The sequence below is a fragment of the Arctopsyche grandis genome, chromosome 12 (assembly GCF_051622035.1).
Source record: "Arctopsyche grandis isolate Sample6627 chromosome 12, ASM5162203v2, whole genome shotgun sequence".
NCBI lineage: Eukaryota > Metazoa > Arthropoda > Insecta > Trichoptera > Hydropsychidae > Arctopsyche > Arctopsyche grandis.
Window position 1 is genome coordinate 27,072,976 of NC_135366.1, and position 964,887 is coordinate 28,037,862.

The following is a 964,887-nucleotide window of genomic DNA, read 5'->3' on the forward strand; positions in this document are numbered from 1 at the left end:
ATGAGATTACTGCAAGAAAACGACAGGGAGGAAAGTGAAGAATGGGGATGGAACTCCCGGAGAACTCATCAAGCTAAAAGCATCCATTTAAGTGACGCTGCATGGTGGCTTCTTATCAACTATGGATGAGAGGCCGACTTTTCCTAACGTAGAGCAAACGGAAGCCAATTAAATATTTATATTAGATTTCAATACTGGGCTTTGTTCGGGTGAATTTAGATTTATATCTTATGGCATATCTATTTGATTTATATTATTTGATAGGGTTTTTCTGTAAATCTAATTACATACATACATACAATAATAAAGAAAAGCAACCTTTAAAACCAGGGCTGAAAACTTTATTTTATGATTCGACTTCGACTCCGACACCGACTCCAACTTAACCATTTTAGTGAGATCGACTTTTCTTGCCAACGTATAAAAATAATAGCGGTTTTCAAAATATAAAAAATTAAATGAATCAAAAATTGACATGTCACCCAATTTATTGAATTATTGGTAATGAAATAGGTATAAATAAAAAATTAAGTGCATTCATAATGTGTGTATATGAATTTCATATACAAATAAATCAATGTGAAAAATGAGAATAAAAAAGTAACTACCTTATAAGTGGGAAGAAACAATCGGTTTTGGCCACAAAACATTTAAATACCTGCAATTCAATGATTTTATGTATAATGTAATTTAAAATCATGATTTTTATAATGATAGTATTAAATTTAAATTAGTTAGTGAATTTACTTCAGTAAAATTGGAGACACATACCGTAATATGTACTATAATTAAAGAAAATAAAAAAGGAGTCGGAGTCGGTTGATTTTTACGACTAAAATATCCTCATTTTTCAACAATAAACATACATTTAATAGTAATATTATTTATTAAATTAATCAAAATTTAGGATTTTTCATTAATTACCAACCGGGAAATTTCCCCTTTACTCAATTCATAGGTTTTCTGTAAAGAAAGTTAGTGATTCACTGTCTAATATTTTAAATAAATAAAGATTTTCTTCAATACAGTTAGATGTAGTTCAACCAAAAAAAAAAATACAATCTACTTTTTGTAAGTAGAAAACAGTATGTTGTTGTAAGCTACTATTACAACATCTTATAATCATTTTTTTTACTAATTTTAAAACTACATTAAATTGGGTTAATTTATTTCTACTTGTAGCTCAATGCTTAAAAATTTTATCTCTAGTTTATCTCAATGCTCATAATTTACATATATCCAAATAATAACAACTGAAATAAATCTGTAAAAATAATTATTATATAATATTTAGACGAAAATGTATATACATATGTAGCATTCGTTTGAACCTACTGTACGCTTGAATTTTGCAATATTCCGAGATTAGTTTCTGTCGGTTTGGTAAGCAGTTTGTTATAGTTGTTGTCGCAGCTTAGCTGTTGGACCACTAATGATATCTAACTGCGTCACTCTTCAACTCTGATATTTTCAGTTTTATTATTTTTCTCGCATAATGAAAATCGTTCTCAATTCACAAAATATATGACCGTAAAAGAATTCTGTTAAAAACGAATACTACATTTGCTTTACATATGTATGAATATTAACGAAAATGTTTGCAATTACGATATGGAGATATAACATACTTCCATTTAGCTGCCTATATAACATAGTCCACTTTTCTTCACTTCGAGAAATATCTCGTAACACATTAGATATAAGATTTTGCGTTTTACAATATTGAAAAATACTGCATCAAAAGAATTGATTACTTTTTTTGAATTAGGTCAAACAGGAATAGTATTTTTGGAATTGAAAATTGGACTTCCGCCACTTTCAAATATAACTTCTTCCGGTAGAGATAACAATATAAAAATAGTATGTATAATTGTAAATATGTAAATTGTTATACATACATAGGTATGTACATATATGAAACTGAAACTGAAACTGATTTTGAACACGTTATTGAAATCAAAGTCAAGGTTCAAACCATTAAAGTGAAGTTTAGTGGTTTAATTACCTTAAACCTTGCAAGATGTCTCGATTTGTTTTGTCATGAAATCTGTTTTCTCAGTTTATAAAAAATCATTTCAAGAATTTTCACGTTGCATTTTACACGTGTTAAATAAACAAAAATAAAATTAATGAACATTGAATTTAGTATAATATTATACATAGGTACTTGAATTGAAATCAGTACCAACAATTGTCGGTTGTTTTTCAATGTCATTGAAATTGTCTTGAAGAAAACACATTTTTGCGAAAACACATTATGCAAAAGATGCTTGGCGGATTTGAGTAGTTTGTCGAATTTCATTATCGATGATCTTATTGTTAATTCCGAAATGTCTGTAATCTGTGAAAAGACGATGGTTTTAATATTAGATGAGTGTTTATTTTCATGCGGTTTTTCATTAGTATTGTAAACAAAATATTGTAAAAACATGTTTTTCTGTGGTATAATATCACATCCGTGTAAATAATATAGCGATAGTCCTTAATCAATTTAAGTTTCAAAGCAACAGCAGGTTTGAGATATCCTTATCTATCGTGATAAAATCTGAGAATGAGAGTGCTTCAAATCATTCGCAGTTGTTCCGTCTAATTGGCCAGTCTAACTTTATTATGCTTGTACTTCTACCGTATTTATAATACCTAATTTTCAATTTATTTTTCAGGAGAAATCTAAGAGAAAATCAGAAACAAGATGTTCCTAGTGAAGGCGAAGTCCGATTTTGCTGCAAAACTGGTGGCATATTTGTATGATGGCATGAAACAAGATAAGAAATGCGACACCGGTTTTATTGTTCGAGGCCGAATGTATCGTAATTCGAATCCAAAAATGTTTAAAATCCAAATTGTTCTGTCAGCTTAATTATCCTTTTACATAATTGCAGCTTCCACGCGCACTTGATCGTTCTAATGGCGTGTGGCGAATTCTTTGGGACAAACGAAGGTCTAGTGGAGGGGATTATGTCACAATTTGACTTTGAAGTTATCGAAGCAATCCTGAAGTATTGTTAAACTGGAGAAATAAGTACGAGTTCATGAATATCTAAAATGATCAATTTAAGATACGAGATTTCGTCATTAAATGCAATCATTTCAATATAATTTTAGACATAGGAGAAAAACACCGCAAGAAATTACTGGAGCTAGCCAATCTACTCGAAGTGAAAATTCCACCACAATTTAAAACAGTCAATAATTCTAATTGTCTGAAAGTTTTGAAACATGCGGTTGATTCCGAATTGAAGACGAGGGCAATGGATTTGATTCTGAAAAATTTCAAGACGGTGAGTGATATATGGACATATGAAAAAGCATAGTCACTTTGTTATTTTCAATTTCAATTATGTTTTAGTTGCACAAAACTCAAGATTTTCTCAAACTGACAGCCTCCAACGTGATCGAAATCTTGAAATCGGACGATTTAAACGTGCCTTCCGAAGAAGACGTATTCAATTCTGTGAAATTATGGGTAAATCATGAGTTGAAAAACCGTAAAAATGAATTGTCACAGCTGATGAGTTCCGTGAGGTTATCCTTGCTTTCGACGGAGGTATATATTTGAGATTGGTTGTGAATGGGATAGTTTATTCAAAAAATGCATTCGAATAGTGTGTTGTATTTTCAGTTTCTCGTCAACGAAGTAATGAAGTTCTGTGTTTCGTGTGAAGAGTGTATGATCCCTGTTAGACAAGTAATCATTGACAACAATAATAAATCTTCCGTCCAAAGAGACACCCCTCGTAGAAAGATAGAAAAAAAAATAGCACCGGTTGAGAAGATTGATTTCGATGTGAGTTTTATATCACAAGTAGAATATTTTGATTGGATTTTAAATCAATTACTTTATTGCATTACATGTTTTCAGCCTTACATCAAATGGAGCCCTTGGGCAATTTATTCTAAACGCCCTTAGGGCCGGGCCGCAAGATGGGCCCATGGCAATGGATTAATAATAAACCAGAGAAAGACCAAATGTGTACATATATATTCTGCATATAACAAAATAGCTAGAAACATTGATAAATCTGATATAAACATAATAGGTCACACTTATGAATGCTTACATAGCGGTAAATTCACGTGTAAATGCAATAAAATTGATTTTGTAGACAAGTATAAGTACTTAGGTGTTTATATCGATAGCAACATGAACGGGAAATCGCAGGTTAACTATGTTTGTAACAGGCTCCGAACAATATTAGGTAAATTTTATCATTTAAGTAAAATACTAAATAAAAGCACCTTATATAGTGTGTATTACGCTCTTGCTGACTCGTTGATGAATTATGGCTTAAGTACTTACGGCCGAACGTTTAAAACTTATCTCGATCAAATTAAGGAACTACAAATTAGACTGCTGAAATATTTAGTAGACAAAAAATCTAAAAATAATTGTAAGAAGGAATATGAAAAACTCTTTCTTCTTTGTAAAATATTACCGGTACATAGCAAAGTAAATTACTCTATAGCTATTGAACAATATTATGGTAATGACTAGTCACCGGAGCCTGAGGGGGCCGTGTATTGTTCAAAGGTTGTAAATGCATTGTTAAAGGTTTGCCGAACAATGGATAGCACTGTGACTATCCTACCTCTAGTAATGACCACAAAACACTGGTTGTGCAAAATTATTTTACTCGACAGGAAGGTAAACTTTATCAGCCAAAACATAATAATTATTATGGACAAAGAATACGAAAATATGTAGTGCCTAAAATATTTAACAGGATACCATTGTTAAAAGAAATCAAAAAATTAAGTAAATTAGCCATTAAACAAAAATGAAAAAATATTATGTTAGATTTATATAAGAAGGAGCTGAATTGTTTAGGTTTATTGTAAATACATTAATGTGTTGCAAAGTTTAAATAAATTATACAATTATTATAATAATAATAACATATATGTATGTATGTGTGTATGTATGTATGTATGTGTGTGTATGTATGTATGTATGTATGTGTGTGTATTTATATGTATTTATAGGTGTATTTGTATATGTATATAAGAAAGCAAACTGTTTGTGGTGTCGCGGATTTGTCACCACAATGGTGGGGATAAAGCCGAATCACTAATTTAGGTAGACATAGCAGGTATGTACCAGTGGCGGGCGGTGACTTTTCAAACAAGGGATGCTGTCCCTTGTTTGAAAAAAAAAACCGACCAATTTATTTTTTAAAATTTAATTTTATTCTTCGTTCCTTTTTACAAAATTCATCGATAACCGCATCATAGAATTTTTTATTGTTTTTTAAATTTGACATTATTTTCTTTTCGATTGCAATTAAAGCAAGACCAGAGAGTCTTTCTTCACTTTGACTACTTCTGGTGAACGTTTTAATTCTTTTCATAGTCGAAAATGATCGTTCAGCCGATGCGCTCGTGGAAGGTATCGTACAAATTAATTGTATTAAACTAAATACTTGTTCCAAAACGTCTATTAGATCATCTTTCACAATTAATTCCTTTACGTCATTTATAGATTTCAAATGAAAATCTTGCGTTGAGTACATGTAAATTAATTCGCTTTTTAATTTCATAAAATCAAAGTATTTTCCATAAGTTAGGTGGAGTGATTTAAATAGGAAATCTGGAAAATTATTTTCATATTCTTTAAATTTTTTGACGTTAAAAAATTCGAGAAATTTTAAATTTTCGATATCTCGAAATCGATTGGTTGTATTTACTGAAAGAGTTTCTAAAATTTCAGAATAGTGAAGTTTATACGTTGTTTTCACATCTTCTTCACATTCAGCATATTTTCTTTTTCTATTAAAATTTTTAGTTATTACTTTGTTCCACAATGAATCAAAATCGTCTTTTTTGTTATCTAAATATTTTACAAATTTTTTAATTTCACTTACGCAATACGATATGTCAAAGGTTTTTTTTTGTAAAATTTCAAATAAAAAATCTGCCGAAATAAATATTGCAGAAAATAAATGCAAATTGAAATTGAATTCAAACTCTTTTAAATAACGATGAAGGACTTCAGCATTTATGACAGCATCAGTATCCCATTCGTCTTCATCATTAATTATTTGATTAAATATTTCCATTAATTCTGTTTGATATTCTAATACCATATTTAAAATTTTGCTATTGTAGTTCCATCGTGTAGGGGCAGCAGTGGGAAATCGTTTTTTTATTTGACAATCGAGAAGGGAAATTCTTCTTGAAGACTTACAAAAAAAAGTTGAAAATGACAACATACGGCTGAAAAAACGTTTGCATCCGGATATATGTTTAACAGATTGCGACAAAACTAAATTCAATCTGTGAGCGTAACAATGGACAAATAAAGAATTAGGACAAATATCTCGAATTTTTCGTTGCACTCCATTATGCTCCCCGGACATTACAGCCGCTCCATCGTACGTTTGTGCAATTAATTTGTCCAAACAACCAAATTCTTCCAAGGTCTCACGTATGTGCTGAAAAAGAGCATTAGCTGTTCTATTGGGACTAACATCGACAAATCCAACAAATCTCTCCTGAATTTCATTGTTTTCATCTACATATCTAAAAATAGTAGATAGCTGAGCTTTGCGACTGATATCTGTAGATTCGTCCACAATTATGGAAACAAATTTTGATGCACGTATTTCAGTTTTAATCTCATCTAGCAAGACTTTTGATATTGCGGATACCAAGTCATTTTGTATATGGTTCGATAGTCCAGTAAACACCGTAGAGTTATCTAAATGAGTTTTCAATTTTATGTCTGATTCACTCAACAGATACAGCAATTCAATATAATTCCCTCTATTTTCCGATTCCTGGTGTTCAAAATGTCCTCGTAAAGGTTGTTCTTGTTTTGCTAAAAAACAGATCGCGCTTATTAATTTCGACAAAATGTATCTATTTGCAGTAACTTCTTTGTTGTGCATTACAATATTTGCTTTAAATTGAGCACTTAAAAAATTTTCTATACGAGGTCCCTTTCCAAATTTTTTAAATTGAGCAGCAGAACATATGTGAGCTTGAGAACATTCATGTCTCTTGCGCGATTTACTTAAATTGTTTAGGTCAGAAAATCCAGATTTACTCCAGACATTCACTTCTTGAGAAAATAAAATACATGGCCAACAGAATAATTTCGTTAAGTGAGCACATCCACAAATCCATGAAATTTTTTCGTATGTTTCTGTGTTAAAATACCTTTTAAATGTTTTTGTTTTAGACTGAATATTTAATATTGGTGTGGGTTTGGGGCTCTTAACAATAATCTCCTTTTCATTAAATGGGAGAGAAGCAAATCTTCTTTTCAGCACATTTTCAATTAAACAATTGCAATTATTATTGATCTCGACGACAAGTCCACTCTCATTGTTATTTTCGATATCCATATTAAAGGCAATAATGAAAACTCGTAAGTAGTGGAACAGTAAACTAAAAATAAAGTTAGACGAAACTAATTTAAATGAAAACTTAATTCAAAAGTAAAAAATAACCAACTTACAGTATAAATGATTAACTTCGTCTAAAGAAATGAATCGGCTAGCTTTTTGATAAATAACTTGGGGCGTAGCGTGCGGAAATATCGATCAACAGCGGCTTCCAAGTGAAACTCAATAGATAAGCAAACAGAGAAACCGAATCCACCGTAGAGGTTAAACAAGTGTCAACGCGTCCGCGCGAATAAGACAGCCTCATAGTGCGCATGCGCAAATGGGATCGGACTCGACTCCGAATCCATGACGCGCGCGCACTTCAGTCAGCGTCTACACCCGTCACTCGCCTGTGGCCGGCCGGCCGGCCGCCTATGCGAATCCTTAATAAAAATTATCAAAAGATCCTATATAATGCATCATGTAACAAAAAACACGTGATATGTGAAATATATATATATATATATATATATATATATACTCATATACTACATCATAATCACGTACATCACTAAGAATACATCGAAGCGAAATTCAAATATTTATTAAAAATACTCTTGGCTTTTTAAAGTTATAGGGGATGCGCCGCATCCACCGCATCCATGGACCGCACGCCACTGGTATGTACATAGATATAATACTTATATTTAAGAGAGCTCTCTCCGCCAACAAACTATTTGTTATAGTTTGGCGGATTTATTTATATATTTGTAATAGTGTGTTTAAAATGAATAAATTTCCTTTAAAAAAAAAACCGTGAAATTTTTTCGGCTGACTAGTTGCGCGACACGAAAAAATGTATGGAAATGTGTGCAACAAACAAGTTGACGGGTGTAGCATATCTCATCTACCTGCATGCATTGGTCTGGTCGCCCTCAACCAAGTCACTCGCAAGTCGCACGGTGCGGCCCGGCCCTTAGAAAAAAAATTCGGGTGTGACCAACCCATGACTTTATCTATGTATTTGAGGAATATAAGAAGGTTACAAAACAAAATTCGATATTGAACTAATAACTATGATAGCGATACAAATTGAGCGCAAATATATGCAAATACTTGCACAAGACAAAATTTCTACTTCCGGTTGGCGGATTTTGTTCAAATTTTTTTAATTATTTAAAATCAGTATAATTATTATACACATTTAATATCAAGAGGATAAAAATAATTTAAAAGGTCAAAATAAAATAATGAAATATTGTTTAAAAAAAAAATACTACTTCCGGTTTACGAATTCTGACCAAAACGCTACCAAATCTAAGTTAGTACATAAACAACACAAATATGAATTTTCAGCTTAATAAGTTTAGGGGTGTGGACAGGATCCAGGCGACAACATTTTTGACCTTTCTAAGAGGAGAAAATCCCACTTCCGGTTCATTAAATTTGGTGATTTTATTTTTTATTTTTATTTAAAATCACTATCTTTATTATACACAATATATATCAAGACGCTTAAAATAATTTAAAAGGTCAAAATAAAATAATGAAAAAATAATGAAATATTGTTTTAAAAAAAAATACTACTTCCGGTTTACGAATTCTGACCAAAACGTTACCAAATCTAAGTTAGTACATAAACAACACAAATATAAATTTTCAGCTTAATACGTTTAGGGGTGTGGACAGGATCCAGGCGACAACATTTTTGACTTTTCTAATAGGAGAAAATCCCACTTCCGGTTCATTAAATTTGCTGATTTTATTTTTTATTTTTACTTAAAATCACTATCTCTATTGTACACAATAAATATCAAGACGCTTAAAATAATTTAAAAGGTCAAAATAAAATAATGAAAAAATAATGAAATATTGTTTTTAAAAAAAAAACTACTTCCGGTTTACGAATTCTGACCAAAACGTTACCAAATCTAAGTTAGTACATAAACAACACAAATATAAATTTTCAGCTTAATACGTTCAGGGGCGTGGACAGGATCCAGGCGACAACATTTTTGACCTTTCTAATAGGAGAAAATCCCACTTCCGGTTCATTAAATTTGATGGTTTTATTTTTTATTTTTACTTAAAATCACTATCTCTATTATACACAATAAATATCAAGAAGCTTAAAATAATTTAAAAGGTCAAAATAAAGTAATGAAAAAATAATGAAATATTGTTTTTAAAAAAAATACTACTTCCGGTTTACGAATTCTGACCAAAACGTTACCAAATCTAAGTTAATACATAAAGAATATAATTATAAATTTTCAGCTTAATACGTTCAGGGGTGTGGTCAGGATCCAGGCGACAAAATTTTTGACCTTCCTTCCGGATGCTTCCGGAAGGGAAAAAATCCCACTTCCGGTTTATTAAATTTAGTGATTTTTTTTTATTTTAATCACATTGATACAAGAGTTATACTTAAATTTTTTCCACACATGTTTAAGAGGTCGAAAAAAATAGTGGAAGACAAATCGAACAAGAGTAAACTGCCACTTCCGGTCGACGGACGCTTACCAAATTTTATAAATAACTTGGTATTGAGCTTAAACTGATCGATATGAAATTTCAGTTCGATAAATCAAAAGGCTTTTGAGAAAAACATAAAAAACCTCGATTCTCTAGAGTAAAAGTACTACTTCCGGTTCAGATAAAAATATTTAAAAAATATAAAATTATAAAAATTATTATTTCTAGTACATGTAAAAAAAAATCAGTCCGATTCAGTTAGTAGTTTGGGAGAAAATCGAATTCAAAAACTTAAAAAAAAGAGGACACCTATAAGGGGAGGTACCATTTCCGGTCAACTTAAAAATTTGAAAAAAATTTACGTAGTGTCTATAAAAATATCATTAACCGATACTAAGTTTCGGTTCGATAGGACTAACGGTGTTGAAAAAATCCCCAAAGTACACAGACACACACACAGACACACACACACACACATTTTTTCTAGATCATTAAAACGTGATCAGTAATCGATTCTGAGTTCGAATCAGTCAAAATCTCGAGTTCGAATTTTCGCATGATCACAAAACTTCATCTATTGTTACTACGTACATAGATAAAGTAAAAATATAAAAAATGGATTACCATCCTCCTTTTTCTGAACTTGGGACCGACAGCAAAGTGGTTAAAAAGTTTTTTCAACAGCAAGTGGAGTTAAAAATAAATAAATAAAATGATATTTCAGCAAAATCCTTAATTAAAGCTGAAAAATCAAGATTTTCATCGATATAACTTTACAACAGATAAAGTTCCAAAACTTGAAAGTCTATTTTGCGACATTGTAGACAGGAGGTAATTTTTAATTATTTAAGTTTAAAAAAAATTACATCCTATTTAATTGGCTTTTAAATTGATACTTTCATTGCTAAAAAAATACAAGATTTTGAATTCACGGTGAGTTTCATTCCAGTATATTGTTTACAAAATACAAAATACCCCACGTCTTTGAATATCCGTTTAACTGTTGGATTATTAAATCATTTCTTTAGGAATATAATTGCACGTAATCAGTTAAAATCTTCCAACAATATATTGAAGCTGAAAATAGTGTAAACAATCCTTAGAGAATATTGAAAAAAGTTTGCGAAGTAGAAGAATTAGCGGCGTCGTATGGCACAATATTTAAATGGTGGCTGCCACAGGGAAACGTTAATTATAATACAAAAGGAAATGCACCTTCACCCAATGAATAAAATTTGCTGAGTACAAATGTTTGAGCTAAGAAAGTAGAGGCGCCTTTGGCAATCTAATCATAAATTTTGTAGGTCGTTTAGCGCTCTATTTTTAGATTTTAAAGCGCCTTTGGCGCATCGATTGGCGCCCTAACTTATTCGGCACCCTTGGGTGCCACCTCATTGGTCGATAAATGGATCAAAGAAAAGGTGGACTCTATCCGGAGACATAGGTTTTAATACATATTATTTTGCGTCTGCCCTCGTGGGAGATTGGATCGTTATCATCGGCGGGTATCAAGTTTTTTTTTGTATTATTTGAAAATAAATGTAGTATAAAATAATCAATAAATGTATTTAAAGTATACTTTTTGTAATATTTGAATTTTTAATGTATCTAAATGTTTGAATAAATACATAATATGCAACAACTTCTCCAAATATATTTTATTTTTCTGTGATTATTTAATGTTTATTTTTCAATTAATTGGCTATTAAGCTATTTCTTACATAAATAAATAATATTATCCACATGATTTAATATCTTTAAATTTTAATTATAATTATACAAAAATGTATTCAATTCGGGAATTTTTATATTTCATTTCTTATAATTTTTTCTTGTTAAATAATACGATTTTAAATTCCTAAAATTAATTCAAAATTGACCGTTTCAATATTTTTCAATAACTTAAAATAAAGAAAAACACAAACTCATCTGTAAGTTAACAAATATTGTGCAATTTTTAAAATTTAAGCACATTAAAATTGCACATAAAAATCAAACCAGTGGCTCCTAAATATTTTTCACACGTTTCGTCGATTAAATAATACTTTTCATCGAATTCTCAATTTTTCCGTTATTTTCCATTATTCACTAACTGATAGTTACTGAATTATTTTAACCAATGGCTCTCAAACTTTTCATGGTTATAATTTTTATTTAATGATGAAATTTTATTTCAAAGAAATAGCGTAAATTTAGATATTAAATAATCTATAGATTTTTATTGTTATATGGATTTTAAAGGTTTTTTATTGGATCATTAAATTTTCTAGTATTGTTTTCTGAGTGGCTCTGAAATTTTTATTTTATTAATATGATTCTTTTACTCTAAAATTCGTTTCCAAATAATTTAACTTCGTAAATACAAATGATTTTATTGATTTCTGTCCGCTTATTAAATTCAAGCTATTCTCAAACCTTTTTGTAGAATTATTTTTCACGCTCTTTTCAGCGAATTATAAGTTTATATTTCTCGTAAATAAACAATTTTCAAATCCTTCATGACACCAGTAAATGCATTTTTTGAGTTTTTCAATGATTTTCAACAGATTTTAAGTTTGTATTTAAATATTATATAAAAATAAATAAAGCATTAAATTAAATTGCCCAGCAATATAAAACAAGTTTAATACTCATCAGCTGGATGTACATAGTCTCCATAGCAATAGCTTAAGAGCCTTTGCCGATCATCTTCACATTTCACATTCACTTCACTTTGCACATAATAAACAAACACTGTAAATTATTTACATAAATAAATATATATATGTAAATTATTTTCAAAATTCAAATTCACTAACAATAACAAATGAATTTGTTTTTCACGCGCGAAATGAAATTTCAACTAAATAATTAAAATTTTTATAAAGAAAAACACGCACAAATATCAATTTATATCACAGTTTAATTAGTTTAATGAAATTTCCGCGTTATTCGTAAACGACACATTTTGCTGATCGATTTTACTTTATAATAAATCGAATGTTAAATATTCGCGATCAAATTTTGCCTGAACTGAAAACGAATGAAAATAAACAAGTGAATTAAATTCTTAAATTCAATTTCAAATATTTTTGCTATTTATTTTAACTCTAGTGGCTCATAAAATGAAAATTCTTCCAGCATTCAACTTCTTTTTCCTCCATGTATTGCACAAATACCAACACCTAACTGCAATAATCAACATCATCAGTTGACTCGTCAAGTTGAATACTCCCTTTTAGAGGACTGGCTTAGATTCTTCTACCACTTAATTAACGAGACATCTATGGATTTAAACTTATATTACAAAATTGGTAAGCTCTGATAGGAAACGATCAACTTAAATTATTAAAGCATTAAAGATTATACTCAAAATAAAATTCTTTTCGCGTGACCTCCGAGCAGTGCTGGTTTTAGGGGGGGCTGGGTCGGGTGGTGCCCGAGGGTGCCAAATAAGTTAGTTTGCCGCTCGATGCACCAAAAGCGCTTTAAAATTAAAATTAGATCGCCAAAGGCCCTACATTTGTAATCGGGAAATTATATTCAAACAATCTACTGGAAACAGCCAATCTTCAAATTAAGCTCACCGCGAATTCAAAATATGATATTATAAGCAATGAATTTATCAATTTAAAAGCCTTTCACTCATTGTATTAAATTTTATAAAACAGCACAATTTACAAGCATTATATCCAGACATTTGGGTTTCTATGCTTTTTCTGACACTGCCTGAAACTGTTACAAGGTCCCAAGGCCGGGAAAAAGGAGGATGGTAATCCAGTTTTTTATAATTTTTTTCAAAGAGTGTTTAGAAAAAATTGCCCGAAGGCGACATTGGGTGTAAGGGTGGCACTGCCTCCGAGCCATTCTGCTGGCTTGCCGAGGATTTGCCGACATATAATTACATTAAATTTCTAAGCTCATCTACCTATGTATGTAGAAGGGTCGTAATAAAAACAATCTTGTAACTATGTAAAATTAAAATGAAGGAATTAAAATTTACTTACACCAAAATATCTACATCTACATATATGAATAATATATTTAAATCACCATCCACTGCTGGATGAAGGCCTCTTTAGCACGCTTCCATTCGTCTCTGATTTGGGCAAATCTCATCCATATCACCCAATACATTTTTCTGATTTCATCCACCCATCTCCCCTGTAGCCTTCCACATTATGAAATTAAATTCGTCCAATGATCCTCCTTTGATTTCTTTGTTCCGTTATAAATTGTAAATTCTTTTTAACTAAAATCGATACAGTGACGCTGATAATGCACATCATCTTTAAAATATATATATACATATTAACATTTGAGAATCTTTCTACGGTCAACCTTTTATTTTGCTCTCTAGCTTTGTAGTTTGTCCTCTTTCATGGAAAATAGCACGGTCGCGCCTATCCTTAGCAATAACATTTCAATCCGATCTGTTGAGTAGTTTAGTAGATAATTTAATCCAAAAGCTTAAAAAAAAGAGGACACCTATGAGCTTATCCTTAATTAATATAAAATAACGATAATTCGTTAAATATAGTACTAATCAAAATGTATAAAATACTGATCGTTTAAATACAAGCCTTTATATATTTTAATGATTTTAATTTTTCGGTAATCGGATTATTAGTCACATTACGATCGCCCAGAAGACAATTTTTGCCATGAAAATCGCAACTACGGAATATTTGGCACTCGAGTTCTCATGAGTATGATAGTTATCGTTAGTATGGTGGACTTTTCGGCTGCCGGATGTTCCGTTATAGAGATTTTAGTGACTTTTGGGCGAACAATAATCACCAAACCAATTTTTCATACTGGCCCAAAAGTATTTTTTCGTGTGGCAACACTTTTATTATTAAAAGTGACAATAGACCTGGTACGCCTCATTCAAAAGTACGCTATCAGTTCGCACGTCGCCCCATACAATAAGGTCGACAATCGCTTGCACAATTGTCAATCGCTTCGATGTGTTCCCCCTCGCTTCGCATTTGACGTTTGATAGGACTAACGCCCACTGGTTGTTGGTTGTTTTTATGGTGGTCATATTTATTTTTCCTGTTGCAAATAAACCGTTTGATGCGACATCGTGACAAAAATGAAAATCTTGCAAGGCAAAGTCGTCGTTTTGGGCTCCCAAGGTAATTGTTTATGATTTGTCTCCTCATGATGTAATTTAAGCCGTCCTTGGTATTATGTTAATCACGTTACATAGTGGACTTTTACTGTGATTTTATAATTAGATTTGTACGTGTATTGTATCGCGTTATCGTACGACACTCTTAGCCAAAACTTTATCAATTGATTAAAATTTGTAGATTTTTTTCAATATAAGATAATTCAATAATTTCATTGTTGAGATTATATTTAATTTGAATTGACTGAAATATTTTATGATTTTATTTTTGTATAATATATTTGCTCGATGTATCTGAAATAAAAACCATTATATTACAGGTGTTGGTAAAACGAGCATGGTAGTAAGATACGTCGGTAAAATGTTCTCTACACACATTTCACCAACAATAGGTGCTTCATTTTTTACTTGCAAAATCAACATAGGTGATTCTAGAGTTACGTTACAGGTATATATAATTTTTATTAATATCACAAATTCATACAATCAAATAAAATGTGCAATTGAAGTTATCATCATTGATTATTACATTTTTGATTTTAGGTTTGGGATACTGCAGGACAGGAAAGATTCCGTTCGATGGCTCCCATGTATTATAGAAATGCTAGTGCCGCTCTTCTTGTCTTCGATATTACCAACATTGAAAGCTTTCAGGCTATAAAAAATTGGGTCAAAGAACTGCGAAGGTAATTACAAATTTCATAATCAACATTACAACTCCAACTGCTTTGAATCTGATTAATTTTCTTTATACAGCAACGTGAGCGAACCGATGGTTTTATACCTAGTAGGAAATAAAATAGACCTAGTTGAAGAACGGAAAGTGTCTTACGACGATGCGATACAATATTCGAGATCAATAAACGCAAAATATTACGAATCTTCCGCTCTTCAAGATCAGGTAACAATCTTATTATAATTAAACAAATATAATATCCCGATATGTTACCGATTGGAAATTTTAGGGCATCGAGCAATTGTTTATCAACGTGGCTTCGGATTTACTGAAGACGTCTGGCGAATCTATAAATGCTTCTATGCAAAGTAACGATTTAGATTTCCCATTCGAAGATGTCTTAACTCCATCGGGTAATATATATACATAGCATTAGTAACGGTGTATATGACATCATTCTCTGATAAGCTCATGCATATGTAGTAAGAGCGGACGGTTGATTAATTGTTTTTGTATTTTCCAGCTGATTGTTCAACTCTTCAAGCGACCCATATAGGAAAAACTGAGACTGCACCTTGGAGTATAGATAGTATAGCACATGCTGATTCAGAAAAGCCTTACATGTGCTGTTGACGAATGTTGGACAAATATGAACTTATAAATTTGTGAAAGATTAGTGTTCGCTTTGACATTAGTAAGAGGGGGACCAAAATTAGTTGTGTATTAACAATAACGGCCTAGTAATCCATTTTCGCGCTGTGCCATATGAAATTATGTACATATTCTGATATATTTTTATAAATGTTAATTAAATTAAGCAAGGAAAACAAGACGTTAATCAGTATTCCTTATATTTGATGGCATTTTGTTGTGAATTGGTTTTTTTTTTTATTAATATTATTTTTATACGAACAGGGTGATTTGACTGATTACTATTATTATGTGATGTATATTTATTATAGTTTGTCATTATTACTTGCCAGGAAAACTTTCTCATTTACATTACAATGTGATATAATTATACATATGTTGTATGATCAATTTTCTTTTTTTAAGTATAAAATGATATTTATTTACCAGTGCTGGCCAAAGATGCAATTTGTTACAGTCAAAGATGAGCCCTGAAGTTTTTGATAGGAAATATGTCTACGCTGAGCGTATATACATATTTTTCTTTTATAAAATATTTGTAGGGGATGCCTTTTTTATTATTCGTATTCAATGTAAAACTTTTATGTATACAAAAAATTATATGTTCAATTTCTCTTTGTTCGTGAACTGGTTTATGTGTGATAAGATATATGTAGTTTAATACATTTCAGTTATCAACTAATTGTATGTATACTTGTATTGTAAAGTGCACTGTAATTTTTTTTATCAAATTTATTGTATTGTTTGTATTATTCAAATTATGCAAAGTATTTAGAAATAATTAGATCATGAATTTTAATTTTATTTCTTATTTTTTGTTTTGTTGGAGGGAAAGGTCTATTTCTTATATTATTTTACTTTAACAGTTTTATTGTACTCATAATTTTTTAATACATAATTAATTTGTAATCAATTATTAAATATAAATATTTTTTTACAAAAAATATTGTCTTATTTTTTTGTACAACTTATAATTAACTAACACTTCGTATGTAATTATGTAATGTCTCATGAATTCGACTTTGTGTATAGTTAAGTTTTGGACATAAAATACAAATAAGTAAGGTTGATGAAAATATGTATATATATTAATATATCAGGATTGTTTATAGTGGTCTTTTTATATAGAGTTATTTACGTTTGCAAATTAATGGCAAAATAAAATCCCTCTTAAAATTAAATTGAGAAAATATGTATAAAACAGGATGTGAAGGTGCGTTTGACCAATGTCCCTTTCTAAAGAAATTTGGTTGGTGTTTTGAAGAGGATCTTTTATTTTAGTTCAGTATACATTATTTAATGTATGTACGGCGAAATAGTTAATTGATTTTGTTCGGAGGAGTAGCTGGCTGAAATCCAGGGGTGTCCTAGGCTGCTTTTCTGGCTTATGATCCCTGGTTCGATATGCAGCTGTGTGCAGTGGCGGACTGGGACTGGAATCAGTGCATGCCAGGAGTCAAAGGGGGCCCCACCCAGGGTTAAAAAAATTTGTCCCCCCCCCCCCCCCCATATAACAAAATTTTCTTCTTTCCATCACGCTAAAAATCAAGGGCAAAAAATAAATAAAATTTTCAAAAATGGGAATAAACAAATTTAGGTACAAGAAAAATGGCAAAAGCAAAATAGATCCATAAATTACATTGTATATTTCGTTTTAATCCTTGTCCTAGGTAAATAGAATGCATCATAAAAGAATGCGGCATAAAAGCGGCTTTTACTTTCGGTAGAAAACAATCAGGGACGTCATTTCAGCTTTTTCTTGGGGGGGGGGGGGGGGGCAGGCAAAGTTTGGTCAAATTGATTTTTTTTTCAAAAAATCTTTTTTATATCGGAATAAAAATGGAAAATATACAATATGAAAAAGATAAACTTATTTTTGAAAAAATATATATAAAAATATCTTATGTAAATAGCCAAAAAAGCGCAAAAATTTTTTTTCCAAAAATCTTCACATGGTCGCAAAATGGTTAACAAAAGTCGACCATCAAAATGTATCACTATATCAAAAAATATACAAACTTTCGGAAAAATAAACGATACACATCTGTTTTTGAGACAAAATAAAGTAAAGGCGACCTTTCTAACGATTCGCTCAATGGGACGAACAATTTCTAAGAATGTTACCCAAGGCATACCACTTAAAAACCAAAATATATTTGCTTCAAAATAATAAAATCTTTTTTTTTCAAAGCACATTGCAGCGATTATTTTATTAGTTACACAAAAGTAACATAATAAAAGAAATAAACGTAGCATTCATAGATCCATAGTATCTCATTAATCATTAAATTCATAATATTTTCTAAATTCGCCTATTCCTTAATTTAGGGGGGCGAGTGCCCCCCCCAAATTACGTCCCTGAAAACAAAAAATGCATAATATTTTCAATTAATGTTAATCGAAAATCGAGATTTTGGGGAGGGGCCCCTATCCTATGTTTCTATATACATGGATGTGTCTAGATTAGGAATAGATTTTATATTCGGAAACTGTTTAAAATTGTGTATTTAAATCTTACTATATCGTCGAAGTATAATCAAATATTATTTTGAAAGTATGTATGAAGTCAATTTAAATCGCTGGTTGATGATGAATCGTCCTATCAAAATTGTATTAAGCAATTCAGTTTATATTATTCACGGAAATTTGTTTATTCCCATTTTTATTTCATTAGGTAGTTGTTACATAGGTTGGAAATATTACATAACCTTGAGGTTGGAAATGGGCCCGGTAAAAGGGCCCACGCAAATTTTGAAACTTACATTTCGAGCCTAATAAAAAAAGTTAACCGATCCTTGGGCTGTTAAAGCAGGTATTAGTTGTTTGTGTATATCGTAAGAAATTTGTTTTGTTGAAATACCCAAACTCTAGGTCCCAAAGTGCAATATCCTATAAATTTTTACACACGTGAAATAGTTAAAAAGTTATTTAATTTTACTGAGGGCCCATATTTTCTAACGGATAGTGGGGCCCACATGCCATCGGGCATGTACGCTTGTATGGCCAGTCCGCCACTGGCTGTGTGGTGAATTCATCATAGTTGACATCAGGGCTGTGCCTACAATATGCACAAATGTGTGCAAAGCATGCAGGCAGCCAAAAGAAAAGAGAGTCGAACAAATTATATTCCTTATAAAATACGAAACAAGACATCGTACTTTTTATTTACATACCTCTTCTTATTTAAAATGCATTTAGGTTGTCTTGTATACTTGTGGATTGCTGTTACAAATTACAACTTGTAACACAACCGAACTACATATAATTCGGGGAAATAACGGGATAGTAGGTATAGCTTCAGTCCGCATAGGTTAGGTCTTTTATATTCTTCAAAGATGTTGATTATTGGTTGGTCATCGAAAGAACAATTCCCTTAGATACGAAATTGGGGGTAAAAACGTTATATTTTCATGAATGAATTTGAAAACGTTCAGTCTCTCTTTTCATCTGGTCCTGTTCAGAACTGAACGTTTTGGTTTTCTGTCTGTTTTTTTGGTTAATTTTTAAGCTACAACGCACGGAATATAATCAGGGTCATCACATATTCACTACAGAAATTATAGTTTTATTTTGATATAGATTTATTTAAAATTTGAGTATATGGTAGTGTTGGGCGCTATTGGCCAATCCGTTTCTTTTCTCAGTTGGCAGATTTTTTTTTATCCACTTTTTTGTATTTGTCTGTCGTTGGGAACTCTTAAATTAACGTGTATGTATAGTTTCAACAAAAATATGTATAATATAAAATGAACGATGTTTATATTAATTAAACTTAAATAATTGGTTATTAATATAATTGAATATTCGGCGTCACCAAAAGAAATGTTTTTACATTTATTTAAAAATAATTTTTACATTTCTCTGGTGCCACCCCTGAAATTTTATGTAGAATGCGGGCGATCGCCATGATATTTTTAAAAACTGTCAAACTAAGATGTTAATCGAATCATATGTTACTTAAATGATTAATTTACCTATAAAAATTTAACCCATGTTGTTTATTGCGTGTTTTTGAATGCACCGTGCAATTTTTAACGATGCACTTGACCATCTTGTTAGTAATATAAACAAACAGAAATTTTTTTATCGGACATACGTCGAGCACCAAGCATTAAATACAACTGACGCCAAAATTATTTGAAAAGGTTTGTGGAAATTCCTCACTTGACAACAATATGACGCCTAAAGCCACTTCTATTATTATAACATTTCACTGTATAGCGTTGCCTATTTGAGTTTGCACATAGGCGGCCGAGCTCCTAGGTGCGGCCTATCAAGTTGCTGCTGTCTTGGATGATATATTGTACAATTTTGCTAGTTCGGTTCAAAGCTGCGTGAGAATTTTTGATACACATTGAGAATCATTAACGTTGCACTAGATCCAATCGAGAGATTCTAATGGGTATAAGCTCGTTAGGGGTGACCGTAAAAAGTCGAAAATGTTCGTTTACCATGCATACATATGAAAAACTTAGTATATATATCAGTGGCGTGCGGTAAAATTCTCTCTCCCCCCGTCGTACATCCTTACTTAATTTGCGCGAGAAGGATACAACAGAAACAGGAGGAACAGGCTTTTCCTCCCGTATCCTGCGCGCGCACATTAAACAAGACTGTATGACAAAAAGAGAGATAATTTCACCGCATGCCACTGCTATATATACATAGTACCGTTTACCGTGCATCCTTTTTTTTCTCTTTCGACTTAAGAGGGCTGGACAGCAGCGTCTTGTCCATACAAACGTACTATACTTCTCCCTTCCTCAATTATGGCACTAGAGAAAGTATTTTTTTAATATGCTATGGATATCCACCATTGGGGTGCATCTATCGTTTTATTTTTTTGATTAATTATTTTTTATAGGAGCTAGGAGCCGTCAAACATCTATAAAATCGCCTCTTTTTTACACCCACGAAACGAGTCCAGCGTGCTTATTTAACGGTCGATTTAAAAATAAATACGCCGATAGATGCACAGAAAGTATCTTTCTCATACCGATGATGAAATTTTTTTCAAAATTGGTCCAGTTTTGGAGGAGAAAATAGTTGAATACGAAACCTCGATTTTGTCAATTTAAAATACGTTTTATCTGGTCGAAGCGCAACTGTCGCATTCACTCAATATATATATTGATATATATTGCCGCATTCACTCAATATATACATACACTCAATATATATATCGAAGAAAGGAACGGTAACAAAATTAAGGTTTCGGGTGTACAGCTACCTCTAAGATCATTGGCTACGTCCATACTACCGATATCTACACCCGATATTTTTAAATTTTCCATATCCAGTTCCCATATTGCAACCTGTGGTTGCTATTTAGAGCTGGTTATGGAAAAATTCGCAAATATCGAGTGTAGATATCGGTAGTGTGGGCGTAGCCATTCGATTTTCGATCTTTGCCTTCCGATATTTGCTTTTTCGACCTTTTCATTTTCGGTGTCGTGAGGTAGATCCGCTCGTTAGGTGTACAATGTGAATGCGTGTGATTATTTCGGTTAATTTTTTTTTAAATTGAAAATTTTAAAAACCATAAATTTGAATGTAAAGTAAATTGCAGTGGGTGTAAAAATTATATTCAACGTCTGTTCGAAGAGTGTAAGAGCAAAAATAATGAAAAGAGGATCGGCTAAAGACATGCGTAGTAGAGCGAGGCGAGGTGGGAAGGTTGGCAGCGGTGAGCGAGTAAGCTGTCAATAGCCTTCGCTGGGGTGCCAACACTACGCCACCGGCATTCGAGTATTCGAGCTGCAGAGCTTCGACGCACGGCCGCACCCTAAGCTACTATTCCGTTCTACTACGCGACTCACATGGCCGACAAGAAAGGTAGACGCGGCGGCGCCCCACCGCCTGCGCCCCGCAACCTCCCCCGCCCCGCCCGCCCGCACGCTCCCGCAGACACCCGCCCCGTCCCTCCCCCACCCCCGCGTCGTTCTAGAAAGAAGCTCGCTGGTCGCGCCCCGCCCCGCCACCGCCCCCGCCCGCGCCCCCCGCCGTTCGAGAGCGAAGCCCCTGGGGCGAAGCTCTACGCGGGGGCGCAGGCGCAGGCGCCGGGGGCGACGAGGCCGACGAGGCCGACGAGGCCGGTGAGCGCAGACGCATTTCCTCGACGCATTTTCGGCGTACGTGAATGTGTGTGTGTGTGCGGCACAAGATGTCCGCCGCCGACACGGATCGATGACGGCGTATTGCACACCCTCCCTCACCCCACCCACCCACCCACCCACCCACTCCTCACCCCTCGCTCTATACGCCTTCTGACGTCATCTACATAAATTTCACCCATAATTGCTCCTAATTAACCATATCCGAAACTTCTCATATTGACTTTTTTCAATAAAAAAAATGCATAACATAAATTTTCTTGTACTTTATTTTAATTTGAATACTTTTTATACTACGTCTATTATTTTAATCGATATTTTAATTATTTTCTTTTGTTTTATTGTTATATATATTATATGATAAAAAAAATGAATACTGTGTGATTTAATAAAATATTCAAAAACAAAAGATAAATTTATTTCATATATGAAAATTTCAAATGAAAAAATAAAACAGAGTCGCCATTTTGAAAAATTTTCTTCTCTTGAATAAAATGTCCGATAACTTCAAACGTAGAATATAAGATGATTTCGACATTTCCGTGTCAAAAAATAAATAAATATATATATATATATTACTTAAATGTATCGATCTTGTGAGCGCTTGTCGAATTGTACGTTGTCGAAAAGCGCTCACCGTCGATACAAACTGATGAAAAAAAAAAACAATAAAATTTTGGCACCATTTTGGGACACATCATGTCATTTACATATCCCGACGAGACGATTATATATTATTATTATATGTTAACGACGATTACACTGCGCCGTCGTGTGGTGTGTGTGTGAAAGACTTGACGTGTCCCACCGATGATTGTATGCTGTCTTTTTGTTGTGTTCCTTACAGCAACAGCAGGTGTGTGTTGGTTGAACGTGGCCCCGACTGCGGACGTCACGCGACGAGGATATACCGACGTAATTAGTCTCAATAAAAACATGAAAGTGTGAGATGCTATAATATATATACATATATCTGATACATACATATATATAATAACTATATATATATATATATATATTAATGTCATATATTAATGTACTTGAATGATATATACACATCAATATATCGATATTGAACGTCGCTCCTGTCTCAAATGAACCAGTCTGGATTTATAACAAAGGATTGTAAAACTTGCGACAAATCAATACTGAAATTCGTTGCACAATCTCGCTCTACTCTGCTTAGTACGCCTCAAATACTCAATTTAATGATTACTTCGGTATTGATTTTTATTCTCTGTCATACTTTCGCAACATAATATGATAAAAAAATAAAAGAATTTTTTTAAATTTTTTAAAAAATTTTCATTTAAACATTTAAATAAAACAAAAATTATATTGTACTTCATTTTATATAAAAGTACTAACATATATATGAAACTCCTTTGTTATAAAATCGTAAAATTTTCATTGCTTTTTTTTATGATGTATGATAATAGTCGAGGTCAAATAGTTCGTTTCACACAAAAGCGTCGTTCAGTATTAAAAACTAATTATTTGGATTATCTAAGTGTGTCTTGGTGGTTATATTTTTATTTTATTTTTTAATTGAAAAATAAATTCGTTTTTATTTTTGAGTATGGCTAATTTTGCTTGTTGTTTTTTGTTTCGTTTTTTAATTAAATATATACATACGTGTAAACGCATCCGTGTGTCTGCGAGCGAGCTCACCCGTGCGTACGTCTTCGTCACGTCTCCGTCGGTTTAGCGGAAAATTCCGAGGAAGGTCCGTACGACGTGCACTCGCTGGCGGTGTTTGAGCGGCAAGATTTGAAGAAGGTTCTTTCCATGATTATTAGCCTCGTTTATCAGGTTTTTTTTAAACATTGCACTTATTATACAGTAGAAGTTTGTATGCTAGACAAAAAGTATAATAATAATATTTATAATGACCTTCTTAAATCGTCGAAGATTGGAAATGTAAATTAAATAAAAAAATATACGCAACGTATCTTTAATAAAAAAACAATCATTTTTGTAAATAAATATTTTTTTATTATTATTAACACGTTGTATATATTATACATATGTACAAAAAGCTTTATATATGCATATATATAGTGAAATTATTACTTCAGAATAAGACAGTCGTAATAATACACAATTTTAATTAACTAGCACTCGATTAAAATATTAATTTTCGCATTTTATAGGCGTATCATCAGTTTTGTTAATTGTACAATCCAATCTTTGAAAACCGCTCGTTATCTTTTTGGTTTTTGGGCTATTTCTTTTTATTTTTTTCGCGTTTGTGCGTCGAAACTTTTTCAATATTACGCATTAATTAACTTGATTGATTATTAAATTGGCTTCTATTGATGAATTTTAATATGAAAACAGTTTCGATAGCAAGTGCTTTTGACTCGAAATGGACGACGGTAATGTTGCACGCAAAATATTTAGATCATTGTGTTATTTGCAATTTAAAAAAAAAAAAAAACAATTGTCATCGTCCGTTTTGTGTCATCTACTTTGATTCTTATTAACGTTTTTCCCACTGCTAAATTAGAACAATTCATTGATTTTTATAAACATTTTTATTCAAATTTGAGGCTTTTTATTTTATAGAAATGGTGGATTGTTCTAAGTTTTACACGATCTAATGAATCTAAAGATAAATTAATACGACTAAAACTATATTACTATCTTGCTGAAAATCGTAATAACTGAATGTTTCAACTGTAATTTTTTTAAATTTCAACTTACGATTATTTTTTTTTGTATTTAACGATTTATATATTGATTTGATTCAGTTGTTACGATGTTTTATGTTGATATGTTTTATTACAAAAAAAAAGCTATGATATTTTCTATAGGAAGCATCATGGCTAATGTTACGTTTGAATGGGTGATTGCAGTTACGATGTACCAGATATTAACTCTAATATAAGCTTCGAATGCTATCTTTGTTTTCGTCGTATATATGGAATTGAAATTTAATGTGTTTTATTAATAAAAAAATTCGAAAATGAATGTAGCATTCGTGTTATTGCATGTGAAAAGTATGTGCTTGTATTCGGTAGCGCTGAGATGAAATCAAACTGTGTGTACTACATGTTTCCTTAACGATCCAAACAATAAGTGTATATTTCAAATATTTTCGATTATATAGTTTATGATGATTGTTTCCGTTGGATTGATTAGTAAATGTGTCGTTTATGTTAATTTTATTATTTTCACTGTGGTGTTCCCATGTTTATATTATTATATATTATATATATTATCATAAATTTATTATAAGATGTTGCTCGTCGACTATGCTTGCCCTTTTTATATACCGCTTAAGATCTTTCCTCATACATATTTGGATTCGAAATTCCTCTCGAACACATTACAAAAAATGATCTACATAGTAAGTATTTTGTTATACGTATATGTGTGCAAAAGATTTCAGTTTAATGTGCTTTTTTTTTTTTTGATTTGGGCTACGCCATGGTGTTATTAATCAAAAATAATACAATATTATTACTCAGCGCTGCTTAGTACTAGTACACGAATATTTAAGTTAACGTTAATGTGAGATATTTTTATTTGAGATTTGATCACAATATATTATTAATACTAAATAATAATCGAAACTAAAAAAGAAAAAATTTATAAATGTTTTTACAAAAAAAAACAATCCGGCGTATATATATATATATACAAATATATATTTTTGGACATATATAATATATTTTCTTTTTGACAGTGTCTTTTTGACTTGTAGATTTATACTTTTTTAGCCTACTTATATATAATATATATATTAAAAAATTTTCACAAAGTTCGTTACAGTATACAAGTGCGATGGTTGCTGGGATTTTGCTGTTTTCGAATTGAAACACATATAAAAACATTATATATTACTTGCGGAGGCGCGTGTCGCTTTGTTTTCGATGTTTTTCTCTTAAATTAAAACTATTTTAAACATAAATTTGATGAAATGTGAACGTATAAACATTTAACACGGGAAATAACGTGACGCCAGCCTCCGAAAAATGTATCTTTCTGTGTGTGTATGCAATCAATATTTGTCCGTTATGACATGTGTTGTATCGCTCTCTCTCCATAAAAGTCAAATAAATCATAGTATATTTGTTTTAATTAAATTTTTGCACACTTTTTTTATGAAACGACTTGTATTTTTACGGAGACTGTGGCTTGAGGTTTATATTTAGTTTTTATTATTTTTTCAATCTACAAATCTAGAATCTGTATATTTATATATGGAAGATACATTTACAATTACAGATATTTTGGAAAGATCTATAATTGTGTGTTTTATTCATATGTATAATATGTATGTACGTTTAAAATAAATAAATCTTCAATAATGCAATATATCAATATGATAAACAAAATATATACGTAATTAATAATACAATAATTTTAACGTACATACATTTCTGTTGAGTGTATACACAAATTTACATATAAATATATATATAAACTGAATGCGTGTATGTGTATTTGTGTATGTGCACTTTTTTTATTTTATTTTTTTATATTCACCATCACATAATGTATATTCAATGATATTATATTATATTATGGTGACAATGTCATGATAATCAGTATAAGGTGTCACTTTATTGTCACTGGCACTTCATACCCCCCCGCTAATGTGTTGGTTTGTTATTATCTAATATATTTATACGATGAGAGAATATATATTTATACGTGTATATTTTACTCTGAATGATTCGTCATTCGATCGGCTGGAAGTATCAGTACTTAAAAATAGATGTGTAATTTTGATATATTATTTTAACGATTTTTAAAAGTTCGAGCGGTTCAAGAAGTCCATTTTTATTTTTTGTGGAATTGATGTGTTTTAAATATTTAATTTGATGGGTTTTTTTTTTTAATTCAAATTTTTCGGTCGATTGGATGGTTTATTATTCGTATATATAGAAGTGAAAATAATTTGTTCTACATATTTTCATAACTGTTGAATCATATTTGCATAAACGTTAGAAATTCTCTTTATATATATTATTAATTGATTTGGAATTTGCATGTACAGTTATTTATTCCTGATTGTCTGTTTGAGCCGTTCTTAAATGTTGTTGTTATTATTATTATGTGCAAATATGATGAAAGTTATGTTTTTAAATATGCATTTATTAAACGACAAAAAAACATGGAGCTTTTTCTTTTTAATTAATATTATAAATTGAAGAAATTCGTATTTTGGGAAGGTTTTTTTTTTTTGTTTTTTTTTATTATTATTTAATTTATTTTTATGATCTAAAAATATATATATTTAATTAAATATGAATAAATCATTGCCGAAAAAAAAATTTGCATGCATGCACAAATAGTAATTACGTCAAATTGTTCACGAGATTCTGATTTAACTTTTTTTTTTTAAATTAAACATAAATATTTTCAATCGGTCAATTGTAAATTTCAGGTTTTTAATTTATCCCAACACAATAGTTCCTTGAAACTTTTTCCTTGGTTTATTTTAGATATTTTTTTATATATAATAAATATTTTATCATTATTATTTCATTCTAACAACGATTTGTAAGAAATATTGCATTTTTTTTTTTTAATAATAAAAGTATTTGCATATTTAATTGAATTAAAATATATTTGACTTGTTGCAATATTTCTAATACTGATCGTTGTTGATTTTAGAATCGCATGAGCTTTTTTTAAGGCTTGATCACGAAAAATTTTGGTTTTTGCTAATTGTGCATATATGTATGTATGATAAATTATTTTATTCCAAAATCATTCTCATGACGATTTTTTTACTAAAGCAAATTTATAAAATTATATTTTTCGTCTACAATAGAACTTTTTTTTTTTTCTTTTTTAGAAAGTTGAATTGATTAAGATTTTGGAATAAATATATATTAGCTTTATATAAATGCCTGCATGCCTAAGTTTACAATACAATCTCATTTTTATTATCGTTACACATAGTAGTCATGTTTTGAAAATTATTTTTACAAAAAAACTTTTTTGATATATTGAATTTTTTTAAAAATGAGATTGAAATTTTTCAGATTAAATTTTCTATTTCATTTTACTTTTTTTATTCATGTGTTTTTATTACTTATATATTCACATAATTAGAAGTAAATACGCTTGCACTAGTAAAATCCTTGTGTAGTTTTGCAAATTTATTTTTTTTATTATTTTTTCAAAAAAAAAAAGTATGCCGAAACATATTTGTTTGGCAATGTTTTACTTTTTTGTCTAAAAATAATCAATATATTTACTAAAAACAATACTCGCTTATTGGGAGAAATTTACGCATTCGGAAAATTCACACTTTTCTAATGCATACTTTTATTCCATTTTTGCATACTAGAGCTATGCCGACTAATGAAAAATACTGTTATATACAAACCATAACGATCTATAAAAAAAATTGTATTGAACAATTAATTAATTTAAAAATATATTGCTATATAGGGTTATGGTTTATACATTCAGTATAAAAATGATCACATTTTTTTTAATTCAATCATAATTTTAAAATAATTTGTTTGTTCTTCAACAATATCGAAAGAAATTTAATATGAAAAATTTGATCATTGAAAACACTGCCATTTGAATTCATAAGTTTGTGTTTTAATATTAAAGATATATTTATCCATAATCCAGTAGGTTTGCTTGCATATATACACATGTATATATTTTTAATGGAATTCCAGAGTCACTATGTACATTTCAAAAGAATACCTATTGATTATTTCCGTGCGTCGTTTTTAATTTGTTTGAACGGTTCGGAAACATAGTCAACTCTGAATTAATTATACGTTTGTATGTATGCCGAATTAGTAAAATATTCAATTATGCATATATAACCTAATTACTAAATACACTGTGTAATAAATATAATACATATATATATATAAACACTTTATTCTCTTTCGTTTTCATTCATTACTATTATTGCTACGCGTGCACGTACGTGCACAAACACACTTTATATTTAGTCAGTGTTTGTGCGTGTACGAGCACGTTTGTATTGCGTGTATATGTGTACGGGCAGAGTTGATGATAATGATGATGATGAGCAGGATATGTCGAATTGACTCTCCTGGTGCCACTTATTTTATTAGTGAAATCTGCTAATCTTCCAATTAAATCAATTTATTATTGATCTTGAATTTTCTCTGCTCGTGTGCGTATGTTCGCCTCCGAGTAAAACGATGATCGGTTCATTTTTAAATTGTTACAAAGTCTGTTCCTTGTTTTTGTTTTTTTATTTTTTTGGTTTTCTTTTAATGAATGTTTGGTATCAACGTAGAAACGAAGACGGTCGTCGTTTTAATCGAGTGTATTTTGGAAGTAATGTAAATTGAATTAATGTATGTGTGTGCATTATTATATATAAATATTGGAACTATTTATTATATATATACTGATACTGTTTGCTTTTTTTATTTTACTATTTTATTTTGAAAATTTTTGGTTTGCACCACATTATTGAAACTGTAGGAATATTATGTTTTTTGGGATTGTTGGAACCTTGTTATCGAATACCTCTATTTATTTGTTTTTTTATTACCTTCTTGATGATTAAAAATCAATTTTTTTCAATATACCAAAAACTCATTGTTGTTGTTGGCCATAGATTTATTTAAAAAAAAAAAGATTTAAAATTGTAAAACAGTTCTTTAATATTACGCTCAAAAATATATTCTTGCTTTTCATAATAACAAATTGTAAAAAGTTGCTTTTAAACAGAAATTTAAATTAAGAATAACTGTAATTTTAATTGTTTTCCTGTACAAAGTATCGAATTAACTTCTGAACGAATAATAACAACATCCGATTCGGTTCGAGGACTCGTCGTTAATGTTCATCATCGTTGTTTCAGTATCTCCGCCTCTAGGAGCATTTCCTGGCGCTCCGCCACAACCTCAAGGGCCGTTTTTGCCGGCACCTCCTCACCAAGCCGCTCCTCAATATGGAGGTACACAATAAATTAACGTCGACGTACGACAAATCGGACTCAAACTCACAGCCGGCTTGACAATCGTACGAGTATGTGTCGTCCAAAGGTTTCTGAAAACTCTCGTTGAATGTTTTCAACGAAAGCAATTGTTTTCGAGAAAAATTAAAATTAATCACTTCATCGCCATAAGATCACCGGTGCGCGCTCCTTCGTTTTTAAGGCTATGACTCGAAATTAATTTTGGTTTCTTCACAGTCACATCTTAAAATATCCTGTGATACTAATGAAATTGAAAAAAAAAGTCAATATTTTTCGCTATTTTGTGATATATTCAAGGGTTGGCACTAAACACACATAATAAAATAATCTAGTCGATAGTCTTCATGAAAGGTTTGGATCTTGAACGCTGCCTCTTCATCTTTTAAGCTTGAAGCAACTCATGGTGTAATTACACCGTTCGACACGAAAATGATTCAGAGACGAGATATGACTTTTCTTATAGATAAAATGTTGATTGGCTCGAGATTCGGAGATATGTTTTTTAAATCGCGCTATTTTTCTATATCTTGGTGTTCGGTCGATGTCTCAAAATTTGTCAATTTTCTGTTCAAAATGAATATTGAAATCTATAGTTGGGTATTTTATCTTTCATTTGTAGTACTTTTCAGCTCTCAAATCTCTAAGTAGTCGTCCAGTTCAAATAAAAAGTCAAAAGTACGTATTTTCACTTGGTATTTTTTCCCACTGTTATTACTATTTTATATTGAGTTTTTTCTATTGAAACATGTTTATTAGGATAGTGTTCTGGCCACACTATTTTTTTATTTCGTTTAAAAGGGTTAATTGGAAGTGTGCTGAATTTTAAATCGGTAAAATTGCGATCTAAAAACTCATACTAGTGGAGCACGGTTTTATTGAGCATCGTGTGTAAAAGTTGTGATGAAAAAAGTAACTTATTAATCCTTGAGTTGCGTCGGGGTGGCAGACAGGCCAGCTGTCATCATGTCGATATGACAGATGTAATTTTTATGATTAAATTCCTCTAGCGTCATGTAAAATATGCTTGTGCAATATTACTAGACAACCGCCTCGAAAGTGTCTCTCAAACTGTATTCGTTAGGGGGGTGGTGGTCTCATTTTGGGCTTTAAAATGTGAGACGTTTTATTGAAATCTGAATCCTGTATGTTGGTAGAGTATCAAAGCTATCGGGTTGCCAAGGATATTTACATATTATTACACTATTGCACTATTGTTATGGAAATTTTCTGACACCGTTGAGTATACATGTCATGCATCAGCTACAGATTTGAGTCCAATTTACTTTCAAATTGAATATGAATTTTTCAAAATGTTACGATGTATTGTTCAGTACCTGGAGGCGCTCCTTACGGAGTATTCCCGGCATCGGCTGCAGGTCAATTATACGCGCCACCGCCGTCTTATGACCAGGCGTTGGCGGCACACCATCCACCAATCAATATAGGACAACAAGTAATGCAACAAGTATTATACGCATACATATTTACAATAATGATATTATTCGAATTGTGTGATCTTATTATTCATTTGTTTGTTTGTTTTTTTTTTTAGATGTATAGTCCAGCTGCTATGTACGCGGCGGCAGGTTATCCCGGTTACATAGGCTATCCAGTTCAGTATTATCCATATTATCCAGCGTCGGCTGCGGCAGCGGCAATGCAGCCTTCGATACAACCTCTTCGTCCGACAATCATGATACCAGTAAATATTCGATTGAAAATTTGATGCTAGGAGTGTGTGGGGCGTTTTGATTTTGGTCGGAAGTTTGCATTTTATGTATATATATACTGTAGATCGGTGAGTCCCGTTTTACCAACTCGCAATATCTCGAGACTCATTCGTCTGCTGAAACAGGAATTTGTATACATGTCTACAAAAATATATTTTTTTTGTATACATGTATGTAATATTTTTAATATAAGAGACAAATTGTGATTATTCATAGGTTTTTAAGCTATTAACACGATGGCGGCCGCTGACTCATATTTGTATCATGTTGGGTGCACAACGCTTAGTGGTATATGATTTACGACTGCGCGAATTGTATCAGTCTGCTGATATATTTTTGTATCACGTTTGCGTCAATCGTTTGTGGTCGATGATACAATTTTATGACGAAAACGTGATACAAATATATATCAGCGGACTGAAAAATATATTCACGCAGTCGTGCATCATATATATATCAGCGGCCAGTAAGCGTTGTGCACCCAACATGATGCAAATATGAGTCAGCGGCCACCATAGTGTTATTAACACACCTTAAATATTTTAAAAACGTTTAAAAATCAATTTTTACATTGATGTGTTTTGTATATATACAAACTCGACGACGAAATACATAGAAATAGTTGGGAAAACGAGTCTTGAGATATTGCAAGTTGCTGGAACGAGGTAGACCCACCACAGATTAGGTTTTTGAGAAATCAGATGTTTAAATTGAGTCATTTTAGTCAACTTGGCATTGGGAAACTTTTATATCTCGGATCAGAACATCTTTTTTATATGTATATATACCAGGAAGCCTAACAGATAAACCTCATAGCGCATTCCTGGTCAATTTTAAACATCGATAAATAATTTATATTATTTTTATTAAGTATCATAGAGACATATATGGATAAATTTACATTTTTACAAATCAGCGAATTCGAAATGATGAAAAAACTCGACATTTTTGAGAAATAGGTCAAGGTTGCCAATTTTTTGGAACCGTTTCAATGATAATCAGATAAATTGTGGCAATCTCTGATAGGAAACGATCTACCTGAAGTCAAATATCCAAGGTCTGGCCAGCAACACCGGGCAGGGATTGAACCCGTGGCCACTTAGTTTTAAAGCATTACATGCTAAACACTAATCTTCTGCCTTGTGCCTGAGGATCGTGACTATAGAGACGCTTTCTGCCTGATGAGCTGTTTCCATTTGTTCCTGGATTCGGTCAGACGGAAAGATACCCCTATAGAAGAGCCAGTCGCTTTTCAGGGATTTGCCTCTTCCTCTTCTCCCTTCAACACCAGCTTTTCCAGACTCTCTTAGACAGGCTTAAGTCCGTTACGCAAAATTACATGCGCATATTATATATGATAACAGAAGACACTTTAAATTCAGTGTATTCAATTGAAGACACTTGGATGCCTTCAATCACTAAATGATAGTCTTATTGCTACTTATGTTACTTCTGGTTGTCAATGCAACTACCTTAGTTCAATTGTTATCTGTGTCATTTCATTTAGTAGAAAACTATGCAATTCTTATTGGTTAGTTGATCTGACCAACTACTGACAATAGGTTAGAGTTCGGTTACGTGTTTGCAGCTTTCTTAACCCTTTGGGTGCTAACGTCTTTTCTGTTGCAAATTTCGCCAACGTTTCCAACTAGAATTATTTAGAAATCCAATAGAAAGAGCAGGTATAAAAATTGTACCTAATCCAAACAAACCCTGGATAAGTACCGCCGAGGATATCGAGTTTTGTAAAGGTGTGTTTAGACTCTTTAATACATCTCTGCAACATTTTAAAATAAACAAAAGTCTATTAATGAATGATTTTTTTCAAAACTAGTTCCATCTTCTTCATTGTTGTTGAAATATAATGCTCACATTTTAAGTGCAAGCTACAATTTAAAATACTCAGCAGTTAGGGGATTTCCAACGGGAAATTCTGCTATGCTTATAAATTCAGAAAATCCAGTGTAAACCAGTCTTTATAAACATTGAGACGGATTACATGACCCGTGCTACCTGGAAAGGCTTAGCGGGCAGTATTCTTGTTTATTTTTTACATACTCAAAAAACAACGCCCATCGGCGTGTTTCAAGCACATGGACTTGTTGACAAAACGCCAATCGGCGTTGGTCAGCATTTAAAGGGTTAATTAATGTATTTTTCCAAAACTATTCTTCATTGTTGTTAAAATGTAATGCTCACAATCTACATAAATGCAAAGTTACAATCTAAAATACTCCATCAGTATATTCTGCTATGGTTTTAAATTCAGAAATTCCAGTGTAAACCAGTCTTTATAAACATTGAAAAATGAACGGATTACACGACCCATGTTCCATGCATTTTTTTTTTTTTCAATGCTACCTGGAAAGGCTTAGCTTACTTTGTACATGCCCAAAATACAATGCCTATCGGCGTTTTTCAGCCCCATGGACTTGTTGGCAAAACGCTAATCAGCGTTGGTCGGCATTCAAAGGGTTAATTCTGCTATGGTTATAAACATAGACAAAGCTTACACGGATTACATGTTCAATGCTACCTGGAAAGGCTTAGCAGGTAGTAAAATGTATGACGCACATCGGCGTTGTTTAGCATTTAAAGGGTTTAATAAGTAACCAACCTAAAATTGTGGTTAATGTTTTATATTATATATATAAGAAATGCAACTTTCACGAGTCATCATTTACGCCTCTGTCTCTTATACAAATTGTTTGTGAATATTTTTTTTTATATACAAGTATAGTTGTTTTAATGTGTTGTGTTCTTGTCGTAGAATGGGTTCGAAGCGGGAGCCAGGTTTGACGGTGTAGGGCAGCCGCTATTGCCCCCGGCACCACCTGGGGTACCCCCGTCACCGGCACAGTTAGCCGCCATGGCCGGACACCAGGTAATGTTCCGCCAACGTTCAATGTAATTGTTAAAAAAAAAAAAACTAAAATTAACACATATATATTATACATATGTATATGCAAAATAAAAACTTTCTCTCAGTAGTCTCTCAACATTCTGTACGTACACGTATCATTTCAACGTCATCAATTCTTGATTATTTTTTTAGGTCGCTCTTTCACAAAAGAAAGGTTCATTTTTGACCGGCAGTGCTGAAGGTGGATACACCTTTTGGTAGTGGTGATAAAGAGAGCTTTTAAGGATGATGGCTGCACGTTGCAGCAGCTGGCCCCCCCCCCCAATAACTAATTAATTGTTGTGTGAATGATTGTGGTTGGCAATATGACGAAAAAAAATAATTAAAGAGCGTGGTTAACAAAAAAAAAAAAAAAAAAAGAATACAAACAAAATACGAAGGAAAGCAGCAGCAACAAACAAAAGCACATTTTGAACTTTTTATTATATATATATATATATATATATATAAATACGAGGTTATGTTGACCAATGAGGTGATTTCACACGTCTCGCACTTCCTTCGGTCACTTTGCGACCAATCACTCTATGGAATTGTTATATTTATACCAATTTAACTCAATATTTGTAATATTGTTATATTTTTATTGTATTGTTTTTCTTTTCATTTTTATGACTTGATAAATTTTTTTTTGTTTCTTAACGGGTCGAATGTTTTTATAAATGCGATGATTATTATTATTAGAAAAAAATTAAAATCTTTAATATGTATGGAAATAGATTTGATCTGATGACTGCTCTCTTTCTCACTCATTCGGAAAGTTTAAATTTTAAATATATTTATATATTATTCTATATATATATATATAGAATACGAGTCATGCAGGTAAACTTTGTTGGGGTTTACGATGATCGGAGCGGGTCACTCGCTTCTCAAAATGTGATGTATTTAGCCGAGATTTTTTAATTTGTTTGTAGTCTGTAAGTGATATTTTTCTCATAGGTTATATTATTATATATATATATATATATATACATATGCATGAGGAAAGACTTGTGAAATAACCCCACTGTGTCTCTCGGAAGCTCGCCATCATCGTCGTCGTCGTCGTTGATTAAATTGAGTAAAACAAAAAAAAATAATGAAAAATGAAGCGTGCATGCGTGATGAGCGTGTGCGTATGCGATGAATCTTCGGATTGTACGAATCTGTATTATTTAATTTAATACAAATTTAGCTGATAAGTAATGTTGTAATTGAAATGAAAAAAAAATGAAATAAAATCAAAACATACATCACTAATTTGAAAGTGTTGATTAATTGATGATTTGCTTTTATCTCCCTTATACAAATACCTTGCCCCCCCCCCCCTTTCTCACTGATTCTCTCCGACATTGTGGTTCTGCAAATATATACGTGTTGTTGTTTCTTCTGTATGGTGTGTAGCCCAGACCTGTACATCACGGTGCTACTGAGCTCTGCTACGTTTGCATCCTGAAGGATATACAAAACCCGACGATGGGTTATAACAATTACGAATATCATTAAATAAGATTAATTAACAAAAAAAAAAAAACAATTGTAAAATGTTTAATATTTTTTATTTTCTGGTATAAATCTGTACATTAAATAAGTCACTGGTATTTTGATTTCTTATTTTTTTTTCTTTACATTTTCACACAGCATATTTGTATATATACAAAAGAAAAGATTGAAAACAAACAAAACAAAACACATAATATGTACATTTAATAGTGTCTACATATCAAATTAGAGTTAAAAAGACTGCCTCGCGGTCGATCAGCGTAAAACATTTATATACGTAAAGTTTACTTTTTAAATGCTTATATTTTAGCTTTTACGTTACTAAAATTATCAGTCAGGAAGGCATATTACGTAAGCTGCATATTTAATTAGTCATTTTCGAATTGACCTTTCACAAACCAAAAAACTAATCAGATCTACGGATACGTTTTCGTATATTATTTCGGTGTGAAAAATTCAAAGTCAAACTGTTAAATATTATTATATATATATATATATATGTACTTCCTTCGAATGTTCGTCTTGGACGTCAATTAATATTGGTAATTGTGATTGTTTTTTGTACTAATTGAGAACAGATTCATTCCCGCTTCGATGTGTGCATTTTTCAAATGAATATACGTCGCGTTGCTACGTTGGACGAGAGCTAGTTTGTGCAAGTTTTGTATGAACTGAGATGCTGCATGTTACGTACAAATACGTACGGCATGCGATTCTCAAAGTTGGGAACTGCAGTGTTTGAGAAATGATAACAGAAAATAAAATCGAAAAGAACAAAATACAACAGGCAATAAATCACTGATGGCTTGAAAGTGTGCCGAGGAAATCTTCGCACCCCTCAAATCTCGGTTCGATGACTATATAAAATTAATTAACCGCACTTAATGCATACTATATTTAAAACGAGTATCACATTTGCTTATCGGGAAAAAATAACGATTCATATATAAAAGAAAAACAGAAAAAAAAAACAAATGAAATTTTCCAATAAAAAAAAAATTCAAACGTCAAAAAAATAAATAAACTTTTTGTACATTTAATGTGAAGTTTAATTAGAAAAACAAATCATACGATTACAGATACGTTTTGTTTCAAAAAAGACAAAACAACTAAGTGAGAATTATACAAACAAATAATGGAACAGGCTTATTAAAAATTCTTCTTTTTTTCACTTCGCAAATTTTAACTCTACATGTACTTGCGTGCGCATGCGCCGATTGTACACCGACATATATAATAATAAGAGTTTATATATTAAAAATAACACTGCTTCTCACGTCTACAACTTATATACTTAAATAATAGAGATAATAAACAAAATACTTTCTTGTCAAATGATTCATCATCGAAAGCCGAGCAATCAACACCGGGCGAAAAATATATATATATATATAACAAGTCGAGAAAAAAATAAAAATTAATATATTATTAACCATCAGAGTATGCATAAAACGCATCTCCGACGTATGGCCACTCCATCCCGCACATTACACACAAATACAAACGTTCCCATCGATACAAAAGATCAACAACCATTAAAAAAAACATTTGATTGGAAATATATATATAAATATATTATATATATATATATATATATATATATATATATATATATATATATATATATATATATAAATATATTATATATATATATATATATATAAATATATTATATATATATATATATATATATATATATATATATATATATTATATATATATATATATTATATATATATATATATATATATATATATATATATATATATATATAATACATTAAGAATATTCAACAAATTGTACAAGAGAACCAACCAGCAGTACGTTGTATCTTTTTTTTTAAGTAGTACAAATTCGAAATCGAGTATGTACGATCAATTCGTACATAGGAATGAAATAGTCGATCGACGATTCAATTAAAATATAATAATAAATTGACTTTTAAAACTTACATACGACTAAAAATGCATTATTGAAAGGGCATGAAAAGTATAACAATTGTTACAATCGCACTCTTAATAACGAAAAAAAAAAACACGTACGTACGTATAAAAGAACACGTTCAATAGGACGCGACACATACATTATTTTTACACTGGGCGGGGAAAATCATCGTAATCGTAATATAATGTACACGAGATACGTAAAAGCATTTCTGTGGCGAATGTGTGTTCTGTTGTAATAATACGAAAGATGGAATGTTAAGTGTGTGTAAATTCCTCAAATATATTGACTATAAATTACGTACAAGTTTTTCTTTTCAATTATATTATATTATATATGTATATACACAATATGTACACGTAATCTCTCGCTCGCTTTCTCACTTAAAAGTTACAAATATATAAATATAAAATATATTCTTCGATTTCGCACGAAGTTGATTGCTAGAATTTCACTCTGGTGAGATTGATTAAAAAAAAAAAATAATAAATAAAATGAAAAATACACCAACTCGAAGGGCAGTAACGATATGTGTGACACGTTTTGTGCGCGCGCGAGCAATTCAAAATTTATATATCTTTATAAGACGTGTGTTTACATATTATAAAAGTAAAATATTAAAAAAATATATTTAAAAAGTTTTCATACACCTAGCCATAGTCAGTTGCATGCGAGTCGAATATATACTATACATACATACATTTCCCATATACGATACAGTCGAATTGGTGTACTTTTCTCATATAACTATTTTTTTTCATTTTTCACTTTATTTTATATATTACATTTATACAATTATAAACAAGTATTATTTTTGCGCAACTAATATTTATATTTATATATACATATGTATATATATACATATATATACATATATATACATATATACATATATACATATATACATATATACATACATATATATATATATATATATATATATATATATATATATATATATATATATATATATATATATATATATATATATATATATATATATATATATATATATATATATATATATATATATATATATATATATATATATATATATATATATATATATATATATATATATATATATATATATATATATATATATATATATATATATATATATATATATATATATATATATATATATATATATATATATATATATATATATATATATATATATATATATATATATATATATATATATATATATATATATATATATATATATATATATATATATATATATATATATATATATATATATATATATATATATATATATATATATATATATATATATATATATATATATATATATATATATATATATTATAGATTTATATTTAAGAGATTATACATTCTTAAGAGGCCTACTCGCGTATCGCCTTTTCCTTCATCGTACCATTACATTCTATATTTACACTGATTTCACCTGAAGAAATATTGCTCTTAGATACATTTCAACTAGCTCTTTCATTTTATTTTTACATTAATAATATTATTTACATATAAGTCTCTATATACAAAATTGTCACCATTTTTTTTTTAAACGGCAAGCTATTGCATATCCTCAAAATCACATTTAATCAATTGCATGTATTTTCAAAAAATATTTTTAAGTAGACATTCAAATGAAACGCAAGATGAAGGAAAGAGGCTTGAAATTTCGGATATCGACACCAGACCGTTCACGATTGTGAGTTTCGTTAGTGTGTAGTAAAACAACGTATAAACTAATTTAAGAGATCCGCGTTATCCTGTTATACATACATCATCGTTATCGTTACATTGAAAACACATTAATCCCGTTCCCGCTTCATCTTCGGCTATCTTCGGTCCTCATTACCGATCTGGAGCGTGCGGCGGCGTGTTGGCTAGTCTATATCTGGTGTAGGAGGTGTACGGGGGCGCATCGGGGCCACCGATGGAGAGAGTGCGAGCGCCGCGCCGCAGCCAGTCTGAAGCGGCACGCGCTTGAGAAGTCGACACGTGTCGACTGCACCAGCCGCCTAGCCAGGATCGCCAGCGACATTCTTGAGATCTACTCACAGACTTATGGCACTGCAATGCGAGAAAAAAATCAACGTTAGTTTCAAATAATACCGAGGATAAATACTGAGAATGAATAAATATCGAGGATCATCACCTTCCAAGCTCTTTTTAGTGCGTCCTTTTTGTACATAAACTGTTCTTTGTTGAGTATGTAAACAAACTTGCAATTGGCCTTCTTGTCGAACAAGCCTTCAGTTTTATCTTCGTTAATAAACTGGGGTAAGTTCGAATTGGTTCCACTCCAATCTTTTACATTCGCCGGATCTTTGCTGGACGAAACACCCGCGTGAATGTACTCCTTGTTGTGTGTGATCTTCTTGCGTTTATTCGGTATTATACTATTGTCGTCGTCCTCTTCCGACGACGGCGATGGCGCAGCCCTCCTCGTTATTTGAGACGGCGGTGGTGAGAATGAATTGATGCTGGAGTCGAAGCTCGAAAGAACTACCGGTTCTCTTGACATGGACAGTCTGCCGTTGTTTGGATGCAGCTTGTTGAAACGTCTAATGTTTCGCGGTAAAAAAATCGCCTTCCTACCGAACCACTGCCCATCCTAAAACACACCAGGTATATAGATCAGTATATAGATCGACATACGTGTACAAACACTACTACGATTGAATTATTATAAATAGGAAAATATCGTACTAAACAAGACACATATGAACAGAAAATTTTGAAAGTGATGAGATATAGAGGGAATCCATACATATTTATTTATTTATGTATATATATATATATATATATTCTAATAAAACTAAATTGGTTATAGCCGTGCGTACGTACTTAAGTTTTTCTGTTGTACTGAAACATTAAATAGTCAAAGAAAGCAAAGATTAATAAAGTTGAAAGAGTGGACTAGCAAAATGTTAATTCAAAATAAGCGGCTCATATACACCTAGCTTACGCCCTTAAATATAAATACCTTAAACACACCATCGGGTAGTTCAGTATCCATTATGGCCGGATTTGTGTATCTCTCTCGATAACGAGCCCACTCTGCCAGTCGAGCCGGGGGAGCTGGAGGGGCGGGAGAATCGTTTCCGACGTTCTGGCTTATTGCAGATTCCGAACCAGCGTTGCTCATGCAACCAACGGTGCTGCCACCACCGCTCTCCAACAATTCAAATGTAACTTTGCAGTCGTCTCCTCCAAACTGTGTCAAATAAAAATACGTAATCTATAATAATCTTCTATTCGAACTTTGAACAAAAATTGGAGTGTGATATCATCCAACTTATACTCACAATGCAAATCTTAAAAGTGGGATCATCTCGTAAAAGTTTTTGAGCGCGACGTTGATATGAAGCGATAGATGATGGACTACCAGAATTTGCTCGTGCTCGTTCTTGAATGTGCAACTCGACGCACTTGGTAGCTGTTCGCTCTTGAACACATTGCTGTAGCTGTAATAGAAATTTATATTTAAGCAAAATACTTGAAAGCAAAAATTAATAAGATTGATGAAAAGAAAAATACCTGTCTTACAGCGTACGATACTACTTTATCTAAAGTAAATGCAATGTAAGCATTCACACCAAACATTTCTCTAAGATTATCCTCATAGACTGAAGCTTCTGTATTTCCATCTAAAACTGATCTTATCATGTCTAGAAGATTGGAATAGTATTGCGAAACTGGTATAGCATCTAGAAAAAATAAATAAAAAGGTTGTGTTAAAGAAAGCCCACAAAATATCAATCATACACTCCTTGAAAAAAATTAATACATACTGTCCGGTTTTAATTTTAAGGCGACTGCGGTTGCCGGCCGTCGTAACCGAACGTCTGTAGTTTCTTCCTCTGCTAACTTTTCGGCCAAATTTTTCATTGCTGCTAGCCTTTGACATAAGATTGAATGTAATCTTAGAAATACATACCATTGGAGATTACCAAAGAATATGACGGGATGTTGATTCTGCAAAATTAATTATGAAAAAAATTGTTATCTTGATTAATTTTGTTATTGATTGGAAATTGAAAAAAAAAATAATCTCACCTTATCTTTGAGATCTTTCATATCTTTATTAATGTCTTTCATCTGCAGATGAGAACTTAAATTATTTGTATTTTCCGAAGTAGATTTTAATTCCATGGGTTCCGATTTAACTTTAGCATTACTATCAGTGGATCCTTCACGTCTCCGACTGGAAGCTTTCGTTGATGAATTGGTATCTCCTTTTGGCATATCTGAAAATTTCACAACAATGGTTAGTTTACACGTCTCTTGTAAAAGTTGCAAACAACAATTTCCAACAATGAACAAATCAAATTACCTTTATCGACAGAATCGGCACTGTTATTTCTTGAGGTGAGTGAACATTTCAAGTTTTCTTTATTTTCTCTACTAGCTGCTTTCTCTTCCTTGGATTGCCTATTCACTATTCTTCCAGAGGGTTTTTCAGTTACATTTGAATCAGACTCTGAGGATACCTAATATAAAAAATAATAAAAAAATTAGAACTTTTGAAATTATCATACATTAAAACACAGCCAATATAAATTATAATGGAACTTACTTCTTTTTCTTGTTTAACTGTTCGATTTCCACTTAATCGTGCATCACCGTCCTCATTATCAGCAGATCCCATCTTTCCATCTTCATTTCCAGACCCGGCACTATCCATTGCTACATCCAAGTCTTTATCGTCTAAAAGAAAAATACAAACGATTAGCATCAAAACTAGATGCAAGGTTTAAAACACGAATTTTGCTACAAACAACTGACCATCATCCCTTTCATCATCGCTGAGTGGATATCGAGGATGTGAGAAGAGGTCTGGCAAAAAGTGGCGAAGCAATTGCTTCACCCTCTGCTTCTCTTGCTTTTGTATGGCAGTCTGTCGTCGCACATGATGAATGAGCAGATCGGCGGCATCCGCGAGTAAAGGCGCTCCACCAGGTCCACACTGGGCTAGTAAATGGGGTCCACTCGCACTCGTTATATTCGTCGAACGGCCACAAGCTGAACCAACATTTGATTGAATTTGTTCTCTCCGCTTTTTAAAATAATTAAAAATGTAAATAAAAATTTTCCCTTAAAAAATTTTTTTAAATGCACAAAACAAAACTCACCTCATCGTAAATAGTTTCTATTTCGTTGAATAAACTCTTAGAGCGTAGAGCTTTCAGATCATTTTGTTTAAAATTAACGCCTTGATAATCTAATGACTTGAGATAATATTTCTCGTTGACTTCTCGCCACTGCTTGTTGAAGCCCTATAAAAAATTAAAATAAAAATTTATTACATTTTCTAAATAAAAAAATGTATTCGATATAATTTCAAAGTAAACAAAATAAAAATAACCTTTTGTGCTTCCCGCCACTCTTCTTCTTTAGCTTTTAAACGTCTTAAAACTATTGGCACAGCAACTAAGGGATTCTTCTTCAAACCAGATATAATATCATTAGCCTGAAACAAAAAATGTATCATAAAAAGCTGGACAAAATATGGACACCTAAATATTAATTGATATATATTAAAAAATTATACTTTTTCTCCATAAATTCTTCTCAGAGCTCGTTGGTGTATTGTAGGACTTGTACCACCGAGACAATCATCAAGTCTAAAGCGTGTGGCTTCTTCAGGGCACAATCTGCACAATTTCTTATGCACCCCTTCCAAAGCCAGTATCGTCGAAGCGTTTGTTTCAATAACTACATCCAACTGAAATAAAAAAATAAAACACCAACATAAAAATAATGAACACCAAAAGAAATTCAATTGAACGTATCACAAAAAAATCAAAACAGACCTCAAATCGTTCATCTTCACATCGATAAATATACTCCTCAAATTGGGTTTTTCGACTTGTGACGAACGTGGAATCTTCCGACCATGTGGGGAAACTAACCCATGTTTCGTTCAATACGTCCCTACACAGAGGTGTTCTGCCAGAGCAACGGCGCGAGGGTGAATCGGCAGACGCTCTAGGTAACGCACAATAAGACGTACCTAATCGCCGACAGGTGGTCAAATCTGAAATTAAATATTAGTAATTAATTTCGAGCAGACAACGCACGATATTAAAGTAGAACAATTTCTTAGTAAAAAAAACCAACCTATTTCCATGGCTGCGTCCCCTTGAGGTCTATCCTGTCTCAACTGAGCCCCCAACGGTCCTAGTGTATTATTTTCTCCGGTATATCGTTCACCACCTGAAGAATAAAAACCAGAACTGTAACCTAAAAATCATAAAAGAATATAAAAAAATTAATTATATTCTGAATTTTTGGATTAAGCAGTGTGGACAAGTTCAAGTCACCATTTCTTTCTAAAACAAACGTCCGGATTCGATTACTTGAACTTAATATGCGCCTTGTACAATATTTTATTCAATAAACAAAATATTTTACCAACACGAATCACCAAACATCTTAACACATAATGAACTCACCCGAAGACGAGAGCGAATATTGATTTGAAGGATGAGAGAGAATTTGATCTCGCAGAAATGATCCATTTCCAAGAAACGTGTGCACTGGGGCAGCGACAGGTGGTGGAGATGAGGCATTATTAGCCGTAGGTGGAGATCCTCCTGCCGCTCCAGCCGTCAATCCCAAAAATTCTTGTAACCACCGTTGCAGTTCAGGATTTCGAGAAAAAAATGGCGCAGTCACAGCCAAAAGTTCCGATTTGGAAACAATTTCATTTGTAAACAGTAGCAAACATCTAAAAAAATAAATGGAAACATGAATAATAAATAAAAAATAAAATAAGAAAGAAAATAAAAGTTAGACTAACCTTAGGAAATTATCGTAAACTTCTTGACTCTTCAAAGCTTTTCGTACCCGATCGAAGAAGCTGAAATCTCCTAGCGAGCCGTACTTAGCAGCCTCGGCGAAAGACACGTCTTTAGCAGCCAAAAGTTTGTGTTTCTTGGGCGGCGGTGGACCAACGGAGCCCCCGATTTGATTCGACGATGAAAAACTAGGCGATCTTTTCAAATGATGTGTCGAGGAACTAATACTTGTGCTGACATGAGTACTGCCAAGAAGATGTTTCGGGTGATGGGACGACACTTGGCTGGAAGAGTGTTGGTTGGCAGATTGCGACGACTGAATGTGATGTGACGATGAAACGTCCCGTTCCGCACGGATAACGGGCGCCGGTTGCGGAATGGTCGGTTGTGTCGACGGCGTTGAGACATTGTATCCTGGAGAGGGAGCTCGGCCCACGGCTACCGTATGATAAGTAGGCAAATCAGTTTCTATCATCATTGTTTCTATATTGCGCTGCAAATGAAAAAACATCAATGAAAATTTTTCTCAGGTATGTTAGGCATATTATGTGCGAATTAAATTGTGTATGACATACCTGTGACGGGGGATGAGTAGTGGGTCTAGGTCGCGCTTGGTCAGGTGCACGTGCTGCATCCAGAGCGGCAGTGGCTTTGATGGCAGCACCACCTATGCCTCCGCCGCCTGTAGCGTCCGGTAAAAATTGTCCAAATTCTACTAGAAGATCCTCTTGATTTTCAAACAGCTTAGCGACCTATAAATGACAATTCAATTTTATAAAAAAAACTCCTTTCTTAAGAGATTATAAAAATGAGTGGAACAGTAAAGGTCAATGTACAATAGTAAATACAATTTTTCCATATAAAAATAATCGAGATTATATTACACCAAATAATATACATAAGGAGTATATGTTTGCATCAAGTCAGATGTTTAAACAGGTTTTGCACAAGCATTATCGTTGGCATCACTTTTAAGTGAATATTATTCAATTATTTTTGAGATTAAAAACTTAGAAGCACTATTTCTTGAAAATTTTAAATGAAAGTTTATTTGGTACTTTGCTCTCCGGAACATTTTTGACTAGTTGCCAATCAAACATCAGTGTAAACATCCACTCGCTTCTATTCTCTTATGACACATACATATATATGCATATGAAAAAATATTGCTTAGTCTGTCAATATTTGGTTGATGATAAGAGTGAATAAAAATAAAGACGAAAAAAGAAACCAATTATTACCTGAGCATATACTTCTTGTTCAGACTGTTGTTTGACTTGTTGCGGTTCTTTATTGAGCTCTTTCTGACCCCTCTGGTAAGCATGCAATATTTCTAAAAACCGCTTATACTTTTCAGGCTGACGATTAAATCGATTCTAAAAAAAAAAGGGAGAAAATCGACAATGAGCAACAGTTTACTAATAATTACAAGATCAAGCCGAAACAATTGAAATACATACCTTAATTTTATTGACATATTCAATAGCATGATTGAACTCGACGGGTTGACTGGAAGAGTTGGGAGGTGGAGGCGCCGGCGCTTCCAACTGTTGATGTGCCTGTGAAATATGATGGAGAGTATTCGTCGAGACTACAGGAGGTACCACGGACGCTCCAATACCACCACTCGTGCCGACACTCGTCGTCGTAGTCCCCGTCGACAGATTGTGCACAATGGCACCTGCACCCGATCTAAAATTGCAACATTTCATTAATAAAAAAAACAAATAATCGTCAGTTTCAAAGCGATGAGTCAATGCAAAACACATACCCGGGAAGTATTTGGACTAGATGGTGATGCTGTTGGTGAGTTTGTGAAGGTTGAACAGATTGCGATGTGCCTATTACTAAATTTCCAGCACTGGTCAACACAGAACCTGTCGAGATAAAATAATAAAACATTAGCAAACGTGAAATCGAATTATTATTAGACAAACGTTGAAACGAAATTGAAACAGCACTGACTTGGATGGGTTAAATGACTGTGTCCTTGTGGGTGTTGAAGAGTGCACGAATTTGGAGACGGCATTGACACTGAGACTTGATATGCAAAACCCTGTTATCGGTGAAAAGAAATCGGTGAAATTCGTGTCATAAATAATAAATCTTTATTAACGTTCCGAATAAAAGTGAAATATTACCTGATTGTTTGCCTGTACTTCTATTTTATATCCAGGAGGAAGGAAAGTATTAAACCCAACTATTAATTCGGGATGACCTTTAAAAAGGTTCGATACTCTGGCGATAACACCAGGTGTATCAATACTGAAATTTTACAGAAACATCGCATTATGAAATAAAATATTTCGCTTATATATGTACCATACTCGATTATATCATTTCAAACAAAAAGAAAAATACGCGATGAAATCTCATTTCAATCTTTTCAGTAGTATTCTATTATTATGAATGTAAATGGTTATTTGCCATGAATAGAGACGTCGGATATCCGTCTTCATTCCGAATTTGGTTTTGGTTTCGATTGGTCACCGGTCCATCGGATTTATTTGCTTGATTTGCACCAAAGATGCGAGCGAAGTGAAAATTTTTCGCAGACCGAAAGGGGTATTAGGTGGCTGAAATTGAAAAATTCAAAACAACGCTAAACAAATGTTAAACACAAATCAAACATTCGAAAATATTCGAAATATGACAAATGCAACGAACGCTCCACCATTGAAAGAACAGACCTCGAAAGGCTTCAAAGGTAATAATAATATTATAAATCCATTCATCTGTCCAAAATGTTTTGATATTCATACAAACAAATAAAATATCGAAAATTCACTCATATTCACAATATCATACGACGACATGTACATAAGAATATAAAACATTTCAAGAATGCAAACGCATGACAAATAAAAACTTACATTCAACGCGATTAGTGAAATACAAAAATCGCCACGTAAAGTAGTTGAAAGTGTTAATAAGACAAAAACCGTTGAATTGAGATTTCACCGCTAGAAATAACGGATACGCATAACTAACTTCACACACCTTTGACTTTTAAATTCTTTCATGATATCTAGGAAATCGTTGTAGACTTGAGGTTGGTTATTGAATTTGAATTTAACTTTGTCCAAATAAGATAATGCATCTTCGACTTTTAGCCTCTGAAATTGTGTGCCGACACTGCCGGGAACGACAGAGCCCGGCGGGCCGACGGCATTACTGTTATTAGTTAAAACAGTGCCGACGGTAACTTGAACGGGCGCACCAGGCGACTGATTACCAACCACCCCCTAAAAAAAGAAGAGAATTGCCATGTTAAAAACAACACTCGCCAACGACTCCATATAAAAATTTTAACACTCAGGGTGGGGATTAATTAATACCTTATGGCGGGAGTGTTGGGATTGATGATGAGGAGGCGCCGGCGGAGGCGGCTTAGTAGGCGGTCCAGGATATTGTGCTCCGGCATATTGGAGAGTGCCTCCTCCACTGGAACCCTCTTTTGAATAATTTATAACTTGCTGTGTACTCACTAAAAAAATAAACACATAACGTTAGAATTTGAGTCAGACAACTGCTACACTATAATTATAATTTAATTTGAATTAAATTGAAAAGTTTCTGTATATGTCTTTAATTTTTTTCCCGGATCACTATGAACTCATCGATATACTCAAACAAATCTTTCAACGTGCAGTTTATTAGCACAACTTTTAAACTAACTGTAATAAATCGAAAACTATATATGAGCCATCATATTTGAAAGTGACGGAAGCTCAATTTAAAAAAAAACTAAAAACACAAGTTCTGTTTGACTTAATTCACAAATTGTTATCACTTCCTTTAATTCGATATGTTCAGAAATACTTGGAAAAGCAGAATAAACGTATTACACATGAATATGTTTTGAAAAAGGTTTCTTCGATATGAAGAAAAGTGAACTGATGCCACTTTCAAATATAATGGGGCTCATAATCTATATAATCTCACCGATAATAGTAGTCTGATGAGGTGTAGGGTTTTCATGTAATCCTCCTACGGAGCTTTGTTGCGTGTGAACGTTCACACCCGAAACAGTTTGCTGCTGTTGAATCTAAAAATAACAATAAAAAAATTACAATCATTGAATGCATTTTTCAATTTAAATTCAAAGCCAAAAGCGTTACACACTTGTGGTCCAGTTGTGATGATGAGTGGAGGTTGATCATCGGGACCGGCAGTAGTTAGCCGAGCCACACCCACTCTTTTCATCATATTGGCGGCGAAAATTTTCACATTCGCTATTATTTAATCTGAAACAAATAAAAAAAAAATATATTAATTAAAAATTAATTACTCAAAAACTCCATACAATCGGAAAAACAACGTTTCCGGGTTATCAGTCACGATCAAAACAAACATACACATGTACGCAAATATTCGAAGAGGTGCGGAAAATTATCAGAGTGTATGGATACGCGTTCGGTTATTTTTATTATTTACTTTCGGATCGATGTAAATAATATTAGCCTTGGACGTTTATTGTAATCAAATTGGAAGTGATGACCGTGAACTAAATGCTTGAACTTCGCTATTTTTTTTTATTTTGATAGACAAGTAATCGGCAAATGTATTTATTTATTTAATGGAAAACGTTGGACATTGGTCTGCAGATTCTAACGGAGATGCACCTCGAGTCTCGTCGAGATTATCCAAAGCGAGCAATAAATAATATTTGATGAAAAACAAGAGATAAGTTTCATGGTGTTACACAATATTGTGCTGTGAAAATATTTGTATCGCAGAAATACTGTCTAGCATAACATGGCAAAAGCACTATTCGACTCGACCTCAAACTTCCCATAACAGTAAAATGAAAAACCTCAGCATTACAAGTGAAAATTTAATAATATTATTTCTGGGATCGGCAATTTCGCTGACTCGGGTTTAACATTCAAACCGACCCATTTGCAAACTAAATTGACCTGATTCTCCGTTATAATATTTGTATTTCAATTCATTCCATTCATTCATTCTGCCACTGCAATTTTGGGGCTTTGACATACTAACACACCGAGCGTCAAATAAAAAGTAAATTCTTATAATACAAAAAAATTTAATTAAATTGAAACGATTTATTTTTTTTTGTCACATGTAAGGTCGTGGAGTCATGAGCATTTCAAATGAAGACGAAATCGTAAAATATCAACCGACTTATTTTTATTATTTAATAGTACTAAGCTGTGTCAATTCTAGTTTTCAATTTTATTCAAGTAAATCTACTAATACACTGATTGAATAATTTATAAAAAAAACTTTAATTACATAAAAAATTATAGAATTGTACGTATTTTTGTGTTGCGGCCAAAACCGATCGTTTCCTCTGTCTCATACCATTATTTTTCAATTCTTTTTGTTTATTAAATTGATTTATTTGTGTATAAAGAAATTCATACAAATACACTATGAATGAACTTACTTCTAATTTATACCTGTCATACCATTAGGTTGCATGCCAATTATTAGTGATTTTTATCAATTCATTTATAATTTTAATATTTTCAAAATCACTATTATATTTATTATTACTAAAAAAAAATTTATACGTTGGTAAGAAAAGTCGATCTTACTATAAAATCACACAAGCCGGAGTCGGAAAATGGGGGGGGGGGGAAGCGACTTCGACAACCCCTGTTATAAATCCACATATGTTGCTCGTATTATATCGTGAATCGAATAGAAATAGACAACACTAAAAATGTAAGATTAGTTCGTAATAGGTGTCATTATATAAAATGTCGACACATTTAAAGCAACATAAACAAAACCATCGTCTCAAATGACAAATATACTAGCATAAAAATTGCACTGAAGCCATACCTTTTTCCAGGCTGGGAAAGCAAAGATAAAATTTTCCTTCATAAATTAGCGCGACCATCAAATACGATACGATAAATTATACACACCTCTATAATTTTTCGAAACAATGATCCGTTAAAAGTTTCACATTTTCACATCACAAATTAAAATAAGAGTAAAAAGAAAAAGAATAAGAGTAAAATGAATAGAACCAGTCGTCTAGATACGGCAGGCAGGCAGGCAACGTACCTCCAACAATGAACGAGCACTCGCTGACCACTCACGCACTTCCGAATCGGCCATCTTTCACAAGAACATGCTCCCCCCCGATGAAAATAAAAGAACGGGAACGGGAACGGGAACAACACCCACCTCGACCACGACAGCCGCTCTCGCAGACCGCGCTCTGTTAGCGCGGTTTTGTTCAAACTGAGTCGGGTCGAGAGCGGTTCGTGCGCGCGCAAACACGTCCCTGTGTTCGGTACGTGTGTACGTGTGTTCGTGTTCGTGTGTGCGTGCGTGTTGCAGTGCGCCGCCGCCAACCGTCCAATCAGATCGATAGCGGGTCGGCTGCGCGCGCACCTTCCCCCCACCCCACCCCACCCCACCCCACCCACCCACCCACACTCGCTCGCCCGCTCGCCCGCTCGCTCTCACACACACCGTTGACATCGGACGGAGCGAGGCCCTCTCTCTTTCCCTCTCTCGCTCCGAGTATCTGTCCGTATGTCGTGCGCTGACGTCCTCTTTTATTGCGCACACAAACGCACGCACACACACACACCACACCACACCACACCACACAATCCTTTTCTATGCTATGTTATGTTATATATTATTATGACACACCCCGTCCTCCCTATATACCGTGTGCGCACACTTACTTCTCACTTGCATACTCTCCTACATTCGCAGTTTAACCTTAAAATCCGACCACATAAGAGATTCCGTCATTGTTTACACTATTCGGTTATTCGGTATGTGCGTCGTCGTAGTCGTCGTCGTGTGTGTGTGTGTGTGTGTGTGTGTGTGTGTGTGTGTGTGATTTCTTATCGCCGTCTCTCGGTTTTTTATTACTAGTTCGTTTTGTTGTTTTTGCTCTGCCTAATCTCTCAAGTGTAACAGGATTCACACACATTGTGTTGTGCAAGATGCGATGAAAATGTCGCGTTCGGCTTCCGCTTCTGACAAAGGAGTGTGGCAGCGAGCGGGTGCGCTGCGCTGCGATAAACCGAAGCCAATGTCGAATCGATCATATGATTGCAGCAGTACAATTTTTGACATTAAATTTACATTAGCGGCTTCGGTTTGCTATTGTTAAATCAGCTGTTACTACACAAAAACCGTATACCATTATCATCACCGTACACGTGTATATGTGTTTGTGTGTGTGCGTGCGTGTTAAACCTACGGACGGCATTTCCCAAACTTTTTCTGCGGTCGCGGAACAAATGTATGAATTTCAGGATGGACGTTCGTGAATCACTCAAACTGACTATGTGTGGTGAAATCTACATATACACACTAGTGAATCATACGGTTCTTTGAAAATACGTAGTAATTCGATTACTTTTCAACTCGAAAGGGCATGCGGCGCACTTCTTGCGATGCGGAAACGATGACGTCGACCGTTTTACGAAAATGAAATAAAAAATATATATCACGTCGTATCATCTATCTATATAGAAAAAAAGCATGAAAAGAATTTTTGGAAAATTTACTTTCCGCAACGCTGAAAACATGCATCAGAATTTTCGCAACGTGACGCCACCTATGCGGAAATTTTAAACTCGCTCCGACAACACACCCCTTTCGAACGATCATTCACGCGAATTCTATTTTTATATTAAAACAAATATATATACAAAGAATTATACGTATTCTTTCGAGGAAAAAGCAAACGACGGTAATAAGCAAACCTCACTCAATACTATACAGCTGTGTGTATTTTTCACACCACTAAAGTATTCCCAATTTATCGCCATTATACTCTCTCGACGAGAAGAAAATAAACGAAAACTAGCTTGAAAAGAAATAGTACACTACAGATAAAATTAACTGGTCGACTTTCACATTCAACCTTTTCATGATTTAGTCATATTCCATAATAATAGTTGGCGTTACATCAACATAATTTCAATTTGTGGTGAAATATTATAAATTGGAATATCAAAAATAAAAGTTATTTTAGCCTTTTTATAGATCGACAAGGAATCGTCACACTCACCAGATTTACTAATATCAAACACACACACCACATAAATACAAACATGCTTTTCGCATTTTGAGGTAGGATCAAAATCGAACAGAAGTTACACAACTTTACATAAAGTGTAATATATCATACTTGGAGTAGGCGGACAGAACGGAAACTGGAGGAAATAAATTCAAAAGAATAAAAATAATACATTTTTAAAAAATTGCCGAGTTTACTACTTCCAAATATTGTAATCATTATAGTGTGCTCATTAGATTGGCTTTATAGGGTTAGCCTGTTAGGTCGTCCACAATTTTAACTAACTTCAATACATAACTCCAAAATTATATATTTAGACTATATATACATTGTCCTTTACAGGGGTGTCTCTTCGCACCTCGCAAGAATGCATCCAGTCTTAGATGACACATTCAGGGAGGGCATTGTAAATGAGCACACCTCTGTGAGAGACAGCATCAGCAGTTTTCTTTTTTTTTTAATAAAAAAAAATAATTCTAAAAGAAAAAACATTTCTGATTTTTTTTGTAATATCAGCGAAGAATTTTTCCGTGTCAAATTTTTTAGCAATTCTATTCATTGTATCATAAGCGCACATTGGAATAGGATCGAAATAGATACGAGACAATGCGCAGGGTGTATATTTTATAAATAAATAAATAATCCGATTCGTTTCTTTTATTTGATAGGAAAACAAAAACAATTAAAATGTTTTCATATATATCGGAATTTAAATTTTTAAAACAAAATCATCATATCTATTTATATAACACTAAAAGGCGAAAAACAATCGAACAAATTTATTATTTTTCAACGACAATTATTTTGCGTGTATCTTTTGTTTTTCGATCAAACAAAGCAACAAAGTCACAACATTATTATTTCTCGACTACAAAGGCGGCTATCTAATGCGAAAAAAAATTCCTGAAAAACACCTGACATAAAGAAAATTTTGCACAAAATCAACGTAGTATTTATTCTTGGAACGCGTCACACACACACGCAGATAGAATCGCTCATACAAACACACACAACACACACACTCACGTACAATTTCAAATCGATCCAAACAAAGGTGACGTCGCATCGCGCGCGCACCACACTTGGAAAACCATAGACGACACGACGCCATCAACGACACTCACAATTGCGCTCATGTGTTCTCTCGACAACACACATACACACACGCGCGCATATGTTGCGTTACAAAACGTTCGAAATTTGAAAATAAAACATATGAAAGTCGGGCGGGCGGCGGGCGACGGGAGAGTTGCGTGGAAAAAGCGATAGAGGGCAGGGCGGCGGCACAACAAAGGGCGACGGCGGGGGTTCCTCTGGCGGAGGGGGGAGCGGGAGGGGGAGGGACGCCACCGCCATTATTGCAGTGACAGCGGCGGCCGCCCCGCTTATGCAATATGCTCGATGCTCGGCGCTGCCGGGGCGCCGCGCGGCGGGGGGCGAAGCTCGACGAGGACCGGGGAAGGGGAGGGGGGCGAGGGGGAAACCTGCGAGGAGACCACACTGTGAGAGGAGTGGTGGAGTGGAGTGGAGTGGAGTGGCGGGGAGGGGAGGGGCGTCCGTCTGAGCGCGCCACAGGTCGGCTTTCACCGCGCGGCAACGTCGCACAAACGAAGCGGCAACATGGCGGCAAAGCAAACCGCACCGCGCACCGCACGCCTCGCCCCTGCCCCTGCCCCTCCCCCACACATCAACACACGTACAATACGATGCGTACGAACTACGCGATTGCGATTGCACACACACACACACACACACACACGGGGGGGAGGCGAATCTCCCCACATTATCAACCAACTACTATATCACCGTTCCAATAAAAATACAACGAAAATTTAAATTCAATAGAAAACAAAAAAAAAAAACACTCACCTTGAAAGTCAGCCGTCCGAGCGCGGGTTGGCGTTTGAGCAGAGGCGCTGCGCCCTCCTTTGACGCGCAGAAGTGTGAAGTGAGGAGCGCGCCCGCCAAAACGAGCGCGCGCGGCCGGTCGCCGATAATACGCACAAATACGTCGCCAAATATGCCGCTAAACGCTAAGCGCAAACGCTATACGTTATACGCTAACGTTATGCACCGCGTGTGTATATTTATAGGCGACTATTTTCGACCGAACCGAAGACGAAGAAGTGCACGAAGACGACGACGGCTGGTGGTGTGGAGGTGACGATGCGGTGTCGGTGTTGACGTTGACGTTGACGTTGACGACGAGGCGAAGCCCCGGGCGGGGGGCGCGCGGCGAGGGGCGGCCGCTCCGAGGGGCGAAACTCGCTCAGTCGCGAGGATCACGTGCCGGGCTTCTGGTTCCGGTCGAGGAGACGCGACGAGCGAAACGATGACGTTGACGTTGACGATGACGATGACGACGACGACGACGCTGATAGCAGGGCAGACGAGGACGAGGAGACGCGTCGGTCGATGCGGGGGAGAAGCGGTAAAGCGGAGCGTCGCATCTCTACGCGTGTGTCGCCGAAGCCGGCCGCGCCAGGACTGACGAGCGTTGCCCGAGATATTGCGGACGAGTCTATTTTTAATAACATTTGTTGGCAGCTCCCGCGCGAGCCCTCCCGCCTGCACTCTGACCCCGTCCTGTCCCTTCGGATCGAACCCTCCGTCTTCCCTGAAGACGATGGTGTGAAAAAATCGAGGTGGCTAGAGGGAAATTGGCGATTTGGAGAGGCGAACAGCCCGGCCCCGGATTCAAATAGTGGACTCGTCCGAGGCCGCCGTGCGACGGGGCGCATGCGCACACCTCTCGCTCGGCCCCTCCCCCTTCTTCCGCCCCGCATGTGTCAAACGCGCCGTCGCTTTTTCGACCGTTCCCGCTTCGCTTCGGACCGCTCGCACCTTTCCGTTTCCCGCTTCCCGTTTCCCGTTTCCCGTTTAGTTCGGGACTCTCGTTCTCGCTCTCATTCTCGAAACGACGATACAGGTGCAGATAGAGATGAAGATGGCGACGACGACGACGACGACGACGACGAGGACCGAGGCGAAGGTGTGTCGAGTCTCGCCGCGTCGCGCACATATGGACGCGTCGAGTTCGCGCCTATAAATACAATCAATTATTCTATCGACGATTTGCTCAATCTTCGGCGCGAGACGCGCTCTTCTTTTGTTTTAATATATATTTTTTCATTTTAATAATATTTTTTCATTTGTTTTTTCGGACACGTCGTAAGTTCGGAATTATCGATCAGGTGACCGTAACCTTTTTACGGTTGCAGAAATAATTCATTCAAAATGTCACTGTATTTACAGAAAGTATTAGCACTCGATGCTGCGTGTCTAAATTTTATACTGTTTTTTTTATGTACTCTCGATCTGTCAAAAAATAAAAATGAATACAAAAAAAATCGTCGGTCGCGTAAAGCTTTCAAAATGTTCTTTGATGTTTCAGTCTCGACGTCAGAATGCAATGTGAAAATGGACGGTGCGATTTAATTTCAGGTGATTCATATATTACGTATATGTGACTCATGTTCTTCGACTCGATCTCGCCTAGACGTTTATTTTGATGAAAGTGTCACAGCCTATTTCGACACTATTTAAATTATATCCGAAAATTGAATTATTTTCGGTCATGTGATCCTTCAATTTACTTACTTTCGATTCGAAACAGGAAAACTTTATTGTATTTGAGTCACCGGATTTTTCAACATACTAAATGATGACAATTGTGTCATTAAAATTAGAACTAATTTGTGTGCTACATTTGATTTTCCTCCCAAATTTAACGATTCTTAATTTTATCACCTAAAATTGATTTAAATTTTAACGAAAACAAACAATATCTTATTATTACTATTGCTTATTATTTTTTTACTTTAAACTATAAATTACGAAAAAAAATTTAATAAAATAAACAATTTATTACTTTAGACCTACTTCAAATTTTTTAACTATTCCATATATGTATATTTTATTCGTCTTTTGACATAACAATATAGTCGTTAATCAACGTAAAATTACTGACCACTCGAAGTTCAACAACGTACTAAAATCAATAGACGACAAAACGGTATATGTATGTACATATATTACGTACGTGTACATACACGTGTATCAATTAGAAGTAAACCATGTACATACATATGTATGTATGTACTATTCGAATTATGTACGAATTCTGAAGAATTCGTATTTATTAATATTAAATTTCAATCAGCCGACAATTGCATACCAGCCCACAACTACATCACCTGTCCTCTTCCGAAATCAATATGAATAAGTTACAGTGACGTATCGTCAATAGCCCCTTTTATTTATTTATTTTTACAGAATAAATTTAATATACATGAAATCTTATTCATAAATGTACGTAACGTTATTCAAATATGTTTAATAATAGTTAGCGACTCGTGAATTATGTCGTGTGCTGCAACTTTCGAAACATACAAATTAGTGTAACATAAACACTCGTAAATTATGTAAAAGTAATCAATAAAATGAAATGTCGTTTAGATCAGATTCAACATTTTCTTGATTTTATTTCATATAATATTCTTAATATTTAGATTATATGCTCTCGTTGATTTTTAACAAGCCTAGAATTGCATAATTCGAAAACTCTAAATTAACCGCTACGTTCGAACTATGAAATTATGCAAATTAATAAAACAATTTGAATTTATAATTACGTTGATTAAAAACTAAAGAAAATATCTCTTTAGCTTCGCTTTGGGCCCTGGTGCGGTCATATTATCTTAAATCAACAAAATACACCACTAATTAATGGATAGGTATATTGTCATTTAAAGAGCACCAATCCAACGCCGAAATTTACATAATAAGTCATATTTTTCATTGCAAGCTAAATTTGCACCTCTTAATTAAATAAATCAATACCTACTCGTCATTTCAATTTCTAGCAGACGTAAACACAATCAACATGTTTCAAGAAAATCTTCAATTAAGTCATAATATCAAGGATACTGAGTTTATCTTAATTAATTTCGAAGAATAATTTCTGATCTTACACAGTTGTACAGAATTTTGAACTGCTATATTGACACATCTGTGTAAGCAGTGCCGGCCTTACACCCAATAGCGCCCTCGGGCAATTTTTTCTAAACATCTATAGAAAAAAATTATAAAAAATGCGTTACCATCCTCCTTTTTTCGGACTTGCTACAGTTTCTGTCAGTGTAAGCAAAAGCATAGCAACCCAAATGTTTGAGTCATAAAACAGATGTGTCAATATAAGAGTAAGAGAAAATAAATTTCAACATTAAGATCGGGAATACTCGACCCAAAGATTTTTTTTTCATTCTCTAACAACAATGTATCATATAACAATACAATTGCCTAAATATCCGACCTACACGATAGTACAGAAGCCCTGATCCTTTTTTTAATAGTATGTTTACTTTCAGGGCTCAATCTAAGAGACAAATCTGTGATTATACTTGGTCTAGGAAGAGACTTAGAAAAAACGTACATGCTATCTCCGTCACTGCCTCTCAACCAATAGCATTTCGTGCAGACAGAAAATTATACGCGAAATGCCATTGGTCGAAACGCGGTGAAAAGGACACAATATGCGTTTTCTCTAATTGTCATCCTACACAACTTTAACAGTTTTGTCATTTTTTTCTGTTTTTATATATTTTTTTAATACTGTTTTTTTTTTTTTAACACCATATGTAGAAGTATTAAAAATGTAATACATACTATTTTGGGATGCAAACAAGAATGCTTTTTATTTTTTTGTATCTTTGTTTATTTTGTTCATATGTCTTAATAAAATAAATAATAAAAAAATACGACAGCGAGATATAATGCTATAAACCAGACTGAATGTAAAAATAATGATTTTTAATCATTCAATTGACTACATATCTTTCAAGGTTCGGTAACCAGGTCACTAAAATCTCGATCACGGAACATCTGGCACCCAAAAACTCCATCAATCGAAAGCTAACCACGCGAAATATTGTACTAACGAGAACTCGAGTGCCAGATGTTCCGCGATTGTGATTTTACTGACGTGTGCGAGATGGCTTCTTGCGGAATAATCCGTTTACCATCTTTCAATTGTAGATTCTCAATCAGCGTTTTGCCAGTTGAAATTTTAACGCGTGCTTTGAATTGAAATTAAAGTTAAAACTTATATAACTTGGGTAAAATTGCTTATTTACTGTGATGGATATGAAAATATCAATAACCAAACACGGTCCAAGGATGCGATGTGGCTGGATTGATTTTGCCGAGAAAAACACGAACGCAAAAACAAGAGTCCATCGCACAGAGCCGAACATATCGATTGGCCGAATATGTATGTCAGTCGAGTATAGGTTATATCGTGTGTTATAAGAAGAGTGGTCCGCTTCGGCGCTCGCCGGCCACCGGTTGCAGCGAAAAGTATGAACGAATGGCGTGAAGGAGCGTGGCCATTGCCATTAGCATCGTAGTGGGCAATCAGCGATCGGTGGCCATACACATACGCATACGCAGCACTTTGCAGTTCGACATGGAGTCGTCGGCGTGCGGTCGTCTGGGTGTGGGAGCGCTCTCGTGGCTGCCATGGCTGTGTTTGTGTGCACTTTTGGTGGAGCCGGCTCGGGCTGCCATCGACCCCAAAACACTCAGGTGCTTAGGTGCGACGTACGATTCATTTCAATCTAATTATTGCGTTTGTGTCGTTTTGTAAATTGCGCAAAGTTCGCATTATCAGCTGTTGATAATGGATAATGGAAGGCATACGTGGCCCGAGGTCGACACGAGTGCCAACCGTTTCGCCGGCTAGCACACGTCACGCGTTTGTGCGCCACTTTTAATTTTGTTTCAAACTTTTATTCTTTTGTTTTTTTTTTCAACTACGGAAGGGATGGTTTTATGGCCAATTTTATAATATCAATGTATTTTTTCGATGGGATTGTTTTTAACTGACCGATCCAATTTTATGCGAATCATTTCTAAATTAGGTTTACCCATTTTTTTTCCGTTTAGAGAGTACCTTGAAAAATCTAGTACAGAGTACCTTTTGATCGGGGCTACGGTTGCCTAGTGGTGTCATGAACCAAAAAAGAGAACATTTAACAAAAAAATTTTAATTTTTACAAACCTCTTATGCATTTCACATGGCTTTTTACATTTTTTCTTTATAATTGTGCCGGTTATTATTAAAGTGAAATAAGTCATTTTTTTCCGTTTAGAGAGTACCTTGAAAAATCTACTTTTGATCGGGGCTAGGGTTGCCTAGTGGTGTCATGAACAAAAAAAAAAAGAGAGCATTTACCAAAAAAATGTTAATTTTACAATTTTCTTTTTAATTGTGCTGGTTATTATTAAAGTGAAATATGTAAATCATTTAACGCTTTCACATACACTTCAACCAAATATAATATTCGATTAATATATTAATCGAATAAAATACACTAGTGTTGTGCCTGATGAAATATCATCGCATATTAAGTTATAAAATAAAAAAAATTTAAATAAATGTGTCGGTCCTGTGTTCGATGCGTACTCGATTTTTTTTTTTTAATACCTTTTAAATATATTTAATTTAATATTTATATTCAATTGTTGAATTTGAAAAAAAAAATTGTAAAAACTACCCACCTATTTACATATATAACACCAATAGAAAAATTAATTAATTAAATAAATTTTCAATAGAGACTATTGCCCTAGAGGAGTAATTGGTAGCTAACAGTATATATAGAAGTTTTTTCTTGATCTATTATTATGGTCGTATTATATACATATTAGAGCCGGGATTAGAATTTTTGTCACCTGAGTCAAACAGAAAAATTTGCGCCCCTTTCCAATTTTATTTTTCATTTTTAATAAGCAATTCGTAAGCAAAAATAAGATATTACACATATAATACTTAAGGGAAGGATTAATATTAATTTATTTGGGGGATGATAGAAGGCTTGTACTTTAAAAACATGATATAATATGTAAAATATGAACATTTTTTTTTTTTTAAGATTAAAATATCAGAAATAAAATATCCTTATTCAATATGTTCAATTAAAAAAAAAAATCGGATGTTTGAGAAAGCTTGGTGTAGAATATAAGCTCAATGGGCCACTGTTCGAAGAAGAGTATCTTTAAAAGTCTTCATTTGTACATATATGTAATATGTATTCATAATAGATTTACATTTTTGCTTGTGATGAGTTGGGATTTTTCAAATTAATCATTACTGATTTTCTCATCAGAGGGACTTGCAAGGCTGAACAATTTTAAAATTTTGGATCTTTAGTAATATAGTTCGAATAAGAAATCCGACAATTTAATAGAAAATAATCGAATTCTGTGACAGGCTTGTTGCAAGTTCATATAAATGCTGATTGCCGGCCTCAACATTTAACATTAGTGCATCCAGCTTGTTAAAAACACAATAATATTTTAAATGGTTCTCGGCTAAAGATAAATAAATGCCTTTGGCGGAATTGAAATGTAAAGCATTTTACTTGCAGTCAAAAATTGTGTTTCAATAATGCATTATTGGCATATTATTTAATTAATGTTTTTTTCCAAACTTACGAAAAGTCACGGAAATGAAAATTCGACCTCGATTTCGTGTTTAATACGCATAAATTTTTTTAGTTGATAATGTATGTAAATATTGAACTATCAACAAAGATTGGCTCAACAATACCTCATGTTTGTAGATCTGAGACTCAATGTTTCTATCATGTTTAGGCCGAATTGAGGAAAGACTGCAATCCACATAAGTAATTTTTTTACTATCTACAACTTAATCAATCTTTTTAGTATAATATCAAATTTAGTAATAACATACAACAACAACAATAACACCGTTTTATTTATTATTATTGAATTGTATTGGTGCAAAAAATATTAACGAAATTGCATATTATGGGTTTGTTCCATTAGGTAAAGCTACATACATACATATGTACATATATTTACATAAATTTTATTTATTTATTTTTTAGTATGCCGTAATATAGTTGATGAGTTTGAATCTGCCATCTCTAAATTAAATCCCAAAAAGATGGTAGAGGTGAGTAAAATTTAAAAAATCATACAAACACTATTCAATTTATTATAACAATGATAAAAATTATGCATTGTTTCGCTTCAGATTGGAAATTATCGGCTAGATGAAACTGGTAACATACACCAAAATAAAGTGCCTTTGTCTAGATCTCAAGTTCACCTGTCTGACATGGTCGATGACGTGTGTAAGTTTGGCCGCCCGATTAAACACTCAATTTTAAGTATTCATGCGAATTTTATTTCTCAATGATTCAAAACTTTTCAGGTAGTAAAATGACGGATTACGTCCGTGTCAGATATAAGGCCACCCAAAAACTGGCCGTCATGAAGATGATGTCGGACACTGGCGGCATGAATCCAGATTTCAGTTATACTGATTTCGTGACTGATGACGATCTCAATAAAAGCTTGGAGTTTTATGTAAGTGCATACATAATGATCGATTTGTTTTAGTCGTCGTTGTTACTTAGTGGTTGTTACTTATTTGTTTTATAGTGTGAAGAAATTGTCGGAGAAAATGAAGACCAATTGGTTGAAATTTATGCTAAAAGACCAACCGATGAGCTACCAGATGGAAAAATCAAAGTATATATAATATAAATATGTTTTTATTGATTGTTTATGAGTTGATTATAGTATATATATGTTTTGTATATTTTAGTTCTGTGATGAATATTTGAATCTTTGTGAAGATTGGATGTTGCCGTCGGAAGAAGATCGCAATTGGAGTCCTGATGATGAAAAGAGTAGGGGAGCCAATCCTTACGGCTTCGGTGGAATGAATATGCCTCCTAATAATGACTACGAAGATGACGAAGAGTTGGAAGAAGACGTGGGCGAATTAGAATTGAAGGCGAACGATAAGGAAGAGCTTTAGTTCCGATTCATTTTGATGGATAAATATTGCATTTTCAAATTGTAGACTGAGAATTATACCAATTATTAAGGTTGTTCTTGCCATTTTTTGGTTTGAATGTGTGCTAAAAAATATATACTTGGCTTTGTGTTGCACCAGTTTTAACTACTTATCATAGTTTTAGGTATTGCGTATTTTGCAATTGTTTTAAATTTGAGTTTGGTTAGGTCGATGTGGCTGAGATTTTTTTACGATATTAAACAAATAGTTTTTATACTCAAGAATTCATATACAATATATTTTATTCGAAAGTTGATACGGTTTCACAATTTAAAATGTAATGTTTGATACGGTTGTGTCACAAAATAAATTTTATTTGTTGTTTTAATCGTAATGAAGATTTATTTAAAATAAAAAATATATATATTTAAGCCGTCTGCGTAGACGGATTGTGATAGTAAAATTTAAAAAGAAAAATTGTACTTTTGATTAAATATAAGGGCCAGTAGTGCTATAATTGTGCATTCCATATTATCAGATTTAATTTTTTCTTCCATTATTTATTATAAATCTGAACAAACATGCCTTTATTTAAATATATAATGATAATTAAAATGTTATATACCTACATATATATATAAATGTGAACAAAAATATATTTTTCAATATTGCATTTTGCCTGTAATTTTATTAAATGTTGATATAATACATATAAAGGATGCTAAATAAATTCTACATTTACATTCTGAAATTCAAAACCTTTTATTTTTGCTTCATATAATATAATATGATATAAACGACAAATACTATCCAATACACAGTACGCTAATTGTGTGTTAATATTTAACAATACACATAATTTTTGCTTTGGATTACAATATGACAAAATAAACCATTTTCAGCTATGTATACACATAAAATAAGCTATTTTCTCATCTAAAGTACATATATGTATGTATGTATACGAGTATAATTGGAATGAATGTATGTGTGTGTGTATAATATTTTAATGTTTACCGACGACGTGGAATTGTTTCATAATACGAGGTCGAATAAACAAACTCTACGTACATACATAAGTTTACTAGCAAGAATATACATATATAAAAAATAATAATCATAATCTACATTGCAGTCTTTGTTCGAAAAACGCAAATTTTCTCACGAAAATCAATTATATTATACAATAGTTAAGCTAGTTGAAATTTATTTTGCATTTTTGAGATCACATACATAATAAATTCACAGATAAAAGAATAAATTTAGCAAAACTAGTATTTGAATTGTTTAACTGCAAAAATAAAATACACTTTAATTGAAATGTTTAGTTAATTCTACAATACAAAAATATATACCTAATAAAAATGCTATTAAAAAAATATCATATTAATATTTCAGGTGGAACTCGTAAAATGTTATTACCGTCAGTTTTAACCTCAAAATTATTCATATTTTTTTTCAGGTTATGTTTGAATATATGCTGTATATTATGGAAGGTCTTATAAGCTCAAATTAAGCTGATAGATAAAATCACCAGTGGTCCTATAATGGATCACTAACTCTGTAAGATAATAAGCTTCACTGGTATTTTAAAATATCAATTCTTCAATCATACAAACTTAATTCTCCACACTAAATATACTAGTCTATATCAGCGGGCTGTATCTAAAAAATAGCATTAGTATGAACGTATGTATGTCTGCAATAATATAATAGCTTACTAGTAATCAATAGAATATAACTTGATTTTTAACTTAACAACTAAGCCAACTACTATTACAGACTGGTTAATTACTGTGTTTTCTATGAAGAAAAAGGGTATTCAGAACAATCATGCCCAGACGAGTTCCACCAAAATGATGCATTGAAACATACATAGTTAATACAATCACTTTTCCAAATCTTTATTCTCAGGCTTTGAATGGTCATCGTCAGCTTTGGCACTTCTGTATCGCTTCTTGCAATTTTGTACATGACAACTTCCAAGATCGGCAGCCTGCGGCAAATCACTCATTCCATAATGACCATAAAAATCTTTATCTACGCCTAAACTGTCCTTACGCTCCAATTGTGATTCCATGATACATTTTTGACAGTTTTCAGACGGGTGCTCGTTGTCTTCGGACGACTTGACGTGCTTACAATTTGTTCTTTTGATCTCGTCGCATTGAAAATCATCCATTTTTAATTTACTGATATGGTTAATGTCGTTTGAATTGCTTTTAGAAAATACGCTTAAATTCTCCTTTTTGAGATCCACTTGTTGAATTTGGAACGGCAGGCGGCTGTATGCAAATTTTGCATCGTTGCCTTCTTTTATACCTTTATTGTTGAATCCGATGATTTTTTTATATAGAGAACCACTCTTTGAACTCACACTACTATCAGTCATATTACTATCGCACCGATTACTCTCCTTTGTAAGGATACAGTCATCAAAGGAGCCACTATCGCTCCTTGTGGCCGAACACTAGCTTCCCACCGAAACCTCGCTCGGTGATGCTGTGGATTGTCGATTCGCTTTCACCTTGGATATGTATGTGGCGACTCGTCCGGACCAGTCGCCCATTTGAATCGAAGATCGGTAGAATTTGGTCGATGTTTTGTTGAACACGGGCAACAGTTCGTTGGCTTCGTCGGAGAGAGCCTTTAAAAAATGAGGTCAAATAATTTTAATATGCTTTTATGAGTGCCGTTCATATCTTTGCTGAAATGTTGCAATAATGCTTACCTTCATGTATACTATGGCGTCTGTTCCGTGGCCATCGCAAGACATCAGCATCAGATCTCCGTGGAAATAGCGGGCGTATAATCGCGAGATTGGAAGTCCATAACCGTAACCTATAAATAAATTTGAAAAAAAAAAGCTATTATAAGTTAAGTGATTTATATTGATTCTAAATTTTGAATTTGTATCATACATACATACATATGTATGTAATAACATCTAAAATATTTTTATAGTGAATTTTATATGAAATTTTGGGAAGAAATACAGTAATTGGCCGGTCTGTAATAGTAATCGGCCAGTTCACTTTTTAATCTAGTAATAAAAAGAGGACCATTACAGGCACGTGACGTTTTTACGTAACTCATCACCCAACGCAGAACCACCCTCATCAACCATCAATCCATGTCTTCGCCTGTGCCCACAAGCCTTGTCTCACCACATACGTCCACGACATCATTGTTTTAAAATCTGTTGTCCACCTAGATTCCACCACGGTACCAGATTCGGGGCAACACCACACACACCAGAGCGGATGGTCCACGACCACAAACAAGTCATATTTTGTATATATGTATATATTTTTTTGCAACATTGTAATTTTTATTTGTATCGTTATCACTAGGGGGGGAGTACTGTAGGGGGCCTACGACATGGTCGATTTTCTTTCGCCATCTTGTGAGTTCGGACCGATCCGATCATGTTGCTAGCTACTACTTTACTTTCTTCCCATCTGTCATATAAGCAGCGTGTTTACAACACTACCGTCATTTCATTAATTTCGTCATCATATGATAAACTACTACGAAGCGACCAATTATTGTATATTTCAACTAGTATACACATATGTAAAGTTGTAATTAACAAACACGAAGAAGAACATTCACAGGAAGTGTTTATTTAATTTGGCATATGTGTAATCGATATCTGGAAGTATTTATATCAGTTTAAAAATAAAAGTGTCACCGGCAAATACTAGTACATATTTGAAATGCCAATGTTCTTGACAATGTTTGCCAATTTTGTACATACATACATATATACGCATGTCTATAAACCAATTGTACTATAAATATATTGATAAAATGAAAAAGGTCGTTTAATTTATGAAGGTTCACCCCCCCCCCCCTGCAAGGAATAGATGCGGGGTGGGCTTTCATAAATGTAACGACCTTTATGTATTTATTTAGGGATGATGATAATTTATAATTAAAAATACAATCAACACATGCTGTTACATTACAATTGGTTTTAATGCCAAATAATACTAGCAAAAGATAGTGTGTACATACATATACATATGTGGGATTATATCGTGCGTCAATTGGGATATTATTAACTTATATCATCTGTATCACTAGATGTTAAAACATAAACATTGAGACATGGAAAGCGATTCACGTGCACGTTTATCCCTCAACCGATAAACACGTTTTCTGTGTGCACAATATTGCATGTGCCTTATATGTATATGAGCTCAACGACAAGTGGCAAAAACCCAAGCGTTTGCATTTATCGAACACGCAAATCTTACCCGCTATAGTGGTCTCGTGTTGGACGTTACCGTTGACGGAGTTAGTCATTTTAAAATTGCCTAAAGAGAAGAAAACCAAAGGAACAACATACAAATTAATATAAATAATCATTAGATTGTTCTTAAACAGACCTCAATATGGTTATCCAATATAGTTAAATGCCTGAATTCATTTCAGATATAAGGGAAACGGTACAGTTGTTGGCCGTGTGGAATTTGACGTTAAAATACAAGTGGTATTCATGTCCTCGATAGTGCTCCTGTTTTCCATTAACTGATAGCATTATATTATTTTGCAATCAATTAGCGCCAGTGCTAGTGTTTTAGTTCAAGTGGCCAATAAATGTAGCATTTCCCCTACTTTTCTTCACTCAAATCAAAATTCCTTCAGGAATATCATGTGTATGTATCTGCTAGTTGTTAATACCCAGTAATAAACAACACCTATAGCCAATTATCAAATACATATCTAATGAAATTATCTTAATTACTATTAAATATGTATGTTAAATAAATTTCTAAGGTTATAATTTTTTTATCATATACATACGTACATACGTCATAAGTGCCCTGACAGGAATTACCCCAAGGCGATACATGTTTAGATTATATTTGTACATAAGTACTAACAATTTTTCAAACATAATAGTACATAGAATAAAATAGAGACATCTATGGACAGTCAACAAAATTTTTGATACACAGCAAATTTGCGAGAAATATACTATGTAGGTAGCATTTATAAGATTCAACAAATTCGAAATGCTAATAACTCGAATTTGCGAGAAACTGAGGGGCAGGATACTGATTTATTGGTTCCGTCACAATAATAATCAAACTAGAAAAAAATTGGAAAATTCTAACAGGAGACAGCCGATCTGTGTTTTTAATAACCACAAGATCTGGCATTCCATATTACTTAAAATATATTATATTACTAAAAAATTCGGGAACTCTGGTGTACATAAAATATATTACCGGCAAGAGGAACTGTATGAGCGTCAGATTTAGACGGCTGTGGAGCTGTACTGTACATGTATTTGAAAAGCTGATCGACCACGCTTCGAGGAATACCACCACCGCGATCCGACATCTAAAAAGTAATCAAAAACGTATATTAAAAAGGTCTTAAGCAGAATAAGAAGAAGAAGAACAAATCAATACGAACCTTGACGCACACGTCTTCTTTACCCTTGACGATAGTCACTTCAATTGGGGGCAAAGCATCTTGATTACTGCCGTGGTGTTCTACGACAGCTCTCATAGCGTTTTTGAACAGCTCGAAGAGCATGTGATAAAGATGCGAAGGTACGTACACTATTCTTATTTCACTTGCAACACCCAATTCTGAAAAATAAGCAAAGTTTAAAACATTGAAACAAAGAGAAGTATAATTGACAGCTTCATACACAGTAGTTGGCCACAGATTTTGAGGTAAAAAGTGAAGCATTATTACAATTAGTTTTTTTTTTATATGATATAATATACACATCGTAGCTTTCAAGCCACCAAAATGATATTGAGTATAATCATCGGCGATTCGTGGCTTTAAAATCCGGTGGGGCACTAGCATGATAAAGCCCCCCTTACATATTTTTTTCCCCAAAAAAATGAACTTAATATAGTTTTAGTAACATTGTCATATTATGTTTGACAATTTAAGCATACTGTAGCGCAGGAACGAGGAGCCGCCGGTTAAGCGCATCAGGGATTATCCACCGACTAAAGTGCAGTCATGAGTGGACAATGGAAACCCCCAAATTAGCTTAACGGGACGCACTAAGTGGCGGGTAGAATTCTCAGAACTGAGAGCGCGAAAGTGTGAGACTGTGCGTGCCTGAGACCGTACGTGCCTAAACAATAGATAAACAAACGAATCGAGGAAGCTGTAATGAGGAACCTGTCCCTTAAAAGGAGGTACTTAGGCCCTATCAGATTATTCTGGAACGAGCGCTGGCTGCGCGTGGGCCTCCTTAATCACCCAATAAATGCTGTGAAGCGACTTTGGCCTTTCATTTGGATCCTCCACCCCACCCCTACAAAACAATAAAATATAGTTGAAATGTCGAAAAACGTTGACGGTGTCATGTTTTTTTCCGAATCGTATAGAGAATATAGATGACCGGAGCTGGCTAATTCTGCCCCAAAGAGACCTTTACGCAGCCAACTAAAAGCGACCTTCTATATACGGTAATACAGATCTTTTTTTCTCTGCTTCGAATGACTCTACACTCTACACACAGTACCACTCGCAAGTGCCAGAGTAGCAGGTAAACTGAAGCTGGCGACCACGGGACCAAGGCAGATAAGCGACAGCCCCGAACTGAATTACGAACCGGTTTTGCTCAACGCGTGGTGAGCGGGATATAGAAACACTTGTTGACTATTGACGAATGATGAGTCACCAAATACACAAAATTTATTTTCTTTTTTTGGTAGTTTAAACCAGCAAATTACTGCAGTTTCTCAAATAATATTCTTACCGTTTTGTTCTTTCAAGACTAATTCTGGAGAGTTGAGATAATACTGATCACAGAGGAACCTGGCATTTTCATAAGCGTCTTTCACCACCGAGCCCAAGTCACACACTGGGTCGATGCAACCGACTTGACGGCTTGTCAACAACGACGGTGGTTGTTGGCCGAAGAGTAGCGCTGAAATATTAATTATGAAGATTGCATACTTCAAAAATAAACTGCATATAATATATGGAGTGAGCACATGTTAAAAGCAACTCACTGTGTTGATTTATAAGCATTCTAATGGAGATGCGACTCATGTAGAAGCGATCTAGGAAATATTGCACCGAATTTTCAGTCTGATTGTCCACTTCGTGACTCTCTTTCAGTTCTAAAACACCCTGTGCCATTGTTTGGACTACGTCCGCATGCCGGTTGCGAATCTTCACCAGCGATGAGCAAAAACTAAAAAGAAAATAATATACAAATCAACAGAGTTCATATAAATTGCATGTAAGAGAAACGCTACAATTGTTGTTCGGTGTACAGTTATTGGCCACATAGATTTAAAATTTACAAAATAGCAACCCTGTGATATTAATGAGTCTTTTATTTTTTAGATAAGTATATACCAGGAGAAGTAGACCCCAATGTGCCTTCCTAGACAATTAATTATAAACATTGCAGCATTTTTATTACATAAATTACTGGATTCCGAGAGGCTGAAGAACACGAAATTAACAATTAATTAATGAATTAATCCATTGAGACATCTATGGATTTAGACTTGTGCATACATTTTTACATTTGTACATAAATCAAATTCAGATATGTATGATAGTGGGTAGGATGATTTTTGACAATTTGAGGAACCGTTTCAACAATGAAAATCAGATAAATTGGCAAACTCTAATAAGAAACGATGGACTTGGAGTCACACATATCCAAGTCTAACCAGCAGTATTAAAGAATAGCACGGAATCGAACCCAGTAATCTCTCGGTTCTAAATATAAACGCAACAACAGAGCCATACGGATGGCTCTACTGCTAGTTGGGTTTACTGCTAGCTGTAATATTTTGTATTGTCGTATCACATTCAAGTGGCCAATAACTATAGCTTATATTGAATGTAACTTACTCATGTAAAGTGGAATTGCTCGGGTCGTTCTTTTCAAACTGTATAATTTCATCGAACGACGTGGCATACCACTGGTTCACCATTCCTACCGATGGCATCCTCAGGAGATTTTCAGGCAGTAAGGCAATTTCCTTCATGATGTTTGCTAACCTGACTGGTAATTCTTTCCTGAGGAATACAAACGATTTTCTTTCACAAGCGTTCAGACCTAAAACAAATTAAAATCAAATTTATTATTGTGACTTAAAAATATAAAAGTATAAAGAGATGAATTAAAACGAGGCCCATGGCTACTACGGTGACACGGCGAAAATACACTGAGTAGTACATGGTATTTGTTTTTGTTTTAGATAAACATGAAAAAAACGCAGCACTTCTAGCCCATATATGTAAATGGTACACAGTCATAAAAATCATCCCCTGGAGTGTTTTCGGTGATACTTTATCCGGTTCGGTGATTACATCCCAAATTTGAATTGCTACCAGGATAATCACCGCTACGAAAATCGCTCGCGCGGTTCTGTCGCAAAGGAAAATAGCCGTACAGAAAACTACCCAAATATTGTACAGAAAACTGCCACACTTAAGTGTGTTTTCACCCTTAATTTCCAATAACAAACCCAATCTTCGGCGAAAATATATGTTGTCAGTACTGACAACAGATTTGTTTTAGCAATCAGCCAAACTTTGACGACTTCAGCTGGAGGTTTGAGTTTAATTTACCATACTTTTTCTAAGCTGTTACTTCTAAAATAAAACCTGTCGCAATTATAAATGGCGGCGACCTCGATTAGAACTTTTACGACTTGAAATTTATTACTGAAAATAAAGATAACAAACTTGGTGTTGTCAAATAACAAAATTTCCAATTTAAATGTGCCCATGTGATGGAACAACGAGTCATATGGTCATATCGAGGTCGTTGTCTTTAACGGCTCGGTCATCAGCGGGATTGATTACAATATTACCATTGTTCATTTTGACAACAATGGAATATTTGACATCGATCGACATAATGCGTGTGAATCGAACTAAATAATTCATACGTATAATTTATTGACGTTTAGACATCAGATGTTAAGGTCAGTAAACGGATTATTGCGCAAAAAGCGATCTCGCGCAAGTCACTAAAATCTCGATCACGGAACATCTGGTACTCGAGTTTTCATTAGTACAATATTTCGCGTGTGTTGGATCATAGTGACAATGACAACGAAGCAATGATGATGTTTTGAAGTACATACATACATACATACATAATATTGCCGGTGATGATTTCATGGTGTTGTTCGTGTGCGGAAACCACTATAAATGTTGTATGAATTCTTAATTAATCAACGTACAAACGTAAACAACACCATTCCGGTCATGTGGTCGGCGAGTGTTTACTTACATACATATATGATGGTAAAATTTGCATGCTGAATCTGTCGTAGAGCAAAATATGTTTATAAAGCTTGGTATAATATAATTTTTATGTAAAAATAAGAATAATACTTTTCATTAGATTGCGAGAGACGTGGGTGGTTCATAACTGGCTTATTATTCTTCTATCTACTATAAAAAGATGAATTTTTATATCTAAATCTACAGTTTTCAAAATTGAACTGCTGTTTTGGTTCGTCACATACAAATTACGGAACTTATGAATGTGTCCATATAGAATGTAGGTACTTAAGAATATTTTTCAAAGTGCTTTTAACGCGCAGTTTCCGGCTTAAGCTGTACTGGTATAAACGAACCGTAAGGGCGAAAACACACCGAGTGGTGTGGGACGTCACGTGTCCTTGGCTTCCCGCTGTGACCGTAAACAGTGGGTGTTCCCCAAACCGAATTTGGGTGAAGTTGCACGTGCAGAATGCATATGTTGGGGAAGTCACACATGAATGCATATCCATATGCAACCGACAAGTTTCTCCCACATTTCTTCAAATATGGGATTCACCATTATCGATCATTGTCAAGCAAGGATAAAATATCACCGAAAACACTCCAGGGGATGATTTTTGGGACTGTGTACCATGTATATGGGCTAGGGTTGCTGCGTTTAATTAGCTTGTTTAAAAGTATCTAAAAAAAAAAACACGTACCACGTACTGCTAAATGTGTTTTTGCCTTAAGTCGTAATTTGATATTTTAAATATTTCACTATTTACTTTACTATTTATGCATTGTTGTTTGATATAATTGTGGGATTTAGAATGATTAGGTTGGCACGCATGAGTAGAATGAATGATGAGGTTGGTAACATGTAACGCGTCGAATGAGCTAGTACGTTGTGGCGCTCCGTCAAATAAACAATGATTTAAATCGCCCAACGACTCGCATTTTACTCTACAGCCTATGTCTCCTAACAATCAGATTATTGAATATTTGAATACTTACAAATTGAGTATTGTATTGATGATGATATGTTGCCACTTTTAAAGCAATTAATGAAAGTCTACGTGGTGATGCGACATGTCTACACTACGACCACGTAGATAGGTAAAGGGAAAGGGGCAAGGCAATCAAGCAATGACCAAACATCATACATTGACAAGTAAAGTTTTATATATACCATTGTTTATTTCTAAAGCAGTTGCGCAAGTTTGCAAAACACCACATATAAATAGAAATGTTGTGTTTTCAAAATACATATTGTATAACGTTGATAAGAGCGACGCGTTTTATTGTCAGATGGCATTTGGCAATATGACAGATAAACTTATTTACAGACGCCGATAAAACAAATCGTGCTAATAAAGCTCAAAATTACCAATCAAACCGATAAATAAATCATAAAAGAGACACTCAATAAGAAATGATGTATGTATTGTGCTAACAAATAACACAAAATGGCGGCCATTAAAATTAACGCAAAGGTGCAAACATAGACTTTGGCCTAAAGTGCAGGTATGATTTACAAGTTAGTAGAGCAGTGTGAACAAAAAAATTAAGATCTGAGCACTCAGATGAATCACTGTCAGGTGCACAGGTTTTTGTTTACAGGTAGATAGGTGCTTGTACTTATGTACCGTTATGCAGGTATCTGTTCGAGTTTTTGTGAGACTTTTATTTAATGTGTGGGTTTTGAACTTATATATATATAATATTTATATTGTGAATACAAGACATGCAAAAGTTGCACAGGACCAGTTGCCCACTAGAAATGCATTAGCATCACTGCAGTTCATCGTCAAGGACATGACCGAGCCAGATACTTGACAAACGGGTAAATATTGGTCGTCAGTGGAAAATTGGCGACGATTATTGGAATCGTTAAAAACAACTTACCAACTTGAGTTATTGAAAATCGATAATTATTAGATTGTCAAGACCGTACCTCCTCTTTGGGGGCATGTCGTTTGGATAGAAGATAATGGTTCTAGAATTCAAATGATTAAATGCACATTACGATACTTGGAGTAGTCAATTGAAGTATAAAGGTTGAAGAATGCTTATCAAAAAGTAATTAGCATATCAATGTGACAGTGTTGACATAACATGTCAATGTGGCACTTTTGACGTTAACGTTTGATGATGAAAACGAGAAGTATTAGACCATTTCTATCTACAAACACTGCTACCAATGCATTTGGATATACATATGTTGGATGAGCTCCAGAAATTATGTATTCAAAAGTTCTAGAATATTTCTTTGAAATCATATTCAAATTGCATTGCATTTACAACCGTAGTTGCATTATACTGCCATGAATTATTCCTTCCCTAGTTTCCCATCTTTTTCTTTAGTACTCTTATCTAATTTTCTGTTACTACTAGAACCTGTTCCTGCTGTATTGCGCAGATTGAGCCTCATCTTATTTTCTGGATCGTGTTATCGATCTTTTACTTCCCTATACTTTTATGCAAGCCTCCTTTGTTGCAGACTTTCTTTAGACATCCTGAAGACGTGCCCTACCCATCTTTTAATATAAATATATACAGGGTTAGGGAATCAATTCAGTGTTCAGTAATTACTCAAATTTAGTAAATTTCATGAGTTCTCTGAGAAGTCTCACTTCCGCTTCTTAGACCTCGGATCTAATACTCCGTTAGAAGTACATACTTCGGTTTGAATGATTTTGCAAGTAGATACAGAAAACTATGATAATATCTGATCATATCATTAGTTAAGTATACATATATGTACTTCATTTCAAAATGGTTAAACCAATTCGAAAAATGATATCTAGAAACAAGTGGAAGCATCCCAAAAACAAAAGGTTATCTTTCCAATTGTAGGCGTATTTATAAATACTAAAGAAGTATACGAAAACAAACGTCATAAAAAGCGTAATTTCGATTACACTAGTCGTTAAATTGTTTTGACGCAATTGATTACTAATGTATCTTTAGATACATGTTTTAAAATAAAATGCACATCCAATTTCTGCGAAAATCATTGGGTCAAGCTGATTAGACTGCAGTACCACCAAAACATTCCGCTTATTTGTCTGTAGTTTTGCATGCAAATACAGAAAATGTGGTACTTGATGAGTATTGTATTTGCCCAGTTTTGCGTTCGCCACGTGCCGATTTATTTGCATTTGAACAAAACCAGCTGCTGAAGTTTGCACAAAGGAGATGATGGCATAATGAGAAATAGCAGATGCGTCGAGCCAAATCATCAATAATACATACATCACTACTAAAGGTAAAATTTAACAAAGAAATGTACAACCAGAGATCAAGTGGACAAAGGTTTTGTGTACAAAGACTAAATCTACTTGATAAAATAGTGAATGCTCCAAATTTCTAAACTCATGTCTTATTTTTGTATGTAAACAACATACACACATGATCCAAAGGTCAGGACAAATTTGAATTCTGCTCGCGCAAATCGTATCAATTTTTATCGTACAGCTCGAATACCATTAAATCATCCTATGTGCGAAAGGAAATAGAGGAAATTTTCCAACAGTATTCGTGGCAAAATTCCAGAAGCACACGAGTAAATGTACACACCCACCAGCCGGCTGGTGGGTTAGTTCACTTCAAATACCACTGCAAGCACAGCACGTGCGAGTAAAAATATATAAACCGGTGTGACCTACTTTTACTATCGCAAAATCGAGATAGCGACATATTATCAATGAAGTAAACAATTATTCTGATTTTGGAAGCAGACGTTTTAAGACAGATCGTACCTGCGTAGATTCTCTGTAACCTTGGGTACGAAATATGACACATATGTATTTAAGACTATCAAGATAAGTCGAGTAGTTTTTGACTGTTTTCTTGGGTGTATGGGTTTTTTTTTATAAACTTAATAATTACACAAGTTGCCTTTGTTCAATATTTATACAATTATTTCCTATTTTCGAGCAAGTACTTCGATTTGACAAACTTAATGATACCATTTATGCACGCTAATCGATTCCATGCATGGTATACATACATATGTATATGTGCAATTCAGTTTTGTGCAGTGCGCAAACGTGTAGGAAGGGGGAGACTATTCTAGAACGGTCTCTCATCTAGTCATTGTTCCCAAGAGATAATTGCCACAACCCAGAATATGTACAATTGTATGTATGTATCTAGCAAGAAACAAATATGAAGCTTTAGGTAGTAGCCTGTTTTGGTTTTAGTATAGCAAGTTCATAGATACATACTTACAGTTGGCAATCTACATACATAAGTGGCCATTGTCACTCACAAAAATGTTACATTTAGATCTTGGAAATGCTGAGAAGTATCTTTTCTCGGTGTGTAAACACTCTGTTGAATTCAACCCGTGCTTATTGTCGTCATATGTTGTAGAAACCATAAGGGTTCATCAATCTCAGCAAAAGTAATTCATCTGAGATGATTCTCGCCCTCGTATTTTTATTTCAATTGCTTCTCGTTTTATCCTTTTCATATTCGAATTTTCTTCTATTCCTCTCCTTGTTATGCAGCATGGACTAGTGGTTAATATATAGATATAATACTTTCAAACATAGTGGTCACAGGTTCTAGTCCCACTGGATGCTGTTGGCCAGACCTTGGTTTGCGACTCCAGGTCGATCGCTTCCTATCAGAGTTTGCTAATTTATCTGATTTTCATTGAAACGGTTCCAACGAATCGCCAGCTTCTACCCATTTCTTGCAATTTTCGATTTTCACTTATTCGTATAAAATGCTGCAAATTTCTCCATAAATGTCTGTATGATGGTTTGTTAAAATTAATCTAAAATAGTATAACTACGTTTGTAGTTGGCCAGGAAGACACATTGAGCCTTCCTGGTATATATAATATATGTATGTAACAACTCCATCCAACATTCAATTATTCTCCAACTTGAATCTGTCCATTGTTTAATTCGCTTTGAATATTTGCATACATTCTATCGGGTACCACTCGAGCATTTCCTTTGACCATTATTCTACTACTTACATACATACATATATAACTTCCGTTTCATTCAATCGATTTACATTATTAAATCTTGGATTAAAATGCAACTGACGCATATTTAACAGTTATATAAAAATAGAAATGCATTTTATCGCATAATACTGCTAACGTGTGCAGTTAACGTATTCTTACTGTCCGTAAACGACCTCGACCTAGATAGTATATGTATTTACATACATCAAACACTTTTAGAGACCCATATATATACACAAATATATATGTAAGATATAATAACAATCTAAAAAATAAACAAGCTGTCCGGTTAAGAATAGAAAAATAATCAAGAGTTCTCTTCATATACGTATTATATAAAAGTAATTGCACAACTTTGGAAAGAACGAAGCAGTATAAGGCCATTTATGTAATTGATTACTTTGCTGGAAATAAACAAGTTCGAAAAACAAATGCTATCGCAAATGTTGACAAATAGATATATGTATGCATACGTAAACAAATGCTAACGCAAGTCTTGTTTTCAATTTTTATCAGTCACATCGCAATATCGAAGATTTGCTCGTTTACAATCTCAAATAATCGCTCGTTTATCATACAACTTGTCTGACACTCATTTCCCATTGATATACAGTGAGCGACAAAAATAGGTACGCACATAGATTTCGGACAAACAGCGCGAAACAAACCTCTCTACCTGCCGTAAACAATGAGACCCCAACCTTTTTTTTTTTTTTACACAACTCCATGTACCGTTGGTTCAAAGATTTACAAAGCTGATGGTCAATTCCCTATTTAGTTTCGCGTTAACTTTGGTTGCAATAGCATCGCATCGGAAAAATGTCGTCCGCACGCCAAATGTCGACCGATGAAAAAGCGGTAATTTTGGCTCTTACGAAAGAGCGAATCGCGTATCGAGAGATTGCTCGTCGGGTGGGGTTCAGTGAAGGTTCTGTGAGAAAATTCATCAAAAAATACAGTGATACAGGATTATTAACAAGGGCTCCAGGATCTGGAAGGAAGTCAAAATTGATGGAACGTGAAAATCGTGTCATAAAACGTGCTGCTCTTCAAGATCAATTTATTACTGCTTCTAAAATCAGGGATGAGGTTTACACTTCAACATCCACAGCAGAACATACCCGTTTGATCCAAAGGAAGCTGAATAAATTAGGGTTTAGAGCGATCAAATTCGCGAAAAAGCCACTTCTGGCGGTTTCAATGAAGAAAAAGCAGTTGAAATGGGCCAAGGACAAGAAGAATTGGATATCAGAGGACTGGTACAGGGTGGTTTTCTCAGATGAATCTAATTGGAATCTTATTGGATCAGATGGGAAGACCACAGTTCGCCGTAGAAGTGGAGTATGTTTTCACGCAAGTTGTGTTTCGCGACCGCGAAGCATTCCCCGTATGTCATGATATGGGGGTGCATTACAGGATATGGAATGGGGGCGCTAGAGTTCGTCCGAAGGTCCATGAATGCCATCCAATACGAAAACACGATACGGGAACGTGTTTTACCCACCATCGAAGCACTCACAGAATTCGTCGCTGAACCAATATTTCAGGACGAATCTGCACCTTGATATCGAGCTCGTTCTGTAAGTTATCAAACCGTTTTTCTATCTTTAATTTGTTTTTTTATGTGGTAAATATTATCGACTTGTTTTAGATAACCAATTATAAAGAAAGTTTGGGAATTAAATCCCTTACCTGGCCCGGGAACAGTCCAGACCTGAACATTGTCGAAAATTTATGGGCGATTTTGAAGAGGAAAGTAAAAGCCTGCAATCCAAAAACGCTTCAAGAGCTGGAAAACATAATAACGGAGGCATGGGAAAAGGATATTTCCCCAGATGTTATAAAAAAATTGTTTTATTCTATACCCAGAAGAATTGAGGCAGTAATCAAAAACAAAGGGGGAATTACTAAATATTAAGCTTTATTTTATTTATATATTATTGTTTTATGTATATATTATTAATAGGAAACATTTAAAAAATGTATACCGTGAAAACCGCTTTAAATTAAATTAAAAACTCCCGAAGAACTGCCAATGCTTTTTTCCCAACTTTGTCGATTTCGTAAATAATTCCAATATCTCAATAAATACATCAATATAATTAATAATTTGTCTTGTTTTATTATCTTAATGATCCTAGTCATGATTTCAGAAACTTTTAAATGAAAAATATTGCGATATATACGAATAAAATGAAATTTTGCTACTGCGTACCTATTTTTGTCGCTCACTGTATTTATTAGATATATTCAAAAAACACTTCAGAATAAAGCCACAGTTGTAAATATTTTCACTTTCGTTCTGGATACTTCTAATCAGTTTGAGTGTTGATAAGGATACAATCTGCAAATTTGTTTACTCCAAATTTTACTTGAAAACACACAGACACACACCTCCAAATTCTCACAACAAATCGTTTTGTATTGAAATTTTATAATCAAAATTGAAATCACAAAATTCCTGGGAGACGCCGGGCATCTTTAAATTGGCTCATATTGTAGTTCAAAGTCAAACGAAACTACAGAGACAAGATTTATGTCGTTTACTTAAAATTTAAAGACTGTTAAGGATGATGTTTATGATCATTGCGCACGAGCATCATACCTCGGTTACTATTTTAGCGAACGAACTTTATTCGCAATTCATAAATACGCACGCGTTAAATATAGTCTTGGCCAATATATTACGGTAGTTTGAAAATGTAATATACATACTTATGTACAACATATTAAGAATTGTGTTAACGGTCGGACTTAGGACTTTGGAACTCGCTGAAAAGTTTGGAAGTGGGAGTCAAAACAAAACACGACATTGATGTATTCGTCTCTTTTTAGCTCGGAATGATCAAGGAAGACGACGAAAGATCAACATCAACTGGGGGGGAGGTGTCAGTAAATTGGCGCAGTAGCAATTGCACCAATTTGCAGAATTAGTGGATCATACATATGACAGCGTGGCAACTAATAATACGATGTTTTGAAGTGACATTGACACTATTGGGTCGCGCTGTTTGCAATTTATCAGAATTGAACTGGATCGAAATGTGTGTGGAACTCATTAAGGGCACAAGTCAATGTTCTCGAAACCACTTGACCATTGGTTTCCATTCTCGCGAACCGGAATTCAATACCAAGCTAGTCCCAATTAAGCGTTGAGCAGGAGGAACCAATCCGAAGCAGACAGTATGACACAGTTCATAAGAGTTATCTCGTTAAATATCTAGTGTAAATATGAGATAAATTTCGAACGCGATTTCAATGTTTGAAAAGTGTGCACTTGGATAACTTCAAGAAGCATTTATGGTAATATGCAATTTAATAAAATAATAATGTATGTAGATATGTTAATTAAATGGGAATTGAGATTTAAGAGCATCTCTTAAAAGCTTTCAAGAGAAATCGGGTGACGTAAGTAAGGACAACGCGTACCAAGCACTGCCTGGTAGTACATACTTACATGTACAATAATTCAATTTGGTAAATCTTCACATTCAACAAAAACGCTTCTTTTACATTTTACAAGTTTTGGAGTCGAGACATGGACCCTGAAAAAGAGAGAAAGGGACATTCTATGTAGATTCATTAGAAATGTGACGGATACTGCTCATGCCATGGACCCCATAACGCACGAATATCTCCATCATCAAAGAGCTGGCAGTCTCAGAGAGACTCCACAATATTTAGGAAAATAATTCTTTCAAACTTTGGCCTTATCGCCAGGGAGAATATGGAGAGTCTGGTAGTCACTGTAGGGAAGGCAAGTGAGAGGATAGTCTCCCAAGAGATGGTCTAACCAAATCAAGGAACTGGCGGGATCGGCCTTTAACTTGGTATAGAACCGAGAGAAGTGGAGGCGGATCGTCAATCGTATCAAAAATGACACCAATGATCACGACGCTCAACATTAAGCAAGCGAGAGAAAAGAAGATAAGTTTGGAGTTTCAAATAGTTTCAGAATACATCAAAATTTTTGATTTTGAAGTTCAATGTTTACATACAGACACACCCACCCACCCACATACATACAAACGCAGTATCTTTGCTACCGATCATTTTTTTTTATTGGGTCGTCCCAAAACTATTTTAGTTTAAAATGTAGGGGGGACAACGTTAGGAACAAAAATAGACCCACGTGAAGACACCACCCTCTTTTCGCCAAACATCTAGGAAAACTACTTTGAAAAGTAGTGGGGACGCTTACAATTATATTCAAAATCGTTGATTGTTAATACGAGCTCGTAGTAAACAACCAAGATTATTGAATTAAAATGAGCCACTCAAGGTTGCCTCGATAACCAAAAACAACTTTCTTTTGCGTCAGAGACCAACGCACTATTTATGCGTAGAATACGTCAAAATTTAGCTGAATGTTGATGTCAAACATGTGGTCTGATTGTTCAAAGGTCGCCACATCCTCCGCATGGCCCAAATCTGGTTGATTGTCAGTGCATTGGGTATGACTGTGTTGCACAATCGGACAATTTAAAACCAAGGGAAAGGAAGTCGACTGCACCGCAATGAATGGAAGCATAATCACACATAACATTTAAAAGTAGAAAGCAGTGAAAAGTTTTGGCAAGCAGTTCGTTATGTGTTGTAGCTCAGACGAGAGCGACGATTTAAAAATATTCAGCATGGATATTCAAGGCGTGATAAAAGTCTAGGGTCTCCTCAGGAGTGATGTTTTTTCAAGATAAATGCCAAAGTAGTAGGTATTAATGAGTGTTTTGAGTAGTTGAACAGCTTATCGAGACAAACAAATAACTAAGTAGCAAGTTTTTCGAGGACAAGGACAATATACTTCTAAATAATGGACCAAACGTTTTAGTTTCATTATCTAATATTTTAATCGGCACTTTTTATCAACGAATCTTTGATCGATTTGCTTGTAATAGTTATTGTACTTACTCATACTGTAGCAACGTCTAAATTTTTGAAATTACTATAGAGAAGAAAAGAGACAAGAAAAGTAAATATCTAAATTCTGTCAACTACATACACATCTGTTTCGTCTAATCTGAATCTTACATGGGCTTATGTAGCACGGAATATTAGCCAACATATGTTCTATAATCTGAATCTTACATAGGCTTATGTATCACGAAATAATAGACAAAATCTGTTCTAAACGAGAAGAAGACTTTTATTGATGTCATTTTTAAATAACAACAATAAGTAATACCGGTTAAGCAACCCAGAAATATTTTTCAATACAAGGACTTTGATTAGAATTCTCCACGATGAAGGCTTCTTAGACAAGATTAAATGCTAACCTTTGCTCACTCTAGCCAGTTTTGCGAATAAAATAAAAATCGAAGTTATCAATCTCTCTGATTGACAGCAATCAAAGATTATTACAAATTCTACATTGACAAAGATTTAATCAATCGATATGACATTCGACAAACATTGACGACACTTGATTAAAACTTTGCAATGTTTAAAAAACCGCAATCTCTCGTCACCAACCATAAATAAACATAATCAAAGAAATCACGACCAACGACCTCTGGCAAGAACGAAGCAAATCGATAAAGCCATATTCACGTTTACACTTGTTTTACTGACAACAGATCAAACAGACTGTAATTTGAGCAGTAAAGGGATCTACATATATATTAATTTTACCCCGACATAATCTCCAACACTTGAAAGGTGCAATATAGTTAACCAAATTGAACAGATAACGGGCATAATCCATCGAAATAGGGGTGGGTATCTAGTTTGGAGTACGCGTGCTCAAAGTACACTCTAACAACCATACAGTTTCTGTCTGGTATATTATACGAACATATGTACATACATATACCGAAAGCTTATTGATTTTAAACTTCATGTAGATTTAGTTATCTATTATATGAATGTCTATAACGTTAAAATTTTAAAGGCGAAAATTTAGTGTAAAGAATTCAAAAAAAAGTCAAAATGGTAGTTATTAATACATATGTATTATATATAGGTATAATAATATTAATGGGAACATTTTGACTCATAATGGTTATTTTTCACTACCGATCGATTGCAGTACATATACGACTATGTACGCTGATTTCTGTAATATTTTTCCTATAGTAAAATATGTGAAAAGTGCGATAAACCCCCCAATCAAAATTAACAAATTTATATCAATATACTAGCAGTAAAATAAACGGAAATAAAAAATAAATTTATTCTACACTGATGAAACATATGGTAGAACAATAGTACATACGATTGTTCGCGCCGAGCCTGATGCGTCAACGATCTATTTCGCTGGTGCGTTTTTCTCCATACAAAATGTCATACAAAAACCAATGAACAAGTGCTCTCGAGACGTGAAACAGATATATTTCCATACAAAAAAGGCCAATATGTGCATTGTCTTTTAGGTAGTAATCTATCGCTTTTGTTTAAGGTAAGGTAGTTTTTGGAACTTGAAAACTCCCAATGTATTTGTTCACCAGCCGGCACTCTACGACCTATGTGACCTAAAATCTAAATCTGGTAAGTAATTTTGCCTAAATTTGGTCCTGATTACACTGAGCAACAAAAAATCACGTTTTTGAGTTACCAGAGCGGAGACTAACCAATCTTTACTAAGTTTGACCCACTGAATTCGAATATGATATTAATTTTTGTTGGTGGGTGATCGTTTACGAGATATGAGCGTTAAAAAAAATGCACGATTTTTACAGTTTCTTGGCTTTTGCGGTCTTTAACTCAAAATTTAGAATTGGTACGCTCAAAGTGAGTATTGAAATCAATAGTCAGATATTTTTCCTATTAATTGTTGTATTTCATTGCTTTAAAATACTTCTAATTAATTTTCTAGCGAATTTTTAAAGTCAAAAATATATTTTTTTTACGGATTTGTTTCCCGTGCTATTTTTCATTTATTTGGCAATTTTTTTATTTCACCACGTTTATAAGGATTGGTTTTCTATCTCAATATTTTTTATTTTTATCTAAACGTACTAAAGTTTGCCGTCTCGCTTGCACAAACGCTTCTGTTATATGCATACGGGAACTAAACGAAAATCTTTCTTACGCAAAAACCGGTCGAGTTAGTACGTTTAGATAAAAATAAAAAATATTGAGATAGAAAACCAATCCTTATAAACGTGGTGAAATAAAAAAATTGCCAAATAAATGAAAAATAGCACGGGAAACAAATCCATAAAAAAAATATATTGTTGACTTTTAAAATTCGCTCGACAATTGATTAGAAGTATTTTAAAGCAATGAAATATAACAATTAATAGGAAAAATATCTGACTATTGATTTCAATACTCACTTTGAGCGTACCAATCCTAAATTTTGAGTTAAAGACCGCAAAAGCCAAAAAACTGTAAAAATCGCGCATTTTTTTAAACGCTCATATCTCGTAAACGATCACCCACCAACAAAAATCAATATCATATTCGAATTCAGTGGGTCAAACTTAGTAAAGATTGGCTAGTCTCCGCTCTGGTATTTTATTTTTGTTGCTCAGTGTTATTACTGCAGCATCCAGACTATTATATAATTGTCAAATTGAATTCGATTTTGAGTGTTTGCATCATCATATTCAAAATGATGATCTTCCATAAAAAGACGTCAAGCTTATTGAAAGTTTTCCAACCACGAGGTTTTTCTTCTATGAAATTCCTCTATCTGAATTTAATAAATAGCTGAAGTATTTCAATACGTTGCAAGATAAGTTTTTTACTTTCCCCATCCACGAATTAGCGAATTGTGTATGTGGCAGTGCCAATTTTATAAACATACATACATACTTACATAGAACTGTTTCGACGGTAAAATAAGCTCAGATCTTGCCAGAAGGAATAATCGAAGCAACCCGGAAGACTATATGATAAAATCAACCTAAGACATTTCACAGAATCATGCTCAATATGATATTCAAGATCCGAGCAAGGAGAATAAGCAACTACGGTTACAAAACCACTTCTATAAACCCCACAAGTGCAAAAACGATTCACGGTTAGCGAATTAACCTTCGCACTCCGCAACGTATCTCACGTTAAGTAAGGCCATGGCCAAACAGTACGTCCATAGTGTAATTGGACCACTCCTAGGTCTCGTGTTTCTGAATTGCACACTTTATCACATGGTTTGGACTCAAGTATATATCCAGATTTATATTTTGATAACATCAACAAGTTTCGATTACACTGCGGTGCATATTTTTTGTAGTGGCGTGACGTAATTTCGTCATTTTACCTTTTTGACTTTGTGCAAAGTCGTTCCACATATGGCTCGGCCATATTTGACCCAGAATTATTGTAATTTACAATCTGCCCAAAAAACGTATACAGTAGATATATTCAAGCTGTTTTTTTTTTTGGTACAATGTCATTGGAAGTAAGTTACATATGTACTTTGCGAGGACAGATACTTACATACACACATACCTGTTATGACACGTGAAATGTTTCCATTAGTTTAATAATTTTTAACAAATTGAAATGTGTGTTGTATTTGCAATGCTCTGATGTTTCTACAATCTAAGACATGACTAAGACTGCATACATGGTGACACAACGCGATGCGACACAATATTGTTCTAACAATCCAAATTATAAATCGTCATTAATTATCATTAATAAACGATAAAAGTTTTTCACTCCCAATCATGTGGCTTCCGTAGTATCACTTTGGATATTTTTTCTGTATTTGTCATATCATCATGATCATAACCAGTAGCATCGACTAGTGGTTAGTATATTATGCTTTCGAGCAGAGTGGTCACGGGTTCGAGACCCACTGTTGGCCATACCTTGGTTTGGGACTCCAGGTCGATCGTTTCCTATCAGAGCTATCCAATTTTTCTGATTTTAATTGAAACGGTTCCTGTAAAATTGGCATCCCCTTTCCTATCTCTCTTGCAAATCTCAAATTATTCAGGGTCTTGAGATTCACCTATTTTTATAATAAAAATGCTGCAAAAAATTCTCCACAGATATCTCTGTGGATGATGTTTATATTGATCGTATTTTATATATGTTTGCAATGTTTGACCATAGGTGTTGTATATAATGTAAAAAATATATAAAAATAATTATGTATTTGTATATAATTTTGTGTGTTTCTTGATCTGTATAAGTACACTCGTCGCTTTGGAGCGACCTGTAAGACAAGTGTATGTATATGATCGACTGAATAAATAAATTGACACATGCTTAGATACTTGTGGGACACCACACTCGCACAAGACATCACTTCGCTGGTGAGGTTTGCAGACATGATTAAGTTAAATCAAATCAGGACAGGTAAATATGAACATTTTGATGCAATTTTGTGAGTAATTTTACAAAATCCCCTTTCACTTTCATCTAGATACATCTATGCATAATAATTGCATAGAAGAGAATTTTATACAATTGCATACCAAAGTTACCAAATGCATTCGCTTCACGAACAGTTTGGTATTTTAACGGCGTACTATAAAACTATCCAATCACGATGATGTCTGATCATTTGATGATGATGATGATAGTAATGACTTACCGAGAATGTTATTAGCGAAAATTGTTTATACAAATGTAAACATTTGAATCGAGAGCGTTGCGTTCCATTGCTAGCTCCAAAGTCCACACTTGGCATACAAGTAGATGTCACACATACGTATGACTAGGTGGTAAATTAGAGGAAATTATCACACGTACGCCACTGCATTCGGCCACGTGTCGGGAATGTTCCAGAGCAATGTGAAAATCTATCGGGATAATCGTGACAGTTATGTACATATGTACCATGCACCCTTTCTCCGAGCACTTAAGCAACGTAGCGATTCCCAAAATGGGGGAGGGGAGATTTAATTTGCACCGTCCAAAGTCCGAGATGTTGAAGCCGGTTTTGTCCGGTTTGATATTTTTTTTACGCAGTCTAATTTGATTGTTTATTCAGAGGTCACAAATCAACGGTGCGTGATTGGCGCATTTGTTTTACTTTCGGTGCAAATTTACATATGGATGTAGTCGGAATATTTACCCAGAAGGTTTTGAGAACAACAGGTCGTGTTTGTTATTGATACTGTGTAAGAAATGTGGTTTCGTACATAAGTACATACATGTTGCATATTTGTGTATTATGTATGAATAGGTATGATGTCAATGTCATTATTATTAATACAAAATTTTAATATATTTTTTTTTTTTGTGAAATTAGCAATGTGTTAAGTCGGGATCAGTTTAATGCACAATTGTTGTATTTAACGATGAAAATAATAATATATAAATACGAATGCTTTTTTTTATAGTATGTCGTTTGGGGCGGTGTCTAGTTCTGTTGAAGTTGCAAAAAAGTGTTGATATACGTACACGTAGCCTATAATCCATGTAAAAAATTAATCCATATGTAACTAAATAAAAAGCTCAAGTTTCCGAGAGGTAAGTTTTGCTCTATTTTGAATGTTTTTGCTTTACCATGACGAGCGTTTTCAGTTCAGCGTGAAAATAGTGAATTTTCGTTACCTATTGTAGGTGCTAGAAATGAATCAGAAAAACTGTTACGTAAAATAATAAGTAAAGAAAGGCGGTCAGGTTGATTTTTCCCAAAAAAAAGTCTGCACTATTGTCAACCCTTTTTTTGCTTCCTAACTTTGTAGGACAATAGTAATTGACAATAGCTAATCATTTTTCTTGGGAAATGGGAACTCCACCGCCGAAGACTACTATGTAATAAGATGAAAATCGACAAGCCTTGATAATATATGATTACATTTAATAATAATAAAAAAAAATGATCGAGAACACGAATACGATTATTTAAAATCTAGGTTTTCCGTTTAAGAGCAAGTGCTCTATCGATTTTCTATTTAGATTTTTCTATTTTCAGTTCAATTCAATATGTATTACTATCTTTTCAAATTGACTTTCTATGAAATAGGAAAGTATTGATCGATTCAATGTTGACAGTATTTCTTTGTGTGTTCTTTTTTCGTAGAATTTCTACTTACGTATATTTAAAAATGTTTGACCTTAACATTTCGGCATAATTAAAAATCAAATTGTGTTGCTTGATTTAAGAAAACATTCGGAATGTTATACAAATTTTCGTGCAAATAAATATTCCGATATTGTCAAATACACCTTGCGACGAACAGATATTCAATTCAATGTTGACCGTATCCCTTTTTACCTGATAGTCCTCGAGTACATACATAACTTGTCCCATTAAACAAGTTTCAGGTATGAGAAAAATGTCGAGATTCTCAATAAACAGCAACTTTAAAGATTCATCACTAAGAAAGGCGGTCAGGATGCTTTTGCCCAAAAAAATGGGTCCACCATTGTCAACCCTTTTTTTGCCCCCTAGATTTGTAGGACAATAGTAATAGTTAACCCTTTCTCTTGGCAAATGAAAACTCCACCGCCGAAGATTATTCATCACCTGAAGATTATTAAAGGAAAATCGAAATTTTCTTTGTTGAACAGTTTTAAGAAAATTTGCCTATTCAGCGGTATGAATAATACACATAGAAACGACGGAAATTTAGAGAAACAAGCCAAAAGTGGATAGTTGAACCTTGGAACGTGGAAATCTGTGGACTTTAATTACGGCCAATCCGACGCTGGCAATTTTCCCAAATTATAATGAATTATTCAGTAATACAAAATAAAGAAAAGAGGCTTCCCACAGTTTGAGAAACGTCGAACTTCAATAAAACACGAACGATTAAAGGAATTGAGGTTGAATCGTTACGAAATGCATTTATAATAAAAATAATGACAGATGAATAAAATGATAATAAAAGTCGGAAAATGTGGCGTGGTGAATGAGGATATTGTGCAGACCGGAAAATGAATATGATAAATAGTAAGACTGACCAAAATCGATGAACTGCTTGATGGAGAGCGGCGAAGGGTTGAACTGGGAGTAGAAGTCCAGCATCTTGGCCAGATGGCTCCAGAGGGGTGCCACGACACGCATTTTGAGGATCGCCGGCCGGCGCGAGACACCTTTTCAGTTAATTGATATCGACGACAGAGCGCACTCCCAGCGTCCGAATGCCACGGCGTCCCACGGCCAACTGACAGTCTGACACTACTGACAGAACAGGCTATCAACTGTACCATTTATTTTTATTCACACTACGCTCTCTCTCTCTCTCACACACACACACACGCACTATTTTGAACTGTAATTCAAAATAGACTACAGGAAGACTTGATAAGGTCGTTCGTAAATGACGTCAAATGTTTTGGATTTTTTTTATCCTCCCCCCCCCCCTCCCTCTTCGTTACGAAATCTTTTACTCCATGTCAAAATACGTCACATTTTTGACACCCCCTCCGTTTGTTAGTGGGAGGTCGGGTCATTACAGGTGCGACTGTTTACAATTATCGTTATCATGGTTTTGTTCTCATAAAAGTTGGTATTGTGACGTCACATTTTCAATAACCTGCCTTATCCCTAATCGTAAGAAATCAGACCCCATTTCACTCACTAGGTGTGATGCTATTTATGGACGATCTCTAAGAGAAAACGATAATTTTAAATCGGTATTCGTCGTACTATGTAGTAACGCTTTTCTTCGCTAATTGGTCACAGGCCAGTCGGTAAAAATGAATTAGAATCGAATCAAAATCATTATGAAATTTCAAGCGATTCTCGCTCTAAGGGAAATACTACAGTTAACTTATTAAATATCAAATCGTTGTGGCACTGGTCATAATATAACCTTTTGTACTTTCGGTGTTTCTTCTGTTCACTATTTATTAAAAGAATGATAGCGATATATTATTTTGCCAACTTGGCGATTGGCGTTAGTGTATTTTAGTTTATATGGTCAGTAAATATATATTAACTACTCTTGTGAGGGGGAGGGGGGGCAGATAATATTATCAGCTGATGATTTGAATTCAATTATTGTTCTTGATAAGATCAATTTTATGAGCAGATTTGTATAATTTATTGAGTTCATCGCAATTGCTTCAAACCGTGTCTCAAATCGTTGAATCACATACAAATATCTAAATCAGTAAATCTGTTCGATATATGTAACAACTACTGTAACTACTGTAAATGTACTTTTTTTTTAAATTTAGTTGAACCTTTATTTGTAATTACGTGTAATATTGAAAAAAAAATCACGTATAGTTTTGCCAAAATTCTTAGCATTGTTTAAAAATATACATATTTTACTCATTACGTAGTATTATGTAATAGGAATGAGTAAAATATTATGTAATTTGAAATATCTGTGTATGCATGTACATTATTTTATTTCTAAGATAAAATTGAAATTTTCTGAAGTTTTTTGCTATTTTTATATAAAATATATATAAATGCTGATTAATATGAATACAAAAATATTAAATTAGGATTTTAAATGTTCGTTTCAAACTAATATTTTGATTTTGATTAATTTTTGGAATGGTCGTAATAAAATGTTTTTAGTATTAAATTTTTTATAGTAGCAACATTACTAAGCTGTCAAACGTTAGGCCATCTTGTTTTTTAGTTCGGAACGTTTTCAATTTGTTTATTTATATAAAGCGTTGGTAATTATTTTTATAGTAAAAATTTAAATTATTTATTTATTTGGTATTTATCTACCATCCATATTCTTTTAAAATCAACATTAACCATGCTTTAGGCGAGTATTCAATTTAATTTATTTATTATCATTCTGTGGTTTCTAGATGTTGTTTTGTAAACGGATGGTGAGAATTACAATTTGAACATAACGACGAGGCATCTCGTAGAAGGGCCGATTGAAGATGATTGTATTCACTCATAGATAATTTAATTTTCTTCGGAATATTTGAGAATGGAAGAGGGAACGTTTACGCTCGTCGACGAAGGTATATTTTGTCCCATCGTCAATCTAAAGCAGGACAGAAACAATGCAAATCAAACAGCCATGAGTGATAGCGACAGCGAAGACGATTCGGACGATGATAGTGATGAACAAGTCAACGAAGAGTCAGAAAAAAACTGCCATAGGAAGGTAGTAAGGAGAAAATCAACGGAAGAAAATGAAATCTCTACAATAAAGGATAGCTTGAGTACTTCTAATCATAAGAGTAAAAATAAATCTAAGAAATCTTTAGAAAATGAATGCAACAATACAGATGAAGACGAAGAAGTCGAGCCCAGATTGCACAATGCTTTTGAATTTTGTACAATGATTGAAGACAATGTGGAAATTAAGAAAGAAATTTCTAGTGATATTGAAAAAGAGGTTTGTAAATCATTGCCGAGTATAATATAATGCAAATTAAAATTTATAATGTGTTAATTTTTCAATTTTTTTTTCAGAGTGATGATTCCGATGATGACATTCCTTTAGCATCTCTTGATAAGCAGAAAAACACTAAACAAGAAAAGCGCCCCTGTGAAGACTTTGGATCGGATTCCGAATTGTATTTCCTCAATCAATTAATTTCATACAAACGCTTATTCGTATATATTTCATTATTCCTTTTTTATATTTAGGGCTAAATTGAAGATTAAAATAAATAAAATCGATAAGGAGGAAGAATCACAGAAAGAATTCTGTTCCAAATGCAACAAGTTTTATAAAAGCAAAAAGAAATATCGCTCACACATAAGGTACAATTATATTATAAACAGAAAATATATTTTATGTATTATAATAATATTTATAATACATACAGTAATTGAAATTGTAGAAAAGTCCATGGAAAATTGTACAAATGTAAAATATGCATAAAATCATACGATAAAAAGGCTGATCTTGAAGACCATTACAATTACCACACCGGAAATAGACCATACTGGTATATATCACGTCCTTATATACTATAAAGAAAAATCTACTCTGGAGAAAATATAATAAACTTTAACTTACTTTTTTGTATTTAACAGTTGCTACTTATGCGATAATGAAACATTCAAAACCAAATTTGCACTCAAGAGACACATGGATAAGCTACATTCAGGTCGACCGATGTCGGAAAAGAAAGAATTTCCATGCTATGTTTGCGGGAAGGTATTCAATCATTTTTATAATTAACCAGCAGAATAGACTAGTGGTTAGCACATAATACTTTGAACAAAGTGGTCATGGGTTCAAATCCCACTGGTTTCAGAACTTGGATTTGTGACTCCAGGTCGATCGTTTCCTAGCAAAGTTTGCCAATTTATCTGATTTTCATTGAAACAGTTCAAATAAATTGGCAACCTACCCAATTTTCTTGCAAATCTCGAGTTTTCAGCAATCTCGAATTTCGCTGAATTGTATAAAATGCTGCAAATTTACAAATTTCACCATAGATGTCTCTGTGGATGTTAATTAATATGTATTTACTTTGTGTAATAATACTTGTATCAAATGTACAATATTTCTGGCCAAGAAGGCGCATTGAATTAGGCCTGTTAGGCCTTCCTGGTATAAATTAAAAAAAATATATATATAATAAACCTATTTATTTAAGTCATAGTTAATGTTTATTTTATGTTTGATTAGATATTATATACGGCCAATAGTTTAGAAGAGCATCTTCGACTACACACCGGTGAAAAACCCATTGAATGTAAACAATGCGACAAGAGTAAGTATCATATCGATAAATATACATACATATTATAGTTATGCCTGATGAAACTAAGCCACATGAGTAAATTTTCAATGTCTGTTTTGACTTTGTATAATATGCTCAAATTATTCATATGAATTGTTTCTAATAGGCAAAAATACATACATAATAAAATGTAACAAAGTTATAAAATAGATTCTAATTCATACCTTTTCAATTACACAAAGCATTTTCAAGAGTAAACGATTTACGTCAACATCAAAACATTCACGAGGAACTCTGGAAGTGTAAATTTTGTCAAAAATGTTTCACAACACCGTTCAAACTCAAAGAACACACTCGGTTAGTATTCGTAGTCGTTTTTTTTATACAATTTTATATTATTTAATACAATACATTGAATCATTATAGAATGCATACCGGAGAACTACCGTATGAGTGCGATAAATGCGATAGAAAATTCGCCCGAGTTGCAGACTTCAGGTATAATTCTTCGCTCAGAAAAGACACTAATCTAAAATTGATTCATAACCGATGATTTATGTATAGGTATCATTTTGGAACGCATCTTGGAATCAAGCCGTACATATGCGATGAATGCGGAATGCGTTTCACGACGTCTTCCAGCGTGACTCGGCACCGACTAAACATGCATCAGACCGGTCCCAAACTATACGACTGCCCTCAATGTTCTAAACAGTTTCACACTAGAGCTCGTCTCAATACTCATATCAAGGTTCCGTCAAACATAACCTCAAATATTTTTTGTTTTTTCTTTATGCATGTATGCTGATATTTGTATGTTTATTGCAGAATCATGAAAATAATAAGAAGTTCAGATGCGAGTTGTGTCCGGCCGCTCGTAATTCTCTAGCCGAGCTCAATAAGCATGTTCTGATTCATGGCGGGGAGTTCAGGTGTGATACTTGCCATCGTGGATTTCAATCTGCCGAGCGGTTGGCGGCCCACACTTTGAGGCATGATATTGCCGGAAAGCCTTATGCTTGCTTCGTTTGCTCCATTGGATATCGATCTTCGCAGAGTTTGAACAAGCATCTGTCGACCGTTCATCGGAATGAGGATATACCGAGGATTGCTCCGCAACATCTTTGCACAATTTGTGGACAAGTAATTTGTAGATTTATATACAAATTTTGAATGTTTAAAACTTTTATTGATTTTAATCGAATTTTTTTAATTGATTTTAGGTTTTTGAGCTTAAAGATAAGTTGAATCGCCATTTGAAAGAAAGCCATATTGTTATAGTAGTCGGTGAAATACATTCGCTTGAAGAAGAAGTTGAAAATAATAAAGTGGATGTACATGTTGAAAGTAAAATGAAGGTTATTGAAGTACCGGCAATGACGGAACATATCAAGAATGATGAAGCAGTTCCTGTCCGTGAAAGTAATGTTGATGTAAATGAAAGTCCACTGACTTCTCAAAGTGTTGTGGCACCGATCGATGATAGTAATATTCAAAAGACTGTAAATTCAAATATAGAACCTTCTAAAGTTCCTCCTATTGTCGTTGAGAGCAAACCTGTCGAAGAAACGAGAGTTATCGTTGAAAAACCGGGACCGAAGATCGTCTCCAATATACTAAACATTCCGTCGGTAAACCAAAGCACTGAAAAAGTCGACAATTCTTCAGTAAAAGATCTATCATCGTCTAACATAAGCTCGCAATTGAAGCCAGCACCAAATTCGCCCGTTAAAATGAGTTATAATAAAACATTTGAACAGAATCCATTCCTATATGAAGAAGCACTCGTTCAACAGAACAACAGACTGTTACACACAAACTATCGTCCCGTTTATGAGAACTATCAAATACCTGCTTCTAATCACGTGAACAATCCCTGGTACGCTTCCAAGCCCAACGAGATTGCTCCGGCTCACCGTCAGCCGACTCCAAGAGCGTTCTTCGAAGCTCGACAACGATACGAGCTGAGAATGCCGAGATTCAACACACTTCAAATGAACCAACCAGCCGACTACAGAAACCTAGACCCGAATCAAAGACTTCAATACCCCAACCAAGCTCAAATACCACCACGAAACAGAGACGATAGAAAATACTACTACGAAACAGATCAACGATTGATTGAAGACAGGCGGAAGTACAACCAACACGCTTCGGAAACCTTAACAGATCTATCGTCAAGACAAGTCCGAGACTATCCCAATCACATGCTACCGGCTAGGGATTATATTCAGTCTCCAATAGGCGTATGCGACTTGTCGAATTCAAACTCGCAAAGCCCACACTATCCACATCATAGCTTCTCATCGCCGCACCACTTCTTCCAGAACTTCAGAGATCTACAGCACAGGATGCTCGGAGTTCAAGATTACGCGCATCCAAGGCATCCGTCACTAGCAGGCATGGATATGACGAATCAGCGTTTGAATCCATCGTCTCCGCTGTCCCCGTACAATCAAACCAGTCCTCATATGCTCGACAACGTGTCTCCGATGTCTAGGAATAGTTATGAGGACCCGTCCAACCAGCACGTACCGAATCCGCACGCTTATCATGGAAACCACGTGCAAGGCCGGGACGGTGTGGTGAGTAATGGCGATTCGAATGTTGAGGATAAGAATAACGCAGAGCAGATGAGTAACGGTGGCGGGCCGTACGAGATGAGAGTCGCTGCTAATTGATACATATCTTTGAAGTTGGTGAATTCGTTTGATATAAAAACGATCTTTAGAATTTTTCGAAAGGAAAATGGCAATATATAATATTTGATATTTTTGTTATGTAGTATAGGTATATTTTTATGAACAAATTTTTTTTGTGTATTATACATACATAGATCTTATATATATATATAATTTTAGATAGTAAAATTTTGCAATTTGTTGCAAAAAGTCCCTTGGCCATTATAATACATAAGTATATTGATTTAAATATAATAATATATATATGTATATTATTTGTGATAAAAAAAATGTGCACTTTTTAGTGCATTATATTTTCCATTTACTATAAAATTTTATTCATAATTTTCTTATTATAATGAAGAGTTCAATTTTTTTTTTTTGAAAACAATTGAATATTTTATTGACTGTTATTTTGTTTTTGTTTATTTCAAATTTTCTGATTCAATTTAAGTGCCCCTAATGGTGCTTTTTCATTTCAAACTTTTGACTTTTGATTTTAAAAATAATTTCATACAAACGGGCACTATTATTAGCGAACCTGCGTCAAAATTACCGGCAATATTTTGTTTTATTTGGATTTTTTAAGTAAAATGAGGATAAATTCATGTGTATATCCTTTTTTTGTTAGGGTAAATGAGAATTCACATCCTCGATATCTTCAGCTGACGAATTCTCACATCTCCAGTTGGATAAATGTCAACTGAGATTATTATGATGCAACAACGAAGACTGTTAACCAGGTTGAGGTCATCACAAACACATATGTACATACATATGTAATCATGGCTAATTAAAAATCAGCTGATCCATTCAGTGACGTCATTTAAGCATTCTTTTGGAAGAAGCTTCTTATTTATCAAATGAAATGCCTGACTAATTCTTGGGCCAAGCAAATGTTCCCTTCCGAACCTCCAAATGACACATGTTCTGTTATTACAGTTAGTAAGATATTTCAATGAAAATGAATAGAAACTCAATAAATTTATATTCAAGTCACAAATTTAATAAAAAATGGCGATTTGAAAATTTCAGCCGTACTAACGATATAATTTCTGTGATACTTTTGATTTTTTTTTATTATTATTATCGTATTATGATTCAATTTTTCAATCTCTTATTTATGTATGTATGTATGTAATATATTATTAAGGTGTGAAGAATCTCAAGAACGATATTGTAACGTGTCGAATCGAAGCTCGTAAAATCTACTGTAGCGAGATTCAATACGATACAAAAATGTGAGTTTTATTATAATTATTATGTAATGTAATAATGTACATATTGTACTACTAGTATTAGAGTTTGAAGAAGTGGTGAAATAAAAGTGATCACAAATCGTATTAATCTCCATTTATTTTATATAAACTCAATTATAATGTGTTTTTTTTTAATTGACGGGTTGTTCAATTAAACATTTTTTTTTTTGCAATTAGAATACAAATGAATATACACAATAAAAGAATCACAATGATTTTACATATATCAATACATACATAATAATAAACTGGAGTAAACGGAAAAATACCTAAAAGTGACGACTAAAAAACGAAATAAGAAGAAATGTAATCATACCATGAATACAATAATAATATAGCGTAACATTGTAATAATGCAAGTCCTACGCAAACTACGTACAATTCATCTTAAACGTTAAACTAAATATCAAAAATGATACGTAAACTTACCACAAATAATATTTGAATATATAAATGTTATCGGTGAAAATAAATAAAATAATAATCGTATAAAAAAAACAAACGAAAAATAATACAAATTAATAAATGATGTGCTCATCGTATATAAGTGATCAAATACTGAGACAGTGGAAATGTATAAAATACGCAAAAAATATTATCGAATCGATTGCTTCATCATGTATTATTAAATTAAGTAGAGTGTGGTTGAGAAAACATGTCTCCATCATATATCACACAATGGAATGATTCAATTTTGTGACTCGATTTTTATTATTCCTTCAAATTTATGTACCGATTGTTGTAGTGATTTATAAAAAAAATAATAAAACGAAAAAAAATCAATAATTTTTTTGAATTTAATATTATTAAAATATATATATAACTATCAACAATGTTTTATTGTCAACATAATAAGGTACACATTTTTCATTTTAACACAGTAGTTTTTTTCATACCACACACGTTCTCTATAAGCAATCGCTGAAAATTACAAATCAAATTTATACGGGCTAAAATAATTACAGTAGTAATAAAAAATAATAATTATTATTATCGACAGTTTTATTGTGTATAGAGTGTGTAATAATAGTAGTGTGCATTTTTTTTATTTATTATTTTTTTTTTCTTCTGACGTGTCTGTAAATGAAAAGAAAAATAATCACAGCACCAATACGCATAATAATAATACATTTAGTATACTTCAATCAGGATTCTTACATGTCAGATAATAATATATATATATATTAAAAAATGCAAAATACACATAAATCATACACAATATTCTTTTTTGAAATGCCGATAATGCGCGAACGTCTCATAAACATGAAAGACATTCAGTGATTCAAAACTAAATCGTTAAGTAATCAATTAAACAAAATAAAAATAGCAATTACAATATTTTTTAGTTTTATAAAATTTTATAATTTTTTTTTTACATTTTTGATATTTTTCGACTTTTTTTTTTTGAACATTTTTTTTTACAATTTTTTCCTCCGCATACACAATAGGTTATAGGTGTGAATAATTTTATTTATTTAAGTGATATTGCATACTAATTTGGATCACACTTTTGAAGATCTATTAAATTAGAATACAATTTTTTTTCGCAACTGTAGATTATTTTGGAGAATATTTCGCCGCTGGCACGACGAGTCGTACTACACTAAGGAAAATGCGTCGTTTAACAGTGTACTTTAAATTTGCACAAAATAACTCTTTTATATAAATTTAAATGCTCCAAACACATTTTAAAACTCATTCGGATCTGAATAAGAACGTTTACACTTGCACAAATTTAACGATCACTCGAGTAACAAAAATATTTACGTTTAAAAGAAAAAAAAAAAACAAAAAACAATAAGGATCTTCGAAATCTTGACACGACTATCGAGGGGCATTTTCCATGGTAGGGTGGTACGCGCTCGGCGCTTTAGCGGAGTCCGCATGCTGTCTACTCCATAACGTACACCATGTAGAGGTAGTCAGGACGGTCAGTCGGAGCCGAAGCTCCCAATCCGTCGGGGCCGAGGAGTTGGAAACCCATGAACATGAATGCACGCAGCAAAGCGGCACGATCTGGCCGCGATTTGCGCACGCAGAGAACACATCTAAAAATTTAAACGCCCAATTAACATCACTATAACACAAAATAGAACATACATAATATGCTAGAGTTCAAGCGTATATTTCGTTCATTCATGAACATATTAGTTTGTTCATACACAAAGCAATCTGGCCAGTTATAACATCAGTGTGGCTCGGTGGTTGGGTTTATGTTTAGCATTGAGAGGTTAACAGGTTCGATCCCGTGCTAATCTTTAATACTGCTGGTCAGAATTGGATATTCTTGCATCCAAGTCGACCGTTTCCTATCAGAGTTTGCCAATATTTCTGATTTCATTGTTGAAGCGGTTCCTCCAAAACATTCTACCCGTTATGTCACAAATATCTGAATTTGATTTATGTACAATATGTAAAAATTTATGTCTAAAGTCTAAATCCATAGATGTCTCTATGGATTGATTCATTAATAAATTAATTGTTAATTTCGTGTTCTTCAGCCTCTCAAAATACAGCGATTTATGTAATAAAAAATTTGTAATTAATTATCCAGGAAGGCGCATTGGGGTTCACCTGTTAGGCCTTCCTGGTATATATCTAAAAATAAAATAAATAAATATATAACACAAAAGAAGTTTCAGTATTCTCAATCGTTTGACCCATCTTCTATGTATGTATGCTTAACCTAGGAATTATAGCAACGTTTTATCGAGGTTTCCATAGGATTTCCCTTTTTAATACCTGGCGTTTTGACAGCTAAAAGCTTCATCAAGTCTATGTGAAGATAGCTTTTGACTGTTAGCTAGTAGTTAGCTTTGAAAAAACTAGTATATGTTCATGAACGAACCGGAACGAGCGCTTGGACTGTAACATACATATATACTGACCTTGAACATCCGAGTCTTTCCTCAGCGAACTCCAAAAGAGTGATGAAAGATTCCTTTGAACCGTTGCTGAGTACTGGTGGGACTGTCATGTAAAGTGTCTTATCGTGTAGGACCTTGAAATAAATAAATGGTAAGTCTCAATCCACAAAATCAATTGAAATCCTCGAATGAAAGATCAAACTCACAGTTTCCCAAAGACTGTGTGTGGTCTCTGTCAAATAGATGCTAAAATTGATCTTCACGGGTTTGACGTCCTTCAATTCAACGATTTTGGTGATCACCTGAAATCAAACGTTCCAACATTAGATAAATATAAAGATTATGATCCACATATTAAAATAGTAATTTCACATTGACTTTGACTTGAACATTCAATATATTGCTTTAAAATAGACATCATACATGCTATTTTATAGTTATTCAAAACTTTCAAAAGTACATTATGTAAATAAAAAAACTTTTGTAACATGGGAACATGAGATAGAGAGAGAGAGTATCCACTGTCTTAGTGTATTCGTGGGTGAGCAATAGAGACCCAAGATTATGCTAACGGGACTCAGTAAGTACCCGAACAGAGGACACGCTGGATTTCCCACAGACCTGGGCGAGTGGGTGCCTAAACAATAGACTCGCCAGGGTAGACTTTCAAGTGCAATAGTCACATTAAGGGCCGGGCCGCACCGCTCAACTCGTGAACAACTTGGTTGAGGGCGACCAGACCAATGCATGCAGGTAGATGGGACGTGTCGCACCCGTCAACTTGTTTGTCGCACACTTTTTCGTGTCGCGCGACTAGTCGGCCGACAAAGTTGCACGGTGCGGCCGGGCCCTAATGGATCGGGGAAGCTATGCTGAGCAACTTGTCCTTTATAAGGAGGTACACACAGTGAGCGGTGGTTCCGTGTGAACCTCTGGAATCCTTCTATAAATGTTGTGAAGTGACTTTGGCCTTTCAATTGAATCCTGAACCCACCTCTACGCAACAGTATTATACAGTTCCAATATACATATATTCGTTTTCTATACATTTAAAACCAATCCAATATAACTTTTAAACGACTTAACCATTTGAGTGCCGACGTCTTTTCTGTTGAAAGCCCACCACGCTGAAAATTTCTCCAACATTACCAACTAGAATTATTTAGAAATCCAATAGAAAGCAGGTATAAAAATTGAAGCTAATCCAAACAAACCCTAGATAACTACCGCCGAGGATTTCGAGTTTTGTAAAGGTGTGTTTAGACTCTCTATTATATCTTGCAACAATATAAAATAAGCCAAAGACGTCTATTAATGAATGTATTTTTCCAAAACTAGTTCCATCTTCTTCATTGTTGTTAAAATGTAATGCTCACAATCTAAATGCAAAGCCACAAACTAAAATACTCAGCAGCTAGGGATTTACATCGGGAAATTCTTCAGTGGTTATAAATTCAGAAATTCCGGTGTAAACCAGTCTTTATAATCACTGACACGGACTACACGACCCATGTTCAATGCATTTCTATTCAATGCCACCTGGAAAGGCTTAGCGGGTAGTATTCTTGATTACTTTGTACATGCTTTGCTTGTTGGCAAAAAGCCGATCGGCGTTGGTCAGCATTCAAAAGGGTTAAGTGGGACATGAGCATTGTTTATAGTACGCACCTCTTCTCTGTATTGAATTGCATCGGCGTCGCTGGCCAAAGGAGATATGAGTGTTTCTGGTGTTGATGGAGTAGATGCAGCGGCCTCCTCAGAATTCCAAGCGGCTGCATTCCCTGCAAAAAGAGCGGAAGCACAATCAGCCAATCGGTCGGCACAACGAACAAATCTTACAAGCATATTATAGTGATGCAGCACGTGGACTTACACGGATGATGGTCGAGTGGAGGTGGAGTTAGTGCGAGCGGAGGTGGTTGCGAGGGCTCGGCAGGGACATCAGGACCACCACAGAGGCCCGGCGCCCAGGCACACTGAAAAACATTCGGCGGCCCCCGCAGAAGCGGCGGAGCGCTTGTTGCCTCCCATCATGAAACTGGACTGCTGAGAGTCTGAACTACTACTGCAAAATCAAAAAAATACATATACATTAAAATTTACATCGACGTGCATAGAAGACGAAGTTCGCCTTCGTGCTTAATCGACTGATAACAGACTGAAAATAGCATATGTGTCATCGTAAGAGATAAGCGGTAATTTGCGGCGATACAATGATGAGGACAGCAATAATTTGTTTAAGTTACATGTATTCATTGTTAACGCTTATCTATTTTATTTATTTATTCAATTATTGACGCGTATGAGGATTGAAATGGTTCCTAATGCGGATAATCGACAGTTTTTAAGTTACAATCAATCTGGTATTAAAAATATAAGAATAGCAGACCAAATGAACCACATGAAAAAACACTCTTCGACTTCTTCATTTTGTGGTTTCTAAAATTTGAGCTCCGAGTTGAGAATTCACTGTTTGTGTGTTTGTTTTTTCAATTCAAATTAAGATTCTACTGTAGATATTTTGAAGTGGATACTTCCATGGTTCAAGTTAGCATAAGATGGTTAATTTTATTTGATGATTCTTCTTTTGGATCATCGTTATCAATATCGTCTTTCCAAACTGATTTTTAGATTTACGGCTTTAAACAGTTACAAATCTATTTGAGGATCATTTCAAATTATTTCCAATGCTAATACTTATCTTTTGGAAACTAAATAATCCTCATATCAACATATACATTAGATTGGCCATGTTTAAGCGGTTTATATTTCAGATACCGAGCGAAGCCAGATAAAAATACTAGTATATAATAATTTATTAAAAACAGAAACATACAGTATTACAATATTTTTTCAAAACATTGACACTAAAAGTTTATATATTTATTTATCCATTATATATTAACCTCGACCATAATTACCACTACCGGCCGCCTAAGATGAAACTTTTGTACGTAATTACCAAATACCATCATTATACATATTGATTATAAACAAAACATGAGTTGAAAACACTGCGACAACCCCCGCCATTCAAACTCTTCCACTGCGGAAGCCGCCATAGCAGCTCCGTCGTATGTAGATGTTCCTCTTCCGAAATTCGTCGAGCAAAACTAAAGAGTTGATTCAGTATTGCTACTGCTTTACGAAACTTTTAATGCTATTAAAGCAACTTTGACTATCAAGTCATGACAAAAAACAAATAAAAGTTCATTAAAATGATCGACAAAGAAAAGGAAATTTACCAAAACTAATGTATGTATATAAAAATCGTTCAACCACTGCTAAGATTTGAGTTTGTTTTAATCTATCCACACATATTTACTTTAAAATGTGTACAAAACAAATCTAAAAATAGCCGCATACAACATTTTTCCATTTAGCTGATAATAAATCTGTCCGAGTCGTGTATGCATTTCATACGAACAACAGCTATTCGAATGCACTACAATTATTCTAAATAATTCTACCTACACTCGGTGACTGCACTTTGTCACAAACAACATTTCCAAAACGATTCAAATATTCATTGCAGAATATAAAACATCTGCTTACATCCAATTACACACATTTATTGACACAGATGTTGATCAAATCAAAAAAACTTCCAAACAATTCCAAGAACAACAACAAAAAAATGCAACTCAAATCCATTTAAAACCCACTGAGCAATAACAATACATAAATCACACCTTAAAAAACAATCAATCACTTATCAACCATTTTAAATTGAAACAATAAAAAAAAACAAAATGGCGGACCGATTCCGCATTCAACAACATAACAAATCTTAAATTTAATCCATGATTAGAATAAAAATGAACATTTTAAAATACCAAAAAATAAAAGATAAGGCAAATCAACAACATTTATCAGACGATACATCAAAGGCGATTACAGTGGATACAACAAAACACACAAATACGAGTGCGTCATCAGCAGCTATTCCTATTGCGACAGCAGATAGCCACGTGAGCAACATGTGGAGGTCAAAACCGCCACTCCATTTAACATACTTCACAAAAGAAACTCTCAATTATGTAACACAAGACGATTTGAGCAGAAGGAATATATATATATATATATATATATATATATATATATATATATATATATATATACATATATATATATATATATATATATATATATGTATATGTATATCACATGTATAACATATTATACGCATGGGTCACTTAGTACACTGTTGTTTACCTATACATAGAGGCAGTCTCTAAATTTTCACAATGATTATTTAACACGAGCATAACCATTTTGACGGCGAGGATGAGAACTTCGAGTTGAAGAAGTTTCTGCGGAACAGTCGGCAGAGAACGAGCGAAAGAAAGATGGCGGACCAGGAGAGTGCACGAGTGCAGATGCGACCTAACTCGGTAACGATTGCAAAGCAACTGACGTCGGAGACTCGCGTCGGCCAATTTATGCCAAAACCACACTTGACATTGTCGTATCGCGCTCAAATCGACATATTGCAATTTATCTACTACAACATACATACATATGTATATTTATCTCTGCATGCATTCGTTTCATACAACCTTCGTTTAATTGACGCGCAATTAAGGAAAGTTTCTGGAAAATTCGACGTTTTCAACTGTTTAAAGTTTGAAACCAACTCCAAAGGAGAAAAGTGTACCACCAGCTGTGCTGAGCTTGGGTTGGTTCAGTTTCGGAGTCTCCCTAGAAAGGTCACTGTAGTCAATCCAATGTATGTATATAGCGTGCGACTAAGGGCGCGAACACACAGCGCGGGATGCGGTATGTTGTACGTGGGATATTTTTTTTTAGATAGTTTTAAACATACAGAAAAAACATGTTAGACGGCGGTCGGGTCTACGTGACGAGACAGAATGTTAAATTACAGAAAACACAAATATCGGAAGGCAAAGATCAAAAAAAAATGGTGCATGGTAAACGGTACATACTCACTTAATTTGCGCGAGCAGGATACAACAGGAACAAGAGGAACATGCTTTTCCTCCCGTATTCTGCGCGCGCACATTAATATCATTTGGATCCACGAAATTATAACCACTTTTACCGAAATTCGGAATATTGACGTCCGTCCGAAATTATATGCGAACCAGGCAGTATATGTCGGAGTATTTCATCAGGTAAAAGTTGAGTTAATTCAGGGCACGGAGTACTCGCCAAGAGCAACCAATGACAGGAAGGAGCGGGTTGACCGAGCCTCGCTTCCGAGCCTAGAGGGTCCGCCCTGTCGAGAATTCCGACTTTTACCTAAAACTATCTAAAAAAAACGTCCCACATACCGCGCTGTGTAATTTCGCCCTTATAGTGCGTACGCACCAAGCCAACGAAGGACACCACTAAAACCCGGACCCAGAGCGTGCCGCGTATTGTTCAAATGTTGTAAATGCATTGTTAAAGGTTTGCCGAACCTTTAACAATGCAATCATTTACAAAGGATTTACAACAATGGAATAATGAGCGGGACCTTGGCTATCCTACCTCTAGACACCACAGACCAACTTAGCTAAAACCAGTAGCGTACAAAATATCGAAATAAAAAAAATTAAATTAAAAATATTATTATTATATTAAAATTAAATTCAAATATCAAAATAAAATAATCATTATTATAATAAAATTCAAATTAAATATTGAAAGTTAAAACAGAACGTATACAATTTAAATAAATTTTCGAGATTGAGTTAAAATTAGACCAGCATTGATGTTTTGAATTACAACAATATTTTGAATTACGTTCGATACGCATTTATTTACGACCAGAGAAATATTATAATTTCTTTGCTTACGAGCGAAAAAAAATATTGTTATTGTTTTTTAAAAGTCGTCACGATATCCACTGTCCTTTGAGAAAACAATTATACGGCATCACACTTTAGCCTATATGGCTATATATATATATATGGTTGTATGCAGTGGTGTAGTCGGGCCAGGTCAAAAAAGCGAGGGGGGGGGGTCGTAAAAATTAAACACCGCCCTGGTAGTTTTTTTATTTAGCACTACACCACTGGTTGCATGAGTTAATTTGAGATTGTATTTGTATATTTATGAATTCGCTCCCATTTATGTTGGTTATAAAATCAGAAATTCCGGTGTAAACCAGTCTTTATAAAAATTGCTACGGATTACACGACCCATGTTCAATTCCTTTTATTTTTCAATGCAAAACGCCGATCGGCGTTGATCAGCATTCAAATGGTTGACCAAAAAAATGTCAACACCAACGAACGAGCGGTAGCCGAATCCGAATCAAGAAGCAGCAATTAATTACCGCTAATAATTTTTTAATCAACAACAAAAAATGACGAAACTCAAAACTCCACTGATTCCCAAGGTATAACGATATATACTGATCCCTCAATTAAGATGGCCGAGGCACACTACAGGGACGTAGATATAGTTAGATTGAAATTGTTGACAGCTGCTAAAAGTGCAAACCCTTCTGAAGGAGACGAGCGGAACTTGGTAACTTGGCCACGGAGAAGTCAACATCCCATCAGCAGCTATTCCGGGAAACGCCTGCCACTACATGCATATATGAAGTGAGACGTCAAAAGAACAAACACCCAATGCAACATATGCATGAATGAAATCAAACGATCAGGTCAAACATTTGGCAACGTTCCTACAAACTGCCGACAACCATACATAAAAAATATGTACCATATACGAGTAGAACCCAACGTTGGATGCAAAATTCAATACATACATACACTAACATATGTATGTACATATGTATGCACACACAAGAGCCTTGTTCCATTTTACAAAACACCGACGACCTTCCATCGACGGTTTAATTTAAAATGGGAATAAATTCAATAATACGTACATACATACATACATACGTACACAAAATAAATATGTATGAAGAATAAATTGAAAACTCAAGGTTTTGAAACGATACGTAGCAGACTTTTCGTGATACACGCGATACGGGTGGAGGGTGGGTTAGGGGGGGTTTTAAACGAAACGAAAATATATTATATAATGAGTACACACATAGTTGATCCAATATTGAACCTTCTCACTCTCCCTATCCAGTCCAAAATGGAAGTTCGAAGTCTGTTTATTTATTTACTCGTTCAATTAGGTCTGAGCCACACGAGCGTTTAATACGAATTCGTACACACAAATTATTAATTTTTTTTTTTAATAGTACGGAATAAGTTACGTGACACGCTATTTATTTGAAAAACTGTTTGGAGTGCGAATACGAAGCATTAGTTTATATACTATGTATGTACATATATATGTATGTTGTTGGATGCGACAATATGGCGTTCATGGTACCATCTTTTCAAAATGAAACATTTGAGCTGTTTCGTTGAAATTGTATAGTAGTGTTACGTATACTAAAAAGAGCCGCCGGTTAAGTGCAATCGGATTAGGCCTAGTTGCATCCCTGACACTGTGCGACCGTTATAATTGGTTTCGAGGATTATCTGCAAACTAAGTGCAAGTAAGCTAAACAATGGCCACGGAATTGGCGTAGTAACGGCACTCGGTCGCATTCCCGTGGAGTTCTCAGAAGTGACCGATACCGTGGGGCTGAGTGTCGTGGGAATACATATCCGAGTACGTGACCATAACAATAGGTAAACAAACCGGACGTCGAGTGACCTATCCGTTATAAGGCGGTAATTAGGCGATATCAAGACATTCTGGACGGAGCACTGCCAGTGCGTGTATCTCCTTAATCACCAATAAATGCTGTGAAACGACTTTGGCCTTTTACTTGGATCCTCCACCCACCCCTACGCAACAGTAGTGTTTATCCTTGCTTGACAGTAATATATACCAAAACGACCCTTTGGACCATTTTCGGTAAGATTTTATCCTTTGATCGATAATGGTGTATCCCATATTTGAAGATATGTAGGAGAACCGAGTTCAAAACCCAAAAAACCCACGTCCCACATCCCACACTGTGTGATTTTGCCCTAAGAGTCATCTCAAAATGTAAATATTCTGATTCAAATATGTTATAATGTTGCCAGAAATCAGGGCCGAGGAGAGGAGGGGGGAGAGAGTATAAATCTGGGGCCTGGCCTGACCAGCGGGGTAGACTAGTGATCACGGGTTTGAGTTCCACTGGAGTCCCGCTGCTGGCCAAATCTTAGTTTGTGACTACAGGTCGATCGTTTCTTATCATAGTTTGCCAATTAATCTGGTTTTCATTGAAACGGTTCTTGTAAAATTGTGGCATCTCTTTTGCTAATCTCAAATTATTCAGCGTCTTGAGATTCGCAATTTGATTATAAAATGCTGCAAAAATTTCTCCATAGATGTCACTGTGAATGTTTGTATGAATTCGCATTGTATACAATGCATTGCAAAATGTACATTGATTGATTTTGTTGTATCTGTATTAGTGCACTCATCGCTTTGGAGCGACCTGTAAAGGGGAATGTTCTATGAAATAAAAAAATGGTAAGCGATGCCTGCAAATTCCCGTCTGCCAGCGGTGACGAATTCGTCTTTTTTCAATCTGTAACACTCAAAACGTTCAGTTCTAGCATGAGTCTCAGTTGCTTGCGTTGTTCGAAGTCCACTACCGTTTTTTGTTAAAATTAATGAATGCCAATGATCGACTATCTTTGTATAGACGTGACAAAAATTTTAAAAATAATTTCCATACCGCTTACAAGGGAGGGGGGGGGGGAGAAGAAGGGGAATCCAAAAAAGACATGTCTTCCTTTTCAACTTGTCTCCCAAATTTATTTTGTCCTCTATTTCTATAGTCCAATGCAAAAGATAAAAATATACTGTGTAAGCAATGGAGTATTTTTTTTTAAAAGATTGTTTTTCATAAAAATAAAAATGTCAACTTTTAATTGAATTATAAATACAAAGGCAAGGTAGAAATAATAGTCTCACTAATTAATTATATTTGTTTAGTAGGGCGGCAAAATTTGTAAAAACAAATCCCGTACAAATTGGGGTGATAAAAAAATAAAATGTGTACGTAATCCATAATTTATATTAAAATAAGGGCTAAATTATTATAATAAGGGTAAATTATTATAATATACAAAAATGTATATTTCAATATACAAAAGTGCGCCGCAGTAAAATTTTTTACACTTTATATGTAATTAATATGCATTTTTTGGTTCTGATGGTGTTTTTCTTCTTTTGAATAATGAAAATAAGCGTCTTAAAATCTTCTATACTCAATTTTCAATACTTTTGCCACCTGAAATGTTCGTAAGTGCCACAAGGTGGCACGCCTATTTGGCCACTTCTAGCTGTTTGATTTGATTTTTAAATGCTTTTTATTATTACTAAATTATGTTCACAATCTATTTTAATAGTTATTGATTTACTGATCATTTTCTATTTTACAATTTTTAATTAATTTTGTTAGTAATCATAGTATTGTAGCGTATGCTAAAAGAAGCCGCCGTTATAATTGGTTTCGAGGATTATCTCCAGGCTTAAGTGCAAGTCGGCAAACAATGAGAGTACTTAGCGGCGATAGCGGCACTCGGTCGCATTCCCGTGGAGTTCTTAGAACTGACAACGCCATAGCGTGGGACTGCACATACGAGTACGTGACTAAATAATGGAGAAGTAACCAGATGTCGAAGATGCCCTGAGCGACCTGTCCTTTATAAGAAGGTACTTAGACCATATCAAGACATTCTGGACGGAACACTGCCAGTGTGTGTATCTCCGTAATCACCAATAAATGCTGTGAAACGACTTTGGCCTCTTACTTGGATCCTCCACCCACCTCTACGCAACAGTATTATATTATATGTACAGCGTAATAGGAAAAAGAGCTCAAAAACCTATCCTTCTAGCTGTTTGATGTACGAATTGTGCATACAACTGACAAACATACTAGAATGTGACCGTTTTGACGGGATATTATCAATATCAGCGAGCAATTTTCATCCAAAGATATCTGAGAAGATGCCTAATATGAACATAGAACGATCAAATCATCGGTCAAAAAAAATATATGACACCAATTCGCCAATGTAAAAAAAATTGTAGTCACAAATTAATACTCAATTGTATATTTCACATTTGTCAGTTCCAAAGATCAAAACCGAGCATTGATTGATGAAGTCAAACAAATTTCTCGTCGCGGAAGTATAATATAATAAGTTGTTATTGCCAAGTTGAACATACATATATATGTACATACATTTTCATATGTACAAAGCGAGCGTCACGTGGCAAAATGTGTTAAATATAAATGATTTCGGTGTAATTTTAAAGCGTGACGTCATAGAAATGTTTACGAGAGAATTCTCCGATTTTTGTGCGCCGGTAAATGTGCGTACTCGGCCAATGTGAGTAAGAACTTTCCTACGCCCAAAATAAATAACCTTTGGCAATGAATAGCGGTAGACATGTTTATATATAATCAGTCTAAAAATAACACCGAATTCCAGGATTTCGACATTTAAAGCCTTCTGTTATTCACATTTACCATGACTTGAAAGCGAAGGCACGAATTCTATTATATAGCAATAATATAATTCGAATACATACAGCATTCAAAAACAGGGGCGTGGACTAGTTAGTAGTTATCATATTATGCTTTTGAGCAGAGTGGTAACGCGATCGAGTCCCACTGCAGTTCTGCTGCAGGCCAGATATTGGTTTGTGACTCCAGGTCGATCGTTTCTTATCAGAATTTGCTCATTTTTCTGATTTCATTGAAAAATTGGCACCTCCTTTTCCTATCTCTCTTGCTCATCTCAAGTTATTCACCGTCTTGATGTTCGTCAATTTGATTATAAAATGCTGCAAAAATTTCTCCATATATGTCACCGTGGATGTTTGTGTGAATTCGCTTTGTATAAAATGCTTATGTATGTATATTGATTGTATTCTATTTGCATAAGTAAGTGCACTCGTCGCATTGGAGCGATCTGTAAAGGCGAGTGTTCGTGTTCTATGAAATAAGATAAATATGGTCAAATACTGCAAGTTGGAAAAATTAAGTGAAGCTTTCCGAGAGTGGAAGACCCCAAGTAGAAAGGTTATCAAGAAAGATCTGTCGATTCAATAAAGTGACGTTGAAATAGCACTCGTAGATTGGCAGTCATATGAAAAATCTGAGTCGACTAAATCATACGATTGAAGATCTAATTGCCATCTGATGTTTAATCAGCTGGTGGGACAAGTCCGAATTCTAATCTAACAGCATTAGGGCGCAGACACACAAATTGGCACCCAGAACGTGTTCTTTTACAAGCTTTTTATTAGCTCCACTCTGTTAGTTCAGTGACATTTCTGCTCGTCAAAAATTTGTGATCTGATTTTGAACCACTTCCACTTTTTAGATCGCTTTGATATCTTACCGACATACAGGGGTTGGCTAAAATTGATGTAAGCCAATGTCTCCAACATGAAGCTAGATGAGTTTAATCATAAACGAACTCATGAATCTTGTGTCAGATCGAAGCGATGACAGCCAGCTATCCAAATGCGGCTTTCTACCGCCCCTTTGCAACCAACAAGTTAAAATTTTATCAGTGGTAAAAGTTACTCTTTTCACGCTAATTAATTTTTTTAAAGGTTTTATATTAGCCAGCAGCATGGCTCGGTGGTTGCGTGGTTCAATCTTGTAAGTTGATCGAGATTGAAAAATAATTTATTCCGAGTATAATCTGTAATGCTGTGGGTCAGACTTGGATATTTGTGACTCAAAGTCGATCGTTTCCTATTAGAGTTTGCCAATTTATCTGATTTCATTGTTGAAGCGGTTCCTCCATCAAATAGGCAAAAACCAAACTACCGACTATGTCATTTGAATATGATTTCAAAAATGTATTATCTATAGCATAGATGTCTCGCTAATTTTCTTATATATAGTATTTATATCATGCTTTTACATATATCTGGTCACAGTGACGCGTTAGAGAATTCTGTAATGTCACTGTGGCTAATATGTAAATAAATATTAGTTTCACTTCGTTCGTTTGTAAGACACCCCTTCCTAAACTCTTCCGATCACTTAGAAACTTTGCCAGCTTGCTTGGTTTGGCCCCCGATAGAAATTTCAATTGTTTTCATTGTCGTTAGAGAGATTAATTAGATAGTTTTGCACGTGTAAAAAAACGTTAGCACGCCTAATCTATGCTGTCGCGATCCAGGACAAAACTCAATCCTGAAGTGTTTTATCCTTGTATGTAATTACATAGGTTTGCTAGCGATCGACAACGATGATTCCCATATTTTAATTAACACGACATGAGGATACGCCCACCACAGCTGGAGTCTACCTAGGCATGGCGTGCCGTACGATTCAAAGTGTCTGCGATTTTTGACTATAAATAAAGAGTGGGTGGTAGCATCGGTTATCCCAAACGGAGCTGGGCACTTATTCGCCAATATTTGTTTCACACACTTTTAAGCAAACATCTGCCGAAATGATCGTATATAAATGAGTAAAATTGAACTCGCCACATATTGGTCAATCGTATGCAAAACACATATTTTCCACTAGAAAGTTGCGTGTTGCGCAAGTCGCACACACACACACAACAAAATAATTTATTCAAGCAACGAGTATGAACGATAATGCGGGCGTTCACTCGCATACGTCAAACGGGGTCGCACAATGACCGAACAGGCCAGACCTAAGACCCTTTATTGTGAACGGATAGGGTCGACGTTTCATATCAGTCCCCTACAGTAGGCTTACCACACAGTAATCCAAAGACTTGTCTTCCTTTTCAATTTGTCCTCCATATTTAAAAAAAATCCCGCATTTCCTTTGTCCTCCTTTTCCATAGTCCAATACAAAAGGTAGATTTTTCAGAAAATAAACTACGTACTGTATGAACAATGGAGCGCTTTCGCCTCGACAGATTGTTTTTCAGAAAAATAACTAATAATAAAAATATGACAAATTTCTCACGATATTTCCGAATGCAACGGCGAAGTAGAACGAATATTTTCAGTAATTAAATACTATTCTCGCAAATTCGCCTAGCCCGAGCGTGTTGATTGTTGCAAGCAATACATACGCTTGCGGTTTGTTTTTTATTTATTTTTTAAATTAAATTAATATTTTACCGTCATGCCATTACGGGTTTATACCCCTGAGCGACAAATACGGTATTAAAATAGTGATAGGTTGAGAAATCACATTCCAATAGTATGTAGGATATTTTTGACAATTTGATGAGGAATCGTTATAAAAATGAAATAGGATACATTGGCAAACTCTGGTAGGAAACGATCGACTTGGAGTCACAAATATAGTGCAAAGTCTGACCAGCAGCACTGCATAAATAATCCGAATAAATTATCTTCAACCGAGGTCAACCCGGGGCTTGAACAAGAGAACCTATTGGTGGTAGGCATTAACGTAACCACCGAGGTATACTACTGTATCTAGAGAAATTAAATAATAATAGAAGTGGCTTTAGTTGTCATAGTGTTATAAAATTGCGGTATGGCTATTGCCATAATTAATTAGTTTCTGTCACAGTCCGAAATTGTTGATTGTTGCAAGCAATACATACGCTTGCGATTTCCGACATTGTGTATTGTGTTTGGCTACGTACACAGATAGTCATGGTGTCTATTTACGGTGACCTGTCATGGTATTAGCGTGGAAAAGAGAAGCACCAGTTAATTGCATTCAGAAGGAGACCCCCCGTATAAGGTCGAGCGGCATCTCCCGCTAGTTCCGAGAATCCGGACGAAAGGGTGACGACCGTGCGTGACTGAGATCGTGAGACCGTACGTGCCTCAACAATAGATAAACAAACGTATCGAATAAGCTGTGGTGAGGAAACTGTCCTTTAAAAGGAGGTAACTTAGGCCGTATCAGATTATTCTGGAACGAGCGCTGGCTGCGCGTGGACCTCCTTAATCATTCAATAAATGCTGTGAAGCGACTTTGGCCTTTCATTTGGATCCTACACCCACCCCTACGCAAAAGTACTATAGCTTATAAACAAAAAAATAAATAAACAAATGATATTAAATCAATTAAATTAAAAAATAAATAAAGTAATTTGAATTTAAATTTACTATACACAATATTCAATGTACAAAAACAAAGAACTGAATTCACATAATAATATGAAATTGTCCTCCATCCTAAGATCCCGGCCACACCAGGTGACTTGCGGGCAACTTGATGGGTGACTTTGTTGCGCGACCAGATCAAATGTATGCAGTTGTATGGAACATGCCACACAGGGAAACTCACCGGTTGCCCAAACCACGAAGTCACCTATGTGGTATCGATCGCCAACATTCGGTCTGGTCACCGTGATTTTATTGCTTGAGTGACTGGCGCGATCCCTCCAAATGTATAGCGTTGTATTTAAGGGTTCCATCATACTAGGGCTTCCAAACCGGTTTAAGCCGAAACCGAAAAACCGGCTTTTTGACCATTTTTCAAAAAACCGAAAACCGGCTCTTTGGCTCGATCAACCGGCTTTTTAAGGTTTTCTTTAATTAATGTTTTTTTCCTCAAAATTAACAATTATGAATTTTAAATTTCTATGAAAGATCAAAATAAACGTGTATAAACGATCTTAGGTAATAGGCGTATATTTCTTTGAACAAAAAAATAGCTACATTACTTTCTTTCTTGAGCGGTTTCTTTGAGATTTAGTAATGGACCAGGTCATAAACCAATAAAATATTATTGAAAGTATGTAGTTTCAATGGCCTACCCAACTTCAGGTATAGAAAGCATCCTTATCTATCGCAAATCCTTTTACTTGAAAACATCAAAAAAAGTAGTCAACTGATTTATGGCAAAATGCATAGGAATTTCCGAAATATAATTGATTTTTCTTCGAAGGAATTGCCCTTTAAATATTGAGGCCACATAACTACTTTTATTATGGATTTAAAATGTTCGTGATCAAATGAATTTGCCGTTTCAAATGAATTTGTTTCCGAAATTTGCAACGGTTGCTTTTGGATTTTTTAAGCTAAAACAGATGCGTAAAAACAACTTTGAAATATCTTTATCTATAATATATCTAGCTTATTTAAATCATTTAATTATATGTGCGTATTTAGGATCTGCCATTTTACGATATATGTACATCCGTCTTGTTGAAGCGTGTGGAATCTATTGTCGATTTGGGTATCACTTTTGATCCTCAGCTCACCTTTCACAACCATATCAAAAAAGTCGCTGACGTTTCCTTTCGTCGACTTGGATTTGTTTTGAGATATGCAAGATTATTCTCCAATCCTTTGTCTTCTCGCTTGCTTTTCAATTCGCTTGTGAGAAGTAAGCTAGAGTATAATGCGATTGTGTGGAATCCGCATGAAGCAAATTACTCTCTGATGATTGAGAAAGTGCAAAAAGCATTTCTTCGTTTCCTATATAGGAAAGAATATGGGTATTACCCATATCTCTACCCCACTCCTTTCCTTTTGGGCATGCTTGGGTATAATTCCCTTGAACTTCGGAGAAACTTCTCATTAATTCGTTTCGTTCTCCTGCTCTTACGTGGTAATACGTCATGCCCGTTGTTGCTGGAGCAGTTGGGGCTTTATGTCCCTAATCACTATGTGCGTGGTAGACATCATCATTTGCTGGCTGTACCTCCTGCCCGCACAGTCCTTTTTCGAATGGCTCCTATTCCAAGAGCTATCCGACTTCTTAATGAAATCGTTGCTGCCGAGACTGAATGTGATATTTTCCACCTTAGTGAGCGTAAATTGTCGGAAATTACTCTAACCCATTTATCTGGTAGTCTGCGCTCATCATTGTTTTCATGATTGATTGTGATTTATGAGTGAAATTTTGATTAACTCTCTTCCATTTGGGCCTTACAGGGATGTTTTGTATTTGTAGTTGTTTCTTACATATTTATTGAAACTGGCTGTAGGTGCAAGGCATTCCTTATGCTATATTTTATTTGATATTTTTACTTTATCTGTTATTATTAAATGCTATTTTTTATGTATGTATGGATGTATTTATGTTTATGTTTAATTGTTATTTTGTTTTTTTTCTTTTTTGTGTTATATTTTTTGACCATTGTGGCGCTTTAGGAATTCCTGTTATGCCACAATGGTCTGTTTAAAATAAATAAATAAATAAATAATACAAATTTTATTATTTGTAATATTTGTAATAATAATATAAAGTAATGATCTTATGAAAGTTCATAATGTTCATAACATAATTTAATTTATAAAAAACTATTTTTTTTGCATAATATAGATATATATTATGCAAATATATACATATTTACATTTTTTTTTCGATATAAATATTTTAAACTTAAAAAAATCGTATTTTTCTAAAACCGGTGAAAGCCGGCCAACCGGCTTTTTATTTCGGGCGGTTTTTTGGAACCCCTAGTTCCATACTCAGTGATTAGTTGCCGACGATTACACAGTGAAAAACTATGACACATTGAAAACTCTTCCAGTGAATTGGTGAGCGGATTCTGATTGCCCGAGTTGGGTGACCACAAGCAACTACATACGTTTGGGTAACAAAGTCACCCGGTACCACTCGGCTTTAAGTTATTTATCATCCATTTGTATTTTTTTAAAAGCTTTTTTTCATTTGGTAACCCAACACCCACGCCCAAAACTTGCATCTAGCGGCAAACCGTCAAAGTAGTTTTGCCTCTTTTTCCAATGGGCAATCATGTAGTACGTTCATTCACTCTGAAGGACGCGACACGTGCGTTTTACTACATCCAACATCCCACGTGAAGATGGAACACGCCTCGGTGCATGAAAATAGACACGGCTGTAAATTTTCGACGAGATTTTCGGTGGGCAAGCCCAACCGGTCGCCGCGAGTAAATCGGGACAAGTATCCAAAACAATGCCGACTTGGCAATGCCCGGCGAAGAGTGCGTCTCTGAGGCCAACTGCGCAAAACAATAACAAAATAATGCCCCGAAACGTGGGGTCGCACCGTTCGGATACCTGGACACATTACATACATATTCGATCATCGTTAAAACGCAATCAACGGTTCGCGTGTGACTTAAGACGTTATGCAACGCGTCGACCGAAAGTCGATACATGTGAACTTTAATATCGAGGCAATTATATCAATAACGCATTAGCAGAGGGTACGTACACGACGGAGGTTATCGCAAGGGTGCAGACCGTTTAGATAATGACAAAACAATGTAATCTAAATGTATTCCATTAAAATCATACGATGTGATAAGGTGAAAATGTACCGAGGCCGTCCTGATAGGCCCGCTATTACAGCTATCAGCTTAAATAAACGGTAAATCAGAATCAAACCTACAGATCACTTTTAAAACAAGTTTTTTTCTTATTTTACCACTATGCCATTACGGCTTGCCCCCGAGCAACACCAACGGTAGTAATTTGAAATCATATTCAAATAGTGGTGACACATAGTAGGGAGGATGGTATTTGCCAATTTGATGAGGAACCGAGTCAACAATGATATATATATATATATATATATATATATATATATATATATATATATATATATATTTTTTTTTTTTTTATTTTTTTATTTTTTTTATTTTATCTTTAATTTATACCAGGAAGGCCTAACAGGTAACCCCAATGCGCCTTCCTGGCCAGACATATTGTACATACGATACAAATATTATTAGTATTATACAAAGTACATAAATACATATCAATTAATATCTACAGAGCATCTACATATGGTCAAATTTGTAAATTTTCAGGAATTTAAACAATTCAGAGAAATTCAGTAAATACATATCAACTAACATCCACATTTTATGGTCATTTTTTTTGTATATTTGTAGCATTTTATATAATTCAGCGAAATTTGAGATTGCTGAAAACTCGAGATTTTTCGAGAAAATGGGTAAGGTTGCCAATTTGTTGGAACCGTTTCAATGGAAATCAGATAAATTGGCAAACTCTGATAGGAAACGATCGACCTGGAGTCACAAACCAAGGTCTGGCCAGCAGAAACCAGAGGGATTTGAACCTGTGACCACTCTGTTCAAAGCATTATATGCTAACCGCTGGTCTATTCTGCTGGCTATATATTAGATAAATCGCCCAACTCTGATATGAATCGATCGACTTACATATTCAATCTGACCAGCAGCACTGCAGAAATACTCCGAATACATTATCTTCAACCCAGGGCTCGAACCTGGGAGCCTCTTGGTGGTTAGAATGAACGCAACCACCGAGCTATACTGCTGGTTTTAAGTTGAAATTGCCTCCCTATAGGGTCTACTCATGCTGTCCAGCACGTAAACGACAATTTCTATTCATACTATACAGCAACGCACATTCGGATATGTCTTGGCCGAGTGCAAGGCAAAATCGGCTTACATACATATACTACATTACATATTGCGATACTGCTTGGGTCGCAATCTTCAATATTAGTCAATATTGTCACAATACGACGTTTTCGAAAATATTCATTTGCACATGCGCACTTTCATTAGTAGGCGTGCACTCGCTACTATGAGGTCACGTCGTGCGTGAATATTTCTGCAGCGGCCAAAGAAAACCGATTTTACTTGATACGTTACGGTGACATCTACTGCTGGATAGTATGAATACATTTTGTCGGCTACTACATACTGTTACGTCTAGCTACGTTAGACATGAATGTGTCCATATAAAATGTACCAAAGAATACTTTTCGTACTGCTGGTTACGAGCAGTTCGTATTGTGCTAGAATGAATAAACCTTAGCACGGAAATAGATTTCGTGTTATAATTTATAACACGGAATCTATTCATATAAAATTCCCCCTTTAAAATCGTGTTCTTATAACTTATATAAGAACACGATTTTAAAGGGGGAAATTTATTTTACAAAATTTTGTGGAAAAACCGTATAATAGGAGACGCGTAGTAGGGATATTACTTACATAATTATAATTTACATACGAAACAAGTAGACATCTCAAGTGATATGGTACACTATTGTATGTACGTACATATATATCGTGCATTTGTGAATAGCGTGAATTTGTTAAACTGCAATATGAATATTAACCAAATCAAACCAACGGTTGTGCGTGCGGTCTTCTTATCCCAAGCTATGATCATTAGAACTGAAATGCAGGAAAGTGTCAATATGAGCACATGCCACAGACACGTGTGCGAGTAAATCGATCAAGTGGTGGGAGGTACGACCTAAGCGAGTAAACGATAACATTAACCTTGCAAGTTTGAGCGTTTGAAGTTCGAACCATTTGATAAATCGCATGTTTTGAGAAATCTCGCTATTTTTGTGACTATATCGTTCCCATAGACAAACGTGCGTTGAAGCTCTTAAATATATATATTTTAAACACACATTTATTTAGAAAGATAGCATGTAAATATTGTTATATCACGGCAAGTACCAAATATTTAGCATTACGGCATCCATGTATGTATATGTAACATTTGTTTTGCGGTCCTAATTCGGGAGTTCCAAAAATAAATTGGCAAGTACCATCACCGAATGGCACGTAAGCATTTGTCTCTAAAATGGAAAGCGATTAAGCTATTGCTACCTTAATGTACACGCATATGTAGTTTTTAATTTTGATAGACAAATTCGAGCAATTACATACATACATATGTAGGTACAGCTTGTAACGTTGCTTGTAATGCACCTGATTCACACAATTTTCATTTTATCTATAATCTAGTGACATAAAAAGTACTTATTAGGATTTGCGCTCGCTTCTCAATTTATATTTGATAAAAGGCTTTACCAGTTTTCAACAAAGACTAATTAAAAGATAAAATAAAATAAATTAATCTTTTCCACTTACCTAATCAAAAATGTCTCAAAACAATGAAGCGGATTCTTTCCGCATTGTAGTTTGGGAAAATCTTGTAGCATTCAACCAATAAGCGTTCACACATTTTACCCAAATGCAACTATTATGTATGTATGCAATATGCATGTAAATATCAAAAGTTCAGGAAGATCATATTGCCTCATATAATGTTTGCCACGTTTAACAAATAACAACTATTTTGCAACGTGTATTTTACGACAGCTTGCAACTTGAAGATTACGAGCGATTATGATTGTTGCAATATCTGTCATATTCAATAAATACGTCGGGGAAAGGTTATAACCAATGTTATATGAAGCAATTAGAACTTCAGCAAAGATTGTCGAAGCGAATTTATCAGTCTTTCCAGTTCCCTGTCTTTCCTCGTTATGACTAGTCACCAGAGCCTGAGGGGGCCGTGTATTGTTCAAAGGTTGTAAATGCATTGTTAAAGGTTTGCCGAACAATGGATAACACTGTGACTATCCTACCTATAGTTATGACAGGCATACAAAGTTCCATACTTCTTTGAGTGCATTGGAATTTGTGTAGCAATTTGGCGTTCAATGTCCAAGTTTCACATCATTGCCGCTCATTGTTCCATTGTTGTAAATCCTTTGTAAAAAAGGTTCGGCAAACCTTTAACAATGCATTTACAACAACACCCTCTGGGTCAGGGCTTTAGTCATCACTGGCAAAACACAATTTATATAGCAATAGGAAAAACAAGAGGAGCTGGGGAAAGCAGATTTTCTACATTAGCGAAGGATGGTACTTCAATGGAATGAAATTCCAGAATAAAAATAAAACAAGATCTCCGGGAATAATTTATAGAATTAATAAGAAGCACTCCAATAAGACGATCCAATTTGAAAGACAAAGAAAAGAGAGGTGGGGGTCGTCATAGTGGTTCATTGGACAAATATGCACACCAAAGAAAGGGAAGAAGTTATTTGATTTAGAACCCGCGACAGTACATATATAATACATAGATTACCCGAAAAGTTGGAAATCCACAATCTGGTACATCATCATCTTGACGTCGGGTGGATAGAGAGATGTGAAGAAGATGGAAAGCTGAAGGCGACCTTGAACCGCACGCTGTGCTCCAATATACCAGTTCTGTTCTGTCCTCGCTGTCTCAAGAAAAGGGTGGAAATCTGGGGATGGTCTGAGGAGCTCAGAAAGGAGTTGTCGATTCAGGGGCCGATAACGCACTGGGGTCGATCAGCTTTTTTCCGACAGCATTGTTTTTAAGTTGAACACTTTTACCCGGGATAGTAATTTCGGAAAAACTCAAGTCTTGCCAGCGGGCCTTCGTCCAATTTCATTAGTTGGCAGTGCGTCAGCAGAGTCACAACAAAACGGCCGATGATAATATTATTCCTGCATTGTCATCATAGCGGCGTCAATCATCAGCCAAATTCCGCAACATTGTGCCCAACATTATACTCGGTGAAAGCAGTCGACCTTCAAATTGGCAAGGAGCAATCTTGTAATGAATAAGTACTCGAAAACGAAACCAAAACAGTTTCCTGAAAGCCATTTATGCACTGATTTATACGAAGCGCGTGACTCGTGTCGTTATCCGTTTAGTGAACGTATCCACATATAATATATGAACACGTTGTTGAGTTGTTGAAAAAACGTGATATGAAAATCCGAGTGAATGAAGAAAATAAACAGTGGAGGGTAAAAATACAGTGAAATTTTAATAGTTTCGACCTCGTTATGCTATGTTGTGCTTCAACGACTTTTAGCATTTTTATCAAATTCGCGGAAGCATCATTTCTTTCGGCCCGACAATCTTATGAGGAACTTAAAAATAAGATAAAAAGGCAGTAGGCAACATCGCTAAAAGATCGGACGGGAGATAGCTCCAATGGTACCCAAGAGATTGTTGAAGGAAGCAAGGTAAGCAACAGGTGCGCTAGTCTGACGTAGTGAGAACTAATCTTCGACGTTGGCTGGGTGCTCGTCAAATGAACCATTTGACCAAAAAGTGAACCATTTTTTGTGCAAAAAGGATCGTCCCAACACTGAACTTAGTTATGAAAGCCAGTTTTTTTTAACTATCATAATCCAGCAGTATTGTTGATGATGAAAGATAATGTAAATACAGTAAAGTGCTAGCATGCTGTTTTACAATATATGTAATTGTTTTTGATAACAACTTATATAAACTCCACGCATGTATGTATGTAAATATATATATATACTGCTTAGAAGTAGTGTATGTATATCTTTTTTATGCTGCCTATTCATTCGTTTACAGATTTTCCACAGATCTAATCAAAAAATCGATTTATTGCAATCTTGTTTCTATCACTCATAAACAGTTTTATCAACAGGTTTACCACATATTTACTTATCAGGTTTATTTATGAAAATCTATAATGAAAATTTTATTTAACGGGCAGTGCTAAAATCTTAATTCAGAATTAAATTTTATAAGATAAAAAAAACTACACACCAGGTAAGAAAAAGCAATTCAATAAAAGTTAATTTTCAATAAGTGGGAGAACAGAGATGAGATGTGTAGAACAGCCATCCTAGCATCCCACTCTTGTTTGCGATGTTTCAGTTACTCGTTCAGGCATATTGTAACGTAGAGACTAGGTGATTGGTGTTAGTCGCCTATTGGCTTACTAGCGCTGATCACTTGATCTCAGCCATAAGGTCTTGCGTATACAACAGCCAATAAGGTCTCTCAGTATACAACAGCCAATAAGGTCTCTCAGTATACAACAGCCAATAAGGTCTTGCGACCCATCGACTAATTATCTACCTGTACGGGGAGTACCCGACGGGTATATATATTAAGCAGTTTTGATCCGTGCTTCATTCGGAGCTAGCAGGCCGACGGGTCAAAACTAAAAACCACTACTGCTGCGTCTTTCATTCCGACCTCGGAAACTTCTACACGTCCACGCTACAATATAAAAGCAATTAATTCACTAGACCATTCGCAAAGAAGTTTTACTTAAAAAAAATTATGTATTGTGACAACAGGCCACCATAAAAAGGGCATTATCACGACGGAGCCACGTGGTGGATTCTAACATGAAAGTTACGCAAGATAGACACGAATAGAAGATAAGAAAGAAAAACTTTTGTCAATAGATGAATGTTAGCTGGAGCTAAAGAATTTTTTTTTAAAATTTTTAATTAAAATTTTATACCAAAACAATCTAAATGGTACATCATTAAAAAAAGCTTGTAAAAACAAGAAGAAAATGAACCACAAAAATGCCTTCATAGCGTTACTTGAAAAAATAATGAGACGTATGTAATTACAGAGCTTATCGCGGTCATGATAACATATTAATGTACACACAATTCAAAATGCTTACATTAAAAAAAAAGTAAATAAGTACACATCAAAGTGCGCTGCAGACATGTCTAAAAATATAATTATTAAGCATATCGCTGATACGCACAATATACAATTCCGAACTACATTGTACATACATATGTATGTAGCTCAACGGTCAATCGCGAAAGTCGTCGATTCGTAAACATTCTCAAATTTCTGGAAATGTACCCATGAACGTATATCTAGCAATACCTAGCAACATTATCATAAAACACGCCACGCAATCGTGTCCAATTGCAAACGCAAAGTATACAAAGTGTACGCGAATTATTGTCAGTTTCGAATGTCGAAGGACACATGTGTGCCGAATAGTGGTTAGCCGGCCGATAAAAACAAAACAAGTCATAATTTCCGATGATTGAATCGCCAATTCGCGCAAACAAAATGCGTCATTCGTATAAACAACGTGCGTCATTGGCGCTTATCAAACTCCTGCCAGAAAAATGGTTCCTGTACTCAAAACTATCGATGAATATGTCGCTTTTTGTTTATTCCAAAATTATTTTAGACCTGTCGATGAAAATTACTGACCACCATCGTTTTTATCGAGTCTTATCAATTGCGGTCGAATACTACAATGAGTCAAACATAAAAGGTTGCTAGGCTAATTATTTGTATATATGTATGTATATATTTTAATATTATAATGAAGCCTGTATTCGCAGTCGGGGCAGCTTATGAAATTTCAAAAACCAACTTTATCCAATTTACTTAAGCTTCTTTGTAAATAAATGCTTATATAATAGAAGCAATTTGATTGAATAATAAATGTATGGATAACTAGCACTTTTAATATTGGGATGAAATTTATTTAGGTCCAGTGACGATTGTATACTGTCTATAGTTTCTTCGTACAAAAACCGGTTTTGATGAGGTACTGCAGTACCCAAAGTTAGGTTAGTACCTGTTGGATTGTGTATACCGGTAGAAACAGAAGTTTTAAATGGTTTGGTGACTATTTCGATACCAATAATAAACCTTGCTGATTATTCAGGTATCGACGTGGATTCGGGAATGTCCTGAGTGATATGAAAATTTGTTATGATTCGATTTAAATTTACGTTGTCTTATTTATTTCTTAAATGTAATTTTTTATTATACTTTTTATATTAAAATGTATAGTAATTAATTAATGAATAATATTTTTTTTATTTTACTGCTGGGTAAACAATGTTTTTGTGGGATATAATTTACACGCATTTGTTTCCAATACATGCAGGGCCGCCGAGAGAAATTCCGGGCCCTGGAAAAATAGTTCCATGACCTATTTTTAATATGCGAAAAATCTATCTGAACTATTGGAAAAATACCTATATGTTAAATGCTATTTTTTTTTAAATATGTAATCAAATGAGAAAGTATGATATAACAATTACGATTTCACATGGACACAAGGAATGCGCGGATCGAAAAATAATAAACATTTAGCATAAAAGAAATATATGTATTTTTATTTATGAAATATATGTATATATATAAAATATCAATATCTATCAGTCGATCGTCCCAACATGGGGCCTCTTAAGTAGTCCGGGCCCTGGAACTTTAGCCCCAACTTCTCCCCCCCCCCCTTTCGGCGGCCCTGAATGCAAATGCACAGGTTATTAATTGATAATTTATCAATTAATAACCTGTGCATGTATTCAGGGCGGTATAAAGAGCGGGTCAACTTTGCGCCGTTCTTTGTTCATTGTTCGCCGTGCTTTGTTCATTTTTATGATGAACCTTTTTTTATACTCTCTAGCTTTGTAGTTTGCCCTGTTTCCTGGAAAATAGACCCAAAACGCCCTATATCAATGATAAGACTTTGTGAACTAAAAGATCTATACCCAAAGTTTGGTCAATGAATCAGAATATATTCAGAAATTGTCGATAATGGATCCTATACATATCTAATATGTAATTTCGAAAGAGAAGTTGTAATATTGGTTCGTAAAATCGAAAACAAATCAGTTTATATGACGATTCGATTTATTTTTTTTTCAATTCAAATAAATTCGCCGCCGGCCCCGGGGGGCGCCGCCGGATTCTGGTATAATATATAATTTCAAAAGAGACTATGTATCTTTGATTGGGAATTTCGTAAATAAAACAGTTTCTATGACGATTCGATATATTTTATATTATTTTAATAAAAAAAACAAATGAATATTTAATATTAGATTCGCCATGTTTAAGCTGTTTATATTACAAATACTGGGTGAAGCCGGGTAAAACAACTAGTATAACATAAAATAATTTAAACAATGAAAAACTGCAACAATTGACATTTGAAAATGCTTATAGTTACAATTTCTAGATAATATTTTGGCAAAGAAAAACATCAACAAACAGATAAGAATGAAGAAAGTGAAGGCAACAAAAAAAAATTTCAAAACTTGGCTACAGTGTTCACATGCTTTATAAATATTTGAATAGGGACTAGCAAGTGGAGAAATAATTATCAACAACTCCTGATCAATTTACGAAACGGCATACTATGTACATATCGCCCAATAACAGAATAAACGTAAATATACAGGAAACGATATGATATCAAATATGTATAATGCATGAACTTTTCGACACGATTCTCGAGTAGGTACTAACAACATGACCCAATTAGTACCCAAGTATATACATAGACGTAGTCACGCAGTACGAAATTCACACGTCGTCAGCCTTGCACCAATTAGATAAGACCACCATATTTCGTCTTCGTGAGATGAGACGTCTTCAATTTTAGTCGGATTATTATTGATTCGATTAAACAGCGTTGTTGAATGTAGCTATCAATAATATAAAACAATTAACCTTTACACGGTGGGTCGCGATGTAGAGCATCTGAGGTCGCTCAACCTGGCGAAGCTTTTGCAATGGCATTCTATGGTCTAAGTCGTGCATTTATTTGCAAGAGAACAATACGGCGCACGGAAGATAAGGAGCAGTTTGTTTGTTGGGGGTTATGATTGTTCGCGTCTGTTGTGTTTACCTGAGAAATACGTGGGCCAAATCGCACGAAACGTTCGTCGGCATGTCGGACGACACTTTTGGAAGTTTGTTGATTGGGGTTTTAGGAAGTTTCGTCGCGTTTCAATTCGGCGTAAACGCGAGCTGAGCACAAAGAGCGCGTCTGGCCAACGTCAATACATTGAAGGGTCCCCCTTTCACCGACGCGCATCGACGCCAGCGGAATTTTCCACTGCTTTGTGGCGAGATCAGCTGTTCGCTCTATACCCACGGATGGCCTCAAAAATGCACCACAAATACACTCCCGTCGATCCACACCACGAACGCATCGACGCTGTAAAAATCTCGAAAAACCATTCATTCAACTCGAGGAATTTTGCATCAATATTGACCTAATATGTTTGATTTGAATTGTTTGCTCCAAGCAACGATTAAAATTTGTCATAGCTTTATCTCGCTCGCTCTAATGCAGCGCGTAGTGCGTTAGAGCGAGACGCAATATTTGAAATTAATTAATTAAAATTCGATTGTTTTCGATTGTGTTTAAAATGGTGTCGCGTATTTCATATCGTTTCCTAACGGATATTTTAGATGAAATATTTTAAATCGAGGTTGTTTATTTCATTTTTAACATATTAGCCACAGTGACATTACAGAGAGCTCCAACGGGTCACTGTGGCCAGTCATACAATCATAACTAGTCACCGGAGCCTGAGGGGGCCGTGTATTGTTCAAAGATTGTAAATGCATTGTTAAAGGTTTGCCGAACAATGGATAGCACTGTGACTATCCTACCTCTAATCATAACTAAAGGGCGGATAGGAAGCGTGCTTTTTCCATGAATCAGGGCGTTTTGGGTCTATTTACAAAACTAGAGTGCAAAAAAATATTCTTCATAAAATTGGACAAAGCACAGCGAACAATTAACAATGAACGGCACGCTTCCTCTCTCTCTATTCTAATCGTAACATCATAATAATCTCTAATCATAACATCATAATAATAATAACAACCTGCTATATCATTGACATTTATAATTGATAAAATCAACCACTGGCGTTGCTCAACAACCACTCAACCAGTTTAGCGCAGTTTACACTGAAGAGGTCAATTTCACCAGCAACCCGGTTGAGCAGATATATGTGATATAATATCTAGAGTGATCTAGAGTGATATAATATCTAGTCACCGGACCCAAAAGGTGCCGCGTATTATTCAAAGCTTGTAAATACATTGTTATAAGGTTTGCTGAACCTTTTTTACAAAGGATTTACAACAATGGAACAATGGATAGCACTGTGACTATCCTACCTCTACTAATAATATCACTCTAGATCTGGGTTCGATCGAACCCCTGGGGTTCGGCGGAAGTTAAGACACCCACCCGAATCATATGATTCGGGTGCCAATTAAGAAGGGTTCGATGAATGCGCATATGAAACTGGTGGGGTTCAGTACCTCCAACAAGGTTAAGAACCACTGCTCTAGATATTGGAGACGTTGCCAACATAGTTAACGGAAGGGGATTCCAATCTGTAAAGTTCTAGTATCATATGTGAGATAAATATTTATAATTATCGTTTTTATTAACGAGTATGGTTGTAGTTAGCGCGAGTGTTACGACCGCACGCGAAACAAACAATAGAAATAAAACAAATGAATGTCAATGACATAACGGTGCATCATATGAACGTTTCCAATTATTTTATTCAAATTAACGATTCGACTCGAACTGTTCGTAGCATAGTGCGGATCGTCGACGTTTTGGTGTTATCAATCGAGCGTTTAGATAAGTTGATAGTATGCATGTATATCGATGTCGGGTTCGGTTCGATAAGGCATATGTACGTCGGCGTTGACAGTTGGCGAATGACAGCGCAAGATGGCGGCCGTCCGTGGTGCGGGGGTGGGGTGAAGGGGGGGGTCTCACCTGGTACAAAGGCCGGTGGTTAGGGAGGGCATGGCGGTTTTGGCGGCGGCGGCAGGGCGGCTGCTTGCGGTTTCTTTTCTAGAGCAGTTCAGTGCCGTCGAGGCACTTAACGTCATTCCTCGCCAGGGACGGCGCAAGCTGCAGGCGATCGGGCGACTTCAGGCCAAAAACGACTCTGCGCACGCGCCAAAACCCGGACGTGCGTCACGCACTCTCAACCCCTATTCACCTTCACCCTCGAAAACCCCGACAGCATACACCGCACTTTACAACTCTTCCGATATGCAAACAATGTTTAAAATCTCACCTAGGATCACTGTGAGCCATCGGTCGCAGTGCTAAGGTGTCGCAGCTCGGTGCAATTTTGTTTGTTTATTATTCAATTGAAACATTATTTAAATTAAGCGGAAAACTTCGTTAATGCGAAATTCGAATTATAAAATTCGATCGTCTTCAAATTGGTTCGGTGATTACTGGTTACAAAGTACTCGTCACAAAGTCACTAAAATCTCTATAACGGAACATCTGGCGGCTGAACAGTCCATCATACTGTTACGTACGCCGCGGATTGAGCGAATTGCACTTAGACCAACGGATATCTGTTATCGGATTAACTAAGTGCTTGCACTTACTTCCAAGGATTATATCTGGACTCGAAGTGCATTTAGGCTAAACAATGACCGTTATTAGTTATTTCTCAGAATCGGTACGGGGAGACCCAATGTCGTGGAAATACATATCCGAATACGTGACTATACAACAGGTAAACAGATTAGGCGTCCTGAGAGATCTACCCTTTATAAGGTGGTACGTAGGCGATATCATGTCATTCTGGACTGAGCACTGACAGTGCGTGTATATCCTTAATTATCAATAAATGCTGTGAAACGACTGTTGGCCTTTTACTTGGATCCTCCACCCACCCCTACGCAACAATACTAACGACAACTTGAGTGCCAAATATTGTGTATTCGCGATTTTCATGGCAAAAATTGTCTTTGTGACCACCACAATGTGACGAATAGTCCAATTACCTTCAAATTAGGGGAAATTCGGTAAACAGATTATTGCGACAACCATTGCCACAAAAATCGCGAATATGGAATATCTTACACTCGAGTTCTCGTTAGTACAATATTTCGCGTGATTGATGGAGATTTGGGTGCCAGATGTTCCGTGATCGAGATTTTAGTGACGTGCGCGAGATCGCTTTTTACGGGGATTCCGAATCATCGAACCGAAGAAATTCATATTATGTTATTCAAATGAGAAAATACTGCATCCACTCGAACTAAATATGTATCAAAGAAACGTTACAGTTGTTCGCCAATTCGCCGACGTTACTTTTTGTAATGAACGTGAGCACCATTAAGGGTATGATAGATTATCAATAATATAAGAGGGGTTTTTATGGTTTAACTTTAAAATTTAAAAGAAATGTGAACAATAACCATGAGTAAGTTAATAACTGGAGATCGGCGGTCGAGTTGTCGCCTCCATTGTCTAAGAAAGCAGGAGCAGAAAGTCGAGCATCTTGTCCGCTGGTCATTGACAGTCGTAACGAGGTCCCTATTTATCAAAAGCAAAATCAAAGAGCATTTAATATTTCTTCGTTTGCAATTTATTTCTTAGGAATTTTTTTGTTAACAAAAGTTTTTACTCTCTCTTTCATCTGGAATTTCAATAGAATAAAATTTTTCAACATGCTTTAACAATTTTAATCATATTGAAATCAATTTACAACCACTAATATTAAAAACATTAAAACAAGTATGTAAAGAAAGATTGTTGAACAATTAAATAAAAAAATGAATTCAAGATGACTATTTATATGCTACTCAATATTTTTTATTTAACTTGGAGTGAGTTTACACACCATCACATAGTGTAAAAGCTTGCCTAGTGTAATTGGGTCATAAATTCAGGACAATATGTTGATAATCGAACAAAGTTATTGTACTGAAAATCTAAACACCTCTTATGAATATAAAAGTTTTTTCTAAAAATAGTCTATATAGTAAGAAGAAAATACTTTATATTGCTGTTGATTAAGCTCTATTTTTGAAATTATTTTTGAGTAAAGTTAGCGAGTCCAGCTTGACAAGTCACATAAACACGATTACACAAACATTTTTTCCACTCGCCACACTATAACAGAACGACTGGCAGCACTGTATGTGTTTGACTGAAGATAACCTTGCATAATTCACCGGCACCAGCTCGAGGGTTTCTAATAAAGCAAACGATCAAGTAACAGCTTCAGAATGGTAGAACAGCAGAAACGTCGTCTAGAACATCTAATGTCCGAGCTAGTGGACGATTTGGACCGATCACATCTCAGAAAAATGCAGGTTATAAATGTTTACTTTTAGGTTAGGCCGTACAGCAAGCTTTCGTTCCATGCTTAGTTTTGGTCATAACATGATGACAAGCTATCATGTCTTTTATATTTAAAACTTTCTTTCAATACTATTTACATTGTGTTGTATAGGGATACTTATGATATATCTAGCAGTAGATTGTGAAATATCATTAATGTTTTTTTTCTATTTTTTCAGGGTGATATGCATCGCTGTGCTGCAAGGTGTTGCGACAATACTTCCTACAGTCTCGATAAAACACATGCTTGTATAGAAAACTGTAGCACTCCACTCAATAATGCTAACAATTACGTTCAGGTAATTGTATAACAGTTAATAGCAGCAGTTAAAATATGATTCACCAAATGCCCTATTATCATGTTTGTAAGTCGTTGTATAGATAAGGAAGTATGCTTAAATTTTACTTAACTTTTTAGAGTGAATTGACTCACCTTCAGAATAGACTGCAGAGATGTGTAATGCAGTGTAACGATGAAATTAGAGAGATTATGGAAATAAATCCAACACAACAACAGGTTTGATACTTTATTTAAAGATATTTTTTATTATTTCTCTGTGTAATATTTGTGATAACGATTTGTATTTGCAGGCTGATAGATATACTGCGAAATTTGAGGATTGTGCTGTGAAGTGTGTCGACAAGCATGTAGACTCGATGCCGAAGCTACTTCAGACGATGAAGTCCGTTTTGATGAAAGGACCTCCAACTAGCAGCGTTCCGTCTTAGAATTTTATTTATTATATTAATATATAATAAAACATTTCTTAGTGTTGACCATTGTTGAATTTATAGTAAATTTATGTGTATGAATTATTTATGTGAATATGATTGTGTAAAATTTATACATTTTAAATTTTTATGTTTTATAAATAAGATTTATTATTCTCAAGTTTTTTTCTTTTTTATGAATTAAAAGACGTTATTGAAATATCAAATATAAATCTATACATTAATTAATTTTCGGTATATTTTGGAAACTACACAAATTTTATTTCGTTTATTTATTTAATATACTTGGGGGATGCGGCAAATTCGATAGATCCAAGGGGTTTGATCAAACATATTTTAACAAATTATACATATATGCAAATAAGATGAGAAAAATTAAAATATATTAAAAACAGAAATACGATTATGGGAAAGAAGAATTAGAGAAATCCATTTCTTTTAAAAATAGTATCAAGCTTATTCTTAAAAATATTAACGTTATCAGAGGTTATCTGTATCATTGGGAAGACTTATTCCAAACTGAAACCACTTTGAAAAGAATAAATCTCTGATTGTTTTATTAGATTTTTCTATTTGGAGTCTAAGCGAGTGACCTCTGAAGTGAGTGTTTACGTTGAATGTAATAAGATTAGACATATGACAATTATAGTGATTGTTAAGTATTTTATAGACTTCGATTAAGTCACCTCTAGTTCGTCACGTCTCCAATGTAGTGAGATTCAATCTTTTCAATCTTTCGTTATAAGAAAGTGATTTGAGTTCAGAAGGAATCTTTGTAATTCGCCTTTGAACCCTTTTTTGTCTAATATTTATATGGAGTTCTAACTATGTACATATATATTTTACGATAGTTATCAATTTGGATCTAAAATATAGATCCAAATAGTCAAAAAAATTTTTTGGCGATTCCTTTTGATCAATTGGAAGATATAAAAAACCACTTTTACAAGGCTTTTATATGTTTCACTTCACTAATGGTTCAGGCAATATTACTACATTATTCCGATCGGTTTGAAACTTTGCCATTTTGTTCTTATCTAAGTAATAAAAATGACTGGCAAACTTCTGACTGACAAATGAATTGGTATTTGACAGATTAATTAAAAAAATAAATGATTGAATAAGTGGATATTGTAAGTCTGATATTTTTGTTCATATTTAATTTGAAATCGACATGAAATACGTGTTTAATTAAAAATAAAATGTAAAAGACTGTTTTGAGACAAAATTTCAGTTGAAATTTTTTTTTCACGCAACTAAATACAATATAATTATTAATTATTACATAACACACAATCTATTATTTTATTTTTTATACATATACTAGGACGGCCCAACAGGTAAACCCCAATGCGTTTTCCTTGCCAATTACAAACATCGATAAACAATTACGTTTATACAGTGTCATAGAGACATCTATGGGCAAATTCAACGATACTAATCTTTCAAGAAATACATATATTTTATAGAGTAGTTAGCATATTGTGGGATGCTATATACTCGAATTTGCGAGGGGCAGTAAAGGTTTTTGCCAATTTGGTAGTACCATTTCAATGAAATCGGATACATTTGCAAATTGATCCATGGTCTGGCCAGGGAATGAACCCAAGACCAGTTAGTTGAAAGCATTACACGCTAATCACTGAGCTATGTTGCTGGTTATTATTGCGAACTCTAATACACATACATATGTATATACACATACATAGGCCATATGGAGTCCTAATCATTTAAGGTACACGCTAATGTTAGATAGGGTGCAAAGAAAATTTCTTCGCTATCTCTACATGAGAGAGTTTGGGCGCTATCCCTACTTATTTCCCAGTAAGTTTGTCATGGGCTCCTTGAGCTTTGACTCCTTAGCTTCACGTAGAAACAATCATCTTGGTAAGCTTTTTCTAAAAATTCTAAGGGGTGAATGTCATCTTCCTGAAGTTCTGTGTAATCTTAAACTTAGGGTACCTGAGAAACAGAGAATCTCGCTCCAGAACTCTATTCCTGCCTATTCGGGCCAGAACTAATGTGCTTGATAACACCCCTTTCAAGAGCCATTCGATTATTTAACCTGCTTTCTGGGAGCCTTGATGTTTTTACTGCATCATACAGTTCTGTCAGGCAGCATATTTTAAATGACTTCTAGCTACATACATATTTACACATGTTGTTTTCATTTTGTAATTTTATTATTTAGCATAATGTGTATGTATGTTGGTTTTATCTTTATTTATATATGTATGCTATTTTTTATTTTTATATATATGAGTAATTTACCTTTATTTATGTGTTTATGTGTATTTGCATGTTTGTATGTATATGGATGTATGTATTGTATGTGTATGTGTATATGTATATATATATATATATATATATATATATATATATATATATATATATATATATATACATGTATATGTTTGTATATGTGAATATATATATGTGTGTAGGTGTGTATGTATGTATATGTATATATGTGAATTTTTATATTTATGTATGTATGTATGTATGTATGTATATATGTGTATACGTGTAAGTATTTGTGTATACATATATGGATGGTGTACACATATGTTTATATAATTGTCTTTGGCCAGGAAGGCGCATTGGGTTTACCTGTTAGGCCTTCTTGGTGTAAATTAAATAAAAAAATAAAAATAAAATATAATCTATGGACCTTTGTGGTATTGAAACTTTGCTTTCTTCATAATGAAAATATATTTGTTTATATATTTGGCATATTCAAAATATTTTGGCAAACTTTCATTCTGTAAGCCCAAAATCAAATAACAAAATAGTTTTAACATACGTATGGATAAATCCAACCATAAATCAGATATTGATACCGTTCAAATTTATCGGCACAATGTAGGAACGGCTGACGATCGCACGACTTGTGATGTTTATCCCCGGGCATCTTCTAAGTCCTGAGGGGATAAACGCCCAGCTTCCACTGGAGTGTGTCTGGCGACATTGTTGTCGTACGAAAAAACTTTTCGTATAAATCTCGATAATGGCGCAAAACCTACTTGACCATTAATAAATTGACCGGTTCCGCCCAGCATCCCCCTGCAAGTGAAACCGCTTGACAAATGGCTCACCGTCGGATCATACTTCATCCGACTATCGAATACCACCCGGAAGTCATATTTACACTTTCATTTCATTATATGTTGGCCGATGTGGCTGAATTACGAACAACAAGGACATATTGAAACGTAAATAACTATATCTTCTACCTAGAATTGTGGTTCAAAGCAAGCTTTTCACTTTTCATTTGAGGTAGGTACCTATGTACATCCACGTTGCCTGTAAAGAAAAAGAAAAGTTAGTAAGGGTAGTTGTTGGCTGGTGTCTACTCATTGACCTACTCATGTGAAAAAATATCTGAGATCATTATATCTCCTCAATGGTGCTCCCGTATGCTACCAACTGATATAAATGTAAATCGGTGGTAATGTTTTCAATGCTGTTTCAGTTAATGTTAATGCTGTTTAAGTAATTGTCAATCATTAATTAAGTTAATGCTGTTTAAGTAATTGTCAATCATTATGAAAAAAGGATTTTTAAAAAATTGAGAAGCATTTACAATTTATTTATTTAAGTTTAAGTTTGTACCATTGTGGCATTAAAGTAGTTGCTAATGCGCCACAATGGTCGTAAAAATACAGAGAGATGAGAAAAATAAAATATATACATATATACATGGATAAAAATACATTTATACACAATCATAAAAAACAATTGCATTATAATAATAGCAGATAAAGTAAAAATATCAAATAATAAAATACAAAATAGGGAATGTCTTGCAAATACAGCCAGCACTAATGTATAATATAAGAACCGGCCGCAAATACAAAGCATCCCTGCGAAGCCCAAATAAAAGAGAGAAGATCAAAATTCGACTCATACATCACATTCAATGATTGAAATAATGAGCGCAGGATACCAGACAGATAGGTTAAAATACTCTGCGAAAACCTACGCTCACTGAGGTGGAAAATGTCACATTCTGACTCAGCAGCAATGATTTCATTGAGAAGTCGGATAGCTCTTGGAATATGAGTCATTCGATAAAGAACTTAAATTTATTAAGTCGTTTACTCAATTGAAAAAGTTTAACAATAGAAATTGACAAAAGGATCCCATTTTTTTCTGTGCTGGCGCATTTCCGCGCCGATCTCTGGTCATGAGTAAAGAGTGGATCAACTTTGCGCAGTTCATTGTTCATTGTTCGCCTTGCTTTGTTCATTTTTATGATAAACCTTTTTTGTATGCTCTCTAGCTTTATAGTTTGCCCTGGAAAATAAACCTAAAACGCCCTGTTTCCTGGAAAAAGCACGCTTCCGGTCCTACCTCAAGTCATGAGAAGTGGCCGGATCCACAGCGCGCCGTTTATTGTTCAATTGTTGTAAATGCTATTGTTCAATTGTTGTAAAAGGTTCGCCCAACCTTTCTTTTTGTACTCTAGCTTTGTAAATAGAGCGAAACCACCCCGATTCCTGGAAAAAGCACTGTCTCTATCCGCAGTCTAGTCATGAGTAGAGGTAGGATAGTCATAGTGCTATCCATTGTTCGGCAAACCTTTAACAATGCATTTACAACCTTTGAACAATACACGGCCCCCTCAGGCTCCGGTGACTAGTCATGAGTAGACTTGGGCTACTAAGCGGGGCAGAGGGTTTTTCTATTGTTGATTTCTTATAAAAATCACTTTTTACAAGATTTTTTTGCTCTCTTTCCTTAAACAATATTGTTATTTACAATTGTCCCGACGTCTAAGAAATAAACAATAGTGAACCATTTTTGGTGCCAAAAGCAACCACCCTTAGCTTAAGTCTAGTAATGAGTATGCACTTAAGAATTCATAAGCTCCGCAGGATATTTGATAGTAAGGATTCACTGCTATATCTAAAACTGCAGCAAACGTCAATACAATAGAAAAGAGACTCAGATATGGCGAATCTATAATCAACAATTTTCGAGATTTAAGTATACATTTATAGCCGCAAACATGTTTTAATGTTTTGCCTAAGTACTTGCACATATTAAAGTTTTAAGTTATGCTCGAATTACGTACGTTTCCCATCGAATATCGATTGTGTGTATAATTTAGTCGAAATCGTCGTCGACCCCCTAATTTAATTGATGGTTTCACGGTATGGGGTAAACGAAGTAAACCCCGTGGAAAATAACAGGCTTTCACATAACAGTTGTTTGTTTCGTGAACCTGTGATTACTGCTCTAATTATTTCTCGATATTTCATGCTGGCGAATTCATGATTATTTAAAACTAAGCTACAGTACACATGCATTTATTGTATCAGCTAAACCTTATGAAAAGTATACACAATGATTAGAGATATTGTTAAATTTATTTTTTATTTTTAATTATTTTTGAAGTGTGAACTTTTATGGACAAGATTCGACCAGGAAGTCTTATGGAAATTGTGCCATCACTCGCTCTGCACCGCTATCCTATAAAGCCGAGTCCAAAAAAGGACATACGGAGACACGCAGAGACACAAAGTGCGTACAGAAACACGCAAGGTGCACGCTCATTGTGTCTCCATGCGCGCGTTGTGTCTCCGGACGTTCATTGTGTCTCCATGCGCGATCTGTGTTCCGTGTGCAAATATTGGGTAGGATGGTTTGTGTCAATTTGATGAGGGACCATTTCAACAATGAAATTAGATCAATTGACTAACTCTGATAGGAAACGATTGACTTGGAGTCACAACTATCCAAGTCTGGCCAGCAGCACTACAGATAATACTCGGAACAAATTCTTTTCAATTGAGGTCAACCTACGGGTTTGAACTCGACAATTTCTCGGTGGTTAGCATTAACGCAACAACCAAGCTATGCTGCTGGCTAATTAATATAATATAATAAAAATCATGGATAATACGATTTTTTTGGCTGAGAAATATTTCGCAACTCATAGGTTGAGATTCGTCGACTGTGGTGGTGTTCGAGTATCAGAAGTTTTTTCCACTCGTGCACCCCCATGAATATTTGATGGCGAAATTATAAGGAAGGGGAGAGCCAGAACGGTTAGTAAGCAATGCAAATTGATTTGGAACTATCCGAGGCTGTATCAAAAAATTATAGCACCATAAACAGAGGGGATAATTTACTTACCCGACAATATACAAATAGTCGCGTACACGCGATTTAACTTAATTTTAAATTAATAGACGGTTCACGAGCGAACCCACTCTATTATTATTTACTAGCGATAGATGGGCTAGATGAAATATCATCGGGTGTATCATTGGAATAAAATTTAATATTCAAATGAACAAACAACTTAAAAATATAAAATAGTTCATAATTTGTTGACTATTTTCATAAAATTCAGCCAAATAGCCAGCTTAGTGGTTGCTTTAATGCTTACCACCGAGAGGTTTCTGGATTCGAGCCCATGGGTTGACCTCGATATAAAATAATTTATTCCGAGCATTATCTGTAGTGCTGCTGGTCAGACTTGGGTATTTGTGACTCCAAGTCGATCGTTTCCTATTCGAGTTTGCTAGTTTATCTGATTTCGTTGTTGAAACCAGAGAAATGTAATAATCTCAGGTCTCAGGCGTCATAGTGTTGTCAGATTGGGGTATGGCATTTTTTGATGTGTTGAAAATTTAATGAACTTTCATGTAATAGTGACTTGGACGAAAAAAAAATGTATTTAGGTATATATTTTTTTCAAAATATATTTTTTTTAAATTAATTTTGAAACCCGTTGTTCCAAAATTGGGGTGACACCACATAGTTAAAAAGTTATTTAATTTTACTGAGGGCCCATATTTTCTAACAGATAGTGGGGCCCATATGCCATCGGGCATGTTCGCTTGTATGGCCAGTCCGCCACTGTATATATATGTATATGTATATAATATTGCCATTCCGTCTGTGTGTCTGTCTTAGATAACGCTCGCTGTACTATAATAGTCGATTCGACATACATATACATACATATATGTACGACACAGCTAAACCACTGTCAAAACGTATATACCAATACAATAACAAAAGAAAAAAACTTCTATATATACTAATCGCTATTAATGTTTCCGCTTGGTAGAGAATTCACCGCCATCTATTGAAAATTTATTTAATTAATTAATTATTTTTCCTATTGGTGTTTTATATTGTTTACATGTAGGTAGGTAGGTAGTTTTTACATTTTTTTTTCATATTAAATAATTAAATATAAATATATTTAAAAGGTATTTGAAAAAAATTCGACCGTATGGAAATCGAACAAATAATCTTAAACTTAATATGCCAACACACATGCGATTATAAGTCATCGGGTACAACACAAGTACAAGTATAACTTTCATAATCTTGCGGATCACTTGTGACAAGCTTGAGAACCACCAAATTTTCGATTAAAGGTCTGACTGCACTATGCGTCAATCAACGATTCCACACTTCACAACAGTACGCGACCAAATATGTTTGTATGAAATTGTATTTCAGACCTTAAGAGTAACTTTTCGTGTCGGAACAATTACCTAAATCGACACAATTCGTTGAAACTTTGAACGTGAGCATAAAACAGACGTAGAAGTTTAATCATTTTGGCATAATATGGCCGCATTATCGCGCATTTGAGCCAAATCTAGCGAGGCGAATCGCTCGCTGTACGTACAGAGGGGGCAGCAAGCATCACATCCCGTCAATCAAATGCGGCCGAGTTGACAGTTTTTATTTGAATTACAATGGATTCATATTTCGAGCTCCCTCAACGAGAGCCACCCCCTCGGGAGAACCCTCCCCCGCCCCCCCCATCTAATGGCGGTTTGACGTACGTTGTCAGAAGACGTGATGCGTTGCGAATTCGAAACGTCTCATTTGAATAGCGTATCGCTACAATTACTATTTATCAACACGTGGAAGCGGAGACTTCCGAGTGTATTCTATCGCGATAGATTATGTATTCCATTTCGTTCTATCCCCTCGTTGCTTTCTACAATATTATAGCAATTTATATATGTACATACGTGCTGATATTATATTTGGAAAATATATAAATTTTACGATTTCTAGCATTCCAGGAGTATTTTTTGCACTGCTAAAGCGTCTTCGGTTATGCTATGGAAAATTAAGTTTTTTTTTATTATTAATGTCAGGGTTTCTTCCGTAATTATGTGTATTTTCAGCAAGCGTGGAAATTAGTTGACGGATTGCATTAATTTTTTGTAGCAAATTTATTGCTCTGTTGATTTCTTTGTGTGTAAAACTAGACAGTTGAATCTTGGCATGCGTATTTGTGGACTTTAGGAAGGAATATTTTAATGAACGATTCTCAATCTTTTATCATTTAACTACTTACTGTTATTTAGGTTTTATTTACTATTCAGGATATGGGGGGTGAATAGACGAAAATGATGAAAAAATTAAAAAAAATTATAAAATGATTGTGAAAATTCATTTAACACTTGCCGTGTGACTAGGATGGATAACGAGTGACTAAGGATTTATATTTTATTTTATTTCTCAAATTATACTGAATGTATGTATGGTCTTCATATTTTATGTGTTCCTCATCAAAACCTATATGATCATGGGCGCCCGCAGGGGGGGGGGGGAAGGGGGGGCACTTTCCCCCCCCTGGATTGATTGAAAATAATCAAATATTTAGTTGTATGAGCTACATACATCTTCCAGAAGTCCAACTGCAAGTTCAAAACCTGCTCAGTGTAGTAAAACTTCACCGAGGTGATTCCGATAACTATTTCAGGGATATTTTTGAGAAAACAGTACAACTCGCACAAAAAGTGGATATTGAACTGATTATCCCAAGACAGTGTGGAAGACAAAAGCATCGAAGTAATCCGGGAACCATAAGTGTTGAAGAGTACTTCAGACTTTCAGTTTACATTCCATACTTAGATTCTCTAATTAACTCAATGGAGAGTCGATTTTGTGAAGCCAACAGTGCACAATTTAACTTGTTGTTACATCCTTCGAAATTGTGCAAACTGAATCGTCAACAGTTTAAGGATATAATGTCTACTATTAATCAGGTATACCACATTGATAATTTTGAAACTGAAGCCTTGAGTTGGTTTGATTTTTGGAAAACGCGAGAATACAAACGTAGCCAAGATTTCATCGACTTGTTACCTTTTACAAATTTTTATCCGTGTGTCAGGTATGCCTTACTAGTTTTTACGTTACGTTCACCATACAAATACGCTACAGTAAATTAAAACTACATTAAAACATTACTAAAAATATTTTGCCCCCCCTTAGAAAATTTTCTGCGGGCGCCCATGTCTATGATTCGAATTATGTCATTACCAAATTAAAAAAGCGATCAATATCAACAAAAACAATCATTTTCGCGGGAAGCTCCTTGTACACGAGCCTCACAAATGCGAGAGAGAGAGAGAGGGGGGGAAATTCAGTACACGTCCCGCTTAGTGGTCAGTGAGAGAATGATATCCGCCTTGGAATGTCGGCTCTGTTTCAGCCGATATTTATTTCATTTCTGGTACTTATTTTATACTATTCATCATTTAATACATGATAAAATAATTTTTATAGCTAATTACAATCATTAACCTCGCAGATTTTGCATTATTTTAACTTAAAAACACACATTTTTAACTGGACGCTTGGCGTTCAGCACAGTGGCTAGCAGATTTTTCTAGCACAGTAAGGAAGCGTTAACCGCTTAGCTGCCCAAAGCGCCTTAAGGCGCAAACAGCCGTATCTATTATACGCTCAGCACGTCGGCTGGGCGTCTAAGCGGTTAAATAATAAAATATATTTACTTATTATCTTCTCACAAAGCTCTTTTATTTATTTTCAGTCTTTGGGGAAGTGGGAAGGGACGGGGCGGAGAACTGTAGCCAGGGTATTCGACCGAGAGAGGGTACTGCAAAAAGAATATTTGATTTAAATTTATTAACCAGCAGAATATAGCAGTGCTTAGCGTGTAATGCTTTCAGCTGAAAGGTTACGGGCTCAATTCTCGGCTTGGTGCTGCTGGCCAAACATTGGATATATGACTTCAGGTCGATCGTTTCCTATCAGAGTTTGCCAATTTATCTGATTTATTAGAAACGGTTCCAACAACAACAATTGGCAATCTTGTAAAATACAGACATTTTTGTCAAATTTATCCTCTGTGATGCTTTGTAAAATTGCTCTATAAATCGTTTATCGTTGTTTATATTCGGCCAGGGAGGCGCATTGGGGTTTACTTTTTTTTTTAAATTTTATATACATATGTATATAAATACATTTATTAATGATTATAATTTACTATAGTTTTACAATACTGTCGTTTACAAGGGGCTATATTTTTTATAATTAATATACAATGGAATAAAGTCGCTGTATATTCTTAAAATATGTCAAAAAAATATTTTCCTTGTCTTTCTCTTAGAAAAATCGTCACTAATATCTCTTTCAAAAGTCAAAAGTTTTTCAAAATCGCCAGTTGGTGTTCCATTGAAAGTATTGTAAGATTTTTACCCGCAAGTAAAATTGCAAGTATTTTGTCCAACAAGCTCCAAATAATTCAAAATAAATCCCTAAAAATAATTTACATTACTAACAAACTAACCAGTAGATTCTATGACAGAATCACTAATAACTAGAGGTAGAACTGGAAGCGTGCTTTTTCCAGGAAACAGGGCATTTTGGGTCAATTTTCCAGGAAATAAAGCAAACTACAAAGCTAGAGTGCAAAAAAAAATTCATCATAAAAATTAACAATGCACGGCGAACAATAAAAAAAGAACGGCACGCTTCCGATCCTACCTCTAATAATAACCATACTAACACACTTATGAAGAGTCTCGGTGATTACAACAAAATGTCTATACCGTTCTTTTTAATGTTCATACCCATCAGGTATAAACACAGATTACTTAGAAACAATCTGATTTAGGTCATTGATTTTAGAGAGTCTTTAATTAGTATTATGTATTAGATATATTATGAGCATTTATAAGAATTGTAAATAGGTTTTTGAGCTATTTTTTCTATTTTTCTGTACATTAACATTAGAATAATATAATAATATGATTACTAACAAAATTAAATAAAAATTGTGAAATAGAAAATGATCAGTAGATCAGTAGCTATTAAAATAGATATAAGATGTATTGTGAACATAATTTAGTAAAAGCATTTAAAAATCAAAATCAAAGTATTTTGTCTCGCCCTCACCTCCCCAACCTTGGTCCGTCAGTGCATTCTACTATCGAAACTATTGAAATATTTCCCTCGATAGCTTTCTCATGAGTCATGACATACCTATTTGAAAATATATTTTTTAAAATAAGGTAGCCACTGTAAAAGACTTCGTCGATAGTCTAATTACGATCCGTATTACAATACATGTTTGAAATGACTAATCTTTGGCAAGTCAAAGCGATTTGTTCAGCTTTTTGTTCTTCTGAAGAAGGGGTGGGTCTGGCGCGGCACCGAAGCTTGTCTTAGCACAAATATAAAAACGTGAGCAATGGGTTCAGGAGAGCTGGCGCTTTTATCTCGTTTTGGAGTTGGATGTGGCGGCCGTTAGTTACGGTGCATGTAGCCGAGCGTGTCGAGTCGCATATCGACCGGAAAATATCTTAACACTACCACGCCGCGGCTCAAAGACCCCGCTACGCCACTATTATTAGAGATGCCAGGGAGTGTCGGCTTCTGCTGGGTCCACATGGACCGCATGCCTGTCGTCTCCTGGCCTCCGGGATCTCTTTGAGCTCAGGTGTCTTCAGATCCGGCTCCAAGGACCGTAGTTCGACGTGATCGATTGTACTACCGTGAACTTTCATTCGATTCGATGCCCCTACAATATGAATTGATAATACGATTATAGGTTTAGAAATGGTGGCCTCATATGAAAGTAGTCTACATGAGTCATATGTCTGTCGTTTTATAGTCTCCAGGATCTCTTTGAATTCAGAGGTCTTTAGATCCGGCTCCAAGGACTGTAGTTCGACGTGATCGATTGTACTACCGTGAACTTTCATTCGATTCGATGCCCCTACAATATGAATTGATAATACGATTATAGGTTTAGAAATGGTGGCCTCATATGAAAGTAGTCTACATGAGTCATATGTCTGTCGTTTTATAGTCTCCAGGATCTCTTTGAATTCAGAGGTCTTTAGATCCGGCTCCAAGGACTGTAGTTCGACGTGATCGATTGTACTACCGTGAACTTTCATTCGATTCGATGCCCCTACAATATGAATTGATAATACGATTATAGGTTTAGAAATGGTGGCCTCATATGAAAGTAGTCTACATGAGTCATATGTCTGTCGTTTTATAGTCTCCAGGATCTCTTTGAATTCAGAGGTCTTTAGATTCGGCTCCAAGGATCGAAGCTCGACGTGATCGATTGTACTACCGTGAACTTTCATTCGATTCGATGCCCCTACAATATGAATTGATAATACGATTATAGGTTTAGAAATGGTGGCCTCATATGAAAGTAGTCTACATGAGTCATATGTCTGTCGTTTTATAGTCTCCAGGATCTCTTTGAATTCAGAGGTCTTTAGATCCGGCTCCAAGGACTGTAGTTCGACGTGATCGATTGTACTACCGTGAACTTTCATTCGATTCGATGCCCCTACAATATGAATTGATAATACGATTATAGGTTTAGAAATGGTGGCCTCATATGAAAGTAGTCTACATGAGTCATATGTCTGTCGTTTTATAGTCTCCAGGATCTCTTTGAATTCAGAGGTCTTTAGATTCGGCTCCAAGGATCGAAGCTCGACGTGATCGATTGTACTACCGTGAACTTTCATTCGATTCGATGCCCCTACAATATGAATTGATAATACGATTATAGGTTTAGAAATGGTGGCCTCATATGAAAGTAGTCTACATGAGTCATATATCTGTCGTTCTATAGTCTCCAGGATCTCTTTGAATTCAGAGGTCTTTAGATTCGGCTCCAAGGATCGAAGCTCGACGTGATTGATTGTACTACCGTGAAATTTAATTAGACTCAATGCTCCTACAATATGAATAGTTAATACGTTTATAGTGGTAGACATGGTGGGCTCATATGAAAGTAGTCTACATGAGTCCTATGTCTGTCTTTTTATAGTCTCCATGATCTATTTGAATTCAGACGTTTTTTGATCCGGTTCCAAGGATCGAAGTTTGACGTGATCGATTGTACTACCGTGAACTTTAATTCAACTCAATGCTCCTACAATATGAATAGTTAATACGTTTATAGTGGTAGACATGGTGGCCTCATATGAGAGTAGTCTGCGTGAGTCGTATGTCTGTCTTTTTATAGTCTCCAGGATCTATTTGAATTCAGACGTTTTTTGATCCAGCTCCAAGGATCGAAGTTCGACGTGATCGATTGTACTACCGTGAACTTTAATTCAACTCAATGCTCCTACAATATGAATAGTTAATACGTTTATAGTGGTAGACATGGTGGGCTCATATGAAAGTAGTCTACATGAGTCCTATGTCTGTCTTTTTATAGTCTCCATGATCTATTTGAATTCAGACGTTTTTTGATCCGGTTCCAAGGATCGAAGTTTGACGTGATCGATTGTACTACCGTGAACTTTAATTCAACTCAATGCTCCTACAATATGAATAGTTAATACGTTTATAGTGGTAGACATGGTGGCCTCATATGAGAGTAGTCTGCGTGAGTCGTATGTCTGTCTTTTTATAGTCTCCAGGATCTATTTGAATTCAGACGTTTTTTGATCCAGCTCCAAGGATCGAAGTTCGACGTGATCGATTGTACTACCGTGAACTTTCATTCGATTCGACGTTGTTACGATTCAAATTGATAATACTATTATAGGTGTAGAATGGTGGCCTCATATGAGAGTAGTTGACATGAGTCGTATGTCTGTCGTTTTATAGTCTCCAGGATCTCTTTGAGCTCATACGTCGTTAGATCCGACTCCAAGGTACGAAGTTCGACGTGATCGATTTTACTAATGTAACTTCCACATGATTTGATTCGATGTTGCTTCAACTTAGATTTATAATATGATTGTATGTGCATATGTATAGAGGAGATGGTATCATATGAGAGTAGTCCACGCGGAATTGTCTTCGTGATCTCTTTGAGTTCAGGGATCTTCAGATCCAGCTCCAAGAACCGAATTTGATCGTGATTGGTGAGAGATTTTGAATTTGTAATATGATTGTATGCAAGTGTAGGGGTGATGGCCTCATATGAGAGAAGTAGGCTTAGTCTATTGCATTCATTTTGGACTGTTGTAGTTTAGTAAAATGTGTTTGGATGTAATGATGAACTTCGATTGAGTTAATGTTAAAATGCAAAGAAAATAGAACATATTTGGAAAATTTAATGACTCGGTGTTCAAGCTTAAATTTGTCTACATAAAAATAGGCAAAATAGTATACCAAAGATAGTAAAGAAATCTTGATTGGGAGTTGACGAAATCGTCATCCTCATAATCAAGTAGTTTTTTAAAAAATAAACTTTCATTGGAACGTGACACTACATATGAGCCGTTATATTTGAAAGTGGCGTAAGTCCACTTTTGTTCATTTCGAGAAATATCTCGCAAAACATTAAATATAATGTTTTGCGTTTTTCAATATTTAAAAATTCTGGTAACTTGCTGGTAAAATAATATTTATTCTGCTTTTCCGAGATTCTGGTCACGTCGAATTAAAAGAAGTGATAACAATTTGTGAATTAAGTCAAACAGAAATAGTGTTTTTAGTTTTTTTAAAATTGAGCTTCCGTCACTTTCAAATATAACGGCTCATATATAGTTTTCGATTTATTACAGTTAGTTTAAAAGTTGTGCTAATAAACTGCACGTTGAAAGATTTGTTTGAGTATATCGATGAGTTCATAGTGATCCGGGAAAAAAATTAAAGACATATACAGAAACTTTTCAATTTAATTCAAATTATATATATATACATATATAAGATAAAATACTTCAATCATTATTCTAAAAGTGATATAAAAGAGATAAAATTTCCAAAATTAGGGTTTTTTTGAATTACATATAGATATATGTAATTCAAAAAAAGGTTAAGGTATTGTGGTATAACTGTGGTAAGGTATAACCTTATAAAGGTTAAGATATTGTGGATCTGAAATCAATATATTTTGTGTTCAATTCAATTTTATATTATGACCGATAAAAGGGCTGTGTAGGATATTTTTGATAGCTGGAATTACTAGGAAAAGAAATGTAAAAAAAAGAAGTAGGGGAAACGCAACCAATGAAAATCTAGAAATGTTTATAATTGAATAAGCTTTATTTAAATACGATTAAATATTTATTATTTCAAATTGCGTTATAAATTTTTCTTACATATATCTATAGTAATTTAATATTTAAAGATCCAATCTTCCATTTCTGCATCATTTATTGAAGTTCTTCCGAATGTTTTTCTTCAATTTCAAACGGCATGAGGTGTTAATTGGATGCAAAAATTTCTTCAATTTCAGTAATCACCTTTTTTATTACAGAAACTTCTTTTTCGATGTTAGCAAGTTTCTCTAAGAAAGGTTCCAGCTACTTTGATAAGTTTATAGAACCAGTTTTACACTTTTTAGATGTCGACTGAAAATCCAAGTCCAAATCTGTACTAGATGAATGCATTTATTGAATTTCAATAATCTCCTTTTTCATTACAGAAATTTCTTGATTCAAGTTGGCTTGTTTCAAGTTGGCAAGTTAAAAAATATTGAATAAAGATTTCCAGAAATTTTGTGTCAATTTTACACTTTTTAGATCTCGGCTGAGAATCCATGTCCAATTCTGTTGCTTCCCTCTTCGCTATTGAGTACTTTGAGACGATTTTTTCTTAAGTTGAAGTTAATTTTCCTTCAGAGGCTGCACGAATTATGTGAACGTTACAAAGCTTGGCCACAAACTAGTTGTCAGTACATGTGCGTTTGCTCTTATATTAATCCTTATCTCTGATTTACTCGCGTTAATGATTAAAATATTTCATCATCATCAGTTTTACATAGATGTGGAATATTATGAATGGTTAGCATTGTTTTAATGAATACAAAGTTAATATTTTTGCCTTGGTTAGTTTCTTATCGTTGTGACACATGTGAACATTTTATATCGAAGGAGTTTTGTTGTTCTTAATCATATCGGCTAGTCAGTGTTCAATACAATTGGGTTAACTGTTCTTAATTCTATTGGATAATTACTCTTATCGATGGTGATGACTCTTCGATGAGCACACGTGTTGGCTTCTGGTGTTGAAGGTCTGTTGCTAGAGGTCCTGGCTAGACCATAACTCACGCACTGCTAAAATATAAATTTTACACTTTTTAGATCTCGGCTGAGAGTGCAAGCCCAATTCTGTTGACTTCCTCTTCGCCATTTAGTGCTTTGAGAAGATTTTTTCAAATGACGCTTTATGATGTGTTAATTTTCGTTCAGATGCTGCACCCACTACTAGTTTTGTATTGAAGTTCTGTGATATGTCTGTTCGCTCTTCCGATAGATATGTAATTGGAATCGTTCCAAACACAAATTAAGTTCCGTTGAGTGAACATGATGTTTAATATGCAATTGGATATCATTATTGAAACGATGTTGACAAACGTGAAGTAAAATTGGAAAATAATGAACAATTACATTGACAAATAATATGGAAACAATAGAATCTTGACCGATTGATTCATTTCTTCTCCTATTCTATTTTTCCAATATTTCCAATATTTTTATACTTTAGTTTAGTTATGTAATGTGCTATTTAATCATATTATAGCTTTCATTCTTTTCCTTTTCATTTGTTTATTTTGTATTTACCTTTTTCATTTGTTTTATATTTGTAAATTTTAATTTCTTCTTATATTCTATTTTATTACCTTTTCCCAATATTTTAATACTATAGTTTAATTATGCAATGTTCTACATATTTTGTCATGCCTTTATTCTTTACTTTTTAATTTGTTTTCCTTATATTTATCTTTTTCATTTTTGTAAAAATCTTTTATTGGACTCGGATGTTACATATATTATTTATTTACTATTTGTTTTTTTATACATATATTTGTACATCCTGTCTGTTGATTTTTCAATAAATAAAATAAATAAATAGATTGACAAATAAATTGCAAAGCAGATAAATGAACATACAAATTTTTATTTTGTATGTAGTAGACGCCAAGCATTGCTCGGGCAGGTGAATGTTGAAGAAAAATAGTCTTTCAAAGGGCTTTAACTCTTTCCAAAACTCATCTACTGTTCAATTTAATGTGAAAACACACAATCTATTTTTTTTTTAGATAATTTTACACATGCAGAAAAAAAGCTGCAGGTCAAATCTGTAACATTATGTCTCTTTGCAAACCTCACACCATAGTGTTTTCGGTGATAGATATTTTTCTTTGTATTACCATATGTTCATATTTACTCTGTTTTTTTTTTAGATAATTTTGCACATGTAAAAACGCTGCAGGTCAAGTCTGTACCATTGTGTCTCTTTGCAAACCTCACACCATAGTGTTTTCGGTGATATTTTTCTTTGTATTGACATATGTACATATGTATGTACATAGGTTTAACAGAAATCAATAGCGGTATTCCAATATTTGAAGAAAAGTAGAAGAAAATTGTCGGTATAATAATGTAGCGTAGAAGTTTCCGAGATTGGAGTAAAAGACCCAGCAAGTATTGGTAGAAGTAGTTTATTGTTCTTGATTCGTTGGCCAGCCAGCTCCAAATCAATCACGGAACAAAACCGCGAAATACATATATCCAAGCGTGTACTCTCAATACGGAGATGTCATTGGTCAATGGGTCGCAAGACCTTATTGGCTGTTGTTTACAGCTTGGTCATACGTCGAGCCCTTTTTGGCCAGGCGATTAGTGATGGTTAGAGACACTTATTTTGGGCATTTTGCCATAAATGCTCATTAGATGCTAAAATTCGGAATAGATGCTAAATTCGTAAAATATGCGAATAGATGCTAAAATAATAAACAAAAGTGAAATTTGCATAAAATTCATAAAATTAATAGACAATTTAGAAGATTCTTCCTATCCCTTTGCCCATTTATTATGTGAAGAAATTGAGGAGATAAAACAGAGCTTGCAGTTTACCACAGACGGTGTTTTTCCTGTTGAAACCAAGCAACTGCTTTTGTCTACTTCTGTAAACAAAAGAAGACAGTTGGAGCTGTGTATCCAAAAGGCTGCTCAAAAAAGCGTCTTAAAACTAGAATCGCATTCAAGACTAAATGAGACAAATCTATTCCCCCAAACATTGATTAAACTATTCAATCCATCTGTGGCAGGTACAAAATCTAATATTAATGTTAAAGAAACAATTTTGTTTTTTAGAAACATGCCATTGTTTAATGTATTAACAGAGGCTTAATGTTTGGAAGGATATCGGCACTTTTTTAGACAATTAATTGAGAATATCAAAAGTGGATCCACGCCGGATATATTTTACTATTATTGATGGCAACAAAAATTAAATATGAAGAGCTTGGTTGTGCAGCTCTAAAATCTATTTGGTGTCCCGTCAATAGTGTGGATGCTGAAAGTTATTTTGGTAAATACAATATAATTGTTACCGATCATCGAACAAATCTCAAAAAATAATTTTTTGTCTTTGTATTTTTATATTTATGTTTTGTTTCTTTGTTTTTTAATATTCGTGTTTTTTCTTTGAAATTTTAATTAAAAAACATTTTTGGATTTTTCTACTATTTTTTAATTGTTGTGTTTGTCTTTAAATTGTATATACATTTTATTAAAATTCATCGAAATTGTTTATTATTTAAAATTAAACTCTTCATAGGAATAGACGCTAAATAGACGCTAAAATTGAACATTTTTAATGCCCTAAAACGCTAAAATTAAAATGCTAAAATTGACAAAAATAGATGCCCAAAATATGTGTCTCTAGTGATGGTAATCCAGCGGTCCACGATTACCTAATCTCCACGTTACAATAAGATCATACAAATTAATAATGACACGAAGACAAGGCTATCACAGCTGGAGTCCACCTGCGTGTCTCGTGCCGTACTTTTAAGTGTGTTGTTACATGAAATTTTTATGATTTGTATAGCAGACAAGTACATCTTAAAATTTGTATGTACATATGTATGTATGTAGATAGAAGAAGGTAGTGTGGATTTTATTGTGATATGAAACTTTATACATTGTACAGTGCATGATTAGCCACACAACTATAAAGCAAATTCTGGTAATTTTAAACGCTCGTACCATCAATTTCAGTCAAGCACTTACTACATCAGCCTGAACAGTCGAACTAATTATTTTTTCGTGTTTAACAGATCAGAACGCGAAAAAAAAAGAAGTGGCAGAAGTAAATAGCAGCAGTCGTCTTAAACACGTGTGAAGACGCTGAAACAATTTCCTCTGCGTTCTGAATGACCGCAAACGAGATTTACGAGCAGATGTTTTCGACGAGCTGGTTAACCAGCTCCACAACACTGTCACAATTCTTCTTTTAATCGCACCAATTCAATTTGCCTTTGATGTTGCACTTGTGCAGATCGAATGGACCACCACCGCTGCAATCTCGGGTATTCACGCTGCATTTTTTTTACACTTTTCTTCTCGATTCCAACTTTTCGTGTCGTTAATGCGAGCTGTGACAGTATGTTAGGTGGGGTGCGAGTGTGCGACTTTCGGAACGGTCATAACTTATGTTTTCATTAGTCAAAACTTGATTATCTCCTGATGACTGTCTGTTCGCGGTGCCGCATGATAAATAGTGGCAATTAAATTGTCTGCGTGTTTGCTTCAAACGAATTTAGTACGAGGGTGAGTCAATGATTAGGCACGTTTGCATATGTGATGTGATGGTAATTTTTGGGTATTCATCGTTTAACTTGAGCTTATCTCTTTCGTTATTTCAAGCTTTTCGGGACAGGTCATATGGTCTTCTCTTTGAATTGGACAGGTGAATTTATTATTCTCAATTTAATCTTATCGTTGCAAATTGTGGTTGCTCATATTATGATCCATTTAAATTAGGACACAAAGCGTGAATGAGTGAACAGACATAAAGTATGAATGAGTGAACAGACACAATGTGTGAATGAACACAGTGCTGGCCTTACACCAAACAGCGCCCTCGGGCAATTTTTTCTAAACACCTTTCGAAAAAAACTTCGCCTTTGGCGCTCTAATCTAAAATTTTGTATAGTTTTGGCGCTCTAATTTTAAAATTTAAAGCGCCTTTGACGCATCGAGTGGCGCCCTAACTTATTTGGCGCCCTCGGGCGCCAAATAAAGCGCGCACAAAGCGCGCACTGAAACACAAGGCGCGCTCGAAAATACAAGGCGCGCACGAAAACACAAGGCGCGCACAAAAATATAAGGCATATACGAACACGTAAAGGTATATCCGAACTGATCCAGCATGAGACTTACGTAAAATGTACATGCTATCGCATTCACCTCCTATTCGACCCGCGATGGCCAATTACATTTCGTTTCAGTTTCACATTGCGCTTTGGTCAAGAAATACAACATTGTTCATGTGTATAGCGGTCAGTAGAATTATTTTTTGTTAATTTTGAGTTCTTGGAATACTTACATATTTATATTAATAGAAATTTATATTTTTTAGACGATAAAAGTAAGTGTCAACGTCATGTTATGGACAGAAAAACTTACAGTTATATTATTAAAGACCTTGCATTGAATTGTATTTTAATAATATTATATACATAGTTACATAAGAAATAATTGAATAAAAATAAAGAAATTATTTCACGTCCTTTCAATATTATACATAGCTCGTACTTACTTTAGCTCGTAGCTCACTGGTTCAGATATTATTTACCAGACAAGTCGTTGGTTCAAATCATTTTAATGTTCTATTTTTTATCTCTTTGTATTTTCTTTTATTTCGTTATTTCTTTTTCTTCTCTAATTTTTATTTTTATTTTAATTTCATTACTGTTATTTTGATCGTTTTATTTATATTTTTCTTATTTATAATTTATACATTAATACATACATATGTATATGTATATGTATGTATCAGTCAAACCCCTTGGGTATATCGGCATTGCCACCTCCCCCAAGTTTATCAAATAAATAAATAAATAATGAATATGAATAAGTCCATATCTATATATTGAACTAAAGATTACATTTTTTACTGTTGTTTACGTGCAGTTGCCGCTCTATACGCTGTACCAGTATGAATAGACATTTATTCGTACGATTCGTACGATTTTGATAAGTAGTCACCGGAGCCTGAGGGGGCCGTGTATTGTTCAAAGGTTGTAAATGCATTGTTAAAGGTTTGCCGAACAATGGATAGCACTGTGATTATCCTACCTCTATTGATAAGTTTCTCCTAAATTTCTTCAAAAATGGGAATCGCCGTTATCGATCATTGTCAATACAGGGATAAAATATCATCCAAAAGACTCTAGTGGGTGAGGCTTGCGAAGAGACGCAGCGATACATATTTGGCGTACTGGAGAACTTCTAGCGGTTTATTTGCAATTACAAAACTGAATTTAAGAATACGTGGCGTGTATTTTTATGTATGTCTTTACCTTTGAGGTTACCTTTAATGGTACTATTTCATACACGAAAAAAATAATAGTGTGCACTCAGACATAAACCGCGCATGAAGACACAGGGCGCGCCTCAAAAAAAGAGTGTGCTTCATGTTTAGACATTCAGACCGAATAGAGAGTGGAAAAGAGAATAAACGTAAAATTAAATAAATAGATTAAAGGTCTATCCTTGCCTCCTAAGTTTAGACTGCTGTGATATTAGCATATCTTAGCTAGAAGATATTATAAAATCCAGGAGAAGAAGAGAAGACTTTGACAATTTTCAATTATTATTTTCATAGATTTTAATTTGAAATGTAAACTTTAGTTACAAATAAGTACTCGGAGTACCCGATGGTTAATCTAAAATGCATCAAATGTCATGAATGATTTAATTTCGAGTGTGCAATAAATCGCATTAGTAAACGATGACAATAGCAGTGGGATCGATTACTATCCAAGCTAAGGGGTGCTTTTCCTCCGGTCACGGTGTGATTCTTTTCTAAATTTATTGGGGTCGGTTTGAGATGGTTCTCCAACTGCTCTCGCCTTCCTCTCCTCATCCCCGTCGTCTCCCCCACTCCCCTCCATATAGCACGTCTCTGTCAGGGTGGTGTGCGTATTTCTCATATTACTTTTTCTTTATCTTGTGTCATTTGTCGTGGCGACGACGACGCAAAAAAAGTCAACTCGGCTAAGTGACTGCTCATACAACGACGCTCTTGTCATTCGGATCAAGAGGATCAGAGCTGAATTAGTGCCCTATTAAATACTGATTAAAAATATCGCACTCATAATGCAAAATCTAATCGACCAAATTTTATACTGTACACAAAAAGTAGTCAAAGATGAACTTTGGAGCTATCTTTTTTTTCAGTTGTTAATTTGTTAGAAGCTAAAGGGATAAATAGGAAGTGAGAAGTTATTAAGTAAAATATACATAAGATTAATGGTTAAGTAGTGGTGCAGTTTTAGATTTTTGAATCTTAATACTCATTGCTTCTATACATGTAAATACTAAATAGTCTTACTTACATTTATGTAAATAGAATTGTGTTCTAATTTAATTTAATTCAGTTATAATAAATATAAAATGGAAATTTACATAATAAAATGTTTTTTCTTAAATATCTTAAAAATATGAATAATAGCGAACACGATAATTACGGACACAGAAAAATCCGCACATGGAAAAAAGCGTCTTTTTTTTTTTAATTTGCAGCTTTCTTTGGTGATCGCAATTTTCATATTCGGTTTTTTCGTCAATGATTTTTTTATAGAACTCTTAAAATCTCATACGAATTTTCCATTTAAAAATTTCTAAAAATATTTAATATTCAAAAACCATAAAAAAAAGTTTTTTCAACAACCACTTTGAAATAAGAACTAATATTCACAAACTGGAATGCTAATACTAAAATACAAATACTAAAATATTAATACTAAAATACTAATACTAAAATACTAATACTAAAATACTAATACTAAAATACTAATACTAAAATTGTGGATTAGAAATTATAATAAAAACTGGTATTAAGAATATCCGTTAATACAAGTATAAATATTGTAGTCTCAACTTTGATTTATGCAATGACTAAAATTTCAATTAAAAAAAATTATGATTCTTATACTTAACGGAAAAATGTGTAAAAAAATATATATATATATATATATATATTTTTTAATTTTAAAACCCACTTACATAATTAATTATAAGCAATTTAAAGCAACTAAAAACACAATCAGTAGAAAAAAAATCTGACTATTGATTTCAATACTCACTTTTTGCACAAGAATACTAGTTTTTTTTTAGTTTAATATTGCACAAGCCAAAAAACAGTGAAAAATTGGGCATTTTTGTAAAGGCTCATCTCATAAACGAGAGCTAACCAACCAAAATCATTATCATATTTGAATTCAGTTGATCAAACTTAAAAAAAGATTGATTAGTCTCCGCTAGGGTAATTTTTATTGTTGTTCAGTGTAATGATTCACATTTAAATTAAATGTAACTATTGTAGCATATGCTAAAAGGAGCGGCCGTTATAATTGATTTTCAAGGATTATCTCCAAGCTTAAGTGCTATCGGCCAACAATGGATACCCCCGAATGCACTTAGCGGTCGGTACCGGCACCCAGCCACTTCCCGCTAGAATTCTCAGAACTGACTGCGCGAGACCGTGAGACCACATATCTGGTACGTGACTATAACAATAGGTAAACAAAAGTGTCGAGGAAAATGCCCTGAGTGACCTGTCCTTTATAACGAGGTACTTAGATCATATCAAGGCATTCTGGACGGAGCATTGGCAATGCGTATATCTCCTAAATCACCAATAAATGCTGTGAAGCGACTTTGGCCTTTCATTTGGATCCTCCACCCACCCCTACGCAACACTATTATTTTATAATCATCACATTCTTACTCAGTGGTCCAAAGATTTTCGCATATCAATCCTATTCTACAATACGTTTTTATACGAAAGAAGCGGGCTAGAGGCTCCAGTTCAGTCCTGGTTATTGATCTGGTTAATCCGACTGGGCGTCCACTTAGCGCGGGGCCCCTTCGCCCTGCGCCCCCCGGGGGCGGAGCCGCTCGAGCGTCTCGCGGGGGGCGACGCCGCAACACCCACAAACACCGACGGGTACACATTATCCGACATACAAGACTAGAATTGATTTTGTCCACGACAACCATTATTATTACCACGTCGTATTCGTTCGATGTTAATCGAACAAAGGTCGTTCGATCGTCTACAATGGCTAACTGGCCGTCTCGTGCAAATTGGTACGATAGAAATAAATAAATAAAATTAATCGGGAATGCGTCCGAATCTATTATCCGATGGACAGTTGTCGCGGGTAATTGAGGATGGATTCCTGGAACGGTGTCAATCTTGTGACAACATCATCGAGGGCTAATCTGTGACCGATTGTCGCTGCCAAATTACCGCTATTAAAGCGACGTGCGAAAATTGAACTTTAAATTTAATGACCGTCGAGCGGCTGCCATGTCAGATGTTTCAAATGGATGGCTAATGTACACTTTGCTGAGGAATTTTGATGCTTTCAGTTTTTTAATAACCAAGTCTCACGCTGAATGTGTTTTATGTAGATATTATAGTCAAACATTTTTTAAAGTAAAACTTCTTTACAAACGGTGTAGTGAATCGCTTAGATGTGACGTCATGCGTCTCAAAAATACTGAAAAATAGAATGAAACTAAATTCCTCCCCCTCCCCGTCCTTCCCATAACCTATCCTTTTTTCCCTCTTTTTCAACAATTTCTTCACAAAGCTACTTGTTTCTTACCTGACGTTTGTACATACAAATATGCATGTGTAGTAAAGTTTATGTTAAGAATATGTATTCACTTCTATATATTATACATATACTTACATATTATTTATCTGGTAACCTACGGTCATCATTATTCTCTTAATTTGAATGTGATGTAGTATGTGTGGAATTTGAATCTACTCTCATACATTTGGGCCTCGCAGGGATGTTTTGTATTTGAAGTTCTTATTTATCGGAATTGGCTGCAGGTGCAAGACATTCCCTTATTTGTATTTTTACTTATTTTAATTTTAATTATTACTGTTAAGTTTTTTATGGTGTATTATTTTTTACTTTTCTTTTTTTTTGTAATTTTTTGCTTTTGGTTTTTGTTCTATCTATAATATTATTTTTTTTTATTTTTTGTTTTCTCCCTCTCTTATTTTATTATGTAGGCCGTGACGTATTAGGTTCTTCCTGTAATGCCACAATGGTCCAAAACGTTAAATAAATAAATAAATTATAATTTGATGTTTTCGTCGCCCGTTGCTCGGGGCATCAAGCTCCTCAACCAGATTTCTGTTAACTTGGATTTGTTCAATCTAAAATATGGTGATCTGGTTGAGGAATTGTTTAATTTGAGATCGTAAATGTGTTCTCACATTTAATTGTTCATATTTCTTTTTATTTTTTCTATTATTTTTGTTCTTTACTTTACATTATTTCCATGCTTTATTTTTGTTCACGTTTTATTACATTTTGATATTTAATTTTTATTTTGTATCTTTTGTTTTTTCGTGTATGTACATATATGCCTAGCTATAGTGATATTATATCTAGCTATAGCCCCGGAGTATATCTGTAATGTCACTATAGCTTAACTGTAATAAATTAATAAATAAATATATAGTATTAATTATAAAACAGACTTTCTTCCTTTAAAGGATGCAGTACCTACGAACTTGGGCCCTAAAATTGCATGATTTTTCTTTAAATTTCCTTTTATGTTCTCTGACGCATATAAGGATGTAAACACAGAGTAGTGCGCGGCACATGTTTTTTTTAAATAGTTTTGCATATGTAAAAAAACGCTAACACGCTTAATCTATGCTGTGGCCATCCAGTGTTTTCGGTGATATTTTATACTTGTATTGACATAGCTTTGACAGTGATTAATAACGGTGATTTCCATATTTGAATTAATATGGGAGAAACTTGAGAAATAATAAGATTGTACGAATCAACACCGAGGATACGCCCATACCAGTTGGAGTCTATCTAGGCATGACGTGCCGTACGATTCAGTTTGTGACATGTGATTTTTGAATTTTTTATACTTTTTATACATTCTAATAGAATTTATATTTAAAATAGATTTTGACACTTTCAAAAATACAAAACAAAAAAATGTCTGTATTGTAATATGTATGTATGTCATCATCCGTATTACATATGTTGGTAAGTATACGATAATTGAATATATAACCAAATTTAAGGGAACCATTAAAAATATTCCCACTGAAAATATTAATAATATGAACTTGTAAACATGCTAAGAGTCCTGCACTCCTATGTTTGGTCGGTGTTGCTGTACGGATGCGAAACGTGGACACTGTTAGTGGCATCCATGAACAGGATAGAGTCCTTTGAAATGTGGTGTTACCGGAGGATACTAAAGATCTCGTGGAAGGAGCATGTAAGAAACGAAACAGTCATCCAGCTTCTTCATAAAAAGAGAGAGCTTCTTGACACAGTGAAGCGCCGTAAGATGGAATACTTTGGCCACATTATTCGCGGCCCCAAATATCGCCTTCTACAAACAATCATAGAAGGGAAAATAGAAGGCAAACGGTGGCTTGGGAGAAAGAAGCTCCGGAACATCAGGTCATGGATGGGACTCGGTCTCGAAAAGCTATTTCGGCTTGCCCATGATAGGGAAGAATTCGCACGGGCCATAAACGATGTCTGCCCATGGTAGTCGCCTACGTCTGAATACGGATTCGGCATTAGAAGAAGAAGAAACATGCTAAATGGATGCACCAAGACTATATTAATTTTAGAATTGAACTTTTCAATTAGAATTTTTTGTGGTTATGATTTCGACAACGTATTTTATAAAAATATTTGGTATTTTTTATGAACCCACTTTCAAATAATGATATTTATTTCTGAACGGCAGTCCGTATTTTCATAATTTCTAAAATTTGATAGATATATTAATTAGAACATTTATATACGTAATTATAATATATCCAAAAATGTGTACCTACGTTATTTCCGGTTAGATCTATGTTATATCCAGTTATATAACCTGATCCTACGTTATATACTTATATCCAGTTAGATAACCTAAATTATATCCAACAATTCATTGTGGAAAAAGTTGTAGCTATTTCCTCACTATAATCGTGCTGGCAATTTTGATAACATAAACTGAATTTAAATTAAAAAAATAGTTTTATTTATTTAATTTAAATTAATTAAATTAAAATTTAAATTAAAACAAATTCTTCTTAAAATTGAACCATAATACAAAAAGTGTCTCGTGTAGATAGTTCTTAACATCACCAGTCAAGCGCAATTACATTTTGAAATGATCGGACGGCACTTAAGTATCGATCTATGTACATACATACATAGTCTACAAATATTATGGAACGATTCCAAATTGTCGCGATAACCTTCGACGATTTCGGAACGGGCAGTTGCGTGCTTTGTCGTATTAATGCCGTTTTGTCCATAATTAAAACCTTGTTAGGCGATGGGTGGTGGGTGGGTGGGTGGGTGGTGGGGTGGCAGTGGGCGGGTCTCAACCGGTCGTTAGCGTTCCTAATTCGCTTGCCGTTACTCGTTATAAGTACCAGCATAACGGCTAACGACTCAATTAGCCCCGACGACAGAGTCGCTCACTCACCGCACACCAAACAACCCACCCGAAATAGCCAAGAATTCGAACTGCATTCAAAAAGAAAGTTTGAGAAACTCCTCGAGACGAGACGGTGATTTCAGAGGTCGACAACTACTTAACTGTCCAAATTTGTGGTGTGGGTGATAGATGTTTGAAGCTATATGAAATATATGTAGATATTGTATTTATTTAGATTGATTAAAGTCGATGCGATTTGTTTTTTTTTATGTATTTTTGTAGGTACATATAATTGGAGGGTGATGACCTCATATTAAGCTTTTTAAATGCGTAGCTTTTCAGATACATACATAGATATGTACATGTATGAAGAAAGAAGATTTGCATGAAAATTGTATGAAGAAAGAAGATTTGCATTTCATTTTTTCTTATTTATTTCAGTTGAAGAGGGATGGATGATGGTGGCCGTTGGCGTTTTAAAATATGTCATTTAAAAAAAAAATATATGTAGTATATGTATAAATTTGGAAGTTAAGACATTTTATTTTAAACTATCTTGTATACGATTGTTTACTTTTAATGTGGCAGGGATGATGGCTTCATATACATTTTTTTATGATGCCTTTATAATAATGTACTTATGAACGGAAAATTTAAGATCATATTTATAAGAAATTTTCCGAAAATCTAATTAGAATCTATAGGAAATAAGAAAATTCATATAAAAACATGATATTGTAATGTGGGAACATGAGAGAGGGAGAGAGAGAGAGAGAGAGTATCCACTGTCTAGGTGGATTCGTGGGTGAACGTTAGAAAATATGTATGTCAGCACTCAAAGAGTTAATAAGTAAGAATATATGTACATAGTTACTCATTCGGTAAAAGTCGAAATTCTCGACAGGGCGGACTCTCTAGGCTCGGTCGACCCACTCCTTCCTGTCATTGGTTGTTCTTTGCGAGTACTTTAGTATTTTTATTTTTTATTTTATTATATTAATTGAAAAATCAACAGACAGGATGTACATAGATATGTATAAAAAAACAAATAGTAAATAAATAATATATGTAACATCCGAGTCCAATAATAGATTTTTACAAAAATGAAAAAGATAAATATAAGGAAAACAAATTAAAAAGTAAAGAATAAAGGCATGAAAAAATATGTAGAACATTGCATAATTAAACTATAGTATTAAAATATTTGGAAAAGGTTATAAAATAGAATATAAGAAGAAATTGAAATTTACAAATATAAAACAAATGAAAAAGGTAAATACAAAATAAACAAATGAAAAGGAAAAGAATGAAAGCTATAATATGATTAAATAGCACATTACATAACTAAACTAAAGTATAAAAATAATGGAAATATTGGAAAAATAGAATAGGAGAAAAAATGAATCAATCGGTCAAGATTCTCTTGATGTTAGACCTGAATTGATGTAGGGAAATACCAAACAGATCAACCTCATTCAGCTCTCCGTTAAACATACGATAAACGCGCTGCAGATAAAAATATTTTTGGGAATTAGTATTGAAAGGATCAAGTGAAAAGAGTGCAACGCGTCTAGAGTATCGAACTGGGATTCTGAAATTAACCTTATTCAGTAAATCAGAACAATCAAGGAAACCATTTATGAGCTTAAAGAAGAATATAGCATCAGTATGTCGTCGCCTGACAGAAAGATTGTTAAAATAAACGATTTTTAAAATGTCGGAAACAGTAGAATGGGTATAGGTAGGAAAAAGGTAGCGTATATATATGTAGTATATGTATAAATTTGGAAGTTAAGACATTTTATTTTAAACTATCTTGTATACGATTGTTTACTTTTAATGTGGCAGGGATGATGGCTTCATATACATTTTTTTATGATGCCTTTATAATAATGTACTTATGAACGGAAAATTTAAGATCATATTTATAAGAAATTTTCCGAAAATCTAATTAGAATCTATAGGAAATAAGAAAATTCATATAAAAACATGATATTGTAATGTGGGAACATGAAAGAGAGAGAGAGAGAGAGAGAGAGAGAGAGAGAGAGAGAGAGAGAGAGAGTATCCACTGTCTAGGTAGATTCGTGGGTGAACGTTAGAAAATACGTCAGCACTCAAATAGTTAATAAGTAAGAATATATGTATATAGTTACTCATTCGGTAAAAGTCGAAATTCTCGACAGGACGGAACCTCTAGGCTCGGTCGACCCGCTCCTTCCTATCATTGGTTGTTCTTTGCGAGTACTTTAGTATTGACGTGCCCTGAATTAACTCGACTTTTACCCGATGAAATACTCCGACATAAACTGCCTGGTTCGCATATAATTTCGGACGGTTGGGCAGCGTATGGAAATAATCCACATATTGCGAATGGAATATACACGTATTCGTTTGTGGTTCAATACATACAATTCATCTAAATATGAATCAAAACGGGCACGCGTTGTGCCAAATTGACGCCTCATCTTTCTTTTCACACACATCCACATATTTCCCACATTTTGCGTATGTATTTCACTATCATTTGGATCCACGAAATTATAACCACTCTTACCGGAATTCGGAATGTTTCCGTACGCTACCCAACCGTCCGAAATTATATGCGAACCGGGCAGTATATGTCGGAGTATTTCATCAGGTAAAATCTGAGTTAATTCAGGGTACGGCAATACTAAAGTACTCGCAAAGAGCAACCAATGACAGGAAGGAGCTGGTCGACCGAGCCTAGAGGGTCCGCCATGTTGAGAATTCCGACTTTACCACTCATTCGGTAATGGGACGAAATGTTTCGTTTAATCAAATTATACATACAATCGAAAAATTGAAGATTCGGGGCACTCTCGTGCAGTCCACTCAAATACATTGTACATATTGATAAAAAATCGTGTATCAGTCGCATGCTTTGTAAACATTCGATATCTATCGATTCGGATCTGGAATCACGACGAGGACTCGCGACGTCTTCGTGACCACGACGACGCCTAATGAACACGACGCACAATTAGGCGTGCCGTCGTTAAATTGCCGACGACGAGGACGACATCGTCATAAATAATTCGGCGCGTAACGAGCGAGAGCGGCCATTACGCCATAATGCGGCCCCGAAATCGCAGCCAAAACACATTAGCGCCGGGGACGATGGCGCTTACGCCCTTCCAACCACTGAGCACCCCGTCGCGCGCCCCCAAATTACAACCGTAATTGCTGCCCCGGGAGGAGGAGTGATTGCGCAAACCCGTCTCGCTCTCCTCCACATCTTCGAAGAGGGACGGCAATGCAGACATCTTGATTGCGCAACCGAGAGAGCATTCAATGAAAATCGGATGAGTTACGAGCACGCGAAACGGTCGAGAGAACGTTTAATGCGACCGCCGTAATAATAATAACCGCTGTACAAATAATACGCACGTTTATATCACGTACAAAATATACATACACACATGCATGAAATTGTATTAGCATTCAGTCTACGACTTGATGAAATCGTGCAATAAATTAAAAAGTAATAATAAACCGTCGTTCGTTTGTTTTAAATTTAAATTTAATTAATTGCTGAAGTATTGTAATGTTATTATGATAATAGATTCCACCTTTTCTTCGGCGTAAGCGTTCGACCAATCAGAGACGGGGGGCGTGAGCTAACAAAGCTTCGGCGACGAATCACGCCTCTCGCCTGAAATAATAATCGCTTTGTCTCGTTCTGACGCGTTGTAGTTGAGCGTTGCGAGAGGGAAATGCGAATACTCCGAGTGTTTGCATAGTTAATTTCATTACGTTCCAAAGCGTAATTATTTACGGTCGAGATATTATTGTTTGTTTTAATTGCCGAGGAGATTTAAAATTAAATAAAAATAAGCACGAACTTTTCGACGACGCATGGAAAATTTTCCGGTAAATTTTCCGCAGTATTCTTATTGAATTTCTTACTAGATTTTCTTTGAATTTTACATCCAATTGGGCAATAAGCTTAGAAAAGGTACTCAAAATGTATCTACTTATTATACAGTTAAATTTCCTTTAAAATAGTTTTTCAATGTTAAAAGTTTTTGGTGCTACTTTATGTAGTATGCGGTCTACCTTCACATATCTACTTTATAGGGATTCCAAATCCGAATATTCGAATACCTTTTATACGAGCTTATTATTTTATTTTCAATCTATAGCACCTTTAGTTCTATTTGATGTTCCGGATAATGATTCTTTTAAAATTTTAATATCTTAAACTTATTACAACTACAAATAAATAATTTAAAGCTACTATTCAATATTCGATATTCGAATATGTTTTGTTTTTGTTATGTCTAATTTCTTTAGTTGTTATTTTGTTTCTCTTCTTTTATGTTATATTTTTGACCATTGTGGCGCATTAGGAATTCCTGTAATGCTACAATGGTCCAAACTTTAAATAAATATATATATTCGAATATTTGGGATCCCTACTACTTTATGCGATCTACCTTTACGTTTTTAGATACTTTAATATGCGGTCTTACTGTCTCAGTTCTCGCGTGTGACACTTAGACTGAATAATACCGACCCTAACAACCTAATCTTAAATGAATAGGGCCAACCTTAACCTAACCTAACCTATCCTGACCCTTCTAATAAATAGGTGTTGGCTGCTGATACCTTTTTTTTAGTTTTATTTCATCAATATTTTCACAAAAAAAAAACATATCTTAGCATACAACACCTATTTATTTAAGGTTCAGGATAGGTTAGGTTAAGTTAAGGTTGGCTCTATTTATTTAAGATTTGAGATATGTATCTGCTGACGATATTTTGATATAAATGCTTCGACAACATTATGGGGCGGCAAGAAAAAACAAAAATTGTAATAAACATTTCGTTGCTACGATACAAATAAAAAAAAACATTCGACTGCGATTCAAAGGTAGATCGCATGCCAAAGTAGACCGCATACTAAAGTAGCACCTTTCAAGTGTCTCTATCAAATAAGTTTACATACTCAAAGGTTGAATAATAACGAGATTTTTGAGAACAATAACAATATTTGACTTCTAGACGTAGTTTTTCATAAACGGGCCAATATTTAATACAATCATATAATCAAATGTAATTTTAGCAAGAGTAGCATATTCTGGCTGAGTAGCTTTGTCTACTACGTATTTTTATTTTATAAATTTGTTTTACGAAGTTACTGATGTCAAAATATTTATGATGTATGTACTTTGAATCTTTATGCAGAATAAAATTATTTCACAGTCCATTCTCCTACATCATCGTATATTGTTCTTAAACATTCTTTTTTATGTATCTTCTGGCTACCGTGTCATATTGCGGTAACCTGTATAGACACTGTGGTGTACATATGTGTATTAAAATAAAATAAAATATCGGTTTAGTTAAAAAATGTAATAAAACGTGCTATTTCATCAAGTTTTTCTTTTAAATTTTCATTTTTCTTTTCTATTTCAGCTCTATTGAGCTCTTTTTCTTTTCTATTGAGCTCTTTTTCCTATTATGCCGTACATTAACATTAGAATAATATAATACTATGATTACTAACAAAATTAAATTAAAATTGTAAAATAGAAAATGATCGGTAGATCACTAGCTATTGAAATATATATAAGACGTATTGTGAACATAATTTCGTAATAATAAAAAGCATTTAAAAATCAAAATCAAAGTATTTTGTCCCGCCTCCACCGCCCCAACCTTGGTCCGTCAGTGCATTCTACTATCTAGTGCAGCTATTTTATTTTAATTTAATTTATTTCAACGCGAAGCTATTGAAATATTTTCCTCGATAGTTTTCACATAACATATGGGTCTACGTGACGAGACAGAATGTTAAATTACAGAAAACACAAATATCGAAAGGCAAAAATCGAAAATACATACTCACTTAATTTGCGCGAGCAGGATACAACAGAAACAAGAGGAACATGCTTTTCCTATTATATTCTGCGCGCGCACATTAATACGGGAGGAAAAGCCTGTTCCTCTTGTTCCTGTTGTATCCTGCTCGCGCAAATTAAGTGAGTGTGTACGTGAGTACGTACCGTTTACCATGCACCATTTTTTTTTTGATCTTTCGACTTAAGATCTTTCGATTTTCGATCTTTGCCTTCCGATATTTGCGTTTTCTGTAATTTAGCATTCTGTCTCGTCACGTAGACCCATCTTATATCTGTTTCAATAGCTACTGATATACTGATCATGTGTCTTTAGATTAGTCATTTCAAACATGTATTCAAACAAATCTTTCGATTTTCGATCTTTGCCTTCCGATATTTGCGTTTTCTGTAATTTAACATTCTGTCTCGTCACGGAGACCGATATAAGATGCATTGTGAGCATAATTTCGAAATAATAAAAAGCATTTAAAAATCAAAAAAATAAAACTTGAAATGCGATAATTTTGGATTCCGAACATATATATGTAACTATAATAAAATTATCATGAAATATTAAAAAGTATTTTTTTTTAAAATACGATCTATATTTTGATAGTGATGGGTTAAAAGCTCAATGCGTTATAGTCAACATTATAATGAAATCCTTTTTTTTAATCAATTTTATAATTTTTAACACATGCTTTTATTTAAACTAATTTAAAACAAATATTCATATTCAATATGTATGGTCGAACACTACGATTGAAAGATGGTGACCATTTTTTTGTTGACTATACTCACTTGCATTATTAAAGTCAGCCATATTTGTACGCCACGCTTACTCTATCCATAGCGTGGCGTGACTTGTTAGTTGTGTTGCAACCGCGAGCTCAGTTGGACCCCACTCGTGTGTCGCTCTCCACATTACATCCACGCACCTCACGTCCTACCCATCCTGTCAAACTGTCAAAAGATTGACGCCAACCTACAGTGCATCAAATAGTGAAAAAACACTAGGAGCGAATACCCATGACGAATTCATGACGGAATATTTCGCACCGTACAACATGGAGACTTTGAGTGAAAAAGTGTCACCGATTAAAAGTGATCAAGAACAGATGATATCCTCATCTCCGAACAGGCGCATCCCAACGCCGATATCAGACGAAACCTTTCAAAAAACCAACGACCAAAATTCAGACTACGGAATAGTCTTAACGATGCCTAAAATCTCGCCGAGTACGCTCCGAGTTCCGAAACCGTTCTCGATAGAATCACTCATAGGACCCGATAAAGTGATAGCTAGAAATACAGACAACAAGTCAATAATGAACAAAGACAATGATATGAGACCTCAGGCAACTTTAGAAGAGGATCCGGAAATAGTTAGAATACGAGATTTGATGAAAATGCAACAGTATTTGAATCCGTTGAATTGTCAGCAGTTTTTTCAACATCACCAGAACGTATCGCCCGGAAATTTTCCACTGAATTTATATACGAATACGTGGTTTAATCCGTTGCATAGTATATTCAATCTTCAGCATCCTGGTGGGTTTGAAAGTATGCCGCGAAAGGTTGCCAATGAAGAGATGGTCGACGAGGAAAACTTTGTTGAGGATTGTCATATGAAGAACGATGAGGAATTGCCCGATGCTGTGCGGATAACTGATGAAAATTTAAAGGACAGGTTAGGAAGTGATGGTTTCGCAGTGGGGAATGATGAAAGGGATGATGTTAGTATTTGTGGTAGTGATAGGGATAGTGATAGTGGAAGCGAAGTTAGTTTGAGCTGCTGCAGCACTTCTGAAGCTCAGGATCTCACCAGTGGAAAAGCCGTCCAAGGTAATTTCATTCATATTAATGAATTTAATAGAAATTTACAATAATATATAAATGTGTTAATATTTTAATAAGAGTAATAATTATTCTATGTACATGATAATTGTAACACCTATGTATGTATATGATAAATGTTCAATCTATTGATATCATGTTCCGTCGGGGCTTTTTTTAGAGATTTCATTTTTTAAATAATTATTAAAGTGTGATGATTAATCAACAGGTATTTTACAATTGCTATATATTCATATGAATATATCTGTAATAAAATTGATAAGGACAATGAGTTTGAATAATATGCGTACATGCAATGATATAGAGCTTTTGGATTTCTGAAACTGTTCAATTTATATTCACATATGAAACAAGCGTGACTTATATTGTGTTTCCATTTCATATCAGTTATATTTCCATATATCGACCATTTTGAAAATGAAATGGTGTGGAATGAATGCATAATGTGACATTGGAAAGAATTTATTTTATCCTAGTGCATTTTCAATATTCGATATTTGATATAATCTTCGATAGATATTTATGTACATATATTGAATTCCAGATTATTTTATTTCAATATATGTTTGAAAGTAAGTCTAATTTTCTTTCCAAAACACTTTCATTTTGACTTAATTCAAAAATTGTTATCTCTTTTTTTTAATTCGATGTCTAGAATCTCGGAAAAGCAGAATAAATTTATTACCAGAGATCGGAAACCTTTTTTTTTGCTTTTTTGTTTAGTAGGACAAAAGTGAACCACTTTTTGTGGACAAAAGAAACTTGTCCGCCGATATTTGCTTATTAGGTACGAGTCACCAGTATTTTTAAATGCAAATCATTATATTTAATGTTTTGCGAGATATTTCTCGAAATGAAGAAAAGTGGTCTTATGTCACTTTAAAATATAACGCAGGTATTTAAATAAATATTATTTTTTCATTGTAAGCGCTTAAGAAACAACAGTTTATAATAATTATAAAAATAATTATTATAAACTGTTATATTATAATAAACATCCCCATAATATTAACGTTTTTTAATATATATAGTTGTTTTTATTTTTCACACATAAACGGAAGTCGAAATATGCATCATCCTAAATATTTTTAAATGAATATAGAACAATCTCAATGAAGATCAAATTAAAACTATCCACTAAAAATACAATTGCTTCTAGATTTTTTTTTCTGAACTTCATTTAATAATAACAATTATTGTAGGTCAACGTAGTTTTTCCGAATAGGACTAATCCACATGCTTAATTTTAAGACATATGAAACTTCATAATCCTTTTTATAAATGTGTACCCATTATATAGACATTTTTAATATAAAAGGCAACTCAAAAAATTCAACTTTCGAAAAGGACACTATTTGTACTCGTAGGTATTAATAAAATCATTTTCTTATTAAGTACTTTATTTAATAAGAAAATGATTCATTGAGTTTACGGATATAAAAAAAATCGTGTAGGTATATATAATGGTTTTGTTAATTTATAACTTTATCCAATCAAATAAAATAAAACGCATCACATCAATGAATGTTAAAAATATAATTAATATCTAACAAAAATAAGATACAAATACTTATCAAAGTTTTTCTTTCCAATTTTTTCCCTAGATAGTATGATTATACATATCTAATAGAAAGTTTTTCATTTCAGAACTTTTCTCTGATATATATTATAATTTAAATTTGTTCCAAACAAACATTTAGTTATTAAATAATATGAAATTACCAGACTTGCATTTCCGTTTGTATCAAGAAATATGTGTGCTTTTTGGCTTAGCAATACGCTTGAAAGAAGCGTTTAAAAATCAATTCAGTAGCAGCTTAGGAAATATTTTTTTTCCAAAAGTTTTAATTTAGTACCCGTGACTCTCAAACGAGTATACAAATTCTAAAAAAAAATACACAGAAATATTGAATTTACCACATAATTTCCCTACCCTATTTTCACTTCAAAATTCGTACACGAAATTTATTACTTCATTTGATTTATTTCTTTTCGCCACTATTACACACAACGACAATGGTCGTCATTCATCGATTTCATTGTCGAATTTTACAATCGCGGCGAAACATCTGCTATATATCGGGCATATATGTCATTTTTATTGACTTTTTACGAATGCTTAATGTGCGAAGAATACTGTAGCTGGGTATTATATTTATTGTATGTGCTTGCGTGGTCCTGGGTTGGCTAAACAATCGTCCGGTGGGCGTCTCCGCGAGGACATAAAAACGGATTGCTGCTATAAAAAGTGGTTGTCAACGTCAGCAGAAAAAGTGCTTACCACCCCTCTTGGATGGGGCGTAATGACGCCGAAGGACGACCAATGAATTTAAATACTTTTTTTCGAGAGACCGTTCGTCCGCTCCTAGAGCCTAACGATAATGGCTGCGGACCCGAACCGTTCACTATCTCCCCGGGAAAATCGGGGAAAAACCAATCGAGTGTATTTTTAGAAGTACGAGTATGTAGGTAGATGCGTAGATAGCCCCTTTTTCTCGCTTAAACAAAAGATTATTGAGGTTTGATATCCTGGAATCTAAACAGAAGCGGACTGTATCATATAAGAAAATCTAGATTTCAATGCGTTCTTTATAGATAAGGCTGAAATTTTCATTAGTATTTTATAATTAACTATCTAGAAATAAAATAAGTCTAAGTCCTTAGCATTTATGGCTTATAATTAAAGATTATAGACGCTCAACTCTGAATAAGATCATCAACATATTATTTTTGTTGTTTCGATTTTTCGACACAACACGAAATTTCGACAAATTTCGTTAATTTAAATGTTTGGAAATTTGTAATTTAGGTTCTGATACGTTAAATGTATGTTATGGAATTGAACTTTTAGGGCAGATCAAAAAAATATAGAAAGAAAGTGTTAAATTATTTAGTTTAACGTCTAAGTTAAATCATTATGAGATTGTATACTAAATTTAGTCATTTTAAATTGAAAACTGTAGATTTTTAGAAAGCAAAAATGAATATTTTTACATATATAATAAGCTATATATAAGTAGAACATTCATATGTATCTGATTATTTATTTATAATACAGTTTCATTCACCAATAGGAATCAATCTTCGCTAGTTTTTTTTCATTAAAATGTAAATTAAACAATTTGTTGTCTGTTTTTCTTCAAAATTATTTTAAAATATTAAAACTCTAGATGTGGGCACTTCATTTTTATGCTTTATATAGCCATTTTGCAGTAAGAAGTTGGTAGTGGAAGTAATTGGAATTTGAAGTTGCGAAAATGATGATGTATCAAAAATGATTTTTCCCTAGTATGATCATAGGGAGGATTAATTTATAATTTTTTCTCAATCATATGGTAAACCGAGTCCGATTTATTTTAATCTGATGTCTCTTGATTATGTCTATGATGACATTATTATATGAAATGAAATTTTTGTTCACAATAGCTCAATTCATAGAAGCAGAAATGTATTGTATAATTAATGAGATATTTTAATTTATGTTTGTTGTTATAGAAGGAGGAGACTCATCTTCAGAAGGTGGGGGAGGTAGTGGAGGAGGAGGTGGAGGCGGAGGCAGTGGAAGAGCCAGAAGAAGAAGAACAGCCTTCACCAGCGAGCAACTGCTCGAACTGGAGAGGGAATTTCACGCCAAGAAATACTTGAGCCTCACCGAGAGGAGTCAAATAGCAACATCACTAAAATTGAGCGAAGTCCAGGTAAGATCCAAAAAATTCAAACCAAGCTAACCTTGGAGCAATCTTCAAAGCCTGAATTGGACCCGGCAGTAATTTAAATATTTTATAGGTGAAAATATGGTTTCAAAATCGAAGGGCGAAATGGAAGAGGGTGAAAGCAGGCCTGGCTTCTGGCAGCCACTCGTCAAATAACGGAAAATCAAACTCGAATGCCACTAAAATAGTCGTTCCTATTCCGGTGCACGTGAACAGATTCGCCGTGAGAACCCAACATCATCAATTGGAGAAGCAGAACGGTGTGGTTTACAATGCAAACTTCACCCAATACCCAGATAGAAGTCAAGCTAACACTGTGCAAGGATCACCCTTGTTGACTTCGCAGACTTCAGCCTTCCTGGCGACTCCTGGCAGTTCGAATAAGCTCGGGTCAAACTCTGGAGTAGGCCAGGGAAGATATGATGGTATGGGGGGTTTCAGTGCCATGAGCAGATTGAGCCAGCTAGGGCAGCAGGCTGCTGCTGCTGCTGCAGCTGCTTCCAGAGGCTTCCAAAGGCACCAGAGCTAGATTATGCAAATTGTGATTAAACGATTCAAGCTTCAGTGTGATTATAGCAGTAAGAATTATTGATATTTAAAAGCAATAATTAATAGATTAAAATTTTAAAGTGGATTTTCGCTCACGTTTAAGATTATATGCAAAAATAGTATAATTATTTATACAAATAGAATTTTATTATAATATATATGTGATTCAAATTATAATACGAGTATATATATATATATATATATATATATATATATATATATATATATATATATGTATAAGAAATATTCGCGATTAAAGTTGTATAAAATGTATGAAACTCTCGGTTATGATTTGAATGAAAAACAATTCAAAAGTTATTTTTAAATATTAATTCATTTGAATTATATTCGACCAATCAAAATTGACACTTAGCCGCTAGACCAATCAAAATTGACGTTTGGAAGTTAGACCAATCAGCTTCGATTTGATTATTTATAGATATAGGTAATTTAATTGCGCGTATTAGTTTTTTTAACTTTTTCCGCAACGTATTTTACGGTTATTTGAAAATAGACGGATAATTGAGAGTTTCTTCTGTATTATATGCGTGTAAATAATTAAATGAAAAGCAATTTATAATAAAGCAATACTTAATTATTCAATTAATCGGTGTTTTATTTAAAAAAAATGAATATTGAGCTTAGCTTGATAAAGGTGATAATTATGAATGCATTCAAATACATAATAATTAATTTATCATTCTGTTTCTGACAACAGGTCAGGTAGGTATATATTATACTTCACTATACTGATTTCTATATTAAATATAAGCACATTTGTATAGTAAAATCATTCACTACAAAGTTTCATTAGTCTCACAGTGAGACTCTCACTAAATGTTTTTTGACACCGGAGAATTTGTGAGCTGATTTCGAACCACTTGACAAGACACTAGAAGTATTTAATCATGAAAATGGTCCGTCAGATCAACGAGATGACATCTGTCTAATTGTGAAAACCTCTCGCCACCGACATTTTTGTCACACTATTTAATATAATTATCAACACCTCATTCACAGAAGCTTGGTAGTGTTTTGTTATATACGCAAAAGTGCGAAAGCAGACCGAGTGGGACGTGGTACGTGTTTTTTAATATACATATTTTCAAACATGCGAAAAAAATGCAGCATCCCTAGCCCATATTCATGGTACACATTATCAAAAATCACCCCCTGGAGTGTTTTCGGTGATATTTTATCCTTGCTTGACAGTAATCGAAAAGGTGAACCCCATATTTGAAGAAATGTAGGAGAAACTTGTCGGTTGCATATGAATATCTATGCATACACGTGCGACTTCCCAAACATAATTATTCTGCACGTGCACAGCAGGAAGCTAAGGACTCATGACGTCCCATACCACTCAGTGTGTCTTCGAGGGTTAAATTTGATTATTTTATTCCAAAAACGAGTTGTATAAAAAAAGACCCATTTATATTTCATTATTTAGACCAGAAATGAGGAGGATGAGAAATTTTGCCAACATTTCGAAGCCATTTTCAAGATTAAGTTACCAAATTTGCATACATTTATAGAACTTTTGATCTATATACATATGTACATACATATATGAAATTGAATGTCTGTCTCGTATAGGCTCCTTAACTACTCGACCGATTACGATGGGACTTTCAGGATTTGTTGTATGCATGTCCGGGAGCTTGCTGTGAAAAAAACCTCTTAATAATAATATCAGTAATTTCGATTTTACCGACGCGAAAGTTTGAAGCGCCATTGTGTAGTCAATGTAAGGAAATGTGTTCGTTGATAACCACGTTACCAGTTGGTTTATGACGACACAACTTTGAAGACACGTTATTTGAGCTCCAACCATCACTTGAAACGGGAACGGGAATAGCATGCCTTATTCTGGCATTGCAACGCATGCCGGGTTCAGCTAGTAATATGTAAATGATTTTTTAGATGGATATTATATAGGTACAATACTAAAGTTCCTCACAAACAATATTTCAAAGCAAATAAGTGACAAACAATTGATCACATCAACCCTTCAATGCCTATCAATCACACTAAACGCGCAAGGGAGGACACGTTTTCGATCGGTGCATATAAAAAATGTAATTTTAACGCGCTAACGTCCGTTCGAAAATGATAATGCGCAATTACTCGAGGTCACTTTACTCGGGTTTGCACACACACGCGAATGACAAGTATTCGTTTACTTTGATATATCGCGGTGCATCCATTCAAAGGCCTCGCATACGATTAGCCGTGAGTGTGGCGAACATTCGGCCGGGAATACCCGCCGTTTTTGAGTTTGGTCCGACAGGCTGGCAGTCGCACGCTGGCTTGCCTATTGTGTCGGGCCATTATGCGCGATTCGGCGACCTACAATGGCTCGACGTTTCGCCGGGGCGCCACGCCCACTCTTCAAAGCAATTTGTCATGATACCCGTAATCCCTAATTGTGTTTACCTTCGTAAAAACGATGCCCTTTTTCCCCCTCGTCACGTGAGGGGAAGTCAAAACGGCCGATGCCAAAAAAATATACACACAAATTGTTACATTCATATAAATATAATATATGTACATAAATATAAAACTAAAGCAATTACTTATATGTAGTTCCAATCATGGGAAGAAATAACTTTATTTAAATAATAAAAGAAATAATTTAAGCTTCATTGGAAAATGATTTTTCCGCTATCTTATAAGAATTTCGGGAAATTCTTGGACAAATCGATATTTTATTTTATTTTATTTTACATATATACCAGGAAGACCTTACAGGTAAATTCCAATGCGCCTTCCTGTCCAATTACAAATTACAATTACAATTACAAATGCAGCATTTTTATTACAAGTCGTTGAATTACGAGACACTGAAAAACTCGCAAATTAACGAGACATCTATGAATTGTACATACATTTTATTGTACATTAATCATACATCAAATAGTGGTGACATAGTAGGTAGGAAGGGTTTTTAGCCAATTTTTTTTTCCGGGAACCGTTTCAACAATGAAATCAGAGAAAATTGGCAAACTCTGATAGGAAACGATCAACCTGGAGTCACAAATCCAGGTCTGACCAACAAGCATACTCTGAAAAGTACATTTTCATTCGAGGCCCGGGCCAGGTATCGAACCCCGGTGCCTCTCGACGCTAAGCAGAAGCTTAACGATCGAGCTATGCTGCTGGCGATATGAATATACCTCGGATTTTGAGCAGCGCGATATTCGTTTATTGCGGGAATAGTTGCCAATTTGGGGCTGCAGTGGTAACACATTATTATTATAAACATATAAAAAAAATCCCCGAAATTCACAGTAATCTTCCGGACATGCATATGTACAACAGATCTTGAAAGTTCCATCGTAATCGGTTCCGTGGTTAAGAAGCCTATTTGAGACACACATTTTTTCTAGATCATGAAAACGTGATCAGTAATCGATTCCGAGTTCGAATCAGTCAAAATCTCGAGTTCGAATTCTCGCATGATCACAAAACTTCATCTATTGTTATTACAGTGTACATATACAAAGTAATGAATGTCTGTCTGTGTGTCTCGAATAGGCTCCTAAACCACTGAACTGATTACGACGGATCTTTCAGGATCTGTTGTATGCGTGTCCGGGAAGATTACTGGGAAAAAAAGTCGCCCAAAAACGCGAACGGAAATGGGAAAAATCAAATGTGTTCATTGCCTGTGTTTTTCCGTCTATAATATATAATTTCGAAAGAGACTTTGTATGTAACTATTGTTGGTTCGTAGAAAAACAAATGACGAATCAAACAAATTTAAATAAAATAAAACTATTCAAATAAATTTAATAAAATGTTTACTATTAGATTGGCCAAGTTTAAGTGGTTTATATTATAAATACCGAGCGAAGCCGGGTAAAATCACTAGTATTAAATAATATCTTAAGTACAAAAAACGTTCTTTTCTTTCACTATCAACATAAAAAGTCCTTAGCGAGAGAATTTTGGTCATCGTGGTTCACAGAAAATATTGAACGCTAATAGATGTCCATTAATTTAGTACTTATTATATACATAGTGGATATAATTAAAATATATATGTATTATCTTTCCCTTCTTGTTTAAAAAATAATTCCTTGAAAAATATAAAGCAATTACCCAGTTCGGCCTTTGAAGTGACCATTTTTGCATGCATGCACTAATTACTATCCGAAATTAAGTTGTGAAGATAAATGAATTTCACAGAAAAAGTAAATTTTTGGAATGGAATGGTTGCGTTAATGCCTAGCCACCTATAGGTTCCCGAGTTCAAGCCATGGTTTGACATCCATTGAAAAATAATTTATTTGGAAGTATATATGTAGTCCTGCTGGTCAGACGGATATTTGTGACTCCAATTCGACCGTTTCCTATTAAAGTGTGCCAACAATTTATTTCATTGTTGAAATGGTACCTCATTATTGGCAAAAATCATCCTACCCAGTATATTTCCACTATTTGAATATGATTTTAAAATGTATAATAAATAAATTTATATATGTACCATTAATGTCGCTCAGAAATGGCACAGTCCATTGGCTATAAAGCCTTTCCCAAGTATTAAAATTTAAAAAATCGTCTTATACGAAAACTGTCGAGACCCATAAATAAATTCCTATTTCAGTAGTTTAAAAATACTAAAACTCTAGCAACTCTAACAAAACAATCAAATTTTAAACTTTTAACACAAAACTCATCTATTTTCAATACAAAATCAAACCAATGATTGGCAGAAACGGCGGACTCATCGCTTGAGAGTCACTGCCCTTAAACGGACAAATCGTCTGAAAATTTAACGCACACATACGCGCAAAAATAGCGGCGCAGCTCACACATAATAAATACGTGTTTTGAAATCCATGAATTTTAAACAGATGAAAATTAAACAGTAAAAGCCTGAAGTGGCAATGAACAGAGAGCATCCCGACGAATATCTAATAAGACTTCAAAGACACCGACACACTAGACGGCGGCAAACAAACACGCAGATGACACGTCGATAATAATAGATATCACGCTAAAAACACCCTGTATAAGTGGCATACACGTCAAATAATGCTTACAAATAGTGACTGATCCCGTTTCGGTGGCAGATGTGTGAGCTTTTTCGATCCCGTAAGGAGCGTGACGAGCCGTTTAGACTCGTCTCCCCTGCTTTGACATCCCTGGCTGATTACCCTGAGGGTTTGTAAGGAGCATTATTGGGTCCAGGTCCCGTGGGACGAGTGGGACGTGGATCTCACACACGATTTACTCGGATAATTTCGAGCTAGCCGCAAATTAACAGTCGACCTTTGCACAAGTGTGCCATTAAACTTCGATTAAAATGAATAAATTATCTCTTAAGGGTAGTTGTGCCGATTGTAATGGATGGAAAAGACGTCGAAGATTTGGTTACATGTCCATTGGATGATTTTCTATGTAAAGACAATGATAAAGATTACTAAATTTATGTCGATACCTTTTTTATTTGAAAGAAAGTAGTAAAAAAAGGCATATTGATTTTTTCATTAAAAACCTTCTTATTCTTTCGTAAAAAGGTGTGTAAAGCTATATTTTTTTGGGAAAATGAATGAGTAGCCTCATGTTGAGAGTTTCATTGAGTTGGAAAGTATATTCAGTTGAATAATCAGTCTCTGATCTTAGTACTTCCCGTAATAAAGCACATATTTATAATACATAGACTTGAATATTCTTAAGTAATAGTAACCATTGTCTCATTCTTACACTCATGATATAAAACGGTTCAAATTTTACTTATCTAACTTTAAAATGTTTTACATAATTGTTGTAAATTTTAGATTTTGACTACTTTGATTACAAATTTCTATCTCTAACATAACCTGATGAAAATTTTAAAATTTAAATGATAAAGCTTAAAATTTCATTAAATTTTCCATTAAGCTTTAATATTATATAAAATTAATATAAAAAAGTGCACTTTTAAAGTCTAAGCATATTCAACAACAGCACTAAATTCATAATAATAATATTTTAATACAAAACAACACACATAAATCCGATTAGGAGCCAAATTCTATTCATTCGCAATGTTAAAAAAATAAAGCAGGTGATGCACGTTCTACAAAAGTTTACAGTATAATCACAAAAAACCATAGGAGCGTGCTGGTTAAATAAATCTGCATATAAACAGATGCAATCTATGCATAGTTACATACATCTACAGGTTACATTAAAAAAGTCGAAAACAATTTATTTGCGAGTATTTGAGTGGCAAAACTGAAGGGGTTGCGCAATATTTTCGTCGGCCATTTTACGCGCATGATTCGATTAAAAGCTCGACATGGTAAAATTGCACAATTAGTGTAGTGCAGTTGTTCTGTATGCGCTTTTCGGTTTATTACAAAGCTCGCACACGTGTCGATGTCAATTGAGCCGGGAGTTTTACCCCATTACCGGTCATCTGCTATTTTATATTATTATATGTATTTGGGGTATCGCTTTAATATTCGCCACCCTATATATATTTTTTTTTCGGAGGCAGCACCATACTTTGTCAAACTTTTGTGTGCATTTTGATTGATTTTAATGCGCGGTTATAATTGGTTTTCAGTTATGGAATTTATTAATTCAATTTTTTCTTTATACTACTCAAAGTTTTTCATCTAGAATTTTGAAAATAAAATATTCACATTATTCGACGCGTTGAAAGCAGTGCCGCAGGCAATGTATTGTACATACATATATTTAAGATAGTGTTTAAAGTTCAAAATCAAAAAAAAGTCTTCCTAAAATTATATACACAATGAGGGTTTTTAATAATCATAATAGAGATAATAATAACTTTTTATTCCAGACGAAGGGAGAATAATGCAATCCCCATCGTGCATATAAATAATATATAGACTATACAAATGAAAGATAAAATAAATAAATATAATATTATGATGATAATAATATCTGTATATATATAATGATATTAAATAATCACATTAAATAATAAATAATTATTACTATATTCTTGCTTTTTTATATATTATATATTCTTGTAAAGTTTTTCTCTAGAATCGGTAGAACTTTTTCCTCTCCTATGGGTGGGTATATTTAAATTATTCCAATTCGTCTTGAGTATAAATCTCCGATATTAGAAATCTTAACGAACGCTTTATAAAAAATGTAACACTTTAGTCCATAGTTTATATATTATTATTTTTTATTTCTTTACTTCTTTGGTGCATTCTTATTAACTCTCGATAAATCATCACCAATGATATTCCTGATTTATATATGATTTTATAATATACTAGCTGAACCCGGCATGCGTTGCAATATCAGAATCAGGCATGCAATTCCCGTTCTCGTTTCAAATGATTGTTGGAGCTCAACTAACGTCTCTTCAACTCCGTGTCGTTATAAACCAACTGGTAACGTGGTTACCAACGAACACATTTCCTTGACTACACAATGGCGCTTCAAACTTTCGCGTCGGTAAAATCGTAATTACAAATATTATTATTAAGAGGTTTTTTCCCGTTTTTTTTTCACAGTAAGCTTCCCGGACATGCATACAACAAATCCTGAAAGTTCCATCGTAATCGGTTGAGTGCTTTAGGAGCCTATATGAGACAGACAGACAAACAAAGAGACATTCAATTTTATATATATATACATATACATTTTACCCGGCTTCGCTCGGTATTTGTAATATAAACAGCTTAAACATGGCAAACAATCTATGTAATAGTAAACATTAATTTGTTTTTTTTTTATTAAATTTGTTTGAATCGAAAACAAATAATATTCAACGATATCGATATATAAACTTTGATTTGTTTTCGATGCTCCCATCTAAACCTTTAAACCTTACATACAAAGTCTCTTTCGAAATTATATATTAGTAATATAATATATGTGTGTATTCTGTCAGTATACATAACTTCAAACTAATTCCACTGTAATTTATTATAATTATAAATATAAAGATCCGAATATTAAGAATTCATTGAATAAATAGCCATATTTAAGAATATATATAAAATAATGCGTACCCGGACATTTCATCGAATGACTATTTCATTGCGGTGGTTTTTTATCGCGGGGACAATTCACTTTCAGATTTCATGCAAATATATTTAATCCACAATATTAATCTAATTGACTGTACACTTTTTGAAATGTATATTGAAACCTTTATTCAAATATTTGCGGTTTCAATATACGAGTAATGATTTTTCGAATCATACATTAATTGTAGTTACTCTTTTTTAATAAATGATTTCTAAACTGTCTAGCTTTCTTTTATCAACAAAACAATTTATTATATAGATATTTTCTCCGAAAATTTTACTGCCGTATAATGTAAATAAAAAATATAAAAAAAATCTGTCGGCAAGGTAGTTGTCCCCGCGATAAAACGGTCGTGCGATGAAGTGTCCTAGAACCAAATAATGCTACGAACTTAATTTAAATATATATTAAGCCGAGTTTATTGTTCCAAAGTTTTAATGAAATGTTCGATTTGGTATTTTTAACATCAATTATGACAAAGCACAGTTTGAGAACAAGCGGAGAGGGCTTTGTCGGACAAATCTGGCCGTCGGAGCGGATAATAAAAATGACGTGCCATATTATTTTTGAATGGATAATGGGGTGTACGGAGTCAACCGAAACGCATTCGATACATTGTAAACCACTTATGGGACTTAAGGCGATGTCGAACGGGTGGAGAATTGGGGAGGCAAAGGGGGGTGGATAACTAAGGGGAAACTAAATTCAATTTATGCTCATGCCCGTCGTTATTGTTATCATGCTCGAAATAAATTAAAAATTAATTAAAATGCACCGACTGACGGAATTAATTCCGAGCGCACGCTGAGAATTTGCAAGTACTTACTTGTACACAAACAATTTATTTATCGACGAATGTAATCGATATTCTTACATACGTACCTTATTGTATTCAAATCAACCGTTGAATAATTTTAATGCATTATAATTAATTAGATTCGAACAGTGTTAGGTGTGCACTTTTTACTTTTACTACAATTTCGACGATGATCAATAAATTTATTGTAAATTTTATTGTACGGGTTTTGGTTCAGTGTTTGGTGAAATTCCCCTCCCCGGGGGCCCTCGCCAACAGTCTCCAGGGGCCCTCCAACTAAACACACAATAGAATTGCGTTTCGGATTGAACCACGCCCCTTCTTCACACCACAGATTAGATTAAACGGCTGCGAGCCGGGTTCTGGGATCCCCAGACTCGTTTTTACGATTCAGATCCGTTTCGTTTGTGAATGGGGTTCATAGCCTAAAAAAAATCAAGAGATTTTCTTTGCGAGATGAATTCAATGATTTTTTGTGGCAATCATCTCCTTTGGCAACGAGTGAATCTTATCTAAAAAATTACGCTGTAATCATGATAATGCAAAGGAAAGAGCGAAATCACACAGCGTGGGATGTGGGACGTGGTTTTTTTCGATAGTTTTAAACATATAGAAAAAATGTGGTGTACATGGTACCGTCTTTTCAAAACAAAACATTCGAGCTGTTTCGTTGAAATTCTACATATGTATAGTAATGTTTATCCTTTATACAATATATGTGCACTAAGCCATCGAAGTACACATAGTTTAGTAATTACGAGCTTTTCCATTAAATTATCATGGAATTAGTTCCAAATTATGTATCACATACATATGTATTAAGTTCTTAAAAATTTTTTTTTTTAAAAACTGACCTCTACTATATAAAAAAAACCCTAATTGAGAAATTACCAATTCCCTCCGTATGCTTTGATCACTAGTATGGCAAAGTGCTAAAAGAGTATGGCAAAGAATGGCAAATAAAATAAAAAGTATGGCAAAGGTAATATAGACGTCACCGTGAACGAAGATGCAGTATTTTCAAACGTGTCTATTACGATTATTTTTCACCATCGTAATGGCGGACGTCATTTCCACTTACATATATTGATGACCAAACCGAGCAAAATGGCAAAGTTTGAAAACGATCGGATAATAATCAAAACTTCATCACACGACAAAATTGATTCTGAACTAACAAGAGGTAATAAAAATTATAATCCAAATACATATGTACATATTCTACTTATATTAATAAAAAATAGAATTTTACCACGCCCTAAGCACAAACGAAAAATCCTGCAAAAAGTGCGCAAAACAACAACACCTCCTGGCAAAAATGAAGCACACACACACATACCTAAGTAGATATGTAATATATCGTGATTGGCGATTGTATATTTCGTGGTCCAGCCGTCACGAAGTCAGCGAGCAATCAAAAATACATATCGAGCGCGCTCGCCGCTAAGACGTGAGCCGCATGCGGCATGGCATGGCATATGCTCAAGCAACGACGTTTCGGCATGTCAACGACGCCTATCAATATTTACTATATCTCACCATTAGTGCCGACAATATCGCCATTTGAATAAAATGCTAATCTAAATACTTGCGGCGAACGCAGCAGCCGCCGACACCAAAAGAAACCGCTCAGGAGAAACCTGAACAATGCCATCACTATCCACGTGGCTATTCATTACACTATTACAGGTTCATATTACATACATATATGAACGCTCTTCATACTGCTCCGACACACGCATCTCGGTGTGTTGCCATACGAATGATCGTGACGACGATGATAGCGATGATTACGAGGATGGTGATGATGAAGACGATCGAGATCAAAATTATGATGATGATTATCATGGTTTTTGTTGACTTGTTTATTGATTTATTTATTTAAAGTTTGAACCATTGTATGTAATCCTAATTCTCCACAATGGTCACAAACATTACAGAAAAGATACAAAATAATAACTATAGAAATTAGAGGTAACAAAACATACATAAATATATACACAAACACTTTAACATTTAACACAATCGTAAAAAACAATAAAGCATTAAAATAAAGCACGATGGTGATCATGATGATGATGAAGACGATGGTGATCATGATTATGATGATAACAAATGATGGTGACGGTGATAAAGATAACCACGATGATGGTTGTGATGATGATGACTACAGTTCGGCGGTGGCGTTTCCATTTCCCAGGAAAGAACGTTGACTATTGTCCTACAAAGTTAGAGAGCAAAAAAAAAATTACAATAGTGAACCCATTTTTTGTCCAAATAGAAACCGGCCGCCGTCCCTTAGTGATGATCATGATTATGATAATGACAATGATGATAATAAATTATGGTGATCATGATGATGATTGAGATGATGATGATGACGATAACGATGATGGTGGTAACAATGTTGATTATAAATAATGGCTTGTGATGACGATAATATTGGTGACGATGGTGATCATGATGATGATTGTTGTTATGACGATGGTGATGATTGTTATGATGATGGCGTTGATCTAGACAATGATGATGATTAAGATCATGACGATGATGATGATAATGATAACCATGATGATAATGATGATTACGCTCAGTCATCCTACACACACACAGCATCTGTAGCGTACGTACACTCAGTATATGTAGGTGTGTGCGTACGCTCAGTAATGTACCGGCGCGCACTTTTGAAATCAAAATCTTCCAATTTTTGACTTCATTTATTTCCTTCTTTTCCTTTTTCGGTGCCCCTTTCATGAGCAGGTCCTGAGTACCTTGCATCCGCTGCTCTCCCAAATTGGCCAACCCTGACAGTATGTACATATATTACATATATTATATAAAGATTATAGCATATGCTAAAAAGGAGCCGCCGTTATAATTGGTTTTCGAGGATTATCTCCAGGCTTAAGTGCTGTCGGCTAACAATGGAGAGCCCTGAATGGACTAAGCGGTCGGTAGCAGCACTCAGCCACTTCCCGCCAGAGCTCTTAGAACTCACAGTGCGAGACCGTGGGACTGCATATCTGATACGTGACTATAACAATAGGTAAACAAACGCGTCGAGGAAGATGCAGTGAGTGACCTGTCTTTTATAAGCAGGTACTTAGGCCATACCAAGGCATTCTGGACGGAGCCCTGGCAGTGCGTGGATCTTCTTAATCACCCAATAAATGCTGTGAAGCGACTTTGGCCTTTTATTTGGATCCTCCACCCACCCCTACGCAACAATATGTTTATAAGTACATAAATTAACACGCAAAAAAGATAATGGAAAAAAATAAATTACACTTAAAATCATGTACTTTAAATTTATACATTTAAAAATATACTGATACGTCGTAGATATTCCTTATACGTCCTTCAAGGTAAAAGTGGTTTTTAAATGAAAATTTTCTCGAAAAGGCTTGTGACATATGTACATATGTATTATAAAAATAAGGTCAACCTGTAAATGCATGGTATCACTTAAGTTTGGTTTTATTATGATAATTATTATGCATGAGGCTGTTGTGGTTGTTGTTGTTGTTGTTATTATTGAGCTATGTATATGTATGAAGATAGTGGATCTTGTGGTGTATGGGCGTGTCTCTTTGGTCGAGATCGATTCGTGTTAATCATTTATGATTATTGTTTTGTCACCCTCCGGTTACGGACTCTAACCACTTGATAATTATCAGTTAATGGCTTGCGATGACTGGACACTTCTCCGACACGAAAACCGTCGACAAAAAATCAAACTAAAATTGAATAATATTAAGGTCTAATTGGTAGAGTGTAGCTCATCCACGTTGACTCTACTCTTATTGCACTGTTCGACTCGAAAAATGGTTCAGGGACGAAATATGACTTTTCTTATAGATCTTTGCCCAGTTAATACGAATCTGGTAATAAAAAATGTTGACTGGCTTGAGATTCGGAGATATATGTGTTTTTTAAATCGCGCGATTTTTCTATATCTTTTTCGGTTGATGTCTCAAAATCTGTCAATTTCCTGTTCAAAATGAATATTGAAATCTATAGTCGGGTATTTTATCTTTCATTTGTAGTACTTTTCAGCTTTCAAATCTCTCTAAGTAGTCGTTCAGTTCAAATCAAAAGTCAAAAGTACGTATTTTCATTTGGGATTTTTTCCCACTGTTAATACTATTTTATATTGAGTATTTTCTATTGAAACATGTTTATTGGAATAGTGTTCTGGCTACACTATTTTTTTTTCGTTTAAAAAGGTTAATTGGAAGTGTTCTGAATTTTAAATCGGTAAAATTGCGAGATAAAAGCTCGTACTAGTATTTACTCGTATTTACACGAATCTGAATTGAATTAATAGGGATAATATATTAAATTGTCTTCATATGAGAATTAAATAAAATTCCACTTTGAAAAATCATTTTTCGACTATTCTTGTGGATTAATAACAAAAATTCGTTTATTTTATCGAGGTAAGCCAGTTATCAATAGAAGCTTACTGTGAAAAAAAAACGGGGAAAAACCTCTTAATAATAATATTCGTAATTACGATTTTACCGACGTGAAAGTTTGAAGCGCCATTGTGTAGTCAAGGAAATGTGTTCGTTGGAAACCACGTTACCAGTTGGTTTATTACGACACGGCTTTGAAAAGACGTTAAAAGAGCTTCAACCGTCACTTGAAACGGGAACGGGAATTGCATGCGTTATTGTGGCATTGCAACGCATGCCGGGTTCAGCTAGTTTATTATTATAAAATCATCGTTCACGTCGATCCGCACGATACTTTCTATAAAAGCCATAGAGTTTGACACGCACTATACCCAAAACACACACGATTTAATCGAATTTTGCCCGCCGCAAACCGACAATGCTCGGAAAGTTTTAAAATTTGCAGAGCGTATGATGAGTAAGTATCCGACGGAAAGTGAATATTAAAATGGCCGAATTCGCAAAATCGACGTAAACAAAAAAAGCACTCGGATAAATGTGCCGGCGTCATTTGCATTTTTCAACATAACACATCATTGTGCACTACACATTTATAAAATCGAAAAGAATTTTCACTATCGTTCGCCGCACATTGTATTATACATATGTATATTATAATGGTACATTTAACGAGACTCGGGTCAACGTGCATGATCGGCAGTGTAGCGAGCGGTGCATTATCATAAGCTCATATAGTCTTCCCAGGCTGTAACAATAATATCTCAACATCTTAACAAATTGAATAATACACAAAAAATAATAATAAATAAAACACTCGTGAGTAATAAGCGCTGGTATATAATACATACATACATACATATTACATATGTATGTATATGAATAATTATAATTTGGAACAATGGATAGTATTACGAGTATGAAGGGCTAAAAAAATCAAATGGAAAAATATGTTTCTTAAACATATGAACAGAAAGCAGTGGCTCTATCGCTGTATATCAATTAACATTTTGCAATACTTCAACTTATTCATAAACAAAATTGCATATTTGTATGTAATTATGCATGGGAGTATACAAGGTGTTTCAGTAGGTCTAAACTGTAATTAGAATTTGAAAATATACAGAGAGAAAAACGTGAATTTTGGATTTCCATCGATGGACCTAGTGAAAAGTTTGCTTCTTCAAAACGTGAAATTAAAAATTGCATTGATCTTAAGGAATGTCCTATGCCTCCAATCAAAAGATTTTTCTTGACAAATTTTTTGAAAAAGTTGGTTTTCTCTTTGGGAAATCTCGTTTCCGAGATTAGTTTACATTTTCTTAAGTATTTTCAAAAAAAATACGCTCAATATTCACAGTTTCAAGTTCATTTGAGTCGATTATAATAAATATTGACTGATTGACAAGATTCTAAAGCCGTCGTTAAGCTCGAAAGGCTCTAAGCATTTTTTTTTTAAAACATTTCATGATAACCAGTCATTTTGAAAAACATTTCATGACAACCAGTCATTTTTTTCATGTTTCCGTGATTATTTTAAAAAATAAAAATCTCTAAGAGCTTTGTTGAGTATATATCTTTAATTTTTTTTCAATTTATACCAGAAAGGCCTAACAGGTAACCCCAATGCAATGGCCATCAGGCCAGAAACATTATAAATTTGATACAAGTATTATTAGTACTATACAAAGTAAAAACATATCAATTAACACCCACAGAGACATCTATGGTCAAATTTATAAATTTGCAGCATTTTTTACAAATCAGTGAAATTTGAGATTGCTGAAAACTTGATATTTTGCGAGAAAATGGGTAAGGTTGCCAATTTGTTGGAACCGTTTCAATGAAAATCAGATAAATTGGCAAACTCTGATAGGAAACGATCGATCTGGAGTCACAAATTCAAGATATGGTAAACAGAAACAGGGGGATTTGAACCTGTGACCACTTTGTGCAAAGCATTACAAATATTCTAACCACTAGTCTATTCTGATGGTTATGAAATATAAGCAGCCCAAAATGACATGTTTTACGTTAAAACATGTCATTTTAGCCTTCATGCATATCTTAAAAGTCGGTTTTTTTTGTATTCGGATTAAAGATTCTATGTAATTATAATCACGGGAATATGAAAAATTTAATTCTAAAAATAATCACGGGAATATGAAAAAATTACGATTTTCTGAAAATAAAGCTTTCTTCATACAAACAGTACGGAGACTTTCGAGCGAAACGGCGACTTTCAATTCTCATTAATCAGTCAAAATACATCACAATAGACTGAATCAAAGCATTTATTTATTTATTAAACACTTGAAATAGAAATCTAAACTATTCTTGAAAAAGAGACATCTGGCTTAATATGCAGGCTTTGAAGAAAAGGCACGCCACTGGTATGAACATATTATCTACTCTTAATCATTCGAACTTACTCATTCAATTTTGGTTTGCTAGAAACATCAAAAGAATGTAACTGATAATATGCGATTGTAAATATATATGTATATACAAATTAATTATATTAATACTACAACGATTAAAATGCTAAGCTCGTACTAGTGATTCTCAATATTTCATTTGTACATTTAAAACGACATTAAGTTTATGACATGTAACGTACAATTTGAATACAAAGGTGTTGTTCTACCTAAGTAAATATGCACTTTGTCGTATTATTATACTACAGGTAGGTACCGTTGTTACCCGTTGACGACAATTTGTATGCAAGAATTTAAATTCTATTTATTTTTTTAACATTTAATACGAAAGTTAGGTGCCGCGATTGCGTTTTATCTGTCCGCATGATTGCATTGTTGACTTCGGATCTAATTTCAGATATCATCAGAGAATGGGTTTTAGAGTTCAATAAAAATTTCAAGGCACAAATAAACGACCTTTATATTATGTAGGTATACTATGTAATGAAAGGATTAGACTAACCTTTGACCTTATTTTGAATATGAAAGTCTGTTTTATTAGACTTTTACTTAATATTTGTGACGAATCGGTTGAATGCAATTGATTGAAAGGTGTTTCACGCTTATTATAAAAATTCGGCTAACATAGATTCTTGTTTCGAATAGTAGATTTGAATATTTGTGTGTATATAAATATATAAACGAATTTTGATCTATTCAAAGCGCATTTAAGCTTATTTGCTGGTTATGAAATATGAAAGATCCTATAAAACACATCTGTGAATGTTCGCATTTTATATAGCTTTGTTAATCTCTCACCGAAGACAAAATACATAAAGACATACAAATAAACACTGTAAAATAAAGACTTACAAATAAACACTGTCTAAGCTACACCATGTGTATCAGTTGGAACCCCCTGCATCCAAGATCATGCATATATACATACATATATATTTATTTTCTTTATTTTATTTTTTACTTAAATTTATGTATACCAGGAAGGCTTGACAGGAAGACCTCAATGCGCCTTCCTAGACAGTTAATTACAAACAATGCACATTTTTATTACATAAATCAATATATTTCGAGAAGCTGAACGATACGAAATTAACAATTAGTTAATTAATTAACAATTAGTTAATTAATTAATTAACAATTAGTTAATTAATTAATAAGACATCTATGGTTTTAGACTTGTACACATTTTTTTTTACAAATTTTACATGTACATTGCATACAAAAGATGTCTGACAGCAGGTAGGATGGTTTTTTTTTTGCCAATTTTGAGAAACTGTTTCAACAATAATCAGATAAAATTGGCAAACTCTGATAAGTAACGATCGACTTGGAGTCATAAATATCCAAGTCTAACCAGCAGTATTAAAGATTAGCCCGGGATCGAAGCCAATAATTTATTTGTGCTAAACATAAACGCAACCACTGAGCCATACATATTTATTTATTTTACATAGATATATACCAAGAAGGCTTGACAGGAAGACCCCAATGCGCCTTCCTGGACAATTAATTACAAATAATGCAGCATTTTATTATTACATAAATCACTGTATTTCCAGAAGTTGAAGAACACGAAATAACAATTAATTAATCAATTACAGAATTAATCCATCGAGACATTTATTGTATGTACAATTTTTACAAATTGTACATACAATAAATAGAAGATTTGTGACAACGGAAAGATGATTTTTTGCCAATTTTAAGGAACCGTTTCAACAATGATCAGATAAAATTGGAAAACTCTGATAAGAAACGATCGATTTGGAGTCACAAAACCCCCAAATCTAACCAGCAGTATAGCGGATCGAACCCACTGATTTGACTTGGTGCTAAATATATACGCTACACCGTTAAGCCACATGTATATTTAAATCAAAATTGTACCGTTTGGGTGATCGAGAGAAATCAATTCAACCGACATCTATGTAACATAAATAACCAATCGATTTCTAAAGAAATTTTCGAATCCTTTCTAAAATCAAGTGTTGATATATCAACGGGCAATCAAATTAAACGACAGTGTCGTCAGGTCATCTATCCATGACAATTTGGAACAACCCTGAGAATGAAAGGCGTTGGCATTAATGCGGATTGAAACCGTTTAATTTGCGGAACATTTTGGATTCTCGGAAATCGATCAAATAATAGGTACACGTATAAGTGAATTTTATTGCCGTTTCGATAGTATTTTTTGTTTTTAAATTCTTCGAAAGAGTGTTTACAATGGCCGGCGTTTAGCGTGCACGACAATGCAACTGAATTGTTATTAAATCTAATCGTATTTGAATCGACGGTTGGCCGTTTGAAGTTCGACATGCATATTTCGTATCAAAAGTGAACGTGCACACGCTTACAATGATTGATTTGTGCTTTTGTCATTTTCGGTGGAAGCCTGGGAAGCTTCGGAATTCTAATGTACATACGTATTATTATGTAATGGTGTGGCAAAGTATCGGTATACTTGTATATCGACTTCGAAGGCCAATCAAATACATAATAGTCGAGTGAAATGTTTCATCGGAACAATCATCAAATACAGAACAATTCTACAATATGCAGTTCGAGGACAATTAAAAAAAAAGATAAGTATCTATTGTTCTTTCTATGAAGATATGTATAGTAAGAAGATATAGCAGACAAAACTATGTACACGTGTTTTTCCGGTGATGATGGATGGATGTGAAACTCAGACATTGAACGTCCGATGCACTCAAAGAAGTATGGAACACTGTATGCTTAGCATAACGAGGTAAAACAGAAAGCCGGAATAAGTGGGTGAGAAGTATGACAAGGGTAGTGGATACAGTGGATAGAGTCAGTGCCGGTTTTAGGGGGGGGGGGCTGGGTCGGGCGTCAAATAAGTTAGGGCGCCGCTCGATGCGCCAAAGGCGCTTTAAAATTAAAATTAGAGCGCCAAAGGCCCTACAAACCTCTACTTTCTAAACTCAAACATTTGTACTCGGCAAATTATATTCAAACAATCTATTAGAAAGAGCCGATCTTCAAATTAAGCTCACCGCGAATTTCAAATTTGATATTATCAGCTTATTAATTTAAAAGCCTTCCTTTCAAATAAAGTTCATGGTAAAATTAATCCACTCATTGTATTAAATTTCATAAAACAGCATAATTTACCAGAAGCATATCCAAACATTTGGGTTGCTATGCTTTTGCTGACACTGCCTGAAACTGTAGCAAGGTGGGACCTTGCCCCGAAAAATGAGGATGGTAATCCATTTTTTATATTTCTTTTCTAAGGGTGTTTATAAAAAATTGCCTGAGGGCGCCATTGGGTGTAAAGCCGTCACTGGATGGAGTTAATATATTGAAATGAAAATGGGTGGGCCTAGAATAATGGACGAATGGTGGACAAAATAAGTGCTAGAATGGTACCGGAGAGGATTCAAATGGGTAAAAGGAAGACCGCAAGGAAGATGGGTAGACGAAATTAGGAAAATGTGTGGGGTGAGATGGACGAGAGTTGCGCAAAACAAAGATGAGTGGAGAGGCTTTCATCCAGCAGTGGATGGTGAATGGTTGTAGAATGTAGATGATGATGATTATAAAATACATAGAAAACACGTTTAGAATAAAAAATGTATGTTTAGAAATCTTAAAAATCAACATAATTTAAAATGAGTACAATATAAAATTTATTGCATTTTCAATCTCATTTTAAAATAATTTTCAGAACTTTGGGTATCTCTAAAAACTTAACTACATTTGAATTTTTAAATTCAAAATATATGTAGATACATAAAATTGAACCTTAGCCGAAGTTTTTTCGAAATTTATCATTTTTATATAACTAGATTACAATTTAAGTATTTGAAAATAATAACGATGGTTTTTCATCAACCCCCTGCCAACTTATACTTGTAACGAAAACCCCTTTCCATCCAACCCTAGATAACTTTTGCAAATTTAAAATATATGAAAAATTTAGACAATAGATGACCTATTATTTTAATAACCGGCTCTCGATAACTGAAAGTCCATAGTCGGACAATTAATTGGGCGATTTGTCGTAGCGACAGTCGTGACGATTTAGCCTAGCTAGATACTAACTGTAATAGGAGTGGGTAGTAGGGAGAAGATTTTTATACTACTTTTAATCAACGAAAACGAACCCGGTGCTTTTATTATTTGTATTTTTTAACTTCAATCTATTTTGTGTTCTGAATGATAGAATAAATTTTGATTAGTTCAACGAACTACCTATCAGAAGTTTCTTATCATTTGGAATATCAGTATGAAAACAATGCGATTCTATACAATGTAAAATACAGCTTTTTTCTACATTTTCATCTACATACGTAATATATAAAAATTATGACAGTAGGAAATAGGTTTTTAATCTTCATTTCCTATTATGTCTTGAACACTATGTTATTATAAATACAAACAAGAGAAATAATATGTAAAATAGATAATAATCTCTGGATCAATAGCTATTCAAACATAGTACTTAAGATGTATTGCGAACAAAATTAACCAGCAGCTTGCACTAACTAGTGGTTAAGATATTAGGCTTTCGAGCGGAGTGGTCACGGTTCGATTCCCACTAGTAGCTGTTGGCCAGACCTCGGTTTGTGACTCCAGGTCGATCTTTTCCTTTCAGAGTTTACCAATTTTTCTAATTTTCATTGAAAAGGTTCCTGTAAATTGGTATTTCCTTTCCAATCTCGCAAATCTCAAGTTATTCAGCGTCTTAAGGTTCACCAGTTTCTATAATAAAATGCGGCAAAAATTTCTCCATATTTGTCACTGTGAATGATGTTTGTATGAATTCGCATAAAATGAATTGAATAAAAATGCTTTTATTCATTGAATTATTGTATTGTATCTGTTTAAGAACCCTCGTCACTTTGGAGCGATCTGTAAGGGCGAGTGTACATGTTCGATTGGAAATAAAATAATATATTTAAGAACAGTAAAAAAAAAACTACCTACATATATACAAACATAGATATCTGTACACAATTTTTCCAACAATTGCGATAAACAGACTATTTTTTGCATTTTCAGATATGTAAAATTTGATTGTGACCAATCATTCTCACTATAAACATACATATAAATTAGCCAGCAGTATGGCTCAATGGTAGCGTGTATGATTAGCACCAAGTGATCAGTGGGTTCAATCCGCTACACTGCTGGTTAGATTTGGGGGTATTTGTGACTCCAAATCGAACATTTCTTATCAGAGTTTGCCAATTTTATCTGATCATTGTTGAAACGGCTCCTCAAAGTTGGCAAAAATCATATTTCCTGCTGTCACAAATCTTGTGTTTTTATTGTATGTACATACAATTTGTAAAAATTGTGTACAAAATCTAAATCCATAGATGTCTCAATGGATTAGTTCTGCGGTTAATTAATTAATTGTTATTTCGTGTTCTTCAGTTTCTGGAAAAACAGTGATTTATGTAATGATAAAATGCAGCATTGTTTATAATTAATTGTCCAGAAAGGCGCATTGGGGTCTTCCTGTCAAGCCTTCCTGGTATATATCTATGTATGTAAAAATAAAAAATAAAATATATATGCACACTATATCGTAAGATTATACAGCTAAAATAAATCATTAAATAAAAACACCAACATAAATAATACACAGTTCGACCAAACAAAAACTGTTTTTAATATAAATACATTTACGGTCTAAATACGGCTCGAATCTAACCCTGTTGTTGCCGTCTCAATGGATTAATTATTTAATTAATTAATTGTTATTTCGTATTCTTCAGCTTCTGGCAATACAGTGATTTATGTAATAATAAAATAATGCAGTGTTTGTAATTAATTGTCGAAGAAGGCGCATTGGGGTCTTCTTGTCAAGCCTTCCTGGTATATATCTTCTTCTTCATTTTTTTTCCTCTCCTCGTAGGAGGTTGGATATCATGACTAGAGGTAGGATAGTCCCAGTGCTATCCATTGTTCGGCAAACCTTTAACAATGCATTTACAACCTTTGAACAATACACGGCCCCCTCAGGCTCCGGTGACTAATCATGACATATATCTTCTCTCTATCCATGGTTGCCCTGAAAAGTGTTGTGGAGTCACATTGGTACCATCCACGGAGATTGCCCATCCATGAGATGCGTCTTCAACCAACGCTTCTTTTCCCTTGTACTTTCCCCTGCAATATGAGCTGTATGATTTCATATTTCGGATTTCTCATCACATGACCCAGGTATTCGAGTTTTCTGCGCTTCACGACGCTTAATAACTCTCGTTTTCTTTTCAATCGTTTCAACACTTCTTCATTTCGGACTCTGTCCACCCACATTCTCCTGAAACACCACATTTCAAATGCTGCCAGCTTTTTCTCTGTAGCTTGAGTCATGGTCCAGGATTCGACCCCATAAAGAAGTACTGATAGACCGTAGCAGTGTAGAATTATCATCCTTAGGTGAAGATTGAAATCTCTATTGCAGAGGAGATCACGCATCTTGAAGAAAGCGTTTCGCGCCATCTCTATTCTGATTTTAATCTCATGTGAATGGTCCCATTGGTCGTTCAACCAGCATTCTAAATATTTATATTGATGCACTAGTTCAATGTTTTTGTCATTTATTTTTAGTGGCGTATATATCTACATATGTAAAATAAAAATAAAAATAAAATAGTATAAATTCGTTACTATTTTTTTTTTATTCGACTCCACATACTAGAATTTTAGGTAGTTCAAATGTAAATATCCTTCTTCTATGCAGTTCATCCAATGTCTACGGATATATCAAACCTTAGCCTTTTGAGTAGTGAGTTAATTTGAACACCAGAAACGTCTCAGGAGTGAGTTTTTTTTTCGGAATCAACTGACTTGAAAAATCCGAGCGAACACTCTTATTTTGTGGGAAGTTTTAAAGTTGACATATTTCGCTCGATTATATGATTAATTTATTGCCCAGCGGCGGATTTGCCTTGCATCCCGGACCAAATTCTCTCGAAAATAAATCTATAATTTTACGCTAAATTATTTTTATGAGTGTCAAATGAAATAAATTTAGTCAGAAGTTTCAATGTTATTCGTTCGGAACATATTTTATAGTTTTTACATGTGGAAAATATTACTTTAGAAAAAAAATTTTCATCATTGTTCAAAATTGTTCAGTCATAAAAATTTAACTGGCTTTCACGCCTCGTTAAATTTGGTTTCTTTATTCGAATACAAAAATATATATACACAAGAGTGAAAGAGAAACCTCAGCAACACTTGCAAAAAAACGAGATGCAAATATGTCGAACAATGAGAGAGGTAGAGTATTTTGAGTGATTGAACGTGTCAAACCGTACGGGTACGGTCATACTCTGGCGGGGACATTTTACTCGTACGGTTGTACTCCTGAAAGGGTTAATAATCGTAAGGCGAAATAAGAAGAGGTATGTAATTATTATTTTGAATAAAAATACCAATAATTTTATTTTACTACCACCATCTACATATGTTTAAAACTAAAAACTGGATAAACCATCAGACACTTTTCAGAAATTCAAATTTCAAACGCGTCTAAAACGATATTTTTTCTCCATCGTAATGGTGGAGGATACATTTACTTTATATTGATAACCAAAATGAACAATATGGCAAAGTATGAAAACGATCGGATAAGAGGCAAATTTTTTCCTGAATTGTAATCGTAAGTGAAGCTAAAAGGAGGTATGTAAAAAATGTATTAAATCCAAGTACATACAGCTACTAATCAAAATAATAACGATTCAAGACTCGAGCCACAATCCAGCATTGTCCAGCTTTTTACGACCAAGTGCACATAGAATACGTCAGTGCATTTATTACACGCGTACAGGTATATGAATTGTAATTTATCCGAGATATGGTATATAATAACGAGTGGATAATGCGTCGATTATGATGTGGCGATAAGGAAGTTTAATGAGGTGTATGTGGTGGCCGATGGCGCCTTTTACGGCACCGTGCCACGAGCAGTCTCGAATGACAATTGCCCACAAGAAAGGTGCCGACCGACGGAAGTGGCGACGGTTAAATTATATTCAAATTTCGGAGGCGCTTCCCGACATCCATTAATAAATTAATGCATTTACCATTTGCCCGAAGCCCGACTCGCACATCTCGATTTTGGTATGTTCGACTCGATCCCGCGGAGGAAATTGGTCCCGTGCGACGCCGGGCATTCGTAGTGCTGCTTAAGAGGCTCTGATCTCGTGCCGACGATTGGCAGGCGTCAAAGTGATGATGATGAAAGTCGCACGGAAAAGTGCGATCGTGAAAAAATCGCAACTGAAAAATGGTATCCAGGCAGTTTCAAACAAAAATAATAAATATTCTATTGTTTGATTTTTATTTTTATTTTTTTATTTTTCATACATTATATTCGAAATACATTTTAGGTCTAAGAATTGTAAATAGGTTTTTGAGCTCTTTTTCCTATTATGCTGAGCATTAACATTAGAATAATATAATACTATGATTACTAACCAAATAAAATAAAATTGTAAAATAGAAAATGATCAGTAGATCAGTAGCTATTAAAATAGATATAATATGTATTGTGAACATAATTTCGTAATAATAAAAAGCATTTAAAAATCAAAAAATCAAAACATTTTAGGTCTGTTCTAATCGCTACTGAGACATTGATCACTATTTTACTAGTGTTGTACCCGATGACATATCATCGCATGGGTGTTGGCATATTAAGTTATTAATTAAATAAATAAAAATTACAAGAAATGTGTCGATTCGATCCGCACGCGTTCGAATTTTTTTCAAATACCTTTTAAAAATATTTAATTTAATATTTGTATTTAATTTTTTAGTATGAAAAAAATGGTAAAAACTACCTATCTATATATAAAACACCGATAGAAAAATTAATTGATTAATTAAATAAATTTTCAATAGATGGCGATAAATTCTCTGCCAAGCGGAAACATTAGTAGCGATCAGTATATATAGAAGTTTTTTCTTTTGTTTTTCGTATATACGTTTTGGGAGTGGTTTAGCTGTCACGTACATATGTATGTCGAATAGAAACGAATATTAGGGCGAAATCAGACAGCGGTGTCGATCACTGTCAAGTAAGGATACAATTTTACCGAAAATGGTCCAAGGGAATTTTTTCTCTCTCTATTTTTCATAAATTGGACAGTCCTTAGTCCTTTCTTCCAATTGGTGCTGTTATAATCTAGCATTCAAGTTGATAGCATATTTTTAATGTACTGCTTTATGTGATATGTCTTCACCGACTAAATTGGCGAAAGTGCATATACATACATATGTACATATACTTCTACTTCTACTTGTATACTTATACTACTATACTTCTACTTCTATGAATACTTGTATACTTCTACTTACATATGTACATATATACCTCAACTTGAATACTAGTGAACTAGATACTACTAGTATACTATAAAGTGTAATTCTACTAGTATACTATAAAGTATGCTTCTTTTATATAGTATACTTCTATTATAAAGTATACTTCTATTAGTATACTAGTGAAATTGTAATTTCATTGGGGAATACAGATTCACTATAACATATGTATGTAGGTATATACAAAACTTTTGTGAATTTTTATGATGTGCGTGATTAATTTTTATAATTTGCAATGATCGTTTTTTTACATACCTCTTCTTAGCTTGTCAAAATTAAAACTTATTAAAAATCTAGTTTTATCATTCATTAAAATTTCAACAGTTATCATGAACTGGGATTTCAGCAGGTTCTATTAAAAATCTAGTTATCATGAACTAGAACTTCAAGTTATCATGAACTGGGACCTCTAAACTATTTCTAAAAGCTCCCGTATTGAAACGTCATTACTAGTTTTTTCAGTTTTAAACAATCTTCTATTTAATAATACTAAATATGTATGTATGCATTTCACGTTCGGGAATTTAAAATATCCAATTTTGAACATTTCTAAAACTGAAATACACAGGAAAAGACGGTTTTTTTTTATATGTATGTAGGTACACAATTTTCATGTTTGTTTTTCCGATTTATCACTATATTTATACTCAGGTGACGCCAGGTAGGTACATCTGACAGTAAAAGAATATATACAAAAAAATATGACAACATCGATTCCGTCGCAGTATCTATTGATCTAGCCGAAAAGGCCAAAATCACAACCATCAACCGAGATTTGCAAGCAGGCGAGGATGTCCACCATAGTACACAAGTACGTGTCACTATCCACGAAAAACACTTCCTCCGTCACTTCTAATGGCGAATTTGAAACGCATTTCTTTTAATTCGGTGCCGCTCGCACGACCCGCGCATTTCCAATGGCGGCACGTAAACAATTACAACCTGCTTTTGGAAGTTTTGACTCTCATGCGAGAGTATCCTCTCCGGAATAACATTCGGACATTTTGGAAATGTCGAATTTAGAATATTAATTATTCACCGAGCGGCCCCCATTGTTTCCAATTTCGATAATGACGCGATACCGCCGCGCGACAATAACGAAACCATTGCCGATCGCCATTACACATTAATTATTCACTAATTGACTCGGCTCGTTTAATTTCATCGCCATTGTTTCGGCGATACGTGGCCGAGATCATCTCGGCGAGATTGCGCCAATTCGGCAAAACACTGTGTAGGTAATTCGTTTGCATTTTAACGAGGAAAGCATGCCGATTGATTCGTTTGAAAAAATATTCCCGAATTGGTAAGTATTGCATTCTAAAATTTGATTGCAGGTACAATAAATTCGTTTGTAAAAAACAAATGAGTTTTTTCGAGCATTGAATGGTTGATTCAAATAAAATTATTTGAAAAATGTATAATGACACCTAGTGTTTTCCATTCGTACTAGTTACCATGATAAAGATGGCAGCGCTTTTACCGACATTTCGTTCTAATTTTGAATGTACGTAATCATTCGTCTATTTACATTGCAGCTTAATTTGCGATTATAATGTTTGAGATTATAGGTAAGAAACAAACATAGTTTTAATTTAGATAAAATTTATCTTTTGAACGAGCCAGCTATTTATTTTTTACTGCGTAATTTAATTAATGAATATTGTTCATGACTTGACTGGAATAAGACTAAATAATTGGTGAGCTCTGTAGATTTTTATTTATATTATAATTAGTGCAAAAATATCAATAGCATCATAATTTTAATTTAAAATCCAAATGGCGTATTATTATCAACTTTTCTTCTTATTTCTTTTTTCTTTATTTTATTTTTTTTATTTTTTAATCTTTTTTATTTTAACTGAACTCATATATAAGTATTTTAGGACGTGGGAAGGTGTGTTGACTAGTATCCCGGCCTATGGAAACTCGGCTGAATTTTTAAGAGAATCGTTTATTATTGTACAGTATATAAGTTTATTACAAATATAGTATATTTGCGGGGAAGTGGGCTAGCTGTCGACTCTAGTGGAAGGGCTGGCTGAACTGGCGTCCAAGTCTGCTGCTTTGGATACTGGTTGAATGATGTCATCCTGATTTCGGGAGCTCAAGGTTATCCCTTGTCTTAGGGTGACGAGATCATACTTCGGGAATTTTCCATGGGCATGGAGGTCGGGTCAGTGTGCAGCTGTGTACGATCGAGTGGAAATCATACTTCTGGAAGAGTTGAATTGGGTCGTTGCCCTTGAGCAGTGGTGTCACCACAATTTTGGAACAACTGGTTTCCAATTTTTTTTCAATAAAATTATTTTGAAAATATAAATGTACATACATTTTTTTTCGTCCAAAACACCATTACATGTATAGGGCGGGTTAAAGGTTTGTACCGTTTCCCGGCCTATGGAAATTAAGTTGAATTTTCAAGAGGATCTTTATAACTCGATTAATACAGGTGTATTTGTATGTACAGCGAAGTAGGTAGGGGATTCGCTGAAACGAGCCAGGTCGAGTTCCTAAATCTCACTGGCATCTGGGGACCATGCGCTGGTTTATAAAGGTGTTGCTTGAGCAACGTGTAGCTGGGCTGGTGAGATCACGTTCTGGAAGATTCCAACGAGGTGGAGGTCTTCCTTTGTGTTCTATGTTTGATGCGTAGTTGCATAGCTGCTTGGGATTTTCCGTGTACTCGTGATTGCGTATCTGGAGCGAGTTGAATCACCTTTATGGGTACGCTGGACGAAGTATTTCGACCACGGCTGACTTTCATGTACGAGAACAGGAAGCGATGATGTCATTTGAACAGATTAAGTTCGATGAGGGAAATATCATCGACCTAGTTTCGTGTGGTACAAGTCGTGCTATATCCCTACACATGAAAGTTCATTAATTTTCAAGTTTGTATAATTTTTGACTAAATAATTGTATGAATTTTTAGATTAAATAACGGGTTTCCGGAAATTTTTGATTTTTATCAACGGGTTTCCGCAAACTTATGGAAACCATTAGGGTGACACCACTGCCCTTGAGTAGCGAAAATAAATCCAGGCGAGGTTAGCTTTGCATGTTTGTACAGGAGCGCGATGATGCCATCGTACGAATTGTGTATAACATATTGTGAAATAGATGAGATCACTGATTTTGATTTGGTATAGCACAAGTTGTACTATATTCCTAAAGTATAATTGGATTAACTCTTCGAAATTTTTTTGTTAAACATTTATGTTTGAAAATATCAGTTCAATTTTACGTATGTTTTCAAAACATACAGTTGTAAAACATTCCCGCGTTAACCGTCACTGTATCAAGACGTTCTCAGTTTCACAATTTCTAATTTAATTATGAATTTTCATGCCTTCGTAAACAACTGTTATGACTAGAGTTATGGTCAATATTTTTGTTCAGACTGAGAGAAATATCCAATAAATTTGTCACTTCAAAAAAGAAACAACAGTAGTATTGCCGTCTCTTTCAAACGCGTTTACACGAAACGAAGAAAAAGCGAGACGAAAAACATCACCGGCTTCGGAACACGTCACGAATTTGACATCTGAAATTTGGGGGTGTCATCGCTACTCCGTCGTCCGGTTTGGATCCTCATGATCTTTATCGGAATTGCCGTCGTCTGAGCTGAACATAGACCACTAGACCACCACACCTGCAGTCAAGATGCGTTGGTATGACGGAACTATCGCCGACGCAGTCAAAATCTCCAAGTCCAAGAACGCCTACTTCGTCGTGTTCGTCGAAGGTAGTGAATCACCATTGCCTTTACCTTTCATCATATATTTATACCCAAGTTTTACTTCTTTGTCGTTGTAGGCACCGATGACAAGTCTAAATTGATGTTGACGGTATTGAACCAACAAGATGTTAGCTCTCGTCTAAATATGGAAGTGTTTGTCTGTATCAAATTGAAAAGCACCTCTGATGCTTACACGCAGTTTTCCGATATTTGTATCCTTTGATGAATTCAATTATATACATAATTGTACAAATTTTACGTGTGACCTTTTTAAGAGAAAGTTTTACCAATTTTAAATTTTAAATTGACTTCTCAATCTTAGTATCTGCTTATTATTAACTGAAATTTACAAAACATTATAAATATTATTATAATGCATACATATATGTTTTATGTGGTGAAGATTGATACATCTATGAATGGAAAGTTCGACTATTAACAGCAAAGAGCAATCACCAACAATTGCATAATATCGAGTTATGTAAATTTATTTTTTATTATCTTTCTCAGATTGTATAATAATAGTTTGAATTTATTCCATACTGAATATTTTAAGTAGGCTTATTATTGTTTGCATTAAAGTTATGGGATAAAAACTTGTAAGATGTTTCATCTTTTACTTATTTAATTTCATATTATTTAGAACTATGTACTAAAAGTAATCGGTACATAGCAAAATCTGTTTCTATAGCGTTCTAGAAGAAATGCAATCTCAAATTCAAACTGGTATCCCCCCTCTCTTTCTATAGAGTTCTAGAAGAGATGCAATCTTGAATTTTTACTTTAATCTTACTTTGTCTTCTAAAATTTGCAATTTTCTTCAATATTATTTAAGATTGCAACAGGATTGTAGCTTTGGAATGGCATTTTCAATCAGCATTAACTTGAAAAATTGCGAAAGCTATGATCGAAACAATTTTCCTTAACAATAACATACAGATAAGTTGGTTCCATTTCCGTCCTTATTCTTCATCGGCGATAACGGTGTTCCTGTTGAAGTTGTCACAAGTGAAAAAGCGTCTTCATCCAGTACATTAATTCCAATAATAGACAACTTGATGTCTAAGAAAGGTTTCCTACACAAGCATATACTATTCAACATATAAACAGTAGAAAATCATTGTCTAAAACATTGCATTATTAAATTAGGTATATCAGCCGGAGCCGCGCTTTCAAACCCGTCGAGCACTACGACACAGTCGGCTGCCAAATTAGCCACAACATCATTTTTAGCCGCCGAGCAAGAGAGCACAAGCAAAGCCGCTGATAAAGTCTCACCGCCGACACCGAATGAACCTGCGAAGGCTAAAGACCAAGACGAAGAGTTTGAAACGGTGTGTGAGGGCGATGTTTGTTACAAGAAACCGATATCTAAATCGTCTCCGGATAGCGACAGTGGTGTCGTAACACCTTCGACTTCGCCGTCGACGTCCAGCGAAGCTGTGGATGTAATGGCCGATGAAAAGCCGTCGACGACCCCGACGATGAGTATGGAAGAGAAAATGCAACGAGCGAAAGAACTTTTAGAAACTAAACGACAAGAAAAATTGCAAAAGGAAAAAGAAGTATGAATCGCATTCATATATAGTATGTATTTGATGTGAATTTTATTATATTTTCGCTTTGTATTTAGGAAGAGAAAGCTAAGGAATTGCAAAGGCGATCACAAGGACAAGGAGTTACCGAATTGAAACAATGGCAACAAGAGCAAGAATTGAAAAATTTGAGGGTTCGCTCATAAGTTTTTATGATATAATATGGATTGCGTTATTTTTATATCTTCATATGTATATAATTACTGTGTATTCATCAAATGAAGATTCCCCGAACTTAAGTCTATGTTTGGACAATTCTGTACATACTAGTCTTTGTAACTAATTATTTTTTTGTTAATATATGTACATTTAAAGGTCTAGTCATACTGGCACAGCACAGACAGGCAACTGTACATAAACAGCAGCACAAAAAGTATTCTTTGGTACATTCTATATGGACACATTCATATTTTATTTTAACAGGTAAACCCCAATGCGCTTTTAGATAAAAAAAATTATAGAGTAATTTCTACAGAGCGTCATAGAGACATCTATGGATGAATTTGAAAAATTTGATATACTTGCATTTTTGTAAATCAGCGAATTCGAGATGCTGAAAATTTCCGAGAAATATATAGGTCAACATTGCCAATTTGTTAGAATCGTTTCAATGAAAATCAAATAAATTGGAAAACTGATAGGAAAAAATCGACCTGGCAGGGATTGAACCTGTAACCGCTTGGTTTGAAAACATTTCATGTTAACCACAAATCTATGCTGCTGGTTTTTAATATGTTCCGTAATGTGTACGTGGCGTAGATGCAACAGCACTGGTCGACCAAATCCATTCATATTATACAGCAGTACATGTCACCGTAACGTATCGAGCAAAATCGATTTTCTTTGGCCACTGTTAAAAAATATTTACGTACAACATGACGTCATAGTAGCGAGTGCACGCGTACTAGTGAAAGTGCAAGTATATGAATATTTTCGGAAACGTCATATTGTGACAATATTGACTCGACGATACGACTCAAGCAATATTGCGCCGTATTGTCGCGCTCCGTAATGTTTATGTTAGCCGATTTTGCCTTGCACTCGGCCAAAACTTGTAGTATAGTATGAATAGAATTGGTATTTTCTGTACACTGCTGTGCTGGGCTGTTGCCTTGCTAGTATGAATAGACGTGTATAAGTTCTTCTTTGATACAAGTTTCGGGAAAACACAGTAACTGATATATTCGTTGATGAAAAAAATTCCCAAATAATTATTTTGAGCCTTTTTTATTCATAGGAAGAAAGGCTCAAAGAAAAGAAAGAAAATGAACAGGCGCGTGCCAGAATATTGCAGCAAATTGCACAAGATCGAGCCGATCGGCAAGCGCATTTTGGAACCATTCCCGTAGAAACTCCTAAGCCTGGTATAAATCTGATGTTTATACACATGTATAAGTAGTTCTGCGACAAGGGATCTAACTTATTCGAGAAATTGTAGCTTACTAATATTTACATACTGTAACATTGAGATTAGATGATTAGCGCTCGTGGACCACTGGTTTACTAGCGCTGATCACTTGATCTCGCGTTTGCGCCAAAAAGGCCTTGGCCTATGAACAAGCTGTATACAACAGCCAATAAAGTCTCGCGATCCATTGACCAATGATCTCTCTGTATGAGGTATAAATTTTATACGGTTTTGGACCGTGCTTGATTTGGAGCTGGCAGGCCGATGGATCAAGAACCTTCACATATCTACTTTAGTATGCGATCTACCTTTACATTTTTACTTTAATATGCGGTCTCACTGTCTCAGTTTTCGCGTGTAACACTGAGACTGAATAATACCGACCCTAAAAACCTAATCTTAAATGAATAGGGCCAACCTTAACTTAACCTAACCTATCCTGACCCTTAAATAAATAGGTGTTGGCTGCTGATACCTTTTTATTTAGTTTTATATCATCAATATTTTCACAAAAAAAAAAACATCTTAGCATCCAACACCTATTTATTTAAGGTTCAGGATAGGTTAGGTTAAGTTAGGGTTGGCCCTATTCATTTAAGATTTGGCTAAGAGATATGTATCTGCTGACGATATTTTGATAGAAGTGCTTCGACAACATTATGGGTCGGCAGGAAAAAACAAAAATTGTAATAAACATTTCGTTGCTACGAAACAAATTAAAAAAAAAACAGTCGACTGCGATTCAAAGGTAGATCGCATGCTAAGATAGACCACATACTAAAGTAACACCAGACTACCTCTACCATTCTGCTGCGTCTTCCACTCTGATCTTGGAACCCCTCTACACTTCCACGCTAAAATATTATTAAATTGTATAAGCTACATATATGTAATTGGTCAATAATTTTTACATCATATTGAAATTACTAGCAAAAGCCATACCCATTTGGGCAAACATTCAATATAAAGAAAGCATATAAGTACGAGAGTGAAATATATAAGAATTGTGACTCACAAAGTTGTGGTTCGTCAAAATATTTCTCATATAAGTTAGATCCTTTTTGCAAGACTTTGTCTTTGACAGTATTCCATGACAGTTTGTTCATTATATGTGTGCTATTTCAGAGCCGGCAGCGCCGTCGACGGCTCCGAGACCTGTCGATAATAATATAACCAAAATCCAATTTAAAATGGCCGATGGCACTTCTCATACTACTCAAATCAGTTCCGATGCGACTCTTTCCGAATTGAGGCAGTACGCTAGGCAAAATGTGCAGGTTTGTAATAAAAGGTTTACATATCATATATATATAAATATAATATCGCTATTTTGTGTGTCTATTCGTCTGAGATAACACTCGCCGTAATATAATAGTCCTTTCGATTCGACATACATATGTATGTCGAATATAATATAGATATAATCTTTGGAAGTAAGTGCATGCATTTAGTTAATCCGATAACAGATATCCGTTGGTCTAAGTGCAATTCGCTCAATCCGCGGCGTACGTAACAGTATACTGTTTGCTACCAATGTTTCCTCTAGGCAAGTCGGTGACACGACAACTCGTTCACAGATTTTCCGTAAACCGATGATGCGCTCCAGGCATTACGTATACGGCCATCTCTTTCTCACCCCGTCTGTTCACCGTGATCTCGTTTACTCTGCCATTACGTATGCAGCCACCTCTTTCACGGACCATTTTTTCACCGATAACAGACGGTCTGTGAAAGAGATGGCCGCATACGTAATGGCATAGTAAACAAGATCATGGCGAACAGACGGGGTGAGAAAGAGATGGCCGTATTCGTAATGCCTGGAGCGCATCATCGGTTTACGGAAAATCTGTGAACGAGTTGTCAGGTAACCAGGCAAGTCTCTGAGCGCTTACCGCCATCTATTGAAAATTTATTTAATGAATTAATGAATTTTTCTGTTGGTGTTTTATATTGTTTATATGTAGATAAGTAGGTAGCTTTTACCATTTTTTTTTCATATTTAACAATCTAATCTATAATTTGGAAAGAGACTTTGTATGTATCCTTGGTCGTCGTTTTCGTCGTTTTCGTCGTTTTCGTCCGTAGATCGGTGACGTCATCGAACACGTGATTCGATTTTTTTTTTTTCGATCCATGGGCGCCGATTTGTTTTTTTCGTTTCAATGGATTCACCCCCGCGGGGGCGCAAGGCGAGTAGCTTCATGGGGCCCCGCCAGGGGCGCCACAAGGGGCGCAGCCCCGTGGGGGCGCAGCCCCATGGGGCTCAAAAGGGGGCGCCACAAGGGGCGCAGCCCCGTGGGGCCCCGAAGGGGGCCCGGGGGGCCCAGCCTCATGGGGCGCAGCCCCATGGGGCTCAAAAGGGGGCGCCACGAGGGGCGCAGCCCCGTGGGGCCCCGGGGGGGGCCAGCCTCATGGGGCGCAGCCCCATGGGGCTCAAAAGGGGGCGCCACAAGGGGCGCAGCCCCGTGGGGCCCCGAAGGGGGCCCGGGGGGCCCAGCCTCATGGGGCGCAGCCCCATGGGGCTCAAAAGGGGGCGCCACAAGGGACGCAGCCCCGTGGGGCCCCGAAGGGGGCCCGGGGGGCCCAGCACCATGGGGCTCAAAAGGGGGCGCCACAAGGGGCGCAGCCCCGTGGGGCCCCGGGGGGGCCCAGCCTCATGGGGCGCAGCCCCATGGGGCTCAAAAGGGGGCGCCACATGGGGCGCAGCCCCGTGGGGCCCCGAAGGGGGCCCGGGGGGCCCAGCCTCATGGGGCGCAGCCCCATGGGGCTCAAAAGGGGGCGCCACAAGGGGCGCAGCCCCGTGGGGCCCCGAATGGGGGCCTGGGGGGCCCAGCCTCATGGGGCGCAGCCCCATGGGGCTCAAAAGGGGGCGCCACAAGGGGCGCAGCCCCGTGGGGCCCCGAAGGGGGCCCGGGGGGCCCAGCCTCATGGGGCGCAGCCCCATGGGGCTCAAAAGGGGGCGCCACGAGGGGCGCAGCCCCGTGGGGCCCCGGGGGGGGCCAGCCTCATGGGGCGCAGCCCCATGGGGCTCAAAAGGGGGCGCCACAAGGGGCGCAGCCCCGTGGGGCCCCGAAGGGGGCCCGGGGGGCCCAGCCTCATGGGGCGCAGCCCCATGGGGCTCAAAAGGGGGCGCCACAAGGGACGCAGCCCCGTGGGGCCCCGAAGGGGGCCCGGGGGGCCCAGCACCATGGGGCTCAAAAGGGGGCGCCACAAGGGGCGCAGCCCCGTGGGGCCCCGGGGGGGCCCAGCCTCATGGGGCGCAGCCCCATGGGGCTCAAAAGGGGGCGCCACATGGGGCGCAGCCCCGTGGGGCCCCGAAGGGGGCCCGGGGGGCCCAGCCTCATGGGGCGCAGCCCCATGGGGCTCAAAAGGGGGCGCCACAAGGGGCGCAGCCCCGTGGGGCCCCGAATGGGGGCCTGGGGGGCCCAGCCTCATGGGGCGCAGCCCCATGGGGCTCAAAAGGGGGCGCCACAAGGGGCGCAGCCCCGTGGGGCCCCGGAGGGGGCCCGGGGGGCCCAGCCTCATGGGGCGCAAGCCCTAATAGGCATTAACTAAGGGGGGCGAAGCCCTAGACGGCAATTAATCATGGGGGCGCGGAGGGGCGAAGCCCTAAAAGGCAACTGATCATGGGGGCGAAGCCTTAGACGGCATTTAATCGTGAGGGCGCGGAGGGGCGAAGCCCTAAAAGGCATTAACTAAGGGGGGCGAAGCCCTAAACGGCAATTAATCTTGGGGGCGCGGGGGGCGAAGCCCTAAAAGGCATTAACTAGGGGGGGCGAAGCCCTAGACGGCATTTAATCATGGGGGTGCGGAGAGGCGAAGCCCTAAAAGCCATTAACTAAGGGGGGGCGAAGCCCGAAACGGCAATTAATCTTGGGGGCGCGGGGGGCGAAGCCCTAAAAGGCATTAACTAAGGGGGGCGAAGCCCTAGACGGCTTTGAATCATGGGGGCGCGGAGGGGCGAAGCCCTAAAAGGCAACTGATCATGGGGGCGAAGCCCTAAACGGCAATTGCTCATGGGGCGTGGAGGGGCGAAGCCCTAGAAGGCAAAGGCTCAGGGGGGTGCCGAGGGCGAAGCCCTAGAAGGCAAAAAAAAAAATTTGATTTTTTTTTTTATTTTTTTAAATTTTTTTTTTTATTTTTTTTTTATTTTTTTTTTTTGATTTTTTTTTTATTTTTTTTTTTATTTTTTTTTTAAATTTTTAAATTTTTTTTTTTTTTTTAATTAAATTAGCTTAGTCATGTTTAAGCGGTTTATATTATAAACACTGAGCGAAGCCGGGTAATACAGCTAGTCTAATCTATAATTTGGAAAGAGACTTTGTATGTATGTAAATATCCTTGGTCGTCGTCGTCTTCGTCGTCCGTAGATCGGTGACGTCATCGAACACGTGATTCGATTTTTTTTTTTTTTCGATCCATGGGCGCCGATTTTTTTTTTCGTTTCAATGGATTCACCCCCGCGGGGGCGCAAGGCGAGTAGCTTCATGGGGCCCCGCCAGGGGCGCCACAAGGGGCGCAGCCCCGTGGGGCTCAAAAGGGGGCGCCACAAGGGGCGCAGCCCAGTGGGGCCCCGAAGGGGGCCCGGGGGGCCCAGCCTCATGGGGCGCAGCCCCATGGGGCTCAAAAGGGGGCGCCACAAGGGGCGCAGCCCCGTGGGGCCCCGAAGGGGGCCCGGGGGGCCCAGCCTCATGGGGCGCAGCCCCATGGGGCTCAAAAGGGGGCGCCACAAGGGGCACAGCCCCGTGGGGCCCCGAAGGGGGCCCGGGGGGCCCAGCCTCATGGGGCGCAGCCCCATGAGGCTCAAAAGGGGGCGCCACAAGGGGCGCAGCCCCGTGGGGCCCCGAAGGGGGCCCGGGGGGCCCAGCCTCATGGGGCGCAGCCCCATGGGGCTCAAAAGGGGGCGCCACAAGGGGCGCAGCCCCGTGGGGCCCCGAAGGGGGCCCGGGGGGCCCAGCCTCATGGGGCGCAGCCCCATGGGGCTCAAAAGGGGGCGCCACAAGGGGCGCAGCCCCGTGGGGCCCCGAAGGGGGCCCGGGGGGCCCAGCCTCATGGGGCGCAAGCCCTAATAGGCATTAACTAAGGGGGGCGAAGCCCTAGACGGCAATTAATCATGGGGGCGCGGAGGGGCGAAGCCCTAAAAGGCAACTGATCATGGGGGCGAAGCCTTAGACGGCATTTAATCATGGGGGCGCGGAGGGGCGAAGCCCTAAAAGGCATTAACTAAGGGGGGCGAAGCCCTAAACGGCAATTAATCTTGGGGGCGCGGGGGGCGAAGCCCTAAAAGGCAACTGATCATGGGGGCGAAGCCTTAGACGGCATTTAATCATGGGGGCGCGGAGGGGCGAAGCCCTAAAAGGCATTAACTAAGGGGGGCGAAGCCCTAAACGGCAATTAATCTTGGGGGCGCGGGGGGCGAAGCCCTAAAAGGCAACTGATCATGGGGGCGAAGCCTTAGACGGCATTTAATCATGGGGGCGCGGAGGGGCGAAGCCCTAAAAGGCATTAACTAAGGGGGGCGAAGCCCTAAACGGCAATTAATCTTGGGGGCGTGGAGGGCGAAGCCCTAAAAGGCAACTGATCATGGGAGCGAAGCCTTAGACGGCATTTAATCATGGGGGCGCGGAGGGGCGAAGCCCTAAAAGGCATTAACTAAGGGGGGCGAAGCCCTAAACGGCAATTAATCTTGGGGGCGCGGGGGGCGAAGCCCTAAAAGGCATTAACTAAGGGGGGCGAAGCCCTAGACGGCATTTAATCATGGGGGTGCGGAGGGGCGAAGCCCTAAAAGGCATTAACTAAGGGGGGCGAAGCCCTAAACGGCAATTGCTCATGGGGCGTGGAGGGGCGAAGCCCTAGAAGGCAAAGGCTCAGGGGGGCGCCGAGGGCGAAGCCCTAGAAGGCAAAAAAAAATTTTGATTTTTTTTTTTGATTTTTTAAAAATTTTTTTTTTAATTTTTTTTTTATTTTTTTTTTATTTTTTTTTTAATTTTTTTTTTGATTTTTTTTTTATTTTTTTTTTTATTTTTTTTTAAATTTTTTTTTTAAATTTTTTTTTTTAATTTTTAAATTTTTTTTTTTTTTTTTAATTAAATTAGCTTAGTCATGTTTAAGCGGTTTATATTATAAACACTGAGCGAAGCCGGGTAATACAGCTAGTTAAATATAAATATATTTAAAAGGCATTTGAAAACAATTCGACTGCGTGCGGATCGGATTTAATTTTTTATTTAATAACTTTATATGCCAACACCAGTGGCGGCTCGTCCGTATGGGCTGCGGGGCTGCAGTCCTCCCAGTACAGTACAAATGCATGCTATTTTTGTCATCCACATGGGCTGCGGGCTGCAGACCTCCCTGTATGTACATATTCAAGCTATTTTTGTTTTCATTCGATCACCGGTTTGGTTAACGAGCTACTACAGCTTGAATATTCTCTGCAGCCCCCCCACTATGAAATCTCACGAGCTGCTACTGGCCAACACCCATGCGATGATATTTCACCAGGTGCAACGCTAGTGTATGTATAATTTTGCGTAAGGATGCGTTCAGGGTCCAAATGAAAGGTCAAAGTCGCTTCACAGCATTTATTCAACGAGCCCAGAGGTCCACACGGAAGCACCGCTCACTCCAGAATGAACTGATCTACCATGTGTACTTCCTTATAAAGGACAAGTTGCACAGCACAGCTTCCCCGATCCATTAATGTGTCTATTGTCTAGGCACGTAAAAGTCTACCCTGGCAAGTCTATTGTGAATGCACGCACTCGCCCAGGTCTGTGAGAACTCCAGCGTAACCTTTGTTCGGGCACTTACTGAATCCCGCTAGCCTAATCCGGGATCTCTATTGTTCACCTACGAATGCTTTTAGACAGTCATGTTTCCACGTTACAATATTATAATTATGGATTTGTTTTAGACTTCGGGCACGTTTACGTTGTCCACTATGTACCCTCGTCAGCTGCTCGGTGGAGATAAAGACTCGGAGACGTTGCGTGCGCTAGAGCTGTGTCCCTCTTCGGTCTTGCTTCTGCTCCGGGGTACAGTCACCGCGTCTTCGAGTGGTTCCGGCTCTTCACCTCCCGTTTCTAACTCTGGAGGATTCTTCGGTGAATTCAATATATACATAATATAATTTATTGATCACTTTAAGCGTTCATTATATTTTACATTGATATTGATTCCAATACAATACAATTTTTAATACTTTTATATCTGAAATATCTTTCATAGTTGGATTTTATAATGTGAAATTTTGTTTAATATTAGGTATGATATCGCATCTGTTCTGGTCTTTGATCGTCCAACCAGCTCAGGGCGCTTGGTTTTGGATCAGTACATTCTTCACCGGAAACAATAGGCCCCCGACGTCGGGATCTTCAGACAGTTCTGGGGACGCCCGAGCAGCTAGAAGATTCCCGTCCGATAATGAAAGGTTAGATCACCGAATTATACATCCTGTGCTTTTTATAGTGTGATACAACACAGATCGGTATCTTGTTTTAGTGGACCGAAGCGGAGACGCACGGCTGGTGCTGGCACTAGTTCCATTCGTCTCGAGGGAAACACTTATCGCCTCAAGGACAACGATTCCGACGACGAGAATAACACATGGAACGGGAATTCTACACAGCAAATGTGAAATAACAACCCGTTGAATTATATTATAATATGTTAATATGGTATTTTTTATTTTGAAATTGAAGTAGCTAGGAAATAGTAAATCTTTTAACAAATATAAATAGACGTGGGAAATATCTTTGTGTAAATGATATCATGTATAGTGTTTACGACGTGTAAAAAAAATGGAGATAACCTTGTGATGAGTAAAAAATAAAGGATATTTTTAATTTATAAAATAAAATACATACATAGAGGTTCTTCAACTTTTGAATCGATTTTTCCAGCACTTTCACTTCTCTGAAGAAGAGCATAAACTTGTAACACAATTTTGATTATATCTACTAGTTATACATATATATATATATTTTTTGATTTGGTAAATCATAATTGAAAAAAAAAATCAAATAGTTTTTAAATCATATTATAAATATATACGTTACTATTTTTATACATCTAAGTATAGAAAAATATAATCACAAAATCCTGAATTATTTTGAAACGAATACGTACATACATACATACATTACTTTACATGCTATTCTATCAAATATGTATTTAAATATTGTTATGCTAAAATAAACTTTAAAATTGATATTCATTTGTTATTTATTAAGAAATGCATCATTTAAATTTGTTGTTTTCGCTTTCTGAAGATTATAATTCAGTATATAATTGAAGTATCGAGGTTGCTGCATCTTTCAGATGAATGATTCAATGAAAATCTATGGCTTTCTGATGACTCGGCTCATTAGTGACAGCCGGGAAGCCCCACACCGAAAGCTGTCACATTTAATTCACACAATAAATGAGGCTCATTCCATTAGCTGATTCGATAACTGAACGTTTTTACAGTTCATACAAAATAACACTGAATTTTCATACAAAATAACTATGTAAGCCGCCACTGCCATTAGGGCAATCCAAAATAATGAATAAAAATATATAAGGTTTATCTACGAAGTTAAAGCTAAGAAAAGAATTTTGCCTCGATGAGTATCCGTAGTCTAGTTATGACGCATCTGGAGTGACAACACCACCTGATTAATATCAAAGGTTTATCTTCATCCTTAAATTTCAATATTACCTTTCCGCATCTGCACAAAAATTTGATTTATGACAAGCATTTTATTAGCTTCACTCTGTTAGTTCAATCACATTCCCGCCCGTAAAAAAATTGGGTTCTGATTTTGAACCACTTTAGCTAGCACTGAACTTAGCTAATGTCTCCGACATGAAGCTAGAGGAGTTTGATAATTAACGAATTCATTAAAAATTACATCGGAATCTTACCTCAGATCGAAGCGTTAGACAGCTATGTATGTAGTTATCCAAACGCGGCTTTCTACCGTCCCTTTGCAACTCACAGTTTAAAACCTGTTTAGTAAAAGTTACCTTTTCATCTCATTTATATTCACACTAGTGTTGTACCCGATGAAATATCATCGCATGGATTATGGCATATTAAGTTAATAAATTAAAAAAATTAAAAGAACTGTGTCGGTGCTGTGTTCGATCCGTCCGCGGTCGTATTTTTTTCCAATACCTTTTAAATATATTTAATTTAAAATTTATATTTAATATGAAAAAAAACATAAAAACCACCTATCTACGTACCTACATTTATAAACAATATAAAACACCAATAGAAAAATTAATTAATTAAATAAATATTCAATAGATGGCGCTAAATCCTCAGAGACTTGGCGCCGGAGGGCTTAGAGGAAACATTGGTAGCAAACGGTATATATAGAAGTTTTTTTCTTTCGATATTATATTCGAACATTTTGTTGGCAGTGTTTTAGCTGTGACATACATATGTGTGTCAAATCTAAACGACTATAAGGTCGAAATCACACAGCGCGGGACGTGGTATGGGGAACGTCGACAAGTCCTACATTTATTAAAACGGTTATCGATCACTGTCAAGCAAGGATATATACAAGGTTACAATTTTACCGAACACACCTAGGGGGGTCTTTTTTTGGACGTTTTGAAAGGACTATACCTTGTGCGCATCCCATGAACGCGGCATGTTTTCTATGTTTAAAACTATCTAAAAGAAACCCACGTCCCACATTCACCGCTGTGTGATTTCGCCCTTATAGTACGGCGAGCGTTATCACAGATACACATACACACAGACAGAATAGCGATAATATATTTTATGGTTCCCGGAAAGATGCACTAAATTGCGCTGAATAGTAGCGCAGTTTCGACAAGTCTTAATTTACAAAGGCGCTCGAAAATAACTTAAGCAATAGAATTCCACAAAAAATGATTAGCACTCTCTGATAACACACAAATACCCCTCGACGCTTTTTTGTGAAATTCTATCGCGCTAGTTCTCCTTGAGCATCTTAGAAAGTTTGGATGTCTCGAGAGTGCAACTATCACGAGTGCATTTTTCCGGTCACCATATTTTATATACATACATACATATGTACATATGATGTTGATATATAGGCGTCTTTATTTCATGCAGGTTTATCGTGTCACGTCGCAATCTGTCGCGCCACTCTACACGCCGATTACAATTGTAGAATCGATGCTACTATTATTTGAACCAAAGTTTTTCTACATTTGCCAAATCTTACGTTTCACTAAATCAAAATTGCCAATTGTGACCCATTCTGCAGCGATAAAAATGTAAAATTTCCCTTAATGTCATATTATTATTGATGCAACTTTCTCAGTGTAAGAAGAAATATAACATTGTGAAACATTGGGCAAGTGCACCAGTGCGGTTTTGATACACTGATTATGATGATGATATTATTTTGCTCATTACACAGGCAATAGCGAAAGAATGCGTACAAACGGCCCGACTCCGGTAATTGATATCGTTATAACGAGGGTCACGATTTTTGTGAGAAAAGTGGACGAAGAGCAACGCAAAACGGGCATTATCCGAAAATACGTATAATATAATGGTGTGACGCAACGAACATCTATATGTTGGGATTATTCGGAATAATTTCGCGAAATGTTGAGGTCGCTCTGTGTACGCAACGCCTGAAGCACTATTTTGAAAAGGGCGCCCCCCGTCCGAACAAATATCAAATATAATTATCGGTAATTGCAATTTATATAATTTTAATGTCTACACGCGTTTCGGGAAGCCTTGACAGTTGTGAAATGTGTGTGTTTAATCGGTTGTTAAATATCAAGGTGTCGGTTTCGAGGATTCCGCCATTTTTTGGGGAGGATAGATGATGGCGAAAAGTAAAAATAAAATCTATTTGAGAAGTTCATCGGTTGATTAAGTTCGGTAAGCCGGATCTATTGGTATAGGTATAACATCTACAATAGGTTCTCACGGTGTTGTATGTGCTTTTCTTCGTATTTAAATGGTATTTGTTGGTAAAATGCGTGTAGGTACATATGTACATCATACATATATCGGTCGATTGACTATTTGACTTGTTTTAAATAAATAACACTGTTCGACAAATGACGACTTTTTTGTGGTTCAGAGACGAGATATGACTTTTCTTATAGATCTATGTCCAGTAAACACGAATCTGGTAATAAAAAATGTTGATTGGCTCGAGATTCGGAGATGTATGCGTTTTTTAAATCGGGTGATTTTTCTATATCTTGGTTTTGTTCGGTCGATGTCTCAAAATCTGTCAATTTCCTGTTCAAAATGATTTTGGATGAATATTGGAATCTACATATAGTCGGGTATTCTGTCTTTCATTTGTAGTACTTTTCAGTTTTCAAATCTCTCCAAGTAGTCGTCCAGTTCAAATCAAACGTCAAAAGTACGTATTTTCATTTGGGATTTTTTCCCACTGTTAATACTATTTTATATTGAGTATTTTTTATAGAAAGATGTTTTATCGCGATAGTGTTCTGGTCACACTATTTTTGTTTTCGTTAAGTAGTCGTCCAGATCAAATCTAAAGTCAAAAGTACTACAAATGAAATATAATATATATTATTTAACGGTCGACGAATCACAAATGTCTTTGACCAATCCAGTCAATCAGAAACGACTTTGATGACAGCCAAACAGAAACGAACACGCTTCCACTCGTCTCTGTTTTGTGCAACTCTCATCCATCTCACCCCACAAATTTTTCCTAATTTCGTCTACCCATCTTCCTTGCAATATTCTGTTTAGCCGTTTGCATTCTCTCGGGTACTATTCTAGCACTTCCTTTGTCCACCTTTCGTCTATTATTCTAGCCACGTGGCCCGCCCATTACTCTGTCCACTACCCTTGTCATCCTTCTTACCCACGTATTCCGCTTCCTGTTTTTTCTCGTTATGACGAGCATACAGCGTTCCATACTTCATTTAAAATATGTAGTAAAAGAAAAATATTATGTTAGGACTACTTTTTAGTGATGTTCAGTTGTTTGCTGAAAATAATATGCAATAAGAATTTAGAACATACATAGTTGTTATATTGATCAAAATAAAAAAGAATGTAAATATTAAGGCTTCCAATCCCGGGATCCCGGTGTTTTCTGGCACCGTGAATCCCGGTGCTTAAACTATGAATACCGGGATTACGGTGCTGGCAGAAATTTCTTTAAAAATATTATTTTTACAAAAATAATGTGCGAGTGTCTGTGTGTTTATTGGGTGTCAGTGTATTTTGGGGATTATTTGTAAAAAACTATTTGTAAAAAACGAATCAATGAATCAAAGCGATGTTTTTACTTTATTTAAGTACATTTTCGGATGTGTTTTTTTTAATCTTAGAAATTTATGGATGCGAACCGAAAATTTAAAGAATGTAGCCAAACTCTCAAAATTAGTACGCCAAAATGGGAGTATTTTTTGCGTGAAACATCGGGAGAGCTTCCAAAATGAAATTGAACGTTTTTGAAATATGAAAACATGCAATTGAACTTTTTTTTCTAATACATTTGAAATCCCGGGATCGTAATTCCGTAAGATCGTGCTAGCACCGGGATCGTAAATTCCCAGCACCGCAATCCCGGTGCTGAAGTAACCTTCCGGGATTGGAAGCACTAGTAAATATTAATGTAGGATCTGGTTGTAGATAGGGTGACCATATTTCACAGCACTCAAACGAGACACTCCACAAAAAAATGCGTTGCACGTCCAAAAAATTTATAATTTTTCCCTCAAATAGGCATCAATATTGTCAAGGAATTACCTTATAATTTTCTTTTATAATGTACACTTCTTGTGTACATGGAAAATATTAACAAGATACATATGTATCAGACATTCATGCACCGCAGTCTGATTTTTTCTGAAACTTGTAAAATTAACAAATAAAACAAGTCACAATTTCCAAAAAATATTTTTATTTCCTTTTAATTACAAAAATTATATGAAACTGAAAATTTTGATTTCTTTAATTTTAATTTTTTCATGGAACATGAAATAAGAGGGCAGCACGAAGGGTGGATTGAGGGGGCGATGCGAATTCACCGCAGGGGTTGTGTATACCGAAGCTGCTAGCGACAATAACCTCAGGTGTGGTTCATTTATTTATTTATTTATATATTTTTTTCTAAACAGACCATTGTGGCATAACAGGAATTCCTAAAGCGCCACAATGGTCAAAAAATATAACACAAAAAAAAACAAAATAACAATTAAACATAAATTAATACATAACGAAAATAATATACTCATCAATTATACATAAAAAAAATACATTTGAATATAAACATAAACATAAAAATAGCATTTAATAATAACAGATAAAGTAAAAATATCAAATAAAAAATATAGCATAAGGAATGCCTTGCACCTATAGCCAGTTTCAATAAATATGTAAGAAACAACTACAAATACAAAACATCCCTGTAAGGCCCAAATGGAAGAGAGTTAATCAAAATTTCACTCATAAATCACAATCAATCATGAAAACATGGATGAGCGCAGACTACCAGATAAATGGGTTAGAGTAATTTCCGACAATTTACGCTCACTAAGGTGGAAAATATCACATTCAGTCTCGGCAGCAACGATTTCATGTATCAATTCATTTCCAATACAACCCATAAAAATATCAACGGGCACAACACTAGTGTTAAATAAACAACGCTCAACATTATTATATATAGGAATATTATTTAAATGTTTTATTGTGAAAAAATTGTACTGCAGCGTATTTTTTTTAAATGACACTAATTTTCTTTCTGCAATGAAAAAAAATCAACGAGAAATGTCCTTTCCAAAATCGTATACCAAATGCATTATTTAACGTTTCGCTTTTCTGGCTTTTTCTTATACGGAAAAGCGCACTTCTGGGCCGCGCAACCCCGGATAATCCGACCCCGGATATTCGGGAGTCTATCGTACACACACGCGTACATTATAAGATGTTGATTCGGCGATAAAAATAGGCCGTGACGACATATCGAAATTGGTGTTGAAACGCCCCCTACACGAGTGGCGAGATCTCTCACACAGCCCCGTGAGAATCGGCCATCTTGGTCAATCGCAACCGTCAAATCGACCGGCGTTGCCCAACGCGCCCGAAAGACCAGACGCGCCGATAACAATGACCGTGCACGCAGGAATGTGACTTTGAAAAATACTTTACCGATGCGCGTCTTGAAACCTATCAATCATCTCTCAATTATCTCCAATGTGCTCATTGTGTGGGATTGGTGAAGCATTGGAGTATCTTTCCCGAGATTTTATATACATATGTACTTCATTGTTTGACATATATAGCATGGTCAATTTAATGAAAGGCGTTTTAAAGTGACGTTTTATGAAAAAACTAGTGTTGTGTCCGTTCAAATTTCAATGGGTGGTTTCGGAAACAAATTGATACATGATTTAAAATAAAGTTACAATACGTATAGTAATAACACAAATGTTGGACACGAAAAATGGTTCAGAGACGAGATATGACTTTTTTTTATAGATCTATGCCCAGTGAACACGAATCTGGTAATAAAAAATGTTGATTGGCTCGAGATTCAGAGATATATCTGTTTTTTAAATCGCGCCATTTTTCTATATCTTAGTGTTGTTCGGTCGATGTCTCAAAATCTGTCAATTTTCTGTTCAAAATGAATATTGGAATCTATAGTTGGGTATTTTATTTTTCATTTGTAGTACTTTTCAGCTTTCAAATCTCTCTAAGTAGTAGTCCAGTTCAAATCAAAAGTCAAAAGTATGTATTTTCATTTGGGATTTTTTCCCACTGTTAATACTATTTCATATTCAATTTTGGATCGTTATCCGGAACTGAAAATGGAGTCCGTATCTGAAACAAAAAGGAATCCACAACCGGGAATGAAAAAGGAATCGGGATCAGGAACTGAAACACTAATCGGGATCAGGAACTGAAACACTAATCGGGATCTGGAACTGAAGCAGTAATCGGGATCCGTAACAGAAACAGGAATCTAGATCCGGAATTGAAACAAAAGTCGAGAACCGGAATTGAAACTGGAATCCGGATCCGGAACTGAAAGAGAAGTCGGGATCCGAAACTGAAACAGTAATCGGGATCCGGAATTGATACAAAAGTCGGGAACCTGAACTGAAACAGGAATCCGGATCCGGAACCGAAACAGTAATCGGGTAAAACATGTCTTATATGAAACTCTTGTAAGCTGGATTGCCCGGCGTTGCTCGAGCGGGTATAAGTTGAGTAGAAAATAAAAAATGTGACTTTTTCAAAAAACTTTGAACGGTCGATATACATATATAGTGTACAGAAGATAGTATTCCAATTTTGGATGGTTCTAAATTGTAAACAGTAGATTTGAATATGTATGTATATCCATATGTATATCGATACCATTATTACTATATACAATTTCATATGAAATATATGGAAACGTGCATATTTTGAATATGTATTGTTTATTAAAAGGTCAAGCTTCACTTATAATATAAGAGTATGAAATTGAAAATCGATTACTATATTCAACTTTTGGGTATGCAAAAGTATAAAATCCCATGAGATACATATGTACATAATATATACTTTCAAAAATTCTTCATACAAAGTTGTTGCATCGTGTTGCGTTGCACTTATCATGTGAGAACAGCACGTTGCGGAATTTAAATACGCAGCATGACAAATATTAAATTTCTCAGTACCTATTATAATATATAATAAATTGGGAAAATCGGTTAAAAGTTGCACCTCTTAAATACACATTTAAAATCAAGCAATGAAAACAGTTTGTCTGTTAATTACACCGAGGATAATAAATCAATTTTATTATTATTTTTAATATACGCTGAATTGTACGTGCAATGGAAACGATCTGAGATCCTTCAACGTTTTTATGAATAGACTGTGTTATGTAATATCGCCTTTCTAAATTTATTAAAGAAGAAATCGATCAAAACTGCTGAAAATTAGCGTCGCTTTGCGACCAATTAAAATACTGAAAGGTATCGATTAAAATAATTAATAATTGATTTTATAAAATTTCAAGGCGTTTTTGATATAAATGTCAAGTATTTAAAACTAAAATATACCTACATATATATTGCACAATAAATAAAATCAACAAAGCGATTTTATCCCAGCAGATGAAAACGTAGCCAGCAGCATAGTCCAGAGATTGCGTTAATGCTAACCACCGAGAGGTTCACGAGTTTAAACCCTGGTTTGACCTCGATTGAAAAATAATTTATTCGGAAGTATTTCTGTAGTGCTGCTGGTCAGACTTGAATATTTGTGACTCTAAGTCGATCGTTTTCATCAGAGTTTGACAATATAGCTGATGTCATTATTGAAATGGCTCCTCGTCAAATATGCAAAACCATTCTATGCAATATGTCAGCACTATTTGAATATGATTTTAAATTTGTAATTTGTAACCCCAATGCGCCTTCCTGGCCAATTACAATCAATACATCATTTTTATTATACAAGTCGCTGAATTACGAGACACTGAAATTAACGAGACATTTATGAATTGTACATAAATTTTATTGTACATTTTATCATTCTCAAATAGTGGTGACTTAGTAGGTAGGAAGATTTTTAGCCAATTTTTTAATCGGGAACCGTTTCAACAATGAAATCAGAGAAAATTGGCAAACTCTGATAGGAAACGCTCGACCCGGAGTCACAAATATCCAGGTCTGACCAACAGCACTACAGATATATTCAGAAAATTTATTTTTCAATCGAGGTCAGCTCATGGGATCGAACCCGGCGCCTCTCAATGTTAGGCAGAAGCTTAACGATGTTCAGCAGTTTGAATTCATTGGCAAAATTCATAACTATATATGTACAATATCGTCAAATTTCACATTACAAATGAATCAATGGAATAAAAAACATATTTAGTATTTTAATATCCCGTCCTTGGAGTGAAGTAGTGAAAATGTAAAGGTTTTCTTTCTTTGATTCCATTGCTACTTAATCTACATTTTTTATTTTATTTTATTTTATTTCATAGAACATGAAAACTCGCCTTTACAGATTGCTCCAAAGCTATGAGTGCACTTTATACATATAAAATACAATTAATTATACAATGCGAATTCATACAAACATACACATCTATGGAGAAAATTTGCGTCATTTTGTAATCAAATTGGCGATACTGAAGACGCTGAATAGCTTAAGATTAGCGAGAGAGATAGGAAGGAGATTCCAATTTTACAGGAACCGTTTCAAGGAAATGTGTTCGTTGGCAACCACGTTTCCAGTTGGTTTATGAGGACACGCATTGAATAGACGTTAGTTGAGCTCCAACCATCACTTGAAATGGGAATGGGAACGGAAACGGGAACGCAACGGGAACGGGAACGGGAAAGGGAATTGCATGCGTTATTGTGGCATTGCAACGCATGCCAGGTTAGGCTACTATTATAATAAATGTGAAATTAAATTGAAATAATGGTGGAAATTTAGAGCAGATGGCCCGTTTCAACAATGAAATCAGATAAATTGGCAAATACTGATAGGAAATGATTGACCTGGAGTCACATATATCCAAGTTCTGGCCAGCAACACTAGATCAAGACTCGAACCCGTGACCCCTCAGTTGTTAGCATTATACGCTAACCACTGAGCTGAGATGTTGCTGTCTATCTCCTAAGCAATTCAACACTTATAAATAGTTCAAAAGTTAAATAGTTCAGCATTGTCAACTAAACTGTTTACTAGTTCAATAGTTCAACAGTCTCGTCTGAACAATTCATTAATTTTAAATATGTAGTTCAACAGTTCAATTCGACTATAACAACACAAAATACAATATTAGACCAATTCTGAAGAACTATTCAAAAATAATCGGATCATTTTTGGATAAGACGTACATATTTTAGCCAGCAGTTTGGCTTAATGGTAGCGTGTATGTTTAGCACCATGTGATCACGTGACCAGAATGTTAAATGACGGAAAACGCAAATATCGGAAGGCAAAGATCGAAAATCGAAAGATCTTAAGTCGAAAGATTAAAAAAAGGGTGCATGGTAAACGGTACATACTCACTTAATTTGCGCGAGCAGGGTACAACAGGAACAAGAGGAACAGGCTTTTTCTCCCGTATTAATGTGCGCGCGCAGAATACGGGAGGAAAAGCCTGTTCCTCTTGTTCCTATTGTACCCTGCACGCGCAAATTAAGTGAGTATGTACTGTTTACCATGCACCATTTTTTTGATCTTTCGACTTAAGATCTTTCGATTTTCGATCTTTGCCTTCCGATATTTGCGTTTTCTGTCATTTAACATTCTGGCTCGTCACGGAGACCGTTATCTGATCATTGTTGAAACGGTTTCTCAAATTGGCAAAAAAAAATCCTTTCCTCTCCTTTCCTGTCACAAATCTTCTGTATTTATTGTGTGTGTAATTTGTAAAAAATATGTACAAAATCTAAATCCATAGATGTCTTAATGGATTAATTCTGTAATTAATTAATTGTTATTTCCTGTTCTTCAGCTTCTGGAAATACAGTGATTTATGTAATAATAAATTGCTACATTGTTAGTAATTAATTGTCCAGGAAGGCGCATTGGGTCTTCCTGTCAAGCCTTCTTGGTATATATCTATGTAAAATATAAATCTATGTATATATATAAAAATGAATGTCCGTGTGTGTGTGTCTCGAATAGGCTCCTAAACCACTGAACCGATTACGATGAAACTTTCAGAATATGTTGTATGCATGTCCGGGAAGATTACTGTGAAAAAAAAACGGGAAAAAACGGGAATGGGTGTCATTGCAACGCTATAATTTCAAATGTTTTCGCGTCGCGACCAACGTTTTCGCTGCCTGCTTTTTTCCGACAAATGGGAACGGGAACGGGAACGGGAATTGCATGCGTTATTGTGGCGTTGCAACGCATGCCGGGTGCAGCTTGTAGATAAGTAAATACAAATATGTAGCTACATCTACTTTCAATACACATCATCATCATCATTTACAGCCATTCGCCATCCACTGCTGGATGAAGGCCTCTCCAACACGCTTCCACTCGTCTCTGTTTTGCGCAACACTCATCCATCTCATTCTGCACATTTTCCTAATTTCGTTCACCCATCTTCCTTGCGGTCTTCCTTTTACTCTTTTGCCTTCTCTCGGGTACCATTCAAGCACTTCTTTTGTCCACCTTTCGTCCATCCTCCTAGCTACGTGACCCGCCCATTGCCATTTCAATCTCTTCACTCTATCAACTATGTCCACTACCCTTGTCATACTTCTCACCCACGTGTTCCGCTTTCTGTCTTTCCTCGTTATGCCAAGCATACAGCGTTCCATTCTTCTTTGAGTGCATTGGATTTTATTTAGCATCTTGGCGTTCAGTGTCCAAGTTTCACATCCATACGTCATCACTGGCAAAACGCATTGATCAAAGATCATTTTCTTCAGGCAGAGTGGCATTTTGAACTATAATTGCTGTATTGATTTATAAGTAAACATCAACAAACTTGAGCAGAGTTGAGAGCTTATAACTATGCAAATTTTCTTCATTGACTTTTCCGCGTTCCTCAAAGAGATTTTCTGGAATTTTCCCCACCTCGTTACACGCCATTACACGAGCCATAACACAACATTTGGTTGCGTCCAATTAACGAAACCAATACGTATGTATATGTGTATCGCACTGGCCGATTGCAAATATAATATTATTAACAATAATTGTCTCACATTATAAGCTGCGACCTAGCCATGGCTATATGAGAAAAAAAAACAACCAACCAAGATATTCCGTAACTACCGCATCCCCACCCCATAGAATCCCCCTACCGCAGCGTATATATATATGCGAGAGTATCAAATTATATAAAAACTTAAGAAAATTCACATCAATCACACAGTACCATTTCGAGTATCTACCTGCTCGTTGTTCGTGATACGTTTACTTCCCTCCTGTACACTTGAGATATTTATTATATCTGAGCGTATATAATAATATATATAAGTGCAATTAGTATACTATAATTGTTTCATTCAGTTAGTGCTAAAATATACAATCTAAGATGTCGAGCTTTAAATGGAATGTAAACATGTGCGGTAATCTTTACTATTTTGTATTGATTTTGGTCACTGTTTTGATCGTCAGAAATAATGTATCGGTAAGTGTTTTATGTTATCATATTATATATAATATATTATTTAGTGTAATCGGAAGTATTTTTTTTTTTGTTATCGCATTTGAAATTGATTATATTATACGGGATGTGGTTGTTGAAAGGAAGTTGTAATAATTGTTTGATATTAAAATTATGAAATTATAACCAATCATAAATCATAAAAGTGATCAACCGGAAGTTATCATTTTACGACTATTTGTACATTAATATGTGAGGTTGAGTTTGAATATGGAATTGTAACCAACACGCAACTTTTCTTACATACTTTCTAAATAGTAATCCGATTACTTCCGGTTGATTATTTTTTTTAATAATACGTGAAATTTGATTTTAATGTCTAATTTTGACCAACATGCATGTTTTTATTAAAAATATATTGATTTTTGAAAATTGAATGTGTCACTGCAGTAGGCGTCTAATTAGAGTGTGGGAAAATTTGGGAAAAATTCAATATAATTTTAATTTTTAACAGTTTTTTATCGAAAATATGTCAAATATATTTCATTGTATCAATTATGAGTAAAACACAATATTTTATTAAATTTTTAGTTCATGGAAAATTTGACGCGACATGAAAGCACATCTCAATTTGCACATTAAATTTTGAATTTGAAGATTTTAATTTCAAAAAACGATACTTGCTATATGTTATGTATGTATTTGATAGATTTGTAGTTTTATTTCATATAATTCAATTTAAAAAATATATTTAATTCATGATTCATTTATTTAATTAGTACTGAAAAGGATTATGACCTACGAAAATAAATAAATATAATGTATTTGTATATTATTAATTGAATTTAATATTACAATAAATAAATATTCAGTATCGCAATATACGAATCGATAATATGAGCTATATAAAAAAAAAGCTCATTAATTTAATTGAGCAATTTACATCTGAATTCGCAACACTTGAAATTCATCATTAGAAGTATTTTTTTTTTATTTTTTTTTTTTTATTTTTATTTAATATACTTGGGGGAGGCGGCAAAGCCGATAGGCCCAAGGGGTTTGAATAAACATAATTTTACAAATTATACATATATGCAATAAAACAATGAGAAAAATTAAAATACATTAAAAAAAAAACAATATTAAAATAAAATAAAATAAGAGAAGAAAAAAAATATATAAAATAAATAAACAAAAAAAGATAAAAATACAGAAATATGATTATGGGAAAGAAGAATCACAAAAATCCTTTGGTTTTAAAAAAAGTATCAAGTTTATTCTTAAAAATATTAATATTAATAGAGGTTACTAAATCGTTGGGAAGACTATTCCAAACTGAAACCACTCTGTTAGAAAAGAATGTATCTCTGATCAATTTATTAGATTTATCTTTTTGGAGTCTAAGCGTGTGACCTCTGAGGTGAGTGTTTATGTTGAATTATGTTACATAAAATACGCACAAAAAATTTCCAACGTGAAAATCACCATTTTAAAACGATTATTATATCGCAAGAGATTATCAATTTTATTATTTTCAATTTAGCAAAATTACACCGTAGATTCGCACTATTTTAAGACAATAAAAAAATCGACATATACAATTCACCGTGGAAAAATATCGAACATTAAAAATCGTGATGCGAACTCGATGTTTATTTTAGAAATCATTTCACGTTACATTGTATATATGTACATATTATATTTACGATCGTTGAGACATCGCCAAACGAAAATGTACATCTGATCTGACATTTTCCGACCCGCGATGGACCACAGCCTCTCATTTATCTAATGCATGTAATTACAATGTCGACGTTTCCGCTCCGAACGATATCTGTTGCGAAACGAATGTGGTTTTTCTCGGTGTTATGATAATTAACGAGCCGCGATAAGATTGCATCTTCGAAATGCTGAAGATGTATTCGAGATTTTCCCACGTCCTTGTCTGCGATTGATATGTAATTCGTATCTATCTAAATAGGTAATTGGAGTGTTTAATTTTGGCGCTTTGCGCAAGAAAGATGAAATTATTCTCGGACGGGTAATTGATATGGGTTTTGTAATGTTGACTCGTCTCCATTGTGTGCAAATAAAAGCCTTGAAATTCGGCAAATTAAATCATGCTTAAGTACAATTAAATTTTATATGGTCTTTAAGATTTTTTTGATACGAAATTTATGTAGTTTGAACTATTATTATAATAAATTAAAATGAATTTTTAAGTCAGTAGGTAATAGTTTCTTCATACATTTTGTTTTACCTTTTTTTTACTAACCTCATACGTTTCACATGGTTTTCGTTTAAGTAGTCATTTTTTATATCTCTTATCTCTTATCCGATCGTTTTCATACTTTGCCATATTGCTCATTTTGGTCATCAATATACGTTAATGTATCGTCTGCCATTAAGTTGGAGATAATTATTATTCTATAGTAAAAAGTTTTGCTTCTACCAAATTAATAAAGCAAAAAAGTACACTATTGAATTTGAGTGAACACTTTTCGCACTGTGATGGATAGCGAGTGAACATTACTTAAATTTTATTTTACGTCTCCAAATATACTGAATGCAGGTGTCTTCATATTTTAAGTATTCCTCATCAAAAGCTCTATAATTCGAATTATACTATTACGAAACCTACCAATCGCTCCAATGTACTCATTGTGTGGGATTGGTGTAGCGTTGGAGTATCTTTCCCGAGATTTTATATACTTTATTGTTTGATATCGCATGTGTGAATGCATTTAAAAGCTCATTGTATGTAAAGGTTATGAAATACATATAAAATTATATTTAACGCTTGCTGCACTGTGATGGATAGCGAGTGACCAGGACTTATATTTTATTTGATATTTCCAAATATATTGAATGGAGGGTCTTCATATTTTCTGTATTCCTCATCAAAACCTCTATGATTCGAATTATGCCATTACAATATAAAACCATTGATCAATATCAAAAGAAATAATTATTTTCGCGGGAAGCCCCTTGTGCGCGTGCCTCACAGATGCAAAAGAGAGGAGGATTTCAGTACGCGCCGCTCTCAACCGTCAGTGCGAGAATGATATCCGCCTTAGACTAACGGCTCTGCTTCAGACGTCACTTTTTTCATTTATTGCACTTATTTTATATTATTCAACGTGTAATACTAGATAAAATGACATTTATAACTAATTGCAATACGTAAACTCACAGATTTTATATATTATTATTATATATTAAAACACACATTTATAACTGGACGCTTGGAGTACAGCACAGTGGCTAGCGGATTTTTTTTGTTACAGTAAAGCAAGTGTTAAAAATATTTTTTTTCATTGCCACCAGATTGATTAAAAATAATTCCCTCAATTAAAATATAGTTATAATATATTTAAAAACGGCAATGATATATGTATGTCTGCTTTTTTGAGAGAAGAAGTATGGAAATTTCATAAAATAAATTTTACAATTCTAATTCATCCGCTGTAAGAAGACAATTGGGTAAAACGCATATACTGTCCTTTTCACCTAATCTCGATCAATTGCATTTCGTACGTACAAAGTTCTATTGTCAATACGAAATGCTATTGGTCGCGAGACGGTGAAAGAGATAGCATGTACATAGGTTTTACTTAAGTGTCACACAGTTCCTTTTTAATTAAATAATCCTACAGTCGATGAATTATATCAGAAGTTCATATGAAAACTGATGAAGACATATTTAAGTACGCATCCTCATTTTTACGCCGGGAAAGCGTGCGGGGATAGAATGAGGTTGCAGCAGTTAATTGGGGTATTGGAAATGTTTGACCCAACTATGTATGTATGTATGTACATAAAAATGTATTCAAAGAACCGTCTCGAATAAATAGCCGGCCCGATTAACCGATTGCTCAATCACTCAACAGGTCAGAATGAAAATAGAATCATTAAATAATACAAACTCCATATGTATTGCACACTGAATTCGGCTGACAATGGATTATTACATTACAATATAATGGTATTAAAATTACAAATAATTTCACATTGGTTTCGGTTAATTGAGTCAAATCGGCGTTTAAAATCTTTTTACTGATTCAACTTCTGCCCCGATTAGCCGATGGCCCAATTGCTCAAACTTATTAGATATGCTATACAGTAAACTTCGCTTAGTTGCCTCTATAATGCTTTGATACAAACAAGTAACCTTTTGAACTAATAAAATAAGACCTTCTTTTGACTTTAAGATCTGTTCCGAATAAACGACTTCCTTCAGTAATATTTCGTGTATTTCAAATCAGACTAACATAGATATATTATGAAGACTCAACTAGTGGTATTATCAACTTTGTATTACAATAGGTTTTCAATTTAAAAAAAATCGGAAACTCATTGAATGAAATATTACGTATATTTCAATATATCTATATTTAATCAGTACTACATATGTACGTTGCTCAATAGAATGAAATTTGAAATAAAACTGTAGATCTATATATCAGACAAACAAACTTTCATCTCTATATATATGTACATATTAGATCACGAAAATCCATTCATGTATGTATGTAGATTTAAACACACAAGTCGTAAATTTCAATGCACATTAAATGGCGTCTATTATAGACTTGGATATTGAACGCAGATCGCTTGCTTCACACGACCAGCATATAACAGTTTGCAAATTTTATTGAAAAACCAGGAAGTAAGTATTTAAATCGTATTAAAATCTCGTTAAGTCCAAACACGCAAAAAATCCCAATGAATGAAGAGTCGAGATTAGTGCGTGCGCCAAAAGGATACATCTCGCAGATCGCCAACCGGAGACTGGCGTACCGTATTTATAGAATTTTTCGTTCGATTCATCCATCAGGCTGTCGAGGGCCTTTTCCAGTGTGGCATGGTGCAAAATAAAAATTGCGTGAGCATCGGTTTGCGACAGTAATTCACAACAACCGTATCACATTAGCTCGGTTGACTTTTCACACGGGCGATTATCGTCGCGTCTCTTGCGACAGTGTAATCGTAATTATGGGAAAATAATATAATAATTACGATAACGGAAGGGCGTGTGGCAACACTCCGGAGCGTTGTTGTGTTATTACCAAATTGCGGACAATCAACAATTACGAAAATTGAAACGAACGGCCGAGTGTAATGTCAAAGGTTTCCATATCGGCGCGTGTTTGTATGCGTTTGGTGATTTTCCCGCGTTTTTCCACCGCTTTTCCACTATGACTGGGCGTTGATTCGATTATTATACACTGATTGAGTGTTTAGCTTTGTAAGATGTGCGATAATATCGATTTGTATGTTGTGAATTTGTAGTTGGATAGGTTCTTCTAACGTTGTGTTGGTATTTGAGTGATATTCCCGCGCGTTTTGGGCGCATATCCACTATGACTGGGCGTTTGATACGATTATTATACACTGATTGAGTGATTAGCTTTGTTATACATATGTATGATCAATTTGTATGTTGTGATATGGTAATTGGATAGGTTCTTCTAATCTGCCTAGTCCTAGTAGGTATTTGAGTGATTTTCCAGAACTTTTTCGGCGCTTGTCTGGGCGTTTGATTCGATTATTATACATTGATTAAATGTTTAGCTTTGTAAGATGTGTGATATTATCGATTTTTATGTTGTGAAATGGTACTTGGATAGGGTTTTGTAACTTTTCTGTTGGTATTTAAGTGATGTTCCTGCTTTTTTCAGGCGCTTCTCTACTATGAGTGGGCGTTTGATTCGATTATTATACATTGATTAAATGTTTAGCTTTGTAGGATGTGTGATATTATCGATTTGTATGTTGTGAAATGGTAGTTGGATAGGATCTTGTAACGTTACTGTTGGTATTTGAGTGATTTTCCCTCGTTTTCCAGCGCTTGGTTGGTCTTTGATTCGATTTTTATGCACTGATTGAGTGTTTAGCTTTTTAAGGTATGCGATAGGATCAATTTGTATTTTGGGATAGGTTTTTGTTATGTTACTTATGGTATTTGAGTGATTTTTCCGCGCTTTTCCGGCGCTTATCCACTATGACTGGGCGTTTGATTTGGTGATTATACACTGATTGAGTGTTTAGCTTTGTTAGATGTGCGATATGATCAATTTGTATGTTACGTTGCTGTTGATAAGAGTGACTTTCCAGCGTTTTCCGGCGCTTTTCCACTAGGACTAGGCAGTTGATTCGATTACTATACACTGATTTAGTGTTGAGCTTTGGAAGATCTACGATATGTTCGATTTTTATGTTCAGAAATGGTAGCTGAATAGTTTGTTATAACGTTCGCGTTTTATATTATTGTTAGTGTTTGAGTGATTTTCCCTCACTTTTCCACTATGAAAGGGTAGTTGATTCGATTATTAGGCACTGATTGATTATTTAACTTTGTTAGATGTGGGATATGATCGAGTTTTATGTTCTGAAATAGTAGTTGGATCTTATATTAGTGTGGGTGTTTGAGTGATTTTTCGATATTTTTCCAGTTTCAATGGACGCTTTAAGTAGTTTAAATCAAAGAATTAAACTTCATTGAGGTTAAAATGTATAACGAGATTGTTTTTTTGTAGAAGAATACTTATTATACATACATATATTGTTGGTTACAAATTTATTTTTTGTACTATGTGTCAACAATGCATTGCATTTATTCAATTTTCCACAATTGGCAGATATTTTTAACGATTTTATTGTGTTTTTTGATCGTTTAAGATTGTAAATCATTGATTTTATCATTATAATTATTGAAAAATTGTATGCTTATCAATTTGAAAAAATATGGAAAAGAATCTCATAAGTTTAAATATTAAAAGAATCTCATAAACCATTTTCAATATTTTATAACTAGACTTTAGTCCTTTATGAATTATTATTTACTATTAATGCGCTTTTTATTTAAAAAATTCTCAATTTTGATTTTGTCATTGTTAACTTTTCAAGTTTTGTAAAAAAATAATTTCCGTGTCTAAGTTCACTTGCTAAGTGCAATATTATCACATAATCAACAGAAATATTGCAAAATATACAAACAAAATATCAAATAGCGTGCAACTACAATATCATCTCTCGACAGAAAAGGTTAAACTACAATGAACTTGATTGATTCTCAATTTTTTTATATCAGATGATTGTATAAGGTCGTGCCCGTTTACTGTTATACGTAAAAATCGGGCATGAACATCTGCAATTATCCATGTGTGTAGTGTTTGAAAGAAAAGTCTTTATAAACGTCGGAATAAAATTATAATTTCTTAATTACAGGCACAAGACGAGCAAATCGAAGACGTCCCTTATCCAACTTACAACGAAGTACCACGTGGATTGGCTTTCCAATGCTCTGACAAAATTCCTGGATACTATGCCGATCCTGAAACGCGTTGCCAGGTATGAAATAAAAATAAAAACGAAAATTACAATGCGAATTTTCAATAACGAACGATAATTATTATGATTAACCTCTTTCGAAATTGGCCTAGTTGAGAGGGCACGTGTTGTGGTTTTGCGATTTTCGTCATATATCGTAAAAAAATTAGTTCGGTTTTGCGTTCGTGAAAATTTGAATACATTTGAAACAATAGCGTCGTAAAATTAATGTCGGATTCTTTGTTACGCGTGAAGAAACAACGCTTTAGTTTTACTCACAAACATATATTTTTATGCGCTATTGCGAAACTGAAATTCGCGTTATAGATATATGTATTGCTTGCAAAAAAAAATCGTTTACTGAAGTGAGATAGTTAGCGTGCGCAAATTATGAAATTTGATAAATTGGTAAATAAACGTGGGTACTTACAGCGTTTACTGTGGACGAGGAGCATTGTAGAGTTGTTTAGATTTTTATCTGGATTTGTTGGTAATTAAATAATCTGACAGATGTATAATTGCAGTGCTGCAACGAAATATATTGTGTGTTTAGCTATCTTCATTTAAAAAATTGTTTAATTACTTGACAAGTCTGTGAAATTTATGATAATAGTATGCAATGCTATCATTGGGAAAGTCTAATTACTTTTCTGTATGTGATTTGTATTTACATACATACATATCATTAATGCAATACGGTTCAATGCAACTTTCCCATAGTAAGAATTTAATTTCGAGAACAATACTTCGTTCTAAAAGCTAAATCTTGTAATGGAAATGGAGTTCGAATTTGAAAATGTTTTGGCTTAATTATCGCAACTATGCAATGAAAGAAAGGCCTGCATTTATTTGGTCGGCAATTACGTTTGATTTGGTCAGTAAATTGATGATATATTTATGGAATATATCATCAATTTATATAGTTATATTTATGTTATATTTATTTAATATTTATATTTATGGAATTTTGTCTGTTTATCAAAAAATACTTAAAACATTAAGCGGTTTATTGACCGTACATTTTTATCGTATCATCACTGAATTTTTGTAAAAGTTACTGACCATTTAAATTGTTGCCACACACATTAAGATTGTCAATTTAAAATATTTAAATATAACAAAAATTGAGCTAAAACCGGAAATGCTTACAAAATGGATTCCCCAGTATCAAAACATTTGAATTAATTGAACTTTGAAAATTAAATGTTTACTAATGTAAACATCTTCTTTAATAAGAATACGTTCAAAATAAAGAAGTTTTACATGTTTTGATTTATTGTATTAATAATACTGCTGTTACTTGTCAAGATATTGTTCGAATATTAAATAAAAAAAATAATTTTCCACTTTATATGTATATGTATGTAAGTACTAATCAATCGAAATTCTATATAAATAATAATGCAATCATCATTTATTTAGTCTTATTATCTTAATGTTGATTAATTCTATAGGTATTATTAATTCATAATCATTAAAAAAACATTGCTTTCATATACTATGATATGTATTTCAAATATAATATTTGAAAATGCAAGTTTTTGAATAATTGAAAATTCAATTGTCTAATTTGATATAAATCGAATTTTATATTCAATTTATTTTATTATGCGAAACAGTCGGTATTGATTGAAAGATAAGTAATCATTTTTTTGTATTTAATATCGCATTAATATGTATATATGATACTATAATTTAATATAATTTTTCAGGTATGGCACTGGTGCTTGCCTAATGGACAAAAGTTCTCTTTCCTCTGTCCAAATGGAACTGTGTTTAATCAGCAAGTGCGAGTTTGCGATTGGTTCTACAATGTAACTCATTTAAAAATATAAAAAACAATATAATATATTATTTAAATTTTAATATTGAAATGAAAATTTTTGTTTTGCAGGTGAACTGTCAAGAAGCGACATCTTTATACAGTATTAACAGCGACCTCTACAAAGATCAAGAGGGAAACTACATCAAAGGATAGTCGGAAAAGCTTAGCGAAGACACGAACCAACAAAATAAAACCTAATTATTTATGACCAACTAATTTATTGAATACAAAAATTTTATATAAATTTTCGTAAACGTTTCTTGCATTTATTTAAAAATGTATCAATTGTAAATAAATTATATGATGTATGAATGAAAATATATATTTTATTATAATATTAAATTAATAATTTTCCTTTTCACAATACTAATTATTTTATTATAAGTTTACTCAAATGGGACTTTGATTAATTCGGTAAAGGATTTCTTATATAATTCTTACTCATTTATACACATCTATAAATATTTTAATTACACTACAAAACTATTATTTTGCCTTCAAACTAACATAAATACTCGCCACATTATACTATTTATTATTTAAACTAAGTTTTTTATATGTAAAATAAATGTAACTTGTATAATAAAATACAATACATTATTCTAAAAAAATACTCATAAAAAATAGCATTGTAGTATTAATTGTTAGTTATTTTATTTTAGACCTGTATATGTACATTTGGAATTGGTCAGTAAATAAATGGTCAGTAAGTTGCTTCTACCTACATATTATCCGTCACTGACTGCTTGACTATTGTCTGTTTGTCAAAAATTAAGTAATTTACTGATCATTCATTTTATTCATATACTATGTACTATACACATGCATAAATAGTAAACTATTATCACTTAACTTTCGTAAAAAATACTGAACATTTTGAACCATTTATTGAACAAAGCTGATCATTTAAATTATTTCCTTTATTTTATCATAAAAGTAAAACGACCCGAGCTGAAAGAAACGACAAATTAAAAACGCGGAAAACTTTCTTCATCGCTTATGTTTTTTTCCATTCATTTGTAAAAACCGAACAATACCTAACATTTCGCAACAAACATATTTTTTTCAATTTTGAAACGTTTCGATTACGTTTTTATCATAGTAATTTTTGATGGCGTCAATAGTTAAATATATACGCGTGCCATTAAGATATCGTTATATTGAGATTTCACAACAGATACGTCAAATAATAATGTTAATACCATCTGAAAGTTATTAAAAATCTAGTGGAAATATTCCAAATACATTGGTTAATTGCTAATAGTATTATATTGACATTAATACGGTACTGAACATTTCAGTAACTGATATTTCATTGACCCACTTACCGCGAATAGGGCGTCAAATTGCGTGCAATAAAATAAACCCAACCGATACGAACACGGCATACAATTTCATTTAAACCTTATTATTATCGAGTAAGTGAAACAAGGAAGTGTTGAGCATTAACGTATTGACTAATTTGAACAGGTTGATTTAATACATGTGACCCTTTGAGTGTTTCATAATATCGGCGATGCAATTGTTATCGATATAGTCATCGATTTTGATTCTAAATCTGTCGGCGGTGTGCTAATTTTCACGCAAATTTGATACGTACGGTCGATTTGCGCAAAGCTCATATTCGTACGTTCGAATCGTGTTTACGATTTTGTGTCTCACAGATTTCATATGTGAAAGTATTAGGTAACAAGACATGTTTCAATTCACGAGGCGCTATACTCGGTTCGGACGACGAGTGCTCTGAAACCATGTGCGAAATGTGTTAAATAATTATTTAGCAGGCTGAAATGTGTTTTCTTTATTATTATTATTTTGATGATAAATATTAAAATAATCTTTTGGTTAGAAAATTTGAAAAATATCAATAGAAATAGATATTACAAAGAAATATCAACGAGCGGCTAAGCGCGAAACCCAGCATGAGCAGAATTACAACAGTTATACAATAAATTGGATAATAGTAAGGTTTAAAAGTAACATGTAAGGTAGTTTATTTATGAAAGGCTCATTATTTAGTTCTTAAGCAAAATAAATACTTAAAAACCAATATAATTTTTTTTTTAACTGATTATGTATGTACATACATATGTTTGTATATATATATTAGTCATGTAGGTGTTTGAATATGACTAGAAGAGTAGTAAATCGATTGAAAATATCGAAACGACAGTGGCTGGGATATGTGTTCAGATGATGTGTGGAAATATCAACAAGAAATGTGTTCGAATGCTACTCAAGATTTTAACGACACATAGAAGTGAAATTAATGGACCAAGTAAGAAAAAGGGTAGAATTAAAAGAGAGTTGGTTAGAATAAAGAAGAATGGAAGTTAAAATCTTCAGAGAGAGTTAAAGCTTTGACTCTTCAAAACGTTAACATGAAAGCATCCCTCAAGTAGATAATGGTAGGTGTAAATAATATATATCTACATATTTAAGTGGTTTATATTTCAATTTACCAACAAATATTATCATCATCATCATCATTATCTATAGCCATTCACCATCCACTGCTGGAAGAAGGCCTCTCAGACACGCTTCCACTCGTCTCTGTTTTGCGCAACTCTTATCCATCTCACCCCACACATTTTTCTAATTTCGTCCACTCATCTTCCCTGTGATCTTCCGTTTACCCTTTTGCATTCTCTCGGGTACCATTCTAGCACTTCTTTTGTCCACCTTTCGTCCACAGTCTTCTAGCCACGTGACCCGCCCATTTCCCTTTCAATCTCTTCACTCTATCCACTATCCTTGTCATACTCCTCACCCAAATATTTCGTTTCCTGTCTTTCTTCGTTATGCCAAGTATACAAAGTTCCATACTTCTTTGATTGCATTGGACTTTGTGTAGCAGCTTTGTGTAGTTCAAATGTCCAAGTTTCACATCCATACGTCATCACTGGAAAAATACATTGATCGAAGATCTTTTTCTTCAGGCAACAAACAAAGTTTAGATATATTAAGACAAAATATTAAGAACAAGATCGTATTTGAAATTTTCCAATTGAAAATATAGGTATATTCCAATTAGAAATCGTCGATGCATTAGAAAACTATGTCGAATTTATATTGTAAAATGTATTTTGATTGAATTTCAATATATAATATTGGTCTATTTAGATCATAGATATTTAAAATCATCATCAAAAATTTGAATAAATATCTATTTATACATATATAGGTATATAAAAATGATTGTCTGTTTGCCTGTCTGTCTCGTATAGGCTCCTAAACCACTCAACCGATTACGATAGAACTTTTAAGATTTGTTGTATGCATGTCCGGGAAGCTTACTGTAAAAAAAATCACCCAAAAACGGGAAAAACGGGAATGAGTGGCATTGCAACGCAATAATTTCAAACGTTTTCGCGTCACGACCTGCGTTGTTAAAATAAACAAACAATTGAATAATTTAAATTGTGTTCGCTGCCTGCATTTTACCGACAAATAGGAATAAGAACGAGAACAAGAACGGGAACGAGAACGAGAACGGGAATGGGAACGGGAATTGCATGCGTTATTGTGGCATTGACTATTAAGAGGGCTGGACCCCAGCGCTTTGTCCATGCAAACGTATACATATATAGACTTCTACCATCCACAATTATGGCAATAGAGAAATTATCTTTTAATATGCTATGGATATCCACCGTAGGCATGATTTTATTTTTTTGATTAATTGATTTTTGATTAATTTGATTTTTTGATTAATCAAAAAATAAAAAAAATAGAACCATGCCTATGGTGGATACAAATAGCATATTAAAAATAATTTCTCTAGTGCCATAATTGAGGAAGGGAGAAGTCTAATACGTTTGTATGGTAAAGGGGCTGAGGTACAGCCCTCTTAAAAAACGGACCAAGAATTGAATGTTATAAATAGTCACCGGACCCAGAAGGTGCCTCGTATTGTTCAAAGGTTGTAAATGCATTGTTAAAGGTTTGCCAAAGGATTTACAACAATGGAACAATTGATAGCACTGTGACTATCCTACCTCTAGTTATAAATGCCATTTTCAAGCACGATTTGCGTACGTGACTAATTATTGTCAACTGAATTTGATTTCAAAGTGAAATTTAACGATTTTAAAAACAAGATCTCCAATCTGGAACACTCGGGGGGTATCAATAACGATAAGATAGTTCAAGACAATTCAAACTAGTGTAATTTAGCGATACTTTTTGGAGTATTCTAGTATTATTTTCAACAGCCTCGCTCCAGCACAGTCCACACACACTGAATTGAGTGTAAACCTGTCGTTTGTAGAAGAAGAAAGAGCCAATCGCCGGGACCATTCAGTCGAGGCCGAGCTGTCTAGCCAGAGAGTTGTGCTCACGTCGCGGTTGCAGTGAAACCGACTCGTGAAAACCCGGTGCGTTGTAAAAGGATCACCTTACGACGGCCGATCCTCGCTTAACCGACCAAAGTACGTGCAGTGAAACCCCATTCAAATAACATCACCACCACCATCATCATCATCATCATCAAAACCTCTTTTTCTCCGTTCGTTTCTATGTGAAACTATTGTGAGCGCGAAACTCTCACTCTGTGTGCGGCGGACGCGCCATCATATGTATTGGTATTTTATAGTTTGAGATTCGTATGTATGTATGTATGTATACGTACGAGTGCGAAATTCGCCGGGATTGTCTGGTGTGTGCGATTTCGGGTCGTAAGTTACGCCGTTTAGGGTTGGTGACCGTTAATCTGATTGTTGTCGCTTATAAGGTTTGAAGAATTCGTCGTCATTGCATTCGTTGTGCAAAACGGTATTTTTCGATTTTTCTTTTGTAGGTACGTGAGTTTTTAACGCTACGAAACAAAAGGTGATTAGCTTTTATTGTTATAATAACGGGTGTTTTTTTTTTTTTGTAAAGATTTTATTATGATATATTATGGGAAATTGCTATTTTGCTACTTACAGTTGATTTGGAGTGTTGTATTTTCCTTTATTGCTTTCTATATGTATACTTACACGGTGTTGCTTGAGCGAGTAAAAGTTGGACAAATATACATACAAATATCATAAGTAGAGGTAGGTTAGTCACAGTGTTATCCATTGTTCCACTGTTATAAATCCTTTGTAAAAAAGGTTCGGCAAATCTTTAACAATGCATTTACAACCTTTGAACAATACGCGGCACCTTCTGGGTCCGGTGACTAATCATAAGTTATTATAAAAAATTTGGCAGTCCTAATTTGAAAACTTAGATTCGTATAGCGAAATAGTTAAACATTCATTTTTGAAGGCGAAAATTTAAATGGTAGGTTTTTTCAATATATGGTCAACTTTTTTTAAAGAATGGTCAGTAACTTTTACGAAAAATTAGTGATAATATTGTACTATGTATTTGAATGGTCAGTAAATCGCTTGTTGTTTCAAGTATTTTTTGATAAACAGACTGATTGATAATATAATTTACTGATTATCTATTAATTGGGTAAATCAGAAGAAGTAACTGACCAAATTGATACAGGCCATTTTTGTATATACATATGTATATTGTATGTGGACATATTTTCACATATAATTTGAACAAATTATTCAATTTTTGCTCAAAATATGTCTTCTAATTATGGTTGAATTCTTTATGTGGAATTTCGTCTCATTATAAATGTATAATAATATATAGAAATTAAATAGCAAGGTTAATTAAGATGTCACTTTTTTATTTTTTTTAGTATGAATTAGTTTTCAAAAATTTTATTATTACAGAGCATTATATAAATTTAAAATATGTTTTCTTTTTTAAAGGATGTAATTTATGAATCAGTTTAAATACATATGCATAACCTCGTTTAGTTTGGTCAGTAAATAAATGCAAGAAAAGTCATTGACTGCTTGTCTGTCAAACAATAAGCGATTTACTGACCGACTATTTTATCTACATATAGAGTACACCATTATAATTAAATTTTCGTAATATTTACTGACCATTTACTGAAAAAACTGACCATTAATCAATTTTATAAATGCATGTGTATGCATAGTAGTCAACAAATTCGCCTTAAATTCTTTATATAAATACTTTAAACTAAAAATCCTTTTTATTGGAAATAATTTAATTTAGAGCATATTATATTTGCCCATCCCTGTTTTGGTTAGATGAGTAAAAATTACAACACACTCACACGCACACACAGCCCTTGTCTACATTTACCATTCATTGTATATTCGACGATCAATTTGGATCACTTTCTTTTCCAATACGTCACCTATATATTTGTAGATTCGATTTTTTACAACGGAAATTAATAAATAGTCGGAAACGTTTCAAATCATTGCCGAAACGACAGCACTGCAATTACAACAGTTCAATAGTATTTTCGTATCGCAAAAAAGCACGGATTGGCGAGAAGATTTCTCTCATTATTTCGCGAATGTCAAACACATTTGACATGTCGAATGTGAAGATACGTGAACTAGATACATATTTGACGCGCAAGTGAGTATGAAAGTGGTATCTATTATTGGTAAGTCAATTTTTTCTACACACATACATCGATTGATGTGAAAATTCATTTCGAGAATTAAATGCGTCGACACACATACGACATTTTCTTTTGCTTATTTTAGTTTAATCTATATACGATTTTGGAAAGTGATTTTCGTGTTGCATTGTCTGTTCGATGGTTATTCGCGGACTTGATTGAATTTTTGTGAGCGAAATGTCAATATTCTCTTCGTCGACGACACAAACAGAATAGACACACATATAATATGTCACGCAAAATGGCGTAACGCAATTATGTAAATGTACAAGCGAGGCAAATGAGTGTCAATGCAAGCGGATTCGATTGAAACATCTTTTCTGACAATTTCCAAACTGGACAGGGCGACCTTCGTAAGCGAAATCTCGCATTAAAGACCGCAAATCAATGCAAAATTGCAAATTATAATATTGTTGTATTATTATTGCTGGTGCGTGGTGTGTTTTGCATAAGAATTTTGACACTTCGGACGGTGTCTGCCCACTCGTCAAATCGATAGTCGGTCTGCTGTGATTATTCAAATGTAATGTTGATTTTGATTGGCTATAATTAATTGAAATGTATTTTCGGGTGATAAAATTTGTTGGATTTGGTATTTTTCCTACTGTATCACTTGATTTAGAATCAAAACAATGCTTTTTATTAAAAAGAATAGTTTAGTGAAATGTTATATTGTAGAAAATGTAATTGATTCTATCGATCTCTCTTAAATTACGTCATTTGATAGTTATTGATCTTGGAAAGCAGCTTATGAAATTTGAACTGAATTGATGATTAATTGCTACAAAAATTCAGAGTCAAAGTTCAAGCATAGAAATTGTCGGTTGAAACATACATGAAAATCCAAATTATGTAATTTTTCATTGTTAGTGTAGGTTAGGTTAGTTAAAATAAAAAATGTTAAAAATAAGAATAAGCTTTTTGATGACTGATTATGCTAGTTTTTTTAATATTTCTATGAATCGATTGCGAATTAAAATAATATTTGATAAATAAAATAAAACGAAAAATGACTGCAAATTATTATACATATTGGTTTTTGGAATAAGGCACTTCAACTGATTAACATTTATAATAGTTCAAATCATTAAATGTATGTATATATATACATATATAACAATTGATATTAGACTACTTTTGTTAACTTAAAGTGTTTCAATTCAATAAAATTTTTATGAAAGATTACATAAGTTAGGTTAGATGTAAATTTTTTTTGAACTATACATATCTGTTTTTGGAATTAGTGATTTGAAGTGATTAATATTTATAAAAATTAAAGACATTTATGGACATGACAGTTGAGATTAGGCTACTATTTTCAAGGCTAGGTTTGCAAAAGTGTTTCAATTCAATAAAATTTTATGAAAGGTTAGGGTAAATTTTCTTTTCATAAATAAAACATATCGAGTTTTGTAATAAAACATTTCAATTCATTAATATTTATAACAAATCAAGCAATTTATGGATATAACAGTTCAGATTTGGTTACGTTTGTAAAAGAATGTATATAGCTTTAAAGAAAAGCTTAGCTTTGGTTAAGATTGAAAATAGGCCTAGAGTTATTATATCAGACAAAATGAATAAAGATATTTTTAGATTATAAATATTTATTTGTTTTTGAATACTATAGTTAAGATTACGATCTGCATACTTGCTCACTTGACCATTAAGTCAAGTTAAATCGGGATTTGTGTTTTATGTAAACATTCAAAATACGATTAATAGATTTGTTATTATATATACATATTTAAGAGTTCTGAAAAACTTTCTCAATATATGTAATATACTTCTACAATACACAGCTGACAAGATAGCTTTAGAGCCAATCAAAAATACAATTAAAAATTGATTGAAACATTCAAATACTACAATAAATCAATTTGCGTAACGACCAGTAGGTATTACTAATTATCAATATATCATTATTATTTTTTCCATTTACAATTTCACAGCGGAAACCACCTACATACATATGGATGTAATAGCATATACCAGCTAGTTACACCGCTTCTACTACTCAAACTTCAACGTTGATTGATTGCGTGAAATTTTTCAGCTCATTTCCCAACCTTTCGACTATTTGAGCAACTTCACACATTTCAATGCAACAATCAGTATGTCAGGGCTTCCACAACGCTGGCAAATTCTCGACAAAACCACAACAGCATAACATTCAACTATTTTTCCTCATCCATTTACATACAAACCGAAACATTCCTATATTCGACGACATTTCATACAATTTATATTCGGCTTTGATCTCTATTTTGCACTATTATTATTGTATTTTTCAAGAGAGCGGGATTATTACGAATCGCTCGAGCATATACAGACGAAGAACGCGAGAGAGAAAAGGTATTCTGATATGGAAAATCGTTAATTTCATACGACCGTTTTTTCAAAAGCACGCAATGACCGTGTGCAACGATTAAGAACATCGATTAAGACTTGTATTTATTCATGTTCCAAAATCATTAATGTTATTAAATTCGACTGCATATCGAAACCGAATGCATTATAGTGCATGCGATTTGAAAATTATTGCAAATCTATTAACTATATACAGTACAGTGACGATCATCAGAGCAGCACCACTACGCTAATTATACACCTCTTAAATCCTATACTATTAAATTAGATATTCCTGTACGTTTATGAATTTCATCTGGTTTGAAGATTTTGATAAAATTACCTTCAATATCATTTTGTGGCCTAAAAAATCTATTGAAGTTGATCCAAATGTATGTGTAGTAAACTTTAGGTTGAAAATTTTTACTGTAAGAATATGAAATTATGCAATTTCAATGACCGATACTGTACCCACGCAAAAGTCAATACAATATCGCTCTCGGATTCTCCTCATAGTTTAAAATGCAAATTGGAAAGATCGTCTTCGCTCAAAGTGTGAACGCTTTTGAATACAGATGTTTTGAATTTGCATATTGAACCGTGTGACCTTTTGTCGATTGCGACATATGTAAGTGAGTTTTTTCCAATTGTGACATTGTCATCACTCCGGCGGCCATTTTTTGAATTTGAATCAACAACCCACAATCCAAACAGGAATTGAACTTATTTTCGCACTTAGTAGCTAACCATAAACTGGTTTAATTGCTTGTGATTACTTTATGTTGGATACTGAGATCTTTCCTCTTCCTGGTTAAAACCAATTCGAAAGCTTTCGTTTGCTCGTTCAATGTCGTGATTCTTTTTAATTTTTAATAATATAAAATACAGTAAACAGTAGTAATTAGGTCAGCAAATGGTCGACGCAAAAATTCCAACCGATATTTACAAGAAAAATGCGTGTTTAGCGGTTTTGTCACGCGATTGATGTTTGCAGTATCTTTACTTGTATTATGTAGAGTGAATTGAAAGTGTCTTCAATGAAATCACCTTGATTTATAAATGTTGCTAAATGATTAATTCATTTGATTTTCTAGAATTATATTAATTAATTGCATTTTAGATATTGTGTTTTAATTATACAATTGGTGCTACATACATTGTGTGCTCACTGCTTTTTTATGTATAAGGATTGAACGCATGACAAAGGGTAAGTTTTCATTTTATAATAATTATAAATAGCACTACAATGATGTGTAAATGTTAAATAATTAAAAAAAAATAATTTCGTGCATATGATTTTTTTTTAATTATTTTATTTATTCAAATAAAAATCATTCTCAATAGTTGAAGATGATTCATAAATTGTGCTACCACTTCGGTCATGTTAAATTACCACTTAGGATAAATTAGGTTACGACTTTGGGTAACAATTGGGTTACCATCAAGTTCGGTTTAATTGTATGTACATATATTCAAATAAGTTTACCACCTAGATAAATTTGTTAGGTAAAGTTACTTTTTGCATAGACTAGATAGAGTTTTAGATCATTTATATTCAAGTGTTAAATAAAAAGAAAAATCAAATTAATGTTAAAATTTAAAATGGGTATATCAAAAATTTTAATAAGATTTGAATTGAATAAATAGATAATTAAAAAGAAAGAGTTTATTATTTCATCTTATGCTTTGTTAGGTTGAGTTCAAATTGAAAAAGTTTCAATAATGTGATACAAAATCACGATTAAAAAATGCTGAACTAATAATTTTTGATGTGATTTACGCAGTTACAAATCCAAATACGGACAAACGTGTTTTTTGCAACGAAACTTCTCACGTTTTTGCATTTTAATTGACATTGAATAAGAAACAAAACATTATTAGCCATTAACAAGAATTGACACAGCTAAATGGCTCACTGCAAGTCCAATTTGAAGGCCAGCAAACATTTCTAGAAACATCCAAACCAACATTGCACATTTTATTTTATTTTTAGACATACATACATACATATATGTATGTATGTATACTAGGGGCCTAAGAGGTAAACCCCTCGATAAATCGATAACAATTACATCATAGAGACATATACCTACCTATGGATAAATGACGTACATTTTTATATTTCATATATGTATGTAGAATCAACAAATTTCGAGAATGTCATAAAGTAAAATTTCTGTGAGATACAGAAAGGGATGCCAATTTGTTTGAACCGTTTTAATTCGTTTCCGTTTCAATTTGCCAACTCTGTTACGAAACGATCGACCTGAAGTCATATATCCTAGGTCTGACCGACAGCATATGGCAGGGACTGAACCCGTGACCACTTGGTTTAAAAAAATTACGCTCGCCATTATGCTTTATAATTTGAAATTTTGAAATATCAACTGAAATATTCCAGTTGATATTTCAAACTGTGTATGGAAATATTAGAATTTGAATATTACCATATTCAAAACGGCACACTTTCTTTATCAGATCTCGAATTAGACACATTGCGGTCGTAAAACGATCGCGTTAAACATTTCTGACAATTCTCAGACACGTCAAAAGTCACGTCACATGCTTTTGAGCTCGCGAAAACTTTCTTAAACACAATGTGATAGATTCGGGGTCAAAAATTTCGATCAAAAGTGTGTGAGAATGATATACAAACCCACTATAATAATCGAGTAGAACTAGAAAATGGTCTTATCAGTTCTCCACGATCGGCAAGAGGCGTCTTTCGAGCGTAACTCGAGCATCGGTTTTTCTCCCGTGTTTTAGTATTATGTTTTATATATTGTATAGGTATATTGTAGGTTGGTATAATTTTTTTCTCTATCTCATGGTCCAAGACCGCAGTATCGTTTTCACTGCGTTACGGTCCGCGACCCAATCACAATACGTCTTCTCGTGACTTTGCTTTCCTTTGGCCGAGTCGGGAGAAGAATAGAAGCAAATAAAATATGCACGTCGGTGTGTTTCAGTTGTGTTGTCATTGCGTTGTTACGAAATTGTTCTGCAGACGAAAAGGTTTAACAAAACTATGGTCTGGCTTGTGTTAGAAGAGTTTGAGTTATGTAAAGGCCAGGTCGTATAGAATTTAGCGTCTGGAAATGAGAGTTTAGATCTGTGTTCGTATGATGTAGTTCAATTGGATTATTTGGTGTAAATTTAAGTACTTTAATAACAGTCTTTGTTCATATTGTTCTTACAAGTTGAACTGTCGATAACTTATTGGTGTTCAGGTGTTTAGTTGGAACATCTTACTTTTGATTTTTGCGTTATTATAAAGTTTATGGAATAGATTATATAGGTATACTATTCAAGCTTTTACCTTTGAACTGCAAAGGTTTAAAGGAAATAATCGCAGATTTTAAAATGTTGTTGTTTCAAATGAGAATTCAAGTAGGTAATGGACTTATCTTTAAAGTGATTTAAATGGTCGATGTATGTACACCGATACCCACCACATACAATATAATATAATTTTACGAAGGCATAGAAAGAAAGGAATAAACATAAAATATACACATCGAGTTGGAAAAATTGAAGATTTTCCTAATTTTATTGAAGTATGGAACACTGTATGATTGGCATAATGAGGAAAAACAAGAAACGGAACACGTGGTTGAGAAGTACGACAAAGGTAGTGGATATAGTGGATAGAGTGAAGATATTGAAATGGCAATGGGTGGGTCACGTGGCTAGAAGAATGGACAGCAAAAGAAGTGCTAGAATGGTACCCGATAGAATAGAAAAGGGTAAAAGGAAAACCGCAGGGAAGATGGATATACGAAATTTGAAAAATGTGTGGGGTGCGATGAATGAGTTGTGCAAAACAGAGACGAATGGAAGTGTGCTGGAGAGGCCTTCATCCAGGAGTGAATGGTGAAGGTCGTTTCAATAATCTTATGTAGGAGCGGGAAGAAGGAAGAAAGAAATAGACAAAAGATTAAAAATAAAATGAAATTTGAATGAGCATGAACATGTGAATGAACATGAACATCAGAATAGATATAATTTAAGATAAACATTTTAAATTGTCATATTTTGGGATGCGGTGCATCCGCTCTAAAATCGCCAGACAAATTGAACGACAGATTAACGGACGACTGCTTTAAATGCAATTCTCGTCTTCTCGAATGATAGATTGCACATCAGATGACGGGTAACCTTTCGATGTGCACAGATGCAATTATTAAAATGGTAATTATTAAAATTGAGTTGGATCTTTCAGGCGAGCTTAATAAGGGAAGATTCGATAAGTTCCGAATCTTGCCTTATTAAACTCGCCAGAAAGATCCAACTCAATTTTAATAATTGCATCTGTGCACATCGAAAGGTTACTCGTCATCTGATGTGCAATCTATCATTCGAGAATTACGAGAATTACGTTTAAAGCTGCCGTTATGTTAATCTGGCGATTTTAGAGCGGATGCACCAAACCCCATATTTTGTGTTACTGATTGAAATCAACATATGAAGTTCAATAAATCTTTCAATCACAATAAAAATCAAAACCATCTAAACTTTATATCAATACACGAAAGCTATAATCAATCTTCTGAATCAAAAAAGGGATAAGACCTAAGTAGTAAGCTTTATTAAAAAAAGGTCTTCTAAACTTTGATCAATTGGCTTTAAGCTAATACAAACAGATTTAAGTAAATTTTTTGGTAAACCCTTTCTATTACAGTCGTGATAACCTAACTTTCTATAACATTCAAAGGGCATGCATATGATTGCCTTTTCACTTGTAAATAAAATACCACGGTATTAATTAAAATAAATTTGACGGTTACGCTCTTGTTCTACTCAACTCGTCCATATTTAAATTGAGCCAAACCATGTCGAAGTTTATTACACTAGTTTTTTACGACTTGCCGTACATTTTTAGAGTATCCAAGATCCATCTATGTATATCTACATATGTGAAGTTGATAGAGAAGAATTTCCTATGCATTAGCGTGGTCAACGAACTTGGAAAACACGAGCAAACGTTTTGCGCGGTGGCCGTTGTTGTCGAGACGACAGGTGAAAGGAAAAGTGAAGAAGAGATAACATCTGGCTGTCGAAATCGTAGCACAATTGGATGCGATACGATCTTCTGGCACATCTGAACGAGTCGAACCTTGGACTCGAATCGGTGACCGTGACTTAGACCACTGTTTCGATCAAATGCACTGTTACATTATATGTATCTCTATTATAACACGCCGGACACTCGCGTTGCTGTTTTGCATACAATCATTTTCTCTCAAAAAATAACTAGTTGGGAAACTTCTCATCGATGCTATTTATAATATTTAAAATTCACACTAAAATTTATCGTATCGAAAGTGGACCAATCGATTTAATTTTAAGAGCCGATATTTAGCATAAGCATTCAAATTTGAACCGGGCATATTGAGTGTAATAGCTTTAGAAAATAGCTAGACTTTTTAGGTGGAAACATTGTATGTAGATAATCCGACCATCATACGTCAATATATGTAGCAAACGAGATGGGAATATACTACAGTGGTCATTCATCTAGAGTTTTATCTGTAGACAAATATATGAAAGACAAATTTTCATCAAATACGATTTTGGAATCACATTTATAAATAGTAAAAAATAGTCGTAAAATTCATTATTATAGTTGGTCCGCTGTAGGAAGAGATTTAGAAAAAACGTACTTGCTGTCTCTTACACCGCCTCTCGACCAATAGCATTTCGTGCAGACAGTAAAACATTATACGCACGAAATTCTATTGGTCGAAATGGGGTGTTAAGGACAGCATGTGCGTTTTATTTAAATGTCTTCCTACAGCGAATGGACTGTTACAAAAAAATTGTGATTATATATGTCTGGTTCATTATTTAATCATATTTGACTCCCTAAAAGACATTGAAAAATATAACTAAGATCACCTGAACGATTGAAAAGCCTTATATGTTGTCAGAAAATATGCTGTAGGATGTTAAGAAAAGGTTAAAACAGACAAATTGCTAGAGACTTGTTTGCCGATTTACCTGCAGATAAATATCAAATGGTCATCTTAAACTATTTATCATATACTATTGGTCATCTTAAACTAATAAATATATCGCATTAAAATTCATATATTTATTTCTTCGCATGATGCATGCAATCAATTGCAGTTATAAATTATGACACATTATGATTTATGTTAACATTAAATTGAATCAAAGCGCGTCAGTTTATTATGCCGCACTCGATAAGACAATGCAAAAAATACACATTTTCAAACCGAATGAAAAGCATTTTTATGTATATTAGATTTGAATGTAGAAAAGGAGCGGTCATAAATGTATATACGACGTCATAAAATTGGTCATTGTTACGCCGACGCAATAATTTATGTATCCAAAGGAAAGGAAAGCTTTTAAAAACGAACAATTAAATCGCGCTCGCCGGCCGTCGCGTCGCGCCATTTTTGCACATTTCTTTTTATTACACGTGCGAAACACCCGAGATGATCAAAACTAACCAATTATACGTAATATACATGTAGCCAGTGATTTTGACAGCCTCAACAAGCGTGAAATTCTTCGTCTCGGTTAATTTTCGAGCGTGCGAAGATGACATGTCTCGCTGGATGTGTGGATTTGTCAGTTAAACGTATGCAAATGAGGTACGGTGCGTTCGCGTTGCTCTGTGTTTTAAACTGTATTAATTGTTCATTGCAGCCGATTGCAATGGCGTTTATATTATATAAATGTATTATAAACTTTCTTCTTTATAGTGTGACGCAATGGCGACGCTCGCCGGACAACTGAATATACTATTGTATAACGACCGATTCGTGGTTCAGTTGTGACGGTGACACTTGAGTGTTACAATTTCGCTTTAAATTATTGTTTTTAAATTGTGTAAAAGTGCCTTAAACGACATGCGACTTTTTTGTCTGCCTGTCTGTGATATGTCTTGATTTGATCCAGTTTGAAACATTCTATATATGTACATATGTTCGTAAAAGTTTAGTGCCGGTGAGTAGGGTGAGATATAAGTAATAGATACGTTCGTTGTACAAAGCTTAAAATCAAATAGAAATAGAAAGAGTATACGAGTATATGTATATGAAGGTGTGGCTGGTTACATATACATACATATGTACATTTTAAACTACTTGCTTAACTAACCAAGATTTCTTCATTATTATTAAAACATTACATTTATCTTATTGGTAGAATTTATTTATGGAACGGAGAATTTAAATGAGATACGTAGAACTGTTTCACTTTAACTATGCTTCACTGTTTAACTTTGTTTTGCTGCTGATGTGTTGACTGCTACTCTCGGAGTCTCGACGGTGATGACTAGAGGTAGGATAGCCAAGGGGCCGCTCATTGTTCCATTGTTGTAAATCCTTTGTAAAAAAGGTTCGCCAAACCTTTAACAATGCATTTACAACATTTGAACAATACGCGGCACGCTCTGGGTCCGGGATTCAGTGATAACTTCTACTCTCGGAGTCGATGGTGATGACTAGTCACCGGACCCAGAGGTGCCGCGTATTGTTCAAAGGTTGTAAATGCATTGTTAAAGGTTTGCCGAACCTTTTTTACAAAGGATTTACAACAATGGAACAATGGATAGCACTGTGACTATCCGGTGTCTAGTGATGACTAGTCACCGGACCCATAAGGTGCCGCGTATTGTTCAAAGGTTGTAAATGCATTGTTAAAGGTTTGCCGAACCTTTTTTACAAAGGATTTACAACAATGGAACAATGGATAGCACTGTGACTATCCGGTGTCTAGTGATGACTAGTCACCGGACCCAGAGGTGCCGCGTATTGTTCAAAGGTTGTAAATGCATTGTTAAAGGTTTGCCGAACCTTTTTTTAAAGGATTTACAACAATGGAACAATGGATAGCACTGTGACTATCCGGTGTCTAGTGATGACTAGTCACCGGACCCAGAAGGTGCCGCGTATTGTTCAAAGGTTGTAAATGCATTGTTAAAGGTTTGCCGAACCTTTTCTACAAAGGATTTACAACAATGGAACAATGGATAGCACTGTGACTATCCTACCTCTAGTGATGACTAAAGACCGGAGCCACTTTGCGTCGTTCATTGTTATCATTGTTCGCCGTGCATTGTTAATTTTTATGGTGAACCTTTTTTTTCTCTCTAGTTTTGTACTACAAAGCTAGAGAGCAAATGAACAAAGAACGGCGAAAATTTGGTCCGCTCTTTAGTGATGACTAACTTAAATTCTAACAGTAATGCGTTTATATACTCTTCTTTAAAACAATGAAGTATTGAAGACACGTGTCGTGCAATTTTGGTTAGTCAGTGTTTAAGGTGTGGTATAAATCAATGGTGTTACTTATTAAATTAGGTGCGCCACAAATCAATGGTGTGTCTTATCCCTACTGGTTAGTCGACTACATTGATAAGCGAGGTACTATAACAGTATGTATGTATGTAATAAGCTGATAGAAGAAATTAAAAAAATAGATTATATCGATAGATTTTTGATACCCAAAAAGCAACACTTCTGTATACATAGGTACATATGTTAATAAATAGTTTAGCTTAGGTTTTTTCTATTTTATGTATGTGTGTGTATGTTGCTAGATATGTATGTGTTTGTATACATATGTACATACATATACATTTTGGACGTATGTAAATATACACATATATTATTATTTGTATAATTAAACAAAATAAATAAATAAATATACATCATAAAATATTATAAAATAAATAAATATTATAAAATAAATAAACAAATATTATAAAATAAATAAATAAATACAAATAAATAAATAAATAAATATAAAAGTCCAAGTCACTTTGCATTTATACTTAATACATGTACATATGTATACATATATGTATTTAGGTACTGGTCTAGGACTTATCTAGGACTCGGACTAGTATTAATATAACATAAATGCATGTAAAATTATATAATAAGTACATGTATTAAATTTAAATTTTATAAATAGGTAATGTTGGTATATTATTCGTTAACATAAATTTCGGAAAATGATCGAATAAGTTTTTCATATAAAATGCAATAAAGATTGTTTGAATTTCAACATAAAAATTATTTTCAACCCTTCGTCACTCACCAATAATTATATCTAAATGTTTCGTGCTATAAACGTGTAATATAATATTTAAGAATTTACAGTAAAATATGTGCTTAATGAAAGTATAATATCATATGTATATACATAGATTACCTTTTATCGCGAAAAATATCGCATTATTTTACTCTCCCAATTAATCAACTCGTACAATATAATATCGAATTCAATAATATTATAATATTGAAAGATTGCATAAGTTCGGGCACGGTTTTTATAGTCACTGTCGATAAAAATCGGGCATGAACTTTTGCAATCGTCCAATATATGTATTTTACTATGCCTAACTGGATCAATACAATATTATTTTATATTAAAACTTCAATCTATCCAAAATAATATATTATATATCAAACCCGTATCAAATGATTCATCAATAATTGCATAAAAATCAACAGGAAGCCGACCAATAAAATCGATACTATTTTCTTATTTATTATATTACAAAAATTGCCAGCAGCTTAAAACAGCACTCACTTTCACTCGAAATACAATTTTTTGCAGAATTTAAATCTACTTTCATTTTCCTTCTATAGGACATCTATTTTGTGTAAACTTCATCTACGGTGAGCGGTCATTTATAATAGAAATTCACCTGTCCAAAAAAAAAAACTTAACAAAACACGTCATCCACCAGGATAAGGCGAACCTCATATTGATAGAACAAACACACACGAAATTTACATAACAAGTATACGCTTTGCACACAATTTTAACAAAGGTCGTTTGATATGCGATCGCTCATAATGCGACCCACCTCAACAGAGCTTCCTGGTTGATTTTAATAGGTAGAGATAGGTAATCGGCACATTTCGCTCGAATGAAATGCAACCGCGCACGAGTTACGTTCAATCTCACGTTACATATAATCATTCGCCACGGTCGCACATACATATATAATTAATATTTATGTATGCAGGTATATAATACCTACAATGAGGAATTGCAAAATGTATTTTGCAAATGTGTATGTGTATATAAATGCATCCAACGGAGTGGTTTATTATTGCGTTTGGTCTATTGCCACACGAGTGAAAATACTTGCTTACTCTTAATGGCTACTTTTTTTGCTTTATTATAATTCGATTTGTATTTTTATTTATGCGGTCGCACCCGGCGTAACATACGCCCTTGATGGAATTAGACTGTCCATGGTTTCTATACGCATAAACAATATAATAATTGTTCATAAATATTGAAAGCATTGATTATTATCTTTCGTGTCTTTGTCTTTTGTATTGATATCTATTATTATTGTTTGAGCTTTATATTGAACGTATTTATGTACCATACATGTACTTTAACACTTATTACTAAAGCTCGGACCCAGAGGATGCCGCGTATTGTTCAAATGTTGTAAATGCATTGTTAAAGGTTTGCCGAACCTTTTTTACAAAGGATTTACAACAATGAGCGGCACCTTGGCTATCCTACCTCTACTTATTACACTGTTCGACACGAAAAATAGTTCAGAGACGAGATATGACTTTTCTTATAGATCTATGCCCAGTAAACACGAATCTGGTAATCAAAATGTTGATTGGCTCGAGAGTCGGAGATATGTATATGTGTATTTTAAATCGCGCGATTTTTCTATATCTTGGTGTTGTTCGGTTGATGTCTCAAAATCTGTTAATTTCCTGTTCAAAATGAATATCGAAATCTATAGTCGGGTATTTTATCTTTCATTTGTAGTATTTTTTAGCTTTCAAATATCTCTAAGTAGTCGTCCAGTTCAAATCAAAAGTCAAAAGTACGTATTTTCACTTGGGATTTTTTCCCACTGTTAATACTATATTATATTGAGTATTTTCGCATAAAGTACTACAAATGAAAGATAAAATCCCCGACTATAGATTCCAATATTCATTTTGAAAAGGAAATTGACAGATTTTGAGACATCGACCGTACAACACCAAGATATAGAAAAATCGCGCTATAAAAAACACATATATCTCCGAATTTCGAGCCAAACATCATTTTTTATTACCAGATTCGTGTTCATTGGGCATAGATCTATAAGAAAAGTCATATCTCGTCTCTGAACCAAAAAAAAAAGTCGTCATTTGTCGAACAGTGTTATTAGTGGTGCGTTTAATGTTGATGGTTGTCCTTACAAAATCCAAAATCTTAAAATGTATTAAAAGTTAAATAAAACTAAGAAAGTTGTTTTTAAAAAAAATTCTGCCATTATTTTAGCATGCCACGTTTCATTTGAAGGTAAACACTTATCCAATTTTGGAAAAATATACCACATATGTTTTTATAATCGAATCTAATAAAACTAATAACAGTTTGGATAATAGTATTTGTGCTCTCTGAAGTTTGTAAAATGAAGGCACAGATGATTAGACTCAGGTAAAGATACGTACATATCAGTGGCTTGTCGTGGAAATCTCCCTGTTTATATCGCACAGTTCTATTGTTCTACACCAATACAATGTTCTACTGTCTGCACGAAATGCTATTGGTCGAGAAGTGGTGCAAGAGACAGCATGTACGTTTATCTTAAGTCTCTTCCTATAGTGGATCAACCAGAGGTCACATCATACCGAACCTCTTTATATCCTTCTCACACACAGAGAGATTTTCACGACACTCCACTCGTACATAGTACATATGTATATCGCTCGATAGGTACATATATGAATAGATTTATGAGTTAATTAAATATTGATTTATATCGTTATTAAATCTTCAATGATTCGCCATTTCTCTTTATGAAATTTACATATGTATGTAAATTTGAAAAATTTTAGTGTAATTTCTAATAGAAGGGTTATTATTAAATAATACGAATCTATTATACTAAAATTCCTTGTAAAATTTCAAAGGTCATTTCCTGAATGTTATTATCGCGTTGACGTCAATGACATTGCATTTTAAAAACAAATTAAGTTATATTTTTAGAGATTTACGATAATTATGCATGCAATAAAGTGATTATTAAAAGTTCATTGATGATAATTTATATGCAGATATTAATTATATTTCATTATTATATAATCAATGAAATTTCTATACATTGTACATATGTATTTATAATAGTTACAAATTGAATGAATGGTTTTTCCATACATTAAGTATGAAACATGAACGCGTGAGCAAGACTGAAACCCAAAAGTTCAAATATATGTATAATATCTACATACATATGTATATTTTTTTTAATAAGACATTCTAAAAACACTTTTATGATGGCTCACCTAAAGCTCAAAGTATTATATTATATCCTTGAAAACGTACTATCCTTTTACTTTTACATTTTTATGTACATATGTATTATATGTAGGGGTCTACGTGACGAGACAGAATTTTAAATGACAGAAAACGCAAATATCGGAAGGCAAAGATCGAAAATCGAAAGATCTTAAGTCGAAAGATCAAAAAAATGGTGCATGGTAAACGGTACATACTCACTTAATTTGGGCGAGCAGGGTACAACAGGAACAAGAGGAACAGGCTTTTCCTCCCGTATTCTGCGCGCGCACATTAATACGGGAGGAAAAGCCTGTTCCTCTTGTTCCTGTTGTACCCTGCTCGCGCAAATTAAGTGAGTATGTACGTGAGTATGTACCGTTTACCATGCACCATTTTTTTTGTGATCTTTCGACTTAAGATCTTTCGATTTTCGATCTTTGCCTTGCCATATTTGCGTTTTCTGTCATTTAACATTCTGTCTCGTCACGGAGACCGTATATGTAGATACTACGGAAGGAGACTAAAAGATTTAATTTACTTTTAAAACTTGTTTTATTATTTTTTCTATCATTTAGTTAATTTAAATTACGAAAATTCACTTATTTTTCTACTCACGAATAGATTTCTACACGTTTACATAACTTTTAAAAAATGTCAAAAGAAATTTTCATCAATTAAAAAATATGCAATACGCAGTTTATGAACTACGTCTAATTATAACCATTAAAAACGTGCAATTCATTTTTCACTAAAAATATAAAGTAAAAACAATATGACAAAATGAACTGTGACATTTACAAAAGGTTATGTATACAAAGAAAATTATAATACATCATTACGTAATGACAAGAATGGTGCTTTTCCACGTCAGCTGCTTGTCTAGTGTTTTATACTACACATACATACACCGTCGATTTCAACACACTGTTTACTATAATTACCAATAACTCTCGTGCATCATGTCTTTATAAAATTAGGGTCAAACGTCTACATATTTCACACGGAGCTTCTTTTGTGACGGCAAAAGCGCTATTCGATATAGAAATTTTGACAGGCAATATCAACATATGTTAACCTTGCACGTCTGACATACGACACCTAATTGCTTCCGAGTATTCGGGAAAATTTTGCGATGTATTTAAGCATTTACATATGTATTCATATTAAATTAATCACGTATGACTTTTAGATGGTTCGATCGGTCAAATTTTACTTTCAAAAGCAAGGTCGTTCGGTGCTGAAATACCTGTTGTCATCACACGACGACAACAGATTCCCAACAGCCTCGATCTTTTTTTATCTCGCACGTACATATTGTATGTCCGTACATACAATGTATGCATGTTGTTATACTTTCTGCATGTTTATTATGCACAAGGTAAATTCATTTCACTTTTACTTCTATATACTACCTATACTTATGTACTTCCGATTTCATTTCTTCCTTTCACGAAATATGTCATTGTCATTTTTTAACATTGTTAAAATTATTTTTGTTGTTTTCGAAAGTTGACGTTTAAGATAGATAGGTTTTATGTTAAAGGATCAAACCTGATTACTACAAAGAGAGGTAACTTTCTGCATTTCACACAAACTAAACTATTTTGAATGACTTTTTTTATATCGACTATCTCTTTAAACAATATTTAATTATTTTTTGTAATCATATGGAGAATATCCAGCGCTACCTTCACTTTTTTCTTTTAAAATATAATAAATAGATATAGAATGCAGAATTAGAAGTATTTTTTTTAAATGCATTGTTAGTGAATTTTAATAAAATGTGTTTTTAAATGAATATAAAAAAAAATAATAAAAAACTACACATCATTTTTACCATTTTTTTATATAAAATCAAACTAAATTATATTATAACATTAAAAAACGGGCTTAAAATTTTAATTTATTTTTATTTTAGTAATTGTATTGGAAGTTTGATTAGAAAACTAGTATTTTTCGATACTTAAAAAGTTAATTCGATCAATAAATCAGACCACATGTGATATATTTTTTAAATATGTAGATGTATAGCATATTTTAAATTTAGAGATGTATTGCCTATTTTAAATTTAGAGATGTATAGCCTATTTTATCTCATGTACATATATATGTATGGATGTACTTTTCAAGCCTGTATTGGTTGGTAGTTTTGACTGATTTGGTATGTAAAAAAAATAATCAACAAATTATATTATTAACATACACTTTTATTGCTGTAATTTATTCGAAAACACTCATATACTATACAAAAATAATAATTTTCCGATTCATTTTTATAATTTTGTATGAAATACTATTATTTTTGAAGTTTTGTAAAAGTTATGAAGCAATTGATAATAGTTAAATCTACTAAATTCTCCAAAAGAGATATGGCATGGGCGTGTCAAATTATATTCATAAAATTATACCAAGTGTTAAGAAAACCATTAAGACCAGTCACCTTGAAATGCCTAAAATTTGGTTATATTTCTATCGATAGAAAATTCACGGTCAAATATGTCATATAAGTAGTAATTTTTTCGACATAATATATGCATAAGAGAAAAAAATCACTTTGTTCCGTAATAGGCGATTGCATAAATTAAAGAAAGGTATGAAAAGTCTCCATACAAAAAGCGCGTAAAAGTATAATAAACTACTCAAATCTGAATAATAAAAACAACTATTTGAAAATTAAGCATTATTATTATATTTCGAAAAAAATATACACATTTATCGCTTTTATCATCGACGTACAATTATGTCAAAAATACCACACTGTCACTGATTATGCGCATATTATAAACGTTGATAATTATAAATTTTTGCTTTCGCATTGATAATTGCCGTTATATTTAGGTATTTGAATCGAATCATGATAAACGTACATGTATAGTAAATTCAGAATACGAGAGCATGTATTTTTGTTTTCGTTTCGAATTGTAAGTCGATTAAGAATCGTGATTCTGTACTTAATGTTATCCGATTGCATGACAGTTCGAGAGTTTTTCATTTTCTTTTCTAATTACGTTAGAAAATCTGTTAAACACAACGTCCAGGTGATGTTTCTACTGTTTCGCAACGATGAAGATCGAAAGTAATCTAATTGTTCTGAAATATGTAATTAATAAGCGACCACGTTTTAATAAAACCAACATCAAAAAAATCGTAACATCTCGATGCGTCGAAATTGACCCAGTTTTTTTTCGGATTTTTAGATCTTTTATGATTTTTTAGTCTCTGAACACGACATTCGTCTTTTTTTATAATAATATCTATGTATGTCTTATATATGTATGTACATATGTATATAGCGCAAAACTTGTTTTATTCTTTTAGGCGTTGTTATTTAATATTACGTTTGTAGAACGTAGCTACGTAATCAAAATCACAAAAAGGTACTTTATTATATTTGAGTAATTGATAAAGCTAACGCCAGGAATATCAGAAATATGTGAATGAAATGTATAATGTCTGGTTTTGTATAATTTTGTGCGTGGGGGGACTGACCTGGAATAGTGACTCATTCTGTTATTGTCCTCAGGAGAGAATGGCGTAGTGAAATAAGACAAGACAGGAAGCGAAGAGCTGTCATTGGTTACAAATGTTCAATCAAATTATTCAATAACCCTTATCCGATTTTAATGTTGAATGCTGGGATCTAAACAATGACTGCAGTCATCCTTATAATATTCCTTGTCGCTTTTAGGGAGTGACTTATGCTAGTCTAATTTTAAAATACTGTTAGAAAAATTATTAAAACATTGTCTTTGCCTTCGTCAATGGAAAAACCTGTATAAAGCAGACGAATATCCACAAATAATATAAAAATTACACTGTTCGACAAAATGTTAGTGTGGTCAGAACACTATCTCAATAAACACGTTTCAATAGAAAAAACTCAATATAAAATAGTATTAACAGTGGGAAAAAATCCCAAGTGAAAATACGTACTTTTGACTTTTGATTTGAACTGGACGACTACTTAGAGAGATTTGAAAGCTGAAAAGTACTACAAATGGAAGATAAAATACTCAACTATAGATTCTAGTATTCATTTTGAACATGAAATTGACAGATTTTGAGACATAAATTTGCGATTTAAAAAAACACATATCTTCGAATCTCGAACCAATCAACATTTTTTATTACCAGATTGATGTGTTTACTAGGCATAGATCTATAAGAAAAGTCATATCTCGTCTCTGAACCATTTTTCGTGTCGAACAGTGTTATTATACTCATATACCAACGTATACGATGATTCAGTAACGCATTGATGAAACTTTTGCAAGTTAAATAAGTATTGGCATAAAATAGGCATTGATACAAATTTATAGCTACTTCTTACCATAGTGAAATGACAGGTTGTACCAAATCGACATTTATGGCCGAACTTGTATATATGTATGTATATACCTTTCAACCGTTTCATAAATTAAATTAGATACATTGGCAAACTCTGATCGATTATACATACGTTACAAATATTCAAATCTGACCAGCAGTAAGTATCACATATGCAAATCGAGGTCTTGCCAAATAGGGTTCAAACCCGGGACCTCTTAATAGCTAGCAACATAAATTAACTATAATACTATGCCATACTCAGGGCTGACGAGGGGGGAGGGGGGGAATTCCAGGAAAATCATGACAAGTAAAAATTTACGTAAAGTCGACCACATATAACGCGTCGCATGTCGTACATTGAAATCTGATTCCAGTGTTGATTTCAATAATATGTATGTATGTACATATATTAAAGGTATTGTTTTTTGTCTGCGGCGCATTTTTTTAGAACGGCCCTGGCCAGGGGTGGCTTGTTTTTAAGTGCAACCAGGGCACTGCCCCACACAAATTTCTCCTAACCAAAAAATAATAAGTTCGTAATTCTTCGTTTATCTGCCGCTGTCCCGTGGTCGCCAGCTTCGGTTTAGAGTGTAGACAGAGAAAAATAATCCGTATTTCCATATACAGAGGGAAGCTTTAAGTTTCTGCGTAAAGGTCTCTTTGGGTCGGAATACGCAAGCCCTGATCGTTTATATTTTCTATACGATCCGAAAAATACACGATACCGTTATTTTTTTCGACATTTCAACTATATTTCGCAAGCTATGCTTAAATTGTCAATCACAATATGTCAATTCTTTAGTTTTTATCATTAAGAGGGCTGGACAGCAGCGCCTTGTCCATACAAACGTACTATACTTCTCCCTTCCTCAATTATGGCACTAGAGAAATTATTTTTTTAATATGCTATGGATATCCACCATTGGGGTGCATCTATCGTTTTATTTTTTTGATTAATTATTTTTTATATGAGCCAGGAGCCGCCAAGCATCTATAAAATCGCCTCTTTTTTACACCCACGAAACGAATCCAGCGTGCTTATTTAACGGTCGATTTAAAAAAAAATACGCCGATAGATGCACAGAAAGTATCTTTCTCATACCGATGATGAAATTTTTTTAAAAATTGGTCCAGGTTTGGAGGAGAAAATAGTAGAATACGAAACCTCGATTTTGTCAATTTAAAATACGTTTTATCTGGTCGAAGCGCAACTGTCGCATTCACTCAATATATATATTGATATATATTGTCGCATTCACTCAATATATACATAACCTCAATATATATATCGAAGAAAGGAACGGTAACAAAATTAAGGTTTCAGGTGTACAGCCCTCTTAAATATTTTTTTATTAATTACATTTTTGTCTTTTTAGAACATGTAATGAACGAAGTCGATAATTTGGCAAATAAGGCACTTCCCTTGCAAAAAAATGCTACTAAAAATATATAAAGTTGGATTTTTTGGAAAAAAAAATACTGGGCAGTTTTAGCTTCCTCATGCCCCACCTGTGTCTAAAGTCACGAGCCGCCCCTGTTGCTAGCTATATATTTTTCGCAATACTGTAAGTCACGAGACTGACTAATTGTTATAATTTCAAACCAACATTCTTGCTTTATTCAACGATATAAGCATTATTGCTATGCGAGAGCTTTATGGCCGGTTTTAAAGGTGATTTCCGGCTATCGCTCATGTGTGCCCTCGCGAATAGACGCAGTTCCACTTCAAAAAGCGCTTATAAAAAATTGGAAAACTGAAAAGTATAGCAGAGCGCATTCGAGTATGGAAAAGCGAACGAAGCCGTGTTGTCAGTGGTCGCGGTGTCTCGCCACCTGCTGATATCGAAACGCTTTGCTTACCCGTTTGGATAAGCAGAACCTGCTCGGCGACAAGACATTCCAGTGTCTGTCGAAATGTCGCTTACCTTCAAAGCAATTATAGCCATTCTGCCGGTCGATTGCGAACGTGCTGCAAGCCGGGCGCGGGTCGAAAGTCGCTCGCGCGCCCCATTGGCTGCACTAATTCACGAATCGGCCAATCGCGACGCTTCGTTTGAATTTGAATTTTTTAATTAGTAAATATTTTAATTTAAAATTTCGACACGTGTCCCGCTCTTGCATATGGCAGGGTGCGGGTGCGAGCGAGACAGGGCATATCGGCTTGCACTCGAGGAGAATTGTTTATTGTTTGGATTCAATATTTCAGACGGCGAAATTTCTTCGCAGACGCGTCTCGTACCAGTGGAAAATTACACGTTTGATTTTAATTTATTTTAATTTTAAATTATTAATATGTTCAAATATTTTATCGTGCTTAGTTTTGTGGGCGGGTTTACGCGGACCATTTATATCATGTTTGCACTACTTATAATAATAAATTAATGCAAAAATAGAATTTTCAAAAGTATAATGCGCTTATAATTATATGGCATAACTTTTCAAATTTATTATTTCCGATTTTATAGTATTTTTGACTTACATACATACATACGCTTTCGATAATAAAAAAGTAATATTATTCATATATACCACTCCAAATCGGTTTCTGAAATGTTTAGTATTACGCTGCTACATAAAGCCACGAGTGGCTGCAATGTCAACTCGTATACATCGTGCAAAATGTTATGCTTTTAATCAAAATTAAGTTAAAATGAAGAAAAATCCTTCTACCCATGACAAAATACCAATTCGTTGAAATGAAATGGATAAAATTTTTAACAATTGACTCACCTTGGAGAACCATTCCTTTTATTTAAATACGACTACCCACTCAATATTGAAAACAATCCTTCATTTACCTTATAATTCAGTGGAAATTCATTCGGGCATCTTTCTCAGAAGACTTCATCATTATATGTACATACCCAGGCTCAGCCCGAGGGTACATGGGGCCCCTAGGCAGATTGGTTTCAGCGCCCTCCCCCCTTGTTCTTGAAATTTTATGGTGAAGAAAAATGTATTAAGACAATAACAAAAAATTGAATTTAAAACTTTATTCAAAATAGGCACGTTTTATGTATAAAAATAAATAAAATAAGGAAAACTAAGAATAAATTCGACAATGAAGACATTAATTTATATTCAACAATGAATTGAAGAATTTTATAGAGTGACATTTCCTATTTGGAATATGATTGGTTAAGATATTTAATTTCGTGAAGAAAATGACATCCCTGATATATGTACATATATGTAAATATACTTACATATGTTTCAGTGGTATTTTATATAAAATATAATTTCAAATTAACATTTGTACCAATACCAGTTTGCTGTTTTACAAGTTTTATTCATAAGTCGTTGATATTTGACAGTAAACTTCCTGCGTTTCTCGTAAATTATAATATTTTACAATCAGTATTGTTACTCCAAGTAGAAAAATTAAGTTGAACATAGAATGTTTTATAAGTTCAAAGAAAACCAAATATATATTTTTTATTTTTTCAATTTAATAATTTAAAAAAAGCAAAATTGGGGAGAGCCTCGCAGCGCCCCTTGTTTATGGCGCCCTAGGCTCGTGCCTATTCTGCTGCATCTTTGAGCCGGCCCTGTACATACCTACATGCTTGATATCAATCATATATGTATGTTGTTGTCATCGTAGTGGCAAAAGTTGTATCCTATGAAGAATATATTTTAGATTTCTGATTGATTTGAGATGCTTTTTTGATATAAATCAATCTGAAAAGCTTTTATTTATGCATCACAGAGTCCATCTGACAAGTATGTAATTAAAATAGCAAAAAATCTGTCAAAATTCATACCGAAAATGATTTTCTTACATGCGATGAGCACAAAGCGTGACATTGTTTAACGCCATTATCAATCATCGCAGTTTCTTTACACGAACGCGATCATCAATCATCAATTACAAAATTACGTGACAAGTGTATACCAAAAATCGAAGCGTGTCGAAACCCCAAAATTTCGTGTGCGTAATTTTTTACATAACATTCCGAATTCAGCAAGAGACCTTGGTCCGATCGGAAGTATGTAATATTTGCATTAACAATACTACCGCTTATTTTTTTTTTATTCATATTGTTTTGCAAATATTGGACAAGCGTTTCGGTCGAGTGCAGCGCTTGCTTCGCTTTGCGAGTTCAAACTCCTCGGAGGTCATTCGCGATCTCGAAGACCAGCTCATTTGCATGCTTGACATAACCAGTCGGTGCTCACTTGGCATTTTTGCGAGAGAATTTTCATTGTCTTCGACTCTTCTTTGTTGCGAAATTATTCAACGGAATGTTTACCCTTTTAAAACTGCATACGACTGAAAATGCACCTACCCATAAAGTGGTAATCGTAATTTACAGTCAATATTCATGGTCATCTCGGGATAAAAGTCATATGATGATATATATATATATATATATATATATATATATTTATATAGTAACATTTATCAACTTGTTTATGTGACTTTGTTCTGAAAAGGTCAGTATTAAAATATTTCATAATATCACATGCATGTGTAAATAAAACGATAAAGTTTATGACAATTCAACATTCCCTGTCTGTTGGTGAGTCGAATGAGATTGGTTCAGTATTTGTATATTTATTAGGCAATGATTTATTATAATTATTCATTAACATTAAATATATTTATTGAAAGATTTTAATACTGACTACTAAAATCTTGCAATTAATATATTGATACAATTAATATTAGCCAGTCAGTATTTTCAATTTGTAATCAAAATGAAAAAATAATCAAAAAATTTCATTATTCCATTTAATCGGGTCATTTATAGTTTACATTGGACAAACCTTTAATAAGTTGGTGTCTTTTAATTATTAGCCCCATCGTTTTCCAATCAATCGGAATCTAATGTATCTACATATTATACATACAATTATATTACTATAAATGCATTTTAATACTGATCATTTCGGTCAGTATTAAACATATGTAAATTGCCAATTTATACAGAAGTTTTTAAAAATCAGATGCCGTTTTAAGGTCTATTCATATTAGCACAGTACAGACCGGCAATTTCAACGCGTGTTTTATTAATATTAATTTCAAAATAAAAAATAGAAAGAAAAAGCATGCGCCGCAGATAAATTTTTTTTTTTTAATATCCTCGACGTGCGTATTTTTAAAAGTCGAAATCGACATTGTTGTATTTTCGTTGCACTGCATACAAATTTTTTTAAAAGAAAGTAAATGTTTTTGATTAAAAAAACCTTTCTAAAACTATGTATATGCATATATAGAATTCAACGTGGAACATTCAGCGAGTGTAGATTTGTTTTTTATTTATTTTATTATAGTGGTTTTACCCGGCTTCGCTCGGTATTTATAATATAAACAGCTTAAACATGGCAAAACAATCTAATAGTAAACATCCATTTGTCTTTTATTAAATTTATTTGATGTCGTCGGCATAGAAACTTTGATTTGTTTTCGATGCTCCCAACAAACCTTTAAACCTTACATACATACAAAGTCTCTTTCGAAATTATATATTAGATATATTCTTCTTTTATTTTATCTACATAGTATCGGGGAACCCCCCCCCCCCCCCCACCCCTCTTTTCAGTTTTATTCATATTCTATAGATATATCTATATATGTATGTATATAAAAATAAATGTCTGTGTTTGTGTGTCTCGAATGGGCTCCTAAACCACTGAACCGATTACGATGGAACTTTCAGGATTTGTTGTATCCATGTTCGGGAAGATTACTGTGAAAAAAAATCGCCCAAAAACGGGAATGAGTCTTATTGCAAATGTTTTCGCGTCGCGACCAACGTGTTCGCTGCCTGCGTTTTACCGACAAATGGGAACGGGAACAGGAATTGCATGCGTTAAGGCGCGATCACACAGCGAGGGAGCGGTATGCTGTACGCGGGATATTTTTTTTTAGATAGTTTTAAACACATAAAAAAAATACGCTCATCACTGTCAAGCGTCGTCCGAGGGTCGACGAATTGGTATATATCACCGTCAAGTTAGTATAAACAATTCTATAGAATTTCAACGAGACCGCTCCAATCCCGCACGATCCCGCAAGATCCGGCGTATCATACCGGGTATGAGCGAATTTTTTTATGTGTTTAAAACTATCTAAAAAAAAATATCCCGCGTACGGCATACCACTCCCTCGCTGTGTGATCGCTCCCTTATTGTGGCGTTGCAACGCATGCAGGGTTCAGCTAGTAATATATAAAACTATCAATGTCAATTCAGTTCAAAAAATGGTCATTTTTAATTTGTTTTAAATGTTGACCAAATAAATAGATATTTTTTTAAATATACGCACATTCCAAATTCAACACTTTTTTCTTCAAATGACCTTGCTAATCGCCGATGGCAGTGTGGGCTGCCGGAAAGTCAGGAATTTTCCGGTTGGCTTGCGGTTAACAACTGTCAAAATTACTTCTGCAATTACTTTGTTCACATATACTAACTAATACAGTAGTAAAGCGAGTCGAAATTTCAACCCTTTTCAATCCTTTACATATGTATATACCCGAAGGCCTAGTTGGCCAATCACAACAAGACCAACAGCATACAGGAAGGACATCGTTTCAGGAAGTGAACGTTTCGACTTTTCGCATAATCGGGGTGTGGCCTCTGCGATTCACGGTTATCACTTATCCGTCAAAATGTCACCGTTTGAATATTCATGTTGCAGAAAATGAGGATAGCGAATGGTCATTATTTTCCTAGGCTAGGCCGTGGTCAATGCGATTGACGGCCATATACCATTTCCTTGGGCGGGTTATGAAAATATTGAACGTGTACGGCGCGTGTCCGAAACTGGAGCGAGTCAGGGGTACTAAACTTTGTATGCATATGTATATTTTCGGTTGTTGATATCTGTCGTTTGTTAATTTTTGAGTAAATAGTTGAAGCAATTTGTAAAATTATGATGTTTTGTAAATTTGTTTAATTTTTCGTCGAGGCAGTTTCGTTTGTTGGCTTAAAAAGTTTGCATATATAAAAAAATATTTTCCCGTATGTGTAATACATTACCAATATGGAAATTTATTTTTTACATGCATGCATTGTATTTCGTTTTTAAATATTAGAAAGTATTTTTTTTTATAAAAATATTATTTCGCATTAGTGTCGTTGATCTATTGATGTATGAATAATATATTAAATATTGATATTCATAACAAAAAGAAATTGTTCCGATTGTTCTTATTGAAATTGTTACACTATAAAACGGAAAGAATTTTTTTTTAAAATAAATATTACAATTAATTATTAACCAGCAGCATAAATTAGCGTTAGCGTGTAATACTTTCAATTGCGAGGTCACCGGTTCAATCGCTGGCTTTGTGCTGCTGACCAGACCTTTGGATATGTGACTCTAAGGTCGATTGTTTCCTATCACTGATTTTGCCAATTTATCTGATTTGATTAAAATGGTTCCAATGAATGCAACCCTGTCCTATTCATCGCAAAATAAAAGCTTACAGCATTTCAAAATTGCTGATTTATAAATGTATTGTCAATAGATGTACTGCAAATTGTAAATAGATGTATGATTGTAAATCGATTTTTATAATTACCCTCGAATAATACTTGTACAATGCGAATAATAGCCTCGAATAATACATTGTACAATACTCATGTACAATGTTTGACCTTAGATGTGGTGTTAAATAAAAAAAAATGTATAAATAAATAATAAAAAATTAGAAGTTCATAAGAATGCAGGAGATCGCGGTGTAAACACTGACTGGAACATACATTCACGAAATCACATATATACTAATGCTCATTTGTACATGGACGGCTGGGTGAGCATGCGGGGATGGAATGAGGGGCAGCGTGGGGGGTTGAGTTAGTGAGTGAATTGACTGCAGAGGTTTTGCATGATGAAATTGCTTCGGATATGGTTCATGAATCAAATCCTTTCAAAAACCCTTATTTTATCTATCCTCAAGTGCATATGGTCAATAGTTCAAAGAATGTTTTCTTTAGAAGTTTTGGGTGGTTTTAGGTAAAAGAGCCCATACACTTCATTAAACGTCTTTTAATTTTTGAATATGCTCAGATTACTTTTCGGTTGTGGTCATCAAATGTTAGAATGAGTCTGCTCACAATATTATCTATACAAAATTTTATATGAAATATTAGCCAAAATATTTTTTAATTGAACTCGAAAAACAATGTTCATATCAATCAAAGTGCCAGAGCGGCGACCTTGCTCAAAAATAAGTACCAGGTCGGTGACCTGGCCCGACTACACCGCTGGCTATGCCAAGAATATCGGGCATATCCTCCACAATTTTAGTCGGATTTTTCGCGCTACGCTTTTCACGTAAAATTAAAAAATATTTTGGCTAATATTAATAACACTTGAGACGAGAAGAATAAGAGGCGACTTAATCGAAGTCTTTAAAATAATAAATAATCATCATAATTGTCTTATGTCCAATGGGTTCAATGAAAACACTCATCTTAGAGGTGACACTATCAGACTCCAAAAAGAAAAATCGAATTAACTGATCAGAGATTCCTTCTTTTCAAACAGAGTGGTTAAATTTTGGAATAATCTTCCTAAAAATGTAGTAAATTCTGAAAATCATAATATTTTTAAAAACAAGCTTTCTTAAACTTTAAGATTTTTGTAATTCTTCTTTTCCAATATATTTTCTATATTTTTGTTTTCTTTTAGTTAGTATGTTACTTATCATTATGAAGTTTTTAGAAGATATAAAAAACATGATAATTTCAACAAGAATATTTGTTAATTAGCATTTGTTTTTTTTTATAAATATTTGAACTACCAATATTAGGATATATTTTTTTTTAAGAGATGAGAAAAGAGGGGGGTAGGGGGTAGGGCCGGCCTTATACCCAATGGCGCCCTTGTGCATTTTTTTCTAAACACCCTTAGAAAAAAATTATAAAAATGTCCTCCTTTTTCCGTTTCAGGCAGTGTCAGTAAAAGCATAGCAACCCAAATTGATAATAATATCAGATTTTGAATTCAAGGTGAGCTTAATTTGAAAATTGTCTCTTTCCAGTAGATTTTTTACAAAATAAAAAAAACCCCACATCTTTGAATATTCGTTTTACTGTTCGAATGTGAGATATTTTTTTAGGATCATAATTGCACGTAATCAGTTAGAATCTTCAAGCGATATATTGAAGCTGAAAATAGTGTAAACGATCTTTGGAGAATATCGAAAAAAGTTTGCAATGTTACAGAAGATTTCGCAACTTCGTATAGCGCAAGATTTAAATTGTTGCTGCCACAGGGAAACACGTTAATTATACTACAAAAAGGAATGCACCTTCACCCAATGAATAGTATTTTCCGAGCACAAATGCTTGAGTTTAGAAAGTAGAGGCACCTTTGGCGCTCTAATTTTAATTTTTAAAGCGTCTTTATCACATCAAGCTGCGCCCTAACTTATTTGGCGCCCTCGGGCAACGACCGACCCAGCTTCCCCCTAAAACCGGCACTGATTTTACCTTAACAACGCAGGCCGCGACGTGTAAACATTTGAAATTATTGCGTTGCAATGCCACTCATTCCCGTTTTTGAGCAATTTTTTACAGTAAGCTTCCTGAACATGTATAAAGATACAAACAAATTCTGAAAGATCCATCGTAATCGTCGGTTGAGTGGTTTAGGAGCCTAAAGACAAACAGACATAAAAATTAAACACGCCCTGGTTCTTTTTCATTTAGCACTACACCACTGGTTATATTATAGTTGTTAGTTTTAGTTTAAAATTGTTAATTGTGAAATAATTCATTTGCAATTTGCTGTTTAATTATAATAAATAAACATATAATTCAATAACGGAAAGTATAGTCTCCATTAGTTTCTCAGTACCGTTTCGATGCACAAATATTTAGTCTAGCTGCGGTACGATTGAACTGCGAACGCACATCCGCGTTCAAACGATCCGATCGTCGGAAACCTTAAAACGACAAACAATTGTGCAACAATCTCTCGAACGATTTCGATAACATCATAAAAGACAGACCGACGATTCACTTTCATCACTTTGTTAGACCGACATAACACGTACCGGCTTTTCCTCGGGGCCGATATCGGCGGAATTCAGATTGTGCAATTTCGCATAACACCGACGACACATCCGTCGGTGACATTTTTTCCTCCGGCGCCAGTCGGAAGACTCGGAAGAAAAGAAAGAAAAAAGTTTGTCGAGCAATGGCGTAAGAGTGGTGCGCGACCGGCGCACGCGATTTCAACATTTATCGCCTTTGCATACGAATCGATCTTTTGCAAGAGAAAGTGCCGTTTCATGAAATCCGTGTCGAAAGCCTTTTTAAAATGCATATTAAATAAATTTATCGGCGCGTTTAAACACATAGCGGTCTATTATTTACGCATCCGACGACATCTTCTCGCCGAGTTCGTTCCGTTCGCGTTTGGCCGGCTTAGCCGCGCACGGATTACCGAGAGTCCACCGTATTCGATGTAAAATGGTTCTGTAGATTCTCATTATTTGTACGATTTTGAAAATAAGTCGGTCAAATGCGGCGTGGGTGTGTGTAATATTCAATTTCTTCCCATAGTGTGTTAATATTCGCGTTATGTAAAGTAATGTACATTATTATTATGTCACTAGTTGCATGTCTACTTACTGTGACATACTAATTTTATGCGAAGGTCTTCCAGTGGCCATCTGCAATTATTTAAGTGTGATTTATTCATTTTTATCAGCACGTACAATTTTTTTAGCGCATTTAATTGGGTAAATTTAAATAAAAATTAAATTACTTCGCTTTTATATTACTATTTGGTTTAGCTTTTTTTATATGAAGAATGTAGTTGTTTTTGCAATTTATACAAACATATGCAGAAACATTATCACGTACTATTTTGTAGAAGTATCTATATATAGGTATAATATATACGTCTAGTGAAACTAGGGCTTCTCAAAATGTGCCTGAGCAATTTAATGTCCTTCAATATTTTTTGCAATAAATCACTATATGGAGGTTCTTTGCTTCGACTGTTTATAATTATATTGTACAATTTATAAATTAAAGCAAATAAGTTACAATTAGACATTTTTCTATTTAAGAAAGTAGTTTCGGAGTTTAATAGCAGTTTTCAAACTTAAAATTATGTTTTTAGCTGTTTTCATACTTAAAACTGTATCAAACATGGATTTAGATCAGTTCTATTTCTTTTTTTAATCTAATTAATGAATACGATATAGTGTATCTTTACTATATTGAAAAATAAATTTTTTAAATAAAATTGCTCGCAATAAATAATATTTTTTTATTAACTGAAAATGTTACTTTGCTTTATCACGTTGTTATGGATAGTTAATATTTAATTTGACGGAAATCCAATTTTCAGTTACAAAAACATTATTTCTGTTTGACTTAATTCACAAATTGTTATCACTTATTTTAATTCGATATGTTCAGAATCTTGGAAAAGCAGAATAAACATATTACAGTTCACCAGTATTTTTAATTATTATTAAACACAAAACATTATATTTAAGTTTTGCGAGATATTTAACGAAATGAAGAAAAGTGGAATTATGCCACTTTAAATTATAACGGCTCATATGTAGATATGTACAATTGTGGCATATAGAATTTATGTTATAAAAAGGTTAAGAGACAGTGAAATAAACTATTTTATATTATATGTATTTATAAATGAATGCATTTAACGAACAATCTTAGACAGATCGAATTTAATAAGTAATAAAAAAAAATCTATTTTAACTAGTCCTAAATTTCATCCATGCACATCATCATCATCATCATCATAAATCTTCAAACACCTACAGCCAAACATAAACAAAAAAAAGAACAGATCTCCCACTCTTTCTTAACCTTACCAAGTCCACATAAACGATCCTGAACTCCACGCCATAAACTTACATAACGTCCATCTATTAATATAATTTACCACGCCATTCGACCATCATCCTCGAATATTATAATACATATACATTTAATACGACCCACTGCTTTAGAAATCTATTATATGCTTATATCATAATACATTTCGACCACACGAATCCATGTCGAGTTCACGCAATAGTACAAACGAGAGTACAGCTTCCAACTTTTGACCCAAATCAAACGCAAAGAGACAAACGACTCGAGCCATAAACAAGTTTGAGGCTTTCTAAATTTATCTATAACATATTTGCCGTTGAAAATACGCAAAGTGAATTTTCGTCATACTTGCCGACTAAATTTGGCAATCGAATGTCAATCCGCCCACTTGCACTTGCACAGATTGAAAACAAAACTCGACCTTCGTCAGCAACAATATAACGTCACGTGTTTTTTATGTTGTTCTCCAACTGTTCAACGTCATCTTGCTTAATTAAAAATTAATAACACACCTGGAGATTCACTGGAAATTGTGTAACCTCCTCCATGTTGCATGACCTATGATGTCATTCATGGTTATCGTCAGGCTTTTCCTCAATTTCTCTCCTTCATATATGTACTTGTATATAAATACCTATATATATAATATATACTTAATTGACGAACTTTATAGACATATGTAGAATATTTTCTTATCATCGCTTCTTTCGATAATTTTACACGGCGATATAAATCGCTCTAATTTCGTTTAAAAATGCATCCCGTTTTTCTAAATATAATGGTGAGGCTTAACTAATTCATATATCAAAAATTGGTATGTTTTTGAATATGAATTAATATATCACTGAATTTTGCAAGCTTTTGCCTATTTTACGAGTTCGGCCTTTTCATGTTTTCAGCTTAATCAATGCTTTTAAAATGCATAGTTAAGAGAGGTAATTCGCATTAAGATTAAGGTTAAAGCAACTGTCACATCGGTCATCTCAAATTACATTCCAAAAATTAGTTATTTTATGTAGTTCTAATCCATATATGAATTTGAAAATGAATAGATGCAATTTTAGTTTTTCAATTGTTCAATTTGAATCAAAAAGCCAGTGAAGTTACTATTTTGTGGCCAGTTCTTTGAACGACAATTCATTGTTTTAAGTTGTCAATCATATGAATTACTATGAGCTCAGATTTTATGAATGCCAAAAGTTTTTTAGTACAGCTTTTACACTGAGCTTACTGAAGAGGACTGGATATGAATAAAGGGCAGAAAATAAACATATGTTTTAAATGTAGGATCAGGATGCGAGGTATTTTAAATTATGTACGTGGATTAGATCACATGGTGTTTTAATAAACAAGTGCCTCATACACAGTTGCATGTTTACGAATTGGATTATTAGTCACATTGCGGTGGTCACAAAGACAATTTTTGTCACTATAATCGCGAATACGCAATATTTGGCACTCAAGTTCTCGTTAGTATGATGGACTTTTCGGCTGCCAGATGTTCCGTTATAGAGATTTTAGTGACTTTGTGACTAGTGCTTTGTGACCAATAATCACCGAACCGTTTACGCGTTCAAAAATTGCTTCTACATATACAAACATACATACGTAATCCCAAATTTCATATGAAATCGTCTGAAAATTGAACAATATTCGTAATAGACATAAGAATTAGGTTCAGTAAATACGATGAGGCGATATTTAATCACAAAAATCATCAGTCAAAAGATCGCCGACAGTAATTTCCGCAGCGGACAGACACTCCCTATTATGATGCAACCGGCAATTCTCAAAATCGATTTAAATCAAAACCGAATAATTAAAGCGGTCGTAGAAAACGAAAGCATTTCGAAAGTGAACGAAGAAGGTATTTGCAGGTACGATCGTTGAATTGCAACTCGTATTGTATCCCTGTCGCATCGGAACGCATGGCGAATTCGAAACGACCGTGAAAGTCCTCATTGACGGTCAAATGCGTAAGATGAGTGAGTATGAGGTCATTACCGGTAAAATTACCCGCTGCGGTATTATTGTATGTATAAAGGCTTTTGACATTAAGGTGGTGTCCAAACTCGAATGGTTTTCTAAGAATCGCGTTGTCTGTCGAGACATTCTATAGGACAAGGTCAATATGTATAGCAGAGATAGTTATTTGCCCATTTATGTTGGTATGTTATGTTGTAAGTGGCTATATATGCAATACGGATAAGTCGATTCATATATCTCTATGGGGAAATTCATTTATTTCCTTTTTAGTGTCCAATGGAAAAGCTTGTTCTCGTTGTACGGTACGAGTTTTTTACACAAAAGATTGTGAATATAGTGAATTGCTTCGATATGCGTGAATGTGTAATGAAATTTTGAAACGCTGAAACATTGCATGAAACTAATGTAGGACAAATGGGGAAAGTGATTTCATGCCTGTTTAGTTATCAAGGAATATTTCTTTTATACAATCACATACTAGTACTGCAGTGGTTGCCACGCGGGCTTTTTTTGGGCGTAGTTCATTTTTCTAGTATTATTTAACACTATTTAATCTAAAGATTTTATTTTACATATATATATATTTACCAGGACGGCCTGACAGGAAAACCCCAATTCGCCTTCCTGGTCAATTACAAACATTGATATACAATTTTTAGAATAATTTTAACAAAGCATCATAGAAACATCTATGGATAAATTTTTGATAAACTTCGGAGCATTTTTTTTAATATAAATCGTCCAATTTCGAGATACTAAGAAACTCGAAATATTCGAGACATTTATGTATGAATTTGCAGCAATTTTATACGAATTGGTGAAACTCGACGTGCTGAAAACTCGAAAATACGCGAGAAATCGGTAAAGGTTGCCAATTTGTTGGTTTCGTTTCAATGAAAATCGGATTAATAATCAAACTCTGATAGGACACGACCAACCAGCAGCAACCAGTGGGACTCGAGCCCGTGACCATTATGTTCGAAAGCATATATGCTAACCACTTAGTCCACGCTGCTGGTTGCAGTGCGTGCAGAACAGGGGTTTTCAATATAAAATATCAAAATAAAATAAATGAACAAGTACTACACATATATATTATAATAAAATAAATCAATAAGAATGTAAATATTTTGGGTTGAATATTGTACATAGATAAGATAAGGCGTTTCCTTTTTCTCTTTGTCTGGGAGATTTATACCTACTTTTAAGTTTAAGCCCCATTGAAAGTATTATCTTGAAATAAAATGAACATACCTGCTGGTAGCTAAATAATGTTTTGCTTACAGAAAAAAAGTATTTAGCTATAAAAAAAGTGACTAATTTCATACAAAACGAGTCTCAATGAACGGGCAAAGCAGATACTAATACCATAAGTATTAATTGCAGTTATTTATTTTCAAAAGAAGTGAGAACAATATCAATTTCTTATCTGGTATTCGTCCTTTATTAGTCGAAAAAAAAATTTTCACATCCCAAAATATAAACTACGCCCAAAAATAGCCCGCATGGCAACCACTGTAGTACTGTTTTATAAAAGTTATTTATAAACATTTCAAATCTAAATTTTTGCCGAAAGATTCTCTCAAGTAAGCTTTCATTATATTTTTCAGTTGATAGAACTATAATGGAGCAATTGGTATGAATAATACAATATTTTATTATGTTTAAGTGACTGTAGATTCATTGTAAATATATTCATTTTAAATCAGTGTCGTAAAAATATTTACATAAATTTTCTTACTTTGTCAAATATAATAAAAAAAATACCGTTATTCTTCCAAAGTATTGAAAAATTAATGTAGCCAAACCACAACTCAGGCATATAATTTATATAGAAAAGTGTGTTAGAAAAAGTATAAAACTAAAATTTTGTTCAATAAGATCGTTACTTTTGATCGATTGAAAAATATGGAGAAAATGTGCAAATCAGAATTAATACAAAATTTATAAATATAATAAGCTTAAGTTTCGATTAGATGAGATTAGAAATTTTGAATCATGAAAAATAGCTCCACAAAATAAATTAAAAATGTAATGAACTTATGCAATCATGTAATAGATATGTACATAGTTTCGTGCATCAAATTACAATTTTAAAAAGAAACTGGGATCCAATGAGGATTATCTTCAACAGTAAAATTATCCTAAACATGAAATATAATACAGTTAATATGTAATAGCAATATATTTATAATACAATGTGTTATAATATTATGAAAACGTCGACAGCTTTAGCAAAAATGGAGCAGAATTTCACTACGAACACCGATTTAAGCATCAAACCAAATATAGCCGAATTCCTCATTTCATACCAAATTAATATCAGCACGTTGTAAACGAACCATAAGAATCGAATTGGAATTTTGGGTCAACGAGTTATATTCGAGAACGAATCTTGAGAACCGCGCGTCGATGTCTAATTGCAACTTTTATTCAAATACTAAATAATAATCATTCCGATTAGACTCGTATGCGGAAGTAGGCTCCATATATGTATATATCTATATAATAAGATAAAATATCAACGAAATAGGCTATACACATTGATTTGTCATACTGCGTCATTTTTAATGCGACCGAAAAAAAAGTTCGACATTCGTACGTATTCAAACGGACGTTCTCTTCTGAACGGAAAAAATTGTAGTGTATGTTTAAAATTCTATTTGGAATCAATTATAATTTATCGCACTGATATTCAACGTTTGATTTAAATCATAAATAATAATGGCATCCGTTAAATATCATAAGAACTAAGAAAAGGTTATGCTGCATTGCAAACGTCCTATTTTAAGCAGACCTGTTCGGAAAGGATGCAATAAAACAAAGACGTTTCGTTTTCTTGTGATTTTGACCTTTTTAATGTTAAATACCATTTTCGTGGATGAAGTCATCGCATGCACTGAAGAAGATGGCTCGGTAATTTACAATTGCACAACGATCATGAAAAAAATCTAGGCGGTATGAAATATTTAGTGACTAAAAGACAACTCTACTATTACCAGCTGAGCTTTTGAAAGGTGAAGGATATCCACTTAGGTAGCTTCGATTTGTTATTTTAATTAATTTGTATCGGTTATATAATGGCGTGGGGAGCCTCTTTTTTCACTCCATAATATTATAATAATCCAGTCATAAATTACACATTATATGCGGTGTCGGTCATCAAAATCGCATAGATTTATTGGAATTTTTGTCTGTGATTTTTTTTTCAATTTAATGATTACATAAAGTTTTAAATGTTAAATGGAAATTCCTCTTCTGTATTCAATTTGAATTTAGCTTTTACGTTTTCAAAATTTTGTACCCAATTTTTCATTCTTTTACAATTAATTTGTTATTAATCAGTTTTCGATTTTTCGAATTCAAATTAGCGTATTTTAAGATTGGAATACATAATTTATCTAATTTAATAATAATCATTTTTATTCTAAGACGATAAGAAGAATAGTGTAATTTATATCATCCAAATACAAATGTAATACAAAATTTCAATTTAATAATGAGATTTAAATAAGTAAAATTAATAATAATCAATTAAGTTTATATAAGATATTGTGATAAAGGTAACTGTTATAACTATTCAAATATGTAATCTGTTGTGTAAGGGTGGCGCGAATGTGTCCGACTAGTCAACTGTCATCATGTCGATCTAACAGAGGATTCTGACGAAATTTTGATGATTAAATTCCTCTAGCGTCATGTCGGAGATATTTGATTACTTTATTGACAGTTTACTCCCGTATTTCGGTAAAATATCAAAACGATCGGAAAAGTGAAAAAAGTTCAAAATCAACTCGACTTCGAACCCCATCTAACAAACAAGTGAAACTAATAAAAGGCTTCTAAAATATAGTTTAACCTTTTTTTTTTCCCCAAAACCAACCATCAGCTTTGGTTAAAAAATTAAACGTATAAAATGAGATAAAAATAAGAATATTGGTTCATTTTCTCTGGGACATGGTACCTGAGAATTTGTGTGACAACTACCGACGGAATTTATTTTGGTACACTTCGTTTGAAAATATTTGCTTTATTGCACAAATTAATCCATCATCTATATCTACTTCATACAAACAATAGTGTGTTATATAGGTAATAGAAACATAAATAGGAATATAATTCCTTTGAACGGTTTCTATCTAATTATATTGTAATGTTTCTGAGAAAAACCGACGCCTTCTATGAAATATAAATACATATAACCCATTATTATCCTTGTCTGATATATGAACATATATGTAAATGTATGTATATCTTCAATAAAATTATTAATTTTTTTTAAATATGGTTGATATATTATATTTTTTTAAGTCTTTTTTTCAATTCGAACGCAATTAATATTTAGCTTTTATAATAAAAATAGTCATTAAAAGAATAAAAGTACATATAATCTGATGAAATGATAAAAGATAGTGTAAAAAAACTGTATAAATGTTCATACTATAGCCAGTGAGTGGCGCGAATCACCACGACTAGCCAATTGTCATCACGTAGATCTGACAGACGATCCGGATAAATTTTTAACGATTTCGTTAGTGATTAAATTCTTTTAGCGTCATGTCGGAGACATGTGCTTATTTTCATGATATCCAACCCCCAATCAATAATATATCAAAGCGATCGAAAAAAAAAACAAATTCTATAAAATTTAGTAGCTTAACTCCTAATTTTGCTCAAGATGAATTTTCATGCATTTTTTTAAAATTAATTAATTAGTTGACACTTTTAATGACTGTTCTCTTAACTATAAGATATTAGCTAATTCATAGAACATTCTCCAGTCAAACTTAATATTTGTACATAGGACGTTCACAATTTTCTCCTACATTATTATCTACAGCATTCATTTGGGAAATTTCACATGTATCACACTCACAACTATGTGGAACATAAAACTACCACAAAGTGGGACAATCGCACATTAAAAAACGATGGCATTTCAATGACCAGTACTCGTAGTGTTTTGTCTTTGAAATTATGCGATCAGCACGCGATCAAAACAAACACACATTGTTTATTTCATTCACAAGAAGAAAAAGAAACAACTTAATAACAAAACCGCACCACAATGAGCGTCATTATCAAATTGAATATTACGCTTCAAATTCGTAACATTCGATAGTTTCACACGTAAGCAAATACTACATACATAATACGAGTCCTTGTAATGGATACCGTATATTTCAGTCCGTAACAATTGCTTCATTGAATTGTATCGCTTTGTTCTTCGAATCCCTAGTATTGTGTGGCGAAAGGGAAAGGATTTATTATACTATGTGCATATTCGTACTAAGAAGGTACGGTGTGACTCAAAACAATAGAGTTAATCCGAATGCTGTGTGACTTATCAGACGGGAGATAAGTCTCTCGGCACATCGTTATTTTAGCGAGATCGCATTGAAAATTCTTTTAATTGTCAGACGCCGTGTTAACAATGGACAATGGATCCACAGTTTTGAATACTTAATAATAATGCTGATTTGATGGAGATTTCGCAATTTTTACTTTTGCGCGTTAAATTTAAAAAGTTGAACATCTTATGCATCATTTTTCACGTTATCAAACCAGAATCTTAAGTTTAGGTTTGTTTTTTGAAAACGTTTGTCAATGAATTTTGAATGAACGTATGAACCAATCGTGTATAATTATGTATGTATGAAAATAAAATCTTATATGATTTTTTTTACTAATTGTATGATACTAAATTTTGACTGCCGGATGTAGAATTTGTTCTGAGGTACATTCATTTTTTTCAGGGTTTTCTGCGGAAATGTTCGAGTTATGATCTGAAAACTTTAGTGCACACTTATTACGCGTTGGTTTTTAGAAATCAGTAGTATTTTTGTATTTTTCTATTGACCGGAAATAACTTTTTGCAATCGTGTTCTGGTGAACCTTATTCCGGAACTAATAACGTGTATCAAATCGAAAATTTCTATACTTCTACAATAAATTATGGGCTTTCATGAAAGGACTGCACTTTGTTTTTTCAGTACATTCATCAAATTTAAATTTACTCAAGCCTAAATGTATCCACATGTACATAAATATACATACAGCTGTGTGGGTTAAAGCAATTAAAAAACATAGCAGGCATCGCCTAAGTCAAAATTATTCGCCAGTAGACACTATTTAATCGCTTATAAATAGTAAATATTTATAATTTTTAATAAACAGAATTTTTTTTAAATAAATCTGACTAACCTAACCTAAATTAAACACACACATATATACATACATATACCTTGCAATATATATAAAAAAATATACCAGGCAAATTTTATATCCGAAAAAATACTATTTGGTTGAGAATAATGTGACTATTTTTGCTTGTCCTCAATTTTTCACAAATATGATACAAAAAATATCTAATATATAATCTATCCTAACCTTACCTAACCTAAATTATATACATACATATGTTTATCTGCCTGATAAATTTTTGGTAATATTTTTACTTGTCCTCAATTTTCACAAATATGATACAAAAAATATATAATATCAACATTTTTATTCCAATAATCATAATTTATTGTTTTTTTATCATCTATAAAATCATATAAAAAAAATTGCATCGAAATTTTTATATAAAATGTACATTCATTTGAAACAAATAGACGGGAAAAAATGTACATATTTTCAATTTTTACTTGCTAACAGCAGTTCATTGCTAAAAATTACGGCTTTATTTTAAATTATTAAATATATGTAAATAAGCTAAAGACTGGTGGTTTCATTTTAGGCTGTTGCATAATTGAAGAAGCATTTATTTGCATTGGAAGTTTGATAATTCTAGCATTTTTCGCACTTGCTCTACTAAAAGTTTCCCTTTGTCTCGTTTTTTATTTATGAATATATTAGAATTTCAGATCTTCAGTACTCTCTAACGACAACAAGAGAGCCGGTCACACCTCCAAAATGCGAATTATCTTCGGCAATATTATAAAATAGAGGAAAGCGTGCAATTTTCACGGTGTTTCTCCGTCTTACGGTAGACTACAATAGTTTTTTCCGCAGCGGACGAACATTAAACAATGGTCGTCGCATTTATTTCCACATTTTTTATATTTATTATTTTATTATTATTACCTTAAAGTCGAGAAAAGAGACTCATTTGCCACATTAAAGTCCACTCACCGAACGGCACAAAACAAAACACAAATCGTTCATTTTGTCTGCACGACAGTGAAAGTGTATCGGCCGTTCAATGAACGCTCTCGTATATCGTAACGCATACACACAGTGGCGTCGACGGTTTGTCAGATGGAAATTGCATGTTAAATTTTCCGGAAAATTCAGTCCAGAACCGACTTACATACATACATACATATGTAAGTACTTCGCACACGCTCAAATGGACTTGAGTAAAACACGCTTGGCCTTGAATTTTTCATGTCGCTTGTGACGTTTTGTTTCTGAGACATTCTAAATGACATCGCAATCTAGTTACGGTCTTAGAATTACGAATGCATTGGTATTTAATGACTGACTACGCGCATTCAATTGCTCAATGAATGTATCGTTCATTATTGATAGGTTCGTATAAATTGATATTTTTTCTTAATATCTCATGAAATATTGTGTTATAATAGGTCGTTATTAAGCCATTTAGGTTTAAATATTGATTTTTAATTTAAATTTAAAATAGACTTTTAGGTGTATAAATGATATGCGTTTTTTAATACAATAGTCATTTCACATAGACGCGTCCGAGTTTGAAGGTTTCACTATACATATACTTTATACTTTATTACATTTTACACAACAACAAAAGTATTTCTTCATGTAAACCATTGTATTTTGTTATAATTATTAATTTTGCATTTTTTATTCTTTCCAGATAGGGTCGATACAAAAATGAAGAGGGCCAGGGACAGGTGGATGGTACACCTATTTATAGGTTCGTATATTACATTGTTTTACGACACTTTTGCGGCAATGAAATTTACAAAAAAAAATATTTATAATCTTTACGATTGTCTTTAATATACTTTAAAATAAAAAGTTAAAAAAATAATAATTTCATTTACTAAATTATTTTTTAAATTCTATATGACAGTTCGTATATAAAAGGCCTTTATTGTTATTATAAGTATACTATAGTATATTGTACAAAACTTTTCAACCATTCTGTATCTACATAGACTAGTGTAATGCAATAAGGATAATAAAAGCAAAGGTGCTTACGAGGCAAACGTCCTTTTCAAGGATAAACTGACTCTTAGCCTCAGATTTTATCAACATTTATGCACCTATAAAAATAAATACGTGAATGTCCTGCAAAGGTCACATTAAACTTCATATGTACTTTAATACTTTTTTATTTATTTTATAAAGACAAAAGCCATTTAAAATTTTAGGAAAACTTTTAGGTATTCTAAAAATAGTACCCATAAAAATGAAATAAATGTCATTTTGTTGATCTTTATCAATTTGATGCAGACTCACTCAATCAAAAATTTGCAGTAAACAGAAAAATAATAGAATTATTATATATATTGCACTATGAGAAGAAATCTGCATGGTTTGGTATTGCTTAGTCAAATAGTATATACTTAAGTCCCTTGTTGAGTTTGTTATATCTCAATACATATTTATGTATATAGTATGAAGATATGCTATGACGTATCTTACGAAACATATCGAAAGACAAATCAATCGATTTTGTTTCTGAAAATATTTCATAAAACTAAGCTCATTACATATTATGCCTATATAAAAAATGTGAAGGTTAGTAATAGTTGGAGTCTTTGAAAGGAAGCGTATATTACAACTAGGATCACTCGACCGATTATATAGTCTTGTAAATAAAAGCTTTATCTGTCAGTAGACAACTTACTAGTCGCTGAGACACTGAAAAATTGCTATAAATTAGACTGCGTAGAAGTCTCTACGCGAAAGCTCACCTTACAATTTGAAACAAATTCATAGCATTATTAATATTAACATTTTTATTAATTTCAGGTGTACTTACAATAGCGATTACGATAAATCCTAAAGCAGAAGCTGTCAGAGCAACTTCCCTAATATTCAAAACTACAACGACGACAACGACAGAGGCCAGCGATGTCGAAACAGAAGAAGTATGCACACTTTTTTAACACTCTCAATTCCGGCACCACCGAACAAACATGCAATACGCGATATTGCAACGCCAACAGGTGGTGTTTCGATAGAAATTTTTTCTACAATAGATCCATATCTACACGTTGTAAAGTCATTTTAGTATGGTAGATCAGTTAGCTGTCGGTATCTATAATATAATATCATAGTAACCGGTAGAGCTGTCATGCACCAGTTGTTTAAGTTGTTCCTCTCTCTCTCTCACTCTCGCTATAGCAATATAAAAACAATCTAAATAGTGGGCTGGTGTACAAGAAATCGAAATTGTTCGATATAGAATAATAATCATTATTGGAATAACGATTTTATCTGCCGCTTTACGGACTGGTGGTCGCCCGCAATTACCCGCCATTTTTAATCAGTCCATCTTTTAGATCCTCTAAAAGTTTTACGGCGTACGAAAGTTTCACTTATAAACCACCAATAAAACGATAATCGTATTAAGTTTGAAATTTACGCATAATTTGTACTATTAGAATCGAAGAAAGGGATTTTCCAAAATGTTTACAATGCACCGATCGAAAGTGATTAACCAAACGCGTACTCAAAATACAACGATTATAAAGTTCAGATTATTATTAACAGATTGTTATGTTTTTCATTTGAGAAATCGTGTGAATTCAATTGAAGCAAATTTTTTGATACAGATCTTTCAACATTGATTATATAAATTTTTATTTTTAACGTGTACTCCATTTTGAGCCTCTTAAAGGTTTTTCTTTCAGCCGTAATCGCAAACATTGAAAACGGACATAATTAGAAAAATTCGATTTTTTTGTTAGTTTGTAAGAAGATCTTCACTTGAAATAAAGCAAAAACTTCTTGTCCATTGTTTAATAATATTATGAATATGCAAAAGATTTGCTACAAACTATATCAACAGTATAGTATATTTCACTCACGATTATTGACCTCACTGTTTTTATTGTCTGTAATATACCTATATATGTAACTTTCGAAGTGTATTTTCAGTTGTAATATATTCCAACTGTCGTTTTAGATAATTCATATTCGAATACAATTCAACTAGTAAATTATATATCTACAAGAGCAATTAAACTTTCAACAATGTGCGCCAGTTGTAATATAATAGTTGAGTTTGAACAACTCTAATGTTTATAATTCAATAATGCGTTCATATTTACTGAAAATACACTTCAACCATAAGGGTGAAAATACACTGAATGGTACGGGACGTCACGTCCTTTGGTTCACCAATGTAACCGTTTCACAGTGGAGGTTCCCCAAACCGAATTCGGGTGACGTTACACGTGCAGAGTGGATGTGTTTTGGGAGCTCGCACTTGCATGTATTTACATATTATATTATATATCCATATGCAACCGAGATCAAACAAGTCTCACCTACATTTCTTCATATATGAGATTCACAGTTATCGATCAAGCAAGGATAAAATATCACCGAAAACTCTCCACGGGGAGATTTTTATGTATATGGTACACAGTCCACAAAAAAGTCTGGGATACTGTGTTTTTAAAAAGAACACGTACCACTAAAGGCGAAAACACACAGAGTGGGACGTGGGACGTGTTTTTTTAAAATACTTTTAAACATATGAAAAAAAACGTACCACCCCTAACCCATATACGTGGTATACAGTCCTAAAAATCACCCCCTGGAGTGTTTTCGGTGATATTTTATCCTTGCTTGACAGTAATTGATAACGGTGAATCCCATATTTGAAGAAATGTAGGAGAAACTTGTCGGTTGCATATGGATATGCAAACATGTGCGATCTCCCAATATATTCATTCTGCAAGTGCATAACGGGAAGCCAAGGACACATGACGGCCCATACCACTCTGTGTGTTTTCGCCCTAACGGTAGTCGGTACCAGGTTAGTTACCAAAATATATTCCAATTGGAATATACATACATTATATAAATCTCGTTATATTATTAAAAAAATACGCCATTGCCACAACTAGAATAACAATTTGCATAGTAAAAACCATAAATATACATAGAAAATTAAATTTGTAAAACGAATAATCAACTGAAATGTATCCAAATGCGATTGCAATCGAATCAAACAATCGAATAAACGGAGTACAACGTTTGCAAACGAACCACACGTTATATAAGGAAAAAATTAAAATTTATAAGCGAGTTTTTTTACATCATTATTTCATGTTAAGTAAATGCAAAACAATTTCAATACGAATTTGTAAATAAACAACTAATTTAATAACGAGAATTCGATGCAATTTGATTGGACGCATGTTACGAAACGTCAACACTCTTTTTTTTGCAACACGTACACTTTTTTCCTCAAAAAATCGGCGGCTGATGTGTTAACCTTGAGCCACTTATTTATAATAAATGTTTTTTATCGCCGATCGAAAGTCGACTCGTCTGTACGGCTATTAATAATCATCGCGCATCATCTTCATCTCTTGATCGTCACGTGATTCACTTTCACCGATATCCTATTATTCATGCACGATTTTTTTCATTTCAGGCTACTGAAACGGAAGTGGATGTGAGTTCCACGACTCAAGCATCAAATTTCACTGGAGTACCCCAGAAGGATTATATATACGATCCCAATCTACCCAGGGAACTGAACGGGTACAACCTGTCTAGTTATCCCTTTTTCTCAACTGTACCATCGCCTGAACAGATGGATTTCAAATGTGATGGATTGCATGATGGATTTTATGCCAGTGTCACTCACAAGTGTCAAGTTAGTGCTTACTTTAAACAAATTTTAGGAGTTTAGTTAAATTTCATCTCAACTGGAATCACAGTGGAGTAGCGACTGCACCCGCAGACCCCTCAATATGGAGGGGGGGGGGTCTGCAGGCGCGCCTTTTTCACTAATTTTTAAACTTGGTCTGTAATTTCTTTGTGACTAATTTTTTAAAATCTTCTCTTGTTTTTCAACCTATTTCATTTTATTTTATGTACATAAAGTAGAATGAAATTTTGAACAGGTGGGAAGTTTTTAAGGAAAATTCACCATCAGTTACATTAAAGAGATTGTGCCCGACTTGTTGGTCGTCCAAATTAGATTCCATCAATTCACTTTGAGATACACGTATGTATCTACATTTGTACAGATGTTTTAAAGTGTCTTACAGAAATAATTTTAAAAAGTAAAAGAAATGATGAACAATCAGAAGCAAAGGGACTTTAAAAGAAAATGGAAAGATTCGAATTTATTCTCCTACTCGTGCTTCTTGATAAAATTCTTCGACCTCTCAAACTTTTTTCAAAGCTCCTTCAATCTAAAAACGCCGATGCTATCAGTGCTCAGTCTATGTTTAGAAATGCATTTGACGAGATCAGAAATTTCAGAAATAAATTTGGAAAAATCGTAACAATTTCAACAAATATTGCAACTAAATGAGGATTGAAGCTAAAATTGACATACAATCATCAATATATTGTCTAAAAGCACTTTGATAAACTTAGTCATGATACACGATTCCAGTACATATTAAAATATATATATATTTTTTTTTAATGCATCACTACGTAGAATTAATCTTAGTGCAATTGAAGGTTCATTTCACGTCATTTAATGACATTGTTTAAAAGTTCGCTTTGCTGTAAAGCAAAAAAGGTCGTTGAATTATCAGATAAAGATTTACATACATATGTATATCGTGAAGCTAAATATCTAGCCGACCAATATTTCAATGATTTTGACAAATCATTGTCTAATCAGGTGCTTTATTTCCGTTGTTAGAGTTGTTCCGTTGGCTAGAAATTTGGTTTCACGATATATATGTACATATGTACATACGTATGTATGTAAATCGTCATCTGATAATTCAACGACATTTTTGCTTTTCAGGAAAGCTAACTTTGAAACAATGTCGTGAAAGCGAACTTTCAAACAAGTTTAAAAACCAGTGAAAAAGGCGCGCCGCTTTGCGGCGCTCCCCAAACCACTGTGTATAGTGGCAGTCGCAGTTACGGGTTGGGTAATAATTTCTATGTAGATTTTAAGTTATTGAATCATCTTTAATAAAAAAATATATAGGTATATCAACTTGGTTTCTTTCAAAAGTTTTACTAAAAAAAATGAAATACTCCTTCCGAGTTAATTTGTACGTATCTTTTTGCATGAAATTTCTTATTTAGCATACTTAAATAGAATCTATGATTTCAAAAAACCAAAAATACTGTTCTAAGAATTTAAAATTTTTATCCTAATAGACGTGATGACGTAATAAACAAACCAAACAAATAAGAAAAAATATAAGGAAAAACACACTTTCCATTTGCAATTGCACTGTTTAAATTTAAATCTTAATAAAACTTCAATATAAATTGCATTAAACATATGTTGCGAGTTTAAAAATTCCTTTGCAATTACATATATCAGTATTCAAGTCTAGAACTAGTAAAGATTGATCGGTTTGGTTTAGTTTCTCTTTCCACTCTTGCCTATCATAACTTTTCAAAGAACTGCAGACGGCTCACGAGCCTCAGGTCGTCAACTCTTAGTCTCCATTGTATTTATTACTATATAACACTATTTTAAAATTAAATTTCAGGTTTATCATCAGTGTTTGTATGGAACTCGCTACGACTTCTTGTGCGCCAACTACACAGCGTTCGACCAGAAGACCTTCATATGCCATTTCGTTTCAGAAGTCGATTGTGTAAATTCGGCCAAGTATTTTCACAGGTAAAAAATAAATTTCGAATCGCATATAAAAAGATGACAACGCATTCGGCCGATAAAATGAATTATTTGTATCATAATATAAATAAGACAATCGTGACCAATGTACAATTTTTGCCGTACGTATTCATAGGTATACGAGTGTATCTTACGCAACGTCAACTTTTTTCGCAATAATTTATTCGACAATTAGTACGTTTTGTGTGTCGAAGTGGTTGCTGTTGCCGTTGTTACACGCTTCAAAAGTACTTTCATCTAATTATCCATTTCATCGTTGTGTTCATACGTGAATAACATACCTATGTATTATTATACTATTGCCTGAAGCTCGAGCTAGGCGCTTGTTACGTGTAGTTTTTTTCGTAGTATTGAATTTGGTATTAAATGTTGTAATGTTCAAACAATTTTTGGGGGTTCTGCTTTTCACTAATTATACATATAAATTTCCGAAAATATTGCATTTCAACATGAAATACGTGTGACAGTGTAAAAATACGCTTAGAAAATATCATCGTTGAAATATTTTCAATGAATTGCAGATGTCCTAGCACAGAAACCACATAAATATATAGTAGCACAACGATATATGTTTAGGTGTCAAAAGGCAAGAATATAAGTTATTATAAACTATTAATGGAAGAGTCAATTTGAATGCATAACAATGTATAAACTTAAACCGATCGTAGCTACTCTACTTTGCACTTGTTCATATAAAATTTGCATATTTTGATGAAATATTCTGCGACAAAAATCTGAATTAAATAAGTGTTAAAGACAATGCAAATTTGATATTTTTAAAATGTAAATATTTCTTCAATGTGTTTATTTTGTTTAAATAAAAAATAGACAAAACCCAATTAACCTGGATGATCCCTTTCAAGCATTTGCATTAGATAATAACGCAATATAATTAAAAATTGATAAATTAAAATTATGAATTAAATAAATATTAAAAGCAAGAATACGACCTTTTATAAAATATAAAATTTCTTTAAAGAATATAAATTTTGAATGAAATAAAATAAAACAAGTCATGAAAAACACAATGCTTCGCAATGATAAAAAATATTAATAAAAATCAAGTACAATCAATAGTATTTTCACTAATAAAAAATTTTATATTTGTCTTAATATAATCTGTCTAAAAATAAAAAAATACAAATCTTAAATAAAACTAAATTTAAATATAATAAAAGCTGCTACTTTCCTTGTATATACATATGTATATATTGTACATATATCTGGAATACTTCTTTGTATGTATAAAATACGGTATTTTCTTTGTAAGATCATATTTTTATCAAAATATATGTTTTGAGAATCGGAATCCCTAAATATCACCATTTTTCGTTTATTATTTCACACGTAGGAAAATTTGAACTCACGTCGACAGAATCCAGTAGAAATTGAAAAGTATTGATCATCCATTTACTCTTGAACAAATGTTCAAAATATATATTTTACAGAAACGACGATCTCTACATTCCGTCGAACGACACTCGAGTCAACAATTGGACATCGATAAAGCCAAAATTTTTCTCCTCCGGTCCAATAATTCCAAAGCAAACTAACATCATGAAACCGAAACCGGTCAAAGTCGTCGTGCCGATATACGACTCAGAAGAAGAACCGATAAAACCTATGACTAAAAGACGAAAAAACAATTCAAAAAAATTATTAGGGTTGGTAGCAACGGTTTGGATTGTCATTCATGTCCATCAATGCTGCCTGCATATGTTTAATAAAAAAAAAATTTGCATGTTCATATTCAGATCTTTTGGGTGAAACAATAGCATAAGTCTTATACTATTACGTTCGTATTTACAGAAATGATGCTTTGTACCAAGCTACTACTACTTCTACAGCAGCTCCACCGCGTACTACTACCACAACTACTACGCAAGCTCCTCCTCCACAAAGACGTCCTGGTAATAGAAGAAGACCCTCGAGAAGAAGACGTCCCCAATATGATTACTATGATGATGATTACTATCCTGCAGCGAAGGATGAAGCTGATTATTATGAAGAAGACAGGTATTTAACATGATTTCAACGATAATGTTACTATTTGAAATCAATATTTACTTCTGAATATTGAATTTGTAGAAGAAGGCCATACAATGAAGGTAGATCTAGCAATAGAAGAAAAAGGCCAAGACCGTCTCAAAGAAGACCTGCTTATGACGAATACGAAGATGATAGGTATACATATATTATATTAAATTAAGTTTGAAGTAAATTAATAAGTTTATTCATTGGATTTATTATATCTGCATTTCAGACTCGATACTCGCCAAGAGGGTCGAACTAGATATGATGATGATTACCAAGATAGAAGAAGTTACGATAGGCCCAAAAAGCCAGCAAGAAGACCATCTGAGGATAAAGATAGAACTGATGAGAGAAAACCACACTTAGACGACGTTACCACTGAAAGAAACAGAAAGAATAGGCCTAGCGATGAAAAGAGAGGCAACTCTAATTTTGATAGAAAACCATACGAAGATGATCGAAGGAGCTCTGATCGTCCCAGAAAACCCAATAGAGACGATGATAGACCCAGTAGAGACGATAACAGACCGGGTAGAGATGAAAATAGACCCAATAGTGATGACAACAGACCAGGTAGAGATGACAAGAGACCAAGTAGAGATGACAATAGACCAAGTAGAGATGACAATAGACCAAGTAGAGATGAAAATAGACCAAGTAGAGATGATAATAGACCCAGTAGAGATGATAATAGACCCAGTAGAGATGATAATAGACCCAATAGAGATGATGATAGACCCGGTAGAGACGATGTGTCGAAAGAAGAATCGAAACCTAAAGAAGAACGGCCCTTTCGTGAGGAAAGGCCTTTTCGCGATGAGAGGCCGTTTCGGGATGACAGACCATTGAGAGATAGACCGTATAGGGATGAAAGACCATCGAGGGATGAGCAGAGATCTAATAGTGATAGACGTCCTTTAAAAGACGACTCATTTTATGATGATGATTATGAAGACGATAAAATAGATAGTACTGGACCATCAGCTGCTGGACTCGTGAAACCAAATGGGGGCTCGATATATAGCAAGCCCAGAGTTCCCCCTAAGATTGCTAGACCAGTTCCAAACGCTGAAAAAGACAAGTACAAGTACGTTACGTCTTCTTCGTCAAAGGTCTCGTCTGTTAAGCCAGTAGATGAAGAATATTACGACGACTATGAAGTCGATCCTCCTAAAAATACTCCAGCACCTAAATCAACGACAACGTCCAGATCGAGAGAATCTGAAAGGGAAAGATATAAACCTAGCATACAAAGAACGAGACAAAGCCCTGAATTGGATGGTCCGAAACGCGCTGCAAATTTTAATCAAAGAAAAAAGGAATATTCCGATTCACACAAGCAGTATGCTGATGACATGAGCTATGAAGAAGATGAAGAACCACGCACAAAAGTTGCGAATTCGGGGAGAGGAGATATGAGGTTTTCTTCAAAAAAGCGACCAACGAAATCTGACGATGAGTACTACGACGATGAAGATGAACCAAGAAGAGGTACAGAAAAACAGAAAGAGACAGAGAAAATAAAAGAAGTTAAAAGAGACGAAACCACAAGCAGATACAGGGATGATCCAATTGAAGATGAGATACTTCCAGAAAAGTCTGAAAGCGAAAGTACTACCTCGAAGCCATTTTTTCAGAGGAATAGAAACAAAAGTCCAATCAATGTAACCGGTAGTACAAGTACGACTGAAGCAGCTGTAAAGGAAACCCAAAAGTCCGAAACTTCAAAATCACAAAATCCATTCGTACGAGTCGTCAAAAGACCGTTTTTGCCTTCTAGAGGAGGAAGTCCTTACTTACCCAGAGGATTGCAACCTTTAGGTGGTAAGAACTTCAACAAGACAACTACCACAAGTGCACCTACTACGACAACCACCACTACGACTACAACAACAACAACAACTACTACTACTGAAGCTCCACAACAAGCAGATTACGCTTATGAATCAGACTACGACGTAAAAGACGATAAGATTTTTTCTCAAGAGAATACTAACGTAGACAGCAGCAGCGAAAAGCAAAATTTCAGACAATACACCTTCACGCAAAAACCTCAAATACCCAAACCAATAGAGGAGAAGAGACGCCCTTTCATTGGCTCGACCCAATTCAAATATGAAAAGGAAAATAACAAAGAGTACGGATCTATCGCTGAGGACAACTTCACGCAGAGAGGTAATAGTTACGATCAGAATTTTAATAATGCGGGGGTTGTTCAAACGAATAGGTACGTCAACGGTGAGTATGTGAAGACCCCCGATCGCCTGCAAAGTTTTAAACCATCCCCGCAAATATCAGAGCCGTACAAACCCACGAACAGACCCTTCACTCCTAAGATTCCAGAGAACATATCCATTAAGCAGAATCTAGCAGACCCCATAGAAAACGAGTACGACGTTACTCTGAACGATGCCCTCAGTCCTACGATCTCGAACTTGACCCCAGTCAGGAGCTTCCCAAGTCCTTTCATAGTCCCAGCAGATAGGGATTACACATTCGCCAGGTTCAGGAATGGATATAACAGTGCAGAGGCCTCAAATGGTTATTCAAACTATCAAGCGAGACCCAATAACATACAGGGCAAGTTCGAGAACAGCCAAAGATATGTGGGGCATGGTGGTTATGTCAAACCAGACCAGTTGGCCGACAGCGTGTCGTCGGCTTCCGAAATGGTAGGACCTCATGTCGTCAGCGTGAGGACACCACAGTCATTCTACATCCAGCATCCTAGATATTCGTCAGGGTTTTCGGCCGACGAGACCAACTCGGGCCTGAGGCCTAGCCATGTCGCTTATAGGCAGGTGGAGCTTGGAGACTACGCGTAGAAGACCTGCAGGAGCTGACAAGTCCTCACCGGTCACAATAACGATTGCTCCTCGCACTTTCTTCTCAAATACACTCCAATCTAAAAGGCGCGTTTCCCAATCTCTCAACCGCATCTAGCAACCGCGTAAATCGTACATTTTTTCCTTGTATATTGACCTGATCTTTTTTATGACCTGAAAAAATGGTCCAGGAAAAATTATGCGTTCGGTCGCAGTCACTGTCGCTAGTCACGGTCTCGAAATCAGGAAACGGCCCTTAAGATAAATATCGTCGTTGAATGTGATAATGAATAAGTAAAATGCTGAAACTTTTATATACATTCCTGGAAAAAAGTGATTAAATCTCTCAAAGACACTGAATTTTAAGCTTAAAAGAACTACTTCTACTCTACTTTCATACCTCATTAGTCATTGCAGCTAACTTGGTCGTAGACAAATTTTCCTCCTATTTTTGAAGAGATTTGTTATGAACCTCTAGAATACAGAATTCCGATTGCTCTAAGCAATCGGAATCTGTATTCTACATCTCAGCTGATCAATAGGAATCACGCACTTTTCATCTTACTGCCAAATTAACTGAAATGCGATACAAAATGCAACTATTTAAGACAACCAAGGTTCAAGCTTTACGAACTAATCAAAAGTTATTGCTCTTTTTTCAAAGATAGTCTACATATACATACATACCTTTTGTTCAGAATAAATTTACTATATTATCATAAATGTTTTAATTGAAGGCGTGGTCATACATATATAAAAGATTCAGTAATAATAGTTTAAAAAAAACAATGAGAAAGAAATGCTTCTTGATAAAACGAACATTAATTAAACACATAATTGCAATTAGCTAAATAAGAGGTATATTTAGAAATGAATTGATCGACTTTTAAATGTATTATTTTAGAAATACGTTATCTATTTTTCATTTAAACACATTTCCACAATGATATCTAATAGTCAAAACAAATTATATTATTGATCATATGTACGTATAATACAAAACACGTCATTTTCGATGGCGAATACTTGAAACTTTTTTCCATGAACGTATACACACTTTTAGGATTAGTTTAGGTACAAAATTACTATAATTCGATTGTGAATGCGAAATTATAATTACAATATGTACACGAAAACAGTGGAGTTTGCAAATTTGAAGAGCGACGCGTCTACGTAATTAGTCAGCTCGTCAAGTCGAGTCGAAAGTGAGTGAAGCAATCGAATCAAAACTAGTGATGTAAGTGTACAGTTTTAAGTGTATGTATGTATGTAAATTTATTTAATTATTCTATTTTTAATTATATATAAAAAAAAATATAAATATATATATGAAAAAAAATAAAACAAATAAATAAAACATGTGCGTTTTCATTTTATCTGTCGTCTCAAGTGTCCCTAAAATTAATCTCACGTGTAATGAAAACAATTGATTAATTTGGCGAGACAGAATCCGGGTTCAGGGATCAATTTTTTTCATTCGATCCGGATATTTGTGTTTTATAAACATTTCTCATTTGTGTAATTACACACAGTTATTTATGATATGAGTATTGTGAGATAATTAAAATTTAAAATGACTTTGAGCTTATCATCTGCTATTTGCAAAACACTCAGATGTGCATAAAAAATTGTAAAAAAGGTTTAAAACCACTGAATTATTATAATTTTATTAAGGAAATTCAAAATCGTAGGACTACCTTTTGAAATGAAATAAATCATACCGCTTTTAAAATTATTGTATAAAAAAATTGTGTATAACCGTGTCTTCATGAGTTAGCCCAATATTACACTGTAGCCAGACAAGAATATGCATAGAATCGTAAATAAATTATAAGCAGTAAAAAAATAATAACAAAAAATAATAACCAAAAAAAAAAACAGTAAAATATATACAAAAAATTAATTAATTTAAAAATGAAAAAACACTAAGAAAGTGAATGTGAAGCCTTTCCTAAATACGTATGTACATAGATATGTATATTAAATGAAATTCTGATAAGTAAGTATGACAAACAAAAACACAAGTTAAATACAAAGAAAAAAAAGTTTAATTTCAATCTCTTATTAACTCTGTCTACGATTTACATTGTTTAATTTAAGTAAAAAAATAATAAGTATATGAATAATATGTATATAAGAATATCGATTTTAAATCATTTAATTTGTATTTAAGTCAATTTATTTCTTGCTCCATCTCCAGCTGCTTTTCAATCGTATTAATTTACTTTCTTTAACCTTTGAAGGAAGGAGCGTCGAGTATCCCGAACCGGGGTCGAGTAAGACCCCAGTATTTTTAATCAAAATACAACTTTTCTCAATACAAATGGGATCAAATTATATATTATTAATCATTTTATACATCAACATAAAAAAGTGTTAGTCCTATAGCATGTTTTTGACTATTTTTGTATTAAAAAATAACAACAAGCATCAACACGAAAACGCACATATGTAGGTAAGGCCAACAGGCGACGGTGTGACTCAATAGCCACGCGCCAAAAGCGACGAAAACAATAGCTTACGAAAATATAGATGTCTCTTTCTAACGCATTGATTCATCGATCAACAAGAATATGCAAGCGAATAGTCAAAAACATGACTTATCGCTACCGCCTTTAAATTATACTTTGCAACGTAGAAATGTATAAATGTATTTTTTTACGATGTACCCCTTTTCTAAATCATACAAAATCTATTAAAATAAATTTCTTGTAGTTCATTCTAGGAATATAAGAAATATAGGGTATATAGCTTTGTAAACCACATAGTTATTACGAAAAACGTAAAAATTGGGGCACTTGCATACCCCACTTCGGTGAGGAAGGGTTAATTATTCTAAATAAAATTAAAAAATTGCAATTTCAATACCCTCATTGTATATTACGAATAAGCGAATTATAATTTAATCTGCATATTGTTCGATTTTACTAATGAAACAATAAAAATATCGGATAGAAGTTGACGACCTCTTCATTTTGCATTATCGCACTTTTTTTACAAACTAATCATTTTGTTTAAATAGCCTCGAATTGCAAACTCGTCAATGTAACTACTCAGTACATTTTGAACCAGTTAGAAGAATAGACTCAAATATCAATTATAATTTTACTAAAAATGTCTCAAACGACAGCTTCTTTCGTCAAAGAAAAATTCGAAAAAAGGGTAAGAAAACTCTCTGTCACTAAATAAATACATTTATTATAAAAATGTATTCACAAAAAACATATTTTTATAGATGTGGCTCAAAATGAGAACACTGTTCCACGGAATAGCCCTATTTCATCACATTTCAGCACTAGTTCTAATAGAAACTTCCCTCGACATAACGAAAGGAAACATAAATTCAACCAAAGACATAAACGATTTCAAAATCCTATTTTTCAGCAGTTGGAACTTCGTACGTATATATACCTTCACATGAATATTAAATACATAACATTTTCATCAAATACTTCATCATTCCATTCAAGGCAATACAGATGATCTTCTTGATGATGGCTTTCATATGCGACATCGTAAAAACTAAAACACAGAACGGCTCAAAAGTCAACGTATCGTATGAGACCATGTCTAAACTGGCTTCGATCAGAGATTTCATTTTCACAACATTCGTTTTTCCTTTAAGTATTGTAAGTATTTTTTTTATATATTAAATTTGTAGATATATTATAGTATAATTTTCTAACGCTTTATTCAATTTTTAGTTTGTTGGAACATGTTTTTGGGCAACATATCACATAGATCGCGAATTGGTGATGCCTAAAGAGTGGGATTTAGTAGTGCCATCGTATATGAACCATGCAATTCATACAAACATCATTCCCATAGTGATTTTAGAGATGATCATAGCCACTAAAAAAGTTCCTAATAATCACACTAAGAGCTTGTTTTGCTTAGGATCTATCACCATAGTATATTTCGCTTGGTAAGTCTTTGCAGTTATTTTTTTTCTTTATTTTTGAATATAGTTTTATTTTTGAATTTAATATTGGTTTTATTTTCAGTTTCTTATGTACTTACTTCGTAACTGGCAGGTGGATTTATGTGCTATTTAAAATGTTTAATTGGACGCAGAGAATGTTATCATTCATAGTAATTTATGGCTCGGTACATATATTTTACTACATGGGATGGTTTGCCAACAATAAGATTGAAAATCTAAGGAAAAACAAGCACGCAAGAAATGATTTCGATGAGAAAGGATTCTTCAGAATGAAACAGAATTAGAATTCGTTTTTAAATTTTATTTAATACATAATTTAAGTACATTAGGGTATATTTTATAGTATTATATTATAGTAAAAACATTACCGAAAAAATAGAGGTGGTACAATCAAAGTTTGACTTTAATAATACGACTGTATGTATGTATGTAGATAAGATCAACTTTTCACAAGCCAACTCTCTCATATATAAAACGAATCTGAATAGTCTTTAAGTCTTCGTATAATACGATGGATATAATTTATTAAATAAATTTTTAAAAAATATTTATCTTTCACTTAAAAATTACGTATTTTCATTGTGTCAATCAAGTACCATTCGTTGGATAAAATGACTATTTTACACTGACTATTCAACATTACTGTTTCAATACGTAGCCTAATCAAAGGGCAAGTATATTTTTTAAATGTCTAATATTAATTTAAAGCGTTAGAATTTGCAACTTATATTAAAAATGTGTATTAAAAGTCGATTTACGATGATGGTTTTCTTCTGTCGTTCTTCTTTTTTTGTTCTTCTGGCTTCTTTTGTACAGGTTTCTTCTCTTCAGATTTATTCTCAACTGTCACCACTGGCTTCTTCCTCTTCTGAGGATCTTCTTCAGCGTTTTCTTGAGCACCATCCATCTCCATTTCGCTATTGCTTTGATCATCACCGGAAATGTCTTCTTCGGGATCCCTTCCACCGAAATTATCATTCAAATTGTAATAATCTTCACTATCTTCACATCTGATCGACGAATCTTCTTCCCTCACACAAACGAACACTCCCTACAATATTGGAAACATTTAAAATTACAACATAACATACAAATTAAACAAATTATAAAAAAATTACCTGATCGAAAATCGTTTCTTCAGGACAAATGAAACTCCATCTGAACGTTTGATTTTTACCATCTGAATATACTACAGGAAGGCAGACGTGAAATATTTGACACTCATTTTCAATATCAGCATAGTATCCATAAGTTTTCTCTTCACAACTGTAAAATATATTGATATTAATACAAATTGTATTATAATCACAGTTAAAAATGATTTAAAAGTACCTGAAATTATCTGTAATATTTTCTCTTATTGAAGTTGCATTGCTGGGTAACATTAGTGTGTCTGGTTCTGATTGTCTTGTAACTACCTTTAATTTTAATTTGAAATAGATATAATAACATGTTAAAAATATTATGAAAATTCCTTATAATAAATCTTACCCTCATCCTAGGTCCTCTATTGACTGAAGATTCCGAAACTTGGAAGAGTATCGCGAATACAACACAGGCACTGAACATTTTGCAATTGGTCACCATTTTCAATTCTGCGAATAAAAAATAAATAGATCTAAATAAAGCGTTACGACAGAGTGCAATATAGACAATTTTTAGCTCAAATATCGAATACGAGTGTGTTTCGACTAACATAGAAATATTAGCGAGGAATAGAAATGCGCGTAGTTCCAACTTGTGTGGTTGCAAAATTGAGATTGTGATAAAAGCCCAAATGTTTCGCGGTATATATGAAGAAGATTCGCGACCCAGGTTCGCAACCATCGGTAGGCGATCTCACAATTGCAGGTATGTCAATTAATAGCCGCAAATATGCGAAAGTATCGGATAGAAAATTCGATTTTGCAAAGCGGTGCAATTTATCTATCTCGAAACTGGCTATAATAATGTATAGGTCTTTTAGGTGTTTTAATCGACATTTTGCTACATTTACTATCGAGTGGTGCATTTTTTTACAGTTGCATTTGTACATGCATTATGTATACAATGTGCAGAGCTTTTAAGTTCAATTAAAATGTTTACCTTCTTTCTGTATTCCGTACGTGGATGAAGTCGAATCGAATCAAAGTTTTTTATTGGAATAAAATTTTATGATTAAATATAAAATTATATGATTAAATTATATGATTAAATATACAATAATCAAAAGAGACGAACTGTTGAAATATGTAAATAAAGTAGTTAACTTGATTTATGATCGTGTCGCCTCACTAAACATATGTTCTGATACTATTTGAATGAAATTTACTATTAGGTACATGTAGGAATATAAACGCATTGAATATTAGCATATTTGTTCGTCTTTTTTTGTAATATAGACCCATTGTAGATGATATGTATATGTATACTAGTATTGTGCCCGTTGATATTTCAATGGGTGGTTTTGGAAATTAATCACATCCGAGGCTATTGTCACTCTATACCGTACCGTATCACTCTCCTATGATTCCATATAAAAATGAGCATATATATGTATGTATGTATGTACGTGTCTTCGTCAGAGTTCTTATGAACTTCTAATGATTGTAATATTTATTTTTTGAAGTCTCCATACTTGTCTATGTATAAAAACATACATAAAAGAATCACTTTTCTGTCATATATTTTATACTGAATGCTGAATAGTAAGATCATATATTAAAAGCAGTTGATTAAGGTCAAATAATGAGATTATTTACAGTCGGTTTAGTGTGATTTGTAACCACAGTCCATGTCGATAAGTTGTCAACACAAACTGTTCCGAAGCTAAATCAAACTATTATTAACCATTATTTATTTAGAAAACGACTATGAAATTTCAATATGTAATTTCATGTTCTAATAATAAGAAATTCGGATGTGACCAAGACACGACCTTATCTATGTATTTGAAGAATATAAGAAGTATAAAACACAAAATTCGATAATGAAACGTACATACATACATACATACCGGCTATGATAGTATTTTCGATACAAATTGAGCACAAATGTAGGGTAACTTACACACGATAAAAGTTCTACTTCCGGTTATCGGATTTTGTTCAAAATTTTTTTATTACTTAAAATCACTATAAATATTATAAATATAAAATATAAATAAGATAGAAATAATTTTAAAAGGTCAAAATAAATTAATGAAATATTGTTTTAAAAAAAATTACTATTTCCGGTTTACGAATACTAACCAAAACCTTATCAACTCTAAGTTAGTAAGTAACAAATAAAAATATAAATTTTGAGTTTGCTACGTTCAGTGGTGTGGAAAAAAATGTGCATATTAGATTTAATCGTATGCTTTTTTCCATTCAAAGACACGACATGCCTTTTTTGGAAACGCTTTATTGTTTTTCGTGCAACCGTTCGAGATAACGGACACGATCTGAAATCGATGCAATGCGAATTTTAATTCCGAGTTAAAATCACACAGCCACAGTCGATGGTTATTTACGTCTGAATTTGCAGAACAATAAAGATGTGCGAAGGTAGCGTAGGAAAGGACTAACAAAAATAAACAAGTTTCATACAATCTACCCCTCGCGATAGGCTGCCTGTCATATGACAGGGACCGCTTAGAATACTTATGTTATGTCAGATTCATATAGATATAATCTGGTCTTTAAACGCTGAAGATATTGTCTCTATCTCTGTGTGGGCTTTGAGATAAGTAATAGTTGAGTTTGAACATCTAAAACGAGTGTATTCTTGACATCGCTCTGCCATCTTCTGCAGAATACCAATGAATGAGTTCGTTGACTAGTCGACAGAGAAGAATGTGGGATAGAATTATTTTTTCTATATTATATATGATAACTATTCGAAGCACACGTCTTTTGATCATTCGTATTTTATGTGCTTTCACTTATACAACAGCTTGTTTTCTGCAATACTTATTTTTTTAGTATGTAAAAAACGGACAAAATTTAGCTGTTTATTCTTTCCTAAAGAAAGATGTGGGTTTTATTTACGGCTGGTATGAAGAAAATGAATCAAAGAGTGTTACTTGAATGAAAAGTACTTGCTGCTTTTTTTGCACATTCAATTTAGAATTTTTTTCTATTTTCCATGTATTGAAATGTCCCTGAGAAAAATTTTCTTCACTCTGTATTGGTTTTTTTATTTATTTATTTTTATACATTCATATATACCAGGAAGACTACCAGGTGAACACCAGTGCATTTTCCTGGCCAATTATAAACATCGATAAACAATTTGTAGAGCAATTTTACAGAGCAGCATAGAGACATCTATAGATAAATTTGACAAAAAATTTATAAATCAGCGAATTTGAGATGCTGAAAACTTGAATTTTGCGAGAAATAAGACAAGTTAGTCAATTTTTTGGAACCGTTTTAATGAAACCTGATAAATTTACAAACTCTGATAGGAAACAATCGACCTGGAGTCAAATATCCAAGATTTGGCCAGCAGTAACCGGTGGCATTGAACCTGTGACCACTTTGTTCGAAAGCATTATTATGTTAACCACTAGTCTTTATTACAACATATACCCAAATTGTAATTGGTAACTCAATTTTCAAATGCAAAAAACTCGACTAGTCGGCAATAGATTTGGCTCTGAAAGTCACGAATGTCACCAAAAGTCACTAAAATCTCTTAATTTAATTCTCATATAAAGATAATTTTATATATTATCCCTATTAATTCAATTCGGATTCGTGTAAATACGAGTAAACACTAGTAAGAGCTTTTTGTTCGAAATTTTACCGATTTAAAGTTTACCACACATCCAATTAACCCTTTTAAACGAAATAAAAAAATAGTGTGGCCAGAACACTATCCTAATAAACATGTTTCAATAGAAAAAACTCAATATAATATAGTATTAACAGTGGAAAAAAATCCCAAGTGAAAATACGTAATTTTGACTTTTGATTTGAACTGGACGACTATTTAGAGAGATTTGAAAGCTGAAAAGTACTAAAAATGAAAGATAAAATACCCAACTGTAGATTTCAATATTAATTTTGAACAGAAAATTAACAAATTTTGAGAAATCGACCGAACAACACCAAGATATAGAAAAATCGCGCGATTTAAAAAACACATATATCTCCAAATCTCGAGCCAATCAACACTTTTTATTACCAGATTCGTGTTCACTGGGCATAGATCTATGTATAAGAAAAGTCATATCTCGTCTCTGAAACATTTTTCGTGTCGAACAGTGTTATCATACTAACGAGAACTCGAGTGCCACATATTCCGTATTCGCGATTTTCATGGCAAAAATTGTCTTTTGGGCGATCGCAATGTGCGTAATAATCCAATTACCGATAGATTTACAATTCATCATATTGTTTAATAATATTTTGAGTCATTGAAAGACCTATTACCCACTAGTTTGTTGCTACAATAAATTGCCCAAAAAATCACTGCGGCTATGTTCTATGCATAGCATGAAACCTTATATCCACTTTTTAATTTCTTCGTCGGTCCGTCGGATTTTATGTCCGGAAGGAATCGAGAGTATTTTTCGTTCGAATGAAAGTGTATCTAAAAAGTTAACGTTTGCAAGTAAGTCACTCTATTTGAACTATATACTACATACCTTTATGAATCATAAATAGATAGTTTTTTGATCGTGATAAAATTCGACCGGGAGATTTTGACTGATTTATTTTCTTCTTCTCAGCTTCAGGATCTTAGCAACAGTATTTATTCTACTCGCTCTTACATTGTATGTACATACAAATTGAGTTTGAATATCGACAAACTTCATACTTAGCTCTGAAAATTAGCACATTTAACACTATCCATGTTGTCTTTCATATTTATATGCACTACCTGCTTTATAGTAGTCACCATCAAAAACAATTTCTTCGAACGTCGCTCACGATAACCTATTCACTATTCCAGCTATAGAAGTGCTACGCTCGACCTTGAACGAGCTGAACTTGAATGCACCCATCACTGCATTTGTGCAACGAGACCCACATAAATGCACTTTGAATATTATCCAGCTCATTACGATTGTGTCGCTGTTGCGTTTGTGTCGTGCGATAGATGAACGAGATACGAACGGAACATCCGTCAAGATGTTCAGAATTTATTCAATAGATGCCTAACTAGCTTCCTTTGATGACTTGGGATACGCGCCGAAAGGATTTTATACCTAGAAAAAAATCGATAAAAGAGCGTTGACTTGGATCGTGACGTGTTTTAATCCTTGAATTGTTTAACGGTAAATTGTGCAAATCTCAAGGTATCAAAATGTCTGGAATTTCGGCACGTCCTCTATGAAAGGAGAATATCTAATGCAAAGTTTCGTCACATCTAGCAATATCCCCCATGAGATTTCGACTACTAAACTCTGCTATGAATCGCTTTATGAAAAAAGTAGACAATCGCTTGGCCATTTGTAGATCTTAGATGAACTTCGATTTGTATGCAGACATGCCGCTACGGATCTGAGCTATCGACACGTAACCGTGAGGGTGTGGGAATCGTGTCCCTGTAAATGACAACATTCTTTCTTTTGACATCACAATAAATATGCTAATGTGATCGATTATAATCTAGCTTTGAATACCTGGAAAGTTCCCACCAAAAATTTTTAAAAGAAAGGTGAATTTTGATCGATGAAACAAAGCGAAAAAAAGGGGCAATCTAATTCAAAGTCCTCGACTTTGAACGCGATTTCATAAATGAAAAATGTAAATTTTGATAAAAATAAAAATTTATTCCTTAAGTACAACCACTTACATATTATATTATGATATAATATTTAAAAATGAAACAATTTATTGATAAAGTTTAACTAAAACAAATCAACGAATACAAGATTTCAAATACATTTTCATTTCATTTCAATTTTTATGTGATAATTTAATAGCTTTTATTACATATTGTATTTCAAAGTGCTAATCAACAACTGTCCATAATTATTTTAATTATATTTCAATGTAAATAGTTTCAAAAATGTAATTTAAATCAAATTCCCGCCCGCTACATATGGACATTTCCCCCTTTATTTTGAATAGATAAATACACTTCAATAGTTCCATTTAATGCCGTCTCTCATTCAAAGCATATTTTATAAGCAGTTGTGAGTTTTTTTGAAGCGACTAATGTGCATATAATAATGCATATGCCGTAGTAAACTTGGCAAGGACATTAAGCGTGTCATTTTGGCACAGGATAAAATCAATGATGTATGAACCGTTAAATCAACTACCTACACGTCGTTCAAAATAAAACGTTCCATCGGTTTATCCCAACTACTTTGAATTCGGCTCTCATATCACGTACGAACGTTGCCATCTGCTCGTCATTACGCAAAATAAACAATCCCTAGGATTTTTACCGTTTAATTATTTGAATGCAAATTACAGGTCTTTGACTTCGCATGAACAGATATATGTACTCAGATAAAATAAATTTGTTTTTTTTTTTTGTATTATAATATCGATTGTAATGCAAATTATTCTCGCGCAACTCGTTGCACGCGAAGTGCGTGATATGCAAAACTTACCTTTTGATAAACGAGACCCTAAATCAAAAGGGCCACAAAGGTCAAACATGTTAGCCTTGGGTTCTTGCCTATGGTTGAGAATATACATATGTACCTTTTCTCATTATTCTATGCGATAAATAAGTATAATACCTTTTTAGTAATAAAATATGTCCAAAGAGCGAAGCGAGAAGGTAATACTTTTCTATGGATCGAATCTTCTCTTTAGTTATATCGAATGTTCACTGCCAAGTATCAAATTTCTCCAGGGTGAAAGTTGGTGGTTTCCGCCAAAACAATTCGACGATTTTTATTTTGAGATCGAGTCACCGTTGTAGATGACACAATCTGGTCCAGAATTTGCATTCACGACAGATTGGATCGGATCATTTGACATTCGCTGGGCAAGTACTGCAAAATTCCCTTCCAGGGCACGTTCCATGGCGACCTCGTTCCAGCCGCTTGATTTATAGGTGAATAGCACAATTCGGTCTCTTTAACCCGAAGGGAAGATCGTGCAAGATGCTTACAAATGCATCCTTTTGAAAATCACCGTTGAATTTTTTCGCATAATCAAATTATAGGTAGTGGTGTTGCATAATAAAACTACGAGTAAATGTAGCTCGATTTTTCAGTAATCGTTTGTCAATATATTTTAAATCTCAACAAAAATACCTCACAACATTTTTGATGATTCTTTTGTTTTCTTTCTTTGACCTTCATAATTGATATTGTGTGTTTTCTTTGTTAAGAAAATACATATTTGTTGGGTAATGACGTATTTCGTAAACCCGTTACACATTGTTAAATTTAACAATTTAAACATCATTGCAATGATAAGTAATTTATTAATTGCTTGCAACACATCGTATATTTTGTTGAGCTTGTTTTTTGATAAAAATAAATTCCTTCATTTGTTTCAATTGTTAAATTTATAATTTAACTGAGTTCTTTTCAATAGTATTAACTACATAAATAAATTTGTTTTTATTTACTTTTATTAATTTTGCTCCGGTGTTTTTTATACCTATGCCTATACAATCGTTTAACTATATTCGTTCGTTATCTGAATATATGTAAATATTTTTTATTTTATTTTATTTTATTTTATTTTATTTTATTTATTGAAAAGTCAACAGACAACAGGATGTAGATATGTATAAAAAACAAATAGTAAATATATAATATATGTAACATCCGAGTCCAATAACAGATTTTTACAATATGTATGCATATATAATATATATCGTTTAATTTTAATTAAAAAATAAAAAGTTAATTGGAAATCGAATTTAGAAGCATATCATTGTAAGCACGGACTGTTTTTTGTTATAATTTGACAAGAAACTCATAAATATAATGACAATATCTTTTTGGCAAGGGACGTTTAGTCATCGCCACTTGCATATAATTATAAAACTTCTTCAAATTTTCTTTCAGAGCTATTAAAATAAAATTTATTAAATATAATTATAATTAAAAAATCTATTGAAATATAATTATGAAATAAAAATTTATTTGAAATTAATTTGTTCAGTAATATACATACAAACATATTAACATTAATTAAATGAGGGGAGGTACCAATTTAAAAAAAAATAAAGATAGATATGTACATATGTATAACCAGGGGTGTGCTGGAGCCGGTTCGCTCCAGCTCACACGAGTTGATTGTTGAGATTGTTCAATAGAAAGATTTCAGAGTTAAAATAAAATCTTCCCTCTCGGTTTATTTCTTTTTCTTTTATAATTGTCCAACTTTTACTAAATCTTTATTAAATTTTTATTTTTTTCGATAGACGAGGAGGGAGGAGGAGGTTTTCACAAGTTGAAGTTCAGCAACCGATACTTCTTTTTATTTATTTTAAAAGGAGAGTCGGTTCTTAACAATTTGATAGTACACCCTTGGTTGTTAATATTGTAACGTATACTAAACAGAGCCGCCGAGTAACTGCGATCGGATTAAGACGGGTAGACTTCCTGAGAGACCGTGAGACCGGTGTAAGTGGTTTTAGGGATTAGCAACAAGCTAAGTGCATGAAAGCTAAACAATGATTGCACTTCTCATACCGTGGGAATACATATCCGAATACGTGACTATACAGTAGGTAAGCAGATTAGACGTCCTGAGAGATCTACCCCTTATAAGGCGGTACGTAGGCGATCTCATGTCATTCTGGACGGAGCAGTGACAGTGCGTGTAACTCCTGAATCATCAATAAATGCTGTGAAACGACTGTTGGCCTTTTACTTGGATCCTCCACCCACGCGTACGCAACAATATTATTGTAGGGTTTGAAACTGCGTTATCATATTATGTGTTGGTACAGGTTCAAACAATTTGTTTGATCCCATACTTCTTCCTCTCGTCTTTCAAATAAATTGATTTATTTATTAATTTTTTACATATATACCAGGAAGGCTTTACAGATAACTCCAGTGCGCCTTCCTGGCCAATTACAAACATTGCAGCATTTTTTTTTATTATACAAGTCGCTGAATTACGAGACACTGAAAAACTCGCAAATTAACGAGACATCTATGAATTGTACATACATGTATTTTATTGTGCATTAATCAATCTCAAATAGTGGTGACATAGTAGGTAGGAAGGATATTTAGCCAATTTTACCGGGAACCGTTTCAACAATGAAATCAGAGAAAATTGTCAAATTCTCATAGGAAACCATCGAGCTGAAGTCACAAATATCCAGGTCTGACCAGCAGCACACAGATATACTCAGAAAAATTATTTTCAATCGAGGTTGGCTCTTGGGATCGAACCCGGCGCCTCTCTACGCTAAGCAGAAGCTTAACGACCGAGCTATGCTGCTGGCTAAAGTCGTGTATTAAATCACCCCGTCGTTTTATTCTGTCGCTCTCCATATTATGAAGAAATAGTAACGGTCTGTGAAGTTCGACCATATACCTATACATTAGCCTGCAGTGCGAAATATAATTTTAATGCTGCTGGTCAAACTTGGATATTTGTGACTCCAAGTCGATCGTTTCCTATCAGAGTTTGCCAATTTATCTGATGTCATTTTTGAAGCGGTTCCTCCATCAAATTGGCAAAAACCATGCTACCCACTATGTCACCACTATTTGAATATGATTTCAAAAAATGTATATTATCTCTAATATAGATGTCTCTCTAATTCATATATATAATGTTTGTATTATGTTTATATGTCTGGTCGCAGTGACGCGTTAGTTAAGTATTATATAATCTCACTGTAGTAAATATGTAAAATAAATAAAATAAAAATTACAAGGGTAATTTATTGATTTCACGTCCTTTAAGATTTGACGGATTTCAGTAGGCAGCACATGTAGTGTATTACTCACACACACATTCTCATTCGTAGTTCGACGTTTAACCATAGATATTTAATAATATCTATATCTATGCGTTTAACCAATTGATTATTACATATTGTAAAATTAATAAAGAATATGAATAGCATATAGAGTTGATGAGAGAAGCAGAATTAAAAAAGCAAGTGTCCGTAAATGTGGTGTTATGGTGCGTACGCACCAAGCCATCGAACGGCCCACAGGCCAACTTTTAAAACCAGTAGCGTACAAAATATCGAAATAAAAATTAAATTTAAAAATTGAAATTAAATATCAAAATTAAAACTATTATTATTATATTAAAATTAAATTCAAGTATCAAAATAAAATTATAATCATTATATTAAAATTAAAATTAAATATTGAAAGTTAAAACAGAACATGCACAATTTAAATAAATTTTCGAGATTGACCTAAAATTAGATCATCAACAATCACATACAGGTAATCCTCGACTTTTGTTTGTCGAAGATGTTTTGACTTACGAAGATACGCACTAAAAAAAAAATCAAAGAATTATTATTTTTACTTCCCCGTAATGCGCAGTTACTGAGAATATATCATGTATTAGTATGGGTGATCCAACGATTTTTGCTAACCCGGGGTGTTGTCGGTCACATCAAACGGATTTTTTTATTCTTCAATTGTTTCTCTCGTCGAAATAAATCAAGTAATTAAATCATTTCAGAGGTAAAATTTATCGGATAATGTGTGATTATTAATTTTATTTCGACGAAAGAAAAAAAACCCTTTGACAAATCACCGACATCCGACACCGCGTTTTTTTATGAATTGTTTTTTTTTTATCGATCATCCACGTGGAAATACAGTAACATCTCGTGACGACTTTAACAATATTTTTTTTCGCTCGTAAGCAGAGAAATTATAATATTTCTCTGGTTTTAAATGCGGATCGTCGTAATTCAAAACATTGTTGTAATTCAAAACATCAACGATGATCTAATTTTAGCTCAATCTCGCTCTTTAGCTTGATTTTGATATTTAATTTCAATTTTAAAATTTAATTTTTATTTCGATATTTTGTACGCTACTGCTGGTTAAAAAGTTGGCCCAAAATCGTCGTTGGTTTAGTCCGTAAGCACCATTAGATGAGATGCGAGTCGAGCGTGTTTAAACGTCAAACTTCAAACGTCAAATGTCAAATTACGAATGTGTGCGTGAGTAAAGGCGCTCTTCCACCGAATACGTTGACGCGCACGTATCGTTTTTGCGCATATGAATGCCCAAACGTCGCGTTGACGTAGTATGTTCTGTCGCAGTCATCAGTAGTCACCGGAGCCTGAGGGGGCCGTGTATTGTTCAAAGGTTGTAAATGCATTGTTAAAGGTTTGCCGAACAATGGATAGCACTGTGACTATTCTACATACCTCTAGTCATCAGTCACGATACGTGTGCGTCAAAGTATTCGGTGGAAGAGCGCCTTAAGAGGGCTGTACATCCGAAACCTTAATTTTGTTGCCGTTCCTTTTTTCGATATACACATATATATTGAGTGAATGTATATATTGAGAGAATGCGACAATATATATCAATATATATATTGAGTGAATGCGACAGTTGCGCTTCGAGCAGATAATACGTATTTTAAATCGACAAAATCGAGGTTTCGTATTATCCAATTTCCTCCTCCGAAACTGGACCAATTTTTAAAAAATTTCATCATCGGTATGAGAAAGATATTTTCTATGCAACTGTTTGCGTATTTTTTTTTAAATCGACCGTTAAAAAAGAACGCTGGACTATTTTTGTGGGTGTAAAAAAGAGGCGATTTTATAGATGTTTGGCGGCTCCTAGCTCCTATAAAAAATATCTAATCAAAAAAATAAAACGATAGATGCATCTCAATGTATGGGGAAAGGATGGTGATAGTGTGAATGAAATGTGGGAGATAATGTATCGTAATATAACATATTCTAAAAGTAAATGCGTAAAAACCACAAAAATCATGCATAAGCATAAGCTGAAACCTTGGTTTACCAAGGAAGTAAAGGAAAGCTTAGTTGATAAGAATGTTAGTTATAAAAGATATAAAATTATTAAGGCTATGGATGGAATCCAATTAGAAAAGGCTTGGTTAGAGTATAAAAGAAAGAGGAATAAATGTGTGAATGTTTTACGTAATGCGAAGAGGGATTGGCATGAAAGAAATATTGATGGTGCAAAAAAAGATCCCACAAAAATGTGGCGAATAATTAAAACTTTGATTTCCGGGGGAAAAAATGTTTCTTTGAATGAATTAGAAGTCGAGGGAGTAGTATATAATGATAAAGAGGATATGGTTGAAAGATTGAATGAGTTTTACATCAATAGTGTGAATGATATAGTTAATTCAATACAAACAAGGCATAATAGTGTGAATGATGATATTAATTTGGGTTTAAATAAGTTTGAAAGGTTTAAATTAGTGAAAATGGAGGGATTAAATGGTGTATTGAAGGGCATGAAATCAGTTTCTAGTATGGATGGATTGACTCTAGATATTTTAATCAACACTTGGGACATGGTTGGACCTCAGTTACTGAAATTAATAAATGAATCGTTAGAAGTGGGATCCGTCCCGGATGCATGGAAGGTGTCTACTATTGTACCGGTACCAAAGGTTACGGGCACACATAAAGCCAGTGAAATGAGGCCCATCAATATGTTACCAATTGTTGAGAAGATGCTGGAGGAAATCGTTATGGTTCAATTGAAAGAGTTCATTAGTATAAATGATTGTTTGGTTGTGGAACAGTCTGGATTTAGAGTGAAACATTCAACAGAAACCGCTATCCAATTGGTGGTTTCTGATTGGATGGAGACGATGGATGAATCTAGCATGGTTGTTGGAGCAGTTTTTCTAGATTTTAAGCGAGCGTTCGAGACAGTAGATAGGAATATTTTATTACAAAAATTATATAAGTTAGGAATAAATGGTATAGTATTAAAGTGGCTTCAATCATACTTAAATAATAGAAGGCAAAGAGTAAAAATTGATAAGGTGTTATCCTCTGAATTTGTAACACCTCATGGAGTGCCGCAAGGGTCCAAATTGGGACCCTTATTATTTATATTATATATAAACGATATTGTTAAGGTAATTAAGATGTGTAAAATACATTTGTTTGCAGATGATACATTGATATATATAATTGGAAAGAATGTTGATGTAATGTCTGAGATTTTAAATATAGAATTAAATTATGTGAATGACTGGTTGTGTGAAAATAAATTAAAGTTGAATGTGAATAAAACAAAAATGATGTGGTTGAATGGTAAAAATAAAAATATATTGAATGAAATTAGAATTGATGATAAGTTAATTGAAAAAGTTGAAAATATAAAATACTTAGGTGTATACATAGATTCAGGACTAAATTTTAAAATGCACGCTGACTATATAATAAAAAAAATGGCTAGAAAAGTTGGTGTATTATGTAGATTAAGAAATATTTTAAGTAAAAAAAGTAAAATTTTAGTGTTTAATTCAATTGTCTTGCCACATGTGGTTTATTGTGCCACTGTGCTTAATTTGTTTAGTGGCCAAGATTTAGAAAAAATGCAAAAAATACAGAATAAAGCTATGAGAGCTATTTTGAATGTGAGTAGATTTAAGAGTATTGGAAGTATGTTAGATGAATTAGGATGGATGAGTATTAGAATTAGTCTAAATATTAGTACATTGTCTTTTGTTTATAAGTTAGATCATAAGTTATTACCTAAGTATTTTGATGATTATATAATAAGGAATAGAGATAAACATAGTTTTTATACTAGAAATAAGGACAAACTAGTTGTAAGTAGAGTAAGAAAGAATAAGACGGCTGGGGGTGTTTTTCACAAGGGTGTGCTCATGTATAATGCCCTCCCTGAGTGCGTCAGGTCTGCTAAAAACATGGATGCATTCCTGCGAGGTGCGAAGAGACACCTCTGTGAGGGACAGTACATATAAGTTAATTATAAATTTTAGAGTTAAGTATAATAATTAAGATGTATTTTTTTTTTAAATTAGCTTGATAGCTAAAATATATATAAATAAATAAAATAATGGTGGATATCCATAGCATATTAAAAAATAATTTCTCTAGTGCCATAATTGAGGAAGGGAGAAGTATAATGCGTTTGTATGGACAAGGCGCTGGTGTCCAGCCCTCTTAAGAGTTGCCAACTTAAAACGGTCAAATTTTAAAGAATGCTAAAACGATAAATTTTCCTTTAAAAGGACTTAAATATTGGTAAAAATAGTTATGGACGCGGGAAGGTGTGCTGACCAGGGTCACGGCTCACGGGTCACGGTTTTTATGAAGAATCTGGAGGACCGTTTCGTTCCTTACGTGCTCCTTCTATGAGATCTTTAGTATCCTCCGAGAGTACCACATTTCAAATAACTCTATCCTGCATGTCATTAACAGTATCTTTAGCCACATTATTCGCGGTCCCAAATATCGCCTTCTAAAAACAAACATTGAAAATAGAAGGCAAACGGTGGCTTGGGAAAAAGAAGTTCTCTTGGCTCCGGAACATCAGGTCATGGATGGAACTCAGATTCGAAAAATTGTTTCGGCTTGCCCATGATAGGGAGGAATTCGCACGGGCCATAAACAATGTCTGCCCATGGTAGTCGCCTACGTCCGAATACAGATTCGACATTAGAAGATAGTGTCTGTAAATAGACTAAAATAATAATTAAAGGGATAATATTTGTAAAATAAATTACACGACAAATGTCGAATTAACATCTCTAAAATAGCTCGCACGACAGAATCGGCGTTTGCCCGGCAAATCAAACGTCAAACGGGTTGCCAGTAACAAAAATAAAATTTGCCGTTTCATTGAAATCATGGTTCGGTGATTATTGCTCACAAAGCGCTCGCCCAAAAGTAAAAAAAAAACTATAACGGAACATCTGGCAGCCGAAAAGTCCATCATACTAACAATAAATATCATACTAACGAGAACTCGAGTGCCAAATATTCCGTATTCGCGATTTTCATGACAAAAATGGTCTTTTGGGCGAACGCAATGTGCGTAATAATCCAATTATAACCAGTTACATTTTCACTGGGTAATCCTTTCACTGGGTAATCTTAGCAGTGAACACTTAATTATTTAAGGGTTAGGTTAAGTTAAGTTAGGGTTGGCCCTATTTATTAAAGATTCCTTTTATTTCCCGGGCAGATAAATGGTACCCATAAATTAAAATACGTTCTGGCTCTGTATCTGTGCGAGTATCAGAACGCGCCAACTCTCGGTAACAGACCTGTACGCTGCCCCACCGTCAAAAATTATATGCGAACCAGGCAGTATATGTCGAAGTATTTCATCAGGTAAAAGTCGAGTTAATTCAGGGCACGGCAATACTTAAAGTACTCGCAAAGAGCAACCAATGACAGGAAGGAGCGGGTCGACCGAGCCTAGAGGATCCGCCCTGTCGAGAATTCCGACTTTTAATTATATGCGACTGATTTTGCGAGCAGTTTTCTTGCGACCAACTTTCCTGTGCGACTAATTTTCGTGCGACGGGAGATCCACGCGAGCGATTTTCATACGAGCGGTTATCCTGTTAGTGATATTTATGCGAGCGGTTATCCTGTTAGCGATTCACATTTGACAAGTAGTCACCGAACCATATTCCTACAATAGCATTCGCACATCGATTCCTTTTTATACATTCAACGTGAGACGATTTTACAACGAAGCTAGTAGAATCATAGAGGCGACACTGACGCACAGCACGCAGAGTGCGTGTTCGGGGCATGGACGTAAAAATAGTGTATTAGGGCGTGAGCGGCGAAGCTAGAAGAGAGCAGTGCCGGGTCGTCGGCGCGAGCAGCGGTGGCGGCGGCTGAAGTCAACGGCGGCGATCGCCCGCCGGGAGAAACCGCCATCGCCAAATCCATCTCTACGTCCATTTCCATCTCCATCTCTACGTCGGCATCCAACGCCGCAGACGCAGACGCAGACATGGGCGACAACGTGGACATCGACCTGTACGCGGACGACATCGAGACCGACTTCGCTCAGGTAACACCCCACCCCACACCACCCCACCCCACCCCACCCCACCCCACCCACTCTCCCGCTCCCGCTCCCGCCATTTGCAACTCCTCGCTCGTCATTCTGATGCCGACATCGTCTCGCTTCTCGCTTCTCGCACCTGTCATATGTAAAGCGAAGCCGAGGCGCGAGGACGCGAAGCGGCCGCCCGCCTGACATCGCCATCTTTCAAAATGGCCCCTAGCCGGCTGAAATACGACCATCTCCGTGACTGCTCGTGCGGTGCGTCGTTTTCAATTATCGACTACTATTTTGTTTCGTTTTTGTCTTGCGATTCTGAGCCTAATGCCCTTCTCGTTGGGCATAATTTCGCGTACGCGCCGTTGAAACGATCGAACGCTCGAATTGCCGGTTTTCATTGATATGCTAATTTGGCTCGTATGTACTGTTGTCGTAAGGCTGAAAATTGCTCGTTCATTCTATTTTGTTCGAATGCTTTGATCAAATGAAGAAAGACTCTTATGAAAATTGTATGCCATGATATGTTTTTCTTTATTACAGTTGTTTTTTTCCACATTTCGTTTCAGTTCCAGTGACGATGTAATTTTTGAATAAAACATGTGCTATAGTTTGTTTCAGAGTTAGAATGGAGCTAATACATGTTTTATTTTATTTAAAAAATCAATAACAGAATAGACTGGTGGTTAGCATATAATGCTTTGAACAGAGTGGTCACGGGTTCAGACCTTGAATTTGTGACTCCAGGTCTATCGTTTCCTATCAGAGAGTTTGACATTTTATCTGATTTTCATTGAAACGGTTCAAGTTTTTTTCAAAAATTTCAATTTCAACTTTTCAACAATTTCGAATTTTATAAAATGCTGCAAATTTACAAAATTGATCATAAATGTCTCTGTGGATATGAATTGATGTGTATTTATGTAATTTGTATAGTACTAATAATATTTATATTAAATGTACAATGTTTCTGACGGCGATGAAAGGCGCATTGGGGCTACCTGTTAGGCCTTCCTGGTATAAATTAAAGATTAAAATAAAAATAATATCACAGTGACTTGCCAAGTAGGCCCAATGCGTCATTGTGGTTATAATACATGATTAAAATATATAAAGCATGTAAGAAATATGTATAGTAAAAAAATATTTACTATATAAGTAAAATATGTTCGACCAACTCAACCGACACTGAAGAGATATCCAAGGAATGTGCGCGTTGAAAGTGGGGCCATATGATCTCAGTGATCGAACCGCTCCAATCGAACAGCTCTCGAGAGGGACGAGTTCATGAGCATGTCTGTTCTAGCCCTAATGGACAATAAGATCTCATGTTTTTATTAAAACCCTATAAAATTTTAGAATAGGGGGATTGTGAATCTCTCTCTCTTAATAATTTTATGAAATGCTTCCCAAGAAATAAATCTAAAATGGTAAAACCCCAAATATCCCAAGACAAGACTAAGGAACAGATATGGATAAAATCCAAATGCCTTCAGATATAAAAATCTGAGGAATTTTCTTTGGACTCGTTCCAACATCAGGGAGTAACGATCTTGATATGGTGACCATATAATAGAGCCAAACCCAAGCACACATAGAAACTAATGTACCATATAATAGACGAATGGCCGTGAGTCCTAGAAAATATATCAAAATGTGAATTAGCTAAGCAATTTCGTACGTTCTTTGCCTTTCAATGTGAGAATCATTGGAAAGGTTCTCAGTCAGCTGATGTCTCGGGTACTTTACTTCCCACACGGTGGCAATATTTAAGATTTCGTCCGTCCAAAATGATGGCAGCAAAATCAAGACCTTTACCATAGCAACACCCGCAATTCACTCATATTATAATAACTTCTGCAACATGGCGTTACAAAGGGAGGGCGAGAGAGATATCGACGCCCCGGGCGCACCAGCTTTGAGGGGGTAGCAAAGGCAAAATATATATATTTTTGTTTATTTCTTAGTAATTTTCAGTTCGAAAAGTCCATAAACAAGTTTATGAGTGTTCTTCATAGTCTGTCGAACATGAAGCCCTTCTAGGCTTTAAATTGGAAGCAACAATGTGGCGCCGGATTTGAGCGCGATCTTAAAAGCGGAAGATGTATTTAAGACAATACATCTATACCAGTGGCGTGCGCTGAAATTCTCTCTCTTTTTGTCGTACAGCCTTACTAAATGTGCACGAATGGGATACAAGAGGAACAGCCTGCTCCTCTTGTATCCTGCTCGTGCACATTAAGTAAGGCTGTACGGCAAAAAGAGAGAGAATTTCAGCGCACGCCACTGATCTATACATACATGTATTTTGTGCAAAGACTATCCAACATGCTTTTACTCTTCTCTGTTTTGCGCAACTCTTATCTATCTCGTCCCACACATTTTCCTAATTTCGTCTACCCATTTTACAGGCGATCTTCTTTTTACCCTTTTACACTCTTGGATACTATTCTAGCACTTCTTTTGTCCATTCTTCTAGCTACGTAACCCACTCATTGCCATTTCAATCTCTTCGCTATACCAAAATACCGTTATACTTCTCACCCACTGCTTTCCTCATTATACCAAGCATACAGCGTCCCATACCTCTTTGTGTGCATTGGATTAAAAGTGTAGCAACTTTTTGTTCAATATCCAACTTTCACATCCATACATTATCACTAGCAAAACACATTGATGGAAGATCTTTTTCTTTGGACAAAGTGGCTTTTTTTAATTTAAAAACGGCATTCATTCGTCTCTTTATTTATTCTTCTTTACTACCTAACGTGTCTAATATTTGTCCTAAATATAAATAATTATTGACTTCTTCTATTTTGCTATGCAATTACTATTGAATATTATTATGGTCTACGCTAATTTTTAATCCCACATTCCCTGTCATCCTAATTAATGAATTTGGCGGTAGTCAACCTTCTTAGCCAAATAGTCTACGGCCTAAGTTAGGACGCAAACAAGAGATCTTGTTTTCGACAAGTTTCTCCTTCATTAATTCAAATATGAGAATCACTGTCATTATGTCTTTGTTACTTAGCAAATTATATAAGTCAACAAATATGACAAAAATAGGGAAGGTGGAAAAAAAATACTTACCCTGGGCGTCATTTCCCCTCGCTACGCCACTGTATGGCTGACACATCTTCCTCATATATTGCATCTGACTTTAGTCTGTTTAGGTTTATTTATAAATAGGTTGAACAAGTCAGGAGATATGTACCCACCCTGTCAAAGAAGCGGAATCGGAAGTAGGCATTTCCCCAGCGTACGTTATAATAAATAATAGATACAAAATATGAAAGTAAAATATTTGAGCAGCAACTGTCATAAGAGAATATGAAGAAAAACTCCTCCAAAAATAAATTCACAGTGAGCTAGCGGTTGATTTTCAACAATTTAAAAAAAATAAAAACTCATGTTATTAAAACACCCAAAATAAAATTGTACTACTTTGAACAAAAAAAATTCCAAAAAGAAGTATCTTTTACGTATTTATATACATATGTGTATGTACATATATGAGAGAGGTGATATATAAATAGAAGGGGTCTACGTGACGAGTCAGAATGTTAAATTACAGAAAACGCAAATATCGGAAGGCAAAGATCGAAAATCGAAAGATCTTAAGTCGAAAGATCAAAAAAAAAGGGTGCATGGTAAACGGTACATACTCACTTAATTTGCGCGAGGAGGGTACAACAGGAACAAGAGGAACAGGCTTTTCCTCCCGTATTCTGCGTGCGCACATTAATACGGGAGGAAAAGCCTGTTCCTGTTGTATCCTGCTCGCGCAAATTAAGTGAGTATGTACCGTTTACTATGCACCCTTTTTTTTTTTTATCTTTCGATTTTCGATCTTTGCCTTCCGATATTTGCGTTTTCTGTAATTTAACATTCTGGCTCGTTGGTGCTCGACCGAAATAGAAGTTAGGTTAATTCAACATTGGTGTAAATGTAATATCCGATATATGCGATTGTTCAGGAGTATTGTTTTGATAATTTTCAGGACGAGTTCGGTGGTGAAAATGTCGATCTGTACGATGACGTGCTCGCCGCCCCGCAGGGCAAAACCGACGAGCGAGATATGGCCGAGCACCAACCGTCGCCTCAGAATCACGCACCCGGAGAGACCAACGGTGGTGGCAACTACAACAATTCAAACATTGGCAATCATTCACACCACGGACACATGGGACGGCGACACCAATTGTACGTGGGAAATTTGACATGGGTCAGTATGGGCTATTATGACTCTATTATTACAATTATGTTTAATCGCCCGTTGCAAAGGTCGACTTGCACTCTTTGACCGATTCGCTAAATTTTGCGTTGTGTCTGCTTGCAGTGGACTACCGATCAGGATATTGCGAACGCTGTCGCCGATTTGGGAATAAACGATTTTGCAGACGTGAAGTTTTTCGAAAATCGCGCCAATGGCCAGTCAAAAGGTTTCTGCGTTATTTCGTTGGGCTCCGAGCAATCAATGCGAATGTGTTTGGAGCGGTTGCCTAAGAAGGAATTGCACGGACAAAATTTAGCGGTTACGTTGCCGTCTAAACAAGTAAGAGAATCGTCACAGTTTTTATTAATAATGTAAAAAAACATAAACAAATATGCATTTAAAATTATATTTTTGTTTTCACTAACTAGGCTCTAAATCAGTTTGAAAGTCAATCCAAGACGAGGCCTACACCTCCCGGTCCCAATAATCAGGGAGGACCTAGAGGCTCCCACAACGGACCTCAAGGACCTCACCATCCAGTTGGTGAGTTTTTATTATTATTATTTTGTAATACAATCTGAAGTTGAAATGTATTTTTATAATAATTTTATGTTAATTTTAGATCACTTCTTCGGTCCGAATAATGGTGGAATGGGTCCTGGAGGCGGCATGGGTCCAGGTGGAGGAATGGGACCCGGAGTCGGTATGGGACCTGGGGGAGGAATGGGCCCCGGTGGCGGAATGGGACCAGGTGGTGGAATGGGACCAGGTGGTGGTATGGGTCCAGGAGGTGGAATGGGACCAGGAGGTGGAATGGGACCAGGAGGCGGAATGGGACCAGGAGGCGGAATGGGACCAGGAGGTGGAATGGGACCAGGAGGCGGAATGGGACCAGGAGGCGGAATGGGTCCCGGAGGTAACATGGGCCCGGGTAATAATATGGGTCCTGGCGGTAATATGGGCCCTGGAGGTGGTATGGGTCCCGGAAATAATATGGGAGGCGGCGGGCAACGTATGATGCTGCCTCCACCGCATCAACAGAACATGCGCGGACCTCCTCCTCCACCTCATCATCATCAGGCACAAAGGGGTATTCCCATGCAGGTAATTTTCAAAAACTATACACCGTTTATTATGTACCACCCACCGAGCACAAATTCAATCATATTTTTCTTTAGGGACCTCCGATGCACGGAGGACCGGGTGGACCTGGTCCAGTATCCGGTGCACCACGATTCCAACACCCACCCCAGCAATGGGGACAGGGCAATATGGCTAGACCGGGAGGACCTCCACCGGGAAGTCGCCCACCTGGCCCCGCACCACCTGTACAAAGACCACCTGATCAGCATTCTCATCACCCACATCATCCACAACCTCCACCATACGTAAGCGATTCAAATTCAAACAACACAATATGACTTGCATTGTTTCGGATTTGACTCACAATTTTTTTTTTTTGTATAGTTCCAAGGTGGACCAAATGCAGGCCGTCTTGGCGACCCACGATCAGTTAGGCCAGGCGATTGGGGTGCCCCTCGTGGCCCACCCATGCAACAGCCACCACATCATTTCGGCAATGCTGGTGGTCCACCCCCACAACACATGCAGCCTCAAGGACCTCCAAGAGGACCACCACCTCAACATGTTCCTCCAGGTATTCATTAGACTGCTCGTGCACTCTTCGGTTTTACTGTATCAATGCAATGCACTATGCTATATTTTATCAATGTGACGCTTTCAGGTGTAGGTATCGGAGCACCCGGTCAACCAGCTCCCCACGTGAATCCAGCGTTTTTCCCAGCAGCTGCTGCAGGACCTACTGGAGCTCCTCCACCACAGGTGCCTCCTCAGGCCGCACAGTTGGCGCCACCGCCAGCACAACAGTATCATTCTCATAGACCACAACCATATCAGCGTCCACCTGTTAGTTAAAAAATTTGTATTACACTCGACAACTTCACAATAATTGATATCAAGCATTCTATATTACAATTAGTCGCAATGGGCTGATGGCACTGAGCAACAAAAATTAAATATCAGTGCAACTTCATGAACGCTGAGTTCAAATATGACAATGATTTTTATTGACTTGCTCTCGTTTATGAGATATTAGCGTATAAAAAAATGTAGTTTTTACGTGTTTTTTTTTTTTAGCTTTTGCCGTCTAACTCAAAATCTAGTATTAATGTGCCAAAAGTGAGTACTGGAATCAACAGTCAGACTTTTTTTTATATTGATTGGTTTTTTTTTTTTGCTTTAACCCTTTGGCTGCTACGAGGTTTTTCAATGTCCAAGCAAAAAATGCTAACATTTGTAAGTATTTTGAAAAAAAATAAATATAATATTTTTTTTTACATACTTCGCCGAACGCGCGTAATTTTTATAATTTTTAAGAAGCAGTTGTGGACTCGTGCTCTCTCTTTCTGTCTTGCTTTTACATGCGTGCGTGCGTGCGAAAGAGATACCTACATATATACACTAAATAAGTTTTGACGATTGTTTTGAGTGAATGTGACGAAAGCGAAATAATAGCTCCTCACCGAGGAACTCGACTAATCAGCAGCTCTACTGATTCTGAAAATGAATTTATCGACAATAATCAATTCCCAAGTAATAACTCCTTATATGACATTGACAACGAACCTGAAATTTACTTTGATGATGAACCCGAAATTGAAGAGCTTTTATTTAAAAAATTGATAAATATTTATAAAGCTTGATTGAAAAATAAATATAAATACGTATATAAAAAAAATGTTTCGTGCCACTGATGCGCTAGCGGCTCAAAGAAAGTATTGAAATACGACAATTAATGACGAAAACAACGATCGTAAGTTTTAGTACATTCAGATTATTGAGACTGGAAACCAATCTGTCATAAAAAACTGACCCAATGGATACACAATAGCTTAAGAAATATATTTGTATATACACTATGTCCATATGTTTAAGACCAAAGTGTTTTTGGAGCATATTTTACACAATTTTGGACCAATTTAAAAATATAAACTCAGTTATGTTCAAAAAATACGCATTCATTAAAATAAAAAAAGATATTACAACAATTAATAAACATAAAATTATAAAAAAATAAAAACGTCAAACTGAACTTTTGTCAAAAAACCCACCCTTACTTTTAATCACTGCTGCACGTAGTCTCGGCATTCTATTTATTAAATTTTGAAGTGTGATGGGAGGTATGGACTTACAACTTTCCTGTAGATGATTCCAAAACTTATTTATGGATGTTGAGCGATGGATTCTGGTTCGTCTGTCCAATTCGTCCCACAAAAGTTCTATTGGGTTTAAATCGGGGGATTGAGGAGGCCAGTTCATGATTTTTAAATTATTTTTTCTTCTTGTCGTAAGAAGTCCATGCATAGCTTTGATTTATTTTTTTTGGTCATTATCTTGTTGGAATATAAAATCATGCCCACATAAGTTCCAGCCGCACGGCAAAACTTGTTCTTTTAAAATTTTCAAATACCCTTCTTTTTTTAAAATTCCATCAATTTTGATTAAATTCCCAACTTCAGCTCTTGAGAAACATCCCCATATCATTATGGATCCACCACCATGCTTGATTGTTGGCAGCACACAGTCTGGCATCATTTTTTCTTGGGGAGTGCGCCGGACGTAAACTCGTCTTTTCGAACCGAACAATTCAAACTTCGATTCATCGGAACAAATCACTTTTGACCAATCTTCAATTGACCAATTACGATGCTGAAGAGCCCAAGCTATTCTTTTCGCTTTATTATTTCTTCTTAATAATGGTTTTCTTACTGCTATGCGCCCTCCAAGCTTCGCTTCCATCAGCCGACGTTTAACCGTGGTGACTGATACTTTTTTGAAGGCTGTCTCTTCTATCTCAGAGGCGATTTCTGGTGCCGTTCTCGTTCTATTTCGCTTGCTCAATAATATAATTTGTTGATCCAATGCTTGTGTTGTGATTCTGGGACGTCCTGATTTTGATAAATCCATAATATTTTTAGAATTTTGGAATTTTTTTATCGTCTGTTGTACTGCAGTCTTCGAAATATTCAGATTTTCGGCGATATATCGTTGGGTTTTTTGCTGTTTGTAAAGAGCAATAATGGCTCCTCGAGTTTCCATGGTGAGATTTTTATTTTTTCCCATATTTCTTCAAAAATTTTTGTCCTCTTTATGTATTATAAATTTTTTGCTAATACGACTTCAAAGTCTGACTGATCAGATTAAACTGAACCAAATTCATTTAGGGTTTATTATTTTGAACTGTTTCGATGTCATATCAGCAGGATAAAATAACAAAAAAAGTTCGTAACATAAACTGCGTATAGTAGAGGTGTAGAATTGCAACATGTGTCGATTCGTCACGTGGTGTCTTTTAGCCCATTTTGAACCCTTATATAAAAAAAAAACAACAAACCAATGGGATAATCCCTGCTTTTTTTGCTCAAATTAAATCCAAGGGTGTAGGGAAAATAATGATACCCATTTCTTTGAACTATTTTACGCTAAATTATTTTAATGGACATTAGAAATCGAGTTATAGGTTTGGCCTTAAACATATGGAAGGTAGTGTATATTTAACTTCTAGTTGTATTATATTTTAATTATATTAAAGCAATCAATACAAAAAACATCTGACTGTTGATTCTAATACTCACATTTGTCACAGCTATATACCACATAGATTATGAGATAAAGACTGCAAAAACTGAAAATCTGTAAAAATGTCGCGTTTTTTAAATCAGTGGGCTAAACTTAATACAGATTGATAAGTCTCCACTCTGGTAATAAAAAACGTGATGAATTTTTGTTGCTCAGTGTAATTAGTAACACTCGTAATGCATGTGATCATAACAGTACTTGCTGGTGACAACATGTACATACTACGATAACTTGTTTAAGTTCTCTGCTGGATCGCCAGATAATTTCAATTCTTGACGTATGAATGTTCTTTTGCAATTTAGGGAGCTTATGATGGCAGGGTAGAGGCACCATTGGCAGCCACGCCTCTCATGAGCGACCAAGAATTTGAAGAAGTAATGAGTAGGAATAGAACCGTATCTAGTAGTGCTATAGCTAGGGCTGTTTCCGATGCTGCTGCTGGAGAATACGCTAGTGCGATCGAAACTCTCGTAACGGCGATTTCTCTTATCAAACAAAGCAAGGTAATGTTAATTATGTAATCAATAAATTCCGGTTGATTTTAAATATTTGTTTTATTGACTTTTTTGTTTTGTTATCTTAGGTAGCTAATGATGATCGATGCAAAATTTTAATCTCATCTCTTCAAGACACTCTGCTAGGTGTGGAAACTAAAAGCTACGGATCGTCGTCTCGTCGTGATAGGTCTCGCTCTCGTGATAGAGTTCATCGTCGCACTGCTCGTAGGGAACGATCTTCGTCTCGTTACCGAGACCGTAGCCGCGAACGCGACAGGGAAGACAGAGAGCGGTATTTCCAGATTTTTCCAAATCATATTTTTTTTCTTGAATGAAGTGTGTGCGAGAATTGATTGCTATTGAAACTTTATCTCTATTTTAGGTATCGAGAACGGTCCAGGGATCGCGACCGCGAACGTGAAAGGGACGCGTAAGTATTAATTGTATTATGTTTTGTAGTGATTTCTCTCCAAAGAATATGAATAAAGTAAAATTTTTTGTTGGTAGATATTATCGTGATGGTTATCGTGAACGCGAAAGAGAAAGGTCACGCTCCCGCGGGGATCGAACTGATCATTACAGAGCTCATAGTCGCGAAGAAAGGTAGCTCACTTTTATGTTTCATTGCAACTTCGACTATATTTCGCAAAAATTTAGTTGGCAGAAAGTGCATGTTCGTAGCCCCGACATCTATCACGTATCTTTACAATCAAAATGAGGTTCTAACCACGTAATTTATTATTAGAGGCTACTCCGATACTAACTCTTATTGTACAATTCAATTCTTTAGCGAACCAAACACTTCGACTATAGAAAGTGTTTGTTGAGCTCGGAATTGATTCTATTTTAATTACAAGCTTTTTTTTTAGTTTTAAATTTGACGCTCACCGGTTTTCTTTGTTGTATTTTCAGACCCCGCAAATCGCCCGTGGAATCAGGCGTCGGAGGCGATTCGGCTCCCGTGGCCGATTCCGTTTCTAAATCACGATCTGGAGCTGCATCTTCAGGTGGTGGCGGCAACAGCGCTAGTGGCTATTACGAAGATCGGTACAGGGACAGAGGAAGTGGACGCGAGCGGGAAAGGGAGGTCCCAGCAGAGAGGGACAGGGATAGAGAACATCGATCCAGACATTAATTACATTAGTATCCTCGAAACTTGGCGAGACATAAATTTGCATTTCAAATATTACATGTTAAGATAATGTAATAATAATTTATCTCTTGTGACACATTCATTATATAATACCTTTCTATTTTGTAAGTACCTTTAAAGAAAATGTACCCGACGACTGTAAAGTTCTGTATTATCGCGGCAATGTGCCCATTCGGGGAATTTGTGTGTGTTTAAATGTATTGACCGGAACGATTGGGGTAATAATGTTGTACACTAAAATAAAAATACAATAGACTGACTTCTATTGTAAACGTTGACGATTCATGTATAATGTCATACTTGATGCCTTTCTCTCTCATGTTCATCGTAGTTATTGAAGTTATTAAATTCTATGAAGGTGTGGTGTCGAAAAAAATTTTTGAATACTGTTATTTGTGATTGAAGTTGGAAGGCTGTAAAACATGAAATCATATATGTATGTATGTGTATATCGGTCCTCGGAGCGCAATAGTGATATTTTAAAGATATTTAAATATAAACATAATTGTACTAGGAGCAAAACTGTGCTAATTTACTCGAAGTGTGTGCGCCATTGCGCTCTCCGAGGATCCGATATTGAAATTGGATAAAAATTTTCAATTGCCGATAGTGCACTCTGGATGCAAAATTATCTGTTTTTAAATTGGTTCTCACGCAAAACATTGTAAAACTTTCAACGTATTATCTGTGTATTGTATAGAATATGTCTGTGAATTTTAAGTTGGATCAAGAAACAACATTATCAGTGTCTGATGTATACTTTTTCTTTTTTTTTATCTTAAGAAACTTTCAATTTTTTAATATTACACGTTTCTATGTATGCTTAAGAATCCATCATACCTGGTATGATTGAATAGTGTTTTTTGCATATGTGACTTTTGTAAATCACGAATTTTGTCTGAAAGAAATTTCATTTTCAGTGTACATATATAATACATGAATTTTCCGCATAGCTGGGCAGAAAAATGCGCGATTGCTGTTAGTCATGCAGATAAAAATCCACATTTCGCCTACTGTTCAGTTGTACGGAATGAATTATGTCACGATATTTGCTCGGATTTAATCTAATACACGTGTTGTATTTTTTTTTTTATTCTTTCACATTATATAATACATCCTCGGCGTGTTTTAGATGTGTACTAAATTCTACACCAAAAATCTGTTCCTTTAAATTATAATAATTTTACAAATGTAGTTAACGAATCTGGTCGTGTTTTAAGTTAGTATGTATTATTTTATTTTTCAATTCAAATGCTTCTAGGTACAAGAACAGACGTATGACGTCGAAGTTTGTCAACGATTGTGCTTATTTTTTTTTTTTTGTTAGTGCAGTTTTATACAAAAGGTTCTGTTTTGGCAGTCGTATCTCGAAACATCTCATTTGATAAATCTCAATGACTTTTCTTTTAAAACTGTACTGTATCTTGATTTCGTTTGCATGGAAGAAGTATAGATATTTTTAGGAATACATGTACTATTTTGTGTCATCATTCTTTTTTTGACATTTTAAAACTTGAATATTTTGTATGTTATTATGAGTGCCCATCAAAATGAAAATGTATCGTTTGTTTTTTATTTTATTTTTTATTAATTTGAAAGTTTGAATTGTATTCGTTCTTTTTTAAATGACATTTGTGAAGTATTTTTAGGCTTTTTTTATTTACAGCTGAAGCGTTTTCAGATTCGAATTGTAATAGAGTTAATTATTTACACCACGTAAAAATCCACGGTTGAGTGGTACACATGTGTATGCAAAATAGAAATGTTTGGGCTTTTGTTTTTAGTATGAATAGTAACTTAGTGGTAAGAATTTCACACTGATTCAAAGATTCTAACTGTATTTGTATTTACATTGTAATTTTATGTTGATTATGAAATGTTTTCGCCGATTTCACAATTTGTATTCTTCGTAAGTCGTTTTTAAGATCTCGACACGTTTGCCGCTCATCGAATGAAGAGAAGAAAGAATACGAGGAAAACAATGAAGAATATATTGTAATTTTATTATATAATATATATATATATATATAAATATATATCATGTGAAATTAGAAAGTAAAGTTTTATGTTCATAAAAATATTCATTGTATTTTACTGTTGTATTTATTTTTTATTTGATTCTTGACCATTTACCTTATACCAATTTTTGATTAGGTATATATCCTGTTCCAAGCGTCTTTATAAATATTTCATTTGCAATTTTGTAAACCAAAACAAAAAAAATTATAAATCTATATATATTTTTTTTATATAATAATTCATACTCATATGTTCTGACTAATTGATTCGTTTTTTAAATTATTTGTACAGTAATTATACAGTAAAACTTCTCCATTCACATAAAGGTTAGCATAAGTCAAAATTGGTTATTTTACTTATTTATAAATCTGGATGTAATGTTTGTATTATCATTTGATGATTTGAAGAAATTATCTGTGAAAACTTTGTTTAATTTAAATATAATAATTTGTTTTACAATCACATTGTAATTAATTTATTCATAAAAATCAGTGAATGGCAGGGTTGTACTGTCTTGTAATGAAACTTTTCAATTAAACGTACATATATTTAATTTAAACAGCAATATAATATTCTCTTAGTCAAAATGTGATGTCGAAATTTTTTTATTATTTTTTTCCTTTGTACTGTATTTTTAACGAATCTCTTGCATTTTATTTTAACATATATATATATATATATATATATATATATATATATATATATATATATATTTTATAAAATATTTTGAAAAAAAATTACGCTGTAACTAAACTCATTTGACGAGTGACAATCTTTTCAAACCGGTTTTTATGTATGTTTTTTTACTATTATTATTATAATATATTTTCTTTGATGATGCTATTCTATATTATGACATTGGAAATATCTTACAAAATTGTAAATTCAAAGCATTCCTTCTCGATATTCCACTCAATATTTGTATAGAAATTGTTGGCCTTTAATTTTGGATCTTGTGCGCGTTTATTGTAATTTATTTTTCATGCAATGTATCAACATGGCTGTGAACGAGCGTAAGTAATTCCAACTTCCTGGCTGTTGTTTTTGTTTTTTTTTTTTTTTCTGTTTTTGTTAATATAAATAGGTTGAAAATAGCAGGATAGGTGGATGCAACGTTTCACTATAAATTTTGAAATCTTGAAACTGTTTGAGAGAACTTAAATATTTGTACAATTTGGTTTCTTTGGAAACACTTGTATGGGGTTTTTTTATATATATATATATATATATATATATATATATATATATATATATATATATATATATATATATATATATCGGACAGTAATGAGGCAAATTTGTATAAGTTTTTCTTATTTACAGAAGACTAAGGAAAGACATCTGTTTTGCCAAATCTATTTATCAAAGTTATTGGACTATAGAACTGAAGTTTGGCGATGTTTAAAAATTCACACGGTTGTATGTTTGCATGTCGTTGACAAAACGATTATTTGAAGACCTGTCAGATAATCTAGGAATATTTTTCCTTGTCCTTATTTCGTTTCCGAATTTGGACTTTTGATAACGTATACTTCGAATACTATTTTGAGGTTATATATTTGTGTGATATTTATGTAATATTTCCCACCAAAATATTATTTTATATATATATATATATGTATTTATTATTAATTTATTGTAGCTTAGTTCACATCTTATTAACATATACATACTTCACTCATACGATACAATTTATTTATTTAAAAAAAAATCGCTGGATATTTACGAATTGGTTCAGTTGTAAAAAAAAATTAAACTCCGATTGAATGATATATTTTTATACATTAATGTATGTATAATTTAGTTAAAAATATAAAATCTTTTTTTTTTACCTGAGCCAGTTCATAATTAGCGACATTGTTGTATACTCGAACCATTCGGTCAGTTTTGAAATGGAGACCGTTATTATTTCCACTTTTTTTTAAAAAAAGGAAGTTAAATTATATAATATATAAAAAAAAATCGTAATAGTTCATATTGGGAAGTACTTAACATGCTATATTGTTAATTTTTAAATTAATATTTAACCAAAAAATATCGGCTGTGATACCTAATTTCTACTTGTATGAAATTTAGATTTTAATTTTAACATATGCTTATTTTGTAAACTATAAGTGACACCTCTAACCTCTTTGTATTCTAATTGAAATTTTTAGAATTTACATTTACAAAATGTCACCGATAACATTTTTTTTCTCCTAAATTTGTTCACTCTCTTATCGCAATAACCACATAGAATTAGTGTAACAGTATTTCATTCACATTTTCGCATTGAAATGTATTTCACGTCTTTTTTTTTTATGTGTATTCTTACATAAAAATTACAGACCGGTAAACTGAAAATAACGATTTACATACATTATTCTTGTCATACGTCGCAATTTGAATGTTTGTTTAGGATTTATTTGATTTTTATTATCTGCCTATATACTCATCTTACATATTTTCAGCGGGTGGGAAAAATTGATATTTAATTTGTAATAACAATTACATGTTTATCATAAAGACCATATTACGATTTGACTGTACATTGAGAAAAATACTTTGTATCTTAAAAAAACAATGTTTGTGCATTAAACAATCTCATATTGTGCTTCGAATAAGATATTTTGACATTATAAATTGACCATTAAAGAATATGAAACGATCATTCGAAAAAATTGATTTTAGCATTAGAATAGATACAAAAAGTGACAATCTTGCCGTCTTCCGCTATTGACAACTGTCAAAAATGTTAACTTTTGTTTCTCACTAGCGAAATGTAATCTTAAATAAATGAAACCAACCCTAACCTAACCAAATCATAAATAATTAAAACCTAACCAAACGTTGGTTCGTATTTGGGTATTCGCGACGTTGCCGATACAGTTCATCTGTAATTTTAATGCAAATTTCATCCACTTTTTAAGTAGCAAATATTTTTTTCAATGATCAAAGCAAATATTCTGATGCAATCTGTATCCGTCATTTACAAATGCACACAAATTTTTGTAATGTACAAAAAAAATTTAAATGCATATTTATTTTAAACGTTTAAATTGTTCCCTTTCGATTTTGTATTTTTGTATCAAATTTATTGATTTAATGCCCGTTTTTCCCACCCGGATATAAGTTTTTTTTTTTATTATTATTTATTAAACTTGATGTATTGAATTGTTTGGTAACTATTGCAACAGACATGTTGCAATATTATAGGAAAATTCGTAAAAGCACTACAAAGGTAAGTATTATATGATATTTTGGTGTTATGTGTATGTTTATAAACAAATATATATATATACGGATATTCTGTCATACTTTTAATAGCAACATTGTGTGATTAGATTACGAATGTGTAATCATTAAATATTAGATTTTACGATATGCAATATACTGCAGGATCGGAATCAAATATTTGTGAAACGATGTGTGTATTTTTATATTTGTTGTTTAGTCGACAATGATATGAAAATTGGTTTGCCGAACTTGATATATATATTTATGAATTGTACCGTATACGGTATATTGCCATTGATTGAGCTGTGATTCGAAGGTTTTTATAATATTTATTATATGTGTCGATTAAGTTTACGTAATGTCTTTACATGAGTACTATTGAAACATTGCATGACTAAAATTGAATATCCAAGTGTAATAGTGTAGTTTTGAGATTCTAGTATTGATAATTGTATATGTATCTGATTTAATTGTTAAAATCGTTTATTTTTATTCACTATTACACTTAGAATCTTCAATAGTAGAACGATTACTGTCGGTAGATTTTGTGTATTACATATATAAAAAAAACTATTATTATTCCTTTGCGATGGATTCGATTTGATGTAAGCTATATTTTTAATTTGCAAAAGCATGTATGTGAATAATGATGAATTTAATCTTATTTTTACTGCAAATTGACTAAGATTACAAATTCATTGTTCTTTTTTTTTATTATGATGATGATTGTTTTGGTATTGTTTATGTTGTATCGTCATTGTATACAGCGGTTTCAATAAGTGTGGTAAAAATGTATTGCAAGATGTCTTTCGACTGTTTACACGTAAGGGTTACATTTCTTTTTATTATTCATATATACAAATATAGTTTTGTAACTTTGGCAAAAGTTATTCATTTAAACAATTATATTGAATTTGAATGCCAAAGGATATTGTTCTTCGTTCACTGCCTTGAAGGAAAAGTATGCGAAAGATAATATTACATTGAAGTAGCATTTTTTATATTCTGAATATTTGAAATGTAGCAGTGCTGAAGAAATGTATTTTTATTGTACATTTCTGGCTTTCTCTCTCAAATATTGAATATACGGTTAGACGTTTTTGTAAATAATTGATGAAATATTCAATTCTTAGAATGATTTTAGGAATTATAACTTGGCAAATGAGTTTTCAAATCTGTTTTACACGGAACCTTGAAGTCTACTGTTAAATCAGAGAGTAGGAAATAAATATTTCTAATTAATCTTTTAGAATTTTTTATGTATTCTAAAGGAACTATATCATTCTCATGTCACAAAAAAGAGGCATTATTGTTAATTTTCTTATTTTGCTCTCTTGTTTATGGAATGGTCTATTGTTATTGCAATTAAACCTAAGCTTAAGTCCCATGGCCCATACGGCATACACTCTTTATCTTAATGCTTTGGCACCAGTTCATTTTTCGAGTCTTCATCAACTCGAGTTTGTGCCGTAAGATGGTTAAGTCTACGGAATTGTATTTCAAAATCGATTATCATTCTTTGATACGCCTCATCTCTTATTGAAATTGTGTTTCAAAAAACTGGTTCCTTGAACAAAAAAATTTGAAAACTCATGCCGTATCAAAATTTTTAAGGTATTATTGTTAATCCGGTTTTTTTTTTTTTAGTTTTTCTGAAAAAGTGACTTGTGTTTAAGTCACGGTTTTGAATGAATATTTTAAACATCCCGAAGCAACAAAATTGCTAATTATTGTGGATTTGAGAACTTTAATGTATTTTACACTTGAATAATGCTTCTACGGCTTCCTCGTTGAGTTGTAACTTAGATCTGGAGTAATTTTTCGTTGATTCACTTTTTTTTCGTTTTGTTCTGTAAATACATTCGTATCAATGTTTATTATTTACATTTATGATTGTAGAAAAAGTCTTACATGTCCTTCACACCAATCTTACTATGTAGTTCTTCGAGTAATCATCACATAAACGATTACCATTTATACTTTTGCTTTACGGCTATGTTACTTGAAATGTTCTTAACCTGAGGCACTTCGTTTAAGACTATTTTTACTAATTAACATTTAAGTGTGGTGTATCTGTGCACGTCTTGGCTGTTTTAAACTGAGATTCGTGTGTATGTCTGTTGCAGGAAGGAAGAAAAAAACGTTTCGGTGAACGTTAATTTTGGATTTTGGTCATTGTGATGTGTAATGATCAGTATAGAAATGTTCGAGTGTAAGTTTAATGGCAATTTCCAAATCCAAAGTTAATGTTTTGAAATTTACTATTGATTTAATATTTGAATAGTGAGTACTGATAAAGTGAGTCTCCAGTTGTGGACTGGAGGTTGATAACATAGAATACTATGCGACTTATGATCTGATCTGTGATAAAGAAGACCAAATATTATAAAAAAAAAATTACGATGAGACTGAGTTTTTCATGTTTTATTACATACAAATAAATAAGTTTACTGAAAATTAGATTGGCTTAGTTTTTTTAATTATAATATCCATATCTCATCACTTAGTAGTATTATAAGGTTGTAAGTATTTATGGTTTTTTTTTCACTGAATTTTTTTTGGTTGGTGATTATTGAAAAAGGTACCTTGGCTGCGGCTTATCTGTTAAATGCCACAGTAAAGATATAGACTAACCGAGATAGAAAGAAATAGCACATCCAATTTTTAGGTTAGTTTTTTTTTAATTGATATTTTGAATATAAAGTGGCATTATCATCAATGAAATTTTGACAGATAAAGATAAAATTATTGACAGTCGACTTTACAACTACCGGCGTATTTGACGTTTCTCGGATTGTGGCCTCAAGTTGTATTATTTTGAGCATGCTTTTTAATTTGTCGGCCATGTATTGTGTAAGGTTCGGTGATTACTGGTCACAAAGTCACTAAAATCTCTATAACGGAACATCTGGCAGCCGAAAAGTCCATACCAACGAGAGCTTGAGTGCCAAATATTGTGTATTCGCGATTTTCATGACAAAAATTGTCTTTGTGACCACCCCGATGTGACGAATAGTCCAATTACCATTGTGTAATTGCATAACAAATTTTTAATATTTTTTCCTGTCGAGTGTCAGCAATAGCACGTGCGAAAATTTAATTTTCGAATACAAATCCAATTGAAAGATGCCAAATATAATGCTGTGGCGGCTCGCTTATACGACATGGTCGAGTTTGGTTGCCTTCCTGCGAGTGGGAACCAACTCGGCTGGGTTCGGAGAGCTACTACTCACTCCGTCTTCAGCTGTCATATAATAAACACGTGCATTAACATGCCAGTCGTCTCATTCGTTCACTCTCCATACTGGTGACCCCCGACATCGAGCCACGCAGCCTCGATCAATTTCAACATGCCGCTCATCCCTGCCTCGCCGAGTCAGGCGGGAGAAGCTACCCGCCGCGCCCCCATCGCCATCAACAGAGCGCGTCGCGGCCCGCGGGTGACAATAAACGAGCAGACACGGCTACCTACCTACCTACCTACCTACTGACGTCCAGCCACAACGTCGACGACAGGTGCTTTTAAAAAATGGGGGAGCGAATGAGACGACGATCTTGACAGCTGGATGTGGAGTCATGCGCGATCCACTACACATAGAACGGTCATCCAGCACCACAAGACATACACCACCTCAGCACCATCATCATCATCATCATCATCAAGGCCCCGTCCGTCCCCACGAGCGTCGTCACGCCGAGACGGGCGGTAGCGCTACAACAACTCCACGAGCCACAACGACTCACAGTCCAGCTCGGAGTATCATCAACCACATCGATGCCCCTGCCGCCCCCGCCGCCCCACCAACCGACATCAGCCTCGGAAGAGCGGCGCCGCCGCATCATCGCATCGCATCGGCGCGACCATCGGACCACCCACCGTCCTGCTCGCGACGTCACCGCCCTCGAATCTACCGACCATTCAGGGCGGTACACCTATGTACACAGCGGATGACCCACGTCAACAATTTTTTTTTCTCCCCACGTAATAATTTTTTTCTCTTTGTGTAACAATAATTTTTTTCTTTTGTAAAATTTGTTTCTTTGTAATTTTGGTATCGCTGATGCTGGGGGGGGAGTGATGTGGCGGCTCGCTTATACGACATGGTCGAGTTTGGTTGCCTTCCTGCGAGTGGGAACCAACTCGGCTGGGTTCGGAGAGCTACTACTCACTCCGTCTTCAGCTGTCATATAATAAACACGTGCATTAACATGCCAGTCGTCTCATTCGTTCACTCTCCATAATGCAAAAACTATGTACGATTTTGATAAATATAAATAATCAATATTTACTGATATAAATAACGTAATTTTTATCTGTAGCTTGTAGTAGGACAAATGACAAGCTGTTGAATAAAAGAAAAATTGTCAAGTAAAAATAAATATTTATTAATTTTGGATAGTGTGTGTATATTAAATGTCAATCGTGCTGTTTATACATAGGTCTTTTGCGTGAATGCGCTTGTGTAGTGTCTGAATAGGTGTATGGAGAGATGAACGAATGAGACGACTGGCATGTTAATGCACGTGTTTATTATATGACAGCTGAAGACAGAGTGGGTAGCAGCTCTCCGAACCCAGCCGGGTTGGTCCCCACTCGCAGGAAGGCAACCAAACTCGACCATGTCGTATAAGCGAGCCGCCACATCACTCCCCCCCCAGCATCAGCGATACCAAAATTACAAAGAAACAAATTTTACAAAAGAAAAAAATTATTGTTACACAAAGAGAAAAAATCATTACGTGGGGAGAAAAAAAATTGTTGACGTGGGTCATCCGCTGTGTACATAGGTGTACCGCCCTGAATGGTCGGTAGATTCGAGGGCGGTGACGTCGCGAGCAGGACGGTGGGTGGTCCGATGGTCGCGCCGATCAATGCGATGCTGCGGCGGCGCCGCTCTTCCGAGGCTGATGTCGGTTGGTGGGGCGGCGGGGGCGGCAGGGGCATCGATGTGGTTGATGATACTCCGAGCTGGACTGTGAGTCGTTGTGGCTCGTGGAGGTGTTGTAGCGCTACCGCCCGTCTCGGCGTGACGACGCTCGTGGGGACGGACGGGGCCTTGATGATGATGATGATGATGATGGTGCTGAGGTGGTGTATGTCTTGTGGTGCTGGATGACCGTTCTATGTGTAGTGGATCGCGCATGACTCCACATCCAGCTGTCAAGATCGTCGTCTCATTCGCTCCCCCATTTTTTAAAAACACCTGTCGTCGACGTTGTGGCTGGACTCCAGTCGATAGGTAGATAGGTAGGTAGCCGTGTCTGCTCGTTTATTGTCACCCGCGGGCCGCGACGCGTGTTGATGGCGATGGGGGCGCGGCGGGTAGCTTCCCCGCCTGGCTCGGCGAGGCAGGGATGAGCGGCATGTTGAAATTGATCGAGGCTGCGTGGCTCGATGTCGGGGGTCACCAGTATAGGGGATGAACGAATGAGACGACTGGCATGTTAATGCACGTGTTTATTATATGACAGCTGAAGACAGAGTGGGTAGCAGCTCTCCGAACCCAGCCGGGTTGGTCCCCACTCGCAGGAAGGCAACCAAACTCGACCATGTCGTATAAGCGAGCCGCCACAGGTGTATAGCATGCTGTCACACTGAATTCAATAATAAAAAGACACTGTGTCTTTCGCGAGCATGTGTGTGAGTATGAAAACGCGCCAACTCTTTGTTGTAACAGGTCTGTATTAATCATTCAATGCGTTTCGATCATTCGAAATATTTATTTATTTAAGTCAGAATGAAGTGGTCGAGGAGATTTAAGCAAGTGCGGGCGGGGGTGTGGAGGGTCATGTGACGTCAGGCCAAACGACGATAGGCATGTGCGATGTCAAGCCGAGCGACGGGAGACATATCCATTCATTATTTCGAACGAGTGAAGGTCTGTTCATACCTATCCAGCACGACCCGTATCCTGCAGGTGTCATGCAAGTGCGGATAGTATTCTTTGGTACAATATATGGGCGTATTCATACTCCATTCGCGCATGCGCATTTACGCATTCATGCGCGTCCATATAGAATGTAACAAAGAATACTATCCGCACTTGCATGACACCTGCTGGATAGGTATGAACAGACCTTGAACAGTGCATTAATACGTGAGCGCGCCTATTAATTACCTTATACTGTATTTATTTATAACATGTAACTTTATTTTAATTCGTGTATCAATTATTATCCGAAGTCACCCGATCAACGGGCAAAATACTAGTATACATATAAAAAAAATATTTAGCAATATTTATTCCTAGTAGGAGAGAATTACTCGAATAGTGTGTGAACACATGCATAATATATTTGGAATCTACTGTGATAGTTTCAATAAAGTATGTGCAAGCGAGTTTAAGGTGCTCGATTGAAATTTAGCAATAGAATAGGCCGCTTTCAATCGAGTTGTAGTAGTGCGATTGTAGGCAGTGCAGAGTGTTGAGTTGGCAGCCGTGCGCCCTGAGAGGTGGGAGGGATGGGGTGGGGGTGGTAGGGGCGGAGGCGGAGGCAGAGTCAGTGCGCGGAGACGGGTGTCGCGGGCGGACGTGCGTGATGTCGGGCGCGACAGGCGGGGGCGCGCCGCCACCCCACCACTGAACACCCACACACCCACCCACCCTACGGAACTACACACTCTACCTCGAACCGTCGAACCGTCGAACGCGGAACCGCGCGATCGCCATACACCCGAACGGCGAACCGGGCGACGCCTGGCACTCGCACTCGCACTCGCACTCGAGCGCAGCCGCAGCCGCAGCGCAGCCTCAGCCTCAGCCTCAGCCTCAGCCCCAGCTGCGGGGCGTGCGTTCGTGTGAATTCCGATTCCAGTTCGCACATTCACCGAACCCACCACCACCACTTCAACACCAGCACACCATCGTCGGATCCACCATGGCTTCCAAGGCCGTTCCCGCTGACAAGGTGCTTCACAGTAAACAACACCCGCCATGTTGCCCCCCCGAACCCCCCAACCCCTCGCCCCTCACACATTTCACTCAACATGTCATACGCCCATTTGACATCTCAAAATCGAACATCGTTTACATTTTTTGGTCGTAACACTTTTCTATACGCCCCCCCCCCCCTCCCCCCCCACTATGTACCTAGTTGATATTATTACCCTTATATTGCTTTTTGTAAATACAGTGTCCCACTGATTTCACGTTTGTGTGTGTTTTTTTGATTTATTTTTAGGTCGTACAAGCCGTGCAAAAATGTTTGTCGGCCGCAAATCGCAATTAACCCTCTGCCCGCTTTGTCGATTCGAAAGTCTCTTTGTTGTGCTCGACTCGTGCAGTGATGTTATTATTATATTTATACGATGATGATGATGATGATGATAATGTAATGTGTTGTGATTTTTAGTGATCGGTGAAATTTTGCGTCGATTTGACGGTCGTTCAGAGAAAGAAGAAAGAATTTGAAATTACGGCCAAAATTTTTCGTATGAAAAACAAAAGAACGTTTTTATTATTTTTCGTAAAACAGACGATGTTATTTTTATTATTTTTTCTTTCTTATTGTAAAATATTCAAATGTTTTTGTATGAATTCGAATTCTCTTTGTATGCGTTCTAAAAACGGTCGAATATTTGTTTGTTTAAATCTTTTTATAACGATGTTGATTTTTCAGTATGAAAAGTAAACACGTTTAAACGATTGCATTTCTATCATCATCGTCCATCTTTAAATCTGGAATTCGTTGTTTTAAATATGGTGTCGTTGTTTGTTTTCGATGAATATTTTCATTATTGGCTTTGAAAGTGTTTAAGCGGTGGTTTTGAAAGCTATTCCTATTATTATGATAATAGTATAGTGATGAGTTGTACTCGACGATTGCAACATCTTCTTGTTGCAAATCCATAACTTTCATATAAATAAATATAATACATAAATACAATAGCTTCTGAAATAATTCGATAATAGTGATTTAGCTATACATTGTATCCGTAATTTATTAACAATAATAATAGATTACTTCACTTTTTTTTCTTTCTTATATGAATTTTCATTGTGATGTAATTCATTGGTAAACCACATTGATCATTAGATTTTCAAAATAGAATCTTTGTAATAATTACAGTCGGAAACTTTTTTTTAGGCTAAAACTGAAAAAAAAATCAATAGCTAAATTCCGTTATAACGAACACTGAAATGTTAAAATTTTCAATATAGCAAAAATTTTTTTCAATATATAATTGCAACAGAATAGTAATAGGCCTGCATTTTTTTGGTCAGTAACTTAGTACGATTTGGTCAGTAAATAGATGAAAGGTATGTTGTCATAATAGTGTACTATACAACTGACCGTTTGTATAGTACACTATTATGACAAATTTTCGTTTAAGTTACTGACCATTTCAATTTTTACCATAAATGATTATACAGATCCCTAGAAGTTCTTTGTAATATCATTCGACTGTTTTTAATATGCACCGCAAATATTAAAAAAACATATTTTTTCAGATTCGTATCAATTCGTGTGTAATATTAAATAATAGGTGCTTATTAGTTGTACGGCGGGATATCATACTTATTTATTTATTTACATATTAGCCACTGTGACCAGACATTATAACCATAATACAAATATATAAAATATAAAAATCTCTATCATAGATAATACATTTGTGAAATCATATTCAAATAGTGGTGACCCAGTGAGTAGGATAGTTTATTCCAATTTGATAGAGCAACCGCTCCAACAACGAAATCAAACAAATTGGCAAACTCTGATAAGAAGCGATCGACTTGGAGTCACAAATATCGAAGTCTGACCAGCAGCATTAAAGATTATACTCGGAATAAATTATTTTTAATCGCGGTCAGCTTACGGGATCGAACCCGGTGACCTCTCGGTGCTCAGTGTCAACGCAACCACCGAGCCACGCTGTTGGCTCACGAAATATAAACCAAGATCCATTTGAAGAAATTCTGTAATCAGACAATACTGGCCTCCACCTGAACATATGTATGAAATTAATATTAAATGTATATTAAAATTATTTTTTTCGATATTTTTCTATGTAACGTCCATTACTGTTTGCGACACTTAGAGGTCATTCATGTAAACGTTGTACGTTAGTATATGTAGGTGTCAATATACGACGCTCGGATGCGCCCCTATAACAAACAAGTACCAAATAATATATTTATTTGCGCATTTGACGGGTAGAAACAAAGGTCTATCAAACTAAAGATGTATGCTTTTCAAATAACAATAGACCGCTCTATTAGTGTTCAAAGCAAATAGGCACGGTTATTTATAAGTAATTGATAGTGGTGCGCCATTTTTTGAGCGAAAAGCATCCTTTTTTGATCTTAAAACACATACAATTTTGGTCTTGAGTGTGCTATCTATTTATCTGTCATTGTAAAAAACAAACGGTGAATATTGTACTTTTAAAAATATGCTCAAATGGAGTAAATGAGATGACACGTCGTTTATCCAAAAATTGAAGGCCTCAAAGCTTGTTGTCATTGAAAAATAGGCCAATGACGTGAAGCGAACACTTTTCCGTATTCTTTTGTTAATAATAATAAACAACAGACTACGGATTCAACCTTGTGATTGGAATTTACATACACATTGTTTACCTTTTTGATTTTCATTGTAATATGTAAAACGTTGTAAATGCGAGCTAATTTGTTCGGTCACGAAATCAAGAGGTTCATCATTCCCGAACGCAAACGAACGCACGCTAATATAGTCGAATTTGTACAAATCAATCATTATTGTTTCACAATGATTTGATAGATAACATTCTCGGACAATTGTTCAAAGTCAGGTGATTTTTTTCGTTGTAAAATTTGTGTTCGATCCTACTATAGTCGATCCGATGTAGCGTGAGACTTACGAGAACCGAGCTGCTGTCGCATTCGTGCAACAGCATGCTCGGTTGTAACATTGTAAGGACGTAATTTTTTTTTTTTTTTTTTTTAATTATTTCTTATTTAACTTTATAATATTATTACTAGACTCCGGATCCAAAGCGCGCCGTTTATTGTTCAATTGTTGTAAATGCTTTGTAAAGGTTCGCCAAACCTTTTTTTTTTGCACTCTAGCTTTGTAAATAGAGCCAAACCGCCCCGATTCCTGGTAAAAGCACGCTCTCTATCCGTAGTCTGATTATTACTATACTAGTGTTGTACCCGATGAAATATCATCGCATGAGTGTTGGCATATTCAGTTATAAAATATTAAAAAAAATAAAAGAAATGTGTCGTCGGTAATGTGTTCGATCCGCACGCGGTCGAATTTTTTTCAAATACCTTTTAAATATATTTATATTTGATTGTTTAATATGAGAAAAGGTAATAACTACCTACCTACATACGTATAAACAATATAAAACACCGATAGAAAGATTAATTAATTAAATACATTTTCAATAGATAGCGGTAAATTCTCTGCCAAGACGATACATTGGTAGATATAGAAGTTTATATTGAAGCTTTTTCTTTTATTATTGTATTATATATTTTTTGGCAGTGGTTTAGCTGTGACGTACATATGCATGTCAAATCGAAACGACTATTATAGTACGGCGAGCGTTATCTCAGACAGACACACATATGGAATAGCGATATTATATATAAGATAATTCAATGCAAGGTCTTTAATACTATAACTGTAAGTTTTTATGTCCATAACATGACGTTGACACTTTTATTATCTAAAAAATATAAATTTCCATTAATATAAAATATATGTACATATACGTATTCCATAAATAAATTAGTAATATTAACAACTTACGTATTTTAAATTAAAATTTTATTAATATAAATATTTCAAAATACGAAGCACGAACCCAAAACTAACAAAAAATAAAAGCCAAATTCCACCAACCGTTATACGCACGAACAATGTTGTATTTACTGACCAAAATGCAATGCGAAACTGAAACGAAATGTAATTGGCCAGCGTCGGTTGAGTGGGGGGGGGGGGGGGAAGTCTCGCGCTAGATCAGTTCGACTTTAACATATATAGATATGATAAATAAAAATCGTGACTGCTGGATAAAAAACGGTTGATATCAGCACTATCTGTCTGTTAGTAATGTTTGAAGTTAAATTTTGTGTATATTTTTTTTATAATTCTGTACCATTGAGTCACGTCGTTGTGTTATCATTTAACTCGCGTATCAAACTTAAAACGGAAAGTAATTATAATCATCGGGTGAAATCCGTCACCGATATTTTCATATAATAGTGCGGGGGAAAAACCAACGTGTGTAATTCGGATAATTGGATCGTTATCACATTACAGATGAATGCACTCTGAAAAAAAAAGAGATTTATAAATGAATCGGGATAATTGCCATTGGTGAATTTGTTGTCACTCAGGTGCACACGCACAAGGCTCAGGATCGCCCTTTCAATGATCCGCGTTGTAACTAATCGGATCGTGAATTCACGGTTCGATTGTCGATATGGTTGAAAGATCAATTCGATTTCTAGGAAGGTTTTTCTGTTTTTTTTTGTTTGTTTATTTGTTATTGCTTCGTTCGAAGTTGGCGCTAAGTGTCTTTTGTCTATTTACAAGCTTTTTATTGGATTCACTCTGTTAGTTCAGTGACATTTCTGCCCGTCAAAAATTCGTGATCTGATTTTGAACCACTTCCACTCCTCAGATCGCTTTGATATTTTACCGACATACGGGGGGCTAGCTAACATTGAAGTAAGCTGATGTCTCCCACATGAAGCTAGAGGAGTTTAAAATTACATCGGAATCTTCTGTCATATCGAAGTGATAACAGCTAGCTATCCAAACGCGGCTTTCTACCGCCCCTTTGCAACTCACAGGATAAAAAGTTGATTAGTAGTAAACGTTACTTTTTACAAGCCTCTTCTATGTTTACCTTCGTTCGTTCGTATGACAACATTTGGATTTGATATCCTACATTATTCCGATCGTTTTGAAACTTTCGTCATTTTACGCGGTTTGGTCAACAATATATATATATATATATATATATATATATATATATATATATATATATATATATATATATATATATATATATATATATATATATATATATATATATATATATATATATATATATATATATATATATATATATATATATATATATATATATATACATTTTCAAATCAAATCCGCCAGTACGATACGATGGTGAAAAATAATCGTAATTGACAAGTTTAAAAAATGCTACAATTTTGACGCATCTTTTCCTTTCCGCCAACCTCTCGCTTTGTCAGATTTTAATTGTTTAAACGCCTATAACTTTTTATTTTTCTCACTATATCTCCCATATGTATTTTTACTTCACTCATAGGTTATTTATTTATTTAATAGTTTTGGACCATTGTGGCATTACAGGAAGAACCTAATGCGCCACAATGGCCTACATTTGAAAAAGATATAAAAACATGATATAAAAACAAGTAAACTGTAAATAAAGGAAAAAAGCAAAAGCAGAAAACATGGTAAAATAAAATAATAAAAAAAAGTAACAAAAGGAAAATAATACATCATTCAGAGAGAAAAAAAAAATAACAAAAGTGTAAAAATTAAAAATAAAATCCATAAATCCCATTCTTTGTTTACACTGAACAAAATTAAAATAGTATATAAAAATGTACAAAGGAGAAAGAAAAAGTAATAAAAAATAAAATCACAGCGAGGCCCAAATGGAAGAGAGTAGATTAAGATTCCACTCATTCATCACATTAAAATTAAGAAAGTAATGATGAGCGCAGGTTACCAGATAAATATGTTAAGATAATATCCGATAATCTACGCTCCCCAAGGGGGAAAATATCATATTCAGGGACAGCAGCAACGATTTCATTGAGAAGTCGAATAGCTCTTGGAATAGGAGCCATTCGAAAAAGAACTGTGCGAGCAGCAGGTACAACCATCAAATGATGATGTCTAACACGCACATAATTATTAGGGACATAAAGTCCCAACTGTTCCAGCAACAACGGGCATGACGTATTACCATGCAATAGCTGGAGAACGAAACGAATTAACGAGAAGTTTCTCCGAAGTTCAAGGGAATTATACCCAAGCATGCCCAAAAGGAAAGGAGTAGGATAGAGATATGGGTAGTACCCATACTCTTTCTTATAAAGAAAACATATATAATCAATGTTAAAATGTTTATATTATAATAGTGATTCGATATGCTTGTTATGGCCAAATACATCGGGTTCAACTGTCACTGAGATCTTGCTGTATGATTCGGTCGATCTTTTTATTTTGTTTTCAAATCGTTGACATGGAAAGTTTTTGATTAAAGTATGCACATTATCCGGGGTGCATCGAAAAGCCAAGAGCGTCTTTTTGGTTGCATTGCCTGTGTGCGCACCATCGCAACTCGTGCGCCCGTCGAGACATTCGATTTGTTATATATTGTCTTAATTTTATATATTATACAAAATATATGTAGAAGAGGCTTGTTTTTAAAAAACTTTTTTTCACTCTCATCTCTTATGAACTTGATATTAAAAGTGTTTTTAATTAATTAATGCATTAATTTTATTTTAAATATACTGACTCTACTGAAGAGTATTCAATGTCTACCGAAAGTGGGTTTTCACTGCCAATAGAAGATTTTTTATTATTATTTATACTTGGGAAAGCTGGCATAGCCGATGAACTCAAATTTATATTTTCCCCTGATTTCATTTTTCGGGTTAGCCCTGGGCGACATCTATGGTATTTAACTTATATACACGTATACGTTTATAGATTATAAATCATATGCAAATAGTGGGTAGGCAATTTGACGAGGAACCGTTTCAAAAATTAAATCAGATAAATTGACAAACTTTGATCGGAAACGGTTCAAATATCCAAGTCCGATCAGCAGCACTACAGACAATACTTAAGACCACAGGATCAAACTCGGTAACCTCACGGTGGTTAGCATTAACGCAACCACCAAGCTGTGCCGCTGGCTAAGGTTAAGATGTATTCATTCAAAACTAAATCCAAGAGGCGTTTCACTGTCATGAAAGTTTTCGCCTGAAAGATCTCCGTTATCAAATATGCCCTTCAATTATGTTCGTATCGCTGAAATTAGTGGTATTTTTGTCTTTTTTGCTGTAGCAATGGGAAATTTCCGAGAATGACTCGTCTTTTTTTACATCGGAAAATATGTAATTCACATAACGAGCTGTAAAAATGCCTCTTTGAAAAGAGGCTTTGACATTAAGTACTCCACTTAAGACAGTACAGCTAAATTGCTGGAACGAGCGGTATCTCTTTGTTATTTCTAGATGTGTCTCGACGTAATTTGTCGATTACCCCTCCAGGTGCAAATATATTATAGGTCGGATAATTTGTCGTGGTTAGCTGGTATCTAGTCTTTCAATGACTTGCTTAGTGCAGTATAGTTAATTATAATCTAAAAATAAGATTTACCCAACCGAATTTGTGAGATTTGGAATAGATAAGCAATGATATTCGTCTGTGGATTACCATTGTTTTTCGTTTTTAGAGTAAGTTGCTGCGACTATTCCATTGTCTCATACAAAGGTTGTCTTGCGAAACATCCTTCTTGCGTTGTCCTTTTTGTTTTTCTTCTTGTCATTAGAGAAGCATTCTTCCACAAAATCTCTTATTTAAATCTACCATTATTTCTGTATTGCGACCTAATAATCAGACTTCGGCGTTGGCTCGGTGCTCGTCAAATAATATTAAACTCTGTTACTACCGTACAAAGCAAGACATAAAAAAACTTTGTTGACAATAGTAAACCATTTTTTGTGTATAAAGCATCGTCCGAATGCCGCCCTTTACTTATAATATGGCGCAATGCCGATAACCTAAGGCGTAACAAACTGAATTGTTCGTCATGGTTTCCAACTGGGAAGGGCGTTTCTTCAGGTCATTGTTTTTCAGATCTTATTATTTCGAAAAGTTGGTCCTACATTTCTTCAATTATGGAAGTCACCGCTATCGATTTACTGTTAAACACGTGTCAATACAAGGATAAAATATCACCAAAAACACTCCAGGGGGTGAGTTTTGACCTGGTTTTAGTTTGACATAGAACTTTGAGATTCGTATGAGTTTGGGTTGAATTTTGGTCTCTGACAATATGTCAATACAAGGATAAAATGTCACTTCATATTTTTAAAGACTGGTATTTTTCGGGTCAGAATTTTAATCCGTGTTTGGTTAGAATTTATATTACATTGGTCAGAATTAATATTAAACGGTCAGAATACTAAAACTAGAATAAATATTAAATGGTCAGAATTTATAATAATTGGTCAGAATTTAAACTGGATTGGTCATAATTTGTATTAAATGGTCAGAATTATGTTGACAGATGGTCCGATTCATTTTTGTCAGTTGGCACTAGTATCATTACTAGTGCGTGCAACGTTGGAGATTAGTACAAGTGGTCAAGACGACAACAGCCAAACAGACGTCAAATCGACTATCATTCAATTATCTATTGATTTTGATATTTAAATTCTTTTTATTATTACTAAATTATGTTCAGAATACATCTTATATCTATTTTAATAGCTACTGATCTACTGATCATTTTCTATTTTACAATTTTAATTTAATTTTGTTGGTAATCATAGTATTATATTATTCTAATGTTAATGTACAGCATAATAGGAAAAAAAGAGCCCAAAAACCCATTTACAATTCTTATAAATGCTCATAATACATCTAATACATAGTATTAATTAAAGACTCTCTAAAGTCGACGATCTGAAGCAGATTGTGTTTAGGTAATGTATGTTTATACCTGAAGGGTATAGAAATTTTGTTGTAATCACCGACTCTTCACAAGTGTGTTAGCATGGTTATTACTAGTCAACGGAGCCTGAGGGGGCCGTGTATTGTTCAAAGGTTGTAAATGCATTGTTTAAGGTTTGCCGAACAATGGATAGCACTGTGACTATCCTACCTCTAGTTATTACTAGACTGCGGATGGAGAGCGTGCTTTTTCCAGGAATCGGGGCGGTTTGAGTCTATTTACAAAGCTAGAGTGCAAAAAAAGGTTCGGCAAACCTTTAACAAAGCATTTACAACAATTGAACAATGAATGGCGCGCTTTGGGTCCGCAGTCTAGTTATTACTTATAAGTGATTCTTTCATACATTCTACTGGTTAGTTTGTTAGTATTATGTCTGTAACTAACGGAATATTATTTATGACTATAGGTAGGATAGTCACAGTGCTATCCATTGTTCCATTGTTGTAAATCCTTTGTAAAAAAGGTTCGGCAAACCTTTAACAATGCATTTACAACCTTTGAACAATACGCGGCACCTTCTGGGTCCGCTGACTATTTATGACATGCAGCTTTTCAAGTTAGTATATATGGGTGTGTTATAAATTATTTTTATAGATTTATTTTGTATTATTTGGAGCTTGGAAATGTTAGTATTCGAGGCGTTATTCCATACAGGTGAAGCGTTATTCCATACATGAGGCGTTATTCCAATAGGTTAAAAAAAAGTTACTAATGTGATTGTGATAGAATCTGAAAACGGGAGCAAAACTGTATGTAGTCAAATTGAGGGAGTATCATTTTTTACTCCAAGAGAAAGGTGAGGGTGCGTATTAGCAGAACTTAGTATGTGGTGCACGTACATAGCTGTGAAATAGCCCGAATATACATATGTATAGCCCAATCGACGACGCATCCAGTCTCTGACATAATTCGGGTGGGTACCGTTGTATCTTGTTTACTTTGAGTGGTCCAATTTGCGACCTGCCCCACACGCCGACCAGTCAACTGGTTTTGCGCGTTTGAATATGTCGGATCTGCTTGCCCTGCCCTCCTGTGTGTGCATGCTCGGTCTGCTTGCTTGCTTGCTTGCTTGTTTGCTTGCTTGCTTGCTCTCTCGGTACGTACTTGTCGTACCTTCTCTCTCTCTCGATGTGCGATTTGTATTCCGGGTGTGTTCGTTCGGCTCGCCACTGCGCTCCTTTGCCTCGCTCACCGTTGCGTTTGTGCGCTTTCCCAAACTGTGGCGCGCTCGAGCCCTGACCCACTATTCGGATCCGGGGCAGCGCTTCCAAAGCGAATCGTTCCCATTCCAAGTCCTTCGGCTGTTTCGAATTTTGGGTTATATTGGTATTTGCAACAAAATTGCAACTCAACCGCATGTAAGATTATGCGTTTCCAGAGATTTAGTCGAGTAACGTGAGTAACTAAGCGTCCAGGGTGAAACCACAATGAGAGGCACGCGGCACGTGTTTTTTTTTTTTAGATAATTTTGCGCAGGTAAAGAAACACCCAAGCATGTATAACCATTCCTGAGGCACGCAGTCCCAAAAATCACCCACTGGAGTGTTTTCGGTGATGTTTTATCCTTGTGTTGACGTAATATAATGACATTAATATATATTTTTTCAATTAAAAGAATTTATAATAACGGCTTTGTGGATTCTTTACCAATATATGGATATGTAGGTCCTTATCAAGTTCGATAAGGGGGTCTTCTTGATTATTTTTCATTTGAAAGGTTAGTGTGTGTTTGTAATTTTATTTCTGTCATTTGGGTCGAATGTGTTACGACATTTTATTTCTTGCAAACTTTGACCTTCCCTGTTTGCTTGCATTAACTTTGTGTCATTGAAGTTTGTCGGGATTTTGTAAAGCATATGTATATGTTAATAAAAAAGATAAGGTATTATCAAACCTTGGAAAATGCTAACGAAATTTCGATTAGGTTAAAAACCGCATGCAACATTTTCGACTAATCCATTCAATTAATTCAACATTTAATTGTATTGGCTTTGTGACATGGTTATCGTTGTTTTGCTTCTGAATTAATTATTTTCGATTTCTGGATCAAAATTGGATATCTTAGATATCTCCAATTTCTTTTCAATTGAAAAAAATTTCTACAAAGACCGTAACTGATAAATCTTTAGAATATCGGAATGAAATTCTGACCAGTTCGGTCTTTCTAGTATTAAAAATATTATTATTTGATCCTCGTCCTAAAAAGTTTGCAGACAACTGCCTTATCTACTATATACAAATGTATATAAATCCACAGTTTTCAATTCAGTACCGCAAAATTTTATTTGTATCATATTCGTATTTTAAAGTATTCCGTACCATGGCAGTTTTATTTAAATCTTAGACGGATTTGGATGGGTTTAAAAAGTCCCTTTATGGTGCAGACACAATTTTACGCGGCACGTGTTTTTATTTTTTAGATAGTTTTGCACATGCAAAAAAACGCTGGCATGCTTGGTCTGTGCCGTCGCGATCTTCACCCCCTGGAGTGTTTTCGGTGATATTTTATCCTTTTGACATAAGTTTGACAGTTATTGATAACGGTGGTTCCCATATTTGAAGAAATGTTGGAAAAATCTTGTCGAAATAATAAGGTAGTACGAATTTACAATGAACTGGGAACGCCCTTGTCTGGAAGCCACGTGGAAGACGTGCCGTGCCATTCCCTTCAGTTTGTTTTCGCCTTAACGATTGCAGGGTGTGGTGGGGTTGTTTCACATAATCGTACGGCACGGCATTCCTAGGTAGACTCCAGCTGTGAATGGGCGTGTCTTATGTCACCTTTTTTATTATTTCGACAAGTTTCTTCTATTTCTCTTAAAATATAGGAGTGACCTTAAATATACTTTTAGCATAAAGGGATATACGTATGTTGCTTATTTCAATTATGTTATTTAATAAAGGGTTATCATTCAATAAAAGATTCAGACGTAGCAATTTGTCTGTCAGAAAATTGGTGGTTTTTTAAGCACTTTGTTGGTTGTAGATCTTTTGTAATACCAAGTAACTTTTCTGGCGACTGATAAGGTTTTTTTTTCACAAAAAAGCATTCTATCGTTGAAAGCATCAAAATATCGTCGGTATAATGGCAGAAATTTTTGCTTCGAGAAGATCGATTTTTTTCGGAAAAAAAAAAGTTTGCAGCTCTCCATGTTGTGACCCAAATCATTATTCATGCTTTGACTTAACAAAATCAATTAAAAATCCAAAACATCAAATTTCTGACTTGACGTTTTCTGCCAGTATACCGACGATATGATGAAAATAATAGACCCAAAAGTTTTGTCATTTCGATTCGGTAACTTCATTTGACCAAAGATTCTCGGAAACAAGTCTAGCGATTTTATTTGCAAGATCTGTCGTAGTAGCTCTCGCTACGTCAAATTTTGTAGACAAAGATTAATCTATCCGGGAGTGGGGCTCTTTACTCACCGTTATAATTTTTTATATTAGTTTGCAAAAACGATTCATAAAGTTGCACACATATGTACATATATCAAAATATATATTACTCATGTAGGTCGGTTCTATTGGGAAAAAAATGTAATTTTCTCGACTCGTTGGTGATTGAAATTTTAATGTTAATTTGAAGTTATGACTCGCTTGTGTTGTATCACCTCAGCTAAAAACACATGCATATAATATGTACAAGATTAGAAAACTTTTCTGTCGACGCACGTCCAGTTTGAGTCATTGGGTAAATAAAGTGCACCGCGGCAAATCTGTCCAGTTACAAAAAATGAAATTTTCAATTAGCCAGTGAAATTGTGGCTGTCGACCAACCGGCCACGCGATCGTGCTTCTAGCGAAAAAAAAACGAAATCTGGTATAAATTATTTTAAAACGTTGAATTTAGATAACGAAAAACTTAAATCGAGTGAATTTCTTTAGTTTCATCGCACGGACAACGCAAATAACTGACAAATTTGATAGAACTTTACATTTCCATGAGTCAATTGAGCTTCCGAGCACTGAAATGTGATTATTTACATAATTTTTGGGGTGTATTGAAGAAGATCACTACTCCACGCTGCTGGACTAGTGGTTAGCACCCCCCAGTATATGTGTTATATTGGAGGGTTGCAGCCCATATGGATGAGCCCCCGATGGTATTATAACAAATTTTGTTGTTCCAAGTTGATAATTGTAGATTTGATAACTGCAGATGTAAAAGATGGATGTAAATGTAATGTGTAATATTGATTTACTTTGTATTCAACATTTATACTGATTATTTTTATTTGTGAGTTATCTGTAGGGCAGGATACTTTAAAATGGTTGTTCCGTTCCCTATTTGTAGGAGATAAGATAAAAACGTAAAAAGTACAGTAATTTTGTAATTTAATCTTTATATGCAAGCTTGTACTAAATATAATGAAAATCCTAACAAGATTTTTATATACAGCACCTATAATAAATTGAATAAAACTTTCAACTTTTCATATTTGGATCCCTGATTTTTTAGTTTTCAGCTGAACGCTCATTTAATTTTTTTAAAGCCGTTTTATGGTGAAAATTCGTGCCGTTGTGAATCGAACGGCATGGGCACGTTCTTCACCTCCTGTGGTGAAAAATCTGCAGGGTTTTTTTTTCTACGAGTTTCTCCCACATATCTTCAAATATGGGAATCACTGAAACAGATGCCAATATAAGGATTATAGACGTTATAAGGATTATAGCGTTTTTTTACGTGTGCAAAACTATCTTTAATAAAAACAAGTGCCGCGTGCCTCTCTCTGTGTCTGCGCCCTTAATTAAGATCAATGAATTCAAACCACAAAACCCTCAACATGAGGCCACCACCCCCAACGAATTCAGTCGAAATATCTTTACGTTGGAGCATTGTCCTTGAGTATATAGGTTTCAAAACTCAACTACTGAATAGTCGATCGTGCAGCAAGTCCACCATACGTGGACACAAGCTTTCGTAGTTTTGAAACGCGTCATTCAGAGCTGTGCGACTGAACAATCAGACAGACTATGATCAAAAATAACCGTTCGATTTTGTCTTCAAGCGGGAAAAACACTGTGATGCTGGCGCAGAATGCTCCTAAACCACGATGACACAATTTAAAAATTCAGAATGTATAAATATGATTCCGGCAACACCTGTCGCCGTACGTTATGAACCCACGAGGAATCTTCGACCTCGGCGATTTCTTCTCCAACCAACCCAAATCAACATTTGCATATTCTATCGTCCTCTCCCTCTCCGCTCTTAATGGCCGACCCAAATGTCTGTGAATATTATGGTTTTGTAATTTTCTTTTTAGCCTTAGTCTCCCCGAGCCCACCCTCCTACCACTTCCCATTCTTCAGTATCTTCCGCCATTACGCGCCATTACTCCTACCCTCCCACACCCAACCCATCCATCCATCCACCCACCCCATCTCCTCTCTCACTCTCTATCTGGGCGCCACGAATTAATCGACACTGGAATTAATTAACGTTTGTGCCGTCATAAAATGCACCGCTGGTTTATTGCCAGAGATCGTTCATAATTCGCGCTGTTATATACTCATCCGTCTGTTTCGGTTTTAATTTCGACGGCGTCAATGTGTCCGGTGATCAATTGGTATGATTAAGTGCGTTTGAAATCTTTTCGCTCAGTAGGGTTTTATGTGGTGCTTTGCAGGTTGCTCGAGGTTGGTGCTGTAACTCCGTAGAGGGAGTTTATCTGTTGTTTTTTTTTTTTTTTGAGAGATGAAAGAATCGTTGAACCATTTTCTGTCCTCTTTTGAGGACGTTGTAGAGAAGCTTATAAAACTACTTCAAATACAATTATTCTATAGGTGCATACAAAGAGGAGAGTGTTTTAAGTCAGCCAGATAGAATAGTTCTGATCTTTGCACCATTTGAGCGATTGTCGACTGTCTTCAAGAAAAAGTAACCTCGCTTCACAAAGTATATGACAAACAATTTTGTTTTAAATTGCATGGTTATGTAAAAATAATCATTTGATATTTGTGTGTTGGGTTTTGTCCCAGTTGCTATGATTGATAAGGATGTCACATTTTTTTTGACGACCGGAAGCTGAACTTCCTTTGTGTGCCTCTACAAGATTTTTATATTGTATTTAATGCTATCCGAGTGTGTGTAAGTTGAAAAAGAAAAAGAAAATGTAAAAAACGAAACATTTTCAGAATGTTTTGTATGAAGGTTTCTTGACTCCGAGCTCCGACCACTTACAAAAGTCGTCTACTGTCCAAATTCGTATCACGAAGTGGTGTATCAAATTTGCCTATAAACTGAAATTTTTACATTTGAATAGCGGACAAACAAACATTCAAATTAATACCCAACTAGTGGCATCAGTGCACGCATTCGTGCATTTGATAAAAAGTGAGCACTTTCTATGTGAGTAAATTTATTTATACTGTACATCAGTACATGTCATCGTAACGCATCAAGTAAAACTGCTTTTCTTCGGCCATTGGAAATATTCAAGCACTGTGTGACATCATAGTAGCAAGTGCTCGCGTACTAACTAAAGTGCGAATAATATTTTCGGAAACTTCATATAGTGACAATATTGACTCGATGATACGTCGCAAGCAATATTGCACCGTATTGTCGCGCTCTGTAATGTATAAATATGTAAGTCGATTTTGCTTTGCACTCGGCCAAAAAACGTGCCGGAATCGTGAGGTGCTGTGCTGTGCTTTAGCCGTGTACTGTTGGATTTGTAGTAGAGGATTGAAATATTACACATATTATGTACATATTTTGTACCGACTCGTAGTCATAAATTTAGCTATTATTTATTACATATGTTTATGTATGGATGAAATTGAATAGATTCGTAGATATAATACGAGTGTAGGAAAAAGTGGGAGGGTAAGGTGTGGGTGGGGGGGGGAGGAGGTGTTGTGTAACTTGGGTGTTGAAGCCGCAATCCATAGATCATCCCTTTCAGATATCGGTTGCGTAACGAGTTGGCGATTTGTTCGCGAATCGTTTTCAGTTTTTCATGCCAGGAAAGTTTCGGGTTGGTAGGCGTGTGTAGGTAACGAAAAGTTTCGGCACACGCAAAAATTTATTTCGGCGCGTTCAAACATCGCAGATAAAACCGAAACGAATTCGTTTAGCAACACTTTCGATAGCTCGGAAAACCGACGTTTGGGTTTCCGGTCTTTGTGAATAATGCAACTTTGATTAATATATATTATAATAATAATAGATGGGTTTTTAGCCCTTTTTTGTTTGTGTTTGTTGCGTTGGGGACTTTTAATTGTGACAAATCGTCGTTGCAGAAGGGCGCCATTTCGCTCGATAAATCACCCTGGGGCGACCCTGTCGTCGCTAATGAAACGAAATTAAATTTATGCCGCTTGCGTAAAACTGCAACGAGTTGGTGCTGCTTTGTCTACTTTATGTGTCTGCTGCCACTTGTTGTATGGTTAGCTAGGGCTAAGTGCCCTTTTTTTCGTCTTGGGTTTAGTGCTGCAGGTTGGGTTTGTGATAGTTTGAGGATATCTTTCGGGATTTGTATACATGTGTGTGCCGAAAGGTTCATGTTTAGATCTTCAATGTGGTTGAAATGTTTCTGTTCTGATTAAATAAACAAAATTATTTTCTTTTTCGTCTTAGATTAGGTGCTACGGATTGGATTTGTAAAGTTATGTATACATATGTGGGTATAAGGAAAGGAAGTAAGATTCGTAGATAACCTTTGGGTCATGCGTTGAAAGTTTGAAGATTACGTATGTCTTCGATATGGTAGATAGTTTTCTGTATTACTATTGTTATCTATCCAATATATTTTAAGTTGTGGGTTATGAAATTAAAGCTTTCGATTAGCCCAAAGATGTTAGTGCCTGGCTTCGCACAGGTTGGTCTGCTCTTCTATTGATCCAAAGTATTGAATCTACTGAAGGGTTCATAGATTTATGCTTAATATGGTCGATAAAGTTCCTTCAAACCGTTATTCAAACTAATATTTGTGGGTATGTGAAAGTTTTGGGAAATATTAGTAGCGTAATATTCAATGTATCCACCACATATTTTCCCTATTTAGTGGTATGCTTCCAGAAAACTTGTCTAGTTTTATGAATATGAGCTTTGATCTTGTGGAATACCTTACGTATGTACCTATATATTCTTCTGAAATTCACTAAGCTGCATATCCTCGAAGGAAGCCCCAATGGTGCAGATACACTGAATCTTACGGCACGGCGCGGCTTGCCTAGGTAGACACCAGCTGTGATAGACGTATCTGCATGTCACCGTTAATTCGTACGATCTTATTACTTCGAAAAGTTTCTTCTACATTTCTTCAAATATAGGAATCACTGTTAAACGCATGTCAATACATGGATACAATATCATCGAAATACTCCAGGGGGTGGTTTTTACTATTAACATCGATAAACAATATATAGAGCAGTTTTATATAGCATCATAGAGATATACATATATATGGATAAATTTGACAAACATTTTTGCAGTATTTTATAAATCAGCAAATTTGAGATGCCGAATACTCGGAATTTTGCGAAAAAATAGAGCAAAGTTGCCAATTTGTTGGAACCGTTTCAAAATCGGATAAATTGGCAAGCTCTGATAGGAAACGATTAATCTAGAGTCACATCCAGCAGCACCGGGCCAGGGATCTAACCCGTGAACACTTAGTTGAAAGTGTTCCACGCTAAACAATTATCTATGCTACTGGTGTGGGTCAGAATGCCCTAGTAAGTTTGGCCTAGAATTTCCTAGTGAAATTTAGTATAAAAAAATCACTAGAGGTGTCACTATCTACTTTGTCAATTTCACGAAATGGGCAGATAATTTTGTGAAAAAAAAACGACTGGTTTGCACCGTTCACTAACTGTGCATTTTTTTTTACATTTTCACGAAATGAGCAATTTCAGAAATTGAATGGTATATTTATGATATATACATTCATACAACAATAGTATGTAGATGTGTTTACAAGATAAACGTGTAGGAATCTCGGAAAAAGTTTTCGGATCCGTGGCAGTTAGGATTTTACGTATTCAATTGCAGATTCAGAGGTTGTTTACGATTTTATTCGGCTGTGATGCCCGTAAATTTATGCAAATGCTGAAATATACATGCAATTGGAGAAATTTGGTCAAAGAAAACGAGAATAATTTAATAACTTTCACTGCTCACATTAAAATATTATATCTCTACGCACACACACACACACACTAACATATCGGTCGGAGAAAACTTCAACGTGAAATTGTAATAAATTCGCCAAACTTCTTCCCCTTTGCGATTCGGCGATTACGTATACATACTACGTCTACGCTCACTTATGTATTACATACATTTGTATATATTGTATTAAATGGTGTTCTCTCGAACTTGCATAATTATTGTATTGCGTACGGTTTCTTTCTTTTCGGTTCGTTCTCTCTTGTATTATTATGAAGTTACGTGCATTTTTAATCTGTTGAAAAGTGTGTTTAATCTATTGTTTGTACATATATATCGTCAAGTATATATGCATGACTTATCGCTTATGTATATACGTATGTAATAGATTCAAACGGGACTTTTCAACGTATCCTTATCAAGTTCGATAAGGAGGTCTTCTTGATTATGTTTCCTTTAAAAGGTTAATGTGTGTTTATGTAATTTTAGTTCTGTACTCTTTTGGCATTTGGGTCGAATGTGTTACGACCTTTTATTTCATGCAATGTTTGTGCCTTTCCTGTTTGTTTGTATTAACTTTGTGTCATTGAAGTTTGTCGGGATTTTATATAGCATAAATGTGAATAAAAAAGATAAGGTATTATCAAACTTTAAGAAATGCGAACGAACTTTCAATTGGGTTAAAAACCACATGCAACATTTTTGACTAATTCAGTCAATTAATTCAACATTTTATTGTATTGTCTTTGTGACATGGCTACCATTGTTTTGCTTCTGAATTAATTTCTTGCGATTTCTGGATCAAAATTGGATATCTTAGATATCTCCAATTTCTTTTCAATTCAAAAAGTCTCTACAAAGACCATAACTGATAAATCTTTAGAATATCGGAATTAAATTTTGACCAGGTATTTTTATCTTATTTTAAAGTATTCCGTACCACTGCAGTCTTATTTAGACCTTAGACGGTTTTTGGAAGGGTTCAAAAAGTCACTTTAAGGTGCAGACACAATCGTACGTGGCACGTGTTTTTGTTTTTTTTTTTATATACAGTTTAGCACATGCAAAAAAAAAACGCTGGCATGCTTAGGGCCGGGTCGCACCGTGCAACTTTGTCGGCCGACTAGTTGTGCGACACGAAAAAACGTATGGAAATGTGTGCGACAAACAAGTTTACGGGTGTGGCATGTCCCATCTACCTGCATGCATTGGTCTGGTCGCCCTCAACCAAGTCACTCGCAAGTCGCACGGTGCGGCCCAGTCCTTAGTCTGTGCCGTCTCGATCTTAACCCCCTGGAGTGTTTTCGGTGATATTTTATCCTTTTGACAGGTTTCACAGTGATCGATAGCGGGATTGTCATATTTGAAGAAATGTAGAAAAAATCTTGTCGAAATAAGATCGTACGAATTAACAATGAACTGGAGAAACTCCCTTCTCAGCTATATTCCATTAGCACATCCATGCAGTACGATTCAATGTGTTTGCGCTTTTATACTTACAAAATGTTTTCTTTTCCAACTTAATTTCGCTTGAGCAACGCCGGTTACGATTTTATTGAAGATTTTGGATGGATGCCGTCTCGGAAACTTAATAGAGCTATTAAATACTTTCTTCTCAAAAGAGTAGTATAATTTTTTTACATTTTCCTACAAATTGTAACGCAAATCACTGGAGGGCATTCATCCCCAAAAGCTTTTCAAAAATTAAGAGGTTAAAGGGTTAATTTTTCAGTAAACTACGATCAAAAGCGAACTTCTCGAACCTCACCAATGTGCGTCAAGTGTTAAAATCAGGATTCATATACCCACCAGACAAGTCGAGCGATAAAAGTTGACTTTTCATCGGCCGTCAAGAATCATCCCTTTATAGGTAATTCTCCCTCGCTTTTCCTCCGTAGGTATTTTCTCCCCTTTTCGTTTTCGCTCCTTTCCCCAACCCCAGCTTACAATAGGATTGATAGGTATAATATTTCTAACTCGATACTGAAAGTAGACGACTTATTGTTACCAGAACTACTTCTGAAGATTAGTATATTATTTATCGTGCTCGATTAAAGAACACCCATACATACGCACATATACATATAAATAAGTTTTTTTTTTTTAGCATCGGGGAAAGTGTTGGGAAATTCGCACACACAAACGCGACACGTCACTCAAGAGATTCGCTCTCGAAGAATAGTCGAACGGCTCGAAATCGTCATCATCATCTGGAATATTGCGTTCGTTTGTCCGATCTATCGATTCTAGATACTGGATGGAAAATGAAATCGCGCAAAAGTGAAAGGGAATTATAATAACGGCAACAATCGATGCGACAAAAGCACGCGACTCAAAATAGCGGAAAGTTCTGCACACAAATAGTACGATCTATTGTGTGTGTGAGTAAGCATACTTATTTCGTAGATTATTGTATTGATAGTGTAATTGAATAATGGTCCGGGTCAAAATTCGCCGATTATATTATATTATATATGTATATTGAGTTGGGTAATCGCGTTTTTCTCACACGCTTATGTCCTGTTCGTTCTCATGCTCAAATTGCTCTTTGGTGCGATCGTAATCGAGTTTTTAGTTGTTTTCTTCCTTTCTCTTGGTTTCGTTTTTTCTTGTCTCGTAACACTTGGGTTTGTCTCTAATCTTTTAATATGTTGGTTTTTAAGCAATGTTTTATGATAGCGAGTTGATTAGATAAGGACTCGAAAGTAGTCTGTTTTCCAGTGGAAAGGGGTAACGGGGTGTGGGATTTGAAAATTTGGATTCGAGTAGCATACAAACGAGTCGATCTTTAAACCGTTAATTTTCTATAAAGATTTAATCTGAAAATTTAATCCGAAAAAGGACAAAGAAATCTGGACACGTCTCAATTTACTACTGTTAAAGTTAAGGCCTAGTCGGTTAGAGTGCACATGTTTAGCAAACACCAGACTGGTGTTTCACAAGGTATCCATCGCTGTCAACACGTTCGTAAAATATGCAATGACGCTCTTTGATGTCTAAGATTTTCGATAAATCTGTAATTTATATAAAAGTCGATCGCTGTTTATACCTTTAGTTCCTTTTTACGAAATGTTCAAATAGGTTTTCGTTTGTGCTTTTAGTTTCGATGTGACGTCTGTACGAACAATCAGTGTGGTGCTGACACCACTGTGACTGATCACAGCGCATGCGTATTATAGGTGTAACCTATGTACGAATAATTATCAGTGTGATGAAATAATCATTGTACACTCGGGTCTCTTTTTTATGTGATTGATGCGTTCCATGGGATAAAGCATATACAAAGACTTGGCTTGCGTATAAAAAGTAGGAATGCGTTCCGTAATGTTAATTAAGTTTGAAAAGGAGGGGGATATCGCTCAGGAAAGCCTAATCTCGCCTGGTACTGGCCGCGGCCTGAGTTTGAACAAAACAAGTCCGGTTGGGCTTACCTTTCACCTTCCTCAACACGGACACGTGACAATTTCGTCTTGCGAAAAAAACGCGGGAAACACCGGATTTCGCACGTAGCGTATGTAAATAACGGTGCAACGCTATGGTAATATCGTCCGAGATTATCTTTTTCTTTTGAGAATTTGCATTAAATGTAAACCGCTTGAAAAGAGACCTGAGTGTATATACATACATATATTGTTCCCAAAAGCTAGTGAACGTGCACAAAGTCTTACGTACAACCAGCGGCGTGGACCAGCATATTATGCTTTCGAGCAAAGTGGTCACGGGATCGAGTCCCACTAGTCCCGCTGCTGGCTAGACCTTGGTTTGTGACTCCGGATCGGTCGTTTCTTATCATACTTTCATTGAAACGATTCCTGTAAAAAAAAATTGGCATCTCCTTGACTGTATTGATTGATTGTATTGTACCTGTATAAGTGCACTCGTCCTCTTTCATTAGTTCTCATTAGTCCTCTTTCATTAGACTTCATTTCAAGAAATATTTTGCAAACCATTAAATATAATGTTTTGCTTTTAACAATATTTAAAAATACTGGTGTCCTGTAATACGTTTATTCTGCTTTTCCGAGATTCTGGACATATCTAATTAAAATAAGTGATAAAAATTTGTGAATTACGTCAAACAGGAATAGTGTTTTTGGAACTGAAAATTAGACTTCCGTCACTTTCAAATATAACGGCTCATAAGTGCACGAATGTTCTATCGTTTGATATCATTTTTTATTCATAGTACTACATTCGTCCGAACAAGTGGGAGACGACAATGCTAGGGACGTACAAAACTCGCAAGTCACCCGGGGGTTCGGTGACCTCATGTTGAGAGCCGCTTTCGCGAGCCGTCTCGCTGATAGTTTAGCGGAGGTCAGGTTGGGGATTTTTCGGGTACGAATTCGGCATCGGAGATTCCAATTAATGGTTCTCGAACGTCACTCCGCGATATATTTATGATCCTTTGTGACGTAGCGGATCATAAATCTACTTTCGGGACGGATCGAATGACATAAACGAATCATAAATCGCGGGTAATTGCCGAACCGGCTCTCTGAACTCTGTCTGCTACTCTCCACTCTATACCCCCCCCCCCCCACCCAAATCTCGCCCGGGCTCATCCCGATCAATCAAACGTAATCCACTTTGACCGTGTACCAGGTGAATTGTTCCTAATTTGTGTACAAACGCTCGACCATAGCACCTCTGCTTGATTATGATTTACGTCTGCTGAACTAAATCTGAAACTTTGTCTACTTTCTATGCGCGTTTAAGTACGTAGTTGGGTATAAATCTTGGAAGTACCTAAATCAGGGTTCGCCGCAATTGCCGGCATTAGTGTTGGTTGGCGTTTAGGTGTAACCGAATTTACGCAACTTTCTACGACTTAATTGATAAGGCGGTCCTAAACTTTGTGCGTATATGTCTGTTTGTTATTACTATTGCTACATACTTGAGGAGTTTAAGATTGCGCTGGATATGATTGATAGTTTTTCATTTGAATGTTGTCAGGAAGCTGTAGCATCAAATTGTTCTGGGTACTAGTGAACTGCTTCTTCAATAGTTTCTGGTTCAACAGTTGCTTTATGCATACAATTTAATTATGTATCTTGTTCCTTTGTCTTATGCTATGCCCAAAACTTTCATTTCTGCTACCTTATTTTCTCCCTAGATTTTCCTGTTCACGGTCAAGGATATCCACTTTTAGGTTCTGTGAGTCTTTCTTCATATGGCTATCAAATTCAACTAGTTATTCCTTCACATTTTAGCCTAAAATTTTCAATTCTAATCTTGCAATTGTGCTAGTTGAGTTTTTTCAAATGGTTTTATCTATATTTTTCACGATTGATTTAAACTTTTTCGATTACCAGCGTTAGCTTATTCGGTTGAGCGAGTGCTTACTCACCGATATAAGATTAGAAACTTGGCTAAATTTTACGCTGTTGGCAAGTTTTGTAAACTACTAAATTTGCCGATTTTGCCCACTCTGACAATACTTTCATCAATATTATTTTAGGAGAAGATGGAAAATCATCTAGTAAGATCTTAAAAAGGCAAACTGTGAAGATGTAAATTCTGGCAGACGTATACAATTCTGGGTGCAGATTCAGTTCCTATTGATTTGATTTTATTGAAATTAACATTGAACATCTACACGATCTACATATGTAACTCAAGCAGGTCCAATAATCGGCTTTATCGCTTGCGTCAAAGAATATGAAATTTGAATTTGATCAAGTGCTTACCTTCGACTGAGTGAAGTTCAGTGGCTGAAATGCCTCATTTATATGAGTCGCAAGCAAGTCGATTGTAGAACGGCGTTTTGGGTCACAACTAGACCACTTCTAGGACAGTCGATTGGATTGGCTTCGTTTCATTGAGAATTTATCAGGACGGACCGAACAAGCGACTGCCCCAGGCGCCAACTAGGCTAGGACGCCAATTCTTCAGCAACGATTGCACAAAAAACCACACGTTTCTATAAATATTCTCAAACGTGTACATATGTATGCTCGGGAGTGTTTAAAAAGTTCTCGGAAAATGTAAATGAAACATGTTCCATTTAAGGTTCTAAAAAAATGTACCGCTGATTTTATACTGTATGTACATACACTCCAGAAGTACAACTTCTAAATTGGGTTTGGTTTTTGAGGTAATTTTCAAAGAGAGGGGTGAGGGAGGTTAGCTAATGGGATGTTTCAGCGTTTCTTTACTCCCTCAGCCATATCAAAGCAATTCACTATACCGTCTGTAAAGAAGTTTTACTCCGAAATTTTTCCTATGAAGTCCCCACCCTTATTTTTTAGAATGCTCTGCTAATCTTATGAATATGCTTAAAAATTTGATTTGTCGTATGCACTGTTATTCACCTTCATTAACTAGAAGTTTGGACTGGTGGTTAGCATATATGCTTTCGAAGATAGTGGTCAGTGGTTCGAGTCCCACTCGTTGCTGCTGGCTAGACCTTAGCTTGTGACTCCAGGTTGATCGTTTCCAATCAGAAACGATTCCAACAAATTAGCAACCTATACCCATTTCTCGCAATTTTCGAGTTTTCAACATCTTGAAATTTGACGATTTATATGTTTTATACAAAGCGAATTCATACAAACATCCACGGTGACATACATATATGGATAAATTTTTGCAACATTTTTATTATAGAAATTGGCGAACCTCAAGTCGCTGAATTACTTGGGATTTGCAAGAGAGATTTACAGGAACCGTTTCAATGAAAATCAGAAAAATTGGCAAACCCTGATAAGAAACAATCGACCTGGAGTCCCAAACCATGGTCTGGCCAGCAACGGGACTTTATTGGGATTCGAACCCGTGACCACTTTCCTCGAAATATAATATGCTAACCACTAGTCCACGCCGCTGGTTACATCAATTGTATGGAAATTTATCTAAGCCAAGTTATTTGGCATTTTGTACATCTTATTGTAATGTAGAGATTAGGAGATTGGTGCTCGTGGTTTTTTAAGTATATCATAGTTTGTTATAACATACAGTGATGTGCTGCTATGGATTCGCACCGGCTCTATCGAGCCGGTTGCTAAAATAATTTTGGCTCGGATCGATCACAAACACAAACCAAGGTCTGGCCAGCAGCGGGACTCTAGTGGGACTCGAACCCGTAACCATTCTGCTCGAAACATAATATCCTAACCACTAGTCCATACTACCGCTCCACACTGCTGGCTGACAATTTCAAGGTGTCTCCTTATACCTACATACTTTCCGGGAACTTTTTGATGTTTCTACTCATGTATGATAGTTGCCGCTGCGGAATTGATCTAACAATCAGCCTCTGCCTCGAAAATAACACCCTTTTTTAACGCACAATATGCATTCAGTCTTGGCACATATTTATGTATGTATTGTGCTATTTTAGTCCCAATTCGACCGGTTTGTGTTTGCTGAAAACACTGAAACGAACTCAAGTCGTAAACGCACGTGGGACAGGCCGAAGCGCGTGCTCGGCACATATCAGTCGTAACTCATCGCCACTTAGCGAGTTTTATTATCGTCATAACGACGCACCGGATTAAACCCCGGATTGAGACTTCGAGACCTGTGCCTTGTGGTGTACGTAGCGTGTCGTGCGACACAAAGTCGTCGGGGACGCAACATTACACCTATTCATACAATTTATCTTAATGGGTCGTTAAAATTATCATATTCACGAGACGAGCTCTCGGGGAGCTCGCGAACGATTCGTGACAATCCTTGTTTATTTTCGTCACGCTAAAAATGTCGACCTTGAGACTTTGCTCTGCATACGGGTTTTGGGATGATTTTGAATTTGTTGTGTTCTTTTTGTGTGCATGGCTTACTCGTTTACTGTTTAGTGTGTAGATACGCGTTTTGCTTCTTCACACATTTTACTTACGACTTGTTTTCTCCTACTTATATGTGTATGTGTGTACTTACTTACGTTCTCTTGGGTACTATTTGAGTATCTCTCTCTCTTTCGTCGACGTCTTCACTTGTTCTACTACTTTGTATGTCCGCTGTCTTCGTCATACTTATGAGCGATGTGCTTTGTTTCCTCTCTCGTACTTCTCTTTAGTATTCTGTCTTGTGCAGCGTTCTTTCATCAACAACCAAGTTTGCCTGGTTGTCGATTGAATGAATCGATACGAAGTATGAAGGCAGTGCTCTGTTCAAGTCAGTGGGTCGATGAGTAGAATTTTAGAAGATTTAAGTTTATGATGTCTTGGTTGTTCTCATAGATTTGTAAGTTTTTGTCATTGCCCACTAAATATTTCCCCCTTAAACGATTTCCGGTAGATTACTCGAAAATCAATTGTTCGAAATACGAGTTCCTCGAATGTCAATTATTGCTTCAAATAAAACAAAGTTGTGGAATTGGTAAAGTTATGTATATTTTGTAATTCAAGTAGCACCCAACTTATCATAATAAATGCGCGTGTCATATTGTATTATACGATAACGATATTTATCTTTTTATAACATTTATTTGTACAATATGACACAAATTATAAAATTATAATTTTTTTTATCGAGAAATTTCTATTTAGAGCAATTGATTTTCAAGTTATTTACTGATTTTGAGCAATTTCCTAAAACCTACTTACATTTACTGCACAACAATTCTGATTTTCCACTTAAAATAGCTATGTCATTATTTAGTCTTATACATATAAGACGCCCAACATTGGTGTGCTGTAAAAATCTCTGTTTTTGTCGCATAGCTTTGCTTACGTGTATGCGAGCAAAATACAAGAGGACGAGGTGACGTCATACCGAGTCCCTTTAAAGCTGTGCGACAAAAATAGTGATAATTTCACGGCACACCTCTGCTGCCCAACAGTCAGGTCTTTTGAAAAAAAATTCTTTAGGTCATACATATTTATGTATTCTAGAACCTTCTTCTTGGTTTTTCTAAATGTTTTTGCTTTGAAGTAAAAAAAATATTTAAGTTACTCTCTTGTCTTTCTTTATAGTAAATCTCCCCAAAAAAGTAAGTAGTACGCAGTATATAAGAATATTTTGATTTAACGCCCCACCATTTCTTCTTTGTTTCAATAAAGTTTCAATTTTAAATTGCTAGTCGAAAATTAAATGCTTTTTACCCTTACTCGGCTTCATTTTAAATCATTTAAATCAAGATAAAACTTTAAGAAATGTATTCGAGCGAACGTATCTTAAGTAGAAGATTTTTCCGATACGTGTAATTAGTCCGTGAAGCTTTTGGTATTGAAAGCCCTCAAACCAAAACTCAGAAGTGGCACAACCTACAATGCTTTTTATCTCCACATAGATCTCAGACGTCACCCTGAAATCGGTTTGACAATCTTGACATTCTTAGAAATCGGTGTGTGTATAATAAATATCAACCCAAGCATCGCCAAAACCAAACGCCTAGTAGGCAACGTATACTAGCTCTGCCTGCCATTGGTGGCAGGTGAGCTCTGCTCCCACTACTCTCGGTCACTTTCTCTCCGTTGGCCTTTGTTGGATACGCCAGAGTGCCGCAGTGGCCGCCAACCTTTTGACTAGTTTCCGCCTAACCTGACTCACTAATAATAACCCCCCTCCACCTCCTCCAGAACGCGTTGCGCCGATCGAATCTGCCGTGACGTCACGAGCAAAATCGACACGCGCGACGTATTTTATTTTACTTAAGATTTATTAGCTTTCTTCTGCAGCTGTGTTCTCTGACAGCCCGGGACCCCCTCCTCGTGTGAAAAATGGTGCGTGCCGCCACTGCAATCCACTCCTCCCAGGCTATTACGTCGTCTAATGAAAGGGTGAAGTTGTCACTCGGTTGCGGCAATTGTGAACGTCTTCTTCTTCCTCGGCATGTGTGTTTGTATGTTCAGAGATGCCAGAAGCGTGGGTCGTGGAGTTATTTCGGGAAATGCCGTGGAAAGTGCGAAATTTCCCAAAAAGTTCGTTTCAAATAAATTGTGCGGCCGGATTCGGTCTATCGATTCAATCCCAGCCGTTTGGTCGGTTAATTAAACCGTAATTAATTTATGCACGCACTGTTTTGATGTTTGCGGTAGTTGGATAGGTGGGTTGTTAGCGGCTCGGCTTTGAAAGGATCATGTCCAAATTTTAGCCGAATTAAATCACGCTAGTTTGAATATTGTCTATCTGGTATATGTACAAAGTCGTAGCTTATGTTCGCACACGTGTATATAATTGCGTAATTCAATATGAAGGAAACGCAAAACGTTGAAAATAACCAGTTAACCGGTGTTTAAAGGAAATATAATAAAAAAATGTACACAAATCAGCCCCAGACCCTGTATGTTACATATATAAACAGTCCGTTTGATTCAGTCATAGATCAAATGGCACAGTTAGAATTACTTTCAACATAATTAGGTCAAAGTGTTTCAACAATATTACAAATTCATCTAATTCTGAAACCTTGGTTTTCCTCAAGGATCTCAATCCGGGCTTTTTCTCATAAAACAATAAGGACAAGGATGATAGTTATTTTCAGTACTTATTATATTATATCATCAAAGCTTGATATTAACTCGTACATATTATATATTTTTTTTCTTCTCTTATTTTATTTTATTTTAATATTGTTTTTTTAATGTATTTTAATTTTTCTCATTTTTTTATTGCATATATATATAATTTGTAAAATATGTTTATTTAAACCCCTTGGGCCTATCGGCTTTGCCGCCTCCCCCAAGTATATTAAATAAATAAATATTAAGGTAACAAATAGTTTCATGTATAAAGGTTAATTATGGAACCTTGGTATTCCTCAAGGATCTCTATCCGGGCTTTTTCTCATAAAACAATAAGGACAAGGACGCCAGTGATTTTTCAGTACTTCTTATATAATCATATTGACCCGTTTATATTAAAGTGACATATGGTATCATGCATAAAGGTTAATTGTCTAAAATCTGCCGAATTCATACTGCGTATTTGTATACCGAGTCATATCGATTCAAGTGTATGGACTTTTAACAGTAAAAGCAGCCACTTAAACCGAGTCACATTATAAATAGCTCCTAGATTGATACCGTAAACACAACTATAATTCAAACTGGAAGATAAGTGTTTACTCAACTAAGTGTTGACTTAACACTTGACGTTTGAATAAATAATTTTCCCTAACAAACGCGCGGTAAAATAATTTCTGCCGTATATTACACCTCAAATCCACCGGATTATCGCACTAATAAACTGTGCACTTAAAACATTAAATTATATTTATAATACATATACACGTATAATAAACGAAGCTTTCTCCGACTCGTAAAGATTAAGTTATCCGAGTCGCGGTGAGTTGACCGATAGTGTACTAACCCACAAACCCGTGAATTGTCGAACGTTGACCCTTTTAAAGTTTAGATTGAATGTGGTATTTATGTATGTATGTACGTAAGTATGAACTGTTGAAATTTCTCAAAAAGGAATAAGCGATCGATGAAGACTTCGCCGTGTGCCTTCCTTCCTTTTTTATGTGATCGAACTTCATAAAAGAACTTTGTGCTGCGTTGAATTCAATTGATCGCCTTATCGTACTCAAAGCGTGGACAAACCGTGACAGTTCGCCGGCGATATCTCCAAGGCTTTTTCAATGGGGAATTATCTGCACGTTCGTGAAAGTTTGGAAAATATTAAACGAATAATAATACGATAATATTTTTTTTAAATGGCAATATTCCATAAAAAAAATAGTATTCCGCCTTATAGCTGTACATAAGGGCGCATACTCACTGAATCCTACGGTACGGCTTGACGAGGTAGACTCCAGCTGTGATGGACGTATCATGTCAATTGTCCTCATGTCATTGTTAATTCGTAATATTTTATTATTTCGATAAGTTTCTCCAACATTTCTTCAAATATTGGAATCGCCGTTATCGACCACTATGTTAATATTATGATAAAATATTTTTACTTTAATTTAATTTATACTAGGAAGGCCTAATTGGTAACACCAATGCGCCTTCCTGGCCAGAAACATTGTACATTTGATATTAGTATAATACAAAGTAAATACATATCAATTAACACCCACAGAGATATCTAAGGTCAAATTTGTAAATTTGCAGTATTTTTAAACAATCAAGTGAAATTCAGTAAATACATATTCCACACGTTCACAGAGATATTTATGGTCAAATTTGTAAATTTGCAGCAATTTTATACGAATCGGCGCAATTCGAGGTTTATAAACTCGAGATTTGCGAGAAAATGGGTAAGGTTGCCAATTTGTTGGAACCGTTTCAATGAAAATCAGATAAATTGGCAAACTGATAGGAAACGATCGACCTGTAGTCACAAATCCATGGTCTGGCCAGTAGAGATCGGTGGGATTTGAACCCATGACCACTTTGTTCAAAGCATTATATGCTAACCACTAGTCTATTCTGCGGGTTAATCACCGAAAACATGTAAATTTTCAAACTCACGTGTCTGACAATCTAACAAAAACTCTGAGTTGGTCTTGATTTCCACGGCATAGACCACGCGTGCTAGCGTTTTATTTTACATGTTTTTACTTTATTTTGAATTGTCTTTACTAACACAGTTTACTAGTACAATTAGTGTAAATCTAGTCAAGAATTTGAAGTCATGCTGGAAATTGAATACGCTACTAATTGAGATCAATCATGCCATTTTTCAATATTCTCCGGTATTTACACAAAACACTTCCCATACACGTACACGTAGTCAATTCCGTACGCACAACCAAATCGAGCAAATTACTGATGAATTTCATTTTCTTTTGTTACAGGTAATACGCCCACTCGATTTCCTGAAGTTTTTCATTTGAACGTGCTTAGTTGAGTCTGCAAATCTCCAACATAAGTTTTGCGGCCCGAAACAAGTCCATTGTATAAGCACTTTCGTAAGTTTACCTACTGACTGCCGATCATACGATAATATTTCGCTGATGTCAAATCATTACCGTGTACTATTTTACCTGATATAATCACTAGAGCTGTCACTGCTATAATCACCAGATGATTACCAATCATATGGTAGCTGAACATACCCAAAACGCAATCTCTATAAATGTAAATGATATTTTGGGCGCCGTCACAAAACCGCGCGGGACGAAACCGCGCAGCGATAAAATCACGCAAACCATAATAGCGCGGCCACAAAATCGCGCAATTATATATTATATTATAGTTATATTATATATCTATGTATATATATATTAAAATGAATGTCTGTGTGTGTGTCTTGAATAGGCTCCTAAACCACTGAACCGATAACGATGGAACTTTCAGGATTTGTTGTGAAAAAAAAACGGGAAAAAACCTCTTAATAATAATATTCGTAATTACGATTTTACTGACGCGAAAGTAAAGCTATCCCATCCCGCCTTTAACGCATCTCGCCGCGAGTGTGACTATAATCGCGCTACGCCTACCTCGCACTCGAATGTACTGACCATTCAGGTCTGTACCACAAACACAGCGGATGGCCCACGTCAACAAATATATCTATACCTATATATAAAATTTAATGTCTGTGGAACGGGAACGAGAACGAGAACAGGAACGGGAACGGGAACGAGAACAGGAATTACACGCGTTATTGTGACATTGCAACGCATGCCGGGTTCAACTAGTAACCAAATATAAACAAGAAGATAAATGTAAAAAGAAGTAATATAAATATTAAAAAAACAGGTTTAATGTATAAGAAAAATCCGATAGAACAAATTTATGATTTATTTAAAGTTTGGACCGATAAAATAAGCATCTTTAAATTAATTTTGAAAGTGTACTTTTGAATTTATTCACATTTTATTGAAACTTAAATAACAAGAATAGACGTATTAAATATAATTATAGATATGTCATAAATTAAAAATAATATCGAAGGATCAGCACAAATTCTGAAGTACACTTTCAAAATAAATAAACGATTCTTATTTTATCATTACTATGTTCTATCGGACATGTTTTTAATATTTATATTAGTTGTTTTTGTATTTATTTTCTTGCTTATATTTGTATGTACATATATGCGTTGCGCGATTTTGTCGGAACACCGATATTTTACAATGAAACTGTAGTCCCAGTATCATATGATTGTCGCCTACCATTAATCCTGCTATGACGACCTTTAAAGTATATATTGTTGCGTGGGGGTGGTTTCAGGGATTCAAATGATAGGCCAAGGAGCATTTATTTCAGGAACCGCTGCTGGCTCGATAGTATCCAGACTACCGGGTGTCGCTCATTTTAAAGGCAGGTAGCCGAGTGTGCCGACCCGCAGTAGTCCGAACAGCCCCGACATTCCCCATAAACGCAAACGCATATTTCCCACAAACTCGGAATTCACCACTTTACGTTCGGCCGGAATTCCTACGTTACAATATTGTATATTCAAACGCAATAGCTGACAGCTATACAGGCCTGCTCGTACAAAATCGTACGACTTTATCCATGTACGATGCATACATGGATTCTAAATTTAAAACTGTTCAGTTTCGACTGCAAATTTTACATCATGGCTTGGTGAGGCGTCGCGGGAAAGATGCTCCCCAATGGTTCCCGGCTACTTTTCGCTAGGGTTACTTCACGTTTACGGTATGATTATGGGGCGGTGGGTGATTTGAAAGTTTTTCGTACGCATTATTGATACTGTTTATGATTTATTCGATACAAACATACCATTCGATTCGGGTTCATTAAACCGCGATACATCTCTTAGCAGTCGATCGTGACTCGTTTCGCCGTTGCTACGCTATACTTATTCTTTTATACGTACAACATAACAACACCACGGAATAATACCCTAACCCCCCCCCCCCCTCCCCTTCCACACACACACTTTGTGGGGAGAGGGAAAGAGTTAATTTGTTTCCCATACGGGTATATGTATACATACATATATTATCCTTTGTGGAGTTTCGTCGACAAGGCCGCGAGCTTAAAATTTGAATTATCGAGTGGTTTGAATGGACATTATGCTGTGTGCTGTTTAAAACAATGAGGTTTTCATGAGTGCCATTAGTGGCTTCTCAACAGGCTCGTCACTCAAACGAATTGACCCCCATATTTATTGTGCACTTGCTTAACTTCGCTTGTGCTGTTAAATTTAAGGAAAATCTCCCCAAGTGGTGTCCTACATATTTTCGGGTTGTTAGACTCATGTGAGGGTCAGTGTTGGTTTTAAAGTGGAATGTATGCATCTTCATCTAAAATTAGTTTCGCAGAGTCATCAATTTTGCATATTGCTTCATTTTACATATGTCATTTTGGTCTATCTCCGTCTGATCTGTAACAATTCCAATATATGGTAATTCGACAGGTATTGATGAATTGATGTGACTGTTTCTTGGAACTTTTTGCATGAAAGTGTAAATTTATTCCGTATTTATTTTCCATTTAAAGGTTTCGATCTTAATTTGTATACAAGTTTAACGTCATAAACGTGTTTGGAAATTGTGTCGCATCTGTCAAGTCATGAACAAAATTGTCTTCTCTTTTTGTACCCGCTGCTAAGGTCAATTAGATCAGATAAGATAATATTTAAGACGCTATGTGTGAACGCATTCGTCAACAATTTACTAAAGAATTTTTGATTTTTCTACATCTTGCATAAAGTAAAGTAGAAGTGAAACTTCCGAGCTGGAGACAAAATGAGACGACAGAGAGGGGGGGGGGAGTGACGAAAGATTCATGAAGGTGCAGGTATAAAATCGTACGCAGCATGTGTTTTTTTTATTTAGATAGTGTAGCGTGGACGTGTAGAGGGGTTTCAGAGACCGCAGTGAAAGACGCACGGTAGTGGTAGATCTAGTTTATTGTTTTTAATCCGTCCGCTTGCCAGTTCCGAATGAAGCGCGATTAGGTGATCAGAGCTAGTAAACCAGCAGTTGACAAGCACCAATCACATAATACCCACCTACTCTACTACTCTACAATAGTTTTACAAATGCAGAAAAATCTGTGTTTTTACATTTGCCAGTGTTTTTGTGAAGATTCCCTAAACTCACCCGCTGGAATGTTTTCGGTAATATTTTATCCGTGCATTGATATAGGTTTGACAGGGATATTTGAAGAAATGTAGGAGAAAATTGTTGAAATGATATGAAGAAACGCCCTTCCCAGCTGGGAACCATGAGCACATACATCTATGCCGTACGATTTAGTGCTTTTGCGCCTCAACAGAGGGAAACAATGAATTCCGTTACACCGATTTCTTGTTTTTATTTTATATAATGGTACACATACAGAATAAAAATACAATAAAAGAGAAATCGAGTGAAATAAAAAAGATACAAATATAAAAGAAAATATTTAAATTCCTATTAAAGTGGTAATATAAAAAACCAAAAATTACAAACAGTAAATATAAATAAAACAATGAATCAACTACAGATTTGCTTTATCTTAGCCCTAAAAGTACTGATAGAGTTATTTATCAAGTAAAATAAAATAAAAATAAATCAAGGCAATCTTCTGTACAATCGTAAATACGGCATATCTGTGCGATTGTACTATTAAAATGAGGTATTATTATAAATATTTGGTGGATAACAAATATAAAAACGATCTTTAGATGAATCACTCTCAAAGTAGTTGACACTTTAAAACACAGATTTCGTTTGAATAATACATTATTTTCACATAATTTCCCAATGAATGAATACCCACCGTAAACGTTTATTGGCACATCGTTATACCCCAAGGCATTGAAAACACGAAGTTTAAAGCCTTATTAATAAACGTGTGTACTTTACTCAATATTTAATACGCAGCCTTATTAAAATGTGACCTCAAGTGTCGTATCGTAGGAATGTAAAGCGATATCAAACTACATACCTAATTGTCACAATCGTGATAAAAGTCAAGACGCAAACTATTCACTCATATTTCATTACAACGATGATAATATATTATATTAAACAGTAATTATCGCAGTTTATAAATAACACGCACACACACATCGACGGTGATAAAAAAAAATAATTATGTACGGATGTGGCTTCTTCCTTTCGTCGAAACCGCAATCGCACGCTGTTATCATAAATAAGCGCGCGAAAATGCACGCAGAATCACTCATTGCGGTTTCAGATTTAAATATATGTTTACACATAGGTGTTTGTGCAATTCGCACTCGCAAACGACTCTAATAGCTCTGCAAATATGTAATAAACGTTTAAAATTGTGTTTATGCTCTCCGTCGCATGCATTTCATTCGAGTTGTGGGGATTAGTGTCGCTGTCATGGTTGGTGCATCCTCTATGCGCATCTGTGCGTGTTTACTTCGTCTCCGTGCTGGACTCGTGCCAGATGCTGCGACGAAATTGTCTTGTTGGTTTTGGATTGTTTTTGTCGTTTCGTTTGTTGTGACCTAACCCGCTTGTTTATTAGTGGGTCGGTTCGTCACGATTGCCTTCGGTGAATCGGGTCGTACAATGCTCTTTGCCTTGGAGAATGTGCTTGCTTTCGGTGAGATGTTGTTCCAAGACTTTTCTTGTAATGCTGCTTAACTATATATTTGGGGGTGACCGGAAAAATGCACTCGAGATAGTTGCACTCTCTACAAATCCAAATTTTCAAAGAGAACTGACGCAATAGAATTCCACAAAAAAGTGTCAAGGGGTATTTGTATGTTATCCGAAGATGCTGACCTTTTTTTTGTGGATTTCTATTGCGTAAGTTATTTTTGAGCGCCTTTGAAAATTATGACTTCTCGAAACTGGGCTACTATTCAGTGCAATTTAGTGCATCTTTCCGGGAACCATATTTGGGCCAATTGCTGCTCGTATATTTTGCGTGGTTTCGATTTGTATCTACAGAAATCCAGTTCTAAACACTGTCTTTCGCAGGATTTCTGGAAACAAAATTTGTCGTGAAGCAAATCTTTTATGAAACTAATTATTATTGTAATCAGAGATCTGGAGCAGCCACTTTTTTTAGTTGCTCCGCTCCGACATCTCTGTATTTGCTCCAACTCCGCTCCGTGCTCCGAATAGTTTTAATAGGAATCATATTATTTATTTAATATTTAATATACATACATATGTAGATATAACTATACTACACGGTTCGCACATGGTTGTCTCAAACTACCATAGTAACAAGAATAGAGAAAATAATCAAGAATATAATTTGATCACGATGGATAAATAAAAAAGAAAGCGCGCGCGCGCGCACATATTCATCTTTAATAAACAACAATAAGTGAAAAAAGTATATAAAACGAAATATTTATAAAATAATATAACCATGATGTGCCACATTTCAAATGATTCCATGATAATAAACCATCAAATATGGTATTTATCATAAATTGAAAAACAAATAAAAAAAAGCATTAATTTAATTTTTAAATTCTGAAAGAAATTCTAATACATAAAAACAAAATATCGGAGCCAGTGGAGCACTGCAAATTTTCGTGCTTCGGCTCCGCTCCTGCTCCGTGCAAAAATTCGGTGCTCCACTGCTCCGCTGCAGATTTCTGATTGTAATCTAAAAGGTTTTTAAAATTATCATATGTAGTTTATCGAGATAGCTACTATTATAGTAAGTAGGACCGGACCAGCCGTCTGATTGCATTGTGTTGTGAAAGAAAGTCTAACCTGTTGGCAGACAAGTTGCTAGTCATCGATAAATACTGCATATCTAGGGATTTATCCCACCTTAATTATTTATATTTAAGACAAATAATAAACATGCCCCGTAGTAAATAAGAAGAAATAAAGAGACGTATGAAATTAAGATGAATTATATTTGGACTAGTAAATGCCGTTTTTAAATCAAAATTGTCATTTTGCCTGAAGAAAAAGTAAATGACAATAGACTGCTCCATTAGTATTCGAAGCAAGAGCACAGAAAAGCATGGTTTTTCTGAGAAATCAACAATAGTGAACTTTATTTTTTGTGCGAAAAGAATCCATCTACTGCCGAAGACTAGTGATGACCAGACTTGCGCAGCCAAAATGTTGTCAATTACTATTGTCGTACAAAGCAAGAGAGCAAAAAAAGGTTTACAAGTCTGGTGATGATGCTTTATTGCACAAAAGAAGATTCACTATTGTCAATTACTATTGTCAACCATGCTTATTGCTCTCTTGCTTTATACGGTAATGGAGAGGTCTGCTGTTATTTGTCGAGGACCAAACCAACGCCCAAGTCTGGTGATGATGTATGAATGTGGAACTTAGACATTGAACGTCAAGATTCTGCACAAAGTCCAATACGCTCAAAGAAGTATGGAACGCATATGCTTGGCATAGCGAGGAAAGAAAAGAAGTGGAATACGTGGGTGAGAAGTATGACAAGGGTAGTGTATAAAGTGAAGAGATTGAAATGGAGATGGGTGAGCCACATGGCTAGAAGATTAGAACAAAATAAGTGCTTGAATGGTACTTGAGAGAATGTAAAACGGTAAAAGAAAGACCGCAAAGAAGATGGGTAGATGAAATTAGGAAAGTGCGTGGGGTGAGATGGATGAGGGTTGCGCAAAAAAGAGTCGAGTGTAAGCGTATTGGAGAGGCCTTCGTCCAGCAGTGTATGGTGATTGGCTGTAAATGTTGATGACGAAATCGTACAATACTTGGATTGGTCTTGAATTGTAAAATGATTTGGGAGTCTCAAAACTTATGTTATACTGTTAAATGGGAGGTCTATTGAGGTTTAGTCAATTGTGGTTGGTTTATTATTTTTGTGTGGTTTTGCTTCTGTATCTATAATATAAAGTTGATAAATTGTAACTGGGAACTTCCAGTAAAGCACCGACTATACGATATGTAGGTTCCAATTTTTCGTTTAATTTAAAAAAGTTCGTTTGCCGTTTGTATAATATGTACGTCAAGGTTTCATTTGTGATATCAAAGTGTACATGCACATCACGTAAGATAGCACTTTTGTTGTTGACGTCTAAATGTTCCTTCACATGTTATGTCGCTAATTGTTAAATACAGAATATTTCAATTGAGCATTGAGATCATTCAAGTACATGCTATTGCAAAAATAATTCGAAAGTTGTGTTTCCGAAGTCTGTGACTTCAGATCAATATCCTAACATTTCAGATTATCATTATAAAATATTGAGGTTGTCAAATTTTTTAATGAAATAATATGTATAATGGAAACATGGGTGTTGACTTTTTACATCGCGTGTAAAAGAGACAGAGACAAACGTGCACTTTTTGTTACCATTTTCGTAACGATCCTGAGTTGCTTCTTATAAAAAAGATCACGACCTTTGAAAATACATCATAACGTATCAATTCGCTTCTTCCTCTTGTTTCCTCCACGCTATCAAGTACGTTGAGTAGTAATTCATTGCAATTTATGATTTTGGAGAATTCACAAATTGCAATGAATGTAATCCATCTTCTCTTTCTTTTAATTTGCATTTATATTTCCTTGGGTCAGTGCTTTGATAATCAAAATGAATATATGTTGTTCCACAAACGTAGCAATCTCTCCTTTTAGTTGTCCCAAAAAGTTGGTGTTCCGCATACGCTTTTTATAATTGCTCCATTAAATGTAAAACATACATAACATACATATGCAGATTCGTTCGCCGAATCTGTGTCGAATTTCAAAGTGCTTTCGTTGGAAAAAAGCCCACTTTTTAAACCAGATATAATAACATAAATCGAGTGGCTCAATTTACCCTTACTTTCCGATATATCGAGAATAACCCATTAGGCAATAAATCAGTTCGACCCAGTTACAAAAATGAACTAGAAAACAAAAAAAAAACAATGTCAACCGCGAAACCTTATAAAGTCTTGGTTAGAATGTCGAAAAGAATGACATGATATTGTTTCTAAATTGAACAGTTTTGACGATCAAACGTACATAGCTCTCTTTGGTTGGATATCGGAATTTGAAACCCTTTCTGAAGTAACAATACGGCTCAAGTGCCGAATATCGACCTTTTCTGCGCAAATTATCCTAAACACATTCTTCCCTTTGTTTTGTTTGTATGATTAGTTATAGGGTATATAATACCTTTGCTGTAATTAAAAGCCGATCTCAATAATGTGGTTGATTTCTGTGATAATAAACTATCACTTGTCTTACCAAATATTAGAAATCTCTATGTCATATTGTCACTTGATGAAAAATATGTCTCATTTTTATATTGTAAGTATATGTACTTAACATATGTATATGATATCGTTTGTTTTACATTATCTATGTCTCCACTTAGTCGTTTTCATTTCAACATTCAACATGATGCATGCCTTACGAAGTACATATGTTTTGCGCATGCAATCAACCGTCCACACTTGTTCATTACCGTTGACTGAATGTTTCATCAGTGCCAGCGCCACTATTTTTGTTTAGTGTAGTTGTTACTAGAGATCGGTGGTCGAGTTTCCGCCATAAAATAACAATAGACCTCTCGATTGTCCGAGAAAGCAGGATAGTAAAAAAAATGTTGACAGTAAAAATTGGCAATAGTGAACCTTTTTTTTTAGTCGTCGAGCATCTTGTCTGCCGGTCTTTAGTTATTACTATAGGGCGGATATAAGCGGATACTATAGGGCAGAGTGCAAGAGAGCAAAAAAAATGTGTCAACAATAGCCATAACGTCCCTAAAAACACGTAATAACATAACGTCCCCAAAAGGATAGTGCCCTAACCACCACAGATCGCCGGAATAATTTTTCTTTCCTACAAAAAACGGTTTACTACTGTCAATTACTATTGTAAATGTTCTCTTGCTGTGTAGAACGCTAGTACATAACTGACAATAGTGAACCATATTTTGTGGGCAAAAGGAACTTACCCGCCGATCTCTGGTTATTACTAGACTTGGGCATTGGTTTGATGTTTTTTTTTAATAACAACAGACCGCTCCATTAATGTACAAAGCAAGAGAGCAAAAAAGCACGGTTGACAATAGTGAATTGGAACATTTTTTTTGCGAAAAGCATAGTCCTAACGCCGATCTTTGGTTATTACTCTTAACTCAACATTGAAGAGGTGTTAAGTTTTGTAACTTATTCAGTAAAATATGCAAATCCAATTCAGTAAAAAAAATTTAATTGAAATATTTATCTGCGACCCATTTTATAAAATAAAAATTACCTTTTTCAGTTTCAAATAAAAAAATTACTGTTTTCAAATTCGCAATTTCTATATTTTTTTTATTTTCATGTACCCCTCCCTTATCATAGTATTCCATTATACATATGACATATGTATTTGATTTTCAAACGTTTTTTAATTTTACTAAATTATGTTCACAATACATTTTATATATATTTGTATAGCTACTGATCTACTGATCATTTTCTATTTTACAATTTTATTTTAATGTTGTTAGTAATCATAGCATTATATTATTCAAATGTAATGTACAGCATAATAAAAAAAGAGTATGCCTTTGCTGGATCAATATAATATATCTGAGAGTTTTAGGTACTACATACATTCGTACTACAATGTAATAAAGGGCTATTTATTATGCATCCAAACGACAATACACGTACGTTACATCTGAAATGGCACCTAATTTTCTCATCCATCGCGTGACAAATTTAATTCTGATACGAACGATAATAATATGCAATCAATTGCGAACACGATGATCTCACCCAGTTCAATATCCTGCTTTCGAAACGAGATCGCACACATGTTGACGGTGAAAAACGGCATATTTTGATATATCGCAGCTCGCATACGAGTATTTATACAAATTTTCCTTTATTTTTTTTCCGTTTCCACCCCCCAACATGTGCACGACAGATGTTATATGCGTACGTACATTCGTGATCCCTAATTTTACCTGTTCCCACACTCATTTCGAACGCGTATCTCTATTATTAGAGGTGCCCCCCCCCCCCCCCCCCAACGCTCGATCAATATCGTCTGTTTACGTTGCTTTCATCTGTAGTAAGTAATTAATGTAAAAGTTTCATAACTGTCTGCGGCTCCTGTGGACTTTCACAAGCGAGTCCTCTTACTCCAGGGGATCTTAACTAGGGGTCCAGGATTTCAGGACGTTCTAAGACGGAGATCACAGGAGTAAACGAACCTTAACGTGAGCGAGAGACTCTTGACTTGACACTCTTTATTTATTTATTTTAAGATAGCTAATATATTATACATAGATTGCTTAAATAATATTTATTTATTTAAGAATAACAAAAATAATATGTATAATAACCAGCAGCAAGGACTAGTGGTTAACATATGTATATGCTTTCGAAGATAGCGGTCACGGGTTCGAGTCCCACCGGGTTCTATGGCCAGACCTTTGTGACTCCAGGTCGATCATAGTTTGCCAATTTATCTGATTTTCATTGAAACCGTCCCAACAAATTGGCAACCTCTACCCATTTCTTGCAATTATCGAATTTCATCGATTTAATATGCTATAATATATAACCCAACGCGTATAAATAAGCTTTGGGTTATATATTATACTAAAATTGTCCACAAATGTCTCGCAAATTTCGAGTTTTTCAGCATTTCGAAATTTGACGATTTATATTAAAAAAATGCTCCGGAAATGTTGGTTTATCAAAAATTTATCCAAAGATGACGCTGTGCTAAAATTATTCTGGAAAATGTATATCGATGTTTGTAATTGGTCAGGAAGGCGCATTGGGGTTTATCTGTTAGGCCTGTAAAATAATCTTATATATAAAACCGAAACGGCGTCTGTAATTCGATTCTGATTGGCTGGATTGGTCAAAGACGTTTGTGATTGGTCGGTCGTTAAACGATATTAATTTTATTCGATTCAAATAAATTTAATAAAAAAAATAAATGAAGATTTTTTCATGGTTCGACGGTATTCTCACTACTAGACTGCATTTCCATTTACCGAGCGAAGCCGGGTAGTACCACTAGTAATATAATAATAATAAATTTATATATAAGAAACTACAATAATACACAACAATAAAATAAACTATACTTAACTATTTATTCATATGGAGATGTTGTTTTAGGGTTACCAGGAATCTGTCAATATTTTTTTTTTATAATTTCATTTGGTAGCTTATTGTAATTAACTACACCTCCGTATCATATATTTTTCCTATCTTTACTTCATTTTAAATTTTGTACTAAATATTACTATCCCTAGTATCAAACTTTTGTAAATACAGATAACACTTTCTTATGTAACTTATAAATAAAGACCAACATACATACTTTCATCACTGACATCAAATTCAATTCATTCAACATTTACATGTGTCTATGTCTCCGGTCGCGCGTTTTATTCGCGATCGACAGGTAATAGAACGCCGATGTCTCAGTTCGCGCTTTGTGACTTAATTTGGGCACACAGAGTTTTATATTTATCGTGATGATATGAAAATTGATCTATGAATCAGCAATCCTTTTCTTTTATATATGTAGAAACTATATCGATGATTCAACAAACGGATGAAACAAAAAGGATGAACTCAAAAAATTTTGAGCTTTATTCACAACGTCTGTGACGAATGTATTGTTCATTGAAAAAAGCTTATTATAACATTTGAAGGGAAAAAAAACAGTCGAAGTTGATTAGTGACCAATATAACATGCGTGTTGCCTTGTCAAATACTACATTACAGTTTAATGTTCGTACACAAATAATTATATGGCTTCACATTAGTGTAATTAAAAAATAAAATATGACTATAATATTGTATATATTATAATATGTTTTTTTTTTATTTATTTTTGATTTTGATTTTTTTATCTTATTTGTGCAATTAAAAATTTGGTTCATGGATAAGAGGATTTATAGAACAAAAAAGGTTATTAATTCCTGCTCTGCTCATTCCCCTTTTCGTTTCAATTTGACAACGACACTTCAGCGTTTGTTCCTGGCCCTTTTATCTTCTTATCTAGTCACGGCAACTTGACTAGTTAAGCACTCCGGGGTCTCTCCCTTCTGTCTCCGCTCAAAGTCCTTTAAATGGTCTGTCACTGGTTGATAATTAAACGCTTTCAGGTTTCGTTCTCGATACTCTCGTTAGTTTTGACACCGATCGGACAAACTTGGTAATGAAATGAACGATATTCGTGTTTCGGTTGTTGGTTTGGTTTCGGCTTTTGGGTCCTCTATCTACATATCTTATCGGTTGTCTGTAGCACGTGGTTTGTCTTTAGGCTCCTTTGTTTACCGTTGGTTTGTCTCTTCACATGTGTGTGTGTGTGTGTGTGTTTCACGCACGAAGGGCAAATCGCCAATTTTCGCCCCATCGAACGCTAAACCCCTTCGCGACACGTTTGCATCTCTCTCCATGTGGACGTGTAAGGGTTTCAAATTTGTTTAGAATCGATTCAGTACAATTTTAACGGCTTGTGCGCATGCAGTGTACTTCAAGGTCCCTATTTTGTGGGTAATGTGGGTTGGTGAATGTGAGGATAGGTTTTTCGGCTTAATTTAGGCTTTTTCGGTAGGGTGAAATACGCATCGTTAACCCTACAGGTGTTCCAGAACTATGAAGCGGATCGTTACAGTTTTCGCTCACCTTTTTGTATGCGCTTTATTTGTAGTTATGAAATCTCCCACATAGCAATTTGAATAAACATGTCGTTAATTTTTAAGATCAAACTTAATATGACACGCTAGTGTTAGTTTATTTAGGCGTCACCAAAAGTGAAACACTACACATCACGCGTTTACATGTAGTGCGTTTCGTTCACATATGCATAGCGTATAGCGTAACTTCTATTCTAGACATTTCGCATATAACTAGCAGCATAGCTCAGTGGTTAGCGTGTAATGCTTTCAACTGAGTGATCACGGATTCATTCCCTGGCCCGGTGCTGATGTCCAGATCTTGAATGTGTCAGGTCAATCGTTTCCTATCAGAGTTTATCAATATATATGATTTCATTGAAACGGTTTCAACAAATTGGCAACCTGTCCTATCTCTCGCAAAAATTCGAGTTTATAACATTTTGAATTTGCTGATATATAAAATGTTTATTAAATTTGTCCCTAGATAGCTTAAGAATGGCTGGCGCTAGTGTCGCACTTATACTTGCGTTGTGTTTGAATAAGGGATACTTACCATTGATATATTACACCTGTAACTCTAATTAAAAAAATATATACTCCAGTTTAGAAACTAATGTGCATCTAATACGATAGCTTTTCAAATTTTCCAACAGTTTTGAAACATCCGAAACTCGCAAACCAGTCGACGATAGCGTTTTAATCGATCGAACGCGTGGATAATTGGACTCACGCTTTCATTATTGCCCGATTGTAATCATCAAACAATCATTATCCAGACCAGTATTTATTTACTCAATGCATAATTGGGCGACCAATTAACCAAATATTTCGCTGGCCGAGGCAAAAAATAACCGTGTCGCGACTTTTTGCCAGCCTGCATCGTGGAAACACACACACACACACAAAAGCAACGGGTCGGAGATCTATCTGGGCAAGTGTGACGTACGGCGTGTGTTCGTTCGTTTACCGTTCTACTGGGACGGGTCGTCTTTGTGTCCGATGTCTGCTATGTGTGTTTGCTTTGGACAACTCGACTCTGCTCTTGTGTGTGTACACTTCGACATTCGAACCGTGGTCGTATGTCCGGAACTGGCGTCGCTGTGGACCAAACTGTGAAATCTTCTGGAGCTATGTATGTAAGTGCTGGCTTCTGGGTGAATTTTATTGAGGAAGAAGTATCTGGTTTGTAGTGCAGTGAACTTTCGAGGTTGAGATTAGGAGTTCAAGTCGGAATTTTTTCTCATTTTAATCTCAATGACCTGCAGTGCTCGGTATTGATGAAGAGCATATTTATAAATATGCACATACATACATATGTATATGTGTTATCGGAAAATATTGCTTTTATGTATGGTTTAAAAAAATACGGCTTTTTTAAGTGAATTGCTTTGATGTGTCCTCATGCGTTATGAAATATTGCATGAAACTAACGTGATACGATTGAGATCTCTGTTTGAGAATTGCCGTAAGTTTTTTGTTGTTTTAAAATAGTGTCGAATTTGATTTAATCGACCAATTGGGTACATGTTTGTTATGTAGATTTCAATATCTAGACCAGTACAATTATGTATATGTTATTAAAAATTAACTGGTTGTACCGTCTTGATCTTCATTTATATGCATTCTGAATTTATGAGGGTTAAAATTGTATTCTTTGAATTTCGGGATATAAAAGTTTTGTGAATTGAGATAAAATAGGACTTAATTAAGTTTCAAAATGAGAAAGGACTAAGTTTTTAATGAATTGAAATGTTTCAAAGCTCGTTCGCTTGAGTTTTTTCTTAGTATATTTAGATTAGGGGTGAAGAATTTATGGCACACGTGCTAAACAATTTCACAAGTATTTTCCGAATTAATAATGGGTTTTCCTTATTTAAAAAAAAATTGTCTGCGGCACACTTGAAAGTTTAAAGAAAGAAGAAAATGCTTACAATTGAAAAAAAAAAATCTTGTTTGCCTATTGTGTAAATTTTCAATAAAAAAAACAGCAAATTTTGTCTCACGGTACTCTTTAAGGTGCAGATACAGAGAGTCACGCGGCACGTGATTTTTTTTAGATAGTTTTACACACGTAAAAACGCTAGCACGCCTATCCAGGCTAAAACTCGTCTCCAAGAGTGTTTTCGGTGATAATTTATCCTTGTATTGACATGTTTGACAGCGATCGATTACGTTTATTCATATATTTTTTTCATTGCATCATTTATTTATTTATTTATTTTATTCTAAACGTCTCATTGTGGCATAACAAGAATTCCTAAAGCGCCACAATGGTCAAATTTATTTGAAGTAATGTTGGAGAAACTCGTTGAAAGTTGTCGAAAAAAAAAAAACACCTGTGGATTTTTCACCACAGGAGATCAAGAACGTGCCCGGCACGTTGGATTCATTGTGTTTTAGCCTTTATGGTTTCATCATTGTCATAGTTCGGTCGCGGAAGATCATAAAAATATAAGTAAAGATGCCAAGGGCGGTCATCGAATTCCAATAGGGGGTCCCCCACGCGTAAGTGTCGATATGAATGCCAAACTCTATATGCAGACTCTCAAAACTTGAAAAAATACAGGGCGTTTAGGCAATCTATGATTGAGTCATCACGTCAGTCTCGGAACCCCGGCCTAAAATCCTTGTATTGATATAGGTTTGACAGTGATTCCCATATTTGATGAAATGTATGTAGAAGAAACTTGCTTTTTCACCACATGATGCTAATAACTTGCCCGTGCCGTTTGATTCTGTGTTTGCGCTTTAACTTAGACCGTAAACTACTTGGCCAAAAAGGCTGACTACTTCATTAATTAGGATGATTGTTTTATAAGGTATGTGCCACTTTTTAAACGTGAATTTCAGTTTTTTGGGCACGTATGCTCAAAAAGGTTCGCCAGCCCTGGAATATTATATATGCATGTAGGTTGTACGTTCGCCATTATAAAACGTTTGCATCCAAAAATGAATATCTACATAAACATAAGAACAATATCAATTCATATGTATGTTATTTAAATTCATTGAATTATCTTCCATTTAGAACTTCGTAAGGAACATGTAATATTCATTTATGGAATTACTTTTTTTTTTTTGCGAAAGGGTAGGGTCTTGATTGAGGACTATGTTTTACTTTTTAATATATGTATTCGTAACTGCTACATTTTTATAATACTGTGTCTGTGTTTGCACATATGTAGATAATTAACCTCGGTGAACGTTGAGTAGCTCTTGGACGTGAAAGAAAGAACGTATCATATTACCCCAGTCGAATATTCTATGTTGGGTAGATGGGAGTGTATGAAGAGCAAGCTTTTCAGCATATTCTGCAACCTTGATTTCTCGAGAACTATAATAGAAAATTTGACATTTACCCTTTCAGCGCAATGTCACGGATTTGATCGTAACAATTCTTTTGTTCTCGGATAAAAGGAAATTTATCTAACTGTCCAAAATGTCCTACGCTACTCCCTTCATACAATACCAAGATAGAATCCTTTGATTTTGATTCATCACAAACGATACTCTAATCCAGCGCTACTTAAACTAACTAACTTAGAACCAAGGTAGTTTGAAGAGAATTGCTTTACTAAGATGGATTCGAAATATAATATAAATTTTTAATTTCTTTAATGAGAGATTTCTGCGAACATTGGTTACATTAATTAATCTGCGTCAAAATTTGGACGCATCGAGACAATCTCATTGCGAGTAAAGCCCCTTTGGAGTGAAAACACATGGCACGGAACGTGGCACGTGGAACGTCGACAAGTTCTCCTACATTTCTTCAAATATGGGATACACCGTTATTGATCACTGTCAAGTAAGGATAAATAATAGGATACAATTTTACCGAAAACGCTCCAGGGGGTCATTTTGGGACGGTGGGTGCTGGGCGTTCCATGAATATGTGCAAGGCACGGCCCATTTTTTCGCACGTTTAAAACTATCTAAAAAAATTCATGTGCCTCGTTCATCGCTGTGTGTTTTCGTCCTTACTGTTGTGCCTCTGTGTCTCCATGCTCAAAATGTATCTCCATGCTCAAAATGTATCTCCGTATTCCTTATGTAATATAATACTTATTCCTTATGTAATAGTGTCTTCATGCGCGCCTTGTATCCACATTATGAAACTCGGAGCTATATTTCCGTATATTTTGTTTTAAGTATGAAAAGGGGCAGTAAAGACATTGAGATGGGAATTAGTAAATCACGTAGCTAGAAGAACGGATGATAGATGGACGAAAGAAGTGCTCGAATGGTACCCGAGATAATCTAAAAGGGTACAATGAAGGCCACAGGGCAGATGGTTAGATGAAATTAGAAAAATATGTGGAATGAAATAGATAAGAGTTGCTTCAAATAGAGACGAATGGAAGCGTGTTGTAGAAGCCTTCATTCAGCGGTGGTTGGTGAATGGCTGTAAATTATGATTATCAGAGATAAGGATCAGACAGATTCTCAAATAATGGTTGATATATTTTTGATATAAACTGTGCCCAGTATGCTGAATCAATAATTCATACAAACATCCACAGTGACATCTATGGAGACATTTTTGCAGCATTTTATAATCAAATTGGCGAACCTCGAGACGCTGAATAACTTGAGCTTAGAAAGAGAGATACGGAAGAAGATGCTAATTTTTTACAGGAACCGTTTCAATGATAATCTGATAAATTGGCAAACTCTGATACGAAACGATCGACTTAGGGACACAAACCAAGGTCTGGCCAGGAGCGCTCGAAAGCATAGTATGCTAACCATTAGTCCACGCCGCTGATTTGGTTATTTAACAAAATAATTGGATTTTAATTCAAAAATTCTCGTGCATGATAAAAAGAGCTTTAGAAACATTAATTTTGTTTGCTTCAACACATTTATGTGAACCGGAATTTTCAAAACTTATTAAAATGAAAACAAAAACTCTAAATTAATTAGATATCCGACATGACATGCGTGTTGCTTTGTTAAATTTTAACGTTTTTGTTCAAGATAAACATTGATATGGATAAAAAAATATTTTCATTTAGAGGTCCGCGGAATCATGACTGGTAAAGAAAAATATTCGGATGTGTCCAACCCATTACTTTATCTATGTATTTGAGGAATATATGAAGAATAAAAAACAAAATTCGATAATGAAACGTACAGTCTATGAGAACATTTTCGATACAAATTGAGCGCAAATGTAAGGAATCTTTTACACAAGACAAAAAGTTTTACTTCCGGTTGTCGGATTTTGTTCAATTTTTTTTATTACTTAAAATTACACACATTTTTTTTTCTAGATCATTAAAACGCGATCAGTGATCGATTTTGAGTTCGAATTAGTCAAAATCTCGAGTTCGAATTTTCGCATGATCACAAAACTTCATCTATTGTTACTACGTACATACCTATAGATAAAGTAAAACAAAAAGATTTTGTAGTCAAATTTTATCACGATCTCAATGCTTCAACTATTGATAGTTTGTATATAGATAAAGTAAAAGTGTCGAGAAACCCTGCTCTAATCCCAGACAGGACTTTGTAGTAGAATAAACTACGGATTGTAATAATTAGTTGCACAAGTCAAAGATACCGCGTTGTATGTGTACAAGTACAAGTCCTTGGATGTGTCTGTGTCTCAGCACGTTTGCGGTCCATTTGGGTTGACGGGTCTGTGAGGACACACCGGTCGCCATGACTACGGCTGGGTTGCCCATGGCATCCCATTGTGCTCCGGGACGAACGGCCGGCTCTCGGGAGGAAAGTGGGTGGAAAAGAGGGGGAGCAGTACACCCCCTCCGACCCTCCCAAAGGGCGACGACTCTGTTTCGTGCAAACTGATGGTGGTGCAATCCCGCACCCACCAGCTCGAATTATACCCTCCCCCTGCTCCACGTTTCGCATATCTCCTGCACTTCATTTGTGCACGTGCATATTTTACAACTAATAAAATTCTCGAAATCTAATGAGCACGCGCTTTGACGGAGCGAGCCGATTTATGTATTATGCAACGGTGCTTGGTGTAAAATAAATGAATGAGCTGGCTCGTAGTGAATCTAGATTATGTTTGTTTTGTAGGTGGGGTAAATTGGCTAACGTAATTGCATCGTGCATTAGGAAGTGCCTTCCGGAAGTTGGGTCTGTAGATTTGTAGCAAAAGAGAGAGGGGGAGGGATAGTAATCTGCTTCAAGGTCAATAATTGAACAGCAAGGATGTGAAACAATGGAATTTGGGTTCTTTTTTTTATTTTGTTTTGGGGTTTTACTCTTAGAATCCTGGCGATGCTGGATTGAGATGTGTTCTGGCTGGTTTAGAAATGAAACTGGGTCATGATTTGCACAAACGAACATGTCGCATCACCTTTGTTATGTTTTGTCATTTCAAGATTCATTCATGACCTTGTCGGTCACCTTCCCAAATAAGGATGTTGTGACTTTTTCTTTTATTGTGTATTTCCTTATATGCAAGTGTGAAGTATTTTCTACTCGTTATTTGATGATTTGACTCTGAATTTAGAATTCCGGGCTATTACGAATTCGAACTTGTACTTCCAGGCTTCATTAGTAGCTACTTCTTATGTTTTTGTATTTAATTTTTAATTAAGAATCATCTTATTTTTAACACACATGTTTTGTTGCTTTAATTTTTTTTTGTATACACTAACAGTATGTACTTTTAGTATGTACAGTGTGCTACATACATATTTTTATTTAAATTTTATTTTTATTTTATCTTTAATTTATCCCAGGAAGGCTTAACAGGCAACCCAAATGCGCCTTCCTGGCCAGAAACGTACATTTGATTAAAATATTACTAGTATTATAAATATTACTACTATATTAGTACGTACGTACATATCAATTAATATCCACAGAGACATCTATGGTCAAATTTGTAAATATGCAGCATTTTTATACAATTCAGTGAAATTCGAGATTGATGAAAACTAGAGATTTTGCGAGAAAATGGGTAATGCCCATTTGTTGGAACCTTTTCAATGTAAATCAGATACAGATACAGGAACCGTTTCTGATTGGAAACGATTGAACCGGAGTCACAAATCCAAGGTCTGGCCAGTAGAAACCAGTGGGATTTGAACCCGTGACCACTTTGTTCAAATCATTATATGCTAACCACTAGTATATTCTGCTGGTATATGTAGTTGCCTAGTCTAAATCTAATATATAATTTCGAATGAGACATTGTATGTATGTATGTATGTATGTAAGATTTAAAGGTTTTGTTGGGAGCATCGAAAACAAATCAAAGTTTCTATGACGATGACATCGATATCGTCGATTTTCGATTCAAATAAATTTAATACAAAAACAAAAGAATGTTTACTATTGGATTGTTTTGCCATGTTTAAGCTGTTTATATATTAAAAATACCGAGCGAAGCCGGGTTAAACCACTAGTTATTAATAATATAATTGGTGCTCGTGGACCACTGTTTTACCATCACTAATCGCCTTATGGCATGTTCCCGCTAAAAAGCCTCGACGTATGAACAAGCTGTATATAACAGCCAATAAGGTCGCGACCCATCGACCAATGAACTCTCAGTGCGGAGAGTACACGCTGTGTATATATTCGGTGGTTTTGTTCCAATCAGTCATTCGGAGCTGGATCGTCAATAGAATAACAACAAATCAGAAACCTTTCACGTTCACGCTACAATATCATTTTAGTATTATGTTTGCAAATTTTAACTCATCTTATAGGGACGACCAGTGCAAGGTTGCGTACTCTATTTCAAACGTAGAATACTTCATATCTGTCAAATATTTACACTGTATATTTACGAGTTGTCTTATGGAATCTTATTAGCTCCAGTGGTTTCTCGGTGCCTTCTAGAGCGGATGGAATGAATTATTATTTGTGATGGTGTTAATTTTGTATGGGACCATCTCGAAAACTTTTGTTAGATAAAACCAGCAAAGTCAAGGAGACACACAAAGTGGTACGCGGAATGTGTGTTTGAGATAGTATTGCACATGAGAAAAAAAATATAGTACGCCTTATCTATACCGTCTATCCTTGACAATACTCACCTCCTGGAGTGTTTTGGGTGATATTTTATCCTTGTATTAGAATAGGTTTGACAGTGATCGATAAACTTGTCGAAATAATTAGTCTACGAAATAACAATGACACGAAGCTACGCCCATCACAGCTGGAAACTACGAGTACGTCCCATGCCACACTCTTTAGTGTGCTATTACCATAACAGGACTGTCGATCTGGATTTTATAATCGACTATATATGTAGATCTTTTTAGCAACGATAAACGTTAAAATAGATTTAATTTTTTTTACAGATTTTAAGCTAAATTTTGGAATTATAGCTATGTGCAATCAAAATCTCGATTCGTAAATACGCCGAAACTCTTACAAAAATTATATAAACTGTGTTTACAAACTATTACTATTGGAGCGAATGCTGTAGGTCCCCTGAGTCCTTTTCCATAAATCATTCCGTCACGGATTTTGCACATATATTTCAACGAACAGATTGAGAAGCAATTGAAGAGTCATCTTGAGACGTTTTGTCTGAACCCACAAATCCATTCCGCACGCTGAAGAAAGTCTTTTCCGCAGTCAAATTTCGACTAATGGTTCCTTCACGCTTTTCAACCACCGTTCAAATCTCACCTTTTGTCTTCCATTGAATTAAACTTTCGTTCTTCGAAAAAATCCAAATAAACAAACACAACACGCAAAAATATAAACCGAGTAATTTACAACCCGCGCTTTGGCGATAATTCGAGAGGCGCGAAATTTCACATACACACATACACACGCGAGACAACAATGCCTATACAATTACGACCATTATACCCTAATACAATACCCCGTGTGTATTTTTATTTATTTTTTCTCGAGAAATTGCGAAAACGATGTCGCAAAACTAGCTACATAGGATGTAACTTTGCTCGCTCCATTGAGCTTATGCATCAGCGGATGTGTTCGAGTTGCGTAAGTTTTATATCGGATTGTGCAATCGATTGCTGGGTGTATAATGTGTGTGTATATATACATCCGTGGGGATTCCCCGCTAGCGTGTACACGAGTATCCCGTGGGAATGATATGCACCGATGCAATATTCAAGGAGTGCTCCTGATGCTACTTCGGTGCTATCTTACTTGCATACTAAATGAGCAGCTCGTTCTCAGATACTGTCGATCTGGAGATTTTGATCAAAGTTTTAAGATGAGATTTTGTCGGCAGATGAATGTCGTAGGATATCTGTTTATGATATTTTTCGTAGCTATTATAGACAAATTTTTCCATTTCGTTTTTCAACAGTTGGAGAATCTAAAACCTTCAGTATAAAGTTTATTACGGGGGGCTGCTCCCCAATAAGAATTGATTAAGCTTTTAATTATTATTATTTATGTATACGTAAGTGCACTCTAATAAAATGCTTCTTATGCATGTATGTACCTACATACTAGTCGAGTTAGTAGGTATCGAATGTTCTCCCTAACACTTACAATAAGCATATGCATTCGTTCGATTTAAGTGTGGCTTCAAATTCAATTACTCGACTAAGAGCGAAAACACACCGATAGTTTGGGACGTCACGTTCTTAGCTTCCCGTTGTGACTGGAGATTTTGATCAAAGTTTTAAGATGAGATTTCGCCGGCAGATAAATGTCGTAGGGTATTTGTTTGTGATATTTTTCGTAGCTATGATAGACGAATCTTTCGATTTCTTTTTGAGTAGTTGGAGAATCTAAAACCTTTTTTACTTTTAAACTCGCAATTTCACATTTTTAATACACTTTTAGAACCGCGAGTACGAGTTGAATTTAAATATTTTTGTCTCGTTGTAACGCACACATATTCGAATAAACTCTTCACACTCGTATGAGGGGGTATTTATTTATTTATAGTTTTGGACCATTGTGGCATTACAGGAAGAACCTAATGCGTCACAATGGCCTACATTTGATACACAAGAAAAATAAAGCCGTTCACTGCGCCCATCTTTAGACATTCGATTTAGACACATTCGAAAACGTGACCCAGACCCTTCCGGACTATACTTTGTGTGTATGTAGATTGATAGGTTTGGTATTAAATTTCCTTACTACGTATTCCTTCCGGTAGAAGCAGAACGCCCGCAAAAGGAGCACACCCTTCCTAAAAGTTTTCACATTTGCCTCACGTAATCGACTATAAGTTCTATATAATAGAATCTTCTACCCAATTTCATTTTTACATTTTTCTTTAAATGAGCTGAGACACTTCTGTCCGTATTGGTTTTTTTTTCACCCCTTTTCGATTGAGGTTTTGATAAATGCGGGTAGGTGTGTGTAATGCACTTACTCACGCAACTGAATTTGCAATGCGTGGATGCATTACTCACTTGTTCTTCCAGTGACTCAAATCCCCTCCGTTTCGTTGCACCCCTATTTGTTTTTCCGGGTCTCGTACCAACAATCAGACTCGGCGCCAGATTAGATTGATGATCGCGACTGTATCTAGATTGAAATATTCCTCATGCATATGTAATATTACAGATTACATGTAATGGTATGGCAATTTGTTTTGTGATAAATGTGAATTTTATTTGAAAGATTGTATGGACTATGAATGTCTGCTTTTTTGGGTTGTATCATTTGCTCGAACATGTATTTTGAAAATATTTACTGAAATAATAATACAATAAAACGTATAAAGTTTGAGTCGTAAATGTATTATATCCGCATAAAAAGGGTGAAAATATCATAAATATCGAATACTGATGAAATGGCCCAGCTGCGCGTGGCATTATATCGTATAGGTTGAGGTTAGGTCACTCGGCAATTCGTTTTGATGAGCGTTTTACCAAGTCCTACCAATCTATATATATGTATGTAATTTGAGTTTCATTGGCACACATCGAAGGTATTTTGTTGAGTGTCCCGATTATCTCGAGAGTTATAAGAATTTCCGAAAATGTCCCGAATAATGGCATTTTGAATAAAATATGAATACCATTCAAACCAGTCGTCGAAACTCCTTAAAGCGAGGCTCTACTGTATTCACAACCAAAGTAGAACTAAACAAAGAATCTATCAAAGTGACCTAAACCTTAACCTATATTTATAATTTTCTAATTTACCCGGCTACGCTCGGGGACAAATTATGAAGTTTGTACTAAATGATTTTGTCACAATTTTTATGCATATCAAATATGAAGGTATGAATTCATACATTTTATTTCATAATTTCGATTAATTCTATTAAAAATATGTTTTTATCCATGTATATATAATTAGCAATTCAAAGCGAACTCGATTCAAATTCAAAGCGAAAGCGATTCAATTCGAGTTGAAATTTTGAAATTAATTTCAGACTTCATAATTAGTAAACCGACCTATTATATATAATACTATGTATGTAGATACTCAACACTAATCGATATACATACATATTTCTCGAGAATATAATTCTAGCAAACAGCACAGGGCTACTATCTCCATGTACATGTAACGAACTACCGAGAGTAGCAATTAGCGAGACCAGATTATACAAACATTTCCCTCACATCAAATTATCGACGAATACACATGTACATACCGAGACGATTGTTTATCTTAATGAGTATCAGATTTGGAATGTGATATATATACATCATTCATTTTTAGACGTTTTAATCGTTTCAAATCGTCGGTAATTCTCCTACGTGTGTGTGTGTGTGTAATTTGGACGTTCATCAAGCTGAGACTTGTGCAAATAAATCGCTAGTACGGTCACGTAGCTCGTTTACACGTTTAACCCTTTCGCCGCGGGTTAAACGCTTGTGTTTGCTTTGCATTAGGTGTACGGGCTTATGAGGGATGCTATGTAGCCGCTCCCCTTCTTTCGAAATGCACCGTTTCAATGTTTGAATTTAGTCGGAAGTTGGTCTCGGTTTAAAAATGGAGCTGGATGTGAATAGTCGACGTTAAACGCAAAGGTCGGGGATGCTGTACGTAATGTGGCACAACGTAAACCTCGTTAAATTCACTGTACGTGTTCGTATTCACGGTTTGATTTTGATTTTTAAATGCTTTTTATTATTACGAAATTATGTTCACAATACATCTTATATCTATTTTAATAGCTACTGATCTACTGATCATTTTCTATTTTACAATTTTAATTTAATTTGGTTAGTAATCACAGTATTATATTATTATAATGTTAATCTAAAGCATAATAGGAAAAAGAGCTCAAAAACCTATTTACAATCCTTGTATTCACGGTTTGAATTTTGTGTCTGTATGATTTTGTGATATGATTCTGAAAGCGTTGATAGGTACAGCGCTATCGAATTGAATAATTTGATGTAGATACATTTTATTCACACGTCTTATATTGGAGATGTTTTAAAAGTATGATGCGAATGGTAGTTATGAGATTTTACTAATTGTTTTTCTTACTTTACTGACCAGGAAAAAACTTTGGGTATAAATAAATACACGGTCAAAATCTAATAAAGCTGGATATTTTGTAAGAGTTGTAAAGTTCACTCGACTAAACGCTCGATGTACACACATCAAGTCGGCGTGGACTAGTGGACTATTTGTTAGCATATTATACTTTCGAGCAGAGTGGTCACGGGATCGAGTCCCGCTTCTGGCTAGACCTTGGTTTGTGACTCCAGGTCGATCGTTTCTTATCATAGTTTGCCAATTTATTTTATTTTCATTGAAGCGGTTCCTGTAAAATTGACATCTCCTTTCCTATCTCTCTTGCTAATCTCAAGTTATTCAGCGTCTCGAGATTCACCAATTTAATTATAAAATGCTGCAAAAATTTCTCCATAGATGTCACTGGATGAATTCGCATTGTATAAAATACTTATGTATAATTGATTGATTGTATTTTACATTGCACTCGTCGCTTTAGAGCGATCTGTAAACGCGAGTGTTCATGTTCTATGAAATAAAATAAAAAGTCGCAATACAAGTCAAGTGTGCAGTCATTGCAGGAGAAAAAGATCATTAATTGAAATAAATAAAATTAACTAACGCTTTTATTCTCATATCCATTGAATGATAGTGATTTAAATTTAATCTACAGAAACTCTTCACACCCCGTAGCTAGAAATAAATAACCATATAAGACCGTTACAGTCCTCTTAATAACTTCATAGTCATGACCGGTCAGTTCAGTGACTGAAGAACGAACCAGTCATCTCGAATACGATAAAATGCCCATTGTTCGGGCATCCAGAGGATAGTCATCGAATAATATAAAGTCATGCCAGATAAATCCGTCAAACGCTCTATGCGGAGCTTAGCAATTAACTTTTTCAACGTAGGACTTAGGAAATACGGTCCTTCCCGAGGTATTATACAATACGAGGGGCGTTCAAAAAGTTCCCGGTGAATGTAAAATGAACTTTATTTTTCCACATGCATGTTTAATTTTTATATACCAAATCATCAATGCCTTCAGATGAGTTTCTCCATATCTTTACATGATATATGTACATGAGATATAGTGTTGGATACCGGTAAGATATTATTAGAATATTTGCATGTGACTCGAATAGATACCGGTCGACCCTCTACGGCGTAAAGATCCGCCTTTACAGCAGGAATCCTTCACGCCTCTATCTCTATGCGTTTTTCAGATTATTCCCAACCCAGTTAACCCTCTGAATGCTGACCAACGCCGATCGGCATTTTGCCAACAAGTCCATGGACCTTAAAATCTTATTTTGAGCATGTACCCGCTAAGCCTTTCCAGGTAGCATTGAAAATAACGTGTATTGATGACCAAAATGAGCAATATGGCAAAGTATGAAAACGATCGGATAAGAGATAAAAATGACCACTGACACGAAAGCCATGTGAAACGTAAAGGAGGTATGTAAAAAAAGGCATTGAACATGGGTCGCGTAATCCACTTCATTCATTTGTCAGCATTTATAAGGACTGATTTGTACCGGAAATTCTGAATTTACAACCATTTTCCAACAAGCAGAATTTCCCGATGGAAATCCCAAATTGCTGAGTATTTTAGATTGTGGCTTGGCATTTAGAATGTGACCATTACATTTTAACAACATTGAAGAAGACGGAACTATTTATTTTTGGAAAAATACATTTATTAATAGACCTATTTTGTTTATTTTATATTGTTGCAAGATATATTAGAGAGTATAAACACACCTATACAAAACTCGCAATCCTTGGCGGTAGTTATCTAGGTTAGTAATCTAGGGTTTCTTTGGATTAGATACAATTTTTTCATACCTCCTTTACGTTTCACTTACGATTACAATTCAGGAAAAAGTTTGCCTCTTATCCGATCGTTTTCATACTTTGCCGTACTGCTCATTTTGGTCATCAATATAAGTAAATGGATCCTCCGCCATTATGATGGTGCAAAAATATCATGTAAGACGCTTTTGAAATTTGAATTTCTGAAAAGTAACTGACGTCTATCCAGTTTTTAGTTTTAAACATAGATGGCGGTAGTAAAATAAAATTATTGATATTTTTATTCAAAATAATAATTTTATATACAAATTATAGAAGAGGTATGTTTTTAAAACACTTTTTTATACCTGCTTTCTATTGTATTTCTAAATAATTCTTTTTTGGAGCATATTGTAAATGTAGCGTTTCGAATAATACCTAATTATTTCCTGTAACTTTTTGAACTCATGCATACATACATCCGTATGTATGTATGTGTGTCTTAAGAAAGTGGATAGTTTCTGACCCACCTTCCTCTTCTCCCACCCAACTTTTAACCCTTTCCGTCTGCGGTGGAAATATTTCACATGTTGTCGTAAAACTGTCGTTTTAGGGGGGCGGTGGGGGCGTTTAAGCTGTTTTATCTGCTAGCCTCCCCCCCCCATTCCATGATCTCCTTCTCTCTCTTCTGGTGGTGAGATGGGTGTTTCCCCGTTTGCTCTGTTATCTGGATGGCCGTTGCGCTTTCAGCCGTTTTCTTGTCGTTGGTTTTGTTCGACATATTCTATTCTTTGGCCTCTGACATCCGGTGAAATATCGTCCACGGTTTATCAATGCGGGTACACTGACTATCGATCCGCTTTTGCAAATGTAGAAAGGTTTTATAGGACTTTCCCGTTCCCCCTTTTTAGTGGTCGTCCGTCCCACGGGATTGATTGGTTTGTTATTTGTGTCTAATAATGCGGATTGTGCCCGATTTAGCTGTTGCATTATTTGGGGATGGTTTGCCGTATTTTTTTCATATTTGGATTCATTTCGGAATGGATTTGGTGCAACAAATTCCAAATTTTGTATTATATTGATCAAATTGTAACGTAGATATTAGATGATTAGTGCTCGTCGGCCACTGGTTTACTAGCACTAATCCTCGACGTATGAATAAACCGTATACAACAACCAATAAGGTCTCGTGAATCACCGACCAATGATATCTCTGTACTGAGAGTACACGCTGTGTATAAATATTCGACGGATATACTCCGTTCTTCATTCCTAGCTGGCTCGTCAACGGACAAACAATTAACTACCTCTATCACTACTCGCTGCGTCTTTCAATCCGATCTCGGAAACCCCTTTTCACATCCACGCTACAATATTATAATATATAATATTTTAAAATTTCAAATGTTAGATAAGTTAAAATTTATATGTTTGTACATATACATACGCTTGCTATCTGTTTCTGATATATCTAAAAAATATAGTAGATTTGATATGAAGAGCCTTCTTATATTTGTTTGAAGTACATACCATTCATATTTGCTTAGTACTCAGTCAAAACAAGCCTGAATGTGCCGAAACATGCGCTGCTGTATAGTATTTTATTTCAGAAAACATGAACACTCGCCTTTACAGATCGCTCCTAAGTGACGACTGCACTTATAAAGATACAATACAATCAATATACAAGATCATTTTATACAATGCGAATTCATGTGGAAGGATATGCCAATTTTTTACAGGAACCGTTTCGATGAAAATCCGAAAAATTGACAAACTGATACGAAACGATCGACCTGGAGTCACAAATCAAGGTCTGGCCAGCAGCGGGGTTCTAATGGGACATAATATCCTAACCACTAGTCCACGCCGCTGGTTAAATATAAGCTGTATAGACCTTAGTGTGTATAGCTCGCGCAGCGAAAGCTGGCACGTACCAATACAAACACGTATATTGTATCCATGAAGATATGAATAAGATTTTTTGTATCTGTTTTCTAGGACAATCAGTTGGTCCCTTTCATACGCACCCACTTTCCGAGCATGACAGAAACAACAATTATTTTTTGTATTGCTCGGTGATTTTTGCTCAGTGATCAAGTGTGCACTACAGGATGATTTTTTCCAGTTTCACTGGTCAGTCACCGATCAACCCCCACAAACTGACGTAACGCGTTCTTATATTGTTTGCTAATTGGTTAATTGGAGTTAGTTCATTAGAATTAGTGGATATATGATAATAAAATGCTTTGTAATAAAATTGGATCTGGGAAAACACTAACGGGACAATCTCGCGAAATTGTGTATAATGTTTTCAACTATTTCATGCATCGTATAGTGAATAGTGAAAGTGACGAAAGAAATAGTTTTATGAAAAATTTATATGCTTCAACTGCGGAAGCGACTGGTGTTTCTAAAAGAAGTGTTCAGCGAATTGTTTGTGAAGTACGAAATCAATTTGTGGTGGCTAATAAACCGCCAACATCGCAACCTTCAATATCGGAGCCATCAACGACACAACCTATATCTTCAGAGTCATCAGATCCAGCAGCATCCACATCTTCATCGACTGTGCGAGTTGTTTTAAGGACACCGGGCAAAAATCGTGTAAGGTTATCAAAAATAACTACAGTGGATAGTTTTGATCAAGAGGTCATCAGGCGAACTATCTACGATTTTCATCTACGCTACAAAAGTTATTAGAAGTTTTGAAAGACAGTTTAAAATTTAAAGGTGCAATTTCTTCGTTAAGAGTTATCGTTCGTAGGCTAGGTTTCAAATGGAGAAAGATGAAAAATAATAAACAAACACTTATTGAAAAAAATGTAATTCGACTGAAGAGATCTGGAAAAGACTTCGATAATGGTTTGATGTAGTTTATTGAAATGTAAAATTTGCACGTGGTGGTTCAGCGGAGCGTACGGAACACAAGTTGTCCGTACGCCGTCTGCTCGAACTCTGTCGACCGTCGCGTATTTCCGCTTGGGCCGACACTAATGCCAACTCGTCAATAATGCCAATCGACAATCAGTTAATAAGACTGTTTGCCACACGTCATTACAAAAGTCGGAACATAGTCCCACATAGGAAAACTGTTGAACAATACAGTTATTCTACAGAGTTACCGCATTACTGACGAGTCGTTTACAATAAATCATAGCTCTTAAAATAATTAAATAGAGGGTGAATAATGAAACCTTTGCCTCATCCAGTGTGAGGATAAAATCAATTTATTGGTTCAGTAATATTTCAACTTATAGGTATACCTCTGGTGAATGTTGTTTCTATTTACATTAAAATTTTTGAAATCTCCTTTGAAGCTGTGAATAAGCATTACAAGATAAGTTTACTTTAAAGAAGAGAGAGTGGACTGTATATGGTTTAAAACTTAAGCATTCCTCATCTTGATGTTAACTTAGACAATACAATGTTGACACTGTTACAGTTGTCAAGACAGATCAGCTATTACCGATCAACTAAACTTGATTGGTGAGTGTAATGCTCCTAAGTTAACTTGATTTCATCAACAAGTAGCACAAACATTGCTAAATTAAAAGTAAATTGGAAAGTCATTCATTCATTCCTACAAGCAGGAAATGAAGGCGAACTATGATTATAGATGTCTCTACGTTAAACATCGAAATGTTCAGTATTATAATATTTACTTATTCTATGATTCACATAAATACTATAAACAGTAAGAGTTAACTTATGGTTTCATAACAAGAAACATAAGACCTGCGGATGACTCCCGGCAGGTTATAATTAAGTAGACATGAAATAATTTAAGATGCTCCATTAAGTGTGGCTTGGAGACTAACATTAACAAATCATGAATCTAATTTTAACTGTCAAATTTGAACAGTTTATTTTAAACTCGGATATAATCCTTCCGAGTGATGACATGAGACAAGTCTTATATTATAAAGACAAAATGATTAGATTAAATTCGGAGATATATACTGCCGAATGTTAAAATGAAAATAGCTTAAATTATACACACAACACAATTAAAGTGAATTACGGAGTACTACTATTAACATTGAATGATTTAAACTCATGATTACATCTAATAAGTAATATGAGTTGGGGGTAGTGTCTTCGGGTTAAACTAAGCTACCGAAGTTGACGGAATTGAAGCTGCTGTTTCTCCTCCCTCTTGCTGATCTTCCTTCCTGTCAAGTGGTCCTTGTGGTAGAATCGGCAATGGCGCCACTAGATGACTGGACCGACGAAACTCTCCGCTGGCAGTAAAGACGTCGACGACTCGAACTCTGCCATCTGGTCCGGGATACAATTTAGTGACTCGACCCAAGACCCATCGGGTTGGCAGCATGTGTTCCTCCTTTAACAGAACCATTTGACCCACACTCAGATTGTTGCTCGAGTCCTTCTTCCATTTGTGTCGTAACTGCAAAGAATGTAAATATTCCGCCGACCAACGTTTCCAAAATGCTGCTGTGGTCAATTGTATCTGAAGCAGATTGGCATGGACATTAGTGTTATATTTAACCTCCATTGGAAGAGCGAGTAAGGATCTGCCAATTAAGAAATGTCCAGGTGTGAGGGGTAAAAGGTCTAGTGGATCCGAAGACAAGGGACTAAGAGGACGGGAATTCATGCAAGCTTCTATTTGAGTCAATACCGTACAAAATGATTCGAAATTTAAGGTGGTGGCCTTTAACACCTTGTTTAAATGAATCTTCATGGATTTAACCGCTGCTTCCCACAGCCCTCCCATGTGAGGCGCCCTTGGCGGGTTAAACTTCCAACGAATCCCTTCGGAGGCTACATACCGTAGTAGCTTCTCCTCATGAGGACGTTCGTAAATTAATTTTACTAAATTAACGAGTTCACGACTTGCACCGACAAAATTAGTAGCATTGTCGGAATATATCGTATTGGGCCTGCCACGTCTGGCTACGAATCTTCTTAAACAATTTAAGAAATTTGAACTCGTTAAGTCTCCGACAAGTTCCAAGTGAACTGCCTTACTGGAAAAACACACAAAGACACAAACGTAACCCTTAATTATCTTAGAATTCTTATTGCAACCACTCTTCACAGGAAAAGGTCCTGCGAAATCTATCCCCACATGACTGAAAGGAAAATTCGCAGTGGTACGTTCAAGCGGGAGTAATCCCATTAATCTATTGTGTGACAGTGGTTTATTTCTGAAACAAATGACACATGAACGCACCACTCCTTTGACAGTATTATGTCCGGCCAATGGCCAATAGGTCTGCCGCAATAACGACAGTAAGGCTTGAGTACCCAAGTGAATATATTTCAAGTGCGCATCTCGGACAATCATGTGTGTAAGTTTATGCTTATTTGACAAGATAATGGGTGACGTTGATAGAGTTGTTCCCAGAGGAAGTCTACTTCCAACACAAATTAAATTCTCGTGGAATAGAGGGGACAATTTAGCTAATTTACTGCTACTGGGAATTGGATGTCCCTTGCTCAGCAAACGATATTCCAATGGAAATGATTCCATTTGCGATAACCTTATCAAATTATTTAAAGCATCTTTTAATTCTAAAGCGGACGGTTCGTTATTTTCTTTAACGTTTAATTGTTTATTCCTTAGTGGCCGACGAACATATGATAAAACTCGAAGGAGTCTTGGAAGATGAGAATGTTTATCTATCCAATTATTTTCCCTCACAAGGGTAGCGTTAGTGACTACCCTTCTCTCTGGAAGATCTATTGTGATCTCAGGAGGTCTTCGAGGCCATCGTGATTCGTCTAATTTCAACCAACTAGGGCCGTCCCACCATAACGAATTATGATTTAATTCTGATGGTTGAGTCCCTCGAGAAATTAAATCTGCTGGATTGTCTGTAGAGGAGACATGGTACCACTCAATGGGTTGAGATATTGATTGGATTTCGGCCACTCGATTGGCAACGAAGGTGGTCCATTTACATGACTCTCCTCTAATCCAATGCAATGCGACGGTTGAATCCGTCCAATAATATTTTTCATTAATATGAATTGTTAATTGGTCTATTGTTGACTTCATTAACTTTGATAATAACATAGCGGAGCACAGCTCTAAACGCGGAATAGTTACAAAACTGAGCGGAGCGACTCTCGAACGAGAACACACAAGATGACATTTGGAATTTCCCAATTGATCAGTACATTTTACATAAATACAAGCACCATAAGCTTTCTCGGATGCGTCACAAAATCCGTGTGCCTGTATATTAATGACATTATTTAGTATTATCAATCTAGGAATTTTATAAAGTTTCATGACTGTATTGGATAATTGACAATCTTTCCATTTTTTGAAGATTGTCTGAGGAATGAATTCATCCCAACCAATGGTTTGTTGCCAGACAGATTGCATTAATATCTTATAATTAATTAACAATGGAGATAATAGTCCTAATGGGTCGAAGATCTGACTAATTACTGATAAAAAGTTTCTTTTTGTTATATTTTCAGTCTCGACTTCGGTTTGAACCTTAAATACAAAAACGTCTTCCCGCGGTTTCCAAAATAAACCTAAAGTTTTGTGTGATTCGTTAGAGAAGTTAAAATCTGAACAATCGTCAGCTTTAACATCCGTGATTATATCGGAGTTGTTCGATGTCCATTTGCTTAAGGGCATACCGGCTGATAATAATATGGTTTCCAGTTGAACCTTTAATAATTTACCAGCTTCAATAGTATTAGTTCCCGTGAGCAAATCATCAACATAAAAATCACGTTCGATCACTTTACTAGCGATGGGATATTTGTTTCCATTCTCCTCTGCTAACTGATTTAGACATCTAGTAGCTAAAAATGGGGCTGAAGCAGTTCCGAATGTTACTGTATTAAGCTTGTAATGCTTGAATTTACTCTGGGGATCTGTTCGCCAAATGATTCGTTGTACATTTTTATTTTTCTCTGCTATTTGAATCTGTCGGTACATCTGCTTAATATCCGCAGTAATCACGTATTTATGGAGTCGAAAGTTGAGTAGTAAACTTAACAAATCTGATTGGACATTAGGTCCCACCATCAAAATATTATTTAGTGAGATATTAGACGTTGTCTTTGCGGACGCATCAAAAACTACACGATATTTAGTGGTAAGGCTAGACTCCTTAACCACGACGTGATGAGGTAAATAACAATGAACCTCATGTGCCTCCGGAGGTTCACACTCTGACATATGTCCTAAATTTATGTACTCTTCTAAAACTTTATTGTATTCCATTTTTAAATTATTATTGGCTAAAAAACGTCTTTCCAAAGTTTTGTGTCTTTTCTCCGCAATGTGCAATGAACTTCCTAATACTACCGGGGAATTTTTATATGGTAAAGCTACACAAAATCTACCGTTTTTATCTCGTGATGTGTGTGCTTGGAAATGTTCCTCACATCTTTTCTCCTCAAGAGATTGATGTTTTACCATAGGAACCTGGTCGATCATCCAAAAGTTTTGAATGTGACTGTCTAATTGACTTAAGCCTATGTGGCTCTTCCCTGGAGCATTATTTACTTCGGGATATGGACCAACTATTGTCCATCCGAATTCGGTATCCTTTAAGATAGGCATACCTTTTCCTAACTGGATGGTTCCTGCTTTCATAGCATGAACGCAAATCTCGGCGCCGAGCAATAAATCGATTGGCGTCGGTTTATTCCAAAGGGGATCTGATAACTTGATTCCCGCTGGTATTGAAATTAACTGTTGATCCAGTTTCACAGTTGGAATTTCGCCAGTAATTTCTGGTAATACCAAACACAACACTTTGGTTGAGTAATTAGTGGTTGAAGACCTTATGGTCACCTTGGTGATGTGACGAATGCTACTTTCTTGATTAGCGATACCTACAATTTTTTGAGAGATTTTCTCTAATTTGAAGTTATTCTTCTTAGCGAAAGATGTGGTAACATAGTTGACTTGTGAGCCGGAATCTAATAATGTGCGACCCTTAACGACCGTTCCGTTGGACGTTATAATGTCTACTTGTACCGTCGGTAAAATTATCTCCCTTTGAGAGAAATGAGTAGAATGAGCATTAATTGACTTCCTTCCCGTATTATTGGAACTAAATGTATCGTCCTGATGCAACAAAGTGTGATGGTTTTGTTTGCACCTTAAGCAATTATAGTTAGACTTGCAATTTGTTATCTTATGCGATGAATTTAAACATTTAAAACACATGTTATTAGATTTAACGAATTCATTTCTTTCCATACTGGATTTTGCTTTGAATTTATCACATTTGCCTATGAAATGATTATTTCGACAGAATGCGCATGCGTTTACCTTACTTGATGGGTTTTTGTTCGCGACATGAGTTCTCATGATTCTTTGACGACTATGAGGGAATTCCTTCACCGTAGTTACAGATGCAGTAGATTGTAATACATTACATCTATTCTGCAAGAATGTCTCTAAACTTTCATATGGTGGCATTTCTCTGCTAACCAGCGATATTTCCCAGTCTCTTACTATATTAAAAGGTAATTTCCTTAGAACTAAACATGTTACCCATGGATCTAAAATTTCTCTCGCGTAACCCAACGATTCAATGTTTTTAATACACACTGTTACCTGATTCAATAGATTTCTCAATTCGATATGTGATTCTCTTGTGATTAATTTTAAGTCACAAAGTGAATTAATCCTAGTTTTGAGATTAAGTCTTGGTAAATTATATTGCTTGTCTAAAATACTCCAAGCTATTTCGTAATTGTCTGAGCTAATATCTAAACCTGATACAGCTGCCAAAGCGGGACCGATTAAGGATTGATGCAAATATTGCAATTTCGTGACATTCGAATATTCCGTTTTGTTTCCTATTATATTCTTAAAAGCTTGTTGAAACGATTGCCATTCAGATGGATCTCCCTGAAATGTGGGAATGGTTAACGTCGGTAACTTATCTCTAGCAAATTTAATTGTTGCTTGCTCTACCTTTAGTTTACTATCTTGAAAGGATTGGCAATCTAATGCTGCTTTAAGATTTTTAACTGTTATTGTAATTGCATCGTACTCTTCGTCTATTTTGGCCGCTTTCGGTATGTCTGTAAGGTTATCTAAATATTCGTAATGGAGTTTTCGGACATAATCGTATGCTTCTTTAATGGTTTGATACTGTCCTTCATCTAATTCGGAGGATTTATCTATTTTTCCTTTTAGTCTTTGTACCGCGCCTGAATACCTTAATTCTATTGACGTCATTATAACTTCTACTTTATTTTCCTTCGCTAATATTTCTATCGATTGAGTCTGACTTCGAGTCTGATGTATTCTAGAGCTTGACCTGTCTCTAATAGGTTCTACGTCCCTAGTTGGATTTCGACCTTTATGCGACTTGGAAGTCGAAGCTTCTATTTCCTCGTTTTCAGCACTTGACATTTGTTTCAGAAAGTTGCACTATTTCGTCTCATAAATACAGTTGTTCTCTACTATAGCTGTCAATTGAACTATTCGTAGAGATAAGGTAATAATATTCAATGATTAACCGTGAATCTTAATATTCTACTTTAACTATTATCACCAGAATCTATCCAACATATTTTGGAAGAAATTACAACCCTAAATTGGTGGGTGCTTGATTTAAACCACTTTGGGGCTACAAGTCTTGTGATTTATTTTAAATCACCACTGTTTCATCACACATTATGAAACAAAGAGATCTACCGATGTATGAATATGCCGGTATGTACTTGATTTAATCCACTTTGGGGCTACAAGTGTAATTCCACATTTATCGTGGAAGGGGGGGGGGGGGAGGGTGTTTCTACACACATTAAGAAACAAAGATCTACCGATATGAATATACCGGTATGTACTTGGTTTAAGCCACTTTGGGGCTACAAGTATAATTCCACATTTATCGTGGAAGGGGGGGGGGGGAGGGTGTTTCTACACACATTAAGAAACAAAGATCTACCGATATGAATATACCGGTATGTACTTGGTTTAAGCCACTTTGGGGCTACAAGTATAATTCCACATTTATTGTGGAGGGGGGAGGGGGGAGAAAGTTTCTACACACATTAAGAAACAAAGAGATCTGCCGGTATATGAATATACCGGTATGTACTTGGTTTAAGCCACTTTGGGGCTACAAGTATAATTCCCCACGTGCTTTGCTAATTTTACACTACATCTGATTTTACACTTTTAATACGAAATTCGATGCGACCGATGAAACATTCCTTCGTAGCGCGATATTATTTTATACAATCGCGTTAATTAATTGTTATACTTTAAAACATATTTTTAAAAACTGACCTACCCACATGATTGCCTTTTGAACAGATTGCCTGAGATTGAATACATTCACTTACTTGAATATCCTTTACGATGTTTATGTGATCGTTCCGATAATTTTGGATTACCTCTGTGTCCCATGCGTCTTTGTAGGTTATGTTTTTATTTATATATTTTCTGCGTCAATCACGCGGTCATGTACCTCTGTACATCAATCAATATATTGCTGAAATAGAAGCAAACATGTTATTAGTATTGGAAAGGTATGGATAGTAACAAAGGAACGATACCGATTTCTTAATTGACATCCATTTTTTCTCGACCACGTTTTTTCCTATTGGTTTGTCCGTTTGGTGTTGTGGCCTAGGTTACTGGTGTCCGGTTCGAAGTGACCATCATGGAAAAGACTTCGATAATGGTTTGATGTAGTTTATTGAAATGTAAAATTTGCACGTGGTGGTTCAGCGGAGCGTACGGAACACAAGTTGTCCGTACGCCGTCTGCTCGAACTCTGTCGACCGTCGCGTATTTCCGCTTGGGCCGACACTAATGCCAACTCGTCAATAATGCCAATCGACAATCAGTTAATAAGACTGTTTGCCACACGTCATTACAAAAGTCGGAACAAGATCCATATATCTTTCCAAATTAGAAGAGTATAGATTGCAAGGCCGCCCTATAGTTTACACGGATGAATCCTATATAAATAGCTTATATTATCAAATCATAATAATATGAACGCGATTAATTACCAAAAATGGATTAAAGAAAAGCTTGTTCCAAATTTACAACCCCAATCTGTAATTGTTATTGATAATGCGTCGTACCATAATGTCATGTCAGAACCTATGCCCACATCTAATTCCAGAAAAGCTGACATGCTAGCTTGGTTAAGAAAATTTAATATACCTTATCCAGAAAAATGCACAAAGCCTGTTTTATATGAAATAATAAAAAACAATAAACAAAATCATCAAGAGTTTGTACTTGATAAAATCTTGGAAGCTCACGGACATAACGTACTACGCCTACCACCCTACCACCCAGAACTAAACCCTATAGAATTACTGTGGGGCATTATTAAGGGTAAAGTAGCTTCAAAAAATGTCATGTTTGACTTAAAGGTCGTTGAAGAGCTGTTTAGGAAAGAAGCAGAGTCAATCACTATTGATACATTCAGAGACGTTTGGAGACATGTGAAAAAACATGAAGAAAAATTTATTGAACTGGAACCAAAACTCGATATTTTAACGGACAATTTCACTGACATTATAAAAGTAGAATATTCTGATAGTGAATATATGGATTCTTCAAGTGATGGAGAATTAAGTGGCGTAGAAGAATTATGATACGACATTGTATAGAAACAGAAGACTATCCAAAACGAGCAAAGAAGTAACGAATTAAAGATCGCCGCAATATTTTTTTTGTAAGTTTATTTTATTATTATTTATGACAAGTTCTGACTTGGCTACAAAATTCTGAAGCCGACAAACAATTCTATGCAAAATAATGAAAAAATATTTTGATGGTCTAGGCACCCAACAGTAAACAAATTTGAAGTGAGCAAATAAACAACAAAGTGTAGCGCTTTCTTTGCGAATTTATTTTATTATCTTTGTAACGGTCGGGACTTAATACTAGCCGACAAAGAAGAATGTCTATATATAATAATGAAAAGGACTGCATTATTATCAAAATTCGAACACTTTTAAAATCACTTATTTCCTGTTTAATATAATTTATATCCTATATTTTTTTCTCATTTTTTAATTCGTATTAATTTTTGCATACGTACGTTTGTTTTACTTATAATTTAAAAAAATGCGATTTATCATTTTATTCGTGGTACGTATTCAAATATTAAATAAATATGCCACCCAAATTATATCATAGATCTTAAAAACATTACACGATCGGTTGAAATAAAATATATAAATAACAGCCTGTATATGAAAAATGCATTTGTATGAGTACTGTGCACGCGCCTTCTGTAGCTAATAGACCTATATATGTATTGATATGAATAGAGGTAGAATAGTCACAGTGCTATCCTTTGTAAAAAAGGTTCGGCAAACCTTTAACAATGTATTTACAACATTTGAACAATACGCGGCACCTTCTGGGTCCGAGCTTTAGATATGAATGGCAATTTAAACAAAATATGAAAATGACCTTCAAATAAAAGCAAGATTAGAGAACTTGTTCTTACAGTTGTTTCAAAAGATGAGTAACAAATTACATATAGCAATCGTTTGCTTCTCTGTATTTTATGTACTCGGATATAGACATTTTGGTTATTCGAAACACTTGGCGGTCCTACTAAGTGGCTATTATGCGAAGTGCTGTCTAAATTGCCGCAAATAAATGCCCAATTTATGGAAAAATGACCTAAATTTGTGACTTAATAAACACATTATCGTCTTACAAAATCAATTCACTAACGTGTGATACACATATTGTAATTTGGTTCAAATAAAAATATATACAATAGATTCAGACTCATTAAAACAGCTGACCCAATTGAACTGAACGGATGTTTCGATTGGCCGATTTCTGGCTTTATTTTTTCTTACTTTAAAATCCATTTCGTAATAAGCGATACAATTAGCATTCAGAATCGATCTCGAAAATTCGTCATGAAGAAAAATCAATAGCGAACGGCTCATTGCGAAACAAAAAACATACACATCTCGAGCGTTCCAAAATCAATCGACGCGGAATAAATTTGCAATATCGAATAAACAAAATCATCGATTCGCCATTTTCTTCGGAACTCGTATTATATATTTCGTTCCGGGTCTCCTCGTCCTTATCTGATTCTTTGTAAACCGGAGCGAAATTATCATTATACCCTTTTTTCGCGTGTCGTCCTCGCTAAATGGGGCTAACCCGGTTTTCTGAGCAATATACGTGTGGATTTACAAGATAGTCCCTCTCCCTCACTAAATCAACCTTCCTGTTTTCCAAACTTTCACGCCGGATGCGAAAAAATAGATAAGAGGACGAAGGATCTCGACTCGCCAATGACCACCGCAGAGATTTTTTTTCTCTCTTTAAATCCACTCCATTTATTATACGCACACACTGTCCTGAAATGAAAGAGACGTGTATTCCAGCTTACATGTATAATATTTGTGTTTGTCGTTCATTATAAACAGTCACGCATGTCCACAAGGAAAATAAACAAACGTACCCTCAAGAAAACTGTACGGATGGTTTACACTTGACGCTGAAACATCGCACGAAACTAAGGTGTGATGCAAATCACATTAAAAACCGATTCTGTTTAATACCTGGTGTGCAAGTATTACCTTATAGTAGTCGTACTTGTATACTGTGTAGTGTAAAACATTAGCCAGTAGCATGGCTCGGTTTTTGCGTTGATATTAACTGTTTGAATTCTTTTTGCCAACAAGTCCATGAGCCTGAAATACGCTGATAGGCGTTGTCTTTTGAACATTTACATAGTAAACAAGAATACTACCCGCTAAGTCTTTCCAGGTAGCATTGAAAAAAAATGCATTTAATATGGGTCGTGTAATCCGCGTCAATGTTTATAAAGACTGGTTTACACCTGAATTTCTGAATTTATAAACTCGATGGAAATCCCAAAATCCTGAGTATTTTAGATTGTGGCTTGGCATTTAGATTTTGGCTTGGCATTTAGATTGTGAGCATTACATTTTAACAACAATGAAAAAGACGGAATTAGTTTTGGAAATATACATTCATTAATAGACCTCTTTTGTTTATTTTATATTGTTGCAAGATACATATATTAGAGAGTCTAAACACACCTTTACAAAACTTGAAATCCTCGGCGGTAGTTAAATCCCAGGGTAGTGGTCTAGGGTTTGTTTGGATTATCTACAATTTTTATACTTATTTATTTATTTCCAAATTTGCCATAGTGACTTTACAGATCAACTCCGAGTCGTCACTATGGCAATACCTGCTTTCTATTGGATTTTTAAATAATTCTTGTTGAAAATGTTGGCGAAATTTTCAGCATGGCAGGCTTTCAACACAAAAGACGTCAGCACAAGGGTTAAGCACCGAGAGGTCGCCGGGTTCGATCCCGTGAGCGGACCTCAATTGAAAAGAATTTATTCAGAGTAAGATGACATAGTGAGTATGATGGTTTTTGCCAATTTGATGAAGAACTGTTTCAAATAAATTGGCAAACTGTGATCGGCAACGATCGACTTGGAATCACAAATATCCAAGTCTGATCAGCAGCACTACAAACAATACTCGGAATAAATTATATTCGAACCCACGGGACCGAACCCTCTCTGTTGTTAGCATTAACGCAACCACCAAGCTATGCTGCTTGCGATTTGTATCCGAATTAAAAATTGAATAATATGCTATAGTGAGTCTGTCGCGTTGATAGCCAGTTATAGTCTTTGTTAACTCTAATGATTGCACTTTCCGTTTCATCATTTTCATTTGGAATGTAAAACCACCCGGATTAATTATACGTTTTGTAAATATAAAATCTAGTATACATCTGACACAATCACAATGAAAATTAGGCAGGCCTGATTGTAGAATTGTCAGTTTGATAGTTGGCCCACAAAGAAGCACGTGGAAATCCAATTATAGCTATACTTTTTCAAGGAGATTATGTCGAAAATGAGCGACACATTTGTTTACGTATTTATAATATTTATTTATATTTATACTTTGGTACCATGGTTGTCGCGTACTCGAATATAACGCAGAGAATGTACGTTGACGTTTATTGGCATTAGATTAGTTTGGAAAATAAATAATCCTCCCCGTCTATTCGTGGATATTCCGTTCGCGAAATGTTTCGGCGGGTTCGTGCTCGGAATAAAAATTAAGCCAAAATCAAACATTACGCCCGGGATTCTGGGATCCCTTTCTGCGGTTTTCTGCAACGCTTTAATAACAGGTATTATATGTACGTACATACGTATTAGTGCTCGATACATATGTACACATATGGAATGCACGTTCGAGTGTTTTTGATTCACTATGTTTGGTTTTTAGGGAGCTTTGATTGATATACAAAATTCTTACCGTTTGATCTGAATACGCTTTTAGAGAGCAATTTTTTTTATTACATTACTATGTATTTCTCAATAATTTATTTATTTTAAAGATCCGACCATTGTGGCATTACAGGAATTCCTAATGCGCCACAATGGTCAATAATATAACAGAAAAGAAAAGAAACAAAATAATAACTAAATAAATTAGACATGACAAAAACAAAACATATATATACACAAACAACTAATAATAATAATAATTACAAATTATAAAAAAACAACAAAGAAGGGAATGTCTTATAAAAGAAAAAAGAGTGAAAAATAAATATAAACATAAGTATATACACAGACAAAAATACATTTATACATAATCATAAAAACAATAGCAATTATAATACGTCAAAATATCAAATATAAAATATAACATAAGGAATGTCTTGCACCTACAGCCAGTTCCAATAAGTAAGAGCCAACTGCAAATACAAAACATTCCTGTGAGGCCCAAATGGAAGAGAGTAAATCAAATTAAATTCCCCTCATAAATCTCAGTTAATCATGAAAGCAATGATGAGCGCAGACTACCAGATAAATGGGTTAGAGTAGTGGATATTAGTTAGAGTAGAATATATACAACAACTGAAAAGCAGACGAACGTCGCACACCATTCAAACTAATTAAAAGTTTTTAAGCTGTGGAAATTTCAATAAATAAACTAACAAGAACATGTATATATGTACATGCTCATTTGTAAATGGACGGCCTGGTGAATCGAGAGAATATAAAATAAATGCAAGACGTCGCATAATGATAACTGACTCCATGTCGATCGTTTCCTATTAGAGTGTGCCAATTTATCTAATTTTTATTGTTGAAATGGTTCCTCCACCAAATTGACAAAAACCATCCTACCCACTATGTCACCACTATTTGAATATGATTTCAAAATTTACTATCTATAACATAGATATCTCGTTAATTCTTATACATAGTATTTTTAATGTGCTTATATGTCTGGTCACAGTGACGCGTTAGAGTATTTTGTAATTACAATGTGGCAAATATGTAAAAAAATAAATAAATATCGAAATATATTTCAACAAATCGTTTACGGGTTTCTTAAGAGGGCTGTACACCTGAAACCTTAATTTTGTTGCCGTTCCTTTCTTCGATATATATATATATTGAGTGAATGCGACAATATATCAATATATATATATATATATATATATTGAGTGAATGCGACAGTTGCGCTTCGACCAGATAATACGTATTTTAAATCGACAAAATCGAGGTTTCGTATTCTCCTATTTTCTCCTCCAAAACTGGACCAATTTTTAAAAAAATTTCATCATCGGTATGAGAAAGATACTTTCTGTGCATCTATCGGCGTATTTTTTTTTAAATCGACCGTTAAATAAGCACGCTGGACTCGTTTCGTGGGTGTAAAAAAGAGGCGATTTTATAGATGTTTGGCGGCTCCTAGCTCATATAAAAAATAATGAATCAAAAAAATAAAACGATAGATGCATCCCAATGGTGGATATCCATAGCATATTAAAAAATAATTTCTCTAGTGCCATAATTGAGGAAGGGAGAAGTATAATACGTTTGTATGGACAAGGCGCTGGTGTCCAGCCCTCTTTAAGGCGCAGACACAGAGTGGTACGTGACACGTGTCGTTTTTTTTTAGATTGTTTTGCATGTGTTAAAAAAACGCTAACACGGTGATATTTTTTCCTTGTATTGATATATGTTTGACAGTGATCGATATCGGTGATTCCCATATTTAAAAAAATGTTGTAGAAACTAGTATTTGTAAATAATTACATAGATCGTACGAATGAACAATGACATCTGGACATGCCGTGCCGTACGGTTCTGTGTCTGCGCTTCAACAGTTAACACTTAAAATATCACGAGTATTTATAAGAGAATTTATTCAGACATTAGAATCAATGCTTGAAATAAATACTCCACTTTACGAAGCATACAATTTTTCAATCATCTTCGGTATTTACCCGAAACACTTCCCACGAGCGTACATGTAGCCAATTACGTACGCACAACCAAATCGAGCTAATCGCTAATGAATTTCATTTTCTTTTGTTGCAGGTAACAAACAAAACCTACTTGATTTCCTGAGGTTTCTTCATACGGACATTAATTTGAGTCAAGGAGACGGCAAATTTTGCGAAGCCAAAGCAAAAACCAACACTCGTTGCACGCGAATAACCACAACACAACAACAAGATTCGTAACAGCGCACTCTTGATTATCCGGGCCCATGATGGAAAAGGAGGCACTGATTTTCGTAGTATTATCATACATCCTGTATGAATTTACTCTCCTTATATAAATTCACTCTTCAAAATATTTGTTTCGTGTCCGGATAATCGAGAGTATTTGTGTTCATATTACATGTACGTGTATACGCTACTCAAAAGAGTCGAATCAGATGTGCCAGAGAGACCACTTCACACATCATGATATCAAAGGTATATATATAATGGGACTTTGATAACATCTTTGGTTCTCGATTGGATTACACGTTTCGTGAACCACTCGAGCGTAGAGTGGTTGTTTACACATTATAATGGGGAGTTCGGTTCTAGTGTTTGTTGCATTTACGGATCTGCGAATGGAATTCGGGCGAGGAGGGATGTACAGACCCACAGCTCTCGTTTTTCTCGTTTTGTATCGCATTGTGTTAGGTCCGGTCCCTCGAGGCCCGTCTGGAACTCTGGACTGTGTCGGTTGCATTCTTGTGTCGCTTCTATGGCGATATTATCGTTTTGATTATGTTCGCTTTTGTGTTTGGGTTAAATTAAGTTGGTTTTTATTGTGTCTCTTGTGTTTGTTTCCCCTGTGAGGAGGAGGATCCGTTAGGCAGGGGTCTTTTGGACCGTGTCATCCGTTGTTCTCACGCTGTGCCCGTTATTGCGTTTCGGCATATAATAAGTTTTTTTTTTTTGCTTGCTTAGTCGTTGTTTTCGTCTTCACGCCCTAGAAATTGGTTTTGCGAAACGTTTCCGATGTTCACAATATCAAATTATGTACTGGGTGTGCGACGTAGTTTCAGACGTTACGGTACTACAATGGACGCTTTGTTTTTTATCGTTTCGAAGGAGAATTTATGTATGTATTTGCAGGACATTTGGCGAGCTCTGTGAAGGCGAATTGTCGCGTTTCGATAGTATATCGTGTGAAAATACTTTTTGTAAAACTTATTTGCGGAAGGTATAGTGAATTGCTTCGAAAGTGATTGGTGACGTCAGCGTCACGGAACGTTGCAACTCTGAAACATTGCTCGAAACTAAAGTGAGACAATTGAGAAGTCGTTTGATCGCCCCACCTCTCTCTCCTTTTCGAAAATTACCTCACAAATCTAACTTGGTTTATATGCATATGTACACTCTGGTCGCTGGTACCAAAGATCGATCTTAGACGATGCTGTTTGCAAGAAAAAACCATTCACTTGAGTCAATTATCATTGTTAACCATACTTTTTTGCTATCTTCCTTGTTAACTATTGGAGCGGTCTATTGTTACTTTAAAGAGCACCAAACCAATGTAGAAGTCTACATAGTTAATACAAGAGATCGGCGAACAATTTTCTTTTGCCCACAAAAATGGTTCACTATTGTCAATTACTCGTGTAATAGTGAACCATTTTTTGTGGGCAAAAGAAACTTGTCCGCTGATCTCTGGTTATTACTAGTCACCGGACCCAGAAGGTGCCGCGTATTGTTCAAAGGTTGTAAATGCATTGTTAAAGGTTTGCCGAACCTTTTTTACAAAGGATTTACAACAATGGAACAATGGATAACACTGTGACTATCCTACCTCTAGTTATTCCCATAACATTGCACCGTTGTTTTAGTTGTTTACATACGCTACGTGTGAAATCAGGTGTTTCCCGCATTTTGTCGTGAGGCGACTTTGTCATGTGTCCATGTCGGTGTTGAAGAAGTTGGAAGGTAAGTCCAACCGGCCTTGCTTTGTGCAAACTCGGGCCGCAACCAGTATAATGCGGCCCAAATCAGGCGAAATAGTGCGTTCCTGAGCGATATCTCCCTCCTTTCAAATCTCTAACCCTTTGTGTGCGAAGTTTGGAAAAATCCGAATCACTGTATATGGTTCTCAGGTGCGAGGTGCGGATTAATACTATTGAGTAGACCCTTTTTTCAACTTTCAATTATTTTTATTTAACTCTAAAGGTGAATTAACATAGATGTAGCAGAGAGTGACTATATTCGCTTAAAATCGTAATTTTAAATAATTTAATTATTTTTTATGGATAATTGACACATTACATTACTTTTCATGAAATTTTATTCCGTACATGGTTCCGCAATTTTATACGCAAGGCTTAGTGACCAGCACATTGGAACGCATCCCTATCTATGGCACAAAAAGAGACCTGAGTTTAATAGGTTTTGCGTAAGGAAGTTTTATAGTGTGTAATGTAAAACTGTGTCCAGTCAAAACCGCTCGGTACAATAGCGTCCCGCCATTACAGCGAGAGACGAAACCGCGCGCCGACAACACTTTAAATTTAATTTTTTTTACAAACCTCCTTTATCATGTATTCTGGCGCCGTTTTGTTGCCGAGCGTATTTTGCTTGGGCGGATTTGTCACCGCGCGGTTATGTCTCTCGCAGTTTCACCTCGCGGTAATGTCGGGGCGGTTATATCGGGTCGCTTTTATCTGTCGCGGTACCTGTAAAACATACTGTCCGTTTTTTAAGCCAGATGGTTAATTAAAAATAATGTCGCCATTCGAAACATATGACCTCGCCCTTCCCATTGTTTGAAATTTGAGCTCCCACTGGAATTCCAAATTGAAATACCGTACTTAAACCATTTATAAACTTTACTTCTATAGTGCCAGATATCGATTAGTTGTTCGCCATTATATTTTCTGCTAGCGCAAGTGCCCAGCTCTGTATGTACATATGTGGGCTAAAATTCGTATGATGTATCTATGTATGATGAATTCGCAACGAAGGACGCAAATAGAATCATACCTTCTCAACCTACCCCTTTCAACCGCAAATAGTAGATTACATTGTCATAGTTTGTATGTGAATTGAATCCTTTTTGCAGAACTACAATATATTTTACATGTATGGGCAAGAATTTGTAGTCTGATTGATTAAAAAGCTTACACATGTTGCTTTAAAGAGCTATGCCTTTTCTATTATCCTTGCTTCTTATGTTAATATGTTCCAAAACTTTCTTCGGCATTGAACTCAAAATCTTAATATTGCTGACTCGATCATGTGCTATTTTTCACACAAATCAAAGGCTATTATTCTAGCTCCAAACGGTGACCCAGTAGTTTTAGTCTCTGAATTCGTAATTTGAAATACACTCTCCCTTTCGCATGTGCTTGTTGATACGATGGATCGATTCCTATATTTAGACCCATATATAATACAATATCGAAGCGACACACTATCTCAAACCCCTTTCTCTAACAATCTAATTAGGATAAGCACCTGGGTTCAGACACATTCAAGAAATACGACCTTGAACCTCTTCAATTCCCAAAATGGCCACGACCTGGGGCTGGTTTTGGCTCGCGACATTCGAATGGTACAGCCTGTCGTTTATCCGTATTAAATTTTAAGACTTAAGGGCTAGCAGAAAACTTTTAATCATTCGTAACGACCGTATAAAGCTTAATTAGCACCTAAAGTGGGGTATTGTATACCGGCACCTTTTAAAGCGCACTAAAGCGGTATTGTGTCATACAACTGTATAATTAAATTGAAATATATTGTTATGATCGTCGTGCGTCTTGGATTTCAAAGCAGATCTCCCTCCCCTACCCACCCGAGGGGTTTAGACTGATGCTGCGATTAAGAATTGGCCCCTGTGCTATGTTGAATATTAATTTTTAATAAGTTCTATGATATGTCTTAATTAATTCTCGACCTCCGCTTTGATTGCGGTGACATTTGTAGCCGATTGACATTCCTATCATATTCCACTCTCCTCACCCACTTGTGTCCATGTTTGGTTCGACAACTTATATCTAGGTTTGTCTGATGTGATATTATTGTGGGCATTCACGTAAGTCTAGCAATTTATCGGTTGTAATTATTTTTCATGAACCTATAACTTATCTGCCGGGTGATCCTAGTTGTATTCGTCGCTGACTTTATATCGAGTCGAAATAAAATAAAATTATGGACCGAACATGTAATTACAAGTGTGAAATTCTTCAGCGATGAGAGTATAATAATAAGAAAGATGAACAACTACCAAACTCAGAATCAACTGTTTATATCAGCAATGAGCTTTACTATTTTTACATACCTCCTTTACGTTTTTACTTTATGTGTACGAACTACCAATAAATAGATAAAATATTTATTTTTTTATGTATTTGTTTGGACCATTGTGGCATTACTAGAATCCCTAATGCGTCTCAATGGTCGTAAATATAATATAGAAAAAGATGTATATAGACAAAAATACATTGAAAACAATACTATTAATAAATATGTAAAAATATGATTTATCTTTCGATATGTCTGTCGAGAAATTTCAGCATGGACTAGTGGTTAGCAAATAATGCTTTCGAACAAAGTTGTCACAGGTTTGAGTCTGACTGGTTGCTGCTGGCAGGCCTTGGTTTGTGACTCGATGTCAATTGTTTCCTGATTTTTTTATCTGATATAATTGAGGAAACTTTGTCTGATTTTCATTGAAACGGTTACTACAAAATTGGCATCCCCGTTCCTATCTCTCGTAAATTTCTCCATAGATGTATCCGTAGATGTTGATCGTATTTGCCTTGTGTAAATGCTTACAACGTAAATTGTACGTCTGAACAATTTTTGATCATAGATGTCGTGTTAAATGTAAAAATATAAAGTAATTGTGTATTTATATTTCTCGATCTGTATAGTACACCCGTCGCATTGGAGCGATTTATCAAACGAGTGTACATGATTGAATAAAAATAAAAAAAGACATAGAGCCTTGTTCTCTAGCACTCTAATACGAGTTGTACAGAAGAGGTCGATATTCTATACTTTAAAGGTATTGCTATTTTAGAAGAGGTTTTCACATCTCGACTTACATATCAAATGGAGTTGTACATTTATCATATCGTAGCCAGAGACCCTACTAGAGACTTATCTGCCTAGAGATCTCTGCGTGAATGCCCACCTTTAGTGTCTCTCGGGTTTGCTCATTTGAGGTGCCCAATTGATCGGTGGGTATATGTGCGAGAGTTTCGCTTTTATTATTATGCAAATTGGCAATCGAAAACGGATCTTCGCCTATCCTTCTGCGGCAGGTGCTTTATGTTAATTAGATTCCTGGCGACGGGTTTCATTTATTTTTAGACAAGTGAAAGAAGCCTCCCCTCTTCTGCTTCGTGTTGTTGTTATTTATGTTTTATGAGAATTCGATGTCACGAAGGGATGGAGGTTTTTTATTTTGGGTATTAGGTTTTCCAAGTTGATATATGAAATGTGTATTTTTATACGCGCGTGCGTGTAAACGGTCTTTTGTTGAGATTCGTTGTTGGTGTTTTGGTAATACCCGGGAATTAAGTTTGGAGCGTTGGGAAGCTTTCCGGGATTTTGTATGTACACTGAAATATGTTTTTTCTTTGAAAAATGCTGAAAGGTCTCTGAGGCTTTGACTGTCTTTATGGTAATCAATAGTGCAAAAAGTGTTAAATTTCCCGAGGGTTTGTTGAAAAAATGTGTCAAAACAAAGTCACTAATACTGAAAGCGTTTCTGGATACTTTTTAATGTCCCGAGAGTCTGGATTGATTTTATGGAAGTTGCCGGGAATCGAATTTGCACTGCATGAGAAATTTGTTTGGATTTTGTGATGAAACGAAATGGAACGAAAGTTTAGGTGGATTTTATCTCTACAGATTTATTAACTACATACCTTTTTTTCGATTTGAAACTTCCTATATTTAGGCCCAGATTTATAATCGTATAAAATACATATATGTGGGATCTGGTTTTCAGGATACAGGCAGTAGAGTAAAAAAAGACTCGTTGAGCGGTTTATACCATTGTTTTCCCCGCGGTGCGCCACAAGGATCTAAGCATTCGTTACATGGACAAGATGACAACCTAACCATTCTTCAATCATGCATGCCAACCTAATCATTTATACATGCATTATTCTAGACTATAAAGCTTAAACCCACATAATATGCAATATTGGTTCAACCCTCCTTGATATTTTCTTAGTTCCATATCATATAGTTTATGCGCCTGTATATATTGTCCGAAAAATATTGAAAGAAATTAGGAATTTTTCTTCTTTTCCATCATAATTTTCTTATATTATCTGTGATTACATGTTTAACATTTAAAACCTCGACATCCTGAGGCTGACATTTCTACGACAAGCGCCAACATATCTTTGGTATTAAATAATATATCCGGTCCGTGGTTTTTATATATTTTTACATTTGGACTATTTAGCTCAAAATAACATCCCGCTTGTCTCTCGACACGTAGTGTAATACTCAAGTGAAATTTACATCTGATATATATTTAAAATTAATATTGTGCCCGTTGATATTTCAACGAGTGGTTTTGGAAATTAATCGATACATGGACCACACCCTATTGTCGAGGCGATTGTCTCAGCATGCACAGCCCTTGCGGTCAATTCCCCTCATTCCATCCTCGCACGCTCGCTCGGCCATCCACGTATAAATGAGCATGCGTATGTGGTTTCATTAGTGGTCACGATCCGATCTTACGAACTTTTGATAATGTGCCCGTTGATATTTCCACATTGGTTTTGGAAAAAGAATTGATACATCCATTAAAATAAATTTATATGTATAATAATAATTTATTTATTTATATATATTTTAGCTATCAAGCTAATTTAAAAATACATCTTAATTATTATACTTAACTCTAAAATTTATAATTAACTTAAATGTACTGTCCCTCACAGAGGTGTCTCTTCGCACCTCGCAGGAATGCATCCATGTTTTTAGCAGACCTGATGCACTCAGGGAGGGCATTATACACGAGCACACCCCTGTGAAAAATACCCCCAGCCGTCTTATTCTTTCTTACTCTACTTACAACTAGTTTGTCCTTATTTCTAGTATAAAAACTATGTTTATCTCTATTCCTTATTATATAATCATCAAAATACTTAAGTAATAACTTATGATCTAACTTATAAACAATAATATCAAACAACAAAAATTAAATTAAATTAAAATTGTAAAATAGAAAACGATCAGTAGATCAGTAGCTATTAAAATAAATATAAGATGTATTGTGAACATAATTCAGTAATAATAAAAAGCATTTAAAAATCTAAATCAAAACAACAATAATTGTCGTCGGAATCGGAACCGGAACTGAAATACGAATCGGGAATCGGAACTTAAATAGGAACCGGAATTCAAATCGGGAATCGAAACTGAAATAGGAACCGGAAATTGGAACTAAAATAGGAACTGGATTCGAAATCGAAAGTGTGAATAATACTAAAATTTGTTTTTTTTTAAATTTCCATACTTATTGATGCCCTTGCCACATACCCACATATAAATACATCCCGTCCGTTTATTATATATATTAATATAATATATTATTATTATTCAGCAGGTGATGTACACGGGATTTATAAGTACGAGTAATGATAAACAAAAACAAGTATGAATCAATTTAAAAAACTGAGCAATGTGCACTGTTTTTTTTATCTGACGAAGGCGTATTTTTCTACGCCGAAATATTCTACATATAAATGTTATCAATGTATGACATTTACAACTGTTGGTCGATAATGAGCACGTACTTGTTTCCTGCACATATAAAAACTTCCCAAAAGATTTTTGAAAATACGCCTTTGTATGGTAAAAACACTTTTTTCTTAATATTCAAAGCAGAGTTATTCATAATTATTAATAATTAGAGCGTTCTGTTTAGTTAAACTTTTAATTCTCAAAGTGTCATTGTGATTTTGACCGTTTTACGTGCGCTTTAGAACCAGCTACGTGTACACACACTGTTGCACGCTTCAGCCCGGCGTGAATCTCTATTAGGTTAATTTGAGCACGTACCACTAATCGATTCGATGCGGCCATTTCAACAATCTATTCTCCCTTTTCTGTTTCAATTGTCCCTCCTATTCCAGTTTCGTGTTTTGTCCTCGTATGTGGAGATTATGTACTCCCTCCTTCTCCACCCCCCCCCCACCCCCCTCTCTAATGTTATCCTTCCGACGATGCTTCCACACTTCCAGTCATCTTTATTTAATTTACTTTTTATGACGGAGTAAATAGAAACTTATCGCGAAACCCACTCTTTCACCAACGCTCCATCACTATCCATCACCGGTTAACTGACACGAGTTACTTCCACACTGCAGTGAAAGATTTTGACGTTGGCTATACACAATCGACTGCTTCGAACCATTTTGTTTACTATTATTCTAGTTTTAGTGCAGTCGTAAACGACTTCTGATCTTTGGGAAGCGGTCGATAATGGCAAAATTTAATGACTGGAATAAGATAACGTTTTAAAATCGAAACGTGGCCAGGTAGCCCAATTCGGTGACCCACATAAATACCTCACCGTCCATCAACTCACCTGCTTCTTCACGATTCTAAGCTCTTGTTTTTTCTTAGTCTTTCCCTCTTCGTTTTTTCTTCTTCTCGCTCCACTTTTCAGCTCATCTTAAATTTCGCTTTTGATACAAATAAAAAAAACTTAACTCATATCTATCTAATTAAAAGTTTAGATTCCAAATAAATTTTATGGTAATATATTACTGGTTTTAATTAGGCGTTAAAATATTTCGTGGAATATTTTGACCCCGAATTCCTCTTTGTTCCTTTCTTTTCAACGCCCGTGTTCTTTTGCTTTTTATACGCTAGTGTTCGTTTGCTTCTTTTTTGGTCGTACTTCTATGCGTTAGTTCTATTTAACCCTTGGGTGTAGATGTTTTTGAACTGTACGTGTGCTTGGTGGAATTCTGGGATTTCGTAGTTATTTTTAAAAGTTATATAAGCATAACGTTTCGAAAGGAGTATCTTCCGCTTCTGAAAGTATTATTTTAACTATAAATTTTCTCGTGAAACAATCTGAATCCAACGAAATTAATGACTGTTATTAAAAAGCCGACATTTGTCACAAATCTTCTCTTGGGAGAAGAGATTAATACGACTATTCATTTTTACGACATATATTTTACACTCTAATTTAAAAACACTCCTTGTTTTCATAAACGAGAACGAATCTCATACTAAAAAGACTCGTTTAATTCTATACTACCATTTATTTTAGTTTTCAAACTGAACCGTCTGTCTTATTGAATTGTGTTGATTTTGCACGAAAAATCATTATTTGAGCCCAGACTTTTCAAGTTGTACATACATCATTACTTTGCCCTGAATATGCGGCTGTCCCAATGACTGCCCCGATTATCCGGAATCGTCTCAAATGCTTGTAAAAAAAGCAATTTTATTTAGTGCGAATGCGGCGGCCTCTTTCTCGTCTTACCGTTCTAGTGTCGTCCCATCAGTACATACAATCAAACGAGTTCGGATAATACGAGCTCGCTGTACGATTCGTTCCCGATAATTTGAAAATGTAAGACGTGTCAGCGTCACACAGGGTTAAGGCACTTAGGCCCGTCCGTGCCGCACACAAGAATCCTTTCCATCGGGGTTTCGTGTGTTTTTTTTTTATTTTATTTTATTTTACTTCTTTTTATTCTTACTTTCCCCACACTCTACCTCTGCGTTTTCTTCTTCTTTTATTTCGTTACGCTCTCAAACGTGCTCGATTCATTTGGGATTTTACACGACGTGAATCCCAAAGAAGGTCTTATCGTTTTAATTAAAAGGCCTGCCTTTTCACGTTAACGCATCAACGAAGTATTAAATACAGTTACACAAAACGCTCGCTACGTATTATATATTATACCTGTTTATGAGAGGGGGGTTGGGTGGGTGTATAAAATGTTTTTTCTGTGAAATTTGATGGGTGGATCTTTTGTATGGAATGGACTGTGCGAGACAGATTGGAGCTGAGGAATTTGCTCGCGTTGAAAAGAAAATTCGCATCGGGAAATATGCAGATTGCTTTTCCGACAGCTTGTCGCACACGTTATTAATCCAGCCAAAGTGACTAATGATTCTAACTACGCTACACGATGATTCAGGCCGTTGAACCTGCTGGCTTAAGGTTCGTTATATGAGTAGTTGCTGTATTTGTTTATTTTATGATTTTCAAATAAATATATATATATGTACATATGTGAGATGCGACCTTTTCAAAGCGAACTCTCGAATCGGCGAGGGTGTAAAAGTATGAGGTAAACAAACTCGACCCGATTTCTCGGATATCGCGACTTGACAACTGTATAAAAAATTGAATTTCTCAGTAATCGACAATGTTGATTCACAGACAATAAGAATTGTTTTCGTGTTCTTGGAATTTTTTCAGCCCTTTTGAAACGACATGCAAAACGTTCGTATACATAGTTAGCGTGATGTTTTGCGTTTCGGTGAACGTGATCGTAGACGGGTAATGAACTTGAGTTCGTTTTTGAAACACAAAACAAATATTTGGACGAATTTTCTATTTGCATTTAAAATTTGACGCAATGATATGCTCGTTTAATGTCTTTGCTACTTTTGTTGCCTAAAAATCTCGATACTAATACTTTGGCTTTTAAACTATTATCAAATCAAACGGATGATTCTAATTCATATCAGAGTTGTAAAATGACAATATTATCAATAATACTATATGTATTATATTAGATCCTATAGACATATTATTTGCTATAAATTTATTTGACAGTTTGCGCAGCAAAAGTAAATAAATGTGTCCTATTCTGCTTGTATGAATTCTGATAATCGATTTTATGAAATATATTAGGCACTATTGTATTTGTATATATACATACATACATATATCCCTTTGGTCATCGTATCGTATATTTTGCACCTTTTTTATTTTTGGAAAGTTGTGCAGCAAAAAGTATACATATGTATATATGTGTAAGTATATATCGATGGCTTGGTGCACTGATATTGATATGTCCATTTTTGATATTGTATCTAATGTAGATGCTAGAATAATTCAGGTTTTTCCTTTCAAGGTGTACACTTTCTGTAGTACATTTTCTACATATTGAAATTATGGCATGGACTAGCGTGCAAAATTATAGCAGCAGCATTGACTAGTGGGTAAAAAACATATTATACTTTCGAGCCCGAGTGGCGTCACGGTTCGATTCCCACTAGTAGCTGTTGGCCAGACCTACGTTTATGACTCCAGGTCGATCGTTTCCTTTCAGAGTTTGCCAATTTTTATAATTTTCATTGAAACGGTTCCTGTAAATTGGCATGACCTTTTCAATCTCTCTTGCCAATCTCAAGCTATTCAACGTCTTGAGGTACGCCAATTTCTATAATGAAAATGCTGCAAAAATGTCTCCATATATGTCACTGTGGATGATGTTTGTTTGAATTCGCATTATATAAAAATGCTTAATTGTATTATTGTATTGTATCTAAATAACTGGATATGAGTGAATTATGAAAAATGTAGTCTGAGTGAATTTTAATCTTCTCTTTTCCATTTAGGCCTCACGGGGATGTTTTTTATTCACGCCTGGTTCTTGTATGTACTACATTACATACATATGTATGTACATATGTATATTGGTGCTGACCGTTGATGCAAAACATTCCCAATTTTTATCCTTATATTTAACTATTATTATATTTTTTGTGACTACTTATATTATTGTGTGAACTTTTCCTGATATATTTTTTTATGTATTATTTATAAATTTATAAATATGTATTTTTTTCTGTGGTTTTCGGCCATTTTGTAAGCATAACAGTGTAATGCTACAGAATGACCTAAACTTAAAATAAACAAAGAATATGGCAGGATATATTTTCATGTATATTTAGTACAATAAAGTGTCATCAAGATTGTATTTAGCACCATAACGTGTCATCTATTATTGTAATTTGTAATCTGTTTTTGGCAAGTTGCGCAGCAAAAGTAGATAAATTCATCCTATTTTGCAATTCTACATTCTGTCAGTCGTCGAAATCTATGATGCTATATTTTATCACTATTTGATTGTAATGCTCATATTTGCACCTCGATAAATGTTTTTGGTAAGATACGCAGCAAAATCAGAAAAATGTATTGTTTTCTAAGAGTTGGGTTGGCAAAATATTATATGTTAGGAACTGTTTCTTTTAATGTATGTATGTAGATCATAGTTTTGCACCCAATCGTAAAGTCTGCATTTGTACGGCCGTAAATGCGTGCGGGACAGGTTTATTCGGCGCATCGAATTCCGTAATTTATGTACATATATTGCAATTCATTTCCAATAAAACCACGCGTTGATCTATCAACGGGCACGACAGCAACTATACACATCACTAACAGCAAATTGTTTTTGGCAGTGCATTTTGGCACTTTGAAAGTAAAGTCGTTGACAATTATTGAGCATTTTTTAAACTCACTTTTATAGTTTTAAGTATGCTTATTTTTCTTCCACGCTTCGCAGCAAAGTAGGCAAATTCAATCTACCGTTTTTCCACGCTTTTTTGACTTCGATCGAAAAACCCAAATATAGAGTCAGAATTTATGCATCTTATAAATCTTCAATACTAAACGTACCTAAATGTCAAATTCGCTTCTAAATTAGACAAAAAGCACAAGGCATTTCATGTAGTTCCGGAGTTATGTTTGTCATTGAGCTCCGTAAGGGCGGTTTCAGACTAGCGTATTTTTCTGCGCGTATACCGTCGTTTCTGCATACGCGCTTACACGCGCCACTTTTCGCGCTTCAAAAAACCGGACGCGCGTACACGGGCTTATTCCGGCGTTTTCGTTCGAACCGGTAGTGGTGATTTAGTATCAACATGGATAATACGAGCTTATAAGCGCGTCTACGCTCGTACGAGTTGCGCGTATGGAAAACGACGCGCCTATACGCGCCTACATGCACTTCAAAAAACGAGATTATACGCGCGTATAAAACGCTAGCCTGAAACCGCCCTAAGGGCGAAAACACACTCAGTGGTATGGGACGTCACGGGTGTTCCCGAAACTGGATTCGGGTGTAGTTGCACGTGTAGAATGCATATGTTTGGGAGGTCACACGTGTATTTATATCCATATGCAACTGACAAGTTTCTCCTACATTTATTCAAATATGGGATTCATCATAATCGATCACTGTCGAGAAAGGATAAATACTACGATAAAATATCACCGAAAACACTTCAGGGTTGATTTTTGGGACTGTGTACCATGTATATTGATCGAAAGGGGTGCTGCGTTTTTTTGTTTAAAAATATTTAATAAATAGCACTCCCTAAATGTCCGTGCGTCTTGTGTCCCAGTCTGGACAGGTCATAATGTTCCAAGGAGCGAATCATCCCATTCAAAATTCTCCCACGTTATAATCTCAAGTGTTTTTAAACCAATTTTCAATTACAACCACGAAGATCGATCTCGCCGACGTAACTTCTAATAATACACATTCGGCGATGCAAAACTTTTTCAATTTTCCTATTAGCCTCTTACAACCCCTTGGGGGAATCCGCGGAAAGTTCGCGCGCGGAAAACCGACCGCGCCCAATCTTCGAAGCTCTCGAGTAATTTCCCCCCTATCTTGTATGTAGTATTGTGCAATCGATCAAGTTATATTGTGAGTGTGTAGCTGATGCCTTGTTTACATCGTTCGCTCTCACTCTTTTCGCCTTGGGAGAGGCTTTCACCGGCTTATCCGCAATTAACAAGTTTTTGACCACTCGAGTGTTGAGCAAAGGTCGTCGGGTTTTCGCCACTGCCTGCTAGAGGTTATCACTTGGAGGCTGTTCTTCCAATTTGGCGATACGTTTCGCTAATCCAAAAATACGCTTCTTCGCTGTAATCGTTGTGAGGCCGTACTTATATACATCGTTCTATTCGGAGTCCCAATGCTTTCATCAGTCTTGTTCAGCAGAGCTACCCACAACTTATTCAGAATTTATATTAGAACTGATCTGATACCTAACAGGCCTTCAGCTGTCTTCCGCCACTTGTCCATCGTTTTTAGGCAGATACTAACTAGTTCATTGAGATGTTTGAATATTTATTTATTTATACAGGCTACGCCCATTTTTTAATTAAATTACAACTATTTTCAACATTGTACTTAAGTGTTATTACATTATTATTATTAATAATAACCAGCAGAATAAGACTAGTGGTTAGCATATAATGCTTTGAACAAAGTGGTCACGGGTTCAAATCCCACTGATTTTTGCTGGCCAGACCTTGGATTTGTGACTTCTATGGATACCTATGACTATGGACATCTATGGACACATTTTTTCAGCATTTTTAAATATTGTTGCGTAGGGATGGGTTCAGGATCCAAATGAAAGGCCAAAGTCGCTTCACAGCATTTATTCACTGGTCCACACGTAACCAGTGCTCACTCCTGAATACTTGATCTACCGTGTGTACCTCCTTATAAAGGACAAGTTGCCCACTATAACATACCCGTTCCGTTGGCGTGTCTTTTTTGTAGGCACGTAGGTCTACCCTCACTCGCTTCGGTCTCGTTAGCCTAATCCGGAGTTTCTATTGTTCACCCACGAATGCATTTGATAGTGGATATTCTCTCCCATGTTCCCACGTTACAATGTCAACAAATTATGAGATCTTGTAAACTAAAATTTTGCGAGAAATAGGACAGGACTGCCAATTTGTTGGAATGATCGACCTTGGAGTGATATACAAGGTCTGGCCAGCAACAAAGCCCATACAACGCAATCGAAAGCTAATATACTAACCACCGATCCAAGTTGCTGATTAAATATGATTTTAAACGTGCTTCTTTTCGTTATCTGTTGTTTTTATTCAATAATAACTAGCTTTCATATATTTATATACTTCAGGTACTTCTTAATTTTAATTTGGCATCTCAACCAATACATTCTTTCTACCATTCGTACATTAGCCCTTCCTCTACATAAGAGGAAGGGCTAATAAAAATCTGGAATATTCAAGGTCAATATTATGATATATTGACCTAAATATCAATAAGAATACATATTTATACAAAATGTGTGTAAATATGTATTCGCAGTGCAAAAACTGCTCTGGGAACGTTATAACATTTATGCCGTCACACTAAACACAATTTATTCATTTATTTACAGTTATAAAAGTGTATTGCCATGTTTACTGGTGTGTTCCCTCGAGTAATTGTACATACCATAGTATTGTATAAATAACATTGGGTAAGTAGGTGAGCCAATTTGTGAAGAACCGTTTCAACAATTAGTTCAGATATAACATTCTGATTCTGAAAAAAAAACGATCGATTCATTTATAAAGGCGCACTCTCACTCCGCGAGAAAGTTGCGCAGTCTAAGATCGAGCTTAGGACATTTGTCCTAGCGCACCCTTTCCGAGGAGTGGGGGTGGGCCTTTATAAATGGAACGACCTCTACCGATACCAGTTCTACGACAGTTGTTTTAAGTAATGACTAATAAAGCGGTGGTCAAAATCTCTCCAAATTGCAAATTGGAGTAATCTACGTTGAAAGTTATATTGGTAATAGGCTACTTTTGAAATGAAGCACGCCCCTTTCAGAAGATTATCGACCCCAGAAGCTTTAGTACCACTACGTATATAGTATACATAATAATGTTGGCGAAGAGTTTGATAATGGACCTTGGTTGCGCAACTGCAATAGTCACTTGTACCGCATCGAAACGTACATCTATGTCTGCCTGGTGACCCGATTAAAAAAAGTCCGTTTGTCCCCTTTCTACATAGAAAAAAAGGACAAACGAAAGAAAACGTCGATAAATCTTTCACGTTTTTCTCTCTTGCAATATTATCTATCGTTTTCAATATCCACAAAGCTCTATGAAAAATTTCATTTCGCAATTTTTCCATCTATAAGCGTCTTTTCTAGTTTTATTTTTCGCCGTAGCGAGCGCAGCGATCGCCCGCTCTAACCGGTGCAATAAGCCGCGAAAACTAATCAATTTCACATAAAACTACTGAAAAACTTATTCGAGAACAATAAATCTGCCCCCGGAGCTAAAGTTCACCGCCGTGCCAAGTGCAGGAACCCTCCTTTCTCTCTCTCTCTTCTCCTCCAAGTTCTTTTCTTCCTCGCTTCTGCTGCCGACCCTACGTTGGCAACCTATAACTTGACCGATGGAACAAAAAACGGTCTCTTTCCTTTAAGAATTCCCTCTGAATTTATAATTTGCTTCTAAACTAATGTGCGCACTTACTGTAATGTAAAATGGGCGGTCTTGGTTTATTCGCCAAATTAATAGCTTTCGAAGGTCAAAATTACCGAACGGAATGCGACATTTTTAGTCATTTTATTTTTATTTTTAAAACGGAACTTATTCATATTTAACCCTTTGAGTGCTGACGTCTTTTCTGTTGTAAGCCCGACACCCTGAAACTTTCGACAACATTTCCAACTAGAATTATTTAGAAATCCAATAGAAAACACATATGAAAATTGTAGCCAATCCAAACAAACCCTAAATCACTACCGCCGAGGATTTCGAGTTTTGTAAAGGTGTGTTTAGTCTCTCTAATATATACAACAATATAAAATAAACAAAATATCTCTATAAATGAATGTATTTTTCCAAAACTAGTTCCATCTTCTTCATTGTTGTTAAAATGTAATGCTCACAATCTAAAATACTCGGTAGTTAGGAAATTCGGGAAATTCTGCTATAGTTATGAATTCATACATTCCGGTGTAAACCAGCCTTTACAAACGTTGAAAAATAAATGACACGGATTACATGACCCATGTTCAATGCTACCTGGAAAGGCTTAGCGGGTAGTATTCTTGTTTACTTTGTAAATGCTCAAAATAAAAACGCCTGTCGGCGTTTTTCAGACCCATTGACTTGTTGGCAAAACGCCGATCGGCGTTGGTCAGCATTCAAAGGATTAAGCCGACTGGGATTTTATTTTTTGACACTCTGTTTTGTAAGAAATTCTTCAAGATTGGCCGAAATACAACCGACAGTACTTTTTCAATACCAGGAAGCAAATTTTTCAATACTATGGAAGCAAATTCGTAGAATAGACGTAAAACGTCAAATATTATTACGTCTTGATATTGCAATTTACCGTCAAATTTCATAAATCGGTAAACGATAAATGATTTTTCCTACTACCGGTATATACCGATAAATGAAAAAAATGGGGAGAGAACCGGTATTTGACAAATGCGTACATTTTATTAGCTAATGATATATACATATACATACTTGTGATATTTTTGACTCCAAGTCGATCGTTTCCTTTCAGTTTGCCAATTTATCTGATTTTATTGTTGAAACGATTCCTCCATCAAACTGGCAAAAACAATCCTACCCGCTATATCACAAATATCTGAATTTGATTTATGTACAAGTCTAAATCCATTGATGTCTCTATGGATTAATTATTTAATGAATTAATTCAGCCTCTCGAAATACAACGATTCATGTAATAAAAAAATGCTGAAATGTTCGTAATTAATTTTCTAGGAAGGCGCGCTTGGTTTAGCTGTTAGGTCTTCCTGGTATATGTATATCTATGTATGTAAAATAAAATAAAGTTAATATGTGACACCTTGTAAAATATTCAGTACACACATGAACAAAAATTGAATAAAAAAACAATCAAGTTTACATTGTCAAAACCATAGTTCGGGTCTATGTTGTAGGAAAATGTCGGAATTGGAGTCTTATTGGGAGAAAATGTCAGTCGGACTCCACATATTCAATAGTATCCCAGAAAACAACGGATAAAAATGAAAATATACTTCTGAATTTTATAAGTAAATCTTATTTCTTTCCGAGATTCAGTTCCAGTCTTTGATAATTCCCAGGAGTCAAATTTGTTTCGCAGTTTTCAAGGCGGCCAAAGATGAAAAATTTCTGTCAAAACTCACCAAAATACTATCACTCATATTTGTTTTACGTGAATCGAGACTGCTAAAAATAAAAATCATGGAATAACTATTTTCACGTCATTTTCCACGGTAATGTCTCGACGATGTATTTTGAATTTCCCGGGAAATTTTCGCTGTTAACAAAAATGAAGAATTTCCTGAAACGTCTCGTTTATTTCCCGACAACTGATCCATCCATTCTGTATGCTTGTGATTCTTCATACATATGATTTCCGGGAGGCAAGTCATATTAGTTTTTCCCGGATTTCAGATTCTGTACTCAATTTTTTTGTCCATGTTTTTTACATTTTTTAACAGACTTTAACCATCATACTTATACTCCAAGCTGTTTTTAAAAGTTTGCAAAAAGTCTTAAGACTGAAAAATACACATTACAGTTCTCTTTTTCAACAACTTCCGCTTTGCCTCTAACGTTTCGCTTGTATCCTCGGAAAAGAGTATTTTTAATTATATTTTATTATAATATATTTTAAATTTTATTAATTTCATACATACATATAATGATATCATCCAACTGGAAAAATGTAACAAACCAGCTTCCATAGCAAATATAAAAAGTTCAACTTTTTTGCAACTGAAACTCCCCAACATGCACTTTCGAAAGATACAATATTAACTTACATACATATCTATAGCAACAACTTGCCTCTTCCTTTTGACGACTTGTTATTAATTTTGAACAAGCACTAGTGAGCACCATATACCCAGTACTTTGGCACACGTACATACATGCATACCTAGAGCAAGCAGCTTACGTCCACAATACGAAACCCAATAGATTATTCATATGTAGAGGCATTCGATATTAAAAAAGGCATCGTTTAGGAAGCGGTCTAGTCGCTCAATAACCACAACACGATTCCTTAACGTGTCGAATAACCAAAAGAAAATGTTTTCCCTTTAGTGGTAGTAGTAGTAGTAGTTGTAATAATTACAAGTCGTGTGAAGGTCGTTCCGTGAAATACCGACTCGGTATTGATTCCATAAACGCGCCTCGTGTATATTTCGGCAACACCTTCTATTTCTAGACCACACTGTACATACATATATATCCGTATAATCAGCTGATGTGCTGCTTTATTGTAGTATTATATAATGTACGGTTAATCAGCTGTCAGATTTGAAGTCGTATCGCGTCTCCGGAGCAAAGCGTTGAGTTGTCGATGCAGTTTTGTTATTGTTTTCATATTCCGTCTAAATTTATTTCTTTTAGTTTATTTATTTTATTTTATTACATTTTATAACCAGGAAGGCCTTACAGGTAAACCCCAAAGCGCCTTCCTGGCCAATTACAAACAATGTAGCATTTTTATTACACACGTCGGTGAATTACGAGACACTGAAAACTCGCAAATTAACGAGACATGTATGAATTGTACATTAATCATACTCAAATAGTGGTGACATAGTAGGTAGGGAGGGTTTTAGCCAACTTAATCGGGAACCGTTTCAACAATGAAATCAGAGAAATTGACAAACTCTGATAGGAAACTATCGACCTGGAGTCACAAATATCCAGGTCTGACCAGCAGCACTACAGATATACTCAGAAAAATTCTTTTCAATCGAGGTCAGCTCATGGGATCGATCCCGGTGCCTCTCGGTGTTAGGCAGAAGCTTTAACGACCGAGCTACGTTGCTGGTTAAATTAAACCGGATATGATTAGAGGTAGGATAGTCACAGTGCTATCCATTGTTCCATTGTTGTAAATCCTTTGTAAAAAAGGTTCGGCAAACCTTTAACAATGCATTTACAACCTTTATACAACAATACGCGGCGCCTTCTGGGTCTGGTGACTAGATATGATATATTATGCGAAACTGTAGTTGAACCGATCTAGCCTAAGACGTAAAATGTATGTACATGCGTATCATAGCATTCACCCCCCCCCCCCCCCACTCGACCTGAGATGGCCAATTACATTTCGTTTCAGTTTCGCATTTGGTCAAGATATACAACATTCTTCGTGCGTATAGCGTTCGGTAGAATGTGACTTGTATTTTTTGTTAGTTTTGAAATATTTACATTAATAAAATTTTAATGTAAACAAAATAAGTTGTTGATATCATTACTTTATTAATGGAATACGTATATTATGTGTATATAATATCGCTATTCTGTCTGTGTTTCGATTCGACATACATTATGTACGTCACAGCTAAACAACTGCCAAAACGTACATATATACCAATACAATAACAAAATAAACTTATATATACTATTTGCTACCAATGTTTCCGCTTGGCAGGGATTTTTCCGCCATCTATTGAAAATTTATTTAATTAATTAATTTTTCTATTGCTGTTTTATGTTGCTTTTTTATATTAAACAGTCATGCGATGATATGTCACCGGGTATTACTAGTATTTCATATTAATGGAAATTTATGTTTTTTAGACGTCAAAAGTAATTGTCAACGTCATGTTATGGACATCAAAACCTTCAGTAATATTATTAAAGACCTTGCATTGAATTATATTGTAATAATATTACATACGTAGTTGAATAAGAAATAATTAAAAAATATATAAAGAAATCATTTTACGTCCATACATTTTTACAAGACATTGCACGAATGCGACAGCATGCTAGGTTCTCGTAATTCTCACGCTAATCGGATCGACTATAGCTTTAACTCAACCACCAAGCTATACTGCAGGCTGGTATGATTGTGAACATATAATATTACACAGTTATATAGGAATTTTTTTATTTGTGATAGTGATTGTGAAATTTCTGTATATTACATACTTTTAGCATGTTTGAAATGTTGAAATTCAGTGAAAGTTTTAAATGATTAAATAATTCGTAATGAGATTGCTAATTAATTATTAATGTTAGATTTTCTACATATTTTTTTACGAATTTTAACTGGTAATATTCAAATATCTTTTGACATTTAAATAATAAGTAAATAATTTATTCAGAAAATTAAGTATGTATGTAATTGAAATTTAATACATAACCCATTGTATGTATGTCATAGTTGCATTGTTTGTTCATTTTTTATTTATTGAATAGACGGACGTTTCAGATTTTATGAAATAATACACCAGTGATTTCCCATTGTCTTACGGACCTGATATGCAATCAGTGTGATAAAACATAACTGAATTAAAAAGTTTCCAAATCCAAAATGCGCACTCTCAACTTACGTATACGTAATTGTGTACGAGTGAAACTTTTTGGTTGACATTAAAACGAGTAAAACTACCATTCAAGAAACTATGAAGTTCCGGCCCTTAGACTACTTCGGATGTTTCAAAACTATAAGGGCGAAAACACCCTGAGTGGTATGTGGAGCGTGTTTTTTTATATACTTTTAAACATGCGAAAAAAACGCAGCACCCTAGCCCATATACATACATGGTACACAGTCCCAAAAATTACCCCCTGGAGTGTTTTCGGTGATATTTTATCTTTGTATTTATCCTTGCTTGGCAGTGATCGATAACGGTGTATCCCATATTTGAAGAAATTCCATATTTCATTTCTTCAAATATGGGATACACCGTTATCGATCACTGTCAAGCCTGGATACAATTTTACCGAAAATGGTCCAAAGGGCATTTTTGGTATAGATCACTGTCAAGCATGGATAAATAATACCATAAAATTTCAACGAAATAGGTCGGGAGTGTCGTTTTGAGACAACTCGTGCCATGTTTGCGTGCCATGAACGTCAGATTTCAGATTTTTTCTATAACAAACACCGTGGTCTAGTGGCGAGTGTTGAATTATTTCGTGCATTATGTCACGGGTTCGATTCCCACTAGAGTAGTTGTTGGCCAAACCTTGTTTTGTCACGATCGATCGTTTTTTATCAGAATTTGCCAATTTTTCTGATTTTCATTTGAAACGGTTCCTGTGAAATTGGCATTCCCTTCCCAATTTTCCGTTGCAAACCTTATTATACTACGTTATTGTTATATCTCAGGTTCCGCCTGATGTCTCACTATAGATGTCTCTGTGTTTATTTATTGAATGTAAAAATTCGTATCGTTACATGAAAAATGTTATTGAACGTATTTTTACGATATTTGTAATATCTGACCATAGATGTCAGGTATTGTTTCGATTTACATGATGTGTATGTAATTGGCCGGGAAGGCGCATTGGAGTTTACCTGTCAGGCCTTCCTGGTATAATATAAATAAAACTAAAAATATATAATAATATATCTAAAAAAAAACACACGTGCCACATGCACCGCTGTGTGATTTCGCCCGGTTTGGAGAACCCCCACTGTGAAACGGTCACAGCGGTGAGCCAAACCATACTACCCAGTGTGTTTTCGCCCCAATGCAGATAAGTGCAGTTGCCGGTCTGTGCTATGCTATCATAAACAAACTTTTACTGCATTGATGTATAATACACTAGATCCGCCGTCACGTCTTATACTGGTCTCCCTTTTGGCGCATGCAAAATACATGGCGCATGCACAGTTTCTCTTAGTGGGTAGGTAGGTACCGCTGCGTCGTAGGGAAAATACCCAACATTTTTTTCCCAACTTCCCCGCTAGTTAAACCCCCCGCACCCCTCATTTAGTGAAGACAAGATCTCCGACCAAAATCACACGTCAGGGCCCATCTATGTGTATTATACATCAATGCTTTACTGTTATCGATATTTTTCTCTTTGTTTTTCCGATACTTTGAAAATTTTTGGAGAGAACCTCGCTTTGAATCACTTCATATCCTCACACACAATACAAAATCTTTGATATTCCACGACCTCATATTGAGATCACATCACGCACGACCTGACGGATTCGAAACACCATCACGATACTTTCTTTGTACACACACACACCCATGCTAGTTCATATTGAAAAGACGAAGCATGAACTACCTTCTGTACTACACTAGCACACATAATAGATCGAGTAGCTTCTGTTGCTAAGTATCGTAGAGAGAGAAACGGGACGTAAGGGAGAAACACGCCGAGCGACTTGTACGTGTGTACAGTGTAGGCCATGAAAGTGTGTGTGTCATTAGGGGGTGCGTTCGTGACCCAGTGACGTAGCTGAATTTGTTATGCGGGGATCGATAGCGGAGCGGAGCACTCCCACCCACCCGCAAACCGCAGCCCCACGATTTTGCACCACTGTCTGCCTATACGCGATTCGAATGCAGTACGATTGCACCTTTGATATTCCATTCGATGCCCCCTATATATGAATATATGTACAGTGGAGTTTAAAAATGGTCTTTTTATCCCTCATCGCGACGTTTGTGTCGCTCGTTGGTTTTCAGTTGCAGTTATATGACACACTCGATTGGAATTCAAGTGGCTGTTTATTTGTGTTTTTAACTTGAGATACGTCTTTTAAGCTGGCTGGGGCACATTCTTAGGATGTTTCAAGTGACGCTGTCTGTGCTGGAAGGTAGTAATTGAAGAGGAGGCTAGAAAAATTAAATGAGCTCGATATATGAGTCCTATTCATATATTGGATAAAAGATTATTTTTAACTTAAAAGGAACAAATTCAAGATCTGACGGCCTTATTTACTTGCAAATTTAAAATTTTCAATTAAGTAGGCTGGGGTACATTTTACGGATGAGTGAATATATGTAGTCTTTCGGAAACAATTTTGTCGACTGTATTTTTATTTTTATTTTTTTTATTTTTTTTTATTTAATTTACACCAAGAAGGCCTAACAGGTAAACCCAATGCGCCTTCCTGGCCAAAGACAATTATATAAACATATATGTACACCATCCATATATACACAAATACTTACACGTATACACAAATACACATACATACATACATAAATATAAAAATACACATACATATACATACATACACACCTACACATATATATATATATATATATATATATATATATATATATATATATATATATATATATATATATATATATATATATATATATATATATATATATATATTCACATATACATACATACACATATACATATACACATACACATACATTACATACATCCATAAACATACAAACATTATACATGCATATACACATAAACACATAAATACACATAAATAAAGATAAATTACTCATATATATATATATATATATATATATATATATATATATATATATATATATATATATATATATATATATATATATATATATATATATATATATATATATATATATATAAATAAAAAATAGCATACATATATAAATAAAGATAAAACCAACATACATACACATTATGCTAAATAATAAAATTACAAAATGAAAACAACATGTGTAAATATGTATGTAGCTAGAAGTCATTTAAAATATGCTGCATGACAGAACTGTATGATGAAGTAAAAACATCAAGGCTTCTAGAAAGCAGGTTAAATAGTCGAATGGCTCTTGAAAGGGGTGAGTCATCAAGCACATTAGTTCTGGCCCGAATAGGCAGGAATAGAGTTCTGGAGCGAGATTCTCTCAGTTTCTCAGGTACTCTAAGTTTAAGATTACACAGAACTTCAGGAAGATGACATTCACCCCTTAGAATTTTTAGAAAAAGCTTACCAAGATGATTGTTTCTACGTGAAGCTAAGGAGTCAAAGCCCAAGGAGCCCATGACAAACTTACTGGGAAATAAGTAGGGATAGCGCCCAAACTCTCTCATGTAGAGATAGCGAAGAAATTTTCTTTGCACCCTCTCTAACATTAGCGTGTACCTTAAATGATGAAAATGACTCCGTATGGCCGAGCCAGATTCAAGCAAACTGCGCACCAATGTAGTATTAAAAGGGAATAAGTGACTTAGAAGGTGTTTGGGGGGCTGTTTTGGGGAAGCGTTGTGAGGAAAAATCCCGTGGGTTGATATTCCAGAATTTAGATATCTTGTTCTTCTGAAGAAGAGTTGACAGCATCGAGTATTTGTTTTTGATTTTCTTTGGTATGAAATTTTGATGCGCTGATTCAATCTTTAGAAATTCTAATTAAAATATAATATATTTATTTTATTTACATACATATGTATATACCAGGAAATCTTAACAGGTAAACCCCAATGCGCCTTCCTAAACAATTACAAACGTCGATAAACAATTTATAGAGTAATTTTACAAAACATCACACATTTATGGATAAATTTGCATTTTTGTAGAATATTTTTATATATACTTTCGCCGAATTTAGGGATACTGAAAAACTCGAAATTTGTGACACACATTTGAAATTTGCTGCATTTTATAAGTCAGTGAATTCGAGATGCTGGAAACTCGAATTTTGCTAGAAAAAATACAGGGTTGCCAAATTTGCTGGAACCGTTTCAATGAAATCAAATAAATTGGAAAACACATCACGCATCTGATAGGAAACAATCAACCTTGAAGTCACATATCCAAGGTCTAACTAGAAGCACAGCCAGGGTGAACCCTGGCTGTGCACAATTGAAAGCACTACACGTTAACCATTGATCTATGCTGCAGGTTGCATATGTATATGTGTACATACATTTTTCGTGTATTTGATTTACCTTTGAAACAAAGCGCCGAATAAGAAAGGTTTAGGAATGAAAATTGATAGAAAGAATGCGTCACACTATTGAGGCGTAAATAGACAGCGCGAGGGAACTTCAACTGTGAAGAATGTGGGGGGTCGACCGGGTATGCAGAGAAGGACACTATCAGAGTTTGTCAGAGTTCACGTGTACATGCAAATGTTCGACTAATCTACCGCTTTCAACACGGTCGTAAAGATTTTGTTTACGTGTGTCAATCGTTTTATTCACTTCCATCCAAAATGGACCATTTTAATGGAGAGTTAGTTAACTTTTTGTTTATTTCAATCGAACATGTACACTCACTCGCCTTTACAGATCGCTCCAAAGCGATGAGTGTACAAATACAGATACAATACAATTATACAATAAATAGAAGCATTTTTATACAATGCGAATGCAAACAAACATCATCCACAGTGACATCAATGAAGAAATTTTCATTATAGAAATTGGCGAATCTCAAGATGCTGAATGACTTTTTTGAATAATTTGCAAGCGAGATCGGAAAAGAAATACCAATTTACAAGAACCGTTTCAATGAAAATCAGAAAAATTGGCAAACTGAAAGGAAACGATCGACCTAGAGTCACAAACGTAGGTCTGGCCAACAGCTACTAGTGGGAATCGAACCGTGACCACTCCGCTCGAAAGCATAATATGTTAACCACTAGTTCACGCTGCTGGTTATACTACATATGTACTTACCTACATATATAAACTGAGATCGCTGTTATATTGTAATCAAAATTGGACACTTCAGAGTTTGTCTAGTCTGTTTCTTTCGTAATATTATTTGTTTTTGTCGGATTAATTCCGTATTGTTATACTTTTTTTCTTGCAAGGGTTGTGCTAGCTGTCCCGTTCCACTTTCCCAGGGGGAGGAGGAACAACGGGACCGCAAAACTCTTTTCTGGCGGGTGTCCCTTGGCACGGAGCCATACACGTAGTCTCTGGCACAACCTTGACGAAGAAAAAAATCTCGACTGTGTGAAATTATACAGATTTGCATAATTTTACATTTGTATTTGTAATGTATATAATCTGCGATGCGTTTCACACTTTCGTAATCAATTTATGATTTCACTTTCGTAATCGCTCAATTACCCTAATAGAGTATGATGATGTTTGTACCGCTTGGTGCCATTAGAACTTTGTGTGGTGTTTGGTGATAGTTGAATACCAAATGTTTTGTTTTCAACTTGCACTTTATACGATTGTGACTTGAAAGGTCACTTTAATGACTTTTTATACATTCGAGGAATTTTCTTGGGAAATATTTTATTATGCGCTGTTTATATATGTATGTGTGTACATATGCGTGGTTTCATCTTGAGAATCATTAAAATTCATGTCATCCACGACTAGGGCTACCTGATGAAAAATTACGAATTGAAGAAAATGATTTGAATGAATGAAAATTTGGAATGAACAACGTCGAAGTGAAAAATTTAAACCTAATTTTTGGAAAGAAAATTTTAATTTGTCGTACTGGTATTTTTAATTTTATTTAATGTTAAATGCTAATTTTTATTTAAATATAACATCATATTGGGTCAATTAATAATTAAATCGGATTTAAGGTCACGACCTCCTTTTAGGTATCATATTATACCTGTGTAGCTATGTTCAACGTCAAATTGTACTTATTATGTACCCGTGATGTAGGTAAATACCTGTCATGGATGACGTTAAACTTTTGGGCTTGTCGTTTAAATTATTTTTTTCTTTTTTTCGATTTTTAAATCAACTTCAAAATCCAATGTCGTATCTAGAGATTGCAATACCGGTATACCGGTTAATTTTAAATTTTACCGCCAATTGCCCGAAACTATTTTTTCGCGAATTAAATACATATACAGGCATATAATTGCATAATATTACATTCATTGAAAATCGATTCAAACGGCGTATTGTGGATTATGTTTGGAGTTTGTTTATTTTCAGTAATAAAAGTGGCTATTTCAAATTGATAAATTTACTGGCAACACAGACCAACCAAACAAATGTGATCACAGGGTTGTTTCAATTAGATCGAAGCTTGCAAATGGTTCAAACTTAAATAAATATATATTTAAAATGATATATATGTATATTATTTATTATTTCGAATTTACTTTGATGCATTTATATGACAATATTCACCTGAGATTTATTTTTAATTATTTAGGATTCGATATAGGTTAACGTTTATCTACGAAACGTTTATACAGTTGTTTACGAAAAATTTTTTTTTAAGTTTACCGGTAAATACCGGTATACCGATAGTAGTAAATATCATTCGTAGTTTACCGGTTTATAAAATTTGACGGTAAATTGCAATCCCTAGTCGCAGGCGATAGATAACGAAATGGAATGTCTAAATTTAGCATTTGCTGCTTTTTTTAGAAATTTATTTAAAAAATTTAAAGATTAGTTGGTAGTAGTAAGTTAGTCGGTAGTGGCTTATCAGTGATTTGCGTGTTTAAAAACATCAAAAACTTCTATGACATGCCAGAGATTTTTAGATACGTATTGATTTTCAACAAAACTTGTATCGTATATGTTGTGACTTGTTTGTGTCTGAAGGGGTCAATGTCAAAAATTTATTTTTACGACTTTTGCCGAGATATTGCTAAAACTGGCATGTAAAATATAGATATCAAATTCAACTCTAAACCTTTCTATAACGGGGAGTCGTAAATGTGCTTTCGTTTTTCCAAAATAAAATTCAAAGTTCAAAACATAAATTAGTTCAGTTTTGTCGATTTATCAAAAAATTTCATTTATTGAAAGTGTTGAATATTAAAAAAAAAAAATCAAATATATTCCTTTTTTTCCAATATGAAAAGTTGGCTTTTCGTAGTTGGAAAAAGTGTCGTTTGCTTCATTTCGAAAATAAATTATTTATTCAAAAAAAGTTTAGGGCTTAATTGCAAATAAATTGCGCTATTCTTTCCCCATTTGTTTTCCTAAAATCTGCTATAAAGCTTAATATACATATTCGAAATTAAATAAAATGCTAGTAAACATGTCAATTTGAAAGTGAAAGTTGGTACATCAAATTATAAATCGAAGGTTAGACCACACATTTTAGTTCCATACAAGTTCAATTGTTCAAAATACATATCGCTCGCGTGCGACATGATACAAATAGATAGCTCGCGAACACATCAACTTGACTGATATTCATACTGCAGTCGAAAGTGAAATTTAGTACAACTTGAGTAGACCCACTTTCATTTACCTCATGAAGACTCATTCACACATTAGTCAGTCGTTTAGTCGAGTAAAGTAGTATGTAATTATAGAACATATGTATAAACGATCCTAGTCCTAGCAAGATCAAAAGGCTTGGAAGAAATCATTACCACTATCGATTGAATGCAATATTATGTAAATCTGGCTGGATATCGGACCTTTTAGAATCAAAAACGTATATCTGTAGATATATTCCCACTTATGCATATAAATATAGCAGTGCGGATAAAAACGAGGCCAAGAGCTGCGCAAATTGTGGAGTAAGCAGGTGTGACGGTGACAATGTGTCCTATCGGCGGGCGAGTGTGTCAAGTGGTGTTGAGGATGCACCAGCATTATTGGATGCACAATATGATGCAACATAAAATCTATATGCATTCGTGTGCTTGAGTAAACGCCCCCCAACTCTGACGTTTTCAGAACCATTATCCAGAACTTTCAAATAGCTTTCGGAAATCTATTATTATTCGTCTATAATAATATACCCAAATGTACTGCATACTTCCAGTATATACATACTTACTATCGAAGCTAACACAAAAAAATAAATGTTTGTTACCTGCACTGTGACAACGCACCCGCATAAACCACGCAACGTGCAATTTTTTTTTTACATGATCTGGCACTTACGAGACTATGTTTTGCTCCCTCGAATGAAAAGACAACTGAAAGAAAACCTTCGGAAAGGAATTGATACACCAATTACAATAAAGCTACATTTATTTTATTTTTTTACATACATATATACCAGGAAGGTCTTACGGGAAAACCCCAATGCGCCTTCCTGACCAATTACAAATTACAATTTCAATTACAATGCAGCATTTTTATTACAAGTCGTTGAATTACGAGACACTGAAAAACTCGCAAATTAACGAGACATCTATGAATTGTACATACATTTTATTGTACATTAATCATACTTCAAATAGTGGTGATATAGTAGGTAGGAAGGATTTATAGCCAATTTTTTTAAACGGGAACCGTTTCAACAATGAAATCAGAGAAAATTGGCAAACTCTGATAGGAAAAGATCGACCTGGAGTCACAATATCCAAGTCTGACCAGCAGCACTACAGATGTACTCAGAAAAATTCTTTTCCAATCGAGGTCAGCTCATGGGATCGAACCCGGCGCCTCTCGGTGTTAAGCAGAAGCTTAACGACCGAGCTACGCTGCTGGCTGCTGCTACATGTTGGTTCGGTGATTGCTAGTCAAATGTGAACCGGTCACAGGACAACTGGTCGCTCTAGATCGGTCACTCGTGATCATCCGTCACGAGAAAACTGGTCACACCCTAAAACTGGTCACGAGAAAACTGGTCACAGCCGAAAATTGGTCACGAAAAAACTGGTCACAGCCAAAAATCCGACCAATTTTTAATTTTATATTTTATTTTAATTTATTATCTATGTTATAGATAATATATGTTTGAAATCATATTCAGATAGTGGTGACTTAGTGGGTAGGATAGTTTTTGCCAATTTGATGGAGGAACCGCTTCAACAATGAAATCAGATAAATTGGAAAGCTCTAATAGGAAACGATCGACTCGGAGTCACAAATATCCAAGTTTGACCAGCAGCATTAAAGATTATACTCGGAATAAATTCTTTTCAATCGAGGTCAGCTCACGGGATCGAACCCGTTGACCACTCTGTGCTTATTATCAACGCAACCATTGAGCCATAATACTGGGTAATGTTTTGAGTGCATTGGGTAATGAAATAAACGGCTTAATTCAATGTGCTGTTTGCTTGTCTAAGTTTTCCGGGTACTTTCCAAATGCCTCATTATTTGTAGAATGTAGTGCACTCAGTTTCATACCCAAAGGTCAGTGCGATTTTCTGTGCTATACACATGTGTGTAATCGGGTGTTGACGTGTTAACGATGTGTTTGCCACATGCCAAAATGTATGGTATAATGACACGTGAGTTCGTGTTGGTAGGTGTGGTGGATGATGTAAATTTGGGATATGTCATTAGAGTGGTATAAGTTTAAAACAATCATGACACTCTTGTGATGGATTAGCGATGGGGAAAACCGCAAAGTGAGATACATATGTGTAAACTCGACAATTTCCTTTTGTTTGTGTGGTTTCGTTTTTATAAGGTTGATAAAAGTCGGCGCCTGTTAGAATTCCGAGCATTCCCGAGGTATTCAATCAATGGTTCATTTATGGTCTGTTTTTCTCATCCATTTGCGGTTGTAATTGGTTGTGCTTGTTAAGTTGGCGGCACTGACATTTTAGTTTTTCAATATTTTTATCGATTTTAGCTGTTTCAAAAGTATAAAAAGCCAGTGTTTCTAGTTTGCAAGTAGTTCCTGATTGATCATTGCTTGTATTATATATCCATCATTCATATTCATATTTTTGAAATGACAGCTACAATTTAATGCTTCTCCTAAACAAGTGTTTGCATACAGTCTGAGCCAATAGTCAAACACATTGAACACATTCTTGTTTAAAAAAAATCGATAACGTTTTTATACTACACAGTGTGTATCGAAATGAAACTTAAGTGCGCAAGATTCAAGGCACAGACATACAAAAAACATACGGCATGGCATGCCTTGGTAGAATTCAGCTGTGAATGGGCGTGTCTTGTCTAGTATTCGGTGTTGGCTGGGTGCTCGTCAAATAGCAACAGACTGCTTAATTTATATACAAAGCAAGACAGCAAAAAAGCATGGTTGAAAATAATGAACCAAAAGCATCGTCTCAACGCCGATCTTTGCTTATGTCATTCTCAATTCATACAATCCTATTATTTCGACAAGTTTCTTCTACATTTCTTCAAATATAGACATTACCGCTATTGACCACTGCAAACCCTATGTCAATACAAGTAAAATATATCACCGAAAACACTCCAGGGGGTGAGTTTTGGCCTGTCAGGAGACCGGTGCTGAAACAAATAAAGCAAATTCAATTTCAAATGATTCAAAGGAACACAAAATAAACCTAGTAACTAGCAACGAAGCTTCCTACCGATCTACCCCTTGGATACTAAACAACGGTATATATTTGTTTATGAAAATGGCGATAATTGTTAACGACGTTTATTTTATTATAGAGGTCAGGTGCCGCCGTGCAATTAAATGCTATAGTTGGTCTGCTGTAGGAAGACAATAGCGGTAATGTCTATATTTGAAGAAATGTAGACATTACCGCGATTGACCACTGCTAAACCTATGTCAATACAAGTAAAATATATCACCGAAAATACTCCAGGCGGTGAATTTTTGGCCTAGCATAGATCAGGTAATCAGATAATTAGGTAAACGTTAGGTAAAACCCCTTGAATGCTAAATGACGGTATACCGTTGTTTATAAAAATGGCGAGAATTGCTAACGATCGTTGTTGACGTTTTTTTTATTATAGAGGTCAGGAGCCACCGTGTAATTAAATGCTATAGTTGGTCCGCTGTAGGAAGACACTTAGGAAAAACGTACATGCTACGTCTTTCTCTGCCTCTCGACCAATAGCATTTCGTATAGGCAATAGAACATTGTACGTACGAAATGCTATTAGTCGAGATGAGGTGAAAAGGACAGCATGTGCGTTTTACCTAAGTGTCTTTCTATAGCGAATGGATTATATCAAAAATACGTGCCACGTACCACTCTGTGTGCTTGTACCCTTATACTAAGTGCAATCAGAATGCAGAATGCAACTCCAAACCTTTCAGAATGTACCGGAACAAGTCCGGACGTGTCGAGACAATAGCCGTGTATTTTATTTTTCGCCCACCCCTATGAAAAACTATGTATGCAAATAAGTCATCCTCTCCATAATCATCTCTTCGTCGAGCGATGCTCAATATTTTCATTAAGTTTGAGGTGCAATTTTCAAAGATTGTGTGTATGATGCCTTTCCAACATTTTAATTTTACTCAACGAGAGTGGGAGTGCAACGTTTTCGAACACGTTCTGCAGTTTAAATCAAATAATTTATGCCGTGCGTCAATAAATTGTAATTTAAAAAAATCTCAAGTGGCACTGAACTTTGATTGTGTTTAGTTTTAGCCGACTACTAACTGCCAACACATTTCCGGTCGGTCTGGGGTGGGTTTCACACGTCAGTAGACGCACGTGCGTATATACATGCATACATACATTAGACATTAAGTGTTGGCGTGTTAATAATACGCAAGAAAAGCTTTTAAGTATACATAATTTGACTTTAATTCGACCTAGACATTAACCCAATCAATACTCGTTTTTCTTATTATATTACACTGTGTATTAGATATACAAAGTATTGACGTGGGTCTGCAGAAAACATACATACATATATCTAAAATATCCCGTTTTATTTAGTGACATTTCGGTTTCAGCTCACAACGTGTGACTTACCAATTCCGATGAGGATTAGAACCGTCCCACTTATTATTTATGAAGGATGGTCAAAGCACGCACTCCCAGGACCCATTACGCGGCCGTTATACACAGATATCATAATACGATATTTTTTTATCTCGCTTTTTGTACACCTCTCGATATGTGTGCGGTATAAATTGTTTTTTCAAATGCTCCTCATTTCCCGCCACTACCGGCTTTGATACACGCCCGGAAACAAATCATACGTCTGGGGTATTATTGCCTCGACAAAACCCTTTTTTATCCTCCACCCCTTCCTCCCGTTTGGGTCTCTCCTTTGACCCCGGCTGTTTGATGTTATCGTTTCCCACAGGGCATCGTCCACTGCGTAAGTATAGATTTCCAGCTTGGGGAAATTCTAAATTTTTATTATGTATGTAGTAAGAGTATAAGGTCCCCGTCCGAACGAGTGGTTTTTTGCTTATGCATGCCGTTTTGAAAGGATTCTCCTGCCGGGCAAAGTTGCCCTTATCAATGGCCCCTGCCGGCTTTTTAATTTAATTGAATCAATTTTTATGCGTTCCGGACTGTACCGTCTTGGGAAAAGGATCGAATCTCATTTTAGTACATGTCAGTTGTGTGCGTATGAAAGTTTCTCGTTTGAATGTTGTGATAAGTGTGTACGAGGAAGATGAACGCGGAACACTTTGGTGAGAACCCCTACAAAGTGAATGGATATGCTTAACTGTGTACTGAAATAGATCTGTTTTCCGGAATTATTTTGTTCTTATTACTAAATTTGGAGGCACAGTTTATATCTTGGTGGTTATTAAATCCAAATCAACCGTTTTCTGCCACACCGGGTGACTGTGGCAGAAAATTTGTGACGCGACTAGAACAAATGTATGCAGTTGTATGGAGCATGCCACTCCAGGCAACTCACCGGTTGCCCTAGCCATAAAGTCACCCGACCAGTGAGATCGGCTGCTGCCGTTGGGTCTGATCACGGAGATTTTATTGCTTGAGTGACTGGTGCGATCCTTCAAAATGTATAGCGTTGTATTGAGGGGTGCCACAATTTTCCGAAAGAACTACGAACAGGTGTGACTATCGTCACGTATTACAAACTCTTATAGGTAAGCAGATTCTTAGTCGCATCTGGTTGTCCGAGTTCGGTGACCAAGAGTGAACACGAGCAACTACGCTTGGGCAACGAAGTCACTCACAAAGTCACCCGGTGTGGCCTGGCTCTTAAACCAGGGCCCCACTGGACCATAATAAATGTATGAAAATGTGAGCGACAAAGAAGCTTACGGGTGTGGCATGCCCCATCTACATAACTAACTGCATACATTGGTCTGGTCGCCCTCAACAAAGTCGCTCGCAAGTCGCACGGTGTGGCCCGGTACACACTTGCGATTTTCCCGGGTTCGATTCCCGATTAAACTTCGATTGAAAATAATCATACGATGTATGATTTTAAATATACTGCTGGCCAGATTTGTATATTTGTGACGTTCAATTAGACCGTTTCCTATCATATTTTATTATTAAAACGAATTTTATACAGTGGATCGGTTCTATTAAGCAAAATATTACCTCAAATTTATACTGCACACGAAGAGAAAATGCTTCAAGGGAAAAAATATTGATATTACATACACCATTTGTGGTCTAAAGCTAATTACAACACGAATCGAACAATAATACCCAAAAAGAAAGCACCCAACATTGATTATTCAATCAAAATATTGATTCATTAGACGCTTTCTAAGTCATGCACTCTCCCAAATGTCTCTGGAGTACATATGTAGATGGACACAGTTTCAATCCGCAAAGAATACTGGATGTTTGTTGTTCGGCGAGAGTATCGATCGTACCCAACGCGCTATTGAATTACCGAAGAAATAACCAACCCGCCCCCTTTTCCCACCCACCCCAAACACAAGAACAACAATCCGAGTAGGCTGCTGTTGTCTTATCAACTTACCGTTGGATTATTGTTTGGTTAGAGTTAACCGCGAATCGTCTCGCTAATTCGCTATCGTTCAAAACCGGGTAACGCTACCCCACTCGGCTGTATCTATAATATAACTAGTGAAAAGCCCGAAGAAATATCATCGCATGGGTATAAAATTATTATATACCCGTATAAAACTAAAAAAAAAATCCGGAACCGGAACCGTTATTTTCGTAGACTCTCATAGATAGTTTTCAATTCTTTATTTTTAATAATTTTCAATTCTTAAAGGTAACGTTAACAAAATGTTAATTAAAGTTAACAAAATGTAATATTTTCCGATTATACACAAACGGTCATTGACCTCGTAACGTTGAATATTATTATTACACATAACAAATTACGTGCATATACATACATATGATGTGTATTTACAACACGTATTCTGGGCGAGGATATGGCGTGCGGTGCGGGCTCGTGAGAATATTTCGTTTGGATCGGAGGGTCCGAGGTTCGATTCCCGGCGCCCGCGGTGAATGAAATCAATTTTTTCTCGAATATCGTCAAAATATAAATAATTTAAATTTAAAATTAAATTCAATTAAAAATAAATCTATAAAAAAAATGGTTCAAAACCTCGCTAAATGAAATTATTAAAATTACGTATTTTTATATGGCGAGAAGGAATATTTCAATTAATGTTTTAAAAAAAAGGCGAAATGAAGAATTGGATTTGCTCAATTTAGACCTATATTCCGGCTATTTGGGGTGATCGGTTCGAGTCGCGACAAAGTCGTCTCGTCGAAAAATTAATTTATCGATTTTTATCGATTCGTTCATTATGTTCGGCGAGAGTTAGGACACACACACACACAGATTACCGTCTTTATATATATGATACTTGCCAGAGTAAAACCCAACACTTTCTACAGCACATATATATTTTGACAGAACTATTATTTATATTTATATGATGCGTTTGTGCGAAAACGAGAGTACATGCATATCGTCTGTTCGCGTCACATCCTGCCACTTGACCCAAGACCTTTCGTTTGTGCAATGTGAAATTGAGTAGACAGCTTGCTTACTCATCGTTTACTTGGTATGTAGGGAGTCTTCAATTTGTAGCGCAACCTTTCAGTAATAATTGCCGCCGGACTGTTGCGTGACTTATGATCGCATAGTGAGGTCTATGTCTCAATATTATATCATACGCTAGAACGTGTGTCACTTACGGTCAAGGTATTGGTGCTTGTGTTTAAGCGTGGACCTACCTAACCGAGATAAAAGACCCAATCTTTGAGTCCTTAGTCACGGTTACACGGACAGAGCGATTTAGACAGACAATTTATCGCTCGTAGACTAAGGTATGTAGCGAGTCTTCCAAGGACTATAAGAACCGTAAATAGGCTAGAAAAAAGTTTACCCTTATACGTATGTACTCCTAGCCTGAAGAAAGATTTTCGATCAATGTGTCTTGCCAGTGATGCGAAACTTGGACATTGAACGCCAGAATGCTGCATAAATATCCAGGGCACTCGAAGAAATATGTAACGCAGTGCTTAGCATAAAGAGGAGAGATAAAAAAATAGAATACGTGGGTTATAAATATGATAAAGGTGGTTGATTTAATAGTGATAGTACAGAAATTGTAATGGCAATGGGCAGGTCTCGTAGATAAAAGAACGGACGCTAGGTAAATGAAAGAAGTGCTCGGATGGTACCCGAGAGAATGTTAAAGGGTGCAGGAAGGCCACAGTGAAGATGGCTGGATGAAATCAGAAAAATGTGTGGGATGAGATGGATGAGAATTGTTCAAAACAGAGACGAATAGAAACGTGTTGGAGAGGCCTTTATGTTTTGTTGACTATCCATAGATGTCTCTATTGTATATGTCCTGTTATGCTTGGAAAGATTTTAGCACTTGTACAAAATCTAACCATACATATGTGTGGCCTTGGGTTAAATCCTGTCATGGCACACACGATGTATGCATTTAATAATAAAATAAACCGAGCTCAAATCTGAAAAAATCTAAAAAAAAATGCGATGAGCCTTTCACACCGGGGTGGAGAAATGCGTGGCAATACGTGACATGTCTTCAATATGCCCAATATTTTAAAAATGAAATTGAAACATATTGCGCACACATACTTACGCTACACTTGTATGAAATATGTAATGTCTACAATGTATGTATGTATCTATTGTATTCAATATCCTGTTATGCTTGGAAAGATTTTACCACTTTTGTACAAAATATAACCATATGTGTGGCCTTGGGTTAAATCCTGTCATAGCACATATGATGTTTATACATACATATATATTAGCCAGCAGTTTGGCTGAGTGGTAGCGTATATATTTAGCACCACTGAGGTCAAAAGTTCGAGTCCTAGCCACTGCTGGTTAGATTTGGGGGTTTTGTGACTCCAAATCGATCGTTTCTCTATCAAAGTTTGCCAATTTTATCTGATCATTGCTGAAACGGTTTCTGAAAATTGGTATTAGATCTAATCCTGTTTTCACAAAATCTGCCTGTGTATAATTTGTAATAATTATACACAGTAATCTGAAATCTATAGATATCTCTATAGACATAATTTCGTATTTATTATATGTATAAAAATTGTATACAAAAACAAAATCTAAAAATAATCCGTAGATGTCTCTCTGATTATTATTTCTGATTAATTGTTATATGCTATATATTCTGATTGTATATTAGGTGGGCTGAAAAGTTCGTAAGCTGACACATACAGTCGTATGACAACGAATTACTAACACCCGCGTATTTACCCTATTTTGTGTACCTGCGCCGTCTTAAGTAACATTTTGGGTTGGTTTTTTTTGTAGACCATTCATTGTATCCTATTCTATGTATTTAGAGAAGGATAGGATGAGTAGTGTTTATACAAATAGTTTAAAAACCGAACAAGTGCAAATACACAGTTTGGCTTTGAAATTCGTTTGGTGTAGACGTGTGCTTTCACTGGGAGAAAAGTTAGTTTTGAAGAGATTTTTGCTTTCCTGTATATTATCGATATCATTGAAGTAAGTTAAAGTGTTTAAATTTTTTAAATGTGACTTAATTATTTGTTTAAATTGCTTGTGAAAAAAACCCCTTTCCTTTTTAGATGGGAAGAAATAAAGATTTATCTATGGAGAAAATCGCCAATATTTCCACATTATTAAATACTGGGAAGTATTCTATACGATATATTGCTAAAGATTAGGGGGTTAGAGTTTTCAGTGTGCATAAAATTAGCACCCAACTAAAAAGAGGTGAAAATCCTACGGTCACCAAGCGTAAGAATTGTTGTGGCACTCGAAAATACGGTCCTCGAGTCGATCGATATATTATAAATACTGTTGAGAAGGATCGGTTTGCCACAAATAAAAAAATCCAGACAAATTTACGGGAGCGGAACCGAAATATCGACTCGGACAATACAACGCCGTTTCGCAGACGCGGGGATGAATGGCAGACAACTACTTAAAAAAACGCTTTTGACGCCAAAAATGAAGAAAGCCAGGCTCAATTTGGCTAATGAGCATCGCCACTTCACCCTCGACGATTGGAAAGGGGTAATTTAATTGAAATTAAATTATTTGTCTAATTTTTTTTGAATGAATTGAATTAATCGATGTTTTTAACATTTTTAAGGTTCACTTCTCTGTCGAGTCGTCAATTCAATTGATGACACCGACTCACCAATACGTACGTAGGCGAGTCGGCAAGCGGTATAATGAGTCCTGTGTCATAAAAAATGTGAAACACCCGCTGTCACTCATGATTTGGGGCTCAATTAGAGCGGAAGGTCGGGGGCCATTGTATTTTGTAGAAGGGATGATGAATGCTTCGCAATATATAACGGTATTGCGATACACCCTATTGCACTCTATACAAAACAAAATTGACAAAAGGGATCGCCTGCACTTAATGCAATATTTTTGCACCCTGCCATAAAGCCAAAATTGTGAAAAAAATCATGTCCAACCACAATTTACCGCTCCTTCACTGGCCCGGTAATTCTCCCGATCTAAATCCTAAAGAAAATGTCCGGCATACCCTTAAAATGAAATTAAATAAGCTCCAATGTACCAATAAAAATATCCTAAAACAAAACATAATTTCTGTGTGGCAGGGAGATCCTGAGATAAAGTCAACCATTGCGTCTTGTATCGAGAGTATGCCCAAAAGAATAGCATCGTGTCTCCGAAATAAGGGTGGACATACAAAATATTAATAATATATATATATGTTGTATTAATATTGTAAATAAACTATGTATAATCATTATAAACACATCTTTGTTTTAATTTTACGAACCTACTCTTCAATATATAGCTCTAAACATAGAATTTGCAAAATCCGCATGGTGTTAGTAATTCGCTGTCATGGGACTGTAGATGGCGCTACTAGTATTAAATCCATATGATTTTTAGTTAGCCCTAACCTTCAAAAGACACGTGTATAAATTTGACAGCTGTCGTACTATTAGTTTGTGAGTTATAGCATTTTGAGTGAAGCAACTTTTATTTTTGGCAACTTTTATTAAAAAATGGATAAAAAGGAATTTCGTGTGTTAATAAAGCATTGCTTTTTGGCGAAAAAAAATACTATTGAAGCCAAGGCTTGGCTTGATAAACATTATTCGGACCTTGCACCAGGAAAATCAACCGTTGAGAAGTGGTTTGCTAAGTTTAAACGAGGCGAAAAGAGAACCGAGGACGATGCACGCAGCGGACGCCCCAAAGAGGCTGTTACCGACGAAAACATCAAAAAAGTCCACAACATAATTTTGGATAACCGTAAAGTGAAATTGATTGAGATAGCTGAGACCCTAAAGATATCAAAGGAACGTGTTGGACATATCGTGAATGAATATATATTTATATAGTATATTTGGGTATGCGAAAGCTCTGTTCAAAGTGGGTGCCGCGCGAGCTCACAATCGACCAAAAACAACAACGAATTGATGATTCTGAGCAGTGTTTGGAGCTGTTCAATTGTAATAAACCCGAATTTTTGCGTCGATATGTGACAATGGATGAAACATGGCTCCATCATTTCACACCGGAGTCCAATCGACAGTCAGCCGAGTGGACTGCACGTGATGAAGTGACTCCAAAGCGTGGAAAGACGCAAAAGTCGGCTGGCAAGGTTATGGCATCAGTATTTTGGGATGCGCATGGTATAATATTCTTCGACTATCTTAAAAAGGGAACTAAAGAAGACTAAACCATAAACAGTGACTATTACGTAGCGTTATTGGAGCGTTTGAAGGACGAAATCGTCGAAAAACGGCCCCATTTGAAGAAGAAGAAAGTGCTGTTTCATCAAGACAATGCACCGTGTCACAAATCAATGAAAACGATGGCAAAATTGCATGAATTGGGCTTCGAATTGCTTCTGCATCCACCGTATTCTCTTTTTCCTGTTCTCAGACCTCAAGAGAATGCTCGCTGGACAGAAATTTTGCGCCGATGAAGAGCTAATCGCCGAAACTGAAGCCTATTTTGAGGCTAAAGACAAATCGTACTATAAAAATGGTATCGAAAAATTGTATAACCGCTATAATCGTTGTATCGCCCTCGAAGGCAACTATATTGAATAATAAAATCAAATTCTAACAAAAAAAAGATTTTTTCTATGCTAGCCTAACTGTTATGTATTACTGTATTTCTGATTTCTGATTGTTTATGTATTCTGTATTTCGTTAACGTACTCCCGTCGCATTGGAGCAAATCTGTAATGGCGAGTGTATATTGATTTGTAACAATAAAATAAATAAATATATAGTAAAATAAATAAATGTAGTTTCCATTAAGGGTATGAAATAAAATTGTCTGTGGCGTTTGCTTTCCGTACCGCATAGTTACTACAATACATGTTTTGGTGCAGGCTCTTACCTCACCTACAGAACGTGCTAATTTCTCAAGTACAGGTGTGTTACGTATCGCTTTGGCAGGATGGCAAAACTGCAGATCTCCAGTTGGGTCAAGGTAGGCCCGACTGGGTCAGGTCACCAAAACGGGGCCACTCGATCACACGATAGGTACCCAGCGCTCAGCATCCACCCCCTGCCCGCCACCCACCACATGTTTCTATTTATGTTTTGGGCTCCCGTTGGGCCTTGTCGCTTGTCACCGTTCGTCCAATTTTAATGAGAGTACGCTTTCGGGTGACGTCAGATGCACATTATTGATCAGCAAAGACGAACGGCTTGCCCTTAATCCACGGCATATTAGAAAACGCTGCAGGCGAGAGCTTTGGTTGCTTTTAAACTCCTCCCGAGACGAGGGTGGGCTTAATACGTGTGACGTCACTTCAGCTCGCTTTTCTTGCTTGCTCGCTTGGAGATTATGTTCCGTGAGATTAGGGTCAAATACGTTGTGCAGTACCTCATTTGATACGTTATTATATCCCTACTGTTTTTTAATTGTTCCCAACTTGGCACTGTTCTAATTTGGTCACGGTCGTAGTATCTTCATAATTACTACATACAATATAATACACTCATCCATATATCATGTTTACATATCATTTTTTAAATGTTATCTTTGCTCGTATATCACCACTCGTACTTTTTCACTGTCTGTATATCTACTTCCGAACAACTCGCATTTATTTCACTTATATTTATACACATCTGTATGTATTTATAAATAATATGTATATCATCTATGTATGCTTACGTTCACTTTTGTATATTATGCATACTTGTTACGTTCCGTAATGTGCACGTGGCGTAGTCTAACAGTAGTTGCCGACAAAATCTATTCAACCAGCAGCATGGACTAGTGGTAAGCATATAATGCTTTCTAACAAAGTGGTCACGGGTTCGAGTACCACTGGTTGCTGCTGGCCAGGCCTTGTTCTGTGACTCCAGGTCGATCGTTTCCTGTCAAAGTTGCCAATTTATTTGATTTTAATTGAAACGGTTCCTGCGAAATTGGCATCTTGTACATCTCTCTCCAATGCTGCAAATTTCTCCATATATGTATCTGTGGATGTTGATCGTATTTGCCTTGTATATTGCTTACAATGCTTATATACAATATTTGACCAAAGATGTCGTGTTTAATTTAAAAATATAATGATTATGTATTTATATAATTGATATTTCTTGATCACTCGTCCTTAGTACAGTCGTCGCATTGGAGCAATCTGTAAAACGAGTGTACATGATTGATTGAATAAAAAATAAAAAGCAGTATATGTCACGTATCAAACAAAACTTCTTCGTCCACTGTGGAAATATTTACGTACGACTTAGTAGTACGTCATAGTAGCGAGTGCAGGCGAACTAACGAAAGTGCGCATGCGCATATGAATATTTTCTGAAGCGTCATATTGTGACAATATTGACTTGACGATACGACTCAAGCAATATTGCGCCGTATCTTCGCGCTCTGTAATGTTTAAGAAAGCCGATTTTGCCTTGCACACAGCCATAACTTGTCTGAGCGTGCGCTGCTATATAGTATGAATAGAAGTAGTCTTTTCCGTACACTCCTATGCCTAGCAGTGCTGGATAGTATAAATAAGCCTTTATTTGTATTAATGCAATACATATGTATATTTATATTATCGTCTGTACTTGTTTATATTTATCGTATTTGTATATATGAATTTAAGTCTATATTTGTAGTAATGTACATAGAATATATGTATTATGGTGTTGCATACTTTAGTCCAGTACGTATGTAGGTTGTCTACTTACTCGACTAAACGATTATTTGTCTAGGTTAATTGACATGCAAGTTTTGGAAAGCGAATCAACTCTTAGCATCTAAAATACTGGAATATTTATCTTAATTCGGTCAAAGGTCATGAACCGGGCATGAATGGTACTCTCAACTGCAGTGTCGTTCAATATATGTACATACATATGTACATCTATATAGACATAATAATTACTTTCAAAACCCGTCCAAGTCACCTCGAACGCTTTTAACTATTAACCATCAAATTTTTGACGTTAAATATATAATTATAATATTATATACATAATTATAATATTTTTATACTAACTTGCTCTTTTTTTTTAATTTTCAGATTAATCTGCGGTTAATACTTGTGTCTGGAAAGACGAAGGAGTTCATATTCAGTCCGGTGGACTCCGCAGGAGATATCGCAGTTCATGTATACGAGAACTGGTCAGAAGGTAACTATACTTTTTATTATTTACTCATGAAATCCAATCGAATGCCAAATGAGACATTAACTTATATGTAAGCTGCGGCGAACGCAAAAATGAGTCATCTCTGCAAACAGAAAGACGGCGCCAGCTAATATTTAAGCTTCAGATTAATTTAATATTAAAAAAAAACGAGTCTGTGAGCATTCCTTTGTGTACTCCAGCCTTAGTTAGATCCCACTTTAATCATCTCAAAACAAGTTGTTAAACTATCAGGTTTCAAACATTCTTAAAGCCTTTCTATTTACTAAAGCCCACCCCCCACTCTACGGAAAAGATGCGCGAGCTAAGATCTTGTAACTGGTTTTTGTAAATGAAATGACCTCTACTAAATAAAGTGCCTTAACTATACTACAGTATTGTAAAGATTAGATAATTGATGCTCGTGGACCGTTGGTTTACTATCACTAATTGCTAGTTCGCGCCAAAAAAGCTTCAACGTATGAACGAGCTATATAATAGCCAATAAGGTCTTGCGACCCATCGACCAATAACCTCTCTGTGTTGAGAGTACACGCTGGGTATAAATATTATGCGGTTTTGGTGCGTGCTTCATTAGAAGCTGGCAGGCCGACGCATGAAGAACAACAAACTACATCTACCACTACTGCTGCGACTTTCACTCCGATCTCGGAAACTCTTCTACTCGTCCACGCTACAGTATTATGGGGGCTCTACGACATTAACGAGTTTGGGTCGCCATCTTGCGAGTTGGGACCGATTCGATTCCATGTTGATGGCTACCACTTTACTTCCTTTCCGGCCGTCACATTAAACAGTAGTGCTTTAAACCACGCCGTTATTTCATTCTTTTCGCCGCCATAGTATGTATAAAGTATAATCCATTTATCCAAGTGGATGAGCTGCACTGACCAAGACCAATAGTCATTACTGACAGCCAACGGGGTTGCGCATCACTCACACTTCTATGATTTTATTTTATTTCAATCGAACATTTACAGATCGCTCCAAAGCGACGAGTATACTAATACAATAATACAAGCATTTTTATACAATGCGAATTCAAACAAACATCATCCACAGTGACATCTATGGAGAAATTTTTGCAGCATTTTATTATAGAAATTGGCGAACCTCAAGACGCTGAATAACTTGAGATTTGCAAGAGAGATTTTATTTTTCTATTTAAATTGGAACACATACAGAATCAAATATAAAATAAAGCAGTACAGTGAGACAAAAAAGATACAAATATAAATGAAAATATTATATTCCAAGTACAGTAAGCACCACATGCTAATATAAAGAAAACAAAAATGAAAAATTACAAAAATATAGTAAAAATAATAAATAATGAAGGACAATGAAGGTGACGAAGCAAATCAACCACAGATTTGGAAAGGAAATCGCAATTTACAGAAACTGTTTCAATGAAAATCAGAAAAATTGGCAAACTTTGAAAGGAAACGATCGACCTGGGGTCACAAACCAAGGTCTTTTTTTTTTTTTTTTTTTTTTCGCTGCGCTGGAGGTGGGGAATCTTCGAAAGACAGCCTACAGTCCGAACTGCAGGGTAGTGCCGGATTTTTACCGGCTAAACCCCACCCCCGACCTCCACTCTCTGGGACTTCTGTGTATTACTTCAAAGAGTGGTGACATACCAAGGTCTGGTCAGCAGCGAGACTCTAATGGGACTTGAACCCGTGACCACTCTGCTCGAAAGCATAATATCCTAACTACTAGTCCACGCCGCTGGTTAAATAGAAGCTGAATTTATTTTTTAAGAATATAAGAAAAATTGGCCAACTGATAAGAAATGATCGACCTGGAATCGCAAACTAAGGTCTGGCCAGCAGCAGGACTCTAGTGGGACTCGAACCCATGACCACTCTGCCCGAAAGCATAATATTCTAATCACTATTCCACGCTGCTGGTTGAATTCTTCTACACACATTCTGAGGATTTCACGAACGGAAGCCGAGTTCCATTCCTTGATTCTCATCAAATTTCGTTATAGCGAGAGGAAGCTTACATCAAAGCAAGGAGGCAACGCCACAAATAAAATGTATAGCCTTTAAGCATAAGAAAGTTCCAAAGTACCACTAGCAACAACAAAATATTCGTTAGGGACTTTCGCGTCGCCGTCAGGTCTCAGTGTTCAATCTCCATTTTGATATGCTACCAGCGACGTCAAACTTTGAACTTGCGCCATCAGATATTCATGGCAGGGCGTCGCGCGTCACTCCACCCAACCACCACCCCCCCAAACCCACCCACCCACCCACATTTGACTCAATTTTTGCACCACCGTGACCGTCCTTCACCAGCGGTCAGCGGTCGTTTTATACATGTTACGTAGTTATTATGGCTCTGTGACGCAGTTGACTGATTCCAATGTGATGTAATGTTTCAGCGGACTGGGAGGCGGAGGCAGTGTCTCGTGCAGAAATTCTCCGGCTGATCTACCAAGGCCGGTTTCTGCACAGCAGTGTCACCCTCGGGGCGCTGGGGCTGCCACCAGGTCGTACGGCCGTCATGCACCTCGTGCCCAGGGAGAATCTACCTGAACCCAACTCACATGGTAATTTACCGGCTCCTTGCGGGCTGAAGGTTGTTCCGTGGCACGTTCCGATGCTCAAAACCACCTTTTTGTTATGAATAAGTTCGATATAAGTTTTCGACAAGTTTGGTCTGTGGATCATGAATAAGTTTTCTAAATGCATACAATATTGTAACGTGGAGATTAGGTGATTGGTGCTCGTCGACCACTGGTTTACTAGCGCCGATCACCTGATATCGCGTTCGCGCCAAAGAGGCCTCGACGTATGAACAAGCTGTATACAACAGCCAATAAGGTCTCGCGACCCATCAACCAATGATCTCTCTGCAGAGAGTACCCGGTGGGTATAAATACACTGTTGGACAAATGACGATTTTTTTTTGGTTCAGAGACGAGATATGACTTTTCTTATAGATCTATGCCCAGTTAACACGAATCTGGTAGTAAAAAATGTTGATTGGCTCGAGATTCGGAGATATATGTGTTTTTTAAATCGCGCGATTTTTCTATATCTTGGTGTTGTTCGGTCGATGTCTCAAAATCTGTCAATTGCCTGTTCAAAATGAATATTGGAATCTATAGTCGGGTATTTTATCTTCCATTTGTAGTACTTTTCAGCTTTCAAATCTCTCTTAAGAGGGCTGTACACCCGAAACCTTAATTTTGTTACCGTTCCTTTCTTCGATATATATATTGAGTGTATGTATATATTGAGTGAATGCGACAATATATATCAATATATATATATTGAGTGAATGCGACAGTTGCGCTTCGACCAGATAAAACGTATTTTAAATTGACAAAATCGAGGTTTCGTATTCTACTATTTTCTCCTCCAAAACTGGACCAATTTTTAAAAAAATTTCATCATCGGTATGAGAAAGATATTTTCTGTGCATCTATCGGCGTATTTTTTTAAAAATCGACCGTTAAATAAGCACGCTGGACTCGTTTCGTGGGTGTAAAAAAGAGGCGATTTTATAGATTTTTGGCGGCTCCTGGCTCCTTTAAAAAATAATTAATCCAAAAAATAAAACGATAGATGCACCCCAATGGTGGATATCCATAGCATATTAAAAAATAATTTCTCTAGTGCCATAATTGAGGAAGGGAGAAGTATAGTACGTTTGTATGGACAAGGTGCTGCTGTCCAGCCCTCTTAAGTAGTCGTCCAGTTCAAATCAAAAGTCAAAAGTACGTATTTTCACTTGGAATTTTTTCCCACTGTTAATACTATTTTATATTGAGTATTTTCTATTGAAACATGTTTATTGATAAATGGCTTACCTCGATAAAATAAACGAGTTTTTGTTATTAATCCACAAGAATAGTCACTGCGGCTAATATTTATTTTATTACATTTTATACTAGGAAGGCCTGGAAGGTAAACCCCAATGCGCCTTCCTAGCCAATTACAAACAATGCAGCATTTTTTATTATCCAAGTCGCTGAATTACGAGACACTGAAAACTTGCGAATCAACGAGACATCTATGAATTGTACATTAATCATATTCAAATAGTGGTGACATAGTTGGTAGGAAGTTTTTTAGCCAATTTAATCGGGAACCGTTTCAACAATGAAATCAGAGAAATTGACAAACTCTGATAGTGAAACGATTGACCTTGAGTCACAAATCCAAGGTCTGGCCAGCAGAAACCAGTGGGATCTGAACCCGTGACCACGCTGTTCAAAGCATTATATGCTAACCACTGGTCTGTTCTGCTGGCTAATAGATATTCAATGGCAATGATTATCGATTAGTGCGAAATAGTCCGTTTGCCATCAGAGACATTTAAAAATAAGCTGATTCTCCGCAATGGTTTTAAGTACCTGAAAATGGTCTCAATTTTAGTACCTGAAAATTGTCTTTAGTACCTGAAAATAGAAAGACCAAAGGGGACCCCACTACAGATATACTCGGAAAAATTCTTTTCAATCGAAGTCAACTCATGGGATCGAACCCAGCGCCTCTCGGTGTTATGAAAGAGCTTAACGACCGAGCTATGCTGCTGGCTAATATGTTAAAAATAAAATAAACTACAGCATTTATCATAGAATAAGCTTATCTATCGTTATAAATTTATAAGTAACGGTTATTTCATATTGATTTGTATATTAACGCATGCGTTTCGTTCACTTTCCAGATCAACGACAGAAAAGCAAAGGCGGCTCCAGCAGTTGCTGCTCAGCGTCGTGTAGCATATTGTAATGGGTCACCAACCGGGGGGATGAGTGAGCCGTCGCGGGGACTCCTCTGCCGTCGTCATTGTAAATAGCCTCCATTTTAGCGGCAGTCGCTGTCTCCGGACGGCATCACCTACACGCATCCCCGACTACCTAAACCGATCTCTTTGTGCAAAGACAGTGTTATAATAATCCCAACAGACTTGTGTTGAATTGAAAATATAAATATATATATACATATATAGTATATATATGTCAAGTGTGTGTGTCAAGAGTCGTGTACTACTAAAATATACATACATACATGTGTATGACGGTACATAACATCATCGTGTTTTAACAAATCGATTATTAGAAAAATCTTGTATTGAACTTGCCTTTCGTCATGCTATAACACTTCAAAAAATAAATCTCACAAATTATCATTATTATATTGTAAAAGTGTGTTGTTGTTTATTTTTTTTTAAATTGATCAATCAAATTCTGACACATCCGATAGGGACGCTCTCATATAAATGTAATGCCAAATTTATAATGTAAGTGAAAAGGCTGTTTGTTCAAAAATTGGGAAAAATTCTTTACGTGACATGAATTTTGTTTTTTATTTACAAATAAAATATGTAAGAGCATACTTTTTTTATGACGTTAATTTATTTTAATCACTGTTGATCTTTTGTTTTATTTATTTCAAACCACAAACTGTAACCGAAATATATTTTTGAATTTTAAGCATATTTGTATCCCAATTTTGATTTGATTCGACTTCATATGAGGCCGTTGTATAAAACGACATCTCACCTTCAATAACAGGCCTGTTTGTATTTAAAAACATGTGTTTAATCAGACTCAAACCATCAGATGATATTCAACTGCTACAATAGCGCTGTTAAAGTGAAAAATCTCATATAATGAAATATAATTCCAATTTATTCGAGTACAATCTGTCTAAAGTGTCATATAATATTGATATTTGATTTAACAGCTTTGACCTTGAAAAAATTCATAAGAGAATTGTACCACAAGAGCCGAGTACTTTCACCGATACGCTTGTATAATAGTTATTTGAGTCTGGTTTATCCCATGTTTTCTAAACTGACAGCACTATTATCAGGCCTGTTTTAGTCGTGAATGACGTTCTATAACGACGGCTGTTTCGTTTTGCATCAATCGGAGGAATCGTACTGAAAATTTAAATATGTGAGTTGTGACGAAAAATTAATACACTTGTGGCAAAAATAAAAATGAATAAATAAATAAAAATGTTTATAAAAAAAACTGTATAGTGTAAAGTGATTATGAACGAACTCTTGCTAATTGTTCATAAAATTTCTCATACATCTGCAAGAAAAATTATCCCATTTAGATTATGTGTAATAAATATTGTTTATATTATACATATATATACATATATATATATATATATATATATATATATATATATATATATATATATATATATATATATATACTAAAATGAAAGAAACAACAGCAACAAACCCGTAAAATTTGATTATATACACGATGATTAAATTGTCGTGAATAATATATATATATGTACGTACGTATTACACAAATGACGTTAAATATATTTATGTATGATTAGTGATGAATAAAAATAGGGTTAAACTGATCGGGTTTTTCGCTTAGTGATTGAATTGAAAATATTTATAAACTGAATATATATATATATATATATATATATATATATATATATATATATATATATATATATATATATATATATATATATATATATATGTATATCACTATTAAAAAAAAAAAGGAAAAATCGACCGTATTATGTACGTACGTCAACGTGCGCATTTGGCGTCCAAATCGCTCGCGCCGAAATCTATTATTATATATATATATATATATATATATATAATATATATATATATATATATATATATATATATATATATATATATATATATATTGTAATAAATATTATATTTGTATATCAGCAGAATAATCATCGCAATACTTTGATGTGTTTATTGAATATTGAATTTAAAAATATTTATCAATTGTAAGACTTCTGAGGGTTTTCGATAATGATCGGCCGGCCTCGCACTTGCCGAAACGAACGAACGTATTTATTCATCGTCGAATCTCGGCGTCATTATCGAAGACCGTCAGAACGGCTGAATATTAATTAACTTTGATTGGTGTAAAATAATTAAAAAAATATATTATAAAAGTATTTGAACATTTGTAATCATATGTAATTCAATGTTGAATTATTTTCCGTTTCAAAATAATAATATAACAAATGAAATATTTATTATATATATATATACTTTCTAGTATTAAGCTACGTTTACACCGACAGTATCACTGCCAGTCTACGGCATTTGGCGATTTCATAACTGATATCTTAATAACCTATGTATGTACGACACTTGCTGTATCGGAGAATACATACATATATTAACCAAAAATAGTTCTCAACATATATACATAGAATCTATACAGGATAATATTTATATTTAAAATAGTGCAAGTAATCATATCTATACACAGAGCGAATCACTTGTAGTGTGTGTCGAGTAATTATACCGTAAGCTCAACTGGAATTTCAAATTATGGTACTTACCAATGAGACCATATCTATATTCACACTTTTGATCATCAAATAAGTACTAAGTTATTTCTGTACTGCCGTTTTTTAGCATTTAGTGATTTCATAACTGACATTCGGCACTCTATTTAGCCGCATTGAGCCGATAAATAGTTGGATAATGATGCTTTAATGAATCCATCTCGTTCTATCGTAGCGCGTCTGAAGCAATTAAAAGCTTTCCCGCGTATGCCGATCAGTAGTTTCTACTGGAATTTCAAATTTCGGCACTTACCAGTGAATTTGTATATATTATATATTGCACACTTTTGATCAAACAATACCAACTTATTCATATATTGGCTGTATTACTGCCCTCTTTCTGTATTTTGTGATATTAAAAGTGACATCCAACGCTCCATGTAAGCAGTTATCTCCACTGGAATTTCAAGTATCGGTGCTTGCCAGTGAAACTGTACTTATATTTCACACTTTTGATCGTGAAATACCAACCTATTCGTTTATTGGCTGTATTACGGCCCTCTTTCTGTTTTTTGTGATATAAAAAGTGACACCCAATGCTCTATGTAAGCAGTTAGCTCCACTGGAATTTCAAGTATCGGTACTTACTGGTGAAATCATATCTATATTGCACACTTTTGATCATCAAATGCCAACTTATTCATATATTGGCTGTATTACTGCCATTTTTCTGCATTTTGTGATATAAAAAGTGACACCCAACGCTCTATGTAAGCAGTTAGCTCCACTGGAATTTCAAGTATCGGTACTTACTGGTGAAAGCATATCTATATTGCACACTTTTGATCATCAAATGCCAACCTATTCATATATTGGCTGTATTACTGCATTTTGTGATATAAATAGTGACATCCAACGCTCTATATAAGTAGTTAGCTGCATTGAGCTGATGAATAGTTTGATGGTGTTGCTTTAACGAATCCATCTCTTTCAATCATAGGGCGTGTAAAGCCGTGTATGCCGATCCATGAGCCCGACTGGAATTTCAAATGGCGTTTATCACCAAATACCAATTATGTATTAAACCGGCAAAGTTTTTCTGCATTTGTTGCTTTTATGACATATCTGCAGAATCGTTTGAAATCTGGAACCCTCTACTATGTTGTCTAGCTCCGTTGGAATTTCGAATGTCAGTAAAAAACTTGCCATATTCTCCAAATGCCTTAAAAATAAATGCCGTCAGTGTAAACGTAGCTTTATTATACATGTATGATTTCGAATTTTGCCAATACATATTAAATAAATTGCGTAATAAGCGTGTATATGATAATCGATATTGATGTATACTCAATGTTTTATTTTACACATATATATATTATTCATCTTAACTGTAATGCATTTCTATTTATATAAACTATGTAATGACTGTCAAAAATTTTTATTCGTGTCGTATATCGATTGAAAAAATAACTAATAATTATATATATATATTATTATCGAGTAAATATGCGTGCGATTGGATTGAATAGTCGTTTCGGTTCCGGTGGTTTTTAATGAATTGGATTCGCCGGGTGAAAATTATTGTAGAAATCATTCCGCGGATGATTGCGACGACGACGTCAACAGTATTTCACTCTTTCAATATTATTTTTCGTCTTAGGCAAACGTATATATCGCATTTGCAATAAATAAACAAACAATCGAAAGAAATTCTTCCTATTTAAATAAATTACGAAAAAGTATTCACTTTTTATTAGCGATCATTAATTATGTACATTTTTATTATATTATATAACAATATATATTGTATGCATAATAAATTTAAAAAAAAATTATGTTCATAATCAGAGTGGTTTTTCAAATATAATAGATAAATCTTTTATATTATATACATATATATATATATATATATATATATATATATATATATATATATATATATATATATATATATATATATATATATATATATCAAAATATTCCTCGTTTACATCATTGAATATATATTCTATGATTTACACAAATTTTACATAATAGACATAAATTTATATTTATTATTGTAAATACAATATATGCATTCTGTCAGCTCGCGCATAAAACCCATCTTCATCATCAGAAAACATGTAATAATAATGATAATGTGTAATAAATAGAAAATGTCTATTTTAAATCTTTGATTATATTTTGCAATCTGCGGGCGTTTGTACATATACATATATATATAATGGCTTTGACGTAAACTTCGTCACGCACTCAGCTCAATAGTCGGTTCTTAAAATGATAAATTTGCAAGGCTTTCGTCCGTTCGATTCAAACAAATGTGTATATAAGTATTTTATATTTGAGGTTTTATGTTTTGCATTGTATTATTTTGGCTCGTGGGTTGCAAATTTGTAATTGAAAGAGTGATTTTATATTTTCTATGATTTTTTTTCGACAGGACGAGAATGGGCTTGTTCACTCCATTAAAAAAAGATGAAAAATACAATTGTATAAATATTATAATTACGTATTATTATGTTAGTTCACGGTGTGTGATAAGATTTATTTGCCTGAATAATTTAAGTAATCAATTATATATATACATATATACGCATATATGATAGATTATATATAGATGGGTATTTAATTTTATCATCATTATTATTCAAAATTTTAGATATCACTGTGCAAACGATTTCCTTAAAAAGTGTATTAAATTTTATTTTTAAAGGTGAACTCGTATGATTTTATTTTTATGACTAAAAAAATGTATTTTGATTCAGTATTTTATATTTCATTTCGCTGTGTATTTAACGATTGTATGTGTAGATAAAATGGAATTTAATTTTAGTCGAGATGTTTGGTTTTGATGATAATAATGAACACAAATGAATTCATTCGCATAGTAATTTTTGACAAATTGATTGTAACTTTACAACTGTTAAAACGACTGTAATAAAAACTGTATAAAAGACTATTGCTTTACGCCATTTCATTCATTGAAAGACTATGGAGGTTAGCTTTGGGGGAAAAAACCTAAATAATATTGATCTATTCCTCCTATAACACGGTCTGCTATAATACGTTTCCTCATAGACAACTTTTCAAAGAAAAATTGCCAAATTTTGCTAATTCACCAATCGTTGAAAAGCTCCATAGTGTCATTATACATGAAATCAACTGTAGAACAACTTTCGTAAGCAATATAGCGTTCAATTACACGTTACGGTAATTCTTTAGTACATATTTCCAATCTTTAATGAAGTGTCTCTCAAATAAGCCACTTAATTACTATGATAATAATTGCGGCGAGTCATTTTAATCATTATTATTTCGAACTCAGGCTGTCCAACAAAAGACAAAATTGACGGCCATACTCAAAAGGGAAATAGTTAACTAATTATAATGCGCCACAATTGTCGGCCAGTGTATAGTTATCGGCAAATCAATCTAAAACAACAATAACTCCAAGCTAATACTATAAATTAGTAGCGAACAGAATTACCTTTGAGGCGCAAGATTTAACTTTAAAAAATAACCGTACACTGGCTGACAGCTTAAGCCCTGTTGAATTTTTTTTTTTTTTTTGGAACGTACTTAATCTCGAGAGACACTCATTTTTATATTGTATTATTAGAATATGCAAAAATACATGTGCTTAAATGATGTTACCATCCATTCGTTGCCCGTAAAGTAAATTATATAAATGCAATCTGTCTTTCGCGTGATGTTTGTGTTTAAAAATTGATTAAAAAAATCTTCATGTTCATATCAGTGTTCACGAGTACCAACATCGATGCCCGAATTAAAAAAAAACCGCAAATTTTGCCATAAGCGGAACTTATACGTATTAGGGATTGTATGCATGTGTGTAGCTTCTACTTGTGTTATCGGATGCGAATGTGTTGTTAGAATTCGTCGTGAGTTTGTTTTGAATCGTTTAAACATTTACAATGCATCGCTTTTTTGCGTTATTATTTTTATCACCGACTATACATATACATATATATATATATATCGAACAAATTGTAAAAAGTAATATGTTTAAAATACTCTGTATATTGTGTTATATTAATGTTTTATTTCTGCGGACGTGCAATACTACACCTTTCCAGTACAGTTTTCAGAATTTCAGTTGTGTCATGTTCATGTGTTATCTCTTGGATGTCCTGTGTTTAATTGTGGAAAACAAACAATGTTTAGTTATAATTTATTGCGTATAAATTATATTATACAAAATTCTCGGGAATATAGCTTTAAAATCATAATATCTTAGACATTCATGTTCGTTTTACTCATGACATTATTATTCTTTGCAGTATCTGTAAGATGTGTACATACATCAGTTATCATATTATTATTAATTATTGTGGAAAGTATAAATTATATTTTTATTCGGATAGTATTTTTTTTTTTGTTAATTATTATTCGTTTTCCTCTTTCTGTTAATTTTAGCATATCATCTTATATTATAATAAATAAATAAAATATGTATAGTTACGAGTAACCTACATTCTGTTTCTATTTGTAATCATTAATTTCTTTGTATTATATAATTTTATGCGCTATTTCTGGAAAATATATAATTAATAATACAATTAAACTTGTCTTTTATTTATGTGTGAATCTTCATGTATTGAAAATCCAACTATGTTATAGTAAAGGCGAAACATTCAAATGAATGGCACGGCACATCTTCATGGCGTCCAGTCAAGAAAGGGCGTTCATTGTTAATTCGTAAGATCTTATTATTTCGACAAGTTTCTCCTACATTTATTCAAATATGGGATTAGCCGTTATTAATCAACGACAAGCCTATATCAATACAAAGGTAAAATATCACCGAAAACACTCCAGGGGGTGATTTTTGGGACTGCGTGCCTCAGGGATGGCTAGGCATGCTTGGGTTTTGTTTGCATGCTAAAAAGTATTTTAAAAAAGCTCGTGCCGCGTGCCTCTATGTGTGTTTTCGCCCTCATGTTTAGGAAATACTACAATGTTAACCTGACAATGGTTATTGGCCACTTAAACTACATCAAAGACATAAACTAATTGCAAAATCAGTGTCATCTAGTGTGGCTCTTAATATTGCCTTTTCTTAAGGTAACATTGAAAATATAAAACGGTCTTCAAATCTATATCTAGATTTTCAACCGTAGTTTAATCACTTGTCATATTTCATATGTGATGCATTTTAAAAGTCATAAATATCAGAAAAAATCAATTTTTATGATTGGGAAAATATGTAGTACATATTTCAATTTTTGCAGAAATAAAATTCCAATATCATTTGCCAATATATTTCAATATGCAATTTAGAAGTAATTAATTTATTCAAATAATTCTTAATGCTAGATGTCTCAGAATTTTTTCCTGTTTGGCTCTTTGTTCAAAAAGAGTTCCCGATCACTACTCCGGACGGTTAAATAAGAGAAGGAAGAATATGTTATAAGCGCAATTCTCTTATGGGGTTTTTTCAATATTTTTTTTCCCAATTGCAGTATATTTTTATATTGTTATTGAATAACTTGAATTCAAATGGTGAACGAATAGTATTTTCCCCAGTTTAATTTGGCATTTATAGTCATTGCGTAGTGTGGTAGCTCTGATTAGTGTATGGTAGAAAATTACGGCCACCTGGAACTGTCATGCGAGGTTTTGACGTTGCTAGGTTAGGCCGCTGCGCAGTATTTCATCAACATGTCTATCCAATTGGGAGGCTTGGTCTCCCACATACTCCTGGAGCACTTCGGTGAAATCGTCCAGAAAGTCGGAAGTGATTTATTTAGATTTGGGTCAAAAACTATACCACTTATTGCAATGACGACAAATCTAACCAAAAAACAGGTCGGTTTACTTTCACGTACATTTCATCAATTGATGATATTTATATTTATTATTATATCTAGAAAATTTGTATTCAGTTGTGTTTCAATAACACACAACTCATGACATATGTACGTAAAAACATCAATAACATATCTTACTTCCATGTGACATTTCAAGTGGTCATAACACGATCTTCAACGGCCAAATTAAACAAAAAGGGGAATAATTACATGTGTTTTATAAATTTTTTTCAGATTAAAAAATCTCTTTGTGCTTTGATAAAATACGGACTAATAACATTTGTACCATCAAAAAATGGAGTAGTAGCAGAGTACAGTTTGCACAAAGAGAATGTTCTATGCCTTTTACGATATCCGAAATATATTTTACTAATAAAAAATAGATATGGAGAAGAAGCCGAGATGGTCTTGGAAGAAATACTTCAACAGGGCTCAGTAACGCCGTCAAAAATAATTTTGAATATCATGAATAAAACCCGAGACGATAAAGTATGTTGTAAATCAACTGCACTTATAGGTCTGTTACCGAGAGTTGGCGCGAACAAATGCACTTGTGTCTGTGAATATATGTATAACATGCATAGCGTGCATGTGCGTGAGTATGAGAACGCGCCAACTATCGGTAACAGACCTGTACTCAATAATAGAAATGATCGAATAATTACTATTGAAAATTGCAGGACAAAAGTATGTCAGTTATATCCATAAGAGATAATATTATATCTTTAATTACGGCCGGATACATTCAACGCGCTCCGGTACCTTCTACAGAGACGGAAGATTCTCCAGTGCCAGTTTTAGAAACTTCAGAAGCATTTGCACAGGTTTTGCCTGAAATTGACATACGAGCACTCACTCTTAAAATCAACGGAGACGAATCTATAGTAATCAAAGGTAGCACGCATAAAATATAGCATATTTTGAATTGAAACTAAATTATTAATTTTAAATTACAGACAATTCTTACTGGAGAGTTAACTTTGATAGATTGCATCAAGATTTTAGAGATGACTTATTGGTGACGGCAATGACAAGATCGATAGATGAATGTGGTAATATCTTTAATATTGACTTGATAGATGAGTGTAGTAATATCTTTAATATTGACAGATATAAGTTTTATTTAACAATATTTATCTGGAAGACAGCATTGTTTGATAAAGTTGTCCACAGATATACGTACAAAAATTTATAACAATAGGTTCCGCTCTATTTTAATAAAATCAACAAACAAAATGAATTAATATACAAATAAAATAATTATTTTCTGAGTTAATACAGTACATACTTATACATTTTAGGAGGTGAACTTATGAGGCAATTACTTCAACTTATGTATTTGCGCACTGATCCATGGGCTCCGACTTCAAATCCTATACCATTTGTCGAATTAAAAGACTGTTGTAAGAAAGTATCAGATAAACCACTATTAACCCAATATTTAGATCAATACCTTAAAGTTATGGGTATGTAAAATTTCATAATGTTTAATTAACAGAGAGATGTAATATATAAATAATCGGTTATTAATACTGATTACAGAGGAGAGTTGTAGCGGTGTTGTAACAAGCAGCGGGAATGCCAGTGGGGGACAGTTTATTTTGAAAATGGGTTATGCAATTGAGCTTCTCGTTTGGGACTTAATCTATTCTACCGTTCAAGAGAGATTGGGTACAAAAGCAGCTAGAATATTTAGGTAATTATGAGATGAGCTTTGGTGTAATTTTTGTATAGATTAATAATGTATATATTTGTCCATTTCAGGCTAGTTAAAGCAAAAAAGTATATTGAAGAAGAAGACATTCAAAAAAATGCAATGTTGCCTGCAAAAGAATCAAAACAATTGACATATAGGTTATTAGAAGAACATTTTATAGAAGTGCAGGTGCTTTATTTATTTAATCATCATTCTAATGTATTAATTTTACAATGACTATAAGTTAAATAGACATTTCATATTACTTACAGGCTCTTCGTAAGCAATCTTCGACAAATTCTGGACCATCGAAGGCTTATTATTTATATTATATTGAAATTAATCATGTATGTTTTATTCAACGTTAAAATATATGCTCAATGCTTGGAGAAATTTATATTTATTTATATATAATATTTTAGGTTGCTAATATGATGTTGGAAACAGTATATAAAGCTTTATATAACCTCATTAGCAGAAGAGAACACGAACGATCGTTAAATAAATGGATGATCGATAAACAACAAAGAGTTGATACTATCGTTCATAATATGAGACTTCGAGGCGAACCCGAAGAAAACATACAAGATGTGAATGTTTATTATATTTCTTTTGGCTTTATAGAATGTTAATGTTGATGTGGCTGATGATTATATTGTAATTGTTTTAGATTGAAGAGACTGTGACGCCTCCAGAAAAGTTGGCCCTCGAAAGGATTACGTCGACAATCAAGAAACTTAGCGTGGCTGAGATTCATCTGTGTGATACTATGTTTATACTTGAAATGTACTTTATTTATAAAAGTAAATAAAATATAATGAGGTTGAAAGTATTTTTATATTTGTATTTTAAATATGCTCGATATATTAAAAAAAAAAATTGGTTTGAGGTTATGAACAAATCAAAATCCTTTTGAAGAAGAACTGAATTTGACACCAGGACAATGTTTTGTTTTTTAGAAAACGAATAAGGACTTTGGCTACTCTTTAGGGCAACTGTAAATAATAATATACCATTCCATCAGTATTCAAAGCAAGAGACTAAATAAGATTGTAAAAACAAAAGTGCCCCGATCGCTAGCCCAAGTCTACTATATCTTCAATATCTTCGCCTACACAATTTGATTCGCTCCATATAAATGATCGCAAGCCCTCGGGAATCCCTGAAAACATGATCTCATCACACAGTTACATTGCACAATCGACCAGGATATAAACTATAGCGCACTAGCCCCAGACGCCAGCCTGGAATTCACCCAGCCTACTCCTTCGGAGTCGAGCAACTACTTCCTTGCCGTACATACAATAATACTTGTATACCGAACATAAATAAATATCGTCTTAAAAACTCACCCCAGTTTCCATAAATCGGGAAACGGTCAAAACATACGCATAAGCCATACGTTGAATGTTCGTAATATGCTGGTAAGGGGTGTACCTCACGGGACCGAAAGCGAAACGCCCGAAAACGCAAAGATCGAAAATCGAAAGATCTTAAGTCGAAAGATCAAAAAAAAGGGTGCATGGTAAACGGTACTATGTATATATAATATATATGAGTGGCATGCGGTGAAATTATCTCTCTTTTTGTCATACAGCCTTGATTAATGTGCGCGCGCAGAATACGGGAGGAAAACCCTGTTCCTCTTGTTCCTGTTGTATCCTGCTCGCGCAAATTAAATGAGGATGTACGACGGGGGGAGAGAGACTTTTACCGCACGCCACTGATATGTATACTAACCGTTTTTCATATGTATGCATGATAAACGAACATTTTTGACTTTTTAACATTCGGTGCGATGACGATCACCCGCTGGTAGGTGGGCATGATGAAGATTTATGAATTACTTATTATTTCGGTACAAATTGCTCATCGATCAGTAGTGGGGCAACCGCCGGTGATAAAGTTGATCTTTAAAGCTCGCACAATTTTCCACTCTGGTCACTTTTTTACATTATAACAGATCATTTTTAAGCAAGTTCAACTTAGAACTAACTTAAGGGTTCATTTACTTATTATGTAGTGATAAATTCTTCGATTTGAACAACAATGACTAGTGCAAGTCATATATTTATATAATATATAGAATTAGTCATATATTTATATAATATACTAGTGTTGCGCCCGTTGATTTCCATTGGTTTCGAAAAGGAATTGAAACAGGAAGAATAAATCGCTTTTGTGGCCATTTTTTATATATTCATTATATTAATCAGCACTGGCAGCACTGAAAACGTCACTTTGACATTGACGTTGTGTATAACCTCAAACGTGTTTACGTTGCCTTAAATTCGATTATTTTAGATCATTATAGGCAATCGATGGTCTTAAACCCGTAATTCGTAATTTTTGTATAAAGTGCCTTATTAATTTAGGTAACAATGAGTGTCGAAAACGCAGCAGGCAGTATTTTAAAACGAGGTGTTGTACTTGATAATAGCAAAAGATACACTGAAGCGCTCGTATGCTATCAAGAAGGACTTCAAATATTGGTAGATAAAATAAAAGGTAAATTTTCTATCGGTTTCTATAGAAATTGTTATACATGTTTGTATTTCATAATTTGCCTTCACTTTCAGTCGAGGTCGATTCTTCTAAAAAGGTTTATCTACGAAGTAAAATAGAAGAATTCATGAAGCGAGCTGAATGCTTAAAAAAAATGGTAGCAGACCAAAAAGAAGCTGGAACATTTCACGAACAATTGCACATAGAGGCCAATTCGGTCGGACACAGTTATAAGACACTGTTTGGCAGATTTTTAGACAATGAAGTAAATCATGTAACGATCGAAGACCCCTATATACGAAGCTTTCATCAGGTGTTTATCATACACGATTACACTGTTCGATCATTTTAAAATATTCAGTACAACAAACCTTTTGAATGATTTTTTAGTGTCAGAATTTTCTCCGTCTTTGTGAGCTCTTAGTGAAATCTTGCGAAAATTTGAAAGAAGTATATTTAGTGACGTCTCACGAAACTAATGGCGATGACCGTTCTTCGTCACAGGAACAAGAGAAGTGGTTCGATTTATTGACGGCTGATTTAAGAAAGCGAAATATCGGATTGTTCGTTAACTTTTCGCCGACTTTACACGATAGACAAATTACGTATGTCTATTTTTGTGGTATATACATATGTATAGTATGAAGATTTTTTCTTGCATTATATAATTCCTGTATTGTCTATTTGCAGACTAAGTAGCGGATGGGTTATCAAAATAGGACGAGGTTTAGATATGTACAAGCCACCGGAAAATAAGTTCACTTTGGGCATTTACGATTTGGAATTCCGTCCATGTCACCAAACGACAGTTGATATTTTTCACAACAAAGATGTCAAGCAAATATCTTCATAATTACGCTTTGTGCATATACTGTGTGTACTATTTATTTTTTAATAAAATGTTTTATATAATATTAAGTGTTGTTTTTTAATACATTTAAGAGAAGATGACGTTCAAATGGTAAACGGATTATTCCGTAAAAAACAAAGATGTTCCTTGATCGGGATTTTATTATTAAAAAAAATAATAGTTTATTTTAATAAAGTTTCACGTACACGTTACAACTTCAATATACAAATCATCACTCAAACTGTCTATATTTTTTAAAAATGAAACGACTTTCATAGAAATAAACAGGGCTATGGAGTTAAAACTAAACACTTTTCTGATTCTGACAACTTCCCACTGACTCCGATTTGAAAAATGTATGTAGCTTTGTGTCAGACCATTTTCAGGTATGTATGTATGTGAATATCCCTGGCATATAAATAGCCTCATTATTCTAATTAAACTTTTATAAAATATACGCATTTGGCGTAACGGATTTATCAAATAACGACCTTTCCTCTTTTTGACCTAAACACAAGAAAAGGACAAAAATAGAAACATTGCGTCTCAGATCTGCATACATCATGTTATGAGTCACATATTCCTTAGCAGGGATGATAATTAAAATACTGGCCATTTAATTTGTTGCCTTACTATCACAATACAAAATAATTATTTAAAAAAAATATATAAAACAAGTATCATTAAGCCGGTTCGGTGATTACTGGTCACAAATTACTCTTCACAAAGTCACTAAAATCTCTATAACGGAACATCTGGCAGCCGAAAAGTCCATCATTCTAACGATAACTATCATAGTAACGAGAACTTGAGTGCCAAATATTGTGTATTCGCGATTTTCATGGCAAAAATTGTCTTTGTGACCACCCCAATGTGACGAATAGTCCAATTACCCATTAAACCACTACTTAAAAAGACAGACACCTAAAAAACAGTACTGTACTGGTAAAATCAGTACAAATGGTCACTTAAACTAAATGCAAAATCGGAATTGGAAACGACTCCAACTCGGACTTCGACTCCACAGCCTTGAAAATAAACTGGAATAATTAATATTCGACACACAATCGATAGTAAAAAACTTGACATAACAGCCTACAATAATCGTAGCGTGTGTGGGCTTCATAATAAAATAATAGTTGCACTGTCAACCGCTTGGCGGCGCACTTTCTTAAGCCGTCCTTCCGTCAGGTGAGTGTCGAATTGTTCTCCCCCTTTCCAGATTTTTCCCTTCACACCGCCACCAACATATGCCTCGCCCTTGACCCCTAATCGTATTATTCTTGAATTATATATGTAAATCCGACAAAAATTCCCTCATGTTGGTCGTTACGTTTCTCATACACATATGAGCGCGGCAGGTTATGTAAAGAGTGCGGCCGTGAGCTGTGAGATGTGAGTTCATACCTCAGTGGTGACCGCACTTTTGAACCGATCGCTCGTCTACAGAAACGTTTCATAGAGCTGAGCCCTAGTGGTAGCGCTCCGACCCCTGTGCCCCATCGCATTTTTTTCTTCGTTTTTATACATTGTAATTTTTTTTTTTAATAAAATAAATCAAAATTCATTAATCGATTGCATTCATCTAATCGTGTTTGTTTGACTTTCGACCAAAAACAAATGAATGCAAAATAAATTTCTTTTTTTTTTTTGACAGATGACATTTCTATTGTAACCTCAAATTCTCTATTGTAATTTATTTTTCTTTTAATTTAAGTTAATAAAAATCTGATCAAAAATATTCATTAATTATATGAATTAAGCTTTTTTACAATAATCTAGAACAGTCATTACAAATAATGGTTCGAAATCGATCATACTGCGTCGAGTTTTAACAATTATGTTTTCTTTGATAGGAAGTTGCATCCCCGAGTTGCAATGAAGACCTCACAAGTTGCTCTTCTCGCACTCAGGCTGACATACACACAGGTAACGATTTAATATTTTATTTAAACTAATCTCGAGCGTGTAGTATTGTTACAAAATCAACACTGATTATTTATTATATAATATTGATATGACAGTAAATTCGTTACTTAAATAGTGAAATCAAACACGATGAAAGATTAACAATCGAAAGCTTATCGATGTTATATTTGTCAACATATAAATCGAAAGTGTCAAAATAAAGATAATATAATATGTACATTGAAACTTTGGTTTAGTGTTTCTATTGTGAGAACTGTTTCAACGCTTCAACTCAATGTATAACTTATAAGGTTTTATCAATTATCAATTTGTTCTACACAACAAAGGTAGTTGTTAAATTTTTGCCACTCATACATATATGATTTCAAAATATTTTTTCATTTATAATATATTACCTACTTGAGGTCAAAATATTCAAAACACACATTTTCTTGCAATCTCATTTTTTTTTTAATTATCATGCATATATTTTCATTGTATGTAACTTTTTTACTTGTCTATAAATACTTAACATAATCTGTTCTAATTGTATAAAATATAAAAATAATCATGAAAAATAATTCAATATTAATATTCAAATATGAAAAGCTCTAATAATAGCCGCACTTTGTTTATATATAAAAATCTCATAATTTACAATTACGTGTCAGGCATTATTCATTTATCGTTTCATTTTCTGGGTTAATGTATCGTCTGAAAGTATTATATATTATTTACGTCTGCTCCACATCTCTTGAACTGACCTCATTATCTTCGTCGAAAAAGTATGAAACATACACATAAGACGGGGAAATCCTATCAAACATTGCTAACGCCGATACAAAATTGAGATCAAACTGAAAATTTTCCATTGAATCGACCCGATTATCAATTCACTTGTTCAAATATACATATGTACGTATCTTTGTGAGTACGTTCGACGAAAAAAAAATCGCATCTGTTGTGGTTTTTATCAGTTGACACTTTAATTAGTACCGGCTTCTCTATTCGTACACACTTTTCGATATAAAACTGGAAAAAACCGGGTTTTCGCACCCGAATCTCGCATACCTCGATACGATAAGTGCTTACAACTGAATAATTCATTGTTGACTACATATATGTATATATATATATATATATATATATATATATATATATATATATATATATATATATATATATATATATATATTTTTATTTCGGTCCAAGCGTCTCCTTCGGAGATACGTTTTTTGCATATTTCGGAACAGGACAACCTTGCATCTTGTGGTTTGACTGGTTCTGTTGCAAGTAACTCGATGAAATCAATGAAATCTTATGATGTCACAATAGGCATTGTAATCATCGCATAAAATTCACGAAAGATGTTTCGGGGTATTGAATTCGTTGATACAATCTTATCTTTATAGTGTCTGGCGTCTGAAAAATGCAGCCTTGAACTTCTCTACAGTTTAGTTCTAACGTTTTTACATGTGAACTTTGATCGGTTCGTCAATCGAATCGACTTTTGACATTTGTCAAGTCTGATATCGATTGTAATTGCATCGGTTGCAATTTGAGTCTGTGAATATGACGTTCAATGTTCATTCTAATGTGCTACTTTCTCTGATAATCTCTTTACTTTGTAATACTACCTGTGTGTTTTTTCCAATTTGAAATATGAATGTGCCGAATATTATACTCTTGTTTTCGAGGTTTTGAATGAGCGAACATGATACAGTAATATTTGGATTGCGATAAAAAATTAATATATTATGCTTTCGAGCAGAGTTGTCACGGGTTCGAGTCCCACTAGAGTCCCGCTGCTGGCCAGATTTTGGTTTGTGACTCCAAGTCGATTGTTTCTTATCAGAGTTGGCCAATTTTTCTGATTTTCATTGAAACGGTTCCTGTATAATTGGCATTTCCTGTTAATCTCAAGTTATTCAGCGTCTTGAGGTTCGCCAATGTGATTATAAAATGCTGCAAAAATTCCTCCATAGATGTCACTGTGAATGTTTGTATGAATTCGCATTGTATAAAATGCTTATTTTATTTTTACATACATACATATATACCAGGAAAGCCTTACAGGTAAACCCCAATGCGCCTTCCTGGCCAATTACAAACAATGCAGCATTTTTATTAAGTCGTTGAATTACGAGACAATGAAAACTCGCAAATTAACGAGACATCTATGAATTGTGCATATATTTTATTGTACATTAATCATACTCAAATAGTGGTGACATAGTAGGTAGGAAGGGTTTTAGCCAATTTAATCGGGACCGTTTCAACAATGAAATCAGAGAAATTGGCAAACTCTGATAGGAAACGATCGACTTTGAGTCACAAATATCCAAGTCTGACCAGCAGCACTACAGATATACTCAGAAAAATTCTTTTCAATCGAGGTTAGCTCATGGGATCGAACCCGGCGCCTCTCGGTGCTAGGCAGAAGCTAAACGACCGAGCTATGCTGCTGGCTGTATATTATGTATATTGATTGTATTGTATCTGTATACTCGTCGTTTTGGAGCGATTCGTAAAGACGAGTATTGTTCTATGAAATAATTATTATAATATTACTTATGTATAGAATAATTTTGCCACAATGGCTAACACTAAGGATTGCAATTAACAATGCAATTAAACCACCCAGTCTTATTTCACACCACCGCCCGTGTCTCCTGACAACTAGATCCTACATTTTGATCTTACTGATACGATGGTGCATAAAAAACATTCCGAATTTGATAATAAATAAACATAATTGAGAATGGGAGCCTCTACTTCCATTTTATATACATATATATGTATAATTAGCGGAAGCACTCAGCTCAACTTTATGTAGTTGAACCGATTTAAGTTATTAATTTATTAGTTGGTACTATTAATTATGCGATGCTAATCCACCGCAAGTGCTGTGTATTCTGAAACCGCTAGCGACATAAGCCTCGAGCGTGGGTCATGTATCACAGAGCATCGTAACCTCTGGATATTCGCGGCACACATTGTTTACGACTCGTAGAGTTTGTCAGCTACGTACATATGTACATACAGTCCCATACCAGAATATTACGCCACCCCTCTCGAGATGCGTTTGGGTAAATTTGTCACGGTCGTAAATAACTCATTATGGGAGCTTTTGGCCTCATTTTTTTTGTGATCTTATCCTTAAATGCAACTCTATTCACTAGCAAAAAATATCGGTGGATTATCCCTCAAAAGGTCTTCAAAAACAAAAGAAAGATGTTTGAAATCGGTTTGCGTCTGAATTTTGTTCAATATTGACGTGCGTTTCCGTTAAAATCATTCATTATTTTGTGAAAAGCACTATGTTTTTTTCTCTTTTACTGCAACTTTATCATATTTCTAAGGTAAGTTGGTATTTAATATCTCGAAATTTTACTTTGTTTTATGATTTAAATTGCTTGTAAAACTTTTATTGGATTTTTTTAGATGGGTAGAAAATCAGATCTTTCTAAAGAAAAAATTGCAAGCATTACATCATTATTAAATACAGGAAAGTTTTCTCAAAACAAAATCGCGACAATGGAGGGTGTTAGTAGGGCGTCTATTAGAAAAATAAAACAAAATCTGGAGACTGATTGCGACCCCACACTGAAGCGGCGAGCTAATAGTGGTACTAAAAAAAAATTTGGCCCTCGTGTGGATCGAAAAATCGCCAGGCTTGTTCCCAAGAATCGATTTATTACAAAAAAAAAATATTCAACAACAATTAAAGGACGAAAACGTCAAATATCTACGTCAACAATACGACGTCGTTTGGTCCAAGCTGGATTGAAAGTACGGGTACCTGCAAAGAAGCCAATTTTGACCAAAATAATGCGAAAATCTCGTTTAAATTGGGCCAGACAGCATCAACACTTCTCTCTGAATGATTGGAAACTGGTAATTTAATATGAAAAAAAATTATTATGAAATTAGACTAAATTTACAAAATCATTAATTTGTGATTAATATGTGACCAAACGAAGTCGTACTGTTGACGTAGATATTTCACGTTTTCGTCCTTTAATTGTTGTTGAATATTTTTTTTTGTAATAAATCGATTCTTGGGAACAAGCCTGGCGATTTTTCGATCCACACGAGGGCCAAATTTTTTTTTAGTACCACTATTAGCTCGCCGCTTCAGTGTGGGGTCGCAATCAGTCTCCAGATTTTGTTTTATTTTTCTAATAGACGCCCTACTAACACCCTCCATTGTCGCGATTTTGTTTTGAGAAAACTTTCCTGTATTTAATAATGATGTAATGCTTGCAATTTTTTCTTTAGAAAGATCTGATTTTCTACCCATCTAAAAAAATCCAATAAAAGTTTTACAAGCAATTTAAATCATAAAACAAAGTAAAATTTCGAGATATTAAATACCAACTTACCTTAGAAATATGATAAAGTTGCAGTAAAAGAGAAAAAAACATAGTGCTTTTCACAAAATAATGAATGATTTTAACGGAAACGCACGTCAATATTGAACAAAATTCAGACGCAAACCGATTTCAAACATCTTTCTTTTGTTTTTGAAGACCTTTTGAGGGATAATCCACCGATATTTTTTGCTAGTGAATAGAGTTGCATTTAAGGATAAGATCACAAAAAAAATGAGGCCAAAAGCTCCCATAATGAGTTATTTACGACCGTGACAAATTTACCCAAACGCATCTCGAGAGGGGTGGCGTAATATTCTGGTATGGGACTGTATGTACTTCATCGGCAGTCGCTAGTTATTCCGTATATGCATAGGGACAAAACACTCGCGATCTCACTCGCACGCATTAGGCCGAAGTGCTGTTCGGGCAACACATATTACCGCGGTGCACAGGTTACGATGCTCTGATGTATCAATTCCATTGAAGTACAATGGGTAGAAGCGCTCTCAGCTTCCAAAAATGTTGCTACAAAAACTCCGTGCAGACGGAGATTTCGGCTGTTTTTCTCAGTTGTTTGTTAAGCTCTGTAGCAGTAGGATCTCTTTGAAATAGGCTCTACTAGTGAAATTGTGTGGTAGTATTAGTTCGACAAAGTCCGAACATCTGTATGTGCACGTGCTAGATGTCCGGACCAGCCTCACTCATTGAAAAACAGTTATTATTAGTCTAGAGCCCGGAATCTGAAGGGGCCCGGAATTGGGATAGTGTTCTGGCCACACTATTTTTTGATTTCGTTTAAAAGGGTTAATTGGATATGTGGTGACTTTTAAACCGGTAAAACTGTGAGGAAAAATTTCGTATTAGTAGAGCACAAATTTGTGTTGTGTGCGCTGCATCATTGTTCGCTGTATGTAATAAAGGATTTGTAAAGGATTTACAACAATGGAACAATAGGCGGCACGTTTCCGGCCCCTTCAGATTCCGACCTCTAATTATTACTTTATCTACATTGAAGTAGTATGCATAGAATTGCTCTCAGCCCCTAAAAATGTTGCCACAAAAAATCCGTGTGCCCGGAGATGTCAGCTGTTTTGTCCAGTTGTTGTAAGGGACGATCACTTCCACGAATTTTTTTTCCTCACTCTTTTGTCTCTCTTCTGACTTTCCGTCTCTCTCTTCGATGGCTCGCTTTTAAGCGATACTTTTGTTAGGAATGACTATTCTATACATTATACTTCAATGATCAATTCCTTTCCAAACACACCCGTTGAAATATCAACAGGCAGAACACTAGTAAATCGTAAATTCGTAAAAGTACAAATCTTGGTAAGTAGCCAGTTCCCGTTCAATTAACTCTTCTACTATGATAAAATCGAAACCTGAACGCTAGACTGCAGTGCCAAAAAGTCTCACGAGACACCTGCGCATTACGCAAGACCATGGTACAAATTATTACTGCATATTGATTTTAAAGCGTCTAATTCACACATTTTCGTTTTATAATAAATACACACATGCACTGGAATATACCGGTTGTTGGCTCGTGCCGGCGCTTAGATAAATATTTACATAAAAGTATCGACCCAAAACTATCTGCGAACTTGGAAGTGCACGTTGCATGTCATCCCCTCATTCAACCTAATTGGATTGTTTTGAAGTCTTCCACGTTCGTCAACACGAGTCAACTTTGAATCGCAAATCGTGTTTATTAATCGGGACAAAAGTATGACGGTCTAAAGTTCGGAATGGATCGTTTATTGCGTGTCCAATCTCAATTGAATGGTCCATTGGTGTTGGAACCATGCGCGTTTGCAATAAATACGTATGCTATTTTTAACTGTGGCGAATCTTCCAAATGATGTGTTTCAACTGATGTTTTCCGCCTTTTTTTTGTGTTTTTTCGCTTCGCAAATCTATAAGTGTTGTGTTTTCGCAAAATTTTGGCAACTGAAACTATTTATTGTACACGGCGACCTCGTGACTTTGTATAGTATGTACTTGCGTTTGTCCAAAATAGCATTCGCATTATTATGTGGTTCAAAATCCTCAGATGTTGAGATTTGTCTGGTTTAGATGGGTTTGGATTCGATTCAAATTAGTTCGATTTGTCGTCTCGTCTTCAAAGAAAATGCTTTCTTCTTCTTTTGGCCTACTTTACTGCTCGTTGAAGTTGTTGAAATACTTTTTTTTTTTGCTTTATCTTCGTTCGATAAAGTAATGTTGTACAATTAATCGGAATTCTGCTAGTTTATTGATTGGTGAGCACTCAATGTTCAAATTGAGTTCAAAAAAAGAAAATTTCTACAAGAAAAATCTCAATATTGTACCATAATCGGTTAAAAACTTTGAAGCATATGTGAGCAGCTGCTCTACTGATTGGTCGGTCTTTACTTCAACGATCAAATCGATATCCAGAACTTTTTCAATGAATAAAAAGTTATTTAACTCCTTCCTATCTTGGCACAACTACCTGTCAGTGCAATGACACCCAGTCTTAAGACAAATAAAGACATTGAACTGCAAATAAAAAGACTGTATGAAGCAGTTCCTCGGATGATCTAAGACAGACCCACTTGTAGAAGAATACCAAGTACAATACTATAAACAAAAGCGTAAAGAACAATATCGAATATAAAGACCTTGTTTTATACATTCTTTTGGGTACCATTGTTTTGCCAACTGATACTGCCTCTTTAGCATTTTCAAAGCATACCTTTCTGCTGATCCTTTTAAGTATCATACTGGTGTTCATCACTACTGGCGTAGCATAACCCATGATCCACTGGACTATCGTGCTGACTCGTTTAGAAGTATTTGCTCGGTTCAAATTACACTAATAGGACTGTTTACTTCTAGTAACCACTACATACAATTCACAACAGTGTGCTGATGAGTAATAAATGGCGGAGGACTACTGCGACGCTCGCATACTTTCCACTGGCTTATTTTGTAAACAGTCTCCCAAAACAAACTCTTCACTCTCTCCTGCCTCTGGTCTATTTTCGTCTAGACGTCCCACTCGTGAATCGGCGCCTCGAAACGTAGCCAAAAATAACGGCGTTAGTGTCGCCGTTACGAATTCCAACGAATCACGGCCATTCTCTAATCGACCATTATATAATTAAATCTCAAGTGGCAAAAAATGAAGAAGCGAACTTTTCACTGTCAAGAGTTTTTTATGACACTTTGTTGTCATAGCGTCTCGACGCGCAAAATACGAAAATAAATTGCCACGGTCGAGTTGAAGGCTACTTCTAAATTCTCCAGTATTTTTTTCCATACATAAATAGATTTGAACCCACCAATTTGGGACCTCAAAATGTATTTCCTATTCACCAATTAGCAGATATGTATATTTTAACCAGTAGCATGGACATGGATAGTGGTTAGCAGACAATGCTTTCGAAAAGTGCTTGGATAGTGGTTAGCAGATAATGCTTTTCGCAGTGTCACGGGTTCGATTCCCACTCGAGTCCCGTTGTTGGCCAGATCATGGTTTGTGACTTCAGGTCGATCGTTTCCTATCAGAGTTGACCAATTTATCTGATTTTCATTGAAAAGGTTCCTGCAAATTGGCATCCCTCTCCTATCCCTCTCGCAAAATTTGAGTTATTCAGCATCTCGATTTTTTGCTAGATTGTAAATTTTCGCTGCTGCAAATTTCTCCATAGATATCTCTGTGGATTTTTACCGTATTTGCCTTGTATATGTAATGCTTACAATGTTGACCATATATGTCGCGTTTAATTTAAAAATACATTATAATCATGTATTTATAATTGATATTTCTTGATCTCTATTGTACACTCGTCGCTTTGAAGCGATCTGTAAGACGAGTGTGCATAGTTGATTGAATATAAATAAATAAATAGTGCAAGTAATTCTTCGGGTATGATATAATCGTTGAAGAAGTAATATATATGTATATTGTTGCGCCGAGACGAATTCAGGATCTAAAATGAAAAGCCAAAGTTGGCGAATCAACCGTTCATCTGCTATTGTATTGTCACGTTCGGACAGATTTTGACATGTCCAGACGTTACATCTATTCCTAGAAAGTCAGAGAATCGAAAGAGGAGCATCTGAGTAAGGAACGTGGTCTTGGTGGCGGATGTGTATACGCTCAAGTGGTTAGGTCAATGAGAGTCATTGGGTGATAAGGTTTTACTTAAGGGCACATATACAGAGTGGTACGTGGCACGTGCGTTTTTTTTTTTTTAGATAGTTTTGCACGTAAAAACCCTGCACGCCTGGTCTATGCTATGACTATCCAGGCCAAAACTCACCCCCTGGAGTTCGGTGATATATTTACCAAATAATACTTTATATGCTGTGAATGTGCAGTTGCTAATATGAATAGACCTTTAACATTGACATAAGACACGCCCATTTACAGCGGGAGTCTACCTAGGCATGCCGTGCAGTACGATTTTATGTCTCTGTGCCTTAAGTACGTAGGTAGGGGAATAAATCTAATCTGCTTTATATATTTTTACTACTAAGGAAACTGACTCAGATTAGGCGAGCACAGTAATCGAATTTGGTACCCAGGAGAATGTGAATGTGAAGGCCAAACAAGTGTTGAGCAGATGAACTGAAGCATACTTACATATGTATGTATGTATGTGGACGTGGGACTAAAAATTAATTGGAAAAACATTTAGACAACTCCTTCCAGTATATTGAATTGATTTCTTTTGGATAAATTGAACCATTTCGTACTACCCAGTATTTTATCTTTTTGTTTACCTTTACTTTCGTTTTAGTGCGTTAATTGGTTACAAGGTTTCTTCGGACTTGCTAAAGCTTAAGTACACACTCTTTGTTCTTAAACTTTCATTATGTTTATGCATCTCTTTCGTCACCTCGTTTTTTAAAAATAAGTCTTTTTTTTAATTCGACATGCAATGGATTTTTTTATGTACTTATTCAGTTTCTACTGCGATGGAAAATTTCAACTCGTCGTAAAAAGTATTTTTAATGCTAATGGATCCTTGTTTTGCATGAAAATTTTTATGACTTGGCAACCGTTCTGCAAATGCTAATTTATGAATATTGTAAAATTGTACTATTTTTTTTATCAGCATCAATTTTTATTACCGTGCTCGTTGTATTGATAAATAGAACTACGTAGTTTTGTATGTGCCTTATCTCATAATATACTGTTAAGTGCATATGTACCTCGATTTAGGTTGTTTTAACTAAGCCAATTTTCCATATTCAGAGGTGAACGTATTTTTTATCTATGCCTACGTAGTAATCGGACTTATCAATGAAATCTTCCGCATTACTTATCTCCAAAACAGTGCGTAAATGAAAAAAAAACACTAAAAGTGCAAACATTTCCATAAATCGTACACAAATGCGTATTTTACTCATTAAAATACACGCAAAATGATCAGTAAGACTCTAACATGCCCTACAGCAAAGCCAGAAATATCAGTTGTGGATGCAAATTAAAGACCCATTTAAACAGCTCATTATTGATTAGAAGTTATGAATCTTCTGGTCTAATGACAAAGTTCTGGGTCAGTCCCCTCTACACACACCCAAAATAGTGTAATAGAAGCAATATACACGATTCGTAGTATATTGCTTCTCAGACAATATCTACTCGATCAAATACAAACAATACTTATTTCCCTGAACTGTACTGTGTCGAGACAACAAGTAGATGTTCGTCGAGTGTGTAGATGCCCACTCCGAGACGCGCCCGACCAACTACACGCTCGGGAAGTTCGTCGAATGTAGAGATGAAGTCAACTCAATATATGTGTGGGATTTAGTTTTTTAACTTGTGCATGTATGAATGATGAAGTTGGCATGCATGAGTAGAATAAATTATGAGGTTGGTAGCATATAATGACAGTTAAGACAGTTGCGGCGCTCCGCCGAGTAATAAACAATGTTTTAAACTGCGTAACGAGTCTCATTTTTTTACTCTACCGCACTTTTGTGTCTCCTAACGACCAGATTCCACACAAATGTATATTTAAAAAATCACAGCTTCCGACTTGTTTCCGCGCTGAATTTCGACCATTGAAGCTGATGACTAGAAACATAGATCAGTGGTTAGCGAATAATGGTGTCAACTGAGAGGTCATGGGTTAAATTCCTGAACCGGTGCTGGTGGCCAGACCTTAGATATTTTATTTTTTACATGGATATATGTATGATATATACCAGGAAGGCTTGACAGGAAGACCCCAATGCGCCTTCCTGGACAATTAATTACAAACAATGCAGCATTTATATTACATAAATCACTGTATTTCGAGAAGCTGAAGCACACGAAATTAATAATTAATTAATTAATCCATTGAGACATCTATGGATTTTTAGACTAGTAGATATTTTTTTACAAATTGTACATACATTAATACAGAAGATTTGTGACCATAGAAGTAGAATGCATAGAATGGTCATTGTTAACAAAAGTATCGTCTAAAAGCGAGCCATCGAAGAGAGAGACGGAAAGTCAGAAGAGAGACGAAGTTTAGCAAACAATGAAAAAACTCTGCCGCGCAGAATTTTTGTAGCAAATTTTGTAGCAGATTCTATGCATTCTACTTCTATGTTTGTGACAGCAGGTAGGATGATTTTTTGGCAATTTTAGGGAACCGTTTCAACAAAGATCAGATAAAATTGGCAAACTCTGATAATAAACGATCAACTTTGGACTCACAGACATCTAAGTCTAACCAGCAGTATATTAAAGAATAGCCCGGGATCGAACCCAATAATATCTTGGTGTTAAACATAAACACAACCACTGAGCCTATATATGCGACTCCAGGTCGATCGACTCATGGTCGGTCCATTGATGGAGTTTTTGGGTGCCAGATGATCTGTGATCATGATTTCAGTGACGTGCGCGAGATCGCTTTTTGCGGAATAATCACCGAATCTATACAAAGTAATTGAGCAAACCGGAAGTTGTAAAGATCCACTATATCTATGCTGTCATCGTTATTGCGACTTGATCGTTTCGACTGTCGGATTCGTTGACCGCCATTGACATTGAAACAAGGCCCGAGGAAATCTAGTATGAATGTGACTCGTTCCGCCATTTTGAATGTGAATTATTTCCTGCGAGGAAATTTCGTTTGAAAATCGTGAAAAATTCTCACGGACCAGACCGGAAGTTCAAGTTTATATCGACATGTGTTCGCTTCGTCGCTACAAACTGCACTTCCTGGGCTTTCCCGCGTTACGACGTTCACCTTCAAAAGACAAGGCCTTGCGTGTAAAAATAGTAACAACGTGTTTCAAATCCAATACGCTCATCCTTTGCTATTTAAATAGATGTAAATTACATGCTTTGCAAGTTCAAATACCTGTATTTACCCAGATTGATCGAAGAAGTGACATGACACATTCAATGACAGGAAGAAACGTGTTGTCAATACGGAAGATTTTGATATGTACGTGCTTTAACCCTTTGCTGCTATGTTGTTTTTCAAAATCCTAGCGAGAAATGCTAACATTTCAAAATATTTTGGAATAAAATGCATTATTTATTTATTAAATTTACTCAATTTATCATGTACACTCGTGTAACGGATTGCTTCCAAATCGACGAGTGTACTATACAGATCAAGAAACATCACATTACACATAATTCATAACCTTTATATACTTTTTACATTTTTGTAGACGACATCTATGGTCAAACATTGCAAATTATATTGTAGAGTATGCTAAAATGAGCCGCCGTTATAATTTTTTTCGAGGATTATCTCCGGGCTAAGTGCAAGTCGGCTAAACAATGAGAGACCCCCGAATGCACTTAGCGGCGATAGTGGCACTCGGTCGCATTCAGTGAAATAGTTTTTCCTACAGCGGACCAACTATAGCATTTAATTACACAGTGGCTCCTGACCTCTATAATACAAAAAACGTCAACAACGATCGTTAGCAATTCTCGCCATTTTCATAAACAACGGTATATCATTTATTTAGCATTCAAGAGGTTTTTACCTAACGTTTACCTAATTATCTGATTACCTGATATATGCTAGGCCAAAATTCACCCCCTGGAGTGTTTTCGGTGATATATTTTACTTGTATTGACATAGGTTTAGCAGTGGTCAATCGCGGTAATGTTTATATTTGAAGAAATGTAGACATTACTGTTATTGTCTTCCTACAGCAAACCAACTATAGCATTTAATTGCACGGCGGCTCCTGACCTCTATAATAGAAAACGTCATAAACAATTCTCGCCATTTTCATAAACAACTATATACCGTTGTTTAGTATCCAAGGGGTAGATCGGTAGGAAGCTTCGTTACTAGTTACTAGGTTTTATTTTGTGTTCCTCTGAATCATTTGAAATTGAATTTGCTTTATTTGTTTCAGCACCGGTCTCCTGACAGGGCTGTGTTCAGGTCAGCTGCTGCCTTGGCTGCCGCCGGCATCACACTCTCCTCGTTCAGCCTCAAGCAGATGCTGGAGAAGCAGAGGAGATTGTTCTAAACTTACCTAGTCGGACATAGCAAGCGGGGAACGAAGAAGTGACGACACAACCAGAGAAAAATGGATTAATAGCCGTAATGAAGAACCCGTCTTAGAAAAACAGCAAATAGACCCGGCACGGCCAGCAATCTAGTTTCATCAACTTTTAAACGAAAATTTCCTCGTTTTTAAGACCGGCAAATCTTTCTATGCGGAGAATAATAAACATCGTCAAATAATGTACTTCGATTTATATCGTACAAAGAGTGATTGAGTGACTGATTATGATTTGGATTTGGATTATGCGTGGATAGCTTTTGTGTGTTGTATTATATATAAATCTTTTTTCGTCATGTAGCGTATATTTTCACATCATTTTTCATCGTAATAGTAACGATATGGACGTGATATTATATTGGAATTTTGTAATGTGTAATAGGAATAAGTGTTTGGCAAATTTAACGTTATCGTTACGATGAAAAATGATGTGAAAGTAGTCCTGTTGAATAATTCGTAGTATAGATATATTTTTTTCTTCTTTAATTCGGTACTCAACCTATCGTTATATATATATATGTATGAGTAGGGAAAAAATTTACTATTAAAGTGCGTTGTTATATAATAAGGTATATTCCGTATGAAGAAAAACATACATTTATACGAAATGCGTGAGTCAGAAATGGATCGGGCCATTTGCGAATGATCATGATGATTGAATGGTGAATGTTTGCCGTATTGAAAATTCTCACTAATGTAGTTCGTTGTAATACGAGTTGACTGATATGTTTGTTTGCTTATTGTGTATATTATTTAAGTGTTTATTATTTACCAAATAAAAGACTACAGATTGAATTTATTTTTTTATATATCATGAATAAATACCCTTATATTGAATGAAATGAAAATTTATTAATCTACATGTTATTATATCAGTGGAAAAATATTCACATCAGGACCGGAACCGAAGGTCAAATATTGAAATAAAATTACACAATTGTTCTGATGAAATACATTTCTTATTACAACATGATTTATCTTGTCTATTACTTATTACCTAAAATCGGAGACTTCATCGGAACAATCATCAAACATGCAAAATTTGCTCGTTCGGCCGACACTCACATCAACACATATACTTATCTATAAAAGCAAATTTTAAGACTATAAAATAATAAGCTTACCCATATAATTTTTAATTATGAAAGTTTTCAGGATTGATCAGGTTATTTTAATATAAGAAAAATGAAATATATAGACATATTTTATAAATCGTCAGTAGTTTTGCGGATCATGTATATAACGAATAAAATACTTGTGAGTCGCAAAAAATAATAACTTAAAATAAATATTGAACGCAATTTTATAAGTTCAAATATTGACTGTGAGTGTGCCGTTTTCATCGCCTTTTACTACGGGAATGCTGTACGTTGGACTCCTTCATGAAGCACCAATCCACTGATATTGTGTTGCCGAGGATTTCGCTACCATTCAACGCCTCTCTAGCGCTCTAAAACAAACATCAATATGAACAAAAATCATCGTACATTATACACTTTGAAATAGTACAATCAAATCCAATCCTCACTTGAGCTTGTGTATATGTTTCGAATTCAACTAGAGCGTATCCTTTGATGTATCCAGTACGACGGTCTACATTCAAATGAATGTTTTTTATATCGCCAAACTCGGCAAATTTGTTCTGCAATCAAATAAGATGGTAAGTATGTACTGTATATAATCGTGTTCAGCTCTAGCTCGATCGTATGGCTGACCTGTATGTCGTCTTCTTGGGCTTCTTCGTGTACGCCGCTGACGAAAAGGATCCATCCTTCGACGGAGCGTTGAGGTCCGAGTTCTCCGCCGGCTGCCAATCGGTCGTATACGCCGGCTCTATCGCCTCGGTCTGATGCTGCTCTGTCTCCGCCACCGCCTTCTCCGACGAACCCTCGTCCTCTACGTCTGCGAGCCTTCTCCTTCAAGCGAGCGATACCCTCTGCAAATTATAACATAGTGATTTCATTTTAGTTCAAAACAATTAGTGCAAAGCCAGTGACATCTATCTTTGAAACGTACAACTAATACTAAGCTGCATACAAACATAACCTATAAATGTCATACAAACTTGTATTACTATGAATAGAAGAAAACTTTCTACTAACAAATGAAACAATACGCTACAATAAATCATATCAAACTGTTATCATCGTTTCCAAATCGAAAAAGTTGTATTTTGAGGTTCTGTACGTATTAATTAATTTCATTAATAAGGAGTATTAGTGATCATAGATTCTACACATAATTAGTATGACAGTTTTAGGTTATGTTAGATGCAAACGTATATAAACGGTGACACTTACGTTCGCCCTCATCATCAACTTCAAACTCCTCGACATTCTCAATATCCAATACGTCAGCCATAGTCAGTTTACAGTGAACTAATTATATGTAAACTTTTACGCTCGTTAAAAGCTTTATTGAAGTCAGGAGAGAAAACTGATGCCGGCCCGCGCTGACAACCACGCTCAATGACCTAACACCATTTCATTTGGCCATTAATTTTTTTTTTTATACATGTTTTATTTTCACATACGCGTCATATTGACAATATATCCCAATATGTCGCTATAACCAAGAAAACTGAGAAATATATAGTACAAGTTTTGTCGGAAAGGACTTAGTATATGATTTAAAATAAGTTACAATAAGTATATGTATAATAATAATACCGGATCCGGAACCAAAAAGAAAACTTGAATTGGAACTGGAATCGAAATCAAAATCAGAACCGGAACTGGAGTTGTAAACGGAACCGGAATTGGATCGGGACCTGGAACCGGAACCGGAACTGGAACCGGAACTGGACATGGAACTGGAAACGGAATTGGAACCGAATCAGAATCGAAATCGATATTAAAAATCTAAAATTTTTAAAATTTAAAATTTTTAAAATTCTAAAATTTCTTCTTTGGAAATCTCCATACTTATCGATACACTTCTTACACGCCCACGTACACATCCTTCAAATATGTATAATATTTATTATAATATATATATTTTTTCTTTCTATACATTGTTAATTTATAAATATTTATATTAGCAATATATAGAACACAAAATATGTGAAAACATTAAAAAATTTGACAAATTTCCAAATGAAAAAATTATCTAAATAGCGTGCTTCTCGAAAACGAAACAGCGTGTTTCTCGTTTGTCTGCACTACGGGTATAGTTTCTACGTTTAGTTGAATAATCGTTTTTAAGTTATTTGCAACTTACAGTTGAGCAAAATCAATAATTTCCGTGAATGAACATTATATTTCGTAAAAGTGAACATTATAGTCTACCCAAATTAATATTCAACGCGCTTGGAAAAACGCAAGGATCTTTCCAAGGAAAAAATATTCCAATAAATTTTATTTGAAAAAAGTTTCAATTTTATTTATTTATTTACAATTGCAAAATATGGAGTCAGCACTACGGCTTACCAAAAAAAAGGATGAAATGAGTTTGAATGTGAAATAACACGATGAAAAAATACAATATTAAAACATTTTTTTAAAATGTTTTAATATTGTATTATATTTTTACAAATTTTGCATTATATTTGAGGACACTCGAGAAAATAAAGAAAATGATTTTTTTCCCGTTTACGATAATATCCTACATCCAATAACTTATTTTTTTTAATGGCTAATATTTAAAAATTATATTAATTCTTTTCAGTTATTTGTTTTGAAACAGTGATATTTTCAGTACATCGAGGATGACTTCAAGATTTTCTTATTCCACGAAAAATTAGCTAGTATTTGTACACCATAGATATTGGTAAACGGACTACTAGTCAAATGTGAACCTGTCACAGGACAACTGGTCGCTCTAGATCGGTCACTCGTGATCATCCGTCACGCTAAAACTGGTCACGAGAAAACTAGTCACACGCTAAAACTGGTCACGAGAAAACTGGTCACACGCTAAAACTGGTCACGAGAAAACCGGTCACACGCTAAAACTGGTCACGAGATAATTGGTCACACGCTAAAACTGGTCACGAGAAAATTGGTCACACGCTAAAACTGGTCACGAGAAAATTGGTCACACGCTGAAACTGGTCACGAGAAAACTGATCACACCTACAAATTTAAAATTGGTCACACAAACAAAAATATTCTCAAATACTTTTTATTTACGAAATTTTTATTATTATCGACTAGACATATGTTCGAGCCAAAGGCCCTCGTGGCCGTGGCCGTGGCCGTTGTTTGTGGTCTTCGCGAAGAGTTCGCGGGCATCTGTCAGCTCATCTGACGCTCTCTAGCCTCTAGCCTCTAGCCACGCCGAGAAGGTTGGCAATCGCTTTTGCGTTCATTTCACTTTGACAGTTCGTATTTCAAATCACAAATCTTAATTCACCGCGTTAAATGTACCGCAGGGAGGTCTATGAAAACACTGATTGTGTACTAACACTAAGAGTATCCTTTATTTATGTTCACTTGTTACAATAGTAATTATATGTGACGTTGGGACGTTGCCATCGTCTTCATCTTTAATATGGACGGTATCTAAAAGTGAATTCGTCATTTTATAATGAACTTGTTACATCTCATCTACATAAATAAATCGTCGGTAACATTATTTGTTTATCTTTGTTACATTGTATAACTTTTTCTATATGTCATCTATATATTATAATATATATATATTCAATTGTAAATAGGTTTTTGAGCTCTTTTTCCTATTATGCTGTGCATTAACATTAGAATAATATAATACAAATGATTACTAACCAAATAAAATAAAATTGTAAAATAGAAAGTGATCAGTAGATCAGTAGCTATTAAAATAGATATAATATGTATTGTGAACATAGTTTCGTAATAATAAAAAGCATTTAAAAATCAAACCAAATAATATATATTCAAGAATATGTTTATGTATAATGTGTTGAAAACATAATAAATCATTGTATTTCCTGTGCATAAAAGGTTTTTTTTTTAAATTTTGACCAGTTTTAGCGTGTGACCAATTTTCTCGTGACCAGTTTTAGCGCGTGACCAATTTTCTCGTGACCAGTTTTAGCGTGTGACCAGTTTTAGCGTGCGACCAGTTTTATCGTGACTTGTTTTAGCGTGTGACTAGTTTTCTCGTGACCAGTGTACAGACTCCAGGGATGTTCAACTCGAGAGCACCCCGGAAGTCGGTTTTGTGAGATAGCTAGTGGTAAGCTTGGGCGGGGCTGGTTTCCTCAAGGTGCCTTCCTTCGTCGTCGGTGGTCTGGTCTCTGCTGATGTCGGCTGCTCTGCTCTGTCCCTTTCTCCTTCGTAATGTGCGTGGGATGCGTGATGTGGAAAAAGGGAGGAAATTGTAATAATGAAAACAGGTTGTAATTCTGTTTGTATGGTGACTGTATTTTATATATATATGTATATACAGAGATCAAGCAGGGGGGACAGGGGGGGGGGAGTAACAAAGTAACCACGCGTGCCTTTTGAGGTTGGCCACGCGTAGCTCAGTTGTCTGCCTTCTGGACGAAGACAGACCAAGCTTCCTCTGGTGCACACCGGACGGATACTGGAGCTGGTCTCCAAGTATCGTCACAACCCTCACCAGCCTCTAGCTGGTGATTTCGGTGGCGAGGTGGGCCCCGTAAACACCGGGGTGTTTAAGCGCCAAACCGCTATCGACAACTGTCAGTTTGTGTGCCAACCGCTGACTCAGGGTGGCCAGCACAAAAATATATCGGCCAAATCGTGGGTCGTAAAGCCACGAAAGCCGATCATCAGACATAGTCTGAACAACCAGTTTTAGCGTGACGGATGATCACGAGTGACCGATCTAGAGCGACCAGTTGTCCTTGTGACAGGTTCACATTTGACTAGTAATCACCGAACCTAGATATTAGCACATTCATCGGTGAAATTACAACTGTATTTATGTTAATACATGTATATCTGGAAATGATTTTATACTTATAGGAATAAAATTAGAGGATAAAACTTAATTTTGACTTGTCACAGCTTTGGTAAAAGATTAATATATTTTTAACATGTGCATTTATTAAGTCAATTTATTAAAACGTGCTATACATCAGTGAATAATTTTAAAAAAGATTTATAGATAAAAAATAATATTTAATAACATCATTGATTCATCTTCTTTTCAATTTTTCAATCATTAATATGAGTAGTTTTATTTTGATTTAAAGCTACGTAATACAGCATAATACGAATAAGATGTTTTCAGCACCTGAAAACCAAAATTAAAATACAAAAACTGTACATTAGGGGCCTTTTGCAAATGATGTCACCTGATTTTTCATCATAATTCAGCACAAAATCTTATATCCCTTATAGTGGTGACTTTAAATTATTATGTTATACTTGAGACAGTATGCGCTAAACCAATAACATCATTTGTGAATGCTAATAAAAATTATATTATTTAAAAACCAATTTATTTATTTTTTTGATTTCATGTTATCAAATTTTCCACTACTTACCTATTCTGTTTAATTAAAATTATTACATTATATCGAGCCATTTGTGAAAAAAATCACAATATTTACGTACATTCACCAAAGATTGAATAGATAGATGAAAAAATTTTCCAGCGCATATTATTATCGGCTGGCTCGTTCTCATCATAAAAATCAATATAATCCTCTTGAACGATATGTCTGTAGAGATCCATTCACAGTTGTATATTGCTTGAGGTATTAATAAGCTCTAAAATATTATAAAAATAATAGCTTCAAAATTAATATAAAAATTTGAGGGCCATTTTAGTATCACCCCACACACAATTAAATTAACAACATCTATGTACAGTATTTTTACATCCAAACAATTAAATTATTCAGAATCGGGAAACCCATTGGGGCATGCTACACTATCAATACCATTAACAATTTCACGCGTATCAAGATCCGTATTGATTGTGTAGCATGCGCCATTCAACTGATTTCTGATACTACATAATGGTTCAGTGATTATTCCACACAAAGCGATCTCGCACACGTCACTTAAATCTCGATCACGGAACATCTAGCACCCAAAAATTCCATCCATCGCAAACTATCATACTGAAGATAACTCGAATGCCAGATATTTCGTATTCGCGATTTTGCGCGTGATGGCAATGATTGTCGTGTGCGCGGTCGCAATGTGCAAAGTAATCTGTTTACCCTACATAATATATAAATATTTTCATATTGTACATACATACACAGTACGGTAAACGGATTATTGCGCAAATTGCGATCACGCGCACGACAATCGTTACCACAAAAATCAAGAATATACGGTGGAGGGATATAGCACGACTTGTACCATACAAAACTAGGTCGATGATATCACCTATTTCCCTCATCGAACTTAATCTGTACAAATGACATCATCGCGTCCTGTTCTCGTACACGAAAGTTAGCCGTGGTCGAAATACTTCGTCCAGCTTACCCATTAAGGCGATTCGACACGCTCCAGAAACGCAATTACGAGTACACGGGAAATCCCAAGGAGCTACGCAACTACTCATCAAACATAGAACACAAAGGAAGACCTCCACCCCGTTGGAATCTTCCAGAACGTGATCTCACCAGCCCAGCTACACATTGCTCAAGCAACACCTTTATAAACCAACGCATCGTCCGCAGATGCCAGTGAGCTTCAGGAACTCGACCTGGCTCGTTCCAGCGAATCACCTACCTACTTCGCTGTACATACAAATACACCTGTATTAATCGAGTAATAAAGATCCTCTTCAAAATTCAACTGAATTTCCATAGGCCGGGAAACGGTCCAAACCTTCAATCCAGCCTATAACTGGTGACCTCGACGTGATCTTTAACCCGCCCTATAATGGCACTCGAGTTCTCTTTAGTACAGTATTCTGACAAATGTTTAGTGATCGAGATTTTAGTGACGTGCACGAGATCCCTTTTTGCGGAATAATTACCGAACCACATAGTACATCGCATCAACTTACCAGTGAATGACATTTGTATTATTATAACGTATTTATTATTCATCTTTCTACTGATGTTTACTTAAACTACAATTAATAAATAAATAAATAAAATTAATATTATTATTTACTTTTTAGTTGGAATCATTAGTATGTAGACGTCACTAATTTAATTGTGTGCGGAGGGTACTAAATTCCAGCCAAAACTTACCTCACAAATGAGTATATCTCCAAAATAGCAAAAGATAGCCAACTCCATCATCATACCGAATGCAAAAACAATACTGAATAAAAACTCAACCGATCCCGTGTTGGCCTGAAAGCAAATGTTAATGCTATAATTTTTATCACGGGCAACACTGAGCTAATCGCCGATGTTTGATTTTGGCGCATTTTAGGTTATGTTCGTATGACAGACGCTGTTGTACAAAATTTGTGAACTAACCAGCCGAATTGCCAGTGATCTGATTAACGGAATAAGAACTTCAAGTTCTAGGATATTCACAAAATGGCACAAGCTAGCGCTCCCGTCAACCCGTCAACTCTACTTCCTCTTGGTAAGTATTCCATCTTTAGAACTATATTACATGTCATTCTTCATCATGTCAAATGTATTGAATACTAAGCCTCAAAGTGCGTATTGGATAAATTCAAATTTTCAATTGTTCCTTTTCAGAATTGGTAGATAAATGCATCGGCTCCCGAATACACATAATCATGAAGAACGAGAAAGAAATTGTCGGAACTTTGCAAGGCTTCGATGACTTTGTTAATATGCTATTGGAAGATGTTACCGAATATGAATCTACACCGGAAGGAAGACGCATTACGCGATTGGATCAGATTCTCCTCAACGGAAATAATATAACTATGGTATTTATATTTTTCATATCATTTCACATATATCTTTATATTATTATTAAAATTAAAATTAAAATGAATTCAATCTTGTTTTCAGCTCGTTCCCGGTGGTGATATGCCCGACGCTTAAAAACAACATTCATCGTTCTATTATACATATTATAATATAATAATTAATATTGTTTTGTAAAAATAATTTCTACTATTTAAATTAAATATTTTTGTATAAAACTCCCGACCATTGATTCAAACCTCGTAGACTTACTAGAATAATTTGAAGTATAGCACTGCAAATAATGATCGCAGACATTGCAAACCTGGTGAACATCGTCCACGTGAAAATGGATTCCACCTCTCTCACAAAACTAAAATGAAATTATTAATAATCATATGATATTTATAAATAGTATATTATTATCACCATCACAATTCACCGTAATATCATTTCGTAGTGTTGAATACATATTATGAATTCGGCTTTCATATCTATCGTTCTCCCTTGTTGTTTGGTAATGATTATACAATTTCTTTGGTACACGTGTTTCTTAAACTTACCACGTTCTTTGCCAATTTTTTCGATGGAAACTCGTAAAATTCTCAATTGAGCGTTTGCATGAGCTATCAGGGCACATATTGTAGTGTTTATCACAGTTTGTCCCACTCCTCCTAATGAAATGAGGATTACTTCAGACCAAAGCACCCAATGAATACTATAAAAAAATTATATATAGAAATTTCATATTTTTCATACAATAATAAAGTAATTATATGGAATTTCATTACTAAGGAGGATCCTTAAAGAGCTCTGGCAACCATAAATCTACTGGCAGCTGAAATTCTTCGCTCTTGTCAAGGTATGGGTACATCAACCATAAGATTCCATTGAGTATTGGTTGCACGGCAAAAACAGCGCTACCCAAAGGAATTGATTTAATAAGAGACAGTGATTGCTCGCTTGTATTATTCCATCCAGGCCCTGAACAGCGGAAAAGTGAAATGCTAATTAAGACTGTTTCCTTATTAATTATATATTTTATTCACACATATCACTTGCCGTCCAATATTCGTATTAGTGCTCTGATTCTGTGTGCATTTGTCCAAAATATAGCTGCTTGAAGAAACGATTGTGCTTCTTCCAAAATTTTGGGCAGCATTTTCAGTAGCATTTCTTTGTCGTCCACATGCTTTGTATAATTATTACAATATGTTAATAGTCTAGTGAAGTTTTGATGGACTACTTTGAAAATATCTATATATAGATATACATATTTTATGGGTTCGGTGCAAATGATCGACAAGCGCCGGACAGACTGAACCACAGATTAACTGGATGGCTGCTTTAAACGCAATTCTCGACTTCACGAATGATAGATTGCACATCAGATGACGAGTAACCTTTCGATGTGCACAGATGCAATTATTAAAATTGAGTTGGATCTTTCTGGCGAGTTTAATTAGGCAAAATTCAGAACTAAAGTATCAGAAGCACAGAACTTATACAGGGTAGGTATGTCGGGACTTCGGGTAGATTTCGCTTAGTGTAAGTGCGAGCAGTGCGCACGCATAAGGTACACGTACAGTTAATCTGTGGTTCAGTCTGTCTGGCGCTTGTCGATCGTTTGCACCGCATCGATATTTTATACATATACAGGCGGACCTCAACTTTCGCACACAATTGGTTCCTGAAAATGTGTGCGAAAGTTAAATGTTCGAAAGTTGAGGGATGTAAAAAAAAAAGCAAAAAATGTATGTATTAAATAAAAATTATTTATATATGTACATTAAAAAGTAAAGTAAATACATAAAATAAAAAGCAAAAAAGCAAAAGCAGAAAAACACGATAAAATAAAAAATAAAAACAAAAGAAAAATAATACGTAAATAAAATACTCAAATCCTATTCTTAGTTTTACATTCTGCAAAAGAAAAATAGTAAAAAAAATATCACAGCGACGCCCAAATGGAAGAGAGTAGATTAAGATTTCACACATACATCACATTCAAATTAAGAGAATAATGATGAGCGCAGGCTGCCAGATACATATGTTAAAATAACATCCGATAATCTACACTCACTTAGGTGGAAAAGATCGCATTCAGGCACGGCAAATTATAATCTCGTAATGAACTTGTCAAGAGTTAGTTGAATATGACATTTTTTTTTTCTTCATAGAGAGTTCTGTAACAGACAGTACTCTTATGAATAGCCCTACGTACTTGAGATATTCGTTCTCCATTGGGATCACAGTCTTCCATAATGTTCAAAAACTTTTCGAGACGCGTAAAAGCTTCGTTCATATTTTTTATAGTTAAGGTATTAATGATTTCTTCTGGTTCTTCTTCCTCACTTTCAATATGTATATCATTCTCGTTCTCTTGCCGGTCCATTAGAAATTCATTGGTCATGGGTTCAGAATGAGATTCAATCATCTCATTAATATCTTCAATGTTAACATCTAGGTTAAGTTCGTTCATTAAGAGGACTATTTCAAGTGTGATAGTTTCTGGAGTTTCATCAAAATTTATATCACCCATCATTTGTGGGCATAGTTTTCTCCATGAACCTTTCATTGTTGACTCTTTTATTTCAGCCCACGCGTCTCCAATATTGTTTATTGCGTTCCATATGTTATAATTCCTCCAGAAATCTTTTAATGTGGGCCCACCTTCCATGTCAGTTGTCTTGATGGCCTGATTCATTATCGACCTCATATAATATCGTTTAAACGTAGCTATCACTGTTTGGTCCATGGGTTGTATGAGACACGTAGTATTGGGGGGAAGAAACACAACATTGATTTCTGGATATAAATTTTGTAGAGATTTTGGGGGTCCTGTAGCATTATCTAAGATTAATAATATTTGAAATGGTAAATTATTAACTTCACAATATTGCTTTACTGCTGGTACGAAATGTGAAGTGAACCAATCTTTAAATATTAAAGCAGTAACCCAGGCTTTTTTATTTGATTTCCAAATGACTGGAAACAATTTTTTATCTTTCCCTTTCAATGCTCTAGGATTTTCTGCTTGATAAATTAACATTGGCATCAATTTTAAATCACCAGCTAAATTTCCACCAAGAAGCAATCGGTTTTTAGAAGGTTTATGACCAGGGGCAACTGATTCTTCCTTTGATAAGAATGTACGATTAGGCATCTGCTTCCAAAATAAACCAGTCTCATCTACATTAAATATTTGACTAGAGGAATATTCACCATCTTCAATAATTTTGGACAATGAACAAAAAAAGTCTTTTGCAGCATCTTCATCCGCATCAGCTGATTCTCCAGTGAATTTAATATTGTGTAAAGAATATCTTGTTTTAAAATTTGAAAACCAGCCGTGACTTGCATGAAACACCGTGTTAGAATCTTCTTTTAGTCTATCCTTCCAATCCTTATGCAAACTAAGAGCTCTAGCTTGAACTGTTGAAGTTTTTTGATTTTGGTCACTTATTCAATAAGACAAAGATTTCTCCATTTCATCCATCATTATGCCGTGCAGGATGTAACACTTTCCACAGTACGGGCTCGTTCATACGCATTTCATAGTGCGACAGGGAATGGAGGAGAGGGAAACAATTGCACGCAAACAAACATTTTTGCATTATCACCAAAAAAAAAAAAAAAACGATTTTTTAAAAATGTGCGAAATAGCGAATTGTGCGAAAGTCGAATGTGCGAAAGTTGAGGTCCACCTGTACAATGTAATATGTATGTATAGATATATATAGATAAACAATTTATAGAGTATCATAGAGACATCTATGGATAAATTTGACAAACACTTATGCAATTTTATAAATCAGCATAATCAAGATTCTGGAAATTCGAATTTTGCGAGAAATCAAGGTTGCCAATTTGTTATAACCGTTTCAATGAAATGAGATAAATTGATAAACTCTGGTAGGAAACGATTGACCTGAAGTTATATATCCAATCTATGCTGCTGGTTGATTCCGTATATTCAGTGCCGGTTTTAGGGCGGGCTGGGTAAGCTGCTAGTAAGTTAAGGCGCCACTTGAAGCGCTCCAAAACTTAAAATTAGAGCGAGCAAAATTTTAGATAGAGCGTTAAACCTCTACGTTCTAAATTCAAAAATGTATACTCGGCAAATTCTATTAGTTGGGCGAAGGCGCATTCCCTTTTATATTCTATTAGGCTTCTCAAAAAATTTCCCTGTGGCATCCACAATTTAAATCTTGTGCTATATAACGCTTAGAAAATTTTAATTTAAAAACTTTTAAATTAACTTTTTAACTTATTATTTAAAAAGCCTATCTTTCAAATAAAATTAAATTTCATTAAAACAACATTTACAAGAATTATATCCGAACATTTAGGTTGCTATGCAAATTTTTTTGACATTTCCTATAACTGTAGCAATTGGTTAACGTAGTTTTCCGAAACTGTAATTAAAACTTAGCCCCAGGGGCATCATTGGGGGGGGGGGGGGGTCCATTTTCGGTAAAATTGTATCCTTGCTTGACAGTGACCGATAACGGTGTATCCAATGTATGCGTGCCACGAAAGCCACATTTTTTTCTATGTTTAAAACTATCTAAAAATACCCACGTGCCACATGCTCCGATGTGTGATTTCGCCCTAACAAATACGTCACCAATAAATGACAAGAAAGTCAACGGTATCAAACATATCAACGGTATCAAACGGTAAACGGACTACTAGTCATATGTAAACCAGTCACAGGATAACCGGTCGCTCTAGATCGGTCACACGTGATCAACTGGTCATACCCTAAACTGGTCACACCCTAAAATCGGTCACGAGAAAACTGGTTGAACGATTTTAGGGTGTGACCAGTTTTCTCGTGTCCAGTTTTAGTGTGACTAGTGATCACGTGTGACCGAACTAGAGCGACCGGTTGTCCTGTGACCGGTTCACATTTGACTAGTAATCACCGAACCGTATCAAACATATCAACGGTATCAAGAATGTCAATGGTAGCAAATATGTACATATGTCAACATTTAATCAAACATTACCTGAATCATATAAACTATTTCTGCAATTTGAAAAACAATATAGATTGATTGAACGAAAATACTATAAAATATAAACGCGAGAAATTGGTTTTTGGAATATTTGCTCGAATCTATGGGATAAAATCCAGACAAGTTCAGAACAAGTGTATTCCATGACATACTGTCGGACAATTTAACATCTTTCGGAGCCGAATCTTTCATCTTTTTCCGGGCACAAAACTCAAGTCAAACCCTAACAACGACCAAATACCAATTAACAATCACAAAGTAAACTATCGAATTTAATTTCATTTTGATTTTTATCGAAACCCCTAATTACACAGTTGATTTTTTTAAACGCTATACTAACACAGGTATAATTAAAATAATTACACATTACAGCTCGTTGTAATTATCTCCATAATTACCATATCGTGCTATATAAAATACATCGGGACTTCACATTAATAAATCATCGAAAATGAACTCCCAACTGTATCATCACTCATATTCTCCCAGGCTAAGCATCGTTGGGTGTGTCCGTGGTCGGATGGGTAAGCGTGTCGAAGTACGCACTCTCCCTCGTATGTATCTCCTTTCCATTTCAGTTGAGATTAAAAAAATTGTAGATAATTGTCGTGTTGTGTGTATCTTAGATATCCAATCGACACAAAGAAAGTGAAAAGACACTCGACTGTGACATAATACATACTACCAGCTGCGAAAGTGTTATACGTCGTCGTTCAAAGTTGCCGCTTTATACCAAATACGGCTTTATTGCTCTCAGGAAGAGCTTTTATGGAACTAGTAATGGCTAACGAGGTTCCCATATACTACTACTACTACGTACTAAATTCTTGGGTATTGCGAAGCAAAACGAGACGCTTGAGAGGTCATGATCCGTGTATCCTGTTTCCTTTGGCATCCCAACATACATACATACATACATACTTCTCGAAAATTATACAAATAGCTATTTCGGTCACTGTATGATTAACAATCATGTGGTGAATTTCTAAACTGGTAGATCATAGATAGTAATTAAGTTGTCGCCATTCGGTGCTCCAGCTTTATCAATCACCATATGATTAGCAATCATGTGGTAGATTGATTGATTGATTTACAACATTATTGGTGATGTAAGAGCATTGCCATTAGGTAGATGTTTCTATAGTTGCAATGACCTTAGGTGCAAAAGAGAGTAGATGGCAATCATAATCATGATCAATTTTATCATACATAATTTACCGTTTATCAAAGATCTTGGCTATATACATAAAGGAGGAGCAAATGAGGGAATTCGCATACTAAAACTAAGTTTTGAGTTCTTCTTAACGTTCCTTTGTCTCTTTACGCAACTTTGAATACTTCCAGTTTTGACATTTCTCATGTCTATCACATCATGTATAGCTATATAGGTAGTTACCAAAAACCATAAAACAACCAATACAACCAACGTCTATGACTTGAAGTCTCTTGGGCTACCAAATGATTACCGTGTACTCTTTTACGTACATCTGAGGTCATCACAATGACAAGCTAATCCGATCGTAGTACTTTCAGAGAGGAAATAAGAATTAATTGTACTAAATATAGGACATCTGAATAGGTCTAAAAGACTTCGAACCTCTTCGTTCTCTTCGTTTCTCTGTAGCACGGCTGTCTTCCATAGAATTTCTGAACTTTGCACGGGATTTTGAGCCTTATATGCGCCTATTTCAACTGTTTTAAGGTTCAAAATTGGTTGAATATATTACTGAGAGTTGAATGCCATCTATTCAATTTGCTTATAATGAATATATACCAGTCAAAATTAGTTTTTTGTGGAACCATACTGAAACCTCGTTTATGTGACGTCACGTCTGTTGAACAATGGCGATGATACGTCTCAATTTTATGAAGAATGATTATTTGACAATTAATCCAAAACTACGAGATATATTATGTATTTTATTGTTTAAAATAATACTTTATGTGTTAATTAACATATCTGGTTACTTGAGTAAATATTAAAATCTGTATTTAAGGTCGAATACTCGATTGCCAAATTCGCGAAAAAGGTGCCGCTTACAGGGCTTGTTCACTATATTTATTGCCGCGGGCAAAGGATTGAAGATCTCAAAACTTAGTTTTAGTATGCGAATTCCCTCATTTGGGACAATATGCTCCTCCTTTATGTATATAGCCAAGATCTCTGATTAACGGTAAATTATGTATGATAAAATTCTGGAATTTTGTTTTAGGTACACGTTTTTGACTTTCCATTTTTCAGTATAGAAATGTGAAAATGGACTTTTTCAACGCCTACTCTTACTGTTACTTTTGAAGATTTCATCATTTCATCTGTGATACTTGGATGTGGGTATTTTATCAATCGCGTAAAAAGCTTCCAACGTTCACTTCTTGTCGCAAGTGCGTCATCGTGGCCATATTTGAATCATCACATGAATAATTAAGGCTTCTAATGGCGTAGTACGTTATTCAGTGTTCGCCCACTCAGAATGGCTTTAAATTTATTGCCGATTAAGTGCAGTTGAATTTAAAATTGTCTGAATCTTTCGTACAAGCAAACATACAAGCAGGTTTGAAAAGGTCAATTGTTGCCAAGTATACATATGTACGTCTGACTTTTATATTATATAATATATACATGTGTAATATCTACATGGCACCATTCAATGATAACCTTTCAAAGCTAGTCTACTAACTTTACATAACTGTATACTCGGGGCTTAGATTGGAATAACAGGAGGCTGGGATTTTATATGTACATATGTAATAAAAAACAAAATTTAACTTCAACTTCATGAAAACCCATTTGGAAATTCCCAACTTCTCAGAAACCACAAGGTCACTAAACTCTCTTATTTTTCAGGTTAGGTTAGAATTCATCTTCTTTTAGATCTTTTTTCAGGGGCTATTGGAAATGTAGGAATTTCCCAACTTCTTGGTAGCCACTAGGTTACTCAATTTACATATACATAGGAACATATCCTTGCAATCAGTTTTAAGAATATGTTATTTTATCTATATTTTATCCTTGTATCTATTTTCATTGAAAACCCATCATAAAAATTTGATATTTTTTCGTAGATCAGCAATATGAATTAGTAAAAATGGATGAATTGGTGTTATTTGGATGAAGCATTGTATAATTGAGACAGCCTTGTAACTGGGACGAAATGTTCCCGATTAAGGTCTATTCATACTGGCACAGCATAGACCGACAACTGCACGTCTACACCTGTAGGAAAAGTACATATTATTTGGTACATTCTATATTTTTTTGATTTTTAAATACTTTGAATATTACTAAATGATGTTCACAATGCATCTTATATGCATCTTGTATGCTACTGATCTACTGATGATAGACAAAATCTATTCGTATTGTTGCGCAGGGGTGGGTGGAGAATCCAAGTAAAAGGCCAAAGTCGTTTCACAGCATTTATTGATGATTAAGGAGATACACGCACTGGCAGTGCTCAGTCCAGAATGACCTGATATCGCCTACGTACCGCCTTATAAAGGATAGATCTCTCAGGACGTCTTATCTGTTTACCTATTGTATAGTCACGTATTCGTATATGTCTTCCCACGGTATGAGTCTTCTGGGAAGTGCAATCATTGTTTAGCTTACTTGCACTTAGCCTGTCGCTAATCCTTGAAACCCCTTATACCGGTCGCACGGTATGCATTTAGTTAATCCGTTAATAGATAATCCTTGAACGGTCACAGTCTCTGGGATTCTATTCGCTTAATCCGCGGTGTACGTAACAATATTATACAGCAGTACATGTCACCGTAACGTTTCAAGCAAAACGGTTTTCTTCAAAAATTGTGGGGATAAAAACGTGAAGTCATAGTAGCGAGTGCATGCGCACTGGCGAAAGTGCGCATGCGCATATGAATATTTTCGGAAACTATATATAGTATTGTAGTATAGATATAACTAAAAGGAGCCGCCGTCATAATTGGTTTTCGAGGATTATCTCCAGGCTAAGTGCAAGTAGGCTAAACAATGACCACCGAATTGGCTTAGTAACGGCACCCGGTCCATTCTGAGAACTGACAGTGATAGCGTGGGACTGAGTGCCGTGGGAATGTATATCCGGGGACCGGTCTCCGTGACGAGACAGAATGTTTAATGACAGAAAACGCAAAGATCGAAAATCGAAAGATCAAAAAAAAAAAGGTGCATGGTAAATGGTACATACTCACGTACATACTCACTTAATTTCCGCGAGCAGGATACAACAGGAACAAGAGAAACAGGCTTTTCCTCCCGTGTTAATGTGCGCGCGCAGAATACGGGAGGAAAAGCATGTTCCTCTTGTTCCTGTTGTATCCTGCTCGCGCAAATTAAGTGATTTTGTACCGTTTACCATGCACCATTTTATTTTTATCTTTCGACTTAAGATCTTTCGATTTTCGATCTTTGCCTTCCGATATTTGCGTTTTCTGTCATTTAACATTCTGTCTCGTCACGTAGACCCATCCGGGGACATGCCTAAATAGTAGGGAAGTAAAGTAATAAAGGGAGTGACCTGTCCTTTATAAACAGGTACTTAGGCGATATCAAGGCATTCTGGACAGAGCACTAGCTGTGCGTGTATCTCTTTAATTACCAATAAATGCTGTGAAGCGCCTTTGGCAATAGATATATTTGGAATAGTTTCTTTTTATCAAGTTTCAAATATATTATACTGTTAATTATAATGATACCAATTTATTTGAGTGTATGTAGATTAAAATGTTTTTTGTCCATTTCATTACGTATAATATTGTGACTTCGCCTTGCATTCGGACAAAACTTTTCTGAACGTGCGCTGCTGTATAGCATGAATATGAGTAGTATTTTCCGTGCACTGCGGTGCTGGGCTGTTGCCTTGGATCTTTAATCGGAATCTTTTCAACACATCCGTTCAAGTGTAGGTATTTTCGCATGGCCAATGTTTCATTCAAGTCTCAATACCTGCTGTCTTTGTTGGCTCTCACTTCTAAACTGTCCTACCAAAAGCCTCGCCTACTTAATATGAACTTTTACTGAATTATTATTAGGACAATCGATCCGTATCCTTTGATCGAAGGTCGAATTGACGGTGTGGTGGTTTGATTTGACCGATTCGACCTCCGTTTCCGGTCTTCGCTAAACATCCATCTCCGAATAACAGGACGTCGACGAAAACCGCACTAAAAAAAAACTTTCATCGTCTGAGGCTCTTCGTGAATTTATTTATTCCCGCGGCTGCTGCGGTAGAGAACCGGTTGGAGTTAGGAAACACAAGGTACACAGTGGCGGACTGGCCATACAAGCGAACATGCCCGATGGCATGTGGGCCCCACTATCTGTTAGAAAATATGGGCCCTCAGTAAAATTAAATAACTTTTTAACTATTTCACGTGTGTAAAAATGTATAGGATATTGCAACTTTAGGACCTAAAGTTTGGGTATTTCAACAAAACAAATTTCTTACGATATACACAAATAACTAATACCTGCTTTAACAGCCCAAGGATCGGTTAACTTTTTTATTAGGCTTGAAATGTAAGTTTCAACATTTGCGTGGGCCCTTTTGCCGGGCCTATTCCAACCTCAAGATTATGTATATACCAATACCTATGTAACAACTAACTACTGAAATAAAAATGGGAATAAACAAATTTTCTTAAAACAATTTTGATAGGATGATTCATCATCAACCAGCGATTTAAATTTACTTCATACTTTCAAAATAACATTTGATTATACTTCGATGATATAGTAAGATTTAAATACACAATTTTAAACAGTTTCCGAATATAAAATCTATTCCTAATCTAGACACATCCATGTAAATAAAAATATAGGATAGGGGCCCCCTCCCCAAAATCCTGATTTTCGATTAACATTAATTGAAAATATTATGCATTTTTTTCAGGGACGTAATTTGGGGGGGCCATAGGGGGGCACTCGCCTAAATTAAGGAATAGTGTGAATTTAGAAAATATTATGAATTTAATGATTAATGAGATACTATGGATCTATGAATGCTACGTGTATTTCTTATGTATGTTACTTTTGGGTAACTAATAAAATAATCGCTGCTATGTGCTTTGAAAAAAAACAAAACAAAACTTTATCTAATGTTATTACGTACATATGTACATAGATAAAGTGACAAGACAGTCGGTAGAAATTAAGTTAATTGATAGTTTTTTGGAGAATCAGTTTGATGGTCGATTAATGTTGACTATGTAAAGATTTGTGGAAAAAAATTTTCGCCTGCGGCGCTTTTTTTTCTTTTTACATAATATTTTTTTATAATTACTTTTTCAAAAATAAGCTTATTTTTTTCATATTTTATAACTCAATAAGGTAAAGAATATTTTCCATTTTTATTCCGATATAAAAAAGATTTTTTGAAAAAAAATTCTATTTGACTAATCTTTGCCTGCCCTGCCCCCCAAAGAAAAAGCTGAAATGACGTCCCTGATTGTTTTCTACCGAAAGTAAAAGCCGCTTTTATGCCGCATTCTTTTATGATGCATTATATTTACCTAGGACAAGGGTTAAAACGAAATATACAATATAATTTATGGATCTATTTTGCTTTTGCCATTTTTCTTGTACCTAAATTTGTTTATTCCCAATTTTGAAAAAAAAAAAAAAATTTCCCTTGATTTTTAGCGTGATGGAAAGAAGAAAATTTTGTTATATGGGGGGGGGGGGGACAAATTATTTTAACCCTGGGTGGGGCCCCCTTTGACTCCTGGCATGCACTGATTTCAGTCCCAGTCCGCCACTGAAGGTACATATACATACCTGAAAGGGACGGATGTATACAAATTGGTAATAGTTGAAGTGAGACAGTGGTTGTTGGCAGAAACGCACCTTCGTCATATATGGTTGTCTTGCAGTGTGGGACACTGCGACGGTGCGTGGTAATTTTATTGTATTTATATTGTGTTTAATTTTCATCGGTCGATTAGTTTATAATAAGTATAATGTAATTGGTACAAACTTACATTTAAAAAATATGTACTATATTGTTGTCGGGAAAATCGGAAAATTTCTAAATGGAATCCAGTTGAAAAATCTAACTAGAAGAAAAATATACATACATACATTTTCGTTGCTGAAAATGTACTAAATCAAAATAATATATGAATGATTTAATTTATTACTATGATTTCGTTCATAATTTGAAGAATGGATGAAAAATATCCCACCCCACTGTCAAATAAATCCAATGCATACTTTTTATAATTTGTATACTCCTATTTTGGTAATAGTTGGAATTCTCGACAAGGCGGACTCGGGAAGCCTCTAGGCTCGGAAGCGAGGCTCGGTCGACCCGCTCCTTCCTGTCATTGGTTGCTCTTTGCGAGTACGAACGCTGCCCAAACGTCCGAAATTATATGCGAACCAGGCAGTATATGTCGGAGTATTTCATCAGGTAAAAGTCGAGCTAATTCAGGGCAGTGAAATACTAGAGTACTCACAAAGAGCAACCAATGACAGAAAGGAGTGGGTCGACCGAGCCTCGCTTCCGAACCTAGATGGTCCACCCTGTCGAGAATTCCGACTTTTACCCCTATTTTTTGTCAATAATCATATTTTTCGCAAAAAAATTGTTTCATTTTATCAAGTTTCAAATATTTAAAATGTTATTTATTCATTTTTTGTCCATTTTATTACGCATAATTTAATATAGTTTATAATATTGAAATGTTTGATTAAATTTAGTGCGAGAACAAGTAAAGTTCTATTCATATTAGTACGGAAACTGCACGTAACCGGCAAGTATTAAAAATATTCTTTGGTACATTCCATATAAACATACAATGGAATATATAAATGTGTCCATAAACAATGTTCCAAAGAATACTCGCTGTTTACGTGCAGTTGCCGGTCTGTGCTATGCTAACATGAAGTATATTTTTATTTGAAGCGTAAACAATTGTTTTTTTCTCATTATTTAAGGGCGGCTAGTCGCAACTAGTAATAGTGAACCATTTTTTGAGCCAAAAACAACTGCCCTTAGCCTAAGTCTCATACAGAAGAATGCGCAACGGATAAAAGCAGACACGTTGAATCAAAGTTTTTAAATAATTTATTGAATTTTCGTTCAATATTATAATTTTTGATAACTATATCAACGGTACAGTTACAAATTATAATTAAATCGGAAGTTATTTTGTATTCGAACTTTACTAATGTTCGTTTTACCGTTTACATGTATTTCAGAATGCGTATTTTTTGTATCCAGTACGGAACAAGTCTATAACCCATCTGATTTATATAAAAGTTGCTATAAAAGAAATACCATCTTTTTTTTCTTCCACTTCACCCATGTAAATTTATCTTATAACTTCAAACTGCACGTTTGTGTGTCTTACGGTTTCTTTACTTATCAATAGAGGTCGGACCGGAAGCGTGCCGTTCATTGTTAATTGTTCAATTTTATGAAGAACCTTTTTTTTGCACTCCAGCTTTGTAAATAGACCCAAAACGCCCTGATTCCTGGAAAACGCACGCTTCCGGACCGCCCTTTACTTATCACTACCTTTTTATACGCACCCTGTCCCTATTCTTTATCAACCCGTCTAAAAGTGATTTTATTTTATTTTATTTATATATTTAGCTATCAAGCTAATAAAAGCTATAAGCTAAAAATACATCTTAATTATTATACTTAACTTTAAAATATATAATTAACTTATATGTACTGTCCCTCACAGAGGTGTCTCTTCGCACCTCGCAGGAATGCATCCATGATTTAAGCAGACCTGATGCACTCAGGGAGGGCATCAGGTATGCTAAAATTTACCAACATTGATATCAAAATTTACAAACATTAACGATTGGAAACACTCGTTTTCAACGATGCATACCAAATATATCAAAAGCAAACATGAATATATTAAAAATATAAAAAAAAAACCATTCATTCGATGTATGTAACTAACATCAACTAAAATTTTACATAAATTTAGATTTTCTAACTAGAATTTCAGCAAATTTTTCACCAACTTCGTTTTGGCAAATATGTAAAATCCAATCAGCTGACATAAACAACGACCAATTCCAAAGCATTAAAATCAAAATTTCTCATAATTTAAATACGCGCATACATGAATTAATTCTGCGAAGAAAAATCCAAACGAAAGTAAAATGACGCGCCGTCGCAGAGTCCGCGGCAAATTCGGCGGCCATTTTGTCCCCAAAGCCTCAGTGCTAGTTCGATCTCCGAACGCGAGGTGTTGCGCGCGCGCACTTAAAGTAATCCCGCACACGCACACTAACTCCACACAATTTTCCGACTTTTCCGACGGTTTTCCACCCTCGAACGTCCACCCTAAATTTCGAAATTCAAATTTGCAAAATCCACCGGCTCAAGGTCGTTCAAAAACAGGTTCGAACGCGACGACTCCTACGCTCGTGCACGAGTCATATGGGAATTTTTTCACCATTGCGTAATGTTCGATTCGAGGGTTGCACCTCATCGGTACTTTCGATTGTAATATAACAGTGTTAAAATTGTGAGATAAGCTCGAAAGTGACATTTAGTAACACAGGTGTTCGATCAACGGCGCAACCTAGTATACATATATCTATACTTAGGTGTTGCAACAAAGAAGGGGGGGGGGGGGGGTTGAACACCTTGCGTAATAATGCATTAATTTTATCGCATTTATGTATTTAATTGTCTTTATTTTGGGTAAAAAGTGTTGTTTTATTAATCGATAATAATGTGACAAAATATACATATGACTAAACTATTGATCAATATTCATTAAAAGTACTTACTAATGAGTTTTTAGATGGATTTGTATTAATTAATATTTAATTCAAGTATTTTCTAAAATACACATAATATTCAAATATATATGTAAATTTCAATTTTAATACGATTCATATGATAATTTAAATTAAACCGACTTTAGAAGTTAAAAAAGCTGAACCAAATGCGCCATCCATTGACGAATACAAACATACTAATTTCTTTTTTGTTAAAAAAAAGACGAATCAAATCGTCAATTGGGATGTAAATTCTTGAATTTTATAGTAACATTTCCGATTAATACAAACTTATATAATGCAACATTTACTAATAAAAAATCGACCATATCTTTTTATACATGTTTTTTGCAAATGGCAGTAGAACATATCAACATTTGCCATTTGATGAAGAGCACTGGTCAATACCAGTTTTTATACACTGCCATTTTAACTGTTAAAAATATACACGTATAGGAAATATATGGCATGCAAACTTAGTACACAATTTGACATTGACCCTCTTAAAATCAAACCGCAAAACTACATCCAAATATCTTAAAAGACCACACGACTCTTTAACTTTCTATACTCTTTAGAAAATTCAAGCAAATTTTCACACACGCATTTCTCAAACGTTCATTCAAGGCTTTGATAAATCCACACGTTTATGTACAGATCTTCAAATAGACCACGTTATTGAAGAATAATTTTCCACCTTGAAATGTAGCTCTTTTGTTGTGCAACTCAGTACGTATTTACATCAAGGATATCGATGCTAATTCTGTACAACCGAAGAGCATGAGTTCATTCTTATGCGGCATTTACACCGACGTACACGAACCTCATAAACATATCCGACACAAATCCTATAACATTAAATCATCATGTACAATTTTTCCTCGGCAACTCGCCGATCTGAGGTATTCGCTTATTTTAAACGCTTGACGCTTCGTGCCGGATGCATTTTACGACAATGCAAACATAATTATACATTTATTGTATATTCACATTGGCGTGACCGAATAATAGCTAATATTAATTTTTTACAGATGCTTCCCAACCCATAGCCGCACTAAAACGAATCATTATTAACAAAATTACATTCGAAATCGAAACGTATGCGCCGTTGACGAACGCTCCCCAAAAAATGCACATGTGAAAAAATCACACTATCTTTTATGAAAAAGTGAATTAAGTTATTTAAAAAAAAATAGTAGTGTTAAAAGTGAAAATTTTAAGTATCAGTGAGAGAGCTTCGTATTGTGAACTATCTGAAGATTTACAGGTAAAGTTTTAATTTGGTTGTTTGTATGTGTAAGTCTTTTTTATTTGGAGGCTTTTGAATTTTAAATAAAACGTGTGGGTATTTTAGTAACACCCACTGCGTAATGTATACTTGTAATTTGTCCTTCCGGTTATTATTATGCTTAATGATTCAATTTGATATAGATTTATGAATTCCATACAGTAGCGGAACTTAATATTTAAAGTTATATAATGAAGTCCCCCTCATATTACCTACTTATATATTTTTTTCTAAATATAGTACAATACTAAGTATTTAATTAAGTATAGTTATGTAATGTATTTGTGAATTCAATACATAACATACATTTGGCATAAAAGTATATTGCATGAAAAAATGCGCTGTATATGGATTTTTTTAATTATAAATCATCTCATAAATAATAACAATTGTTAATAAGAGCAAACTAAAAACAATATCATGCGCCAAAGGTGAATTTTTTTTGAGTAAATCAAATCAAGCTTATCAAATATTTTCAAATTATAAAATAAATATATAAAATTGAATGTCTGTGTGTGTGTGTCTCGAATAGGCTCCTAAGCCACTGAACCGATTACAATGGAACTTTCAGCATTTGTTGTATGCATGTCCGGGAAGATTACTGTGAAAAAAATCGCCCAAAAACGGGAACAGAAACGGGAAAAACGGGAATCATTGCAACAATATAATTTCAACGTGTTCGCTGCCTGCGTTTTTCCGACAAATGCGAACAGGAACGGGAACGGGAACGAGAACGGGAACGGGAACGAGAATGGGAACCCGGAACGGGAATTGCATGCGTTATTGTGGCATTGCAACGCATGCCGGATTCAGCTAGTTATAAATAAATTAGTATCGATATACTACATTTAATTATATTTTAAAATCTATTTTATAGTAACTAAAATAAAACGCTGCAGGTTTCAATATTATGTATTGCAACTAAAATGTTTCATTCTATCATAGAAAGTCTATTCGAAAACTCAATTTTAATGCTATTATTATATTGTGAACAAATGCGTCACTGCCAAATTTTTTCAAGAATAATACTAAAATAAGTCTTTCGTTGAAACCTTTGAAATATTTACTGATAACGGTATTTTCATATCAAAAATATCAGGTATTCTTATGTTATTTTATTTTTCTATTCCACATATAGCTGGTTACAATTCCTATTGAAAATTCCAAAAAAACTTTGAAAATTACTCATCAAAAACATTGGCCTTTAATGCTAGCCTTCGAATCGTGAGATGAAATCCAATTAAAAATATACACATCCGTTGAAACACACGAGCATTTTAATTATTCGACCTTCAGCAATTATAACATCTTCATGCACACATGATCACAATAAAAAAAGGAAAGAAAAACGACAATAGTTAACCACTTTTTACACTTAAGCAATGGGCTTTGAATTTCATTGTTTTGGCGTCGTCTGTGAGTGTTTTTCAATTTGGAAAAGCTTTAGAGCGGATCGTGATTCACGATTTATTTGTTTTCGTACGAATAGGAGGGTTTCTTCAACGCGAATTCCCATTATGAGTACATTTTGAAAAAGATTAATGGATATTTCGTCCAGTGTAAGAATTCTAAATCGGCACTTACGATTTGCAAAGCATGGCTTCTCAACCGGAATATTGCGAATTTGCACCCAGAAATACCTATCTAATATTAATTATGCAATTACATAGTTTTTTATACATCGTTCTCCTGTTCCGTGAATCAAATTTGAATTAACGGCATTGCGTCAATTAACTTCCGACCAGAAATAGCGACTGAGTTAGTCGTCGCCTACCTACCTACCTACCTACCTGTATGTAGAGCTACAATGGGCAATGACATCATCGGCCATTATAATATTGCATCGGGAGTGAAAGAGTCAACGTTTGGCTCTTTACGTGTGTAGAAAAGAGGGGAAGATACACCAAGTCTGGGTACAACGTGTTGAAGACGGGTTTCCGTTTTATTGTTCGTTGAACTCTCGGCGGGTTTTTGTCTTGCCCACTCGATCGAGTCTCCGTAGTTACGAATATTTTCGTCTATTGAATTTTTCGTGGAAATGCTTTCTATAGGAAAACCATCACGTTTATATGATTGAAACATACCGTATTGTAACCTACCAACTACTTTTTATATCCGATTTTTATATGTTTCCATACCAAATCCAAAGTTTTGGCAATGCTGTATTTTCATAGGTTTCATATTTTTTTTTCATATTATGTGAGAAGGCAAATAATAATCGAAAATTTTGTTCATTAGATTTTTTGCACACTTAAAAAGCATTAGAGTGGTGCACATCTGCCGAAAAAAATGTTGTTTTAATGGTTTGGTATTTTAATAAGTACATACATACATATTACATAGCCATAGTGTCGACTTGGAGTTGAAGTCACTATGGCAAATTTGTGAATAAATAAATAAATAAATAAATATGTAGGTACATGTCTTTTAGAAAAAATCTCATGCTCTCCTTTTTTATTTATTTTGAGGATATACAAAAAAGCATAAAACCTTCCAAAGAATATCTCACCTAAAAGGAGCGTGATTATTTGTTTCTTAGAAATGTCAGCAGTAAGATCATAACTATCTGAAATTATTTATCCAAAATGATTACATACATAGATATGTGATATCATTCAACAATAATAGACAGTATGCAATTATAAAACCATAAACAGACGTGTATTATCTGTAATGGGCACGAACCAACGGGAATCCGGAATTTTACTAACAATCTCACATAAACTCGTTCAAAGTTAGATTACAATAAAATGTAAGTAATACGCGTTTCCAATATGGACAAATCAAATACATAGTGTGGGCACAATGGAACGTCACACGTTCTAATTTTGTATTTATAATCATTTAATAACATAATAATAATAAGACTCTCGGTGTCGAATGACACGTAAAGAAAACGAAAACCGTTCTTTCATACAACCTACGTTTCGATCTTGCAATCTAAAATTTTAAATTGTTTAACATTTGATTTATAAAAGTCATTTGACCATCTGACATTTGACGCAATGGAGAAATGTCCGAATTAGCTCCTTTCTAATTATCTATAATATATACCTACCTATCTATATGTTCACTCAGAGGTCTCTTTGTTCGACTGTGAATGGTGTGTTAATGATTTATTGACAGTTCTTTTTTATTGTTTCAGATACAAGATGCCTTTCGGTCGAAGAAAAACGCATACGTTCACGAAATTGGCCACCTTCTTCCTGGCCATTTCTGCACAGTTTCTTGTGCTTCTGCCTTCTAGTCTTTCAGCACAGTTGCCGGCTTCTCACGGTAAATATGTTTCCATCGGTATTGAGCAAGTTACATGATATAATGGACGAAAATTTATTAAGAATCACTCATTCGCACTTTATATAATAAAAATTTTACATACTAATGAGGCAGTTCGGAATTTTTGATTTTGTTGTTGCATTGTTGTTGACACTATTATCCCACGTACAATGAAGGTGCTGTAACAGTTTTAAACGTGGACGCAATGCAAAGTGAATGTGATTTACATTTTTTGTTTTTGACATCGTTGGGCAACTCTAATACTTTCACGCTTCATATTTGTTTTGGGTGGACGATTTTATCTAGAGTTTCTCAAATGCAAGTGTGTGTATTCTTTCGAATTTTGGAAGAAGCCTATGCTTTAAATGATAAAGTTCACTGCAGAAACTTAGATCTAATAAATTCTTAGGTATAGTCGGTTCATTTAATGTAAGTTGACCTTTATTTTCAAATTTTATCCAAAAACTTCGATGACAGCATTCTTTGACTCAATTTAAAATCATTTACCGTTTGAATTAGTTCATTAAGATAAAATAAATATATTCAGATAGAATAACAGTCCTTATAAACGAGGTGAAGTAAAATTCTGGCCAATTAAAATTCTAATATAACACCAGAGAGATATATTTTATATTATATTTAAAATATATCTGTCCTATATTTTAAATATAATATAAAAATATAGGACAGATACTCAAAAATCTGGTAAAATCGTTACGAATGGTCACCATATTTTAATTATGCTAGAGTTGTGTGGTTAGAATCCTTTTGAGGAGTCTCAATCAATGTAGTCTCGATGAAAGTTCAACAACTGGTTGAATCTTTCATAGAAGAGCTTTTTTACATTACAGTTAGAAGTGCACCTGAATAATAATTTATTATAAAAAAAAAAAAATTAATAACAATTGAAAGCCTATGAAATCTCTTCATACAAAAAAAGTCGTGATGTTTTGTTGTGAAACTGACTGTATTAATGCGAGGCCGAAACGATAATTTATTTTGCATGTCGGAAATTGTAAGCAAAAATGGTGACATAACCTAAAATGAAAAAAAGTAGAAAATTACATTCCATCTTAATTTTTTTTGTCTAACTAGCCGGCGTTGCCCGACATTAACGGTCGTTGAAAAAAACCCTCGTCTACGATCAAAGTTGCATATAGTATTATTAGATTTGATACAACGGTCGGGAAGGAAATGAAGTAGTAGCCACCAACATGGTCGAATCGGTCCCAACTAGGGTTGCCAGATGGTATCCAAAAGGAGGACATGTCCTCTTTTTCCATGTTTTGTCCTCCCGTCCTCCCTTACCTACTGTAAGTCCTCCTTTTTGCTAAACATCGGGCGTTCTTGTTTAGCTAAAGTTTTTGAGCATCAGAGGTGTAGAGATTGACGATGTTAAGCTACACGATCAATTTTGTAACTTGATTTCATTTCTTAAATCAAAATCAGATGAAGATGAAGCACATTATGATTTGAAGTTGCACGAGCAGTGGACAATCTACTTCAAAAGTGTTAAAAGCATTGAATGTTTCTCAGAACTGCTCAAGTTTTATTTTTGTATAAGCGCACATAACGCAAATGTGGAAAGAGTTTTTTCACTGATTAATACTCAGTGGAGCAAAGAGAGGAATAGACTAAGTGTGCAGTCAGTTCAATCTTTAATTCTTACTCAATACAACTTTAAAAACATGACATGTGAAGATTTTTATAATTATTTGTTAAAAAACCAAGAACTTCTTTCCAAAATTGGCAGCTCAGCTAAATATGATTAAAATAGAGTAAAATAATATCAAAAATTCGTTTAATTTCTGAATGTCCTCCTTTTTTACAGAAAATCCTCGTTTTTAGACCCATCTGCCTCCTTTATCATATTATCATCTGGCAACCCTAGCCCCAAGTCGCAGGATGGCAACCAAAACACGACCATGTCGTATAGCCCCTACAAACCTATAGTGGATATCAATGCCGAATTTGGTGATTCTTAATGGGTGCGATTTAATGGTGCATTTAATAAAATAAATCTGCTCCTTAGAACGAATTATTTGCGCATTAGAATAAAAGAAATTGCGCATTTAATAGATATATTTCTGTTAAATAAAAATTGTTACATTGATCAATATTTTATTGGTAGTATGAAATATAACTATAATTCGAACGTGTTAAATACACGTTCAACCCGGCGTGTACCACCGGTGGCCACGCGGATAGTGCTATAGCAGACTATAATTTTACGGTTTCACTTCATTGAGCACCCCAACACTAAAATTCCTATAAAATTCTAAAGATTTAGGGACAACTCATTATATAAAGTGATTGTGTGGAATCCGCATGAAGCAAATTACTCTCTGATGATTGAGAAAGTGCAAAAAGCATTTCTTCGTTTCCTATATAGGAAAGAATATGGCTATTACCCATATCTCTACCCCACTCCTTTCCTTTTGGGCATGCTTGGGTATAATTCCCTTGAACTTCGGAGAAACTTCTCATTAATTCGTTTCGTTCTCCTGCTCTTACGTGGTAATACGTCATGCCCGTTGTTGCTGGAGCAGTTGGGACTTTATGTCCCTAATCACTATGTGCGTGGTAGACATCATCATTTGCTGGCTGTACCTCCTGCCCGCACAGTCCTTTTTCGAATGGCTCCTATTCCAAGAGCTATTCGACTTCTTAATGAAATCGTTGCTGCCGAGACTGAATGTGATATTTTCCACCTTAGTGAGCGTAAATTGTCGGAAATTACTCTAACCCATTTATATGGTAGTCTGCGCTCATCATTTTTTTCATGATTGATTGTGATTTATGAGTGAAATTTTGATTAACTCTCTTCCATTTGGGCCTACAGGGATGTTTTGTATTTGTAGTTGTTTCTTACATATTTATTGAAACTGCCTGTAGGTGCAAGGCATCCCTTATGCTATATATTTTTTTATTTGATATTTTTACTTTATCTGTTATTATTAAATACTGTTTTTTATGTTTATGTATGGATGTATTTATGTTTATGTTCAAATGTATTTTTTTTATGTATAATTGATGGGTGTATTATTTTCGTTGTGTATTGATTTGTGTTTAATTGTTATTTTGTTTTTTTTGTGTTATGTTTTTGACCATTGTGGCGCTTTAGGAATTCCTGTTATGCCACAATGGTCTGTTTAGAATAAAATAAATAAATAAAGTGATTTAATGCCGTCACGCGTAATTGGGTGCCGATACGCGTGACAGTGCCGCCACATGGGCAAATGTATGAAATCATGCGCCGGGCTGAATGTGTTAACAGTTAAAAAGTGCGCTATAGTCGAATTAGAACTATATTTCATACTACTTTTCATACTATTTGTAGTATGCAACATACTACATATTTTGACTACATATTCGTTTTATGCAACGACTACATATTCGATTTCAACTACAACAATTTTGTAATTTAGTTCACAAATTCATAACTCGCACGTAATGAATTTGTTGAAAGATTAAACATCTATTATACAGAGTAGGCCAACTTAGACGGTTGCCGATCTAATATGCCAGATATTTAATGCTCATCGTTAATGCGCATTTCATTCATTTTAGACTACTCTATATTTTCTCTGTTGTGAATGTAACTTATCAAAATATTTGATATTAAAATGCTGAACTTATTAAAACAATGAGTTAGTAATTTTTCAAACGATCAAGCGATTCAAAGTATTTATTATTTTTTTTATTAAAGGGTTTTAGTCTTTTTGCTTGTTTTATTTTTTAGTGTACAAATATAAAATCAAAGGAACATAATACTTTTTATGTGTTCTTTTGTTTTAAATTATAATTATAATTTTTTTATATTTGAAAAATTATGTTTATATTAAACAACTATATTTTTAAATGATATAATATTTTTTTTAATTCACAGAAATTTCATGAAATGCTTACGATAAATGCACATTTCTTTTATAAAATGCGCATTTAAATATTTCAAATTGTAATTTTCGCATTGAAAATTGATTTTTTTAAATTGAAAACTTCAGATTTTAAATTGCAGACAAACAAACAAACATTCATATGTATTTTGCCAGAAGATATCATTTATAAATGTAACTTTCATTGCAATCCAAATACCGAATCTACTGTAGTTACTACATGAAAGTAAGCCACACAAAAATATCAAACCGTTTACTGCAATTACGTACTCAAAGAGAACGAACCTTTTGGCTAAATAGCACTCAACAATTATGAATAACGTTACAAAAACCTAATCTTTTCACTGTCTAATTTGCGAAATTGCGAAAAATTGAAAGGCGACGATTGACCAAACACGCCGATACGACCCGCCTGGTATGGCTAACGTCACTGTTTACCTTGAACGGAGTATACGTGTGACTTTCACCGTGATAATCACATGTCATATTTATAAAAAATTGTATTTTCATCAGTCTCGCTTGGAGATGATCCTGTGGACTCTCCAGGATGGTACGACCACGAGTTGACGGTGCAGTGCACCGAGGACGAGATGATCATCAGCGTGAGTCCTCGCAGCAGCGGAGTGTCCTTCTTGGACAACGATATCTATTCCAAGTAACTTTGCAATGATTTCGTAATGAAATTTTTGTTCAAATCGGAGTTGAAATTCATCTCAAATTGCTGTCTTTCATCTAGGGAGGCTGGTTTCAGTGGGTCAATATATCCAAGAGATTTAGGAAGAGCTACAGGATGTATGGCCAGGTATAGGAAAACTCCAGGACCTGTTATCTATCGCCTTCCGCTGAGGGCTTGCAATACCATGCCGTATACTTTGGTGAGTGTTTTATGTATTTTTAGTATATACTTGTACGTATAAGGAAAATTTTCTTGAATAATATTTGTTTCTTCTTCGTCTGATTGGGTGTTCTTTTGTGATGTAACAGGAAAAATGTTCGAAAACAATTTTTGGAATGCTCAGTACAGTTATAATGGTTACTGATCTTTAATGACTCTTATTGTCTATTATTATCAAGTTGCTTGAAGGTTTTGATTACCAAACTGTGAATTATATTATTTTGGATTATTCTTAGTTATTCCAATGTCAAATGAGGATTCGATGTCAGTCGAAGGAGTACATGTCGTAATGGAGGTCGTTCTATTGACATATAGGCCTATCGCAAATGATGTATGTTTTCTCAAATATTAAACCAGCAGAATATACATTAGCATATAATGCTTTGAACAGAGTGATCACGGGTTCAAATCCTACTGGTTTCTGCTGGCCAGACCTTGGATTTGTGACCCCAGTTCGATCGTTTATTATCAGAGTTTGCCAATTTATCTGATTTTCATTGAAACGGTTTCAACAAATTGGCAACGTTACCCATTTACTCGCAAAATCTTGCGTTTTCAGCCATCTCGAATTTCGCTGAATTGTATAAAATGCTGCAAATTTACAAATTTGACCATAAATTTATCTGTGGATATTAATTGATATGTATGTAGGAATCTAGCACAACTTGTGCTATTACGAATCAAAACCAGTGATCTCATCATCAATCCTGTACAAACATGCATAACTCAAGGGCAACGTCCCCTTTGACCATTCCAGAAGAAAGAGTTCATCGCTCAATCGTAAAACGAACGAAACCCAACAGTGATATCATCAGGAAACTGTAACACGTGTCCTGAAAAGTCGTTCACATGTGGCACACGACCGCATTCTTAAACGAACGACGTCCTGGCGCTGACCCCATAGCTATAAAACACGCGCCTCGAAAACAGGTCAACACGTGTCCTGGAAACGGAGACAAAACATCTGCACACGGCACGCTTCAAGCCAGAACGTATATAAAGCGACGCACCAGCTCTCAACACCAGAGTGAACCTCTGGAGTTCAACCAGCTCCTTTCAATTGTTACATAACCATTGTAACAATTGAACAAAAATAAACGATCCTCTTCTAAACTCAACTTAGTTTCCATAGGCCGGGAAACGGTCGAAACCTTTAACCCGCCCTATATGTATTTATGTACTTTGTACAATACTAATAATAATTGTATTAAATGTACAATGTTCTGGCCAGTAAAGGGCATTGGGGCTACCTGCTAGGCCTTCCTGGTACAAATTAAAGATACAATAAAAAACAATTTGAACGATCCTTGAACTGTGGGATCGCACAGTTGAAAAATTCCGCAAATTGCATTCGACGAAATCCGAAAATTATTTCGTCATTGTTATTATTAAATTTTTTCGTGTACCGGTGACAGGAATTCTGGCGTGAAAAGTAAAACAATGCGAAAGTCAGAGCCGGAACTCAAGCAGCGAAAATGTCCGTAGGCGTAAAAACTAAAACAAAATAAAATTGTACCCAATTCTATCGAATTATGTCCAAATTACTGTAATCATTGTTGTAAAGAGTACGAAAGAGAGAGAGACGCTTTGACTAGTGCCCCGAAGGTAAAAGCGTAGTTCTAAAACTCAGATCCTTTCATGTGAAAAATTATACATTGATAAGTGCATCATCAGTTTTCACTTTTTTCACCGCGAAAATTTTCTCTTTTGCAAAATGGCATAATTTTGTTTGAAGGAAACTGTGTGGGCGTTTTTGCAATTGTTCAATATAATATAAACAGTGAAAGTGTCGTCGCAAAACAGACGACGATTTAAATAAATTAAACTAAACAAGTGTAATCAACATAACGTATCATTTTAGAAAACTATGATAAGTGTGAAATTTATCATTCAAGTTAATGAGAATTGAGCAACACTTAGGAGTCCAAAGTTTGAACGTTAGAATGGTATACCAATACTACATAGTTACTTCACAGTTGTTGGCCGGAATATAATCATTGGCCATTTGAACTAAAACAATACACTAACATCAAATAGTATATTTTTATGAGTTTATAATATATAGTGAAGATGAGCACCATCGAATCACAAAAGATTCTCATAGGGTGTTTATTTTTTAAATTTTAAAAGTGTAGTTCACTAGTTAAGCTTTTGTTCACCAGTAGATAGACTATGGATTCAAATCCCGACTGGAATCATAACGCTGCTGGCAATATCTGAATTTTCATTTAAATCCGAATCTACCGTCTCCTCTTAGAGTTTTCCACTTTATTTAACTTAATTGTTGTGACGGATTCAATAAAATCAGCACCCCCCCCCCCTCCATTTCTCGCAAATCTGAATTTGTTGATTGTTTAACCCTTTGAGTGCTGACACTCAGTCCCACGGTATCGGTCACTTCTGAGAAAGGACCAATAGCGGCCAATTCGGTGGCCATTGTTCAGCTTACATGCACTTAGTCTAGAGATAATCCTTGAAACTAATTATAACGGTCACACAGTCTCTGGGATGCTACTCGGCCTAATCCGATTGCACCTACTCGGCGGTGTACCTAACAATATTATTGAATGTATTTTTCCAAAACTAGTTTCATCCTCTTCATTGTTGTTAAAATGTAATGCTCACAATTTAAATGCCAAGCCACAATCTAAAATACTCAGCAGTTAGGCATTTGCATCGAGGAATTCTGCTATGGTTATAAATTCAGAAATGTAAACCAGTCTTTATAAACATTAATTCAGTTTTAATTATTTTTTCATGAATTTTTACAATTTCACATCATGTACATGTTCTGTCTTTTTCAGTTGTAGAATAAAGTAGTAATAATCCTACTCGAATCGTTTCACTTTATTGCCCTTACTGCGTGGTCATATCTTCAAGGTGTGACCTTTCAGATTGGGGACCATTCTTAAATGCATCAGTGGGCTTTATTATATGCTGCCAAAAAATGACGAAGAGCTTCACTCGGAAAATATGTAGCTATAAATAAACTCATTAGATGTGTAGCATTTATCTGAAAGGTCGAAGCGGATGCATAAAATTTGGAGAAGATACCAATCTAGCAATAAACATTTACACTCACACAGTGGAGAGCAAATTGCCAGTTGCCAAGGTGGGCGATGTCCTTTTAGATCTTGTGAAACTAGAAGGTCGTCAAGCTTTGGTCGCCCACCTTACCCGAGTAGACATAATGATTCTGTCGTATGTAGAAGTCAACGTTTGCTATATACCTATAATATAATGTAATAATATGTCTGTCGTCATCAGACGAAACGTCACGACTCTTGGAGTTTGTACTAATGAAAGGAAAACTGTTTTATTGCTCCGGAGATATTGATCGTTCTTAAAATCACTGTCATATTCCTCTCCTGTAAGTTTACGAGCTGCTCAAGTGCTAGTTTTGTTCACTTTCTAGTACGTGGGACAGATGTGTTGACCGTGTCCATGTGTTGACCGTGTCAAGAAAACACCGTTTGTGTTTGTAAGAGGATCGTTTATTTTTGTTCAATTGTTACAATGGTTATTGTATGTACAAAGAGGTTGAGCTTCGGAGAAGTGATCTGATTGAACTCCAGAGGTTCACTCTGGCGTCTGGAGCTGCTGCGTCGCTTTATATACGTTCTGGGTTGGAGCGTGCCGCGCGCAAATGCTTTGTCTTCGTTTCCAGGACCGTTTCCGTGTTAGAAACACGGGTTGACCTATTTTCGAGGTGCGTGCTCGATACACGTGTGGTTTATGGGGTCAGCGGCAGGACGTCGTTCGTTTGAGAATGCGGGCATGTGCCACGCATTAATGACTGCCACGTGTTTACGATTTTTCAGGACATGTGTCGTGATTGCCTGATGACCTCACTGTTGGGTTTCGTTCGTTTACGATCGAGCGATGAACTCTTTCTTCTGGAATGGTCGAAGGGGTCGTTGCCCTTGAGTTATGCATGTTTGTACAGGATCGATGATGTGATCGCTGGTTTTGATTCGTAATAGCACAAGTTGTGCTAGATTCCTACAACTTTAAATGGCTCTTAAGCTTTGAAACTATTGGTCAATTGCTTAAGCTGCGTTTTTTTATTTTAAATATCAACAAACGATGACCCGAATTCGTCAGAACTCTACCGAGGAAATGTTTTATTTGTACAGTTGTATTTGCTAGCTTATATGTATATCTAATTTTAAAACATGTGTGCTATTTTCATACAATTACCAAATGTGTGTAGAATTTTGGTTTAAAGTTCATATGTATTTATTAATATTAAATTATATGAAATCTAACCTAACTGAACCGGTTAATTAAATTTATATATGTTTATTTTCAGGACGATGGTACAACGGAGTATAGAAACATCCTGATGGTGCAGCCTCATCCTCGTTTGGTGACCGGCCGTGGAAAGTCTCACGAAGTATCTTGCAAGCCGCCTAAACCCAATCCTAAATTTTCAATTTCGGGATCAAGAGTTCCTCACGCCGCTCGACTCACCGATTATAAACCTGGAGACCAATTCGAGTGAATACTTCAATCAAATTTAGCATAATATATTCATAATAGATCATTTTTAACACATTCGTTATGTTTTAGTGTGTCAACATTGGTAGCGGACTCGTTGCCGTCCTGCACGATGAAAATATACAAAGGAGATCCGGTGAAGAAAGAGGTGATTGCAAGTTGCACTTTGGATTGTAATCTACAGTGGGATACATATGTAATCTTGAGTCTCATTTCAGGTTGCGACGAGTGTTAAGATCGGAGATCCTCTCACGCTCGAGATTGCTCTTGATAAAGAACTCGGCAAGCATGGTTTACGTATAACAGATTGTATTGTGAAAGACGGATTGGGTTGGGCACAACAGAATCTAATCAACAAGGAAGGGTATATACAATGTTTTAAGGATGGATATGGTTTTAAAGAACTGTTTTGCTCATGTGAATTTTGAAATGCTTTCAGTTGTCCGTTGGATAATGAAATAATGGGAACGTTCCAGTATTCTAAAGATGGATCCAAGGCTACAGTGACTTTCCAAGCACACAAATTCCCATACACGGCCGGCGTGTACTATCAATGCAATGTTAAATTGTGCAATAAGGACAATAAGGAGGAGTGTGTTAGTATTTTAGTTGTATTGTACTATTTTATTACTCTAAAACAGTGGTTCTTAACCTAGTTGGAGGTACTGAACCCCACCAGTTTCATATGCGCATACACCGAACCCTTCTTAATTGGCACCCGAATTTCCATTGTTCTTGACCTCCGCTGAACCCCTGAGACTGACTCACCGAACCCCTAGGGTTCGATCGAATCCAGGTTAAGAACCACTGCTCTAAAACTAACCTAATCATGAAAAATTTGTTCTAACTTAAACCAAATGGCTCTATGTAGTACTGTATAGTCAGTTTAGCAGATTAAATTTACTCATGTATGTTTTACTACTAGCCAATTAATAGATTTTATCCCAGACATACTTTTGATTTAATATAATTTATAGAAACCAGTATGTGACGAAAGTAATATTCGTACCAAACGTCAAGTAGACAAAGACGATGAAGAAGAAGCACCCGCAACTATTGAAGTATTTTCAGGGCTTTACGTCAACGAGGCTACAGATTTGCCTACAAATACCGATGAAGTTACTAAAGAAAAGGTAATTTACTATTAATTCTATAATATATGTATACACACATATGTATTACAAAAATTTTATCTTGATTTTTATAATTGCAGAATCCCGATGATGCAGTTTGCATATCGCAGAGAAATTTCGCAATTGCAATTTGCATCGCCGGTTTGATATTAATGTTGGCCGTTGTGACGGCCATCCTTGTCATCTTGGCCAGAAGAAGAGGTCCCAAGTCGATCAGCAACACGGGAAGCTCCATTTACAGCGGACCGTATACAAACACTGGTTACTCTCACACCAGTTAAACGAATACTATTTATTAGAAGGAGATAGAAACGTTAAAATGGAATACTTTCAAGTAAATAGATGTCCAAACTTTCTCGACGATTCAACGAATCAAATCATGTGCCAATACGATTAGGTTTATGTAGATTTCTGACTTGATACCAATTATATTATCCTATATAAAATCTCTAAATCAATTTGTGAGAAAGATTGCAATGTCTCTTTACTATAAAATTCCACTTTTAATTGGAATCTTTCAATTATTCTTGTATCTATGGGTGGGAATATGTTTTTCCGTATATATTTTACAATTGTGAAAATGGCGATGAATGAACGGAGCATGTGAGTTTAATAATAAAACCATTATAATTAAATTGAAATCTTCTATAGCGAAGTGTGATCGTAAGCCAATTTCTTGTTATATTTAAGATTTCACCTGATCTTTCAATCAATGCTTGGTTGAAAGATCAATCAATGGTGTTTGTTTCATATTTTATTTCATTGATTTTATTATATAAACGTCAATTTTCATTTGAAATATCCCGTCAATGAAATTCTGGAACAACACCATGTATACGCGTATACTTTTTGTAATCGTGTCTTTTTTTTTTATATAATCTAACTAATATTTATATATGCATCGATACGAAGTACTCCAATTAGAACCATTTCTACTTATAATTTTAGTCATGCTAGCCATGTTAATGCATTTTGAATTGTATGCCATATACACAAACGAACACGTGCAATGTGTTCAAAAGTGTATTCAAATTGAACGAAAAATGTGTAATGATTCGCAATAAAGTGTTTTTCAACAGTCATATATGTGTTTATTGATCTTTCGTATTCATACATTTTTTTATATGTATATATGTATGTGTAGCAATAAAAAGACGAAAAGGTAATTATCACATTTTTATTTCATTTTTGATGGAACAAAGTACAAAGCAACGTATTTTAACATTGTAACATTGTGGCTAAAGTACATATTTAGAATAAATATACCTAAATTTTTTGGTGACAATCGAGTGAAGAATACTTTGAAAATTTTTGACGTAACTCAAGACAGCACCTGTCGAATGGAAAACGTATACAAAATTAAAATCATACAACGAATGGTCACACATAGAAGTGTGATATATTACCTGAATATTGGAATTCTAATTTAGGCCTTGAGAAGTTGGTGACGAACGGCGAGGAAGGGAATGCCGATGCCCGAGCCGAAGAACAGGGTGAAGTAGAGGGTGAGCTTGTAGGGGTTGTCCAAGCTGAAGGGCAAGTTCTGTAATAATAATAAATATAGGTGTGACGATTGGTCGAATGCAGTAGACTGTAGAGGTTATGTTGGCGATTATGTAATTGTGTGTTACATCTCCGGGCTTCATTTCATGGCCACTCGACTGCCTGATGGCCGTCCTGGTGGGGAGGGACACTCCTCGGAGCAGTCTTCCTCCAGCGCGACTTGCAGCACCCAACATTTTTTTACCAACGGGAGAGAATTCTTCGATCGGATTGACGTATTGCAACCGACTGAGTTGCCAGATTAAATTTATCTAATAACAGAGCTACCAACTTGCATTCGGCGAAACGAACTCGGCATCGATTTTAATAAATTTTGTGACGAAAACTTTGCATAAAGGTCTGTTCATACTTAACAGCACTGCACGACTTCGTTTGAAATATGTCATTTTATAACATTTCTATTCATATCTACCTACACGTCGCGGTCACGTCACGTTCACAGCACTTTGGCCGAGTGCAAGTCAAAATCGGCTTACTTATACATTACAGGCCATGACGATACGGCGCAATATTGCTTACGTCGTATTGTCGAGTACTTACAATATGAATGCATACACGTGCATTCGTAGCTACGCGTCAGAATACAAGTCAGCAAAAATGTTTCGGCGTTTATCGAACGAAAAACTATGTATAATCGCGTTGTTGTTGGAAGAAGAAGCTCAAGAAGGCAATAAAAAAACACGGAGGCGTTTTGATCTGCATCCCATGTTAAAAAATAGAAAAACCGAAGGAGAGTTTTGGACACTGTATAAGGAGCTTGTGGATGATGCACAATTTTTTTTTAAATATTTCCGTAAAAACTTTAAATTTTTTTTAAATATTTGCGCCAAAAACATGTCGAAAGATTGAACAGCTGTCAACTGTCACTATCGATAATTGGTCCAAAACAGCAAAGCGGTAGACTCATGGCACGTAATTCGCGTGTATATTTCCACGATGGCCAAAAAAACGGATACGATACGTTGACGGATGTTGCTGTAAGGTATGAACAGGAAATGTCGGGTACTGCTGTAAGTCTGCCGTGGCGTAAACGTGACGGTTGGTATGAATATACCCTTACAAAATGTACCAAAGAATACCTGCTGAAGTCGGTACGTGCTGACTAGGTATGAACAGACCTTAGAGGCGCAGTGGCGGCTCGTCTATAAGGGTAACTTAACCCTTTGCCCGTGGCAATAAATATAGTGAACAAGCCCTGTACGTGGTATCTTTTTCGAGAATTTGGCAATCGAGTTTTCGACCTTAAATACAGATTTTAATATTTACTCAAGTAACCAGAGATATGTTAATTAACACATAAACTATTATTTTAAGCAATAAAATACATAATATATCTCGTAATTTAGGCTTAATTGTCAAATAATCATTCTTCATACAATTGAAGGTATGTTCATAACTATCCAGCACGACCCGTATCCGGCAGGTGTCATGCAAGTGCGGATAGTAATCTTTGGTACATTCTATATGGACGCGCATGAATGCGTAAATGCGCGAATGGAGTATGAATTCGTCGGTGACACGACAACTCGTTAACAGATTTTCCGTAAACCGAGGATGCGCTCCAGGCATTAGGTATACGGCCATCTCTTTCTCAGCCCGTCTGTTCACCAAGATCTCGTTTACTATGCCATTATATATGCAGCCATCTCTTTCACAGACCGTCTGTTCACCGATAACAGACGGTCTGTGAAAGATATGGCTGCATACGTAATGGCATAGTAAACGAGATCTTGGTGAACAGACGGGTTGAGAAAGAGATGGCCGTATACCTAATGCCTGGAGCGCATCCTCGGTTTACGGAAAATCTGTGAACGAGTTGTCAGGTAACCGGTCTGAATAGTTCTGATTTATCCAGTCTTATTTCTTACTGCTGCAATCGTTAATTGGAAACAACAGTGTATGTATGGAAAGGTGATGGAATTTTTCTAAATTACAGAAAAGCGAAAAAAAAAATCGGCTGGGTTTAAAAATTTATATTCATAATATTAGATAAATGAGTGTCAAATAATAAAAAAAACATTTTTTCACACACAATATTTCATTTTGAAAAACAAAGGTTTACATACATACTACATGTTATACAAATTGTTACATAAGTACATATAAAAAACCATAAATTGTTATACGTATAGGGACATAAAAAAACATGAATTGTTAAATTCATATAAGAAAACTTTAATTGTTACATAAGAACATACAAAAAAGCATAAATTGTTATAAGCATAAATTCGTATTTTGAAACAAATTACATTGGAAATATAATATGAGCAGAGAGCTTCCACTCAAATTGTTCTAATGTATGGGCGCCCAATTTCCCATCTTGTTAATTTCAGGGAATTCAAGTTGAAAGTGATAAAATTTCAAATTTATAGGTACATAAAAAAAATCAAAAATTATGTACCAGCCCTATATATGTATAATACATAGATCCGCCTTCACGCTTTATACTGGTCTCCCTTTTGGCGGATGCAAAATACATAAAATACATGGCGCATGCACACTTTCTCTCAGTAGGTAGTTAGCTTCTAAGTAGGAAAGGTCGATTGCGGAGATCTTGTCGATAGATATGCGGAGATGTTGTAGTCACTAACTGAGGGGTGCGGGGGGTTTAACTAGCGGGGAAGTGGTGATAAAAACGACGACCGCTGCGTCGTAGGGAAAAAACCTTTTTTTTCCCAACTTCCCCGCTAGTTTTAAACCCCCCGCACCCCTCAGTTAGTGGCGACAAGATCTCCGAGCAAAAATGTATTGTAAGGCGCATCTAGGTTATTCTATATCAATGACCAGCCCTCTTAAATATGCTTTTAGATCTTGCCTTTGCGGCCAAGCTGCCGTTTTATTAAATATTCTTTCCGCAGTGATAACATACGCGGTTCGCTGTTTTTTACGTATGGCTCCTGAATTCAGTTCTGCTATCATTTTATCACTTTCAACTTGTATTCCCTGCAATCCCTTTAAAAATTTCCACAAGTTTGGAAATTGGGCGCGCATACATTGGGACAATTTTGAGTGGTAGCCCTCTGCTTCATTATCATAGGTTTTTCCATTATGTGCCAATGTACGGCTTCGCACATTCCATATCTCGATTGGAACTATACGGGGCTCATATCTGATCCTTCCTATACATTTTCCTATGTAATTTATTTCAAAATACGAAATAAAATCTGAAATTTTTTCCTGTGTATCTTCTGTTTGCTCCAATTTCCACGGCTGTAAGTGTTGGAGCAAAGGCCAACGTAGCGATCATAAGATATTTATTTGAGCAAACGCTTTTCTATAAGTCTCTGACAACTTATTTGGCAGCAAAATGTATAGTAGCGGGACTGCCTTCCCGGTTTTTGATCTGGGTCCTCCAATCGCGTCCCGTGAATAGTATAAAGTTGTAAAAATAGATTGGGAACTGACTTAAACGTCCCATCCATGACTATAGATTGGTACGTACGTAAAAATTGTAAATTTTTTCACTTCCAAATATTAAAAACCTTTCGTTTCCGAATATTCGCCGAATACATTTTTAATTCCATTGGAAGCATCAAAAATTAAATATTTTGGATTAATCTCTAAAATACTTGCCAGTAAGAAGACTAGGAATGCTGCTGTAGCCATGGTAGGAAAGGCAAAAAAGGAATGGTACAATAGAAATATTGATAAATTAAAGAATGATCCGACAAGAATGTGGAAAACAATAAAAACATTGATTTCAAGTTAGATTGAGCCAGAATTGAAAGAATTATATAAATATGGAATTGTGTATAGTGATAAAGTTATTATGGCAAACAGGTTAAATGAGTTTTATATATGTATAGTATTAGAGATATTGTAGATTCAATACAGGCTGGGTCTCATTATCATTATAATAGTTTGTATTATTTATCTACAGCGATAAATAAATTTGAGCTGATAAATAATAAGGAGTTGTATGATATTTTGAATGGCATGAAATCAGTAAGAAGTATGGATGATTTAACTGTGGGAATATTAAAACAAATATGGACTAATATAGGTTCATGTTTATTAAAAATAATTAATGTATCATTACAAACTGGTATTGTCCCAGATGCTTGGAAAGTGGCCACGGTTGTGCCAGTGCCAAAGGTGCCGGGTACCTTCAAGGCCAATGAAATGAGACCCATAAATATGTTACGTGTTGTTGACAGTGGCGTAGCTACCGCGCCCGCAAACCCCGCAATGCGGGGGGCGCGCCTTTTTTACAGATTTTTTAAACTTTTTCTCAAAATTTTTTTGTAAACCTTGCTTATTTTTCAACCTATTTGCATCTCGTTTTATTTATACATATTACTGAGGATTCTCTTTTACTCTTGTACATATACCTACATATATATAGTTATCTAGTGTTAAAACAATAAAACAAATTAATACTATATTCTTGAATAACATTGAAATCTCCAACCAAAATTATTTCATTACAGACCGTCATAAAATTCAAAAATATGTCGGTTTTATAATGGGATAAAGTCTACTTTTTTTTCAATATAAGTTCAACGTTTTTCCATTAATAAATAATAGAACGCTACCAAAATATGTCAATTTTATAACGTTACGCACAAGATCAGTGGGTTCGATCAGATTTTTCGACAATTGATTTTGAACACGCTCTGAAATAGAATATAAACCAACTCCCGAAATGTGTTTTTTTTAATTTATTTTATTTATTGAAAAATCAACAGACAAAAAGATGTAGACATGTATAAAAAACAAATAGTAAATATATAATATATGTATATATAACATCCGAGTCCAATAACAGATTTTTACAAAGATAATTAAAAAAAATGAAAAAGATAAATATAAGAAAAACAAATGAAAAAGAAAAGAATAAAAGCTATAACATGGCAAAATAGCACATTGCATAATTAAACTATAGTATTAAAATATTGGAAAAAGGTTATAAAATAGAATAGGAGAAGAGATAAATCAATCGGTCAAGATTCTCTTGATGTTAGACCTGAATTGATGTAGGGAAATACCGAACATATCAACCTCATTCAGCTCTCCGTTAAACGCGTTGCAGATAAGAATATTTTTGGGAATTAGTATTGAAAGGATTAAATGAAAAGAGTGCAACGTGTCTAGAATACCGAACTGGGATTCTCTAATTAACCTTATTCAGTAAATCAGAACAATCAAGGAAACCATTTATGAGCTTAAAGAAGAATGTAGCATCAGTAAGTCGTCGCCTGACAGGAAAAGAGTTTTAAAAGATAGGATTTTTAAAATATCGAGAAAAGTAGAATGGGTATAGGTAGGAAAAAGGTAGCGTAAGGATTTAATAAATTTAAGTTGAACTTTCTCAATACAATTAATATGGGATAAATAAAAAGGTGTTTGATCGTTTTATATAAGAATTAGCTCATTAGCTCATTGCTTAAGGTAGAGTGTACTATTGTGTTCTCTGTAGTTGAGAAATCTTTCATGTTTTTTTTAATACGAGTACTTTTAAGAAGAAGGTCAGTGAAGAAAGTGAAAAAATAATCAAATTGCGAGTTAATCGAAATTGACTAAAACTGACAATGTTTTCAGTCTCTAGTGACATAGTGGAATTAAGTCCTTCAGCAGTTTTATCAGAAAAGCAACCTAGCTCTTCTTCGAGAAATGGAGATGTAATCGAACCTGCAGTTACGGATTATACGGCGTACTTAATGCAAACGGTTGCGGAAATTCAATCGACTGATCATAACCCTTCTTCCTCAGTCATTTCTGATGAAGTGGTCAAATCATTTCTGAGGTTCCTTTTTTGCGTATGATTTGTGGAAAATTCAGAGAAAATTGAAGAATATATGAATTTTTTTTAATATATTTCTGAATCATTTTTGCTAATGAGTATAATCAGGTCGTTGGTGTGACCAAGCTCTGCCTTTATTTTGTCTTGTAAGATTCCATTTCTAATGGAAGGAGATTGAAAAAACTTCACCTCCTTTCGAACACTGTCGATAATTTGATCAATTTTATTTACTTCCACAAAATTTTCTTCATCGGTTCTGAATATTTCAACATCCAAATCGTTAAAGAGATCTTCACCCTCGACATCATTTATTTCCTCTTCACTCAGTATCCATTATAGCAGTAGATTTTTTTTATATAGAGTATCACACACTCCGAGATGAATATCGTGATTTAGACATACTTGATAAAATGTCGGACATTCTTTGTCCGACTTTGATCATAGCAGAAGCACCGTCGCCTGTGGATCCAACAATATGTTTCTGGTAATCTATTTTGAACGATTTTAAATGTTTAGTAACTGCTTCAAGTAAGTGCGTTGCTGCACAAGATCCGATGACACGAACAAGCCCAAGACTATACGGATCTTCTGATGGAAGACGGACGTTGCATCCATATATGCCCCATTGAATTTTATTATCCTTGGCGGTATTCTAAGAAGAAATTATTTGCGTACGAAAATAACGTTTTACATATGTATGTATGTACTTTAAAAGGCAAGAAAATTTAAACTTCAAATATTTCGAATTGCTTATTCCATTTTTGTTTTTCGCCTATATTTTGTTAAAAAATTAAATTTTATAACGCATTTTGATTTTAAAAAAATATTTTTAATTAAAAAAAAATTATTTCTTGTTACCCGGACCCGATGGTTTTTAGTCCCGGGTCTCAGGTCCGGGTCGGGCCGAGTCCAGAAACCCTAGTTGTCGCCCACGGATTTACAACAATTCATTATATTCTATGATGAGACATCCAGCATTATGGAATCTCAACGATAATAATTATTTAAATAAGTAAAAAAAAAAAGAATACTTAGATGTTCTACATATTACGAAGCTGCAAGAAAATCAAGCCGAACGCGACGAAAGAAGATATAAAAAATAAAATAAACAGCTTACGCAGCAATTACAGATCGATTATAATTATTACAAAGTTGTATTAATTTATTTGAGCAAATGTCGTAAATATGTTCGCGACACGCTCTCTGAAATATCGACGACATCCTCCCAAGGCAATCCGATGGGTGCTGCCGGAATTATGGAGGGGGGGGTGTGGCTCGCCAAAGATTTCAGATTACGGCCTTGGAAAACAAGAAATAGCGTTGGAGCACGCTGTATTTGATAGCTCTATCAAATACCGTGGTAGATACCTCTAGTGTTAACTCTGCCAATAAGACTATTTCCTAGAATGAGATTTTATATGTTTCGTGAGGAACGATTTTTGGGTGAATGATTTTAAGCAAATGTCACATTAGTGTGATTTTATCCCGGTATGCAATTTTACATGTAACCTGAGGTTTGATTTTTGAGTAAATGATTTTAAACAAATTTCACACGTATAAGGTTTTTCCCCCGTGTGAGATCTTAAATGTATCACAAGATTAGGTTTACTACTAAATGATTTTAAACAAATGTCACATTTGTATGGTTTTATCCCAGAATGCGTGTTTTTATGTAACATGAGGTAAGATTTTCGAGAAAATGATTTTAAACAAATTTCACACTTATGAGGCTTTTCCCCTGTGTGAGACCTTAAATGGAACACAAGATTATATTTACTACGAAATGATTTTAAGCAAATGTCACATTTGTGTGATCTTATCCCGGTATGCAATTTGTCATGTGTCCTGAGGCCAGAATTTCGAGTAAATGATTTTAAACAAATTTCACACTTGTAAGGCTTTTCCCCCGTGTGAGACCTTAAATGTAACACAAGCTCATATTTACTACGAAATGATTTTAAGCAAATGTCACATTTGTGTGGTTTTATCCCAGTATGCAATTTTTCATGTGTCTTGAGGTGAGATTTTAGAGTAAATGATTTTAAACAAACTTTACATTTGTGTGGTTTAATCTCGGTATGCAATATTACATGTGACCTGAGGTTTGATTTTTGAGTAAATGATTTGAAACAAATTTCACATTTGTATGGTTTTATCCCAGTATGTAATTTTTTATGTGATTCGAGGTAAGATTTACAAAAAAATGATTTTAAACAAATTTCACACTTGTAAGGCTTTACCCCCATGTGAGACCTTAAATGTAACACAAGATCATATTTACTACGAAATGATTTCAAACAAATGTCACATTTGTGTGGTTTTATCCCAGCATGCAATTTTTCATGTGTCCTGAGGTTAGATTTTAGAGTAAATAATTTTAAACAAACTTTACATTTGTGCGGTTTTATCCCAGTATGCAATTTTTTATGTGACAGTAGGCTATAATTTCGAGTAAATGATTTTAAACAAATTTCACACTTGTAAGGCTTTTCCCCCATGTGAGACCTTAAATGTAACACAAGATCATATTTACGACGAAATGATTTTAAGCAAATGTCACATTTGTGTGGTTTTATCCCAGTATGCAATTTTTTATGTGATAGTAGGCTAGAATTTCGAGTAAATGATTTTGAACAAATTTCACACTTATAAGGTTTTTCCCCCGTATGAGATCTTAAATGTATCACAAGTTTAGCTTTACTACTAAATGATTTTAAACAAACTTTACATTTGTGTGGTTTTATCCCGGTATGCAATATTACATGTGACCTGAGGTTACATTTTTGAGTAAATGATTTTAAACAAATTTCACACTTGTAAGGCTTTTCCCCCATGTGAGACCTTAAATGTAACACAAGCTCATATTTACTACGAAATGATTTTAAGCAAATGTCACATTTGTGTGGTTTTATCCCAGCATGCAATTTTTCATGTGTCGTGCGGTGAGATTTTAGAGTAAATGATTTTAAACAAACTTTACATTTGTGCGGTTTTATCCCAGTATGCAATTTTTTATGTGACAGTAGGCTATAATTTCGAGTAAATGATTTTAAACAAATTTCACACTTGTAAGGCTTTTCCCCCATGTGAGACCTTAAATGTAACACAAGATCATATTTACTCCGAAATGATTTTAAACACTTGTCACATATGTATGGCTTTTCTCTACTACGTAAAACAACGTCAGATTGACTGGGCAATGGCTTTGAAAAAATTTCACTACTCTTTTGGTGATTGGTCGGTAGTGAAAGCTCATCGTCCCATATTAAATCTTCCAACAAAAGTTCTTCAGTCTTGATCTTCAAGCAGTCATCTAACCTCAGTTGAGACGTTTTGTTACTTCGAACACAAGCCTTTTGAAAGCTGATTAACGATTCGAGATTGGTCTTACACGAAAGACACACCGTCTCCGGCAACCCATCGCCTCTTTTAACCTGCAGGTGAAAAAGTAGGATTAAGAGAAGAGTTAACCAATTGGGTCCACAATAATTGTAACCTGTAACCAGCAACTGACATAAATTTGACAGCAGGTCCGAATGCGGTGCTCCAGACGCTCTGGATGAGGATCGCCGAATATGGAGACGGAAGAGTCGGCCGGAGCTGGCCCAAGACAAAGCCTGCACTCCATCCTCTCGTTCCCAACTCAGACCAGTGCCTTTTTTAGTGACATCTATTGTACATACAAATTTGACACTAAAATTCAGCCCGCCACTATGCAACCGTGCACTGCTGCTACACGACACGGCAGTTATTGTTGGCCAAATATTGTTTGTACGAAATACGAAGTACGAGACATAACGCACTAGACGTGACGTAGAACGACCAAGTTTGACGCGCAAATTAGTGTCAACCTGTCGAGCAGTTCGGTGTCACCTCTAATCTCTTCTAAAGCGTCATGGGTATATAAATCACTTCACAGCCAGTATTTTATCAACAATTTAAATGGTCACTATTATTTAAATGAAAGTATATATAAATAACAAATGCACAGTATACAAACAATAAACTGTCAGTATGAAATTAATAACTGGTCGGCTCGTCCTAATAGGCTGTCGGGCTGCAGACCATCCTCTAAAATTATAAAATATATGTTTAATTTATTAACATATATTTTATTTATTAACGATATTCTTTTTATTAGTTGTATGGACGAACTATTAGGGCCTTTGACAGAGTAAATATTACTTACAATATTACCCGTATCCAAATGGGTGATATTGTAAGCAGTGGCGGACTGGCCATACAAGCGAACATGCCCGATGGCATGTGGGCCCCACTATCGGGCCCATTTCCAACGTCAATATTATGTATAAACCAATACCTATGTGAACAGACGCCAGGGGTCCTCAACTCTGGAAACACCTGCGTCGGTTTGTGAGATAGCTCGTGGTAAGATTGGGCGGAGCTGGTTTCCTCAAGGTGCCTTCCTTCGTCGTCGGTGGTCTGGTCTCTGCTGATTTCGGCTGCTCTGCTCTGTCCCTTTCTCCTTCGTAATGTGCGTGGGATGCGTGATGTGGAAAAAGGGAGGAAATTGTAAACCAATGAAAACAGGGCGTAAATCTGTTTATGTATTGCGACTGTATTTTGTATAAGTCATACAGAGATCAAGCAGGGGGGGGGGAGTAAACAAAGTAACCACGAGTGCCTTTTAAGGTTAGCCACGCGTAGCTCAGTTGTCTGCCTTCTGGACGAAGACAGACCAGGCTTCCTCTGGTGCACACCGGACGGATACTGGAGCTGGTCTCCAAGTATCGTCACAACCCTCAACTCAGCTGGTGGTCGGTGGCAAGGAGCGAGGGCCACGCAAACACCGCAGCGTTTTACACGCCAACAACTGTCAGTTTGTGAGCCAGGGTCGCCAACACAAAATATATCGGCCAAATCATGGGTCGTAAGGCCACGAAAGCTGATCATCAGACATAGTCTGAACACTATGTAACAACTGGTTCGGTGATTACTGGTCACAAATTACTCGTCACAAAGTCACTAAAATCTCTATAACGGAACATCTGGCAGCCAAAAAGTCCATCATACTAACGATAACTATCATAGTAACGAGAACTTGAGTGCCAAATATTGTGTATTCGCGATTTTCATGGCAAAAATTGTCTTTGTGACCACCCCAATGTGACGAATAGTCCAATTACCGTAACAACTACCTAGTGAAATAAAAATGGGAATAAACAAATTTTCGTTTCATCATCAACCAGCGATTAAAATTTACTTCGTAATTTTGATTAACATTAATTGAAAATATGCATTTTTTTCAGGGACGTAATTTGGGGGGGCATATGGGGGGCACTCGCCCCCCTAAATTAAGGAATAGTGTGAATTTAGAAAATATTATGAATTTAATGATTAATGAGATACTATGGATCTATGAATGCTACGTTTATTTCTCATGTATGTTACTTTTGGGTAACTAATAAAATAATCGCTGCTATGTGCTTTGAAAAAAAAATTTTTATTATTCCAAAGCAAGTATATTTTGGTTTTTAAGTGGTGTACCTTGGGTAAAATTTTTAGAAATTGTTCATCCTGAAGGAATCTTGTCACCGTAAATCGAAACGGAGAATACATTTCTCACGCTCAATCATTGACGTCATCTCAAGTCGAAGAACACCTGCATCAATTAAACTAAATCGAGTGGAACGACGCCAAACATTCGAGCATATTCCACCCCAACAAACCAAGCAGAACGACACGAAGAACACCTGCATACATTAAACTAAATCGAGTGGAACGACGCCAAACATTCGAGAAACGTCCACGGGGGGAGCCGGGGAGTTGCTCGACGCCTCTGCCCCTTTATGGCGGAGGCTGTGGATTGAGTACGCTGGCTGGTCAGGAAGGGTAGACCAGCCACGCCAAGACCTTCTCGGTCGGCGTCTCACGAGCGTCTGAGAGCTCGCCGTGTTCGAGGCTTGGGTCGAACACGTGGTCGAGCATAGTCGGTGAGGCACGACTATGGAAGAAGCCATACTCCTCGGAGGGCTTCTATGATGCCAATGAGCGCTCGCCGTGATCAGACTTGGGCGGATCACGGGGCCAGAGTTCGGGGCTTAGTTCGAGGCCGGCTTTTAAGAGGGACGCTGCATCTGGCGGTCCGCGCCGGGATCACCGGGCGCCGGACCCACGGGAGAATCTAGAGCGACTGACAGATGGTTAGTGTAAAAAGAGAGAAAACAAAAGCCGAAGCCGTAAGAGGACAACCAACGGCCATGAGGGTTTTTGGCTCGGACAATATGCTTCATCTTTGTGGGTCTCGGGGGAACAGGGTAGTTCCTCCCCCACGAGTTAGGGCCGAATGGTCGAATGACAGCTCCACTGCCGTAACCATGGCGACCGGTGTTGCCACCCTCTTCTATGGGGTCGCCACATCACTCCCTCCCCAGCGACATTGCGTAGCCGTCGCGACAACTACGGGATGTAGCTGTCCAGATGGGCTGGCCACCGGACTCTCCTGCCAGTCCGTGTGGTTGCTTGTCGGCCAGTTTCTTGCTGTGGTTCTGCATTTTCTTGGGGGGCTCTCTCTGCTCTCTCTGGGGGCTCTCCGCTGCTTTCCATGTATGCCGGCTTTATGCGGTCTACCGATACGGTGACATTGGAATCCTTAATTCTCAGTGTGAAGAACTTCGGTCCCCTCTTCAACACCCTGTATGGACCATCGTATGGAGGCTGTAACGGACCCTTGGCAGCATCGTGTCTCAGGAACACCTGATCACTGGTGTGCAGGTCTTTGAAGATAAAGGTTGATCTTGTTCCATGGCGCCGCGGTGGACTGGGTCTCAACCTCGCCATTTGGGACCGCAATCTCTCTGCTAGTTCCGCTGTGTTGGGTCCTCCGTTTCGTTGTGGAGCCAGAAACTCTCCCGGTAGCCGTAGCGGTTGACCATATACCAGTTCTGCTGACGTGGCATTAAGGTCTTCCTTCCATGCCGATCGGATTCCCAGTAACACTGTCGGTAGGGCTTCCGTCCACCCTTCGTCTTGGTGGCACATGATCGCGGCTTTAAGCTGCCTGTGGAACCTCTCTACCATCCCATTTGCTGCAGGGTGGTATGCGGTTGTCCTTATGTGTGTCGATCCCGTCAACCTATTCAGTTCCTTGAATAGAGTGCTCTCGAATTGTCGTCCTTGATCGGTAGTTATTCGTAGGGGGCATCCGAATCTTGCAATCCAACCACTGACGAATTTCTTTGCAACCGTTTCTGCCGTGATATCTTCCATAGGGATAGCTTCTGGCCAGCGAGTAAACCTATCAACGCATGTCAATAAGTACTTGTAACCGGCGGACTGTGGTAAGGGACCAACTATGTCTATGTGAATGTGGTCAAATCGATTTTCCGGTGGCTGGAACTCTCCCACAGGTGCAATGACGTGCCTCGTTATTTTTGATTTCTGGCAAAATATGCACTCTTGGGCCCATCTTCTGCATTCCTTCTTCATACCCGTCCAGAAATATCGTTGGGTCACTAATTTAGCTGATGCTTTTACCCCTGGGTGCGCCAATTGATGGATTAGTTCGAACGCCTGTTTCCTAAATTTCGCTGGCAAGTACGGCCGTTGCGTTTCTGAAGATACATCACAATAGATGGTCGTCTCTTCGCCTGGAATAGGTATCTTGGCAAACTGCTTGTCGGGATCTCGTAGCAGTTGTGACAGTTCTGTGTCATCCTCCTGCGCTCGTGCTATTGCTTGAAAGTCCATCCCGGAAATTGCTTCTATTCTTGACAGTGCATCCGCTACCACGTTTTCTTCTCCCGATACATGTCGAACATCTGTTGTGAACTGGCCTACAAAGTCTATGTGCCTAAACTGTCTTGGCGAACATTTCTCTGGCTTCTGTTGGAACATGTATATAATAGGCTTGTGGTCAGTGAAAATAGTAAAAAATTTTCCTTCTACCATATGGCGGAAATGCCGGACTGCACTATATATTGCCAACAACTCCCGGTCGTAAGTGCTGTATCTCCTTTCTGTTCCTGACAATTTCCTTGTGAAGAATGCCAACGGCTCCCACCCTTCGGGCGTCTTCTGCTGTAGGACTGCTCCGAGTGCTACATCTGATGCGTCCGTCACCAATGCCAAGTCTGCCCCTGGTTTTGGGTGGCTGAGGAGGGCTGCGTCTGATAAGCTATCCTTGCACTTTCCGAATGCTTCTTCCAACGCGTTGGTCCATGCAATCTTTGCCTTGTCTTTCTTTTTAGATCCTTTTAGCAACTCGTTGAGGGGCGCCTGCAATTTTGCAGCACCCGGAACAAAACGCCGATAGAAGTTTATCATCCCCAAAAACTGCCTTAATTGTTCGATTGTAGCTGGTCGGGGAAATCTTTTCACCGCAGCTACTTTGTCTGCTTGGGGTTTGGTTCCATTTTCTGACACCTCGTATCCTAGAAATCTTACAGTTTTTGCTCCGAAAACGCACTTTGCTGTGTTGACTAAAACGCCATATTCTTGAAACCGTGAAAAAAGTTTTCGTAAGTGGTTAATATGTTCTTCTTCGTTTTCTGACGCTACCAGCACGTCGTCAATATATACGTAGCAGAAATCCAATCCCCTTAGGACTTCGTCCATAAACCGCTGGAAGGTCTGTGCCGCGTTTCTGAGTCCGAAGGACATAAACGGGAATTCAAATAACCCAAACGGGGTGGAAATAGCTGTTTTTTTTATGTCTTCATTGTGTACAGGGATTTGGTGGTATGCGCGCACGAGATCAATTGTAGAAAATAACTTCTTGCCATATAAGGTACTGGCGAAATCTTCTATATGCGGTACTGGATACCTATCTGGTATAGTGCGGGCATTCAACGCTCTGTAGTCCCCGCATGGTCTCCATTCTCCGTCGTGCTTAGGTACTAGGTGTAATGCTGATGACCAACTACTGTCTGATGGTCGAGCGATTCCTTCGTTCAACATGGTCTTGAAAGTCTCTTTTGCGATCTGCAACTTCTCCGGTGCGAGGCGGCGCGGCTTGCAACTTGCTGGTGGTCCTTCAGTGGTTCTGATATAATGCACAGTATGATGTTTCATTGTTCTGTTTTTATTTCCTGTCGGCCGCGTTATCTCTGGAAACTCTGTTAGTAGATGGTGAAATGTTGATGTGCCACAAATTGCTTTCACCTGCTCTACTTTTGCTGTTCCTATTGCTCGGCCCCTCACTGAAACAGTTGTGAGATTATCCATCAGTTTCGCATTTTTCAAATCAATCAAAAGACAAAAATGTTTGATGAAATCAGCGCCAATAATAGGCCTTGATACGTCGGCTATTACAAATCTCCATTTGTATACCCGACGTAGTCCCAAGTCGACGTCTACCTCCTTCCAACCGTACGTTTTTATCGTAGATCCGTTCGCGGCGAATAGAAGGTATGATGTCGCTATTTTGCGACCCGGCAATATTGACTTCGGAAGGACACACAGGTCAGAACCGGTGTCGACTAGGAACCGTAGTTTACTGACCTTGTCTGTTACGTATAGGCGGCAAGAAGTGGGGCTGGGGCTGCTTTCCGCCATTAGCGCCTGCCCTGGAAGTTTTCCGCCTGGTTAAACCTGCGCGGTGGCGTGTTCCTGCGGCCTCGGGGACTCTGTTGTCGTGGTTGCCAGCGTCGGCTCCTCGCCGGGGAGTGTGATGGCCTTGATTCTTTCCGATTCGTCTCGTTCGTTTGTAGTAGCCGTCCCATCATCGTGGTCAGGTCATCTACCTTTTGATTTAATGTTTGGAACTCTCCCCGTGTCACATACTCATCATCGGTTTGCCGCCTCTTCTCTCTGCGGTCTGTCATCGCTGCCACGTGGGGGCTGCTGTCGTACCACCTGTCTGCCTTCCTGGCCAGCTTATCCAAATCGGTTTCGTCGCTCATTGCCAGTTGCAAGCTTAGTCCCTCTGGCAGCCTGCTCTCCCACGTGGTTCTCAGCAGATCCTCCGACATTTCCTGGGCCGCCAATATCCGGAGGTCTCTCAGGAACTGTGATGGCTTCCTGTCGCCAATTTCCTCGCGTTCGAGGAGTCTGCGATGTCTCTGTCGTTGGCCGACTCCTAACCTCTCCAAAATTTCCTTCTTCAGGAAGGTATATCGCTTGAGTTTCGGGGGGGCCACGTGGATGTCCCAAATCTCCGTCATCACCTCGCGAGGCAAACACGCGATTGTTCTGCAGTATCGCGTGTTTTCGCTAGTGATTCTGGCGGCTTCGAAGCTCGCCTCCATCTGTGCGAACCATATTTGGGGGTTCTCGGCCCAAAAGGGGGGGAAGGGGGGCACGGGCGCCCCCAAAAAGTCAAGATTTACCGTGCTTTGGTTGCGGTCGCTGTTCTCCGCGTTTTCCTCCATGTTATTCTGCACATTGTTCTCCCCGCCTGCTTCGGCGGCGCCGTTGTCTGCTTCACCGTCGGACATCGTGTTTCCAAGATTGTCGGGAAGAATAGGGGGGATGGGGGTGCGCGCTGTCTATCACGTCGGGGTCACCACTGTGGGTCTCGGGGGAACAGGGTAGTTCCTCCCCCACGAGTTAGGGCCGAATGGTCGAATGACAGCTCCACTGCCGTAACCATGGCGACCGGTGTTGCCACCCTCTTCTATGGGGTCGCCACATCTTCATCTGATTTTGATTTAAGAAATGAAATCAAGTACTAAGCCCGCTTTAAAGGTCACGGAATTTGACCCTTAAAGCCCTCAACATGAGGCCACCACCCCCCCGACGAATACAGTCCAAGAGACCCTTTCGTCGGAGAACGAGACGGTTGTTCATGAATATCGCACAAGAACAACCGCACATCACTGTTCTAATAAAAAAAACCACACTGTACATAACCAAGTGAATGAAATCAAGTTACAAAATTTATCGTGTAGCTTAACATCGTCAATCTCTACACCTCTGATGCTTAGGAACTCAATGCATGAAACTAAATCATCATGCCCTGCCCCCTTTTTCGCCTCCCGCCAGTCCCGCTCGATGTTTAGCAAAAAGGAGGACTTACAGTAGGGACGGGAGGACAAAACATGGAAAAGGAGGACATGTCCTCCTTTTGGATACCATCTCGCAACCCTATTAACATATGACTAGTAGTCCGTTTACCACCTTTAGAATTCAGATTGCCGAATCGGTTCGGTGATTACTGGTCACAAATTACTCGTCACAAAGTCACTAAAATCTCTATAACGGAACATCTGGCAGCCGAAAAGTCCATCATACTGTTACGTACGCCGCGGATTAAGCGAATAGAATCCCAGAGACTATGTGACCGTTCAAGGGTTATCTGTCATCGGATTAACTATGTAAGTGCTTGCACTTACTTCCAGGATTATATCTGGACTCTAAGTGCATTTAGGCTAAACAATGACCGTTATTAGTTATTTCTCAGAATCAGTACGGGAAGAGCCAATGTCGTGGAAATACATATCCGAATACGTGACTATACAACAGGTAAACAGATTAGGCGCCCTGAGAGATCTACCCCCTATAAGGCGGTACGTAGGCGATATCATGTCATTCTGGACTTAGCACTGGCAATGCGTGTGTAAGACAGGGAAGGTATGTTGACCGTATCCCGGTCTAACGAAACACGTGTTGTGTAGTTTGAAAGAGGATCGTTTATTTTTGTTCAATTGGTACAATGGTTATTGTATGTACGAAGAGGTTTCTTCGGAGATGTGATCTAGTTGAACTCTAGAGGCTCACTCTGCCGGTGAAGGTTGCTGCGTTGCTTTATAAACGTTTTGGGTTGAAGTGTGTCGTGTGCAAATCTTTTGTTCTTAGTACTCGCGCTGCCCTAGTTATGCTGCGAGCGTGGTTTTATGGGTTTACTAGTGTTGGACCCGTTGATTTCAACGGGTGGTTTCGAAAAGGAATTGAAACTCGAATAAAAATAAAGTTAAAGATATTGAATCGACTGGTTTCGGAAAGAAATTGATGCACGAATTACGAAGTGATTACGAATTACGAACTACGTTTTGTGCATCGCCGACCTCCTGACGCCTTTGCCCCCGATGCCTCCGTCGCTCCGGGGCCTTCGGCCCCAGCGCCGCCGGCGCCTCCGGCGCCCCCGACGCCTTCGGCACCCCGGGGGCTTCACCCCCAGCGCCGCCGACGCCTCCGGCGCCCCCAGCACCCCCGATGCCTTCGGCACCCCGGGGGCTTCGCCCCCAGCGCCGCCGACGCCTCCGGCGCCCCCAGCGTCCCCGATGCCTTCGGCACCCCGGGGGCTTCGCCCCCAGCGCCCCCGATGCCTTCGGCATCCCGGGGGCTTCGCCCCCAGCGCCCCGATGCCTTCGGCACCCCGGGGGCTTCGCCCCCAGCGCCGCCGACGCCTCCGGCGCCCCCAGCGCCCCCGATGCCTTCGGCACCCCGGGGGCTTCGCCCCCAGCGCCGCCGACGCCTCCGGCGCCCCCAGCACCCCGGATGCCTTCGGCACCCTGGGGGCTTCGCCCCCAGCGCCCCCGATGCCTTCGGCATCCCGAGGGCTTCGCCCCCAGCGCCCCGATGCAAAAATGAAAAAAATGAAAAAACTGAAAAAATGAAAAAAATGAAAAAACTGAAAAAATGAAAAAAATGAAAAAACTGAAAAAATGAAAAAAATGAAAAAACTGAAAAAATGAAAAAACTGAAAAAATGAAAAAACTGAAAAAATAAAAAAAATGAAAAAAATGAAAAAACTGAAAAAATTAAAAAAATGAAAAAACTGAAAAAATGAAAAAACTGAAAAAATGAAAAAAATGAAAAAAATGAAAAAAATGAAAAAACTGAAAAACTGAAAAAAATGAAAAAACTGAAAAAATGAAAAAAATGAAAAAACTGAAAAAATGAAAAAAATGAAAAATATGAAAAAAATGAAAAATATGAAAAAAAAAAATTTTGTTCCCCATACTGGTTGATGGTTGATCGTCCGTCACATACAAATATACAAATATACAAATATATTTAGCGACAGTCCGTTTTTATATATAGTATACGCCTGGACGTAGTTCGTGGTTTTTACGGGTTCAGTGTGTTCTTCCTTTGTTTCCCAGACACGTGTATAGAAACACGTGTCGACCTTTTGACGAGGCGAGCGTGTGCCATGCATTAATGACTTTCCTAGATATGTGTCGCAGTGACCTGATGAGATCATTTCAGTTGTACTATATGCCTACACGTGTATCTCCTGAATCATCAATAAATGCTGTGAAACGACTGTTGGCCTTTTACTTGGATCCTCCACCCACCCCTACGCAACAATACTAACGATAACTATCATAGTAACGAGAACTTGAGTGCCAAATATTGTGTATTCGCGATTTTCATGGCAAAAATTGTCTTTGTGACCACCCCAATGTGACGAATAGTCCAATTACCGCCGAATCATAGTCGCGGCGATAAATATTGCATGGGTTGGCGGCAGCGGCGGCCACATGCGGTAGTGGCGTCGAGCTCGGTTGGCACTCTTGGCGCAGTGCGAGTTGTTCGTCGGCTCTCAGCGGCTGCAGTGCACTCTAGCGAGCGTGCCCGAAACAAGTCGCCGCGACCCTCGTCACCACCAACACCATCACCATGGCCGATCTGGACGACTTCTTCGCGAAGAAGGACCGCAAACGCAACAAGCAGGCGAAGAAGCAGGCGGCCGCCGACGAGCCGAAACGAGCCGACGAACCGCGACGCGACAAACCAGAGAGGGAGCGCCGCGACGACGACCAGCCCCAGCAACACTCCCACTCCAACTCTAACACTCAGGTCACTCACTCGCTCATTCATGCTTTGTCCACTACGCACTACCACTACCACCCCTCCCCCACCCCACCCCACCCCACACCACACGCTGCTTTGTGTACGTCAGCGTGCGTTGCATCGCACAGCAAAGTCGTGACGTCACGCGACACCCCCTGCACCCGTCCCGTCCCCTCCCCTCCCCTCCGCCTGCACGATATTTATAAAGTGTTTCACCATTTTGGCCACCGTTTTTCGGGTGGCGCCACCTAACCCCACATTTTTCGTACGCACTGCTTGCTCTCTGTATCACAGATTGGCAACCTATGACCCGGCAACACTTCGTCGTGTGTTAATATATACATATATATTCCGGCCGAGGATGTGTCGTGGAGTCACCAAGCGACTCCACTTTTAAAAAAATGTATAAATACAAATTTCTTTCCCATCAGGCTAAGTTCTAAACATTTCTGGAACACTGAAACAAGATGGCGCACACACACACACCACAGAGAGTTGGTGTAAATCATCACATTTTAATTGTATGTTTTTCTCGTATTATTACTTATCAAATGGTGTGACGGATTCGTCAAATATCAGACTCTTCCTCAATTGGAACTAAACGTGAGTCGTAGACAAATATCTGGATCTGCATATGATACTTTGGGTATTTGTGAGTTGCTCAGTTAAGAATTCAATATTCGTATACATTATTAAGTATATGTGAACGAATTTAACTTCGAACTATTAACCATTTACCTGCAGATGACTGCTATAGAAGTCGTGCTTAAATTCCAGTAGCAGAATGGCGTAACTGACTGCGTAAACAAAATACTTTGGGCAAAAGTTGCTATTGGCAAAGTGCTTATAATGAGTAGCCCTCAAGTTGCCGCCATTTTAAATGACATTTTTTCGGGCGCATTCTAATGCATTTTCCATCTCTCTTGTTAGGTTTTCAGGTCTTTTAACACTTGATAGTATCTTTTTTTACGGTCGGTGATAAAAAAAAGACGAAGATAGAAATAATTAATAATACTAAAACAATGTGTAATAGATTTTGCAGGTCCAACGGCATTAAAATAGTCGATAAACTAGTAGAAGTAATTGATTTTATATATACATAATCATCAATTTGTCCAGAAGTTTGGAAGAGATGAATAAAATTAGATTGTAAGCCGGAAAGTTATTCAAAAAGATGGAGATTTCTTTAAGAAAAAAAATTGAATACTCCAATATGGTCAAAATTAGTAAATGTATATTAAAGAAGACACTTGTTATTTCATTTTCTATTGATATATATATGTCTTATAATTTTTTTTTCAATATATACATTTATAGTCCGAAATAATAATACTAGCCCAATGTATTTGAAAAACAAAAACAAAGATTCAAACGAAAATATGTTTCAATTGAACCAACTCTTTATTGATCTTTGATTTATATTCGAATTAAAATTATTATATATTATTCGAATTAAAAATGCTCTATTCTATACCTTTCCCATGGCAATACTTACTATCATTACAAGATAGTTATCAAAAAATAGTAATATATGATAGTTCTATGAAATAGTGGGCTTAAAAATTGATAGTGACTGTTTATTTAAACATCAAAGCATTCCTTCATTTCAAAAATAGATTTATTTAGCACATCTTTGTTCTGAAACAATGACTATTATAGCAATGGTTGCCAACGACTGTTCAGTAGCATAGTCCGTTGTATACCGAATAACGTATACTATTAATATTGCATTACCTCATCAATTAACAGTGTATCTTAATCACCACTTAAAATCAGATAAAAGGCATCGAGATTGTATGCACTGAATAATAGAAATTGATGTAAACAATAACTGTATTGTTCATTACAGGAAGAAGATGAATGGCGAGAGGTGGAGGTGGCCAAGAAAGCGGACTATTCCGGATTGAAATTACAGCATTTGGCGCCGGGACAAGAAGGCTTCGCCAGTTCGGAAAGTATCAACAGCGGAACGGCCAATACGACCAACGAACAGAAGATTAAAGGACCATGGAATAAAGTATTATTATGCTTGAATAATTGTCTTGTAATTAAAGTGTATTTTTGTATGTTATTAAAAAAAAAAATGATTGAAATTTTCAGCAACAGGAACAGGTCGAAGTTAAAGAAGTAGAAAAGGAAATGCCAGCTCCGTCGGAAGTAGTCATACCTCCGCCGCCGACGTCTAAAGCTTACGTGCCACCGCTTTTAAGAAATCGACCGCCAGGCAGCTCGTCGGATACTCCGCTCCGTTACAACAGATATGGAGTAAGGAAGATTTGTTTGTTGCGGATGCGAATGATTATGAGTAGAGACCCGTATTTTGGGCATCTATTTTTGTCAATTTTAGCATTTTCATTTTGCATTTTAGCGTTTTAGGGCATTAAAAATGTTCAATTTAGCATCTATGTATTTTTATGAAGAGTTTAATTTTAAATAATAAAAAATTTCGATGAATTTTAATAAAATTTATATACATATATACAATTTAAAGACAACACAACCATTAAAAAATAATATAAAAATACATAGACAAAAAATATGAATATAAAAATATAATACCAATTAAAATTGATTAAAACTTAACATGGAGCGTATTTGTACAGATTCTTTTTTGAGATTCGTGCGACGATCGGTAACAATTATATTGAATTTACTAAAATATCTTTCAGCATCCACACTATTGACGGGACACCAAATAGATTTTAGAGCGGCACAACCAAACTCTTCATATTTAATTTTTGTTGCCATCAATAATAGCAATATATCCGGCGCGGATTCACTTTTTATATTCTCTGTTAATTGGCTTAAAAAGTGCCGATATCCTTCCAAACATTGAGCCTCTGTTAATACATTAAACAATGGCAGGTTTTTATAAAACAAAACTGTTTCTTTAGCATTAATGTTAGATTTTGAACCTACCACAGATGGATTGAATAGTTTACTCAATGTTCGGAGGAATAGATTTGTCTCATTTAGTCTTGAGTGCGAGTCTAGTATTAAGACGCTTTTTTGAGCAGCCTTTTGGATACACAGCTTCAAATGTCTTCTTTTGTTCAGTTCAGTAGTAGACAAAAAAGCAGTTGGTTGGTTTCGACAGGAAAAACACCGTCTATAGTAAACTGCAAGCTCTGTTTTATCCCCTCAATTTCTTCATATAATTAATGGGCAAAGGGATAGGAAGACCCTTCTAAATTGTCTATAAATTTTATTCAAATTTCACTTTTGCAAATAGCAAAGTGTCCAAAATACGGGTTTCTTATTATGAGTGTGTTTTGTTAATGTTTTTTTTATTGTTTATTTTTATAGAAACCTTTGGCTCCGGATATAAATAACGAAGAATTCTTCCCGGTTTTGGGAGAATCCGGGAAGAAGCATCACGGCGGGGGCGGTGGAGGTGGTCAATGGTCTGAAGCGAGTCGCGGTGCGCCTCCGTCGTCAAGAATGCCTCCTTCTCAAGTGTCTCTCGGAAATCGTTACACTTCGTTGACGCACGACAGCTAGCCGAGTAATTTGACATTTGTTTTCCGATCGATTCCTAAAGATCACTCGACACTGTCGTAATGTCAAAATCTAATAACCGTTTACGTTTCACTATCATTGAATATATTTTCACATTTTAGGTATTTTACCTTGTCGCCGGTGCTAAACAACATGAAAGGGACATATTTGCTTATCGTCGACCGGTTTTTTATACTAGTATATCTCTTTATTAGTTTCATATATGAAAATTTTACACTCGGCATCGCGATCATTGTGTGTGTTTGGAAAAGTATTTGTCGATGCGCACGATTGACACATGATGAAAAAATTTATATTTGTAACGCGATTGATAATTGACAAATACTTTTACTACAGAGAGCGGTCATTTCGTCGATGCTCACTATATTTAATGACACCTGTGTATATATATATATATTATACATACATATTTAAATATATATATATTACGTGTTTAAGTGTATGTATTAAACGATATATAAAACTACATGCCGTCGGGATTATTTAAAATTTTGTTTTGTTGTCTTGAAACCGACCACTGAAATATACACATCAATAATACAAGTCATAAAATTATAATGTATGTATCGTCTATTTAGGGTCTTTTTTTATAGTTTAATGTCACTAATCGCATTGTGTTCTCGAGAGCTTAAGACTAAGCGTTTATAAAATCTATAATACAAAAAAAAAAATCAAAAGTAATAACTCGGTGACGCTCTGCGCCGATCCGAACCGTATATATATGAAAAAGTATTTGTCATCGGTGTATGATTGACGTTGCTCAAATTATAAATTCCATTGTGCTTGGTGGGCTTTTTAACCCTTTGCCCGCGGCAATAAATATAGCCCTGTACGCGGCACCTTTTTCGCGAATTTGGCAATCGAGTTTTCGACCTTAAATACGGATTTTAATATTTACTCAAGTAACCAGATATGTTAATTAACACATAAAGTACTATTTTAAATAATAAAATACATAATATATCTCGTAGTTTTGGCTTAATTGTCAAATAATCATTCTTCATACAATTGTATCGTCTCAATTGTATGAAGACGTGACGTCACATAAATGAGGTTTCAGTATGGTTGCACAAAAAACTAATTTTGACTGGTCTATATTCATTTTAAGCAAATTGAATAGATGGCATTCAACTCTCAGTAATATATTCAACCAATTTTGAACCTTAAAACAGTTGAAATAGGCGCATATAAGGCTCAAAGTCCCGTGCAAAGTTCAGAAATTCTATGGAAGACAGCCGCCCTACAGACTTGTCGCGCAAAGCTTCCATAGAAGACGGCCGCGGGCAAACGGTTAAAAGGCTGCTGGTTAAATGATCTCGTGATGAAATGGAATCGATTTCGTATTATCTTAATTAAATGCATAAATAAATTTCATCATCGGTTCATACTTTTTAATTGATCGAAGGGGCAATTTTTTTGTTTAAATTATTATTGTTTTCTTTTTTTTTGTATACTGAGTTTGTACATATATACACGTGTGTGATAGAATATTTTGATATTAAAAATATTGTAAAAAAAAATTGAGAGTACTGTATAAGATATTTTGTTTCCGAAAAGTGGATTGTATTGCACTCGGTGTGAACTGTGTATGTTTTAAAACATCTCCCCGTATTGACGATGTCGTCATATTTCAAATAAATTATTGTGCATTGGTTTTATCGAGCGTTTTTTTTTTTTCATCGTATAATTTGATGATGAAAAATGTTGAAAGTTATTTCATACGACGAATAATTGCAATTCTTTCATGTTTAAAAATAATTTTTATTTTTTATATCATGATCATTTCTGTTTTTCTTTGTTTATTTATTTTTTTAGGTGCAAGATTTGTGCTTCGGCGTAAAATCTTTCGCTGTTTTTCAAAATAATAGGTTATTCTTTATCGTATAAATATTATTGTAATAATAACAAAAAAATAGTTACTATTGTACGTCATGCATTTGAATGTTAATTTAAATTTAGAAATCTCAGTTTTGTTGCATTACAAATTTAATATATAAATGGACTGTTTAAATCGGTTGGACTGATTGTAATGATTGTATATTATGATAATAATTTGCGAAAATGCGTCAACAATTTTTTTTACTTTATATCTATGAATCGTATTATTTTGCTAAATGGGATCATGTTTACTCATTACAGTCCAGACATTCCACAGTTGTTTGTTTTGAAATATTATATATATTAAGTATTCTAGACTTTCATTTGTTAATTTTATCAAAATAAAAAAAAATTCTGTCGAATTTTCACTATAAATGCGAAAAAAAATGGAAAAAGTATTTTAAAATCATTAATTTACCGGAAATGAAATGTAGACTTGTAATGCGATACAAAACCCATAAGTATTTTTTCTTTTATTGAAATCTTCGAAATTATGGTGTATTTTATGAAGAACTAACCATTTGTATTTATTATTTTTACCGACTACATTTAAATATATTTTAATACATGTTTTCATCATGGAGAGTGGAGGTGATTTTTTTTTTCTTCTGCGTATATTTAAGGCCTTAATTTTTTAAATGGAATATGTATTGTATAAATAAAGAAAATTATGGGTCAAATTACTTTTTTTTTTAATTGAAATATATTTACACAACCTGAATCCTATCCAGTTGATTTATTTATTATACATATATTGTTAGCGGGGATGCGAAAAGTATGCTGCAACAGCTTCAACTGACATTCAATTATGTACAAACCCATAAAGTAATCAGGGTTTTTAAAATCTGTTAAATGGGACTAACAGTTGTTATATTAGCTGCAGAAAATGATACTTGGGACATGAGCGAAGGAACCCAGACAGACCTCGAAGATGAAAGAAATGAAGTCAGTAAAATGGTAAGGCTTGCTTTTTCTTGCAAAAATATATTTTGCATTGTATTTTATAGCATTTCATGACTACTAACAAGACATTGAACGAAGAGAAAAGAACAGAGTATCCTTGAATACATTTTCTATATTGTAATTATATATCATGTGCATATTATTCAAATATTTTGATACCCTAATTGTTTTGCATTGGGGAAAGCTATGTAGCTTTGATGGTCAGAGATCGGCAGCCGAGGATGCTTTTATACACAAAAAGTGGTTCAATATTATCAAGCATTTTTTTGTTTGCTCTTGCTTTGTAGGGTAGAGCTTCGTTTCTATTATTATCTCACTCCATTTTCAATATATTGTGGCGGCTCGCTATATGACATGGTCGAGTTCGGTCACCTTCCTGCGAGTTGGGACCAAACTCGCCCGTGTTCAGAGACGCTACCGCACTCCGTCCCTGGCTTCCATAATAAAAGCACGTGCATCAACATGCCAGTCGTCTCATTCGTTCATCCCCTATAATATGATGAAAATCAAATGATGTTTAATCTTACTTAGCATGCATTATTTGTCTTGACTACAGCGAGATAAAATAAAAGTATATTGTTGATTGCTGATGGTCTTAAATAGGGTTCGGTTATTATTCCGCAAAAAGCGATCTCGCGCAAGTACAAGGAACATCTGGCAGCCAAAAACTCCATCAGTCGAAAACTGTCCACGCGAAATATTGTACCAACGAGGACTCGAGTGCCAGATGTTTCGTGATCAAGATTCTAGTGACTTGTGCGAGATCGCTTTTTGCGAAATAATCCGTTTACCCTTATATATTGTTACGTACACCGCCGAGTAAGGCCGGACAAATAACATCCCAGAGACAGTGTGACCGTTATAATTGGTTTCAAGGATTATCTACAGGCTTAAGTGCAATTCGGCTAAACAATGAATGCACTTAGCGGCGATAGCGGTGCTCGGTCGCATTCCCGTGGAGTTCTTAGAACTAACAGCGATATCATGGGACTGGGTGTTATGGGAATACATATCCGGGTACATGCCTAAACAATAGGGAAGTAACCGGATGCCTTGAGCGACTGACCCGATATAAGACGGTACTTTAGGCGATATCAAGACATTTTGAACGGAGCACTGCCAGTGTGTGTATCTCCTTAATCATCAATAATTGCTGTGACACGACTTTGGCTTTTTACTTGGATCCTCCACCCGGTTCGGTGATTACTAGTCAAATGTGAACCGGTCACTCTAGATCGGTCACACGTGATCACCCGTCGCACTTAAACTGGTCACACCCTAAAATTGGTCTCGAGAAAACTGGTCACACCCTAAAATCGGTCAATCAGTTTTCTCGTGACCGATTATAGGGTGTGACCAGTTTTAGTGTGACGGGTGATCGCGTGTGACCAATCTAGCGCGACCGGTTGTCCTGTGACTGGTTTACATATGACTAGTAGTCCGTTTATCCCTCCACCCACCTCTACGCAACAATATTATACATAGTATATACTGTGAAAAGTAAATAAAAAATAGTTCACGCTTCAGCTCATTCTATACAAGTAACAATCCTCAGCTATAAATAAATATAAAATCGATTTATGTATGTAGATATATCTCAAAATAACATTTTTAAAAATGAAATTTGCAACAATGGGTATGGGTGTACTCACAGCTGTTTGGAGCGCGTACTGCAGGTGTCAGTGTTGACGTTATCGAGTAGTCCGATCCTCAGTATTTCTCCATCATGGAGAAATACTTCAAGCTCTTCGCTTTGGATAAAGTATGCAATCTTTACAGTATAATCAAACAAAATGGTGGTCTTTGGAGCTCCTACTACAAACTGTATAGGTTAGATTTCAGTTATATAATTATCAAAATATCCCATAGGCGTTTGAAAAATCATATGTTCAAACATTCATATGAAATAATTACATAAAATATTAATGATTTTCACAGAACTGACGATTTGAAACATGGTGTCCTAGTCGGCGAAGATAAATACGGCAACAAATACTTTGAAAATCCAAAGTATTTCTTCACCAAAAACCGTTGGGTAGAATACAATCCGAACTACGGCCTTTGGTACGACGGCAGTCAGGTATATTAGATTTTAAATCCGTTATAGGATTACATATGTATTGCTGAATCTCATGCACCGCCTTGAAAATGTTTCAGATCCCACCAGAATGGTTCGGTTGGATGCATTACAAGACTGACCTTCTGCCTCATCAGGTATCTCATTCGTATTCATTTCGAATGTATTATATGTTAGCATAAGTCTTATCCGATGTGATTGTTGCAGGATGGCTCCCGACCGAAATACAAATGGATGTCCGACCACACTGAAAATATGTCAGGTACCAAGGGTCAATACGTCCCGTACAGCACCACCCAGCCCAAGATCGAAGCTTGGACTCCGAAGACTAAATAATGATGCTCTGCGAAAGTACTTGGTTTTACGACTAATATCTATCGAAACCGCGAGGTTATAGAAAATAGATTATTGTTAGATTGCATATATTATATATGTTTTTATTTAATGCTGTAAATTATAATGGATATTATAAATAAATTAATTTGAATTTACATAATGTATTATCGTTCGTGAACATTTTTGTCCATAATTTTGCACGCGTGTGAACTTTAAAGATATCTATATATGTTCATGAACATCTCTTCTTACATGAATGGCTTTTATGAATATTCTTGTACTTTCACGTATATGTGTGTGTGTGTGAAAATTCGTGTACTTTAATGAATGATGTAGAAATGTTCACACAGTCGTGAACATTTCTACACGCACGTTTTATAATGAACATTTACTTTATGCTATTAGTGCTATATACAGTGGCGGACTGGCCATACAAGCGAACATGCCCGATGGCATGTGGGCCCCACTATCTGTTAGAAAATATGGGCCCTCAGTAAAATTAAATAACTTTTTAACTATTTCACGTGTGTAAAAATGTATAGGATATTGCAACTTTAGGACCTAAAGTTTGGGTATTTCAACAAAACAAATTTCTTACGATATACACAAATAACTAATACCTGCTTTAACAGCCCAAGGATCGGTTAACTTTTTTTATTAGGCTTGAAATGTAAGTTTCAACATTTGCGTGGGCCCTTTTGCCGGGCCTATTCCAACGTCAAGATTATGTATATACCAATACCTATGTAACAATTAACTACTGAAATAAAAATGAGAATAAACAAATTTTCGTGAATAATATAAACTGAACTGCTCAAAACAATTTTGATAGGACGATTCATCATCAACCAGCGATTTAAATTTACTTCATACTTTCAAAATAACATTTGATTATACTTCGATGATATAGTAAGATTTAAATACACAATTTTAAACAGTTTCCGAATATAAAATCTATTCCTAATCTAGACACATCCATGTAAATAGAAATATAGGATAGGGGCCCCCTCCCCAAAATCCCGATTTTCGATTAACATTAATTGAAAATATTATGCATTTTTTTCAGGGACGTAATTTGGGGGGGCCATAGGGGGGCACTCGCCTAAATTAAGGAATAGTGTGAATTTAGAAAATATTATGAATTTAATGATTAATGAGATACTATGGATCTATGAATGCTACGTGTATTTCTTATGTATGTTACTTTTGGGTAACTAATAAAATAATCGCTGCTATGTGCTTTGAAAAAAAACAAAACAAAACTTTATCTAATGTTATTACGTACATATATGTACATAGATAAAGTGACAAGACAGTCGGTAGAAATTAAGTTAATTGATAGTTTTTTGGAGAATCAGTTTGATGGTCGATTAATGTTGACTATGTAAAGATTGGTGGAAAAAAATTTTTACATAATATTTTTTTATAATTACTTTTTCAAAAATAAGCTTACTTTTTTTCATATTTTATAACTCAATAAGGTAAAGAATATTTTCCATTTTTATTCCGATATAAAAAAGATTTTTTGAAAAAAAATTCAATTTAACCAATCTTTGCCTGTCCTGCCCCCCAAAGAAAAAGCTGAAATGACGTCCCTGATTGTTTTCTACCGAAAGTAAAAGCCGCTTTTATGCCGCATTCTTTTATGATGCATTATATTTACCTAGGACAAGGGTTAAAACGAAATATACAATATAATTTATGGATCTATTTTGCTTTTGCCATTTTTCTTGTACCTAAATTTGTTTATTCCCAATTTTGAAAAAAAAAAAAATTTCCCTTGATTTTTAGCGTTATGGAAAGAAGAAAATTTTGTTATATGGGGGGGGGGGGACAAATTATTTTAACCCTGGGTGGGGCCCCCTTTGACTCCTGGCATGCACTGATTTCAGTCCCAGTCCGCCACTGGCTATATATATATATATATATATATATACATTTGAATGAAATTATATATGTTTGCATGATGAAAAGTATGAGGAAATGCAATGAAAAACGGGAGTAGTATTCGAATGAAAATATGGTATGTGGCGCATTTTTTTTGGTTTTTTATTTTATGATAGTCTTGCTTATATGTAAGTACATATTCTTTTGTAATGTATTTTATTATTTGTTCTGTTTTGATTTAAGACTGTTGGTTTTTCTTTTAAAATAAAATATATCAGAGCTGTAGAGTCGTTGAAGAAGACAACTTGGTTTCCAACATTTTTTTACAATCTGACTCCGATTTTAAAATAATACATTTTTTGGAATTTTATTCTCATCGCGTTAGTTTTCAAATATCTTTGGAGTATCTATTTATACAAAATGGCGCATATAAAGATCTGAAGTCCTAATAATAATGATGGAAAATACACAAAAATGAGTCAGGTAGTTGAAGTGGAAAATGACGGAAATTTTGAACAATTAACGTAAAAAAAAATTCAATTATTCCAGGGTTTTTTAGTCGTTAAAAATGCAAACAACCATCTCCGGTTTCGCGTTTAAATCGCATTTATATTTATAATGTACATGAGTATTTAATTACTAAATATAATAAGAGTAATGGTAAGAACACACGTCAAAAGTGCGGCACGGCATGTTCTGGTATACTCCAGCTATGATAGGCGTGTCTTCGTGTTATTGTTATTATTTCAACAAGTTTTTCCTATATTTCTTTGAATATGGGAATCAATACAAGGATAAAATATCACTGAAAACACCCCAGGATAGTGAGTTTTGGGAATAATCGCGACAGTACACAATAGAAACGCTATTTATTTGCATGTGCAAAACTATCCAAAAATAAAAAAAACTTGCAACGTCCCAATAAATGCAGATCAGCGACACCTTTGTCTTTTGTCGTCCGAAATCGGAGTCGAATTTTAGCGACTCCTTCTCCACAGCCCTAGTATTTTTCTTTATTTATACATTTTTATTAACACGACATCTATTATCAACATTGTACATAAGTATATATTAATCAAGGCCAATTACAAACATATATCATCAAACATTACAATCATCATAGAGTCATATACGAACAAATTTTTACAGCATTTTTAAATATCAACATATGATTAGATGTTGTAGATTCAAATTTTGCGAGAAATAGGACGGCATTGCCAATTTTTGGAACCAATGAAATCAGATAAATTGGCAAACTCCGAAAGGAAGTGATCGACCAGATCTGACCAGCAACAGAGTCAGAAATGAAACCCGCGACCACACAATCATTACTAGAGGTAGGATAGCCAAGGTGCCGCACATTGTTCCATTGTTGTAAATCCTTTGTAAAAAAGGTTCGGCAAACCTTTAACAATGCATTTACAACATTTGAACAATACGCGGCACCCTCTGGGTCCGGGCTTTAATCATTACCAGAGATCGGCGGACAAGTTGCTTTGCCCACAAAAAATACTATTGTCCTACAAAGCAAGAGAGCAAAAAAAAGTTTGATAATAATGAACCATTTTTTGTGGGCATAAACAACTTATCCGCCGATCTCTGATCATTATTTATTACATGCTAACCACTGATCTACATATGTTGATGGTTTATATATTTAAAAATATTAATATAATGTTCCTTCGATTCCGTAGACTCTTAGATTTATACACCTACGCCAATCATCGAGCTTTTTATTGTGAAAATTGTTACTTTTCATTGAATACGTGATGAAAAGTAAACACAAAATAAAATCCCTAAAGGCGGAAAGAAAATTATAAAAATAAATAAAATAACCATGAGCCTTGAGGAGCACTGCTCGACGCACAGATTTCGTTCATAGCGACACAGCGCCTGTTCTACTCGAAGAAAGGTGAAACACAAAAAAAAGAATGCCACGCAAAACAATTCAAGCAACATTTCTTTGTACAACGTTAAAAATCATCAATTTTAGGATCAATTTCGTTTGCATTAGTGAGCTTTTCAAAACAGATGCACCGAAAACAAACCACATACAAATATAGCCCTCACCACCACCAGGCATAGAGGCGAAAATCGTTTAACCAATAAGAGCACGTTATACCTTTCGAAGGCATACGGCGGCGAAAGGTTCTAAGCCAGGTGGCGTCTCAGTCGCACCTTCAACCAAAAATAGTCCTTACTACAGTATCCATAAGGGGCAATATTGCAAGCACGGCTCAAACTCGAATACTGACGGACTTGTCGAACGAAAGTATTCTTTATCGCGACGGTCGTAAGGTTTATTTTTGCTTGTGCGGTAGTTGTTTCGATGCGGTGAGGGTGAGCGGTCGAGCAGGTAGCGGCCGACTCGAGTATTGGAGCAGTTGCCGTGTTCGTGTTGCCGAGTGGGGCTGACTCTGTGCGAGGCGGATGCCCCTAGCGAGGGACTGCGCCCCCTCAGCGCCCCATTTCTGACGCGGCCGAAGAGTCGAGGTACCGTTTTCGGTTGAGGACCCGCCTCGTGTCTCAACGAGACGACAACGGACACCCGAAAGTTCAACAACTCCGTTTCCGTGCGAAATTCGACCACTGCTCGTTACGGTAAGTTCTGGTTTCCATTCAAATGAATACATATTTATTGTCGTGATCATAATATATAGAATTTAAGTCTTGGGTTTGGTTCTTACAAGCCTCGTCTTAGTTTTTTCTTAAATATTGTAATGATGTGAGCGGGTTGCGGATCTATCCGCGCGTCGGCGTTTCTCAAAGTGCGCTCCAATTAATTTGTTTTTATTTTTTAGATTATAAATAACGGTCCGCCGCCATTTTTGTGTATAAAATATATATATGTCGGCTCTTTATAATATTTAAATATGGTGCAGATATGTTGTGAGACCATATGTTGCTTTTTGCTTTGTGTAAAATGTGTGGTGACATTCGACAGATGTGATCGCGTCAGATCCCGTTTTTTTTTGTTGTTGACCACTGACTGGGAATCTTTTTCGGGGTTATATGAAGTGATAGGAAGCGGAATACGTGGGTGAGAAGCACTACAATGGTAGTTGGTGTGATGAAGAGTGAAGAGATTTAAATGGCAATAAAAGAAGTGCTCGAATGATACCCGAGAGAGTGCAAAGAAGCTTACAAAGGGATAGGTAGATGAAATTTGAAAAATGTGTGGGATGATATGGATGACACTTGCTCACTACTGCAGAATAGGGATCCCAAATCTGAATATTCGAATACTTTTTATACGGATTTATTTTTTTATTTTCAATCTACAGCACATTTAGTTCTATTTGATGGTACCATAGAAGTAGAATGCATAAAATGGTCATTGTTAACAAAAGTATCGTCTAAAAGCGAGCCATCGAAGAGAGAGACGGAAAGTCAGAAGAGAGAGAGAGAGAGAGATGAAGTTTTGCAAACAATGAACAAACTTTTTTTAGCAATATTTTTGGAGGCTGGGAGCGATTCTAGGCATTCTACTTCTATATATGTTATGGATAATGATTCTCTTAATACTTTAATTATATCTTGAACTTCTTAAAAAAAACTACAAATAAATAATTTAAAGCTACTATTCGATTATTTGGGATCCCTACTGCCGAGTTCATTAATTTTGATGACAGTAGAAGTAGTATTTAAAATTTACTTAGATAAGACCAAAATAGTGTTCAATAGTAATTGCATATCTATGCTTGATATCATTTCATTAGATTATAAAATAGAAGTAGTCAATAGTTATTTATATTTAGGACAAATAGTAGACACGTCTGGTATTAAAGAAGAATAAATAAAAAGACGTATGAAATTAGGATGGAGTGCATTCGGACGAATGAATGCCGTTTTTAAATTAAAAAAAATGCCACATATGTTTTGCCAGTGATTACGTATGGATGCGAAATTCGGACGGTGAATGCCAAGAGGGCAAAGTCCAATGCACTCAAAGAAGTATGGAATGCTATTTGCTTGGCATAACGAGGAAAGACAGGAAGTGGAATGTATGTATGTGTGAGAAGTATGACAAGGGTAGTGGATACAATGAAGAAATTGCAATGGGTGGGCCGCCTGGTTAAAATAATGGACAGAAGAAGTGCTAGAATGGTACTCGAGAGAATGCAAAAGGGTAAAAGAAAGATAGGAAAATGTGTGGTGTGAGATGGATGAGACTTGCGCAAAGCAGACGAGTGGAATAGTGTGTGAAAGGCCTACATCCAGCAGTGGATGGTGAATGGCTGTAGACTTGTGTGAGATCGTAAAATATGTAATTTTTCATTTCCGTTGCAAAAATCCAATATTTCCTAGTTTGAAATATTGCAAGATACTTTAAACTATGTAGTGGTGTTTTCCGACTATTGAACTTGCTATTTTTGATTGTTTGATGTTGCATGACAATTACGATTCAGTGGTTATTCTCGCACACGTCACTATGTATAATCTCGATCACGGAACATCTGGCATCCAAAAATTCCATCACGCGAACAATTCCATCCATCGAGAGTAACTCACGCGAACAATCATACTAACGAGAACTCGAGTGCCAGATATTCCGTATTCGCGATTTTCGTGGCAACAATTGCCGTGTGCGCGATCGCAGTGTGCGAAATAATCCGTTTACCGACAATTGCAGCCCATCAACAATATAATAACTCTATGTCATTAATGAAAACTATTCTGAACCTTTCTCAGCCAAAAAAATTAAATTGAAAAGTCCGCGAAGCATGAAACAAGTACTTTAAAAATCCAACAAGATGGAACAATTTGTTGATTGTGCTTAAGTGCTTTTTAGTGATTAAATTTGTGTAAGAATACGTGTAATAGACATGAATTCACATCACGTTCACATAAAATGAATTCAACTAATTACAGTCATTTAAAATTGCCATGCAGGTTTTTATGATAAATCTGTTCACGAAAAATCCATATATACTTACATAGGTACATACATACATAGATATAATATAAAAACTAATAAAACCTTGTAAACATATAAATTTTTCTCCTAAAAAATGTTTGATTTCTGAATTTTCAATGTTATTTAAAAACAATATGTATCTGAAAACTAACCCATTAAAAAAACGATAAGCTAAAATGAAAAATCCTATTTTGATTTTTAATATTGAACATTACCGGTAATAACAGTAAATTTTGACTTCTTACTTTTAACCGATCATCATAATCATTTACAACCATTCGCCACCCACTGCTGGATGAAGGCCTCTCCAACACGCTTCCACCCCGCACATTTTCCTAATTTCGTCTACCCATCTTCCCTGCGGTCTTCTTTTTACTCTTGTATTCTCTCGGGTACCATTCAAGCACTTCTTTTGTCCACGTTTCGTCCATCCTTCTAGCCACATGACCCGCCCATTGCCATTTGAATCTCTTTACTATATATCAATGTATAAATATCTATCCATTAACTATACACTGATTATTCTTTTATATTCTACGGTTCAAACTTCTCAATAGTATCTATCGTAGAATTGTATTAGTATCTTTTTGAAAATTGAGTTTTGCTATGATTTTATACGTCGTGTAAGTGAGTAAATATATCATATTACATATTTTTTCAATATTTGTATATTATATATGTATATGTATATTTTTCTACGAGCATGTGTTGTTTAAAGTACGATACAACTGTTTTCTTCCATTTTGAATTCTGTAAATAGAGTTTCGCAATTCAATGACACATCCAAAAAAAAATTGAGTACCACTGATTTGTGCAGAACGTGTACAACAAAAGCCTCGGGCTGATCCTGTCTGAAGGTCCCAAATGTTTAATTCGAAACAACGAATTAGATCGGATTTGAAAGACCTTCATTTTTATTCGTACTAGGTACCAACTGTACCGATAGTTTCGTTTAAAGTTGGCCCATTTTCTTTTATATTTTTTTCTTCAATACTTTTGTAAGAGAAAGATGCTGTGCCGAGATTAGGCCAGTGGTTCTCAAGATTGATTATTTGGGCGGGAAACGTTAGTTTACATGGCTTGTCAATGTGCAACGGCTACAAGATATTGTTTTTGAGCAGTCGAGTGGAGTGGACAGGTGCGACGACCCCGAGCCGCCACTGCACTCTTAACATGATTTATATGCGAAGCAGCCACTGATATAATAGCAACATGCGTTTATCTACTTTTAAACGTATTCAAAACAACAATATGTCCGTGACACGCTCGACTGCGAAAAAATTCGCTGATTGAATTCGCGAACGGGGCTACCAATCTTTACGTCTGTCATTTTTATTTGATTTTTCATCTCGATCAAAACTTTTAAAAAACTAACATTTTAAAACTAAAGAAGATAAAAAAGCTATTTTCATTTTATAACTTAAAAAAAGTTTTTTTTAGTTAGTTGGGTAGTCACTTTTCTCACTAGGGTGTGAATTATTATTTTCCATCACACATGCTTTTTTCCAAAAATAACTTTTGAATGTCAACGGACACTAATCAGAAAACCTCGTAAATTATTTTTTTTTTCCTAAAAAAGATCGAAGTTCTAATATAAAACAAAAATAAAAATATTATTTTTAACCAAAATTTGATTAGCGAAGATGGGGTTAGGGTAAGGCCATAGCCAGGATTTGAAAAATGATTTTATAAATCAGAAAATTCGAATTTTGCGAGAAACAGGACAAGGTTGCCAATTTTTTGGAACCGTTTTAACGAAATCAGATAAATAGACAAACTCTATTGACCTGGAGTCACATATCCAAGGTCTAGACAGCAACATCGGGCCTGGGGTTGAACCCCTGACCATTCAGTTAAAAGCATTACATGCTATCCACTAATCTATGCTACTGGCTACTTTTATCAATTAATTAAAATTATTTTAGATAATGTTTATTATCCTCCTTATTTGTTAAAGTAAAATTATTATTATGAATTTTTCATAATAGAGGTCATAGTGCATTTAGGTGAGCTTATATAAGCTATATTTATAAATATATATTTAGGGTTAGTTTAACACTATGGTGGCCGCTGACTCATATTTGTATCGTGTGGGTTGAACAACGCTTACTGGCCGCTGTTACATATATGATACATACGGGTCTACGTGACTTGACAGAATGTTAAATCACAGAAAACGCAAATATCGGAAGGCAAAGATCGAAAATCGAAAGATCTTAAGTGGAAAGATAAAAAAAAAATGGTGCATGGTAAACGGTACATACTCACTTAATTTGCGCGAGCAGGATACAACAGGAACAAGAGGAACATGCTTTTCCTCCCGTATTCTGCGCGCGCACCTTAACACGGGAGGAAAAGCATGTTCCTCTTGTTCCTGTTGTATCCTGCTCACGCAAATTAAGTGAGTATGTACCGTTTACCATGCACCATTTTTTTTGATCTTTCGACTTAAGATCTTTCGATTTTCGATCTTTGCATTCTGATATTTGCGTTTTCTGTAATTTAACATTCTGTCAAATCACGGAGACCGATATACAATACGTTTTAAACTGCATTAAAAACACGCACCAAAAATTTCAACATTTCAAAGACTTCCGAATAAAAAAAATAAGCTATGGATTATATTCTAATTATAATTATAATTGAAAAATAAGAATTTTCTAATAAGAGTAGTGAGTGGTCACTCTCAGGTTTAATATATATGAGCTGATGGCCTCCTATAAGAGTTTCACTCGGATTTTATTATATTAATATATATAGGAAAACAAATTATCTTCTTAAGTATAGACAACCCTGATTTTTCTACAGCGCGCTTTCGTTCCGCATTCGATTCAGCAAACTTTGCCCTGAACAAAAAGTTAATTGAACTGCGTATACTAGCATAATACAAGTTCAATTCGCCATCTTTATAAAATAAAATACCCTCACTTCCGGTTTAACCTGCTCGGCAGACTTCCAGTTCCCTACCGATAAATTAAAGTACATATACGTTTTTTCAAAACTTGCCGTTAAATGTGTAGATGATTTTTTTTTTTAATGTTATACACATTCAAACTAGTGCGAAAAAAAGATTTGTTAAATTAGCTGTGCGACCTTGGTAAAAGTTTACTGACCGCGTTCTACGTGTTACTATTCTACTTTTATTTCGATCTACCTATCTATTATTATAATAAAAACCTCTACCTGCTTGGTATTGTTTGTTTGTGCAGATTCGACTAACACACGTGTACATATTTAACATTTCTACCCGACGGATAAAGCCTTTTTGATATTGCAGGTAGTTCAGTGTGATTGTTATCAAAGGTAGAAAAAAATAACACAGTATACCCAAAAGCTTTTGTCCCGTGTTTATTACCTGACTGTTACATAATGGAAATACGATACTGAAGGTCGCAAGGTGTAATGTAAAATTTTACCTGAACCTTATTGTGGACAGGATATATGTAGCTCTCGCACATGTGAAAATCCGCAATATTGTAAAAAAAATATAATTTGACCAATATTAAAGATTCTCCTTGTACATAGAAAAAAGCTTCAATGTGTTCAAACTAAACTCTTTTTATTAGTTACTCGACTTAAGCACGTGAGCTTTTGATTTTGGAAGTCGTGTTTGTGAATAGAGCGAATGGTCTGGAAAGAATCGTGGTTACAACATTTTTGACTGTAGCGAAACTTACACAAGACAAAACTTCTACTTCCGGCTGTCGGATTTTGTTTGAAATTTTTTTATTACTTAAAACCACTATAATTATTATACAAATTAAATATCAAGAAAATAAAAATAATTTAAAAGGTCAAAATAAAATAATGAAATATTAAAAAAAAAAATACTACTTCCGGTATACGAATTCTGACCAAAACCTTATCAGCTTTAAGTTAGTATGCAAAGAATACAAATATAAATTTTCAGCTTGATACGTTCAGGGGTGTGGAAAGAATCGTGGTCACAACATTTTTAACTTTTCTAAGAGAAAAAAAATACCACTTCCGGTTTATTAAATTTAGCGATTTTTTTTATTTTCATCACATTAATACAATAATTATACTCGAATTTTTTCGTGAAGAGCACACATGTTTAAGAGGTCGAAAAAAATAGTGGAAGAAAAACCGAACAAGAGTAAATTGCCACTTCCGGTTGACGGATGCTTACCAAATTTTGTACATAACTACGTATTCAGTTTAAACTTCTAGATATGAAATTTCAGTTCAATAAACCAAAGAGTTTCTTAAAAAACATAAAATACTTCCGGCTTAGGAAAAAATATCAGGGTATAAAATTTGTAATCTATATTACATCTAAAGAAATTTCAGTCCGGTTTGGGAGATTATTGAATTCAAAAACTTTAAAAAAAAGAGGATACCTATAAGGGGAGGTACCATTTCTAGTCAACTTAAAAATTTGAAAATGTTTTATGTTGTATCGATTAGAATTTCAGTAACCGATACTAAGTTTCGGTTCGATAGGACTAACGGTGTTCAAAAAATACACACAGACACACACACAATTTTTTCTAGATCATTAAAACGTGATCAGTGATCGATTCTGAGTTCGAATCAGTCAAAATCTCGAGTTCGAATTTTCGCATGATCATAAAACTTCATCTACTTTTACAAATCTCTTTTATGTTTCATTACTAGCCTCTTCTTATTTCATTACTACGTACATAGATGAAGTAAAAAGTTTTTTATGAAGTTAACAATATCAATATTGCCCTAATGAACATCCACCGTCTAGTCATGTACATACATATGTACATATATATGGGACATGAAACAATGCTTTCGAAACTACCTTCAAGACTATGAAATCATGTTTTCATATGTTGAGATTGTTGAATTTTCTATGCATTTTTTGTGCTGAACAAATATTTATTAGTATTCTGAATAATTCTTCAGTTTTAACTAAAACTGTTATTTTATTTTTTGCAGATGAATGAATAACACAATCGATCGATAATGTCAAGCCGTGGACCGTGTGCTGATTGCGATCCATCTTCGGCATCCACCGCTTCCGTCTCCAGCGACCTTCACAAGGTAATTTTCAAAATACACATCTACAACAAGCCGCAAACGAATGGTCTATCTAATCTTATGTATATTTTAAGCAGTACCATGTGGCATGCTCGTGTGGAAACAACGGAGGCCCTGCCAACGCAGCCGGGCAATATGCGGAGTGCGCTCCCACCGGTCCCGGAGACACCATCGCCAGAAAAGTAGAAAGACCACCGGCCCTACCACCCAGACCCCCTCCAAGACCTCGAATTAGTGGTAAAATAAAGTCCTAATAACGTTAAACTTGGAATTAAGAATGGTGATTGATTTGTATCTTATTGTAGGAACGAATAATGTTGAAACGACTCCGGCTACTCAAAATGTACCTCCAGGACCTCGAAAATACGTATGGTGGTGCATGGGAATGGGAACAGCTTCTTGTTTACTCGGAGCTTGTCTCTTGGCAGCAGCCATGGTTCTCAGAGCACACACTTCTAGCTTACACTATTTGGAAACGATACCTACTCCTGTACCTGCTACGATGGTAATAAGATTTACTTGTATACGATGTAAATTATATTTCCGATTTTAAATTGGACCATATGTCCTCCATAATGTGTTGGCGAATGAAATGAAGTATATATTTAAGATTTTTCTTTTTTAAATAATAATTTTTGATGAATTTTCAGCTCAGTTTAACTGGATTGTGTGTGATGAGTCTTGCAAGAAGAAGAAATCGCTATAGTTACTTGGTATTACTTTTTTTTCACTATATGTATAACGTTTGAATGTTGCACTCGTTTGCTCTTAGTAATCCGCACATTTCACATTATAGATAAAAGTCGTTGGTGCATGTTGTTTGGTGTGTGCTTTGACGTGTGTTTTAGTGACGATAACAACTACGGTGATTCATATGAACAGGTAACTAATTATAAGATAATTAGGAAGCAAACTGTGGATTTTAACCTTATGATAATTGCTTTATGGATTCTTACGTTTTACCAATATTGAGGATGTCAACTAAGAATGTTGAGAACGGCTAGAAAGTATGTAATTACTGCTATAGTGCTATGGGAGCAGAAAAAAACTAATTTCGAGGATCTCTAATAAAAAAAATTATCGCAGTCATTATTTTCAGTTGCATTGTCAACATTTGTTCTTTCAGTTGCGTCCCTTGGAAACAGGCCTTAACCCTTTGCCCGCGGCAATAAATATAGCGAAGAAGCCCTGTACGCGGTACCTTTTTCGCGAATTTGGCAATCGAGTTTTGGACCTTAAATACAGATTTCAATATTTACTCAAATAACCAGATATGTTAATTAACACATAAAGTATTATTTTAAACAATAAAATACATGATATATCTCTTAGTTTTGGCTTAATTGTCAAATAATCATTCTTCATACAATTGAGACGTATCGTCGCCATTGTTCAACAGACGTGACGTCACATAAACGAGGTTTCAGTATGATTCCACAAAAAACTAATTTTGACTGGTATATATTCATTTTAAGCAAATTGAATAGATGGCATTCAACTCTTAGTAATATATTCAACCAATTTTGAACCTTAAAACAGTTGAAATAGGCGCATATAAGGCTCAAAATCCCGTGCAAAGTTCAGAAATTCTACGGAAGACAGCCGCGCTACAGACTTGTCACGCAAAGCTTCCATAGAAGACGGCCGCGGGCAAACGGTTAAGAATCATCATTTACAAATTCTTTGGCTTACCGCAACTTCTTATCCTCTGTGAGATGTCATCAGGTGCGATATATTTTGTCGCCAATTTAAACGCAAAAATTTTAAGATTATAATCCACTCTTTGTTCCATTCTCCATATTATACATGTATGTTTGTACATAAACATCTTAAAAAATTTGAAGAATATCTTAACGGTATCTGGTGCTCTAATAGTAAGCTCATAAGTTATATAAATTTGTATTTTTTGATTTTTAAATGCTTTTTATTATTTATTAAATTATGTTCACAATACATCTTATATCTATTTTAATAGCTACTGATCTACTGATCATTTTCTATTTTACAATTTTAAATTAATTTTGTTAGTAATCATAGTATTATATGTATATGCATATTGTCACTAATACGCATTATTATTTGAAATGCCACTTGAATTTACCAACTTGCATATAGCTAGTGAAGAGCGCCAGATATCGACTATGAAACCACCAAAATGTAGGTTTATATTAATTTAAACAATCGTTATTAGGTTACAAACATTGCGAGAGTGTTTTTACAAAGAAGAAACGCTAATTTGTACGTGTTTTTCCGTACTATTGGACAGTCACAATTCTACTCTGGATGAAGGTAATAAATTTATAACGTGTTTTTGTTTGACTTTTTTAATTATGTGTGTGTGTGTTTTTAATTTGGATTGTGTTTTTTAGCTGTAAAGTGTGTTTTTGAAGATGTTAGTGATTGTGACGTAGTGCACGGAGCTTTATACCGTTGCCTCCGAGCTATATTTGGTCTTTCCGTAGTCGGTGTTCTCGTTTGTATATGCTCGGCGATGCTTGCGTATCAACTCTTGAGGTTATTGCACCATCATAATGCACAATTATAAGTATATTTCACACATGAACTTACTTACAGTTTATTTGCATTACAGTCACGAGAGGAAGAAGATGTACTGGGAACAGTTGGAGCTACGGTGTCGCTCTCTATACAGACCGAGCAGTAATCAGACTGCTAGACCTCACAATCAACAGTCTCAGGTAGTTGTTAATTCGAATTGTGATTGTTTTGCATATGATTTTTGCTGATTGGTTAATCTTTTTAAGGTTTGCGGTGAATGTTGTGCGCAATGTCGGACAGCTGCTGCCGTGTCTTGGGATTTGCAGCAACGTTTCTGGGCTTCTGGTAGATTATTAATCAATTTTGATGTATTACGATTTTTTAGAGGATATATTGATGATAGTTTTGTTCTTTTATCAGGTCGTGTTGGTAATTTGTATTCTCCAAATCCTGTAAATGGTCGTAGGGTGTCTCCTTGGAGCTGGTTTCCATGGTCTAGAAACTCGAATCAAAGGTAATGATAATTATATCTACATACATACATATATTAATGATTGATAGAGCATTCCCGATAAAATAACAATCAATGTTTAATACCAAGCCTAATTATAACAGCCGATAATGTTGCAAATGAACTTTGGTTGATTGTAGTGTAAGGCAGGGAAGGTATGTTGACCGTATCCCGGCCTAACGAAACACATGTTGTGTAGTTTGTAAGAGGATCGTTTATTTTTGGTCAATTGTTACAATGGTTATTGTATGTACGAAGAGGTTGAGCTTTGGAGAAGTGAGCTGGTTGAACTCCAGAGGTTCACTCTGGTGTTGGGAGCTGGTGCGTCGCTTTATATACGTTCTTTGTCTCCTTCTTTAAAGACACGTGTTGACCTGTTTTCGAGGCACGTGTCTTCAGTACACGTGTGGTTTATAGCTATGGGGTCAGCGCCAGGACGTCGTTCGTTTGAGAATGCGGTTGTGAGCCACGCGTAAACGACTGCCACGTGTAAACGATTTTCAGGACCTGTGCTGCGGTTGCCTGATGACATCACTGTTGGGTTTCGTTCGTTTTACGATCGAGCGATGAACTCTTTCTTCTGGAATGGGCAAAGGGGACGTTGCCCTTGAGTTATGCATGTTTTTACAGGAAAAATGATGAGATCACTGGTTTTCATTCGTAATAGCACAAGTCGCGCTATATTCCTACAATAGCATAGAGGGGGAGTAGAGGCTTAAGTTTAAAATGAGGGCGATAAATTGATAATTCATATCAAATACCAGGCCTAATCCTAGATAACAATATAAAGCTTAATAAATAATAATAAAAACTTTTAATTTCCAGGGTTGGAAGCTCATCCGGGGATAGTGCGTACGGCTTCGGAAATTCACCCAGTGGATATTGGCAACTTGGACCACCTCCACCATATACTCCACATCATCGGTAAATAATCGTCAAATTAAACCGATCAAGTCAATTGAATAAAACATCAAGCTGTAACTATACAATTACTGTTCTAGATATCTCCATCATCTAAACTCTGGATTGAATCCATCGCATCACCACTCACATCACTCCCATTCTCCAAACCACTTAACTCACGGCTGCCCAATGATGAACCAATCGAACCGATCTGGGTATCCAAACTCACTCACTCCGCACGGCAGCATAAGTGATTTGGAAAATCAGCATTTGAATTCGTCTTCGTCGCACCACCACCATCACCATCAGGGGTCTCTGAGAGTTGGTATGGGGATGTGTCACCAGCCAAATCAAATGCACTCATCTGTCAGGGTATTGCAATGCCACGAACAGGCCGCTGTGTTGCCGCTGTCGCCAGGTCACTTCATACCGATAGATGACAATGATAGACAGAGTGATGAGTCGATTGTGCATCGAGCCGAATGTCATCATCAGGCGAAAGCTAATTCAGGTACATGCTTTGCATAGTGATTGGTTCGAGTGGTGAAATTTGTTCTGTATTCTTCTTCTTCATGTGCCATGTCCTCCTAGAACGTCGGCAACTAGATGTCCCATTCTTATTTTGTCCATTGCTGCTCGGAATAGTGCTCGGGTGCTGAGGCCGTACCACTGCCGAAGATTCTTTAGCCATGATGTTTTCCGCCTGCCCCGACTGCGTTGGCCTACGATTTTCCCCTAGATTATAAGGCGCAGGAGATCGTATTTTTCGTTCCGCATCACATGTCCGAAGTATTCCAATTTACGCCTTTTCACACTTTTGAGCACTTCGACATGTTTTCCCATCAGGGCAAGCACCTCGGCATTGGTACGACGCGCCGTCCATGACATTCTCAGCATCCTTCTATATGTCCACATCTCAAATGCCTCTATTTTCTTACATGTGGCATCCGTCAGGGTCCATGCTTCTGTCCCATACAGAAGGATGCTGAAAACGTAGCATCGTAGAAGTCTCAGTCGTAGTGCTATACTGAGATCACGTGTGGTTAGGACTTTTTTCAATTTCAAGAATGTAGCTCTTGCTTGCTCCAATCTAACGCGAATTTCCTTTCCACTTTCACACGTTTCACCCAGATAGCACCCAAGATATCTAAAACCATCCACTCTCTCCACCACGCTGTTATTGATCTGTAAATGAGAGCTGACCGTATTGTGCGCCAACTTGCTGAATATCATCCATTTGGTCTTTTTTGTATTGTTCTGTATTAGATATGACTTAATTATTTATTTTTAGATGAGTTCCCGGAGAAGATTGAAGACGGTCATCACTCTCAGCATACGTGTCAAAAACATTCTCAAAATGCTGGTTTGTATTTTATTTACAAATTATTTAATATATACTTTCATATCAATGTGATTATTCCATGAAATAAATAAATACACTAATAAATAAAATTATTTATTCTGCAGATGTTGATGCAATACCTGTAGATATTCAAGGTGAAGAAAACCTCGCTTTTCAATCTGAAAAACAAACATCGCCCAGGTATTTCAAACATGATTATTTATACGTTTTTTTAATGTTTCCAAAATTCAAAAATTATAAGCATATGTCTGCCATATTATTGGTTTCCATCAAACATTATAAACTTTTTATTTTATTTTCAGACATGGACGTGGTGGAGAATCAGAACTATACTTTGCCGATGTTTCTAGTTGCTGTAACGTTTCTTTAAAGGTTATTATTACATATCCATTACTACTTATACTTAACATATTGGACTGATTATAATGTTGCGATTTTATTTTTAGACTGTTGAATATTGCGCAGGACTGATCGGCACGATCGAACACCACGCCGACACATCTTCGGGAGACTCCGATGTGGGCTCGTGCCATGTATTTAAAGGACGACCCCCAAGACCTAGACCAAACCATTCAGGATTCTCCAGCATGAAAGAAAGCACCTCATCACCTCATCAATCTCATGGAATTCAGTGGAAGAGTCCAAATACGCAATCCTTACAATGCTCAAGTCCAAACAGGATGTCAAAGAAGAAAAGCCCGATCTTGCCACCTGAAAGCGAAGCCTTAAATCATGCAATGATTCAACACAGTCCGAAATTGAACAACTTACAATATCAAGACCAGGCCATGTGTGTTGAATGCAACGACAATGCTTGCCGAATCTCGAACCACTGCTCGATGATTTCTGAAGTTATCGAAAACATTGAAAATTGTCAGAGCATACCATTCGACCAGCACTTCATTGAAGATGTGAGTCTGAGAGTGAGATCAAGTCCAATCAGATCGAGCGTCCATCGAATCTCGACACCTCAACGGATCGGAAGTCCGAGCGACATCGGACTCCCAATCGTTAATCAAAAGCGAAAAAACATCGATGATACGTTGATTATAATAAACAATGATTTAAATTCATCAGCAAGAAATCGCAGCATTGAAGAGTCGGATACATTTCCTCAAGCTCGGTGGAAAGGCTTGGATGAGTCAAGCGATGCTAATAGTTCAATATCGCCGATGAGGCGGAATGATCCAATCATGAACAATGACTTAAATTCGTCATTATCGTCTTTGGGTCGAAATGATGGTAATATGAATACTTCGCTCTCTCCTCGGAAGCGGAAAGATGTTGACGATTCTAACGCCAAGCCAAAAATCTTAGATAATTCTATACATAGTAATGAAAGCATAAGTGCAAGGCGGAAAATCCTCGAAGAATCGTCTCCATTGAGGCGAAAATACATGGATGACTCAACTCTCGTCGATTCCGACGGCAGTCCGATGAATCAATCAAGACGGAGCAATACTGAAAACACTTATTTGAACAATTCCGTCGATCAGAACTTTCATAGAATGAATCGTGACGACTCCATGTTCAAAAAAGACGTTAACGTTTCAATAAGAAAGAAAAACATAGAAGAAAACAATGCCGCTTGTAATTTTGCAGCCATTAAAAGAAAAGGCATCGACGAGTCAATATTACTAAACTCGGACTTGAATATAAGAGGACGGGTGTTCGACGATATAGGATTGATCGAAGATCCCGAAATTAGACGAAAATATGTCGAGGACGCTCTGATGTTGATCAACGACGTGAATGATCCATCGATGTCTCCGCTGCGGAGAAAAGCCCTAGACGAGCAGATGTTCCGAGCCAATCAAGCGAATATCGGAAAATTAGATCTAGTACATATGATGCAGCACAACGCTAGGTATTCGGACGACTTCTTGAATGTTGACGATGACTTGAACGAGGCTTCGTTGGCTACACAGTCCGAAGGTAGCCGGAGAGGGATCATCGGTGGGGTTTGCATCGCACCTGATCTGAGATACGAGCCTGTTGAGGGTTTCAACAGTAATAACATGCCCGAGTGTGAGAATGATGATAGTACAAATCACGTAGCGCCAATTCACATGAGATGTTGTAGCGATAGTAATACGATGGACTCCGGATGGCAGTCCGGCTCGGAAAAACATGCGACTGATTAATTTATAATACCTACGGTTTAAGCTCTCTAGTATTTTATTATTATACTGAATTAATTATTTTTATTGTATATTTTGTAAATTGGAATGTTCATACGTGTCAACTTTTGTATGAGAATTATATTTATACTTCTTTTCATTTACCGAGGCACTATGAAGATATACATACATGCTTTTGCTAATGGTGTGTCAGTTCAATTTTTACTACTACTACTACCCTTGAATAATCGAGTCATAAACATCTTGAAAGTAGATTTAAAAATTTTCAGGCTATATGTGACATTTATAAAAAGGTTTGATACCGAAACACTGACCAAAGGTGCAAAGCTCTATAGCAGGGATGTCGAATCTTTTTATGTTTGTGTGCCAAAATTTCCAAATATTTATTGATTGTGGCTATTTGAAGGTACTATATCTGCGACAGGCGCAATGTCTTCTGCGCATGCGCGTGAACTGTCACTGTCAGCGTGTTTACTGTTAAAATTTTGTTTTAAAACTCTTAAAATTTAGTTCAAACTCGTAAAGTGACGTAGAGTAAAAAATATAATGCCAATTTAGTTAATATTATTAATTGTTAGAAAACTATTATCATATACAACGTATAATACCTACATACGAGAACAAGCCGTGAACTAGCTAAATGATATAAATCTATTATAATAACGTGTGAAATTTATTTGCCTCATGTATAATGAACGATTGATTAAACAAGTCTAGCATACATTAAATGTAAGAAATTATAATCGGATTATAAGTTCACACGCATGCGCAGAAGGCTTTGCGCCTGTCGCAGATATAGTACCTGCAAATAGCCAATAATTCGTAGATATAGTACCTGCAAATAGCCACAGCCTTATAATATTTAACATCTATAAAATCAAACTTTTCCTACAAAATGAGCGTCACTCTAATATTCATACAAACGAGCCGATGCAGTGCAAACGATCGACAAGCGCCAGACAGACTGAAGCACAGATTAACGACACGTGTGCCTTATGCGTGCGCACTGCTCGCACTTACACGAAACAAAATCTACCCGAAGTCCCGACATACCTACCCTGTATACGTTCTGTGCTTCTGATACTTTAGTTCCGAATTTTGCCTTATTAAACTCGCCAGAAAGATCCAACTCAATTTTAATAATTGCATCTGTGCACATCGAAAGGTTACTCGTCATCTGATGTGCAATCTATCATTCGTGAAGTCGAGAATTGCGTTTAAAGCAACCATCCAGTCAATCTGTGGTTTAGTCTGTCTGGCGCTTGTCGATTGTTTGCACCAAACCCAAATGAGCAATTGAAAAGGAATTGAAGCAACAATAAATATAATCTCGTATGTTATTCAAAAATGCATTTTTTGGTTTATTCTAAATTTAAAAAAAATAGCATAAGAAAGTGTATTATTATTAACATATAAAAAACGAAATTAGTCTTACAATCTTGCCATTTTTTTTAACTTGAAAATTTTATGGATTTTAAAATTTAATTGTTATATTATTTGTATGTATATGATGTATGAAACGAAAATGTGTACGGTGACATATAATATTTGTAAAATGACAATAAAAATACTATAATTTACAACTGCATTTTAATTCAATCACTTAACACAACATATCGGTCAAATTTTCGCCGTCGAAACCGTCCGGCCTCGCACGCTGTGAATACGAAGCCTAAGACCTTAACCTTTGACTCGGGAGAAGGCGATAAATTAATTTTCTACGTATTCGGCTGATTGATGGTGAGAAAATCGACGGCTACATAAAATTCACATACATATCGATAATTATTAGATTTCCGAACGGAATGTCAATAAATTTGTGCACATTAATTTCATGTAAATAAATGCACGACTAATTTGTCATGTCAAGGTTTTGTCTATCGGGATTATTGTGGTGATTCAACACTTATAAATAAAATTCCAAATAAACATTATTAAATTAATACAAAAATAACAATAATTTTGTTATTGAATTGTATAACAAATTTCAAGGCTGCAAAATTATATTTTGGTTTGTTGGACGCTATCTAGTTGTTATGCAATCATCCGGCGTCGCCCAGACTAAAATTATTTAACAGCAAGCATTATGGACAGACTTGTGTCGGTTAAGACCTACATATTTCCCCCTCCAATTTATGTAATGTTCTATAAGTTGCAATGCGCACGCACAGTCAGGCAGACACGTGAATTCAGTCACTCGAGCCCACTCATAGGCACCGTTAACCCTAGCGATATCTACACCGATATGTACGAAATTTTCCATATCCAGTTCCCATATTGCAACCTGTGGTTGCAATATGGGAACTGGATATGGAAAATTTCATACATATCGGTGTACATAGATATCGCTAGTGTTAACGGTGCCATACACGGCAGCCGTCTCATGCAACTTATAGAGCAAAACCAGGAAAGTGTACCTACTTATAAAATAAATGTGAAACAAAGAAAAGAGAGAGAGTTTTACTATACTACATTGGAGCCTGAACGTAATCCTTACATATTATCAAATGGTCCTTCGAAAATAATACTTCAATTCCAAACACATTATGTAACTAATGACATTGATTTCTGAAACATACCAGCAGTATGGTTCAGTAGTTGCGTTTATGTTTAGCACCAAGAGGCTACCGGGTTCGAACCCGTGCTAATCTTTAATACTGCTGGTCAGACTTCGATATTTGTGACTGCAAGTCGATGGTTTCCTATCAGAGTTTGCCAATATAATTTCATTGTTGATATGGTTCCTCCATTAGCACGTTCAACCCAGCGTGTACCACCGGTTTTACACCGGTGGCCACGCGGATAGTGCTATAGCGGACTATAACTTTACGGTTCCACTTCATTGAGCACCCCACCACTAAAATTCCTATAAAATTCTAAAGATTTAGGGACAACTCATTATATAAAGTGATATAATGCCGTCACGCGTAATTGGGTGCCGATACGCGTGACAGTGCCGCCACATGGGCAAATGTATGAAATCATGCGCCGGGCTGAATGTGTTAAATTGGCAAAAAACCATCCTACACACTATGTCACATATTTATTATTACAAGTCTGTATCTATGGATTAATTAATTAATTGGTAATTTCGTGTTCTTCAGCCTATCGAAATACAGCTATTTATGTAATAAAAATGCTGCAACGTGTGTAATTAATTGTCTAGGAAGGCGCTTTGGGGTTTACTTATTAGGCCTTCCTGGTATATAATATATATCTATGTAAAATAAAAAAAAATTAAAATACTTACTGAAAATCAGACCCCTTTTTCAAGGATAAAGGACTTATAGATAAATCACTTATATCTGGTCAATAAAAAACCCATTAAAATATTCTGCTACTCTGATACAGTGAGTTTCGAAACAACCAGAGTTCAGAGGTTCTATGCAATAATATATATATTTTAGAAGGACCTTCCTTTTTCACGAAATTTATATCAGATATTTCGATAACTTGCTTTTTATATAACTACGATTTTATGAAAGAACGCATGAACAGAATTAATTAATGTTGCTTCAGCCATGCTTGTAATAAGCAAGCTCAACTGTATACATACATATATATTATCTTTGGCATTTAGCAATATGTAATTTTATACATGGGCATATCTGCTAGTTTAAAACATATTATTTCCATGTAAAAATCTTATCTAGTAACCTTCCTACTGAAGACGAAGTAAATTAAATAACCTGTTTGATATTGTAGCTTTAAATAATATCTATAGGCATTCAACTTTAAACAGGGCTAACATTTTTGCAGAGTTGAAACTTGAAAGTAAAACCAAAATAGAGATGATATTTAATTTAATTCCTAAAAAACGAAAGGTTAATTTTTTTCATTGATTTGTCTTAGTAAGGTAAATGTTTTAAAAAGACAAATTTGTATAAAAATTATTTTTTAAATTAATTTTCATCGTAAAAGATATGGCGGCCCTATTAGCGAGGTAAATCAAATAGAATCTCACAAAACCATTAGAAACAACATTTCAACTAATATTTATGTAAATTATATAATTTACATTAATTGAAAAAACAAAATATTGGCGCCTCAAACGCCATGTGAAAAAATTTTACACTTAAATTATAGACAATTGACAACTTTTACCAACCTTGAATCGTGAATTTAACGAAAAAAATAATCTTCCCGATACTCACACGAGAGATTGCCCACTTATACAGAATCCGACTATATATTTTTATTATTTAATTATATTTTAACACAACGTATGTATGTTTACATTGTGCAATTTTATTTTTTCATTTAAATACACAACTTGCACACACAATGAAAAGTAAATAAAGCATCCGTGTGAATAGTTTGTATTTAATATCATCGCATATTATCGTAGTGATTAACTTACTGTGATAAGATGACACAATTGTACACTTTCATCATATTGAACGACCTCATAAAAATAATAATATTTTTTTTTTTACCAGAAACAGGTTTTTGATGTAATAACGTCGCCATTGATATTAATGAGGAAAGTGAAACTGCTGCGCATCTACATAAAATAAAATTTTGACAAGAATGTTGCAATTAGCGCAGATACCGAAATAATTACATATTGAATCGGTGCCCATGTTTTGAGGATGTAAGGGATTATCGAAGACCTTGAATCGTTTCAATTGTCGACTGACCATAAGTGTTTTTGATATGAAAAAAAAGAAAAAGCTAACACTGAAGTGAACTTTTGGCATTTGTAAAGAGAATGGATTTACATTGAATGGTCCTTTTGCAAATTGAATCACTTCAACTGTGTGTACATTTGTTTTTGAAAGCGGAAACTGATCTCAAGAGGTCTTGTTAACAATACTACTTCATTCATATAACACTTATATAATATAAAACCTATTTCCTGATAGTAAGTGAATTTGGAAATGAAGAGTTTACGGAAATCTTTAACATGATGAATATTCAGACAATTGAATGAATAAATTTAATCAGAGCTAATTAATTAAACAGAATCAAAAAACAATATTTAAATAAAAATATTGTTTTCAGATACGGAGAAGACAGCTTTTGATCAATTTGTTTAGTCGGTAATGACATCTCTTCCTTATGTAGAAAAGCATTGGAGAATTAAAAAGAAATTGAAATACGTGCATGTGATAGAGAAACATGATAGGTAAATAAAAATGATAATAGTGTAGCATATACTAAAGAGAGCCGCCGGTTAAGTGCAATCGGATTAGGCCGAGGCGCATCCCTGACACTGTGCGATCGTTATAATTGGTTTCAAGGATTATTAAGTGCATGTAGGCTAAGCAATGGCCACCGAGTTGGCCGTTATTGGTCCCTTCTCAGAAGTGACCGATACCGTGGGACTGAATGTCGTGGGAATACATATCCGAGTACGTGACCATAACAATAGGTAAACAAACCGGGTGTGGAAGATGCCTCGAGTGACCTATCCGTTATAAGGCGGTACTTAGGCGATATCAAGACATTTCTGGACGGAGCACTGCCAGTGTGTGTATCTCCTTAATCATCAATAAATGCTGTGACACGACTTTGGCCTTTTACTTGGATCCTCCACCCACCCTTACGTAACAATAGTATTGAATTTAATAAAACTTATGTAGTTAGTAATCTTTAACTAGTTTTGTGACCTTCTTATATTCTTCAAATATATAGATAACGTCATGGGTTGATCACATCCGAATTTTTTTAACTAATGATGTTAGATAAATTGTTATTAATTTGGGAATTTGACTTTAAATTTGCGAAGTTAGTCAAACATTTTCCAGAAGTATGGGGCGATTAAAAGGTTGGGAACCCCTGCACTAGATGAAAGTTGAGCAAATCAATCAGGAATAGAAGAGGATTAGAGAGGTTTTTCATCATCCAGTAGTGGATGGTGAAAGGGTGATGATGATGAAATAGTACATACATATAATATGTTATTCGTTCTCCATATCATTCATATTATATGCACTTTGCAAGATGGAAAGACAATATACATATGCATACTATAATATATTTAATATATGTAAATTATACACTAGGTCCAATTTGTTTTTATTTTTTTATATACAACAATTTACAACTATAGTTCCAGTTCGTTCCAAAGGCTTCTAAGCTGATATTAATTAAATCTGCAAAAATATAACAATGAGACAGTAGCCTACATAATACAGAAAGGACGTTAGAATTTGTAACACGTCTGTATGTATACTTTGTTGGAAATCGATAGCGCCGATGATTTCTTTCAAATGTCAAGCAAGTTGCGTATTTGGTATTCGAGAGTCGTTATAAAAGGTTAGCCAGTTGTTGCAAAATCATCATTCCTGCAGCATCAGTGCAAGAGGTGACAGGTGACGACCGACATGAGAGCTATAGTGAGTCTTCGGATGTTACATCATTAATATACATATTATAATCTAACGCCAATTAGGAAAAGGGGGACATTTTTTATAGAAGTGTTGTGATAGTGCTTTATTATACGTTGAAATAAATTAAATCGGATTTCGATACTTCCTCTATATGGAAGATATAGATTATTGTGGTTTTACATATATTTAAATTGAATTGTGGATGTGTATTTAGACATATGTAAAATATACAAAACGAGTTTTTTTTACTTTTTCAATTCATTTCCATAGTTCTATTCAATATGTAAAGAGTTATAAGTGGTCGTTAACTAATCATAAATCTTATATGTATATTCTGAAAATTTAAAACATTAACATTACTATTTTTGACTTATATTTCTGAAGTATATTAATTTGAAATAATAATAACTTTTTAAATAAAGATAAAAACAAATGAAGATCAGTGGTTCCTGTAAAAGTATACCCAATTAAAAAAATTCATACAATTTTTTCATATGGCAAATATTTACATATCATATCGCTGTTCTGTCTGTGTGTCTCTGTATCTGAGATAACGCTCGCCATACTATAATAGTCGTTTCTCTTCGACATACATACGTACATATGTCACGGCTAAACCACTGCCAATAAAATGTGCGTATATAATATACGAAAGAAAAAAACTTCTATATATACTGTTTGCTACCAATGTTTTCGCTAGGCAAATTAGTCTCTGGGCATTTAGCTCCATCTATTGAAAGTTTAATTAATTAATTATTTTTTCTATTTGTGCTTTATATTGTTTATATGTAGATAGTTTTTATCATTTTTTTTCATATTAACACATTCAGCCCGGCGCATGATTTCATACATTTGCCCGTGTGGCGGCACTGTCACGCGTATCGGCACCCAATTACACGTGACATCATTAAATCACTTTATATAATGACTTGTCCCTAAATCTTTAGAGCTTTATAGGAATTTTAGTGTTGGGTGCTCAATGAAGTGGAACCGTAAAATTATAGCACTATCCGCATGGCCACCGTTGGTACACGCCGGGTTGAACGTGTTAAACAATTAAATATAAATATATTTGAAAAAAATTTGACCGCGTGCAGATCAAACACATTTCTTTTAATTTTTTATTATTTAATAACTTAATATACCAACACCCATGTGAAGATATTTCATCGGGCACAACACTATAGTAAATATTAATACAGAGTTTCAATTACTCATTATTACATACATATATAAAGATGTGTTTTTCCCTTGTGAAAATCTGCGGTTTACAATTATTAAGAACCATCAAATGTCGTAAATTATTTCATCATACTTAAATCTGTAATCATAAAACTTTCTGAAAGTTGCATCCGTTCGGTAGTTCAACTACGTTTTATTACGATTACATCTATCAATCAATGTCTCTTTTATAATTTAGTTAAAAATTGAGGTTTTTTATCAATATTTCAGACATTATTCATCGGCCTTGTCGCATTATGCGCTTGGTGCGAAGCAGGAGAGCCCATAGCCATCATTAGGAAGGAACAAAAAGTAGTAGGAGAAGAAAAAACCAAAGATTATAAATACATAATTGAAACAGGTGATCGTACAGCTCATATTACATATACGCATGTCGATTCACGGCAGCAAATACTAATGTATGCATTTTTTTCAGCAAATGGAATATACCAAGAGGAGCAAGGTATCATCAAGTACGCTGATAATCCAGGTTATGAAACCCAGCTGCAACAAGGTCAATATCAATACGTTTCACCCGAAGGCGAGGTGATCCAAGTGCAGTACACAGCCGACGAGAATGGTTTTGTACCTGTAGGGAAGCACTTACCGACCCCACCTCCAGTACCCAAAGAGATCCAGAAGCTACTAGCATTTTTAGCCACTAAGAAACCAGACCCGGCCGACTCTTACGACGAGACGTCTTTCTTAGAAACACCCAAATAATATGTTTTACCATAATGATGTACAAAAATAAATAAAACCATTTTTAAATTGTATACATATAGTTTTATTTAACAATGATTATTATTGTTCGTACCATTTACTTTTTACTTTCTGCGCACTTGAACCTGCAACCAGTTTACTCTTGTACTTATTGACTAAATCTGAAAAATTCTTATCGCTCCTATTCTCCGACATGACCCTCTTCTTCTTCTTCTCACTCGTGTTCTGTTTCTGCTTAGGCTGCTTGATCTTCTCTTTAGCGCCGACCATTTTTTTCTGATTGGTGATCTTCTTCAGTCGCTTTTCCTGTTTCACATTCTCCTTGTGCATATTTGCTTGCATTTTTAGCTTATATCTATTTCTCATCTTTGACAACTTGCCAGGTTTTGCCGTCTCACCGACAAACCCTTCTTCATGTTCGGCATTTTTAAAATCATTTTGATTTTGAGGTTTATAATTACCTTTCGGTTTATTTTTCGGCTTCATTATTTTATTTGAACTATATTCTTTTCTATCTATGGAACCATTCGCAAATTTATTCTTATTGTATTTATTATTGCCTTTATTATTAAATGCTTCCGGAGCTTTCTCAAACTTTTCATTATTTTCTGGCCTATATAATCTATGCAGTGGATTTTTTATTTTTGATTTTTCCAATCTCTTTTTCCTTGCATTAATAACAGCTTTATCTTCAATAGAAAATGACACAATAGGCCGCTAAAAATATAGAAAACATTATAAAAAAAAAAAACTTGTACAATTAAATCAACATACATAATATACTATTATAGAAAGTCATACATTATTGGGATCAAACACTGACGGATTATTATTCAAACGCCTCAAACACGTCAGAGCATCTTCGTGCTTCGTAAACATGACGAAACCATAACCTTTCGACCTAAAACCGAAAACACGTATAAAAATACATACAAAAAAAACGATTGACACAATAAAATGCATATAATTAAGTACATATGTTTTCCGTCTGCATCCAATGGTCCTTTGATATGCTTCATTATTCGACACTCCTTCAAACAATACGGCTTAACGTTCGTCATCTCAATGCAAACCCTTCGAAGGTCGACATCAGTGAAATGTGGCGGTATATTATGAATGTTAAGTCGATATACAGATATAAATCTAAAAAAAATATATACATACAGTCAAATATACACTAAAATAATTATAAATAAACAATCGATATATGTATACCGATTCAAGTTCCGAAGCATTTGAGATTTGCTTTGCTCCAACGCTAAACGTTTAGCCATGTCTGATGTCGATACTCCTTGGGCGGCTTTGCTGTTCGCCAAAATTACTAGAAAAATATATAAACGTTATACAAAGCAAACCTATTTTTCTTTTTTATTACATACTCTAGTGTTGTGCTCGTATAAATTACAGATTAAATGAAATAATGAAATATTAAGCAAATAAATATGTCGATTTAAATGTAAAAATGTGTATACATACATCCTTCTTTGATGAGATATAAATGCCTAGCGTCTTTAGGTTGTTTAGATTTATTACTATCCTTTGTAGCTCGGTCTCGGTACATAGCAGGAAGTGGTTGCACAGTCTGATCGTGTAGAAGGAGTCGTTCAGGTGCTGCGCTCAGAAATATGTCGGCATCTTCCTTGGACTGTATGAATAATGTATTAAATTATAGTATATTACATTATATTATATATGTATGCAATGACATTTTGAAAATTAGAGTAAAAACCTTGAATCTAACGAATGCAGATCCTTTTGAATGTTCGGTGAGTTTGTCGACACAGACTAGAGCGTAGTTGATTTCGCCGAACTGCTTGGCAAACTCTTCCAAGTCTTCGTTGGTGACGCTGAACGATACGTTTTTCAGGAATATAGTACGACCATCTTCTGCATCATTTGCCGACACCCTGGAGATAAAGAAACATTTATTAAAAATCAAAGTAAGTAATGATTTTACGACTAAAGATTAAGCGATGGTGCAAAATATTGTACACAGTTTGTAATACAATTTATATGATATCGAAAAAGTGCAAAAAGCATTTCTTCGTTTTCTTTATAAGAAAGAGTATGGGTACTACCCATATCTCTATCCTACTCCTTTCCTTTTGGGCATGCTTGGGTATAATTCCCTTGAACTTCGGAGAAACTTCTCGTTAATTCGTTTCGTTCTCCAGCTATTGCGTGGTAATACGTCATGCCCGTTGTTGCTGGAACAGTTCGGACTTTATGTCCCTAATAATTATGTGCGTGGTAGACATCAACATTTGATGGTTGTACCTGCTGGTCGCACAGTCCTTTTTCGAAAGGCTCCTATTCCAAGAACTATTCGATTTCTCAATGAAATCGTTGCTGCTGTCCCTGAATGTGATATTTTCCACCTTGGGGAGCGTAGATTATCGGATATTATTTTAACATATTTATCTGGTAACCTGCGCTCATCATTACTTTCTTAATTTGAATGTGATGTATGAGTGGAATCTTAATCTACTCTCTTCCATTTGGGCCTCGCTGTGATTTTATTTTTTATTCATATTTTGTTTTATTTTATTTTACTTTTTCTTTCTCCTTTGTACATTTTTATATACTATTTTAATTTTGTTCAGTATAAACAAAGAATGGGATTTATAGATTTTATTTTTGGTTTTTACACTTTTGTTATTTTTTTTTCCTCTCTGAATGATGTATTATTTTCCTTTTGTTACTTTTTTTTTTTAATTTTATTTTACCATGTTTTCTGCTTTTGCTTTTTTCCTTTATTTACAGTTTACTTGTTTTTATATCATGTTTTTATATATTTTTCAATTGTAGGCCATTGTGGCGCATTAGGTTCTTCCTGTAATGCCACAATGGTCCAAAACTTTTAAATAAATAAATAAATGATGAAACGGTAAAAGCCTGAATTCTCGACAGGACGGAGATCGCTAGGTCGGAAAGGAGGCTCAGTCGACCCGTTCCTTCATGTGATTGGCTACTCTTTGCGATGCCAATAGTATTGCCGTGCCCTGAATTAACTCGACTTTTACCTGATGAAGTACTCCGACATATACCGCATATAATTTCGGATGGTTGGGCAGCGTACGGAAATATTCCACATATTGCTAATGGAATATACACGCATTCGTTTGTGGTTCAATACAAATGCATCTAAATATGAATCAAAATGGGTACGCGTTCTGCCAAATTGACGCTTCATCTTTCTTTTTACACGCATCCACATATTTTCCACATTTTGCGTATGTATTTCACTCTCATTTGGATCCACGAAATTATCCTGGTGAACCACTTTTACCAGAATTCGGAATATTTCCGTACACTTCCCGACCGTCCGAAATTATATGCGAACCTGGCAGTATATGTCGGAGTATATCATCAGGTAAAAGTCGAGTTAATTCAGGGCACGGCAATACTATTGGCATCGCAAAGAGTAGCTAATCACAGGAAGGAATGGGTCGACCGAGAGCCTCCTTTCCGACCTAGCGGTCTCCGTCCTGTCGAGAATTCAGACTTTTACCGATGAAACAACTAGATTGTTAACCGTTTGCCTGCAGCCGTCTTCTATGGAAGCTTTGGGCGACAAGTCTGTAGCGCGGCTGTCTTCCATAGAATTTCTGAACTTTGCACGGGATTTTGAGCCTTATATGCGCCTATTTCAACTGTTTTAAGGTTCAAAATTGGTTGAATATATTACTGAGAGTTGAATGCCATCTATTCAATTTGCTTAAAATGAATATATACCAGTCAAAAATTAGTTTTTTGTGGAACCATACTGAAACCTCGTCTATGTGACGTCACGTCTTCATACAATTATGAAGAATGATTATTTGACAATTAATCCAAAACTACGAGATATATTATGTATTTTATTGCTTAAAATAATACTTTATGTGTTAATTAACATATCTGGTTACTTTAGTAAATATTAAAATCTGTATTTAAGGTCGAAAACTCGATTGCCAAATTCGCGAAAAAGGTGCCGTGTACAGGGCTTGTTCGCTATATTTATTGCCGCGGGCAAAGGGTTAACTAGTCGTATATAAATAAAGGTTTTGAATGAATTGATAAATATTACTCACTTAAGATTGCTTTCAGTTTGAGGCTCTTCTTTAATTTCCATGTCATCATCGGAATCAGCACCACTTTGTGCATCTTCGGAATCGCCATCACTTTGTGCATCTTCAGAATCGGCTTCATCATCAACCTCATCATCTAAAAATTTAAATATACTGATTATAAATGCAAAAAATCGGAAGAAAACAAAAAAACACTGAACATCATAAGATAACAAACCACTATGTTCTCCGTCAGATTCTTCTTTAATATTCATATCACTATTATCCAATACAATATTTTCTTTTTCATCTTCGGATTCTTCCGGCTCTGACTTTACATCGTTTTGCAAATATTTCAATTCGTCTTCTTTCTCAGTGATATGAGACATGTATTTGTTTTTAGCGATAGCCCAATCTACATGGATAGCTCTTCCTATATGATAGAAACAGTTAGTAAAAAAATATATTCCTACATAATTCAACATAAATTAGACAAATTGCATACCTAAATACGGTTTCGCGTTAGTTTCTAATATGGCTTTAGTTGCCATATGAACAGTTTTGAACTGTACAAAACCGCAACCTACTAAATAACCATTGGGTTTTTTCAATAAAGTAACTTCTGAGATTTCACCAAACGGTTCAAAATGTTTTTTCAACGTTTCTTCCGTCGCTTTAAAAGATATATTTCTTACGATCAATCTAGCTTTTCTAAGCACTTTACTTTTTTTAACGGTTTCTTCAGCAACCGGATCATCTTTTTTGCCTTTAAATTCACGCTCTAAAATACAATTCATATTTAATAAGTTCTATATAAACAATCATCAATTACATAAACTGTGCAAAATATTTACTTTGTTTTCGAATGTTTTGCTTCTCGGAATTCTTTTGCGTCATATCATCGTCGACTGCATCATTAGTTGGTTCTGCTTCTGTTTTGGCTTCCGTCGTCGTAATATCGGATTTAATATCTTCATTCCTTTTCGCAACAAATGCTTCTTTGGGAAGGGCCCAATCGATTTGAAGCGAACGTCCTATTATAAGCATGAAAATTACGTTTGTTTTAATATAATCTACATATATATTTTAATTTTAATGTACATGTTTTGTATTTACCCAAAAATGGTTGTCCATTTCTGCTTTCAAGTCCTTGTTTAGCTTCTTCTAAATTTTCATATTGAATGAAACCGCAACCGACGAGATCGCCGTTGGGACGTTTAGGTAAGGTTATTTCTGCGATTTTACCGTAAGCTTCAAAATGTTGCTTCAAGACAGCTTCGGTTGTTTTGAACGACAAATTTCGAACAACCAATCGTGCATTTGTATCGAAGAGTGGTTTCAAATTTTTTTTCCCTTTGCCTTTAAACGGTTTTTTGCCCTTTAAAGGTTTGCCTTTATTTTTAAATTGCTGCTTATCTAAAAACACACACATGTTCAATCATAAACTGCGTTTCATTTTCCGTCAGGTGTAACCTCATCTGTCGATGAGGTTATGTTTACAAACATACACATGGTTATCACTCTGTATTGTAAATAATTATATGAAATATTATAAATTAGAATAGAAACTTACTTTTAGCCATTTTATGTAACAGATATGTGACAAATCACATAGAAAAATAAATTAAACAAGTATACAACACAACGTGTGACAAGCGCACATGTCAAAACGTCAAAACGCTTAATAGTGATACCAGTCAAAAACGTCAAAGATAGTGATACCAGTGATAAAAATTAATTATTCAATCGATAAATTCTAGGATGCGATTTAGGACCATACAATTATGAAAGAAGATAAATGGTAACGAAAAGTGCGCGCTATTATTTTCTAACACGTCTAGATCAGTGTTACTAAAATTATGGTACGCGGTCCATTAAGGTCTGTTCATACTTAACAGCACTGCACGACTTCAGCACTGCACGACTCCGTTTCAAATATGTAATTTTATTACATTTCTATTCATATCTACTTACACGTCGCGGTCACGTCACGTTCACAGCACTTTGGTCGAGTGCAAGGCAAAATCGGCTTACTTATACATTACAGGCCATGACGATACGGCACAATATTACTTACGTCGTATTGTCTAGTACTTACAATATGAATGCACACACGTGCATACGTAGCTACGCGTCAGAATAGAAGTCAGCAAAAATGTTTCGGCGTTTAATCGAACGAAAAATTATGCAAAATCGCGATTTTATTGAAAGAAGCTCAAGAAGGCAATAAAAAAGCACGGAGGCGTTTTGATGTGCATCCCATGTTAAAAAATAGAAAAACCGAAGGAGAGTTTTGGACACTGTATAAGGATCTTGTGGATGATGGACAAATTTTTTTTAAATATTTCCGTAAAAAATTTAAATTTTTTTTAAATATTTGCGCCAAAACCATGTCGAAAGATTGAACAGCTGTCAACGTATCGGATACGATACGTTGACGGATGTTGCTGTAAGGTATGAACAGGAAATGTTGGGTACTGCTGTAAGCCTGCCGTGGCGTAAACGTGACGGTTGGTATGAATATACCCATACAAAATGTACCAAAGAATACTTTTCGTACGGCCGGATACCTGCTGAAGTCGGTACGTGCTGACTAGGTATGAACAGACCTTTACTGGTCTGTGCACCGGCGATAGCCGGTCCGTGAGCAAAGAAGTAAATAAAAAATTAAAACAATAGCTTATGATAACGTTGCATCATCTCATCCATTTCATATAATAAATTATATAAAGACATGCCCTACAAATTCGAGATTATTCCGAATACTATGCTAAGATATAGGCGCGGATTATAAACGATTATTATCGCATGCTGCCATACGTTAGTTGTCAAGGGATAACATAGGCGGATCCAGAAAATGGTCAAGGAGGGGGCCATTTTGAAATTACAATATATGTAAATAATAGTAGATATGATACTTACATTGTAGTTATTTTTTTAAAAGAAAACTACTATGATGTAAAACCCCATTCAGGAAAAATGTGTTAATAAATTAAAAGAATGTGAAAGAAATGTTTTTCAATTAATATTTACAAAAATATAAATCCGTTATAAATAATATAATATATATTTAAATATGAAAAATTTACAGTATATATGAAATTAAATTCGTCCCAAGGGGAGGGGGGGGGGGGGCATGGCACCCACGGCATTTTACTACTTATATTTAATACTATTTTTATTTGTTATATGAACAAATTTTCACTTATATACATACATAAACTTTTTATTTAAAAATATAATGCTGGTCCGTGAGAATTACTGAAAAATATATGCTGGTCCGCCAACTGAAATAGTTTGAGTAGCACTGGTCTAGATGGCTTCTAACATTTTTGTTTTTACACCAATTGTATTGGATAATAGTCGTCTCTTCATTAATTAACATCTACTCTGCTATCTCACAACGAATTACATATGGCGACCTCTTTCTCCCTCCCCTCCACTATCTCTGATAATTTCTCCACGCATGCCCAAACGTACGTGCTAATCTAATTTCAATCAATGTTCTCTGGTTAACATTAACACCAGTCAGCCACCCTTTGGTTTCATTCACGTCAATTTGCAATATCTTTGTCATACTAACGGGAACTTGAGTGCCATATCCGTATTCCGTATTTGCAATTTTCTTGACAATGACTGTCGTCGTGTACGCAATCGCAATGTGTGAAATAATCCGTTTACAACATGAATCGCTTTACCACTTTCAGGACTCGGGTGTAATCAGTTTTCATTTTAATTCATGTTTTACTTGTATTGATTTTTTGAAAATTTATTTGGCAATGAATAGCTCGAAAAATTGTTACGGAAATCGACTTTTTTTGGAAAGGCCAGCGCTATACTGCACGGAATTTCCATTGCCGATCTTCCGCAGCGGAACGTTTATACATTTGATTGCATAAATTTATGTAGTATTATCGAATACACCACGCGGAAAATCAGTTTTTCCGTTGGTGGATCACTCGCACCGGCGTCTGTTCAGTTCACCGCGCAGTGTTCTTCCGTCAACTACAGATCGGCAATGTCGCATTACATGGTTTCTAAGGCTATTGCTACACTGCACGGAAATTCCGTAGCCGAACTTACGTCGCGATAAATCCGCAACCGAACAGAGCGCCACACTTAATATTCAGTGGCAGATTGTCAGTCGTTACTTGGACTATACGGGGGTGTGCATGTAAAATGGACCCTATAGAAACGATAGCTATCTATGAAGCTTTAGAATAAGACAAAATAAAAAGTGTCAAACATCTTGTACGTGTGCACGCGACGCGGACTGTCCGCCGAATGTGACACGTTGCATAAGCAACCATGCAATGCGACATTACCGATCTGTCGCTGACGGAAAAACAGCGCGTGGTGGACCGAAGAGACGCCGTACACTGGTTGAAATTAATAAAATATCTAAAAATATTGATAAAAAGGACTCTAACTATGTATTAAAAATACTACTACTAAAAAGTTATTAATATTAAACTAAAGTTGTGCAAAAAAATAATGCATACTTGTAGATGAAAATTCCAGTTTTAAAATAAAAAAATTCACTTAAGAACTTTGAAAGCAGTGCGTTCACTTTAACGTTTAAAACGAGACTAATTCAGGTGACAAATATTGCTGTCACAAAAACTTTTTTTGTGAGCGATGTGTATTTTATTTATTAAGCAGACATAGAAATTATGCTTTCTCAGGAACTACTTGTTTATTTTATACTGAGAAATGCAACAATTATTGGGATTTACATCTACTTCGATTTGAACTTTTGCACACATAGACTATCAATTTCAACCAGTGTGCGCCGGTGCGAGCGTTCCGCCAACGGAACAACCGATCTTCCGCATAGTGTGTCCGATAATACTAAATTAAATGCAATCACATGTTTTGACGTTCCGAAGCGGAAGATCGGTAGCGGAATTTCCGCGCAGTGTAGCGTAAGCCTTAGAAGTGATAGCTCCAAAGATAGGTTGAAAGAGTCGTCGATTACGCAGCGCTCTACCGGTCTCAGGAGCCCAAAACTTAAGCTCTGATAAAATCGAAGGATTGTCAACAACTCCATTTAAAACTCCAAAGAAGTATTTGGAAATGGCAACAATCCTTCTAGAAGCTAGAGAATTAAAGCCCAAGGTACCTTGCAGAAACGCTGTGGGAAATAAATACGGATAATACCCATACATTTTCAAGTATAGGTATCGTAGAAATTTCTTCTGGACTCTTTCTATCCCAAGACCCAAACTCCAATATGCTCCGGACAAGCTAACAATAAAGTAACACCATTATATTCAGATCTTGGAAGTAGTGAGAATTGCGCAGAACAAATCCAAGCATTTTGGTAGCCCTACAGCACATATCTGAAATATGAGTCGAAAATTTGAAGTCACTCCTAAACAGTATACCATGATCAACAGTTGAGTCAGTTCTTATTCTCTTAGAACAATAATAGTTGGCAAATTTTGAACTAACTCTACAGCCCTGGAAAAAATCATGTTTAGGGATAAAATCGATAATTATGAAAATGAAAATTTTTAATTATTCTTGTTCTAAGAAAATATTTTCAACCCACATCACTTTGTATATCATTATGGAGCTATAACTTTCATAGGGTCCAATTTACGTCCGCACCCAATATAATCCGAGTAACGATTGATAATCTGCCACGGAATATTAAATGTGGCACTTTGTTCAGTTGCAGATTTATCGTGACATATATATGTTCGGTGACGGGATTTCCGTGCAGTGTGGCGGTAGCCTTATCGAACACACTACGCGGAAAATTGATTGTTCCGTTGGCAGAAAGCACTGGCGTCTGTTCGGTCAACTGCGTACTGTTGTTCCGTCAGTGACTGATCGGCAACGTCGCATTGAATGGTTTCTTATTCAACGCGTCACATTCGGCGGACAGTCCGCGTTGCGTGCGCACCTACATATAAGATGTTTGACACTGAAAGATTTATTTTAGAGGTGCGGAATAGAGTTTGCCTTTGGGATTCAAGAGAAAAATCTTTTAGTGACAGGACGGAAAAGAAACAAGCATGGGAAGAAATAGGAAAAATATTGTACGCCAGTTGGGAAGATGAGAAAGAAAGAAAACAGCAAGAATTTGGTGAGTTTGTTTTTTTTTTTATTGATTTATGTACAATATAATTACACTGAGCAACAAAAAAAAATACCAGAGCGGAGACTAGCCAATCTTTACTAAGTTTGACCCACTGAATTCGAATATGATATTGATTTTTGTTGGTGGGCGATCGTTTACGAGATATGAGCGTTTAAAAAAATCCGCGATTTTTACAGTTTTTTGGCTTTTGCGGTCTTTAACTCAAAATTTAGGATTGTTACGCTCAAAGTGAGTATTGGAATCAATAGTCAGATATTTTTCCTATTAATTTTTATATTTCATTGCTTTAAAATACTTCTAATCAATTGTCTAGCGAATTTTAAAAGTCAAAAATATATTTTTTTTTACGGATTTTTTTCTCGTGCTATTTTTCATTTATTTGGCAAATTTTTTATTTCACCACGTTTATAAGGATTGGCTTTCTATCTCAATATTTTTATCTAAACGTACTAACTAAAGCGGTAATTGCAATTTAAATGCTTTCGTTGTATATATGGTTGTATCGCGTAATATGTTAGGGCAAGCGAGATGGCATATAATCCACCTCACAGAGTACAGCGGTCGGACTACAAAAGATCACCCACCAACAAAAATCAATATCATATTCGAATTCAGTGGGTCAAACTTAGTAAAGATTGGCTAGTCTCCGCTCTGGTAACTCAAAAACGTGATTTTTTGTTGCTCAGTGTTATTAGGTATGAACTTAGATATTACGTATGCGGTTCTTCTATATCTCATTTCGATGAAACGTCGTTGTTCCAAATTCAATCAACTATTTGGAATGTCTCTGGTCACCTCTTCGGGGATTAAGGTCGTGATGATTAGAGTACGGACCCAAAGCGCGCCGCTCATTGTTCAATTTTTGTAAATGCTTCGTAAAAATAGGTTCGGCAAACCTTTAACAATGCATTTACAACATTTGAACAACGAACGGCACCCTGGTTATCCGGGCTTTAGTGATGATATGTATTACGTTGTCGTTTAGCCCTTTGAGTGCTGACGTCTTTTCTGTTAAAAGCCCGCCACGCTGAAAATTTCGCCAACATTTCCAACTAGAATTATTTAGAAATCCAATAGAAAGCAGGTATAAAAATGGTAGCTAATCTAAACAAACTCTAGATAACTACCGCCGAGGATTTCGAGTTTTGTAAAGGTGTGTTTAGACTCTAATATGGTTCGGTGATTACTGGTCACAAATTACTCGTCACAAAGTCACTAAAATCTCTATAACGGAACATCTGGCAGCCGAAAAGTCCATCATACTAACGATAACTATCATAGTAACGAGAAATTGAGTGCCAAATATTGTGTATTCGCGATTTTCATGGCAAAAATTGCCTTTGTGACCACCCCAATGTGACGAATAGTCCAATTACCCTCTAATATATCTTGCAACAATATAAAATAAATAAAAGAAGTCTATCAATTAATGTATTTTTTCAAAACTAGTTCCATCTTCTTCATTGTTGTTAAAATGTAATGCTCACAATCTAAATGCCAAGCCACAATATAAAATACTCAGCAGTTGGGGATTTCCATCAGTAAATTCTGCTATGGTTATAAATTCAGAAATTGCGGTGTAAACCAGTCTTTATAAGCGTTGACAAATGAATGACATGGATTACACGACCCATGTTCAATGCATTTTTTTTCAATGCTACCTGGAGGCTTAGCGGGTAGTATTCTTGTTTACTTTGTACATGCTCAAAATACAACGCCTATCGGCGTATTTCAGACCCAACGCCGTTGTTGGCAAAACGCCGTGTTAATTACCTTCAATGTGCCGTCGAAATTTAAAAAATGTATAACAACTTTTCTCTAGAACGAGATAGAAGATGAAATATTTCAGTATTTAAATAAAATTGGATTGCCACTCTAGTGTACCTTCTTCCATGAAATATTTTTTAAATAACTCTCTTATGTTTATTGAATCTGCCAATGGAATAAGTACAATTGAAAAAAAAAATGTTTGTAGTTAAATAGCTTTACCACAAGTTTCTTTTATTATTCCTGCGATAATTGATCTTCAAATTTAAAAATTGTGTGATAATATTTTAAAATTCATTCCTCTTGACAACTACCTGAAACTGAATGTATAATTAAGTAATTTATTTTATTTCAGTGGAAGAACTTCAAAAAAAGTGGAAGCATTTAAGAGACTATCATGTTAAAGAAAAAAAACAAGAAAATACAAGGAGTAGAAGTGCTGCACCTAAGAAACGTAAGAGTTCGTATATTGATTTACTTTGTTTTTTAAATGCTGTGAAAGAATCGCGGATTTCATCTGGTAATATAAGCGCTCCAGTCGACGATTCAATTAATGACTCTACTGAAAATACTTGTGATGAACCATCAACAAATATAAATTCACAACATAAAAATGAGAATTCAGCTTCTAGTAAAATAGATGCAGTTCCAGAGATCTCTCAAACTTCTCGAAAATCTGAAATGACACCCTTTCAACAGAACTTAATTTGTACGATGAATAAAATACAACGACCGCCAAAAGAGGATGATTCTGACACACAATTCTTACTTTCTTTACTACCTCAAATTAAGAGCTTGGATGAAAGGCAAAATTGTGAATTCAGAATGGAGGTCATGAATTCAATTTACAAAATCAAGTATCACAACCCATATAATATGTCCTAAAATCAGTATTATTACGATCAGCCCAGACACAGGACATACGTATGTATCAACACCCACAAACTAAAATTTATCCCACAAGGGCCACTGAAGTTCACTGCTAGAGTTCATACTCATCCTTGTCGAACGTATAGTTATCTGAATTAGTTGAAACTCAAGCATTCAATGACCTGACTCAGCGCACTCAATTGAAGAGGAAATCAACCAAATGTTACACCTGCGGCGCTGCAAAAAAATACGAAAAACTCGCATTTACAACATGATTTTAGATATTTTTCATACAGTTTGTCGAATATCTAAAAGCAAGATGTAAATGCGAGTTTTTCGTATTTTTTTTGGGGTGCTGCAGCGCCTGCAGATACGAGCAGCCGCCACTGAATTGAAGCCGTAATTTTAATAATTAATAATTACAGTAATTTTATTAATTGATAATAAAGTATTTGTTACATATACAATATTGTTTATCTTACCTCAAAGTAGTAGTCAGCCTCTCTTCAAGAGATATATGCAGGGCTTTTTTTGTAAAAAAAAAGGTGCAGGAACTCACTTCTTGTGAAGTTTTTTATTATAAAAATTATAATTCAAATTACATCTTATTGGTCTACACCCTTCGGTCCGCCAGCTTCGAATGATCCACGGTACAAAAGCGCCCAATATTTATACCAATTGGGTACTCTTCGTACAGAGAGATTGGTCGATGGGTTGCGGGACCCCATTGGCCGTTACAATACATATGTATATATTGTAACATAGAGATCAGTTGAGGGCGCTCGTGGACCGTCGCCCTCAACTCCCGAGCCGTCTCCATCGAAGACGCGCCCAGAGATCAGCCATTTTGGATAGCCGTGAGACGGTTGAGTAATCATAACTCCCTCCCCGAGTTCCAACGAGTTCGTCACCTGTATCTCCACGCAGCTTCCTACCCCGTGCGGGTTAACCTTTCCGTGGTAGCCAAGCGCTCCGGAAAGTCCTAGAAGACAGACCAGGTGATCCGAGAGCCAGCTTCACAACAGTTGCACTGCATATATACACGAGACGAGGATTCTAACCAGGAACTTCACGACAACTACAAGACATCTCAGGTTAGCCATTCTGTTCCCTCTGACCCCCACCACGGAACGAACGCACCTGGAAGAACGAACAAACGTATCCCTGTACGCCAGTAACACTCCCAGCGTGAGAGTTGTATTCCCGCGTAAATCACGTCTGTCACAAATTCATAATAATACATTAAACAACGTGGATAGTTCCGTTCAAATCTAGGGGGGGGGGCGGCTACCTACCTCAGCCCCTCCCAAATGACGTTCCTGTGGAATAATCACTGAACCCAGGAAATGATACCTTCCCTTATAGATTTCCTCTTTTTTTACTAACCTCTTCTTACTTCGCTTTCGATTTTTTCGTCCGATTTCGTCTGACGAAATTTGGGTTCTTATTCGATCGTTTTTTTATAAGGCTCTTCTATACAGAGATATGTAATAAGAATAGAGGGGCCTTTACGAATAAATAATTGTTGTCAATTTTACGCGGTACGTCTCTATAAATACGCTACATCGCACGGAATACAATCGGATCAATTTACTTATAAAAATGTATCCCATGTTGTTTATTATGTGTTTTTGAATGTATTGTGCAATCTTTACCGATGCTTGCCCATCTTGCGAGTAATATAAACAAACAGAGAAGTTTTTATCGGACATACGTCGAGCCCCAAGCGTCAAATACGACTGATGCTAAAATTATTTAGATCTGTCCGTGGACAGAATGTCAATTGACAACAAAAGAACACCTAAAGCCACCTCTATTAATATTACATTTCTCTGCTCCCAAATGACGCTCCTGTGGAATAATCACTGAACCCAGGAAATGATACCCTCCCTTATAGGTCTCCTCTTTTTTTACTAGCCTCTTCTTACTTTTCTTTTGATTTTTTTGTCTGATTTCGTCTTACGAAATTTGAGTTCTTATCCGATCGTTTTTTTATAAGGCTCTTCTATATTTCACTTCGCTCATTGTTATTGGAATATGTATTTACTTGAGTTTTTATAATCTTTTTGAGAGGAATGCTTAAGTTCCCAAAAAGTGAATTCACTGTAGATGTTCCAAATGTGTAGTGAGTAGTGACTACACTGGTTCTTTGAAGTGTATGAACGAATATGATCAGTTTGACACTTGTCAGATTGACACTTTGGTAGCTCAGATCGAGATCCGGTTTACTTCTGTGTCTGCGCGCTTAAATTCGTTCTTCAAGTGTGCAGACTACATAATAGGGCTTTGTACAATGGAGTGCAGACTTTGCATTCGTCCTGCTTCACCTCGGTCGTCTGTCTCCGTCCATGACAATTGTCTTCCAGTGTTGCAACGCATTTGGACCTGCTGTAGACTGCAGGTTGGTTACACTTACTTATTATTACAATTATACAACCTATTTCCATCCATTATACATCTTCATATGTATGTAAATCCAGTCTCTTTACTTTACTACATACATACCTTTCTCATTTCCAGGTTATGAGAGACGACGGGTTGCCCGATACGATATGTCTTTCGTGTCATAACAATCTGGAATTGCTAAACATTTTCCGAAACGTTTGTCTTCAAAGTGACAAAGCCTCAAAGCTGCGGTTAAATCAACCTTTGAATATCAGGACGGAACAAGTTTTAATTTGGGGCAATAATTCAAGTATTAATTCCCCACTAAACGTGTGTCACAAACAAAATAAATGTGAATCGAATGCTTTTGAACGGAGTGATACTAAGCCGGTGATTCTCATTCTCATTTTAATAATGTTACACGGGTGTAAAATGATATAATGTTCGTTTTGTTTTTCAGATCCGTGATGATTATCGAGCAGAAATAATTGATATTGAAGTTCCACCAAAAAATTCCGATGAAATATATTCCACACATTCTAGATCGGGCCGTAAAATTAATTCAAAAAATATGTCTGAATTATTGGATCAAAAAAATCCTGCTATATTCAAATGTGGAATTTGTTCAAAATCGTTTCCTTTCAAAAGTAAACTCGTGAGACATGAGACATCTCATTCTGGGTTGAAACCATATAAATGTGATATTTGTTTAAAATCTTTTGCAATACAATCTTACCTCGAGATACATAAAAAATCTCACACTAGAGAAAAACCACACAAATGTGAAATTTGTCTATCATCGTTTGCTACAAAGTGTAGCCTCGTGACACACAAAAGATCTCATTCTGGGGAAAAACCGTACAACTGTGACTATTGTTTAAAATCGTTTGCTAAAAAATCTAATCTTGTTGTACATTTGAGGTTGCATCATAGTGGAGAAAAACCATTATTTGCATGTAAATCTAATAATAAAATATCCCATACTGGGGAGACATCATACAAATGTAATTTTTGTTTAAAATCATTTACTCGAAAGTCTCACTTAGCAATACACGAAAGATCTCATACTGGTAAAAAACCGTACGAATGTGCCATTTGTTTCAAATCTTTTACTCAAAAATCTAATCTGGTTCGGCATAATAGATCTCATACTGAGGAAAAACTATACAAATGTGATATTTGCTTTAAATCGATCACTACTAAAGCTAATCTTGCGACACATAAAAGATCTCACACTGGGGAAAAGCCGTATGAATGTGATATTTGTTTAAAATCATTTGCCGATAAATCTAATCTTGGCACACACATGAAATCTCATTCTGATGTGAAACCGTACAAATGTGTCCTTTGTTTAAAATCGTTTGTTCAAAAAGGCCATTTTGGTTCTCATATGAAATCTCACACTGGGGAAAAACCACACAAATGTGATATTTGTTTGAAATCGTTTACCCACAAATGTACCCTTGCAAGACATGAAAAATGTCATGCTGGGGAAGCCGGACAAATGTAACGTTTGTCCAGAATTATATACCAATAAAATTCTCATTTAAGACATCTGAAATTTCACACTAGAAAATTTAGAATAATTTACAAAACTTATCTTTCAAATATGTATTGTATTGTGATTTCACAGTGTAACGTAGAGATTAGGTGGGTGACGCTCGTGGACCGATGGCTTACAAGCTCTAATCACCTGATCTCTCGTTCGCGCCAAAATGTCCTCGGCGAATGAATAAAACTCATCGACCAATAGTTTACATGTGTATGTATGTATGTGTGTTGTGCCCAACGGGTATAAATATGGGGAACTTTCGGTCTGGATTCCATTCCTACTTGGAGCGCCGACGAGAGTAGACCAATAAACCGCTACTATAACCTTCCTGCGTCTTTCTCCGATTATGGAAGCCCCCTCTTCACGTCCACGCAACAATATTGATAAATGATTTCACAGTAGGTATGTATAATGAAAAATTTACAATTGCAGATATTTTTTGTCTCAAGCAATTAAATGTTTTAAATTTCTATCATTTTGTTAAAAGGCTAAATTAAAAATCTATATATTATGTTATGTGTATGTTATTTGTTAAAATATATATTATACAGTTTCCAATAGCAATTGTATGTGATTGTTTATTAAATAATATTTTTATTTAAATTTGTGTCTATTAATATTGTAGGATATTAATATAAATGATTATAATATGCATCTATGGTTGGTACACATATGTATTAATGTTAAGGTTGGTACCCCCAAGTCTGATCCGGGCGACGGCCAATCGCGTTGTGACGTTTGACCAGGTGCGCTCGCGCATATACGAATAATAAACGTGGATCATTGATTAAGATCGCTTTTACTTGTCTCTCTCTCCTGCAATCCTCCCTACTACCCAGCGGACCCTATAATATTTTATTAAACTAGTGTTGTGCCCGATGAAATGTCATCGTATGCGTGTTGGCATATTAAGTTATTAAATAATAAAAAAAATTGAAAGAAACGTATCGGTCCTGTTTTCAATCCGCACGCGGTTGTATTTTTCAAATACCTTTTAAATATATTTATATTTAATTGTTTAATATGAAAAATGGTAAAAACTACCTACATATAAACAATATAACATCGCCCCCAGCGGCGCCGCTGGGGGCGAAGGCCCCGGTGCCGAAGGCATCGGGGGCAAAGGCGTCGGGGCGTCGGTAATGCACAAAACGTAATTCGTAATTCGTATTCACTTCGTAATTTCTAATTCGTGCATCAATTTCTTTCCGAAACCAGTCGATTCAATATCTTTAACTTTATTTTTAGTCGAGTTTCAATTTCTTTTCGAAACCACCCGTTGAAATCAACGGGCCCAACACTAGTTATCGATAGTGACAGTTGACAGCTGTTCAATCTTTCAACATGGTTTTGGCGCAAATATTTAAATTTTTTAAGGAAATATTTAAAAAAATTTTTGTCCATCATCCACAACCTCCTTATACAGTATCCAAAACTCTCCTTCGGTTTTTCTATTTTTTAACATGGGATGCACATCAAAACGCCTCCGTGCTTTTTTATTGCCTTCTTGAGCTTCTTCTTCCAACAACAACGCGATTATACATAATTTTTCGTTCGATAAACGCCGAAACATTTTTGCTGACTTGTATTCTGACGCGTAGCTACGAATGCACGTGTATGCATTCATATTGTAAGTACTCGACAATACGACGTAAGCAATTGTAGGCGGGGTAGGATGTGTTGACCGTATCCCAGCCTAACGAAACACTGTTGTGCTTGTTTTAATAAAGTTTTATTGTTTGCCTAAATATTGTACAAAGGTATTAGAATATGTGGGCAAAAGTATGTCGTTCAGCGGTCTCTGGATATGGTAGAGTGTCGCTGGCTCGGCATTCGGCTATGTTCAGAAGGTCTCTGGATGCGGCAGTGTGTTGCTGGCTCGTTCGTTCGGCTATGTTCGGAAGGTCTCGGATACGGCAGTGTGTTGCTGGCTCGTTCGTTCGGCTATGTTCGGAAGGTATCTGGATACGGCAGTGTGTTGCTGGCTCGTTCGGCTGGTTGATCTTCCAAGTCCGCGTAGTGTAGTGGTGGCAGGTCAGGAGCTGGATGTCGACTCTCTTGCTGCTGTGTGTCGACGCTTGCTGCTGTGGGTCGACTCTGTGTGTCGATGGGGTAGACTTTTCTGGAACGATTGGCACCGTTCCGCTCGATGTAGTTTAATGGCTGCAGGTGTGCTTCGACTGGTTTGTTTCCGCTCTACTGGTAGGGGTGGAGCTTTCTGGAAGGTTTTGGCAACGTTCCGCTTGAGTTTAGTTTAATGGCTGCAGGTGTGCTTCGACTGGTTTGTTTCCGCTCTACTGGTAGGGGTGGAGCTTTCTAGAAGGTTTTGGGAATGTATTCTGCGTCGCAGTAAATGTCTTGATGGTGACGAGATTCCCACACAATATTGCGCCGTATCGTCATAGCCTGCAATGTATGTATAAGTAAGCCGATTTTGCCTTGCACTCGGCCAAAGTGCTGTGAACGTGACGTGACCGCGACGTGTAGGTAGATATGAATAGAAATGTAATGTAAATGACATATTTTAAATGGAGTCGTGCAGTGCTGAAGCCGTGCAGTGCTATTAAGTATGAACAGACCTTCAATCGGTGCGTCTCATAATCATCTCGACAAAAAATTAAATTAATTTAAAAAAATAAATAATATTTTTCAAGCACGGATAATCCGCACCCGGATAATCGAGAGTATACTGTAAATAAAAAATCTAAAAAGCGAAAAAGATAAACGCCAAAAAGGAAAAAGTTGCGGTGTTACGGCCAACGAATGCAAATTTAAGAAAGAGTCGGGTACCCTGGCAACGGACGGCGGACAAACTGTAGTGAGGCGGCGGCAGCTGAGCCGAGTCGTTTGCGTTTCGATAATTCGGCTCGATATTCTGGCGAATTCCACCACCCCCACCCCCACCCCCACCCCCGCTTCGATCTCGCCATGGCAGCCCTAGGGGGGCGCGACGCCCTCGCACAACAGGTGACCGACTCCACTCCACTCCACTCCACTCCACTCTCACTCGCACACCTCACACCTCATCAGTCACAGTCACCCCTCACACATCCACCATCGATTTGCATAACGAGTTCACCACACAAACTACACTACCATTCACCCCAATTGACACCACCACGTCGTTACACTTCTTGGCTATGCGATCACGAATGAGATCGCCACTGTGCAATGTCCGTTCGTAGTTGGATTTTTATTTTTGTCACCCGTTTTGATCGATTTCGTGTTGGTGTTTCAGCGACAGATCATGGAGCAGAAAATGCGCCAGAAGAGACAGAATGTGGGCATGGTGCAGGCCAACGATCTGAGGATATCCTCGGCCAAGCACAGGCCTTCTTCCGGCGCCAGAGGAAGGGAGTTGCACGGTATGTATATGTAGTACGAGATTCGCTCTACCTGTTGAAGTTTCGAAGATGCGTTTAAACGAGGTCAAATGTATGCTTTGCTGAGGTGTGATAAGGTCAAGGCTTTCACTGGCCAGGTGCAACAGGTCCATTTGCACAATGTCATAAAATGGTTTTAATGGACTATTAAAATTATATATATATACATATATTGTAATAAAAAGCAATTAATTATTCATATTAAATTATAGACGTATATTTTACTGCTGTGAGAATTAATTGTATCTGTTATTGAATAGATTTTCTGCCTAGTGTATACGTATGTGTTTAAAATCATTATGGGGTTTTCTTATGTTATATAATATGTAATAAAATAATTTTTTTCTTGAACACTTATTTACTTGGACGTATTTTCTGTTGAAAACCCACCACGCTGAAAATTTCCAACTAGAATTATTTAGAAGTCCAATAGGAAGCATGTATAATAATTGTAGCTAATCCGAACAAATCCTAGATAACTACCGTCGAGGATTTCGAGTTTTGTAAAGGTGTGTTTAGACTCTCTAATATATCTTGCAACAATATAAAATAAATAAATATAGTCTATCAATTAATGTATTTTTCCAAAACAAGTTCCGTCTTCTTCATTGTTGTTAAAATGTAAAGCCACAATCTAAAATACTCAGCAGTTGGAGATGTCCATCGGAAAATTCTGCTATGGTTGTAAATTCAGATATTCTAAATCTGCATCTATTTCCTTCCAATTGTATTAATTTTTCTTCCCTTTCCTTTACTCAATTCTTATCTTATAATAAACTATATCAATACAATTATTTATCAAATACTAATAATCGTATTCTTGACCTAGCTATTAGTAGTTTCCCCTTATATATTTCTCGTGCTGACTCTACGCTAATCCATGAAGATTCTCATCATTTATCCTTTTGCATCTCAATAATTTACAACAAATCTTCACCCTTGAATTATAATTATAATAAAACTTTCCTCTTTAGAAAAGCTGACTATGCTACAATTATTCCAATTTTAAGCGATATCAATTGGAATTCACTTTTGTCCAATTTAAATATTGATTTAGCTTGTAAAAAATTTTACGATACCTTACAAAATATTATTGAATGCCACGTACCTTTTACTCTTAAATCTAAACGTACCAAATATCCCCCCTGGTTTACATCGTCTCTTATTAAAATAATAAAAGAAAAAAACAAATTCCATAAAAAATTTAAAATTTATTCAAATCCCTTAGATTATCAAAGTTTTTCACTATTAAGAGACCAGGAATTCCTCACTTCTCACCGGACGTATACTGAAGCTGTACTTCCAGTATCGTCTGCCGATCAAGGCTGAGCTGATCGGGACTCGGTGGTGGGAACCAACTCGGTAGCGAACAGAGATGTTCACTCGACCGACGCGGAAAACGAATAGAAGGCGGGGACGCGCGCTCGGCGCCGATCTCCCTCCAAAACGGCTCCTTTGGTCGTAACGCCACGAAAGCTGACCATGAAGACTTGGTCGGAACACACCCGTTGAAATCAACGGGCCCAACACTAGTTATCGATAGTGACAGTTGACAGCTGTTCAATCTTTCAACATGGTTTTGGCGCAAATATTTAAATTTTTTAAGGAAAAATTTAAAATTTTTTTGTCCATCATCCACAACCTCCTTATACAGTATCCAAAACTCTCCTTCGGTTTTTCTATTTTTTAACATGGGATGCACATCAAAACGCCTCCGTGCTTTTTTATTGCCTTCTTGAGCTTCTTCTTCCAACAACAACGCGATTATACATAATTTTTCGTTCGATAAACGCCGAAACATTTTTGCTGACTTGTATTCTGACGCGTAGCTACGAATGCACGTGTATGCATTCATATTGTAAGTACTCGACAATACGACGTAAGCAATTGTAGGCGGGGTAGGATGTGTTGACCGTATCCCAGCCTAACGAAACACTGTTGTGCTTGTTTTAATAAAGTTTTATTGTTTGCCTAAATATTGTACAAAGGTATTAGAATATGTGGGCAAAAGTATGTCGTTCAGCGGTCTCTGGATATGGTAGAGTGTCGCTGGCTCGGCATTCGGCTATGTTCAGAAGGTCTCTGGATGCGGCAGTGTGTTGCTGGCTCGTTCGTTCGGCTATGTTCGGAAGGTCTCTGGATACGGCAGTGTGTTGCTGGCTCGTTCGTTCGGCTATGTTCGGAAGGTATCTGGATACGGCAGTGTGTTGCTGGCTCGTTCGGCTGGTTGATCTTCCAAGTCCGCGTAGTGTAGTGGTGGCAGGTCAGGAGCTGGATGTCGACTCTCTTGCTGCTGTGTGTCGACGCTTGCTGCTGTGGGTCGACTCTGTGTGTCGATGGGGTAGACTTTTCTGGAACGATTGGCACCGTTCCGCTCGATGTAGTTTAATGGCTGCAGGTGTGCTTCGACTGGTTTGTTTCCGCTCTACTAATAAAACTTTCCTCTTTAGAAAAGCTGACTATGCTACAATTATTCCAATTTTAAGCGATATCAATTGGAATTCACTTTTGTCCAATTTAAATATTGATTTAGCTTGTAAAAAATTTTACGATACCTTACAAAATATTATTGAATGCCACGTCCCTTTTACTCTTAAATCTAAACGTACCAAATATCCCCCCTGGTTTACATCGTCTCTTATTAAAATAATAAAAGAAAAAAACAAATTCCATAAAAAATTTAAAATTTATTCAAATCCCTTAGATTATCAAAGTTTTTCACTATTAAGAGCTCGAATTAAAAAATATTCTTTAATCTGCTTTAGAAATTATATTTCTCTTATTCAAAATAATATTAAAACTAATCCCAAATCATTTTGGTCATATATAAATTCAAAAAAAATACCTCCTCTTCATATCCTTCCGTAATGTATTATGGAAATAAGTCGGCTTCACATGGTTCTGAAATCTGTACCATTTTTGCTGACTATTTTGACTCCACTTTCAATAGTGATTCTACCATTAACCTTTCTATCTCTAATACAGATACTTCTTCTTGTAACTTATCTACTTTTCATTTTGACTTATCTACTGTACTCAGTCACATCAACTCTCTCAATGTTAATCTTGGTGCGGGTTGTGATGGTTTGCCTTCTTTTTTCCTTGTTAAATGTGCTGTCCCATTATCTCTTCCCATAACAATCCTTGTCAATCTTTCTATGTCTAACGGTATATTTCCTGACTATTGGAAATTATCTTACATCACCCCTATTTTTAAAAAAGGTGATAAGAATCTTATTGAGAATTACCGTCCTATATCTAAACTATCTGTCATTAGTAAAATCTTTGAAAAAATTATCTATAATTTCCTTTTCTCCAATTTCAAAAACTACATTATACCTGAACAACATGGTTTTTTTAAGGGGAGATCGGTAGAGACTAACCTGCTTAATTTCACTAGTACTCTCACATCTTATATGGACAAACGAATCCAAATAGACGTCGTTTATACGGATTTCTCTAAAGCTTTTGATAAAATCAATCACAACCTTTTACTCAATAAACTTTGGTCCCTCGGAATCCGAGGAAATTTATTTCGTTGGATCTCTTCGTATATACTAAATCGTCACCAAATCATAATTCTCAATGGTTTTAGATCATCACTTAGACATATTCCTTCCGGTGTCCCACAAGGGTCGCATTTAGGTCCCTTATTCTTTTTACTCTATATTAATGATATCTCATACATCTTCAAACATTCCTTTATACTTCTTTACGCTGATGATTTAAAAATTTACAAACCTATATACACCATAGACGATTGTCATAAGATACAAGAAGATCTAGATAGATTCTCTATATATTGTTTAAATAATGATCTTTTTATTAATCTAGAAAAATGCTCTATTTTAAATTTCACTAGAAATAAGTCAATTATTACTAATCAATATCAATTAAATCATTCAATCCTTAACACGTCATCTTCTATTAAGGATCTTGGTGTAATACTCAATAATAAACTAGATTTCTCTGAACATATTTCTTTTATTACCAACAAAGCATTTAAATCTCTTGGATTCCTACTCCGCTCAACAAAGCCCTTTAATGATCCTTATGTACTAAAATTACTTTATTTTTCCTTTGTAAGGTCTCACCTTGAATTTGCCTCAATTATCTGGTCACCTTTTTATTTATCCCATATTAATTGTATTGAGAAAGTTCAACTTAAATTTATTAAATCCTTACGCTACCTTTTTCCTACCTATACCCATTCTACTGTTTCCGACATTTTAAAAATCCTTTCTTTTAACAATCTTTCTGTCAGGCGACGACATTCTGATGCTATATTCTTCTTTAAGCTCATAAATGGTTTTCTTGATTGTTCTGATTTACTGAATAAGGTTAATTTCAGAATCCCAGTTCGATACTCTAGACGCGTTGCACTCTTTTCACTTGATCCTTTCAATACTAATTCCCAAAAATATTTTTATCTGCAGCGCGTTTATCGTATGTTTAACGGAGAGCTGAATGAGGTTGATCTGTTTGGTATTTCCCTACATCAATTCAGGTCTAACATCAAGAGAATCTTGACCGATTGATTCATTTTTTCTCCTATTCTATTTTTTCAATATTTCCATTATTTTTATACTTTAGTTTAGTTATGTAATGTGCTATTTAATCATATTATAGCTTTCATTCTTTTCCTTTTCATTTGTTTATTTTGTATTTACCTTTTTCATTTGTTTTTTATATTTGTAAATTTCAATTTCTTCTTATATTCTATCTTATAACCTTTTCCAAATATTTTAATACTATAGTTTAATTATGCAATGTACTACATATTTTGTCATGCCTTTATTCTTTACTTTTTAATTTGTTTTCCTTATATTTATCTTTTTCATTTTTGTAAAAATCTATTATTGGACTCGGATGTTACATATATTATTTATTTACTTTTTGTTTTTTTTTTATACCTATCTCTGTACATCCTGTCTGTTGATTTTTCAATTAATAAAATAAAATAAAATAAAATAAAATATTCCGGTGTAAACCAGTTTTTATAAACGTTGACAAATGAATGATATGGATTACACGACCCATGTTCAATGTATTTTTTCTTCAATGCTACCTGGAAAGGCTTAGCGGTTGGCATTGTTTACTTTGTACATGCTCAAAATACAACGCCTATCGGCGTTTTTCAGGCCCATGGACTTGTTGGCTGGCAAAACGCCAATCGGCGTGGGTCAGCATTCTAAGGGCTAAAAAAACTGATCTTTATTCGGAAGTTGAAAGATTGGGCTTGAAAGTTTAACAGAAACATTCTAGGCAAATCCAGATAATCTTGCTAGTAATGTATTTATTTTTATATGTATTAAAAAGTAAAAAAAAATGCTTCTATATATGCATATACACACGGTAATTGTATTATTAGTCACATTGCGATCGCCCAAAAGATAATTTTTTCCATGAAAATCGCGAATATGGAATATTTGGCCCTCGAGTTCTCGATAGTATAATATAATGGAATTTTCGGCTGCCAGATTTTCCGTTATAGAGATTTTAGTGACTTTTGGGCGAGCGCTTTGTGACCAATAATCACCGAACCATACACACATATGTTTAAATGTCTTTTCAGAATTATTTATGTATTTATAATATACTAGTGTTGTGCCCGATGAAATATCATCGCATGGGTTATGGCATATTAAGTTATTAAATAAAAAAAAATTAAAAGAAATGTCGGTCTTGTGTTCGATTCACACGTGGTCGTATTTTTTTCAAATACCTTTTAAATATATTTAATTTAATATTTATATTTAATTATTTAATATGAAAAAAAATGGCAAACATACCTACCTTCATATATGTATATAAACAATATAACACACCAATAGAAAAATTAATTAATTAAATAATTTTTCAATAGATGGTGGTTAGCCTAGAGGAAACGTTGGTAGCAAACAGTATATATATAAGTTTTTTTCGTTTATTATTATATTCGTGCGTTTTGTTGGCAGTGTTTTAGCTGTGACGTACATACATACATATGTATTTTGAATCACAGAATAGCGATATCATATCGTTTATATATAATAATTGGCTCAAAATATGTATGAATAAAAAGTATGATGGATTAAACATTTAACAAATACTCAATTATGTATATTTTTATACAGGCTACGATGGTCCTATGCAGTATATGATGTCTCCTGTAAATCCAGATCAAGTTATACCTCTACAGACCAACAGAATATCTACTTTTGATGGTATTTAGATTTAGAACTTTTTTCGCTATACATTTCAGTATACGTTATGTTTTATGGTTTTTTTTTTATTTTTTTGAAGATCTAGGAAATCAAATAGAAGTCATGTCTGTGGAAGAGCGTTTACACGATGAAGTGGACGAAGAGAGCGTTCCCATAACGGGAGCTGTGCCGACAAGTGCGAGCGCTGAAGAGGTTCGCGGCGCTCCGATTGCTCCCGTGTCTCACCTGTCCGAGAGAAGTTTTCAACATTCAGACGCCAATGATGTTAAAATTTGAACCATTTATAATAAATGCGTTATAGATTCGTGGGATTGATTGTGTTTTTTTTTTTTTATTTGCAGCAAAATTCTACCGAAGCCGAAGGTGTGGTCGAAGGAACTGTGGAGAAATTCGTGATGATGCCGGCTATACAGGGTGCCCTGTATAAATGTAGGATCACTCGGGATAGAAAAGGCATGGATAGGGGATTGTATCCGACTTATTTTTTACACCTAGAGCGGGACTATGCCAAAAAAGTGTTTCTGTTGGCCGGTATGAACGCTTGTGTCTATTGAACGTGTCGATTTTCGAACGTCGTTTCACTCTTGTGTCGTTTTTTAGGTAGGAAAAGAAAAAAATCGACGACTTCTAACTATTTGATATCGACGGATCCCACCGATTTGACTCGCAACGCTGAAAGTTTTACAGGGAAATTGAGGTCCAATTTATTAGGCACTGCTTTTACGATATACGACAACGGTAAAGCTTTCCGTAAAGGCGGCATGGGGGAAGGAGCTCACTGTAGGCAAGAGCTGGCCGCTGTTATCTACGTTCGTATATAGTTTTCATATTTTTATCTTATACCAATTTTTAATGGTTTTTTTTTATTTGCATACAATTTTGATATGGAAAGGTTAAAATTACTACGAAATTTCTTTATCTTGTAAGAATGAAATATATTTACTATTAATATCAGTAAAAATTTTGCTTATCGAAACTCTGCCGAGTTTAGTGTATATGTTACAGGTGAAGTGTATTTTCAGTTGTAATATATTTCAACTGGCGTTTTAGGTCATTCATATTCGAATTCAATTCGACTGGTAAATTATATCTCTACAAGTGCATATACACTTTCAACAATGTGCGCCTGTTGTAATATAACAGTTGAGTTTTCACAGCTCTGATGTTTTCACGAATGCTTTAGAATTTAATAATGCGTAAATATTTGCTAGGTATTATGAATAACGGTAACGAGTACCGTATTACGGTAACCCAAGAGTGTGTTCATAACAAAAATGTGACGTTTTCGCGATAACCTAATCTCTCCATCTTACAACTTATAGTTGAACTGTATTTTCAGTTGTAATATCTTTTGACCAGTTGGAATGTTATTCGCCATATGAATCAACTACATGGGATAGACGGAATATATTCCAACTAGTTATAATATATAACAATTTGAAGATGCCAGTGGCGGCTCGTGAGAATTCATAAGGAGGGGGCTGCAGAGAATAATCGGGCTGTAGTATGTAGCTCGTTGACCATACCGGTGATCAAATGCAGACAAAAATAGGATGCATATGTACTATACTGGGAGGTCTGCAGCCCTTATGGACGGCAAAAATAGCAGGCATTTGTACTATACTGGGAGGGCTGTAACCCCGCAGCCCATATAGACGAGCCGCTACTGGAAGATACACTTCAACCGTAACATAAATTGCCTTTCATAAGTTGCTTAGTTAGAAATGAATGTATTATATACAAATTTTTGACTCAAACGGGGCTAGATACTTTCCGCTAGTAGTTTGATATTTGACATGGAACCAATTCTCAAGTTGTTTTGATTTTAGGATACCAATGTTCTGGGTTTCAAAGGGCCGAGAAAGATGACGGTGCTGCTGCCGGGCATGACCCTGGACCGCCAGCGCGTGGTGATAGCGCCGACGGACGACTCGGAGACGCTGCTCGAGCGGCTCAAGACCAAGAACATGGACGATCTGATAGAGTTGCACAACAAAACGCCGGTGTGGAACGACGACACGCAGTCGTACGTGTTGAACTTCCACGGCAGGGTGACGCAGGCGAGCGTGAAGAATTTTCAAATAGTACACGACTCGGACAGTGACTATGTCGTGATGCAGTTCGGTAGAATATCCGAGGACGTGTTCACCATGGACTACAGGTATCCGCTGTGCGCGTTGCAAGCGTTCGCGATCGCGCTGAGCAGCTTCGACAGCAAGCTGGCCTGCGAGTAGACACTCGGGGACTCTTCGATTCTTGCTGCTCCCTCCGCCGTTTTCATTACACTTTTATACACCGAGACGACACAGTATTATATAACGTAGACGGGACGCCGAGGCGTCGAGACTTGATCAAATCATCAATTGAACAGTATTTGAATCAAAATTTTTCTAGTCCATTTAATTGTTTTTATTAGTTTTTTGAACACTTTTTAAGCCATATTTTATATTATTATTGTACGTAATCTCACTCGATATGATTTCGACGTTACCGTGTTGTTTTCTTCTAAATGTGATGTATTTGACAATATTGTTTTTCAATGTCGTTCCAATTGAATGTTAATTAAGATATTTAGCAAATGTTGACACAATACATATATATTAAATAAAATAAAATTAGTGACTATAGTCGTGGGAATTATATTTAGCATACACAATTAGCGAAACATCAGTTTTTACACCTTTTACGTGATTGTATTTTTATACATGTGGTTGTCGACACCAATAATTTACAACAACTTAGATTATGTCACGTTTTTGCATCAAATAAATTTAGTTTTTTGTTGCTTTACATATATTGAAATAGTGGGTCGTTTAAAAATTAATTATATTTGCTAGGGACCAAAATGATTTAGCAGGTTGCTTGAAATAAAATCGATGTTTTTTTTTTTTGACTAGTGTGTATGTGAATGCTATGCCATATTTTCCATTTTTTTTATTTTGATTTAATTTAAATATAATTTATCAGTATTTTATACTTAAGTAAAAATCTAAAAGACAATGAAATGTTTATATTTAGAGATGTGTATTTTTTGTGCATATTAAAAAGAAAAATTTAAATTATATACATACATGAATACGTATAAATTAATTAGATAGGAATGAAATTTTTTTTCATTGATGTAATTATTATACTTTTTATTTTAGTGTATCAGATCTAGTCCCATATTAAGTTTTTATTTATTTTTAATTAATTTAAGCTTTTCGTTGCTGCTGCAGTTGTGCATAATAAGACGTACACAATTTAACGTTTAATATTGACATTTTATTTCATTTTTTAATGACAAATCGTGCCTTTTTAAGTTAATCAGTATTTACTTGTGTTGTGAATATATAAAGTGGAGCTCGCATTGATGTATTTTTTTTTTTTTTTGCAAAGTATGAATATATTGTCAGTGCGAGCTCTGGTAAATTGATTGTGACAAATACTATTGGCATTGTGAGTTTTCAATGATGATGTTTTAAATTAATGATATATATATTATTGTGTAGAATGTGTTTCTTATAAATTATCTGAATATATTGAAATTTTAAAAGCTAAATGTGTTATTTTTTTCGTATTATATGTACATATATCTTAACTTATTCATGATAATGTACGACTGATCATTTGAATCTAATTAAGTATTCAACTGCTGTTTATATTAGATTAGATAAGTGATATGATAAGTTTACGCATTTATGTATGAGTTATCATTTTTCAGCAGCTTACTTGTCGACATATGAAGGACATCTTGAAATAATGATATGTAATATGGAATTACATTTTCACTCTGCATATTTTCCATTAATATTATAAACAGAAGAGTTGTCACCGATTGCAGAATTCACTTTTATACATTGAAGTAAATTGATCTTGCTTATTGAGTACAATAATTTATTTAAGATAAAGTTCTGTGAGCTTATAAAGAACTTGATTTGTGTTGAGGTTGTGGTGGTTCTTATTATTAAAGTCCGGACCCAGAGCGTGCCACGTATTGTTCAAATGTTGTAAATGCATTGTTAAAGGTTTGCCGAACCTTTTTTACAAAGGATTTACAACAATGGAACAATGAGCGGCCCCTTGGCTATCCTACCTCTACTTATTATACTACTATGTGATATCTACACATCTTCCTTATGCTTGAGTCAAATTGAGTTTTTTCTTATGCTTTAAATTGAGGAATCTGGACATTTTATCGGTTTCAGGCATGTACATACATACTACATATTCATAAATAAGAAAAATCAAGTTAAAAAGAAAAGTTAATGATTTAGAATGCGAAATATCTGACACTCGCTAGTTCGATAATTACTCGCGTGGGTAATTCTCGGTTGATAGAATTTTCGGGTGTTACTGTTCCGTGACCAAGATTTTAGTGATTTGTGCGAGATCACTTTGTGCGGAATAATCACCGAACTGGTAAACGGGTCACATCCCAAATGTGAATCGCTACCAGGATAACCGCCGCTACGAAAATCACTCGCGCGGTTCCTGTCGAAAATTCGTCGCACAGGAAGATTTCCGTACATAAAACTCCAAATATTGCTCAACAAATGCTTTTTTATACGAGATTTGGGCAGTTCTGAGCAATATTCGGACAGTTTTCTGTACGCCAATTTTCGTGCGACAGAAGCCCGCTAGGACGGGTTCATCCCGATATTGATTCACATTTGGAATGTAATCATCGAACCCACTGAACCATAAGAACTAAGACGAGGAAAAAATAAATTTGACATTTCCAATGTTTAACCCTTGGAAATTTAGTTCGGTGATTATTGGTCAAAAAAGCGCTCGCCCAAAAGTCTCTATAACGGAACATGAGGCAGCCGAAAAGTCCATCATACTAACGATAATTATCTTATTAACGAGAACTCGAATGCTAAATATTCCGTATTCGCAATTTTCATGGCAAAAATTGTCTCGGGCGATCGTAATGTGACTAATATTCCAATTACCGCCAACAGTATGTACATGTGTGAAGTTTTGAATTGTCTAGGCGAGTTTGGATCTGCTCTAGACGTCTATAAATTGGTTTTTGTATGTGTATGTGAGGTTGTTGTGTGAATGTGAAGTTTTAAATTCTATATAGTCGGATTTGGATCCGTGCTGGTCGTTTATATCCGTCTGGTCTTTTGGGTGTTCACAATGTGACTAATAATCCAATTACCGGAAATTTAGCGAGTCGTCTATAAGTGGCGCATACTTCGTACGCCAGCGTTCTACGCAGAGCATTGTAACCTATGGATATTCGCGGCACACATTGTTTACGACTCGTAGAGTTTGTCAGCTACGTACATACGTATGTACTTCATCGGCAGTTGCTGGCTATTACGTATATGCATAGGTGACAAAACGCTAACAATCATCGGTTTTCTCCCTCACACGCGATCTCACTCGCGCGCATTAGGCCGAAGGGCTGTTCGGGGAACAAATATTGCCGCGGCACACAGATTGTAGGCCTGTCGCACACACAGCCACTCGCCACCGCCACCGGTGGCAGCCACAAGCTGTGGAATGCATTTCTCATAGAGTTTGTATGGGATGTCCGCAAACCCAACCATGCGCCACACGCTGGGGCTCTCGCAGCTAGTGGACGCCATTCGCCACTGATGTTTCTGCGTAAACACGGCGACGCGCCACTCGCCATTCGCCACTCGTCCCTCAACGGTCCAATATCCAATAACGGCGATGTCTTAGTTGTCGTCTGCGACGTCTTCGTATTGTCAACAGCGCGAAGAGTGCTTCCGAGTCGGAGTCCATATTTCAAATACACAAAAACACTACACTCTGGAGCGAAAAGTAGGTGCCACCGGTGGCTGATCTGGGCCACTGGTGGCGGACATCAGTGGCGAACACAAGTGGCTGTGTTTGCGACAGGCCTAAGGGGCGAGCCGCACCACTCAACTCGCGAACAACTTGGTTGAGGGCGATCAGACCAATGCATACAGGTAGACATGCCACAATCGTCAATATGTTTGTCGCACACAATTCCATACATTTTTTTGTGTCGCGCAACAAGTCGGCCGACAAAGTTGCACGGTGCGGCCCAGCCTTAAGATGCTCTGGTCTAACGGCGCGTTACGTCGATTTCTTTTCCGAAACGTACAATATTTATCGTTTAAAAGTAGGTTTACAAGCGCCATCTATGTTGGCGAACTTGGTTACAAAACTCAACAAAAAACGTTAAATAATTCGAATTATGCAGTGCATAAATAAGGGGTGCGAGCATGCATGACAAGTGACGTGTGGTTAGTGGTGTGTGTCAGTGTGAGTGTCGAAAGGCAGTGGCGCGCGGCCGCCGGCCCGCATCGCACGTCTTGTCTGTCGTCGCCGTTCGGCTGTCGCGAGAGTGACATCTGCGGTGCGGTCAACTCGAGCTGGTGATTGGAGAACAGGGGTCGAGGGGAAGATGGCGGAGACGGGGGAGGGGGGTCTGCGGCTGGAGCTGGAGCGGGTGTGCCGAGAGCTGGATCAGGCCAACAGCGAGCGCGACCAATCGGCGCGCTACGGCCTCGTCCTCCTCGACGAGAAAGACCAGCTGCAGCGGCGCGTCGAGGAGCTGGACGCGCTCTACGAGAACGCCAAGCACGAGATCGACATCACTCACGAAGTATTCATTCCTCTTAACCTCAAACGTCACTTTTACACACCCGCCGCCATGTTGGCTGCACTGTTTTTATTCTCCTCTTCTCTTCTCTTCTCATGTCGGTGGATTCGCTTCGACGGATATGTGTATCGAATTTCTAACTTAATTATGCGAATTATTCGCGTCCTTTTTACCGCACGTCTGTTGCATCTGTTTATCTTTGGATTTGCACTTTATGGGATTCCCAGAACAAGTGTCACCTTTTGACGGAATGTCATTTGAATTCTCTCTCTCTCTCTCTCTCTCTCTCTCTGTCTATCTGTCTCTCTTTCGTACGATCGTCGAAGCTGCGATAGAAAGAGACGGCACTATGTGAGTGTAAAAAAAATCGGCGCATTTTTCAATGTCATTACGAATTTTCACTTTTCTTTTTTTCTTGCTTATCATTTTTATATCGTAGAAGGTCGTATAATATACGTATTGTAATACGATAGTGTCTAATGTATGTTCAGTTGAAAGTTTGTAATATAAAAAATAAATATTAATTTTGTATAAAAATATGAATTTTTTACACATAAAATTATTGAATTTTTATAAAGATTGAACACATCAATATATTCTACAATCGTTTCAACGCATACTTTATAATTTTTTTCGTTACATTTTTTAAGAAAGTCACTCTTTGTTTGTTAAATTGAACGAATGTAGACTATCATTAATCAATTCTTCTACAAAGATAATATCAACCGTAAATTTTAGTAATTTTTGATCTTATATATTATATATACATATTATGGAAGCTTTAAATCAGTCAATTTGGATCATCATATATATAATATTGCTATTTTGTATGTTTGTGGAAGATAACACTATAATAGTCGTTTCGATTCAACATACATATGTACGTCACGGCTAAAACACTGCCAAAAAAACGTACGAATATAATAACAAAAAGGAAAACTATATGTACTGTTTTGCTACCAATGTTTCCTATAGGCTAATAGTTGTCGAATGCCATATTTGAAGAAATGTAGGAGACCACCCACAGTGTTCTTCTCTGTGTGATTTTGCCCTAATAGTCGTTTCAATTCGACATATGTGTGTCACAGTTAAAACACTGCCAGCAAAACGTACGAATATAATAACAGATCAACAAAAAACTTCTATATATACTGTTTGCTACCAATGCTTCCTCAAGGGAAATAAGTCTCTGGGCATTTAGCGCTATCTTATCTATTGAAAATTATTTATTTAATTAATTAATTTTTATATTGTTTATATGTAGGTAGTTTTTACCATTTTTTCCATATTAAACAATTAAATATAAATGTTAATTAAAATGTATTTGAAAAAAAAATCGACCACATGCAGAACGACACATTTCTTTTAATTTTTCTTTATTTAATAACTTACTATGCCAACACCCATGCCATGATATTTCATCAACTAGAACACCAGTATATAAGAAAGATGCTGTAAATAAGAATGCCAACAAATACCTATTTAGTTAGAGATGAATACAAAAAAAATTGAAATACATCCTCACCTAAGTAAGTACTCGTACTAATTTTTCATCCTTAGCTTTGAGTAAGCTTGAATTAATACCAAAATACTCCTACAAAGTCAATACTTAAAGACGATTAGTGATCGATGCTAATTTCAGGAAAATTTTATATCTATAACATTCATATATATTATGCAATGGTAAGTTTTAATGTTGTCGTCGATCATGAAATGAAAAAATGAAAGACGTCGAACCTTATAGAGAGAATCTATTGTGTCAACTCTTTAAGTGCTGACGTCTTTTCTGTTGAAAGCCGGCCACGCTGAAAATTTCAACTAGAATTATTTAGAAAGCAGGTATAAAAATTGTAGCTAATCCGAACAAACCCTAAATAACTACCGTCGAGGATTTCGAGTTTTGTAAAGGTGTGTTTTTAGACTCTCTAATATATCTTGCAACAATATAAAATAAACAAAATAAGTCTATTAATGGATGTATTTTCCAAAACTAGTTCCATCTTCTTCATTGTTGTTAAAATGTAATGCTCACAATGTAAATAAATGCCAAGCTACAATCTAAAACACTCGGCAGTTAGGGATTTCCATCGGGAAATACTGCTATGGTTATAAATTCAGTCTTTATAAACATTGGCACGGATTAAACGATCTATGTTTAATGTATTTTTTATTCAATGTTACCTGGAAAGGCTTAGCGAGAGATTCAGTTTAATATAATTAACTTTAGAAAGGACGTACTATTTGAATTTTTAATGAGATGATCCAAATTTATGTTTCAGGCTTTGGCAAAGTATCAGACGTCTCAAAAAGTCACCACGAAAACCGGCATCGAGCAAGAAGATGCTCTCCTCAACGAGTCGGCGGCAATGGAATCGTCTCTCAACCTCCAAATCTTAGAATTGGAGAACGAGACGAAGCAGGTAATGATCGAGTCGTTCATAAACATATGTATAATGCAATTCAAATAAAAAAAAAAAACATGCAAGAATAAAACTCTAATTGAGAATATCACATCGTTAAAAATGCAACCAGTTAAAAGTTAATTGAATGTATGACTGAACAATCGGCGTACCGTTACGAATATATGTATTTTAATTTTTCCAGTCAATTTATTCGGAATACGTAAGTGGATTATATAATATAAGACCTTTTTGATTGATGCTTTTCTGCCGAATTATTTTTTGACACCACACACATGTCTACTAATAAAATAACAGACACGTAGCAGCAGCAGCGCGTCGTTGTAAACAAAACATAACATATTACACATGTTTAAGTGTTGTCGATGTGTGTGTGTTGTTTTTGATGTAGGAGTCGTTCCAGAAATAAATTGATATATACGCCTGTGGGCTCTCGTCCTTGATGTCTAATTCGTATACGCTTTTCATGGCTAATCATCGGCATGGCCTAAATTGAACGTCTCAGTTGGCTGTTAACGCTGTCGGCAGATGGTGTATCTTCGCTGTCGCACACATTCGTGTTTGTTTGTTCGTCTTTTGATGGTTGTGAGATGCAATCTAGTGAGTTGGTGAAGACTAAAAGGGTACGTAGTCCCTATCGTAGGGTTTTTAGATGTTGTGTCTGTGTGTGTGTGTGTTGATTTACGGCGTTGTCTATTAATAGGGTGTGACATTCATATTTATATGGGTGTGTCTCGTAGCTCTGTTCCTATCCGGGGTATTATTCGATAGAATTTTTAATTAGTTAATGCATGTCGGCAGTATCGAAAGCAGCGGCACGTTTCTATGTACGTGTGGGGGTCGTCGTTCATTTAATTAATTGTTTCGTCCTGGTGTTTGAGGGGGATTAAAGTTGGGCGTTTGATCTGTTGGATAAGACCCACGTGTTTTTTGCACGATGTAAAATAAGGTTGGTACGGTGAGGGTTGGTTCTTTTATGCTAAATTGCGTCGTTATTTATCCGGTTTTATTTGCTGACACTGGAAATATGTATGGTTTCTATAGTTAATATATTACTATATGATGGGGAGTCAATAGGGCAATCCCAAATAACAATACACGTTCCAACAGTGCTAAAAGTTAAGGATTAAAAAAAAATGTTTTCTATACAGTTAATAAAGCATTTTGCCCTAATGAGTATCTGATGGTATATAAATGCGTATTATATTTTTCAAATCGTCCATAGTAATAAAAGAAAGTTAGTTAGTTAGAAATTATTTAGGTTTATTAATTTTTTTTATATTCATATAAAAAGAAGGTTAGTATGATGAGGGTTGGTTCTTCTATGCTCAATTGCGTCGTTTTTTATTCGCTGACACTGGAAATATGTATGGTTTCTATGGTTAATATTACTATATGATGGATAGTCATTAGGGCAATCCCAATTAACAATACACGTTCCAACAGTGCTGAAAGTTAAAGATTAAAAAAAATGTTTTCTACAAAGTTATCAATAGCCATAAAGCGTTTTGCCCTAATGAGTAACTATCACTTAAATATGGCGGTATATAAATACAGAGTATAACTTTCAAATCGTCCAAAGTAATTAAAAAAATGCTAGTTATAAATTATTTAGGTTTATTATTTTTTTTTATACATAAAACCCCTATGCGTTTATAAACATCGATAAACAATTTATAGAGCGTCATAAAGACATCTATGGATAAATGGACAAAAAAAAATCATTTTATAAATCAGAAAATTCGAATTTTGCGAGAAACAGGACAAGGTTGCCATTTTTTTGGAACCGTTTTAACGAAATCAGATATATAGACAAACTCTATTGACCTGGAGTCACATATCCAAGGTCTAGACAGCAACACCGGGCCTGGGGTTGAACCCCTGACCATTCAGTTAAAAGCATTACATGCTATCCACTAATCTATGCTACTGGCTACTTTGATCAATTAATTAAAGTAATTTTAGATAATGTTTATTATCCTCCTTATTTGTTAAAGTAAAATTATTATTATGAATTTTTCATAATAGAGGTCATAGTGCATTTAGGTGAGCTTATATATTTAGGGTTAGTTTAACACTATGGTGGCCGCTGACTCATATTTGTATCGTGTTGGGTGCACAACGCTTACTGGCCGCCGATACATATATGATACATACATATATATTTTTCATTCCGCTGATATATTTTTTTATCGACGAAATTGTATCATCAGCCACAAACGATTGACGAAAACGTGATACAAAAGTATATCAGCCAACTGAAACAGTTCGCACAGTCGTGAATCATATATGTATCAGCGGCCAGTAAGCGTTGTGCACCCAACATGATACAAATATGAATCAGCGGCCACCATAGTGTTAATTATCATTCTACGGTCTACTCGTCATGGCTCTAGTTCAACTTAACACATTCAGCCCGGCGCATGATTTCATACATTTGCCCACGTGGTGGCACTGTCACGCGTATAGGCACCCAATTACGCGTGACGGCATTAAATCACTTTATATAATGAGTTGTCCCTAAATCTTTAGAATTTTATAGGAATTTTAGTGGTGGGGTGATCAATGAAGTGGAACCGTAAAATTATAGTCCGCTATAGCACTATCCGCGTGGCCACCGGCTTAAAACCGGTGGTGGGTTGAACGTGTTAAGATACTAAGTGAGGTGATCGTTGAGCAGATTAAACGTTCATTTTTTAGAAAATGTTTTGACAAATACAACTGGAAGGAATATTGCATGTTAATTGAAATGATCCAAATACACAAAAAAAAAAAACGCATCGGTAATATGTTTTAGTATGAAAGTCTGATGTGAATTGTGACGTTGATTATAGCTGCGACAAGAATTGGAACGAGTGACTGGAGAGCGCGAACGAGCCTTGCAAGAAGGTGCCGAAGCCGCTCGTGAAGCAGCCGCGGCCGAAGTAGATAAGAGAAATGCTCGCGTCGACGCCAAAGAGATACGAGCAAGGGAGGCTCGATTGCTCGCCGACTATTCCGAACTTGAAGAAGAGAACATATCCTTGCAGAAACAAGTGGCCGCCTTGAAGTCGTCTCAAGTACTCATTTTTCACATCAAAATTATATACACATTCCGTCGGATTCCATAGCTAATGTTGTTATGTTTTTTTAGGTTGAGTTTGAAGGTCTCAAACATGAAGTGGGACGATTGCGCGAGGAGGAGGCCGATTTGCGAGCGGCGAACGAGGAGTTGATAGGACTACGCCGTATTTCGGAAAGGCAGCTCACCGAAGCCTTGGAGGCTTTGGGAGCTGAACGGGAAGCTCGGCGACAGCTGCGGCGCGAGCTCGATCATCACGCTGGCCGAGATGCGCTTTACAATATCACCAATTTGGCCTATAGTATTCGTGGTTAGTTCATACATTTTATTTTTATTATATACATACATATATGTGGTAGAGATTCCTGACAGATGACGCTGTTCAGAACCACGGTTGGGATGTGGCGGTTAAGGTGAAGACCAAACACGTGCGTTTTCAGTCATGTTGTTTATTAAGATGATACGTGCGGAGGTTTAGCGGCCAACCGCGCGGAGCACAGGTCCAATTGCGACTAACCGTTATATCTCCAAGTAAGTTACTTCCAAGTAAGCTTGATATTATGTTGGTGAATGAATCCAATGTGTCAGCAACGATGATCCTATGCCCAAAAGGAACTGCGATCATCCCTGAGGACCTATATCATGATGCATTACAAATTGAGCTTCTGTTTTTGTCTTCTGTGAGACCTGTTTCAGCTTGTTCATCTGTTGGGATTCCTTCATCACGGTGGAATTTTGCTCGCGTTGATTCTGAATTGGTTTATAATGAGGTTCGTTCTATGGACTGGCGCCAAATGTACCTCATGAATACTGGTGATGCTGTTGAATTTTTGTATAACACACTATATAATATTTTTGACAGTTATGTTCCTCGGTTCATCAGTTATCCTAATTTAGAACTACATCGTCGGGTTTTTCCACCGTGGTTTGGGTCCAAACTTATAACTGATGTTCGTGCAAAATGGTTGTCTCATAGAAGATGGAAACGTAGCCAATCATTTCGTGACTATGAGAAATTTCGGATTCTTAGGAAGATCGTGAAACGTGGTGTGAGTGAGCGTTATACCCTCTATCTCAAAGAGATGGAGAGTGCTATCGCTAGTAATCCTCACCACTTTTTCAGATTTATTAAGAGTAAGCATATTTCACATGGCCTTGAGCATTCGTTCTCATTTAATAATAAAAGTTGTGTCGGTCCTGAGATCGCTAAAGCTTTTGCTAGTTTTTTTAGCTCTGTATTTGATCAGAGATCACCATCCCTTGATGCTAATTTGGCTTCCCAAATTGGTACTGAAGGTGTTATTATAGACATTCCGCGGGTCTCGCTTGGAGATGTTAGGATAGCAATTTTGAAGCTGAAAGGGTCTGTTGGGCCTGACGGTGTGCCCCCTGACGTATTAAAGGCATGCTGTAATTCGCTCTTAGAGCCTCTTCAGTTTATTTTTAACCTTATTCTGGATTCTGGTAATTATCCTGAAAAATGGAAATTATCTAGAGTCATTCCCATTCATAAAAGTGGCTCTAAAAATGAGGTTGAAAATTACAGACCTATTGCTATCATCTCGGCTATTCCCAAAATTTTCGATAATATCCTTCACCGTTTGATTCTTTTGCAGTTCAAAAGATTGTTGTGTGATGAGCAGCATGGTTTTTCACCATGTCGTTCCACTACCACTAATCTTGCCTGCTTTTCATATTATACCATGTCTAAAGTTGACCGTGGACAACAAGTTGATGTAGCCTACTTTGACTTTCGAAAAGCATTTGATCTTGTCAACAATGACGCTCTTATGATCAGATTAGCTGAAGTGGGCTTTTCTCCACGTCTTCTTAAACTCTTTGCTTCTTATCTTAGTGATAGGAAGCAATTTGTTAGATATGGTATTTATGAATCTCCTTCATTTTTTACGCGATCTGGTGTAACTCAGGGGTCCACCTTAGGCCCTTTACTATTTACAATAGTCATTAATAACCTCCCAAAAGTACTACGCAATGCTTCATGTCTCTTGTTTGCTGACGACGTTAAACTATTCTTTGCTGTTAAGGATGAGAGGCAAGCCTCTCTCCTTCAAGCTGATATTAACGCTGTTTTAGAGTTCAGTTCCAGTTTAGGGCTTGAACTGAATACTAGTAAATGTGCTATTATGAGTTATGGACGTGCGAATTCGCTCTATTGTCACGGATATTCCATTGGATCCGTATTGTTGAAGCGCGTGGAATCAATGGTCGACTTGGGTATCACTTTTGATCCTCAATTCACCTTTCACAACCACATCAAGACAATCGCTGACGTTTCCTTTCGTCGACTTGGATTTGTCTTGAGATATGCTAAATTATTCTCCAACCCCTTGTCTTCTCGCTTGCTTTTCAACTCGCTTGTTAGAAGTAAGCTAGAGTATAATGCAATTGTGTGGAATCCGCACGAAGCAAACTACTCTCTTATTATAGAAAAAGTGCAAAAAGCATTTCTTCGTTTTCTTTATAAGAAAGAGTATGGGTACTACCCATATCTCTATCCTACTCCTTTCCTTTTGGGCATGCTTGGGTATAATTCCCTTGAACTTCGGAGAAACTTCTCGTTAATTCGTTTCGTTCTCCAGCTATTGCGTGGTAATACGTCATGCCCGTTGTTGCTGGAACAGTTGGGACTTTATGTCCCTAATAATTATGTGCGTGGTAGACATCATCATTTAATGGTTGTACCTGCTGCTCGCACAGTTCTTTTTCGAATGGCTCCTATTCCAAGAGCTATTCGACTTCTCAATGAAATCGTTGCTGCTGTCCCTGAATGTGATATTTTCCACCTTGGGGAGCGTAGATTGTCGGATATTATCTTAACATATTTATCTGGTAACCTGCGCTCATCATTACTTTCTTAATTTGAATGTGATGAATGAGTGGAATCTTAATCTACTCTCTTCCATTTGGGCCTCGCTGTGATTTTATTTTTTATTCATATTTTGTTTTATTTTATTTTATTTTTTCTTTCTCTTTTGTACATTTTTATATACTATTTTAATTTTGATCAGTGTAAACAAAGAATGGGATTTATGGATTTTATTTTTAATTTTTACACTTTTGTTATTTTTTTTTTTCTCTCTGAATGATGTATTATTTTCCTTTTGTTACTTTTTTTGTAATTTTATTTTACCATGTTTTCTGCTTTTGCTTTTTTCCTTTATTTACAGTTTACTTGTTTTTATATATTTTTCAAATGTAGGCCATTGTGGCGCATTAGGTTCTTCCTGTAATGCCACAATGGTCCAAAACTATTAAATAAATAAATAAATCTCTGCCCCTTTTCATCCCCTTCTCACAATCAGTCGTAAAATACCCCTTCTCAGCCGTAGCCCATACATCAGCCTTTCGTTCAATTCCAACCCTACATATATATACTAGGAAGGCCTAGCAGGTAAACCCCAACGCGCCTTTCTGGCCAATTACAAACAATGCAGCATTTTTATTACATAAGTCGCTGAATTACGAGACATCTATTGTACATTAATCATACTCAAATAGTGGTGACATAGTAAGTAGGATGGTTTTTAGCCAATTTAATACAGGAACCGTTTTAACAATGAAATCAGAAAAAAATTGGCAAACTCTGATAGGAAACGATCGACCTGGAGTCACAAATATCCAAGTCTGACCAGCAGCATTACAGATATACTCTGAATAAATTCTTTTCAATCGAGGTCAACTCACGGGATCCAACTCGGCGTCTCTCGGTGCTAGGCAAAAGCCCAATCACCGAGCCATGCTGCTGTCTATGTATAGTAACATTTCGATATTGTGGTTTTAATATGTTGTTTCGTTTCAGGTATGAACGATGATGCCACGATGGGTAGCGACGGAGAAGAAGACATGGCCTTGAGGAAGATACAGGCTGATTTGCAAGGATCTTCGCCTGATTTGGCTTCACCGAGCGACGCTCGGCAAGTCGACTTGTTCTCCGAAATACATCTGAACGAACTGAAGAAATTAGAAAAGCAATTGGAATCAGTTGAAAATGAAAAAGTATGTAGCAGTATACTGCTGTCGGCATATCTATATATATAAAAATCAATGTCTGTCTGTCATTCAACCGATTGTGATGAAACTTACTTGAGCTTACTTGTGTGTATGCCCGCGATGGTTTCTGTAAAAAAAATCGCCCGGGAACGGGAAAATAGAAATGAGTGGCATTGCAACGCAATAATTTCAAATGTGTTTACATCGCCACCTGCGTTGTTAGCGTAAAATAAACAAGCAATTGAATATTTTCAAATGTGTTCGCCGCGGGCGTTTTTCTGACAAATTATCACTACTGTAATTTAATTTGATTATTAAGTATTAATTTGAAACTGGAACATTTACTTAGAAGCACGAGCCAAAACGCTGTATTCAGATTACCTCGACTTTAACTCGGGAACGGGAATTGCATGCGTTATTGTGGCATTGCAACGCATACCGTGTTCAGCTAATTATAATTTTTATTTTTACATAGATATATACCAAGAAGGCCTAACAAGTAAACTTCAATGCGCCTTCCTAGGCAATTAATTACAAACATCGCAGCATTTTTATTACATAAATCGCTGTATTCCGAGAGGCTGGACACAAAATTAACAGACATCTATGGATTTAGACTTGTACATAATTTTTTACATATTGTACATAAATCAAATTCAGATATTTGTGACATAGTGGGTAGGATGGATTTTGCCAATTTGATGCAGGAACCGTTTCAAATTAAAGATTAGCACGGGATCGAACCCGGCAACCTCTCGGTGCTAAACATAAACGCATAAATTAAATTAAATTTAGGTTATATTTATTTCAGTCAACTCTGAGTGCAAGCTTGAGAGAGGCTCGCGAGGGTGCCGAGCGAGGAATCGGAGAAGCACGAGCTTTGAAGGCAGCTTTGTTAGCTGCCGCTGCACGAGTCGACGCCCTTCACACGTTGCAATGCAAAACTGCAACTCACGTAAGTACCCGTTGATCCAATAATCCGTATGTCTTTTTGATGAGCGTTTGATGTATCATAATGTGCTTTTGTAGGAACTTCCGGATTACAACAGTTGGTTCCAATCGTGCGGATCAGAGCTTGAAGTGTTGCAGCAGAAGCTACGCGAGGCTGAAAGTGCAGCTAACGTCCCCGATATTGCCCGACATCTTCGCAACGAACTTTCCACTATCAATAATAAGGTATTGAATGTTTCAATTGTATTTTATATGTAAGTATTTGTTGATCTTTATTCCTTCATGCTTTTTTCTATGTAGTGTATGGAGCTTGAGACTCAGAGTGCTGCGTATAAGCGAGCTTTGAGACGGGTCAGTGCATTGAGCGGTGATGCTGCTACTCGTCTAGCGGCCGCCACCGATCAGTTGGCCTCTTTGTACCATCATGTTTGTACTGTCAACGGTGAAGAACCGAACCGCGTGCTTTTACATCACGAGAAGAACACTCAAGGTATGTCAAGGATTGCGGCATACGATGGAAAGTTTGCGCGGTGGTTTCATTTCCGACTCTGTTTTCAGAAGCTGAACAGTTGGAAGGTGAAAATAAGGTCGACGGGGAAGCTGGCGATCTGCTGACGGAGGGCGAAGGAGTGTCCGAAGCTGCCGAGACGGCTAAACATATCGACACACTCTTGGATCAGATTGACCATTTGCGCGCTGCTGTCGATAAAACTATCGATCTCGGCAACGTTAAAGCACGCGCTGCGTCTAATCAAGGTATGTTTATTTTCATTTCAGACCAAGTTATTGCTTCGAATTGTATTAAATTTGATTATTTGAAACCTTAGTCTATTAATTTGAACTGACGGTCCTTGTAGCAGGTCTGCCTTATTCGACAATGTAATTATATCTAACGGATTTAGTCTTTCATTATATGTGTATAGGGAATTGCTCTATATTTCGTCATTCATAAAGTGGTTCGATTTGTGTTGTTGATACTGTAACTGGAGATTAGGCGAACACTGGTTGACCAGCACTGATCTCCTGGCCTTGTATATAACAGTCAATACAGTCTTGCGATTTATCGGCCAATGATCTCTCTGTAGTGAGAGTACATGGTGTATATAAACATTCTGCGGATTTATTCTGTGCTTCATTCGGAGCTGATTGGTCGACGGATCAATGTTAATGTACCTTACCACTAATTACTCGCCTTTAGTTTAATCTTGGAAACCCCTCTTCACGTCTACACTACAATAATATATTTAAAAATGGAAGGGATGTACGTGTGTGTGGGTATGTTTGTATGAGAGTATGTGGTGAGTGCATCGACAAGTATGGAGATTAAAAAAAAACTAATTTTGGAATTATCAAAAGTTATTATATTGATTTTGATTCCGATTCCGATGACAACTTCGATAACGATTACAATGACAATTGTTGTTTGTTATTATTATTATACATATAACTTTAACCAGCGGTGTGGATTATTGGTTAGCATATTATGCTTTCAAGCAGATTGGTTACGGGTTCGAGTCCCACTAGAGTCCCGCTGATGGCCAGACCTTGGTTTGTGACTCCAGGTCGATCGTTTCTTATCAGATTTTGCAAATTTTTATGATTATGTAAAAATTGTCATCTCCTTTCCTATCTCTCCCGGCTAATCTCAAGCTATTCAGCGTCTTGAGGTTCGGCAATTTGATTATAAAGTGCTGCAAAAATTTCTCTATAGATGTCACTGGATGTTTGTATGAATTCGCATTGTATAAAATGCTTATGATTGTATTGTATCTGTATAAGTGCACTCGTCGCTTTGGAGCAATCTGTAAAGGCGAGTGTTCTATGAAATTAAATAAAAAATGTATCAATTCCTTTTCATAACACTTGAACATAAAAATGGAAGGAATGTATGTGTGTATGTGGGTATGTGGTAAGTGCATCGACAAGTATGGAAATTTCAACAATAAAAATTTTATAATTATTATATCAATTTCGACTTCGATTCCAACTTTAACTTTATTATAATTTATGTATCAATTCCTTTCCGAAATCACCCGTTGAAATATCAACAGGCACAACACTAGTACTTTTCTAACATGTGTATTTTAAATCTCTTATTCCAGTTTCGAAAGACGACAACGGTCAAGAGATCAGCGAATACCAAGAGCAAGTTATAAAATTGAAATCACTATTGTCGACCAAACGGGAACAAATCGCAACTCTCCGCACTGTACTTAAGTCTAATAAAAACACGGCCGAGGTCGCTTTGAATAATTTGAAATCCAAGTATGAAAAGGAGAAGATCATCGTGTCGGAGACGATGCTCAAATTGCGCAACGAGCTGCGACTGTTGAAGGAAGACGCCGCTACTTTCTCTAGTAAGTCTCGAACTACGTGGTTTTGTTATTATGTATGTATGTAAGTGTTGTATTGAATTGTGAATCATCGTCAGGTTTGCGAGCCATGTTCGCCGCCCGTTGCGAGGAGTACGCCACCCAAGTCGAGGAGTTGCAAGCCCAGCTGTCGGCCGCTGAAGAAGAGCGTCGCACACTGAACCAGCTCCTGAGGCTGGCCGTTCAGCAGAAGCTCGGCCTCACGCAGAAGCTGGAAGAGTTAGAGGTGAATGAATCATTCGGTGGAATCGTTGGGTCGGATTGACGGATGTTAATGTTTCGATTTGTGGTTTTAGGTGGACCGTGAGCTGCGAGGCGCTCGAAGAGGGACCGGAGTCGTCGGCTCGACGGGAACTCCTGGCCGCACGAGTAAACCGGCCGCCTTCTCCAGAGGCGGTACGCGTTTCTAGCGTCCACTTCTGCAATACATTGCTGCACTGCTTCGAACATTAGCCACCCTATAAATATAAATAAATAAATACTGTCGATCAGTAACAAAATGTGTGCAATCTAAAATTTAATATTTTCTTATAAAGATTTTGTTCCGTTTCTACTTGAAAAGGTTGATTTTGTGCAATTGTTTTGTATTTATACGCATATATACTCTCCCGTAGAAAAGAAATTGAACGCAAGAAGGATGTTGAGAATATGTATATAGATCGTTTTTGAAAATTTATCCATATCCTTGTGTGTGTGTACATTCAGGTGATAAAACGGTGACCATCTCTTTACGTGCTTATTTTATATATGATATTAATAATAATATATGTATAAATTTGTTGTTTTAAATATGACAAGAAAAAAAAAGACTAAAAACACTTAGTAATATTTATATTATTATATTTAGAGGGAGATAGTTTTTAAAAGACTTACAATATTTAATAGTCCACGTTTGATTATATAATAATATATTGATAGCAATTAGCCAATTGATAATGAAACCGGGTGTCGGGATAAGAAAGCATCAAAAAATCTAGTTATTTATATTGTAAATGTGTTCCAACCATTTATTGTTACACGCTGATATTATAAATTTGTTATATGTATACTGTTTGATCATTGCGATGATTTTTTTTTATTATTTTTATCATAGCGAGCGTCGATTCGGATCGAACGTGACTTTTTCGACGCGATGAAAGTGTTAAAATTGCATTCGATCCGCGTCGACGTGCTGCGGACCCTTCTAGTGCCCCGACATATGTACGCCTTTATTTAGAATATATATGCGTGTGTATGTATGTATTCTGCTAATTTAATTCTATATATATATGTGATCAGTTTGTTCAGTATTTTGATTTTTTTATTTGTTGTTGTCGTAATGCGTGGAATGTAGACAATGTCTTTCAGAATTTTTCGGCGTTCACTTGCTAAATAAGTGTGTGATTTTTTTTAATGAATTTATTACTATAGCCATATATATATACAATTATTTGTATATATTGTGTTATTTATTATGTAATGTGTAGGTATTTTATATTATTATATATATATTATGTATGTAAGAAGAGTTGATCTAATTTTTCATAGATGAACAATACTCAATAATGTTTTCCATCCAAAATTTTTGCTCTAAAGTGTAGTGAAACAAATGAATGTAGTTTTTTTTTTTCTTATTATTAAAATTTTTAATTTTATTTCTATAGAATGATGCTTTTGCACCGAATGGGACGCCATTTTGAATTTCTTAACCTCAAATCGGAATCCGTTTGGTGTAAAAGCGTTTTCGGTGTCATTTAATGGCGATAATACATATTTAACCATTTCAATATTCAAACGTAGATTTCCTCAAAACAAATATACAAATAGGTATTGCTGTATTCCATTTTTAAAATCAAAATTAGGTTTTTCAACTATGTGTAATATATATATATCGTCATTTTTCACTTGAATGTGGTTGTTATTATTAAAAGTGGAACGGAGAGTGAGAGAGACGGGATGAGAAATACGAGGAAGATGAGCATATTAAGGTTACTTATGATGTGTGCTTGTGTAATAAATATGTATGCGTGTGCATTATTTCGTCCAAAACATTTATGATGATGTTCTAAACAATTTCCGTCTAAAACAATTTTTAAAATATCTTTTTAATATTATTAAGGTCGGTGCATAGTTTTTTGGCGGCGACAAATTGTACCAAGAATGTATTACTATTCGTTTTTCCTCTTTTGATTTCGAGTATTAATTGTTGTATAGACTTTTGTGATATATATATTTGATTTTTGTATTATTTTTTTATTATTATTATTGATGGTAGTGGTATTTATTGCTAATGTTGATTCAATCCGCATTAACGCGCTCCACTCGTTCAACTGTCCAATTATTTGAGTTTCTTATTCGATTCGGTGTCTTCCAATTTGTTTGTTCAGTCGGCGCCGAAGTGAGTTGTCAAACTCTTCAGAGCGGTGACGCTGTGTGCGAGTTCACAAACTGAACGGTGAAGTTATTTTATTAGAAATCTTGATCCGAGCCATTGGATACGGAGCAACCGTCCTCTTAGTGAAAACAATTGTTTCAAAACGATGCTCACTTTTGATTATTATTTATTACATATTAACAATATAATGAAATATTTAACGCCAACATATTGAATTTTTACAATCATTAACGTTTTGCTTTCTTTTTTGACGTCCTTAACCTTTTACGACTAGTATAATATATATATAATAGGCTTTATCGTTTCGCCGATGAGAAAATAATCATTGGATTGTTGTTTTGAATATGTCTCAAGTGAAATATAATTTAAGAAGCGTTGGTAAATCAAAAATCACACGAACAAATAAAGTAAAAAATATATTTTCACCAAAGGTTGTTGAATATTTTTCCTGGTTGTTTCCATTTTCTAATGACCTATAAATATATATATTGTATTCTATCCATAATCTCAATGTATGTATCATGATGAATAAATATATTTATAACATTTATATCATTTTCATCTTCTATTTATTTTACAGGTCTTGATCTGTAAAATTTGCCTTTTATTAAACAACTCCATATAAAAATGTACTTTTTTCCAGAAAGAAATGAAAATTATTTTTAATAAAAATGTCAATAATTTTATTTTACTACCGCCATCTATGTATAAAATTAATGACTACGAGACGTCGCCGAGATTAAAAATTTTCGGACTTGTTTTGCTTCTTAAACGATATTTTATCTCTATCGTAATGGTGGAGGATCCATTTACTTGTATTGATGACCAAAATGAGCAATATGGCAAAGTATGAAAACGATCGGATAAGAGGCAAACTTTGTCCTGAATTGTGATCGTAAGTGAAACGTAAAGGAGGTATGTAATATGTAAAAAACTGAGAATCGCCATTTCCTCATTGCAATGGTTGAAATCTAAAGAATCGTTATGCTAGATTTGCCTTAGGGCGAGAACACACTGACTGGTATGGGACGTCACGTGTCCTTGGCTTCTCGCTGTGACCATAAACAGTGGACGTTCCCCAAACCGAATTCGGGTGAACACACTGACTGGTATGGGACGTCACGTGTCCTTGGCTTCTCGCTGTGACCATAAACAGTGGACGTTCCCCAAACCGAATTCGGGTGTAGTTGCACGTGCAGAATGCATATGTTTGGGAGGTTCCACGTGTATGCATATACATATGCAACTGACAAGTTTCTCCTACATTTCTTCAAATATGGGATTTAATGCTATCAATCACTGTCAAGCAAGGATAAAATATCACCGAAAACACTCCAGGGGGTTATTTTCAGGACTGTGTACTATGTATATGAGCTAGGAATGCTGCGTTTTTTTCGCATGTTTAAAAGTATCTAATATTCATGGAACGCCCAGCACACACCGTCCCAAAATCACGCCCCTGGAGTGTTTTCGGTAAAATTGTATCTTTGCTTGACAGTGATCGATAACGGTGTATCCCATATTTGATGAAATGTAGGAGACCCACCACAGCGGGGAGCCAAGCACACTACGTGCCGTTCTTCCCTGTGTGATTTTGCCCTCACCCATGTATGTAAGTACCTGTCATGACTCGTCCGATTTTTAAAAAAATCGGACAAGGTTCACTTTTGTTGTTAGCTGTTTTAGCGGTAATTAACATAGATACGCCCTGACGCTCTAAGCTGATCACCCTGTTGGACCATGCACACACAAAAAAAATCTCAGTAGCTACTTAGCTTCCAAGTAGGAAGGTCGATTGATATTTTTCGAAAATGTCAACGTGTTTAGTGAAATTGTGTTACAATTACTCAAGAAAACATAAAATGGCGGATGGCATCACATATCATATGTAAGAATTAATGTATAATGTCTTCAATTATAGTAGTATTTTAACATATAATGAAATATCGGCGCGATGTATGTAGACTTCTATGCACTGATGGAACAACGGTTGACAACCTGTGCCACAGGTGTCACTAAATGCACGCGTATATATTGTTGGCACTGAAGGAAATTCAGAAATCGACATACAAACTACAAACAATGAACTAAATATTAAAGTGTCAGCTTTAAAATTGATCCTTGTGGAAGTTACTAATGTTTAAATATTGTAATAGTTAATGATGGTTTTATTATAGTAACATACATTTGTAGTTTAATATAGTGTGTATAGCTAAATATTTTTTTCTTAATATGGCTTTATTAATTTGGTTTATTGTCACGCGGAGTGTCCAATAAAACAAAACTTCAGTGCATGTACATATACATAAACTAGTTGCTGACCACTGCCGACCGCTGCGTTTCTTCCTTTTTTTTACCACTTCCCCGCTAGTTAAACCCCCCCGCACCCCTCAGTTAGTGGCGAAAAGATCTCCAATGAAATTTGTATGTAATGGCATATCTAGGTTATTCTACATCTATGGTAATAAATCAATAGAAACAGGGATTTAAAAATAAAAAGAATAATATTAAATTATAATAGTGTAGTTTACAATTTATTTAAATTAAAAATTAAAAGTCAAAAATATTTACAATTGTTTTTTTTAAGGTCAACCTTACAATAATAATTCTGGTATTAGGAACATTTTTGTCCAAAATTGTAACAATTGCAATATAGATCAATAAATAGTATATGTAATTTCCTGTAAACATGTAAATTTAGCAAAGATGACTCACGCCAATTGAGTCCCAATGTCTTCAGATACAATTAAGAGATTTCATTTTAAGATTATGTATATGATAAATTTACTTAAAAAAAAAATTAACAATACAATAAATTCTACATATGCTTAGGCAAGTCATGGGATTACACAAAACAAAAGACGGTAGACTAATTTATTTCATATATGTATAAATCGCTTAAATTAATATACGCATATATCAAGTAGCAAAACGAAAATAATTCTATCAACAAAATAATATAAATAATATACATTATAGGAGTCTTAAGCGAGATTAAATTACGATAAAGTCAGTCAGATTCTTTTTCGGTTGCACCATATGCCGCGGGAAATACTCGGACAGCTGCTGAAACAGTTGACAGCGCCTGTAGTGTATCTCCCAATCGTTCCACTTCTTATTGTCTATATCCTTCCCGACGAAATCCAAAGTCGTCTTGTCGAAGTATTTATCAGCTATGGTGTCGATAGCGCAATGCTTAACTTCCCCCACGTCCGAAGAGTTGGTCGACTCCATTCCGAGCACCGCGGCGAATAGTGCCTGCTGCTCGGCGTCCGTATTAAACGCCTTGTTCGAATACTCGGAGCGGCTCATCACCACGTCTTGGATATCCTCGTGCAGTTCAGGATCCGTTATGCGACTTTGATCCTTCGAGGAGTGTTCGGCAGCGTCCAGCGGCGGATTGAACGGAATCGACTGCAGCTTTTCGGAGAACAGCATTGTAGCGAGCAGCTGAAACTTAAATATACAATTTTTAGGTTAGGTTTCCGTATCGGAAGAAATCAACAATGCTCAAATAGTGTTTGATTACTTGTCGTTCTTGCTCAGGGTCGGAATGATCTGTAGCTTGGTACAGGTATGTTTGAAGGTAGGCAAGAGCGTCGTGAGCCTTTCCGGCTTCGGCTAATTCTTGGAAACGCAATCGGCGTAGTTCTAATCTAGCCCGCCACAGTGCCGATGTGCTGTTTATTCTAAAATTGATTTTATAAATGATTATTTAATACATTTGATATATTTTCAGCCGACTTGACAAATACCTGGAGAGTCTCAGTATCCAAAAGTCGTCGAGACGTAAACTCGGCTGACCTGCACGTCCTGGATTTCCACCGAATAAGTAATGAACCTTACCTACCGGATCGTACACTAGTTGATGAGCAAATCTATAAATGATAAAAATCTTAATGTATACTTTTGAAAGCATTACTACGCAGACTAATCATTACACAGCTTTTAATCGTTTGCCCGCGGCCGTCTTCGACAAGTCTGTAGCACGGCTGTCTTCCATAGAATTTCTGAACTTTGCACGGGATTTTGAGCCTTATATGCGCCTATTTCAACTGTTTTAAGGTTCAAAATTGGTTGAATATATTACTGAGAGTTGAATGCCATCTATTCAATTTGCTTAAAATGAATATATACCAGTCAAAATTAGTTTTTTGTGGAACCATACTGAAACCTCGTTTATGTGACGTCACGTCTGTTGAACAATGGCGACGATACGTCTCAATTGTATGAAGAATGATTATTTGACAATTAAGCCAAAACTACGAGATATATCATGTATTTTATTGTTTAAAATAATACTTTAAGTGTTAATTAACATATCTGGTTATTTGAGTAAATATTAAAATCTGTATTTAAGGTCGAAAACTCGATTGCCAAATTCGCGAAAAAGGTGCCGCGTACAGAGCTTGTTCGCTATATTTATTTCCGCGGGCAAAGGGTTAATAATGAAATTATTGCAACATTGATTTTTTACGAATGAACCATTTTGACCTTTCAATAAAAAAAACATTCTATTTTTATTACACATCATTCCATTAGTAGACAAAACAACAACTAAAAAAATGGAACATTGAAGATTAACAATATAAATTATAAATAAAAACACTAACCTCGGACACGGTTCAGTGACCGGCATTTTAGACCAATACTTAAAATTATCATTCTTATAAATACAACTCCATTGCGAGTTCGTAATCGAATACACCCACAACGAGTTCGATATACGCTTATCCTTCTCCTTGCTCAAACCCTGCGAATAATAAATACACCGTTTAGTATATAATAAACATCAGCAAAGTTGAGAATACATTCCAACACCGAAACACTCACAGACAAGACATATATTTCGTTCATGTCTGGATCGATAGTAGCCCTTTGAGTGAAACCGGTCGGCGGAGCTCGTCGAGGAGGAGCTGCGGTGCAAACGGCCTTAACGTTGACCCTCGTATCACCACTGGCGCTGTCGATATCACCGACGTAGACGGCCAGCAAATCGGCTTGATGCTCCTTGTTCCTTTGGCCGCCGAATATATACAATGTGTGGGTCACCTGGATGGATACAAATCGTTAAAATGTTGAATTATATATGAACATATGTATTTATTTATGTGTTTAATCACCGGATGGAAGAGCATAGAGTGGCCGAAGCGTGATAGGATAGTTGGAACGTTGTCGGTGCACTCGGCGGCCGTGTCGGCTAGTAGTAGTTGCCATCTGTCTTCGGAGATGTGATAAGCGTACAGGCCGGAATACTGAGGGGACGAGTCTTCTTCGCTGCGGTTGAAAATTATAGGTTATGTGTCTAGTATAAAGGTATTGTTATATGTACGGCGAAGGAGTGTGCTGGTTGAACTCAAGAGGTTCACTGGCAATCCTGGTATATCCTGGTCGGTTGTGCAATATGTAGCTAGCTGATGCAGCTGTGTGATGATATCATGTATTCAGGGATTCCTGCGGGTTCGCGATCAGTTACATGGAGCGAATCAAATTGTGTTGTATGAACGAAGATATTTCAGGCGAGGATGCTCGAGATGATTTAACCGTGAGGGTTGTGTTTTAGGGAGTCGTGGATGAGATCACCGACCTCGATTCGGGATCATACAAGTTGTTCTATATTATACGCATATATGTTCGTTATTTTATTTTATTTCAATCGAACATGTACAGATCGCTACGAGTGTACTAATGCTGATACAATACAATAATACAAGCATTTTTATTTTTACATATTACATACCTCCTTTACGTTTCAATTACATTTACAATTCAGGAAAAAGTTTGCCTCTTATCCGAGCCTTCATACTTTGCCATATTGCTCATTTTGGGGTCATCAATATAAGTAAATGTATCCTCCGCCATTACGATAGAGATAAAATATCGTTTAAGAAGCGTATCAAGATCGAAAATTTTTAATCTCGGTGACGTCTCGTAGTCATTAATTTTATACATAGATGGCGGTAGTAAAATAAAATTATTGGTATTTTTACTCAAAATAATTATACAATGCGAATTGATACAATCATCCACAGTGACATCTATGGAGAAATTTTTGCAGCATTTTATTGTAGAAATTGGTGAATCTCAAAACGCTGAATAACTTGAGATTTGCAACAGATATTGGAAAGGAAATGCCAATTTACAGGAACCGCTTCAATGAAAATTATAAAAATTGAAAAATCTCGGTGAGCCGAGCGATCAGCTCTGAAAAGCATGGCGATACGTTGTTCCAATTCGCTATGTAAGGTTGTTGTGAGACGTACCAGTTGAAGAGTCCTTCAAATTGACAAACTGAAAGGAAACGATGGTGTCACGACAAATCGCTCAAGGACCTAATAGTCTACGACATAACGCTCATGCGACAAATCACTCACGGAATTATTCGGACGTACAAAAACGTAAGAAGTCTTGTGTAAAAAATGAAGTGTAATGTCTGTGAGGGATATGTCGTTGAGTGTTGGGTCCATGAGCGATTTGTCGCGGAACGGAAACGATCGACCTGCAGTCACAAACCAAGGCCTGACTAATGGCTACTAGTAGCCGTGACCAATCCACTCGAAATCATAATATGCTAACCACTAATCCAAATCAAAGTAAATATTTCTCTCTTCTACCAAAGCTGTTACAAGGAATAATCAAACAATGTTTGGTAGCACTAGCGTCAGTGATTCTCTAGATATATTTGTAGATTTCCTCTTTTCTCTTATAATGAAGTGAAAAACGACGTGGGTCTCTTTAGGGATGTGTTGGCCATCACACCAATTGGTCACTAGTACTTTAAAATTTACAAAAAGAACCTCATTATTGCCCTGAACGGTGTTTCCATTCGATACTAACCTTAGCATGGGTAGTATTCTGCCGCCGAACACGAATATGATATGCTTTTCTACGTCGATACACATCTGATGATCGAACACGAGAGCCGGCCCACCTCGAGCAGCCGTATCGTCGCAGATCTGATACCAACGCCATTCCGATATGTCGAAGAGGAACATGTCGCTCTGTCGGAGACAAGTGTTCGAAAATAATACACAATCGTTAAATCAAAAAAATTCGATCACAAATTAAAATATAAAAAAATAATACTTTGGTATTTTCAGCAGTTCTATTTTTGGATTCTAAGTATCGACCGAGTATAAAAATTTGTCTTCTAATAGGATCTAAGACCATTTTGTGGCAAGAGCGAGGCTTCGGTCCGCCGAACTCCTCGCTGCATCTGAAATTCACGAATTCAATCAGCGATCAAAAAATAAAATACACTCGTGTGTATTGAATGAAAAGAATGATATTCATACTTGAAGATGCGCGTCCACTTCTCTTCGGATATATTGTAAGACCACAGATCGCTGAGGTCGTTCTCGCCGTCCCACCCCCCGAAGAGGTACAGAGTGTTTGTGACGGGATCGATGCACATCTGGTGGCCTCCTCGCTGGCCAGGTCTTCGATCGCACTCGAGAGAGTCATTGCTGGCTTCTGGCAGTCGCGGGGCGCATGAGCTGATCCCGTGTATCGGAGAGGATGATGTGAGGGGTGGAGACGGAGATGACGGTGGCGGTGTCTCTTCCATACTCTCGGTGAGCCGAGCGACCAGCTCCGGAGAGCACGGCGATACGTTGTTCCAATTCGCTATGTACGGTTGTTGCGAGGCGTACCAGTTGAAGAGTCCTTCTGTGAAATCATACAATGGCTAATTTATACCGGGGACAATTTAAATGCGCATTTATAGTAAGCATTTCATAAAATTAATGGGAATTAAAAAAATATATTATATCATTTAAAAATATAAATGTACAATTTATATTAAATATTATATACTAGTGGTTTTACTCGGTATTCTTAATATAAATAGCTTAAGCATGGCTATAATCTAATAGTAAACATTCATTTTCTATTTTTATTCAATTTATTTGAATCGAAAAAAAATAATAATCAACGATATCGATATTGTCGTCATAGAAACTTTGTTTTCGATGCTCCCACCCAAACCTTTAAACCTTACATACATACAAAGTCTCTTTCGAAATTATATATTAGATTAAAAAAAACAGTAATAGAAAAAAATCACATAAAAAGTCTTTACGTTCCTTTTAATGCACATTTCATTCATTTTAGGTTGCCTTATATTTTTTCTGTTGTGAGAGTAACTTATCAAATGCCCAAATTTGATATTAAGATGCCGACCTAATTCAAACAATGGATTTTGTAATTTCTTTTAATGATCAAGTATTTTTTAATTTACAATACATATTTATTAGAGGTTTTTAGTCTTATTGCTTATTTTATATACACTATGGTGGCCGCTGACTCATATTTGTATCATGTGGGGTGCACAACGCTTACTGGCCGCTGATACATATATGATTCAAGACTGCGCGAATATATTTTTCAGTCCACAGATATATATTTGTATCACGTTTTCGTCATAAACGAAAACGTGATACAAAATCGTACCATCGGCCACAAACGATTGAAGCAAACGTGATACAAAAATATATCAGCAGACTGAAATAGTTCACGCAGTCGTAAATCATATATGTACCAGCGGCCACTAAGCGTTGTGCACCCAACATGATACAAATATGAGTCAGCGGCCGCCATTGTGTCAATATAAAATAAGCAATAAGACTAAAAACCTCCAATAAATATGTATTATAAATTAAAAAAATACTTGATCTTTTAAAAATTACAAATCCTTTGTTTGAATTAGGTTAGCATCTTAATATCAAACGTGGGCATTTGATAAGTTACTCTCACAACAGAAAAAATATAAGGTAACCTAAAATGAATGAAATGTGCATTAACGTTGAGCATTAAAGATCTCACATATACAATGGCTATACATAAAAGATCTCACATATACAATATCATACAATGGCTAATTTATATTGGGGACAATTTAAATGAGCATTTATAGAGAGCATTTCATAAAATTAATGGGAATTAAAAAAAATATATTATATCATTTAAAAATATAAATGTACAATTTATATTAAATGTTATATACTAGTGGTTTAGTCGGTATTCGTAATATAAATAGCTTAAGCATCGCTATAATCTAATGGTAAACATTCAATTTCTATTTTTATTAAATTTATTTGAATCGAAAACAAATAATATTCAACGATATCGATATCGTCGTCATAGAAACTTTGATTTGTTTTTGTAAAAAAAACAGTAATAGAAAAAAATCACATAAAAAGTCTTTACATTCCTTTTAATGCACATTTCATTCATTTTAGGTTGCCTTATATTTTTTCTGTTGTGAGAGTAACTTATCAAATGCCCACATTTGATATTAAGATGCTGACCTAATTCAAACAATGGATTTTGTAATTTCTTTTAATGATCAAGTATCTTTTAATTTACAATACATATTTATTAGAGGTTTTTAGTCTTATTGCTTATTTTATCTTAACACTATGGTGGCCGCTGACTCATATTTGTATCATGTTGGGTGCACAACGCTTAGTGGCCGCTGGTACATATATGATTTACGACTGCGTGAACTATTTCAGTCCGCTGATATATTTTTGTATCAGCGGCCACCATAGTGTTAAGATAAAATAAGCAATAAGACTAAAAACCTCTAATAAATATGTATTGTAAATTAAAAGATACTTGATCATTAAAAGAAATTACAAAATCCATTGTTTGAATTAGGTCAGCATCTTAATATCAAATGTGGGCATTTGATAAGTTACTCTCACAACAGAAAAAATATAAGGCAACCTAAAATGAATGAAATGTGCATTAACGTTGAGTATTAAAGATCTCACATATATGTATGATCTACAACAGCTCAATCGGCAACTGTCCAAGTTGGCCCACTCATTATCATCATCATTTACAGCCATTCGCCATAGACTGCTGGATGAAGGCCTATCCAACACGCTTCCACTCGTCTCTGTTTTTTGCAACTTTCATCCATCTCACCTCACACATTTTCCTAAATTCGTCTACCCATCTTCCGTGTGGTCTTCTTTTTACCATTCAACATTCTCTCGGGTAAAATTCTAGCACTTCTTTAGTCCACCTTTCGTCTATTCTTCAAGCCGCGTAGCCCACCCATTGTCATTTTAATCTCTTCACTCTATCCAATATATGCAAAACCCTTGTCATACTTCTCACTTTATAATAGGTATTTAATCTTAATAACTCGCCAGTTAAAAAATTGTAAATTAAACTGTAAATGTCTTGTAGTTGAAATCATGCGAGTTTTTCAATATTATATGTACCTTTAATATATGACACTTTTTAATTGTTAATAAAATATTGCTTTATCTAACAGAAATATATTTATTTAATGCAAATTTCTTTTATTCTAATGCACAAATGATTCATTCCAAGGAGCAAAGCTATTTTTTAAAATGCACCGTTAAATATTATACAATCACCAGTATGTAGTATTGAAGCATCAGTTTTTGGTTGTAAATTATACCTTTCGCCGAAAGTTGCAGGAGTTTTTCAGCAGCGTCAAAGTCTCCCTCTTCAACCAACAACTGATACAGCCGTGAAAGTTGCGGCGATTCCAACGATACCCCCGTTTTCTTTTGCAGCTCTTCGAAGGCCACCATATATTTCTGCTGTCTGAAATGCTTCAAGCATATCCTAACCGTCTCTTTTTCCGCGAACTGAAAGCGTCAACAAACACGTCACAAAGAGTACTATATAAATATAATAAATCAATAATATCATATTAGACTCGTACCATATTGTACTCGAAGAGCACTTTTCTAATCAGCTTTGGCTCGTCGACGCCGATAAACTCCAAATACCAAATGGAGAAGTTGAACGAGGGCCCCCACGACTGTTGAGGCACCACACTTATATACTGGATGGGAAACAGTTGCCCCTCACTCGTCACGTGTTTCAACACGAAAGTCTCTTTAGAAGTGTTATTCTCCAAACCGCTACAATACAACAGTGCGAAATTATTTAAACATACCCACAATCGATGATAATAATACAGCGTAATAAATACAACAGACCCGTTCAACAATTCGCTGAAATTTTCATCTTGCATTCCGCCCAGTATGGAAAACTTTTTTAAATTACAGACGTGAGTTTTACTGTATTTTCCGAACGAGATCGTCTTGACGATGGCCGGCCGGTTCAGCTTCAGCGTGAGAAACTGCGGAGGAGTGTTAGTATTTGTGGACCATCTTGAAGATTGGTCGCTCGGCTTATCCACCATAACATTCCTGAAATATTAAAAAAAAAAAAACAATTTAAACGCTGGTTCGTGATGCAAATCTACAGTTACAATACAGAATCGCCAAATTCGGCATACTATCTTCAGGTACTGTAACATGGTTCATAAACTGAAAAATTTTCAGGGAAAACCACCCCAGCTAATCTGGGTAATTCAGCTAGTATGTTATATATATATATATATATTTACATATATTACAGTAATAACAATTTCAGAATTGAAGACATGCACGTTGTATATTATATAATATATATTGGGGATATATGATTTAATTGCGTGGAATGTGTTTTGCATACATACATATATGAGGGGTGTGTATGAATGAACGAGTGGTGTATGGATTGTGGTTGTGAAATGTATGGCAACTGACTGTGGTGGCAGTCCTGGCAGATGCGAGGAGCATCTGTGGATCGAATAGTGGAGTCGATGCACTTCTCCCATGGTTTCCTGGTGCAGGAGTTCCGCTGTCAGCTCGGGGCCTCGGCGACGAGAGCGTCCGCGAAACAGTAAGCAAGTCGGCACGGTCGCCGGCCCACTGACAGAACCAGAGCACGATGCTGCCAATCTGATTGTTACAACCAAACACCTCGTTACACGTCCATTGACATTTGCACTTTTTAAAAATAATGTTTATTACATGGCTGTGGAGACGTCAAAACAACATGAATCTGACTCCGACATTTTTCCACACGAAGATTGGAAATTTCAACTTTGATATAAATTAAGTAAATTTGATTTTCTCCCCTATTTATGTTCTCATATGTGTGAGGGCATTTTTAGGAACATGTAACGCGACGTTCTCCCGAGTGTCCCTTCAGTTGGTAGCGGTAGTAATATTTAGGTTGGCGCCCGTGGCTTTACCGCGCCAACTACCATGCTCCTCTCGAGCGCATCGAGAGCGAGTCTCTCACCCGCCATCCACCGACGAAGAAAGGTCTCTCCTGTGCACGTCTCCACGGGGAGACGGGGCCCAGAGATCCACCATCTTGCTGAAGAACCTATGGGGGATGAACGAATGAGACGACTGGCATGTTAATGCACGTGTTTTATTTATGACAGCTGAAGGCAGAGTGAGTAGCCGCTCTCCGAACCCAGCCGAGTTGGTCCCCACTCGTAGGAAGGTAACCAAACTCGACCATGTCGTATAGCGAGCCGCCACAAACCGCTGTGAGGTCGAGTGCAGCATCACTCCCTCCCCTGAGTTCCAGCACAACGTCCCCTGTATTCCTCACGCCGTTTCCGGAGAAACATCAGCCGTGAGAGGACCGCAGAGCCAGCTCCCGACCACGAGGAAGCTGTTATCAACGAGACGATTTGCAGTCAGGAACCTCCCCGACTATATATTAAACTGTATCCCAAGGTTAGTTCACGTTTCCCTATAACCCGACCCTTGGAAGAAGAACGACGTATCCGCCCTCTAGATCTCCCACCGCGAGATCAGATAAGCGCGCGTAAAACCGTTCGTTACAAACATAAATAAACAGTCGTAATTTTACCAACTGATTCGACTAACGGACCAACTTTTCAATATCTCTGGCGTATTATTTTATTTTATTTTATTATACAACATCAATTAATCAAACACACTCGTCTAACAGATTGCTCTAAAGCGACGAGTATGCTAAAAAGATTAAGAAAGGAAAAAAGTACATGAAATATTACAATTAAAAATACTTAAATAAAGAAAAGATAAATAAATAAAACATGACATAGTAACTTTCTAAATGGTCGCGACTTCCGTAACTTAGGAAGTGGTGCAGAGAATGAATAGAGATGTGACAAATGTCAATGGCACTGTAGGCATATAGTACAACTTAAATGATCTCATCAGGTCACTGCGACACATATCCAGGAAAGTCATTAACGCATGGCACACGCTCGCCTCGTAAAAAAGTCGACACGTGTTTCTATACACGTGTCTTGGAAACAAAGGAAGAACACACTGAACCCATAAAAACCACGAACTACGTCCAGGCGTATGAACCCATAAAACCACGCTCGCACCATAACTAGGGCAGCGCGAGTACCAAGAACAAAAGATGTGCACACGACACACTTCAACCCAAAACGTTTATAAAGCAACGCAGCAACCACCACCGGCAGAGTGAGCCTCTGGAGTTCATACAGATCACTTCTCCGAAGAAACCTCTTCGTACATACAATAACCATTGTACCAAATTGAACGAAAATAAACGATCCTCTGTCAAACTCAACTGAATTTCCATAGGCCGGGAAACGGTCGAAACCTTTCACTCGACCATTTGTCCTATAGCACCATCCAGTGAATTTAAGAAACGGAGGCCACGAGGAATGGGAGAATAACTAAAAGTCACAGTTCTAGCCAGAGGAGTGTGAAAAAGGGGACGATGGCGGGTGTCCGAGCGCGTCAAAAAGCCCACATGGCCGTGTTTTGGGCTCTTACGGGCGCGCACTCATTTTACGAGGCGCGCTCATCTGTCAAAACAGACGCCCGCCATCCGCCGGCCGAGACGGTACTGGCGTGGCCGGTGGCTGGTCTACCTTGCCTGACCAGCCAGCATACTCATCCACAGCCCCCGCCATAAAGGGGCACAGGCGAGAGGCGTCGAGAAACTCCCCGGCTCGCCATCTACTCCTTAATAAAAAGGATAACCTGACTTGACGTGTCTAATTTCCCACCCCGCCCTGTTCCAGCACGTGCTCCAGAGCGAGCTGAACGAGAGACGACGACACACACACACAGCCGCTGGTCACCCCATACATACACACACACACATACAGCTGCTGAAGCTATCGTTCAGCGAGTCCATATCACACTCTCCGGAGCATGAAGGCCCAACTCAGCCAGGGTAGACGGACCGGAGATATAGCCTCTAAATATGGAAAACAAGAACTTGATGAGGGCAACACTCCTCCTGTGGTCAAGAGAAGTGTAGCCGACCACACCCATGACGAATTGTGAAGGAAATTAGTATGGGTAAATCCCATATTGCTCCTTATAAAGCAGTTGGAGAAATCGTCTTTGGATAAGTTCAAGTTTCATAGATGGAGATTTAGTGTAAGGATTCCAGATCATAGAGGCGTATTCCAAGATACTCCTAACTAGAGCATTGTACAGCAATCTCAAAACAGCGGGATTATGGTAGTGTCGAGAATTACGAAAGACAAACCCAAGCATTCGTGAGGCAGAGCAACACACAGAGTCAATATGATCAGAGAAATTTAGGTCACTCTGGAATGCAACCTTAAGATCAACAGTAGAATCGATCCAGTTCAATAAAGAGTTACCAACAAGATATGGAAAGGTACGATCGGGGGTGGATCTGGATCTGGAGTAACACATAACCTTGCACTTGGAGACATTAAGAGGCAAACAGTTGGTTAACAACCAATCATGAAGAGCATTAAGATCATCTTGTAAAAGCTCACAGGAACGTTCAGAATCGAGACTCAAATAGAGCTTTAGATCATCAGCGTATAAATACGATAAACGGGTTATATCCCAAATGTGAATCGCTACCAGGATAACTGCCGCTACGAAAATCGCTCGCGCGGATCTCCTGTCGCACAAGAAAACTGCCGTATAGAAAACTGCCCAAATATTTAATAAATACATGGGGAAGAATTGGCATTAATTGTTAAAAAGTATAATATAATATAAATAGTCTATAATATAATATAAATAGTCTACAAATTGTCACCGTTTTCAACTAAACCGTGTCAGATTCATTCGTATCCCTTTTCCATCGCTTTTATTAAGATTCCAGGGTTTAAAACTTGTTAACAAATTAGCGACCGCGAAGTTTCTTATCAAACGTTGCGCTGCAGCCGGTAGAAAAACGCGCGACTTCGTAAAATCGCAATATCATTCAAACCAAAGAACATATTTTAATTCTTTTTTTTTATTAGCTTCCTAATAGTTTTTTTTATACATCTGCGCTAAACGAAACATGTGATCATCAGTAACAGTCCAAGTATGTATATTCGGGTATGGTACACGAGCTCTTTTTCGACCATATTCATTGTTTCATTATATTCATACATTCGTAAAAAAAAAAAGCAAAATGTATTGTGAAATTTTTTGTACTTCAATGTGTACTTCAATATTCATGACAACATGTTGAGAACCATTCCACGAAAAAGTCATTTCAGTTAGCCGTAACTCGAAACCGAACACTTCAGGTGACGCACGCATTTTTTTTGTGTGGGAAACTTCATTTTGGAAGAAGACTCGCATGCGAGTCTTCGGCCCATTGAAATAGTTTTGCTAAGACTCGTATGTGAGTTCACAGTCCGCTGATTTTGTTTTAGCTAAGACTAATATGCGAGTCTTCGGTCGTTAACTTGTTAATCATTCTTCTTTGTAGTATAAGCCACAGTTACTGAATGATCGGTTTTTGTTAACATAAGCCTGAGATATTGAGAAGCCCCACAGAAAGTTCTAAACGGTCAAATCAGCTAAATGTTCGTTAGTAATTCAATATGTATGTATGTATGTATATACATTTTGTAGGAATACATTGTAACTGCACTATATCCCACGCCCAAACGTTGATTTCATCTCGCATACAACAACGTCTAGACACGAAATACCAACAATCAATTCAAGCTGCACTCGAAACACGAAACTCAAGTTTCAACTGCAAAACAAATGACGTCAAGACGCCTCAGAACAATAAGTAATAAGAATCATATCAAGCAGAATGGAAACCCGAGACGCGTGGAAACACAGAACGCGAAAGACATTCTTTGCACACGCCACCTTCGGTCTACCATATATAACCCCGCACAGTGACTCAACGGGCAGCTCATTCAGACACGCCATCAGGAGCAGTCCATCGAGCTCCATCAGTAGCAGTTCGTTGAGTTCATCCAGACACTCCACCAGGAGTAGTTCATCGAGCTCAACCAGACACTCCACCAAGAGCAGTTCATCCAGACACTCCACTAGGAGTAGTTCATCCAGACACTCCACCAGGAGCAGTTTATCCAGTCACTCCACCAGAAGCAGAGCAACTACTTCCTTCGCCTCAAGTACACTGTACAAAATAAACTCTTGTATAAACTGAACATGAATAAAGAACCTCTTAAAAATACAACCGTGTTTTCATACACCTCAACACATCTCCCCTCCCCATAATGGAGCACCAGACGTGATCTGAAAATCGCACCTGCAACTGTTCTTTACTGTCTACAATGATGACTCTGTGGCGGCTCGCTATATGACATGGTCGAGTTCAGCCACCTTCCTGCGAGTTGGGACCAAACTCGCCCGTGTTCAGAGTCGCTACGCCACTCCGTCTCTGGCTTCCACAAATAAAGCACGTGCATCAACATGCCAGTCGTCTCATTCGTTCATCCCCTATTACTCCTTACATTTTTATGAAGAAAAAAAATATACGAAACTGAATTTGGAATTTTAAATTCGGTTCAGTTTTTTAATAATGATTTTATTTAATGAATGTATTTAAGTCGACTGGTTTCCATACATCAAACTGACGTTCCTCCATTTTTTATTCCCTCTTGCGTTGAATCAACACCACGATAATTACCTTATTAATTATCACTACCTCGCAGAACTAACTGTCATTACCTTATGTAGGTAATAACCAGAATTCTTTATTATATATGTAAGAAGGGAAGGTATGTTGACCGTATCCCGGCCAAACGAAACACATGTTATGTAGTTTGGAAGAGGATCGTTTATTTTTGTTCAATTGTTACAATGGTTATTGTATGTACGAAGAGGTTGAGCTTCGGAGAAGTGAGCTGGTTGAACTCCAGAGGTTCACGCTGGTGCGTCGCTTTATATACGTTCTGGTTTAAGCGTGCCGTGTGCAGATGCTTTGTCTTCGTTTCCAGGACACGTGTGTTAGGGACACGTGTTGACCTGTTTTCGAGGCACGTGTGTTCGGTACACGTGTGGTTTATAGCTATGGGGTCAGCGCCAGGACGTCGTTCGTTTGAGAATGACTTAAATGACACGCTTAAATGACTTTTCAGACATGTGTTAGGGCGCGATCACACAGCGAGGGAGCGGTATGCTATACGCGGGATATTTTTTTTAGATAGTTTTAAACACACACAAGTTGTAGGGTCATACCCGGTACGATACGCCGGATCTTACGGGATCGTGCGGGATCGGAGTGGTCTCGTTGAAATTCTATAGAATTGTTTATACTAACTTGACGGTGATATATAGTAATTCGTCGACCCTCGGACGACGCTTGACAGTGATCGATAACGGTGTATCCCATATTTGCAAAAAAATATAGCAGAACTTGTCGGAATAATAAGATTATAGAAAATACAAATTACATTAAGGATTTCAAGCTTTTATTGTTTAATAATTCAGTTTTAAACTTAATTAGTAAACAATTAACAAAAATAGACAAACAAGTGTCCGGTTTATAACAACAATTGACTAATGTTTCCGGGTAGGTTTAAGAATTAAATACTCATTCGATACTTTCATAAACAAACTCTGCGATCACGGACAAAGATGTATTCAGCATAAAGGGTTTTATGTAGTACACTAATTGTTTACCGGAACCAATTGTTACTAAATAAACAGAAATGACTAGACAATGGACTCAAGTTTTTTGGTACAAAAACTAAATACGTACTTAAATCCCTAATACCATCAACAGATAAACGAACAAAGATGTTTTTTACGTAAAGGGCTATAGTGCACTCAATATGGACTGTAACTAATTGATACTGAATGCATTTCCGTATGAATGTATGTACATGTCGATACAATAACATGTTCGTTTAAAGAGAGCCCATTTTTACTTTATTTTATATCAAGAACAAAGTATTTTTTATTTATACTTTTTATACTCAAGAAAGTGGTGACTGCAAACAGTTCGTCTTTTGAGCTCGGTCATCGCAGTTCATAATATCGGTACATCGCAGTTCATAATGTCAGAAAAATTAATAGAAGTTGTGCGACAGTACGAATGTGTCTATGACGTCAGATCCGTAAAATATAAGGACCAAAACATTCGCAATGAAGCTTGGGAGGAGATGTCAAAAAAAATATGGGATACACCGTTATCGATCACTGTCAAGCGTCGTCCGAGCGTCGACGAATTGGTATATATCACCGTCAAGTTAGTATAAACAATTCTATAGAATTTCAACGAGACCACTCCGATCCCGCACGATCCCGTAAGATCCGGCGTATCGTACCGGGTATGACCCTACAACTTGTGTGTGTTTAAAACTATCTAAAAAAAATATCCCGCGTATAGCATACCGCTCCCTCGCTGTGTGATCGCGCCCTTACGGTTGCCTGATGACATCACTGTTGGGTTTCGTTCGTTTTACGATCGAGCGATGAACTCTTTCTTCTGGAATGGTCAAAGGGGACGTTGCCCTTGAGTTATGCATGTTTGTACAGGATCGATGGTGAGATCACTGGTTTTGATTCGTTATAGCACAAGTTGTGCTAGATTCCTACATATTGTACATTTAAGAGTAGACCAATCATACATAATATCATCAAAATAAAAACAACAAGGGATTTGCAGTATTATCTCTTTATTTGTCAACCTAAATACAGTATTATAAAAATTATTTTTCATCATCATCATCATCATTATGAGATATACATTTATTAAACTAATTATTGTTATTTCATTAATTTAACTTCTTACAGTAATGTAATTTTATTCACATTATACATATAATTTTATAAAAAAATAGCTATTAAGAAAGACACATATAATATATATAACTTTTTCTAGCACACTTCCGCTTTAGATGATGTCGGAATTTCTAAAATAGATATGAATATCTCAATACATAATAATAATTACATATTTATATGTACACACAGATACACATATAAAGAATGAAAAGTGCAAATTCTAAATAAAAAATATAATTTTAATATCACATATTCAAATAAACGAATATTTTTTTTTAATATAGAGGTTACTATCTCTATACCTATGTATATATATGTATGTATTTATAAACTTGATGGAAAAATTCAAGTTTAACAGGCAAGATCGAAATTAATGCTGAAGATTAAAAACATATTAAGGAAATTAAGGTTTAATAAGAAACTTTCCATTTCATCGACAATGTGACTAGTAAATTGATTCAATAATTAATTCAATCAAATATGTATATATTATAATTCGAAAATGATGATTCAACAAAGAAGCTTGAACACAAAATCGATTTTCAATGGATACGTCTAACTTTCACTATGAATTATCGAATACAACTGGTCAATCGTAACGAAGAAATAACTAGAATACAAAATAATGAAATATATTTAAGTGCAAAGTATACATACATATATGCATGACCTTGTATGAGAATATGTACAAAATTTTTTAAGATATTCAACAGTGAATAAGTTTATCTACTTTTTTTGTATTAAACCGTCTATTTATTTATATAGAAAAAACGTCGTATAAATATTTCTAATATATATATAATATATTATAACTTGAACACCGTGTAAGAATTTGAAAAATATATTATTTGTATACGAGTTTTGATGTGCTTGAGCATTGTCATTATGATTCCGTCGTATACAAAATGAAACTGACGAAATTAGGAATGGTTGATTCTGTAATTGATTGTATATTTATATTGATGGATACAATTAAACGAAGATTCTATGACACAACGGAAAGTTTCGAAAGTTAAGGTATATATATATATCGAGCAATCGTTAACTTGGTCCACAACATTTCGAATCAAATAATATAACGTACGAGCAAAATGTATCAATTGTAATATTTTCAAGCTCAATTACACTCATTTTGACGAGTCTCGTCAAATTAATATGGAAACTGATGATAATTGTATCACTTTATACATATATGTATATAATAGACCGGTTCTCCCTTTGTTAACCGTTTGCCCGCGGCCGTCTTCTATGGAAGCTTTGCGTGGCAAGTCTGTAGCGTGGCTGTCTTCCATAGAATATCTGAACTTTGCACGGGATTTTGAGCCTTATATGCGCCTATTTCAACTGTTTTAAGGTTCAAAATTGGTTGAATATATTACTGAGAGTTGAATGCTATCTATTCAATTTGCTTAAAATGAATATATACCAGTCAAAATTAGTGGTTTTGTGGAACCATACTGAAACCTCGTTTATGTGACGTCACGTCTGTTGAACAATGGCGACGATACGTCTCAATTGTATGAAGAATGATTATTTGACAATTAAGCCAAAACTACGAGATATATTATGTATTTTATTGTTGAAAATAATACTTTGTGTTAATTAATATATCTGGATACTTGAGTAAATATTAAAATCAGTATTTAAGGTCGAAAACTCGATTGCCGAATTCGCGAAAAAGGTGCCGCGTACAGGGCTTGTTCGCTATATTTATTTCCGCGGGCAAAGGGTTATTATTGATCTTTTTGGTTTTTCAATAAGTAAGAGTTTAATTTTGAATGTTTTACAGTCTAACTTTTGTCTTTGAGGGATGTAGAATAAGCATAAAAAATTTGAACACAAATTTAGTATTGAGATAGAAATTTTAATTTGAATGTTATTTCTTCATCCTTATAAAAGATGTAGAGACTATTATTGGAAAACCTATGTAAAGTAGAGACCATTCTAATGTATGTATGTTCATATATACATACTAATGATGAACGTTATACATATGTATACAAAAAAAAAAATGAAATTATACCATATTTATATAATTATTCATAGAATATATACTAATTTGGATAAAATATATAAATTCTCACTCGATTTTAATAATTTTGAAAACACAGGATATACAAATCTTGTATAAGGCCTTTATATTTAAGCGCGATACAATTCAGCGAGCACCGTCGATAATAATCAAATACTATTCTTTCATTTCAATTTAAATATATAACAATCTACTTTGTATAATAATAATAATATTATAGTAAAAAATTCATGAATAAAATGCATAAATCACAATGTCACAAGTCAAAATAAAATGTTTACATATGTAAGTGTAAAAATAAGAAAAAAACACAGTAAATTTACAAACATACAAAAAAAGCAAACAATGGCAATGTTCATGAACATTTCAGAAGATTTTATATGTATATATGTATATACATATATTTATAATAATAATATAAATAGTTACATATTTATATTTACACATCTACGAGTCAGTATTTGTAAATTTGGAGTGTGGTTATCAGAAACTCTACGAAGAAATACATATAAAGTATATTTATATTTCTTTTCCAGTACAAATTTATACATATAATATACAATTAAATAATATTATTAATGATAGTAATAATAATAATAAAAAAAAACATGTACGACGATATGATTTAAGATGCAACGTCGCTTTCTTCTTCTATAGTCCAACACGACCAGAGCTTTGACCTTTTCTTCGCCTGAACTTTGTCTATGAGATTTGCGGTTATATCTGAAATATATGTATTATGTAGATTTAATTATTAATCATCATAGCTTAAAACATTAAATTAATTTGGGCAATTACGAGTATTTATAGTTGAAAATGATATGAAAAGGTATATAATAATAAGAAATATACGACATTTCATTTACAAAGGCAGTTATGGAGTTTTCACGATTGGTACAATTTTTTTCTTGATATACATACATACATATATCGCGAAACTTTCAAGACACAAGTCAGAAAAAGAAGCTTTATAATTATTGTTCCATTGGAGGAATGTATGGCAACACTCGTACATATGTTAACCGAGTTCACCACTTCTTCCCCGTCATTGTATTTTATAAGACTTGTATAACGAAGGTCGTATAAGGCTTCCATAATGAAGGTCGTTAGAGAAATATCAACAGAATAGACTAGTAGTTAGCATACATATAATGCTTTGAACAGAGTAGTCACGGGTTCAAATCCCACTGGTTTCTGCTGGCCAGATCTTGGATTTGTGACTCCAGGTCGATCAGAGTTTGCCAATTTATCTGATTTTCATTGAAACGATTCCAACAAATTGGAAACCTTACCCATTATCTCGCAAAATCTCGAGTTTTCAGCAATTTCGAATTTTGCTGAATTGTTTAAAATGCTACAAATTTACAAATTTGACCATAGACGTCTCTGTGGATATTAATTGATATGTATTTATGTACTTTGTATAATGCTAATAATATTTGTATCAAATGTATAATGTTTCTGGCCAGGAAGGCGCATTGGGGTTACCTGTTAGGCCTCCCTGGTATAAATTAAATAAAAAAATAAAAAAAGGATAATGCCTTCGTAAATGAAATTGAGTATAGTAGGTTCTGTAAATGGCAATTCATTTGAAATATGTATTATTTAAAAAAAAATTACTCTTATGTATATTTATGTAGGAGTCAATGTGTTTACAAAATCATTCTATTCATACTTAGATATTACTGGTAATTATAAAGATTTAATATAATAAAATAGTTCGTTCTTTTATTAGAACGAAAATAGTATGCTTGGGTTAGTGCGTATTTAATAAAAGTATTTTGTATACAGTTTTTGCAAGCTTATTTCACCCTTTTGCAAATGAAATGAATACTTTTGCAAATGAAATGAATACTTTTGCAAATGAAATTAATACTTTTGCAAATGAAATTAATTCTTTAGCAAATGAAATTAACCCTTTTGCAAATTAAATTCATCCTTAATAACCATATTTCCTGAATTATGTATGTATTAAATTGATTAACTGAATAAAAATTGAAAAATTGAAAATAAAAAAATAAAAATTGAAAAATTGAAAATAAAAAAATAAAAATAATATTTGCACCTGCTAAATAAATATGTATGTATGTATGTATATAAATAAATATAAGTTTAAACTAAAAAACATAAAAAGCACATATTGTTTAATTCGGTTTCTTTATTTTTTAATACAATTTTTGTAAAGGATGAATTTCATTTGCAAAAGGGTTCATTTAATTTGCAAAAGAATTAATTTCATTTTCAAAAGTATTAATTTAATTTGCAAAAGGATGAATTTCATTTGCAAAAGGATGAATATCATTTGCAAAAAGGTGAATTTCATTTGCAAAAGGGTGAAATAGGCTTGCAAAAACTGTAACATTCGAATATTTAATACAGATGTTGGTGATTTTACAAATTAAAATTGGACAAACACAATACGTATATAATAATTAGTAGGCGATTCAAACTTTAACAATCGGCAGTTAGAAACACAATAAATAACATAGACTTAATCGTTTGATATTGAAAATAACAATGTATGTACAATGATATGAGGAATTAATGAACGTGAAATGCTTAGTATATAATATTGCTTGGTAATTGAATATAAAATGCTTTTCAATGGATTAATATTAATGTATAATATATAAAAAATAAATAAAATCTACTTACAATTCATCTATCCAAACAATTTTCATTTTGTCATAGCTTGCTGTGCTCGTCTCTCCCATTCGGCTTTCATTTGCAAAATTCCTTTGAACTGCGGTGAACCGTCTGTTACATTATCAGTCGTGCCGTTTTCGACTTCAGTACTTATTATTTCACCTAGAGACTTGTCGTTCTCCTTCTCCTTCATGTCTCCAACGGACTTCTCCATCTTATTATTGGAAGCGACCTGCAGTTTCAACTCGGTCGGAGACACGAACGAAGATTTGCGGTACTTCAAAGGTTCCTTATTATCAGAATCGCACTTGATCTGACTCCACGGCCTCTTCGGTAGCGAAGAAGTGTCGGTTGAGTCGGGCTTTCCATTGTTTTTGTTGTTGGATTCATCCCTACCGTTCTCGTTGTTCGAATCTGGGAACGTTCTATTCCTCAATCGCTTCTCGGGCGTCAAATCAGACACGTCTTTCTTGAAGTTTGCAAACTCTTGTTTGGATTCGATCTTCAAATTGGTAGTTTGAGACAGTGGGATGTTTGCACTGACGCTTCTTTGATAACTTCCGAATGAGCTCACATTCCGAGTCGGTTGTAAGTTAGTCGCATTATTAGCCGATACTGGATTTGTGTCGAGTAGCTTTTTAGGCATACGTTGAGCTTGCATCAGCTCTACAGTCTCAGTGCAGAGTTTTCTGTATTCAACGAAGTTTTTGCCGATGGATTTGTTGTTGTTTATTTGAGACAGCTCTGTGATTGTATCGGTTGTACTACGTTTTCGTTCGTCTTTCGGCGAGTCGGCTTCGTTTTCCTTGTCGCTGTCTCTAGATCGAGTCATTATGTTGAAGCTTTTGGAATTCCTTTTGAGATCATCGGATTCTTCGACATTTGTTATGTTTAGGATGTCTTGGGATAGCGCTTCGCTCTCGCTGTCTTTCAATTTGAGGGATCTACGGGCGAATACTTTCATCAGTTCAGGTTCGTCGTCTTTTTTGTTGTTTTTGTTCATCGATCCCATTGATTTTTTTCTGTAAATGACTGCCGAATCTAAGTTAGCGTCGTCTGATGATGACGATGAGCGGTCGGTCCTCATCGCTTGTTCCGCGAGTAATTCTTGGGACGATACGCGTTTGATGGCATTGCTCTTATCGATGGAGTTCGGTTCGTATGACGAGAGACGTTTTAGAGACTCTGTATCGGAAGCATCTGACTTTTTCTTGACGAAAGCTTTATGTGCCGTCGGACTTACAGGAGGTAGCGAACAAACGGGAGCACTGGTTTTCCGTATGCTCAAACTTGTAGGAGCAGACGGTTTATTTTCAGCATTGTTTTTATTCATCGGAATGGAATTTTCGACGGTGAGTACTTCGGTGCTTCGATTCAAGGACTTCTTCAACAATAGGTTGGTTGAATTGTTCACGTCGGACTTTTCCAAGATCTCCACATCCTCAGAACTGAACTTTCTTTGAGGTTTCAGAACATCTTTGGATTCTAGCATGATGTTTTTATCGCACGATTCAGACTTTCGAACCTCCGTGAACATCGTTTTTTCAGATTTTTTTGGATCGTATGAAATGCTTCGATCGAAATCGGAATTTTTCGGTGATTTGTTATCGATGGATATCGTTGACGTTGAAAGGACCACGTTGGAAGCTGGCTTTTGATCCACTCTGTTCAATTGAATCTTCATGAATTCAGGAACGGGCGCATTAGACGAAATAGAAAATTTTATATCGGGGGATTTAGTTTCTTTTTGTACGATCGGAGATTTCGCCGGTGTTTTTTCTGGCAATGCAATGTTTAAATCTGGAGTTTTTATTGCATCAGTCGTCGAATTCAACACAGTAACCGAAACGTGACTTTCAGATGATACTTCATTAGTCGTCTGTATGTTTTCAATTGTATTTGAATTACTTACTGTAGATTTTGGAGTGAAACTTACACTTCCTACAACGTCTGGAATGATGGATTGATTTACATAAATCTTATTTTGAGAAATACTCTCATTAGATATGGCCTTTCTGTTCTGTTCCGTCTTTTCCGAGAAACTTTTAACGCTATCTAAAGAATTGGACTTCAATGTTACACAATTGAGCGGCTTTGGTGATCCAATTATACTATCAATATTAGCTTCGATTCTAGATATATCAGTATCTCTTACTTTAGAACGCATTATATTCTTAGTATAATGAGAAGTCTGTCCGGAAGATTCCACAGAATCAATCGGCAAGCTGTCCTTTTCAACGTTTGGGATTATGAATATATTCCGATCGGTGTAGAGAGTTGTAGTTGTAGCTGCGTTGGATTTGTACGTATAACTCATTAAAGAGTCTCCTGCTTCTTCCAAAGACGATGGAGGATCGATAGTTTCCTTCAGATTCTTTTTATACGTTGATTCCCAACTGTCAATTGACGATTCTGATATTCCAAATATTGGTGGTAAGCTCGGCATATCTTGTTGCATTGCTGATGCTGCCGAATCAGAGTTCATTCTGAAGCTTTGCGACTTAACAACGGTCGTCTTGGGATGCAAGGAATCCGAGAACGGAACTTCAGTGTTATTAGTTTCCATTTGTGATATTTTCTGTTGATATGAACTCAAACCGGCAATTTTAGGCTTCGCTTTAGAATGCTCGTAATCGAAATCGTTGCCGTCTTGATTTGAATAATCCAAAAAACGACTTTCATAGTCAATTTTTGAATTTCTAGACGGGTGATCCAAAGATCCTTGAGATATCGACTTCATTTCAGATGAAATTTCATAAGTGTGAGGCCAGACGCTACGGGGCGGAGATACAGAGTAAGACATAGGTTTCGTAGTCAAGTCGGTGGTTATTCCAGTGCTTTGATTCTGATTTGTAAATCCCAATACGTCAGAGCTCATTTTTATCTTGGGCGATGACGGATATTGGAATTCGTCTGGATTGAAGAGCTTCGACGGTGAGTTTACGTTTTTAATGTATCGAGATCCTTCTTTAGATGGATAAACTTTACCTTGGTTTATATTTGGGAAGAAACTCTTAGATTCTAGCGAAGTTCTAGGTAGGACTGGGGGTTTGCGTTGGAGTTCTGGACTGACGGGAATATCGAGTGGTTCGACCCTCTGCCTCAGTCTCGATTGCGAGTTTGCATTGTTTTTAGAGCTATTTTCAGAGCTTAACTTCCTAACGTTCTCTTCGAGACTAGTTTGAGAGTATTGGGTATCAGACTTTTCCTTATCGGTCGATTCGGCGTTTGAACCTTTTGAATGCAGCGACTCTTGAACAATAGGATCATTGGCGTAACCTCCACGAGGGTCAATCCTTTTATGATTCTGGTTGGAGAATACCTTTTGTCCAATGGATTTGTGAGCGTTTTGATCTGAACATGACATTTTCGTTTGTCTGATTACATTCTGTTCGCTCACGTATTTTTGATTTGTTGTCGAATAGCTTGTTGTGATTTTCTTATCATCTTCATCTTCCTCTTTATCGTTGTGTGAATCTTTCTTAGTTTTCTTTCCACTTCTGCGTAATAACAGTCGCCCAAAGAACGATTCTTCCTTTTTAGTCGTCTGTTTTTCTTGCACTTCTTCATACTTCAACTTGGAACTTTCGTTACTTTGTGATATACTTTCAAACGTCTCAACTTTTTTCTCACCGTTCTTTCTGTATCGGTGTCCAGTTTCGAAATTTCCACTCGTCGCCAACTCCTCATCTTCACTAACCGATCCGAACTTCCGATGAAGTTCGCCGACTAGAATATTCGAAAACTTATTTTCCACACTTTTATACACCGAAGTGTTCTGTTTCGTATACTGATATGGAACATTCTGTTCGTTCAGTAGCATATTATCGTCAGAATCGCTAGAATCTTTCTTTTGAGCATTGGATTTACTCCGGCCGACTTTGACCGGGTGTCCTAGCTCTTCGTTGCTCGACAGACTGAGTTTGATAGACGAAGCACCAATCAGTTGATTTAATGCCAAGCCTGGCGGCAATGAAGACGATTTCATTCTCGTCTCTTTCGGTACTTGATTGCCATGTAATTCGTCATTGAGTAGTATTCTACTGGAATTTGTAGTTGTGACGATGTGACGGGACGTCTGCACCGTCGTCGTTTCTGTGAACATGAAATGAAAGAAAGCGCACATTTCATGAAAGCGGTCAATATTATAAATGCACGGCCAATAAGCTTAATATATTTTGTTGCATATCATATATATATATATATATATATATATATATATATATATATATATATATATATATATATATATAACGAGTTAATCTTAACATACATATACATAATAGCTTTCAGAAGAAGATACGTTAGATTTCATAAAATGCATTAATATATTACATGTCAATGTCGCACCGTCAAATTATTTCGCTGAAAACTTAAAAGAACTGTTAAATTGATGGAAATTGAATGTGTTTGTGAGTTTGAAAAGGATCGAACATTATTGTTAAAACAACCGACTGACACATTTCAGGATGCTCTCTCATCTCTAAGTCGAAGATGAACAGGCGTAACACGATTATTTGCCATTTTAACTATTGTTTATATATTAGTCATAAAGAAACAGCATAAATATGTATGAAGGCATCTAATTATTCGGTCATTATGTTTTAATTGATGATAAGTATATAATGAAGTCAATATCAAAATAATCACCATTTATATGAAATACCGATAATTTTTAATACTAGCCAAAGAAGTTCACACCCATAATATAATAAATAAGTGGTCGTTATTGATGATTCTCAGACTAATAAAAAAAATATTTATTATAAAGAAAACGATTTTTATTATAAAGAACCATCCAAGAACAAAATTTTGACAATTTCCCACGGTAAAAGTCTGATTATTTATCAATTAATACAGATTTGATGTTTTGACTACTATATTTATTTACTAATAAGTGGCCAAACTTCAATATAAATAGTAAATATTAGTTTAACCGTTTGCCCACGGCCGTCTTCTATGGAAGCTTTGGGCGACAAGTCTGTAGCGCGGCTGTCTTCCATAGAATTTCTGAACTTTGCACGGGATTTTGAGCCTTATATGCGCCCATTTCGACTGTTTAAGGTTCAAAATTGGTTGAATACATTGCTGAGAGTTGAATGCCATCTATTCAACTTGCTTAAAATGAATATATACCAGTCAAAATTAGTGGTTTTGTGGAACCATACTGAAACCTCGTTTATGTGACGTCACGTCTGTTGAACAATGGCGACGATACGTCTCAATTGTATGAAGGATGATTATTTGACAATTAAGCCAAAACTACGAGATATATTATGTATTTTATTGTTTAAAATAATACTTTATGTGTTAATTAACATATCTGGTTACTTGAGTAAATATTAAAATCAGTATTTAACGTCGAAAACTCGATTGCCAAATTCGCGAAAAAGGTGCCGCGCCGCGTACAGGGCTTGTTCGCTATATTTATTGCCGTGGGCAAAGGGTTAAACTATCGTACGTAACTGCAGAATACAAATAAAGATTAAATCCTTCATTACAAGTTCAATCACATCCCTCAAATCTCACTTTCGAAACGTGATAGCGTTCGGAAACGTGTCAGTCGCCTCGGCGACACCCCACATAAAAGATCAAAACATGTTAGTTAATAATGATTGCATAATTAATTTTAGTAGGCAAAAACACACATTTGTTTTTTATTAATACATGAAATGAACGTTTAAATTACCATGCAATTATAGCAAGACTCAACTCGTTAACGTTAATCATTAGTCGGGTTAATTAGACGTGACTTTTTCCACGTCCATGTTATGAGATAAGCTTAAGCGAACTGCAAAAACGATCAATGGCTATACCTGATGAATTGTGATAGACCGAAGATATGACTTCGGGCGTCGTACTCCTGGCGACTTCCTCGTTGACTTCGGGCGTCGTCGGTAAGGCCGTACCGGGCGAGAGCTGAAGCGTAAATAAATCCACATTACATTCACATTCTATATTTGAATGATACATTAGATTTGTACGAATGATACCTGAGTGGATTTTATACGTCTTGGAGGTCCGTGTGTTCGTCGAGGTCTAACGGCCATTTTGTGCCGAGCAGCTGAATGACTTAAGGGGGCCAGACCGCTCGGTGGTTCTTCTGCATCTTGATCTGGAAATCATAAGCAAACATTCTAAGGCGACAGTTGTCGAATTGTAAAATTAGTCGGCTCTTATTTTGAATACAATAGCCGGCAAACTTTCACTAAAGTAGTGTACCGAATGCTTTAATTTTGGCTAATTTGCAATTGAGCCAATGAAGTTTCTAGTTATTTGTCAAGATGGACGTTTTTGTCGATGAACTTGTGAAAGTTTTGTAATATGACGTTGAATACGATACCTGAGGAATCTGGCAGAGTGATAAAAGACGACAGAGCGGAAGGAATGGAAGAGACCAGGTCGCCTCTGGATGAACGGAATTCATCTTCAGGATCTGAGCTACCAGCGCTCAAAAGGGACCCTTCACTGCACGAACTCTGTTCGGCTCCGGTTTGACTGACTCTTCCTCGGTTTAAGCCTCGCTGAAAATAATAAAACACAATATATTAATTTAAAGTAATAATTTAAAGGTGACCGGTCAAGAACTATTTTATAATATGTATATATTTCATCATGGTCTTAATTAAATTTAAGAATTTGTGACTAACATTATTAAATTGTGGCTAAATCTTAAACTTATAAAGTGGAGCATCATTTTGAGTGGTCAAATATTGGTCAGTATTAAATGTTTAAATTTGACCGTTTTGACCAAAATTTTGATTATTCCTCCCAATTATAAATTTTGACCATTTGACCATTATTAGAATAATATAATAGTATGATTACTAACCAAATAAAATTAAATTGTAAAATAGAAAATGATCAGTAGATCAGTAGCTATTAAAATAGATATAAGATGTATTGTGAATATAATTTCGTAATAATAAAAAAGTAATTAAAAAAAAAAAAAAAAAATCAAACTATACAATCATAAGAAGCGTTTAAATATTGGTCCATAATTTGACCGTATTAGAATAACATATGACAACTGGTCACATTTTGGTTAGTATTGCAAGTCAAAATTTTATCTATTAATTTTACACACAATACTGAATAGACCACGACTATAATATTGATTAATACTGACCATAATTACAATTAACACTTAAATCGACTTAAATTAATACAAACCTTTCTCGGTATAATGACCGGGGGAGCGGACGAATTAACCGGCAGCTCTTCGGTATATTTTTGCACACACAACATGATTTATTTTGAAACTCGACAAAGTCATTAATATTCACTCAACTGTATAAGAACGTGACATAAGTCAACGGTGAAAAAAATCACTCGCTAAATTGCGAAAAGTTGATCAATTTTAGCAATTAACAACATTTTCATTATTGCACTCACGCACAACTGATCAAGATTGGAAACAGAGCATGTCGAGGAATCAATGGCACGATAAGCACCGACATTACCAAATCCGAGACATTGCCCAACCGAAAAAGAAGAAGAGCGCATATTGTGCGTCAATTGTATTCAATGTGAGTCAATTGTATGTAAGGTCTTTTTGAACATTAACACATTCAACCCGGCGTGTACCACTGGCGGCCACACGGATAGTGCTATAGCAGACTATAATTTTACGGTTCCACTTCATTGAGCACCCCAACACTAAAATTCCTATAAAATTCTAAAGATTTAGGGACAACTCATTATATAAAGTGATTTAATGCCGACACGCGTAATTGGGTGCCAGTGTCAGTGACAGTGCCGCCACATGGGCAAATGTATGAAATCATGCGCCGGGCTGAATATGTTAAGGCGAAAACACACAGCAAGGAACGTGGCACATGGTTTTTTTTAGATACTTTTAAACATGCGAAAAAAATGTGGCATACCTTGCACATATTCATAGCACTCACCGTCAAAATCACCCCCCTGAGTGTTTTTGGTAAAATTTTATCCTTGCTCGACAGTGATCGATAACGGTGTATCCCATATTTGAAGAAATATAGGAGAACCCCCACATCGGGGAGATAAGCACACGACGTACCGTTCTTCCCTGTGTGATTTCGCCCTAAGGTCTCTTTGAACATTACGGTCGTTTGACCGTTTAAATTGCATCGGCTGAATCAAATCGATTGTATGCGGAAACAATTGCCATTTTTTTTTTGCTTTGTTAGTCTTTTGTAATGGTCAATGTATTTTTTTTATACAACGCTTTCTACAAATACGTAAGTAAGGCAACACTGTGGCGGCCAATTGCGTGTGAAATCGTGAGAAAAACCCTTGTGATATTACGAATGGCCGCTGATAACAGATGTGTATTTATATTTAGAATGTAGTGACAATGAAAATCGTCAAGAAGAAAGCCTTCCAGTGCAGTTCGAACTTTTTACGATTTAAACATCGGGAAATTGGATTAGCGTGTCACTGAGACAGTTAAGGTCAGGTTAGAATGGTAATAATCGACCATTGAATAATCTATCCTGGCAATGTCAAATGTGACGGTGTAATTTTGTGGCTCAGTTTTAAAAGGGTCAATGTCGAAATTTCGACATGGAGATCGATTTATAATGTTTTTATTTCATTTTTAACACGCTCGATCCAGGCCTTGCAGTGGTACGCTTTACGTTACAGTGAAGAGTGCGCGGATGACGCAGTACCGCGTCTTGCACCGATTAATCAATAATTCACATAATTCAGGGTTACTCAAACTATGTTCTGCGGAAAACTCATGTTTCTTAGAGTGGCTGCGACTGTTAATCGAAAATTTTTGGATCGCCAAAGTGTTCTGCGAACGAAAGTATTAGAGAAATTCCGATTTAATATATAATATATCTTCATCTTTATTTTACTTTTCATTGAATGTATGGTTTGTCAATTAGCTGCGAAAGTAGCGCGATTGATTTGGGTTAGTTATATTTGTTCAAGCGTGTAATATTTGTATTTGTTTACTATCAATGTGTATGAAATCAGTACTAAATTAAAAATAAATCATTGTTACGATTTTAAGTAGAATTTAACTACAAGTGAGAGCGTTTCTTTTGATTAAAAAATATCATTTCATCAATGGATTAACTATTCACATCAATTACCGCACATTTTGAAAAGAAAATTGAAATAATCATTACTTTTAATGCACACCAATGACTTAATAAATATTTGCTAGTTTATTAATTATAATTAGAGCATAATTATGCTCAATGAAGAGGCGTAAAGGGTAAGGATTTATATTATAATTGGTACTTTATCATTCGGTTAAACTGGGGAAGAATTATTTTATTTTAACTTCAGAAAGATTTGCTATATAAATACACCTAATTAGTAAATAAATATCTAAATATATTTTATAATAGTCCGTTTTAAAAATACGATAATCTAGGCATGATAATTTTTTTGCATGAAGGTTTTTTTCCATCCATTGATCGAATCATTTTCGTATGATAACATTGATACCATCTCAAATATACTCATTCGATACATTAAGATTGAAATGCAAATAAAATACCAGAACGGTGACTAATTTTACTACTGGAACTTTAAAACGATTAAATTTGTCGATATGCATTTTTCAAATTCATCACTTTTCTTATCACAATCATTGTTTTCAACTCCATATATGGTCAATACACAACATAAAATGTTTAATCTTTACAATTACGATTTTACATATGTATATATAAATATACATAATCTAGTGCGTTTTATTTTGCGGTCGATAAGTTTTATTTTACATAGTGAAAAGAGCTCTTTTGTATACATGTAAGAAATATTGATCGCTAATATACCCGAAAACAAAAAAGGGTAGTAAATTTTCCGTACCAGGTACATAAAGCGTCAGTGTAATCGGTCACAAGGGCGAGTCTATTTCGTTGAATTGTACTGTAAATCGACTAATTTTTGTATTCGTGTTAAACACAGCCGCTCAGTTCGAAAAGGACCAATGTAGCAATAAAATTATTACAAATAGAAATAAAAGACGAAAGAATACATCGGCTTGTCTTGACTGAAATGAACTGAAAGATTTTTCATACATATATGGCTGGGGGTTAGTAGCCTTTGATTGTAGCAAAAAATTACAAAAAAATAGTACACGATATGTCATGTCAAATTAATGTGCAAATAAATGTCGAAAGTTGGAGATGAAAGCGAATCTTTATAAAATCGAGTTGCCAAAAAAGTTTGCGCATTGAAAAATGTTTCTTATAGTTACATAGATATAAGTAAATCATGGCACAGTAATTTGCGAGAGGCATGACTTAAGTAGACAGCGCGTAGATCCAACCGCTTGATTTAACTTGCATTTTACAAGTAATAAAGCTTCTGCTGAAGTCTAATCTGCTTCAATATTTGCATCACACCTCAAATTGTAGTCAACTTTAAAATAACCAAATTCGTATAAAGAAAAATTGAAATCTACAGTTATAGAATTCAAAGTCTATAAATTTGATATTAAGTAAGTAAGTCTCATGATACTAAGTAAGTAAGTCTCATAATACTGTAACGTACAGATTAGATAGCACTGTTCGACACGAAAAATGGTTCAGAGACGAGATATGACTTTTCTTATAGATCTATGCTAAGGGAACACCAATCCGGTAATAAAAAATAGTGTGGCCAGAACACTATCCCAATAAACATGTTTCAATAGAAAATACTCATTATAAAATAGTATTAACAGTGGGAAAAAATCCCAAGTGAAAATACGTACTTTTGACTTTTGATTTGAACTGGACGACTACTTAGAGAGATTTGAAAGCTGAAAAGTACTACAAATGAAAGATAAAATACCCGACTATAGATTCCAATGTTCATTTTGAACAGGAAATTGACAGATTTTGAGACATCAACCGAACAACATCAAGATATAGAAAAATCGCGCGATATAAAAAACACATATATCTCCGAATCTCGAGCCAATCCACATTTTTTATTACCAGATTCGTGTTCACTGGGCATAGATTTATAAGAAAAGTCATCATTTGTCGAACAGTGTAATTGGTGCTCGTGGACTACTGGTTTACCATCACTTATGGCTTGCTCTCGCGTTCGCGCCAAAAAGGCCTTGCCTTATACAACCAATGAGGTCTCGCGACCCATCGACCAATGATCTCTCTGTGCTGAGAGTAGACGCTGTGTATAAATATTCGGCGGATCTGTTCCGTGTTTTAATCGGAGTTGGCTGGCTGGTCGACGGATCAAGAACAATAAACTACCTCTACAACTACTCGCTGCGTCTTTTACTTCGATATCAAAAACCTCTCTACACGTCCACGCTAAAAAAAATTGCCTGAGCAATGCCGGGTAATACATTTATTATTAAAGAAATATGTACTATTACACCGGCATATAGCGTGTTAGCAAAATGGTTTTAGTGCGATATATTATTGTTTTTTTTTTTGTTACTTGCACGTTACATAGCGCATACAGAGCGCATCGAAAAGGTTAATTGTTCGAAGTAATACATTTAGTATATTAGCATACGAATATATTGTGCAAAACGTTCACACTGCAAATAAAAGCGAACAATGGCGCCGAAAAAGTGTGTTACATAAAATTTCGCTGCACGTACTACCTAATGCGAAAAAAAGCACTTTTGCGTAACGAACGAAAGGATTAGAAGAGAACATTGCGCAATCTTGCAAAGACTCAATTGTGAAGTGAATTAGTACACACTCACTATGTGACATCCATTTTTCACTTTTACTATCTACGTACGTACGTTTTCAGCTGGTTCAATATTTACATACTATACGAAAAATTATCTCAAATTCCACGGTTTCGCAAGTCATAATAATAAATGCGAGTCTTGTGGGTCATTAAAAAGTGGGCAAAGTGGCATTGAAATGATAACCGAATCTAGGTTTTGCAACATTATAATATAAACTATATTGTAGAATTGTTTAGTATGTTTGTATGAAGCGTGGGAGTTGGCTGTAAATATTGGTCCATTTACAGGTCAAGGCTCAAACTGGATTTGTGACGTCATGCTGCGAATCTGATAGACGTATTTATCTAGACAGGACGTTGCAGATATGGTATCGATTGTTGTGATTGAAGAAAGATGCATATATGAGATCAATTTCAAGATCGTTGTAATAAATGGCGTGGAGGAGACGAGATAAAAAGGCATGAATAGTAGTACATTTTGACTGTCGCAACTTCATGATTACTATCTGAAGATTTAACTTTTTTTTTTGAGAGGAGTCAATCTAGACTGGATGTGAAACGAAATGCTTTAGGGCGAAGGCACACAGCGATAAACGGCACGTCGTGTGCATGGCTCCCCGCTGTGGGTGGTCTCCTACATTTCTTCAAATATGGGATACACTTGTCGATCAAGGTTACAATTTTACCGAAAACACTACAGAAGAACACTGGACGTTCCATGAGTATGTGCAAGGTACGGCCTATTTTTTTCGCATGTTTACAAGTATCTAAAAAACAGCACGTGTCACGTGCATCGCTGTGTGTTTTCACCCTTAGGGACAAGCGGACACACAATGTGGTACGCGACACGTTTTTTTTTTATTTTAGATAGTTTTGCACATGTAAAAAAACGCTAGCACGCCTGATCTATGCCAGGTCAAAACTTACCCCTTGGAGAGTTTTCGGTGGTATAAACATATTTATTTTATTGTCACAAATCAATACACACTCGCCATTACAGATTTGCTCCAATGCGACGGGTGTACGTTAATGAAATACATAAACAATCAGAAATCAGAAATACAGTAATACATACATATACAATCAGAATATATAGAATATAACAATAATGAAATACATAAACAAATCAGAAATAATAATCATAGTGACATCTATGGATTTCAGATTACTGTGTATAATTAATACAAATTATACACAGGCAGATTTTTGTGACAACAGGATTAGATTTTTTTTAATACCAATTTTCAGGAACCGTTTCAGCAATGATCAGATAAAATTGGCAAACTCTGATAGAGAAACGATCGATTTGGAGTCACAAAACCCCCAAATCTAACCAGCAGTGGCGAGGACACGAACCTATGACCTCAGTGATGCTAAATATATACGCTATCACTAAGCCAAACTGCTGGCTTTGAAGACATGTAAGAGAAACTTGTCGAAATAATAAGATTATGAATTAACCATGATATAAGATACGCCCATCCACAGCTGGAGTTTACCTAGGCATGCCGTGCCGGACGATTTTGGTTGTATGCGTCTCATTGGTCGCACTGGCGACGCCTATCGGTTGTTTTAGGAAATTCAACAAATTGACTAGGCCCCCGATATCTCGAGACATAATAATTCGTTGAGTTTCAGCAGCAAAATACTAATAAAATATAAAATTATGTTGAATACATTTACAACTTCGAAGTTAGAACTATCGAGCGCAGCCTTCAACAAATAACGTCGGTTGGATCCTTTTGATAGAACTAAGCTTCAATATCTATAAATGAAGCGAGCAATAATCAATATTGACACGAATATAAAACTTAGTTCTAAAAAAAGTATGTAATTCAAGCGCACAATTTGCACACACAGGTTGGATCCGTTTGACAGAACTAATAGTAGTTGAAGCTGACAAATAAAGAAGGAGATAAAATCAATCACTTCAATCAACAAGTGATCATCTGGTGACAGCTCTACTTACATCCACGCACGCTTCCCTTCAAATCAAAGAAAGAGTATATAAGTAAATACAGGTTGGATCCTTTACGAGTAAGTATGTATGAGTACGAGCTACCAAATGAAGAAGATAAAATGAATCATTTCATTCAACAAGTGATCACTTGGTGGCAACTTTACCTACAACAACGCTAACTTCCCTACAAACCAAAGTAAAGTACACACAGGTTGGATCCGTTTGGTATATAGCATATAGCACATGCATATTTTATTCTGTTGACAGAACTAATACGAGTAAGAGCTGCCAAATAAAGAAGAAGATAAAATAAATAATTTAATTTAACAAATGATCACCTGGTGGCAGCTCTACCTACATCTACACTTGCTTACCTACAAACTAAAGAAAAAGCACATGCAAGTTGGATCCTTTTGATAGAATTAATAATAGCAGCAAACTGCTAAATAAAGGAGATAAAATCAAGCATTTCATTCAACAAGTGATCACCTGGTGGCAGTTCTAACTACATACATCCACGCTCGCTTACCTACAAACCAAAGAAAAAGCACATGTAAGTTGGATCCTTTTGACAGAACTAATATAGATCACATGCAGGTTAGATCCTATTGACAGAATTAATTCATAGTAGTATGAGCTGCCAAATGAAGAAGATAAAATAAATGATTTAATTCAACAAGTGCAAATTCATGATGGCAACTCTACCTACAACCACGGCTACTTCTTTATGTACAAACTAAAAAAAAGCACAAACTGGTAGGACCCCTTTGAAAAAAACTAATGTTACGTACGCCGCGGATTAAGCGAATATAATCCCAGAGACTATGTGACCGTTCAAGGGTTATCTGTTATCGGATTAACTAAGTGCTTGCACTTAGACCAACGGATATCTGTTATAGGATTAACTAAGTGCTTGCACTTACTTCCAGGATTATATATGGACTCTAAGTGCATTTAGGCTAAACAATGACCGTTATTAGGCTTTTCTCAGAATCGATACGGGGAGACCCAATGTCGTGGAAATACATATCCGAATACGTGACTATACAACAGGTAAACAGATTAGACAATCTGAGAGATCGACCCTAGGCGGTACGTAGGCGATATCATGTCATTCTGGACTGAGCACTGCCAGTGCGTGTATCTCCTTAATCATCAATAAATGCTGTGAAACGACTGTTGGCCTTTTACTTGGATCCTCCACCCACCCCTACGCAACACTAATATATAGCACATGAAGGTTGGATCCTTTTGACAAAACTAATACCAACGGAGTACGAGCTGCTAAATACAGATGAAATAAATAATTTCATTCAACAAGTGATCACCTGGTAGCAGCTCTACCTACCTACATATGTACATACATCCACATCAGATTGCATACAAGATTAGACCAAACGAACACTCTAGACACCTATATATCTCTAAAAATAATAATAAACCATGTCTCTGACAGGAAAATTCATTGACACTCACACTAAAAGCCCCAAATTTAATTAAACCACCCCTAGACATGTGAACATTACACGACCTATGACACCACAATGTCAACGGGGGTATTAAAAGCCCGTTTGCATAAGCGGGCTCGTTTCATCACCCCATTAGAACCAAATGAAAAAACCTTTTACCGAATTAGCCTCACCGAAATAGATAAATTGTCGTTGCCAGGGGGAAAATGTCAGGGCGTGCACCGACAGCTAATGAAGATACGTCATAGACATAAACATCACGCTCAGGGGTCATAAATTGACATTGAAAAGTAAGTCCCCGATAGATCTGGATATACATATATCTGGTACACATTTTGGCAATGACCTGGCGACGATGGCAAAAATGGGTCTGATTAGTCTGGTATTTGAAATAGATTATGCGGTCACGCAATGGTCACCCCATTGCCTAGTCCTGGGTCGTTGCTATTTTTTTGAAATAACGGTTGAATTTTCGACTGTCGGCCAAAATGGCGAACGCACAGTCATTCTGTTCTCATTAAAAATTCAAAATTGGATCATTGTTGTTGCGACACATCACATTTATGCCTTTTTACTGTTATGGCGGAGCAAGTCGACAAAATGATCATACCGGCTACTGATTGGACTCGGGTCAGATGGATTGATGATTCAAAACTACCTACATATGTGTATGTACTTAGAAGTGTCAATTGATGAAATTATTCTTCTAAGAATTTTCCTCTAAATATTTGATACATGTACGGTCTTATTACAACAAATGATTGTTGATTTTATGATAGTCGAATATGTCCGAAGTCGCCACATTAATCCAGAATGTGTGTGCGTTCCATGGTACTGGTCATTTAAGTTTGGAAAGCATTGCACTGGCCGCTGCCCGAATTTGAACGAAACAAGGCCGGTTGGGCTTACCTTCCACCTTCCACACAACACCGAGACGGACACATGACAACATAGCTTTGCGACAAAAAGCGGGAAACACCGGATTTCGCACGTAGAACTAAAACAATGGTGCAACTTTATGGTAATAACGTAAAAAACTTTTTTTTAAGAATTTGCATTGAATATAACTTCACATAACTTCAAAACCGCATAAATAAACCTGAATGTATATAATTGTGGGGATTTTAGGCTAGCTCAATTTGTCTCATGTCGAATCTGGAAAATTTCCTGTTTATTATTATCTGATATTATGTGTATGATACAATATATGCAATATGATGTTATCAATTGAAGGTTTTTTGAGTCGCTTCATTTAACAAAAGATAAATTGGAATGTGCGCATACATAATGTAGACCTTTAATGGTCTATTCATACTACCCAGCACTGTAAAACAACAGCACGGCACAGCAGTGCACGGAAAAGACTACTTTTATTCATACAATACAGCAGCGTACGTTCCGGCACGACCAGACTTGAGTGCAAGCCAAATAGGCTTACAAATACATTATAGAGCGCGACGATACGGTGAAATATTGCTTGCGCTTTATCGTCAAATCAATACGTATATGTATTACACAATCAATATTACCACACGATCCGTATTGATAGTGTAATAGGTTAGTATCGTGTTTGAAATCTGCGATATTAGAATCAGGATTTGAAAGTATTGATTGAAGTTTTCGAAAACATTCATATGCGCATACGCACTTTCGGTAGTACGCGTGCTGATTACGTGCAGTTGTCGGTCCGTGCGGTGCCAGTATAAATATACCTTGATTGATAATTTTTTTTAAATTGATAAAAAAATAAAATAAACTATTCAAGGATAGATATAAATAGATATAAGGATAGGTAAACAATTCACTCAAAGATACAAACGATAAAATATGTTTGAAAAGAAAGTTCAAGTTTGATTACAACGCACTCATAGATTACAAGACTATTTTGGGTCAATTTATTACGCATTTTAATACACTTGTATAATGTAATTTGCAGTGATAAACAGTTGATAAGATTGATCATAATCATTAAAGTAAATTTACAACAACAATGTAATCGTATGAAATTAGCTGCTCATAATGAATTTGATAACGATCTAAAAGACTGCCGTTCTGTCAAATGAAATTAAACATATTTACCAAATTTTTATGGAATCTTCGATCAATGTTTGGACAGCTTTCAGTGCTGTGAAATTAATTAATGAAAATTTACTAAAATATCGATATTGAAAAAAAAAAATCAGATAACGTTATATTATGAGGTGTTGCAAATGTCGAGATCGATAAATCACACACGAGCAGATCGGGCAGATTGCTTTTGATGCAATTATGTATCAAAGCCGCCAGGAAGTCGTGATGTGATATCGAAAAATAGATCAGATCTAAAAAGACGTAAATAAGAATGGAATTCATCGTTTGTTGTAATATTTTAAATGCGTCGCGTCGCGTAGAGTTGCGTCGCATTGTACGTGGACTCAAGCTTGATACGGCAGTATTAATCGCGTTAGTTCAAATATGCATATCTATGTAATTGATGATTTTAAACAAAAACAAAAAATTTAACGGTAACGATACAATCTTATTAAACACGTTGGGATAAGATACGGTTCGTATAAAACGAAAATAATCATAGAAAAAAGTCTTAAATGAAATTACATCCTTTTGAACTTTAACCCAAATTGGATGATCGTTTGTAATTGGTCGAAAGTCGTAAATTGCATAAAATAAAAGATAAAACATCTGATTATCGATTACTGTAGTAGTTTTTAATATGTGATACTAAAATATTACGAAAATGATCATGTTTGGATAAAGTCGATTGGCCGGATTGAGTGTGACCCGACCTATTATGCAGCTTCAGCGACATTTCAGTTAATTTTACACGACAAAATCATTACATATTTGCCCTTTTAGAATCGAGTGACACGAAAACATTTGATATAAGCCTATTAGGCATATCCAAATGCCAAATAATAATAAAAATGTATGCCGTTAAGTGTCCGTTTCGGGGACGACACACATACTACACACGTATGTACGTGTGATTAAAATCGTATTCATAAGATATAACCGTTCCGTAAGTTTTGTAAACATTCATCATGGCAAATGAAATGCCTATGTATGTATTCAAAGATGAAAAAAAAAAATTACTAAGATGTATAACGGTGTTGAACTTGCCCAGAGGCTATCGAATATAATATGTAATGAATGGTGTGTGGTCTTCAAGTGTGTCGACGCACACTTTGAGAAGCGGTGGGGAGTGAGACACAATAAACAATAAAAAAAAATTACAATGTTTTCCGCGAGTGAAAATTTCGAGATGAATTATTCTCGGCGAACCGTTAACTCGAATTTCACGCACAGTGCTGTTTATAAGTAAGGGGGAAAAGCGTGAGTTGCGATGAAAATTAATTTAATTTGGAAAAACTAAAACGGAGTTTGTCGCAATGTTTGTACGAATGCCAATTTTCCGGTACGGTAAGGCACGCGTGTTAAATTTGAGGCTTTTGCAGATCGATTCGGAAAGAAAGTTGACATTAGTCTAGTGCCCGTTGATAAGCGATTGCTTGACGGGAATTATAATACAATGCATAAGTATAAATATAAACGGTAACGTAGATATTAGGTGATTAGTGCTCGTCGACCACTGATTTGCTATAGTTGATCAAGCTGTATACATACAGCAGCCAATAAGATCTGGCGACTCATCGACCAATGATCGGCGCTACTTTGGTATGCGATCTACCTTCACGTTTTTACTTTAATATGCGGTCTCACTGTCTCAGTTCTCGCGTGTGACACCGAAACTGAATAAAAATTACCCTAACAACATAATTTTAAATGAATAGGGCCAACCTTAACTTAACCTAACCTATTATGACCCTTAAATAAAAAGGTGTTGGCTACTAAGATATATATATTTTTTTAAGTTTTATTTCATCAATATTTTCACAAAAAAAAACATAACTTAACAGCCAACATCTCTTTATTTAAGGGTCTGGTTAGGTTAGGTTAAGTTAAGGTCGGCCTTATTCATTTAAGATTTGGCTAAGAGATATGTATCTGCTGACGATATTTTGATAGAAATGCTTCGACAACATTATTTGGCGGCAGGAAAAAACAAAAATTGTAATAAACATTTCGTTGCTACGATACAAATAAAAAAAATAGTCGACTGCAATTCAAAGGTAGACCCCAATGATCTGTGCGGAGAGTTTTCGCTGGGTATAAATATTAGGCGGTTTTGCTATAAATATGTATTCAAATATTTGTCGACTTTTTTGATTGTTTTTAATTAAAAAGCGTTTAAAAATGTATTTTATATAAAACAGTGAGATGAAAATTAGTCACATGCTCTAAAAAAAATAATAATCTAAACCAAACAGGGACACTTTATGGATGAACATACATTGTATATGATAAGAAATTTTGTGAAATACATACACGAGCTTATTTATTTATTTAAGAATACTTGGGAATGGCTTCATAGCCGATGGATCCAAGGGATTCGATAATACAAAATAAAGTTATAATACAAAAAATACAAATATCGAATCGTCGGTATACTGGCAGAAAGCTTTAGGTCAAAAATTCTTGATTTGAGAAAATCATAATTCGCTTGTGAGAAGTAAGCTAGAGTATAATGCGATTGTGTGGAATCCGCATGAAGCAAATTACTCTCTGATGATTGAGAAAGTGCAAAAAGCATTTCTTCGTTTCCTATATAGGAAAGAATATGGCTATTACCCATATCTCTACCCCACTCCTTTCCTTTTGGGCATGCTTGGGTATAATTCCCTTGAACTTCGGAGAAACTTCTCATTAATTCGTTTCGTTCTCCTGCTCTTACGTGGTAATACGTCATGCCCGTTGTTGATGGAGCAGTTGGGGCTTTATGTCCCTATTCACTATGTGCGTGGTAGACATCATCATTTGCTGGCTGTACCTCCTGCCCGCACAGTCCTTTTTCGAATGGCTCCTATTCCAAGAGCTATTCGACTTCTTAATGAAATCGTTGCTGCCGAGACTGAATGTGATATTTTCCACCTTAGTGAGCGTAAATTGTCGGAAATTACTCTAACCCATTTATATGGTAGTCTGCGCTCATCATTGTTTTCATGATTGATTGTGATTTATGAGTGAAATTTTGATTAACTCTCTTCCATTTGGGCCTACAGGGATGTTTTGTATTTGTAGTTGTTTCTTACATATTTATTGAAACTGGCTGTAGGTGCAAGGCATTCCTTATGCTATATTTTATTTGATATTTTTACTTTATCTGTTATTATAAATGCTATTTTTTATGTATGTATGGATGTATTTATGTTTATGTTAATTGTTATTTTGTTTTTTTTCTTTTTTGTGTTATATTTTTTGACCATTGTGGCGCTTTAGGAATTCCTGTTATGCCACAATGGTCTGTTTAAAATAAATAAATAAATAAATAAATAAATAATTTTTCGAAAATTTTGTGACCTAAATCTGTTTAATAATAAATAAAAAAAAATTTAAATTCAAAACATCTAATTTTAGCCTTAAGATTTTCTGCCAGTATACCAACAAAAAAAGATAAAAAAGAAGAATATACTAAAAAAAGGAAAAGCCATTAACTTTAACGAAATCATTAAGTATATTTTTAATGAAGCTAATAAAAAGCTTGTAAAAATGTTAAGGTTACTAGAAGTCACCAAATCAATTGATGACGATTCCGAATTTTCACCACTCTGTTTGAAAAGAAGGATTCTCTAATTATTTTGAAGTAAGATACAAAATTTAAGATGCAAATCTTATGATACAAAACTTTCTAGAAGTTTATTTGTATGAAGATGAATTGAGTTTTGTACAATTTTTCCAAAAGAAATTTCACTTAAAATATCACTATCAATTAGCTTAAAACTTTGGCAAAGATCATTACAGAACAAAGAAAAAGATTCGAAATGTGTAAAGGTATTGAAATGTTCTTTGTTCAACGAGCAATTTACTTAATCCACTACGTATTGTATTGTAATTAAAAATCAATTAATATATATATATGAATTATAATCAAATAAAACAATTAAGCATTTGATAAATTGATAAGATTTTTACATTTTATCCAACTGTGATGCGACACACTTAACAATTTGATTAAATACCTGTAAAAGTTTACGGTTATTTCATTTCTATTACAACAATATTATTAATTGTTGATGCAAAATACACACTAAATTACGTTAAAAAATGCAAAACTTTTCTATGTAAAATTTACTGTCCAAAACAGTAAAAACAATCAAAATTTTTTAATCTAATATTTATTTTATTGACATTTATATCTTACACGATATATTGTAAAGACGAATGTTTGTTCGTTCGACCATTTGTACATATGTATGTATGAACCCAGAATTATAAATAACACGTATATAAAAATGAATGACCGTTATGCAAATCTACAGTTTTCAATTTAAAACTATCAAACTTGATACACTATCTCATTTTAATCTAACTTTAAACCATATACACATAAATGTTCTATGAAATTTTATTTTTTTTGACATTAAATTCATCAGAGCAACGCCGGGCATTTCGGCTATCTATAGGTATATCTTCGACTTCATATATCTATAATATATGAAGATGATTTGTTTGTTTGTGCACTATGCACATCTATTGTTTTCAATTTAGAATGACCAAATTCGGTAAACCATTTAGTTCTACTCTAACTTAGATCGATTTCTACTACAGTTAAAGTTGTACAATTTTTTAAAATTAATTCACACGGGCAACGCCGAGCATTTCGACTATGTTTTAAAGCTATGTATATTATAAAAGTACGTTTAGTTTGTTTTTTGTCCGGTATGCAAATTAGCAGGTATAAATATAGAGCCGCTCTAATTTAGACCCCCATTCAAAACGTACATTTTTTTGAACCAGGGTAACGCCGGGCAATCCCGCGACGTATATATGAATCATAATAATATACCATTTCGAAACAAAACACACACACGAAACAAATCAATGCCTACACACAATTAGAATCAGAATGTTAATGACACAGTGACGCCACACATCCGCAGCGGAAACGCAAATCGGAAGTAAATAACAACAGAATATACCACAGAATTGTACAATAAATGATTAAAATCTACCGATCGAATCCTTGGCAACGATTTGCCAAGACGTTGCATTGAAATTTCGCAAAATTGGGAAGCCTTTCGGCGATTTTAGCACAGAAACGGCGACACAAACACAGTCCGGCATTGTTTCCAAGCACGACGGGAACTTTTGCATTACATTGAAAATTACAATATATTATATCGTGGAATTTTCGACCGAATTCCGGAGCTTCCGAAAGTGTGGCGCGCGTCTTTGTCGCGTCGCGTCGACCGCACGACTGAGCGCCCGCTCGAATCGGACGCACAGGTGAAACAATACAGGTGAGGTGAGGGTCACCACGACTACGAATGCACAATGTTGTTATTGTTTGTGGAATATATGAGTATGTTTTGTTAACCCTTTGCGTGCCGCAAAGTCGGGTGTAAAATTTAGTCGTGTTTAGTGCCATAAAGTGGGAATGATAAGTATTGTTTTATGATTTTCAATGTTGTTTTCAAGTTTTTTTTTTTTTTTTGGTAACAATAATCTGTATATACTTATATAATATGATATACGATATAAAAAAAGACAGGAAAAAATTTAGCCCTAGGTGGGTCTTGAACCTGTGAGCCTCGTATTGATAACTCGAACGCGTTATGGAGCTAATCACGTCTTTGAAATTCAGTTATATTTTCCTATTATGCTGTACATTGACATTAGAATAATATAATACTTTGATTACTAACAAAATTAAATTAAAATTGTAAAATAGAAAATGATCAGTAGATCAGTAGCTATTAAAATAGAGATAAGATATATTGTGAACATAATTTAGTAATAATAAAAAGCATTTAAAAATCAAATTCAGTTATAAAATTTTGTATATGCTTTTTTGGTACATTTTTATATATTTAATATCAATAGAAAATTTTTGTTCATATTTTAATGTTTTACGTTTTATAATAATGCATTCGATTGATTGAATTATAAATATTACGCAATGGTAGCATCAAACGAACTGGCTGAATTTTTAGCGAAAAGCGTCTATTTATTTCGTATTATTAAATAATGATTCGTGAAATTGTTCATTTTATGAAAATGTTGAAAAAATATTCAGCTCAAAAAAGGTACATTCATATTAGCACAGCATGTACAGGAAACTGCACGTAATCACCAGTACGAAAAGTATTCTTTGGTACATTTTGTATAGACACATTCATGGCTAACGTGGCGTAGACATAACTGTAAGTAACAGCAGTAGCCGACGAAATCTATTCATAATATAAAGCAGTACATGTATCAAGCAAAACCACTGTCGAAATTCATGCTCGACGTGACGTCATACTGCTAACGATAGTGCGCATGCGCATATGAATCTTTTCGTGTCATATTGTGACAATATTTACTTGATGATGCGACGCAAGCGATATTGCGCCATATCGTCCCGCTCTGTAGGGTATATATAAGCCGATTTTGCCTTGCGCTCGGCCAAAACTTGTCTGAATGTGTCGAAACTGTGAGATGCTGGATAGTATGAATATAAATTGTCGTCTGCGTGAGCTGCTGTGCCGTGAACTACTGGGTAGTTTGAATATACCTTACATATATCGTACGATTTGCTATTTATATTAAAGTAAATTTGTTCATTCAGAATACCTGGGTCATAATATGTATTATTTCAGACTTTTTATGGGATTAAGTTGAAATAAATACGTTTGAAATAATTTGGTTTAGTCAAAAAATTTGTTAATTTTGTTAACTACATGTTATATTGTAGTTGTAAGTATTAGTTTAAAATTAATTGTCAAATTGTGAAATAGTTCATTAGCAATTTGCTATTTAATAAAAAATAAAATAAAAATCTTATAAAGGGGTAGATAAAGTAGGAACTTATAAAGGGGTACATTGAAAGTATACATTTGGAAAATCTGTCATTTCACTATGAAAAAAATGTATTAAAATAGAAATCATTAAATTAAAAATTTTGTAGATAAAAATTATCTGCAAATTAATTTAGATAACAATAAGAATTTAAACATATTTCAAAATATGTATATAGGTAAAAATTACATATGTATATACATTTATCATATAAAAAAATAGGCAGAATGTTTACTCATATTTGTTTTAGTATTAAAAAAGTAAAAATGTACATACAGAAAGCAGAACATCGCTCAAAATTTGTATTCTTCCAACTGGGTTGCTAACTTCCACAATCTGGTCTTTTGCTTCATCATCCGAAGACGACAGACTATAAAATTCATCTCCCATCACGAGCACTCAAATCAACACAGAATCATACAGATATTGTGAAGTATCTCGCACAAGTGTCAAAAATAGACTGTCTAATATCGCAATTTGCATTGAAAAGTATAAAAGATTATAAAAACGCGATAATCGTATCAAAATCGATCGATTTCGCAACGTCAATACGTACGTATGACAGTTGCATTGAACTGATTTAGACAGAACAATGCTGTAGTGAAGTAAGTATCTGTGTGATTTTTCTGCAACGAGTTTCCCCCGAGCAATTATGGGTGAAGATTTTACACAATCAGAAACGGAAGACGAGTGATATAACGGATCGGAAATGGACTCTAGTCGAGCGGACTGCTATCTGGAGCAAATTTCGAAAAGTATCAACACAGATAGATAATGAGAAAATAAATGAAGCTCCCAATAATCTCTGTACTTTCTGTTCAATTGCCGGTTATGTAAATTTTGAGCGGCGATTCGAAGATATATGTATCTCTGCATTCGTAAGAAGAAGTAGGTGAAAAAGTTACGAGAGGAGATTGAAATTGAAAAAAAGTATTGGAGATACAGTGGTGCATCAAAAATGAGAAGTAAACGACTTCATATAAGGTGGAGAGAGTATTTGCACGTTTTCTGCAGTATCAGTCGTAATCTTATGAAGTACGTTTCGAAGATTGCTAATCTATAATCCATTTATGATAAGTATACTGCACATATGTAGGTATGTTGGAAATTAAAAAGTTTTAGTAAATAATCTTCGGAATGATAAAAAAAAACGAAGTGGGACGACCTTAAAATGGCTTATAAAATCTAGTATGATCGCAGTTCCGAAGAGACGGTCTCAGTCCAAAATCAACCAGTCTCTATCAAAATCTCAGTCGAAATCAGAGAGTTGAAAACAAAGATACATACATATGTATATGAGATCGAAAAGAGAAACATTTCAATTTTTTAAAAACAAGTTTTTATCATTCACTGTTTTATTTATTTTATTTTTATACATATATACCAGGAAGGCCTAACAGGTAAACCCCAATGCACCTTCCTGGCCAATTACAAACAATGCAGCATTTTTATTACACAAGTCGCTGAACATCTATGAATTTTAAACCTATACATAAATTTTATTGTACATTAATCATACTCAAATAGTGGTGACATAGTAGATAGGAAGGTTTTTAGCCAATTTAATCGGGAACCGTTTCAACAATGAATTCAGAAAAATTGGTAAACTCTGATAGGAGTCACAAATATCCAAGTCTGGCCAGCAGCACTAGAGATATACTCTTTTTATTCTTTTCAATCGAGGTCAGCTCATGAGATCAAACCCGGCGCCTCTCGGTGTTAAGGTCTGACCGTACTATGCGGCCGTCGACTGCTGCAGCACGACACGACACGGTAAAGTTGATACAAAAGGCAACTCTGTCGCGTGACGCGTAGTGCGTTATATCTCATACAATTTCATACAAACAATATTTGGCCGCACGCTGCCGTTCGTGTCGCAGACGCATAGTGCGGTCAGACCTTAAGGCAGAAGCTTAACGACCGAGCTATGCTGCTGGCTATATAATAATTATATAACCTATCAGTGAAGTAAATATATATACAAGAGATAATGGGAGCATATAATGAAAATTTTATAAGATATAGTGAGAAAATGATAAAAATCATAGGAGTTTAAACAATTAAAACTGACAAAAAGAGTGGGGGGGGGGGGGGGGGCGGAAAGTCAAACAAATAAGGCTACTGACTATTGGCAGTGGGTGAGCTGTCATCTTTTTCGAAATGTTTGGATTTTTAAACGTGTTCATTTCGATTATATTTCACTATCGACTTAGTGGACCTAATCTCTATCGGCGGCCAAACCTCGATAAATGGCAAAGTTTTAAAGCGATCGGAAGAATGTAGGAAGTTTGTCAGACCAATTGGCAAACTGAAACTAATAAAAACTTTGTAATAATAGTAATAAAAAGAAGAAATGCCCATTATGGAAGAAGTTTTAGGTCTTCTTATATATCGTGTAATTGATAATTGATTAAATCCATTGAATATTTGACTAAATTGAAGCTAAATAGATCGAAGATGTAGATGTATACACAATGTATGTACATATGTGCTTACAAAAGATTTTTTTATTTGATTTGAATGAATGAAGAAATGCTCCATATTTGAAGTAAGCAAATTAAACAAATACGGATCTAGCATAACTAATACATACATACTATAAGTATGAAGTTACAAAAATCAACAGTGAATTATTACTATTGTTATGATTTTTATTTTTCTCTCTTATTTTCTTATGGAGGCCATTGTGGTGCATTTGGTTCTTCCTGTAATGCCACAATGGCCCAAAACTATAAATGAATAAATAAATAAACAGTGATATTGTATTTTAGAACGAATTAAAAAAAGGTATTTTTTGAAAGAAATGTGTGTGCTATTTTTTGAAGTAATCTAACTAAGCAAAGACAGCTAGCTCTTGTATTGCTTATGTTAATACGAAACTTATATATCTAAGATCTGCGTAATTAAAATATTATTAGTAGATTTAGTAGAAATTAATCAAAACTTCTCAATTAAAAAAAAATAATAAAACAATAAAATGCTTTCCGCTACCTATATATGTACATATATACAGTTCTTCTCTGGAAGAATTTGATCAAGATGATGATAAGGAGATTAAAGAAGAAATGGTTTCCAAATATAGTGTGATTATTTTACTTCTTATTAAAGATTAAAGAATCACCAATAAAATAGCAGATTGTATGAATTAAGGTCTACTTCAAAACTGACGAAGAACGAATTCCAAACGATCGCAACACACTTGTCATGGCGAGCTAACTAACGATCGCGCCAAAAAGAAGTACAGTTTCAAATCGACAATCTGTTACATCTGCGACTTTCAGATGTTGCGTCCAACGCAACAAATAATAGCAACAAAAAAAGTAGAAGTTGCATTATTTATCTCACATCTGAACAACAAAACGGATACGCCACTTCATCGTCGTTATTTTTTGTTCTCTATCTGCTCGTCGTTCGTCCATCCATTTCGCAATTCCGACCGAGATAATGATTGTACCCAAAAGTGTATGAATTTAAAAAGCGATTGCCGTAACAACGGAGATGATGAGATTGTTTTACACCTCGCGAGGCTTTCGACATCGTCATTAGCCGTTGCGAGAGGTGACTTCTTCTTCTTCGACCGCTTCCTAGTGCGCGCAATTACAAAACGGTGGGAATACAAATGAGCGGAGGAAGCGAAATTCACAATTTAAGAAAAATGGTTAAAGTCATCGTCCACTCGGATGCTAGAAACCACTCCTGAAACGAATCTAGGTCCTGTTTGCGGTTACGAGCGTTCCAGTAACGGGTTTAGGTCACTTTCGCTTTCGACGCTCCGCTCGGTGCAAAGTGGAGTTCTTCCATACATGGCCATGTCTCGTCAATGTGTGTACAATCGTGCGAAGCTAATTGTTCTCCGATTTGTATGGCACAGGTTACAGTCATTAGATAACAGGGGAAGTCAAGCAAACATAACCTTAAAATTGGTCAAGGTTTATGGACAGGTGTTGAAAAAACTATAAAAACGCAAAATATTGAGATTCAAGTACATACTTACATAATTGTTAGGTTTGAGCTAAAGTACTGCGATCGTAACTATCAATCATTAAAGAAAATACTATTAAGCAGTATAAGACAGGTGAAGGAAGTAAGCACATATGTACATACATTACCGCGTCATGTTATTGAATCTTGCACCTGTCTTAGGATAGTAAATGCTTAAGCGAGCGACTAGCCGGTGTCACCATTAAAAAAGTGCAGCCAAAGGGTTAACCCTTTGCTGCTACGATGTTTTTCAAAATCCAAGCAAGAAATGCTAGCATTTATAATTTTTTTGAAGAAAAAAATGTATTATTTACTAATATACTTCATTGACCGAGCGTGCCATACTTTAATTTGTATTGTATTTGAAACAATACATTTGAAGCAGGTGTTTGGTAGCTCTCTCTCTCTCTTTCTTTCGTGGTTGTAAAGGCGAGCGTGCGAATGAGATGCACTAGGGGGTGACAGTTTATGATTTTAGTATCGTAAACATTCGGTGTGCATTTCATTTGCGTTTAATTACACGACGGCTCGTGACCTCTACAATAGAAAACGATTTTTCATGCACATGGATTTTTCAGTACATGCACACAATAACTCATGTAAGTTTATTTTAATTCATGTATCAATTCCTTTCCGAAGTCACCCGTTAAAATCAACAGGCACAACATTAGTTATTTTTTAATTATTTATATATATTATCTTAGCTATCAAGCTAATTTAACAATACATCTTAATTACTTACCTCTAAAATTTACTGTCCCTCACAGAGGTGTCTCTTCGCACATCGCAAGAATGCATCCATGGTCTTAGAAGACCTGATGCACTCAGGGAGGGACAAGATGAATATGAGCAAACCCCTGTGAAAAACACCCCCAGCTGTCTTATTTTTTCTTACTCTACTTACAACTAGTTTGTCCTGATTTCTAGTGCAGTATACAAGTGGATAACGGGATGGAGAAAATGTATCGCATCATACTATTCAAGTTGCAATTCGTTTATTTTACCGAGGTAAGCCAGTTATCAATAGAATTTTTGTTATTAATCCACAAGAATAGTCGAAATATGATTTTTTAAGTGGAATTTTATTTAATTCTCATATAAAGACAATTTAATATATTGTCCTTATTAATTAAATTCAGATACGTGTAAATATTAGTACGAGCTTTTACCGATTTAAAATTCAGCACACCACCAATTAACCCTTTTAAACGAAATCAAAAAATAGTGTGGCCAGAACACTATCCCAATAAACAGGTTTCAATAGAAAATACTCAATATAAAATAGTATTAACAGTGGGAAAAAATCCCAAGTGAAAATACGTACTTTTGACTTTTGATTTGAACTGGACGACTACTTAAAGAGAGATTTGAAAGCTGAAAAGTACTACAAATGAAAGATAAAATACCCGACTATAGATTCCAATATTCATTTTGAACAGAAAATTGGCAGATTTTGAGATATCGACCGAACAACACGATGATATAGAAAAATCGCGCGATTTTAAAAACACATACATATATCCAAATCTTTTTTATTACCAGATTCGTGTTTACTGGGAATAGATAATAAAAGTCATATCTATTCTCTGAACCATTTTTCGGGTCGAACATTGTAATTGGTATATAATAAATACTGCAAGCGCTTATCTTATGCAGTATAAAATCGGGTGACGGAAGCAAGCATAGTATTGATGCAATATAACGGTTGACTACCACTGAGTCAGTGAGATAACACGATGGGATAACAATCGATGCTGGATGCGACACAGGAAATAGTATTATAAGCGATTACACGAACTACGGAACTTCCAACTTTTACTTACATCTACAAAAACCCATTTGCAATACAAATTATCCACTTTTACGTATGGAGAGTTCAATTTCTAAACAAGCATCATTCGAAGCGACGACGACAGGCTCCTTCCCCAGGCGCACTTTCGACGAGTTGATATTACAAATCTACGGTTCTAAAACCGCCATTCATTCACACTATCCAAGCATATCAAAACAGTTTCGACAACAAGCCGTTTGTTTTCATGCCATTTTCTCGTGTGATCTAAACATTGGATTTGTGCTTCATCGCCGTTCGCGTTCGCTCTCTTCCTGGAATTTCGACATCTTTAAAATCCACACGGACTGAAAGTTTCGATTGTGAATATCGAATTGCGTGTTACATAAATATGCATATATGTATAATATATTGCCTGCAACGTGCACAGTCCAGACATTCTATGAAACTATGGTATTTTATGTATGCATTGCCGAATGAGTGCGAAACGAAAGGCGTGTCATGAAAAAGAGATATCTTTATGCTTCACGCTAAAGATGCCAGATATCTTTTTCTGCGTCTTAAATATTTTGAATTAATAATGCTATAGTTTTTATACATGTATAAGGAGTTCTTCCATAATGTGACCAAAAATCTAGAGGTGGATCATTTTTCCATCTAATGTTTCATTTAACCCTTTGAATACTGACCAACGCCGATCGGCGTTTTGGCAACAAGTCCACAAAACTGCAAAACGCCGATAGGCATTGTATTTTGAGCATGTACAAAGTAAACAAGAATACTACCCGCTAAGCCTTTCCAGGTAGCATTGAAAAAAAAGTGTCATTCATTTGTCAACGTTTATTAAGACTGGTTTATACCGGAATTTCTGAATTTATAACCATAGTAAAAGTTCCCGATGGAAATCCCTAGCTCCTGAGTATTTTAGATTATGGCTTGGCATTTCGATTATGAGCATTACATTTTAACAACAATGAATAAGATGGAACTAGTTTTGGAAAAATACATTCATTAATAGAATTATTTTGCTCATTTTATATTGTTGCAAGATATATTAGAGAGTCTAAACACACATTTAAAATACTCGAAATCCTTGGCGGTAGTTATCTAGGGTTTGTTTGGATTAGCTACAATTTTTATATCTGCTTTCTATTGGATTTCTAAATAATTCTAGTTGGAAATGTTGGCGAAATTTTTAACGTGGCGGGCTTTCAACAGAAAATACGTCATCACTCGAAGGGTTAAGCATTACATTTACATTCTAATATTCTGAAAAACAATCAAAGGTTTAATTAAATTTGGTACCTGTTTTATACCTATCTAAATATTACAAAATATGTATGTACCCAATCGCGCAATCTTTTCAAAACAGCAAGCAACATAACATATCTCAGTGGTTAATGTATAATGCTATTAAACGAGAGGTCTTGGGTTCAATCCCGGGCCCAGTGATACTGAATATATGATTCCAGGAGTAATGGGTGCATACAAAAAAAAGCATTCAGTTGACAAGGGTGTTCTCAAATAGAAAAAAAAAGTGAAAGTTTATGCATATGGCAAGAGTACCAAGTAATATGGCAGGGTACTGTGTGTGTAAGTATTCACATCTGCACACACATCTCAAATATCTGGAATTTTACTGTAGAGATTTATCTTGCTAAGTGGTGATGTTGGTTCATATTTGATATTATTCACGCTGTCAGTGAAATAACATATACATACATAATTGGAGTTTCAAAAACGGTTTTCGGCGAAATTACAACCGTGTAAATTGAGACAAGTCTAAATAGTAGCTCAATTATAACGGATACAGAAGTGGAAGAAGTAAGTTAGTGCGGTTCGAACAACTTCCCAAACAACTCCGTATAAAGTATAATTACATTAGCAACAAACTCCAAGATGAAGTAATCTCGACGATTCATTACGATGTCGTTAACCTCCTCTTCCACGAAGAATAAATATATTTCACGAGAAGGCGTGAAAAATGCCGCAAAATTAATTATCGCCCAAATGCATAATAAATTATTAGTGGGCGGCAATATTATAATACTCGAGTTTGCAATTAAAAATAATTGAACAATCGAGTCCTTGGATTTGACGTGCGAGTCGTGAAAGACTTCGTGACCATTTTGAGACGAGAGTTTTCACGTTGACGTGCAAAATTGATAGGAAATCAATCAAACGTGTCGAAAAATGTCAGATCCATTGTTATGTGAACGAAAACAAAGTTGTAAACAAATTACTTTTTTTTTATTATGGTACTGAGAAATATAAATATAAAAGATAGACGGCAAGTGGAGATGTGTCTGACATCTATTGTCAAAGCGTGAATTTATTAGATTTGGACAATCTTCATATTGTTATGGTCGCTCCCCACCTGATATATTATAAATGTATAAACAGAGGGCTACCGACGGTGCACGGCATTCATTTAATAATTGGTATCAGTTAAACATTCAATAGGTGATGTGCCAATCACCATACACCAGCCGGCAGTCCCTCTTCTATTTCTTGTAATAAAGGAAAGTAAAACCGCCAAGAAAGGAGTCATTATTACTCAATTACATGATCAAGGCAACTTCTGAATTTTGGAATAGATGGTCACTGGATTACATTTCGTCATTACAAATAAGAAATAAATGGAAACAACAAAAAGACAACATAAAAATTGGAGATTTGGTTGTGATAAAAGAAGAGGGACTGCCAACAACTGCATGGGCTTTAGGCAGAGTCAGACAAATCTATCCAGGCGGAGACAGATTAATCAGAGTAGCAGAATTAACAACAAAAAACGGAATCACGAGAAGGGCCATTTCCAAATTGGCTGTTCTTCCCATCGATGACAACAACTTATCATCATGTTCTGAAAAAGAATAATATTTTTATCTCAACACATCATTGCCCTTTTTAACAAAGGTCAACTTCCGGTGCTCAACAGTTCTTGCTTTCGGAAAGACCAGTCAACAGCACATCTGTCTGGGAAGGTCATTGTTCCGGATGTCATCAATACTTCTGTTCTGGGGAAAGTCAATCTCCTGATTTAAACATCATCATCCGTTTTCTGGGAGTGACGGCAGATCATCTGTCTTCTGGGAGAGACATCTTCTGAATGTCGGCATCTCAACTGACTTCTAGGAGGAACAACTTCTGAATATCTGCATTTCATCTATCTTCTGGGAGACACAACTTCTGGACGTCAGCATCTCAACTTTCTACTGGGAGAGACATCTCCTGTATGTTAGCATATCATCAGCAGCTCATCTGCCTTCAGAGGAAGGCCATATCCAGAGCTTCTTTCATCTGCCTTCCGAGGAAGGCCATCTCCAAGATACATCCATTAGTGCAAAGGTTATTTAGTGATAAAAAAAAAAATAATATATGCATGTATATATATGTATGTATATATATATATATATATACATGTATGTAAAAATAATAGTGTGAAAGTGCATTAAAATTGAAAATAATATTTAAAAACAAACAAACTTCAAAATAATAAACATAAACAAATAAATGTCAAAATAAAAATAAACAAATAAACATCAAAAATATAAACAATAAACAAACTATTTCATTTCTACAATGAGACTTTTCAAATAATTCATTTCAGTTATATACAGTCCACTACATATAGTTTTTTTATGATATTATGCATGTTAAAACAAATATTTAAATAATTGCTTAATTATTTTTTACTCATTTTATTTTTTACTAATTTTAAGATTGAGATTTGATTTTCATATACAGTCCAATACAGCTTTTTATCATTTTTATGCATGTTAAAGTAGATTTATATAGTATCAATTGAATTATCTTTAACACTAAGATTGTCTTTTTAGTATATAAGTCAATTAATTTCCTTATAGGGGGGAGTATGGACAATCTTCATATTGTTATGGTCGCTCCCCACCTGATATATTATAAATGTATAAACAGAGGGCTACCGACGGTGCACGGCATTCATTTAATAATTAGTATCAGTAAAACATTCAATAGGTGATGTGCCAATCACCATACACCAGCCGGCAGTCCCTCTTCTATTTCTTGTAATAAAGGAAAGTAAAACCGCCAAGAAAGGAGTCATTATTACTCAATTACGTAAATTTCCAAGATTGGTGATTATAATTGGGACAGTCGCTTATTTGGGCCGAAGCGTCTCAATTAACCTCGATCTAATGGAGGTTTGAAAAAACTGTCCCTTTGAGAAATAAGCCAAATGAGCTGCTTGGAAAAGAAGATGGAAGGGAAATTTACCTCTAACATCTGTTATCTTCATATGAAGATTTACGCCGAAATTATGGCTGTATATATGTATTATAAAACAAAAAACACGTAAAAGTGACATCTAATATCTTCGCATATATAATTCAATGATTGTTTTTAAATTAGTGTTTTGCCCGTTGATATTTTAACGGGAAGTATTGGTAAGGAATTGAATTTTAAAATCAAAGTCGATTCTAAATACATACGACTTTCACTCCGAAAATACGTTTTTTATAATTGTTTTTCCTTTAGATGAAGATTGTGTAAAATTAGATTTTTTTATGACGAAAAACAAACAAATCCATAATTTTAAGTAAATATACATATATGATTATTGGAGACCCGTATTTTTAGCATTTTGTATTTTTTTCTTCAATTTCAAGTTCAGTTTAAGCATATATTTGTTTCAATTCAGATGTATTTCAGATCAATTTCAGACTTTTAACACAATTAATGAAATATGTATTATATAAGTCGAAACTAACAAAACAACTAAAAAGTAATATTAATTGAAAATTATTATAAAATTAAAATTATTATATATATACAAAAATAAATGAAAAAAAAAACAGAAATTTGCATCTACTAACTGTGAATTTTTAACATCTATTTATTTAAATTCAGATGTATTTCAGTACTTTTAACACAAATAATGAAATATATACATACATCCAATTTAAAACTAACACAGCATCTAAAAAATAATCTAAAAGAAAATTATTATAAAATATTGTATGTACTTTAAATAAATTTAAAAAAAATCATAGAAATTAGCATCATATGTAGAAATTATAGAAGAAATCATAATAATTGGCATAGTAAACAGCGAATATTTGGCAATCGTTATTATTATAAAACAACAGTATGAAACTGAGAAAATTATACATGGAAAATTCGGCAATCTATCGGCCAATTTCCAAACTACTTTCACAAAAAAAAAAAAACTACTAGAAAATTGCACCACCTATCGGTGAAAAACAAAACCAAAAAAAGAACGTTTCAGTTAATTTGATTATCACGTAATAAAATTTCTATCGAGTGTAATTCAATTTGAAACTAACTAACTGTAATAGAATCAGGATGGCGCTAATAAACCCGTTAAAATTAATTCTATTAAATTACGGAAAAAACCGTGCTAACGTCATTATTACGGCAAACAAGCAAACGAGAATGTTTACTTCATTTTATATTTACAATAAATGCACTGAAGTGCCAATATTTGCTTAGAACCCATACGACAGCATCTATTCGTGTAATATTTATTTACACTGACTTTTATCGCATATGTATGTATATCGTTTGATTTATTTATACATAATAATTGAGAAAATTCAGCGTTTATATTCAGTGGTAACACATTTGCATTCGCTGTGTCGAAACCGCAAGTCGTGTGCAACGGGAAATTATACCTAATAATAATATACATACATATGTAAGTCGACATGGCACTTGAATGAAATCAATTTCTGCACATCGTTTGCAACATTTCAGAACGGAAATAGATTCTGGAAAATATGCTGAAGAAACAGACACAATGGTGAAATGAATCTTGTCGGAATTTTGAGCTCGCGAATCGTCGAAACAACACGTACATGCAAAATAAGGACAAATCGATTGCGTGTACAATAAGATGGCTCGTCTTTCAATTATTTACGTATGTCGGTACTTGTCTTTGGATTTGATTACGACGAAGGTTATTTAAAATACATGCAGTCATATTGTTGATTGGTTTAGTTTGAAAGTGAAGATGTGTCAAGAAAAGATTTTAGATGAAAGTGCATACTGTTTATATGTACACCCGAAATCGATTTGATACTAACCTGAAAAAACTGCATGCCATAAATAATATTACGTTAGTCACAGACATTACTAACAAACTAACCAGTAGATTCTATGACAGAATCAGTGATTACAACACAACACAATCTGCTTTAGGTCATCGACTTTAGAGAGACTTTAATTAATATTATGTATTTAGATGTATTATGAGAATTTATAAAAATTGTAAATAGGTTTTTGAGCTCTTTTTCCTATTATGTTGTACATTAACATTAGAATAATATAATACTATGATTACTAACCAAATTAAATTAAATTGTAAAATAGAAAATGATCAATAGATCAGTAGCTATTAAAATAGATATAAGATGTATTGTGAACATAATTTCGTAATAATAAAAAGCATTTAAAAATCAAAATCGGTGATAACCATCGGTGATACAACAAAATGTCTATAACCATCAGGTATAAACACAGTCTGCTTTAGATCGTCGACTTTGGAGAGTCTGTAGTTAATATAATGTACATTATAAGATGTATTATGAGCATTTATAAGAATTGTAAATAGGTTTTTGAGCTCAATTTCCTATTTGCTGTACATTAGCATTAGAATGTTATAATACTTTAATTACTAACAAAAACAAAATAAAATTGTAAAATACAAAATGATCAGTAGATCAGTAGCTATTAAAACAGATATAAGAATCATTGTGAACATAATTTAGTAATAATAAAAATCACGATGATTTGCTTTAGTAGGTGAAATTTGGTATCTCTATCAAGGGTTTTGACCCCCTTAACGATATATTTATGTAAGTGAAAGTGCCAACGTTGGTTACATTCAAATAAACATATTTTTTTTATTTTAAAAATCACTATTACTTAATTGTTGTTGAAGTTCATTTTTGTCAACTTTTGATATAAGATAGTGCAATGTTCATTTATTGAGCCAAATATTCGTAAAACTTTCACATTTCACATATATATGTATATGTACGTAAATAGATTAAATTTCAGACAAATATGTCCGTTGATGAAATCATCTTTATTCTGAATATTGATTTAAATTTAAGGATTTCGTCATTTTATCTACATACATATGTCGTAGTTTGGTGTAAAAATAGACTAAACGTTGCATCAATCCTTTCAAAAATTGATGAAAGTTTTATGTAAAGAACAAAATTTTAGATGAAAGTGAAAGAGATGAGATGTGATTACTTTTAATACGTTGATTTTGAAATTTACCTCATCTCTTGTTAAACATTAATTCAAAAACTAGTTGAAGTTTCGTGTAAAGAGTAAATTTTAGACTATTAAACGTCTTCCTGCATTATAGCGAATTTCGTCTTTTGATATATTTATTTAAATACTACAAATTTCTTCATCTTTAATCACATTCAAAATAAATTATAACCTTTTCAAAATCTACAAACGATAACATTTATTCGTTTGAATCATTTATGTATTTCGTTTACATTTATGTAAGCAAAAACATTCCATCTGTCGATACAATTTCGTCATTTTCATCAATCATCTTAATTTATATGACTGATAATATCAATAAAGTAAATAAAAATTAGCCATCTAAATCGTAAAATAAACATAGATAAATTTATCTTATTGATACACTTTATCAATTCAGCTTAGGTGAACGTATTGTATTTTACATCATAACACTTTTTCTTTACGTACATACGTATATATTTTGACATAATCCAACTTAATTCTATAGTCCAAATTCCAAACTAATATCTGACTATTTGCAATGAAAAAAAATCGTACGGAACTGTTATATTATTTATATTTTAAATGCGATCTGACTGTAATTAGAGCATGTAGAAATTCTAAAAAAAATTACACATCGTGTGCACTAAAAAGTGCAATTTATTACATACTTATATTATATTACAAAATACACTTTCAGAGAAATTGATCAAAAGACGACGACATTCAACTTTAAGTAGTCTTCGAAGCAAGATGGCGCAGAATACGATACGTACCACAATACGTACAATAAAAGAAGAAGAAATGACATTGCACTCATAAAAAGGAAACAGCTGTCACACATGCATGTGTACGAAAACAGAAAAAAATAAAATAAAAATATAAATGGAAGTCGTATGCAATTTCTGTTGCAAAACAAACTTCTCAGATCTCACGCGAAAGTATTCCAAGTTTTAGATGCATTCCGGAAGTATCGGATACATGTGTATATTTATATAACGGTTAAAAGTTGTTGATATTTCAATGTGCTGAATCTCGAACGATGTGCGATTGTGTTGTTATTATATTATTAGAAAAGACCCGGATAGCTTTTAGATATGATTTCATCGTCGTTTATATGTGGGCGAAAACTGCAACCATTTTTAACAAGAAGTCACCGAACAAACATCGAGTCTGGACAAATATAACAGTTTTCTATTTAGTTTTCAATAGTCAATTCGAATCACAAATGTCACACAAGTACGGGCGACGACGTACAGAGGTTTCTAGTCATGGATCAAATCATCTAAAATAATCATTTAAGTTTAAGTTTGGACCGTTGACGCATTACAGGAGTCCCTAATGCGCCACAGTGGTCGAAAAAATACAGAGAGATGAGGAAAATAAAAAGATATACATACATATATAAATACAGACAAAAAATACATTAATACATAATCATCAACATATCTCGGTCGTTAAGCTTCTGCTTGGCGTCGAGAGGCGTCGGGGTCGATCCCATGAGCTGACCTCGATTGAAAAGAATTTTTATGAGTATATCTGTAGTGCTGCTGGTCAGACCTGGATATTTGTGACTCCAGGTCGATCGTTTCCTATCAGAGTTTGCCAATTTTCATTGTTGAAACGGTTCCCAGTAAAATTGGCTAAATATCCTTCCTACCTACTATGTCACCACTATTTGAGATTGATTAATGCACAATAAAATGTATGTACAATTCATAGATGTCTCGGTAATTTGCCAGTATTTCAGTGTCTTGTAATTCAGCGACTTGTATAATAAAAAAAAAAGCTGCAATGTTTGTAATTGGCCAGGAAGGCGCATTGGGGTTAGCTGTAAGGCCTTCCTGGTATATGTATATGTACAAAATAAATATGGAGTCCTACCCATATGATTCATTCACTGACGATTGAGAGAATCAGAAAACGGTTTCTCAGATATCTTTATATGAAATTGTACATAATCATAAAAAAACAATAGCATTACAATAATAGCAGATAAAGTAAAAATATTAAATAATAAAATACAAAGTAGGGAATGTCTTGCACCTACATATAGCCAGCACCAATAGATAAGAACCAGCGGCAAATACAAAACATTCCTGCGAGGCCTAAATGGAAGAGAGAAGATCAAAATTCCACTCATACATCACATTCAATTATGAAAATAACGATGAGCGCAGGCTACCAGACAAATAGGTTAATATAATCTCCGAAAACCTACGTTCACTGAGGTAGAACACATCACATTCAGGTTCAGCAACAACGATTTCATTGATAAGTCGGATAGCTCTTGGAATAGAAGCCATCCGATAAAGTACTGTGCGAGTAGGAGGTACAAACATCAAATGATGATGTCTATCACGCACATAATTATTAGGGATGTAAAGTCACCAACTGTTCCAGCAACGACGAGCATGACGTATTACCATGTAGAAGCTGGAGATCAATTAATGAGAAGTTCAAGGGAATTATACCAAGCATGCCCAAAAGAAAAATAGTAGTAAATATGAGGAGTTGATCAAAAATTCACTAATTTTGGAGCCTTATAAGTACTGTCATTAATTATTAAATGAAGTACGGCTATTCAAACATCAACTGTAAAGCTTAAAAATAAAATTTACGCCACATTGGATATGTAAATTAATAAAAAAAAAATCGAGAAGGAATTCATATGAAGCATGCTGTATGTATATGCAGAAAAATTTGCAAAGAAAGTTTCGACAAGCTCGTTCTAAATCTGTCACCTTTTCTCTCGAGCAGAATTGATTGAATTCTTTCACACACACACATATGATTTATTGAGCACTTGACTTGCAGTACTTGAGATACATGGCTTCACCCAGTCTACAACATTTGAATATGTAAAACCAACACAAAACAGAAATCAACTGCAAAAGGTCAAAAGGCTTTCATAAATAAAATTTTATAGTATAGATAAGGCGTCTACAATATTTTTCCACGGCGGGTTAAAATCAACCAATATATGATAATTAAGAAAATGCTTCGGGTCAGTGGATATTTTCATTTTAAGCCAGTCTTTTAGTGAAAAATAATGCTACGTAGAGAATAGGTGATTGGTGCTCGTCGACCACTGGTTTACTAGCGCTGATCACCTGATATCGATCACTGTCAAATATGTGTCAATGCACGGATAAAATATCACCGAAATCACTGAGGGGGTAAGTTTTGGGAAGACCTCTACGCCACAGAATAAGCATACCACTTTTTTTTGCATTTGGAAAACTATTGTAAGGTAGAGTAAGGTAGGTGATTAGTGCTCCTCGACCACTAGTTTACTAGCGCTGATCACGTGATCTCGCGTTCGCGCCAAAAAGTCTTCAGCGTATAAACAACCAATAAGGTCTCGTGACCCATCGACCAATGATTTCTCTTGGTTTTGGTCCGTGCTTCATTTGGAGCAATAAAGAACAATAAACTACCTTTCATTCCGATATCGGAAACCCCTCTACACGTCCGCGCAATACTACAGGTAATGCGATGCATTCCTTACATATATATATAAATGCAATTATAGCGAAATGCAAGGCGATACGTGGCATGTCTTCAATATACCCAAAATTAAATCGTCATAGCTCGTTATGACGATTTATGTGCGCTTGAACATTTAACTCCTAACGCATGTGCGCTTTATGTGTTCATGCGTTGTTGTTTATTTTTTAATTGGTTATGTACAGTGTACAACCGTTTCATGAACAACCGTTTCATTCTCCGACGAAAGGGTCTCTTGCACTGTATTCGTTTGGGGGGGGGGTGGCCTCATGTTGAGGGCTTGAGGGTCAAATTCCTTGAACTTTAAAGCGGGCTTAGTATGATTCGTAATCATTACAACATTGAATAAAAAATATGTAGCTATTATAATATACTTAAATATGTATGAAAAACAAAAAATAAACGAAAATGAACACAGAATCGCAATTTTCGTTATGAAATTGCTTCATGTGCGGTTTTATCAATATATGTATACATACATATATGAAAGCTATGAATATATAATGAAACGGTAGCTAACAGCTAGGGTCATCACAACGGATAATAATAGGAATAAGAAGTGAAGAAGTAACACGGCTCGATTGCGAACGCAGCATCGGAACGAGATTATGATGTGCGCTTTTCTTCTTCATCTTCAACTTCAAGTCCAATTTGCGAACTGGAGCGTTTAGCGTGCTCAACCGGTGGCTCGCGATGCGTTTACGTAACAATGCAAACGCAATTATAACAATTCCAACGAACCCGGATCGTCGCCATTCTGTTCAAATTTGCATACACGTGAGCTTTTATTTATTTGATTTTTTTTTTTTTTGAAGTAGAAAAAGTAGTGAGTCGTTAGTAGAGATGAACGTAAAATATGTTGTCACTTCATGCCGTGGTTTGAAACTGATGCCCGTTAATGGATCTCATTTCTCTGCGCAGACGATGCACTCTCTGATGAGGTGTGGTGAAGAGATGAAGAGTGATGTTGGGAGTAGAATTCCGAAAAAAAGTAAAAGTCGAGCTTCTTTATGATGATTGAATCGGCCATTCTTAGAAAATGTGTTGAAAAAATTCATGAAGCAGTGGTTGATGATGTTTACAACACACACACTATAGTAACTGGTTTTAACAAAAACTGTAATGTAAATTTATCATGTCCTATAGTTCACTGTCAGGGTTGGGTCTTACATACATACATTGTATTGAAGACGCTTTATAATGAACACCACAAATGCTATTTATTTATTTAAAAAATATACCGCAGTGGCATTACAGAGTGATCCAATTCGCCATTGTGGCTAGACGAATCAAAATATACAGAAATAAGAACAAAATATGTATGCAATTTATTCTCACACGAGAGAATAAATCTTTTAAAAGCTAAGGAAAAACTAACTAAATTCAATAGTGCTTTGACCAGATCAGCATATCTTAGCATATAGAACAAATTCGTGTTAATAGCAATCTGGTTGGGCGTCAAAACCATGAGATACAGGTGGTGAAATCATCATGTTGGTACGTGCAACAGGAGAAGATAACAAAACTGCGGCACCTGGTATATCTAAGTTGGCTTAGAATATTAAAATTCAAATAAGTAAGAATGTAATAGTGTACTTTTAGCACAAAGGTCGATGGGTCGCCAGACTTGATTGGCTGTTGTATTCAGCTTGTTCATACTTCGAAGCCTTTTTGGCGCGAATGCAAGATCAGCGCTAGTAAACCAGTGGTCGACGAGCACCAATCACTTAATCTCTACATTATAATATTTTATCGCTGTATCGACAGTGGTTGATTATGGTGATACTCATATTTGAAGAAATGTAGAAGAAACTTTTTGAAATAATAAGATCCAAAGAGTTAATAAAAGACATGAAGATTTGCACAGGTAATCGAGATTTTATTGTAATGGCTGTTGTTTGACTCATGGTGCAGACACATAGAGTGGTATACAGGTAGTGGTATACATTTTGCACATTAAAAAACGCTAGCACGCCTAATCTATGCTACTGTGATCCAGGACAAAACTCACCCCCTGTCGTGTTTTCGGTGATATTTTATCCTTGTACTGACATAGGTTTGACAGTGATCGATAGCCAGGATTTCCATGTTTGAAAAACTGTAGGAGAAACTTGTCAAAATAATAATATCGAAAGAACGAACATTAACATGAAGAAACGTCTATCACAGCTGGAAACCACGAGCACACCCATGCCACACGATTCAGTGTGTTCTTGCCAATATATCAAAATAGGCCAAAAATGAAGTTTTCATTAGCTTCAAACTGTTAGTTCAGTGACTTTCCGTCAAAAATTTGTGCTATGATTTTGTACCACGTTCACTCTTTGGATCGCTTTGGTATTTTACCGATATACGGGAGGTAGCTAACATTGCAGTAAGCTAATTTCTAGCGGAGTTTGATCACTTACGAACTCATCGGAATCTTGTGTCAGATAGGAGCGATGACTGCTAGCTATCAGACGTGGCTTTCTAATGCCCCTTCACAACTTTTAAATTTATGACACGAAGACACGCCCATTCACAGCTGGAGTCTGCTAAGGCGTGCCGTGCCGTACGTTTCTACGTAGGATTTTCGACTGTTAGTTTGCATCATAAGCCTTTGAAGGACGGAGCGTCGAGATCGAACGAGTATCCCGAATCCGGGTAGAGTAAGACCACAGTATTTTTCAAACTAAATACAGCATTTCTTAATACAAATGGGTTCAAAATATGTATCTTATTAATCATTTTATACATCAACATAAAAAAGTTTTGGTCCTATACCATGTTTGGACTATTTTTGTATTAAAAAATAACGACAAGCATCAACACGCAAACGCGCATAGGTACGGCCAACAGGCGACTGCACGACTCAATAGCCATGCACCGAAAGCGACAGCTTGCGAAAATATAGCTGTCGCTTTCTCTCGCATTGATTCATCGTTCAACAAGAATATGCAAGCGAACAGAAAAAAAAACATGACATATCGCTACCGCCTTTAAATCATACTTGGTACGTAGAAATGTATTTTTTTACGATGTACCCCTTTTCTAAATCATACAAAATCTATTAAAATAAATTTGTTGTTGTTCATTCTAGGAATACAAGAAATATAGGGTGTATAGCTTTGAAAACCACATAGTTATTACGAAAAACGTAAAAATTGGGGCACTTGCATACCCCACTTCGGTGAGGGAGGGATAAGATACTTGCTACGTGACGAAAACTCAGTGGGGTGCTCACTCGCATCCGTGCAAATTTCGAATTTCGCATTTGCATTGGATTGAAAACGATTTATTTCCTAACAGCAATCGAAATATTAGAAATCACGCAATGAGCGGTATTAATCAGATAAGACGTGTTATGGCATATTCAGACTAGCGCAGTTCAAAATTTGACAGTCGTTTAGACTTTCGAGAGTATGATTGAAAATCGAGTTGCGTTTTTATTTATTTTTATATCAAACGGTCATGCAGAATAGACGACCTACATATGTATATATTTATATACACAGGTCTTATGTATATCAAAAGGCTCAAATACGAAATGTCAGCCGAAAAGTACCCCCGACAGAGGTGGCAATCACGTCATCTGCTTACTTGCTGCCTTCTAATCTGGTGGCCTTTTGACATTTGGCAAGTTCTCGTCTCGGACCATTAATTTCCTAATAAGATACTTGTTCGGCGGAGGAACCCCCGTCGACTGAACTTAATTCTGATTCCACAACAATTTAGCCAGATATGTAAATACGTAGTCGTACGAGACTCACGAATTTGTGGGTATTCAGAATCGGAGAAAAATTGTAACCGTTCGATCGAGATCACGACAATCGTGACGTTGCCCGATAAATGGACCAGCTCGGGGAAAAGTTTCTGAGGAATTTTGCGAAATTTCTGTAAGTCGAGACACTCACTTTGGGTGGTGAGGCTGGAGGACTTCTGGGTAATCCAAGATCTTCGTCTTCCTCGCTGGTGTCGCCTCGGGCTCTTCGTCTCACTGCCGCTGCCAACTCTGCCTGCAAATAAATGGAAAAAGCATTTTTAATTTTTGTTCAATTTTACTTCTTACTACTTAGCATGTCCATCAAACACAGTGCAGACCACTGGGTACCAGTGAAGAGGACGTGGAATAAAATACCGACCAGAATTGATAAAAATGTATTCAATTTTATTAATTTATTTAACATTTTGGACCATTGTGGCATTACAGGAAGAACCTAATGCGCCAAAATGGGCTACATAATAAAATAAAATAAGAGGGAGAAAACAAAAAATAATGACCAGTTTTGTACCCAATGAAATATCATCGCATGGGTGTTGGCATATTAAGTTATTAAATAAATAAAAATTTAAAAGAAATGTGTCGTTCTTGTGTTTGATCGGCACGCAGTCGGATTTTTTTCAAATACCCTTTAAATATATTTAATTGTTTAATATGAAAAAAAAATGGTAAAAACTATCTACCTACCTACATATAAACAATATAAAACACCAATAGAAAAATTAATTAATTAAATAAATTTTCAATAGATGGCGCTAAATGCTCAGTCTTGCCTAGAGAAAACATTGGTAGCAAACAGTATATATGTATATAATTTTTTTATTTCGTTATTATATTTGTAAATTTTTTTGGCAGTATTTTAGCTCTGACGTACATATGTATGTATGCAGTGGTGTCACCCTAATGGTTTCCAAGGGTTTCCGGAAACCCGTTGTTAAAAATCAAAAGTTTCCGGAAACCCGTTATTTAATTTAAATTTTCATAAAATTTCTGTCAAACTGACTGTCTTCTGTTATGGTTTGCCAATTTATTTAAATTTAATTGTTGTGACGGTTCCAATAAAATAGCAATCCCCCCCCCCCCCCTCTTGCAAATTCGGCTTATCCGAATTTGTTGATTGATGCAAGCATAAATATGCTTGCAGTTTCTAATTAATATCTGCATATCTACAATGTACATATAAAGGTCTAATTATATTATAAAGCACTGCACGTCAACAACCCAGAACAGCAGTACACGGAAAACACCACTTTTATTAATAATATACAGCAGTGTACGTTTCGGTATGTTCAGACAAGTGCTGGGCAAAATCGGCTTGCATATATATAACAGAGCGCGACGATACGGCGCAATATTTCTTGCATCGTATCGTCGAGTCAATAGTGTCACAATATGACGTTTCTGAAAATATTCATATGCGCATGCGCACTTTTGTTAGTACGCGTGCACTCGCCATTATGATGTATGCGTGAATATTTCCACAGTGGCTAAAGAGAACCAGATTTGCTTGATAAGTTACGGTGACATGTACTGCTGTTTACGTGCGGATGCCGGTCTGTACTGTGCCAGTATAAACAGACCTTAATGTGTGGGTCTAGTCTGGACGCGATTTCACAAGCAAATTTGGATACATCTAAATACATAACTAGAGGTAGGACCGGAAGCATGCTTTTTCCAGGAAATAGGGCGTTTTGTGTTTATTTTCCAGGAAACGAGGCAAACTACAAAGCTATAGAGCAAAAAAAAAGGTTCACCATAAAAATAAACAATGAACAATGAACGACGCAAAGTACCGTCGGTCCTTATACATAACTAAAGAGCGGACCCAGAGCGCGCTGTCCATTGTTCACATGTTGTAAATGCATTGTTAAAGGTTTGCCGAACCTTTTTTACAAAGCATTTACAATAACGGAACAATAGACGGCGCGCTTCCGGTCCTACCTCTATACATAACTAAGGGACGGCGTACAAGTTGCACGACGGCTAAAAATATGGTTCACTATTGTCAATTTCTATTGTCAATCATTTTTTTGCTCTCCTGCTTTCTCGGACAATGGAGAGGTCTATTGTTATTTTATGGCGAAAACCCAACAGCCGCACTCTATACATAACAATGCTATTCATAGAGATAGATACATTTACGAAGGCTCACCCCCACTCTACGGAAAAGATGCGCACGCAAGAATCGCAGCCTTTGCGCACTTTTTTCGAGGAGTGGGGGTGAGCCTTCGTAAACATAACTTAAAAGCATGCCATATTTATCATTTGAACTGAGTCGTGTACATCATACAAGTTTACCTCACATAGGACTTGTTTTACAATATCATTGGAAAGATATTGACAAACGAATTTTATTTTGACTACTTAAATAGAGCATCAGCGCCACAGCTCGTTCACATTACACAAGACCTTTCAGTTTTTCTTTCATCCGAATCTCGTTTTGGAAACTGAACTCGTTTTCGATACACATGTCACCCACTCGAGATAGCCATACACATAATTGAATAATTTTAAATACATTTCAATATCGTTAATTAAGCCAGAACCCCAAAGAAGAGAGCATAGACTAGTACATTTGTACACATATACCCAACTGACCGACATATCATGTTCTATTATCTCGTGAGAAGCATCAGCTCGTCGCTTTTCGGACTATGAAAATGGAACCGGAAGATGTTACTGATGTGTGCTCTTCCATTTCCATTCAATTATATGCGTTTCCTGCGATAAGATATTTTCTACATCTGTCAGAAACGACTTACCCAGATTCTTCTCGACAGTAATCGGCCCCAACATCGTCGCTGGTTGCCACTGCTCTTCAACTTCATCTCCTTTCATCAGTTATCGCACTAGTTCACTTCAATTGGTTTAACCATGTTCATTTTAAGATCACTTCAATACACTATTGATATATTATTATAGTTGCTGTTAGGAAGAGGTGGAAGTTTTATAGAAAAGTTGGTACTAACATCAGAGTGTTCTGATGAATTCGAGCTAATACTTGAAAACTGCTTTAGATTAGGCTGGGTCATACAACGCATGTTATGTTAAGTTACTTATTTACTATCATGGAATACTGAGTTTCAGCTTTCTGCTCAAATCAGCACATATATTTATGTATATGTAATTGAAAACGAGCTTGTTATCTAAATTCAGTATGAAAAACATGATACAAATATAAATCATCCCACTTTTGTCACATTTCAGATCCCACACAAAGGTCAAAAGTCTTCAAACAAAATTCGATTTACATCGACAGCTCAATTCGGAACGAGGTAACCTTTCAAGAGATAAATTCCCTAGACTATGAACTGTGGCATTTCGTATCCATAATAATATGCACATTTACCGCGAGAGGTATTCCAACAGATCACTTTCCCCGCGTTGAAAGCGATCCGATGATGAATCTGTGATATATGAGAAATAGAAATGGATCGATTGTTGGCAAGAAAAACATGTTTGTTTGCATACAAGTGCATAATAATAAGAGCCGGTGAGAAGACTGGGTACACTTTTGCATATAACCGAATCATTTAACGGTGAATCATTTGGAGAGCGATGACTAATGGATGCAAGTATATATGTATGTATATTCAGTGTTGGTTAATTTTTTTGCGGTCGCTGTTATTAATTTTAATTAGCGCTTTTATGTCTTGTGAATATTGAAATGTTGTTATGCAAAACGCGGAACCAGTTCTTTTGAATTGAATATGTTTTGACGTTCCGAATTGAAACCGCAGGAAGTGTTTTAGTTGACAGGAGGAAATTGAGTGCGACTTGAGAATCGCCATTCAAACATTTATGGCTGTCGGTTTGGGTTCATCTGATGGATATATTGGTTAATGTACCGACGAATTTTTAAAATAGTATTTTTTTTGTTGTTATTTTATTATTTCAAACTTGGGGAACAGTTCATATACACATGTATATATTTTTTTGAAGAAAAACTTATTTAGGAATGGTATCGAGAATTGCTTTGATGTGACGTCAAGCGTCACGAAAATTTGCAACACTGAAACATTCCACAAAACTCCTCTGCTCACGAATGCTTGAACCAGACCACTAGTTAATATACATATGTATAGTAGTAGTAGTAACAAAATATCAACATGATTGTTTGTGTGTTAACACATTCGTTTATATCTTTATGTCTCACAGTATTCTAACTTACACATATTTTATTTAATTTTACATAGATATATGCTAGGAAGGCCTAACAGATAAACTCCAATGCGCCTCCTAGACAATTAATTACAAACATTGCAGTATTTTTATTATATAAATCGCCGTATTTCGCGAGGCTGAAGAACTCGAAATAAACAATTAATTAATTAATCTATAAAGAGATCTATGGATTTTGGACGAAGACTTGTAAATAATTTGTGACATAGCGGGTAGGATGGATTTTGCCAATTTGATGGAGCAACCGTTTCAACAATGAAATCAAATAAATAGGCAAACTCTGATAATAAACGATCGACTTGGAGTCACAAATATCCAAGTCTGACCAGCAGTATAGAAGATTAGCACGGGATCAAACACGGCAACCTCTCGGTGCTAAAGCTAAACACAACCACCGAGCCATACTGCTGGCTATGCACCTTAGATGCGATAGTGCAAGAGCTCGGAGTCAAAAATCGAAGAGCTTCAATATAAAAATGCCTGGGAAACGCCGGGCATGTACGTTTATCCACCAAACTTGATACTATCTCGCGGTATCCTAAATTGGACCATAGACGGGATTTGGAAGGGCTCGGAGTCAAATATCGAAGAGATTTCATATAATAACGCCTGAGCAAAGCCGGGCATGTGTGTTTGCCGATAAAAAATTCCAATTTTTCAATATAGAACCACCAAATTTGATGTACTATCTCGCGGTATCCTAAATTGGATCATAGACAGGTTTTAGAAAGGCTCAGAGTCAAAGATCGAAGATGTTTATATATTAAAAGTCTGGGTGAAGCCGGACATGTGTGTTTGTCCACTAAAAAATACCATTTTCTTTAATATTGTAAAATCACAAAATATATTTCACGGCATACAAATTTGGATCAGAAGGATTTTTGATAGTTCGGATTCAAATATCGGAGAGATTTCATATAATAACGCCTGGGCGAAGCCGGGCATGTGTGTTTGCCGCTAAACAATTCCAATTTTTCAATATACAACCACAAAATTAGATTTACTATCTCGCGGTATCCTAAATTGGATCATAGACAGGGTTTAGAATGGCTCAGAGTCAAAGATCGAAGATTTTTATATATTACAACGCTTGGGCGAAGCCGGACATGTCTGTTTGTCCACCAAAAATTCAAATTTTTCAATATATGTAGAACCACCAAATTATCTTACGGTATCCTAAATTGGATCATAGACGGGCTTTGGAAAGGCTCGGAGTCAAATATCAAATTGATTTCATATAATAACGCCTGGGCGAAGCCGGGCATGTGTGTTTGCCGCTAAACAATTCCAATTTCTCAATACAGAACCACCAAATATGGTATACTATATCTATATCATGATATACTAACTTAGACAGTAGACGAGTTGTGCAAAGGTTCCGAGTAAAAGGTCGACGTATTTAATATATGTAATAGCGCCTGGGCGACGCCGGATATATGTATGTATGTACATATGTGATGATACAATAAAGCACCATTGAAAGTTGACTTTGAAAAGAAAAGGCATTGCATATGCGTCACGGAAAATGATATGGCCATAAATGGCACTCAAATTTTAAGCATTACTGAGTCAGACCCCATTCAGGCACAATTGCATAATGGCACAAATCATGCGATGACACTGAAATGATAATGACGTGCTATAAAATAGCACCCAACGAAATAAGGCGATTATTATTAAATCATCGTGGATTTTACACCAAACACAACACAAGTGAAACTTGACTGCGCAAAATCTACATACATACACACTGGCAAGGGTTTGTGAGGTATTTCTCAAAGAGATTAGGTATCAGAATATGCAAGACTTACTTAAGCACATTCTGATATTTATTAAACTTTATTAAACAGACGTTTCGTATCATATATGTAGGTGTATAAATTCCAGTCCTTTTTCAAAATGAGATCTAAATCGGAATTTAGTGATGTTTCGTATCGAAATTAGCACGCCACAGTTTAAGTAAAACGTTCTACAAACAAACACGTACTTTTAAACGCTTCCGAGCTGGAAAATTATAATAATGGCGGATGAAAACGGGGAAATTATTCAGGAAGAAAATCAGAAACGTACGCTTTGCGTACACAACTGCCGTGCAAAATTGTTACGCATTCGCTCTACCCAAATAAATCAACCCAAATGTATGTACTATGTGGCGTGATGATTAATATCATCAAATAAAAAAAGAAAAGCGTATATTTGCTCAGTGTTATATACATAATGTAAAGCAGTACGTACCTAATGAAATACTGAGACCGTTTCGGTAGAAAGTGGAGGCAATTAAGGCGTCTCATTAACATCATCGTCGTCATCATGATTGACAATGGTGTCGGTTCTTAAAACCGATCGATACCTTACTGATTTATATGTACGTGCGTGAATAGCTTGTAAGCGGGTGTACGAAAATTTTGAATATACTGTATGTATGTATGTGTATAATATGCTTTTAATGATTCTCGGTTTACATGATTACCATAATAAATGTATGTTATCGGTTCTGTTCGATGATTTATGATGAAAAAAATCGCGCGTGTTTTGGTACAACCCTGTACTAATGCATTGTAAGTATACAATCTCGAATTTTGTAAAATGCACAGGAAGTTATGGATTTACATAAATACAATGCATTGAAGAAATGCGTGAAACTTTTGCAGTTATTTTCAAGCTCAACTGTTCCGTACAATTCATATGTATATGTATGTAGACTTAAATGTAAATTGATTACCAATAAGATTATTCACAACAAATAAACATTGTGTATATAAATATTTTTTTTGTCCTTGGGAAGAATTTCCGGAAATGACTCGATAGTATCTGGAGAAGAATCCAATTTGTGGCAAAATGTGATTACGGTGTAAATTAAATTAGTTAGCGCCTTGAAGGCGCAAAAGTCGTTGGAGCAAATTAGATAAAGTCAATGGACCATGCGAAAGAACGCTATGGACAATAATGACGATAATCGTGAATGTATTTGTGAGACAAAAATAATAAAAAGAACTAACAGTGGTGTTTCAACGGCATGACATGAAAATTTATATATAGCCTTTTGCTGCTACGATATTTTTCAAAATCCTAGCGACAAATGCTAACATTATAATATTTTTGAAGAAAAAAATTGTATATTATTTATTAACATACTTCGTTAGCTATGCTTTACTGTGCATTGTATTTGATACAATACATTTGAAGCGGGTGTTTGGTAGCTCTGTCCCTTTCTTTTGTGGTTGTAAATGTGAACGTGTGAGTGAGATGCACTAGGGGGTGACAGTTTATGATTTTGGTATCGTAAACATTTTGTGTGCATTCTAGTTGCATTTAGTTGCTCGACGGCTCGTGACCTCTATAATAGAAAACGATTTTCTATTGTTTTTGTTTTTATTCTATATTCTAAATATATTATTATAAAAAATAGTGGAATTAGAAAACTACCCGAACGCAAAGAAAAAGTTCGCGTATAGATATTAGTGTTTTACCCGATGACATATCATCGCATGGGTGTTGTATATTAAGTAATTAAATAAAAAAAAATTAAAAGGAATGTGTCGTCGGTCATTGTTCGATCCCCACGCGGTCAAATTTTTTTCAAATACCTTTTAAATATATTTAATTGTTCAATATGAAAAAAAGGTAAAAACTACCTACCTACCTACATGTAAACAATATAAAACACCAATCGAAAAATTAATTAAATAAATTCTCAATAAATGGCGGAAATTGTCTGCCAAGCGAAAACATAAGTAGCTATCAGTAAATATAAAGAAGTTTTTTTCTTTTGTTTTTCTATTGTATATACGTTTTGGCAGTGGTTTAGCTGTGACGTACATATTTATGTCGAATCGAAAGACTATTATAGTACGGCGAGCGTTATCTCAGACAAGCAGACACACATACGGAATAAGGATATTACATATTTCTTTAATTTATTATTTATAATAATAATAACAATAAAATGATCAGTGTGACCTGACAGGTTGCTCCAAAGCGTCACACCAGTTTTACAAAACAAAAGAAAGAAAATAAAAACAATAAAAATTTCAATCATTAATCTCATTCATATAGTCTCGTGTTATATAATATATGATACATATAAAGTGTTTCATACCAATAATGCAATGGCTCACAAGTAAGTATTCAAATACGACCATTATGACGTCAATAACGATCGTTGTTAGCAATTCTCGCCGTTTTCATACACAACGATATATCGTTGCTTAGCACTTAAAGGGTTAAAAAAAGAAAAAGTAAGTGGAACGATTCAGAAGAAATTGAGATGCTCTCTCTCGAAGGAGAAGGATGAAGGAGTTGGAACTTTGACCCAAGTAAGATTAATCGACTTTTTTTTTTAATATCTATTATCGCAGTTAACCCTTAAACTCTCATCTCACAATCATTCATAAATAGTCTGTCAATGAAAATAAACGTCGGTTTAACGTGGGTTGACCACGTGCTGCTAGTCAGACATGGATATTTGTGGCTCAAGTCAATCGTTTCCTATCAGAGTTTGCCAATTTATCCAATTTCATTATTGAAACGATTCCTCGTCAAATTGGAAAGAAATTCACTATGTTTAAGTTTAATACCATGAGTGTCGCTTAGGGGCAACCCGAAATGGCATCATGGGAAAATATAAAATCAGGTCCATCGGCTTGCCGCCTTTTGAATTGGGTCTTTAGTTCACAATTCAAGACTGCATATAAAGCAACACGTGTTATCGTATTAAAGTACAATAGATTCGAAGAATCACAGGAAGCAATTCCACTCAGTATGGTTTCGATTCGCTGCTGATTAGACCGATCCCACTTCTGACACCATTGAAGCAGTAATAAAAGATCCTCACTCGCTTTATAAGTATCACATAGGACAGAATTATTTCAAGTTATACCTTGCCCTATCGATTATACTGCCCAAGATGGTCGACTATACACCGCTATAACGACTATCGAAATCGTACGCTAAAATGCACGACGCGCCCTATACCCGCAAACAAAGCACTCCATTTATTTTGAATGTGTGTCACACACTATATTTGATTCCATAGCGGACCACACCTACTATATATACTTTGAATTAGCACACAATCGCTAATCATTGCGATTTCCGCTGCGATCTCGAAATGGGCAGGAGGGACGCATACTGCAGACTCGGAGATGATTTTGCGAGATGGGAGATAGCCGACACCTGGGGTGTTCGATTCGATGGTTCGCGATGACATCATTGTGGACCCACTTTGGTCCACAAACCTCGAATCAGCGACCGGTTGCGTCACACGCGAATCACAACTCTGCCTGTCTCAGATCCAGTTCACAGTCGAGATGAATATTCGTAGTAGGATCGAATATGCAGGCACAGGTTTGAGGTCGTATCTCTGAATTAGGGTTGCCAGGTGTTTGGCGTAATGAATACTTTCATTCGATGGAAGTTCAGTGGGAGTAGTGGGTAGGAGGTAAGAAGAAAGAAAGACGTGGAAGTTATTAAGTTTTAATTGAGTTAGCTGGGACGTGGTTAAAGGATGATTTAAAGAAGGATTACGAATAAAGTTGTATCGAAAAGGAAGATGATAGTGCGGCGATCCGGAAGTATCATCGAAGGATATATACATACATATATGTATTATTCATTTGAAGTATGTAGAAAAAAATGTGAGACATGGATGTCCTGTAGTATTAAAATGTCGTTTTGCGGATAAGTGAAAAAAGGATTCTCAAGACATACATATTTCGGACGAACTAAAAGGGATAAAGAGAGTGGTGTCGACCCAGAAGAATTTGGATATTTCAATTGGTAAAAATTATCTACATGGATGCATTGGAACTTCGTCGAAAGTAGGATAAAGCGATATACAACTGTAGGTACATTGCAGACCACTATTCAATTGCTTTCCATTGATTTAGTGTGTGGGTGGTACAAAGGAGAAGAAGAATGGGAATGAAAGTTCTTTAGTATCAAAATTTTCTCAATAGTGCCGTAAGAACGATAGAAACAAGACTTCCGATGAAAATAAATAGTATTAGATCTATCAAAAGGTGACCCAGAAGAGTTTGGAACGCTTGTATATAATTATATTATAATTAATTAATTTAATATAATATATAATTATATTATAATTAATTAATTAATTAATTTAATATAATATATAATTATATTAAATTAATATAATTATATACAGGTAAAACAGAAACTTTAATCTGAATACAATTAATTCAAAAGAAAATAATTTTATAACCCCCACCCTAATATATGTATAATTTAAACAACCTTCCGTAAGTTCTTATTTCCAAATCAATGTTCAGTTCTATTTTCCTTTTCAGATGTGTTGCAGGACTGTAGTCATGACTTTTTGGCTGGAGTCACAAGTCGTTAACTATTAGTCTAGTAAAAATATATATGAGAGATAATGTGAGCCTATAATTCAAATTTTTAAGATATAGTGAGAAAATGATAAAATTATAGGCGTTTAAACAATTAAAGCCTGAAAAAACGAGTGGGGGGCGGAAAGTCAAAAAACCAAGGCTACTGCTATTGGCGATGGGTGAGCTGTCACCTTCTCCAAAATTTTTGGATTCTTAAACGTGTTTATTACGATTATATTTCTCCAAATTAAATCTCTATCGGCGGCCAAACCTCGCAAAACGACAAAGTTTCAAAGCGATCGGAAGAACGTAAGTTTGTCAGACCAATTCGCGAAGTGAAACTAATAAAAACCTTGTAAAAATCGACCAGTTCCGATTCCACATTTATATAAGTAGCATTTATTAGAAATTAATAATGTCAATGTTAATTACTGAAAAGCGTTTAAGGTTCGTGTGACTTGCCAATACTTAATCCAAGACGTAGTGTTTATATATTTGTCTTTTTCTTATGTTTAGATCAAATTGAGGAGATGACCGACATTTGCAAAGTTTACAACGCGAAATACGTACACTTTATTAGATTCATGCAGTGGTGTAGTCGGGCCAGGTTTGGTACTTTGATTGATATGAAAATTGTTTTGTGAGTAAAATTAAAAAACATTTTGGCTAATATTAATAAGTTAATAACACAATAATAGATGTCACACTCTCAGACTCCAAAAAGAAAAATCGAATAAATTGATCAGAGATTCCTTCTTTTCAAACAGAGTGACTAAAGTTTGAAATAATGTTCCCAACAATGTAGTAAATTCTGAAAACCATAATATTTTTAAAAACAAGCTACAAGTCTTTCATAAAATTGAAGATTTTTGTAATTCTCCTTTTCTATGTTTTTGTTTTCTTTTGGTTATTCTTATGAAGTTTTTAGAAAATATATAAAACATCTTAATTTCAACAAGAATATTTTTTAATAAGCATTTGATTTTTTTAATAAATATTTGAATTACCAATATTAGGATACATATTTTTAAGTGATGAAAAAAGAGGGGGGGGGGATCATAAAAATAAAATACCACCCTGGTTCTTTTTATTTATTTAGCACTACACACACCACTGGTTTCATGTTAAGTAGATCAGCCGGAATACAAACTGTTAACATTTGTAGGTTGATGTTTAATCTAAGATTCTACCATTTCGATTAAATACACTCTCAAGTACCGGATTCAAATCTTGAGATAGACTTACATCGAATGTCAAATATAATATGTTAATACAACCCAAAACAAATGACCCGCGGCGCATTTTTTTTAGTTAAAGAGATAAGATAACAGTGACCCTTTCCACTACTCATTTCAAATTTGGCAGATATGGCAGCCCTACTCCATACCTCAAAACTCAACATAGAGCAAAATCGTGACAAAATGTTAAGTCTGTGGACGTGCAAGTATAATCCAACATGATTTCGGAATTGTCCCGTAAGTGTTCCGACGATCACACTGTATATTCCTTTATTGCGAGTGACAAATTGCGAAAGTGCAAAAAAGCCGTTCGTCAAATCAATCGAACCGTTGTTGCGTTGACCATCTGTTTGAGTATTTCACAATTGAACCGTATCGAACTTGTATACTTTATAATAATAATATACTAATAACACAGAAGAAGTACACAGAGGTATGTACGTGTGAATCGTTTTCATTGTACGATGACTTTAAATACGATAATTACATTTTCGAAAAGTGCACAGCTGAATTACGCATGTGAATAGAACTACGCATAAACAATATTGTATGTAATTGTTTGATCCATTAGAGATAAGATATAACTGGATTGTTGGTGATTTAACCAACTTCCAGGTCATAGCAATTAGACTTGAGTGGTTTAACGTTCATTCAAAAAGGATCTGTAACGCTTGAAAGTATCATATATTTGTCACAGTAAGAGTGTCAAATCTCGAATCAGTACACACTGACTAGTAAGTGTGTAGACTAGCTATGGTTTTTAGCTACAGCTTACGACGCTTGATTCTGCAGATACTCTTAGCAGACAAAGCATATACTGACGCGCAAATTCATTCGCTTGCTGCTGTGCACTAGTAAATCTGCTGACGAACGAAATTTGAGTGGTTTGACAGCTGACAGGTGACAGTTTGACGTTGCTCTTCCAATGAATTTTATGTTCAAGAATATATATATATATATATATATATATATATATATATATATATATATATATATATATATATATATATATATAATAATATTATAATAAGAATATATCGGAATATGTTACTGGGAAGGCACTTTTTTAAGCTGTTGAATGGGATAATACACAATCCTCAGGTTCTAAATGAATTTAGGTTTAATGCACCTTGTAAATTCAGGGACTTGAGAAATCGTGATTTGTTTGTTCCTCCTGTGGCTCGCACAAATATGTTGTCAACGGCTCCTATATCTAGGGCGATATATCTGCTTAACAGGATTTCTGGTGAAATTGACCTCTTCAATATAAAATATACTAATCTGGTTGAGTGGTTGTTGAGGAATGCTAGTGGTTGATTTTGCCTATTATAAATATTAATGATTGTTATTACTTTATCTGTTTTTTCTTTTTTTTTATGATTTTATGATTTTAATGATGTTGTGTTAATATTTTTATTATTATAAGTTATTATTACTGTTATCATGTTATTATTACTGAATGACCGGCCACAGCGACGCGTTGGAGATCTCTGTAATGTCACTGTGGCTAATATGTTAAATAAATAAATAAATAACTGATTCTATTTAAATAACTAATTTATTGTTGAATTGATACGAAATAGACAATAATTAACAAAGTTAAATCCAACAATTACAATTCCGTACATCCGTATTACCTACGATTTTAAGTTAGGTTAGGTTAAGTTACATTTTATTTTTTTTCATTAATAATAATATGTTCTTTAATATAATTTATTTATTTATTTTATTTTATTTTATTCTAAACAGACCATTGTGGCATAACAGGAATTCCTAAAGCGCCACAATGGTCAAAAAATATAACACAAAAAAAAATGTCGCATTCTTTCAGCTTTTAGTTTAATCCGTCGACTATATGTACATATGTATATGTATACGTGTTGAAAATGTCAACTTGTTATTCCTTTCGTAGAAAAATTCTGCGTACTGATAGGTAATGTATGAATTTACTAGTAAACGTGTTCATTCGTTCTCCCGTGTATACTGTAACTGGGTGATTTTGATGATACATGCACTTACTAGCCAGCGAATACTGATTCGAGCTTTACACTTTTACTGTAACATATGTATACATACAATATAATTCAGTTCGGTGATTATTCCGCAAAAACCGATTTCGCACACGTCATTAATATCTCGATCACGGAACATCGGGCACCCAAAACTCCATCAATCGAAAGCCACCCATGCGAAATATTGTACTAACGAGAACTCGAGTGCCAGATATTATGTGATCGAGATTTTAGTGACGTGTGCGCGAGAATCGCTCTTTGCGGAATAATCCGTTTCCCATATAATTCATTCTATATTATTGTAGTTGGGTATTATTTTTGAAGAAGATTCGATATTTTTCAGAAGACGAGATCAAAAAGATAATAATATTCAGCGAATAAGTAAATTCGACCCTTCGGAACATCAAAGCGATTCGAAAATAGTACATTTGTATATATATTTTTGTGATTGGACATACGAAAAACAAACAGACGGAGAGCACGTATCGTGTGGTGGCATAAAAAGGAAAGAGGACACCTTGTATATCCAAAAGCTGGTCTATGCATCTCGTTATGTTCCAGATTTGGAAGCGACATTTCCGTTTCAAAGTTGATATGCAAATATCATCGTTAGACGCACCGGCTTTTGCCAACATCGACCCAGAAGCCAATTACAGAGATCTATGTGCAGAGAAAGACGTGCACAGACAATGCAGTCTGGGTAGTTATTATATGCAGATGATGACAAATTGAAATGCTGTTGATGGATTAGCATAATGTGAGGAATTGGAATGTTCTTTTGCGGATTTGAATTGCACGTATGAATTCGTTCAGTGCAAGCACAGCTAAATAGCCATACTCGATTTGGTTCAAGCCTTTTCCTATACAAACGCTCAGCCATATAAAGAGCTTGCTTATGGATATATATGTAGTTTAGCATTTATATATGCTAACCAACAGTGTGGACTAGTGGTTAGCACATGTATATGCTTTCGAAACTGGTGGTCACGGGTTCAAGTCCAAATGGTTATAATATAATTCTGATACAAAATAATTCGATTCTGTTGGCCAGAAATTGGTTTGTGACTCCAGGTCGATCGTTTTCTATCAGAGTATGCCAATTGACCTGTTTTTCATTAAAACGATTCTAAAAATTTGGCAAACTTTACCAATTTCTCGGAATTTTCGAGTTTTCGGCGTCTCTAATTTCACTGATTCATATAAAAATGCTGCAAATTTGTACATAAATGTCTCGCAAATTTCAGAATCTCTAAATTTTAAGATTTATGAATAAAATATATAAAATAGAATAGAATATATAAAAATAGAAAATGCAAGTTTATCAATTTTTTTTTTAATTTTGTCTCTATGACTCTTTGTAAAAATTATTCGAAAAAGTGTATATCGATGTTTGTAATTGGCCAGGAAGGCGCATTGGGGTTTACCTATTAGACATTCCTGGTATATGTACATATACATATATGTATGTGAATGTACATATGTATGTAAAAAAATAGCTTTGCTCCTTAGAACGAATCGTTTGTGCATTAGTATTAAAGAAATTGCGCATTAAGTAAGTGTATTTCTGTTAATTGCGCATTAAATAATAAAATGGAAATATTTTATTTGTAGTATGAAATAAAAAAAAAATGTTTCGATCATTAAACAGTTAAAAAGTGCGCTGTAGAAAACATGAAATGATAAATGAAAAATATAGTGCTCAAGAAACGTGGCAGTGAATATATGCGAGTGATTATATACATAGAATGCGTATAGTATATAAATGCGCATTTCATTCATTTTAAGCGGCTATATATTTTTTCTGTTGTAAAAGTAACTTATCAAATACCCGCATTTGTGTTCTTTTGTTTTATAATCTAATCATAACTTTTTACTTTAATTTATTCGAAAATATTTTTGAATTGTACATTTATATTTATAAATGATATAATATTAATGATTTAATTCACGCAAATTTTATGAAATGCGCATTTGTTTTATAAAATGGGCATTCAAATTGTCCCCATACGTTAATAATTGAAAGAACGTGTCGACGGCCTGCAGCCCTACTCAAAAACGGTGACGCGATTCAAGTATTTAAATCGAATTGAATTTATTAAACGGAAATCTCCAAATATAAAAAAAGCACCTGCTTTTCGTAGATCAAACAAGCATTCATCTTCCAACCAGTTATGTACACATTTTCCTTATCTCGCAACATCTCTTTGTTTGTATTCAAAAAGTCATCACATCGTATATTATCGCTTTAATTTCGTTCGTCCGCACAAAACGCTCTAATCGAACATCCGCGTATAAATCACGAGAAAATGTATGCAAATCGCATTTATACAAAAAAATAAAAAAACTCGTTATTACGAAATAATCTTAAATAATGTATTGAAATTTCGAACAACAATGTGCATATAATAAAATCCGTAAACATGAAACGCGGCACGAGAGCAAACGTAACGTGAGACACGACAGTACACACAAGTTCCAATCTATTAGGTGTTTTCGGTCGTTTCCTAAGAGAATTTCTAATATATCTGCCACAATGATGGATGGATGGACAAAACTGGCCGACAAACAATTGCTCACTGTCTTGCCTCGTCGGGAACAAACTCCAGGTTTTCCGCTTCGAATCGGGAAAGGGCCTAATCCAGTGAAAGTATACGCGTTGCAATGTTTAAAAATTGATGTAAACATGTAAATTAGTTGTATAGTCGAACCGCGATGGCCAATCACATTTCGTTTCAGTTTCGCATTGCATTTTGGACAAAGAATACAGCATTGTTCGTGCATATAGCGGTCGGTAAAATTTTACTTTTATATTTTGTAAGTATTGAGTTCGTGTTTCATAATTTGAAATATTTACATTAATAAAGTTTTAATATATAATACTTAAGTTGTTGATATTATTAATTTATATATGGAATGCGTATATATTTTATACTAATGGAAAAATGATATTTTTTAAACGATAAAAGTAATTTTCAGTCATGTTATGGGCAGCAAATTTACAGTAATACATATTATTTAAGACCTTGCATTGGATTATAGTGTAATAATATGGGTACCATTTATCGGCCCGGAAAATAAAAAGAAATTTCAAAAATACTTTTAATAGTTTTCGCCCGGCAAATCAAACGTCAAATGGGTTGCCAGTAAAAAAAAAAAAAATTTGACAAAAATAAATACCGACCCTAACAACCTAATTTACATAAAATGAATAGGGCCAACCCTAGCATAACCTAACCCTTAAATAAATAAGTGTTGGCTGCTAAGATATTACGGTTTGGTGATTACTAGTCACCGGAGCCCGAGGGGGCCGTGTATTGTTCAAAGGTTGTAAATGCATTGTTAAAGGTTTGCCGAACAATGGATAGCACTGTGACTATCCTACCTCTAATGATTACTAGTCAAATGTGAACCGGTCACAGGACAACCGGTCGCTCTAGATCGGTCACACGTGATCACCCGTCACACTAAAACTGGTCACACCCGAAAATTAAAAATTGGTCGAATTTTTCTCGTGACCAGTTTAAGTGTGACGGGTGATCACGCGTGACCGATCTAGGGCGACCGGTTGTCCTGTGACTGGTTCACATGTGACTAGTGGTCCGTTTACCGATATTACGATCACCCAGTGAAAATGTAACTAGTTATGACTTCACAGAATCGTCAAATTTTATTTTTGTTACTGGCAACCCGTTTGACGTTTGTTTCAACGCCGATTCTGTCGTGCGAGCTATTTTAGAGACGTTGATTTGACATTTGTCGTGATTTATTTTAAAGCTGTGCCAAAAATATTATCCCTAATAATATTATATAGTTAAATAATAAATAATTAAAAAAAAAATAAAGAAAGTATTTTAAGTCCTTTCAATGTTTAAAACACATTATTCTTGTAATTCTCACACTTCATCGGATCGACTACATTTATAGATATACGGACATTTGTGCATGGCGATCATATTTGTTCTCGCAACTGTACAACAGAAGTAAATGTGGACTGGCTTTAAGTTGCGCGGAGAATTTCGTATTTCGTAGGTTCTTTGTATAAAAGTATACATACATAAAATATACATAACAGATGACTTTAGTCAAAATGTCAATGAATTCACATAAAAAAGTCATCAATTTATCAACGATTAGTATTCGGCATCGGCTTCCTCGTTCCATCGTCGAATCAAAAAGCATTGAAATTTCACAATTTATACCAAACGACACAAAGGAGCCAAATTAAAGAGGGAACACGCCAATCGTCCCAGCATCCGTCATCGTCATCGTCACGATTGATAATACGAATATAAAGATCGATCGATCATTGCACAGGACCGAAAGTCAAACAGCGTGTGCGCACACGACCAACAAACAGGCCGGTTGTGCCGTTATAGCGGTAAATGCCACATTTTCAATATGGACCAATTAACAAAAAGCCATTTCTCCGTCGCGTTAATAGTCGTATTAAATAAAAAAATAATTATAATTCGAATCATTTGAGATATTAAAGTCGAGTTCTGAAGCGTTTTGAGATGATGAATTCAATGGAGAGGCTGTGTGATTCCGTTGAAACTCTTCAAATGTTTCAACAAATTTCTGCAGTTCAAATCATGGAAAGAACGAGAAACTTTTTGAGAGCTTTTTGAGGCTGCGTGCACAGTGAAGCGACGCGACGCGACAAGGATGGTCGACAGAGCTACAGAGCGACTTAAAGCACAGGGTATGTAAGAATGTAATAATTTATTTATTTATTTAAAAGTTTTTGTGGCATTACGGGAAGAACCTAATACGCCACAATGGCCTAGATAATAGAGTAACAAGAGAGGGAGAAAACAAAAAATAAATAGATAGAACAAAAAGCAAATAATAAAATAATATACATAGTATCAACAGTCGAACAATTAAGTTGGATAAATTTGGCAAACAAAAAAAAAACAGCAGATGGTCGATCTAGAATTAATAACTAGAGGTAGGACCGGAAGCGTGCTTTTTCCAGGAAACAGGGCAAACTACAAAGCTAAAAAGCATAAAAAAGGTTCATCATAAAAATGAACGAACGATGAACAATGAACGGCACAAAGTTGGTCCGCTCTTTATTAATAACCATCGATAAAATCGAATATTTCTTTGGGATTTGAACCCACAACCTACATCTGGTTAAAAATCGCTTAACCCTTTGAGTGCTGATGTCTTTTCTGTTGAAAATTTCGCCAATTTTTAAAATTCAATAACTAAAATTATAGCTAATCCAAACAAACCCTAAATAACTACCGCCGAGGATTTCGAGTTTTGTAAAGGTGTGTTTAGACTTTTTCGAATTTTGTAATATATCTTGCAAGTCTATTAATGAATGTATTTTTCCAAAACTAGTTCCATCTTCTTCATTGTTGTTAAAATGTAATTAATGCTCACAATTCAAATGCCAAGCCACAATCTAAAATACTCAGTAGCTAGGGATTTCGATCGGGAAATTCTGCTATGGTTGTAAATAGTCACCGGAGCCTAAGGGGGCCGTGTATTGTTCAAAGGTTGTAAATGCATTGTTAAAGGTTTGCCGAACAATGGATAGCACTGTGACTATCCTACCTCTAGTTATAAATTCAGAAATTCCGGTGAAAAACCAGTCTTTATAAACATTGATACGGATTACACGACCCATGTTCAATGCATTTTTTTTCAATGCTACCTGGAAATGCTACCGTTTGTACGTATTGGCGTTTTTCAGGCCCATGGTCTTGTTGGCAAAACGCCGATCGGCGTTGGTCAGCATTCAAAGGGTTAACCAGTGAGCTAAGTTTTGACTGAATGTATGTACATATACAGATGTAGAATTGTATTCAACGCACGTAAAAGAAGACTTATTTCCGACAAAACTTTATCCCTCCCTTTTTAGAGGCGAGCAAATAGAATATAAAAAAAAAAACAACGACAGCACGCCACTGCCTGGTGCGAAGACGTATTTGGAAATGGCGAAAATACTTTGTGCGAAAGTAAAGCACTTCACGCGAAGAAGACGAGACACGCACGTGCGAAGAGCACGCAACGCAAACAAGACGCTCTTTTAAAATGGTATTTTAAATAATGAGAGAGTGCAATTGGATGCACTCGAGACGAGGATGTTCTTTGTTGAAGTTGAGTATTTAGCCCTTTGAGGTCGTACGGTTCAATGTCGCGGGTCGAAAGGGTTAGCAGGGTTCGCCAATTCACGTATTGCAAAATTGTATCTGTGTATACACAGCTACGTAATTATGTACGTATTGTTTGGACTTTTCATACGAATATTTACACATGTACATATATTTGCATACATTATCAACACACACGTAAAAAAGTCTTAAATATTCTTAAAAACAAAAAAAGGATCATGACAAATCAATTTGATATATATTTACAAATGTATGTGTGTAAAAAGAGATATGATAGACTAAAACTTCTAATTTTCCCAAAACAGGCAAACTCCATGTTTGTTTTATATGCTATAATCATCGACTTTAGAGAGTCTTTAATTAGTATTATGTATTAGATGTATTATGAGCATTTATAAGAATTGTAAATAGGTTTTTGAGCTCTTTTTCCTATTATGCTGTACATTAACATTAGAACAATATAATACTATGATTACTAATAAAAATTAAATTAAAACTGTAAAATAGTAAATATCAGTAGATCAGTAGCTATTCAAATAGATATAAGATGTATTGTGAACATAATTTAGTGATAATAAAAAGCATTTAAAAATCAAAAATCAAATGTTTGTTTTATTCAAACGTATATTTCTTCATATGTGAGTATGTATGTATGTTTAACCTTTTTTGCTACTAACAAGACGTTGAAAAATAATAATTAAGATTCAAAATTCTATTGTGAATCCTTTTGATGTGACAGCGAAATGCTGAAAAATTCTAAAATAACTAAACGGTTCCCAAAAATTGGCAACCTCACCCTATTTCTCGCAAAATTCGTGATGCTATTTGAATTTCTCTATAATTTGTTTATTGATGTTTATAGTTGTCCAGGAAGGTGCATTGGGGTTTACATGTTAAGGCTCTCTTCGTATACATACATATGTAAATATATGTAAAGAAAATAAATAAATTTAGATACATATATGAAATATAAACATTTTTTTTCTGAAAAAGGGCCCGAATTGTAAGCAAATAAAAATAATTGGCATCGATGGCAATTGTATTTTATGTGTATTTTACAAGTGAGCTTGTATTTTCAGTTGCTAACAATATTTGCACGAAAATAAGAAGCACGTAGAAAAACGTGCTTCTTATTTTTATTTGACTGAAAATTTACTTTACATAACATAAAACCGAAACGGCGTATTTATGTACGTAATTCGTTTCTGATTGGCTGGATTGGTCAAAGATGTTTGTTAAATAATATAATTTTTTTAGATTCAAATAAATTTTACACATTGTACAATTTTCGGTTAACCGGTTACTTCATAAGAACTACATCCGAAAATCATTTACCAATATTTCCCGGTTAGTTACGAACTTAAAATAGACAAAATTATTATTATTCAATTATTCAAAACGAATCCAACTGAATTTGTTTTGGCTAAAGGGTTAACCAAACTCGTTTCGAGCGAAGACCAAAATTCGAAACGTGGGTGAACAACAGTTACCTGTAGTTCCGTTTCGAGAGTCGGTGCATTCTGATTGTTTCTCATTTCTTTTTTGTTTACATTTTTTTTAAGGGGAGATTGGTTAATGGCGCCTCGACACCATAAGCGAAATTACATTAAATTAAAGTCAACTTTTATAAACGACATCAAAAAAATACATACGAAAGCGCGCTCCAAATACTACAGTCCGGCCCACGTACATATGAATTCCTCTAGAAATCGTACGTATCCATTTTATCATAAGTACATAATTATATTTTCGACGCTGGAACATAATATATAATATATATATGTATGTATGTGTATAATATAATAGACACGAGTGACCATATGTTGGCGATTAAACGGAACGAAAATCGATAACGAGATTGTTAGCGGCGCGTAGACAAGGTAACGGATTTTTCCTTGGAATTAAAAACGCATTATATATTTGAATTTAAAATCGATAAAGACGTATGCAAAAGTGGCGCTATGCGATAACAAAATGACTGAAACGAGTAGATAATCATAAAAAGCGTTCACGTCGCAACTTTTAAGGTGATTTACGTACAGATTCAAGTCTCTAGCTACGAAATTTGTAGTAGCTAAGAACGCTACGGCCTACAATCTATGAGAGACAAATCTCTCGACTTTGTTCTAAAACATTGTCAAGCTTATTTTACCCTCCCTCACCGAAGTGGGGTATGCAAGTGCCCCGATTTTTACGTTTTTCGTAATAACTAAATGGTTTTCTAAGCTTTACACCCTATATATGTTGTATTCCTAGAATGAACTGCAAGAAATTTATTTTAATAGATTTTGTATGATTTAGAAAAGGGGTAAATCGTAAAAAATACATTTCTACGTTCCAAAGTATGATTTAAAGGGGGTAGCAATAAGTCATGTTTTTGACTGTTCGCTTGCATATTCTTGTTGATCGATGAATCAATGCGCGAGAAAGAGACAGCTTTATTTTCGTCGCTTTTGGCACGTGGCTATTGAGTCATGCAGTCGCCTGTTGGCCTTACCTATGTACGTTTGTTGTCGTTATTTTTTAATACAAAATCAAAATCAATCAAAAACATGCTATAGGATTAAAACTTTTTTATCTTGATGTATAAAATTATTAATAAGATGTATTTTGAGAAAAGCTGTATTTTGATTAAAAAATACTGGGGTCTTACTCGACCCCGGTTCGGGACACTCGTTCGATCTCGACGCTCCGTCCTTCAGGTTAAAAAAATATGGTTATTATAAAGTAGAACCATAAAACTTATGTATTTATGTAAAGCTTATGCTTGAAGACTACGACACGATGTATCTAAATGTATACGTAAGTGTAAACGTGATTTTCCCACGGTCTGCGGAATCAAAGGGGTTATACCGCGAAACCGAAGTCGTTTGGCCAAAAGTTGGACGTTTTAGGGATTAAGGGCGAACAACGAGCTTGTCGGTTTTCCGGTTGATTGGTTTTCCATCAACGTCGGAAAATCCCCGGGCGTTGACACAAATCCGACGTTATGAAAAGCCGAAGTCCGTTTGCGACCGAACTTGGCCAAATTTATCGAAGATTTCAATAAATTCGGTACAACAATACAAATATTGAAACTTATTGACTGACAGCATTAGAATTTTACGTCACGCGTAAAATACATCTGACACATTCATTCATGCATTACCGATTTATAAATATATACGTATTTTCATAACTATATTGTTACCGATAAACGAATCGGACCTTTCCAAAAATGAGACCTTACTCAAACAATTTCATTAAAACCTGAATGAAAGAACATTTGGAGCCATTCATACTATCGTAACGTAGGAATTACGAGCCAATGTAAAGTGGAGAGTTCCGAGTTTGTAGAGAATTCCTAGTTTGTGGGGAATACCGGGGCTGTTGTGACTACTGCATGTCCGAACACTCGGCTACCTGCCTTTAAAAAGGGACACACAGTGGATTGGAAATGTCATAAACCGACTTTGGCCTATCATTTGGATCCCTGAACCCACCCCTACACAACACTATTCATGTTATATTTAGACTATACAGAGATAAATATAGATGAACATTTCTAAACTTCAAACAAATTTAATTAATTCAAGGTACGATACGTACAGGAAGTTTCATAAGCAAGTTTTCACACGAGGTTAAATATTAAAAAATCGTATGTGTGTGTGTGAGGTCATGGATGATAGAAGTGAAACTTTCTAGTTGATTCTTGAAAGCAGACTAACAGAAGAGTATTCAGAGGTAAGTCGAGGTACAAGAAAACAACCTGGTAGATTTCATATCTTTAATAGATGCTCTTCTGGTGTTCCGAATTAATCTTGGGCCCAACCCGTCGGCTTTTATACATGTTTGTAAGCCGCGCGGGTTTGGTCATTTAGTCGAGCTCGCTCATTGGTCGGTGAGCCGAGCTCTCCGATTGGTCGACGAGTCGGGCTCTCTGATTAAACGATGAACGCAGCGTTCTAATTAGTCGGCGTAAACTGATAGTCCTATCGATACGCAACTAACTAGTACTATAGAAGTTTAAACTTCACAAGTATGTTTCATTGTTTCGTTTGCTTTTCACCTTATATTAAAATTTTAAATAAAAGTTCAATTTTCAGATTCGTACACTCCCTTGGGATTTCGCAGTGTGTTTCAAGGCCTTGATTCAAATTGCATCGAGAGGTTTAACGGCATAATTGAATAATCAGCATTCACGATTAAATTTATTGGTGCTGCTCGGCGTATAAACAAAGTGCTCCAGCTTTATTGGAGATCATCATACCATCGGTGAGGATCAAAGGAGGCAAAATACCTACATAATAAGTAGTAAAGATGGCTGTCGTAAAATCCCTAATGGACGGGTTGCATAAGGTCAGAAACGTAAAATAAATGCCACGATAAAAACACATCTGGCATAAGAAACGGACTTTGAGCTGTAAATCCGGCCAATTAGGGTATATAATTCAGAAAGAGTATTCGAATGTCTTATTTAAACAAACAAACGTGTCGTAAAAGCATTCTTGTATAAGCAAAGGTGCACATTATGTACATATTGGCTCATATTGATAGTGAGGAGGTTATCGTTGTGTAAAACTTCAAACGTACAGTTATAGAATGTTTACATGAGGAAAAATTGTATCGGAAACTCAATATTGAACTTCACGATCAAGGTTAGTTTGGTTCAAATGTATTAACGTTGAGTCATACGATTTAAAATGTCGAAAAATGAAAGACGTGTTGCGATAAGAGAAGAATTTTCGTAATAACTCACTAATGAACTTGACTTCAGATGTGGTAATGGAAGTAATTTGTTGAAATTTGAACAGGATGACCCAACAAAATGGAACTCGAGTTGAAGTATGTAGTTTTATATGTACGTATATGTAAACATAATGGACTATGCTATAATGTCAGTAGATAAAAAAATCAACAGCTAAAATCTAATAAAAAAAGAAACATGAGAAGGCGAAATTTCGACAAGCTTCATATATTTACAGTAAATTTATGTATTGAAGCCAAAATTGCAATATCCAAATTATTATATTTTTTTTAAATTTATAAACACAAAGAGCAAACTTTTCATTGGAAGATGAAATTTTCAAAATTGAAGTTGCTACTTAGGATCGAATTTCATACCATGATATTCAAATATTCAAAATTGGCGTAGGTCAAGTAAAGATATTGAATATTTTTTTAGAAAGCAAAATTTCTGAATTTGAAATAGACAAGGTTGAGGTCAGATTTAAAACAATAATTTAAAAAGCACCATTTCACTTTTATAGTTTTTAGCCACTACAAATTTTCATTCATCAATATTTAATCCAAGGTATTTCCTTAGGAACACTAAAAAAATGATTTGGAAACGTTTGGATTATGTTCAAATAAAAAATAAGTATCTAAAAACCACAGACGGATTTTATTTGTCAGTATCTAGCCTTGACAGAATCTCATCTGTGGACATTTTAACCCAAGCCATCACTCAACACTACCACATGGGGAGTAAATATTAAAAAAAAACATGCCAACTTAAAAAAAATATCCAACAAAGTACAATTCCTAAGGATGACCTCATCAATCGATCCTTTCAAATGAGCACCAACCACATTTGTATAGAGAGATGAAAGCAGATCAATTAATACGTGTAGCTTCGTTATATTACATTTATTTCTCGGGTACAGTTACAATACAATACAATTCGAACGGGGTGAGTACACTCGTGAAAAAAAAATGAGCGTCGAGTGATCTTCAACTTGACACCTCTTCGAACCAGCAACTAGTTACCGCCGAAAAGGACTCCTCACACAAAATACTGATATCCCAGATCAAGTTTCACCAACTGATTCACTGATCACAATTTCACTGGCACTGATATCCACCGGTTTCGCGAAACTTTTAGACGGATTGGCAACGGCCGAGGACCATCTCGAGCGAAGGTTCGATTCGGACTGCAAAGCTCGTCTGTCGCTTTGTGAGTCACACACGTTTGCCCCTGGCAGTGTCTAGACCAGACCATACCATACCAGACCAGACGGCCATCGGTGGCCAACCGTTTGCCAGGCGTCGTCAAGCGAAACTGCACACGACCGGAGATCGGCACGCGAGCCGCAAATTACAATTACAAATGCATTCGTGCAAGCACGAACGCCGATACATCTGGTTAAGTACGGTCCTGGGTTCAGATGCAACACCGAAACTTTCTTTCGAACGGCTCATTTACAAAAGGATCGATGTCAAGAGCAATTACTGATATAATTTAAATGGACATTGTATATTTTACCATGAACTTCATTCCCATATTTGAAACTTATCGAAAAGAAGCTCCCTGCGGTGAGAGACATGCTTTTTACAAACCTCCTTTTAGCTTCACTTACGATTACAAATCTGAAAAAAATTTGCCTAATATACGATCGTTTTCATACTTTGTCATATTGTTCATTTTGGTCATCAAATGGATCCTCCGCATTGATGTATAATACACTAGATTCGCCCTCACGTTTTATACTGGTCTCCCTTTTGGCGCATGCACAGTAGGTAGGTAGGTACCGCTGCGTCGTAGGGAAAAAAAACATTTTTTCCCAACTTCCCCGCTAGTTAAACCCCCCGCACCCCTCAGTTAGTGAAGACAAGATCTCCGACCAAAATCACACGTCAGGGCCCATCTATGTGTATTATACATCAATGATCCTCCGCCATTACGATGGTGCAAAAATATCGCGTTAGACGCGTTTGAAACATCTCACACGAAAAAGTGCCTGACGTTAATCGCCTAAAATGTTCAGTGACATTGCTCGTCTACTGCGCTCGCCTCGGCGTTTTCTTGGTGAATATCAGTTTTCACCGTCATCTAGCTTTAATTGCTTATTGCCTATAACTATTTTTTTTTCACTCTATATTTTATAAAATTTTCACCACAAGAGATCAAGAACGTGCCCGTGCCGTACAATTCAGTGTGCCTATAATGGAATTGAGAAGTGTAATTGTTACATTTCTCTGCCTATACCTATCATGTTAGTGAATTAGGACTGTGTTAAGGTATCATTTTTTACGTTCCCGTGACTCTTCTATTAAGTATAATACTGTTAATAATATCTTCAATTAAGTATTTAGTTCAAATTATGGTATTTCACATATTAATACATTTAACGTCTGCACAAGTCCAGACTTGTCAATACCTGTTCAAACGTGTCAAGATTTATTTATTTCTAATTTATACTAGGAAGGCCTAACAACTGAATTGGTCATCCATTTTCACCTTCACCCTTACACATTGGGTAAGGTTACCAATTAATTATTTAAAATGCTGAAAATTTGACTATAGATGTCCCTGTGGATATTAATTGATATGTATGTATGTATGTACTTTGTATAATACTAATAATACTTATATCAAATGTATAATGTTTCTGGCCAGGAAAGCTACCTGTTAGGCCTTCCCGGTATAAATTAAAGAAAAAATAAATAAATAAAAACAAGTAACCCCAACGCGCCTTCCTGGCCAGAAACATTATACATTTGATACAAGTATTATTAGTATTATAAAAAGTAAATACATATCAATTAACTAACATCCACAGAGACATTTTTGTGAGTCAAATTTGTAAATTTGCAGAATTTTATTGTATAATTTTTTTTTGCTGAATTGTATAAAATGTATACAATTCAGCGAAATTCGAAATTGTTGAAAACTCGAGATTTGCCAGAAAATGGGTAAGGTTGACAACCTTTTGGAACCGTTTCAATGAAAATCAGATAAATTGGCAAACTCTGATAGGAAACGATCGACCTGGAGTGACAAATTCAAGGTCTGAGCAGCAGAAACTAATGGAATTTGAACCCGTGACCACTTTGTTCAAAGCATTATATGTTAACTACTAGTCTATTCTGCTAATATCAGTGCTAGTGGGTTTTTAACCTGTGACAACTTTGTTCAAAGCATTATATGCTAACTACTAGTCTATTCTGCTAATATCAGTGCTAGCGGAATTTGAACCCGTGACCACTTTGCTCAAAGCATTATATGCTAGCTACTAGTCTATTCTGCTAATATCAGTGCTAGTGGGATTTGAACCCGTGACAACTTTGTTCAAAGCATTATATGCTAACTACTAGTCTATTCTGCTAATTTCAATGCTAGCGGAATTTGAACCCGTGACCACTTTGTTCAAAGCATTACATGCTAACTACTAGTCTATTCTGCTAATATCAGTGCTAGTTGTCCTTTTTCACCCACCCCTACCAAAATATCATAATTTCCTCGATCAAATCCTCAGACAGATATAAGTAGAACTTTCATAAGGTGCGAGAGCAAGACGATCGACACGAAATCTATTAGTGCACAAACAAAGTGTTAGTTCAAAACTTTCTAACTATTCATTTGTATGTTAAGCTGTTGGCGATAAATAAACACGAGGAGTCGTGTCTGCATTTTGCACTAATAGACATGTCGATTTTTTAATTAAAATCTCAACTAGTTGTCTCGCACTATGTAGTGTTGAGACAAGTCCGTTGAATTATAGCACCCACAAGGGTGATTAACGAGCGGTTCTCCATTTATTTATTGTGGATACACGGCTCGATTCTACATACACACCACGACATTATAAAGCCCAAAATATAAAGGCCAACAACGCCTAGATTTGTGTCGTGCTATTTAGACGCCCAAACAATTTAAACAAACCCGTGCGATGGTTTTTGAGAACAAAGTACAATACAACTGAAGCAAAACGTCGAAGAAGGCGATAACTTAAATCATCGAGATTGAGTATATGAGATATAAAATAGTTTCAAAACATATTGAGTTCGAAAATTGGTTATTAAAATTTGAGAAACAGCCATTTAATCTTCACTTAAGTAAACTTCGTTTTAGATAAATCAGCAGTAGAAAGAAAAATACGCGATTCCTATTGGTCAGATAAGATATGTATGTATGTATTTTTTGCATGGTATAGCATTTGCGTTAATACTAACCACCGAGAAGTTCTCGGGTTCAATTAAGCGGGTTGACATTGATCGAAAATCATTTATTCCGAGTATTTCTGTAGTGCTGCTGGTAAGGTTTTGGTATTTATGACTCCAAATCGAGCGATTCCTATTAGAGTTTGCCAATTTATCTGATTTCATTGTTGAAACGGTTCCACAAATATTGACAAAAACCACCATATCTCCACTATTTGAATATGATTTCAAAATTTACAATCTATAATTATTTATCTATTACTGGTGGTTTTACCCGGCTTCGCTCAGTATTTGTAATATAAACCGCTTAAACATGGTTTATATTACAAACAAAACATCTAATAGTGAAAATGTTTATTTCATTTAAATTGTTTTATTAAATTTAACGTCACGGATTCTACGAACCAAAACGCATACATATATACAAAGTCTCTTTCAAAATTATATATTAGATATTATATATGTATGTACAAGTTTAATACCATAGTTTTGATTAATAGAACTAACCAATAAAGACTGAATGAAATATATATAAATTTAATATACATATAATAACCAGTAACATAGCTCGGTGGTTAGCGTGTAATGCTTTCAACTGAAGGGTCATGTGTTCATTCCTTGGCCCGGTGTTGTTGGACAGACTTTGGATATACGTATGTGACTCCAGGTCAATCGTTTCCTATCAGAGTTTGTTAATTTATCAGAATTCATTATTAAAATGGTTCCTCCAAAATTGGCAAACTATCCTGTTTTTCGCAAATTCGATTATGATATAAATGTGAAGCCCACTCTGTCAAATGTATGTATTTATCGAAATATTAGTACATCGAATTTGTCCATAGATGCATAGATGTCAATATACGTAGTTGTTTAACTATGTTTGTAATTGATGTGGAATTACCTGTTAGGCCTATCTGGTATAAATGTACATACAATATATGATAAATAAAATAAAAATTACAAACTATAAAGCACAGTAGTGTAACTTGAAATGGGATCTCAATTTCCAGTGCAAATGCTAGCGTATATAAATTGTTATACACATATTATAGTCTGGATTTGTGTAAAAGAACTAACCAACATTAATGATTTTTCGAAATCTGCGAGAGACTTTTATTATAGAAAAAATCATTTGAATCATCTGGTCCAATTCAAATGAGTAAGAATGAAGATGACTGTTCATCGGTGACAGTTTGGTGTCGCCAACGCCTACCGCAAAGTCAAAAATTTCCCGTTTAAACACTAATAAACGCTGTCCATAAAAGTGAACGGGTCGAAAGAGTCATCGCGGCCGTTACGATTGACGGTAGCTATAATTTAACAACAATAAACGAAAATTAGGAACGGTGAAATCGTCCCATTGATACGTCAAATTAAACGACACATCTTAACCGACCAATTATACGGCTACATGGAGAGAAATTTTGTACACACTTACTTGTGCGGACAGGGAATTCAATTAGTGCCAAATCAAAACGTGCACTTTCAAATGCAAACACGACATATGATTTCTCAATACATTTTGACGCGCGCGATTTCGTAGTCGATTGCAGATTTTGCGCGTATGCAAATGCAGCGATAATGACCTCAAACAAATAAACCTACGTGCGCAGTTTTGAAATGCAAATTAGTCAGCTTGATATCGATTAATGTACACATGTAAATGTAATAAATATCATTTCGGACTTGATTTTCAATTAATATAATATACTAGTTGAACCCGGCATGCGTTGCAATGCCACAATAACGCGTGCAATTCCCGTTCCCGTTCCACAGACATTCAATTTTATATATAAGTGTAGATATATTTGTTGACGTGGGCCATCCGCTGTGTGTTTGTGGTACAGCCCTGAATGGTCAGTACATTCGAGTGCGAGGTAGGCGTGGCGCAATTATTGTCACACTCGCGGCGTGATGCGTTGAAAGCTTTACTTTCAAATCAGTAAAACCATAATTACGAATTTTTAGAATTAAGAGATTTTTTCCCGTTTTTTTTTCACAGTAATCTTCCCGGACATGCATGCAACAAATCCTGAAAGTTCCATCGTAATCGGTTCAGTGGTTTAGGAGCCTATACGAGACACAAACACAGACATTCAATTTTATATATATATAGAGTAATGAAGCTAAAAGACTGAAAGGGTTGATCATTTAGAACATTTTGAGTCACACATATGTATGTACCTCAGTACAAAGTCTCTGTGTAATACTGGGATTTAGTTTTCTAGTCTAGAATAATGCATGTATGAATGATTAGGTTTGCATGCATGAGTTGAAGAATGGTTAAGTAACATGTAACGTGACGGACGACAGTTCGTTATGGCATCTCGATAAATAAAGATCGATATTCTAATCGAGAAATATAAAGATTCAGATGAAAGCAAAGAAGTCACTTGGCATTAGGATAGTAATAATATATGTAAATATTTACATTTGAAAGTTTCAACCGCTTTGAAGTGTCGGAAAATCCATAGGTAGGAGTTGAAGCAATTTTGATAGGAAATTAAACGGGGGAAACTCCATCAATGACGATAGCAATAAACGTCAAAAATCAGAACTAATTTCTCAATTTCTTTCATCAATATGAATTTGCGGGGCACGTCCATTTAATATACGTGTCATTTTCCAGTGAAATCATAACCAGTTACATTTTCAGGGTTGGTTTTATTCATTTAAGATTATATTGTTAGCGTTGGTATTATTTAAGGGTTAGGATAGGTTAGGTTAAGTAAGGGTTGGCCCTATTCATTTAAGTTTGGGTTGTTAGGGTTAAATTTATAGAGTTGAACGTTGTAAATTCATTGTTTGATACATTTTCACTTAAAATATGCTTTCACTGTAACATATGCATCGTTGACGACGCTCGTAAATATCGTAAAAATGGCAATTTGACGCGTAAAATATAAAATTAGAGGGGAACCCGAGGAAGGGTCGTAAAAGGGTAATAATCGTTTTGGCACACAAGTGTGTGTGTGTGTATGTGTGTGCGAATCGAAAATAAATTACACGGCGTTTACATCGTACGCGAAAGAATGAAAAATGCTGAAAAATGAGACCTTGAACGAGTTTTAGCCAGACCCCACAAATATGTATTACAGGTCCCACGTCACGAATCGCTCGAACCATTTTCGCGCACACAATAGAAGCCGAAAATGTGAGGTTATTTTCAGACACGAAATGAGCAATTGAAATTTATACGTACATACAATTGCCATTGATAGGTTTCCCGAATGCGTCATTATTTCCGATCGTGTGAATGTCAAGGTGCGTCCAAATTAGGACGCATGGAGCACACGAAGACACAGCGCGTGTCTCCGTGTGTCGTTGGGACATTAAGGGCGAAAACACACAGCGGTGAATGTGGCACGTGGTTTTTTTAGACACTTTTAAACACGTGAAAAAAATGAGCCGTGCCATGTACACATTCATTGAAAGCCAGGCATACCCCGCCAGAAAATGACCCTCTGGATCTTTTTCGGTAAAATTGTATGTTTGTATTTGTCCTTGCTTGACAGTGATCGATAACGGTGTATCCCATATTTGAAGAAATGTAGGAGACCACCCACAGCGAGGAGCCATGCACACGATGTGCCCTTCTTCCCTGTGTGAGTTCGCCCTAAAGCATTTCGTTTCACATCCAGTCTAGATTTACTCCTCTCTCAAAATAAAAAAAAGTGAAATCTTAAGATAGTATCATGAAGTTGCGACATTCAAAATGTATTGCTACTCATGCCTTTTTATCTTGTCTCCTCCTTGTGTGTGTTCGCCCTAAGAGTTCAGATAAAACTGTCTTCGTGTGTTCCATATACCTTAGTACATATTCATTTTGATTATGATTCTGATTTTGATTCGTCTTCACAATTGAGTCACATAAAGGTAACATCGAAAGGAGACGATTGATTTTGATTTTGTAATAATTTGCTGACCAGACCTTGGTTTGTGACTCCAGATCGATCGTTTCCCATCAGAGTTTGCCGATTTTTCTGATTTTCATTGAAACAGTTCCTGTAAAATTTGAATCTCCTTTCCTATCTCTCCTGCAAATTTCAAATTATTCAGCGTCTTGGTTCGCCGATTTGTATAATAAAAACGGTGCAACAATTTCTCCATAAATGTTTCGGTGGATGATTCTCATTGTATTGATAGTATTGTATTATATATGTAAATGCTTGCAATGCTACTTTGCAATGTTTGACCATAGATGTCGAGTATAATGTAAAAATATACAATAATAATTATGTATTTATATAAAATTTAGTGTTTCTTGATCTGTATTAGTACGCTCGTCGTTTTAGAGCGATCTGTAAAGATGAGTGTACATGTTCCATTGAATAAATAAATGTATGTACGTTTTATTTGTTTTTCTAAGGTTTAAAATACCTAAATTCTCAGTCGAAAAATCATACATATAAAGGGCGGAAAAAATAATTTTTGATCAGGGCGGCGAAAAAGCTGGACCTTCGTAATATAAAAGCTGGACAATGATGTGATATATAAAAATTCACTTGTATGAACATTGTCACATAAACGTTTTGTGCATGAACATTCTGTCGTGCGAACGTTTTGGGGATGAGTATTCTGTCAAGTGAACGTTTTGTAATTGGACATTCTGTCGCGCAAACGTTTTTTTCGCGTAGGAAGTGTTAGAAAGAAACAACCCATTTTCATTACACCATTTGCTTAACGGTCTTTCCCCCAAAGAAGTTCAAACTTGAATAAAAAATACAAACAAACGTAAATCCGCTTATGAGAGCCGTCCACTCGAATGTACACGACAAAGATTCGCATATTAAACGTACCGTTATATGAACACTCGAATGGAATTGACCGAATAGCAAATTTGGCGAGTTCCATAAATGTCAAGTGTTTCAAACAAAGACTTCTAAGAAGTGGAAGTCTTGCAGACTAGAATAGTAGACACACAAAGTGGATATATAATTCACAGTGAGACTTGGCGTGCATCAGCACAATTTATAGGTAAGATTTATCGCGTTTCGAAACAAGTGGAGAATTATTGACTAGGGAACTAAATAAGCGGCTAACTAACTATACGTAGTGTATATTATACATGTGTATACCTGGGGCAAAAACGTTTTACTGCTTGAGATGGAGAAGCTGCCGAGATACACACGGTAATTAAGCTGGAGATAAGACTGGTAATATACATGCCGATAATTTGTATACATATATAGTCCAGTGGCTCAGTTATGAAAGGTCTAATGTCAAAATGTTGAGTGAAATGTAACGTGATATTTTTGCGAGCAATCGTGTTTAATGTGAGATCCTTATCTGGTGAGAATATGGTTGTTGGAAGCATGCATGTATGTAAGTAGTTTTGTTTCATTCGTTTTGCAATTATTTGCACAATTTATCGACCGGCTGATTGTAATAGCAATGATTTCGTGGTTGCTGGAATCGGTTTAGATTAATATGCAATTACAAATATGAGTGTTTGATGAAGTGTATAAACCGTGTAATCAACTCGATAAGTTCTACAACTTGTCACAAAAACTGACTTTATATTTTTGGAAGTAATAAGATATACTAATAGCACTGAGCAACAAAAAATCACGTTTTTAAGTTACCAGAGCAGAGACTAACCAATCTTTACTAAGTTTAACCCACTGAATTCGAATATGATAATGATTTTTGTTGGTTGGGTTTCCTTTACGAGATAAGAGGGTTTAAAAAAATGCGCAATTTTTACAGTCTTTTGGCTTTTGCGGTCTTTACTTCAAAATCTAATATAGTATTACTGACTATTGATTCCGATACTCACTTTGAGCACATCAATACTAGATTTTGAATTAAAGACCGCACAAGCCAAAAAATTGCGCATTTTTTTAAACCCTCATATCTCGTCAAGGAGACCCAACCAACAAAAATCATTATCATATTCGAATTCAGTGGGTCAAACTTAGTAAAGATTGGTTAGTCTCCGCTCTGGTAATTTTCTTTGTTGCTCAGTGTATGTAATTTACTAATCGAAAATCCCAGAATGAAGATTTAGGTATCGTCAAAGTCATCACAAGCATTATGAATCCTTGAAAGACCTACTACTTACTACCTACTAAACTATAGCTATGGGCCTACGAGCAAAAAATCGACCGAATCGGCGAAAACAAATCGCCCCACCAAAGTTTATGAAACCATTACAATACAAAACTAGGCACTACAAAGCAAAATTGTACAAATTAAAAACTTAAATAACCAAATCAAAATAGGACAGCAACTTTCATTCTATTGATTGAGATTTAGCCAAGTCTGAAATATATAGGTAGACCTCAACAATTTGATTAAAACTGGAAATCATCAATGTAATGGTTGCTTGTCGTACGTGCAATAATCGTAGAAGTGTCTCACATCAATAGACAAAATTCTGAAATATTCTATACTGGTTATAAATACATAATATATTTTTTATGACTTCTCGGTATGGAATATTCATCTCTACACCCACAAGCCACGAGACATCTCAAAAATTCAACAGACGTAAGCCTAGCTCGGCTATTCTTGCTGCGTTCGTGATGTGAATGTCACAGTTTGTCTGCCACATTTGCAAGGCAAATGTCGACAATGCAACGACTGCATTCTTACATTTTCAATACTAATGTGCACGGAGAGTATGTGTATGCACCAGTTTAATGCGCTCGCAAAAATTGCACCTAAATTATCATGAGACAAGCCGCCGTATTACGAAATAACACATTCCATCGTTCATTTCGGTTAGTGTATTATTTTATAATAATAACAACGTGCGTTAACCCTCTGCGATCGTACGACCGCAGAGCGTTCTCTATAGTGTGGTACAGGATGGACGACTGGCCGGGCGCGACAATATATTTTTAAGTAAACAAACATATATAATGCGATTTTTAATTATAAATATTGCTTCTCAAACTCTCGCAAGCATAATGTGAAAGAAAAACTAAATTTTGTACAAATATAGCAAACAAGATGACGATGTATAATATTAAAAGTTATGAACATACGTGCATATGTACATATATATAGCTATAAGAGCTACACATGTACATATATTAAATGTATGTCAACGAGACTACAGACAATAGTAACAAAAATCGCAACTTTTCTCGAAAAAGAGATATAAAATTGAAATTTTTTTCGAGATAAACCGAATGGTTGGAGGCACAGAACATTTTTAAAAACCAGTGATTTTTTATATAATGTTACGGGAGGTTATAGGAGCACTAGACCCCCTTAAATTAAAAAAAGTAATATATATATATATTTAGGAAAAAATATTTATTAACTAACCTTATAAAAGTTAGTTATTAACCTAACCTAACCTAACCTTATAACGCTTTTTTTGACAAAACGCTTGGGGGGAAGGGGGGGGGGGTGCGCCTGTGCTTCCCCTCCCTAAGAAAATCCTAACTACGAACGTGATATGTAGGTATATATTGAAAAGTTAAGATAGCTTCCCCTAAAAAATACGAGAATTATCAACTTAAAAGCGAAATGCAGGAAACACTTTAAGCAATATTCAAAATTGATCGCTAACGGCAAGCTAACATCCAATAATAACACAAAGATATGCAATGTTCTACATATTTTGTCATGCCTTTATTCTTTACTTTTTAATTTGTTTTCTTTATATTTATCTTTTTCATTTTTGTAAAAATCTATTATTGGACTCGGATGTTACATATATTATTTATTTACTATTTGTTTTTTTATACATATCTATGTACATCCTGTCTGTTGATTTTTCAATTAATAAAATAAAATAAAATAAAATAAAATAATAAAGACATAGGAATAATCGTAACATTTAATTTGTTAAATGTTGACTTCAATCATGATATGAAACATAATAAACCAAAATTTCGGACCATAAATCGGGAATCGAGGAGAAAAATAACAAAAATAAGCAGACTTTCGTGCAGAAAATTTCCAGATCGACCCCCCAAATTGCTACGTTCGAAAAAGTGCGTGTTTGCATTTCCGACATGCGAACTTCAAGAGGTGAATTACAATTTTTTATTTCATCCAAAACTCAGCAGGCAACATACCAATTGAAAATCAGATTAAAACATAGTTTGCCAATTTATCTAACTTAATTGTTGTGACGGTTCCAATAAAATCAGCAGATTCGGCTAGTCCGAATTTGTTAATTGTTGCAGGCATACATATGTATGCTTACGGTTTATGATCGATAGCTGTATATCTACGTTGTATAATGTGATTGGATATGATAATCGTTTTTAGCCCTATTGTCGATAATGTGACCTGACATGGTACTATGGCATACCTTTATGAACAAAAAAACGAGCTCTAAGATTTAACACAAACAGTTTTCTTAACAAATATATGTTCAGGAAGACATTGCTTTCCAGAGCGTAACGATTCTTAAACAATTGAATTATATACATCGTAAAGCGTTGAGGTTTTTAATTGCCAACCTATTATAATAATATGCTCATGTTTTTTAAATGCAAATAGCGTATGTACATTCGTTTTGGATAAAAAATGAATTAAACGGGGAGAGAACGCGTTTAATATGATTAGGGTCTCTTCTGGGATACGAAATGGGTCCTCTTTCTAGCCTTGTGGATAATACGATACTAAAACGAGGCCTCTCGTGTTCCCAAAAGATAACACAAAGTCTGGAACGACACACACGCGATAATTAAATAATACCCCTTTCACGTCGACAATCCCCATTATTATATATAAAAAAGAATGTACTAAAAATTAGTTTCGCAACAGGAAAAGGACAAAGAAACCGTACAAAAGTACACTATGTTAAAAAACTTGACCCTTTTTGCTCGTAAGGCGTTTCTGCTTAGACATTACTGTGGGTCGGGAAGCGCACGTGGTTCGCCGTTTACTTCATTATAATTTAATACACATATTTTCGTACTTTAATAATCCGTTTTAAGGAACAAACGAAGTTGACCTTTAAAAAAACGACCAACACGAGAAAAAAAATTGGATGTGACCAACCCATTACTTATATTGAGAATATAAGATGTTTAAAAAACAAAATTTGATAATGGTTACGACTCATTACTAGACACCGGACCCATTCAATTGTTGTAAATGCTTTGTTAAAGGTTCGCTGAACCTTTTTTTTTGCACTCTAGCTTTGTAAATAGAGCTAAGCCGCCCGATTCCTGGAAAAAGCACGGTCTGTATCCGTAGTCTACTCATAACTAGTCACCGGAGCCTGAGGGGGCCGTCTATTGTTTAAAGGTTGTAAATGCATTGTTAAAAGTTTGCCGAACAATGGATAGCACTGTGACTATCCTACCTGTACTCATAACCATTATCGAATTTATGAGAGCTTATGAGAGCATTTAATAACTTATGAGAGCATTTTCGATACATGATTGAGTGCTAATGTAGGGAAACTTACACGAGACAAAATATTGTCGGATTTTGTTCAAAATTATTATTACTTAAGAGGGCTGGAGAGCAGCGCCTTGTCCATACAAACGTACTATACTTCTCCCTTCCTCAATTATGGCACTAGAGAAATTATTTTTTAATATGCTATGGATATCTACCATTGGGGTGCATCTATCGTTTTATTTTTTTTTGATTAATTATTTTTTATAGGAGCTAGGAGCCGCCAAACATCTATAAAATCGCCTCTTTTTTACACCCACGAAACGAGTCCAGCGTGCTTATTTAACGGTCGATTTAAAAAAAATACGCCGATAGATGCACAGAAAGTATCTTTCTCATACCGATGATGAATTTTTTTTAAAAATTGGTCCAGTTTTGGAGGAGAAAATAGGAGAATACGAAACCTCGATTTTGTCAATTTAAAATACGTTTTATCTGGTCGAAGCGCAACTGTCGCATTCACTCAATATATATATTGATATATATTGTCGCATTCACTCAATATATATATTGATATATATTGTCGCATTCACTCAATATATACATACACTCAATATATATATCGAAGAAAGGAACGGTAACAAAATTAAGGTTTCGGGTGTACAGCCCTCTTAACATCAACATAAATACTATAAGCATAAAATATCAAGATAAAAATAATTTTAGAGACCAAAATAAAATAATGAAATTACTAATTTTGGTTTACGAATTCAAATCAAAACCGTGTACGATTACGGTAAAAGTTAAACTTTCAAGTTGTTTTTGATAGAGGGTGTAAGGTGAAATGGGGGGGGGGGGGCTAATGAGTGCGAAAGAGACACAATTAGCAGACATTTCCGCAACGGTCTTTTAGCAAAAAGTCGTTCTAAAAAAAAAACAAAAGAATAGTTTATGTAATAAATGACCCATACATTGTTTTTTTGATATTGATACATATCCTTTTCAAAAATCTACACACAAAATGTAGAGAATCTGGTTGTCAGGAGACATAATCGGTAGAGTGAAATTAGTCCCATTGAGCGATTTAAAACATTGTTAACTCGGCGGAGCGCCGCAAAGATCTAAATCGTTTGATGCATTACGCGTACAAGATAACAACTCAACAATTCTTCAACTCATGCTGCCAACCTAATCATTCATTAATGCTCGCTTCTAAATTAGAAACTAAATCTCACATCTTCTTATCATATAACTTATATTACGCAGATATTGCTGAATTGGAACGAGGCGTGTGGGGGAGAGGGGGGGGGGGGGGGGCAGGTGTACTGTTGCAGGTGCAGGAGTAATAGAAAAGTAAATAGACAAATTATTTATTTCCCTAAACGACAGTCATCGCGAGCCACTGATGTGTACAAACGATGATAACGCGGTGCATCACAACGAGAGCTCGTTGCGTCGCGTCGCGTCGCACCGCTACGTACGCTAACTCCAATTTTCACGCAGACTGATTGGCCCATATCTCAAATCGCACACTTATCAAACTAATCCAATCATTCAAACAACAACTTTGTCCCTTGGAAATTTCCTAATCGATCCTCGAATCCGATACAAACTAACCTCGACCCATATGCGCTAAGCAAAGTTGACTCCCATAAAGTCGAAGCTAATATTTAGGCCTCAACTATTTTCAACCAATTTGTGGGTGGTGGTGGTGGTGGGGGGGGGGGGGGGGGGAGGTTGTCACCTTAGGCCTTAATGCATAATAACGTTATATACGAGATAGGTAGGAGATACGTATGTATGTAGGTGGTGTAATAACCGATCTTCTCATACGGTAGGTTAGTGCTGTCTGTGATTTAAACACGTGCTTCGGGTAATTGCGGTTCAACTTTTATCTACCACCGTTATAGTGCTTCACACTCGAACAATGAACTTAAATGACGCACTTTCGGAGCCAGTCTGATTATATTCCTTGAACAATTTAAATTTATCTGCGGTTTGGATGTGTCGAAACAGTAGAAACTCTTGGGTTAGGTCTTGAACTAGAATCCAGAACTAGAGTCCACGGTTTTGGATGCAAAAAAATATGTAAGCACGTGTATGTGTTTTCGCCATCTATAGCGAAAACTGAAATTCTTTTAAACACTCCTATATGCACAGCACTTTTAAACCATTTAGCTGATCAGACGGACATTGACATATTTAATGTTACTTTTTGTCGGTTTATACGATCCATTCAGAATATTGTTTTCCCTTAATTTTTACCATCTTTATTGATTTTCTTTTATTGTTAATTTTATATTATAATATTTCATTATATGTTTTTATTGTGTAATTTGCTTAAATGGGTTTTTATCAGTATAAATAAATGTGTATGAACATACATACACATACGTACGTAATTGAACTGGTTATTATATATTTTTTTATAGTCTGTGCCTCAATACTGAGGATCGTGACCTCCATAAGCTCCATAAGTTGGGGTGTGGTTAAAGACTCTTCTCCAATTTTCTCTGGAAACGGTGACAGAAGAGCATCAAGAGCTGACCTGATCTGATCAGTCTATTGTTCCACTATTCCTATCTTCCCTTCTACAGCACCAACCACAAGCTTTTTTCAGGCTTACTGTCGTCTCTTTTCGTCACGTTTCCAAAAAAATTGGAGACAACGTCGCAAACATTCACATTTTTGAAAGAAAATATTTAATATACATATATATGTACATATATAACTCCTTCAAAATTTAAATATTGGTTCGCTTTGTTTCACTAGAAAATTTTAGTCTCCAAACATAATTGAAATTGGAATACAAAATGTCAAAAGGTACAACAAAGCCATTCTTAAAGCATACTATGGTTAAGTTTTATGGTCTTAAGACTATTAGCAAAGGCGTGGCTAATCGCACACACGCAATTAATCTACACATATTGCATTCTGCTCACGTCCAGCCCCAATTGCAATGCTGCGGTCACATATGTGTATCGAAATGTCAATTTCAAAGGCTTATTAATTCCCTGATAGAGTTTTCCCAAGGTCGAGACCCATCCCATTGTGATTTCTTGGCCAGAATTACATGTGAAAACATTAAGTTTTCGATAGAAAATTGAGAAATATAAGTACAATTATACAACATACACCTCGTTTCATAATATAACCAGCAGAATAGACTAGTGGGTTAGCATATAATGTTTTGATGAAAGTGGTCACGGGTTCAAATCTCACTGGTTTCTGCTAGCGAGACCTTGGATTTGTGACTCCTTGTAGATCGTTTCCTATCAGAGTTTGCCAATTTATCTGATGTTCATTGAAACGGTTCCAGCAAATTGGCAAACTTACCCATTTTCTCGCAAATCTCGAGTTTTCAGCAATCTCAAAATGGTATAAAATGCTGCAAATTTACAAATTTAACCATTGTAAATAGGCTTTTGAGCTCTCTTTCCGGTCCTAGCTTTCATGATTACTAACAAAATTAAATGAAAATTGGAAAATAGAAAATGGTCAGTAGCTATTAAAAAAGATATAAGATGCATTGTGAACATAATTTAGTAACAATAAAAATAATTTAAAAATCAAAAACAAATTTAACCATAGACGTCTCTGTGGATGTTAATTGATGTATATAATTTGTATAATACTAATAATACTTGGACAATGTTTCTGGCCAGGAAGGCACATTGAGGTTGCCTATTAGGCCTTTCTGGTTTAAATTAAAAATAAATAAAATAAGTCGGAGATGGACTATACGTGTGTAGTTTTGACAGTGAAAAGATCGTCTTTGAAAGTTGCCATTTCCCTTGATTTTTTCAAGTAAAAACGACAGGTAGATGTAGCAGATTCGAAGAAAAATTGGGGAGCACGTTTGAATGGATCCAAAAACTCAATTTTCATTTCGAAAGGCGCTATCGAGCGAAAAGGAAGTGGAAATAAAGGCGCCAGGAAAGAAAAACCAATATAGCCCTTGTGTGCAGGCGAAAGCGTTCCCCAGCACAAGGGAGGGCAGATGAAATTTCCGATATGTTTATTAAAACGATTCAATGGGCATTTCGGTATTGAAAATCGATTTTTATTACGCCACCCATACGAGGATTAAAACGAAAGGCAACAATAGAAAATTTACTCGACTACGATTCGTTAATAATTTTCAATGGCGTTCGTTGTTTATTTTTATGGATCCATTGAATGTTGAAAGAGCGTCAAGCATTTATCGAAAAATTGGCAAATAAATTTCCTATTCAAAGCGAAAGCGTAGGAAGTTTAAAACGAAGTCGTTAATACTTCTATGGAGAATAATAGGAGAACGATGACAGCCTCTGGATATATGTATTGTAATTTACATGGATTACATTGTTAGTATGAAAAAGTAACGGAAACCGGACATTGGGTCATCGCACTTGATAAAACTGATTCGACTCCCATGAAATTCCACATAAGTAAACCGCAAGATAACCATATCAAAACAAAACGTCACATACAAACACATACATACATCTGAAGACACTTAATAAAACTTGATATTTAAAGACTCTATATTCGTTTTTCGACAATCTACATATTAATATTAGCTGAATAACTTTATATTTTACTTTAATTTATTTGACCAGCAATATAGATCAGTGGTTGGCGTGTAATGCTTTCGATTGTGTGGTCACGGGTTCTATCCCTGGCTTTGTTGCCGACCAGACCTTGGATATCTGACTCCAAAGTCTATCGTTTCCTTTCAGAGCAACGAAGGGCATGACGTATTTCCACGTAGAAGCTGGAGAACAAAACTAATTAATGAGAAGTTTCTCCAAAGTTCAAGGGAATTATATCCAAGCATGCCTAAAAGGAAAGGAGTTGGGTAGAGATATGGGTAATACCCATTAATTTTTCCTATATAGGAAACGAATAAATGCTTTTTGCACTTTATCAATCATAATAATAATAATATATATAAAAACGGACGCGGTGTGTGTATGTATATACATATGTGGATATGTGGCAGACGCGTCAACCAGTATAGAAATTTCAAAAAAACAAAATTTAGATATTTAATAAAATAAATATACGCTAACAACGCGCACAGCCAATCAGAGTGAAGTGGTCCACGTGGACTAAAAACATTGACCAATAGGTGCGTAAATAATTATTTAAAAAGCATAATTTTCAACAATAACCATAGAACGGGAGATGTAAGTGGTTACCTTTAAAATTGCTTTAAGAAGCTATTTTTTTTAAGAATCACCGATGTAATAATTTAATTATGGGAAAAGCCGAAAAAAATTATTCGAGCTCCGTGAACGACTTATTTTATATTTGTGAACGAAGGGCTGGTGAGAGAGATGGCGGAATACGAAATGCCGGGAGCGAGGCGTCAGTAAATGAGATATCGGTGAACGGACGGTCAGTGAAAGAGATGGCCGTATACGAAATGCCGGGAGCGACGCGTCAGTAAACGAGATATCGGTGAACGGACGGTCAGTGAAAGAGATGGCCGTATACGTAATGCCTGGAGCGCGTCCTCGGTTAACGGAAATTCTGTGAACGAGTTGTCAGGTAACCGAAGAACCACAAAGGTCCAAAACTATAAATGAATAAATGAAATGAATAAAATATATAACTTTATATGTATCAACGGGCACAACACTAGTTAGAGAGTAATTTTCTTCATGCGGATTCCACACAATCGCATTATACACCAGCTTGCTTCTCACAAGCGAGTTGAAAAGCAAGCGAGAAGATAACAAAGAAGTAATATGATAACGAATACAGAAGCAGATACAGGATCATTACGACGATGATCAGACGAGGTTGATCGTAGAATTGTCGAAATGACTCAACTAATCGTACGTTATAGAGGTGAAACTTCTTTGAGCGCAATCAAGACGCTTACAAACGTGGTTACGAAAAGTGTCATACCGTCAAAGCAACGATAAGATTCCAATTCCAACCATCGACTTTCAAGAATGCACATCTTGCAACTTCACAAGAACAGAATTCGAACCCGTACAGAGTACAAGATCCGACACGGAAGGAATCGGAAGAGAATTACATCACCGTGGGTCATCGAGATCATCGAGACGAGTTTTTCACACTCTGGCAACGACAAACAGTGTGTGTAGGTTTCACATATCTCCTCGAAATATCGACAAAAGTACCGTTGCCGGACTATGCCATATATTCGACACTCGGTGTGTAAACTTGGTCGAGGCTGACCCAACAGAACAGAACAGAACGCCTACTATTTATTATACGTAAAACTTCTGGATCACGAGTAGATTCGACGGCAATTTTAGCCCGTCACGAATAGCTTTTATTCCATCATCAGCAGGCAACAATTTTTTACTACAAGCCTAAGTGTTTTCATACAATAATGGCGACCGGAAAAATAACACCGAATTTGCCCACACAATTGATCATTTTTTACTGATGCGTTTCACCGTGTCAAGGATTTGGAGTCAGACACGTGTCGAAAAATTGTCTGTTTACGATCAATCGAGGTGATAAATAAATCTCGGCAATTCGACCGACAAGTCAACGATTAATAGTGTTATTAAAACCAAAGTGGAGATTGACGCCTCGAATTTGAATAAAAATGATCAAATAGGGCTATTTAAATGCAAAGTGGGTATGACTACTTTGGAGATACGTGTTTGGTTTACGCTTGATTGGAAACTAATCAAACTAATTTGTCAAAATTAATCAACCACGGTGTGTAGAGTTATGCAAATCGGAAAAATTTATCTAATACACGTGTGATTTGGTTCGTAATAAATAAATCGATGGGTAAACATTTGAATTTATAGATATTATACTATAATGGAATCCTATATACACATGTAAATTATATAAATAATATATACCCAATCAAAAATGGTAGATTGTAAAATTGTAAACTGCATTATTTAAATGGACTATGTACACATGTTCAGATAATGCAGGGTTGGCACAAAATTCAGTGCAAAACATCTCCAAGAAAATGACAACGAGTCTATGACTAAATTAAAATAGAATTGTACAACAAAATCATCTACTGAATGAACTATCGTTAAAGTGTATTATTTTCACACGTTTATTTAATTCAGGGTTGGCACAAAACAAAAAATCTTCTGTTACACGCGTCGTGCAGAAAAAGGATGTCGGTCGAATTATGATGAATGTACATACAAATATTCTGAAACAATTGTCAATATAAATTTCAATACTATTTCTAAATTCTAAATAGCTGTATAAATGCTTATTGTGAAATTTTCTCATTGTATAAATGCTTGTATTGAACGTATTGTATGTTTATGTAAATACTTGCAATGCTACTTTGCAATGTTTGACCATAGATGTCGAATATAATGTCAAAATATACAATAATAATTATGTATTTATATATAACTAGTGGTTTTACCCGGCTTCGCTCGGTATTTGTAATATAAACGGCTTAAACATGACTAATCTAATAGTAAACATTTTATTAAATTTATTTGAATACTTTTATTTAATATAAATTTATTTGAATACTCATTTGATTTTTTTTTTTATTAAATCGACTCTCACGAACAAACAAACATACATACTCTTACGAAATTATATGTATACCAGAATCCGAAGAGAAATCGGGTAGGGCTTCGCCCCCTAGGAGGTTTTGCCCCTTTGGGCTTTGCCCCCGAGGACTTCGAATCCTTTGAATGGAAAAAAATCGAATCGAAATCGAAAAAATAAATAAATCGAACGTGTTCTCCCCATCCAACCAACCAATAATCAACCAACCAACGAATGTTACATACATACAAAGTCTCTTTCGAAATTATATATTAGATGCATCAATATATGTATGTATACATAGTTATCAATAGGGTACTTGTAAATATATATATATATATATATATATATATATATATATATATATATATATATATATATACGCACATATATATGTATATTGACAAAAAAATTTAGCACGATAGAAATATTATACCCAAAACATAACAAATATCAAAGCTTTTATACAAAAATGATGAGGATTTTTTTAAGTACATATGTAGGTCTATTTATAAAAAAAAATTAATGAAAACATCGTGTGCGAAAAATTAAAGCAAACACACTACAATGACAGGTGTCAGTCAAATTCGCATAGTAGAGCGACTGTAACCAAAATAGACTTTCCATTAAAAAAAAAACCCGCACACACACACACACATAAATATTAGAAAACAAAAACGAGGAAAACTCTCCAAGAAAAACAATTCAATTTTCCGAATCACCTAGTTTAGGTGCATAGTTGCGGTCGCCGAAAGTGAGATGGTTAAAACATTTTATTTTGTTTGTTATTGTCTGTGCTTTGTTGTGGTCGCTTTGAGATCTTCTTATCTACCGCATTCCGTTTCGGTTTTGATATTTCCAACTATTTTCAATTCGGTGAGCTTTTGTTCTTAAACTGCTTCGGAGACGAAATGATTCACGTCTCATTTGATTTGGACTGACGTGGATACATGGCGAACGATATTTGTGTGCTTTTCTGTCTTTCTTTCTCCGACGGTTACTCTATTCTTTTTATAGTGAGGAAAAACGCTGAAAAATAAGTCTTCCAGAAGATAAATACGGAAAAAGTTTTGGGGTGTACGATTCATATACAAAAGCCCTGGTTTTTCAACTTAAACATCCGATGTTTTTTGCGGTCAAAATTGGTACAAGAAAACTAAAGTTTTCATGCAATAAATACTCAAAAACATATCCTTACAAAAGTACATATGTAAATGTTTAGTATTTGTGATAAGCTATCGCTGTTTATATATGTTTTCAATTTGAATACAGTTTCTAATCAACCAACGAAAATAAATAAAAATATGTAAATAAGTCTTCAAAAGTATGTATGAATGAAAATTGTTATTAAAACACAATTATTGTTTAAGGCTATCACGATCGGTCACAATAAAACGAACTACCAAAACCACAATTTTAGTAGTAAATAAACTAAATGAATAAATAACACAAAGAAGGCTAAAAAATAATAAAAAAATTCAGTTTTCTCATAGCATTCGATTTTAGAAACCAATGAAAATTGAACTGCAGTTCTAAAAAAAATATATATATTATATATAGTATTCGCCAAACTTGTATCCTTTTGGTTGACTGAAACCTTTTGGTTGACATAATTTCTTATTAAATGTATCCATTTAATGTAATATATAATTTCAAAAGATATTTTGTATGTATGTTTTAATGTAAGGTTTGTTGGGAGCATCGAAAACAAATCAAAGATATCTATATATGGTTGAATATTATTTTTTTTCGATTCAATCAAATTTAATAAAAAAAAAACAAATGAATATTTACTATTAGTTTCGCCATGTTTAAGCTGTTTATACATATACCGAGCGAAGCCGGGTAAAAGCACTAGTATACTACACATTATACACTGTTGTAAGAAACTTTTTTGGTTTTCAGGTTTTGGAGTGTAATAATTTATAAAGGCGAAGAACTAAAGTATTCTTAAATTAAATTAATTCATACGTAAGATCGAAAAATGCGATAATTGTGATTAGTGAAACCCCGAGTTCAACGCTACACCATTCGAAATAGTCCTACACCTACACAATTAAACTGAAAAATGCAAAACGCCAAACAATCAATCAGCCTAAAAAGTCAACAGAAACACAGCACCAATTAATAAAATCCATAAAAACAACAAATCGAGTAAACATCCACAACAAACTACATACATATGTACGTGGAATTTTGAGCGCACCTATTAATAGAGAGTACGGTCAACGGGAATAGGATTCAATTATAGAGATGAGCCGTGCCGTGCTGTAGGACCATAAAAATCGTTTCACTGCCCATCGAACTGTAAACAGAAATATCCGATAAAGTGAAACTTCACCGCCTTATATTGGCACAGAAGAGGGTGGGGGGGGGGAAGGTTTCGCGTACCCACCGGTTACCGGCACATCATAATCCCCTCTCGAATGGACCCAACGAGCGATACTCGAACACATAGCAAAGAAGTACATGTATGTAGAGGACGAAGACTTCAGCACTGACGACTGATGAGATTATGTCGGGGATTTGCGACTTTGTATAAGGTGATTGGAGCGAACGTGGGGAAATAGACAGCGGGAAAAGAAGGGAAGGAGGATGGAAACGAACAGTGCACTCATAAATCATGGTTATTAGAATGACACTGGTGTGCTAAACGACAAGGTCGATGCAATGAAGAGCAATGCCGAACACGGTCAGACCACTATTATTATCATCATCTGCATATGTGGTGACTCTCCGTGTGCAATGTCGAGAGCACCAGTGCATCGGGAATGAATGGCTAATTAGCATTTCAAGGGCAAATGTATAATATATGTAAGTGCAGCTACCATATTTGCCCCAGGTTTGTTTGTTGTCGACAACGTTTCCAGAAGGTTCTGCTGAGGGGAGCTTTAGTGGGTCAAGGGTGCGCTAATTAGCTTGGAGCCTAATCTTAACAAGGAAGAGTAATGAGAATAGTTAGAGTTGACCGACAAACGCGTATGCATTTTTCTAACAAGCTCAAATGGAAAGAAAATGAGACACAAAGGGTTATACAAAGCAGTTGATATAATATACATAGGTAAACATATGTATGATATTAATGATTTTAAAACAAACATTCTTCTTCTGAAAAAAATCTCACTTGATTCGACCCTGAAGTATGCATCTCAGCTTAAATAGAATGAATAGATTTGTGTTTTCAATTATGTATATATTCTATTTTTGACCAGACATTATTAAATATATACTTATTTCGTACGTACGTACGTACATTTTACTGTACTGTACGTACAGTACAGTACAATGTAGGATTTATTGTCATTGACTAATCATTTATTGTCCTACATGTCTGACTCTGACTTCACGTTTTTTTTTTTTACTTAACCCTTTGAATGCTGAACAACGCCAAGTCCATGACATAGTATATACCTATGTACATATATATAAGATATTGCGATAATTCATTGATTTTGAAGACAAAAAAACATTTCTTAGAAAGCTTGTTCCAACGGTTACTCATTGAGTTTGAAGACAAAAACACACTAAATATTATTAGTATTAAATCTATATAATGAAGTTCTAAAGATACATATTTATCAAAATTAATAAACATAAATGAGTCTTTGGATCACGAACGTTTGGCTACCCATTCTTTCACTAAAAACATCATAGCAAATCCAATGCGTAAACAGAACGTGCACATATTTGCCGAAGCAGCATCGACTAAGCAAAAAGCCAACGCTATTTACGCAACGAGTTATCTCACTATGCAAAACAATAGCCATTACAAGTCATACACGTGTAACTGAAACAACGAAAATGTAGACTAAGCGAGACTAAGCGACCGGCACAGCTCAGAAACGGACAAAGGAGGAGACGATTCGACACTAATTAAAATAAAAATACAATAAACAACGACAAATCGAGTCGCAAATCGAGTTTCGAGAGGAAAGAGGAGAAGAAGAAGAGTGGTGGCCGAGACAGGGCAAGCTGGCTGAGGTAACTAACGGTACTTGTGCGAGGGCCGGTAAAGAAACCTGTATGAGAGACTTGTGTTCTTGCATAACACATCTATGCTGTATGTGTGTGTGTGTGTGTGCTTGTGTTGATTCTCTCTTATAACATGCTTCCTGATGGTAGTTTTGGTAGTTGGGTACCTGATATGTGTACGTGTTCCTGGTATGGATACGACATGTGCCACTGCTCGGAAATTGAGTCTTAAGTGTGGCTTTAATTAACCCCATAGTCGATCTCTTTGATGTGCGGTTGATTGGCTCGGAATTGGATGTTTGCTGTATTATGTATGATATGTATGTAAGTTTGATGACATTACAGGAAATGTGCACAGTGGGCGATAAGATAAGGAACGTATAGCATGTTTATACTCTTGAAACAGTGTGGGGGGGGGAGGGAATGTTCCAATCGAAGAAGGTTGAACTACATACATAAGTGTTTAATAGTGGGGTGGAAATAAAACTATAGTATAATAGTTAAGCTTTCATGATGACGGTGAAGGAAACCACATAACATCCCCACATAGCTCATCGAGCGTACAATTTATTTTAAAAATTTGAGCAAAGTTTCAAATTATATTGATAAAAAAAATAGACTACAGATAACAATGCATTGAATTTTCGACAAAAAGTGTTTGCAAAAAGGGGCTCGACCTCAATAGTGCTAAAAACTTCAGATCCATTATTAGATAATATGTTGAAGGATCTACTAATTTGCTCGGATGACTTTATCGTGTGTTGAGAAAACTCTAGCGACAAATCTTCTTTATAAGTTGTACAACAAGCCCAGGAGCCTATGTATAAGTTGCCTTAAAACCGTTTCTCATTTACTTGCAAAGCGTGTTAAGTGAGAACATTTTTATTCTACTTACTTAATAATGAAAAATTATCTATTAATCTCTTCCTCTTTTTAGAACTTTTATCATGTAGTACATCGGTAGAAAAGAATGATCCACTCTGGCACATTTTTAACTCAGGAAATAAGCTAAGCAATTTAATTTTTTTAATCACCCCAATTAAATTGAAATTTAATAAACCTTATTATAAATTAAATCAATTAAAAACTTAATTTTATTTTAAATTTAATATAAATTTTAATAAAAATCTATAAATATAAATATTGAAAATAAAAAATAATAAAATATTATTATAATAATTAATATAATAAAATTATGAATATTATATTGAATGAAGAGATAGTTTGGATAACGAAATATTTTATTAAAAATTCAGATCTTATTAAATTATGATTTTTTTTTAAATTGGAATAATATACAATATTTAGTATGTGAGATTGGACAATACATTAGATACATTATTAACGGGGAATATGAAAGACAAAAAGGATGCAAAGTTGAACATCGAGCATGCTAATTTTAGAGAAAAATGATTTTAGAAATACATTTAATGAGGATTAAACCAATAAAAACGTTGAATGAGCATAATTTCGACTTAACCACCAAAATTACAAGCACCGTGAAGATAATCCTAAGTGTTGACCCAAAATCGGATTAGCAAAGGGTAGATAGATGTTTGCAATGAAAAATCCCAATTTGCAAAAGCAGATTCCAAGGGCAAAGTACACAGAATCAATTGATCGATAGCCACCTCACATTATAATTGACATCAGAAAGACATTCATAATTACTCTGGCAATATTCAAAACCTTCATTAAGATTGTCGAGTCGTCGATCGAATCTTCGAGCTCCTCTCAAATACTCAGACTTAATACACACACAAAGAAAGTGAGAGAAAGACTTGAGAGAGAGATGAAAGCACTAGGCCGAATCGTGACGACAGACGACCTGTGACCTGGGTACTGTTATTTTGCCATTCTTCAATTTCTTTGTCTTCACTGGCACATTTGTACAAACAAATGCTCGAGAGTGCGGCACGTAATTCCCGTTTAATTAGACGAGTTGTTTTTTCTGTTCTCATAGGCTCTCAATGGTTTATTTACGTTTTGTTATTAACGTGTTTATGTTAGCAAGTGCTTAGCTCGGCAAGAAGATCGTTTCATTCAATATAGGAATATGTTAGTTTAAACTTCGCTGCTGACACAATTTCAACGATATACAAAAGTGATAAGATAACATTCGTTGGAGTTGTAAATTTTAAAATTCAATTACAAACAGATAAAAGGATAGCTGTCTAGAGTTTAAGGCCACGTAAAAAAAAACGGTAACAAAATTTGAACTTTAAATCTTATGAAGAAGAAACATCAAAGAAAGACCTACACATCTAATCATTGTACGTTCCTATTGTGTTACCTCATTAGATAAGTACTCATTTAATAACAATGGTTTTTATTTTGAATTCGCGAGTTTATTTTAGCCACTGCTTACATAACACAGCAAGAATATCATGTAGTATATACATACATACATATGTTAACGTAAAAGCGTCAAGTCTCACATATGTATACATTGTCTAGTACGTGTAAGCTTTAGCTATAAATCAGCTTTGATTTATAGCTAAAAGTTAACAACGCTAGATTTCACAGATACTCTTACTAGACAAGGTAAACACTGGCTAGCTAATTCATGCATTTGCCACTGTGCATTAGTAATTTACTGATTAAAGACAGCAGATCAAATTTTGACAGATGAGCTGGTTTCGACGTTACTCTTTCAATGAATTTTGTGCTCATTTTTCAATAAATTGGTTATTTGAATGGATTCAAATAACCAATTTAGTGTTGGATTGATACGAAATGGAAAATAATTAACAAGATTCAATCTACTGTATAAGTTTCGATTACGATTTTAGGTCATCTCCCGTGTACACTGTTACTAAATGATTTTGATGATGCATACACATACGTACTAGACAATGCATACATCAGCGAGAATTGTAAATAGGTTTTTGAGCTCTTTTTCCTACCATGCTGTATATTAACATTGTAATAATATAATACTATGATTACTAACAAAATTAAATAAAAATTGTAAAATAGAAAATGATCAGTAGAGCAGTAGCTATTAAAATAGATAAAAAAAATGTATTGTGAACATAATTGAGTAATAATAAAAATCATTTAAAAATCAAAAAAAAAATCATCGGCCAGCTTAATACACTGTATCATATGTATATATAAATTTAAAATCATATTCAATCGGGGAGTGGTGACTAGTCAATTTGTGAGGAACTGTTCCAACATTTAAATCGGATAAATTGTGCAAACTCTGATAGAAAGCGATCGACTTGGAGTCACAAATGTTTAAATACTTGAAATCATACACGGAATGATTATTTTAAAACAAGGTGTAACCTGGGACATCTCAGTGGCTAGTAGCACATGCTTACCACATACGTATGCTTAAAATTTTAGCCCTATCTATGGACATATATAAAGAGTAGAGTTTCGAAGATTTGGTCTTTAGATCTTATGAAGGTGCACCCAACAGATCATTGCGGAGGAGTATGTGTTGTTTATGAAGTTGTCTGGTCGAATTTGGCTTAGGTCTAACTAAAAATGCATTGTGAACTAACCGGTACACCCTTGGCCATCGTAGGACGCAGTCTGGGTCGAGATCGTTCTTCATCTGAATCTGCTCCAGACGCATCTGCGGTGAATACCGAGTCGTGCGAAACGCTCAGCCCCGATTGCTGTCTTCTGAAACGTAGTGGTCGGTTGATTATTGTGATGCTTTTTTTTTTTTTTGATAATTTACAAATGCTTCAAGTAGTTGATACTGACTTTCTTTTGGGTGATTCGTCGTCTGTGAGCTGCTGTTGGTTGTTGGTCGTGCGGGTTCTTGTTGTCGGTGGTCCAGGGGTTTCCGCTGGTTCTCGAACTTCTTGTTCGTTGCGGGCACTCCGTCGCCTGAACATGCGACGGAGCCCCCATAGGAATCTTCGTTTCTTAGTATCTGTAACACAAACATTCGTATGCTCAGTATATGTTATATTTGAGGGAATCGCCCCATTTCGGAGAAGTTCAAGTTCAAAACCACAAACACCCCCCCCCCCCCCCCCCCACTTGCAAACTCTCTCTCTCTCTATTTGTGTGTATGTGTGTAAGTAACGCTATCTGAAGTATAAAATTAAATCATAATCATTTCTATTGTTGTTTTATATTGTTTACATGTAGAATATACCCGATGAAATTTTCATCGGATCTATCACTATAATTGAAATTGCTTACATCGCGTCATATAAAAAAAAATACGTAACGGTAATTTTATTTAGCGAGGTTTTGAACCATTTATATTTTTTGATATTGAACAATGAAATATATTTGGTTAAATGATAATTTTATTTCGCGAGGTTAGGTATCAAATTAATTGTATTAAACTAATGTATATGTATAATTTCGAAAGAGAAATTTGTCGAACAAATCAAAACAAATCAAAATTGTATGCCGAATATTGAACATTATTAACATGTTGAATATAATTTTTTTTCGATTCAAATACATTTAATAAAAAAACAAATTATTGTTCACTATTAGATTAGCCATTTGTTTAAGCGGTTTATATTAAAAACACTGAGCGAAGCCGGGTAAAACCACTAGTTATGTAATAATATTTTAATAATGGTATTTGAAAAAAAAAATACGACCGCGAAGCGAATCGAACACATGACCATGCGATGATATTTCATCGGGCTTATCACCAGTATTATATGGACACATTCATGTCTAACGTAGACGTAACGGAAAATATCAGCAGTAGCGGACAAAATCTATTCATACTACACAGCAGTACATGTCGCCGTAAAGTATCAAGCGAAATTGGTTTCTTTTTGCCACTGAAAATATTCACCTTAAATTTTTTCTGAACGTGCCGAAGCGTGCGCTGCTGTATAGTATGAATAGAAACTGTAGCCGTGACCGGTTGGATAGAGTGGAGTGTCTTGCGAGTCCATGTTCGTGCGTGCATCTTGCTTCCTAGTTTGGACAAGCCATTCCGAAATATTTTCAATTCCTTAACATTTAATAGACAAACAAGAACTTGTAGTCCCAAGATCGTTTTGTAATATTTGTATAACTACTAAATCTATTACATATCTACAGCATTGTAGACATTTTATTACTCCATATCTTTACATGTACTTTTAATCTACATATGTATGTTAAAATAACTACTGTAAAATTAGACACAAGAGTTTTGAGCATATTACCATTTTTGTCAGAGTCCGTGGTTTCGAGTGTAAGAGGAACGCCTTCGGCATTTCCTTGAACCACAGTGGCCATCCTGCCCACCTGTAATTAAAGACATGAGGTTATTTTTGAAATTTATGACATAATTGTAATACATTAGGCACGGTTAAAAGGCTCAACTATAGCCATATACATATGCATATATAAAAACAGGAGTGTGCTGCTAAATAGCCATACACTATTCCATATACTAGCCTATAGCCATATACCAATACCAGCTCGAGCGAGCCGGACCGAGCCGACTATAGTATGTACACCCCTGCCTACATATTGATTTAATTTATTATTTATAATATTAATAACAATAAAATGACCAGTGTTGACCTGACAGGTTGCCCCAAAGCGTCACACTAGTTTTACAAAACAAAATAAAGAAAATAACAAAATAAAAACAATAAAAAATCCAATCATTCATCTCATTCAAATAGTCTCGTGTTGAATCTCAAGAACCTAACCAACTCATCAGCATGACAATTGAACAGGTCCAAATGCTCATCAATCACATTAAGGAACCGGATAGCCTTTACAAGAGACGAGTTATTGAAAGCAGACGTTTTCGCAGGAATATGTTGGAAAAGTAAATGATGACGCAAAGCTCTACCGCATTCAGGCGCCGAAAATTTTAATTCAAATAAAATCGAAGGGTTGTCGATTCTTCCCGTTAATACTCCAAAGAAATATTTGGAAATGGCAATAATTCTTCTCGAAGATAGTGAGTCAAATCCTAGCATACCTTGTAAAAAGGCAGTGGGAAATAAATAGGGGTTATATTTATATTTCTTCATATAAAGGCATCTAAGAATTTTTTTTTTGAACAATTTCTATCAAGAGAGAGAATTTAATTTCAGTGGGACTCCAAATTACAGTATAAATATGTTCATAAATACAGACGTAATACAACTAAAGTTTTGTACTTAACAGAAAGGTATCAGAAATTGTGAATGAAGACTTTACACTGCTGTCGAACGAGTTCTTTGTAAAAAGCCAAAACTTTTCCGATTACTTAGTACGCAATTACTAACTTCAAAGAAGGTTCGAAAATCAAAGGCGTGCAAATTTTAACCAAACAGTTCGTTTCCAATTTATTTTAAATTACTAATTTTTGGAATGACGCACGTGTGAAATTGCTCGGAAGCCCTAATAAAACGAAACCGCAGAGTTTTGTCAGCACATTTTCAGAGTACACAATAATCGCGACTTAAAATTACAATCTGATTATTCAACTGACCCGGCGTTGTGTATGAATTATATGATTGATTATGTAAATAAATAAATTATTGTAGATCTAAAATATGAAAATAGGTGAAAAATCGCGCAGTGAACCTCCGTCAAGTTAAAAGGTAAGTCAATATTACATGTACATATTTCAAAGCGGAAAATTTTACATAATTTTATTTTATAATTTTTCAATCGAACATTTACACTCGCCTTTACAGATCACTCCAAACGACGAGTGTACTAATACACATATAATACAATAATACAATTAATACAAGCATTTTTATACAATGCGAATTCATATAAAAGTCATCCACAGTAACATATATGGAGAAATTGTTGCAGCATTTTATTAAAGAAATTGGCGAACCTCAAGACGCTGAATAACTTGAGATTTGCAAGAGCAATTGGAAAGGAAATGTCAATTTACAGGAACCGATTCAATGAAAATCGGAAAAATTGACAAACTCTGAAAGGAAACGATCGAAACTGAAAGGACCTGGAGTCACAAACTAAGGTCCGGCCAACAGCTACTAGTGAGAATCGAACCGTGACCACTCCCCTCGAAAGCATAACATGCTGACCACTAGTCCACGCTGCTGGTTATATAAATAAAACCGAAACGGCGTATGTAATACTTTTCGGATTGGCTTTCGTCAAAGTTGTTTCTAATTGGCTGGATTGGTCAAAGACGTTTGTGATTGGTCGACCGCTAAATAATACTATTTTTTTTGATTCAAATAAATTTAATAATAAAAAAAAGAGTTTTTTACATTTACTGAGCCAAGCCGGTTAGCACCACTATATATAAAGTAAATGAACGCAACACTACATAAATAAAGTAAAAATTTAAGACAAAAATGTAATGTGTGCGAATTTAATTACCAATTTTGTATCGGTTATTCGATAAAAACCCCCTAAATAATTTTCACTATAAAAATTGTGAAAAGAAATAAAAATGAGTTGGGTCACATTCCTATCATCACCATGCTTTACAGCCATTCACCATCCACTGCTGGACGAAGGCCTCTCCAACCCATCTCGTATTTTGCGCAACTCTCATCCATCTCACTACACACATTTTCCTAATTTTATCTACCCATCTTCGGTGGGGTCTTCTTTTTTACCCTTTAACATTCTCTCGGGTACCATTCTAGCACTTCTTTTGTCCACCTTTCGTCCGTTCTTCTAACCACGTGGCCCGCCCACTGCCATTTCAATTTCTCCACTCTCCACTATTTCCATTATTCTTGTCATATTTCTCAACCACGTATCTTGCATCCAATCTTTCTTCATTATGCTAAGCATACAGTGTTTCATACTTTATTTAGTGCATTGGACTTCGTGTAGCATCTTGGCGTTCAAATTCGGATGAATGAATTCCGTTTTTTAAATGTTTCATATACACAATTCAAAATAATAAAAAAATACGTTTTAAATTTGACACTGACAATTTAGAACAGAGATGAGAAATGCAAACGAAAAAAAAAACTTGGGAATTTCCCTACAAATTGGAGGCTTGACAAATTCATTATTTCAAAGCACATCCCGTTTCGCGGGCTTTCGCGCACAATAATGCCTGAAGCGAATGAGCATACCACCGTTTTGTATTTTTTTTTTCGTTTGTGCCCCTATTAAAATACGAATGTACGAAACAAAAAAAAAAATCAACATTTGTAAAAATTCCCAAGCGAAACGGCAAGATCTACGTTAAACTTCGGGAACGTGTTCATTTTGTGTTGCGAAAATCGCCGATGATGAAGAAAAAAAGCACGGAAAAAGCCTCATTAGGTTTTTCATTAAGTTCTGTACACACCGAGCCACAAAACGGTAAACAAACGTCTCTATATATAAACTCGATCGACGACGAAGCAATAACGACTTTGTCAGATACGACTCTCGAGGAAATAAAATTGCATTGTACCAAATATATGGGGCGGAAGTGTGTGAGTTGTGCGCTCCGTGTGCACATACGAGCAGCAATCAGTCAGCTTACGCGTTTTTTTTCGCATTCGTTAACCCTTTGAATGCTGATCGGCGTTTTGCTGACAAATCCACGGGCCTGCAAAACGCCGACAGGCGTTGTATATTGAGCATGTACAGAGTAAACAAGAATACTACCTGCTAAGCCTTTAAAGGTAGCATTGAAAAATAAAAATGCATAGAACATGGGTCGTGTAATCTTTGTCAATGTTTATAAAGACTAGTTTAAACCGGAATTTCTGAATTTATAACCATAGCAGAATTTGTCGATGGAAATCCCTAACTACCGAGTATTTTAGATTATGGCTTGGCATTTAGATTGCGAGCATTACATTTGAACAACAATGAAGAAGATGGAACTAGTTTCGGAAAAATACATTTATTAATAGACTTCTTTTGTTTATTTTATATTGTTGCAAGATATGTTGGAGAGTCTAAACATACCTTAAAAAACTCGAAATCCTCGGCGGTAGTTATCTAGGGTTTTTTTGGATTAGCTACAATTTTTATACCTGCTTTCTATTGCATTTTTAAATAATTCTATTTGGAAATGTTGGCCAAATTTTCTGCGTGGTGGGCTTTCTACAGAAAAGACATCAGCACTTAAAGGGTTAATGAACTGCATATTTTTGTGTGTGTGCGCCCTAAATGTAAGTCAACGAAACCCATTAGGGAGTCCTTAGGGCGAAAACACACAGCGATGAACGGCACACGGTGTACTTGGCTCCCCGCTGTGGGGGGTCTCCTACATTTCTTCAAATATGGAATACACCGTTATCGATCACTTTCTAGCAAGGATACAATTTTACCGGAAACAGTCCAGGGGGTCATTTTGGGGCGGGGCGTGCTGGGCGTTCCATAAAAATGTGCAAGGCACGGCCCATTTTTTTCACACGTTAAAAAATATTAAAAAAAAAAACCACGTGCCACGTGCATCGCCGTGTGTTTTCGCCCTTAGGGACACGCAGACACACAAAGTGGTAAGCGGCGCGTGTGTTTTTAGATTGTTTTGCACATGTAAAAAAACGCTAGCACGTCTTATCTATGACAGATCAAAACTCACCCCCTGGAGTGTTTTCGGTGGTATATTTTCCTTGTATTTACAGTAATGGATAACGGTGATAAACATATTTGAAGAAATGTAAGAGAAACTTGTTGAAATAATAAGACAGTACGAATTAACAAACACATAAGATACGCCCATTCACAGCTGGAGTCTATCTTGGCATGCCGTGCCATTGGGCGTACAGGATCGCCTATTGGCCTCTACCTATCTTCACGTGATGTTCTTTGACTGTACTCTGACCAAAGATCAGCATTGTAATAAAAATACCAATAATTTTATTTTACTACCGCCATCTACATATGTTTAAAATTAAAAACTGGATAAACGTCAGGCACTTTTCAGAAATTCAAATTTCAAACGCGTCTAAAACGATATTTTTTCTCCATCGTAATGACGGAGGATACAAATAACAACAGACCGCTCCATTAGTTTTCAAAGCAAAAAATCATAGTTTCTCTAAGAATTTGACAATAGCGAATCTGAAGTAAGACATCTTTACGGACGGTACAGTTGCATTGAAGATGTAACGAAAATTTGCAACGCTGAAACATTGCACGATACTCAAGTGAAACGAAACGAAACACTCAACTTTAACCATTAATAATTACCTCACAAACCTAGCCCGTTACTCCGCAGCGTAAAAAAACACACGGTCGAGATTTTTTTTATCATACATTTTTATCCCATCGAACAAACACAGAGCAGCAAACAGTACGCACATGTGCACACAAATATTAGACAAAGCCGTGATTGAATTATCCGACTGGTGCAAACAAAGCGAACACCCTTTAGAATTTACAAAGGGCGGACACAACAGTCATAAAAAGCATTATTTTCATTATATTATTTATTTATTTAATAGTTTATTTAATAGTTTTGGACCATTGTGGCATTACAGGAAGAACCTAATGCGCCACAATGGCCTACATTTGAAAAATATATAAAAACATGATATAAAAACAAGTAAACTGTAAATAAAGGAAAAAAGCAAAAGCAGAAAACATGGTAAAATAAAATTACAAAAAAAAGTAACAAAAGGAAAATAATACATCATTCAGAGAGAAAAAAAAAATAACAAAAGTGTAAAAATTAAAAATAAAATCCATAAATCCCATTCTTTGTTTACACTGATCAAAATTAAAATAGTATATAAAAATGTACAAAAGAGAAAGAAAAAATAAAATAAAATAAAACAAAATATGAATAAAAAATAAAATCACAGCGAGGCCCAAATGGAAGAGAGTAGATTAAGATTCCACTCATTCATCACATTCAAATTAAGAAAGTAATGATGAGCGCAGGTTACCAGATAAATATGTTAAGATAATATCCGACAATCTACGCTCCCCAAGGTGGAAAATATCACATTCAGGGACAGCAGCAACGATTTCATTGAGAAGTCGAATAGCTCTTGGAATAGGAGCCATTCGAAAAAGAACTGTGCGAGCAGCAGGTACAACCATTAAATGATGATGTCTACCACGCACATAATTATTAGGGACATAAAGTCCCAACTGTTCCAGCAACAACGGGCATGACGTATTACCACGCAATAGCTGGAGAACGAAACGAATTAACGAGAAGTTTCTCCGAAGTTCAAGGGAATTATACCCAAGCATGCCCAAAAGGAAAGGAGTAGGATAGAGATATGGGTAGTACCCATACTCTTTCTTATAAAGAAAACGAAGAAATGCTTTTTGCACTTTTTCTATAATAAGAGAGTAGTTTGCTTCGTGCGGATTCCACACAATTGCATTATACTCTAGCTTACTTCTAACAAGCGAGTTGAAAAGCAAGCGAGAAGACAAGGGGTTGGAGAATAATCTAGCATATCTCAAGACAAATCCAAGTCGACGAAAGGAAACGTCAGCGATTGTCTTGATGTGGTTGTGAAAGGTGAATTGAGGATCAAAAGTGATACCCAAGTCGACCATTGATTCCACGCGCTTCAACAATACGGATCCAATGGAATATCCGTGACAATAGAGCGAATTCGCACGTCCATAACTCATAATAGCACATTTACTAGTATTCAGTTCAAGCCCTAAACTGGAACTGAACTCTAAAACAGCGTTAATATCAGCTTGAAGGAGAGAGGCTTGCCTCTCATCCTTAACAGCAAAGAATAGTTTAACGTCGTCAGCAAACAAGAGACATGAAGCATTGCGTAGTACTTTTGGGAGGTTATTAATGACTATTGTAAATAGTAAAGGGCCTAAGGTGGACCCCTGAGTTACACCAGATCGCGTAAAAAATGAAGGAGATTCATAAATACCATATCTAACAAATTGCTTCCTATCACTAAGATAAGAAGCAAAGAGTTTAAGAAGACGTGGAGAAAAGCCCACTTCAGCTAATCTGATCATAAGAGCGTCATTGTTGACAAGATCAAATGCTTTTCGAAAGTCAAAGTAGGCTACATCAACTTGTTGTCCACGGTCAACTTTAGACATGGTATAATATGAAAAGCAGGCAAGATTAGTGGTAGTGGAACGACATGGTGAAAAACCATGCTGCTCATCACACAACAATCTTTTGAACTGCAAAAGAATCAAACGGTGAAGGATATTATCGAAAATTTTGGGAATAGCCGAGATGATAGCAATAGGTCTGTAATTTTCAACCTCATTTTTAGAGCCACTTTTATGAATGGGAATGACTCTAGATAATTTCCATTTTTCAGGATAATTACCAGAATCCAGAATAAGGTTAAAAATAAACTGAAGAGGCTCTAAGAGCGAATTACAGCATGCCTTTAATACGTCAGGGGGCACACCGTCAGGCCCAACAGACCCAGATTATAATATGCGGGGTGCGGGTTGTGTAATAAAATCGATTCACATTAAAGTATGCACGTTGGAAACTTTCAAGAGCACCCATACACGTTCGAAATTGCCTCACCGTTCCCAAACTTCGGCCGCTTCTGGCTCTCAAACTGTGTAAAATATACACATTATAATAATAAAAACGTTATTTATAGGGCGACGTTTAAATGGATTTGAAGAGCTTTTGCGTTTATGCTCAACCCCCCTCCCCCCTCCATCCACCTATCCCCTTTCCTCCCTCGCTCTAGGGATGTGAGAGTGTTTTATAAGAGATAGATATAAAGTGTGGTGGGGTTTTACTTAGTCCAGGGGGAATTTAGTGTGTAATGGAATATGATTTTGATATTATGTTTAAGGAAATTAAAAATTCATCCTTGTTTATTAGTGGGAAAATTTCGAAAGTCTGGTTATAGGAAAATTGTTCGAAAATAGCTCATCGGCAGAATTTTTTTACTGTAATATTTTAAATGCCTGCTATTTTGCCTGAAAAAAAAAGTTTTGCCAGTGAACTTATGCGTGCGAAACTTGCTGCATAAAATAAATAAAAAAGTATAGAAAAAAAGAAGTATGGAACGCTGTATGCTCGGCATAACGAGGAGAAATAGGAATCGTGGGTGAGAAGTGTAACAAGGGTAGTGTATACAGTGAAGAGATTGAAATAGCAATAGACGGGTCACGTACATAGAAAAAAAAGTGCTCAAATTGTATGTTAAAGGGTGCAAGGAAAATGAGATGGATGAGAGTTGCGCAAAACAGAAACGAATGGAAGCGGGCTGGAGTGGCCGTCATTAATCAAGTCTATAAACCCAATGAAAAATGATATATGCAAAGTCACAAAAATCCAAAACGGACCTTTAATCGCGTTTCGAAAGTCCATAATCGATGAAAATTTGATCAGGTGTTGTTTAAATTAAAGATGAAAGGTATTTTCTGTCAAAGCTTAAAGGAAAGTAAAATTTTACAAAAGAAAGTAATGTCTGACCAGCAGCAAACACCAGGGATAGAACCCGTGATCACACAATTGAATAGATAATATGCTGACCATTGATATATGCTGCTAGTTTATCCATATGTTTATACATACATATCTTGATTTGAAACAATTTCACGAAGAATTGTGCTGTACCAATGTTTCAGGTACGCTTAAAACCCAAGCTCCCAAGGGCTAGATATCCTTGTGGGTACGTACTTTTTCATTTAGGCAAATGGTAGGTACTGTAGGAAAAAATACATACATACATAAACAAGATATATTTTTTTTGGTTACGGTTGACCTTTCGTTTCCACAAATATCGTATTGTCGAGTCTGAATAAATTATATGTATAGCCGTTCTTCTCCTCGTGCATTTTCCTGAATATTTTTCGCACAATGGTATTTTTTCGCGACAGATATTTATCATCTTGCGGTCTTTCGTTTTTTTACACCATTCTATTTTTTTTTTCATTCGTATCGCCGTATTGTTGTAGCACGAAAGTGAAATATGCTGCATTCTTTTGAAACGTAACTTCTGATTATACACAAATGTCATTTATGCGAATCAATATTCCGAATGTGTCAATGCTAATTTTTCGCGTGGAAATGACTCAAACGTTTATATATACATATATATTTTTAAAAATGCTCATTTATTCGAATCATACCTTCATTGTATTACTTGAACCACGAGTTGTATAATACCTATATAATAAAACTCCATATTTGACTAATATCATTGTAATTTATAATATGACGCAAGTAATGAAGAAGCAAATCAGATAAGCATGCAGGTGAATTTTTGATGAAACAGGTTCTACCCGGCGCATTTTTTCGAAACTTGCATGCAAGTTGCCAGCGTGTGACGTCAAGCCAATAGTGGTTCCACGACGAAACGTCTACGGACAGATTTATCTGTGCGCATTGTGTCGCGTAATTATTAATTATATTGTCCGTAATCATTTTGTCGTGGACGTTTTGCCGTCGGACGTTTCGTCGTGAATTTTGACTTTTTCAAATCGACGCTGAAGGTTACCTTACGCAAGTGATGCTGGCAATCACTGGCATGTGACGTCACATTAGCGGAGCTATTCTCTATTTTTATTTTTTATTTAATTTACACCAAGAAGGCCTAACAGGTAAACCCAATGCGCCTTCCTGGCCAAAGACAATTATATAAACATATATACACAAATACTTACACGTATACACAAATACACATACATACATACATAAATATAAAAATACACATATATACATATACATACATACACACCTACACATATATATATTCACATATACATACATATACACATACATTACATACATCCATAAACATACAAACATTATACATGCATATACACATAAACACATAAATAAAGATAAATTACTCATATATATAAAAATAAAAAATAGCATACATATATAAATAAAGATAAAACCAACATACATACACATTATGCTAAATAATAAAATGACAAAATGAAAACAACATGTGTAAATATGTATGTAGCTAGAAATCATTTAAAATATGCTGCCTGACAGAACTGTATGATGAAGTAAAAACATCAAGGCTCCCAGAAAGCAGGTTAAATAGTCGAATGGCTCTTGAAAGGGGTGAGTCATCAAGCACAGTAGTTCTGGCCCGAATAGGCAGGAATAGAGTTCTGGAGCGAGATTCTCTCAGTTTCTCAGGTACCCTAAGTTTAAGATTACACAGAACTTCAGGAAGATGACATTCACCCCTTAGAATTTTTAGAAAAAGCTTACCAAGGTGATTGTTTCTACGTGAAGCTAAGGAGTCAAAGCCCAAGGAGCCATAGTTGATTTGATAGTGCAAATAAGATTGCATTGAGTGATAGAAGCAAATGTGCATCTATGTGATGCACTTGTGCAGTCATAATCGAAAAAAGAAGATCGAAATGATAAAAATAATAAAATAGCTTGTATAAAAGGGTGTTGGAATCTGGAAACGGTCCCCAAGAGCGATTGGTTTTGACCCGCGTATAGATTAATCCCGAACCCATACGAAAGGACCCCTTACAACTGAGGGAAAACAAACAAAAGGATTTTGAAATATGGAAAGCACATTTGAAATATGACCCGATTCGGTCACAATTTGGCATTGAACCTTACGGAATCAAGTCCCAGTTCCAGCAGAACAGCGAGAGAAATCCGAGAGCGATCGATCAAACGGCCAAGGACCGGGCAGCCGGACAGCCTTGATACTATGCACAGCTGAAAAAGCAAAAATGACCACCGTATTCTATTCTGCTGCAGGTCGTTAATCATGGTTAAGCGGAGAAAAGAGATTTTTCTTACCGAAATTGAAGTTTCGCTTAGCCTTATTTTCGCGAAAAACACCCGTCCCGAGGGATATTTGCGTACACAAAACCCGAACGGGATACACAACAATCGAGTAACCGAGAAGAAATGTTTAACGACGCGAATAAAAGCAAACATTTAAACGGGCAGGCCTTTTTAAGGAATCAGAACGTTTCAAAAAAGCGATAACCTAAAAAGTTCTGGGTACATCGAAATAAATTAGCAAGTTGACTTTTGGACACATTGAATGGAAAATTCAGACGAATCGACCAATATTTACACTCGGAGATCTGTTCATGACGTAGTATGGTTAGGGGAAGAGATGGATGACGAGTGAGGAGGAGGGATCTCTGTGTGCAAAATTGTGTCATTGGGGTGCTTGCTTTCACTTGGGATTTATATGGAGGGGTGGAAAAATCTGTTACGATAAATCCAAGTGGGTCACGAAGGTCGTTTAGGAAGATATATCGTAGAAAAACAATCGCAGAAAAAACAACTACATATACATATATATTAAATAGGATGCGACTAATTTGGGTGCTTGGTGGAAGAAGGACGCAAGTCTGACTCTGGGTCATCCTCGTTCGTTTCGGGTGTGCGACAAATTGCAATAATTAATTGTTCCTGGCTATGCGAAGTCTGCGATATGTACGTAAATGAAAAACTGACCGTTTATATGCAGCCAGTCGTTTAGTGGAGTAACGCTAATTTCGAGAGCTCGAACGATGGTTGAATTCTATAAAGTGCTGCTACATAGAAATTTGGTCTAACAAATATAATATACATATGTACATATATACGTAGCCAATTGTTTAGAAGAGTAGTGTAGTAGTTGTTTAGTAGACAATTGAATTCACCTTAATCACATACTGCATCATATCATCATATATATAATATCGCTATTCCGTCTGTGTGTCTGTCTGTCTGAGATAACGCTCGCCGTACCTGTATATATATAATTAATAATTCTCATTAGTATTCTATGCTTTGGAGAAATCCGTTGTGCATGAGTGATTGAAATAAAATAAATATATTATCATATATAAAACATCGCTATTCCGCCTGTGTGTCTGTCTGTCTGTCTGAGATAACACTCGCCGTACTATAATAATCGTTTCGATTCGACATACATATGACCGTCACAGCTAAGCCACTGCCAAAACGTATATACGAATACAATAACAAAAGAAAAAACTTCTATACATACTGATCGCTACTAATGTGTCCGCTTGGCAGAGATTTTACCGCCATCTATTGAAAATTTATTTAATTAATTAATTTTTCTATTGGTGTTTTATATTGTTTACATGTAGGTAGGTAGGTAGGTAGATTTTAACTATTTTTTCATAATTAAACAATTAAATATAAATATTAAATTAAATATATTTAGGTATTTGAAAAAAATTCGACCGCGTGGGGATCGAGCAAATGCTCGATCAATTTACTTTTTCCCACTTAAATGTATTATATTATGTGTAGAGGTAGGACCGGAAGCGTGCTTTTTCCAGGAAACAGGGCAAACTACAAAGCTAGAGATCATAAAAAAAGGTTCATCATAAAAATGAACAACGTAAAGTTGGTCCGCTCTTTAATTATGTGTATAAATAGAGGAGTTCCGGCAGTTAGATTCATTGCTTTGTATGGCTGTTATCAGCTCATTACTAGTTCAGTGATGTGACCAGTTGCACTGCGCCACACGAATGGCACTCCCTCTTAAACTTTAAGCAGTAATAAAGGAAAGTATACAAAAAGGAAAGGAATATGATTAATCATTGCCACTTATACGTTTCTTAATAAATATTAAATTAAATATATTTAAAAAGGTATTTGAAAAAAATCAAACTTAATATGCCAACACCCATGCAATTATATATGTCATCGGGTACAACACTAGTACATATGTATATAAAGTGCTACTAGACTAAACGACCAGACTTGAATTTCAAATCACCATACATCGGATATTCATATACATTATTAAGTAAAAGGGTAAATGCGATTGAAACGCTAAATTGGAGCCGGAGTCGCTCGATTCAGCGCTCGTTCAAAAAGCCGTAACTCCACGGCTAGTCCTGAATTAATATGCATTGGTACATGCATCAGACTTTCAAGGTCACCTTTGGCAAGACACCGAGACTCAAAAGAGGGGAATTGCCGAGGGTAAACTGACACACATATGGAAGTGTGTGACCACGTGGGGGCAGCAGGGCGTGATGCGCTGTCACAGTGGTGGGTTTGGCTCGAACGCAGATCTATCTCAACTGGCTCCAGTTTGCGCCTGTGACCTTGGGAGAAGGGATCGATAGCGAGGCGGGCAGGAGGCCACTGGGGTTGGAGAAGAGGGATGGGGGGGGGGTACATGGAAGAGAGGGCGGATGCTGCGAATATTCGCCCGCCCTGGGGCCTCGCCTGCGATCCGCATCCACACACAAACACACACACACAACCCCAAAAACAGTAGACACGCTTCGTTAAGGACAATTAACAACACTGCTGATGACCTAATCCTGATTCGAAGAGTCTCTTGGCCTGAAGAGAGCAAATCCCACCCAGTTACATACGTACACGGCGCGAGCCAACAGCTGATCCAAGTTCAAGGGCGCGAATGCGAACTATGCAACCTGAAAGGATTGTTCTTTACATAAATTTAAGAAGAGATTTTGGATTTTTTTCGTATCGATCTGATCCTTGACCTACTCGACCAATGAAAGCAAACGTTTTTTCTCCGCCAGAAACTCCTCAAAGTCGGAAAAGAAAACGATTGCGAAAACTTTCGAATACCTTATCAGTGAACCATTGCCGCATTATAAATTTTTTTGTACCAATGTATATGAGATATCAGTGACCAAAGATCGACGTCGTCAAATATGCTTTCATGCACAAAAAATGATTCACTATTATCAATTATAATTACTGTTGACAGCAAAAATTAGTGAAGTAAAAATATAAATGAGAGATAATGAGAGCCTTAATGCAAATGTTATGAGATATACATAGTGTGAAAAAGATAAAGTTATAGGCGTTTAAGCAATTAAAATCCGACAAAACGACTGGGTGGCGGAAAGTCAAATATATAAGGCCAAAATTTTTTGCATTCTTAAACGTGTTTATTGCGATTATTTTTCACCATCGAACTATCGGAAGCGATTTAAATTTCTATCGGTGACCAAACCGCGCAATATGGCAAAGTTACAAACCGACGGGAAGAATGTAGGAACATTGCCTGAACCATTAGCAAAGTGAAACATATAAAAAAGTTGACAATAACGAACCATTTTTTGGTGCATAATAGTATCTTCGACACCGATCGCTGGACTCATATCACACGTGCAAAGTTGATTGAATCTTGAGGGTAAAATAAAAATGAAAGAAGCAAAAGGACACGCAGATTGAGCAATCTGTCGCCCGATTTGTCGGTCATAGGATCGCTGCTTTTGAAGTTTTTTTTATCGCAGGTAGTGATTTTAAATCGGAAATAAATTGCACAACTTTGGTAGATTTTTAAAGTTAAATGTTAACTGCATCATATAATACGTAACAATTGTCATATTAACGAATGTCGAAAAAAATGCCACAATAAAACGAAAATATTTAATAATATTTACAATGTTAAAAAGATCTTCCACCCATTAGAGTTTGTCGCTACGAGTCAACGGACGACAAATTGTACAACTAATTTCAATGAAAGCATAGCAATTTCACTTAGACATTTTAGATACGAACGTATATATTTTATATACATATGTACATACATATTTTCATAATTGAATGACATGCATGAGTGGAATTTTGATCTCTCTTCCATTTCCATCCCACAGGGATGTTTTTTTTTTTATTTGCGGCTGGTTCTTATACATTGGTGCTGGCTATAACCGCAAGACATTCCCTACTTTGTAATTAATTATTTGATATTCTTACTTAATCTGCTATTATTATAATGCTATTGTTTTTTTTATTATTTATTTTTTTATATCTACATAGATATAGGCAGTGGGGTAGTGCTAAATAAAAAAGAACCAGGTCGGTATTTAATTTATACGAACCCCCCCCCCCCGCTTTTTTCCTTAATTAAAAAATATATATCCTAATATTGGTAGTTTAAATATTTATAAAAAAAATCAACAGCAGCAGCGTGTCAACAGCAATATTTGCTTTTAGCAATGCTAAAACCATATACATATGTGGAAAAACTATCAAATTTGAACAATTTAGAGATGACTATTTATTTAAGCTGAGTTCCCTTATTTTATCTATCCTCAATATGTGCGTATGGTCAATAGTTCAAAGAATGTTTTCTTTCAAAATTTTGGGTGGTTTTAGATAAAAAAAAGCCAATACATTTCATTAAACGTCTTTTAAGTTTTCAATATGCTCAGATTACTATTCGGTTGTGGTCATCAAATGTTAGAATGAGAGTCTGCTCACAATATTTCGTAAACAAAATTTTATATGAAATATAAGCCAAAATATGTTTTAATTGTACTCGGATAACAATGTTTATATCAATCAAAGTGCCAGGGCGGCGACCTGGCCCGACTACACCACTGGATATAGGAGACGTTGCCAACATATTTGTGCGAGCCACAGGAGGAACAAACAAATCACGATTCCTCAGGTCCATGAATTTACTAGGTGCATAAAACCTAAATTCATTAAGAACCTGAGGATTGTGTACTATCCCATTTGATAGCTTAACCCTTTGCCCGCGTCACCAAATTTAGCGAACATGCCCTGTACGCGGCTGCTTTTTTGCGGATTTTGTTATCGCGTTTTCGACTATAAATATAGGTTGTAATATTTTATAAATTATTTTAGCCTATATTGAATTTTTTTTGACTACTGTCATCTATTGAATTTGGTATACATTTAGTAATATTTTCAACCAAGTTATAAAATTACTTGAACAAAGAACACAATAGACGGCTCTTATACAGGTTGGAAATTCCAAGATATCTATGCGTGTCTCACGCGCTGAGGGCATGTTCGCTAGGACATGTATAGTAGTCGTACGCGGTGGAAAGGTTAAAAAAGCGATTCCCCAAAAACATAACACGACAAGACTCCAATGAGTTGAAGTCTAACGCCCCTAATAGGAATGCACTAGGATATAGCCAAGGATAATAACTAGAGGTAGGACCGGAAGCGCGCCGTCTATTGTTCCATTATTGTAAATGCTTTGTAAAAAAGGTTCGGCAAACCTTTAACAATGCATTTACAACATGTGAACAATGAACAGCGCGCTCTGGGTCCGCTCTTTAATAATAACTAGAGGTAGGGTAGCCAAGTTGCCGCTCATTGTTCCATTGTTGTAAATCCTTTGTAAAAAAAGTTCGGCAAACCTTCAACAATGCATTTACAACATTTTAACAATACACGCCCCCCTCAGGGTCCGGTGAATAATAATAACCATACAATTACATATAAAGATATCTGAGAAACCTTTTTTGGATTCTCTCAATCTTCAATGAATGAGTCCTATGGGTAGGACTCCATATGATTATGTATAAATGTATTTTTTGTATGTGTAAACATGTATATATTTTTATTTTCTTATCTCTCTGTATTCTGTCGCCAATGTGGCGCATTAGGGACTCCTGTAATGCCACACAGGTCCAAATTTAAACTTAAAATAAAATAAATAAATACATAATACGAATTTTTCGACTGCTTATAGAGTCGTCAGTTTATGTATACCTCAGCTATATGTATGTAATTTGGACTCGCTATTGAGAACAATACCGTTATTATAGTAATTATATTAAATTGATAAGAAGGGAATTTCGCTTAGGTTTCACAATTGAATATGTGAAAAGCTTACACCGTACATTTGAAAATATATGAGTAAAGTATAAATAGTACATACATACTTCGGTCCATAATAGTACATCATAAGTCGGTCGAGTAGTGGGAATTGTGCGGTTGCAAATTATCGCTTACCGAGTATTAATTACACATTTCATGAGAAAAAGATTGTATCGACTCTTAGGTACTTTTATTAACGATATAATATGATGGAAATAATTGAAATTCACTTTCTTCGCATGATGCGTAATTTCGATTTTAATTAACGACTTGCTCATCAACATGTGGTTTTTTTTTTTTTACTTTTTATTAACCAACAAACCGTTGACAATTAAAAAACCTAAGACTTTACATAAGATACATACATAGCCAGCAGTATGGCTTAATGGTAGCGTGTATGTTTAGCACCAAGTGATCAGTAGGTTCGATACGCCTTACTACCGGTTAGATTTGGGGGTATTTGTGACTCCAAATCGATCGTTTCTTATCAGAGTTTGCCAATTTTATCTGATCATTGTTGAAACGGTTCCTCAAAATTGGCAAAAAATCAGCTTTCCTGTTGTCACAAATTGTATGTATGTACATACAATTTGTAAAAATTATGTACAAATCTAAAATCCATAGATGTCTCAATGGATTAATTATTTAATTAATTAATTGTTATTTCGTGTTCTTCAGCTTCTGGAAATACAGCGATTCATATAATAAAAAAAATGCTGCATTGTTTGTAATTAATTGTCCAGGAAGGCGCATTGGGGTCTTCCTGTCAAGCCTTCCTGGTATATTTTATTTATTTATTTTAAACAGACCATTGTGGCATAACAGGAATTCCTAAAGCGCCACAATGGTCAAAAAATATAACACAAAAAAGAAAAAAAACAAAATAACAATTAAACATAAACATAAATACATCTACATACATAAAAAATAGCATTTATAATAACAGATAAAGTAAAAATATCAAATAAAATATAGCATAAGGAATGCCTTGCACCTACAGCCAGTTTCAATAAATATGTAAGAAACAACTACAAATACAAAACATCCCTGTAAGGCACAAATGGAAGAGAGTTAATCAAAATTTCACTCATAAATCACAATCAATCATGAAAACAATGATGAGCGCAGACTACCAGATAAATGGGTTAGAGTAATTTCCGACAATTTACGCTCACTAAGGTGGAAAATATCACATTCAGTCTCGGCAGCAACGATTTCATTAAGAAGTCGGATAGCTCTTGGAATAGGAGCCATTCGAAAAAGGACTGTGCGGGCAGGAGGTACAGCCAGCAAATGATGATGTCTACCACGCACATAGTGAATAGGGACATAAAGCCCCAACTGCTCCAGCAACAACGGGCATGACGTATTACCACGTAAGAGCAGGAGAACGAAACGAATTAATGAGAAGTTTCTCCGAAGTTCAAGGGAATTATACCCAAGCATGCCCAAAAGGAAAGGAGTGGGGTAGAGATATGGGTAATACCCATATTCTTTCCTATATAGGAAACGAAGAAATGCTTTTTGCACTTTCTCAATCATCAGAGAGTAATTTGCTTCATGCGGATTCCACACAATCGCATTATACTCTAGCTTACTTCTCACAAGCGAATTGAAAAGCAAGCGAGAAGACAAAGGATTGGAGAATAATCTTGCATATCTCAAAACAAATCCAAGTCGACGAAAGGAAACGTCAGCGACTTTTTTGATATGGTTGTGAAAGGTGAGCTGAGGATCAAAAGTGATACCCAAATCGACAATAGATTCCACACGCTTCAACAAGACGGATCTAATGGAATATATGTAGCTACGTAAAAAAATAAAAATAAAATGATTACATATTGTCATTGAAGTATTATGTATAGAATAGTCATTCCCAACAAAAGTATCGCTTAAAAGCGAGCCATCGAAGAGAGAGACGGAAAGTCAGAAGAGAGACAAAAGAGTGAGGAAAAAAAAATCGTGGAAGTGATCGTTCCTGGACAAAACAGCTGACATCTCCGAGCACACGGATTTTTTGTGGCAACATTTTTAGGGGCTGAGAGCAATTCTATGCATACTACTTCAATGCATATTGTACATAAATCAAATTCAGATATTTGTCACATAGCGGGTAGGATGATTTTTGCCAACTTGATGGAGGAACCGTTTCAACAATGAAATTAGATAAATTGGCAAACTCTGATAAGACACGATCGACATGGAATCACAAATATCCAAGTCTGACCAGCAGTATTAAAGATTACCGCGGCATCAAACCCAGTAACCTCTCGCAAATGCTTAACATAAACGAAACCACCTAGCCATACTGCTGGCTACATAATCTCTCACACACACTCAATCTTTTATGAACCAGATGTCAAACAATAAAATTTATGAACGACGACCGGTAATTTTGCTGCTATCATACATATGTACATATATATGCAACCGTAAAAGAGCAAAAGCAAACGCGTAAACACAACAACGCTCACGTTAAAAGTGCTTTGCACAATATGTAATTTAAACAGTGTAATAATTTAATGAGAACGTTTCGCGTTTACACTCACTAACTAACGAGCGACATTTTTTTTCCCACCAGCAATTTAGTTAAGGGCGAATTTACACCGGCGTACACTCCGCAAAAGGGAAGTAGGGGAGGGGGGGGGGGGGGTGGGTTTCGCAAGAAGGAGAGGGCATTCATCGTGTCGAAACGTGCCACGTGCAGAAATGTGCGAATTAAGCAGAGAAGAGAGTAATTTCTGGACCGTTTCACGATCGATCTGCGAAATGTGTGTAAATATATACGTACATATGTACATAAGATTCGATATCGCCGTCGGGAAAAATTCGCCATAAATTCAATTTTTGGCAGATTCAGATTGAAATTTGATCGAAAAAGATTCGTCAATTATGATTTTTGATTGAAAATCACGCGTAAAGTGGCGATCTTATGGAAAATCTGGTGTATCGGATGATTTTATATACCCAAATATAATGATATTTTTTTATGTACATATATGTATATATTCTGTAGGATTGTGACCAGTTTTAAACCTCGTGTCCTGGTGTCCCGAACAAATCTCTCGGGATGCCCAAATGTCCCGGTTTACTACTTTTTAAATTCCCACAAAAGTTTTTAACTCAGAATCAACATAAACTATAAACCAAAAGTCGATGTCTGGACCAGACAGTCTGGTAAACACTGCAGCAATATTCAACAATGAACTATTTGTCTCTGTCTTATACTTTCTAGAGAACTGTATGTAGAAAGGAGATAAAAAATCAGGCATCAATCAATTTATCTTGAATCAATAATTTTCTCACACTCAGAATGATTCATCACTAGAGGCCGGATAGCCAAGGGGCCGCTCATTGTTCCATTGTTGTAAATCCTTTGTAAAAAAGGTTGGGCAAACCTTTAACAATGCATTTACAACATTTGAACAATACGTGGCCCCTTGGCTATCCGGCCTCTATTCATCACTAAAGCCCGGACCCAGAGGGTGCCGCGTATTGTTCAAATGTTGTAAATGCATTGTTAAAGGTTTGCCGAACCTTTTTTACAAAGGATTTACAACAATGGAACAATGAGCGGCACCTTGGCTATCCTAACTCTATTCATCACACGCAGACGCGCAATAGACACAGTCAGAACAGAAAGACTAAAAGATTTCTGTGATTTTACTAATATTGAATATAAAAATATACTCTCACATTCAAAAACTTTACCTGCAATATTACGCACTCAAATTACCTGCAATAGACCGCACTCTAAAGCTATTTGAGGTTTCAAAGCTTTTTTTTAGCTGAAGAAAAAGCACCAAAAATCCTATTAGATGTTTTCACTAATCAATCGTCTCAGTGAAATCTATCTTTAGTTTCTTCATTGTAATTGTAGCACTTTTCATATACATACATATACTAAAAATAGAAGGGAAAAAAATCAATTGTAGATATTCTAAATATTATCACTTCGATTGAAAATCAAAGATCTGATTTATTTTGGGGGGGGGGAGGGGGTGTCCCGGTTTGACTTGCATGAAATCTGACAACCCTAATTATGTGAACTCAAGTAAATAGGTCGCAATCGGATGGAAATCTACACGCAAGTATTTTGACGATGCTCGCCATCATTTAGTCGACCTATTATTGTCAACCTTTTTTTTCGCTCTCTTTAACCATTTTGAACCATTTTTTGTGGGAAAAAGTAGTCCGCCGATCTCTTACTATGAGCTCACTTATTGATGTGCGCGCGCAGAATACGGGAGGAAAAGCATGTTCCTCTTGTTCCTGTTGTATCCTGCTCGCGCAAATTATTTGAGTATGTACCGTTTACCATGCACCATTTTTTTTTTGATCTTTCGACTTAAGATCTTTCGATTTTCGATCTTTGCCTTCCGATATTTGTGTTTTCTGTAATTTAACATTCTGTCTCGTCACGTAGACCCGAGAGGAAGATATAAGATATGAAAACTAAGATATTGCGATAATTCATTGATTTTGAAGACAAAAATACATTTCTTAGTTCAATCCTTGTTCCAACGGTTACTCATTGATTTTGAAGACAAAAACATACTAAATATTATTAGTATTAAATCTTAAATATAATGAAGCTCTAAAGATATTTATCAAAATAATTTAACAAAACGTAAAGGAGGTTTGTAATAAACGAGCCTTTGGATCACGAACGTTTGGGTTGGAACGTCAGCACTCAAAGGATTAATGTACACAGTAGGTTGGAGCGGAAAATGCAAATTTTGGATCTTGTGAAAACCTTCGATGAAGAATTTTTTTTTCATTTAACGTAATCAAAGGTACATTTAATGAAAAAAAATCATCAATTTTAAACAATTTCCTGTGCCTGCACAATAAAGTGGTTGGGCGAAATGCTTGAAAGCATCGTCACAAGAAACGAATAACTAACTACATACAACACGATCAAGGAAAGTAGTCCCACCTTAATACACCGAGAATAGCGAAAACATCACGCCAGAAGGAATTCTGCGAAATTGAGCTCGCGTAACGCTAATTGTATCTGCGGTAATTGAATCGGTTTCGATCAATTGAGCAATTGACCTGCTCGAAATGTCGCGTCGTATACATATTTATACATACATACATACATACATATCCTGTCGGATCAAACGAGTAACGTAAAGACAGACAGGTAACCGATTGGATTGACGAGGGTGTAATTATAATTGGAACAGGAATATGTGCGTTTATCGAATACACCGTGTCTGTTCGCTTTTCCATCCCCTCTAATGCTCGAAAGCGGATTTGAGAGTTATTCCCGCGGCGAACGTTTTTCAATTCGGTAAAAAAAAGCCTATCCCTTGAATCCCAACAGGGTTTTTTTCCACGCCGAGTATGATTTAGCGCATTTTTACGTATGCGCATTACAAAATCAGTCAGGCCAGCGGTAATCAACCTTTTCGTCGGAGGATCGACGTTGAAATTAGATAAACCTTTCGATAGATTGTATGCCTAATACGAAATAAATTTCTAGATATGAAATTTCAGTTCAATAAACCAAAAGATTTCTGAAATAAACATAAAAAACCTCGATTCTCTATAGAGGAAAAGTACTACTTCCGGTCCAGGTAAAAATATAAAAAAGTCAGGTTAAAAATTACGGTACATCCATTCAGAGGATAATTGAAGGATTTGTGCGTTTGCAATGTCTAAAGATTGACGCGTTTGCAATGTCTAAAGATTGACGCGTTTGCAATGTCCAGGTCAAAATGAGATAAAGATCAATTCAGAAAGTAGTCAACATATGATAAGAAAAGAGCATAAGATAAGGCACGTTCGAAAGTTAGAAATTTGTAAACAATTTTTCATCATTCCCAGACCTCTTATTTAAAACCTTCTAAAAATTATGCACATTAGCAGAGATCGGCGCGGAAATGCGCCAGCACAGAAAAAAATGGGATCATTTTGTCAATTTCTATTGTTTACCTTTTTTTGCTCTCTAGAGAACTAACTGCTGAGCCTGAATGTGATATTTTCCACCTCAGTGAGTGTATGTAGCTTATCGGCGATTATTTTAACTTATATGTCTGGTAGCCTGCGCTTATCATTATTTTCAAAATTGAATGTGATGTACATATTAGTGAAATTTTGATATTCTCTCTTTCATTTGGGCTTCGCAAGGGATGTTTTGTATTTGCAGCTGGTTCTTTATATATGTCACAGTGAAATTATATTTCAAGTAAAAATATATATGTTCACTGACGTTTCAGTGAAATCATAACCAGTTATATTTTCAGGGTTGGTTTTATTAATTTAATTTTAGATTGTTAGGGTTGGTATTGTTGAAGGGTTAGGATAGGTTAGGTTAAGTAAGGTTTGGCCTTATTCATTTAAGATTGGGTTGTTAGAGTTAAACGTTGTAAATTCATTGTTTGATACATTTTCACTGCTTGAATTGGTGAAAATATATTTTCACTTGAAATATGCTTTCACTGTAACATACATATATACGTATTTTATTTCTTTATTATTAATATATATTTTGTTCCTTCTCTGTTATATTTTTGACCATTGTGGGGCATTGTAGGAATTCCTGTAATGTCACAATGGTCCAAACTTTAAATAAATAAATAAATAACTCGCGTTCGTAGATGAGCGCCTTGCGTGTCCGTGTTCGCCTGAGCCACTTGAAGCTTGAACGGACCGAAATTTAAATTTTTACATATGTATAAATTTGCATATTTTCGTATTTTGTAACATATGCACATATATGAAACTTTCACCAAAATGTGTACGCCCCAATTCAGTCCTACACATGTATTTTGACATTGACCCTTTTGGAACTAAGCCAAGTGAAACCTTCAGCAAACAATGATCAAGGTCCACACGAATGGTTCACTTGAGATGAAAATGAAATGAAATATTTTCCTACGACTAGGAAGCAACGAGTGAATACGCATTTTCAATAAAACAGGATAAACACACGCCAACAATTGAATAAAGGCAAAACAGTATCATATTCCTGCTCAGCAGCCCAAAAAGTGGTAAGGAATTGTATTCCATTAACTAGATGATATTTTTGCAGAAATTTCAATATATAACCAGCAGACTGGACTAGTGGGTAGCATATAATGCTTATAACAGAGTGGTCACGGGTTCAAATCCCACTGGTTTCTGTTGACCAGTCTTGGATTTGAGACTCCAGGTCGATCGTTTCCTATCAGAGTTTGCCAATTTATATGATTTTCATTGAAACGGTTCCAACAAATCGGCAACCTTACCCATTTTCACGCAAAATTTCAAGTTTTCAACAATCTTGAATTTCGCTGAATTGTATAAAATACTGCAAATTTACAAAATTGATCATAAATGTCTCCGTGGATGTTAATTTTATTTACTGAATTTCGCTGAATTGTTTAAAAATGCTGCAAATTTACAAATTTGACCGTGGATGCTAATTGATATGTATTTACGGTGCTAATTTAGTATGCGGTCTACCTTCACATATCTACTTTAGTATGCGATCTACCTTCACGTTTTTACTTTAATATGCGGTCTCACTGTCTCAGTTCCCGCGTGTGACACTGAGACTGAATAATACCGACCCTAACAACCTAATCTTAAATGAATAGGGCCAACCTTAACTTAACCTAACCTATCCTGACCCTTAAATAAATAGGTGTTGGCTGTCAAGATATCTTTTTTTTTTAGTTTTATTTCATCAATATTTTCACAAAAAAAAACTTATCTTAGCAGCCAAAACCTATTTATTTAAGGGTCATGATAGGTTAGGTTAAGTTAAGGTTGGCTCTATTCATTTAAGATTTGGCTAAGAGATATGTATCTGCTGACGATATTTTGATAGAAATGCTTCAACAACATTATGGGGCGGCAGGAAAAAACAAAAATTGTAATAAACATTTCGTTGCTACGATACAAATAAAAAAATAGTCGACTGCGATTCAAAGGTAGATCGCATACTAAAGTAGCACCGTATTTACTTTGTATTATACTACATAGTATCAAATGTACAATGTTTCTGGCCAGGAAGGCGCATTGGGGTTACCCGTTAGGCCTTCCTGGTATAAATTAAAAATAAATAAACAAATAAATAAAATCTACTTTGAGTTTTGGTGCAAATTTTTGGTGGCAAAAACAACCGGAACACAAAACTAAACATTGGTGAAAATAGCGTGAATCGCAATAAGAACTTAAAGCAATTCAAAACAGCGATAGGAAATTTCAACGATAGGAAATTTCCATATGCAGATTAAACCCATATATACTAACCTGAAAAAACTGCATGCCATATATAATATTCCGTTTGTTACAGACATTACTAACAAACTAACCAGTAGATTCTATGACAGAATCACGAATAACCATACAAACACACTTGTGAAGAGTCTCGGTGATTACAACAAAATGTCTATACCCTTCAGGTATAAACACAGATTACCTAAACACAATCTGCTTTAGGTCATCGACTTTAGAGTCTTTAATTAATATTATGTATTAGATGTATTATGAACATTTATAAGGATTGTAAATAGGTTTTTGAGCTCTTTTTCCTATTATGCTGAAGACTAACATTAGAATAATATAATACTGTGATTACTAACCAAATTAAATTAAATTGTAAAATAGAAAATGATCAGAAGATCAGTAGCTATTAAAATAGATATAAGATGTATTGTGAACATAATTTCGTAATAATAAAAAGCATTTAAAATAAAAATAAAAAAATATGCAGATTAAAAGCGCGCAATTTGGCAAAAGCATTTCAATATCGTCTGCATTTGAAAAGGTAGTCGACCCTATTTAATTTTATAAAATTGATTTTACTCCCAACAAAAGCCGCCTAGCGAATCTAAAAGTCGAAGTTAGTTCTTCGATCAATCAAATCCTAATGAAAATCGCTCGAATGGAATAAAAGAAAGTCGAAAGTAACGATCATCTATTCATATCTACGTACATATAATATGTAGGTAGACTGAAAAAAATAAAATAAAATACCTATTGAACTCCGGCAAGAAACGAAATCACCAGTCTGCTCTATCTCCATCTTCTTGTGCACGACAACATTGCAATATCTGGAACGAAAACACAAAATAATCAATTAATTTAGTTCAAAGAGGAGCCACAAGGTGCAAAAAACGAGGTCGTACGTGGAGTAAAGTGTGCTTTTTTACGACATGGCGACACTCTTTGTAACGGAAATGGGGGATGCTTTCGAGATAATAAACACTGGAGAGCGAATGCTTGAAGCTGGGTATAAATATTTTCACTGGATCATATGTGTTCTGGAAACCAGCTTTCAATGATCATCGCTATACTATAATAAATGAATATTTAATTTAAAGAAAAATCATTTGTTTTATACTGAAATATACATATATTTAAATTCCTTTTCTCGATTCAATTTGATTTTTGAGATTAATTAAATCGTTCAGTGTTATGATTGTAAACGGTTTGTAAACAGATTTAAACCAAAAGATGAGGAGTTGGATGTTGGAAGATAAACATAAACATTATGTATATTTATGGAATTTTAAAGATGGTTCGACCACTGATGGAGACGAAATATTTATTTAAATTTCTTGAAGCACTTGTGTATTGAGGTAATGACGTCATCAGTTCACTTTTCGATGATGCAATTCAACATCGTCTTGATTAGGTAGAGGATGATGTATTTATTAATAACATTTGTACAATGCTCAGGTACGTGCGAGCAGAATGCAATGTTGCAGTCACGTAATATCGAAATGTCATCAGTTTCATGTGATTTGACCCTATAAATGAGTTTTATCAAAGTAAAGACCCATTCCATTGTGGTTTTTGGATCAGAACTACGGAAGTGTGATGTGCGTAAAAAAATTGATCATACATTTACATATGATAAGCTCGCTTAATAATTTATTTAAGTTTAAGTTTGGACCACTGTGGTATTACAGGAGACCATAATGCGCCAAAATGGTCGAAAAAAATACAGAGAGGTGAGAAAAATAAAAATATATACACGGACAAAATTAATAGCGGAATAGCGAAATTATATCATATATATAATTTCGCTATTCCGTCTGTGTGTCTGAGATAACGCTCGCCATACTATAATAGTCGTTTCGATTCGACATACATGTGTACGTAAGCTAGACCGCTTCCAACATGTCTGTGTGTGTCTCGAATAGGCTCCTAAGCCACTGAACCGATTACGATGGAACTTTCAGGATTTGTTGTATGCATGTCCGGGAAGATTACTGTGGTAAAAAAAAACTCTTAATAATAATATTCGTAATTACAATTTTACTGACGTGAAAGTAAAGCTATCCCGCCTTCATCGCATCACGCCGCGAGTGTGACAATAATCGCGCCACGCCTACCTAGCACTCGAATGTACTGAACATTCAGGGCTGTACCACAAACACACAGCGGATGGCCCACGCCAGCAAATATATCTATACCTATATATATAAAATTGAATGTCTGTGGAACGGGAACGATAACGGGAGCGGAAATTGCACGCGTTATTGTGGCATTGCATCGTTCAGGTGCCGGGTTCAGATTAAAAAATAAATTATATATTTAGTGTTCGATGCGAATGTTTCCGCTAGGAGAATAGAATGAAATAATTTAGAAAGAATATACCGCCATCTATTGAAAATTTATTTTTCTATTGGTGTTTTATATTGTTTATATTTTATTTTATTTTTTATTTTATTTTATTAATTGAAAAATCAACAGACAGGATGTACATAGATATGTATAAAAAAACAAATAGTAAATAAATAATATATGTAACATCCGAGTCCAATAATAGATTTTTACAAAAATGAAAAAGATAAATATAAGGAAAACAAATTAAAAAGTAAATAATAAAGACATGACAAAATATGCAGAACATTGCATAATTAAACTATAGTATTAAAATATTTGGAAAAGGTTATAAAATAGAATATAAGAAGAAATTGAAATTTACAAATATAAAACAAATGAAAAAGGTAAATACAAAATAAACAAATGAAAAGGAAAAGAATGAAAGCTATAATATGATTAAATAGCACATTACATAACTAAACTAAAGTTTAAAAATATTGGAAATATTGGAAAAATAGAAAAGGAGAAGAAATGAATCAATCGGTCAAGATTCTCTTGATGTTAGACCTGAATTGATGTAGGGAAATACCAAATAGATCAACCTCATTCAGCTCTCCGTTAAACATACGATAAACGCGATGCAGATAAAAATATTTTTGGGAATTAGTATTGAAAGGATCAAGTGAAAAGAGTGCAACGCGTCTAGAGTACCGAACTGGGATTCTGAAATTAACCTTATTCAGTAAATCAGAACAATCAAGGAAACCATTTATGAGCTTAAAGAAGAATATAGCATCAGTATGTCGTCGCCTGACAGAAAGATTGTTAAAAGAAAGGATTTTTAAAATGTCGGAAACAGTAGAATGGGTATAGGTAGGAAAATGGTAGCGTAAGGATTTAATAAATTTAAGTTGAACTTTCTCAATACAATTAATATGGGATAAATAAAAAGGTGACCAGATAATTGAGGCAAATTCAAGGTGAGACCTTACAAAGGAAAAATAAAGTAATTTTAGTACATAAGGATCATTAAAGGGTTTTGTTGAGCGGAGTAGGAATCCAAGAGATTTAAATGCTTTGTTGGTAATAAAATAAATATGTTCGGAGAAATCTAGTTTATTATTGAGTATTACACCAAGATCCTTAATAGAAGATGACGTGTTAAGGATTGAATGATTTAATTGATATTGATTGGTAATAATTGACTTATTTCTAGTGAAATTTAAAATAGAGCATTTTTCTAGATTAATAAACAGATCATTATTTAAACAATATATAGAGAATCTATCTAGATCTTCTTGTATCTTATGACAATCGTCTATGGTGTATATTGGTTTGTAAATTTTTAAATCATCAGCGTAAAGAAGTATAAAGGAATGTTTGAAGATGTATGAGATATCATTAATATAGAGTAAAAAGAATAAGGGACCTAAATGCGACCCTTGTATGTAGGGAGTTAGGTAGTTTTTACCATTTATATGTAACGCATGGCATACATATGACCAATTTTTTTACTATTAAAAAATAGTACATTTTGACGAATTTATCTCAAATGTACTATTTTTTAATAGTAAATGACCATTGTTAGTACATATGTATACTGAAAAGATTGAGAGCCTCTGTTTGGCAATAAACATATATTCAACGTTCTCAAAATCAGGAATGTTACCAGTAATGGCACATTAACATCAGACACTTAAGAACCCAAGAGTACCATTTGTAACTCGACAGCGATAATAATTGTCATACATAGTTTTACGTGATGATAACTGTAGGGAAGGCTGGGAATTTATCGAACTTGTCATCGGATTCGGAAAATTCATCGGGAAAACCAATGAAATGAGTTCCCGAGGGTGAGTAGGTGGGTATTACATATTACTACTTCTGGGAAACACTTCTAGGGGAGGGAAAGAGGGGGGACGAAGCTGTCGGATGGTGAGGATTCGATTTCAGCCGGAAAAGCCGGCTTTCGATCTCTCGGGAAACTCGAAAGATGGACGAAAATTCCTCTGAGGTTTGAGAACGTAAAAAAACCGTGTACAACACTTTCCTTAGACGATAACATAAACCTTAATGTGTATAAATGTTTACATATTTTAAAGGAAAGTCTTGCTAATTGGATTAATACTCCAACAATGAAGTGTCCCACTTAAGTCTATTCATATTAAGGTCTATTCATATTTGCACAGCATATACCGGCAACTGCACGTAAATAGCATTACGAAAAGTATTATTCGGTACATTTTATGAATAAGGACACATTCATATGTAGCGTAGACAAACCAGCAGTAGCCGACAAAATCTATTCATATTGTTGCATAGGGATGGATGCAGGATTAAAAAAATAGGCCAAAGTCGGTTCACAGAATTTATTCAACGATTCAGGAGGTCCACACGTAGTCACCGTTCTCTCCTGGATAATCGATGTTCCGTGTGTACCTCCTTATATATGACAAGTTGCCCAGCAAAGCATCCCCGATCCCTTGGCGTATTTATTGTCTAGGCACGTAGGTCTACCCGCACTCGCCCCGTTCTGTGAGAACCCCAGCGTATCCTTTGTTCGGGCACTTAATGAGTCCCGTTAGCCTAATACGGGGTCCCTATTGTTCATTCACGAATGCACTTGGACAGTGGATACTCTCTCCCATGTTCCCACGTTACAATATTATACAGCAGTACATGTCTCCGTAACGTATAAAGCAAAACCGGTTTTATTTGGCCACTGGAAATATTCACGCCATTCATTCAGTCATAGTAGCGAGTGCAGGCGTACTAACGAAAGTGCGCATACGCATATTTTATTTTTTTATTTTTACATAGATATATACCAGGAAGGCTTGACAGGAAGACCCCAATGCGCCTTCCTGGACAATTAATTACAAACAATGCAGCATTTTGTTATTACTTAAATCACTGTATTTCCAGAAGCTGAAGAATAACAAACAACAATAAATTAATTAATTCATTACAGAATTAATCCGTTGAGACATCTATGGATTTAGAATTTGTACATATTTTATATATTATACATATTATACACAATAAATACAGAAGATTTGTGGAAACAGGAAAAATGATTTTTTGCCAATTTTGAGAAACCGTTTCAGCAATGATCACATAAAATTGGCAAACTCTGATAAGAACCGATCGATTTGGAGTCACAAATACCCCCAAATCTAACCGGTAGTATGGCGTATCGAACCTACTGATCACTTGGTGGTAAACATACACGCTACCATTAAGCCATACTGCTGGCTATGGCTTAATGGTAGTTAATATGTTTATTATTACAAACGGCATATTGTGACAATATTGCCTCGACGATACGACGCATATCTGATATATGAAAGTCGATTTTGCCTTGGACTTGGCCGATCGTGCACTGCTGTATAGTATGAATGGAAGTAGTCTTTTCCGTGCACTGCTGTGCCGTGCTGGATAGTATGAATAAACCTTTAAGCGTAACATTCTTGAAAATCAAATTTATGTAAATTGGACCATCGATAAATAGCGGCAGCTACTTAATAGGGCCAAATCTTCCGAATAAATCTAAAAGGTCGATATAAATATTCGATTATAATGTAACATGAATTCACCGCACCGTAACGAGCGTCATGTTACAATACATGGCAAATACTAGTCCACTATTACACAGTGTAACTATCGCGAAATTCAGCAGCATCGATGATTATCGATTGCATGATTTATTGATGTATACCAGTGCACGTAATCGGCAACGCTATCGCAAACAGGTGCATTTTTCAATACGAGCCATTACCTCACGTCGCGACGTTAAGTGAAATACACCTGTAATTGTCGTTAGTATTTCAAGATAACCCATAAACGTAACGATATTTTCACGTGCGAACACGGATTCGCTCTTTTCACACCGTTAAATTGAATATTTAATTTTGCACTCACGCAAATACCCGCGAATTCGTGTATGTTACAGCGTAACGATACCGACCTTTTGAAAGTGTAAATTATGTAGGGAATTGGGAGTATTATTTTTAACTTTTGGGTTGGATTATGAACGTTGTTTGGGGAAAAGGCTTTTTGAAGCGTTAACTTCTTTACAGGCGATTACGTTACGAAAAGCACACACTCTCAGATCTTGCATCGAATCGTTCTCCACACCCATTCGACTCTGTTTATCACAACTTTTTCATTATTAACCCTTTGAATGCTGAACAACGCCGATCGGCGTTTTGCCACGAGTCCATGGGCCTGAAAAACGCCGAAAGGCGTTGTATTTTTAGCATCTACAAAGTAAACAAGAATACTATCCGCTAAAACTTTCCAGGTAGCATTGAAAAAAAAATGCATTGAACATGGTTCATGTAATCCATGTCATTCGTTTGTCAACGTTTATAAACATTGGTTTACACCGGAATATCTGAATATATAACCATAGCAGAATTTCCCGATGGAAATCCCCAACTGCTGAGTATTTTAGATTTTGCTTGGCATTTAGATTGTGAGCATTACATTTAAACAACAATAAAGAGGATGGAACTTGTTTTTGAAAAATACAATCATTAATAGACTTATTTTGTTTATTTTATATTGTTGCAATATATATTGGAGAGTCTAAACACGCCTTTAAAAGACTCGAAATCATCGGCGGTAGTAATCTAGGGTTTGTTTGGATTAGCTATAATTTTTATACCTGTTTTCTATTGGATTTTTAAATAATTCTAGTTGGAAATGTTGGCCAAATTTTCGGTGTGGCGGGCTTTCAACAGAAAAGACGTCAGCAATCAAAGTGTGAAGTGCAAACTTATTTGGTGATTTTTATTCATATGGGTTGTGATGCTTTTCGAACAGTCTGTAGTATGTTTGTATGTTATGTACATATTAGTAGAATGTATTCAAGAGTGTAAAATGTGAGACAAAATTCGACATAAAAATACACGTTGCACCCTTCAGTTGTTCTATGGTATGTACCACTTGTATAACACAGGATGTAGTGCAAGATGGGGATGAGGGTGCGCTTCCCTCTTATTTATTCAAATCCTGGATTTGAAAAAAAGCAGTGAAAAAAAAAACAGTCCTGTTCGTTAAACAGTCTGCCACACATTTCCACATCGGGAATGTCTCTTGGAAAAATAAAAAAAAAAACATGTGCAGAATGCTTGCACTCGGAAAGGTAATGCTATTTACAGAACAAACGACCGGATCCGAGCACTAGTAATGCTGAATTCGACGTGTATAACAGTGATGTGGTTCTTAAAGTTCCAAAATCTAAAAGATAATGAATCAAATAAACCGTTTCCCCACCGATGACCGCTATAGACGCCATGCGTAAAATTATTTACTAGCGCGAATGGCTTAATTCACTATAAAAAAATACTTCGAATAAATACTACGAAAAAAGTTTCAATTTACATATTTGGACACTTGAATAAATATTATTACAATATATACATAAATACATATGTACATATATAAAACCGGAAACTCGATTTACGTATTCGTTAAGTACCGCAAAAATTAGTGCGGGTAAAGGGTTTAAGCAATTGCTGAAATTCACTGCTTAAGCAATTGTTTATTAGTAGAGAGGTCTTGGGTTCAAATCTCGGCCAGAATCAAAAAATTAATCGGATTTTTTCGATGAGTACGAGTACGTCTATCTATCACTGCATGTATATGAAGTACATATGTATACATAACCACCAGCATAGATTAGTGGTTAGCACGCAATGCTTTCAAAGCAAGTGGTCACGGGTTCAATCCCCGCCCTGGGCTTCTGGCCAGACCTTGGAAATGTTTCCATGTCAATGGTTTCCTAATTAGAGTTTATTTGATTAAATGAAAGAATTGAGATTTTCAGCATCTCGAGTTCACTGATTTACAAAGATGAAAATTGCTTTGTAAAAAAAATACTCTGAATTGTTTATCAATAATGGATCATTGGGTTTTACCTGTTAGGTCTTCATGGTGCATCATCATCATTATATACAGTCATTCACCATCCACTACTGGATGAAGGCCTCTAAAAAACGCTTCCACTCGTTTCTGTTAAGCGCAACTCTCATCCCTCACCCTTTCCTAATTTCATCTACACATCTTCCATGCGGTCGTTTACCCTTTTGCATTCTCTCGGGTACCATTTTACCACTTCTTTCGACCATTCTCCTAGCCTCGTGGCCCGCCCATCGCCATTTCAATATCTTCATTCTATCTACTATATCCACTACTATGTGAATGTGTGTGCGTGCTTATGCACGCATAAACATACATACATGTATGTTTACTTGAGGTGTGCGTGCATTTGCACGGCACATTTCAGGTATTATTTCCTAACGCATGCGCGCTTTATGTGTTCATGCGTTGTTGTTTATTTTGTACTTGGTTATGTACAGTGTGGTTTTTTTTAGAACAGTGATGTGCAGTTGTTCTTGTGCGACATTCATGAACAACCGTCTCGTTCTCCGACGAAAGGGTCTCTTAGACTGTATTCGTTGGGGGGGTGGTGGCCTCATGTTGAGGGCTTCAGGGGTCAAATTCCTTGACCTTTAGTATCCACAACTCTTGTCATACTCCTCACCCACGTATTCCGTTTCCAGTCCTTCCTCGTCATGCCAAGCATACAACGTTCCATACTTTTTTGATTGCATGGGTGTAGCAACCTATCATGCGTCATCACTTGCAAAACACGATGGTACAAATATATACGATGGTCTTCATAAATATGGTATAATAAAAGATATGTGTAAAGGCCAAATGGCTTCAAATACAAACACATATGATCGAATGCAACACGTATACTTAACCTTTTAGCCTGTACATGTCCGAATAGACGACATTCGTGTAACGTATGTCCGTTTTGTTGCCTTTTAGTATAAAATCTGCTTTACAACGACTCGGGGGATAAGGCAGTTATACAAAGGCCAATGTGAATGTACGAGTTTTGCGTGAATCTTATGAGAAAATAGGTTTTTATTTCGTTTACGTGTTTGTTCGTTGTATATTTTGTTTGATATATATAATATAATAACCTTGCATTGGTGTATCGCACCCAATTATCACATCCTTGTTCATTATTCATGCCTTTTGATATGTAAATTAGGCTCGTGTATGTATTAAACTGTCGCTTTGAGTTCTGCGTATAAACGTTATAAGTGATATATTATTCAATTTGGGTATTAGTAGTTTTGCGTGTTGAATATGCACATGCATGTTTTGTTGTTTTTGAATTTGGATATATGATGATATCTGTGATTATTTGAACGGATACAAAATTGATTTTGGTTTGATTATTTTATATATTTTAATTAATTAACAGGTTATTAAATATGACTTGGGCGTATACATATGTCGGTCTATATATTATATAATATATGTATTTATGAACATGAATTTAAATAAAATATTCACAACTAATAACTATATGTAATACATATATACATAATTATTATTGACTAATAGATTTGCTCTAAATTGATTAAACGACTATATATGAAAAATAAATAATTTGCAATTCTATTTCAGTGTACAGAATACAAATGTAAGTCAATAAAATTTCTTAGAAAGTTAACGAGACCAAAAAATCTTGAATTATTCATCGAAACAAATTCTATATATTACTAAATACTAAACTACATAAAATCAACAAAAATATACTATTTTTTTTTAGTGCGAAAACTTAGTTCTCGCACGGTAGAGTGAATTGGATTTATGTAAACGTGCAACGAAACGTTGCAGCTTCTACTCCTTGTTTTTTTATTTGCAAAAGGCAACTGTTTCATTCCAAATATACACATCAATATGAAATATTTATTTGTCTGAACCACTATATGTATATGTACATATGTATTTATTTTGACAAACAGACGTGTTTATTAGATATTTGTACCACTGGTAATGAATTACACCAGGCTTTTACAAATCGTGTTTCGCGAAAAATATCTATATGCTATAAAAAATTTAATCCAAAACTCAAAATTGCACATTTTGACAAAAAGGAACTAAAATCTCAAATTTAGATAAATTTGTATTGTGTTTAGGGATATTCGGAAAATCGTTTAGCCTGCGGCGCATGTTTTGCTAAGCATATTGAAAACCTGCAGCATAGATTAGTGATTGGCGTATTATGCTTTCAACTGAGAAGTCACGAGTTTAATCCATGGCCCAGAGCTGCTAGCCATACCTTGGATATGTAGATCGTTTCCCATCACAACTGGAAAAAGCACGCTTCCGGTCCTACCTCTAGTCATAACTTTGCGCCGTTCATTGTTCATTGTTCACCGTGCATCGTTAATTTTTATGATGAACCATTTTTTATGCATTCTAGCTTCGTAGTTTGTCCTGTTTCCTGGAAAATAGACCCAAATCGCCCTGTTTCCTGGAAAAAGCACGCTTCCGGTCCTACCTCTAGTCATAATAAGTGAATATTTAATTTTCAAACATTATTAATTACACGTCCAATATTTAATAATTTAGTATGGAGAAAAAATACATAAACAGATTGACGCAACACAAAGTCAGAAATAAATACATTTGTTTCACACATATGTACATATCTTGACGTTTATAATTACTGGCAGACATAATACATACATATGTGTATATACATATGTATCTAATCAAATGGTGTATAATCTTTCAGAGTCAATTGATAGTAAAAACGTAATAAACATCGAAAAAAATTAAACTATTATTTGACTTAAGATCTAGTCAAAATTTGAGAGGAACATCGACCCAATAAATAAGTAATACTCAAACAAGCAAAAAAAATCAACTACCTGTTAAAAAAAATCTATTAAAATCAGATTAACATACGATTACGGTCGCAAAAAAAAAACACCTCATCATCAAAACAGCTAATTTAATCTGCACAGAGCGTTGAAACACGGTTATGTTTTTCGACCGAAAATTAATATCGCCATTTAATTAATTTCCAGACCACTCATTCGATACGAAATGTTTTCAACGTGAATTATTAAAATACACGTCTCGATAAAACGGCCGATCGATGCAACCCCTTAGGAGCAGGGCTCGTGCACCTTTTGGGTCAAAGAACCCACCCAGAGCCCAGTTTAGATCCTTATCTGACTCTTCGTGACTTTTTTTTTTCGGCGAGAAAACTCTTATTTATTGCGTCTATTCGATGTGTACAAATTCGGTAGTCGGAATTCGCCGAGATCGCACTTGTGAAAGCGAATATATTGTCGTGGATATTTATCGCGTTATAACATATTAATATATATATATATATATATATATATATATATATATATATATATATATATATATATATATATATATATATATATATATATATATATATATATATATATATATATAGTGTTATAATATAATAACGTGTACTGTGGGTATTATAACGTGTTATCTGATTAGTGTGATTCCTATTTATTAATAAAAAAAAAGTCTCGACGATCCGAATGCGGATTAGCATTATAATGTTTCATATCAATTTTGCAACAACAAGTATGTAAATCATAAATAATGTCCGAAAGCAAAGACAATTTTTACTTTATTGTTTTACAACACAATCTGCTTTAGATCATCGACTTTAGAGAGTCTTTAATTAATATTATGTATTAGATATACATATTATGAGCATTTATAAGAATTGTAAATAGGTTATTGAGCTCTTTTTCCTATTATGCTGTACATTAACATTAGAATAATATAATACTATGATTACTAACCAAATTAAATTAAAATTGTAAAATAGAAAATCATCAGTAGATCAGTAGCTATTAAAATGGATATAATAAGCCAGCAGTTTGGCTTAGTGATAGCGTATATATTTAGCATCACTGAGGTCATAGGTTCGTGTCCTCGCCACTGCTGGTTAGATTTGGGGGTTTTGTGACTCCAAATCGATCGTTTCTCTATCAGAGTTTGCCAATATTATCTGATCATTTCTGAAACGGTTATTGCTGAAAAAATCTAATCCTGTTGTCACAAAAATCTGCCTGTGTATAATTTGTATTAATTATACACAGTAATCTGAAATCCATAGATGTCACTATGATTATTATTTCTGATTAATTGTTATATTCTATATATTCTGATTGTATATGTATGTATTACTGTATTTCTGATTGTTTATGTATTTCATTAACGTACACCCGTCGCATTGGAGCAAATCTGTAATGGCGAGTGTGTATTGATTTGTGACAATAAAATAAATAAATAAATAATATGTATTGTGAACATAATTTAGTAATAATAAAAAGCATTTAAAAATCAAAATCAAATAGCTTTGGTGGTTGCGTTAATGCTAACCGCCGAGAGGTTGCGGGTTCGTGCCCTGAGTTGACCTCGATTGAAATCATTTATTTATTTTACATATATTAGATACTAGTTGTTTTACCCGGCTTCGCTCAGTATTTGTAATATATTCTACCAGCGGAAACCTATAATTGGTCTTTTGAAAAACTCGCAAATTAACGAGACATCTATGAATTGTACATAAATTTTATTGTACATCAATCAAACTTCAAATAGTGGTGACATAGTAGGTAGGAAGGATTTTAGCCAATTTTTTTTCCGGGAACCGTTTCAACAATGAAATCAGAGAAAATTGGCAAACTCTGATAGGAAACGATCAACCTGGAGTCACAAATCCAGGTCTGAACAACAGCATACTCTGAAAAATTCATTTACATTCAGGGATCGAACCCGGCACCTTCTTGACGCTAAGCAGAAGCTTAACGACCGAGCTATGCTGCTGTCAATTTTTGATTTAAGACTGTTGGTTTTCCTTTTATAATAAAATTAACAGCTTAAACATGGCGAATCTAATAGTAAATACTCGTTTGTTTTATTATTAAATTTATTTGAATCGAAAAAAAAAATAATACTCAACCATATCGAATCGTCGTCATAGAAACTTTGATTTGTTTTTCGATTACCGATGAGAAATCTGGCGAAACCTGAGATATAACAATAACTCAAGGTTTGCAATAGAAAATTGGAGAGGGAAAGCAAATTTTACAGGAACCGTTTCAATGAAAATCAGAAAAATTGGTAAATTCTGATAGGAAACGATCGACCTAGACAAACGTCTGGCCAACAACGAGACTAGTGGGAATAGAACCTGACACCTTGTACGAAAGAATACAACACTCACCACTAAACCACGCTGCTGGTTACATACATATATACATACATACAAAGGTTAAAGATCTGTAATGACGAGTGTACATTGATTGATTAAATAAAAATAAAATTTATATCACTATTTATATTTATTATTATTTATTTATTTAATAATAAATAAATAAAATAAATTATACGTCAAACATACAACTGGATAGATTCCGATTTATAATGTATTCAAATCAACTGAAACTTCTAGGTGCGGTCCTGTTGTAGCTGTCAATACAAAATGTGATGTTATTTAATCCAAAACACAACAGTATTACTGTCTATTATATTATGTATTTACCTAAACATATTGCATTTGAGAATTGGCATTGAATCATATCAAATGACCGGGCCGACCTTCAGAGCTGACATGAGATAACTCTTTCATGACAATCAAAATGCGCTAGCTCTCTATCTCCGATTCATTTTAATTGCAATATTTGCAATAACCGAAAGTAATCCGACACAACGAGCAAAAACAAAAGCCCTTTCTTACGGAAACGTCAACGTCATGCGTGTGTTGAATATTTATAAAAGCGGGACACACGTGTCAAGTATGTGAATTGAATATTGATTGAAGAATTGTCATATTTCTTAAGTACATACATATGTAATAGTCTACATATTGAATATGTAGACTATTACGAAAGATCGATAAAAACCATTTAAATATTGTGAATACGTTATTTTCTTAGTGACTCATATATACATATATATGTATGTATATTATTAGTTCTTACAAATCTTGTGATGTTCTTTGAAAGGTGATGGCCCTATGTTGAAGACTTGATTTTCATTATATAAGTTTTGTTATTTACAATTTTATATGATGGTCACAGTGTAGTGCACTGGTAGAGCTATTGTATACCAGTGCACTACACTGTGATGTAATAGAGAGGTCGTTGGTTCAATTCCTGGCCAAATACGCTGCTGGCCAGATCTTGTGTTTATTAAAACACAGATCAACCGACTCCCGTTAAAATATTACGATTTTCTTTAGCTTTGTTTTTGTGACAGATCCAATAAATCAGTATCCTCCCCATCTGTTTCTCGCAAATTCGAGTTATTAGCATCTTATTTGTATTAATTTATTTATACAGGTATACACCCATTTTTACATACCGCCTTTACGTTTCACATGGCTTTCGTGTCAGTGGTCATTTTTATCTCTTATCCGATCGTTTTCATACTTTGCCATATTGCTCATTTTGGTCATCAATACACGTTAATGTATCGTCTGCCATTACGTTGGAGATAAAATATCGTATACAACGCGTTTTAAACACGCGGAAAGTAAATCTTCTCGACGTTTAATAAGCGTTCGTCCCGTATCTTTCAACTTGTTCGCCTTGATATGGCGATATAAGATTTTAATTGTTTAAACGCCTATAATTCACTCTATATTTTATGAAATTTGCTCTATTGGTTCTCGTTATCTCTAATATATAAATATTTATAGTTTTAACTCTCATATGTATATAAAAATTTCAAATTTGGCGTGTAGCTTCTTGTAGGGTAATACACGATATATGTATATTGATTTTTGGCTAAATATGTCAGATTTGACATTTCACGGCTAAAAGTATATCTCTTCACTGGGTTTTATCTGCGAGATAAGTATTCAATAATAAGTTATGTTGTATCTAATTGTTAATATGATTTACAATAAGCTTACATACATTTAGTTTTTTACAATAAGCTTACATACATACATCACATACAATTATTACTTTATCTATGTACGTAGTAACAATCGATGAAGTTTTGTGATCATGCGAAAATTCGAACTCGAGATTTTGACTGATTCGAACTCAGAATCGATCACTGATCACGTTTTCATGATCTAGAAAAAATGTGTGTGTGTGTCTGTGTGGGTGTGTATTTTGGGGATATTTTTAACACCGTTAGTCCTATCGAACTGAAACTTAGTATCGGTTACTGAAATTCTTATCGACACGACGTAAATTTTTTTCAAATTTTTAAGTTGACCGGAAATGGTACCTTGCCTTATAGGTGTACTCTTTTTTTAAGTTTTTGAATTCAATTATCTCCCAAACCAATAACTGAATCGGACTGAATTTTTTTTAAATATAATACAAATAATAATTTTTATAACCTCATATTTTTTAAATATTTCTATCTGAACCGGAAGCAGTACTTTTACTCTAGAGAATCGAAGTTTTTTATGTTTTTTTCAGAAACCTTTTGGTTTATTGAACTGAAATTTCATATCTAGAAGTTTAAGTTTAATACCAAGTTAATTATAAAATTTAGTTAGCATCCGTCAACCGGAAGTAGCAGTTTACTCTTGTTCGATTTTTCTTCCACTATTTTTTTCGACCCCTTAAACATGTGTTCGTCACAAAAAAATTCAAGTATAATTCTTGTTGCAATTTGATGAAAATGAAAAATAATTATTAAATTTTATAAACCGGAAGTGGGATTTTTTTCACTTAGAAAGGTTGAAAATGTTGTGCCCACTACTCTGTCCACACCCCTGAACGTATTAAGCTGAAAATTTATATTTCTATCCTTTATGTACTAACTTAGAGCTGGTAGGGTTTTGGTCAGAATTCGTAAACCGGAAGTAGTATTTTTTTTAAAAACAATATTTCATTATTTTTTCATTATTTTATTTTGACCTTTTAAATTGTTTTAAGCTTCTTGATATTTAATGTGTATAATAATAATAGTGATTTTAAGTAAAAATAAAAAAAAAATTACTTAATTTAATTAACCGGAAGTGGGATTTTTTTCCTCGTAGAAAGGTCAAAAATGTTGTGCCCACTACTCTGTCCGCACCCCTGAACGTATTAAGCTGAAAATTTATATTTCTATCCTTTATGTACTAACTTAGAGCTGGTAGGGTTTTGGTCAGAATTTGTAAACCGGAAGTAGTATTTTTTTTTAAAACAATATTTCATTATTTTATTTTGACCTTTAAAATTATTTTTATTTTCTTGATATTTAATGAGTATAATACTGATAGTGATTTTTAGTAAGAAAAAAAAATTTGAACAAAATCTGATAACCGGAAGTAGATCTTTTGTTTTGTGCAAGTTTCCATACATTTGCGCTCAATTTGTATCGCTATCATAGTCAACAGTTCAATATCGAATTTTGTTTTGTAACCTTCTTATATTCATCAAATACATAGATAAAGTCATGGGTTGGTCACACCCGAATTTTTTTTAGTTATCAGCTGATTTAATTACTAACTAGACATCTATGGTCAACATTGTACATGAGTATTATTCAAGGACTATTACAAACATCGATCATTAAACATTACAATCATTATATAGACATCTATGGAAAACATTTTAAACATCAACAAATTATGAGAGAAAGATATATAATTAACTCAAATAAATTGGCAATTCTGAATAAATGTCACAAACTATGTTGTATTACATGACGCTTGTGACTTGATAGTAAGTAGACCGCGCACGGAGCCATCTGCTTGACTCGACCGGTATATCGTATAAATGAAGTTTCAGACACGAGGAGCCATGGCGATTGACTGTCAAAAGCAATGCAATGTGATGCAATCACTTTTCGGACAATGTTACTCGATCATAATCTGCTAATCGGTCATTTGTCCAAAGGAAGACAATGGCATATCGAGGGCACGGCCGCCACTGGAGCGCAGAACCCAAGGTGAGGCATTGCTGCTGTACAGTTAGTTATCCCATCGCGAAATTATTGGCCTATGAATCACTGACCAGAATCTCTAAAATTGGTCCAGCTTGAAACTCAAACTTCAGGGTCAAGGCGAAAGTTCGGGTATTGGACTGAATAATTATGGTATGCATAGATATAAATAGCTAGTAATTTGGCTCGGTGGTTGCGTTTATGTTTAGCACCGAGAGGTTACCGGGTTCGATCCCGTGCTAATCTTCAATACTGCTGTTCAGACTTGGATATTTATGACTCCAAGTCGTACGTTTCTTAACACAGTTGCCAATTTATCTGATTTTCATTGTTGAAACGATTCTTTAAATTGGCAAAAAATATCCAACCCGCCATGTCGCAAATATCTGAATTTGATTTATGTACAACATGTAAAAAATGAGAGGTTACTCGGTTCGATCGAATATTTAATGCTACTGGTCAGACTTGGATATTTGTGACTTCAAGTCGATCGTTTCTTATCAGAGTTGCCAATTTATCTGATTTTCATCGATGAAACGATTCCCCTCCAAATTGGCTAAAACCATCCTACCCGCTATGTCACAAATATCTGAATTTGATTTATGTACAACATGTAAAAAATGAGAGGTTACTCGGTTCGACCGAATATTTAATGCTGCCGGTCAGACTTGGATATTTGTGACTCCATATCGATCGTTTCTTATCAGAGTTTGCCAATTTATCTGATTTTCATTGTTGAAACGGTTCCTAAAATTGGGAAAAATCATCCTACCCACTGTCACAAATATCTGAATTTTATTTATGTACAAAATGGAAAAAATCATGAACAATTCTAAATCCATAGATGTCTCTGTGGATTAATTAATTAATTGTTAATTTCGTGTTTTTCAACCTCTCGAAATACAGCGATTTATGTAATAGAAATGCCGCAATGTTTGTAAATAATTGTCTAGGAAGGCGCATTGGGGTTTACCTGTTAGGCCTTCGTTAGTTATGTAAAATAAAAATAAAATATAGTTCGTCATCAGATTCAATCTCAATTAAATATCGTCAATTTTAAATCAAAGTTTTACTTCTATCGTGTCTAGTATAAAATACGTGTTCGATTTTATTTTTAAGTTTGAGCATCTCTGCTCCAAAGCTTCTTACATATTATATTAGCCAGTGTGACGTTTTCAGCCATCCTCAAATAGGATTTTGCGATACAGTAATTAAATTATATAATGCGTAATAATATGACTTTCACCGAAATTTCGACGATATAATCATCATCGCTGGTAATTTTTAACGCGTGTACAACATTTCCGACAAACATAATACAATAATGCATACGAGCGCGATTAACAAAATGATATGGTGTAAAATTTTAATGCATAATAACAACGTTACATGTGCACAATTGTTCGAATGTTTCGCGAGAGATTTTATCGACACTTTCGGACGTTTGAGAAGCGATTAGAATTAATAATGACGGAGACATTAGTGCTTTTGATCATTTTTATTACCGCTCAAAATGAATACATAATAGTGATAGCATTCAATATCAAATTCTCTCACATTGAAATAGTCATGTCAGTATATAATAAAAAAATAGTAGATCACTTGCCCCACCCAGACTAATGTTCATTCTTGAAAAAATTCGGATGTGACCAACCCATGACTTAATCTATATATTTGAAGAATATAAGAATAATAAAAAACATAATTTGATAATGAATCATACACACACGTTCAAACATAACGGCTATAATAGGTTTTTGAGCTATTTTTCCTATTATGCTGAACATTAATATTACAATAATATAATACTATGATTACTAACAAAATTAAATTAAAATTGTAAAATAGAAAATGATCAGTAGATCAGTAGCTATTAAAATACATATAATATGTATTGTGAACATAATTTAGTAATAATAAAAAGCATTTAAAAATTAAAACATACCGGCTATGAGAGCATTTTCGATAGAAATTAAGCACAAATGTAAGGAATCTTACACGAGACAAAATTACTACTTCCGGTTGTCGGATTTTTTTCAATTTTTTTTTATTACCTAAAATTACTATAAATATTATACACATTAAATATGAAGAAGATAAAAATAATTGAAAAGGTCAAAATAAAATAATGAAATATTGTTTTAAAAAAATTTACTACTTCCGGTTTACGAATTCTGGCCAATACCTTATCAATTCTAAGTTAGTACATACAAAAATAAATTTTCAGCTTGATACGTTCAGGAGTGTGGAAAAAGTCGTGGTCACAAAACATTTTTGACTATTCTAAGAGGAAAAAATCCCACTTCCGGTTTATTAAATTTAATGTTTTTTTTTTTGTATTTTCATCACATTGATACAAGGATTATACTTGAATTTTCTCATGAAGGGCACACATGTTTAAAGGGTCGAAAAAAATAGTGGAAGGTAAATCGTACAAATAGTAAAGAAAAAGGTCAGTAATTAACTCCGTTCTTTAATCATAACTAGATCGGTTGCACTATTGTTAATTTTTTAGAAAAACCATGCGTTTTTGCTCTCTAGCTTTGAAGACTGATGGAACAATCTATTTGCAATTTCAACGATCTCTAGCCTAAGTCTTCTAATAACTATAGGATGGATGGTCATTTGGTCATTGCTAAATATCAATACGCGTTCCAACAGTGATGAATGCATGAGCAAAATAAATAGGTTTTCTACGAAGTTGAGAATAGCCATAACGTCCCAAAAGCATATTGCCCTGACTCCACTGTCTACTCATAACATACTCACTAGCATGTAGTCAAAAAACCAATTAGTCAAAACCTTTCATACATGAAATTGCAATAATAGTAAAAACTTACACGAAAATGCTAGCAGCTATTCAAAATGATGATAATTTTTGACTTTGGCTTGTTTATCGATTTTATGAATTCAATGCTTGTACCTTTGACTATCCTCACCACATTGAATCCGTCGTTCTGTCACACTTTGAAATATAGCCCTTTCAAAGCGTCTACTTCACACTCCTTTAGAAAACTTTTTTCCGTCTTTTTCTTCGTTTTTTTTTGAAACCGCCTTCGAATGAGTCTGTATCTAACTACTGACAATTTTCTTGAGAGCTTCCATACATAAAGATAACTTTCGCACATGCTAGCTTACTATCTACGCAAAAGTAAAAATAAAAAGGTGGAGCTATTAAATGCTCTCCTTTGATCTATCCATGTACACTTTTCCATTGGGACGAATCGTGTGTAAAAAATGCCTTATATTCTTGAAAAAAAAAATGGGTACCATTAATCGGCCCGGCAAATATTTCCAGACAAATTCGGTATTTGTCTGGACATAATATGCAAATGACCATCTCAAACATTTCGCCCTGCAAATAAAAAGAGTGCCCCTCTCTAAAATAGCTCGCACGACCCAATCGGGGTCCACCCGGAAAATCAAACGTCAAATCGGTTTCCAGTAACAAAAATAAATACCGACCCTAACAACCTAATCTTAAGTGAATAAAACCAACCCTAACTTAACCTAACCTAACCTTAAATAAATTAGTGTTGGCTGCAAAGAATATTACGATGTGTGGACCACGAGGACAGTGGGAATGGACAGGAGCGGGGCGACGCACCATCATCCAACTGTCAAAAATTATAATTTCACTGATGGGGGCCAGTGAAAATGTAATTGGATACTATTTCACTGAACTATACCCAATGAAAATGTAACTGGTTATGATTTCATTGAAACGTCAAATTTTATTTTTGTTACTGGCAACCCATTGACGTTTGATTTGCCGGGCGGACACCGATTGGGTCGTGCGAGCTATTTTAGAGATGTTAATTCGACATTAAATGTCGTTTTGACATATGTCGTGTAATTTATTTTACAGCCGTGCCAAAAATATTATCCCAAAAAAAATCATTTGGTCATTTTAACATTGAAATTGACTATTGGAAATATTACAACGACAAAAATCGGGTTTATGTGTGTATAAGAATGTGCGGCCTTGCATCCTTCTCGTGCATATGTATGTAAGGCTGTATAATATTATAGAAAAAAGAGATGTTGTAGAGAGTGGCCCAATGTTGAGGATCAGCTAAATTGGCAATTAAAACGGTTTAATTATAAAAAATAGCACGTATTAGGCACTTCCCAGTCGAAACTTGACTCATATCATATTGAAAAATCAGCAAACTCTTAATGGTATGACGTGGTATGTATGTAAGAGCGCACGCATGCTTACGTGCAGGTGTTGGACACGTTGTCACCAGTACGTGCAGCTGCTGCTGATGATGAGATGTATAATATGGTCGTCTAACTGTAAATTATCGGCCATGTGCTTACCTTTCAATTAGACACACAATAGACGGTCGAGACCGTGAAGTACCAGTCGTCACATACGTCGATTACAATTCGCGACTACATTAGAGTGTGTGTGTGTGTTGGGTACATCATCATTAGTCAGTGTGCATTTTCACCGCGTCATTGGACAGAATGAGCAAAACGGTCCTATTCGTGGATAAAAGTGAAGCGAAGTGAGAGTTTTGCTCTTCTGGGTATTAGTTGTGGGTATGAAGTTTAGTGGAAAATAAGTGGGTTGTATGGAATCGAGCGGGGAAAGTGTGGAATGATGGATGACTAGTGTTTTGTTGGAACATGTACATGTGTATGCAGATCAAATTGGTTGGATGTGGACAGAACCGTACCAAGGCATTGGCAAAGGGGCATTTGCCAAGGGCGCAATAATCTGAAGGGCGCTCGGAGCGAGAAGCAAAACTTTCTTACGGCGAAAATTTCGCGCACGTCCAATTGGATGTTCGCACAAAAATGATTAAGGTTTTGAAAATTGTTAAATACATGAGATTTTCAAACCAATTAAATACGATCGGAATAGTTTAGGAAGGTACGTTTTGCGAATGTACATATTTAGTGAAACTAATAAAAACCTTTTAAAAAAGGCATAAAAATTATTTGATATTTGCCAAGGGCGTAAAAATCATTGATACGGCTCTGGATGTGGATGTTGATTGTGGTAGTACGTTTGGTGAAGATCAATCTGTGTCTGCTTATTTATTTTTACATATATACCAAGAAGGCCTTACAGGTAACCCCAATGCGCTTACCTGGCCAATTACAAACATTGCAACATTTTTTTATTATTAAAGTCGCTGAATTACGAGACACTAAAAAACTCGCAAATTTTTATGAATTGTACATACATTTTATTGTACATTAATCAATCTCAAATAGTGGTGACATAGTAGGTGGAAAGGATACTCAGCCAATTTTACCGGGAACCGTTTCAACAATGAAATCAGAGAAAATTGGCAAACTCTGATAGGAAACGATCGACCTGGAGTCACAAATATCCAGGTCTGACCAGCAGCACTACTGATATACTCGGAAAAATTCTTTTCAATCGAGACAGGCTCATGGGATCGAACCCGGCGCCTCTCGACGCTAAGCAGAAGCTTAACGACCGAGCAATGCTGCTTATGAAGGGTTTAGTTTACCGTTATCTGTTTCGGCAGCTTCTTGCAAGTTGAAAGCGCACTGTTGCATCTATACTCAAGTCCAATTTATGCAGACAATAATGTTGCGATTTTGACTTTACAACTGGTATATGCAGAAACTCGGTAGTTCACACACCAAAGTTGATTGGCGTACGAAAGCATCTCGAACCGACACGAACTGCGAAACAAAGCACTAGTGCCCACAACGGTGAATTGAGCTAACCTAAATTTTTAAAACCAATTTTAGCGGAATGCTCAAGGCTGTGCGAATAGTACTCATACACGAAAATTTCGACGACAATCCCCAAAGTCCAAAGATTTGACCTTAGAGCCGAAAGGTGGACAACGTAACGGTATCAGCCACGCCCACGCACGGTCTGTAAACGATATCACATTCATCATCATTTGCCAGCATTGACACGTTGACCTCTCGCAAGTTGCCTGACACACAACCACAACGTCCAATTTGATTATATTCGATCGATCTGTCACATCGAGAGAGAGATAGAGGGAGGGAGGGTTGGAGTAATTGAATCGTCATCGATGGGGTACGTATTGTTATGGTGTATCTCAAAGTGTGGACCTTTTCATTTCAACGCCAGATTAAACCCTCGTCAGCGTAGGCGATGACTTTATAAATCAAAACAAACCATTATCAAAATTGATAGTCATTCTACTCAAGTGGCGTAACACTCCTACCTATCTACATATGTATATTCGAGCAAATGTATGTGGAGCATTGGCCTCACGTATTGTAGGATTGTACACAGTTTGATTCGTTTTACGAATTAGATAAGATTTATGTTCTAATACATATGTAGCTGAACCCGACATGCGTTGCAATGCCAGAATAAGGCATACAATTCCCGTTTCAAGTGATGGTTGGAGCTCTACTAACGTCTCTTCAACGCCGTGTCGTCATAAATCAACTGGTAACGTGGTTACCAACGAACATATTTCTTTGACTACACAATGGCGCTTCAAACTTTCGCGTCGGTAAAATCGTAATTACGAATATTATTATTAAGAGGTTTTTTTTTTCACAGTAAGCTTCCCGGTCATGCATACAACAAATACTGAAAAGATTTTATTGTATTCTATTTACATGTTTCAAAAACCTTTAATAATAGTACTGTTGATATAATAATTAAATATAAAACGAAGTCTCGGATGGTGAATTAAGCATACATATATTAACTAAAAAAGATAATATTATAATTAGTCACCGGAGCCTGAGGGGGCTGTGTATTGTTCAAAGGTTGTAAATGCATTGTTAAAGGTTTGCCGAACAATGGATAGCACTGTGACTATCCTACCTCTAATTATAATACAGTACCCTGACATATTACTTGGTACTCTTGCCATATTCGTAAACTTTCACATTTTTTTTCTATTTGAGAACACCCTCGTCAACTGAATGCTTTTTTTGTATGCACCCATTAGTCCTTAATTTATTTCATTACTTCTGGTGACCATACAATAAAAATCAGATCCTTTTTTTTCATTATGCAAGAAATGCATCAACTGTATCGTCAAAACAGTGTTCGAGCGTCGGCTGAAGAAAACACATCTACATTGTTTTTACGCGAAATCAATTGTCGATTTTAGTGATTTTATATCACTCAGTGTTGTCTTTGAATATTTCTGGTGAGTTAAATTTATTTTATCAAATATTATTTCTCATTCTGTGTTTATTAAATAAAAAATTGATTTTCAAAAATAAAAATGGGTGGTTCAGATAACTCAGATGATAAAAAAGGGACTTTATTAAGGGACCATTAAGGGACTTTTGGATTCTGGGAAGCTATCCAAATGAGAAATTTCCCAAATAATTGGAGTATTCGTCAATTCTGTGAGGCGAATAGCGAAGGAAGTTGCATTTATGGCAACATCTCGAATCAAGAAGGGTCAAAAAATGTGGCCGCAAAAGAATAACAACCCCCAGAATTTATCTTCAAATTGTAGCTGAAGTTCGGGAGAATAGGAAAACAACCACTAACAAAATTAAAAAAAAAAATTGTGACCGTAGAGTCGATATATCTGGACATATCGACAATGCATATTTGCGCGATACAGGGTATATATTCCCGTTGTTATTTTACATATAAAAGAATTTAAAATTAACACCAATCAAAAAAAAAATTGTAACTGAAAGAAAATCCTTATTAATATAAATAATTAAAAAATTCTCATAATCTGTACTTTACGTGAATACATTGAGATTAAACTTGTTTGTATAAATTTTATTTATGTATCTGTGATAGGATAGTGTGTTAATTAGTCACGATACGTTTAATTTAGTTTTGGAATAATTATTGTTTAAAAAACTAGCGATTTTGTACGCTATTTTAATAATTCCGTGAGCGTAATGTCGCGTGAGTGATTTTCCCCGTGAGTGATTTATCTTTGATTGTAATGTCCGTGAGTGATTTGTCGCGTGAGCGATTTACATATGTGTGAGTGTAATGGCCGTGAATTTTTTTTTCAGCAAGTTTCTTCTTCATTTCTTCAAATATAGAAATCATTGTTATCGATCACTGTCAAACCTATGTCAATACAAAGATTTTAGGTCTGGGTGCCATAGCATGGATTATGCATACCAGCCGGTTTCGCAAAACTATCTAAAAAAAAATACATGTCGCGTGCTTCTCTGTGTGTCTGCGCAATAAGCCAGAAATCAGATTGTTTTCAAACTTATGGGAAATCGTCTTGGAATACACTAAAATCAAGACAGATGCAATGAGAAAGTAGTGTAAGAACTATTAAATTCTCCAAACTCTCACAAACTATAGTCGAAGGTACAAAGAAGAAATGCAGAATTTTCTGATTAATGAATCTAGAACGATGGTTCGGCAAATTTAAGAAATCTTTTTTAAAATATGGAGGAATATAAATGAGAGATGGCTCTGGTGATCTTGATAAATAAATCGTACATACATATATCTATTGCAAAGGAGATAGCACTTCCAACTTGCAAAATGAAATCCACGCCCATAAAACGACACTTAAATACATATGTCGCATATAAATCGTCCTCTTTAACGAGCAAAGCCAAGTCTTCCCGATTTTCTTTATCTAATTACGAACTGTTTGCATTTATCGCGTCTCGATTGTGCAAGTTATATAAAAGTGCAATTCTTTTAATGATCCATCACAGCATGTAAGCACAGCATCTCCCATACAATTCACACAATTCAAATGCATAGTTATGTAAAAAAAAAAGCGTTGCTATTATATCGTTTTCATCAAGAGCATAAACATCGAGCGCTTGCCCAATTTTTTATTTTCACATAACCATTATTTTTCACTTGTCGGGTCGTTCGTTCATTGTTGGTTCTGGGAGTCGTTCTCGGAATCTTTCACTTTCAGCATTTCGCAGATGAATCACACAGCTGTTAGTTCCGTAAGCGGGAGATTCTGGAAAAGCAACGACTCCAGAGTGAGTCATCGGCTGGAAGTCGTTTTATCCAGAATCGTTTGCATCAGCTGAAAGTACCCAGACTCACTTTCACTGTCGGGATTTTCCGCTTGCGAAAGCCCAGTGTTTATTAGTATTGCGAATGTTTACACGACCTGGTCTTCTGGAATCGGACCTTGACACATATACATAGTGCACGCACACGTCTGATGCTGAGCGATGGATCCGCGGCTTCCTCAGCTCGAAATTCTCGGCATTCTTCTAGTTTCTAATTTTAAACGATGCTTCCAACTCGAATGGAATACAAACGCCTCTGCGACAGTCCGTGTCTGATCCATTTTCGACGTTGAATTCCAAAATAATGATAGAAGACCTCTAAAGATTGGTCTTCGCATAATTGAACCTGAACTATGAAATGTTCCAATTAATTGAAGTTGAAATTTTTTAAGGCAAGTATTCTTTACTTCTAGACTATAAACATATATGTAATTTATAACTGCATATTTATTTCCGGCAAATAATACTAGCCGGCGTTGCCCAGGTAGATGATAGTAAAAAAAAACTCTTTACAGTTTTGATTGTATAATACAATCCGTCTACAGTCTAAGGTAGGGTACCATGAGACAATGTGTATACAAAATATGTATAGTGGTCAATTTTGCTATTACGTATGTATATTACATTACTAGCTGGCGTTCACCTGGTTCTAAACCCCTCTAACAGTCTAATGTAGGATACCATGAAGTAGTTTCCATGAGACAATGTGTATTCAAAATATGTATAGTGGTCAATTATACTATTATATACCTAATTATATACATATTAAGTATTAGCTGGTGGATGAAAGTTGAAAAAACTCTTCAAAGAGTTCTGACATCATCTAAAATCCTTCTACAGTCTAAGGTAGAATACCTACCACGAGACAATGTGTGTACAAAATATGTATAGTGATCAATTTTGCTATTATGTATATGATATATTAAGTAGTAGCCGGCGTTCCCCTGGTGGATGAAAGTTGAAAAAACTCTTCAAAGAGTTCTGACCTCTTCTAAAATCCTTCTACAGTCTAAGGTAGGATACCATAAGACAATGCGTATACAAAATATGTATCGTGGTAAATTTTGCTATTATGTGTATTAAAAACTTTGCAAATACCTCTGACCTTTTCTAAAACCAGTCTACAGTCCAAGGTAGGATACCATGAAGTAGTTTTCAAAATATAGTGGCCAATAAAACTGTTTTATATATTATTATTAGCTGGCGTTGCCCAGGTGGATGAAATTTTTAAAAGTACTCTTTAATGGGCGTTGGACTCTATCAAACCCCATATACGATCCAAGTTAAGGTAGCATGAGATATGTAGGTTATAAAATACTGTGTTAAATTTTACTATTTACGTATATTACTAGCCGGCGATGCGCCAGCGATGAAATTTTAAAAATAAAAATGACCTTTTCTAAAATTTGTGGATTATTATTAACATACATACATACATGTTTGTTTTTGTTAAAAAACAAACATATGTACATACTATATAATATGTACAAACATATTTAAATAGATTGATAGTCGAATTGATCGGCGTTGCTCGGGTAGGTGGAAGTCTTACTAGTTGTTAAAATATATATTAAAAATTTGAACTTCATCAAAATATTTTATGATCTACAGTCTAAATTACATATAAGTACCATCATATTGGTGGTTATAAATTGAAAACTGTAGATTTGCATAGCGTACGAATAAACAAACACTCATTTTTATTACATTCACTAAATAAAAACGTTCGCAAGACATACTTTCCTAAACCCTTCCGATCGCTTTGAAACATTGCCATTTTGCGAGGTTTGGCCTCCGATAGAGATTTAAATTGTTCATGTCGATATTGAAATATAATCGTCATAGACATGTTTAAAATTTGAAAATTGTAGAGAATATGACTTCTAACCTATTACTAAAAACCAGTAGCATTGTTTGTTTGACTTTCCGCCCCACACTCGTTTGATAGATTTTAACGCCTATAACTATCTTTTCCACACTATATCTTATAAATTTGTATGATAGACTAGCTCATTATCTCTCATATATTTTTACTTCACAAATAGATAATATAATTATACAGTAGACGATAAAAATCAAAATTTTCTGGGTAAGATACTCAGACTAAAGTCATTCGCTATCTTTTGATAGACGAGGTGTTAAAATTTATCGTTTATATTTTATAATAACAATCATAATAAACCGCAAGTTCAGTCATAATCTATAAAAATCGTATAATTTGGTCTCAATATACCCGAAGTCAAAAAGGGTAGATAAAAGTCATACTCGGACCACCAAGAGTTACCCGAACAAAAGTCGCCCTGAGATTCCCAAGAGAAATTCCTCATCCTCGACTTTTGTAGAATATAATCGTCTCATGAAAACTCAATCGAGCCATAAAGACCTTCAGGTCACGAGATTTTTCCTCGTCCGGTCATGGCAACGGGGGGTTAACGTGGCATGATATTGCGCAATGCCAGACCATTATCGTGGTCCTAAGCGAGATAGAGCCTTCAGTAATTGAAGTCGACACGTTTGTGAAATTGTCCAGCTATTTAAACTTCACTTTTCGCTCTCATTGTTCCCAAATGTCATTCATATACATACAAACGAGGGGGCAAACACGGTGGGGGAAATTTCACTTTTGTTCGAATGGGTTTCGTTCGTTCGAATGGGGAACTTCGTAAACAAAACAAAGTTTCTATGACGACAATTCAATTGGTTGAATATTATATTTTTTTCGATTCAACTAAATTTAATTTAAAAAAAAATGAATATTTACTATTAGATTCGCCATGTTTACGCTGTGTATAATACAAATACTGAGCGAAGCCGGGTAAAACAACTAGCATATAATATAAGCAACTTGTTGGAAAAAAAACCCTGCGGTACGAGACATCTTTTTCACCACAGGAGGCCAAAACGCGCACGTACCATACAATTCAGTGTGTTTGCACCTTATAAGTTGGCGTTGATATTTAATTGTAGACAAGTGGTTATGAACTAGTTGCTAGCATATAATGCTTTAAACAGAGTGGTCATGGGTTCAAATCACACTGGTTTCTGCTGGTCAGACCTTAGATTTGTGACTTCAGGTCGATCCTTTCTATAAGAATTTTTAAACTTATCTGATTTTCATTGAAATGGTTCCTAAAAATCGGCACCTCCTGTCCTATTTCGCAAAAATTCGACTTATTCAGCATCTCGATGTTTTGCTTATTTATATAAATGCTGGAAATTTCTCCATAGATGTCTCTGTGGATGTTGATTGTATTTTGACTTTGCTTCTGTACAATTTTTGACCATAGATGTCATGTAAAAAAGTATAATAAATATATATTTATTATTGATATTTCTTGATCTGAATAGTAAACTCGTCACATTGGAGCGATCTGTAATGACGAGTGCAAAAATAAATAAAATAAAGTCTCTGGAAATTATATAATACGTGTTATAAGCTAGAGACGCTATGACAGGCATAGACAAAAAATCTTTCTTAAATAAATAAAAAAACAATCTTGTTCATAAAAATATATAAGATAAATCTCTGCCAATGATATTTTCTATAGCAAGAGAAGCTAAGAATGGTCTTTCAAGAGATATCTGCCGACAGATAAGATTTTGAAATCCAATCTGTTGTATTTATGATCGTATTTATATGATTAGGCAATAATCAATAATAGGATTAGCAATATATAATATATAGTCTCAGATACATAATCCTCATCGCATTTTTTGTATGCAATCGGAGAGATATCATTTCATCAAATCCGCTTTTGACCCCGATGATTTTTCACATACAGTTAAAATTTGAGGCTAATGTCCACAATAACGACCTTACACTAATTAATATGCGAGCATGTATAGCCACAATGGCCACCTGTGTTAACAACATGTGGTACAACAATAATGTGAAGGCAAAGTCCAGAAGAATTGCACGGCACGACAAAAAACAGAACATTCCGCATCGAAACGCGTGTACACACAACGTCATTGCACTGTTGATTTTGAAACGAAGAATACCAGCATAAATAAATAATATAAAGCGGGGTATTATAGGCGGAAACTATGGTGTAAATATTTACTAGAGAGCACGGTTAGGGTTAGCCATCGTAAAAAGATTGAGTAGGGTAATGTTAGGTCAAAGACCCTGATCTCGCAAGTTTAGTTCTGTATACCCATGGCGGAGATGAGCTTTGGGTCTCCAGTTAATTATAGATTCTATGAAAGTATATCAATGTGAATACATATACATTTGCGGTGCGAAATTGAAAAGTTTTGTGTAATCCATCGGACGGAGAACGAATTCGCTCAAAGTCGAAACTCAAATTCGACGAAGCCATTGGCGAAAAGTTTTGAGTACTAAGAACAAAGTTCTAAAATAGGTAATACTTACATATATAGAGCGAGGAACTCTGTGTTTGATCTACAAGTACTCGTGGGAAATACTGAAATGTGAAATAAACGAATGTGTTTAGACCTATGTATAATACAGAATTCTAGTTGGTTTAGTCTTCGATAATTTCAATAGATTTGGGAGTTCATAAATACAATATGTACTAGGTTCATAAATACAAATTAGCTAGATAGCTAAAATAATATAAATAATAGGGTTGTACCCGATGAAATATCATTGCAGGGTGTTGGCATATTAAGTTATTAAATAAAAAAAATTAAAAGAAATGTTTCGGTTCTGTATTTGGTCCGCACATGGTCGAATTTTCTTCAAATAGCTTTTAAATATATTTAATTTAATATTTATATTTAATTGTTTATATGAAAAAAAAGATAAAAACTACCTACCTACCTACATGTTAACAATATACAACACCAATAGAAAAGTTAATTAATTAAATAAATTTTCAATAGATGGCGGTAAATTCTCTGCCAAGCAGAAACATTAATAGCTATCAGTATATATAGAAGTTTTTTTTTATTTTGTTAGTGTATTAGTATATACGTTTTAGCAGTGGTTTAGCTGTGACGTACATATGTATGTTGAATCGAAACGACTATTATAGTGAGGCGAGCGTTATCTCAGATACACAGACAGACACACAGAATAGCGATATTATATATATGATGTAGTTTTCAGATTCTGCATTGTCAAATTCAAAGCATTAAAAATAAGTATGTGACAATGCAACTTGACATAAAGAGGAGAGTAGCTGATATGATGGTAGCTGTTGGACAGATGGATGAAATAAGTGCTCAAATGATACCCGAGAGAATAATAATCTATTGGTGAAGAAAAAAATATAAGAGATAATGAGAGCCTATAATGCAAAGTGAAAATGACAAAGTTATAGGCGTTTAAACAATTAAAATGTGACAAAACGAGTGGAGGTGGAAAGTCAAATAAACAAGGTTACTGGCTATTGGCAATGGGTGAGCTGTCACTTACTCCAAAATTTTTGGATTCTTATCTGGATCTTATTTGGATTTCACCATCGACTAAGCGGACCCAATTAAAATCTCTACCGGAGGCCAAACCTCGCAAAATGGAGAAATTTCAAAGCAATCGTAAGAATGTAGGATGTGTGTTAGACTAATTGGCGAAGTGAAACTAATAAAAACCTAGTAAGTAATCTTTTATTTCTTCTAATCTTCTTAGATGGGTGGTGGAAATTGTAAAATGATATTGTGTGAGATGGATTAAAAATGGAAAGCTCTTCGTCCAGCAGTGGATGTTAAATGATGTATGTATTATACATATAATTTAAACACTAACCTATGTTAATTATGTGTCTACTCCTGGTTTATAGTGATCTTATGGGTGCTTGTAAGGGTGCTTGGTGCATATTTTTACATATTAATGTATTTTTTGTATGCTATGCAAATTCAGTTTTCAACTTAGAACCAGTAAATTTGGTATATACGATGTATCTAAATTAAACCTCCATAAGAAGTTTTTTTTTTGTTTTAATTTAATTAATCAATTTAATATTTAACGCCAGCCAATTTGGCTAGTTTTTTGCTATATACAGATTAATGTTTTTTTTCCTTATGCAAATATCAATTAATAATCACCCTAGGAAGGGTTTTTTCGAGGGCTTTGAAGTCGAAGCATTTTGAGAGTCGTAAAAAGTCAATAAACTCCCGACACCTTTTTTATTATTTTCATTAATTAATAGTATTACAGTATGTGTCAACTATTGTCTCCAATTTTATTGAAATAAATCCAGTAATAAAATAAAATTACATTATAAACAAAATAGTTGAGTTGCACGTATTTTGAACTTACTTCACAGCCCTCGTTTTTTTTCTAACTTTCATTCATGTTCATGTAAATTGTCCGTATAAATAAATAAATATTAATCGAAAACGGACCTTGAGCGAAATCCCCACACTAGAATAGAATTAGGTTAGATTATTTTTGAAGTTTCGAGATTATTATTGATAAGTTTAAGAAGTGAAATTATTTTAAAATCTATGTATTAATATTTTAGTCACATTCAAGTTTTAAAAGATACCATAAATCTCGACCCTAATATTATATTTTGTGCATATTAACTAATAAAATTGGTAACAGATTTGTCAAATATCAGTCCTCTCTCCAATTTGATCTAAGCATGAGAAAAAGACAAATATTGAAACACTTCCTATCATAAATATATTGGATATTGGTGAGTCACTTTTGTCGTAAACTTGCGATCCACACAATTATAATTATTTTCTTTTATATGAATAATAATTTAATATTCACATACAAGTCATGAGTCGATATTTAACAATGCTGGCTCCGAAACGACAGCCCTGAATTTTAGCTATAAACTCATAGACTCATAGACCTGTCAAGTATTTATTTGGTTTTAGTAACAACTTGCATTTCTCAAGTTTTCTTAGAGTTAGCTTTAAAAAGCATAGTACAACTGTAGCCAGGCATACTAAGCTTTCTCGTAAGTAGGGGGAGAAGGTTATCGATCGATTCGCATGGGTAGTTTTCGCAGATTTGGAAAAACCCGAAAGGGTTCGAGTAAACGAATTCATTGCAAATAAAATTGGAACATTTACTCCGTAGCAGACGACTGTTGGTTTCCGCACCTATGCGAGCATTTCTTCCAGGTTTATTTTCGTCTGGAGTGTTCGGGAGACTAACTCATTCCGATTTTTTTGTTACATGGCTGTCCGACGAAGAGTGAGGAGGCGATTTCGTTCCGAATCGACAAACAAACGGTACAAAGGATTTGGCAAAAATCGAGACGATCGCGTTAATTAATCACGTCTGGTTTATTTTCGCCCGCTCGCACTTTCATAGGGTGAGTGGATTATTATCTGAAAAAATGTAGGAGGACTGACCCTTCAAGGTCGGCTCCTGTGTTGTTGCCGTGACCTTTATTTGGCCGCACTCCAACTTTCGTATGCACCAAAGGAAACGACTGGCATTGTTTATAATGTGAGGATGTGGGATATCCCGCAAAGGGGGAGCATGTTCGAAACGACAGTTCGAAACATTTTCCGAATAGCGTACCCCTCAACAGCCTATTACATCTATTAGAATTATTTTATCATTTAATAAGCTCCCCAAGCATGGAATTCTTACGCATCCATGTTTAAATATTTGCTATTCATACTTAAAACATCTTAAGCACGCGAATTTTTTTTGCGGGGACTAGCGGTAGCGGGCAAAAACACAAGGCTACGCGAATAAATACAATAGATTATAAAAATCGCTCAATATTCAAACACACATAAAAAACTAGAGTAAAAGTACTACTTCCGGTTCAGATAAAAATATTTAAAAAATATAAGGTTATAAAAATTATTATTTCTATTACATGTAAAAAAGATTTAATCCGATTAAGTTAGCGGTTTGGGAGATAATCGAATTCAAAAACTTAAAAAAAGAGGACACCTATAAGGGGAGGTACCATTTCCGGTCAACTTAAAAATTTACGTCGCGTCGATAAGAATTTCAGTAACCGATACTAAGTTTCGGTTCGATAGGACTAACGGTGTTCAAAAAATCCCCAAAATACACGGACACACAGACACACACACACACATTTTTTCTAGATCATGAAAACGTGATCAATAATCGATTCTGAGTTCGAATCAGTCAAAATCTCGAGTTCGAATTTCCGCATGATCACAAAACTTCATCTATTGTTACTACGTACATAGATAAAGTAAAAATCGAAGAAGTGACATCTGTTTCTCCATATACTATTAGAATAAACGTAGTACTACGTATCCCGCCTTCCGCGATGAACCAATATCAAACGTAATACTACGTATCCCGCATTTCTCGTCAAGCCCATATGAAACGTAGTACTACGTAACCCGCCGAATAGCAACAGAAGTTGAAAAACGTAGTACTACGTGACCCGCTTAAGGTGTGTTAATAGACAAGTCTACAGTAGATTTTTTTGTAAATAAACTTTTTTTAAAACACTTTTTTTGAAGCTGTCTATAAAGTTAATTTTTTTTGTGGAAACTTCACGAAAATTTGCAACGCTTAACCATTTAAGCGATAAATGCTTATCGCTTAAATGTTTAAGCATATCGAAATTCGGTGATTTATAAAAAAAAATGTTTGCAAAAATGCAAATTTATCCGTAGATATCTCTATGATGCTCTGATGTATGTGCATGTAAATAAAATAAATATGCACAAGCTCTGCAAAAGCAGTTGGGCGAAAGAAAGGGGGTGTTTGGGGGCTATTAAAATAAAAAAAATATTATATAAAATATTATATGTATGTACATGCAGTGGTGTAGTGCTAAATAAAAAAGAACCAGGTCGGTGTTTAATTTTTACAACCCCCCACCCCCCCCCCGCTTTTTTCCTTTCTAAATAAAAAGTTGTATCCCAATATTGGTAGTTCAAATATTTATAATAAAATCAAATAATAATTAACAAATATTCTTACTTGCTGAAATTATGATGTTTTTTTTTTAATATTATATAAAAACTTCCATAATGCATCCTTTTCAACATGTTTGATTTTGTAAAACCCGTGTTTGTGTGTCAACAGCGACATTTGCCTTTAGCAATGCTAAAACCATGTACATATGTATGTATACATCTGTCAAAAAAATATGCAATTTTAACATGTGAATTTAGAGATGACTATTAATTTAAGCTGAGTTCCCTCATTTTATCTATCCTCAAGTGCGTATAGTCAATAGTTCAAAGAATGTTTTCTTTCGAAGTTTTGAGTGGTTTTAGAAAAAAAAAAGCCAATAAAATTCATTAAACGTCTTTTAAGTTTTGAATGTGCTCAGATTACTATTCAGATTGTGGTCATCGAGTGTTAGAATGAGAGTCTGTTCACAATATTTGGAATACAAAATTTTATTTATATAAATTTTAGCTATCTATCTAGACCATATGTACGTATGGTCAATAGTTGAAAGAATGTTTTCTTTCGAAGTTTTGGGTGGTTTTAGATAAAAGAGCCGATAAATTTCATTAAACGTCTTTCAAGTTTTGAATGTGCTCAGATTACTTTTCGGTTGTGGTCATCGAGTGTTTGAACAAGAGTCTGCTCATAATATTTTATATGAAATTTTAGTCAAAATATTTTTTAATTGTACTCGAAATACAATGTTTAAATCAATCAAAGTGCCAGGGCGGAGACCTGGTCCGACAACACCACTGTGTACAAGCATATTAGATGCACTCAAAATTATATTATAATATATACAATCGTCTCAAGTAAATCCCACACACTCCTATAGTAAATATTTACGAGAAGCACTTTACTCGGAAAGCACTAAAGTCGACTAAGATATTACCGAACGTAAAGTACAGACAAATCACTTTCATGAATTCTGAAGGAGGCGGTCAAAATTGAATCGAAGACTGATCTCGGCAACATCTCCGATTCTAGGCCCGTATCGTGCAATTGAGCGCTACCAGCACTCGGGTCAATGGTTGTTGACCCCCCTCGGCCAATGATTATAAAAGTGTACGTATACAGTGGTCAACGTTTGTGTAATAAATAAAGTGCGTTTGTGTGCATCTCGCACGCGAGATAATTACCATACAAATCGAATCTGGGGCACGCGTTGTTGTGCCAGAGCGAGCACGACGGACTGCTGTATTATTTAAATTCGGAAATTTATTCAATGAAAACTTTTTGAGAGGCGGTGGATGGTGTCGAGTGTCACAATAGTGATTTATTACGTTGACGGTCTCGCGAATCGTCAAAAGGTGCGGATAGGAAATCTAATTAGCGCTCGTCGTGTTGCACGTCTCGTTATTGTGTTATCGTTTTGGTTAAGGCCTTCAAAATCTCAGCAGTTGCCTAACTGTGGTGTCTGACCAGTAGGGTTGCCAATTGTTTCCAAAATAATACTGAGATATGCGGCCAGAAAAAAATTAAATATACATAATTATTACAGCTACTGTTGGATTAAGACCTCTCTTATATTATATACTAGGTATTTTACCCGGCTTCGCTCAGTATTTGTAATATAAACAGCTTAAACATGGCGAATCTATGAATGTATATTCATTTGTTTTTTTATAAAATTTAACTAAATCAACCAAAAATACTTAAATACAAACTTACAAAGTCTCTTTCGAAATTATATATTAGATTACTAGTGTTGTACCCGATGACAAATCATTGCATGGGTGTTGGCATATTAAGTTATTAAAAAAAAATAAAAGAAATGTTCACGTGTTCGATCCCTCGCAGTCAATTTTTTTAAATACCTTTTAAATATATTTTTAATTGTTTAATATGAAAAATATGGTAAAAACTACTTACATACCTACATATAAACAATATAAAACACCAATTGAAAAATTAATTAATTAATATAATACATTTTCAATTTATGGCGGTAAATTCTCTGCCAAGAGGAAACTTCAGTAGCGATCAATGTATGTATATATGTAGATTTATTTCTTTTGTTATTGTATTCGTATATACGTTTTGGCAGCGGTTTAGCTGTGACTCATTATTGTGAGCGTTATCTCAGACACACAGGCATAATAGCGATATTATATATATGATAATATATTTATTTTATTTCAATTAATCGATTGCTCCAAAGCAAATAATCTACATAGTATACTAATGAGAAGTATTAATTATATATACAGGTATACACCCATATATTTAAATTAAACACGACATCTATGGTCAAACATTGAACAAAGTATTATACAAGGAAAATATCAATCCATAGAGACAGCTATGGATATACTTGTAGCATTTATACAAATCAGTGAAATTCGAGAAGCTGGAAAAACTCAAAATTTTGCCCGAAAATGAATTAAAGTTATCAATTTGTTGGAATCGTTTCAATGAAAACCAGATAAATGGGCAAATTCTGAAAGAGAACGATCGACCTGGAGTCAAATGTCCAAGGTCTGGCCAGCGGCAACCAATGGGATTGAACCCGTGACCACTTTGTTCGAAAGCATTATATTCCAACCACTAGTCTGTGCTGCTGGTTTATATGCTTCCATTCGTCTCTGCTTTGAGCAACTCTCATCCATTTCACCCCACATTATTTTCTAATTTCAACCTAAGATGATTATTTAAGATGGCTCCCTTATGCCTTTCGTGCCTTTTCCATTCTCTCAGGTACCATTTGAGCACTTTTAACAAACCTCCTTTCCGTTTCATTTGTTCATCTTTCGTCTATCCGCCAATTGCCATTTAAAACTCTTCACTCTATCAAATTTTAAATCGCTCAAATGCACTCCATCCTAATTTATACATAATTACAATATCCTTTCATATTGCGTACTTGCACTTGTTTAGGAAACGTAGGGGTGGGTTCGGGGTGCATGTCAAAGAAAAAAATTCCTTTCCAGGACTCATGTTTAAGACTCTGTTTGGATGTTAAGTTCATAAGAAGTGGTATCATAGAAAAATAAACAAAAGATATTGTTTGTCCTACAGGACTATGGGACTACACGACTATGGATATAATTTCCATACATATTCACAAAAAAAGATTTTAATTTCGTCCACATACAATGTTGCAGTAATCAAATTTTCAGTATTATCAGGCTTTGATGAGTGAAAATTGGTTGTTGATTCATTATTAAGGTATACATACATATGCATGTACTTATTATTAAGTCTGAACTTTAGGTTATAGATGGTGTGATAATATAATCTTCTCAGTATCAGAAGTTGAAGGATGGACGTTGACCCAAGGTTTTTCTTAAAGACTTTAGATACGTGTATAGAAGAATTGTTTCATACATTTACAGTTTTCACACATAGGTTAAGTTCAGTATTTAATTTTGGTATCCGGTAGCGTTATCGTCTTAGTTTCATCGTCCGGTACTTTCTATTTGTATTTATTTATAAAATTTTATGTATAGATTTTATTTTTCTGTGATGGCCGATAAAAGTGTATGGCCGTTGAAATTACCGGGTTAGAAAGTACCGTTGATGAAATCGAGACGATAAAATTACCGGGAACCGTAAAATTTGGATGAACTCTAAAAGCAATCCCGATAAGTTTATATTCTTAGCTTATCTTGCATTTCTTCAATTTTATATGTATAATAGTTCCTTGAACTACTTTGGGATTCAGATAATATTGGGCAATTTTTATTTATTTTTCGTTATGTGCCTGCACTTAACCTTTTATGCAATTTAAAGATCAAAGTTTTATTAAAAACACTGGAAGAAAGATCAACTCAGATATTATATATAATATATATGTATGTATGTAAAGCGTATTTTATAAAGGCTTATTTAATAAACCACTTTCTATTAAATAAGCCGTTTCAGTATAATATCTTCTATGCTAGATTTAAAATTGAGTTAAACAAAGGGGAAGAAAACCGAAGACTAGTAATCACCGTTGCAAGCGAGGCTGCTTTTATAAAATGTACATAATTAATAGATCAAGACGTGTTGTGAAAACCGACAAGTAAACAGCCACAAAAAAGTTTCAAAGGAATGAATTGTTAAATTATCCTCTGAAACGAGGGAAAGTTTTAATTACTCCTTAAAAACAGCCACACATAAAAACCTGGAAACAATTTTCTTCCTTGTATCTTTCGAAACTTTGATCTAGCATAGAATTCATTACAGTTAATCGTCTCAAAGACTAAAACTCTCATTCGACAAAACCTCATCCTTAATTTGAATGTTTTAGCCCAGGTCAAAATAAGTTATCCTTTTGACCGCATCCTTTCCGGCACATCCACTTAAAACTGCTGGCCGAAGTCTACAATCTTTTTAGGGTGAGGGCCAATTAGGATTATATCAGAATATTTGATAGGAATATCTCAGTGATTCCCAATCTCAACTAAGAGTTATACAGACGTTGAAAGATACAAAATTAGCCAGCAGCATGGCTCGGTAGTTGCGTTGATACTAAGCACCGAGAGTTTGCCGGGTTCAATCCCGTGAGCTAACCGCGATTAAAAAATAATTTATTCCGAGTATAATCTTCAATGCTGCTGGTCAGACTTGGATATTTGTGACTTCAAGTCGATCGTTTCCTATCAGAGTTTGTCAATTTATCTGATTTCATTGTTGAAGCGGTTCAACCTTATTCTAAGCCCGCTTTAAAGGTCAAGGAATTTGACCCTTAAAGCCCTCAACATGAGACCACCAACAAGAGACCCCTTTGTCGGAGTACGAGACGGTTGTTCATGAATATCGCACAAGAACAAGCGCACATCACTGTTCTAATAAAAAACCGAACTGTACATAACCAAGTACAAAATAAACAACAACGCATGAACACATAAAGCGCGCATGCGTTAGGAATTAGGCGAAAATCAACCATCAAATTGGCAAAAACCATCCTATCCACTAAGCTTCGGCGCGACCCTGCGCACCATTGTTCATTTTTATAGTGAACCTTTTTTTTGGTCTCTAGCTTTGTAGTTTGCCCTCTTTCCTGGAAAATAGCCCCAAAACTGCCATTTTTTGTTCCAAAAACACGCTCCACCGCCGAAGACTAGTGATTAATATTTGAATGTGATTTCAAAAATTTATTATCTGTAACATATGTACATGTATCGCTAATTTTATTATGCTTATACATATGTCTGGTCACAGTGACGCGTACGAGTATTCTGTAATGTCACTGTGGCTAATATGTAAATAAATAAAATAAAATATTGCAACCTAGTTTGTTGTAGGTCTCTTTTGCCAAACTTTTCATGGGAGGGCTTCTTACATCTCAATACCTTTCCAATAATTCTTTTTTTTTGATTTTTAAATGCTTTTTATTATTACGAAATTATGCTCACAATACATCTTATATCTATTTTAATAGCTACTGATCTACTGATCATTTTCTATTTTACAATTTAATTTAATTTGGTTAGTAATCACAGTATTATATTATTCTAATGTTAATCTAAAGCATAATAGGAAAAAGAGCTCAAAAACCTATTTACAATCCTTATAAATGTTCATAATACATCTAATACATAATATTAATTAAAGACTCTCTAAAGTCGATGACCTAAAGCAGATTGTGTTTAGGTAATCTGTGTTTATACCTGAAGGGTATAGACATTTTGTTGTAATCACCGAGACTCTTCACAAGTGTGTTAGTATGGTTATTAGTGATTCTGTCATAGAATCTACTGGTTAGTTTGTTAGTAATGTATGTAACAAACGGAATATTATATATGGCATGCAGTTTTTTCAGATTAGTATATATGGGTGTATTATAAATTATTTTTAGGGATTTATTTTGTATTACTTGGAGCTTGGAAAGGTTAGTATTCGAGGCGTTATTCCATACAGGTGAAGCATAGGTTAATAATGGTAATATGAGCGCGCGATATAATTTTATTTTATTTAGCGTTGATAAAGAACTATGGCGATTAAATATTGGATATATTGAGGATATGCGTCGCATCGCCTTGCATTTCGCTGCCTCAATGTGAGGTGCCCATCTCATTCTTTTATCAAACGTTACTCCTAAATATTTCCAATACAATATGTAACGTTAAGAGTATGGAAACCAACCCAACTTTAGGACACCCGAGATCTAGATCTTGGGGTAAAAAGGAGCGCACCCCTTTCATTTGAAGATGGAGTCAGACTACAGCTTTTGCTGAGAAAGGTTTTTTACTTCCATTTCTCCCTTTGCTGTTCGGTCAGTCTTTTTCGGTGACGCTACAGATATATCAACGGGACAAACACTAGTATACAGATAGTGAGCTCAATATGAAAGAACTTTAACCAAATTGATTGAGATTATTTCCTCGTAACAGCAAAGTTCAACTGTATTCAAGCAAAATTTTAGTATAGAGTAGCACTCTTGAACAGAAGCAATGGTCTTTATACGGTGTTAAATCTTAAGTTTGAGAGCACTCGGGAGCTCCTCCCAGGTGGATTCGATTCCACACAATCTTCGGACACAAGTTCTGTCCTTTTGTGTTTCAACAGTCGATGGCTCCAGTGGAGCACAACATTTCTGTGGTAGTGGTGGAAGTGGCCGAAGCCACTTCCTGTAGCGATGAGCTGATTTGTCGGTCCGATGAGTGGCGACCGACAAGTGTGCCAAGAAGAGCACCCACAACAACTGCAAACCACTTGCGAAAGTGAAGTGAGGCATCGTCGCCACTACTACACTGGTCTGGGTCCCACTCGCAACGAAACCGGTAGTTATTTGATCCGTGCGAAGCAAATTTGAAGAAGACAAGTTGAATAATTGTAGAATATCTATAGGTAGATAATCTCAGATAATCGGCAATCTCGATTATCCGGAGTGCTGAGCAACCAGTATTTTTCATATGCCATAGTGCTGCCATGACAGGGACACTGAATTCACACTGTGGATAGCCGTGAGCATATGCTCATATCCAAACACACAATACTCCCCAAAAATAATTTATAATACACCCATATATGTATACTAACTTGAAAAAACTGCATGCCATATATAATATTCCGTTAATTATATACATAATACTAACAAACTAAACAGTAGATTCTATGACAGAATCACTAATAACCATTCTAACACAATTGTGAAGAGTCTCGGTGATTAGTGATTACAACAAAATGTCTATACCCTTCAGGTATAACACACAGATTACCTAAACACAATCTGCTTTAGGTCATCGACTTTAGAGAGTCTTTAATTAATATTATGTATTATATGTATTATGAGCATTTATAAGAATTGTAAATAGGTTTTTGAGCTCTTTTTCCTATTATGCTGTACATTAACATTAGAATAATATATGTAATACTATGATTACTAACAAAATTAAATTAAAATTGTAAAATAGAAAATGATCAGTAGATCAGTAGCTATTAAAATAGATATAAGATGTATTGTGAACATAATTTCGTAATAATAAAAAGCATTTAAATATCAAAAATCAAAACACAATACAATGTATGTCATCATTAGAGGTAGGATAGTCACAGTGCTATCCATTGATCGGCAAACCTTTAACAATGCATTTACAACCTTTGAACAATACACGACCCCCTCAGGCTCCGGTGACTAGTCATCATCATGCCAATTTTTATGATTTCATTGTTGAAAAGGTTCCTCCATTAAATTGGCTACAAAACCTTCCTATCCACCATGTTACCACTATTTGAGTATGACTTATGTACAATAAAAAAAATTTGTACAAGATTCAGGGCGAAATCAGACAGCGGTGAATGGCTACGTCCACACTACCGATATCTACACCCGATATTTAGGATTTTTTCCATAACCAGTTCCTAAATAGCAACCACAGGTTGCAATATGGGAACTGGATATGGAAAATACGAAAATATCGGGTGTAGATATCGGTAGTGTGGACGTAGCCAATGTAGCACGTGGTTTTTTTTAGATAGTTTTAAACATGTAGAAAAAATGTGACGTTCATGGCACGCGTGCTTGGGATAGTCCTTTCAAAACGACACATTCAACCTATGTTGTTGAAATTGTATGATAGTATTTATAACTGTTCCATGAGATGGATTCATCTCATGGAACAGTATTTCGTCATTTTGTTTTCATTTAAACATTTCCATCCATCCAGTTTGTTTGAGGTACTGCAGTGTCTCAGTCCCTATGCACGATCCGCGCCTGGTGAAGACACACACAAGGCGACTATCGAAACATGGCAAATTCGACATAAACTTAATTACAGGTTTTTGAGCGATTGCTACGACAACGTAATCGTTGAACTATGTGTGATGTTATCCAACTTGTTGCATCCGATGATACAATTTTGTGAACGTCGACCGATTTTCGGTCGGTCGATTACGAAATCGTGAAGTGGAAAGGTTCATTTGCGGTGTTTTAATTACTCAATTGCCCATCAATAGTGAGCGGAGCTGGATTTGACAAATGTGACGTCACATCACGTAAATATTCATCAAAATGTACACAATAGTCTCTTTGCACTAAAAGAATATATGTATCTTGTAGCTGCTATTGTGAATCGGCGGTTTCTTGGCAACAATGCTCCATTAGTTCTCCACTGCCTTTTCTTTGTGTGGCGTATTTGATTTCATGCACATATTGCCTCTTTACTTAGAGACATACATAATATGCACGATAGAATGCCCCTTCTTTACACTACAGAGTTGCCAATACGAAATTAATGGCAACATTGTGGTATTGGCCCAACGTGAGCAGAGGATATAATATACATATTTTTTATTTAATCAATAACAGGAAGGCCTAACAGGTAACCCCAATGCACCTTTCTGGCCAGATATATTCTACATTTGATACACGTATTATACAAAGTAAATACATATAAATTAAAATCCACAGAGACATCTATAGTCAAATTTGTAAATTTGCAGCATTTGTAAGCAATTCAGCGAAACTCAGTAAATAAATATCAATTAACCATCCACACAGACATCTATGGTCAAATTTGTAAATTTGCAGCATTTTATACAATTCGGCAAAATTCGAGATTGCTGAAAACTCGAGATTTTGCGAGAAAGGTTGACAGACAAGGTTGCCAATTTGTTGTAACCGTTTCAATGAGAATCAGATAAATTGTCAAAATCTGGTAGGAAACGATCGACCTGGACTGGCCAGCAGAACCCAGTGACCATTTTGTTCAAAGCATTATTTGCTAACCACTAGTTTATTCTTCTGGTCACAATATAATGGATGCAATAAGTCTTGGTTGTAATATTTTGAACTCGGGTTTAATTTGGTCCAAAACCTTATTTTGACCAACCCCGCGGATGACCGCTATAGAAGTCATGCGTAAAATGTCAGAAACGTGAATGCCGTGACTCAATGTGTAAACAAAGTACTTCAGGCATGATCACTATTTGAAACAAAATTTCATGTATTATTAACAACAACGTACATAGATAGGATAAAGTAAAAATACTTCAGGTGTCAATTGATATATTTGATCACTTGAATAAATATTACAATATATCTATAATATGTTTATGGTCGAAGCTTCGATTTACAAATTCGCTAAAATCACATGATTCTTAAAGAGATACAAATAAACTTTTACACCGAGTTATTTAGAATAAATAATTGTGCCAAATAAAAAATGCATATCTGATTTGAGATTGTCTCACATCTTGCCAACAGATTCTAAATTTCCTTCTTCACGATTCCATCGAACTAAATATAATACATACATAGATATGTATGTATATGTCTAGATATACATAATATGATCGGTCACTGTATTAGTGTATCTCAATTAAGACACAGCACGCGCATTGAGACACAAGACACGCATCGGGTCAGCGTATTGTCTCTTGTTATTTGGACGCCGCTTAGCATTTACCTTTAACGGAATGAACATTTTCGACTTTAACCCTTTTAATGCTGACCAACGCCGATCGGCGTTTTGCCAACAAGTCTATGGGCCTGAAAAACGCCAAAAGGCGTTGTTTTTTGAGCACGTACAAAGTAAACAAGAATACTACCCGCTAAGCCTTTCCAGGTAGCATTGAACATGGATCGTGTAATCTGTGTCAATGTTTATAAAGACTGGTTTACACCGGAATTTCTGAATTTATAACCATAGCAGAATTTATCAATGGAAATCCCTAACCACTGAGTATTTTAGATTGTGGCTTGGCATTTAAATTGTGAGCATTACATTTTAACAATGAAGAAGACGGAACTAGTTTTGGAAAAATACATTCATTAATATACTTCTTTTGTTTATTTTATAATATTGCAAGATATATTAGAGAGTCTAAACACGCCTTTACAAAACTCGAAATCCTCGGCGGTAGTGATCTAGGGTTTGTTTGGATTAGCTACAATTTTTATACCTGCTTTATTTTTAAGCGTGGCGGGCTTTCAACAGAAAAGACGTCAGCACTCAAAGGGTTAATGAACTGCACATTTCTGTGTGTGTGCGCCCTAAATGTACCAAGTCAACGAAACCCACCGGGAAGTCCTTAGGGCGAAAACCCACAGCGATGAACAGCACATCGTGCACTTGGCTCCCCGCTGTGGGGGGTCTCCTACATTTCTTCAAATATGGGATACACTGTTATCGATCACTGTCAAGCAAGGATCACTGTCAATAGAAAATACGTCAGCATTCAAAGGGTTAATAAAACAAGCAATCGATGTATGTATTAAATTTCTTTTTGTTTTACTAAAATTTAAAATCCTTTGGTAAAGCGAACTATCCAACACTTCATGTAAGTTTCAGAAGTAAATTTACAAGGACTTACCGTAATCCGATAACCTCTCCAACAAACTACACTCCACTGTGCATACTCCAAACACGTCGAACCGGTCACCGGTTGATGACTTTGACCCGAAAATGTAAATTTCCATACTGCCATAAAATTATATAATCGATCACATCGAAAGTTTGCCGATTGTTTTCGCTTTGGTAATACATATTATAGTGAAAAGTGTGCGAAACGTTGCCCCAGAAGTTGGTCAACTCAAAAAGTCGGTTGAATAACTCAACCATCTCTCTCTCCATTGTTGCTCAACATTCCCGCCTTTAATTCAACGAAACGATTAACCGCTCGGAGAGTCGTCGTTAATTTGTGGAGCATCAATCATTCCCAGATTTGAACTCCCCTTTCAAATCAAACACTTTTGATTATCAACGAATTCCTCATCTCCGACTCGGTTAACTATATCTCCGAAAATGAAGCACTTAAAATCAGTGGTGCTTAACCCTTTGAGTGCTGACGTCTTTTTTGTTGAAAGCCCGCCACGCTGAAAATTTCGCCAACATTTCCAACTAGAATTATTTAGAAATCCAATATAAAGCAGGTATAAAAAGTGTAGCAAATCCAAACAAACCCTAGATAACTACCGCCGAGGATTTCGAGTTTTGTAAAGGTGTGTTTAGACTCTCTAATATATCTTGCAACAGTATAAAATAAACAAAATAAGTATTAATGAATGTATTTCTCCAAAACTAGTTCCGTCTTGTTAAAATGTAATACTCACAATCTAAATGCCAAGCCACAATCTAAAAAACTCAGCAGTCAGGGAATTCCATCGATAAATTTTGCTTTGGTTATAAATTCAGAAATTCCGGTGTAAACGAGTCTTTATAAACATTGACACGGATGACACGACCCATTTTCAATGCTAACCGGAAAGGCTTTGCGGGTAGTATTCTTGTTTATTTTTTATATACTCAAAAAACAACGACTATCGGCGTATTTCAGGTTCATGGACTTGTTGGCAAAACGCCGATCAGCGTTAGTCAGTATTCAAAGGGTTAACAATTGTTCCACGGAAATATTTCAAGGGGTCCATGACCAATTATTGGGAAAAATCAACTAACCAAGGATGAACTCATTGGCATTACTAAAATTAAATTATATCTCAAAAAGTCATATAAAAACTTCCTACATATATTCGCCTTGCGAAGTGAGCTATAGAAGTTTTGATCCCATTTGCAACAACATATTTACACATATTGAGATATTCAACATTTATAGCAATAAAAACAATAGCAAAAATCAATCATATGTTCAACATGACATACGTGTTGTTTTGCCCAATCAAACACAAGGGTTTAATGATTTATTTCAAAATAAAACAACGGCAGTCTTCATAATATTTATCCGAGCTATACGACTCCTCAATGAAATCGTTGCTATTTTCCACATCAGTGAGCGTAGGTTATCGGAGATTTGTCTGGTATTATCTAACCTATATTTGTCTGGTAGCCTGCGCTCATTTGGGCCTCGCAGGGATGTTTTGTATTTGCTAGTATCATATTTCTTTGAAGGTATTAGACTTTATGCAGCAATCAGGCATTCAATTACCACATCTATCAACATACAAACATATAAATACATATATATGAATTATCAATAGCTTTGTGTTCATGAGAAAATTTGATATTTCGACTGATTTATACTAGGTCTGAACTCTGATAACTTTTAATAGTTACTAAAAAATCTAATAAAATGTAAAAAAATCTTTCAAACGCCTTTGATCCTACCATGCCGGAACTTTGTAGTGGTCAATTAAATTTTAATCATTTTATTAGCTTTTTTCATTCAAATTTTTAAACCGACTGAAAGTGATATCTAACTTTATAGGTCTCCTCCCTTTAATTTTCTTTGGATATTTTTTTCTTCCAAACCACTGAATGAATTGAGCTGAAACCTCTGTCCATATGATAGGTAAATTTCAGGTTATCTTTATAATCGTATGTTATGCATTTCAGAATTAAATTCTGAAGTGGTTCATGGCTGCATCTGAGTGATAAAGGAGCTCATTGAACAAAAAAAAGGTTAAGAATCCCCACTTACAACGAACACTCATCTCTAATAAGGCGAATCATTGACTCCTTGAGTGAGAGCACCAGATCCCAGAGACCGATTCAAAATGATTCTGGGTATCAGGACGGGTTCGTGCGAACGCCCCGTTATAATTCAATGCATACTTAAATACCTATGCAATTTCACCACCACGGAAACTTGAGTAATAAATACCATGCTAAGGCGCAATCACACACACATCTCTTTGCTCGATGGCCGTGAAGACAAGTCACTGTTTTCACATTGTACGAAATTGTTGCAAACATACGGACAACCTTCGCGGATCTCCAATTTCAAGAGGAAAGGAGCTCGAACTCAATATTGAGGTGGCCATTACGCAATGATAAGAAGTGCGGTCGCATATTTGATATGTATGTATATAAGTACATACCTATATATCCTATTAGTAAAAAATGACGCTCTTGATGCCCCGAATAAATGATTGCGAATTATCTTTGCATATATCGACTCTGTATAGTCTGTGCCACTTACACGATTTTCTATCGATTATATGTATATTGATTGCAGGTTGTGACTTAAAAGCGATATTGATGGCTAGAACATAACTGGCAATTGTGAAAAGTAAATTATAAGCTGCAGAAAGCAGAAGAAAGAAGAAGCCTTAATTTAAGCCCGATGGAAGAAAATATGTAATTGTGACCAGACTGCATACATAAAATGGTTTCCATAACGTAACTTCCTTATAAATAAGGAGGAGCTGTCAAAAACATGATTTTGGATTCTAATGGAGTCCTTGAGGGAGTTCCTTGCTAGACTTAAGTTCCTACATATTAAAGAAACCACTAGCTTTGTATATTGAGGGATCTTAGCTGAACCGGGTGGGGTGAGTCTTGTGGATGTCTAGAGAAAGTCTATCAAAAAGGATCAACTCTATAACCTAGATAGATAACAGTAGTTAGGAAAGGTGGTTGAGCTAAATATGCGAAAACGTAGGTTGTGGAAGCAGATCCCAAAAAAGCAAAAAAAAAAGGTTTTCTTAAAAAAAATCGGCTTAATCGGACATTAGCCCCAATATGAGATACTAAGGGCGAAAACACACTGAGTGGCATGGTCACGTCACGTCCCTGGCTTGTAAACTGTGGGTGTTCCGTGACCGTAATCAGTGGGTGTTCTACAAACCGAATTCGGGTGTAGTTGCACGTGCAGAATGCATATATTTGGGAGGTTACACGTGTATGCATATCCATATGCAACCGACAAGTTACTCCTACATTTCTTAAAATATAGGATTCACCGTTATCAATCACCGAAAACACTCCAGGGGGTGATTTTTGGGACCAAGTATACTAGGGGTGCAGCGTTTTTTTTTGCATGTTTAAATGTACCTAAAAAAACACGTGCCACGTACTACTCAGTGTGTTTTCGCCCTTAGGAGGATGCAAGTGGAAACCTAGTAAAATTTTAACTTTGACGACTTAATGAATACTTTTAGCACAAAACCTTATTGATAGTAGGCAACATTGACAAAATACACAGAGTAGGTAAGGTATTGATTCAAATCACTAATCATAAGTTGTGTCTAACCAAAAGTAAAAACTAAAGCGTAGTTAAGAACTATTTCGATACACTCGATATCCACTTACATTGGAAAAGAGCTGACAGTGACTTTACATCATGGAACGAAACATGCAGCACTGTGAAGAATACAGGTTTCAAGGTCACAAAATGTTGAACGAGATAATCTGAATGTCAACACCAATTCAATAAGGCACAGATGACTTAGTTCCATGTTTTACTTTTCATATTTTTCCATGTAAGATCAATACCTGGTGCCTAGTTTTGGAAAAATGATCTCGGGTTCATTTCGTAGTCTGGAGCTCCTGGCCAGCCCTTAGATATGTGACTCCAGGTCTATCGTTTACTATTAGAGTTTGCCAATTTATCTGAATTCATTGAAACGGTTCCAACAAATTGGCAATCTGCCCTATTTCTAACAAATTTCGAATTTGTCGATATAAAAAAATGTAAAAAAAATATTTATCGATGTTTATAATTGGCCAGGAAGGCGCATTTCAGTTTATCTGCTACGCCTTCCTGGTATATGTATATATATATATTTTAAACATATGTATGTATATATAAAAAAAAAATAAGAAGATATCATACATATATTTCTTAAGAAAACATTTGTTATATACATAGTCTCATTTAACGAACGGTGTTTTTTGGATTATCTTTATCTCCTTCGCTTTATCGTTAAAAAGCGATAATTATTCTGCTACGAATCCAAACAAAAACTGTGAATCATAATTTTTGTGACACTGACACCGGCGCCGGTGTCAATTGAAAAGGTCAAAATTGATAAATAAGGATGCTTAATCAGCGATGAGTGGAAGTCATTAAGAATACCACAAATTTCCGTTGAGAAATAAACGAAAGTCTTTAAGCCATTAATCGATCGATTGAATCCAATCATAAAATTAACGTCGACCTAAACGCAAAACGAAACGTAATTAAACTTAGCGATAAACACCCATAAAACAAATGGCACAGACTACTTACAAACGCAACTAAAACTCTTTACGACCGGCAAATAATGCCTCTCACGCAAAATCCGAGTACATTTCATATTACGACATTGAAGAGGAATTGTGCGCAAAAATTAAGATAACCATTAAAATCGAGTCTGTCTCCTGACCGGTCTAAGCACTCGTTTATTTACTAGTGATATATCTAAGTATTTATTTTACGTAATGGGTTAACTATTTATAACGCTGGAAGTGCCGTTAATGAACAGTTGCAAAACAGATAGTTCGCCGCGGAGAAGAGCGCAAATATAAATCGGTAACGAATTTAGAAAGCGTGAAATCACTGAAATTGCACGAGACATCTTTTGGATAACGCGGCAGCATCAACATCTCCGAAAACCGTGGAGATAATGTCTAAATATATACACGTTTTATAAATAAAACTCCATTATACATATGTAGAACTACACATATGTGCGAAACAGACAGTATAGTAGTTCTATTACAATTATTTTATTTATAGTTTTGGACCATTGTGGCATTACAGGGAGAACCTGAAGGTGAAATCACAGAGAGAAGCACGTGACACGTGGTTTTTTTTTTAATACTTTTAAACATGCGCAAAAAATGCAGCATCTCTAGCACATATTTATGGCACACAGTTCCAAAAATGACCACCTGGAGTGTTTTCGGTGTTATCTTGTCCTTGTATTTATATAAGCTTGACAGTGATTGATAACGGCTAATCCCATATTTGGAGAAATTGGGAACGCTCCTTCTTGCCAAGACCACGTGCCGTGCCGTTCATCGCTGTGTTTTCGCTCTAAGGCAATGGAATAATAAGAAACAAGAAAAAAATACGAAATAAAAATAGAAACCGTTTTGCATCCATAGCCAGCCGTAAATACAAAACATTGGGAGAGTGAAGATAAAAATTCCACTCATACATCACATCCAATTATGAAAATAATGATGAGCGCAGGCTACCAGACAAATTGGTTAAAACATATTTAATAACTAATGCCCGGACCCTGAGGGGGCTGTTTATTGTTCAAATGTTGTAAATGCATTGTGAAAGGTTTGCCGAACCTTTTTTACAAAGGATTTACAACAATTGAACAATAAACGGCACGCTTCCGGTCCTACCTCTATTAATAACCTACGCTCATTGTGCAATCCAGGAAATGATGTCTACCTAGTTGATAGATGTCATAATAATTACATATAATCCTAATCCATGCCTTATTCGTAAACATAAATCTTGAAATAACTAGAACGCGGATAGAGACCGTGCTTTTTCCAGGAATCGGCTCTATTTACAAATCTAGAGTACCAAAAAAAAAGGTTCGGCGAACCTTTAACAATGCATTTACAACAATTGAACAATGAACGACGCGCTCTAATAACAGTTAAAATAAGACATGTGCAGACAAATCGACAAACGATTGTATAGCAATTTGTGCCGTAGCTATTTCTCAGCATCCAGCAACATCAGCCAAGTGAATCTTGAGCAAGCGTTGATCAAGATCAAATCTCCAACCAAGTGGTTTTTTGTAAAAAATGAAATCTTGGCCAAAAGGATTCTACGACTTGAATAAGGAAAAGTTATGATTGATCCCTACAGCATTTTTTATTCAACACTTATAAAAGTAGGTTTGCCCGCAGACCAATCGACCGATGAGTGTCTAGCGATTTGTCTGTCGTCACTGTTTCTCAAAAGCTGTCAGTTTATTTACCAATAGATTAGCCACAGCATATTTCACTGGTTAAGAGATTGTTTACCATTAGAAAGGTTGTGGGTTCTAATCTCGGTCTGAATCGAAAAATTTATTCCATTTACTTGATTATAACGAGTACCTATGTATATGCTGCTGGCAAGATCTGGATGGTTATTAAAATCCAGATCGACCTTTTCCTGTTAAGATTTTGCTAATTCAATCCAACAAGTTGTGACGATTCTCTCTATCGCAAGTTTGGCTAGTTACAATTTGTTGATTTTTGTAAGCATATGTATTAGGAGTAGTAAAAAGTAATAATTAATACCTGTATATGTATGTACTTACATCGTATATTTTTTTGGATATACATATGTACATACATACATGGGATGAAGATGTTGGCTTAGTCATATATGAAGTACAAACTGTGTTAGTAATTGTGAAGTACAAACTGTTAGTAATTTAAAAAAAATCAGCAGTGTTGGTTTTAATACTGAACAATTAACTGCAATGAAATTCATGGGGTTAACATATGTTTATCGCGGTTTTTAGATGACGTCACAAAACCGATTACAGTTTCCTTGAGAAATCGCAAAAATACCCGACCAATAACATTTGTGGTTTAGTACAAAGTAAACGTGGAGCAAACTTTAAAATATTTTCAAGACATTAATCAGAAATCCTAATTAGACTAAAGAAGACTTAATTAATTGATTGCTTTGAAATTTTGACATAATTTTAATATGTTTTATTAAAATGATGTAAATTTAATATGAAAATTCATCTATTTTTTCGCTTTTAACGATTTACCAAATTTTCTTAAGTGGTAAAGTTAAATTTTTAAGTTGACTTTTATTAAGGTTTTTCTTCGGAGAGATTTTAATTTTTTTATTTCAATCGAACATGTACGGTAGCCTTTAGAGATCGCTTCAAAGCGACGAGTGTACTAATACAGATACAATACGATCAATACAATCATTACACACATCATCCACAGTGACATTACATGGAATTCATACACACATCATCCACAGTGACTTTACATGGAGAAATTTTTGCAGCATTTTATTATACAAATCTGCGAACCTCAAGACGCTGAATAGCTTGAGATTTGAAAGGAGATGCCAATTATACAGTAATCATTTCAATGAAAATCATAAAAATTTGCAAATTCTGATAGGAAACGATCGACATGGAGTGGAAAACCAAGGTTCGGTCAGCAGTTACTAGTGGGAATCGAACCACGACTACTCTGCTCGAAAACATAATATGCCAAACACTAGTCCACGATGCTGGTTAAAGTTAAGATTTAAAAATGTTTCGCGTTATCATCTGCAAGGAAAATGAGAAACGACGAATAATTAGATGGTTTATAAGAATAAGAATAAGGAGTTTAAAATAGATATATAGAGTAGCATATACGGAATTAAATGGTGTATAAATATTATAAACACTCAAAAATAATATAAATAGCTGTAAGTTAGTTATTTTTTGCGACTAGCAATTTGCTGCCAATTGATAAGGTTTCCGATCGCAGTTTATACTACTGTCTTTCAAAGGACCAAAATATAATTAATAAATGGATCGAACGTTTTAGCTATGTATGAATGTTTTGACTATATGATAGCAAAATTGTCGAGAATAAGAAGAAGTCGATAGATTTCTCTCGCAGAGTTGGTCGTAGCTTCGCAGGGTACGGAAAGTTTCGTAGTAAGCAATTTGTCGGTCATTAAATTGCTTTCTGCATTGTTAAAGGTAACTATGAAAGTGCATAACTAGCTATGCAAAGATGATTTCGCTTTATCATTGATAATACAAACATGTACATTTACATTACAATTAATTTTTATATTGAGTAATTTTTAAATAGCGCAGAAAATATTCACTTTTGATAAATAATATCTGCTTTTCACTACAGTTATCAATTTTTCTCGCTTACTTTCTGCTTATCGGTAAATCCTCGCCTTTTACGAGTGACAGAAAGGAAAGTGACGCGCGCATATTGCAAAATTCGACGGTGTAAAAAAAAATAAATAAAAATGCAAATTCACACCGATAATTGAGCCGTTGATTAGCATATGTTATCACAGGAAAATTTAAATGCGATTTTATGCAATATAAAAATTTTCATTACATAAAAAGTAAACAGCAAATGTGTATAGTATTTTTAAATAAAATTTGTAGCGACCTTAAGATAACAGTAATCGATTTAGTTACTTATGAAATTCATTTCTAATAAGTAGTGAATCGAAAATTTAATATTTTAACAATGGATGCAGGCCGTTGACGGAATCAGCACACCATAGAAATGCAATCACGAATGTTTGTCTGTTTTCCCGCCGTGAAAATCTACAGTTTTCAATTTAGAACAAAACTAATTCCGAATATATAAACTGACGACCTCAATTTTTTTTAAATTAAAATTAAAAAGTTATTTTTCCAATTTTAACTATTCCGAGCGATGCCGCGTAATTTGACTACTTATACACACTAGAGCAAATATATCTCACGCATCATTGAAATGCCCAGCTCAATAATTACTGTATTTTATTTTGAAATTTCTATTGAATTATTCATTATTATTAATAAAAAATCACACTGTTTTAGTGACAGTGTTGGGTAAAAAAAAATCAACGATGCACGAAAAATATTTGAGAATCGTTTGCCTACAAAAGCGTAATGCGTGAAGTTAATGGGCGATTCTCGTTAACCGAAATATTTGCAATGGTTTTTAATTGGGCAACGCCGTTGCCATTTTTCACCGCAAAAGTGTTGAGAAGCTCTGGTTTTTAAATATTGTATATGTACAACCGATATATATTATGTAATTCGTCTGCTTCCATTTTTGTATTGGTAAAAAAGTGAGAAAACAATACCACAGCCACCTTTGAATTGTGTACCTGTATACATATTTTTATTGTGTGTATAAAACTATAATGACTAAATACAGTACGCGTAAAAAATATATTCAATTTAATAATTCAAGGTCTAAAACTGACATTCTGTATAAGTTTTTTCTTTCTCGCGTGTTCCGGCGATTGATAAAAAAAAACAACAATGGATCTGAGGACGTTCGTTGAACTGTAAATTCCATGGAAGATCCTGGGAAATATTCCATTGTATTGTGAAAACTACAATCAGTTTCCTCAAAACCAATCGTGTAATGAACGAGACGAAATTGCCAGTGATTTGTAGTCGTCATATTAAACTTAAAGGTCAAGGTTTAGAAAACGTAAAAGAAAGTCGTAAAAGTATTGCTATATATCCAATTAGAAATACAATAAAATCTCATTGTAACTAACTTCTTAGAACCTATTAAAATATTTCTTTACATTGATTTTATTCGTATAATGAAACTACATAGTAACTGTTGTAATGTGATTCTATTCTACACGGCGAAAATAATTCGTTTCAACGTAATTTGACTGAATAAGCAGATTATTCAAGTTTGCAAAGTTTCAGGAGAGTCAAAATTTAATTAATGAGATTTAATATTGTAGCATCTCTTGTATCACGGTAGATTTATAGAATAAACATGTAATTTGGGGGGAAATTTGATAAATATAATAAACTATATATATATAAAATTGAATATCTTGTGTGTGTGTCTCGAATAAGATCCTAAACCACTGAACCGATTACGATGGAACTTTCAGGATTTGTTGTATGCATGTCTGGGAAGATTACTGTGAAAAAAAAACGGGAAAAAACCTCTTAATACTTAATACTTACTGACGCGAAAGTAAAGATTTCAACGCATCATGCCGCGAGTGTGACAATAATCGCGCCACGCCTACCTCGCACTCGAATTTAATGACCATTGAGGGCTGTATATATATATATATATATATATATATATCTATACCTATGTATATATAAAATTGAATGTATGTGGAACGGGAACGAGAACGGAAACGCATGCCGGGTTCAGCTAGTATGTAGATAAAAATATAGTAGTTGAAAAGATTCTAAAGAAAATTAAAAATTACTATTTTAGAAACCAGAAGACAATTTCTTTCACAATACCATTTTTCTATATAACAGATACATTATCCTAAATAAGCAAACACTGAATCTTACGCCATGCACGTGCTCGCGGTTTCCAGTTGGGGAGGGCGCTTCTTCAGTCATTGTAAATACAAGAATAATAACTTATTATTTCAACAAGTTTCTCCTACATTTATTCAAATATGGAAATGTCAATACAAGGATAAAAAATCACCAAAAACACTCCAGGGGGTGATTTTCATCTGGGTCCCGTAAGCATAGATCAAAATCTACGTGTTAGTACTTTTTTATATGTGCTAAAATATCTAAAAAAAAAAAATACACATACCTATTTGTGTGTCTGCGCTTTAAATGTATTAAAATTCAAAATTTAGCAAAAAACATCGAGCAAATTAGTAGGCAGGTATAAAATTGTTAACCCTTTTACGCTCAAAATACCGACAAACTGGACTTTCAAGTGCAAATTACAAAGCAAAAGTACCTGGAATTTTCCAGCATAAAATATTCAAGGAAAAGGTCTTTATCTGTATTTCATACTAAATATACTCAGTGAGACTTGCATGATTCGAATTTCGAAGCTGTTTTCAACGATAAGTACACTTTTTTTTTAATAAAGTCCTAATCACCTAACATACTAGTTATTAAAAGTGTCTGAAACCAAAAAAAATATAATAAAATCCTTTTCTACGTCAATGGAAGAGACCTTATGAGAGAATTCTTAGCCGAAAAATCTCTCCACTAAAACATTTTTTAATATGATACACTATTATTCAACAATCTAACTATAAAAAGTCATTTGTTAAATAATACATGAGACATGTGACATGGGACGCAATGCAGCAGCGGCAAAATTGTCCCATTAATATTTCAAAGTTTTATTCCGCTTTATGGACACGGAAAGACGCTATATATCATTTAAATAACAAATTAAAAAAATATGCAAAGTGGTTCTCCCTATAAAAGGTGGACTCATGTGGCAAGCCGGGCATTTCCATTACTGGGGGGGAAAACTTCACTAAACGCAAATGACTTAAAGTCCAAAATTTTATCTAAGCCGAGTGAAAATGTAAACAAGCACACTACGACTGATTATATATACAATGTGGGCAAAAACTGTGAAAAAATTCACTCGAGTGTACATATTTGATCAGCCTAACTGTGTCGAATCACACAGTAGAATGGCAGGCGTTGATCTCTTATTCATTCATCATGATAAACCCAAAAGTAAAGTAAAACCAGTTGCGTTCTGCCGCTTTGGATAGGACCGTTATTTGTGTTTACAAACTGGCGATAGTCGTTACATCTGATTGATCGGGACGTTCGAAATGAAACTTTACTTGCAATTGAGTGCACCCGAGTGTGTTATGTGGGGTTTCAAAAGTTTGATCCAAAGTGTTTGGGAAACGCTCGATGCGAAATTCCGTCACGACTCTTGACCCAAAAGATTTCTGACTCTGGCTCAATGAAGTCCTTCAGGCGTTGTATCATTGGTGTTGAGCACTTTTAGATCAGGAATGATAAATTTCCAATTAACATTCTCAGTCTTGACTTTTAATTTATTGGTAGAAAATTGAAGAGGCATGAAAAAAGTATTCTAAATTTATTTGTGTGTTTATATAATCGACTTTTTGATAACAAAACAATGAAAATAAACAAGGCATACTTGGAGTGGCGTGACCGGGCGGCGAATTGTCATGTAACATAAGGGTATACATTCCCAAAAATCACCCCTTGGAGTGTTTCCAGTGATATGATGACAGTGATAGATAACGGCGAATCCCATATTTGAAGAAATAAAGGAGAAATATATGCACTCTGCACGTGCAACTACACCCGAATTTGGGGAACACCCACTGTCACAGCGTGGAGCTAATGACGTGACGTTCCATACCACTCAGTGTGTTTTCGCCCTAATTCTCGCACGCTGCATGACAACACTGACAAAATTCAATCATACAGTGTACATTGTGGTACACATAAACATCAAGTGAAAATAAATTTAAAAAAACCTTGTAAATAGCATCAATTGCAGGCGAAAAAGTTAATGTACATTGCAATGTGAACTGGGCCTGAGGAGGTTAAATTAAAACAAGAACATCATATGATAAATGTCAAAATATAGGAAGCGTGGGTGAGAAGGGTAGTGGATATAGTGAAGGGGTCTACGTGACGAGACAGAATGTTAAATTACAGAAAACACAAATATCGGAAGGCAAAGATCGAAAATCGAAAGATCTTAAGTCGAAAGATAAAAAAAAAAAGGTGCATGGTAAACGGTACATACTCACTTAATTTGCGCGAGCAGGATACAACAGGAACCGACCGATAGTGAAGATATTGAAATGGCAATGGGCGTGCCACGTGGCTAGAAGAATGGACAAAAGGTAGACAAAAGAAGTGCTAGAATGGTACATAAGACACTGTAAAACGGTAAAAGGAAGATCGCAGGGAAGATGGGTAGATGAAATTAGGAATATGTGTGGGGTGAGATGGATAAGAGTTGCACAAAACAGAGACGAGTAGAAGCGTGTTGCGAGAGGCCTTCATCCAGGAGTGGACGGTGAAAGGCTGTAAATTATATGTAAATAAATCAAGTTAAAATGATATCAGTAGCAATCTACGTAATATTGTAGGTCCTGAAAGAGGCAACGAATGTCTAAGTTAATAAGCCACTGGTTAAGCAATTGATTACAATAGAGAGGTTGTGGATTCAAATCTCAAAAATGTCTCGATGATTACCTATCGCTACAGGTCTGTTACTGAGAGTTGGCGCGTTCTCGTACTTATGCAGACATAATATGGTAACAAACCTATACTTGTAAGATTTGGATGGTTATTAGAAGTTCAGATCGACTGACTCCTGTTATATGTAGTTTTCCAACTTATTTAAATTGTAATTGGCTAGTTTTAATATGTTCGAATAGCCTGGATAACCGTTTCGTTCTCCAACGAAAGGGTCTCTCAGACTGTATTCGTTGGAAGATGGTGGTCTCATGTTGAGGGCTTTATTGGTCGACTTCATTGACTTTTAAAATGGACTTAAAAGTGTATCATGGCACACGTGGAAAATAAAATAGGTTGGTGGAATATTCAAAATGTTTCCAGGCCAACTTTTTGAATCCTGTCACGACTCTTTATCAACAGACATGCTAAAAGATTATGTACAGAAGCGGATACAAGAGAAGTATGAATGATGAGATAGCGACAGACTGACTAGTGCGTATACAGATGGTACGTAATCTACAAACGAGCTACATACAAGTCACCCCACTCATCCAAAGTGTCCCAAATCACATCCAAAGGCTAACATTCACAATCTAATACATAATGTATACACACCATTTCGCGGCGTGGAAACTTTACGACGCTCTGCAAAATTAAACACTCACAATTAAATGCTAATTTGCTTATTAAATCCGCACGGCGCATACATTTCAACCCGTTTTAATTTAATGCTATTTATTTATTCGACGTTTGAAAGTGCACATTTCGTATGCGATTCGCGTACCTCGGGGTCGGCTTTTGCGAAAACGTAAAAAAATGTACTCGGGTTAATGTACCACCGTTGGAACCTGCACCTGTGTATTGTGCCCGGTTTATTTCGCCGAATGCGTAAAACACTTCGTGTCGCAGAATTGTTTTTACTGGCATTTTATCATTTTCTCTCTCCGTTCCCGATCGAGCGAACCACGGATTGAGAAACTAGTTCGCCTCATATGGACACACAGTCAGAACGGTGAAGGTCGCCATTGAGAGAGAATAAAATGAAATCTTCGAAAACCGTTCAATACTCGTGTGACTCGCTTCCAAATGTAGTAAATGCAACTTTTTGGGAAAATTGAGTTATGTTACCCATCAAATGTCTTCTTTCATGAGTTAAAATGCCATATATAAGATGCACTCTTGCACTACGGTAAAGATTGTAAAAAGTTTTGGGTCACATTTTAACTATTTCCTACTGTATTTGTCCGTTATGCTAATCTATAGTTATCAATTTAGTATAACCAAATATGGCATACTAGCCTAAGTAGGGATTGCAATTTAATACCGGTATTTACCGGTAAATGAATTTTTTTTCATGAATTTAGATAACTGTATGTCATTTCACTACTTTTCCTAAAAACGTTAACTTCGATTGAATCGTAAATGATTAAAAATAAATCTCAGGTGAATAATGTTATACATTAAAGGAAATTCGTAATAAATCAATTAAATTTTAACCAATCATATTTATTTATTTAAAGTTTGAACTATTTGAAAGTTTCCATCATAATTGAAACAACCGTCTGATCGCATTTATTACGATTTGGTTAGTCCGTGTTGCCAGTGAATTTATCAATTTGAACTTTCCAAATTCAATACTGAAAATAATCAAATTCCGTGCAACCTAATCCACAATGCGCCATTTGCATCGATTTTCAATATAACATTGTGCAATAATTTGCCGATATATGTATGTATGTACTTAAATCCGCGACAATTTTTTACGGTAAATACCGATATATTTTTAAGTTTACCGGTATTTACCGATGGCGAAATTTTGCCGATTTACCGGTATTGCAATCCCTAATCCCAAGGTACATAATGTAACTCAAACCTCGGATCACTTTTGGGACTTTCACTGTATTTTTGTACAAGTATATTTGACAATTAACTGTGAATGTGTGAGAAATTCGGAGTTTGGTTTGAATTCTAGGACACTTCCCAATTTTAAATTGTAGATTAAAAAAAAAAAACGTTGCACACAATACTAAAACTAACTTTATCATCAATTTTGAGGCAACCAATCGTAACACACCAAAATCGAATAAATTCAAATGCACATGAAATATGTAGTAACTTTTTACTTTCAACGTGTTGAAGCGTAAATTTGGTTACTTGTTGCTTTTGAATGTCCTAAGCCCAGAATTGTGTGCTTAAATTTCTTCATAAACCAACTTGCTTAAACCTAGTTTCTATATAAGTATTTTATATTTGTATAATAATTCTTGTAATGCATTGAAATTTGAATATTGTCTGTTTTTTCTACAGGAAAGAGGCAGTAGTTTCATGAACTGGTTTGAACTTTCAGCAACGCATCGTCAAATCTTCAACGAAAGATTATAAAGACAAAAGTGAAGAAGAATGACTTGTTGACGTTTCGAAATGACAACTCGTCGCGACCAGAAAGACTACTCGAATCCAGTTTGTCCGGTTTCGAACAATGTATCAGAAAAATTTCAATAATATAATTGACAGACCGCTACAGCAAGAAATAAATGCATTTGAATAAACGCATGAATATTAAAAAAAAAACAATAATACGAAGTAAAATTTTCAACATTTGTTTTGACGTTTCACCAAAATTTATACATCAAAAAGCATAAAATAGCGATAAAATTAAAATAAACACTTTCCGTATTATCGACGCTTTAAAACTAACGAAGATAATTAACGCAAGTATGTACATAAGTAACGGTCAACAACAAAAAAGTTAATCACTCATATGCAAACACTTTCCAAAAGATGTCGCTAGTTGCGTACGAACCATCCAAGATGTAAAGTTCAACAACAATACAAATACTAAGAACGAATCCGTCGCCAGTATTGCAAAATGATGTGAATATGTCAAATTAACCGAATAATTTATCTTGAAAGGAAGAGAGCGAAAGCTCTCTCCCATCAAATCCTTTACACATGACTAGTTCTTGAAATAACTGAGTCAGAATTAACATTGAAATTTTTTACAAATTTCAAGAGCATAGGTTCTTCACTGGACAGTGAATAAAAAGACATGACTGAATCTTAAAATATCTCAAGTCATGTCATCTGCAAAGAGAGCTAATTGTCTCAAGTTGGCTTATTCGATTAACTTGACATGCACCATAAATCATCACATCACAGGAGAGCTAATAAGCCTATGTAAATCACTAACTTTTTTTTACGGATTTGGCAAATATTAGGCTTCCTTAACTTGGCCGTAAACAAGAGGAAAAGACAAAGACATTGTCTCATAGGTGCATACATTATAAACGCTGATTAGTTCACAAACAAAGTAAGTTTTGATTCATCCAAACAGGACACTTTTGATAGGTTAATAAGTTCACTCAGATCCAAATCGATCAAGTCGATTCAAAACCGGTCCGCACCTGACAGTAGACAAACCGAAAAGTTTTTAAGTAATTATAGTGTTGCCACGTGCACGACTTAAATTAGGGGGGGGGTGGAAGGGTTTCTACAGGTGGGGCGTAGTCCCCTGTCCTTGTCGATGGGGCGCAGTCTCACCTGGTAATGTCTGTTATGCAGCAGCCGGTGCAGTCATGCAACGGTGCGGAGTGAAGAGCGTCGTCACTACGAGAGTACGTAGTATAAAGTTGTGTAGTTTGGAGTTTGCGATTTGTTGTGTGTTGGTACGCGTGGTTTGGATCGGATGGAAGGTGGGGGGTGGGGTTTGAATGAGGGGTCGGGGGAGGGGTGGAGGTGCAGTCGCGCCACCTGCCGCTTTCCGCACGACACTCGCTTTATACGAACGCGACGCGACTACAGACGTCCGCACAGCTCGACTGCCGGTCGACAACTGAAGTGCTGACTGGTGACTACTGACTACTGACTGCAACGGCAAAGCAACATCATGGCTTGGGATTGGATCTCGTGCGCCCGCTACACGCTACGATTCGGTCCGGTTCGGTTCTGGTTTATTATTTCCAATATGAAGCACACTCTGATTCAAGACAATATTACATACATGTGTTGCCGGTGCTCTTCAAATGTGCGATCTAATGGTGCTTACGGACTAAACCAACGACGATTTTGGGCCAACTTTTTAACCAGCAGTAGCGTACAAAATATCGAAATAAAAATTAAATTTTAAAATTGAAATTAAACATCAAAATCAAGCTAAAGAGCGAGATTGAGCTAAAATTAGATCATCGTTGATGTTTTGAATTACGACGATACCGCATTTAAAACCAGAGAAATATTATAATTTCTCTGATTACGAGCGAAAAAAAATATTGTTAAAGTCGTCACGAGATGTTACTGTATTTCCACTTGGATGATCGATAAAAAAAAACAATTCATAAAAAAACGCGGTGTCGGATGTCGGTGATTTGTCAAAGGGTTTTTTTTCTTTCGTCGAAATAAAATTAATAATCACACATTATCCGATAAATTTTACCTCTGAAATGATTTAATTACTTGATTTATTTCGACGAGAGAAACAATTATTTATTTATTTATTTATATATATTTTAGCTATCAAGCTAATTTAAAAATACATCTTAATTATTATACTTAACTCTAAAATTTATAATTAACTTATATGTACTGTCCCTCACAGAGGTGTCTCTTCGCACCTCGCAGGAATGCATCCATGTTTTTAGCAGACCTGACGCACTCAGGGAGGGCATTATACATGAGCACACCCCTGTGAAAAACACCCCCAGCCGTCTTATTCTTTCTTACTCTACTTACAACTAGTTTGTCCTTATTTCTAGTATAAAAACTATGTTTATCTCTATTCCTTATTATATAATCATCAAAATACTTAGGTAATAAAATTGAAGAATAAAAAAATCCGTTTGATGTGACCGACAACACCCCGGGTAAGCAAAAATCGTTGGATCACCCATACTAATACATGATATATTCTCAGTAGCTGCGCATTACGGGGAAGTAAAAATAATAATTCTTTGATTTTTTTTCGATCTTAGTGCGTATCTTTGTAAGTCAAAACATCTTTGACAAACAAAAGTCGAGGATTACCTGTATGTGATTGTTGATGATCTAATTTTAGGTCAATCTCGAAAATTTATTTAAATTGTGCATGTTCTGTTTTAACTTTCAATATTTAATTTTAATTTTAATATAATGATTATAATTTTATTTTGATACTTGAATTTAATTTTAATATAATAATAATAGTTCTAATTTTGATATTTAATTTCAATTTTTAAATTTAATTTTTATTTCGATATTTTGTACGCTACTGGTTTTAAAAGTTGGCCTGTGGGCCGTTCGTTGGCTTGGTGCGTACGCACCATAAGGCTACGGCTTCAACTTCGTTGTATATGAATGCGTTAACATGTACATTTTATCGGTGGCCCTCACTGCATCGAAAGTGACTTGATCGAAAATCCAAAAATCAAGATTTTTAGCGATTTTTATGACAATATGTGAAATAGTCCGTTTACCATGCATACATATGTAGATCGGCGGTCTCCGTGACGGGCCGGAATGTGAAATGCCGAAAAACGCAAATATCGGAAGGCAAAGATCGAAAATCAAAAGATCAAAAAAAAGGGTGCATGGTAAACGGAACATACTCACTTAATTTGCGCGAGCAGGGTACACCAGGAACAAGAGGAACAGGCTTTAACTCCCGTATTAATGTGCGCGCGCAGAATGTAAGGGCGAAAACACACTGAGTGGTACATGTTTTTTTTTAGATACATGCGAAAAAGCGCAGCACCCCTAGCCCATATACATGGTATACATTCCCAAATATCACCCCTTGGAGTGTTTCCGGTGACATTTTATCCTTGCTTGACAGTGATAGATAACGGTGAATCCCATATTTGAAGAATTAAAGGAAAAATATATGCACTCTGCACGTGCAACTACACCCGAATTTGGGGAACACCCACTGTCACAGCGTGGAGCTAATGACGTGACGTTCCGTACCACTCAGTGTGTTTTCGCCCTAATTCTCGCACGCTGCATGACAACACTGACAAAATTCAATCATACAGTGTACAGTGTGGTACACATAAACACCAAGTGAAAATAAATTTAAAAAAACCTTGTAAATAGCATCAATTGCAGGCGAAAAAGTTAATGTACATTGCAATGTGCACTGGGCCTGAGGAGGTTAAATTAAAACAAGAACATCATATGATAGATGTCAAAATATAGGAAGCGTGGGTGAGAAGGGTAGTGGATATAGTGAAGGGGTCTACGTGACGAGACAGAATGTTAAATTACAGAAAACACAAATATCGGAAGGCAAAGATCGAAAATCGAAATATCTTAAGTCGAAAGATCAAAAAAAAAAAATGGTGCATGGTAAACGGTACATACTCACTTAATTTGCGCGAGCAGGATACAACAGGAACAAGAGGAACATGCTTTCCTCCCGTATTCTGCGCGCGCACATTAATACGGGAGGAAAAACCTGTTCAAATTAAGTGAGTATGTACTGTTTACCATGCACCCTTTTTTTTTGATCTTTCGACTTAAGTTTTTTCGATTTTCAATCTTTGCCTTCCGATATTTGCGTTTTCGGGCGTTTCACATTCGGGCCGTGACGGAGACCGCAATATTACATACATGTGTTGCCGGTGCTCTTCAAATGTGCGATCTAAAGGTCTGACCGCACTATACGACAACCGAACGATCCGATACTTCACAACAGTGTGCGACAATATTAGGTAAACCGCACTTGAACGACAGATTATGTCAATCATTCGTTTGATACCTCGGAGCAAAGTGGACGAAACGGATGGTATTATAGTATCTTTGATATGCGAGGAAGAAGAACAATCGAGAAAACCCAAAAGATTATGGCTATATGCTATTTCATAGTCACCGTATGAAGAAGGAGAATAATTGTCGCAAGGTAACCCCCCACTCAACGACACCTTGGGTCAAAATTGGTCGAAAAGTCAACTTTGACGCAAGGTGTCGTTCTACGTCATGCGACTGTCGCGCAGTGCGATATGTCTCATACAATTTCATACAAACAATATTTGGTCGCGTACTGTTGTGAAGTGAAGGATCGTTCGGTTGTCGTATAGTGCGGTCAGACCTTAAGTCTACATACAACATAGCATGTACATTTTACCGGTGGCCCTCACTGCATCGAAAGTGACTTGATTGAAAGTCGAAAAACATAATTTATGACAATATCAGCTGAACCCGGCGTGCGTTGCAATGCCACAATAACGCATGCAAATTCCGTTTGTCGGAATATCGCAGGCAGCGAACACGTTGGTCGCGACGCGAAAACATTTGAAATTATAGCGTTGCAATGACACTCATTTCCGTTTCTGTTTCCGTTTTTCCCGCAGTAATCTTCCCGGACATGCATACAACAAATTCTGAAAGTTCCATAGTAATCGGTTCAGTGGTTTAGGAGCCTATTCGAGGCACACAGACAGACAGATATTCATTTTTATATATATAGATAGATAGAAGATGTGAAAAAGTCCGTTTACCATGCATACATATGAAGAGCGGGTAGTATTACCATACACACATATATAGTACCGTTTACCATTTATACATACTTTTCGATCTTTCGGCATTTTACGTTTCATGCTAGATAGGTTCGACTATAATACAGAATAGTGCATACAGGGCCGAATTCAGATTTTAATTACTTATTATGGCGTAAACAAAATTATAAAAAAATTATATATAGTCGAAATTAATTTAATATGACGTATTGAGTACTCGCGAACATACTTCTTTCATTTGACGAAGTCTCATCGTGTAGAAAACACTGCTACCTATAAATACATACGTAATCATTTTTATCTGTAATCAAAAAATATCACAAAACTAGGTATGTAATTAAAATTTTCATAAATCTCAATACCGAAACACCTTTAGTGTATTCATATAGGTGTGCATTGGTGTCATGATAAAACTTTCTCGGTTGTTAACGTTAAAATGTTAACAACCGAGATTTTTGAGCTTCTTGGTTCACAGATAAAAAAAAACCAAGAAGCTCATAGACAGAACGTTCACAGGTAAATCTAATAAAAACGATAAGAATAGCTTGCTAACTACCATATTTTCAAATTATATACAACGAAAAACTAACCGTCCCGTATGATTCAATTTTCCCATTAATCAAATTCCACACTTCTCAAGTAGCATGTCGATAAAACCCAAAGTAAGACAGCCTTTCCGTTCTCGGTAAAAAATCGATTGTAGGAGATCACACGGTAAAATGATACGAGCTAACTGAGAATTAATTCGACCTTTTACATCGAGTGCAAAAAATACAGTACTAGCGAAATTTCACGCGTGCTATAAAAACATCACGCACTTATAGTTACCAATTCCATAACGATCTTGCAACGAATCACACCTGTAGAAATTTATACCTTAAAACTTATTGTTTTTTTTTTATATTTATAAAATTCTGTGCCCGTTGCAGCAGACAAATCTCTTTTTGGCTGCGGGTCAGAATCAACCAAAATGTGACTTTTATGAAAATGTTTCGGTTCAAGTGGGTATTTTCATTTTAAAATAGTCATTTAGTGAATAATCAGAAAAATTCTATTGTGATTCCATTCCTCGTACATTTTCAAAATTGTGTATTTTTTTTTAAATCATCATAATAGTTAATTATGTATGTTGATAAATGTCTTAACCATTTTTATTTATCTTTGATTTCACTAAAGCACTTTTAAGAATTTTACCTCGACTTGACCATCGTATTTCAACGTGTGATAGCTTAAGAACAGACCAAATTTTCGCTGTTCTTTGTCTATTGTTCGGCGTGCATTGTTCATTTTAATGATGAAGCTTCTTTTTTGCACTCTAGCTTTGTAGTTTGCTCTATTTCCTGGAAAATAGACCCAAAACGCCCTGTTTTCTGGAAAAAGCACGCTTCCGGTCCTACCTCTAGTGATAGCAAATCTCCATATATCACGATTCAATTTTTATTATTTATTTTATTTTATTTTATTAATTGAAAAATCAACAGACAGGATGTACATAGATATGTATAAAAAAACAAATAGTAAATAAATAATATATGTAACATCCGATAATACAATAATATATGTAACATTTATATTTATTTATTTAATATACTTGGGGGAGGCGGCAAAACCGATAGACCCAAGGGATTTGATCATACATATTTTATCAAATTATACATATTTGCAAATTAAATGAGAAATATAAAATACATTAAAAAAGACAATATTAAAATAAAAAATATATAAAAATAAGAGAGCAAAAAAAAGTAAAAATAAATAAAACAGAAATACGATTTTGGGAAAAAAGAATTACAGAAATCCTTTAGTTTAAAAAAAAATATCAAGCTTATTCTTAAAAATATTAACGATATCAGTAAAGCCCGGACCCAGAAGGTGCCGCGTATTGTTCAAATGTTGTAAATGCATTGTTAAAAGTTTGCCGAACCTTTTTTACAAAGGATTTACAACAATGGAACAATGAGCGGCCCCTTGGCTATTCTACCTCTAGATATCAGTGGTTACCATATTATTGGCTACGTTCACACTACCGATATCTACACCCGATATTCTCGAATTTCCCATATTCCCATATACTTGTGGTTGCTATTTAGGAACTGGTTATGGAAAAATTCGCAAATATCGGGTGTAGATATCGTTAATGTGGACGTAGCCACTGGGAAGACTATTCCAAACTGAAACCATTTTCTTCCAAAAAAGCTTTGAAGCGCCTATTAACGCAGATCGGGATACTAATTTATATATTTTTTTTAATTCTAAAAGCCAGTTGGATCAATTCCTAGTGAAAAAATAAAATGCAATCTGGTTGATATGGTTTGAATTTCCAAAATCAACTTATTTATTGTCTTATTTCAATTCAGTTCAATTGGTACAATTTAAAATGTGTCATTTATATGAAATAAACTTTTCATATTTTAGTTGACAGTTAGTTGAAAAGAAGTTCATTGAACCTGAAGCGCGATTTAAATAAAGTTCGCGCGACGGAGATGCCGAGCGTGTAGGGGCGACTGTGGTCCAGTCCAGTCCAGTCCAGCTGTGCAGTAGATCTGCTCTTACCAGTGTCAGTACTGCTCCAACGTTATCAAGGTCATTAACTCGTCCAAACAAAACCATGAAGAATTCAACATAATCCCATCACTGACCTCTCTTCCTTCTTCCATTCAACCGTTTTATCCTTTACAACAAAAAGACAAACAATTCTTATGACGTTATGACTATGAGTCTTACAGTACTCGATGCACTTTTATTCGCGCCACCTGCTGACTAAAACCACATACCTTGTCCCAGTTTATTATGGTTGGGATTAAACAGCTGTAGTCGTTAATTTATAGCTTCGATAGCAAAGTACGTGCATAATGCCGTTCAATTATACTATTCGATTTCAACTAAACTTATAAATACACCAACTTCTAGTGAGTATTAAAATTGAAAATACTTCAAATTATTGAGTTTTGGCATTAGTCATACTGGGTTATTTGGAAGACGAGAATTTCTCGATGAAACGTCGAGAGTTTAATCAAACTGTGCTCACTATTATCTGTCCAATATACCAATGGATTCCTCGTGATTATGAAAGTTTGTGGCTATTTGCAGGAACTATATCTGCGAATTATTGGCTATTTGCAGGTACTATATCTGCGACATGCGCAAAGCCTTCTGCGCATGCGCGTGAACTTATAATCCGATTATAATTTCTTACATTTAATGTATGCTAGACTTGTTTAATCAATCGTTCATTATACATGAGGCAAATAAATTTCGCACGTTATTATAATTGATTTATATCATTTAGCTAGTTCGCGGCTTGTAGTTGTATGTAGGTATTATACGTTGTATATGATAATAACTTTCTAACAATTAATAATATTAACTAATTTGAATTATATTTTTTACTCCATGTCACTTTACGAGTTCGAACTAAATTTTAAGAGGTTTAAAACAAAATTTTAACAGTAAACACGCTGACAGTGACAGTTCACGCGCATGCGCAGAAGGCTTTGCGTCTGTCGCAGATATAGTACCCGCAAATAGCCACAACCGATTATGAAAAGCTATTGTTAAAACACCATCTTTTCGACTTTCTAATTGAAAATATCATGATTTTATTTTATCTTTAATTTATACCAGGAAGGCATTTACAGGTAACCATTTTCGCCTTCTTTCCCAAAAACATTATACATTTTATATGTATTAAAAAAAGTAAATACATATCATTTAACATCCACAGAGACATTTTATGGTCAAATTTTTAAATTTGCAGCATCTTATACAACTGTGAAACTCGAGATTTTCCCAGAAAATAGGTAAGGTTGTCAATTTATTGGAACCGTTTCCATTGAAATGAAAATCAGATAAATGGGCAAACTCTGACACGAAACGATCGACCTGGAGTCACAAATCCAAGGTCTGGCCAGCATAAACCAGTGGGATGTGAACCCTTGACCACTTTGTTCAAAGCATTACATGCTAGCCACTAGTCTATTCTGCTGGTTGATGATTTATGTAGTTGTTTATAATTTAGCTTAGTAACCAGTACAACTATCAAACTCTAATATCAATTCATTAAAAATTGACTCGAGGTTTTAACCTTTTCGAAAAATTGACTATGGATCAAGTTAAAGTACCGTAAGGTATTTTAATAAATCTAAAGCTTTAGATTTGGATAGCAGACAGATAAACATTTATCTTTATGTGGATTATAATTTATAAGTATTGGACCTCAGTAACTAGCAAATATACAGATCAAAATTAGTGAAAGCATGTGAGGATTTTCCATTGTAATTTTTCGACTTCTGCTGGTCCATATTGAGGATGTATCAAAATCAAGCAAATATAGTTGTTTTCATAAATTTTATTAATCATAAAATATATATACATAATACATAAGCACCTTACATATACATAATACAATCACAAAATCAGGCCACTTAAAGAAAAACATATGGACAGAACATAATAATCACACAAAAAAAAAATAGGAAACCAGTATAATCTCGGGAAATATTCAAATCTCATTCCACTTAATTCCAAGACTATCTTTTACCGTGCTTCGTCTTTTCGGCAAACATCCCATGAACCATTTGTATCAAACTGTTCACAAAACCGGTGATGATATAAATTCCACCGATCATCGAAAACAGTCTGATCGTGAACTGCACTATATTATCTCGTTCTTGGGACACCCGCAGCTTCAACGCGGCCATGTCATACTTGAAGAATATCCCAGGCATTCCGTGGGAACCCTTATGATGGTTGATCGGTCTTGAATGTTCTTTAGCTGAGTACTGATACGTCTTTATTTTCGAAAATGTAGTATCAACTTCGGTGGGTACGACGTCAATAAAATACTGATAGAGCATTGTTGGTACATCTGTGTATTGCTCGTCGCCTTCGAGAGGATACACGATACCGGGAGCCTGATCTCCAAAGCTGAATCGGTTTATGCGGTGACTGAAATTGTACGATTCTTCTCCATACAACATGCTTAAGTGGATGTGGCCTCTAGGTAAGTGGAGACTCTTTCCAACAGTTATATGAAAGTTACCGGCAACTTTGTTCAATATGAGAGAGCCGTGGACGCGACAAGCGTCATGAGCTCTGTTCGGTTCTACCAATCGTGGCGGCATTGAACCTTGGATTGCAGATTGGCCTGATCTCCATAAGAGTTCTGACACGGCGTGGTATTCCTCGCGCAAGTACGAATTGATGTGTCTGACCGAGTCGAAGTGTAACTTTTGCTCGGGACTCAGTTCAAACCACGTATCTTCCTCTTTGAGTTCGCCGAATGCGAATACGTTTTGGTTTGTTGAGTCGAGTATGTCGGCTCCAATCAAAGCACACGGCATGGCTACAGTCATGTCTATGTTGATTTTGAGCTTGGCATCTAGATCAGTGTCTGGTGAGAATTTAAATATTAGATTGCTGTGTATGTAGTAGGATATTTCAGAGTACAGTAACCAGAAGATTAAGATGAGGGCTATGATTGATAAGGTGCCCCCGAGGGGCGAAGTCTCCACACAGACGTCTTGGACTTTGTTGAAGGCGTCCAGTTCTTTGATTCTGTTGAGGACTCGATGTCGTGGGCCACGATAGCGAAGCATGTTGGATTTCACCTCCATCGTACATACATTTATGTAGTTTTGGTATTATTAAAGTTTGACAGTCCTATTGACACGCCGGCAATAGCAGTGTTGCCGCTCGTTTGTTTATATGTTGACCGCGTGAAAAAAGAGCTAGTTAGAAGTCTCAAAAAAAATTAGCTAAAAAAATATCTTAACATTCATGATGGTACGATCAACACTTATAGTCAACAAGTACAAAAAACAAATCGCCCATTGGTTTGGGTATCGCACAAAGATTTTGAAGAAAGCATTTTTAGTATTGTTTCAATAAAGTCCTGAATAAGAAAAAAAGTTGCTAAAAGTAAAAAATTCAATTTTGTAAAAACGGTTCGGTGATTACATTCCAAATGTGAATCGCTACCAGGATAACCGCCGCTACGAAAATTGCTCGCACGGATCTTCTGTCGCACGAAAATTTGTCACACAGGAAAATTGCCGTACAGGAAATATTGCTCAGCAAATGCCTTTGTTACGAGATTTGGGCAGTTTCCTGCACGGCAATTTTCCTGTGCGACAAGAGATCCGCGCGAGCGATTTTCGTAGCAGTGGTTATCCTGGTTGCGATTCACATTTGCGATGTAACCCGTTTACCCCTTGTATTATGTACTAAATATAAATAAATGTCATCTTAAAAACTCAATCAAGTTTCATAGGCCAGGAAACGCTCGTCCTTTAATATAGTAAATAAAAAAATAAATAATAATTAACTGCTACGTATGAAGAGGATGGGAGATTCAGGAATTTTTTTTTAAGTTAACACTCAACTCGTCTGCGGGAAACTCTACTAGACTCTCGGGCTGCTGGGATAGGAAGAATTGATCTCTAACCTGTCCAAGGGAAGCCTCTTGAGAAGAGCTGGGACAGGGAGAATTGATCTCGACCATGTCCGTGGGAAGTCTCGGGAAGGCCTGGTCTCTTCTCGCGCGCCAGGAAATCAACGTCTGGGGAGTGGGGGTCAGCTGCTTAATACCAACCCAAACTATTGGCATTGCTGCCAATCGAAGGAACAATGAGAAAGACGTAGTGTTACATCTTTCGTATTAAAACGGAAAATTAACAATATTGAATGACAGATAAATACAAAAATACGATTGACGTTCATTGATTGGTAATAAACCACAATGCATTAGTTGTGATAGAGATATCTTATGTCTTTCACAACTCATGCCTTAATTTTAGTAGCGTGATGTTTTTTTAATAAAAAAATCAATTTTTGGTATTCAATTTTGACTCTTGGTCGAAAGTATTAACGTTACGACTGAAACAGGAGAAAAAAATATAACTGTCATTCGTTGGCGTTATGGGTGTGCGTCGTTGTCAATATGGGTAAAATTTTCTCAATCATTTTAATCACTTAAACGACCGTTTCCGCATGAAACAATTTACACATTTAATCCACAAGACTGCAATAAAACATTTTTTAAACAGTTTAGTCATAAATTGCTTTTAATAGTGAGTTAATTTTTATGTGCAATTTGACAGCCGAAGAGTCTTGTGAAACATTGGACTGTTCAGGAAAATCAATCAAGAAAATCATCAAAGCGACCGAACAAGAAGCGAAGACTCTTGTCACGTTGATTTTAGACAACAATGAATTGCAAAGGTTGGACTGCGTCGACTCTTATTCTAGGCTCGAAAATGTACGTATACATGCAATACAATATCGATCTGCAATATAATTTTTGATCCAATATCAAAACCACGAAACCAACATGTATCGATTTTTAAAATTCAATTTCAGTTATCTGTAGCGAAGAATAGTTTATTGCGTATGCACGGAGTGGGTCGTCTGACGAGTCTCCGGCAACTGAACTTAAGCCACAATTCCATATTAACAATCGAAGGATTGAAAGAACTCATTTATCTCAAAAAGCTTCAGCTAGCTGGTGAGTGTTTCGTGCTATTTTCCATATAATGGATTTATCAACTAATCTGATTTTGCTTGTAATTTTAAAGTAGATCATTTTGCCTGCTTTTATTATTTTTTGTTTAATATTAATCTTCTATGTATATGTGTGTGTGTGGTTTTCTTTTTCAATTGACTAATATTTCATGCGTCATCTAAAAAATACTTTTACAGGTAACAACATTAAGTCAATAGAGCACCTTAATAACAATATTCATTTGGAGTATTTGGATCTTTCTGATAATCAAATATCTCACATATCAGACATTTCTTGTTTAAAACATTTGAAGGTAACATATAGCATTAATAATTATTCTAATACATAATATATCATATTTGGGTGTTTTATTATGTGTGTGTTTTAATACTTGTTGTGAATGTTTTTAATTTGGATTTATTTTGCGTGTTGATTTCAGCATTTGCATTTGGAAAAGAATCGAATAGGAAATCTGAGACAATGTGAACGCTATTTGCCGTCTTCGCTTCTCGTACTCGGTTTGGCGAACAATTTCCTCACCGATTTGAATACGTTATGTCATCTCGGGCATTTAGGAAACCTCGAAAGTTACAACATCGAAGGCAACCCGTGCGTTACGGTGAACGGACATGAAAAAATGTATCCTTTGTATGATTCTCAATAATATTCAGATTGGTATTTATAATTTTGCGAGTACTGAACATGTCAACTAACATGTGAAGTAATTAAAAAAAGCCAGCAGTATAGCTCGGGGGTTGCTTTAATGCTAATCATGGAGAGGTTGCCGGGTTCGAGTCCTGGGTTCACCTCGACTTAAATGAATTTATTCCGAGTATAGCTGCAGTGTTGCTGGTCAGACTTGAATATTTATGACTCCAAGTCGATTGTTTCCTACCAGAGTTTGCCAATTTATCCGATTGTTGAAATGGTTCCTCATCAAATCGCTAAAATCATCCTATCTACTATTTGTCACCACTATTTGAATATGATTTCAAATTTATAATTACTAGTGTTGTGCCCGATGAAATATAATCGCATGGGTTATGGCATATTAAGCTATTAAATAAACTAATGAAAAAAAAAACTAAAAGGAATGTGTCAGTTCTGTGTTCGATTTGTCGTATTTTTTTTCAAATACCTTTTAAATATATTTAATTTAATATTTATATTTAATTGTTTAATATGAAAAAAAATGGTAAAAAATACCTACCTACCTACATATAAACAATAGAAAAATTAATTAATTAATTAAATAAATTTTCAATAGATGGCGCTAAATGCTCGGAGACTTATTTCCCTAGTGGACACATTGGTAGCAAACAGTATATATAGAAGTTTTTCGTTCATCTGTTATTATGTTCGTATTACATTCGTACGTTTTGTTTGCAGTGTTTTTACATATGTTGAATCGAAACAACTTTTATAGTGCGGCGAGCGTTATCTCACACATAAACACACAGAGAAGCGCTATTATAATATGATCAAATTTATAATTATAAATTTATATATGTATAAGTTAAAAACCATAGGTATCGCTCAAGTGCAGCCTACAATGGCATCATGGTAAAATATAATTAAAAAAAAAGTTCAGAAAAAAAGATAGCGGAAGAAACGTTTCAGTTTGTTATGCAATTTATTTATTTACATTTTAGCCTCAGTGACATGACAGAATACTCTAATGCGTCACCGTGACCAGACATATGTATAAGCATAATACAAATACTATATATAAGAAAATTAACGAGACATCTTTATATGTTATAGATAATAAATTTTTGAAATTATATTCAAATAGTGGTGACATGGTGGGTTAGATGGTTTTTGCCAATTTGATGGAGTAACCGCTTCAACAAAGAAATCAGATAAATTGGCAAACTCTGATAGGAAACGATCGCCTTAGAGTCACAAATATCCAAATCTGACCAGCAGCATTATAGATTATCCTCAGAATAAATTATTTTCCCATGTTGCTGCTGCCAATGAATTTTCTATCTTACTATTTCTAATGGTAATTAGATTATTAGTCACATCACTAATTTTCAATTTAAACGACACATAGATAATATTTGTTTGCGTGCAACAAAAATGCTGGGATTCTTACTAAGAGTTAGCAAACCTTTCCAGAGTACGTTGGTGCTTAAAATTCTTTATGAATATTTAGTACGTAGTATTCTAGAATTTTCTTCTATTATATGGAATCCTACCCATATAACTCATTCATTGAAGATTGAGAGAATCCAAAAACGGTTTCTCAGATATCTTTATTTTAAACAGTATGGTTATTATCCTTGGCTATATCCTAGTGCATTCCTATTAGGGGCGTTAGGTTTCAACTCATTGGAGTCTCGTCGGAATATGTTACTGGGAAGACACTTTTTTAGCTGTTGAATGGGATAATACACAATCCTCAGGTTCTAAAGGAATTTAGGTTTAATGCACCTTGTAAATTCAGGGACTTGAGAAATCGTGATTTATTTGTTCCTCCTGTGGCTCGCACAAATATGTTGTCAACGGCTCCTATATCTAGAGCGATATATCTGCTTAACAGGATTTCTGGTGAAATTGACCTCTTCAATATAAACTATACTAATCTGGTTGAGTGGTTGTTGAGGAATGCCAGTGGTTGATTTTGCCTATTATAAATATTAATGATTGTTATTACTTTATCTATGTTTTTTCTTTTTTTTTATGATTTTATGATTTTTATGATGTTGTGTTAATATTGTTATTATTATAAGTTATTATTACCGTTATCATGTTATTATTACTGAATGACCGGCCACAACGACGCGTTGGAGATCTCTGTAATGTCACTGTGGCTAATATGTTAAATAAATAAATAAATAAATCACGATCGCCCAAAAGACAATTTTTGCTATGAAAATCGCGAATACGGAATATTTGGCACTCGAGTTCTCGTTAGTATGATAGTTATCGTTAGTATGATGGACTTATCGGCTGCCAGATGTTCCGTTATATATAGATTTTAGTGACTTTTGGGCGAGCGCTTTGTGACCAATAATCACCGAACCATTTCTAATATTACATCAGATAAAATAGGCAAATTTCAACAAAAGACGGACAATCTATATAAAGTATGTGGAGATTAGGTGATTGGTGCTCGTCGACCACTGGTTTACCAGCACTGATCACTCGATCGCGCTTTCGTGCCAAAAAGGCCACGGCGTATGAATAAACGGTATACAATAACCAATAAGGTCTCTTAACCCATTGACCAATGATCACTTTGTGTTGAGAGTATCAGCTGTGTATAAATATTCGGGGGATTTGTTCAGTGCGTCATTCGGAGCTGGCTGGTCCACGGATCAAAAACAATAAACTGCCTCTATCACTACTCGCTGCATCTTTCACTCCGATCTCGGAAACCCCTCTACACGTCCACGCAACAAAATGTTACTAAATTGGATAAATAATTTCGTTTTTCACCAGGATTTGAACCTTATAATTTTCGGTTTATAAGCATATATTTGTTGGCATATCGGTGAAATTACATAAAGGGCGTGCTACACAGGTTTGCATAAGTACAAGTTATGGTATACAAATTCTGTCCACTCGTCTGTCAGTTTGATACGAAATATAGTAAACAGATTGAATATTAATTGTTATATGATGGGTAAACGTTACATAGCCTAGCTGCTTAATATTGCGTAGGGGTGGGTAGAGGATCCAAGTAATAGGCCAAAGTCGCTTCACAGCATTTATTGGTGATTAAGGAGATCCACGCACTTCCCGTGCTCTGTCCAGAATGTCTTGATATGGTCTAAGTACCTCCTTATAAGGGACAGGTCGCTCATGGCATCTTCGACGTCCGGTTTGTTTACCTATTGTTATAGTCACGTACTAGGATATGTATTCCCACGACACTCAGTCCCACGCTATCGCTGTCACTTCTGAGAAGGGACCGGCTGCCGTTACTAAGCCAATTTGGTGGTCATTGTTTAGCCTACTTGCACTTAGCCTGGAGATAATCCTCGAAAATCAATCATAACGGTGGCTCCTTTTAGTATACGCTACAATATCATATCACTAACCTAACCTACTAGTTTCATACACATATTTTCATTTATATCGTAACATTTTTCCTTGACATATATCACAGCGACTTTGACTATCGTCCGTTTGTCATCAATTGGCTGATGAACGTAAAGATGCTAGACGGCTACGAAGTCAACGCAATCGAAAGGTTTGCTTCTTCCAATCAATTTAAAATTGAAACAAACATCAAAAGCGACCAATTTTCTTTTCCAATACGACACTTGTTGTTTGTAGTTCACGGCCCATAATCAACTGAATTATTGACGAGTTATCGATTTTCAGTTTAAAAGCCGAATGGTTGTACAGCCAAGGCAGAGGACGTCAATTCAGAGAAGGAGAACATGCACAACTCATCCAATACCTCGCCACGACTTGCCCACTCGGAGCCGCCGCTCCGGAAACCGAGGAGCAGAGAAAACTTCGTTTGATACTGAGCAAGGTAGCAACAAACCAAAACAAACTAATCGCTATACAGCTCGATATTATTATGTAATGTACTTGTTCAGGCTCAGCATCATCAGCAGCAGCTGCGAGAGCAAGGTCCGACCCCTCCTCGGCCTAAGCAGTCTCCGAGGATGCATCGTACGTATTCGCATTTCATCATAATCAACAGTATATATATATGTATGCATTATTATTTATTATTGCAATGTTTCCAGCACGGATAACGGGACGCGTGACCAAGTCTCCCGATCGCGCCATGTCGAGCAGTTACCACTCGGCGCTTCCGAACAAACACCACATTCTGTTAAATCAACAGTCTGGATCGATGTCCGCGAGTTTCTCCGGTGAAATACCAACGAATAGTACTCCGACGAAGACTCAATTGAATCGGAGCATCGCCGATAGTACGTACAGCTCGGCGATGAGTCAGAGCTTCGATTCGTCGTCGTCCAGTTTGGTCTTCAATTCCGACGCTGAAAAGAGTCAGAACACTGCCAAAGTGGTTGAGAATAGTAAAGTTGTTGAAAAGCCTGTTGCTGTTGCCGTTGTTGAGAACAGTCGTAAGTTTTTGAATTTTGTTAATTTGACCTTTTCGATTTACTCGGTTTATAGGCCACTTGTATTTTAAATTTGAAAAATAAGATTATTGAAAACATTCTGTACGAAGAAAATACAACCAGCAGTGTGGACTAGTGGTTAGCAAAATATTCCTTTAAGCGGAGTGGTCACGGTTCGATTCCCACTAGTAGCTGTTGGCCAGACCTTGGTTTGTGACTCCAGGTGGATCGTTTCCTATTAGAGTTTTCCAATTTATCTGATTTTCATTGAAACGGTTCCTGTAAATTGGCATCACCTCTCTTGCAAATCTCAAGTTATTCAGCATCTTGAGGTTCGCCAATTTCTATAATAAAATGCTGCAACAATTTCTCCATATATTTCACTGTGGATGATGTTTGTTTGAATTCGCATTGTATGAAAATGCTTGTATTGTTTCCTATCAGAGTGTGTCAATTAATCTGATTTTCATTGAAATGGTTACTGTAAATTGGCATTTCCTTTCCAATCTCTCTTGCAAATCTCAAGTTATTCAGCGTCTTGAGTTTCGCCAATTTCTATAATAAATTGCTACAAAATTTCCTCCATAGATGTCGCTGTAGATGATGTTTGTTTAAATTCACATTGTATAAAAATGCTTGTATTAATTGTATTGTATCTGTAGTAGTACACTCGTCGCTTTTGAGTGATCTGTAAAGGCGAGTGTACATGTTCGATTGGAGTTTGTACATGTCCTACCAGAGTTTGCTAATTTATCTGATTTTCATTGAAACGGTTCCAACAAATTGGCAACCTTTACACATTTTCGAGTTTTCAGCATTTCGTATTTCTCTGATTTTTATAAAAAATGCTATAAATTTGTCCATAAATGTCTCGCAAGTCGGCTTTGATAAAATAAACCATGCTCAGATCTGAAAAGATGCGATGGGCTTCTCACATAGGGGGCTAAATGCGTGGCGATACGTGTCATGTCTTCAATATACCCAATATTTGAAAAGTGTGATATTTGTATGAATTCACATTGTATAAAAATGCTTGTATGTATGTATTAATTGTACTATTATATTGTATTAGTTAACTTGTTGCTTTGGAGCGATCTGTAAAGGCGAGTGTACATGTTCGATTGAAATAAAACAATATATATATAGGAGCATGCAATACCTCCAAAGCGGTCACTTCTGTATATTGTTGCGTAGGGGTGGGTGGGGGATCCAAATAAAAGCTTCACAGCATTTATTGGGTAATTAAGGAGATCCACACACTGCCAGTGCTCTGTCCAGAATGCCTTCACATGGCCTAAGTACCTGCTTATAAAGGACAGGTCGCTCACTGCATCTTCCTCGACGCGTTTGTTTACCTATTGTTATTGTCACATACTAGATATGCAGTCCCACGGTCTTGGGCTGTCAGTTCTGATAACTCTAGCGGGAAGCGACCGAATTGAGTCCATTCGGGGGTCTCCATTGTTAGCCGACAGCACTTAAGCCTGGAGATAATCCTCGAAAACCAATTATAGCTGCCGCTCCTTTTAGCATATGCTACAATATCATTACCCATACTTACGCCATGTTGTATTATTTCAGCTCAGCTAGATTCTAACAAAGCCTTCAACCAACCGCTGGAAGCCGCGTCGAAAATGGTACCCGTGCCCGATTCCATGATGAGCCCCGACTACCAGGGCCCACTGTTTGCCCCGCAGCTGATCAACTCGGTGAACAAACGCAACGTGAACAGCGGCCTCAGCTACCAGCCCAATTCACGCCATCTGCAATCCAATGAGACTCCTAATTCTCATTGTGAGTCGCCACTATCGGCACGAAGTTCCAAAATGCCCGTGCACACGAAGACTTCCACCACGGTTCATATTGCAAAGCCCACTATGAATCAGAGCGTGAAGAACAACAAAGGTAAATAAGTATAGATTTGATGCATCATACGTTTCATATCAATGTGGGCTTTGTTATTATATTAAATATCTTTTTAGGTTCACCTCAACTTCCGAGGAGTGCTATGTCTAGTCCTAAAATGCGTCATTGTACAGATCAAAGAAAAGGTGTTTAAAATGTGTTTATTTATTTGCTGTAGGAATTTTAAATATAAATTAAAAACAAAAGAATAATATTTTATTCGCCTTCCAGGAAGCTTTTCTTCACGAATCGTACAAAATAATACCGAAGAGGCGAACCCTCAAATGTCGAAGCATATTTACAATCAGGGTTTGCAGAATGCTGTGGATGCTGGAGGATCTGGCCATGCAAAGTCGAATGATATGTCTGCTAAAAAGCACAATGGAAGCAATAAGACTATCCAATCGTTGACGAATCATACCGAAATACAAGTATGTATTCATCTTTATATTGCTTCTCATCTTCATCAGAATCTAAAAGAGTTCCTTGCATTGTGGAACCGTCAATATAAGATGTATAATAGTTTCATCATTGGATATAGATTTGCCTTTATTACACCATTTAAAGAACGTTTTGATTCAAATATTTTTCCCAGGATTCTAGATAAAAATTCCTAGGAATTTCTGTCCCGGGTCAACCCGGGCAGAAACTTTAGTTGCCAATTTGTTATAACCGATTTCAATGAAATCAGATGAATTAGCTAGCAAAGTTTGATAGGAAACGATCGACTTTGAGCCATATATCTAAGGTCTGGCCAGCAGCACCAGGACAGGGAATGAACCTGTGACCACTCAGTTGAAAGCAATTCACGCTAACTAATCAGCTATGTTGCTTGACTGAAATTATTAATCATTTATTGGGTGATTAAGAAAATCCACGCACTGCTAGAGCTCCGTCTAGAATACCTTCATATGGCCTAAGTACCGGCTTATAAAGGGCAGGTCGCTCACTGCATCTTCCTCGACAAGTTTGTTTAACAATTATTATAGTCACGTACTAGATAGATATCTAAGGTCTGGCCAGCAGGACCAGGACAGGGAATGAACCCGTGACCACTCAGTTGAAAGCATTACACGCTAACTAATCAGCTATGTTGCTTGACTGAACTTATTAAGCATTTATTGGGTGATTAAGAAGATCCACGCACTGCCAGTGCTCCGTCTATAATTCCTTCATATGGCCTAAGTACCGGCTTATAAAGGGCAGGTCGCTCACTGCATCTTCCTCGACGCGTTTGTTTACCTATTGTTATAGTCACGTACTAGATAGATATCTAAGGTCTGGCCAGCAGCACCAGGACAGGGAATGAACCCGTGACCACTCAGTTGAAAGCAATTCACGCTAACTAATCAGCTATGTTGCTTGACTGAAATTATTAATCATTTATTGGGTGATTAAGAAGATCCACGCACTGCTAGAGCTCCGTCTAGAATACCTTCATATGGCCTAAGTACCTGCTTATAAAGGGCAGGTCGCTCACTGCATCTTCTTCGACAAGTTTGTTTAACAATTATTATAGTCACGTACTAGATAGATATCTAAGGTCTGGCCAGCAGCACCAGGACAGGGAATGAACCCGTGACCACTAAGTTGAAATCATTACACGCGAACTAATCAGCTATGTTGCTTGACTGAACTTATTAAGCATTTATTGGGTGATAAAGAAGATCCACGCACTGCCAGTGCTCCGTCTAGAATACCTTCATATGGCCTAAGTACCTGCTTATAAAGGGCAGGTCGCTCACTGCATCTTCCTCGACGCGTTTGTTTACCTATGTATTGTTATAGTCACATACTAGATAGATATCTAAGGTCTGGCCAGCAGCACCAGGACAGGGAATGAACCTGTGACCACTCATGAGACGCCATTTTGAATTGTATTCAAGATGGTGTCTTATCTCATTGGGAAATATTACTGAGTGAAAGTTCATATACCACAACAGGCTTGATTAAATGTGCTAAATTAGTTATGAATTATCATTTGATTATTACACATCTGCTCGATTAAAAAAACGCAGTTTGATTTACTGTAATTTTTTTAAACTGAAATTTCGGAAAATGAGGCTATTTTAGCTTTCAATTTCAATACAAGTTTTTGCCCAGTACAAAGTTTGTTAGTTTAATTACTGATGCTATCAGAAGATTGATTTAAATTTAATGTTTTCGATTTTTGGTATATTTGAATTACGATTCTCTGTCTCTGATACAGTGACTTTTGGGAAAACACGGTAACATATTCTCATATTTTATTTTCATTAGAGTGTGTCGCTTTTATTTTTAGGTTACTCCTCCGGATACCCAAGAGGCTAACAGTTCCGATGAAGATAGCGAAATGTGCATAGAGAAATTGCAGTGTATAAGAGATGCCGCCAATCAAAGGTGTGATTTTGAATTTTTGATGACATTCATACATATGTATATGAATTGATTCACGTTATTTATTATTAAATGTAGAAGGAAAAAGCAGTCTATATCCGATAGTGGATCTTCGGAGAATGTAGCATCGACTTTGAACAAATCTAGCAAGGGCAAGTCAGCACACTGCGCCGCTATTACCATTCAAAAGCTATGGAGAGGCTATCGGACGAGGAATCTCAATCAGAAAGCGGGCAGTATAATGCATTCGATTCAGACTATGAGAGCTCGGCAGTATATCGAGTACGGTTTCTTTCGATTCGAGCGAAGTTTTATCGTTGGTGTTTATTTTTATTCGGTTTTTGTCTTATGTTATAGGAAATTGTCGTGCGATATGGAAGCTACGAAGGCAGCTCTAGACAGCGAGAGGAAAATCCAGCAGCTCCAAATGCAAGCTATCAACGCGCTCTGGAAGAAGATATCGGCCATCGAAGCCGACTGTAGAGGGAAAGGTTCTATTGTTTTCGTATTTGTGTTCGTTTGTGATTGTGAAATGTGTCGTTTTTGTTCATTGTGGTTTAAACGTTTATTTCAGGTGATGGAAAGGTCGATAGTTGTAAAAATTTGTTGTCGCTTACAGAGAACTTGGAGAAGTCTGACGATACGGACGATAAGGATTTGGCTGTCAGGGAGTTGACGCAAACGTGTAGTATGTTGCAGTCGCAGGTCTGTGTAATGAAATACATACAACTGTAGATCTATCATTGTATCTATATATGTACTAGGTAATTGCTCGAGATTTGATTGTAATGGCTGTTGTTCGACTTAAGGTGCAGACACACAAGAGTGGTACGCAGCACGTGTTATAGTTTTGCACATTAAAAAAAAAAAATGCTAGCACGCCTAATCTATACTGCTGTGATCCTGGACAAAACTCACCCCCTGTAGTGTTTTATCCTTGTGTTCACATAGGTTTCATAGTCGGGATTTCCATGTTTGAAAAAATGTAAGAGAAACTTGTCGAAATAATAAGATCGTACGATCGAACAATGACATGAAGAAACGTCGATCACAGCTGAAACCACGAGCATGTCCATGCCATTTGATTTAGTGTGTTCTTACTATTATGGATAAGCATCGTTTGATATATACCAAAAATGTATTTATTAGCTTCACTCTACTGTTTAGTCTATACCGTCAAAAATGGTTCAGAGACGAGATATGACTTTTCTTATAGATCTATGCCCAGTGAACCCGAATCTGGTAATAAAAAATGTTGATTGGTTCGAGATTCGGAGATATATGTATGCGATTTTTCTATATCTTCGTGTTGTTCGATCGATATCTCAAAATCTGTCGATTTCCTGTTCAAAATGAATATTGGAATCTATAGTCGGGTATTTTATCTTTCATTTGTAGTACTTTTCAGCTTTCAAATCTCTCTAAGTAGTCGTACAGTTCAAACCAAAAGTCGAAAGTACGTATTTTCATTTCGGATTTTTTCCCACTGTTAATACTATTTTATATTGAGTATTTTCTATTGAAACATGTTTATTGGGATAGTGTTCTGGCCACACTATTTTTTATTTTCGTTTAAAAGGGTTAATAAAGGGATCTATAAGAAAATTCATATTTCGTCTCTGAACCATTTTTCGTGTCGAACAGTGTATTTTAACGACATACAGGGTTTAGCTAGTATTGAAGTAAGCTATTGTTTCGGACATGCCGCTAGAAGAGTTTAATCATTAACGAAATAATTAAAATTTATATTGGAATCTTGTGTCAGATCAAACCGATGACAGCTAGCTATCCAAACGTGGCTTTCTACTGCCCCTTCACAACTCACTTAAACAGTGGTAAAAGTTACTTTTTTCCCCTCATGATATTCTAGATACAATGTTGGAACTGTACTTCTATACTTTTCGCCCTTTGCTTCTCCACTATCCTACTACACACTATCGCTAAAATTGAATGTTTTATTATTTTGACCGATTTTTTAGGTTCAACAATTACAAGGATCCATGCGTGACATTTTACAATTTGTGTCCAATCGGCATATGACGGTGTCAGATCAATGGACCGGTGGGGGCGGCATCGCAACTCAAACTGAAATAACGGCCGTTCACACCCCTCAGGTTTGCTATAATTGTTTTCATTGGTTATTCATAGGAATATTGCGTATTGTTACTATTGGAGTATTTTCACCAGGGCGACAGTGCCGTCGGTTGGCCGTATCAGAAGATGGCTTCCAGACCGTGCTCCTTGTCCCTGACTGTCCAAAACAACAACTTCAAGAACGCGCACTCGAACGGTGATAAAAAGGACGCCTCCAACACCACAGTGACGTCCACGGAAGTGAACCTGCCCGGCGAGGCGGACGTCACATACGACAAGGACGCGTCCAAGTCGAAATTGGACGAGGTGAACGAGGATAGTGTTCGATCGAAGGACGTCTCCGGCGACGACTCTGACTTGGCTACGAATTTGACGAAGGATTGCTTGGGCGTGTCGAGTGGTGATAAAACGTTTGTACTCACCGAGGATGTTGAAGCGTCGAAGAAATTATAGATGTTTCAGCATGTGTGTGTGTGTGTGTGTGTGTACACTATAGCAAATATCAAATGTGATGTTTGATGTTTTCTATATGTATGTATGTACATGTTTGTATTTTATTGGAGCGTGAATTTCTATTGCTATAAGCGTATTGATTTAGTTATTATTGGCGGTTAAATTGAAGCAAATATTATATTATTATTATACATATACATATATATGATAATTCTATAAATTTTGTATTATAAAAAATTCAAATTCTTAGTGTCGTAAGATTTTATTCGTAAGAATTGAATTATATATATATATATATATATATATATATATATATATATATATATATATATATATATATATATATACGTATATTGTATATGGAAAAAAATGCGTGCATGCGTTTGTAAGTTTGTCGAATGCATATGTACTTTTTTCTATTTCAACTACATATTTTATTGTATACATTCCTCAATAGCGTTTAATTAAAAGTAAAACACGATTCATATTTAAAAATTAATACACTAAATTTATATTCATTCATTCAAACAGGGTTATTTTTTATATTATACATACATAAAATACGTTCAAAGTGTTTGCTTTGTTTATACATACATACATACATACATAAATACATATTTTTCATTTTGATATAACGACGACGTGTACGTTTAAGAGGCTTAGCTTTAAATATTGTACTACACAAATTCACAATACTTGCCTTGTTTTTTTTTATCACCGAGAGTAATTCGCGCGTACATATTGATGTGATATTTAAATTTTAATTTGTGTGTGTGTGTGTGTGTTTTGAAGCTTTGAATTTTTGAAGTACATAAATTTACGACCAATGTGGGTTTTATCCTAAATGCACTGCTTTAACGTACGTACGTACATAAAAAAATATTTATTATATGTAAAAGCTTAAAATGTTTACTCGTAACAATGTGACATTTTTATTCCTCTTCTTTTTAAAATACATAAATGTGATATGTATGTGATCTAAGACGATTTGTATTTTTGAGATTATTTTTTTCGTTTTAGTAGTATTATTATTATTGTGTAACATTTTCCTAATGTGGAAATGATCAAATGAATACGTGTGATTTTTTTTTAAATATTTTTGTCGATTTTGATTTATTTTAATTTGTAACACTGTTTGATCTGACTCGCTGGTCTAATTGAACGAGCTTTGAAAGTTCGACCTGATCTGCCGGATGGTAGGATTGCCAAATTAACTGTTATTTGACTGGACTGTGGTGATAGTGGATGTCGTGTTATTCACTTTCCTTATTATGGCTCGTTTAAATTGGGATACTAGGCGCACACGGAGACCCGAGACGCATATGGAGACACAAGGCACGCACGGAGACATAAAGCTCGCACTGGGACACGAGGCACGCATTGAGAGACAAGGAGCGCACTGAGACACCCCGAGGAGTGCACCGAGACATTAAGCACACACCCAGCATCTGAACTAGTACCGTCAATTAGGACATAGGAGGTAGTCCCTTTCTTCATTTTGGAATATTGAAAATGATAGTGCTATCACAAGAACCAAAATATACGAAATCATTGTTCATATCTATGTATTTAAACCGAAAATTGTATTGAAATTTTGAGACTTGTATTGTTTTGGTCAATGGTCATAGTCTCACTCTCTCGTGCCTGCTAAATTTAAACATTATCTGTTTTTATCTGTAGTAGAAGGTTCGCAAAGTCCTTTAGTTTAGCCTCCATGTGTCGTTCTTGCCGATTGTCGTTATTTTTGCCGAAGAACGTTCACCTTTCATCGTAACTATTATAGGATCTGGTTGTCAGGAGACATAGGCAGTATAGCAAAATGAAACTCGTTGAGTGGTTTAAAACATTGCTTACTAGTTGGAGCCGCAACGGTCTAAACAGACTGCTCCGACACATTACATGTTACCAACCTCATCATTCATTCTACTCACGCGTACCAACGTAATCATTCATACATATTTACATTTTTCTAGGCTATAAAACTAGATCTCTCAAAATTATCTGTGGCAATCCTACCAATGTTAGTTATATTTTAAGTCTTTCGCGCTATAATTATTATATTGTAACTATAAAATCCGTCCACTGAGCAATTCAATTTGTTTCACTTTTGCTGCTTTTGTATTACTTTTCAGTTGTACACAAATTTGAAAGAATGTCAAAAAATGAATGTTTAATAAACCACCGAATTAGATAGTATATAAATTGTATGCCTAAACAACAAATTGAATGAAAATGTATTGATAATATTTTTATATATATAAAAAAAAATTGTATTTGTGAAAAATAACTATCGGTCCATATTTGATGTTATTATTTGGCACTAATTGAATTTGTTGTTGGAAAAAAAAAGTAAAATTTTGTATGTTGTATGGCATATTTTGTGTCTCTCAATTGAAAATTGATTTGCATAGCATATAAATAAATAAAAATGAATTTTCTTTGTGTTGAAAGTCGGAAAACATTAACTAGAATGGAAGTTCAATACGGTAAGATTGAAATTTAAATTGATAACTGTGGATTTTGCACAGTTGAAAAACAACAGTTCATCTTAGCATATGTATGTTGATTTGTGACTTTTAATATTGAATTTATTGATAGAAAATGTCAATTTTGTATGGATAAGCATCAGAATCTCGCCAGTGACCTAAAATCAAATATGGATCGAAAGTTACGATATGTATTGTATTAATGTTGAGATGGAATCTGCGCCCCGTTTAGATTTTTGGGAATTTTGTGTTTTCGAATGGTTTGTCGTTGTTGCACCTAGTAGGAAAATTTGGAGCTGTTCCGTTGGTCGTTATTGCATGTACTACATTTTCAGAGGATGCTTGGTGCGTTTGGTGTCTCGCTTATCGGTCATCGTTTGTTGTCGTGAAGTGTCTTTTAGTGCGTTTAGGTTGTCGTTTGTTGTTTGACGGACAAAATCAAAGTCCGGAAGCTTCTATTTTTTGTTTTGGTTGTATCACGTTCGTCCAAGAACCATTCCCCGATCTATGTATATGTCGAGGTATGTCTTTGGACTGTTCTACATTGTATATTCTGAAAGTACATACATTGGATCTATATCATGCAGAGAAATGTTATAATAATAGAAGTGGCTTTAGGCTTCGTATTGTTAAGTGGCAAAGGTCTGTGGACATTTCATAATAATTTGCCCGGCAGTTGTATTTGATGCTTGGTGCTCGACGTACACATGTCCAATTGTTTGTTAATTTTACTCGCAAGATGGGCAAGTGCATCGTTAAAAATTCCACAATGCATTCAAAAACACACAATAAACAACGTGGCATTAATTTTTATAAGTAAATTAATCATTTAAGTAACATATTATTCAATTAACATCGTAGTTTGACAGTTTTTAAAAGTGTCATGGCGACTGAATGCGTTCTACATACAATTTCAGGGGTGGCATCATAGAAATGTAAAAATTATTTTTAAATAAATGTAAAAACATTTCTCTTGGTGTCACCCAATACTCAATTATTTATGTTTAATTAATATAAACATCGTTCATTTTATATTATAAATTTTTTTGTTGAAACTATACATTACACGTTAATTTAAGAGTTCCCAAAGACAGAAAAATACAAAAAAAGTGGATAAAAATAAGCCGCCAATTGAGAAAAGAACGGATTGGCTACCAAAGTTCAACACCGCAATATATCTACTTAAATTGTAAATAAATTTATAACAAAATAAAACTTTTATTTTTGTAGTGAATATGTGATGACCCCGGTTCTATTCCGTGCGTGTTTCTATAGTTGCGCGCATAATTGACACAATAAATGTATTGGTAAAGGCGCTTCTATTATTATAATATTTCTCTGATATCGTGTGCTAATTCATGTATATTTATTAAGCTCTTCAGTTTTGAGTTGTTTCGGGGAGTCAAGTTTCGGGAATATATACATTTATACTTATTAATATTTATATTTCGATTTTTTTAATACATATTTTATGTTTCGATTATGGAATTGATCGAAAGTGTAACTCCAATGTTGACGATCGAATAAATGGCAACTATTATACATATTCTCGTTTGCGAGAGCAGTTAGGGTGAAGTCACATAGGTAGGAACCCGACACATGGTTTTTTTTAGATACTTTTAACGAAAAAAATTTGTACGAAAAAAATTTGGCATGCCTAGTACATATTCATGGCACGCCCAATACACACCGTCCTAAAATCACCCCCTGGAGTGTTTTCGGTAAAATTTTATCCTCGCTTGACAGTGATCGATAACGGTGTATCCCATATTTGAAGAAATGTAGGGGAATCTCTGTAGCGGGGAGCCAAGCACACGACGTGCCGTTCTTCCCTGTGTGATTTCGCCCTTATTTGACTAGTCGTAAATAAATTATAGTAAGTGCAACCTACTTTGCATTTTTGCATAATGTTAGAGAACCGGGTAACTTAATGTTTCGTTTTATGTTTTTAAATGAGATCTCGAATGTTATTAAATTTTAACCATTTATAAAAATCACATACTCTCGTACGAACCAAAGATTTTTTAAATTATTATTTTGTTTTTAAAAATTTTTAGTATAGTTTATTATTATTATGTGTAAAATAGGATAGATATTTCCGTAAGTGCTTATAAGATTTAAAAAAAAATAGAAAAGCTAGATTTTTATTATTTACAATATTCTATAGTTGCTGATGATAGATCGAGAGTGTCGCTTATAAGATTTTAATAGTCGTTGGTATTTTTAATGATTAATATTATATAATATCTAGTATGATATGCATATTTTGGTTTATATGTAGATTATCGAAAAAGAGAGAAAGAGAGTTTATCTCAATTTATTCGAGTAAAATTATGTAGTGTAATAAAATACACTTACAAAATTAGTTTTTTTTTTTTTTGGTAAAAAATTGTTTTTTAAAACTAGTATTTTTTTTTGAAATTTTTTCAGTTGCATTTCAGTATTAATTTTTTTGTAAAAAAATCAGCATTAATACTAAGTATTTTATTATATTATAATTGGGAGGAGCCAAAAAGTTTTATGATTATACAAATGTAGTTTCGGATCTGTAAGTTTTATTGTTGTTTTAAGCACTTATTTAAATTTTTTTAAGAATATTTATAGTCGTAGACATCGTTTCAATCATTCCGTTCATTATGTTGTGTTATATTTATATATTATACATATATTAAAAAAGGCAGGAATTGTTAGTATAAACAGAAAAATCTCTTTTTTAGAGAAAAATTTGTATTAGTGATGCACAAACTTTTAAATCAGAGTGCCAATTAAATTTATATTAACACTAAAAAATGAAAATTCCAATTTTTAATACATTTATAATTGAATATATGTATGTGCCTGTAGTAAAATTTTTTTCATGTACTTAAATTTCTGTGAAATAAATATAAAAATTGACTTTACATTTTTTTTTATAAATTGGAGAATCTCTCAAAATTTTTGCGTTTTTATGGTTGAAATTGATCGTAATTGATGAAGGAAAGTTTGTGTATCTCTGGCACGTTCCACATTCACCATTCTAATTAAATAATAACGTAATTGTTTTTATTTCAACTTGCCCTGTTTTGCTCATCGAGTGTAATTATGTGTTCATTATTGAAAATAAATATTGCTATGTTTTATTCATACATATTTTCCATCACAATTGATATTCCTCATACTTCATATTCCTCATACACATTTTATTATCATATATGTAAGTCATGTTTTTTCATTTATTTATTTTAAATACATAGTTTCACATAAATATATACATATATTCCAGGAAAGCCTAACAGGTAAACCCCAATGCGCCTTCCTGGTCAATTACAAACAATGCAGCATTTTTATTACACAAGTCGCTGAATTACGAGACACTGAAAAACTCGAAATAAACGAAACAGCTATGAATTTTAAACTTGTACATAAATTTTATTGTACAAAAATCATACTCAAATAGTGGTGACATAGTGGGTAGGATGTGTTTTTGATAGATTTGATGGAGGAACCGTTTCAACAATGAAATCAGATAAATTGGCAAACTCTGATAGGAAACGATTGGCTTGGAGTCAGAAATATCCATGTCTGACCAGCAGTATTACAGATAATATGCTCAGAATAAATTCTTTACAATCGAGGTCAATTCATGAGATCGAACCCGGCGCCTCTCGGTGCTAGGCGAAAGTCCAACCACCGAGCGATGCTGCTGGTTATATAAAACATTTTTATTTAAATACGAATAAAAATGTTTGCTTGCATATGCTACGGTTATAAATTCAGAAATTCCGGTGTCAACCAGTCTTTATAAACATTGACACGGATTACACGACCCGTGTTCAATGCATTTTTTTTCAATGCTACCTGTAAAGGATTAGCGGGTAGTATTTTTGTTAATTTTTTATATACTCAAAAGACAACGCCTATTGACGTGTATCAAACGACGATCGGCGTTGGTCAGCATTGAAAGGGTTAACAATTGTTCCACGGAAAGATTTCAGGGGGTCCATTACCAATTACGACAAGTTACCAAGTTCGACATGAAAAATGGTTCAGAGACGAGATATGACTTTTCTTATAGATCTTTCTTATCGAATCTGGTAATAAAAATTGTGCTCGAGATTCGGGGATATATATTTATTTTTATTTTTTATTGTTACAAATAAATATACACTCGTCATTACATATTTGCTCCAATGCGACGGGTGTACGTTAACGAAATACAGAATACATAAACAATCAGAAATACAGTAATACATGTAATCAGAATATGTAGCATATAACAATTAATCAGAAATAATAATCATAGAGACATCTATGGATTATTTTTAGATTTTTTTTGTGTACAATAATAATACATATAATAAATACGAAATTATAGAGATGTCTATAGAGATATCTATAGATTTCAGATAACTGTGCATAATTATTACAAATTATACACAGGCATATTTTTGTATACCAATAATACCAATTTTCAGGAACCGTTTCAGCAATGATCAGATAAAATTGGCAAACTCTGATAGAGAAACGATCGATTTGGAGTCACAAAATCCCCAAATCTAACCAGCAGATGGCGAGGACTCGAACCTTTGACCTCAGTGGTGCTAAATATATACGCTACCACTAAGTCAAACTGCTCATATGTACATATGAGCTTTTTAAATCACGCGATTTTTCTATATCTTGATGTTCTACGGTCGATGTCTCAAAATTTGTCAATTTCCTGTTCAAAATGAATATTGGAATCTATAGTCGGATATTTTATCTTTCATTTGCAGTACTTTTCAGCTTTCTAATTTCTCTAAGTTGTCGTCCAGTTCAAATCAATTGTCAAAAGTACGTATTTTCACTTGGTATTTTTTACCACGGTTAATATTATTTTATATTGAGTATTTTATATTGAAATATGTTTATTTCGATAGTGTTCTGGCCAGACTATTTTTTGTTTTCGTTTAAAAGGGTTAATTGGAAGTGTGCTGAATTTTAAATCGGTAAAATTACGAGCTAAAAGCTCGTACTAGTATTTACTCGTATTTACACGAATCTGAATTGAATTAATAGGGATAATATATTTGATTTTTCTAAGTGGAATTTTATTTAATTCTCATATAAAGACAATTTGCAACAACATATTTACACATATCGAGATATTCAACACTTGTAGCAAAAAAAACAATGGCAAAAATCAATCATATGTTCAACATGACATACGTATTGTTTTGTCCAACCAAACACAACGGTTTATTGATTTATTTCAAAATAAAACAACGGCAGTCTTCATTATATATATATCCGAGCTATCCGACTTCTCAATGAAATCGTTGCTATTTTTCACCTCAGTGAGCGTAGGTTATCGGAGATTTGTCTGGTAGCCTGCGCTCATCATTATTTACATAATTTAATGTGATGTATGAGAGATTGTGGGTTGAGCGAGCTCGGTGCGGACGTGTGTTTGTGTGTTGTCCCGATAAGTATGTAGAATTTTGTGTTAAATTGGAGCTAAAGAGGAGGTGCTGGGATGAGTATTTAGCTCTTCTGGCGCCTCGCAAGTTAGTACATATTCAGAATCATTACCTATGCTTGATTTCATATTTTTTTTTTAAATGGAATTTAAATTTATAATATTTTCATATTTACATAATTACCCACATAATTTCGATCACATTTCTTTTGATAATAATTTATTATTAACGTCAATTGATTTATTAATGATAGTATTGATAATGTTTAACGTTGAATTATTTCATATTTAATATTGAGTGTTGAATGGATTATATTTCAATGTTGAATTATTTCATAATTGATTATTTAATATTGAGTGTGAATTTTATTTAATGTTGATAATTTAATATATTGGATACTTGTACTCAACGTTAACGTCATTGTTTGGTACTAATTTCATAAATATTATGATTGTGAATAAAATGTCAATATATGTAAATATATCATAAATGGAAACACACGTCCGTCCGCACGGAGTAATTACTAAGCTCAGAGCAGAGCTCCATGCAACCGCTCAGGTCCCCAAGTTGCAAATAGGGGAACGACTCTTGTAGTCAACTACCATGGCGACATGGTGGTCCTGGACAAGGAGCGCTGAGATAAGAGTGGTGATGAGTGAATCCGTGGTAAGTTTCACTCTATAAAATGTCACACAACACTATGACGGTCTCAGGTCAGCGGCGAGTAAGTGCCGCCGCTTAACAAAAGCACAACCCGGTTTTGAAAGGTACCGTAACACCTTTCATAGAGAAGGAAACTCCATAAAAAAATTCCCTGGCAGTGGGCAGCAGCTCTGTCAGTACCATCCACGGCGGAAGTATATGCAATATACTAAAACGGCAAAAGATGGAAGATTCAAAGCGACGTGGCAGCCACTCAATCGGTTTGAATTCTGCGGAGCAGAAGGTTTGGGGAAAACTACTGTGCTCTCATATCCCTAGTATAACCACCATGAAGAGAAAACCTAAAACCACGGCCCCGAGTCTCCGGCGTCCCTTCAATGGGACAGGGGTGCTAAGAATCCCCGGACTCAAAGTGGTGAACATACGAAAAATTGGTACATGGAACGTTAGGACCATGTATCAAGCAGGTAAAATTGAAAATCTGCAAATAGAAATGAAAAAAAAACCAAATACAGATGCTCGGCATAAGCGAAGCTAGATGGCCTGGAGCAGGAAAAACGATGCATTGCAATGGATATACGACTTACTACTCGGGATCGCTTGACGGCACTCATAAGAATGGTGTTGCTGTGATTCTGGAAGACGACATCAGTAAAAGTGTGAGAAACTTTATTCCGTTATCTGAACGAGTCATGATGATACAATTAGCAGGAAAACCTATAAATGTTAACATAATACAAGTGTATGCCCCCACTTTTGATAAAGAAGAAAATGAGATTGAAGAATTTTATCAACAAATCAAAGAATTGATGACATATACGAAAAAACATGATGTTAACATTATAATGGGAGATTTCAACGCCAAAGTTGGAGACGAAGAAACAATGGGTATAACTGGTCGCTTCGGACTTGGAGAAAGAAATGAGAGAGGAGACAGACTAGTTCAGTTTTGCCAGGAAGAGCAGTATGTTATTTTGAATACTTTCTTTAAGCTACCTAAAAGAAGATTATACACATGGAAATCCCCAATGGACTGTCCTGATAATATTGTGCGAAACCAAATTGACTTTATTTTGATAAACAGTAGATTTAAAAATAGTATAAAATCGGTGAAAACCTACCCTGGTGCAGACGTGGCATCCGATCATAATCTACTTTGTGGGAAATTGAAGATAAGACTGAAAAAGATTTTAAGAGCATCAAAACCTAAACCAAGATTGGATTTAGAGCTGCTTAAAAATCTTACGATCCACGAACAATTTACAAAAGATCTCAATAAAAATTTTAAACAAAAATGTATTGAAGAAAATAGTAATGTAAACATAAAGTGGGAAGGTATGAAATCAGCAATTACCCAATCTGGGAAAAAGTTTCTTGAAACAAATCAAATAATTAATAAAAAACAACCTTGGATGACGGATGAAATTATACATTTAATGGAAGAACGTAGAAAACACAAACATAATAATCCAACACAATATAAAAATATTCACCGCCAAATTCAAAGGAAAATTAAAGAAATCAAAGAAAAATGGATGGAAAATAAATGTAACGAAATTGAAAAATTACAAGAAAAACACGACGAATTTAACGTACATAAAAAACTAAAAGAAGCAACAGGATCATTCAGAAAAAAAGATTTCATACTCCTTAGGAATAAAGATGGAAAAATCATTTTAAATATGGATGAGAAGAAATCAGAATGGACCGAGTACACAAAATTGCTCTTTAAAGACAATAGAGAAACCGGAGGGCATATTGAAGATCCAGAAACGGGACCATATATATTGAAATCCGAAGTGGAACATGCTATAAAACTAGCAAAGAGTCGGAAAGCTACTGGACCGGATCTGATTCCTGCCGAATTTCTCAAGTTATTGGACGACGATAACATAGAAAATCTAACAAAACTCTATAATAAAATATATTTATCAGGCGAAGTACCTAGCGATTGGTTACAATCCATATTTATCCCGTTGCCCAAAAAGAGTAACGCGAGGACGTGTAGCGACTTCAGAATAATTAGCCTAATGAGTCACACATTGAAGATCCTACTAAAGATAATACAGGGCAGAATTTACTCACGGTGTGAAGAGGCGATTAGCAGAGAGCAGTTTGGGTTCAGACAAGGCTTGGGTACCCGAGAGGCCCTTTTCTGTATGAAAACACTACTCCAAAGATGCAGAGAAGTCCGTAAACCTGTGTACATCTGCTTTATAGACTTTGAAAAGGCCTTTGACCGTGTCCAACACGCTCGCCTGATGGAAACATTAAAAAATATTGGCCTGGATGACAGAGATGTCAGATTGCTACGAAATATTTATTGGAATCAGACTGCAGTAGTACGTGTCGATGATCAATTCACTGATGAGATTCCTATAGAACGGGGCGTCAGGCAAGGATGCATCCTATCACCTACTCTTTTTAACACCTACACCGAATCCATCTTCCACGATGCTCTCCAAGAGGCGGAGGGCATCAAGGTGGGCGGCGAGACGATCACCAATATAAGATATGCTGATGACACGGCACTAGTCGCTGAAAATTTAGCAGACCTGCAAAGATCTCTAGACCGTGTACATCAAGAAAGCAATCGAAGAGGTCTGCGCATACATCTAAAGAAAACAAAATTTATGATAGTAGATAGAATGCAAACAGACACCGGGAATCTAACCTTGGATGGAGAGGTGATAGAAAGAGTAAAAAGATTCAAATACCTGGGTACCTGGCTGAATGAAGAGATGGACCCAGATGAAGATCTAAAAATCCGCATCGAGATGGCTAGAACAGCATTTGTAAAAATGAAGGCGGCCCTTACAAACAAGCATCTCAATCTTCATACGCGGTTGAGATTCGCGAAGAGCTACGTCTGGACAGTATTACTACACGGATGTGAGACGTGGACTCTGAAAACCAAGATGATCAGCCGCATTGAAGCTTTTGAGATGTGGGTCTATAGGCGTATGCTGAAGATTCCGTGGACCAAAAAGATATCAAACGAAGCTGTCCTCGGCATGATGGGGAGAGGCAGGGAACTTGTTTCTGTCATCAAGCGGAGAAAGATGGAGTACCTCGGACACATGATACGGGGTCCAAAATACGAATTTCTCCGTTTGATAACCATGGGGAAAATAGAAGGAAAAAAATGGATTGGCAGGAAAAAGTTATCTTGGCTTCGAAACATGCGCATGTGGACCGATATGAGCGCCGAAGAGCTGTTCCGAGCCGCTGAAGACCGATGCGGATATATTCAAATAATCGACGAGGTGGTCGCCAACGTCCGGATGCGGACAAGGCATTAACAAGAAGAAGAATGAGTGGAATGTTGATCTTCTCTGTTCCATTTGGGCCTCGCAGGGATGTTTTGTATTTGCTAGTATCATATTTTTTTAATGTATTGGACTTTATGCAGCAATCCGGCATTCAATTACCACATCAATCTACATACAAACTTATAAATACATATATGCGAATTATCAATAGTTTCGTGTTGATGAGAAAATTTGAGATTTCGACTGATTATACTAGGTCTGATCCCTGATAACTTTTAATGGTTACTAAAAAATCATTCAAAAACCTTTGATCCTACCATGTCGGAACTTTGTAGTGGTTAATTAAATTTTAATCATTTTATTAACTTTTTTAATTCAAATTTTTAAACCGACTGGAACTTCATAGGTCTCCTCCCTTTAATTTTTTTTGGATATTTTTATCTTCCAAACCACTGAATGAATTGAGCTGAAACCTTTGTCCATATGATAGGTAAATTTCAGGTTATCTTTATAATCATATGTTATGCATTTCAGAACTAAATTCTCAAGTGGTTCATGGCTGCATCCAAGTGATAAAGGAGCTCATTGAACAAAAAAAAGGTTAAGAATCCCCACTTACAACGAACACTCATTTCTAATAAGGTGAATCATTGACTCCTTGAGTGAGAGCACCAGATCACTTTTTTAACCTACATATTTTCAGCCAGCAGTTTGGCTTAGTGGTAGTGTATATATTTAGCACCACCGAGGTCAAAGGTTCGACTCCTCGCCACTGCTGGTTAGATTTGGGGGTTTTGTGACTCCAAATCGATCGTTTCTCTATCAGAGTTTGCCAATTTTATCTGATCATTGCTGAAACGGTTCCTGAAAATTAGATCTAATCCTGTTGTCACAAAATCTGCCTGTATATAATTTGTAATAATTATACACAGTAATCTGAAATCTATAGATATCTCTATAGACATCTCTATAATTTCGTATTTATTATATGTATAAAAATTGTATACAAAAAAAAATCTAAAAATAATCCATAGATGTCTCTATGATTATTATTTCTGATTAATTGTTATATGCTATATATTCTGATTGTATATGTATGTATTACTGTATTTCTGATTTCTGATTGTTTATGTATTCTGTATTTCGTTAACGTACACCCGTCGCATTGGAGCAAATCTGTAATGGCGAGTGTATATTGATTTGTAACAATAAAATAAATAAATAAATATTTGTCTGGTAGCCTGCGCTCATCATTATTTTCATAATTGAATGTGATGTATGAGTGGAATGTTGATCTTCCCTCTTCCATTTGGGCCTATTTTCTATTTGGGCTATTTTCCACCACGTATTTCAGACTTGTTGGCAAAACGACGATCGGCGTTGGTCAGCATTCAAAGGGTTAATGATTTTGATAAAATTACTTTTTATACCCGTTTTGGACCTAAAAAAAGTACATATGTATATACATATATACATAAATAAATATATTTTTTAAATTTATTTATCATGTCAATCCCCACTTACCAAAACTGTCATCATTACCTCATATAATATTACAACTTGTTCCATTTATTGCAGCCAACTTTGATTCTTCGAACAGGGTACACGTATTTGATGAGAATCTCAGATCGGTGATTTGGTCATGGTGTGGGTGGGGGGTGGGGGCAGGTGTTGTGATGCTGCGACGACCCACCTGCCCGTCTAATGAACGAGAACAACAAATATCTAGAATGGGCACATTCCCCGTTTTCCGACAAAAGAACCGAACGATAAAGCCTGGCCGTTACTCAACGTGAACCGTATCGTATCTTACGCCCGGGCTAATAACGAATACAACCACCTAAGGAGAATACACAAAACAACCTACAAGTTCTATTCGGAACTTTACAGATGGTTAATAATGGCTTTTCGTTGTCTTTGCCATCGAGGTCTCTCATTTGATGCGGTTGTTCGTGAAAATTCTGATTTTTAAACGCTTTTTATTATTACTAAATTATGTTCACAATACATCTTATATCTATTTTAATAGCTACTGATCTACTGATCATTTTCTAATCATTTTATTATATTATTCTAATGTTAATTTATTTATTTATTTACAAATTTGCCATAGTGACTGTACAGATTAGCTCCAATTACATTACTATGGCTACAGCCATCCTATTATGCAATTTATGTACAGCATAAAGGTCTGACCGCACTATGCGACAATCGAACGATCCGACACTTCACAACAGTACGCGACCAAATAATTTTTGTATGACACCGTGCGTCAAAGTTGACTTTTCGACCAAAGGTGTCGTTCGTGACGTGACGCAAGAGTCGTTGAGTGGGGGTTTCCTTGCGACAATTATTCTCCTTCATATTGTGACTTTGAAATAGCATGTAGTCATAATCTTTTGGTTTTTCTCGATTGTTCTTCTTCCTCGCATATCAAAGATACTACATATATAATAACTTCCGTTTCGTCGATCTTGCTCCGAGGTACCGAACGAATGATTGACATAATTTACTTTGTGGTGTCGCATCGGTGTCGTTTAAGTGCGGTTTACCTAATATTGTCGCACACTGTTATGAAGTGTCGGATCGTTCGTTTGACGCATAGTGCGGTCAGACCTTAATATGTTCACAATACATCTTATATATATTTTAATAGCTACTGATCTATTGATCATTTTCTATTTTACAATTTCATTTAATTTGGTTTGTAACCATAGTATTATATTATTCTAATGTTAATCTACAGCATAATAGGAAAAAGAGCTCAAAAACCTATTTACAATTCTTATAAATGCTCATAATACATCTAATACATAATATTAATTAAAGACTTTCTAAAGTCGATTACCTAAAGCAGATTTTGTTTAGGTAATCTGTGTTCATACTTGAAGGGTATAGACATTTTGTTCTAATCACCGAGACTCTTCACAAGTGTGTTAGTATGGTTATTAGTGATTCCTGCATAGAATCTACTGGTTAGTCTGTTAGTAATGTCTGTAACTAACGGGATATTATTTATGGCATGCAGTTTTTTCAAGTTAGTATATATGGGTGTGTTATAAATTATTTTTAGGGATTTATTCTGTATTATTTGGAGCTTGGAAAGGTTAGTATTCGAGGCGTTATTCCATACAGGTGAAGCATAGGTTAATAATTTTATTTTATTTTATTTTATTAATTGAAAAATCAACAGACAGGATGTACAGAGATAGGTATAAAAAACACAAAAAGTAAATAAATAATATATGTAACACCCGAGTCCAATAATAGATTTTTACAAAAATGAAAAAGATAAATATAAGGAAAACAAATTAAAAAGTAAAGAATAAAGGCATGACAAAATATGTAGTACATTGCATAATTAAACTATAGTATTAAAATATTTGGAAAAGGTTATAAGATAGAATATAAGAAGAAATTGAAATTTACAAATATAAAAAACAAATGAAAAAGGTAAATACAAAATAAACAAATGAAATGGAAAGGAATGAAAGCTATAATATGATTAAATAGCACATTACATAACTAAACTAAAGTATAAAAATAATGGAAATATTGGAAAAATAGAATAGAAGAAAAAATGAATCAATCGGTCAAGATTCTCTTGATGTTAGACCTGAATTGATGTAGGTAATAATGGTAATATGAGCGCTTAATATAATTTTATTTTATTTTGAGTTGATAAAGAACTATGGCGATTAAATATTGGGCATATTGAGGATATACTTCGCATCGCCTTGAAACTTCTGATGATGAAACTAACTTATCATTCCACCTAAATTCCAATGAAATGGTCGATATTACATATAATACATACAAACATAGACCAACAAGGATTTAAAGCAACAAATGTACCCGCTCGGTTTACAATTGCTTGAATAAACATCGACATTTATTATTTCGAGAAATTCCTTCCCCATGTGATTATTGAGGCTATATATGTATGTACATATAATATGTGCGATGCTCAACACGTGCGGCGTACATGAAAAATATAATTAATTATATTTAATAACACGTCAATTTAGATGTGATTTCGACGCGAGATAGAATTTCTGGACGAACGAATATTTTCGAATAAATTAATGGCTCATACATATGTACGTGCATAATCGATCGTTTCGTTTTAATTACACGCGACACGTGGACGAAAATCATTTTTGATTCTAACGATGGAAAGAGAAGGGTCGCTTTAAATTTGAAATTAATACAAACATCGATAATGCAAATTGTAATAAAAATATTCACACTATAAAGTATGTACTTACATATATAGTTTTGTGAATATTTTATGGGGCGGATTTTTTTTCCTACTTCATATTTTGACCATTTTGTGACGAGGGAGAAAATTCATGCGTTTAATTTATAGTTTAAATGTATTTAATTTATCTACATATATTAGATGATGAGGGGGGGGGGGGAATTCCCGGGATTAGTACGATTTGAAAGGCCTTGAAATCTGGAGAGAATATTATGAGTGTATTGTATTAATAAAAAAATCGATAGATATTTAAAATGGACCGCAAATAACGAATCTACATACATATATACAGAGCCAGCTCGTGGCGTGTGCGAAGTGTTTGGCACACACAGGCGCCGTAAAAGAAAAGGCACTTAAAATATCTCGATAAATTCTGACGTTTTCGCTTTATATAAGAATAACGATCTTATATATCTTTATTTTATTTTATTTTATTTCATAGATGATGAACTGTGCCTGATGCCTTTACAGATCGCTACAAATCGACGAGTGCTCTTATACAGATGCAATACAATCAATATACATATATAAGCATTTTATACAATGCGAATTCATACAAACATCCATAGTGATATATATGTATGTATGTATGGAGAAATTTATACAGCTTTTTATAATCAAATTGGCGAACCTTAAGAATCTTAAGAGGGCCGGACAGCAGCGCCTTGTCCATACAAACGTACTAAACTTCTTCCTTCCTCAATTATGGCACTAGAGAAATTATTTTTGAATATGCTATGGAAATCCACCATTGGGGTGCATCTATCGTTTTATTTTTTTGATTAATTATTTTTTATAGGAGCTAGGAGCCGCCAAACATCTATAAAATCGGCTCTTTTTTTTACACCCACGAAAAGAGTCCAGCGTGCTTATTTAACGGTCGATTTTAAAACAAATACGCTGATAGATGCACAGAAAATATCTTTCTCATACCGATGATGAAATTTTTTTAAAAATTGGTCCAGTTTTGGAGGAGAAAATAGTTGATTAGGAAACTTCTGACTTGTCGATTTCTTTTTATTTCTCCAGATTTGTGTTTTATGTATGTACGTGGCACTTTCATACGAACTTCTAAAATAAAACAATGTGGTATGTAAAGTAATTATTGAATTTATTCAAAATATTTTTTCATTTTGTTTGCGGAGAAAATGAAAATAAAATACTAAAATCTATTTTCTACATATATGTATATTAGTGAAATATTCACATTTTTAAAAATACAGGAAAAGATTATAGTAATTAAACCCTTTCACGGGCAAATTATTTTAAATTGATATATACGATTTTTTTCTTCTTGAATATTGTTCACAGGTACAAACAGAAGGCAAATATATTATTTATTTATTTATTTTTTATTAAAACAATTAGTAATAAAAGTGGGAAGTATATTTTCCAGGGATCTTTCCTTGGTGCAGTTTTGAAAAATGAAAATGCATTTACAGATAACAAATATACTGAACATAAAATAATAAATGAAAATAAAAAATAAAATAAAACACACATTATTAAATAAAATATAGATATATTTAAATAGATATACAGATATATTTAAAGCCCGCTTTAAAGGTCAAGGAGTTTGACCCTTAAAGCCCTCAACATGAGGCCACCACCCCCCCAACGAATACAGTCTAAAAGACCCTTTCGTCGGAGAACGAGACGGTTGTTCAGCAATATCGCACAAGAACAACCGCGCATCACTGCTCTAATAAAAAAACGGTACATAACCAAGTAAAAAATAAACAACAACGCATGAACACATAAAACGTTCATGCGTTAGGAATCATGTAATACCCGAAATGTACTGTGCAATGCACGCACACCTCAAGTAAACACACACACACACATAAAATCCGCAAATACATACACACACCTAAACAGCAAACGCACACTCACACACACACACATTCACAGATTAAAAAAAATTAAAAACTCAAATGCTTCTGCAATCAAGTGGAATAATAGCATCCAGGGCAACACAGCTTCCCAAAGCATTCCGCGAACTTTTCAAAAGCTCTAAACGAAGCTTTATTCATTATTAGATCCCCATGTTGCAGGGGGCCAATGAGAGAACCCCTGACGCTGTCCAACAGAACCCTCCTCTCAGCCTCCATCCCAGGACAGGACCACAAAATGTGATCTGCGTCCTGCTCCGGAAAAGAACACGGACAAAAGGATTCAGACACTAAACCCATAGATGCAAGCTTTCCGTTAAAGTGGCCATGACCAGTCAAAAATAGACTGGCCCAAAAACTGGGCGACAGCCAATCACGCTCAAGGCGCGAAGTGACGCTTGGAAAAAACAAATAAGCGTGTCTACCTTTGGAGGAAAAATCCCATCTAAGTTGCCAAGCTGAAATAGCACAATTTAAAATAACAGACTTCAAACCACGCCAAAATCGAGAGGAAGAGACGGTAGCATCTATCACCACGAAGCACCACGAACCTTTTCCCAAGCAGCTCCTATTTGGACGATCAAGTCATGTGGCAATGTACCCGTGAGAATCTGTAGCGAGTCTGTAGACGCAGTGCGATAGGCCTGTGTAAGAGCGATCAGAGGAAAACGCTGACCACTATTTAATGTACGACATACAGATATCAAACATCTTCAGATATCAAAGATCTTTCTCGGACCGGTAAATTTTTAGGTATCCGCCCATCTATTATTTCAGGCAATAGGCATTGATCATAGAAATTTTCTAAGCGTTGTTCCATTTTTAGCCAGAATGTATCATCTTTTTCAATTCTTTCAAAAATCATACCTGTGGAACTCCACACCACGAAATAACAGTAGTCACGACGCGTTATATGCAACTGGCCCTGTACTTGATAAAAGAAGTTATGATTTCGTTTTAATCTAAAAATGTTGTCGTTCATTGTACAAAAATCAATTTTTTTTTGTCTAATTCCCTCTTCTGGAGTCATATTCATAATATTGTAAGGGCATTTAACTTCTATTAGTCCGTCTTTACCAATTAGTCCATCGGGACTAGCCGCTAAAAATCTTTTGTTTTCATCTATAAACAGTCCACAGGGTGAGACCTCTAATCCTGTTTTTTCTTTAAATTTATTTTTGGCTTCACTTTCACTTTCTTTTCCATAATTAGTGGCAATATTTCCTTTGAATACGGGGTAAAGTAAAGATTTTAAAACTCCCCTGGCCGAAGTTTTTGGCCGCAATTTACATATTTTTCCAAAGTTAGATGCTGTTAGTCTCTTACGTCTTTCAACTGCCCACAACCTATTGTCACTTTGGTCCACTGTGCTCCTCTCAAGTTCATTCTTTTTTGATTGTGATAAGTTCAAGTCTCTAAGAAATTCTTCTTTTTTCTTTTGAAACACTTCATCTGCCATATCTGGTTCTATTTCCAACTGACCGTAATTTTCATCCGGTCCTGTAACTTTTCTTTTCTTGCTTGTCTTCATCATACGTTAATTTACTATTTCTGATCCTTTCTCTGTTCTGCCCCAAAGCCCGTTTTCTTCCTATAGATTGTTTCGTGTACCTGCCAGGACTATGACCTTGGATTTTTTTTGTATTCTTGAATGAGTAGCTATATCGCTATTCCACGAAGTCACAGCTCCAAAACACCTCGCTTGGTATGAGCCTCTTGCGGTAAAATTAACTCTTTTTCCGCCAATAAATTTTGCGATAACATTGTTGAACTGTTCCACACTATTATTTGTTACGTCTAAAATGAGACTATCTGCATTTCCTGCAAGGGATAATAAGTATTGTTGAATATCAGTCCATATTCCACAGGCTTGAAGCTCGTTTACTATATTTAGATGATCTATATATATATATATATATATATATATATATATATATATATATATATATATATATATATATATATATATATATATGTATATATATATATATATATATATATATATATATATATATATATATATATACATATATATATATATACATATACACATACATATGTGAATATTTATGTATGTATGTGTATTCGTGTATACGTGTAAGTATTTGTGTATATATGGATGGTGTACATAAATATATGTTTATATAATTGTCTTTGGCCAGGAAGGCGCATTGGGTTTACCTGTTAGGCCTTCCTGGTATAAAATAAATAAAAATAAATAAATAAATATAATCATTTGGAGAATATTCTGGACTCACATCACTACATTTTGCATAATAAATAATAGTTACTAAGTCACAAGAAAGCATTATTACCTGGTGGTCGAATGTGTTGTAAGATGGATATTTCGTTTAAAATATAGTTTTTGTCTTTTAGTCGACTGGAACATACGATATTTCTTCCCATTTCTTTCATCCATTGTAAGTACTCAGTTCTTAGACTTTCGTACAAACAAACACTTAGCAGTGACTCAGACAGAGCTCTCGCGCTGAACGATATGACACGACTGAACGGAGAAGTCAAAGAAGCGGGACGCGTTTTTTTTCTTTATCTAAGACCATAAATCTGTCTAGAACGGTAATCTATTACATTATTAACAACTTAAATATCAATTATTACAAATAGAAAAAACTGAAGACGAATTTTCCGTGAATTTGGCGTTAGCAGTCTGTTATTATGTTATAAAAATTTATATTACTTGCTAATTCACTTTGTATTGATAATATACTTGGAATTGATAATCGCTGTTGACTAAAGCCTTTAATCGACGTTTACTCAAGTTCCTTTCTGCCGAAGCCGCTAATGCAGGCATTACAGTGATAAATATACATATGTTATGTATCTCTAATTCGATATTGAGATAGGATTCTTGTAAACCCTATCTATCTATATAGTATATTTAAAATATCACTGTGATACATTCTCCTGGAGTCTTTACCCTCGTAAAAAGTTTGCTATTGATGTTTTAAACATTTAAGTTCAGTTGGAAATCGATCACAATCTATTTTCAAGTATTTTTGAGAATGTGTTTTGAAATTTTGTTCAGTCAATAAGCCCTCACCAGTTAAAAATACCATATGTACAAATGGATATTTCAAAAACACATCGAATTAATCTCAAATTTTATGTTTTATTAAAAAAAATAGGCGAGGGACGCCTTCGGCGCCCCTCACATCGAACGCCCTTGGCACTCGCCCATTTTGCCATAGCCTCGCTACGGCACTGATTCAAGGTATCGCCAAATCGTTATGTTGTTAACTTTTTTGGCGGATTCCGCATGTCTGGAGCCAACATAAGATGAAAAGGATCACAGTTTGGGAGTCTGTGGTCCAGATGCGTGAATGATGCAGAGCCAGGAGTCAGAGAGAAGTTTGGTATCGGCGTTCGCGTGTTTCACCTGTCGCCACTGGCCAATAAGAGCTCAGCTGCAACCTGTTTCTCAGATTCGAACCCATAACCCTTCTGTCAGGGCATTCCAACTCGACCACTGTAATAAAAAGAACAATAAAAATGGATGAAATTAAAACGCACCGCCACAAATTATTTTCACACTGATTCATAGGTCGACATGTGTTTCGGGGATGCTAGCAGTAAAAAGAATACGTCACGTGTGTGGCCATTGTATTATTTGGTATTTTATTATTGTCGGACTCATTTTAGTATAGTATTCCTAAAATATAATACATCTACCCTTTTGTGACGTGTTAAATAATTATGAAAGAAAAAGCATGTGACGCAGGAATAAAAAAACAAATTTACCTTAAAAGTTATTTTAAAGAAAGTTAATTTTTTGATAATAGGGTCTTTTTAGTATTATATTGGGTAGATTAGTTATTTGCGGTTGGTTTTTTTAATACATATACTCTTGTTATGATTAAAGAGCGGACCCAGAGTGCGCCGTTCATTGTTCAATTGTTGTAAATGCATTGTTAAAGGTTCGCCGAACCTTTTTTTTGCAATCTAGCTTTGTAAATAGAGCCAAACTGCCCCGATTCCTGGAAAAAGCACGCTCTCTATCCGCGCTCTAGTTATGATTAAGGATAGGCCCTCGATTGTTATTTCCCAGGAAAGAGGGGTTGCCTATTGTCAATTTCTATTGTCAACCTTTCTTTTTTTTGCTCTCTAGCTTTGTAGGACAATAGAATTGACAATAGGCAACCTCTCTTTCCTGGGAAATAGCATTTGAGCACCTATTCTTAGTAATGATTTTCTCCAGTCAGGGAAAAGCATTTTTTCCGGGTATCTACCCTCCCCCACGTCTCGTAAGTCCTAAGGGTAGTTAAATGTAAGTTTTTAAGGTTCATGATTTGGTATCGAATGATTAATTTATGTACTTATGTGCGAAGTTTGCCCGTCATACCACGTTTGGTGTTCAAATATTTTATTCGCCTTAGGTCATCGACTTTAGAGAGTCTTTAATTAATATTATGTATTAGATGTATTATGAGCATTTATAAGGATTGTAAATAGGTTTTTGAGCTCTTTTTCCTATTATGCTGTAGATTAACATTAGAATAATATAATACTATGGTAACAAACCGAATTAAATTAAATTGTAAAATCGAAAATGATCAGTAGATCAGTAGCTATTAAAATACATATAAGATGTATTGTGAACATAATTTCGTAATAATAAAAAGCATTTAAAAATCAAAATCAAATATTTTATTCGGTTTAAAATTTTCGTGAATATTTATATTACAATTGTGGTGTCATCTTATTTCTGTAACAACTGGTTTCGGTTTAATCCAAAAATATGTATCCAATTGTAAATTATTATATATTTTTTCCATATAATTACATAGCATTGGAATATTGCTTGCCACCAGACTTAATGATGCTCGACAAGTTTCTCACGTGATTCGATTTATCACAAATTTATCTATGAACCTAATTAAGGCTATATAGGATTGACTCAAGTTGGAGACAATTTGAAAACATATTCCTTTCAAACTCATTTTAAATTATTTGTGAAAACATAAAGTTTCTGGAAAATTTAAACTTCAAACAAAAGTTTTTCGGAAACTTACTGAATAACGGTATTGTTTGTACACATTTTGTTTAGGATATTTAAGTCATTTTTACCAATGGTAAGTTGCTTCAAACCAATAAACTGTACAGAGCTTCAAACCAGCAGAATAGATTAGTGGTTAGCATTTAATGTTTTGAACAAAGTGGTCACGGGTTCAAATCCCACTGGTTTATGCTAGCCAGACCTTGAGTTTGTGACTCCAGGTCGATCGTTTCCCATCAGAGTTTGCCAATTGGCAGCCTCACCTATTTTCTCACAAAATCTCGAGTTTTCAGCAATATCGAATTTCGCAGATTTGTATAAGATACTGAAAATTTACAAATTTGACCATAAAATGTCTCTATGGATGTTAATTAATATGCTTTCAACGATCTTGAATTTCGATGAATTTTTTAAAATGCTACAAATTTATAAATTCAACCATAGATATCTCTGTGGACATTAATTGATATGTATTTATATACTTTGTATAATACTAATTATACTTTTATCAAATGTACAATGTTTTTAGCCAGTAAGGCGCATTGGGCTTAACTGTTAAAAATCTTGTACACTTATTTTGGTAATTCGCGACTATTTTTATAGGAATTGATATTGTAGAGCTAACCAAAATGAGGTTAAGTCATGGATTATTATTAAACAAAAAGTTTATCGTATTTGACTAGCCTAATGTGTATATATGTAAGTCACCTAGCGGCAGCAGTTTTAATGCGTGCCGGCCGATTATATAAAGCAGAATTCTAATCAGGGACCTGATGTCCGCCATGTGTCTTAATTTGCATGGACCATAAAGTATTTTATTACGTAACGGATTTTCATATGCCTTGTTTTTCTAAGTTGTTTGAGCCAATCGAAATGATAAGAAGTGAAGTTTCGATTTACATACGAAGAGGCGGGAAAGAATACAACAAATACAAGGCATATGAAAATAAATAAAACAGACACTATCCGAAAGATCAAGTTGGGCCACTGCACACGAAAATCGTCGATAAATTATCGACAAGATTAGCATCTCACTTTTGCGGGCCTCGCGTTGATCAACCCTGGCCAGAGGCGATGGTGATTTTTTACACTGGCATCCTTTTTATTTGCGCTCTTACCGTGGCATGATCATGGCGAAACACAAATGATCTTGATTATTCCACCACCGATACAACGTATACATGATTATTTATTCGAAAAAGGGTCCGCGCAAGGTCTTTTATCTGTTTCAAGGTTCAAGATCGGATCTGTTCAATGAAAATATGGACCATGTTCGACTAATTAATGATTGCTCATAAAATTGCGGGAGGGTAAATTCTGTATAATACTAGCTGAATTGCCAGGAGTTGGGTATATATCTGGGAAGATTGCTCAATTGCAATTGGTAGACAATCAATTGTTCAAATGGCACATTGCTTGAAATGAGAGTATATTTGCGTGACACGCCAATATCAGGTTAGACTAATTAATATTTGCTTATAAAGTTGCGGGAGGGTTAGTTCTGTATAATACTAGCTGAATTGCCCGGAGTTGGGTATATATCTGGGAAGATTGCTCAATTGCAATTGGTAGACAATCAATTGTTCGAATGGCACATTGCTTGAAATGAGAGTGCATTTGCGTGACACGCAAAAAACAGGTTAGACTAGTTAATGTTTGATTATGAAGTTGCGGGAGGGTTAATTATGTATAATACTAGCTGAGTTGCCCGGAGTTGGGTATATATCTGGGAAGATTGCTCAATTGCAATTGGTAGACAATCAATTGTTCGAATGGAATATTGCTTGAAATGAAAGTGTATTTGCGTGACACGCAAAATTCGAACCAGGTTCAGACTAATTCATGATTGCTCATAAAATTACGGGAGGGTTAATTATGTATAATACTAGCAGAATTACTCGGAGTTTGGTATACATATGTATGTAGGAATGATTTTTAAACGAGCCGAGCCGTATGTGTGGTTGGTCAAACTGCTAGGGATAAAGTATGTGTGTGGTATGCATGGGAGAGACCGGATGCGTGTTGTTATGGTCACTTGTTGGAGAACAAGCCCGACGACATGTTATAATAAATAGTTCTGACTTAATCTGCGCGTTTCGCTTGGAATCCTTCACATCCGGATCCTATATGTATATCTAGGAAAACTGCTCAATTGCAATTGCTAGAAAATCAATTGTTCAAATGGCATATTGCTTGAAATGAGAGTGCATTTGCGTGACACGCAAAAATCAGGTTAGACTTATTAATATTTGCTTATAAAGTTGCGGGAGGGTTAGTTCTGTATAATACTAGCTGAATTGCCCGGAGTTGGATATATACATATCTGGGAAGATTTCTCAATTGCAATTGTTAGAAAATCAATTGTTCGAATGGCAAATTGCTTGAAATGAAAGTGCATTTGCGTGACACGCAAAATATGGACCAGGTTCTATTAATTAGTGATTGCTCATAAAATTGCGGGAGGGTTAATTATGTAGCTGAATTATCCGAATTACCTGAATTACCCGGTTAATTATGTATAATACTAGCTGAATTATCCGGAATCTTAAATGAATAGGGCCAACCCTGACTTAACCTAACCTAACCTAACGCTTAAATAATACCAACCTTAACAACCTAATCTCAAAAGAATAAAACCAACCCTGAAAATTTAATTGAAATGTCAGTGAAAATATATTTTCACTGTGACATATACATATGTACATACATAATAGGGCGGTATAAAACTGTAGAGTTACATTGCAGACATACAACGAAATAACAAACATTAATCTCTATATACATAGTACATAAAAGCACGTAATGTGCTGGCAAGATTAATGATTATTACATCCAAATCAACCATCTCCTGTCAGAGTTTGCCGGTTTTATTAGACAGTGGTTGAAATTGACATTCAACTTACCCCATTCCCGTTTTCAATTTTACCTGCTTCATAATGGGAAACTATTGAATACTATGAAAGTTTTATTAATAAAATGAAATAAATACAAATATAGATGTTTATTACGCTTGGAATTGGGTAAGCATAAAAAATGTGATATGTATGTACATATATACATACATATTAGAAGGGGTATCTTCTTACGACAAAATACATCAAACCCCGGCGAATGGCTTTTCTTTACTTAAAGAAAATTAATGTTGACTCAACGACGAGTGACACGAGTTGAGTCGAGAAATCGACTTTAAGTGCTGTCATCCAAGAAACAAGAAACGAAATAAGAGATTGATTTCATATGAATGTGATAGCTTATGAGACCTAGTCAATTTTTTGGTTAGAAAGCTACCACTAAAAAGTTTATTAGTATTTTTAATTTTGATTTAATTTTTATATATATTATGTACATATGTTTGTAATTAATAAAATAAAAATTATTTTAAAATATATTTGTATTTATATTAAGTGTCAATAGGTAAAGTTTTATTTATTTTTTACATATATACCAGGAAGGGCTTACAGGTAAAGCCCAATGCGCCTTCCTAGCCAATTACAAACAATGCGGCATTTTGATTAAATAAGTCAATGAATTACGAGACACTGTAAACTCGTAATTAAGGAGACATCTATGAATGGTACATACATTTTATTGTACATTAATCGTACTCAAATAGTGGTGACATAGTAGGTAGGAAGGTTTTTAGCCAATTTAATCGGGAACCGTTTCACCAATGAAATTCTTATAGGAAACGATCGACCTGGAGTCACAAATACCAAGCCTGACCAGCAGATGTACTCAGAATACATTCTTTTCAGTCGAGGTCAATTCACGGGATCGAACCCGGCGACCTATCGGTGTTATTCAAAAACCCAATCACCAAGCCATGCTGCTGGCTCATATGATATTCAATGATTTATTCATAGAATCTCCTGGTTAGTTTGTTAATGATATACATACATATATCTAACGGAATACTATTTTGGGATTGTAAATATTTCTGGCTAGAATAATATAAATGAGTGTGTTATAAATGATTTGTACTGTTACAATTTAATACAAGCGTAGCGTAAGTATAAATGCGGAATATGTTTTTATTCCACTTTTCAAATATTGGCTATATTGAAGACATGCCACGTATCGCTACGCATTTCGCCACCCCTATGTGAGAAGCCCATCGCATCTTTTCAGATTTGAGCTTGGTTTATTTTATCAAAGCCAACTCGCGAGACATTTATGGACAAATTTATGGCATTTTTTAAACGAATCACAGAAATTTCAGAAGCTAAAAACTCGAAAATTGTGTAAAGGTTGCCAATTTGTTGGAACCGTTTCAATGAAAATCAGATAAATTAGTAAACTCTGGTAGAACATGTACAAACTCCAATCGAACATGTAAACTCGCCTTTACAGATCGCTCCAAAGCGACGAGTGTACTACCACAGATACAATACAATTAATACAAGCATTTTTATACAATGTGAATTCAAAAAAATATCATCTACAGCGACATCTATGGAGGAATTTTTGCAGCAATTTATTATAGAAATTTTCGAACCTCAAGACGCTGAATAACTTGAGATTGGAAAGGAAATGCCAATTTACAGTAACCATTTCAATGAAAATCAGATAATTTGACACACTCTGATAGGAAACGGTCGAGCTTGAGTCAAAAACCAAGGTCTGGCCAGCAGCTATCAGTGGGACTCGAACCATGACCATTAGTGGGACTCACATGACGAATTTATACAAACATCATCCACAGTGATATCTATGGAGACATTTTGGCAGTATTTTATTATAGCAATTGGTGAACCTCAAGATTCTGAATAGCTTGAAATTTGCAAGAGAGATTGGAAAGGAGATTCCAATTTTACAGGAACCGTTTCAATGAAAAATTTGCTAACTCTGATCAACAGCTACTAGTGGGAATCGATCCATGACCACTCTGCTCGGAAGCTTAATATTTTAACCACTAGTCCATGCTGCTGGCTATGTTTCCTTACACTAAGAAGTCTGTTTTAGGTTGGTTAATTTATAGTTGTCACTTAGTGAAAATTTGGTAAAAGTCTGGATTCTCGACAGGAAGGGCGTGGCTAACCGTTAGTTGTATCGGAAGGGAGGCTCGATCGACCCGTTCCTTCCTGCAATTGGATACTCTTTGCGATGTCAATAGTATTGCCGTGCCCTGAATTTTCCACATTTTGCGTATGTATTTCACTATCATTTGGATCCACGAAATTATCCTGGTGAACCACTTTTACCGGAATTCGGAATATTTTCGTACGCTTCCCAACCGTCCGAAATTATATACGAACCTGGCAGTATATGTCGGAGTATTTCATTAGGTAAAAGTCGAGTTAATTCATGGCACGGCAATACTATTGGAATCGCAAAGAGTAGCCCTAATGGCCTAATAACTAGAGGTAGGATAGTCACAGTGCTATCCATTGTTCCATTGTTGTAAATCCTTTGTAAAAAGGGTTCGGCAAACCTTTAACAATGCATTTACAACATTTGAACAATACGCGGCACCTTCTGGGTCCGGTGACTACTAATAACACCCCTAATGTCGACCAACGGTTAGCCACGCCCTTCCTGTCGAGAATCCAGACTTTTACCGAAAATTTTACCTTTAGTGTTTTAGCAGCAAGTTTCAGAAGAAGCTTTTCTAAAACCACCTTTTAATATATCAACTGGTATATCATATATATAAAGACGGAAATCTGTGTGTGTGTGTGTGTGTGTATGTGTGTGTGTGTGTGTGTGGGTGTGTGTGGGTGTGTGTGGGTGTGTGTGTGTGTGTGTGTGTGTGTGTGTGTGTGTGTGTGTGTGTGTGTGTGGGTGTATGTGTGTGTGTGTGTCCTAACTCTCGCCGAACATAATGAATGAATCCATAAAAATCGATAAATTAATTTTTCGACGAGACGACTTGTCGCGACTCGAACCGATCACCCCAATAGCCTGAATATAGGTCTAAATTGAGCTAATGGTCACGGACATCACGCCAAATCCAATTCTTCATTTTGCCTTTTTTTTTAAACATTAATTGAAATATTCCTTCTCGCCATATAAAAATACGTTATTTAAATAATTTCATTTAGCGAGGTTTTGAACCATTTTTTTATATATTTATTTTCAATTAAATTAAAATTATATTTTAAATTATTTATATTTTGACGATATTCGAGAAAAAAATTGATTTCATTCACCGCGGGCGCCGGGAATCGAACCTCGGACCCTCCGATCCAAACGCAATGTCCTCACGAGCCCGCGCCGAACGCCATATCCTCGCCCAGAATGCGTATTATAAATACACATCATATGTATATCACGTAATTTGTTATGTGTAATAATAATATTCAACGTTACGAGGTCAATGACCGTTTGTGTATAATCGGAAAATATTACATTTTGTTGACGTTAACTTTAAGAATTGAAAATTATTACAAATAAAGAATTGAAAACTATCTATGAGAGTCTACGAAAATAACGGTTCCGGTTCCGGATTTTTTTTTTTAGTTTTATACGGGTATATAATAATTTTATACCCATGCGATGATATTTCATCGGGCTATTCACTAGTTATATTATATATAACACGTGTATTTGAAACACTGTCAATGTGTTCTCGAATGCGGAACAACACGTCACGTTTGATACTTCTCAATAGCCCCCACCTCCCTTCCTTTTGAACGGGAAAAATAAAGGGAGAATGATGTGGGGGTGGGATTTCATTTTCCCCCATCGGCTCAGACGTCTCTCGTACACGCCAGAAACTTATCATCGCATTATGAACCCTTCCACGAGTTTTCGTTTCGTTCTTTTTCAATTTTTAAACGGGCAAATTGCGCGAAACACGCGCCGTAAAACGCAAACATGCCCACCCCCTCACCCACCCACCCTTCAATACTGTGCAATACCGTGCAAATATTTTTCGAAATATATCCGCGGCAAACATTCTTTCCCAGAAACACACACATACACACACACGTGTTTATTCGCGTACACTTGACAGGGTATTTATCTATAACGTAAACGACTTTTTTCAGTTGACTTAATCCCGCTTTATCTCGTGTTGAAAATTCCGTTGAAGTGAATTTATTATACGCGAATTTTAACCCAAACACAGCTGGGTACTTTCAGCGAACCTGTGGATACACACACGCTTTTAAATAACGATGAGAACATGATCGGTGATCGACACTAGATGCAAATCCGACGTAATATCTACTCACGATCACATTAAATTCTTCATATATCATACATATTTTATTTTTTTATTCATATACTAGTATCGTACCCGATGAAATGTCATAGCATGTGTATTGGCATATTAAGTTATTAAATAAAAAATATCGGTTGTGACCAACCCATGACTTTATCTATGTATTTGAGGAATACAAGTACTAACTACTAAGCTGGATACTAAGATGTGTAAATACAAATAGATATCTACTATCTAAATGATATTTACTATCGTAAAGCCGGGAAGATTATCAATGTTTTACAGTCGGCATTAGTAGTTTTTTTTCCGTTTTAGATAATCGATTACGATAAATTGCGAACTTGTCCAAAAGTATACTATATTTAGTGTTTAATAAGCTTATTGTAAAAAACCAAATGTATGTAAGCTTATTGTAAATCATATTAACAATTAGATACAACATAAATTATTATTGAATACTTATCTCGCAGATAAAACTCCGTGAAGAGATATACTTTAAGCCGTGAAATGTCAGATTTGACACATTTGGCCAAAAATCAATATATATCGTGTATTACCCTACAAGAAGCTTCACGCCAAATTTGAAATTTATATATACATATGAGAGTTAAAACTATGAATATTTATATATTAGAGATAACGAGAACCAATAGAGCAAATTTCATAAAATATAGAGTGAATTATAGGCGTTTAAACAATTAAAATCTTATATCGCCATATCAAGGCGAACAGGTTGGAAGATATGGGACGAACGCTTATTAAACGTCAGGGAGATTTACTTTCCGCGTGTTTAAAACGCGTTGTATACGATATTTTATCTCCAACGTAATGGCAGACGATACATTAATGACCAAAATGAGCAATATGGCCACTATTGTATGAAAACGATCGGATAAGAGATAAAAATGACCACTGACACGAAATCCATGTGAAACGTAAAGGAGGTATGTAATAAAAAATAGTAAAATTTACAGAATACGAATACAGTTTTAGCGAGAACTCGGTTTTAACGAATCACCAAGCTATTTCCATCACCAAAGCTCAGCTACATATATACTGGCTTTACTTTTGACCAAGATTGTTTTATTCCGAGTATATGTAGCATCCAATGTCGTCATTTTTTTTACAGAAATTGATCAGATTGTCAACTTCCTCAACAAGAGTTTTCAGAAGACTTTGACGATAAAGATGTTTCATTGATGATGTCACATTAGGGAGCAAAAATTTTGTAACCACAAGTTCATCGTTTGTTTTCAATATGCTTTCGTTCGGATGAGAAGGAGCATTATCTAATAACTAGAGGTAATACCAGAAGCGTGCCGTTTGTTGTTCAATTGTTGTACATCCTTTGTAAAAAAGGTTCGGCAAACCTTTAACAATGCATTTACAACATTTGAACAATATAAAGCCCCCTTAGGGTCCGGGCTTTACTAATAACAATACTGCTTTCTATGGAAATCCCTAATTTTTTAAAAAATCTCGCACCTCTGGAACCCAGTTATTTTTTAACCAATCCTCAAAAACCTCCCTGTCCATCCATGCCCCGTTCTGACTATAATAATAACACTGTTCGACAAATGACGACTTTTTTTTGGGTTCAGAGACGAGATATGACCTTTCTTATAGAATTATGGCCAGTGAATACGAATCTGGTTCAAATCAAAAGTCAAAAGTACGTATTTTCACTTGGGATTTTTTCCCACTGTTAATACTATTTTATATTGAGTTTTTTCTATTGAAAAAATTCTATTGATAGCTGGCTTACCTCGATAAAATAATCGAATTTTTGTTATTAATCCACAAGAGATACTACTACTTAGTACTAGAGTACTACAAATGGAAGATAAAATACCCGACTATAGATTCAAACATTCATTTTGAACAGGAAACTGACAGATTTTGAGACATCGACCGAACAACACGAAGATATAGAAAAATCGCGCGATTATAAAACACATATATCTCCGAATCTCGAGCCAATCAACATTTTTTACTAACAGATTCCTGTTCACTGGGCATAATTCTATAAGAAAAGTCATATCTCGTCTCTGAACAATTTTTCGTGTCGAACAGTGTAATCGAAGGGAAGAATTTTCATTTCAATTCCATTCAAATATCGAGGTTTCTTTGCTTTCTCTATCATCAACAATTTCATTTCACGAGTTCCTGATGTGTTTCCGCAAAATATGACAGGAATCCTTTCATTTGACGATTTATGTCCAGGAGCGGACTTTTTTCTCATTGAATCCAGCATTTTTGTCGGCAAGCACTCCCAGTACAAGCCTGTTTCATCTGCATTATAGATTTGATCGGATTGAAAATTTTCTTTTTGAATTGAAAACAATTAAACATACTGTATGTTACGAAAATATCTGCTCTGAATACACGCACTTGTTACTTCAAGTTCAACTGAAAGAATTTACGCAATAGTAAAAGTCATTTAAAAAGGGAACGAAAAACATTTCTGTATGACATCATTTGTTTCGCAATCAAACAACGTATTTAGTTTGTATCGCCTGAAAGTGTCTAAGAAAACTATGTAGAGGTTTTCCCCTCGAGTTGGCCTCTTTGACGTTCACCACATTTTCCTTCAAAGGAAAGAAAAGTCACAACACACGTTGACTTTGTTTTTTTGTGTTTTCCCCAACCACCATTTTCCAATGTGTCAATTGTTTTCCACGAAAACCCAGTCGATGCTTTCCACACCCCCGCCGGCTGCACAACAGACAACTTTGAGGCTTTTCGGCGAAATGAGAAAAACCCTCAACACCTACCTTGACACTACCATATAAATATATATGTATATATATATATATATATATATATATATATATATATATATATATATATATATATTTTTTTTTTTTTAAATTGCTTCAACAATTTCCTTTGTTTATTATTTTAATTCACATATTCTATACATCTTATATATATGTAAAACCAAAACGGCGTCGGTAATTCGTTTCTGATTGGCTACTGTCAAAGCTGTTTCTGATTGCCTGAAATGGTCAAAGACGTTTGTGATTGGTCGGTCGTTAAATAATATTAATTTTGTTAGATTCAAATAAATTTAATAAAAAAACATTTTTTCATGTTTTTTTTATTATTTTCATTTATGCACCACTAGTAGTATATAATGTTTCTTATCCCGTGCCACTAATGTACGTCTTGATCTATTATTGAATAAATACATGAATCTTTTATGGACATTAACATCATGAGATTCACTATATGTACATATGTATATGTAGGTATAAACCGTACCCGAAGTACGAGAGTCAGTACTTAATAAGAATAAAGCCAGAAATCAGCAGCATCAATGGTTAGCATCTAATGCTTACAATTGTGTGGTCACGGGTTCTATCCCTGGTGTGTGCCGCTCGCTAGACCTTGAATGGTGGATCGTTTCCTATCAGAGTTTACCAATTTATCTGATTTTATTGAAACGGTTCCAACGAATTGACAACCATTACCCATTTCTCGCAAAATTTCGGGTTTTTCAGCATCTCTAATTTCGTTGATTTGTATAAATGCCGCAAATTTGTCCATAGATGTCTCTGTGGATGTTAATCGTTGTTTGTATTTGTCTTGTATAATTTTATACTTATGTATGTGCAATTTTTGACCATCTAATATATAATTTGGAAAGAGACTTTGTACGTATTATTGGTTGGTTGGTTGGTTGGTTGGTTGGTTATTGGTTGGTAGGGTGGGAACACAAAATTCGATTTATTTTTTTTTCGATTCATAGGCGCCGATTCGATTTTTTTCGATTCAAAGGATTCGAAGTCCCCGCAGGGGGCGCCGCCAGGGGCGCAGCTCCATGGGGCACCGCGAGGGGCACTGCAGGGGGCGACGCCGGATTCTGGTATATACATATAATTTTTATATAGACTTAATGTATTTTTATATATTTTATGTTTTTAATTTTAATTTTTTTTTTAATTTCGCTAGTACCGCGAAGGGAACATAATTGAGAAGTAGAGTCCGTGCAAGCGAACGACGTGGCGGACCATACCATAACAATCCAATACTACAACTACTACCTCCGGTAGCACTGATTCCGATTTCCGAACATTGAACGATTTGAATTTATTGTAACTGAATTGTTGATATTGTAGCATATGCTAAAAGAAGGATTATCTCTAGGCTTAAGTGCTGTCGGCTAACAATGGAGACCCGCGAATGGACTTCGTGGTCGGTAACGGCACCCAGCCACTTCCCGCTAGAGTTTTCAGAACTGACAGCGCGAAAGCGTGGGACTGCATTCCGAGACCGTGGGACTGCATATATAGTACGTGACTATAACAATAGGTAAACAAACGCGTCGAGGAAGATGCAGTTAGTGACCTGCCCTTTATAAGCAGGTACTTGGACCATATCAAGGCATTCTGGACGGAGCACTGGCAGTAGGTGGATCTCCTTAATCACCCAATAAATGCTGTGAAGTGATTTTGGCCTTTTATTTGGATCCTCCACCCACCCCTACTAAATATTTTTAAAATTTGAGTAAAAGGTTTTAGAGGACTAACCTAGTTCTCTAGTCCAATGACGGCCCGCCACTGATCTCAAACCTAAAATTCTTAACTAGTTTGTAAAAAGTGAGATTTCAATAGACTGTGCTTTGTATCCTGCTTAACATGCTAGTAATATGTACTACGTGAAAAGTGTGTGCGATCATATGACTTAAATAAATCATTTCCTTATATACCGAGAATAGCTCAGAATTACCGATTTTGGTTAGTATATGTAATATACATACATACGTATATATAATAATATATCATTGGCAAGTTTCGAAGAAAGATACGAAGATATTTTTCACGTACATTTATACTCTTTGAGCTTCTACTTCAGGTTCTATTCTTCGGCGAGGAAAATCCATAGTCATAAGCAATTTCTTCGCACATTTATCACTAGAATATCTTCCATCTATTTGTCAAGAGAATGAGAAAGAGAGAGAGAGAGAGAGTTCATTCGTAATTTTTCATGGAAAAATCATCCATAAGATAATACCGGATAAAACGTTAATTCCGATACAATTTTTCACACCAGCTTTCTCCGAAGCATTAGATCAATAAAAGGGAGCCAATCAATCAGTTTTATCGCTAAAAATAACAAAGTATGCAATTTACTAGTGTACATAGTACATTTAATCTATGTACGTAGTAACAATAGATGACGTTTTGTGATCATACGAAAATTCGAACTCGAGATTTTTAGAGACTGATTCGAACTCAGAATCGATTATTGTTTACGTTTTCATGATCTAGAAAAAAATTGTTTGTGTCTGTGTGTCTTTGTATTATATTTTGGGGATTTTTTGAACACCCTTAGTATCGAACTGAAACTTAGTATCGGTTTTACTGAAATTCTTATCAACACGACATAATTTTTTTTGAAATTTTTAAGTTCACCGGAAGTGGTACCTCCCCTTATAGGTGTCCTATTTTTTTAAGTTTTTGAATTCAATTATTTCCCAAGCCGCTAACTAAATCGGACATAATTTTTTTTACATGTAATACAAATAATAATCTTTATAACCTTATATTTTTTAAATATTTTTATCAGAACCGGAAGTACTACTTTTACTCTAGAGAATCGAGGTTTTTTATGTTTTTCTCAGAAACCTTTTATTTTATTGAACTGAAATTTCATATCTAGAAGTTTAAGCGTAGTACCAAATTATGTATAAAATTTGGTAAGCATCCGTCAACCGGAAGTGGCAGTTTACTCTTGTTTGATTTTTCTTCCACTATTTTTGACCCCTTAAACATGTGTGTTCTTCACGAAAAAATTCAAGTATAATTCTTGTATCAATCTAATGAAAATAAAAAAAATCACAGCCAATTTACAGGAACCATTTTAATGAAAATCACGAAAATTGGCAAACTTTGAAAGGAAACGATCGACCTGGAGTCACAAACCAAGATCTGGTCAACAGCTACTAGTGGGAATTGAACCGTAACTCTGTTCGAAATCATAATATGCTAACCACTAGGTTGTATTTTCTTCATACAAAATGTTTTCAATATTTTATTTTTCAAATTTAAAATACAAGTGGCCAATTAATATACAATTTTTATAATAATTTTAACAAAGCATCATAGATACATCTATGTATAAATTTAGACAAATTTTTGATAAATTTATATTTTCTATTTTTATATTAATCGCAAAAATTTAGAGATGCTGAAAATTTCGAAATTTGCAGCATTTTTATACAAATTAGCGAAATTCAAGATGCTGAAAACTCGAAAATTGCGAGAAATGGGAAAAGGATACCAATTTTTTGGAATCGTTTCAATGAAAATCAGATAAATTGGCAAACTCTGATAGGAAACGATCGAACTGGAGTCAAAAAGCAAGGTTTGGCCAACAGCTACGAATGGGAATTGAACCGTAACCATTCCGCTCGAAAGCATAATATACTAACCATTAGTCCACGCTGCTGGTTATATTTGATTTTGCTTTTTAAATGCTTTTTATTATTACGAAATTATTTTCACAATACATTGTATATCTATTTTAATAGCTACTGATCTACTGATCATTTTCTATTTTACAATTTTAATTTAATTTTGTTAGTAATCATAGTATTATATTATTCTAATTTTAATGTACAGCATAATAGGAAAAAGAGCTTACAACTTATCGCTGGTTATATGAATGTATACTGCAATTCGTGAAATTGATAATTTCATGAAATCGTCAAAATATGTACACGAACAGTGCAAGTAAGTATTTTTTTTTATTTCCACAATAATTTTCCACACCACAACACACATGGGGTCCGAGAACATTTTTTGAACACGTTTCCTTTCAAGTATCAATACATTCTGGAAAAAGTCGAAACCATCCTCATTTCAGGGATGCCCTTTACACGTCAATAATTAAATAGTTGCGCGGGAAACCCTACCTATATACTGTACATATAATACGTACATGTATTCGTAATGGAATTTCGACGTCAATTCAATACACACGGTGGAATTTCCCGACACATTCCTACGAGGAAAGGATCGGCTTTAAGCTGTAGGTAATAGTATACACATTCGGTCGGTCGTCCCTCAAAATCCTTTAAGACGCTCTTCTAAATTATGTGCTGGCACTGTCAAAATCTATTTATTCCAAATACAAAACCTAAGACACCCCTCCCCTCCTGATTTGAGTAGCTTTGTGCTAAAATCAAATGCGATTTCGCTTAAATGGAGTACCTTGAGTGTCGCTTCTTTATCTTTTCGACAGGCGTTTATTAAATTCGGTAGATCAGTAGATGAGTTATAGTTCAAACCTTGAACTAGGATTATTAAAGTTATGAATGGATAAACTATAACCCTTTTTTATTTCATACATTTAAATATGTATAATATTTTATACATATAAATATGTATAATATTTTATACACATAAATATGTATAATATTTTATACATATTTATTTATTTATTTCAATCGAACATGTACACTCGCCTTTACACATTGCTTTAAAGCGACGAGTGTATTAATACAGATACAATTAATACAAGCATTTTTATTCATTGAGAATTTATACAAACATCATCCACAGTGACATCTATGGAGAAATTTTTGCAATATTTTATTATAGAAATTGGCGAAACTCAAAACGCTGAATAACTTGAGATTTGAAAGAGAGATTAGAAAGGAAATGCCAATTTTACAGGAACTGTTTCAATGAAATAAAGGAAACGATCGATTTGGAGTTACAAATCAAGGTCTGGCAACAGCTACTAGTGGGAATCGAACCGTGACTACCGTGGCATAAAATGCTAACCACAAGTCATGCTACTGATTAGTATATTATGCTGGAATACATATTATATGTATATCAAGAAGCCCTATCAGGTGAGCACTAATTCCTGTCCAGTTAAAAACAGAGTATCACAGAGACATATATGGATAAATTTGACAAAGGTTTTTGCAAAATTTTATATATAAGCAAATTCGAAATGCTAAAAGATTGTAAAGCTAAAAATTTGCAAGAAACAGCACAAGGTTACCAATTTGTTTGAACAGTTTCAATCACATAAGATAAATTTGTAAAAGATCGACCTGGAGAGAATTACATATTTTTTTACAGAATAGAGTGGGTAGCATTTTTATAATAATCAACAAATCTGAGATTCTAGAAACTCGAATTTTCGAAACACGTGAATTCGTTCTCCATTTGGTAGATCCGTTTTAATGATGTAATCAGATAAATTGGCAAACTTTGATACGAAACGATCGATCTGGAGTCCCATATATCCAAGGTCTGGGTAGCAACACCGGGCCAGGGATTGTACCCATGGATCCTCAGCATAAATCATAACTCGCTAATCACTGAGCTATGTTGCTGGTTAGTAATGATTTACATCTACTTGGACAACACCTACTAACCAAATTTGTATACGGCTACAGACTATTTAATTGAAAAGTTCAGAGTATTACGTTCATTGAACGACTGTATAACAGTTTAGTTGCTAAAATTGAACTGAAATTGGTATATTTATTGAGTGACAACGACTGGAACAATGTTAAGCCGGACTCAAGAAGTTCAAAAGGTATCGGATCTATCGCGTTGATGGCTTTTCGGTGTACTTTAACGATTGTCGAAGATTTACGTTACGACGTTGGTAGCTTGTCGTGTGTTGTAAGTCGATAAATCAATTGACAGCTTTTTGGCGGGAATACGTCAAATGGATGTGATGCGTTTTAGATTTCCGTCGTGTAACACGTTTTGGAACAGTGTTTGTTTTATCTCGCGTGTCCTGTTTGTTCGAGGTATAATAAAGTTTTGTGATCGCTTGCATTAAACAGATTTTATCGATCTGTTTTTGTTTTCTTTGACTATAGATTTGTAATGAAGTGTGCTTGAACTTGGGTATAACGAGTGAAGTAGGATATTGCTATAGCCGTTATTCATGAATGTCAATCATGAATAACAGCTATAGTCAGGGTTGTCCAAGCTTAACTTGAGGGCCGTTTCCAAAAAAATGGTATTAATGTATTAATGTTATTATAGCCGCATCAATTATTTTTTCTTTGGGCGAATACCCATTTTTTTTTTTGCTTTTTTCTCTACATATATGTACATGTAGAAATGATTTTTAAACGAGCCGAGCCGTATGTATGGTTGGCCAAACTGCTAGGGATAGAGTGTGTGTGGTATGCATGGGAGAGACCGGATGCGTGTTGTTATGGTCTCTTGTTGGAGAACAAGCCCGAAGACACATGTACAATAAATAGTCTGACACTTAATCTGTGCGTTTCGCTTCGAATCCTTCACATCCAGATCCTATATACATGTACATATGTACATACTTTGATTACCAATGGCTCGCTATATTTATTTATTTCACAAAACTGAAACAATTATAATTTCAAGTTTTACAATATTGACACCAAAAATAAGTTTCTAAAACAACAATGAAAAATAAAATAAAATCAAAGAAGAAAAGCATTGAATAATGGTTGATATGGGATATATACATATGTACATATGTACTATATGTTTACATTACATGTCCCGTGTTCAATGCATTTTTTTTTCAATGCTACCTGGAAAGGATTAGCTGGTAGTATTTTTGTTTATTTTTTATATACTCAAAAGACAACGCCTATTGACGTGTTTCAGACTTGTTGGCAAAACGACGATCAGCATTTAAAGGGTTAACAATTGTTCCACGGAAAGATTTCAGGGGGTCCATGACCAATTACACTGTTCACGAAAAATGGACTTTGGAATGGAAAAATGGTTCACGACACGAAAAATGGTTCAGAGACGAGATATGACTTTTCTAATAGATCAGTGAACCCGAATCTGGTAATAAAAAATGTTGATTGGTTCGAGATTCGGAGATATGTGTTTTTTAAATCGCGCGATTTTTCTATATCTTCGTGTTGTTCGATCGATGTCTCAAAATCTGTTAATTTTCTGTTCAAAATGAATATTGGAATCTATAGTCGGGTATTTGATCTTTCATTTGTAGTACTATTCAGCTTTTAGATCTCTTCAAGTAGTCGTCCAGTTCAAATCAAAAGTCAAAAGTACGTATTTTAACTTGGAATTTTTTCCCACTGTTAATTCTATTTTATATTGAGTATTTTCTATTGAAATATGTTTATTGGGATAGTATTCTGGCCACACTATTTGTTGTTTTTAATATTTTATATTGAGTATTTTATTTTGAAACATGTTTATTGGATAGTGTTCTATATATGTATGTATATGTAAAAATATGTATGTAAAATAAATAAAATAAAAATAAGCCCACTTGCTATCAAATGTCATCGTATCCAAAAATTACGGAAATTCAGAAGTCTTTATTACGACTATTTTTCACCATCGAATTATCAGAATCGATTTAAATTTCCATCGTTAACCAAATCGTGAAAAATGGCAAAGTTTCAAAACGAACGGAAAACTGTAGCAAAATATACTGAATCTTTTTGCGAAGTAAAACTTAGAAGAGTCTTATATAAAGGAGTTAAAGGAATAGTTGGCAAAACAGGGATTTATGTGAAATAATGAAGAATTACGGAGATCTGATTGGACATTGGAATAGGATCTTCTTCTTTTTCGTAGATAACGTAGATGTCTCTTCGATTATTCGTAGATATCCGGATCGGTTTTCAGCGCGATATTGTGGAAAATATCGGGTGGTCACAACAAACGGGTGCCACGATAAAGTAATAATCGATTGTCGTTTATCTTGGGAAACATTTGATAATTAATACAACGAAATAAATTAACAATTCACAAATTATTTAATCAAAATTTAAATTTAAGAATTAACAAATATGTTCTGTATGTAGTATTCGATAGCCTTCAGGTCTGGGTTCTTCGCATTTTATGAACATCAATAATTTAGCAATAAACCACCAGAAATATATGTATTGCCCTGAAATAATAATTTGGTAATTGGTTTTAAAGCTGTTCATTCGTTTTGAACTGCATTTATCATTTACCTGTGACCACTAATCCAATAACTAGATAAGACGTCGGAACCGCGAGTATACGTAAATAATAAGTCATTTTAATAGCAGTATACATCAAATTTGTAATGTAATACCCAATAATCACCATCCAAGGAATCAAATAGAACTGAAAGATCAAAGAAATGGGCGTGAAAAAATATACATGATATATAGAAAATCTTTTTAAAATGTTTAAATAGATTTAAAATTTCAATTTTAATGGTTCACCCCGTTTGAAATATATAGTGTTTCATAAATTAGTGGTACATGCACAAGAGCAGTTATAACGATATAACTGGTGGCCACGGTGTTCATCTTTTCTAGAATAAATAAATTATTATTTCTGCCTGAATATACCCAATATTGAATAAGTCGATAAAAATAAAGTAGAAAAAACTCACCATCTTTATTGTCAAGGGTTATACCAAAATTATTAATTATCAACAAAAATGATAAAAAATATACCTACGGACACATAACAATAAAAATAAGTAATCAGAATAATTTAATATTTTAATTTATAGAATTAATAATTTGATTACCAAACCCAAACAACAAATGATTCGGATTCCATTTTTATATTCAATACAACAACAGAATTTCGGGTAACTTGATGGCCTCAAATGATTGCAAGTACTGAAAAGAAACTGTATTAAACAATTGAACAAGAAGGTTTCATTATTTTATTTTGACATATCAAATTATTTCTATCATCTCGATATTTTTATAATATTTATAATGATGTTAAGAAAAAAAAATCAATAAAATCCAACCACTGGAAGAAGACCTTTTATCTTGTGTAAGTTTCCTACATTCGCGCTCAATTTGTATCGAAAATGCTTTCATAGCCGGTATGTACATATATATGAACGTGTGTGTACATCCATATGTTTCATTATCGAATTTTTTTATATTATATACTTTTTATATTCTTCAAATACAAAGATAAAGTCGTGGGTTAGTGACACCTTCATTTTTACTTTATCTATGTATGTACTGTTATGTTCCAAAGAAATAATTATTTAAATTTTAAACTACTTGGTTAACTAACCAAGTTTTATTTTATTTAATACTAGCTGTATTACCCGGCTTCGCTCAGTATTTATAATATAAACCGCTTAAACATGACTAATCTAATAGTAAACATTTTATTAAATTTATTTGACTACTCGATTGTTTAAAAAAATATTTTTTTTCCTTCTAGGGCTTCGCCCACGACGCTCCCCGAGCCATTGCCTTCTAGGGCTTCGCCCTCCGCACCCTCTGAGCCTTTGCCTTCTAGGGCTTCGCCCTCGGCGCCCCCCTGAGCCTTTGGCCTTTAAAAACTAAGTTGAATCGGCGCCTATGAATCGAAAAAAAATAAATCCAATCATTGGTTCGTTGACGGCTGCGCCCCATAAACCGCTTAAACATGACTAATAATCTAATAGTAAACCTTTTATTAAAAAAAAAAAAAAAAAAAAAAAAAAAAAAAAAAAAAAAAAAAAAAAAAATCGAAATTTTTTTTTTGCTTCTAGGGCTTCGCCCTCGCCCCCCCTATGAGCCTTTTGCCCTCTAGGGGATTGACGTCAACGATGACTAATTAAGATAATGTTTATTAATTACTAGTTGTTTTACCCGGCTTCGCTCAGTATTTGTAATATAAACAGCTTAAAAATGGCGAATCTAATAGTAAATATTCATTTGATTTTTTATTAAATTTATTTTAATCGAAAAAAATATAATATTCAACCAATTGAATTGTCGCCATAGAAATTTTATTTTGTTTTCAAAGTTCCCAAACAAAGATACAAACTCACAAAGTCTTTTTCGAAATTATATATTAGATATAAAAAATATTTCTATTTGTACCATTTTAAACATTCATTCCTGCATGTCCGCCATTACTGATTTTTTTTCGCGTACCACCAACCATCAACCGCGTACCACCAAGTGATACGCGTACCACAGGTTGGGAAACGCTGACGTACATAGATAAAGTAAAAAAAGAGGAAAATACCATAATTTATAATCAGTCTTAGTCTGTTGATGGATGCTTTTTGCACAATAAATGGTTCACTATTGTCAATTTCTTACAAAAACCATGCTTTTCTCTCTCTTGCTTTGACCACTAATGGAGCGGTACATTATTATTTCAGAAGCATTATTTCAACACCGATCTTTGTTTATGACTGCAAATTTTCCCGAAATGATGAAAAATAATTATACAAATACCGAATTAAATTATTTTGCAGTGAAATCCCACGGCGATTATATGTACATTTAATCCCCAACAAGCGACAAAATCGCACATCTAATATATGTATATGTAATTTCGAAAGAGACTTTTTATGGATGTAACTATGTAACTATCGTTGGTTAGTAGAATCCGTGACGTTAAATTTAATAAAAAAAAAAATTTAATAAAAATACTATTCAAATAAATTTAATAAAATGTTTACTATTAGATTAGCCATGTTTATGCGGTTTTTATTACAAATACCGAGCGAAGCCGGGTAACACCGCTAGTCGCATATACATATATAAACAAATATAAAGAAGAAAATAAATATTAAAATAAGTAGCATAAATATTAATAACAGGTCTGATGCACATATGTACATATGTATATATAAGAAAAATCCGATAGAACACAGTGATGATAAAATAGGATTCGTTTATTTATTTTGAAGGTGTACTTTTGAATTTATTCATTTATTGAAACTTGAATAACAATTATAGACATATAAAATATAATTATATGCCATAAATTAATAATACTATCGAAGGATCAAAGCACAAATTCAATAGTACACATTCAGTCAGCACAAGTTCAAAAGATACCAAAAAAAATAATAGATTTTGAAAATATAGTATTTATGTGCCAAAACTCAGTATGAGTAAGGTGTTTTTCTATTGATTGTGATTTTTTGTTGCTTTAAAAAACGTATAAATAATTATCTAGCAAATTTTGAAAGTCAAAAAAATTTTTTTTTCGAGCTCTTATTTATTATGGATCTCTCAAGAAAATATTTAGGTACATGAAATTTGCGATAACAACTGCGATGACACGTGCGATAACAACAGATTGCAACTAGATACGATGGAAGATTCAAATTCTCGAGAAATGAAAAGTGAAATCAGAACCTTACCGTTTAAAATATCTGCCGACGTCAACCATTTTCCAGTCAGCCATCAGCCGATTATGAAGTCGAATAATGAAAATGTGTGGTAAATAAAATTGGATATAAATGATAATTTATAAATCTTACGATAATTATTCTAATCTATAATGGTACATTGGTACTGAACGTGTTATCTATGTATTTAATCAAACTGAACCAGTTATCGTAATAATTATTATCATTTACGATCGTACTAAACGTCTTATTATACTGAACTTGTAATCCGAACGTGTCATGATGTATATGACAATATATGTTCCACTTTCGATAAAGAAGAAAACGAGATTGTATCAACAAATCAAAGAATTGATGACATACAAAAAAGCATGATGTTAACATTACAATGCAATATTTCAACGCCAAAGTTTAACATTGTGTATAACTGGTCGCTTCAAACTAGGAGAAAGATATTAGAGAGGAGACTTGTTCAGCTTTGCCAGGAAGAGCAGTATGTTATCTTGAAAACTTTCTATATGCTACCTAAAAGAAGATTATGAACATGGAAATCTCCAAAGGACTGTCCTGATAATATTGTGCGAAATCAAATTGACTTTTTTGATTAACGGTAGATTTAAAAATAATATAAAATCGGTGAAAGCCTACCCTATCCGATCATAATTTACTTTGAGGGAAATTGAAGATAATATTAAAAATATTTTATCATGAAAACCTAAGCCATGATTGGATTTAGATCTGCTAAAAAATCTTACGATCTATGAACAATTTACAAAAGATCTAAATAAAAAGTTTGATTTTTGATTTTTAAATGATTTTTTTTATTACTAAATTATGTTCACAATACATCTTATATCTATTTTAATAGCTACTGATCTACTGATCATTTTCCATTTTACAATTTTAATTTAATTTTGTTAGTAATCATAGTATTATATTATTATAATGTTAATGTGTACAGCGTAATAGGAAAAAGAGCTCAAAAAACTATTTACAATTAGTATAAATGCTCATAATACATCTTATACATAATATTAATTAAAGACTCTCTAAAGTCGATGACCTAAAGCAGAAATAAAAAGTTTAAACAACAACGTATTGGAGATAATAGTAATGTAAACTTAAAGTGGGAAGATATGAAATCAGCAATGATCAAATCTGGGAAAAAGTTTCTTGCTACGAATAAAATAACCAATAAAAAACAAGCTTGGATGACGGATGAAATCATACATTTAATGGAAGAACGAAGAAAACACGAAAATAATAATTCATCACAATATGTGTATATTCACCACAAAATTTAAAAGAAATGCAAGAAAAATGGATGAAAAATAAATGTGATGAAATTAAAAAGTTACAAGAAAAACATGATGAATTTAACCGTGCATAAAAACAAAAAGAGGCAAAAGGATCATTGATAAAAAAAGATTTCATACTCCTTAGGAATAAAAATGGAAAAATCATTTTGAATATGGATGAGAAGAAATCAGAATGGACTGAGTATACAAAATCGCTCTTTGAAGACAATAGAGAGACCGGATGGCGTATTGAAGATCTAGAAACGGGACTACATACATACTTATATATTGAAATCCTTGTTTTATACATACTTATATATTGAAATCCTTGTTTTATACATACTTATATATTGAAATCCTTGTTTTATACATACTTATATATTGAAAGTGGAACTTGCTATAAAATTAGCAAAGAGTCGAAAAGTTACTGAACCGGATCTGATTCCTGGCGAATTCCTCAAGTTATTGGACGACGAAAATATAGAAGATCTTGCAAAACTCTTCAATGAAATAGACTCATCAGGCGAACTACCTAGCAATTGGTTACAATCCATATTTATCCAATTGCCAAAAAAAAAAATGCGAGAAAGTGTAGCGACTTCAGAATAATTAGCCTAATGAGTTACACATTGAAGATTCTACTAAGGATAATACAGCTTTAGTTGGAAATGATATTTTAAAATTATTTATAAATTAATTGGATTTTTCAGTTGAATTTTTTTATATATGTAAATTTGTACGGCATATCCATTAAGAATTGTTGAATCAGAAACGTTTAAAAAATCAATATTAATATTCATATATATTATCTTGTTCTCAAATTGAGTTCACTCAATTTATCTCAACATCAATTCAAAAGAGAGTGAAAAAAAATTCAACAATCAATACTACAATTTCATTATACGAACCGCACTCGTTATCATCGGGTAATCCGATACAGAAAAACCATCATTAAAATTGCAATCGCTCCATCGCATCGGCATTATTTTTAAAACGATGATGCATCGATGATTCGCCGATACCGAAAACCGAAATAAAAAAAAATTAATAACCGATCAGCGAGGACCGGTTCCCTTCAATTTGCCATTGATTGATGTCCGAAAACAAACTCACACGAAAATTGATGAATTGATGAATACTCATTTTTTCCAATTGACTGGAAATATTGTGAATGACGCGCTTATTATTATATATGTAGCTCGTCACGGGGAAGAAAGCCATGCTTGGAATCGAGCGTCAATTTATAAAGACATCCTTAAAAAAATATATACCAAGCACCACAGAATTGAACTTCCTTATAAATAAAAGGATAAAATATCACTGAAAACATTCCAGGGGGTGATTTTTGGGACTGTGTACCATTTATATGGGCTAGGGGTGCTGCATTTATTTCGCATGTTTAGAAGTATCTAAAAAAACACGTACCACGTATCACTCAGTGTGTTTTCATCCATAAGAAAAGAACTAACACGATAAACATTTAAAAATTATAAAGCAAAAACAAAAGAATAAAAAAAAACAAATACAGAAATGTTATTGAAATTCATCAAAATCAATTGGGTTATTTAAATTTTTACAACGCATGTGTTGATATATTTTTTTCCAGATAGTAGTTATCGAATCGGGTGAAAACCATTTTAGATAAGTTCTGCCAATCTGCTCAGATCGCACACGACGAAAACATTTAGAATACAGGTATTCCTCGACTTACGACGGAGATACGTTCCTGAATCTCGGTCGTAAGTCGAATCCGTCGTAAGTCGAGGAATATATATATTTTTTTTTTCGGTGATTTTACTTACTTTTATTAATACAGTAATTAAAATGAATTCATATTTAAATATAAAAAAAAATAAACATCTACATCATCCGTACTCATTAAATATAAATTATACATCCTCATCACTTATCACATAAGTACAATCATTTTCTTCATCTTCAGTTTGAGATACAGTCGAATGAGTTTTTTTGAAAAATGTGTCTAATTTTGTTTGAACAGTATCCTGTTTTTTCTCTCTATATATTTCTTGGTAGCATGCGAGATTTTCTTGAATCCTGCGGTTCAAATTTGAAAATCTTTCACTGTCTGGGTCCATAATTTCAAACTTTTGTATTCCTTGATTAATTAGATTAAAAGCAGCAGCCATTTCTTTCAATACAATTTTTTTCAGCGGTTCCGCCGATGTGATTGATTCATTTTCATCAATATCCTCTTCTGAAACCATTTGAGTTTCAAAATCCAATAATTCTGCATTGGTTAGAACTTTTGAATCATTTTCAAGAAGTTGGTTGATATCTTCGTTATCTACGTCAAATTGTAGACGTTCACTAAATTGTACGATTAGGTTAGTAATTTATTTTATTTTATTTTTATTTTATTTTATTTATTTGGAAAATTTACAGTTTACAGTTTATTAGATTGATAGTAAAAAAAATATAATTATGTTAAGTAAACCATTAATAATTTTCACATATAGGTAAAAAAAGAAAAGCTCAAACATTTGAAATAAGAAACAAAAATGATAATAGAGTAAGATAGTTAAAGAAAACAAAAAAAGAAAAAAAATAGAAATAACAGTATAATAAAAATATCAGAATAATAAGAATAATAATATGATAAAAATTATGAAATAATATAAAAAATATAATATATAACAAAAAACAAAAAGACAAAATAAATACATCAAAATAAAAATTCATAATCATAATCATAAACTTTCATTAAAATTAATCATCGAAAAACAAATTTGCAATAATTACTCTAGCTTGTATAGCATTAATATTAAATAAGTCAAACATAGAAATTGTTAAGATTAGTGTGTTGACGGTGGAGCTTGCACGCCAGATGAATGAGCTTCTTCCATAATTAGAAAAAGTATTAGGTATGTAAAGGAGCTCATTACATCTAGTCATTCTATTTGGTACACGCAATGATAGTCTGCTCAATAATTGAGGACAGTCAATCGAGCCGTTAAGGATGTTCAAAATTGTTGAGATGTCAGCTATCTCCCTTCTTTTGACAAGAGGAAGTAGATGCTGACACCTACAAGCATCTTCATAGGAAGTATAGGTTAATCCAAAACGGCTACTGACGTACCTCAGGAATCTCTTCTGAATGCGCTCCAATCTGTCTCTTGCACCAGAGTAATCTGGGTTCCAAACTTGGGATGCAAACTCAACAATACTTCTTACGTATGCACAATATAGTATTTTGTATGATTTTATAGAAGTAAAGCATTTGGAGGACCGGATGACGAACCCGAGGGCCTTCGACGCTCGAGCTACAACATTGTCAATATGTTTACTAAAGGATAGATCAGAGTTTAAAAAGACTCCCAAATCCCTAATTTCCGATACCCTTGTGAGTCTATGTCCGTTAATTGAATGAGGAAAGTCAACTGGACATAGTTTTCTGGTGAAGGTTATGCAGGAGCATTTTGCTACATTAATTTCCAACTTATTTATGCTGCAATAAGCCTCTAGTCTGAACAAATCATCTTGTAGGGCCAAAGCATCATTTCGGTTGTCTATTCTCTTGAAAATCTTCATATCATCAGCAAATAATAGTACATTTGAATTCTGAAAACATTTTTCAATATCGAAGATGAAAATATTGAATAATAGAGGTCCCAAGAGGGAGCCTTGTGGAACACCAGAAGGAATATTCATCCATTTCGATATAAATCCATTTAATGAGACAGCCTGTGATCGACGCGTAATGTATGAGGTGAACCATCTATAGAGATCACCATGAATACCGATCTGTAAGAGTTTTTCAAGGAGAATATCGTGATCAATCTTGTCAAATGCCTTACTATAATCTGTATATATAGTATCAACCTGAGACCGATCGTTCATGGCATTAGTAACGAAATCATTAAATAGTAGTAAATTTGTTGTAACTGAGCGTCCTTTCTGAAAACCATGTTGTTGCATACTAAGAGATTGCGAGATAGCTGGAAAAAGTTGGTCGTACACTAATTTTTCTAATATCTTAGCAAATATACATAGCTTTGATATAGGCCTGTAATTGGAAATTTCGTTTTTTTTTCCTTTCTTATGTACAGGAGATATGAATGCTGATTTCCAGATACAAGGTACAAGGCCCTCACTAATAGATCTTTTATAGATAATGGTTAGTGGTAAAGTTAGGCTTTCAGCACATTTTGAGATAAAAATTGGAGAAATTAAATCTGGGCCTGCTGTTTTATGAATATCAGTTGATTTCAAAATATTTAATACTTTTTCACTTCGAATTTCAATTGATCCAATTTCAGAGGAAGATGTGACAGAACAGACGTTGGTTGGTAAGGGATAAGAGGAAGTCGATTGATTAGAGACCGGTTTAAGGAACGTCGAGTAAAAGAAGGAAGAAAACAAATTACAAATGTCCACCCCCGTATCAGCAGTAATGTCACCATGATACAGAATATGAGGTAGGACGTTGTTTTTGTTCCTTGATTTAATGTAGGACCAGAATGCTTTGGGATTCAAGGAAATGTCGTTTTCTACTAAAGTCATATAATTTTTGAAACATTCTTTCTCTAAAGTTTTTGCCCGATTGCGTAATAGTACAAAGGTATGATGGTCATAATAATATCCTCGACATTTTTTTCTTTTTCGTATATGGAAAGAGAAACGGGTTCAAATCGATTGGTGAGTTTTTTCCATATTCCGTACATATGTACATGCTGAAATAACTTCTTTACATCCCTTGTATATATTTCTTATAGCATGAAGCATTTCTTATAATTTTTCCAAAATTCTTGAAAAGTTTTTCTTTCTTCTATTGCTTCAATGCCTTGCGCAAATGTAATTTTTAAATAATGAGCTTTAAGAGACGCAATGGAATTCGCTTTTCAATATTGTCATCGATCCAAATCACTAGTAATTTTTCCATTTGTTGAAAGGGTCCGAGTACCAAGGACCCTTTAACGGCTTTAAGAATTTTTTCTTTATCCTTTAAAATAGTGGAGACCGTTGAATGTGACAATTTCAAATTATTTGCCAAGTTCATCACTTTTTTACCACTATCATATTGTTTTATCACTTCAAGTTTCATTTCTAAGTCTATCACCTTTCTCTTTTTTTAACAAGAGTTTCTTTATCAGTCACTATCCCGTTTCTTGATCACACATTATAAATGTTCTTATAAATAAAAATTTGAGCACTAATCAACACGGAATTGAGAAAATAAACATAAAACAATAACGAACAGTTATGTAACAAACGGTAACGACCGTATGAGCTAGCGACTGGTGACGAATCCCAAAGGAAGAGTCATAACTTAATTTTTAAAACTACTGCGATGTTTCATTTCTTCCGAAAGAGAATTCCCCGTTTTCATAACTCACATCTGCTTGAGATTTATCAATCAATTTTTAAAAAATAATTAATAAAAAACATATTATTTTTTTTCGGTCGTAAGTGCGAACCGTCGTAAGTCGAACCGTCGTAAGTCGAGGACTACCTGTATAACAAATCTATTATTTAGTAGAAAATTATTAAAACAGATTTGACATCAGTGCACTCATACAGCCAGCTCCAGTCAGAATTAAATAATAAGGAATTCAAAGTAACATAATCAACATCACTAGATAAGTGAAACATAAAAGAGGTTTGTAAAAACCATCCGTTTATACATACGTGACTTCGAGATGATCCTTGGGTTTGAATGAATGTCACCATCTTTAGACTCATCACTGTCATCAGACTTCCATCCACATTCACGTATTGTAAACGAAAAGTAAAAAAAAGCCACATCGCTCGTTAATTGACGCCGAAAGATTTCTATGACTTACAAATTGCTAGAAAAATTGACTGTTTTTCTGTTTCCTCTTTTTATTTAAATTTTCCTGATTGCATTTTTGTTTTGATTTGTAATGAACAATCCCTTTGGGTCCTCAATTTCACCATCTTTACAAATATTTTTAAATAAATAAATATCATGTATGTATATAATAGCGCTATTCTGTGTGTCTGTGTATGTATGCGTGTGCGATAACACTCGCCGTACTATAATAGTCGTTTCGATTCGACATACATATGTATATGTTCGTCACTGCTATAACACTGCCAACAAAATGTACAAATACAATAACAAAATAAAAAAACTTCTATATACACTGTTGGCTACCAATGTTTCCTCTAGGGCAATAGTCTGAGCATTTAGCGCCATCTAATGAAAATTTATTTGATTAATTAATTTTTCTATTGGTGTTTTGTATTGTTAATATGTAGGTAGGTAGGTAGTTTTTACCATTTTTTTTTTCATATTGAACAATTAAATATAAATATTTAAAAGCTAGTTGAAAAAATACGAATACAGGACTCGCATGTTTCTTTTAATTTTTTTTTATTCAATAACTTATGCCATAACCCATGCTATGACAATTCATCGGGCACAGCACTATTTTAATTATAATAATACAAGTGAAATATGTATGTGTGTATTGTGTATGTCATCACTAGAGGTAGGACCGGAAGCGCGCCGTCTATTGTTCCATTATTGTAAATGCTTTGTAAAAAAGGTTCGGCAAACCTTTAACAATGCATTTACAACATGTGAACAATGGACAGCGCGCTCTGGGTCCGCTCTTTAGTCATCACCTGAACTTACATATTTATAAACGTTATCCTGTACATATTTTATCTTATCCTAACATATTTATAAATCCTGTATACAGTTAACTTTTTTTAGGTTTAAACTTCTTTAATGAAGTAACGAAATGCGTTGTTTTTACAAGCTTTTTATGAGCATTCCCGTCCGTCAAAAATTTGTCATCTGTTTTTGAACCACTTCCACTCTTTAGATAATTGAAAATTTACCAACATATGGGGGGTTAGCTAGCATTGAAATAAACTAATGTCTCCGACATGAACGAACTCATTTAAAATAACACCGGAATCTTGTGTCAGATCGAAGTAATAACAGTTAGTTATTCACACGCGGCTTTCTACCGCCCCTTTACGACTCGCAGGTTAAAAACTTGATGAATGGTAAAAATAACTGTTTTCACTCTTATTTCTATTGAGCTGCATCCAAATCCAAACACGAAAATCTCGTCAATTTCAACTCGGGAGTTTCACTTCTACCTAGCAATTTTTTTTTGAAAATTTAACCCTATTTTTTTACACCCTCTACGTATCTATCATTATTTATATTTTTAATACAAATTAATTTTATTATTGATACGTACTTAAAAACTTTTGAAATACTAAACCCATAACTATTTCCATATCGCATATCGTTACCCATGTTTATACACGAATACTATTATGTAATACAGATATGTAAATATATATCCTTTGAGGTCAAACGGGAAACAATCGTTGGGAGTTTTGCAGTGCGAAGACCTCTTGATACCTTCTTTGATCTGAGTTTTAGCTGAAGGCAACGTCAATATTGACCCAACGTCGGTATCATAACATCTTTCTGAAAACGGAGCAGTACTGAGACCAAACTGTAATAATTAGAATTCGAAACGGTCCTTTGTCCCTTTGAACGAACGCCTTTTCCGTGTGCATTCGTTTAATAAAAATTTTAATTACACCAGCCAAATTTAGACCTACTATACTATTATATTCCTGAAAAACAATGGGTTCGGTGTCCTGAAACCCGTTCATAGAGTTTTCAGCAGACGTGCTCGTATATTATATATGTGAAAAGTCCACTGTGTGTGTGTGTGTGTGTGTAGAAATTAGAAACGTTATAAACGATTGTACGTGTGTATTGCAAGGGTTGGTTGTTTTCAGCTGAAAATTAGTTAACATTAAGTCGAGTTATTTTGACAGAAGATTAGGGTCAAGAGCTTGACATCTGTCTCACTTTAAACACGCTCCGTTAATGCCGAAATAAAATTAAATTAACGCGAGCAAAACGAAAATCTTCTATTTTCCGCTTGGTCGATGTTATCCTATTGTTGTTTTAGAAATATTACAGTTTTTATTGAGGTTGATTAAAATTTTGAGTTTTTTTTTCTGTTTTTTGGAGGAAAAGTTTTAGAATGATTTAAGCTGCATATAAATTACGCGCAGAGGCAAATACGCATACGTAAGGTGCGCAAAGACGAACACAGACACAATAAGTTCTATCGACCGCTCCATTTACGGAAAATTCAAATTTATTCCCAAATTATAACGTGTTTGTATTTATTTAGTCGATTGGACGTAGCGTGAAACTTATGAGAACTAAGCATGCTCTAGCATTCGTGTATTGTATTTTAACATTGTAAGTACGTAAAATTTATTTTTTATTTTATTTATTTTATTAAATTACATATTTCTTATTTAACTGCATATGTATATAATATTATTAAAATATAATATAATTCAATTCAAGGTCATTAATAATATTACTATAAGTTTTGCTGTCCATAACATGACGTTGAAAATTACTTTTACCTTCTAAAAAATATAAATTTCCATTTATATAAAATATATACGTAATCCATAAATAAATTAATAAATTCACCAACTTACGCATTTTATATTAAAATTTTATTTATGTAAATATTTCAAAACACGAAACACGAGCTCACAAAAACTAACAAAAAATAAAAGTCAAATTTTATCGACGCACGAACAATTTTGTATTTCTTGATCAAAATGCAATGCGAAATTGAAACGAAATGTGATTGGCCATCGCGGGTCGAGTGGCGGGTGAATGCATGTACATTTTACGAAAGTGTGCTAGATCGGTTCAACTATAATACCGATTTTGGACTCAAAAAGTGATTGAAATAGCTGTCACTTTGGGAAGACTCATGTAGGAAGCTTGGTTTAGAGAGGTGACGAAGCAATCGAAATATATCTGAAAATATTATATAATACACTAGTGTTACGTTAATATGTAAACGGGTGGTTATGAAAAGGAATTGAACCGTGCCCGAGGCTATTGTCGCTAGCAGTTTCAGCATGCATAGCTCTTGCGGTCAATTCATAACTTCCTCACTCCACCCCCCCAGGCAGCCACTTCACTCCATTCACATACAAATAAGCAGGTGTATGAATGAGGGAGTGTGCACTGACCAGAAGCCATTCGTTACGCCATTTCCGTAACCATTGCCAAAAAAAGTTTATATTTAAAAATTCATGTATATACATATGTACCTATATGCACAGGTGAGCAAAAATGGGAATCAGAATTTCCCAGAGTTTCACACACGAAAAAGTCATACTCCATTCGCAACGATCGATCGGGTCGTTAACACTTCGGGCAACACTCGACAACGACCGGGACAGAATTGTCGCAGCCGACTTTACAATCGCCGCAAACTGCGAACGGGCACATCGAAGATTCCATCATCTCGCCATCAGAATGCAAATACGATTGTCCTCCGAATTGAATATCGACTCTACGGGAAATCGAATCAAATTAAACCGGGGGAAAAGCCTCTCTAGCGGATGAGCAGGGGGTGGGGGTGGGGCGAAGCGGGGAAAAGCCATTTCTTAGCACTTTTCTTACGGCCGTAAAACCGAATCGAAACGGTTTAGTTCAAACCCCGAGGGACTATCGGAACGTTTTAAATTTCGTTCGTCAACATACACTTCTAAACAATGGGGGGATTATTGTAGATAGTATGTCGCCCGTTGGCGATCAACATTTTCAATGAGCCTAGTAGTAGAAAGGTTGTGGGTTGGAATCCCAGCCGAAAGTACGTCTATCAATACTGGTAAGGTTTGGTTTGTTGTTAAATCCAGATCGACTGTTTTTTTGATCGAGTTTGCCAATTTGTAATTTATTTATATGTACTTACTACTTACATATTTATTTATTTAGCCAGCAACATGGCTCGATGGTTGGGCTTCTGTCCAGCACCAAGAGGCACCGGGTTCGATCCCGAGAGTTGACTTGGATTGATAAGAATTTATTCTGAGTATATCAGTAATGCTGCTGGTTGGACTTGGATATTTGTAATCCCTTTCCTATCAAAGTTTGCCAATTTTTCAGAAAACGGTTTCTCGATTAAATTGGCTGAAAACCTTCCTATCTACTATGTCACCACTATTTGAGTATGATTAATGTACAATAAAATTTTTGTGTAAGTTAAAATTCATAGATTTATCTTTAATTTCGAGTTTTCAGTGTCTCGCAATTCAGCGACTTATGTAATAAAAATGCTGCATTGTTTGTAATTGGTCAGGAAGGCGCATTGGGGTTAACCTGTTAGGCCTTTCTGGTATATATGTATATAATTAAATAAAATATAAAAATAAAGTTTTTGGACCATTGTGGCATTACAGGAAAAACCTAATGCACCACAATGGCCTACACAAGAATTCAAGAGAAAAAAATACATAGAATAAAAAGAAAAGAGCAAAAGCAGAATAATATTATAAAAAAACAAAAGAAAATCTTATGTATAAAACCGAAACGGCGTCTGTAATTCGTTTCTGATTGGCTGTCGTCAAAGTCGTTTATGATTGGTTGGATTGGTCAAAGACGTTTGTGATTGGTTGGTCGTTAAATAGTATTAATTTTTTTCGATTAAAATAAACTTAATAAAAAAACAAAAAAATATTTTTTTCATGGTTCAACGGTATTCTCACTACTAGACTGCATTTTCATTTTAAGTTACTTTTATTATATCCGTGCTAAAATGGAAGAGATCGTCAATAGTGAAACCGAGCGAAGCCGGGCAGCACCACTAGTAATACATACAAATGAGCATAAGGAAAAAATAAAAATAAAATACACAATGAAAAATATTAAACAAAAAAATAAATAGTAGGTTTGAATCTACAGCCAGCATTGATAAATAAGAACCAGCCATAAATATAAAACATTCCACGAGGTCCAAATGGAAGACAGAAGATGAAAATTCCACTTATATAACATATGACATCAATTATGAAAATAATGATGAGCGCAGGTTAACAGACAAATAGTTCAAAATAATCTCCGATAACTATCGCTCCCTGAGGTGGAAAATATCACATTCAGGCACGGCAGCAATGATTTCATTAATATGTAAGTCAGATAGCTCTTGGAATAGGAGCCATCCGACAAAGTTCTGTGCGGGCAGGAGGTACAACCACCATACATAATTAATAGGGGAAAATAATAATATATTTAAGAATGGGCGGGATGTTTGTATGTTTGTGGGTAAGTTTGTATGTGCACGACATATGGAGATATAAAAAAAAAAATTTTTGGAATGAATTAATTAAAAATTTCGATTCCGATTCCGATTCCTATTTAAGTTCTGATTCTCAATTATTATTTCAGTTCTGATTCCCGATTACTTTGGTTCCGGCTTTGCATTAAAATAACCACCCGTTGAAGTATCAACGGGCACAACACTAACTAACATAATTGTTGTGATAAAATCGGATCGCTATTAATATTTTATATTATTCTACATAAAAAAACATACATATATTTCTTTAATGTTAAATGTTTATTATTTGTGTCCGTGTAAAATCTTACCCGTTATATCATATTTTCTTATTCGATTATTTAAAAAAATAAAATTTAGCATATGGGTATTTTTCTAATAGTTTCTGATCTATAAGTTTTTATTTTGGTTTGTCATAATGTATGGAATAATTTTTCAACGACCCGGGATTCCTCTCAGTGGCCCTGGTTACAAGTAACACACATGCTTGCGGTTTGTAATTCATATCAGTATATAACATAGTATAATTTGTTTGGTTATGTATAGTTCATATAATATGTATATAGATTTCGCTACAAAATTCTCGCAACAAATATGCAACTCGTTAGTAACATTTAATAACAATAAATCTATATATATAAAATTGAATGTCTGTCTGTGTGTCTCGTATAGGCTCCTAAACCACTGAACCGATTACGATGGAACTTTCAGGATTTGTTGTATGCATGTCCGGGAAGATTACTGTAAAAAAAAAACGGGAAAAAAGCTCTTAATAATAATATTAGTAATTACGATTTTACTGACATGAAAGTAAAGCTATCCTCCCGCCTTCGCAATAATCGCGCCACGCCTACTTCGCATTACTACGAAAACGGGAACGGGAATTGCACGCGTTATTGTGGCATTGCAACACATGCCGGGTTCAGCTAGTTTACAATAAAATAACTGTTCAAAATACAGGCTTGCAATTAATTGAAGATAATGAGCAATTTGATTGCTGACGGGAAATATACATATTATATACATACATATGTACATATGTATATATATATATATATATATATATATATATATATATATATATATATATATATATATATATATATATATATGTATGTATAACATGAGAGTCGAAACATTTTAGCGTGGATCAACTTTCAGGTGATTTTTTTTGCATCGCGTCATAAAAGGGAATCTCCTGACAAGCTTTTGAAGCCGGACCGCAATTTAATATAAGCCGTATTTTGACTTGTCTGAAAAACAAAAATTAATAAAAAAAAAATTAGGACTCGCCGTCGAAAGGGTTTGTGTGTGCCGCTGACTCCATTTTTTTCCCTCTCTTTCTAGATTAACATCGCCATAAATTAATGGATTGTTCGAATCGGGCTTGAGAGCTTATCGGAACGTTATTAAGCCTTTATGTTCCACTTAACGTCACAGTAATATAACCGTGATCGCTTTATTCGCAACTGGCAATTAAGTTTTTATTTTTGTTTTTCCTTTTTATTTCTAAACTTAAGACTGGAACGTAGTTTACAAATAACTGGCAATGAAAGATTATCAGTTTTATTTAATCATTTCATTAACGTGTATCAAAATTAAGTCACAAATTGGTGAGTTAAAAGTTGCGCAACTGAAAACTTGTTCATGTTTTATATTGCGGTCATTTTACTTGTCAATTGCTGCAACTTTAAAATCGCAATTTGTACAGATATAATGCAATACGTAGATCCGATTATATTATCCAGCTCTGCACGTCAACAGTTCGGCACATCACCGCACGGGAAAGACTACTTATATTCATACTATACAGCACCACCCAGTTTCGGCACGTTCATACTTGTTTTGGATGAGTGCAAGGTAAAATTGATTTACACATGTAAATTATAGATACGGTGAAATATCGTCAAGTTAATATTATCACGATATATCGTTTCCGAAAATATTCACATATGCATAGTGAATATTTCCACAGTGGCCAAAGAAGACCGGCTTTGCGTGATACATTTCGGTAACATGGACTGCTGTATAATATGAATAGATCGTTTCAGCTACTGCTGTAACGATACATACAGAACATGTACTAAATAATATTTTTTGCACGGCTGTTGTAGTTGTGTACTGATATCATCATCATCATTTACAGCCATTCGCCATCCACTGCTGGATGAAGGCCTCTCCAACACGCTTCCACTCGTCTCTGTTTTGCGCAACACTCATCCATCTCATTCCGCACATTTTTCTAATTTCGTTCACCCATCTTCCTTGCGGTCTTCCTTTTACTCTTTTGCCTTCTCTCGGGTACCATTCAAGCACTTCTTTTGTCCACCTTTCGTCCATCCTCCTAGCTACGTGACCCGCCCATTGCCATTTCAATCTCTTCACTCTATCCAATATGTCCACTACCCTTGTCATACTTCTCACCCACGTGTTCCGCTTTCTGTCTTTCCTCGTTATGCCAAGCATACAGCGTTCCATACTTCTTTGAGTGCATTGGATTTTATTTAGCATCTTGGCGTTCAGTGTCCAAGTTTCACATCCATACGTCATCACTGGCAAAACGCATTGATCAAAGATCCTTTTCTTCAGGCAGAGTGGCATTTTTGATTTAAAAACAGCATTCATCCGTCCAAATGCACTCATCCCAATTTCATACGTCTCTTTATCTCTTCATCTTTACTACCAGACATGTCAATTATTTGACCTAAATATAAATAATTATTTACTACTTCTACTGGTTTATCATCTAAGGGGATGCTATCAGGCATGCAATAACTATTGAACATTAGTTTAGTCTTATCTACGTTAATTTTTAATCCTACTTTTCTACTTTCCCTGTCCAGCTGTGTTAGTCTGATAAGTAGGTCAGCTGAATCACGAGCTACTAAAACTATATCGTCTGCGAATCGAAGGTGACTCGAGAAGCGACCATTGATGCTTACTCCGGCTGTATCCCAATCCAAGTTCCTGAAAACTCCCTCAAGCACCGCATTGAATAACTTGGGCGAGATTGTATCTCCTTGTCTTACTCCTTTTCCTATGCTAAATCTATCTGTACCTGAAAATTTTTAACCGAAGCTGTGGCATTCTTATATATTGCAGCTAACAGTCCCACATAGGGTTCCGGCACTCCCTGTGTTTGTAGAGCGTTAAGTACTGCATTATGACTAACTGTATCGAAGGCTTTCTCATAATCGACGAAACCTAGGCACAATGGCCGTTGATATTCGTTGGCGCGCTCGATTAGTTCGCCAACTACTTGGAGGTGGTCCATTGTGCTGAAATTTGCCCTAAACCCTGCCTGCTCTATAGGTTGGTTCTCGTCGAGGATATTCTTCAGCCTTTCTGTAATAACCTTCGTGAAGAGCTTGTAGACCGCTGAAAGTAAACTAATGGGTCGGTAGTTCTTGATAGTGTACTGATATAAACGAATCTAAATGCGCACATTTTATGAATTCATAAACAAACTAAACAGAAGATTCTAATAATAGTAATATGTATGTATATAGATCGTGTCAGCAATTGCTTTTTCGGCTACAAAACATAATCATTACCGAACACTTATGTAAATGTGTCCATATAAATAAATCATATTAAATAATATTTTTCTTAATGATTTAATTTACGTGCAATTCACATTTATGTCTAACGGCAAGTAACAGCAGTAGCCGACAAAATCTATTCATACTATACAGCAGTACGTGTCACCGTAACGTATCAAGCACAACCGATTTTCTTTGACCACTGTTGATATATTCACGCACAACGTGATGTCATAGTGTAGAGTGCTCGCGTACTAACGAGAGTGCGCATGCGCATATGAAAATTGACTCGACGATACGACGCAAGCAATATTGCGCCGTATCGTCGCGCTCTGTAATGTATATGTAAGCTTATTTTGCCTTGCACTCGGCCAAAACTTGTCTGGACGTGCTGGAATCACGAGGTGCTGGTTAGTACGAATAGAAACTGTTGTTTACATAAGCTGTTATGCTGTGCTGCAGGATAGTATTAATATACCTTTATCAGTGTGATGTCAGTTGACAGATTGCGCTTGCGCATTGTTGGTATAACGCCTGACGAACAATCATCAGTGTGATGAAATAAGTATTTTATATGTACATATAATAGATATTATTGACCGATACTAAGCCAGTTAGTTATATACACATAATGTGTGTGTTTGGGGCTGATTTCGCCGGTACAAATCACGCTTAAGCCCTTCGGCTGCGCAAGTCCTAATATTTGCGTCGACGGTTGGCAGATTGAAATATGGTAAACCCCCCCCCCACACCCTACTCTTCCCCTCCCCTTCTCTCATTTTAGGTCGAGCTCTTAATACTGGAATTTGAGGGTAGGTCTTACCTTTGTCATTCGTGGATTACCGCCGGGCAGAGGTCCGCGATGTGTTAAAGGGAGTGGTCGGGGGCGAGGGTGTTATTTTGTTCCCGCTAATCTAGAGCGGTCAAATTAAATATTACCATCATCATGTGTGGCCATTGTGTTCAGTCTCGGCACAAATGGGTGTTAAAAATTAATATAGGTCAAATTTTGATGGTTTTGGGTTATTAAAATTTTGTATGGAGTCCGTTGTTCTGGAATATAGTACTACATATATATAAAAACGGAGCATCGATAAATATGTATGTAATCTGTGACGGAACGTGGTAAATATGTGACGGAACATGGAACAGTAACGGGATTTCGAAAAAACAAATTTTAGGAGCCAGGAGCATATCGATATCGATTTGGATTCTTTTCTGTTCAGATTTCGATTCGATTCAGTTTCCTTCAGCCCGTCCCTTTTTCATTTTCGGTTCCAGATTTCTTTTTCAGTTCGGGTTCCGGATTCCTTTTTTAGTTAGCGACGCTCGATCGTGTCTCGGGGCGGCAGCCTCGATTACTGCTTTAGTTCCGATTACTGTTTCAGTTCCGGATCCCGATTACTGTTTCAGTTCCGGATCCCAATTTCTGTTTAAGTTCAGATTCCCGACTTTTGTTGCAATTCAGGATCCAGAATCCTGTTTAAGTTCCGGTTCCCGGCTTTTGCTTCAATCCCAGATCCGGATTCCTTTCTCAGTTCCGGTTCCCCATTCCTTTTTCAATTCCGTATCCGGATTCTTTTTTCAGTTCCGGATCCGAATTCCTTTTTCAGTTCAGGTTCCCGATCCCTGTTTCAGTTCCGAATCCCGATTCCCGATTTCTATTTTAGTTTCGATTCCGATTAATATATACATATGTATGTATACTATACATATTGTAACTTTATTTTAAATCATGTATTAATTTGTTTCCAAAACCACCCGTCGAAATTTCAACGGGCACAATACTAGTATATATCTATGTGAATATGTGCCAGACCGTAGACACACAGCCAATCAGTGTGAAGTGGTCGAGGAGACGTGGGGAGGCGTGGTAGCAGGGAAGTGGGGGGGGGGGGAGGGTGAAGCGTCATGTGACGTCAGGCCGAGTGACGACAGGCATGTGCGAGGTCAGGCCGAGCGACGGTTGACACATACATACACACACTTCATCATTTAATGAAATCGTTGCTGCCGTCCCCGAATGTGATATTTTCCACCTTGTTAAGCGTAGATTATCGGATGTTATTTTAACATATTTATCTGGTAACCTGCGCTCATCATTACTTTCTTTATTTGAATGTGATGTATGAGTGGAATCTTAATTCTCGCCTCGCCTTGATTTTATTTTTTTTTATTCATATTTTGTTTTATTTATTTTACTTTTTATTTCTCCTTGGTACATTTTTATGTACTATTTTAATTGTATTATTATTTTCCTTTTGTTTCTTTTTTATTATTATTTTATTTTACCATGTTTTCTGCTTTTTAATTTTTCTGTTTTTTACTAATTTTACTTGTATTTATATCTTTGTTCAATGTAGGCCATTGTGGCGCATTAGGTTCTTCCTGTAATGCCACAATGGTCCAAAACTATTAATAAATTTCAAACGGGTGAATTAATACGCGCGCGCGCCCACAAATTACCTTACACTATATTTATATATAACATATAACTTTATTTTAATTCGTGTATCAATTCCTTTCCAAAGCCACCCATTGAAATCAACGGGCATAACAATAGTATCTAAGTAATATTTGATTCAATAATAAATACCAGCCAAGTAACTACAAAATAGTAGACACTTTTAACTATATTACCTAAATAATTAAATATATTTCGAAAGGTCTAAAAAAACAGAGCAAACAGATAAAGATCGACACTTGAAAGATTCTGCTGTGAAGAAACCGGGGGTCGACCGGGTGTGTTAGTCAGAGCGCATACAAATATGTATAAGACTAATTGTCTCACCGGTATCCATTGTCAGTGACTTATATACACATGTACATATACATCACCTACTTTCGAATGGGTATGTCGTACAGTTTTGCCAATTTTCACGAGGCCTAGTCGAAAAAAAATCGTTTTGGCGCGTCGGTCTTTAAAGAGTCGACGAGAATTGAAGTCGCTCAAAAGTAGTTTACGGGCGATGGCGTTTAGAATGGTAATGGTCGGTCGACGGCGTGCCAGGAATTGACCCAGCAGGGGCACGGGGTTGTTTTCACCCCCAAACCCTCCGGTCGACGTTTTAGGGGTGGATCAGTGGCGACTCACCGTCGGTCCGCGTACGCTAATAGGACCAGCCAAATGCGACCGGGATGCCGCTCACGTAATATCCGGGACCAGGGGGGTGAAAACTTTACCATACCTACTACTTATACTACCAGCATCCGGGACACTGTCCTTGGAAAATTATTCGAAAGCAGTTTCTGCGAAACATATTTACAGTACATTCTCAATTATCCGGGTAATGATGGGGAAAAACCCACGGATAACCCGATTTTCCATAGTGCCATGACAGGTCACCCTATAGGGCTAGCTATATAACAAGCAGCGTGGTCTAGTGGTGAATGTTGAATTATTTCGTACTTGATGTTACGAGTTCGATTCCCCGCTAAGTCAAGTTGTTGGTCAGACCTTGATTTATCTAGGTCGATCGTTTCTTATCAGAATTTGCCAATTTTTCTGATTTTCATTGAAACGATTCCTGTAAAATTGGCGTTTCCTTCCCAATTTTCTGTTGCGAACCTTTAGTTATTGTTATATCTTAGGTTTCGCCATATTGCTCACCATATATGTTTCTGTGGTTGTTTATCGAATATAAAATTCGTATTGTTACATGAAAGTTATTCATCGTTATTTATAGTATTAATACGATGTTTGTAATATATGTATACTGACCATAGATGTCAGATATTTAGATTTACATGTATCTATGTAATAATTATGTGGACCAGGAAGGCTCATTTGGGGTTTCCCTGTTAAGCCTTCCGGGTATATTTGTATATATGTATGTGAAAATATGTATGTAAAAATAAAATAAAAATAAAATAAAATATATGTATTTACCCAAACACATTATACAATGTAGGTATATAGATATTAATTTGAAACCGCAAGCATATACATACATTACTTGCAACAATCAAGAAATTCAGCTTAGCTGAATTTTCGAGAGAATATAACTAAACCGTTACAATGATTTAGTTATATGTATGTATATGTAAATTGGCTAGTTGTAACAACGTTCAATTTAGATTTAATAAAAAGATTTTTTTTATCCCGGTCGGGATTTGAACCCATGGCCTTTCTAATGCCAAAAATTAATATATAATATATAATATATAATAATAATAATTAATAGAAGATTTGAAAGAAGATTTTGTTTTTCTAAAGCAGGCAGTTGTGGAGTTAAAAAGTTAACGTTTGTCATCATAACGCTGAGTAACTTGAGATTAGCAAGAGATGCCAATTTTACAGGAACCGTTTCAATGAAAATCTGATGAAAAAATTGACAAACTCTGAAAAGAAGCCATCGACCTCAAGAAAAAAACCAAAGTCAGGCCAGCAGCGGGACTCTAGTCGGAATCGAACCCGTGACACTCTGCTCGAAAACATAATATGCTAAGCACTAGTCCACACCACTTGTTAATTGACTTTAATTTAACTAAATTGACTTTCGTATTATTATTATTTATATACAATTTTATGCAATTCTACATGATATCGACAAGTCATACGTTACAAAGATAGTTTAACTTTATAAACGAACTTTCCGATGTCATATTTCATTGTGTATTGTTGCGTAAGGGTGGGTGGAGGATCCAAGTAAAAGGCTAACAGTCGTTTCACAGCATTTATTGATGATTAAGGAGATACACGCACTGGCAGTGCTCAGTCCAGAATTACCTGATATCGCCTACGTACCGCTTTATAAAGGGTAGATCTTTTAGGACGTCTAATCTGTTTACCTGTTGTATAGTGACGTATTCGGATATGTATTTCCACAACATTGGGTCTCCCCGTACCGATTCTGAGAAAGGACTAATAACGGTCATTGTTTAGCCTAAATGCACTTTGAGTCCAGATATAATCCTGGAAGTAAGTGCAAGCACTTAGTTAATCCGTTAACAGATAACCCTTGAACGGTCACATAGTCTCTGAGATTCTATTCGCTTAATCCGCGGCTTACGTAACAGTATTTTAGGTCAGAATTATGGGATGAATCACTAATAAAGGTTTTCGAGGAAAAAAAGTCAAATATACATATGCAAACATATGTAGGGTCAGAATGCAAGGGGTTCTAAATGCACGTGGATTAGTGTTTTACTGTATGTCTTAGCGTCAGGCATGCCATAGAGCAAATGTCTCATCTGTGGTTACTAGCTAGGCAGTTTACAAACACCTCAACAATACACGGTCTGTACTATGCACCCTGCACATATCTAAATGTATACATTTTTACATACCTTTTTTATGTTTCACTTACGATTACTATTAAGAAAAAATGTTGCCTCTTATCCGATCGTTTTTATACTTTGCCATATTGATCATTATTTATTTATTTATTTTATTTTATTCTAAACAGACCATTGTGGCATAACAGGAATTCCTAAAGCGCCACAATGGTCAAAAAATATAACACAAAAAAAACAAAATAACAATTAAACATAAATTAATACATAACGAAAATAATATACTCATCAATTATACATAAAAAAAAATACATTTGAACATAAACATAAATACATCCATACATAAACATAAAAAATAGCATTTAATAATAACAGATAAAGTAAAAATATCAAATAAAATATAGCATAAGGAATGCCTTGCACCTACAGCCAGTTTCAATAAATATGTAAGAAACAACTACAAATACAAAACATCCCTGTAAGGCCCAAATGGAAGAGAGTTAATCAAAATTTCACTCATAAATCACAATCAATCATGAATAAAGTAAAGGTATCATCCGCCATTACGATGGTGAAAAAATATCGTATTAGACGCGTTTGAAAATTCTCCCACGAAGATGTGCCTGACGTTAATCGCCCAAAATGTTCGGTCGCATTGTTCGCCTACTGCGATCCCTTTGTCGTTTTCTTGGTGAATATCCCCTTTTTGCCGTCATCTAGCTTTGTCAGATTTTAATTGCTTAAACGCCTATAACTATTTCTTTTTCACTCTATATTTTATAACATTTGCTCTATAGATTCTCATTAACTTTCATATATGTATATAGGATCCGGATGTGAAGGATTCCAAGTGAAACGCAGATTAAGTCAGAACTATGTATTTATTAACACATGTCTTCGGGCTCGTTCTCCAACAAGTGACCATAACAACACGCATCCGGTCTTTCCCATGCATACCACACACACTTTATCCCAGCTTGACCAACCATACCTACGGCTCGTTTAAAAATCAATTCTACATGTATATATATATATTTTTAGTTTTAACTCTCATATGAATATATAAATTTCAAATTTGGCGTATAGCTTCGTGTATTGGCATATAGCCTATATATCTCGATTAACGGCCAAGTGTGTCAGATCTGACATTTCACAGCTACATAGATTTACATCTCTTCACTGAGCATTATTAATTAGACAAGATTAGCTCTTTAAATAATACAGAATGTTATCGGAGTGATGATGGTTTCGGAGAATTATTTTCCGGCAATTTTCCCACAACTCTCTATTTCCCTTCTCGAGTTGGGAAATCTGGTCGGTGGAAGCTTTTCAATATCTGTCGGATTCGATATGCGAATTTCGTAATAATATCCGTCGATGTGGAACGACCCTATGACACACTGACCGTCTACGTACCAGTGATTCTCAAAGTTTAAGTCAACCCACCCTCTTCTCCCTCCCCTCACCATCTCCTGTTCCAAGTTTTCCCGTTCGATATATCCGTGCTCGATTTTCACTGCAATAAGCCGAAGCTAAGGGAAAACTTGTCGGCAGCTGCTTTATTGCAGTGTACGCTTTATTGTAACTCAATATCATGAATCTACCTGAATATTTAAAATATAACCAGCAAACCGGGAAATCTAGATTAATTAATCTATACTTTAATCTAAGTGTTGGACACTTTCCATTTTTACATTGAAATCTATCGACATCCACGCAACGTATTGCTGAAAAATAGACAGATAGAACCTTCACTTCAGCGACACGTTAAAATGGACCGAATGTAAAAACACATTAACCGATTTATACCCTCTGAAAAAGGGGACTGGCCTGGAATGGAACGGGTCTAATTGTCGGACCTTGTGCACTGTCAAACCGGACTCCCCTTTTCCACCTCCTAATTCATCCACCTAATTTTCCAGCGCCTCTGGATTTTCCGCAGCCGCAAAGCTCCCAAAGGAAAAGCTCTGGGTAGATAAAAAAGAGATATATGTAGGTCAATCGACTTTGGAGTATCGTAGCGTCAAACGGCAAACAAAGATGGCGGAATTTATCATTTGAATAAATCATCAGTAGGTGTATGTATGTAGTTAGGCTATTATTAATCATTTATGATCTGTGCTCCTTTTGGAGCTTACTGTGGCTTCTCAAAAGTAGATTTTTGGCTTGTTGGTAATATGCTCTGTGCGGATACGGTCAACGCAAGTTGACAAAATAATAGATCAAATAGCTAATAAAAATATATAGTATTTTCATTGCTTTCGTTATTAATAATCACGATTTTTTTCTATAGGTACATATTAAATACTTGAATTATGTTTTCATAGTGTTATGAGCAGAGATCGGACCTTGCAACAAAAAAAAAGAGGTTGAAAACAGTAATTGACAATAGTGAACCATTTTTTGTGAGCAGTATAAACTTGTCCGCTAATTCTGGTCATGAGTAGTCTTTGGCGTTGGCTGGGTGCTCGACAAATAACCTATCTTTTTTGAGCAATGGTCAATCCAACACGCTTACATTCGTCTCTGTTTTGAGCAATCCTCATTCAACTCATTCCAATTTATTTTTTATTTTATCCACCTATATCCCCTGCAGCCATCCTTACACCTTTTTAAATTCTCTTAGGTATCACTTTAGCACTTCTTTCATCCATCTATCGTCCGTTCTTCTAGTTGCACGACCCACCTCTTGCCATATTAATCTCTTTACCACCACACGTTTTCCGTCTCGTATCTCTTTTTATTATGCCAAGCATACAGCGTTTCATACTTTGTTGAGTAAACTGGACCTTATGCAGCATTTTGACGTTCAATGCCCAAGTTTCACACCCATTCGTTGACAAGAAACATTGATCGAAGATCGTTTTCTTTAGGCACAGTGTCATTTTTGTTATGTGCGAGTCTCATGTCATCTTTGCCACGTGTCCCATTTAATTTGTTTCCCATCGTTTTTTTTTAATATTCTATATATTTTTATTTTATTTTTACATAGATATATAACAGGAAGACCTAATAGGTAAACCCCAAAGCGCCTTCCTAGATTTTATTACGTATAACGAGTGGCTGAAGAACACGAAATTAACAATTAATTAATTAATGAATTCCATTGGGATATCTGTGGATTTAGACTAGTATATAAATTTTTACATATTATACATATGTAAATCAAATTCAGATATTTTTGACATAGCAGGTGGGATGGTTTTTGCCAATTTGATGGAGGAACCGTTTCAACAATGAAATCATATATGTACATTGGTAAACTCTGATAGGAAACGGTCGACATGGAGTCACAAATATCCAAGTCTAACTATAGCGTCGGATCAAACCCGGTAGCCTCTCGGTGCTAAAAATAAACGCAACCACCGAGCCATATTGAAACAACAAATTTTTAGCCTTTCCCATCGAAAGTGGGTCGAATTTGAGCTGAATTTCACACAGCATTGCGAAAATGTATTATTATTAGAACCCTTGTATTCCATTTAGGCCGACCGCGACGAATTCGAAAGTGGATTGAATTTTTGATCCAACGTTAATATTACAATGATTAACCGCTCCGGGAAAGTTACGAGCGGCGCAAAAGTTGCGTCCCAGTTTTCGATATGCGAAAATTTCTGAAATCCAAAAGTTGCAGAACAGCATCAGCTTTGGCCGAGTGTAAATAAAAGTTTGTGCCGAGAAAAGCCGAAAATATCGATTTGACAGCCGAACGAGCAAAAGTTTCCGCACACGGTTCACTTTGTCTCCACATCCATCCATACATATGTAAGTACATACATACATACATACCGGTCAAAAGTGAAAAATTTCCCATTAAAATTCAGAAGTTTAGCCCAGGGAGGTTAGACAGAGAGGACAGCACTGATGATGGTCTTCCATCTCGCTTTACCCTCGTTCGGAGCGCACGGGATGAAAGTAAAAAACAATTTGACGCTTTTTACGGTAGAATTTTTCCGAGACGTGAGAGGATTTAATTTTCCGCCACCTTGAAGGTTTTCCAGTTTCATGTCTTCCACCGTTCGCGAAGAAATTTTCCTGGCATTTAGACCCTCTCCCTACGGTCCCTCCCTTCATCCACCCAGTCGTCGAAAAAAAAACAACCAGCTACACTCTCAAACCCCCCCCCTTTCTCCCAGGTTTCTATCTATCCTTTACACAGGATTAATAAAACGTTATTTTTATCTCGCCAATTGTGCGATCCTGCGAGAAATTGGGGCATTTTCCAGCCGTGAGGGGTTTGACGGGACGAAAAAAAGACGAGGCTTGAGATGGGGTGGGTGAGGGGGGGGGGGGGGGCTCCAAAGGAAAGGCATTTTTCTAATGCAACTCTGCGAATTTCACTGCTGATTGAATGTTAATTCTAGACCCTCCCCTTTCCAAAGTGTTTCCCTTTACGTTTTGTGTACACAAATAGAAGCAGTCCTTTTGTCTATAATATATACATACGTACAGGAAAGGTTTGAAGATATTGAAAAGAAGGGATACATTTACAAAAATATTATATAATCCAAGATTTTAAAGGGTCTATGATCAATGCTTGAAAAGAATATTGCAAATTCATGAACTAGAAAGAAATATTAAATATTATAAAAACCATAGTTGATTATCTATATGTATATAGTAACCCTGAACCCGGCATGCGTTGCAATGACACTCATTCCCGTTTTTCCCGTTTCCGTTTCCGTTTTTGGGGAATTTTTTTTCACAGTAATCTTCCCGGACATACATACAACAAATCCTGAGAGTTCCATCGTAATCGGTTTAGTGGTTTAGAAGTCTATACGAGACAGACAGACAGACATTCAATTTTATAGTACATATAGTACATACATATATAGTAGATAGAAGTTTTCTTAATTGCAATATTTTTTAGAAGCAAAAATTTGATATACGTATATGTAGGTACATATATGTACATACATACGTATATATGTATTTATAAATACAAATATGTATGTACGTATATAAGTATATCACGAAGAATGTTGACTTTTAAGTGGATAAGTTTGAATTATTTGTTAAAACTGAGAAAACAGTTTCACCTTTTCTGTAATAATAAAAAAGCTTACTTGCTTTATGATGTGGAATTTTCAGACGTCTCATCAGTCGAAGAATTCACCGAATTTTCTAATCCCTTTGAGTCCAATTATAAGAATTCCGAAGTCTACATTTTAATATTCGAATTCTAAGAGCTCTGAGAATTGGATTTCTGAGAAATTAAATAGGCATAGGTTTTATGACGATGAGAAAATTGTATTTGATAAAGGAGTCTTTATTTGAAAAACTTCAGAATTAAGAATTCTCAGAATCCAGAATTCATATGTACATATATTCGCCTTTACATATCACTCCAAAGCGACGAGTGTAGTAATACAGATACAATACGATCAATACAACCTATACAAGCATTTATGCAATGAGATTTAATACAAACATTATCCAAAATGACATCGTTGGAGAAATTTTTGCAGCATTTTATTATACAAATCGGCGAATCTCAAGACGCTGCATATGTAGTTTGAGATTTGTCAGAGAGATTGGAAAGGAGATGCCAATTTTACAGGAACCGTTTCAATGAAAATCAGAACAATTGGCAAACTCTGATAGGAAGCGATTGACCTGGAGTCACAAACCAAGGTCTGGCCAGCAGTAGAAACCTAAGGGGACTCGAACCCGTGACCACTCTGCTCAAAATCATAATATGCTAACCACTAGTCCACGCTGCTGGTTAACAAATCATTAACACATAAATTTTGGAGGATTTTAAGAATCCAGAATTCGCAGACAATTCTGTGATCTCTCAGAATTCAGAATTTACACACAATTTTGAGACGTTTAAGAATGCAGAATTCACAGAAAATTTTGTAAACTCTCATAATCCAAAATTCATATACAATTTTAAGATGTTTAAGAATTTACAGAAAATTCTGTGAACTTTCAGAATCCAGAATTCACAGACAATTCTATGAAATCTTAGAATGCAGAATTCATATATGATTCTGAGATGTTTAAGAATCCGGAATTCACAAACAATTCTGCCAACTTTCAGAATCCAGAATTCACAGACAATTATGTCAAACCTCAGAATCCAGAATTGACACACAATTTTGAGATGTTTAGGAATCCAGAAATCACAGAATTCACTCGCAACTTTGAGAATTCTCAGATTCAATAATCCACAAACCATTCTGCCAACTTTCAGAATCCTGAATTCACAAGCAATTCTGTGATTTCTCAGATTCAAGAACTCACCCAGATTTCTCAGAACCTTGGTAAAAGAAAGAAAGGAAAGGAAAAGTATCAGAATTCAGAATTCTCACACAATTTTAAGATTCATGTATTCTAAGATTTCTGTACTCTAAGAAAAGTTCTAATAACGTCTTCAAATTGTGTGAAAATTCAGAATTCTCACACAATTTTAAGGTTCATGTATTCTAAGATTTCTGTACTCTCAAAAATTGTAACGTCTATATAACGTCTCTTTTTCAGAAAATGTTGAAGTTCACGTTTAAAACTAAGATTACCATGAGATGGTATATCATATTTGGTGGTTTTAAATAATTTAAAACTACAGATTTGTACTTCGAATACATATATCACCTTACTTCGTATACAATACTTATATCACCAAAAAGCATATATCACCACATAAGCATAAAGTAAATATATTTATTTACTTCGACAATATCATTTTACTTTGTTTTTACTATATAAATACATATTTATGCTTCATTTTCATATTTTGTCTAGCCATAGTGACGTATTGGGGTTATATTCTTGGAGTAGATTGCCTTAAGCATTCATATATACATATATTACAGAAGTATATTGATTCAAAATATTATTAACAGTTAAATTTGTTAGTTCATTGGAGTCGTCACTTTCAGCATAAGCTTTGACACAGCTTTCCAGCGTAGAAAAATGAACGCTACAAAATACGGATATTGCTGGAATTTTTACTGCGTAGGATAATAAATTGGAATTTTTACGCCTATCAAGCGTGGAAAAACAAGCAGGCGTGTCCCGGCGCCAGGAAAATTATAACACATTAACGTAAGACGCGAAATAAAAAATGAAATTTAATAGGTATGGAATGGTGTTTTGGAGTAAGGGGGGGGGGGGGTTGTTTGAGACTCGTTTTAATTAAAAGGCGAACAAAGGGCAGCTACAAAAATTATTTGACGCATAAAAGTAAGGGGGGGGGGGGGAGGTTGACGCAAATTAGTTTGTCAACACCTTCGCGACATTAAAACGTAGGTAAATTCGTATAATTTCGTGTTATTTTCATTAATTTTAAATGATGAGAAATAATTATTTTACTTAGTATTTAAAATTGGTAAATATATCTTCTTAAGATTGAGAAGAGTTATAGCGTGTATATATGTACGTATCAATATTTAGTCATTTTATTATATATGTTATAATAAAATAAATTGTATATGAAATGATCGATAAACTTTTATCAGATGTGTGTACTTTTTATTAAGTGCAACATTTAGATTCTATTTATTTATATTATTATTTTTGAATTTTTTTATATTAAATTTGTGATGTTAAAATATGTTTTTATAATTTATTTTTCATATGTCATTTTTTTAAAATAATATATAAGCGTTGAAAATGAGGTGATTGATTTTGGCCCACTCAGTATTATGATAAGTGCATGTTATTTATGTATATACATATTATATATTGGTTTTATAATACATATTTAAAATAAAAAAAATCATATTGTAAGTGTTTTCATAAATAATTTATAAAATAAAAGTGCTTTTTGTGCCACTCTAGGTAATGCTGAATATTAAATTGAATAAATAATAATAGTAATCGTAACTGAAAATTACATTTCAAAAGTGTCAATTTATCACCGTGCGCTTTGGAGCGAATCTCTTCCATTATGATATTTATAATCATACAATAATTTATACGTTTGGAGATACATATAATGTTATTGTACAAAGTTACAAATTAATTCAAATCCCGAAATGAATTTTGTACGTTTTGAATTCGGCAAAATACTGAGTCGGCTTCCATTTATTATTAATCGAAAGAGTGCTTTATATTCTCGCCAGTTTATGGCCGACGAGACGCTTGATAAAATCCTTTACATTTCCTGAAAATTACATATTTAATACACTTCCCGTTGTGAGAGATACGATATGATAGATTAATAAATATGTATACAAACGTACACGTATATCCTAAATAAAAAGATCAACAGTCACTTATATTTTTATATGTTCTTTTATTTTTATGTTGAGTCTATTCAGAATTAAATCCGTTTTGGTACTATAAAGATTGTCAGTTAAATTTTCCAAATATAATATTGAGTTTGTGGTAGATTGTGACATTGCCGCGCCGACAAATCCTTGCATGACAATGCCGCGCGGAAGAACCCAACTAATGCCACGCCGACAGACCCGCGCAGAACAAAAGTATAAAAAATTTAATAAGAAGAAGTTCTTTTTGAATTAATTTGGTTTTGGAGTCAGCTTACCGATTGAAATAGCGGTTTTCCGCTATTTGATAAGCCAGTTTTAAATACTAGAATTAATATGCAATATATTGAATTTTTTTTTCGAAATTTATTTCTCATATTTGGAAAACGAAAAATTGTAAAATCAATTCCAAGCTGGCAATACTAAGACTTGAAATAATTCCGGAATGGACAAACACATTTTTTTTTAAATATTTAAGTCATTCTTTAAGAGGGCTGGACCCCAGCGCCTTGTCTATACAAACGTATTAGACTTCTCCCTTCCTCAATTATGGCACTAGAGAATTTATTTTTTAATATGCTATTTATATCCACCATAGGCATGTTTAATTTTTTTTATTTTATTGATTAATTGATTTTTAATTTATTTGATTTTTTGATTAATCAAAAAAAAAAAAAAATGAAACATGCCTATGGTGGATATACATAGCATATTAAAAATAATTTCTCTTGAGCCATAATTGAGGAAGGGAGAAGTCTAATACGTTTGTATGGACAAGGCGCTGGGGTCCAGCCCTCTTAACGCCCGTCACTAAAAAACCAAATTTTTTTTTTTTTTTTTTTTTTTAAATGCTTTTTATTATTACGAAATTATGTTCACAATACATCTTATATCTATTTTAATAGCTACTGATCTACTGATCATTTTCTATTTTACAATTTTAATTTAATTTGGTTAGTAATTACAGTATTATATTATTCTAATGTTAATCTAAAGCATAATAGGAAAAAGAGCTCAAAAACCAAATGACTCGGATGTCTAATTATGAGTATGATTTAATTATTATTGGATATAAAATATACATCGATATATACTTTTGTACTGCGCGGGTATGTCTGCGCAGTATTGTCGTGTGTGTCTTTGCGGGGTGCCATAAACTAGCGTTGCCAACTATTAAGAAAGTAAAAAAAAAGGACATTTTTTAAAAATATTTAATTTTATTTAAAATCACAATAAAACATCGTCACAAAGGACTAGCGAAAATCTTAATATGGGATCAGAACAGTAGTTGCCAAACTTTCGGAACTCAAAATGTTTAAAAATAAAAAAAATCTAGGTATTAATAAAAATAAGTACCAGTTTAATTTAATAAAAAAATTTGAAATTACAAAAATTATGGTTAGAAAAAAATGCTGCACTTAGCACCACAGATTTTTTTTACTAAATCTTGAAATCTCATATTTGCTAGTGCATTTACTTTCAATTTTTTTTTGCGTTTTGTTTTACAAAATAGTGTAACGTGAATTATATATTATTAACACTTATAAATTAAAAATAAATATTCCCTAGATCAGAGTTTTATTTTTAAAATTTTATTATGTTGCACTTATGTACATACATACATACATACATATATGTAGATATTTAAATAAGGCGCTCGTTGATTTTAAATAATCCTAGAACTACGGAATTCAAACGCTCCAAACTATACAAAATTATGAATGCTTATTTTATTATAAAAAAATTGTAAATGCTAATTTGATCATTACAAAATATTTTAAAGTCGGCTAAATAAAAAAAAAAGATAACATTTAGAGCATATTTGACAAAAGAGAGAGAACAAAAGAATTTTTTCCAAAAAGAGAACAGGTTATCTGAAAAAAGAGACCTGTTTGAAAACCCTACCATAAACACATCGCATTCAAATAACTTAAAATATTTTTATTTAAGGGAATATTGAATATTCAACGTGCCAATAACTAATTTCTGTCTTTGTATTTTTTTATGTTTAGGCCAAATCGAGCAGAGCACCGATATTTGCAAAATCCGTTTAACTCCGTTGAATGCTTACATATTATTGGCAATGAACATATTTATGTATTCAATTACAGACCAGCCGGGAAATTCTATGACATACTCACTAATAACCATACTAATAAACTTACGGAGAGTCTCGACGATTACAACAAGATGTTTCTACTTTTCAGGTATATAAACACATACTAATATACTATTCGCTTTAGATCATCAACTAGTCTTTAGTTAAAAACAATATAATTGTAAAAAAAGTATTATGAACACAACAAGCATTTATTCAAGACCTTGATTTGTACCAAATTGGTTACGCATTTGAGTTCAGACTCTCTGGAACTGAACCGCAGATATTTAATACGATAATTCGAGAGCCGTTTGTCTCGGTCAAAATGAGAAAAGGAAAGAAAAAAGTCAGAGAATGTCTTGGGATTCCTTTTTGACACCTTCTCGCCAGAGTGCCATTTCGTCGAGTGGCTCTTTCTCCGTGCCAATCCGCCCTTCATTCCAAACGACTGTTTTCCTCCTCCTTGTCGTCGAGACAGCTTTTTTTCATCCTCCTCTGCTCTCGTGTCTTTGAACGAGCTGGCTCTTACGCCTCGCATTTACTCATATATTCTTCATGTCGTAATACGTTTAAGTAAACCCCATGCGCTCGCAAGGGAAAGGTGTGTGTGGGTGGGTCAGGTGCTTCAACTTCAAAGTATCCACTTCGTTAATTTTTCAAGCAGCTACATAGTTTGAACGCCCAGAATAAGTGATAAAATTATAAAGTTTCAACTATGAATGTGGGTACCATTAGGTGTTTAACGAGATTCATGTAAGATTCAGCACAGACTTGTGGGACTTTCCCGACGCGCCTGCCTTTAGAAGCTTTTTATTAGTTTCACTATGTAGATATTTGTTCGCAACGCAAAATCTGTAAGCTGATTTGATTTTTGATTTTTAAATGCTTTTTATTATTACTAAATTATGTTCACAATACATCTTATATCTATTTTAATAGCTACTGATCTACTGATCATTTTCTATTTTACCATTTAATTTTGTTAGGAAGCGATCGAACTGGAGTCACAAACCAAGGTCTGGCCAACAGCTACTAATGGGAATCGAACCGTGACCACTCCGCTCGAAAGGATAATATACTAACCATTAGTCCACGTTGCTGGTTATATTTTTTTGATTTTTAAATGTTCTTTATTATTACTAAATTATGTTCACAATACATCTTGTATATATATTTTAATAGTTACTGATCTACTGATCACTTTCTATTTTACAATTTAAATTTAATTTTGCTAGTAATCATAGTATTATATTATTCTAATGTTAATGTACAACATAATAGGAAAAATAGCTCAAAAGCCTATTTACAATGTAAGCTGATTTGAACTAGTTTCTAGAAACATACGAGGCTTAGCTGTCATTAATGTAAGTAAATGAGTGCAATATGACGTAGATAAATTCAATCATAAAAATTTCATCGGAATCATCTGTCAGATCGACGTGATGACAGTTGACTTTTCAGCCGAATTTCTCGCCACACCGTCACAAATTAAAATTTTACGTAGTTGAACAGTTATAGCAGCTCCTTTTTTCTCACTATGTCATATAAAATTTAAATTATTTCATATATGCCATAGTTTTGTTCTGTAGGGGTGGGTTTGGAATTCAAATAGGCCAAAGTCAGTTTACAGCATTTATTCTACGACTCAAGAGGTCCACACAAAACCACTGCTCACTCAAGAGTGTCCAGTCCACTGTGTGCATTAATGATTGTCAAAAACCGGTTTAAAAAATTCGGGTGTTTTAAATAAATTTGTAACTTTCGAAGACCATGTTTTTTGCTCTAAAACACCGGTTTTACTAAAATACACTATGCACCTCATTTTAGCCGAGTGTTCGGATATGCATTAGTTCGAGCAGACCCGGCATTCCCCAGCAACGTAGACTAGTGGTTAGCATATTATGATTTCGAGCAGAGTTGTCACGGTTCGATTCCCATTAGTAGCTGCTGACCTTGGTTTGTGACTCCAGGTTGATCGTTTCCTACCAGAGTCGGCAGATTTTTCATTGAATCGGTATCTGTAAAATTAGCATCTCCTTTCCAATCTCTCTTGCAAATCTCAAGCTATTCAGCATCTTGAGGTTCACCGATTTGTATAATAAAATGCTGCAAAAATATCTCCATAGATGTTACTGTGGATGATGTTTATATGAAATCACATTGTATTGATCGTATTGTATCTGTATTAGTACATTCTTAGCTCTGGAGTAATCTTTAAAGGCGAATGTATATATGTACATACATATGTATATGTTCGATTGAAATAAAAATTAAAAATAAAATATAAATTATTTAGAAACTCGGAATCCACAACTTTACAGTATCATCAAAGGCCACCATCGATATTATGGCTACAATATGTATGTACATATTTAAACAAATTATACAATGCAAGTATACATATACTAATTGAAAATACAAACATATGTATTTGTTGCAACAATCAAAAAATTTAGCCTAGCTGAATTTGCGACGGAGGAATATGATGCTGGAACCGGATTTTATTGGAACCGTCACAGCGATTAAGTAGGATATGTACATAAGTTGGTAAAATTGAACAGAGAACGGTCAATTTGGATTTAATAACTATCCAGATCTCACCAGGAGTGAACTTTTTCGATTCCGGTCGGGATTTGAATCCAACATCTTTCTATTGGTGAACAGTGAGTTTTTAACTACTTGTGTTATTTTTTTATTTACATAGATATATACCAGGAAGGCTTAACAGGAAGATCCCAATGCGCCTTCCTGGACAATTAATTACAAACAATGCAGCATTTTATTACTACATAAATCACTGTATTTCCAGAAGTTGAAGAACACGAAATAACAATTAATTAATTAAAGAATGAATCCATTGAGACATCTATGGATTTAGATTTTGTACATAATTTTTACAAATTATACACACAATAAATACAGAAGATTTGTGACAAGAGGAAAGATGATTTTTTTTGCCAATTTTGAGGAACCGTTTCAATAATGATCAGATAAAATTGGCAAACTCTGATAAGAAAAGATCGATTTGGAGTCAAAAATACCCCCAAATCTAACAAGCAGTATGCCGGATCGAACCCACTGATCACTTGGTGCTAAGCATACACGCTACCATTAAGCCACACTGCTGGCTATGTATGTATGTAAATATTTAAACAAATTATACAATGCCAGTATACATATACAGGTACTAATTGCAAGCGAAAGCATATGTTTTTCTTGCCTAATTTAACCTAGCTGAATTTTCGAGATAGGGAGAGAGGACGTTGATTTTATTAATTTACATACCAGATTAAGTAAGATAAGTTGGAATTATCTCCAACGTAATGGCAGAGGATACATTAACGTATATTGATGACCAAAATGAGCAATATGGCAAAGTATGAAAACGATCGGATTAGAGATAAGAGATATAAAAAATGACCATGCCATACCATAAAGCCATGTGAAATGCAAAGGAGGTATGTAAAAATTGAGCTGAAAACGGTCGATTTGGATTTAATAACCATCCAGATCTTGCCAGGAGTGAACTTTTTCGATTCCGGTCGGGATTTGAACCCAAGATCTTTCTACTGGTGAACAGTGAGTTTTCAACTACTTGTGTTATGTATTTCGTTTTCAGAAAAACCTCGGTAAATATGTGCCTTGCAGAAGCTGAACATGCAGTGAGCCAAAACAGAACAGGACTAAATAGTCAGAGAAGCACTTGAATAGTACCCAAAACTTTTAAGAATCAATGTCTGTTCTTGAAGTCCCAAGGTCAACACAGACACACTTTGCGCAGTATAAATTGAAATTCAAAGGTGTGCACGTACCCAAACTGGTAGATCTAAGAGTACGGCACGTTCTGTTTATTGCTTTGTATTGCAAAGGAAAGGGGTTGGATCGAGGTGCGGGCAGGAGAGAGAGGCTCTGAGGAGCCGAATTCGATCGAATGAGCGTCTGGAACAATTTTCAGCTTATTTTGAGGGCTTTCTTTGTGTGGGTGGCGGGCCAAAGGAAAAGTTTTGCTGTCGACGGAGCCTTCAAAGGACATCAAACCTCTTGTGACAGAAGTCGCCGGAGCGGAAAGCGTGAAGAATGCAGCAACTCGGAGACAATCCCCGAACACGAACACGAACATCTTATCAATTTTCCTATCCTTTCCCTCCCCCCACTCTACTCCAGTTTTCCTTCGTCCTCTCGACATACAAAGGACATCCTCTGCATACACAATACACACACCTACACACACACACGCGCACGCAATACAAAAAACAATGGTAAACAACAAAAATTGCGAGAGAATAGGCTGTCCTTTATGCTTAAAGTTTTTCAGTCGAACTAATGGGCAAAACATACCCAAAACTCGGAACGAGCTCTTTCGTTAATGTTTTGTCAAAACAACCGGTCCTTCTCGGAAGATGTACATAGCCAGTTGCGTGGTCTAGTGGTGAATGTTGAATTATCTCGTACCTGATGTTACGAGTTCGATTCCCGCTAAGTCTCGCTATTGGCCAGACCTTGGTTTGTCAAAGTCGATCGTTTCTTATCAGAATTTGCCAATTTTTATGATTTTCATTGAAACGATTCCTGTACAATTGGCGTTTCCTTCCCAATTTTCTGTTGCGAACCTTTAGTTATTGTTATATCTTAGGTTTCGCCATATTGCTCACCATATATGTCTCTGTGGTTGTTTATCGAATATAAAATTCGTATTGTTACATGAAAGTTATTCATCGTTATTTATCGTATTAATACGATGTTTGTAATATCTGACCATAGATGTCAGATATTGTTTAGATTTAAATGTATCTATGTAATAATTATGTGGACTTGGAAGGCGCATTTGGGGTTTACCTGTTAAGCCTTCCTGGTATATTTGTATATATAACACAGATTACCTAAACACAATCTGCTTTAGGTCATCGACTTTAGAGAGTCTTTAATTAATATTATGTATTAGATGTATTATGAACATTTATAAGGAATGTAAATAGGTTTTTGAGTTCTTTTTCCTATTATGCTGTAGATTAACATTAGAATAATATAATACTGTGATTACTAACCAAATTGAATTAAATTGTAAAATAGAAAATTATCAGTAGATCAGTAGCTATTAAAATAGATATAAGATGTATTGTGAACATAATTTCGTAATAATAAAAAGCATTTAAAAAAAAAAATATATATATTTGTATATATGTGTGTAAAAATAAAAAATAAAAAATAATGTAGTATTACATCTAGAATAGACTAGATATAATATAGTAATATAGACTAGATAAATAGATTTTTGTTTTTAGTTTTTGAATAAAATTTCGATAAAAAAATCAGAATCTAAACACATAATACGAAACTTGTCAAAGCTTCATATTGAAATTCTTAGGTTGAAATAAAGTTCAAACAAAATCTAATGTAATCGTATATGTGCTAAAGCCATTGTAATATAATTAATTTGTCATTGTTAATAATAGTCGGTTTATATGATTAGTGATGTAGTGTTTGCTTAAACACATTATATTAGACGGGATTTGCTACATTTGTTTCATTGATATTTAATTTGAAAAAGTACGCATTTGAAATGTTATATTTTCTTCAATACAAAGTTATGTACGTATCCTTCCAACCCTTCCCCGAACCCAAACAGCTCTCGGACCATAACCTAATAGTAACAACCCCTGCTTTTTACAATGTAATAATATCAAATGACGCCGAAGTTACGACTCGTACGACACAAGCTTTTCACCCACTATTTGAACTTTTCTACCGGATAAATTACACATTTAAGCCGTCGGGAATATTAAGCCGTATACTACATATTTCGGTACAATTTAGACCGGTCGATTCGAAACGAATCTCTAAAGACCGATCGAAAGTCGTGTAATAATTTACGATCTAGATGAATTTCCGCAGGTTGTGTGTATTATACGGTTTGATGGCTTGTTTGAAAACGGAAATTGAACCCGTCGTAGACTAATAGCCCTCTGCGCACACAATTTTGTCAGTAAAAATATCAAAAGATCATATATTTTACGATCAGTGACCGTAAAATTATTAAAGAGAGACCACCGTCGACGTGTCGCGGTTTCGACGTTTATTATATGCATTTGCTATAACCCATTGCATGCGGGCTGCTGTTTCGAATTATGCAAATTTTAAGTGACGGCAGTCTTGATGTTTTTTTTTGTTTTTATTTTTTTGTCGTCGGTTCTGGCTGTGGTTGTTTTCCATGGACAATCTGGAAGGTGCGATTGTGGAAATTGGGAGTGGCGAAATTCTGGAAAATTTGACGTTGTGAATTGTGTCAAAATTTTCTCTCCAACGGCCGCATAACTCAATTTGGGAATACGGAGAATTTTTGAATGAATTATGCGAAACTTCCGACGGGTACGAATTTAATGTAGACTGTGTAGCTGGCTGCTCGAATTGTTGCGCTTGAATTTTTGATTTTGTTCCGATTTAATAATTAGGTCGTTTTGATTGACGAAAAAATATGTTTTCGTTGGCCGAATTTCGGTGTGGGTGTTGGGTTGGGCTTTTGATGGATTATTTATCGTTTCAATTCGTGGTGATAAAAGTAAATCACATTTAAAGAGAGCCTGCTTAAAAAAATAGTATCGAGTATGAGAATTTTTGACATTTCATATACAATACCGGTCTCCGTGACGAGCCAGAATGTTAAATTACAGAAAACGCAAATATCGGAAGACAAAGATCGAAAATCGAAAGATTTAACATTCTGTCTCGTCACGTAGACCCCTCCAAAAGACTTGTACGTATTAAAAAAATATCTGAAATGAGCACTATATACATACATACATATGTACATATATGTATTGTATATCAAATGTAAAAAGTTTTATAGTTCATAGTTAAAAATTTAAATCGGCCAAATGTCCGTTCATCCAAGCATCCACGTATTAAAAAATCAAGGTACGAAATTTCAAAAAAATTAAAAACATTTAAATCATTTAAAGCTTTTAAGTAGAAGTGCAGCTATTAAGTATTATTGCAGCTATTAAGGCATATGAAGAAACGCATTATCACGTATTATATTATTATATTATTCCAGACTATTAAATGAGAACGAAAATTTCATATGATTGTCATAAATGTAATTGTTCATATGTATATTTAATTTTCGTATATATATATATATATATATATATATATATATATATATATATATATATATATATATATATATAATTCTCATTCAACATACTTCATAGTATAAAGAATTAATATTTCAAAAATAAAACGATGAAAATGAATGAGTTGTTTATATGTAGCATGGTTTAAACCGCATCGTATAATATCGCGACTTTGGCAAATAAATGAAATAATGGTCGATTTAAAAAAAATGGTATCAAAAATACCTTCTGTAATCTCAATGTAGATTACGCCTTCCATTTATTCATTGTAAAGTAAAATTTGAAGGATAAACCAGATTTATTTATTTTTATTTATATATATTTTAGCTATCAAGCTAATTTAAAAAAAAAAATACATCTTAATTATTATACTTAACTCTAAAATTTATAATTAACTTATATGTACTGTCCCTCACAGAGGTGTCTCTTCGCACCTCGCAGGAATGCATCCATGTTTTTAGCAGACCTGACGCACTCAGGGAGGGCATTATACATGAGCACACCCCTGTGAAAAACACCCCCAGCCGTCTTATTCTTTCTTACTCTACTTACAACTGGATTAAAAGCTTAATAATTTTGCACTGACCGCAATAAATCTCACTCAGCACTATAATATGGATCTTTATAGTGGGCTCCGGAAAACTTAAGTCGGTGAATTTTTGAAAGCGTTCGTATCGCATGCAAATTACGGTGAATTTTGCAACGCGGTCCACTCTTTTTAGTGCGGGACAGACACGGCTTTTAGAATTCCATCCCGAAGGATACAATGCGAAAAAAAGGAACAATAAATAAAATAAAAACAGTACACTGGAGCCCGAGGGCTGGAGGAGAGACGTAATGACGGTGCACACACATCGGGAAAAGGAAATGCGTTGTTTTTATTATTCCACGCACACGATATTACGTATATCCTGTCGAATTATGTTAAGCGTGCAAAATTATTACACGAGAGGTGCGAATTTGCGAAACATCCGTGACCCGGTCCTCTTGTAGGTACCCGTGCGTTGTGTGCAGACAGGAGTTTGCTCGGAAACAATTGTTGCAATGCGTTTTTCTTTCAGACATGTCTTTGACAGTATGATTTTACGATCATCTGTGATTATAAAATGCAAGGCGAACACAGACACGCAATGCGCTTTCGGGTTTAAAAGGTAACGCAAGGCACTTTCAGGTACTGACGGACTAACAAGCCGCTCACGGATATGTAAGGTGCTCACAGACGAACATGGAAACTCAAGTTACTGACTTTTTTCGCATCGGGGGAGATTACCTCCTTCACCTCTTCCTCGCCTTGTGTGTAGGACGAACAGGGACACGTAAGGTGCTCATAGATGAACATGGACACGCAAGGTGCTCATAGATGAACGCGGACACGCAAGGTGCTCATTGACAAACATGGACGCGAAAGGCACTCACGGATATTTTAAGCTTTTTAGACGAACATGGACACGCACTGTGCTTAAAGGTAAACACAAACACGTAAGGCACTTACAAGTGCTAAAGGTAATACAAGCCGCTCACAGATATGTAAGGTGCTCACAGACTAACATGGAAACTCAAGGTACTGACTTTTTTTCGTTTTGGGGGAGATTCCCTCCTACACCTCTTTCCCACCCTTATTTGTAGAATGAACATGGACAGGCATGGTCATCATAGACGAATATAAAAAACTAAGGTGCTCATAAACGGACATGGACAAGCTTAGTGCTCATAAACGAACAAGAATGTGCAAGGCAATCACGGATATGTAACGCTTTTTAGACGATCATGGACACGCAATGTGCTCAAAGGTAAACGCAAACACGTAGGCACTTACAGGTACTGATGGACTAACAAGCCACTCACGGATATGTAAGTTGCTCACAGACTAACATGGAAACTCAAGGCACTGACTTTTTTTCGCATTGGTGGAGATTCCCTCTTACATCTCTTTCCAACCCTTATGTGTAGGATGAACATGGACAGGCATGGTCATCGTAGTCGAACATGAACACGTAAGGTGCTCATAAACGGACATGGACAAGCATAGTGTTCATAGATGAACAAGAACGCGCAAGGTACTCACGGATATGTAACAATTTTTCAGACGAACATGCAAACGCAATGTGCTCAAAGGTAAACGCAAAAAAGACACTTACAGGTGTTATTTATTTATTTATATAATTTTAGCTATTTGTTTAATTTAAAAATACATTTTTAATTACTTAACTCTAAAATTTTATGTTTAACTTATATTTTATTATTATTATAATTCGAATATTCAATTGGGATCCCAAGTGTTCGCAAACATGGAAAGTCAAGGTACTGAATTTATTTCGCATTGGAGGAGATTCTCTCCCCCAACTCTTTCCTACCCTTCCCAGGATGAACATGGACAACGGGCAACGTCATCATAGAGGAATATGAACATGCAAGGTGCTCATAGATGAACATGGACTTGCATAGTGATCATAGATATACCGTATACGCCTGTTTTCTAGACTTATCCATGGCCTTCGATCGAGCGAATCATGATTTACTTTGGTCCAAACTGTTTAAAAGGGGAGCTCCAAGTCAAATCATGCGTTTTTTAGCATCCTGGCACCGGAATCAGTTCAACCATATACACTGGGTTAATGCCCACTCTGATCTCGCTTCTTTGAAGTGCGGAGTAGGTCAATGTCTTCTGGCTTATTCAACTTGTACATGGATGAACTTTCCTATAGCCTTCGACAGACTAGAGTTTATTGCCATATAGGAGGAATATGCAGTAACCACATTAGCTATGCGGATGACATGGTGATCTTGGCGCCTTCTCCATCAGATCTGAATCGCCTCCTGGAAGTTTGCTCGCGTTACGCTGCTGAACATAATATGCGGTAAAATACGGGTAAATCCATGGTATTGATTTTCTGATACGGTCGAGGTCCTCATTTCGTCCTCAACATTATTTTAGATGGACGTAATCTTGAAACCGTAAAGGAAGTCAAGTATCTGAGACACCTGCTGTCGGAGGATCTCTCTGATGACCGTGACATCGAAAGACAAAGAAGAGCTATTTGTGTAAGGGCTAATATGTTGGCAAGACGGTTTTACCACTGCAGTGTAGAGGTTAAGAGACAATTATTTATGTCCTTTTGTACTAGCCTTTATACTGGAGAATTATGGACCAGATACAAGCGGGAGACGATACGGAAGATAAAGGTACAATATAACAACTGCTAGCGTGCTCTCTTCAGGCTACCTAGGGGCTGCAGCGCGTTGCAAATGTTTGTGGAAGGGCATATGTCTCACTTTGAGGCCATTCTCAGGATGAGAGCGGCCTCTCTACGTCTTCGTATATTTTTGTCTTCTAATTGTCTTCTTGTTGCTGCATCTTCTCATTTGCATTCTTCACTATTTGTTCGATGGATGGAGCTACTCCACCAACCGCCTTAAATGGACATATAATTAATTTATTGTTCTTATTATTAATATTATTATTATTTTTCAATAATGTTATTATCTATATATTATTTATATGAGCGTTGGGGATTGCACTATTCTCCCTATCGCCTGGAATAAAAAGCTATTATTATAGACGAACATGGACACGCAAAGCACTAGTAACACGGACACGGAATGATGCTCAAAGGTAAACTCGAAAATGCAAAGCGCTTACAGGTGCTAACGGAAATACAAGGCACTCATATGTAGATATGAAAGGGGCTCACAGACGAACGGTGCCGCGACAATTGGTTAAATTCCAAAAGGTTCAACGACACAATGTACCCGACAATTGGTGCACTGACAAAATGTACACGCGACAAAATCTTCACGCGACAAAATGTCCACGAAAATAACGTTCAAGCGAAAAAATGTTCAAAAGTCCTAAATTTTCGTATTCTAATAGAAAAAGTTTGTTTTTCTTGTATTATATACATTATCTATCGCGGATTTCTTTTAAAAAATAATTTTTAAGCATATGTACTGCGGATGTCATTGAATTAGTTAATATGTCAGGGGTTTTCAACCGTATCCAATATTTTATTCATGTTTCATGAAAGTGTGAAAAAACAATATTGATCACTGTCAAGCAAGTATAAATTTGTACAAGGATACAATATCACCGTAGACAGCGCACGGGCGGATAAAAGTTAATGGAATAGTGAAAACTAGGGCATCCAATCCCGGGATCCCGGCGTTTTGTGGTACCGTGAATCACGGTGCTGAAACTAGTCTCAGAACCGGGATTACGGTGCTGGCAGAAATTTATTTAATTCGTAGAGTTACTATTATTTTTTAAATTGAAGCTTATTGTAAATGCTTTTAAATGTAATTTTACATTTCCCATGGTTTTACCAAAGCATTTAAAAAACGAATATACTAAAATGTCTAATGGGTGATCCAAATATGATGCTATCAGTTTATTTGTAAAAATGCCAAAATTTGTTTCGATTTACCTGCTTACACGATAATGGTGAGTCGATACCTGGAAAAAATCATGTAATACATTTTTATACGCAAGGAAAAATGAACAAGTAACTATAATTATTAATTAATTGCGATGTCTAAAGAAAAATTTTAACATGAAAATGACATGTACATATATGATAAAAAGTAAATTTTTCATTTGAAATTAAGAAAATTTTGGAGACAAACTAATTCAATGACATTCGCAGTACATATGCTTAAATTTTTTTTTTTCAATTTAAATAAGAAAATATTATATACGGTTGAGACCCCCTGACATTTAAGCTAATTCAATGAAATCCGCGATAGATATATAAAAATTATATAACTTAAATAACAATAAAAACAAAGTTTTCCATTAAAATACGAAAATTTAGGAGTTTTTGAACATTTTGTCGCTTTTACGCTATTTTCGTGGACATTTTGTCGCGTGAACCAATTATCGCGTGAAGATTTTGTCGCATGTACATTTTGTCAGAGCACCAATTGTCGGGTAGATTGTGTCGTTGAACCTTTTGGAATTGAACCAATTGTCGCGTCCCCAGACGAACATGCAAACTCAAGATGGTCACCGAGCTATATAATGCTGCTTATACGTATGTGTGTAATTAATGCTGGATTTTTTCTATATTGAAAAATAGTGTCGTCGGAGAATTTTTTTCGGGAAATTTACCTATAGCTCCTAGGCATATATGTATATGTATGTAGTACATAGTATCTACGATGGGGAAAATTCTTTTTTGTCGTCTCGAAAAAAATTTTCTTTCCAGGCACTCATTTTTCGCCGGCACTTTTGTCGCTAAATGAGTTTGTTTATACGTCTCGCGCATTCCTAGCGTTTTGTCGTTCAATGAATGTAAGAATTTCCATTGTTTCTCTCCTTTTTCCTCTCCCCGGGTTGTTTCTTTTGACGCAATGAAAGTGTATTGTAATTTTTCCCGCTGTCGTCAGAAAGCTTTTCTATTGTTCGTCTCTGTGTGTGTGTGTACACGTACATAATCTCTGGTACACAGGTGTTGTAATTCAATTTTTTTAAAATATTAAAAATGATCGTCCGTTTTTATGCGGCTCATTTTTGAAGGACCGGAAAATTTAAGGAGAATTTTTGCTATTGTTATTTATCCATTGTACTAGTATGTAGTTTATTTTTGTATAGTTTTGGAACGGACTGAATTAAAATTAAGATTTCATAACTAATAATAATTGTGCGTGGTAGAAATCAACATTTGATGGTTGCACCTGCTGCCCGCACAGTCCTTTATATGAATGGCTCCTATTCCAAGAGCTATACGACCTCTTAATAAAATCGTTACTGCTGCGTCTGAGTGTGATATTTTTCACGTCAGTGAGAGTGGGTTATCGGAGATTATATTACCCTATTTGTCAGGTAGCCTGAGCTCATAACTATTTTCATATCTGGATGTGATGTATGAGTGGAATTTTGATCTTCTCTCTTCCATTTGGTCCTCGCAGGGAAGTTTTATATTTGTGGCTGGTTCTTATGTATTGGTGCTGGATATAGATGCAAGACATTCCTTACATATTTTTTTTGTTATTTGATTTTTTAATTTTCTTGCTATAAAAATAATACTATTGCTTTTACAAGATTTTTATTAGTTTCGTTTCGTCCGTTAGTATGGAAAAACTTCCTAAATTCTTCCAATTGCTTTGAAACTTTGCCATTTTGCGAGGTTTGGCCCCCGATAGAGATTTTAATTGTTTCTGCTGATTTTTCAAGTCGATAGTGAAATATAATCGACATAGACATGTTTAAATTTTTTTTAAATTTGGAGATCGTGACAGCAAACCCATTGCCAAGAGCTGATAGCCTTGTTTGTTTGACTTTCCGCTCCCCCCCCGCTAATTTTGTCAGATTTTAATTGTTTAAACGTACTGCTTGGAAAAGCTTTCTATATTCATTGCATATAAATATATAGCCAGCAGTATGACTCGGTGGTTGCGTTTATGTTTAGCACTGAGAGGTTATCTGGTTCGATCCCGTGCTAAACTTTAATGCAGCTGGCCAGACTCGTATATTTGTCCAAACTCGTTTTGATGAACGACCTCTCGGATCGAATTTTAACGAAAATAGTCTGAAGGGTCGTTTTTTTATAGATCACTGTCAAGCAAGGATAAATACTACCATATACTTTCAACGACGAACGGTCGAATGTATCGTTTTCAAAGGACTATACCATGTAAGCATACCACAAACGCGAATTTTTTTCTATATGTTTAAAACTATTGTTGCGTAGGGGTGGGTGGAGGATCCAAATAAAAGGCCAAAGTCGCTTCACAGCATTTATTGGGTGATTAAGGAGATCCACTCACCGCCAGTGGTCCGTCCAGAATGCCTTCATATAGTCTTAGTACCTGCTTATAAATGGCAGGTCGCTCACTGCATTTTCCTCGATGCGTTTGTTTACCTATTGTTATAGTCACGTACCAGATACGCAGTCCCACGGTCTCGGCATGCAGTCCCACGCTTTCGCCCTGTCAGTTCCGAGAACTCTAGCGGGAAGTGACTGAATGCCGTTACCGACCACTAAGTCCATTCGAGGGTCTCCATTGTTAGCCGACAGCACTTCAACCTGGAGATAATAATCGAAAACCAATTATAACGGCGGATCCTTTTAGCATATGCTACACTATCTAAAAAAAACCCACGTCCCACATTCACCGCTGTAACCACATTCACCTAAGAGACTCCTGTAATGCCACAATGGTCCAAATTTAAGCTTAAATAAATAAATTAACCCAAGAATCTGAAACTTGCTTTATAATTAAATGTGCGAATACTATTATTCGATTGTTACAGTACATAAATTAGAGCTGTGTAGTTCAAACCCAAGTATCTCGGTACTGTTCGCGGGTTTCTCGTTTGACATACCTGCTACCACACCTGGCCCTAGGCGATTCACCGGAACGTAAATAATTGATTTCGCGTGCTTCAGTCATTCGTTTCACCAAGGACACTGTTATGGATTAATTGTGTAGTTTGAAATAGTCCGCTGGCGTTTAACTCGCGCGACTACCGGTTTTCCGGAACCGCGCGCCTCTGCGCATCGCGAATACAAATTCTTATCGGGAAAATTAGCACAAACAAAGCAAAACACAAACGCCAAGATAATAGTCTCGCTTACGTATTAATAACGATTTGTGCGGCAATAAATCGCGAGGCAGTGGCTATCACCAATAACGATAATGGCGTTCCGTAAGCGCTTTATTATTTGATAATAAATAAATTACATTATATGTATAACGAGCACGTTTTCGCATAAATTCGAATCGCAGAAACGTATCGACGCAGAGACAGCATAATGACGGTGATTACGCGACCGGATAAAATTCCGGAACGCAAATTTTCGACGTGCGGAATTCGAATTTTCGGATCGTACATGTGGCGTACTAAAGTACGTATGCGTGTGTTTTTTTTTTTGATTTTTTTTTGTATATAATCTTGATCCAATATATGGTGAAAACCGGTTATCGAGATCAGTCCGGATCACCGGAGTGGAAGCTGCGATGCACTTAACCCCGGCGCGAGCGTGCGAAAGGGACAAACGTATGCAGAGTGGTGAATGCTAGAGCGAGACACACTCTAAATAAGCGTGCCGCTCTCGCGCTTTGTACAAGTGAAATACAAATGACCTCAGCGGACTACACGCTTACTACAAACCACTTTCTGAATGCAGTTTTGAATGAAGGACTTTCGGTTGAAGCGTTTCCGGTTAATCCGGGTACGTATGCACGTACCTATACTAAAATTGCCTACTGGTAGATGTACGCAAAATATGGTAAAACGTAAGATAAGCTTATTGTATAAAACTAAATGTATGTAAGCTTATTGTAAATCATATTAACAATTAGATACAACATAACTTCTTATTGAATACTTATCTCGCAGATAAAACCCAGTGAAGAGATATACTTTTAGCCGTGAAATGTCAGATCTGACATATTTGGCCAAAAATCAATATATATCGTGTATTACCTTACAAGAAGCTACACGCCAAATTTGAAATTTATATATACATATGAGAGTTAAAACTATAAATATTTAAATATTAGAGATAACGAGAACCTATAGAGCAAATTTTATAAAATATAGAGTGAATTATAGGCGTTTAAACAATTAAAATCAGATATGGCCATTTCATGGCGAAAAGGTTGAAGATAGATTATGGTAGCTTGCAAGACGTCACCGTACCCGAGATTGTGGATATTTGATATATATATATATTTGATATATATATATATATATATATATATATATATATATCATCATCATCATTTACAGCCATTCGCCATCCACTGCTGGATGAAGGCCTCTCCAACACGCTTCCACTCGTCTCTGTTTTGCGCAACACTCATCCATCTCATTCCGCACATTTTCCTAATTTCGTTCACCCATCTTCCTTGCGGTCTTCCTTTTACTCTTTTGCCTTCTCTCGGGTACCATTCAAGCACTTCTTTTGTCCACCTTTCGTCCATCCTCCTAGCTACGTGACCCGCCCATTGCCATTTCAATCTCTTCACTCTATCCACTATGTCCACTACCCTTGTCATATTTCTCACCCACGTGTTCCGCTTCCTGTCTTTCCTCGTTATGCCAAGCATACAGCGTTCCATACTTTTTTGAGTGCATTGGATTTTATTTTGCATCTTGGCGTTCAGTGTCCAAGTTTCACATCCATACGTCATCACTGGCAAAACGCATTGATCAAAGATCCTTTTCTTCAGGCAGAGTGGCATTTTTGATTTAAAAACAGCATTCATCCGTCCAAATGCACTCCACCCCAATTTCATACGTCTCTTTATCTCTTCATTTTTACTACCAGACATGTCAATTATTTGACCTAAATATAAATAATTATTTACTACTTCTACTGGTTTATCATCTAAGGGGATGCTATCAGGCATGCAATAACTATTGAACATTAGTTTAGTCTTATCTACGTTAATTTTTAATCCTACTTTTCTACTTTCCCTGTCCAGCTGTGTTAGTCTGATAAGTAGGTCAGCTGAATCACGAGCTACTAAAACTATATCGTCTGCGAACCGAAGGTGACTCAAAAAGCGACCATTGATGCTTACTCCGGCTGTATCCCAATCCAATTTCCTGAAAACTCCCTCAAGCACCGCATTGAATAACTTGGGCGAGATTGTATCTCCTTGTCTTACTCCTTTTCCTATGCTAAATCTATCTGTACCTGAAAAAATTTTAACTGAAGCTGTGGCATTCTTATATATTGTAGCTAACAGTCCCACGTAGGGTTCCGGCACTCCCTGTGTTTTTAGAGCGTTAAGTACTGCATTATGACTAACTGTATCGAAGGCTTTCTCATAATCGACGAAACCTAGGCACAGTGGCCGTTGATATTCGTTGGCGCGCTCGATTAGTTCGCCAACTACTTGGAGGTGGTCCATTGTGCTGAAATTTGCCCTAAACCCTGCCTGCTCTATAGGTTGGTTCTCGTCGAGGATATTCTTCAGCCTTTCTGTAATAACCTTCGTGAAGAGCTTGTAGACCGCTGAAAGTAGACTAATGGGTCGGTAGTTCTTGATATCGCTTTTGTCGCCTTTTTTGTGTATTAAAATGATAGTTGCGTTATTCCATCCTTCTGGTATAGCTTGGTTCTGGATGCATTTGCTGAAAAGCCTAGCTAATATATTAATTAGGGGGGGGCCGCCACATTTTAGTAAGTCGATGGGAATATTATCTTCCCCTGGGGTTTTACCATTCTTTGCAGTTTTTAGCGCGGCCTCTACTTCGCTAGGCAATACTGCAGGAACCCTTTGGCCGTGTGTCGATTCCAGAGTGGGGAATTGGCCGTTGTCGTTCTCGTATAGTTTTGCATAGAACGTGTAAACTCTGTCTATGATTTCTTCTCTATTCCTAATTATTACTCCGCTCTCTGATCTGATTGCGATCATTTGGTTTTTGCCTAAGAAAAGATCCTGTTTGCACTTTTTCAGGCTACGGTTATTCTTAATGGTATTTTCTATTAGCTTGCTGTTAAAATCCCTGACATCCCTGACTATTCTCTTCTTAATTTCCTTATTTACTAGATTGTATTCTTGCTTATTATTATCCCTATCTAAATTCCTTTTATGCTTAATTAGGTTTTTTGTTTCCGCTGAAATTTTGCTTAATTTAATCTGTTTCCTGAAACCACCTAATTTCTTACCTGTTGAGGTTAGAACCGAACTAATTACAGTGTTCAATTCCTCGATGTCTGCTTCTGGGTTTAATTTCCCGTATCGATTTCCAAGTTCGAGTTCGAATTCCTTTTTCCTAGACCTTAGTTGAGCGAAATCTGGAGAGTTACTGCATCCTTTTATTAATTTCCTACGTTCGCAATTTATATTAATGGCCATCTTGGCACGGACTAATCTGTGATCGCTGCCTATATCTACTTTACTTAAAACACTAACGTCTTTAACGGAGTGCAGGGCATTTGTTAGGATGAAATCGATCTCGTTTCTGTCTCCTTTAGGACTCTCCCAAGTCCACTTATTGTTGGTGTTTTTCCTGAAAAATGAATTAGTGATGAAGAGCCTGTTGTGTTCTGCGAATTCTATGAGGCGATCGCCTCTGTCGTTTCTTTGGCCGGTACCAAAATTGCCTACTGCTCTTTCTGTGTTTGCCTTTTGTCCTATTTTTGCGTTAAAGTCGCCCATGATTATTTTAAAGTGGTGGCGGCTATTATCGTATGCGCCCTGTAGTTTTTCGTAGAAGTCTTCTATTTCCTCGTCTGGGTGGCTAGATGTGGGGGCGTACACTTGGAAGATTTGACAAGTGTACCTGCTCGAGATTCTTAATACTACATAGCATATACGTTCCGATATGTCGTTTATTTCTATAATATTTCTTTCTATTCTCTTATTGATAAGAAACCCTACTCCTCCTATTCTACCATTTGGTAGCCCTCTCCAGTAGAGACAGTTACCACTTTTTAGGATTATTTGGTTTTCCTGTTTTCGTCTTACTTCGCTAAGTCCTACTAAATCCCATTTGATACTTTCTAGTTCATTCTCTAATGCAAGCACACTTCCTTCACTCGATAACGTTCTTACATTGTACGTGGCTAAATACAGGTTTCTATTAGCTAAGCTATCATCCATCGTCACTCTTACCTTGTTGGAGGTTTGGATATTATTTTTCTCGCATTTATCCAAGATGTGTTGAGAAAAAGGCGGTACTTGAGAGAGATTTCCATTCAAGGAGTGAGTTCTTACCGCCATAAACTCTTCTCTGTGGTCAGCTTTGACATATAGTCATCCTAGGTATCACTTGGATCACTTATGAGTTATTACATGCCATTTAACAGGGTTACTTTGTAAGTGAAAGTAGTTAGTTATGATAATAATAGATTAGCAATTGTTATACTACTTTTTTACAGATCTTTATCGTGAGACCTCTCTTTGGAGACAACGGATTTATATATGTGAGTGCGGTTTGCAATTTAATATTTTAATAATAACTTTAGTAAAGTATATAAAATTACACGAATTACTTTAATATAATTTAAATATGAAAAAGAACTGATAGACAGTTGGGAAACACCGTTTCTGTTTGCTATTATTCTATTAAGTAAAGTTCGTTAAAGATTTTTGGCTGGAAGCAATTATGTGGAAGATTTATTGCTTCTGTGGGACCGACTTGGCTGGCGAAGGACCCTTTTTTTGTATTCAGGTAGGGAGATGTATCTCGTTTGACACCGATTTGACACAAAAATTAGCACAAAATTTTTCGAAATAACTGATATAAAACCGCTTTTTACGACCGATTTGCTGTTTATTTTTACACTTAAATTATACTAGGATGCAATTAGTAAAATAAGTGATTAGATGGTTAAGTTAAATTTCGTGCAATAGCCGGGTTTAAGCGAGTAATAGCGGGAGGAACGCAGAAGCACGTCCTCCTCACATGACACGAAAGACCGAACTCATATATATATATATATATATATATATATCTTATCTCTTATCCGATCGTTTTCATACTTTGCCATATTGCTCATTTTGGTCATCAATATACGTTAATGTATCGTCTGCCATTACGTTGGAGATAAAATATCGTATACAATGCGTATCAAATATCCAGAATCTCGGATACGGTGACGTCTATGACGGTACGTAAGGCTACCATAATCTATCTTCAACCTTTTCGCCTTGATATGCCCATTTCAGTTTTTAATTGTTTAAACGCCTATAATTCACTCTATTTTTTATAAAATTTGCTCTATAGGTTCTCGTTATCTCTAATATTTAAATATTTATAGTTTTAACTCTCATATGTATATATAAATTTCAAATTTGGCGTCTAGCTTCATTTAATGTTATACACGATATACAATATATTGATTTTTGGCCAAATATGTCAAATCTTTATATTATTTATTTGAACTAGCTGAAAACGGCATGCGTTGCAATGCCAGAATAAGGCATGCAATTCCCATTCCCGTTCCCGTTCCCGTTACCGTTCCCGTTCCCGTTCCCGTTCCCGTTCCCGTTCCCGTTCCCGTTCCCGTTCCCATTCCCGTTTAGATGGTTAGTCCTAAGTGATGGTTGGAGCTCAACGAACGTCTCTTCAAAGCCGTGTCGTCATAAACCAACTGGTAATGTGGTTACCAACGAACACATTTCCTTGACTACACAATAGCGCTTCAATCTTTCGCTTCGGTATAATCGTAATTATGAATATTATTATTAAGAGCTTTTTCCCGTTTTTTTTCACAGTAAGCTTCCCGGACATGCATACAACAAATCCTGAAAGTTCCATCGTAATCGGTTGAGTGGTTAAGGAGCCAATACAAGCCAGACAGACAGACAGGCAAACAGACATTCAATTTTATAATTTGACTTACACAATTAGAGGCTCACAGAGGTTTGGTGTGACCTTGTATGCACATGCGTGACATGGGTCATAACTATAGGTAGGATAGCCAAGGGGCCGCTCATTGTTCCATTGTTGTAAATCCTTTGTAAAAAAGGTTCGGCAAACCTTTAACAATGCATTTACGACATTTGAACAATACGTGGCACGCTCTGGGTCCGGGCTTTAGTCATAACCATAAGAATTAACAGACATTTAAGATTTATAAGCATAATTGATTAAGTTGATATTTGTATCCTGTTGATATTTGCTCATTGCATTGGAAACTTGCAGTTTTATTGATTACAAATTGATGAGAAAAAATAATTATTGGAAGATAAACCATTTAAAAATTTTCGCATATACATATGTATGTAGTTGAGAGAAAAAGAAAAATTTAAACATTAAAAATAAAAAAATAACAATGATAGTGGTAAGATAATAATATTAATAATAATAACCTAGATTATACATAGTTATAACAACAATATACTAATAATAATAATTATATTCAAATAAGTAATAAATTAAGTAAGCTAATTAGAAAAAACACAAAGATAAAAATTATATGTACATATTTAAAATAATTGACACAAATTGTAAAAAAACATCCGGATTCAACCATAAGCTTACCTGTTCAACTAATTGAAAAATGGCCGACGTACAGCTAACTGGTTAATATGGTTATTGATGATTCTGTCATAGAATCACTTGGTTAGTTTGTTTATAATTAATATGTAAGACTAAAATAATGTACGCAATCTGAGAGCTGTTATGGAATTTGAAAACTACTGAAAAATTCCGGATCGACCAATCAATCCGAACGACGAGAAAATCAGCAAAAAAAATAAATATTTACTTTTGATTATTGTTATATGGTGTCAGAAGTGGGATGACACTTACGAAAAGACTGCGTATTCTTTTCAGCTTTTAGGATAATATTCTAATATGTCAAAAAACTTGAACACCTGAGCGAAAACTAAAAACTTTCCTAACAATCCGGTGCGAAGATACAACAGAAGGAAAAAGGAGCAATATTTTACTAACAGGTAGAAGGGAGACAACACAAATAAGTGTGCCGCGAGAAAGAGACGCACGCATCTCAAGACGAGTGCATCAGAGCGAGACGGAAACTGGTGTCGGCCACTAAGACACTCCATTAGCTATCACTCGAGCAATAAAATATACATATTTGTATTTATTTACGAAAAATTTCACACAAACCGACTTTGACTTGTTCTTATCTACAAAGAATTAATGCTGTGTTGTTTTTTTCGAACATTTTGTTTTTATTTTTTCTCTAAATTTCCACGCTGGTTTTACATCACGGGGAAAACTATTGTGTAATTTGGCTAATATTCTCGACTTTTTAGGTTTCGTGCGAGCGAGAAGGAATTACACACAAAACAAAGCTGGCGATATTGTCACTTGATAGACCAAGTCATTGGCTCTCAACGCGTGGCTCGCCTTATTCACCTGTGCTCTCTGTGGAACCTTCTCTACTTGTAGTCCAGATTTACATGATGATGATGATTAATGAGATGAAATCGCATTTAATATTGGAAATTTTGCATTCTTATTAAATCTTGATCATACATATGTATGATCAAGATTTAATAAGCAGCAGCGTGGTCTAGTGGTGAATGTTGAATTATTTCGTACTTGATGTTACGAGTTCGATTCCCGCTAAGTCTCGCTGTTGGCCAGACCTTGGTTTGTCAAAGTCGATCGTTTCTTATCAGAATTTGCCAATTTTTCTGATTTTCATTGAAACGATTCCTGTAAAAATTAGCGTTTCCTTCCCAATTTTCTGTTGCGAACCTTTAGCTATTGTTATATCTTAGGTTTCGCCATATTGCTCACCATATATGTCTCTGTGGTTGTTTATCGAATATAAAATTCGTATTGTTACATGAAAGTTATTCATCGTCATTTATCGTATTAATACGATGCTTGTAATATCTGACCATAGATGTCAGATATTGTTTAGATTTACATGTATCTATGTAATAATTATGTGGACCAGGAAGGCGCATTTGGGGTTTACCTGTTAAGCCTTCCTGGTATATTTGTATGTAAAAATATGTATGTAAAATAAAATAAAGTATATTTACTTATTATCAAGTTGATGAATGACATTACTAACAAACTAACCAGTAGATTCTATAACACAATCACTATAATTACTATACTAACACAATTGTGAAGAGTCTCGGTGATTACAACAAAATGTCTATACCCTTCAGGAATAAAAACAGATTACCTAAACACAATCTGCTTTAGACCATCGACTTTAGAGAGTCTTTAATTAATATTATGTATAAGATGTATTATGAGCATTTATAAGAATTGTAAATAGATTATTGAGCTCTTTTTCCTATTATGCTGTACGTTATCATTATAATAATACATATAATACTATGATTACTAACAAAATTAAAATAAAATTGTAAAATAGAAAATGATCAGTAGATCAGTAGCTATTAAAATTGATATAAGATGTATTGTGAACATAATTTAGTAATAATAAAAAGCATTTAAAAATCAAAATCAAGTTGATGCATGTAGTTTTGTCTGGTAGAACTCACTCATATAAAATAAGGTATTGGCAAATCACAAATGCAATTTTATGTATATAAATATAACTTCATATAAGAATACTAATTACATGTATAAAATCTATGCTTACAAATTGTATCCGTAAACCAATAGAATATCTTTCTCGCTTAAAATATGTGTACTTGTAATAAGATTCCATTGTGTGCAATTTAAAGGGGAATTTATTTTTCACTATGTACTAAAGTACATTTAGTGGAATGTCGATTAATATGTATGAATATGATATGTAAATGCCACTCCAATGGTCGTTCAAAATTACAGTGCGCATTGAAATGTTATTTACAACATCTTTGTAAGTTTATTGCACATTTTTATGATGCGGTTTTTTAATAACAGTTGTATGTTGGTTTATTCTGTAACATTCCACACTTTTTGAATCGACAGGTTAACATTTTGCATAGTTAATTTATTCCTTATTGTAATGTGACAAAGGAAAGAGAGCATTGGTCAAAGTTGAAAATAATCATATTGAGTACTATAATGGTCACATATGTACATACATATGTATATGAAAAAATGGTCAAATTATTTCAAACATAGTTTTGTATTAAGATAAGTTACAAATTGTTCGTAGTTCGTAGATACTCTACTATAGACAAATAATTCGAATTTCCAATTTTTGGAAATCTTCTGACAAATAAATGTGCTAAAAGCAATTTTGGGATCAAATTCGTTACATACGTTAAATCTATGCTAATACATAAAACAACTCATAGCCAGCAGCATAGCTTGGTGTTTGCGTTCATGCTAACCGCAGAGAGGTTGCCGGGTTTGAGCCCTGGGTTCACTTGGATTGAAATTAATTTATTCCGAGAATTTATGCAGTGCTGCTGGTGAGACTTGGATATTTGTGACTCCAAGTCAATCGCTTCCTATCAGAGTTTGTGAATTTATCTGATTTCATTGTTCAAACGGTTCCCCATTGGATATAAATTTATATATGAAAGTTTAATAACATAGATAATATAGCTCAAGGGCAACAAGGGAAAATATAAAATTGGGTCCATCGTCAATGCCGCCTGTCCCAAGAATAAATAAATAATCAAATGTTGTTGCAAACAAATTTTTCATGTTATTTTATTATATACATATGTATGTATATACCAGGAAAGCCTAACAAGTAAGACCCAATGCGACTTCCTGGCCAATTACAAACAATGCAGCATTTTTATTACATAAGTCGCTGAATTACGATATCTATGAATTTTAACTTGTACATAAATTTTATTGCACATTAATCAAACTCAAATAGTAGTGATATATGTATGTATGTAGTAGGTAGGAAGATTTTTAGCCAATTTAATCATATATTTTTATGACCCGATTTAGGCGGCCAGGATGTTTTAACCCACAAAAAATGGTTCCCTTTTGTCTATTACTATTGTCCTACAAAGCAAGATATCAAAAAAAAGTTAACAATAGTAATTGACGATAGTGAACCATTTTTCGTGGCATCCTGTCCGCCTAAGTTTGGTTATGAGTAGAGGCCGGATAACCAAGGTGCCATTTATTGTTCAAATGTTGTAAATGCATTGTTTAAGGTTTGCCGAACTTTTTTTACAAAGAATTTACAACAATGGAACAATGAGCGGAACCTTGGCTATCCGGCCTCTAGTTATGAGTTAAGCGCAGACCCAGAGCGCGCCGTCTATTGTACAATTATTGTAAATGCTTTGTAAAAAAGGTTCGGTAAACCTTTTTTTTAAACATTTACAACATGTGAACAATGAACGGCGCGCTCTGGGTCCGCTTTTTAGTTATGAGTCGTCTTCGAAGTTGGCTGGGTGCTCGTCAAATAACAATAGACATCAGTATACAAAGCAAGAGAGCAAAATATCATGGTTGACAATAGTAAATGACAATAGTAAAGCATTTGTTGTGCCAAAAACATTATCCCAACGCCGATCTTTAGTTATGACTAGGGATCGGATGGTGATTACTAGAGGTAGGATAGTCACAGTGCTATCCATTGTTCCATTTTTGTAAATCCTTTGTAAAAAAGGTTCGGCAAACCTTTAACAATGCATTTACAACATGAGAACAATGGACAGCGCGCTCTGGGTCCGCTCTTTAGTGATTACCTTTTAAGAAATTACGAATGAGAAAAAAAGGTTTTCTACCAAGTAAACAATAGCCGTTACGTTCCATGAGCATATTGGCCTAATCACTTTATGCTGTCTAGTTATGACTAAAGATAGGCGCGAAAGCGTGCTTTTTGGACAAAAAATCGGAGTTTTGGGGCTTTTTTCCAGGAAAGATGGCAAACTACAAAGCTAGAGAAAAAAAAGGTTCACCATAAAAATAAAAGCTTAGTTATAACAATTCTGCTAAAAATAACTGGTCTTCTGAAAAACGACGTGGCAAATCTCCACGTTTGTTTGCACCTTTAGGTAAGTATTAACCAGGAATAAAAATAAACTACTGGGACGAATCGGATTTGCTAGCTGTGTTTATAGTAGAACTGCATACGCCTTTGCTTGAGAATTGTATGAGAAATCATTTACGCTGTTGTCTTATACATTGGCTTTGTGAAGATCATTAATTAATAATACACAGTTTCATTTGCTATAGTCTTTTATTGGACTTCATACAAAATTTCATACATTTTCCGTATAGCTTTTACTCAATATTGCAGACTTACTGTAAGTCAACAGTCTAAATGATTATTATTTTTAAACACCAGGATGTGGAGTCGGATCCTGGGTCTTTATTAATTATATAAACCTTGTAATATAAAAGAGCCTTGTAATAAAGCCTGGAGGAAACATTGGTAGCAAACAGTATATATATATAGAAGTTTTTTTCTTTCGTAATTGTATTTGTAGATTTTGTTTAGCTGTGACGTACATATGTATGTATGTCGAATCGAAAAGATTATTATAGTACGGCAAGCGATATCTCAGATACACAGACACACAGACAGAATAGCGATTATTATATATACATATACTGGTGTTGTACCCGATAACATATCATCGCATGGGTGTTGGCATATTAAGTTATTTAATAATAAAAAAAATAAAATAAATGTGTCATCGGTCATGAGTTCGATCCCCCACGCGGTCATTTTTTTTTTCAAATATCAAATATATTTAATTTAATAATTATATTTAATTATTTAATATGAAAAACTACCTACATATAAACAATATAAACCGATAGATAAATTTATTCATTAAATAAATTTTCAACAGATAACGGTATATTATTTCTAAATTATTTTGGTCTATTTTCCTAGCGGAAACATTCGCATCGACCAGTATATATATAACTTTTTTCTTTTAATATTATTCGTATTACATTCGCACGTCATCTTGTTGGAAGCGGTCTAGCTTACGTACACATGCATGTATGTATGTCGAATCCCAAACGACTATTATTCCCACTAGAGTCTCGTTGTTGGCCAGACCTTGGTTTGTCGAGGACAATCGTTTCTTATCAGAATTCGCCAATTTTTCTGATTTTTATTGAAACGGTTCCTTTAAAATTGGCTTTTCCTCTCCAATTTTCTATTACAAAAACCTTGAGTTATTGTTATTTCTCGGATTTTGCCACATTTTTTCTCTATATATTGTATTAGCGGATAATAATAAAGATTACAAATAATAAAAAAAACAACAAAGAAGGTAAAGTCTAATAAAAGAAAAAAGAGAAAGAAAAATAAATATAAACATGTATGTATGTATATACACAGATAAAAATACATTTATACATAATTATAATAAAACAATAGCAATTAATAATAGCAGATAACGTAAAAATATCAAATAAAAATATAATATAAGGAATGCCAGTTCAAAAAATAAGAACCAACTGCAAATACAAAACATCTCTGTGAGGCCCAAATGGAACAGTGTAAATCAAAGTTCCATTCATAAACCACAATCATAGGAGCAATGATGAGCGTAGACTACCAGACAAATAGCCAGCAGCATAGCTCGGTCGTTAAGCTTCTGCCTAACACCGAGAGGCGCCGGGTTCGATCCCATGAGCTGCCTCGATTGAAAATAATATATCCGTAGTACTGCTGGTCAGACCTGGATATTTGTGACTTCAGGTCGATCGTTTCCTATCAGAGTTTGTCAATTTTCTCTGATTTCACTGTTGAAACGGTTCCCGATTAAAAATTGGCTAAAATCCTTCCTACCTACTATGTCACCACTATTTGAGTATGATTAATAGTCACCGGACCCAGAAGGTGCCACGTATTGTTCAAAGGTTGTAAATGCATTGTTAAAGATTTGCCGAATCTTTTTTACAAAGGATTTACAACAATGGAACAATGGATAGCACTGTGACTATCCTACTTCTAATGATTAATGTACAACAAAATTTATGTACAATTCATAGATGTCTCGTTTGGGAGTTTTCACTGTCTCGTAATTCAGTGACTTGTATAATAAAAATATGTCTATATTGTTTGTAATTGGCCAGGAAGGCGCATTGGGGTTTACCTGTAAGGCATTCCTGGTATAAAATGTAATAAAAAAAATAGGTAAGAATAATATCCGACAAATTACGCTCACTAATTATATATTTTATATATTTATTTAACGTTTTTGACCATTGTAAAATATGAAAATAAGAGAGGGAGAAAACAAATAATAATAAAAAAAAAAATTAATAGATAAAACAAAAAGCAAAAGCAAAAAATTAAGATACAAAAATTACAAAAAAAAAGAAAAGTAAAAAATAATACTTTAATAAAATAAATACAATCATAAAAGCTTTAAAGTAATAATTAAAATTAAAATAAGTAAAAATACAAATAAGGGAATGTCTTGCACCTGCAGCCTGTTCCGACAAATAAGAATAAGCTACAAACAAAAAACATCCCTGCGAGGCCCAAATGGAAGAGAGTAGATTAAAATTCCACACATACATCACATTCAAATTAAGAGAATAATGATGAGCACAGGTTACCAGATAAATATGTTAAAATAATATCCGATAATCTACGCTCACTTACGTAGGTGGAAAATATCGCATTCAAGCACGACAGCAACGATTTCATTGAGAAGTCGAATAGCTCTTGGTATAGGAGCCATTCGAAAAAGAACTGTGCGAGCAGCAGGTACAACCATCAAATGATGATGTCTACCACGCACATAGTTATTAGTCACAGTGCTATCCAATGTTCCATTGTTGTAAATCTTTTGTAAAAAAGGTTCGGCAAACCTTTAACAATGCATTTAATACGCGGCACCTTCTGGGTCCGGTGACTAGTTATTAGTAGACTGCGGATAGAGACAGTGCTTTTTCCAGGAATCGGGGCAGTTTAGCTGTATTTACAAAGCTAGAGTACAAAAAAAAGGCTGGGCGAAACTTTTACAACAATTGAACAATAGTATTTACAACAATTGAACAATAAACAGTGCGCTGTGGATCCGGCCACTAGTTATTAGTAGTCACCGGACCCACGAGGTGCCGCGAATTGTTCAAAGGTTGTAAATGCATTGTTAAAGGTTTGCCGAACCTTTTTTACAAAGCATTTACAACAATGGAACAATGGATAGCACTGTGACTATCCTACCTCTAGTTATTAGGGACATAAAGTCCCAATTATTCCAGTAACAACGGGCATGACGTATTACCACGCAGTAGCTGGAGAACGAAACGAATCAATTAGAAGTTTCGCCGAAGTTCAAGGGAATTATGTATTTAATATATGTTATATATAATTTCTCGAGTCTTAATCTTTTTAGCACACTTGCCGCTTTGGAGCAATCTGTTAGGCGAGTGTGTATGATTAATTGAA

The 964,887-nt window shown here is 35.1% G+C and overlaps 39 protein-coding genes, 2 long non-coding RNA genes and 1 pseudogene across 53 annotated transcripts; 29 read left to right on the forward strand and 13 right to left on the reverse strand.

Moving 5' to 3' along the window:
• Positions 1 to 2,889: 2,889 nt before the first annotated feature.
• On the forward strand, positions 2,890 to 3,467 carry LOC143920541 (uncharacterized). The gene is made up of 3 exons (XR_013261357.1): positions 2,890 to 3,022; positions 3,106 to 3,281; positions 3,350 to 3,467. It is a non-coding gene; the product is annotated as an uncharacterized LOC143920541 (long non-coding RNA).
• Positions 3,468 to 14,670: 11,203 nt separating this feature from the next.
• Positions 14,671 to 16,394, forward strand: RabX1 (RAS oncogene family member RabX1). Its single transcript, XM_077442869.1, has 6 exons — positions 14,671 to 14,923; positions 15,240 to 15,367; positions 15,463 to 15,605; positions 15,676 to 15,820; positions 15,885 to 16,008; positions 16,119 to 16,394. The coding sequence occupies exons 1-6, from the start codon at positions 14,881 to 14,883 to the stop codon at positions 16,226 to 16,228; spliced, it is 693 nt and encodes a 230-aa protein (XP_077298995.1). The 5' UTR covers positions 14,671 to 14,880; the 3' UTR covers positions 16,229 to 16,394.
• A 3,889-nt stretch (positions 16,395 to 20,283) lies between these two features.
• On the forward strand, positions 20,284 to 35,297 carry LOC143920482 (uncharacterized). The gene is made up of 11 exons (XM_077443363.1): positions 20,284 to 20,304; positions 20,494 to 20,580; positions 20,626 to 20,671; positions 21,816 to 21,909; positions 21,956 to 22,081; positions 23,207 to 23,274; positions 30,188 to 30,283; positions 31,636 to 31,769; positions 31,857 to 32,006; positions 34,805 to 34,918; positions 35,090 to 35,297. Exons 1-11 carry the CDS (start codon positions 20,284 to 20,286, stop codon positions 35,156 to 35,158), a joined length of 1,005 nt encoding a protein of 334 aa, XP_077299489.1. The 3' UTR covers positions 35,159 to 35,297.
• Positions 35,298 to 39,808: 4,511 nt separating this feature from the next.
• Sin3A (SIN3 transcription regulator family member A) lies at positions 39,809 to 53,057 on the reverse strand. The gene is made up of 28 exons (XM_077443085.1): positions 51,226 to 53,057; positions 49,309 to 49,430; positions 49,129 to 49,231; positions 48,522 to 48,670; positions 48,184 to 48,428; positions 47,325 to 47,448; positions 47,149 to 47,239; positions 46,955 to 47,060; positions 46,644 to 46,875; positions 46,425 to 46,559; positions 45,759 to 45,935; positions 45,186 to 45,676; positions 44,839 to 45,113; positions 44,504 to 44,626; positions 44,197 to 44,420; positions 43,935 to 44,108; positions 43,749 to 43,853; positions 43,516 to 43,659; positions 43,169 to 43,439; positions 42,960 to 43,090; positions 42,717 to 42,873; positions 42,440 to 42,630; positions 42,175 to 42,358; positions 41,921 to 42,090; positions 41,689 to 41,847; positions 41,367 to 41,597; positions 40,536 to 40,994; positions 39,809 to 40,450 (listed from the first exon to the last, which is right to left on the reverse strand). The coding sequence occupies exons 2-28, from the start codon at positions 49,390 to 49,392 to the stop codon at positions 40,232 to 40,234; spliced, it is 5,154 nt and encodes a 1,717-aa protein (XP_077299211.1). The 5' UTR covers positions 49,393 to 49,430; positions 51,226 to 53,057; the 3' UTR covers positions 39,809 to 40,231.
• A 5,790-nt stretch (positions 53,058 to 58,847) lies between these two features.
• Positions 58,848 to 63,792, forward strand: sel (canopy family protein seele). Of its 3 annotated transcripts, none has more exons than XM_077443089.1 (6): positions 58,848 to 59,805; positions 62,125 to 62,192; positions 62,274 to 62,373; positions 62,454 to 62,608; positions 62,684 to 62,773; positions 62,850 to 63,451. In XM_077443089.1, the coding sequence occupies exons 1-6, from the start codon at positions 59,679 to 59,681 to the stop codon at positions 63,063 to 63,065; spliced, it is 756 nt and encodes a 251-aa protein (XP_077299215.1). In that variant the 5' UTR covers positions 58,848 to 59,678; the 3' UTR covers positions 63,066 to 63,451. The 3 variants fall into 3 exon arrangements, with proteins under 3 accessions (XP_077299215.1, XP_077299216.1, XP_077299217.1); XM_077443090.1 differs by having other exon boundaries at positions 59,482 to 59,797; positions 62,850 to 63,792; XM_077443091.1 differs by having other exon boundaries at positions 59,671 to 59,812.
• Pdk (pyruvate dehydrogenase kinase) lies at positions 63,319 to 89,305 on the reverse strand. Of its 3 annotated transcripts, XM_077443086.1 has the most exons (9): positions 89,074 to 89,303; positions 70,905 to 71,112; positions 70,046 to 70,230; positions 69,790 to 69,960; positions 68,475 to 68,653; positions 68,285 to 68,399; positions 67,307 to 67,366; positions 65,776 to 65,885; positions 63,708 to 65,691 (listed from the first exon to the last, which is right to left on the reverse strand). In XM_077443086.1, exons 1-9 carry the CDS (start codon positions 89,174 to 89,176, stop codon positions 65,515 to 65,517), a joined length of 1,308 nt encoding a protein of 435 aa, XP_077299212.1. In that variant the 5' UTR covers positions 89,177 to 89,303; the 3' UTR covers positions 63,708 to 65,514. The 3 variants fall into 3 exon arrangements, with proteins under 3 accessions (XP_077299214.1, XP_077299212.1, XP_077299213.1); XM_077443088.1 differs by lacking the exon at positions 67,307 to 67,366 and having other exon boundaries at positions 63,319 to 65,691; positions 68,475 to 68,662; positions 69,796 to 69,960; XM_077443087.1 differs by lacking the exon at positions 67,307 to 67,366 and having other exon boundaries at positions 89,074 to 89,305.
• Positions 89,306 to 90,644: 1,339 nt separating this feature from the next.
• Positions 90,645 to 96,759, forward strand: LOC143920388 (uncharacterized). The gene is made up of 13 exons (XM_077443272.1): positions 90,645 to 90,750; positions 90,892 to 91,433; positions 91,511 to 91,614; positions 91,688 to 91,804; positions 91,885 to 91,992; positions 92,081 to 92,204; positions 92,682 to 92,766; positions 92,979 to 93,093; positions 93,163 to 93,234; positions 93,301 to 93,487; positions 93,565 to 93,879; positions 93,960 to 95,321; positions 96,049 to 96,759. The coding sequence occupies exons 2-13, from the start codon at positions 91,020 to 91,022 to the stop codon at positions 96,055 to 96,057; spliced, it is 3,012 nt and encodes a 1,003-aa protein (XP_077299398.1). The 5' UTR covers positions 90,645 to 90,750; positions 90,892 to 91,019; the 3' UTR covers positions 96,058 to 96,759.
• Positions 96,760 to 97,511: 752 nt separating this feature from the next.
• Oda (Ornithine decarboxylase antizyme) lies at positions 97,512 to 125,764 on the reverse strand. Its single transcript, XM_077443364.1, has 7 exons — positions 125,642 to 125,764; positions 101,490 to 101,608; positions 101,417 to 101,446; positions 101,212 to 101,324; positions 99,750 to 99,845; positions 99,565 to 99,677; positions 97,512 to 98,724 (listed from the first exon to the last, which is right to left on the reverse strand). Exons 1-7 carry the CDS (start codon positions 125,683 to 125,685, stop codon positions 98,568 to 98,570), a joined length of 672 nt encoding a protein of 223 aa, XP_077299490.1. The 5' UTR covers positions 125,686 to 125,764; the 3' UTR covers positions 97,512 to 98,567.
• A 3,955-nt stretch (positions 125,765 to 129,719) lies between these two features.
• On the forward strand, positions 129,720 to 130,818 carry LOC143920145 (protein FAM136A-like). Its single transcript, XM_077442862.1, has 4 exons — positions 129,720 to 129,900; positions 130,108 to 130,227; positions 130,347 to 130,445; positions 130,520 to 130,818. Exons 1-4 carry the CDS (start codon positions 129,814 to 129,816, stop codon positions 130,655 to 130,657), a joined length of 444 nt encoding a protein of 147 aa, XP_077298988.1. The 5' UTR covers positions 129,720 to 129,813; the 3' UTR covers positions 130,658 to 130,818.
• Positions 130,819 to 168,375: 37,557 nt separating this feature from the next.
• Positions 168,376 to 170,324, forward strand: LOC143920485 (uncharacterized). Its single transcript, XM_077443365.1, has 4 exons — positions 168,376 to 168,543; positions 169,253 to 169,301; positions 169,578 to 169,780; positions 169,869 to 170,324. Exons 1-4 carry the CDS (start codon positions 168,376 to 168,378, stop codon positions 170,322 to 170,324), a joined length of 876 nt encoding a protein of 291 aa, XP_077299491.1.
• A 28,456-nt stretch (positions 170,325 to 198,780) lies between these two features.
• Positions 198,781 to 210,361, forward strand: LOC143919753 (UBX domain-containing protein 4). Its single transcript, XM_077442249.1, has 10 exons — positions 198,781 to 199,147; positions 199,219 to 199,353; positions 200,081 to 200,212; positions 200,291 to 200,706; positions 200,775 to 200,870; positions 201,974 to 202,100; positions 203,270 to 203,421; positions 209,061 to 209,250; positions 209,411 to 209,576; positions 209,648 to 210,361. Exons 1-10 carry the CDS (start codon positions 199,066 to 199,068, stop codon positions 209,781 to 209,783), a joined length of 1,632 nt encoding a protein of 543 aa, XP_077298375.1. The 5' UTR covers positions 198,781 to 199,065; the 3' UTR covers positions 209,784 to 210,361.
• An 11,617-nt stretch (positions 210,362 to 221,978) lies between these two features.
• On the forward strand, positions 221,979 to 231,714 carry LOC143920140 (U-scoloptoxin(01)-Cw1a-like). The gene is made up of 4 exons (XM_077442857.1): positions 221,979 to 222,267; positions 229,474 to 229,596; positions 231,288 to 231,389; positions 231,470 to 231,714. Exons 1-4 carry the CDS (start codon positions 222,172 to 222,174, stop codon positions 231,551 to 231,553), a joined length of 405 nt encoding a protein of 134 aa, XP_077298983.1. The 5' UTR covers positions 221,979 to 222,171; the 3' UTR covers positions 231,554 to 231,714.
• Positions 231,715 to 235,697: 3,983 nt separating this feature from the next.
• Positions 235,698 to 290,109, forward strand: LOC143919613 (uncharacterized). The gene is made up of 8 exons (XM_077442007.1): positions 235,698 to 235,830; positions 278,518 to 278,577; positions 279,642 to 279,760; positions 282,283 to 282,507; positions 284,330 to 284,463; positions 286,288 to 286,494; positions 286,567 to 286,662; positions 286,742 to 290,109. The coding sequence occupies exons 2-8, from the start codon at positions 278,535 to 278,537 to the stop codon at positions 289,335 to 289,337; spliced, it is 3,420 nt and encodes a 1,139-aa protein (XP_077298133.1). The 5' UTR covers positions 235,698 to 235,830; positions 278,518 to 278,534; the 3' UTR covers positions 289,338 to 290,109.
• A 2,254-nt stretch (positions 290,110 to 292,363) lies between these two features.
• Positions 292,364 to 293,819, forward strand: LOC143920161 (androgen-dependent TFPI-regulating protein-like). Its single transcript, XM_077442879.1, has 5 exons — positions 292,364 to 292,499; positions 292,573 to 292,734; positions 292,808 to 292,966; positions 293,042 to 293,262; positions 293,342 to 293,819. The coding sequence occupies exons 1-5, from the start codon at positions 292,452 to 292,454 to the stop codon at positions 293,562 to 293,564; spliced, it is 813 nt and encodes a 270-aa protein (XP_077299005.1). The 5' UTR covers positions 292,364 to 292,451; the 3' UTR covers positions 293,565 to 293,819.
• Positions 293,820 to 309,884: 16,065 nt separating this feature from the next.
• On the forward strand, positions 309,885 to 322,270 carry Cpsf6 (cleavage and polyadenylation specificity factor subunit 6). Of its 4 annotated transcripts, XM_077443562.1 has the most exons (14): positions 309,929 to 310,177; positions 314,172 to 314,396; positions 314,511 to 314,726; positions 314,816 to 314,930; positions 315,010 to 315,156; positions 315,265 to 315,491; positions 315,566 to 315,775; positions 315,855 to 316,044; positions 316,132 to 316,313; positions 319,349 to 319,549; positions 319,630 to 319,835; positions 319,926 to 319,973; positions 320,051 to 320,146; positions 320,456 to 322,237. In XM_077443562.1, exons 1-14 carry the CDS (start codon positions 310,118 to 310,120, stop codon positions 320,676 to 320,678), a joined length of 2,346 nt encoding a protein of 781 aa, XP_077299688.1. In that variant the 5' UTR covers positions 309,929 to 310,117; the 3' UTR covers positions 320,679 to 322,237. The 4 variants fall into 4 exon arrangements, with proteins under 4 accessions (XP_077299686.1, XP_077299687.1, XP_077299688.1 ...); XM_077443560.1 differs by having other exon boundaries at positions 309,885 to 310,177; positions 315,010 to 315,491; positions 320,456 to 322,270; XM_077443563.1 differs by lacking the exon at positions 320,051 to 320,146.
• Positions 322,271 to 330,453: 8,183 nt separating this feature from the next.
• Positions 330,454 to 774,063, reverse strand: LOC143920396 (uncharacterized). Its single transcript, XM_077443282.1, has 2 exons — positions 773,945 to 774,063; positions 330,454 to 331,518 (listed from the first exon to the last, which is right to left on the reverse strand). Exon 2 carries the CDS (start codon positions 331,073 to 331,075, stop codon positions 330,701 to 330,703), a length of 375 nt encoding a protein of 124 aa, XP_077299408.1. The 5' UTR covers positions 331,076 to 331,518; positions 773,945 to 774,063; the 3' UTR covers positions 330,454 to 330,700.
• Positions 332,434 to 456,770, forward strand: UBL3 (ubiquitin like 3). The gene is made up of 4 exons (XM_077443283.1): positions 332,434 to 332,840; positions 450,690 to 450,798; positions 453,206 to 453,373; positions 455,500 to 456,770. The coding sequence occupies exons 1-4, from the start codon at positions 332,811 to 332,813 to the stop codon at positions 455,562 to 455,564; spliced, it is 372 nt and encodes a 123-aa protein (XP_077299409.1). The 5' UTR covers positions 332,434 to 332,810; the 3' UTR covers positions 455,565 to 456,770.
• LOC143920156 (histone-lysine N-methyltransferase SETMAR-like) lies at positions 444,032 to 448,259 on the forward strand. Its single transcript, XM_077442873.1, has 2 exons — positions 444,032 to 445,388; positions 447,038 to 448,259. Exon 2 carries the CDS (start codon positions 447,540 to 447,542, stop codon positions 447,867 to 447,869), a length of 330 nt encoding a protein of 109 aa, XP_077298999.1. The 5' UTR covers positions 444,032 to 445,388; positions 447,038 to 447,539; the 3' UTR covers positions 447,870 to 448,259.
• On the forward strand, positions 463,658 to 466,449 carry Polr3C (RNA polymerase III subunit C). The gene is made up of 10 exons (XM_077442207.1): positions 463,658 to 463,913; positions 464,150 to 464,404; positions 464,596 to 464,809; positions 464,872 to 464,967; positions 465,217 to 465,381; positions 465,458 to 465,611; positions 465,680 to 465,800; positions 465,884 to 465,958; positions 466,034 to 466,201; positions 466,282 to 466,449. Exons 1-10 carry the CDS (start codon positions 463,767 to 463,769, stop codon positions 466,420 to 466,422), a joined length of 1,536 nt encoding a protein of 511 aa, XP_077298333.1. The 5' UTR covers positions 463,658 to 463,766; the 3' UTR covers positions 466,423 to 466,449.
• Positions 467,806 to 469,031, forward strand: LOC143919771 (MIT domain-containing protein 1-like). Its single transcript, XM_077442289.1, has 4 exons — positions 467,806 to 468,119; positions 468,191 to 468,429; positions 468,507 to 468,721; positions 468,807 to 469,031. The coding sequence occupies exons 1-4, from the start codon at positions 467,993 to 467,995 to the stop codon at positions 468,967 to 468,969; spliced, it is 744 nt and encodes a 247-aa protein (XP_077298415.1). The 5' UTR covers positions 467,806 to 467,992; the 3' UTR covers positions 468,970 to 469,031.
• Positions 469,755 to 484,289, forward strand: LOC143920401 (uncharacterized). Of its 2 annotated transcripts, none has more exons than XM_077443287.1 (3): positions 469,755 to 470,157; positions 470,823 to 470,895; positions 483,612 to 484,289. In XM_077443287.1, the coding sequence occupies exons 2-3, from the start codon at positions 470,845 to 470,847 to the stop codon at positions 483,726 to 483,728; spliced, it is 168 nt and encodes a 55-aa protein (XP_077299413.1). In that variant the 5' UTR covers positions 469,755 to 470,157; positions 470,823 to 470,844; the 3' UTR covers positions 483,729 to 484,289. The 2 variants fall into 2 exon arrangements, with proteins under 2 accessions (XP_077299413.1, XP_077299411.1); XM_077443285.1 differs by having other exon boundaries at positions 469,882 to 470,497.
• Positions 484,445 to 486,261, reverse strand: tsu (40S ribosomal protein S12 homolog tsunagi). Its single transcript, XM_077443281.1, has 4 exons — positions 486,065 to 486,261; positions 485,480 to 485,700; positions 485,293 to 485,406; positions 484,445 to 485,214 (listed from the first exon to the last, which is right to left on the reverse strand). Exons 1-4 carry the CDS (start codon positions 486,123 to 486,125, stop codon positions 485,104 to 485,106), a joined length of 507 nt encoding a protein of 168 aa, XP_077299407.1. The 5' UTR covers positions 486,126 to 486,261; the 3' UTR covers positions 484,445 to 485,103.
• On the forward strand, positions 492,131 to 492,766 carry LOC143919884 (U6 snRNA-associated Sm-like protein LSm5). The gene is made up of 3 exons (XM_077442449.1): positions 492,131 to 492,223; positions 492,343 to 492,539; positions 492,625 to 492,766. Exons 1-3 carry the CDS (start codon positions 492,175 to 492,177, stop codon positions 492,655 to 492,657), a joined length of 279 nt encoding a protein of 92 aa, XP_077298575.1. The 5' UTR covers positions 492,131 to 492,174; the 3' UTR covers positions 492,658 to 492,766.
• On the forward strand, positions 506,687 to 523,458 carry pio (zona pellucida domain-containing protein piopio). Of its 2 annotated transcripts, none has more exons than XM_077443277.1 (11): positions 506,687 to 506,778; positions 508,329 to 508,564; positions 511,731 to 511,861; positions 516,271 to 516,412; positions 516,494 to 516,632; positions 520,965 to 521,152; positions 521,225 to 521,300; positions 521,371 to 521,516; positions 521,592 to 521,748; positions 522,130 to 522,285; positions 522,366 to 523,458. In XM_077443277.1, the coding sequence occupies exons 3-11, from the start codon at positions 511,738 to 511,740 to the stop codon at positions 522,564 to 522,566; spliced, it is 1,329 nt and encodes a 442-aa protein (XP_077299403.1). In that variant the 5' UTR covers positions 506,687 to 506,778; positions 508,329 to 508,564; positions 511,731 to 511,737; the 3' UTR covers positions 522,567 to 523,458. The 2 variants fall into 2 exon arrangements, with proteins under 2 accessions (XP_077299403.1, XP_077299404.1); XM_077443278.1 differs by having other exon boundaries at positions 506,730 to 506,911; positions 522,366 to 523,457.
• Positions 523,446 to 524,291, reverse strand: LOC143920400 (cytochrome c oxidase subunit 7C, mitochondrial-like). Its single transcript, XM_077443284.1, has 3 exons — positions 523,917 to 524,291; positions 523,692 to 523,828; positions 523,446 to 523,618 (listed from the first exon to the last, which is right to left on the reverse strand). The coding sequence occupies exons 1-2, from the start codon at positions 524,022 to 524,024 to the stop codon at positions 523,712 to 523,714; spliced, it is 225 nt and encodes a 74-aa protein (XP_077299410.1). The 5' UTR covers positions 524,025 to 524,291; the 3' UTR covers positions 523,446 to 523,618; positions 523,692 to 523,711.
• On the reverse strand, positions 528,093 to 534,430 carry LOC143920391 (uncharacterized). Its single transcript, XM_077443276.1, has 3 exons — positions 533,913 to 534,430; positions 533,106 to 533,662; positions 528,093 to 533,025 (listed from the first exon to the last, which is right to left on the reverse strand). The coding sequence occupies exons 2-3, from the start codon at positions 533,217 to 533,219 to the stop codon at positions 531,061 to 531,063; spliced, it is 2,079 nt and encodes a 692-aa protein (XP_077299402.1). The 5' UTR covers positions 533,220 to 533,662; positions 533,913 to 534,430; the 3' UTR covers positions 528,093 to 531,060.
• Positions 529,293 to 532,088, forward strand: LOC143920399 (uncharacterized). The gene is made up of 2 exons (XR_013261336.1): positions 529,293 to 531,609; positions 532,030 to 532,088. It is a non-coding gene; the product is annotated as an uncharacterized LOC143920399 (long non-coding RNA).
• Positions 541,164 to 547,094, forward strand: LOC143920394 (protein CDV3 homolog). Its single transcript, XM_077443280.1, has 6 exons — positions 541,164 to 541,398; positions 542,537 to 543,298; positions 545,142 to 545,309; positions 545,393 to 545,557; positions 546,599 to 546,797; positions 546,913 to 547,094. Exons 2-5 carry the CDS (start codon positions 543,119 to 543,121, stop codon positions 546,791 to 546,793), a joined length of 708 nt encoding a protein of 235 aa, XP_077299406.1. The 5' UTR covers positions 541,164 to 541,398; positions 542,537 to 543,118; the 3' UTR covers positions 546,794 to 546,797; positions 546,913 to 547,094.
• Positions 551,308 to 552,225, forward strand: ND-B17.2 (NADH dehydrogenase (ubiquinone) B17.2 subunit). The gene is made up of 4 exons (XM_077441882.1): positions 551,308 to 551,482; positions 551,591 to 551,732; positions 551,810 to 551,866; positions 551,937 to 552,225. Exons 1-4 carry the CDS (start codon positions 551,379 to 551,381, stop codon positions 552,063 to 552,065), a joined length of 432 nt encoding a protein of 143 aa, XP_077298008.1. The 5' UTR covers positions 551,308 to 551,378; the 3' UTR covers positions 552,066 to 552,225.
• On the forward strand, positions 556,307 to 571,318 carry LOC143920486 (uncharacterized). Its single transcript, XM_077443366.1, has 17 exons — positions 556,307 to 556,553; positions 563,800 to 563,904; positions 563,976 to 564,138; positions 564,207 to 564,406; positions 564,552 to 564,614; positions 564,698 to 564,783; positions 566,093 to 566,190; positions 566,271 to 566,415; positions 566,492 to 566,597; positions 566,664 to 566,742; positions 566,818 to 566,911; positions 567,734 to 567,832; positions 567,910 to 568,322; positions 569,103 to 569,174; positions 569,279 to 569,354; positions 569,477 to 569,546; positions 569,621 to 571,318. Exons 2-17 carry the CDS (start codon positions 563,827 to 563,829, stop codon positions 571,316 to 571,318), a joined length of 3,540 nt encoding a protein of 1,179 aa, XP_077299492.1. The 5' UTR covers positions 556,307 to 556,553; positions 563,800 to 563,826.
• On the forward strand, positions 577,322 to 579,594 carry LOC143920487 (endocuticle structural glycoprotein ABD-4 pseudogene; annotated as a pseudogene). The gene is made up of 3 exons (XR_013261345.1): positions 577,322 to 577,656; positions 579,103 to 579,232; positions 579,308 to 579,594. The product of XR_013261345.1 is annotated as an endocuticle structural glycoprotein ABD-4 pseudogene (transcript).
• Positions 579,639 to 585,511, reverse strand: LOC143920390 (RNA-binding protein 28). Its single transcript, XM_077443274.1, has 12 exons — positions 585,217 to 585,511; positions 584,760 to 585,059; positions 584,498 to 584,677; positions 584,149 to 584,424; positions 583,882 to 584,076; positions 583,668 to 583,800; positions 581,324 to 581,501; positions 581,071 to 581,239; positions 580,810 to 580,915; positions 580,570 to 580,737; positions 580,396 to 580,495; positions 579,639 to 580,311 (listed from the first exon to the last, which is right to left on the reverse strand). Exons 1-12 carry the CDS (start codon positions 585,224 to 585,226, stop codon positions 579,676 to 579,678), a joined length of 2,451 nt encoding a protein of 816 aa, XP_077299400.1. The 5' UTR covers positions 585,227 to 585,511; the 3' UTR covers positions 579,639 to 579,675.
• Positions 589,459 to 592,851, forward strand: LOC143920081 (uncharacterized). Its single transcript, XM_077442783.1, has 2 exons — positions 589,459 to 589,737; positions 591,875 to 592,851. Exons 1-2 carry the CDS (start codon positions 589,500 to 589,502, stop codon positions 592,402 to 592,404), a joined length of 768 nt encoding a protein of 255 aa, XP_077298909.1. The 5' UTR covers positions 589,459 to 589,499; the 3' UTR covers positions 592,405 to 592,851.
• On the forward strand, positions 594,377 to 597,115 carry LOC143919755 (uncharacterized). Of its 2 annotated transcripts, XR_013261267.1 has the most exons (4): positions 594,377 to 594,790; positions 594,910 to 595,164; positions 595,235 to 596,728; positions 597,015 to 597,115. XR_013261267.1 is itself a non-coding variant. In XM_077442259.1 (3 exons), the coding sequence occupies exons 1-3, from the start codon at positions 594,548 to 594,550 to the stop codon at positions 596,282 to 596,284; spliced, it is 1,548 nt and encodes a 515-aa protein (XP_077298385.1). In that variant the 5' UTR covers positions 594,377 to 594,547; the 3' UTR covers positions 596,285 to 597,115. The 2 variants fall into 2 exon arrangements, 1 of the variants encoding a protein (XP_077298385.1); XM_077442259.1 differs by having other exon boundaries at positions 595,235 to 597,115.
• Positions 599,148 to 609,452, forward strand: ktub (Tub domain-containing protein ktub). Its single transcript, XM_077442403.1, has 7 exons — positions 599,148 to 599,293; positions 599,565 to 599,691; positions 605,826 to 605,915; positions 605,995 to 606,179; positions 606,257 to 606,446; positions 606,516 to 606,724; positions 607,745 to 609,452. Exons 1-7 carry the CDS (start codon positions 599,255 to 599,257, stop codon positions 608,147 to 608,149), a joined length of 1,245 nt encoding a protein of 414 aa, XP_077298529.1. The 5' UTR covers positions 599,148 to 599,254; the 3' UTR covers positions 608,150 to 609,452.
• BicD (Microtubule-associated protein Bicaudal D) lies at positions 612,157 to 626,114 on the forward strand. Its single transcript, XM_077442231.1, has 12 exons — positions 612,157 to 612,507; positions 614,784 to 614,924; positions 617,759 to 617,983; positions 618,058 to 618,295; positions 621,806 to 622,002; positions 622,808 to 622,951; positions 623,026 to 623,172; positions 623,248 to 623,437; positions 623,506 to 623,703; positions 625,050 to 625,304; positions 625,379 to 625,545; positions 625,616 to 626,114. Exons 1-12 carry the CDS (start codon positions 612,307 to 612,309, stop codon positions 625,727 to 625,729), a joined length of 2,217 nt encoding a protein of 738 aa, XP_077298357.1. The 5' UTR covers positions 612,157 to 612,306; the 3' UTR covers positions 625,730 to 626,114.
• On the reverse strand, positions 630,202 to 639,466 carry muskelin (muskelin 1). Its single transcript, XM_077441993.1, has 13 exons — positions 639,276 to 639,466; positions 638,682 to 638,894; positions 638,402 to 638,603; positions 638,132 to 638,324; positions 634,989 to 635,361; positions 634,780 to 634,909; positions 634,531 to 634,694; positions 632,817 to 632,970; positions 632,527 to 632,745; positions 632,307 to 632,446; positions 631,449 to 631,571; positions 631,223 to 631,382; positions 630,202 to 631,149 (listed from the first exon to the last, which is right to left on the reverse strand). The coding sequence occupies exons 1-13, from the start codon at positions 639,344 to 639,346 to the stop codon at positions 630,688 to 630,690; spliced, it is 2,604 nt and encodes an 867-aa protein (XP_077298119.1). The 5' UTR covers positions 639,347 to 639,466; the 3' UTR covers positions 630,202 to 630,687.
• Positions 649,174 to 837,261, reverse strand: LOC143920389 (uncharacterized). The gene is made up of 12 exons (XM_077443273.1): positions 836,930 to 837,261; positions 805,186 to 805,237; positions 775,488 to 775,564; positions 750,283 to 750,364; positions 748,859 to 749,030; positions 748,651 to 748,774; positions 695,641 to 695,742; positions 657,560 to 657,740; positions 657,210 to 657,331; positions 657,033 to 657,135; positions 651,226 to 655,311; positions 649,174 to 649,293 (listed from the first exon to the last, which is right to left on the reverse strand). The coding sequence occupies exons 4-11, from the start codon at positions 750,353 to 750,355 to the stop codon at positions 651,248 to 651,250; spliced, it is 4,941 nt and encodes a 1,646-aa protein (XP_077299399.1). The 5' UTR covers positions 750,356 to 750,364; positions 775,488 to 775,564; positions 805,186 to 805,237; positions 836,930 to 837,261; the 3' UTR covers positions 649,174 to 649,293; positions 651,226 to 651,247.
• Positions 779,210 to 846,551, reverse strand: LOC143920393 (endoplasmic reticulum-Golgi intermediate compartment protein 2). Its single transcript, XM_077443279.1, has 2 exons — positions 845,397 to 846,551; positions 779,210 to 779,220 (listed from the first exon to the last, which is right to left on the reverse strand). Exon 1 carries the CDS (start codon positions 846,492 to 846,494, stop codon positions 845,409 to 845,411), a length of 1,086 nt encoding a protein of 361 aa, XP_077299405.1. The 5' UTR covers positions 846,495 to 846,551; the 3' UTR covers positions 779,210 to 779,220; positions 845,397 to 845,408.
• A 1,217-nt stretch (positions 846,552 to 847,768) lies between these two features.
• Positions 847,769 to 858,696, forward strand: Cep97 (centrosomal protein 97kDa). Of its 2 annotated transcripts, XM_077442160.1 has the most exons (16): positions 847,769 to 847,823; positions 847,980 to 848,137; positions 848,239 to 848,383; positions 848,578 to 848,693; positions 848,820 to 849,019; positions 852,501 to 852,584; positions 852,719 to 852,875; positions 852,943 to 853,018; positions 853,096 to 853,440; positions 855,019 to 855,342; positions 855,420 to 855,488; positions 855,574 to 855,773; positions 857,624 to 857,721; positions 857,797 to 858,000; positions 858,076 to 858,209; positions 858,293 to 858,695. In XM_077442160.1, exons 1-16 carry the CDS (start codon positions 847,820 to 847,822, stop codon positions 858,451 to 858,453), a joined length of 2,475 nt encoding a protein of 824 aa, XP_077298286.1. In that variant the 5' UTR covers positions 847,769 to 847,819; the 3' UTR covers positions 858,454 to 858,695. The 2 variants fall into 2 exon arrangements, with proteins under 2 accessions (XP_077298286.1, XP_077298285.1); XM_077442159.1 differs by having other exon boundaries at positions 858,076 to 858,696.
• Positions 858,697 to 878,980: 20,284 nt separating this feature from the next.
• Positions 878,981 to 880,787, reverse strand: LOC143920488 (uncharacterized). The gene is made up of 2 exons (XM_077443367.1): positions 880,593 to 880,787; positions 878,981 to 880,098 (listed from the first exon to the last, which is right to left on the reverse strand). The coding sequence occupies exon 2, from the start codon at positions 879,809 to 879,811 to the stop codon at positions 878,981 to 878,983; it is 831 nt and encodes a 276-aa protein (XP_077299493.1). The 5' UTR covers positions 879,812 to 880,098; positions 880,593 to 880,787.
• A 20,415-nt stretch (positions 880,788 to 901,202) lies between these two features.
• On the reverse strand, positions 901,203 to 904,627 carry LOC143920154 (uncharacterized). Its single transcript, XM_077442872.1, has 6 exons — positions 904,566 to 904,627; positions 901,977 to 902,070; positions 901,836 to 901,899; positions 901,663 to 901,754; positions 901,426 to 901,561; positions 901,203 to 901,358 (listed from the first exon to the last, which is right to left on the reverse strand). Exons 1-6 carry the CDS (start codon positions 904,607 to 904,609, stop codon positions 901,249 to 901,251), a joined length of 540 nt encoding a protein of 179 aa, XP_077298998.1. The 5' UTR covers positions 904,610 to 904,627; the 3' UTR covers positions 901,203 to 901,248.
• Positions 904,628 to 964,887: the final 60,260 nt, after the last annotated feature.

Bases quoted from the DNA above. Each gene is read 5' to 3' on its own strand.
- Sin3A (XM_077443085.1), bottom strand. From the start codon at position 49,392: ATGATGAAAAGAGTGGGTGTGGCTCGGCTAACTACTGCCGGTCCCGAT. The intron at 47,061-47,148 runs GTCAGTGCTGTT...TTATCTCGACAG, and splicing joins CAGTCATTTAACCCATCCAA to GTTCTGTGTTGACCAGTGCT. The intron at 42,359-42,439 runs GTGAGATTATTT...TTAATTTTGCAG, and splicing joins TGAAAGATCTCAAAGATAAG to AATCAACATCCCGTCATATT.
- LOC143919753 (XM_077442249.1), top strand. From the start codon at position 199,066: ATGCGTTGGTATGACGGAACTATCGCCGACGCAGTCAAAATCTCCAAG. The intron at 199,354-200,080 runs GTATCCTTTGAT...AATAACATACAG, and splicing joins CACGCAGTTTTCCGATATTT to ATAAGTTGGTTCCATTTCCG. The intron at 200,871-201,973 runs GTTCGCTCATAA...TTTTATTCATAG, and splicing joins AAGAATTGAAAAATTTGAGG to GAAGAAAGGCTCAAAGAAAA.
- Cep97 (XM_077442159.1), top strand. The intron at 852,585-852,718 runs GTTTGCTTCTTC...ATCGATTTTCAG, and splicing joins GAAGTCAACGCAATCGAAAG to TTTAAAAGCCGAATGGTTGT. The intron at 855,489-855,573 runs GTGTTTAAAATG...TTCGCCTTCCAG, and splicing joins TTGTACAGATCAAAGAAAAG to GAAGCTTTTCTTCACGAATC.
- LOC143919755 (XM_077442259.1), top strand. From the start codon at position 594,548: ATGAACGAATATGATCAGTTTGACACTTGTCAGATTGACACTTTGGTA. The intron at 594,791-594,909 runs GTTGGTTACACT...TCTCATTTCCAG, and splicing joins GGACCTGCTGTAGACTGCAG to GTTATGAGAGACGACGGGTT. The intron at 595,165-595,234 runs GTGATTCTCATT...TTTGTTTTTCAG, and splicing joins AACGGAGTGATACTAAGCCG to ATCCGTGATGATTATCGAGC.
- Pdk (XM_077443086.1), bottom strand. From the start codon at position 89,176: ATGCGTGTCGTGGCACCCCTCTGGAGCCATCTGGCCAAGATGCTGGAC. The intron at 68,400-68,474 runs GTTCGTATTGAT...ATTACTTTTTAG, and splicing joins AAGAAGACGTGTGCGTCAAG to ATGTCGGATCGCGGTGGTGG. The intron at 67,367-68,284 runs GTAATATATTTT...TCTTCTCTTTAG, and splicing joins TCATACAGTTCCTCTTGCCG to GCAATTTTAAAATGACTAAC.
- LOC143920488 (XM_077443367.1), bottom strand. From the start codon at position 879,811: ATGATGAAGACAAGCAAGAAAAGAAAAGTTACAGGACCGGATGAAAAT.
- LOC143920401 (XM_077443287.1), top strand. From the start codon at position 470,845: ATGAAGACCTCACAAGTTGCTCTTCTCGCACTCAGGCTGACATACACA. The intron at 470,896-483,611 runs GTAACGATTTAA...TATTTGTTTCAG, and splicing joins TCAGGCTGACATACACACAG to CACCGGTCTCCTGACAGGGC.
- LOC143919613 (XM_077442007.1), top strand. From the start codon at position 278,535: ATGAAGAGGGCCAGGGACAGGTGGATGGTACACCTATTTATAG. The intron at 278,578-279,641 runs GTTCGTATATTA...TATTAATTTCAG, and splicing joins GATGGTACACCTATTTATAG to GTGTACTTACAATAGCGATT. The intron at 279,761-282,282 runs GTATGCACACTT...TTTTCATTTCAG, and splicing joins GCGATGTCGAAACAGAAGAA to GCTACTGAAACGGAAGTGGA.
- RabX1 (XM_077442869.1), top strand. From the start codon at position 14,881: ATGAAAATCTTGCAAGGCAAAGTCGTCGTTTTGGGCTCCCAAG. The intron at 15,821-15,884 runs GTAACAATCTTA...TGGAAATTTTAG, and splicing joins CTTCCGCTCTTCAAGATCAG to GGCATCGAGCAATTGTTTAT. The intron at 16,009-16,118 runs GTAATATATATA...TGTATTTTCCAG, and splicing joins AGATGTCTTAACTCCATCGG to CTGATTGTTCAACTCTTCAA.
- LOC143920486 (XM_077443366.1), top strand. From the start codon at position 563,827: ATGTCAAGCCGTGGACCGTGTGCTGATTGCGATCCATCTTCGGCATCC. The intron at 566,191-566,270 runs GTAATAAATTTA...TGTGTTTTTTAG, and splicing joins CAATTCTACTCTGGATGAAG to CTGTAAAGTGTGTTTTTGAA. The intron at 568,323-569,102 runs GTACATGCTTTG...ATTTATTTTTAG, and splicing joins TCAGGCGAAAGCTAATTCAG to ATGAGTTCCCGGAGAAGATT.
- Polr3C (XM_077442207.1), top strand. From the start codon at position 463,767: ATGTCTATCCAATTGGGAGGCTTGGTCTCCCACATACTCCTGGAGCAC. The intron at 464,810-464,871 runs GTAGCACGCATA...TTTAAATTACAG, and splicing joins CGAATCTATAGTAATCAAAG to ACAATTCTTACTGGAGAGTT. The intron at 465,959-466,033 runs GTATGTTTTATT...ATAATATTTTAG, and splicing joins ATTATATTGAAATTAATCAT to GTTGCTAATATGATGTTGGA.
- LOC143920156 (XM_077442873.1), top strand. From the start codon at position 447,540: ATGCGAAAGCTCTGTTCAAAGTGGGTGCCGCGCGAGCTCACAATCGAC.
- LOC143919771 (XM_077442289.1), top strand. From the start codon at position 467,993: ATGAGTGTCGAAAACGCAGCAGGCAGTATTTTAAAACGAGGTGTTGTA. The intron at 468,430-468,506 runs GTGTTTATCATA...ATGATTTTTTAG, and splicing joins ATATACGAAGCTTTCATCAG to TGTCAGAATTTTCTCCGTCT. The intron at 468,722-468,806 runs GTATGTCTATTT...GTCTATTTGCAG, and splicing joins TTACACGATAGACAAATTAC to ACTAAGTAGCGGATGGGTTA.
- LOC143920390 (XM_077443274.1), bottom strand. The intron at 584,678-584,759 runs GTAAATACAAAA...TGCTTATAATAG, and splicing joins AAATGGACAACCATTTTTGG to GACGTTCGCTTCAAATCGAT. The intron at 580,496-580,569 runs GTACTTAATTAT...TTTCGGTTTTAG, and splicing joins GATGCAGACGGAAAACATAT to GTCGAAAGGTTATGGTTTCG.
- LOC143920482 (XM_077443363.1), top strand. From the start codon at position 20,284: ATGCACTTGACCATCTTGTTA. The intron at 32,007-34,804 runs GTAAATATTCGA...TTCTTGTCGTAG, and splicing joins GTCCGACAATCATGATACCA to AATGGGTTCGAAGCGGGAGC. The intron at 34,919-35,089 runs GTAATGTTCCGC...TTATTTTTTTAG, and splicing joins CCGCCATGGCCGGACACCAG to GTCGCTCTTTCACAAAAGAA.
- LOC143920391 (XM_077443276.1), bottom strand. From the start codon at position 533,219: ATGGAGTGCAGGCTTTGTCTTGGGCCAGCTCCGGCCGACTCTTCCGTC. The intron at 533,026-533,105 runs GTCAGTTGCTGG...TTTCACCTGCAG, and splicing joins GGACCTGCTGTCAAATTTAT to GTTAAAAGAGGCGATGGGTT.
- LOC143920389 (XM_077443273.1), bottom strand. From the start codon at position 750,355: ATGGCCACTGTGGTTCAAGGAAATGCCGAAGGCGTTCCTCTTACACTC. The intron at 749,031-750,282 runs GTAATATGCTCA...TTTGTGTTACAG, and splicing joins CACGGACTCTGACAAAAATG to ATACTAAGAAACGAAGATTC. The intron at 655,312-657,032 runs GTATAGCCATTG...TCATGTTCACAG, and splicing joins GGTCTATCACAATTCATCAG to AAACGACGACGGTGCAGACG.
- LOC143920400 (XM_077443284.1), bottom strand. From the start codon at position 524,024: ATGTTGGGTGCTGCAAGTCGCGCTGGAGGAAGACTGCTCCGAGGAGTG. The intron at 523,829-523,916 runs GTAACACACAAT...TTATTATTACAG, and splicing joins ATGAAATGAAGCCCGGAGAT to AACTTGCCCTTCAGCTTGGA.
- ktub (XM_077442403.1), top strand. From the start codon at position 599,255: ATGGCAGCCCTAGGGGGGCGCGACGCCCTCGCACAACAG. The intron at 606,447-606,515 runs GTATGAACGCTT...GTCGTTTTTTAG, and splicing joins AAAAGTGTTTCTGTTGGCCG to GTAGGAAAAGAAAAAAATCG. The intron at 606,725-607,744 runs GTTCGTATATAG...TTTTGATTTTAG, and splicing joins AGCTGGCCGCTGTTATCTAC to GATACCAATGTTCTGGGTTT.
- LOC143920161 (XM_077442879.1), top strand. From the start codon at position 292,452: ATGTCTCAAACGACAGCTTCTTTCGTCAAAGAAAAATTCGAAAAAAGG. The intron at 292,500-292,572 runs GTAAGAAAACTC...ATATTTTTATAG, and splicing joins AAGAAAAATTCGAAAAAAGG to ATGTGGCTCAAAATGAGAAC. The intron at 292,735-292,807 runs GTACGTATATAT...ATTCCATTCAAG, and splicing joins TTTTCAGCAGTTGGAACTTC to GCAATACAGATGATCTTCTT.
- LOC143919884 (XM_077442449.1), top strand. From the start codon at position 492,175: ATGGCACAAGCTAGCGCTCCCGTCAACCCGTCAACTCTACTTCCTCTT. The intron at 492,224-492,342 runs GTAAGTATTCCA...GTTCCTTTTCAG, and splicing joins GTCAACTCTACTTCCTCTTG to AATTGGTAGATAAATGCATC. The intron at 492,540-492,624 runs GTATTTATATTT...TCTTGTTTTCAG, and splicing joins ACGGAAATAATATAACTATG to CTCGTTCCCGGTGGTGATAT.
- muskelin (XM_077441993.1), bottom strand. From the start codon at position 639,346: ATGGGAGAAGTGCATCGACTCCACTATTCGATCCACAGATGCTCCTCG. The intron at 635,362-638,131 runs GTATAATTTACA...ATGATTTCACAG, and splicing joins CCTGCAACTTTCGGCGAAAG to AAGGACTCTTCAACTGGTAC. The intron at 632,971-634,530 runs GTTAGTATCGAA...TTTCAACCGCAG, and splicing joins AGAATACTACCCATGCTAAG to CGAAGAAGACTCGTCCCCTC.
- LOC143920396 (XM_077443282.1), bottom strand. From the start codon at position 331,075: ATGCGCGATCCACTACACATAGAACGGTCATCCAGCACCACAAGACAT.
- sel (XM_077443089.1), top strand. From the start codon at position 59,679: ATGGAGTCGTCGGCGTGCGGTCGTCTGGGTGTGGGAGCGCTCTCGTGG. The intron at 62,609-62,683 runs GTAAGTGCATAC...TTTGTTTTATAG, and splicing joins ATAAAAGCTTGGAGTTTTAT to TGTGAAGAAATTGTCGGAGA. The intron at 62,774-62,849 runs GTATATATAATA...TGTATATTTTAG, and splicing joins TACCAGATGGAAAAATCAAA to TTCTGTGATGAATATTTGAA.
- LOC143920145 (XM_077442862.1), top strand. From the start codon at position 129,814: ATGGTAGAACAGCAGAAACGTCGTCTAGAACATCTAATGTCCGAGCTA. The intron at 129,901-130,107 runs GTTATAAATGTT...CTATTTTTTCAG, and splicing joins CACATCTCAGAAAAATGCAG to GGTGATATGCATCGCTGTGC. The intron at 130,446-130,519 runs GTTTGATACTTT...TTGTATTTGCAG, and splicing joins TAAATCCAACACAACAACAG to GCTGATAGATATACTGCGAA.
- UBL3 (XM_077443283.1), top strand. From the start codon at position 332,811: ATGGCTTCCAAGGCCGTTCCCGCTGACAAG. The intron at 450,799-453,205 runs GTAACTATACTT...GTAATGTTTCAG, and splicing joins ATACGAGAACTGGTCAGAAG to CGGACTGGGAGGCGGAGGCA. The intron at 453,374-455,499 runs GTAATTTACCGG...TTCACTTTCCAG, and splicing joins ACCTGAACCCAACTCACATG to ATCAACGACAGAAAAGCAAA.
- LOC143920388 (XM_077443272.1), top strand. From the start codon at position 91,020: ATGGAAGAGGGAACGTTTACGCTCGTCGACGAAGGTATATTTTGTCCC. The intron at 91,434-91,510 runs GTTTGTAAATCA...TTTTTTTTTCAG, and splicing joins CTAGTGATATTGAAAAAGAG to AGTGATGATTCCGATGATGA. The intron at 92,205-92,681 runs GTATTCAATCAT...ATGTTTGATTAG, and splicing joins CATGCTATGTTTGCGGGAAG to ATATTATATACGGCCAATAG.
- tsu (XM_077443281.1), bottom strand. From the start codon at position 486,125: ATGGCTGACGTATTGGATATTGAGAATGTCGAGGAGTTTGAAGTTGAT. The intron at 485,701-486,064 runs GTAAGTGTCACC...TATAATTTGCAG, and splicing joins AGTTGATGATGAGGGCGAAC to AGGGTATCGCTCGCTTGAAG. The intron at 485,407-485,479 runs GTCAGCCATACG...ATTTGATTGCAG, and splicing joins CCCAAGAAGACGACATACAG to AACAAATTTGCCGAGTTTGG.
- LOC143920081 (XM_077442783.1), top strand. From the start codon at position 589,500: ATGGTTTCTTATTCAACGCGTCACATTCGGCGGACAGTCCGCGTTGCG. The intron at 589,738-591,874 runs GTGAGTTTGTTT...ATTTTATTTCAG, and splicing joins AAGAAAACAGCAAGAATTTG to TGGAAGAACTTCAAAAAAAG.
- LOC143920393 (XM_077443279.1), bottom strand. From the start codon at position 846,494: ATGGAGGTGAAATCCAACATGCTTCGCTATCGTGGCCCACGACATCGA.
- pio (XM_077443277.1), top strand. From the start codon at position 511,738: ATGCCTTTCGGTCGAAGAAAAACGCATACGTTCACGAAATTGGCCACC. The intron at 521,301-521,370 runs GTGATTGCAAGT...GTCTCATTTCAG, and splicing joins GAGATCCGGTGAAGAAAGAG to GTTGCGACGAGTGTTAAGAT. The intron at 522,286-522,365 runs GTAATTTACTAT...TTATAATTGCAG, and splicing joins ATGAAGTTACTAAAGAAAAG to AATCCCGATGATGCAGTTTG.
- Oda (XM_077443364.1), bottom strand. From the start codon at position 125,685: ATGCCGACGAACGTTTCGTGCGATTTGGCCCACGTATTTCTCAG. The intron at 99,846-101,211 runs GTGCGTACTATA...GTTTGATTTCAG, and splicing joins CAATTCAATACAGAGAAGAG to GTGATCACCAAAATCGTTGA. The intron at 98,725-99,564 runs GTCAGTATATAT...TTAAATTTTTAG, and splicing joins GAAAGACTCGGATGTTCAAG to ATGTGTTCTCTGCGTGCGCA.
- BicD (XM_077442231.1), top strand. From the start codon at position 612,307: ATGGCGGAGACGGGGGAGGGGGGTCTGCGGCTGGAGCTGGAGCGGGTG. The intron at 612,508-614,783 runs GTATTCATTCCT...TTTATGTTTCAG, and splicing joins AGATCGACATCACTCACGAA to GCTTTGGCAAAGTATCAGAC. The intron at 622,952-623,025 runs GTAAGTACCCGT...GTGCTTTTGTAG, and splicing joins AATGCAAAACTGCAACTCAC to GAACTTCCGGATTACAACAG.
- ND-B17.2 (XM_077441882.1), top strand. From the start codon at position 551,379: ATGGAGAAATACTTCAAGCTCTTCGCTTTGGATAAAGTATGCAATCTT. The intron at 551,483-551,590 runs GTTAGATTTCAG...TGATTTTCACAG, and splicing joins TCCTACTACAAACTGTATAG to AACTGACGATTTGAAACATG. The intron at 551,867-551,936 runs GTATCTCATTCG...TGATTGTTGCAG, and splicing joins CTGACCTTCTGCCTCATCAG to GATGGCTCCCGACCGAAATA.
- LOC143920140 (XM_077442857.1), top strand. From the start codon at position 222,172: ATGTCGAGCTTTAAATGGAATGTAAACATGTGCGGTAATCTTTACTAT. The intron at 229,597-231,287 runs GTATGAAATAAA...ATAATTTTTCAG, and splicing joins ATCCTGAAACGCGTTGCCAG to GTATGGCACTGGTGCTTGCC. The intron at 231,390-231,469 runs GTAACTCATTTA...TTTGTTTTGCAG, and splicing joins TTTGCGATTGGTTCTACAAT to GTGAACTGTCAAGAAGCGAC.
- LOC143920485 (XM_077443365.1), top strand. From the start codon at position 168,376: ATGGGGCGTAATGACGCCGAAGGACGACCAATGAATTTAAATACTTTT. The intron at 168,544-169,252 runs GTATGTAGGTAG...TTAAAACTCTAG, and splicing joins GTGTATTTTTAGAAGTACGA to ATGTGGGCACTTCATTTTTA. The intron at 169,781-169,868 runs GTAAGATCCAAA...AATATTTTATAG, and splicing joins TAAAATTGAGCGAAGTCCAG to GTGAAAATATGGTTTCAAAA.
- Cpsf6 (XM_077443560.1), top strand. From the start codon at position 310,118: ATGGGCGACAACGTGGACATCGACCTGTACGCGGACGACATCGAGACC. The intron at 314,931-315,009 runs GTGAGTTTTTAT...TGTTAATTTTAG, and splicing joins AGGACCTCACCATCCAGTTG to ATCACTTCTTCGGTCCGAAT. The intron at 315,492-315,565 runs GTAATTTTCAAA...ATTTTTCTTTAG, and splicing joins AAAGGGGTATTCCCATGCAG to GGACCTCCGATGCACGGAGG.
- LOC143920394 (XM_077443280.1), top strand. From the start codon at position 543,119: ATGGCCGATCTGGACGACTTCTTCGCGAAGAAGGACCGCAAACGCAAC. The intron at 545,310-545,392 runs GTATTATTATGC...TGAAATTTTCAG, and splicing joins TTAAAGGACCATGGAATAAA to CAACAGGAACAGGTCGAAGT. The intron at 545,558-546,598 runs GTAAGGAAGATT...TTATTTTTATAG, and splicing joins TCCGTTACAACAGATATGGA to AAACCTTTGGCTCCGGATAT.
- LOC143920154 (XM_077442872.1), bottom strand. From the start codon at position 904,609: ATGGCTGACTGGAAAATGGTTGACGTCGGCAGATATTTTAAACG. The intron at 902,071-904,565 runs GTAAGGTTCTGA...GTTTCTTTTCAG, and splicing joins GTCGGCAGATATTTTAAACG to TACTTGCAATCATTTGAGGC. The intron at 901,900-901,976 runs GTAATCAAATTA...ATGTGTCCGTAG, and splicing joins TCATTTGTTGTTTGGGTTTG to GTATATTTTTTATCATTTTT.